Source organism: Triturus cristatus, chromosome 8 (assembly GCF_964204655.1).
Source record: "Triturus cristatus chromosome 8, aTriCri1.1, whole genome shotgun sequence".
Lineage (NCBI taxonomy): Eukaryota > Metazoa > Chordata > Amphibia > Caudata > Salamandridae > Triturus > Triturus cristatus.
The window spans coordinates 1116486136-1117461310 of NC_140591.1; the positions used below are offsets into that span (position 1 = coordinate 1116486136).

Here is a 975175-nt window from a genome sequence, read left to right on the forward strand (position 1 = left end):
CCTCAGGTATTAAGGCACCGGGCTTGATGCTGACTTAAGGGACTTAACTGCGATTGAGGTGGTATGACTTTTGGGACTTGCCCTCTCGAGGAGCAGAAGATACACTAATAGTTTTTGGGGGGAAGGGGGGGATGTAGCTACTATCACTCCCACATTTCTACTTTTAGTTTCCAAATTGGGTGACAGGCACTCTGCAAGTTAGAATCATGGGCAGCTTATGGCCCAAAGTGCAGGGGGGCAGGGAGGGGGTTGTTGGGGTTGGGTGATGTTGTTCGTTTTGTTTGTTACATGTCAGCACGGAAACATATCATTATGTGGGAGGAGCTGATGATCTTTGATCACTTAGACACACATACACGGGGACTGCAATTTTAAGCTTTTGAGAAGGAATGTGAACGGGTTAAGGGACACAATCAAGCGCTGTGTTGTGCTTCAATACATCAGGAGACATGCACTGGACGTGGTCCTCCTCCAAGAGACCCACCTGGTGGGCAATACTTGCAAGGCACTAAACAGGTGGGGCTACAAATTAGTGGCACACGCAGGCTTCACTACTGGTTCTCGAGGTGTGGGTATAATGATGCGGAACTCCCTTCCCTTTATGATCCAATCTACATGGGCAGATGACCTGGGGCGCTACATAGGTGTCACGGAACGATGGGAGGGGCGCACGGCCACTTGTATGTCAATCTATGTCCCACCAGGACTGCAAACTTGTACATTCAAGGACCTCGGGTCCTTGCTGCTCTCACTGCCGGAAGGCCTATTGCTGGTGGGAGGAGACTTTAACTCTGTGGCCTCGGGTACGGTAGATAGCTATCCCCCGTGGGACACTGGAACTACAGCTAGATCATTGCCTGATTTTCTGGAGGCACTCGGATTAGCTGATACATGGAGAACATTCCACCCCAACAGTGTTCAACACACGTTTCACTCAGGTGCACACAACAGCTTTTCACGAAGAGACTATGTTATCGTCCCAGAAACACAACTAATATTTATCCGTGAAGTAAGACATCTGGCGAGAGGCATATCGGACCATTCTCCAGTATGGACCCATGTGGCACTAGGACGGGGTGGAGAGGGTAGGATAGCTCCCATCAACCCGTGGCATCTCCGAGACCCTGGAATACGCAAGGCCCTGTTGCTGGCTATGGACCAATACTTCCAGGAAAATTGGGGCACAGTCGGCTCCTCTCAGACATTGTGGGAAGCGTTCAAAACAGTAATCCTAGGGCAGGCGCTCTCCCTAATAGCTGGTACACGAAAAGATAGAATGAAGGACCTGGTGGCAGTTGAGGAGGCAGTCCTCGGACTGGAAAAGGAATTAGAGGAGGGGGTGATGCCGGAAAAGATCCATGCCTTGCAGCTCAAAAGACATGAATACAAAGCGATAGCTACAGAGTGAGCAAAATCCCTTGCAAGGGAATCAGAGGGTAGGGTGTACGACCTTGGTGATAAAGCCGGGAAACTCCTGGCGTGGCTGGACAAGAAAGAGATGGCATCCAGACTGGTGCCGGGAATATTCGATAAGGATGGTCTGTCACTCACAGACCCACAGGCCATTGCTAACACGTTTGCAGACCACTATAGCAACATATACGGCACCCACACAAACTACTCGGAAGAAGACTCCCAATCCATGCTCAGAGACATTGCCCTGCCTCTCCTGCATTCTGAGGAGCGAGCGCTCTTAGACAGTCAGGCAAGGCCTCGGGCCCCAATGGCCTTCCTATCAAACTATACAAATTGGCGCCGGATAAATTGGCCCCTCGATAGAGGTCCATGTTTATTGAGAGCAGGGAACGAGGAGAGTTGCCGTTTGACCAGCGGATAGCCACTATTGTTACAATCCACAAAGAAGGCAAACCCAGATTGGACTGTAAATCCTATAGACCTATCTCCCTCCTAAATGCGGAGCCCAAAATCTTTGTTAAACTACTGGCCAACCATCTAGTCAAAGTGATAGGCGACCTGGTACACCCAGACCAATCGGGGTTCATGCCTCAACGTAACACAGCCCTGAACCTCCGGAGAGTGCATGGCGTGATGGGACGGCTGGGCACGTTACAAGAACCAGCAATTATAGTCTGATTGGACGCCACAATGGCATTCAACACAATAGAATGGCCCCACCTTTTTGCCGTGCTTACGAAGATGGGATTTGTGGAGGGGTTTATCGGTGGGTCAGGCTCCTTTACTCCAAACCTTTGGCGCAGGTCGTAGTCAACAACAGAAAGTCTACGCTTTTCTCGTTGGGGCGAGATACTAGACAAGGGTGTCCACTTTCCCCCCTCCTTTTTACCCTAGCGCTGGAACCCCTGGTGACGTGAATCCGGAGGGATCCGGTCATACGTGGATTGAAGTGGGCTCCATCATGGGAGGACCGTATCTCGCTATATGCAGACGATACTCTGCTATTCCTTGCCACTCCCAAGAGGTCATTGATTGCAGTGTTTGATATACTCACAATTTTCTGGAGGTTCTCCGGCTATTCCATTAACTGGGGCAAATCCTTTATATACATTCTGCATGGGGACCACACCGCTGTCCCCAAGGGATGTCCCATCCAAATCACCACTGAGGGCTTTAAATACTTGGCAATATATGTGACGTCCGACTCCCAGCTCTGCTGCAGCCGTAACCTACTCCCGCCACTACAAAGACTGAAGCGGGATGCTACAGCGTGGAAGGCACTCCCTCTCTCGCTGCTGGGCAGAGCGGTGCTCTTCAAGATGATGTCCATGCCTCGCGTCCTATACGTACTACAAAACTTCCCAGACCCAGTGCCTACCAGTTATTTTTAAGAAATTGAGGGAACGCAGAGGGATCTATTGTGGGGAGGGAAACCTCGGATAGCACATCCCAAACTTGCCCTTAACTGATACGATGGTGGAATCAGTCTCCCTGACCTAAAAAAATATTACTGGGCGGCACACCTCATGGCTATTAATCATGGTACGTACCGCAGTATGGATGACCCGGGTTACGCAATGGACCAGTGGCTTCTCCCAGGCAGGAACTACTACAGAGCACTCTACTCCAGACCAAAACGGTTCCCCCTGACTGAGCCGACGAAACACTCGGTACAGGTCTGGCACACTGCCACTAGGGGTTTGGGTTGGGAACAGAAACTGACATCAGCCACGCCTCTCTGGGATTCAGAGATTCTAGGTGATCTTTGGAAGTCAAAGGGATTTGACAAATGGGACCTTATAGGGATCTCGGCCATCGGGGATGTGTGGGAGAGGGGAGCGGTGGTGCCCTTTGCCTATTTACAGCAGAAGTATAAACTCGCCAATACAGAATACTTCCGTTACCCCCAGGTGCGCCATGTATTGCAGACACACATACCCAAAGGCTCCTCTCTCCCAGACTACACTCCTCTTGAGGATAGACTCCTTGACGGCTACCTACCAGAAAAAACGACATCCCTCACTTACAAAAAACTCATTAATAACATAGCTGAACCCCTCCAGGGAGTCAGGGCGAAGTGGGAAAGGGATGGCCTCGAATTAGATGATGAGGAATGGCCGAAGGAAGTGGCTATATCGGCCAGGTTGCGACTAGTTCAGGTCAAAATCCGCCATAGAGTATACGTCACTGGGCCCTGTCTGGTCTCTGCATGGCGGTAGCCAGCGGGTCCATTCAATTGGCATTGCCGGGACGTACAAGAGGGTGCCTGCTTGTAGCTGTAATAGGTGATGCCACACATGACGGGTCGAGTTAATGGAATCTAATAGGCCTGTTCTTCGATCTATGGTTTCAAAAATCGTGGCCGGCAATGGGAGCGGATCGGCAACAATCGTCTCCAAGCGAATATGCGGGACGTCTGGCAAACCGTGGATCCAATAATAAGCCAGGGCGCTCTGTGCCGCTCTATAATATAAATTTAGGTCTGGTGCACCCAGCCCTCCCATGTGATGTGGTAAAGTAAGTATCTGCCATTTCACCCTAGCTTGTTTACCCGCCCAGGCCAGTTTGATCAATAGTTTGGTAACTCTTTGGAAAAAGGAGCAAGGTAAGACTATGGGGACATTCGTGAAAAGGAAAAGGAACCTGGGCAGCACCACCATTTTCATTATGGAAATTCTACCTATAAGAGAAAGGGGCAGTCTGATCCAAACGTCCACGTCATCCTCTAGTCTACTGACCGCAGTGCCATAATTTTCACTGAATACTATTTCCGAATCTGTGTGTATCTGTATGCCTAAATATTGTATCGCCTCTGTGGACCATTGTACCTGATAATCTTGGTCAAAGGAGATCGTGGCCGGGGTGAGTGGAAAAAATATGGACTAAGGCCAGTTCACACGCAGTCCCGACAGCGCCCCGAAGTGCACCACCTCCCGTAAAACTGAGGAGAGATTTTCTTCAGGGTCGCAAACGTATAATAACGTGCCGTCTGCATACGTGGACACTATGAGTTCATATTTCGGGCAACGGATACCCTTATGACTATGGTACTCCCTCAGTGCGTACGCCAAGGGTTCGGCAACCAGAGCGTATAATAAAGGGGACAGCGGGCAACCCTGTCGCGTTCCTCTAGAAATGGCAATGGGATCTGTCAACAGGTTCCCTATTTTTATTCTGGCGGAGGGAGAGTTGTATAGGATCCCAATCAGTTGTAGGAAGACTGGGCCCAATCTCATTCTGGTCAGCACATGGCGCATGAATGGCCATTCGACAGAGTCGAAGTCCTTCTCCGTGTCGAGAAAAACCGCGACCGCCATCGAGTTCTGTTTGATATACTGTACAGCCCTGAATACCGTGCGAAGATTGTAAGTGAGGTTCCTGTCTGGGATAAACCCTGCCTGCTCCGGGGCAACTAATATCGGAGCTAAAGGAACTAAGCGGTTAGCTAGGATCTTGGCAAATAATTTAGTGTCCACATTAAGCAGGGAGAGTGGGCGATAAGACCCACACTCCTCCAAGGGCTTCCCCGGTTTGGGGATTGCGACTATGATTGCCTCACGCATCGTGGGTGGCAGAGTGCGGGAGTAAAACATCAGTAAATTCTTTGTAGAAGGCAACCGTAAGGTCGTCTACGCCAGGCGCCCCCGAGGCCTTCATTCATGAAAGGGCCAATTGAATATCATCTTTTCCTATGGACCTCATGAGAAACTCACGATGAGTGAGGAATGGTAATTTAATATGCACGAGGTAATCTAAAATTTCTTCCTCCGATCCCGCCGAACGAGATGTGTAGAGATCGGCATAAAATTGTTTAAACCTATCCACTATTTCCGTTTCCTCCGTTAGAACTTTACCCTCCGACATTAACAGTTCGGTGACCTGTGTTTTACTACGCTTTTTCTTCAAAATTTGCGCCAGTATGGCGCCCGGTCTATCACCTTCTCCATAGACCCGCGCCGTGGCGTATTTGCCTAAGTGTTTGACTTCGCTGTCAGCCGCATCATGGTATTCTACCACCAAGTCTTTTATTTTGCATGTTATTGCTTCATCAGCATGTGTTAGTTGACGCTACTCTAAAACTCCCAATTTCTTTTCCAGATAGGCTTGTCCCTGTTGAATGGAGCGGAGAGCCCCAGAGTGTTTGGGCATGGCTATGCCACGTATATATACCTTGATGGCTTCCCAAACCACCTGGAAACTATCTACGGACCCCACATTGATGGTGAAGAAAGTTTCTATGGCTTCAGTCGGGTCTTCCTTAAAGACCGGGTCTGGAAGCGAATAAGGGGGAAACCTCTATGTGAACGACGGAATAGTCTTCCAGGGAGCGGTGATAACTAATAGCAGTGGGGAATGATCCGATAGAGAGAGAGGAAACACTAAGCATTCTCTGACTTGGGCAGTGAGTGGGGAGGAAGCCAACCAGTAGTCAATCCGGGTGAGCAAATTATGAAAAGCAGAGTAGTGAGTGTAACCTCCCCTGTCTGGTTACCGCGTGCGCCAGACATCGCATAGGTCATAATTGACCATGAGGTCCTCAAGCGCCCTCGCTACGGCGGAGGGACGTCTCGCGGGGCCCCCCGATCTAGCTATACTTGGGTGTCTGACCAGGTTCAGGTCTCCCCCCGACAGGAAACTCCCCTCTGTGTAACTACCAACAGTGTGTGCTAGTGTTCTATAAAATTCCGGGCAATCGAAGTTAGGGTCGTATATGTTAACAATCACTAATTCCATACCTTTACCGCGGCACCTGGAAATAACATAACGGTCATCGCTGTCTGTGTTTAATGGTGTCAATGAGAACTGGGATTTAGGGTTAACCCATGTCAGCACTCCTTGCGCGTGAGTAGTGAAGCCTGAAGCGTGTGTGTTCTCTAACAACCCTCAATGTCGAAGCAGTGGGCTATTAAGGGGAAGGTGGATCTCCTGAAGCAGGAGCTTACTGTGATCGTTGAGCTTCCTAACATTCCACGTGAGGGCCCGAAGGGTATCAGATGGCATAAGGGCGTCACCGTATTGGGTTCCACCATCGTGTGCGTTTATTACGCAGTCTGACCGAAGCCGCCAGCAGCCAACTAGTACATCTTGTGCATACTGATAGAAAACATCAAACAATGAAAACCACATTGCGAACAACCAACCCTACCTCCCCCCACCCACGTCAGACGACCTCCAACTTGTCTGCGATGCATCCCGCTGGACTACCCCCCCTCCCCTCCCCAGAAAAAATACCTTCCCTAGTGTGTTTCACACGTGGGCAGAGGTTGCCCGACCCAACAAGGAGTGCTATCCAAACATCGAAGAGCCCACCCCAGACCCCGTCTGTCAGTTATTGAGCAGTTACATAACACCCAGCGAGACAAGTCTTAAAAGAAGTCCAAAGCATGTCCCCGCATTCCCCGCCGCCAGATCCAAATAAAGAATAGCAGGAATCAAGACCGGACAATCTACATAGTCCCGGGGAAAGACCCTCAGCGATCAAGTCTTTCACATGCCGCTGGGCCCATTCTTGACCCCCCCCAAAACCACCCCCCCAAGTGAACCCCAACCCCGCACAATGAAATTACAATGACCAACCAAAGAGGAAAACCTCCTCACGTTTCCAGTATACCTCTGGAGGGAACGACCAGACGTGGTCGGTAGTCAGTGGGCCCACTCAGGAGACAACACCCCATGCATCCTCTTCACCAATGTATACTTATCGACTTGAGGTGTGTTGATACAATCAGTCTTGTTCCTCTACTGATCCACCAGCCGCTTCGTCAAGGAGGTGCCGCTCCGGGCTGTGGCGTAGTTCCTTGGACCTGTCTTTCAAAGCCCTCTGCAAGGCCTTGGGGTCGGTAAAGATGTGTGAGCGGCCCTGTCTGTTGACCCGCAGTCTCGCTGGATACAACATGGGGTAGTCGACGCCCAGGTCTTGCAGTTGCCTCTTCATAGGCACGAACTGTCGGCGCGCTTCCTGCACCTGGATGGTAAAATCCGGGAAGAGGGAGATCGTGGAGCCCTCAAAGGTCAGCGGTTGCTTTTCTCTCGCCAGTTTCAGCGCAACGTCCCTATCTCGGTAGTTTAGCAATTTAGCGATAATCAGCCTAGGCGCTGCACCTGGATGCGGGCGAGGCCCCAGGGAGCGGTGGGTCCTCTCCACCACAAACATCGTGGAAAAGGTTCCTTCCCCGAGCAGGGTAATCAGCAATTTCTCGATGACTTGTTCCATGTTGCCAGTGGGGGTGGACTCGGGTAGGCCCGTGATTCTGAGGTTGCAGCGATGAGAGCAGGCCTCCAAATCCTCAGTTTTGTCTTGCAAGACACGTAGGCCTCTACCCAGCTGTTTGTGTTCAGTGTCTAGGGTTGTGTGCGCTTCCTCTACTTCCGTAATCCTACGTTCCGACATATCTAGTCTTTTGGCATGTTTGTCAAGACGCTCTGCCATTCTGTTCATTCTAAATGATAATGCATCCCTCTCAGTGCCCAGTGATGAAATACTGCTCTGCAAGCTCTTCTCCAAGGCTACCAGCATACTGCGGATGTCAGGACAAGAGTCTTCGGCTGGTGCCCCTTGCATTCTCTCACCGTCCTCCGTGGAGGTGTCTCGGGATTTCGATTTCTTCTGCTCGAATGAGAGTTTCAGCTGCGCCCTGTCCACTCTGCCCATCTCTACCGCCAATACGTCCCCACCAAGAGGTCAGCGATTCACCCAGCTCATAAGATACAGATCAAGTCTGTCTGCCACCCCGATTTTCCATCACTGGATCACCACTCCGATTAACAAGCAGGCAGAAAGGCACCCGAGTCAGGTAGCAGAGGACTCCTAATCTATGTAGTCAGGCGGGCCAACTGGACCCCACTTCGTCGGCCAGAGTTCAAACAGCAATGCGCTGCAGGTCTGTTCCCATGTAGGCACCTCAGTCACCGCGGGGTGCCCAGCCAGCACGTTCTCAACGCGACCGTCATCCACCTCCAGCCGCCAGTGATAGGTCTCTGCTTCCACCGTCAGTACCTTCTGTTCCACAGTGGGCCACGGGGGGTGGGGGGGTGGGTAGTCCACCACGAAACCGCAAACCCCAGGTTTTATATCGGGCAGATGGCGCCAAAAAGAGCCCCGCGGTACAGCTGTCTCCCGTAGCGGTGTGGAGCACCAGAAGGGGCAGCTGCAGAGCCAATCCTGCATCGGGTGCCCAGGTATTCACCGAAAGGGTCTCCAGTAGCACTCACGCAGGGACGACATCAAGCGCGTCACCAGGCCGGCCCAGGGACGCAGGTCTCACCTCACACGGCAGGTGCCTCACAATGTGGCCTCAGTCTTGCATTCGCACAGCACGTCGCCCGAAAATGGCGGACCTGGAGGCTTGAGTATCTCCCAGGGTTCCCGGGTCTCCGGGAGCGACCTCAGCAGCCCAGTCCACTAGCGCGGCAGCTCCGTAGCACCAGCTCGAAGCAGCGAAAAAGGCAGAGTAAGGCCTGCCTCGGGAACCCGTGTGGCCTCAGGAAGCGCATCCGCTACCCCCGCACCGCCGGGCCTCACCAGCAGGTAAGGCGGCACCTCAGGCACAGATCAGCAATCAGTAAAACGTAGTCGTCTCGGGGGCAGCCGGTAGCAGCAGCGGTAGGGTGCGGTGACGGCTCCTCTGGAGCACCAGTGGCCGCGCACCCAGGCGAGGATCAATCTGCGGCCCAACTGTAGCCCGGGAATTTGGGCCCAGCGGGTCTCACGTAGTCCGAGTGCCGCCGCGCTGCGATTTTCAGTCGCAGCAGGGTCGGAGTTCGTGCAATCCCTTCCTGTGAACTTCCGATGGCCAGACCGGGTTGCTTAAAACTAGTTAGTGTATGTAGCTGCCGGATCTTTAACAGATAGTGTGACGAAGTCACGGAGCTCAAGGCTCAAGCGGCCATCTTGGTCGTGAGCAAGCTCCGCCCCCCCTGAGGGAGGCGTTAATTACATCATTATTAAAACCAGGCAAACCCACTGACTGTTGCGGGTCTAATACGCCACTCTCTCTTATAAACATGGATGCAAAAATCATTTCTAAATTATTGGCAAACCGTCTTAGTCTACTGATGGAAAAACTGGTTCTCCCAGACCAGGCTGGGTTTATCCCAGGAAGCGCTACTTCCCACAATCTCAGGTCATTATTCTCCATCTTACAGGCAGTAGACCCAAAGTTGGATGCCTCTAAAGTCTTTGATTCGGCGGAGTGGGACTCCTTTTCACCATTTTGCAGTGTATGGGACTTCCCAAGGGCTTTATATCATGGGTCTGGCTTTCGTATACCTCGCCAACGGCAAAAGTCTTGATTAATGGACACACCTCTCCCTCAATCTCTTTATCTCGGGGCACGCGGCAGGGGTGTCCACTTTCTCCCCTTCGCTTTGCCTCTAGTTATGGAACCCTTGGCAGCTAAGATCAGACAGCACTATCATCACATGGGTCTCCACTGCTTACTCCTCCCAATACTTATTTCTCTCTATGCCGACGATGTTACCTTATACATTAAGGACCCACGCCACAAGCTTAATCCATTACTACGCGAGTTTGTTAAATCCGGTGGTCAATCGGGTATCCATATCAATTGGTCCAAGTCACAGATATTCCCGCTGACCAGCTCCGTTATTTCCTTTGAAATGGATAATCCTCTTGGGTGGTGTGATGAGGATGCCAAATATTTGGGAATCCATGTTACGGCGGATCGGGATGAGCTAATGCGGATCAATTATGGGGGTGCAATGGAACACATCACAGGCTGTATTACTCGTTGGATTGCCCTTCCTTTAACTATGGCTGGACGCATATCCATTATCAAAATGGTAATTATCCCCAAGTTTTTATATTTCTTCCTCAATATCCCTTATGATCCTGGATGACATTTTTTCGCCTCCCTACGTTCGGTATTGATTCGTCAGGTATGGGGCGGTACACAACCGCATATACAGTGGGACACATTAATGCGGCCTTATTCACATGGTGGCTTCGACATACCCAACTTTGAACTATACTATATATGTGCCCAGGCACATTACGCCCATTTTTGGTTTCATCCGCCTCACTATACTCCTCATGTCGCCACTGAACATTGGCTTGCAGACCCTATCCCACTTGATGGCGTCATTCTTTCTAACATTGAGCCCCGAGGGCGTTGTCCATCTTCCGTAGACTGTACGATCAAAGCCTGGTCACCCATTCTAGACCATATGCACATGCCCTGTCTATATTCCCCCCTCCTACCACTCACTTACCACTCAGATATATCACTACTGCAGGAAGGTCTATTTAATAAAGTTGCGCGTACACGTAACATTCATTGCTGGGGAGACCTATATGCTAATGGCAAGTTCAGTACCCTTCAACAACTATGCCCTGATCCCCCCGCCATCTACTATGGAAACGTTTTTATATGCTCGCCTTTGCCATGGTGTTCAAGCCAGTAACACGGTCTACCCTGGCGAGCTGGCAACGCTGGCCCCTCTACATCACGTCCTACGTGCACCCACTGCCTCACACTTGGTGTCCACACTCTACCACACTCTATATACGGACGTTGAATATCCTCCGTGCGCAGCCCGTGCTAAATGGGCGGCGGAGTTGGGTCAAGACCTCACTGATGCACAATGGCTGTTCTGCTGCAGGCAGACAGAAAAGATCTCTTCCAATAGCACACTCCGAATTATTCATTATAGATTCCTACACTGCAGCTACTACACCCCGGTTAAACTTCACAAATTTGGCTTGCGGGACACAAGCAGATGCAACAGGTGTAAAACAGAACATGCTGATTTCCTGCACCTTGCTTGGGAATGTCCAGAGGTACATATCTATTGGAGTCACGTCCTCACAGCCCTGGACTTTATGACCTCCGTGCCTATTTTGAGATCCCCATTGTCACCCTTCTAGGAGACACTGAACAAATCCCTGCCAAGCACCGAAAATTTGCGTCTTTTTGTCTTGTACTGGCTAAGCGACGAATAGCCTGCAGATGGGGTAGGGGACGGCCACCCAAATTTAAAGATTGGCTAGCAGACATGATTCTATGGCAAGATCAACTTTGCACTTATGCTGAATTACTCCCCCGCTCCTCTAGTCCTCGTGACATTTAGGGCCCACTACAGACGTATTTGCTGGAACATCCTAGAATGCTGCAGACATGTCCTGAAGCTTGGTCTCGCTTCCCTATGATTGTGCCAACCAGCGCATGCTATGGTCCTCCATAAAGATAACTCTGACGGATCACACTTATTTTATCAAACTACGTTTCACCCCCTGACATTCCGAATCTGCTGCAGTTTGTAATGGCGAATATGTGATTTCTTATTCTTTTTTTTTTTTTTTAATTATTGATACCCATTGGTAATGTATGACTGTCCTCACTGCTAAGCTATGTTTAAGCCTGCTGACACTTATGTATCCTGATTTTTGTTTTCTACATGTTTGCTGATGTTCTTGCTATATGTTCACTGCATATGCCGAACTATGATTGTATGCTCTTGATGGAAAAGCTCAATAAATAAATCAATTAAAAAAAAAAAGTCCAGGGAACCAAAGTTTTGCTGAGAAGTCTACAGCCAGTTCTACAGATGGCTGGTTTGCCAAATACCATGGCTGCACAGTCTTGATACCATACAATTCTTCCTTCATCTGCCAGACACTCACTCCTGCCCCTTTAGTTCACTCTTGTAAGATCTTTAAATCCTGCTTTCTCCCTTTGTTACTTTTTTCTATTTTTCTCTTGTTCCTTTTCCTCATTTTGTGTTTTATTTCTCTAGCCCTGGATCAAAGTCTTTTGAGGAAAAATAAGTGCAGGGCCACAAAAATGAGCGGTGGTGGGCCCCACCTGCAATGAGTTAAGCACTGAAACACCACAGGCGGCTCAAACTAAAACGGGACAATTGAACAGTCACTCACCCTTTCAAGCTATAAAAGCAGCCTTCTACCCAGCAGTACAACATGAAAATGGCAGAGTGACAGAATGGCCAGTCCAGACCTGGTCTAGAGTGTGCCAGTTTGCTGTTTCCAACCCAATAAGAAGGGCGTCCTTCATTTCACCGAGAAAGGTTCCTTTACTTAGGACAATGCAGCCCGAGCCTTCATATCAGCAAACCTCTGTGCTGGTGAGCCATGTGTGTTTATTGGGGGTAAAGCTCGGCTTTACACGGTATTGGTTTTACATAAACAGTTGTTTCAACCGTCTGTACTTTCAGAAAAAGAACAAAAAGTGCGGAAAGAAAAACGTCAGCAGCCTTTTCACGACTGATGCAAGATACTCAGCTTTGCAACTCGAACTTGCGATAATACAATGTTTCATGGAACACGACAGCTCGCCCAGCGCCGCAAAACAAGGAAGCCAGTGATATGATAAGGAGGAAGAGAAAGGGAGCAGGAGATAGGTGGATTCCGAGTTTATCGGCGCCCGCGCGCTCTTCCCATGACCTTTGCTGGTGTCGAGTCTCGCGCTGCACTATAGCAAGTGACAAGTGACCCCAAGCAGCAACAAAATGAAACGCACGCATGAGCTATTCATAGCAAAACAGACATGCACGCGTAAACAACTGTTTGGCTGCCGACCTTTTTTCATAAATAGAAATGCATTTTGAGTGCCTACTATTCTACTTTTACTAATTTGCACAGAAGTGATGACTCGGTGGTGAATGGGGACGAAATAGCTGAATCAACTTTAAACGAGCTAGGTTCATTGCTCCACCACTAGGGTCGGATTGGGGTCATAATTTGGCCCCGGCACTCCTAAAAAATAAAATAAAAAAATAAAAAAGTGTCCTACATTCCCGGAAAATACCTTTTCATTAAACCCGAATTGATTAGTCTCATTGGGCACATGTTTATAGAAATATTTAGTCATTTTAACCTTGTATTGTTTATAGACCCAGTAGCCTGGGTGAAGAATAGGAGCACTGACAGGCGGGCAAGGTGAAATATTGGTCCAAGGGCCACAACACCTGCTCTGATGGGAATTTTCAAATCCTGGCCTGTACAAAAATGACAAATATCACCAAATCCGGTATTTTTCCCCCTAATCAGTATGTATTTTAAACATTTAACATAAGGCAAATACACTTTATATTGATTTCTAAAGCTGCCTTAATGGTCCGTGACGGATCGTAAAATTAACAAAGGCAGAAAAGCCATGTTAAAAAAGAATAAGGTTTTTATCCTGCATAAAGATTTGTGTTTGATTATCATGCTCTGGTGTTTGCAACATTTAAAAAAATGAACAATGGCCGGTCATTAAAAAATATGTTGTTGAAGTTTTATATATTGCAAACAGGCCCCAAGGGTATTGGATCTAGTTCAATGAGCGCCAGCTGCGCTACAGGAGATCAAATTAGTTTTTATTTTCCAGCCGCAGGACAAGAAGTGAGTTGCCCAGAATCACAGGATGTTGAGCTAAAGCGGGAATTCCAACATAGTTCCAAAGTTGGCAGCTCTGGTCATGGTAGACTCACAGCTAGGCCTATGCAAACACCCCCTCCCCATCACCCAAACCACCTTACACTCAGCACAGAAAGACACTGTGGCTGAGAAGACACCTGGCCCACAGCAAAGCAACTCTCTCCCTCCCTGTCCACCAAGGCCTCAATGTGATGTGATGGCCCAGTGGGGGAGGGGCCAGGGGAAGGACAGTGATTTTGGGCTGGGTCAAACCCAAGGGGGTGAGGTGAAAAACCAGCCAGAACAACTGGACCCCAGGGAGGCCTCTCGTCGCTTCACACTCACATCCTCCCCAGACCACTATAGCCTTGGGGCTATGGCCTGGCAGAGGTGGAAGGAAGCAAAGAACAAAGCTTCTGGGTGGGCCTCCGAGATGGGGGGCAACGGGGGCTGAGGTGAAGAGGGACCATCGGCCGTTATCACCTGACACTGAACACCCTGCAAGGCTGCTTTACTCCTCCCACCGCCTCTGTTTGACAGCCCAGGAGGGGAGCAGGTGCACTGCTTTTGGGTGTGTGCAGCCCCCCCAGGGGCTAAGCTGAAGTCTAGAGACGCAAGACCTTGCCCTGATAGTCAGCCTGCCTTACAATACAGTGGCCTGGCTGGGGGGCTGCCAAAGGCTGCAAGGCTATGTGGGCCAGGTGACACAGGGCTTACAAAAAATGGCCTGCAGGTGACACTTAGGCGCCAGCCCATCGGTCAATGCCCGACAGCCCGCCTTCCCAATCCGACCCTGTACACCACCCTTGTGTTTTTAATCTTTTGATAGAGACAACAGACAATTTTAGCTAACACACACCCGATTCTTAACCTGGTCTGAAAATGTAAAAGAAGGTGAACATATATGGCAAATAACCTCATCCAAAATAGAGAATCCATAACTAGTAGACTGCGCAACCTGTGAACTGTTAGAAATGTTCATCATTTGTGTGGTATTCCCCCAGATTTTGTGCTATTTGTAGCTGAACCCATTTTTGTTGGCATTAAGACTGTGCGTTTTACCTTTGCCAACCAGCAGTAAAGCCTGTGAGCTCTCTCCATGGTAAAACTCGAATCCACATGATTGGCACGTTTCATTTACTAATACATCCCTAATATATGACACTACATGTAACCAGGGACTGTAAATTAAATGCTACTAGTGTGGCTCAACTTCGACATGGTAAGATAAACCTCTTGAGTATAGAAAAATTAAAAAGTGGTGCACACCTTGTTTTGCCTGAATATATCAAAACTCAAAACAAATGTGTCACCATTTATGCGTTCTGCACAAGGCCAGGGAGCTACCTGTCTCCCGTTAGTGTTATTGTAATGAGTTTCAAGTAAATGTGCACCTGAATTCCAGTGCATACTGCAGAATGCATTCACCTTTCAATTTTGACCTTGTATAAAAATAACATTTACTGAAAAACACAAATTAAATATTGCAAAGAAGCACTTTTCATTTTCATCTGTTATGCCATTCTTCAACTTTTCACGCATATACCAAAACAACATACATTTCAACAAAAAGATAAGCATAAGATAATATAATTTCCCAAAAATTCTTCATATGTAGGTTCCATTATATTCTTATGTTGCCCTATGCATTCAAGGACAAAAGTCCCTTCCTCAGGGGATTGTTTGTAAAAAATAAATTCAAAAACATTTCTGTCAAACCAAAACTTCATATTCAAGTATGGACACTAGCCATTCTTAGTTTAAAACGTTGTTACTTCCCCTATCCATCTCCCCCTGTTAGTATCACAATAGTGAACAACCCAGTGAATGATCAATCCATTTGTTACAAACACACCCATGCTGTGTGTGTAGCTGGCTTGCAGCCATCAACTGTCAGTGCTGTTCAACAAACACCTCGAACCATTGAGATGCAACTAGTACATGGAGACTCACCAGAAACACTACCCCAAGTTGTTACCCTAGAAGCATGCCATCATGCTCTTACTCACATTATAATTAAATCTTCAATCCTTTTCCACAAGAAAAAGGTCATCAAGTCCTTCTGTGGGTATAGGTGGCAGGTAGCCAGCTCATAAATACTCAGCTAATGAAGACGATTCATGATGTCGATTACGTATGTATACCACCTCAACATACCTTACATAGTTGGTAAAGAGGTCATAAGCCTCAATCTATGATCACCTCCGTCTGACTACATGATCCTTATTAAACGGACACAACTGCCATTACTGACCCGTATAGGTATGAAATACGCTATTCTATCTCCCAAATTAGTAGTACTCGCTCTTACCCGTCGTAAGCTAAATTGGCACCGACCTAAATCCATTAGTATCACTTTGACGACAACAGCGTCCGTTTTTGAGCAGTGCACTACTAAACTGGTCTTAAATTCACGGCGTCTTCCACATGCAGACATAAACGACAGACTAAACACAACCACCCACTTGTTGAGCTATGGTTGCGGCCATATCTAAACTGTGATCAAAGCTGGTGTGTACAATCCTCACGCCATGCTATCCAACTCTCATCGATTCAACAACACTTTCCAACCTTACCTTACACTCATTCCAGATATGAGGTGTCGTAATCTACTGCACTGAAACAATGAATAATCAAAAGATTTTTTTGTTGAACACCTGAAGTCTCATGTATTTTATTATGAGATGTTAGTGGGACTAAGAGCGAATTAATATAGTCCTTTAAATTACCACATTAGATGACTTATGAACGCTATCATTTATCTGGTGTAAATTGAACAACGTGCTCATATAGATCCTTACGCCTAATGTTAACTGCTTATCGAAATGTCTTAACGTTAACCCTGGGCTTAGTACTACGCTACGCTCGCAGAGCGTGTGTAGTTTGCGCTACTACGCACTACGCGAATTGCATGTAGCACAGTGCAAAAATGCATAGCGTAGTGGGCATTTTTTGTTTGCTCGCGCTCCTCAACGTCAAGTTGGCGAGCGAGCAAAATCAACATCCCGGCGGAACCTTTTCCTCATTCACAATCAGCAACATCAAGTTGCCGATCGCGTGCATGAAAAATAAACCTCCCGGCGAGATTTTCAACATTGTGAGATCAGGTTTCTCATTGTGAGTGGTCGCGTATGCTCACGACCGCTCGCGATGAGAAACTACTAGTCCGCATTGAGAAAGCTGCCGTTCGAGTACAAATCTACTTGAGTGACAGAAAACGACCGCTTGCACTGTGCAAGATGCCGTTTGCAATGATTGCACAGTGCGGTAAAGCATCCGGCACTGTGCAATCAGTGCGAACAGCATTTCCCTACTGCACTACGCATTTCGGTAGCTTGCGTAATGCGAAGTGCACTTCGCGTAGCTACGCGTAGCTCTACTACGCAAACTACACCCAGGGTTACTCAACGTACATATTACAAACATAATTTTGTTCCATACCTCAATAAATACCTGCTAATTCAATTTTTTTTACAAACAAATGTATTCAACTCCATAGGGTATATATCAACCTATACTAATTTCTAACATCATCTTACACTTTTATGTCAAATACCCAATCACTTCAAAATGTTGGCAATGTGTGTGGAGTGTGACAGATCATTGTGTGCGTGTATGATGCTATAAAGTGTCCATTAGATGAAGCAGCTCATGTCCAATTTATTAGGAAGGGACACCCCTTCCCAATAGCAAGAGTCGCAAACGTTATTTTGCGAGTCAGTGACTCGCAAAATAGCGTTTGTACATGCCATTACCCTTTTTTGAGGTCGCAAACGGGCCGATCTTCCGTTGGTAAGCGCAAAAAACAGTTGCACATCTGGCCATAGGGTTCCTGAATCAATGCGCAAATTTCAGAAACCTACTCAGATGTATATCCTTTAATTTCAGCACGGTTGTCCGTGATATTAGCAAGTCAAAAAGCTTTTATTTCGGTATAATACCATAAAAAGACAAATACTTATATACAGTAAAAATGATTAAAATGTGCAATTACATAAAATATAATCCATCATAGACACCTTATTTTGCAGATAAAATTACATTAAGACACTGTTGAAAGCATTATCAGTAAGGGCGAGGTAAAACAATGTCCAATCCCTAAGTAATCTCATATCTGGACGTGGTTTCACTACAGCACTAAGATCATCTTTGTGAGCAGATTATTGCCTTATATTTTGAAGTTTTTTACACCTAGAAAACCACATGGAGAGAAGGAATCTAGCCGTCGCAAACACTATCATAGGGGTAGTGTCATATTTGAGAATTCTGAACACCTCCTGATAGTCCCTAGGACCCCTGGACTTACAGAGTTGAATGATCCATTTTGATCTTGCCTTGGTGTAGAGAGGGCAAAAAAGGACAACATGCAACTCTGACTCACAAGTATCAATACATTCTGGACAGGAGCTCGTAAGACTAGGCACACTAGATCACCTATGGGTATGATCCCTCAGTGGTAACGAGCCGTGTCTGAACTGAATGTAAAGTTTCTTGGCCAATGGGGGCTGGATAACATCCAACAAAACTTCAAAGTGGGGACTGGTCTTAATGTCCAGAAAGGTGTTGGTGAGCCTACCCAAGGAAGAATGTGATAAAATTCCCTTTCGATACTGCTGTAAAGCCACAATCAGTGATTTCTTAGTTAGCAAACGGCAAGACTCTTCAGGTACCAACCACAAGTCCCCATAGCATAGCAAACATAGCAGACATAGCAAAGATTCTTAACATGCATCAACCATGGTATTTTCCCCAGATTCCCTCTTGACAAGAGATCACCAAGATCCTGCCTATAGCTTGCAAGCTCGGGTGTTGACCAGAGTCGTCTCCAATACAGGAGTGGGCGGTTCAGGGCAATCTCTTCAACGGGAACTAAACCTAAATCCCATCTCAGGGGGATTAAGGGAGTACTCATAGGTAATTTCAGAAGTCGCCTAGTAAAGGAATTCTCGGTTGAAGTTAGGGGGGCGCTACTACAGTGGCCCCAAAGCTCTGCGTTATATAGCGCACCCCCTCTAGCTTGGGATTTATAAATTTCCATAGGGGACCCAAGGGTTTAGAAGAAGTATTATTGAAAACCTTCAGAATACCCCCCACGGATTGTGTTAACTTCAAGTTGGCCTTCGCCATATGAGACCCCCATTTCATTTTGTCATTAAGAGTTACCCCCAAATATTCGAATGTCGATACACGATCCAACTTTATACCATCCATCTGGGGATGAGGACAATTGGCTGAGCTAGAGCTGAAGACCATAAATTTGGTTTTAGATAAGTTCAGTTCCAGATCCCTTATTTTGCAAAAGGAGCAAAATGCCTCTAGGGAACGCTGGATGCCCATAAATGATTTTGACAATAGGAGCGTGTCATCCGCGAACATTAGGGCAGGTATCTTACGCCCCGCTAACATTGGGGAATCCAGATTAGTAGCGCACATCAGCCCATTAATAAAAAGGGAGAATAGTGTTGGAGCCAGAGCACATCCCTGCCTCACACCCTTTTCGACCGGAAATGGAGCCGAAATTTCCCCACATCTCCCAAATCTCACCCTTGCATAGGTACCTTCATGCATACGTTTAAATAGGTGGCAGAGATAAGGGGGAGTACCCATCTCCAATAATAAAGCCCATAGTTTCTCCCTTTGGACCATATCAAACGCGGACCGAAGGTCCACGAAGATCAGATACAAATTGCCAGCACCCATAGAAACCGTCCAACTGTAGCCTGAACAGTTGGTCAATGGTGGAGACTTTTGCTTGAAAGCCCGCTTGAAGAGAGGTTAGGATTTGGTGTTCCTCCATCCAAGTCTGTAATCTTGTTAAAAGCATACGGGCAAACAGTTTCTGTAGAATATCGATCAGGCTTATGGGGCGATAATTGGCCGGGTCCAAAGGGGAGGATTTTTTATGGATGGGTATAATTTCAGCTCCAAACCAGGAGTGTGGAATCTCAAGCCCCTGCAAAATAGCATTAAAATAGACCCGAATGTAAGGAGCCCAGATTTTTATTTCACTTCGAAATAAATCACCTGGAATCCTATCGAGACCCAGGGCTTTCCCCACAGATAGGGTGCTAAGAGCCAACTCAATTTCCGAAAGGGTGCAGGATCGACTCTCCAGATCCACAAGTTCCGGATAAGCCACAACAATATCATTTGGGTGTGTTACTAGGTCTAATCTACTTTCGGTATTACTGAGCGAATAGAGGGGCTTGAAATACTCAAGCCAAACCTCCTCGCTAAGATTAGGAATGATAGCAGACAGACTTTCTGCCGAACCAGCTCGAACAAGATTCCAAAATGCCCTAGAGTCACGAACTTCTAATGCTAACTTCATGCTTAACCACCTTGAGTCCTGCCACTCGGATTTTGCCTCTATAATCAGGTTTTTATAGTAGACCCTCGTAGCTCTAATGCTTGACTGAGTACCCTCTTTTACTTCCCTGATCAGAACAGTCTTGGCCAACCTACAATTTTTATTATACCAGTGATCATTCTTTGTAGTCCTTGGCCTCTGTGTGGTAGAACTATAAAAGTAACCGGCCAAACAAGCAAGAAGTTTATTATTAATACCCTGCAGGTCCGGGAGATAATGCTGAAAAATATCTCCATTGGGACTCAAAAGGTGGGAAACCTCCGCCAAAGAGCAGGCGACGCTGCGGTATAGTTCCGCCAGCTTCGCCTCCACAGTCGCGATCTTTGCCCACCTGATGCGTCTACCACCTGCAGCTAAAACCAAATTCTCGCTTCTTGGTGTTCCTGGACCCCCAGGAACTATACGACCACCGATGTTAGTTACCAGTTCTAATGTCAATAAGTTGTGGTCACTGTCAACCCTAGGTATAACAGAAAAAGCTCCTAAATAGCCCCAGAATTTGACATTCACCAAGATATAATCAATAGTTGAACAGTTCCCGGGTCTATTAAAAGTATGGGAACTCGGGACATCGGGAAGAAGTCTGCCATTACAGGCCCTCAAGCAATGAAGAATAACTATCTTATTAATCTCAAGGGCCAAAGGCAATAAACGTTTTTTTGGGTACATAATACAGTCTGGGATTTTATAGTTTTCATCCTCATCTATAGTAGCTGAGGGGATTCCAAGGAGGGGTTCAAAATGGCAATTAAAATCGGCACCTATAATTTTGTGGGACAAAGGGGGAAGAGAATGTAAAATGACATCTAGGGCACCCAAAATCGATAAGCCCAGCTGTATAGGATGAGGACGCAAGTAGACATTAAGTACTACCAGCGAGTATCCAGCGGGGAAAGTAAGTAGCAAACATAAAATATCAGGGCACTGTGTGTCTATGGTCTTAACTGAACAGCCTAGATGAGTGGCAACCCAGATAACTAACCCCCCCGAAGGTCTACCCCTGGCACCTTGAACCGCCGGGACAAAAAAAGATGCGTAACCCACCCTCACTGGGATGGACCGTAGCCACGTTTCTTGGAATAAACAAATATCATATTTGTCCATTAACTCTCCCCAGTCTGGGTTGAGGAGTTTAGACCCCAAAGCAGCCACGTTCCAGGACCCTACTAGGGGTCTGCGAGTAACTACTTGGGAGGGACAATCCACTAAAGGGTCACAGTCAGCAGAACAGGGGGAAGCTATTCGGTCTGAAAGACCAGACTCTAATGACCCTTGAGTAAAACTGTTGTTTTGGGGGGATAAGGGGATAGAAATTACTCCCATCCCAGTTCCACATGCTGGGTTAGGGAGGACCGCCTCCCTACTACAGCCACCCTTTACCTGGCCCCCTTTCACATGCATATGCATTCCTTCGATGTGCCTCAGAGATGATGGTCAATCCACAAAGCTAAGTACATCAAATGAATTTGCAACCGGAATATTATAATGAGATTGGTGGGTGACTTGATGAAAATAGGGTAGTTCCATGGGGCTTGGAGCACAAGGGTGCTTATAAAAATACCCCAAATTACAGATGTCAATAGAGCCTATTTTAGTCGTCCCTCCAAAATCCAGTATGTGGCCCACTACTCTCGGGTCCCTAAAGTTAATTAAAACACAGTCCCCACCAATATCTTTAGGTCTGGTCCCCAACCAGCAAACTCTACGTACAAAAAGGATCTCCCCCCGACCTACTCCGTTCAGTGGTCTATATTTAGATAACCAATGGATAACTTTATTTTTTAGTTCTTGATATGTTTCCCCCCTATCACTTGATAATGGAGGTACTTCCGTGAGCACCACCACATAGTGTGAAGCCTTTGGGGGGAGCTGCGGATAGGGAGGAGATTTAACCAAACCCATTGTGCCTGTATTCACAGCCGGGTGGGGAAGCAACCTACCCTCCCCCAGGCTTCGTGTAGCACAAGCCTTAATACTCGGAGGTTGTTCACTAGAAGCTGGACCAATAGGAGCTCGTGATGCGTTGGAAGAAGTAGAAGGACCAACAACAGTTGGAGGTAGCGCTGGCAACACCGAGGGCAGCTGCACTAAATCAGGTAGAATAGTTTGGGGGGAGATAGAAGGAACCTGTGGGGTATTTTTTCTAGTCGTAGTTGGTATTCCCAAACCCTCCAAACTACCAGGATCTCGCAAAGCAGAAATTGACTGTTTTTTCCCAACACCTTTAGTATTGATCAAGGTAACTAATCTGTCGATCTTTGTCGACAGAGTTTTTAAAAAAGCGTTTAAGGTCTGGTCTATGTGGGACTGTAGATCTATTAATAGGTCGGTAGCCCACACCGGCGGACTTGAAATAGGTGGATGACGAACAGTACACAAATGATCAGGACTAGATTAGGAAGGCGCAGAATTATTTACCATTAATTTAACTTTCTTTTCTTTGCCTTCACCCGCTTTTTATGTGCCACTGTGGATACCAGAGAGGATGAAAGCGGACCAGCTTCCACTTGCACATTCTCAGCTGATGAAGTCTGGGCACATGGTAGGTGTGTAAAAGAGGGCAACATAAAGGACAAAGCTTCCGCATCAACCTGGTTAAAAGACTCTACCGAACCAACATCAAAAGGGGGTGCAGGAGGAATAGCGGGAGTGATTGACAGCCGCCTTTCAGTATTTTCAATTGCTGTAGCTACCACCCCAATGGTTTTCTGGAGCATTTTGTCAATAGCTGTAAGGCTTGGGAGTGGCGGGTTCGAATTAGCAAGTTGCCTAGTCATTGGTCGAGCAGTAGAGGGCTTACAATGTTTCCCCATGATTAGAGCACCAGTCACTTAAGGACACACTCCACCTTGTAGATATTAGATAATTAACTAAAAGACGCAATTAAGTGAGATAGCGACACTAAATTAACAGCTTTTGACTGATTACTTACAGGAAGGTAAAACAATAAAATTACTAAACATTAAAAAGACCAACTGAGGGGAGGAGCCTAGCGCGCATCCAAGATGGTCGCTGCTCCTCGGAATTTATCCTGACTTCTATTTATCCTGACTCTATCCTGACTTGGTTGATGGAATCTGGGAGACGAATGCTGGCTGAACACTAAACTCCTTTCGGAAATCAAATCGGACCTGGCAATCCGGAGTTATGGCGGTTTGAACTTTTGAGGCCCACCCGACGGCTGTGCCCGATGCGAGGGTGATCTGTGGAGCCGGGGCGTAGTTGAACAACAACGGCAGCGGGGCTGTGCCAGTGGCCGTCACATCACTTTCGGTTTCACTTTTGGTCTTTGAGGGGCTGGACTGTGGACTTGCTTGGTGCGACTGGGCCTTCATTTTGCCTTCGCTTGCTGCCGGTGGCTTCGCCTGCTGCCAGTGTGCTCATTGACGGTGGTCCCTTCGCTCCGCCATATTGCGGCCTGTGGTGCGACACGCGTCTGCCTGGCCTGTGCCACCTCGACGCTTTCTCGGTGGTCCCCTTCGGCGATCGAGGTTCTCATGGGAGGCAAGGGAGACCCCGAGAGGCGTAAGACCAAAACATCCCTACGTGGGGGACCGGTCCAGACGAACAACATGGACCGCTACACTCAGGGTAAAGGATCCCCCGGGACGGCCAATGTCCCCCCGGAGGACACCAGTGGTGGCCCGTCCGTTTCTCCGGATCTGTCCCTGCAGGACATCATGGGCGCCATTAAGGGCATCAGAGAGACCATCGCTACGCAGTACGAGGCCTTGGCCCGTAAAATCGACACGGTGGCCATTGACATTACGCTAATCCGGGCGGATCTCTCTAAGACCAACGAGAGGGTTCAATCGCTGGATGTACGGACGTCCTCCCTTGGTACGGACGTGTCGGACCTGCAGGCCACTCTCGGCGATCTCAAGTCGGCCAATGATCTGATGGCCCGGCGGCTGGAAGACTTCGAGGGACGGGCCCGCCGCAATAACATCCGCGTCATAGGTGTTCCGGAGACCTCCGATAACCGCCCGGTTGATCTCCTGGTCGAGGAGCTCATCCTCGAACATCTTGCTCCCGCTGGCCTGAGTAAGTTTTTCGCTGTGGAGCGGGCCCATCGAGTCCCAGGTGGCCGGCCGCGACCGGGTGCCCCCCCGAGGCCTATAGTTGCGAGACTTTTCCATTACAGAGACCGAGACGCGATTCTGCAGGCCTCACGGGTCCATGGCCCGGTCCGACATGAGAACTCGTCCATTAACTTTTTCCCGGACTTCACCCAACTTGTCCAGAAACAGCGGATGGGCTTCCAGGGGGTGAAACGGCGTCTCCGGGACCTCGGTCTCAAGTACTCTATGCTTTATCCTGCAAGGCTCCGAGTGGAACATGAAGATCGGACTACCTTTTTTGACTCTCCTGCGACTGTGAGTGACTGGCTGGATTCGCTGCCGGACCGGGGTGACCGGACTGGGCCCTCTGCCGGTACCGAGGGTGGCGGGTCTCCTTTGGAGTGACTTATGGTCCCGGACTCTGCCATGTTGTACTGTTCGGCTGGGTTCTACTTCTTTTGTGCATTTTGTTTCATTATGTTGTGTGTGGGGAGCGGGCGGGGACGGGTCCCTTCCCTCCTTCGGGGTCTTTTCGTAGAATGGGGTTTGTAGGGCGACAGGCACACTGCAAGTTGGGGTGGTTTTTTGGACCGCAGGGGTGCAGGGTGGGGGGTGTTGGAGTTGGGGGGGGGTTGGTGGGTGGGTGGGGTTGTTTGCATTTGTGTTTTTTGTTTTCAAGGCGAAGTATTGGCTATGGTTCATCCTTGGGTGTTGAGCTCTTTGCTAGGGGGCCCTTGATCTACTGGAGGGGATGGGGGGGGGACGGGTTGAGATTGATGTCTTGGAACGTCAATGGATTGGGGGACCGTATTAAACGGGGTGTTGTGCTGCAATATCTGCGTCGTCTGACTCCTGATGTGGTGTTCTTACAGGAGACGCATCTGGTTGGCAATGTTTGTCGGGCTATGAACAGGGGGGGGATATCGACTTGTGGCCCACTCTGGTTTCACCACTGGTTCGAGAGGGGTGGGCATTCTCTTGCGAGCTTCACTTCCGTTGGAAATCACCAGGGTGGTCCCAGACGATAGAAGGTGCTATGTGGCTCTGACTGGGAGGTGGGAGGGGCAGTCCCTTTCCTTGATCTCGGTCTATGTTCCCCCGGGCCTCCAGAACTCCACCTTCTCAGACTTGGGTCGTATGTTGCTTGGGCTTCCTGACAGTCTTTTGCTTATGGGTGGGGACTTTAATTCGGTTGTCTCGGGTGACCTGGACCGTCATCCGCCCAGGGCCCTCCCTGCTGCCCAGGCGTGGCTGGGCGGGCTCCTGGAGACCTTCGGTCTGGTGGACGGTTGGAGGTTAATGCATCCGACACAGTGTCAGTACACCTTTCACTCTGGGGCCCATGGGAGTCTCTCCAGACTGGATTATTTCCTTATGCCCGCGGCCCAGGCTACTCGGATTCGAGAGGTCAAACACCTGGCCAGGGGTATTTCTGATCATTCCCCACTGTGGTTGCTTTTTGACACCGGGTCGCGGTCCGCTGGGCGGATCGCTCCTATTAACCCTTGGTACCTGCGAGACCCCAAGATCCGTGATAGCCTGATTAAGTCGATTGATCAATATTTTTCTGAGAATGAGGGGTCGGTGTTGTCCTCGGTATCCCTGTGGGAAGCTTTCAAAGCAGTTCTCCGCGGGCATGCCCTGTCCCAGATAGTGGAGGCCAAGAGGGTTAAGAGAGAGGCGGTTGTGACGCTGGAGACTGAAATATCGGGGCTGGAGGCAGTCTTGGAGGCGGGTGTCACCCCGGATGGGCTGCATGCCCTCAGCCTGAAGCAGTTTGAATATAAGTCTCTCGTCACTGATGCTGCCAAGACTATGTATAGGGAGCAGCAGGGTAGGTTGTATGACGCCGGAGACAAGGCGGGTAAGCTGATTGCCTGGTTGGACAAGAAGGAGAGAGTGAATCGTGTGGTCCCGGAGCTTCGGGTGTCGGATGGAGTGTGTGTGACTGAGCCTGGTGAGATTGTTGAGTGTTTCGCTGACCACCTCCGTGCGGTGTACTCCCCGGTGTCTGATAGAGATGAGGACGACTCTCGTCTTCTGCTTCGGGATATTGCCCTGCCCGGCTTATCCGTCGAGGACCGCGAGCTGATGGATGCCCCTTTGTCTGTCGAAGAGATAGCTACTGCGATTCGCTCCCTCCGCTCGGGCAAGGCTATGGGCCCCAACGGTCTGCCGATTGAACTATATAAGTTGCGCCCGGATAAAATCGCGCCTTTCCTCCGTCATATGTTTCAGGAATCGCTCGAGAGGGGTTCCCTTCCTGACGACCAGCGTCTGGCTACTATAGTGGTGATTCCCAAGGAGGGTAAGCCACGTGACCGCTGTGCCTCCTATAGGCCTATTTCCCTGCTGAATGCCGAACCCAAAATCCTTGCTAAGATCCTCGCCAATCGCTTGCTGAGCGTTATATGTGACTTGATACATCCGGATCAATGTGGCTTCATCCCACATCGTAATACCTCTCTCAACTTACGGCGTCTGCACGGCGTCCTCGCTAGGGCTGAGTACCTCGCTGAACCGGCCATATTGGTTTCCCTAGACGCCACGATGGCCTTTGATACTATTGAATGGCCATTTCTTTGGGCCGTCTTGGCGAAGTTTGGTTTTGGGGAGGGGTTCCTTCGCTGGGTGAAGCTCCTTTATGCGGGACCAATGGCTCAGGTGGTTGTCAATAGGCGGGTTTCTCGGCCTTTCGCTCTCGGGAGGGGAACTAGGCAGGGGTGCCCGTTGTCCCCGCTGCTCTTTGCTCTCGCCCTGGAACCGCTCGCTGCCTGGCTCCGTTGGGAGCCCTCGATTAGAGGGCTCCGGTGGGCCCCGGGCTTCGAGGATCGGGTTTCATTGTACGCGGATGATATTCTCTTGTATCTCACCTCACCGCGGAAGTCGCTCAATGTTCTCTTTGATGTCCTTACTTCCTTCGGGAAAAACTCGGGTCTGATAATCAACTGGTCCAAATCTTGTGTGTACCCTATCTCTGGTGGTCTTCCTCTCTTGCCGCCTCGGCTTCCGCTCCAAATATCTCAGTCCGGCTTTAAATACCTGGGGGTGTACGTTTCGTTGGATCCGGCGGTCCGCTATGAGCAGAATCTCCTGTCTCCACTCCGGCGTTTGAGGGCAGATACGGCTCGGTGGTGTAAGCTGCCCTTGTCTCCGCTTGGTCGCGCGGCGCTGTTTAAAATGATGTCCCTTCCCAGATTCCTTTATGCACTCCAGAACTCCTTCGATGTCATTCCTGCGGCCTACTTTAGGGAGGTGGAGAGTTTGCAGAGGAGACTGGTTTGGGACGGGCGATCACGTATCGCTTTGGCCAAGCTGACTCTTTCCTGGTATGACGGGGGCATCGCGCTTCCTGATATTAGACGGTACTATTGGGCCTCCCAGCTGTCTGCCATTAATCATGCTACGTACGCTCCTGGTTCGAACCCGGCATATGAGATGGATAAATTCCTGCTCCCCGGCGGTAACTATAACAGAGCGCTTTACTCGCGGTCTGCTGGTAGGGCCCTTACGGGCCCTGCCAGGATTGCGGTCCGTGTATGGAAGGCGGCTAACGTTGCGATGGGCTGGAGTGAGCGTTTAACGTGCGCCACTCCTCTATTCGACTCAGACCGCTTGGGAAGTCTCTGGACAACGAAAGGCTTCGAGCGCTGGGATACGATCGGCATCAGCAGAGTGGGGGACCTGTGGGTTAAAGGTGCGGTTAAATCCTTCGTGGCGCTTCAGCGCGAGTATGAGCTTAGTGACAGAGAATTCTTCCGTTATGCACAGGTTCGGCACGCCCTGCTTTCGGTCTTTGGGGAGGGGACCACGGTCCCTTCTTCTTCGCCTCTCGAGGACCGCATACTCGATGGTCACGTCCCCGACAGTACTATCTCCCTGATTTACAAAAAACTGATACACAATCGGGCTGACCTCTTGGTGCGTCTTCGGGAGGCATGGACGGCAGATGGGGTGGAGCTGGACGATGAGGACTGGCAGACTGCACTGTCATCCCCTAAGGAGGTGGCCATCCCGGCCCGTCTCCGCCTGGTCCAGCTTAAGATTCTCCATCGTGTATATGTGACGGGCCCTCGCCTGGTCTCGATGGGGTTTTCAGACGACGGACTCTGTAAGCGTGGCTGCGGGCTCAGTGCTACCTTTCTCCATATCCTATGGGAATGCCGCGAGGTGGCGGAATACTGGCACCGGGTGCATGATATCATGAGACGAGTCACCGGGGTCGCTCTGCTGCCGGAGGTGCGTCGTTGTGTGCTGAATGTATGGGAGCCCAATGACTGCAATGCGGCTCAGGCTCGGTGGGCGGCCTTGGGGAACATGATTGCAAAGAGAGATATTGCACAGCTTTGGGGTTCCCAGCGGCCTCCCACCGTGTCCGTCTGGAAGGAGAACATGGACTGGTGCATGTTGAGGGAGAAAACGGTGTATGTGGCTCGTGGTAAACCGGGGGCTTGGGGTAAAATTTGGGGGCAGTGGAACGCGTATCGTGGGTCTATCTGTGCTCCCCCTTTGGTGGATACGTCCGGGGTTGCCTCGTCCCCCTGATCCCTGGGGGTTCCTTGTGCATCTCGTACTTTGGAGTACAGATTTGGTTCTCTCGTGGCCCCCCCTCCCTCTCAGGTCTTCTTTTATTGACCGCCCTCGGGTGGTTGGTGTGTTGACTCCCCCGGCTGGTGTTCGCCGCCCTTCATAAGTCGTTTCGCCTTGTTTGTTGTGTTTTTGTATTTTTCTTTTTTGTTGTTATTTATACTAAAAGTGTGTATTCTGATTTCCCTTATGTGCAGTCGGATCTACTGTGATAGTGCGGAGCCTCTGTGGGCCAGTCATTGTTTTCTGATATGCTGGAACACTTTGACTACTAGCGGCCGGCCCTGGTGGTTGTAGGCCCGTGTTTGTAACCCTTTTTATGCACAATAAAATCTTTTCAAAAAAAAATAAATAAAAAAATAAAGACCAACTGACCCGCTAGCACCAGTAAGGGGGGATGGCCCAGCCTGGCCTCCTTCGGCCTTAGACCGGAAAGGACGGGCCCGCCCTTGGCCCAGGCTTTGCCCGGGCGCTGCCCGCGCGCGTCCCGCGCTGCGGGGGCACCTGGCGGCCTAAATAGTGTTCCGGCGCTACCAGGCGCCGTCACCAGCAAGCGCCGAAAGCAAGGAATGCTGGGGGATGTGGTTCACGTTGGCCGTTCCCCTCACGGCGGCAAAGTTCGTGGGCAGAGTAGAAATCAGAAATAACCCGCTGCGATGGCCGTTCCCCTCACGGCAGTGAAGTGTGACAAGGATTATGCCAGCAAAACTCAGAAACGCGTCCCGCGCTGCGGGGGCACCTGGTGGCCTAAATAGTGTTCCGGCGCTACCAGGCACCGTCACCAGCAAGCGCCGAAAGCAGGGAATGCTGGGGGATGTGGTTCACGTTGGCCATTCCCCTCACGGCGGCAAAGTTCGTGGGCAGAGTAGAAATCAGAAATAACCCGCTGCGATGGCCGTTCCCCCTCACGGCAGGTAAGTGTGACAAGGATTATGCCAGCAAGACTCAGAAACGCGTCCCGCGCTGCGGGGGCACCTGGCGGCCTAAATAGTGTTCCGGCGCTACCAGGCGCCGTCACCAGCAAGCGCCGAAAGCAAGGAATGCTGGGGGATGTGGTTCACGTTGGCCGTTCCCCTCACGGCGGCAAAGTTCGTGGGCAGAGTAGAAATCAGAAATAACCCGCTGCGATGGCCGTTCCCCTCACGGCAGGGAAGTGTGACAAGGATTATGCCAGCAAAACTCAGAAACGCGTCCCGCGCTGCGGGGGCACCTGGTGGCCTAAATAGTGTTCCGGCGCTACCAGGCACCGTCACCAGCAAGCGCCGAAAGCAGGGAATGCTGGGGGATGTGGTTCACGTTGGCCATTCCCCTCACGGCGGCAAAGTTCGTGGGCAGAGTAGAAATCAGAAATAACCCGCTGCGATGGCCGTTCCCCCTCACGGCAGGTAAGTGTGACAAGGATTATGCCAGCAAGACTCAGAAACGCGTCCCGCGCTGCGGGGGCACCTGGCGGCCTAAATAGTGTTCCGGCGCTACCAGGCGCCGTCACCAGCAAGCGCCGAAAGCAAGGAATGCTGGGGGATGTGGTTCACGTTGGCCGTTCCCCTCACGGCGGCAAAGTTCGTGGGCAGAGTAGAAATCAGAAATAACCCGCTGCGATGGCCGTTCCCCTCACGGCAGGGAAGTGTGACAAGGATTATGCCAGCAAAACTCAGAAACGCGTCCCGCGCTGCGGGGGCACCTGGTGGCCTAAATAGTGTTCCGGCGCTACCAGGCGCCGTCACCAGCAAGCGCCGAAAGCAGGGAATGCTGGGGGATGTGGTTCACGTTGGCCGTTCCCCTCACGGCGGCAAAGTTCGTGGGCAGAGTAGAAATCAGAAATAACCCGCTGCGATGGCCATTCCCCTCATGGCAGGTAAGTGTGACAAGGATTATGCCAGCAAGACTCAGAAACGCGTCCCGATATTAGCAATAGTTCCAAACATGTTTGTAGTTGTGGGTGCTGCCAAACTGAGTTAGACAGAACAAATGAGTATCGAAAAATTAGAAAGTGGCGCAGACCTTGTTTGCCTGAATATATCAAAACAACTGTATCACAATTTATGCGTGTTGCACAAGACCAGGGAGCTGCCTGTCTCCCGTTAATGTTATTGCAAAATGTTTCAAGTAAGTGTGTACCTGAATGCCAGTGCACACTGCAGAATGTATTTAACTTTCAGTTTTGACCTTGTATACAAATAACATCTATTGAATAACACTAGTTAAATATTTTGAAGAAGCACCTTTCATTTTGAATTGTTATGCCATTCTTCAACTTTTTACTCATATACCAAAACAATATACATTTCAACAAAAAGATAATCGTAAGAAAATATAATTTCCCCAAAAATCTTCATCTGTAGATTCCATTACATTCTTATGTTGCCCTATGCATTTCGGGACAAAAGTCCCTTCCTCAGGGGCCAGTTTGTAAAAAAACTTCATATCAAAGTATAGACAATAGCCATCACTAGTTTAAAACATTGGTACTTCCCAAAATTTTCTCGCTAAGCCGGCGGTGCGTGAACAAGTTGCAGATCTTTTACTTCTTTTCTCTTGGTCAGCTTCCCAACAACAGGCACAACTTCCAGAGGCCCCACAATTGGATCAAGCACTCTAGGAAGGGCAGAACTCGAGTTCAGGGGGAAGCTGGGGGTGAAGTCCTTTTGTTCCTGGAACTTCTTAACAGGAGGCCAGCTCTACTCAGGCCCTTGAAGATTCCTTCAAGCCAGGGGACACAGCACACAGCAAAGTCCTTCCCCTCTCCTTGGCAGCAAAGCAACTGCAGGTCAGCCTTACAGCAGGTCAGTCCTTCTTATTCAGTCTTCCAGCTTTCTCCTTGGCAGAGGTTCCTTCTTGATTCCAGGATGATCTAATTTTCTGTAGTCTGGGTCCCAATACTTATACCCCAAAATCCTTTGTCCTCTGAAGCCAGAGGGGCCTTGGCCTATTCAGAACCAGTTCCGGCCAGTCCTGGAGCACTCTGTTTACTTGGTTTCTTCTTTCCTTTGAGAGAGAGGGGCAGGATCGTCAGCCGCCCAGCAGGGGGTGGAGCCAGCATTGTGGAAGGCAGGCAAAGCCCTATTCAGGCCCAGGTGTTACTCCTCCCACCCATCTATAGGGGAATTCCCCTATTCAGCCCTGGGCTGACTCATTCAGCCTCTGGGAGCCACCCCTGTCCCTGTCACTCACAAACCAGACAGTCAATTCACAAACAGGCCAAGGCACACAGAAAGGGCAGAAAAGGAAAACAGGCACCTTCTAAAAGTGCTGTTTTCGCACACAGGAACCATGCTTCCTAAAAGATGTGTTATTAAATTCTGAGTTCAGGGATACCAGACTTTAGTTTTCTATCTTGCTCCTATGGGAAGATATGCAGGTAAACATTATACTCAGCATTCCCCATTATAGCCTATGGGCAAGATAGCCTTTCAATAGTGAAAAACGAAAATGGCTGTAATTCACTACCAGAGCATGTCACCTACACCAATACATGCTCTACCTTTCACATACACTGCACCCTGCCCAGGGGGTACCTAGGGCCTTCCATAGGGGTGTCTAATGTGTACAGAAAGGGAAGGGTTAGGACTGGCCAGTGTGGACACTGGTCAGGTCAGCATGGCAGTTAGCAACTGCACCCAGGCACAGCGGTGGCAGGCCTGTGACACCATTTTAGGGCTACTCCTGTGGGTGGCACAATCAGTGCTGCAGGCCCACTAGTAGTATTTGAATCACCAGCCCTGGCACTCTCAGTGCACTTTACTAGGGGCTAACAGGTGAAACAAATATACCAATCATGGATAACCAATCAATATAACAATTTATACAGAGAGCATATGCACTTTAGCACTGATCAGCAGTGGTAAAGTGCCCAGAGTCCTATTGCCAACAACCACGGGTCAGAAAAAATAAAGGAGGAAGAAGCAAAAAGTTTGGGGACAATCCTGCAAAAAGGGCCATTTCCAACAATCACCATAGTAAAAAACACAGTAAATGATCAATCCATTTGTTACAAACACGCCCATGATGTGTGTGTATCTAGCTTGCAGCCATCAACTGTCAGTGGTGTTCAACAAACATCTCAAACCATCGAGATGCAACTAGTAGATGGAGACTCACCCGAAACACTACCCCAAGGTGTTACCCTAGAAGCATAGCATCATGCTCTCTTACTCACACGATAATGAAATCTTCAATCCTTTTCAACAAGAAAAAGGTCATCCAGTCGGAATGAACTTGGTCCCTGCAACCGACCAGCTGCTACACTGCGGTCGGCCCAAACTTTTGACTTTGATTCAGTCTACCGCAACCAAAAATCCACACCTAAAACTTTAACATCTCTAACTCTGGTTCTATTTATTGAATTAGTCATTTTGGCATAATTTTATTTATTGAATGGCCTCAATTGTTTTTAAATTGGCTTGGTAATGTTCTTGTGTCATGTTTTCACTTTATTACTGTTTGAGTGTTGCAAAAATACTTTACAATTTGCCTCCAAGTTAAGCTTGACTGTTCTGTGCCAAGCTACCAGGGGGTTAAACACAGTTTTATTTACTGACATTTGTGGTTCATCCTTGATAACGATTGTGATGAGCTCTTGAAGTGTATTCTCACCACCTTGGACAAATAGCTCAATTTCATACAAAAGTAATATACGCTTGGATGCTTTTCAGTGATAGATGTAGAACCCACTGATTAAGCATAACATAATGGGCCCCTCATGACACGTGAGCCGATAAATCCAGATGTGCAATAACTCAGTTCCAGCAATTATCATTTAATAGAATATAGTGATAGATGTAGAACCCAGTGATGAAGCATACCACAGTGGGCCCCTCATTACAAGTGAGCCGATAAATCCAGATGTGTAGTAACTAAGTTTCAGCAATTATCATTCAATAGCGCGCTAAATAGCCCAGGGTGTGAGGTGGTTTAGATAGCCATTTTAATGCAGATGAGCCTTTCACTGCTAATTGGCAAAATTTAACATATACAAATGAAAACTGCATACTAACAAAGCTGCTATTTGCCAGAAAAATGAGAGCAGCAGCTGGACGTGTCTGAACAGAACTGAGAAAACAAAAGCAATGTATTGGCATCACTGTTCCCTCGCCCTTCCTCGCCCTAGAGGTTGGTATAATTTGTGATTTGGGTGTGGCGCCTACAACACCACTGTGACGCGCCCTGCCCTGAACAGGTGCAGCTTGTGCCGCAGGTAGTGTGCTTTGAGGGCATCAGTGTCTATAAACAAGTACATTCTCTCTCATACTTGAAAAATTAAAGTTGTCCTTAGGGTTTTAGTTGCCAGTTCTTCATCGCTTTTGTTCACCTTCTAGTGCCAATGGACGAGGTTCCCAGGGCATTGGGTCTTTCGAACAAGACCATGTAATGCTCAGGTCTTGAATTCTACATGGTCACATATCCACGGTTTCTACTTCATCCAACTGCTGCACAAGGACATTTGCACGTTGGACTGTAAATGTCCAACAGAAAAATCAAAGGCATTTTACTCGTTGAAAACACGAACTACACTCATGGGACACAAATGTATCACAATACTGGGGTCAAGAATACCGACCTGCACATATATGGACTCCACAATATTGACTACCAACATATCACAAAGATTAACACACACAGAAAGGCACAGATATACTCTTCTTAACTGCACTTAATCAGGTGCAGGTCGATATTTAAAACTTCAATATTATAGTGGTATGTCCTCGACGCTAAGAAGCAGCGCCAAAAAGGTAACTGCATTTATTGGAATAGTCACCACACTCGTTCTGCAGGTATCTAAAAATCAATAGGCAATAATTGGGATCCAGCAAAAAACAATGCATCTGCCCAATTACAATGTCAACCAGTTTAAGACAGTGACATCTTCTATAGCGCTTGCCAACTAAATACGGTTAAAGCGATGCTGCATGAAAAACACATCCTCCCATCACACACCCATTCATCCCTGGCATTGGTATCATTCACATAGACCTCACATGACAAACTAACATCCATCATGATATGTTTACAGACCTTCAAGTACTGTCACAAAGGATGCAAGGCACCACCACAACGTTTGCCAGCTCATCAGCACATCCTAATCAACAGAATCCCTTAGATCATATCACAACCGCCAATTTCCATGACAGCCATGATATTGGCTAGGCGGTTGTTCATTATAGCAGTGTTCCTGTTAAACGGACCCTTTGTTTTCTGAGATCCTGAGACTCTGCTAGTCCTTGTTTTGCTATTATTGTTCCTTGATTTCTGAACTATAGCTAATCCTACCACAGAGAGCCCGGTGTTGGTGCTGGGGTGGGGCTACGTCCCCCAGCTTGCCTCTGGACATTTCACTCACCTGTGGGCTATCAGTGAATCCTATTTAAGCTGCATCTAAGCCACGCAGTGGGGGGACACACTACCAGAGAGGCTGGTGCTGGTGTTTGATGGAAAATGTCCCCCAGCTTGCCTTTGGACATTTCACTTACCTGGGGGCTATCAGTGAATCCTATTTGAGTGGCATCTAAGCCCTGCGGTGCGGGACGAACTACCGCAGAGAGGCTTGTGTTGTTATGGGACTATGCCTCCCAGCTTGACTCTGGACATTTCACTCACTTGTGGGCTATGAGTGAATCCTATTTAGGCGGCATCTAAGCCCTACGGCACGGGTCGCACTACCGCAGACAGGCTGGTGTTGGTATGGGACTATGTCCCTCAGCTTGCCTCTGGAGATTTCACTCACCTGTGGGCTATCAGTGAATCCTATTTATGTGCCATCTGTGCGCAGCGGCAAAGGATGCGCTAAACCAGAGAGGCTGATGTTGGTGCTGGGGTGGGACTACGTCCCCCAGTTTGCCTCTGGACATTTCACTCACCTGGGAGCTATCAGTGAATCCTATTTAAGTGGCATCTAAGCCCCGCGGCGCAGGATGTGCGTAGGACACACCAGGGCGGGTGCCTGGGCAAAGACCTTGCCAAGAGCTGACCCATCTGCAACTGCCTGTGACCAGATGTGGCTGGGCTGGGACACCCCTTTGTTAATCTGCAATAAGGGCACCGTAAGATATGAGAGTATATACCCTCTTTGCATTGCCATCTTTGATGATTTGTGGTACAAATCCAACTGAACTTCCAGAATCACCCCAGCTTTATTTCTTCCGATACCCAGATAACTCTTCGATAACCAGATTTTTTCACACACTTAAAATGGGTAAATAAAGGTGTCGACAAGTCTGCTACCAAAAGATATATCAACCATTGGATCAATCACTAACTTTTTGACTGGGGCGAGGAACATCATCAGTAAAGAAATAGGGAACGTAGAAGAAAGGCTGGAAGCTACCCAGTGTGCGGTCAAGGACGTCCTTCCTAAATCCGTTGCCATGCTACCGAAATCTGAAACAGAGCCAGCCACACGTAGTCTCCTAATACTCTAAATAAGTGCTCTTCTAACCAGTGTGTGACAGTCTTGACCGAGGATCAGATTAAGACATTCACCATTTCATCACTACACTCACCACCGGCTAAGAAAGAGTGTTACCATCAAAGAATCCTCTACTGGAAAGATCATCTTTGGAAAAACTGGGAGATACAGCAGTGGAAAGCATCTCTGAAAGATTAGATAATCTGGAAAATTGAAGGAGCACAATATTGGAGCTACTCCAAAGTCAGCAATCTTCTCTGCCACCCTGTATACCGCCACATGTGTAACCACAGACAAGAAGTCCTGAGAATATCACCGGCAACGCTAACAGGCTCTCTAAAACAGCAAATCTGCAAAGCCAGGCTGGAGGGACAAATATTATGAAAAGACATTTGCCCCCTCATAGCGTGGGTATGTATGGGTACGATCTTTATCAAGAGACAACCCTCAAATCCAAACAACTGATAAGGCAAGCAAGAGGCCCCTACCAAAGAATGACAGACTAGTACCACCATCAAAGGACGATGTCCTTTATCATCCCCCCCGACTCTACACCCTACCTTTTAGTTCTAATACGCGTACCATCTCTGAGCTCAGTTAAATTTGAATAGGACCCAGTACTTAAAAACAAAGTGGTCAATTGGCTTGCACAAAAACGTCCATGGTCAGCACTTTACACAATCTCATATTAATGGCCAGAAGAGTTAGCTGAATTGGTCACACGAGGATGTCACATGATGGAGACTGCATAATAATCACCTTTAGATATCCGCACATGGTAGAGGAAATTATAGTAAACCTCCAATTTTCAAACTGTGGGAGTAACTTCCAAGCTGTTCCGCATAGTTTCTTTGATTCTCCGGCCTGACATTTCCAGCAACAAACAATGCATATTCCTCCGCCTGTACACGCATTAATATGGCCTGAGATCTCATTGAGCAGTTGTTTTGCCCCCGCATCCCACCTGGAGGACATTGGCTGACTTCAATGCTGAATTCATATTTGAAACAGTCCCAAAGAAGCAAAGTCAAAGAGAATGTCATGTTTCGCCCAATGAAACTAATGACTATCAAAGTAGGAACCAATAGCTGTAGCCCGCACTTCCGGATCCGCACCAGTCTAAGACTGTGGGTTTGTTCATGGAATATGGCGGGTTTCGCTGATAAATTAACAACCAATGACAGGGGATCGTTCACTATGAGGTCAGAGATCATTTGCCTGCAAGAAACCTGGTCCGCTATGGACATGGCACTAGATGTTTAACAACTGTCTGCAAAGTGGCTACCCCATCAAATAGGGGAAGAGCTAAGGGAGGAATTGATGACTCTGATCTCCACAGCAGATTCACTGAGACTTACTAAAAGCTATTCGGCCTCACCTTTTTATCAATTCATGCTAAGCACTAATGGAAAACTGGACATTATGTAAATATTTTCTTTTTATTATTTGCAGAACAGTTACAACAGATGACACTGATCCAAACCATCGCACACAAATCCTTAGACCAACTGTTATCCAAATGCACAATCCCTCAATCAACCCCAATGCTAATAATGCGACACAACACGCGCCTCGCCACCACCCCGCCAGCCAGTTCAACCATCCGAATCAGAGGAGTCCTCATCAGATATTGATGGTGGGTCACATATTCCCTCCCTATACTTGTTCCAGGCCCCCCAAACCTTTTCCCACTTGCGGGGGCATCCCCGTCTGATAAAGACTGATCGCTCAGCGAACATGGCGACATCCATATCTCTCCTCCATATAGACAGCAACGGCACCTCCACCGCTCCCCATTTTTGGGCTATGTTCCTCTTGGCCGTCATCATCCCCAACGTCACCCAGCTCTGCGCCTGGCGGTTTAGATAATTGGATTCCCATACATTTAATAGACAGTGCCTAGGCTCCGGTAACAATGAAACCCCGCATGCCTGCGACATTGTTCGCAACACTCGCTTCCAGAAGTCTTGTATGACAGGACAATCCCAGATAATGTGATAAAAGGTGCCCTCCTCCCCGCACCCCCGCAAACAGAAGGGGTGGAGCGCCCTGCCCAGTCTATGTAGTAAGCACCTGGTATAGTACGAGCGGTGCAAAATACGTAGCTGCACCAGCCGCAGCCGCGACGGTATGCCCGCCTCGCATGGCGAGGCCAGCGCCTCGCGCCACTCCGGGTCATCAAAGTCACCAACCTCAGCGGCCCACTTCTCCCGTAGGGGTCCCATCGGGTCCGGTCGGTTGTTGATAAGTTTGCGGTACGTGAAGGACGTAGCCTTCTTTGGCATATACTCCGTCAATAGCCTGTCCTCCAACGGGGAGGCCTCCGGAACCTGCACACCCGGAGCCAGGTGTGTAACCAAGGCATGTTTCATTTGGCGGTATCTGAACCATTCCGACGAGGCCAGCGCATATTGCTGTTGCAAGTGCTCAAACTGGACGACCGCCCCCTTCTGCCACACGTCCCCGATGACTGAGATTCCGATGTTGTCCCACGCGTCGAAGCCCTTGCAATCCCTCAAGCGTCCCAGTTTCTTAGCATCCCAGAGAGGCGTGAGCTGAGTCAGGACCCCACGCCATCCCAACCTGGCCTGTGCCGTGTGCCAGATAGACACCGTCTGTCTCAGAGGGCCGATCAGTGTCGAAGCTAGTCTAATGTCATAAAAAAGGGGACAGCATACCCCTGTCGCCCAGCACATCTCTGTCCGCCTTGAACGCAGGGTCCGACTGCGGCGCATGGAGCCACTGGTTAATCACCTTCAGCTGCGCCGCCCAGTAATAGAACTGAATATCTGGGAGCGCAATTCCCCCATCGTACCAACCACTAACTAACTTAGATTGCGCAATGCGTGCCGGCTTGTTGCCCCAGAGTAGACTTGAGACCTGCGCCGCTATCGTGCGGAAGTAGGCCGGAGGCACCAGGTAAGGGGTATTCTCCAGCACATATAACAGTCGCGGCAGAGCCATCATTTTGAAGAGCGCCGCTCTCCCCACCAGGGACAGAGGCAGCGCTCCCCAGTGCTTCACATCTCGCCTGAGGCGGTCCACTTGAGGGCTGAGATTGCGCCTGAAGAACTCCGTCTGGTCCATCGTGATGTGCACCCCCAAATATTTGAACGTCCCCTCCGCCGTCTGAAGCGGGCAACCCGCCGGCAGCCGTGGAGAGGGACCCCGCAGCACGAAGAGGACCGACTTCGACCAGTTGATCGTGTAGCCCGAGGCTCTGCCGAAGATGTCGCAGATATTAAGGAGCGTCAGTATTGAGCGCCTAGGGGAGGCCAAATATAGCAGCACGTCTTCTGCATACAGGGAGACGCGGTCTTCCCAATCAGCAGACCACCGGAGGCCCCTCATCATGGGTTCCCACCGTATCCAGGCCGCAAGCGGCTCGAGCACCAGGGCGAAAAGCAAAGGCGACAAAGGACAACCCTGACGGGTCCCACGCCCCAGGGGGAAGTCCTCTGACATATGCCCGTTGACCGCAACATGGGCCAGCGGCTTAGTGTATAAGAGACGGACCCAAGCACAAAATTTGGGCCCGAACCCCAGATGCGACAATACCGCAAAGAGAAAGGGCCATTCTACCATGAAAACTGGACATTATGATTATAAATTAATACAATGTATTTGATAAGTCTAGGGATTAGGTTATAATTGATCTGGAACAGGGGTTGGATGACTTTATACCAGAAAGAGATCAAGAACTGTTCATAATATAGGCACGAGACTTTAATCTGTCGAAATGTACTCTAACAAATCAGGAATTATAACAAAGGGCTGAAGGACAGCACCCGCACCCTCAGACAGGCTAAACAGGCATACCATAAAAAGTGCCTCCCCGGGGGCATAGAGTGCTTGCAAAGAAACCCCGGAACCGCAAACATCTAATATGGAAACAAAAATGCCTGACGATTGAGAAGGAATGGATCAAGCTATTTTGTGAAGGGGCGCTGTACGGCTGACCAATGTTCAGCACCTCAATTTCAAAGTGAATACTCAAATTCTAAGTTTGTGCAAACAACGTCCAGAGCAAGCCGCACTTGTGCTCTACTGAAACCAGATACACGAATCTTTGAAGAAGGAGACGGTGCACCAAAAGGTAAAATCAAACCGCTTCCAAATTATCCAAATTATGTCCTTTATTCCTTGTTTAAATCTTAAAATTCAGACACAGCCAACGCGTTTCATTCCATAGGAACTTCGTCAGGGCTGAAAAAAAACATAGATACAAACATATATATAGAAATATGTATACAAAAGAATAATACATATACAGAACACAACACTGAGAGCTTCACATAAATATATACAAGAAAATAAAATATATGAAATGTACTACATGAAAAATACAACAAGCAAGTAGGATAGATTAAATACATGGATGAAAACAACAATTATAAAAACATTGCATAAGCAACCAACCTAGATGTAAACATATCTCTTAATACATAAAGCTCAGTGAGCTTCCTCATATTAATATTGCAAACATTCTCAACATACACAAGACTTGAAAGAACGGGAGAGAACATGAAAACCATATAAGACAAAAAAGGAGATCGTTGGAGACAAATTATACCTAAATTTCAGTACTAAAGAGTACAAAAAACTAAATATAATATACAAAGTACCAGATTGTATTACGTGGACCTTTAATCAAACGTATAGAAGGACAGAGAAAAATGAAAAAGAGAAATCAAGAAAAAGAAAACAGAATAAAAAGAAAGAAAAAGAAGAAGAAAAAGAAAAAAAGGGAAAAGAACACAATAGTAATCATGATAAGTATCATAAATCCAACATATCACAATAATAACAGATCTAAAAAACATTAAAAATAATGAAAAAGTATTACACATAAACCAGTGCAAAATCACGTTCATCAGTTAATAACCAAGCGGATTGAAACAATATTAAATCCTTACAGGCAAGACCATATACCAAAAGGCAAGTGTCTTACCTCTCAAAATATTAGAGGTTATAAGGTCGCAAAAATATAACCCCTGGATCCGTACGTGTCAAATACCATCAAGTACCAGTCAACAGACCTAATTAAAAACAAGACAAAAAATCAATTCCCCTTCAAAATGAACATCCGTATAACAAAAAAACAAACATAACCCCAAAGAAAACCTAATATAGAGCCCATGGCATCTGGAGGCATAGGCGATGTACAAATATCAAATCAACAATGTAGTTGTGTATTAAACGCCAATATCATGGCCATCTCTCCTGAAAGAGAAAATGGAAATCGCCATAAATAAGCGTTCACCACATGCCCCAAGACTCAAAAATGTCACTAATGAATAAACAGACAATGGTGAGTAGAAACCTATTGTCTCTTGCAACGGACTCAAAATTATAACAAAACCTAGCATGAAGTTGAAGTTGAAGTTGAAGGCATTTGTTGAGCGCACTGTGACCGAGCGGTTTCCTGGCGCTAAGGGATTACTGGAGGCGGAGAAAAGGAGGTTAAGTGGAGGGGAACGCCTGGGCGAACAAGTGAGTCTTGAGCGCTTTCCGAAAGAGAAAGTAGGAGGGGATTAGTCGAATGGTAAGAGGGAGACTATTCCAGAAGCGAGGGGCCAGGAAGGAGAACCTGGTGCCACCTGCTCGAGATATACGAAATCGAGGGACAGTGAGGAGAGCCTGACTGGAGGAGCGAAGATGACGACTCGGGAGGTAGTGAGAGATCATGGAGTTGACGAAGAGGGGGGCTGTGCGAGCACGAGCCATAAAAACTATGCATCCCATTTTAAAGAGGGTGCTGAAATAAATAGGGAGCCAGTGAACAGTTTTTAGGAGAGGAGAAGAGTGGTGGAATTTGGGAAGTTGATAAATTAGGCGAGCCGCCTGATTTTGAATGGTCTGGAGGCGCCGTAGCTCATAAGCAGGGATGCCAGCATAGAGGCAATTCCCGTAGTCTAACCGGGAAAGGACCATGGCTAAAATAATGATTTTGAGGGCATCAAAAGTAAAAAAACGGCAAATCTTGCGGATGATCCGCAGAGATAAGAAGCAGGAGGACACTACAGAGCTGATCTGGGGACGCATGGAAAGGTCCTGGCTGATTTTGATCCCGAGGGTTCTAACTGATGTCGAGGGAGCCGGGGGGGGATCAAAGCTGGCAGGCCAATAAGCAGATGACCAGGGGCTTGAAGAGCCGCCAGTTAAGATCAGCTCAGTTTTGTCAGGATTGAGTTTCAAATGATTTTGGCTCATCCAATCGGAGATAAATGTGAGAGTGGTTTGGAATTTGGAGAGGGAATCAGTAGAGGAGGAAAGGTTGAAAATAAGTTGAAGGTCGTCCGCATAATTGTAAACGGATACCTCCATTCTAAGCAGAGAAACAATAAGAGGGTAAATGTAAAGATTAAAGAGAAGAGGAGAAAGAGAGGAGCCCTGGGGGACCCCACAAGAAATTGTATGAAACGGGGCAGAAAAACCAGAGAGCTGGACAGCCTGAGACCGGCCTTGAAGGAATGACGTGAGCCATGAGAAGGCGGTGCCCTGGATGCCCGCCGCCCTGACACGGTCCAGAAGGATGGAATGGTCGACCGTGTCAAAGGCAGCGGACAAATCCAGGAGCACCAGAGCTTGAGGGCAGTTGGAATCCGTTCTACTCTTCAACTCGTCAAGGACAGAGAGGACCACAGTTTCGGTTGAATGGGCCGGGCGAAAGCCCGCCTGATGGTAGGCCAGTAACTGGTTGTCCTCAATGTAAGTTGATAGGCAGGTGGTTACATGGCTTTCTAGGATCTTGCCTAAATACGGGAGCAAAGAAATCGGCCTGAAATTGACAGGGAGGGTTGGATCAGAGCCAGGCTTCTTTAGGATAGGGATGACAGTGGCTGATTTGAACTGTGGAGGGACCGATTCCGTAGAAATAGACAGGTTGAGAAAGGACAGAGGGGGATCAGGGCAGCCAACAAATAGCTCCGTAAGGATTCGAGCAGGGGCAAAGTCAGCGGGCGAGCCTGATTTGACTTTCCTGAGCAGAGTCAAGAAAGATTCTTTGGAGATGGGTGGGAAATGAGTGAGAGAGGAAAGTAGAGGGGGAGGGGAGAAAGGGGAAAGACAAGAAGACGGTGGAGGGATATTCTGTTTGATGTTGGCGATTTTCTCAAAGAAATAATCGTTAAGAGAGAGACAGAGAGAGAGGGAAGGAGTGGGGTGGAGATTGACACGTTCTGATAAGGCTAGGTTATGGACAACTGAGAAAATTTCCTTGGGCTTATTAACTGCTAGTAAGATCTTGCCCGAGAAGTATTCTGATTTTGCCGCAAGAATAGCTCTCTTATAGTTGTTAAGAAGGGACTTATATTGCTCCTTCAGAGAGGGGCAGTAATTGCGTCTCCACTGGCGCTCAGACTGTCGGAGAGCTAATTTGAGGATTTTGAGGTCGCTCGAGAACCATTTGTTGGCTTCATGGGGTCGGCATGCATATACGAACTGTAACGAATGTACCACAAAACATATATATAACCCCTGTACCTAGACCAGACTGCTCATTGCATATAATATTCATATAATGAACTTTAGGAAATCCCGCTTTTGACCGGGCCAGATATATGCCCTAAACATTATGCGAGAAAAACTTTTTATTAAGACAGAAAAACCAATTTAAATAGTCACGGTCGACTCGCAATAGCGGCAAACAAGCAATGAGCCTTTCAATAAAGTGCATCTTAAATACTATTAACGCTCTTTCTTAAAGCGTATCCAATGTTAAGACATCGCCAGCAATGTTACACATAAACAAAGTGTCTTAAATAAAACACGCATTAAACGATATTAACGGTCTCCATACGGTGAGCCCGATAACGGAGCATCGCAAAAGTAAGACTACGCCCCATAACCGTCTAAGCCAGAGTAAAGTAGAGAGTCTCCTTTACCTTATTGCAGAAAACTTCCCCTACATATTCCGAGGTTAAAACCGTGCACCATAATGCTCACACCTTAAATAGATCTTGCCATTCCCATCACGTGTCAAGATGAGCACATGATCAATCGGATCTGTATCGTCGTATACCACCGAAAGTCTCATACAGAACGACGCCATGTTTCAATGGTATAGAATCTCAAGAGCAGTATACGGCGAGATAGTCTTATATCAAGTCTTCAGACGCTCGATGCATTGCTATATAAATAATGCTAAAAAAAAATTACCGACAGCATCGGTACTAATTTTAAAAATCAATCAATATTAAACAATGTGTCCCTATAAACTCAAAAAATATTAATAATAAATAATAATAAATATTGGAATAGACCCAGAATATGAAAATTAGTGAATACTAGAAATAAAAAACACGAGACAAACTTGATCACAATGTAACAAGAATCAACCACAATATGAAATGCTCCATGACCACTCCCCATGGGAAGGTACTACAGATAGGATTTTCAAAACGGTAGCGCCATCTTAGAAGTTCCGCATGTTAAAAACAGCGCGGTGCGTAATGAACGATGTAAACTCATGGTTCGAGAAATGAATTAGCCCGAAAGTCTATTTTAATACCTAAGCAATATATCTCAAATCATTTGGAGATATTTAAATTGAACAATAAGGAATAAAAAAAGTGATATGATAGCAGTCATCTCGTTAGGAGTCGCCCTGCAACTATATCGAATGAGAAAAAAAGCTATGTATAGCATTGTCTAAGCGATAGCGCCATGTTAAAAGTACCGAACAAAGTAAACAACGCTATATAACCAAGACAACATGACAGTATAGTCAATTTGAGTAGTCAATGTTAGGTTAAACCATCAAGTTGAAAATAAAAATTAATATTAGATAAAATAATACTAAACACAAACCCATCAAAGCAATCCCAATATATAAAAAAAGAGAAGACAAGTAGGAAAAAAATTGGGGGGGGGGAGAAAGAAGGGAAAAAGAAAAGAAGAGGGAAAAAAGAGAAAAGTACATAACCATCATATATAAAAGAAGAATAGAAAAAGAAACAGTAAAGATGAAAAGCTAAATATTTTTTACCAATGACGTATACTCAATGTAGTGGATATTCCACATTGGACATCACTTGACTAAAATTCATTGTTCAGGGTAAACATTTGCAAGAAGTAACAAGCCAAATATAATTTGAGGGGAAGCATAAACAGTGCCACTAGAGAAAATAGTGCATCTCCCCATCTGTATTGTGCCCCAGACTAGTTGCTCTCAAACGACATATCCATTTGGATCCTCTTACTGGTACCGGGACATGATCGATAGCATGGAACCAAAAAGATAAATCTTCTGGATGTTCTCTAACATAATGATTGGTAATCGGATACCTAATATCATTAGTTCTTATGGCCCGTCGGTGTTCTTGAATTCTTAATTTCAGGCTACGAATAGTACTGCCAACATAGATAGTTCCACATCTACATCTCAGAACGTACACCACATATGTGGTGTTACAATTCAAGAAGTAATCAATCTTGAACTTCTTAGTGGTGTTATACCCAAATTCAAAGGTTTTATTTTTATCTAGGGGACAAACATTACATGTCCCACAGGTAAAAAAGCCCTTGGGTTTAGCTGGTAGCCATGTTTGTATCTTTTTAGGTGTTACTACATAATTAGGACACAAAGTTTTTTTCAAGGAAATACCCCTCCTATATGTAATTGAAGGTTTATTCTCAATTACATCTTTCAGGCCTGAAACTTTGGTCAAGAGGTGCCAATGTTTCCAAAAGATATTAAAGATGGCACCACTGTGAGCTGTATATTGAGTTATAAACCTTGCCTTAGTATTGGTAGCCTCCCTAGTATGTTTCTCCTGTAGTGTGTCATTCCTACTCATGTTATTAATCCTCAATTCGGCTCGATCCAGAACCTCTTGTCCATATCCCCTCTTAGAGAATCTGCTTTTCGAATCCCTGATATGAGAATTGAAGATTTCCTCCTCACTACAATTGCGTCTGATTCTCACCATTTCACCAAAAGGGATGTTGTTCTTAACTGAACGGGGATGTGCACTCGTCGCATGTAACACGGCGTTGCACGAAGTCTCCTTCCTGTGTAGGGTGCTATGTATCTGGCCATGCTTAATGTAAAACTGTATATCAAGGAAGTTGATGCGTTCCTTATGACACATCATAGTGAATTTTACATTGTAGATGTTAGTATTAAGAAAGGCCACATATTGATTTAGCTGGTCAGTCGACCCGGACCAGAGACAGCTCACATCATCAATATACCTCCCCCAGTACACAATGTTATTGGTCCAGGGGGAGGCATCCCTGCTCCATGCATGCTCCCTCTCAAACCACCCCATAAAGAGACATGCGTAAGAGGGAGCAAACTTGGAGCCCATCGCGGTTCCGTGTATTTGCTGGAACCAGCGGTTATCAAAAAGAAAAAAATTATTGTTCAAGATGATGTCAATCATGGAAACAATCATTTTGTTGTAATCAAACAGTCCTGCATCGTCTCTATCAAGAAATGATCGTACTGCTCTGATCCCAAATTCCTCATCAATGCAGGTATAGAGACTTTCTACATCCAAGGTTACGAACATTAAGTCATCAGACCAGTCAAAATCTCTAAACTTCATAAGAATGTCTTTACTATTCCTGACATAAGATGGTAAGTTAGGGACGTACTTTTGAAGTTTTAAATCAACAAATTGTGAGATTTTCTACGTAGGATGATCCCACCCCAGAAATTATAGGTCTGCCCGGCGGAAACTGTCCGCCCTTATGCACCTTTGGCAATACATAGATACACTGAACCATTACCATTCCGGACTTGATTGTCTATTGATTCTTTGGAATCTGCCTATTGGTGAATTTTTGGGTAAGAATATTGTATCTTTTGTCATTGGTTTATGTGTAATACTTTTTCATTATTTTTAGATCTGTTATTATTGTGATATGTTGGATTTATGATACTTATCATGATTACTATTGTGTTCTTTTCTCTTTTTTTCTTTTTCTTTCCTTTTATTCTGTTTTCTTTTTCTTGATTTCTCTTTTTCATTTTTCTCTGTCCTTCTATACGTTTGATTTAAGGTCCACGTAATACAATCTGGTACTTTGTATATTATATTTTGTTTTTTGTACTCTTTAGTACTGAAATTTAGGTATAATTTGTCTCCAACGATCTCCTTTTTTGTCTTATATGGTTTTCATGTTCTCTCCCGTTCTTTCAAGTCTTGTGTATGTTGAGAATGTTTGCAATATTAATATGAGTAAGCTCACTGAGCTTTATGTATTAAGAGATATGTTTACATCTAGGTTGGTTGCTTATGCAATGTTTTTATAATTGTTGTTTTCATCCATTTATTTAATCTATCCTACTTGCTTGTTGTATTTTTTCAAGTAGTACGTTTCATATATTTTATTTTCTTGTATATATTTATGTGAAGCTCTCAGTGTTGTGTTCTGTATATGTATTATTCTTTTTTATACATATTTCTATATATATGTTTGTATCTATGGTTTTTTTCAGCCCTGACGAAGTTTCTATGGAATGAAACGCGTTGGCTGCATCTGAATTTGAAGATTTAAACAAAGAATAAAGGACATCATTTGGATAATTTGGAAGTGGTTTGATTTTACCTTTTGGTGCACCGTCCCATTCTCCATGGATCAAGCTATTTGACTTGTGCAAACCAAGCAAACAGAAGCAAATCTGGGAATACATAGCCGCGATGGAAAGCACAAATATGGACAGGCGGAACTCAGTTACAGCGGAAGCCTGAAGGACCCACACGGCAGAAATTTACACAACGAAACACGGAGGCCAAAGCACCAGGAGGTCCCCTTGGCCAGAAGGGGTGTTTGCGGAGGAAGACCAGACTCATGAGGTAGGTTCGGAACAGGATCATAAAAAGATCATAAAGGTAATAAAAAGGATAAAAAGGGAATTAGCACCAGGTCCTAACGGCCTACCGGGGGGCCTGTACAAACAGGATCCCAAGGGGTGGGTGGAGCTGCTATCACCTATGTATATGGAATGTAGAGCTTTGGGGGATGTACCGATTCCTGGCGCAGCTTGTTACTACAGCCAATTCATAAGAAGGGAGCAAAAACAGACCCAAAAAACTATATCGAATGCAAAGCATATGCCAGTACCTTGCTACAGGAACTAACAGCCTGGATCGAGGACAACGGAATACTATCTTTTTATCAAACCGCATTCCGAAAAGGCTGTTCCATTATTGACAACATAATGGCACTCTCGTTCCTGGCACAACAAGCAAATTCCAGAAATAACTTGCCGGTATTTGCATGCTTAGTTGACTATTCAGCAGCCTTCGATGGGGAAACCGAAGCAAGCTATGGCATAAATTGTCCAGCTGGAATATCTCTGGTAAATTACTAAAGGCAATTATGTCATTGTACACCAACACATGGATGAGAATCAAACTGGCAGGGGACACAGTCACACAAACTGTCAACAGACCAAGGTCTAAAGCAGGGCTGTGTTCTAGCACCAACAATCTTCAATCTTTACACAGCAGACCTAGGGAAAGCCCTACAAGGTGCAAGCTTGGTCTTGAAAGCTGGAAGAAGACTCTTGAAGGCGAGGTAAGTATGTGGAAGGCTTTATTGAGTAGAATAGTAGCCTGCGGTAAGGACGTGGCTCATCCCAAGCCAGCTTGTAACCAACTGACACACAGAGAACCCCCACAACAGTAAGTGGAATGTGGAACGCACTTGGCACAGTGCTCCACACTCCACATACATTAAAAGTAGTAGTTACACCGCATCCTCTTCCCTCATAACAATAAATAAAAGAGAAGGAAAAGGGACAGAGGAGAGGAAAAAAGAGTGGAGGAAAAAAAAAGAAAGAAAAAGAGAAAGCAAGAAAATAGCTAGAGAGAGGTAAAGAAAACACAAAGAAAGACTTCAAAGAGAACTAGAGTTGTGAATGCAGTCACCTGAGCAACATGGCTGATGGCCGGTGGTGCTGCTAGACAGCTATAGAGGAGATCGGCCCTGGTTTTCCCTCTCGGCCGTCACCTACCCTGCCGGTCATTGGGCACGGTTCTCCTTGTCTCCCCCCTGAGTGTCCTTACTACTGTAACATTGTTTTTTGTCAGTGTTTTTACTATGCTCTTGTAACAGATGTAATTTGTATTATGTAACTCAATGTTCCTCATGTAAAGCGCTCTGATACCTCTGGGTCTAGCCAGCGCTATATAAAACTCAAATAAATAAAAAATAAATAAGTCATTGAGAGAAAGAAACCAAAGAGAACTCTAATTGCAAAAATAATCACTGAGATATCCCGGAGGATGACGTCCTCTTCTAGGTCTCACTTCTCTCTCAACGGTAAAACAAAGATCAAAGTTAGTGGAATCATCCCCACCACCCTGGGTAAAACCACTAACACCAGGATTGGCACATGAGGACTGAGTCAGTTCACTATCAGACATGGACATTAAAACATTTTTGGCACCTTGATCATTGCGTTTAAGGACAACATTGTCAACATCATTGCCCTTCTGGTAAAGAGCTACACGCCTGTAGCTCCATTTATCACCTTTCTCAAGAACAACAGAATGAGGTAAGGTACTGTTAAAATGAGATTTCTGGTTGGCTAAGGCTCGCGCCGAAGCCAGGCAGAAACCACCACTCTAGTCAGGGCAAGGAAGTTACACGCCAAAAATAACCCCTGCTCACCCCCTTGGTAGCTTGGCACGAGCAGTCAGGCTCATCCCGGAGGCAATGTGTAAAGCGTTTGCACACGCACACAGCAACACCACCCCAGGCCCACTACAAAAGGAACTCCACACAAGGTTATATATAAAAATAGCCTTTGTATTATAATAAACACATTAGACCATAATCACATAATATACACTGTGCCAACTGACACTGGGCAGTATCTACAGGGGATTATATACACCTGACAGGGCCAATTGGGCCACTGCGAGAACAATCACAAATCACCAAATGTAAATGTAAATGTAGCACAAATAATAAGTGTAGAGCACAACCAGTAACTACTGGTAAAAGTTAGGAACACACGGGGGTGCTAGGAGGCGCACAACCAACATGGCCGCACGCCTGTGAGGCTCCTGCCCTGCCGAACGGGATTCTACACTTTACCCCCATCCTGAGGCAAAGAAACTTATGCCTCATCGCATCACCGGTCAGCGGAACGGCTGCAGCGTCTAGCGATGTAGCGATTATTGGGTAGCATTCTGGTGATAAACCGCCGAAAATACTGAAGGGCCCTGTGCGTGGAGACTAACAGACGGAGAACGAGCGCCCAGCACTGACAGAGCCGACCGCGCGGCCACGGGCTGAGACTTGACGGCATAACACAGCAGGAGACCCTGGGACGTCAGACTGCGGCCGTAGGATAGGCCGGACGCCCGGATTGAGATTTGCCGGTGTAGCGGGCGCCATCTCCCGTAACGCGGTGTCCCACACGATTTAGCGCGGCGGAGGCTGGAGGACGCGGAGCTGGAGGTGAGAGGGTCGGAGGAGGGACTCGCCGGGGGAAAGAGGCGCCCTTCCTCCCCGCAGCCTGCTGGGCCCGGCTTACGTATGCGGTGTGGGGCACCCGAACGGCGGAGATCCTGCGGGCTGCAACTATCGATCCCTGAGCGCCTGGGGGCTGGAGAGGGAGCCGCTGGCCTAGGAGACCGGAGCCGCCGCTCCCGGCAGCGTGTGAGGACCTAACACCACTGGCGGATACCGTGACGGGCTGGGAATTTCTGGGCAGAGAGACGCCACCACTCAAGGAGGCACTGCAGCGGCACATGATCGGCCATTTTGTGCGGATACAACACCCTGTGCCTCGGCTGGATAATGGTGCGGTGACTGGGCAAGACTGCCGAGCTGAGAGGTCTAGGGTGAGAGAAGTTCCCCCTGCGCATCAGTGGCTCTGGGAGCACTGAGGTGGCCAATGTGAGCATGGAGGACTTGCATTAACTAGTGCCCGCGACATACTGAGGGTACATGCGACAATTGCTCCGCGACATACCAGATATTTCCCGCACACACCTGGGGGAGAATTGAGGTTTGAAGTACCCCCCCCCTTACACATCCCGGCGGCGGGGCTGCCTCTCCTACCCTTCTGCACAATGGGAAGAACAGACGCAAAAGAGTCCAAACTGCCCTTTGGGGCACGCCAAAAGCCGCGATCTGCCTCGCAGGAGAGCACTGGGTCAGGAACTCCAGATACGCCGGAGGAGGATTGGAAGTCCCTCCTATTGGGCATGAAGCATAGCCTTGCATCTATTGGCGCCAAGATATACACGATGTACGAGCGCATAGATACTGTGGTGCACAAACTGGACCAGCACGAGGAGCGGATAAAGGAAACCGAGACTAGGATCTCCCACCTTGAGGACAGAGCAGCGACCAACCGAGGGCACATGACGCAAATGGACAAACTCTTGAAGATTATTGCAGACAAAAACGAAGATTTGGAGGCCCGCTCCCGACGGAACAACGTCCGCATTCTTGGCCTGGCGGAGTCCACGAATGTTGGCCGCATGGAGGATTTCATCGAAAAGTTGGTGGTGGAGCTGTTCGGCAAAGACTCCTTTTCCGCACACCTAACAGTGGAAAGAGCACACAGATCATTGGGAGCTCGCCCACCTCCGGGCTCTCTGCCGCGGCCGGTAATAGCTCGATTTTTGAATTACCGGGACAGGGATGCAGTCCTCCGGCTGGCACGGGATAAAAAGCAAGTGAACTACGAAAATGCAGTGTTGGCGTTTTACCCCGACTTCACCCCGGCGGTCCAAGACGCCAGGCGCAAATTCACCGTCTTCAAAAAGAAGCTCCAAGCGCAAGATATTCCATACGCAATGCTCTACCCGGCAAGATTGAAGATAACACATAAGGGCACGCAACATATCTTCCAGAGTCCGCACCAGGTGGAGGAATACCTGAAGCGCAATCGGCGGGCAGCCTCTGGAGGCTCGGGGACACGGGGGCGCTCTGGGTCACACTCCCCTCTGTCGGACCCGGACTGAGCCTTCCCCGGGGCCCGAGGCTTACCAACGACCCTTTTGGACGATTCGTTGTAACTGATGGGCCCGCAATTGGTGAAGTATTATACTTTCCTTGCTTCTTCCGTTCTCCAGAATAAAGCCCCGTTTGGCACCTCCCTGCGCCCCATGACAACTGCCCACTGCCAGGTGGTGCAGTGGTTGGGTGAAAGTAAGGAGGGAGGAGGGAGGTTGTGGGCCTGAGCGTTCCCCATGTGGGCATTCCCTAACTATTTGACATTATGGGACAGTCAATGTAGGACATTGGCATGTGTTGGGGTGGGGTGGGTGTCTATGCACGGCAGGTTGGGGTTGCCGGTGTGGGAGTTGATGGGGGCACTTTGGGTATCAGTTATTTGTTGTTACACAGCGGGACCCACTTGAATACGGCTATAGATATTGGATGGTCTAAACTGAGATCTGGCAGACACCACACGGAATTCCAATAGATTAAAGATTGCAACATGGAATGTCCGAAGCCTGAATAACCCCAGAAAGAAAAGGCAGGTGCTTGGGTACTTAGATCGACATCACATTGAAGTAGCCATGCTATAAGAGACTCACCTTGGCCCCAGTAGCACACCACTGTTTGCCCCGCGATGGGCGCCGCGCCGCTGCTTTTCGTGTTACTCCACCTATTCCAGAGGAGTGACTATTCTAGTAAAGTGAGGGGTACCATTTTCCCCGGGTGGCATGGAGATGGATGGAGGCGGCAGGTTCTGTCTGCTATGGGGAAGACTACACTCTCATGAGGTACTAATCGCTAACTATTACGGACCTAACATTGACGACCCTCACACACTGACTAGGTTATGGAACAAAATCCAGGAGATAGGCACTACATACATCATATGGGGTGGTGACTTTAACACGGTGTTGCAGCCGAGTTTAGATAGATCTCGTACTAACCCAGCACACTTCACACGTATGCACCAGATACTGAATGATATTGTGGGAGATGGTCGGCTGCTAGACTCCTGGAGGCACTTGAACCCTGGGCAGCGGGAGGGTACCCACTATTCGACAGTTCATTCCTCATGGGCTAGATTGGATTATCTGTTCCTATCGGTCGGGATGGCGCATTGGTTGAAGGAAGTGACCCACTTGGCACGGACATATTCCGATCACTCACCGGTAGTAGCGACAATACAGGTCCCACTGCAACACTCCCCGTATAATAGCTGGCGACTTAACCCTCTACATCTGCAGGACACAGTGTTTAAAACGGAATTGGAACAAGACATACAGGATTTTTTTGAGCGAAATCTCAAGTCGGTCTCTAGTGTGACCGTTGTATGGGAGGCTTTTAAGGTAACGGTCAGGGGGTGGTGCTTGTCCAAAGGTGGAGGCATTCTCAAGGAACTGCGTAGGGACCTCTCCAGGTTGGAGGCTGAGCTGAAAGCACTGGAACAGGAGGCTGGTGAGGACTCGGGAGGGGATAGGATCAATGCTGCCATCCGTACCAAGCTGACGGAATTTGGCGTCCTGGCAGATAGGGAGCTTAAATTTAGAGGGAAACCGCATATGGCCTGACGCTATGGGGAAGGAGATAGGCCGGGGAAAGCACTGGCTACGGCGATACGCCCTCCCCGGTTCTCCAATTATATCACGGTAGTCAGGGGCAGGTATATCGGAACCTCCCGGACCAGTTGTCCACCTTCCGGGAATATTATAAGACACTATATACATCTCAACGCGGCACCCCACTCCAATTGAACGAGTACCTTGAGGATACTGCACTAGCCTGGCTGGGGGAAAATCAACAAGAATTCCTGAATTTGGAATTGGAACTCGATGAAATTACAGAAGCCATCATGCGGATGAAGTCTGGTAAGGCACCCGGGTCCGATGGGCTACCTATAGAATTCTATAAAACCTATGCTCACATACTTGCCCCAATTCTGAAAGACGTTTTCTATACAGCATTAGAGGAGGGTGTCTGCCTAGGACAATGCGTGAGGCTTTAATAACCTCGTTGTTGAAACCAGGGAAGCCCCCAATGTCTTGCAATTCCTATCGACCCTTGTTGTTGCTAATTTGTGATACGAAAATACTAGCTAAGGTGCTGGCCACTCGGCTGGGCCTGCTGATGCAACGGCTGGTTCTCCCTGATCAGGCGGGGTTCATCCCGAGCCGTGCCACATCGCATAACCTGCGGACGTTGGCCGCAGTGTTGCAGGACCTGCATCCCGCTTGCTCAGCAGTAGCGGTCTTCCTAGACGCCACCAAAGCGTTTGACTCCCTGGAATGGGACTACTTGCTAGGTGTGTTGGAGCGCATGGGAATGCCGTACACTCTATTGAATTGGATTAAACTACTCTACGGCAAACCGGTGGCGTCTGTCCTGTTAAATGGGGCTAGGTCTCTACCCTTCGACATTTCCAGGGGCACGTGTCAGGGTTGCCCATTGTCCCCCATTTTATTTGCTCTCGCCATTGAACCCTTAGCGGCGACACTTCGCCAACATCATAATGACAAAGCACTGATGTATCCCTCCAGACAACTGCTCATTTCTCTATATGCGGATGACATGACGCTGTATGTAAAGCGGCCTCAAGATAACCTCAACCCTATACTACGGGAAATAACTAAATTTGGAGTCATATCGGGGGTACAAATCAATTGGTTGAAATCGGCAGTTTTTCCCCTAACTGATGTGACGGCCTCATTCCCTATGGATTACCCCTTGAGGTGGGAATCGGAAGACCTGAAATACTTGGGTATCCATATCTTTAGAGATAAGGAGGTATCCATGCGGTTAAATTATGGGGCAGCTATGGATACGATCACTGACAATATTACCAAATGGCTACGACTCCCCCTATCTATGGCCGGGAGGATATCATTGATCAAGATGGTACTGCTGCCGAAATTATTATATTTATTTGTTAATATCCCATATCATCCAGGGCGTTTTTTTTTTTAATACACTAAGAACACCACTCACACGACTCATCTGGGGGGGGGGGGGGGGGGGAAGCAGGCACGTCTCAACATGGCCACGCTTATGCTACCATACCACCAGGGGAGGTTTGAGGTCCCCGATTTTAAATCGTATTATTTCTGTGCACAGGCGCACTTTGCTACTTACTGGTTCCACCCGCCGCCCTTCATGCCTCACTTGGCGATCGAGGATGGCTATATGGCCCCTACACCCCCGACAGGCTACCTCTTTGTTGCGGGGAGGGAACAGACGCGAGACCCATCTACGGTGGACTGCACTATACGCGCTTGGCGACGAATGGCCCGCCGTTCGGGATCCTCTGTAATATATTCGCCCAGGGTGGTCTTGGCACGGAACCCTGCGTTACCAGTGACGGAGGAAGGGGCTTGTCGGAGAATGCTAGATAGCCTGAGATATTATACGTGGGGAGACTTATATTTGGCAGGGCGATTCCGCACGAGAGAACAGTTTTTTGGGGAGCATGTACCGACCGTGCTGGAGACGTTCCTGTACGTCATATTGCGTCAAACTCTAAAGGAGGCGACCCCCGACTTCCCTGCGCCGCTGGTCATATTTTCTCCTCTGCACGCGCTTTTGCAGACGCCACCCCCCCCCGTCATGTCATATCTCTCTTATATAAACACCAGCAGGAGGCGGCACAGTCCGCCCCCAGTCGTGCCCGAGGTGAATGGATGCAGACTTAGCTGTTCCACTGACAGATGAACAATGGGAATTCAGTTGCAGACAGACAATGGCCGTTACTGGCAACAGCAGGCTGCGCCTTATCCATTTCAAGTTTTTGCACCGGTTATACTACACCCCTACTAAATTGTACAGATTTGGGCTCCGAGATAATGACAGGTGTTTACGCTGGGGGATGGCAGGGGTGGACTTTGTACATCTGGCGTGGAGCTGCCGGAAGGTGGCTGAGTTCTGGGAAGAGACGTTTAAGGGTATGTCCAGCATGATAGGGACTCAGCTGCAGCCGTGCCCCATGATCACTCTTTTAGGACTGATTAATACTACTACTACTAAGTACAAGAAATTCCTCGCCATGGGCCTGTTGTTAGCCAGGAGGCAAGTGGCGAGCAAGTGGGGTAGGGGGCGGGCCCCCAAGTTTAAGTACTGGGTTAATTCAATGACTACATGGCAGGAGCAATTACATGGATATGCGGACCTACTTCCTACGAGATCGCGTCCGCGGGACATATGGGGTCCCTTAACTGCGTATTTGTTGGCTCAGAAGGAGAGGGCGGTAGAGGCGAATGTTGACGTCACATTGGAGGCGGGAGATGGAGAGAGGCTTGAAGCCTGTGCTTGAGGGGCGTAGGTTGGTACCCGGGAAGGATTCGCCATGGCGCCCGGATGTGCCGATCGACCTGGGGGTTAACTCGGCCACCACTGGGGTCTTGACATGAGAGGTGACCCTGTAAATGGAGTCTGGGGGATTTAGCTGCTGGGGGAGAGGGTGTTCTTTGTTGCAACTTTATACAAGACAGATTGGGGATTGATGGTGGACGGTGTTAAAAGACATTGGAGTGACCAGTACTTGATTGAACTTTCTGTTATGACTCTGATAGCCGTGTTATCGAACATGTAGGAATGTGGGGGTGGGAGGGGGGGGGATCTGTATATTGCCACAATTTACATTACGAAGTGATGTCTATTACGCTGTATCGTGCAATATCTCAATAAAAGTTGTTGCAAATTAAAAAAAAAAAACAAAAAAAAAGTTAGGAACACACTATGCGATGATAATCACATTAGGCATGAAACATATTGGGCCTAAAAACCCTAAGCATAACCATATTACGCACGAACCTCATAACCATAAACCTCATTAGAGGCATAGATCAGGGCATAAAGGCATTGCGCAGTAGACATCACATTTAGGCATAAACACAGTGTGCCCCAAGAGGGGGCACAACACATGAAAACTGACCCCAGGCCAACTGGCCTCTCACAGGGCTCCAACGCCCTATGTCCAACAGTGTAAAGGCTGACTGCGCATGCAGCAAAAGCAAAAGTGCGCAGTCACACCAGCCTAAACGTAGCAGCTGCCCACTAATTGCTGGGCAGCTGTGTAATCTCCAAGATGGGCACTGGCACCCTCTGACTCACAAAATAAATGTGCCCCAAACGTTGCAGCTGCCTGCGTTCTCGCAGGGCAGCTGGGGAAGATGCACGAATGAAGCTCGGCACTCCTGGTGCCTCTTGGGCCCCCACTAGGGCTTCTCACCACAATCTGCCCCCCAAGTTGCAGTGGCCCGCTACGGCGGCGCCACTGAGGGGAACTTGGCCCCAGCACTGGGGATGAACTATTCCTCCACGTTGGAGTCCTGCTCGTGGACTCGGAAAATAAATGCCTCAGACGTTGCAGAAGCCCACAACTGTGGCGCCGCTGTGACAATTAGCACCCCTTAGGAAAGTCATAGGCCACACGGAGCACTCCCCAGTGCTAAGAATCAGCCCCACTCACCGGGCTGTCTGGGGACGCTCCTCTGGTATCCAGGCTGGGGCTCTCCTCTTTGCTGCTCTCCGGACGGGTCCTCTCTCTCCTCTATGCACCGGAGAGCGGGGTAGGCTCCCGTCGGCTTCCGGCTTCATCCATCGGCACAGGAGCGCGGAGTAGGCTCCCGTCCGCTTCCTGCTTCTTCCGTGGGCACAGGAGCGTGAGGTAGGCTCCTGTCCGCTTCCTGGTTAGGCCACGACCCCGTCTCGGCAAGGGTTGCCTGACTTCCTGTCTCGCGCTCCACACCCGGGTCGCGCCGGTGATTCCTCTTCGCAGGCAATACGGGGTAGGCTCCCACTTTCAGAAAACGGCCATTGCGGGGTGGGCACCCGCATGAAGTTTTTATAAACACAATAAGGCAGATATGCGGGGTAGGCACCCGCGAGGCACGCAAAGCAGAGTGGGCACCTGCTTTTTTAAGTATTCAGGGAGCGGGGTGGGCACCCGCTCTCTCTCTTTCTTCCAAACTGCGGGGTGGGCACCCGCGAGGTGCACAGGCATGCGGGGTGGGCACCCGCTCGCAAAATGAGCATACAGAGGGGTGGGCACCCGCTGTGTGGGTTCCCAGGCAGCAGCCCAGTGCTGCAAAATTAATCACAGGAGCGCTCTTCCTAATAAAAATAAAAGCGCTCTCCAGAAATTAAAAATAAAGCGCTCCCAGGAAATTAAGGTTTAGCGCTTCCCAGGCGCTTTAGCACAACGTCCAGAGAAAGTCTTTTGGAATGAAAGGGGGGGGGGCAAAGGCTGGGCCCAGGCAGGCCAGCTCACAGGGCCCTCCAGCAGGGAGACAGTCCCTAGTGGCGGTTCCTCCTGGCGCCCGGCGGCAGCAGCAGCAGGCCCCCCTCAAGTCAGGAACACAGAGAGAACATTTTCATGGGGTCACAGCCCCTTCTTTTATACACATTTTTCCTTTGTTCCCCCAGCACAGGGTTGGTGGAAAACCAGATGCAACTGGTTTGGGGGAGCTTTGGAGCACTTTGTTGTGCTCAGCTCCTCTCTCCATTGTCAGGTGGGGGCTCGGTGCTCAGATGCACCACAGGGGGCGGAGCCAGCATTGTGGAGGGATGGCACAGCCCTATTCAGGTCCCAGGTGCAACTCCTCCCTCCCATCTACATGCAGATCTCCCTATTCACCACTGGGCAGACTCATCCTGGCTCCTGGAGCCAAGCACACCATCCAGCCCCTGTCAATCACAAGCCAGACATGCACTCCACATCAGGCAGGAAGGCAAAATAGCACACAGAAATGCCAACTTCTAGAAGTGGTATTTCTCCTATAGTTATAATAAATCTGCGCACATCATTGCGCCGCATTTATTCTTACAAGTTCGCACACCAGGAATTACCATGGAGACACATATCCCCCATGTATTCCTATGGGAGGGCAGGGCAATCTCACCACACGCACTCCGAGAGCACACGCACTTTACTCTGAACCACCAATACCAGGTCACAGGAAAGGCAAAAAGTTTAGGGGTGAACCTGCCAAAAGGGCCAAGTCCAACAGGTACGCACCACTTTGTAGGGCCCCAGAAACTTGGATAGAACAACACCAGTTCTTCCGCTGAGTAGTTTCACCCAATCTCTAGGACAAATGCATTTGCAAAACTTTCCCTTAGTTTGCAAAGTTGTAGAAGAGGAGATGGGAGAAATGCTTTAAATGACAAGATCTTTCATCCAAGTAGAAAAAAGCTTGGTATTGGGTAATTTTCCACGCATCATCTGAAAAGGTGTTTTTCCAGTCACACCATGCAAACTTGAGCGGTAAGCCCACAACATTTCCGAAACCAACAAGTTAACCCCACTCCCACAAGACATGGCCATCTGAATGGTACCTTTAATCAACCTGTTCGACCTCTCAACCATACCATTGCCTTGTGGGTTATAGAGTGATGTGCGGTTGTGTTTGATAGCATATGTGTTCAGAAAAGTGCACATCTCCACAGAAGTAAGCTGGGTGCCATTGTCAGTAATTAAGACAGAGGGTAAACCCTTCTCACCCCAAATTTCTTTCAGTGTTGACAGTAGTTTTAGTTGTGGTTTCTTTCATAAACTTCACAATCAACCACTTGGTGAGAACATCAATTACTACCATGGCAAACCTAAAGTCACTCTTGAGTTCATTCATGGGACCAATGAAATCCAAGCAGATGGTGTGCCAAGGTAATCCAGGGTCTGTTATTTGCCCCAAAACTACTTGCCCCTACCATTAAACGTTTCTCACTTTCTTTGCATATTTCCCATCTCTCCACCCAAACATCAACATCAGTGTCCATTCCAGGCCACCACCAATTCACTCTCAACCTTTTTTTTTGTTCGGGTTTGGCCGAGATGACCCTCGTGTGCCAATTTGATAAGTTTAGTTCCCAATCCTGCAGGAGGAACAAATGATTCTCCTCTCATAATTAGAATCTAACCACATACAGACAATTCTTCCAGTATTTAGACAAAAGGTCTAATGGAAGGAGACACTGAACTTTCTCTTCTACTGTCATGCAAAATCAAGCGTTTGAGTTCAAGCATGGAGTTATCAGTGGACATTTCTTTAACCCATTCACTCTCAGTGATGGCCTGAGTTTCAAACACGTTCAACACATCTTGTATGGAAGCTACAACTCATTCCGCTTCCTTAGCTCAAACGGATGATTTATCAACACCCTCCCATTCAGGAGAAAGTCATGACAAGCAATCACCCTGAACGTTTTTCCAACCTTGTATGTACTCAACTTTGTAGCAATACTCTTGTAAGCAAGAGGATACCCTAGCTAGCCTTGCAGAACATTTGCTAGTTTGCCCTGGCAACAACACCTTAATTAAGATTTTGTGATCAGATCTTAATTTGAACTTCGATCCCCATAAGTAGATTCTGAAATACTCACAAATCCCTAAGCTGCAGCTAAGGTTTTGCGTTCAATGACCGGGTAATTCCTTTCAGAATTAGTCAGTGTCCTGGATGCGAATGCCACAGTTCTTTCACATCCCTATGAGCTTGAGTAAGTATGGCACCAAGACCTGTGGCACTGGCATAACAGTGAGAATGGATTCAAGCTTAGTATCAAAAGGGGTAAGTATACCTGCCTCACAAATGTTTCTCTTGAAGTCATCAAAACATGCTTGTTGTTGAGATTCCCACATAAAAGTAGCTTCTTTTTTTAAAAGTAATCGGAGAATTTCAGTTTTGGCAGAAAAGTCTTTCACAAATTTAGAGTAGTACTCAATAAGACCTAGAAAAGATCTCAACTTGTTTTTGTCAGAATGTGCAGGGGCTAGATTGATGACTTTCAATAAGTTCTGTTTAGGTCTTACACCTTCAGCAGGGATCTCATAACCAAGTTAATCAACTTTGTCTACAGGAAATTTACATTTCTCTTGTCGGAGAGTTAAACCAGATTCTTTGATCTTAAGCAATGCCTCTCTGAGAGTGCGATTGTGTTTATCAATGGCGTCTCCAAATATGAGGATATCATCTTGAAAATAAACAATGTTATCAACACGTTTGAAAAGTACACTTATCATGCGTTGAAAAACGCTTGCAGCAGAACAAAGTTCAAAAGGCATTCTTGTGCACTGAAAAATGCCATCCAAAGTGACAAATGCTGTGAGGGGTTTGGAGTGTTCATGAAGTTCAATCTGATGGTAGGCGTTTTTTTAGGTCAAGTTTAGAGAAAAACTTCCCACCACTAAAAGCTAGGACCAACCTCTTGATGTTAGGTAAAGGATAGATGTCAACAGTGAGCGTAGAACTTATAGCGATTCATGACGATGTTAATTTCTTTGGCAAACCTAATTTCCAAACGTTTTTTAGCTTCAGCATAAATATCTTCAATTGAATCACCATTAGGTAGGGTGATAGTAGGTAAGTATTTAAATATGCGTTGACCCTCCTTGCCCGAGTTGTTCAATAAAAGTGCTTTTTTCCTTGAAGCGCTGAACTCTGTGCCATCCAAAGCTTCTAAATAGTTTTCAAAGATGGGCAACCAATCACCCCATTCAATAGCAAGTGGACCAGGACAAGATAAAAAGATGGGAGGAGAGATAATTGCTCCTGAAGATGGCATTGTAAGGAGACCAAAAGAACACTGACTATAAAGAGGGTAGCTGTGAAAGGTATGTTAAAATAATAGATACACTGATGCAGGTATAAGTTAATAAATGAAAGTACTCAAAGTGTAAGAGACACAGTATGTGAATCACTGTAGAAAAGATGCACAGTTGTATGGAGAGTGTAAATCACAAGTTGCAGTCACTGTTCTGTTAAAGTGCACAAACTGAATAAAACTGGAGAGACTTACTGGTTCGATGGTGAAGTAAAGAAGCTAGCTGCACACTAAAATGTAATCCAGTGGACGATGACTCACCGGTGATCACACGTTGTTCGTTTACTGAAGTAAACGAAGTTCATTACTTGTAAAAAAAACTAGAGGATAAAAATGAATGTAAGCCTTTGTGTGTGAAAAGACACACATTCAAGATGGCCCCCGACGTTGTTAGACCTGATTTTGAAGGTGGGTGGAGCTTGTTTTATTGACAAAGTGATGCAATGACGCTCTAAGACGGCCGCTGACGTCGTCTTGCACTTGCGGAGGAAGTCAAGCACAATGACGTGTGAAGCACTGTGATGTAATGCGCATGCAGAGTCTCGAGCGCAATGTTGCGAGCAAGCTCCAACTGCCCAAAGGCTCACGCGCACAGCCAAAACCACCTTACCTCGTCGAGCTCTTTAAAAATAGCAAGCGGGGACTCACCCAAGATCCGTTTCTTGGATAGGTGGGAAATTCACACGAATGTGGAATGCGGAAGCAACTTCAAACCGAGTGCCAACTTCAAGCAACTTCGGACAGTGCAGGACTTCCGGGTCCGAAACCACTTCTCACCGCAGGCGTGCTGGAAAAGTCGTCGCCAAATCTTGAAAGCTGAAAGAAGACTCTTGAAGGCGAGGTAAGTATGTGGAAGGCTTTATTGAGTAGAAGAGTAGCCTGCGGTAAAGATGTGGCTCATCCAAAGCCAGCCTGTAACCAACTGACACTCAGAGAACTCCCACAACAGTAAGTGGAATGTGGAACGCACTTGGCACAGTGCTACACTCCACGTACATTAAAAGTAGTAGTTACAACACTTGGCAACTCTGAAAATTGGACAGGAACGTCTACACGTGCTACAGAATGCCGACAACCTGGTGATTCTCGACCACACCAGAGTAGGCCTGCAAAGAGGTTTGAACGCACTAAACATCTTCAACCAGGAAAATGAGCTTGTGGCCAATCCCTGCAAAACGAAGGTCATGGTGTTTGTGAAATATTCGAAGAAAGTGTGCTCACAGTGGAGACAGGGCAGCAATAACATAGCAAAAGAAAGAGCATACCACTATCTAGGAGCGTGGTTAAACGATAAAGGAAAGGCAAACACTTGCACCTGGCAAAGACGCAAACCAAAATACAAGCCACCATCTACGCACTGTGCAAGCTACAAGACAAATTACAAAGCCCTACCACGGAACCTATAAGGAGAATGACAAAATTTAAACTGCTCGCTGTTGCTGAGTATGTATCACATGCATTCCCAGGCAAGATGGAAAAGATCATGGAAAAAGCCCAGTGTCAGTGCTATAAAAGGCTTTTTGGGCTTCCCAAATATACATTTTGAATAAGGCCTATAACCCATAGCAAAGATCCAGGAAGAGAAACCAATGTTACTCCATACGGTCAATAAAATAAAGCCAAATTAACCCAGAACATTATCAGGGACTGCATGTCTTTGGATCGTATGCACAAGATTTCGTGGCTTTCCAAGATGAGAAAGTCAGTGCAAATTATCAGTGCCAACGACATGCATTTGTGGGAGTTCCCTGAGGATATAGCACAGTTAACCAAATCAATGATGAAGCAATTAGTTGAGGAACAAAGTGGGGTAGTTTCCAATTCTGGGGAGGAGACCCGACTGACGGTTGCACTTTATTTAACCCATTTTACCCACCAGGGATTTCAGAACTATCTTTGTTGGGTGGATTACTCGTACCATCGATTTTTTAACAAGACCTCTTGGTCGCATTTCCTACAGGCACCAAGTGGGCACATAAAGACACTAAATGCCCCTGCGATAATGGGACACCTCAATCTACGTTACACGTAACCATTTCCTGCAAGTTCTATCTTGAAGGCAGGTATATGTACCTAAGGCTCCTCTTCCAAAATGAAGGCTTATTTACCTACAAAACAGCTTATCGATATTTGGTTCAAATGAACAATGTAAAGATCTGTTTTGCTACAGCGTCCTTCCTAGCTTATGCATGTAAAACAAGGAAAACACTTAAGATCACTTAACATATGGGGGTAGTATTGACTATAAACACATGCGATTACAGTAGCCTCTTGGTGCTAATGTAAGGATGTCTAGGGGCTAGTGCAGTCTGAGGGGACGGACAGGGCGTTCTATGGTGAAAAGCCAGGGCTTGACAGCTTTGTGGAAGGCAAATTGTGCTTAATGCCTTAAAGGGATAGAAAGAGGAAGCTCCAAGGTGGGTCGAAGGGTCCCTGGGCTTGCAGGTGTAGGGGGACATTTGGTGGAGGAGTAGGTGAAGGGTTTGTTCTGTAACTTAGGTTTAGTTCACTTTATGGCATATCAAGCCTGGGCTAAATGTCAAACAACTAATATTTATTCGGAAACCCCGAGCAAACATTAATATGTATGAACTGGGATGAAAGGCTTCACAATGTTACCCATGCACCCATGGACGGCATTTGGAGGCAGTCAGGGGTCGCTGCATTGACCTCTAGCTTGCTCCCTCCTACTCCTGGCGATTCCTTTGCAAACCCTGTCCTCAGAGGAGGCAAACGTTTTGCCCCTCTCTGTGGCCAGGGATCGCAAAGGACGTGCCAGGAGTAGCAGGTAGCTAGCTAAAGGTCGCAACTGCGACCCCTGACTACTCCAAATGATGTCCATGCATGGCCCTGCTTTTAGAGTTACTTGTGAACAAATACTTTAGTATGAAAATGGCGGTTCTAAGATCAACCACAACCTCTATCGCTAACATGTTGTGTTCCCTGCCATTACCCTGTTTGGAGACGATACAGGCTTTTCCACCAGAGGAGTCGCTAGAGGATTCATCTTGGGCTCCACATGTAGGTGAGGCTCATGTCTTTCCTGCCTCCTCTCAAAGGAGGTATATACTCCCCAGTCTGAGTTGTTGGGCCTTTCGGTTTGTAAGGTTGCACTAACCGGTAGTGTGCATCTGCTCAATTTCCTGCAGCTCAGTGAACATTGGTTGGACTGAAGATCTCGGATAACCCTGTTCTTGAAGGTACAATCCACTATGTAGCCAGAATGCTGTCCACTTCCTCCTGGCTAGGGCTAAGCCTACAGGACTGCAGAAGGTCCTCTTGACCGCCCAGATACTGTTGATCAGTGTGTTTAGACATTGAAGCCTCTAGCCAATTCAGACAAATCTTCAGCACGTTTGAGCTGAAGCCATTCTAGCACTCACCATGAGACAGGTGTGGGCTGTGGAGGACATTATTTTAAACTGATCCAATCCATCCTACCTTAGCCTCCCTCTCCCTGCTCGCTGAATACATTCCTGCATCAAGATACATGGTTTACTGAATTGCTTAAATATTCCCCTCATCTCGGCAATGATACTTCTTGAAGAATTCTAAATTGCCCCGCTTCTGCAAAAATATTGCAGAATGCACTTTTTTCAATACATAAGGTTGTACTTTTTTTTTTTTTAACAAAAGGATGACATACAGGTCTGTTCAGAAACAGAGAGGTGTAACAAATCTCTTTCTTAGCCTAGTTTCTTAATCAAGTAATGAAAAATGTACCAGAGTTTTATGCAAAGATGAATATTGCCACCCCCTTTTGAAAATTATCTCTTGGTGGTTATCGAAAGGGTAAACCAGAAGCTATGTTCTCGAATAAAAAACTAGCGTTCACAGTTGGCCCACAAGTGTCAAACTAGGCCATATTTTCAAGATATTGATATAGGATATATTTACAAAAAATAAATCTAAATAGGAAACATTTACATGATCAGTGGAAATCCCACAAGTCTGGAATGACTACAACCCTTGTCAACCAACACAGAACATAACTTGTGTAAAGAACATTAATTGGGTAATCTGTATCAAGAGTCTGTGTAGATTAAATGACCGAAGAATTAGACCCGGAAAAGCTATCAAAATATTAAAATCCCCTATCAAATGTACCTTTGAGCTAGTATAGTTGCGTATTCGATTGCCACTTACATTTTGCTTGCATGGTCATCAAGAAACTACATGGCTGCACAAAACCTTTCCCTCCAATGTCATCAAAAACTGAAGGTGAAACCCTAATATCATTAAAACTCAAAGGGGACTGGCTGAAAGCATTTCAATGCAATTTTTACTTGTATATACTGTACCAAAAGGTCAATATTGACAAATGACCGTTCAAGACATGGACATAACTACTGAATAGCTGGAGTACACAAATAACAATGTAAATTGCCCGGTCATTGAAAAATCTATATTTGAATAACTTTCAAAGATATCAAAAAAAGCATGCATACCGATGAGCATTTCATGTCCCCAGTACATCATAGTTTGAAATCGCTTTGTTTACTTTAGCTGAAAAAATAATTACAATTTTATTTCAAGAACTATCTCTCAAATGCCCAGCTATGACAAATACCTTTCACTTTTTGGTGAGTGAGGTAGCTTTTTGTATGATACATATTACAACGTATACCCAGACAATTACCAACAAAACACTAGGACTGTTCTCCCATTGTACTCCTACAAGGAGTGAGTGCAAGAGATGGGGTAATGGTAGGCCAATTCCCGCCAGTCAGGTTAATCAAAGGAAACTATGTATTTCTGGCTGCAAAGAAAGTGGGTCTTAGGTAGAGAATCCCCTTTGTACAGTAAATCAATGAGGGTGGAATTAGGACCTCACCTGTCACGATAGATTCCACTATCCTGTTATTTTTTTCACCTTCCAGTAGTTTCTGGTAGTATCCTGGGTTGAGATCCAGCTGTTCCTGGGCTCCGCTGACTATCATCCAGATCAGAGAGCGATGCTCGTTGGGAATACCTTTCCTAATATATCGCTTCACTATAAACAGAAAAAATAAATGTACATCAATTTCATACTCCTACAAACCAACAATAACTATTGAAAACTAATTAGGTGGTGTCAAAATCGTCAGAAAAATACTTCGCTATCAACATTCAAAGCTCAATTACCCAACGTTAGAACAAACTCACATCTATTTAGGAACATGATTTCGGACATCATCTAGGTATATATATACAAAATCAACATAAATGCCCCCTTTCTCCGTAGGATGAAGATTAGGGCAACAGTTCTAATCATCTAAGCAGAACTTGGAAAGTTTCAACTCCTTTTTTCTTACTATTTAGTCTGATTTGGCAAAACAGGCCAATTAAATGTATTCACCAAAAGAGTGGACGAACAGACAGACACATTGATATCTTGCGTACTCTGCAATCAAACATACCAGAGACAAAATATTTACAAACTAGGGACAGTAAGATCAACCTAGTTCTTCAAGCCATACTAAGTCATTCAGGTTATATCTATGTGACCTACAATGATGGACAGACTGTTCCTATTGCATACCTGTCTCACTTGTATTCTCTGGCTGAAGCACATTTTGCTTCAGTTGAAAAAGTTCTTGCAGCTGTGGGAATAGCTATTTTGAAGGAGTGTCCCTTGGCACAGGGAAAAATAAGGATTGCGGTTTCTTCTGTACCGGCACTAGAGGCAGGCACCAAGGCAAGTATTTCTAATGCTTGCGCCCTACACCACAAGTGGGTGCAGTGACCCTCTTCTTTAAGTGCTGTGGATGCAATGTTTCAGTATGATCCCACTCTTTGTACACATGTTCCTCCAAGTCCAAAAACCTTACTCATTGAGCCTTATCAGAGCATATTCTACACAGATCGCTCTTCTTAACCAGCGGTAAGATCAAAATATAAGTACTCTGCAGCCTGCGTGGCAGTGGTGTAGAGAAAGATTGTGTATTTGGTCCACAGCGCACCCGCAAGAAAGCACGGCTCAACTTGCAGAACTAAATGCCCTATTACCTGCATTACAGAAGGCTAATTCATCAGTTCCCACACAAAGTGTTGGATTTATCTTTCTATGTGTAAGGGTACAATGTTGACTTGCAACACTGGCGCTTTAATGGATTTAAGAATTAATAAGGAAAACCTATTAGGAATAAACTTCTCTGGGAAAGGGAAACCTATTAGGAATAAACTGCTCTGGGAAAGGATAGTGGTCTTAAGAGATAAGCTTCCATTGGTCAACGTGATGGATTTCATGCCAAAGGGAAATGTGCAATTGATTTAGCTACCAAAGCAGCAATCCAGACTGTTAGATTAGCAGCTTTGACCAGATTTGAGAGGAAGATCAACACAGATATTTTAATAGACATACATACCACCAAGGCAGAAAGCTTCCTGTATGCTTTCCTCTTAAATACTCCTATACCATTAATTCAGAAAACACTCCTGTAGTCGTTCTATCAGGGGTGGCAGACTAGATCATCCCTAACAATCTCTCCAGATTAGATTTAATCAGGGAAGCACATGGGGAATTGGCCTCTGCACATGCTGGAGTTTGGGCAACCATAGCAATGCTCCTGCAACGCTACTGATTGCCTTGTTTATATAAACAGACTGTTAGACCTGTCAGCCCTTTGGCAGTTCCCTCCTCATTTTTATTATTTTTGTCCCTTTCCCCCTTCTCCTTTTTTCTGTCTACCAAACTTTTTGGGGTACTGATGTAGAGGTTCTGGGCGCCTCTTCCTCATTATATGAGGGAAAGGCGCAAGGTGCTCCTCTGAGGAAACTAGATGAGGGAGGTGAGATTCATAAAATGGTGGCTCCAACTGTCACCTCAGCACCTGGGCCATGACTGCCATGAGAGGTTCCGGAATCTTCTGGGCCCCTCTGGCAAGTCAGGCCCAAGGTGATAAATAGAGGTGACAGGAGGGCGGCCATTTTAGAGTAGAAGGGCACTGCGTGGTGATCAAGAGTAAGGCGCCTGTGTGAGGAGGTGGTTGTACTTGAAAGGGAACGGACAGGTCCAAGGGTCTGCACAGATTCCTAAACCTAGTGACATCACCCCTAACCTTGTGACCGGTCCCTGAACGCAGTCAGTGGGCTGGTGGAACAGCGCAATACTAGGATTTTCAAAAGTGGCCAGAACTCCTGAAGGGGGACAAGGAATACTGTCTGAGACCGACTCATCCCGCGTGCCTTCCTAGCAGGAGAGGAAGAATTAGACTGGCCCTGGTGATTACCCCCCCCCTTATCCCTAAATGAGGAGAAGCTGACTGTGGTCCGTAGCTATGAGGACTGTGTCTTTCTGTGCCACCTGAACCGGAGAATTCCTAGCAGCGTCTAGTGCCGCCCCAAGACCCCCCACACCCCCGTTATATTCCCTCGAAGAGGTCCTACCTGAAATGGACCCTGCCGTCACTCCGTGATCGGTAGCGTGGCCAGGGGCCCTCTGAGGTAGATCCGCGGTGCCCCAAGAGCTTGAAGGGTGAGGGGCTGGGAGCCAGCGACGTTGCCAATCCTCTGAGGAGAAGTCGCTTCAGGAAGAAGGAGGGGGGGGCGTGTCCGGCCCGGAGGCCGCCGTCCTCCGATCACGTGGGAAGGGGCCAAAGCGCCGCCCTTCGTTGCCGGAAGGAGAGGGAGACTGCGCCCCGTCCTGTCCCTAGAGGCGGGGATCACGCAACGTCCCGGTCCCCGATTTGAGTCCTCAGCAGCTGTCTGTCCAAAAGACCGTAGCGGAGAAAGGCACAGAACCGGACAGGGGGCGGGAAAGAGCCCGATTGAGGATTATCTTCCCAGAAGGGGATCTCCCATAAGTTATTCCTTGGGGGTGGGGATCGGTGGGAGTTCCCATGTCCTCGCCCTCCCTAAGGAGGGGAACACCTCGCCGACGAAGAAGTCCGTCTCTCACGAAGTGAGGGGGAATTGGTTCCAGTTCTGATGGGACCACTGGAGCAGAGGACACCGGGACTGTACCGTAAGCGGGGTATTGGAGAGGCAGGGGGGGAAGGGGGAAAGAGAGTCCAGGGAAACACACAACTGAGCTTAGTAGGTGTCCTTTTTAGTGTCTGAGAAGCCGAGACCCGGAGTAGACAAATACAGACATCTACACGATTGAAGCCTATGTACTGTTGCAATTAAATGAAATGTTGAGATAGCTGTTAACCTCTAGATGTCTAGATGCCGGGGTTGTGACAATGACTACCCTGAAATGCATACGTAATTTATGATAAAATAAGTTGTGCTTTATACAGTCTAGAGAGCATCCGCTAAGACCAGTAGTAGAGTGTATTACCCCCTTATCCCCGAGTGTAGGAGTTGCAGAATTGGAGTCAGCAATAAGGACCCGGAAGAATAGTTAAAGGGGTCATGTCAGAAGAACCTTGCAGAGACTGTGCAACCAACTGGTGTATAGAGAAATGTGATGTCAGGGTGAGCGCGTAGATGGGGAATCAAAGTGGTCCCCCAGAGGCATAGAGTTGGGTTGGAATCACCGGGGAGGGGGGTAGGAAAAGGGCTACAGTGGGGTAACAAATGTGAAACTAGATGGTCAAAACAAATGTAATTAAATGCTCCATTTTGAGATATGAACATGTATAACCACAGCTAAAGAAAAAGAGGATAAAGACGACTGGTAAACTTTAACATTAAACGGTGTAGCGTTGTTTTTGAGTGGTGCTGCGCTAGATTGTGCGCTGGGTAGGATGCAAGCATGAGAGGCCAAATGGAGATGTAAGCCTGTTGACCTGAGCCAAGCTACCCCTAGGACAAAGGTCCAACAAATTGGTGCTCAGCGGTGGGATCCTTATTCAGTGCTTGCATCCGCTTAGTAGCAGTTTTGCGCGCATCACCACCTACACTGGATTGTTTTGACTGGAGTTTTCCCCAGATTGTTTTCCTAATTGGAGGTTTTTAAAATTGTCCTGTGTATATTTCCTTTCTTGGGAAAGTCTTCCAGAGTAAAGTTCTTGTTGACTGTGTTGGGGTCCCATCTGGTAGGATGAAATTTGAATTGGGTAGGCTGGAGGAATATACGGTGGCCCAATTGAAGGAATTCTGCCAGGAGAGGGAGGTATTCTTTAAGCAGGGGGCGAAGAAAGCAGAGCTCCAAGCAAGCTTAAGAGCCTGGGTTATGGCCCACCCTAGCGGGAAACGGGAGGAAGAACCAGGACTAGACCTCCTAGAAGAACCGGAAGTCCTTTTTCCCCCTGGGAGCGGTAATATGGACGTTGGGTCCAGGGCCCCATCAAGAGTGGGAAGTAGCGCCTCGGGGGGAGCCTGTCCTCTGCCGATCTAGTCGACAGGAGGGAGGAGAGGCAGTTTAGAATGGACCTGGCCCGGTTGGAAAAGGTGAGGGAGGAGAGGAGGTTCCTCCATGAGCTCCACTTAAAGGAGTTAGAGCTCAAAGCCCTTCAACTTGGAACCCCCAGCAGTCCTAATGGTGGCAGCATACCAAGAGAAATCCCGAGAGAGTCCAGGCCTTACCTGCCCAAAGATGTAGTCGCCAGCTATGGTGTCGGGGATGACATCGTAAAATGGCTGGCTGCCTATGAGGTCTCTCTAAGAGCCCATGGGGTCCCCGAAGCCCAGTGGGGGGGTGGCCTATATAGGTATATGCCTCCGGTGGGGAGGGATGCCTTGTTAGCACTAGAACAGCAAGACCAGACCACGTACCCCATCATGAAGGTAGCCCTAGTGAGGAAATTTGGGCTGACTCCTGAAAAATTCAGGCAGAGGTTCCGGGGCAGTCAGAAGTTGGCCACCCAGAATTGGGTGGACTTCTTGGACTATGCCAAGAAGGCCTTAGAGGGCTGGGTGCAGGGCAGTGAAGTCAAGGACTATGAGGGACTGTATAATTTAATTTTAAAGGAGCACCTCCTCGAGAAAAGTTTTCCGGAGCTGCGTCAGCACCTGGTGGACAGCAAGCTAACTAATCCCAGGAAGCTTGCAGAGGAGGCGGATATCTGGGCAAGTACCAGGGTATCTTCGAAAGGGACTGGAGGGAATTTCCAAGGGGCTGGACAGGGCGCCCCCCAGAAGAAAGAGGGGGGGGACAAAAAGAGGGACTTCTCTAAAGGCCCCCAAAAGAGTTCACCAGGGAAGGGAGTAGGATTCCCTCCTAAGGTTGGCCCCCACAAACCCCCTTATCTTGACCGTGGTCAGCAGCCTCGGGTTGTCCGATGGTATGAGTGTGGTGAGGTGGGGCACTATAAGGGGGATGCCAAGTGTCCCAAGAGACCACACCCTCCCATTGGAGGAAAGACCCCTGGGGTGGCGAGTGTAGTGCTCAGGGAGGAGTTGCCCCTAGATAAGGGAGGTGAGTGGGCAGGGCTAACCTTAGTGTCCTTAGGGGATTGTGAGATGGTTCCTAAGACCCAGGTGCCCTCGAATACTACTAAGTACAGGCAATGGGTCACCATCAATGCCCAGAGGGTGGAGGCTCTGAGGGACACAGGAGCCAGCATGACTATGGTAAGGAGTCAGCTGGTGTCCCCAGAGCAGGTGGTTCCCAATGTAGTCCACCCGGTTGTGATGGCTGACAACCGAGAGGGTCACTATCCGGTGGCCCAGATTCCCTTTGAGTGCGGAGGGGTTGCAGGTCCTCTACGAGTTGCGATAAGCCCTGCCATGCCGGTCGACTGCCTGTTGGGGAACGACCTTGAACACTCGGCGTGGAAGGAGGTTGAGTTCAGGGCCCACATGGAAATGTTGGGGACCCCTGAGTGGACGTGTGCCAACACTCGGTCTGAGACTGCCCGAAGAGGGGATTCACAGAGGTTGGAGCCTGGGACAAAGGCCCAGCCGGCTGCCGGAAAGGGTAAACGGGGACGAGGAAAGCCTGCCCTGGCATCTGACCCTCCAATGGTGGATGGGGCAACTGAAGTGGTCCCGGAGTCTACGGAGGGGGATGTAACTTCCCTGGAGGGCTTACCGACCCCTGCAGATTGGCAGGTGGAGGGAGGACCTACTAGGGAAGAGTTTTGTCGGGCCCAGAAGGAGTGCCCTACCCTTGAGGGCTTACGGCGGCAGGCCGAAGCCCAGGCAGCGGGTAACGATTCGGGGAACTTCCACATATACTGGGAAGATGGTCTCCTTTATAGCGAACCCAAGGCTCCGGTGCATGGTTCATCCCGGGCCTTGGTGGTTCCCCAGCGTTACCGAGCCTTCCTATTGGGACTGGCTCACGAAATACCCTTGGCAGGACACTTGGGACAAGATAAGACCTTTGCTCGACTTGTCCCTCATTTCTAATGGCCTCAGATGAGGGTTACGTCCGATACTTTTTGTAGGATGTGTGTAACCTGCCAAGCTAGTGGGAAAACAGGGGTGAAGCTGAAGGCTCCCCTGGAACCACTGCCGGTCGTTGGTACCCCCTTTGAAAGGGTGGGCATCGACATTGTCGGGCCATTGGATCCACCAACGTCTGCCGGTCACAGGTTTATCCTGGTTCTGGTGGATCATGCCACACGGTACCCAGAGGCTATCCCTCTGAGGACCATTACTGCACCTGCGGTGGCACGGGCCCTTATGGGAATTTTTACCCGGATGGGATTCCCCAAGGAAGTGGTGTCGGACAGAGGTACCAACTTCATGTCGGCCTACATGCGGGCTATGTGGAAAGAGTGTGGAGTTACTTACCGGTTCTCCACTCCTTATCACCCCCAGACTAATGGTCTGGTGGAAAGGTTTAACAAAACCTTAAAGGGCATGATCCGGAGTCTGCCGAGAGCCTGCGGAGGAAATGGGACGTCCTCCTACCTTGTTTGCTGTTTTCTTACAGGGAGGTACCACAGAAGGGAGTGGGCTTCAGCCCCTTCGAGCTGTTGTACGGGCACCCTGTGCGTGGACCCCTCAGCCTGGTGAAGGATGGATGGGAAAAGACTCCCAGAAAACTTCCCCCGGATGTGGTGAGCTACATGCTGGTATTTCGTAGCCAAATGGCTAGGTTGTGGAAGCAAGCTTCTGAAAACCTAGAAGCCAGCCAAACGGTCATGAAGGAATGGTATGACCGAAACGCTCACCCGCTGGAGCTGGAGCCTGGCCAGAAGGTGTGGGTGATGGAGCCTGGAGAGCTTAGCGCCCTCCAGGATCGCTGGTCGGGCCCCTTTGAAGTGGTTGAGAAGAAGGGCAAGGTTACCTATGTGGTAGATCTTAAGACCCCCAGGCAGCCCCATCGGGTGCTCCATGTCAACCGCCTCAAGCCTCACCAAGAGAGACCCGAGGTCACGTTAATGATGGTGACTGATGGGTCAGAGGAAGAGGAAAGTGAACCTCTTCACGATCTGTTTGCATCCCAAGAGAAGGATGGGTCGGTGGAGGGAGTGATCCTTTCACCGTCCCTAACTCCTGAACAACGGAAGGACTGTCGCCAGGTACTGGAGCAGTTTGCGACCTTGTTCTCACTTATCCCGGGGAGGACTCATCTGTGTACCCATGATGTGGACACAGGGGACAGCCCACCTGTGAAGTCCAAGTCCTACCGACTGTCGGATAAAGTGAAGGCTAGCATCCATGGAGAAGTTACCAAGATGCTAGAGCTAGGAGTGATTGAGCCTTCAAGTAGTCCCTGGTCCAGTCCGGTGGTACTGGTACCCAAAGCTGCCCCACCGGGCACAACCCCAGAACTCCGGTTCTGTGTGGATTACAGGGGACTGAATTCGGTGACAAAGACAGATGCTCATCCTATCCCGAGGGCGGATGAGCTCATTGACCGGTTGGGAGCTGCCCAATATCTCAGTACCTTTGACCTTACATCCGGGTACTGGCAGATTTCCCTGACGGATGGAGCCAAGGAAAGGTCAGCCTTCTCCACACCCGAGGGTCACTACTAGTTCTGTGTGATGCCCTTTGGGCTCAAGAACGCCCCTGCTACGTTCCAGCGATTGGTGAACCAGGTCCTCTCTGGAATGGAAGCCTTTTCAGTTGCATACCTGGATGACATCGCTGTCTTCAGCCGCAGCTGGGAGGACCATCTGTGTCACCTCCAGGCCGTTCTTCAGGCTTTGCAGCAGGCAGGTCTGACGATCAAAGCCAGTAAGTGCCAGATCGGGCAGGGGTCGGTAGTGTACCTCGGTCACTTGGTGGGTCGGGGTAAGGTGCAACCCCTCCAGGCCAAGATCGAAACCATCATGGCCTGGGAGCCCCCCAAGACTCAGACAGAGGTCCGCGCCTTCTTGGGCCTCACTGGTTACTACAGACGCTTTGTCAAGGGATACGGTACCATCGTGGCCCCCTTGACTGAGCTCACTTCTAAAAAGCACCCTCGACGGGTAATCTGGACCGAGGGATGTCAACAAGCCTTTGACACCTTGAAAAAGGCCATGTGTGCGGCACCTGTTCTCAGGGCCCCTGACTTCGCCAAGGATTTCATCGTCCAGACAGATGCGTCGGAGCACGGTATAGGGGCAGTGCTGTCGCAACTTAATGACGAGGGTCTAGACCAACCGGAGGTTTTCCTGTCTAGGAGACTACTCCCCCGGGAACAGAGGTGGAGTGCAATTGAGAGGGAGGCTTTTGCGGTGGTGTGGGCTCTGAAGAAGCTGCGGCCATACCTGTTTGGCTCGCACTTCCTGGTTCAGACCGACCACCGGCCCCTCAGGTGGCTGATGCAAATGAGGGGCGAGAATCCCAAGCTATTGAGGTGGTCCATTTCCCTACAGGGAATGGACTTTAGGGTGGAACATCGCCCAGGAGTGGACCACGCCAATGCTGACGGTCTATCCAGGTATTTCCGCCTTAGTGAAGAGGACTCCCAAGGGGTTGGGTAGCTCTCCCCACTTTCAGCTGGGGGGGAAGCGTGTTAGACCTGTCAGCCCTTTGGCAGTTCCCTCCTCATTTTTATTATTTTTGTCCCTTTCCCCCTTCTTTTTTCTCTCTACCAAACTTTTTGGGGTACTGATGTAGAGGTTCTGGGCGCCTCTTCCTCATTATATGAGGGAAAGGCGCAAGGTGCTCCTCTGAGGAAACTAGATGAGGGAGGTGAGATTCATAAAATGGTGGCTCCAACTGTCACCTCAGCACCTGGGCCATGACTGCCATGAGAGGTTCCGGAATCTTCTGGGCCCCTCTGGCAAGTCAGGCCCAAGGTGATAAATAGAGGTGACAGGAGGGCGGCCATTTTAGAGTAGAAGGGCACTGCGTGGTGATCAGGAGTAAGGCGCCTGTGTGAGGAGGTGGTTGTACTTGAAAGGGAACGGACAGGTCCAAGGGTCTGCACAGATTCCTAATCCTAGTGACATCACCCCTAAGCTTGTGACCGGTCCCTGAACGCAGTCAGTGGGCTGGTGGAACAGCGCAATACTAGGATTTTCAAAAGTGGCCAGAACTCTTGAAGGGGGACAAGGAATACTGTCTGAGACCGACTCATCCCGCGTACCTTCCTGGCAGGAGAGGAAGAATTAGACTGGCCCTGGTGATTACCCCCCCCCCCCCCTTATCCCTAAGTGAGGAGAAGCTGACTGCGGTCCGTAGCTATGAGGACTGTGTCTTTCTGTGCCACCTGAACCGGAGAATTCCTAGCAGCGTCTAGTGCCGCCCCAAGACCCCCCACACCCCCGTTATATTCCCTCGAAGAGGTCCTACCTGAAATGGACCCTGCCGCCACTCCGTGATCGGTAGCGTGGCCGGGGGCCCTCTGAGGTAGATCCGCGGTGCCCCAAGAGCTTGAAGGGTGAGGGGCTGGGAGCCAGCGACGTTGCCAATCCTCTGAGGAGAAGTCCCTTCAGGAAGAAGGAGGGGGGGCGTGTCCGGCCCGGAGGCCGCCGTCCTCCGATCACGTGGGAAGGGGCAGAAGCGCCGCCCTTCGTTGCCGGAAGGAGAGGGAGACTGCGCCCCGTCCTGTCCCTAGAGGCGGGGATCGCGCAACGTCCCGGTCCCCGATTTGAGTCCTCAGCAGCTGTCTGTCCAAAAGACCGTAGCGGAGAGAGGCACAGAACCGGACAGGGGGCGGGAAAGAGCCCGATTGAGGATTATCTTCCCAGAAGGGGATCTCCCATAAGTTATTCCTTGGGGGTGGGGATCGGTGGGAGTTCCCAGGTCCTCGCCCTCCCTAAGGAGGGGAACACCTCGCTGACGAAGAAGTCCGTCTCTCACGAAGTGAGGGGGAATTGGTTCCAGTTCTGACGGGACCACTGGAGCAGAGGACACCGGGACTGTACCGTAAGCGGGGTATTGGAGAGGCAGGGGGGAAGGGGGAAAGAGAGTCCAGGGAAACACACAACTGAGCTTAGTAGGTGTCCTTTTTAGTGTCTGAGAAGCCGAGACCCGGAGTAGACAAATACAGACATCTACACGATTGAAGCCTATGTACTGTTGCAATGAAATGAAATGTTGAGATAGCTGTTAACCTCTAGATGTCTAGATGCCGGGGTTGTGACAATGGCTACCCTGAAATGCATACGTAATTTATGATAAAATAAGTTGTGCTTTATACAGTCTAGAGTGGTCAAAAACAACAGGGCTATACCCAAATCACCCTATGATACCTGGGTATAAGGGACAATATATATATATAGAAAAGGGAGTATCACGGAAAAAATATACATACAATTATTCATAGAAAGAGCACATTTAATTACCCTTTCAAAAATATCAAATAATCGAGATAGAATATATCTGGCATCATTTACAGTATATCACAAGGAAACAGGCGTTTATACAAAGAAAGATACAGACACATATATCACATACCATCAATACAATATATAACAACAAACAATTAACCCAAACAAAAACATTTTTTTGAGAGTGTCCCCTTACGAGGTATCAGGCGGACCACTCAGAGGTAGTCAAACTAAACAGTGGGGAACACAAGAAATGAGGGCAAATATAACCCGAACTTTGTTACATGTGTACCAGCGACAGTCTGTAAATCACTGAAACTCAAGTGACTCCTCCATTCAATATCTGTCGACGTGACCACGTTTCAGCCAAAGTAAACTTCAGGCCTCTTCAGGACAGGGGTTAAATGGCAACTAAAACAATAAAGGGGGGTTCACCATTAAAATATTTACAAGGATCTGGAACTAGACATCTACACGATTGAAGCCTATGTACTGTTGCAATTAAATGAAATGTTGAGATAGCTGTTAACCTCTAGATGTCTAGATGCCGGGGTTGTGACAATGACTACCCTGAAATGCATACGTAATTTATGATAAAATAAGTTGTGCTTTATACAGTCTAGAGAGCATCCGCTAAGACCAGTAGTAGAGTGTATTACCCCCTTATCCCTGAGTGTAGGAGTTGCAGAATTGGAGTCAGCAATAAGGACCCGGAAGAATAGTTAAAGGGGTCATGTCAGAAGAACCTTGCAGAGACTGTGCAACCAACTGGTGTATAGAGAAATGTGATGTCAGGGTGAGCGCGTAGATGGGGAATCAAAGTGGTCCCCCAGAGGCATAGAGTTGGGTTGGAATCACCGGGGAGGGGGGTAGGAAAAGGGCTACAGTGGGGTAACAAATGTGAAACTAGATGGTCAAAACAAATGTAATGAAATGCTCCATTTTGAGATATGAACATGTATAACCACAGCTAAAGAAAAAGAGGATAAAGACGACTGGTAAACTTTAACATTAAACGGTGTAGCGTTGTTTTTGAGTGGTGCTGCGCTAGATTGTGCGCTGGGTAGGATGCAAGCATGAGAGGCCAAATGGAGATGTAAGCCTGTTGACCTGAGCCAAGCTACCCCTAGGACAAAGGTCCAAGACAGACTATTTCAGGAAATGTAACATCTGTCAACAGATCAAACCATATAACGTTAAGAGCCCCCTCCCATCTCCTCTCACAGTCTCCAACATCCTGTTCAGGGTAATTTATTTGGACCTTAGTGGCCCAATAAATTCTGTAAAGCAATATAACTGTATATTGGTAGCTATTGATCAATGTTCCCGATTTCTGTGGGTGTGGCCACAAAGAAATACGAATGCTTCAGCAGTCATAACAGATTTGCAGTATGTGGTAGCGATTAGAGCAATACATTCATTTCACTCAGATAATGGTCCTGCATTAGTCTCTAAGGCTGTCATGGATGCCATGCCTGTAATGGGAGATAGTCTGCAATTCAGCAACCTTTTTAGAGCAGAATCCAGTTGGTTAGTTGAGCGTGCTAATGGCAAGATTAAACAAGGCTTGACAGCTAGGCTACTAAATTCAGGTCTTAATTAGTATCATAATCTGTATGGAGTCTAGATAGCATTATTGACTTGCCTAGAGGTTTCTTAGGGTAACAAACTCCATACGAGGATCTCTTTGGAGTTCCAATGTGCCTGGCCTAGATAACCTTTGGAAACTGACAGATGAAGAAACTTTTGGCCTGGAAAAGCATTTGAATGTCTCACAGTGCATCCACGAGGTCGGAGACACGCTGTCTAATCTGAACAATTCTGAAGCCGCCATCAGCGCAGAGAAGGTTGTAACCATTGCTCACGGGTGACTCCCTAAAATAGGGGATGTCATTTGTGAACAAAGCAAGGTTCTGAACCATCCTACATAACAACTGTCCTTCTGCCTTTTTTTGCCTGGTTCAAGGAAAAAGAGACAGGTGTCCAATAACCATGTATAAAAGCACTATGGGGCCGATTCTGTACAGAAGACCATGCAGACACTAGGAAGGATTCTGAGTAAAACCTCTCAGCCTCTCCCTACTTTGAAGAAATACCCCTTAATGAGAGCAGTAACATCACTAGCTTGAGTTCCCAGCAGGGATATCTGAGCACACCGTTTCTCCAATGTTACACAGAGCAATGAAATTTACCAACAAATCTAATAATGCCATCACTATAGTTGCCAATGTTTCAAACAAGTCCACAATTATGAATGCCACTTGAGTCTACATCAATCTAAATTATGCCTTTCCAAAAAACAACTATTTATGAGAATGTGTCTGAACTTTGCACAGAGGACTTTTCATCATGCGCCAAAGTCACACTACACCATAAACTGCTTCTCGCTTATCACTGGTTTCATGACGGATGCTTAATTCCCCTTGGGCCTATGTTTGGCCCACTCTAGGAGCGTTTTTACTCATCATATGGCTATCAACATTGATCACCATTCTACTGCTACTGAACGGACACAAGTTTCCAGTAAGAACTATTGCACAAACTGTGGTTTATGAACTACAGCCGCATCTGTCACCCCACAGAGCTCGAAAAAATATCTACCCTACAAACATCACAGCTTATCATATGCCTGAGAGTATAGGTTGGGAAAAGTTTCCTTCTTAAATAATGGGACCTACTGAGACTTGAAATTACCATACATTTTGAAAGTTTCAATGAATAATATTGTCATTCTTGGTTCGGTTTCAGATGACTGGGATACAGAGACTGCAAAACAAATAACGTCTGATTTAGAGGCATATGCTACTTTAAACAACGAAGATCCTTATTTGAATTAAGTCACTTATAAAGAAATGGATTACTATCATCACTATGTACACTATTACATATTTAGAACTAACTCTCGTAGAGAACTATACAATTACATACGAGAGCACTATGAAGGTCCGCTTCCTAATCATCATCCAGATTTCTTGCATAAATGTGCTTATTTCAAGAGTTATTGCAGGTCTATTTTTCAAAACATCTACGACGGCTCCTCATGAATCTAATCACCACTAACAAGTTGATGTATTCCAATATATTCAGTTAGACCCTGGCCATCTAAGTCTATGACTACTGGAAAGTTAATGTTGATGAGAAAAGTATTTAGGGAACAACATTTTGGCAGATTCAAGACACAGAAACCATATTTCAAGCATGCATTGTACCTAAAGAAATTATTTTCTTGACCAAAACCATCAAGCTGTCTGGGAGTTTGAAAAACCTTCAATACCAAAAGGTAATTTAACTCTGTTTAATAATTGGCAATCACAAATTAATGTTTCTGACTTTGATGTAAATGAAATGATCTCAAATGAAACTTATAATTCCACCCAGTTCCCAGCTGAAGGTTTAGCCTTGTGATTCCAATTGTTGCATGTCGATTTCTTCCAACACCCCTGGACCTAGACCACATTGACATGATTCACTATATAATACACCAACACCTGTAGTAGTTACCACATACAGTGTGGCCAAACTGTGCCAATACTATTTAGCACATTCCCCCAGATGTGAAAGAACACTTATCCACAATCAAAGAAAACATGCATTATTTTTACATCATTCTAGGACCACATCCCACTCAAAATAAACAGTTTATTACGACAGGAACATATGACATTTATAATGAATGAAACAAATGCTCAGAAACGAAGATGCTGCAGAAAGTATTAGTCACATAAATGGGGAAAATCTGCACACAGTTTTCAAGGTTATTGACAGTGGCATGCATACACTCTCTAAGAGAGAGTTCTCATTTAACCACACCCTCTACTTAGCATTAGATCTCCTCAAAGGACACTTGAGAATTATACAACACAACCAGGCTCTGTTAAGATCTATTATACAACTAAACTGGACTTTACAAACACTCAGATCAAGTTTTGCCCCCTGGCAACTTCTAAACAAAACAGCTATTTTTAAGCCTTATAATTTGACCTGAACACAAAAACAATGGTGAAAAAGAAATCCACATACACTCTGCTACGTATCGAGCAAAAAGAATCATTTCAAGTTACTGACCATCCACCTGGCTAATACGTGGTATCATTTCTCTACCGATTACAACTTTTCATTTTGACAACTGCTAGAAATACAAGGCTTTAGACTGGTACAAAACAATACACAATTCACATCTGTTCCATTTGTGGAAGTTTCCTTTTTCTTACATGTGCTTGAATGAAGATGACCCTGAGTTTAGTAGAACATCCAGCTTTAGAAATCCGTTAGGCCACTCCCTTCTATGTGATACCATTTCCTTGCATGGAATGAGTAGTGTTTTATCAGTCACTCCTACTACATCCATCCCCACACACCATGAACTACTGTACAATAGCTGCTATTTAGTGCTAGCTATTGTTACTTGTTGTGTCTTGAAAATAGGCCAAATATATTTGATTACGGTTTCTTAACCCCTTCAGCGCGGCGCGGATTACCGCGCTGTGCTGAAGGTTCGTTGCGCGGGCGGGGCCTTGACGGAGCGGTTCCGTCATCCGCACAGCGCGACCGATGCGCATGACGTAACCGCTCCGTCATGCGCATCGAAAGGGTTAAACAATAGTGTTGTGGAAGGACCTTGTACCCACCACCTCAACATGTAATCAAAAGCATCCCTTAGCCTAGTATTGATACGAGAGGCATACGTTTGATGAAATTAGAAAATTAGTTGTACAATTACTACAAAAAGAAGTCCCATTAACTTCTGTGGCAGAAATGTACAACCTGCATACAGCCACAACTGCTTTGGAGATTCAGAGGCTGTTACAGAGCAATACCCTACTCACTTTACTTTCTTTTGTCCTGGTTTAGGGAGGACCTGGCCTGACAGTTCAGGCTGGATTGTTACCATTGGAGCAGGGTAAAAACTGATTTACACACGGCTGGGACCCAACTGAAGTGGCATGGTGTGCATAATAACGATGGACTGGGATGTGGCCCGAGTAATTACCAGTGACTGAGATTAATTCAAGCATTCCATCTATCACTTTTTGATGCTTTGTGTAGCAATGCATTCCAGCAGAATGTAATTTTGTTATGCTCCATTTCTTTTTAACTGTGATTGTAGTCTTTTCATGTTCTCCTTGTTTTCTTCAGCCTGACCTGTTGTTTTGATGCTTTTTTCTACAGAGTTTGGCAAATCCTTTAGAGGCTCATTGAGGTCTTTTTAGTTTCTGTTGAAAAGTTCTAGCTGGTTATTAAGCTGGGGCCTTGATATACGGAAGGGTCATTGAATATGCAAAAGTCCTCTGACCTCGTCACGAGGTTTAGACTTTAGCGGAGTTTGGTCTAGTTGGTCCATCAACTCTTCTAGACTTCTGTCCGAATGGGTATTTTTCTTCATTTTGTGGTTAGGACTAAAAGTGGGGGTATCCTCTGCTGCGGACAAATTTTTACAAAAAGTTTAGTATTGATGGTATAGTATTTATGCTGTGTAGCTTGTTTTTCCTCTTTGTTTCTCTCAGCACCAGCCAACCAATTGCAGTGCAACTCCTTCGTGAACAGAAATCAACACAATGCGTTTTGCACAAACAAAATAAATCTTGTCTGCCAAGCTAAGTAAAAGAAAAAAGCTAAAAAAATTAAATAAATCAATCTCAGAAATCAATAGTGAAAGGACCAGTAACTATGCAGCACTGGTCATCCCCACATTCACACCAAGGCAGATTCCCGTCCAGCGGCAATCCACCCCCGATTAGTGTGTTTACTCCTGTGAACTGCAGAATAAACATACACCAATACGAAGTTAAATGCATTCAACAAAAGATAAGATTCTTATTAATTCAAAAATCCCTATCTTGGGTGTCTATGTGGTGCCTCCAGGGCCGGCGCTAGTCATGGGCAGTGTGGGCAGCTGCCCAGGGCCTCGCGCTCAGCTTAAAAACAGGGGGCCCCCGCTTTACTCTGAAATGCCACACTTTCACAGTTATCTCACCTGCTCCTCCGGGGCCCCCTGCCCCACACAATCACATTACAAAAGTGAGGTGTCATGACCTTGCTGGTCAGGGCGTGGTTGCATTCCAGGGGGTGCAGTGGGGGGAAGAGATAAACATAATGGGACCAGCACAGCAGCCATCAATTATGTTGGTTCACAGTGTCAGGGGCGGGGCAGCGCCTCTGTAAAGTACCGGCCATTCCTTTTCTGCATTTTGTCTCTAAGTGACAAAAGGCCCCTTTGTTTCCAGGACCAGCGGGACACAGGTAAGGAGGGGTGGGCGGGGGGTGGAGTGAGCAGCCAGATCAACTGGCTTTTATTAACCTTTGTATCACCCATAGCAAAGATTTTTATGATGGTAATGTGCATTTAAAATGTATGTAGAACTGTCATGGTAGGGCAGTGTTTTGTGAAATGCCTCCTTACTGCTTCGAGGCCATGGGGAGAGGGGTCCCCCTTCCCTGGGCCTCTGAGCACTGGAGCAAGCTGCAAGGTCCAGGTGTGGGGTCCCCCTTCCCTGGGCCTTGTAGCCATTACTCCCTCTTCCTTTATTTGTTACCCTATTAAATGGATCCAAAAAAGAAAAACCCTTTGGCTGGAATGCCCGTCTTTTTCGGACATTTTTCACTGCAAAAGTGCAGCCTTGGGACGGAGAGAAATAAAAAATTCTAAATTTGAAAAAATAACTAATAAAGCCAGACAAAGTGGGTAGAAAAGGGGCCAGATTGATTTTATTCACACCCAAACACATTAGCGCCACTTTACAGAGTTTGCCAGTGAAGCCCTACTTCTGTTTTCTTGTCTTTCTCTGAACAGCATTGTTTTCCCCTGGTGGGGAAGTGCACCCGTTCCTGGATGTACTACAATACCTGCTTGAAGGGTGGATTTGAAAACAAAATGCATACCGCTGCTCTGTATTCACAAATGTGGTCTTTTTAAACCATGCTGCCTACGTTTTGTAAGAATATAAGCAATGGGCATTGAAACGGGTCCCTTCCAGTCCAGTAGTAATATCCTTAACCCTCATGCAAAAGCACTCACTGATTTCTGATTAATAAGTGCAAAAGCGTTAAGATAACCAATTTTTTCCTTCTTACATTTCACATGTGTTACTTAAGCTTGTATTCCCTAAGAGTGTTTGCTTTTTCCAGGATGTTTTTAGGCAGCATATTGCTCTTGTCTTGTGAATAATTTGAATTGAGTCGTGTCCAGGAGTTTATAGCGGGGCACAATTGGGTTGTAGTTGACGGCAATGCGAGTTTCCGTCATTGGGGCAGTATGGTGTTCAGTATGTGGCACAATACACATGGCTGCCCACTTTGGACCCGGGGAACCAGGTTCAGCCTTCATGGCCAGCCTACTGGACCACTCTCCTGAGGGAGCACATTCCCATGCTAGACCTTAGAAGGCCCGCATGACCTTAAAAGCCCTGATTTTATACACCAGCAGGTGGACATTAGCAGTGGCAAGTGTGGGTTAACCTTGAAGGTCTGTCCAGCACAACCCCTATTGAAGTTCACTTCTAGTCTTTTGGGCAGGCATACGAAGCAACACATATTAGAGCAACAGTAACTCTGTTTATTATGTTTTTAAAAGCACTTGCTGCCTCCTTCCTGGTCTCCAGCAATTTTTGGCAACAATAAAAATGTCATGATAACTCTGGTGATTAATGTTCTTCCTTGAGAGATATGGGGTTTTGTCTAGTGGAATTTCTGACTGGTGGAAAGGTAGCGCAGAGGGTTAATGTGCCTGCTGCAATGAACAGGTACCATGCAGGTCACAAAGTGCACATAATGTAAATAGGTCAGTGGGTTACTGCTTTTGTCAGAGATAAATTTGTTACTGGCAATTTTTAAGTCTAAATCCTAACATAGAACAGTGAGCTATTAACTTTCATCTAAGACCTGCGTGCAAACTGCAAGGTAAAAATTAGAGCAGTATTGTTTTTTCCCCCAGTCTTTGGTTATCCTAATGTTGCCAAAAGGGTTCATTTGGATAGAACTCAATTCTGGTTAATAAAGAGAACCTCCAACCATCATATTATGTTCTAAAGTCAGAGTTTGTGTTTCTCCAGACCAATCACTATTAAACTATACTGCCTACTAGTATGATTGTCATCTGACTTCAACACCTTGTAGTCCTTTGTCTTATGTAACATTTCCTATACAGTGATTTACACATGTATTTTTGATTTTTTAATTCTGTACAATCTTTATTTGTTTGTAATGGTGTCTTGCAATTTTGTATTATTTGTGTTGTGTTTTTGCACTTAACATAATTCTGGCGATCAAAGAGCCCACACACAAAAAAGATTGCCCTACGAATCTTAGCTTGTGCGTGCGGGATACTAGTGAGAGTATTTACGTTAAAACAAATTACTAAGTATTAATGTCATCCTAAGGTGGCACAATAATGGCACAGAAAGATAAGGGAGACTTTCAAAATTTGCAATTATATCCATGGTGTGAGAGGTTTTCTCTTGTGTAATTTTATATTTTGAATTATCCCGCCCCTCATTACTGCAACAAGATCTCTCCCTTTTATGAGACAGAACTGGAATGTTTATCATGCACTCATATGGTAACAATCCGTTAACATGGAGTAAAAAATAAACATCTTTGTGAGACCTGCACCTAGCTTTTCTATCCAATGTAACAAATGTAATCCATTTAATACAATTTTTAAATATATGGACTTATTTCATTTGGATATTTATCTTTTTGTCCATGTTACTGATATCCACGTTAGGTCTCTTCAGTGATGCCAAATAAGATCAATAGTCCTGCGATGTCACTTTCTGTGATGCCACTCCTTGTTATGTTACATGCAAATTAGAGGGGCCTCAAATCTTCGCTTTCGCCCGGGGCCCCAGAAGTTCTAGGTCCGGCCCTGGGTGCCTCACAAGACACACCACCACTTCACAAACTAGTTCAACAGTATATCTCAAGATCTTAGATTGCGACGAACTGAATTCCTTTAAACAATAATAAACATTTTTTTAAATCAACATTTCTATTTGGTGTAAACACAAAATGAGCCTGTTTTTATTCCAACATATGGACTGACAAAGACTAATTATTTAGCTCACAGATCTGACAAAAATATCACAATCGCAGTAATTAAACATCCAAATGAACCACAAATAAAAAGCACATAACCAAAAATCTCACATACAGTGTAATTAATAACCACGCAAATCCGCACTATCAACTATAAATCTCACAACGTACTAGCAAAAAAGTGCCACAAACACCCTCAATCACTCTGGAGCAGCCCTAGAGCACTACAAAGAATCAAATTTGGTCACATCATCGAATGTAGACAGATTACAGATGGGGGACAAAAATTCTCTCAGGTTGATATATTATTTTATCTCTAATTTTCTCTGTACGGGCCACCAAAAACTGTAGATGATCTGCATGATAGTAGCACCCCGATTGTGTGGTTGGGAACGGTGCCGACCTTAAGATTAGATGAGGCAACGTGTACCTAAAGACAAGATTCAAAAAGCATTACAAAATACCGTCAATAAGGGAAGGACTGACTAAAAACGGGAGTTCAAGACAAGAAATGTAGAGAAACCATTAAGGTTTATTGAAAATATTAAAGTGTAATAGAAAACATAAAATCAGACTGAGTTAGTTCAATAAATTAATCACAAGCTTAGAAATCATTTGCCAGAAAGGTTCTTGGCATTTTAAATACATGCAGTAATAGACAGAATCTAAAAAAATACTAAGTTCAGAGTATGCAGTAAATCGACAGAGAATCGGGTAGCATCCCTAGTAGAAACCCAAAAGTGCATGGTTCACCCCTAATTGGATGGATTTTTATAATAAACTCCAGCACAGAAAACAATGAAGTTTGCAGTGTCAGCACTGGAGGGGCAAATTTATCTACTCTGCATCAAATCACAGTTCTGCATTATAAAACATCATATACACTTGATAATAGCACTATCCCACAATATGAATATATTTTACTCATCCTGACCTTAACGTCATTGGAGATAGTAGAACAATTAGGTTGCAATTGAAAGACACGTAGCTGAACAGTCTTCAGCGAGCAAGCAGAAAGTAACAAAAAGGCTTCCTCCATATTGTGTTCTATAAGACCAAATCATTACAAAACAAACAGTGTGCATTCTTCTGCGTACAGTGTCAAATAAGAAAATATAAACACAGAATTAACATTATGAAACAGCCATATTTTTTTAAGGTGGGAGTCGAGGCCTACTTAAGCATAGGCCAAAAATGTAGTTCTACACATCATAGTGTTTTTGTTTCAAATTGCAATAGATTCATGCAAATATGCACATATAATTCTAATAAAAAAGTAACTCCCACAGAAGCAAGTAAACTTAAGAGATAGTCCGTGACACAATCCCTTTGAAATATAGGAAACGATCAAAGTAATTTTGCCACTATCACACCTCCTATAGCTCTTCCTCCCCTTACTGTTCTTCAATCAGCATGAAACATCTACAACTACTCGTTCAAAACATAATCTAAACCAGGTTTCCCCAAAGTCATCCCTGGAGGGCCGGATCCCCGCCAGACTTTTAGCACATCCCCATTTAGATAAATGTAGCTATCTGAAAAATCTGGCATGGATCCGGCTCTCCAGGATTGACTTTAGAGAACCCTGACCTAAACAACTGTTAACCTTCCAAATGCTGTGCTCTTTTATTTATAAGAAAAAAAAACATTTTTGAAGACTACTGCTCCGCCACATTCATTCTCACCACAGTGGAACCACTAAACAGCACCCTTCGGGCGGCATCAGATTCTCTCACCTCTGCTTTCTGAGAGTGTTGCCCCACCTCTCTTTTCACCCAGTTGTGGTGGCAGACCTCTTGTGAGTCAGCACCAACAAAGAACAGCAGATGCCCTATATATCCATACCAGAAGCAGAAAAAGTGACAGCTACAGGTGGCTGGCTCATAGCAGGCAGACCACTACCAATTGGCTGAACTGCCAGTCTCCTTGCAAGAACAGTTTTAGGTATTGGAGGCTGCCACCAAGAAGACCACACAGAAAAACCTACAATGCGAGGTAGGGAGACAGGTGGAGTTGAAAAAGCCCATCATTGACAGAAATTCTGGTACTGGGATGCTTGAATGATGAAAGAGGAGGGAAGGGGGGCAGGGCAAAAGCACAACAATAGTCACTACCACGGTTATAACATAAAACTGTGTTTTATACAACTCAAACGATGTAAAACATGGATATGATCCTAGATGGAAAAGTCAAGTGTAATCAACACAAACTTCAGTCAATAAAACAATTATAATAATGAATTTCAATAAGACATATGTAAAGCTAAAAGAATATTCACTTAACTTTTTTCATAAAGTCAACTTGATCAATCTGTCACCAGCTCCCACTACAGTATAAGGAATCTAAGCGTTTTCTAACACAAGTGTAATCCTGTTGGAAAGTCCTAATAACGTCAATGTAAAGGTTTTCTCAGGTGTTCGAAAGAAATGCCTGTTAAACATTTGTTCACGCATCCTGCCAAAAAATGGAATTTAGCGTAATCAGGCTGCACAACTCCATGACTTTTTTTTAGGTCGAGCTTTCAGAACCTGTTGAATATAGTTTAGTGGCCCAAAGCCTGACCTCTGCTTTTCATTTGTTTGCTTCAGTGTCTTTAAAAAATCCCTTGCTTGCTAGTGGTCAAGCCATCCTCTTTGTGGCTCCTTTTTGTCTCTCATTTCCTCCCACGGAGCAGGGACCAAGTACTGTATCTTTACACTTTGGTTGTTTATCTGTTCGTTTGGGGACTATTCTTTTATTTCCTGAGCGTGTAACACTGTGGGTGCGTGTTTAGCTTGGGCACCAGTATTTTATTGCATCTTCCCACTCGCTCCTTCCAATTCCAGCATTGTTTACTAAATGTTTGTGGTGACAAACTGAATGTAAGCTGAGAAAGTGATGTAATGCGTCGGGAGCACACAAAGGACTTTATACTGTTTGCTTGAATTCAATACAGCTCTTTCATAGCATGACAAGGAGTATGAGGTTAAGAAAGTGATTGGGGACTTTTGCTTGTTAACTACTTGTCCAGTCTCACCAGCTTAGTTTCAGATATTGTTTCTGCTCTTTTTTCCGTCAATGTGTTCATTCAGAAATGCACACTGTAGCACTTCGGGATCTGTGCACACCACATCAATGCTTGCAATTCCCTTTCCAGTGTTTCAATGATGCGATTGCCTTAGTAACTAGGAAGGTGAGTGATTGATGACATTACAGAATCTGCAATAAAGCCTGCTCCGATTGGGTGAAACACCTGCATACGAGCACCAGAAAGAAAACACAGCTAACAAAATTAACAATTATTTATTTTGCAGGACTTCAGTCCACAGTGTGAATTTCTGTGTCGCTAGTTAGATCAGAGCCCTGTCATTTTAGTGATTTGAAAATGGTCTAACAAAATTAGAAACTCTCTCTACTTTTCCGTAAACAGAACGTTTTCTTTTTCTAAGTTAGTGTACATTAACTATTAGTGTAGTGGACACTATTTGCTAATCCCTTACTTCGCAGGGATGAAGGCGCTGCCTCTCCCTTCTTTCCATCCCTGCCGGGCATGTTTCTTCACCTCTGCCCGGTTTCCTTTAAAATGATGATTCCCCCTCCTTGGAATGCTGAAAGTGGAGCAGACAGGCATATCGGGAGATATCAAACTTCGTAGCGGTGTTTGAAATGTCACCATTCTCCTTGCTGCGCTACACGTGACAACCTTCACTGAACGCCTGATGGGTGTGCGGGAGGAGTCTTATAAGATAATGTACAAATGTGGGCACGGCCTGGCAGTCAGGGGCACTGTGGGGAGATACCCACCCCTCAGGATTGTTTTTCCAAAGTAAACAGCTGCAGATCGCTTCCACTGTTTATGGAGGCCTTTGAAGGGAACAAAGTTGAGCTGGATATGTAAGGAGCTGGACTGTGGCGGGGCTAAGATTTGTTCTATTTAATTAAATGAACACATTTTTTTGCTGAATTTGCTGTGACATTTCTGATAACAGTACTTGTGAAGATGCCCTTTGCATGTGCGAAAGGGCCACTATAATCAGGGCCACTAGAATTATGTCAGGGTTGGAGGGTCAAATTATGATGCAACTAAAGGCAAAGTATGCGTCATTCTGTAACGTGTTAACTTCATATGGTATTTTATACAATCCAAGCTATATAATGCCACTTCTCATGCATATTGCAGAAATCAACAGATACAGATCAAACGTGCACTGTTGCCAAGTCCCTGACACAGCTCCTTCAACTCTTTGAGGTCCCCATACATACAGAGCCTTGAAGATGGGGGAAATAACACGTAGTCGTGATCAGACAACTAGCAATGCATATATCTAATGTAATGTCAACCGCTCGTATGGTTTATTTGATGTGCATTGACAAATACAGGATACCAGCTGTAAGAAAGTTTAAGATACTTGCATAACATTCCTGGAAATATGTATAAGTACTGCGTGTAATACAGATTGTACCTCAATGATCCTTCTATGCAAAAATCGAATAAAGATTGTTTAAAAAAAACTCTTTGAGGTCGAGGCTGTTAAATTCGTCAGCTTCAAGCTTAGAAGTGGTATTTTCACCCCAGCCTACTTTGACCTGCGTGGAGGAGAAGACTGCGTTGTCAGCTGCACCTAACTGTTAAGCGCTACACCCCTCTTTTACCCAGCTCCACTCTCATTCCTGCTATGGTTGAGTGTTTGTCTCTAAAGTTCAAAACTATAAAGAGAGTCGGCAAGGATTAGGCACAAATGCAGCTAACACAAAGCAACCTCACTTGTTAAGTGGCCCAACTCAGTTCAATGTCTTTTTCAACCCAAAGGCTTAAGTAGCCTAGCAGCCTTGCCGCCACACCTCAGTCTGTGTCCCTGTATGCAGGTTAAGCCCTGATGTCGGTGGAGTTGCTGTTCAGGCTGTATGGTGGGCTTGGGAGTCACTAACACCCTCCCAGTACACACACACACACACACACACACAGACACACAGACAGACATAGACACACACACACACAGTCCTACTACCAATTCATGCTTTACACATTTTGAGACACACACACACACACACAAACACTGGATGGCAGTGCAAAGTTCTGTAATTCACATCACAGCAGAACTTTACTCCAGTGGAGTCAGTACACAGCAATCAGATTGTTGCAGGAAAAACCTTTTGGTCACACTATAGATTCAAAAATATGATACACTGCCACAACAGTTTTGCAATACATCCAGGGTATGGACACTAGTCCCTGCTTACTATTAGTGCAAGCTTGCTACACTCCTTAAAGTCATATAACAAGTCCTTGACTCTGCGTTATTAGCTTGAGCAGTGTGATGCAAGGTCTAAAATAAAAGTCAGGATAACCGTATCACATGCAGTCAAGCACTCAAGTAGGGGTACATGCCCCTTTACCATACAGGGGACATTTCTGTTCTCACAGGAACTTTCCAGAATGCCGGTTTCCTCTAAAAACACTTCAAGTAAAATCTGTATAGAACTCAATACTATTTAGAAACACTTCATTTCAACCAATAGTAATTTGTATTTGGCTAAAAAAAACTCTACTCGGCCTCTGTTAGAAATGGGGTTTCTGGTTGGTTAGAGTACGCACCAAAGCCAGGCAGAACCCACTACTCTAGTCAGGGCAAATAAGTTACATGCTAAAGATAACCTGTGTTCCCCCTCTGGTAACTTGCCACAGAGCAGTCAGGCTTATCATCAGAGGAAATGTGTAAAACGTTTGCACAACACACTCACACAGCAATGCAATGAATACACCACACAAGAGACTCCACAAAGGATTATATAAAAATAAATATGGAATATTGTGCATAAACAACACCAAAATAGCATAATTCATATATACTTAGTACAAGAAATGCAGGTTTTTTGAGAGACACTAATATGTTGCAGTAATCTTGCATAACAATAGGATTTAATAAATCCATTTTGAATTGTACAATGGTCAAGAATCACAGTGATTGTAGTTTAACATATGTCGCTAGTGGTAGGTTCACGACAATAGCAATCACATGAGTAAAAAGTATCCCATTAAACACACCCAGTAAGTGTCGGGTCCAGAAGCACCTGCACTTCTCCGTTATCCTTTAGGGAAACTGTTTAGTGCCCTTTGGGATGATCCCAGTCAGGGATCAACAAAAAAGCTCTTTGAAGCAGGGGAGCGGGTCACCACAAGGGAACCCATATGTCAACAGTATCCAGTAGGAGACCAGTCCCGCAAGACCAGTCTACAACAAATACTCAGCCGGCCGCTATATTGCGTGTGTTGGCAGCAGGGGACTGCGGGCTGTCACTGTACTTTAATGTTGAAGGTTTCTTGAGTCGAAAGGTCCCACAGCATCTCGGTAACAAAACAGGCCGGGCTGCGGGAGTGTGTCGGCGAACCTCAGGAGCGGTGTCAGTGTCATCATAGGCTTTCAATTTTCAACAGCAGCGGTTGGAGCCTAGCACACCACACGGCTCTGGTAGGTTTAGACTCTTACAAGCCGTGTCTTCAGGCACCCTCTTGATCACTCTGGTAATGTGTCATAACTGGTTCATGCTGAGCGGCGCTGCAGACGTGGCAGCGATGCCACATGGCACCAGCCTAGCTGTGCTGTCTTGATTTCTGTAAGCAGCGCCCATCGAGCCCCAATGGAGCGCTAAGTCCCACAGCAACAAGGGGAAGCACAGATCCTCCTCATGAAATAAAATGGGCTTTAAGGCTCTAGAGCAGGGGTGGCTCCTCCATTATAGCGGAGGAGCATTGCCCCACTACTAGAACCAGCAGACGTATGTAAAATAAAATGATAATAATGCAGTTATAAAAGTATAAAAACTGCTTTATCATCATTTCATATTACTCCGGAGCCGAGCTGCAGCCGAGCCGTAGCCGAGTCTTGAGGGCAGGGCCAGCAGGAGGAGTTGGCGGCTCAGGGAACTTCCAGTGCGCATGTCGCTTTTGCCGGCCGCTCACAGCCGACATGAGCACTTTGATATCTGTAGGCTTTTGCATGGAGATATCGGCAGGCTCAGGAGCACAGGCTCTCAATCCGTGGTGGAGTGTGGAACTAGCCCACTCCGCCCAATCCAGACCCTTCTCTCATGCTGGATAATAATAGCATAAGAGTAGCATCTAGATGGTTGCAGCGGACTTTAGGAGCATGTGCAAGCATTGGAGCTGAAGAGGCAGCGAGGTTGGGGGACATCAGGCTGAAGGTAAGGTTTTTTTTATTCCTCTCCGCCCCACCGATTTCCACTGCATGTGGCAGCTACTGCTCTAAAGGCTGATCCTGGTCAGTTTTCCTTACGGGACTCCTCCAGCGGCAAAATCCAACAGTAGAAGGAAAGTGTAAGGTCTATGATGATCATGATACCTCTTGTGCAGGGGCAAGCCAACATGCCGTTAGTGAACACTGGGGCGCAAAGTGAGGAGTAGGCAAGCAGGCCAGCACAATAGTTTACTTTAGCAGAGTGGCAGTGCCTCCAGCATGCACAAGGTCAGCACAACAAAGCAAGTAGTCCCAAAGGAAGTTCCTACTGGCAGAACAGCAGTCCTCTGGCAATGGGCAGTTTGTAGAGCCAGCAGAGTCTGATTACAAGTCCACGCAGTGTCTAACAACATGGGTTCAGAGCCCTTGTACTTATACTCAAAATTGTCTTTTATGAAGGGGTGACTTCAACGGAACCCTTAGAAGTCTGCAACCCTTTCTTTCAACCCAGCCCTGGCTCCAGACAATCAGTAGGGGGCAAATCAGCCCTTTGTGTGAGGGCAGGACACAATTTACACAAATGTACAGTGTGAATGACCTCTCCCAGCCCAGGAAGACGATCAGTATGCAGATGTTACCCTGTCACAATCAGCACTTCCTTTGTTGTGGCTGTCTGGAAAGTATGCACCAAGTGCAGCTGTCACCCAGCCCTAGACGTGTATTGGAGTCAGGCTGTACACCACAAAGAGCCATAAGCCCAAAGAAATGCCTGCTTTCTAAAAGAGAAGCTCATTTAATTTTCCGTTTTAATATGGCATCTAATGGGTTAAATTAAATGGTAGAGTTGCAGAATTTATAATCATCATTGTTGTTTTCCACATGAACTACCTATCCCCTAAAGCACTGTACTAAATTCATTGACAGCATCCGATAAGAACGATGTACTTTGAACATCGTTATTTAACATTTAAGTAAACCATCATCATTTTGGCTTACAAACTTGAGGTTTGCGGCGCACAATGAAATATGTTATTTTCATTTTAAGTAACCAACCAATCCCCATTTGGCTGACCAGCCTATGGGACTTAGGAACATTGAAAAGTACAATGGTCAAAAACATCCGCTGCATGCAGGACAGGTGCCCGAGCCAACAGCGTCTGCATGAGAAAACTAATGAGACTCGTTGAGCATTTCAGTGTAAGTTCTAGAGGTGTTTTTTTAAATCTAAAATTGTTAGGGTTCAGGCATTTAGAGATGTGGCCATACACAGGCTTTGTTTAAACAGCTGCAGTTAGCCGTTATGTCTTTCCTTTGAGAGCTGTAGCTGAGTACTTTGCATCAAGCGCATTTGGAAATTGTAAACAGTTCTAAGATTGGCTTGGAGAAGTGGATTACTATAATTGGCTTTTAACTTTTGGTTCATATAGGCAGAGGAACGCACGACAAGAATCACCCCTTGCTTACTAAAATTAAAGCTTTAAGAGTTTCCCAAACTAAGTGAGTAGTTTGATTTCATTATGGGTCTTGAGCATTCATTAGTTTTTTTTATAGGAAATGTCTGAGTGACTGGGTCGCATTTGTGCTTTTTTCAGCCACAGAGGGACGTTTGGTCCTTCCAGGGATGTCGTGGTGTATAAGACAAAGAGAGTAAGAGGTATGGTGTGTATTAGCACAGAAGGTGTGTGTCTATACAATATAATATGAACAGATTTTAAAATAGCAGTGTTGTTTTATTTTTGCAGTGCTCATATGTTCTGAATCCTGAGGAGAACCCATGAAGAAAAAAGGGTACGAAACGGGTCAACAGCATTTTCACCCCAAAAGTGCATTATAATGACTATTGGAGCTCAGTAATGTAATTGGTTGGAATGTTTTAGGAGGAGTGATTCCTCCCTGCGTCTTCTTTAGGCACTGTTGGGTGCTTAGTGCATAGAGTTAGTAGCATGAATTGAAATAAAAAAACTACGCTTTTTGGGAAAAAAGCCAGACCGTGGCACTATATTGCTTGTGTATTGAAAAATATAATTGTTGTATCATTTAAGTTTTTTTGTTCTTTTTTATATGGATTGTATTGATTATGCACAGTCATGATCATGCCAGTAATGTTCTTTCTGTATATACATAAATATGAGAAAACTATTTCACATGTACTTTAATGGAATCAAGAAGTCAATCAAAAAATATTTTGAAGTAAATGGTGATCACAGTGATTCAGTTGTGTGATTACAGAGAGAAGCAACTTGATGAATGTGGGTCAGTATTGTCAATTGTGGTGTTGTTTGAGATTTAGAGTGGCTCAGCCTTACTGACTAAGAGCCCAACCCTGAATTGTTTGTACACTTTCTAAAAGTGGCATTTATAAAATAGTAATGTAAAAAACGACACCAGTAGGCAGGATTTATCCCCACTATTCTAACATATCAAACATGGCAACGCCACTCCTTTCATTTTTTTAATAACAAATTTTATTGTGTCAAATATCTCATTTGGTGCAGTGCTCCTTAAACCAGGAAAGGTCTGCCGCATCAAACATTACAAGTTAATGTCTTTGACTGTCTGTTTATACATTATTATCAACAAAATCATAAAACACAACATAACATAAGCACCCTGAAACCCCCCACCCCCCAATTGCACTAACCCATTACTGCAGTTCAGCTATCATCACTAAACCCATCTGAGGGGATCCATCACTTTGCCACCCATCCAGTCTCTTGCTCCAGCGGCACACAGATCAGGGCAGATACAGATACGTCCAGTGGGGACACTGGGTCTAATTCCAGGCCCTGGTAATCCGCCCATCACCTCCAAATTTTGGGGTGTTTTTGTGGGCATCCCCTGGCCTTGAATATCAGAATCTCTGACCCCAAGCTAAAGTCCAACCCAATCGTCCAGGCCGAGAGAGAGGGAGGGGCTGTCGCCTTCCACAGCCTTGCTATATCTCTTTTGGCCAAGGTCAGCCCCAGTAGTAGTAAATGCCTCTTATATATGTTACCATCGACACCCTCCATAATATGCAGAATTGTCAGTCTTGGTGAGGAGGGGGAGCTCTCACCCCAACACCTCCGCCAAACAGGCCAACACCCCCCTCCAAAATTTCGTGAACGCCGCCCAGTGCCAGATAGTATGAATTAAGGACCCCTCTTCTCACCCACAGCTTTGGCACATCTGGGAAGCCACCAGGCCCGCCCTTCAGAGCCTGAGCCTAGTGTAATAAACCCGGTGAAGGTATTTTAATTGAATGAGACGCAATCTAATCGATATGTTGCGCCTCTAGGGGAGGCTAGTTCATCCGCCCAGTCATCTCCATCTAGTTCACCCACATCTCCAACCCATGCGTCCCTAAGTTTATCCAGTGTATTAGGAGCTATGGGTCACCAAGGGTTGATAAATCTTTGATATCTTGTGATCTTGCAAGTCTCCCATGAAGATCTTAGCCTCAATCGGACTGAACTCAGGGAGGGCCTCCCACCCCAAAATACTCGGGTAAAGAGCATGCCGAAATTGGAGGTATTTATAGAACTGGGTCCTTGGCATATGGTATTCCCGTTGGAGGTCCTGAAAGGATTTGAATACCGAGCCTCTCATTACATCCCCTAACATGGAGATTCCAATATTGACCCATCCCTGAAATCCAGCTAGCATCGCCAGCTGCGGTAAACGGCCATTATGCCACCGCAGAGTCTCCCTAGTTAGCCTATTCCACACCCCAACTTATGTAGAGAATGTTTCCACACTCAAAACACCACTTGAGTGGTCGACAGTAACGAATTATGTAGAGACGCAGAGTACAGAATGGTATGCAGAGTGGATTCCCCCATACACCTCCGCTCCACTGCATAGGCAGGATCTTCACGGTTTCCATACAACCGTTCATTGAGCACTAGGAGATGAGAGGCTATGTAGTACGAGTGAATATCTGATGTGGCCAACCCCCCGCAATAGGTTGACTGAAAGCAAGTCCGCAATGCCACCCTGGAGGCCCCCCCTGCCCACAAGAAATGTCCCAGCACGCGTTTACCTGTCGAAACCATGAGGGGGCATCGGATACGGATGATTCTGCAATTGATAGAGCAGGCGAGGCAGTGACACCATTTTAAAAATTGACGATCTGACATAGATAGAGAGGATAAGAGTGTGGAGAAACCCAATATACCCTTAGAGGCTTGGACAATTAAATATGTTTTTAGTCAGGATGCATACAAGGGATTTTATTTGAAAAAACTAAATTATGGTATGTTGTACCTGAGATTACTTAATGTTTCAGTCTAATCAGATCTTGAACTTCTGAACAACCAATGTATATGTCCGCTAACTTAAAAATCTACACATTCAATAAATATCAAAGATAAACAGAAAAATACAAGAGAAAGCACACAGGGATATCTTTTTGGTAAATATATAAAAGTTTTTTTTATAATAAACCAAAATTAAGAGGGTACATTCAAAAGAATATAAATTCAGCAATTAATCATGAAAAGAGGTTTGTGCAATTTGTCCTACAGATCATGAATATCAACATCTATTCCAAACAAAAGAAGGGTAACAGATCTGATAATACAGAAAACAGTTACTCCAATATATTAAAAAATCAGGAATTAGATAGTAAAGTCGACGTTCATGTCTTTCTTGGCGTGTACACGTCAGACCATCTTCAGGACGATGAACATTGTATTTAAAGAGACCCCTATATAAACATAATGCGAATAATTACATTTAAGAATACAAAAATTTAACTGAAATCTATTATTAAAACAGTTGAATAAGATAACCCGTGTGCAGAAGAAAAAGTTAAAAAGGTGGCAACCCAAATGAGCCAGCATTCTATTTTAGTTATGGCTATAGTATTCTGTAGACCAAAAACTCATTTATATACATACAGAGAGGGGGTGTGATTTAAACAACTTATTACTATCCTTACTTAATCAAGATCCGGTATTTAAATTGGATCCAGCAGAGATAAACAATTTCCAAAGGAGTCAGAATGCTCCAAAGCTTCAAATGTCGAAGTTCTCACTGTGACATAACAGGATAGAAGTATTTAGTGTGAAAAAATGACACAATACGCAATAATGTGTTTGAAGATTGAAACACATACTGTGTGATAGAAATACCTGGTAAGGTGCCTATGTCACCCCAGTACGATGATTGTAAATTTCATGAGGATTAAAAATTGCCTCAAGATTACTCTGTCAGGGCGGTCACTGTAAAATAAAATAGTCTTGAATGTAAAGACTGCATACTCTGCAGAGTAATGTTGATGTGCCCCATATGGTGTATTCAGATAATAGCACATGTATACATCATTTAGTCATCGAGAGGTCAAAAATTCATTCTGATCGTGTGGGAAAATCGTCCATTAGTATGACGAATTAGTTATGGCATTGGTGATACGATTAAATGGAAACCACTTTAACACACTTAAACGTGTTGCTAAGCATTCTTTATAGATAGTTGTTTTCACGTAATCCGAAAACAAAGGAGAGTTGCTCTTGTGGAGCGATCACGGTATTCAGCGTTACATCAATTATATCTTACTATTTGTATATTCTCCCATCATGCATTAATATTGATAGGTGCCGATTAAAGTTAAATGGCTTGTTTGATGACAGTCGCTCGTATTTTAAAGGCGCTGATTTAAAGACGCCGCTTTCTTTTTGTCGCTTGTATTTTAATGGCACTGGTATATGAAAGCCGCCTTTACACAGTTGCGTCTTTATAAGACCCGTTTATGCTGCTCTAATATTTCAATTAGAATTCTTCCCTTTGTTAAAAAGTCGTTTGTATTCTCACAGTGCTAGTATAAGAACGCCGCTTTTACTTTGTATAAAATAGTTATATAGTGGCTTCTTTTTTGAACCCGTCTAAAACGGTTCAGTAGTTAAATTCAGCATTTATCCTTTATGGTATTAACGAGGTCATTAGTATGAAGACTTACTTCGATCTAAGCGTAGCTTCAATGCAATAACAGTCCTCCGGTATCAATGTTTACCTGGACCGACTGAGTCTGCGTGTATTATATCCTCTGACCCCGGAAGTTAAAGCAGCAATTACCAACCCAGAGGTGTTATGGCAGTCAGTTACATCCTTTGGCGGCCATCTTTGTCTGCCTAGAAATGTTAGTAGCTCTATCGAATTTGCGTATCTTTAGATTCATAACAGAGTACATTCACAACAACTGTCTGTAGAGTCACACTACAGGAAAATGCCTGGTAATCCTACCAGCCGCCTGCAAAAGTCTATTGCTAGTCTTAGTCATCAAGGCTTAGAAGGAGGATGGCTCAGTGAAAAGGAAGCCTCCTTCTTAATTAATAAATCTCCTACAGTGCCAGTTATCTATATTCTACCGAAGGTGCATAGAAATGCAACACCTCCAGGTAGAACGATTGTCTCGGGTTGCAACTCTATTCTCAAACCTTTGGCTCAGTATGCAGACCACTTCATTCGTCCTTTTGCAACTGAGGCCACTACATTCATAAGAGATACGACGACAGTCATCAATGTGGTAGAGAATCACTGTTTTGACCCCATGAGTGAACTGTTAGTGTCCATGGACAAAGAAAACCTGTACACTAACATTCCACAACAGGAAGTTCTTAATATCACTGAACAGTTACTCAACGATAGACCTAGACCACATAGTGTTCCAAATGATTTCATCACTGACTGTACAAGGATCTCTTTATGTGAGAATTTTTTCCTTTGTGAGAAGACATCTTACCAACAACTGAAAGGTGTTGCAATGGGGGCTGCTTATGCCCCAGATATAGCTAACATCTATGTATCGGACTTTGAACAGAAACATATCTATGATATTTTAAATCCATTTTCAGCCAACATAACTTGTCGGTTGAGATACATAGATGATGTTTTTCGTATTTGGAGAGGAAGCAAGGAGTTGCTGTCTCAATTTCATGACTGGATTAATTCCAGAAATCCGAACCTAAAATTCACTTTGGAATTCGATAACTTGAGTATGAATTTCTTGGATATCTCCATAGGAGCTGGTAGTGATAACACCCTATACACTACCCTATTTACAAAACCCACAGCAAGAAACACTTTGCTTAAATATAATAGTCACCATCCACAAGCACTTAAGGATGGACTTCCCTTTGGACAGTTCCTCTGTCTTCGGAGGAACTGTACTAGAAGGGAGGACTACTTTGCTGAGGCAAAATAATTGAAAGAAAAACTGCATTCACGAGGTTACCCAACAAACTCTTGAAAGATCCCTCAGGCACGCATGGTACAACCTACTGCGACGCTCTGTTGGAGGCGAAACACAAGACAACCCAACCCCAATTGGTCGGAGTAACAACTTTTGGTACAGCCACATACAAAATAAAAAAAATAGTGAACAAGCATTGGACTCTGTTAGCATCGCTCCCAGAATTGGTTGAGAAACCTATGTTTTCTTTTAAAAGGGGCCCAAATTTGAAAGATCTTCTTGTCCACGCTTATAAAATGCCTGACAGTAATGTAGTGGATAACATGAGGCAACTGATGCCCATAATTGGACACTACAAATGTAACAACTGTGCAGCTTGCACCACCACTAATAACATAAAATCTTTTAAACTGAATGGACAGATGACTGTCATCAAACATTTTTCTAACTGTAACACAAGTAAGGTTGTCTACTGCATCCAGTGTCCCTGTGGCCTGATCTACATAGGCAAAACAACGCAAATGGTGAAAAAACGCATCTTACAACATCAATCGAGGATTAGATGTAAAGTTGAGAATGCACCACTTGTGGAACATTTCTGTCAGGCCAAACACACGGAGAAAGATATGACGTGTTGGGAGATAAAAATGGTAAGACCAACTATAAGACAGGCAAATGTTGATCAGATCCTCACACTAAAAGAAAATCGTTGGATTTGTAAAGCAGATAGTATTAAACTGGGGCTCAACTCAGCCACAGAGTGGTATACATTAGCATGTTTTACATAAAGAAAGAAGATGTATGGAATCAAGTATATACCTTACATTAGATTGAGGATGGCTATATATTTATGTAGCATTAACTTTTCTCTTTTTTGCTGTAGATTGTAAACATTGCTGAACATATTTGAAGAACTATGAGAAAATATGTGTTAGCAATGTAAGGATTAGTATTTACATACATAGAAAACGTGTTTTGATATTTTCATTTTCCCAATGATTATTGCACTTCTATAGATTGTGTGATGAATCTGATTAACTGACTGTATATGCATATACTAGCCCTATACGTCCAGCATCCCAACAAAACTCTTTGACCTTGAATGTTATTCTGTATAAAAAACGTATGTAACATCAGTTTGTTTTTAATTACAATAATGTTTTGACAGATATCTTGAATGTTTTTTAGATAATTGTTGTGAATATACTCTGATATGAATCTAAAGATACGCAAATTCGATAGAGCTACTAACACTTCTAGGCAGACAAAGATGGCCACCAAAGGACGTAACCTCCGGATTGGTAGTTGCTGCTTTAACTTCCGGGGTCAGAGGATATAATACACGCAGACTCAGTCGGTCCAAGTACACATTGATACCGGAGGACTGTTATCTCGTTGAAGCTACGCTTAGATCAAAGTAAGTCTTCATACTAAAGACCTAGTTAATACCATAAAGGATAAATGCTGAATTTAACTACTGAACCGTTTTAGACGGGTTCAAAAAAGACGCCACTATATAACTATTTTATACAATGTAAAAGCGACGTTCTTATACTAGCACCGTGAGAATTCGAACGACATTTTAGCAAAGGGAAGAATTCTGAATTGAAATATTAGAGCAGCATAAACGGGTCTTATAAAGACACAACTGTGTAAAGGCGGCGTTCATATACCAGTGCCATTAAAATACAAGCGACAAAAAGAAAGCGGCGTCTTTAAATCAGCGCCTTTAAAATATGAGCGACTGTCATCAAACAAGCCATTTAACTTTAATCATCACCTATCAATATTAATGCATGATGGGAGAATATACAAATAGTAAGATATAATTGATGTAATGCTGAATACCGTGATCGCTCCACAAGAGCAACTGTCCTTTGTTTTCGGATTACGTGAAAACAAATATCTATAAAGAATGCTTAGCAACACTTTTAAGTGTGTTAAAAGTGGTTTCCACTTAATCGTATCACCAATGCCATAACTAATTTGTCATACTAATGGACGATTTTCCCCCACGATCGGAATTGATTTTTGAACTCTCGCCGACTAAATGATGTATACATGTGCTATTATCTGAATACACCATGTGAGGCACATTAACATTACTCTGCAGAGTATGCAGTCTTTACATTCAAGACTATTTTATTTTACAGTGACCGCCCTGACAGAGTAATCTCGAGGCAATTTCTTATCCTCATGAAATTTATAATCATCGTACTGGGGTGACATATGCACCTTACCAGGTATTTCTATCACACAATATGTGTTACAATCTTCAAACACATTATTGCGTATTGTGCCATTTTTTCACACTAAATACTTCTATCCTGTTATATCACAGTGAGAACTTCGACATTTGAAGCTTTGGAGCATTCTGACTCCTTTGGAAATTGTTCATCTCTGCTGGATCCAATTTAAATACCGCATCTCGATTAAGTAAGCATAGTAACATAAAATGGTGTGATTATCACTGGAATGTGAGTTGTTTAAATCACACCCCCTCGCTGTATGTATATAAATTAGTTTTTGGTTTACAGAATCCTATAGCCATAACTGAAATAGAATGCTGGTTCATTTGGGTTGCCACCTTTTTAACTTTTTCTTCTGCACACGGGTTATCTTATTTAACTGTTTTATTAATAGATTTCAGTTACATTTTTGTATTCATAAATGTAATTATTCGCATTATGTTTATATAGGGGTCTCTTTAAATGCAATCTTCATCGTCCTGAAGATGGTCTGACGGATACACGCCAAGGAAGACCGAAACGTCGACTTTACCATCTAATTCCCGAATTTTTTATATATTGGAGTAGCTGTTTTCTGTATTATCAGATCTGTTACCCATATTTTGTTTGGAATAGATGTTGATATTCATGATCTGAAGGACAAATTGCACAAACCTCTTTTCATGATTAATTGCTAAATTTATATTCTTTTGAATGTACCCTTTTAATTTGGTTTATTATAAAAAAAACTTTTATATATTTACCAAAAAGATATCCGTGTGTGCATTCTCTTGTATTTTTCTGTTTATCTTTGACATTTATTGAATGTATAGATAGAGAGGGGCATATGCGACCAGGTTAAAGCCACTCTTTTCTGATCAGGAATTACCACTTAAAAGTATATAATGGAATTCCCAATGTTAGCCTATAAAGAGGAGTAGGCCTTATAGCAGTGAGAAACGAAATAAGCTTTTTATCACTACCAGGACATGCCACACATAAAGACGCGTGTCCTACCTTTTTACTTACACACCAACCTGCCCATAAGGCTACCTAGGGCCAACCTTAGGGGTGACCTATGTGTAATAAAAGGGGTGTTTAAGGCTTGACAGGTGGTTTTAAATGCCAAGTCTATGTGGAAGTATTTGCATACACAGGCCCTGTTGTGGCAGGCCTGAGACAGGTTTGAAAGGCTACTTCTGTGGGTGGCTAAAGCAGTGCTGCAGGCCAACTAGTAGCATTTAATTTACACGTCCGGGGTATATAGGATACCACTTTACGAGAGGCCTTACAAGTAAATCAAATATGCCAAACGGGGTGTAAACCAATCATACCATGTTTAGAGGATAGAGCATGTGCACTTTAGCACTGATTAGCAGTGGTAGAGTGTCCAAACTCCTAAAGTCAACAAAAAGAAGGTAAGAAAAATAGGCAGATGAAGACAATATTTTGGAGATAACCTTGTAGAAAGGGCCAGGTCCAACAGTCTCCATGTTTAACAAGCATTGGCATAGCCAATAGGTCTCGCCTTTGGGACCTTTTAAGTGTTTAGCCATGCAACAGTTGACGTTGTGGCACCAAGGATATTTTGCTGCATAACTAAATACTGATAAGGTCCCAAAAGCGAGACCTGTTGGCTATGCCAATGCTTGTTAATTAAATGCCAGTACTAGATTATCTCGAGGAGCACATTGTTAAAAACATGATTGTCTGGTTTTAACAAACCATGTCAGAGGATGAAAATTCATGCACTTTTTCCTGCCGCTAGAAAAAACATATTTTCTTGAAACAAAATATAACAAGCATTGGCATAGCCAATAGGTCTCGCCTTTGGGACCTTATAAGTGTTTAGCCATGCAACAGTTAATGTTACTGCACCAAGGATATTGTGCTGGATAACTAAACACTTAAACGGTCCCAAAGGCGAGACCTATTGGCTATGCAAATGCTTGTTGGCATTTGAGTGTGATTAAAGAGGTATGGGCGAAACCGTTTAGGGCCGTTCCGTCCAGAATTTGATGGGCTGTGGTGTTGAAAGCACTGCTAGATAACAAGGGTATAAGATGTCGGGAATGGGCACAAGTGAAGGGTATGACATGAAATTCCAAATGTCAAAATAATAAAATTGTGTGATTTAAGATATGGATGTCGTTTAAGAACAAATGTGTTATTTTCTTGACAGTTAAAAACAACCAATAACTGCATTGTAAATAGAGACACGAGTTTTCCATTTGTACTATAAATGCTTCCCTCTCTTTATTTTAAAAATCACAAAGAAGTAGAGGTTAAGGGTCTGATTTGCAAAGGGACTTACGTGTAGTAAAGGTACAAGTGTGGAGTCTCTGCACTCTGGGCAGCCTCTCTGTCCAGCGCACTGCAGTGAGTGCAGTGCGGAGATTCTGCCATGAGTGAAGAGACACGTAACTTTATTGCATATTAGTCCCTTTGTGATTTGAGCCCTAAGCCTTCATTTAAGGGTCTCACCATATGTTCATTCATGTCTGCTAGATCAAACGTTATGCATATAATCAGAAGCCCTAGTATTAAAACATGCCATCTTGTAATGTGCCATACATTGTCATTACCTTTTCTGTTTGCGAAAGGCACCAGTTATCGAAAGTAGTAAAATAAACTTTTACTAAACTCACCTTGGTGAAACTGCAACGATTGCTGCTGCTTATTGAGGAGCATAAGGGCTGGTACCCAGCTAATGCCCCGTGCGCTCATTGAGAAAAGTGTGGGGTGACCAGCAATATCAAAGGAGAGGCAGAACGATCTAAGAGTATGAGCATAGACAAGAACAGAGGAGAGGATAGGATAGTGGAATGAAGGGTCCCGAACACAGGAGAGGGTTGAGTAGTCGGTTACAGGACAGGCAGTCTGTGCGAAGGGAAACGCAGGGGAAACTGTTGGATGAAAGAGGCAAAGATTTGATGAAGGGAGGACGAAATGGTTACAGGGGGGGGCACAGGGTGGATTAGCTACTTTCATAAGAGGAAACGTTTGTTAGGAGGATGTTGTGTTAAATCGTAATAATGTAACTGCGCAGGGTTGAGGCGAGTGAGGACTTGAGCACTGTGGACTAATTATAGTGTTAATCTTGGAGCAGATGTAGCAGGGTGAAGTCATGAGCAGGTAAGGATGAACAATAGAATACTGATAATTGAAGATGATAGAGAGAGTAAAGAGCTGAAGGTTTGCACAGAGCGCTTGTGGATGGTGAGGTAATGAGGTCCTGGAAATAGATAGATTTGACACCTCCTAGATCATTATGCAGTGTATGAAGGGCTTGCTTATTAACCAAGAAGTTCGCAGTGAATATGTGCTTTCGCCATTTATGTACTGCTGCCCTCATTTACTGTTATGCGCTCTTATTTCAAGTGTAATTCATGGCTGAGGCCTATCTTTGGTACAAGGTGGATAATGAAGCAGTTGTATGATCTGTAGTACAAGACTGAAGTGAGGTCTTTATGAAGATCACGTGGAAAGCAGTGAGAGCAGTGGGGTCCTGTTTTCTACAGCAGATGGGTACATGAGAGAGCGATCTACAAGGAGGCGAACTGATTTGCATGTGAAATGTGTGATGTCAGATGGAGCGATGATGGGTTTAGATTTGGATAAAGTGTTTGAACTTAGCATAAAATTGAGTGGCTTACCTTGCTTGTGGGTGGGATTAAGGAAGGTGTCATTTGAGGAGTGATCAGACAGAAGTGGAGACGCTGCCGAAAGCATCAGTAAAATATTTTGGCAAGTTATGGTCACACCAGTGAAAGCAGAATCGTTTGGTGAAGGCAATAAATAGGTGTGTAGCATAATTTCCGCCAGCTGTAACTGAAAGCCATTACTATATAGTTACAGAGGCGAATGCGTTTCCAGATGTTTGGAATGAAAGAGGCTTATGGTGCGAGTCCTAATGAGAAAACATCTTGTCATCCATAATAAAACACTGACCAAGGAGAGTAAGATCACATAGGTATGCTTTACTAAGGTAATACCTAAAACAAAACAAATGTTAGATTGGTTTTGAAATAACAGTAAAATCATGAGTCTGAGTCTTAGGACCTGGAAGGCCAGTGCAATCAGGAGTGAAATACGGACAGTATTGGAGCTAGTATAAACTATGTTCAGGATCCTTTGAGACACCTTTAAAAATACATTTTAATACAAGTAAAAGGGATAGCTCCTTTCCGCTCCTAAAGCGTCTTTTTTTTAACGCAGAACAAAATGCTGTATGGTGCTCTGTAAAACACGTTAGCGCCACCTGGTGTATTTCATGCAATACGGCCCCAGAAATGTTCTGCCAAATGCAATGGATCTCCGTCACATAAACCAAGGCAATAAAAATCAAACATCAAAGCGGCGAAAGTAAAAGTAATTGAGCAGAGCATCAAAGGGCTGGGTGAGAAGGGAAGGGGGAATGCAAGGGTCAAAGCGGCTAAAGTGAAAGAAAGCTATAGAGAAGGGAGGGGGGAGTGGGAGCAGCTGTGCACGTGCATGTGATCGTGCACTCAAGGTTTAGGCCAGCCAAAAGACTGTGGGTAGCACTTTGAAAATCCCACATACAAAATGTCTCTTCGAGCCTTTGGCTCAGCGAGACCTAAAAAAACATTGATCACTGCAATAGTTTCATCACTAATTATGTGACTCAAATCACTTCCTGCGACTCCCAACCTGTGACTTCGGTAGTTCTGTGTCCACAGAGGACACGGTGTCACCTGCAAACTCGCAAGTGTTTCATATGAGGTGCTATCAGCTCCATACTCCGATGTCTGCTCAAAATTTTCCCTTTGCCTTCAGAGAGCCTTTCAGAAACCAAAGTCACTGTGATGCCATGCTCATCAGCAAAGTCCGGCTAAGTCAAGTCAGTAGTAGGTCGAATTTCCGGCCAGGGCTAGCTTTAGCGCTGGTGGTGCCCAGTGAAACAATGTTTGTTGGCGCCCCCCCCCCCCAATGACCACCGTCATAACAGATTTCCTCACTACCACCCTTTAACCGCGGCCCTCAAGTCTCCATAACCACTCTCTCTCAGGTGCATTTAATTAGTTTTTTAGCGCCACTCATACCAGTGTAGTGTGGATGAGACGAGCATCGGAGATAAACAATAGTGACATGTGTAATTGCAGGCACATTGCTGCATTATTTACTTACTGACGAGGATGGGGGGTGGTGCAAGAGCTTTACAATGGGGCGGCCACAATGGTTTTGCTTACAAAGACCCCATTCACCGAACACAAGCGGTATCTGCTGTAACATCCTGCATGCAGTGACATGCATGGCTGCACATGTGACCGCTGCCAGTGTTGTCACTGATGCAACCAATGAAAACGTCTGAAGCAAGGCCAAACTGTAAGTTGCTGGCACCCGGCGGGAGCATGTTAATGGCGTCTAGGCGCTGTACCTTACGCTATGTGCAGCCTCCGACCCTTTCTGTTTGTGTGGCACTCCCGGCAAAGCCATTATTTTGAGCATGAAACGTGTTGCGTTCATGCCTTCTCCTATGAAAGCCTCTAGTCCCAAGGAGGAGGGCAAGTGAATCCACCCCCTATCTGTAGTGGCACAACCCTTCACTGGTAGTTTAAGGTTTCCAGGTGGCGCCTTGTTATCAGGCCAACCCCTTTCAGCCTTCATTTCGACTAAAGTGGCTGAAAAAGCTTTGTAAAAGCAAAGCCGGGTAAGGACCACCATGTCCACGATGGCGTGTCCTCATCTTGGTTACCTTAATGCAACAAGACCAGGCGCACAGATTTCTAATGAGTGAGCTATGCTGGAGAGCGCTACCGCGAACGTGATCACCTCTAGGAGCCCCTCAGAGTACCTGATGTAGAGGGACATAACCACAGTGCCCAGGATCACACAATGCGACTAAGTAATCTGAGATTAGACCTCTGACCTTCTAGTTCGACTGCAGTTTAACGCTTTTTCATGCTTCCTGAGAATTAGCAGAGAGCGCGGAAATAATGTTAGTGTAAAAAGCGATTGAGCAGCGTTGTTAGGGATTTTCATATTACAAAACAATTAAACACCACCTTGTTTTTGTTTTACATGTCCTGGTCTTTACCATTTCAACAAGTACCACGAATACTACGTTGGACAAAAAATAGTAAGATAAAATATCTAGGTAAATATCTCCAGATATCAGGGTTTGGTTTTAGCCTGACACACAGAGAGCGTTAGATTTCTGGACACAGGTAACCTGTTTAAAGTATGCAACGAGTAAAAATATGTAAACAAGCAACGAACGGGAGGGTGGGTGAAGGCAGTTACGTCGTGATCAGAGACACACGGAGCCATAAATAACAGCGTCCCGCGAGTGGTGTGCGCGCTGTAAGGAAGAACAAGCACAGCCGCCTGCTCGCTCCCAAGACTGAGGTGCGGTTACTTATATGAACCAGGCTACATATAGAGAACCTGAAGCTATCATACAATGCTATCCTCTCACATCAGTAAGCAGTCCTACGGTCACACCACATGTATTGCCCTGGACCCCCACAAAATCCTTTCCTTCTGACATCATCATAGCTCACTAACCCTGAAGGTGAAACAACAGTATGGTCACCAGGTGACCCAGTGTCACTGAAAGCGCAATTTGCTGGATCCTGGAATTTCTTGCAGATCTCATTCTTTTCTGCTGTGCTAACTGAACTGGATCAACTGAAGGACTACAACTCCCAGTATGCACTAGACTGACCCAGGACAAGACCAAAGACGTCAGACAACGTTGTACAACATTGACGAATCCTATACTTCTCCTTTCGAAATAAAGAGCGGACTGCAGTTGCAACCGGCATGATATAATAATATGTCGTACACGAAAACGAGGCTAGTGTAGGCTGAATAAAATTACGGTGGGGGAAAGGCGTTGGAAATATCAATGGAAGTAAAGACACACCGACGTGTCACAGTTAAACGAGTGTTAACAATGGGAGTGTGAGTCACAGGGACCAAATCTGATGACCTCCTACTTGTCAGGTACGCAAACGTCGCCATTACCCGACGCCCCCTGTGAAGACGCCACCCCCGCCAGGGCCTCCCACCTCAGTGAAGCTTATCAGTGAACTTAGCTGTTGCAGCAATGGCAGGAATACAGCCCCTGGCTCAAAGCCCAGGCCGCGGCCGCGGCCTGTTAGTACAAAAGAAAGAGAAAAAGAAAAGAAATGTGTCGGAAAGGAAAAAATGTAGCCTGAGGGTATGGAGTCAGGAAACAACCGTGGAGGGTCCGACCGCAGGATCTGAACAAGAGAGGGGACCAGAGGCTACAGTGTAACACCCAGTAGCCCCCTCCAGAGACACTGTGGTTTAGGAATCATCGCCCCGGGAGCGTCAGTGCGCTGTTGGGGGAATTACGCAAACTTTGACCACCAATGAATGACAAAGCGCGCGCTACGCCTGACTGGCCCAGGCCTCCGCATGCTTAAAACATCCTGTGAATGGCGGCATGAGTGAGTCAGCACATGTATCAACAAACCCGCAGCCTCAAGGGCCCAGTTAAACAAGCCCGCAAGTGGTGCGCGCGACATCTGTTTTGAATTATTGCGCACACGTCTGGGCACAATAATTCAAAACAGATGGTGCCTGTGCGGGTAACCGCAAGCAATAGGCCACACACACGAGCGTGTGGTGAGCTTTTTGAAGCCACCTTACTATAGGTCTCGCCAGAGCAGCGCATGCTCGCTGCGCTAGGCTCGACCTTAAAATGAATACAGAAATCTTGTGTGATTATTCATACCTAAATTCACAACAAAATACCTGTAGAGAAAGCACCAACGGAAGCTATATCAATAAAACACTGAGCCCATGTACAACTCAAGGAATTATGCTCCAAAATTTAACAAAGCTTCTAAAAGGCTAATGTGTGACTTCCATATGTAAAAAGGCTTAAATAAGGTAGCATTGCTTAGAAGACAGCATAAAGCCAGGAATGACTAGTTCATGCAGGCAAACCCGTCTTCTAAGCAGAAAGAAGTGGGAAAACATAAGCATAAAATTGACAGCAGTAATCACTCTGGGCATTCCCAGAGAAGTAGTCGGGTTAATTAAATGCAAAAGAGGTGAGCAAGCCTAGAGTCAAAACTCTACTCTAACAGGAGTTAGCTGTTGTACTTCTACCTAAATGATCTAGGTATTAGTGGTACAGAAAGTGTGAAAAATATATAAATATTCTCCATTTCCACAATGTATGGGTAGGCAGAAAAGATATTTGATGAAAAGGAATTTTCCATAAATAGAACAAAAGGAAGGAAGTAATTGTGAAGCTTTACTATTTCCCTAACCCTACTGTGAGAAGTTGGCCTGGTATATGATGTTCACTAGTTAAAGTGACCACCTTGTACCATGCCAAGCAACCCTTATGGTGTGGTTGTAAGTCAACCTTTTCGGACTAGCTGCCCTAGTGGTAGCGTAGGCTAAGCAGTCTTTGAGGCTAAACTCGTTAAAGTGTGTTAAGCAGGCTGTTTTACCAAATGTAACCCCCTTTTATACCAATGAAAGGACATCACACAGATATATATTCAAAATATATATGTATTTATTTCTCAAAGTAACCCCTAGACTCTTTATGAGCACAGGAGCACAAATCGTTAAACAAGACAACGTTATAATATACAGAAGTTGCACTTTATATGGATGGGCCCTGGTGGCCACTCAAACCATATACTAAAATAGTGGTATAAGTACCACGAACAGGAAAGGGAAAAGGCATAGGGCCTCTAGAATCGCTGGGCCTACAAGGAGCTAACTTCAGTTAGTGACCAGGAGGTCCACGGGTTGCGTGTGCAGTGAGGAAAGTCACACGCGTGCTCCCATAGGTTTTCAATGGGTGCGTAAAAGTTAAAAAGTTACTGCAGAAAGGGACTTCTGGGTGGACTACGATCTCAAGATTCGAAACACAGACACTAGAGATGATTCTCTACACTTGGGCACCGGAGTGCCAGCTTTACCTCACCCACAGGAAGCGGGTGCATAGGTCTCGAAGTGCGTCGGGTTTCTTCTATCGATTCAATGGAGCCTGATGACAAAGATGCTGCAGGCGGTCGGTCCAGAAGAGCTGCGTTGGATCCAAGAGAGGATCGGAGTTGTAGAAGACCTGAAAGCAGAGGGGACAGTGTTCACAGTCACTAGCCAGTGACCGGCGTGGCACCAGGTAGGTACCAGGCGATGTCGGGTGCAAACAGGTGGTGAAGTGTAGCTTGTCTCCGCAGCCACGTGGTCCCTGAAGGTCGACGACGTCCAGGAGTCGAGTCACGAGCTGTCCCACGCAGGCTCTCAATGTCGGCGGTGTCGGCGACTCGAAAGAAGCAAACAAGCCTTGGCAAAGGCAGGAGTTGTGGAAGTTCAAGAAAGCGGATTGTTCTGACCAGCAAGGTCAGAGGGGCTGCTCTTTTGGAGAGCAGCTAGGGCCAGTCTGGAGCAACCAGACCAGCGTCGTTGATTTCAAAATAGGTCGCCAAAATGGCCACTAGCCAACGGGCCAGGGACCGGGCAGGCGCGTCGAGATGCAAAGTGCAGAGGGGCCCCACGCAGATCGTGGAGATGCTGGAGGGCTCACATTTGGTGCAGATGCTGCTCGGTGGTTGGGCTTCTCAGGACCCAAAGCACAACTTGGAGGGAGCCTCTGTTGTTGCGCTTGCAGCTGGTCGTCGGTCTTTCAAGATGGCTGGCTCCACGTGTCTCGGTGCCTCCACGGGTTCCTTCTTTGCAGGGACTGTGGATCGGGCGGTGAGAGGTCTGGAGGTCCAGGTATTGTCGGGCTCCGGGCTCGGGCTCCGGCAGGAGGCGGCGGCAAAGCAGACGTTCAATAGCTGGTTGGTGCTTGCGTTAGCAAGATGGTCACTCCCTGACCATAGGGGAGATTTCCTTCAGTCCTCTGTGCAGCAGAACGTCGAAGTTCCCGTCTTCTTCTTGTGGTTAAGTTGGTTCCAGGATGTCTGAAGTCTTAGGACACAGCTCCTACCTTTAAGCGGATTCTAGGGGCCGGACTACCTGCTAGGTCCCTCCCTAAGGGTGGGACCAGGAAGGGGGGTGGTTACACCCCCAATCCTCTGTCCAGCTCGCCCCAGGTCCGGGGCTGGTGTGCCCCAGGACCGGTTTGAACTGGCATATGCACCGAGGCTCCTTGTGAGCCTCAGGCATGTCTCATTCCATTCAAGCCCTACCTGACCAATACACAAAATCCTGTCTGGGGTGGTGCTCGCACCTCCCCTGGCAGGAAACCCTTTGTCCACTTCTCCCAAGCTGGAAGGACTCCCAGCAGCAGGAGGGCAGACTTGTGTCTGTGGTGGCAGCATCCACTTTGTGGAGCTGAGGCTATGTCTGATTTTACCCGGGTTTCAGGTACTGTACATGTCGTGTCCCTCTAGAAGGGTGGAATGTTAACCCCGTCGCCAGAATTGGCGAGGGGTTAGTATTCCAATTCGTATGACACCTTACTCGACATGTTTTGATAAAGCCAAACCAAAGATAGCATTTAACCGCGAGGTTCATAATGCACTTAAGAGTATATGGTATGACGATATCTGGAAACGGTAGAAGGAAGTTGTTCCGACCACTGCAGACAGGCTCAGCTCATGCCAGAGCACCATCTCACATGGAACCAAGCACTCTGCCTTCAGGATTGTTAAGGCCTGCCATAGGAGTGACTTATAGGTTACCAGGTGTCCCATTTAAGGTTAGGTATAGGTATACTACACCTAAGTAAGAGGTGGGTACACCAACTTACCCCAGCTGAGTGATCAGCCAGTTGTGTCAAATTAGTTAGGCCAGGCCAGGGGTGGCATAATACATGCTTCAGCCCCTGGCAGGCCTTAGATACACCAATGCCCTGGTTACCTAGTGTACACTGGTACAGGGGCTCACAGGGTCATCCACTTCCAATTGGTTATGCACCATGGGTGCATAGTGTCAATTTAGTTAGAGAGAACAGCAGGCTGGGGGTCTGATTAGCAGGCCCACAGCCTCAATATGTCAAAAACCAGTGAAGCAAAAAGCAAAAATTTGGGGTGACCATAGGATAGCAGACCCTACTCTCCTACACAACCCCCCCCCCCAAACGCAGGGACATTAAACTAGCCTTGACCAGTCTCGTCTTCATGTCCTAAGTGGAAGTACCTGGAGAGACCATCTGCATTCCCATGGTCTGTACCTGGCCGGTGCTCCACTGTAAAGTCCATACCCTGTAGGGAAATGGACCACCTAAGCAGTTTGGGGTTTTCACCCTTCATCTGATTTAGCCACAAGAGGGGCTTATGGTCGGTCTGAATCTTGAAGTGAGTGCCAAACAAGTATGGCCTCAGCTTCTTCAGGGCCCACACCACAGCAAAGGCCTCCCTCTCAATAGCTGACCAATTCTTCTCTCTGGGGGTCAACCTTCTGCTAATAAAAGCAATGGGTTGGTCTTGACCATCTACATTATGTTGTGACAGCACAGCTTCCACACCCAACTCAGAAGCATCTGTTTGGACAATAAACTCTTTGGAGTAGTCAGGACTTTTCAGGATAGGTGCAGAGCACACGGCCTTCTTCAGGTCATCAAATGCCTTTTGACAGTTTACTGTCCACTGAACCTTTTTGGGCATCTTCTTGGATGTCAGATCATTAAGAGGAGTCACAATGGACCCATAGTTCTTAACAAACTTCCTGTAGTACCCAGTCAAGCCCAAGAAAGCTCGAACTTGAGTCTGGGTGGTTGGAGGAGACCAGTCCTTGATGGATTGTATCTTACTCTCCAGTGGTTGAACTTGGCCTCCACCTACAAGGTGGCCCAAATACACAACCTTACTCTGCCCTATCTGGCACTTAGTAGCCTTGATAGTGAGGCCTGCCTTTTGCAGAGCCTCAAGTACCTTCTTCAGGTGGATCAGGTGATCCTCCCAGGTGGAGCTAAAGACAGCAATGTCATCAAGATATGCTGCACAAAAGTCATCCAACCCAGTAAGGACTTGATTCACCAACCTTTGGAAGGTGGCAGGTGCATTCTTCAGACCAAAGGGCATCACCAGAAATTGATAATGCCCACCTGGGGTTGAGAATGCTGTTTTGGCCTTGGACTCCTCAGCTAATCTGATTTGCCAATAGCCAGCTGTTAAGTCAAATGTGCTCAAAAACTTAGCAGAAGCTAGTTTGTCTATGAGCTCATCTGCCCTTGGAATAGGATGTGCATCTGTCCTAGTGACAGTATTGAGTCCTCTGTAATCCACACAGAACCTCATCTCTCTCTTGCCATCTTTGGTGTGAGGTTTGGGGACCAGCACCACTGGGCTGGCCCAGGGGCTCTCTGAGGGTTCAATGACACCCAGTTCCAGCATTTTGTGTACCTCAGCCTTTCTACAGTCCCTGACGTGGTCAGGTTGTCTGTAAAGTTTGTTCTTTACAGGCAGACTGTCACCAGTGTCCACCACATGGGTACACCAGTCAGTTTGACTAGGTATCAAGGAGAACATATGTTGAAATGATTGTAGAACCTGTCTACATTCAATCTGCTGATGATGAGTGAGGTTGCCTCCCAGGGTCACTCCTTCAACTGAGCCATCTTCAGGGTTCTGAGACAACAGGTCTGGGAGAGGGTCACTCTCTTCCTCCTGTCCCTCATCTGTAGCCAGCCCATGTCTGCCCTGTCAACATATGCTTTTAGCCTGTTAACATGGAGTACCCTGTGGGGACTCCTGGGAGTTCCTAGGTCCACCAAGTAGGTAACCTCTCCCTTCTTTTCCAGGATTGTATGGGGTCCAGACCATTTGTCTTGGAGTGCTGCTGGGGCCACTGGCTCCAACACCCATACCTTCTGTCCTGGCTGAAACTCAACCAAGACAACCTTTTGGTCATGCCAAGCTTTCTGTAAGGCCTGGCTTGCCTCAAGGTTTTTGGATGCCTTCTCCATATACTCAGCCATCCTGGAGCGGAGACCAAGTACATAGTCCACTATGTCTTGTTTAGGCTTTTTGAGAGGTAACTCCCATCCTTCCTTCACTAAACACAGTGGGCCTCTCACAGGGTGCCCAAACAACAATTCAAAGGGGCTGTAGCCAACTCCTTTTTGTGGGACCTCTCTGTAAGCAAACAGAAGGCAGGGTAGAAGGATGTCCCATCTTCGCCTGAGCTTTTCAGGTAATCCTTTGATCATACCCTTTAGGGTCTTGTTGAATCTCTCAACAAGCCCATTGCATTGTGGGTGATAAGGAGTGGTGAACTTGTAGTTGACACCACATTCCTTCCACATAGCTGTCAAGTATCCTGACATGCAGTTGGTACCTCTGTCAGAAACCACCTCCTTAGGAAACCCCACTCTGGAGAATACTCCTAGCAGGGCCCTGGCCACAACAGGAGCTGTAGTGGTCCTAAGGGGAATTACCTCTGGATACCTGGTGGCATGATCCACTACCACCAGTATAAATCTGTGCCCAGATGCAGTGGGAGGATCGATGGGACCCACTATATCTATTCCCACTCTTTCAAAGGGGACCCCCACCACAGGTAGTGGTATTAGGGGGGCCTTTGTTGTGCCACCTGATTTGCCACTGGCTTGGCAGGTCACACAGGAGCGACAAAACTCCTTGGTATCTTCATTCATGTGAGGCCAGTGAAAGTGAGGGACAAGCCTGTCCCAGGTCTTGTTCTGGCCTAAGTGTCCTGCTAGAGGAATATCATGGGCCAAGGTAAGAAGGAAGCCCCTAAATTGCAGAGGTATAACCAACCTCCTGGTTGCACCAGGTTTTGGGTCTCTAGCCTCTGAATAAAGGAGCCCATCGTCCCAATACACTTTATGGGTACCTTGAGCATTCCCAGCAGCCTCAGCAGCAGCCAGCTGTCTGAGGGGTTCAAGAGATGGACAGGTTAACTGAGCCTGCCCCAAGTCAGCCCTGGAAGGTCCCCCTGTCCCCAGAAACTCAACCTGATCAGGTTCAAGCTCTTCAGGGACAGTTCCTTCAGGGTCCTCGAGATCATCTTCCTGGGAAGGCTGATCATCACTTTGAGGCAGGGGGGAAGGCACAGCCTTTACCCTCCTGTTCTTCTTCTTGGTAGGTGCTTGGTCCATTGTTCCAGGATCCAAGACCTGTGGTTCAGTAAGGCACTTTTTGGCCTGTGACCTGGTCACAGCAAGGACATGTGGTGATATACCTAACATCTCTGCATGTGTCCTGTACTCCATTTCTGACCATAGAGAACTCTCTAGGTCATTGCCCAACAAACATTCTACTGGGAGGTCTGCACTAACCACAACCCTTTTGAGGCCAGTTACCCCTCCCCATGAGAAGTTAACAACTGCCACACTATGTGAAGTAGTGGCATTGCTGGCATTGGTCACCAGGTAATACTCACCTGGTATGTACTGTCCAGGATCCACAAAGCCTGGTGTCACCATAGTGACACTGGCACATGTGTCCCTGTAGGCTTGAGCCACTTTTTCATTAATTAAAGGAGTCTGTCTGTACTTGCCCAGGTTACTGGGGCTCACAGTCAGGGACAAATCTATGTCCCCATCACAGATCAAGACTGCCTGTGTCAGGGTTCTGTCTAAGTCAGAATCTCCTTCAGTTCCCATAGTGATTCCCACTACACCCTTTGTCTGGGGACCAACACTGCTAACAGTAGTACTGGGAGCAGGTGCCTTAGGGGCAACAGTGTTGGGGGCTCCACCCTTCTTACAATCACTAGTCCAGTGAGTTGTATTCTTGCAAAATTTGCACCAGGGTTTCTTTGGACCTTCTTTCTTCTTCCCTTTAGGCTGGGACCCACCCTTGTTAGTACTAGTTTGGGGCCCTGTTGAAGACTTCTGGTCTTTAGATTTCTGATCTCCACCCTTCTGGTCTGTTTTCTTCTGATCACCCCCTTGGCCCTGGTTCTGGTTCTTTTGCTTAACCCTGGTTCTGACCCATTTGTCTGCCTTCTTTCCCAATTCTTGGGGAGAGGTCAGATCTGAGTCAACCAAGTGTTGATGCAGTTGCTGGTTCTGACAGTTATTTAAAATCTGTTCTCTCATCATCAAATTGTACAATCCTGTATAATCAGATACCTTACTTCCCAGCAACCAACCCTCCAAAGCCTTAGTGGCACATTCAATTGTTTCAGACCAGTCCTGAGTCTGTGTCTTCTGGGTGTCTCTGAACATTAACCTGTACTGTTCAGTGGTTAAGCCTAACCCATTAACTAGGACACTCTTCAGGGCTCTGTAATTTCTGACATCCTCCTCTCTAACAGTGAGGAGTCTACCTCTGCCTCTTCCTTCAAAGGAGAGCCATAAGATTGCTGCCCACTGGTCTTCAGGGACCTGCTGCACTTTGCAGGCCCTCTCAAGAGCAGTCATCCATTTGTGGATGTCATCCCCACTTTTGTAGGGGGCACAACCTTGGACAGGTTCCTATTGTCAAAGACCCTATCTTTGTCCTTAGGGACAATGCTGCCACCAGTGGGTATAGACCCACTCTCTTTAGGTTGCCTAGCCTTGTTCAGTTTCTCTTCCATCCGGGCTACCTCTAGCTCCTACTTCCTGATCCTCAGCTGGGCTTCCTGCATTCTGGCCTCATGCTCCCTCCTCTGAGGGGTGGTCATCCTTCTCCTGGAGTGACCTTGAGAGCCTCTAGAGGCATGAGAAGCATTAGATTCACCTGAGTGATTCCTTTGCCTCCCAAGCCCCGTGTTAAGTCCACTGGGGAGATCCAATGGGATGATCCCATTGTCAGTCCCCAATAGCCTTAGGTTAGCTGGGCCACGTATAACACTTGGCACTGGGCTAGTTCTCCCTTCATCCTCACTACCTTCTGTATCAGTACCCTTCTCACTTTCATCCTCTGTAGTATGATTCTCATCTAAGGGGTGACTATTGGAAAGGGGTACCTCAGTAGCATCTTCAGAAGGGGGGCCTCCTGTTCCAGTACCTAAGGGGCCTAACTGGGAGGCTTTCTTGAGAGCTTTCTGATTCTCATCAGTCTGTAAAAGCTCTCTGAGTTCAGCAGAAGTAGGGTTCTTGGGCTGTTTAAGGCCCCTGATATTTGCCAACTGCCTGAGCTCATTTTGATTTAGGGTAGCAAAGAGAGTTGGTGCCCTCTGGGGGTCACTCTCGACAGAGATGGGTACATTGGACCCCTCTGCCCCCTCCATTGCTCTTAAGTGTGGGTGGATGTGTTGCAATCTACCTACACTTGGGTTTACCTACTAAACCTATCTAGTAGTTGTAGACAGGGTGTGCTACTCCCTTTGCTCTACAACAACTAAGTTCAGTAGAACTTAAGTATATCTATCTTGTTTTATATGTACCTACAGGTACCTATGTGATCTTTCAATTGGTAACCAAGAGATTACAATGGTAAAACACAGCAAGCTCAAATCCAACCGCTGCTCACCAATGTGAGAAGTTGGCCTGGTATATGATGTTCACTAGTTAAAGTGACCACCTTGTACCATGCCAAGCAACCCTTATGGTGTGGTTGTAAGTCAACCTTTTCGGACTAGCTGCCCTAGTGGTAGCGTAGGCTAAGCAGTCTTTGAGGCTAAACTCGTTAAAGCGTGTTAAGCAGGCTGTTTTACCAAATGTAACCCCCTTTTATACCAATGAAAGGACACCACACAGATATATATTCAAAATATATATGTATTTATTTCTCAAATAATAATAATAAGGGTAGCTTATAAAGCGCATGGTTACGCAGAAGCGTGTCCCCGCGCTACACCTACGTATAGAGAATCTCCACAATGTAGGATTTATGCACACATCTGGTTAAGCAGAACAGTCAAACATCAGGAAGATATGTGAACATCAAAACTCCAGTGATTGCTTTTCTCTGCAACAATATCCATTCAAGCCTGGAGCAGCCAAAAGTGGCTTAATTTGAAATATAATAAACACTCCTTTGGCAGAACACTCAGGTCTCAAGTCAAGGGTAGATGCCGTCTACCCACTCTTTTCAGAGAGTAGACGCCTTCTACCCTGCTGCAAAGTCTGACGCTTTCAGCGGAGCGCCACGGTCCTTTCCCACTTCTCCCGGAATTCACAGAAATATGCTGAACTGGTCCTGGTGTCATTTTCTAACACCAGGGCACTTTCAGCAGTGCCTGCAATATGTCTGCTTTTGTACCGGACAACAACGTGCAGGCAATGGCTACAGTAGTGCTAAAGGGCTATAAAAGAAATAAAACAAAATAGTGGTATTTACATTGTTATTTGTGTATGTGTGATGTAAAATGCTCTGGTACTCTGCATTGGGATGAGTGCCACCACTCATCCTAATGCAGGGTGTCAGAGTGCTTTACATCAGACTTACAGATTATACATTGACGATAAAATCATATATGTGTACATCAATATAAAAGATGTATTACTTAAGACAGTGAGGGTTACAAGGTGTAGGAGCCCCATGTCCTTCATACCTCACTGTGCAATATTAGAAGGATTACAATTTATGAACTGCAAGTAACAAAAGGATCTCTGTCTTAAGAGCAGTAACTAACCTACCCATTTCCATAAAATAAAAAAATCTTTTACCTGCGTGTTACATATTGTGCTTTGCAGGAGACATATTAACAGTCTATGCTACTTTGATTCAAAACTAGGACTAGGCAAAACACAGATTTCTAGAGCAAATACGTTATCCTCCAGAGTTATCTTACCATTATTATTATTCCCTGAGATTTAGTTGGCACACAAAGATCTCTGCAGCGGGTACCTTAACCCCATAAGATATTTTAAAATACAGACATTGCAACCAATTAAGCAGAACAGATTTACAGCCATGTTTCTCCTTGTTGCCAATTTCTTTGTGGCAGTGTTTAAAAAAACATAAATGTATAAATTGAGGCCCAGATTTTGCATCTGGGTTGCGTTAATATTTTGGCACAACCCTAATGCAAAATCTAATTTGTTAAATATTGTAATGTGCTCAAATGTACTCGTGATAGACCTGCTAAACATATGTGAGGTCTTAAGATCTGATATCACTTCCTGTGAGGTCATGGGTTGTGATGCCACTTCCTGTGATGCCACATGCGATGTCACTGACTGTGAGGTCACTTACTGTGATATCACTGTGGTGATGTTGCGCACGATTATGTCCCCACCCCCACTTCCTTTTTTCAGGACTTGAGCCGTGCAGTGAATGCTCAAAGGCAGCTAGGAAGTGAAGAAATTACCTTTGTTTAACCAGAATGCCAAGGCTAGTGAAAGTAGCATCAAGTACCCTTTGGCCTCCTGAAAATATCACAGGTTTGAGGCTTTGATCCACCATTAGTTGCTCAACTGATTCTTATTGCTGACGGGTAGGGGACCGGTCAAGGATGGGGGGGGGGGGTTAAGAAAGAAAAGCCCTCTATTTTCTACTTCCGCTGGAGCCTTTATGACCCTTAGATACAACTCATAACAAGGGCATTGGAACTAGTGCCAGAGGTCAAGCTAAGATAGCACTTGCTATACCAGTGCTTATTTCGAGCCGGTGGTTTCCTGTGCTCAGCGCCGGCACTTAATTGTCAACACCGGCGCTTGTGATAGTCTGCCACAAGGCAGAGCAGTCTGGCTAATTAAGAGAGGACTTCGACAACAGTTAATTATTAATTCAATATACATTAAAACTGACTATTACCTGCCGCCCAAGCCATTCCGATTGCTTTGGGGGCATGGAATAGTCCAAATTATCACACTTTTAGTTGTTTGATAGTTAGTAGATGGGTTGTTACTATCATTGGCAGAGCTGGCAGGGGCAATGCGTGGTGCAAGCTGGTGCGGCCTCCTGCCAAGAGCCCGGCACTTATTGTTTTTCAGAAATTAAGCACCGTGCAATATTTGGCTAACCATAAGGGACATACGTGAAGGAGTGGATTTTTTTTTTTTTTAAAGTCTGTGTTATTAGTGCTTACTGATTTCATTCAGGATTTGCATATATAAGCGTTGTCTGGTTAGCAAGAATACCTGGCTTGCGCAATAAAGTTGAAAATTAGACTGCAGATAGTTCAGTAACAGTGGCAGACATGGCCAGCTTTAAGCACAGGCGAGCTGGACCCATACATCCAGGGTGAGGTCACACCTTCAAAGCTACTACATGTTTGGAAAATGGATATTTATTATCTTTACATTCTGGAACTTGCGGTTTTATTTCCACTCATTATAAAAGACAGGATAGTAAGTCACAAGATGCAAATGAGAGTATGCATTTGGTAAGTTAATGAAAACGAGTTGAATGTCTTTTCCCCTCAAAACGTGGAGGGCCGCACGATTTTGTTTCGCCGAGGTCATTAACTGGGCAAGCCAGGCCCGAGAGCATGTATCTGACGCTGAGCGAGCCGAGCATCACAAACCTGGGAGGAGGCCCTGATTGGAGAAAGTCTGTCCGACTCACTTGATTTCGGTCGCAAGCTCATTTCTGCTTGTAGAGAATTTGTGACATAATCCATGTATGTGGGCGGACTTCCCCCAAGAATTGAGCCCAGGCAGCTTTTGACCTATTTATAGATAGTGCGTTGGCTGTAAATAGATGAATGCATATAAGTTCTTCCATTCCTTGTCAATGATGGAAGTTACAATGCAATGGGTCCACTTCTGGTTAACAGGTAAATTGCCATTACTCCGTTTATCCGTTTTGTTTTGTTTTAAATCACAAAGTAGTACTACCCCCCCCCCCCCCCCCCCCCCCCCCCCCCCAACCTTCACTGTCCAGTTCTCTACCGACAAGGAGACGAGCGCTGTGTCGATCATAATTCGGTGTAAAGGCTTGGTTAAGAGTCCTTCAGGCGGGAAAAAGGGTCAATTTAGGGGTTTTCAAAAAAAGTGGAGACTTCTGCGTGGGGCTGGGCTGAAACACGTGGAACACAGGTAAAACCTCAGTTTGTCCAGCCTGGCAAAGAGCCCTGAGGGAGCACACCCAGTTCTCATGTAGGCAGGTATATAACTTGCCCCTCAAAATCCTCCTAGAGACGGGGATTCTCTCGCCGCACTCCTGCGGTTCAACATGGCGGTGGCGCGAGCAGGATTTTAGACGCTCCTTTAGACACCCAGCGCGCATCGGTATCTGGCTCAGTGGATTACGTCATTGTGTGCCAAGATACCGGAACTAGCTTCCAGCTTCTAAACGGCAGATCGAGATGCAGTTCGGCGCAATGTATTTGTCTGCACCGAACCCTTTTTTAGTCATCCAGGGCGTGCCTCTCTTGTTAAATGCCCTTGTGCTTTTCAGATTGACTTTCCAAGGCGTGACGTGATATTTACAGAAGCAGGAAGAGTTGCCAGCTTCCGTGGAAAACAAAATACAGATATACTTGGTGAACGCGGAGCATGTATGCAATAGGTTTTCTAAAACATATGGACTGCAGAAAGGTGGTGATAAGAAATCCACTCAACTTCACAGCACAGGCAGTGCTGAAACTGATCGGGATAGCAGAGTATTTATGATATGAAATGTCCGGAAGCGAAGCTCAGCTGATCAAGTTATCGAAGGTGTATAGTAGGGCAAGGGTTTGGTATGACCCAGTGCTTAATTTTTGTTAAAAAACTAAAGTGCCAGGGCCCTCGTCAGGAGACCACCACGGCTAATAAGTGCTATGGCCCCGGCCAGCGCTGCCAATGGCAGTACCTACACAACTCCTAACCATCACACTGCTACATGGGTGACAATTCATACTTTTTTAGCCTTCCAATGTTTTAAAAATGGCTTTGGTGGTAGGTATTAGTAATTTACAATGTATATTGAATTAGTAAACAACTGTTGTTCTACTCATCATTAAATTACAAAAAAAGCAGCGCCACCCTGGCTCAAATTAAGCACTGGCTTGACCAGAGGAGTGTGTCAGCATCGTGGCTGCGGGACCTCTCCTCCCTGGGACAGGGGACTCCGGATCTTGCATGCGAGAAAACTGGACTCATTCAGGGCCTAAAACCAATTGAAAGAGTCGTAGGCAGGGACTACAACTAACTCACTCAAAGAGGAGCCTTCCCCTGACTGTACTGGGGTCAAGGTGGTGGCTATGTTTGGATTAACGATGAAGTCGGGTGGGTTTTGGTGAGAAGGAACTGGCCCAGGCATAATGAAGGACAGGGAATGGCATACTCTCGGGGAGGAAAAAGGCCCCCACACAAAGGGCCGATAAGGGAGAGAGAGCCCTCTTTGCCTCCATGGAGAAAAGGCACCGCAATTACACAAAAAGAGAACGATGATCTTTGAAACCAAAATGAAGGAAACTAGAAAAAACATTTTTAAAGAAGGTGGATGATTCCGAAAGAACACCAACAACAGCAAAGATTGTTATGAAATGACTGGAAGTAGGGACATTAAAGTTTGCTGACTTCCAGGGTGCGCTTTGAAGAGCAAGTGGAGATCCAGGAGAACGCGAGGCACTTACTGTAACCACACCTGTATGAATCCTGCATGTATGCCTTACTGGATGTTGGAGGCACCATGTTGCCCTTCTCCTCAGGGCTACAACCAATCAGAAAAACCCTGCTGTTCTGCCTTGCAGTTGTAACTACCATAGCTAAGTAGAAGTCAACAGCCAAACAGAGTCCTTGTATACATCCTGCCCGTCTCCTCATCAAGAGACACAGCAGATACGAAAGTACTCATCAAGACCATATAAACCTCCCCGGGTGTTCTGACTCTGCCTGGGGGGCACACTGTTCCCTTACCAAAATCTGCTTTACTAAACCTGTGGGGACCCTAATCCACCATTCCAGACAACTCTAGCATCCACCGGGACAGGCATGAGCATGGGTCCAAAATCAGACTTTGAACTGGGTGGCAGCAAAAAGGTTGCCGAGGCGGGTTTGAGGCCTACGTGCCCATGCCTTACTTTGCAGTGGTCTAGTACTCAATTGGTTCATGATCAGAGTGACGGGACCCCCAGCTTCCTACTCATCCCGACTCTTTTCAGTGCAAGAGTGACACCCCCCCCCCCCCCCCCCCCCCGTTTTGACCAAATGTGACTTTCATGAACGGTGTTTGAGACGCTAAACCGTGAATCAGTACTGATTCTTCTGGGCAATGTAGTTTTAAAATTTTCTGATGACAACCAGTGTTCCAAAGATCATAGCTGTTACAGATTAAGGCAAACAAATCGGATTGGCTGGCTAGCCTATGACTCATTTGTTTCACCAGAGCTGATTTTTTATTTTTTTTAGCAGTACACTAGTAGATACAGATATACTCATAGCAGAGGCTAAGTTACCTTGGAAACATCATACGCATTTAACTGTGGTTAGCAGGACATGAAATATGAACCTTCATTTAGTTTTATAACATTTTAATTCAATCTTGATCAGACTTGACCTAACTGTTTTGACTTTGGCTTATTGATGTCAAATGCCTGGTGGGAGGAATATGGTGAGGTCCCATGAAACCATAATCAAATCCAGTAACAATCTCTGGAGCTATCAATGGTCCTGAACCTCCATAGAATATACTGGCCCACTCTTTCCTATCATAGAGAGCAGAAACCGATCACTCAGAAGGCGGCCCCCGAACTACACTGACTCCACTCTACAGTATTTGAGGGTTTATCTTTATAGCAGTTAATACTAGAATTATATAACTTTCACCATTTGTTGTAAATTTACTGTTTGGCTAGAATAGTGCTATTAAAGTGTTCTTGTTTTAACTAATAACTCTTGCTGGACATTCCATCACCGTTGTGATGAGTGTTGTACCATACAGGGACTCATCCGTCACAGCAGCTTCCATAGGCAAAGGCTTGACTGGTTCATCAAGGTACCCCGGATAGTCAAAAAGGCGTACGTTGCCCAGCTTTCCATCACGATCCATCATCCAAGTCAGTAGATACCACATGCAATGTGATTCTGCCGGATAATCCTTACAACTTCAAGGATTTGGCAAATATTGTGCCACACCATCATTTCTTATTGCATTACTATTTAAAAAATATATATATTTAAACAGTGTTTGCATGGATTCCATTTGTAATGTATATGAATGCCTACGCTAAGTCCTAGGAATGCCTGCTCTTCTGAGGGGTGGGCATTTCAGTGCATTCTTCACAGCACGCTGCACTTCCAGGATGGGTATGCCCCAGAGTAGATTTCATAATATTACCAATGAATACATCACCATGCCATCTATCTAAATAGCAGCCATTGTTGGGCCCTATCACCAAAATCTGATAAAATCCAGTCCTTTGACAGCTTGCGGATGCCCCAGAGGCAGACACAGAGGAGTTGGAAAGCACCAGCTCTCTGTTCCAGAGAAAGAGACCACAGACAGGGCCAAGCGAGACACCTGAAACCCGGTTTTCATACTGTATCCTTTTCAAACTCGGCATTTTCACCTGGCACTAGTTCTAAGCCTATCCTCTGCACAGCATCTTTTCGTCATAACAATAGGTTCGCGCTGCACTAGTCCACGAGGCACATAATAGAACATAAAATATTTATCCACCATGAACTGGTACAAGCCTGCAACGCGATGCTGATCCCAGTCAACGAAGTGAGTCACAATGAGCAATGCTTCCAGTCAACACATTGAGCCGCAGGGCCGTTGCTCGAGTGTGCCATGTCACTAAACACGGAGCAGCCACTGCGTGCGTCCACTCTTAGAAGCACAGATGCTTAAATGAAAACATGCAATTAAAGCGTGACGTTTCCGTTCCACGGGTCCTAGTCAGTGACTTGCTCCCTTTAAGCGCCATAGGGCCAAACCTCTCCCCTATTCTGGGTTTGGAGTCATTCCTTTGCCTAATTCATTTTCTGCTTTCAACAAACAATTTATTACAGGCGATTAACAACCAAAATAATAGTTTTCGAAACAGGTGTTAAAGATTTAATGAAAAGACACCGCAGGAACTCTTTTCTGTACACAAATGTATTAAAGAATAGCCATACACGTAGAATCCCGTTAATGTAATGCAATAAATCAGCCTTTTTTTGTGCTAAACCGTCAGATGATTATGAAGGCCAAGTTACAAAGGTGATATTTGTATGGACGTGTTTTCCGTGGGCACTCACTACATTACACAAGGTCACATTCATTTTTTAGGCAGGGGAGATTAGTTGATTTGCCAAAACTCACGGGGTGTTGATTCGCCACGGAGACTCAACCCAGTTCCAAAATTGGCAGTTCTAGCCATAACTTCACCTCATCTCCTTAATACAGTACTGTAACGCGCAGGTTCAAACACAAAGGTGTACACACGGGCTATGTCCGAACCGTTGCAGTCAGGGACCATTCACAGCGATCTTGTGACATAAAAAGACATCTGTGTAAGCCCCAATTCCTGTTCTTCAAGGTACTTCATCCAATCGCATGACTACTTAGTTTTACATCTGCTGCTAACATGGGACTAATAAATATCAATTACAACCTAAATAGGCAATCTGTGAGTCAGTTCCTGTTGCTATTTCATGGCCTAAAAGGCTCAAAACAATAAAGGCAACTCCACATTAACAAAGACATCCGGCCTGTTGCACTATAGCACCGCAGAATAGTATTTCATCTTTAAGAAGTGGTCAGAAAAGAACTAGAAGCGCTGTTGAAACATGACATCATCAAGCACTTTACTGGTCCCACACCATGTGTGTCGCCTGTAGTGGTAGTGCCAATAAAGGACAGTGGAGGAGTGGTTTCCATTTGCTTGGATATGCGCCAGGCCAACAAAGCAATCGAGAGAGAAACAGTGGTTAATTTGTAAAATATTAAGTGCCAGAGCTCTGACCAGGAGGCCACTGCAGCTTGCACCACCCATGGCCCTTGCATCGCTGCCAAAACAACTACTAACCATCTCTCTCACATGTAAATGCGGCAGTTCAGATTATTCCAGGTCCCCAAAGCTAAAGGAATGGCTGGGGAGGCAGGTATGCGCAATTTTAATGTATATTGCATTCCTAAACTACTGTTGTTCTGCTCATCTCTAAATAAGATGAGCAGCACCACCATGTGGTGGACAGTTCTAAGTATGGGGTTGACAATTAGGTGCCAGTGCGGCGCACCGGAAACCAATTAAGTGCCGGTGCTGAATACCGGAAAGCACAGGCTCAAATTAAGCACTGGAGAGAAATACATCCTGATCCGCACATTGCAGACATGATAATGCAGCTGAAGGGAGCCTAAGTCTTCTCCCGTCTTGACTTCAACAAAGGATACCATCAAGTCGAACTGGAAGAAAATGTAGGTACATTACTACTTTTTCGGCTCACATTGTTTGGTTCAGATACTAATGGTTGAGTTTTGGAGTGTCATTGCTCCATAAATATTTCAAGATGTTATACTTAGAATAATTCAACCGGTTACTCATGGTTTCAGTTACAGTGATGTCATACTGGCATTTGGGACATAACAGAAGGAGCATGAAAAGGCTCTCAAACAAGTGTGTCAGTTACTTACAAATACCGGTCTCACACTAAATGTAGAAAAGTCTGAATTTCACAAAACAATACTCAAGTTCTTTGGGCACATATTTTCTGATGGGGGGGTGGGGTGACTCCTGATCCAGATGAAGTACAAGGGCTGTCAGCCACCAGTCCCCCACAAGATATCACCATGTTGTGGTCCTTGTTAGGCATGGCCAGCTATTGTTTAAGGTACATTCGCGATATTGCTATAGCGAGTGCCCCATTGCAAGTCCTGACCAAACGAAATGTCCAGTTCCAATTGTCCTCTGAATGTGACCAAAGCTTCAAAAGAATAAAGTGTGCAATTTGGAATGCGACTGATATGGCCTACTTTGATCCTAAACTACACACTAAGATTACTGTTGATGCAAGCCTGTGGGGGGGCGGAGGGTGGGGTGGGTGCAGTCTTTGCTCAGCATAATAGACATCCAAATGCTCAGAGACACATTGTGACGAACACCAGCTGAAATCTGCTGACATAGAACATGCCTATTCGCAGCTGTAAAAAGGGAGTCTGGCTGTGGTGTGGACCTGTGAAAATTTTCGTGTATTTCTTTATGGAAAGCATTTCACAATTGTCACTAACTACCAAGCGTTGCTCACCATATTTGGAAATCCAAAGGCCAAGATGCTCCCTCGCATTGAGAGATTGGGGTTGCGTTTACAAGAGTACAACTAAACAACTGTGCATAAGCCAGACAAGAACCAAAACCTTGTAGATTATTTCTCACGATAACCAAGGCAGCGGCACAGCTCAACATTGAAAACTGGTGAGGAATACATCACCTTCATTTTACAGTCCAGCACTGCAGAAGCCCTATCCATCGAACAAATTGTTGCTGCTACGAATGCCAATAAAGATATGCTTGCCCTTAAAAACATTATTTCAGTGCAGTCATGGAGACAAAGTATTTGACTTCTGAGTGACGATGTTGAATTTCAAAAGTATGGAAATGTGCAAGATGAACTGCGTCACTAAAGAAGGCATCGTGCTAAAAGGCTCCAGGATTGTCATACCTGAGAGTCTGAGACAGCAAGTCAATGAACTCACTCATGAAGGACATCATGGCATAGTAGCCACCAAAAGAGCCCTGAGAGATAGTGTGTGGTTCCTTCGCTTGGAAAAGAGTTGAGAGGGAATTAAAGGAGTGTCACATATACAATTACCCTTCTACTAAGGTGACCCACCATCCTCTAAGCATGTCCGATCTTCTGCACGTATATGGGAAAGAGTGGTTGTAGACTTCTTTGAGCTCCTAGTGAATGGCCATCATCTGATGGTGATCATTGACGAGTATTCCAGTTTTTCTCTGGTGGAGGAAATGTGATCAACAACCCATGACAAAGTAATTGAACGAATGGTCAACATATTTGCAGACATTCTCAAGTCTGACAATGTTCCACCATTCAATAGCACGGAGTTAATGAAGTTTCTGACCAGACTCAACGTCAAGCATCAAAAAGTTTACCCTTGTGGCCTCAGACGAACAGTGTTGTGTAACATTTATGGGGAACCCTAAAACAAGTGATCCAATGTGCATCGATGGAGAGAATCGAGAAGAGTCAGGCCTTATGTGAAGCCCTCTGCACACATCGTTCAACTCCTCAATCTACCACCGCTAAGAGTCCTGCCAACCTGATGTTTCAGACAGCTACACAAATCAAACTACCATAATGGACTACTGAACAAACGATGGAATGATGAAGAGGTTCATGCCACTGATGCTGCTCGAAAACGTCAGATGAAGATGTATGATGATCAACATTAACAAACTTAGGAGTTCGTCACTGACGACGGTGACTAGGTTCTTGTCAAACAAAAACTGAAGTGAAAAACAGATACAACTATAGTGTAAATCCTCAGTCAACCACTATCTTTACTCAATCCCATAGTATAGAATATTGCGCTGATCCGACTTTCATTTCTTTCTCTTCAGTACTCGAGACCCCTCCAGGGCGGTACGCATACATGGAAGCAGGGCACATTTGCACCCAAGCTTACCGACAAGGTGAATAGCTCACTCTCCCGGCATTTCCGTATATTCAATAATGTAGTAAAGGGGTTTCTGCTGATTCTACCTTCATTGCCATTATTTCTTTTTATTTAGCATCTGAGACCCTTTCCGGGTTGAAATACATACAAAAGTATTGTTAACCCAATAGGACCCTGTCCTACTATACCTTAGTGGACCAGGGATTTTTTCGGCCCACCTGTGGTTCAGTGTAGGTCTTGCTCGACTTCTAACCCCTATGCCACATGGTATTTTCTGTTGATTTGATACAGTGTCATCGTATCATTTGCGGTATGAGCAGTGTATTTTCAGTCATTAGTACCTATATGCAGGATACTGTATATAATGCATAACACATTCGCACATTTGTATTTCTGGACAGACAGTGTTCATATTTGTGTCAGTCACGTTGCATCGACCATCTAATGTCGATTCTTTTGTTAGCAAGTACCAGGTCAGTTATGATCTACATATAATTTCTATCATGATATGTATGGCGTGAGAAATGGTTGTGGACATGTTTTTATTTTTTTTAGCCAATTTAATCCTTTATTATCTTTTGTTTTCCTCTTTTCTAGTGCACTTCTGCACACACCACTGGTCTTGTTGGTAGATCTCACGTTTCTGAATATGTGGTACACTTGGGTAATGTATGTGAACTACCAATAGGTGTTGGCCTTTTCTCTGGCACGCTCTATAGGTAGCACCCATGAATGTGGTTAATGGTTACACACAATGTATCATTTATCTTGTTTGAGTTGCAGGGCTCTTACATTATTAATTGTATATTTCCAGCTTATTCCTATACCAACGAAGTATGGATCTCCTGAGGAAGGCTTGTGTGCCCAAACACGCGTAGAGAGATTTCTTGAGTGCATAGTGCACTTCAGCCATTGTATATCTATCAACCACAAATTATATTTGGTCTTTGGATTCCTTATTATGCGCCACATTTTGTTTTGTTTTATAATTAATTGTATTTGGTCTTTGGATTTCTTGTTATGTGCCACATTTTGTTTTGTTTTAGAATTATTTGTGAAGTGATATCAATTAGTAACTATATGTTACAGTGGCTAACTTATGTATTTATTGGTATCTTTATATTAAGAATACATGGAATTATAAATGAACTGGAATTAAAATTGTATGTTGGGATATCGAGTGAATTTTGTGAATGTGCATGGGTTATAAATATAATAGATGTGTATGATTGGATTGCAGTGTTTTAGAGCCATTTTCTATGTATATTCATGAATATGTCGGGTTTAGATTGATTGCAGTATTGATAACAAAATATCATATATATTTGATATTTTTCTAAATTTATGTGATCATGAGCTCCGTTTATTATAATATACTGTGTTTGTGAGTAAGTACAGATAGTGGTTGCCTGAGGATTTACACAATAGTGGTCTCTTTACCCTGCCTCAGAAACTCTTCATCGTTGCGGGGGGGCCCTCTTTATGTGCAGCTAAAAACAGATACTCCATTTGCTGTTGAACCTCTGAAAGTTGTGGAGCGCAATGTACACATGATAATGGCGCAACGTCGCGGCAAATCCATCACAAGGGACTCGTCAAATTTCATACATCTGTCTCCACAATAATCAGTCCCTGTAATCCAAGATGAGGCTGCCCCATCTGAAGGCCCAGATCAGACATTAGATTGTGTACCCTCGGTGTCGACTCCATGTACAGTTCAACAACCTCATACCACATGGTCTGGCCGAACTGTACGAGAACCTAGATGACTTATCGAAGAAATATGATGCTGCTGTTGTTTAAACCTTTATATTTGCCAAGGCAGGGGATGTAGTGTCTCAGGATTGTGAGCACTAGGATCCTGTGGCCCTGAGCGGACTCAATGAAAGAATTACATAATCATTTTGGAACAGTTAATGTGTATTTATTGACGGTTATGAGATGAGAATTTCAGTTTGAATGTTGTACGCTGATGAATAACTACGTTGTTTACGAGCTCCGTGAGTGGCGTGTTCTTGTGCATGCTCCTAGGCTGGGGAGGATGCTACAATGTCCACAGGCCTGCTCTTAACCTTAGGTAAACATCGATCGATCTAAGCAAAGTGATTGATACACTTACAGATCCTGCAACATCTTGTTTGCAGAAGCTCTTGGTTGTCATTTACAGTTACATTACACTAACCCCAATAAAAAAATATATTAAGCAAGCCACACTGAAAAAGGTGCCGGGGAGGAGGAAAGTGAGGGGAGAAACGACAGATGGAGGGAGGGGGAGAGGTGTGAATGATAGGCACTAACAACAGTGGATAGTGGGAGGGGCGGGTAAATAAAGCAGCATCAGTAGAGGACAGGTAGAGTGCATTCTGAAAAGCAAAAAAACTGCGATGTAGGGCAAGAAGACAATGGGGTCAACGTGGAAAGTGGAGACTGTTTATTAACACATGCACTTGATTGGAGTGCCGGGAAGAAAGTGAAAAAGAAGCACTTCTGGAAGCATCTGGCTACTGGCAACGCAGACAGGAGGCTGTGCAAAGGACCAGGCTGGATGGACATACACTCAACTCAGAACAAATAGTAGGAGGCGCTCCGAATCAGAAGTAAGGAAACGCGAGCGCCATGGAAGCCAGCCAATGGTAAGTAATAGGTGGGCTCTAAGTCCTTTTCAAGCATTTTTTTTTCATTACAAGAGATTTAACAAATGTTCTGCAGACGAAACCTAAAAAAAGAGAGCTTGTGGGTTTTCTATTCAATGTGTCCCTAATTTTTGAATTAGTAGCATGTACACAGACACTTCAAAGACATACAGTTCTAATCTGAAAGGAACAGTCTTTTGGCCTAACCAGGAGAAGCAGTGTCCAACGCATTGTACTCAAATTCCAGTACGTAATCAGTCTTTGGGAGTTCGTTAGGGATAAGGTTTGTGTGTAAATCATTTAGAAGATGCTGATTCGGAGATTCCCCACATATCAGGAGTAGGCTCCACTGTTAACTCATTGGCAGTGAAAACTTTGGAAACTCACACATATGCAAAGTAAAGTAAACAAGTGAACCGATTTCTTCAGAACTTTGCAGATATTCATGTATCAAGGGAAACAGGCACAACAACGACATAAGGCTCTCAATATTCGGTGAAAGATTTTTTTTAGAGTAGTAGTTTAAGCTGGAGAAGATTTTGCCATCTTTGTGGCAGGCACGGTGGTGCAGGCAAGGATCCTCCCTAATGCATTCAACAATCTTCACAAGACATTGGCATTGCTTTGGAAACATTCAATGTGGGAAAATGACAAGTTTGGATCAACCAGTGAAAATTCAAAGGAGTTCACAAGAGCTCTCTATGGGCAGCAACTGTTAGACCCACGTTTGGAAGAGGCGTTGATGAAGGCTTATCAAGACAGAAACATTATCTAACACTCCAAGCTAAACACATATCAGATGCTGCAATACAAGCTGTTCAGTCACATAGGTCTAATAAGTCTTCCTGGATTCCACAGTCAAGTGCTGTCGGTGAAGGAGAGTTTGTTCCCCAAATAATTTCTGACATGTCAGGAAGGAAGGAGCTGGTGACCTTCGTGCAGGACAGATTTCAATGTTCTACAAGATGTGGCATCAAATCATCTCCAAACTCAAAGTCCTGAAGATTAGTACAAAATCAAGTTTGCCTCTACACTTCTGAACATCTTTGAATACCAGTGCTGAGGAACAATACAAAAAACGAGTTCCGATGGCAGTGGAAATTCAGATAAATGTCATATTAGTGTATAATCTCAGGGCCTCTCAAAGAAAGGACAGGGTAATTCTTCTTGGGGTTCCTAGAAGTGAAGGCTTCTGGCAGCGCCAAAGTGATTATCAATGTAAAAGCCCTCACATTAACCATCAATTTCAGACAGAGGGTTCTTGAGAGGACCTTAGTTGTTGTGGGGAATTTGTAGCAACTCTAAATTGTTGATGTGCCTCTGTCAAAATTCCTTTCAAACAAAAATAACTGGTAATCATGAGAATTGCAATTCCAGTTTACAGTCTTACCCTTGAATCTGAAATCACCACCAGTGGTATTTAAAAAAATAAAGCATGACACCCTGGTGGGAATCCTATGCAATGCAGTAAGGTTGTTGTATCCCTTTCTCAATGACTACCTGGTCCATCATACCCTCTCAAGAGAGCAAACAGTGATGGATATGGACATGGTCTTCAAACGTCTACGCAAGCACTGTTTACGTTTGCCTAGGCTTAGCAGTAAGGTTCTGGATCTACCGGAGGAAGATTTTCCTACCAACATCAGAGCAGGGAAATTGCGAGACCTCCTGAAGCTGTGGTGATTTGCCTTTTGGGCCCACTTTGGTTCTCCCTTGGAAGCATGTATTAGCTGTTTTAGGCTGCCCCTGATTTGCACAGCCACACATAATAATTTGGTTTTTGTGACATGATATTATTTTTGAAATATGCTGCACATACTATTTGTTATTTAGTGACTGTTGAGATTCAGTCTGAACATTTTGTACAAGGTTGAACTACTTGATGTACTGTTTTCCTGTGCCTGGTCAGCAACATCTCCTAATGTTTTAGACATAACACGGCAGCACAGTTGCAGTTTTCCAGCACAATAATTCTTCTCATATAAACTGTGCCTCGCCCCCTTGGGGTGGCAGAGAGGAGGATTCCAGCAGAGAGACCGGTCCTGGAATGGAGACAGCAGTCTTGCTTAACGGAGTTTACACCCATGAAGTGGACCACCTTACATCACACACCAGATATGGGGTCTGGTACTAATCTCAGAGATCACCAATATATCCCTGTGCTCACATAGTGAGGATAGGCCTAGAAGGATATATTAGTTGCCATGGTTGGGTTGTTCACAACAAGATATATTAGTTGCCATGGTTGGGTTGTTCACTACAATAGTGTCAATAAATGTATTGTAAACTTACTTTGTGTCTTTCTTTTGTTTACAATGGACATGCTATGGACATGCATGAGTGGGAAATGAAAGGTGATTATCTATTTACACGGTTCCCTTGGGGACTAAAGGTTCATGTTCTAGGTTTGCCTAAATAACCTGTTACTCTGGAAAGGTTATGAGTTCAGGTGAGGCGCCTTGAGCTCTTCGGATTTGGGCCTACAGGTACTGACGTGGTAGAGAGACTGAGTCCCTACATTCTGACGTCCTGTTCCCAAGGCACAGTTCTGCTTCTCAGCAGAATCCTTGCAACGAAGCAACTTAAAGCAATAGAGAACAGCAATGTTTGCATGCGGCTCAGATTATAGGGAAACAGGAAGGCGGACCATCTCCTGGTATTTTAGGGGTCATCTCCAGTGAGGGATCGTCGTTTGTTATAGGCTACGTTTGAGCTTTCTTCACTCCCAAATTAAAAGGGGGGGGGAGGAGGTACCATTGCTTCCAGACATATATCCCAACACACACTAAGAAAAGGTAAAGGCTTATTATAAAGAACTCACAGAAGCGGCCTCTTCGGCCGTCATGACGTTAGCTGAAATAGAGCTACTTTTTGCATTATTAGTTCCTGTTGACGTATGGCGTCAGGTGCATGATCTGGACCATGCTCAAGAATTAGGCGGAACATGGGAGCAGATAAAAGATTGGGACAAGGATCGTAAGCCTGGAAATAAGCCGAAACTTAAATTATTGGCATTACCTGGCCGTATTATCACTTACATGCATTCCTTAATTCCGCCTCGTAAGGTGGATTGGGACAAATTGACCGCATGTAAACAGAAGAAAGATGAAAGGGTTTCTGATTTTTTCACTAGATTTGAGGGCGTATTCATTGATTTTAGTGGACAGGATTTATCGTTGGAAGGCGGTATACGAATATTTGTTAATCGTTTTGTGACCAATTTGTTACCAGAAGTCTCTGCACGGTTACAAGCCACTGAAAGTACCTGGACCACTTCCACGCCCTCGGTAATATGGAGTATGGCCCAATATTACGAACATAGCGAAAATGAGAGTAAGGATAAGACGGAAAAGAGAGGGGCGGGAACTGGACGAGGCAGAGAGCCGGCTGTCGTTTTGGGAATAAATCAGTGTGCTTATTGTAAGGAGGAAGGGCATTGGCGATTTCAGTGTCCGTTGTTGACGGCCCAGAACGGGGCTAAAGAGGTAGAGGAAGAGGTCGGGGAAGTGTGGATCGCAGTGATATGCGACGAGAAGAGGCGATGCAAGTTGGACAAGAAAATAATTATTTTGATAATGCAAGGAGGTAGGCTGTATTATAATGAGGAGTGTGCAATGGATGCGACCGAAGGGTATGCTTATACATAGGATAGCCCTGGACAGAGTGAGGGCCAGGTGTCAGTACCCGTTGATCAGCAAGGACCTTATGCAGAGGCGCATTTGATGGGGACATCTGAAAAGTTTTTAGTTGATACGGGTGCAATGAATAGTTCTATTTCTCGTTCCCTGGTCCCAGGGGCTGCTCTGTCCGGGCACAATAATGTTTTGGGAGGATTCTCGGGAATTCCGGTGGTGAGCCCCATCTCCAAACCTATTCCTTTTACAATTGGTCCTGTTACGATAGACTCCCCGTTTCTTTTGACTTCCCATTGTGGCGAAAATTTGTTGGGCTTGGATTTGTTGAAGAAATTACATGCTAAGATTCATTGTTCACCTGATGGTGTTTACTTGACTATTAATTCCCTTGGGAAGCATACTTTGCAGTGTTTCACTAAAAATGAACCCCTCCCTCCTGAGTTTCTTGCTATTCCAGCAACATTGTGGGCCACTGGTGACACAGATGTAGGATTATTAAAGATTCCGCCCGTTTCTATTACTTTGAAGCAAAATGCTCGGCTTCCTCGTATACCTCAGTACAAAATTTCTCCGGCTGGCGAGAAGGCTTTGCTCTCCATCATACAAGATTTGGTAAAAAGGGGTGTGGTGGAAGAGACAGCTGCTAATGTGTGAAACAGCCCCATTTTTGCCTATCTTAAAAAAGGCACCTGTTGGAAGCGATCCCGACTATGCTGATACCTATCGTTTTGTGATTGATTTGCGTGAAATTAATAAAATAGTGGTGCCCCAATACCCTGTGGTTTCCGACATCACTACTATTCTCACTTTGATTCCTCCTACTGCTACATATTTCTCTGTGATTGATTTAAAAAATGCTTTCTTTAGCATTCCGATTCATCCTGATAGCCGCCATATTTTTGGCTTCTCATTATCTGGTCGCAGCTTCCCGTTCTGCCACGCTCCCCAGGGGTACACAGAGTGTCCTAGTATTTATAGTCAAGCTTTGAAAACATTGTTGGATGATTTGGTCTTGCCCCCTGGTAATGTGCTTTTGCAATACGTAGATGATTTGTTAGTGGCCTCTGATACCGAGGAAGGTTGTAAGAAGGCCACTGTACAATTATTGTCTCATTTGGCTGCTAATGGCAATAAAGTATCCCTTTCTAAATTTCAATATTGTCGACAGGAGGTGACCTATCTCGGTCATCTACTGTCGAAGGAGGGGAGGAGACTAACCCCTGAGCGTGTGACTACCATTTTTAATATGTCTGTACCTCCAACTCAGCGTGAGGTTCGTGCATTTCTCGGCATAACTTCTTACTCGCTAATGGATCCCTAATTTTTCCCTTCTTACTAAACCTCTTCTGTACTTAACCACTAAAGATGTGCATGAACCTTTACCTTGGACTGATGCTTGTCAAGATGCTTTTGACTCTTTGAAATCTGCGCTTTGTTCTGCACCTGTTCTTGGTACTCCTGATTACTGATTACCGAAAACCTTTTGTGCTTTACGTACACGAGGTGGACGGTTGCTCGCTTTCTGTGTTAACACAAGCATTTGGTGGTAAGCAGAGACCTTGTGCCTATTTCTCGGCAGTGTTGGAGAACGTCGCCAGAGCACTCCCTAGCTTTTTAAGAGCTACTGCTGCAGTGGCTATTCGACAGTCGGAAGGGCTCGTTCTGAACACTGACCTCACAGTGATGGTACCGCATGCTGTGAATACATTATTGAACAAAACAAAGACCCAGCGCCTTACGAGTGCGCGTCTTACCGGATACGAATTGACTTTGTTTGCTCCACACATTATGATTAAACGATGTGCCACTCTGAGCCCTGCTACGTTACTACCCCTCCCTTCGAATGAAAAGAACAATGATGTTCATGATTGTATATTTCGGACTGAGGAAGAAACAAAGGGACGGGTAGACCTGACTGACACTCCTCTATCTGACCCTCAAGGGGAGTTGTACGTCAATGGCCCTTGTTTTAAGTTACCAGATGGCACGACAACTGCTGCATATGCGATAACTACTGTTCACACTATAGTGGAGGCTTTTCGAGTACCCTATCAGTCAGCACAGGCGGCTGAATTAGTGGCATTGTTTCGTGCCTGTGAGTTAAGTGAAGGACTGAGAGTAAATATTTACACCGACAGCCAGTACGCCTTTGGCGTGGCTCATAGTTTTGGCCGACTTTGGGCAGAAAGAGGTTTTCTCATAGTCAGCGAATACAGCATGGCCCCCTTGATTTTGCGATTACTGACAGCATTGACGTTACCAGAAATAGTGGCTGTAGTCAAATGTAGTGCACACCAGGCAGTGGTTGATGCAGTGGGGGAGGGTAATGCCTTTGCCGATCAAGTAGCTAAGGAAACTGCAAAATCCAAATTGACCTCAATGTTTGTGACTAGCTCTGCTAGGTGGGTGCCTGAAACAGAGATGTTTGATAATACCAAGGAGAGTGTCCGAGAAATACAGAAAGAAGCTACCCCTATTGAACTGGCTCACTGGAAAGAGCGAATTGGGAGATTAGATGCAGATGGTTGTTGGATTGATCTGACAGAAAAGCAGCGGTGGCTGTTGCCTAATGCATTAGTGAATGCGGTGGTGACAATGGCACATGGTTCAGCTCATATTGGAGTGAAAGGTATTTGTGCATTATTAGATCCTGTATGGTACAATCCCAATATATCTAGGACCGCTGCTCATTTGGTACAATATTGCATGGTTTGCTTACGACATAATCCAGGGGGCAGGGAGCCTATTCTGAGTGGAAACTTTGCACCACCATCTTTGCCTTTTGAGTTGCTTCAAATGGATTATATCCAGCTGGAGCGCGTTAACAATTTGAAGTATGTCCTGGTCGTGGTATGCGCTTTACAAATCGAAAACAAACTCCCGCAGTAGATAACACTCAGTAGTTTTTCAAATTGCCCTCACCTACTAAATAGTCGCATGCTTCACCATAGAGCGTGCTACAACACTCTGGAGCAGACCAACTGTACTAATTACTCAGGTACACCCCAAATCCAGTTTTTGACCCTGCCAAAGTGAGTCCCAGAATAAATTAGAAAGGTTACCTGCTTACGTAGTTTTAAGTTCATCCTGCACAGTGGATCCCTTGTAAGGCTGGGGTATTGACTCCAACAAATTACTTTACTCCAACCTGAGCATTGGTCTGCGCTATAATGGTGTAGCACGCCCTATGATGAAGCATGCCACTATTTAGTGGGTGAGGGTAATTTTAAAACTAAATGTAGGGTTTCCTATAGCGGGAGTTTGCTTTAGATTTGTTCTTCACTTATCCTTTTCTTTGTGTGTGTTAGTACATTTGAGCTTTTCCTACTGTATGACCTAGTAGTAGCCTTTTAAGAAGCAATTTTTGGAAATTTTAACCCAAATTCAAGGTGCCATGGTCCTAATTCAAACTGACAACACAACAAACACCTATATCAAAAAGATGAATGGTATTAGGACCTAAATCTCACCATCCTGAAGATAGAGAGAGCAGTGGGTGGAAATACATATAAGACATGAACACCTCTTAGGTGGAATCTCCGAGGCAAACTCTCCATTCGTCTTCTTTGAACTCTCGAAGAGATTACAGAGACCTATATTGGACTGCTTTGGCTAGCAGCAATATGATATGCTAACACCCTTTACCTCTCAGTTTCTAAAACAAGGCATTGGAGGAATAGGTTCCCTCTCCTTCCCTAACCCACAGGGGATCTTTATTGCCTTCCATCCGAATTCCTTTTCTATTGAAGCTCCTATCGTACAAGGAAGCAATGGCTGTGCAACAGATTTGGGGCTTAATAAAAAGCAGAGATGGCACTTCCTCAGCTGATCCAGGTAGATTTAGAAGACGGATTGTAGGAAGCTGACTCTCTATATGATATTGCCACTAGGTGATAATACCGAGCACAGAGCCCAGAGGTTCCCCCAAAGTGCTCTATTAGTGGTAGTGTGGGTGAGCAGCCTTAAGCCTAACTCAGAGGAGTGTAAGACATTTATTGCACAACAGTGTTCAATAATAGACACATGACTCAAGAAGGAGGTCCAGACCAATTTTAGAAAAATATACTTTGTATTTTATTTTAGCCCCAAGGTCCTCGTAATAAGGTAAGTACGTTTTCAATTAAAAATACTTTTCACTTTGAAAAAGCGGCACTCGAAAACTTTTCAACACAGTCCAATGTTATTCTATGGGGAAAACAATATCGCAGTTAGACAGGTAAATCCTGCACTTACAATCCCAGACATCGGAGCCAAAAGTCAGCAAGGGTCAGGTGAGTACCAAAACTGCACCAAAAGCAGCACATGATCGGCAGGGGGCAGAAGTCAAAATCAGAGTCCGGCCCAATGCTATCTGCGGAGCCACGCTGCTTACATGTTAGTAGATGGGTTACAGGGGCCATGCTTTGGGGGTCAGGTTATGCACAGGGGGACCACAAAGTAGCACCAAACATATACCACTAGCGGCACAGGGGTGGCGAGGTTCAGGGTGCAATTTCGACGTCGGGCACCCAATGCTTTTCAATCGGGATACTTCTTTCGAGAAAGAGGCTGCAAGCGTCACACCGGAGATTGCAGGAGGAAGACTAACAACAGCAGAGGTAAGTAGAGATGTAGGGGGTCATAGAGGCACCCTTGGTTCAGCTCACCAAGGCCCAGGGGCTTCGGGTGCAGGGGTACTTTGGACATCAGAGTCTTCTTACCGGAGCCGGTCGCAGTCTGGGGGAGCCTCTGGATTCACACTGCAGGCACTGTCGTGGAAGACAGGAGAGTTCAACCAACGCTGGACAGGAGGATCGCCGGGCAGACTTCACTGCACCGATAAACCTCTCCGAAATGGGCCATGAGCGTCGGGTGCAGAGTGAGCCAGAGGCGCGGATCCGTTGGGATCCAGAGTCCTTGCAGTAGGTTTCTTCAGGACAGGTCCGCTGTCCATGGGAGATTGGAATCTTTTTTGAAGGCATCAGTTCTCCCAGGGGTTTCAGAAAAAACTGGCTGCAAGACAGGTTGCAGGTTTCCCAGCAGCTGGAGACAGGCCGGTAGGGTTGGGGGCCAAGCAAGTCGTCATCTTCATTCTTCTCTGGAGGGTCGTCTTCTTTCTTCTTAGGTCATCGCAGACCTTGTTTCTAGGTCTTGGGTAGCCACCTAAATACTAAATTTAGGAGGCGTTTAGGGGAATAGTAGGTAGGGCCAATGGGCAGTTTACCCGGGGTGACTACAGCCCTGATTGGAGGGATCTCCCCATTTTTAAGAAGGGGAGGACTGAAAGTTGTGCTTCACCTTGCCTCCCCCTCCTTAGGGGTGGGGTTGGGAGAGGTGGGCACACCTCCTACTCTTCTGAGTTTTTCCCACCGGTTTTCCCGCCCAAAGTGGGGGTGTAAACCAGGGGCTGCCATCTGCAGATAGCAGCAAAGGCTGCGGGTTGCATTACAAAGGTGGCAGGCCTTTGAATCTTTCCTCTTTGAGCACAGGCCCATCCTGGGGAAGGAGGTGTGACACCTCTGCCCAGGATGCGCATTGTTGCTGGTCCCAGAGAGCAGGGGCTTTCTACCTAGGGGTCCAGAAACATATCTAGTGGTGGCTGGCTTCCTACAGCCGGTCAGAGACCACACCAGGGTTGGTAGGTTTTTAGGGGGCACCTAAGAGGTGCCCTCTGGGTACATGGTATAATAAATCCCACAATGGCATTAGTATCGATTTAGAGAAAATAAGAGTTTGGTACCAACACTCCTGTGTTCAGTGATGCAATCATGGTGCTGTGGAACTTGAGTTGTCAAGTTCCCAGCCATTGTACTCTTTATGGCTTCTCTGGCACTTACAATAGTAAGGAATAAACCCCAATAGTGTAGGGACATATCTGCGCAATGCAGATATGCCCACACCTGGGATATAGTGCACCCTGTCTTAGGGCTGGTAAGGGCTGTTCGGTGGGGGAAGTGCTGGCTGGCATGGCACACAGGCAGTGTGCCATGTCGACTTGGTCATTTCTTTTACCTCACAGGGCATCCCATCTGCAGAAGCAGTGACATGGTCCTAGTGAAGGGGTCCTAGGGGACCCTCTTCAGCCTACAGGACCTAGGTATCCAGGGTACCACTTACTAGGGACTTACAGGATGCCAAAGTACCAATTGTGGACATGTTTTTAGGGAAAGAACACTAGTACTGGAAACCTGGACAGCGGGGACCCAGTTCTCTACAGTCACAGTTGCATCAAGAGCCGAGCAAAAAGTGTGTGGGGGTTACAACAGAACCTGATTTTCTCACACGGATTTGTGCCTCTTCTGCTGAAGGCAATTTTTCATGGCCTACATTGGAAGAGTATCACAACCTAAACGGTGCCTTTCAGGTTTGTCATATAGCAGGCATTACAGATGGGGAAGAGGAGGGACATGGAGTTTGGTACCAAAGCTCTGTCTATAGTTTGCTGCAGCAAAGTGTTTGCAGGGTAACCACTGATATAATAAATTAATGTGTGCTCCAGCTATCTACCCAGTTTTTTTCAGTCAAAAGTATACTACTTGGAAGAGGGAAGGGAAAGTGGTGATGTTATCAAAGAGATTGTTTCTTGCCACAGACGTTCACTTATTGTAGACGTATCATGCAAAGCCTGCATTGTGCTAATTGTTCAGTTGGAGAAAAAAAAAAAAAGTATCCTACTTGGGCACATCTACTAATCTACTTGAATATGCCCTCATTTTGTAAGAAGTGGATGATGAAGTGGGCCCAAGAGGCAAAAGTTTTACTACTTACTGTTAATCTTCATAGATTTGAGGAATTTTAAGCATAGACTCCCTTGGCTGAATGATTTAGCAACAACTGACATGTGTATGTAAAGTTACATTTATTAACTGTATGGATATTTTCTTACTATGCAAGAAACACATTGAATCACAATGAGATACTCCAACATAACAGTACAGTCCCAGCGAGTGGTAAAAAAAGGTGAAGATGTGTGCAGTACTACATATAAATCATATATACAATACTAGGGGCTGACAGAAATCCACATTTTCATAGCACAACTCAGTCTAAGAGTACAGTGTGTTCATAAATATAGTTGATATCGGTCTACAAGTGTTGTTGTATGTATTGTATTGTATTGAGTTCTTATTAAGCGCTACTGCCACCCCAAGGGTATCCTGGCGCTTGACCTTCAATGAGTCATCAGATCTAATACACTACATTACTTTGGAAAGAGATAGGTCTTCAACTCTTTTTTAAAGGAGGAGATTTCTTGCTTACTCCTTAGCAACAGAGGGAGGGTATTCCACAGCTTAGCTGCTGTAAAACCAAAAGCACGACCACCCATCCTCACTCTAACAAATTTAGGGACTGTGATCAAAAAAGCTGAGGAGGATCTTAAGGGTCTAGCAGCCTGGTACCACGAGAAAAGATGTTGGAGTGGCAGCGGTCCCAGCCCATGCAGCGCTCTAAACACAATACAGGCAGCTTTGAAGAAAATACGCTGCTGGACAGGCAGCCAATGGAGATCAGATAATGCTTCTGAAGATGACGCGGAACGAGGTCGGGCTAAAGCCAGTTTGGCCGCCATGTTTTGAACCCTCTGCAGCCTACCTACTAAAGACTTAGGTGCCCCCAGAAGTAGTGCGTTACAGTAGTCTAACCTACTGAGTAAAGTACTACGCACCACCTCTACTCGAGCCTCTGGGGGGAGCAACGGCAAGATTTTACGTAGGGCTCGGAGCAGGCCCATGCACGTAGCTATAGTCTTATTCACCGAGGCATCCAGTTGCAGACCGGGCTCAAACAGAATCCCCAGGTTACGGGCCGACTCCGCCGCTGTCACCGTACCCAAGATGGATGCCGGCCAAAAACCTTCTGGCAACGTGCAAGAGGGCAGATCCAATGAGCAATGAAGCACTTCGGTCTTTGCCCCATTAAATTGGAGTGAGTTAAGGCGAAGCCACTCTGCTGTTTCCGACATACACTGATGGAAAGTATCCCTCGAAACCGCCTCCTTACCCTCAAAGGAAAAAATCAGTTGTGTATCGTCGGCATAATTGATGACCGAGATGCCGAAAGATTTTATCAAACTGATTAGGGGTCGGAGGTATAGGTTAAAGAGGATCGGGCTAATCGCCGACCCCTGTGGCACACCCTGCTTCACCTGACGTATGTCTGACCGGAAAGGTGGTAATGCAACTGCTTGTTGCCTATTTTCCAGGTAAGATTCAAGCCAGACCAGCGCCAGACCACCCACGCCCGCACTCTGGAGACGATCCAGCAGGACAGTGTGATCCACCGTGTCGAACGCGGCCGACATGTCCAGCAGGACTAAAAATGCTGCCTTACCCGTGTCGACACGCGTTCGCAGATCGTCCAACACGGTGATCAGGGCGGACTCAGTCCCATGTGCTGGCCTGAATCCAAACTGGGCGGCGTCCAGACAAGCGTTCGATTCCAGAAATTTTGATAAAGTTCTTGTTACCAACTTCTCTAGAATTTTTATAGGGAATGGAAGCAGCGAGATAGGCCTATAACTGGCAGGACAAAGCGGGTCCAGAGAGGCCTTTTTTAGCAATGGTTTCACGATTGCAAGCTTCCAGCTATCAGGAACTGAAGCTGAAGTCAAAGACTGGCAGCAGATGGTGTGCAACGGAGGTAGCAGTTCTGTCTGAAAGACCTTCCATATCCTATGTGGCAAAGGATCAAGTGGAGAGCCCGAAGACACACCATTAGCCACTATACAGAATTCCTCCAAGGAAGGGATAGGAAAGCAAGATAATTGCTGTTGTTCCCCCTTAACCTCCTCCACACCCAGAGGGTGAGGAGGTTTCCGTGGAGAGAACTCTATCGGGACCAAATGGCTCGGAGTCGAGAGGCCACTCAAGATAAGCCTAATTTTTTCCTCAAATGCAGAGGCCAAGGAATTACACAGCTCCTGAGATGCTGTGGTGACTGGAACTACACAGGCCGGATTTGCCAGGTTATTGACCAACTTAAAAAGGGTCTGTGATTTGTTGGTGGCTTTGGCCAGTGAGTCTTCCAGAAACTTTGCCTTAGCCATCTTTAGGTGGTCTTTATACTCCCGCAGAGCCTGTCTGTATTGTGCGCGATTTGAATCCGCGTACCCTCTCCTCCAAGCACGCTCCGCCTGTTTACAGCGGAGTTTCTGTTGACTAAGATCACCGGTGAACCAAGCATTAGTTCTCCGAGGCTTGTTCTTCACCCTTTTTAAAGGGATCAGTTCATCCAGTGATGTTACAATCTGTTCACTAAGGGTAGCGTAGCTTTTATCCACAGTTTCCTGCACCTCAAAGGTTGTTGGCAACAGAGATGGTAAGCATGGCCCCCTTAGTAGACGGGACCACTGTCTGCTAAATTTATGCCCAGCCGAGCTGTCACTACGCTGCTCTCCTGCCACATAAATAGACATGAGAACCAGAGCATGATCAGTCCAGCATTGACCCAGGACCTCATTAATGGCAACCAGCTTTTTATCAGCAAAGACCAAGTCCAAAATGTTCCCCTTCACATGTGTGGAACATTGCACAAGCTGTTCCAGCTGTATGTTGTTACATGCTTGGCATATTTCTCTATAGGCTAGGTCTTGTGGGCCTGATGGTCGTAGATTAAAATCGCCCAGTACTATAAAGTTAGAATGTGAGTTGGATAAATTGTAAACAAGGTCAATAAATTGCTGAAAAGAGGGGGCTATTCCAGAGGGAGGTCTGTAACACAAAAGACCTGTCAAAACTGTACCACCCTGAGCCATTAGAGAGAATCCCATAAGTTCAAAGCCTACCACCTGTTTAACTGTAAACTGTGAGAGGGCGAGTGTATCTTTACAAATAAACCCCACTCCGCCACCTCTTCCCGTAGTTCGGGGAATGTGTCTAATAAAATATCCTGGGGGACATGCCCAAGCCAACTCCGCTCCACTATCTGGTGTGGTCCAGGTCTCTGTCAGGAACAAAATATCCAATTTAACTGACTCAACTAACAGAGAGATTTCGTCGTAGTGCTTTACAAGGGAGCGGACATTGAGAAGGCCACAAGAGATGGAGGACGAGGACAGTGGCCACACGGTAGATCCTTTATATGAGGCTGAATGAAGATTCAGAGCACATAGTTCTTCTCGAGAATATACTAAGTGTGTCCTCGTCGGTTCTATGGAGCCGGGAGCAACCGGGACGCGAACGGGCGCAAACGGGCTTACCTCTGGCGCACCTCCGGAGCGCCCACGGCGCGCCCACTGCGCGCGAACGCTGCGCGCCCGTATCTCCATTCAATTTATAGTATTACGCCGCGCGGGTACCACCTCGTAGGCGACTGACCCACCCAATATGGCGCCTACAATGTCCCAAGCCTCACTCACCCACTCAAAGATGGCGATCAAGCGCCGCTGAACCGGAGCCCCCGCTAACTAAATCCCACCAAATGCGTGTGATAGAACCGTTTTAATATGCAGGTAAGCCTGACTGTCTCCCCCCGCAGCAAAGCAGCGTAGCAGCTAATTTAAAAATCTCTATTCCCATAGAGTTGTATATAGTTTTAAAATAAAGCAATGCGCGCGATGTTGTCAACGTTTATCATTTAAAGATAAAACTTCTTAGCGTTCTGACTCAAAGGGGGACCTATTAAACATAATTTTCAATGAGGATTCAACATCCATTAACTGGTATGGTACTGTCTACAATCCTCCAGCATACAATGAAGCACATTGTATTATGTTGTATGGTAATTAGTTTATCTCTTTTAGGTTGCTACCATGTTTTTTTGGAGATGATGACCAAATCAGATAATGGGCCAGATGTACGACGGAAAATTGCATGCGCAAATGAGTTTGAAACCCCTTTGCGCATACAATTTTCCTCTGGGCCATGTACTAACACTATTTTGCGACTCGCAAATAATTTGCAACTCGCAGAATAGTGTTTTGCAACTTGCTATTAGGAAGGGGCGTTCCCTTCCTAATAGCGACTCACAGGCCATGTACAAATGTTTTGCAAACGTAATTGCGATCGCAAAACAGTCGCAATTTACCGCCCTCTTCAAGAGGGTGGTAATGCATTCGCAAATGGGAAGGGCTCTCCACGGAACCCCTTCCCCTTTGCAAATGCAGGGGAAAATATTTTTTAGGGGCATCCCGTTTTCCTTTAAGGAAAAAGGGCTGCATAAAAAAAAAGACTGCTATATTTAAAAGCAGTCCCAGACATGGAGGTCTGCTGAGCCCAGCAGGCCACCATCCCTGGGAGGGCCAGCCATTACCAATGGGGTCGCAAATTGCGAGTGCCACATTAATTTCGATGAGGCTCGCATTTTGCGACCCGATTGGGAATCACAATCAGTGTCTCATACACTGTTGTACATTTGAAATTGCGTCTCGCAATCGAGCGCAAATTGAGAGTCGCAATTTCAAATAGTCGTACATTTGGCCCGATGTCTTTTAGGGTTGACACATCGACAACCACACTAGTTGACTGTATTTTAATGAGTATGTGTTTCCCAAGGTTAGTATATTTTTGTGTAAGGTCCCAATGGACACAGTCTCTAATTGTACAGTTATGGTTTAACAACGTTTGTGTTTCACACATCATTTCCAGTTTCAGTCAATTGCACATATTGGTTTGTTTATATAAAAGAGATGCTTCGAAAGACAATGGTGAAAGAATCTTCATTATAGCTGTTTCCACAATTCACAGACCTGGTTGTTTTCTGCTGTTTTATTTTTGTTTTAATTTTTATATTTTTATCATCAGAAAGTCATATCTTGTTGTCTATTTCCTTGGTAATAAATCAAAATTGCCGTAATTCTCCTTAATAATCGGTCAAATAACATCTTATAATGTCACAGTCATATTTTGAGGTAGTTCTCCTTAGTAATGGATCAAACACAGCTTAGATAATATATCACATACAGCCAACACGTGGTTTGCCCATTAAGTGTCTTGTGGCCCAAGGGCTTTTCCAAGATTCGGAACATATAGATAATTTTGCCGGCTTTTCCAAGCAATGCTTTAAATCGTCATGTGGTGACCTGGTTTTGGGAAAATGCCCTTTACAACACTCCTCTCTGCGGTACTTGTTCTGTATCTCGTCATAAGAGGAGGAGTTAGCCCAACCCTCATAGAAGTGCTGTATGGTTTCCCCAATGCAAATCACTGAATATTAATATCAAAGGTATTAAAGAGTAGGCCAGAGGAAGTCGGGCCCAAAACTATATACACCAGTGGACTGAATTGTTCATACAGCTAATAAATGTAACTATATATATACACAATTAATCTGTTACTAAATCATTCAGCCATGGGAGTGTAGGTTTTTATTTTTGCAGAGGGAACTACGATTCTCTTTATAACACTGACCTACCCACATTCCAGGGAATACAGGGCTGACCCTTATTTTTGTATGCGTTTAATAGTGTATTGTCACGCTACATGTGGCAATAACCCGCCAGGCGGGAAGTGGATGAGACAGCTTCTGGAAGCCAATACCGAAGACAGGGAAGAACAAGGCTAACACTGCAGCCAGAACTGAAGAGGGATGGGCCGTTCAGAACCGTCAATCAGGTAAGGCGCTCATCACCAATATCGAAGGCTGTGTTTGCGAATTCCCTGGCAATTGCAATGTAAAAGTCGCCACGAACACTCATATAAAAATGGCCTTGGTCAAGCCAAATCCACAAAGGGGGCCGCTATCAAGGATGCTTGTTTGGCCTAGAAACAAGAGAAAGCATCTCCCGCAAGCAAAGGGCAGACACTGATCTGTCAATAGCAACACCAGAGATGGCCATGCTAGTCATAAAAAAAGACTTGTACAAACTGATGCAAGAATTTCATAAAGAAACGTCCTAGTTGTGCCAGGATAGCAACAAATCTATCCGTTAACTGAATCATCATCTTCGGAAACTAGAAGGTTGCACATAACAACTCAAAGGGTTGGCAATTGAACAGAATCATGAACAAGATACTCTATTTGAGAGGGTTGCAACTCTGAGAGATCCCAACAGTCCCTGATAAGAAAATTTGACGAGGTGGCAATTCTAAGCCGTCGCAACAATCTGCACTTAAGAGGAATAAATGAACAATGTGACATTCTAGATAGGCCCGCCAAGTGAAATCAATCAGGTCATGCGTTACTACTGCTGGCGCTCCAAGACAAGCGGTTGGTGGTTGTGCATTGAGCTGGTGCTAACTGGATTGAAGAAAAAGTTACTTTCCGTTGGTAACACTCTTTCTGTTTGCCGAATACGCACTATTTGAATACTCCCCCAGACGTTGGACTGGATCCTGAAAATCTTAAGCAGGACCCTTGCGTGCCGGCATGACATCTTTCCACACTGGAAGTTAAGTGCTGTGCCCTGGTTAGGTGCCACCCATGCCATCTAACATCAGTTGCTTTCTGAGCTCTCCATACCCGCAGACGCAGGACCCAACTTCAGATTGGTTGTGACCAATGTGCAGATCTTTAAATAGGGACCTTTTTAGATAAAAAGAGACCAGTTCACGGAATGTGGAGGAGTAGAGGGTGGGTGAGTAATCTGCAGTCAGAAAAGGGGTCTCTCCCAGAAAGAGCATTGCCAAAGGTAAGTAACGTGTTCTTCTAATAGAGGCATCTAATTCCTCACCTTTTGAATATTACCAAAGCAATACCTCCCAGGAGGTGGGTCTATCAACCGGCTCAAACCTGAAAGTCCTGCAGGACTGAGCGGGTAAATTACCCTTCTCAACAGACTTGGCTGTCCAGAAAATAGTGTTCTGTGAACATATGGAGTGACACCCAAGTAGTTGTCTGGAAAAGGTCCAGGACAGGCACTCCACGTACCACTGCAATGGTAGCAGCCTCGGCTCTGGTGGAATGAGCCCTCAAGATTTATGAAGGCTGCCTTTTAGCTAATGCATAGCAGATCTTAATGCAAAGCACAATCCATCTAGAGATAGTCCTCCTCTGCACTGCCTTTCTTTGCTTCAGTAAATTCAATAAAGAGCTGATCATCCATCCGAAGTACTCTGGTATGGTATGGTGAGCTGAGAGCCCATTTTCTATCCAGCGGATAAAGTGTCTCCTCCTCTTTAGAGGGGTGAGGTGAAGCAAAGAACATTGAATGGGTGATGGTTGCCCGATGTGAGAAGGAATCATCATCTTTGCAAAAAATAGGCCCAAGTTCATATAACCAGCTTTTCTGGGTAGAAAGTGGTGTAGTTGGTGAACGTATAGGGCCTGTAGCTTGGGGACCCCTGTCTGATGCCAATGTTATGGCCACAAGGAAGATAGTCTTGAGGGTACGGAATCTGAGAGGACAGCTTGCACAGATTTAAAAGGAGAACACATTAGGAACCCTGGAACGAAATTTAAGTTTTAAGGTAAAGGTGAAAACATATGTTGTAAACCTTTAAGGAAACAAATCACAACAAGTGATTTAAGCAAAGAAGGCTGCACCTTGAAACGTAAAAATCCAAAATAACTGACAGGTACCCTTTAACAGTGAACAAAGCTAAGCCTTGCTGAGCTAGGGACAACACAAACAACAACTTCTCAGACAATTTTGCATAAAAGGGGTCAACAGGTTTGATAACACACCAAGCCGCAAACTTATCCCAAGGGCAGGCTTATACAGACTTGGTAGAGGGACGCCTGACTGCCAAAATAACATCTTCATCACAAGAAGAAATGTCAAAGGTGCTCAACTGCCACCCCTCAATCTCCAAGTATCGAGGTGGAGAGTTTGCAGGCTCAGATTCAGGACCACGCCCTCCTGCTGCGACAGTAGATTCTCCCATAGGGGCTGCTGGTTGAACGACAGATGCTCATGCCTAGGAGTTCGGGATACCACAATCTGTGTGGAATCCGGAGCAATTAGGATGGCGAAGTCTGGTTGCAAAGAGATATTTGGGACATGCTGAGAGCTGCCTAGAAATGCACTCCGCCCACTGCTTATCATTGACTTTGTGCTTTATCACTCACATTTGCTTGCTTTTTATTTGCTGGCTTTATTTGTTTTAGTCCACCCAGCACGTCTTTTCCCCTACCATGGAGCATGCTCTCTTTTCCACCCAGCTGATTGGCTCCTTCTATTCTGCCATGAGTGCTCAATTTTCTAGAATTCTTTTTTATTTCTCTTGCAGCACTCCATGAGAGTGCAAGTGTTAACCAGCTATCTCCTTTGTATGCTTCTCTCCTCCCCTGGCACTCTAGGTCACTCTGCAGCACCACGTGCTTCTCTATACCCCCTCCCCGCTCCACATAGCTCTTTTGCCCATGTGCTTCTGTTCCTCCCCCATCTTCACCCATATTGATCTCTCTTGCTCGAGTGATTATCTGCCCTCTCTGACCTCATTATTCGGTAATGTTATCAATTTGTTTCTCTCCACCCTCTGTGTTGCTTCACCTTTCCCCCCACCCGCTTTAGGGTTAGCTTCCATTAGAAAAGTCAATGGGCCTTTAAGCCGAGACGTGTTGACTCTACCAATGATTGTAAATGCTGTTGTTCTGGGATGGGTTTCAACACCCTGGCCTCTGTGATGGCAGCACTTGGGAGGTTTCTCCAAACTCCATTGCAGAGTTGGACTTTGATAACGTCTGCTGCAGCTTTGTTTCTGGTTAGGAGTTAATCCGTGGAGGTGACCGTCATAGACATACTACTGCTGAGACCCAAGCCACCCTGGGCAGCTATGGAGGGCTCCCTCTTTTCCGCTACTTAGCCTTCACAGTACACCAAGAATGGAAACTACAGTAAAACCTGCTCTAGTTCTTCAATGATTTTGGAGCTTATGATTCAGGAGGTTGTTGTTACAATACACAGGGGAGTTTAAGGGATCTTAACATTCTAAGCCTTGGGACTCACCATTCAAGATGTTCACTAAGAATGCTCAGCAAGTTAATGCGTCAGCTGCAATGAATGGTGTGCCACCAAATTAAAGTAGCTTCGAAATATAATCAGGACAGTTTTTTACATGTGGCGTCAGTTTCAAAACTGAGAACGTCGATAACCTTTTTGGAACCATTGGGTTTGAATCCCATCGGACTGACTTAGACTTTCATGCTTGAAAGTTGACAACACATAGCGACAAATTGCAATAGTAACACGTTAGTTACAATGCTAGGAGGCTGCTAGATAATCTCAGGAAACAATACATAAAAAACAAGCTGGCAGATTAATCCAGGAGAGGTTTACTTTTTTTTACTGCATTTTGCTTTCCCTTAAAGAAAGGTGAGTGCGGCAGTTGCAGATGCATACGTTTTCCTGGCAGGAGCATGGCAGGTCTGTGCTCTACCTTACTTTTGGTTTAACTGAAACAGACTTAGCAGATAGCGAACACCTCCCCGTCTACCAAGAGCCCTTTTTGCCTTTTTTTCCGTATACGTTAAATTGGGCTTTTGCTGTGTGGCAGTTTTGAACAGTTGTCAATCTTTTATATCATTCGATTAGATAACAGCAGCACTCCCATTGCAGTGGCAATTGGGCTCCCCTTACTGCCCGGTGAGCTCATTTTTGTCATGTGCCCTGTGACTTTCTCTACAGCACAGCTCCAGGGGCCTTTCATCTGCTCCCATCAAAAATGAGTCTTGTGTTGTGTCAACTTGATCTTAGACAAATTAGGTTGACTCAACTTTTCCCCTCAGTTCTTATGTCAGGGTTGAGCGTGCACCTGCCGCCAGACAATTATGTGAGAATCACCAAACAAAGGGCTTTTGCTCCGCCTACAATTTGGGACCCAGGAGGACATGTTTTGTTTGAGCAGAAGTTGTGTGCTTCCAAAAAAAAGTGCTTGCCAACCACACAGCTGTGTCATTTTGTTCATCCAAATGTCTGAGCTTGAACTTTCAGTAACCCACAAACTGTACTGCTATTAAAGTGCCTTAGATAACTAGATAATTCATGGTGTTTTTATTTGGCAGCAGCACAGATGAGACGAGGCAAGTCAACAACCTACATGGATTTTTAGATCTAGCTGGACAGTGCAATTGTCATCTTACCTTTAACCTAAACAATTATCGTTCTACAGTTCTTTGCTACCACACACATAGCCATTCCAATGCTATCTACCTGTTTTCACCATGTAATACTATATTTTCTGTGTCTACATCTTTATAAAATGTGCACTTAGCTCATAAATCAGACTGAATACAGAATACATCCTCCTACGTCATTGCTCCTCCCAGACTTTGTTTAGCATGTGCTTTGCTGGCTGTAGAATCAATAGAGCACAGTTTTATTTAAAACCACCTTCTCTGACCAAAATATTTGATCCTGAACAAGTCACTTTCTTTTCGTCTGGTTTAGTTCCCTCATTTAAATAATTTGATAGGATTTACCAGGTAGTAACCCCAAGCTAAGTTCTTAATTTCCTGAAAACGTTACAGTTAGTATTCACAGAAAACTAAGTGTCCGAGTCATTTTGATTGCTGAGTTGGTAATTTCCCACTTGCAGGATCGATGGAACCAGAAGACAGCATTTTCCATCCTAGCTAAAGTTATCTCAGAGCTGATTTGTACTCAAGTCGATGCAGAGTGACGACTCACTCATCCTTAAACCCCAGTTCATGCACTACACAACTGTATGAATTGCATGGGCGTCACCATGAGCCGCCAGAAGGCGAGACATATTGGCTTTGCAAGTGTGTGTTTACCAATGCAAAGGGTGTTTTTTCTACATTCGTAACTAAGTATTGCTTTTTTCCCCTTAAGTGTAGACAGTCAAAACCTACTGTTCCTGTCCTTTACCATTTCCAATAAACATTTTCATGGTTCAAAAACACATGTTAAAAAGTTAACTACCCCAAAATAAACAGGTAATATAAAACATACACAACATGTTAACTTGTATAATAATGTGGCCCTGTACTGCGATGAAGGGGTTCAGTGATCTACTTAGTACCCTCCTCCCTTAGGTAAGGCAGAAGTGTTGGCATTCATCCCCTTCAGTTGTTGAATGTGGAGGTTCCGGGTAGGCTGAGAAATGCTCCGGGCTTTTTTGAGTATCGTGTTTTTAAAATACACACCTTACACATGGGCCAATTGGGAGCTATGGCGTATACAAAGCCCACTCTGGCACTGAGCACAGTGACGGAGATGTATGACCAGTCCCACTCCCACTCCCATTCACAATTGGGACTATGAGAGGTTGGGGAATGTGTGATGGCCAAACAACACCGTCCCCTCTTAGGCAAGGTGGGCGGTGCGAATGTATCCTTAGACAGTCCTTAAGCAAGGCAAAGACTGCGTTATTACACCTCACAGGAGAAAGAGGGCACAATCCCGGAGAACTTTCTGAGCAAAAAGGTACAAGCAGAGACTACTGCATTCACTTGCTACTGCAATCAGTTGAGAGTCAAGGGAAAGAGCTTGTCCTTCTTGACATCAACGTGCTTTACTACTGAAACTTGAATGGATACTGATCCATTTCTCTAGCCGAGAACGCATTTGATCAGCTGGTCACAGTGCCACTAACAATTAAGACCTCGGATTTCTGAAAAGGTCAAGGCCAGCCAACTCTTACTCATCCAGTTTCTCACTCACATAGTCAGGCTTGGAGAGCAAGCTGGGGTGAGACCATGATCCCCAGTTCTTAGAAGAATCCAAGCACCATCTGTACAAGTGTGGAATTGCAGACCATGAGATTTAATGAGGGCCGGGAGCTGTGTGAACATTAAATCGAGGTACAGGGGAGATTCCTGAAGTACAGTGCAAGCCAACATTCTGGCCTTGGGAAAAAGGTGGGTCTTGCACACTGTCGAAGACAATCTTGCCCAGGGCCGGACTGGCCATAGTGGGCACCGGGCATTTCCCCAATGGGCTGCCAGGTTGGGGGCCGGTTTTGGGCCCCAGGGGGGCGTTTTTGTGACAGGGCCGTTTTTGCAGCATAGCTGCAATTTTGGTCCCTGTAACAAAATCGGCCGAAACCGGACCTGGCAAACAGCGCGGCCACACCACGAACTCCCCAGGGGGAGCCGGCCGAGCACTTCTCCAGGGCCAGTTTTGGTTCCCAGTCCGGCCCTGGTCTTGCTAAGAGGATGACAAGCTTAATAGCGTCAAACACCACTAACAGAATAAAAAAGAATCAAAGTGCTAACACTGTTGACATTGGCTGCCATGAGCAGATCGTCCAACACGGACAGCAGGATTGTTTGGGTAACAGCCTTTACAACGAGGTTTTTACCTCCTTGTGCCTTTACCACGTATTTTTTAGCACGCATATTTTAACTGCAAATATGCATTTACAACGCATGCCAATACCACGCATTTAAGGTAAGTGGGGGGGTCTCCCCCCACAAACACATTGTTTTTTAATCTAAAAACGCTTGGTATTGGCATGCGTTGCAAATGCATATTCATGGTAAAAACATGCGCGCAAAAAAATGTGCGGCAAAGGCATGCAAAGTAATTGCCTGCGTTGTACCGTCGTACAACTGGCTGTTTTGGCACTTCTACTCACATACTGAGCGAGATGTGTAGTTACATGATTTTCTAATAGCGCAGCAACTGCCGCAATAAGGGATATTGGCCTAAAATTCGCATAAGCATTAGGATCTAATCCAGACTTTTTTTTAAACGCAGAAATAACAATTGCCTTCGTAAATTCCTTCGATTCTAAGCCAGTCATTAGGAGGGAATTCAAGACGCCCTGGAGAGACAGGTCCATTGCAGGCCCACTTTCTCTCCAGATCTAAATTCCTACGAGAATCAGAGTGTAGAGAAACATTGGCTTTAGTCAAACCCTGTATAGACCCAAGAGACACAGGGACAGGAGGAACAGAAAAGGGAAAGTTGAGGACAGAGTGGTCCTGTTCCCTGAACCCAAAGTCTGATGGAATTAACTTGATTATGAAAAAGGACAACATGGCTCCACAAACTTGTAGCGAAAGAGTCAGTTCCTGGACTTTTGATTGAAGAGCTCCTGGATGACATAATTTCCGCAGACATGATTTTTGCACCAAATACCTTGAAAAAAAACAGTGTGCTTTTTATTTTCTCGTGTGGATACAGAGAGCGGGCGGGAGAAAACCTGCCTGTAGCCCCAGAACCGTCAGCATTGTTCAGCATTTTTACACAACATTTACAAGTCTGCTCGAGATTCGTTGAACCAGGGGGCATGATGGCATAGCTTTATGGCTGAAGCTGAACGGGGCACTGCACACGTGCCCACAGGAGCTTTGTATCAAGCGTAAAAAAAAATGCATAATCTCAGTTGGTTATGTGTTTAAGATTATCATAAAGATGACCACAATCAAGGCCGGTCGCTTAAAAAGTCAGCAATGGTATGGTTCTTCTTTAAAAGCAAGCCGCATCCCATACCCAACCAACAGGATTTTTCAACCCAAATTTCCAATATTTCTGTAGACGTTTTTGAGCCATGGAAATAAAAGAATGATGCACAGATACTAAACTGGGGCGGGGTTTGGGAGAGGTATGGGGGCGAGCAACTATCCAATAAACTTTGGAAGAGCTAAGAAAAAGAGGGGGCCAAAAAAGAGCAAGGTAAAGAGGTGCATAAAGTTTGGTTATTAGGATTAAGTCACAACAATAACTCATAAAAAAAACAAATTAGCAAAAGTGGCAACATTTTGTTTTTGGAGTTTAATGTTGGCCCAACAGATTATCCTTCACTCGCAGTCACCTAGCGCGGCTATAGATGGTGCATTAGGTTTTCCTTTAGTGAAACACTTGCTCTAAATACTCAGAATACCTGGATGTAAACTTTCAATGTGTCATCTTACCTCGTATGCTTTTTTCTACCCCGCTGTTCCCTTGTAAAAGCTTTGACCACTTAATGGCTCTCCTGGTAAGTACCACAAGGTATCTGGAAAGAAATTCCTCGTAGGCTGCATAATCAAAGCTCTCCGGCCTTTCAAATCCATAGGAGTCAATTCTGGAGAACGAAAAGGAAGAGAAGGAAAAACTCAGTTATTCAAAGACATCATTTCATTCCACTGAAGTGAAGATAAATATAGGTGCAACACATAACACAAACCCTAGTTGTACAGATTTTCACAATCAAAAAGGATTCAAGTAGAAGGCGAAATTCCTGTAAAATACAGCTTTTCTTTTCAACGAACTGCCTAAAAATATGTTGCTTTTCACACGCAACATGGTGTCTGGTCATTAATGCCAATTTGGGAACAAGTGACATTTACAAACCATGCAGCTTTGTGGGTCATTATGTCACCCAACCCCCATGCCATTTAAGTATAAAAATATATATTTATATATTACATGTCAGCCTGCAATTCCTGTAAAAAAAAAAGCCAGCCTCCAATTCCGTTTTACATGTGACTTGGTAGCCACTGTAATAACCTATTACAGTTGAGTTCTGACCTCACAATGCCTGCTGCCAGAGCCAGCAGCTGAGGGGAAAGAGAGGTCACAGAGTATAATTAACCCCTCAGGTGCTATTGATGTGAGATCGCTCTCAGCTGGGGTACTATTGACAGGGAAGTGACATCAAATCATCTGGCATGGAAGCAGCAGCTGTTGTGTTCTCCCCGGCACCCCCTCCCTCCCCCGACTGGAACAGAAGGCCCACAGAGCCGGCATTAGCACTGGTGGCGCCCTGTGCGACATGGTTTGTTGGCGCCCCCAATGACCACATCTACCACGGATTCCCTCACTACCACCATTTAACAGTGCTCCTCAAGTCTCTATAACCACTCTCTCAGACTGATTTAGTTTTATAGCACAACTCATACCAGTGTAGGGTGTCTGAGCACTTTAAATCACACACAATGGCACAGAGACAATCATCTGTGTGTAAATCAGTGTATAGGAAATGTTACATAAGACCGAGGACTACAAGGTGTAAGAGTCACATGTCATCTATACTGGTAGGCAGTATAGTTTGAGTCCTTGGTTTGGAAAAGCAAAAATTCAGAATTTAAAACATAACATAATTGTTAGGGATTCTCTTTAATAATAAGAATTGTTTTCTACCTAAATGAACCCTTTTTGCAAGTTTAGGATAATGAAAGACAAGGCAAAAAGACATATAGCTCTAATACATATCTTGTGAGTTTGCATGCAGCTCTTTGATGACAGTAAATAGATCACTATGCTATATTAGTATTTTAACTTATGAACTGCAAGTAACTCTAGGATCCCTGGGACACAAGCAGTAACCCACTGACCTATTTACATTATATGCACTTTGTGATTTGCATGGTACACATTCTTTGCAACAGGAATATTAACCCACTGCACTAACTTACCATGAGTCAAAACTTCCACTAGACAAACCTCCGATCTCTCTCCAGCAGGAACATTAATTGCTGGAGTGATCTTGACATTTTTACTGATGACTGAAAATTGCTCGAAGCAAGGAACGCGGCAGTATACTTGCAAACAGGGCACTCCCACCCCAAGTCAGCGGCGGTGCGGTGGCACCGATCGCACCGCCCTAGAGACGGCCCTGGGGGTGGGGGTGTGATGATCCTACAACTGAAAAGTCCCGTTCTGCGCACTCGCAGGGAACTGTGCCAAAAAGGGAGATATCGATGAAAAGCTGAGAAACTCAGTAGAATGAGATCGGCTGGCGCTTCCACTAGAACCAGGCATTTTGTCTACGGCCACATGGTGGTGGAGGGGAAGCTCAAATGAGGCATGACCTGGCATCCACCAAATAAAAAAGTAAATACATGCATCACATTCTTCCAATTTCTTGAGGCGAGGTGGGTTGTTTTTTAATTTTAGAAAAACACAGTGAATCATTGTCAGAGAGTGCCTCAGTAATATTTCATGTCACATATGAACCCTTCATAGTGGCTGCTGCAAACTAACATGGCTTGGCAGTTCGGGCTGGACTGTTCCCATGAGGCACAGGGTCAGACTGATTTGCATATGGCCATGTCTGAACTGGGGTGGCAGAGTGGGCTAAAGAACGGTGATGGATTAAACCCAGATCAGTTGACTGGGGGTGAGTGCTTGCAATGTTCAACACTCCGTCCATCATTTCCTTTGGTTTCGCTTTGTTCGCCATAAGTTGGCAGGGTATGCTCAGACGTGAGTCCCTTGCTCACCTTGCCACTGGATTCAAGCTAGCCTGGCTGAAGACGGCTGAATTGCCAGAAACCGGTCCTAGGAAGCTTGTTTCCGGTCCAGGGAAGACATGGCTTGGCAGTTCGGGCTGGACTGTTCCCATGAGGCACAGGGTCAGACTGAATTGCATATGGCCATGTCTGAACTGGGGTGGCAAAGTGGACTAAAGAACGGTGATGGATTAAACCCAGATCAGTTGACTGGGGGTGAGTGCTTGCAATGTTCAACACTCCTTCCATCATTTCCTTTGGTTTTGCTTTGCTGCAAACTAAGTCACACGTATTGGTCAGGTGTTTATGTGGCTCCACATTTCATGCTTTAACGTCATCCTGCATTCAGTATAAGTTTTTGCTTTCATCGTATGTCATGTTTCAGTACTGTTTCATGCCACATGTGACACCTGCGTACTGGATACTGTGAACGGAGAAGCTTGCAGTGGTCGAGTTGTTGGGTGTGTTCATAATGGGCCCCCACATTTCATACTTTACGTCATCCTGCATTCCATAGACGTTTTTGCCTTTCCCAAATTGTGTTTTTCAGTACTTTTTAATACCAAATGGGACGCCAGCATAGTGGATACTGTGAACTGAGTTACCTACAGTGATCACGTTATGGCCCAGTCTCAATCATGGGCTACCAAATGGCATGCGTTACGCCATCCTGCATTCCATGAAGGCATTTTCTTTTTTCCGAATGGGCGTTTCAGTACTGTTTTATGTCACCCATGGTCCATGTATTGAGGATACTGAGAACTATGTACCTCTGGTCCTATGATGGGCACCATTTGAGCGCTCTGGAGGCGAGGCCGAAGGTAGGGCGACTTTCTCAATGTGCCTATTACTGTCATAAATATTTTAGATCATGTGCTTATCTACATTTTAGCTTCTCTGCCGAGCACACTGAGCAAAGGCGGTATATGTCAACTGTATTACCATTTTGTGTGAAAGTGTGCAGCAGTAGGCAGTTTGATATAGTTGCAGTTTAGCTTGAATGTCAAGAATTTTGTCCATGTCACCAACATTCTTACTGTCCATGTTGTTTTTATGTTTGCAAGTGCTGAATATTATATATTTATTTAGTTTTAGCAAAACATTGTGCATTTTGGCGGTGGTAAATTGCATTTTGGTAGGAAGAGTCATTTGGCTGTATTCGTATTGTGTGTGTGTTTTTTTAGAGTCCTTTGTCAGAGTATTGCTATTGGTAGTTGATTTTTGTAAGTTGTGCAGTTGGTAGACTAGCTTCAACTAGTGGCCTTTGTAACATTTTACTTTGTTTCATTCCTTTTTCTGTGTAGATATAATTTCTCTTTTTATATTATTTGTTTTGTGTGCTTTTCATTGCGCAGCGTGATCCCATTTTTTCCTTCTACTAATGTTAGAGAGTCTGATTTTGTTCTGTTCAATAGAAACTGACACCGCATCGGCAGTAATTTCTCTGTCAGAGGAATCTGGTTTCTCTGATGATGGAGACACATCTGTTGTTGGCGAGTCCTGGTCCTTGACTGCTAAGCAGGAAGTTCAAGCTCCACTGGTACCCGGAGCGTAACCCCCTGTCTCTTAGGTTTGTGCCTGCTGGAAGAAGGGCGGAAGAGGCAGTGATGTGCATGGCTCCGGATGAAGTCCAACCTGTTCTACCTCTCTTTTTATTGTAGTTTCTGGTTGCTCTGTGGAGACAGTTTCACTCCAATTTATTATTTTAATCTTCTCAAAGATGATGGATTTCTAAGCTAAATGGTAGTTCAAACACGCCTGTATCCCAAAATAATATTTGTTGCAGCACTAGGACAGAAACGGCCCCATTCAAGAGGGCAATCTTAAAGAAAAAGGGGCAGCCCAGTAACCCTGGGACCAGAGTAGTAGAATTAATAAAGACACAAACTGTCCCGGGGGGCGGGGGGGGGGGGGGGGGTGGTAGTGTTGCCCTGAACGTCTGCGGCAACAGGTAAAAAAACATAGGTTTTATCTGCAAACACCCATTTATCCTGGTCAGTCACTTGTATGTATTTGCTTTTTGTAAAGTTCTTGCACTAATTTAACTTACCTTGTCACCTGCACTGCATCTTACCACTATTTGGAGCCCCCTATTTTCAAATATGCTGTTGAACTGAATAGATGATATACTTTTAGTGATCATTTTAAAAATTATTGAATAAATTCTGTTTTACATCTCAGGTAAAACCTATCTATTGACGGTTTTTTACATGTTGGCGCGTAAGCTGGGGGAAAGTCCAAGAGTGCTGACAAGTGTCTATTTTGACCACCATATATGATGACACAACATACTCCGTCTGCGTGCATGGTCAGATGGCTGAAGTCTAGAAGCCTAATTGCGTTCTGGATGGGGTAGACAAGCATGAATACGGCCCAGATGTATCAATCATAGGAATAGCGATTACCTAATTGTGATTCTCTGTGTATAGCAATTGGGCAATTGCTATTCTTAATGTACGAAACTTAGAGTTTCATTTAGCGATTCCTAGTGGGCCGCGAATGGAACTGCCTAATGAATACTAATGAGGTAGGTTGCAATTTCCGACCCAATAGGAATTGCGAAAATCACAGGGATGATGGTCTGCTGGGATCAGCAGACCACTATGTCCGTGAGTGCTTTTAAAACAAATTATTATTATTATTTTTTTAAAGATCCCGTTTTACTTAACCCCTTGCATGCTTCTGACGGAACCACTCCGTCATGAGCCACGGGCAACGTGTGCTCATGACGGAGTGGTTCCGTCATGCTGCGGCCGTTGGCGGCCGCTCCTCCCACGCAGCGCTGTTTCCCCGCCTGTGCGGGCGATCAGCGCAAGTGGGTGGAGTCATGACGGAACCACGCCGTCATGAGCACAGCTCGCCCGTGACTCATGACAGCGTGGTTCCGTCATGAGCATGGCGGCGCCGCGCTCGGCCCAAACCCCCCCAGCGCTGCGGCGGAATTCGCGCCGCAGCGAAGGGGTTAAAGGAAAACGGGTTGCATTTCAAAAAACAAAAATGAAAAGTTTTCTTTTCATTTTTAAAGAGCAGGCAGTGGTCTACCTGCTCTGAAAAAACGTTTTTGCTCCCATTTCCAAAGGGGGAGGGATCCCTTGGGAACCACTCTCCGTTTGAGAATAGGTTACCACCTACTTGAAGTAGGTGGTAAAATGCATATATTTTGTGACTGCATTTCGGTCGCAAAACATTGTTACATACCGCTGTGATTCGGCATTAGGAAGGGACACCCTAAACAGGCCCCTTCTTAACACCGAATCGGTATGAATTCACAATTCCAAATTATGATTCAGTAACGTTACGGAATCGCAAATTGGAATTCATACATACTAAAATGCATTTTACCAGTCGCTAACGGCCCGATTGTGCGGATCAGGTCGCTTGCGACCAGTAAAATGGATGATACATCTTGCCCTAGATGCTTCAGCCCTACAATGCTGCTCCTATGACCTGCATCTGGTATACAAAGCTGGATGTGCCCTGATGCAAATGGTAAGGTACAATGCATTCTCGTTCAACTCCTGGACCCTAGATGCACTTGTAAGTGGGGTTCTGCTAGTTATGGGAGAATGACAAACAAAGGTTGTAATACATTTCTGCTTTATTATTTTATTTTTAATTCTCTGTTTTTTAATATGAAGAAGAGAAAAATATATATATGGAAAAAATAATTGCAGTCCAGTCAGTTTACGGGGTGGACTTTTGTTTAGGCTTGTCTTGATGTCTTCTCAAGTCTTCTTTTCTTCTTTTAGTTGAAGCTGGTCCCAGACCCGAGTCCTTAGGAAAAGCGTATTGAACACAGGTAGTTCCACTCTAACCTTGTTTCTCACAACACCCTCTATAGTTTCTGTATGTGGATTACACTTCCTCTTTATATCTTATACCATAGGTCTCTTATCCTTCAGTTGATATACCTCCTACCAACTTTAGGAGTTGTCCGTTTTTCTTCTCTTCAAATTAACACTCTCTCTGTCTCGGAGTCAGAGATTCAAGCTTCTCAATTTGTATTCCCTCAAAGGTTTAGTGCTGCTTCAGAGAAAGAAAAAAATCGTAGGCCTGAATCAAATTATAGAAGCTGGAGATAATTAAAGGTAAAAAGCACAACAAAAAAGTTACTGTTGTGGAGGCCTGCTGAATGGAATTCTGCTAAGACTATGTGTAAATAAAGAAGGTGTTTTTATAGTTTTTACTAAAAATAATAATTTCACTGAGATAAGAAGAGGCGTAGCTTCTATGCGATTCCAGGATTCGATTAATCATCCTTGAAAGATTACAAGAGCCCCATGCAATCCGAAGGGGAGAACCCTAAATAGGAAAAATCTATATGGTGTTGAAAAGGTATATTTCTCCATATTCTCCGGCCACAAGGGAATCTGCTAGTACCCTTTCATGAGGTCTATGGTGTGTGGGTGTGTGTGTGTGTGTGTATATATATATTATATTCACTTAAAAAACCATAGGTTTCACACATGTTATAGTTAGCTGGACATTTCACTCATAAAAAACCAATGAAATTCCCCCGTTATAGTTACTGCAGGCAACTATAACTCACGCGACCGTAATCCTCTGCTGATGCTAATACTGTATTTAGACACTTATTTACCCATGTCTTCTTCCATTAATCTTTAGCTATACATATATTACAAATATTTATTTTTCAGAAAGACACATATGTCATCAGTGATGTAATATCTGACGTCATCAGCAGAGGATTGCGGTCGCGTGAGTTATAGTTGCCTGCAGTAACTAGAACGGGGGAATTTCATTGGTTTTTTATGAGTGAAATGTCCAGCTAACTATAACATGTGTGAAACCTATGGTTTTTTAAGTGAATTTGCAAGGTTTTTTAAATGCTAATTCCTAACTATAACGTGTGTGAAACCTATGGTTTTTTCAGTGAATTTGTACGGTTTTTTAAATGCTAATTTATTTATGTATTATTTTTTTTATATATTTATTTTACAATAAACTACGTATTAAAAATTATTATTTTTTTTTTTTTTGGTTTTCACCCTGCGAATTATTTTTTTTTTTTTGTAAAAAAAATTTTTTTTTTGTGTTTTTCAGGGTGCGCGCACTGTGCGCGCACCCCCGCGATTTTTAAAAAAAAAAAAATATTTTTTTTGCCTTCGGGGTCCTTCAGGGACCCCTTGACAAAGGCTAGGGGGTCAGGAACTCTCTACCCTGCCCCCTTTTCACGTTCGCCACCTTCCTTTTTCACTCTCGCACTGAAAACAAACAAAATGGCGGCCGACACTTCCTGATTTCGACCGATTCGAACGTTGACTAACATGTAACCACCAATCAGAATTACGCTCGCGCACGTTAGGGTGCTCGCACGGTGCGCGCACCCTGCGCGCATATAGATATATATATGCTTTTAAATGCTATTTTCTCCGGAAATACTGAACAGATTTACACCAGACCTGCAAAAGGCACTTCCTTGACCTTATGGCTACCTCTCTGCCAAATTTCAAGTAATTCTGTTCAGCCGTTCGGGCTGTAGCTGTGTCTAAAGGTCCTATGGAAAAATGCATGGGAAAAACGCGTTTTGGGACCCCCCTTTTATCTCAGCCCCCGCTTGACGAATCCCCCCGAGACTTTCAGGGTAGGAGCGGAGCGTAGCGCCCCACCTATTTTGAGAAATTCGCGAGGATTCGTCGACCGGCGCCAAAGTTATTCAAAATAGAATGTTGAGGTTTTCCTATGGAAACGTGGTCCTAACTATAACTACCTACTGGCGACCGCCAGTAGGTAATATATATATTACCTACTGGCGGTCGCCAGTAGGTAGTTATAGTTAGGACCACGTTTCCATAGGAAAACCTCAACATTCTATTTTGAATAACTTTGGCGCCGGTCGACGAATCCTCGCGAATTTCTCAAAATAGGTGGGGCGCTACGCTCCGCTCCTACCCTGAAAGTCTCGGGGGGATTCGTCAAGCGGGGGCTGAGATAAAAGGGGGGTCCCAAAACGCGTTTTTCCCATGCATTTTTCCATAGGACCTTTAGAACGAGCTACAGCCCGAACGGCTGAACAGAATTACTAGAAATTTGGCAGAGAGGTAGTCCCTAGGTCAAGGAAGTGCCTTTTGTAGGTTTGGTGTAAATCTGTTCAGTAGATTCTGAGAAAATAGCCTTTAAATCAATATATATATCTGAGCCCGCTTACGGTACGCTTACCGTACGCTTACCGTACGCTTACCGTAAGCTTACGGTGGCGTGCGCGAGCGCGATTCTGATTGGCTCTTAGATCTTAGTAAACATTCGAATCGGCCGAAACCAGGAAGCGGCGTCCGCCATTTTGTCTCTCGCACTGAGTGTTGTTTATCAAACATGATGGCCAAAAACATGTTACGGGGCTGTTTTGACAACTCCCTCCCACATAGTCATGTTGAGGGAGTCCCCAAACATCCCCCAAGAGCAAAAACGGTTTTATTTTTTTTTCGGCAATTTCGCGGGGTACGCTTACCGTACGCTTACCGTAAGCTTACCGTACGCTTACGGTAAAAAAATAAAAATAAAAAAAACACTATCCACACTTACCCCACCCCCTGTGCTTTTGGTGGCCGCAGGCCACCAAATGTGCAGGGCTTATTAATAGAGAAAAAAAACGTAATTTTGGCAACATGAAATTATAAAATCAAAATAAAAAAAACACTATCCACATTGACCTCAACCCCTGTGCTTTTGGTGGCCGAAGGCCACCAAATGTACAGGGCTTATTAAAGTTGATAAAAACCGTGCACGGAACGAACTGCGTTAAGTGGGCGCGCACGCCACAAATGGCGTAAAGTAACTTAGCATTTAAAAAACCGTACAAATTCACTGAAAAAACCATAGGTTTCACACACGTTATAGTTAGGAAATAGCATTTAAAAAACCTTGCTAATTCACTGAAAAAACCATAGGTTTCACACATGTTATAGTTAGCTGGACATTTTACTGATAAAAAACCAATGAAATTCCCCCGTTATAGTTACTGTAGGCAACTATAACTCACGCGACCGTAATCCTCTGCTGATGACATATGTGTCTTTATGAAAAAAAAATATTTGTAATATATGTATAGCTAAAATTTAATGGAAGAAGATATGGGCAAATAAGTGTCTAAATACAGTATTAGCATCAGCAGAGGATTGCGGTCGCGTGAGTTATAGTTGCCTACAGTAACTATAACGGGGGAATTTCATTGGTTTTTTATCAGTAAAATGTCCAGCTAACTATAACATGTGTGAAACCTATGGTTTTTTCAGTGAATATATATATATATATATATATATATATATATATATATCCAACGTAAAAGTTTCCCCAACAAAAGAGCCTTCATACAAGTGGATTCTGTTTCAGGAATTCGTTTACTGGAGGCTGCTGAAACGAGGAAAGGAACATCTTACAGCATGCATAACAACAAAAGCCTGACGCGTTTCATGCGCGGAGCACTTTCTCAAAGGCAATGTTCAAAGTTCAGCGCCGCCACAGGTGCAGCTAAATTCTTAAATCAAGTCCAGCCCCAGTGGGCGTGACAAACCGCACGGCCTTCTGGACTCTGTAGTTGCACTTAGTAGAACTCAAGTGAGCTGGTGCGCTGTCTCTGTAATAATTTTAAATAAATCCCAAGTGGGATCCAGAAGGCCGTGCGGTTTGTCACGGCCACTGGGGCTGGACTTGATTTAAGAACTTAGCTGCACCTGTGGCGGCGCTGAACTTTGAACATTGCCTTTGAGAAAGTGCTCCGCGCATGAAACGCGTCAGGCTTTTGTTGTTATGCATGCTGTAAGATGTTCCTTTCCTCGTTTCAGCAGGCTCCAGTAAACGAATTCCTGAAACAGAATCCACTTGTATGAAGGCTCTTTTGTTGGGGAAACTTTTACGTTGGATATATATATATATATATATATATATATATATATATATATATATATAGATGAATTCCTCTAGTTGTTTAAGTAACTCATCTATTCTGAGTAACAGATAATTATTGAACTTTGATATCTTATTCCATGCTCGAAAATCGATGCAAAACCCAGATAGTCACATCTGGTTTATGAACAAGGTCAATAAAGCACCAATCAATGGCAGAAGGTTCAAACACTCCTAGGTTTAGCATCTGTTCTACTTCTCCCTGGATAGGTCTGGCCACGGTTATTCAATAAGGTTGTTGCTTGACGATTTTCCTTACTTCTGTATAAATGGCATGTGTCGCTAGGTGAGTCCCACTAGGAAGGTCAAAAACATTTAGGTAAAAGACAGTAAACAGTGGTTTAATTCTTCTTTTTTGAACCTCTTAACATTTTGCTCATGGTAATGTCTTTTACTGTACGCTCATATAACTTCACCCTTGTCATCGTTTTAACCGGTAAGGGGGGGGGCTTAAACATTTCTTAAGTAAATGTATGTGATATATTTGCGTATGGACACCGAGAAGCTGTAGCTTAGAGGTAACTCGTCTCATCCTATCCATGATTTTATGTGGCCTTTGCCACTCGGATTGCAATTTATTTCCTGATGTGGGAGGCAATCCTAAGGTCCATTCACCTACTTTCAGCTCTCGCCATTTTTTCTTTATTGTAAAAGAGTTGTTGTCGCTGCTGGCCCATTTCTCGATTGGGCAAACTTAGAGTTGGCGCAATACAATCAAGTTTTCAGATGAGTTGTATATTCTAACAAACTTTTGTCTTCTTGTGAATCGTTCTCCCAGGCCTCTCAAGTAATATCAAGGACAGTTCTGGGCTTTTGCACGAAAAGTTATTAAAAGGGTGAACAACCCAAACTGCCTTGGACTTGATGTCAAATCAAAAATAAAGCCACGGAATGGCTGATCCCAGGTTCTTTCCTCTCCTGTAAGTATTTTTTTAATGTTAGTTTTAATATTCCATTATTTCATTCCACCAACCCATTGGTTTGAGGGTGTTACACTGAGGTTTGTAAATGTTTTGTATTTAGCTGCTTACAGATTTGGCCCATTTGTTTAGAAAAGAAAGGAGCCCCTTGATCGGTCAGGATTTCCTTTGGGAAACCTACCCTTGACTACTTTTCAATTATAGGATTAACAATGAATTTGATAGTAGTTTCTCTAACAGGTACTGCTTCGAAATATCTAGGAGTAATCAACACAGACCAGTACATATTCGTATCCTTTGCTAGATGCAATCAAAGGATCTACAAGATTTAGACCTACCCTTTGAAATGGGTTTCCAATAATAGACATCCTCTGTAGAGGAACACTGGTAGGATGATAGGGATTCTTCTTCTGACAGATGATTTACACACATATGATTGTCTCTGTGCAATTTGTGTGTGATGTAAAGTGTCACACACCTTACACTGGTATGAGTGGTGCTATAAAACTAAATGAATATGAGAGACAGTGCATATGGAGACTTGAAGGGCACTGTTAAAGGGTGCTAGTGAGGGAAACCGTGGCAGAGTTGGTCATGGGGGGAGGAGGGGGGAATGGGGCACCAACAAGCATTGTCCCACAGGGCGCCACCAGTGTTAAAGCCGGCCCTGGGTAAGCCCTCTGGACAATGTAAAGCTCAATAAACCTGAATCGGCATTGTGAGGCACATGTCGTGGGCTCTCAACTATGGAGGCCTATTCCTTAAAATTACAGGGGTGCACTAAGTTCCCCTCCCATCGGTGGTGCAAAGGGACAAGCTGGGGAGCAGGGTGGGAGTTGGGGGAATTAGCAAATCAGCATATAAGGTGTCTGCCACCACCCATCATGTGTAAGTATTGAATCGTGAGATGCATGGGCAGTTTGTTGGCCACGTCGCCCCAGTGGTACCTAAGCGTGGCAAGCAATGCACCGTGCAGCAAGAATTGTTCCGGCGGTAGGCCATCTTCCTCCATTATACTCTCAAATGTTGCCAATGTACCATCCTTGTATAGGTCCCACAACGTGTGTACACCTGCTTCGTGCCATACTACCAATTCAGCTTTCGATGTGCCTCCACCCCTCACCAGTCCTAGGCATACCCTCTTGCCAGGCCCAGAACTTCCTTTTTAACACAAGTAAGTCACCCCTTAAATAGGCTTTGGACAGCCCAAGGGAAAGGTGCAGTGTACTTAAAAAGTAGAACATGTACTTTGAAGTTTTACATGTCCTGGTAGTGAAAAACTCTTTAATTCGTGTGTCACTATTGTGAGGCTTATCCCTCCCATAGGTCAACATTGGGATTACTTTATTAAAACTTATAAGTGTAATTTCCAATTGGGAAGCGATGAGGCCCCCCAAGTTTGGTATCTCTGGATTCACAATTTAAAATCCTAACTTACGGGGAAGTTAGATTTTAAATTGTAAGTCTGAAAATGCCACTTTTAGAAAGTTGGCATTTTCTTACTCTAGCCATTTGGTGCCTTCTGCCAGTCTCTGAATCTACATCTGGTGTGGGCGACAGCTGGGCTTTTGCATTCCTTCCAGACAGCCACATACAAAGGGAGCTTAAGTGTGACTGATGGGCCATCCTGGACAGGATGGGAGGGAGGAGCTGACACACCTGAAAGAGCTATGTCTTTTCCCCACAGAAAGGGCTGCACACCCCCTGTGGGGAGTCTGGATCCAAGGCAGGGACTCTGTGCACTCTAAGGCCTCTCTTTGAAGTCTCCCCCACTTCAAAGGCACAACTCGGTATAAGTACTGGACCCCCCACCCCCGACACCAACAACTCAGTAAACTTCTGGAGCTGTGGATACTCTGCCATGAAGAAGGATTGCTGTGCTGCTACAAGGACTGCAACTTTGCTGGACTGCTATTCTGCTGGAATCCTGCTTTGCTGTACTCACTTGCTGCCTGCTTGCCAGGGAAGGAGAAGTACTGGACCTGCATTTCACCAACCCAGAACTAGAGTGACTCAAAGGGCTTGCCTCATGGCGGAAGTCTCAGAGGAATCAAAGACTTCTTTCCAGTCATCAACAGCACCTGTACTCTGCCATTTGAGAGTTCAGCCCTGTCAAGTGGTGCCTATCCAGTCCTGGGCCCTTGGAAGTGGCTCTAAAGTGCTGCAACTTCCAAAATCCACACTTCACAGTTGTTGAGTGGCTCGTAACTGGTACATCGCCCTCGACACATTGCTGCTGTTACAAGTACCAAAGACCTTGCATCAACGACTGCTCGCCACCTCGCCTCCAGCTCCCGACGCACCCTCAACCTGCACGGCTCGATAACGAGGTATCACCTACATCTTGGAGTTCGAGGACTACGCATCTCTGATTCGCCATGGCTCGGAACTGACACATCGCCTACATCCTAAAGAATCTACATTCACGCATTGCCTTTTCAGCTTCTCACATTGCTTCTTAAGATAAGCCTGACTGCTGTGCCAACCTACCAGAGGATGAGCACAGGTTAATTTAGGGTGTGTATCTGATATACCCTTACTAGGATTGTGGTTTCTGCTTGGAAGGGTGCATCCCTCTGCCAAGCAGAAACCCAATTTCAAACACTGGTGATCAGCAAAGAGGATAGGACTTGTGTTTGTGGAACATCATACAGAAATTGTGTGTACTCTACCAATCTATACCTAAGACCAATTCGAGTCAAATCTCCCCGATTGATATTTTTTATTTTTCTAATCTCACGGATCAGCATTTTTAATTTTATCCTAGGACCAGGACTCAGAAGAGGGTCTTGGACTGCTACCTGTGGAGGAGGGGGCAATATCCTTCCAGGATTGGAGATCCCACCTGGGGGAGGGAGCAGTGTTTCATCTAGAGGCGTGTCCCCAGAGGAGCTGGAAGAAAGGAGCGAGAAGAGAATGTTAAAATTGGAGCTTGCCAAATTAAAAATAGAGGCAGAGCAAAATAAATTGGCTCTGAAAACAGAGCAAGAGAATTTGGCCAATGAGGAGAGAATTGCCTTGGAGCGTTTGGCTCATGAGAGAAGCCTTAAGGAGCTGGGCCTCAAGGCCAGGCAGGCAGAAGCCAGCAGTGATGATGGCAGCGTTTCTTCAGTGCCCTCTGGAGACAAGATGGTCCACATACCTAAGGGGCTGAAGTATATGCTCAGGTTCACTGACAGACAGAAACTGCTCCAACAGACCTGGGTGTATTTTGTGAATTCTTTTTGCAAGGCACTGAATGGTTGAGTGAAGGACAGTGAGGTAAATTATTACAAAGGGCTGTATGATCCATTTGCTAAAGAGCACATATTCAGCAATTGTTTTCCAGATATCCACCAGCACTTGATTGATAGTAAGCTCACTGACCCCAGAGAGCTTGCTAAGGAGGTGGACCGCTGGCTCAGCACCGGGTCCACAAGAAGGTATCTAGGTATCTGGGTAGGTGGGGCGATGGGGTAGGGAACCACCACAAGGGTAGGCAGGGTCCTCACCAAAAGATTGAGGGAGGGACAAAAATGAAAGCAAGGAGTTCTCTATGGGGCCCAAAAATAGTTCTCATTGTTAGGACTCCCATCACTCCAATGAGATGCAAAATAGATGGTTCCCTGACCGTAGGTCTGCAGGAAAGTCATCATCTAAGTGCTTTGAGTGTCAACAGGAAGGACATTGCAAGGGATAGGCCAAGTGTCCCAAGAGGGCGCAGCCCCCCACCGGTGGGAAGTCGGGGGAGTTGGCGAATGTAGCGCATGAGGAGGAGATTGTCCCACATAGTTTGGGTGAGAGCATAGCAGTTACCCTAGTGTCCTTGGGTGATGGAGAGACGGCGCAGAGAACTCACATGCCTATTAATACTAGGCAATACAGGCACTGGGTCACCATCAAAAGGAAGAGGGTGGAAGCTCCACCAGTATAACATTCATCTGGTGTCATCCTGTGTCTTTAGAGCAGGTAGTCCCTAATGTGTTGCACCAAGTTGTTGCAGCTGACAATGATGAGAGCCACCACCCGGCGGCTCTGGTTCCCTTTGAATGGGGGGGGGGCCTGGGTTCCTTGAGGGTACCTGTGAGTTCATCCATGCCTGTGGATTGTCTGCTCGGCAATGACCTGGAGCATATAGCCTGGATGGAAGTGGATCTCAGGTCCCATTTGGAAAGGTTAGGGTTGCCTGAGTGGGTGCGTCTGATCACATGGTCCATTACAGTCCGTGAAGGTAGTCAAGAGGACCTGGAGCCTAGAAGAATGGCCCAGGTGCCTGCCAAAAAGAGGAAGGTCAAGGGGCACGCAAAACCTGCTCCTAAGACTCCCCCAGTCTGGGAGGTGACTGAACCGGAGGGGGATGCCCCAGAATCTACAGGGGCGGAGGTGCCAAACTGGGGAACCTGCCTGAGTTGTCCAACTGGCAGCAGGAAGGGGGTCTCACCAGGGAGGAGTTCTGCAAGGCACAGAGGGAATGCCCTACGCTTGTGGGTCTTTGGCAGCACTCTCAGACTCAAGCGGCTGGTGATGCCTCTGACAAACACCTGATTTACAGGGAGAATGGTCTCCTGTATAGTGAGCCTAAGGCTCCTGGGCCTGTTGCAGCCTGTGTGTTGGTGGTCCCCCAGTGCTACAGGGCCTTCTTACTAGGGCCGACTCATGATGTACCCCTAACAGGTCTTGCCAGAAATGACAGGACAGGCTTGCCACCTACTTCTATTTGCCTCAAAAAAGGAAGGCCTCAGATACATTCTGTAGGTCTTGTCCTACTGGCCAGGCGAGTAGCAAATCAGTGGAGAAGTGCAAGGACCCCCTGCAACATCTTCCATCCGTTGGTGCTCCCTTTGAAAGAGTGGGCACCAACATCATTGGGCCTGTGGACCCCAAGACAGCCATGGGCAACAGATTTGTTCTGGTCTTGGTGGAACATGCCACCCAGTACCTGGAAGCTATCCCTCTGAGGACGGAGACAGCATCTGCCATGGTCACTGTACTAATGGGGATCTTTACCCATTTGGGTTTTCCCCAAGGAAGTGGTCTCTGACCGGGGTACTGTCTTCATGTCAGGGTACATGAAGACCATGTGCAAGGAGTATGGTGTAACCTACAAGTTTTCTACTTCTTACCACCCACAGACCTATGGGCTTGTTGAACAGTTCAACAGGGCCCTGAAAGGCATGATTATAGGCCTGCCAGAGCCTATCAGGCTGAAGTGTGACTTCCTCCTGCCATGCCTTTTGCTTGAATACAGGGAGATACCACAAAAGGGGGTTGGCCCTAGCCCCTTTGAACTTCTGTATAGGCACCCTGTGAGAGGCTCTCTCAGTTTGGTAAAGGAGGGTTGGGAGCACCACCAGGATGTAGTAAGCTACAGGCTGGCCCTCTGGAACCAGACAGCATGACCAGTTTGCTTCAGTTGGTGTTTTATGCACTATATTTTAAGATATTCTTTGAAAATTCATAGCTCCAGTTCTATTTATTGGATTTTTGGACTTGTGTTCAATAAATTAGGCTCTATTTTTTTATCCAGATGTGATATCTTTTTGTGTGGTGTTTTCACTGTTTTAAGTGTCACTCAAATGCTTGACACATTGTATCTTGGGTTAAACTTGACTGCTTGGTTCAAAGCTACCAGGGGGTGAGCATAGGTTGATTTTGGGTGTGTATCTGACTTACACCAACTAGGATTGTGGTTCCTGCTTGGACAGGGTGCATTCCTCTGACAACCAGAAACCCGATTTCTAACACACTGGGCAGCATAGATCCTGGTGCTAAATGATTGGCTGAACGGAAACTGGGGCGACCCGGCATTTCGTGCATAGGATGCACTGGTAGGTTGGGAAAATATTGTGGGATTGCTTTATTGATCCCCTATTTCTAGAGCCTTCCCAAGGTAATTAGAGTAGTTCTGCTTGCCTAGTGATAGGAGGTAAGATGGGTAGGCCGGGAACAGAGTATTATGGAGGAGAGGTCTCTGTGGCAGGAACACTCCGCATGGCTGGAAGGCTTTGCTAAAAGAGACCTCATTGGCATATCAAAGGTTGGGGATATGTGGTAGGGACACAAATTAAGTCTTTGCAGGACCTTCAGACTAAATGTACACTACATAAACCCAGTTTTACTGATATTTGTAGTTGGTCCATGCACTTGCACACCACCAAAATTATCTTTGACATTCCTGAGTTCACTCCACTGGAGGCTAAGACCCTTATAGGCACTTAAGTGAACGTGGGGGGAAAGCTGGGATTTATAAATCATTGATCATTAAATATCCCAACCTTCTATCCAGTGATCCATAGGCACAAAGGGAGGTGTGGTAGGGCCTGCTAGATAATAGAGATTGGAGAGATAGATGCCTCTATAGCCCCACGAATGCTAGTTACTTCTTAATGACTCTGGCTCATTCAGTTTAAGTATTATCACACTATGTTTCACCCAAGAGGCTATGGCAGGCAAAGAAGCCCCCTACACCCATATTCTTTCACTGCCCAGAGAAGGAAGGCAATTTTTTTCACATGGTGTGGGGTTGTCCCATCATTGCACTATATTAGCAAGCGGTGTTTATCACTCTATTGACTGTCCTGGGACGACCAGTGGACATCTCGCCGTGGATGGCACAGCTGGGTATTATGGAGAATTTAGACTGCTGTCAGGGACAGCGTACCTGGTTTGGAATCGGAGCATTGATTGCAGAGACGCTGCTAAATACTGGAGACTTGCGACTCCCCCGCTTCTGGCAGAGGGGTGCGCGGTAATGGACTCGTTAGCGTAGCAGGAGGAGCATATATACCTGGTAAGGGGCTGTTCCCAGAAACAAAAGACAAGTTGGGGCAAGCGGTGAGCTTACTTCAGCTGGGGCATTGTGTGTAAAAAATCATAATGTGTGTTGATTGCCAAAATTCTTAACTGCGATAGAAATGTGCACGTTGATATGTTTATTCAAAATAATAATAAAATGTGGTTATTAAAAAATATATATTCATCATTATAAAATGATGACACCCAAGTAAAATGATAGGGGAGGTGGAAGCAGGAGAGGAGGCATACCAAGGCCCTCGATGCCATCCCTTGGCTGGAGGCCAGAGTGCTAGTGCAAAAAACAGCGCTATACTGTAACAGAAAGTAAAGTAAATCTAGTATCTGCTCGAAGTGAAACATTTTTTTTTTGTACGATCACTCGACCAAAAGGGGGGATTTTGTGTATGCCCTACAGTGGTTAAACCCAGGGCACTGCATATTATATTCGTTGCAGTAACTTTTAGAGCTTTTTTCCACTTTTCTTATAAGTCTATTTGTTTATGTCAGCCCTCCTCTAAACCATTAGTTTTTCCATGCCTCCTTCCAACATACCTGCAGAGTCAGGCCTGGTCAGATTGGTCTTCTACATTATGTGAACAGTTTCACATCCTAAGTCCGGCCACCTCATCTACCTGCAAGCCAGGTTATAAATGGAGGCAGGTGGGCCAGTCTCGCCCCTCCCCCCCTCCAACGTGCCAAGAAAGGAACCTGGTCCACCCAAGGCCCACGCACAACTGGTAAACCAGTTCGCTCTTTTTTCCATAATGCTTCACAGGAAAGCCAGAAGCCTCACTGGCTCTGCCTAAATGTTTATTTTTTAATATCAATCACTTGGGCTTCTTTAGGTCTGGGGATAGGTGTAAAGTCAATGAGGATAGAAGCAGCTATAGTCTACCAATGAACAGCAGGGGATTTCAAACTATTTTGTTGGTCTCTGGACCCGTGGACAAGAGGGTGACCCTGCACCAGTGTGCCCACTTTTAGGCACATTTTCACAGTTGGCGCCCAACACATGGGGCTCCATTGGAGACGCAGCCGTCCGAAGGAGTGGTCTCGACGGAGGATCGAAATCTTACTGAGAAAGCGCACTGCACGAGGAGACCTTTGTCTTTGCAGGCCGACGTGACTTATCCGGTTTTCCTGATTTTACCCTCCAGGTGGTGGACGGTCTCAACTGGGGTTTTCTTTTGCGCAATTTTGAAGTGACCATTAGGTCGACCAAGAGATCGGCAGGTGGGAGTTGGAGACTTCTGTTTGGTAAGGTCGCTGAAGCGGCACTCTTAATTTGTTTGGCCTGGGCTTTTTGTTTAGATTTGTTATTCAATCTTTGCAAAGTTTGAAGGCAGGTAATGTGGAGATTTTTCTCCTTTTGAAATGTTTGTTTGGAGTAGTAATATTTTACACATATTGGTAAAGCATGCCTATTCTCAGCACACTCCGTAGGTGGTGTTGCTGCTCTGGTGGTACCAAAAAAGTCAGCCGGCTCACCCAGAGGGGGATACCGAATAGAGACATGTATGTCAAATATGGTATTTCTTCCATAATGTACAGTACACTGTGGAACAAATACACAAAGAAAGATTCTGATCTGCAATGGCCAGTGAATGGGCCATTTGATTTTAAAAAGGTTCAATATGTAGAGCAGTGTTTCTTTAAAAGAAAAAGTAGACAGGATAGGTTTGATTGTGTGCGTATGTGGGAGAAAGAAGTACGAGAGAGAGCGAAGAGAGCAGAAGCTATAGCAGAAAAAGAACAATGAAAAAGATATATCAAAAAGCGCTAGAATTAAAAAATAAAGAAATGAAAAGAAAAAATAGAAAAAGAAGATAGGGAACATCGATAGGAGGTAAATGGCCAGTACCCTAATAGGAGCCCTATTTATCCCATAATTAATAAATCTCAGGATGACTGCATCCTATTAGAACACCCCCCACCCCGTATAAATTTCCCACTCCAAGTGCCCCTGTTGAGGTTTCGGACGATGAGCATTTGTCTTCAGACGACAAAGAACAAGATAAGCAAGATGGGCGACAGACTCGCTCTACTGAAGCAGAAAAAGATAAATTAAAACCCGCTGCTAGAGTGGAGGCTCGTCGACCTCACACTGCATCTGTCATCGTAGCTATGGTTCTACAGTGGCAAAATATGGAGCAATTTTATTTTGTAGAAAAAATTGCTTGGGAGGTAATATTGCATTATAGACAAATTTCTCAGGAACTAGAGCCAGATGATATAAATACTTATTAGAAACGATTAACAGAGGGGACTTTCCCTTTTTCAGCCTTATCTGATATGATTAGACGAGTGGTTAAAATATGAGACGCAACATTAAGTTTACGAAAGGAGCAAGAATTAGCTAGAAAACAGAGAGATATAGAAGCAGTTCAAAGTCAAGCACAGGACGTAGATGCTCCGGTGGAAGAGGTTGCACCCAGTAGTACTACAGTTGCTATAAAACCTATGCCTGAAGCTGAACCCCTGTATGTTCCTCCGAAGGGTGCAGGAACCAATGATGATAAAACTTCGGATGATGCAAAGGGATATTTTATATATAATTAGGTTTACACTCCTTGGAGTAGAGCGGACGTGATGGCTCTTAAATCTGCTTTGCCCAACCCCCGGAAAAATCCTGCCGCCTTCTATGAGGAGGTGGAAGGAGCCATTAACTCCTGCACTATGACCTTGCCAGATATGGATATGTTCTTTGGGCTTATTTTGCCTCCTGATATGTGTAGAACGATACATAAAATAGATGACAATGTAGCATATGGTGATACCTGGGAACATTGAGAACAAATAGATGTGGAAAGGGAGCCTGCGCAGAAACCTCAGAAGGAGATATTAGATCTTCCTAAAGCTATTGTGACTAAGTTAAAGACTTTCATTCCCCCTAAGAAAATAGATTGGACTACGTTAGCGTCCTGTAAACAGATAACAGATGAGTCAGTTTCTGATTTCTTTTCAAGGTTTGAGGAAACATTCCATGATTTTAGTGGTCAGTCATTGGCCGATGATACGGGTAAGCATTTGTTTGTCGATAAATTTGTCGCCAATATGTTACCGGAAAGAGCTAGTCGCTTAAAGGCCAGCGAGAGTTCTTGGACCACGTCTTCCCCAGTTTCCCTTTTGACTATGGCCCAATATTATGACCGACAGGAACAGGAAGCGACAAGCAGTGAGGATAAGAAGGTTAACGAATTAAAGACGAAAGTTATGTTGGTTCACGTATATGGTCCACCATTTAGGGGAGGTGGAAGAGGCGGATGTGCAATGTATAAACCTGGGGTGCCCCCCTCTCCCTTGAGCAAATTTGTCCCCTGATCAGTGTGCTTATTAAGAGACTGGGCATTGGCGTTCTGAGTGCCCTCTTTTGCGAGGTCAGCAGTACCAACGGGGCAGGGGTAATGTGAGAGGACGCCCAGGGAATTCAGGAAACAGGGGAGTTACAGGAGCTCGTCCCAGGTTTGAGGTAGTTGAACAAGGACCAAATTATTCAAATACTTTTGATATACGAAATCAATACCAAATGTCTGATTATTCTGCTGACATCCTTGCAGATTCCGATTATGCATAGGGATGCCTAGGATGGGGTAAGGAACCGGTTGAGGTGGCAGTAGATCAAATGGGTCCTTATGTTGACGCAAACGTCTTGGGATCTACTGATCAGTTTCTGGTTGATACAGGAGATACCCGTAACGCTCTGTCTGAAAAATTGGTTCCTAGGGTTCCCCTGTCTGGCACAATGATAACATCGATAAGATTAGATGGGACACCTACACCTAGCCCACTTTTACAGCCACTTAAATTCGGAGAAATTCACTGCAGCATGTCCATTTATGCTTTCCCCTAACACGCCGGACAACATTGTGGGTATCGATATGCTTAAATATTTTCGTGCCACAATACGTTGTTCTCCGGAAGGTGTGCGTGTTATTTTGAATGACAATTATCCAATGGTTGAGAGATCCCGACTTATCAATGAGGATGCCGCTCTGGCGTCCTTACCTAGTGTGAAGAAGGAAGACTGTTATTGTTATCATTTCTTGCCTCCCATCATTACAAAGTCTCGCAAAAGAAATTGCATTATTGTAGACAGCAGGTTACCTATTTAGGTCACCTCCTGTCTAAGGAGGGACGTGCACTTACACCAGACCACATTCGGACCATTTTACTCAGAAGGATGTCCGTGCACTGATTGGCCTCACTTATTTTTGTAAGCAGTTTTTCGCACATTATTAAACCTTTGTTGGCCCTTTTGACTAAAGACACTCCAATGCCCCTCCCATGGACTGCTGAGAGCCAGAGCACCTTCCAACAGTTACACCAAGCACTTTGTTCTGCGCCAGTATTAGGTACCCCAGACATGTTGATGAGTGACTATTTGTCCCAGTTAACTGACAGCTTGTCCTCTATTTATCAGCAGGTGCGGGAAGCTCTTCCTTCGTGAGCCCTCCTGTGCTTACAGATCATCGAGACATTTTGGTCAACGAGAGAGGACGAGCTGCCTCAACTGAAGGACCTGAGGAAGTCTTCCTGGACCACACGATCCCTGGTGCATCTAGATCTAGATACCTACTTCGATCCAGGAAGAAAGACACTTCATCACAGAAAGAGACTGTTTGAGCCACTGTCCTGGGTGGTTAAAGACGGACTACATAGGGGGGTAGCCTTTTAGTGACTGCTCGTCTCAACGTTAGTGAAGAAACCAACGCCTGTCCAGGACCTTGGACCATCATCTATTTTGTTGTTTGCCGATGAAAATGAGCTTGCCTAAGAAGGAGATCACTGCGACAATGTGCAACGGTTGTATAATCTGCATCCTTGGTCTGACTTTGACTGCTGTCATCATCGCTACTATAATGTGGGTAGTGGAGGAAGTAATGCCTGGATCCTCCTCACCTAACATTACTGTTACATCACTTGCTGCAAAAGAGCACCATCATTTTGATTTTCCGCAACGCGTACAGGGATACCGGAAAAATCTGAGAAACAATTAATTTCTTCAAATGTTGCATCAGACACACCAGCTAAGCAATGCTACTAACTGTTGGGCTTGTGGCAAGATTCCTCCTCATCAGAACTTAAAAGGAACCCCGTTTTCACCGCTGCCATTCTCTCACAATGGCTCATGCCCAGCTTGGGTCAAACTTCTATATGCCTCTAATGAACAATGTCTGTTAGACCAACGAAGATGGGGACCCACAAGCAAAAGGGACTGCTTTAGAAATGGAAGAATATAGTAAAGGAAGTGCAGCAACAAACTATGTGTATCCAAATTCTAGGTCGGCTAAAGGAAATGGACCTCTTGTTATCTCTGTTGCCATGACCACTGGCCCCCTTTGTGTACAAAGTACAGGCGATGTGCCAGTGGGCCGCAGTAACTGTACTACAGTGTTGCATATGTCTACGAGAGGCCGAAGCAGCTTCCTTGCATCACGTCACACTTATTTTGTTTGTGGAACTAAGGCATACTACTTCCTACATCCAGGCTGGTCTGGTACCTGTTACATAGCCTTCCTTCTACCACCTGTGTTTTTAGCTCCCAAAACCTACCACAAGATTTGCAATTGTTCAATCACCATGCTGGTAGTAGGGGAAAACGTGCAATTGAGGTCTCTGTAGTCAACCAGACAGAGACCACATGGGAACAATATAGACTTTAACAGAGGATTCTTCTTCTTTGTTGACCCAGTACAGAACAGTAAGCTGGTCCGTCGCCTCACCCGTACAACGGAAGCAGTGATCAATCAGACAACTGCGGCCTTAGGGAACTTGACAGAAGAACAAGCATCGATCCGCATGGTGGCTTTGCAGAATAGACTTGTTCTAGATGTTATTCTGGCTGATCGAGGTGGAGCATGCTGTATCATCGGATCCAGCTGTTGTGTCTTCACACCGGACAATTCACCTCTGTATATGCGGTCATCTCCAAACTACACAAAATAGCCACTGAGATACATTAAGATTCAGGAACATGGACTTTGGTTGGATGGTTCTGGAACATATTTTCTGTATGGGGTCTAAAAATATTAATCGGCCTTATTCATAATTATTGCAGTACTCTTTTCCTGTTGTTTATGTATCCAATGCAGGCCAATGCTTTATTCCCTCTGGATTTCCACTTGTACTACTTGTTTACCATCTAAAACGAATGTCCAAAATGTAAATGGCCGTTTAGCAATAGACCAAGAAGTCAGCGATATTATGTTAATTGATATACATGATGTTTACCGTACCCTTTTTGAAGCATAAGAAAATGTCTTAGCTTATGCTAAAAGGGTCGTCTGTGGAAATGTGTAATATTTTACTGAGCATAAGCGACAGCCATTTTGGTTGTGGTCATTTCGTTTCCTTTGTAATTCTTTCGTCCTCTGACGCTCTTTTTTTCACTCTGCTTGTGTTATCTATTTTAGTTGACTTACTGACTCAGCTAAAGCAATGTACGTGCTGGGGGTTTGTAGCTGCCAGTACACCTGGTCATAGATGTTAACTGTCGACCACTTACTGCTGCCATATGCATTTCTGCTCCCCCTCCCATTTTGCTGAACAAGTGGTTATTCATCTGCCCTTGTTTGCTGATAACTATTTCTAAAATGTGTTCTTCCTATTTCTGTTCAGATGCTTACAGTGCAGAGAACGGGTATAAAAAGGGACACAGTTTGTGAATTCACTTGAGAGTGTTGTGAGGATGTGGTCCCACTCATGAATGATTAATAAACTTGTTATTTATTCCAACCCCAGTGCTGATCTCTATTTTGTTGGTCTCTGGACCCGTGAACAAGAGGGTGACCCTGTACCAGTGTGCCCACTTTTAGGCACATTTCCACAGTTGAAGAGAGGTGGCAGAAAGCACGTTTAAATAAGTATATTATACATATAGTTTTAGTAAAATCAAAAAGTGTTAGCCAACACCAGACCTAAAACCTTGCGCACCAGACCTGATTTTACTAGCCTAAAATCTAGCCAGTAAAATTGCTTTGGGATTGGGCTACAAGTGTCGCCCTGCCTGATCAACTTTTATGGTTCAATTCTTTCATTAGCATTTTATCAAACCAGACCGCGCCAACAGCAGATTCGCAAACAACAATGGGTACCAACCCGTGGTGAAACCTAACATATTATTGCTAATTTTGTGCTGGCAGAACATTCCCAACCCTCCCCGAACCTCCTCCCTCCCTTTCTCTCTAACTCACTCACTCTTAAGGACACTAGAGACATGCAATCGTTGAGCTTGCTCAGTGGTTTGTTGTTAAAGACAGCTGCTTTGCCTCTGGTAGACGCACTAGACAGAGATATCTTGGGCAAGTCAATTCCCAGAATTCCTGTGCGAGCAGTGACAAGTAGCGGCTCCACAGATCCCCGAATGCTGCTCCCTTTGCCATTAAATACATTGTGATCTTTTCCATTCCCAAGAAATGCCATAACCTTTGAAGCCAGTTAGTGCGAGTGGGAATTTGCAGAAAGCCCCAGTGGCTGAGAATATTTTGGAGAGCGGCTCCTAATGCTGTGCCTATCTGTCGCCCGCGTCTAGATTTCAGGGGGTATGTGAGCGGGTTTGGTAGGCCTAAAAGTACGTATGCAGGGAAGCGCTGCAGTTGGGTGTTCACATGGCTATCTATGTCATTCAAGACCTGTGGCCAAAACTGTTGAAGCCGGAGGCAGTCCCACAAAATGTGCATCAATGTCACCCCGCCCCCACTTCCACTCCAGGAATCCACACTTTGCGTGGGCTTTACCCTGTGGAGTCTTACCGGGGTGTAATACCAGTATGTGGCTACTTTTGTGAGAGTTTCAGTAAGGGTGTTGCTACTAGCTGTGTGTCTAGCTCTGCATGATATCTCTCCCCATCCCTTGGCACTTTGTGTACTTCCCAACTCATCCTCCCACCTGGCCTGACCAGCGTTTTGCCTGTGTTTATTATTTTGTATCAAAATTGCATACAAATCAGATATGGGGCCTTTATCCGAGGTTTTAGTAAGGAGCCATCTCTCATACTGGGTAAGGTGCCGTTGTGCGTTCGTTTTATTTTGTGGATGTGCAATCCAACGGCGAAGGTATAAATAGTGGAGTCTCTCCGACTCCTGAAGCCCATACTCTTGTTTCTGGAGGAAGGAGAGCACACCCTCGGTGTTGAAGAAATGGCCCATGGAGCGCCAAGGCGACTGTCTCCACTCTACTGTCTCCATCCCCGGGTGAAATCTGGGTTGTCAAGTAGGGGAGTCATTGGAGACAGGAAGTTAGTCAGCCCATGGCTGGAACTGGTCTGGTCCCAGGCTATCATAGTTGCCCGCGTTATCGGTGATCGATATAGGTTTTGTGGTCTGTGAGCCTTCTTCAGAAAGGGAACATTCCAAAGAGATGTTCCAACCATAACTCTGTCCTGAAAAAGCCAGTGCTTCTCAGATTCGGGTCGGCTCCACTCAACTAGGTAGCGTAGCTGCGCCGCCTGGTAATATAACTGTAAATCAGGGATACCCAGCTCCCCTGCTTCAGGAGGAAGGTTGTTCAGTATCGTCTACAAGCGCAGTTTCTTGCCCTGCCAAATAAACTTTAAAAATTCTGCTTGGAGTTTAGCGAGCTTGCCGGAGGTGGCCACAAGGGGAGAGTCTGGAATATATAGAGTATCTTGGGGAGGATAGACATTTTGATTGCTGCGGTCCTTCCTAACCAGGAAATCCGAAGGCGATTCCACCTCCCGAGCTCGTTACGAATTGGCGTGAGCAATAGTTGGTAATTGTTGGCAACCGTTGCCTGCGTGGTCACAGTGAAGTTTATACCTAAAGAAAGGATTGTCTCCGCAGCCCATTGAATGGGATATTGATTTGCCAACAGTTACACTAGCGGGGCTGGCAGGGAAAGGCTAAGGTCCTGTGACTTCCCAACATTTATTTGAAAGCCCGATGCGGCCCGAAGGCCTCAAGCTCTCCCAAGAAAGCCAGCATGGCCGTGGCTGGATTATCAAGTGTAACAAGCACATCATCTGCATATATGCTAATGAAGTGGCGGTCGCCTCTGAACGTCACCCGGTAATTTCTGGGAGATCGCTTATTCTCTGGGCCATGGACTCCATATAGAGAGCGAAGTGTAGGGTAGACAGGGGGCATCCCTGGCGTATGCCCCTATTGAGCGTGGAAGTGTAGCCATTAGGCCGAACCGTCGCTGTGGGCACATGGTAACAGTTGAGGATTCCAAAGTGCATGAGTAACTGTTCAAGTTATGGTCAGTGAACCCTATCAAAGTCCTTCTCCGCATCAATTGCTAATAGCACGTATTCCCCCTTGGTGCGAAAAGCCTTTTCAATGATATGCAAGATGCAGTTGTGTTGTCGCTAGTTTGTCTCCGTGGAATAAAACCTGCTTGGTGTGTGTCCACTATTGAGGGAATGTATATGCTAAGCCTATGAGCTATAATGCTCATTAATAGTTTCAGGTCTACGTTTAGGAGGGAGATGGGTCTGTACGAACTACATTGCACTTTGCCTTTACCAGGCTGGTTTTGAGAGGACTATTATGGAAGCCGTTAACATTGAGGCAGGAATTGCCCCTGGGTTCGCAAAGGAATTAAATACATGTGTCATGATAGGCGCAAGAACAGGGCAGAAAGACTTGTAGAAAGCAGCAGAATACCCATCAGGGCCGGGTGATTTTGTGGGTTTCAGGCGGGAAATGGCTGATAGGACTTCCTCTATGCAAATGTCCCCATCCAGGGATGCCGATTGGTCTGGATTGAGGGGTATCGTCTGCGCTATTTGGAAGTATTGGACTCCAGATGTGGGGTCTAGGGGTGGATTTGAGTAAAGATGTGAATAAAAATCTCTGAAGGCGTTCGCTATATCTTTATCATCTATTGCCAGATTGCCCTCCGTCTTGCGAATTACATTGACCCTTTGTTCCTGTCACTTGGTTCGCAGCTTACTAGCCAGGCGACAGCCACATTTGCCCCCCCCCCCCCACATAATAGGAGTGACGCAGACGAAGAGCGGAGTACTCCGCTCGGTCCATGTTTATGGCCGCAAGCTGGGAGCGGGTGTTAGACAGCTGACGCCATACTCTTGGGGAGCCTGTACGTTGATGTATTTGCGCTAGCTCTTTGATCTGTTTTATAAGGTCTTCTAATTTCTCCCTGTGATTTGTATTCTCCGCCGCTGCAATCGCTATGAACTCCCCCCTTATTACTGACTTAAGCATCTCCCATAAAATTGCCAGCGAGATCTCCGGGGTGTCATTGTGTGTTAGATAGTCTTCGAGTGCTTTCTGAATCAGTCTTATAACCTCCTGGCGGTATAGCATGGTGTCGTGGAAGCGCCTGTGTCGGGGGGGGGGCAGCAGGCGTAATCGTCATGGCCCCATGATCTGAAAGCACCACTGTGTGTATTTCTGTTGCCTTAGTGAGCTTCTTTAATCCTTTTGTGCCTTTGAACATAGTCTAGCCTGGAGTAAGTCTGGGCATTATAGTAATAGGACTATTCCCCGGAGTGTGGGTGATTAGCCCTCCATGGACCCTCCAGTCCCAAGTCCTTAAGCCATGTGTGTCTCCTCACTGGATAGGGCTCCAGCCTGTCTGTGTCTCTGAGCTGATTTGTCGGGAGAGTTATCAAACACCAGATTAAGGTACCCTCCCAATAGCGTTACAACAAACAAATGATGGACGGAATGCTGACAATGCATACATTCTCCCCCAGTCAAGAGATCTGGGTTAAATCCATCGTTCTTTTGCCCACTACACCACCCCAGTTTAGACATGGCCATATGCAAATCAGTCTTGACCCTGTGCCTCATGGGAACAGTCCAGCCCGAACTGCCAAGCCATGTCTTCCCTGGACCGGAATCAAGCATCCTAGGACCGGTTTCTGGCTATCAGCCGTCATCAGCCAGGATAGCTTGACTCCAGTGGCGTAGTGAGCACGGGTCCCACGTCTGGGAATACCCATCCCTGGGGTGGCAGAGTGGGCTAAAGAACAGTGATGGATTAAACCCAGATCAGTTGACTGGGGGTGAGTGTTTGCAATGTTCAACACTCCGTCCATCATTTCCTTTGGTTTTTGCTTTGTTCGCCATAAGTTGGCAGGGTATGCTCAGACGTGAGTCCCTTGCTCACTTTGCCACTGGATTCAAGCAAGCCTGGCTGAAGACGGCTTAAATGCCAGAAACCGGTCCTAGGAAGCTTGTTTCCGGTCCAGGGAAGACATGGCTTGGCAGTTCGGGCTGGACTGTTCCCATGAGGGACAGGGTCAGACTGATTTGCATATGGCCATGTCTGAACTGGGGTGGCAGAGTGGGCTAAAGAACAGTGATGGATTAAACCCAGATCAGTTGACTGGGGGTGAGTGTTTGCAATGTTCAACACTCCGTCCATCATTTCCTTTGGTTTTTGCTTTGTTCGCCATAAGTTGGCAGGGTATGCTCAGACGTGAGTCCCTTGCTCACTTTGCCACTGGATTCAAGCAAGCCTGGCTGAAGACGGCTTAAATGCCAGAAACCGGTCCTAGGAAGCTTGTTTCCGGTCCAGGGAAGACATGGCTTGGCAGTTCGGGCTGGACTGTTCCCATGAGGCACAGGGTCAGACTGATTTGCATATGGCCATGTCTGTACTGGGGTGGCAGAGTGGGCTAAAGAACAGTGATGGATTAAACCCAGATCAGTTGACTGGGGGTGAGTGTTTGCAATGTTCAACACTCCGTCCATCATTTCCTTTGGTTTTTGCTTTGTTCGCCATAAGTTGGCAGGGTATGCTCAGACGTGAGTCCCTTGCTCACTTTGCCACTGGATTCAAGCAAGCCTGGCTGAAGACGGCTTAGATGCCAGAAACCGGTCCTAGGAAGCTTGTTTCCGGTCCAGGGAAGACATGGCTTGGCAGTTCGGGCTGGACTGTTCCCATGAGGCACAGGGTCAGACTGATTTGCATATGGCCATGTCTGAACTGGGGTGGCAGAGTGGGCTAAAGAACAGTGATGGATTAAACCCAGATCAGTTGACTGGGGGTGAGTGTTTGCAATGTTCAACACTCCGTCCATCATTTCCTTTGGTTTTTGCTTTGTTCGCCATAAGTTGGCAGGGTATGCTCAGACGTGAGTCCCTTGCTCACTTTGCCACTGGATTCAAGCAAGCCTGGCTGAAGACGGCTTAAATGCCAGAAACCGGTCCTAGGAAGCTTGTTTCCGGTCCAGGGAAGACATGGCTTGGCAGTTCGGGCTGGACTGTTCCCATGAGGCACAGGGTCAGACTGATTTGCATATGGCCATGTCTGAACTGGGGTGGCAGAGTGGGCTAAAGAACAGTGATGGATTAAACCCAGATCAGTTGACTGGGGGTGAGTGTTTGCAATGTTCAACACTCCGTCCATCATTTCCTTTGGTTTTTACCCTCCCAATAGCAACAGGGTATTGTTGGTCTTCAGTGTCCTCTTGAGCGTGTTATAAAGGAACCCCTCCTGTCCCTTGTTCGGGGCATACATTGCGCTAATCACCACTGTCCTGCCAGCTAGGGTGAAGCGATATGTGAGAAGTCTGCCTCTGATTTCATCTATTTTCTGTTCCACCTTACTCTGGAAGGAGTTTGCCACTAATATGGCCACCCCAGCTGACTTGGATGAGGAGAAGAATTGCTGGGGTAATGCCCTAGAGGCCTAGACTTAATGAGAGGACAGTCTCCCGCGAGGAGGTGGGTCTCCTTCAAGAGGCAGATGTCCACCCTTGAGTTCTCCAACTATGCAAGTACCGCTCTGCGTTTAATTGGATTATTAAGACCTCACACATTAAGTGTGGATTCTAAGAGGGGTGTCTGTCATGGGATTTAGGAGAGGCTGCTTGATCCCTGTGTTGTCGTCGCCCCCCTGCCCCCAGAGAAGGCAATGGGTTCCGTTATGACTGCTGCTACCCAGTTGTTTGTTCGTTAGTGTCCCCTATGTGGGGGTGAGTGCATACCCCAAACATAACATGAAAACAAATTAACATAATTAACATGAAACATCGCCTTACGTTCAGTCCTGCTACCAGATGAGGCTGCATGGCCAATCCAGTGGGGTCCTGTGTGTGGCCAATGGTCCCAACTCCCCCCGCCCCGCCCGGCCCTAACTCTCTGTGTAATGCTATGGAGTGACCCAGTATTTCAAGTCCCATTCAAGCTTGCCAGAGCTGATGGCACTGCCTCCAAAACCACTTGCTGGCCTTTGGCGATCTCCTCCGGGTCGGGACAGTTTGTTGTCCACCGCCATCCCTGTCTCCTCCAGCCTGTTATTCGCTCCCTCTGTGGGAGGGGAAGAGGACCCTGGTGCTTGCTGTTCTCCTGGTAGCTCTAACCCCAACACCTGACAAGTCTCTGTCAAGGATCGCAGCTGGTAGAGCCTTCCTTCCCAACGAAAAATTCGACAGAAAGTGAGGCCCCACGAATAGGATATCCCGTGGTTACATAGATGGGCAGTAGCTGGGCAGAACTCTTTGTTTCTGCAACATGAGGGCGGCCAAGTCCTGGAAAAGGGTTGGGGTTGACCCTGGAAGGTGATTGATGCATGGTGCATGCTCTACGCAGAATCTCTTCCTTGACTTGGAAGTCATGTACGCAGACCAGAATGTCCGGGGGCAGCCGAGTTCGCTCTAGGTCGATTTGGATGCTGGTATCCGCGGGGCAACCGAGAATGTGCCGGAAGAGGTCTCTTACAAAGCTGAAGATGTTGTCTCCCTCCACTTTGGGCTTCACGCCTCTTATTCATACGTTGTTCCGTCTGGACCGGTTTTCCAAGTCCTCCAGATGTGACGGCAAGTCTATATGTTGCTCCCGCAGTTGGAGGACCTCCTGTTGAAGAAACTTGGTCTCCTCGTCCCAGCCTCACTCCTTGTCCTCCAGTTCCGCAACTCGATCCCCTAGCGCATCCACATCCCTCCGTACCTTTTTGATATCTTGTGACAGTTCTTGCTTCAATGATTGAAGATCTTCCCAGAGGGTCATGAGAAGAGCTTCAAACAAGGTGAGGGTTACTGGCTCCTCGGCCGCCTGATCAGGCAGGTACCACACTTGTTCTATTTGTGGGGCCGGGTCCCCCACCAGACCCGCCACCGAACGGGAGAGCATCTCCTTGAGGGTGCGATCCTTCTTGGGGCAACTGGTTGCCATTAGAAATGTGTCCTGTCGGGAGCGCCCTCCCTCGACAAACGCTATGCGCCGAGCGGGAGAGTCTTTCCAACACGTGACCTCGTGGGCTAAGTTTGTGGACCCCTGCGTCCTCCCAACAATCACGGGGTCTCTGCGTGCCTTAATCCCTGCCCAACGGGGTGTCCAAATCGGAGTCCTCCCCTTCCAGGTGCAGCTCAGCTTGCTTCAGGGTCCCCGGGTCCCTCTGAGCCCCAGATCGTCGGGCCCAGACACAACCAGCACCTTTATCAAGTGCTGCTAGGCCTCTCTTTTGATCTCGTAGGGGATAAGGGGCCCACTTCTCTTCGTGTGCCCCAACACAGCTCCTTGTAAGCCGTGGATTGTCTGTTTTGGGGGCACAGCCCTTATTCCTCGTACGAGCACCTTGGGACCCTTCTAGGCCTCTAGCTCTGATGAGATAAGAAAATTGTTGCCAACGTGCACACGTTGAATAATGTCAGCCCAGAATTCCTAAACAGAGAGTGCTGCAACCACCTGCGCCGTGTCCACTGGCGCACAAAAGCAAAACTGGGTGAGAGTGCAGGAAGGGGAACCCCTTCGTGCCAGTGGGAGCACTGTTGCCAATACCACGAGGTATTAATCCATTTGACATGAAGGAAAAAATCAATCTTGTAACCGTGATTTATCCAATTCTACGTTGTTTTACTCCGCGGGAGCGGTTGGAGATTCAGAAATGCAGGATACAACCCCTGAAGAAGGGTCAGTTCACGACCGGAAATGCATCGGGTTTACTGTTAAACAATAATTCTCGCGTTTGAAGTATCACGTTGGATGTGCATGATGGTTAATGCACTTTATGAATAAAACAACATAGAATTGGATAAATCATGGTTACAAGATTGATTTTTTCTTCATGTCAAATGGATTAATACCTCGTGGTATTGGCAACAGTGCTCCCACCGGCACGAAGGGGTTCCCCTTCCTGCACTCTCACCCACTCTCCCTCTGATGAGCCAAGGAGATTGAGGAGGGGGGCCCAGCTCTGCACCGCCACAGGCCCCAGCTGTCCCACATGCATATCAATTCAATGTTCAGAAGGCCTCCACACCTCCCAAGGTCTCCTGCTGCTGTCCCGCCTCTTCAGTTGTACCCAGGCCCGGCCGCCGCGGTCTCCAGCCTGCTCCCACACCACACCACTGTCACTCGGCCCAGGCTGAACCGCCCGGCGAAGCCAGGGAAGGGGAGTCCAACCCCACATGTCAACAGGCCCCCACTGCTGCTGATTCGGCAAGCTGCATCACTCGCAGGAAGCCGAAGCTCCCCACTGGGCCTCCCGGAGGGGATTCTCCTGATCGGAAGGTCCGATTCGGTTTCTTCCCGGGGGCCGCCCACGCCGCAATCCTGGGGTTGTCTGGTTCTCCCCCAGCCCCGCACTCCGACCTGCTTGCTGCCAGGCACCCGCGGGACAAGTCTTCAGCTGCCGCGGGAGCCCCAAGTGTACGAGCTCCGTCCAGACAGCTGCGCTCCTCCGCAGAGCCTCAGTCCGTAGATCACCCGGAGGTTTGGGCCACAACACTCAGCCACCAACTCTGTACTCCTCAATCGGGTTCTCAGTGCTCCCGGGCTCCGCAACATCCCCATCCGAGTTTTACCTGTTCCAAACCACGAGGCGGACCTGGGACATTATTCAGTCCGGCGATGGGCAGGAGAGATGGTGATGCACGGCTTACCTCAACACCATCTTGGCCACCTGCTCTGATCAGATTTTAAAGTGTGAAGGGAGCATGGAATGCTCCACCCCTGCCATGCCCTACGCTGCTCTTACCTCTGCCACCCTCCACCCCAGAGTCTTCCCCATCCCTGCGCTGGACTCATTCTGTAGATATTAACTCCTTATAGGGGTTGTAGGTGTGGAGACACGGTCTGAAATTGTAAATTCCGACGACCCACTAATTTTGCACCTAAATCCAACCAACTTTAATTAGGGGCCTTAATTTTTTTCCACTGCTCCTTGAATCTGAATTTGCGTTTTCTGTAAACATACAATCTTTTTTGAGATATCCAACATGATTTTTCACAAATGAAGACCGTAGTTTTTACCATTTACCAATGTGGATGATTGCCAAGTATGCAGTATATGCATATCAATCAATCAGGCATTTGTTAAGCGCAGCTACTCACCCGTAAAGGTCTCAAGGCGCTGGGGGTGGGGGGTGCAGGTTCCAGTCCATCAAGGAGGGGGTCTGTCGAAGAGCCAGGTTTTGAGGTTTCTTGCGAAGATGAGGAGTGATGTTGTCTGTCTGAGGTGGAGCGAAAGGGCATTCCAGGCTCTGGCCGTGAGGAAGGAGAAGGAGCGGCCTCCCGCTCTGGTCTTTCTGGTGCGGGGGTCCATGGCGTAGGAGAGCTGGGCTGATCGTAGGGTCCTTTGGGGTGCGTGGAATTTGAGTCGGCTGTTCAGGTATACTGGTCCGGTGTCGTGGAGGGCCTTGTGTGCGTGGGTGAGCATCTTGAAGGGGACTCTAGCCTCGATGGGGAGCCAGTAGAGTGTGCGCAGTTGCTGGGAGATGTGGCAGTGTCTTGGCAGGTTGAGGACCAGTCTTGCGGAGGCGTTCTGGATGTTCTATAGCTTGCGGGTGAGGTTTTTGTTTATTCCTGCGGAGAGCGCGTTGCCTTAGTCGAGTCTGCTGGTGACCAGGGCGTGAGTGATGGTCTTTTTGTGCTCGAGTGGGATCCATTTGAAGGTCTTACGTAGGAGGCGGAGGGTGTGGAAGCAGGAGGACGAGACAGAGTTGATCTGGCAGTCTATTTTGAGCTTGGAGTCCAGGATGATTCCCAGGTTGTGTGCGTGGTCCATGGGGTGGGCAAGCTTCCGAGGGCGGGGGGCCACAAGGTGTCGTTCCAGGCGTCGGGGTTTGGGCCCATGATGAGTACTGGTGTTTATTTGTAGGCAGCTGTTTGTCATCCATTTTGTGACGTCTTCCATGCCTTCTCGAAAGTGGTGTCTGGCCGTGTTGAGTTTGTTGGATAGGGAGAGGATGAGTTGGGTGTTGTCTGCGTACGACACAATGTTGAGTCCGTAGGTTCTGACGATGGGGGTGAGCAGAGCCATGTAGATGTTGAAGAGCGTAGGGCTGAGGGAGGAACCCTGGGGGACTCCGCAGATGGTTGGTGTAGGGTCCGAGAGGGAAGGGGGAGTCTGACCCGCAGTGTTCTGCCGGAGAGGTAGGAGCGGATCCAGTCAAGGGCCTTGTCCTTGATCCCTGCGTCATGGAGTCTGCGTATTAGGGTGCGGTGAGAGACTGTGTCGAACGCCGCTGAGACGTCGAGGAGGATGAGGGCTACTGTTTTTCCTTTGTCCAGTAGGGTGCGGATGTCGTCTGCTGCGACACGGAGGGCGGTTTCCGTACAGTGGTTTGTTCTGATGCCGGATTGGGAGGAGTCGAGGATGTTGTGCTCTCCGATGAATATGGCGAGTTGGCTGTTGATGGCTTTCTCGATGACCTTCGCTGGGAACAGGAGCAGGGAGATAAGTCTGTAGTTTTTGAGGTCGGTGGGGGTCCGCCGAGGGTTTCTTCAGGAGGGGGTTGACTTCGGTGTGTTTCCAGTCGTCGGGGAACGAGGCGGTCGCCAGGGAGCGGCTGATGGCGTGGCGGAGCAAGGGTGCGATGGTGTCGGCGGCTCTGTTGAAGATGTGGTGGGGGCAGGGGTCTGTGGGGGCCCCGGAGTGGATTGACTTCATTGTCTTCAGTGTTTCTTCAGTGGTGAGGGGCTGTCCAGTTGTCAATCGCTGGGTTCCGGATGTCGGAGGTGGTTGGTGAGGGTTCAGTGTGTAGGTTGTCTTCGAAGTTGTCATAGATGCTCTTGATTTTGTGGTGGGAAAATGATTTAGTCGCAGAGGTCTTGTGGGAGAGGGATGTCAGTAGACTCGCTGGTGGGTTGGGCGAACTCCTTGATGTTGAAGAGTTCTTTGCTGTTGTGTGCATGTGTGGAGATTCTGTCTTCAATTGCTTTTTTCCTCGTTTTTCTGATGAGTTGGTGGTTGGCGTTGGTGGCAGCTCTGAAGTGGATGTGGGCTCCGGTGGATTTAGTGTTCCTCCAGGGACTTTGAGGCGGCTGCAAGTGCGTCTGGACTCTCGAAGTTCGGTGGGAAACCATCTGGCTTTCTTAGCGTGGTAGTTGTTTTTCTTGACGGGGGCTATGGTGTTGGTGCTGTTGGAGATCCATCTGTGCAGGGTTCGGGCTGCAGTGTTGGGGTCGTCGTTTTCCGCGATGGTTGGGGTGGAGTTGCTTAGTGAGGAGGTGAGCTGGTCGTCAGTGATTTGGTCCAGTTTCTTCGTGGGAGCAGGTGCTGGTGTCTATGGATGGTAGGTGTTCTGAAGGTCAAGTGGACGCATCGATGGTCAGTCCATGGGAGTTTGGTGGTGTGGCTGAAGGTGATGGAGTTTCCTGTTGTGAAGAGGGGTTGAGGGTGTGTTCTGCTGACTGCGTGGGTTCGGTCACGATCTGGCAGAGTCCAATGTTGTGGAGGTTGTCCAGGAGGGATGTGGTGTTGGGGTTCAGTTGGTTGTCGAGGGGGAAGTTGAGGTCTCCCAGTAGGGTGTAGTTGGTTGATGCAATGTTTTGCGGGGGGATGATGTCCGTGATGGAGTTGACGAAAGCTCCACGGGGTCCAGGGGGTCGGTAGATGAGGGTTCCTCGGAGGGTGGTGGTAGAGCTGGTCAGTATCTTGAACTGAAGGTGTTCCATCAGGTCTGTGGGCTTATCGGGGAGTGTGCTCAGACGGAGGGTGGATTTGTGGACGATGGAGATTCCTCCTCCCGGGCAGTTGGGGCGGTCCTTTCTTGAGATCTTGTATCCTTGGGGAATCGCGATGGTGATGTCTGGTCCCGAGGTGGTGTTGGTCCAGGTTTCAGTGAAAAACGCTACGTCCGGGGTGGTGCTGTCGAGGTGGTCCCAGATTTCAGTGGCGGACGTTGAGGAGGATGCATTGCAGGGTCTTCGGTTTGGTTGTGTTCTTGTGGGCGGGTTGCGCTGGGTCCGTGTTCTTGGCAGTGCTGTAGGTAAGCCGGCAGCGGTGACAGCTGAAGGGTCCGTGGGTGTCGGCTGGTGATGCTAGTTTGCAGTTGTTGTTGCGGCCTGGGTTGAGTGTGTGGAGTGTCGCTGGGTCGTAGCGTTGGCATTGCTGAGGTCCAGGGTTCCTGGCGCTGGTTGCGGTAGAGCGCAGACGGATTTGCACGGCTGCACAGCGGCCCTCATTAAGTAGAGGTTGGGGAGGGCAGCTAGATTGGGCCGGTCGCGCTGGTCATGCTGTGGGGGGGAGGGGCCGTGGGGGCAGCAGTGGCAGGGAAAGCGGGCGAGAAAGAGGGAATAAAAAAGAGGAATAAGGCAAAAGCAGAAAAGTGGAGAAAAAGAGAAGAGAGTAAAATGAGTGGAAACGGAGTGGAGCGAGAGAAAGGAGACAGAGGTCCACTGGACCACCAGGGATGAGGCGCAGGTATAACCTGCGGGTGGAGGAGGGCCTCGAACACCAACACTCAAGAGTGCAGTGGCTCCGGGGAAGGCCTTACTTAATAGTGGAGCTGCGAGGGAGGGAGAGCATTTTCACTGACAATGAGTCAGTGGTCTTGCTCGCCTGTCCCCGCAGTGGCTGCCATTAAGTAGGGGATCGGGGAAGGCTGGGCAGCTGGGAGGCGCGAGCGGGGAGGGCAGCTGGATTGGGCACGTCGCGCTGGTCGTGCGGGGGGGTGCGGAGGCTGCAGCGGCGGGGAAAGCGGGCAGGAAAGAGGGAATAAAAGAGGAATAACTCAAAAATCAGAAAAGTGCAGCCAAGCAGAAAAGTGCAGAAGAAGAGAAGAGGATAAAATGAGTGGAAACGGAGCGAGAGAAAGGAGACAGAGGTCCACTGCACCACCAGGGATGAGGTGCAGGTATAACCTGCAGGTGGAGGAGGGCCTGGAACACCAAAACTCGAGAGTACAGGGGCTCGGAGGAAGGCCTCACTTAAAGGTGGAGCTGCGAGGGAGGGAGAGCAATTTCACTTACAAGGAGTCAGTGGTCTTGCTCACGTGTTGTGTTTTTTTTTTATTATTTACTCAAGCACTTGAGCTAGAAATATCCTTTTTTGTAACATCTAAATGGTCAAATTATGTGGAAAATGATACGGCAAATGTGGTACTTTCATAAGTATAGAGTAAACAATGCAGCCACAGAATGGCATAAATCCAGAGGCCCTCGTCATTCTCTTATCAATAAATTAAGCTGAAAAAATAAACATTAGAATACTAGAATTCCAATCAGTGACCAATGTTAGTTGCACTTTGACGAAAACTATTTTTTCAAGTAATACTCCAAAATAAACATGGAATATATGTTCAATTATTGCTATCCCAGGGTTTTAATGACATTTATAAACCACTTGGCTTTGTATATGATGTCATCAGAACTCCTAAATGCAATATTGAACCACATTACAAAGTTCTCAATTATGTATTCATTGTATATATCTGAATATTAGGGTTTTATATATAGGGGCATCTGAAACAGTTGTGTAGCTTAATGGCTGATATTTTTAGACTTCGCAACTTTGTCTGTGTGTGGCAATGGTAACGTTTCTGCTGCATACCTCTCCTTTCTCAAAGCCTGAACTCCTAGGAACAGAACTTCCTGCTGCATGGGAAAAAGTACGCAGCTGGTTGGGTGGTGGTTATTGTGTCACAAAATACACAGATGTCAGCATCTAAAATATCACAACTCCGACAACCGTGTATAGTTTTTGGCAACTTCCCCTTCATTTTCATGCAACCCCCTCCCGACACCTCTCCCCTCCCATGTTTTTTCGTGCACCCCAGATCCAGAATGCACCCCAGATCCAGAATACTGGAGTCTGGCAGGTTGACATGGGACCTCTCTGCAAACACAAATATGTCCATATGCCCGCTGATCGGCGCTTCCATTCTTTTGAGACAGATGTGTGCTATGCACATCATCATTAAATCCATACATTTGCCTAACACTGCGAATTTGTATACAGGCTGCAGTTATAGGTGGCTCGAAAAGTTTCAATTTAATTTCATATACTTTCAGACCTTGCTCAGTATATAGTGATGTAGTAGTACTGGCTTTAGGGGTACCTCCTACAAGACATGACACAAAACCATGCCCATGCCAGTCTACACAAGAAGGCTGTGCCCCGCATTTATTAGGACCAGGTCGTCGCCATGGATATAGGCTTAGATCGTGGTTCGTTTGCACTAAAGCACAGACTCGAGCCAGAAAGCGTGGCAGAAGAGAACACCTGCGCCCGTGAACAACTGGAGAGGGGGATAAAAACATGCCCATCAGGCACTGGTGGTGGGGCGACTTGTCAGGAATCCTCACCACACAATGTTATCAAATAGTGCTTTACAGTGGGTGCATCTGCAAACACATTAATTTGAACTTGAACGAAATCGGCACGTTAAAAATAATGGTTATAGTACCTGACAGCCTGCCAGACAAGAAGGTAACTGTGTGACATGAGAGTTGAGTGCAAACTTTATAGAAAACGTGCAGGTAACAGATTGACATCAGAAGAGGACTATTCGGGCTTACATACTCCTGGGATCGAGGAGTACAGTAGAGTATCAACAATATACGTTAAAAGCGACAACCAGCTCAGTTAGTGGCAAGAGCTATACTATACTTGTAATTTTCCATTCCGGCAATGTCGTTGCTTTCAGCCGCCTAGCAAAAGTGCCTGGTGCCCCAATGCAAGCAAGGAAAATGAACACATAATACAAACGCTTTGTCCCTGAAGCCGTGTGGGCACTTATTAAATATTTCTTCCATGTTTGGTGCTCAAATGCAGCACTGGTTTCGACTCAAGCCGATGTGGTGATAGCAGCCGCTTTGATTGAACAGGTAAACACATGACGGCACAGCGCAGGTGTTACTTCCGGGCGAAAGCATCACGTCTCTGGGGCACTGTATATACTCGTCAATCATTAGCCTGAGCAGGTGGGGACCACAGGCCATGTACACATTCCCCCACGCACACAGACAGCAAACAGTGAGTTCTAGTCGGAGAATTCAAACAACCGACGGATATGGGGTTGTAAATGGGAACAGTTTTGCATGTCTAGTGCCGGTGTACGCTGAACGTGGGCTCTGCTAACCGCACTTCATCCCACACACTAGTGAAAATTACACAGGTAAAGGGCGGTACTTGTTCTGCAACTTCTTCTGCCATATGACTCATTCCCGTTGGCTCACAATTGTCATCAGCTCCAGGAACTCAAGAAGTAAAGGAAACCATGCAACAAGTAGGGAGAAGGGGCGAACGATAAGGGGTACGCGTTATAAGCAGTTTCTCCTCTACAGACGAAAAACAAGCTAAGGCAATGCCAATAGGGCTGTGTTGCAGGTACGAGCGTGAAATGATTTGGTGTGCACGTTGTTTACATTTGCATCCTAATGCAGTACACGAAATAGACACGAGCGTGACACCCTTGTCCCACAGTCTGGCTTTAAAGGAATGTTATATGGTGCTATGGAGCATTACAAGTAGATAGCAAGGAAATTGATATGCATTAACGTGGAAACAAAAAACTGTAGACTAATATTAGTGTAGATCAAAATGTCAATCAATATAGCTGTTTAGCCAGACGAAAACATTCATGTAGGTTAAGGACTCCCCTCTTCCCATTTGTTCTGCTGCCAGAGAACAACATCCTAAATTATATTGTATTGCAAGACAATTTAATAGTATTACCATGTGTCTGCCCCTGAAAGTCCAACCTCATGCAGTGGGATAAATAAAATGATCACAGCTGTGTGGGGGACAAGCACTTTTTTTGTGGAAGCACATAACTAAAGCCCAATCAACAAATGCACTCGAGTCCCAACATGTGGGCTGGACCAAAGTCTCCAACTGGTGGTGCTCACTAATTGTCTGGCGACAGCTGAGCTGTCAAGCCAGACCATAAACAGGGACAAGCTCCTCCGCCCCCATTTATAAACAGGGGCTGTATGGTACTTTGATATGTGGCATGCACCACAAAGTGGTATTTCTTTAACAAGTGGTCCAAGAGGGCAAGTGACGAAGAGACGGACCATACACCCACAAGTAAAGCCACCGAAGTCTCCTAAATGTGTCACATCCAGTTAACAGGTAATATGGAAAGTTCTATAGCCTTTCGCCTCTAGCAGCTGATGCAGTGTTGTTGAAGGTTGATCGCACGTGCGTCTTTTAAAGGTTAAAAGTATACCTCTCCATTGTGGGGAATCTGTTACCTGCTACAGAGAAGGCATGAATTATAGCAAAAAATGCCAATGATTTAAAATTAAAATGCATTTTTCATCTGCTTCAAAATATTCGCGTGGGGAATAAGGTTTTACTCCCAAGAATTTGTTTTACTTCCACATTAGTCAAGGATAAAATAACCTCACTGCAAACTACTAGAATCCCGCATGTCAGTGCGTAATATGTCTCTTTCACCAGTGGCCATAGTCCAATATAGGCAAGACGGCAACCCTTCCCCGCTTAGCAGTAATTGGTCGCGCTGTAATAAATATTCAGTCCACACCAGTGTACTGTGCCCGTTTCCAAGTGGCAATTCAGGGGATGCAATGATATTCCTGCGCATAATGTGTTAATTTTAAAAGCGCACTTTTTAGGGCGGGATTGCAGCCCGATTTCAAACGACTAAGCGATCATTTATCAGGTGACCCCATGGGTGTGGAATCGGACAGTGTATACTGAATCCCAGAAGGTGTTTAGTGTAGGTACATTAAATGTTAATGTTTTCATAATAACGTTTAGAAGAGGCGTGGGAAGGGTAACACTGGAATGCGAGCCTTTAAGGTGTTGGCACGAACCCCTTCTGTAACAACAGCAACCTATGTCTATTGTTGTATATCTACTTCTAGTTTACACTACGAGAGGAACTGCCATAGGCAGAATCAGCTTTACCTCATTCTAATGGGATCAGATTAAAGAAGCAAGACAGCGCTACCATTATGAAGTAAACTATAAAGAAACAGGGCATTTATTACATAAGATATGAAATATGTCCGGTGCACCGAGAGCTGCAAGGAGCTGAATCTTCGAACGTTAATAAAGATCGCAAGCTTTACCATGTAGTCTGGTGCGAACAGAACCACCCAGTGGGCTGTTTATATTTAATTTCTTGCACCTTGAAACTCGCACGTGTATTGGAAAAGGCAAAACTACAAACTCTACGATACCAACAAGAAACTTTGACGCGAAATAAACTCAATCCGATATTAGACAACTTGATGTTAAAGCACTTGAATAAAAAGTGTTTAGTCAAAAAAGGTATTACAAACTGAAGGGTGTTTGTATTTTGGTAAACACTATATCCACAACCACACTCTGGTTACCTGTCAATCCTCTCTTTGGCAGTCTCCCGTGTCATCTGTTGAGCACCCCGGCCCTGTTCCATTGAATGAGACACCCTTCACAAATTAAAAATAGACACCCTCTGTTTATCCACTGGTCACACTGCCTGTTGCTGAAGAGAAGAACAGGCGGTGCACGGTCTATTGAGGCACCTATGCCGGGCAGGTGCAATCTCATCCACAGCACTGGGACTTCTCAAATATCCAAGGCGAAGTCCAGCTAGTGCACCTCACACCCAGCAAAGGCTACTCCTCCCGCGGCTGATCGGAGAGGGGCGGGAGCCAGCCAGGGTCATTATCTCACCTTCACTGATCCCAACACAGCAGGACAGTTCCCTCTTCTACTTTTCCTCCCTCCTCTCATGTGATCTGAATATGCCGGCTCCAGCCTAGAGTAGGAGGGAATGGCAGGAGTTCCCTCCCCTCCACCTGTCTCCACTCACAGGTCTGCCCTCCTACATCGATCCTTTCCAGCAACTTTTCCCTTCCTCTCGCATAAGACTAAATACTCCAGAAAGGAGGCGCGGGTGCTGACATGACAAACTTTGATGTAAACCCGAATTTGTCTCCCAGCCAGACTGCGGTTAGCCCTAGCCCTCCCCCTGGGTGCCCTGCTGCTGCTGCTGACACTGTTTCTTGTTGGCTCTCGTTTCCCCTTCCCTCACACGCTCTTCTCTCGCAGCCCTTGTTGTCAGTCATCTACAGGCAAGGGGCGTGGCCAGGCGGCAAGCCGTCGTCGAGGCGGGGCTAGCAACGGTGCGCTCGGGCACTATTATCGAAACTGAAAAGGGGCTACAGCTACTCATCCTCAGTCTCCTGAATACAACTTCAAGCAGGTGGCCCTTTTGAAATCTTTGTAGAGGAGGTTTTTTGATGGTCATTTCCCTACCCAATCGTTGTGTTTACATGCAAATTCTTGAAATAGAGTTTTGCCGTCATATATTTCTAAGTTATTAATGCCAATTTATTTTCGATGATTGTAGCAACTTTATTATTAAAATATGTATAACTATTAAAAACACAGACACAAAACTCAATAGAAATATTTGCGCTAGTTTGAAAATTTGATTCGATATTGTGAATATCAATATTTATTGTTTATTCTTATGTTGCCTGGCTATTTTTTAATTTTCAAATATGGCCGTCATTGCGGACTGCGGCTAAGGCTGTTCCACAAGCTAAACTAGCTTTCTCGCTCTCTTTCATCATGGGCGTTACAACATAGTCCTCCCACCGGCTTTGGAATGTTTCCCGGGTAGACCTTCATAGGGTATATTTAGTGTATCACTTCTAGTGCTGTTGTCTTGCCAGTTCCGCGACATTGACACAGAATCACCGCAACCCCCCCCCCCCCCCCTATCCCCAGCTTTAAGTGGGATTCAAAAAAGGAGGCGTGGCATGTGTAATTAAGGGCAACGGGTATTTTGGTTTCTCGCTGAGCTTTATGTTATTCCATTCTGCTACATAAGGCAACTGACCCACACTTAAAACCAGCTAGGGCTATGGCATTAGTTTTGTCAATGGCTGTTTGCTGTCTATGATTAATGAGTTAACTCAATGAGTTTGGATGATAATAGTAATTATTTGAAAATTTATAATTCTGAAATTGTAAAACTGTGAATTAAACTTTGCTGAGCCCTGTGGAAGTTAATAGAGGCCACCAATTAAAACGAATATTAGTTAACTTAGTAGCTGAAAATGCTATGATAAATGTAAAATCCAATGCTCAATGACATGCTTTTGAGATGTGATTTGCAATAGGCAGTCATAGTTATCCCTATAGGCCTTAGAAAAGCTAAGAAGCAAGTTTCTTTAACTATAAGCAAACCCAGTATTGGTGAAATGTGCACAGCATGAATTAGAAGCTTGACCTTAAAATGACATTCTTAGAAATGCTCGTCATAACCGCAGAATGTTCTGGTATAATATATGTATTACTTTATAAGCAACATTTTATTCCTAAAGGTCAAGAACTTCCAATTTTCCAATGTTTTACATAAATGCTTAAAAAAAGGTAGTTATGCATTATAGACAATAATTTTTGTTCGTATTATATGGAGTGCATTACCTAACAATCATTTTGATTCTTAGTTAGTAAAGTTAATTGTTATCACAGTGAAATAAAATGTGGTGTAGAAGGCTGACCTGTGCTCAAAGGCCTGTGGGAAGTGAATCTTATGTTGCCAGAATATAACTTATATTATAGCTAACTCTGTGATAACTTTGCAAGCTGCATATATTTATCATGGGAATGGAGGAGCTGAACCTGCTCAATGATGAGAGATGCCTCTAGATTGGTCCACGGATGAAGGAACCCGATGGCTAATATATGTATTCTTGTCTTTTCTATCAGTGCCTGTTCCTAGGTAGAGGGTCATTGCATTTGCTTTGCCTTTTCCTTTTTTACCCTTTCAAGACCTTTGACGGTTGCAGTTAATGCTGCTGTTTCCCTAGTGACATCTAAGTTTGACAGATGGCTACTGCACCTGTATGCTGTTTTATTTTGAATTTACTGAGACTTGGCTGAGTTTCGTGAACTACTCTTTATGGGAAATTCTGCAGCTTTAGTTTGGCTTTGAGCTTTATGCCCCTCTGATCTTAGTCTTTTCTTTTTGCATCTGAACTCTTCATGGATTCTACAAGTCTAAACTCTGATCCCAATCTTTACTACAGGGAATTAGTCCTTTATTTATTTAAACCGTTTCTTATAGCGCGAACCAGACCCTTGCGGGTATCAGAGTGCTTTACAGAATTAAAGCATGAGTTGCAAAAAAGCAATTGTTAGGAACATGCATGCATAAATGTTGTTTGGAGGTCAAAATGTTGCAGGCATCTGGAGTGTAGTTTCATGCACCGCCATCGGGCTTTTTACCAAGAGCATCACATCTAACTACTTTACCTATCCATTATAATGGAAGAGTCAGAAACCAAGTGTTCTGTACAGTCATTAGTTAAGGTTCACAATGGCGGATTATCTAGTCATCAATCATTCATGGAACAAGCTTAAATGCATTACTTTATGTTTGAATCTAACCATTCATTTTGATGAGATTTCTGTATACTTAATTGATTTATGGACTAATCAAAATAAAAACTACCAAAGAACTTTATTAATCTCTTAATGAGAAAAAAGTAAAGGTGCTGCTCTGGGATAGGTCAGTGTCAGGTCATGCTAGACCATGCTAGAACGTGCATCTATTTTTTTCCCTTGTATTCTTAGGGAGGTGCCTGACTCTCAGAGACACAGGCGCCTGTCAGGTGACACAGCCCGTTTTTAATGATTTTATTAGTTTGTTCTCAGATTGGCTTTTTTTACCCTCACTTTTCCAGTAGCAACACCTACAGGGGAGCTTGGAGGTGCTGTAGAGGTTGCTGGACCCCAGTTAAAATCTCCTTTTGATTTGGCTACAACTTTCACTCCTTCGGTGACGACGCTTGTTGGGACATGCCTCCCTCTACCAGGGTATTTCAACATGGCTACTTCGCGTCCGCGCAGCTCTGCTACAGCATGCTAGAACTTGCATCAATTTTATTTTCCTTGTATTCTTAGGGAGGTGCTTGGCTCCCGCAGACACGGGCGCCTGTCAGGTGACACAGGTCGCTTTTAATGATTTTATTTGTTTGTACTCACATTTGCATTTCTTATCTTTACTTTTTTAGTAGCAACACCAACAGGAGAGCCTGGAGGTGCTGTAGAGGTTGCTGGACCCCAGTTAAAAGCCCCTTTTGATTTGGCCACGGTTTTCACTCTTTTGGCGCCGACACTTGTTGCGACACGCCCCCTCCTCTAAGAGGGTATTTAAACATGGCTAGATGGATGCGCGCAGCTGGTGCACCAAACGCGTGCCAAAGGCAAGCCTGTCTGCCCCCGTCCGCGCCTGGGTAGGCCAAGGATTATTATTATGAGAAATAATGGGGTGACCCTGTGTCCGTCAGAACCTGGGTATTTGTATTATATGGCTACAATGGTTCTGTCGGGGAAATACAATTGCTTTGGGATGTTCACAATATAAATACATTACATGTAACATGTATCCATGATTCAGGAAGAGAAAAGAACAACACCCAAGCGAAAGTTTCAATCAATATTTTAAGAAGTAACAAATAAATTGGGCTACAATGGTACAATTGAAAGAATTGTGAAAGAGGGGTGACATGTAGAAGTAAATACAGACAATACACTTAGTACACTTAGTATAACAAATAAAGGAATAGTTGGGAAAGTGCGATTTTTGGTAAAGTCCATATGATTGATCGCATACGCCTCCTGTTCATATGTGAATAGGCTTTTGAACTGAGACGTTGCGTAGACTCTTAGTATGCGTCGACGTTTCGACCCTATGTAAGGCACAAACATTTTTAATAAGCGTCACGGCGGGTCTTCTTCGGGACGGAGGAGTGTATGTAGCCTGCGGAGTAAAAGAACTTCTTTAAGGGTGTGTACTAATGCGAACAAGTAATTAAATCAGTGTTCAGAAAGGTAATGATGCTTACCCTGTGCAAGAGTCATTAATCACTGCGCGTGTATTATGCTTCTTTTTCCAAAAAACGGGGTCAATTTATGTTTGACCTGTGGGGTAATAATATCAAATATCAATGAAGTGATAGCTATTTACAAGGACCGGACAAACTATGGGCTTTAACCAAGCTCAGACAAATAAATCAGGCTTTGTGCAAGTGCATATGTGGCTCAGTGAACAAATAAAGAAGCGCCCCAGAAAAAGTTGCTCCGAACATGAGGATAACATAGAGGTACTAGCACGTCTCTAAGCAGTTAATTCCGTCATGCCAGTGAGGTGATTTAGCTGAAGCAAAAAGAGAGGGATTTGAAGCCGAGCCTGTTTGGAAAGAAGGTCAAAAGCCAGGTGGTTGTCTATTTCAAAGCGAAAGTGAGGGATTTAAAGAGGAGCCTGTTTAAAAGGAAGTCAAAGGACAGCTTAATAATTGCTGTTTGTCTATTCATGCCAGTCGGGTGATTAAAAGTGAGGCATTTAATAAAGAGCTAGTTCGGAGGTAAATAATTTCCGTATTAATTTCCAGCATGAACATGATACACAGTTAATTAGAACATACCTCACAAGAGACATGAGTCAAAGAGGTTTGGCAAAAGTCCAAGTAGTTAATTCTTTCAGTCAGTCGGGTGATTTACTGCAAAGAAAGTGAGGCATTTAAAAGACGAGTCTATTTTAGATTTACAGAAAGTCAAGGGCCAGGGGGTTAAGACACTTACCACGATCTGCTGAAAATGACATCTCTCCAGCTCTCAGTGCGAAGCAATACTGAGGCGGGAGATTGGAGCCTGTTTAAGTATGCAAATGAGCGTGGCTTTGACGTGCACGTTCACACATGACAGTGGGAGCAGGGATTTCACTAGTGACACCTGTGTAGAAGCAAGGGATGTGATGTAAAGAGAGCAACTAGCTCGCTAACTCTGTTGTGGCCATGAGTCAAGGGGAGGTGTCAAAATTGACATTAGACACAGACTAAAAAATGAATTACCACATTTTGAAGGTGTTCCAACAGTCAGATAACTAATTCAAATAGCGTTTAAGCACTGGGTAAATAATGACATTTAGCTCGATGCCCACATTGTAACATGTTTAAATATTAACACAAATGGAATACAGTTTATTTAAACAGTAGGTTGGTCAGCAGAATAATGTAAATTAGTTAGTCATATGTAGTCACAAGGAAGCATATTCAGGGTATGCATAAACAAAAATCGTCACTGACTTTTTCCTTAAAATTTTTGTATTCATGAAGTAAAGTACCATAGTACAAGTGTACAAGTTAAATATGGTCATAGAAGGGTTTACTGCGCATGGTCATACAAAATCATATGCAATTGAAAGATTCTAAAGTCTTGTCATTTGCTTATATGTCTCCTCCTGTTCGTTTAACCCGTTTTTAACTGAGTTTAACAGGTGAATCCATCTGCATTCTTTAAAGTTGAGTGTTTGGAGTATATTTGTCTGAGCTTGGTTAAAGCCCATAGTTTGTCTGGTCCTTGTAAATAGCTATCACTTCATTGATATTTGATATTATTACCCCACAGGTCAAACATAAATTGACCCCGTTTTTTGGAAAAAGAAGCATAATACACGCGCAGTGATTAATGACTCTTGCGCAGGGTAAGCATCATTACCTTTCTGAACACTGATTTAATTACTTGTTCGCATTAGCACACATCCTTAAAGAAGTTCTTTTACTCCGCAGGCTACATACACTCCTCCGTCCCGAAGAAGACCTGCCGTGACGCTTATTATAGGGTCGAAACGTCGACGCATACTAAGAGTCTACGCAACGTCTCAGTTCCAAAGCCTATTCACATATGAACAGGAGGCGTATGCGATCAATCATATGGACTTTACCAAAAATCGCACTTTCCCAACTATTCCTTTATTTGTTATATTAAGTGTACTAAGTGTATTGTCTGTATTTACTCCTACATGTCACCCCTCTTTCACAGTTCTTTCAATTGTACCATTGTAGCCCAATTTATTTGTTACTTCTTAAAATATTGATTGAAACTTTCGCTTGGGCAGTTGTTCTTTTCTCTTTCTGAATCATGGCTACATGTTACATGTAATCTATTTATATTGTAAACATCCCAAAGCAATTGTATTTCCCCGACAGAACCATTGTAGCCATATAATATGGGTAGGCCAAGGGCCAGAACCCCTGTACCTTTTGCAATAGGCCACAAAGATCCAATTAGGTAGGCCACAAAGATCCAATTAGGTACTCGGGTAAGGTGCTACATATGCTTGGTCTGCCACGCCACCCACGTTGCATGCATCTTTATTTGATGTCACTGCCATATCCACATCCCCAAATTGCAATAGCAATTTTTTAAAGCCAGCCCTTCAACCTTACTCAAACACTCTCGGCAATTCACATATTATAGACAAAGTGAATGACTTACATCTTGGACTAATCAATACCCATTCCCTTCCTAAGCATAAATTATAAATTGCTAAATTAATTGACACTGAACAGCTAGATGGGCTACTCATTACTGAAACCTGGGGTGATCAATAATGTAATCCTGATTTTGTGGTAGCGGTCCCCAAGAACTACTTCAGGTGGAAGTTACTAACATGGACTGCGAGGCACTTTCTTTTACTTCAAATCTTTTTTTATTTTCAAGAGAGAACCAGAAGGGAAGTCCTTGTGCACACAGCATGCTGCCTACAACCCTGTAAAGGGCCGTCCGCATAACTTTAGTTAAGCATGCTAGGTATCGGTAGGTGTCATCGGTGTGAGGATTACACAGCAAGTCGCCTACAACCCATGACTGGCTGGCCGCGTAGTAAAATAGGCACAGTGTTGAAGCTCAATTATGAGGAGCCTTCTATCTCAAAAGAAAAGAGAAGAAAGAGAAATGAAAAACCCAAGAGTCAAAGTGAATAGAGATATGAAAGTGAACAATAAATAGCAATTTAAAAAACGTAGATAGCAGGAGAATTTAGAGAAAAGATGGAGGGAAAGAAAGGAAAACATACCGATTTAAAGGGGCGAAGAATAAATAGGATATCGCCAGAAAAGGAAGTAAAAAAAAGCCAGTGACAGTAGTGAAGAGAGAGGGAATGGCGGGGTTGGGGGGGAGGAGGGAGTGCGAGGGTGTGGAGCAGTCAATTTGCCTTTCTAAGCCCATAATGGGTGATGCAGGGGAGAGTTCAGACGGGACACGCTGATAGTCATTCACGGTCAGGGGGACACACAGCGTCTTCAAAGAGGCCTAGGACCCGGAGCTTCGGGGGTTGAAGACGCGCATACTCCATTTTACATAGATGAGTGATCAGTGGCTGCCATCATTTGGTGAAATGAGTGTCTCGGGACTGTAAGCGCACGGTGAGAAGTTCAATAGTCACAGTGTGCCATAAACATCTGAACCAGATATTAATTGGAGGGGCCTCTGTTTTCTTCCAGTACAGGGCAATAAGTTGTTTAGCAGCGCCTACCATGTGTAGGGCAATATGCCAGTCACTGCGGGTCAGAGCGCGCATGTTGTCAGGTTTAATACCTAGGAGTTTTGTGACTGGAGTTGCAGGCAGGGGGAAGCCAAGCACCTTTTTAATATGACTGTGGACCTCTTTCCAATATAGTGTCAAGAGCGGACAGGCCCACCATATGTGTAGGAAGTGCCCCGGGGAGTTCAGGCATCGCCAGCACAGAGGGGAGGTGGCGGGGAACATCTTGTGCAGTCAAAGGGGGGTGTAGTACCAACACATCATGATCTTATAAGCAGTTTCCCGTTGGGAAATGCTGTGGTAGACTTTCGGGATGTCCCGCCACAAACGGTTCCACTGAGCTGGGGAGATCTCAGAAGAGGCAGCCAAATGCCAATGATGCTGATATGCATGCAGAGTGACAAGTGGAGGATGTTGTAGAACATGATAGGTCCGGGATATGAGCCCCTTAGAATCATCGAAGGAGCAAACCAAGCGTTCAAAAGGGGTAAGCGCTCGAGTGGCGTCCTGCGTCAGGGAGGCCGCAAAAACCCAGTGATGGAGTTGTATGTATTGTAGTCTGGCTCTTTCCGAGAGTTGGAATTCCAATTCCTCTTTGCACTGATCGAAGGATTTAAATGTATCGCCTAAGAACAGATCCCTAATCGTTCTGCATCCACTATCCAACCAGTCAGAGAACACCTGGGGATTGACAGCAGGTGTAAATTGTGAGTTCCCAGCGATGGGGGTGTGGGGTGATGGGAAAGTGGTAAGTCCCCTAGCCACAGCCACCTTGTCCCAGATGTCTAGTACTGTTCTGGTGGGGAGGGCAATGTAGGCGCTGCGCAAGGACCGGGGTACCCAGGGGAGGTCCCAAATGGATCTGCCAGTCACCGCTCTGTCCATATGGAACCAGACCTTTTTGCTCTCCCGTGCCATCCACTCAGAGATGAAACGTAGGTGGGAAGCCCAGTAGTATTCTAGCAGGTTGGGACATGCTAGTCCACTCCTGTCACACGGGAGCATGAGAATTTTGTTGGAGAAGCGCGATCTGCGGCCGCCCCAAATTAATTTGGTGATTTCACGTTGGAGACTTTGGATCTGGTGTTGCAGAATGAGGGTGGGAAGGCATTGGAATAGATATAATAATTTGGGCAGTATCGACATTTTGACTGCGTTCAGGCGGCCCAGCCAAGAGAGGGTGAGAGGCTTCCAAACACGCAGGTCTTCCATAACTGTTCTCTTGCAGTCCTGCCAGTTAACATATGACCATGTGTTAAGTGAGGGGGTCAATTGGAGTACCAGGTAGCGAATGGAGCTAGTGGCTCACTGATAAGGGACGAGGGACTGGGGTGCAGGGATCTCAACGGTCGGTATTGTAAGATTGAGTGCCCAAGTCTTCTCGTGGTTAATTTTGAGACCAGATGCCGACTCAAAGGACCGCTGCAGGGGGAGGAGTGCCGGTAGAGAGACATGCGGGCGGGAGAGCGTGAGAATCAAGTCGTCTGCAAAGAGAGCTACTTTATGTTGTTGACCTCCAAGGGGGATGCCATGGATGTCGGGGCTTGTCGAATCATGACGGCTAGAGGTACCACCACAAGGGTGAACAGTAGGGGAGATAGAGGGACAGCTCTGCCTCGTGCCTCTATGTATGGAAACAGGATCTGTGAGTTGGCCATTAACCCGCACCCGAGCCTGCGGCGAAAGATAGGGGGCCATGATCCGGGCTATCATTAACAGGGCCAGCCCGATTTTAAGTAAGACAGCCCGGAGGAAGGTCCAGTCCACTCTATCGAACGCTTTCTCCGCGTCGAGCGATAGCAAACAAGCGGGTATGTCCCAGTGATGGGACTTACCCACGAGGTGTGCAATACGACGCACATTGTCTGCGCCCTGATGATGCCACATAAAGCCAACTTGGTCAGGTTCAATGAGGCCCGGTAGTTGGGGATCCAGTCCTTTAGCCAGCATTTTTGTATAGATTTTAAGGTCTGTGTTTAGGAGGGCTATGGGACGAAAGGATGAACAAAGAGTGAGATCTTTGCCCGGTTTGGGGATGAGGGCGATTTCCGCCAGCCCCATGGAGGGAGATGGCCCCTCAGTGTCGGTGAAAGAGTTAAAAAGACGTAATGAGTGTGTCTGGAGCTGGGGTAAAAAGAGGCGATAAAAGGATAAGGGGAGGCCGTCCGGGCCCGGGGATTTACCGAGGGGGAGGTCTTTTAGAGTGCTCGCAAGCTCCTTACAGGAAAGTGGTTCCTCCATCTGTAGAACGTAGCGTGGACTGATCGGTGTCCAAGTGCATTCGTCCAGGATAGCTTGCACCCGGTCGGGATGCGGGGTGGCTGCTGTGTAAAGTGAAGAGTAATACGTATGGAAGACTTCCTGCTTGGCCGTCTCAGTGGTAGCTTGTGGCGCCAGTCTGGATGTTGGCTATGTGTACTTTATCTGCCCGCGCCCGTAGGCGCCTAGCCAGGATCATGCCTACCTTGTCTCCCCCGTCATAGTAACGTTGCTTCAACGCCAAGAGAGCCTGTTCAGCTTTATTAGTGTGAAGGGCGCGCAATTGGCCTCGAAGAGTTGCCACGCGTGGCTTGTGCATGAACGAGGGGTGTTCCTGGTCCTGTTTCTCAAGAGCCTTGATATCCTTAGAGAGGTTGGTTTCCAGGAGACGTGCTTCTCTCGCCCGCGCAATGGCGATGGATGTAATATGGCCACGGATCGTGGCCTTGAATGCGTCCCACACTATAGGGAAGGGAGTTTCGGGTATATCATTGGTTTTGAAATACGACTCAATGACATCTCGAAGGCTCGCTACATCCACCGGATCTCTGAGGATGTGTGGTGGCAAATGCCTCCGGGGTGCTCGAGGGACGCGTGTAGCTCGATCTTGCAGGGGGAGTTCGACGTGGGCATGGTCCGAGACAGAGATGTCGGACATAGAGGCCGAGAGCGACTCGCCAATCAGGGCATGGGAGATAAAAATGTGGTCGATACGCGAGTAAGAACGGTGCACATGGGAGTAGTAAGAATAATTGCGTGCGTCAGGAGAGTGATAACGCCAAGAGTCTAACAAGTCAAGGTCCGACAGCTGACGCTTGAGGGCCGAGGACATGGCCCCTGTCTCGTGAAATGAGCCGTCACTGCGGTACATTGTAGCATCCCACACCATATTGAAGTCACCCCTATGATCAGTGAAGGGTCCGCCTGTGGCACATGTTTCCGCAGGATGGCCCGGAGATAGGAGTCCTGTGCTTGGTTAGGTGCATAGATATTACATAAAGTGAGAGAGTGATGTCCGATCTTGACCCCCACCTTAACGAAGCTGCCATCGTGACTGCGTGTTACTTTAGCTTCCCCCTGTCGGATGCCAGGTCTACAGAGTATCACCACTCCAGCCGTTTTCGTGGGGGCTGTAGCCCAAAACTGAAGAGATAGCGAGGGTGGGCCATGCGAGGGACGTCCTCCTTCATGAGGTGGGCAGGAGGATGACATCCGGATTTTGTTGCAGGAGGTAGCACCATATCTGGTGACGTTTGTTAGGGGAGTTAAGTCCCTTAACATTAAGAGACAGAATTTTCAGGCAGGGGACAGTGGCCATATTTGGGTGTTGGTCTTGGGCAGCCTAGTACGCTATATGAGGGAGCGGGCGAGGCAAGGAGAGGGTAGGGCAGGAGGCTGGCACTCCCGGTGAGAAGGATGGGTAGTCATGGGGGACACCCCCACCCGCTGCAGGGTAGGATAAAAAAGGAAGATGGGGGAGGAAGAGAATGTGAGATTAAGAAAGAACAATAGAAAAAATACAACATTGGCCAACAGGGCCACATTGTCCTGTTCCATTCCAGGGATAATCGCGGCCCGAAGGCACCGGCCATCCAGGAGAAGTCACTCTCCCAGGAGCAGAAGGAGGGGCGGGCCTCCAAGTGTAGAGCGTGTCATCCAGAGAGACAGCCCAGTGCCACCGTCGCTATCTGTGTTGGACCAGGAGGGCTCCAGATCGAAGAGTGAGGAGCCGATACTTCATATCCAGGCAGTTGTTGCGAGTGTCCCCTCAGAACCGAGCAGGGGGTGGCTTGAGTCCGTTGTCTTAGGGTGTAGCAGGGCAAGAGTTAGCTGCGGAACGGCTCTCTTCCACGGAGCGGATGTGCTGGATTGTGTCCCGCTTAGCTTGTGAGGAGGATTGTTCACCAGGGTGTGATGTGCGCCTATGGCGGCGCACTGTGGACCAGGACAGCTTTGCTGGTTCCCGGGTGCGGGAGGGCCCGAAACCTGGTGTGCCCGGTCTAGAACCGGAGGGGAGGCATCGTCATCACCCCAGACCTCATGGAGCAGCTTGGCAACAAAGGTCATGATGTCCGTCCCCTCAGCCCCAATAGGAATCCCCCTAAGGCGGAGATTGTTGCGGCGGCTCCGATTTTCCAAGTCCTCCTGCTTTAACTGTAAATCGATGTGCTGTTCTTCCAGGACTGCCAGGAACTGCCAGAGGTGTTCTTGGTCCTCCGTTCGTGCGTCCACGGTCTTTTCGAGGCCATCCACTCTTTCACCGATTTCAGTGACCTCTTTCCGGAGTTCCTGCACACAGGAGTGGACCTCCGACCGCAAGGAGCCTATCTCAGACTTGAGCTCCATAATGAAGTTGGCCATGAAAGACTGGGTGACCGGAGCCGAGTCCCCTCCAATCGCTAACGCCATGTCCCCGGAAGCAGTAGTGCCCGGCTTATTCCAGAGCGCGGCAACTGGGTTGTCATTCGGAGGTGCTGCAGTGTCCTTCGACTTAGTGCGCGTCATCCCCGCTCGGGGCTCAACACTCCTCGGCGGCGGGGTCGGATGTAGGAGTGCGAGAGATCAACCAAGGGCACCAACAGCACCCAGCTGGTGATGTTGCACGGGGTGGAACTGCGGCAGGCGTCCCGTCTGCGGGGAAATCAGACTCTGGATGGCCCAGTCGTGGGGATCAGAGCCAGGCGTGGTACAGGTAAGTCCAGAGAGAGTAAGCAGGGATCCAGTCGGGGCCGCAGCGCTCAGGACAAGAGGACCATAGGTAGCGCCAGAGGCATTAGGCAGCGAGGGGCAGGAGTACAACCCCATCTGGATGACGTCGGTCCGGAGGGGGCAAGGAAGGCTAGCAGTGACCATCCTCCATATAGAGGCCAGCAGCGATAAGTCCAGGTAGCTCGGGCCCCACCCATCAGAGCAGGTAGTCCAGCCTCAAGATGAACCCATAAGATGGCAGCATCCCAGCCCAGTCAGGGGTGATTCCGGGAAGTCAAGGTGTGCAAGGCCCCCCCTAGTGACAGTAGCCGCAGCCGTTGAGGGCCTCAGGCCGGCCGGGCTCCCAGGTACACAGGCAGGAGGCTACAGGAGGGGTCCCAATGCGTGGGAAGACAGGCAGCTAGCAGCGGGCAATCTCCAGTGTGCGGCCTACGGCTCCTGGTCCAGTGCACTCAGTCAGGAGTATTGCACATAGGGATCCCTGCCGTCTCGCCCCCACTGCTCAGATCATCAGCGCCAGAGAAGCCCAGTGGGGAGGCGGCGCAGAAAGGGCAGAGAGAGGTGTAGACCCGTGCCCGTCTGCAGACTCACCAGGTCGGCTCTCGAGGTGGGCAGCTTGGTTGGGGGCTAGGACTCTTCAGGTACCTCCACAACTCGCTGCGGATCATCCGGGTTCACCAACTGGCGTCGGGAGGGACCGCAGTCTCGGGCGGACACAATGGCAGCACTCAGGCCCACCGTGTGCTAGTCGGAAATGAGACCCAAGATGGCGGCCGACTCGGGCAAGGACTTCGGTGCCCCGGGCAGCTCGTCCGGGCCCCCGGCAGCTCTTCAGGACCCTCTTTGCTGCATGGTCTCACACGGGATCAGGCGCCCCCTGCAGGGAAGCAGTCACCAGCAGGCAACACAGGTGCGGGCGTCAGCGTTCGCCACTCAAGGGGGCTCAGGAGGCAAGATGGCGGCCACCGCCGCCGGGCCCGGTCACCAAGAAGGAAGGGTCTGTTGTGCCACAGCAGATCGTCCACGGCCGTCGCTCGCTTCACAGGAAGCACCCCTTCTGTTCCGCCACCATGCGCCGACGTGCTCCCAGCTCTGCGGAAAAGGCTTCTAACAGTGGCGGCCTGGAGGAGCTCTCACAGCGTGCGTCTCATGCCGTTCGCAGTGAGACCACGCCCGAGGCACTTTCTTTTAAACTGAGCAGATCAAATCAGATATTATTCACTGGAATACTTATATATCGCCCACCCGGGGAAAATGAAAACACATTCCTAAATACCTTCCAATTATTAGCCAAAGACAGCTTGCAATCTGACAACTTCTCCATTCTGGGAGATTTTAGTTTCCATTTGGAAGCAGTGGATGATAAAGAAACAGTGTCTCTACTCAATATCGCCAAGTCCTTAGGACTCAATAAGATAATAATTGAAGCAACAAATTCAGCACGTCATATTCTAGATGGTCTTTTTACGAATAATCCTTTCATAAAAAATTTAAATTCATTTCCTGTGGTATGGTCCGCTCACTATGTAATCATTTTTAGCATTGAAAACCCAAGTAGGCAGTACCAGTCAAACAAATCTGTGGAACCCATCAAAGCTAGGGCCTGGAACAAAACCAATACGGAATCACTAGCTGAATTATTAAAGCACAACCAACCCGTAATTCCTTTCGATGTAGAACTAGCATCCAACTGTTACTCAGACTGGCTGTCTGATACCTTTGGGAGGTTGTGCCAACTAAATGCATATATTCCAATAGAAAGGAAGCACCAGCTCCTTGGTTTACAGAAGCCCTGAGGCCAATCCATAGAAGGATTGAAAGGAGCTGGAGGAAACACTATAACAAGCAAGAAGAATTGGCCTATAGGCCTGCACTAACGAATGATAAAAATCTTATTATTAAGGAAAAAAAGTAACTATTTTACCACAATGATTGAGAAGGCTACCAATTCAAACAAGAAACTTTTCCAGGTGGTAACTAAACTTACATAGACCCCTAATAGCAATGCCTCCAATCACAGTCAACAGTTCTGCGACACCTTAGCCTGTACTTTTAAAGAAAAGATCAATGAGATTTGTAAAATATTTGATAAAACTAACAATCACCTTAAGAGTGAGCAGACAACACCTTTAGCACAAGACTATGCACCATTGCTAGAATTTACATCTACCACCCCAGAACAAGTAGTAATTATTTTCATGCAAAACAAATCAGGCTCTCCTTAATATCCTTGCCCTCCTCAAATACTTAAATTAACACCGGAAATTATTTCGACAAACCGGTCTGATTTTTTAACATGATGAATTCTGCAGGCATATTTCAGTCTGTTTGGAAACAAGTCTCCATCCTCCCTCTTATAAAAAAAACCTAATCAGAACTGTATGGAGCCCAACAACTATCGTCCAGTATCACGCCTCCCACTTCCTTATAAAATCATTGAAAAAATCATGAATATAGAATTATCCAAATATATCAGCAAAATCAAATCCTAGATGCAATACAGTTTAGTTTTGGACCAGGACATAGTACTGAGACCGCACTGGTCAAAGCAACAGAAGAGATAAGAATGACACTGGATGGAGGTGGAAACGCAGTCCTCATCCTATTGGATCTATCAGCTGCGTTTGATATGGTGGACCATGAAATCCTGATTCACCGTCTAGCAGAAATAGGGATTAAGGACCAGGCCCTGGCTCTGCTCACCTCCTTTCTCACAGACCGGAAACAATCCTTGTCACTGGGTAAATTTGAATCAACACCTTATACTCTACCGTGTGGCGTACCACAGGGACCGTCATTGAGCCCGACCCTTTTTAATATTTATGTGGCTAAGTTGGCCTCACTCATTAAGAAGTTCAATTTAGAGGTAATTTCCTATGCTGACAATACTCAATTGGTAGTTACTGCCTCTAATAATGATTTTGCAGGTCCGCAAAGATGTCAAGACTGTATGGAAGCAGTCAGGAGTTGGATGAGCAGGCACTGTTTGAAACTCAACTCGGAAAAAACAGAGGTTATTATATTCGGTAATCCCTCCCCAATTTGGTCCCCTAACTGGTGGCCAGAACAACTGAGTCAACCTCCTATTCCTGTCCTTAAATACACCCTCAGAATGATCAGAAAAATATTGCCATATATTCCCAATAACTTGTGATTACTTCAATAGTCCTTTCAAAATTGGACTATTGCAACAGTCATTATTTCACTGTGCAAGAAAAGCATGTAAATAAGTTGCAACTTGTGCAGAATTCTGCAGCTAGAATGATGCTGAATTTGCCTAAATTCTATCCTATCTCCAGGGACTTTGAGAGCTACATTGGCTTCCAATATGTAATCGTGCTAAATTCAATGCCTTATGCCTTGCACCTAAAGGACTCTACAATACAGGTCCAGAATTTCACAAGAAGGCGTTTAGATGGTACATTACTAACAGAGCCTTATGATCTGCAAATTCAAAATCGTTAGTAATCCCCAAGATTAAAAAAGCAAATTGGGGAGGCAGGAGTATCCTATTCCGTACAACAAAGCTATGGAATGACCTCCCAGCATGTATTTAAGCCATCCCCTCCTTGTTGGCATTTAGGAAGATGATTAAGACCTGACTTTTTAACAATTAATGCATCATTTCAACATGCTCAGCTGTCAGTCAGCTCCAAGACACCCAAGGGTAATCGCGCACTCTACAAATTTCCTTAACATAACATAACATAACAGTCTTTATGTAAATTTTGCATTTGGATTTGTTAATAGGATTTTGATAGAATAACAACTGCGACAGGATTGGAGCAGAAAATGTGGCGTTTATGGAACAGAAACAAAACATTGAACTATGAATTGATTATTCTTACAAATTTGTGAAAACGTAACTTTTTAAAGGATTTATACATTTTGTGAGAGGCAATGTTTCAGTTCCAATACACGAAGGTGAAGAGGCACCTCCTGAGGGTTACCCTGCACATTATATGACTGCTGAATTGGGATTACAAACATGTTTATGGTTTGGTCAATGCTGCAAGATTCCTTAGAAAGAAGGTCCGTACATTTGTATTGAGAATTATTGACAAGTTAAGAGAAAGGTTTTGTGAGATGAAACCCCCACCTAGACCCACACAATTTGAGGCTTTAAGCATGTGGGAAAGGACATCACGAGACAAGGAAAGAGACAAATACCAGAAAATAAAAAAAAGAGAAATACGTAACTATGCATATGCTTGATGGGATGAAGAGCAGCATAGAGGAAAAAAAGCCATAGTTGAAATTGCTAGATTATATCTTGCAATTTGTACTGAAATACTGGAGAAAGGGATGAAGAAGAATACACATGGGAAAGATAAAGAGGAAATAGAAAATGAGACAGATAATGATTCAATGGATGAGATATTAGAAGAAATGTTGGCTGCATGATCCCTGTTTTATGCAACTCCAGTTGATAGTTCTGGGAGTAGTGCCACAGCGAGTAGTACAATAGCGACTGCTCTTGTAGAAACTAGCGTGGTACAAGTTGAGAGACCTTTTCAAATATTAGAGATTGCCCCACCACAATCTGCTAAGGAACAGATTGTCCCTTTACCTGCGGACAATCCATCTGTATGCATAGTCTAGTGCAAGTACCACAAATAGCAACTATAGCGACAGTGCTTAGACCAGTTACAAATGCCCCAGCAAATGTCAGTCTGACTCCAAAGACACAAAGAGCTGTAAGAGGTCTACCCATGACAATCTTTGTCCTGACTCTCCAAAGTCATGCATTGTTGTATGGAGACCACCTCAGACTATTCAAGCACTAAGAGATGGGGGAAGGGTTGTCATTAATGACACCAATAATCCAGGAAGAACCTAATTTGTTGGACGATGAAATTGTTCCACCATGGTTTGAGGAAGCTGTAGGGATTAAAAGGACCGAGAGCACAGTGAAAGTGGCTATCCCAGATTCCGAAAAAGAGAAACCGTTACCTATTCCCATATTAAAAATCAAGCTGGAAGAAATTATATGGTAATGTTTGGATTTAGAATACTTAAGTACGTATCAAGAGAAATAAATGCTTTACCTGTGTAAAGATATTATAAGAGGAGCAGCAACAACTCATGAAAAACGAACTGAGTTGACACAGAAATATGAAGTTGATATTTCTAAAAATTCTCCTTATCAGAATAATTTACAGGGTGTAATTATATAATGCAGTAATTGAAATATTGCGTTCTTCAGGAATGTGGTTACACATCACTGAATTATTCAAATGTATTAGTAAATGGAGTGACTTTGAAATATTAAAAAACAAATGGGCAAGATAACATGAGAAGAAAAAGAAACAGCCAGAATTAGGAAAGGAAAGAAAGGAGCCAGACGAGGAAGGAGCTTCAGGGTATCTATTCAGGGAAATAGCGAAAGGAGTGTATGTTCATGTGCCTTGGAGCAGAGGTGATCTTGCAGCTTTTACGAACAGTTTCCTAAAATTAAGTGACAAACCTATGCAGTGGTGTGCACAAGTTTATCGATTTGTGAAAAAATTCATAAGCATTTTAGACTGATTAGGATGCATTCTTTAACATTGTGGTGCCAAGTGATTTGTGGGCTGAGTGTAAGACTATTCTACAATGGCCGTGTGATGAACCAGTGAGAGGAGCGCATACTAATGCGCCGTCTCCTTTAGCTATGGAGAAATATGAAGCAGTTTTTACTTTCCTGAAAGGCATAGTGCCTCCAAAAGACTTAGATTGGTTGAAAATTAACTGAACGACACAAGAAGCAAAAGAGTCAGTTCACGAGTATTATGAGTGTTTGTTGCAGGTATTTCAGCAGCACAGTAGAAGAGAATGCCCTGAAGAGAAGGACAAGAGGATTTTTAAATCTCAGTTTGGTTTAGGATTGAGACCAGAGATCAGTACACATATTACACAGAGTGTAATTTGCTGGCAGAATAAATCAATTGATGAGATCCTGAGGTATGCTAAATACTGCAGTGACAAATTGGAAGTGAAACAGAAAAAGATTAAAGAGAAATTGATGTTGGCTCAAACAAAATTTGCTCAGAAAGGTTTCCAGAATTCTTCTTTTACAGGGAATCAAGGAGGTATGCAAGGTGTTGTTGTTTTACAGACTGTTTTTCAGGGAAATCAAGGAGGTTTTTGTGTTTCACAGGTTAGAGGGAGAGGTGTACCTATTGACACAGGTTCAGGAATGGAGGTTGTAGCATTAAAGAAACCTATTCCTTGTCACATCTGTCATAAACTCAGGCATTTGAAGAGGGAGTGAAAATTTAATCCTGATACTGCAAACGAAGATGTGCCAATGCAGAGGGGAGTACAGATGCAAAATGTGCCAGTACAACAGATGCAGGTGCCCATGCAAAAACACGTCCAGATGATGCAGGTACCACAGGCTCAAATGGTCCCACAGAATATGGGAAACCTGAGATTTAATTGGAACCAGATGTCAATGGAAAAAACTAAATTATTTTCAAGTGGTAAATAAAAATGGATTCAAACAATGTTCAAATGCACATCAAAATTCTTACAGCAATTTCCAGTTTTCGAGAATGATGGTTCAGGCTTAGATACCTCTCAATGAAGGTGCATGAGGGGGAGGAAGATTGCGTGCTTGGCTCAGTGTTGGAGGTAGACCAGAGTGGCTCACTTGTAGAAGGCGAAGTGAAAGGCCTCCCCTTATTATTTCCTATAGATACTGCTGCTACCAGATCCACTGTTAGAACTGTGAAAGTCCTAGACATCTCGGCAAAGACGATCCAAGTTATAGGAGTTTCAAACAAAGAGATTACTAATCCAGTTTCAGACAAGGTCCCTGTAAAAATAGGCTCAATTGAGATAAATCACCAATTTGTTGTCTGTGACACAAGTCCTGTAAATTTGTTAGGGAGAAATTAATTGTGCAAATTAAATTGTACAATCCACTGTACACCAGAAGGTGTCAAGTTTCAAACTCATGATGAGAATGTGGAATTTAAAATGGTTCAACAAAAGGTAACTGTAGGCTTCTTTCTATTAATGACAATTGAAGAATTGCCAGCTGATTTGAGAGTAACTGTGAACCTAGAAGTATGGGATCTCACAGGAAAAGACATTGGACTAATTAAAGAAATAGAACCAGTTCAGATTACCATAAAGGCAAATGCAGTGTTTCTAAGAAGACCACCATACCACCTAATCTAAGAAACAATTGCAGGAATTAGGCCTGTAATAGAAGACATGATACAGAAAGGAAGTTTTAGGGAACTGATTGGGAGTCCATGTAACTCTCTGATCATGGGTTTGCAGAAACCCAAAGGAAAATATAGGATTGTTCAGGATCTTAGGAAGATTAATGAGATAGTTGTCCCATTTTGTCCTGTGGTACTGAATTCAGCCACAATATTATCCCAAATTCCTTGTACTGCAGAATGGTTTACTGTCATTGATCTTTGCAAGGCTTTCTGTAATTGCATGAGAATAGCCAGTTTCTTTTGTCATATGTATTCCAGCAGTGAGGTTTGGCATGGTGCAGAGTCCCACAAGGGTATACAGAGAGTCCACCAATCTTTAATCATATTTGGAAAAAGAATGTGAAATCATTACAGATGCCCTACAGATCAGTACTCGTGTAGTATATTGATGACCTCCTGGTGGCATCTGAGACACAAAAAGCCTGTAAACAAGATACGATTGCATTATTGAATCACCTGGCCAAGAACGGACATAATGTGTCTCCAGGTAAACCGCAGTACTGTCAGAAAGAAGTTCAATATTTGGGAAACATGATTGAGAAGGGAACTAGATAGGTGTCACCAGAGAAAGTGGAAGCAACTCTTTAGCTGAGTTCACTTCGAACACAGAAAGAAGGCAGGATATTTTTGGGAATGTTTGGCTACTGTAGACATTGGATACCAAACTTTTCCTTAATCGTAAAGCTTTTACTGAGGCTGATACACAAGGATTTGTTTGATCCGCTTCCATGGGAACGAGTGCTGAAAAGCCTTCCTAGAGCTGAAAGAAAAACTTTGTTGTGCCCCAGCACTAGGAATGCCAGATTACAGTAAAGAATTCTTTCTATTTCACAATGAGAGGGCGGGCTGCACTCTCTCAGTGCTAACACAGATGAACAGTGACCTGTGGCTTACTTTTCAACCATCCTTGACCCCCGTTGCTGCAGGTCTGCCTGGCTCTCTTAAAGCCGTAGTGGCAGTGAGCACTAGTCTTGTAAAGAGTGAGAGCATAGTGATGGGATATCCATTTACAGTAATGGTCCCTCACTTTGTGGAGATTCTATTGACTCAAACAAAATTGCAGTATATGACCCACAATAGGCTAACAAAGTATGCGCAGTGAATCTTGTCTTCGGAAAATGTGATGAAAAGGTGTCAAGTTGTGAATTCTGCTACTCTACTTTCAGTAAATGATGATGTTTGTGATTAATTTTAACATGATTGCCTAGATGTCACAGATTTATGCACAAAGCCTAGACCTGATATTAAGCATGACCCTCTGATTGAGCCCAATCATGTAATTTTTGTAAATGGCTTATGCCTGAAAAACAATGAGTATACCCTGAGAGCAACTTCTGCTGTATGTACAATAAATGATGTTGAAGCTTTAAGGCTTCAAGGGGTTACCTCAGAACAAGTTGCTGAATTAATTGCCCTTGCCAGAGCATGTAGTTTAACTGCTCAAATGAGAGTGACTATATTTACAGATAGTCAGTACGGCTTTGGTTTTGTCCATGATTTTTGGCAATTATGGTCACAGAGTGGTTTCATGACCTCTTCAGAAACCCCAGTTAGAAATGGGGTCCAGGTGGAAGAATTATTAGAAGCTTTCCAATTACCTGTTGAAATTGCAGTTGTTAAATGTGCAGCTCATCAACATTGGAAAAAAGCGCAGTTTTTTACAAAAGTGCCGATTTCATGATATTTTCCCAATCGCAAACTTCTGGAAGGTCTTCTTGGAAAATTTTGGGAAAGGGATTCATACCATTGGGAATTGGATCACAACAGCAGGAGGAGATACTCTGAAATCTATACTTATGCCACTATTAATCCTAGGGTTTTGTTTGTTGGGGTTATTGGCTTTATTTAAAGGATGTATATTATTCATACAAGAGAAGGGAAAATAAATGAATAAAACATTTGAAAAATATTTAACTTTAAATCACATACAAAGGCAGATCAGACTTTCTCTGACTCGATTTGTCACGCTAAAGATAGATGAAGCAAATCACTCCTCTTGTGAGATTTTCATATAATTAAATCCCTCACGTCATTAGACTTCGTGTCAGTGGTCAGGGCTCCAACCTCTAGTAACTGCAATCAGATTTCAATTTTTTTCTCTGACATAATATCTTCCTTGTATGCCTCTTCCCCGGAAAAAGCTTAGAATGACAGTTTCTCTCCTCCTAGAGCATCACCTTTGCCTCTACTAGAAAACTATTTCATAATAAGGAACATTTCAGTAGAAGAAACTTGCTCTTGTGCTGCTAAAATCAAATCTGTCTCCCCGCAAGATACAGCCTCTCCGGCAATATTGGAACGAGGGCTTACGACTCTCACTCCACCCTTATGTGCACTGCTTAATTTATCTTTCGAGGTTGGACAACCACCAGCTGAGTGGAGACACTCTATGGTGATTCTTCTTCTTAAGAAGCCCTTGCTGCGTCCCTCCAAGCTAGAGAACTTTTAACCAATTTCAATGCTTCCTTTCCTTGCTAAAGTCACCCAAAAAATGTACATTTACAACCAATGAAGCTCATTGATGAAAAAGAAATCCTTCATGAGACGCAATCAGGTTTTAGGCCACAGTACTGTACAGAATCCGCCCTCCTATTAGCCTCTGAGACACTACGTATGCTGGCCAATGAAGGCAAGGCTGCTGATTAGTCTTGCTAGACTTAAGTGTGGCTTTTGATACCATATCACATGGCCTGCTTTTAAAATGGCTGAGGTTACAGGAAATAGGGGAAGAGCCTTCGAATGGTTTGCTGATTTCTTGCACAACCGCTTGTTCCAGCTGTTTCAGAAGCAGCACACCTTGGAAATCATCCCCTTACAGCAGGGCATACCTCAGGGTTTGGCCTTAAGCCCGTCCCTGTTTAACCTGTATCTCCGTCCCTTGGCGGAAGTGATTGAACGCCACAGTGTGAGGATTGTGTCTTATGCTGACGATTCTCTTCTGATCATCACTCTGGCGCAAGACAACTGGAGGGCCGCAGGAAATTTCAAGTTCTGCCTGGTGAACCTTGATGCGTCGATGGACGCCAACAACCTAACATTGAATGCAGACAAGACAGAGGTCTTGGTGATTGGGAAACAGCCTTCGATATGGTCCTCTGCATGGTGGCCTTGTGAATTGGGCCCTACTCTGATCCCTAAACTAAAGTTAAAAATCTGGGTGTCACCGTCGATGCGGTGCTATCCTTTGATAATCAGATTATGGCTATGGTCGGTATCTGCTTTGGAGTGTTAAACATACTCCGAAATATTCTGGGATTCCTACCAGAATCTGCTAAGAATACAGTAATTCAGGTTTTGCCGGTATCCCATCTAGCTTACTGTAATGTATTCTACTTGGGGGTCTCCAAAAGCAGGTTGGGGATGCTTCAAAGGGTACAAAATGCTGCAGCTCGGTTGCTACTAAAAATTCCAAAACATTCCTCCATAAGCCCCGGACTTGCCGAACTACACTGGCTCCCCATTAAGCGTACAGTCTCTTTTAAAGCACTCTGCTTTCCGCATAGGATACTCAATCAGAGGTGCCCAAGATATTTGTTTCCTTTGATTCAAGCCTACACACCTCCTAGACAATTCAAGTCTGGTGGGGGGGGGGCACTGACTGTGGTCCCTAGAGTGATTAGAAGGCACCTGGGGGGCAGCTCTTTCAGACTCCTTGCAGCTAAACTCTATGCCATTGGACCTGAGAGTGGAGCCATCTGAAGCAGGGTGGAAGAATTATTAGAAGCTTTCCAATTACCTGTTGAAATTGCAGTTGTTAAATGTGCAGCTCATCAACATGGGAACGGCTGCATTCCCATGGGAAATAGGTATGCTAATGCAGTAGCACAGTATCGTGCCTTGTTGGCCTGTACATTTAATGGAGCTGTCAGATGTGAGTCTGAAGAGGACACTTCATTTTCGATGTTGATGAAAGTAACAGATACTTGGGATGAGTTAAAAAGGGTACAGGAAAACGTTTCAGAAGCAAAACAATAAAGTTAGATTAGATCAGGTTGTGAGAAAATTGGTGGAAGCCTAGCCAACCAGATGAAATGACAGTGTCACTGTGGCAAAACTGTTATTATGAGGATCTATACCTAGGTATGACATACCAGTTTCTCTGGAATCAGATAGGGGGCCCAACTTCAATAAAAAGGTCCTGAAGATGATTTGCACAGCTTTACAGATTGAGCAAAGACTACATTGCAGCTATCGACCTGAAGCTTCTGGTATAGTTGAACAAATCTGCGAGTCTATCAAGTTTCGGCTAGCAAAAGGTTTGGGCCTCAACATCACTGAAATGGCTAGACGCTTTACCTTTGGTGCTGATGAGCATTCGAAGTATCCCTGGTTTAATGCCTCATAAAATTTTGATGGGACATGCAATGAGGCTGTCTGCTGTACCTGCAAATGCATTGTTGAACATCACAGATGATATGATACTCAATTATTGCAAAGGATTGGCTGATGTGGTGTGTTCTGTTTCTTGCCAGGTTGCAGCTGCCACAAAATATCTACACCAAGAACAGTGCCACGACCTCAATCCTGGTGATTGGGTCTCGATGAAGAATAACTTTCGGAAGAATTGTCTTGAGCTGAGATGGAAAGGCCCCGTCCAAGTCATATTAGTACAGTACTGCTGTAAAGTGTGGTGGAGTCCCAAATTGGTGCATGCATTGCACACCAAGAAAGTGAGAAATCCCGAAGAGGAAATTGTGCTTTTTCATCCTGAACCAAGAGCATTGGTGACTGCACCGCCACAAGCTGTGAGGGGAGCAGTGGTCCCAGGATCACAACAGCAGCAAGAAGGAGAAAGGGGTGAAGAGTGTCAAGAAACTCCCACTTACACAAAATGTATCCCACAGTCGTGGAGAATACACATCAGTTGTTTAAATACCCCTCACACACCAAAAGGGCCCTTGGTGTCATGCTTCATCATAGGGGTCTTCCCGCCCCTCTACGGGACGGGGCGTGCTGCGACCTACGTTTGCGTGGGAGCACTGTTATTACTGAGACGACTATGTGTGATGCAAGGGTGTCAGAGGAAGGGTCAGGAGTGGATGGAAAAGTGAATTAAAAGATACCTGGCTCTCTGGTCTAAAGAAATTTTATTCTGCCGTCGGAGCTGGTATTAGTAAAAAGGTGAGGGGGAGGAGGGTGTATGCCTCAATGAGCTATGCTTCCTAGTGGTGTCGACATGTTTCGAAGCTGCCCCATGCTTCTTCGTCAGGACCTTAAGGATCCCTTCCTAAAACTCACTGTGATGTGTAAAAAAAGGAGGAATAGTGAATGAATGAATGAAAGAGGAAGTAAATAACCTCCACAAAGTCGTAATGCCTAAATAGGTCTTATATAATCCTATTGACTTGCTGTAAAGAGATAAAATAACCTCATGAGCTCATGGACCGAGTGGTGGAAGTGCCAAATCGGCTACAACTTCCTGGAACAATGTCCTGCCAAATGAACCACCCCGGTCGGCTCCGTTTATGTACGTTTGACTGGGAGGAAGTATCCACCTCCACCACTCGTTGAGTGGTACCTCTCCACTCCCTTCTTTGTTCTTTTTCATCGAAAGGGGTGAAGACCAGCAACCAGTTACACCAATTCAAGTACCTGTCATTGCACCAAGTAGCATTGAAGTCTCTAACGAAGTAGAAGCAGAGACTGATCCTCAATTTGGAAATGTGACTGAAGCAGCATCGGTACAGCAATGAAATTCATATGAAGGAACACGTGCTGAATGAGAAGATTCACCTGTGAAGTTGAATTGACACAGAACTGTAAACGAGGAAGGCTGAAACAGAGACTGTCAGTTGATCGGATCCCATTAACTATTCCAGAGGATGTAGAAACAAGTGATGGAAGCGATACAGGAGAGAGTCAACAAAAAACGAGAAGATCCAAAAGAGCAAGATTACCTTGTCGGATGTATTTAGTACCTGTGTGGTCTTACTATGTTGACAGAATACTGAATGTCAAAGTAGATGAACTGTGGGATGTGAAATCCGAACTGTTTGAACCTCCATGACATCATCACACTGAGCATTATTAGACAAAAGACATTAGACTAAAACAAACTATGTAATTACAAAAATACTTTTGAAAGTACGAAAAAGAGAGTTACATGGAAACAAGAGACTGATGCTAATCAATTCCTATTTTTATTTTACTGAAAATCAACCTCAGTCCGTGTCTGCAGTAGAAGATCAGGGATAACAGTAGGAGAATACGGAGTAGAGTTAAGGATTGGTGTAAAAGAAGATTGCTTTGCTGTAAACTAATCACTTAGAAAAGCTATTTACAAAATTCTGCATTAAACATTAACTTGACCACATCTAATCTGGCTTTGGAGAAACGTGTTGTCTTAGAAATAAATGTAAATATATTATGTGTTCAATTTTCGTAGTAACCATTATAATGATTTCCTTGGTGTTAGTAGAATTTTAGTTAACACCTGAGAAAGATTATAGAAATACAGACACAAAAAAAAATATGGATACCTCACTGATGAAGGGCAACTCAGGGCTTCATTTGTCACAAACTATAGAGAGGATTACTCAACAAATGTTTACTCTAGATCAGTACAGGAATACACATATGCCATGGAAGCACAGGACTGTTATGTCTGCTCTCATTTACCGTCTTCAGCATCAGAAGAAGTCACCTATTATCACTTGCTATTATCTTATGGAATCACATGTAGTATATTGCTTACACTTGTATATAGATGTGCACATTATTAATATTTCTATTCTAACTATGACTCAATATTTTTAAGAGTGCCTTTAATAGAAAACCTCAATTTACACTCACAAAGAAAAGAAATGGACACATCTTGGTATTATCTTATGCTGCTCAGACCTATAAATAGTGTAAGGCTTAGCAGAACAATTTAACCTGTTTGATGCGACCACTAGAAAAGGTTTTTTATTTTGACTTTAGAAGAAAGAAACACTAAACTGGTTTTTTATTTTGACTTTAGAAGAAAGAAACACTAAACTAACACGCAGTAAGGATAAACATAGTGACGTTTTGAAAAATGTTTGGAAGAAAGAGGAAGATGAGATCAGAAAGAAAATGGTTTACCCGAAATAAAAATTGGAAAGTCACCACAAAATGAAAAATAGCATTTTGCAGTAATTGTGAATACACATTTAAATGAAAGGGAGGGACGTGGCCAATTTTGCAAGGAGAAGAATCTGCAATTCCCGGTGTTTATTTTGTTTGTGGACCGAATGCTTATTTTCTTCGGCCTGCTGACTAGGAGGGTATTTGCTATTTAGCTTTGCTATTTCCCAAAATATATCATGTGAATAGTATAGACACATTAACAATGACATCAGCTCACAGACACATACGTAGTACAAAGACTGGAGCTCAACTAGTGGGAGACATATGTGGTGCAATCATTCCAGCTGTAGGAGTCATACTAAATGATGTAAAGATTAGAAAACTGTCATCTGTTGTCGACAAAGTGGCCAGCAGTACTTCTGGAGTTTTGATAGTAGTAAATACTAAGCTTATTGCCATACGTTCAATGGTTTTGCAAGATCGTTTAGCATTAGACATTTTACTCGCAGAAAAAGGCGGAGTCTGCAAGATGCTTAAATTAACCCATTGCTTCTCACACATACCTGAGAGAGTAGTAAAAACAGAGGAATTTGCAAAGAACATTTCAGACTTAAAACCAGAATTACAAGAGTTGGAAACACCTAGTATGTTAGATAGACCCCCCCCCCCATGAATTTGCGGCTTTGGGTGGCAAATTCCACAGCCAACAAAAGCAACATTTGCAGACCACAACCTCAAAACTCACTGTATTTTTGCAGCAGGCAGAATAATGTACCTGCTAAAAAAATACTGAAGGCCTGTACTCTATCACTGCTGGAGACTGTGCTATGTCACAGTCTGCAATGTTGCAGATTCTCCAGCAGCACAGCGCTTGGAACCGGAGGATGTCTGATAACAAGGAGAGTAAAATACAATATGACCCCATCTCTTTTTGGCATCAGACAACGTGTGCGTGCAGGGCAGCAGAGGCAGGGGGAAGGTGATAGGGCAGCAGAGAAGGATAAAAAATAAGGAGACATGGGAGAGGTTAGGGGTTAATAGGAGAGAGAGTGCGTCTAGGGAGGGTAGTGTAGGGGAGGGCGGGGGCAGGAGAGCCTTTCAAGGGCCTACAGAGTCTGCTGGGGCACACAGATGTGTAAGGCGTGCTGCAGGCTAATCGCACAGGAGGGGGCTCTGTGCATTTCAAAGACGGGCGACAGAGGAATTTAACTCCTCTGCTGCCTTCTGGCTTGTTGCTTACCATTCCTTTACTGGCTCAGCTGCAGCACAGAGCCAGTGAAGCGAGGCTGAATGCCAAAGTTATTTTTGAAACATATTTTGCAGGGCACTCTTGGAAAAAAGCGCAGTTTTTTACAAAAGTGCCGATTTCATGATATTTTCCCAATCGCAAACTTCTGGAAGGTCTTCTTGGAAAATTTTGGGAAAGGGATTCATACCATTGGGAATTGGATCACAACAGCAGGAGGAGATACTCTGAAATCTATACTTATGCCAATATTAATCCTAGGGTTTTGTTTGTTGGGGTTATTGGCTTTATTTAAAGGATGTATATTATTCATACAAGAGAAGGGAAAATAAATGAATAAAACATTTGAAAAATATTTAACTTTAAATCACATACAAAGGCAGATCAGACTTTCTCTGACTCGATTTGTCACGCTAAAGATAGATGAGGCAAATCACTCCTCTTGTGAGATTTTCATATAATTAAATCCCTCACGTCATTAGACTTCGTGTCAGTGGTCAGGGCTCCAACCTCTAGTAACTGCAATCAGATTTCAATTTTTTTCTCTGACATAATATCTTCCTTGTATGCCTCTTCCCCGGAAAAAGCTTAGAATGACAGTTTCTCTCCTCCTAGAGCATCACCTTTGCCTCTACTAGAAAACTATTTCATAATAAGGAACATTTCAGTAGAAGAAACTTGCTCTTGTGCTGCTAAAATCAAATCTGTCTCCCCGCAAGATACAGCCTCTCCGGCAATATTGGAACGAGGGCTTACGACTCTCACTCCACCCTTATGTGCACTGCTTAATTTATCTTTCGAGGTTGGACAACCACCAGCTGAGTGGAGACACTCTATGGTGATTCTTCTTCTTAAGAAGCCCTTGCTGCGTCCCTCCAAGCTAGAGAACTTTTAACCAATTTCAATGCTTCCTTTCCTTGCTAAAGTCACCCAAAAAATGTACATTTACAACCAATGAAGCTCATTGATAAAAAAGAAATCCTTCATGAGACGCAATCAGGTTTTAGGCCACAGTACAGTACAGAATCCGCCCTCCTATTAGCCTCTGAGACACTACGTATGCTGGCCAATGAAGGCAAGGCTGCTGATTAGTCTTGCTAGACTTAAGTGTGGCTTTTGATACCATATCACATGGCCTGCTTTTAAAATGGCTGAGGTTACAGGAAATAGGGGAAGAGCCTTCGAATGGTTTGCTGATTTCTTGCATAACCGCTTGTTCCAGCTGTTTCAGAAGCAGCACACCTTGGAAATCATCCCCTTACAGCAGGGCATACCTCAGGGTTTGGCCTTAAGCCCGTCCCTGTTTAACCTGTATCTCCGTCCCTTGGCGGAAGTGATTGAACGCCACAGTGTGAGGATTGTGTCTTATGCTGACGATTCTCTTCTGATCATCACTCTGGCGCAAGACAACTGGAGGGCCGCAGGAAATTTCAAGTTCTGCCTGGTGAACCTTGATGCGTCGATGGACGCCAACAACCTAACATTGAATGCAGACAAGACAGAGGTCTTGGTGATTGGGAAACAGCCTTCGATATGGTCCTCTGCATGGTGGCCTTGTGAATTGGGCCCTACTCTGATCCCTAAACTAAAGTTAAAAATCTGGGTGTCACAGTCGATGCGGTGCTATCCTTTGATAATCAGATTATGGCTATGGTCGGTATCTGCTTTGGAGTGTTAAACATACTCCGAAATATTCTAGGATTCCTACCAGAATCTGCTAAGAATACAGTAATTCAGGCTTTGCCGGTATCCCATCTAGCTTACTGTAATGTATTCTACTTGGGGGTCTCCAAAAGCAGGTTGGGGATGCTTCAAAGGGTACAAAATGCTGCAGCTCGGTTGCTACTAAAAATTCCAAAACATTCCTCCATAAGCCCCGGACTTGCCGAACTACACTGGCTCCCCATTAAGCGTACAGTCTCTTTTAAAGCACTCTGCTTTCCGCATAGGATACTCAATCAGAGGTGCCCAAGATATTTGTTTCCTTTGATTCAAGCCTACACACCTCCTAGACAATTCAAGTCTGGTGGGGGGGGGCACTGACTGTGGTCCCTAGAGTGATTAGAAGGCACCTGGGGGGCAGCTCTTTCAGACTCCTTGCAGCTAAACTCTATGCCATTGGACCTGAGAGTGGAGCCATCTGAAGCAGGGTTTTGGAAAAATCTCAATACCTGGTTATTCAGGCAAATACTTTAGGACTGGTTGGCCATTGCAGACGTACTTGTTGACAGACAAATGGATTTTAGTGCTGTATCTCAAGTGCAGGTACACTCCTTGGGAGTAACCAGGCACTTTATAAACCTCCTAACATAACAATGATGATAACAGAAAGTCATTGACATTTCAAAGTTTAAAAAGGAAGAGACAAGATTCAACGAACGATGAAAGTGCCCTTTCAGTAGAACTCACATGTGAAATTGTGATAGTATGATGGTTAAGATAACCATTAGAGGGGTACTAATAGAATCCACTAATTAACACGACAATTAGTTAACTTAGTAGCTGAACATGCAATGATAAACTTAACATTTAATGCTCAAATGACACGCATTTGAGATGTGCTGATTTGCAATAGGAAGTCATAGTTATCTGTTTAGGCCATAGAAAATCTAAGAAGCAAGTTTCTTTAACTAAAAGCAAACCTAATATTGGTGAAATGTGCAAAATGTGAATTGAGAGCTTGACCTTAAAGAGACATGCTCAAAAATGTTCGGCATAACTGAAGAATGTTCTGGTTTATTAAATGTATTGCTTTATAAGCAAAAATGTTTTCTTAAATGTGAAGAGCTTCCTATTTTCTCATGTTTCCACATAAATGCTTAAATAAGATAGTTATGCATCATAGACAATAATTCTTGTTTGTGTTAAATAGAATGCATTACATAACAATGATTTTGTCTCTGAGTTAGTATAGTTAATTGTTCTCGCAGTGAAACAAAATGTGATGTAGAAAGCCGGCCCGTGCTCGAATGCCTATGGGAACAAAGTCTTATGTTTCCAGAATCTAACTAATCAAGAATATTTCTAGCTAACTTTGTGATAACTTTACAAGCTGCATGTATGTTTCATGAGAACTGAGGAGCTGAACCTGCTCAATGACAAGAGATGCCACCTGATTGGTCCGTGAATGAACGACCCCAATCCAATGTTTGCAATGTGTATTCATGTATTTTATATTAGTGTGCGTTCCTAGGTAGAGGGCCATTGCATTGCCTTTTTCTTTTCTTCCCCTTTGCGGGCCTTTGACAGTTGCAGTTACTGCTGCTGCTGTTTTCCTATTGCCCTGTTATTGCCATATAATTTTGACAGATTGCTACTGCAATTGTACACTGTTTTATTTTGAACTTACTGAGACTCTGCTGAGCTTCATGAACTACTCTTTATGGTAAGTTCTGCTGCTTTAGTTTGGCTTTGAGCGTGTTGCTCCTCTGATGTCACTCTTTTCCTTTTAAATCCGAACTCTTCATGGGTTCCAAGAATCTAAACTCTGATCCTGATCTTTAGTATAGGGAATTAGTCCTTCATGGAACGTGCTTAAGTGCATTACTTGATGTTTGAATCTAACCATTCTTTTTGAGGAGATTTCTGTATACTTATTTGATTTATGGACTAATCAAAATGAAAACGACCAAAGAACTTTACTAATCTCTTAATCAGAATAACGGTTTTAAAACTTATCTAAACTCTCATTATTGATTGAACCTAAGCCATGCTATTTAAGTTTATGATGCCTGATTTGCTCTTTGATTCCTAATATGATATTCAAAGGTCCATCACCGGAGGAGAGAAAGTTTTGGCACGGAAATGGGCCCTAACCTTGCAAGTGATGGTAAATTGGTAAATAAACTGTATGGCGCTAATAAAAATGAAACTGATTAATTTTGGGGCCCAGTCCGCGCTATCAAAGGTGTAATCGTCTTTAGGGTGTCCATTTTTTTTTTTTGGGGTGTCCATGTATTGTGAACACATTTTTGACCAACCGTCAGGTGTTGTGAAAAACTCACATTACCTTCATCCTCAACTCCACAGCTCTCAGTCATGGACCGCTATAAACATCAGAAGGCAACTCAGTTGAAAGTATGCACTATGTAAGAGTAATATGCTACACAAAAGAATACAGAAACACAACATCCTGGAAATAAGTGATATGCTCAGGGAATGCAAGATTAACTAAAACTTATGAAATTTAAATAAGAACTAAATCGCTTACCGGATTCCCTTTATGCTTTTGATGTTCATTATTCTGAAACTAATCTCTGTTTTGTCAGTAACGTTATGGATATGAATAGAAGGGCCTGATAGGGGCCTATTTCAGTGTTCTGTGGCCGGGGGAACCCAAACCACTAAAAGCCCTGATTACCCCAGCTGTTATACGTCATTAGGGAAACCAAGAAAACTTCATGCTCCCAATGCAACTTTTCGAGGTCTAGGTTTTTAGTTAACAATTCAATGTGCTCTGAGAGTTGTAGTCTTATTTCATTTACATTTTAGATGAACACACTCAAAAGCAGTGTACCATAAATGGAAGGTATACCCAGGTCTGAGAAGTGCTGTTCTGGTGACATGGAGTCTGTACTGTAGGTAACTAGGTATGATCCCATAGAAGGTTGTCAGGTTCCCCCTCGCTACATATAATTTTCTTATATTGCACGTATACCTCTACTAAGCTCTGTAACTAACAGTTCTATTATAGTAGCTATTGTCACTTTTTAAAGATTTGAAATGGTATCAAATGTATCTGTGATAATTATTGTGTATTGTCTTCGATTCCCATTTTAAATCTAATTTTAGTATCCTAAAGTTGATGTCTGGATAAATGTTGTGAGTGGCATTCTGATGTCTACTTTGCTGTTTTGTAGTGATACCCCCAAATAAATCTCTTAAGCCCCAAAAGTAAACTATATGATCTTCTTGGAGGAATAGAAAAGTGGTCTTGTTGTTTACTCCTTCCCCACAGAGTTATGCTCAAGTAGATAAGAGTGTTAAGAGATAGATAAAAGGTGTTAAAGAATCTCTCATCTGTAGGTGATATAAAGTACCTGGCCCAATACCACAAAAGAGTTAAACATATATAATAGATGGTATTCATGCTAAGATGATTATCATACACTGTTCATCTGTAAATCACTCACATTCAAATTATTGAAAATATCTGAAAACCTCAGCAAAGATACATATTAGGGTAAAGGTTAGATGATCTTCAATAATATTTCAGCACACAACGCTAATCAATTAATCTGAAACCTACCTAAATTATAACCAGCTTTCTAACAGCATCATTGCATTAGTGTAGCATATTATGCCTAGACATGTAAAGCCTCTCGGCGCACCTTATTATTTTGCTATCTGGCCTCAAGTTGGAAAATTGTATTTCAGCATCGCCCCTGGAACCAGTCCATGCTCTAACCCTGCCCCTTGACTTGTGTCTTATCGACCTTTATTTGACATGATGCTCTGTGAAGCAAGGAAGGGTCAGCTCATGCCTGGCTACTGTTTTGTTACACAGGAGAGGTAACAAAAGTTATTTTTTAAAATATAGAACTTACACAGAAGCTTGCTGCTAGTTTTTACACCTTCCTTGCAGGCGGAACTTGCAAGCTTATGTTTTTGGCTGGAATATTTGATGTTATTCCGCAAACAAAGACTCCACATACCATTACAACAAATGTTTTACCACGCAAAATCAATGACCCCGCAAGATATTACAACGCATCCAATACAACAACATTTGTATGTATACTATTAAAAGTACATTTACCCCGCAATTCAAAACACTGCATGGGATTCCAATGAAAAATAAATGTGTAAATATGTTCAAATTAAAAAATTAGACACTGCACGACCCTGCCCCTACCCCCAGTCCCGTCCCTACACTGAAACACTACCCTGCACGACCCCCGACACTACCCTAAACCCTAAAACACTACCCTACACTACACAAACACCACAACACTACCCTAAACCCTAATACACTACCCCCTGCATGACCCTGCCCCTACCCCCAGTACCGTCCCTACACTGAAACACTACCCTGCACGACCTCCCCGACACTACCCTAAACCCTAAGACATTACCCTACACTACACAAACACCACAACACTACCCTAAACCCTAAAACACTACCCCCAGCACGACCCTCCCCCGACCCCCACCCCGCTCCCTACACTCAATCACTACCCTGCATGACCCCCGACACTACCCTAAACCCTAAAACGCTACCCTACACTACACAAACACCACAACACTACCCTAAACCCTAATACACTACCCCCTGCACGACGCTGCCCCTACCCCAAGTACCGTCCCTACACTGAAACACTACCCTGCACGACCCCCCGACACTACCCTAAACCCTAGAACACTACCCTACACTACACAAACACCACAACAATACCCTAAACCCTAAAACACTGTCCCCAGCACGACCCTTCCCCGACCTCCACTCTGCTCCCTACACTGATACACTACCCTGCACGCCCCCGACTTTTCCCTAAACCCTAAAAAAGTAACCCCCACCCCAGGCCCAATCCCCCTTACCTCTCTCTCCTCGTGGTTCCTCTCTCCTTGTTTCTTCATAGTCTGAGGGGCGGTGGACGGTGCACTTCCTTGTGAGGAAACGGAAGAGCCTCAGTTTTCTCACAACGAGGTGGATCGTCATTACATCGCATGCGTTGTAAAAGCGCATGCGATGAGTAATGAGTAATGGTATGCGGGATAGGTGCATCATGCGGAGTCAGGGATCGACTCGGGGTACCACGCGGGTGGACGCTGTCCCCCACTTATTTTACCGTGTTTTTACTGGGTGGATGCCGTCCCCCCTGCCCAAAAGATGGAGCCGGTACCCGAGTCTGCACCTGTGCGCGCGCTCAGCACTCACCAAACCTCACCTCGTATTATCGAGAGAGGGCGAACAGAGCTCTTTAAGTTGTTTCACGTTGATGGAGCCGTTCAGTATGACAGACGGGCGATCGTGGCCGTATATTAGAAAAGGTCAGTGTGTATTCATGCATTTCAGACGGAGACCGGCAAATTTACTGTGGGCAATAAATGCGCACCGAACAAGCGCAGCTTTAATTTCCCCGCTCCTTTGAGTGTCAATACGGTGAAGAATTCCAACGTAAACATTCTGTTTTGCCCTTTGAACCTGCCCCCATCACCTTGTAACCTTTGTGAATTAAAGGGGACTACATTTCGTGACGTCACTTCCTGTCGTGACGTCACTTCCGGTGACACCACCTAACTTGGAGCGTCCCCCCACTTCTTTTTTTAGGACCTGTGCGGAGTGATGGCATGCGGGGGGAAAGTATTTGTTGTGAAGTGTTCGTTGTAAAGGATATTTACCTTTTGGCTGTTGTGCTTATGAAAGAACTTCAGAGAATGGAAATTTTCCTCCGTACAGTTGATGAGCTGATTACTTACCGGTGAGTTTTATTACTCTGAGTCCAGGACTTCCTTGTCACAGTCTTCACACAGTGAGCGGTCCTTCTGCCTCACAGATCACAATTACCTTGTCTGACAAAAAAGACCTTCAATATGGCCACCATATCTCAGCATGCACAAAAGGAGGCACTTGAAATTATCTCTTCCTGAGATACCAAGCTAAACAAGAACAGAAACAACAAAGAATTAATCACAATTAATATAGGCTCGGGGTTAGGACTGTGACGAGGAAGACCTGGACTTAGAGTAATGAAAATTACTAGTAAGTAACCAGGTTTTTACCTCATTGTCTGTCTTCCTGTTATGGTTCTTACATGGTGAGGAAATCCCAAGCCAAAAGTGATTGATTATTTGCTTATGTTTAATTCTACCAAGAGTTAAATAGTGCAGTGTTGTTTAATAGAAACACAGATCAAATTATAAATGAACATCTTTCTTAAATCCAAAAGTACAAAGTAAAAGGAAGTAAGGAGCCGAAGCCAGACTCACTGTGCATGTGATTCTGATAGTTACAGCAGTGCTAAGGGGGCCTGGATGGAATGCCCATACACTTTCTGCTGCCACAAGCTAGGGAGGAAGGGAGCGGCACAGTTTCACACTATTTGGTCAAGGCGGGCGACAAGCTGGGACTTGAACACCAGGTTTCCTGGTTACACATTGCACAATTTAACCACTAGGGGGCCTATGCATCAACAATGCCATTTGCGATTCCTTATTAGCGAAAAATAAGGATTCGCTAATAAGGAATAGCAAAAGGCTATGCATGTAGGAATCGCTATTCAAATAGCGATTCCTTAATATTCCTTATTACCGAATCGGTAATACCGAATCGGTAATAAGGAATACCTACCCATTCATTCCTATGGGCTTGGAGGCCCATAGGAATGAATGTAAAGCCAGTCTGTATTAGCGATTCGGTATTACCGAATCGCTAATAGCGGGAGCACTTTCAAGGGTGCCAGGGTGTCAAAAGGACACCCTGTTGCACCCCTGAAAATGATATGTGCACATATGTTGCACACACACATGCTCTAAGGGCATGTGTGTGCGCAACATGAAACTTTGAAAAATGCACAAAAGTGCATTTTTCAAAGTTTTTGCAAATTACCATGCAGTTCATCTTCATGGTAATTTGCTCCCCCTATTAGCGAAATCGCTAATTTTTTAACTTTGATGCATTGAATTTAAGGAATCTCACTTTGGGATTCCTTAAATGCAATCGCTATTTAAGGAATCGGTATTTAAGGAATCCCTATTTAAAGAATCGGTATTTAAGGATTCCTTAAATAGCGATTTCTGCTTTTGGGTTGATGCATTGGGATTGGGTATTTTTTCCTTAATACCGGGAGCTATTACCGAATCGGTATTTTACCGACTGGATTTTGGGTTGATGCATGAGGCTGTAGATTGCTGTTCTTAAATTTCCATTACACATTTGACACCAAAGGACAGTAGTTCTTGTTGATGATTTCATCACAAGCAAAGATGAGCACAGGCGTGCACATACATCTCCAGGACTTCGTTCAGCAACTTCAGCCCTCACTTTCATTTTCTATTTCGGAGCTGAAAGAGCTTAGAAATGTGTTTCCAATCAGATCCTTCTCATCCAAGCTCATGACCAAAGCATGAAATGCCCAGGAAGGAGGCCTGACTGTACACAGGCCTGCCGGCAGAGAGCAGTGGCACAGCAAGGTTGGCACAGGCCCAAATGCACAATTGAAATGGGCCCTCTCCTTCTTCTCCTTGGACAACAGCCCCAAATTCTCGGGCGCTGCCATCTGTATGGCTCCTCCACCTCCGCTGCCTTAATTACACCTGACACTCTATAACCCATCACCACTCTCAGGCAAACATTCTTATGTATAGGAAACATTGATTTGTCTACAGTAAAATGTAGGTAGTAGTTACGGCTTAAAGTGACCTGAACGCATGAGAAAAGAGCTATTTGCTTAATGTGTGCTGCAGTGTTAAGCTGAATTTAATTTAACAGGACCTGTATCATTATATAAGTGATCTACTCAACACTGTCACTGGGCCTTTATCACTATAGTGGCACTATGGTTGCTACGTCATCTGCATATGTGACAGGGCCAGTGTATGCTTAGCTGCTGCCTGCAGACTGTGAAAGGTCAATAGTGACTTTAACACTGTGACAGTGCCTGTTTGTGAGGCTTGATTTAAATGCAGTATTAATATATAGTACAACTTAAAATTAAAAGGGCTTTATATTAACTGAGGTGTCAATCATAGGAATGATGTTCCCTGCTAGAACACACCCACACACTGTTATTTCTGTCAAAAGTTGCAGCAGCCTTTGAAACTCTTCCTTGGAGAAGTAGGTAAGGCACTCAGTGACTGACTGACTGAGTGAAGACATCATATACATCAATAGCATGGTCTTGTATCCGGTGTTACCTGAGACCTTTTCTCTCTTCGGTCTGGAATCAGTAGTCTTGGATTTAAAATAAATAAAGTATAACTACAAATCCCACTATACAAAGGAAAACACAGGCGAGAAGGAGCCACTCACACATAACATAGGGCAACTATAGCTCTCCATGTGAATAAGCAACTCAATTCCTAAAATACTTTAATGCGAATGGTCTCGAGGTGCTACACTCAACGTTGGGAATATAGCTGATGGTTATTTGTGGGGTCTGTAGGTGCAGAAAAGAATGTAATGGGGATGTAATTAATGTGCAGCCTTGAGTTCAGGGATTATCAGGGTCAGGCCTTTTTCTCCCAATGTACTGGGCCTGAATCCTCCCTTTGTCCAGGCAAAATAATGACTGCTTGTGACAAAATAAGGAGTTCATACTTTGGAGGACCAGGCTACCAAGTGGTTTAATATAATGCGCAAGACACTCAACCAACATGGTTTTGTTGCTAGTTCTGCAACCTGGCATTTGCATGCTGTCATTTTTTAGGTCTCGGCTAGCGAAGGCTGCGCTTGCGCAGTCTCGCTTGCGAGATTTAATGACTATGAGAAGTGGGGCTTCAACCCGCCTCTCTTCTCTCCTCTTCTCCATTGGCTGGCCTCTTAAATGCTGGTCAGCCATTGGAGAAGAGCTTTGTCTCTCCAAACAAGCCCCGTCTCTTTCGGATTCGTGGGCGTGTTTTTTCGATTCTTTCTCTTTTTTGAAGCCCGTCCCTTATTCGTTGGTGGGCGTGTTTATTTATTTTTTTCTTCATTGAACCTTTTCAGGTTTATTTTCGTGTCTGTTGCTGTGAGGTGAAGGCTTCCCGAAGCAGTATGGTAAGCGATGTTTATTTTCTTTCGTTGTTTGCTTGTTTCTTATCTAACTCTTTTTTTTTCTTTTTTTTTACACGGCTTCCCCGGTCCGTGCCATCCCCGTGCAGCGTCGTGCATGGAGTGCTTTCCCTGGTATATATGATGCTGTTTGCAGGTCTTAGGTAAGGCATCTTGTCTGTTTCTTATCTAACCCTTTTTTCTGTTTTTTTACAGGGCTTCCCCGGTCCGTGCCTTCCCCGTGCAGCGTCGTGCATGGAGTGCTTTCCCCGGTATGTATGATGCTGTTTGCGGGTCTTAGGTAAGGCATCTTGTCTGTTTCTTATCTAACTCTTTTTTTTCTGTTTTTTTACAGGGCTTCACCGGTCCGTGCCATCCCCGCGCAGCGTCGTGCATGGAGTGCTTTCCCCGGTATTTATGATGCTGTTTGCGGGTCTTAGGTAAGGCATCTTGTCTGTTTCTTATCGAACTCTTTTTTTTCTGTTTTTTTACAGGGCTTCCACGGTCCATGCCGTCCCCATGCAGCGTCGTGCATCGAGTGCTTTCCCCGGTATATGTGATGCTGTTTGCGGGTCTTAGGTAAGGCATCTTGTCTGTTTCTTATCTAACTCTTTTTTTTCTGTTTTTCACAGGGCTTCCCCGGTCCGTGCCGTCCCCGTGCAGTGTCATGCATGGAGTGCTTTCCCCGGTATGTATGATGCTGTTTGCGGGTCTTAGGTAAGGCATCTTGTCTGTTTCTTATCTAACTCTTTTTTTTCTTTTTTTTTTACAGGGCTTCCCCGGTCCGTGCCGTCCCCGTGCAGCGTCGTGCATGGAGTGCTTTCCCCGGTATGTATGATGCTGTTTGCGGGTCTTAGGTAAGCCATCTTGTCTTTTTCTTATCTAACTCTTTTTTTTTCTGTTTTTTACAGGGCTTCCCCGGTCCGTGACTTTCCCCTCCAGCGTCGTACATTCTTCTTTAAGGTAAGAGTAAGCTATTGTTATTTATTTGATTTATATGGCTTTTAATTAATGCTATTCTTATTTTGGTGTTTTTCCAAATTACTTTGTGCAGTCTTTGATTAGTAACCTTTGTTTAATTATATATCTCATGTTTTTGTTTGATAGTAATACAGGTGTTTCTTGACGAAAGTGCTGTTAAATGTATTTTGTGTGGAATTCATTATTTGATTGCGGGATGGTGGGGCACGTTTTTTATTGAATCTGCTGTTGTTGGAGTGTTCCATTAGTTTTTGGATGTAACGGTAGGCGGAACGCAGCTACAAACAGGTAAGTGCAATCTTCGTATACGTTTTATGTTCTTTTTGGGTTTAATTTTAATGTGAACATAATATGTCTATGTATTTGCCTTGTTGCTAAATGTCTGTTATTTATCGATGCTGTTAGTGTTTTTGATCTTTTTTCTTATTGTGTGTAGCGTCGTTGTGTAGCGTCGTCTCAAGGTAAGTTACAGGTCTACCCTGGCTCTTAGCGTTGTCGTGTAGCGTTGTATATGGAATACTTTGCCCAGGATGTATGCTGTTGGCTGCGGGTTTTAGGTAAGTCATCTTGTCTATGTTTCTTACCTAACTACTTTTTTTTCAGTTTTTTTACAGGTCTTCCCCTGTCCATGCCGTCCCCGGGAAGCATCGTGCATGGAGTGCTTTACCCGGTATGTATGATGCTGTTTGCGGGTCTTTGGTAAGGCATATTGTCTGTTTCTTAGCTAACTCTTTTTTTTTCTTTTTTTTTACAGAGCTTCCCTGGTCCGTGCCGTTCCCGTGCAGCGTCGTGCATGGAGTGCTTTGCCAGGTATGTATGATGCTGTTTGCGGGTCTTAGGTAAGCCGTCTTGTGTGTTTCTTACCTAGCTCTTTTTTTTCCAGTTTTTTTACAGGGCTTCCCCGGTCCGTGCCGTCCCCGTGCAGCGTCGTACATTCTTCTTTAAGGTAAGAGTAAGCTATTGTTATTTATTTGATTTATATGGCTTTTGATTAATGCTATTCTTATTTTGGTGTTTTTCCTAATTACTTTGTGCAGTCTTTGATTAGTAACCTTTGTTTAATTATATATCTCATGTTGTTTGTTTGATAGTAATACAGGTGTTTCTTGACGAAAGTGCTGTTAAATGTATTTTGTGTGAAATTCATTATTTGATTACGGGAGGGTGGGGCACGTTTTTTATTGAATCTGCTGTTGTCGGAGTGTTCCATTGGTTTCCGGATGTCACGGTATGCGGAACGCAGCTACAAACAGGTAAGTGCAATCTTTGTATAATTTTTATGTTCTTTTGGGGATTAATGTTAATGTCAACATAATGTCTATTTATGTATTTGCCTTGGTGCTAAATGTCTGTTATTTATTGATGCTGTTAGTGTTTTTGATCTTTTTTCTTATTGTGTGTAGCGTCGTTCTGTAGCGTCGTCTCAAGGTAAGTTACAGGTCTACCCTGGCCCTTAGAGTAGTCGTGTAGCGTTGTATATGGAATACTTTGCCCGGGATATATGCTGTTGCCTGCTGGTCTTAGGTAAGTCATCTTGTCTATGTTTCTTCTCTAACTATTTTTTTTTTCTGTTTTTTGACAGGTATTCCCCGGTCCGTGCCGTCCCCGTGCAGCGTCGTGCATGGAGTGCTTTGCCCGGTATGTATGATGCTGTTTGCGGGTCTTAGGTAAGCCATCTTGTCTGTTTCTTATCTAACTGGTTTTTTTTTCGTTTTTTTTACAGGGCTTCCCCGGTCCGTGGCGTCCCCGTGCAGCATCGTACATTCTTCTTTAAGGTAAGACTAAGTTATTGTGGTTTATTTGATTCATATTGGTTTTGGTTAATGCTACTCTTATTTTGGTGTTTTTCCTAATTTCTTTGTGCAGTCTTTAATTAGTAACCTTTGTTTAATTATATATGTCATGTTTTTGTTTTGATAGTAATACAGGTGGTTCTTGACGAAAGTGCTGTTACATGTCTTTTGTGCGGAATTTCTTATTTGACTATGGCAGGGTGGGGCACGTTTTTTATTGAATCTGCTGTTGTCGGAGTGTTCCATTGTTTTGCAGATGTTACGGTAGGTGGAACGCAGCTACAAACAGGTAAGTGCAATCTTTGTATAATTTTTATGTTCTTTGTGGGATTAATGTTAATGTCAACATAATGTCTATTTATGTATTTGCCTTGGTGCTAAAAGTCTGTTATTTATCGATGTTGTTAGTGTTTTTGATCTTTTTTCTTATTGTGTGTTGCGTCGTTCTGAGTGTCGTCTCAAGGTAAGTTACAGGTCTACCCTGGCCCTTAGCGTAGTCGTGTAGCGTTGTATATGGAATACTTTGCCCGGGATGTATGCTGTTGCCTGCTGGTCTTAGGTAAGTCATCTTTTCTATGTTTCTTATCTAACTATTTTTTTTTCTGTTTTTTTTACAGGTATTCCCCGGTCCGTGCCGTCCCCGTGCAGCGTCGTGCATGGAGTGCTTTGCACAGTATGTATGATGCTGTTTGCGGGTGTTAGGTAAGCCATCTTCTCTATGTTTCTTATCTAAATCTTCTTTTTTTTCTGTTTGTTTACAGGGCTTCCCCGGTCCGTGCCGTCCCCGTGCAGCGTCGTACATTCTTCTTTAAGGTAAGACAAAGTTATTGTTATTTATTTGCTTTATATGGGATTAGATTAATGCTATTCTTATTTTGGTGTTTTTCACAATTACTTTGTGCAGTCTTTAATTAGTAACCTTTCCTTAGTTATATATCTCATGTTTTTTGTTGGATAGTAATACAGGTGGTTCGTGACGAAAGTGCTGTTAACTGTATTTTGTGTGGGAATCCTTATTTGATTACGGCAGGGTGGGGCACGTTTTTTTTATTGAATCTGCTGTTGTCGGAGTGTTCCATTGTTTTCCGGATGTAACGGTAGGCGGAACGCAGCTACAAACAGGTAACTGTAATCTTTTTATACTTTTTATGTTCTTTTTAGGATTAATTTAAATGTCAACATAATATGTCTATTTATGTATTTGCCGTGTTGCTAAATATCTGTTATTCATCGATGCTGTTCGTGTTCTTTGATTTTTTTCGTATTTTGTGGAGCGTCGTGCAGGGAGCGCTTTACCCGGTATGTATCATGCTGTTTGGGGGTCTAAGTTAAGTCAACTTGTCTATGTTTTTATGTAATTATTTTTTCGATTTATTTTGCATGTTTGCTCCGGCTGGTGTCTTCTCTGTGCTGCGTCGTGCATGGAGTTCTTTTGCCGGTATGTATGATGTTGTTAGCGAGTCTTAGGTAAGTCATCTGATCTATGTTTCTCATCTAACTTCTTAATTTTTTTACAGGTCTTCACTGGCCCAATCCCTCTCCGTGCTGCGTCGTACAAGCTTCTGTAAGGTAACTGTAAGGGGTATTGTTATTTATTTTTTTAATAGATTTTGAGTAATGCTAGCCTTCAAATTAGTAGTTCGTAATACGTTTTTGATTTCTTTAGATAAGTTCGTAATTTATTAACATAATGGTAATTGAAGCCGTTGTGACGAAAGTGCTAGTATTTTTGCTTTGTGGGGATTCCCTAATTTGCCTACGTCAGGGTGGGGCACGTTTTTTGGGTTGAATCTGCGGGTGTTCGTATGTTCTCTTCCTTTCCAAAAAGAACGGTAGGCGTGACGCAGCTACATTACGGTAAGTGCTATCTATTTCTATTTTTTGAACGTATTTCATTTGTTGTTTTTAGTTAACCATACAACTTTATTGCTTATGTATCTCTGCTTTCGGTTTCTTAATGTTATTAGTTAGAGATTTTGTAAACATTGCGAATAAATTGTCTTTATTGTGTTATGCTTGTTTTACATTTGCCCGTGATAACTTTTTAGTATTTTCCCTGTATCTTCTTTATATTTAGCCCTCTCTGGATTTTGTATGTGATGTTTTCATATTTTTGCTTCTGAATACCTATTCTTGTTTGCTTGTATCTTTTCGGCTGCTTCAGATTAGTAGTTTTTAATAATTTTGGAATTTTTTTAAGTAAGTTCGTAAATTTGTGAGATTATGGTAATTGGAGCCGTCATGACGAAAGTGGTAGTTTTCTTGCTTTATGGAAATTCCTTACTTTGCCTACGTCAGGGCGTGGCACGTTTTTTTTGTTGAATCTGCGGGTGTTCGTATGTTCTCTTCCTTTCCCAAAAGAATGGTAGGCGTGCCGCAGCTACATTACGGTAAGTACTATCTATTTCTGATTTTTAAACGTCTTTCCTTTGTTGTTTTTGGTTAACTTTACAGATCTATTGCTTGTGTTTTTGTGCTATCGTTTACTTATTGTTATTGCTTACACTTTTTCTAAACATTGCAAATATTTTTCTGTATTATACTGTTTTTCATTTGTTCGCGATTACTTATTAGGATTCTCACTGCAGCTTCTTTAATGTGAGTCTTTTTGGTCTTTGATATGTGGTTTTTTACATTTAAAATTTCCTGTTTATCAATAACTGTTTGTGGTTGCTTGTATATTTTGTGCTGTTTTTATTACTTTGTATTTTTGAATGCTTTCGGGATTGATAAAGTGTTGTGGTAATGCTAATTCAAGGACTTTTTGACGAAAGTGCAGGGGTTTGTGGTTTGCGGGAAATTCCCTATTTACACTACGTCAGGGAGGGGCACGTTTTTTGTTTTGAATCTGTGGGTGGCCGTATGTTCTCTTCCTTTCCAGAAAGAACGGTATGCGGTGAGTAAATCTATTTCAACTTTTTAAAAGTTTTTTGTTTGTTGTTTAGAATTACCCTTACAAATGTATTGCGTACGTGTCTGTGCTTTCGTTTCATTATTGCTATTGCTTAGACATTTGGTAAACATAGTGAATAAGTTTGCTTTTATGTATTGTGCTGTTTTTTATTTGATCCTGATTACTTCTAAGTATTCTCTCTGTGGCTCCTTTACTGTGACTCATCTCGGTATTTGGTATGTGGTTTATTACATTTCAGATTTATTGAGTATCAATAACTGTTTGTCTTTTCATGCATATATTGTGATGTTTTGAATTTTTATTTCGGAATAAATTTCTAAGCACTTTCGATAACTGGGTAATGCTTTCGGATAATGCTAATTAGAACATTTTTAACAGAAGTGATGTTAGTGGTATTTTGCGTACATTCCCTACTTTGACTACGTCGAGGCGGGGCGCGTTTTCCATTGAATCGGAGGGTGTCTGTATGTTCTCGTGCTTTCTAGAATGAACTGTAGGCGTGACGCAGCTACATTATACTAAGTGCAATCTTTTTTATTTTCTGTTCGTATTGATTTTGAGGATTACTGTAAACATTACGCACTTATTGTCGATGTATGTGTTCTTTCGATTAATTTATAGTATTACTTAATGTTAGTGTAGCTTTTGATTGCTTTGATTGTTTTACATTGTGTAGCTGTTTGTCAAGGTAAGTTACTGTGTTTTAGTAGGGCTTTACCCCGTCCCGTGTTGTCCCCGTGCAGCCTCATGCATGCACTGCTTTGCTCGGTATTTATGATGCTGTTTGCAGGGGTAAGGTAAACCATCTTGTCAATGTTTCTTTTTTTATTGAAACTTTGAAATTACATATAGGTTAGTGCGCAATAGGCAATCATCTAAAGGTAAGATTATTTACTTATTTTATTAATTTGCCTGTATTTAAAATGCGTGCTTTTTATTGTTTTAGCAGTTTCTATCTTTCCAGCGCACTTGCGTTTCATTTCCTTAAAACGCACCTTTGTACTAGAGGCAGACAGTTTGGAGCCACATTGCCTTTTACTGCATCGCTATCTGTTCCATGCACGCTTTCACATTCGCTTCGCACAGAATTCACACCTCCTCACTAACAATGACATAAACTCTCGCGCAGACATCCCTTTCATCCTTACAAGGAAGCCCCCCACCCAAACATTAGCATACGGCTAGACACCAACATCTCACACACGCGCTGTTCGTAAACAACAAGTGTTGCTTTCCTTTTGTTATTCGTTTGAAGTAACTCCCCTTTCTTTCTCTTTTACAGTCCTTAAACTCGAAGAGCAGCCATTCTAAACATTTCGTGGGGCAACGTCATCCGGTATACATCGCGAGCTGACCTATCCCTGTTGCAAAACCGGTAAGTAACTTAAAACATTGCAATTGGAATACGCTTGTGCACTGCCGTTTTTAAAAAAATGCAACTAATTGGTAAATTTGTGTTTAGCAAATGTAAAGTGCAGTTGTTTTACATCTTAAACCTTTGAAAACCTGTTTTGCTTGTTAATTATAGAAGTTCGTTTATTATCTTGCTGCCGGTTATTTACGAAGTTGCGATTCTTTTACTTAGAACCAAACTGATTAGCTAACATATATTGCCCAGTATTTAAAACAAAAACGCACGCGCAACATGTACATGAACTTGCTGTTTTTGCTTTCAACGCTACTACTATATTCATTACGGTACCGCTTCGCTATCATTTGCCGTGTATTTCATACTTAGTGAAGCGCCCTCTGAATAATATAGTTTCGCCTCACTTGCTTTAGAAACTTGCTACTGTTGCCAGTGATCGGACAATTATACGCTGATACACAACTTTGGCTGCCGCAATGTAACCCTTTTAATTTGGATTCGCTTGCTACTGTTAGTTGAATATGTTCCAACTGTTTCAATTTCGTTACCAGAATGTGTTTCATGATGCGAAACGCTCTCCCGTCATCTGGGTTTTAGCTCATGTCCGGTTCGCCTCAGAAATTACAATACATCTGTCACCCCTATGTGTACTTTTGTATCTAAGTTTTTGTCTAGGATTGCATTTCTGGTGCGCGCCTTCAATTGCTTTTCACCCATTGCTTTTCACCCATTGCTTTTCGTCATGCTTTGGATTCAAATATATTTACCATCTCCTTTGCTCGCCTCTTTACAGAAGCTTTCAGGTTACATTGTTTCTTTTTATGTTTCATCTAAAAGGCGTATACACCTTATTCACTTTGCGCAACTTCGCTGCAAATTTATTATACTAAAACAAATCTGGGTCAAGGGGGGGGGGGGGTGCTTATCCTTATACTATCACTGCCATTTTAATGTGCAATGTTTGTTATCCTTTTTTTGTTGACTTTTACATTGTGCGCTTACGAAACTAGATATACTCCTCGAAATAATTTTATTTATTCTCATTGTTTACTTATTTTCATTGTGCGCTTTACAGACATTGGCCTTTATGATGTTAGTATTCCTGATTAACAGCGGTAATACAGATATTATTGCAGAATTGTGCTTTTTTTTCAATCACTCTTCACAGTACAATACATTTTTTAAGTATAAACACATGCTTCATGCCTGGAAAGTTCAATGCGCGATTTCTGCATTTGGTACCACATACTCTTTTGCACACAATTTCTTAGATGCATTCACTTTGGTATGCACTCTTTACTATGCACTCTTTCTTATGCACACTCTATACTATGCATAGTCTATACTAATCACACTCTGGACTATACACTCTCTTCACTACACACACTCTTTACTATGCACACTCTTTACTAATCACAATCTACAACACATTTTCTACCCTAAACCTCTCTACTACACACTGTCTGCAACACACTCTTTATTACAAGCTTTGATACAGTCTTTCTCACACACTCCCCACCATGCACTTTCCACCACGCACTTTCCACCACGCACTCTCCATCACGCACTCTCCATCACACATTCCACACCACAAACTCTTTATCACACATTCTCCTTCACAGACTCTCCTCCATCCACTCTCTACAACACACACTCATTGTGTGACTTACCGCATGTGACTTAGCGCGTGTAACTTAGTGTGTGTGACTTAGCGCGTGTGACTTAGCGCGTGTGACTTAGCGCATGTAACTTAGCGCGTGTAACTTAGCGCGTAACTTAGCGCGCGTAACTTAGCGCGTGTGCCTTAGCGCGTGTGCCATTATGTTGCACGCACTCTGTTGCACGCGCTCTGTTGCACGTGCTCTGTTGCACGCGCTCTGTGCCACAGGCTCTGTGCCACAGGCTCTCTGCCACACGCTCTCTGCCACACGTTCTCTGCCACACACTCTCTGCCACACTATCTTTTTACTTTACATACTCTATCACATACTACCTACTGTACACAAAATTTTATGCATATCTCCTCTACATGCACCACAGCTAATGCTTACATCTCTACTAGCTTTCTTATCCTCACTACTATGCTTTACTATTTGGTCTACACTACATATGCTACTCCTACTACTCTCTCTACTACTTCATGTATACTACACACTGTCTCTTCTTCATTCTCCTCTTTTTTTCCCTTGCTTTTTTACACTTTCAAGCTATAAGTGAACAATAGCTGATGATGAGAAAGTGAGCATGCAGGTGAGAACCAATCTGCAAACTCCAATGGTGTTACTTACGTGAGGCACTGTCAACTTTTTACTTTAACTATCTCTATGTTTTCAACAGTAATACACTTCATTTCTCTACAAGCACTCTTTACCATGCACTCTTTACCATGCACTCTTTACAATGCACTCTTTACCATGCACTCTTTACCATGCTCTCTTTACCATGCTCTCTTTGACACGCGCTCTTTGGCACGCGCTCTTTTAACACACACACTCTACTGCACACATTTTTATGCACACCTCCTCTACATACATCATACTTAATGCTTACATTTCTACTAGCTTCGTTACCCTCAGTACTATGCTTTACTGTTTGGTCTACACTACATACACTACTCCTACTACTCTCTCTATTACTTCATGTATACTACACACTCTCTATTCTTTACTCTCCTCTTTTCCCTCCTTACTTTTTTATACTTTCCAGCTATAAGTTGCCAAAAGCTAATGATGAGAAAGTGAGCATGCAGGTGAGAACCAATCTGCAAACTCCAATGGTGTTACTTACGTGAGGCACTCAACTTTTTCTGCAACTTTTTACTTTACCTATCTCTATGTTTCCAACAGTAATACACTTTATTTCTCTACAAACGCTCTTTACCATGCGCTCTTTACCATGCGCTCTTTACCATGCGCTCTTTACCATGCGCTCTTTACCATGCGCTCTTTAACATGCGCTCTTTACCATGCGCTCTTTACCATGCGCGCTTTACCATGCGCTCTTTACCATGCGCTCTTTACCATGCGCTCTTTGGCACGCACTCTTTGGCACGCGCTCTTTGACACACGCTCTTTGGCACGCGCTCTTTGGCACGCGCTCTCTCCCACACGCTCTCTGGCACACGCTCTCTGCCACACGCTCTCACACATGCTCTTACCACACACTTTCTTTTTACATGCTGTAGAACACACACTCTATTACATACATTTACAAACACACCCCATAATACATGCACCATTGCCAACACTTACATCTCTATTAACTATATTGCTCTCACTACTATGCTTTGCTACATGCTCTATGCTACACATACTCTGCTTTTAATACTCTCTCCTACTTCATGTATGCTACACACTCACTACTCTTCACTCTTCTCCTTTTTTTTTATTTGCATACACTTTCAAGCTATAAGTTGCCAATAGCTAATAACAAGAAAGTGGTCATGCAGGTGAAAAACTGCTAACTCCAACTCTGTACCACACACTCTCTGCTACACGCTCTCTACTACACGCTCTCTACTACACGCTCTCTACTACACGCTCTCTACCACACGCTCTCTAACACATGCTCTCTGGCATGGGGTACATCCCAAACATAAAAATAAGTATCCATTAGATAAGCAAAAAAGACAAGATGACTTACTTAACAACCGGAAACAGCATACATACTTTGAGAACCACCCCATGCATGACGCAGTACAGAAATATCACTAGTCAAGGTAGACCTGTCAAACACAAAAACATTCAATGAGCCTGTGAAACAAAATGCCTTCCCTGCCGCCCACAAACAGCTGCATACATACCAAGAAATGCACTGTATAGATGGCTCTGCACAGTCAACTAATGTACTATTGCTTTTTCAGAACTAGATGAAACGGAAAGTTTCAATGGAGCACTCAAATTTCTGTTCAAAGGAAGCAGTGTGTGTGTGTTTGTAAATGTGTCTGTGGAGTATGGTAAAAAATAGAGAGAAATAACAAGTTTAAAATAGCATTATACTAGATAAGCCAGTGTTACAAAGCAAATAAAAGTACCAGGCAATTTTTTATAAAGTTTGTGCAGCCAACCTTCTCACAAATTACTGTACTATACATAGTACAAGCTAACATACACAATTTAATACTTACTCTCTAGCCATGAGCTGAGCTAAACCTGAAATTACAACAGAAAAAAAGCGTTAGGTAAGCCATTTTGCCTGTGTTTCTTATCTAAGACCCACAAACAGCATCATACATACTGGCCAAAGCACTCCATGCATGACACTGCACTGGGACGGCATGGGCCGGGGAAGGCATATAAAAAAACAGGAAAAAAGCATTACATAAGAAACATAGACAAGATAGCTTACCTGGAACACAAAAAAAACAGAAGACACATCGCCAAAACGCTGCACAGAGGCACAGGTCAGGGTAGACCTAAAAAATAAACACCCCAAAAACAAAATTGTTGCATACTCTTAGCACACACCCCTTGTGCCACACGCTCACTTCCACATGCTCTCTTCCACACGCTCTCTTCCACACGCTCTCTTCCACACGCCCTCTGACACACGCTTTCTATTACACACTCTCTGCTACACACTCTTTATTATATTCTCTAGTGCACACTCACTATTACACTGTCTAATACTTACTATTGCTCCCACTTTAATACACACATAACTTATATTTAATCTTTAATGCTACTCACTCTATTTTACACATGCTATGAATGTTCACTCTTCACTAATGCTCATTCTATATTGCGCACTTCTTAAACTACACTCTATTACACACATTCAACTGCATATCTAACATTAATCCCTCTCTAAAACACTCTTTAACACACACTATATTTTTGCATACTCTATAACACACTCTTAAACATACACCTTGCCACACACTTTCAAATGCACACCCCCTACTAGTTTACAAAACTGCTTACATCTCTACTAGCTTTATTATCCTCACTACTATGCTTTCCTATTTGGTCTACACTACATACACTACTCCTACTACTCTCTCTACTACTTCATGTATACTACGCGCTGTCTCTTCTTTACTCTCCCCTTTTTTTTCCTTGCTTTTTTACACTTTCAAGCTATAAGTTGCCAATAGCTGATGATGAGAAAGTGAGCATGCAGGTGAGAAGCAATCTGCAAACCCCAATGGTGTTACTTACGTGAGGCACTGTCAACTTTTTCTGCAACTTTTTACTTGAGCTATCCCTATGTTTTCAACAGTAATACACTTTATTTCTCTACGCCACTCTTTCCCATGCGCTCTTTCCAATGCACTCTTTCCCATGCGCTCTTTACCATGCGCTCATTGGCACACGCTCTTAGGCACGCGCTCTATGCCACGTGCTCTATGCCATGGGCTCTATGCCACGCGCTCTATTCCATGCACTCTATGCCACGTGCTCTATGCCACGCACTCTATGCCACGCGCTCTTTCGCATGCGCTCTCTGCCACACGCTCTCTGCCACACGCTCTTACCATACACTTTCTTTTAGCATACTATACAACACACACTCTCTACTACATACATTTACATACACACCCCCTACTACATGCACCATTGTCAACACTTACATCTGTATTAACTATATTGCCCTCACTACTATGCTTTGCTACTTGCTCTATACTACATATGCTGATTTTACTACTCTCTCCTACTTCATTTATGCTACGCACTTACTACTCTTCACTCTTCTCTTTTTTTTTATCATACACTTTCAAGGTATGAGTTGGCAATATATAATGATGCGAAAGTGGTCATGCATGTGAGAAACAAACTGCTAGCTCCAACTCTGTACCACATACTCTGTGCTACACACTCTCTGCTACACGCTCTCTACTACACGCTCTCTCCTACACGCTCTCTCCTCCACGCTCTCTGCTCCACGCTGTCTCCTACACGCTCTCTCCTCCACGCTCTCTACTCCACGCTCTCTCCTCCACGCTCTCTCCTACACGCTCTCTCCTACACGCTCTCTCCTGCACGCTCTCTCCTACACGCTCTCTAACACAGGCTCTCTGGCAAAAGGTAAACGCCAAACATAAAAATAATAATCCATTAGTTAAGCAACAAAAACAAGATGACTTACTTAACAACCAGAAACAGCTTACATACTGTGAGAACCACTTCATGCATGACGCTGCACGGAAATATTACTGGTCAGGGTAGACCTCGCAAACACAAAAATGCATTCAATGAGCCTGTAAAGTAAAATGACTTGCCTGCTACCCACAAACAGCAGCATACATGCCAAAAAATGCACTGGATAGATGGCTCTGCACAGTCAACTAATGTACTATTGCTTTTTCAGAACTAAATGAAACGAAAAGTTTCAATGGAGCACTCAAATTGCTGATCAAGGGAAGCAGTGTGTATGTGTGTGTAAATGTCTGTGCAGCATGTTAAAAAATCGAAAGAAATACCACATTGAAAACAGCATTAGACTAGATAAGCCAGTGTTACAAAGCAAAGAAAGTTACCAAGCAATTTCTGAAAAAGTTTGTGCAGCCAACCTCCTCACAAATTAATGTACTATACATAGTACAAGCTAACATACACAATTTAATACAAACTCTCTAGCCACGAGCTGAGATAGACCTGTAAAGAAAACAGAAAAAAAACGTTAGGTAAGGCATCTTGTCTATGTTTCTTATCTAAGACCTGCAAACAGCATCATACATACCGGGCAAAGCACTCCATGCACGATGCTGCACGGGTACGACATGGACCGGGGAAGGCCTGTAAAAAACACAGGAAAAAAAAGAGTTAGATAAGAAACAAGTAAACAACGAAGGAAAATAAACATCGCTTGCCATACAACTTCGGAAAGCGTTCGCCTCACAGCAACAGACATGAAAAAAAAACTGAAAAGATTCAATGAAAAAAAAAAAACATGGGCACCAGTGAATAAGGGACGGGCTTCAAAAAAGAGAAAGAATCAAAAAAACACGCCCACAAATCCGAAAAAGACAGGGCTTGTTTGGAGGGACAAAGCTCTTCTCCAATGGCTGACCAGCATTTAAGAGGCCAGCCAATGGAGAAGAGGAAAAAAAAGGGGCGCACTCTATACTATGCATACTCTATACTGTGCACACTCTGAACTATACACTCTATTTACTACGCACACTCTTTACTACGCACACTCTTTACTAATCACAATCTGCAACACATTTTCTACCCTCAACCTCTCTACTACACACTCTCTGCTACACACTATTTATTACAAACTTTGATACATTCTTTCACACACTCTCCACCATGCACTTTCCACCATGCACTTTCCACCATGCACTTTCCACCCCGCACTCTCCACCACGCACTCTCCACCACGCACACTCCAACACAGTCTACACCACACACTCTTTATCACACAATCTCCTTCACAAACGCTGTACCATCCACTCTCTACAACACACACTCATTGTGTGACTTAGCGCGTGTGAATTAGCACGTGTCACTTAGCACGTGTGACTTAGCGCGTGCGACTTAGCGCATGTAACTTAGCGCATGTAACTTAGCACATGTAACTTAGCGCGTGTGCCTTAGCATGCGTGCCATTATGTTGCACGCGCTCTGTTGCATGCGCTCTGTTGCAAGCACTCTGTTGCACGCGCGTTGTGTTACAGGCTCTATGCCACACACGCTCTGCCACATGCTCTCTGACACACGCTCTCTACCACACTGTCTTTTTACATACTCTATAACACACTCTCTACTGCATACATTTTTATGCACACCTCCTATACATACTCCACAGTTAATGCTTACATCTCTACTACCTTTAGTATCCGCACTACTATGCATAACTATTTGGTCTACACTACATATGCTACTCCTACTACTCTCTCTACTACTTCATGTATACTACACACTGTCTCTTCTTTACTCTCCTCTTTTTTTTCCTTGAATTTTTACACTTTCAAGCTATAAGTTGACAATAGCTAATGATGAGAAAGTGAGCATGCAGGTGAGAACCAATCTGCAAACTCCAATGGTGTTACTTACGTGAGGCACTGTCAACTTTTTATGCAACTTTTGACCTTACCTATCTCTATGATTCCAACAGTAATACACTTGATTTCTCTACAAGCACTCTTTACCATGCGCTCTTTACCATGCGCTCTTTGTCACGCGCTCTTTGGCACATGCTCTTTGGCACGCGCTCTATGGCACGCGCTTTATGGCACGCGCTCTTTTGCACATGCTCTCTACTACACGCTCTCTGCCACACTGTCTTTTTACATACTCTATAACACATTCTCTTTACTACACACATTTTTATGCACACCTCCTGTACATGCTCCACAGTTAATGCTTACATCTCTACTACCTTTATTATCCTCACTACTGTGCTTTACTATTTGGTCTACTCTACATACACTACTCCTACTACTCTCTCTGCTACTTCATCTATACTACACACTGTCTCTTCTTTACACTCCTTTTTTTTTCTTGCTTTTTTACACTTTCAAGCTATACGTTGACAATAGCTGATGATGAGAAAGTGAGCATACAGGTGAGAACCAATCTGCAAATCCCAATGGTGTTACTTACGTGAGGCAATCAACTTTTTCAGCAACTTTTTACTTTACCTAGCTCTATGTTTCTAACAGTATTACACTTTATTTCTCTACAAACGCTCTTTAACATGCGCTCTTTACCATGCGCTCTTTACCATGCGCTCTTTAGCATGCGCTTTTTGCCACGCGCTCTTTGGCCCGCGCTCTTCGGTACGCGCTCTCTCCCACATGGTCTCTGGCACACGCTCTCTGGCACACGCTCTCTGCCACACGCTCTCACACATGCTCTTACCACACACTTTCTTTTTACATGCTGTAGAACACACACTTTCTATTACATGCATTTGCAAACACACCCCCTAATACATGCACCATTGTCAACACTTACATCTCTATTAACTATATTGCCCTCACTACTATGCATTGCTACTTGCTCTATACTACATATGCCGCTTTTAATACTCTCTCCTACTTCATGTATGCTACACACTCACTACTCTTCACTCTTCAAATTTTTTTGTTATTTTCATACACTTTCAAGCTATAAGTTGACAATAGCTAATGACAAGAAAGTGGTCATGCAGGTGAAAAACTGCTAACTCCAACTCTGTACCACACACTCTGTGCTACACGCTCTCTACTGCACGCTCTCTAACACACACTCTCTAACACATGCTCCCTGGCATAGGTTACATCCCAAACATAAAAATAAGTATCCATTAGATAAGCAAGAAAGACAAGATGGCTTACTTAACAACCGGAAACAGCATACATACTGTGAGAACCCCCCCATGCATGACGCAGCACGGAAATATCACTGGTCAGGGTAGACATGGCAAACACAAAAACATTCAATGAGCCTGTGAAACAAAATGCCTTCCCTGACGCCCACAAACAGCAGCATACATACCAAGAAATGCACTGTATAGCTGGATCTGCACAGTCAATTAATGTACTATTGCTTTTTCAGAACTAGATAAAACGGAAAGTTTCAATGGAGCACTCAAATTTCTGTTCAAAGGAAGCAGTGTGTGTGTGTGTGTAAATGTGTCTGTGGAGTATGGTAAAAAATAGAGAGAAATAACAAGTTTAAAATAGCATTATACTAGATAAGCCAGTGTTACAAAGCAAATAAAAGTACCAGGCAATTTTTTATAAAGTTTGTGCAGCCAACCTTCTCACAAATTACTGTACTATACATAGTACAAGCTAACATACACAATTTAATACTTACTCTCTAGCCATGAGCTGAGCTAAACCTGTAAATAAAACAGAAAAAAAGCGTTAGGTAAGCCATTTTGCCTATGTTTCTTATCTAAGACCCACAAATAGCATCATAGATACTGGCCAAAGCACTCCATGCATGACACTGCACAGGGATGGCATGGGCCGGAGAAGGCATATAAAAAACAGGAAAAAAGCATTACATAAGAAACATAGACAAGATAGCTTACCTGGAACACAAAAAAACCAGTCGCTACACCGCCAAAAATACTTCTTGCATAACGCTGCACAGAGGCACAGGTCAGGGCAGACCTAAAAAAACAACACCCCAAAAACAACATTGTTGCATACTCTTAGCACACACCCCTTGTGCCACACGCTTTCTTTCACAGGCTCTCTTCCACACGTTCTCTTCCACACGCTCTCTTCCACACGCTCTCTTCCACACGCTCTCTTCCACACGCTCTCTTCCACACGCTCTCTTCCACACGCTCTCTTCCACACGCTCTCTTCCACACGCTCTCTGACACACGCTCTCTGACACACGCTCTCTGACACACGCTCTCTAGCACATGCTCTCTAGCACACGCTCTCTAGCACACTGTCTTTTTACATACTCTATGACACACACTCTCTACTGCACACATTTTTATGCACACCTCCTCTACATGCATAAATATAAAACTTCCCTCAAGGAGTATAGGAAGAAAATCATTGATCATAAAAGATCTCATCTTGAGGAGGAAATTACCCGGGCACAAGGATCTTCTAGAGTCATTTTTGACACTGTCAGAGCCTTTACTGACCCCCTGGCCCTCAAGCGCCAACCTTCGGTATCCCAGTCCCTATGCGACAATCTCTCCAGTTATTTTGAAGATAAGATTGCTACTATTCAGAGCTCTTTCCCCTGCAAAATCAACCCTTCCTATCTGAAATCATGTCCAGTCAGTTCCAACTCTGATAAGGTCTTCTCTAATTTTGAGGTTATCACCCTGGAACAGTCACTGGCAGAATTACTCAAATGTAAATCTGGTTCCCCTTTGGACCCCTGGCCGGCTAAACAATACAAATCTCTTGCGCCTGTGCTTAACCCTTTTTTAAACAAAATTTGGAATGACTCCCTCCAGGCAGGAATCTATCCTGATTCCTGGAAACATGCTAGATTGGTTCCCATCATCAAAAAAGCAACTGCAGACCCCTCTGAACCAGCTAACTATCGTCCCATCTCTTTGCTTCCCGCCCCAGCTAAAGTACTGGAGAAACTGGTACAACGACAACTGGCCGGTTTCTTGGAAACGAGCGGCGCCTTCCACACTTCACAGCATGGTTTCAGGACGGGTCATAGTACCGAATCCGCCCTTATAGAGATGGCTGACGCCATCAGATGGAAGTTAGACGAGGGCTCTAGAGCGGTGTTGGTGCTGCTTGACTTATCGGCAGCTTCCGACACCGTCTCTCATCCCATCCTCCTCGACCGTCTGCAGGCAAAAGGCATCCAGGGCAAGGCCTTGGAATGGTTTGCCTCTTTTTTGTCCAATCGCACACAGGCTGTATTCACTCCCCCTTTTACCTCAGACAGTCGTCCCCTTAGATGGGGCGTCCCTCAGGGTTCTTCACTGAGCCCTCTTTTGTTTAATGTATATTTTTCTCCGCTGGCCGAGATCATTTCTCAATCTGGAATCCAGGCCACCTCTTATGCGGATGATATTCAGCTTTTGTTTTCATTTGACTCCCCCTCCCAGTCTACCTTTGATCCGTTGAAGATTTGCCTCCGGAACATCGCTAGCTGGATGGACAACAACTCCCTCCGGCTTAATGCTGGCAAAACCGAGGTTATATTTTTCCATCAACCTTCGCCATTGGACCCTAACCTGTGGTGGCCCCTCGATCTGAGCTCTCCACCTCTGCCTAAAGACTCAGTTAAAAATCTAGGAGTTATCTGGGATAGTAATCTCTCTTTTCAGAAGCAAATCCAGTCGGTTTCTGCTGCCTGTTTCTTCAAGATGAGGATGATGAAAAAGTTTATCAATTTCCTCCCTAATCACACTAGGAAAACGATTGTGCAGACTTTAATCACTTCCCATCTTGATTATGCAAACGGATTGTACCTAGGTCTTTCTTGGGGCCTTCAGCGTCGTCTTCAAACAGTCCAAAATGCTGCTGTCCGCCTGGTTTGTGGTCTTCCACTTCGGGAACATATCACTCCCCATCGACTCAGGTTGCATTTAACTCCCATTTCACAAAAGGGCGGAATTTAAGGCTCTTACTCTCGCTCATCGCGCGATTAATGGTAAAGGTTCTGCTCATTTATCTTCCTGCCTTCGCCCTTACAGCAACACCCGACTTCTTCGCTCGAGCTCTAAACATCTTCTTTCTACCCCTAGAGTCAAAAAAGCTCGATCTGGGGGGAAAACATTCCAATTCTGTGTTTCCTCCCATTGGAACAATTTACCCCTGTCCATTAGGACCATCCGGGAGGAATCTTCCTTTCGGAGAGCCCTGAAAACTTTTCTTTTCTGTTAATTCCATCTGAGTTCTGGCACTTCCTCTGCCTTCACACTAGCGCCGGGACACCCCGTTGGGGTATCTGCGCGCTATACAAATGTTCTAAATAAATGCTCCACAGTTGATGCTTACATCTCTAATACCATATTATCCTCAATCAATCAATCAATCAATCAATCAATCAATCAATCAATCAATCAATCAAAACATTTATATAGCGCGCTACTCACCCAGAGGGTCTCAAGGCGCTTGGGGGAGGGGGGGTCTGCTACTGCTCGAAGAGCCAGGTCTTGAGTTGCTTCCTGAAGGAGAGGTGGTCTTGGGTCTGACGGAGGTGGATGGGGAGGGAGTTCCAAGTCTTGGCTGCCAGGTAGGAGAAGGATCTTCCTCCCATGGTGGCTCTTCGGATGCGAGGCACGGCGGCGAGGGCGTGGTTGGTCAAACAAAGCTGGCGGGTGGGAGTGTAGAAGGTCAGGCGGTTGTTGAGGTACCTGGGTCCCAGGTCATGGAGGGCCTTGTGTGCGTGGGTGAGGAGACGGAACTTGATTCTCTTGTTGATGGGGAGCCAGTGCAGGTCTCTCAGGTGTCCGGAGATGTGGTTGTGGCGGGGGATGTCCAGGATGAGTCGTGCGGAGGCGTTCTGGATGCGTTGGAGTCTCTTCTGAAGTTTGGCTGTGGTTCCGGTGTAAAGGGTGTTTCCGTAGTCCAGTCGACTGGTGACGAGTGCCTGTGTGACCGTCTTCCTGGTTTTGGTGGGGATCCATCGGAAGATCTTCCAGAGGATGCGTAGGATGTTGAAGCACGAGGACGAAACGGCGTTTACTGGTCTGGTCATCGAGAGGGAGGAGTCCAGGATGAAGCCCAGGTTGCGTGCGTGGTCCGTAGGTTTGGGAGGGCAGGGGGCCACCAGGAGTCGTCCCAGGCGGAGGAAGATGGTCCCAGGATGAGGACTTCCGTCTTGTCTGAGTTGAGCTTCAGGCGGCTGCTCCTCATCCACTCGGCTACTTCTTTCATCCCTTCGTGTAGGTTGGTTCTGGCAGTGGCTGGGTCGTTGGTGAGGGAGAGGATCAGCTGAGTGTCGTCGGCGTAGGAGATGATGTTGAGGTTGTGTTGGCGTGCGATGGTCACGAGGGGGCTCATGTAGATGTTGAAGAGGGTGGGGCTGAGTGATGATCCTTGTGATACGCCGCAGATGACTTCGGTGGCCTCGGATCTGAACGGGGGGAGGCGGACTCTCTGTGTTCTTCCGGCGAGGAACGAGGTGATCCACTCCAGAGCCTTCTCTCGGATTCCGATGTTGCTGAGGCGTTGAACTAGGGTGCGGTGGCAGACAGTGTCGAACGCTGCGGAGAGGTCTAGGAGGATGAGGGCAGCTGTTTCCCCGTTGTCGAGCAGGGCTCGGATGTCGTCAGTGGCTGCGATGAGGGCGGTCTCGGTGCTGTGGTTGGCTCGTAAGCCGTACTGCGAGGGGTCGAGGGATCCGTTCGTCTCGAGGAAGGCGGCAAGCTGTCGGTTGACGGTCTTCTCGATGACTTTGGCAGGAAACGGGATGAGCGAGATGGGGCGGTAGTTCTTGAGGTTGGTGGGGTCAGCTGATGGTTTCTTCAAAAGGGCGCTGAGTTCGGCATGCTTCCATCCCTCCGGGAAGGTGGCGGTGTTGAAGGAGCAGTTGATGACGTCTCGGAGTTGGGGTGCGATGGCGGAGGCGGCCTTGTTGAAGATGTGGTGAGGGCATGGGTCGGTTGGTGATCCGGAGTGGATGGTGTTCATCGTGTGGATGGTGTCTTCGGTGCTGATCGGGGTCCAGGCGCGGAGGGTGATGGTGGGAGTCGTCGGTTCGGTGGTTGGGTGCGTGGGCTGTGTGATGAAGCTGTTGTGTATGTTGGCGATCTTGCTGTGGAAGAACGAGGCGAGTGAGTCGCAGAGTTCTTGCGAGGGGGTGATGTCGTTGGATCTGGCGTTGGGGTTCGAGAGCTCTTTGACTATGTTGAATAGTTCTTTGCTGTTGTGCGCATTGTTGTCTAGTCGTTCTTTGAATGCTGTCTTCTTGGTGGCGTGGATCAACTGGTGGTGTTTGCGGGTGGCGTGCTTGAGGGTGGTCATGTTGTCTGTATTCGGGTCTTTGCGCCAGGCTTTCTCGAGGGTGCGGCAGTTCTTCTTGGAGTTCATGAGATCGTCGTTGAACCAGGAAGCCTTCTTGCTGCCGGGTCTGCTGGGGTGGTTTTTCAGGGGTGCGAGGTCGTCAGTGCAGTTGGTGATCCACTGTGTGAGGTTGTTGGCTGCCTGGTTAGGGTCCGTGGAGCTGGCGGGAGGAATCAGGTTCAGGGATGTGAAGAGCTGGTCGGGGGTGATCTTGTTCCAGCTCCTGCGGGGAGCCTGTTGCGGGTGGTGGTGGGTTGTGGTCCTTTTGAAGCTGAAGTGGACGCAGCTGTGGTCTGTCCAGTGGTGTCCGATGGAGTGACTGAAGGAGATGTCCTTGCTGGAGGAGAAGACTGGGTCAAGCGTGTGTCCGGCGCGGTGGGTGGGGGTGTTCACCAGTTGCTTGAGTCCGAGGTTGGCGAGGTTGTCCAGCAGGGTGGTGGTGTTGCTGTCCTTGTTGTTCTCCAGGTGGAAGTTGAGGTCCCCTAGGAGGATGTAGTCAGCGGAGGGGAGGGCGTGCGGGCTGATGAAGTCTGCGATGTCTTCGCTGAATTGTGTGCGCGGTCCTGGGGGTCTGTAGATGAGGGTGCCTCTGAGTGTGGTTTTGGGGTCGGTGTGTATCTGGAAGTGGAGATGTTCGGCGGTTGTGAGGGTGTCGTCGGAGTTGGTCGTGATGCGGATGGTGTTCTTGTGGACGATGGCGATGCTTCCTCCAGTCTGTTGATGCGGTCCCTCCGGGTGATCTTGTATCCGTCCGGGATGGCGATGGCGATGTCGGGCGCTGAGGAGGCGTTCATCCATGTTTCAGTGAGGAAGGTGACGTCTGGAGATGTGGTGTCAAGCAGGTTCCAGAGTTCCACGGCGTGTCTGTGGACGGAGCGGGTGTTGAGCAGGATGCACTTCAGGTGGTTGCTGCTGGTGCTCGGCTTGGCGGGTGCGGTGCAGGTCCGGATGCATGAGAACTTGCAGGATCGGCAGCGGAAGGGACCATGGGTGCGACGTGGGGTGGCTCGGTAACATCTGGGGATTCGGCCGGTGTTGAGGGTGGCGGCGTCGTAGGTCCGGCAGGTGGGCTGGCATCTGCGGGGGCCAGGGGGTCTGGCGCTGGGCGCGGTCCAGGCGCGGACGGGCGCAGACGGGCTTGCCTTTGGCGCGCCGTCGGCGCACAATCGGCACGCCCGCTGCGCGTGAACGCTGCGCTGCGTGGGGGCGTCATAAGAAGGGAGCCGGGAGGGAGGGTCCGCTGGGTGGCGGGAGCGGGGGCACCAATCGGCTGGCAGGGGGCAGGGCCGGAGGGGGGCAGCGGCGGGAAAGTCGAGTGCGGGCGGGCGAGCGGCTCAGCGGCGGCTGGGTGGCCTGCAGCGGAGCAGGCAATCAGGACAGGTAGCAGGAGGAGCATGGGGGCGACCAGGCCTAGGCAAGGCTCGGTGGTCGCTCCCGATGAGAGGCAGGAGTCCCCTTAAGAAGGGAGCCAGGAGGGAGGGTCCGCTGGGTGGCGGGAGCGGGGGCACCAATCGGCTGGCGGGGGGCGGGGCCGCAGGGGGGCAGCAGCGGGAAAGTCGAGTGCGGGCGAGCAGGCGGCTCAGCGGCGGCTGGGTCGCCTGCAGCGGAGCAGGCAATCAGGACAGGTAGCAGGAGGAGCGTGGGGGCGACCAGGCCTAGGCAAGGCTCGGTGGTCCTCACTACTATGCTTTGCTATTTGGTCTACACTACATACACTACTCCTACTACTCTCTCTGCTACTTCATGTATACTACACACTGTCTCTTCTTTACTCTCCTCTTTTTTTTTCTTGCTTTTTTACACTTTCAAGGTATAAGTTGGCAATAGCTGATGATGAGAAAGTGAGCATGCAGGTGAGAACCAATCTGCAAACTCCAATGGTGTTACTTACGTGCGGCACTGTCAACTTTTTCTGCGACTATTTACTTTACCTATCTCTATGTTTCCAACAGGAATACACTTTATTTCTCTACAAGCAATCTTTACCATGCGCTCTTTACCATGCACTCTCTGGCATGCGCTCTTTGGCACGCGCTCTTTGGCACGCGCTCTTTGGCACGCGCTCTTTGGCACGCGCTCTTTGGCACGCGCTCTATGCCACACGCTCTATGGCACGTGCTCTATGGCACGTGCTCTTTGGCACGTACTCTTTGGCACGCGCTCTCTGCCACACGCTTTTACTACATAATAGATAAGAAACATAGACAAGATGGCTTACCTAATACCCGCAGCCAACAGCATACATCCCAGGCAAAGTATTCTATATACAACGCTACACGCCTACGCTAAGGGCCAGAGTAGACCTGTAACTTACCTTCAGACGACGCTACACAATGACGCTACACACAATAAGAAAAAAATACAAAATACTAACAGCATCGATGAATAAGAGACATTCCGCAACAAGTTAAGTACATAAATAGACATATAATGTTGACATTAAAATTAATCCCAAAAAGAACATAAAAATGCTACAAAGATTGCTCTTACCTGTTTGCAGCTGCGCTCCGCCTGCCGTTACATCCGGAAATTAATGGAACACTCTGACAACAGCAGATTCAATAAAAAACGTGCCCCACCCTGCTGTAATCAAATAGCGAATTCCACCCAAAATACATATAACAGCACTTTCGTCAAGAACCACCTGTATTACTATCAAACCAAAAACATGAGATATATATTTAAATAAAGGTTACTAATTAAAGACTGCACAAAGTAATGGGAAAAACACCAAAATAACAATAGCAATAATCAAAACCCATATAAATAAAATAAATTAGAATAACTCTTAGTTTTACCTTAAAGAAGAATGTACGACGCTGCACGGGGACGGCACGGACCGGCGAAGCCCTGTAAAAAAACAGAAAAAAAAGTTAGATAACAAACATAGACAAGATGTAGCAATCAAATTGCTGATCAAAGGAAGCAGTGTGTGTGTGTGTGTGTATGTGTGTGTAACTGTGTCTGTGCAGTATATTACAAACTAGAGAGAAATAACAAGTTGAAAACAGCATTATACTAGATAAGCCAGTGTTACAAGGCAAAGAAAGTTACCAAGCAATTTTTTAAAAGTTTGTGCAACCAACCTTCTCACAAATTAATGTACTATACACAGTACAAGCTAACATACACAATTTAATGCTTACTCTCTAGACGTGAGCTGAGCTAGACCTGTACACGCTCTCTTCCACACGCTCTCTTCCACACGCTCTCTGCCACACGCTCTCTGCCACACGCTCTCTGCCACACGCTCTCTGCCACACACTCTCTGCCATACTCTCTCTGCCACACTCTCTCTGTGCCACACTCTCTCTGTGCCACACTCTCTCTGTGCCACACTCTCTCTCTGCCACACTCTCTCTCTGCCACACTCTCTCCCTGAGAGGACTCCCCTTAAAACAGCTACAGAGGAAATATTAGAAAGTTATCACGATCAAATATAAAAAAAGCATAATACGGAAAAACAAACTCATTCACAATGTTTACAAAATGTCTAAGCAATATCAATAAGTAGACGAAAGGACAAATACAAATACAATAGATTAAAAAAAAAAAACACGTTTGGAAAGTAGAAAAAGATTGCACTTACCATAATATAGCTACGCAATGCCTACTGTTGTTTATGGAAAGGAAGAGAACATACAGACACCCGCTGATTCGATAAAAGCCATAGCTTGCACTGACGTAGCCAACTTAGGGGATTTCCACAAAACACGAAGATCAGCACTTTTATTGAAAAAACTTCAATTAGTATTATCCTAAAACATTACCAGGTTATCTAAAAAAATCCAACTAGTACACCAAGATACACATTTACAGCTTCCAAAAATATACACCAAAACACTAACAGTTATTCATAGACAAAAAAAGTCACCTGAACAACTGAAAGGACTCACCTGCAATAAGCTACAAGGAGGAAATTACTAAGTAATCACAGTCAAATACACAACAGCATAATACACAAAAACGGACTTATTCACTCTCTCTAGCAGACACTCTAGCATCAACCTTTTCTACTACTTCCTATGCCACACACTCTCTAACAAAATTTTTTATAATCTCTGCTGCACACTCTCTGCCCCGCGCACTCTCTGCCCTGCGCACACTCTGCCCCGCGCACTCTCTGCCCCGCGCACTCTCTGCCCCGCGCACTCTCTGCCCCGCGCACTCTCTGCCCCGCGCACTCTCTGCCCTGCGCACTCTCAACCCCGCACACTCTCGGCCCCGCGCACTCTCAGCCCCGCGCACTCTCGGCCCGCGCACTCTCGGCCCCGCGCACTCTCGGCCCCACGCACTCTCGGCCCCACGCACTCTCGGCCCCATGCACTCTCGGCCCCGCACACTCTCGCCCCGCACACTCTTGGCCCCGCACACTCTCATCCCCTCGCACTCTCGGCCCCTCGCACTCTTGGCCCCACACACACTCTTCACGCCACACAACCTTTTTACACCTTTTACATTCTTTGCACCCTCTACCACATGCAGTCTAACACATACTCTTAGTGCTCACTTTATAACACATACTATAGAGCACACATGCTCTATTCCACACATTTAAATATACACCCCCTAGTACTTAACACAACATATACTCCGTGCATTCTAATAACCACTAACTACTCAAGTTACATTTCTTTACTTTAGTACACTTCCTACTATACTTTACTACTTAATCTTTACTACATACACTACTCCTACTAATCTTTCAATCACATCATATATACTATCCACTCTCTATTCTTCGCTTTCTTCTCTTTTTTCATTTCTTTTACACAGTTTCCTACTCTAAGTTGGCAATCGCTGATGATGAAAAAGTGAGTATGTTTGCAAAAGCAAAATCCATACTCCCATGGGGTGACTTACGTGAGGCACTGCCAACTTTTCTCAGCACTTTCCTGGCTTACTATTTCTCTTTCTTCACACTACTATTACAATAAATCACTCTAATAAACACACTCTACTACTCTTTTGTAAACATTCTGCTACACATTCTTGATGTACACTTTCTCTGCTACACATTCTCTATACTATACTACATTCCAGCACACTTTCTCTAGCATACTCTACATAAACCTGCAGCTACAAAGTATCTAAGTATTATTACACCTGTATTCCTCTTTTGATATTTTTCACAAAATGTATTTTGTATGTTTTTTTGTTAGAACACTCTACTACACACTCTTTCTAAATCTCTACTAAACAATGTTTACTACATGCTTAGCTCCATATACTATAATGCACTATATGCTGCACTATTCTTACTACTAACTCAATAATGCTAGTACTCCAAAACACTTTAATAATTTCTTCCCATTCGACAACTTTCTGTATACTAATATGCAAAGTCATCATTAATACTTGTTTTTATTCTTCCCTAGATCGCTGTGGCAAGTTGCTCATTCCTTATCAAGACATCAAGGTGAAAGTATCTTACTATTTTGTTTACCTATCTGCCTATACCAAAGACGAATTAAATAAAATCATTAGAGTATATATATATATATGTGTATATATATATATATATATATATATATATATATATATGTATATATATATATATTTTATATACATTTTTTTTCATGCATAACCTAGATAAGCTATAGCTACAACATGACTCTTACAATTAGAAAAGCAGTATATCAAAGGCTAATACTTACAAGTTCATAAAAAACCATTCGCATGCTATTTAATAGTCACTAAACTTTGCTTAAAGCAAACCTTTCGTAAAAACAAACTAAAAACATATATATAAACACACACTAAATTCATACATAGAAAACACTTCTATTCAGTTTAATATCCTATGCATATAGCTTAAAGAAATAGACTAAGGTATACATATAACCAACCTTACAAAAATAGGTTGACTAAACACCATCTGTTGGTAATTCCTTAGTAGTATTAGCATCAGAGGAAAACTTGCTTACTATTTGTTTATCTACAAATCTAGAAAGTAAATACTCAGGAAAGCTCAATAAAGGTAGATATATATAAATATATATGCTAATTACCATTATATCTATATATATAATGCATACAATATAATTACAACACTAAAATACAGCATAAATAGAACACTGGAATACAGGATTATCATAGTTAGTTTTTTGCCAGCAGTTTATTTGAAAATTATTTCTGTGTTACAATCAATATAATGGAAATACTACAAGCAGCTTATCATCAAGGGCATACCAAATTGTCCGCTACTTCGAGAGGTAAACAATGTTTGTCAAACAGCACATTTGCAATCATACACAATTACTACAAAACTGCAAATACATGGACTATAGAAGATTTACATGCCATTATGGACTTGGGGATGCTTTATATATAGATATGTTATGTTATGTTATGTTAACTGGATTTGTAGAGCACGCAGCTGCCCCAGCAAAGGGGCGTCCCGGCGCTATAATAGACAAGAGACTGGACAACAATACCAGGGAACACAACCATAAACAGCTCTAGAGTTACAAAGGAAAAAGGAAGTTTTTTATAGCCTTCCTAAAAACTAAACGTTCATCAATAGCACGAATATGGACAGGGAGAGAATTCCATAGCCTAGCAGCAAGCACTCTGAAAGAGCGACCACCGGCCCTAGCCCTCTTAAAACGCGGGACTGTGACCAAATGTTGCCCTGAGGATCTTAGAGACCGCGAAGGTGCATACGGCAAGACAAAATGCTCCAGGATCTGTGGAGAGGAGTGCTTCAAAATTTTGAAAAAAAGACAAAGAGATTTAAACTGAATCCTCTGAGCAACAGGGAGCCAATAGAGTTTATGAATACTTTTTTTTGCCGAGCAAAATCTCGGCAAGCCAACCAGAGCCCTGGCGGCAGCGTTTTGAACGCGTTGAAGTCTAGAGAGTTCGGCCACATTAACTCCCAACAAAAGAGAACTCGCGTAATCCAGCCTAGACAAAATTGTGGCCTGTACAATAAGCTGTCTGGTTGGAGCATCAAAAAATTTGAAAGTAGGTCTGAGTCTACGAAGAGTCCCAAAGCACATGGCAGCAGTTTTCTTAGTATGAGAAGTAAAACTAAGTTTTGAGTCCAACCAGACCCCTAGGTTTTTGACCTCGGAGGCTGGAAGAGGAGTTGGACCAAGTTCAGACGGCCACCAATGAGCACCCCAGAGATGACTCTGCCTGCCCACAATGAGAACCTCGTTTTTTTTGGCATTCAATTGTAGGCAGTTATCTGTCATCCAACGGGCCACTGAGCTAATTCCCTCATGAAACTTAGCTGCCTCAAGGTCAGAAGCCCCACTTATTGCAACCGCCAGCTGCGTGTCGTCGGCGTAGGACACCATAGTTAGGTTCCAGCGCTTGGCGACAGCAGCCAGCGGCTGTACATAGAGATTGAAAAGTGTGGGGCTAAGAGCCGACCCCTGCGCAACACCGTGAGCAATAGGATAGGGTTTAGATTGAAAAGGAGGAGTAACAACCCTGAAGGTACGACCAGATAGAAACGATCGAAACCATTCCAGTGCCATGTTATCGACACCAGCCTCAACCAAGCGCTTTAGTAAAATAGCATGGGAGACGGTGTCGAACGCGGCACTGAGATCCAAAAGCACCAGTGCCGCTGTTTGACCGGAGTCAACCAAAGTTCGTAGGTGTTCGACCATAGAAAGCAGCACAGTCTCAGTGCTATGGCCAGGTCGAAAGCCATTCTGTGAGGGATCTAAAATATTAGCAGAATGGAGATGATTGGATAAGATAGCATTGACGTGGGCCTCGGTCAGTTTTACCACCCACGGAAGAAGGGATATGGGACGATAGTTCTCTAATTTTAATGGGTCCAGGGCAGGTTTTTTTAAAATAGGCATCACCTGGGCTTGTTTCCAGCAGGCAGGGACAAAGCCTGATGTCAAAGATAAATTGACCAGGTCACAGAGGCGAGGGAGACAAAATAGCGCAGATTCTCTAAATTGGGCAGGACGAAGAGGATCTATTGGTGAATCTGATTTAACTCTCACCGAAATTCTATTAAAATCCTCCATCGAAAGCTCTGGGAGAGAGCACAAAGACATGGTAGTCTTTGGGACAGATTCCAACTTTTCTAGAGGTACAGGTGAGCCCGGAAAAGAACGGTAGATAGCCTCCACCTTTTCCACAAAAAAGGCGGCCAAATCTTCACAATGTGAGACAGAGCAGATCTCAGCGACTGGGGCTCTACTGGCTGTAAGATCCTTAAGCACCTTAAATATTAATTTGGTAGGGTTGGTGCTGATGTTAAATTCGCGAGAGTAGTAGGCGGCCCGAGCTTGGCATACCGCTCTATGATATTTCCTAGTCTTAGCAAGATACAACTTTTTCCCCGCAGGCAGATATGACTTACGCCATGCTCTTTCAGCTTGTTTGCATGATTTTCTTAAGAGCCGCAGCGAGTCATCATGCCATGGGCTAGGTTCAGCACGATGACGTTTACTCTCGGCAATTGGGATCAAACAGTCTAAGGCTCCAGTCAGCCAGCTGCAGAAAAGATCATAGCCCGACTCTACATCAGTAAAAGGGCCCAGAGGGTGTAGACCAAGAAGCCGATGAAAGTCGGGAAGCTTCAATTTTTTCCATGGGCGTCTAAAAAGCACAGGTGTAGTTGCTCTATGAGGAGAGTCCTCAATTGTAAGATGGAGCTCTATGAGATAGTGATCAGTCCAGGCGATAGGCCTGGGAGATAACACTTTAATCGAGGTTAGGTTGGTAAAAATAGGATCCAAAATATGCCCACCAACATGAGTGCAATGATCAACCAGCTGAAATAGCTGGAGAGCCTCTAAATCGGCAATGGTGTTACTGACCGCAGGCGAGAGGGGGGTATCAAAATGGAGATTTAAATCGCCAATGATGCTAAAATTGGCAGCCCCTAAAGCTAATGCACTCACAACTTCAGGAAGAGCTTACCTAAAGGCAGCATCCGAGCCCGGAGGTCGATAGATAAGTAAACCAGAGAAACTAAAATGAGGACTGACAGAAACACTGAAATGAGCACTTTCGCAGCCTGCTATGTCCAAGGCTTTCCATATACATGAATATCGGGATTTTACGGCGGCCGCAATGCCGCCACCTCTCGAGTTACGATTAAGAGTAAACATCGCATACTCAGAGGGGAGAGCCAAATTGATCGCTGCCAAAGCTTCCTCATGCAACCATGTTTCTGACATGAAAAGAATATCAGGAGCTTCCTCCACAAGTAGATGAAAAACATCTAACTGATGTTTCACCAGCGACCTCACATTAAGGTGACACACCTTGAAATCAAAAGGAACCTGAATGTTTGCCAGCTGTGGAACACAGCTATCAAGACATCCTAAGGAAACTGGTCTATAAGCGGAAATAAAGGTGGGGGGTGAAAGTTTAAAAGCGCAACCAGGGCACTGAAAAGGGCCGCATAGAGGGTGTATCAATGAATGAGAACAGGGCGAAAGGACACGAAGATCGAACAGCTTAGTCCTAGAATACATTCGTAGTTACAATAACCACAGCCGCACAAAGGTCAATGAGCTACAATGCCCTGCCTAAGCCCTGACTCAGCGCGGGCGGGCGCAGACGGGCAGGACTCTGGCACGACTCCGGCACAGAGAAGGCGCCCCCGCTGCGCGTCACCGCTGCGCGCTTGAGGGACTGGCTTAAATAGGGTGGGCGCGAGTGAGCAGATTGCTATACCGCTCAAGATGGCGGCCAGAAAGCGACACCACCACTGCCCAATCCAATATGGCGGCCGATTCTCCCCAACTACCTAACCCCCAGGAGAAGGACCCGCTAAAACAGCGGTGCGGTAACAATTATAGTGCAAGTAAAGGGTCAAATCCCCAGAGATAAAAGCAAGGGAAAAACGAAATAAAATGTAAAAGAAATACAAAACGAGGCAATTTAAAACAGTAATGAGGCAGAGCGCACCTTCAGTAAAGCGCTAGCACGCGAGTTCTAAACGCGCTAGTATGCACGAGTCCTTGTCTAGCATTCCATTAATAAAGAACACCTTATGCATCCTGATGATTTACCAAATTATATACAACACAATAACACTATCTATTCGCTTAAGCTTAGACAACCTTCTTATGGGGACATACTAAAACATTTTGACCCATCTTCCCCAAATATGCAAACAGTATTAAGAGCTGCACTAAATTTACATTCCGGTGTTTTGCTTTGCATGGATATGTATGTTATATCCATTATGCACAATAGAAATTAATACTTTGTATTTGACTCACATAGTCGCGATAACACTGGAATGCCTCACCCAAATGGAACATGTATTACCATACAAATATCATTTGAAGGACTTATAGAGTACATTACAAATCTTGCATACAGTCTAAAGCGACCCAATGCAAATTACTTACCGTATGAATTAACTCCAATAGATATAAGTACAATTAAAAAAGATTCACTACATAAGGCAATGCTCATAACAGAACAAAATACAAGTTCCATATTAATAAAACATATTTATGTACATTCTACTGGAGGATGTATGACGTTACAACGCACACTTTTACAACGCATGCACTTACAACGCATTTTTTACAACGCATAATCCATTACAACGCATGACATTACAACGCATGACACTACAACGCATTTTTAAAAAATACCTTTACAACGCATTACCATTACAACGCATACTACCTTTACAACGCATACCATTACAACGCATAATATTAAATTACATTTAAGGTAAGTATTAGATAGTATAGGGGTAAAAATTACTATTCTAACTCCAGGGGGTGCAACAGTAGGGTAAGTGTTGGATAGTGTAGGGGTAAAAATTACTATTCTAACTCCAGGGGGTGCAACAGTAGGGTAAGTGTTGGATAGTGTAGGGGTAAAAATTACTAATCTAACTCCAGGGGGTGCAACAGTAGGGTAAGTGTTGGATAGTATAGGGGTAAAAATTACTATTCTAACTCCAGGGGGTGCAACAGTAGGGTAAGTGTTGGATAGTATAGGGGTAAAAATTACTATTCTAACTCCAGGGGGTGCAACAGTAGGGTAAGTGTTGGATAGTATAGGGGTAAAAATTACTATTCTAACTCCAGGGGGTGCATCAGTAGGGTAAGTGTTGGATAGTATAGGGGTAAAAATTACTATTCTAACTCCAGGGGGTGCAACAGTAGGGTAAGTGTTGGATAGTATAGGGGTAAAAATTACTATTCTAACTCCAGGGGGTGCATCAGTAGGGTAAGTGTTGGATAGTATAGGGGTAAAAATTACTATTCTAACTCCAGGGGGTGCATCAGTAGGGTAAGTGTTGGATAGTATAGGGGTAAAAATTACTATTCTAACTCCAGGGGGTGCATCAGTAGGGTAAGTGTTGGATAGTATAGGGGTAAAAATTACTATTCTAACTCCAGGGGGTGCATCAGTAGGGTAAGTGTTGGATAGTATAGGGGTAAAAATTACTATTCTAACTCCAGGGGGTGCATCAGTAGGGTAAGTGTTGGATAGTATAGGGGTAAAAATTACTATTCTAACTCCAGGGGGTGCATCAGTAGGGTAAGTGTTGGATAGTATAGGGGTAAAAATTACTATTCTAACTCCAGGGGGTGCATCAGTAGGGTAAGTGTTGGATAGTATAGGGGTAAAAATTACTATTCTAACTCCAGGGGGTGCATCAGTAGGGTAAGTGTTGGATAGTATAGTGTAATATTATGCGTTGTAATGGTATGCGTTGTAATGGTAGTATGCGTTGTAATGGAATGCGTTGTAAAGGTAGTTTTTAAAAATGCGTTGTAGTGTCATGCGTTGTAATGTCATGCGTTGTAATGGATTATGCGTTGTAAAAAATGCGTTGTAATGGTAGTGCGTTGTAAAAGTTGCGTTGTAAAGGTTGTTCCCCCTACTGGAGCATGTACAGATTTTTTCACACACAAATTGAAAACTCGCATAGAAACTGAAAAAAATTTGCTTCGGGAATCAAAGACAAGCACTCTCGTAAATACACAACAGCCATCAGCATCATTAGCTAATACTCAACATACTAGAACAAAACCAAATACCCTTTTACCTCTAACACCTACACAACTGCCTCCACCTAACTGCAATATCATAGATACAACACAATATACTAGTGTCTCACATTATAATACTACTACATATGCAAGTATAGTTACAAATACACTTAAGCACAACACAGAAATCAGAAGTAGTAATAGAATAAACATACATATACAAAACCTGACAGCCTCAACAAGTGATTTGCATACTAACACATATACACATAGTTCCCATCATACAAACATACCTGATACTGATAGTAACAAAATAATTGTTCCACAAAGTACCACCAATGGCATATTGTCCAAAAGGCAAAATACCATCAAGAATAACAACATAGACAAAACTTTTTAGCAGAAACACAACAAAATATAAATGTATTAAATAGTACAAACAAACAGCAAAGACAAACAGATATTAGACTACCATCAAGATGTGCACAATCTCTACCAAATAGTCTATTTGCTATTCTACAGAACTACTGTAAACCCGCAGATAGTTGGGATAGTCTAGACTTGCAATCTATTATGGATCTCGGAGATGCTCTATATATTGAAATGCAGTCTGTTAATAAAGAATATTGTATGCAGCCACAATATTTACCCAATTACATAGATCACAATAACATTATATATGCAATTAAGATAAAAAAATGCTTTGGAATTGAGCTAAAAGAAGCAGAAATGCTAAATACCACATTTTTTACAACCCTTACTTCAATTGATTTACAAACTGGTATATTAGTCTGTTTGAATACATATACTATTTCGATATTCAAAACTATCCATGCATACTTTATATTTAATTCAAATAGCCAAAATGAGAAAGTAATACCTCATGCTAATGGGACATGTATTGCTGTAGAAATCGAGTCACCTAATCAACTTATTGAATACATCATAAAGTTAGCTGATAAAGACAAGCTAACAAATTCACTAAGTATTACTTTATACTTCACTCCAGTTAAAATAAACACAATTGCCAAATTGTCACTTAAGGTAACACAAAGAAATCATAGAAAAAAAGTGAAAACTATAAAAAACATATATGTCCATACTACAAACATAGCTCAGAATACATCACCACATATCCCACCAATAAACTTACAGGTAGGACATACAATTATAGAAACACTAAACAGCAATAGTCAAATACATACAGAGCTTTCCACAACCGCAAGTAATATTGGTTCTAACATAGCTATTAACAACACCAATGTACTAACAAGCACATTTACACCTGATGCTGAAATTCAAAATCAACCAACTACAATAGAAGTCCAACAAAATAACAGTAACAGAAAAAGAACGCATGCACAAGAACCAGAAGATCCACTTAACAATGATACAAATATAACATCATTGACAACAAATGCCATAATTAGTAGTTTCCATGCACAAATTACATATGGCCCAGAGTATGCTTGCACTGTTTGCAATCAATTATGGCATAAACAAAGTTTACAAAAAACGCACAATATAAAAAAAAGGCAAAATTCATTGATTGTAACATTAGCAAATATCAAACAGAAAATATATGCAAAACATGCTACAAATATATTGCCAAGGACAAAATACCACCTTGTTCTTTCTATAATGGGATGACATTTCCTGATATACCACCAGAATTACACTTGCATAATTTAGAAGAGGGATTAGTATCACCAAGAATACCTTTTTTACAAATTAGAACACTACCGCGTGGCTTCCAAAAATCTGTCTCGGGTGCAGTAGTTAACGTCCCTGCCGATGTTATGACAACTGTTACTGTTTTACCAAGGCAAATTAATGATAACATGACAATTCCCATAAAATTAAAAAGAAAATTAAGCTATCAATCCTATACCCATTTCAAAAATATTAGACCAAACAAAGTAAAACGTGCAGCTCTATATTTAGCAACTACTAGCAGTATGTTCCAAGAATATGGAGTCACCGTTAATCCAGATTGGGACTATACACCAGCAAATATACCACCTTGTAATGACACTTCTGATACAAACAATACATCAGATTCCTCAGACAACGTTGCAGCAGGGAATTTAGATACTATGCTAACTAATGAAACTATAACTACAGAAAGCATTAATATTATAAATTTAGCACCTGCTGAATATAACACACCAAGAGGTCTATATGAAGACAAAGATTCTGAATATTTAGCTTTCCCTACAATATTTTGTGGGAAGCGAAGGCCAACAAATAAAGAAAGGCATGTACCAATACATTACAGTACAATCTGCCAATGGGAATTAAGAAGTAATGATCACAGAGTAGCTAAGTCCATAACAAATGTTTTCTTTAAATTGAAAAAGTTGAATATTAAGCAAATACACAGTAAAATATACATCTCACTTAGAAAATACTTTAGCAATGGGAACATTATTAAAGCAAAAGACATGAAACAGAAATTAGACAGCATTTTTCAATTTAATGAGGGATACAGAATACTAAAAACTATACGTAGCTCGCCACCATATTGGGAGCAATGCAAAAAAGACATATTTGCTATGATTAGGCAATTAGGAATACCAACATTTTTTTTAACTTTATCAGCAGCAGAAACTAAATGGTATCATTTAATTAACATATTATTACATACTGAGAAAAAAAAACAATGTACAGAAGAAGAATTCCAAAATATGTCATGGGAGGCAAAATGCAAATTAATACAACAAAATCCTATTACTTGTGCAAGACATTTTGACTTTCAAGTTCGAAAATTGTTTAATTGTATTTTATTGCATGAAGGTAACCCAATTGGCAAGATTATAGATTACTTTTATAGAGTTGAATTCCAACAACGAGGATCCCCACATATACATGCAATAATATGGATTGAAAATGCTCCACAATATGAAACTTTAGAACCTGATGCAGGTATTGCTTTTATAAATAAATATATAACATGTGCAAACACACAAGATCCAAATATAGAGTCTTTATTACCCCTGCAAAGGCACGGGCATACCAAAAATTGCCGTATTAAACATAAAAGAACCTGCAAATACCAGTACCCAAAATATCCAATGCCAGAAACTTTTATACTAGAACTATTAGCACTAGACAAAACTGATCAAGAGCTCCTTCAGCAAATTGAACTAATACACCTGACTATGAACACACAAGACTTCCCAAATTATTCGTTTAGTCAGTTTTTAGATTCTATGCAACTAGATCTAAGACAATATGTTATATGTATACGGTGCATTATAGAAAAAAATACAATTTTCCTAAAAAGAACACCTGCAGAATGCTTTATTAATAACTACAATACTACAATTTTACAAGCATGGCAAGCAAACATAGATATACAATACATCTTAGACGCATATGCATGAGCCGTATATATAGTATCATATATTAGTAAATCACAGCGTGGAATGAGCAAGATAATTACACAAGCAGCAAAAGAAGTTTATCACAATCCAAGTATAAAAGATCAACTTAAGCATATAGGTAACAAATTCCTAAACTGTACAGAAATAAGTGCCCAAGGAGCAGCATATCTTATACCTCAATGTTTTCATTAATACAAGCCCTCCAGAAAAGCGTACCTACTTATTAAAAGACATCGAAACAATACATTTGTTACCAGATACATCCAATCAAATACAATATGATAATGTTATAGTAAAGTACAGCAAACGGCCTACATAATTAGAAACATGTACATTAGCTGACTATGCATCTATGTATAATGAAAATTAAAAAAGTAGAAAGCGAAAAAATGAAACCGACCATGACAATTTCCTCACTGAAAATAACTTTTATAGCTCAGATGAGGAAGAACTTGAAATTAATATACCAAATGAAACTGCGGAACCAGACTATACAAAGCGCAAAAAACAGAAAATAATTCGCTATTGAAGATTTAACAAAAGAAATGATCCAGAACATTTTTATAGAGAATTGCTAATGCTTTATTACCCCTGAAGAGTAGAAAATCAAATTATTGGTAATAAGGGAACATATTATGAACAATACCTTGAAAATCAAAACATAGTTGACTTTAATCATAATAAGTATAATAAGCATAATAAACCATTAACACCTAATACCAATGAAGACTGTACATTAGACACATTACTTATACCTCCGATAGATATAGAAACAGATGTCCTGAAGTTCAAGTGAATGAACCACTATTATATGACTTGTCATTTGATTTAGGCATTAGAAGTACAAGTACTGATGAACTTTTAACCAATAATATAATGCCGAATGACCAATATCACAGTTTGAGGCTAAATCTTACAAATGAACAACTTAACTTTATATACCATCACTTGCATTGGATAAAAACAAAAGAAACACCCTGCTATACATTTTGTACAGGTGGTGCAGGAGTAGGCAAAAGCTTCCTTATTACAGCCCTTTACCAAACCTTACTACGCTATTACAATACCAAAGCTGGAGAAAATCCAGATAACATTTATGTATTGCTTACAGCTCCAACAGGCAAAGCAGCACATAACATTCATGGTAAAACGCTACATAGTACGTTTAAAATACCAGTTTCGCAAATCCTAACTCATAAACCACTAACTCGTGAGAACAGGAGTGCACTACAAAATGAATTACTGCATCTTAAATTGCTAATAATTGATGAAATTTCAATGGTAGGTGCAAATCTTTTCAATTTCATACATAATAGGTTACAAGAAATAAAAATGTCCAACCTCCCTTTTGGTGGAATATCCATATTAGCAATTGGAGATTTTTATCAATTAAAACCAGTTTTTGACACATACATATTTGAAATTCTAGGCATTCATACAGACCAGTAAGTACTAATTTATGGCAAACACACTTTAAGTTGTTTGAGTTAACAAAAATTATGAGGCAGCTAAATGACTTACCATTTGCTGAGCTACTAAACAGATTAAGAGAAGGAAAACAAACTAATGTCGATATAATACAAATACGCGAATTAGACCCACCCCAAAACATTAGCAAACCATCCCTTATATTATGGCAACAAACAAAGAAGTTAATAACATTAATAATGAAGTTTTATTGCAACACATAATAAACTATCCTGTTTACACATCAACCACTATAGATACAGTTGCATCTGACCTAAGCGAAATCGTAAAAAAAAAATACTAATGCAATTACCTACAGATCCAACTAAAAGTATGGGCCTGCCATTCATATTGCATATTGCATTGAAATTACGATACGTCTAACTTGCAATATAAATGTTAATGATGGCTTAACAAATGGTGCTACAGGTATAGTTGAATTAGTAGAAACTATCAATAGCGTCCCTAATGTGATATGGATTCTTTTTGATAAGGAAACTGTTGGTAAATTGACAAAGCAGGAAAATAGCCACATATATAGTAATAACATTTCGCCTCATTGGACACCAATTCATGCTATCTCAAGACATTTTCAATTTACACAAAAATGTATAATAATTATACGCAAGCAATTCCCACTACGCCAATCATCTGCACGTACTATACATAGAACACAAGGAGAAACTATTGAACCACTTTACATCCATTTTAACAATAGCAAAATACATCATTTGCATTATGTTGCTTTAAGCAGAGCAAAATCATTAGGCAACATATATATTAAGAACTTTCAGCAAGACAAAATAGTTGTACACCCAAAAGTACATGAAGAAATGGCCCGATTAAGGACAAATATGCAATTGGAAATATCAGTACCCCAATTATGCAACTATCTCCAAAACTTTAATATTATTGTACATAACATCGTTCACTGCAAAAAAATTACAAAGCTATACAAGCCGACACAAATATCATGAATGCAGATATTATATGTCTCACTGAAATAAACACAACTAGGAAAGGAGATAGCAATTCTTTATTATTCAACACTATCATCTATTAATATTTGATAAATTCCATAATCAGCATACTAAGCATGGAATCGCAATTTATTACAAGACAAATATTTGCTTGTTGCCAATTTATGAAACACAACACGAAATTGACATTGTGCATTTTACTTTGCATCTTAATAATTGTGACTACTTATTTGTAATATTATACAAACCACCACATGTACAACTACAAAAACTATTGCAAGTATTAACTAGCATATTAAACTTTTACCCTAATTATAAATATATAATAATGGGTGACTTCAACATAGATTTAACACAAGTATCACAAAACACAACACTACTATTAGAATGCATGCAAAACCAATTCCAATGTCACCAGAAAATACAAGCCTACACAACAAACTACAATTCAACATTAGATCATATATATGTTAATGTAAATGTGACTCACTTTGGTATATTAGAGTCCTACTACAGTGATCACAAAGCATTATGGGTAGCAGTTTAACAAGCATAATTTATCATTTGATATGTTCTTTTCTTTCAGAGATTTCCTTTTTTTAAATGTTATATTCAGAATGTCTGCTCACATTTTTCTCTCATAGCAGATCATTTCTATACAAGAAATTAAGCAGACAAAACAAGAAGAAAGCAAGCCTTATCAAAAAGCAATAAGAGCTAACATAGTGAAAGGCTCGCCGAAAACAAACTACAAAAACGCTAAGCAAGAAAATAAAATCTTATATCATATTGCTCTAGCTGATGAAAGTGGGTCAATTAAAGGATCTTGCTACAACGATGATTTTTTCAAACAGACAAAGGAAGGAAATGGAATTATAATTAGAAATTTTATCAACAAGAACAATGTAATAATCTTAACCAAACAAACAAAGATTTCCAGAATGCCACCGTTAACAATTCCACAACAAATTATCCAGGAAGCAGAATACATACTACAGCCACCTGCTCCACCGATTTCTCCAATTAAAACAATAAGAGAGGCAAACTTACGGTCATTAATGAGCATATTAGGGACAATATCTGAGGTACGTAGCTTAAAAGGAATTTTTTTATGCATATTAACAATTACATGTAATAGTCAAGTACAACCACACACTATCAAACACAGTACCTGCCACACACACTGTAAGACACTCTTGAAACCACTATAACATACATTCTATAACAAATTTTGTAACTCCAACTCTTTAAAACACACACTCTCAACAGCACACTCTTTACTACAAACTCTGTACAACACTCTCTGTAACACACATGCTATCTAGAAAAATTTCTAATACTGCCTGTTGGTTCCTCCTCTTTTACACACATTAATACTATTCACTCACTCTGACACACTTTGCCATATACACACTCTATTACATATACTTACATACACACTCTCTATCACTCATTCTTTACTACATAAACCTTCCCAATAGTCTCTAGTAAAATCTACTACATGCATAATAAAACATTAATAGTCTAAAAATATCTCTAAGGGCTATATTTATACTTAATAAATGTAATAATTCCAATATGCTACACAATAATGTTGCTACTACTACCACTATTACTTACTATACACCACATACGGTATACTATCGACTCCACTCGCTCCTTTTTTAATTTCTTTTATATATACCAGTTATAATTTGACAATACGTAATAATAAATAAGTAAGCATGCAGGTGAGAACCTAAATGCAAAATTGAATAGTGTTGCTTACATGGAACACTGTCAACAGTTTTCAACACATTTAAACTATTATTAGTCTTTCTTCACACCACTAGTAAAATTGATAGCTATACTAAATATACTCATCTACTCTTTTGTATACACTCTGCTACAGCTTATAAAACACACATACTCTAATAACATATTCTCTAGTGCACACTCTCTAGCGTACACACTGTAGCCCACAGTTACTGTTACGCAACAAATACACTACAATAATCAACTAAAATTTGGTTCATATGTTCTCGACAAAAAACAACTATACTGCTCCACTATATACAATGTATGCTCCAAACAATACTAAAAAAATGTTTGGGTAATTAACAGGAAGAAGAAACAAAAACAGTGTTCATTGGAGGACAAGAAACTAAACTAAAATCTATAACAGTCAACGATGCAACTGACTCAGTAAAAATAACACTATGGAGAGACGCAGCGGACTTTCCAATTGAACTTGGAACATACATCAAAATAACTCATTTGACAGTACATGAATTTAACAACCAGAAAATATTAAATTCAACTCGGAATACACAATTGCAAGTAAGTGCAAACTACAGTCCAATATTTATCGCTAAAATACATGCATTCTTTACAAAATACTTACTTACACATCTAATACACAACACAGATTACATTCATCTCTTTAGTCTCACAACTAACAACATCTCTTGCTCTCTCTTCTACATACAATTTGCAATAGTACAACTAACTGTCACACCAAAAATATATATCACTTTACCTACATGCATATACATTACTACCTAAACCACTCTACCTGTATATCTTTAACTAACTAAATTTCTGTTTAACTTCCCTACAACTCCCTACATAACTACAAAATACAAAACATTTAGGAAAGCTACATTACAAACAAACTTTTACAACACTTTGAACGTACTTACAATTACACATAAGCACAACGTCCATATATGTACAATCGTACTAGCAAAGCATACTACATCTCTCGCTCTATTAATTTTCCACACATTTTACAATGCTGCTACATAACTCTAACATACTACCTGTTTTACTCACTATGTATACCTTACCTGCTACCGCATGCAAAACTAAAATACCTAACTTTGTCTATATATAACACTAACTTTCTCTCAAAATGCCAGCAATTTCCTAAATAATTATTTCTCAAGCAAAGCAACATCCAGATCTCTATCTACGTCTACGTTTACCTCTTCTTATACCACAATACTACACAATTTCCTTAAAATACAAGGGCCTTTTTATCTTAAGTTTAACTTACTTTCTAATATATTCACACTATATCACTCCCTACCTCTACATATTCTAATTCTATGTAGCTGCTTTTCTAAAAAACTCACTGTACAAACATCCATCTCTCGCAATATCTTTCAACTTCTATTCCTCTTACATTACATTTCATGCCCTCTAAATAACAAATTCTACAACACACCACCCCTCCTTACTAAAATACATATATACTTTCGCATAATTACTCACTTTTAGTCTTTAACATTACCTAACCATACACACACATGTCTCTACCTCTCGGTACTATTTGCAATTACCGTTAATATATTTTAAAATATCCTTCAGCATCTATGCCACTTTTCTATTTATCACAAAACCACATTCAAAAATAGCAATAAATACATGCATATACACTATAAATGCCTTTATTAACGATTTTTTTTTCCTTTTTCAGAAAATAGAGCCACCCCAAGAGGAACTTACAATCACAATATATGGACTAGAGAATACAACTCAGGATAAAAGTACTATAACAATACAAATTGAAGACAACGAACATTTGAAATCGGTGCAAATTAACAATACGCTTCTAATGGACCACCTAAATATACCAGCAGATATTAAGGACTTTGCAGAGGCTCTCATGCCACACCTACCAAAGACATTAAATATCGTCTTTCAAAATGAATGCATAATCGAAATTCTGGACGAAGCTTAAAGTATACAATATGCAAACATCATAAAAGTAAAAAATTATATAAAAATATTAAAGACAAAATTAAAGTTTCAGTTAATAAAAATAACATACGACATTTGGCTTACTGTTTCTTTTTTCAGAGAATAAATATTATTTTGTATGTACTTGCATGCATCTATATGCACCATTCTGATAACCTATTAAATATGCACATATATACACATATGCATAACAATATTTAGTATATATGTACTACTATGAATACAAAGGTACAAATGTATCTCTATACTTTCACAGTAATACATACTGCACTCTGCTCTGCTACTAATACTTACTTGTCCATTTAAAGTCTACAACTTACTCTTTACTACTTACTCTCTCACTCTTAACAACTATTAATCATGTAATAGTACACAATATCTATACACTAACTCAAATAACAATACTACTTCTACTACACAACTACAAACACTATCTAATACACTGCAAATAATACTAATGTTTAACACACTCTTTCATACTCACTCTAATCCTCACTATGCTACAAACATTAATACTACTAACACTCTAATACACCATTACTAATTTATTACAAATCATAACACTATATCAATACCACTTTACTACTCACTGTATCATACTACCTCTCTATCATACCCTAATTCACGCAGCTACAAGTCTCAATATATGTACAGGAGGCTCTATATGTGTATGTATTTTTCTTTATATGCCTCTATAAGGGTGCCTTTTGGTGAAACTGCCTCTATGCATTACTGCCTCTTACACTAGTGAGTAAATCTTAGTATGTAGGTGGCTCAGTATGAGTGGCTCTATTTGTATGCGTTGCTCTATGCAAAAAGCTCTGTATAAGTGGATCGCTATAACTGACATTATATGTTTGCCTCTGTGTCTGTGTGCAAAACCACTAAGTCTCACATTTCAAACACATTTAGCTACTAACTTAAAAATAGCAATACTGTTTCTTTCAATCTTTTAAAGGCAAAAGAAAAGCAATGTCATGAGCAATACCGATAGCTCTAACTTTGACAATGCCGAGACCACTGCATTGTAAATGCTTGTTAATCTACACTATGTATATTGGCAAACTGTTTAAAATGCTCCAAAATGTAATAGCCTTTTGGTTAAACAGCCACAAGGCACCTGGTGTCACACATGACAATGAGTCGTTTTGCAGCTATGAAGAGGGGATACAGAGTTTGTCCTCAATAGTTAATCATACTATGGCAACTATATCACTTCTTGCATTCCACAAGCAACCTGTATGCATCAAGGCATGAGGAGCAAAAGCCAGCAGTGATAGCTGTCCGCTTCCTGCTGGGCAAGTGCCTCACCAACATCCCTCCTAAGTACCAGGATTGCATGAACTCCTCATGCCTGATGGCGAAATCTGGGAGCTGCGTGACAGTCGAAAAGCCATCATAAATAAATAAATGTAAAATTGTGGGCAGTCACAGGGTTTTCTAGTTTTATAGTGCCAAGATTCCAGATTTAAAGAACACACACACACCTATATATATATATATATATATATATATATATATATATATATATATATATATTATCTACTGGCGGTCGCCAGTAGATAGTTATAGTTAGGACCGTGTTTCCATAGGAGATCCGCAACATTCTATTTGGAATAACTTTTGTGCTGATTGATGAATCCTCGCGAAATTTTCAAAATAGGTGGGGCGCTCCGCTCCTACATTGAAAGTCTCGGGGGGATTCGTCAAGCGGGGGCTGAGAAAAAAGGGGGGTCCCAAAACGCATTTTTCCCATGCAATTTTCCATAGGGACCTTTAGTCCAAGGTACAGCTCAAACGGCTGAACAGAATTACTTGAAATTTGGCAGAGAGGTAGTCCTCAGGTCAGGGATGTGCCTTTTGCAGGTCTGGTGTAAATCTGTTCAGTAGTTCCTGAGAAAATTGCAGTTAAAAGTACATATATATCTATAAGCGTGCACTGTGCACGTACGGTAAGCATACCGTACGCACACGGTGCCGTGCGCGAGCGCAATTCTGATTGGTTGTTAGATGTCAGTAAACATTCGAATCGGTCGAAATCAGGAAGTGTCGGCCGCCATTTTGTCTCTCGCAGTCTGAGGCAGTGAAAAACAAAGGTGGAAAACGTGAAAAGGGGGCAGGATGGACAGTTCCTGACCCCCTAGCCTTTGTCAGGGGGTCACTGAAGGACCCCCAAGGGTAAAAAAAACTATATTTTTTTTTCCCAAAAATCGCGGAGTGCGCGCACCGTACGCGCACGGCACACACAACGCATCGTGCGCGCACGGTGAAAAACCTGAAAAAAAAATATTAATAAATACATAACTTAGCATTTAAAAAAACGTACAAATTCACTTAAAAAACCATAGGTTTCACACACGTTATAGTTAGGAATTAGCATTTAAAAAACCTTGCAAATTCACTTAAAAAACCATAGGTTTCACACATGTTATAGTTAGCTGGACATTTCCCTCGTAAAAAACCATTGAAATTCCCCCGTTATAGTTAGCGCAGGCAACTATAACTCACGCCCCCGCAATCCTCTGCTGATGACGTCAGATATTACATCACTGATTACATATGTGTCTTTCTGAAAAATAAATATTTGTAATATATGTATAGCTAAAGATTAATGGAAGAAGACATGGGTAAATAGGTGTCTAAATACAGTGATGTAATATCTGACGTCATCAGCAGAGGATTGCGGTCGCGTGAGTTATAGTTGCCTGCGCTAACTATAACGGGGGAATTTCAATGGTTTTTTACGAGGGAAATGTCCAGCTAACTATAACATGTGTGAAACCTATGGTTTTTTAAGTGAATAAATATATATATATATATATTCCCCAAAAGCCTCCAAGCTTTAGAGATGCACTCCGCAGGGATTAGTTCAACTGAACTTTTATTTCAAAAGGAACAGTAACACGGACCCAATAAATAAAGTCCCTTACGCGTTTCAGTGCCTCTGACACCTTAATCAAAGGGCAGGCAAGAAGGAAAACCAGTCCTGGACCGCATTGGCAGAAAAACTATCGTCGGAAATCAGACCCCACCAGAGGGGAAAAATTTGGGACTACTACTCCCGGCATGCTGCTCATTGGAGAGCACTTGCATGATGGGTAAAATAAGTGGCGGTCCAGGACTGGTTTTCCTTCTTGCCTGCCCTATGATTAAGGTGTCAGAGGCACTGAAACGCGTAAGGGACTTTATTTATTGGGTCCGTGTTACTTTTCCTTTTGAAATACAAGTTCAGTTGAACTAATCCCCTGCGGAGTGCATCTCTAAAGCTTGGAGGCTTTTGGGGAATATATATATCTATATATATATATATATATATATATATATTACCTACTGGCGGTCGCCAGTAGATAGTTATAGTTAGGACCTATTTTCCATAGGAAATCTGCAACATTCTATTGAGAATATCTTTGGCGCCGGTTGATAAATCTTCGCGAAATTTTCCAAACTTTTGGCCAGCTCCGCTCCGCTCCGCTCCTACCCTGAAAGTTTCGTGGTGATTCGTCAAGCGGGGGCCGGGAAAAAAGGGGGGTCCCAAAACGCGTTTTCCCCATGCAATTTCCCATAGGACCTGTTGTCGCAGCTACAGCCCGAACTGCTGAACGGAATTACACCAAATTTGGCAAGGAGGTAGTCCTCAGTTCAGACTCCTGCCTTTTGCTGAAATGGTGTAAATCCGTTCAGTAGTTCCTGAGAAAATTAGAGTTAAACGTTAGTGATATCTATGGCCGGGGAGGATCCGCGGATCCTCCCCGCACCCTCCCCGAACCCTCCCGAGGATGAGCTGAATGCTAATTGGCTGCCAACACTCTGAATCAGGAAGTGTTGGCAGCCATCTTGTGCCTCGGTAGAACCGAGGCATAAGAAAGCACAAAAACAAAGGCGCAAAACGCGACAAGGGGGCAGGGTAGAAACACCCTGACCCCCTAGGCCTGCTCAGGGGGTCCCACAAGGACGATTTTTTTTTTTTTTTTAAATCGGCGAGATTTACGCACCCAACGCGAATTTCGGCCGAAAATAGAAAAAAAAAAGAAGCGCGGGACTCTGGCGCTTCTTTGGTAATTGGCCACCGGGGGGGCCAAATCCCGGGGGCAGAAATAAAATAGTGTGGGGGGTCCCAATCCCCCCCCACACTGCCCCGGGGACCGCTACCCCCCCGGGGCTCAGAGATACTATATGGGGGGGCTCACGGCAGAAATAAAAAAGTGTGGGGGGGTCCCAATCCCCCCCAGCCCCGGGGACCACTACCCCCCGGGGCTTATAGAAATTGGGTGGGGGGGCTCGCACCCCCCCCAGCCCCAGGGACCGCCACCCCCCGGGGCTTGAAAGTATTTGCGATGGGGGGCTCTCAGGCCCCCCAGCCCTGGGGACCGCCACCCCCCAGGGCAACTTGTCCGTGTGGGAGGGGGCCACGTGGCCCCCCCTCCTGGAGCCAATGATGGCCCTGGGGACCGCCAACCCCCAGGGCCTGCTTCTGCAGTGTCCCGGGGTGCCCACCCCCGGGACACTGCTGTTTGCAATGACAGGGCGGGAGCCTCGCGGCTCCCACCCTGTCATTGCAAACTGCTTTGCTTCATTGAAGCAAGAGCAGGGAAACCTGCTCTCGCTTCAATGAAGCAAAGCTGATTGCTTTTCCACATGGGGAGCAGCATGTTAGCTGCTCCCCATGTCGAAAAGCAATGCCGGCAGAAAAGATCGGGATCGGGCCGGAGGCCACGCCCCCTCCTTACACCACTCGGCAAACGTGCCCACTGGCATACTGGAGGTACCTGGTGCGCAAGTTGGCCGCCAGGGGACCTCAGGATTCAAGGGGACTTAATCCCCCAACTTAAAACACGCCACAGGGCGTGTTTGCACAGTGGCGAAGGTAGGGGGCGGGGCATGAGGTGATATGTGTGCAAACATGCCCTGTGGCGCGTTTTAATTTAGGAAATTAATTCCTCTTCAATCCAGAGGTCCCCTAGGGGCCAACTAGCCCACCAGGTACCTCCAGGAAGCGCCACGGAGCTGCGTTGCAGAGTGTTGTAAAAAGGGGCGTGGCCTCTGAACACCGCTCTGCAACGCAGCTCCCTGACGCATACTGGAGGTACCTGTTGGGCTAGTTGGCCCCCAGGGGACCGCAGGATTGAAGAGGAATTTATTCCCCAACTTAAAACGCGCCACAGGGCGTGTTTGCACACGTCACCTCAGGCCCCGCCCCCTTCCTTTACCATTGTACAAATATTCCTCTAAAATCAGCCAAACTACGAATTCCGATTAACTCACCTGTAATCAGGAGAGAACGCAGTGCTGCATCTTTTAGCCCAGCACTGACCCTGAAAAGTAATTCTAAGCGTACTTACCAGTAACTTGTATTTCCTTCCATAGGAATCCATTGTGTGGTTTTCAGCAGAAAAGTTTCTAAGTGTCCATTTTTGAAACGTACAAATATTCCTCTAAAATCAGCCGAACGACTAATTCAGATTTGCTCACCTGTAATCAGGAGAGGACCCAGTGCTGCATCTTTTAGCCCAGCACTGACCCTGAAAAGTAATTCTAAGCGTACTTACCAGTAACTTGTATTTCCTTCCATAGGAATCCATTGTGTGGTTTTCACCAGAAAATGTTCTAAGTGTCCATTTTTGAAACGTACAAATATTCCTCTAAAATCAGCCGAACTACGAATTCCTATTTACTCACCTGTAATCAGGAGAGAACCCAGTGCTGCATCTTTTAGCCCTGCACTGACCCTGAAAAGTAATTCTAAGCGTACTTACCAGTAACTTGTATTTCTTCCATAGGAATCCATTGTGTGGTTTTCACCAGAAAATTTTCAGTGTCCATTTTTGAAACGTACAAATATTCCTCTAAAATCAGCCGAACTACGAATTCCGATCTACTCACCTGTTATCAGGAGAGAACCCAGGGCTGCATCTTTTAGCCCAGCACTGACCCTGAAGAGTAATTCTAAGCGTACTTACCAGTAACTTGTATTTCCTTCCATAGGAATCCATTGTGTGGTTTTCACCAGAACATTTTCTGTGTCCATTTTTTTTTTTTTTGAAAAACTTTATTGTGCAAAACAACACCAATACAAATATGGGCCTACAACCACAAGGGCCGGCCACTAGTATGTGCAAAGCAATTGCTGGACATCACGAAGCAGCGACTGATCCCCAGCAGTCCAGCAGAATTACAGGATATATTCTCGGCAACTCAGAAGATAGGCAGAATACCAGTATTTTAAATTTTTATAAAAGAAAAAACAGACAAACAAAAAACAAAAAAACCCAATAAAACAAAACTCAAGGCGAGAAACACTCTAGATGGTGTCGAGCTCCGGCGGGGGGGACCTGCCATACCAGGCAGAGAATCAGGAGGACAATAGAGACGACCGGGGGGGGGGGGCAGTGGGGAAGTCAGGACAATCAGCAAAAGGAGTACAGTATTCGAGGAACCTCAGGATCAGGGGGACAGAGAAATGTCCGGAGTGTCTTCAAGGGGGGGCGTACAGATGTTCCCTCGGTAGGTGTTCCATTGGCCCCAAATTTTACTCCACGCCCCAGGCTTGCCCCTAGCCAGATATACCGTCTTCTCTCTAAACATGCACCATTCCATGTTCTCCTTCCATACTGACACGGTGGGAGGCCGTCGGGAACCCCAAAGCTGAGCAATATCCCTCTTTGCAATCATGTTCCCAAGCGCCGCCCACCGGGCCTGGGCAGCGTTGTAATCATTCGGCTCCCACACATTCAACAAGCATCGACGAGCCTCAGGCAACAGAGCGACCCCAGTGACACACTCCATTACAGCATGCACACGGCGCCAATACGCCGCGACCTCACTGCACTCCCAAAGGATATGAAGGAAGGTGGCGCTCATTCCACAGCCGCGCTTACACAACCCATCCGTAGAAAAACCCATAGCAACCAAACGAGGATCCGTCACATAGACACGGTGAAGAATTTTGAGCTGGACGAAACGGAGACCGGCAGGAATGGCGACCTCTTTCGGGGAGGACAGTGCGGATTGCCAGTCTTCGTCATCCAGCTCCAACCCGTCTCCGGTCCAGGTCTCCCTAAGACGCACACGGAGATCCGCTGTGTCCATTTTTTAAACGTAGAAATATTCCTCTAAAATCAGCCGAACTATGAATTCCGATTTACTCACCTGTAATCAGAAGAGGACCCAGTGCTGCATCTTTTAACCCAGCACAGACCCTGAAATGTAATTCTAAGCGTACTTACCAGTAACTTGTATTTCCTTCCATAGGAATCCATTGTGTGGTTTTCACCAGAAAATTTTCAGTGTCCATTTTTGAAACGTACAAATATTCCTCTAAAATCAGCCGAACTACGAATTCCGATTTACTCACCTGTTATCAGGAGAGAACCCAGGGCTGCATCTTCTAGCCCAGCACTGACCCGGAAGAGTAATTCTAAGCGTACTTACCAGTAACTTGTATTTCCTTCCATAGGAATCCATTGTGTGGTTTTAACCAGAAAATGTTCTAAGTGTCCGTTTTTGAAACGTACAAATATTCCTCTAAAATCAGCCGAACTACGAATTCCGATTTACTCACCTGTTATCAGGAGAGAACCAAGGGCTGCATCTTTTAGCCCAGCACTGACCCGGAAGAGTAATTCTAAGCGTACTTACCAGTAACTTGTATTTCCTTCCATAGGAATCCTTTGTGTGGTTTTCACCAGAAAATTTTCAGTGTCCATATTTGAAACATACAAATATTCCTCTAAAATCAGCCGAACTACGAATTCCGATCTACTCACCTGTTATCAGGAGAGAACCCAGGGCTGCATGTTTTAGCCCAGCACTGACCCTGAAGAGTAATTCTATGCGTACTTACCAGTAACTTGTATTTCCTTCCATAGGAATCCATTGTGTGGTTTTCACCAGAAAATATTCTGTGTCCATCTTTGAAACGTAGAAATATTCCTCTAAAATCAGCCGAACTATGAATTCCGATTTACTCACCTGTAATCAGAAGAGGACCCAGTGCTGCATCTTTTAGCCCAGCACAGACCCTGAAAAGTAACTCTAAGCATACTTACCAGTAACTTGTATTTCCTTCCATAGGAATCCATTGTGTGGTTTTCACCAGAAAATTTTCAGTGTCCATTTTTGAAACGTACAAATATTCTTCTAAAATCAGCCGAACTACGAATTCCGATTTACTCACCTGTTATCAGGAGAGAACCCAGCGCTGCATCTTTTAGCCCAGCACTGACCCGGAAGAGTAATTCTAAGCGTACTTACCAGTAACTTGTATTTCCTTCCATAGGAATCCATTGTGTGGTTTTCACCAGAAAAGTTTCTAAATGTCTATTTTCACAAACTAAAAATATTCCTTAAAATCGTCTGTATCAATTAAACACATTCTTTCAACTGTTTACAGGAGGTTGGCCAGTGCTGGATCCAGGATCCACCACTGAGTAAGAAAAAGTAATGATAACACTACCTACCTGCTAAGTGAATTTTGTGCCATAGGATAACATTGGTGATTCTATGTGAAAAAATTTCTAAGTGTCAACTTTTAAAATACAATAATATTCCTTAAAAATAACTACTGTAACCAAAGCGCTTTTACTCAACTGTTTACAGGAGATGTCCAAGGACTGAATCTAGGATGCAGTCCTGTGGTTAGAAAAGTAATCCTTAAAGTAACTAATTGCATTTCACTAGAAATTCACATTGAGCTCAATGTTGCTTTGTGTTTGAAATTGTGTTGCCCATTGCAACAACTGTAACTACTGTACTTACAAGTCTGTTGCCTATTTGCCAAGTATTTAAACTAAAGTAATTCATTCTGAGAAAGTATATTTTGTATTGTAATGTATAATGTAATTATAATGTAATTAAAAAAAATATATCTAAAAATAAATAGTTTAAAAAATATAGTAAATCAGTATCAAAAAAATCAGTATAACAATTAATACATTCAAAATTGTCATTTACAAAACCTTTGAAATTCACTGAAAAACCATAGGTTTCAGGGGCGTTATAGTTAGGAATTGGTATTTAAAAAACCTTAGAAATTCACTGAAAAAAACATAGGTTTCAGGGGCGTTATAGTTAGCTGGACATTTCCCTCGTACAAAACCCTAGAAATTCCCCCGTTATAGTTAGTTCAGCTAACTATAACTCGCGCCCCCGCAATGCACTGCTGATGACGTCACATATTACATCACTCATGACATGGTCAGTGACATCACTGATGACATCTGAAATGACATCACTGATGACGTCATCCAGTGAGTGTGTGTTTCTGTAAATTTTAAATATGTTTAATATATATATAGGGAAAAACCTATGGAAGAATGAGTGGGTGTATAAGTGTGTGAATGGATGATTTAGTAGATGCGTGACTGACTCTATAAGTGAGTCATTAAACGTATCTTACTCCAGACTAGTGACTAAACTGTGTGAATGTCTGTATCTGTCTGTCTGTTGGTGTATAAGCGGCTGCATGGTTTTGTGAATAGCTATATGAGAGTTTCTATGGGTTATTGATTGGTTGTCTGAGTATCTGTTTGGGTGTCTGAGTGTTTGTGTGGGTGGGGTGTGTGTGACTGTGCATACATGTGTGAGTGGGTGATTCTATGGGTGCATGGTTTTAAGAGTGCATCTGTGATGGAGTGTATGGTTGGGTGAGTGTATGTATGGGTGTGTTAGTGATTGAATGTATATCTCAGTGGTACATGTGTGAGTAACTACATATGTGAAAGGCAGTATATATGTGTGTAAGAGTATATAAGTGGGTATATGTGAGAGTGTGTGATTGTTAGAATGGCTGTATGGATGAGTGTGTGCTTGTATCAGTGATTGTATAGGAGCGTAAGAATGTGGTACTATTTTTATGAGTAAGTGAACTTGTGTGTGTATAACTGCATAGGTGAGTAAATGGGAGTGTGATTAATTATTTGCATGACTGACTAGGTGTGAGAGTACCTCTATGGATGATTGGTGGTGTGTGAGTGTCTATGTAGGTGTATAAATGGATATGATAGTCCTGTACTGAGTGACTGTAAGTATGAGTGACTGTACAGGTGAGTGAGTGGATGAGTGTGTAGATCTAAGAGTCAATGAGTGGGTATGTAGTTATTGGTATTGGAGTATCTATGGTTTTGAGAATGGACATCTGAAATTTTGATTGAGTATATCAAAGGGTGTGAGAAGATGCACTAATTTATCACATGGATGACGTCATCAGTGATGTTATCAGTGATGTCATTTCAGATGTCATCAGTGATGTCATCAGTGATGTCACTGACCATGTCATGAGTGATGTAATATGTGACGTCATCAGCAGTGCATTGCGGGGGCGCGAGTTATAGTTAGCTGAACTAACTATAACGGGGGAATTTCTAGGGTTTTGTACGAGGGAAATGTCCAGCTAACTATAACGCCCCTGAAACCTATGGTTTTTTCAGTGAATTTCTAAGGTTTTTTAAATGCCAATTCCTAACTATAACGCCCCTGAAACCTATGGTTTTTTCAGTGAATATATATATATATATATGTTCCATTTTGCTTCTTCCACCCTTCTCACGCCCTTGGCAGTTGGAGCGCAATGCCGGCGTAGCCCACCGGACACAATAGTAATACAGCGACGAAGTAAGCGCTCACTCAGGGGATAGTTTGTCAAGCTATGATTTAATTACTAGTAACGCGTTTCGGAGACCCAAGTCTCCTTGCTCACACACCGGTTGACAGTCCAACCACAACTTTACATATCGGAAATATGACATAGAAGATGGACAAACATGAATACAGCAGTAGTGCACCTTCCTACAACAGCGGCATCTTGTAATGGCCTTTTACAATTTGAATGTTAGAGAATAGGACTTTCACCTTGTTACACTATTTCCTTTGACATATTGGTAATTGTTACATTCACATATAGACCTGATCTGTCTATTCTGTTCTGTGTATTTTGGAAAATGTCGTCGCCATCCATGCTGTAATAAGAATATGTCACGCTTAGTGGTCATCTTCGTACAGAGACAGTCAACTGAGGAAATACTGATTCACTAGTGACTGGCTCTTGTCAGGCAGGTAGGAAGGGAAACAGGTCGGTGTGAGGTCCGGCCCTAATGTGGCCCCCTGCCGCCACAGAGTGGGACCAGGTGGTATCGTGTCTCAGCAATCCCAACAGGGAGCTTGTGCACCTTCCGTCACTCCGACTCCTCATCAAGGCCCCAGGGACTCAGCCCCGCGTCGCTCTTTGCAGCAGGATCCCGCCACTGGACCAAGACCCCATGACACTCACCGCCCTCAGCCACAGCTCTCTTTGGGCATCTCCGTAAGTGCTGGGGGTCCTGTGCAGTCCTTTTTTAGCAGTGGGCACCCACACAGCCTTCATGGCCAGCATCTTGAATTTTGTCCTAGTGCACTGTGGGACGTCGCCTTCCTTTTTCTGCCTACTTCTTGTGTTGCACATACCTGTCGGGCCTCTGGCAGAGGGGAGGGCGGACACCTCCCCTAGTTTTTTTGGGCAGTGTAACTGGCTGCAATGGCCCAGGATGGTTCTGGATGATGGGTTTCCACCCAGAGCACCATAAATGTGAGTCTGATCACATCGGTGCCCAAGCCAAGCCTCATGGGAACCTTTCTCTATCCCACCAGGAGTAAAAATTGTGACCTGTAACTTATGCCAAAGACAGTTTAGCAGGGGCATTGGAAAGCAATATTAGTTTGGGGCATCCAGAATGATGCCCCAAACATACACCCCCCCGCCCACCTCCACTTCATGCCAGGTGGTGAGAATCTCACCCCCTCCCTGTGCTAGCATCTGCTAGCATCTAGGTCACTGAATTGCACAGGCTGCTGGATTCTCCACAGTCTAACATGGTCGTACTGGAGCCATCTCTTCATATATATTTTTCTATATTTTTTTTACATCTGTGGCACAAGCTGCATAACTGTTTCTTTTTCCCATTTCTTTTTTTTTTTTTTTTTTTAAAACCTTTATTCTGTAAGATCAGTGACACAGCTATTCAGCCGACAACCCGGAGGTACGGCAGCTTTAAAAACACAACACATGCTAGCGTCAACATTCCAATGACAGAAGAATCGAAGGTTCTGTTTTAAATAAACACAAATCCAAACCTAAACACAAGCAAGGCGATGAGTACCGTAAGCACCAGAAGGGGTTCTCATCAGGGGAAGCGAGCCCCATTTCGTCTAACAGGCACAGGTCTGTAGTAAGGGAAGGGAGGGGAAGTCAGAGACTCAAGAAAACATACACATATCAGCAAGAAGTTCAAAGCCGGAAAGAAAGCTAAGGGGAAAGCTGCTCCTCGGGCGGATCCGGGTCCGGGGGCAGGCATATGCCCCCTCTGTACTGGTTCCAGCGCCCCCATACAGAATGCCATTTCCGAGGGCGCCCTCGAGCACAATACACTGTCTTCTCCCTAAACATGCTCCAATCCATGTTTTCATCCATGCTGTCAATGTAGGAGGCCCATTAGAGCCCTACAGACGAGCAATGTCGCGCTTGGCAATCATGTTACCCAGGGTCACCCACTGAGTCTGTGCCGCGTCGTGGTCAGTAGGACCCCAAACATTCAGAAGACAACACCGCGCCTCAGGCTGCATGACGATGCCCGTCACCTCCCCCATCACCTCGTGGATGCGCCTCCAAAACTCCATAATCGCACCGCATTCCCAAATAATATGTAGGAAGGTGCCCACCATACCACAGCCTCTCTTACATAAGCCCTCCTCAGAAAAACCCATATGGACCAGCCTGGGCCCCGTCACGTAGACCCTATGGAGTATTTTAAGCTGCACCAACCGCAGGCGCTCGGGGATCGCGACCTCTTTGGGAGAGGAAACTGCGTACTGCCAGTCCTCGTCATCTAGTTCAAGGCCATCCCTGGTCCATTGAGCACGTAACCCTAGAAGAAGATCTGCCCGAACATTAATAAGTTTCTTATAAATGAGCGAGATCGTACTCTCTGGCATATGGCCATCCAGGATCCGGTCCTCCAACGGAGAGGACTCAGGCACCTTCTCCCCTTCTACAAGAACTGACCGCAAGGCGTGGAACACTTGAGCGTATCGGAAGAACTCCGTGCTCCCCAGCTCATACTCCTTCTGCAGCTCCTCGAATGATTTTATCCTACCCTTAACCAAGAGGTCTCCAACCCTGGATATGCCGATCAGGTCCCATTTCTCAAACCCTTTTGAATGCCAAAGCTTACCCAGAATATCGGAGTCAAACAGAGGAGTGGCGAGGGTAAGCTTACCCTTCCAGCCCAGTGAATCCGTCGCAACCTTCCATACATGCACAGCCACCCTGGTGGGCCCCGTTAGGGTTAAGTCTAACGACTTTGAATACAGCGCTCTGGAGTAGTTACCCCCACGTAGCAACCATCGGTCCATGGCGAAACCAGGGCTCAGCGCCGGACCATATACACCATGGTTAATCGCACTCAACTGGGTGGCCCAGTAATAACGTCGGATGTCCGGAAGCGCAATACCCCCATCGTACCACGGAAGCGTCAACTTAGCAATCGCTATACGCGGACGCCCTTCCCACAATAGCGCGCGCTGGTGGCTTTCAACCTCACGGAAGTAACTGGCCGGGACCCAGTCAAGAGTATTCTGCAGGGCATAGAGGAAACGGCGAAGAGACATCATCTTGAACAGAGCGGCACTGCCAAGGAGGGAAAGCGGCAACCGCCGCCAGCCCGCCACGTCCCGCCGCAGACGCGCCAAGGGAGGGAGCAAGTTCTTCTCGTATCGCAAAATGGGATCGATGGAAATATAGATCCCCAAATACAAAAAGCCCTGCTGGGCTATCTGGAGCGGGCAGTTGCGCGGGACAGGCGGGACATCACCACACAGGACATACAAGTATGACTTCCCCCAATTAATGACAAGACCAGAGTTTCTACCAAAAGAAGTCGAGACGTCACAAACCACTATCAGAGATTTCTTAGGCGAGGCGAGGTATAGCAGAATGTCGTCGGCGTAAAGTGAAATACGGTCTTCGTGGTCAGGCGACCAGCGAATCCCACGTATGTCCGGGTGCCATCGTATCCATGCCGCCAGCGGCTCAAGAGCAAGAGCGAACAATAACGGCGACAGGGGACAACCCTGCCGGGTGCCTCTCCCGAGCTCGAACGGTGCCGACGCCCGCCCGTTCACCACGACGCTGGCGAGAGGTCCCTCATAGAGCAACCTCACCCAGCCCACAAATCCAGGCCCAAAGCCGAACTTGGCTAGCACAGCCCACAGGTACGCCCACTCCACCGTATCAAAGGCCATCGTGGCATCGAGGGACGCCACAACAGCCGGCTCCCGCATCGTGCCCGTCCTGGCAATCACACCATGAAGGCGTCTAAGATTCAGTGCAGTGTTACGGTGCGGGATAAAGCCCGACTGATCCGGGTGGATCAAGTCGCCAAGCACCCGGACCAGGCGGTTAGCAAGGAGCTTAGCAAGGATTTTCGGCTCGGCATTGAGAAGTTATATCGGCCGATAGGAGCCACACTTGTCACGGGGCCTACCGTCTTTATGTATTACCACAATCGTCGCCAGCCGTTGGTCGAGCGGAAGAAACCCATTCACCCGCGCCTCCACGAACATGGCGCGCAGGTGAGGAGCCAACTTGTCCGGATGAAGCTTATACAGCTCAACCGGCAAACCATTTGGGCCCGAGGCCTTACCGGAGCGCAACGCGCGGATGGCACCCGCCACTTCGTCGACAGTTATATCACCATCGAGGTCATCCCTATCAATGGCAGAAAGGCAGGGCAGAGCGATATCCCGCAACAGGTCACACGAATCCTCAGTCGGCCTATCCGAGACCGAGGTGTATACCGTACGAAAATGGTCCGAGAAACACTGAACTATACCGTCAGGGTCAGTAACAACCTCTCCCCCATCCGTAGACAACTCCGGCACCACTCGATTGACACGCTCTTTTTTGTCCAGCCACGCCAGCAATTTCCCGGCCTTATCGCCGACATCATACAGTCGACCCTGCTGCTCCCTATGAAGGGTCTTAGCAGCGTTCGTCACCAGATCCCTATATTCCAGTTGCTTCAAACTCAAATTATGCAGTGTGGCCGGTGTAACATCCTCTTCCAAGGCCACTTCCAAAGCCGCTATCTCGTCCTCTACTTGCGTCACCTCGGCATCTCTCCGCCGCTTGGCGGCCACTACCAGGGAGAAGGCCTCCCCCCTCAATACAGTCTTAAAAGCTTCCCACAAGGACACCGCAGATTCAACTGAACCCTGATTCTCATGAAAATAGCGGTCAACTGACTTCAGCAACGCACTGCGCAGCTTGGGGTAACGAAAATACCAGGGGTTAATGGGAGCCACCCTGCCCCCCGCCACCCGGCCAATATTCAAGCGGGCCCACACCGGTGAATGATCAGAAATGCCCCGTGCCAGGTGCCTAGCCTCAGATACCAAAGAGGCGTGCGCAGCCAGAGTGAGCAAGTAATCAATCCGGGAGAGACTCCCGTGGGCCCCGGAATGGAAGGTATATTGTCTCTGAGTGGGGTGCCGTAGCCTCCAACAGTCTACCAGACCAAAAGTGTCCATAGAATCGGGAAGCCACTTCTGAGCACCCCCGGTGTCCCTGGGCGGACACCTATCAAGCATTCCAGAACCAACCGCATTGAAGTCTCCTCCCACCACCAGCATCCCTTCAGGGAGTTCCAACAAGGCCTTGCCCAGATCAGCAAACGTGGAGGCCTGCAGGGCAGGAGGGACATAAACAGAAACCAATACCAACGTTCTGCCCTCCCATCTCCCCGCCACAGCCATAAAGCGCCCCCTGTCATCAGCAATGGTGGAATCAACCTCGAATGGTAGGGAAGCTCTAACAAGTATGCCCGCACCCCTGGAGCCCGAGGAGAACCCCGAGTGAGCAATGAATTTATAGCCCTTTCTGTTGGGTGCATAACACGTATTCCCTATAAGATGGGTCTCCTGCAGGAGGACCACATCTGGCGAGGTCAGTTTCAAGAATTGCAGGACTATCCCCTGTTTAATACGATCCCCTAAGCCATTAACATTCCAGCTGATTATGCTTAAGCCCCTATCCCCCATCCCCGAACACAAAGAGACCTCCACCCCCCCCCGGAGAACCATGATCAGACAATGCTGACAACAATTGCTACGCCTTGCAAGAAAAAAAAAAACACACCCCCCAAAAACAACCCCAACATCCCAAATCCCCCCCCTCCCTGCACCCCTGCGTCAGCTTACAAAGCCCCCCCAACTTGCAGTGTGCCTGTCGCCCTATCAAAAACAAGTCTACAAAAAGTACCCCAAGGGAGGAAAGAGCTCCTATCTTCCCCCCGCCGCCCTCCCATTACTGCAGGAAGGTGGGAGTCACTGTCCGGGGCTGAGTCAATACGTGCCAACACCGGAGGTATCACTTCTGTCCGTCACGATCGCCTTCCGCTCCGTCCACGCTGTCCCGGCCGGGCTGCCGCCGAGGGAGCGCATCCAACCAGTCCCCTGCCATGTCCGGTGATTCGAAGAAGAAAGTCCGGTCCTCATACACCACACGTAACCTGGCGGGGAAAAGCATGGCATACTTCAGGTCCATATCTCTGAACCGCCGCTTCACCCCCAGGAAACTCTGCCTCTGTTTCTGCACCATCTGGGTGAAGTCAGGATAAAAATTCACAGAGGCGTTCTGAAAAGGGACCGGGCCTGTCACCCTCGATGCTTGCAGGATAGCGTCTCGATCCCGAAAATTAAAGATCCGGGCAACAATCGGTCGCGGGGGGGCTCCCACCTTGGGCCGTCCTCCAGGCACTCAGTGAGCCCGCTCCACCGCAAAGAACTTGCTGAGGCCCTTAGGCGCAAGAGGATTCACCACCAAATCCTCGACGAGTAAATCCACGGATAGATCCTCTGAAGTTTCCGGGACCCCAATAAGGCGCACATTATTGCGCCGGGCCCGACCTTCGAAGTACTCGAGCCGGCGGGCGGAGAGGTCACTCGCGGTTCGTAACTTACGAACCTCAGCCTGAAGTTCCGAGACATCGTCCGCGAGACCAGTGGTCTTCAGGTCCAGGGACTTGACCCGCTCATTGGTTTTGCCCAGGTCCGCGCGAATCAAGTTGACATCAATCAGAATCATGTCCACCTTGTGCGCCAGGGTCTCAAACTGTCGCCCAATCGAAGATTGCATCCCATCTATCGCCCCTTTGATATCCTGCAGCGATAGCTCCGAGGCAGGGGATGAATCGGCCTTCTGCGCTTCCAGCGACTGTCCCGATCCACCAGGCGACCCCTTCTGCTGGGCATAACGATCCATATTGTTAGATTGGGTATAGCCTCCCCGCCGGGTAGTCTTAGACTTCGACCTGTCCGCCTCCGATTTGGTCGACATCCCGAACAGCAGGACAATCAAGTGGCAAAGGACGTCCCTCACGCAGCTAGAGGAAACAGGGTCAAATAGGACTACAACAGTCAGTCAGGACCGAGTGGAAGTCCTCCAGACAGAGGAGGATATGCGTGAAGCGCTCCCAAGCCAGAGCAAACAAAGGGCGAGAAAGCGAAAGTGAAAGTGCAGCGGCATCCGTCCGTCAGTTCACACCTCCCAGGGCCACTGTTGTTCAATTAGTGGCCGGGCATCCTGCCAACGCAAGCCCCTGGCATCCTTCGGAGGTAGGCCGCAGTCTTCCGCCATGTACAACTTCGGTCCCCGGTGGGCGATCTTCGCCCGGACAGCGTCAGTCGCCCCAGCTGTGACTCATCTGCAGGATTCCGTGCATGAAAATCAGGATTTAGGACAGGATAAGTGCAGGAGGGCGCGAGGGTAGCGGGAGCTCAGGGCTCACCCGGCCATCTTGGTCAAGCGCTAGGCTCCTCCGATGTTCTTTTCCCCATTTAATGTGCTGGGGTCACTGATCCACACACTGGCTGGGGCTCCCTACCTTTTACCACCGCAAGTATTAGGGAAATATATGTTTTTTGTCATAAGAGATTTAATTTTCTAATGAGCATATTTGTTACAGTTTTGTCCCAGGCCTCACGTTTCAATAAAGATAAAGAAGAAAAAAGACACTTGTGGGGAAGTCCATGAAACAGTGATGTGGTGACGTCATCAACGCCACAGTCACGTGATCGAAACTCCTACTGCTTGTATAGACTGGAAGCAGAGCGCCTTGCCAACTTCATGGTGAGGATTTGGAGATTGTCCGAGCTGGCCACCCACCGTGAAGTAGTAAGGAGGAAGGGGTGGCGGGTTACGGGACTGGTCTTCAAATGCTCTAACAGCGAGCGTTGGTTTACAGACATAACTATACAAGTTCTTATTTTGTGAGGACCCATTTGGGGTCAACATATGAGAGTACTACCGAGAACAGATACATTTCCACTTATTCTTTTACAGTGGATCGTCTAACAGTCTTAGAGTGCTGTACTCAAAAAACAAATTGATCAAGAAGAAGTAAACTCTGACTTCTGTTCGTTGATGATGAAACACCGAGACTGAAGCAGAGAATATGTCATCTCCAAATGGTGGAGGAGGGGCGTGCAATCCTGATGTAAGAGTAGGAGGTCGCACAGGTAAATGATCAGTGTGATGCTCCTGAATCATAGTCACTGGACCACTGAATGCATTACCTTGGGGAAGCACCAAGCCTTTGGAAAGAGTCCAAATGGGAGAGGCACAAACTCGTAAACCTGCTTGTCCCAGGCAAACTGCAGGAAACTATGATGTGGGGAAAAGATGTAGATTGTGAAATATGCATCCTTGAAGTAGAGCCTCACCATCAAGTTATTTGGCAAAAGATTATCCCGTAGAAGATTAAGGCCCTCCATCTTGAAATGGCGGTACACCATCCATTAATTGAATTCCTGTAGGTTCATTACCAGCCCCATACCCTTGTCCTTTTTTTCTACAGAGTACAAGTTGTTGAGAATTTCACGGGCACAGAGGGGTTGACACAATAACCCCACTGTCCAAGAGGGATCTGATCTTGAGTGAAATCAGATGCCTGTCTGCAATAGAGTGTACTAGGGGGCACGGAGGCATGGCCTGAATTGGGGTCCCGTAGATTTCTATGTGGAAACCTAAGACAGTTTGCAAGGCTCGCCCTTCATCTGCCACCTCTGTCCAGGGGTGAAGAAAGGGACCCAGATGAAATCCCACCTTTGGTTGTGAAAAAGGGAACCCTTACTTGAAGCCCCACCGGGCGCGTTGATTGCTCCACGGCAGCCTCCTCTGCTGCGACATCTGCCACGGGATGCAAAGAAGCCTCTGAACATCTTCTGATTCTGATACTGGAACTGCTTCTGCTAACAGCCACCTGCGAATCTCTGGGAGGTTTGTGAAAAGGGATGGCCGGAAGGGCACCCTCTGCTGGCCCCTACAAAAACACGCTTGTTGTATATTCAAGTCATAGGTTGTTTGTGCTTATCTAGCTACAAGAAGGTTGTAGCAAAGTTGCTTATCTATTTAAGAAACAAGTCTCCGAAGATACATTGGTCAGCCACCGGTCCGGCTTCCAAGGTGGCCAATTCCCCTAACTTGGGCTCAGTCTTTACCAGGAGAGAGCGTCTTCTTTCAGACAAGAGGATTCAGCTTGCATTCCCCAGGAAGCACATGGCCCTTTCAGCCCAGCTGGACAGGAGCTCTGGGGAAATGAAGTTGCCGGCTTCTTTGGCCGCCTTGATTACATCCACTATTTTTGTTGAGGGACCCAGAATATCTAGTAATTTATGTCGGCAGGCTCTCCAGGAATGCTCAATCCCTTTCTTAGAGTCCTTAATGAATTTGATAGTTAAAGTGACCAATTTTCCATCAATTTCCAGTGTTAAGGTGAACTTTCCATCAAGGAATGGGCTAGGACACCCTGACCTCTTTATATAAAAGTTTTCTGATTCTGTTTGCCACATACCTGGCTACTCTAGGTGCTTGGAGCCATTCAGTAGACCAAGCATGATAGATGTCATCCAGATTGAACATGCCATCCACATCTTTGACCCCTGAAGCCTCATCGTTAGTAAGGCAGAATAACTTAGATGGTTCAGGAACACCTTCCGATCTCCAAGATCTGCTCACCCCTCACCCCCGGCTCATTATTTGAATCATCATCTTGTCAGGGGTCGATTTAGTCTTCATCATCATTCCTATCATCTCCAAAAGGAGGTAAGAAGCTTCTTGAGCTTCTGTTGGGGAAAACCCAGTTTGACCTGAACTACTGCAATCTACTGGGGTAGAGGCTCTGTGTTTCAGAAACACTTAACTGAGCCGTTCAAAGGCGTTGGAGGGTGGGGCCCAGGAGCCTGTGTAATCACTGTGTCTTTAGCCATGCCTGTAGCAGTTGAAACAGGCATCTCCTCTAAAGTCCTCTAAGAGGCCATCACTTCCTGCAAAGTGGGATTCAGGCTGTGCTGCCCTGTCACTGAGATTATTTGCCTGCTCAGACCCTCAAGGGCGAGGGACATGACCCTCTGCAGTGTGGCATCACTGCGTCCGGCAGGGTGTAGTGTGCCTCCTGTAATCTCAAACCCTGTCTCTCAGCCTTTTTTCAGTGGCTGAGTTGCAACCACTTGAAGTGTAACACCGAGAAGACTGAGGTGCTCAGTTTTGGACTTAGCTTTGTTTGGCATGCTACGGCAGCCCAAACCATAATTTAGGGTCCCCAGCGGCTGTTATTGTGCTGACCCATGATGCCTCAGTGCCTGCTGAGCTGCATGACTTGGTGGGTTCTTCTTTTCTTTTCTCTAGTTTCTTGGACTCATGGGAGTTCAAGTCCCTCGCAGTGGTATTTGTTGTTGGCTGTTGAGCTGAAAAGGAAGAGAAGCATAATCTGAAGCGCCTGTGTCCCGACATAGAATCCAAATACCATCTGAAATGCTGTTACATTACTTTTAGAATATGATTTGTTCACGTTTTTGATTACTATAATAGCATATTCTCAGACAAAGTGCATACATAGATAAGGAACTGCTCTGGACTGTCACACTCAAAAGGAGAACTAGATTTGTCTGTAGCTTAAATAGTTGAATAATAATACTGAAATGGAGGCTTGCAAATACCTGTTTTTCCAACATTTCTCATCCCCTCAAATCACACGTCATCCCTTGTTTTTTTTATGTTGCAGAGGATCAAAAACCTCCCTGAAATTCTATTTAAAGAATGTAATCAGTAAACAGATTTGAATAACAAATTTCGCAGTACTTTAAATAGGGATGCTGCACCCGTAACGACATCCTTCTTTGCCAGTTTTTACATATTCTTTTCCTGTTTTGACACTTTTCTTTTTTCCTTACACTTGACCAGTTTTTACTTTCATACTTATTTTGCCTTCATATGTACTTTTTTGTAAGCAATATTTCTGGTTCTGGCATATTTTTGCAAATTTTTCCCAATGTTATTTTCTGTTAAATGTGATAAAATCACATCACCCCATATCTTTCTGTGGACACGTTTAATGAACTTACCTCTCTGCATTACGTTTATTAAAAAACTAGACATTTTTCCTTTCCTCTAGCTGTATTTTTTCACACACCTTATGCTTAACTAAATGGCATAACGTTTTTAGCACATTCAAGGTGATCCTGAAAAACATCTTTAAAAATGAACAAAAATGCCCTGTGTCACATAAGAGACTGAACTGTTTCCCAGCACAGATATTTAATCTCCCTTGATGACACTTTTCAAAACGTGCTGCCACCTGTTGCCTATTAAATTTGTCCCCTTCACACGTTCCTTGAAAACAATGTTATTTCCTAATCATTTAATACTATTGTCACCACTGGTCTCTGTGAAATGTTGGATGATTCTGCAGTATAACATTTGGCAGGAAAAAAGGGCTACGCCAATCAAGTTACTGGAATTTATTAATAGCAGCCCCAGAATTAATAATACATCGAATCTAGGTATTGGATTAAGGGCCTTGTTTGCACAATAGACTTGGTAAAAGTGGTCGCAATTTCGACACTGACTTTTACCGAATGCATTGTTTTTTTTGGGTACCAACATAAATTCAAACATGTTGGTTCAAAAATCGGATAAATAGGGGACGCAGTTTGACCTACCTCATTAATATACCTGAGGTGAGTCGTACATTGCGATCCACAACAAATCACTGCCATTACAGGGTTGGTGGGCTGCTGGGGTGAGCAGAATGCTGTATCTATGATTGCTTTTAAATAAAGCATTTTTAAATGCTTTTAAACGCAGCCTTAAAAGAAAATGGGATGCCTTTAAAAAAAAAAAATGATAAACTTTTTTTCCACGGCTAAAGAGTGGTCCCTGGAACCACTGTCTAATCCTAAAAAAGATGGGGCATGGTCCTCAAGGGATGACTCCCTTTTTGCAAGTGGGTTACCACCTCTTTTGAGATGGTGGTAACCTTTCAATAATTTGCGACCACAATTGCAGTTGCTCCCCAAGCACTCTGCTGAGGTTTGGGATCTCCTCTCCTCTGTGCAGCCTGATCTTGGGTTCCTGACCGAAACTTGGCTGAATCCTCACTCGGTCCCCTCCATCGCCCTCGCATTGCCTGAGGGATATAGGCTTGCTCGCTTGGATAGACATAACAAAATGGGGGGCGTAATTGCTATAGTACACAGAGATAGTATTAAGATCACCATGCTAGAACAACACAGTGACTCGATCATGGAAGTTATGGTTTTCCGCATAGAATTTTCGTCCCAAATGAGCTGGAAGGGGGCTCTGGTCTATCGACCCCCTGGCCCTCTAACTGGATTCCCTCTTCAACTCACTGAATTAATCGCTCCTCATGTGATCGCGAGCAGCAACTTTTTGCTGCTGGGCGATTTTAATATACACAGTGAGTGTGATTCCAATGTGGATGTAGGGTCACTCCTGACGGATTTAGCTACATTGGGGTTAACCAAGTTCAATGAGGGCCCCACACATACAGCCGGTCACACACTACATATCATTTTCTCAAACTCTTCTAATGTCTCTTGTAAATTCCCCCAGCCTTTGTCGTGGTCTGACCATGCATCTATTGAATTTTACATCCAGGCCCCCAGGAAGACAACCAACACTATCCAAGCCACCCATCATCTTTGCAGACAATGGAAGAGAGTTACCTTGGAGGGCTTCATAGCCTCTTTTGCAGAGCCACGGATATCAGAATCAGATAATATAGAGGAGGTTCTCGCCAAGTACAGTCTGGCAGTTTCTAGTGCTATTGATCAGTTAGCTCCACTGAAATCTTTCCCTAGCACTCCCAAGCACCCCCAGAATGCCTGGTATTCCCCCCTACTTCGTGCTCAGAAACAAATTTGTAGGAAGCATGAAAAACGGTGGCGTCTCACCCATGATGAGGAAGATAGAGACCGGTTTTATACAGCTCTGGCCGACTATCATGGGAAAATTAGGGCAGCACGGAAAGCCCATATAGCACTACAATTAGATCAGGCTCAAAATGACCCTAAAGTGCTATACCGTGTTCTACAGACTTTCACTAACCCAAAACCGTGTGAGAACCCAGTGGCTCCTACACAAACATTGTGTGATGATATTGGAACTTTCTTCACACAAAAAATAGAGATCATCTATGATAAAATAGTTCGGTCAGGGAAGCATTCTACCACCACTATGCCTCCCAAAGGGCTTGTGCAGACAGCCACTCAATTGTTGGGAAGTTTCCCCCTGGTTACGCAGGTAGAGGTAGAATCACTGATTCGTACTGTAAAATCAGGTTCACCTCTGGATAACATCCCAACTAAGATCACCACTTCCCTTGCTTGTCATCTGTCCCCCTCCATTGTATATCTTCTCAATCTCTTCCTCAAAGAGGGCCTGGTCCCTTTGGAATGTAAAGCAGCACAGGCGATGCCTATCCGTAAGAACACCAAGGCCCCGCTGACTGAGCTTTCCAATCTCTGTCCTATTTCTCTCCTCCCTTTCCTGAGCAAGCTATTGGAGAAGCACATAAACACACCCCTCTCCTACCATGTCGAACGGACAGGTAGTCTCGACCCTTCTCAATCAGGTTTTCAACCTAAATATAGCACAGAATCAGCCCTACTAGCGGTCACCGATAACATCAGGATGACCCTAGATAGAGGCCACTCCACGATTCTGGTGCTGCTGGACCTATCCGCTGCGTTCGACATGAGATTTGGCTCTTCAGTGGTTGACGAGTTTTCTATCTTCTCGTTCGCAGGCGGTTAACCTCGGTCCTTATCGTTCTGCTCCAACAGAACTGACCAAGGGAGTACCACAGGGCTCTTGTTTAAGACCGACTTTGTTTAACATCTATGTGGCTCCCTTGGCCAATCTGTTAAGGAGTTGTGGCTTTACCCCCATCTCCTACGCTGACGATACCCAGTTGCTCTTTCCATTTGTAAAGTTCACTCCATCAGTGCAGGCCACCTTCTCATCAGGAATGAGAAGCATCTCACAATGGATGAGGAGTAACTTTCTTCAGTGCAACGTGGGAAAGACAGAGATCATGCTCTTTGGTGAGGCCCAATTGTTGTGGACCCCTGACTGGTGGCCAACTGATTTGGGTACCCCCCCCCCGTTCCAAAAACCTGTGTCAAAAATCTAGGTGTTCGTCTTCAACAGGCTCTCACCATGAAGGAGCATGCTGCCCAGACAGCCGGCTCCTGTTTTCATGTGCTGGGTCTGCTGCGCCGCATCCTCCCTCTGCTCCCTGATTCGACCTGGAAGACGTTGACCCAGGCACTTATTCTAAGTCGCCTGGATTATTGTAATGGTCTGTTGGTGTCCGCCAATGAGGCTGCCCTCGACAGACTACAGGTTGTCCAGAACACGGCGGGACGCCTGATCCTTAATGCCCCCCCAGGACTGCCTCTCGACCTTTGTTATATCAGCTCCACTGGCTCCCCATACGGGAGAAAGTGCAGTTATGTTATGTTATGTTATGTTAAGGCGATTTCTAAAGCACCCGAAGGTGTCCTGGCGCCAGTTACTTTTCTTTAGGCAAGGCCAGGGCAAGGCAGGTTATTAATCAAAAAGCCAGGTCTTTAAATCCTTTCTAAAACTTAGCAGATTATTGGCATTTCTCAAATGAAATGGAAGTGTATTCCAGGACTTTACGGCACAAAAGATGAAGCTTCGGCCGCCCCAGTGGGCTTTTTTTGTTGAAGGGACAGCAGCCAATTTCGCTTCTGACGATCGAAGCTTGCGCATTGGTTTATACCATTGAAATTGCCTTTTGAGGTGGTCAGGTCCCTCTCCATGCAGTGCTTTGAACACCATGCATAGTGATTTAAACTGTACCCGGTTCCTAACCGGGTGCCAATGCAGTTTTTTTTATCACATTGGAGATCGGGGCAAATTTGGGGGTACCCGTAAGGAGTCTGGCCACGGCGTTTTGGAGCATCTGAAGCTTGTGCAACAGCTTTTGTTGTATGTTTAAATATAAACTGTTGCAATAGTCCAGCCTCGATAAAACCAGGGCCGTAACCACTGTTTTACGACAGTCTAGCGGCAGAAGATTTAAGACCTTCTTCTCTGTTCTTAAAACGTACCCTGTTTTGGAAATTACCGCATTGACCTGGGCTCCCATGGAAAGTTTCTCATCTAACAGGATCCCCACATTTTTAACCTTCTTAGATGGAATGGGGAGTGACCCAAGTGAAGCCGGCCACCATGAGGGGGTCCCAAAATTAGGGTCGTTCCCAAACAACATCACCTCGGTTTTATCCGAGTTCAGCCTCAGGCAGTTACCTGCCATCCATCTTCCGACTTCTTCCATGCAGGACTGGAAGCGCCTGTCCATTCCGGTTTCTTTGCCAGGTAGTAGAGATACCACAATTTGCGTATCATCTGCGTACGAGGTAATCCCAAGCCCATAAGCACTAATAACCGGTGACAAGGTTGAAACATATACATTAAAGAGAGTCGGGCTCAGGGAAGACCCCTGCGGGACGCCGCATGGTAATGAAAAAGGTTTAGATTGAAACTTCCCCAACGCTACTATCTGGCTTCTGTCGTCGAGAAATGAGTTGAGCAGCTCCCAAGCTTTGCCCTCTACACCGCATTCTCTGAGACGGTCCATCAACCTCCCATGATGGACCGTGTTAAATGCGGCTGAAAGATCTAGCAAGATCAGGGCTGCCCTACCTCCCGGGTCCATTGCTGATCTAATCTCCTCTGTGGCTTTAATCAGGGCGGACTCAGTGCTGTGTCCTTCTCTGAAACCGTGTTGGGAGGAGTCCAACACTTGGGCTTCCTTCAGGAAGGCACTGAGTTGTCTGTTCATCGCCTTTTCTACCATCTTCGCGGGAAGAGGAAGGCGGGAGATCGGCCGAAAGTTATTGGGATCATGAGGATCAAGGCTGGGCTTTTTTAAAAGAGGTAGTATGGAAGTCATCTTCCATTGTTTAGGAAACTGTCCACCTGTGACATACCATTAAAAATGGATGTAAGACACAGTGCAATAGGGACAGGGGCCAGTTTGATAACTTTAAGTGGGCATGGATCCAAAGGTGATCCAGATTTAGCTCCTGTTAACAGATCCAGCATGTTCTGCACCGTCAGTGGGTTAAAGTCCTTCGTGGTCCACAACGGGAATTTTGAGTATTTAAGCTCAGTTGCTTCAGTTGAGACATCCTTATTTGGGTTACTAAGGACTGAAAATATATTTGTAACCTTTGTTCGAAAGAACATGGCAATCTCTTCGCAAAGATCAGGGCTAGACTGGATAGTGGATGGCCTCAAACTGGCCAACTTGGAGACCGTTTGAAAAAGCTCTCCAGAGGAGTTTTTGGCCGATTCTATTTGGGATGAATAATATATCTGTTTGGCCAACCGAACCGCTTGCTTATAGATTTGCAGGCTCGATTTATAAAATGCCTTCTCTGTGTCGAGGTACCCTTTCCTCCAATTACGCTCTAGCCGTTTGCAAGTACACTTTTGCGTTTTTATCTCCTCTGTGTACCATGGGGCCGAGGGATGAGCTCTTTTTGGAATGATAAGTTTACGAGGAGCTAATTCCTCGCATGCATGAGAGAGTCATCTAGTGTAGGAGGCTACCACTTCTTCAGTTCCCAGCGTTACTTGTCCAGCTGAAGAGGTCAGGACTTCATGCAAAGTCCCCGCGTCTACCCTGTTCCAAGCTCTGGTTTCAATCTGTTCTCTAGAATCTCTGCCCTTAATCTGTTGGCTCTCCAAGTTGAGGTCAAACAGAGTGGCAGCATGATCAGACCAAACCAGGGGCAATAGACCCACAAAAGAGACATCCCTGGGAAGTTAGAAAAAACGCCATCCAAGGTGTGACCAGCTAGGTGAGAGGGCCATCTGACATATTGTATGAAGTCCGCGGAGTCCATCAATTCTTATAACCTAGCTGTCTCAGGGTCATTAGGGAGTTCCAAATAAAAGTTAAAATCTCCCAAGATGGTATATGAGTCACAGAGAAGGGTTTCTTCCAGTAAATTCCCCAGAGAAGGGAAGAAAGAATGTCTAGCTCCTGGTGGCCTATATAGTAGTGTGCCCTTGAGGGAATGATGATGTGTTAAATTAAGGTTAAAAGAAAGGGCTTTGCAGGTAGGCAAATTTACAGGTTTAAAAGTCCCATGAATAGAGTTATGGTAAATGATTGCCAGCCCACCTCCTTTTCTATTTGGCCTGTTAAGGACCTTGCACTGGAAGCCAGGTGGAGTGGTTTTCACCAGGTCCGGTCCGGACGCCTCGTCCGTCCACGTTTCAGTAATAAATGCTAACTTTATACCCTTATCCTCCATTAGATTTGCACACTCGATGCTATGTTTTACTAAGGACCTAGCATTATTCAAGATACAACTAATCGTTTTACCCATTGAGCCGGCCCGTGTATTATGGGCCTTCTTAGTCTTAACCTGCTGGTAAAGAATGTTAGGAAGCGCAGTTCAAGGTCTGTTGTATTATATATAAGGCCTTGTTTAAGTCTGACCCCATTTACCTTGCTGATAAATTCATCCCTTACACACCCCGGAGGTCTCTCCGTTCAGGATCCAAATCCCTTCTTGTGGTACCTGAAATTAAAAGGACCAGACAGGGTGAGAAGCCCCTATCCTATCTGGGCCCCCGCTACTGGAATAAGCTCCCTTTACAACTAAGACAGTGTACGGACTATCTCCATTTTAGGAAACAGCTTAAGACCTCTCTCTTTTGTTTCTGATTCTTAGTAGACAGTTCTCTACACGCTGCCCGTTCCGAGCGCAGAGATACCCCTTCGGGGGTCGATTCTGGCGCTTTACAAATAAATAAATAAATTAATTAATAAAACCATTGTTATATACCATGAAGGGGCCCACTAAATACACCACTTTGACTTTACGATTCATCATGTAGTCTCAGACTGTGTTGCACATTACTCAATTGCAATTTGGGTCAAGTACATACCCAAAAGCTATTTTGAGGTTGCAAAGGCTCGTATTGTGCAAATAGGAGCCATTCCGACTGCAAAATAGCTTTGAAAATAAGGCCCTATTTACTTTATTAGAGGCCACACACTTGACATGCCCTCAGTGCAGCAAAGAGTAGGCAAATCTACAAATGTAGTATTGTTCTAATGGCAAGTTTCTAAATTAAAAGGCACGTCACAGAGATAAACAAAACATACAAACTGTGTACAATCAATACAGCAGCAGGATGCAACACATCTCCTTCTCTTGAACCACACCACACATCAGAACACAATAAGGCATGGGAAAATGCAAGAACACACCCTAAAACAAAGAAAAATAGAGAAAACTAGGAGTAATTATTTATACAGAATAACATTTTTGTACTTGGCGGGAACCTAACAGACTCATTGACTAACATATCTGCTTTTCTACCTGTTGCATTATTCTGCCCCAAAAGCAACAGGTAGATAAAGCAAAAATATTAGTCAATGAGTCTGTTAGGTGATCGGTTGCCAGTGATATGGTGTTAATGTGTGCTGTCAGATCAATGCTATGGTATTATCATAACATACAACATAGTGTAACAGGAAGGGCACAAATCAAGCCAATAAGACGGTGTGATACAACGATGCTCCAAGGGAGACTGTTTTAATAGGATAAATAGTAGTATGGACAAAAATCAGGTCACAGGTTGTGTTAAATTGAATACGCAAAAAAGACGCAGGAAGAGCAAGGTGAGTTAAGTTGTTTTGAACTGCGTGAAGAGCAAGGAGATATGTGGCCCCCTTGGCAAGAGTGATGCGTAAATTTGGCTTCATCCCCGTGTCATATGCTGATGACACGCAGCTCCTCTTCCCTTTTAAGACTCTTACCACGGAATTGAGGAGCTCTTTCTCTGCAGGCATGGAAGCTGTAGCATGTTGGATGTCTACTAATTACTTACAGTGTAACGTCAACAAAACGGAGGTCATGTTGTTTGGAGAAGCCAAAATACTTTGGACTCCAGACTGGTGGCCACCTGGCCTAGGCGTAGTACCTGAGCCTAAACAGATCGTTAAAAACTTAGGGGTTCGCCTCGACCAGGATTTGTCACTAAAACAACATACAAATTATATCGCAGGCGTATGCTTCCATACTATCAGCCTGCTACGTAAAGTCTTTCCATTACTGCCGGACCTTTTCAGGAAGACTCTGGTGCAGGCCCTTGTCATGAGTCGGATCGACTATTGCAACGGCCTGTTGCTTTCTGCAAATGAGGGAGTGTTGAACAGACTCCAGGTGATACAAAACACTGCGGCTCGCCTTATCCTTAATGCCCCTCCAAGAACAGCATCAAAGCCACTTTTAGATGAATTACACTGGCTCTCAATCCGCCAAAGGATAAAATTTAAAACTTGCTGCTTGATACATAAGAGCATAAATAGACAAGGTCCACTATACCTGGAAAAGAAATTTATTCCATACATTCCCTCTAGAACGCTCAGATCCAGCAATGGACATCTACTGGTAGTGCCGCGTGCCAAGAAGGCCAGGCACGGAAATAAAGCCCTATCAGTATTGGGACCCAAACTGTGGAATTGCCTCCCTGTAACTATTCGTTCATGCTCGGAACACTTGATGTTTAGGAAACAACTTAAAACCTTGTTGTTCACAAATGCGATTTAGTGACTCCTGCTTGTCTCACTTTTGATAAAGGATTAACTTGCCAAAAGCGCAGAGATACTCCAGTTGGAGTCGATTCTAGCGCTATAAAAACCTGCAAATAAATAAATAAATAAATGGGTGGGATGGGTCATATCAAGTGCTTGATAAATTGGGTGAAGTTGGAATGAAATATGGTGAAGTGGTGTTTGAAATGAAGAGTCACAGAATGTTGTAAAACCTTTCCCAAGGACATCTCACGTGAAGAAAACCCCATTAAGATGTAATCAGATAATAGAGTGCAGTTCACTTCTCATGAAGTTTAAGACTTTCTTGGGGTCTTGGCGTAAAAGGAAAAAGGTTTTCTTCACGTGAGATGTCCCTGGGAAAGGTTTTAATGTTCTAAATGTTCGGATAACTTAAAACAAATTTCAATCCATTTGGACCTTTAGTCCACTAAGACAATGGAATACCTCTGTGCAACTGACATCAGGTGAAATAGTACTAAAAATCTATTCCTACACTGCCCCACACTTTTTTCAAAACGTCAATCATAAGTGTCACACAGCATTTTCAGCCTTGTTACACTGTTTGCAGAACACCCATATTCCGAATTTCCTTTCAACATCTGAGCCCATTCTGGCCACCATTATTTCTCTTGCAAACTTTACTTTTATTGAGAGTTGTACCCAAATAAACTTCGTATGTAATGAAGTCTATCTCTAAATACAAAAAGAAGGACTCATTTGTCTTCTATCAATATATGTCCACCTCAAACAACATTTTAGTCTCCATCGTCCTGTTTGGTTGCAAAATTCATATTTTGGTCACCATATCCTAACAAACTCCAACACACTTTGTTTCTCTGTTCCTCTCCAAAGCAGTTCTCCTCTCCTTCCCAGAGACACATCCTCAGGATTTTCAAACTCAACTGGCAATCAACCTTTCACCATCTTAACCTTAAGCTTACTCACTGCACTATTGGGGACAGATTTTCAAGGAACTTCCATTGAGTGTTCATCACTTTTTTGATACTTTGATACATTTCTATCGAAAAAACAGATGAATGGGTATATTAGGTAAGAGCGATCACACGGCTGGAATTATATATCAACTCACACAGTAAACATTAAGAGCCTGATGACAATGGCGGGGAGACTGCCACCGACAGGCTGGAGGTGGCAGTTTCCCCGCTATCTTAACAAACATTACTGCCCACCACATTTGGATGGCGGGCGGCTGTGTGGCGGTCGGAGAGACCGATCACCATGGATCTGACAGGCTCCTGTAGCCCGTCGGCCCATCGGAGGCTGACTAATGCCTACATTGGTGGTGGTGCCTACCAGGCACCGCTGTAGGCATTATGATGTGCCTTCCCGCTGGCCCTTTCATGGCGGTAAACCCGCCATGAAAAGGCTGGCGGAAAGGGACATTAGGGGCCCCTAGTGGGCCCCCCTTACCCGCTAGCCCTCAAACATGAGACCGGGGGGGGCAACATATCCCTGCACCATGTGGCAGGCACCATATGGTGCCTGCCACGCAGTGCAGGAATATGTGTGTAGTGTTTGTTTTGTAAAGGGGAAGGTGCTGCAGAGCCCAGCACCCGCCGTAATACAAAACATAGGCAATGCGACCAACACGGTGGTGGTCGAATCCTAATTTGCCTTGTGGGACCGCCGCCTTGCAGGCAGGCGGTCCCAAATACAAAACAATGGCGGACAGACTGAGTTCCGTCCACCATAGTAATCGGGCCCTAAGTCTCTGCACTGTTGTAAAATCATTAAGATACCATTCATTATCTGCATATAACTAAGGACTGATCAGCCCATGATGAGTATTAACATATGAGTCCAGGGTACATCTCTTATTTCAACCTGCTGGGTATGAGCCCAAAAGATGCCACTATCATTTTCACATATTTCTGTAGCAAACAATGGTGAGTGCTTCTACAAAGACAATCTGCACAACAATTACAAAAACTAAAACATTCTCTTAGCACACCAATGAAAAGTGCCATTACATTGAGAGAAAAGGGACGACACTGTGCCCACAAGCACTAGCAGATGTAGAATCTGGAAAACTGTGGGGGAACACATAAATTATTATTTCATGGAAAAAGAGGGCTCCACTTTGATTGGATGGTTGAGTGGGATGTATTTAAGGTTGTGTTGCGGGGTGTATTTATGGCCACATGACATGGCATGTGGCGTGCCTTGCAGCCACAGATGCTGCACCTGGAAGTTAGACTGAAATCCGCAGAAAGGGACTGGGTGTCTAACCCGACCTCCTATCCGGCATTGGAGGATATTAGGACTAATTACAGTACCTTATCCAGGCGCTTTGCCTCCTTTGACTTACGGGAACACACCAAACGACAACATGACCTAGGGGACAAAGCCAGTCGTTTATTGGCATGGCTGCTGCAATCAGAGTGCCCAAGTACTCCTATTGATGCTATCTGCACTCTGGCTCTACAGTGAACTCCCAATTGAAGAGAAATATGAGGGTTATTACAAGAAGTTGTACAGGTCAGCCCCAAGAGTGACTCGGGAAGTGATAACTGCTTATCTGTGACCACTTAAAACACCACTACTTAATCCCATATTAGCACAAGAACTGGATGCTTCTTTGACTCTCAAGGAAGTCTCCTTAGCCATCAAACAAATAGCATGGGGTAAGACGCTGGTACTGATTGGTGACATATCGAGTTCTGCGCCCCATACTGAACCACGTTAGCTCCACAGCTACTGACTCTTTATGAGCAAGCAAAGGACGTGGTAACCTTTCAGACAGTATGCGTGTAGCTTTGATCACAGTACTCCCAAAAACTGGAAGGGACCCCCTTGAGGTGAGGTAGCTTCGTATCGACCATTCTCTCTCCGTAACCTTGATTACAACGTGTTGGGCAAGGTCTTAGCAAATAGGTTGACACCAATGGTACATGCAGTAGTCTAGTCTGACCAAAATGGATTTATTCCAGGGAGGAACACGTTTCTAAACCTTTGCAGTTTGTTTTCCACCATGGACTGGGCATGTAGAACAGATTTGGGATGGGTGGCCTCCTTAGATATAGACGAGGCATTTGATACTCTGGGGTTGAATTGACTACAGGAGGTATTACAGAAGCTGGGCCTTGGCACAGAGTTCCATAGGTGGTTCTATGTCCTTTATAACTCCCCAAGAACTAGAGTACGCACAGGGGGATCATCTCGGATAGTTTCCCTATCAAGGGAGGGACTAGACAGGGCTGCCCCTTGACCCCCTTACTGTTTGCTCTAGCCATGAAACTATTGGGCTGCCTATTATGGGGGGTGAGCGCTTGATTTGGGATACAGGGTCCCGGATCACTTGCAGATGGTTTCAATGTATGGTGACGATACTTTGATTTATCTAAAAGCAGATCCAGCAGTCATACCAAAGATCATCTCGGTTTTAAACATTTTTGGTTAGGTGTCAGGACTCCAGATTAACTGTAGGAAATCTTGCCTTTTTCCACTGTTATACATGCTTGACCCATTGCATTACCCGGGAGTAAACTCCCTCATACCGTGGGCATTTGAGTACTTGGGGGTCCATGTCTACCATCTGGAACAAGATCTCATAGATGGTAACCTTGGTGAGGCACCCACATCCATTCAACAGTCCTTACCCTTTTGGACGCAGCTACCTCTGTCACCAATTGGTAGGGTATTCATAGCCAAAATGTTAATTCTCCCTCGACTGCTTAACTTTTTTGCAGTGTGACTAGTGATTTTGAAGACACCCTTCTTCTTAGAGCTCCGGTGGCTGCTTACTTCCCTGATTTGGGCGCTAAAAGACATAGAGTGGTGACTGGAACAATGACTCCAGCGATGGAGAGGGGGGACCTGAGCGTCCACAATTACATGCTTTATTACGCTGCTACCCAACTTCAGTGGGCACTACTTTGGGTATATGATACGTCCTGTACCGAGAGAGCCACCCTGGATCTGGATTTGGGAAATGGCTTCCTATTGGGATGGTTCCTAGACTGTCCCTCCTACTGTACGGTGCCAAACATTTTGGTGAAAGCGGCAGTGTGGTGTTGGAGGAAATATATATGCAAAGGACGCAGGGGTGTGCCATACACACCCAGCTTGCCCCTATGGGAGCCCCCACCTTGAAGGGTCCTGAAGGCACTTCACCTGGTAGATGGTTGGGAGAAAACGGGGTATATGAAATGGTGTGATCTGGTTTTGGAGGCTGGCTGCACATGTTCGAGAACTTGATGCACAGGGAGACCTGAACCCAGGGCAGTTTTTATTGTGCACGGCTCTCCGCGAGGTGGCTGGTAAAATGTGGGACCTAGAAAGAGAATTATTGTGAGTGAATCACCCATTAGAATTGATGTTAACAACGACTTGCTCGAGATGAGTGATCTCCGTAATTTGCGAGGCTCTAAGTTGGGATCCTTCAGACTCCTACTTCCAGACTCTCAGGGAGTGGTGACAAGATGGATGGTCTAGAGAACTGTCAGACACAACGTGGTTGATATGTTTGGGGTCTGTCAAATCGATTAAATGGAATGCTTGGTTCTGCTTTACCCACTTAAATTATCTACATCACAAACACCTTTTCCCAGACAGAATAAGTAAAATTTACCCAGGTGTGAAAGCTCACTGTCCCAGATGCCTACAGCTAGGAGCGGACTTTCTTTGTATGGTGTGCGCACGCCCATGGTCTTACAATATTGCCAATTGGTGCCCTATTGTATCTCAGTTATTACAAATTCCGATCAGCCCTGCAAACCCACCCGCTGCCTCCTGCACATGGGGGACGTGACGAAAAAGACAGAACAATTGGTGAGCTTCCAGGGCCTGGTGCTTCTCCTTGCAAAACGTCGTATTGTTATGTCTTGGAAAGCAGCGACTGCCCCCTCACGCATGGCATGGAGGAATGATGTTATATGCTGGGAATCAGCTGAACAATCGATAAGAGCTGACGTGCGAGCTAGAGACGGGAGCTGTGACCTTATGGACCAGTTGGATGACTGCCTGACTGAACTGAAGGACCGATTAGACTGAGCGTGGGATGACTGATGTCTGGCTGCACAGGTGGGAGGCTTGTGTCTGCAATTGCTTTCATGATCTGGCCAATGACGTGTGTGTTTGTGATTTACGAAGGGGGAGGGAGCGGCTTGCTAGAGGAGGTACTGTCCGGATTTGATTTGTTGAAATGGTTATGCATCCTTGTTTCCCATATCCTCATCCCAAATGTGGGAAGAAACATTGTTCCATACTCTTGTGCATGCTGATACCCCTGATCTGCCCCTCTGACTGAAAAATGGGATGTATATTTACTGTGATTCTATCTTTTGATGTTTATGTCTGGAGTCCGTTGTACACAGGCTCTTGTATGGTGTAAAACCGATAAAAATAAAAATGTTAAAAAAAGAGACAAAGGGCGCCACAAACAGTGGTATGGTCTCCATCCTTCCCAGTCCCGTGGCCTGGTTATATTGCAAGGCTGCCCGGGGGGGTTGCGCAGCAGCACCCTAAAAGGGCGGCCGCCTTAGTGCCACAGGAAGGCACTGGAGTCGCCGGTCTAGTCCCTGGGCCATGGCCAGGGAAGACGTCCGGCCGACCCATTTCCGGGGAGGGGGGAGGGGACAGGGGTATTTAGGCTGTCCCCACCCCTCCTTCGCCCTCTTGTCCCTCACCGTCTCGCCTTGGGACGAGGTCCCTCGTCGTCTGCTGTGTTGGTCGGGTCCAGGAGCTGCACTTTATGGTTAGTCACGCACCCCTTCCCCTATCTCTCTGCGCGGCCACCGCCGGCCATCGCCTGGGTTGGTGGCCACAGGGGAGAGGGGGTGCTGCTTTGTTTAGGTCTTAGTTGAGGCAGCTGCGAGACCAAACAGTTATAGCTTACGGAGCATTAGCGCTAAACCCCCTGACGAGGCGGAAGCCATGTAACAGGGTCTGCTTAAGGCGCATGCGTTGTAGGTGCTCTCCTGCGAGCGGCAGGACGCTGTTAAGGTTTGATGAGTTGATAAGTAGGACGTGTCCTGCATGCAGTGTACAGTACGGCGGGTTTCAACACAGCATGTTCCGCCGTAGACAGCAGCGCGTTTCGAGTAGGTCCTGGGTTCATTTACGTTGGCGGGGCCGTACCTGGAGCTGTACCTCATTGCGGTGAGTCAGTGAACTCCGTCCCCCCCATTTATTAAATAGGCATGGCATCCTGCGCCCGGCCATCGCCCGGCTGCAGACCTCCGGGGGCATGGGGTTGGTACAGCTCCACGGGTCTAGGTGTGGCGTCCATGGGTGTGGGCTGCGGCCTAGGAGACATCTCACGGGGTTGCGAGGTGTCGTTTGCCCGGTACTGCGAGCAGGGGTTCAAGGCAGTTTGTCGGACCCGGGAGCTCGTCGCCTGCGGTCACTGGTTTGGCGTTGGTTTTGTTCGCCGCTCCCCCCTCCACACTTTCACGGTTTCGGAAGGGCAGTATTGTGAATATTTGCATGTGTGCTCAGCTCTTCGGGGAGGCTCCATGCGTTTCTCCGCACAGAGGGCAGGGATACATACTCTGTCTGGAAGACAGAGCCGTAAATCAATTGTTTGTTTCCAGTTGAGCCCCTACACACGATGGGCACTAAGGGGCAGCATTTTAAGGGGGCAGTGTGGCAGGTTTCAGTGTCTGGGGAGTGGGGTTGCCATCTCCGGACACAGGCAGGGTTTGTGTGACCACTTTGCTTGCACAGCCCCGGAGCTCCTCCTGCTAGTGCTCTGCTCCTGCTCGCCCAGACCACGGTGATCGTTCCTGCGATTGCGTTTGCGCCCCCCCACCCCAATTACCTTTGGGGTCAGGCATATGGTTTGTGAGGTGGGGCGGCCTGGTGCTCACGTGGAGCGAGGTCGTTGGGTGGCGGGCCGGTTGCAGCGCCAGCGGTCCCACACGTCCGGGTGCCAGGGTCCTCCCGCCCGGGTGTGGTATTGGATAGCGACTTGAGCGCGGGTTGCCACCCGGGGGCGGCCCCGAGGCAGGGCTCTGTTGGGATAGCGTGGGGTTTCCACTGGCACTCCATTCCACTTTGGTTCGTATTCAGAGAATCCTAGGCCTTCCACTTATGCTGGGGTGAGTCGCTTGGTGTCGGGTCGGCTAGTAGTGGAGGACTCTTTGTTCCTCAGCATATCTAAGTACTGAATTACTTTCCCGACGTGCTTATTGGCTGTAGTATACGCACGTAGTTGTACAGTCTTCACACAGTGCCTGCGATGCTGCTCAGCACCATTTGCACGGCGCTGTATGGAGCATGCAGAATGGTAGAGGCTGGTAGGCTGCGGTGAGCTAGTCTATGACCGAGTAGTACAAGTTGAGTCGGGTGGGGACAGATGGTCACAGCCTTTTACTTGGGTTTCGATTCGTGATATGCATCTCAGCAACTGAGGCCTCGAGGTGGGGGTGAATACCGGAGAGGTCACCACAAGCGTTGCGGTGCTTCGTGATATCAGTGACCTCGTCGTGCTGGGGTCTCATCTGGGGCGCTGCAAGTCTTGAGGAAGGCACCCGACTACCTTTTGCTGGCTCTGCTTGCTCCGGGCGCTGCATTGTGGTGGTTGCAGCCTGCACAGGAGCTCCCCTGGGGGTGGTGGGTGGGTGCGGGTCACCTCGCCATGGTTTGCTCTGGGAACGGAAGAGGTTCCTTGGGTCGCGGGAGGGACCAGACCGAATGCTGCATTCCCATCCTCGGCGCCGCCGTGGGAGACACATGCTGTGGGGATTACCGCCAGTTGAACGTTGGATATTGGGCGGTGGGTCAAGTTGGGCAGCCTCTTGGTGCGTGGGGTTTCCTGTAGGTGCATGCGGCCCTCTCCGCTATGTTGTTTCACATGTTTAAATGTCAGGTGGGGGCAGTCGTGGAGACTATGGGCGTATCTCCTCCCACACACTGTTGCTGCGTCCTGAGGGGCTCTTGCCCCCGATGGACACATAGTTCTACACGGGCGCATGGGGGTTGGGAACCCCAGCTATTCCGGACATGCGGGTGTGGAGCTGCACTGTCCAGGGGAGTGGGATCTGGTTTCCGTCTCGTAGGCCTGGGGGTATTCCACCCCCACCCTGCTCTTGCACTGTCCGCACACTTTGCCTTTTCGTTTGTCGATCAGCAGGTCATGGTCTAGCCGTTTTTTCTCTTGGTACCAGGGCAGTTGCTGTCGCGCCTTCACATCTGGGCAGTTTGAGTGGGTTGGGTGCTCTGCGGCCATTGGGTGGGCGCGCCTGCTGGTACTTCCACTGACATTATGGTATTCTTTGTGCTTCAGCGGAGAGTACGCTACATTCGGTTTGGTCAACCCCCCTAGATTGAGAACGGGCAGCCTGCAGGCTGGGTACCGCCATGAGGGCGCCCCTGCATTTTTCCAATTTGCTTGTCTTCTCGGCAGGCGGGCACACATTGTCTGAGGTGAGGCCGGTTATCCTACTTGCATTTCCCGGCCTGGGTTTACAGAATTAGTGATTCGGGTTCGGGCATCAGCTTTTCACCGGGTGTTTTAAGCTGGTCACTTGGTCACTGCTGCTTTCTTAAATAGTGGGGGTGCGGCCATGCTACAGCTCCAAGACGAATGAGCTCAATGCCTTGAAATGCCGGCTTTACCTTGTGTTTTCGGTGTGTGCGGGCCGGAGATCTAGAAGTCAGGCTCAGTCTTTCGAGTGGCTGCATCTGTGCTTGGTACGGAGAGTTGTAATTCCTCTTCAGTTTCTGGCTGCTAGATGCGAGGAACCTGGCCCAGTAGATTGTGTGACACTCTTGTTGGATGCACTGCAGGAGGCGGGGAGGTTGGTTTTTAGGATGGAATTTTTCTAGCACGGGGCAACTCTGATGAATGGACTTGTGCTAAGGTTTCACGGGATACCAATAACTGAGAAATTTTCGTACTTGGTTACGTGCAGACAGTGGTCGGGCCGTTGGTGCCTAGTACTCGTTTGGGCACTTGTGTATTGATTCTGTCGGTCTTCTGTCTGTATGTGCTGACTGTCGGTGGTAAATAATATGCATCGAGAACAGTGGTGACCCTGAATAGGCATCTTATTAATATCACCACAGTAGGGAAAAGAGCTTTGTGTGTCTGGCATACCGTTCATTCTACCGTGACTATAAAGTTATTTCCCAACTATGGATGCATTGAAGCGCATTGATGGTCAAGCTAATTGAAGTATGTTGAATGTTCATCAGTCTCCTGCCTGCTAGTGTCATATCGAAATTATATTTATGGAGATGCACTATGGTCCTGGAAGGCAGAGCTACCACGTAGTGTATACAAGCTACGGATAAAAATGTAGATGAATTTATTGGTCCAATCTGGAGTATCTCAAGTGACAAATCTTTCAGTGTCCTTTGCTTTACCAGCCTTTGCTTAATTAATTTAAATCTCCACCGGTTCAACATACGTATTTTGGTAGTTATGCATTGCGGATGTCCTTACCGTGCACTGTATCCCAGCAAATGATAATAAATAGACCTGGGGAAGCAAAGATCTGTCTGATGTTGCCTGGGCCCACCAGTATCACTACGGCTCTCACAATTGATAATGCACATCCTTCAACGGGACGGAGACAGGGCCCGGAGTTATCACACGTGCAGGTTTGCCTGTATGGTTCATGTAGTGTTTTAACCACAAGGGGCAACTGTTCCTCAATAGTACGAACTTTATTAGATGGCAAGATAGAGGGTTCTGCCCTCGTGGTTGGTTTTAGGGTGGTGCAGTCGCGAGCCGTCCCAGGAGATTCTGCTCACGGACGTGCTTCAGTGGGATTAGGGGTTTCTGTACACCCTGACAAATCAATTAAGCGTCTCAAAGTAGCTAATCATTTTCACATATATTTCGGCCACCCATAACATCAAATGTAAATTCTCGGTTGATGGGCCTTTGCACATGTCTTTTTGCCTCCGATTTAGATAAACACTCAAGGGCAGGGCCCATTGCTGTAGTCAGCATGGGAATGAGGCAGGCCTAGGGAAAACAAACTCCTCGTGGGCGGCTAGCTCTCGGTTGGCTAGGCAACTGAGCTATAGGGTGGCTTACCTCACCTCATGCTAATAGAAGCACTGATTAGCCAACAGATGGGCTTGTGGTAGCTAGTGCTCTTTTTGTAGTAAATATAGGGATGCAATGATGGGGTCAGTATGATGCGGGATGGTTGTTATTTGGGCACAACCGTGTGGTTGGTCTTTCCTCGTAAGACTGGGGTTAGCCTGACTGTAATCTCCTGGTTTGTCACACATGGTTCTATGTGGGGGGTTTCAACGCCCTGTGCCGTGAGGCGAATGGACGGCATGTAGTTTCCTTATTGCATTGTTAGACCGGTTATTAGTAAATTGACTGAGGAGAGCCACTATCGCCTGGTACAGCTGGGGCATGAAGGAATGCCAGGCAAGATTCTAGCGAAGGCAGGTAGTGGTACTCATCGTGTATTTGATGTTTGTCTCACTGGCAGGCCGCCATGCATGGGGACCTTGCATTTAGGTCACACATCAGACAGTGCCAGGTTAACAGGGACGATGTGTACTAGAATAGACAGGAGTGGTTCCCACAACTGTTGGTTAGATGGGAGGCTGTCATATTTTTCTTGCCACCGGATCCCCCTTTATCCAACATTCCTAAGGATAGCTGAGGATGCGTGTGTTGCTGTCAGACCGGCTATTAGTTATAAAAACACCAGGTACCATGAATTATTTAGTTGTACTAAAGTCTTGGTACTCACAGGACGCATATGGTTCGATACATACTCCTTTGGACAGGACTGCCCCATCTCGTTCAAGGGGAAGTAAACATATGGGTAGGCTAACTTTGCAGAACATTGGTGGTTAGCTCGCACACATGGGTGTGCTGGGAGTTTGGGGGCAGGGTAGCATGCATCATCTTGTCACTTCTCTGTCAGAGCCAGCAGACCCCTAATGTTACAGCCCACTCAATTACACGTCATGTAGGAGGTAGGTCCAGGATGAACGGTTGTGCTGAGTGAGGCTCAAATCCAAAGCGATTGGGGTACCTTCCCGAGGGGCACCTCTGGTTGGGCAGTACGAAATTTTAAGTACAACCAGGGTTCCCCTTCCTTTATGTCATATGCTGCTTATTCATTGTTTCAGCAGAGTTTGGGGGCAGGTTATGTGGCCCAAACGGGTGGGGGTTTGATGTTTGGTCGGGTCAATCGACCGAGTACAGCCAATTTTGCTGGGTATATCTGGGAAGGTAGGAAGGCCAGGCAAGAGTTTAGCAAAAGCGCAAAGGCAGGTAGGGTACTTATGGTGTAGGTGAGGTAATTTTCACTGGCAGGGTGCCAGGCAGGGAGACATTGTACCTAGGTCATTTACATCAGGCAGAGATTGCCAGTGGAAGCATGTGGGCGACTGCACAGTACAGGATACTGCACAGGTTAGATGCCGGCAAATTGGGGCTGCACTACGGCAGATGAGAAGTTAAACCTTACTGATTCACAGGTGGGGTATGGTGTTGGTGGTGGGGTAACCTCTTTTTCTCAGGATCACTCCACGTCTAGTTAGCGGTGCTAGTTGTACCATCATTAGCACCTGCAGCGGCTTACAGAGGTAGCAGTAAAGCTCTTTTATTTCGCCTGGGATGGGAGCTGGCAATGTCATAAAAGCTTTGCAGCCAGTATCTGATTAGGCCAAGACGTACCGGTGATTGTGCAACGGGCACTAAGCGGTAGAACTAGCTAGTCTCAACATATCCTGGTACACCGTCAGTTATACACGTAAGGCCATTGGCTACACGTGAATAGGCACTTCCTGTCAGCTGGTGCGGTGTGGGCGATTCCCTAAAGAGTGCGGGTTGCCTTGTTAGTGCTGATATGGAGGGGATGGAGCACTTATTCTGACATCCACCAGGGCACATCTTGCAGTCATAGAAGGTTAAATTGATAGCTTGATGGCATGGTACCAGTTGCTTCAGTTAAGCGCATTTTCCTTGGCAGTTGTCAGCGAACATTCAGAATGCAATGTTGGTGGTTAGCCTGTTGTTATGCCTTCCAGAAGTTTTTAGCGCAGACATGGCCAAGCAAGGGTTAGTTGCCTGTGGTCTGCCCTGGGATTTTGTTCACAGGCAGGTGGAGCGGCAGAACTTAGAGGGGCTTGGGTTCGACCTCTGGTTACAGGTGCAGATCCTGGTGGTTCACTTGTTTCCTGTCCTTGAGTTCAATAAAACAGGTACCATTGTTTTGAGTAACGATAACGTGTAATTTCTCCCGCCCTTCTGCCTTGGCTGACAGCTATGCAGGTTGTGGAAGTTGTCATCCTACTAGGGCGATAGTGTCCATATAATTGGGGGAAACCCCCTGGGTTAAACACAATTGGGCTACAAAATATTAGTAGAACACTTGGCATTCCCAGTATTCAATACAGAGAGGTATTTGTACTTTGGTTCACCTCTGGTTCACTCTGTTCTGTTTGCTCCCTGGATCTAGCAGAAATTGGGGAGGGCAAGGCTTCACATAGGGTGGTGACTGACGAAAGGCGATGGACATACTCCGACTAGTGCTAAACTCAGATAACTGAGTGAAAGAGGAAGTAAGGCGGGCTTGTCAACTCTTACCTCCAATCCTACTGGCACTTCCTGGCAGGAGTGGCTTGTCAAAGGTATTGCTCTTCAGCCAGGCAATGGTAACATTGGACCAGGACCTTATTATTGGTTCTAGGTCATATCAGTCAAAAATCCACGGGGTTTTAGAAAGGATGGGGGCACCTATCCAGAAGGGGCATGCTGGCCACCGGTCCTGTATGGGCTAAGACTGGTTTTGGCTGTACCTGGGAGAGGTCCGGTATTCAGCATGTTGTAAGTAAAAAGGCCTACCTTGGTGGGGGGCTCTGGCAGTGACGGTGGCCACTCCCAAGGCTGTGGAGGAGTTACAGGGCAATCCAGAGTCTGCAGATACCAAGGGGTACTTCATGCAGCAGCACAGCGTGGTGCTAAGCCAGGATACCCAGGGATGTCTTAGCGTTGTCCCCTGGAAGAACTACGGTGCCCCGTTAGTCCTACGGGCGGTTGTGGGTCTGAGCAACCGGGGGCTGCCATAATACGCTCCGCCCACCTCTTTCGGGGGGGAGCGTGAGTAAGCAAGTGGACTGGTGGTCCACGGATGGGAGGGGAGGCCCCTCCCAAGATTTGGTATGCACCAATTGGCGACTGCCACGGTGTAATTTAGGCTTATCAGACGGGCAGGCGGCATAGGGGTTGGCCTGCCCTGGGATCGCCCGTAAGATAACCCACCATGTTTGCATATTGGTTATGCTAATAAACCTGCAGCAATATTTCTCCACTTACAAAAGTGTTGTGTGGTTTATTGATGTATTATGTGTGTTATGTGACTACAGTTGCCGATATTGGCACTATGCAAGGATGCCCGGGGGGGTTGCGCAGCAGCCCCCCTAAAAGGGCGGCCGCCTTAGTGCCACAGGAAGGCACTGGAGTCGCCGGTCTAGTCCCTGGGCCACGGCCAGGGAAGACGTCCGGCCGACCCATTTCCGGGGAGGGGACAGGGGTATTTAGGCTGCCCCACCCCTCCTTCGCCCTCTTGTCCCTCGCCGTCTCGCCTTGCCCGCCCCTCCGCTTACCCGGCAGCCGGGGGTACAAGGTGTGAGGGGGGTTAGGTTTTTTCTAACATGTTATTTTGTGTTACAGGAGGAGTTACAGGGCGATCCAGAGTCTGCAGATACCAAGGGGTACTTCATGCAGCAGCACAGCGTGGTGCTAAGCCAGGATACCCAGGGATGTCTTAGAGTTGTCCCCTGGAAGAACTACGACGCTCCGTTAGTCCTACGGGCGGTTGTGGGTCTGAGCAACCGGGGGCTGCCATAATACGCTCCGCCCACCTCTTTCGGGGGAGGGGGCATGAGTAAGCAAGTGGACTACCCTAACTACTGTTTAGAGTATAAGCCATTTAGGCCCAATGATATTTTATTGCCTACATATTATCAGAACAATACGACAGAGCTAGCACACTTTTTTCTTACTGAGAACTACATATGGAGATTCTTCACCTCTATAAAATTAATGTGTGATCATTAACAGTTTTTATGTTGAATTCCAGCATAAACTGTCTACGACAGGGCCACCTTGTACAACAACAAATCACTAGGCAACTGAGCTCAGTAGCAGACAACCAAGTGCTCTCACCTGACAATGGGTTACGTGGCATCTGCACCAGTAACAGGTGGCCATGATACCAGTGGTGGCTGTTGCAGAACAGAAGTGGTGGGACAGCGCAGAAATATAAAAAGAAAAGATTACTTACCTGCCTTCTGCCGCCTCCGTCCTCTTCTCTTCCTGTCGACTTCCGGCAGCACACCGACTCCCAGACCCCACTAAGCCAATCACGATGCTGCTGTCATGCTGGTAATAGTATTACATGCATGAAAACAGCATTTTGATTGGGTGATCGACCTGGTATGCCGCTCAGACAGTGCCTGGGAGCCAGGGACTGTTCTCCACCCCGCTGTGCAATGTTGGCTTGACCGTCTTATGGTGCTCACCACTCCTCCTCCCTGCTCCGTCAGACAGCTTAGCCCAGCCCCATCCCACCCTAGACTACCTCAGTGCTGAATAATAAAATGATAATAACATTGTTTTCATTATCATTTTATATTTCTTGTTTGTACTGCTGAGAAAAGTGGAGCGACGCTCCTCCGCCTTAACGGAGGAGCTGCCGCTGCATGATACTCTTACCAGAAACCACCATATCCAGGGACACAGAATATACAGTCCTGTCTCTCCCATGGGAGAGGGAAGGACCTCCCACACCACCGTGAGCTGTCCCAAGGACAGTCTTGCTGATATGCCAGTTGCCAGGGGGAAAGTTTTACATAGTTTGGCAGATCTGAGAACTAGGATTTTCACTAACTAATTATTATAGGGAACTGTTTTAACTGATGATTTGGTTTACTTTTATTAGTGTTTACAGCTCAATTATGATCATTCGCAACCACGTTTTCTACAAAAGGTCAGGGTATAATATTTTACCAATCATATATTTGCCCATTGTGTGTGTGCTAACCTGGGGTAGCGAAGTGGGGAAATCTAATCACGTATACCTCCCAATGATGGGGGTCACAAGAAAACATTGATAAATATGAACAATAGATATGTTGTCATGTGTACATAATTTGGCTTGTGAAAACAGGGCCCAAAGATCTTAAATGATGCTTTTGTCAGCTAAGAAATAATTGCTCTGATTCTCATTGATGCATTTAGAAACATGTACAGAGAGCAACGGGGCAGATATGTATACATTTTATAGATTGTGCCCTTCATAAGTAGACAGGCATGGAAATGTATATAAAGAGTAGTAATATGGGCTCGGGTCTAAGCACTGAGAGTGTACTTCCTGCTCACTATTAAATAGTCAACAACTATCATTATATCTGCTATACCTCAAAATGTAGTAGAGGAGGTCTGACATAACATGATTTGTGACATACTCATAGGAAAAACAAACACTGCACAACAAAAACATGTATATGTGGGACGTTTTTGATATGGTACTCACAAACCTCATCTTTGTCAGATTAACAATAGAAATTGATGCCTTTTTTTGGTTATTGTGTTTCTGATAAAAAAGGTCTCCCTTTATAATTCTTCTTCAGAAATCCATGTATACCTCTCTACTATAAATGTTAGAGACTTTGTGGCTGACTTTGAGTCTAAAGTCAGAATTTGTGTAAATGACTGAGAATGCAATTACATTTTTCTTTTGAGATCAAAAAACCTATGTGCTCTAAAAATAATTCTAATGTAAGATATGAAGAGTTATGATCAGGCCAGTTTTAATGGGTTACATACCTAATTTGAATTCACATAATTACTCTATGTTTACACTCTTGTACTCTCAATGTTCATCCTTCTCCTCTTTCACAGTCAAAGACTCTTTCTAGAGATCCTTGGGAACAACTGATTGTCCATTAGTAACGTATATTAATAAGTAGAAAGTTTTGTAAATTACTGCACTACTTGCAGACTTACTTGTACACATTACTGTTTCTGTTTTTCCATTTTAATCATTTGTCCCCTCACCCTGTAAATTTAAATTAAGAAAATACAATAACATGAAAGCTCTTCCCATGCAATAGGATGGTTCTCAGTATGCCCCTTCCTGGTGTAGATTATTTACAGCACTACATGCGTAGATAATTTTTACAAGATTTGTATGTGGAGATGCACTATTGGCAATGCCACTGGTGATGCGTTTTAAGAGATTATTGCTGCACCCTTTACGTATGAATATTTTGCTTGTAATTGTCAAAATTTTCCTTATAGGAAGTATTCTACATTGCTTGATTTGTGTATAAACCTTTCAGCATGCACAAACCCAGTTTGTGCAAGTTCATTTTCAAAGTGAACTGACTAACCAGAACATATAAAGAGATATTTTGCTTGAAATATTGTAGAACTTTTCAAATGTCTAGGATGACCATCAATGCCAACCCCTCCCTAACAACTGCCTTAGAAGGAGTTTGGATCTGTGCTTTAAGATTAACCTTGTGTTTGAGTAAAGAATATTTCACTCACCAAGTTCAACATTTATGTATGGCAGCAGAGGAAACATTTCCTTCAATCGTAGACAGTTACTTCTTCTATAGTATATTTTTGCTAAATGTATTCCGTTGCGATTACAACCTGGACACAAGGAACTGAATATCTTTCATGCTTGAGTGGCTACAGTGGTTTGAACTTTGATACCTTTGTTTTTATCTGACAGAACCCAGCATTTCAAATGGAGCTTTTTTCACTCACAAATGATGCTTCTTGGAGTGTAAGGCGTGCTTTACAAATGCTTCTTAACTTAACATAACAAATTTGTATCCACGTATGAGGTCCTAAAGGATCGACCACACTTCCCACCTTCTTTAATGTCCAACCTGCTCAGAGTTTAAAATCTTCAGAGGACACGAAGCACTGTGTTGGGGAAGCTTATGCAGATATCACTCATGCCCGAGTCAAGGTCCCTGTAATGAGAATAGCTTCCCACCTCTTCAGCAATGTCTTGGTACCATTGAAACGTTGACTTCAGAAACGGAGGAAGTCTAAAAACGGAGGTGAACTTCTTTGACATTAAAAGTATTGCCGCACTTTACATATTTCCTTTTCTCTCATGCCAAACTCTAACTACATCTAACAAAGTAAAAAGAATACCTTTTACAGGCTGACAACAATGCTGGTAAATGATGGGGGGCAGCTGTCCTATTTTTCATGGCCCAAGCAATTTGACTTCCTAAAGGTGAACCAGTTTCTGAAAGGCATCCCTGACTCACTTTTGGCTAACTGCATCAAGGAAGTACCAGTCAGCTAATGTTGGTAATCCCTGAATGAACGGGAGTAACGTTCTTAGGCACCCCCTCCCACATTGAACAGCAATGTGACACACCTTCTGCCTTTGAAAAGGCGTTCGGATTAATGACGACCCCACAACCCTTTCATCACAGACACTGTCATGGTGGATTTCTACTTCCACGGTGATTTACACCATTACAAATTCGGTTAAAAGTTACCAAATAAAAGTTTTAATCCAGGTTATGCATCGGAAATCATCTTTGCAGCCTTGGTTATGCATCAGAAATCATCTCTACAGACTTGCTCAAGAAGACGTATTCTTTCTTAATTTACTTTCTTTAAGGTGTGAATGAGAAAAGGTTTTCCACCACTCTTACACCCTTTATCTGCACTTATGAAATGTGCAAAATCATTGAGTAGATACATTTGATTTAGTGGGAGGTATGGAAACTTTAGAATACAAACATTTGCCTTTTTAAACAGATCATATGTGTCTTAGGCTTGGTATCAGTCATTACAGAAGTCAAAAGTGAAAGTAGGGGGGAAATACAGCAGAAATACGGACTTCCTTACAAATGATAAAGATATTTTTTGCAAGTACTTTTTATTGAAGGTTTCCAGCTTAGTAATGTGTCACAGCATGACACAAGCTCCGTCCAATCTTTTTTCCTTTGATCCCATAGTGTTGCTTCCCATTCACAACCTACCTTCATTTCATCTCATCTTCAATAGATTCATAAAAACCTACTGACAAACAAACTTGTTCATTTGCCAGGTGTAGCACCCTCAGACATGGAGGACATGTTGTTTTCTACAGTCTGTTCATGTAGCCTAATACAGATTGCCATGTGGACAAAAAAACTCCCATCTTTGATCAAATGCTCCATTTAGCATTCCATTTCCATTGTATCCCACATTTAGGGTACCGCAGCTTCTATGTGGGGGAAATTGTCTGTTTCCAGATTTGTGTGATCACTGTCTTTGCTGTTAGCAGTAGTAGAGAAATTAACAACCATTCTATAGTTGTAACTTTTTTCTCATACATTTTGTTACAGGCCTAGTACAGTTAATTTTGGGGCTGCTGGCAATAGATGGGCCACCATCTCTTTGATTGCGCTGTTTCAATAATGCCCACAATATGTATGTTGGTGTTCGTCTACTGCCACGTTGTCTCCAATATCTGTCCAACATTTCTCTGAACATCTTGTTTAGCTTATCTGGAGTTAGATACCAATGTATCAGAATGTTGATTCTGGATTCCCCGTTTAACATAGATTTATTAATCCTTACTGTATCTCTCCACTGGTCTAGCCATTCTTTCTCTGTTAATTCAAGTGCCTAATTATTTTCCCCATTTTTCCAAGCACCCTCATTTGTGTGAATTTGGCCCTTCTATCAGAAGTTGATAGATTGATGACACTACCCTTTTGGTGCTACCTCTTGTTTTAATGGTCTTAGTGCAGCTCAGTTCCCTTTCAATACTGTCATCAGTGCCAGGATGGAGGCTAGCAGGTTTCTTAAGGTTCATACAGCTTCATCTTCATCCAGCGAAATCGTATGTGTTGTCCTTCCAAATGCCACCCATTGCATGCTACCATGCTTGTGCATACTGTGTGCCAACATTTCAATGGCGAGTGCAAAGAGCTATGGGGACATTAGGCGTCCCTGTCTGGTTCCTCTCCAGAATGCTAGTTAGGTGAAGTATTCTACCTGTCGTGACTACATAAGGACCCATTGTCAGACACACCAAATCTCCTCTCAAGGACAATTTTTTCATAACTTTTCTCAAGAATTTCCAGTTGACCGTGCCAAAGGCATCTTCAGGGTATACAGCACCAATAAAGCCAGAGAGAATTTCTTTTTATTTGTATTTTCTAAGAATATATGATCCTTTTGATGTTGTCTAATGTCTGACGAATAGAACACAGACAATGGTTCAGTAGGATCAACTTATGCAATGATCTACACACCTCTGGTACACAAACAAATGTAAGTGTTGCAGTCTAGTAATTCATGCACTGCAGTTCCACTGTATGACATAGTAATGTTTTGTATAATTCAAATATCATAATAAAGCTTACAATACAGACTAATGAAGACAGCGCAGTATTACAGAAGGCGCTAGTGCATAATCATATATATATATATCCAAAAACAGCTTGCTCCTTCAACGTGAGCCGTGAGACCCTAGCCGGGCGAGTCGGTGTAATGGGGATGGAGCCACCCATTAATACACCGACACCTACTGAAAGGGGTTTCAAGCGCTTTATTCCACACAAAGAGATGAGCGCATAGGTGATGCAAAGTCCCAACATGTTTCAAATATATTTATATTATTCAGCAAAGATATCACGCAGCACTTCTCCATAGGGTGGTTTTCTTATTTGTTTATTGAGCCATACTTACTCCACCTACGCGTTCGACCAAACTGGTCTTGATCACGGTACATGGCAGTAGTCCCTCATCACTTTTTCCTTTTATACCAAACTCCATTTAGCCAATAATGGTGCATTATGGGATAGGTAGTTTATACAGCTTGTGCATTATACAACTACAAAGGTTTTTAAATATTTACAAATTCCATTTACACAACACTGGTTTTTGTTCGAATAAGTTTCCACAAGTGTAGATGTTTTTCACACATTACAAACCATCAATCGGTATTTTCGATTGTACTTTTAACGTGAGTACCCCTGACCATATGAACCACTGATGTTGACATAATTTTCTCTTATTCTTTAAAAAGAAACATACCCTATAGAGAATTTATTCGGAAGAAAAGAAATCTACTGAAATGGAATCCAATTTCAAAGAGACCAAATATAGATTCCTTCAAAGGGGGTTCAAATATAATGACATTTCTACGAGGAGAAGAAAAAGCGAGATGTCTAGCACGAGCCCAAACATTAATACCCAATAAAGAAAAGATAAAAGAAAAACAAAAGGATAATGAAATCAGAATGATCATGACCTACAGTAAGGAAAGTGGTAAAATCCGGAATATTATGAATAAGTACTGCACTGTACTACTCAAAGATCCAGATATTGGGAATCAACTGGGAGCAAGACCTTAAATAACATTTAGAAGGGCACCATCTCATTCAGATAAACTGATAAACAGTAACTTGGTGATGAAAAAATCCAAAACTTGATTCCAAAATCTACAAAAAGGATTTAGTAAATACAGTAATTGCAAGGCCTGCAAGATTGGGAAGAATAGAAAAAACATTAGTGACCCACAAGGAAAGATTTTCAACATCAATGAAACCATCACGCAAATCTTCTTTCGTAGTTTACCTACTAGAGTGGCAATGTGGGAAACGCTACATAGGTAGTACAATATGCCCTTTAAAAAAGCGGATATTGGAACATATTAGGGCAACTCAAAATAAAGACACTACGTTTGCAATAGCCAAACATATGATGACGCACAAAGGAAAATCATGGCAGAACATGACATACTCGGGACTTGCTACTATTCCTATTCATGAAAGAGGTGGAAATAGAACTCTGAAATTGAGATGCTTGGAGTCACGGTTAATCATAAGGTTCAAAACAAAGATCCCAATAGGCCTGAATGGGAGGAAGAGATGTATATACATTTATAACAACTATGTTTGAGAATATGTAACTCTTTTTTTTTTTAAAGTTTAAGTTTATTGAGAAAAACTGATTATAACATAAGAAAACTTTACTTACAATACAATATAGCATAATAAATTGATAATTTTTAGTAAAACGAATTTTAAGAGAAAGGGAATAGCAGAAGAAAAAGGGAAGGGAAACCGGGAGGGGAAAAAGGAAACAAGGGAAGGAGAAAGGTCAAAATTAGAAACAAGACCTGAGTTTAACTTTATAAGCATATACAAGAAGGATCTTAAAATATAAAGAGTAGTAATAATTAAAACAATACATCGAAAGGAGTAATCATAAGCACATATTGTGATTAAAATACAAACTCAACGGGGATTTCAAGGAGGTTTCTGAACTTCATCGGAAGTGTTAGCTGGATGCAACTAGTGTAAGATAAGAGGATAAAGGTAGCCATAAAAGATCCATTTTAATGGAGAGAGAGACGGGAGTACCATAACTAGTGTCCAGTTGATGATGAAAACAAACAGCATTCCACCATGCTTTGAAGGTGACATTATCTGCCTGTTTCCAGTTGGAAGGTATCAAGTGGAAGGCTATTGCTAATAATAAATCAACTAGCTTAGAATTAGGAGATGTTGCAGACCAGGAAGGTGATAGAGAACCTAAGAAAATGTTAGTAAGTGAAAAAGGAATCTGAGTATGAAAGATTTTGTTAATTTGAGACCAAATTAGGTGCCAGAAGCGAGAAATGGAAGGACAGTTAAAAAGCATATGTTGTAAATCGGCTAGTAAGCAAGGACAGGACCAACAAGCAGAGGAAGAAACTGGAGAAATAGAGGCTAACTTTGCAGGAGTAAATAAAATACGTTTATAGATAAAGTACAAGGTTTGAGAAGTGTTAGCAGCTCTGGACGTCTTGTGAATCTTTAGCCAAAGTTTATCCCAAAGGGGAATAGGCCAATTTTCATCCAAATCTTTCTCCCAAGCCAATTCAGCCTTCCCCTTGCTCCTAATAGAGGAGAAGCATAAGCATCTATGTAAGGAAGAAGCCGATGCTGAAGATGAGAGTAAAGGAAAGATAGTGGAATATTTGGAAGGGGAAGAAAGAGACGGTAAAGTATGAAGATATTGAGAAAGAGAGGAACACAATAAAGCATATTTAGCTTTACAGGAGTATGATAAAGAAAGTTTTGATTGTAAATCTAAAAAAGAAATAGGAATGCCATTAATCAATAATTGGGAAATCCAGAGCAATCCTTTACATCTCCATGTCTTCCAATAAAAGGGGCGATTGTTAATACGCAGTAAATTATTATGCCAAATGGGCTGCTGATCTAGTGAGGACGAAGAAGGATAAAAAGAAGGAAGAAGAGGAGCAAGGATTTTATGGGTATGAGAGATGACTGGAGAACGAAAAAGAGAGATGTGTTTCAAAAAGGCAAGAGATTCCTTGAAATCAAAACGAGATAGAAAATGTTTTTCTATATTCAACCAAATAGGAGGATGAATCAGTTGGTTATCAGAGAGCCAGCGAGAGGATTGCTTTAAAGAGAAAGCATGAAGATATGATTTAAAGTCAGGAAATTTAAGGCCTCCCGAAGATTTATCAGCTTTTAGCGCCGATAGAGCAATTCGTGAGGGTTTATTTTTCCAAAGAAATTTGATCAAAAGAGAGTCAATTTTCTTAAAATAAAATACAGGAATGTGAACCAGAATCATAGAAAGGAGGTAAAGAATCAAAGGAGCGAGCATCATCTTGATGGAATCCAATCGCCCCCACCAAAAAAGAAAAAGTGGATGCCAGCGGTCAATAGAATCAGATAAAGTTTTAATCATATTATCAAAGTTTATTTTTAATGTTTCAGGAATGTTAGAAGAAAACCACAAACCTAGATATTTAATCTTAGAGGTCTGCCAGGAAAATCCTGTTTGTATGAAATCTTGTTTAAGACAGAAAACATTTAAAGGTAATACTTCGTATTTGTCTGAATTAAGACGATACCCAGATAATTGAGAGAAAGTATCGACTTGAGATAAAAAGGAAGGAATGGAGGTAGACGGATTAGAACAATATAAAAGGATATCGTCCGCATAAACTGATACTTTAACATGAGCGGTATCAAGCTGAAAGCCAGTGATTTTTTCATCTAATCTAATTTTGGTTAGAAAGGGCTCTAAAGCTATTATGAACAAAAGAGGGGAGAGAGGGCAGCCTTGACGCACTCCTCTAGAGACTGGAAAGTAATCCGAAATCTTGCCATTCACAAAAATAGACGCCTTAGGACCTGAGTATAAAATAGAAATAAGAGAAATTAATTTAGGAGGAAATCCTATCCATTTTAATGCCTGAAACATAAAGTCCCAACCTATTCTGTCGAACGCCTTTTCTGCGTCCAATGCTATAGCAGCAATGGGATAACCAAGAGACGAAGCCTTGCTAAGGATGTTAAAAAATACTCTGGAATTATCAGAGGATAAACGACCTTTTACAAAACTGGATTGTTCCGGGCCAATAAGAGTGGGTAAAACAGGATCTATGCGAAGCGCAAGAATTTTTGCAAAAATCTTATAATCCAAATTAACTAAAGAAATTGGCCTATAATTTTTACAGAGAGAAGGATCCTTATTCTCTTTAGGAATTAAACATATCATGGCTTCCTGAAAGGTTCCAGACGAAGACCTGCTAGAAATAAAGGCATTGTAAAGCTATAAAAGGTGCAGGAGTAAAAGATTTGCAAAATGAGCGTAAAATTCGATGGCAAATCCATCAGGGCATGGAGCTTTCCCTCTTTTCAATATCGTAATAGTGCGAGTGATTTCAAATAAAGTGACATCTGCCTCTAAGGAAGAAAAGTCGATATCGTTAGGTGAAGGAGGTCCAATGGATTGAAAATAAATAGACAGATCAGTCTGACTTGGTTGGTTGTTCAGGGGTATATATTTTTTTATAAAAAGAAACAAATTCATTCAAAATATCATTATCTTTAAAGAAAGATAAACCAGCATCATTCCGTATAGATTCTATTTTGTTCCGTTCACGTCTAATTTTCAAGTAATTTGCCAACAAGTTCCCCATCCTATTTTGGCCTCCATAGTATCGAGCACTGCTTTTTAAAAGATAAGAGGATGCGGCTTCCGTGGATATTTTGTTAAAAATAAATTTTGCTTCAATGAGGTTTTTTAATGCGGATTCGGAATTCGAGTGATAATAAGTATATTCAAGTTTTTTTATGTTATCAAGTAATTGGGAGTTTTTATGTTCAAAAGCTTTTTTCTTCTGCGAAACAAAATTAATAATAAAACCTCTAGCGGCAGCTTTAAAAGAGTCCCAAATCATTACCTGAAAAGAATCCAAGGTAGAATTAAAAGAAAAGAATTCAGAAGCAAAAGAGGTGAATTGGCTTGTGAAATTAGGATCTGATAATAATACGTTATTAAAACGCCATCTTCCTGTATGAGGGGTGGGAGGAAGTAAGTCAAAGTCCACTAGAACTGGAGCATGATCTGATATTAAAATAGAGCCAATTTCAGAGTGGGAAACTTGTTGAGTTAAAGATTTACTAAAGAAAAGATAGTCTATACGAGATTGTGAATGATGTGGAGGAGAGTAGAAGCTATATTCGTGAATATCAGGATTGCAAAGCCTCCATATATCAACTAAAGATTTACGATGGATGGAGGAACTGTGAGTGCATCTTTGTTTTGGAAAATTTAACAGAGGAGTGTCTGTCTAATATGGGATCAAAAACTTGATTACAATCCCCGCCCAAAATAATATAATCCTCATCAAACAAAAGAAGTTTGTCAGATACATGCATCCAAAAGGTATTATCGACATGTACAGGTGCATATACATTAAACAAAGTTAGAGGTATTTGATGTATAAGAAGTTTAACAATTACCCAACGACCTTCTAAATCTGTCTCTTGGTGTACAACAGTAATCTGGTATTTCATGTGACATAAGATGTAAACTCCATTTTTCTTACCTAACACAGGGGAGGTATAGACATTACCTACCCAGCCACGTTTCAATTTAGAAACCTCGCTGTCAGATAAATGTGTTTCCTGAATTAATGCAATATCAGCGTTCAATCTAGCTAAATGCGTTATTACCCGTTGTCTTTCAATAGGATTATTTACTCCCTTCACATTCCAAGTTACAACTCTAAAAATAAACTATCAAAGAGAACATGAACAGTTGATGTAAACACAAAAGAAAAGTTAGGAATTTAATTACAGAAGAGACTGGAAGTGATGAAAATAGGATTAAGAAAGAAACTCTGGAGAGGATAGAAGAAGAAAAAATTGAGCATAAGGAGATTGAAGTAAAGTGTATCCAAGTAAGATGAGAAAAAAGAGAATGGATAAAAACGATGAAGAGTAGTTGAGAGAAAGAAGAACACAAAACAAAAAAACAATACAAATTCAACACTTGACCATAGAAAAAAGTGTCAAAAAGACATACCACAAAAAAACAATGAGACTGGGGATGGTGGAACCACATGAGGAAGGCAGCACACCAGACCGAGGACTTCATCAGGACGCAGCAAGAGAAGAACAGCCTCGAGGCATACGTAACAAGACTATACATCAAAGGAGCACAAAATTGCATCTAAAGGGAAACAAAAAAGAAAGAACCATTAACCACATCACTCACAATAGAGTAAAATACAGCAGGTAGGATAGGGTAACAAATTTCATGACAGAAAAGACGCGCATATTCACAAAAAATTATGCTTGAGGGATGTCCATAGAATCATCTGTACAAGAGTTCAGAAATTGTTGAAGCATCGCCGGATCTTCATAAGTCGCTGTTTTATTGTTATAAGTCACTTTAAAGAGGCAAGGGTGGAATAAGCCATAGCGAGCACTCAAGGAGCGAAGAGCAGGCCTCATATCCAGGAACTTCTTCCGATGATCAGCAGTAACTTTGGCGTAATCTTGTGCAAAGAAAAGATTAGAGCCATTCCAAGTAATCTTCTCTTTCTGTTTGGCAGCTTGAAGAACCTTCAGTAGCTCTGTATACTCTAGAAAGTACAAGATAACTCCTCTAGGTTTTGTTGAAGAACAAGCAGCATTGGGAGAACGAGAGATTGGACCTAAACGATGAGCTCGTTGAATGTTCAAAATTAGAGAACTTAGAAGACCAAGAAGTGTGGGCAAAAAGGATTGAAAAAAAGATATAGAATTCGATCCCTCAAGGCCTTCTGCAAGTCCATAAATGCGTAGGTTATTACGCCTGTTACGATTCTCTAAATTTTCGACCTGTTGCTTAAGAATTTGAATTTCCCTATTTAGACCAGGAACTTGTTCAGTAACCATTTGAACTGATGTAATTTTTCTCTCCAGATCCTCAACCTTTTGCTCAGTGTGCGACCAGTTATCTTCTAGATTTTGAAGTCGAGAATTTGTTTCTGCCATATAGGGTTTGAGCGAGCGAATTTCCTCAAGTAAAAGTTCCATAGAAATAGAAGAGGGAGTATTAGTAGGAGATGGAGGATTTGTCTTCACTCGTTTTCCTGGTGTAGAAGTAGAAGTAGAAGATATTTTAGGAGAAGTTTTTGAATTTGGGCGAGAAGTATGAGGAGAGGAAGTTTTAGCGGCAGTAGAGTCATTTGTTGTTTCTTCTATACTGTCTTGTAATACACTGAAAGGGTTAATATCTTCCACAGGTGCTGTGGTTACATTAACGTGACGTCGCCATTAAAAAATTGAGAGATGAGGAAGATTAGTAAAACAAGTTCCAAAATACTAAAATGGCTGTGAAATGGTGAATTATAGTTCCTGTAAGTAGAGGTCAAAGCTTCAGAAAGAGAGACACCGTCTCAAACTATCCTATATTATAAGGCATGAAATAGCTGATACAACCAGAATCAGAACTAAAAATAGAAAGCCAATTCTTTGCTATTGCGCTCTGTAAAGGAAAAAAGACCAGAAATAATCTTCCTCCAATTAAACAATAGCTCATAAAACGTAATGGTGTCAGCAATTGTCAGCATTTGAAAGCAAGGGGTTATTTATCTTGCAGCATGTGAGCAGAAGTTGGCAATGCTTTTATGAGGAAGTATCATTACCCAAAATGGCGGCTGCTTCTACAGCTGTGAGATGTAAAGAGGTTAATCCCTCGATGAAACGAAAAATTCCTGTCACCTTAGTCACCCATATGAACAGATCCTGCCCTAGACAATTGTATGAAAGAAGCAGCGCTCCTCTCAAGGACCAAAACGTGAGGTAGACGAGCAGAAGAGAGAACAGGGACCGCGGAAATCACAAAATGGTGGTCGCGCTCTGTGCGCGAGTCGCGGGCATCAAAAATCGGGAAAAAGCAGCCTGCTCCGCTCACCTCGCCCGCCCACAGCATCAGTTTCGATTGTATTGGTGTTCTGCTGTGCTAAGACGCATTTTCGGCGGCTGGGTGATGGCACAAATCACCTGGAGGCACCCGTTGCAACTACACTTCGACGGAGCTCCTCGGGATGGCGGCCATCTTCACCGGTGCCTAGCCACGCCCCCGAGAATATGTAACTCTTAACCCCCAAAAAATGAACAATATCGCTATGCTCTAATACTCACAGAATGCATAACAACATATATCTAACTATGCATATCTTTGTAGATGTGGCATATATATGCAAGTATGCCTGAGTGGAAAATGGATGCATACCTTGTAGTAGAACAATCGGTTGTTGATTATATGTATATCTTAGGGCACTTAGCCTGAGAAGAACGTATACCTAAGATTATATAATGTGAAAAAGTGGGCACTATGCCCACTATAACCACACAGTTTGGCATTCAAGCAGGGAGACACTGAGTCTGAATAGAGAAAATGATATCATCATCAGTGGTTTATATGATGAGGGGTACTCACTTTAAAAGTACAATCGAAAATACCGATTGATGGTTTGTAATGTGTGAAAAATTTCTACACTCGTGGAAACTTATTCAAACAAAAACCAGTGTTCTGTAAATAGAATTTGTAAATATGTAAAAACCTTTTTGTTGTATAATACACAAGCTGTATAACCTACCTATCCCATAAGGGAAACAACCTTTACAATGCAGTCATTACATCGCACTACCTTTATAACGCAGTCATTACAATGCAACATCCTTTACATCGCATGCCATTACAACGCAGCCATTACATCGCATGTCACTACAACGTATCTCATTGCAACGTATGTCACTACAACGCATGCCATTACAATGCAATATAAGATAAGTAATGGGAAATAGTAATTTTTACCACTCCCCTATTCAACACTTACCCTACTGTTGCACTCACAGGATTGGGAATAATAATTTTTACCCCTACACTATCCAACACTTACCCTACTGTTGTCCTAAAAGTAATATGCATTATAATGATATGTGTTGTATTCGAATGCTTTGTAAATGTAGTTTCTAAAAATGCACTGTGATGGCATGCAATGTAAAATCATGCGTTGTGATGAATGTTGCGATGTAAAAACTGCGTTGTAAAGGCATGCGTTGTAAATGTTTGCGTTGTATCGTCATATATTTATCCCATTATATATATATAATATACATATATATACATACATAGAGCTTGGGTGTCTTACTGATGCAGGTAACACTGGGTCCGTTTTCGTCCTTGTCCGTGAAGTGGATGCTGTGTGGCGAAGTCCTGGAATATTGCTTCTTCGGTTTTAACGTGACCCCTCCTCTGATCTTGGGCCGGTAGCAGGAAGCAGTTCCCTTGTGGTGTCAACCGGAAGGAATTCTAGTTCTCCGGTGAGGAGAATGCTGCGGTAGCCCCCGGACGGTGTTGATTCCCCACCATTAACAAGGATAACGAAGCACGGGGCAGCTGACCGGAGCCACGTTTGGATACTCGTCAAGGTAGGGGACAACTGAAAGTCCAGTTGAGGAGTGTGTTTGACTCGGCCCGTGATATTTTATCTGGGAGGTCGAGATCAATTGACTTAATAAACGCCTGGAAAAATTCTCCCAATGTCTGCTGACGTGCTGCGAAGTCGAGAGGAAGCAGCCTATGAGATGTTTGATGATTCCCCGGCTGGGGAAGTAACACGGACTGAACCAATTAACCTGGTATCTACCGACAACGCTAGCATCAAGGAGCTATTTAAAAAGCTAGAGAAATTAATGAGGGCTGAGCAATCCAATTTTTGGGAGCACAAGGCACTAACCCGCTACTTAGAGGTTGGCAGAATCCCGAGGGGTCTCAGGATCATGCTTGCCCCTAGTTATGAACATCCGGACCCTAATATGCTCACCGAGTGGGCCAATTGCACCTTGAGTCATCCTGCAAATTGGTTGAAATCCTGGTAAGATATGCGAAAACTGACCGGGCCTCTTTATAACAGAAGATTGAGGAGGTAAACGCAGAAATCAGTGCATTTGAGAGTGTTGATAATCATAAAAAATATTGTGACGACATGACAATACGCTTGCGCAAGGAGGAAGACATCATTAAAAAACGCAAGGCGTACAAATTTCAGCGGGACAAGTTGGATTACCAAAATAGGCAGATTTTTACCTTTGCCCGTAAATATGACAAAGTCAAAGGCAAACAAAGTCAGACAAATACAGCGGTAAGTAGAGGCGACACTACCAACTTGACCCCAGCCTCTACATCAATATCGGAACAGAGTTCCATAACTGAAAGTGACACTGACAATGAGCAGCCAAGATCAAGCTCTGACCTGGGGTTTACCAAGCTATCTTTGGCACAAGAGGTCGACTGTCTACGCCAAGACAGGCGGCAGACATTGCACCCGCGGGGGCAACGAAAACAATGTGCCAAAGATGCAATCAAAAGATGATTCGAGGGCCAACATGGACTCAAATACAATTATCAATCTATCTGACGTAACCCTGAACATGGCAGAGAAACAAATTCTGGCGCTGGGCTTGTCATTTAGCCCTGAGAGTAATTTTAACCATGCTGACACCTGCATGGATGTATACCGCTTTATTCGCAATTTGAAGTTACGTAAATACCATTTACTTCAGGGAACACGCAATATTGAGCAGCCTGCATCATCACAGATGAGCCTCCCCAGTCCGACAATGCTGGTTGCAGGGGACGTCGATCTTTTACGGGACATGCAAAATTTGGCAAATTCTAGTGGCAGCCATGAGCAAGTAACTATACAGCTAAAAAAACTCTATAAAGCCACTACACATGCTCAAATTAACATCAGTCAGTTAAAAACTAATTTGCCCAGCTCATGAAAAAACAGCAGGATAATGACAATCTAATTATAAGGCAGTCGGACAAAGGGGGCAATATCGTGTCATGGCCTCACAAGATGTACATGGAGGAAGCTCTTGCTCAACTTAATGACAAGAACTGTTATAAGAGAGGCAGCATGCAGTGCATTAAACAAGCTCAAAATGACTACTACTCTTCACTTTTAGCATGGAAAAGCGCTGGTCTCCTCAGCGCAGATGAATTTAAGTTTTTAAAGAATGACTATCCGGAGATTCCAGCAATATATTTTATACCTAAGATTTATGAAAAACCCCATGAAGCCACCAGGCAGACCCATCATCTCTGCGTGCAATAGTCTTATGGAGAACACCTCCAAATATGTGGACTATTTTCTGCAGTCATCTATGAAGTCTGCTGTCATTTCTGCAAGACATGGGGGATTTTTTGAGGAAGATAAGCAATGTGACTTGGGACACGGAATGCATTCTGATCACCATGGATGTGACGTTGCTATATACTAGCATACGGCATCAGGATGGGATCAAGGCCATCGAACATTATTTAAATGGAAGAACAATGTGCTTTTATATGCATAACAAAATGATTGTCTCAATGATCAAAACTTGCTTAGAGAACAACTACTTCCTTTTCCAAAACCAGGAATACCAACAAACTAGGGGAGTGGCAATGGGGGCTTGCTTCTCCCCTAGTTATGCCTATCTGCATATGGGGCTCTGGGAGGAGCAAGTCCTCAAGAACAAATATGCGGAAATCATGAAGGATCATGTGTATCGTTGGTTTAGATATATTGACGATCTGTTCCTGATTTGGAGGGGCCCTGAACATCTGGCACTCTGGTTCATCGAACAGATCAACTGTAATGATTTGAATTTACAATTCACTGCGCAATTGAGTAGACACAAGGTGTGCTTTTTGGATGTTGAAGTGTATGTTAAGGATCATAACATTTCCACTAAGATGTATAGGAAACCAACGGCTGGTAATACAATATTACATGCGAGCAGCCACCATCCTAAACACCTTATCTAAAGCATACCATATGGGGAAATGCTGCGTATTAAATGCATTAGCAGCACCCCAGAAGAGTGCATTTCAGCCCAGCAAGAAAGCAAGGCACGGTTCATTGCCAGGGGGTATTCACCTAAGGTAATTAACAGAGCTATTGAGAGGAGTTCAAAGATCTCGAGAGAAATTACACTCTCCGGTAAGGCTGGGCACCGGGAAGTAACCGTTGCAGGTATCAACCCAGTGACACGGATGATCTTAACATATAATAGACAACATCAAACCATCTGTAAAATCATGAATAACAACTGGGGTTTGATACAGAATGACCCAGTATTGGGGGATTTTATATCCAGGACCCCTGATTTGGCATTCAGGAAAGCGCGCTCCATGAACGACATGATAGTGAAGAGTAGTCCAGAGGTCACAAAGTCTAAGAACTGGTTGTCCACCCGGAAGGGGAGTGTTCTACATGCAAAGCTTGCAAAAATGCTATCAGCAAAACAACTTATACTAGCCCATTTAGATCGGAGGCAGTACATATTGATAGGCTGGTTACATGCAAAACAGAATATGCTATATATGTGCTGGAGTGTCCCTGTGGCTTGTGATATATTGGTAGTACCAAATTGCAGGTCCACAAGAGGATACTCCAGCACATTAGGGCCATTAACAACTGCGACCCAGCATATCCTGTCGCAAAACACTTCAAGGACATGCATGGTAGTAACTCTGCCCTTTTACAGTACTTTGTAATAGACACAATCCCACCTATATGAAGGGGAGGAAATTGTGAGGCACGACTACGTCAACTAGAAACCAGGTATATCCTGGAGTTAGATACGAAGGTCTCGTCAGGCCTTAACTCCAGTGAGGATTTTTATACCTGGTTACAATGAATATTAGCTGTATATGTAAATAGATCTGTTATTCTCATCAATTTTTGATTAGCTTCTAATGTATATGAATTTGTAGTAGAAATGTTATATTTAAGGTTCAGTCGGTTTTTATCTGTATATATCTTCCTCAATGAAAACCCTTTTTTCTTTTGTCTTAGAATATTTATTCTTAAGATATAGCACTTTTTGAGCCGTGATCGGTTCAATTGGGTAACACTTTTCTTGCACTTGCACTTTACTCATTTTAATTGATGTTGAGGAGTTGTTTCACTGCCCACTTTGGGCATTATTATACAAACAAGCATCTATTGAATATAGGACACCACATGGCAGTTTTGTATCTTTGAATTGGTATTCAGCCAAATTGTACATGGTCTTTGCTGGAGTGTTTTCAGTTTAAATGTTTTCATGGATATTATGAAACCATTTGTATTTGTGAATAGCGGTATATACGCAACAATGGTGTAATTTTACAATTGCGTGTAGTAATATATCGGTGCACAAAAGAATCCGGAAGTACAGTAATGAATTGTTTTTATGCTCCACCACCATTATGGTTCGTTTTGAAAATAATCTAAAAGACTCTATTATGATAAATTGTATTATACTGCAATACGTGTATGAGTCCGAATTACAATTGACTGTGGGACTGGTTTTAATTATGCCTGCGTACCAACTCTTCAATGTCCATGTAACTCTTGTTATATGATTGGTCACTAAAGATGCACTAGCACTTTAAAAGGTTAGGTTCACTTCGCATGCACGTTATGTGAACAAGACCTCTAGTAGGTCGAAACGCGTCATGGCAGAGGTGCGTGGCAAAAAATAAAAGAATTATGCACTACAGATTGGGTCCGTTTTCGTCCTTGTCCATGAAGTGGATGCTGTGTGGCGAAGTCCTGGAATATATATATATATATATATATATACATACATAGAGCTTGGGTGTCTTACTGATGCAGGTAACACTGGTTCAATACATAATATTTGAATCTTGAGTAGCCCTGAGAGGGTGGGCCCTCCTTGATGATGGCAGATCTCCACACTATCAATATGGTGGCTTGGGGGATGGCTTTCTAGTGTTCACAAAGGAGGTGCATAATTGACATCCAGATGAGGAGAACTTGGATACAATATAACTCACAGTGATCTGCAGTCCATGAACTAACTCAGGCGCTTTCAGTAAACTTGTAAGTAAGGGTGATTGCTTTGGTTTAGTTTTTTGGCAGCTTGGACACTCAGTTAGTGGCATCTAAGATCTGTGTGCTCTTACATGGCGCAAGTGTTACATGTACCGCGTTGTTTGGCAGATGAGTTGAGCAATGTACCATGTCTGCCCAGATTGTCTTGTTACAATGTGTGTTTCAATAACCTCATTGTATGCGAGTCACTCTACCGCTATGCATGGTATACCTAGATCCCTTGGGTTCCTATTCATTCCCCGCTATTTCATCATAATGCAAGTTCAGAACCTGAACCTGTCACTGGTATAGATATCGGATGTTTACAGGTCGCGCTTGTATATAACGGGCACGTCCCCTTTTCCTTTGCAGTACATACCATTGACTTTGGTTATATGTGGTTGAATCACCATCTGTAGTGGTTAAGTAATCACAGTTGCCACAGTGTGAGTGCTTACACCGATATGCACAGTGGAGCGCAGTAGTTGTCCACTACACCCACTAATGTTAGTCTTACATTTTCGCAGATGTTAAATCTGAAATTCTCAGAAGAACTGTTTGGTCTTTCAACACTGCAGGTATGTTTATGACTGTATAGTTAGATTTCTATAACCCTGTAGTAGCGCAGAAAAGGTCCCTGTTCTCTCATTCACAAATTACTAGATAGATGGCATTGTCCTGAAGTGGTAGGCACTTTGCCTTTACTCACTATTTCTTGAAACAGCTAAGTCAGTGGTGGGGTTAAGTGGCTTACAAAGGGTTTTTAGTATTCCCCAATACAGCTGTCTGGTCCTGGGGCCTCCTTGACTCTAGCATTTTTAGAATTCTCAAATACAGCTATCTGGTCCTGGAGCCTCCTTGACTCTTGCTCTTTTATTGCCTGCCTAACTTCCTACTCCAATATTGGGACTACTAAGGCTCTTCTTTGTTCATTCTGTATTTTAGAGAGGTTTAGTTCCAATCGGAACTATTCCTGATGAATCTGCATGTTGAGGTCTTGTTAGAACAAGTTTGATAAGAATTCTTTAAATAACAGCGGCAACTGGCACGAATTGGGGGTGGCGGGGCAGTTGGCCAATCACAATGCTTCAATGCAGCGTTGCGATTGGTCTGAGCACTGTAATTTGGAGCTCAGACAAGCAGTGGGATCCTGGGCATGTTCTCTACCCAGCCTGTAATGCAGCCTGGGTGGAGAACATGCAAAGTGTGCATGATTGCTTGGCCGGCCGGAGACGGCCCTCCAAACATTTATGCACACTTACAGTGTGCCCACCACTACTCCCCCTGCTCCTGTGTGAGCAGCCCAGCCGCACCCTCAAAGCATGACAAAATAAAATGATTATAACATCATGTTTATTATCATTTTATTTTTCCTTTTTTACACTGCTGAAAAGCAGAGAAGCCGCCACTGTTAAATAATACATCTTTTGCCTCTTGTTAAAGGTTCCCTTTCCATTGGTGAGCAGTCTATATATCGACTTTTTAATATCGAGGGACATAAATATCGAATGTCCAAAATATCGAATGTCCAAAATATCGAAATAGCTAATATCGATGTGAAAAATATCGTTATTTTTTTTTTACTTATATGTCGATGTAAGTAATATCGTTCGTAATAATATCGACATGTGAAAATATCGTTATTGTGTGTTTAGTAAATATTTTGAAGTTGTTTGTATAAATATTTAAAATGTATATAATATGAGAAATATTTATATTGTTTTAGGGGCGGGATGTTGGGTTATAGGGGATAAGGGTGGGGAGTGTTTTAAAAAAGTTAATATTTTTTTTTAATATATTGTAAAATGTAATTATTAAATTTAATTTAAAATGTGAAATGTATATTTAATTTTAGGAGCGGGATGTTGGTTTATAGGGGATAAGGGTGGGAAGTGTATTAAAAATGTTTATATATTGTTTGAATTTGTTGAAAAATTAGTTAAAAATTGTAAATTAAATTTAGAATTTTAAAACAAATTTTAGGAGCAGGATGTTGGTTTATAGGGGATAAGGGTGGGAAGTGTATTAAAAATGTTTATATATTGTTAGAATTATTTTAAAAATTATTTAGAAATTGTAAATTAAATTTAGAATTTTAAAAAAAATTTTAGGAGCGGGATGTTGGTTTATAGGGGATAAGGGTGGGAAGTGTTTTAAAATATTTTATATATTTGTAAATTTAAAAAAAAAAAATTCTAGAAATTCTAAATTATATTTTGAAATTTTAAAAAAAAATTAGGAGCGGGATGTTGGTTTATCGGGGATAAGGGTGGGAAGTGTATTAAAAATGTTTATATATTGTTAGAATTATTTTGAAATTTATTTAGAAATTGTAAATTAAATTTAGAATTTTAGAAATAATTTTAGGAGCGGGATGTTGGTTTATAGGGGATAAGGGTGGGAAGTGTTTTACAAATGTTTATATGTTATTTAATTTAAAAAAAAAACATTAATTTAGAAATTGTAAATTAAATTTTGCATTTTAAATAAAATTTTAGGAGCGGGACGTTGGTTTATAGGGGATAAGGGTGGGATTTTTTTAATTTTTTTTTATATATTTGTTAATTATTTTTTTTAAAAATTTATAAATATGAAATAAATTTTCGATTTTTACAAATATATTTCGCTGCGGGATGTTGGTTGATAGGGGATAAGGGTGGGAAGGGTTGTAAAAATGTTTATATATCTGTTAATTTTTTAAAAAATTAATTTAGAAATTGTAATTTTTTTTTAGAATGTTACAAATAATTGTAGGAGCGGAATGTTGGGTTATCGGGGATAAGGGTGGGAAGTTAATTTAACATGTTTATATATTGTTAATTTATAAAATATTAATATTTAGAAATTTTAAATTTATTTTTGAATTTAACTAATCCCATAATTAAATATAGATTTCAGTCAGAGTATTAAATTAATTAAGTTCACTGTCCAGCACTTATTTTAATTTAATATAGAATGGAGTGGGAATAGTAAATTAATTTAGTTCAGTGTCCAGCACATACTGTAATTAAATATAGGTTGGAGTGAGAATAGGAAATTCATTAAGTTAAGTGTCCAGCACTTATTTGAATTTAATATAGACTGGAGTGGGAATAGTAAATTAATTTAGTTCAGTGTCCAGCACCTACCCTAATTTAATATAGGTTGGAGTGAGAATAGTAAATTAATTAAGTTCAGTGTGTAGCACTTATCTTAATTAAATATAGATTGGAGTGGGAATAGTAAATGTATTCAGTTCATTGTCCAGCACCTACTGTAATTTAATATAGTTTTTATTGAGAATAGTAAATTAATAAGTTCAGTGTCCAGCACTTATCTTAATTAAATGTAGATTGGAGTGGGAATATTATATTAATTTAGTTCAGTGTCCAGCACATACTCTAATTAAATATAGGTTGGAGTGAGAATAGTAAATTAATTAAGTTCACTGTCCAGCACTTATTTTAATTAAATATGGACTGGAGTGGGAATAGTAAATTAATTTAGTTCAGTGTCCAGCACCTACCCTAATTTAATATAGGTTGGAGTGAGAATAGTAAATTAATTTAGTTCAGTGTCCAGCACTTATCTTAATTAAATATAGAGTGGAGTGGGAATAGTAAATTAATTAAGTTCATTGTCCAGCACCTACTGTAATTTAATATAGTTGGGAGTGAGAATAGTAAATTAATTAAGTTCAGTGTCCAGCACTTATCTTACTAAAATATAGATTGGAGTGGGAATAGTAAATTAATTCAGTTCAGTGTCCAGCACATACTCTAATTAAATATAGGTTGGAGTGAGAATAGTAAATTAATTAAGTTCAGTGTCCAGCACTTATTTTAATTTAATATAGACTGGAGTGGGAATAGTAAATTAATTTAGTTCAGTGTCCAGCACCTACCCTAATTTAATATAGGTTGGAGTGAGAATAGTAAATTAATTAAGTTCACTGTCCAGCACTTATTTTAATTTAATATAGACTGGAGTGGGAATAGTAAATTAATTTAGTTCAGTGTCCAGCACCTACCCTAATTTATTATAGGTTGGAGTGAGAATAGTAAATTAATTAAGTTCAGTGTCCAGCACTTATCTTAATTAAATATAGAGTGGAGTGGGAATAGTAAATTAATTAAGTTCATTGTCCAGCACCTACTGTAATTTAATATAGTTGGGAGTGAGAATAGTAAATTAATTAAGTTCAGTGTCCAGCACTTATCTTACTAAAATATTGATTGGAGTGGGAATAGTAAATTAATTCAGTTCAGTGTCCAGCACATACTCTAATTAAATATAGGTTGGAGTGAGAATAGTAAATTAATTAAGTTCAGTGTCCAGCACTTATTTTAATTTAATATAGACTGGAGTGGGAATAGTAAATTAATTTAGTTCAGTGTCCAGCACCTACCCTAATTTAATATAGGTTGGAGTGAGAATAGTAAATTAATTAAGTTCACTGTCCAGCACTTATTTTAATTTAATATAGACTGGAGTGGGAATAGTAAATTAATTTAGTTCAGTGTCCAGCACCTATCCTAATTTAATATAGGTTGGAGTGAGAATAGTAAATTAATTAAGTTCAGTGTCCAGCACCTACCCTAATTTAATATAGGTTGGAGTGAGAATAGTAAATTAATTAAGTTCAGTGTCCAGCACTTATCTTAATTAAATATAGAGTGGAGTGGGAATAGTAAATTAATTACGTTCATTGTCCAGCACCTACTGTAATTTAATATAGTTGGGAGTGAGAATAGTAAATTAATTAAGTTCAGTGTCCAGCACTTATTTTACTAAAATATAGATTGGAGTGGGAATAGTAAATTATTTCAGTTCAGTGTCCAGCACATACTCTAATTAAATATAGGTTGGAGTGAGAATAGTAAATTAATTAAGTTCAGTGTCCAGCACTTATTTTAATTTAATATAGACTGGAGTGGGAATAGTAAATTAATTTAGTTCAGTGTCCAGCACATACTGCCAACTCAGTCAATTGTGGTGTACCAGAAACTCACCTCAGAACCCAGAACCCAGTCTCTGGCTAGTATTAGTGTCCCATTCGTTATCCGAGATTAGGCTCAGAAATCACAATGAAAAGACAACACAGAACTAGCGACTCAGTATCCTCTCAGGAATGGTGGGAATCCGAAATACCTGTCCGTATATTATTCTCACATCAGTCCACAAGAAGAATCAACAGAGACACGGGGAAAATAAAAAGAGTTTATTTTTATAGACCACGTGTCCTAAAATGCAGTAGGTTGGCTAATACAAGCAGACAAATGATTAAAATCAAAACCATCAGCTTCGTTACAATACCATAGAATATAAAAGGGGTGATCATATTATAATGACAGTGGATAATATCACCTTCCCTTTACTAAGAAGCTAATATTATTATTATGCTAATAGAAGGTCTCTTAGGCTTCAATAGGGGACCCCATACCTCAAAGATCAGCTTAGTGAAATCACATCACAGGAGCATCAGGAGTCTTCTCGCAGGAAGGCTCGTCTTCGGTCTGAATATTAAACATGATGTGTGCATTATTAAAAGCACCAACTTTCAGGTATTCGCAGCTGCCTGTGTGTTATGGCTAAATAGTGGGTCGATCAACCTGGAGTGGAAAACATGCTTTGTCTAACGACCCAGACTGTTTTGTCACGCCATGTACAGACCAAGGTCCATGCGCAGAGCTCGGGATGGTAATAACAGATTGCTTCCGTGTGAGGCAAAGCTCGAGTCAGCAGTTTGTTTAAGCAATAACATGTAAACGCAGTGTCGTGCGCAAAAGCGGCAAGATGGATTTCTAACATCTAACGCGGTTATGCTAACTTCACAATGTATGTACGTATTAAGGGAGTCCTCACTACATGCCCCCTTGATGGAAGCACTATACAGTAGGCAAGAAAAAAGAGAATGCAAAGTTCAGTTTCGACAGAGCAGAACAAGGTGTATTCAATTAATAAACAATTTATAGTTCAGGCAAAAGTAGAAAACATGAAAATCGAAAAGGGGAGAAAAAAACCACAAACATGTGATGGGAAAAATTAAAAATTGTTTATGTGGACAGCAGTCCAAAGGCACGGGAGAAAAAACATAGAGGACCACAGTTTACTCAATCCATGAACGTATATGCAGCATACGTGGCCACTGCTTCCAACAAGAAATCGTTTGCAGAGCCATGAAAAGTTTCAGCCATCCAATTAATCAAAGAAAAGGAACATACATGTTCTTCAATGAGCGGAGCCTCTAGCACAATCAGAGGGCAACCCAATTGTTCCTCCAGATAGCTCATATTCAAGAAATTATAGGCTGCTCTTGCGATGTCCCAATTACCCAGGATACCATGCGCCGCACCACAGGCCATAATCCGAACACCAGAACAGGCAAACTCGTGAGACACTAAGGGCCTCATCAGTCGATCATAATCCGGCACCGGAGACACCATGTTGGTTAAGCACAAATCCAAAGGCCATTCAAAGGGACAATCTAGGCAGTGAAAGACTGGCTGTACGCAGGTGAAGTAGGAATACCGGAAGGATAATCCATACGCCAGGCTCAAAGTCGCCAATGGTAGCGTACCATAATATTCAAGCATCCTGTCACGGAGAAGATGCAGACGGGACAGGTTGTCGTGTGGCACAGAAAGAGCAGCCATTTCGCAGTATGAAAAGTAAAAGCAGCACTCCTGCCACAAGCGCCAGAATCAGCGGGACACCTCCAAAGATGCTCGAGAAAATAGAGTGAAAAAATGCCGCAATCACACCACAAATAGTTTGGAAAGAGGTCACGAGGCCCGAGCCCACAAGCTTAAAAAAATGAGCTAGACAAGTCGTGGACGAGGAATTGAAAATTGTTTGGATCAAAGCACCAAAATGTAGGGGGAGGTCAGTATTCAAAAGCGCCTGTACCTCAGTACGCGTATTTGCAACGTGAAGGACAAATGTTTCACCGGAGGAAGTCAATGGCACCTCCTTTTTGGACAATAGCGCCTTTATTCTGCTCATTTTGTTGAACTCTGCTTTCAAGGTTGGAATCTAAGGCCAGATGGAAACATCCAGCAGCCCATGCGGGGGTGGAAATAGAACATTATTGCAGCACACAAGTCTCTGCGATACAGTCACTATGTAAGGGATTCCCACTAACATCCCGCAGCAAGCTTCATTGTTCAGAATTAAATAACTACCGTTTGCAAGCAGCGTGAAAGATGGCGTAATCACTGGCACTGGGATACCTTTCATGACGCAGGCCAAATTTGGAGTTTGTACATTGTATGCACTGTGTAATTGAATGTGTCTATATACTACAGAATGATCAGGTGTCGTTGTACATTCTTCACCTGTCAGAGAAACCTCAGTACCGTCCCTTGTACATCTATACATAAAAGGGAGGGACCAAACATCATGTATGAAAGCGGTGCCCAGCTGTTCATATCTACCCAGAGCATAGTTTTTTATACAGGACGTAAACTTGAAAAGCGCGAATGGGAGAGTGATCAACCAATGTAATAACCACACGCCTGTATCCAATTCCGCTACAGAGAAAGGTAAAGGTTCAAATTTTTCAATATGTAACAATGAATATGTAGCATCTTTCATGGACATTAATTGCTGTTTTTCAGTAAGGTTAAAGGGAAGCAATAAAGATGTTGTATTAAAATAGTCCCAGGGGACCTTCCCTGCCTTTAACGTTTGTAATGTCCATGTTATTGGTTGTTTTCTGTATGTTGCCTTTCTATTGGATGGTTTGATTTTTTTTTTGTTAATTGGTTTCCTTTTATAGAAAATGCTAAGTAAGAGTATATTTAGTTTTAAAGGAGGAGAGTTTTAAATCATTATATATAAAAAGATTGTTTATAATGTGTAGTGAATGTTTTTTAAATGTGTTCGAAATGCCAATGTGATAATTATTTCAGTGTTTTTTTATTATGTTGTTAAATATTGAGATCGCTATAAATGTTATGTTTATGTTTAAGTAGAATCTCATTTGAAAAATGTATGTTTTGGGAAAATATTGTCTTTATGTTGTTTAAAATATTGGTTTTATTAGTGTTAGAATAGTCAATATTTTTTATAAAAACGATATTCTTGATGTCTATATTTTGGTTATCGATATTTGTGACATGTGTCATATTTATTTACTCATGTCGATATTTAGTATTGCGATATTAATGTGTGCGATATTTGTGTGATCGATATAATTGTATTACGATATTGTAGTGTCGATATTAGTGTAGTTTTTTAAATAAGTATACAATGTCGATATTTTTGATGTCGATATATTTGATGCGATATTTGTGTAGTTCGATAATGTGTCTGTCGATAATATGTCAGAGATCCCTTTCCATTAGAGTCTTTGAGTAACACTATCCTTTCACAGGCATGTTTAGTCTGTAGGGCCTGTGCTAATAGCATGTGGGCCTTATTGCTAAACTGTTTAGCTGTCCCCTCAGCTTTGAAACTTCTCCTAGATCAAATCTGTGTCATGATTTTTTATGCCTACTTTCCCCAGCCTTAAGATCCTTTACTAATTTGTTCTAGATCAAGATCCTGTTTCTTTTATCTATGGCTGTTAAGGCTATTTTCGTTCCCCTAAGAGCCTCTCTCGTACTATCTGTACGGGAGAATTTGGTGTGTCGTAAGTTGTCACGTAGTACGTGATGGATTGTGCAACCTGAGTCCTATAGCCTACGTCCCTTATATTATCATATCAGAAAACTGTACATATTAATGCAGTTTATATGCTTGTATCTTAACTATCTAAGGACAAATTTGACCAATAAAGCTACTTGTGAAAAGATTTATAATTTTTGGAAGATGAAAAAGATAGATAGTTTTGTGGTTGAATAAATTAGAGTTTTTCTATTTTTCTTCTCTTTTTTTAAATAAATTAATGTGTTTTAGACAATATTGAGATGTATTTGAGATGATATTTGTACAGAAGATGCATATTGGTTTTTAAACAAAATGTTATCAAATTTTCTTGATGAAATATTGTATACAGTATATTTTAACTTTGTATTTGTGAAGGTCTGTTAATACATTTGAGTAAACGAGGCATTTTTGCATGAAACAGTGTTCGGTTTTTAGAGCGTATAGTGTATGTAAGTGTAGGATGAAACTCCTTTTAGTAGATATACATTCTTGATTGGTTTTGACAGAGAGTGTGTGATACAAAAGGGATCCTTTCTTGTTTTAACCACTAAAGCTACTTACTGCTATAGGAAGTCTATTGTTACTACTCTTTTCCATAATGTTTGACCTATGCTAAGAATTTTCACCTATAGCAGTGGCATTTAAAATATTCAGCCCCAAGGCTGCTAAATCCTCCTGTAGTTTCAACACATCACTGAAGATAAATACACAGCTCAACCTTATTAGCAGTCTTACTGCCTTCACCACATAGCTAAATAGATGCTTGAGGATAGAATGCAGTAGGCACAGAGAATCAATGTCCTAAAAGACTTGTCTGGTTTCTTGTGTATTCTTATCCTCCGTTTTGGAGGCGGGATCCAAGTAATTATAAAGCGGGATGCTGTTGAACATTACACGGATATTTCCTATGGACAAAACAGGAACTGTAGCATGTAGCATCATATCATTCAGCTTTCCCAGACAACTGAAGTTCCCCCTAAAAATATAGAGATATTACTTTGAAATCACAAGAGCTGATGCCATGTTTTTTTATTTAATTGTTTTTGTTAGCATCTTATATAAGCAACATAGAGCAAAGTATGAGGTAACAATAGAATTGGTTATAAGTGCCAACTTCACATACAGGGATCATGGGAGGCAGTGAGTACAGTCTACGCCAATCGTCACAGACTCACTCCCGCAAATGGGGAGGTAGCTCAGCGTTTGGAGTCAAAGCCTCAGTGCAAGGCGTAAATTGCCAGGGCACAGGATGTGGGATAGGTCAATGTATTACCTGGGGAAACAATAATAAAGGGGGAACAATGGTAGAACAAATGAAAACAGAGCTGGAGTACAAGGCGCGGGAGAAAAGTCTTGGCCCTACTACATGGCAAGGTGAGTAGTCAGTGGAAGGCGTACTGCACTGCTCGTTGAAGGGTATTGAAGAGCAGCGGTCAATAGCCAGTCCCATTGGGAAGTTGGTAGATCCTTAAGTAAGGGAAAAAATGTTTAGGAGGAGGGTTCCCCGTCTGAGGTTGCTTTGATCAACTCGGACATCAGGGTATCCCTGTTGGCGGCTATTGGCCGCAGGCGCAGTCCTCTTTCTTCCTCCCTGAGGAGGGCTACGCTTTCTGACTTAGCCTACACCTTGAGGGTTCAGCCCAGAGGTGGTGAGGGGTGGGAGGAGGGCTCTTCAACTGAGTGGTAACTGTATTTTTTGCAAGCACCAGCACCAGGTTGAGGAAACTGGAACCCTGTGTTTTATTGAATGTTGGTTAATACCTAATGCAACCACCTCCCAACAGTGTAATTCCGGCAACCTGGTGATCGTCTTGAGTTGACTCATTACTTCTCCCCAATAGTTACAGAGAGAGAAAAATCCAGAAGAATGTGTTTGAAGTCAGCTGCTGAAGAGGTGAATCTAGCGCAGGAGTCTGATGCCCTGGGGGAAAATCATACTGATGCATGCTGGTGGAAGGTAAGATCTGTGGAGGACATAAAACTGTAAGCTTCAGCCAAGCCTTACAAGCAACTTTCTGCAGGAATGTTTTTGCCGAAACCTATTCCCTCTCATGTAGGACCCTTCCAAATTCCCTCTCCCAGCTTTCGAGTGTGGTTTACAGCAAGACCATGGTGTGGTTAACAAAAGCCTTAGTAAGCCAATTGATTAGCTGTCACCCATTCCCAGAGTGGGTGGCATATTGATTACCTTGCTACTATTCTGTTTGCCCATGTGATTTATAGAATGAACTACTACCTTGCCTCTGACATATTTAGCCTCACTCGTGATTGGCACTGCTAAGCAAGGATTTTTAAATGATTAGCTCAACATCTCAAGTTTACATTTTTCAGTATCTTTTTCAGAAATGTGCACCTGCTATCTGAGTTTCAGTTTCTGTTACATATTCTCGCTTGAAACATGTATTAACAAAAACCTATAAACAGTCTGGCTAATTGGGGAGGAGTTAGCATTAGCTGCTGACAGTTAATGATGGGAAGATGCTCCTGCTTTGCATACAGCGATTTTGCACCGTGTTTTTTTTCCTGTATAAATTTGTGCAGACCTCATGTAGGCGTCAAGTAGTTTGTTTGTCTTATCTTTTACAACATGAACAGCAATTATAGAAGTTAACAAAATTGTGGCAAGTTAGGCCTTCCACAGATTTTAACATGTGAGGGGGTGTTATTACATATTTCTTAATTAATAAATAATACTGGCAAGGGTACATGTGTACTTATACTGTCCATCCCTTCTCATTCCCAGGAACACCACAGATAAAATGTAGAGTTGCAAGTAATCCTTAGAGGAGTTCTAGAAGCTCCTTGCACTTCAAACCACTGGATAGGCTTGGGATTTGATAAGGGAATGGGGTTTCTCCAATTACCACACAGAGAGAATCTTGATTTCATTATAGACAATGGAGACTAGCATTATGTATAAACCTTTTATTGCTGCCCCAACCTGCAGCCCTTTAAAGAACATACACCACATCATAAAAAAAACATTCCAGTTTAGAACTTTGAAAGCAGGATATAGCCTCATGTCACTATGCAGATTCTTCTTTTAAGCCGGGATGAAACATAAGATGCTCTTTTGACATGACTAAAAAGGTTCTTACTGCAAAGAATTATCTGAGAGAAAGAATAAAACAAGTGATATGAAAAAACAAGGGATACAAATGTATAATCAGTTACCTCTGTAAAGTAATATCAGGTTAATGATACAATTAAAATAAACCAAGTCAACAAACTCCAAGTACACATTTGAAAATAAACTAATTGGGGGTGGCGAGTGGTATAATGTTAGCCTCCATTGTATTGAATGAAATCAAGATTCTCTCTGTATAGTAATTGGAGAATCGTCATTTAATAGAAGACTGGAGGCTACCATAATGCATATCTAAAGCTTCCCACTGCCAGACTGCTCACATGATCCACCGGTTTATGATAACATTTTGCAAACATGCTAGCACTTGACCTATCTACCACCTTTAGAATGTCTGCAAGTGTAACACCTGCTCAAAATTCCTTACTAGCCATAGCACCCCTAGTGGCTTGAGCTCCAAATTTGGTCAAGTCGATTCCAGCCTCGGTCATCACTGCTCTTACCCACTGTGAAATAGTAGCTGTTGATACTGATTTATAAGGTTTCATGTAGGAAATTAACAATTGGTCCTCTCCAACAGGTCTTAACTCCAGCATTCTTTGTTTATAAACTCTCATGCAACTCTCCACACACAACTTCTTGCAATCTTTAAAAAGTGGAAAGAAAATGCTGTCAGACACCGTTTTTTCTTCAAAATGTCAAAGTTAACTCCATCTTGGGAATAAAACCCATTGCAAACCTCTAAAACCTTAACACCTTAGACTTTTCTAAAAGAGATCAGACAGAGCAAAGTCACTAATGTCCATGATATTTAGCTCAAAGAAAAATAAGTATTATCTGGCTAGAAGACAAAAAGGTCAAAAACTAGATTGACAATCCATAAAAAGCCATACCGAACTATAAGTGGCCGTCAAAGTCTAATTCCTTTCAACACCCTATGGACTAGAAGTTCACTGCCAATAGAAAAATTATTTACTAAGGAATGTCTGTTTGAGACACCTGATCTGTAACAATTTACCGTGCTATAGGACAAGCCTGAATTTAACCAGTCAGCATGTTAGTATGCCACTTCTACTGCAGGAACCTCCACGGGATCCAAATTCCTTTCCAAGCACCAATTACATCACTTGCTCCACACTCTCTGTATCGTTTCCTGGAACTGGTGCCCATGATTCATCAAAAAACATTCTTAGCCTCTCCTGAAAGGCCAGAGTATCTACCAGATCCCCTGAAATCCTCCAAACAAGAAGGTTCAAGTTCCCTTCTAGTGCTAAAGGGTGCTCCTCTTCTTCCAGTCCTTCTAAAAGGCCTGTGCTCACTGGTATCAGATAGGGAACCTCTACTGCTAGTTCTGTTACCCCAGAAAACCAAACCTGAGAGGTCCAAAATGGGGTTACTAGAATGATGCAGCATCTTTCCCACTGATCATTTAACAGTACTCACTGGATCAGTGCAAATGAAGGGAATGCATAACAATTCTCTCCTTCCCAGGTCTGCACAAAAATGTCCACTGCCAATGCTCTGGGGTCTGGCCTCAGCTGTAAAACTGTTCTACTTAAAATGTCAATCTGCGGGCAAACAGGTCCATCTGAAAGGGACCTCATAAATGCTGAATCTTTTTGAAACACACTGGGCTAAGTTTCCAGACGTTGGTGTCCCTCAAGTACCTTGAGTTCTAATGTGCTCTATGGTCCTGCTAACCTACGATGAACTCTGCCTTCAAGAGAATTTTCTGTTCCCAACATGAATACCAAATTTCGTTGGCTAGATCCACAAGTTGTTTCAATCTTGCCCCCCCCAGCAATTTATATAAGATACACCTGTGAAATTGTCCAACCAGATCAACATCATGCTGTTTGCTGTAATAGACTTGAAACTCATCAAAGCATTCAAGCCCTGCTAGCAGCTCCAAACAATTTATGTGTAAGGATTGTTCCTTCCTAGACAATTTCCCTTCAGGCTCTATCTTTCCTATCCTTGCTCCCCACCCAAGGTTGCTTGCATCTGAATTCACAATGAATTTCGGAACGTTCCCAAAAATTGCCTTGCCATTCCAGCTCTCCAGGTTGTTCAACCACCATTCTAAGTCCTTTCGAGCATTCTGGGACAGGGTAAGTACATCTGCATACCAAAGACCCTTCCTCAAACCTAGGGTTTTCAGTCTCTGGAAAGGTCTGTAATGCAATGGATCCGGGGAGACGGTCCAAATGGAGGATGACAAAAGTCTTACCACCCTTGCCAGATCCCTCAAAGTCACCACTTCCTTTGCTGGGACATGACCTACTTCCTTCACTATTTTCTTCAATTTCTCCTGAGGGAGACACAGATGGGCCAAATGTGTATCAACCTGAAACCCCAGAAACTTCAAATTTGTGTAGGAGTCATGATAGACGTCTCTAAATTGATAATAAACCCTAATGCCTCAAATAGATCCCTTGTCCACTTCATGTGCTTCAGTAATTCCTCCTAATCATGAGACATCAGTAATATATTGATTGATTGATTGATTTATTGATATATCCTCTAGGTAAATTATCAAGCGCACTCCCCTCTTTCTCAAGAAAGCAACTCCAGGGCGCAAAGGGAGGGATGCACCAGGGAGCTGATGACAGCCAAAGGGAAAACAGGAGAACTGGTACAAAATACCTCTCCAACTGAAATGTAAATTTTTCTGGGAATCTACGTTCATGGGAATTGACAAGTAGGCATCCTTCTGGTCCAACTTCACTAGCCAGTCTTTCTGCTGTAAAACATCTTGCAAAAGATGGATCCCCTCCATCTTGAAGTGCCTATACACTAGAAACTTGTTTAACTCTTTTAAATGTATTACAGGCTGGTAACCTTTGACTGACAAACCCTTCTCTGTGTCCAGGACCTTGCAACTTGCCTCTTCGTGTATTATCTGTGAAACCTCTGAATCTGTCAGTGTCATTTGGTCCTGGTCTAAGGATAACTCCTTTGTTTTACCAGACCAGTTTTGGAAGAAAAAACTTCACCTTCCCCCCATCTTTGATTGGGAAGAACCAAACCAAATAAAGGGTTGAGACTTACCTTGATCTCCAGCTCCTTGAAATCTACAGCTGCTGCCATGAGTGTGAGGGGTTTGTCCTCTATGCGGGAAGAAGCCAGGGTAGGACCGGAAGTTTCTTCTGTAGCCCCGCTAGTCTTGGCAACAGTACTGGGACCTTTGTGGCCCACAGCTAACAGCTAGTCCCCTCCTGTCAGCCCTACCAAAAACTAGTGTTAAACATGCAACGCATGTTGAATTGTGCCCTACTAAAGGCAGTAGATGTAGAAATGTACTTGCCCAACATTTTAACAAAACTTTTGCCAAAAGGTAGACCATTCGGGTCACCTGAAGTTTCCTTGTTGGCAAGATCACGCAATTTAGGATTAATCCGCATAAGGGTGGCTCTCAGTCTGAAAGTAATTGGCCCAGAATTGGCGTTCCACAGTAGGCATAAGGCCCATTGCTGCAGCCCCTGAGTAGCTCAACATCCACGGGTATACTCTAAAAAGAAGCTTCCTCAGCCATGTCTAGGATTCTGGCCAGCAGACCCAGGATGCCCAACAATCTATCTTGGCCCTGCTTAAGGCAGTGCTCCAGGCCTTTCCTAGGGTCTTTCCCAGACTTGCAGAGAAAAGTCAACAGCTCTGGGTCTAGATTTGGAATTATTCCTATTTTGTTATCCAGGAATGGTCTAGGGCACTGAGCCCTCAACAAGTTACGTGTCTCCTTATCAAGAGGCTCTCTTATCCAAAACTTAATAAAAGAGGTCATATGGTCCACCAGTCATAATCCCATGGGTGCCTTAGTACAGTAGGATTAAACATATCACCCTGATGGGTCTTTAACAACCCTCGATGTTGAAGGTTGCTCCAATTCCTCATCCAAAAGATCAGTTTCCAGCGTCTCCTGTGGATCAAAAACATATTCGTCCACCTGATCTAAATCATTGTCGTATGAAATGTTCTCTGTATCTGTACTAGGGAGTTTATACCAGCGTTTGTGCCATGAGGGATACCAAACCCCATTGCGCCAAAATGGTCTCTCTTGTTTATTGTGTCGTTATGGACACCATTGTCTGTTGTAGCGCTCAGGCTACCTTGTTTCTGGTATTCATTGACACAGCATTTCTCCCTTGTCAAGTGTTTAGATTTTTGGGGGACCTTACCTCCCTTCTTAATAATAATAGTAGACCCCTCCTTTGAAAGAGAGAAAAAGTCCTCATCAGAGGGAGGGTCTCTTTTTCTCTTAGCAAAAACTGCTTCTAAAGTCTCCTTTAGGAGGATCTAGAGGTCAAAGTATTTCTTAAAGACAGATGCAGAGGGGGGCCCGTGAAGCTGCTTCACCAGCCATCATAAGAAAGACTAAAAAATATATTTAGTTAGAATACCCTGTTTTAGGTTTCCTTTTTTTAGGTCTCGCCTACGCAGCACACATGCCCTGCTTAGGAAAAAGACCTTTAGCCATCGCTTCACTTTTGCAGGCAAAAACGTGCACGCGTTGTATTGCTTTGAATGGCAACGCGTGCACTTTTGGTGATTCCCTTGCGGGAGTGAGCGGCGCCATGTGTTGGCAATTATTGCGCTCGCTCCCACAAGGTAAACGCTGCGTGTCCCTGCTGCAGATCTCTGTACAGTGACTGTTGCCTTTATGATAACGGGCACCCACGTGACCAGTCGCCGAGCCTTGCTCCATCCATACTGGGGTGCGTTGATGTGTGTCCACAGGAGGTTAGGGACACATGATGGGACGGCAAGGTAGGAGTCTAATAAGGTGCTAGACCGCAGCATGTTAAAGACTACTGGAAGCACTTTAATGGAAATCACTGCTGTTTGCAGGAATATTATGCAAACAGTTATTTTCGCCCTATGAAGATTGGCGTCCTAGGTCTGCGCCTACTCCCATCCCAAAAGCCGGCACTGAGCAAGCGCTGGAAGACGGCTGACGGACCGAGCCCTTCCTATGATGCACTTTCTTTTCAAACACCATATCCGGGTGCACAAATGTGGTCACGAGCTACGACAAAGACATCAAGTACCCTGCGCGTTACCAGCTTTGTGGAAAAAAAGGGCGAGACAAATCAGGCGTCCCATCGAAAGCAGCTTGTAGTCGAGGTGAGGACTATATACAAAATAAATAAGGCTCTCCAGCCACTGGCGAGAACTCCCTTCTCAAGGTACATCAAGACTTCTACTTTCGCTTTCTTTAACGTTCGCTTGAAAATGGCATATCCGGAATTGTGCAATACAGAGAATAGCCATCAAGGGGCGCGCGTACATTAAATAAAATTTAGACATCACTTATTAATCGAATTTCGAGTTTTCCCGACCCAGACGTCTACAGGATAGACTAGAGTGCAACCAGTAAGAGGTGCCAGTGACAAAAGGTGGATTGGTTTTATATTTAACTTTACTGAGTATTGATTTTACATTGAAGTACGTGTTTACTGTTGACAAAAACCAATATCACTGCTGGTTTTTAAAACAGCTGGTTCGGAGACCCCTTTCAGACTCGAGGGGGGAAGGAAGGGAAAGGAGATTTATGTGACTTGAGTGAGTATGGAGGATGACTGTAGAGCTTTTTCCTAAGCTTTCCCTCTAGGCGGACGACCCAAGGAAAACAAGCATTGGCATAGCCAATAGGTCTTGCCTTTGGGACCTTATAAGTATTTAATTATGCAGCACAATATGCTTGGTGCAACATCAACTGTTGCATGGCTAAACACTTATAATGTCCCAAAAGCGAGACCTATTGGCTATGCCAATGCTTGTTTATATAATCAGAGGAAAGTCCTACAATTTGCCAGCCTCTCCTTTGAGCTTCATTAATTAAAATAAGAGAGATATGGCAGGAAACATTCAAAGAATTTATGAAACTGCTGGAAACATTTCTAAGCCAAGTAGTTACTAAATTATCACTGAATGTGTTTTTGAATGATCTTGCTTATCATAGATATTCATTATACATTTACAGACTAAAAATCAAATGGTCAGAAAGAAAGCCGCTATACCTCTGAGTGAGGGTTATAAGGCTGAAACATGTCGACCATTTCTTGTCACTAACTGGGGGTATATACTCTTCCCGCCAGTGCCCTGTTTTTAATCCTGGCCCAGGGGCGTTCAAATAAAGGGATATTTTGTACCAAAGAGCTAGTTTTAATTCCACACATTTTTTCTTTGCGCTGCTTTCCCCATTAACCTTGAGCTCATTGTTGCGGTATTTAATATACCTTTATCCATACAAAACATTCCTGACCTCCACCCCCTTTCAGTGATAGGGTTGTAGCCCGTGCAGTGACTAGGCACCACGGCACAAAGAGAATCCCAATGATGAAGCATGCCACCTTTGGTGGGTGAGGGATTTTGTCCTTTTAAAGCAATACCCCATTATAGCTAGGTCACCCCTGTGACAGTTTTTTCCAGTCCTAGACCCGAGTGTTCCTTTTTAGTGATACATATCTTGGTTAGGGTCCCAACCCGCGCAGATCTTTAAATTTCGCCAGACCCCAGACTCCCTTCACTTTTGTGAACCACAATGCTAAGGGGCATCCATGCTGTAGTGTTCAGCATTGTCTGGAGCTTATTCAATCACTTTTTTTGTAAATGTGGAAGAGTCCATTTCAGTAAACCAATCTTGAAAGGACTAAGGCTGTGACTGCGGTCTTCAAGGAATCAACAGGGATAAGATAGGCGATTTAATTATTATACTCAAGATGTAAAAAGAGAAAGAGATGATGGCATTGACTTGATCTTTTTAAGTAAGCTTGTCATCTATGAGAAAACATAGATTTTTTACTTTTTTTGCTGGCATGGGGAGTGTCCCTAGATCTTGTGGCCACCAAGAGGAGGACCAGAAGAAAACATTGTTTCCAAAAAACATGACTTTCGTCTTGATTGATTTTAATTTGAGACAGTTGTCACTCATCCAATTGCTGACTGCAGCCATGCCGTTCCGCGATTTCTCAGCTGTATCGTGGACGTCATTGGAGAGTGACACAATGATCTGGGTGTCATCTGCGTAGGTTACCAATGAAAACCAAAAGGACTTAATCAAATTGGCCTGGGGAGTGACATAGACATTGAACAGGGTCAGGCTTAATGACGAGCCTTGAGTAACAGCACAAATAAGAACAAAAGGCTATAAGGTGGATCCATTGTCGGTTACCGATTGAATCCTATCGGTAAGAAAGGAGTGAAGTAGTGCAAGGGCTGTGTCTTTGAGCCTGATATTCCACAAATGGTCAAACAAACTAATGTAATTGACCGTGTCTACAGCTGCAGACAGGTCGAGTAAGATAAGGACTACTCTGCCGCCCTTATCTAAGGATAATCTAATTTTCTCTGTGGCCACAATAAGCGCAGTTTCCGTACTGTGGCCACTTCTGAATTCAAATTGGATCTTATCAAGAAGATTGTTAGTTTCAATGTAAAATGACAATTGAATGTTCATGGATTGTTCTACCATCTTGGCTGGTAACAGAAGCCTGGATATAGGATGGTAGCTGTTAATGAATCACTCTTGATTACACTTTTCACACCATGTTCCCCTCTGCTCATATACATCTGTTTTTCGGCCCCACAACATCAGTCCATGTCTACAAGCCAGTCCGTATAGTCCGGGGTTGCTTTTCCTCCCCAAAGGGTAGCTATATTTTTGTCTGGCCAATGTGAGACCTGTATTACACAACAGATGTTAATACTAGGTGGTGATTGCTCTTTTCAGATTCCCAGCTGCATATTTTAGTGTCCCTCTCTATTGCCAATTCCGCAATCTCATTCAGCGGTCTACCTTTACTTCTAAACTGAACAGACTTTAGACAGCCACACCATGAAGGGAAAAAAATACCTCACTATTCAATACCCTGGTTCAAATAAATTTGATTTGTGACATGCCATCACTCTCATCCCATCATTTAATCTCTAAATGCAATGAAATATTATGAACTGTAATCGGTGGAATCCTGCTTTAATTGCCTCCTCACTAGGGGGTCATCTCACATCATCTGGTTAGCCAATGTCCTCTTCCCTTTTTCTCTCACCTTTAATATTTATTTTGGTGAGTTATCGGCTAACGTTTTGTAATTTAACAATATTGCTTTTTACACTAGCGGTTCAGAGTGGGTCTTTTTTTCAAGGAAGTAGATCATTTCAATCTCGTTCAGCTGCTCTATATGGATGTCCAATGCATGCAAAGCGTCCGCACAGGGTGAATGCATGCATAATTGAAGATACTTGATGTATTTGTGTTTCATGCAGTGTGAATTCTCCCTTCGGGTGGTTTCATCCTGTCCTACTCACAGATGTCCCTTACTGAAATATCTGGATTCTATCCCATTCTGGAAAGCTTTCACGCATTCCCACCTCCTTTAAATCCCAACGGCAATCCCATATTTGGGTTTCTTCAGTGATTTTATCTTCCCAGCTAGTTTTTTGTGTGCTTGTTTTCCTGGCTAACTCTACCACACACAGAGGTTCTGGCAAAATCAGTCCTGAACTGGTCCAAAGCTGTCTATGAGTTTAGCCTGTGGTTTTCCTTAATGTCTCTAGACATGTACATACCTATTTCAGAGGTATTCAAGCTGAGTGAAATACGGGGGACCTAAATTGATGCTATGTTGCCAAAGCAGTTAAAAGCCCACCCTATGGAGGTATAGGATGTAACGTTGTCAGATGGTGGAGGGTGCTAACGCCGGCCCTGGGAACAGAATCCGGTAAAACTTCGGGGGCAGGGGCAGTCAGGGGGCAATCAATCAAAATCTAGGACTGTTCTCAGAAACTGGGAATGAAGGATAAACTCACCCTAGTTGATGGTTGTTTACCGCTTTTTACTCCTATTCAGTGGGTCACCCTTATGGTGTGACTCACTTGTCAAACCTTAACCTCCTTCCAAAAATGTGTTCTTTCACCATTGACAATAATGTGATCCCCCTATTAAAACGCTTGACTAAAGGGCGTAGCACAGGCCCCCGCAGCCCCCGTGATTCGGGAGGGCCCCAAACCTCCAGAGGGCCCCTCAGCACAGCACTCTGGCTACGAAGCTCCTGATTGAGCCCGGAGGGGGCCCCTCGATGTGCCTTGCAGGGAGGCCCCCTCAAATTTCGTTACTCCAGTGGCTTGACTTGCCTCGCAATTTGACAGGTTGACAGGTATGTCACTTAGAGCTCAAAGGGAATTAAACAGCATATTAACACAGTGACATCTTGAGGAATTTGGAGGCCTTGGGACAAATATATTTTGGGGTCCCCTGTTCGAAATAGCTTTGAATTTATGGACGTATGTTAGCTCTTTCCTTCTCTTTTTGGCTAGGCCACTTACAGTACTCAGACACACTTATCCAAATTCTAAATGTATTTACATATAATATATAGGGATAGTGACGTGTTTTCAATATTATAACTTAGCAGCAGCTCACTAATATTACTGCAAATATTCTCCGTGACACCCTCCCATTTCTCATATTTGAGGTCCTGTTTTGATCTAAAAGAAACGTTTTTTATAGATGTTGCATGAAACAAAAAGACAATATTTCTCTGCAAACTGTCTGTAATTGACTCTCACACATCACCTACAATAAAAAATGATTAAATGAAAATTTTATTTAAAACAATCTGTTTTAAGAAGAATCTGATTAAAACTCTACAAAACAGAGTTGGCTATATCAGGGAGCCTGCTGAGAGGCTGGGGCCCTGGACAAGAGCCCACTTTGCCCATGCCTTAAAACTTCTCTGAACTTAATGTTTGCTAGCATTGCCAGACAACACCACTTCTCACACGCTTCTTTAAGGAAAGGCTTTCTATTTGCAGGTTACATCGTATTGCTGGTACAAAATGTCAATGCTGGTCGCCGTCTCTTACCTGGAGAGATGTGAGGCCTTGCAGAGACGATATGGAACCAATTCCACTTCCTGACCACACCTACCAGTTTGGTTCAATCGAGCAAGCTCGTGGTCTGATCATAAAAGGGGAGAGGGCCATTGTGGATAGGTGCATAGATCCCCTGTTAAGTTGTCAACCTGCATGAAACACGAGAAGGAATGCATATTACTAATTGGGTTTCCTTCCAGTTTGGCCCTTAGATTATTATGTCTTCCGCCCCCCACCCTTTCCCTTGGTAAAGTTAACGTAAGTACCTGCGATGGAACTGGCGTATGCGTGCACCTCTTGAAGGGTTGTATGAGCGCTGTGCATAAGGAGGCTCTGAAAGAAGAGTGGTTCTTGTGAAGGCTTAAATTAACAGCTGGGGAACACTGGTCTGACTTCTTTCCCAATAGGCAAGAAACCGGGAGACTGACGAATCTCTAGGCAAAAAAAGTTTTGTTCTGTCTTGGGAGCGGTTCAAATAGACAAGCTGCTGCCATGCCCAAGGTTTCAGCAGGAGGTCTTCCACAAGGCTTGAGTGATGACTCATGCGGCTCACAGCAGGAGAGTTCTAAGTGCTTTGCTTGAGTGATGACTTATGCCTCACATCAGGAGAGTTCTAAGTGCTTTGCTTGAGTGATGACTCATGCCTCACATCAGGAGAGTTCTAAAGTGCTTTTGCTTGAGTGATGACTCATGCCTCACAGCAGGAGAGTTCTAAGTGCTTTGCTTGAGTGATGAATCATGCCGCTCACAGCAGGAGAATTCTAAAAGTGATTTTTGCAGGAGGCTCTCACTGCCCTCTGAGTCAGCACACATCTGAGTCAGAGTGCTCAGTTCTTGAAACTTGGACACCTTCGGCAAAAGGAAACAGTGAAGCATGTACACAAAACAAAGAAGTATGGGCATTTGTAGATGGTAGATACGTAGGGAAATACTGGGTGAGTCTTGATTGCACATGTATTTTACCTGAACCAAATACTGTTATTGTGAGCCTCATGGCTTGTGGGTGTAGCTCAGTGTAAGCGGGGTGGCGTCATAGAGACAGGTCCCCAACACAAAATGCGATGAATGGTTCCACTTACTAAAGTGTGCTTTATGTTGAACCCAGGGCCATTGTTAATTAGACTCTTCTGCTCAAGTATGGACCCAGAAGAAAGTCTAAAATGATGGTCTGTAGAAGTCCCCGATGCCATTACTACTGTCTATACTTCCACAGGCGATCTTACATCAGTGCACAGCCATTATTTCTATATCTGACATTGGAAACTCTGACAACTTTCTCCTCTATTGCAACAACAATGGGAAGGTTAATGGGACTTTAACGGGGAAGGGCACTCAAAACAGTTGGATCGTCGAATGTTGAAATTAATATCTTGCAGGCTCTGGAATGACCATTGATATGGCCTGTTCACTATTGCATAACTTTGTTGCAGTTGGGGTGGGGGCCAGGAGTTTGACAGAGAAGGAAGCTTGTTTGTGTACACTGAGGCTACTCACTTTTGTGTCTGCATTTGAACATATTCCCCTTTAGGTATTAACGTTGAAGATATTAAAACTTCTAAAAAAAAAATACAACTTTGCTGAGATAGACAGGGAGCGATCTAGAGAAGTATCAATGGTCACTTACATGTTGTAAGCTCTAATTGGCTTGGAAGGGTAGGGGGGAAGTGGAAGAGCAGAGCAAGAATGCACACCATCCCTGTTGTATGTTTCTGTTCTAAAGAGGGAGGTAGGAAATGTGCTTGGAGCCATCCATATATCCGTTCGTACTAGCTGTCCTTTAGCAAACAGTATTTTAGTTGATTTTATTAATTTAAAAACAATTTTGCCAAAGTTTGAAAATAATGCTTTTCTGTGGCTTGTGAATAAAGGAGGACAATATCATCCCTCCAGCTTTCCAATTAAAAACAGTTTTTATTATTACTATATTAAAATGTACTCATTTTGACATTGGATCCTGAGGACCTAAGCTCTATTGTAGGCTTAGGCACTAAGCAAATAAAGTTTGACTGTGGGCGCACTGTTTTCATAAACACATGCCATATAAAAGTGACCAATGTAAAAGAACGTGCAATGTGAAAAAAGTAACTGTACGATTTGCTGTCTGATACTGTCTAAATTACAGGGTGGTATTGCCATGTTCACCTTATTCTGTTTTTTTGGTTGTAATTTGATGTCCAAAACAAACACACACACACACATATCTATATGTTCTATAATTGGGTTAGCCACCATTATATATTGGTCTGGTCAACAGACATTCACATTCAGTTTCTGTCCAGTACTCCAAACAGCATGGTTCAGCCTTGTTTGGCCACTGGATCCCTTCACAGCAAGGGACATTTTACTTGTCACAGTCACCAAAAAAACAGTAGTTCTTTTCTGTGCTCATTGTACCAAACGGATCGGTGCTTTACTTTCTGTTTTCAATTTCTATTATTTTTTTATTATTTTTTTTCTATTGGTCATCTTTTGCTTTTTTGTCTCACATATACATGGCACCTATTAATTACAACATTTTTACTTGTATCCCTTTGTCACTTGTACTGACCATTGGATATGTTTGCAAATGAAAGCATTTCAAAGTTGCCAGGCCTAACGGCTTTGCCAATGTTGAACTTTTTGGGCCAGCGTTTATTACAGTAATGCAAATGTACTGGCCGACCATAACCTGACTGCTAGAAACTTAGATCTCAGCCCCATTTCACACCCTCTCCCAACCTGCAACTTGGGAATTTTTGGATAATCTTTTCCCATTTCGAGCACTGGGTGTTAGCAGTGCTATCTTCATGGCCTTTCTGTTTTTAGGTTGAGCCTGGGCAGCACATGACCTCCTCTGCGAGGCATGCTGTATTTGAGTATGTACTTGAAGCCCCGCACACTCTCCACCCATATTTGTCATTGGCTTGTGTCATTGTCCTTCGTAAATGCTGACTTCTGATTCTTTAATACGCTTGTTAGTCCCTCCTCCTCCCATGAGGACTAGCCCTTTTACTTCTGTTGTTACACAGTAGGTCTTATTTAGTCTGTAAGCACAATTTTCTTTATTGAGTTTCTCCTACTGCAAGCACAGCATGCTTTCCTGCATCATGCAACGTGCCATGAGCACGTTCACTTTCCAAGCAGCCTGGGACAATGGCGGATGCTTCTTTGAAATGAAATAGGTCTCGCATTTGCAAGAGCTTGAGCTACTGGCATTGTAAATGACAATGCCTTTTAATTGTGTGTTAATTATCAAAACAGGCAAATAAAAAGCATTGTCATTTACAATGCCAATAGCTTAAACTCTCGCAAATGCAGGACCCATTGTATGGCAAATGCTTGTTTTTACATGTTGAAGATTTTCAAAAGAGAGACTGACTGTTAATCAACTGATCATGAGTCTTGTGTTTGTGCCCATTGTATTCCAACACCAAGGGGCAGATTTACAAAGACTTTGCGCTGGCACAAAGTTATGCAAAGTTATCCAAAGTAACCCAATGTCTTGAAACTGTATTTACATTCCAGCTAGTAAGGTGCCCTTTTCTCGGTGCAAATTGTGCTTCGCTCTGCTTTGTACCACTTTGCATCAATGGTCTGGTACATGGGTGTAACTTGGCGGATCAGAGCAAGTACCTATAGGGGGATATTCTCAAGAACGTGTGATAACCATCACAAATGTAGCTTAACGCAACCTTGCATATCGCTGTCCGTCGCGAGAAAATAACACTATCTTAACGTCCAATTCCCAACCCGGCGGCACCATGTGATAGTAGCATGATAATGCGCCAAATGACTGCGTAAAAATCAACGTGACAAACAAAAAATGCAAAATAAGAACGCCCAAAAAGTTGCAATGCACCAAAGCGCTATACCAAAATCAGCAAAAAACAGCGACAGGTCCGCAATTCCCATGCGTCATGTGGGAAAATGCACTATAAAAGCCACAAAAAAAACCACCAAAACCAATTCAAACTGCGTAGCACCATGTATGCACCCGGACCCAGTGCAGAGGACAAGCTGAACTTCACAAGCCCCACTGAGGACCAGCATGGAACCCCGTGTTCGGGGAAGGGAAAGGAGAAGAGGAAGAGAAAGAGGAAGACGGGGTTTAGTCCACAGGAAGACCGGATCATCGTCACGGAGATGATAGAACACTGTCAACAACTGTTCGTCACCTCCACTGTGGCACTGGCAACCCAAACGGAAATATGGCAGTCCATCGTCACCAACGTCAATGCAGTCGGAGTGTCGAGGAGGTCAAGAGGCGCTGGCATGAATGCACAGCCAAACCAAGGCGAAACTCGCCGCCAACAGGAAGGCAGTAACAGCGACTGGAGGTGGGAGTCCTGCGCCACAGGAGGAGCTGGATGAGCTGGAGGAAATGGTGGCCACAGTCATCAGTGTGGAGACGGTGGCAGGAGTTGGGGGCCTGGACACAGCTCGAAAATATCTGACCCAACAGCAACAGGGTGAGTAACCACCAGAGACTGGGGGACAGGGGGAGATGGGCACAATGGCACACATGCACAATCATGTGTAGCACACTGCACACTCACAATGACTGTGGAGCATGTCCCTGACACCCTTGCAACACTGCAGCACACATACAAACACCAAGTAGGCCCCCGTCCACCATGTGCACATATGGGCATCCTCCAAATCACCAACGACACAACCGAGCCATGCACATGTGATGAATCCAGAAAAGCAGCGGCTGTGTGAGCCACACTGACTATGCAAGTGACACTGCATGACCGATAGCATGGCAGCAGTCAAAATACATGACATGGTGCATGAATCGACATGGAGGTGGCCCAGTGCGCATCACATCTGTAAAGGAGCAGGTCACACTCTGACATATCTGCGTGCACTCACAACCCATGCCGTCCAATACACGCAGCAGACGAACAATGCACAAGACCACAAACTCTGTCCAAGAGCACCTATGACCCAAGTCGCAATCATTTCAGCCCCTGAAAAGCACACAATTCAAAGGCACACCGCCTCAAAGGGATAAGGGTACACGAAATCAGAGCTGCAGGGGCAACTCCCCCACAATGCAGCACACACACATAGCAATCACAGAACATCAGCAATGACGGCAATGTGGTACAAAGTGCAACACCTATACCACAGGACAGAGGACACAACAGGTTCTGCTTGTGTGTAGTAACTGTCCCCTCACATCTGGCATTGCCTGACACTGTGTGATGATAATGTACAAGTACTACCACACATCCGTCATGTAGTCGAAAATCCCACTGTCTGCCATCAAATAGCCAGCTCCACCAAAACAGTCACAATGTGCATTGTCATGCAGTCTGTATGTAAACATCTGCAAAGCATCAACATACATGGGAAACTCTGTTAACCTGTATCTGCCCTGAACATTGCAGAGGGACAATCAACACTTACTGCAGAGCAGATCACAAATCCCATCAGTGATGATGAAGAGGACATCCTGCACATATGTCCACTCACCCTCCAACGGATAATGGACAGCCTCCACACCCCACCCCCAGGAGCAGGGCAGGCCAGCTGCCTCGAGGTGACCCCACCACCTGCACAGGCCATACAGCAGGAAACACACACCACCACGGCTGTCTCCCAGGACCCCCACAAACAATATATGGAATTTCAACGCCGTGTGTTGGGTTGCCAGGTGGAGTTGGCTGATCAGCTGCGGTGGGTTTCGAGCTCGTGTCAGCCAAACCCAATCCCATACGTGGGTGTTTGAGTCTCATCAGGGACCACTTACATAACGGACACCCACTGTCTGCACCATGCTCCACGATAATCCTTGGCTGACCTCGCTGGGGTCATTACTCGGATACAAGAACTGTCTAGTCAGAAAGGCACCAGCGATGACAGCACAGAGTTGGCACAGATGCGGAGGACAATGGAGACCATGGAGAAGATGCAGGCTGGAAGTATGGCTACCACGGCTGAACACCAGCGAGATGTAGCTGTGATCTTCCATGCCCTACAGTTCATCATCTTGCCATTGCTGCCACAGAGCCTGTCCCAGATAACTACAGCGGGAACTTTGACACACACATCTCTGACCCCTGATGTGTCAGTGGCACACAGTGATGCAGCCCCATCACCTTTGCACCCTGATGTGTCAGTGGCACACAATGATGCAGCCATTACACCGCCACACACACCAGACACACCGGACACAGAAGAAGTATCAGAGGAGTAAGATGTGGATGGTAATTACTGTGTGAAGAAGGAGGTAGTAGCATCCATCAAGGCCATATGGCCTGTCCATGCCTGGTTTTGCCCTATGCATCATGCCCTGGGACAACACCCTCCACTGACCCCTGGAACATTCTGCGACATTCACCCGGAGCTCGACATGAACTGCCATATCTTCACTGTTTGACAATTACACAGCAATCCTGCTGTGGACTGCACTCTCCCTCTTCCAAATCACTTTTCAATCCCCAAAGGACTCTGGTTGGCCCACCACTGGGCTTCCATGTTATGTGAGCTTGGATGGCCATGTACAGCTCCAGCTCCGTCATTCACCACAATGTGAATAAAACATTCGAAATCACACAGATGTGTCATGACTATGTTCACTCACATATGAAAGTATGGCTGGATGTAGGGACAATGATTGCACAAGAAGGTACATCCTGGTAAATGACATCAATGCGCATGTTTATCCCTGAGACACATGGCCAATTGAATGACTGTGAAGGTGAGTACTAGCTATGTCTCCATTGCACATTAACCATAATCTCGCAACCCCCCAACGTAGTCACACGTCCATGAATTGAATAGGGCTGTGTGTAGGAATGACCAAATCGGTAGCAGGCCAGAAGTGGTGTCCTACATCACATGTGACAATAGAACTTCACGTTGCATACCTACTCACACACACATGTGTGGACACATTCTGTTATGATTCATAACATTGCTCCACATAGTCAGAGGTTGGACACCATACTCACATTGCTGAAGACACAGGTCTGCCAGCAACTATCCCAAAACAATGTCTGGCTCACAGAGGTGGAGCTGTCAAAAGGGACCCACTCCCATTGTACATGTGTCAGTCAGTCCCTCCCTGTGTAGGGACAATGCTCATTGTGGCACACGAGTTGTCAATCTAATCAACACTCAACACAGTTAGACACCAGTGAAGTTGCGTAGACTTTAGTGGCATGTGCGTGTCAGTACGGACAAGGCAACGGCCACAACATGCAGGGATATGCTTAAGACACTTACACGCAGCATGGGAACATGTTGAGGTGTAGGAAATAGGGAGGCAAAAATGAACACCAATCATTACGGATGGCAACGGTCTCAGCCCATCTTGCCGTGCTACATTGCCATGTGTGTACTCTCCCACCAGCAGTATGTCCGAATTGGTAACATTGCCAAACGACGCTGTGCTGCTCCAACCATGGAACTGCATCACTTTGCACAGGTGTGTGTACACACATGTAGTTCCACGCACATGCATTTAGAGTCCAGACGAAGGCAGATATGTCCTTTATTGTGGTGGGATATGTGAGAATTCCCAACGATGCAACAAGGTGTTGTGACCTGTGCTGTGGGTGACAGTCCGATGTGGCTGCAGGAACGTAGTTACTCGTCCATCTATGCCAGCGCAGCTTCATGGGCAATGTGTTCCAATAGTATGTCGTTGTCGGGTTCAAGGAACATCAGGGTGAGCCAATCCATTAACTGGTCCGGTCAGATGTGCTCAGTCCATGCCGTTTCCCCAATCCGCAACACAGCCCAATAGGGGAGCGCCTCGATGTGGTCACTGCACACAAGGAGTTGTGCAATCTCCCATGTGCAACTGCTAGCACGTACGCCAAAGATCAGTGCATCCCATGCACGGCTATCCCCGTGACACTCCTGTTTGTGGGCCAACAGGGAGCGCACTGTCAGGTCATAATCCAATTCAGCTACCGTTGCGTTGGATAGGCAGACCTCCATGGGCCACTCGAATGTGCATGATCGACAGTGGAACCAGGGAAGGACGCAAGTGACGTAGGCAAGACGGAAACTCAGACGGAAACTGATTCCCAACACTGCCATTGGCAGGGATCCCAACAGGTGCAGCATTCGTGCATGATACAGTTCCACCTGACAGGGGTTGTGCATGTTCCCGGGCATTAGAAGTTGATCTATATACTAAACCCACAGCCAGGAACCCCCTGCTTCATTTTACCAGTTATCATCCCAAATGTCAGAAAGAAAGTATTCCCATGGGACAGTTTTTGCGTTTGAGACGCAACTGTACGAACCTACATGACTATGATCTAAGAGCTACAGTCATGAAACAGAAGTTTATCAACAGAGGCTACCCCAGGAGACTCATTAGGGAAGCCTACAAAGAGCGCGCTTCTTTGACCGTGACCATTTACTAGGGACCCATACTAAGAATGAAACCTCACAACTAGTCTGTGTCACTAGACATTCCATTTTCAATGACAAAATAAGACAAATCATCAATGTCCAATGGCATATTCTTAATACTAACATGGAATTGCAAAATAAACTTCCTAGACCCATGTATGCTCACAGACGTAATAAGAACCTCAGAGATCTAATTGTCAGGTCAAGAATAACCACCAAACTAGCATTTGTACAAAAAACCATTGGAGGCACCCACCCCATCAATGTAAACCATAAGTGTGCACATTGTAAAGCATGCAATGGAGCAATTGTTGCAGATACATGTACCAACAAAAAGAGATTCATCTTGAAGCATTCACCAACTGCAAAACGGACAATGTGATATATTTGCTGTTGTGCCCATGCGGTTTGGGCTATGTGGGAGAAACTTCCAGGTCATTCTCGACGCGTCTTACTGAACATCGATCTGCTATTAAGACCAACAGGACTACTGCCCCTCTAGTCAAACATTATAAGGACAACAATCACACAGATGAGATTAAATGGCTCATCTTAGAAAAAATGAACAACAAAAATATACAAGAATCAGAGGCAATCAGAAAACGCAGGGAGGTATATTGGATCTTTATATTAGATACACATGGGTTAAATTTTGATACTCCCTGGGAACAAGCAATACGATATAATTCCAACTAACTTGGCTCCGTATTTATCCCTGTATATCATCACGCTCTTTTCAGTCTTATATTACCCCTTGATTGTAGGGGTTTGCACTCTGATTGTTGTCTTTGCCATTTTTGCAAACTTTGGCAATCCTTCGGCATGCCTTTTAGATCTTTTCCATTTATATTGTTTTGTACTTACTACCATTAGGGGATATCTGATGTTTATTTTGCTTGATATCCTTAGCCTATTGGTCAGATTCTTCCACTGCATTAGTATTTTGGTCCTTGTTTGGACCCTTTACAAGTTCCCATTCCAACATGGCTGCCACGTTTCATCCTCTCAATCTTATATGACATCACCACGTACACGTATACGACCTGCATCGTTTCACGTGATTGCCGATTACCGGTTAAGATAGTGCATTTCGCTACACTGCGGCTCGGCACCAGCAGGACAGTCGTGACGAACTATACGAGTGGAGATCGTGGGACGTCCGTTCGTTCATACCTCACCGGGTGCATCATATGGTAAGAGTCACTGCTATCTGCGGACCGCTAGCGCAGCGTTCGCTTAGCGTCCACACAATTTTTTAATATATAGTATAGCCACTGCTGGCATGTGCATGGACGCCCCTTAATCATACGACATTTATGGAGCTCTGTTTTTAGCTTAAATGCTCCTCAAACATACCCATTTAGGTCTTTTGCATTTGGCAGCCCATGCACAAGTATCAAGACAGCAGTTTACCTTCAGTGCTTCATTTGTTCCACTGTCAGTGCTGGCTATACATTGTGTACATTTTGTAAGTTTCAGCTCCATGACCATAGGTATATCTTCTGTTCTTTCTTTAGATTGTATCATCGTTTTCCATTTATTTAAAATAATCATCCTGCATCCGGCTATCTTTTACATTAACACAAGGTAATTACTCATTGGAGCTTTTCTTTTCTTTGCTTCTCTATGCTAATCAACCAGCTACATCCTAGTAACCTGTAGCCTTCTATCTGGCATGTTCTTCTTTTTTCTTTTTTCCTTTTTTTTATATACAGATTTATCCTGCTCCTGAATTTCTCCTTAAATCCTGCGGTTGTTGGGGTCAGCAATCCCTGCACTCATACGCTCTTTGCATCCACTCAATGGGTAATTAGCTTTGAAGTCTCTGTTTCTCTTTGTTCATTGTACTATTTTAACATTTGTCGTTTTGTCATTGCTGGACAGGCATGACCAGCATTTGCATTCTTTTAAATCAACTCCTGTTGAGACTTGCCTATATTATTATTTATTATCACATTAAGCACCCTGCAGGGGCAAGTAGGCATCTATATGTTCAGTAGTTGCCTTTCGATCCTTTTTCTCTTGGTTCTTTCATCTCTTTCAGTGTATTCACACTTCTTGTTGTGATTATTCAGCAATATTAATCATACCAGCTCTCTCAGTTTGCCCTGTTCCATAAGTTTTTTTGATTTCGTTCGGCACACCTGGGATTAATTATGTGCTTACTTAGTATCTTCTCCTGCTCTCGCTTTGTATTACCAATTGCAACCCCCCTTGGTATTAATGTTAATATTTACCGCTTATAGGACTTTACATATGCCATCCAGTGAGTCTAGCACTCAAACTTGGCTAGACCTTTGATCATCGTGGACGTTGGTAAGACAGCTTAACGCTCTGTTCTTCCTTCATTCACAGCTAATGTCTGCTAACCTACCACTGATATGAGGAGGTTCTTGTATCCCCTTCCACTTACTTTCAGCATAGAGGTGCACCTCTGGTTGGGTTCTTTGCATTGATCTGTATAAATCACTTTCATCTCATGCACCGTTCATCTATGGGTATATGTAATTCACCCCACTCCTTTTCACCCTTCTCTTTCGCCTTCTCACTTTTTATTTTTCATCTCTTTATCTTTTATCTTTTGTCATACCCCCCATTTCCAGTACTTTCCATTACTCTCTGGTGGTCGGCTCTTTTGATGCAATCGCATTATTTGTAATGTATTTGTGAAACTTATGTACATTTAACAATTTAGTTAGTAATTTTTTAATAGTGACACATAAATACAATGTATTTTGTTTTTACAGAAGAAGTATTTTGGAGGTGGCTCTCCTGAGGAAGGCAGTTTATCTGCCGAAACGCACGTTGAGACATCTTGGAAACCACCCTTCAGATATAGAAATCCATGAGGTTTAGTGCTGTAATCATCCTCTTCGCCTATGGTTGTCAGACATCTAATGAATTTAGGATGCTGACATTCTATCATACATATCACAAGAATTAGAGTATGAAGTACGATTGTGTGGATGAATGATTATAGTCAGAATAATTTACAGCTCATGTTTTGTCATTTATATGTTTTTATACAGATGCCTACATATAAAAAAAAACATACATTGTAATAAATAATTTTGTATTTTTCTATTTCCAGTGTCATTACTTTTATTATTACATTATTGTTTAGATTTTGATTGAAGTAGCCTCAGGAACTTCACAGCATGTTCCCGGGAATGCCTGCCATTGCGGTTGTTGGTCTCGTGGCACTGGCACTCCTCAGACCGGAGGAAGTTCGGTGGACGATGTGCCACAGCTCTGGGCAATGAGTCGTATGTGTGTGCAACATTCAAACGTATGGGAGGTTTCTAACCAATGTGTCAAGGGCATCCCATGCAGGTGTAGGTTGTGCAGGGACAAGTGTGTGTGGGCACGTTGGTGTTTCATTAGCGCAGTTCGTGGTGTGGGAGTCGTCGGAGGCTGGTATGGTATCTCACGCAGGGTGTGCCAGCCGCATTCAGGACCAAGGTCGGAGGTTCGGTTTGCCTTCAGCCTTGTGTGTTGAGACAAAGGAGCTTTCATTCCTAATTTTAGTCTGACTACTGCTTGCATTTCTTAAATGTGATGTGGACTTCGCGCTGACTTTGATGCCAGACCTGTGATTTGGGGTGCACAGATTTAGAGACACACGCAGCTGTTGGCATGTTTGCATGAGCCAAGAGCCCGAATGGTCTTGCGCTTCTTGTTCAGTCTCTCTCTTTCTCTCTCTTTCTCTCTCTCTCTCTCTCTCTCTCTCTCTCTCTCCCTGTCCTTTGATGAGTGCCTGACACACCTTCTTATCTTGGATATTGTCTTGCAGGATGTGAATCACAGATTGTCCGGGGATGCCCCGCCATGACTCTTCAAAATAGTTGTTTGGTGACAAATTAGAATGTGACATTTTGTTTGTTCTTTCAATGGTGAATGAATGAATCAGGATTTCGGTGCTCACATGTATGTTGATTGTTGCAATTGTGCGACATCAGGCGGGTGCTTTTGTTCATGTTTTTGTGCCGCTGATGTGCAGTGTCCTGGTCTGGGGGAGGTGGGGGGTGCCCGGAGTGGGGCCCGGGGGAAGGGGTGGGGGGGTCCTGGGGGTGGTGGCGGTGGGTGTTGTGGCCCTCTTGGGTGTCCGACTCGCATGTTCAGTGGCTCCATGGCATCTGTTGTTCTTCAGGTGTGGCTCTGAGCTGGGCTCTCTTTTGTGGTGCCGGCTGTCGTCCGACTTTGCACCAGGTCAGAGCAGGTGTTAATTTCCTGCTGCTAACGCACCATATTGCATGTTTTGTGATCTTATCGCCGATCTGGCTGGTCGTTCAGAATGTTGCCAAGTGGTGTTGACGCAGCTTTTTGCACGGGAACGCCTACTCTGCATCTCATTAGCGATAATTGCCGGGGTCATCTGTGGTGATGTTTTTTGCAGCTGCTATCTCAGGTAAACTGGTGCTATGGGCTGTTAGCACCAGCTCGTGAATGGGGCGATAAATTTATCACGACTTTGGCTGCATTAAAGTGCCGATAACTCAGCGATAACTCCTTGAGAATATGCCCCATAGTTTTTTATGCAAAGCCCGATTTACTGATATAAAAAATAAAAGGTAATAAAATGACAGGCAGCAGGCGTAATTTGGATAAATATTTTTAATTACGCCAAACATTACACTAATTGCATGGACGCTGCACTGTAGAACACACATCCAACATGTGGAATGTTTTGGAATTTGTCTAGGTGTAGGATTTTGTACTGGAAGGGTATGTTTCTAGTTCGAATTCTGTGCTGGTCATCCTCCCACAAACATACATGCACCATTATACAAAGGTTGTGTGCCGTATTAGTTTGTTTGTGGGAAAGTACAGGGGATAAGAGCAGCAACAGTTTTTTTTTTTTTTAATTTTTTAAATAAATATTGCTTTGCGCTGCTTTCTCCTCTTCCTCAACGTTACGTAGCGCAGCTTTGGTTGTGCGCTGCGTCGATCAAAAAATTATAAATCTGCTCCCAAGTTTGTTAATTCGTTGTTGCTTAAAATAAAAATATTATTTAGGAAAGTGGCATTTGTTCTACACAAAACACATTTTCATGGTTCCTTGTTTTCTCTTTCCGCTGACAAAATTCTACCTGATCAAAGTCGCAGTATTTTCTGCTAGTGTTGAGACGGAGATCTTCTTTTTACGCTTATAGTAGTAGTGTTCTGCCATCTAGTGGTAATGGAGGGAGCGTTGGCTGAAAGATGTCGCTGTACCTAAATGGCTAACCTAGAACATTCATAAGAAACTAAAAACCTTTCCGGGTTCCTATGAGGTTCTGTGTATATACACCAAGAGTTCTGTAGTACAAGACTACAGTAAAACATTTAAAAGTAAACATCCTAGTACAAATATGCTCACTTTATGCCGCCTGTTGTTTTTAAACGTTCAGTGGGTTCTTGCTGATTGTGTATCTGCTCATTGTATTCCAGCACCAAGGGGCAGATTTCTACCCTCAGCTAGTGCAATCGGTGATTCAAATATAAATAAAGACGTGCTGGTACTCCCTGCCCAGAGTATCAAATCAAATTCAAATTTATTGTTTGCTTACTGCCCAGAGTATCTTTTAGCTCCTGAGAAGTGCAGGTTCTTTCGCTGTCAAATTAAAGTGGTGCAGGTACTCAGGGCCTGAGGATAGTCCTATCTTTTTATGTGCTCAGATTCCTCACTCAAAGATGGCGCTCGTAAATCCTTTGAGAATCAGGCGCTCAGTGTCTGACAGTACCTGCCGGATTAAAGTGGTGCGTTCAGTGCCCTCCTACTGTAAAGGTTATCACCGGATATGGGGGCAAATTCTGGTCACTGACTGTAAACATTCAGGACAGGACAAAGACTCAAAATTCGGACCAGAATTCAGGAAAAGGGTCAATTTCACAGACACAAAGAGAAGGCCAGGAAGTAGTATAAAATCAAGGCAAAAGTTAGCTAACAGGCCCAACACAAGTACAAGGCAAAATAGGTTTAAGTTCTTTTGTATTGTAATTCTAATTGCATTTATATAGCGCTTACTACCCCTGACGAGGGGTCGAAGCGTTTTTTCGGCTAGTAGCATGCTACTCCGGAACCCATAAAAGATTGGTAGTGAATTAACATAGGAAACAATTAAATTAATTTGAGCGGCGGACACGTTAGTCTGTTATTTTGATTGAAAACGATACTTGGGGGATAGAAGTGGGAAGGGTTTGCATTTATATAGCGCTTGCTACCCCTGATGAGGTGTTGAATCGCTGTTCGGTGGGTAGCACGCTACTCCGGAACCCAAACAGGATTAGCGGGGAATTAGTATAGAGGAATATCAAATTAATTTGATCTGTTGACATGTTAGTATGTTATTTGGAGGGAAGGATCTAGAAAGTTTTAGTTTTTTAGCTTATAGCAGTAGTAGGAGGTTTGGAATGAGTAATGGGGAGGTAAAGGGGTGTCACTGGGATTGCCATAACCCAACCATGACGGAATGGCAACATTCCATGCTCGACCTCCTGCAAGGTAGGGGTGGGCTGAGCATTTTTTCCAGTGATAATTCTGGTCTTTCATTTAGCCCTGCTGGCAACACTATTGGTTGAGAACAATACTGGTTAGCCTTAATTACATCGTTGTTCAAAAACATTATTTACAGTTTCACATTCTTTCATATCCTGCCAAAAGTCATATGGCATTGCACATACGTTTAGCATGAAACATGTCCTGGAACTTGTGGATTTATTGAGCTCAAGCATTCTCCTCCTTGCTTTCAAATTCTCTTCAATTTCTGCACCCATGTTTGAAAGAGGTAGGGCTGCGGATAAGAAGACACTCATTTTCATGTTAACTCCTTTTCTACTCAGAATTAGTTCTGAATAATTTGTGTTTCAGTGCATTAGTGCCCGTATTCCACTTTTTAGCGTGTTGATTACAATATTATACCGAGAGGTTGAACAAATAAAACATTCTGAGAAGTAAAGTGGGCAAAACCTGACATTATCTTTAGTCCATGTGCAGACCACAATTATGCTAAAAAAAAACTGCCCAACTCTACTCCATAAGCAAACGGGAGACATTTGAGGATATTTGGCATGCATTGTGAAATAGAGTTGGAAAATCAGCAAAAACAAAGGATTTGCTCTGTGGTTCGCACCTATGTACTGCTGCAGATAATAAAAAACACACCGGTCATCATATTCAGCAGTTTCATGTTGAATGCTATTGTTGTGCTAAGAAATGCAGTCTGCTATTTATTGTCTAACCTACACATCTTTATCAGAGGATGCAAACATTTTTCAGCAAGTGGACTGCACGGACGCCCAGTAACCAAATTGATTGACCTTGGAAAAAAGTGTGGGTAGGTCAGCAAATTATTGGACAAAAATTCCAGGGTAGGCTGCTGGTACAGTCAATTATGTGGCCAGCCTGAAAACACCAGTTCATAACGGGGCTGTGCACCTGGTTCTGTAATATAATTGAATATAATGGGAAACTCAATCTACCCTTGAGGGCTTGGGCAAATCAAATGAACGGGTAAAAGGCGCTTTCAAGGGAACGGGTAAAAGGCGCCTTCATGGTTCTGTAATATGGCCCTTCATGTGCCGCTGCACATGCAGCTATCTAAGTATATTGGTTTCACTTGGTGCAAATGTGGCTACCCACCATGGCTGATGTCTCTGGGCTTAAATGCATCCAATACCGCCATGTTGAGGTCAAAAGTGCAAAAACAGAAGCAATGACGTTTGTGTTTGTTTTTGCACCTGGACCAAATTGGAGTCGAGAGCTGAATATGGTAACTCAATTTAGATATTTAGCTGTGCCATGATTGCAGAGAAAAACTGTAATGTATTTTTCTGGATTTAGGCTATGTTTTTTATTTGTCTATACATTTTATCCTTGAGTTCACATTGTTTGTTTTTTGTGTGTAATGTTCGCATAGGAAACTGGTGTGATGGACCTCCCTAACCACTAATACAAACTGCCAGATGTGCTGTCTAATCTGCTTTTGTAAAATGCAAAATAAATGTGCACAGGGGTGCTGCCTTGCACTTTGCTGTAGCACAAATATCACTAGGGTGACCACCAATCACTGAATCAAATCCTGGACAGTGACTTCATAAAACTGCTTATTTGTCAATAATTTTTTAACACATTAAATTGCATACAATCTTGCAAATGAACAGTTGACACATATTATAACCCTGAGAAGTGCCTGGAATGAAGAATGTTGAATGTCTGTTTTTAAAGTACTGTTGGAGAAAATATATATATATTTCAAAATAGAGGGTTGTAGGAAGTGTGTTGAACCCACTGAATTTGGGTGAAAGACGAAAACTTAGAAACTGCCGACTAAATCTGTTGAAAAAGGGTAGTTGTGGTAAGTGGTAAAAATGTGTATGTTTTTCTTATTAATGAAGTTGCTATGCTTTGTATTGGGATGTAATTAGAATGCCTAGTTCATCCTTCTAAATTCTTGTACTTGCATATGTCATACTTGGTCAATCCTCTCGCTGGATCAGTCGTGGGTTTCTTTACTCCAGAATAAATCTATATTTTGATCTCTTACTTGGATTTTATCTTTTACTCATCTTGGACCATTCCTACATTTATTGGCGACGATTCTTTGGTCCTTTGAAACCCACCGACCTACGATTTTCTAAATCTTTAATGGTTTGATTCCTGCTCATCAAGAATTACTTGAGTTTACGCATCGTTTTGGCATCGCTTCATGCTTCCTGATTTGTGTTCCTGCAAAGGATCATATGCCTGTTTGAATTGGAACATTTGGATTTATTGAAACATCTAAACGCATACGGCAAGGTACTGTGCCATCTCTATTTCTCAAACTAACCTTGTCGCAGTTAAGGAATTGGCTATTTTCACGGTTGGAATACTTCTATCAGATCACGTTATCTGCAACTTTAACTTGGCGTAATTCAAATCGGCATTCTCGCTTCAACTGTAAGTTACCTCTTTGTCAGTTGTCGCTTCTGCCGTTGCCTTTCTGTATTCCGTTGAATGTAGCCTTGCATTCCTGTGCGCGCTACTTTGCATCATTCAAGTGAGATTCAGCAGCGCACGGCATAGTTCGTCCTTCTTTCTCCGAACTTTGCGTCTACTCCCTTGATGTGCCCCGGCGAATCTAGAAACAACATGCAAATAACGCACTGCGTCAACGTCCTTTCGTCACCACGTCAATCACGTTTTGACCGCCATCTTGTGTTCATCACCATAGCAACCCTGCACTCGTAACCTGCTGATTTTCTCCGGAGCGAAGATTGAATTTTGTTTTTGGTGAAAGCGCAACCCTCATTCAAAGGTTTTCTACGCCAACGGTGTATCGATCCTTTTATCGCTAACTAAGTACTTTGACTCTGACTCAAATTTTTAGTGACCTCTCCATGTTACATGTGCCTTTGAGGTATCCATATTCAAGCCTAAAGTGATCTATAACTCTTATCATTTTCCATATATTGCACTTATTTACTGCTTTCTTTTATTGCTAGTTTATTATTTATTTTATTATGTTTTCTTCCTTAAACAACGTGATGCAACCCCCCCCCCCACCAATTTTTAGAAAATGCTGGTAAACCCATCACTCCCTGGCACAAATGGTACAGAAATTTTGAGAATTACTTGGAAGCTATTGATGCTTCAAAGTATTCTGCTTCGAGAAAAAAAGCCCTTTTATTCAATCATGTCGGCAATGCTGGCCAGGAAGTGTTTGATAATTTACCTGTTGTGCCTGCTCCCTCTGGTGATGAAACTTGGAATGTATTTACTGAGGCACTTGCTAGAATGGGTAAACAATATGTTGACGAACCTTCTGTTATGGTTGAGCGATATATGTTTTTTAAACGTAAGCAAGACCAAGATGAATCAAATGAGGACTATTTGGCGGTCTTGCGTGTTCTTGCTTCTAAATGCCAGTTTGGTAACTATCTAGATACTGCATTACATGACCAGCTTGTATTTAATTGTTTTAACAAAAAGATCCAAGAAAGAATCTTAACCTGTAAAAATCCATCACTTGATGAAGTAATGGATTTGGCACGAAGTATTCAGCGATCTGTCGTCACACAAGAAACTCACAAACTTTCGGAAAATCCTAAAGTTATAGCATACACAAGTGACAATGATGACGTAAATACCATTACCAGCAAACCGAAGGTAAATAGACCTTTTGAGAAGAAAGGTACATGTTATCGTTGTGGATCTAAATTTCATTTAGGAAATTATGCGAACTGTCCCGCACAAGGTAAAAGATGCAATACGTGTAAAAAGATAGGGCATTTTTATACTGTATGCAAATCTTTTAAACCGAAAAATAAGATTAACTTCCTCAATGTAGATGAGGATACGCTGAGTCAGGGCATGAGTAATCTTCTTTCTTCAATTGAAATTAATGTTTTACATAGTGATAACAAAAGGTGTAAAGGCCCTATTTGCAATGTCTCAATTGGTTCTATTGAAATTAATGTTATGGCAGATTCTGGATCTCCAATAACTATTTTAGACAAAAAAAGTTTGATAAATTTTGGTGTAAATCTGTCCTTAAACCTACTGATGTCAATCCAAAGGCGTTTGGTGAGTATGACATTGTGATGTTTGGTTATTTTAGCGATTCTGTCAAATTTAAAGATCGACTCATTTACACTAAGATTTATGTAGCGCTTAATGGACGCAACATTCTTGGCTGGCAAGATCAAGCAAAGTTTGGCATGATTCTTAGACCTGGTCATGCAGAACCCGTTATTTTAGGAGATTTGCCTGTTGTTGCTACTCTACAAGAACCTACAAATTCATTACAACCTGAGCCTCAGGAGAATTCTGCTTTAATGAATCTTTGTTCCAAATACTCAAATGTATTTTCTGATAAGGTAGGGCTATGCAAAGGTTTCAAAAATAGAGAGCAGAACCGACTGTCTACACTACAGTAATATAAATAAGCCCAAATTTGGGTCTAGGTTGTAGAAAAGAACCAGAGGCCGAAGCTGACTCAGGGCATTAAAGAGGCAAAGAAAAAAATCTTAACAAAACATGATTTATTTAAATAACAGAGATCAGAATAATAGTCTTTGTACAAGAGATAAACAATATAAGATACGTTCCAATTTACACACGCTTCAGGCATACACACACTCATTCATACATCATACTCATATATTCAACAAAAAGACAAACATATACAAAACTGTATCAGTTTCCAATTAAGTTAAAATTAACATCAAAGATGTGTATAATTTGACAAGATGAAGATTCAAAAGGACTCGTGCACTCCCAGTTCTTAGGGACAGATGGAGTCTTCAGGTGGGCACGAAAAAGTGAAAGCCAACGCACGTTTCGGTGTTTGCCGATACGGGGCTACACCTTCATCAGGGCAACGGTGATGATCGGCGTGTGGGACAATACAGTGGAGACCTATAGTTTGATCATCAAATAAATGAAACAAGAAAACATAACATCAAAATTTAGAAGGACATCCTGTTTGTAAGCGTTTAACAACAGTATATCTCCATCACAGCTCGCAAACATTTAAAGAATGCCACTAGCGATACATAAGAACTAAAGAATAAACATCTGCAATACGAGTCAGTTAGGCCAAGGTTCAGAGGAGGATAAGTTGATAATAAAGAACCTGGTTAAAGAATACCTTCAACTCAATAAATTTGAACTTGTAAAGGACCTCCACTCCTTTTTTCGCAAAATTAGACTAAACATTTTTTTTCAGATCAAGCCTTCCGCTGATAATACTAACAATCGTTCTGGACTACGACCTCCCTCTGAATTCACCCCACCTCTGGAATCCTTAGGACCTGAAGTCCTGATCTTTGAGAAAGCAGTCTTGACTAGAATCCAACAAACTCTGAAATATGTCCCCAAACCGGCCCCCAATCTTCTTAAAGAAGAAAATGATGCCCTTCTCACCCTTAGGGACAATGAACAACTTACCATTAAACCTTGCGATAAGGGAGGCGGGATTGTTATTTTTGACACCCCTACTTACATTGACAAAATGAACAACTTACTTTCAGTTGTCAAACATTACAAGCGTATTACCATCAATCCTGAGCCAGCTTTGAAACATCGTATTCTGACCATGGTACATACCGCTGTGGATGAAGGATACTTGTGTACTAAGGAAGCCAAGTTCCTTACTCCTCTCCACACCCGATTACCGATCATCTACGGGGTGCCGAAGACCCACAAAAATGTATCTGACCCCCCTCTGAGACCCATTGTATCCACCATTGGTGCGGCTACAGAGTCTCTATCTAAGTATGTTGACCATTTCTTAAAACCACTGGTAGCCAACCTTGAATCTTATGTCAAGGACACTGGTCATTTCATCTCCAAGGTTGAGAATCTAGACTACAACAGCGACAGGGAACTCCTTGTTACTATGGACGTTGAGTCCCTATATACTAACATTCCCCAAGAGGGAGCCCTGTCGGCTATTCAAGATATCCTATTCTCTGAACTAGATATCACCAATGCCCCTTTCATCCTTCAATGTCTTAAGATCATACTAGCTGAAAACTACTTTGAATTTAACAACAAATATTATCAACAAACTCAGGGAGTTAGCATGGGGGCTGCCTGTGCCCCGAGTGTGGCCTGTCTATATATGGGTATGTTTAAAAAAATTAACATCTATAACGAGATTGCCCCCTTCTTCGAGAATGTCTCTGCCTGGTCCCGTTTCATAGATGATATTTTTTTCATCTGGAAAGGTGACCAGGCTTCCCTTGATGACTTCGTCCAATGGATTAATCTTGCTGACGAAAATTTGAAATTTACCGTCCACTCCAGTAACAACAGAATTGAATTCCTTGATGTGTGGGTTGAGCACAAAGACAACCAACTATTTGTCTCCCTATACATCAAACCCACCGCAAGGAATACGTTGCTTCAATTCGACAGCTATCATCCTCGCTGCCAAAGGGAAGGCATTCCCTTCAGCCAATTTCTTCGTCTTCGAAGAAACTGCACTGAGTTGAAGGATTTTCTCTGTCAGGCTGATATTTTGAAAACTAAACTTCTGAATAGGGGCTATCCCCCCAAATTGGTTAGGAATTCTTTCAAAAGAGCCAGGTACTACAACCGTGACTCCATGTTCCAACAAAAGGAAGAAAAAGCCATGGATCGGTTGGTGTGCGTAACTAAACATTCGAACATCAACCACAAAATACAACAGACCATTAACTCCCTTTGGTATCTTTTAAACATGGACAACAATGATCTATTGCCTAAACCTCTCTTTGCCTTCAGAAGAAATAAAAACCTCAGGAACTATTTAGTTCGAGGCAGAATACCGGAGCCTCCTCCCTCCTCCCGTCAAATTTCCATCACTGGCCTTCCCCCTATCACAGGCAACCATCGATGCGGCTCTTGTCAAGCTTGCCCCAACGCCTTGGTTAGGCAAAAAATCAACATCAACAAACGTACCATCAACTTGATTGAAATGACTAATTGTCGGACTCCGAATGTCATCTATGCGATCTGTGACCTGACCCATATTGGAGAGACGGGCAGGGAATGTAGACTTAGGATGGGTGAACATAAATCCAACATTCGCATAAAAAAATCAGGGGCCCCCTTGGTCTCTCACTGGACCGAATTTGGCCATTCAGAACAAGATTTAAAATGTATTATTGTGGAAAAGATACATACCCCTGTAGGTGAGGACTCCACGACCATTAGAAGGAAGAGGGAGGTATTTTGGATATACTATCTGAATGTTGTTGCCCAGGGTCTCGATGAGATCTGTCCATGGGAAAACGCTATCACATGAGTTGTTCCCATATGATATATCAGTGTTTCCATTTCTCGCCCCATGGCGCTTCATTTTAATTTTTGAGTTTACCTTCTTATGTGCCTCTCGTTCCTTAACTCTGACACTGAATTTGAGCCATAGTCCCCTACCTTAGGGCTTTATCTTCCTCTATATTTATTTTCATCTTTATTTTTATTTTTATTTTTAGTCTATTTTGGGTATCTTCTTCACTATACCCTACTATGATCAAAACTTGAGTCCTCTCCCCATCTTGGTACCCTTGTACACCAATGCGAGTTTCCTATTTGTTGGATTATGCTCGCATCTCTCTAACTTTTAACCTTGGCTTATGAAACATAAATCCTCTCCTCTTAATTCTACCTGATTTCTCTTGGGATCCTACAGTTGCATCATTTATACCTGAGCGACCTATATCCAGACGGTAAACTCACCCTTACTAACTTGGTTTCCTAACCTTTTTTCCCATTTAAGGGTTCTATTTGGGCGGATCCAATTTTACTTGCACAAACATACATTCTTATATTCTGATAGAATGTTTCCCATTCTATCACTTTGTAATTGTGAGTAAATAGCCATAATAACCTTTGGACATATGCTCTAGCTTATTTTATTTCATTCTGTTCCAACATGGCCGCCATACTTGCCAGCCTTTACGGTGTTTAAACTTTAGTCCTTTTTCTATTTTGGAACTTTGCTCACCCACGCGAGAATTCCCATTAGTGAATCACGGCTTAGCCCTACCATATTTAAACCCTGGACCATGTAGGGTAAGGTCTCTATGCTATCCAGCTATACCTGTCCCGTCTTACCTTTGCCCGAGCGACCTGTATATAGACGGTAAGAACTCCGCTATAAGTCCCTTTTCTTAACTGTTCTCTCGCTCGTGCATCTTGTTGGGCTTTTTAACTTGCTTGACCGGCTAGCGCAGTCCTGTGCTGTCGATCTCCTTGTTTAACTCCTAAATCTTGCTTACCCTTATAGACCTCTCTATAAAGAAATAAAGCTTACTACCGGTCAGATTCACTACAAGGGATAGCTTTGACTCTTCCTTCTGCCGGGTCCTAAGCGCTTTTATTATTGCCGCCCTAATGTAAGCCTTTTGTGCTTCCTAAACTAAATTCGATCTTTATCTTTAGGCTCTGTCATACCTGTTTTGAGCTGCGATGTTCCCCATATCGATCCTCAAAGTAACTATCGTGGAGAACCGTTTGTGGCGCTGTTAAGAAAGTTTCTCTGTCTGATGGTGACGTCTATTGTAAGGTAAGCGCTTTGGCCAGCAGTTATCTGGACCCCCTAGGAGAACGCTACCGTCTGATCCCTTCACTCCGTTTGTCCCGATCCTGTCATGAAAAGGCTGGTTTTTGTTTACAGAGATGTACGTGTCCATCTATCCGCTTTAAACCCTTTTTAAAAAACGACAATCCCCTTTCTTTCCCCCCCTCCCTTCCCCTATTGGATACTATTTTATTCCTAGCAAATGTTAGTATGTATAACTTGCAGTAGATCATAGGTGCGATGTCTTCTGATCTTACCATCTTTGATTGCCCGCCCCACTGCAGGAACATATTTATCCGTGTGTTCTGCTCCATTGGATTTGCATACCTCCCACTGCTAGATGAATCTATCCTTGACACATTGGACCCCCTGTGAGGAACCCCATCCCTGTCGTTTTTGAACGCCGTAAAACCTTACTGACCCTTACCGGGGTAAGCCTAATTTCCTGGTACAGCTGAATTTATCATTAATCTGGGATTGTCCAGATTTATTTATTTTTCATTTATTTCACTTTATTGTTTTCTTCTATACCTAGAACTGGTTTGTTTTTTTGTCTGATGCTTTTTATCGCACTTTGAACATCATTAAGAAGAATTGCTTCATATCATTATACCTGACTCTAAAGGTATTGTCCATCCCTTATTAATCTTTTTTATTGGATTTTTTTCTGATTTATAAGTTATTTCTATTTTCACACTTCCTTTAGTATCTCTTACTTATCGTAAACCCCTGTTGATGTTTTGGTTATGTCTGCACTTTCGTGATACCACTTTCCATTTAGCACCGGTGCTTTATTATTCGTCTTTGAATATCCTTCACCTTATTCTAACCTCAGGTGATCTTTGGGCTATTTGTGCACTCTCATGATACTGTTTCCTATTGAGCATCGGTACCTTAATACTTATGTTTGATCCTTTTTTCTTTACCTATATTCTATTTAGTTGGGTGCACCTCGGTCTCATTGAGTTGAAGGTATTCTTTAACCAGGCTCTTTATTATCAACTTATTATCCTCCTCTGAACCTTGGCCTAACTGACTCGTATTGCAGATGTTTATTCTTTAGTTCTTATGTATCGCTAGTGGCATTCTTTAAATGTTTGAGAGCTGTGATGGAGATATACTGTTGTTAAACGCTTACAAACAGGATGTCCTTCTAAATTTTGATGTTATGTTTTCTTGTTTCATTTATTTGATGATCAAACTATAGGTCTCCACTGTATTGTCCCACACGCCGATGATCACCGTTGCCCTGATGAAGGTGTAGCCCCGTTTGGGCAAACAACGAAACATGCATTGGCTTTCACTTTTTCGTGCCCACCTGAAGAGACTCCATCTGTCCCTAAGATCTGGGAGTGCACGAGTCCTTTTGAATCTTCATCTTGTCAAATTGTACACATCTTTGATGTTAATTTTAACTTAATTGGAAATTGATACAGTTTTGTATATGTTTGTCTTTTTGTTGAATATATGAGTATGATGTATGAATGAGTGTGTGTGTGCCTGAAGCGTGTGGGACTCTCATATGTTTGTAAACTGGAACGTATCTTATATTGTTTATCTCTTGTACAAAGACTATTATTCTGATCTCTGTTATTAAAATAAATCATGTTTTGTTAAGATTTTTTTCTTTGCCTCTTTAATGCCCTGAGTCAGCTTTGGTCTCTGGTTCTTTTCTACAACCTAGACCCAAATTTGGGCTTATTTATATTACTGTAGTGTAGACAGTCGGTTCTGCTCTCTATTTTTGAAACCTTTGCATAGCCCTACCTTATCAGAAAATAGATTTGAGTATTTGGAACAAAGATTCATTAAAGCAGAATTCTCCTGAGGCTCAGGTTGTAATGAATTTGTAGGTTCTTGTAGAGTAGCAACAACAGGCAAATCTCCTAAAATAACGGGTTCTGCATGACCAGGTCTAAGAATCATGCCAAACTTTGCTTGATCTTGCCAGCCAAGAATGTTGCGTCCATTAAGCGCTACATAAATCTTAGTGTAAATGAGTCGATCTTTAAATTTGACAGAATCGCTAAAATAACCAAACATCACAATGTCATACTCACCAAACGCCTTTGGATTGACATCAGTAAATTTGGGCTTATTTATATTAGTGTAGTGTAGACAGTCGGTTCTGCTCTCTATTTTTGATTCTTATTGTCCACTATTCCTTTTGTCTACCTATTCTACCTACAGGGGCCCCCTTCTATTGGATATGCAAAGGTTTCAAACACACAATCAAACTAAAAAAAACATGTTATCCCAGTTATTCAAAAGTGTAGGCCTATTCCCCTTTCTGCTCGTGATGATTTACAGAAACTCTTTCAGGATATGTGTTCTCAAGATATTATTACACCCATACAGTCTTCTGAATGGGTTTCTGCGGCAGTAGTTGCACGCAAGAGTTCAGGTGAGATTCATCTGTGTGCTGATCTTAGAGTTTTGAACCGTAACATAATCGTGGATTGCCATCCCTTGCCAAGAATCCAAGAGATGCTTGCCAAGTTAGGTGGTAGTAGTTTTTCACCACGATTGATTTGCGTTCAGCTTATCATCAAATTCCTTTATCGGAAGAGTCACAGCATCTTACTACGTGTGTGACCCCATTTGGGGTTTACATGTACAAACGCTTGCCATTTGGATTAGCGTCCGCGGCGAGTGTTTTGCAATGATTAATGGATCAGATGTTTGCTGGTTGCAGTGGAATCCAGGCATTCCAAGGTGATATTTTGATTCATACTAAGACTCTAGCAGACCTTTATGTTCTTCTTGAAGAAGGGCTACAGAAACTAGAAGAGTATGGCATGACTGTGAATAAAAATAAATGTAAATTCATAACACAGCAGGTAGACTACTTAGGTCACAACATATCTAACGACGGCATAAAACCTAAATTATCTCTTCTCAATGCAATACAGAATGCTCCTAAACCTCTTGATAAAGATTCCTTAAGGGCATTTTTAGGTTTGAGTGAGTATTACACACTTTTTTTGTGCAGGGGTTTGCTATTATTGTACTACCATTGAGGGACTTGTTAAGAAAGAATGCGAAGTATGTTTGGTCTGAGGTTACTCAATGTTAATTTGACTCCGTCAAGAAATTAATTCTTGAGGCCCCTGCTATCAGACCTTTCACACATTGATGTATGAGCATTATAACCGTGAACGCCAGTTCTAAGGGTTTAAGAGCAGTTCTCAGTCAAATGATAGATGGGAAAGAGTTTACTGTAGCATTTGCTTCCAGAACTTTAAGTGGTGCTGAGCTAAATTATAGCACCATCGAGCGTGAAGCCCTGACATGCTCATGGGTGGTGGAAAAATTTAGGATGTATATTTGGGGATCAAAATTTCAACTATATACCGATCACAAACCACTCATGTACATGTTAGGTGACAGTACTTCAAATAAAGCTTCCTCCAGGCTAATTAGACTACTTGCAAAGTTGCAAGAATTTAATTTCGATATTAAGTACATTCCTGGTGGTAAAAATATAAGAGCGGAATGTCTTTCACGTTTACCTGTTGAGGATGATGATCTTGCTAAGGATCAATCTGACAATGATGATTATGATTGCGTCTTTTCCATGACTGATGTAATGCAAGAGGCGAAACTTTCTGAAGAGGAATGGATCAAATGCTATAATGAAGACTTATGCTTAAAAAGAGTCAAAAGATTCTTGGTTCATGGATGGCCTTGTGATCGCAGTATGTCTTTACAGGACAGGTCATTCTCTTAAGTGGCTCATGAGTTATCTATTGTCAACAATATACTTGTTAGACAAAATACATTTGTTCCACCAGAGGGTATTAGGGACAAAATAATCTCGCTTGCTCACCAAGGCCACTTAGGCATCTCTTGTACTGTTCGCAAGATTAAAGAAACTTACTGGTGGCCTGGCATTGACACTCAAGTGAAGTCTTACATTGACAAATGTCCAGAGTGTTTATGTTCTGATAAACATTGGCATTCTTCTACTTCTCCGTTATGTCCCGGTGAGTGGCCAAAAGGTCCTTGGCAAAAGTTGGGCTTGGATTTCTCAGGTCCGTTTAATTTATTAGGGAATGATACAACATTTTTAGTTGTTGTGATTGATTATTTCTCTAAATGGCTTTATTTTGCGTTTGTGAAGAATTCTGATTCTTGTTCTGTTATTGCCTTCCTGCAGCGTGCATTTTTGATTGAAGGTTTGCCGAAAGAGATTGTCACTGACAATGGTACCCATTTTGTCTCAAATGAATTTGAGAATTTTCTTGGTGAAAATATGATCAATCACACTCTTGCACCGCTATATAGCCCATCGTCTAATGGTTTGGTTGAGTGTGCTAACAAAATGTTAAAGGAGGGCGTTCAAACTGCTATTGCTAACAAGTTAGATGTTTCAAGATATATCAGTCAAAAAGTGTGGAGTCATAACACCACTCCCTACTCGACTACCGATGTTTCACCCTATGTACTACTTAGAGGTAGAAAAACAATTTCTTCTCTCAATCCTTCCTGGTTGACTGATAAAATTGATTATGCATCTAGTTTAGATTTACATAAAATCAGAAAACATGTTGAACATAAGCAAGCCTGTTGCTCGTATGGCTGTTCTTTTACAAGATCGTGGTTGGTGGAATCGTAATGCTTTGATCAAATTGACCAATGAACAGGCAAAAATCATGCTTAACAAGTTTAAGACTCAGACAGATAAAGATTGGTTTGGTTTAGGCGAGTTGACTGCTGTTTTTGACAATCGTGAAAACAATGTTGCTTCTTCCTCATCTTCTTCACAGGATAGAGGAGACAATGTCACTAGTGATCCTGATAGCTCTGTTTGTATTGATTACAATGTTTCTTCCAATAATTTTAACTTTTCAAATGCTTATGGTGATTGTATACAATTAAGAACCAGTTCTCGTATGAGAACTTTGCCTTTTCGCTCTGATGATTTTATTTATTACTAAATATTCTTTTGTTAGTTTTTCTCTGTTATAGGATGGGGGGTGGTAAGTGGTAAAAATGTATATGTTTTTCTTATTAATGAAGTTGCTATGTTTTGTATTGTGATGTAATTAGAATGCCTAGTTCATCCTTCTAAATTATTGTACTTGCCTATGTCATACTTTGTCAATCCTCTCGCTGGATCAGTCGTGGGTTTCTTTACTCCAGAATAAATCTATATTTTGATCTCTTACTTGGATTCTATCTTTTACTCAGCTTGGACCATTCCTACAGTAGTGTTCCCAGCAAACATTAAATATGCACTTTATTAGCTCCTCTAACACACAATGTCCCTAAATTCAATGCAACATTGGCAGAACCATCTCACTTTTTGTACGCAGGAAACAGGGCTTAGAAGCATCATTGCTTCAACTACTTCCCCCAACCCCCAGCTCAAAAAAATAATTTGCAAAAATTGAGGATACAAGCTTTCCTTAGGCGGGAGTCAGGCTCTTCCCCTTCCTAACGTCTTCATCTGCCTGAGCACTACTGCGAGCAGGCCATGTAGCAGTTACCACCCTCAAAAGTGCTTTTACAAAAAGCATGTTTTATTGGACATCTGGGGAGGAGATGCCTGTCATGTCTCCCTCACTTATTACTGGTTGGCAGCTTGAAAGATGGATGAAGTGTAATTTCGATCCCATCTGAGATAACGTGGGAGTGCGTTATAATCACATGTAGTGGGCACTCAAATATATTCAGTGAAATTAATGGTACTAATTGAAGCGAGATATTGCGTATCTCACCAAAGAAATGTTCCGGTATAGAACGTGATTAACAAAGGTTTCGCGGTAATTTACATATTGATGTGACAAGAGGAAATAACATGAAAAGTCTTATTGTGAAATTAATTAGGACATGCTTAAACTAACGTTCAACATTTATATGTGTGGTTAGAATTAATTATAAGCAAATGCATTAACAATGAGTCGTTTATAATGTGTTGCATTTATTCATGCCTGAAGCAGTTGCATTTATTTTGTGTGGAGAACGTTGCACATATTTTGCAACAGCGTGCACCTGTTAACTTAGATAAACTAGGCCATAAACTAGGCCTCAAGTAGAATCCATTTCAGTTGCAGCTCTCTCTAGGACTCGAAATGCAATTCACGTTTAACCTTCATCATGTAAAGTATGCTGTTGTGTTTGTTTCCAGTGCAGGTGTGGATAAGCCTCATTAGTTAGAATAAGGAAGTGTTGTTTTATTAGATAGCAAGGCCTGAGAAGATGTCGACAGAGAGGATCACGACAATGACCATGGAGAGGAGTTCTCTTGGGAGAGAGAAGGAATGACCAAGGACGAGAGGAGGTACAAAACTCAGCAATGTGGGAAAGGTGGGAAAAGTATCCAGTTGTGCTGGAATCGTGGAAATTTATGGAAGAAAGATGTTACGTGGGAGTGCCCACTCGATTGGGGTTGATATGTGCTGAATTTAGTGAGGGAGAGAGTCCATCTTAGGTTTTGACGGAGGGCAGAGCTCTGCTTCTGTTTGAGTGGCTTTATGCTACTAGACCCATTGTTGGAGCCCTTCTACTGAAGAGTCTGATGGCTGACACCTTTCTGCTTCCCTTCATAGATTTACCCTTATTTTATGTTATGTTAATTTGCTCTTGTATGTGGCCGGCAGGTCTCTTAGCGCTTTCCGGATATTCTCTAGCTTAAGGATGCCACTTTAGGATAGTGTAGGGAAGGATAGGTTGCTCATGCTTCTTCAAGAAAAACATCTGCTGACATTTAACGGACAATTCTTTTTCCTCATAGTTTGCATCATCCTTTTAGAGCTAGTCATTTGCTTTGTACTATATAGGGTGCAACTCTTCAGGAGATTTGGATTTATTCTAACATTCCTGTATTTGCATATGCTTTTGATTCGATTGATTTACATTGATTTATGTCACATGTATAATTAAACTTTTCTAAACTCGGAATCAGTGGCTGAGTGGATTCCTGTGTGGGGACACTGGTTGCACTGTCGTGATATTTTAACCTGTGACAGTTTCTTCCTCTGTCCCTCATGCTTCAACAAAGATCTTCGCTTTGAGAATAACTGAAGGGTTGGGCCCAGGCTCTATCAAAATCGACCTAACTGTGGCAACACAGCATGTCCTTCCCAGCTGTTAAATATGATAGCATTTTCCTTGTAATGCTGAAAATTACAGACAAAAGGCGTCCGGAATGGGCACTTCAAGTTTTCATTGAAACAGCACCATAATTCAAGACAGTTTTTGAAAAATATGGACAGGTGCTCGACTTCCCTGTCTGCAGATAATCCACGTTGTGAAAGGCTGCCTCGTCTTTGTTTAAAAGCGGAGCAATCTCCGTATGGAGACGATTAGGGGGTCAGTAATGTGGTTTCTGTTTGATAACTTTTTAGTCAGTAAAAAAACGGTTGATTTTCAAGAATTTGAAAGTGAAACTACGTTCAAGTGCCTGGATGCTAGTACCCGGCCTAGCTAAATTCTAAACTTCTTCACTGTGCCCTGGCAGTAGTGTGAAAAAGAGACCGTAGTTTGGGTGAGATGGATATCGACTAGTGTCAGAGGGGAAAAAAAGTCTCTGACATGGATTAGGTGCGCAGTACCCATGACCAGCAGTCTGCTGCTGCGTTATCACCCCCTTTAGCAGAAAGGATGTGGTCCGTCGGCTAGACTGCCGACTTTGGTGCTGGAAACCAGGGTTCGAGTCTCGGGGTCGCGTCCACATCCTGTGATTCTGGGCAAATCACTTAATCTCCCCGTGCCTGAATGTGTAATGTAAATACGGTGCTCATGTAAAGCGCTCCAATACATTGGGGTCGAGTTCGCGCTATATAAATATGCAACAAAAAAAAAAACATACAATGGCTGGGTGACATTCAACGCCAGAAACAACATGTGTGTGGAAATGCATGCTAGGCACACAAGTGGTAATGCACTAGGCTATTTTGTTGGCTCAAAAATAAATTTTTAAATTTTGTGAATACATACCTAACCAAGCAAAGGTTTAGACCAGCAGTTCTTAATCGTTTCGCTTCTTTGGAGGCCTGTTGAATCGGTACTGGAATCTAGGCCGTCCGGCCTAAGCAAGTTCTACAGTTTGAACCTCAAAATAATACACAAAAATACTGAAGCAGGTACAACTACACAAATTAGGAAACATTTTAATTAATTCACAAACAACAAATATACATAAATTGAAATTTTAACGGGAAAGTGGGAACATTTCAAAATTGGTTTTATTTCTAAAAGACAAAGCAATATACCAGACCCTTGTATAATATTTTTTGTTTGTTTTTAATCTATGCTTTTTACGACGCATTACAGTGTATATGATTCCAAATTGAAGCTCTAAGTTGTGTACTTGAGCTGTTTCCACAAATAAAACAAAGGATACCACCTTAATTTTAGCCCTTCAATTTTAAATTCCTAGACATTTATAGAGCGTTTTAAAATTTCTACATTTCAATTTTTCTTTTCTATATATATATACTTTTCAAATGTCCTAATATTATTCAACTTTCTAAACATTTGCAGACTCTTTGAGTAGACGTCGCTAACTCCAAAGGTTTCACACACCCCAGATTAATAACCACTGGTTTATACTGCAGGCTAGCACATTCGATGACTGAAGGAGGGGCGGGGGGTATGGTATTTGAATGAGGGTATAGGAACAAGCCCCTATGGTAGTTAAGTTGGAGTGACCGAAAGAAATTATGAAATTCCAGTTGATTCAATACTGGACAAGGCCAGATGAAAGTTCAGTGAATAATCACCTGATTTTATATGCAAGAGTAATTTCTGGAATTGACTTTATAAGGAAAGATGAAAAGGGTACAGAGGTGGAAAAATATGATATCAAATGTGCATCTGCATCTAGGCTTCTGGGGTGCTGAAATATTTCTGCCATTTGGTGAGGTAACATAGGAGAAAATATTTATTGGCAAGATAATGCCTATGAAGAGCTTTGTCTTTGAAATATCTGCTTTCTTCTTATAGTGGGTCTTCAGGGTTCACATGTAGTATGAGTAGGGTCTGGTGGCTAAGTGGACCTGTAGGGGCATGTGTTAGAGTTTATGGTCATAGGTTCAAATCCCAGTTGGTCCACTCAGCCTTTTATCCCTCTGAGGTTGATAACATGAGTACTGCTGGGTAACAATAAACATTTGTTATTCAGCGCCTTGATACCCATGGGTGATATGTGCGCTTTACAAATGCATGTTATATTAGGTGTTGCATAGCTATATTATTTTCCGCTCCTGACCACTGCAGCTAAAGTAAGGGATTGCAATGATTTTTTGAGGACTTCTGAAAAAATAGTGGAGGAGCTGATGGTTTCCCTCACTCGTCAGAAAACAGAAGTAGTATTCAGGTCACTTGTGTCCCCGTGAAACAAGCAGGTGGACTCTATGATTGTGAAATTGACACTAGTGAGGACAATGTGAAGAGGTTGAAGGAGTGTTTGAACTCGAGCTTTTGCCAAGTTACTGGGGCACAGGGCAAGCCTTGTGTAAGTATATAGTAAACTTCATGAAGGGGTAGCATACCCTTTTTTCTTTGGAGCCTGACATACGTGATGCAGAGTGCTAGGATAGTAAAATATCACTGTTGCCAAGAACTGATTCCAACCGGATGCCTCTTTTTTCTTGCACCAAACAACTCCACAAAAGATCGAGGTAGGCTTCAAGATGTGGCAATACTTTTTGTGCCCTATTCAGAAATGGCTGGATGTGTCTTAATGGTGAACTCGCGGAGTGGAAAGTCGACTTGTTTCGGAATGGCAAATGTAACTTGTTTTGCTTTGTACTGGTGGGGCATTGGTGTGCAAAGGAGTCTAGTTTCATGAAGGGGGAATAAGCTTGTCCTTGGCTGTTTGGATTTTTTCAGTTGGCAGTGGTAGGGCACCTGTGGGTGGTCGGACTTCTAGCTAAAAGAATGGTTCGTTATAATGTGGGTGATGAGACGGGGATGGCATTGGTAAACAGGCAGGCAGTGGAGGATTTCACAGTATTGCACTTGGTTTGGTTGTTTGTTTTGAAATGCACAATACAAATTCTTGACTCTGGAGTGTGTTACATTCATCAGGTGGACCATAACATTGCCAATGCTTTATCTCCTTCCCATAAATGCAGTACTTGTCTGACTTTCAGCTACCCAACCTCTTAATATTTTATACAAATAATCCCAGCCTTGTCACTTTTGCACCCCACCATGCTGGGGAGATGTGTGCCATAATTTAGTACCGGAAACTCCTTTCTCTACTTAGCCTTCCTCCAAACTACCATTGCTTGTCCATGTGGCAGTAGAGCCCCGGGCTGGTGCCTAAAAACTGAACCACTACTCCCGGAACCCTTTATCCTCAGAACCATGGACGTCAATTCACCAAAATGCCTGAGGTAGCGGAAGTGACATCACGTCCCCTATGATCTTCATTTACACTCTCACACACATGCACACACATTCACACATCCCAACTCTTTCACATATACACACTCACTTGAAAGCACGCACACGATCCACATATAAAGGCATTTTTTTTAACATAGCTCAATTGCCAAGGAAAGTCATATTCCAGCTAGCTGTACTCTAGTCCTATTACATTAATAGTCAATAATGTAATAGTATTCAATATAAGTGGAATAACAAATTGACAGCAAAGAAGGAGAGTGGAGCCCCAACCGACGTCCATAAGGACAAGCTGATGTTCTCCAGGCACTGATTTTGTCACCTCTAAGCCCAGGGGTCGCAAAGGCAGGGCCAGAGGTCTCATGGGGCAAGCCAGGGATGTAGCTGTTACCCCTAAATAACCTCCATGCCGAGAACAAACGCTCTCTCCAGAGTACCTATTTTTTTTTTTAAAAAAAACTAAGTGCTGTTTCCAACGTTTTTCTTTGGAGCCTGCTACCCGTGATACCAAGTGCTGGGGTACTAGAATATCAAGGTTGCCTAGAACTGATTCCAACTTTATGCCTCTTTCTTTTTGCAGCAGACATATCAAGTTTCTTTACATCACTTTGGTCGGTTCTTTTTCATTCCTGCTTTCTTCCTCTTTCACTGTATCTGTTAATTCTCTTCCTCGTTCTTTCTAGCTTTTCTGTTTTTTACTCTCTTGCTTTGGGTCAAAGACTAATGGTTAAAAATAAGTCCCGGTCCTCAAAAATGAGTGATGGTGCCCACCAACTGCAAAAATGTGCACAATTTAAGCACTAAGTAGTACAATGCCAGGGTGTGGTGCAGCGGCCAGGGTGCCTGACTCCGGACCACGGGGTTCACAGTTCAATCCCCAGGGCTGGCAGCAGGTCAGCCCAGCACCATGTGACTCTGGGCAATAGCTTGCTTAATCTTCCCGAGGGCCCCCAGCGCCGGGAAACCACTTCGGAGGTAGCTGTGCGCTTTACAAATACAAGGTTATTATTATTACTCATTTATTTTTCGGGTTACTGGCTGTTGTTATTATCACAGTCACATTTATAAGGATACACGTTCAAACTATATCTGTCATTTTATGTAGTGCTCTGACTATACCTCCTTCCCAGACCTGTTTCAATCTCATCGTATTTATTGTTCTTACCGTTTTTCCTGGTCGTGTCTGTTACTGTCACTGTTGATTATAGATAACCACTTGTTGCTGCGCTCTGTGGTCGCTCATGCTTTGATTACTATGCTCTTTCTCTTTGTTCATTTGATGTTCTTTTTCCCAATGTACGGTTCCAATTGTTTAAATTGCAGCTTAACTGCATCTGACCACCCTTCTTTCCACAAAGTGCCTCTTTTCAACCCGGTTGTCCTTTATAGGTTTCCGATTTTGACGCTGTATCCCATTGTGTTGCTGGCTCCTTGCTGACTCTATTTACAAGTCTAAGAGAGATTTTTAAAAAGGGCTTGACTGCCAATATGGTGACACTGAGTATACTGGATGGGCTTGGTGACTAGGTACTTCTTTTCGGTGTGGTTGGGTGGAGTGTTCCTCATATAGCCCTGAAGTACCATCACACCATATTCTCATCAATACACACTCTATTTGCTGCTGCTGTGAACTTATACTTCTCTATAGTGTACAACATCTTTACATTCTCATCAGTAACGTTTATCTTTTAAAGTTTATCTTTATATTAAAATACAATTATATTAAAAACACAGTCACTGGGGTGAGAACCCCCCCAAACCCACTGGTGAGTTTCAGACTCACTTGCTCTGTTAACTTCATAAAGTATGAGACTGGTATTAAAATACTTTCTAAAGTTGATATAGGCGCCTCTCTAGGAGTATAAGCAATGCTCAATCTCTATTGATCATTGGGCACAGAAGGGCGTCCAGAATGTACCTTGTGGTTGTAACCATGTTGCAGTGCTGCCTGAAGCTGGACTTTGAGCATGAATTGTGGATTGGTGGTCAGGAGGTATTTCTGGATTTTGGTGATCAAGAGGTACCTTCATGAGTAGGGTTTCTCAAATTTGCTGACATGCACAGTCTTTGACATGGTATCCTTTGCAGATGGAGAGTCAGGGGATCAATTACTTTAACTGATGAGCATGGATCCTGGCAGTAATCTATTAGGGAAGGACAACTGAAGATCAGGGATGGCTGGGTCAGAGTTTGTAAAAATTGTAGCTTTGGTGTTGTTTTTCATTTAATGAAAAATTAATATTTATGTCGGAATACCGTGTTGAGCCTTAGCACTGCACCCCGTGGGGCAGCCGACGCAGGACTGCCCCACCTGGGTCCCTGTCGGAATCCGGCAGGTGGTCACATTATGGCTTTGGCATAGTGGCAGCGGGGTGTTGGTGTGACGGCCCACTGCCACTCCTCCAAAGTATTATTAAGACCCTTAGCCACCCATTTCCTTTCTGGGTTGCATGTTTTGATTTAAGGAGCTTGAGTTTAGGTGTATATTGTTGTGTTTCGATTCAGTTGCCTGTACATAGGTTTCCCTGAATCATGTCCTTATATAGGCACAATTCGCATTGCCCTTATTTAGGCATAGATCCCAGTCCTTATTTAGGCATTAACCATGCTATCCAAATACAGGCATGGTCACCTACATCCGTCCATCCCCACATCACAACGAGTTCTTAGAAACCAGACCTTTAAGCCATTGGGACTTTCCCTAGCTAGGATTATTGATTTCTCCAAGAACTCATCTATTATGCATGAACTACTATTCCTTAGGGGTTCATTCATGACGTCTTCTTCTGCCCGACTTTACGTCAATGCTAGCATTCCTAAGTATCTTCCAGGTATAAATATACCTTCCCTTACCATGGCAAACCACGGCTCAGCACGGCTCAGCTCGATACAGCTTGCCATGGCAAGTTCGGAAGGAATTCAAGTCCCCGCCTGACGCAATGACCAGACTCTGCCATCCCTGCTCGCAGAGAATCCAGCGTCCAGTGTTCTGACTCCCTTCGCGGGGTGTTGGAGTTTGAGATTCGGAAAGAGATTCCCACCTCTCTCATTCTAAGGTATGGAGCTGACTAGAACCTAGAGGGGGTCTTGGCATATAAACTTAGTATATACCATACTATAGAAAACAGCACCTACTTCTTACCTTGTACTACACTTAGGTTAGGTACACCGGGGTAGAACTATTTATAAGCAACAGATGAGTATTCACTTTTTAGCCTGTGTTATTTATGTATGTATATATGAATATATGAATACGCCTCAGGAGCGTTATTACCTCTAAAGCGAGCTTTCAGTCAGCGCGCCTTAAATATGATCCAGGAGGGGGCGTGGCCTCACGGCCGTGGGCGTGGCGAGAATGGCGGCAAAAAGAACTCCGACCCGCGGCAGCGTTTACATCGGCTGCGCGGGGAATTCAGGTACAGGTGGGGAGAATGCTCAGGGGGGAAGTGCCAACATATAACACAGAATTTGTTAAAAGCAGTTTTTTAAAACACACGAACGTGCTCCCGGCTGTTCGCCTCAGGAGCGTTATTACCTCTCCTGAGGTTCAACTTACATACCAGGAGCATCAGCGCTGGTTTAAAGGCGCCCTAAAACATTACAATCACATTACCAGGCTCGTTCCACTAGGTAGACCAGTAGCAACATGGCCGATTTTAGCAGGCTACACACCTCATCCTGACATTGAAGCATTGTCAGACAAGGAACGACTTAATCAAATACAAGAATTAATAGAATTACACAGTTAAAACACAACTGTCTGAAGGTCCTGAGAAGGACTCAATTAAACACAATCCTGCATCTTCTAAAAAGAAGTAGGAAAATAATAAACAACATTCAAAAGAGAAACGTTCTCAGTCCCGTGGTAGGTCTCCTCAAAAGGAGCCCTCTGAAAGGAGGTATAACCTCAGGAAGAGAGATAATTTGAAAAAAACTGACAGGTATCAAGATACTGATACACGTTCCTCTCGTACCTTTCAGACATCTTCACAGACATCCGAAAGAAGAGGACGGTCAAATCTCAAAGAAGAACGCGTGAAGTCCAAAGACAATCAACATGTTCAGAAAAACAAACTAAAACCTCAATTCACTAAGAAAAAGGTAGCAGGTCTGAAGATCAGACATGCCAAAAATTCTGAGAACACAACTCAAGAACGGAGAATGGGCTCAGACAATGCTGGACAGTGCAGCAGAAGTAACAATAGCTTGCTAGAACCTGATGGAACTTCTGGAGATAGTGGACTTGAATGAGTACAATACAGTTGAGACTGTAAACACCAGGGTTAGTTCTCCACAAAAGTTATATGAAATAACACTCCGGATGGAGGGAGACATACCAAGAAAAGTGAAATCACTCTTTTGGGAAAATCTTTCAAGGGGTTATGACATACTTCTAGGAGAAAGGGACTGGCCACCAGAATTTGTCTGGGAATGCCCACATGGCGAAGACATCATTATGCCAGCCTTCTCTAACAATGTTCCTATAAATTTAAAATATACTTATGATAGGAAATGGGCAGTTGCCCAGGCCCCAGCATTATACAAAAATCATGTAGGATGGGATGAGGACTCACCTCACCACAAGATACAGTTAAAAAATCAACCTACTGCAAAAAGGCAGTACCCAATTAAGCAAGAAGCTAAAAAACAGGTCCGGGAGATCAGAGAGAAGATTATGTACAAGAAGGAATTTAGGCCTTCTTACAGACAACCAGTACCTGTCCTAGCCATCCACGGGACAAGAACAGTACTGCTGCCGCCCCTTGCTGGTAAAGAGGAGAACAGATTTGTGTCTATCGACCTCATCAAACCACACTATGTGGCCAATACGAAGCAGTAGGCCATGTGGACTCCGACCAAGTAGCAGACACACTCCTCTAGCTACTATCCAAGAGGTTCAAACGGAAAGACTCATCACCATTGAGAGTTCAGCAGTAAGAAATGAAGGACTAAGCAACAATGCTATGGCACTCATTCCTCCTGAAACCCAAATAACACTTCGTCCTGATACACCTGTCTACACAAACGTAGCAAGTAATCAACTGGTTCCAGCGATTTCAACGAATCCTGATCCAATTTCAACCATTGACTGAACTGCCTCTAGCTATTTCATTAACTTTGATACGTTTTCTGAGGATCCAAGCGAGCCTGAACCGATGCCAGTCAAAAGAACTCTCAAAGAACAAGCACAAGACTTCTTTCATCACGTAAAAAAGACTTATCTGGTTTCACCATGGATTGAACTATGGATTACTTCCGGAATACTTTTCTTTCTGCTTTGGTTAGCTTTAGTAATGACTCTGAGCATACTGATAAATGGTAGATATAGTAACTTAGACACAGAAAGTAAAAATGTGAACTTACTTTTGAAACCACACAAATCATCCCATCGTGAAGCAAGAGACTGTCAGCAGTGAACATCACAGCCGTTCCTATACAAGATGGTATAGTTTGGGACAAAACGAATTATGATATATTCAGCCCGTCGGAACTCTTGAAGATTCCACACTTATTTAAAATTTCATTAAGTGACTTTATTACCTCCAGTACCTATTATGATGATTGGGACTTTGAGATTGTTAATAACATGATGTGAGAAGTTGGCCTGGCATATGCTGGTCACTAGTTAAAGTGGCCACCTTGCACCAGTCCAATTCGACTCTTATGGTAGATAGGTTTAAGACAACCTTTTAAAGAAAGCTATCCTAGTAGTCGCTGTGGAGAGCAGCCTTCAGGCTAAGTCTCAGAGGAATGTAAAGCAGCTTGTTTTACCTTATATTCTCTTGAATTACCAAATGAAAGGACACCACACAGGTATAAATATCAAATATATATGTATTTATTTCTAGACACACTCTACTAATCTCTTTATGAGATTAGAAGTCAGGAACACATTCAAATATCAACGTTTCACAATAAGTTAAGCACAAATATGGCTGGGGCCCTAGGGGCGTACCAGACCATATACTAAAAAAGAGGTTTAGGAAAGTCGACTTGCAAGGGGACAAGGCCTAGGGCCTGTAGATTCACTGGGGCGTCACTAATCCACCCAAGGCAGGTAAGTAAAAGACCCACGGGAGACGCGTAAAGTGTGAGAACACAGCCGCGGGTTCCCTATTGATTTCAATGGAGCAAGTCGCGGTTGGATTTTTAAAGTTTTAGGGTACTTCGAGGAAGTCTACAAGCAAGCCACTTAAAAGGTAAGTAATTCGAGGGCTAGCAAACACTGGAGCACCAGAGTGCACGAGTTACCTCACCCAGGGAAGCCGGTGCATAGGTGTCTTTTGGTGTCGGGTTGCGTCGTCGTTTTCTATGGAAGCTGAAGAAGAGTTCTGCTTGTGAAGACTGTAGAAGTGTCCGGTGGAATCCAAGGCTGGATTCAAGGTGAAGAAGGCCTGAAAGCAGAAGGGACAGTGTTCACAGTCACTTGCCAGTGACCCGAGGCCAGGAAGATGGATGCCCAGGGAAGTCGGGTGATTTCAGGCGATCAAGGGTGTTTTGACTCTTGAGCCACGAGGTCCAGGAGGCATCGACGATGACCAGGAGCTGGATACGGACTGTCTCACAGAGTCTGCAGCTTACTGAGGTGTTGACAACTGGATTGAAACCAACAAGCCTTGGCAACAGCAAGTCTTGTGGAAATTAAATAAAAGTCAGTGGTGCAGACCAGCAAGGTCTGAGGGACTCACCCAGCAAGGGTAAGTGAGGGCAGACCTGGAGCAACTAGGGTAGTCCTTTGGTTTGATAGGAAAGTCTTCAGGGGACCCACAAGCCAATGGGCAAGGGATCGTGAAGACGCCTCTTGAGGATTCACTTCACAGGAGCCCACGGTCACTCAGGATGAGGTAGGCCTCTGATTTTCAAGGGAAGAGTTGCTGGAGGCTTGGGCCACAAACGGTCTAATGCACAAGTTCGTAGAACGTCGTGAAGGGGTTGCACTCGACAATAGTGCACAGTACTCGGGTATTGCTGTTCCTCGTCACTTGTGGGGTCCACTCACCTCAGCTTTGCTGGGGACTCACAATGGCCGTTGAGAAGTCAGGAAATCTACTTTTGGGGCTGCAGAGACTTCGGACTCCGGAGGGAGCGAGAAAGTTTGTGACCATTGGTTAAAGTTTTTGGTGCCTGCCAAGCAGGGGAGTCACTTCTTGACTCCAAGGGAGATTCTTCTGTCTTCCAAAGGTAGTGGAATGTCGAAGGGCCAGGATTCTTCTTGTAAAGCGTCGTCCAGGGTTATCTAACTTGCAATGGCAAGGTTTCCCTATCTTATACTAAAGGTAGGGGAGGGACTAGCTCTATGACCACTCCTCTGGGAGGGTCAGGGTACGGGGTGGTTACATCCACTTCCCTTTGTCCAGTTAAGCGCCAGAGCAGGGACAGGTAGCCCCTGAACCGGTTTGAGCTAGCATATGCACAGAGGAGCCTACTGCTCCCCCAGTGCAGGACTTCAAAGCACTCTAGAAGTGCACCCACCAAGCCCCAATACACCAAATCCTGTCTGGAAGGTGGTGACACCTCCCTGTGACAGGATACCTATTGTTGGGCCTCCTCCACTGCGAGTTTCGGGTTAGTAGCAGGAGGGCAGCCCAGTGTCTGTGCTGGTGGCATCCATTTTGTGATGCCAGGGCTCTTTCAGATTTCTACCGTGTTACCACAGTAGGTACATGTCGTCCCCTCTAGACGGGTGGTATAATACTCCCACACCAGTTACTGGTGTAGGGGTATGATTCCAAGTTGTTTGACACCAAACACAACATGTTTTGATGCAGTCATTCCAAAGTTAGCATTTACCGGTAGGTTATAATGCACTTAAGAGTATATGGTTTAACCGCATTCACAAACAGCCACAGAGAATAGACTCTGCCAGCTGCAGAGGGGTCCTGCTCATGCAGAGGCACCCCCTCACATTGTAAACCAAGCACCCTGCCCTCAAGATTGATAGGGCCTGCCTTAGGGGTGACTGATAGGTTTATATGTGTGTGTATGGTGAGATATAGGGAACCTATACCTCAGTGAGGAGTGCTGACACTACCTCACCCAGGCTGCAGTAGCAGGCCTGTGGTGTCAGATTTAGTCTGCTTCCCAGGGGTGGCATAATACATGCTTCAGCCCCTGGTAGGCCTGTTAAGTACCTATGTCCTTGGTACCCAGGGTACCATATACTAGGGGCTCATAAGGCACCACAGTATTCAATCACTAGCGCATCTAATATGCACTCCAAGTCATTTAAGGTAGACAATAGATAGGCTGGGGTCCTGGTTAGCAGGATCCCAGCCAGACTAGTCAAAAACCATCATAACACCAGGAAAAAGTGGGGACAACCATGAAGTCAGATTCCACCTTCCTACACATGATGTCTGATCTAGAAAGATCTGCTGCATTCTCTCACCACGAATACTTAGAGGGTTCAACAGACTATGAACAGCTTTTTTGTTATAACCATTATGGTCAACATTTCATAAATCTGCAACACCTAGAAATGTATTTATGTATAACCAATGGGAACATTGTCCTACACCACCAAGGGGTAGTTCAAAAACGTTTGCAATGAAGTTTCCATATTTTTCGGGGTACAATACATCCAATCCGGAAACGTGAACAAAACAGGAACGAAAAATATGTTAACCAATACGAAACATATTTATTCTGCAGCCTTTATTGCCAAACTGTCTAGACAGGGTTTTGAGTTTTGGAAAAACACAATTGACACAAAATCTGTCTGGGGTACAAAAGATTGGCAAGTGCAGGTAATTGAAGCTTTGTTTAGAGCCTGCATCATCCCACAGCAAATAATGTTTTTGAATGACACTGTCCAACAAACGTCTTGCCTTGGGTTAGCCAAGATCAAAGACATGAACACACCTTCTGTGCCAACACCAGCTAGTAATAGCACTGAACAGGGGGTGGTGACAGTAGACACACTTTTACAAAACAACAGATCAGATTACGAATTAAAAAAATAGTTGCTCTGTTCCCACGGACACAAACATCTGTCAAGAAAGGTTCCTGAAGAAAATACAGGGTTTTACTATCAATAGGCCAGACCCACGCTATGTTCAAAGACAGCATCCAGGGGTAGTAACAACATACAGTGTAGGAAAATTATGCCTTGATTGGCTACAGACATCTACACTAGAGGATGTGAAACAACACTTGTCGTTACTTAAAGAAGACGCAAACCTAAGGGATTTCTTGCTAGGTCCAAGAAAACTGCGTCAAAAACGTTTCACATATGCCAGCATCTATGCTGATTATAATGAAATATGGAAGGTTACCCAAGCAGACGCCGCAGAAAGAATATGAGAAATTGATCGTATTAATTTAGAGAAATCTCTCGCTGTGGTCGACGATGGGTTAACGACTCTGTCATCCAGGATATATTCACTGGGCAACATTGTATCCTCTGCTATTGACATTGTAGAACAATATTTAGTCCTGCTGCGACAAGGCCAGTCTCAATTACGTTCTATTCTGTTATTAGGCTGGACGCTACAAAACTTGCGTGCAGGCTATGTGCCTTGGCGTTTCATCAACACGTCATCTCTGGTTTCACAATACAATCTCACTGATAAACAGATCGAACTGGCACAATGGGGGGCGGGAAATATACAGTGCTGAGCATTGAACAACTGGAAAAATTGCCATTTACGGTAGCAGAAAAACCGGCTACAGAATGGATCCACTTTCCATTTTCAGTATTGCCTCAAACACATGCCAGCAGGAAAATATGAAAGGTTGGGAAAAGAATACATCAGGACATCCTGGGATTTACCTTACACACACAGATGTTGGAGTGGGGGGCGTGAAGTGTTTCTTAGCGGTACACACTGTGAAAATGCACTGAGCGGTTCACTCATATGTCGGGATATTAGTTTACACGGGGCCTGTAGCGGTTCTACTGCAAATTTTTCCTGCCACCTGCAAAGTTCACCGGTGGCTGTGATTAATCCAACGTTTTGCCAACTTTCAAATGGGAGTTACCTCATGTTGAATGATCAGAGCTGTTGTGGCATGTTGCCAGGTATCCCATATCTAGTAACGGTTAGTTCCAGGTCACTTGCTGTATGAAAGTCTTGTTCCCCCAAATAGACACAGTCAGAGAGTCGCCGTTATGGCCTTCACTGAACATCTCTTCTATACGAATTGATACTTTAAGCAGAATAAAAGCCATTCTTTTACAACAAACCGTGCCTTTGACCTCGGCCAAAGAAACCTATGATCTACAAGTTGCTAGGACTTCGGCTGAGATACAGGCTCTGTTAAGGACAAACTGCCCCACGCATTTCACAGAAATGTTGGGACGTATCTTAAACATGTCTGATACGAGTGGTATTGTGCATGTATTTAAGACCATATGTTCAGGACTGTTAACACCTTTTCAAGCAGTCCTCGGAATCATTCCAAACTTCGTGCACTCGGTGTTTGGTGGTCTGCCGCTAATTCTAGCACTCGTTGCAGAAATCCTATTTTTATTCCTACTGCTATGCTATGGCAAGCCAATCCACCAGCATCACTCCCTGCGGCTTGGAGAATGCTCTCCTGGAAAGGAAGTGTCGTGAGCGCATAGTGCAACTATTGGGTTTACCTTGTCTACGTGAACTAAATACCACATGGTTTCTGTCGTTCAGACCAATCTGGCAAGATTGCATCTTACCTGTTCTACGCTGCCTGCTTTGCGGTGAAGAATGCATGCTAGACATCTGTCTAACACTCCCATCAGTCATGCCAACGGATATCGATACTCTGCTGGACCCGATAACGGCCCATGCTCTGTGTTGTCCCCAGAGGCTACCGATCCCGATAACGGCATTCATTGAGATCTCACAGATGCAATATGCTACTGCTGAGGTACGAAATGGATCAACAGGCACACAGGTAACATCGGTAACGAGCACTGCTACTGACAATGCGTCACATCTATGTGCAGTTAGTCTTCTAAACGAGGTAATCGACCTATCACCGACAGCGGTAGATGATTTTATGTCTACAGGAATAGAGGATTTCATGTTTTCACCGGCATCTTACACTGACTTTAGATTTGGCTCAAAGTGTACCGGATAATCTATGAATTTGGCCTTCATTTTTCAAAACAAAAGACACATTTTGGAACTTTTTTTTTTCTTTTATGGCTAAACCGACTCTACTTACAGTAGAACTATTCATAGAGAACAGACTTCTTTGAATACTTCCAGGGACACATTGTCACCTTTTCTTCGCATTTATGTAATCATTACATGAAATGGCTCTGATCTATTTTTTTCCTTTCTGTAAAAATGGACCATTTCATTGTATATGTGTATATTCCTGTGCATTCATTTAGCATTTAGCATCCATTGTAAACATATGCTTCAGATGGAAACATTACTTTAAGTATGTACAGCACCTTTGCATTCCATGTTTAAGTATGCTTTTACAAAAGTTTTTAGCGAACATGTGATACTCAATTTTATGTGTTTAGCATGTTTAGCATTTAGTAATATCGATCATTCGTCAATGGAGTGGGTGTTGTGTGATTTAGATGCCTGTACATAACTTTCCCTGAATCATGTCCTTATATAGGCACAATTCGCATTTCCCTTATTTAGGCATAGAATCCCAGTCCTTATTTAGGCATTAACCATCCTATCCAAATACAGGCATGGTCACCTACATCCGTCCATCCCCACGTCACAACGAGTTCTTAGAAACCAGACCTTTAAGCCTTTGGGACATTCCCTAGCTAGGATTATTGATTTCTTCTAGAACTCATCTATTATGCATGAACTACTATTCCTTAAGGGTTCATTCATGACGTCTTCCTCTGCCTGACTTTACGTCAATGTCAGCATTCCTAAGTACCTTCCAGGTATAAATATACCTTCCCTTACCATGGCAAACCCCGGCTCGGCTCAGCTCGATACGGCTCGCCACGGCAAGTTCGGAAGGAATTTGAGTCCCCGCCTGATGCTTTGACCAGACGCTATCATCCCTGCTCGCAGAGAATCCAGCTTCCAGTGTTCTGACTCCCTTCGCGGGGTGTTGGATTTTGAGATTCGGAAAGAGATTCCCACCTCTCTCATTCTAAGGTATGTAATGTAATGTAATGTAATGTAAGGTGGCTCTTGTATAGCGTGGTCTGTCACTCCGTAAGGAGCATCCTGGCGCTGGGTGATTGGAGGTAAGGGGGAGGAGGGTCCCTAGGGTTTCTAAATAAGGGAGAGACACAGCTCATCAGGGGGCACGAATACCCAAGTCTTCAGAGCTTTCCTGAATAGTGTCTCTGTGTCCAGCAATCTCAAATGGAGTGGTAGTAGGTTCCAGGCTTTGGATCCTAAAACAGCCACTGTTCTACCACTCCTAGTTTTGTATTTTAAGGTGGGTGGCTTGAGGAGGTTGGCAGCGGAGGACCTGAGCGTTCTAGTGGTGGTATAGGGAGTGAATTTCGCAGAGAGATACTTGGGACTAAGTTTATGTTTGGCTCTAAAGGTAATTAGAAGGATTTTAAAAAGAATTCTTTTGTGCACAGAGAGCCAATGAAGGGCTTGTAAAGCTGCGGATGCTGAGGATCTTCTCGGGAGTTTGATAACAAGTTGAGCCGCGGCGTGTTGGACAACTTGCAGCTTCTTTAAGGTAGATTTGTTGGATCCTGCCAATAAGCTATTGCAGTAGACAAGGCGAGAGAGTATCAGGGCAACTGCAACTGATTTCCTAGCTGTGAGTGGGGTTAGATCAAAGAATTTTTTTAGAGATTTAATAAGGCTGAAGCAGGTCTCTGCTACTGCCGCGGTATGCGGGAGGAAGGTGAGTGCAGTGTCAAATTTTACTCCCAAGTTCTTTGCTACCTTGACCGTGTCGGGGGGTGGTGTCCCTTCTGGCCACCATTTACTAGGCTGGAATAGGACGTTTTAACCTATAGGGAGAATTTCAGTTTTGTCCGTGTTGCATCTAAGATGATTCTCTCTCATCCAATGGATGATTGCGGTAAGGCAGTGTTTGAAGTTGAGTTCGGTCGTAGAGGAGTTGTTGTAAAGAGAAAGGATCAATTGGGTATCATCAGCATAGAACGTGACTTCAATGTCAAATGATCCTATCAGGTGGATGAGAGGGGTCATGTAAACATTAAACAACAGTGGGCTCAGGGTTGAGCCCTGTGGAACTCCTGTTGTTATGTTACGTTCTGTTGAAAGGAAGGTCCCTATGTCCCTAGGTATGGAGCTGACTAGAACCTAGAGGGACTCTTGGCATATAAACGTAGTATATACCATACTATAGAAAACAGCATCTACTTCTTACCTTTTACTACACTTCGGTTCGGTACACCGGGGTAGAACTATTTATAAGTATCAGACGAGTTTTCACTTTTTAGCCTGTGTTATTTATGTATGTATATATGAACATATGTCATAGCTAAAAAAGACAATGCTATTGCAGTATTATTTCTTCTTACTGCTTACGCTGTGCGTATTATATCTTGCTTACTGTCTAATGATTGTAACAGCTCATATCTCTTACACGAAAACCAAGACTGTTCAATAAATCCTTTTATTGAACCGCCCGTCTATCTATTTCTGTGTAACTCTGAAGAAACTAAGCATGCACGATTGACTGAGTGAAACTGTTATCTATTGTTTCCACGATTCTGAGACACGTTCTGATTCTAAGGTAAACAAAGTTGTCATGTTTATGCGGTTGTCAGAAACTACTCCCTTCTTGTTTATTCGAGAAGTTTCTAGTGACCTCTGAGTTAGCTGGTACAAAAGTAATTCAGTTTAATGTACTTGTTAGAGGCATACTAACCTTAGTCCTATGCAAAAACTATAGTGTATATTATTCCAATGTGCAGAGCCTATAAGGGAAATAGGAACTACACTACAATATCAGGGGATGCTGGGTTTACCCCTGTGATATTTATGGATATTCTGTGGGTAATTATATCAAAAGAGATGTATTGTCAGTGTGCCTCTAGGTTTGGGTAGTCTTGAGTTGAGCGCGGTCCAACCAGAATAACCTAGTTAGGTTTTGGAAGGCAGTGTAGTGAATATTGGTTATAATTAGGTCTGGAAACTATCCAACTATACGTAAGGGGACAGATGCTCGTTGCAAATACATCCAATGTTTAGGATGACAGCAAAGGAAGATCTGAGGGTGAAGTTGGGGTTTTCCAGCTTAAATTGATGTCACCTCACCTCTTCCTCAAAGGCAGAATGGACTGACGATAAATATGCATCATTGTAAATGGGGAAATAATTGGAAGAGTCGCGAAATCTGTTATGATACAACTAAATACATTCACAAGTATCCATGTATAAATTAGGGATTTCGGGGTTTGGTAGGCTTTGTAGTTGATTGTGACCATGTCTCTAGGAAAGTTTTCTCTGTGCATGTGGAGTTGGTGTTTTTTAGCTGGATTGCTAGAGATTTATTGATGTAGGTACTAGTGTACAGCAAGGTTTGGGTCAAAGACAGAAGTGGCTCAAATAAAGCAAAGCAGTTGAACAGCTCTGTGTAGCATATATCGATGTCTTCCTTGAAAACAAGGAGAGGGGGCTCTCACAGCCAAAAGGTTGGAGCACCCAGGAATACAAGTATAAGAATATGTGTACCTCTTGGCTATAGATCAGAAATTACTGTCCTTTCAATCATCATGCAAGCTCATATATCCACTCCATTTTCCCCTCAATACTGAATCTATAAGAAGCACTTGTCATAAAACAAAATTGGTAAAATATATCTGTATTTTAATAATCAATGTAAATTCATCAAAAGAATCATTTATATAACACAATAAATCATACACAAAAACTCATACACAATAAAAATGATAAAATCGCAAAACGTTTTTTTGCAGTTTAAAAAAAAAAAAGATTTTCTGCATGCTATAAGAAGGAGAACAATAATAGACAAGCAATGTGTCATACATATGTCAATTTGGATTAACCAAAGGCAGTGTCAGACAAAAGTCACTGATCCCTGTCTCTCCCTAACTGAACCAAATTTAACACATTAAAAAAACAGGCGTCGACGCGTTTCGGTGGTGAAAACTCCACATAGGACCACCTTCCTCAGGACCAAAAATATTTTCTCCTTGTGTGTATATGTGTTCAACTACGATGTCGAATTCACCTATTAGAAAAACATATTCATACACTATAAGATCCAAATTGCCAGTTTGGATCTTATAGTGTATGAATATGTTTTTCTAATAGGTGAATTCTTATAGATTCAGTATTGAGGGGAAAATGGAGTGGATATATGAGCTTGCTTGATGATTGAAAGGACAGTAATTTCTGATCTATAGCCAAGAGGTACACATATTCTTATACTAGCATATATCGATGAACTAGAAGAAATTGTGGAATTGGTAGAGTGAAGGTAGGAGCATTTGGGAAGGGAAATAGGAGTAAACATTACCATGATTGGTTTGGTGATTACATTAGAAGTGCTGAGGCCTGCAAGTCCTATGAGTGTGTTTTTGGTTGGATTTCAGGGTACAAATCTCCTCAAATATTAGTACAGGATTGGTTGTGATGAGAGGGTCAGAAAGTGTTTGACATGTATAGAAGCCTGGTTGTGCTAAAGCACTGGAGATTTTGTTTCAGCAGAAAAATGGGCTACAAACCAGAGGCTAAACCTTTAGCTAAGCTATTTTGCACTCTGCCAGCATTTGCCAATCACCTTGGTGGTACACACCTACAATAATAAATCAGTCATTTGGCCAATCAAGCCACAGTGAATGTGATGACTGTCTCATGATCTTTGTTTATGTGCTTATGATTTGTTATATGTGGCAGTATTGGGTGTGAGAGTTTCAGGAGCAGGTGCTACCAGACCTGGGTGGTGGGGCAGGGGCAGGGCGGTGGGACGAAAAAAGTTACAAAGAAACCACTTACCTGTGATAGACGGCCGGCCACCGCCTGTCCTCCATCCTCTTCTTCCTGACTCAGGTCCCACAGCAGGATGCAGGAAGCAGCAGGAAGCACCCGGCTCCCAGCCTCCGGATAGCCAATCACAACTCTGCAATGCAGCGTTGTGATTGGTCTGAGCGCCGTGGATCAGTGCTGAGCCAGGGAATGGGGGCCTGGGCATGTCCTCCATGCAGGCTGTAATGCAGCCTGCATGGAGAAGATGCAAACTGCGCATAAATGTTTGGTTGGGCCGAGAGGGCCGGTCAAACAGTCATGTGCACTGAGGAGTGGGCAAACCACTCCTTCCCTGCTCCTTTGTCATCAGAGCAGCCCGTCCCAAACGCAATGCTGCAGCAAAAGGAACCATAAAATGATAATAACGCAAGTTACAATCAGTTTTATGTTTCCTTCACTTAACTGCTGCAAAGTAGTGGGGCGACGCTCCGCCACCTTAGTGGAGGGGCCGCCACTGGAGAGTGTCTGTTTGCAGACTGAAAATCTGAACGCATGCTGTCACCCAATTATAGGTATGTGTCTCTTTCAACAAGGTGAGAGTGCCTGTGTACATGCTCCTGTTTGACCCATCAGGAGAATGTATAAGACACAGCTTGTGAGAGGGGTGGGATCACGGTTACTTTAATCTAGCAACAGGAGAATGGCCTTGTAGAGTGTCCAGGCAGTACCTAGTGGTCAGTAAGAAGAATGTAAGCGTTTGAAAGCCCACGTGGGTCAACAAGTGTTTCTTGAATCTGCTTATTACAGAATTGCCTGAGCGCCTCTAGAGAGGTTAGTGTTTCTTCGAGCACCTCCAGGGATCCCACAATGGACGGGACAGGTCTCTGGAGCAGTCTAAGAGTCAGACAGATGGGCACCACAACCATATCCAGCATCTAAAAGATGGAGGTCTGGGGTTTCCTGGTCCTCCATCGCACTGGTGGACTGAAGTGTTCTGGATCTAGGAAAGTGGAATAACAGATTCTAGAAGATGACAGTAAATGGGCAACATTTCAGAGTAACTGTACACCGCCAATCATGTGAGTGTGTGCTAATTGACCTGGGAAGTACCCTTCCAATGGCCTGGGTGTATTCAGTTACAGTATATGGTTGCAGCAGGCTGGTGATTTACAGAGATGGCCTCAGACTGAGAAGCCTGACAGACTGATCCTTAATTGGTCACCTTGGTGCTGATGAGAGAGAAGATAAGACCTTTTGGTTCACCGTGAGACTCCATTGGTGTGGTGTTTCCAGAAGACACATATGTACACTCCAGCAGAGAAGGAACAGAGTTAGAGAAGCTACTGGGAGTAGGAGATGGATAGTCTGTGCGGGCCAGTATGATGAGAACTGTGACCTGAAAAGTAAGAACTAGGCCTCACTATCGAGATGTTCCAGGCTCGCCTTTTATCTGACATCCCCAGACATTGCTCAGTTTCTAATGAAATTTGCAATCTTCATTGGCTTCCAGTATCTCGGCGTATTGAATTCAAGACACTATGCATCGTATTCAAAGCTCTGCATCACCTAGGCCCATCTTTTCTGCAGGATCTTTTTACATGGTACCAACCAACTAGACATCTTCGGTCTTTGGGGGCACGACTATTGTTGGTACCGAGAATTCACACGGCGCACTGGGGAGGCCGTAGTTTTTATTATGGCGCATCGAAATTGTGGAACTCCCTTCCTTTTCAACTCAGGAATGTTAGCTCCTTGACGGTTTTCAGAAAGCAACTAAAAACCTGGCTCTTTCAGTATTAGGGGCAAGTTTGCGGCTGGCACTCCCTAGCGCCAAGACACCTCCGGGTATTTGTGCGCTCTTATAAATCTTTTTAACATAACATAACATAACAGAAGCCTCCGGGAGGGAACAGTCTGAACAACGCGGGCAGAGCCACACGTGTTCCGACAACGCAAGCGCTACCACGCTTGCCTTAAACACACATATGCCTTAACCACGCATATGCATGGGTAAGGTAGTGCCCAGTCTAGCTGCTGCTGGTCAGAAGCAGGAAGGATCGGGAGAGGATGCAGTGAGGTAAGTGGGGCAGGGGCTTGGTGTTGGGGGTAGTTTATAAGGGTTCGGGGTATTTTTCAGGGATGTGGGGGTTAGGTTCGTTTTTATGGATTAGGGGAGGTTGGAGTAGTTTTTTTAATTAGGGGATAGGGATTTAGGTCTCAGGCCAGGGAAAGGAATTGGGTAGTTTTAAGGACAGCACAGGGGTGGGAGGTTGGGGTAGTGTATGTGAAGGGGCAGGGTTTTAGGCCTCAGGGCATGGGGAGGGGATGGGTAGTCTGGGAAGTTTTTAGGGCTAAGGGGAGGGCAGGGTAGCTTTTAGGGCTCGGAGGTCGGGTAGGTTTTCAAATTTGGGGTTAGGGTTTTAGGCATCAGGGCAGTGGAAGGGGTTTTAGTTTTAGGGACAGCACGGAAATGAGGGGGTCGTGGTAGTGTAATTTAGGGCAGAGGGAGGGGGGGGTCAAAGTAGTGGCGACCTTAGCCACTCATACCCCCTTACCATTCATGCCTTACCAAGAAATGACATGGCAAAGGCATGCATGGTACAGGAATGCTTGGTTAAGAAACATTCGTACTTTGGGCTGCGTGGTAGAGGCACACATGGTTTAGCCATGCTTGCCTCTATCATACAACCGTGTCCTGAGCATTCATTTGTATATCCCCCATGTGAAAGGGCCTACATGAATCAAACTTTGTTTCGTCCACTATAAAAATAACTTGACACTCGTAAGAGAAAAACAGATCTGGACTAGAAACAAAACTCAGCTCTGACAAAAATATTCAAACCGGCCCCACACTACAGGAGGTTGCAGTCCTCATTGGATGTGGGACCTTCAATGGTTGGGCTATGGCAGACCAACCAGATCTGAGAAAGGCCCCATAGTCTGTAGCCCACTGGGAAAATTGAAGTAAGGCAGAATGACAAGTCTGAATCGGGATGGAGCTTGTGTCATTTCGGGTAGAGAAAACAAGGTTATGTACTGTGTAAATCCAAGTGGTGTTACCAAAGTTGTTGGGAAAGTTGTGCTTCTGCTTACTAGAAACAAAGGAATCAACACAAAAAAATCCGCTCTATCACCCACCAGTCAGATGCTGAGAAGCCTCCCCCTAATAGCTTACACAGGATTGTGCTGTCTCTGGTCACGGTCTTGCTGCAAAAATTGGGATGTATTTAATATTTATTAATCTATAGCAAATTCATCCAATGTGTTGAAAACTCTCCAGTGAATCGTAGGGTCTTTATTCGTTACGTAATGTTAATGCTCACATTTGCAAATTTGTAAAATCTTGAGTTATCTATGCAAGTAACTTCTCAAAATAAGTGTATGGGTGGAGAGCAGCTGTTGGTGTATATTTGCCAACTTGCACAATGCTGTTTTAGGACCTGGTTATGGTGCAACAAACCAATTCTCATAATGCACTTCAATTTCATTCACATACTAGGCTTATTTCACAGTTATGACCTGCGATACGACTTACCTTGCCAATATGTGACAGAATTTTATCTTGTACTCTGTAGCGTAAAAAACATTGTACTGGCTGTGCAATTATGTATTTTTATCAATGCTGGCTCTCCTGTTGGTATTATGATGAAGCTCTAAAATATCAATCCTGAACAAATAAATACCTAAATATTGATTGCAGTGACTGGTTTATGTGCAATTACTTCGGAGAATTTGTTCATAGTAACAGGTCGGTGGGGAGTCGCAGTATCGATGTTTTAATGTCTCTCTTCGACAATATTGACTCTCCAATGTCATCTTACACTATATCATACAGGTACATTCATACAAAGTTAGAAGAGTAAATCTACCCTTCTCTATCTATCCCATGACGATCTTTGCGCAACAGATGTGTCCAGATGAGGGTCCCATCCTTACTGTGCCTTAAGGATCAAGCTATACTTCACTAACAGGGTGAAACTGGTCTGGGGTTGCTTGTGTTCCCATCTGGAAGGGTCTTGGCATGAAAGTTAGGCTGTCCTGTTGGAGTAGGGCCAAGACTGATTTGGCTATGGCTGGTGTCTGTCTAGAGTGGCACAGTAAGAAAAAAACAATCAATTGCAGTATGCCGCCGAGTAATTAGAAGTGGTTGGATTAATTGAAGCATTCCATTGATCAGCTTTTTGGTTTCTTTTGTGGGGTTATATGCCAGAATAATGTATGCAGAAATATCATGACATGAAATGTTGTTTGCAAAAATACCGGTCTATTTAGTGTAGAATTTCTACTCCAATAAGGCAGTATATTTAGTACACAATATTTATGTTGGTACCACACCCACTGGGCATACACCTAATATGTGTAGATTTTCTTGTTCAAGAGGGTGATATTTGGAAAACAATATTTATGTTACTACCACACCTGTTGTGGATATTGTTGAATGTGCCCACAGGAAGCATTACAGACAGGTGCATAACGTCTTAACGTACATGGAGACTGGAGAGGTTGGCAAATGGGGAAATATTTACAGATTTACACAGACCTCAAAGGTAGAGAAATGAACAAAATTACAATTGCTTAGCTGCCTCATCTTCCTGCTGTCCAAAAATATTAATTTACACAACACTTGTCATTTGAAAATTGCTCGGGGACTGCACAACTACCTAAAATTTTCCATTTGTCCCAAACTAATGATGTCTCCATGCTTCTTGAATGGTTATTATGAGTACTTTTGTTTAGGTGTAGCGCTTGAAGGTGTCACTTGCCCTTACAACAAGTGGTTTGAAAGTTATTTTTTTGTTATTGTTATTTTCACTGTAACTCTCTGCCTTGTATTTTGCAGTTTGTGACACACCTGTTGCGTCCTTGCAAGCTGCCTTGTATTTCTTTGGTTTACCAGACTGATCTTGTTGAGTCGGCTCAACCTCGTGAGTCTCTCTGTGTTTGCCTGCATCATCTGAAGGTGGTATCTGATACTTTTGGCTGGTGGCTCTTTTTGGCATATCCATACTGCTCTCGACCTGTTTGCCTTGTTGCTGCGAAGCTGTGTCTGGTTGGCCTTTTTGCATTCCTTGTATTGCTGGAGTTTGAGACTTGGGTGACTTCTTCTCTGCTTTTGCCAGGCTATCTTTTGGCTTTGTTGCAACTTTAGATTCACTTGTTCGTGATTTAGTGGGGATTTTCTTATGTTTATTGGTGTTGTGTGTTGCTCCAATTCCAGGTAGTGAAGGAAGGCCTTTCTTCAGTCTTGTCTCATTGTCTTTTGTAGATGCCACTGAGAGTGTTTCGTGAACCTTTGGGAGATGAGGCACCGTTCTGGAGGTTTCTATAGCAGGTTCCACATTGTAAAATGCCCTTGCATGTTGGTGAGATAATGATGGGATATTTACTGAGACTTTTTCCACTAGGAGCATTTTTTGGGTTCCATGGCTGAGGGTCCTTTGCACTGTGGAAGATGAACCTCCACCCTCTATGGTGTTTTTTAGGCCCGTTTTGCCAGCCTCATTAATAAGTTCCTTGTGTGAGGACACTGAAGAAACTGTTGGAGTGACAAATAAAGGCGGGCTTGTCAAGGACGTCGGTTGGCAAACAACGCTAGAATGCGACACTGCCCAGAATGTGGGTGGAGCCCCGGATTCTGCCACCTTGTGTTCATCCATACAATTTTCACTCTGTTTTGTTGTATCCGCTTTGCAGTCGGCAGGAGCCCTGCTGTCACTCGAGACAGGGAGTCTCTTTAAAGCAGCAGCCAAGATAAGTCCCTCGTTTGCGAAGTCTATTTTAGTGTCAGTCATGTCTTCGAAAATATCTCCGACCTTGAGCTCGTCACATACCAGCGCGCCCGCCTCTTCTCTATTTTTCCCGCCCAGCATTATGACACCTGGTATTTCAGGCTCAGGCTCCATATTACGTTTATTATCATCGCTAATCGACCCGCTTTGTCCTCGAGGACCGCTCTTTTGCCCTTTATTCACCTTTTTTAATACAGAAGTCTCAGGTAGTTTCTGTGTGCCTTCCATATTAACGGTGTGCTGCGTCTCCCTTTTAGCGGCCATATTGGCACGTTTCCCTTCAGCGCTGCTCCGCTCTTCTATTTCTGTACCAGGTTCTATATCACTACGGCAGTAGGAATTATTTATCTCCGCTTTTTGCGTAACAGGAACCTCAAGTGCCCTTGTGATTTGTTTTCTATCCTCCATATCGCCTTTCTGTGCTTTTGGCAGTTCACTGCTAGGTTCTGTTTTTTTGGCGGAGCAGCGCCCTGCTTCCGTTATTTGTGCCCACTCGTTATTATTCACTGCCGTCTTTATTTCCGCCTTTTCCACAACCTGACCCTCAAGTACACGTTTCAGTGGTTTTCCATGTTCCATGTCTGTCGTCTTTGGTTTTGGCAGTTCATTGCCAGGCTCTGTGTTTTTGGTGGCGCTGCGCCCCGCTTCCATTATTTGTGTCCCCTTATTCTTCTCTCCTGCATTTGTTAGAGTCTTTTCCATAAATTGACCCGCAGGTGCCCTTTCTGGTGTTTTTCTGTGCTCCAGGTCTGTTCTCATTGCTTTATGGCTTTCATCGCCAGGCTCTATGTTTTGGGGGGTGTAGTTCCCTTCTCCCGTTATTTGTAGCCCCTCGTTATTATTCACTCCTGTCTTTATTTCCGCCTTTTCCACAACCTGACCCTCAAGTACACGTTTCAGTGGTTTTCCATGTTCCATGCCTGTCGTCTTTGGTTTTGGCAGTTCATTGCCAGGCTCTGTGTTTTTGGTGGCACTGCGCCCCGCTTCCGTTATTTGTGTCCCCTCGTTCTTCTCTCCTGCATTTGTTAGAGTCTTTTCCATAAATTGACCCTCAGGTGCCCTTTCTGGTGTTTTTCTGTGCTCCAGGTCTGTTCTCATTGCTTTATGGCTTTCATCGCCAGGCTCTATGTTTTGGGGGGTATAGTTCCCTTCTCCCGTTAATTGTATCCCCTCGTTTTTTTCTCCTCTATTTGTTTGTGCCTTTTCCTTAACTTCACCCTTGAGTGTCCTTTTCAGTGATGTACTATGCTCCATGTCGGCTATCATTGGTTTAGGCCTTTCGTTGCCAGGGTCTGTGTTGTTGGTAGAACAAGGCCTTACGTTTTTTACTTCTTTAATATCAACTATATTGTTTGTCAGGATCTCACTGGGAGTTTGAATTGAATATGTTCCCCTGAGCTCAGTTGACCCTAGGTCTGATGCCCAGTGATCATCTGGGAGCCCATTGAGCGCTTCATGGCACCGATCTGTCTCCACCTTCTCTGTCATGTCTTCCAGTGGCTTCTGAATTTCAGCAGTGCTGGACAGGGTGGGTTGCACACTTTGTGCCACATGCCCATTCAGGATTGTGTTTGATGGTCTCTCTCTCTTCCCATGCTTCATCGTGTTTCCTGGCGTTCCATTGGTATGGTTTATGTCACTGGTTCTTTGAGGTTCACTCATTTCTGCAGTCTCAAAACTGTCATTATTCGTCGTAGGAGGTTGATTCAACTCTCCTATCTCATCTGGGGAATGGCTGCCATTCTTGACTTGACCTAAGCATGCACCATTACTCTTTTCTAGAACTTCTGTTTTATTGGTATCTGTTCCTCCACTATGTGTAATAACCAAGCTGTTGTTGGCAGGTGTATTTCCAGCTTGTTTGATGGTACCAGAAGAGCAGGAAACAATTCGCGAGCTCACACTTTCAGTGCTACACATCAGCAAGGTGGGAGGGCTGCTTATGATAGACACAGCATGAAATGAGGGTGGGGGGACTTCTGTGCACACCATATGTTGGATGGCAGGTCGATTTATGTTGGTGACAGCATCTGTGGTGATCTGTAATCCTCCAATTTCTGCTTTGCATATTTGCCTTGCTTTTGGCTCTTTTTTCTTGCTCTTACCACCAGCGGGTGCCAGAGGTTTGTTAAGCTCTGTCACTGAGCACAGGGAACTGGTTTGCTCAAACTTTTCTTTTAGTTTTGACAGCACCGAATTCCTGCTGATTATTCTGGGCAGATTTCTCTTCGAAGACATCTCTTTCCTGACACCGGTATTCTCGTTTTCTTTCTCTTCTGCTGCGATAAACTTACGTAGAATATTTTTTACTGCATTTTTTCCAGCAGGATGGGTCCACCTTATGTGGTCAGATGGCATTTTGTTTTCATCCACTGTGTCCTTCTCTTTCTTTTCTCTTGCTTTGTCAATTTTGTAAATATTGATGCCTATGCCTCCCCTGCTGACAGATTGCTTTTCTTTAAAAATGAGTTTCCCAACTTCTCTCGTCCTCTTTATTGGCGGCTCGCGGTTTGGGTTCATAAATCTGGACTGCAAAAGCTGGAACCTAGTTGGACGTTTGGCATTGCTGTTGATGCTGCTGTTGTTGTTTGGACCCAGATGTTTTGTGGTGCCAATAGCCTTCCTGCTTGAGATGTCAGAGGTGGTGGGTGTCTTGCTGTTCTGCTGCGTCACCCACCCAGCGAGCTCCGTGATGTAGCAGAGAAGACTGCTGAGAACAGCAAGGTCTCCAGCGTTCCCTGGTCTGCTGATTTTTTTCTTGAGCAACAAAGGGTCTACCAGCCTCTTATCTTCATGAAACTTTGAACGTTTGGCGCTGCATAAAAGAAAACGAAGGCTCTTTTGAGGTTACTGATAATATAATATTAAAAGTTATTTATCACATGCATGCTACATGCGGCATTGTTGCAGCGATTCCAAGACACTGGTGACATCAGTTGCCTGTCACTTGCATGCAACATTTCAGAACTATTCAGAAAAGAGCGCTACCATCTGAGAAGATGATTGGTTTATCTGCATGCCTTTACTGGGTAACAACTTAATTTAATGGAATATTTACATCAGGGTTTGCACAAAAAGGAATAATCATATTTTTCATAAGTGATTACAGAGAGATATGATTATGCGCCAATAATGCTTAAAAACCTGTGATTAAATGTTGAGATCTGTTTTCTTCTCTGTGTTTTTAATGGTAAATTCGCTGCAAACAACCCCCCTGTTTAAATTACTATACCCTGGAGGTTTTGACACCTGACTGGACAGTTTACTGGCTTCTCATTGGGCCATACTTTGAGCAAATGGGAAACCATAGATGGGACTGAGGCAGATTGTCCATTTCGTAGATGACTACTGCCATGTTCAAAAGATTCTCCTCTCTTCGAGGAGGATGGAGGCCCACGGTCTCCAAGGCTTAAACCATATTTCAAGAGATGAGCCATTACTTTTATATCCGGTCCTTAGCTGAAAACTTTCATGTTAAGGTCACACATTCTAAAAGCTAAGCAAGTGGTTTTGGGAGAAAAGAGTAGCAAGCTGGGTACAATCCCCCCAAGGATTTCAAGAAGGACTAGAATTATAGCAAAGAGTACTTGTTAAAACTCTCTGTTGCCATACTTAGTATTGTGGTTGGGTGTTAATCAAACAATATTTGTATAGTGCAAAACTATCACCCCTGGGGGTATCTGGTCGATGAAGTGACCAGTCTACATTGAAGAGCCAGGTCGTAAGTTGCTTTCTGTAGTCCACCATGGAGGGTGCCGTTCGGAGGTGGAGAGTGAGGTCGTTCCGGGTCTTGGCAGCGATATAGGAGAAGGAGGGGTCCTGCTGCAGCTACAATGGATGCGGGGGGTGTATGCAAGGGCTAGTGAGGCAAAGCGCAGCCTTCTTGCGGGAAGGTGGAAGTTCATACGATTGTTGATGAAGGATGGTCCTTGGTTGTGTAAGGCCTTGTATGCATGCATGAGGATCTTGAACTGGCATCTCTTCTGGATGGGTAGCCAGTGGAGGTCTCTGAGGTGAGGGGTGATTTGAGTCCATTTGGGGAGCTTTAAACTGGGTCTGGCTGTGGTGTTCTGTATGGTCTGAAGTCACTTGAGGAGCTTGGTTGGAATTCCAGCATAGAGAGCGTTGCCATAGTCGAGACGGCTAGTGACGAAAGCCTGTGTCACAAGTTTTTGGGGATCCACCTATAGATCCCGGGGGGCATGTGTAAGGTGTAGAAGTATGATGAGGCGTCTGCATTCACTTGTCATTTCATAGTTAGTTGGCTGTTGTGGATGATGCCAAGGTTGCGTGCATGGTCTGTCTCTGTGGGGGTAGGTCCGAGTTCCAGCTGTGGTCCCATGTGGATGTTTCTTTTCCAAAGATGAGTACTTCTGTTTTGTTGAATCTGAGTTTGAGGCAGCTGTCTCTCAACCAGTTTGCTAAGTCAGTCATGACTTTGCGGAAATTTGTTCTGGCGTTGCAGGGGTTCTCTGTGAGCGAGAGGATGAACTGGGTGTCATCAGCGTATGAGATAATGTTAAGTTCGTGGGATCTGAGAATGTCTGCGAGGGGGGTCCTGTAGATGCTGAGCAGGGTGAGGCTGAGGGATGATCCTTGGAGCATGCCGCATATGATGTCCTTGGGAGCTGAGGTGAAGGGAGGGAGTTGGATGCTCTGTGCATCCTGAGAGGAAAGAGGTTAGCAATTTGAGGGCTTGTTGCCAAATTCCAATGTTGTGAGTCAGTCGATGAGGATGTGATGGGAGATGGCGTTGAACGCCACGGAGAGGTCGAGGAAGATCAGGGCCACCGTTTTTCCTCGGTTGAGGAGAATCAGGATGTTGTCTGTGGCGGCGATCAGTGCATTCTCCGTGCTGTGGTTAGCCTGGAATCCTGATTGTGAGGCTTCGAGTAGTTGTTTTCACTCTAGGAAGTCGGGGAGCTTTTGGTTGATGGCTTTCTCGAGTACTTTGGCTGGGTATGGGAGTAGGGAGTTGGGAGATCGGGCGGTAGTTTTTGAAGTCGCTGGGGTAGGCACAGGGATTCTTTAGCAGGGGTCTGACCTTGGCGTCTCTCCATCTGTCTGGGAAGGTAGCCGTGGAGATGGAGACGTTGAGGACGTTGGTGATTTCTGTGCCAATTATATTTTCTCTGACGTTGGAGAGATGGTGGGGATAGGGGTCAGTTGGTGCCCCAGAGCAGATGGAAGGGGGTTTTGGGAGACAAGGGTACCCTGATATGTGAACCTGGGGTGGGAAGGAATATTTAAAGAACAATGGTTCAAGTGTGGCCTAAAAGGTCCAAAAGCAAGAAGGGTGACCCAGAGAGGGGCACTGTTTTTTTTTTACAAATGAAATTAATTCAGTAGGGAGCAAGAAACAGAGTCTGTAAAGGGTCAGTGATAGTGGATTTTTAAAAAGACTTTACATTGAAAACAATATAGTAGAACTCCATAAATGATTTATACATGTTATGAGGAGTTCATGTTGTGGGGTGTTCGACGGCGTTTCAAACCCGATTATTGGGGTTCATCTTCAGGACAATGGTGAGCTAGTTGGATTGCGTGGGCGCTGGCGGTAAGTCAGAGATAAATGAAGGAAGGATTGGTCCGAAGTAATTTGTATTTAAGGTAAACAACCTGAAAATAGCTGGGTAGTTCCAAGGGACAGTGCTCCAAGGTGGGAGTCAGGTGCTCCACGTAGGCAGTTTTAACTAACAGCCAGATGAATTAGTTTGGAAAAATCAATCAAGTGTTTTGGCTAAGCAGCTGGGCAGTGCATAGATCCGCCTGGGCAGTAGCAATTTCTTTGAAGAGGCGACAGGGCAATGAATGGGTGCCTGAAGCCGAGCAGCCAGAGACGTCCTGCTGCTGCTGGAGCTGGCTGGACCACCTCACAACATGAACTCCTCATAACATGTATAAATCATTTATGGAGTTCTACTATATATTGTTGTCAATGCTATGTCTTTTTAAAATCCACTATCACTATCTCACACCACGCTTTCTTTTACTTATTATGTGAGCACCCTAAAGTTGAATTTTTTCAAATAAATGTCTGTCATTCTTTTTCCTACATGACCATTTACAGACTCTGTTTCTTGCTCCCTATTGAATTAATTTCATTTGTAAAAAAAACAGTGCCCCTCTCTGGGTCACCCTACTTGCTTTTGGACCTTTTAGGTCACACTTGAACCATTGTTCCTAAAATATTCCAGAGTAGATGGAAGACATAATGACAGTGGTGGTCTGAATGTCGAGTGGAGACCAGGTTGTTATGGCAGGGCAAGTGTTTGCTGGATAGATGAGGTTGTCGTGGCTAAGCATAGTGGGTTGGGAGTCGAAGTTGTTGTAGATGGTGGCAACCTTGCTCTGGAAGTAGTCTGAGAGAGTGTTGCAGAAGTTGTTGGAAAGGGTGGACATTGTTTTAGGGGGCTGCCAGGTTGGAGAATTCTTTGATGATTTTGAAGAGTTCCTTGGTGAAGTTTGACGCGGCATGGATGCGGTCAGTGATGGCTGTTTTTTTGGCCTCCTTGATGCACCAGTGGTAGTCGCTGAGGGCTGTTTTGTATGTGGCTCTGCCGGAGGGGTCATTGGTGATGCGCCAACACTTCCCAAGTCAGAAGCAGTTTTGCTTGGTGGTTTTGAGCTCTGGGGTCTACCAGCCGGCTTGTCTTGAGGTTCTGTTGGTTTTTGCTGGTTTCAATGTGGCAACTCTGTAGGCACATTTGTTGATCCAGGTGGAGAAGTTGTGGATGGCCTGGTCGAGATTGGCTGCTGTGTTAAGTGGTGTGGAGCTGAGAGTCTACATCCATTGGCTCTTGGTTACCTTGCTCCAGCAACAGTGGGTGGTGCTGTGGTGCTTGGGAATGGTGTGTTGGGAGTCAGAGATGGTAAAGTAGACTATTGCGGGGTCGGTCCATATGAGCTCCATCGTGTGAGTGAATTTGATTCTGCCCGGCTTTGTGCGTGGTTTCGGTGACTAGTTGGGTGAGGCCAATGTTGTTGAGGTTCTCCAGGAGAGAGGTGGAGTTGGTGTCCTTGATGTGAAAATTGAGATCGACTAGCAGGACGTAGTGGCGGTAGTCAATGGCGAGGGGGACGATGATATTGGGGATGGTGTCGCAGAAGGCTCGGCGGGGTCCTGGTGCCTGTATGCAAGGTTGCTTCTTGTTGTTTTGGCGTCAAATTGTAGTCAGAAGCTGAGGTGCTCCATGAGAGGCATTGGGTCGTCATTTGAGGCAGTGCATTGGATGCATTCCTTTAATATTATGGCGATTCCCCCACTGTGTTTGTTGGGGCGGTCTTGGTGTACCATCTTGTAGCATTCAGGAGTGGTGATGGCGATCACGATGTCTGGGTTCGAGGTGGGGTGAGCCACGTCTCAGTGATGAAGGCCACGTCTGATGTGAGGGTGGTGATGGTGTCCCAGATTTCCATGGCATGTTTGCTGAGGGATCGGGCATTGAGCAGGATGCATTAGAGTGGTTCTGGGTTGGTAATGGTCTTTTGGGCCGTAGCGGTGCAGAGTCCAGAGTGTGAAAGCGGTCCTATGTGGCAGGTGAATCAGCACTGGTGGCAGGCGAAGAGTCCTTTGTTAGATCGCAGAGAGGACGTGAATTAGCGGGTGTTGTGGCGTCTGCAGTTGAGGGCCAGGAGTTCCTTGTTGGAGTAGCAGCGGACGGTGGGAGGACCAGGGGCCCTGTCTCTGGGCGTGTTCCAGGTGCGAATGGGCGCAGACGGGCTTACCTTTGGCACGCTGGCGGCGTGGCTGCTCAGGAGCCTCCATAAATAGTCCTGGGAGGTGGGAGGGGCCGGCAGGGAGGCGGGAGGGTCGGAGCTGGAAGGGGAAACTAGCGGGAGAAGTCAGCAGCAGGAGGAAACACTCGGGGAGAATAAATAGACTAAACCAGTACCAAGCACACCAAAAGAAAAGTAAATTGACACAAAAATAGACCAAAACAAAACGAAACAGTGCAAAATAAAAACATATCATGTACAATTACCGTGAAGTTAGAAAAGGAAGGGAAAAATGCAGCAGTGATGGCAGTGCAGGAGCCCTAAAGCAGCCGTGAACCTGGGGGCTCAAAGACTGAGGAGTGGACAGCAGACAGAGCCAAGCAGCCGATCTGCGTCAGCGATGGGAGTGGCAAGGCAAGACCACAGAGGTAAAGGGCTGCTAACAGGGGCTGTGCAGTGAACTCCATAAATAGTCCTGAGAGGTGGGAGGGGCCGGCGGTAGGGCAAGACGGCGGGAATTGGCAGGAGAAGTCAGCGGCAGAAGGAAACGCTTGGGGAGAGTAAACAGACTAAGGCAGTACCAAGCACACCAAAAGAAAAGTAAATTGACAACAATGCGAGACCTGGTCTGGTCCTATAGAGAAGCAAGAAGGAACGTGCTTATACTTCGAAAGCTTGAGGTGATCATGTGAAAATGATATTGTGTAGAGGAGTAGTGTTGCAAAGAGTAGGACTAACCTGACCATACAATAGAGTTAATTGTATTAATCAGAATTACTTTTTGTGAATGTAGAGTGGGAGATTGTTAATGATCTGAGATTTGATAGACAAAACACCACTGAAGTATGTGTGTGGGTGGTTGGTGCAGGTCTCTCACCTGAAATGTGCATGAAGCTCCCAAAGGTGCCGTTCTTTCTAGGGCTCATGGACTGAGAAAGGATTAGGGTTTTTTTTTAGTTAAGATGCAGAAGTGGCAGGTGACCTTTTCAAAGTTGTGGGGCAAGCGAGGTGCCCCGTGCCCCACCACCTCCAAAAACACATTTTCCAATACTAAAAAACCCTCCCTAAAAAGCCCAAATAAAAACACCCCCTCCCTCCAAAATAAAACAAACTACATGCATTATTCATTACATTCAGTAAATAAATCTAAAGTGTACTTACCCACGGGCTCTGGTCCTCCTCGCTGTCCTTCGAAGCCTGTGGAACGAAGAACACCCCTAACCAATCCTTGAGCTGCTTTCGTGCTGCGTTAGAGCAGTGCCAGGATTGGATGGAGCAGGTTGGCCAACACTCCTTCAGGCTCTAGAGGCCTGTGCTTGGTCTCCACCCAGCTGTCTAAGACAGCTGGGTGGTGAGCTTCAAAGTGCGCATGTCACTTTGGCTAGCGCAAGACCGCAGGCCACAATGACATGCGCACTTTGAAGTGTGTGGCCACTACTACGCAGTCCTCCTGCTGCAAATCGGCAGCAAGGACACGCCCTCCTAGCTCAGGGGCAGTCTGGCGGCTGCGGCACTCCTTGGTTAAAAATAAATTAATTTCCTTGGCATTTTATTTCTAACACTTTGCGCGGTACGTAGCAGGCGGGGGTGACACACCTTCGCCCTCATAAAGAAACCGCAGCTGTTAGGATGATGAGAATTAATATATCTCCAGGGGAAATTAGGAGTTGGGATCCCTACCCTGTGGGATTCGCAGGTGGGTCTTGCCTGACGGCTAAAGATTCCCATTGAGAGAAAGGACAGGGCAGGTCAGTTGGGTAAATACTCACTTATATCTGATAGGTCTTCTCCTGGGGACACTTTCCTCTTTTCTCAGATTTTAAAAGACATTCACTCCTTGATGTCCCATTGTCTTCTTAAAATGAATCCACTCATATCTGCTATAGACATACTGTCATGAGCTAGTCTCCTTAGATACCCTTAATAAGTCTCCTTTGTTTGGCGGTATGGCCTAATATCTCCAGATGCAGTGTCAGATTGTAATTGGGAGTCTTGTGGTGCTTCAGAAAATAATGTGGAGCAGAAAGAAAAACCTTCAAGCTGTCTAGGCCATGCAGTGAGACAAGGAGCAGGAGAATAAGGCAGCAGAAACTGGAGAAAGTGCAAATTACACTGATTCCAGTAAGTGTGCAGTAATAAAGAAATAATGGCTATACAACTGGACTTAAAATAGACTTCCCCTTTAAAGAGCTAAACATGATGTGACATAGTTCAGAAAGTGGTTTGGCCAGCTTAGTTTGGGCTAAAAAATATTTACAAATCATAACGTATCAACAGGAAACCAGATAGACAAAACATAATTTACAATGCAGTATGCATTTGTTTAATCTGTGGTGCTCTAACTCAGTGATTACACTATTCTTCCTGCATGGGGCATACCATTGAGGTTGCATCCCTGATGCACCTGCACGCAAGCTAGCAGAAGTACTCTGCCGGTGGCAGTAGAAATGGGGCCTGTTAGACTCCTGGAGGGCACAACACCCGCTGACCTGGGATTACTCCTTCTTTTCCGCCCTACATAAACTGCACGTCTGCTTGGACGCCATTTTGTGCTCCCCGGACGTCCACGGGGGGATTTCCAGTAGCGAGTACCTCACGAGGACGCTCTCGGACCACAATCCAGTATTGGTGAGCATACAATGGTCCAGTGCGCGACCCAAGATCCCCACATGGCGCCTGCGTCCCGAGGCCTTAGAAGACCCAGTATTTCAGATGACAATAGGGGAGGCTATTACTAATGACTTCCAAGATAATGCAGGTCCCCCCACATCCTCATTATTAGAATGGGATGCATGTAAAACAGTTTTTATGGGTGAGTGCATCTCGGAGATGATGGGAGTCAGGAAAAGGTTGCTTCAGGACATAGAGCGGGCTGACCAGGCTCTGTGCGCTGTGTAAAGGGACAGGCCTGAGAACCTAGACAAACAGCAGGAGCTCTTGGAAGCCAGGGAGGCAGTGGCAGTGCAAGTGGAGCGGTTATGCTGCATCAAGTATAAAAAATATATAACCCGCGCACATTCGGAAAGGGGGCCCTATTGGCTTGGTTAGCCAATCCGGCCGGGAGAGGCTCAGTGATACTGGAGCTTAGAGACCAGCAGGGGATAACTAGATATGATCAGCAGGGAATCAATGACCTGTTTCTTGCCTACTACACAGACCTCTATAGTAGTCAGCTAGCTCCTACACCGAAAGAATTACATGACTTCACACAGGACATTGAATTGCCAGCTGTGGACGTGGACACGGCAGACTTATGGGGGCGGGCAGTCGAAATAGGAGAAGTGCGGAGTGCCATCAAGGGTATGGCCCGCAACAAAACTCCAGGCACAGATGGCCTCCCCATCGAATTCTACCTAGCATACATTAATATATTGGCCCCCAGGTTAGTGCAATTATATAACGAAGCTAAAAATGCTGGCCAACTCCCCGTATCTACCAGGGAGGCGGTTATCGTACTGTTGCTCAAACCGGGCAAACAAGCATGGGATAAAACTGCATACCGTCCACTGTCCATGCTTAATTTGGCATACAAAATCTTGAGTAGAATACTGGCCAACCCACTTGCTTCCCTATATGACTGCACAAATTCAAACAGATCAATCCGGGTTCATCCCTACCAGAAACACTGCGCTGAATGTGCGGCGCCTTCTGCGAATCCTGGAAGCGGACTCCTATAACTCTGACACGGTGACGGTTTTTGCCGTTAGTATAGAAAAAGCATTTGACAGCCTGGAATGGCCTTACCTATATCATGTGATGCGGAAAATGGGCTGGGCGATGCCATTGTGAACTGGACAGGTCTCCTAAATACAGACTCCACTGCCCGAATTAGGACAGGTGGACTCATCTCAGAGGTCTGCAGAGTGGGACGGGGAACGCGTCAAGGGTGTCCCCTTTCCCCCCTGCTGTTTGCTCTGGCCGTGGAGCCGCTGACAGCACGGGCCAAATTGGGGCGCGCCTATCAGGGGCTTAATGTCCATGGGCAGATTTATTACATAGCACTGTACGCAGATGACCTGCTGCTCTTTCTGGCTGATTCGGGGACGGAGCTCGGTGGGGCAAAAGATCTGCTTCAAGCACTCAGTAGGGTTGCTGGACTAAAAGTAAACTGGGCAAAATCCTGCCTGTTCCCCGCAAAAAGGGGCAGAATAGGTCCACGTGACTTAGAGGGGGTGACGTGAGAAAACAGAGGTCTGACATAACTAGGAACGCAAATATACCATGATAACGACGACTTTCTGGAGGGTAACATAGGGAAGGCCATCAGGGGGACGAAAAGTACCTTGGACTTCTGGAGCTCCTAACCACTGTCGGTTGCGGGCCGTGTGGTACTGCTTAAAATGGTAACCCTGCCGCGTTTATTATACTACTTCGGTACCTTACCGATTTGGATCCCGACGACGTGCTTTACACAACTCAAGTCCATGATCACAGGGTTCCTTTGGGGGTCTGGCAGACGCAGAGTAGCTCTATCTACTGTTATGCGACCAAGACCGGAGGGGGGCCTAGCAGTTCCCGACTTTGAGACCTACTATTTAGCAGCACAATTCCAGTGGCTAACGCAATGGGTAGCGTGTAATACTAGGGTGGATGAGGAGCAGCAAGCGGTCTTTGGGTCCCAACTGACACTGTCCCGCATAGTCCTGAGGCTCCCTGTTAGAGCTGCAACCCTTACTACGGAGCTGAGCATAGCGCGAAAATGCTGGAACCGGTACCTGCGTAGGGCTAAAATTAAACGCTCTTATGCTCCGGAAATCCTACTATCGCTGTGTAAGGCCTTGCCGCATGGCGGCAATTGGCTGAGGTTGCGGAACTGGGTGAAACAGGGGTTAGCCAGTATAGGAGACCTATATGAGGAGGGCACCATGCTCCCATTCAATGACCTGCAAGCTCGGTACGACCTACCCGGGTGGGATTTCCTGTTGTATACAGCACTCACTGCGGCTATCCGAAAGCAGTGGGGAGAAGGCCTTGATGAACCACAGACATCACTCGGTTGCCAGTATGTGGTGATGGCAGCACAATAAGTATTTTCCCAATACCTCAGCAACTTGCCCGCTTTGCAACGCAGAAGGAGCAGACTTTAGGCACATGTTTTGGGGCTGCCCGCTCCTAGATAACTACTGGGATGAATTAACAACGGTACTGACTAATGCAACGATAGGGAAATAGAACCATCCCTGAAACACTGCGTCTTACATTGGTTCCCTCATACGTCCAAAACTAAAGTCACCAGTAAGTTCCTACTTTTGGGTTTCCTCCTGGCCAAACAAAATATCACCATGCACTGGAAGGCGGGGCAGGGTCCAAGTATAGCGCGCTGGAAAGCAGAGCTCCTCAAATGGACTGAATGTGAAGGAGTGATCAGGTGGCAAGTAGTAAAACGAACAGGGAGCAAGAAGATGTTAGAAGAGGCGAGGGCCTGGGAGGCACTAGTTGTAACACTCAAATCCCCCGATAACGATGAAGACGACACCTCTATAGGGGACCCCACAACCAACACAGGGTAATCAGCGGGCAGCAGTAGAGCCTCGGGGGTCCGCAATCCCGTCTCTGGAGAATGCATTGAAACTCATCACTGGGGCGAGTCTCCTTACAACGATACCCAGATTAGTGTGGATGCCCAACAAGCCCTAGTAAATTTATTTCATATTATTGACCAAGACCTAAGTGACACACCTGGGGGGGCGGCGGGAGGGAGGATAGTTAGGAGGGAATAGTTAAAGGGTGGGGGAAGGGTCAGTTTGCGGACGGGAGGCAGCAGTTACCGCAGTTGTGGCGAGACCTGACTACAAGAACCTATGCAGAACTGGCTAGTCATGATGTTCATCTAAGGCTCCCACCGATCTGTTACCTTGTGGGTTGTGTATTGCTCTACTTATTCTCCATGTAACTGGTTGGCCGACGGTTTGATCGACCGGGTCGAGATACCACGGTCTATATTCTGTGTATGAAACTAACAAAAAAAAAATAACATTAAGCCTGCATGCAGGGGAAGTCGTTCTAGAATCCTCAACACGGCTCAAGTGAGCAGACATGCACAGGAGGAGAACAAGATGGCAACTCAGATGCAAGCAGCAGGGCAGACTCTGTGCTATGAAGGGGGCGAAAGCCCCACTGTGTCCTATGGAGAAGTCCCTTTGCCTCAATAAAAATCAAGAGATGCTGATTTACATATTTCTCTACAACTTTAGCGAGGAAGGGAAGCAGTGTAATAGGCCTAAACTTTTCAGGCTCAGTTGGATTTGAAAGAGTTTTTAAAGAAGTGAGACCACAGTAGCATGTTTACACTGTTACGGAACCTGGTCCGCCTTAAAAGAGCTGTTCATTAGGTCACAAAGCACCGATAATATAGATGTCATGCCTAATTCCAGAATCGTGGAAGAAGCCGGCTGCTCTTTGTAGCTCAAGGCCCAGCCAACCCAAGCATATACTCAGTGCTGGCCCTTGTTAGGATGGCGCCCTGGGCAGAAAGAAATTTGGCAGCCTTGCTGCAGCTCGTGAATAAAATGAGGCCCATTTGTGTTCACTGTTTTGTCACACAACGAAGCAGTGACTAGCCTCTGAGCACCTCCCCCAAATATTCTGATTCACTCATAGGGGTAGCTTGATCACGCTAGTGCCAAGTTATTGAGTGTGCAAATGGCGATGTTGGTGAATGGCAGCGGGGTGAGAGGGAGATAAGAGAGGTAGGAAGGGGGTTGATGTGGTGTAGAACGGTACCTGAGGCAAATAAAAAGGGATTAGAAGCAGTTTAGTCTGCAACATTAGTGTCAAGAGGGTCACTGCTGTCTGCAGGACTTAAATACAGACCGCTCCGTGTGTCCCTCTAAAGGTTGGCGCCCTGGCCTTGGGTCCACCTTGCTAATGCCAAAGGCTGGCCCTGCATATACCACCTTGTTGATGCTTTTTAGGTACTGATAATGAGAAAATAGGGCTGGTCATGGCTTTGTTTACATGGATTTTTCGGACAGTCTTCTCAGAAATGTAATTGTACAGGACTCCTTGTAGCCACAGATTAATAAATAGACAATTGAAGAAAGCAAGGGGCACCAATTAACTGTGGCCTTTGGAGTGGAAACTAAATAACTCCCAGGTAAAATTTATATATTTTAAAATTCGATTTGTTGCATAAATACAAAGCACAAAGGTATGTACAATTCAATCATTATAGTATTTTGGAGACCAAACACACTCCTTCACCATGGAGAAGAATTGCACATGTGAGACACACAACTGACAAGACTATTGTGCAGAAGCAGGATACAGTGACAATATTTGTGCTCTTTTTGTACATGTACAGTGGCTGGAAAATAGAAGCAAATATATAGTGCTAGAAACACGTGTTATTCTTTTTCTAGATTTACATTTTCTTAACCCCTTCACTGCTAAGCCTTTTACCCCCCCTGTGCTAAGCCTTTTTTCTGCTTTTAGGAATAGGCAGACTTTTGTCAGAAAACCCAATTTTTTTCACAAGTTTGGCATTTTACTGGGACATAGCCTATTTTTCCTATTTTTGTGCTTTCAATATCCTCCCAATTAGTGGTAGAATTGGGTGTGAAAGCAATCATGGATGTTGGAGAACTATACATTTCTGAAAATTAGACAAAATTCAGCTAGGGGTCATTTGTGTAGATCCTTTAAGGTTTTTTTCATAGAAACTAACAATTGAATAAAAAAAAATTGAAATTGAGTTGGAAAATACAGCTATTTGTGGCAACATTTTGACCTGTAACTTCTTTTAAGTATGGCAGACTTGTTAAAGCAATATAAAGTAATGTCCGCTGGAACCGTCTGGTTGCGGAGATATATAGGACCTGTAGGTTCACCAAGAACTTGAGGTACCCAGAGGCAATAACTGAGCTGCATCCTGCAGTGGTTTTTCATTGTGTACCAGGTGTATAGCAATTCATTTGGTAAAATATAAAATGGGAAAACTAGGTACCAAGGAAACCTTTATACTTCCGAAACGGAAACAAAATATAGAGTTTAGAAACAGTGGTTGTTTGCACATCTCTGAAATTGTGGGTACCCATACAAGCATGTGAATTAAAGCAAATTTTTCAAAATGACTTCTTTTTTTACACATTGTCTTACATATGGAAGGCAGAAATACAAAGAAGGTCAATTAGTAATAACACTTGTTCTATTATTCTGTCTACCCCTAAGTCTCCCAATATAAATGGTACCTCACTTGCGTGGGTAGGCCTAGTGCCTGCAACAGGAAACGGTCCAACACGCAACATGGACACATCGCATTTTTACAGTGAAAACTGACCCTTTTTTTACAATTTGCCTAGCTGTAGATTTTGGGCCTTAGCTCAGCCGGCACCTAGAGAAACCTAGCAAACCTATACATCTTGGAGAACTAGACAACTGGGGGAATCCAGGATGGGGTGACGGGTGTAGCTCTCACTAGGCTCTGTTATCCAGAATCCCTTGCAAACCTCAAACTTTGTAAAAAAAAAAAGCACATTTTCCTCACATTTCTATGATGGAACGTTCTGGAATCTGTGAAGAGCCACAATCTTCCAGCCACCCAGCATTTTCCAATATCTCCTAATAAGAATGGTACCTCACTTGTGTAGGTAGGCCTAGTACCCGCGATAGGAAACAGCCCAAAACTCAGCGTGTACAGATCACATTTTTCCAATGAAAAGAGGACCTTTTTTCGCCATGTGCCTAGCTGTGGATTTTGGACCCTAACATTGCTGGCACCTAAGGAAACCTAGCTAACCTATATATTTTTGAAAACTAGACATCCAGGGGAATCTAGGATGTGGTGACTTGTTTGATCTCACTAGGTTCTGTTACTAAGAATCCCTTGCAAACCTCAAACTTTGTCAAAATACCCACATTTTCCTCACATTTCTGTGATGAGAAATTCTGGAATCTGCGTGGAGCCACAAACTTCCACACACCCATCATTCCCCCAAGTCCCCCGATGAAAATGGCACCTCAATTGGGTAGGTGGGCTTAGTTCCCGCGACAGGAAACAGCCCAAAACGCAACTTGGGCACGTCACCAGTGAAAAGTGACCTCTTTTTCCCCGCAATGTGCCTAGATGTGGATTTTAAACCCTAGCTTTGCCGGCACCTTAGGAAGCCTAGCAAAACTTTACATGTTTGAAAACTAGACATCAAGGGGAATCCAGGATGGGATGACTCAGTGGCTCTCACCAGGTTCTGTTACCCAGAATCCATTGCAAAGTCCAAACTTTTTATTAAAAAAACACACTTTACTCACTTTCTGAGATGGAAAATTATAGAATCTGCAGGGAGCCACAAACTTCCACCCACCCAGCATTTCCATAAGTCTCCCGATAAAAATGGTACCTCACTTGTGTGGGTAGGCCCAGTGCCCGCGACAGGAAACGGCCTAAAGCGTACTGTGGAGACATCAAAATTATCGATTTCAAAATGACCTTGTTTTGCGAGAGAGTCACCTGCGTTTTTGATCCCAGGCTCGGCGGCCATCTCGGGAAACCTACCAATACCAGATATTTCTGAAAACTAGACACCCGGATGAGTACAGGGAGGTGTGACTTGCATGGATCCTCCAACATTTTCCTACCCAGAATCCCTTGCGAACCTGATATAGCTGCAACAAAAATCATATTTTCCCTACATTTCTGCCTGTGATAACTGCACCGGCACAAATGTCCTATCATAAGGTGCTAATGACCCCATCCCTCTCCGGGGGGGGGGTATAAAGACTGGCAAATTCTTTCAGTGTGGGGGCATTGGCCTGCCCATTCTGGGCAGCCTCCACCTCAACGTATAAAAAAAAACCTGAATCCCTGGTGCCTAGTGGGCTTTCCTTCTTCCCCCTGGGGGACAGGTCAGGGGCTATTGCTCCCATCTGCCTCCCGGGGAGGGGGGCAGAAAGACTGTGGCATTTTTTTGGGCGGGTGGGGGCATTGGCATGCCCATTCTGGGCTAGCTCCACACCTGAACTTTGAAAAAGAAATCCCTGGTGCTTAGTGGGCTTTCTGCCCCCCTCCCCAGGGGCGGGAGATCAGGGGTATGACCCTAATCTGCCTCCTGTGGGGGCGGGGGGGCTGAAAAAGTTTTGCATTTTTGGGGGGGCATAGACATGCCCATTCTGGGCAGCCCCACCCCTACCTATAAAAAAGATTCCCTGGAGTCTAGGGTGCTTTCTGCCCCTGCTTGTGGGGGGGGGAGCAAAGGCATTCGCCCAAGGGGCCTCTCCCCCCTCCCTGGTGTCTAGTGGGTGGATCCCTGCTTGAGATAGCCCAACGAGCACTAATACAGTGAAACTGAAACTAAATTTCAGTTTAATTTCCAATATAATGACGTCAGCACGTCATGCTCGTGATCGTCAATACATTGGGGAAAAAAAAGTCTTGAGAGGCAAAAATCTAAAAAAAGAAAATCCCTCTCATGTCTGGGGATTTAACATTTTTGTGCTCGTGTGTGCATGACGGAATGGTTCCGTCATGAGCACACGAACCCTGGTGCTCATGATGGAACCATTCCGTCATGAGCACCGAAGGGGTCAAGGAGTTTAGTTTAGTTATCCTAAAACACAGGAATGGAGTTCTATATTTGCTTTCATGTACCAAGGCTATAGGCTGGATCAATCCTTCCCGATAGTTGGTGTAAGCACAGAACTTGCTCAGTGACGGCTAATACAAGTAATACGTTGTAGGGCAGTGGGTGTGGGGGCACAAGAGGGGCATGAGCGTGAATGCGCGGGGGTTATTACCAAATAGAAAATACCTTACGCTGCCAGGTGCCTCGGTGCTCCTCTGCTCCGGGCACAGGCTCCCAGAGTCTCCACCGAATCCCGACACTGCTCTCATGCTATGTATACCTAGCATGAGAGCAGCGTGGGGATTGGCCTGAGCGGGATGCTCTGATGCTTGGTCAGGGACAGGGAGCCTAGGCCTTTTCCCCACCCAGCTCTGCAGCACAGCTCAGATGGAGAAACCTAAGTTTACATGTCTGCTTGGACAGCCTCTGAGAGCCGGCCAAACTGAAATGCGCACCTACCACTCCTCCCAGTCCCAGTCTGTGCCCTGATAACCTGGCACGCCCCTCTCGATGCTCGCGCCGGCTGCCAGACAAGAATCAATCAAATTATAATAAAGTTGTTTTATTATCATTGTATTTTGTGTTTTTTGGCGGATTGCAGGAGGGGGGGGGGGGGGCGCTCCTCTGCCATTGCGGAGGAGCTTCCGCTGATTACTTCTCCTGAGTAAATTCCGTCACAAAGCAAGCCCAGTACCTATTTTGTTTCAATCTTCACTTTGGAAAATATGACCAGAATGAAAGGGGCTGTGCTGCTTTGCATGCCACAGTCTGCACTCTGACATTTTGGTGCCCATGAGAAGACTGACACATCACAGCCTGTAACCCGAGCTTGCTGAAAATCTGAACACATGCAAACATTGCCTCTCACCTACCACGTCTTGGATAAACAGGTCATGACACCTCAGCAACAAAGTATGCATTTAATTAGATGGCCTTAGCCAAGTTTATAAAAAGGACAGATGCAAATGATACCTCTACCCCAGGGGATTAAGTTGTTGACTTTTCTATAATAATATATGTCCTATTTGCAAGAGCTTCAGGACTTCAAATAAGTGTTAAGCGTCGAAAGTTGCAAGACAACTGGTCTCTGGCCGGCGGCACCAACATAAGCAGTACATTGCTGAGTTGTATTTCACAGTTGTTATCGACTACAGCACTGGAAAGATGTGCTTCAAGGGGCTTTTAAGTCATGCTGGCCGATCCACAAAAGATATTTATTTTACACTCCTTTTTTTTGTTGTAACCTTTATTTTTATTTTGCAATAAGAACACAATGGGTGCACATTGATTATGTTACACCCTTACACTTACACATACGTTCGGAGTAAATCTATGATTTTCTTGATAATGTCATAAAACATTTTGAGTACTAAGAAAAAATGGTACAGTGGCTGATTGCTTTCCTAGGTATTCTAAATTAGTACAAGTTATTGCTGAATAACGTGCATTTGAGCTCGCTGAGGTTTTTCTTTTACTTTTTCTGTAAAAGAAAATGACTTGTCCTTCAGGAGAAATTCCATCCCCTGCATTCCCACAATTTTGGAGCTTGTTCTTGCGTCTATTTCCACCCTGTGCTGGGATTTATTTGTCCCCCTGATAGGATTACAACTGCGACGATATGCAGGGTGGACCAAGAATAAGTTTATGGATACCCACAAACTCACAAGTCTGTTGGTGTTCACTGACTTTCCATGGCTTCTATGCCAAACAACCTTCCTACCTGCCCAGGGAAGTAAATTCATGCCAACATAAAATTATACCAAGTTTTAATTATTTTACATGCAAGTAAATCGATTGACGAGTGCAAATTCACGTTTTGCAAAACACAAGCTTGATTTTACACTTGTAAACGAGGCCATTAGTGCACCTAACAGTACTAACCCTAATGATAAACAATCACAACCCCCCAAAAGGGCACATTAGTTAAAACACACACATACTAACACAACAGCACTCCAATTCAAGTGCAAATATTGCAATTTGTTTCACTTGTCCAAGAGCCCATGGAAAAATTGTAGTGGAAGATGACCTAAAGTTGAGAGGTAGACTGGGAGAGATACATTTACGATGAGGAGGCCTGGAAAACTTGAGAGAACAAGAGAGGTTCAGGTGGAAATGATGTCACCGAAGTAGAGACAGAGTCTAGATTGTGAATAGGTGAGATCCATTGGAAATATTTGAGAAGCAAAGCTCGGGTGCTGTCAGTACTTGGACATTAAAAATGGAGGGTGGCCTAGACTGTTTGATTTAGCCTTCATGTCATCAGCCTCAATTTAGTCAATTGTTGAAGACTCAAAGTAGGCCAAACGAGGGGAGAAGGCCACTAAGGCAGAACCTAGGCCAGCTTGATTGATGGAAGCCAAAGCAGTGGTAACTAGGAGTGATGTGAGCCATGAGAATCACTGCATCACCCTGCCTCCCAATCTTGTGAATTACTCTCAGGATGAGGAGAAAAGGACGAAATGCTAGCAACAGACCCTGTGGACAAGGAACGAAAGACAGTCTATTATCCTTGCCCCCTGAAACCAAACCCCAGGAGCAGAAACCTTTGCACAGAGGACTGTGATATGGTGAAAAGAGTTCCAGCCATTCCAGATGTAAATGAGTCACAATCTCATTGAAGAATGCAGAAAGAAAGGAAAAATCCCTGGAAGGTGGAAATAGACAGCTCAGCACATCAACCTATAGACCTTTCATCCTTGGTAGAGAGGCCAGAATTGAATGAAGGTGGAACTCCAATGAGAACAAGTGTTTGTGAGCGACAATTGGTCTCTCTCTTTCTGTTTATGCATGACTTAGTTACTATGTTGTCTGCCTGCACCAGATGGGAGCTCCCCCACCCAAAAAGGGGACGCGTGCAGCGCCCACACACTCCATTTGGAGTACACAGAGGATACTAGGGGACATTACGAACCCTGAGCAGATTAAGTATCAATCAATCTGTATTTCTTTAGCACAGCTTATCACCCCACAAACCACAATTGGTGACAGTGAGCCAATGCCAGCGATGCATAAAGTGCTGGATCAGAGGTTGGTGGGGCTACTTGGCCCAAGGCACCACAAGCATGCAGGAGGCCTTGTTACCCCGAGAGTGCAGTCATAGATGCAGGAACAATTCTGTAACTGAGAATCCACCCCTTTTGAGACATCAGAGTTTCCACTCTTAGAGGAAGAAAAAATCCAAACTGTCCCCTGAAAAGGGCTCCAATTTTTTCTTTCTGCTGGCAGGGTAAACACTCAGACTTCTTAACATTCAGCCTCCACCCAACGGGCCTCAGGAGGCAATAGACTTGAGAGGTGTGTGCCTCATTCAGAAAATGGGGACTCAGTTAATCAACAAAATACAGATGGGCCTGAATCCTCGTGGAATGAAGGAAATCCACAAGAAGGGACAATATTTTTGTGAACTCTCTCTGCTGATTTCAATTAACAGAGTTGGACTCTAATGTGGTACTGTCATGAGGGAATTGCTAATTGAAGGTATCTCTGGTGAAGTATGTGTCCTCCAGGTTGATGGAGGCCCTAGACCAGACTAATATTCTGAAGAGCTACATTTCGAAAGGTGATGGTCCTTAGGTATTGATTGTCTCTCTTTAAACACATGATGTGTAGAAAGGTCATACTTGACTTGGGTGTGATAAATAAGTGGAAATGACAATACACTCAAGTCCCATTCCTCCCTGATGACCCACCTGTTCCCCAGCAGATGAGCAGTTCCCAATTAGAGTGCGAGTTGCTTTCATGGCTCACCAGGAAAACAAGTCAAGTATAGTTCAGAATCCAAAGGAATATGTGAGGACTCCAGGGCAAAACCTCTTCAGACCACTCCCAAAACCCAAGCATTATATTATAGCTTTTGACAATCATGAACAAAGGGTGACAGGCATTTTCTTTGAGACAAGAGATTCTACAGCACCCCCCTTTCTTTAGTGGGGACTGTCTCTGATGAGTGGGTATGTTTTAGGTTTGAGTGACTCATTACCGTCACTGTCATGAGGGTGTGATTATGAGAGTCCACTGCCTCTTATTTAAGGAGGCACACTGTGAGTTGTGTTATTATCTCACGCTTCACACATCGTTTGGAAATTACAGGAGCTCTTATCCCACAATGAACAATCATTGCAGCTACTGGAAGTATGTGTCTGTGATTTTGTGTTTATCTCCACAGATTTTTTCCTTTCGACGAATGGGACGAAAGGACACCTAACCTTGAGTAGATAGTTAGGCTACAGTGACCAAGGGTAGGGTACACTTTAGCGAGTGTACACCACCTGGGTCACGTTCACTGGTCCTGACGAAAACCTGGTAGTAACAACTGATGGTTGAAACATGTAGACCGCCTTTTTTCACCTTTTTTGCACTGTTTACTCACATAAAGATACTGCAGATACCTTAACTTTCTTTTTTAACATTGTCCAATTGCCCTAGAATAAATAAAATGTGATTGGGTTAAATTTGGCCAATTTTTAACCAACACTTTTTTTCACTCACCCTCACAATCAAAATAACCAGCTCCACTGTAATCAGGTGTCGCAGCACACCTGGATGGCATCCGGCTATCCGGGTGGGACCCCAATGATGAAGCATGTCACCAACCAGGTTGGTGAGTGAGGGGTCTTTTTAAGAAAGAAATTTCCTTTTCTGAGCTCCATTTTCCAAATACCATTAAGACAGGGCTCTGTCTATTGGGTATATTCCTTATTTTTGTTTGTTGGACTGTCTGTCAGTCATAAAGGTCTTTGTTGGGGTCCATACAAGAAAATGCCTCTGTCAGGTTGATTCTACCTAACGCCTCTTCACTAATGAAGGGAAGAATTTTAGCAGATAGCAAATGGATTTGAAGGCTGAGATTGGAGACCTGAACACCCCCAGACCTGAGGTGGATGCTTTGGCCGGAAGAGCATGGAAAATTAGGACGCTTCAATTGCCTCTTTGACCATATTCCCCTCATTGTGCTCAAAAAGTGTTAGAGCAGGAAATGGTAGTCTTAGATGTAAGGCCTTCTTTGATGCATCCCCCAATAATGACCTTATCCAGTGCTGTGTCCTACAGCAACTTCAAAGAGCGTCTTGAGGGCTGCAACTTTCAGCCCATCAGTTGCCACATCAGAAGACAACTGTCATTGCTGTTCCATCATTTCTAGTATAGGGGAAAAATCTTCCCCCTGCTCTAGGAAGATGAGCAGGGTTTGGAAACTGGAGTAAGCATCATTCCGCAAATACCGAGGGAGTCTGGGACTGTTGTGGAAATTCGATTTTCGATCTCGATCATATTTAGCCACCATTTTGTGTTCCGCCGCCATTTTGTGTTGCCCTCACTCAGGCAGCACGGCGAACGAAGTCTTTTCTGCTTTTCCTACTGCAACGTGTCAAATAGCCTTCTGCCTCTGTTTACGAAGCTGATGTCAGGGACTGGCCGAGTCCACTAATCCTCGTCTGGTTTGACTAATCCCTGTCTCAACTATCTGTTGGTTCACACTATTCTCTCCTGACTTTATCTTATCTTCTGGCCTTCGCTGTTTTCTGATCGTATTCTCTCATTTCACAACTGTCCTCCAAAGCATACAAATGTGTCCTGCCATCTCCAAGTCAACTGCAGACAATATCATTGATTAACCTGTGGGGAGGGGTGACACACACAGTTGGAGGAGAGGCTTATTTGGGTTACTTGATATCCTGTTTTCAAACTCCTTTCATTGGTTATGTCTTGTTTTCAAACTTTTCTCATTGGTTCACCATGTATGCATTGGGAGTGTTCTTTGTAAATCTGTATGCCATCTATGTGCTATAAAAGATTGTGCGCCACGGAGTGAAGTGGCAGTCTCCTGAGAACATACCGCGTGTACTTCTGGGACAACTGTGCTTAGCTGCAGCTAATAAACCTGATCTTCTACGCCCAACAGAGTGTCCAGTGTCTCTGTTCAACAAGGCAGGTGAACTCAGGAGATTAAGGCGTACCCTGCGCCGCCAGGCCCATAAGGTTCTGCTTCTTCAACTGGCGCCCAACGTGGGGCGGCTTCAGAGGTAGCGGTTCTGCCCGAAGGTCGTGAGGAGCCCTGCAAGAAAATTCTGGACGAATCGCGAACCACGTCAAGCGACCCTTGTATGTCGAAGTGGTCCGAAGTTCTTTTGCAGCGTGGTTTCTCCTTCCTGATGGCTGCTGACGACTGCTGCCCTGACTGCCGCCCTGCATTGGCCCCTTTGGTGATGTATGGTATTGCGAGACGTTAGACAGGTCTCTGTTGGCGTAAGAAGACACTTAGTTAAGTATTGGTGGGTAGCTCCCACTATTTTGTTTTGTCTTTGGGTCTTTGATTCGGCTATTGCAAAAGCCGAAGCCGAGGGGTGAGTACATTTGTGCTGTGTTAATTGATTTAACCTCCTTGATGTTTGTGAACAGTCCAGTGAAGTAACGATGCCTGGTCTGAGTAAGTTTAGGAAGTTTTGTTGTTTTGGTTGTGATAGGGATTCCCGGCTGGAGGACTCTTGTCCAATTCCTTCGGTTGGAACTCCCACTTATGAGCTTTATTCTAAACATGGTGTTGGCCCCATTGCCTTTAACGAGGCATGGATCCGATACACGAAGAACGATGGTGTTGTAAAGTGGCCACAGAATGGCAGTTTTGAGCCTGACATATTAGATAATTTAGAAGCAATTTTGTTTAAAAGAAAAGCTCGGCCGGCAATGTTTGACTCTTTTCGCCTCTGGCGCAAGGAAGCCAAACAGAGAGAAATTAAGCAAGCAAAACGAGATAGGAAAGCACAGGGTATGACGATTATACAGGCTGCCCAGCAATTTAAAGATAATGAAATTGATAGTGCAATGGAAATTTCAGAGAGACAGCATCGTATGGCGATAGATAAATGCTATCCGGTGTTGCCTACTTCCCCTCCTAATAAAAGTAAGGAACTGGAGGAAGATCCTTTGATGTCTCACTTATTGAGATTGCCTCCGCCCTATGTACAAGGTGCTAATGCACCTCCGTTGTTACAGCCTGTTCAGCCGATAGTTGCGCCTCCGCCTGCTCTGGCTCTTCCGCATTTGCCCCTTCCAGTATTTCCACCCCTACCTCCTTTGCCACCGACTTCTCTACCTTCATCCTCTGGACTACAATCTCCTTTGCCTTCTGCTCCCCCTATAATTGCCAGTTCCCCTTCTGTTAGTTCGCCTAATACCTTGTCCTCTGTCCTTATGTCCAATTCCCCATCTGTACGTAAACGACTTACAGACACTGTCTCTAGTTTTCTGTCTCCTTTCTTTGAGACTCTTAATGTGTCTCCGGCTTTTTCTCGAAGACAGTCTCGTAGTCAGCTTCGGACGAACGGAAAATGTTGGACTCTCTCGCTCACAAATGGATTGAGAAGGGTCCCCAGTATAGTGTGCCTGACATTATGTCCACCTTTTGTCAGTGGAATGCGCCCACGCAGAGATATGTTTTTAATGTTATGTGTGACACTCTCGTTAAAGAATGGGAGGACATGGATTTGGGTTCAGTTCCCCAGGGTCTGTTAGATGTTCAGGCTAATTTCGATAAGGGACTCATTGTGGGTCCTAAGGTTGAGGACGCCGTAAAGACACTTGTTACCTTTAGATCCCTATTTTCTTCGCAGACTTTCCTTGATTCCGATCCTTCTGTTAGGCTGACATTGAAAAATTATCCAATGAGAGAGGTTCCTCCAGTGTGGAAAGAAGCGGTTGCAGCCCAGGGTGCTAATCCAGCTATTCCTGCTCTTTTCCAGCGTATATGGGTACATGTCCCCTTTAAAAGATCTGAAGTTTTGGCTCTTAAACAGTCTGTACCGGATCCCCGTAAAAACCCTGCTGGTTATTATGAAGAGTTGTCACAGACTGTTGATGCCTATATTATGAATTTAGCCGATATTGATATGTTGATGGGAAATGTAGTCCCACAAGCGTTCTGGGCTAGGATTCGTAGAGAGGATCACGCTCAAGCATTAGGTGGTGATTGGGCCGCTATAACTGCCGCTGATGCAGCCCAAGTGGGTGGTGCTAAGCCTGATGCTTTGATTTCAGAACTCCCTGGTAGGATTATTACTTTAATGAAAACGATGATGCCCGCCTTGCGAGTTAATTGGGATAAACTAGCTGCGTGTAAACAGAAGAAAGATGAGAGTGTCTCTGATTTCTTCACTCGTTTTGAGGAGACGTTTATTGATCACAGTAGTCAGGATATGGGTGGACAGCGATTATTTGTAGATAAATTCGTATTTAATTTGCTTCCCGAGCTGTCACACAAGTTGAAAGACTCCGTGAGTTCATGGGCTGTTTCTTCTTCTGCCCAGATATTGGCTACTGCTCAGTATTACGAGAATAGGGACAGAGAGGAGAAAGAAAAGCAAGAGAAAAAGACTAAAGAATTGAAAACTAAGGTTCTTCTGCAAAAGGCTTATCCTCCTCGTTATGCTGAGCGCCAGTTTGAACAGCCTCCACAGTTTCAGAGGGTGTTTCAAAAGCCTGAGCCCTTTATTTCGCGACCTTTGTTAGGTCCCAACCAATGTGCCTATTGTAGGGAGGAAGGTCATTTTAAGAATAGTTGCCCGGTTTTATTACAGCGTAATGGAGAACTGCTCCACGAGGCCGTGGTGGCCTCCAGTCAGCAAACAGAGGTAGAGGTTGAGGTGTGTTGACCCAAGAACAGCGTTCCCTTCCCCCTCCAAATTCTACGAACTACTTTGATCAGCAGAATACTCAGTCTACACAGTATTACAATGATGATTATTATGTTGAAGGTGAGAATGAAGGTCTTCATGCTAACTAGGACAGCCATAGACAAAGTGAGGGAGTTGTGTCAATTCCAGTAGATCAGAGTGGACCTTATGTTAATGTCACTAAAATGGGTGTTTCAGAGCCATTTCTTTTAGATACTGGTGCGATGAGAAGTTCTATCATTCATTCTAAACTCCCTGGGGCACCTTTGTCTGGCTTAACAAATGTATACTCTTATTCAATATATGGATGATTTGTTAATTGCTGCTGATTCAGAGGATGTTTGCAAGAATGTGACTGTTGCACTGTTGCGTCACTTGTCTGATCTTAATCATAAGGTTTCACCTTCTAAACTACAATATGTTCGCCGAGAGGTTACCTACTTGGGTCATCTCTTATCAAAGGAGGGAAGGCGATTAACCCCAGAACGTATCCAAGCAATTGCACAAATGTCTGTGCCATCCACACAAAGAGAAGTGCGTGCCTTTCTGGGCATTACTTCTTATTGTAGGCAATGGATTCCAAATTTTTCCTTGTTAGCCAAACCTTTGTTGACACTCACTTTGAAAGACACACCCCAACCCCTTCCGTGGACTGACGAATGTCAGAAGAGTTTTACTGATTTACGTACTGCTCTGTGCTCTGCTCCTGTGTTGGGTACACCGGATTACAATAAGCCCTTCACGCTCTATGTCCATGAAAAAGAGGGTTGTGCGTTGTTAGTCCTAACAACGATTTGGAGATAAACAGCGGCCATGTGCCTATTTTTCGGCTACGTTAGACCCAGTAGCCAAGGCATTGCCTAGTTGTCTTAAAGCGATAGCAGCAGCAGCAATTTCTATTCATCAGTCTGCTGGAGTGGTGCTGGATAATACTCTCATTGTTATGGTGCCGCATGCAGTGGATACCTTGCTAAATAGGACGAAAACGCAGCATCTTACAAGTGCTCGCTTGTCTGGATATGAGCTGACGCTCTTGGCTAGTCATGTGCACATCAAACGATGTAACACTTTAAATCCAGCCACTTTGTTACCTCTTCCAGAAGAGAAAGGTATTCAAGAACAACATGATTGTTTTCTCCGTACTGAGGAGGAGACAAAAGGTAGAATTGATTTGAAGGATACGCCACTAGTGGATCCGGATGGGATCCTATGGGTGGATGGGTCTTGTTTTAAACTCCCTAATGGTGAGACAACTTCAGCCTATGCTGTTACCACCTTGCATACAATTGTGGAGACAGCACGTATCAGACATAATTCAGCTCAGGCAGCTGAACTGATAGCCTTGACCAGAGCGTGTGTGTTATCTAAAGGAAAGAGAGTGAATGTGTATACCGACAGCCAGTACACGTTCGGTGTGGCGTTTAACTTCGGACGATTATGGAAGGAAAGAGGATTCCTTACCTCTCACGGTACTAAAATACAGCATGGTCAGTTGGTGACTGACCTTCTTGAGTCACTTGCTTTGCCTACCCAGATAGCAATTGTGAAGTGTAGTGCGCATAAAATGATCACTGATGATGTTGGTCGCGGAAATGCTTTTGCGGATGAGGTAGCAAAAAGGACAGCCAGAGATGCAACAAGTCGCATGTATGTTGCGGGCCCTGCAAATTGGGTCAGGGAAAGAGGGATGTGTGAGGACACAATAGAAAGTGTGAGATCGATTCAAGAAGAGGCTACAGAGAAAGAATTGAGTAAGTGGAAAGAAAGTATGGGAATGTTAGATGCGATGGGATGTTGGATAGAATTAACAGAGCACCAGCGTTGGCTGTTACCAGATGCCTATGTACTGCCTGTAGTTACTATGGCACATGGTCCAGCCAACCTCAGTGCGAAAGGAATATGTAAGCTTTTGGCTCCAGTATGGCAGAACGAAGGGATTCCAAAGTGTGCAGATAATGTGGTGAAGCATTGTATTATTTGCCTGATGTACAATCCGGGAAAAGGAACCCCAACTCCGGCAGGTCATTTTGCTCCCCCGACATATCCTTTTGAGGTGTTGCAAATCGACTATATTCACATGGAGTGATGCAACAATCTCAAATATTTTCTAGTGGTGGTATGTGCCTTTTCCAGATGGATAGAGGCTTACCCCCTGAAAGACAACACTGCTTTGTCCACTGCCAAAGTTCTTCTGAAAGAGTTCTTTCCTAGGTTTGGTTTGCCGCGCATTGTCTGGAGTGACAATGGAAGCGAATTTGTGGGCCAAGTCATGCAAAAAGTATGTGCAGGTCTTGGAATAAAACAAAAATTCCATGCGGCAAACCATCCACAGTCAGCGGGTTTGGTAGAATGCTATAATGGCACTCTCAAACTTAAACTTGCAAAAGTACAAGCTAGTACAGGTCTTAACTGGCCCGATGCTTTACCTTTGGCTCTCTTATCAACTAGAACAGCTGTACATTCTCGTTTGGGACTTAGCTCATACGAGGTGGTTTTTGGGCGCCCAGCTAATGTATGGGGAGTCCCTCGCCCTAAAAAGTATTCCGATATACAGTATCCAATGCTGATTGACTATTTACATGACCTCACAACTAAATTGCGTGTTCTTCACCAACAGGTTCAAACCGCTTTACCAGAGGCCTCCACAGACCCAGGTCATTCTATCCAACCTGGAGACTGGGTCTGTGTGAAGAGTTTTCAGAGGACAAAGAATTTGGAACCTCGTTGGAAGGCGCCTCGACAAGTGCAGCAGTGAAAGTCGAAGGGAAAAAGAACTGGATTCCCAGTGTGCACTGCAAGAAAGTGCCTTTGCCTTTTGATCAGTGGGTCCGTAATGGTATAGATGATTCTGAAGGCGAAAGGGTGCCCCGATTCATACCTTTCAGTGATGCATGCCTAAATAGAACTCGGTCGGAGAAAGAAGACGACAACATTCTACAAGAAGCTGTACCGTCCCATCTCCGATTGAACACTACAGAGCCACAGACACTATTTCAAGACCAAACTATACCAACAAGAACTCGTTACAATTTAAGGCTTAGACTGGTCAAGAACAACTGAAATTTTCCATCTCTTTTGTGACTTTTTATCATCTGTCCAGGTTGCAGGGTCACGGTAGGCGTCTCGGTTTGTGACCTGTATAGAGGCTAGGCCCACAGGACTTGCAGTGTCATAGGACGGCTAATAATCACAGCCAAGTGAGTGAGGAAGATTGCCGTGAGCAACCCTTTTAGAGGATGGATGCTAAATTAGAAAAGAAGAATAAGAAAGAAGAGATGAAAAAGAAATATTGTAAAATATTGTACAGTCGATGTGGCGTAACATTGTGTGTTTTTATGTTTTTGTGTATTTTATTGGCTTGTGTAGGTTGGGTTGTTTATGCTATGCAGCAAAAAGTTGTCCCTACTTCTATCTCCTTGCCTCTTTATTCTACTCTCTCCACATCAATTACATACACTTCCTCAACATGAACTAATCAGGAGAACCGAATATTTCAATAATTCATTTGTCCAGTTGTTGCACCAGGACCAATTAGAAGTCAATACAACCAACTGTTGGGTGTGTGGACTTATGCCTCATACCACAGATAAAGTGATGCCATATTTAGTCCTTCCATTTTGTTATGAAGGTTCCGCTTGGGCTTATTTTGTGATATTTTCAAACACATATCAGAACCGATTTAGACGTCCATTTGGTTCATATGGTAGTGGGCCAGATTTTAGTCATAGCTCTCTGATAAAGGGAATGGTAGCTATGGCTAAAATTGTGGAGAATCATAAGGTTCCTGTTGATGAGAGACGAACATATACTGATTGGAACGTTACTCGTTATGTTACTAGCCTTAGTGATAAAGTTAAATAGGGAAAATCACCACCAATTTGGACTGTACCTCATCAAGGCAATTTCTGTTTGCAAATAAATGGCCAGACTACTGACACTGAACAAAGAAAAAGCTCTTGTTCCCATACATACATTTACACCTCTCAGAATTCACCGCCGTTAGTACCATCTCAGGGCACGTATTTTGTCTGCCACGATAGAGCCTACACGTGGTTACCGATGGATTTTTCAGGAACATGCTATATAGCTTTTCTTCTCCCTCCTACATACACTGCTCCTTCAGGCTATCATAGAAACAGATATGGCAGAGTTATTATTGATTCAAAAGACACAGCAGGACAAGGGGGAAGTGATTTCCTCAAAGGATTTCTTCCTTTTTGGGGCCCAATGACCAACAGCAGAAACATGAGACAGCTGGTTCGTGTTGTTGAGACTACCATAGATGTTACTGTGGGAGCTTTGAGTAATCTCACAGCTGAACTTCAAGCGGATCGTCTCATGACATTGCAGAACCGGATTGCACTAGATGTTACTCTTGCGGATCGTGGTGGAGTCTGTAAATTGATCGGATCTAGCTGCTGTATTTATACACCTGACGATGCCCCGGCGGTATACCAAGCAATCTCTAAATTACATGCGATCTCTGAGTCGATTCATCAGGACGAAGGAGACTGGTCTTTATTGGGATGGTTTTGGGGATTACTGTCTAAATGGGGATGGAAGGTATTAACATTCCTTTGAATGGTTTTAGCCATCATTTTTTCCTGTTGTCTCTGTATGCAGTGTGGCCCTGACATCTGCGGTCTTTGTGCCACTGTGTGCATCCCAAGACCTAAGTCACAGAAAACAGAGAACATTAAAATGATGTTGCAGCAACAGCTTGATGACCTCATGGCTATTGACATTGACTCAGATTAACGTGAGTCTGTGTATTTTGCCTGAGTTATGGCTAAAGGAGGGTCTGAGGAAATTCTATTTTCGATCTCGATCATATTTAGCCACCATTTTGTGTTCCACCGCCATTTTGTGTTGCCCTCACTCAGGCAGCACGGCGAACAAAGTCTTTTCTGCTTTTCCTACTGCAACGTGTCAAATAGCCTTCTGCCTCTGTTTACGAAGCTGATGTCAGGGACTGGCCGAGTCCACTAATCCTCGTCTGGTTTGACTAATCCCTGTCTCAACTATCTGTTGGTTCACACTATTCTCTCCTGACTTTATCTTATCTTCTGGCCTTCGCTGTTTTCTGCTCGTATTCTCTCATTTCACAACTGTCCTCCAAAGCATACAAATGTGTCCTGCCATCTGCAAGTCAACTGCAGACAATATCATTGATTAACCTGTGGGGAGGGGTGACACACACAGTTGGAGGAGAGGCTTATTTGGGTTACTTGATATCTTGTTTTCAAACTCTTTTCATTGGTTATGTCTTGTTTTCAAACTTTTCTCATTGGTTCACCATGTATGCATTGGGAGTGTTCTTTGTAAATCTGTATGCCATCTATATGCTATAAAAGATTGTGCGCCACGGAGTGAAGTAGCAGTCTCCTGAGAACATACCGCGTGTACTTCTGGGACAACTGTGCTTAGCTGCAGCTAATTAACCTGATCTTCTACGCCCAACAGAGTGTCCAGTGTCTCTGTTCAACAAGGCAGGTGAACTCAGGAGATTAAGGCGTACCCTGCGCCGCCAGGCCCATAAGGTTCTGGTTCTTCACTGTAATGAAAAAAACTGCAGTGGTATGCACTCATTTCAGAGATGATTACACTTCATGAATGGTGTCTGAGTGGGAAGGCCCTCCAATGCTGCAGTCATGCTGCCAGGACGACTAGGCAATAGACAATCAATTCTGAGGGTTTTAAGAAAGTCATTATCAAAATTTAGCAGAAGATAAAGATTCTGTCAAACTATGGGCTCCACCACCTTCTCTAGTTATGTCCATTCCTTGAGGATCAAAGACTGTCAACCGGGCAGAAAGGGAAGACCTGGTTCCAAAACTGGTTGGTACCTGGTGAAGGCATCATCCAGTTGTAAGCCAATAGCTGGAGACATGGAAGGGGAGGAACCTCCAGTAACCTTAAGTTTCCCTGGATGTGAGCAACGACACCCTGTTTAATATTTTTGCCCACATAATCCAGGATAGCTAACTCCTTAGAAGCATCCTCCACAACAGAAGACAAGTCAACAATTTCAGAACAAGGCCTTTTGGGCGCAGAGAGCATTGGAAAACATTGAACAAGTACATCCTGTACAATCAATTCAGTGAGACAGTGCAGTTGGGGATGAGTCACGGGAACCATCAGCTGACATTCTGAAACAGAAGGATCTTGAGCCTTAACACAGGAGAAGTAGGAATGTTGGCAGGATGAGGAGGAAAAGGAGAGACATCTATGTGTCTGCTTCCAGGCCTGTCTCTGTCACCGCTGCCAGGAGAGAGTGAACCCTCCCTTGAGGCAGAAGACACATGCCATTATGCATACTATTAAACAGGCCGACATTTGCAGACTATAAACATTAACTAAAATAAAAGCATCTCACACCTGCTTTGCAGATGCTCATTTGAATTACTGTGTGCTTCCTCAAGGCCCGGTGACTCTGCGTGGCCCACTTGAAGGTCAAGGATCACCTGGGAAGAATGGCAATCATGCAGCTTGGTACCCTGAAGAGACAGGAAGTCGCATGCCATTACAACGCGGACGTTAGTACGACCGCGTTGTTACTTTGCAAACCTTTACTACGCAAGTCGGAACAGCGACTTGCGTTAGGGGGGAGAAGGTGTTGGATTTAAAATCCAACACCTTCCCTAATGTCCGCATAGACTGGAGTTGGAATAGTAAATTATACTATTCCAACATCCAGCACCCCCTACTGCAATTCGTTGTTCCGAATTGCGTAGTAAAGGTATGCGAACTAAGAACGCGGTCGTACTAACGACCGCGTTGTAATGGCATGCGAACTAAACGCATGCTAAGGAACAAGTTATATTCAGTGAAGAAGGCTTGTGCACGTGAAGATTACACCTGCATAACAAAGCCTCATAGGGCAGGACACACCTGTGCCTCTGCAGGCACCATGGTGGCCTCCTCCTCCACTCCTATAGTTTGGTGACGGGCAAAGATTATAACCCTGCAGCAGAAGAGAAAACGAGCAATGTGGAAAACTACTAACGCACACCTGGGCAGTAAAGGAACAGGAAAGGCTAGCAGCAGGCTAAGCTTTGTAAAGAATGCCCTGATTATTTACCGATAATCCTCCTTACTCTTAGTCCTACTCGTCCTCGACCCAGTCATAAACAACATGAGGTAGTATCCAATCCTAGACAGGAAATAAAATAGGAAACACTTTCTAACCCCACCAACCCGTCAGCTAAGGGCTATATTAATACTAACCACTCCTTAGCACTTCCTGAAATACCAAGCATCGCAAAGGCCTAATATCAGGAGGGTGGGTGGGAAGTATGACTGGGTCGAGGACAAGTAGGACTAAGAGTAATGAGGATTACAGTTAAGTAATCATAGCATTACCTCTACGTCCCTCGTCCTCGACCCAGTCATAAAAAATATGAAGTATACCAAAGCACGCCCTAAATGAAGGCCTTTGTTGTCCTGAAACCTGAAAGAAAGAATGACACAGGTTATACAGCACACCCAAGTGAAATGTAATGCTATATCCCGGGTCACTGAGGAGGAGCAGAAGTCTCCACTGCCTGCAACACACAACATACAAAATTAAAAAATCTGATTGAGCACCATTCAAACAATAATGCCTAATGAATAGAGGGAATGGGTTGTTGCCTCTTCTGACACATCCGTTACCATGTGTGAATTCTATTCTCTGATGTGTGCTCAATCCATGTACTGTCATGCAATACACCATTTTCAAAATAAAAATAAATTAAAACAAAAACTATTTCTAATGAATGTGTGCTCAGAAGTCCAGGTTCCAGCACGACAAATCTCATCCAAAGAAACTCCTTAAAAGGCAGCCCAAGAAGCTGACACCCACGAGTGAATCTTGTTTGAATGTTAGAAGGACAAGGCAACTTAGAGACCTGATAAGCTAAGGGGATGGTGTCCTTAATCCAGCGACCAAAAGTCATCCTAGAAGTAGACTTCTCCTGTCTTTCAAAACCAAAAATCACACAACAATTGTCAGAACTCCAATATGCCGCAGATCATTCCACATACACAGTTAAAGCAAATTTCACATCCAAAATGTACAATACACATTCCTCCGGAAAAGAAGGACAGAGGCAGGGTAACACAAACTCCTGAGATGCCTGAAATCTAGAATGCACTTTACAAATAAAACCAGAATCTAATGTCAAAACCACTACATCCTTCATAAATCCCAAAAATGGAGGAGAGCACCTGAAGGTAGAAAGTTCCCACAAACATCTGGCAGACATGATAGCCACTAGAGGAGCTTCTTTAAAGGAAAGAAACTTCAATTCCACAGATGCCAAAGCCTCAAAAGGGGGATATTGAAGAGCCTGAAGAACCAGAGACAGCAAGAAGGAACAGAAGCTGTGATAGTGGGAGATGATGAAGAAAAACTCTGAAATAACCAAGAAAACCAACGGGCCATCATGTGAGGAAAAATACACTGAATCCCTAAATGCCCTGTTAGCTGCCCACTGGCTCTTAAAGGTAGACCATGCATATCCTTTGTCAAACCCATCCAGAACAAATTGAAAGAGAGAAGAAATTGAACAAGAAATAGTAGAAAGAGCATGCAGCGAACACCAAGTCCACTGTTCAACCTCCAGACCGCTAGAATTAGAGGGGCAGCAGATGCAGTCTGAGAGGGGGCAGTGGAGATGAACTCGAGGGAGGAACCAATGAGAAACCACCACCATGCCCTTCAACAATGGGAACCATCTCAGCCAGTAAGGAAGAACCGCCACCACCTGCTCTCTCTCACATTGGATGTTCAGTAGACAAGACTGAATGAAAGTTAAATGAGGGAAGACATACAGCAGCAGTGGAGGTCATGGGATCGATAAGGCATCCACTCCCCAAGACCTCACTTCCAGAGTCCTCGAGAAAAACAGCGGCACAAGCGCATTGGTTCTGAATGCGAACAAATCCACCGCAGCACATCCGAACCTTCAGCAAATCATGCAAAACACTCAGGTGGAAAGCCTCAGAACCTGAGAGGAGGGGAATCAAAATATCTGCCACCACATTGTCCCAGCCCCTGCCCATGCCACTAACGTGTTGAGCAGACAATGACTGAAGATGATTTTCCACCCAACTCTTCACAGTGCATGCCACATGATTGGGCGACTGGCTGTGAATGCTGTCCTGATGTTTGACATGCACTCCTGTCACTGTGTTGTCTGATCGGATCAGGAAATTACAATAGGACTGATGGGGCTCAAAATATCTAAGTATCCTCTCCTCTGCAGACAGTGCCTTCCAATTGGATGGCCTCCGATCTGTCCCTCGAGCCTAAACAGACAGCTGACCTAACGTTGCCCCCCAACCCAGGGCACTGGCATCTGTGGTAACCACAGTCGGAGGAGAAGGGTCTATCCTCATTCTCTTGATAAGGTTCACAATGTCCAACCATCACAACCTTCACAGAAACAGGAATCTACATGGACATATCCTGAATAGGAAATGTCACAAACTTGTGCAGGTGACACAGCAACGGCCGAAGGTGCAACGTGGCCCAAGGTACCGTGACAACTGAGGCCATCATGTGATCCTGCAACTCCATCTCTTGTAACAATATTGACATCTTTTGTGATAACTGCTACAACAGCAGAGTTTGTAGTTGAAAAATCCTGGACTGAGAATCGAATTCTGCACCAATGAACGTCCACCATGTTGAGTGCTGAAGAGTGCACTTTCGAATATTCAACAGAAACTCATGGCTCCTTAGCGTAGCTATGGTCAATCCCAGATAATGTTGCATAACCAGGGCATATGGGGCCTGGAGTAACCAATCGTCCAGATATGGGAACCCAGAAATTCTCTGCAGATGAAGGTGAGCAAGCAATGGTTACCACCTTTGTGAAAACCCTGGGCAATGACCTCAGGCTGAAAGGTAGAACGCAGTATTGCCAATAATGCCCCAACAGGGAGAACCGCAGATGCTGCTGCCTTCAATGCCATGGGAACATGGAGATATGCGTCCATGAGATCCAGCGTGGTCATCACTGAGCCTGCTTGGATCAAGGGAATGATCCATTACAATGATGCAATTTTTAAGGGTATTTTTCTCGCATAGTTGTTCAGAGCTGTGGGGGGTTATGACAACCCTGAAACTCCCTGTCACCTTCGAGACCAGGAACACAATCAAATAAACGCCTTGACCTCTTTTGGTCCTAGAAGAATAGCTTTCTTCAGGAGAAGAGACCAAATCAACTCTCTTTAGGCCTTCCTTCTTCCTGGATTCTTTGGCAGGGACGTCTGAACAGTTCCTGCTGATGGGGAGATTCCACTAACTTGGTCCGGTAACCACTCTCCAGAATGCTCAGGACCCATTTGTCTGATGCACTGCTTAATTTGAGCCGGTGGTTTCAGGTGCTCAGCACCAGCACTTAATCATCAACACCGGTGCTTTTCATGAGCACCAGTTAAGACACATTCATTTAAGAGGAGATTTGGGGCCAGATGTACGACCATGACAATTTGCGACTCACAAATTGCGCTCGATTGCGAGTTGCAAATTTCCATGTACAACAGTGCCTGAGACACTGTTTGCGATTCCCAATGGGGTTACAAATTGCATGCTTCATGAATATTCATGAGGCACTCGCAATTTGCGACCCAATTGAGAATGGCTGGCCCTCCCAGGGATGGTGGCCTGCTGGGCTCAGCAGACCTTCATGTCTGGGACTGCTTTTAAATAAGGCAGTTTTTTTAAAAAAGGCAGCCTGTTTTCCTTAAACGTTTTTGTTTCATTTTTTAAGGGCAGGTAGTAGTCCCTGGGACTACTGCCTTCCTCTAAAAAACTTTCACCTGCATTCGCAAAGGGGAAGAGGTCCCCTGGGCACCCCTTCCCATTTGCGAGTGCATCACGACCCTCTTGAAGAGGTCGGTAAATTGCAAGTGTTTTGCCACCACAATTGCAGTTGCAAAACATTCTTACATAGGCCTCTGACTCGCTATTAGGAAGAGACGCCCTTGGAACCCCCCTTCCTAATTGTGAGTCGCAAATCCTATTTAGCGAGTCGCAAATAAATAGCGACTCACTAGATAAGGTTTGTACATGGCCCTATCAGTTTTTGCATTCACAAACGGGTAGCAAACCCGTTTGGGCATGCGAAAATGGGTCGTACATCTGGCCCTTATTGATTTGTTCAGAATCACAGAATGTTAAGCCGATGCCGAGACTTGAACCTGGTTCCCCAGATCTGAAATCTACAGCTCTGGCCATTATTACACACCCTCTACCCACTTTCACAGTTAGTAGTTGGTTCTGTTTTAGGCAGCGCTAACAGGAGAAATGGGCTGGTGCAAGCTGAATCCTGACGAGAGCCCCTGCATTCATCGTTGTTTTACAAATTAACCACTGGTCTGATATAGTGTTGTGCCAGTGTTCCAGGAAGTACCAAATTCTCCCACCAACCTCTGGTACTTCGCCAATCAGTTCAGAATCAGTGGCATAGTCAGGAGCGCTGAATAGTAGTCCCCGTATTTTTGGGGGACTTTTTCAGGAACTTACCCTGGGAATCTTTCCCATGGAATTCCTGGCCACCTCCAGACTTCCGTTGTCCCCAGGAAGGCTGACGAAAAGATTCTGCAGAGGAAAAACTTGGACACCTATACTGCTTCTGTTTTCTAAATGAAAAATAATGTTTCCTCTCTTTAAATACTTTATGAAGTTTGTCTTCCAGGTCTTTTCCAAACAAGCATGGTCCCACAAATAGCAATCTCAAAGCCATAGCCTTCTGAGCCGCATTTGTGTTCCACCCTTTCAATAAAAGTTTACATCTGGCTGCAAAGGATGCTCCACAGGCCATGGCAGAGGTCCTGACTGAGTCAAATGCAATTTCTGAAAGGAATTCTAATTGTCTTTCCATTGCTTCCAACAACTCAAGACATTGTCCACCCTCCTGCATCGTAGTGAACAAAATGTTAAAGTCAGATAATAATGATTGAGTCTCATAAGCCCTATAAATTCCAGAACAAAGTACCAAATGTGAACCCGCATACGCCTTTTTTTTTAAAGAAGTGTCAATCTTCTTATCTATTCCATATTTAAGAATATTCTCCTCTGCGATAGATGGTCACCCCATCGTACTGGCCACAATGGAATCCACATGGACTGTCTCAGGAAGTTTAGTTTCTATAATCTTCAAGGGGTGCAACTTGGACATGAAGCAGGGCACACGCGTTCTGGATCTTTCCATTAGTTGAGCAGAACATTCATAACAAACAGATGAATGGGTAAGTCTTTAGAAGCATGCTCTTTAAATTGTAGCAGAACCGTATCTTGAGATGTGCTTGCCACATCTTCCTCTGGAAAACCTATGTTCTCCCTCACATGGGTAAGAATTTTCCGACAATATATCTTAGAGACATACTTTGCTTTATGCTCCATAGCGCTCAACGAAGACTCATCTGATGATTTGGAACTGGAACTATCGGAATACAACTCATGACCACATCCGGACTGAGAAAACATTGAGAACAACAAAGACCCCCTGCTAATGATCAGCGCTCTAAAGGCAGGGGAAATATATTGTATATAAAGACTTTAGGCAGCCTATTATTTCAGTTTAAAATAACTTAACATGGAAAAAGCCAAGCAGTGCAGATAAAATCGCCCACATTTTTTTAAATCCAAAATAAAAATTTGAAAATCAGAAAACATTAGAGAAAATTAATGATAGCTCCATTCACTATGTCTCATTCTATGAATAAACTATATCATTATATCCCATATCATTTCTTGATAGAATACAGGAATACATGTCAAAAGTCATGGAGATTATTTTCCCACAATAACTAACAAGGAAAAAAAACACGAGAATTTGGCTTGAGAAAAGAAGTAAAAATAGACAGTGGAACCCCATAGGCCTCAGCACCTAACCCCCTATCCCTAATGCGTATATGTGTAATCTGGAACTATCCAGAAACGTGTGTGCACACTGACCAACACCCATATGCTGTCGCTCTTCCGTTGGCGAGGACTGCCCCGACTGAATCTGGCTGGTTACAGTACTGTGCAATTATCTTTTGCATATTTCTTCTTTCCCTGACCTGGGATTAAGGATTAACTAAACTGAGTCATCTCATACCTGCTCGTCATAGCCTTTTAGAATAAGGTGCCAATTACAACTTTTAAAAATAATACTTTGAAGGATTGGAGCATCTTTTGATATTCTATATCTTGACTTACCCGGTGGACATTCTTGCCTAAATAGAAATAATATCTAAGATTTAATTGACCTGACGAAGTCCTTCTGATAAGGACGAAACACGTTGGCTGGGTCTCAATCACCTTGACTATGTTTTAAAAACTTCATTGAATAAAGGAAGATACATGAATGAATATGCTGTGGACATGGATTCTATATAATTGGTTGTCTAAATTGTTTATGTGGTGCACCTGTGCTATTGTGAAACAACGAGAAGTTGGCTTCGATCGTGGCTGGTTCTTGGTAGGATCGTGTCAAAGTGCATTTCGTTGACCAGTGTGCTTTCATTAGGAAAGCCACAGATATAACCACATGTATCATGGGAAGAGATCAACTTCCGAATAGTGTGACAACGCCCACCATAAGGTTTAGTTACCTCTCCACCGAAGACATGGTTGTTTATAGGTGAGATAACATGTATCCTCCGATTGTTTAGATGGACTACTTGAGGAATAATTGTCCTTTTCTTTCCATCTCTTCTCTTTCTTTCCTTCTGGGTTCCTTTAGATATATACCTTTATGCTCCACGTGTTCAGATATATTTGGAGAGAGTTGATATTCTCAATATTCTGCAGACAACAGTACTTCATTGTTAATACAATGGGACACAATGATAGAAATCCTCACAGGTTCATTGATAGCACAGGAGGCCACAAACTCGCCAGAAAAACAGCTAGAGTTGCATCACCAGACTGCCTTCTGAGGTAGAAGAGGATGCTGGAGAACAGTGCCTCTGCTTTTCCCGTATATGCTTCCCCATCATAATCCAAACCTAGAGCACCTCCACACCAACCAGCTTTGAAAGAATGTCAGTCCCATCCAAAACAACTCCTGTGTATAAGGTATTCCCCACATGCAGTAAAAACTGCATTCAACCAGAAATGTACCCCAAGTTCCATGTAGAAACTACTGCATTTAACCTGAATCGTGTGAGATTGACAGCTGACCCACAAATATGCTGACAAATACGGCACTAACTCAGTAATGCGGAAGTAACAGAGAGAAAAGCTGCCGGAGCACGCCTGTGCCTACCTCCGCTTTCACTTTCCCCCACAATGTAGCTGATGCAGTCTTCCCAGTAGCAGCGGGCAAGTTGACAATGTGGCGGGGAAATGGGGAACGGGGATGGGGGGACAAAAAAACACTTACCTCCTTGCTTCTCCAGGCAGAGGCTCCCAGAGTGCACTGCGGCCAATCCTGATGCTGCTGTCATTTTTTTTTATAACATCTGTGTATTGAATTGTCTGTTACATTTACAATATATAATGTGCACATTTTTAATCACAATCGTACATGGCATTTATTGCTTCTCGTAGTAAATAAATTGTTATATGAGTTTAATCTTCTTAGAGGCATGTAGTCGGTTACCTCCTTCATGTTACCTGTATGGAGGCTTCTGCGCATGGTGTCCGTTTTCACAGTAGTGCATATGTTACATAGATCAGATTCCGAATGATGGGTTGCACATGTATGAGTCAGTAAACAGGTAAGTCCATCAACAAATTAAACATAAGCAAAGATAACAACTGAACGATGTAGCGATAGTTCTCCCTTATATATCAACCCATCTCTCCACGCCCCCAGTTCCGTTTACATTGTTTGATAAGTACAATATATGTTTTTGCCCCTGTATATACAGATGTTGAGAAAGTTGAACAGGTGCTCATGCAGGTGACTGTTAGTCTGCAACATTGTGCGCAATTCCCATACGTATCAGTCAGTTGGCCACTCTCAGTAGTCCTATTGCGTCGGGAGAGGGTCTATCCATCACATCGTGCAACTACTGGGGACCAACTTAATGCGCATGCAAGGAGTGGAGCGCTCCATAAGTATCGACCCCAGTGTTCTAAGTTGCATCACTACACATGTGGTTGTAGAATAATGCGATAAGTGGCATGGAATGGCGACTAACTACGTGCAGGGACTGCCCGCTAAGGAGTGCTTAATTAAGTTTCACTAATGGTGACTGAGTTCCATGTAATTGCACCTGCAACTCCCATCATCTAAGGAGGAGGTGGAGACTAACACTTCCTCCACCGCTCAACCCTCAGCATCTTAACTTCCCTGGGTAAGGTTTGCGGTGTTAACAGTTAGGTTCGCCAAAGGAGGACGGAAGAGTCGCCTGCTCAGTACCAGGTTGCGCCCACTAAAAATCGTGTAGAATGGCCTCCAGTTTGCAGCAATAGGCTCCTTGTGGAGACCCCGGGTGTCCTCGGCTCGCAATGCCTCATCTTCTGCCCTGGCCCACATCAAGTGTGACCGTCTTCAGGACAATAGGGCGGGGGGATCAGGCATCTTCCACCTTTTTGTGATCAGGCGTTTAGCTGTCAGCATACCCAAGACTAGGAAGCAGGAGGTGACTTTCAGTCTTTTGCCTCAGGGGTAAAGGTGCAATATGCATTCCTCCCATGTGCATGCCAGGGTACAGCCCGTACATGCTGCTAGGGCAGCACTGACCAGTCGCCAGTAATTGAACATAAATGGGCAGGTCCATAGCATATGAAGAAGGTCAGCGTCCAGCTGCTGGCACCTAGGGCACATCACATGTGCCCGGTTGTAAAATGTGTTGATTTTAGCTGGGTAAGGTATGCTCTCTGAAGTATGTAGTGTTGGATGTGTCTGAATTGTTCATTAAATGGGACGTAGGTGGGGCTGCTCAGTACCTCTGTCCATTTCCTGTCCTCGAAATGGCATCCTCTGTCCGCCTCCCACCACTGTCTAAGTGGTGCTAGTGACACCTCTGTGTGCTGTTGCAGCGAGTCGGCGAACCGTTTAGTTAGGTGTCTACCCCTTCTCATGACATGTTGGTATTGCACTAATGTCTAAACCAATGCCAAAATGATGAATTACTGTGTCTTTTTAAGCTCACAATGGGTTTTATTATTTTACATTTTTATTGGATCGTGTGTATGTATTTTGTACTTTCATGGTATGATGACCGAATAAAGTTTATTGATGAGGTGATGAGGTTTTGGATGGTCAGGTGAGCAGGCAGTTCTGTGGTCATGTCACCCCATTTACCTCTAAGGGCTGCCAGGAGGGAGTGGTACTGTAGGAATTGGCCAGGGGATAAGTCGTTCAGCTCTGCAAGTGTGTCATATGGTAGGAACAACCCTTCTTGATGTAGGTCTACCAGTGTTTGGACTCCAGCTTCCAGCCATGTCGATAATTCTGCAGCGGTCACAACGCCACTACCCCGTGGTGTACCCTGCAGTGGTAGCGCCGTTGCGTATGGCAGTACTGTGCGTGTGATGTATAAACTTCTATTGTAGCATTGATGTGCGACCTTAAGGAGTATTTGTTCAGGCACATTGCCCTTGCCGCAGGGGTAAAACATTCGAAGGATATGTGCCAGTGACAGGGGTGTCCCATCAGTAGTGGTGTCGTACAGTTGTAGCCCTGCCAGACATCCCATTGCAGCTGTAAAGCTAGATAATATTGTTCCATGTTAGGGACTTATTGGCCTCCCCTGCTTGCTGGAAGATAGAGCTTTGTGAGGGCTACGCCACAGCGGGAATTTTTCCAAATAAATTCTCTCCTCGTCCGCTCAAACACTCGGGAGATGGAGGGTGTGATGTATAAGGGGTGATTAGCAAAATAATATAACATCCTGGGGAGTGCCACCATTTTCATTAAAGCTAATCGGTCCACGACTGACAGGGGGAGTGTGCACCAGAAGGTCATCTGTGAATGCAATGCAGTGATCACATTCCCAAGATTGCCATCCAGGAGGTCTTCTTGCAGATGGTAAATTCTGATACCTAAATAGCGGAAGGTGTCAGGCTGCCACCTAACGCGATCTCTGTTGAATATGGGCGCCGGGTCCGGTTGTCCATGTGTAAAGGGATAAAGGCAGGTCTTGTTCCACTTGACCGGAAGGCCAGTAAGGTTTGCAAATGCTGTGAGTATTTGAGTTAGTGAGGGCTGGGGCAAATGCACATCTCTAAGCTAAACCAGGATATTGTCCGCAAATAGAGAAGCCGTATGCGTGCCATCACCCAGGGGGATTCCACACTTTGCGCCTCGCTCACGAAGTGCTGCGCAAGTGGTTCTACTGCTAATTCAAAAAATAGTAGGGTAGTGGGCATTCCTGCCATGTGCCTCGACAGACGGGTATGGGTGCGGAGATGTGATAGCGAATCAAGCTGGGGAAAGCGGCCTGTGACTCCATATTTGGTGAGAACTGCAATAAGGTAGTTACTTTCCAGTGAATCAAAGGATTTCTCTAGGTCTAGGACCAAGCACCCAGAGTTTAGCCACGGTTGGAGAGAGTAAGTGGATACTCTAAAGAAGCGGCTGTGGTTCAGTGACGGGACAAATCTATTCTGGTCTATATGGACCAGCGTTGGGACCAGTGGGGCCAGACGATCAGCCAGGACCTTGGCTACGATTTTATAGTCTGTATTCAGTAAGGCCAACGGATGGTATGATCAGGGTTCAATTGGATCTTTGCCTGGCTTGGGTAGGAAAACAAGCAGTGCCTCCTGCAGCAAGGCAGGAAGGAGGCCGGTCTCAAGCGCTTTGTTATATAGTGTCGATTCTGTGTGTATTTAGATTTGCGTATGTAGTACATGACCTGCTTCATCCCTGAGGGTACGAATGGGATGTGGTACCTGTTCTTGATGTATCACCCAACGTCCCCTCGTTGAGTTAAAAATATTCTGCTGAGGCAGACCCCACTGTCTCCCGAAACGGCAAGTCCTCTAGGGTCGAAGGCTAAAGGCGCCACATGGGTATAACTTGCTGGGGTGTCCTCCATTGAAATCGTAAAAGTTGTGGGATGTGGTCAGAGTGTGTGCGGCCGAGGTATTCTATGTGGTCAACCATGGGGTATAATGCTGGGGACGCTACTGTGCAGTGGATGCGTACATGCAGTCCATGTGGTGCTGAGTAGTGGGAGTATATTCTTGCCCTAGGATTCCGTACATGCCACAGATCTACCAGCGACCAGTGGCTCAGCCATTCTCCCAGTGTTCAGACATTGGTCAGGGAGTTTGTTCTTGACAGGGGGGCAAATGAGTGTTCTAGTGCAGTGTCAATGACAGCGTTGAAGTCTCCACCCAATAGCCATGGGAGTCTGCTCCATTCCGCTAGTATAGCAGAGAGAGAATGGAGGAATAGCGCCTGTTCCGAGTTGGTGGCATATATCACTCCCAGCACTAATTGCAGGCCATTGAGGCAGGCTTTTATGAACACAGATCTCCCATTTGTGTCTGTTTTATTCTCTTCTGTAACAAAGGGTGTCCCCGACAGTACCCAGACTAGCACCCCTCTTGCGTACGATGAATAACCAGTAGCGAACACTTGGCCACGCCAGCGGCAACGCAACGGGTCAGCCTCCGGAGGGGTTAGATGTGTCTCCTGCAGAAGGGCTACATGGGTGGACCTGTGCTTTAAGTAGGAATGGATAGAGTAGCGGCCTGCGGGTGTGTGTGCATTCCCCTCACGTTCCATGTTCTTATGTTTGTGACGGGTCATCGCTGTTGCAATTGTTCGTGCTGTGCACTACGCAGCACCACGTTATGATGGGGGCCTATTCCATGTTGAAAAAGGCGTTGCGGGTGGGGGAGATCATGTGGGGTAGGACAACATCGCTCAGCTGAAAAGAAACTAAAAAACAACAATTCTGGCATTACATATAGAAGATTAATAGAGCAATTTTGCTACAGGGACACACCCAAACTGATATGCCAAAGGTTGGCAACAGATTTAACCCCTTGTACATAGTGGGGAAGGTGTGTACATCTATAAGGTGAGAGGCCAAGTCCCAAGTTTCTCTTTGCCCATGTCTATGCGTGTGGTGTGTCAGCTGCAGAGTGCGTTTGTCAGGTCAGCAGGGCTGGTCTGATGCTAGTCTTCCCCCCAACCCTGCCTCGCGTCAGTTGTGTGTTCTACTGAGCCCGTGTTGGCCATGCATCGACTGTGACTAATTACTACAACAGTAAGTTATGTAGGCTTTCAGTGATTTAGAGATGTACGTTGACAAATGACATTGTTCTATAGTCAGATGATGTTGTCTGCAGCTTGTGGTGGTACGTCCAGTGGTGTTGGTATTGCTGTCCTAGTTGTGCACCCAGCTGAGGACTCATCTTCGCTAGTGGATTTGACAGTCATTATCCAGGTCCGAGATGAGGGTTTAGGAATGTAATGCGGCTGCTGTCTGCAGGGCACTTCTCCTCTCTGATATCATCTGCTCTAGATTAGGTACAGCTGCAGGTGGCCTGGGCCGGCCCACCGCTGCCTCTGCCCCCACCTGCGGCCTCCAGCATTTCTGGCCATTTTCTCAGTTTCAGTGGACCGTGATGCTGTTGTCACATGTTCCGCAGTCTCCATCCAGTCCCATGCATCTTCTGGGGGTGTCGAATAAACAGGTAATACCCTTGTCTACTACACTAAGGATCACTGGGAAAAGCAGAGAATATCGTATGTTCAGTTCCCAGAGGCAGCGTTTAACAACTTGGAAGGATATTTTTGTACAGGTAGCGTACAACTAGCGTATAATTTGGGAACAGCATGAGCACTGCATTGTTCACTTTGATCTCTTTTAGCTGGCGTGCTTCATGGAGGATGCTGTCTCGTTCTCTGTAGTTGAAGAGTCGAAAAAGGAAAGGTCTGGGGTTGGCTCCCGGCTGTGTTTTCCGTGATGCGCCCATTCGACTCTGAACTGGAGGGCAGCTCAGTGGAAGGCATCAGTTCTTGTATTTAGGCATCTGTGTATGCTACTTCGTCGCAGCCCTGCATTAAACCGATCACTCAGATGTTATTACGCCGCGACCTTCCTTCAGCATTTTCTACTTGGTCTTCTAAGGCAGTTACATGACCCAATAGTGCGTGCAGTTAAGTTGTGTTTTTTTGGGTGACTGGTTGCAGCTCCTCCAGTTATAATTGGGTGTTGCGCTGCTTATCTGTGAGCTTGCGCTGGTCTGCATGCATCAGGTTGAAATCCACTGTAATCTTGTCTATTTTGCTTTCAAGGAATGTCCTCGTATTTTGTAAGGCTGCACCAATTTTCTCCACTTCTGACAGTACGCTCCCTAATTTGTCGTTTAGTGCCATTTCAGTGTGTGTTGATACTGTGTGTGCCCCCCTCTGGTTGTTCCACTGCTCCAGAGGCTGAGCATGTCTGGGCAGATGGGGTGCTCGAGTGCAAGCATCCAATCACTAATTGTTAGGCAGTGTGCATCTGCTAGTCTACGGGCTCCTTCTTGTTTTTGTATTTGCAAGCCAGACGGGCAGTGGCAAGCATGGTTCTCCAGGTGCTCAGCTACCTGCTACGCTAGGGTATGTTGTCTGGGTGAGTCACTGTCCTGGTGGGATCGTATTGTGAGCCAGTGAGTGCTGTGTACGTCTGCAGATTCCCCCAGGGTGTGTCCCCTGTGTTACCCCCATGCCTCTGTCAGCCATCAGGGGGGAGGTTAAGTGACAGTTCTTCTCTGGTACCTGCTTATATTAGCGTGGTGTAAGGGAGAGCTGTAGGATGATGCAAAGGAAGGGTGCTAGAGGGAGATGGGGGGACAGGCTCACTGAATTGTACTAACAACATTACCTCACATCTTGTACCCCGCAGTGTCAAGCCACTTGACCTCTCCCCTCACCCTCGTGACTTCTCGTCCGCCCCCTTACTCTTATCAGGTCCACAGCTTAACCTTGTAGGGATTTCAGGCCAGCGGTTTGCAGCAGACATTGGGGGTTAATGAACAGAAGTCAGATCAAATCGTGGTTAAGCAACTTAAGACAGCCCAGAGAGGTTGCCCTTATGTTGACCCACTACACATGAGTGTCAACCTGTCTGATGTTGTCGCCTCTATTCTCCTCCTGCCCTGCCGACAGTCGCCTTCGAAACAGGAGGCAACTGCACCCTAGGTCACCTGCACGCTTGCAGAGGTTAAATATTTATGCCCCCTGCTCGCCTAGCCTGCCGGTACGACCTAGACACGATCCGGCCTCCGGCCACTCTATATTAACTCGCCAATGGGAAGGGAGTGTGTTTCTCTGCAGTTGGTAGGGCCCTTGTGCGGACCATTTGTCGTGATGCCAGAACTTCAATAGTTCCTCCTTTGGGCCTGGTCAGCTCCCTCCTGAGCAGTAAGGGAAAACTCTCCCCAGTGTAGACCACATAGTTCGGGCCTGATCCCGACTCAGACGGCGCGATAATCAATGCTCAGATGGGAGGGGATAAAGGAGCCTCCCAGGTGCGTTCTTGGCAGCAGTAGCACCGACATTGTTCTGGGCAGCAGGGGGCCCGTGTTTCAGTCAGTAGCCGGCAAAAGCAGATTTTGCTTGATGCCAGACAGAGAATAGGCCCTGGCTGGGTCATTGGGCGCCCCTCTGGTATTAAGCTACTTGCAGGACGGGGTGGCGCAGCTCTTCAGCTCAGCCGTTATGCTTTCAATAGGGCCAGTGTTTTAGCGCATTTCCTATGGGACGTACTGTTCAGACCAGCCAGATTCTTCCAATTATGGGGAGGCAGATGCAATCTCCCCTCCATCCAATGCCTCGTGGTCTAGGCCCGGCCTCACTCCCATGTCCACGCGGCATAAGTCCTTCAATTGGAGGGGTCAATGAGTTGGGGAGAGAAGGTGCTCACCTTGGAGTGGCAGTCCGTTCGGGCCCAGTGTCAGTGTTCCGGTGTACAAATGCCCTCTTTGCCGCGTGCAGGTGCAGAGCAGGCTTCATGCAACGCGGCAGATGCAAGTGAGTGCTTAAGCTTCTGCGAACAGTCAGCAGGTGGCTCACACATATAGCAGGCCCCGCATTCAGGTCCAGTCAGGCCACCAGGCACCTTCTGGGCAGGTCGCCTCACCTGGGGGGTTGATTGTGGGCAGGTGCTGCAAGTCCGTTGGTGTCTACGGCCATCACCTCCAGTCCAGTGATCCTGGCCCTCGTGTGACCCTCAGCAGCAGGGCGCTGCCGCCACCCGGCCGCCAAGATCCTAACGACCGATGCGATCCCACAAGACTGCAGCCACACAGCAGTCCTCCTGCATGCCGACGGTCACTGCCTCACGTCCCGCCATCAATTTGCCGCCATGTTGCACGCTGGGGCCAGGCCCGCTCTGCTCATCAGCCCGCCACACAGCAGTACTCAGGTCAATGTAGGCCCCAGCCGGTAGCTCTCCGACTTGCTCCAGTGCATTTGTGCGCAGATCCTCTCTCCGGGCAGCTGGGAGGGATCCCAGGGTATCAGGGTGTCTCCATGACAGGTAGGATGGTGAAATGAATTCACAGCTAGACAGTATTTATGCCGGATTATGGGCCAGGGTTGCGATGCCTCAGGGGAATGCGTCCGCCAACTTAGCCTGCTGGCCACACACCCCCATCCTGATGCTTCTTTCATGCTGCTGAATGCAGTATAAGGAGTGGTCTGAGTGCTGATGATTTGCGCTCCCACATAGACTGGGAGCCCGTGCCTGCGCAACTCCAACCCCGCAATGCAGCTAGGATTGAAGAGCTTCACTGAGCATGTGGGATTAGCCAGGCTGAGACGGCAGGCCAAATCCACATGCGCAGTGAAGGCAGTGTCCAACACTCCTCCTCCAGAGTAAGACTTCCATTAATGCTGAAAGATCAAGGCAGAAGAGGGTGGAGACAAGTGCCTACAGCCCCAGCAAAAATCCTTGACTCTGCTCCAGGCAGAGCAGGGCCGAGACAAGCACACCACTACGGCAAACCACACTCTGACTCCTCTCAATGCAGAGCAGGGTGGATACCAGTGCATGCGATCGCAACACACTAGCATTCGCAGCTCACACTTAGTACCCCAGTGGCCCATCGCACACGAGCTACTACATGGGGACACTGAGACTCACCCATAGAAATCAGCGGCCCCACATGCCAATCCACACATCCAGAGCTGCCCGCAACAAACAGGCCCGATTCTTGAAACGAGGATGCAGACATGGGGAATAACCCACAGGATTCAATGTCTGAGACACACCTTACAATCTTGGTGGTCTCATTCATGAGCAAGATCCTAAACGAGAAAGATCCCAACCAGCCGGCCGCCAAGTTTCAACCATGGTAACCTCAGTGGCCCATAAAACTCACATGGCAAGTACTCTAGTCATAAAGGAGGCCATAATTGCGTCCTGACTAAGTTGCTTCCTTTGAGGCCACCAATGCCCCTCAAGTCCAGCAAAGGGAGCAAACAGGTGGCATAACTGTAAGATGGAGGGAAAATCCTGGCAGTTACCTCTATGTTTTCCAGTTCCTGTCGCAGACAGGAAACAAAACAGGAAGTGCTATGGTGTGGCTAGTATTATACCCCTGAGCTGGAGCGTGGGTGGGGTTAGCAAGTGTTTTCTGTTTTATTTCCTGTATGTGTTTGGATACTTGCTCATGATGTTTATGACTGGATCAAGGATGAGTAGGACTAAGAGTAATGAGGATTACTTGTAAGTAAAAACTGTAAGTTAAAATGATTAGCCTGCCGCCAGCCTTTCCGGTTCCTGTACTGCCCAGCTGTGCGCTAGAAGTTTTCCTCTTTGCTCTTTTTCTCTTCTGCTGTAGAGTTATAATCTTTTCCCCAGTCACCTAATTGCAGGACTGGAAGAGGAGGCCAGTGTGGTGCCCTTAGAGGCACAGGCATGTGCTGTGCTGCTCTACCAGGCTATGCTATGCTAGTGTAATCTCCTTGTGCACCACTGTTCTTCACTTTCTGCCTCTTCACGGTACCAAGCTGCATGATAGCCATTCAGGAAGCACACAGTGATTCAAATGAGCATCTGAAAAGCAGGTGTGAGATGCTTTTCATTTTATTTAACGTTTATATTTGCATATTTCCGCCTGCTTCAGTCATGAGCGGCTGAAAGATCTCTGAAAATAATAGAATGAATAATGGCATGTGTCTTCTGCCTCAAGGGAGGGTTCCCTCTCTCCTGGCAGTGGTGACAGTGACAGGTTCAGAAGCAAACACATAGACGTCTCTCCTTTTCCTCCTCATCCTGCCAGCACTCCTGCTTCTCCTGTGTTAAAGCTCCACTCAAAATCCTTCTGTTCCAGCATGTCAGCTGCTGGTGCCCGTGACTCGCCCACAACTGCATTGTCTGATTATATTGATTTTACAGGATGTACTTGTTTAATGTTTTCCAACTCTCTTTGTGCCCAAAAGAACTTGTTTCGAAATTGTTGACTTTTCTTCTGTCGTTGGAGGATGCCTCTGAGGAGTTTGATGATCTGGATTGTGTGGGCAAAAATATTAAATGGGATGGCATTGCTCACATCCTGGGAAACTTAAGGTTACTGGAGGTTCCTCTCTCTTCCATGGCTCCAGCTCCTGGCATACACCTGGATGATGCCTTAACCAGGTACCAACCGGTTTTGGAACCATGTCTTCCTTTTCTACCCAGTTGACAGTCTTTGATCCTAAAGGAATAGGCATAACCAGAGAAGGTAATGATGCTCAGAGTTTGCTATAATCTTTATCTTCTGCTAAATTTTGATGATGACTTCCTTTAAACCCTGATTGTATATTGGCTAGTCTTCCTGGAGCATGACTGCACCATCGGAGGGCCTTCCCACTCAGATGACATTCATAAAGTGTAATCATCTCTGAAATGAGTGAATGCTGCTGCAGTTTTGTTATTAAAGCCCCAGACTCCCTCTGTATTTGTGGAATAATGCTTACTCCAGTTTCCAAACCCTGCTCATCTCCCTGGAAGATTGTTGCCCTATACTAGAAATGGTGGAACAGCAATGACAGTTGTCTTCTGATGTGACAACTGATGGGCTGAAAGTTTCAGCCCTCATGCCGGCCTCTGCCGGTGCTGCGGGGGCACAGTACTGGATGAGGTCATTATTGGGGGATGCATCCAAGGAGGCATTGCATCTAAGACTGCCATTTCCTGGTTACACACTTTTTGAGCACAATGTGGGCAATATGGGCAAAGAGTCAGTTGAAGCTTCCAAATTATAAATGCTCTTTCACTCAAAGCATCCACCTCTGGTTTGGAGGTGTTCAGGTCTCTAATCTCAGCCTTCAAGTCCTTTTCCCATCTGCTACCGTTCTTCCCTTCATCAGTTAAGAGGCACTAAAAAGAATCAACCTGACGTAGGCCTGTTCTTGTATACATCCCAACAAAGACCTTTATGACTGACAGAGACCATCCCCACTGAAGAAATAGGGGTGTTGTGAAATCTCCTTCCTCAAAGAGAATGTCTGCACCCTTCGTTCATGATTGGCAGAAACTTTAATCGAATGATTGGGTGTTGGGAGTGGTCTGACGAGGTTTTGCCCTGTAGATCTCACATGTTCCCCTGGATTCTGGGCCATGCCAGACTTGTTGCCCTGGTGACCCATGAAAGCAACTCGCACTCTAATTAGGAACTGCTGAGCTGCTGTGGAACACGTGGGTCATCCCTGTTCCCTGGGAGGAATGGGACTTGTGTGTCTTGTCATTACCACTTATATTTATCACACCCTAGTCAAGTATGACCTTTCTACACATCATATGTTTAAAGAGAGACAATCAATCTGATTGTAGCTCTTCAGAACATTAGTCTGCTCTATGGCCTCCATATCCTCCGTCAACCTGGAGGACACATACTTCTACATCTCAAGTTTGCCTCCTGACCAGAGATATATACAATTAGCAGTTCCCTCAAGGCAGTACCACATTCGGGTACACAAGTGGAGCCCCATTTCATAACAGTCGCAGAGAGCGGGGGGGAGGGGATTGTGTGTCTTTGTGCGTGCGCGTGTGTGCGTGCGTGCGTATGCGCGACCACAGGAGTATTGACTACATCCGTCCAACCAGTATGTTTTTAGGTCTGGGGGGGTCAGCCGAAGAATTTTGCAGATGTGTATATTTTGTGATTTGCAACAAAAGGAGTTTATTTCATTCATACCCAATAATAACAGAAATATATACATGTTATATAACATTATGCCATACTTATGCAGTACTCTAAATAACAGAAATTACTCAGAGCCAATTTAAGATAATCAATTTGCTGACTGACCTGGAAGACTGAGTATGCCTCATCGGAATTAAACTTTTCACCTCCGTCACCCAAATGTTGTCAGCAGCCTGGGCTTTGCTCGCTGCCAGTGAATTTGCAGCGCAAGGATGGTTACAAACAGCTGCCACCAAGGTGATGGTTGCCAGGAGCATACATAAGCGTAACACGTCTGATCACTGCGTACATGAAAACCACTTTTTAGAGATGAATGTAATAATTCCTCCTATTCAGGCAGGACCCCTCACCTTTAGCATCAGGGGCACATAACTTCACGTATTATTGATACATCTGTAGCATTCTTTTGAGCGGGAAATGCAGCTTTGATCATTTCACAATCAAAGACACCTCGATTGTCAGCTTTACAACTCCAACAATTTGTGCAAGTATGCACATTTTAAAGAGACTTTTCTCGAGCAATTAATTTTTCACTACTTTGCAGAATTAACCATAATATCTTCCTGCCTCTACGCAATGACGTTTCACTACTTTGAAGAAAGCACCATAATATCTTACTGTCCCTATGCAGTGCAGTGTCGCCCTTCCCCCTGAGCTGTACCAATGAGCAGTAAAGTGATACATTCCCCTTCAATGTGCCTTCTGTGCGGCATCTCACACACATTCTAATGTGCTGTAAAGAAAATATATTACTATTAACCTATTCTTTAGTACTCACTTTACAAATGTAAACTGAGTCTGGTACGTCGCAATTCTAAGGAATCACCTACGGCACTCTACATTTTGTGAGCAGGACAGTGAGTCATTCTGCCTGCTTTTAACAGATAAGTACAGAAAATGCCTCTTCTTTCCCTCTGTTTACCCGCCCTCTCTCTCCTGTTAGGGAATGTGTGGCTTAGGGATGGAGAGAGGCAGTATCACCGGGCAAGGAAGAAGATGCTGCTGACAGGCTGGCAGACAATTTCTCCCAATATGAACCTCTACATACAAGTTTGCCATTTTGGCAGTTGTCTGATGCCTGACTGTACTTCATGGGTAATTAAAGTGCATTATTAATCAGTTCTGGACCAGCACTTCTTTCCTGAAACGTTCTTGTTTTACTGTCTTAGGTAGAGCCTACTGGACAGCGCATGCACTGTCTGCTGCGAGGCCAACTGTGGCTTACCAAGAACATAGACAAGGAGCCTGCACATTTCTTATCATTGGTTGACTTTCCTTGTCAGTCTCATTTGCCTACTTCTTATTCATGTTCCAGCTTGTTTTGTCCTTCCCATGGAGCATAGCCTCTTTACAATCTGATTGACTGGCTGACATCACTGCTTCCTACTTTTTTCCTTTGTGGAAGCACTCCATTAGAGTATGTGTGTTTTCGGGTCATCTCCCTAATGTACGTCTTTTCCCTGCACTCCATGTTGTCGTACTTTAAAATTTGGGACCGCGTAGGAGGCAGGGCCCTACCCCTGTCTATCCCGGTATTAGTGAACCGCGAATGTTTAATGCGGTATGTACAAGTGCTTTGTGTAACGTTTTAGCTATGAATGCACTATGTATACGTTATTATACATTGACTCCGTGGGTTCCATTTTGTAGCGATGGCCATCTTATGGTTGCCCTCACATAGGCTATATAGCATGAAGCGAAAACGGGCCTTTTAGAGCACATGTGCCTTTCTTTGACTTTTCTGTGACCTGGGCAGCTTGGCTCCGCCACCCTAGGTCAAACTGGTCTCACGAGTTCCCCGTCCTCTGGCCACCTGTGATTAGCATCAGGGCTTGACACACCATAAAGTCTTTTCATCCTACACAAGCCTCCGGCTAATCTCTTTCACACCTGACTGTTCCTGCTTTATGGCTTGTTTCCCAAAACAGGAGATGCTCATGTTTATTGGGGCCTATCGATATCTGATGTGGGATCTGAGCCTTGCTGGGTAAATAATTACGGGCTGGCTGAACTGAAATGTGGGATGTAATCATGACTCTGCTTGTTCTTTGAAGTAAAATATGTGAATGACCAACTGCAAGAGAAGGGTGGTGTTGCCCAGAGCATAAAAGAGAAGACCGTTTTCTGTTCTGGAGACTGCCTCATTCAGTTGCTAAGGCTGCTGTGCGACGTAGTCTCACTCATTTGAGTTTAATAAAGATGTCTTTTCATATTTCAGCTTCTGTTGCCAAGTTCTTTGTTATATTATCAAGATATGCAGAATTTTATAATACCACATCAGGAAGTACTCGAAGTCATAGGGTGCTACCCCTAGCACCTCTGGGGTCTCAAAAATTGGAGCACCTGCAGTTGGCGCCCACCAGCGCGGCCTCATCAGAGAAGTGACTTTCTGTGGGAGTGATCTTGTCAGGAGACTGAAATCTACTGAGGAGGACAGAATGGGATTCTACCAAGAGGTACTCTGTGCACAGGGATTCTGAAGATTCTTTGATTATGTAGCCCGGTATATTTCTGCTCTTCCTGATTTTGATCCTCCACATGATGTCACTCAAAAGGTGAGAAAAAGAACCCTTTTGGCGTGAGTATTATAGAAGACGTTTGGTCATGTAGAACTTGACAATTAGAATTTGGATAACCTTTTGATTAATAAAAATAAGAATTAAGTATAAGTGGGTCGCTCCCAGTCCTTTGGTTCTTTGGGTCTTTAATTTGGTTATCGCAATTACCAAAGCCGAGGGGTTGGTTTCTTGGTTTCTGATTTGGTCATTGCAATTACCAAAACCGAGGGTCTCGCATATTTGCGAGTGTATTGGTAGAGATAACCCCTTGAAGTTTGAAGCTAGATTAGTGAGCTATAAGATGCCTGATCTTAGCAAATTTGGAAATGTAGCTTTTGGTTTGTATAGGTTTGGATATGCGAATTGCAATTTGTGTAGGCAGGTAATGAGGAGCTATTTCTCCATTTGGTTTTGATTATAATACTTGTGTTTTCCGCAGTATTTTTGGCATGCCTGTTTGTAAGCTCACATGGAAAAATGTGTTGCTTTTTGTTTTGAAAGGTACCATAGTGTGGGAAATATCTAAATAGGTTAAATTTAAAAACATATTTCTTCCTTGGTGATTTTGTATCCCCAGGGAATTAAAATATGACATAATACAAAACAAGGATCCTTCGTTCTGCGCAGTTTCATGAATGAAGATGTGCAGAACGATTTTGTGTGGTGTTCTGCTAGGCAAAGCTAGTGAATTGAGCGCATTCACTACTTCTTGGACATGCATCTGTCTGTGGGGCTGTTTATGCAGCCTTTTGGAACACTATTGAAAAGCGTTGCTTGTAAATATGACCTACAACTAGTATTTGCAAATGGTTTGTTTCAAGTATAGTCTGTGAGCTGTTCTTTCTTTCTGTCATGCGTATTGATTTGTAAGTCAACTGTGTGTTTAAATGTCTGTGGGGTTTTTTTCATTTGTGCAACTTCTGTAATTAATTGTGACGGCGCTATTTATGAAAAATGGCTAAAGCGCGCTGTATTGTCTGTTTAACCCCTTTCTGTTTATGTCTGAAATGAGCTCAATATGTGTTTGTGGGTCTTCTGATGTTTCCAGTCTGTTAAGTAAATTGTTGGTTAATTAATATCAAGTAGAAACTTAAAAAAGAAATCCAGAAACAAACCATGTGACGTGCTAAAATAGCTATATGGTGCTCTTTAATTTATAGAATGAGCAATTGTGCACATATACAAAACTGCCGTTAAATGCTTAAAGGATAAAATTAGAAACACATTCAATATATATAAATCAGGCCCCAAAAACGAAATTATCTATTTTTGCAAAAGTAAATAAATTTACAGCATTTTCCTTAGATGCATTGTATTGGATGTTCACAGGCAAACTTTTCAGCTGCAGTATATTTGATAGAAATGTTCATTCAGCCAGCACCTTCCCAGTTGAACACGGGTGGAATTTTGCAGAACCGTCCTTTTAAATGAAAGTGGCGCAAAAATGTGACGCGTTTCAAGTTGGGCTTATGCGCTTAGGCGTGTGAGTTAATGTGTCCAAAATGATAGGCAAGAGATGCAGCTTGTTTTTTATACATGGAATTATCACAAAAACTAATAATTGGGATTTTTTTAAAAGAATATCATTAATCATGGAAAAATAATTTAAAAAAAAAAAAAAAAAGTGCTTTTCAAAATCGTTTTTTGATATTTATAAAGCTTAATACTCATACTATGGCCTCCTAGCATTAAAATTTGATTTAAGTTGTGTTGCATCACTAAAATGGCAAGCATTCGTGTGTACAATTTTCCCTTGGCGCAGGCGCAAACAAGCTCATTTCTATAAAGTATAAGTTATTATTTCCAATGCCTGACTCATGGGTTATGTAATAAACATTCTGGTAATGCATATTATAAAAAAAATTGTAGGATATTCATTTTTTAATGCCAAAAAAATGAAAGTCGAATTTGGGTAGAAAACACTGTTTAAACTGCATTTTCTTCCATTCAGAGTACTTTTTAAAGTGTCTCAGACTTCAGTAAATGCATACGTTTAGGTTTGATATATATTTACAGGTTGTGCCTTCTTATGATTCAATGAGTCAATGTGCCAGTACAAAGGCTTGTTTTAATATCAGGGTTGAAGGTTCTAACTTTAGCTGTGTCTGTCACGATACTACTGAACACGCTATGAAAAACAGGACCTTTTTTTAAAACTTGGAGAAATTAAATAAAATATGGTGTCGCAACCCGCAACTATTTGATGTGAATAAAAAACGGCCTTAATGGAGTTAGCACCCACATAGAGAAAGAGAAATGGAGAATTCTTTTTTGATGAAGGAAAAAGAGGATGTTTGTGAGCAGGTACGTGATGAAGTCAGTAATGATAGAGGGGTGGAGAAATGTAGAATTACGGTTATAGGAACTAGGTAATACGTAGGAAGGAGAAGAACAATTGGGAAAATAGAATGCCGTGGAGGGAAGAGAGATGATGAAGGGGAGTAATAAAGACATGAAGAGTAGCGTGAGGAAGGTTGTATTGACGAAGGGAATAAAAAGGAATGTGGTATCGGTTTGAGTAAGTGGGAGGGGAAAGATGAGATTGCAAGTTCTAGCAGTAGGGGTGCAAATATTGTAATTACCTAACGGGAGGCACTGAGTTTCATATGCTAATATGAAAGCGACGAACAGAGCTTGAATAAAGGCAAGTGACTAAATGATGAAGAAAATATCAAAACTCATTGCGAATACAATTCGCAGTGCCAGTGGACTGGGGCAGAAAGCGGTCCCAATTGCTGGAGTCCAGTCTAACTTTAGCTGGGCCTACTGAGACGTTCATTCATTTAAAGTTGATGAAATGTGTACCATTGCATAGGATTGCAACAAGCATTTATTCTAAAAACTGGTATGTGTGTTATTAAGTTTCGTGAATTATTCACAGTAAATGTAGTTTAATAATCTGGGAATAGGGATAATTTTTTAGCGCCTAAAAAGGAGAAATTATTTTTCAAAATAGAGTGAATTATTGCAAGTTAGGAGGAATTAGGAAGGCCTTCTGGCTTTGACAAATTCAGAGTGGCAGAAGCTGGGAGCTGGGAGAGCTGTAGAGGCTGGCTCGGTCACGCTGCTGAGATGCTATCTTTAGTTTTCCCGTAAACAATGGAGTTGACATTTATGACCTTTTAAATTAGGGCCTTGCCTCTGTGGAATGCAGAATGACCTTGCTACACGGGCCTCTGAAGGTGGGGTTTCTGGTTTCTCCACAAGAACATCAATAAAACTAAAGAACTTAATTCCAAAGGGAAAATATAGAAAAAGGGGTTCCTTTAAAAGCCCAAACATCGTGTTAAATACTTTGCAGAACTGATACATTTGTGTCTCGCTCTAAGAAAAAAAAAAGAAAAGAAAATAGAATGATGCCTGATATTAGCTCTAATTTAACAGAAAACGAAGTGTTGCATTAAGTCTTAGACAGAAAATAAGATTCTAAAATTTTTTTAAGGCTACATGCTAAGTGTGAACGAATTGACAATTAAGACTTATTTTTCACAGTGGAAATTGTAGGTGCCAAAGTAATGGAAATGTATTTTTGTGTATTTGGTTCTATCATGAATTGTTCTTGCTGGTCCTGCATGTTAGAAGAGAGACAGTAACGTTATATTTGACAGCAGATTTTCATTGCCTGGTGACCTACTGTCAAAAAGGAGGGTAAGGATTTTAAACCTGACAAATTAAACAGGCCCAAATATTGGGTTTTGGGCTGCAGTTTTACAGTGCATAAAGTACATGACATGGTGTTTGTGTGTCACCGCTTATTTACATATGCTATTGTTTTGTCTATGCTTTTTGTGCTTGATATACAGCAAGTATATCTGATGGCTTGACGTTTTGTGCGTTTTTATTATTTTTTGCATGTTTTTGTTGCTGCTTTTGATACTATTACAAGTTTACCTGTGTTGTGAGGGGATGGTCATGACGATGCCCATCGCTATGCAACAGTTGGTTGAACTTGTTCTGGTTACTGAATTCCACAGATAATGATATTTCATGCTGTGAACATGAGAGACAACACTTCACCAGTGCATGTCTAAATTGGCTATAATGGTATTACAGAAAACTAAAAGAGATCTACAGGATCAAAGTGTGTCACCTGCAGTTAGTCACTTACTGCCCTTTCCCTTAATGGAACAGGCAGCCTTACATTTATGTATCCTTGATTGGACCTAAGGATGAAATTATAGATCTGTGACTCAAGGTGGCCTAATTTCTATATTACATTAGTTAATGATGTTTTGCTTCCTAAGTAGCCTATGGCTTTTGTTCCTTAAAAGAAAACTAGGTTTTAATTTTTCCCTGAAGAAGGAACTGGAACATTACCTAAGATTACCGTATATGGTGTAGTCACCAGCGGTAGAGTTAAAATGTATGTAACTTTGGCCTTTTGTGTATCACCCGTACTCTTGGTGTAGTGTCACATGCCTGACTATCACCCAAGTAAATTCTTGTCCTTCCTATAGATTTTTATTTTTTATTGCTTTTGTTGCTTCTTCCCTGACCGATGTCGCATCATGCTTCAATGTTGCTCTCTGTTAACTGCCTCTTTCTCCCTGCCCTCCTCCTTCTTGCGCTCGCACTTATATTTCTAGCCATTACTTCCCCTCCTGCGCGCTCTGTCTTTATTCTCCCAAACCTCTGTGTTGCTTCCATTCCCGCCCTTTCGCATCTACTCCCATTTTGCTTCAGTGTCCCCTTATCCTTCCCCATGTTTCTTCGTATAGCCAATAGGTCTCTGCAATACAAGAGTTATTTGCATTGTCAATGTCAATGTCTTTTAGCCATGTTGTATAGCATCACGGCTGCTGCTCAGCATGGGTGAAAGCCCTTGAAAAATGTGCTGTCTAGCTGGGACCTAAAAAGTTACACACAGTAACAACCTGCAACTTCGATTAACTACACGGTAGTCACACTAAAAGTTATGAAATAACATGCAACAAAAGAGTGAAGCAGGCTGTAAAAACACTCACAAGTCTGATGATCCTTTGGATCTGTCTGTTCATACAAAGGCAGTGTTTGCAATTTCCGAAGTCCGTATAAAAATTGGCAACAACAGAAAGGGAATTGAAACAGTTATGGTAAGAAGTGGCCGTTGAGATTATGGAAGTTCCGCGCAGATTGAAGATGAAACTGTATCAAAGAATGATACGTACGTAATATTCAATAGGCAAAATAAATGAATTATCTTAAACAGAGTCACACATCTAAGAAAATTCTTCAAATGGCTAAATGTTTTTAAATGTATAAGACATTTGTAACATATGTTCAGCAAAGGTAAGCAGTTGTTCTAAAACTGGTATTAACTGCTGGCTCCAGTTTGTCTAATCAGAATGAGACATTCCAAAATGGCAGCCAGGCTCACTTCCAATATGAGTCCACTGTCTGTGTCAGTGTATGTGGCTGCAAGGGGGAAGGAATGGCACCCGAGAGCAGCTACTGAGTCCTAGGAGTTTTGTGGGCTTTAGAACAGGTAAGCATTAACTTAATGTATGGGCGGCAGCTGCTGGCAAACCTTGCACATCAACCAGTCTTTACGAGTAGCTGAGGAACCACATGAACCCTGTGGAGGAAGGTAACAAGCTTAGTACCCTTGAGCTGAGTATAGCGCGCATTGACTCAGTAGCAGCAGCATTTGTGACAAGATCAAAGCAAGATGTGCATGCCTGTTTACAGAAATGGAGCTCGGAGCGAGTGAAAACACGAGCACTCGTATGCGGTGGGTGGATAGTAGTAATTGGTCTGTCCTCTCAGGGAGGGCTAAACACAGGAAGTGGCATGAGACATGTATGCCATGGGCAAATGCGGAGAAAGAAAATGAGATTGATGAAATTGACTATGGAGCCAGCAAATGGGAAGTGTATGGGTGGGCTGAAGCCCACAGTGTACATACAACAGTCTCTTTGAGATAGCGCATACGCTGACCAGCCAAGACCTAAAAAGGCATTTGCATGTTTTATTTTTTTTAGTTACGTATCCAACTCAGATTGGTAACGAAAAATAAAAAGTGCTTGTGTCATTTTGTAGGCATATGCATGTATGGTGCTACACCTACAAAATGACATGGATGGCACGTCAAAGAGTTAAAAAAAAAAACTTTAGCCATGCTGCATTGCATCGCAGATGCTGTGAAGAGTGGCTAAAAACCGCAGCCAAGCCGAGAACTACCAATGCTTGCTTGTATCAAACACTACATAAACCAAGGCTGGCAAAGCCTTCAGGCCTGGCTGTCATATGATGCATTCACAAACAGACAACACTGTAGGCAGATTTGCAAGTACAGTGAACATACACAAAGGCAAACACACAAGTATGTGATACCTTGTGGCGCATATGTGCATGATGTCTGTGTGACTGTGGCCCAGTTTGTGTTGTGTGACAATCTGCCTCCATTGGTTGTTCTCGGTGCATGCTGTAGTGTTGTCGGTCAATGCATGCACTACAGCTTAACCAGGCCCAATGGCTTTGCCTCTGCCTCTTTAGTTTAGGTTAGATTTGGAGAGGAGGCAATGACCCACGAGAGCTGTGCACTGTAAGAAAATGCCTTACCCCTTTGGGTAATATCAAATGGAGAGTTTTATTTCTTAACTCTGCAGGCAAAAGCAGGACTCCACAAGGCAATGCAGGCATTCAAAAAATAGAACAATCTGAGCACTGTAATCATAGTAAGAAAAAGCCTTTGTTTCAGAAGAAAGCCTATGCTTTAGCATATTTCCTAAAGCTTAGGCTATGCCGCTCTGGGCTTAGTATGAAAAGAGCTTTATGTCTGTAAATGCATGGGGAGGTGCTTACCAATGTGTATGGCAGGGCGTACACATGCATACTTACACATACATACTCACCCACGAGCATATTCCATCACACACCACACAACCAAACACTCACATCACATTCACTTAGTGAATGTGTGTGCTTGTGAGATAGTGTATCACAAGCATTCTCATTTCACTCACTTCTCTCACATAAACTCACATTTATACACATTCATTTTCCCATTTGTGTTTGTGTGTGAATGAGTGTCTCTGAATGAGATTGTGAGTGCTGGTGAGTGTATGATCAATTGAATTTGTTTGACTTTATATGGTAATTTGAGGGTGTGTTTATGCATGTGCAGAAAGGAGTCACCAGACTGTTTCAGCTACTCACTGTGCTAGTGGCCATTCATGAGTTATGCTAACAGATATCCGCAGAATCACTCCACTGTATTTTTGTATACTTATGATACCAATGCAAAGTGCTCATATGCTCAAAAGGCTTGTTAAAGATTCTTGAGAAACACACAACTACACATCTCAGTACAACAATAACCAAAACCTGTCAAATAAAAGCCTATATTCGGAACAACTAGGAAAAGGAGGAAACAGCTAGTGCTTTGGACTGTTTTTGAAAAGCACATGAAATAGAACGTGACAAATAGGCCGAGAGGGAGGGAGAAAGAACAAAAAAAAAAAAAACAGGCTGTCTTTTTTGGCTCCAAAAGTGTGGACGATTCAGCAGATCAAGTTGGGCTCACCCTAGAGACAGAGTAGGCACTTCATTGCCACTCATCAATGTAGAGTCAGTGCCAAACTTGTTATGTTGATTTGCATAGCGCACTAACCACACGAGAGGGTATCCAGGTGTGTGGGCAAGGTGTGTGGTCCCAAGGGGCTTATATGAAGAGCCAGGTCTTCAGCTTCTTGCCAAACTTGAGAAGTGAGGAGGGGCTCTGCTGTGTCGAGGGGATCATTCTATGTCTTGGGCACAATATAGGATAATGAGCAACCTCCAGTTTTGCTTTTGGGGATACGGAGAGTGAGGCAGAGGATAGGTGTCTGGTGGGTTGGTGAAAGTGTATGCAGCTGTTTAGGTTTTCTGGTCCTGTGTTGTGTGGGGCTTTGTATATGTGCGTGAGAAGTTTGAATTGGCTGCACTTGTGAACGGAGAGCCAGCGAAGCTTCATGTTGCTGAGGTGCGGTGCGAAGTGGGTGTGGCATAGGAGGTTTTGTATGAGCTTTGCAGCTCTATGGTCTGGAGACTGTGTAGGAGCTGTTTGGAGATTCGGGCGTGGAAAGTGTTGCTGTAACCACGCCTGCTGGTGGTGAGTGTTTGTGTGATGGTCCGTCTGGTGTTCTAAGGCAACCATTTGAAGATCTTTTGCAGCATGCACCAGACCAGTACGTCCGTCTTCTCAAAGTTGAGCTTCTGGCAATTGGTTCGCATCCAGTCTGCTACCATGGTCATGTAGTTGGCGAAGTTGGTTTTGCTGGTGTTTGTCTTGTCCGTCATGGAGAGGATGAGGTGGGTGTCATCGACAATAGAGATGATGGTGATATTGTGTGATCGAATGATGTTGGTGAGTTGTGTCATGTAAATGTTGTAAAGAGAGAGGCTGAGGGATAATTCCTTAGCATCATTGCTGCTGTGTCGTTTGTACATTCGGTCAGATGGCCATCTTGGTTTGTAGTGAGTAGGTTAGTGATGGGTTCTCTGGTTGCTGAGATGGTGTGCAAAGTTGCTAAAGATGTTTGCATTTTTTATGTGGAAGAAGTTGGATAAGTTGTTGCAGAGTCATTGGGAGGCAGCAGTGATGTTGACAGTGGCTCGGGTTAAGGTGAAATCCTTGACGATCAAGAAGATCTCCTTGCAGCTATTGGAGTTTCCTTAGATAGGGTCCACTAGTGCTTTTTTCTTGGTGTCTCTAATTTGCTGGGGATAGCGTTCGGGTGCAGCCTGGTAGGTACTTCTGTTCGTGGTGCCATGGCTGGCTGTCATGTCCTTTCTAGTTGTTTACAATGTTGTTTATTGTCTCTGAGGTCTTCATTGTACCAGCTTGCCTGCTTCTTTGATCAGCTATGCTTGTTGGGTGTGATGGGTGCAAGGGAGCTCACACAGTTCTTGATTCAGTTGTTGATGTCCTTGTTGAGGTTATAGGTTGGGACTAGGCTGATCAGTGCTGAGGGTAATGAGACAGTCTGCTTCTGTGATTTTGCCCCATCTGCTGCTTGGAGTGCTGAACCTTGGAGGAGTGTTGACATGAGCTGTGTTCAGATCAGTTTGGACAGGTCAATCTGTTAGAAGATTGACAAAGACTGCAGCCAAGGGCAGGATCATTGCTTTCACATGAAAAAAGTATTTGTAGTGAGAGCCCAGCACCAATCTTTTTAGTCAGCACCGACAGCTGAGAGAAGCCAAGCAACAGTATCTTAATAGCTTGGCTGGAGGACTGATTGAATACTTAATCCCTGGTGATATTGCTGGATACCTTCCCAGCCCAGTTTAAAACACTGGGAACATTATAGAATGTTCTCATTAAGGGACTTAACTGTACTTTGAAAAACATAAACTTCATCCTAATTGGGTTCTCCCTAAGTGACGCATGACATTTGAGAAACTTGATATACTGACTCAAAGTGTGCAGTCTTTGTATGGTATTAGAAACAACCTTGAAAGACTGAAAACAGGTTTGTGTTGCTGTGATCTAAAATAGACTCCTGTGTGCTGAGAGCCTGTGTTTTATCAGTCTAAGATGCCAAGCCCACCTGCACAAGTATCTCAGTGAGGGCCACTGCATCAGCAAGGAGATCAGAGACTTATAGCAACTGCCCTGTCCAAAACTGAGGACACCTTCACTTAGAGCAGAGATCTTGTCTTTAGCCAAGGGAGATAGAAGAAAATCCTTTGTGCATGACGTTAGGATTGAGAGGGAAGGGCTCCAGTCCAGTTCCTCTGATGAGAAAACGAGGGTCATGAAACGTTTGCAAGGCAGTCTCCCTCCTGAGATCTGATTCTCCTTTGAATATCGACCAGAATGTTATGGATCTTGTCATGACATGAATATACCAACTCAAAGTGATAGAAGTCAATATTTGTGGTAAAATATATGAAGATTAATTAGTATACTCGCCCTACATGGCTGTTCACAATATTTTTTTAGAAAATTGTGGCAACACTTTGAGAATGCCAGAGATAAGATATCGACAGACTGTACAAAGAAAGGCTATGCAAAGGAAATACAAAATGTAAGCACTTAGAATGGGGAAAATAATCACTGCACAAAGATATGAATTACACCTGCAGACCAAATATGCAAGGAAGGTAAGGTGACATTAAAACATATGTTTAGAGTGTTTACTTTTAATGGGGATATCTATGTATATAACCTGACAGAAGAAATAAAAAAATTAAATAAAATTAATATTGAAGAATGATCATCATGCAATGAGGAAGGGTTAATCAAAGTACTTGACTTGTCATGAGAATTTCTTGAAAACCAGGTGTAATCAGAGAATGCTAGAAATGCGTTAACATAAACCGTCTATGGTGCTGATTTTGATGTGTTTGTTAATGTGGAGTAAAATCAGTTTTTGGAAGCTGAATTGTTTCCTCCAGAATCGGTATTTGAATGCTATTTTGCATCCATTTTTTGATGAAAGGGCGCATTGCTCACTAAATATATAGTGCAAAAAACAGAAGAACTGCAAACAGCAGCCATTAAAGCTCTGGTCATTCGCATTGTTCTCTGCTACATATTTGCTGCGAATGATGCTTAATTATGCGATATGAGATAATACATTAATTTCGGGATGTTGCTTAACAAGTAATGTAAAAATTACCGAAATTATGCAAGGTTAGACTCACGAAATGGACATTTCATTAGGGCCTAAAGGTATTTTAACAAAAGGAGATGGGAAAAGCTGTTAATTTTCTTTACATTCCTAGGTGGTATCAATTCCATTTAGTCCTTCCAGACAAGCAGGATCCATAATCTCCAACACGTTTTATTCAACATTACTAAGGTTAAGCTCTAAGGGACACCCGCCACCTGTCCCTTTAGCGTGCTGCTTTGCCTTGCTATAATCGCCATGCACTTTCTTGTGTGGATCATATCACCTCTATTTAATATTAGATGGCATTATCTTTGCAGGATACTGTCCCAGATACAATTTTTAATATGCAGTTTTCCAGGACCGAGTCAACAAGCAGTTCCAAGGATTGTTCGTAAAATGAAGCCTTCCTTTTTAGGTCTCGCTGAGCCCAGCGCATGCTCTGGCTCGGAGAGACATTTTGTATGTGAGTTTTCAAAGTGCTGCTGGCTGGCCTAGTGCTTGCGTTCACGCGACCGTGCACGCGCGAACCGCTAGCCTTCAGCAGTACTTTGAAAACTCATGCATCATCGCGATCACTTTCGCTTTCAGAGTGATCGCGATGACGCACGCTTTCAATGCTTGTTTCTAGTGACATTTGTACTTGTACCTGTAGCTGGGATTACTGGACAGTGGACACCAACTTTACTGGTCTCCCAAGAAATGTGTTTGCCACATTTCGCGTGTATAGATCGGTGCGGCTCAGCTTATCTTCCCACTGAACTTTTGTCCATGACAGAAGACATTCCAAGGTCTCATGCGTCACCTATATGGTAATCCAAATCCGCACCTCAGATTACTTTTGTGAGATCTCCAGACTCATCACACCCCTCCCCTTCCTGAAATCTGCCACTCAAACCTGCCACTGGCCCAGCCTGACTCAATAACCACGAAGGCAGATGCCGCAGTGTGCAGGGCTCGTACCGCGCGGCCAATGCTTGTGTAAGTTTCGGGCCTTGCCGAGCATTTTCCAAGGCGGAAATTCACACACACACTTACGTTCAGTTTTAAATGAGGAACTCAAGAAACCAGTGAATAAATACCCGGGCCTTTCAGAGCAGAACGGTCAGGGACACTACTCAAAGGCGTCTTTTTCCCCTTACACGCTGGCCACAGACTTGAGAAAGCACTGCGAGCAGCCCTGCAGCTGCATAGCTGTTTAATTCAACAACAGAGGGCCATACACAGACTCTGCAGTCACACATACTCCCTCCCGATGCTTCTATAGAAAGCGGGGCTTTCAGCGTTGGCTGCGCACAGTTTAAACTCCTTGGCAAAGTGTTCAGTAGCATAATACTCTGACGTCAGGCAAGCTAAATTAAGTGCCGTCTTGTTTTCTTTTACTCTGGCACCGGTTGACTTATATAAGTGCAAGGATGAGCTGCTTTACACAATGGTTCCTAAGATCCACAATGGAGTCACTCTGCACAAAGAAGAACTCTTCATTCTACTTTCACCTTTCAACATTCAGGCTGCAGCAGTTGGGCGCTCCCAATAGGTCCGAATGGGGTATTAAGGAGCGGACCACTGACATCTGGAAAACCCCATGCACGATCAATATCCTAATCGGTGTGGTGAGCACAAAGGAAAAAGTGACTGATGCTTCTTGACTTCCGCCCATGCAGCGACGTTGCTGTTAGCTTGTAAAGGAGGAATAAACCCTGATGCCTATTAGGTAGCTCTCTGACCAGACAGCCCTTCTAACTGAGGCTCTAGTCTGAGACAGCTAAGCTCAAAACCTAGAAGGCCTCGACATGTGGATGGAGAAAGTGGATAGGTCAACAGGTTTTGTCCGGATCCAGCAGCAAGAAGAAAACGTTCTGAATATCACAAGGACTGGAACGGATGCAGTGGGGCAGCCAGGAGGAGAGCTCAGCGCAGCACCTGTTGTGCTTAGCACATCTGTACCCCTGGCTGATGACTCGTAACCTTGTTACGCAACCACTGATGACCACAACCGGTCTATTCCATTTGCTTGCAGAGTGCCAGACGGTTATAAAGTAGTTGGTGTGCGCAGGGTGTTAGTTTATCATTAATTGCCCGTGAGAGTTATTCACCCACCACCTTTACACTACCAGCTTTTCAGGACACTCCCAGCTTTTCAAGCATTCAAGTCTTAATGTTTGTTTGTACTGAACCACATGCTGTTCTATCCAGTTTATACGGTTCGATTGCCCTAGTGTGCCTACACACCTTTTTTGTGGCGTTATTTTACAGACCTAATTTTTCTTGTTGTGCTAAGAGACCGTAAAAAACGACATCTTTTATGACTATAATGAAGGGGTAGTTTGACCTTGCACAAAAAAGGGGGCTAATCTTACATAGGGAGTTATAACTTCATTTAGCTTGAACTAAGTGTTACACGCTGCACTCATGTGGCTGGCTACAGACCCAATATAACTAATTTTAGAATGTTTAGTTTCTTTACCTTCGATAGGTATGAAGCTCGTCACTTCTTTTATTGATCATATCTTCATTGGATTCTACAAGCAAATATTTAACCTTATAATGCACCTCAAAATAAACGGCCGGTCATAGTGTCACGACTCACAAACCCAGATAGAATGTATGTTAAAGCTGTTCCCTGCTCCTGACTAGGTCGGAAAAATGGTTTCCTGTTAAATTATGTTATGTTATGTTATGTTAAATTTATTTATAAAGCGCACGTACACCCAGCGGTTTCATGGCACTACAGCAATGATGTACTAGATCAGGAGGTTATTGGTAAGCTTGCGTGAATAAGAGGGTTTTCAGGAGGGATCTGAATTGTGGAAAAGATGTTTCAAGTCTAAGTTCTAAGGAAAGAGAATTCCACATTTGAGGTGCCAAAAAGGAAAAACTGAGTCCGCCGTGTTTTTTCCGGTTAAAGCGAGGGGTGGTGAGAAAGTTGGCATGAGACGAGCGAAGAGCACGAGTCGGGATATAACGAGAGGTTAAGGAGGAGATGAAGGCAGGCCCCCGACCAGCTAGGGCTTTGAAAATAGTACAGCCCAGTTTAAACAAACAGCGCTTGGCTACTGGAAGCCAATGGAGATGTTTCAGCAAGGGGCGGACGTGTTGAGTACGTGGTTGATGAAAAATGAGCCGCGCGGCCTGATTCTGGACCAGTTGAAGGCGATGGAGTTGATAGACAGGAATGCCAACATAGAGGGAGTTGGCATAATCTAACCGAGAAATGACTAAGGCCATGAGAACCACAGTGAGAGCCTCGATGGTGAGAAATCTTGAGATCTTGCGAATTCTGCGAAGACGGAAAAAGCATGAAGATGTAACTGCACCGATCTGAGGCTTCATGGATAAGTCATTACTGATTATTACTCCAAGGCTTTTTACTCACTTGGTAGGTAAAGGAGGATTACCTAATGTGGGGGGCCAGAAATTATTATTCCAGGGATTGGAGGTACCGCTCAAAACCAGCTCGGTCTTATCTGGATTGAGCTTGAGTTGGCTGGCGTTCATCCAGTCCCTGATGAAGCATAGAGTGGCCTGAAAGCTAGAAACAGACGTGTGGGAGAAGTTAATGTTGAACACAAGTTGGAGGTCGTCCGCATAATTGAAGCAAACTACCTCAAAATTGCGAAGAGAGTGAATTAAAGGAACCATGTACAGGTTGAACAGAAGAGGGGAAAGGGAAGAGCCCTGAGGTACACCGCAGGTTAGAGTGGTCCTTTTGGCGGAAAAGGCATCAAGGCGAACGGCTCTCCAGAAAAGAGGAGATCCATTTTAAGGCCGTGCCATGAATGCCAGCATCCCCGACACGGTCGATCAAAAGTTTATGAACGACCGTGTCAAAGGCGGCAGATAGATCCAAAAGGACGAGGGCTTGGGAGAGATTGTTATCGGCCCCCCTTCGGAGCTCATTCATAACAGCAAGTATGACCAGCTCAGTAGAATGTGCAGGCCTAAAACCAGCCTGTTGGGGGTCAAGGAAGGACGAGAGTTCGATAAAGGAGCTAAGGCATTGCGTAACATGGGCTTCCAAGATCTTGCTCAAGTAAGGAAGGAGGGAAATGGGGCGATAATTAGTAAGGTTCTTTTTGTAGACGTCACACGTTGCTTTAGATTCCCCCTCACCTCTTCCCAAGTCTCTTCCTGCGTGATGCAACTATATCCCTAAATGCTGGGGTGGGTTTTCTGCTTGTATCTACGGCCTTAGATCTAACAGCACTTATCAAACCAGAACCGGAGATACTAATTCAACACACCACTCCTTGGTTTAATGAAGAATTAGCCATTGCAAAAGCCAACTGATAAGCAGTTTAACCTGCGTGGAGACACCGTTTGCTAGAGCTAAAAAAAAATGGTACCTATAAAAATGCACTTAAGTAATAAGAAAAAAAAACATAAAAGCTTTGGCTGTAAATATTACTGCAATAGCATTTTATCCCACCGAACCCTGCCAGTGTACAGAAGTGTACCCACACTAATGCCTTGCTAACAACAACATCTGCTTCCTCGTTTCATCAACAGCTTCTTTATCAAAAACATTTAAAATATCAGATAAAGCATTACATCTTTAATGATCAGATGCGCTACCCTTGAGAAAATAGTAGGATTCTTTGGAAGAAATAACAGGCCTTCTCCATTTCCAACCTCTGACTGTACTGCCAGGAGTGCTCTTACAGCTTATTTGAAGTCCCTGAAAAAACTTCTTGATAGAAATCTAAAGAAATGTGGTAAATGCTGTTCGTCTGCCTTATCCCTATGTTTCCACCAAGGGCCTAGTATCAATTTTCAATTCAATTTTTTTTCAATTCAATTTGTCTTTATTTCGATTAAATTCATCATAAAAGACAATACAATATAAAAAGAGATTCCATAAATATACGATAGGGATAAAATCGTTACGGGAATAAAAACAAGATAAAAACTAAGTAAAAACACAACACATGATTACCATTAAATCCTATTTCTAATAATCCAAACCCATCCTAGGAATTTGGCCACAGCAATTACAATGGGTTCACGAGTGTCATATCTTAAAATTCTTAGGGCCACGAGGCCCACCCTAGTGCCCATGTTGCGGCAAATGGGTTTGAGCCAGTTCGCCCGAGGGGCTGCATAGGCCGGGGATTCAAAAAATATATTTCTTTGGATGAGAAAAAAATAAGCCCACTTACTAATAAAATACTAAAAAGTCCCTCAAATTCTGACGCATTTTTCAAACAATTTCTCCAGTTAAACTAGAGGAAATAAAGTGCCGTCCTTGAGACCAATCAAGTGCTTAAGCCTACTCAGGCAGGTTTCAGAATCATGATAGGCATGGAATCTGCCCCTAGCTGCCCTATCTGATGATTTGGGTAAAAGTTTGAGTATCTGTGGTACAGGTGCCTCGAAGTTATTGGGCCAGTCTTCAACTGCCAACCATCCCCTTTCTGCTGCGACACTGACAGCATTCCCCTTTCCGCTGTGACACTGTACACCACCCCCTTTCGGCTCTGTAGCCTTAATTTGATGGGCTTTTATAAAACCATTCTCTATTTTCTATACCTATGATACGCAGATTGTGTTGCGCGCTTGTAGCAAGATGGATGAGGATGCAAGCTTATCACCCACTGCTTCTTGGAGGTCACGCAACTTCCTCAAATTTAACTTAAATAAAATAAAAGGTTAGGATTATGGGTGGTAATTTTGGTAAGTGGACACCCAGGTTTTGGCCACTAACCTTTGACATTTTAAGGCAGTGCCCACAGAGTGCAACCTGGATTGCAAATTCAATCACTGGCTGTCCATATATACCAAAGTTCATATCAAAAAGAAATATTCTGCTGATGCTGTTAAACAGCACGCAGGAAGTGGGGGCAAAGGTCACAGTTTTATCATCACCCAATTATGAAAAGTCTCTTTATTTGGTACTCTTTACATACTTAATCTATCATCTGAATGTGGTCGGGAATATGGCTATGAGACCGATTTAGCATTTGCCTTATTAACAGCCTATTCCTGCCATCTTCGCAATAAATCATTGATAACCTACTAAGAAACAGAAACCAGTTTCATTTTTTATAAACATTACGATTTTTTATATCATTGGAAAGCCAGCAAATAATTTGTAGACGATTAAAATGTTCTGGTAGGTCATTGAAAAAAGATTTATGATAACACTAAATATAATACAACTTATATAGTAGCTCACGGACTTACAGGATTTCATCCAAAATAGGCCCAATAGTGCCACATACTTCTTTATTTTGGTACGCCGTTTGTAAAAAATAATTTCCCAATCTGTTATTTTTTCTCAGTTTAGGCCACCATCCTATAATAGTGGGTTCTTCTTCAGAGTGCCATTTTTGTGCCACTATTACCTTAGGAGTGACCCAAAAAACGATTCGGTTTTTGAGGGGCTTGAAGAGGAAGGATTCCATAAGTGCTCAAGCTGTACAACACAGGGATCCATTGGAATTTCTATGCCTCAGACTATATTCATCTCACAAAAATATATATTTTTTAGATATTCTCAAGATTTGAGCCGGACCGCAAAATGTATACCCAACTATCACTATTGACATGACTCAATATACATTTAGCAAAGTAATTTTCAAAGAACTCTCGAAGGTATTCAGGTGCATAATGTAGCCAATACATGGAGAAGCAAGCATTGGCATAGCCAATAGGTCTCGCCTTTGGGACCTTATAAGTGTTTAGTTATCCAGCACAATATCCTTGGTGCAACAACATCAAGTGTTGCAAGGCTAAACACTTATAAGGTTCCAAAGGCGAGACCTATTGGCTATGCCAATGCTTGTTCTAAATAGATTTGCATTGGTCATGTTTATAAATAGATTATCTTCAACCGAGTAGCCTTTATTCTGATAACTGATCTGCCATACAATCTTCTGAACAGAAAAATGCTTCTGTTATCATCCCGAACCAAGCTTTTCCAGCAGCAGCTAAATGAAGAATGAGTTATTGGCAGCAAAGTTCACAGGCCAGATTATCTGTCAGCATACAAAAATGTAATCACCTGTGACACCCTTTGCTTTTAACTCCACAAATCCCAACACATTTCCGACTATTTCTAATGTGTGCTGTGCAAGCCCTTTTAAAATATCGACAGAACACCAACTCCCTACCTAGGACTTAATTAGGAACCTTTAAAATAGGTTCATAAATAACATTACACTTCAGATGCTAAACTGTGGAAAGAGAAATGGAGATAATTGATTGCACTTCAGTAGTGCTGGGCAAAATGTGAAAGGAAGTGTTTCGGTTTAATGCTCAGAAGAGCGGAACCTCCTGCAGTAAAAAGTATAACTATTTGACATCTGGCAAGATGAAATAAAGACTTGGGAACTGGAAGAGAGACTCGTATGAAAGGTGGGAGAACTGGTAGAACAAACATCAGACCTTTTCTATTATAGAAATTATATTATTGTGACCATATGAAAGCTTGTAAAGGGCTATATTATTTAGTGATTTCTATTTTCTTTTATTCATTTTTAGTAATTTTAGTAACTGGCTGTTCTCCCATGAATACCTACAAAAAAGGCATGTCTAGAAGAGGATAGATGCATTCCATGATGCCAACTGGCATAAACAACTAACCTCTGTTTTGAGTTGTTATATGAGATACTATATTACATAGTTCTCAAAGGAAAAATAGGCAGAAAAGTCTATTATTACGCAAGAAATTAGATGTCAAGGTTGAAGTCTAATCAACATAAATAATATTTGTGAAGAAATATATTTTTTTTGATAATCAAATTTTTATTGATGTTTTTCAAAACAAAAATTCATCGGTTACAAATCAAGCACATTATATAGCTGAATTACATTCGAGAAAAGCCGACTGGAACACAAGGCACAGGTGGGATGAATATGACATAAATACAAGTACGTGACACAGTCAAACCTTTCATGCGGGTAATAGGTTGAACCATTTGCCCCACACCCTGCTAAATAGTTCGGGACATCCCCGGGCATCAAAGAGGGGCTCCTCTTGGGCCCCACACCAGTCCACTCTCCGCCTCCATTTCTTCACAGTAGGTGACTTGGCATGGGACCAAAGCGCCGCTATATCTCGCTTCGCCACCGCCAGCGCTGTTCCCAGGAATCGCTTATCAGCCCTGAATCCATTGAGGCTGTCAAACACCTCAAAGAGCAAGCGTAACGGGTCGTGGGGAACCTCCCACCCAAGGGTGCGTGTGATCTCAAGTTCCACCCCTCTCCAGAACGGCGCCAGAGCAGGACACTGCCAAACCACGTGGTAAAAATCTGCGGGAGCGTGAGTGCAACGCGTGCAGGCCGGGGGGTGAAGAAATATTTTTAAGAGCATTTTGAGTTCATTCAGGTTGGTATGTTTGGCTACGAAAAGCAACCTGGTGTGATTAGGGCTATCATGCCAGATTTATTGTATTATATTCTTATGGAAAGAAACAAGTTTGGTCCAATTAAGAGATTTGCAAGTGATTGTTGAGTGTTATAAACTGTGCTTATGGAGCTTTGAGAGCGGAAATGGGTCAAGAAGAATATAATCAGGGAGGCCACATATCTGGATACTGCCAAGGTGACAGTGGGGACAAAAGCACCTAATGGGGTCGAATTTTGGGACAACTTGGATTGCCCTGGTTTCACTGAGGTACAAAAACACAGAAAAGGGGGTTAGGAATTGTTTTCTGTGGCATTTGGAAAAAAAAGCAAAAGTATTGATTCTTGTTGCCCGCGCAAGTACCACAAAACATGGGATGTATGGTGGGAACACGATCATTAATTCTATGTACAACATTTGAAGGTGAGACGCGGAGAGTGGGAGTTAGGATTGATTCGCCGTAGGCCAGAATATGTTTGGAATTATATCTCACTAAAGCAGTGCTTTTTGTGTATTATATTGGTTGTATACCCCAAAATGCAACAAAAAGACTGGACTAAAAAAGAATGCATTCGTAACATCATTACAGCCCGTTTTTATGGTCTGGCTTGACAGCTTAGCTGTTGCCGGACAATTATGTTAGAAGGAAACACCAGGAGAGTGGCTTTAGCTCCCACCACATGTTGGGAGCCAGGAGTACATGTTTTGATTGAGCAGAAGCTGTGTGCTTCCATAAAAAGGTGCTTGCTCTCCACACAGCTGTGATCATTTTGTTTATTTATCCATCTGCATGGAGTTTAATTTTCAGATACACAGACATGACAGTCTAATGCTAATAAAGTGAATGAGCTAACTAGATCATTTATGGTATTTTTCTCTGCCAGCAGCACAGATGGGAGGAGGGGCAGACATTAACCAACATGGATTTTTAGGTCTGCACCTGACCTTTTAACCTACACCAATATTATTCTACAGTTCTTTACTTCCACACAAATTCATATCCAATCCCAGATCTGTTGGCATTGCCAATGCTTGTTTTGTATTTATGTGTAACATAAAACATTTCAGGAGCTACTGAAAAATTGGGACTGAGATGGTGTTCTTCACAAAAAGGGTTTTACAAAAAAGAACAAATGTATGCTTTGTACACACCTTTTATCGAGTGCGTCGATTTGGAATGTATCTGTAAATGGGAGTTCAAAATTCTTGCAATATGAATTGTTTTAAGGGAAGCAACCTGAAGGGAGCTTTTGTGCTTGTGGCAGGAGTCTCTTTTCAAGATAGTATTAAAAAGGAAAACCTAATGGTGAATATTAAAATACAAATATAGTGTATTGCAATTGTTGAAACATGTGACTCTAGTGTTACATTCAGTTCACCACTCAACTGAATTCCATCCATGCAGGTCATATTCGTCAATATTACACACATGTTTCATTCCAGTAAAGGAACATTATTACGTTGTGTTGCTCATTTACTAACGTTATTCATGTTCTCAAATGAAAATATGGCATAGTAATTTGCTCCATTGAAGAAGGAAATTAGAAAAAGCATAATATACGTATACTGTTTTGAATTACCTCAAGGATGTGTTTCCTCATGCCACAGTCACCCTGGTACATATTTCAGAACTCATGTTTCAGAGGGGCAGTCCTAAAACATACAATATTATGAGGGCAGTGAAGGCTTCACAAATAATATTTAGGGCAGGATTAACATAGCTTTTTCTATGAGTAGATGTGTCTTACTCCAGGTTTAAGTGTGGCTAACTCATGAACCTACAAGAGTTAACTATCCTTAATCATGGTTTCCCTAAGTAACCAAGTCTTAATCCTACAAACTATTCCCAGAAAATGCTTTGTGACTCAGGCGCTGGATGGTCAGTTTAATACGTCTAATACATCTAAGATGTAAGTAAATCACAACTGCTTATACAAAAAGCTTATTAATGTGCCTGGTACCAGACAATAGGTGAAGGAAATGAAAGAGCGAGAGAGACCATAACCAAGGAAATTGATGAGAGTCTTAGGGCCTTATTACGAGTTTGGCGATGCGTGAGCGGGACCGTCATGCCGCCGCTCCGCATCACCATACCTGAGTGTGCACCGCCACCCAGATTACGACTTTTTTGGTCACTGGCAGACATTTTTCGGGCAGTCCCACTGCAGTGTCTGTGAAATAGGCACCTCAATGGGAACGTCAAAGGCAGTACATGCATGGCATGGACTGGTGCAGTCCATGCTGTGCAGATACTAGGGTGCATACACACAGAGGGGCTCCTCAGGTGCTCCCCGGAATGTACCCCATGGCCCGGAGACAACAGGGGGCCCTGTAGGGCCCACTTTGTTTCTTCTCCGCCTCGGTTTTCATGGAGTAAGATCTGCCATGAAAACCGTGGTGGATAGGAAACTCGTAATATGTTTGGCGGGACTGTGGCCGTCCCGCCAAGCATATTGAGGCCTCAAGACCACCGCACCACCGCCAGGGATCTCTGATCCCTGGTAGTTGCGGCAGTGCAATGGCGGTTGACCACCCTAGTTGTCATAGGGCAGTCAGAAGACCGCGGACCACCATGAGTCTGGTGGTCCATTGACCACCCGAATCATAATCAGGCCCTTAGAAATTTCATTAATAGGCTAGTAAATTGGGCAATTGGAGAGAAACCTAAAAGATTAATAGAAAATAGGTTGGTCAATGAGCTTCTCAAGAGATGTGATCATAGATGAGACAGTGAAAGAACCAGGCAAAGACAGACGAAAAGAAAGTGGATCTAGAAGTAGAGGTACTTAGGGTGAGCGAACAGGGTGAGAGGGGCACAGGGTGAGAAAAACATAAGGTCAGGGAAACATTGGGTGAGTAAAACATAAGGTTAACAAGGGAGGCATTGCTGAGCGAGGTATAAGTTGAGTGAGGCATAATTTAAGGAAAGTATAGGGTGAATGTGTTGAAGAGTGAGAAAGACTTAGGTGACAGGGGTACAGGGTGAGAGGTACAGGGCACAGGCTGAGTGTGGCATTGGATAAGTGAGGTAAAGGCTGAGAGAGGCCTAGGGTGTGAGGAATTTGATAAGTAAGGCACAGTGAGAATGAGCTGGGTGAGAAGTGTGGGTTGAAAGAGAGAGATTAAGAGAGGCCCGGTTTGAGAGTGACATAGGATGCAAGGCTTAGAATGAGAGGTCATAGGGAGAGATATGCAAATGGTGAGAGCAGACTAGAGAGACAGAGATAAGGAGTGAGATTCATTTGAATGCAAGAAAGAGTGAGTGGGTTGGAACAGTATGAAGAGTAAGGGACATGATTCAAAAGACAGTTGATGAGTTAGTAAATTAGGTGTAGGCTTAGAATGAGGGAGCTGGCTGTAGCAGGGAGGAGAGAGGGAGCAGTCATAAATTAGAGACATTCACGGTAACTGCAGGTTGTGCTTGAAACAAGCAGACACTTGTTCGGCTAGAATGCATTAAATTAGTTTTTATTCGTAGATTAGTACAAGCGCATCTCAACAGGGCTGCTAAGGCGAGACAACACTTGGACATCTAAGCAGGGCGGTTAATATTATATGGGACAGCTTTAGCACTTTTGAGCAGGGCAACTATATTTGTAGTGGGACAGCCCCAGTACACCCATGGACACTTTCAGTTTCCTACAAGTTTGCTTCCAGAGTAAAGCAATATACCACTCATCCAAGGATCTTAGGTTTCAGCTCACACAAAGCTCAGGCAATAAGGTGTACCTAATTCCAAACTCAAAAAGATATGTTTTATTGACCATCATTGGTGAACTGGTTGACTTGGCCTTCCCAGAATTGAACCTGCAACAGCTGCTTAACACAGAGCAATCAACTGAGCTTGTGCCCTTGTACTAGGTATTTTGGCATACTCTTTCTAGCATGTAGGAGTGTTGAGAATTAACCTTTTAAACATATTCGTGGCTATTCACAAAGCTAACATATACTTGTGAGTAAGTAATACATGTAAGTTTACTCATACACTTTTTAGTAACTTCACTACTTTTGCTATTTACCATTTACGGGTGTACAGCTACTCAAAAGTATAGGCTTACCTGTTCCCATTACATGAAACAGGTATATCGAGCCAAATTTACGAGTGTAAGTCAAAAGGTAAACAAGCATTTGCAATGCAATAGGTCTCGCATTCACGCGAGTTTAAGCTATTGGCATTGTAAATGACACTGCCTTTTATTTAAGTTTTAAAAAAGAAAACAAAAATAAAAGGCATTGTTATTTGTAATGTGAGTAGCTCAAACTTGCGTAAATGCGAGACCTATTGCATTGCAAATGCTTGTTCTGCAAACGTAGAGGGGAGTAGAATTACGTGTTGTCAAGTAGAGTGGAAATATGCAGAGTGAAATTATGATGTGTGGGGTGAAATTATGTGGCATGAAAGTATGTTGAGTGGCTTGGAACTGTGTGGCATGGAGCTGAATTGTGAGATGTGGAATTCTTTGGCGTGGTGTGGCATAGACTGCAATTGTATGGAAATGAATTCTGTTACCTGGAGTTAAATTATGTGGCATGGTGTGGAATTAAGGGATGTGGTGTGGAATTAGTTGGCATGGCGTGGAGTAGGATTATATGGTGTGGTATGGAATTGTGTGGAGTGGAATTGTGTGGCATGGAATTGTGTGGCATGGAATTGTGTTGAGAGGAATAGAAGTATATGTCATGGAGTGGAAATATGTGGCATGGAATGAAATTATGTGGTGGACTTGAATTATGTGCCGCTAAGTGGAATTATGTTATTGAGTGGATTCATTAATAGTGGAGTGGAATTATGTGGCATGGAATTACGTTCCATGGAGTGTAATTATGTGGTATGGCATGGAATTAATTGGTGTGGATTTGTACGGTGTGGCCTAGAATTGTGGGGTGTTGAGGGAAATTGTGAGACATGGAATTGTGTGGCGTGGTATGCAATTGTGTGACATGGAGTGCAATTCTGCGGAGAGGAAGTATGGGGGTGGAGTGGAATTATGTGATGTGGTGTGGAATTATGGGGTGTGGTATGGAATTATGTGGCATGCAATTGTGTGCCATGGAATGGAATTATGTGGTGTGGATTTATGAGAAGTGGAGAGCACTTTATGTGGCATGGAATTATGTGGAGTGGAATTATTTTGCATTCACTGAGATAGACATGTTACTGTGTGGCGTGAACTACAATTATGTGACGTGGTGTGCAATTGTGTGGAGAGGAATTCAGTGCCGTGAAGTGGAATTATGTGACATGGTGTGAAATCAAGTGGTGTGGCATAGAATTAGGTGGCAAGGAGTGGAATTATGCTCCGTGGAGTAGAATTATGAGATGTGACATGGAATGGTCTGGCATGGAATTGTCTGGTGTGGAATTGTGTGGTGTGAAATTATGTTGGTTTGGGGAGATTAAATTTAGGTGGTACAGTGTGGTACAATGTGGAATTATGTGGTATGGAGTGGAATTATGTCTCATGGAGTGGAATTATGTAGCATGATGTGGCGTCGTGATGTTGCATGGAGTGAAATTATGTGGGATGGAGTTGAATTGTGTGGCATGGAATTGTGGGGTGTTGACTAGTGGAATTATGTGGTGTAGAGTAGAATTAGGTGGCGTGAAATTATGTGGAGAAGAATTGTGTTGCATGGAATTGTTTGGCATGGTATTGTGCGGCATTGAGAGGATTGGAATTATGCGACATGGAGTGGAATTATGTGGCTTGGATTGGAAATATGAGGGTGGAGTGTACTTAGGTGGCATGGAGTTGAATTGTGTGGTTCAGAATTGTGTTGCATGGAGTGTAATTGTGTTGACTGGAGTGGAATTGTGCAACGTGGAATTGTGTGGCGTGAAATGCAATTGTGTGATGTGGAGTGCAATTGGGTGACATGGAGTGTCACTGAGTGGAGTGGAAATCATATAGCATGGAGTGGAATTATGTGACATGGTAATGAATTGTGTGGTGTTGAGTGGAATTACGTGCCGTGGAATTATGTGGCATGGAGCCGAATTATGTTGATTTGAATTGTGTGGCATGGCATTACATGCCATGGATTGGCTTTAAGTGGCGCAGAATTTTTTGGCATGGAATTGTGTGGTGTGAAATTGTATGGCGTGCAATTGTGTGCCATGGAGTGAAATTGTGAGACATGGAATTGTGAGGAGTGCCACTGTGTGACATGGAGTGCAATTGTGTGGAGTGGGATTAAGTGATGTGGAGTGGAATTATGTGACGTGGTGTGGAATTATGTGGTGTGGAGTGAAAGTGTGTGGCATATAGTAGAATTATATGGCATGGATTTATGTGATGTGCAATTGTGTCGCATGGCAAGGAATTGAGTTGAGTGGAAATATGTTGATCTGAATTATGTGGCACGAAAGGGAAGAGACATTATGTGACACAGAGTGGAATTATGTTGGAGGGAGTGAAATTATGTGGCATAGTATGTGGCATGATGTGGAATTATATGTTGTGCACTGAAGTGGAATTATGTGGTATGGAGTAGAATTATGTGGCATGGAATTGTGTGAGTGGAAATTTGTGGCATGAGTGGAATTATGAGATGTGGAATTGTGTTGCATGGAACTGCGAAGCCTTGAGTGGTGTGGAATTATGTGGCATGGGGTGAAATGATGTGGTATGGAGTGGATTGAAAATAGGTGGAGTGGAATTATGTGACTTGGAGGGGTAATATATGGCATGAAATTATGTGGTGTGGAGTTGAATTACGTTGCGTGGAACTTGGTTGCATGGGATTCTGTGGTGTGGAGTCGAATTGTGAGACATGGAATTGTGCAGCATGGAGAGCAATTGTGTGGCATGAAGGGCAGATGTGTAACTTGGAGTGCAATTGTGTGATGTGGAATGCCATTGTGTGGAGTGGAGTCATTTAGGGAGGAGTGGAATTATGTTACACTTTGTTGAATTATGTGGTGTTCTGTCAAATTATGTGGCATGATGTGGAGTGGCATTATGTGATGTGGAGTAGAATTATGTGACATAGAATTGTGTAGCATGGCGTGGAATTGTGTTGCATTGAGTGGTGTAAAATTATGTGGCATATAATAAAGCATAATTATGTATAGAGGTCATTTAAGTGCCTGCTGCTTGTTTCCTCTGACAGATGGTCACTTGAGAGCAATGGAGTTTGGAGCTGATCAATAACGTGTCCACAGGACCCAATGTGTTCTCCGCTCAGAGGGGAAACAGCAATTAAGGAGGATGTCTCTGTCTCCCTTCACGCCCAGGGAGGAGGGAGATGCAAGTGAAGCATCAAAGGGCTGGGTGAGAAGGGAGGGGGGAATGCAAGGGTCAAAGCAGCGAAAGTGAAAGTAATCCAGCAGAGCATCAAAGGACTGGGTGAGAAGGGAGGGGGGAATGCAATTAGCAGAGGAGCAGCTGTGCACGTGCATGTGATCTCGTGCACTCAAGGTTTAGGCCAGCCAAAAGTGTGGGTAGCACTTTGAAAATCCCACATATAAAATGTCTCTTCGAGCCTTTGGCTCACGAGACCTAAAAAGGAGCAGTCCAGCACCACACATGGCCAACCACTGATACTGTAACACCCTCTCATTGAAAATAATGGAGACAGACTCAAAATAGGACACAATAGGAAATAATGTTACATTAAATATTTTTACTTCAACTTAATAAATATATAAAATTAATGTAATGTCATAAAATGTAAAAATAATCACAAAAATATTATTTTAATAACCTTTTTTCATTTAAAAATAAATATAGCTTTAATTTTTTTTATCAATAGTTACATTATTTTATACAGAGATACCCTACCAACGCTCGCACTGTAGTGCACAAAAGCTTGCACAAAAGCACAAAAGTGCACAAAAGCTCGCTTTCGCTTAGTGACAATCTCGAGGGTTGGAAGCCCTAGAATTGCGTTTTTTAATTTTAAACCTGCTGCTCTTCTATTTTATATTGTTGTTGTAAACCTTGTTGCGCATACTTTTAAAATTTGCACTCTTGAACCCTGTTGCATATACTTTTAAAACTTGTATAGCCCTCTCACCCGCACCTTAAAAACAATCTACTCACTCGCTTTACGAGACTCCTCCCCTTCTGCCCGGGCCTATCAACGGGCGCCATCTTTGCTTGGGTTGTCCGGCGGGGACTATTTCTACTAGGCCAATGCAAGCGCGCAGGCCCTACGATCAGAGATACCCTACCAACGCTCGCACTGTAGTGCACAAAAGCTCGCTTTCGCTTAGTGACAATCTCGAGGGTTGGAAGCCCTAGAATTGCGTTTTTTAATTTTAAACCTGCTGCTATTCTATTTTATATTGTTGTTGTAAACCTTGTTGCGCATACTTTTAAAATTTGCACTCTTGAACCCTGTTGCATATACTTTTAAAACTTGTATAGCCCTCTCACCCGCACCTTAAAAACAATCTACTCACTCGCTTTGCGAGACTCCTCCCCTTCTGCCCGGGCCTATCAACGGGTGCCATCTTTGCTTGGGTTGTCCGGCGGGGACTATTTCTACTAGGCCAATGCAAGTACGCAGCGCGCGCGCGCAGCGGGCGCGTCGTTGGCGCGCCAGAGGCAAGCCCGTCTGCGCCCGTCCGCGCCAGGACGGGTCTAGGGCCAGGACTCTCGACTCCAACTGCAGAAAAGCGCCTGATTTACTCCCGGGAGGAAATCATGTCATTGCGCGCCCCTAAAAGAGCAGCATGTAAGCACATTTATAAGGGAGTCGGCCCCTTTTCTGCATGCCGGAACTGCAAGATCATACAACCTGACAGGGGCAAGTACACCCTGTCAATGGCCCTGTTAAACTGTCGATCTCTGCCCTGTCATGCACTAGAGATTAACTTCTTGATACAAGACCACGACCTGGACATTCTGTTTTTAACAGAAACCTAGATTACGCCCAATTCAGGGGCGGACATGGTTCGCGCCCTCCCCCCAGGCTTCCTCATCTACAATTTGGATCGACCTTCGGGCCGAGGGGGAGGCATAGCCATCATTTACAGAGATGTGTTTGTATGCAGGGCTCAAAATAGTGAGATACAGGATTGTGAAAGCTGTCAGTTTGCTTTACGGATCTCCCCTACCACGACAGTTTCGGGTGTGCTGATATATCAACCTCCAGGCCCACTGGGGTGCTTTATTAACTCCATTATGGAAACTGTTATGCTGCTGGCCTCTACTACCACCAATTTTATGGTGCTGGGGGATTTAAATCTCCATTTTAATGAGCCTTCAGATTCAATAGCCGCAGACTTGTGCTGTGACTTGAAAGCATACAACCTGATCCTAAGCAATCGGGGGGCCTCTCATATTAAAGGACATCTTCTCGATCCTATCTTTGCCAATATTCCGCACCTAGAAGCCTTGCCTGCCTGCCCCTTGCCATGGTCAGACCACTTTCTGATACCTTTGACCATGCAATGTGACCCAAGGTCCGTCCTGTTCCCCAGAGTTTACTCTTTGGAAAGGGCTTGGTCTAAACTCTCACTTGAGAGTTGGACGGCGCAGCTTCAGAGCTCTTACCCTCCCTTGGCCGCTGACCCGTCAACGGCCGATTTGGCCTTTGATCAATGGGTGACCAACTCCTTAGATGCCATTCTGCCCAAAAAGAGAGTGGCTAAGAGTGGGAGCAGAACGGGCTCGGCCCCATGGTATACTGCAGAGTTGCGTACCCTTAGGAGAAGTTGCAAGAAGTTGGAGAGGACCTGGAGAAGGGACTGGGAGGCGGCCAGTCGGGAGAAGTATCGTGCAGCTATGAGGATGTATAAGAATGCCCTTCGTGATACTAAGGCCCAATTTTTCGAGGAGAAAATTAACAACCCGTCCAATTCTTCTAGAGAGACCTTCAAAGTGGTTAAGGAGCTCCTCAAAATCCCTGAGCCACCAGTTACCCATGACAATCCCGCTAAGAAGTGTAGGGAACTCGTGGACTACTTCCATCTTAAAATTGAGAATATTCTTTCTCTGCTACCTCGGGCCCCACAGAGCATTGACTCAGTGAGCCAAAGAAGAGGAGCACACGTTCTACTCGACTCTTTTGACCTGATATCAGAGCCGGAAGTGATAAAGGAACTTAGCTCCATGAAGAGCGGCTCGCCAGAAGACCCTGCTCCAATGAGGTTCCTGAAACAAGTGGCTTCTGTCATCGCGGCCCCGATCATGAACCTCATCAATCTGTCCCTCACTCAAGGGGTGGTACCATCGGGTTGGAAAAAAGCTGTTGTGAAGGCTCTCCTGAAAAAGCCCAGTCTGGATTCCTCGGACTTGGCTAATTTCAGGCTCATTTCTCTGCTGCCGGGACTTGGTAAGATCGCAGAAAGGCTGGTCAATTATCAACTCTCCAGCTTTCTGGAGTCCAACGGGCTGCTACGAGAAACTCAAACCGGCTTCCGACCGGGTCATGGTACCGACACCGCCCTCTTGGCAGTTGTTGACGAAGCTAGAAGCATTCTGGATTCGGGTGGGTCAGTGGCAGTGATCCTCCTGGACCTTAGTGCAGCATTCGACACTGTTAACCACCAAGTGTTGATCCAACGGCTGTCTAACGTGGGAGTGAGTGGTGTTGCGCTGCAGTGGCTTCGTTCTTTTCTCACTGGCCGGACTTATCAGGTCTAGGAGGGCAGCGCGCGGTCTTTACCAGTCCCCCTCCAGTGTGGGGTGCCACAGGGCTCCTCTCTGAGTCCCACATTATTTAATGTGTACATGGCCCCCCTGGAGGACGTGGTGTCACCTTTTGGGATAAAAATCGTCAGCTACGCCGATGATACTCAGTTGGTGGTGGCTCTCTCCCAATTGGTGAAGAGCCCGGATGTATTGCATCAATGCATGTCCCAGATATATACCTGGATGTGCGAATCAGCGTTGAAACTTAACGGCTCAAAAACTGAAATTATGCTGCTAGGGCATAAGGCCCCCCCACTCCCTATGTCCAGCTGGCCTAGCTGTCTGGGGGTCCTCCCCTGTTTTAAACAGGAGATTAAGAGCTTGGGAGTCTGGCTGGAGCAGGATCTCTCTTTTAAGACTCAGGCCAAGAAAACGGCAGGGATCTACTTCGGGCTCCTTCGCTCTGCTCGCAAAGTCCTGCCCCTTCTTCCCCCCACCTCAAGGAAGTTACTTATTCAGGGGTTGATTATATCTAGGCTAGATTACTGCAATGCGATCTTCCTTGGCGCCCCGGAGGCTACGCTGAGGAAGCTCCAACAAGTGCAAAATGCTGCGGCTAGGTTATTGACCAATGCGCCTAGGAGACAGTCGGCTAGACCAGCCTTGAAGACTTTGCATTGGCTCCCTGTGCGGGAGAGGGTCAAGTTTAAGTCCCTCTGCATGGCACACAAAATCCTGCAGGGTAATGGCCCCCCTATTTTATCAAAGCTGGTGGTGCCCGACAAAGCCTCCAGAATCTTGCGCTCTGACCAGAAATCCCTCCTCAAGGTCCCTAGGGTGTAAAAGGCCCGTACGGGCGGCAGAAGATTTGCAGTGCACAATGCCACCCTATGGAACGCGCTCCCGTTGGAGTTGCGTTCAGAAACTGGCACCCTTCGCTTCCGGAAGCTGTTGAAAACTTACTTGTTTCCTCTTTGATGTGCTTTGTGTCCTTGGCCAGGGTATGGCTGATCAAGCGCTGGGATGCCCGAGGGTAACTACGCGCTATACTAGACCGCCTACAATACAATACAATACAATACATAACTTTTTGTGATATTAATATTTAATAAATGAATGTAAACATTTTACTCTAGGTGTGTTTTAAAAAAATAAATCTTAAAGAAATGTTACGTTGTATTTGCGCCATGAGGTCAGCGATCCCCCTATGGTAAAATATAGAGCAAACTAAACTAGTTTGTTAACATTGAAACAAATGGTAAACTTGTTTTTATGTTTAATATTGATGTAAATCAATGTTATCCATTTACTTTAAATGTAGTACAAAATATAAAAATGCTGCAGCAGTATTAACTTAATTTTAATATAAATTTGATTATTTTGAATATATTAGATTAACAGTCAATTATTTTTCTGAAGTTAAATTAAACAATCCCACCTAAAGTAAAAAAAGATGATATTGTATTATTTTAAAAAAATGGAAAGCGAAAAATGTAGTTAAATAAATGTAATTTAATTGTATTTGAATAACAATATTGTTCAATTATCTTTTAAATCCAAAATGGTTTATTAAAATATGTTTAAATAAAAATTAAAGGTTTTGTTTTTGCATCATTTAATAACAATAAATCAAATTTTATTTAAAATTGTAACTAATTTCTATTTTTTATTAAACGTAACATGAATTATTTAAGTCTCTACCTCCATTATTTCCTATGGGGATATTTTGCAATACCAGATGTGCTGCTAGAATTACTCCATCTCTGAGCTGCAGTGTATTTCCTACTGTTTTGGATACTTTTTGGCAGTAGTGGCTTTTGAAGTAGTGTGTGAATAGCAATGGATTTGCTCTTTTGTGGGTGGGTACATGTCTCTCATTAAACCTCTCCCTGGGCTTCCCTAAACCTCTAACTCCAACCTAAACCCCTCCCATTTATTAGTAAGTATGCCTCTTTTCTCCAGCCACTCTCCCTGTTCCTCCCATATTTACTACTATATTTACCACTATGTAATAAACTTACATAAGTGAGGCTCTCCCCATAGAAAAGATAGGAGAGGTGGTGTTGGAGATTTGCACTCGTAGTGTTGTGAATTGCATTTTCAAGTAAGTAAGTAGTACTACTTGATGCACTACAAAATGCAGTTTGTGAATCTGCCCATGATTTAGTGCATGCGTTGTATTGTAGGAACCTGACCAGATATCTGGTTTGCAGACAAATAGTACTTTTAGTTTTCTACTCTGTAAACATTTTGTGCCCTGTCCCTGTGGTTGATCGAGCTGGTTGAGCTTTCTTTTTAAACCCTTTCTTAACCCATCTGTGGGATGATGAGAAAGCAATGTGACAGTAGGCGTCAGTTGGAGAAAACCACACTGGTCTATTGGGGCCACTTTGAAATTTGCAGTGTAAAGACTATAACTGTATAACTTGGTGCTGAGGAACAGGAATGTGCAGGAAAAAAGCTGTGTTCCTGCTCTTCTGAATTGCAGCAAGTTGATTTTATGTTCCTAAGGCCTGTTAATTGCCCATATCCTCTTATGGCAACTTGCATGATGCTGAAGCGAATAATTGAGAGAGTGGATAGTTACCAGCTGCATGCAATAATTCATAATTGTATGTGAAAGCATCTGGTATAGTATCACAATATCACAACAGCTATGCCAGGCAGTCTGACGGTGAGTAAAACACCTTCTACCCATAGACACCTGTATTTGGGGTTTACATGGACATTATGTGATGCCTAGCTGACACGTCGTGGAGTAAATCTAAGGATATACTTTCTCGTATACCTTTGAAGTTATTGTGCCACTAATGGGAGCACTGACATTAAATATTTAAAAATACATTTTATGTTTTCTTTTCCTTGCAGCAGACCCACAGCTGTATCTTTGTGATATCTTTCTGATATTATACTAACACACAGCAGTAAATCTGCTCAAAAGTATGTTTTATTGCACTAAACTGAGAAGAGGACTCATAAAACATAAAGGGCTTCATTTATGAGAAGTGACACATCGCTGCGTGAAAGCAGCGATGCGTCACTTCTCAGTGCGCTCTCCTTGCGACTTGATGGATGCTTCATATTTACTGTATGACACATAATGTCGCAAGGAGTTACAGATAAGTCAGTTTTCCTGACGTATCTGTAGGCGCAAAAGTGACGCATTGCTGGAGTGTGTCACAAAAGTGACACAACTCCAGCAATGTGTCCTTTTACATGGGGCAAGCCCCATGTGAAAGGGCCTGCGTCAATCTTACACCTGCTGTGAGGCAGGCATAAGATATTGACACATTTGCACCCTAGAAGTGGCGCAGTGAAATCTCATGACGTAGGTATAATGTAGCGCAGGGGTTTACAAAGTGACGCATCTGCTTAGATGCATCACTTTGTAAATAGGGCGCAACAGGAGGGATGTTTTACGCCGCCGATATGTCACAAAAAGTGATGCAACGGAAGCGCAAAACTGTCACAAGGCCTCATAAATAACGCCCAAAGCCCCTAAGTCATAGTTTCTAAAAAAAAAAAATGAGTCTCCAGCACGCAAGGATCTAAGAAAGAAACTAGAGGAGCCCAGGTTGCTGCATTGCCTATGTCTACGTCATTTGCCCATGATGTAAGGCTATCTCTTATGTGTCTTTAATACGTAATGTAAGTTAGAATATTTTTTGACTGTGTTGAACTACACTTTGAAAGCGTATGCTTGCTTTTTCAGAACCTCACACTTCTCAAATGGCTACGTCTAAGCACATGTTGAGTACCTTTTTAGGATCTGGCAGTTCAGTTTGTTGCTCTGTCAGGCTTTACCTTAGTAGTGTCTAAGACTTGGAAAACATCACCAATTTAGACAACAAACTCAAAAGGTCTATATTAGTCTAAATAGGGAATGATGTAAAAGGGAAGTAGATGTCATTCACAATTACAAGAATCTTCTTTTGGAGATTAGTTAATAGAAACAGCATTGTGTGGATTTAATGGAATAGGGGTAGGATTATGCCTTTTATGTATGAATGCATTGATCATATTGACAATAACAAGAAAGGTGTACAGACTATCAGTCGTATGATTTCTGAGCCTGAAAACCTTAGGCAGTTATTTAGAAGAGCTCAATGATTTTTAAAATGGCAGTCACATGCGGAATTAATGATGAGGCACTTACTAACAAGTGGATTGGTTTAGTTGTAAGATCTCATCTAGTAGCTTGTGCTAATGGGACATCCACCAAATAGGCAGATATCCACTCTTACCTGGACACATCAGAATGTAGGGGAATGTGGTTTTCCAAAGGCATTTCGGATGGCAGAGACTCTGCCGGATCTGCCAAGGATAAACCATTGTGTCTGAATGCCAGTGGAAATCTCGTCAGAGAGGCTGCCCAATTGAGGGCATGCCCCGTCCTCCCAAAGTTCCCACTAGCATCTTTTCTTTCTACACCTGCCATGTAACTAGAGTATTCATGTGCATAAAAAGTTCTGAAATGTCCCCCAAATCAAGGAAAATGCTTTGAATAGACCAAACACAAGAAACACATTTCTATAATCCATTCTATAATCATTGTCTTTCAATTTGCAGTATGCCACTCATGAGATGGAGAGGAAAGATGACAAGATGGATACATGGTTGAATGTATGATCATAGGATAGTCAATACTCACTTTAGATGAATCCTGGGCTCCCAATAGAACTTGTGTCTCCAAAGTCAAGCTGGAGCAATCAGTTTTGTTGATGCTTTGTTTTGGTTGACTTTCCTGCTATCTTTGAGAATGAAAAAATAAATAAACACAGGACTGATTGTAATCAGAATAAATGAATAAGTGCGTGGTAGCTCATGAATAGCACAACGCCGTGAAGTGCTCCTGTGCTGAAGAATCAGGGGCAAGGTGTTTTGAAAAGGTGAGTTGCTTGTCTCTGAGCAATTGCATATCGGGAAAGCCTTCCAAAATTAAGGTTTCAGAAATGCAAAACATACTCCATCTTAAGACCTGCTGGTTCAGTGCTGCTTTGAGATTAAACATTCAAAACGATGTCATTAATGACTGCAAATTAGCTGATATGGTGCAATCCCTTCTGTTGTGGGGCCTCTAGACTGAAAGAGTCTTTTGGGATTGTAATGTCATGAAATTGTGGAGTATTGTAAATAGTGTCTTGTAATGCTTCATAAAAATATCTGCGTGACAAAAAAGGTAATGAATCACTTTCTTCCCTTCGCAACCCAAATAAACACTTTAATTGCATATTGTTATCCAGGTGTGCAATGCCAATTCGGATAAAAGGGCTTCACCCCCCGTCTCAGTGACTTAATCAGGGGCTTAGCTATCATTGGTGCAGCCGGTGCAACACACCAGGGTCTAAAGGTGGAAGAGGCCACAGTCTGCCTGCTGATGCTATTTCAAAGGCTTCCTATTCAGATTTTTATTTAAACACAGTACATACCAGGGGCTCGGCTGTGTTTACTTTCCAGGGGAAGGGTAAAGAGGGAGGAGAGCTAGGGGAATAATAAAGACGAGGGAGAAAAGGGAAGGTAGAAAAGTAGAGGGTTAAACATTGGGGAGGAGGAAGGAAAAAGGAAACAGAATGGAAGAAAGAATAAGGATGAGCAAGAAAGAAAAAATAGATAAGAATGAGCAAGGGAAAATGAAGAGAAAGAAACCAAAAGTAAGGACAGAAGCAAAGAAGGAGATGAGGATGAGTGAGAGACAGAAAAGGGGGAAAAGAGAGATGGGGCAAGGAGATAGAGAGGAGAGTGAGGAATTGTAATCTTGATCCCAACTGAGATAAGTTACGAGTGCATTATAATCATATGTATTTCGAGTGATTAATCATACTAATGGGATTAGGATATGGCATAGTTAAAGAATCCCACAATGAAATATTTGTGCATAGAATGTGATTAATAAAGTTATGTAACCCTTACATATTCTGATGTGACTGGGAAAATTATAACAAAATGCCTTGTGAGGTTATTAACTAGGATGTATGCAACAAATATTTTACATCCATACTTGTTACCAAAATTAATCATGTGCAGGTATAATCACAATGACACTTTCATAATTTAATGCATTATATTCATGCATATGACAAGCTGCATTTATTTTATTTGTTTGTAAAAATGGGCACCTGTTTGTAACCTAGTGCAGGTGCCAAAGTAAACAGTTAAATTGAGACCTAATGTGTATAATAGCCTAACTATATGTCATCTCATTTTAGCCTAATGTTCTCTGTTTCAGTGCAAGCTTGCGTTGTAATCTCACGTTTTTTCTGTGTTTAGCCTTTGCTGCAGAATGCTTAATCTCATTTTGTTTCCACTGCAGGTGTGGATAAGCCTCATTAGTTAGAATAAAGGAGATTTGTTTTAATAGATAGCAAGGCATGAGAAGAAGTTGTTGGCCGAGGAAATCGGAGTAATGAGCGAGAAGAGGAGTTCTCATGGCAGAGGAGAGGAATGACCAAGTACTAGAGAAGATTACAATTTATCGATGTGAAAAAAGTGGTGAAAGTATCCAGTTGTGCCAGAGCTATGGAAAATTATCAGTGAGGAGGTCTTGTGGGAGTGTGAATTTGGCTGCAGTTGATATTATGTGCTGTACTTAGAGAGGGAGAGTCCATCTTAGGTTTCACAGAGAACAGACCAATGCTTCTGTGTGAGTGGCTTTATGCTACTGAGACCCATTCCTACTGAAGTATTCCTACTGAAGACTCTGATGGCTGACACCTTTCGTACTTTATTTCTTAGATTTACCCTTACCAGATGTTCCTTAGATTAGGATTGACACTATAGGATAAAAATAGATTGCTCATATTTCCTAAAAATAATCGCCTGATGACTTTTAATGGACATTTCTTTTTCCTGATCAGTTGCATCATCACTTTGAAGTTAGTTATTTGCTTTGTACTATTTAGGGTACATCTCTTCAGGATATTTAGACTTATTTTGACATTTCTGTATTTTATTATGATTATGATTAGACTGTTTTACATTGACTTATTTCTAAATTTATAATTAAAGCTTACTAAACTCAGATACCGTTGTCCAGTGGATTCCTGTGCGGCCATATTGGTTGTACTGTACTGATATATTAACAAATGATAGTTTCCTCCCTCTGCCTATCATGCTACCAAAAATATCGTCGCTCTGAGAGTAACTGAAAGTTTGGGTCCAAGCTCTTGCAAGAGCATTACATAAATGAAGGGGATGAGAGGAGAGAGGGTTGGAGATAGGGAAGTGAGAGGAAAATACGAGTATAATAAAAAGCTGGGAGACCCGTAAATTCTCTTAGTGTAGCAGGTGCAGTGACACCAGGATCCAGACTTGTCATGAGCGTGCTACACCTTATTTATATCAGTATTTTAATACCACCAGGTGGGCCTAGTTCCATTGCGTGCACTAGGGCCCATGACCCTCAAGTTACACCACTGATCTTAGCTCACACTCCTACAGGTTACAGGACACAATTTATTCTTCAGCTGATGTATACTGTGCTGAGCTGGGGTTGTGGCCTCAGTGAAACCTCGTACAAAGTATTTTGCATTTCATCCAGAGAATGAAGTGCATAAAAAGTATGGGAACTGTGTTAATTTAGTTGGTGGGAAAAGCATTCTTTTATGTTATGAAAGCTCAATTGGATAATGTCATTACCACAGAAGTCTGTGTATGTAACCAATCACACAACAGAATTCTGGTTGGTGTCCTGGGGAATAGTGACGTACTATAGTACTAAGAAGTCCCAAACTGTGGCTCAAAGCACTTTAAATATGCAACTTATTATTTAAAAATGATATTACCTACACACAATATAGGATAGACTGGTGCAAGTGCACAAAGAGAGTTAGGCTCAGATTTACTAACACTTTGTGCCAGAATTGTGTCCCAAACCAATGCAAACCCAGCACAAAGTGTAATTAGCTGTGCGGAGCGGAATTCCAGTGTGGAATTCTGTTCTGCACAATTAAGAGAGCACCGATGTTCCTGCACCCGGATTTACTGGGTGCCGGGACAACGAACCCGATTTTATAGGTCAGTAAATCCAGCAGGTAAAATCACTGAGGGAAACAACTGCATTGTAGCCCAGACCTCATCCATAACACCTTCTCGAACCTCAGACACGGAACAGGAGAGCAAAGCCTACTCCCTCTGCCAGCTAACATTCTTTCTTCCTTGCTTCACCTTCCCTAACCCCACCTTACCAAAGCCCTCTGTACACTTTTGAAACCTGCTCATAGCAGATAGTATTGCCAACTGATTGGCATTCTCTTATTCAATTGCAGGGGGAATGAAAAATGCATTAGGAACTAAGCCTGTGACGTGCCAGTCCCACATCCCGAAATCAGATGTGTTAGTCCATTAATCTCAATATTCTGAGACATATCTATGTGTGTAGCCTCAAACAAGAAAATTTAACTTTGGTCAACAGTCAGGTAGAAGTGCTTTTCTGAAGACAGAATCAAAAATATTTAATAAGCTCATTGTTATTTCATTGAAGGAATTTTGGAGCAAGGCAGAAAGGGTCATTGTCTTGAAACCTCCTGGTGAAAACTATTTCTAAAGAGCTTTATATTGAAAACTGTAGGTGCTGCTTGTTATTTGTCAAATTTCTTAATCGCCTTGTTAAATATCTGCCAGTAGTCTATTGAACATTGTCAAATCAACCAACACATGTCAGTAGCCTTTAAAAAGTATGAAATCCACTAAAACATGGTTACTGTAATCATGTGATCAATTTGTTTAAAATACACAATTTATCACTGTTTTCTTGTATTGTCTGTAAGGCTAGTTCTGCCCCTCTGAAGTGTTAGTACCGCCTCTATTGATTGACCTGTTAGCCACCACTCTCCGACCATTGGGTCTAGTTTGCACCCTTGAGCTGGTCCATTACCTTCACTTCTATATATTGTCTGACATATATGCCTGCCAGTCTTGCTACCGAGGAGTGTATGACTTATGTAAGTTCGTCTTGGTACTCCTGAACATATTCTTGTTATGTATGTGATCTATAGCTGATAAGATTGTCATCTGCAGTTTTGAAAAAAATATTCTTGCTGAAGGAAACAAGGCAAATCACATATATTCACAAACCAGGACGTGGTGCATGTGACCAGTTTGCATCTGTCATAGACCTGTGAGGGATATCACACCTACTACCAAAAAGGGATGCACATGCTCGCCACTATTGCTAGGGACACAGTATGGAGGAGAATTTACCACAGCCCTTTCAATAAGAGAAAAGGATGCAATGACATACCTGTATGTTAGCAGGTTGTGGTGCTACTCACAGGCTCTTTCATTACTGTTTATATCCAGAGCTAATTGCCAAAAATGGCATTAAAGTTACCACACAGGATTACCATCATATTTAAGGTTTTGGTGCTAGAAATTAGGAATAGCATCCAGTAACAATGTTACCTGGCGTTTTCCTAATTTTAATTACGTATTTGCCATCAGTTTTTGCTTGCGAAACAGTAAATTAAATACAATCCTCACAGCACTAATTAATAAATAAAATAATTCATAATGCAGAAATATGTCACTAACATGAGCTTGTAACATTTGAGGGCATAAAAGCAGCAAAAGAGGGGAAGGAGAACGAAGATGGCTGACCATCAATATACAATGTGTTCCAGTTGCCAGAGCGGATAAGTTACTTACCTGTAATCTTAGTTCTCTTCCAGGGGTATACTCATCAAAGTCATGAGCACTGAATTATCTCCGCCCATGTGCGGGAACCCGGAGCATATACAAAAATACATATATATGTGTGTGTAGTAGAAAAGGAGTACATAGTACGAGATAAATATACACATTTACATGTATAACATAAAAAATATGCAGCCCTAAACATACCCAATAGGCTAAGAAGCCAGATTTACATGTATTTCTCTAGTATGAAAATAACCCATAAACATATAATGTAAGAGAAGGACATGTACAGTAATAGCATTCCGCAAAAAAGTTTTATTTTCATCAAAGAAAACAGGTAATGGCAGGCAATTAGCCTAAAGAAGGCTGCATAAATCAATAACATCCCTGTACAGAAAAGGAAACTGGCACCTCGCCTTTAAGGCCTCAGAGACCCTGAGCATCTTGCCTTTAAGGCCTCCAGGAGAACCCTGCTCCCATCATGCTCCACAGGTGACAGTTAGGTCAGTTCTTTTGTACGGTATAAGAAACCTGTAGGAACCTGCATCAAAGATGCAAGGAGAACAAGTAAACTGTTAATGCACGTCCGGGGAGGCGGGAGGATTGCTTATGATTTTGATGAGTATACCCCTGGAAGAGAACTAGGATTACAGGTAAGTAACTTATCCTTCTCTTCCAGGGGATACTCATCAATAGTCATAAGCACTGAATAGAGTAGCAAGCCCATACCCACTTCTGAGCGGGCGAGTAAAAAACAGTGAACTAAATAGACGTACACATGTTAAACAGTATTAGCAAACAAGTTTCTCAGTGAGGCTTGCCCAACCTGAGCGTCTGCTGCGTGTCAGCATCTAAACAGTAGTGGCGAGTAAAGGTATGAACTGATCGCCATGTAGCTGCTTTACAAATTTCTGCTATGGGGACATTCCTCAGGAGAGCCGTGGTAGAAGCTTTTCCCCTAGTGGAATGGGCCTTAGGCTTCCCCGGAAGGGATTTGTTGGCAATTGGTATGACAGATGAATACAAGAAACTATCCATCTAGAAATTGAACTTTTGGAAGCTGCAGAACCTGTGTTAACAGGACCGTAGTTAATAAACAAACGTTCTGATTTCCTCAGTGTCTTTGTTCTGTCCAAATAAAACTTAAGAACCCTCTTGAGATCTAGGGAATGGAGAGATCTTTCTGGAGGATTGGAAGGATTCGGAAAAAAGGTAGGTAAAGTGATAGTCTGGTTAATGTGAAAGTCCGATACTACTTTAGGCAAAAAGCTAGGATGTGTTCTGAGAACTACTCTGTTAGTGTGGAACACAGTATAAGGTTCCTTACAGTAAAGAGCCTGGATCTCACTCACCCTGCGAGCAGATGTAATGGCCACCAGGAACGCGACTTTCCATGTTAAATGCTGTAAGGAAGCTTTATGAATAGGCTCGAAAGGAGCCCACATTAACTTTGTCAACACAATGTTAAGCTCCCATGAAGGAGAGGGAGACCTGACTGGTGGGTAGACCTTTTTCAAGCCGTCATGAAAATCCTTTACTACCGGAATTCTAAACAAAGTCTGGTTGGGGGACTTCCTATAGGTTGTGATTGCTGCAAGGTGGACTTTGATAGAAGCGAACTGAAGAACAGATCTAGACAAATGCAGCAAGTAGGGTAAAATCACCTGTCCCTGACCCCGGATGGGATCATGTCCATTGTCCACACACCATAGGAAGAACCGCTTCCACTTGAGGGCATATGATTTCCTCGTGGAAGGTCTTTTCGCTTTTTTGAGAACAGCCATACAGTCTGGATTCAATTGTAGGTGTCCATATTGGATGACTTCAGGAGCCATGCTGTCAACCGGAGGGAGGACAGGTTGGGGTGGAATACTCTCCCTGCCTGTTTGGATAGGAGATCCGGGCGGCATGGCAACCTCTTGTGTGGCACTTCCGATAGTTGAAGGAGGCCCGGAAGCCACCACTGGCGAGGCCACTCCGGGGCTATTAGGATCATCCTGGAGTTGGTCCTGTACAACTTGTTGATTACCACTGGTATCAACGGGATCGGTGGAAAAGTCTACAGTAAGCTCTGAGACCATTCGATCAAAAGGGCATTCCCTTGAGATCCTTGCTGGGGAAACCTGGATGCAAAGACGGGGCATTTTGCGTTTACCGCGTCTGCAAACAGGTCGATGTCTGGCGTTCCCCATTCTCGAAAGATGCTGTGAGCGACTTCATTGTTGAGAACCCAATCGTGGGCTTCGACAAAGTCTCTACTGAGAAAGTCCGCCTGGGAGTTGAGAGAGCCCGGTAGATGAATAGCTACTATTGACAGGTCTCTCGCTAGAAGCCAGTTCCATATGGTTTGAGGCTCTATGAAGAGTCTTCTTGATCGGGTACCTTCCTGTTTGTTCAAATAATACATCGTCGTTGTATTGTCCGTTTGTATTAGAATGGAGCGAGACTTGAACGACGGAAACAGAGACGTGAGAGCTAGATGTACAGCTCTCAACTCTAGCAGGTTGATGTGGTAGCTCTGTTCGGAGTCGGACCATAGACCTTGTACGTGCAGAGGGCCCATATGAGCACCCCAACCCTGCAGAGAAGGAAGCATGCGTGACTAAAGTCTGGGTTGGAGGGTCCTGGTGGAAAGGGACTCCGTACATCAGGTGCGATCGCTTCATCCACCACCGGATGGAGTCCTTGGCTGATTGATGGAGAATTACCTGATCCTCCCAGCACCCTGATACTTGCATCCACTGGTCCTCCAAACATTGTTGTAGTGGACGCATGTGTAATCATGTGTTTGGTACTATAAAGATGCACAACGCCAATGATCCCAGTAGTGATGACACCTGTCGAACTGTCGGGAGATGCGTGTGAAGAAGGGTCAGGTATTTTCCTTGGATTGATGACAGCCTCTCCTCTGAAGGACACACGCTTGCTTTTTCGGTGTCCAGGAAGGAGCCTAGGAAATGGATGTTTTGCGTTGGATTTAGTATGGATTTCTTGAAATTGACGTGAAGGCCCAGGTTGTGGAGAAGCTGAAGGCAGCACGAGAGATGATCCTGCAGCAGAGTTGGAGATGAGCTCTTCAGGAGCCAGTTGTCCAAGTAAGGATATATGAATATTTTCTGCTTGCAGAGGAAGGCGGCCACCACAGCCATACATTTGCAGAATGTTCGGGGAGCTGATTTGAGCCCGAACGGGAGAACTGAATACTGGTAATGTTGAAAAGACACTCAAAATCGTAGAAATTTGCGATGTTTCTTCGATATTGGTACGTGGAAGTATGCGTCTTGTAGATCGATGGAGCACATCCAATCCCCTTGATGAAGCTGTTGGAAAATTTGATGGAGTGCTAACATTCGAAATTTCTCTCTGCGAATGTATTTGTTCAACAGTCTCAAGTCCAGTATAGGCCTGTATTCTGTGGTGGGGCCTCTTTTTTGCACAAGGAAGATAGAGTCCTTGATTTCTTTGAGGAGCGGGAATTTTCTCTATAGCTCCTTTGCTTAATAAGGTGTTAACCTCCTTTTGTAACAACCGTTGGTCATGGTGAGAAATGCCTCTCGGAGGTATAGATGGAGGAGAAGTCTTGAACTTGAGAATAAAGCCATTTTGAACAACGTTGATGACCCATTTGTCTTTTGTTATAAGTTTCCACTCCTCCAGATGTAAAGAAACGTTCCTCCCACCGGAGTGGACAACAGCTTTGGAGGACGAAAGCGACGACGAAATTCCTTCTTCTTTTCAAGGCCTACCACCTTGAGAGTATCCAACTCAGTTTTCATTTTTGCCATTTCGTCGTCTGCATGTGACCCAAACAACGACGATCCATTAAAGGGCAGATTAACGAGCTTTCTTTGAGCATCGGGTTTGAGACCCTTGAGACGAAGCCATGCTGATCTTTGTGAACAAATGCCATGTGCATATCCATGAGCTGCCAAATCTGCAGAATCGGCCGCTGTACTAATGATCTGGTTAGCAACCAGGCCACCTTCTTGCACAATCTCTAGGAAATCCTTTTGATCTTCCTTGGGTAATTTCTCTCTGAATATTGTTAAAAGAGTCCCATAAAGATCGGTCATATTGCCCCAGTAGAGCAGCTGCACTAGCCACTCTCATCACGGATCCTGACGTACTGCACATTCTCCGTCCCAAAGAAACCATGTTTTTGCTGTCCTTCTCTGGAGGAGCAGATGACATAGAAGTATCGGAATGTGCTTTCCTGGCAGCGGCGACTGTAAGGGAATCCGATGGAGGGTGAGACCGCAGAAACAAGAGATCTTGGTCTGGGGCTTTGTATTTCTTTGAAATTCTTGAAGGACCCGAGCCCACTGTGGCAGGTGTCAAAAAAGTCTTCATCGCAGGCTCTAACAATTCTGGCACCAAAGGCAGCAGAGGCTTTGCCGAAGCCCGATGGTGTAAAGTTTCAAATATAATGGATGTAGTAACCCGAGGTACCCACATGGCTATGTTGAACTTGTTGGCACCTCTACAGAGCACCTCATTGAATGTCCCAATATCATCAACAGGGGATACCCTGGATGGTGGAGTTGAAGATATAGTAAGAGAATAGTCTCTATACGATGATCTTGTTGATGCGGTCGTTGTAGGAGACCTCTGTCTTCTCCTTGGCGTATGTGAACGGCGGGACCTTAAGCGCTCTTTTGAGCGTGAGTGCCGTCTTAATGGAGATCTGGAATGCCTCGAGGACCTACTAGCAGGAGGTCTTGAGCATCCAATGGTAAGAAGTCTCTCATTAGGTTTGAGTTGGATCTTCCAGTGTCTAATGTCCTCCAACCAGCTGGGTGACATGTTGATAGGAGGTGATTTGCTCACTGGAGAGCCCTCCGGTGTAACTTGAATGATAGTTATACCCGAAGAAGAAGAAATCTCCCTCGACGTCGAGAGCTGTAAACTAGACGTTGGTCTTCCTAAGCCTTCCGCAGGGATAACTTGCCTGTCCCTCGACGTCGAATGCCTCGACGTCGAACCAGAATGAGCCACCATCGACGACGACCATAGAGGTGACACTCTGGACGGCGGAGATCTATGGGACGAAGTCCCCGACGTCGGTCCCTTCGACGTCGACCGCTGGTGAACATTCGGTGTACTCGACATCGACTCTGCCCTCGACGTAGACCTCTGACGGGTCCGAGAGGGGAATCTGGAGTGTCTCGACGCCGACCCTCGAAAAGGGGGCGGAGATCTCGACCTCTGCATTGACGTTGATGGGCGCTTCGACGTCGACTGTGGTTATCGTGCTTCGAGCCTGAAGCATGTCTCGACGTCGACTTACTTCTCGACAGCGATCCTGTCCTCGACGTCGATCTCACTTGCTTTGCAGTTCTCGACGTCGATTTACTTCTAAACGGCGATCTGGTCTCTGAAGTCGATCTCACTTGCGTTGACGTCGATCTCGCTTGAGTCGTAGGTCTCGACGTCGACTTACTTCTCGACTGCGATCTTGTCTTCGACGTCGACCTTACTTGTTTAGTTGGTCTCGACGTCGACGACATGCTTTGATGTTTTTTCTTACTTCTAGCTTCTGGTGATGCAGATCTTCGCCGTTTTCTTGGAGAGGAGGGCCCTCCAGATGAATGATGACTTTCTGGGCCACGTTTATGATGTTTTCCTCTCTCCAGCAAGCCTAGAAGTCTGATCTTCTCTCTGTCTTTCAATGTTCTTCTTGAAAGATGAAGACAGTGGTAGCATGTCTCTGTGTTGTGAGAAGAAGGTAGACACACAACGCAAACCGAATGAGGATCAGATTTGGCCATCTTCTTCCCACAGGAAGGACATTTATAAAATAAAGGTGGCATATCTGACTAAAAAGAATGACCAATTAGTCAGAAAAAGACTGATAAATACCACCAGTATCACGAAATATCGAAAAATGTAGTTAGAATATAATTTCTGACTAGAAAAAGTCAAAATCAGTTAAGCTCAAGCTCTAGGTTCCTCACAGAAGGAGCCGGAAAAAAGAACTGACCTAACTGTCACCTGTGGTGCATGATGGGAGCAGGGTTCTCCTGGAGGCCTTAAAGGCAAAGTGCTCAGGGTCTCTGAGGCCTGAAAGGCGAGGTGCCAGTTTCATTTTCTGTACAGGGATGTTATTGATTTATGCAGCCTTCTTTAGGCTAATTGCCTGCCATTACCTGTTTTCTTTGATGAAAATAAAAGTTTTTTGGCGGAATGCTATTACTGCAAATGTCCTTCTCTTACATTATATGTTTATCGGTTATTTTCATACTAGAGAAATACATGTAAATCTGGCTTCTTAGCCTATTGGGTATGTTTAGGGCTGCATATTTTATATGTTATACATGTATATGTGTATATTTATCTCGTACTATGTACTCCTTTTCTACTACATACACATATATGTGTATTTTTGTATATGCTCTGTGTTCCCGCACATGGGCGGAGATAATTCAGTGCTTATGACTATTGATGAGTATCCGCTGGAAGAGAACTGGGCAGTTATCTAGCATTGGTCCAAAATGAGCTAAAATGATAAACAGCTTGGAATATTTATCGTCCCAGGGAAGAGACAGATACAGGCCTACCCGTAGCAAATTAAAGGATTTTAATATACCGGCATCAGCCAAAGGTATCATTTTAGCAAGACACTGGTACCCACCAACACTGTGCCAGTATAAGAGTCCTTCCATACTGGCTCAAAAGCATTGACAGAAGTAGCAAGGAACCAAGTGCAAATGTGGAATTTAGAGCTAGGTTAACACATAATTCAGCCATAATAAATAAGGTCACTGATTTATATTAAAGTTTGGTACTAACTGATTAGAAAGAGCTGTCATTTAAAAACAGACGAACATCCAATATTACAAAAATATAAATTATGATAGCAAAAAGGCTATGGGAAGAAGAGTAGATAGTCATAAAAATTGTCATTTAATGGTGGAGTTCTTGAGATCAAGGACACCCAGATGTGTGAAGATAAAGTTCATATTTAAATGACAAAGAGAGATTTCAAGTGCTGCCAAATAATTCTCCAACAATACTCAGAACATATTAAAATCATTTTAAATATTGTCTTTGAAAACAGCTGGCTAATTGAAAATAGACAACATTGTTTAAGTCAAGAATATTCAATGACACCAACCATTTACATCAAAATACTTAAAACTTTGATGAATCTGCAAATTGGACCCATAAAATGTAGTGGACCTATCAAATTTGGGTTCAACTGCTTTCTGAATGTCGAGACACCTTTTAACACATGGTGGAGAACATTGTGAATACAAATTTCAAATACACCATTAATTCTTTGGGAAAGCGCTCTGACACCTACAGGTCTAGCTAGCGCAATACAAAAACTTATATAAATAAATAAATAAATAAAGACAGTTGACTTCATTTTCATAAAACATGATCTGGCTCTAAATTCCTCTCCAAACAGCTATTTGATTTTTCTCTGCAGACACCCACCCCCCATCCACCTTTACTCCCTTCTTCCTCCCTTTTTTAATGAACTGTCTGTATAGAAATTCCCAATTCCCTTGCCTCAACCTAAACATCACAGTACATATATCGATCTTTGCCTCCATGGAATACTGGTACGTGATCCACAACTGTCTCTCAGCATTGTGTTATTGCGAGAGAAGGGTTTGGTAAATGTATCCATCACATGATCATGCTGTTAATTGGTACAGACTCTTCTAGTGTATGTAGTTGCTCTTTTGCTTTACAGTATGTGATAATGACATGTATAAAAAGTGTTTGTTAGGATATAAATGTCTCCTGCATGACAAACAAGTTAATACCCTGAGTGACACGACTGCATATGAAACTGATATCTTGATTTTTGATGAACCAGTTGATACGCTTGTCAAGCTTGCATGCTGAAGGACTGGGCCTTTCTGTGGTGATTCCAAGGTCCAAAACCTGTTCTGTCATCTAGAGCGGTGCACCAAGAATGCCCTCTTTAACGACATGAGACTACTGTCCAGTCCTGGTTTACTGCCCTCAAGCAGTGGAAGCAAGATGCTGATATTTTTGTGGAATGATAATACAGAAGCACCATTTTTTGTTATATTTTAGGAGGAGTGTTGCCTCTCGCCACAGGCATTTTACATTTCCACTTGCATATAACACCCTAACCTTTGCTTTAACATCCTGTATGTGTGTGTGTCGAGTGTGCATGTGTTGTGTAGATGGTAGCAAGATTCTTTGTTGTGGTGAAAGTCTGATTACTGGGCCAGTGGGATCCATTTTGGATAGTCCCTAGTTTGACATGGTACATGATAGAGGATAGGCAATAACCTCTACCGTTATGAGGAAAAATGATTGCCTGCGTCCCTGGAGCTGAAGAGAGGAGACCCAGACACTGAACTAAAAGGGGAAGGTCACATGACTGCCGTTAGAAATTATCTGACCTTTAGAAACTATCTGAGGACCATTTAGCAGGGGATTGCTGATTAATCCTAACTGAATACATCTATTTGGTGGATGACAGGACAGAGGGGCGAGTCATCAGAGTGAGGAAGTTACCAGGCAGTGGCTGTCTTTCTGTCTTTCCCTGAGTGCTAGTTCAGAGAGAGTGATGGGAGCCTGGTGAAAAGTCTTGCCACTTCACCATGTCCATGTTTTAGGATACTTACTCCTCCTTAGAGCCAGTGTCATCACTACCTGCTGTGACAGCCATCACCCCTTCACAAACGCTGTATTTGCACGGCAGCCAGAAAATGATATTTAAAAAGGAACCACCTCAAAATGTTTGCTGGACTTTAGACAGTGGATCAACATCCCCTGTCTTGAAAAAGAGTGTAAATGGAGGGGCCAAAAAATCCTCCTTTTTTCCAGTTTCAAGTTTTTATTGACCAAGGAAGGAAGTTCTTCGAAGAATACTTCAAGAGCTTCTGTGAACCAGGGTTGTTGTCCGACTGATAGCCAGTCTCCCAGAGTTGAGGGGACATCACCTGAAGTCTGCACAACTTGCTGGAGAAGCTGTGGGTCTGTCTCACACTTAGAGACGTGCCTGCCTTCTCACGGAGGGTAAGAGAGTACCTGGCCCTTCAGGAGGAGAGACTGTCCATGAGGAGAAGCTCAACCGTGTAACCGATGTGTGGAACACCAAAAAGAGGTCAACTTGTTTTTGGGAGTGTATCTGGTGTTGACCCAAGCTGAGAGGGGTGATCCAGCCTCCATGCGTGGCCCATGTAGCAAAGGGAGAGAAACAGCAAAAACCCTCTAAATACTAGTCTGCTGTCCAGCATCTCTATGGTGACAGAAGTGCTGTGAACCAAGGCATCATTACTGCCATAGTGCAGGAAACATTCAATGAAATGGAGGCCTGAAGACAGACAACCACCGAACCAGGCCTTTTCTATTTTCTTCAGCGTCATGGTTCATGCCGATGGGTCACGACCATGCTCCCACTGACAGAGATGCCATCCTTGTGAGCGTCGTGGGTGTACAGCAACCACCTCCAGGTGATGATCTGTATTGAGAGACTGTGTCTTACCCTAGAACTGCACATTAAAAAGGGTATCTATGAACAGAAAGTAGCTAGGGTGCTCAGCAAATTTTGAGCATTAAGCATCACAGCCTTACCTGGTGAAGAACAAAACAAGCTCCCCCCACCCTTCCTTGGAGTCCACGATCTTTGATAGGGCTGGCAGTGAAATAATGACATTGTACGGTTAATTGTAGACCACCCTATTTACATACATTTGTATGAAGCTGTATGGCTGGAAACTAATGACACATCTATGCCAGGTGCAGACTGCAATTGTACCTGCCTCATATGACTGATTTTTTATTTGGCTCTCCTAGGCACTGTTGAAGATAGGGTTTTTTGGCACTAGTGGTCAACTATTATGACTAAGATTACTGTAACCTAAGAACACTTGTTGAGCTAGATGTCTGGGAGTAAGGCTTCCAGCAGCTACTGTTTTCGGAAGCTATAACTGGTGGCAAACACAAGGTGAGCCAGATTACACATCAACATACTATGCCTTCGGCTATGATATACACGCTCATGAAAGAGCTGAAGGAAATCAATTCCTCTCTCATCACGGTTCAGGTATCATCAGCAGAAACAATCTGGGAATTACAATTGATACATTCAGAAATGTCTTTAATAAAAACACAGATATATAACTCAGATAAACATATTGAAGTCCTAGCACAGAAAGAACTGGATACCCAAGATAAAGTAGCAGACTGATCGAATATACAAAAAAAAGTCACTGACTTTGAAGATAAATGCAGGAGAGGCAATATTCACCTCTTTGGGCTGCCTGAATTGCAAGAGGGGGAAAACATCAAAGGTTTTCTGGCAACCTTTATCAAGAAATAATTTAACACTAATTTCCACTCCCCCATTAAATTCCAGAGCGTGCACAGGATCGGGTAAAGAAAGACTGCTAATAAGGACGCATCGTGACCAGTGATAATGTGTTTCCAGAACCACCAGAATGTGTGAGTTCTCCTTCAGGTGATGAACCAACATGGGTTCAAAGATTACATTTACAGCTGATTTCTACTACAAGATCAATCTACTTCAGAAAAATTCTTAGACCTGCGACTTACAATCTAGGCACAGATCCTGGTAGTTCGCTCAGTATATGCTCCGAATACAACACAATCAGATTTGTATGCAAAAGAGCAATGAGTACTAACTGAAATAAGCATGTTGCCTGTGGGGACTGGGAAAGACTGGAATTTCTCAATTGATCTGATTCTTGATCACTCAAGCCACTCACACCTCAGATGTGATTGTAATAGAGGAATTCTCAGAGATCTGATGTCTGATCACCAACTAAGTGATCCTTGGAGAGTTAGGCACCCAATGGAAAGAGAATACACCTTTCTATCTTGTCTTCATGGCATGGAGACTTTAACTAGCTATTTCTTGATACATGCTAGACTTTTTCCAAGTAGCAGAAACTGCAATAGGCGTAAGTTCTATTTATGATCAGGCACCAATTATCTTGCTAAAAGTATGATTTGATGTACCAGGTGATAGAATCTGGAGAATCTATATGATACAATATCAAATCCCAGAGTAGAAAATTAAATTACTTCGCTATCTAGAGGAATATTAAGACTCGAATGAGAAATCAGTATCTTCTACACAAACTTTATGGGCAGCATGGAAATCCTATGTTCGAAGTATTATGATAAGGGATGCCACAATAGCACATAATACAGCATAAGCGCAGAAATTGAAGTTGAAAGTGTAGAAACTGGCGTTAACCAAGACTTATCAAGCAACATCGACAGAGGCTCATCTTAAAGACGTTAGTTTGAAGAAGTACAAATTAAATAATATACTCAGGCTACAAGCGGAAAGACTCTAATGTATCGAATGACATCATTAAGAAAAAAGAAAAAAGGCCCACATACTTGTTGCCTATAGCTTAAGCATAGAGATGCGAGGTCAGCTATCCCAGTGCTGTATGAAGAGAATAACTCACTGCTTACCTGCCTGAGGGCTAATGTTGAAGAATTTACCTCATCTACTTTTGCCTGTACACCTCAGAAGTTCCATCAGATGAGGTCATTGAGACAGCTTTCATAAATAAGTTACTCATTCTGCATCTAACTGATGAACTAAGAGAAGACTTATATGGAGAGATTACGTACAAGGAAACTGCAGAGGTGATTAAAACAACACCATCGGGGAAGCTGCTGAGAGAGGATGGCTTCTAAATATATTAATACAAATACACTCTCCATCTCCGTTCTAGGGAAGATGTTCAGAGAAGCCATGGAGACAGATGGCATAAGTGTGGACATCAGTTGAGTTTACATTCTCTTTATACCTAAACTAGGGAAAGATCTGCTTGATTTCAGAAATCATGGAGCTATTTTCCTAATAAATGTGGACATTAAAGTCCTAGATAAAGTTTTGGCTACCAGATTGAAGAAAATCACCCTACTAATAGAGCATAGAACTCAAGTTGGGGTTGCCCCTGAATGTTTTACTCAAAATTATGTGTACTCTCTTGCATTTTGTGAATGGCTGAACTATTTTTTGTGTTTAAAATAATTTACAAAACAATGAATAACAATTACAATAAATTACAAATTTCTTCTTTTTGATCATATTTTGGTCCCTGTGTGTATATACATCACTGCTCCCTCCAGCATTAATTGCATATCCCTAAAACATAGCTTTTGTTCCAAATACCTGATGCATATTCCTGCGTCGTTTTCTAGGACCACGTTTGTCCACATAGCAACCATTGTCTTCTGAAAAAATTGATTCACCCCTGGTTCGACTGTCGGGGAACCCTTGTTCTCCATACCAATAGGAGTCCTGATTAGCAGCAACATCCAGAGGATGATTCAAGATAATATGGTTGTCCTTGCTGAACAAATGCAAAGTGACTTTGAGAAATGTAACAAGACACAGCGCTCCATATGGGGATGGGTACAAACACTAGATATGGTACTACCACACTGTTTTAGTTACGTTTTTGTTGTGTTACCCACAATAGTCTACCATACACAACTTCAACAAATGGATCATCACATTAAAGACTACATTTGGCAGAATGGCTCACCCAGGGTGGCAATGGTCAAATTGCATGCCACATCTACTTCTAGAGTTGTCTGACTCCCTAAGATGGAACTGTGTCATACCACCCAACATTTGTCACAACTAGTGTATCACTTCAACATTGACCTGAAAAAAGTGGTTTTGGTGATACTAGAAATGTATCTGCAGAGCTCAGTGACAGGTCCGCAAGTGATCTATGTGCACCATCCTACTAAAAATCCATATAAATGGACAAATGCTCAACTGAACAATGTTTGTCATAAACCTTCAAATGATGTGATCAACTCCTTTCAAGATCTTTGCATGGAATTTCATTTTGATTATTTGAACTTTCTTCATCATTTACAACTTAGGCACGTAAAACCAAATTGGATAAATTGGTGACAAACCTGGGAATCATCTCTCCGTAAATTCCTGGAACAATGGGGTGGCTACATAAATAATCTCAGGCTTCTACAAAACATTAACGGAGAGGTATACTCTAACCTACTGTGGACTGCTGCGACGCGCGCAGTAGTCCTATTTCGAGAATATCTTCACTGATGCAGAATGTTTTGCCCTTTTCTAGTCCTATTTTCGAGAATATCTTCACTGATGCAGAATGTTTTGCCCTTTTAGCCAACCATGATAGCAGTTTTAGAAAGGACAGATTGAAACTCAGTTATTTTAAATTAGTTTGTGATTGACACTGGTGTCTGTATAACGTGTACAGGGCAAAGCAGACTGAGGATAAAAAATGCCGAAGGTGGGACAGAGTGAAGGAGTCATTATACATGTCTTGTGGCACTGACGATTTTGCATAATATTTGGGCTTCGGTTTGTCACCATCTGAAAGATGCTGAAAGCTACGAGTAATTTGACAAATAAACCATTACAGGAACTTGCCCTACTCCATGATACATGTGGAATCTCAAAGATTACAAACCATAAAAAATAATGGCTTTACTCGGCACTAGCAGGGAACATAGGGTGTATTCTGAGGCATTGGAAATGAGTTTAACCATGACCGTGTTCTGTGATTTTAGCAAAAAGTAGTTGCGCAGTAATATATCTTTTTTAACATTGCCCACCTCCCACTTTCTTCTTTAACCCTTCAAGTTACGCCGTGCACCATGCTATATTTATGCATACATATGCACTGAAAAAAACAAAGGTTAAAGTGATGTTATAGTGAGGTGAAAATGTCAGTTAAAACATGGTGTTTAAATATACAAAACTACTGAAATTCACCAATTATGGTTATCTCAAGTCACTACAACTAGTGCCCTAAGGTAACTATAACTCGGACCCCTGCCATGCACAGTTTTCTCATCAATAATTTAATTGCAAGTGTTGCTTTGGTATTATCAATTGTGTCATAGATCATGCCATGAGTGATGTAATATGTGGGGGTAATTAGCAGTGCATGACACAAATTAGAGTTACATGGGATAATTCTATGGTGTATTTCAGTGGTTTTGTGCAATAAAACAGCATGTTGTAACTGACATTTTCACCTAACTATAACGTCACATTAACTTTTGGATTTTTCAGTGAATTTCTAGGGTTTTTTCTTCACGTAAAGTAATATTTTATTACTTTATGGAAAGCCAACCACATGCCATCAGCCAACCACATGATGCGCATGGCAAGGCCCAGCATCCAGCCACCTGCAAGCAGCCAACCTAACACCAGGCACTGCCTTTTGGCATGTGCAGCGCAGGCCCTGGCTGCACTAGCTAGACTTACAGAATTTGCCAAAGAGTCACAACACTAAAATATAAAAAGTGACCCTATTCTCATCTTTCTGCAAAAATTACCAATATTTTTAATCTAGTGTATATTTCAGTAATTCACACAATGCAATATTTAATAATAGTAACTGTTATAAAAATATTTATAGTTTAAATCTTTTATTAGCATTTTCAAAAATACCAAGCGAATACAGCAGCAAATGTTGGTCATTGGGGCATACACCCATCTAGAAGCGAGAAATAGACTACATGCTTTGCTGGGAGTGGTACATAAACAGCACCAAAGAAAAAAGCAAAAGAAACAAGAGAAAAAAAAAACCCCGCAAAAGAATCCCCCCAACTCCCCCCTCCCCATCCCCACTCACCATATGCGATATCTGCACTAATGTGTGTAAATAAATGCGATCATTTCTCAATGGGTCTCTCCGGCTCAGGGACATCCGAAAGGCATAAGAGTCTGAGATACTTGGGGCACGTCACCTCGTGGAATTCCTGTGACAGTAGCAACATGTAAGGATCCCATACCTCCTGAAATTCATCCCCCTTCCCCACTAACGTCATGGAGATCTTCTCCATTCCCAAAATGTGCCAGATCCTGTGTAGACAGTTTGTGTGTGTGGGGATGGTCGCTGTGCCTCAATGGGCTAGGATGGCCTGGGCTGCCGCTCCCAACGTCATTCGAATCTGTCGGCCTCAGGTGGATTTCAAAGGGTTTGTTAATGGGTTTGGGAGTCCTAGCAGCATGTAAGTTGGAAACCGTGGGAGCTGTGTGTCCAGGTGTCTATCTATATCATCAATGACCTGTGTCCAATATTTCTGAATCTGCAGGAAATACCATAGTATATGTGTTAGGGACCCCTTGTTTCCGCAGCCCCGCCAGCAGCTGTCACTATGCAAAGGTTTGATTTTATGTATCCTGAAGTGTGTAATACCAGTGTGATGTAATCTTTGTGTCTCTGTAAGGGCCATACTACATGCTGTGTGACGGACCCTGTAGGCTATACCCTCCCATTCTTTTGCGCTTAATGATCGCCCCAGTTCCTCCTCCCAACGTTCCCGCCCAGCGTGGAAAGTATGAGTGAGTTTGAAGCAAGCGTTTGTATAACTCTGAAATCATGCCTTTATCAGACTATTTGGCCAGGAGCCACCTTTCATACTGAGTCAAGCGATGCTGCACCTTTGCGCCATTGGAGGGGTGCATGATCTAATGTCTTAATTGAAGATAGTAAAATCGGTCTGATTCCGGTAGCCCGAAGTCCTCCCCTAACTGGGGGAATGATAGTAGGCCCTAAGCGTCGAAGAAATGGCCCATGGAGTGGCATTCCGATGTCCTCCAGGTTGTGAATTCCGCCGTTGTAAATCCCGGGGTGAAGTCCGGGTTCTCAAATAGGGGAGTCAGCGGAGAAGGATAGGTAGTCAGACCCTTTCTAGTGCTAACACTGTCCCAAGTTGTCATCGTAATTCAAGTTATTGGGGACAGGTACAGGCTTCGTGGCCTGTGTGCTTTGGGGAGAAATGGGATCTTCCAGAGGGCCGTACCCGCCACCGCTCGATCCTAGAAGAGCCAGTGCTTTTCAGACTCTGGGCGACTCCATTCCACCAGATATCGCAGTTGCACCGCCTTGAAATAGAGTTGTAAATCTGCGATTCCCAGCCCTCCAGCTTCGGGGGGGAAGATAGCTCAAGGAGAGCTTCATTCGTGGCTTCTGTCCCTGCCAAATGAACTGCACAAGTTCTGACTGGAGTTTAGCGATCGTACCTCGTGGGGGAGAGAGGGGCATGGTCTGGAAGACATATAATATCTTGGGAAGGTCCGTCATCTTGCAGGCCACTATGCAACCCATCCAGGAAATTCGAAGGTGTTTCCACATCCCCAAGTCACTTCGTGTTTGTCGAAGAAGTGCCCCGTAGTTGCTATTGTCGCTTAAATTGTGCTGGCTAGGTGTATCCCCGGATACGGAATAGTCTCTGAGGTCCACAGCACCGGGAACCGAGCCGCAAGGAGGTCCACTGGACCCTGAGGCACCGAGAGGTTGAGCGTTTGAGATTTAATGATATTGATTTGGAACCCCAAGACTGCCCGAAAGCCTTAATTTCCCCCATAAAGGCCAGTAGAGAAATAATCGGGTTTGCCAGGGATGCCAGGATGTCATCGGCATAAAGACTGATGGAGTACCTATCTCCACCAAATGGGACGCCAACCATGTCCGGATGATCTTGGATCCTCTGGGCCATGGGCTCCATATACAGAGCGAATAATAAGGGCGAAAGCAGGCAGCCCTGATGGGTGCCTCTGTGTATGGAGAATGGGGTTGAGGTAAACCCATTAATCCGGACTGACGCGGAAGGGGCTTGGTAGCTGTTTAGGATTCGGGTTCTGCATTTGTCCCGGAACCCGAAGTGCGTCAGTACCTGGTTGAAGTACGGTCAGTGGACTCGGTCGAACGCCTTCTCGGCGTCGACCGCTAAGAGCATATATTCCCCATGGAACCTGTTCGCCTGTCAATAATATGCAGCGCTCTCTTAGTATTATCGCTGGCCTGCCTATGAGGAACAAAGCCTGCTTGGTCCGGGTCTACTAGGAAGGGGAGACAAATGTTGATTCTGTGGGCTATAATACTCGTGTATAGTTTGAGATCAATGTTTAAGAGGGAAATAGGCCGGTAGGAGCTGCAGTGCTGTATGTCCTTACCGGGCTGAGGGAGGACTATTATAGAGGCTTGAAGCATGTCCAGCAGGATTGACCCAGGCTCTGAAAAGGAATTATAGAGTTCTGTGAGAACAGGGGCTAGAGTGGAGCAAAAGACTTTGTATAAGGCCGCTGAGATCCCATCTGGGCCCGGCGACTATGCGAATTTAAGGCGTGCTATTGCCAAAATGACCTCCTCAATGCGAATATCCTCATGGAGAGACTCTGCCCGATCTGGGGTGAGAGTCGAGGTCTTGGCCTCCTTCAGATATTGGGATCCGGCCTCTGCGTCTAGGCGTTAAGAATCATATAGGTGCTCATAAAAGTCCTTGAAGGCATTCGCTATGTCTGGACCTTCAGTGACCAGGCTTCCTACAGAGGAATAAATCTCAGAGATTCCCTGTTCTTGTCTTTTTGCCCGAAGGGTATTAGCCAGGCGCCGGCCGCACTTATCTCCCCCGATATGAGTGTCATAAACGGAGGGCTGAGTATTCTGCTCTATCTGTGTCTAAAGCTGCTAATTGTGCGATCATGTTGGAATGTTGGTGCTAGACCCGTGGAGCTCCCGTGCGCTGATATATGCGTTCAAGCTCCCTGGTTTGCCCAGTGAGGTCCTCTCTCTTTGCCCTGCGCAGCTTATTGTCTGCTGAGGACATAGCAATGAATTCCCCTCTAATGACGGCCTTGAGTGCTCCCCATAGTGTCGCGGGTGATGTTTCGGGGGTATCGTTATGTGTAAGATAGTCTTCAAGTGCGTGCTGGATTTGGTTTTTGACCTCCTTGTGGAGTAGCATCGAGTCTCGTAACCACCAGGACCTGGGGGGGAGAGCAGTCATGGGAAGAGAAAGTGAGAGTGTGTCTGCCCGTGGTCGGACAGTGCAGCTGTGTGTATTTCAACGTCTTGCATGAGTGGAAGAATTTCCCTGGTACCCAAAAAATAGTCCAGCCTGGCATATGTTTTATGGGCATTGGAATAGTACAAGTATACTTTGGACTGTGGGTGTTTAGCCCTCCATAAGTCCACCACCCCCAATTGCCCCAGTGGCGCCCGACCCTCCGTGGATAGCGCTCCCGACTGGCCGTACCTCTGTGCTGACCTGTCCATCAAGTTGTCGAATACCAGGTTAAAGCCCCTCCCAGTAGTAGTAGTTGGTACCCTGAACCCAGAGCTTTCTCCCATGCCCCATGTAGGAACCCGCATAGATTGTACCTATCGCAAGTGACCTCCCTTCTATGGAGAACCTATATAAAAACCAGAAGCCCCCTGATTTCTTCTATCTTCTGCTCAATCACCCCACGGAAGGACTTAGCCACCAGAATTGCCACTCCCGTCGATTTAGTGGGAGGGGCCGAAAAAAATTGTTGCTGGAAGGCCCTAGATTTCAGTCTGTGACAGTCCCCATGGAGGAGGTGCGTTTCTTGTAGTAGGCATATATCTTTCCAAAAGGACTCAAGGTGGTTGAGTATCGCCCGCCTTTTGATCGGGTTGTTGTGGCCCACACACATTGAGTGTTAAAATGTGAAGAGTGCTTCCTGTCATGTGGGCAGCGAACCGGCTCCATCCACTCCCGACCCGCCACCTCCCCCCCACTGAGAGCCTGGGAAACTATGCGTTGCATGGTATCAGTACGGTGTGTAAAAATAGCACTGCCCCTGCATGGGTGAGTGAAGGCCCCAACAAATTCCCTTTCAGAATTAACAAACAACAACTGTAAGAAAAAATAGCAATACGTTCTTTAATATAATCCTGTGGAATATCGAAACTACATGGTAAGTCCAATGGGATGGTGCAGTGTGGTCAGTGGCTCAACTCTCCCCGCCCGCCGCCCCTCACTTATCTGTACATTATGCAATATTGGGTCCAGGTTCAAGAGGAAACGGTTTTAGCCAGCGTGGAAGGGACTGCGTCCAAAGCTGCCTGCCGGCCCTTGGCTATCTCCTCCGGGTTTGGCTTTGCTAAGGCGTGGCATCGTCCCACTCTCTGCCAGCCGTTTTTCTTTGCTCTTTGTGAGGAAGGTGATGTGTCCCCGGGGCATAGCTCCTCCGGAGGTTCTATTCCCAGTTCGCGGCATGTCTCTGCAAGTGAGCGAAGCTGGAGCAGTTTTCCCTCCCAGCGGAAAATTAAGCGAAAGGGATGGCCTCAGGAGTAGGAAATGCCCAGGCTGCGGATTTGCGCTGTCGCCAGTCGGAACGATCGACATTTCTGCAAAGAGCCGCAAGGTCCTGAAAAAGGGTGGTGGACTGACCTTGAAAGACAATAGGGTGCGAACTGCGCGACTTCTTCAGAGTCTCCTCTTTAACTTGAAAGTCATGCACGCAGACTAGTATGTCCAGAGGGCTAGACATGTTCTGCCTGGGGAGGCCCACCCGGTATGCTCTGTCCAGTTGAATCGGAGATTGTGGTGGGCCCCCCAAAATATGGTGGAAAAGGTCTCGGACAAAACCGAAAATATCATCCCCCCCTGCTCCAGTCGCCACTCCCCTAACACGTACATTGTTCCTCTGGGATCGATTTTCCAAATCTTATAGATGTGCCTGCATGTCGATGTGCTGCTCCCGCAGTCGGATAGCCTCCTGCTTAAGGGACTCTGGGGGAGATTTACTAAGCTTTTGCGCCATGTTTGCGAATCAAAAGTGACAAAAAACGAAGCAAAATTTATTTTTTGTTATTTTCTTTCCAGCGCTAAACGTGTTTAGCGCTGGAAATAACGTAAAAGTAACGCGAAGCAACACATTACGCTCCTTCGCGTTACTTTGCGCCGTGGGGGTGTGCCAAGGGTGGTGCATGGGTGTTCCCATGCAACCACCAAAGCTTTCTCATGCTAAACCCAATTTACTAAAACCAGTGGATTGAGTTTAGCGTGAGAAAACTGCGCCCTTTTCAACTAGGTGCAAGGAAGGAGAAATGCTTTCATTTCTCCTTCCTTTTCCGACTTTGCATGCATGCTACACTGTGCTCCAAAGGTTAAGAGACCTGTGATCTTGACATACCACGATATTGGACTCAATCATAAAACCTGTTTCAATCAACTCTTCAACTTTGAAGACATGCAGAAAATCACACAGCATTTTTCAGTTTGTCACTTGGATGCACCGGGTCTACAAGAGGGCGCCCCATCTTTCCCAGCTGAAGATGTGTGTCCTTCTATGGATCAGCTTGCAGAGATGCTGCCAGGAGTTGTTCAACAACTTGGTCTAAAGAGTGTTATTGTAATGGAATTGGAGGTGGTGCCTTTGTCCTAACCAGATTTGCCCTCAATCTCCCGTCAGTGGTGGAAGACTTATTCTTATTAACATCAACCCATGCGCTGAGGGTTGGATGTTCTGGGCAGCAGCCACAATTTCTGAATGGACTCATGCACTTCCGGATATGGTTATATCACATTCAGTTTCAAAGAAGGAAATTCACAACAACCATAATCTGATCCTGACTTATCGCTAACGTATTTTGAATGACATAAACAGGGACAATCTTCAACTTTTTGTCAAGTCATATAACAGCCGAAGAGATCTAGAAATTGAGCGCCTATTTCCCTGAAGGACCTTTTAACACTCTGAAGTGCCCATCATTGCTTGTTATTGGTGATAATTCCCCTGCTGTGGATGCTGTGGTTGACTGCAACTCAAAACTGGACCCTACAAAGACCACACTCTTAAAGATGTCCGATTGTGGTGGATTCCCACAAGTTGTTTAGCCAGCAAATCTTGCAGTAGCATTTAAATACTTTGTTCAAGGCATGGGCTACATGCCTACAACTAGTATGACCTAGCTTATGAGAGCCCGCACAGCTTCTGGGTCTAGATGGAAGGCAATAGAAGTCGATCCCATACCAGAGAGGGTACAAGAAGCCGTTCTCATATCAGCTAAGGCAACCAAAGCAGAATCCATACTTCTGATGGCAACAGAAGTCGTGCAAACTCAAATCTCACTTCCAACTCTGGAAGCAAATGAACACCCATTGAAGCCTCTTGCTAAGCCAGTCTTCAGTGTACTAATATTTCAGCTCTACTGCTTATGACTGACCACTATGCCATGCATCTCGGATTTGTTGTCTGTGTCACGAAGATCTTGTTTGGACCAAATATAATTGTTTGGATACCTAGTCAGATCACTGCCATAAGTAATTTTAAATACCTGTAATTTGCCACTCAGTAACTAATGCTAAAGCTTAAAAAAGTTGCCAAAATGTTGCATAAATTATATGGAAACAAATTTTACATGACCAATTCACTTGTCTTCCTGTTTAAAGTAAGTCGCCTGCTTCCATGAGCTTTTCGTCTCTGAGAAGCAATGCATGACGGTTACGTGTTTAAGTTATGGAAAACTTAACCTTGGGTTTCAAACTCCTGTGTACATAATTAATTACACATACTACACTGTTTAAAAAATTGCTCCTTTTCTAATTGAATAGTATATCTATTTTCTATACTGAATATATATATTTGTATATTATAATATTGATAATTAAACGTTGATTTATTTTTGAAAAACTAACCTGTTACACACAATGCCTAACGCAAAACTAAACGCTTTAATGCATTGAATGTTTCATAAAATGACGTTCTGGATTCAGTTCTTTAAATAATCTGTGTGTTTTTTGCCATTTCGAATTTAAAATGTATTAAAGCACTTTGATCTCCATGGCATCACTACTAACAATTAAACCTATGCATATGTTTAGTGAATCTTTTCTACTACAGTAGGGGACATACCATACTGTTCTTCCTAATAATGGACGGAAATGTTTATATCCAATAAGATTATGTATTCTGCCGCATTCCATCTCTTGACAGTGTATGCCTACCCTTATGCAGATTTCCTCTGGAAGAATATGGCAACCTCTGCACGAGAAAAAAGCCCTGATTGAGGAAACAAATCTGCAGGAAAAGGTGCGGAAAGTCCAGTTTCCATATTATTTCCCATTACACAGAGTAAAAAAATGGCAATAATCCAGTATTTCTGCATCCAGAAATCACTCATCCATGCGGTGCTGGTAATTCCAGGTGCAGAACTACTGATGTGGTGTTCCTGATGGCAACAGCTGTAATAAGGGCATTGGAGGCAAACACATGAAAGCCATTCTCTATCGATGACACTTTCTCCAGTCTGAGTACTGTGCAACACAGAGTATGCACCTGGCCGAAGGACTGCAAAAGAACAGCACCCAATGGTGCCACTGAACCGGTGTCTCAGGTCAGATCCATTCCTATTGAGAAACGGCCTGAAACCAGCAATCATAACTGAACCCAAACAATGACTATACTGTTTACATGCTTGTGAATAAAGAGGACTAAGGAAGCACTTTTAGGGTGGAGCCCAGGTTTTTGTATGTGGGAGAACCCAACAAGAGTAAGCAGCACAAGACATTGTATGACCAATATCTTCCCTCCAAAGGAGAGAGAGAGTGAGAGATAGAGGGAGAGAGGCATGAACTAAAGCCAAACCATATCCTTCAGCCATGCAATCACGATAAAAGTCTCTCACTCAGCTAGGTTGTAAACAACCGCCCGCTGAAATCTCTGCCTCAAAGAAGAAGAATGAAGGCGGCATAGACTGCTCTAGGGTACTCTAGGGATAAGACGGGGTCTACAGACTGCCATCACATACCTAGTTTCAAATACGAGTCTGTGAAGGCAAACTTGACAACCCAGTCCAGATTCAACTCAAGAAGTACAGAGGCAAAACCATCAAAGCACAGGACTCACAATTCTGGAACAACCTCCCTTCTGAGAAAGTAACCCAACCTACCAGCATTCACAAGAGCTCTGACAACCAGCCTGTTCTAGGATGCAAATAAACATGAAATGGTTCATTTTGGCATCAACCATATCTGTATGGACCAGGAAGCAAACCTCTGCAAACTAACAATTCTGCTTCACCACCATCTAGGTTGAGTTACAGGCATACCATCCATAGCCAGAAGACCATATGCAGAGACCTTTTTGACTCAGAATTGTAGCAGCATAAGGTAACATTTCAGTACATTACAAAACACCAACACAAGTAAATGAGAGTATACAAAAGGTGACCTCTGACTGGATGGCTCATCACTTGTTTCTCGAAAGCCATGAAAAACTCCTAGGAGACGTTTGAGCAGGAGGAGTGTGAGACAGTGACTAGATGGGCGGAAAGGCAATCATGCACTTAAATCTCGAAAGGTCTCAACCAAAAGAAATCCCTTCAATCCATTGTGTCATTGGAAGCAGACACTGCAGAATGAAGGCAATTGTGAATCAATTTTTGTCCATCACTGAGAGTCAGAAGAACATTTAGTTTCAGAAGTCACTGATGACTGTCCTGACAGCTGTGTTTTGAAGGGTGCTGTACAGGGGCTTCTAGGAAGAGTAAAGGTCAGTTTGTTCAAGACTCACTTTATGAGAACAAACGTGACAGATGTTTAAACGAATGCTTAAGCTGTTGCTTCTAGCCCACTAGGAGTACCTCAAGCAACATGTTCATTACTTTTTATCTTGACTGTGAGGCCTCCTCTGCAGTGTGTGTGGGTGCGAATGCGGAAGAGTTTGACTGCACCCGATGCTAGAAAAGCCCAGAGTATGAAAGTCCTGGGGAAGTTGACATTCATTTGGTACAGCACCCGCCAGCCCCATTAAGGTGCCTAAGCCTTTAAGCGACTGACAAATTGGTATAAAGTTTTATTTAAGGTGGTGGATGTATTTATACTCCGGTCAAGACGAGTGACCAAACCAAACATGTATTATATGGTGAAGGACATATGGCGCTGCCTGTCTCCTGGACATATATTTCCTTCCATTGGGATGTTAAAGGGTGCGATGGACGAACTATTAAGAGATATTCAGCAAAAAGGAGTTGTTAACATTTCACACCATAGTGATTGGCACAGGCAGACATAGCAGATAAACACTGCATTGCGAAGACTTATGTATATCACTTAACAGAGCCATATAGTTTAAAGAATGATTTTGGATTTGACATCACTGAGTAACGAACAAGACATATTCAAAAGGCTTACTTTTTATTTGATTATGAAATATAAGTGTCATGTTTTACCTTTTACAGATACATTTCAAATTTTATTTTTAAAAATTCAGCAAGAAACACCCCGCTAACTGCCTTATGATAATTCAGGAGAGGACCTCAAGCCCCAGCATTCCCCTCAGACCCGCCCACTGACGCTGGACGACGCGCCCGGAGGCGCTATATCTTCCGAGGCTCCCTCGGTGGAGCGGGGGGTAAACGCTGCTATCAACAGTACCTGACAGGCTTCTGGGGGCTGCCTTGAACCTTCCATCGGCTTTCGCCCGGTTCCCCTGCCGCTGTCGCCTCGCGCCATCTGAGGCTGCCGCAGGAGAGGACCTCAAGCCCCAGCATTCCCCTCAGACCCGCCCACTGACGCTGGACGACGCGCCCGGAGGCGCTATATCTTCCGAGGCTCCCTCGGTGGAGCGGGGGGTAAACGCTGCTATCAACAGTACCTGACAGGCTTCTGGGGGCTGCCTTGGACCTTCCATCGGCTTTCGCCCGGTTCCCCTGCCGCTGTCGCCTCGCGCCATCTGAGGCTGCCGCAGGAGAGGACCTCAAGCCCCAGCATTCCCCTCAGACCCGCCCACTGACGCTGGACGACGCGCCCGGAGGCGCTATATCTTCCGAGGCTCCCTCGGTGGAGCGGGGGGTAAACGCTGCTATCAACAGTACCTGACAGGCTTCTGGGGGCTGCCTTGAACCTTCCATCGGCTTTCGCCCGGTTCCCCTGCCGCTGTCGCCTCGCGCCATCTGAGGCTGCCGCAGGAGAGGACCTCAAGCCCCAGCATTCCCCTCAGACCCGCCCACTGACGCTGGACGACGCGCCCGGAGGCGCTATATCTTCCGAGGCTCCCTCGGTGGAGCGGGGGGTAAACGCTGCTATCAACAGTACCTGACAGGCTTCTGGGGGCTGCCTTGGACCTTCCATCGGCTTTCGCCCGGTTCCCCTGCCGCTGTCGCCTCGCGCCATCTGAGGCTGCCGCAGGAGAGGACCTCAAGCCCCAGCATTCCCCTCAGACCCGCCCACTGACGCTGGACGACGCGCCCGGAGGCGCTATATCTTCCGAGGCTCCCTCGGTGGAGCGGGGGGTAAACGCTGCTATCAACAGTACCTGACAGGCTTCTGGGGGCTGCCTTGAACCTTCCATCGGCTTTCGCCCGGTTCCCCTGCCGCTGTCGCCTCGCGCCATCTGAGGCTGCCGCAGGAGAGGACCTCAAGCCCCAGCATTCCCCTCAGACCCGCCCACTGACGCTGGACGACGCGCCCGGAGGCGCTATATCTTCCGAGGCTCCCTCGGTGGAGCGGGGGGTAAACGCTGCTATCAACAGTACCTGACAGGCTTCTGGGGGCTGCCTTGGACCTTCCATCGGCTTTCGCCCGGTTCCCCTGCCGCTGTCGCCTCGCGCCATCTGAGGCTGCCGCAGGAGAGGACCTCAAGCCCCAGCATTCCCCTCAGACCCGCCCACTGACGCTGGACGACGCGCCCGGAGGCGCTATATCTTCCGAGGCTCCCTCGGTGGAGCGGGGGGTAAACGCTGCTATCAACAGTACCTGACAGGCTTCTGGGGGCTGCCTTGGACCTTCCATCGGCTTTCGCCCGGTTCCCCTGCCTCTGTCGCCTCGCGCCATCTGAGGCTGCCGCAGGAGAGGACCTCAAGCCCCAGCATTCCCCTCAGACCCGCCCACTGACGCTGGACGACGCGCCCGGAGGCGCTATATCTTCCGAGGCTCCCTCGGTGGAGCGGGGGGTAAACGCTGCTATCAACAGTACCTGACAGGCTTCTGGGGGCTGCCTTGGACCTTCCATCGGCTTTCGCCCGGTTCCCCTGCCGCTGTCGCCTCGCGCCATCTGAGGCTGCCGCAGGAGAGGACCTCAAGCCCCAGCATTCCCCTCAGACCCGCCCACTGACGCTGGACGACGCGCCCGGAGGCGCTATATCTTCCGAGGCTCCCTCCGCGTCGCGGGATCGCGCGCGGGTCGGCGCCGGGAGAAGCCCGGGACAAGGGCGGGCCCTCTGAGGCCCTCAGAGGCACGAGGAGGACGGGACGGGGCCACCTCCTTTTTCACCTATTCTTTACAACTTGAAGGTACTGTTCATTGGTCCACTGGCCATTCCTCATTTGGGAACTGTGGATACTGCTATCATTTCCGGGACTATCTACCTTATAACTATAATTTTTGCTATGTGCCATTGATACTTGTATCTGTAGTCCTGCGTAACAACCCAAATCGCAGAACAGGGGTTAATATTTGTCAGCATGGCCCCAAGAGGCACCCGCAGCAAAACTGCTGCCGCTGTGACTGGCCCCATTGACCTTTTTATTTCTAAGGCCAATGATGCCATCAACCAGGGCATAAACCTACTAGAACGCAGGGTATCACAAGACTTGGCGCATGCCAAACGTTCTTCGCTTGGCCACATCGCTACCGCCACTACACCTGCACAAATTATGCCTAATAACATCAGACCCCTACTTGATGTTTGTGCTGACATACACACCATCCCTAGCGAGGTTAACCTCTCAGCCTCAATTCCCCTGTTAGACACAGATACCGACACTAGCACAGACCTGGAAAAAACGCCTGACTTACTAATTAACCCCTCTCCCAAAGTACAATCTGCTGATAACACCAGGCACGTTAGAGGGAGGCGTGAGGGGGCAGTTCAAAAACTGAAGTTACACGTACTCAAGCCCCGGGTAACCACGATCAGGAAATATGGCCGGGCACAAAGGAAACCTGGGAAAAATACCAACCTTGTCCCTGACAATAATCATAACGCGACTAAGGTTACGGTAATACCCCAGAGGGATGATAGTGAAACTGTTCAGCAGGGCAGAACAACAAACACTAACGGAAATATAGACAAGGCATATGACCCCCTGTTGGAAAGACTGGGGGATTTATTAAGCATTTATCTATCCCCAATCGAAAACAGGCTTGCTCGATTAGAAAAACAGCTAGATGACTTGAGCAACCCTCTTAAGATCTTCCTAAAGGGGGGTCCTGCAACTAGTACAAAAAATAGTAACCCCACCAATATAGTAGGCCCCAAAACAACTATCTTACAAGTACCCCCAGTCGCCCCAAATAATGCAGATAAAGTTGTACCTGTTGCGCTGGCCAATGGCCCAATTACTAAACAAAAAACAGCAACACCACACACTAATAGTAAATCCACAGATAAAAGAAAGGATCCTGGTATCAATACCACCGTGAATACCACACTCTCAACTGTGAGCACCACAAGTCACCCTTCAATTTCTACAAGCAATCCTATCTCGACCCAACCCATCCCAAAACCGCCTAGACAAGTTCCGGCCTGCATCAATCTTCCTCCGGAATGCGGTGCATATGTATTAGTGTTAGTAAATGTTACTAAACTAAGAGAGGATCAGGATGAAAATCCCATATCACTCAAAAATAAAACCCTGCACTGGCTAACTACTAACTGCAATTACCCGATTGATGGTGCAAGGGAGATTATTAACACACAGCGGGTGGGTTGGATTGGACCCCTTAAGAAAAAATTTGAGGGCGACTGTGTCATTATTAGTTTTAGAAAACCACATTGGGCAGAGAAAACACTAGCCAACGCCCCTTCACCATCGCCATGGGAATTTAACACCACGCTTCTTCCCTTAGGATATTTTTATCGACACCTGATACTTCCAGAACAAGCCACGGTTAACCCTCCCAACAATTTCCCCATTAACTCATACCAAGAGATGAATTTTGGTGCAAGGGTCAAATCACCCTTTTTTGCCCAAAACCAGAACCTAAATGCCACCTTTTCTAACAACCCCAATTGGCATCCACAATCTCTAATGCCAATTCTTACCCCCAACCATCCACAACATTTTCAAGTCCCAACTATGCGTCAGAGCAATCACAGGGATAGGTCTTACCCAATCCCTAACCCATTCCAGCTTGCACAGACGACACAAGTCAGGCCAATGTACAATATCCCAACTTTCAATCGGTTCGACTATCTATCATCATTAGACGAACAGGATTGACTGAACATACCCCTTAATAATGAATCATGCAAGAATGCAAAAGCCTGTAATCAAGAGGATGCCATAATCATAAATTCACTTGCATCACTCCATGCTAAAACAGAAGTTCCAGAAATCATATTGTCGGATAGCACTCCGGCCATTTTAAACGAATCAACTATTTATGATAATGGGAATACTAGGTGCACATTTATTAATCAGGGGTTCAAACACGGCCTATCAATCCTAAGCTGGAATGTCGCAGGTTTAGAATCCAAGCTCTCTGACCCTGCCTGGACCGAACTAATTAAGGACATAGACATACTCATGTTCCAAGAGACTTGGGCTGTTGATAACCTGTATATCGAAGGCTACCACTGTTTCAGCCTGACATCTTTAAAACCTAGTTTTGGCCGAGCGGTGGGTGGTCTCTTTATGGGGATTAGAATTTTGGCAGGCGGTACAATTAATGTTTTGAAGACAGATAACCTTGCTAATTCCAATATTCAAATTCTGGAATATAAATTGAAATCAAAGACCGTAATTTATTTAATTAATTTTTACAATAATGATTTTAATGGGGTACCGAACAAAAATTTTGTTGCTCTATCTAAGGTTTTAAAAATAATTGATTGTTCCATGTCAATAGATATTAAGACTAGTATTCTGATCGGGGGAGATTTTAATGTGAAACTTATAGATAACTATGGATCCACTAACTTTGATCACTGTAATGACCGCAGGGGTTTGGAACTGATTAGTATACTCTCTGATTTTAATCTTGTTGATGTAATGAGTGTAGGGTATGATATGAATTTTCCCTATGCCCCTACGTTTAAGGGCAGGGATAACGGTTCAATTATCGATTACATTTTTACATCACCTGTGTTAACGGACTGTTTAATCAAATCTTCTGTGGTGCAAACGTCCTTCAGCGATCATAATCCTCTGTTTGCTATTTTTAACCTCGCACCCAGTCCGATTTTTATGAACTTAAATGGAGCTAGGGATATCACACCCTCAATTGATGGCCTTCGCCTTAAATGGAAAGGAATTGATTGTGGGGCCATTATAGATACGATTCAGGAGGCATATCCGGATCTATTGAAATGCCTCTCCTCCCCCAGTACAAATAATGAAGAACTGATTACGGATTTTGAAGCTTTATGCACCAATATAAAAACTCTCCTGTCAGTCCCACTCTCTACTGACCATAAAGAGCCACGGTGGTTTGACACATCTTGCTCCGTGGCCAATAGAGAGTTAAGAAAGGCCCTCTCTGCCAATCCCAGGTGTAAGGACGCTGTTCGAGCTGCCAGAAAAAACTATAAAGATAAAACATCGAAAAGGAAGGCAAATTTGCTCTCCGATCACTGGGATAAGCTGGTTTTCAGCGCCAATCTGGGTGGCAGCGGCCCATTTTGGACGGCGGTTAGGAGAACGAGGGAAATGGGCAAAGAGCTTACCAAAATTAGTTGTAATATAACCAGTACAGCCTGGGAGACCCATTTTTCTAATATTTATGCTGCCCCCTCGGATGAGCAACCTCTCCCTAACCTGAACCAAACAGCAGGCTTAGAGATTTCGGACTTAGAAGTCAGGAAAGCTATCAAAGAGAGCCTAGGCAACAAGGCGCCCGGGCCAGACGGCCTCCCTATAGATATCCTTAAATTTAACGTTGATCTTTGGACACCAATACTTTTAAATATTTTTAATAGTCTTCCACATGTAGCCATGCCTGCCACCTGGGCTACTAGTATTATTGTCCCCATCTACAAAAAGGGAGACAGATCTGACCCAGTAAACTATCGTCCTATCTCCCTCCTGGACAATACTTTAAAAATATTAGGACGAATAATATATAATAGGGTACTGGTATGGGCGTCTGATTCTGACTTTTTAGACCCCTGCCAGATGGGGTTTAGGAGTGGGGTAGGAACAGTCGAGCAATGCCTAAACTTAAAATTGATAATAGATAAATACTGCATTGCTCGCTCATCCCCCGTTTACCTAGCTTTTATGGATCTTTCATCTGCATTCGATCTTGTGAATAGATCCAAGCTATGGTTAACTCTCCTGTCAAATGGTCTCGATGCCACTCTTGTTAGATTCTTAGCCTATCTTCATACTGACTTGAAAGCTCGGGTACGTATTGGTATGGGCGGAGAGGTATCGGGAGCCATTAAGATAGGGAGGGGGGTGAGACAGGGGTGCGTTTTAGCACCCCTGCTGTTTATCATTTATATTAATGGCCTGTCCAACTGTTTAAAGAAAGCTACCCCCGATGTCCCAATCATTTTAGGAAATTCCTTGCCCGTACTTTTATATGCAGACGACGCTGTCCTTTTGGCACGTACACCAAACGCCTTACGTCTGCTTGTACATAGTTTTGTAAATTTTATGGAGGGACTGGATTTAAAAGTTAATTTTAAAAAGTCTTTTATTATGCCTTGTGGGCCGGGCAAAAGGAAACTCGGCACTATTCAAATTGGAACAGATAAACTTGAATCTGTCCATAAGTTCCCTTATCTGGGGTTGGTTTTCGCTGCGAACGGCTCCTGGAGTGGGCATGTGGCCCACGCCACGAGCAAGTTCTCGAAAGCCAACAACTCCGTCCTGAGTCTCCCACGCCCTAAGAAAATCGGCGCCACTAAAGCTATTGTTCAAATTTTTAAATTACAGTGTTCCCCTGTTGCTACGTATGGAGCCGAAGTTTGGGGATCGGCCAGCAGCATTGGTATTCAAAGAGAGGAAAACCGTTTTTGCAGGAAACTGTTGGGAGCACCAATTTCCTCTTCCAATTTCATCTGTCATAACGAACTTAACCTCCCATTCATAAACGACTTTATTAAAGCAAGACCAGCACTCTTCTGGATTAGAATCTGGAGGAATGAGGCTGCTGCCCTTACGCAAAACATCATTAGGGACTGCCTCAATAGTGATAATGGCTTACAGATTCCCTGGTTTAAAGAAGTCTCTAAAATATTTAATGAAATTGGAAGAGGTATTTTGTTTACTGAGCCAACGGCTATCGAACCAAAGGACAAACATGAGGTTCAAAAGGCACTCTATGCACTTTATCGTAATGAACGGCTTGGAATTGAACTACAGAAATCAGGGGTCAAAAAATACATTGGTAATGGTCTCTGTATGCAAATCATGCCACCCTACCTATCACTGCCTATGTCAAATTGGGAACGATCTCTACTGTTTCGTTTAAGGGCAGGAACTGTTAAATTTCTGTTCTCTTTTCCTCTGGGGTATCAACACCATACTGTCCTTACCCCCTGCCCCTGTGACGGTACAAGCACTCAAGACGATCTGCACTTTCTGTTTTTCTGTAAATATTATGTGAGATATACCAAATGGCTTTTAACCCCATATTTTAGAAAACTCAGACCTCTTACACTTCAGGAATCCTACATGCTGCTGCTCACCCTGGACAATGATGAATTGACATTTCGCACTAGCACTTTTCTAAGACTAGCCATACGTGCACGCAAGACTATGGAAAGTCCTTGTAATCAGATTTAGTCAAAAAATACTACTGCTAAAACCTTATAAGCTAATGGAATTTATTGTCTATTCTCTGTATGAATTGTTTTGTTATTATGAAATGTAAATTATTTAATTGTTTTGTATTATGTGTATGCATATGTTTTTTGATGTGTCGGTACTTTTATGAATTTTAACAAATTCGAATAAAGGTCTTTTGAAACTTGAAACTTGAAACAGTACATTACAAAACACCAACACAAGTAAATGAGAGTATACAAAAGGTGACCTCTGACTGGATGGCTCATCACTTGTTTCTCGAAAGCCATGAAAAACTCCTAGGAGACGTTTGAGCAGGAGGAGTGTGAGACAGTGACTAGATGGGCGGAAAGGCAATCATGCACTTAAATCTCGAAAGGTCTCAACCAAAAGAAATCCCTTCAATCCATTGTGTCATTGGAAGCAGACACTGCAGAATGAAGGCAATTGTGAATCAATTTTTGTCCATCACTGAGAGTCAGAAGAACATTTAGTTTCAGAAGTCACTGATGACTGTCCTGACAGCTGTGTTTTGAAGGGTGCTGTACAGGGGCTTCTAGGAAGAGTAAAGGTCAGTTTGTTCAAGACTCACTTTATGAGAACAAACGTGACAGATGTTTAAACGAATGCTTAAGCTGTTGCTTCTAGCCCACTAGGAGTACCTCAAGCAACATGTTCATTACTTTTTATCTTGACTGTGAGGCCTCCTCTGCAGTGTGTGTGGGTGCGAATGCGGAAGAGTTTGACTGCACCCGATGCTAGAAAAGCCCAGAGTATGAAAGTCCTGGGGAAGTTGACATTCATTTGGTACAGCACCCGCCAGCCCCATTAAGGTGCCTAAGCCTTTAAGCGACTGACAAATTGGTATAAAGTTTTATTTAAGGTGGTGGATGTATTTATACTCCGGTCAAGACGAGTGACCAAACCAAACATGTATTATATGGTGAAGGACATATGGCGCTGCCTGTCTCCTGGACATATATTTCCTTCCATTGGGATGTTAAAGGGTGCGATGGACGAACTATTAAGAGATATTCAGCAAAAAGGAGTTGTTAACATTTCACACCATAGTGATTGGCACAGGCAGACATAGCAGATAAACACTGCATTGCGAAGACTTATGTATATCACTTAACAGAGCCATATAGTTTAAAGAATGATTTTGGATTTGACATCACTGAGTAACGAACAAGACATATTCAAAAGGCTTACTTTTTATTTGATTATGAAATATAAGTGTCATGTTTTACCTTTTACAGATACATTTCAAATTTTATTTTTAAAAATTCAGCAAGAAACACCCCGCTAACTGCCTTATGATAATTCTGCAGTCTGTATTTCAACAATGATGATGGGTATTGGAGTCTGTATCAGTTCAGTGAGGACCGAGGGGAAAATTCCAATTTCTTATGTTGACAGCCTGTTTTACAGAAGTGCAAAAAATGACAAGCAGCCAAAACATATGGCATATTTCAAGTCTGCACTTCAAGTTTTTGTTTTTCACAGGGAGATTTGAGCTGCGGAAAGTAGCCTACAGTTCCATGTGACAGGCCAGGAGAAAACATGCTGACATCGGCACAGAAAAAAACGATTTCCACATGTTATTCTCCAGAAACTCGTAACACAGCATTATAGACCTCTGAAAAGGGCTATAACGGTTTTCAATGGCCCTGTTCCCAAGTTATAGGCCTGTGACACTGGCGAGCCCAAATAATAATGGAAGAGGGCCTTAAACAACCTGCATAGCCTAAGACAGAAGGGCTGTTAATCTATTAGACATTCCATCTAATGAGGGTAGAGTGTACTAAAATAATGAAGGGAAGAATAGGCACAAGCATTTGGATGTTGAATCAGAAAGTCTATACCAACTATTATTTGCCGTGAGCCACTCCATTGTCTTCAAAGGTGCTCTTAACATTCCAGTGTTTTAATATAGCATTGTAGCCCAGGGCTGAGATCTATAACAGTTGTTAAAGGCCTTTTTCCAGGGTTATTTGCTTGAGATGCAGGTAAGGGCCTAAAACAAGGAAGAGGGCCTTTAACAACTGATATAGTATGAAGCAGAACCGCTATAATGCTATTAGGACATTCTACTCACTGAGTAATAAACAAGGATGAACAGAAAAACAAACAGTGTAATATTTGAGCAGAAGCTGTATATCAGCAATTGTAGTCCTTGAGCTGCTTCATTGTCTTCTATTGAGCTCCCAATATTGTTCTAATTTCGTTTATTTTCCAACTATAGTATTATCAGGGCTCCATTTACTATAATTCTGATGTAGACAATTGATAGGCATTTTTTCCTGCCTTTTTTAAGCCATCTACGCTATTTCATTATTTAAGACATCACTACCTCCAGTAGTTGGACCAAAATCTTTATTCTTGAAATGGGATAAATAAACTAGAGCTGCAAGCAAAAATACAGCTTATAATACATGCAGCTGAAGGCTGTCAAAAGAGGAATTAAATGGCAGCAACCGTATGAGTGATACCACCACAGTCATGCGTTCGATAACCTCCAATGGCTGCTTCTGACCAAGCTCTCGCTATCTTGTATGTGTTCTAAGACGGTGTGCACCTGAAAGTGTTACCCTGGACATATCAGGCGTGACACATTGTCAAGATGATGCTGCATCTAGGTGGCAGACATTGAGGAGATGCTGCAGATCCACCATCGGTAAGGCCAACGCCCAGAGTTGACTCCGCCAGATAAGGTGGCATAACAGCTGCCAGGTCTAGTGTCCTAGTTCACCCAAGTATGTTAGGGAACTACTAACTGGACACTGATAGGATGATCCAACTTTATAGGGCATTGTTAGACTCCTCTTTTTCTGGCAGTGTTTAACAGAATTGACAGGCACTGGTGAACTTTCCACCAAAATGTTTCTCCACTCACTATGGCTCTGGCCATGGCAGATGCCTCCACTTTGGTAGAGAAACCTCAAAACCTCAGCTGTTCTAAATATATCTGATATTCTACTGCTGCCTTAGGAAAGATTTCCCGCCAACATGCTGTTCAACATCTGTAGCTGCCTACTTATATTTAATCCCTTGAGATCATTACTGGGCAGATGAAACTCACAATGACTGGCTTTATTGATACTGCAAGCACACCATCATAATAAAAATGAAGATAAATTTACTGAGCACCAAAACCCGATAAGGGCAGCTACAGACCTGCCAATTCACACGGTGCCACCCTGAGTCACACATTATCGGCTCTCTTCACATGGTCACCAAGTAAACAGCTGGAAATCCTTGCACAGATTGGGGTCCCAGTTTGTATTATGAGCCTCTGCACAGCCAATGTCTAATATGGGTGTTTAATTTTTCCCAAGACATCAGCTGCAGCGTTAGAAGCTTTTTTGTTGGGAGGAGGGCAGGCTCTAAGTGCTTTAAAATCAGTGCTCAATTCAAAGTGTCGCTCTCTCCTCACATGGTAAATATTATTTTTAAGTAGGCAGATCAGCAACTAGGCACTCGGAAGCCAGTCTTGTATATCACTAATATTTTCAAGATTTTAAAAGATATTTTCTTTATCTTGTTATTCTACAGGGTATGGTTAAGTCCGGGAAGTGACCAATCAGAAGGCAGCTTCCATTTTCAAGATTTAAACTTTCTTCCTGTTGTCCTTCCCTGCCCACCCGAATCACAGGTCCTCCGAAGAGTTTCAATATCACACCCTCTCACCAAGATTTGTTAACCTGCATGAAAGTATGTCAGATGGAAAGGAGATGAGGTTTATTAGGAATAATATCAAAGAAAAGTTTGGCTGCTGTCTTTCATTTTCCCATGCGGTGATGTGATATAAATCAACATGTGCACTGGCACATTCTGTCAAAGAGACACTTAGTGGGAATGGGTTTAATAACTAACGGATCCCCTCACTGAGAACGGTGTAGAAAAATGTCACATTGTACTGCCTTCTACTGGACATAAGCACCTAGATGTGAGTGAGACACTCGCAAATGGCAGATTTGCAAGCAGGGTCCCTAGACATGCGGGAGATGTTTGGGAAGTGCAGTATTCCAGACAGGGACAGTCGTACACAGAAGATGCTTGAGGCCATATTTGAGACTAGCACACAACACGTGTGTAAAAAGCTTAAGAACGGCAGGATTCCATTCCTAGATACTAGATATGAGGAAGATGCTTGGAGAGGGAAGTATTCCAAACAATGAAACACACAGTGCTTGATGGTGGTAACTAGGTGGAGGTAGGACTTCTAAACAAATATGGATTGACCATCAGAAAAATAAAAATATACCCAAACCCTTGCTTTGATCTCTAGGTTTCCAACACAACCGGTGGGGACATATCTGGCATGAGTTAAACTAGTGGTTGGTCTTGCCTCTCTGATTTCAGTTCTAACTCACAGGTCTCCAGCTGATAAAACTCATTCACACATGTGACTCATACACAGAGCTTCAAACAGTCTTTTTGAGGCAAACAATGGCAGAAACTGCTTTACTTTTCTTTGTAAGACACTTGGTAGAGTTTCTCGCCCAAGTCCTCCAGCTGTTTCCCACATTCAAGATCCTGGTACAGTCCTTTGGGCACGCTGTTCAGACCATGAAGCAATCCGAAAAGGCAGCCAGCAACAGCGCCAGTGGCTGCACTCTCACCTGAAGAATGAGACAATAAGTCATGTAAGGGTTTGATGGTGGCACATCCAAAGTACACTTCATAACAATGTTAACACAATACAGATCTCAATGCGGGTTGAAAGTGATGAGTGAAGTAGGCTGAAACTGAAAACCTTCAGAGGGATCCCAGACTGAACTAAATCCAGGATGAGTTGGATGAACTGAATATTCAATCCTGTTGGTCTTCACTGGGCCAATTAATAGTTTGGCTTTAACAAGGGTGTGTGGAGTTTATACAAAGCACAATCTGGACAGAGTGGGTGACAAAGCACCCAGTGGTACCCATGCCCTAGATTACTTCTAGCACAAACTTACCTGAAGATATCAGCGTTCTCTCTGTTATCCATATCCTATTGATGAAAACACATTTCTCAAGTCAACTACTCTTCAAGTCTACAGTGAGAGTTTGGTGGCATGAATGGGATCCCAACTGGCTTATCAATGCTCTTCAAGTGGATCCGCCAGGAAAAAGGAGGGTTGCTTTATCTTATTCTGTGGCTTCTACAAGAGATTACGGAAGTCCTGGACTGGCCCAATATTACAGTGACAATCAAGTGAATAATGTCACAATAGATCTCAAAACCCGAGCAGGCATAATCAAACAAATGAACATTTTGGAACGCAAATTGTTGGTGATTGTTAGCAATGCAAGACATGGCACATGTGGAAATTTAGCTTGCGAACTGAACATTATCTGCGCCATCTTGTCTCTCCCCAGCGCGACACACAGGAAAGCGCACGGCAGCCATTTTAGGCACCCTGGTCTCTCCCTGCTCATTGCCGATCGCCAGCGCGTCCCCCTGGCGCTGCAAGCATTCCCCCGCGCGCCGGCCACCCCCGCTCTCTCATACACGGGCCATAAACCCTCTCCTTCTGCGCGACCCTGCCATGGAACCACATCCCACGCCTGACCGACATCCCATACATGGTCATGCATCTCTTTGATAACCCCCTTCCTCTGCGCCCCATTGTCCGAACCGATCCCAGGCCATCACCTAGCCCTGCGGATGCAGTTTATTGCCCCTGCTGTAAGGGAAACACCCCACATCAAAGGGATTACAGTAGATCAAGGCCCCCCACCCCCGAGACCCGACCGGTCGCACACACCCCCGGGAATTGACGGAATGTCCAGCTGTGTGATAGCCATCTCCTACTGTGGGTGGGGTGGGGACTTCTACTGTATCTATGTGTGGGATCGGATCTGAGCCGGGGATTCTGAGGATGTTCTTTCATGTATCAAAACAATCTCAAGAATGTGCCATGTATGATAAACCTGCAATAAAGTCATAAACCTGTGTATAAGAGGCCAGGCCTCAGAGATGCAGTTAGAGCACCTCGTGACGATACTTCGCTGTCTGATCTGATGTGTTCCACTCCGACGGAATAAAACTTTGTTTCCTGCCTTCCAGTCTCCGGCGCCTGCCTCTTTATTGGTTTAGCATCGAATGGTATAAGAGGCGATTACCGCCGGGCAATACTTGAAAGGTTATCAACTACGACTGCCGCTACCATTTAACAATTGGCGTCCCAAGCGTGGGGCCCATCAGCGACACGTGGATCCAGTGGGAGAGGTCCCGACGACAGAGTGAACGACTGCAACGATCGGGAGAGCTCCTGCCCGATAGACCCTCGTCTGGCAGCCGATCATCCGAACTTCACTGGTTCCGAGCAGACCTCTCTCGAGTGATCTACAGTCCTGACTGGGAACCATCAGGAGTGCCGCGGCAAATACGGAGAGTAGAGGACGATCGGGCGCTGGAGGCGGAAGACGAGAAACTGTCCACGCGGTCCGGGTAAGGTCGTGAAACACGACAAATTGCGAAACGATTGATTGATTGATTGAAAAATACTAGTATTGCTTATTGATTGTTCTCTTTGAGATATTCGCTGTCTACAAACGGGGAGGAGTAGAAATACTCTCTCTCTCTCTCCCTTTGCAGATAGTGAAGGGTAGGTAACGCAGACTTTTGTCCCCATTGTAACCCGTCGTGCCTATCTTTATCTCCCCACTGATTGATTGTCCGAACATTGATTGTTTTGAAGGATAGTGCTCTTTGAGATATTCTCTGTTTGCAAATAACGTAGAATAGAAATATTCTGTCTAGTCTTTGCAAATAGTGAAGGGTAGGTAACGCAGACTTTTGTCCCCATTGTAACCCGTCGTGCCTATCTTTATCTCCCCATTGATTGATTGATTGTCCGAACACTAGTTGTTCGATATTGGTTCTTTGGAGGTATTCTCTGCTTACAAATAACGAGGAATAGAGATATTCTGTCTAGTCTTTGCAAGCAGTGAAAAGATAGGTAGTGCTGACTTTTGTCCCCGTTGTAACCCGTCATGCCTATCTTCTCCCCACTGATTGGTAGTTGGTTCTGCCCGGACCGCTTATTAGAGGTGGACCATCCGGCTCCACTGGAAGGCACCCCTAATAAGGACATGTTCACTAAATATGGACTAGTCGCCGTAGCTTATAGCAAGCTATGGCATAAATATACAAGGAAGGACCCCGAGAGTCAGTGGCCACTGATGGGATCCTTCGACGACCATAAAATAGAAATGCTAGAAATAGCTCTGCGTAGTAATAAAACGACGCCTACTATGCTTGACAATATCGGCATGTGGCGCAAAGAAGCAACACAACGGAAAAAGAGGGAAGAAGTAAAAGCAGAAAAGGAATTACGAAAGGCAGCTCACCTTGCCGCTAGAAAGTTAGAAGAAGAAATAAAGGAGAGAAGGGAAGCTAAACTAAGACAGGAGCCCGAAACATCAGGCCAGTACCCTGTTAGGACCCCCTCTATGCTCTACCCTGAGTTGTCTTCTAAGCAACGAACGAATGACGAATTACTATTAGGTCCCCCGATCATTTACATGCCCCCTCCATACGCACCCTCCCAACCGGTAGTGCAACACCCACAACCCCCAAACACAAGCGAAAACAGTACAGGGGCCTCGGTCCTCACGGCCTCCGCGCCGGCCGAGCCTCTTGTACTGAACACCACGTTGGCAATAACGTTGGATGACCCTGAGATGAGAAAGAAAGATTCCACCAGAATGAATCGACTAACAAAGGATGAACGAGCAAGATAGTAAGGACCCTGGTGGAGCGAAAGGAAAGTGAGGAGTATATAACAGACGTGTATAACTCGTATGCCGACAACCGCAGACGACACTTTGTCGTACGACTTTGTTATCACGCCCTGAATACATATGAGGATAGGTACCACGATAAAGGTCCCGAAGGCTTAGCGGCCCTATATAGGAAGGTAGACATTGGGGAAGAAGGAGAGGGCGATGTGACGAACCTCTTCACTCGTACTCTACCGGCACCTTAAAGAGCACAGACAGACAACCAAAGCAGAAACCCCCATAGCGACTAAGCCCCAGACAGGAAGGACTGATGCCATGATGCCCATCAAAGAGGCCGCCCCCTACTGGGTCCCCCCACGAGGTCAGGGAACACATGACGACATCAACCACCAAGATGCGAACGGAAGGGTTGTATATAATTGGGTCTACCAGCCATGGGACCGACAAGACATTTTGACCTTTAGAAAAACCCTACCCGACTTAAGAAAGAACCCGACTGCCTTCTACACCGAACTAGGTACAGCCTTAGGTTCAACAATAATGACCTTAGCAGATATCGACTTGTTCTTCGGGTTATGTCTGCCGGCTGATGTGTGGAAGCAAATCCGGAAAGTTGACCACACTGAGCCGTTCGGATATACCTGGGTATAACTCGATACCATAGATAAACAGCGAGAACCGGGACAGAAACCCCCGAAAGCCATATTGGAGCTCCCAGACAAGATTGTACAGAAGTTGAAGACTCTAATCCCAGAAAGAAAGGTAGACTGGTCGATAGTGACGGCTTGTCGCCAGAAACCCCAGGAGGATGTGTCTGAATACTTCTCTCGATTCGAGACCGTGTTTTCTGATTATAGTGGCCAGGACATGACCACCGCAACCGGACATCACCTCTTTGTCCAGAATTATGTGAAGGGTCTGTCACAAGAAGTCTCCCAGAAGCTACAGACCAGCGAGAGTAGTTGGGCAGCCTCCAAACCCGCAGCAATCCTCCAGATGGCCCAATACTACGAAAACCAAAAGAATGAGAACGATAGGGCGTCAGAGAGGAAGAAAAAGGAACTGAAGGAGAGGGTAATGATAGCACAGTTGCAAGGGGTGACCATAGGAAGGGAACCCTCAAAAGGGAATTACCAACCAACCGCCCCTAGAAAGCTACCCCCTAGAGACCATACACCTGCACCTTACAACGGACGGAGAGACTTAGATGGGAACCAATGTGCGTTCTGTAGAGGGTTCGGACACTGGCAATCCCAGTGCCCAGTCCTTCTGGAAATGAACAAAAATAGGGACCCCAGAGACACAGCATATGACCCCAGAAATAGAGGACAGGGACGAGGGTACACGAACGACGCCATCAACGACAGGCCAGGCAGACCAAACACCTTTGATCGCCCCCGACAAAACCAGTGTCAGCAGTCCGACTCCGAAAGCACCCATGACTTCGCATAGGACCGCCAGGGGCAAGGGAGGGATCCAGTCGAACTCCGTGTTGACCAGCAAGGTCCTTACGTCACTGCTAAGGTCTTGGGCACAAAGTCTCCATTCCTGGTAGATACTGGGGCGACACGTAGTGCGTTATCTAAACGACTGATTCCTAGGGCACCCTTGTCTGGCTCACACGTAACCTCAATAGGCTTCGATGGAACGCCCTCCACTAACCCCTTATCAGCACCAATCTCCTTTGACTTGGAAGATAACGCCACTGACACGACCTTTCTGCTCTCCTCCAACACCCCCGATGCTATTATGGGACTCGATTTGCTAAAACATTTCCGAGCTACCATCAGATGTTCCCCAGACGGAGTTCGAGTCATCCTGCACGATAACCCAGATCTGTTCAGACCTTGTCACACACGATGTATGCTCTCTATAACTGATGCTAACCTGTCCCTACTCGACACGTTACCCTCACATCTATGGGCTAAAATCGACTCAGATGTAGGGCGCATGGTGATCGACCCAGTACACATAACCGTCCGACCGGACGCAGTGCTACCAAAGCTTCCACAGTATCGAATATCGCCCGAAGGTGAGAAGGCATTGGTGGAAATCATCCAGTCCCTAGTCAATGCAGGAGTAGTAGAAGAAGTAGTCAGTAATGTTTGCAACAGCCCTATCCTACCCATTGTAAAGAAGCAAGGCGAGGGAGATGAGAAAGCATAACGCTTCATTGTTGACTTACGAAAAGTTAACAAAGTAGTCATACCTCAGTACCCCGTGGTCTCAGACATCACCACCATCCTCACCCTAATTCCGTCCACTGCCACCACCTTTACTGTTATTGATCTCAAGAACGCATTCTTCTCCATCCCCATCCACCCAGACAGCCGCTACCTGTTCGGCTTCACTTTGAAAGCCCGGTCGTACAGATTCTGTAGGGTACCCCAAGGCTACACTGAGAGTCCCAGCATTTATAGCCAAGCCCTCAAGAGACAACTAGATACAGTCCAATTACCCGATGGAGTAGTGTTAATACAGTACGTCGATGACATCCTTTTGGCGGCCGACACCACCCCACTTGCTGTCACTGCCACCCTTCACCTCCTCCACTTCCTCGCGGAGAACGGTCACAAGGTCTCCAGGAAGAAGTTACAGTTCTGCCAACCCCAAGTGACATACCTAGGCCACCTCCTATCCAAGGATGGGAGGAAACTTACCCCTGACCGAATTCAGACCATCCTAGAAACCCCTGTTCCCAAAACTCAGAAGCAAGTGCGGTCTCTAGTAGGCCTCACCTCCTTTTGTCGACAATGGTTGCCAAACTTCAGTCTTATTGTAAAACCTCTGCTTTCCCTGTTGGCTAAAGATGTCCCCTTCCCCCTCCCCTGGACACCCGAATGCCAATCCTCCTTCAAAGAATTACGAGACGCCCTCTGCTCGGCCCCAGTCCTAGGAACCCCAGACTACACTAAACCTTTCTCCCTCTATACCCACGAAAGGGAGGGATGCGCGTTGTCTGTCCTAACCCAGTCCATAGGCCCTAAACAGCGCCCTTGTGCCTACTTCTCTGCCACTCTTGACCCTGTAGCCAGAGCATTGCCCGCCTGCCTTCGAGCAGTAGCCGCCGCTGCTGTCTCTATCCGGCAAAGTGAGGGGATCGTGCTCTCGAACCCCCTCACTGTATTGGTACCCCAGGCGGTTGACACCCTCCTGAACCAGACCAAGACTCAACACCTGACTAGCGCACGACTGACTGGCTATGAACTGACTCTGCTTGCACCCCACATCACATTGAAACGATGCACCACTCTGAATCCAGCCACTCTACTACCTCTCCCTGACACTGACCCCAATGCGCCCCCCATACATGACTGCGTGACTCTCACCGACGAACAGACCAAGAGTAGGGTTGACCTTCGAGATACTGCCTTCCCGGACCCTGACGGAGAACTATGGGTGGATGGCTCATGCATCAAGCTCCCCGATGGCACCACTTCCGCTGCCTATGCAGTCACCACAGCCCGAACAGTTGTTGAGACAGCCCGCATCACACAGCGATCCGCACAGGCGGCTGAACCGATTGCTCTCACACGAGCCTGCATCCTGGCAGCAGGGACAACCGCAAACATTTACACAGACAGCCAATACGCCTTCGGGGTAGTTCACCACTTTGGGCTCCTTTGGAAGGAGAGGGGATTCTTGACTTCCCATGGCACACCCATCCTGCATGGAGATCTAGTCTCTGCCCTGACCGAAGAAGTCCTCCTCCCCACACGGCTGGCTGTGATCAAATGCCAGGCACACAAGAAAGTGACAGACATTGTAGGACAGGGAAATGCACTAGCTGACATTACTGCCCGAACCACAGCCGAGAATAGGTCCACACCCGTATGTACGTAACCAGGTCACAAACTGAGAAATGGAAGGATGCTAGGGAAACGATTAGGGACATCCAATTAGCCAGCTCACCACACGAATTAACTGAATGGGCCCGGGTGGGATTGAAGGACGATGACGGATGCTGGCGAACTAAAGACTCGAACAAATGGTTGCTACCTGACTCATACTTGATCCCCATGCTGACCATGGCACACTCCCCCGCACACATAGGGTCTGCTCCCATGATCGAACTCATCTCCAAAGTCTGGCACAACGACAAAATCTCAGACTCAGCCAAACGTCTGGTCCAACAATGCCTGGTCTGCCTCCAACACAACCCTGGGAAAGGAACTGCTGTACCCCGGGGAGGGTTTGGGGTTCCCAATCACCTCTTTGAAGTCCTACAAATGGACTACGTCCAGTTAGAAAGGTGCCAAGGTTTGAAGTACGTACTTGTCGTTGTGTGTGCCTTCAGCAAGTGGGTGGAAGCCTACCCAACCCGCGACAACACCGCTATGACTACCGCAAAAGTACTACTGAAAGAATTCTTCCCCCGGTACGGCCTTTGTCGAATTTTGTGGAGCGACAACGGCCCCCACTTTGTAGCCGAGGTTATCCAACTCATCTTAAAGGGGCTGGGTGTAAAACAGAAATTCCATGCGGTCTTCCATCCCCAATCTGCAGGTTTGGTTGAGCGACATAATGCCACATTGAAGCTTAAGATAGCAAAAATAGTTGCCACCACAGGACTGAAATGGCCAGACGCTCTCCCGCTAGCATTGCTATCAATGCGTTCCACCCCCACCAAACACCACTTAACCCCCTACGAGGTCGTCTTCGGGCGGCCCATGAACCTTTGGACTGCACCGAAACCAACATCCATCCACGACGTCCCGGACGTCCTCATGTCTGACTATTTGTACAACCTAACTAAAACGTTGTCTGTTATCCATCAGCAGGTGCTGCAAGCCATTCCTGACGTTTCCAGAGGCCCCGGGCACGACATCCAACCGGGTGACTTTATCTTAGTGCGTAACTTCCAGCGCACCAAGAGTCTGGAGCCCCGGTGGACGGGCCCTCTGCAAGTCCTGATCACCACCCGAACAGCTCTTCGAGTGGAGGGGAAGCGCAATTGGCTGCATGCACACCACTGCAAGAAGGTATCATCGACCCTGACGACCACGGACAACATCACCGCCCAAGAGGAACTACTGGACAAAGACCGACCATCCCTGAGCCACTGCCCGGATACAGAGACACTTGAATTAACGAAATATCCCAATCCTACTGTCCCATCCAAAGAAGGGTATAACCTACGACGAAAGGAGGGAACTTCGGCTAAGCAGACCACAAACTAAGTTGAAATCTCAAGAGCGGTTGCCTAGCCACCTCAAAGGCCACCAGGAGAGAAACTAAACAAAGTCTGTGGTTCTGCCCGCTACCGAGTCCCTTGAAGGTGATGGAAGCATCCGACATGAAGATGATGGAAGCAACCGGACGTCCGAAGATCCACTACAAAAACCCAAAGACTGACAGAATGCACAGCTCAAAGACTATTGCACTTTTCGTTACCCTTCTCTTTTGCCTTCTCCTCATGGTCACCTTCTGGATCATGGAGGAGAGCGCACCCGCTCATAAGACATTGCTGACCACCGTTCAACCTATCACCATGAAAGAACACCATCTGATCTCACTTTCACCCCAACTCCGAGAAAGGCGTAAGGAGTTCTGGAATAACTCTTTTGTGCAGTTGCTCCACCAACACAATCTTGCAGCCAATGCCACTAATTGCTGGATCTGTGGATTGCTACCACATGCCACTGGACACTCTATCCCTTTCATCCCTTCACCTTTTTCTGTCCATGGTTCCTGCCTCGCCTGGCTAATCCTCCTGCAAGAAAGCTACAAGAACAATGCCACTTCCGGCAAAACTGTGTCACACTCCTACCATGGGTTCTGGCTGAACAAAACTGGAAAAACTTCTGCCCCCTTCTGTCCTCTGAGATCAAACACTTCCTTTCACATGGACATCCCTGCCAAAGAACGAGTTGAAATGCAGGTGTTTAACAACCCAGCCAGACCCACCTTCTCTTACCTCCGGAAACGAACGGCCGCCACCCTAACAGTGGCCCTATCCGTCATCAACATCACTGGACTTGTATGCCTCGAAGGCCTGGGGGCGCAGCTGGTGGGCCACAGCTCCTGCCTCATCACCCGAACATTGGACTCAGTTGATCCACCCTCCTTTGTCGCCTCCCCGAATATGTACTTCGTCTGTGGTACTAAGGCCTACACCTGGCTTCCGAAAGGATGGGGAGGCACCTGCTACATCGCTTTTGTCCTTCCTCCGACATATGTGGCTCCAGCAAACCATCACCGACAGAAACGTGCCAAAGACATTGCGCAAGCCGACTCCACCGGAGCACAGTTCATGGACGCAGTAAAAGGTCTTGTTCCACTCTGGGGTCCAATGGCAAACAGCCGTGCCATCCGCCACTTAACCCAGGCAGTCAAAACGGCGATGAACATTACGGCTGGCATCCTCGCCAACAACACCGCCGAGCTTCAGGCCGTCCGCCTGGTGGCTCTTCAGAACCGCCTCGTTCTAGATGTGGTTCTGGCTGATCGTGGAGGAGCATGCCGCATCATTGGGTCCAGCTGTTGTACCTACGTACCGGATAACTCACCCTCAGTCTACAAAGCAATTGAACACCTCCACAGACTTTCCGCAGAGGTTCATCAGGAGCAAGAGGAATGGTCACTGGGAAGTTGGTTCTGGGACACTATTAGAAGTTGGGGATGGAGGCTGTTTTCATTTATCCTAATACCAATTGTGATACTATGTGGATGTTGCTTGGGGATTCAGTGTCTGCCACCTTTATGTTCGCTTTTTATGAACTGCATCTGCCCTAAGACTTTGAACTTTGAAGCGGAGCGAATGAAAGCTTTGTATGAGGTGGAAGTTCGTAGTATTATGGGGATAGATCCGAACTAAACAAGCTGGCGGGATATGTTAAAAGGGAGGACTGTGGAAATTTAGCTTGCGAACTGAACATTATCTGCGCCATCTTGTCTCTCCCCAGCGCGACACACAGGAAAGCGCACGGCAGCCATTTTAGGCACCCTGGTCTCTCCCTGCTCATTGCCGATCGCCAGCGCGTCCCCCTGGCGCTGCAAGCATTCCCCCGCGAGCCGGCCACCCCCGCTCTCTCATACACGGGCCATAAACCCTCTCCTTCTGCGCGACCCTGCCATGGAACCACATCCCACGCCTGACCGACATCCCATACATGGTCATGCATCTCTTTGATAACCCCCTTCCTCTGCGCCCCATTGTCCGAACCGATCCCAGGCCATCACCTAGCCCTGCGGATGCAGTTTATTGCCCCTGCTGTAAGGAAAACACCCCACATCAAAGGGATTACAGTAGATCAAGGCCCCCCGCCCCCTGAGACCCGACCGGTCGCACACACCCCCGGGAATTGGCGGAATGTCCAGCTCTGTAATAGCCATCTCCTACTGTGGGTGGGGTGGGGACTTCTACTGTATCTATGTGTGGGATCGGATCTGAGCCGGGGATTCTGAGGATGTTCTTTCATGTATCAAAACAATCTCAAGAATGTGCCATGTATGATAAACCTGCAATAAAGTCATAAACCTGTGTATAAGAGGCCAGGCCTCAGAGATGCAGTTAGAGCACCTCGTGACGATACTTCGCTGTCTGATCTGATGTGTTCCACTCCGACGGAATAAAACTTTGTTTCCTGCCTTCCAGTCTCCGGCGCCTGCCTCTTTATTGGTTTAGCATCGAATGGTATAAGAGGCGATTACCGCCGGGCAATACTTGAAAGGTTATCAACTACGACTGCCGCTACCATTTAACAGCACACATAACTGCATTATTTGTCTATACTGCATGTCCCCTTTAGGAAGGAGTGCAGAAGTGTCCCTGTTTCAATGGTAATGCTGTCATTGATGGGTTAAGCTGTTGTAGAATGTGATGTGCTACACTATATTGGCAGTGCATGGTGCTTAAAGGTGAACTGATAGGAGCCTGTGTTGATTTGTGATCTCTTTACAGTATATTATTTGTGTTTTTAGCATTTTTCTGGGAACCCTATTGCATTTTTTCTGCAGCCTTTTGTTATTCCCTTAACTTGTTTTTACGGTGTATGATATCAAATGATGCAATAATAAATATGATGATGAAATATTACCCTGTCCTAAGTTGCAAGGGGTTTTTAATAAAGGCATAGTGATTGTATATGTCCTGCCTATGTATTAATATTTCTCCTATGTTACATGGCTCCTAGCTGCTCAGCCAGTGTGAGTGTTCTGTGTGGAATGTTGGTGTGATGGAGATGATTGGAATGCCTGGGTGCCTGTGTGGTGAGGTGTGACAGTTGTAGATGGGCTGAGCAGCAGGCAGGCTGCTCCTGGTGGGGCTGCTTTACATGGATGCTAACCTTTAACTTAGACCTAATAAAGAATCTACAAAGATACCCCTCGGCTATGTCTGGTACATCCCAACATAATTTTGGCGATGATCTGGAGACAGACCCATGTCTTATATCTGGACTTCCTGAACCTGGCTCTCAAAAGAATATTTAAAACCTGAAGGAACCTACAGAAACTACAGATGCTGACAACGTATAGTACATCTTGAGAAGGAAGTTGTTCACAGAAACTGGAAGATTTTCTTAAAAAGCACAAGTGTCTACAAGAAACCAGAGAAACTGGAGCACCACGCCTGGCAGCCACACCAGTGTCCTTCACATTGGACAGCCCCACCCTAGGCGTGTTGCGCTTAATAACATCATTTGGACATTATACTTTCAAGACAACCTACACCAGTCTGGTGTGCGCTTACAAAAACAAGAATTGGTAGCTATTTAAGCTCAACAAGATACATCTTGCACCTGTCAAACTGTGTTACAAAGTGCTTGGCTAAAATGACTGGCTGAGAATGGAGTGTAAATAACTCCGTCAAGTCATAAGGAAACATCCAGCACTCGTGACACAAACATTTACATAAGGTACAAATATGAAGGATACAGTTTATATCAACATAAAACTTATGTCGTGTGTACTTGATACAGCTTGCAGAAAAGAAAATAAGTGTGGCCTCCGACAGCATAGCCAATTCCGAATTTACACAGAAGCTACAGGCCTGCACTTTAGATGACAGAGGTGTCTTAGGGTTACAGGGTGATAAAGGCATGCACCTTAGACAGTAGGGGTGTCTCTCAGGTTACTTAGATCATACCACGGGTGCCAATGAGAAAAGGGCTATGCTTCAGGATGCCTTGGAGTTAAACGCTTGCACCTTACACAGCAGGGATGTCCCTCATGTTACTTAGATTATACTGTCGGTGCCAATGAGAGGAGAGCAATACTCCCGGATGCACTGGAGTTAAAGGCTTGCACCTTAGACAGCAGGGCTGTCTCTCAAGTTACATCTGGCCCCTGTTTCCTCATTTCCTCATCTAAGTCATATGGGAAGAGCAGATCCTACGCAAGGTACCACCAAGTCCTGGTTCTGATAAAAACCCCTTAATGAATGCGGGGATGGAAACGCGTTGACATCAGCATCTGGGACAAGATACTCCTACAAGTGCCCGAGGAGAAAAGTTTACAAATAATTACTCTCCTAGTGTGACCACTTAGAATCTTAAGTCCCAGGGCTGCACACATAGGCAGGAGACTGTTGATATTTGATGTCTGTAAATCTCAGACGACCTCCGCCCCAGTGTGAACATTTTTCAATATAGGACTGGTGATTCATGTTTTGTCCATTTGTACATTTTTGAATGTTTTCATGTATTGTCACATGATTCATGTTTTTGTATGTAGTGTTAAACTGTCGAAATTGTGTTCTTTCAGATGACATGGTGTCAATGTATGTATTGTTTTAAAAAAATATGAGAATAATAGTGAAATAAACCATACGAGTTTGTGGATTAAAATCACCGGCTCGATATATGTTGAATTGTGTATTCCGCTGTACCTTAGGACCAATGGACCATAAAATCAAACTAATAACAGTGGGATGTAAAACAGGGAGGGTAGTGATATCGCGTGACAAGAACGATTAATGCTCCAGTGCACAGGGAATTCTGGCGCACCCCACTGCACCAGAGTAACGCAGGCGAAGTTCGCTTCGCACCAACTCCCACATACACTCTAAAAACAGAGAAAATGCAGCATCGCATCACCCAATCACACAGTTGCCATATCAACACCACTCATCGCGGTGCCCAAATACCCGCTATCTAGACTCACGGAGGTGCTATCAGTACCCAACAGCGTGTACAAGAAAGAGATGGAGAAATGCTTCAGCTGATCCACCCCCAGATCCATTGCAACGGTGCTGTGGGACACACTCCCACGGCGAAACCAAGCCACTGCCATGAACCATTGACCACCCTTCCCCATGAGAAGCCAATAATGGACAGAGCGACTGGAAAGCAGGCCAGAATAAATGAATAAATGGTGCTGGGAGTGAACTAAAAACCAGGGCTCCAGCTGCAGTATGGATGATCTCTGAAGAAAGCACACAACCCTCCTCTAGCATACTTCTGGAGGAGGCCCTGTAATGTTGCTGGTCTCATGCATACGCATTTCAAACCTTTTGTTTCATTGCACCCTACTTAGTCAGTTTTGCTGCTTGCTTTATCCAGATGCAGTCTTCCAGGCAATAGAAAGTGAATGATAAGTGTTATATATAGAGCAAGTGAAAAATCTGATTGGTTCTTGGAAAAAAAACAATTACAATCACACAAAGAAGTGCTAGGGGAGTTGAAGACTAACAATCACCCATTTTGCTGTCACACTAGCTACTGCTTTGGTAGTGCAGTGGCATCTCTGCGTAGGCTGAGAGATTAGAAAACAAAAGAAATCTGATTAAGGCATGTGGTAGTAATTGTTCATCTTTGTTTCGTTAAAGGGGTGGTTGTGGTTTTATAAGAAAAAAACATTGATGACCCACCTCCATGCAGCATTGCTCGGTAACAGAGTTCCTTGAAGTCAGCGCCTGCTCCTAGCAGGGCATCATATGCAATCATCGGGGCATCATGGCCTCTTCTGCCACCGCGGCCTTCTGAGCTCCATTTTCTGTAAATCTAAAGAGGATAAAGCAAGCTGAAACCTTTGTCTTAAATCCCATAGGTATTCTATTGACAATTCACACAGTGCATTATCACATGCACAATTGTCTCTTAAACAGTAGGCATTATTATTCTGCTTGATACTTCTTGTAATGTTCTAAGAAGGATGAAAGGATTAGCAGGCTCCATTTGGGGTTCTAAGCTGAGGCCTAACGGATGTACACAAATCTTTGGAGAGACGGCTCAGCCAAGTAAGCCATTTTATAACTGTCTTCCAACGCCAACAATGTGTGTGAAACATGTCGATCTCGTGTACCTACCAACAGTTGTTCATCTCTCTGCCATTGAAAAGATGCGTACTGTGGTCAGGTCAATTCATGTTATCCTGTTACATAAGCTGATATAACAACCTACCAACATCCTTCAATTGCTTATAGTGAGAAAAATAAGACACCACAAAATAAATGAGAAATCATTTGGATTCCCATGGCTTGGGCAGTCGTAGGGGATTGAAGGCAATACAGGCATTAGTAGTTCTCAGAAATTTGACCTTGAAAATACCTGCCACTGGTAGGGTTTGTCTGTTACAAATGTCCACCTCCACTTTAGTTCACTGTGTCTGTGGTCTTACCCCGAATTACCTTCCACTCTAAATAAGGAGGCAATAGGTCCCGTGTTATCTCTGTCCAACAGCTTGCAGAGGCCTCATAAATATAAGTGCTCCCTCCCCTGGAGTGTTCCTCAAGAAGATTCAGTCTAATGATGGTAGCAACCCGGTCAACATACGTGTTGACATCATGAAGCCAAGGTTGATCAAATGCATAAGCCTAGCACACCTTCTTCATCGTTTTCTCAAGGACTCCATTCTTTGATTCTTTCTCATCTTTTAGGATACATTTGAGGGGAGGTGTCCTTGGTGTGTGCCAACCTTTGAGATGGGCTTCTTGGTTTTCCATCACTAGGCTCTGTGTAGAGCTTAACAAAACCCCTAAATAAATAAATAAAGTTTTTGGTCTGTTGACTGAAAAATAACTTACATCATGTGGAGTAAAACAGGGACATTGTCCCACCCTTCTTCTTTTTATCCCACGAGTAGAGGATTTTCTACTTGTATGGACAGTGGAGAGGACATCCCTTCATTGATCTATGTAGGTGACACCATGTTACTGGATCACAACTGACTGGTCCACAGGTGATCGGTCTATGCACTATATAACTAATATGTATGACGCCCTGTTGCTGCATGTTCTGCCCCTCACTGAGGGCCAAGACCGCAAAAGGGAAGCAGACCGGGAGCTTGGGGAGTGGAGGGCCACACTCCCCAGCGTGCCCCGTGGCTTTCAGCACCGTCGCGCAGCCGCCAACGTTTGTTTTGCACCAGGAGGTGCCTTAAATCCCTGCAGGGTCTCTCGCAGCGTGGGATGCCCTGTTGCTGCATGTTCTGTCCCTCGCTGGGGGTCAAGACAGCAAAAGGGAAGCAAACCGGGAGCTGGGGTAGCGGAGGACCACACTCCCCAGCTTGCCCCGCAGCTTTCAGCGCCGCTGCGTAGCCGTCAACGTTTGTTTTGCGCCAGGAGGCACCTCAAATCCCTGCAGGGGCTCCCGCAGCGTGGTGTGGTAAATAAAATATTACGCTCTCAGAATTTTTAGTATATAAATAAGATCATGCATAAAGCAAGAGGCTGAGTCTGTGGTATCAGGTTCATAAAGGGCTTTATTCCAATAACTCGAGTCAAAGGGAGAATATTACCATCACCACAAAGGATCTGGAAAGGGACTCAAAAGTATTCTCAATATTCTCAAAACATTATTCACAGAGTACAGTATATATACATTTCTCAATTGTACGTACGCAAAAGAGCAAGAGAGAATGAGATAAGAGCATGTGGGCGTGTAAGTAGGCGTGAAGGTGGGCGTCCATGTGGGCGTCCACTTGATGATAATGGGTAATTTGTCATGTGTGGGTGGATACCTGGAGGGGGTTGCGTGATCTGCTGGAATTGTACTGGAACTTTGCCTTACTTGTGCTCAACTCGAGCATGACGTGTAACTGACGTGGGGAGGGTTGCTATGCGACCGGACAAGTCTGGAAGTGAGGCCTTTAGTGAGTGAGGCCTTCAGTGTCAGAACGACCAGCACATCTTGTATTATCTGATATCCGATGTCTGGAGCAGGGACTGATTTGTGACATAGGTTGCTCATCACCAAGAGCCGATGTGGCATCTATTTCTTCATTTACTTCATTTACTGCAGAGGCCTTACATGGGGGCTATGGGCTTTTCACTGACGTGAGCTTTGCAATCTCACAAAGAGAGACAGTAAGGCTGGGCTCCCTCCTTGCAGATGGGTCGCGTTCATTCCTCCTTCACCAGGCAAGAATGCGGCTCTGTAGGAGTAAGCAGATAACCGTGCTCAATACTGTCTCGGCACCTCGGTCGGGGCCCCTTTGGCTGAGGCCCAAGTGTGCAAGGCCAAGGATACGTAGCTGCAGCTTTCAGAGCGTTCTGAGGCATGAAACCTCTTTTCGGCTCTGGCTGAGCCATAAACATGGGCTTCATGAAAATGCAGGAAAACATGATGAAAAACGTGTAGGCCTCAATACAGATTTGTCGTTTCTCTCATGGGAGACTGGATGATGGCAGGCCACGTTATAGCATAAGCATCATGATAGAAAGGCCATGGAGGGGAAATACATAGGTTACATGTATGTGCACATAAGCGTTGGGGGGGGCACATGGGGACACATAGGCCTCATAGATTTTTATTTTCCTCATTCCCTCCTTGTACCCTAGTGAACCCCCTATGTAACGTCTATTTTCATGAGACAGTCGATCTGTTCTTGCAGCATTATTTTTCCATTTTCAATGCTTTGTAAATAGGGATGTGGAACACATGCAGTAGCACACAGGCCACAAATGGCCGGGCCACACTGCAGACATAGGCAACAACTGAATATCATTAATAGTATCAACCCACAGACGGTCAACACTTTCCATCCCCAAGCCGATATTAATCCCCAGAGCCAACCGGACCATGTCCACGTGCCTGGGTCTTGATGTATGTTTTGGGCAATCTTGTGGAGCCTTGTTATTGCTTTGTATTCTTTGGCATCACCGTTGATGGATGTCATTAAGGCAAACCATGCTCCGCAAGAACCATTATGGGAGAACGGAAAAGGAAAAAGAGGCAACACTCCCTTTACCTTCTGATACGGGGGAAATCGGCCACAGACCCAGCAGTCTGTAGCATTGCTAGTCTGATGTGAATGGTGCAGCATCTGAATAAAGGTATTGTTGCGTAAGGCAAGTCGATATGATAGCTCATGGGATGGCAGATCACTAAATGTGTGCTTTATGGTATCATTAGTGGAGGAGTATAAGAGTGAGGCAATAGGAGGAAAAATAGCATGTAGTATTAAGCTGATACATATTATCGTGATGCACAGAAGAGATAGAAAAATTACAGTCACTATACATCTACCACGTAATATTTTACAGTATTTGCTTTTTATCTTGCTCTTTTTATCAATGTTATTGTCCAAGATCTTATGCAAGCCAGAATACATGTTCAACCGCTTCACCACCTAGTGGACTTAATTGATCAAACGGGTTCTGACTTTTTAGATCTGAGTTTAACTCCTGCTGGGGAGTCTCCTCTAGAAAAGGGGGCTCAAAGTCCAAGCAGTCAGTGTTCTTTTGGAAAGTACAGTTATTCCCAAAGTAACGTTTGCAATGATGTATCCATTTTTTCCGTCCCTCGACTTTAACGGCGGTCCTTGTTGTTAGCAACACCAATTTCTGCGTCTTCCACCTCGGCTTAAGAGGGCTTGATCTATCAAAGTTCCGGATCAGCGATGGAGTGTCCCTTGACCTGGGTGTTGTCAGGGAAGGCGGCAGCAACCTGCGAACAACAAGAGAGTAGTGCAGACATCAAGGAAGCCAGGTAATCTGTCAGCATGTTACTATCAACATCAGTAATCTTTTAGGCATTGGAGTGCCCCACATATTTGGTGGTCTACCAAAGACCACTTCATAGGGAGATAAGCCTGTTCTAGAATGGGCTACCATTCGCATGTAAAAGAGGGCAACCGGCAGGGCTACCATCCTATCTACACCTTTGTCTGCGCAAATTTTTAATGTCCGATTATGTCTTTCTACAAGGCCTGCTGCTTCAGGATGTCGCACACAATGGAATTTCCAGGTATACCCTAACAGAAGGGACACCTGCTTCATTAGTACCAGGACATATTTGTAACCTCTACATCTGTTTATTTGGATATAATCCATTTGGAGCACTTCAAAAGGGTGGTCAGGTGGATGGAATCCACCTTGTTCCATCGGAATGCCTTTACCTGGATTGAATTGGCAACAGATCATACATGTTCTGACCTTTTGTTTCGCTGCTGCACGCAGGTGCTTGTTGAACCATATATTCTGTAAGCTATCTATCATTGCTTTCTCTCCTAAGCGTGCAGGACTATGTGCGGTATTTATAATCACTTGTACCATCGAATCAGGAAGAAACCATGTGGATTTGCCCTTATTCATCCAACCCTGATCAGTCAGTACCCCTCCTTGTTCCGACCATTTCTTTAATTCGTCTAGAGTAGCATGTGTCTGAATGTCTTGTACATCCCTGGAAGGATCCCTAACTGTCATGGCTTTGGACAGTGATAGTATCTGTGATTTTGTCATGTCTAGTGGGGTCTGAGCTGTCTGTTTAGCTGTTCGGTCTGCCAGATCATTGCCTTGGGAAATGGTATCTGTGGCTCTAGTATGTGCTTTACATTTTAGGATAGCCATGGCTGTTGGTAAATGTATTGCTTCCAGTAGGGCTTGAATAAGGGGGCCATGCTGTATCTTGGCCCCATGAGAGGTCAAGAAACCTCTTTCTCGCCACAGAATCGGTGTAAATGTTTACTCTCAGGTGCTTTAGCTCTTATGCACGCTTGTGTCAGGGCGATGAGCTCTGCTGCTTGTGCTGACAATATGTCTATTCTTTTAGTCTCTATTATTACAGTATCAGTAGTCACTGCATATGCTGCCACTAATTCTCCCGCCCCTGTCCTCATGCATGAGCCGTCAACTTATAGTGTTAGGTCGGGGTCTGGGAGTGCAACGTCTGTCAAGTCTTGTCTTGGTTTAGTCACGGTATGTATTACTTCAACACAGTCGTGTGGTGAAACGCTTTCTGTACTGGAGGGCAAAAGGGTAGCAGGATTCAGTATGTTGCATCGTCTGATCTCTATGTGTTGTTGAAATAGCGTCAACTCATAACCTGTCAGTCTAGCTACAGTCAGGTGTTGTGTTTGTGTCCGGTTCAAGAGAACCTCTACTGCGTGTGGTACTTGTACTGTCAGAGGGTGGCCCAGCACTATCGAGTCACTTTGTCTTATGGCTAAGGCCGTTGCTGCAACTGATTTTAGGCACGCAGGCAAAGCCTGTGCTACTGGGTCTAATGTACTAGAAAAATAAGCACAGGGCTCGTGTTTTCCTGCATGATCTTGTGTTAGGACAGTTAGTGCTGTTCCATCCCGCTCTGTCACAAAAAGCATAAACGATTTGTTGTAATCAGGGTTTGCTAAAACTGGTGCTTGACATAAAGCTCTCTTTAATTCTTCAAATGCCACAGTGTGTTCTTGTGTCCAAGAGAGGACTTTAGTAGAAACTGCCTCCTGTGTCGTCAACTGTATTAGGGGCTTGGCTATGTAAGCATACTGGGGAATCCACTGCCTGCAATATGAAGTGAGGCCAATGAATGCACGTACCTCCTTTTGTGTCTTGGGCTGTGAAAAACCAGAAATCAATTGAATACGTTCCGGTGCCCACAACTAATTCCCCTGAAAGATCACAATAAAACATGAGAAAAAGGGGAAAGCACCATACCTATTTCCTCGGCTTAATTTCTAAGGGGGCTAATTTCTAAGGGGCTTAATTTCTTAAGGGGCTAGCGGGAAGCGAACCTTCTCAGGGGTCAGCAGAAAGCCAATATTCTCCTCCTTCCCCCCTTTTTGACAGGAGGAAATCTGAAACAGATTTCACTGCTGTCAAACACTATCAAACCCTGTGTCTTGTCAATACTATTAATCCCTGTGTGTAGCTACTGGGCGTAAGCAAAATTATAGGAGATACACAGCGTATTTGAAACGGCGAGAAATCCTTCAAATCAATGTACAAACCTCATTGTGTTAGCTCATAAGCTGGCCAAATGACATCTCATATGCAAATGTCCCTATTACATGAACCTACACCAACCTGAAGTCAATATTAATGCTAGGAGGCCCTAATAGGAATGCTAAATTACCTAAATATTCGGAAAACCAAGTTTAAGAACAGTTGGTAAAGTTGATAATTAATAATTTATCTGCTAAAGAAATCAGTCATTTTGCAATAATTTCCACCTATACAATAAATAGCCTAATTTAAAAACAAGTCAACTTTTGGGGCCACCACTTACAAGAATGAGCTTACTAAAGCAAACTTTAAAAAGGAAATCCTGTCAGATATTTTCTCATTACCCTAAATACCGAGCCTCATTTGTCACTCTGGGGTGGCAGTCCTTATTTAAAACAGGCCTTTCAAGAGTTAAGATGCGAGTGCACAGATCATAATGGTTCCTTAATGTCCAATCTGGAAACATATGACCGAGGCTGCCTGTCTATAAGAGAAAGGCAGTCATGTGATACATATTTTAGTCTTGCATAACTTTTTTCTTCTTTTATTCATCTCCAATATCAATTAGACATACACTGATAACGTGTTGTCTGCTATTTCTGACAGCATGATAAAGGTAATATCATGTCTGTGAAATTTAGTAATTGTGAACAAGTTCCAGCCAAGCGCAGCGCAAAGATTTACGTCGTCACGGCCATCTCTGTAACGCCCAGGAGAACTTGTATTAATGCTAAAAATACAGGTCAATACAACACAAAAATAAAACAAATATAAAATACATATGCCAAGCCATCAGTATACCAAGCACAGAAAGCATAGACAATTACACTAACATATATAAATGAGCAGTGATGCGCAATTACAGTACCTACAGCTCAGAGGCGAACATTCTGGCCTGCTTAATTTGTCAGGCTTATAATCAATAATTGATTTACCTGCCCTATACACCCCCAACTGACAGTGGGTCATCCCAATGATGACCAGCTGGCAGCTGAAATCACCGTGTCAAGTCTGACACACAGGATCAGCAACAATAATCAAAAATGAAGAACACACGAACCTGTCTTTTTTTTATAAAAATGAGCTATGCATCTTTGTACACAATGTACCCTCATGTCCTAGTCGAAGATGCATCTCCCATCTTTCCTCACAGACCCGTAACCACTGGATCATTTATCCAATGCAACTGGTGGCAGCTTGTGGCCACAATTCAAAAATGTCTGAATTTGAAAATCGTTTTTATATAGGCACATAGCCCTTAAAATTCCAAGCAAGAGCAACATTTTGCTTTCTGGCCAGAAGCAATATAACAATTGCTAAAAAATAAAACAAATCTTCTCCATAGACATTTCCTCGGGGCACTGGTTTTGCACAGAATAGAACAAGGGAATCCTTCTCGACTTACATTTCTCAGCTGCCCTGTCTTATCAGAGAAGCTAAAAATAGCCCCTCAGCGCGGCCTGAGCCTGGGCTGCCAGCCATCTTTTTTTGTTTTTCCTACTCCTGGCCCCCAAGGCTCTCCGGCTGCAGGTATTACACAGATGCGATGTCAGAGAAGCTTTCTAAGCAGTGCCTCTGTTCTGCTCCTCTCACCGGCCCCCACCTACACTGGCTACAAGGTCAGAATCTGTCTCCGATTTCTGTATCACATTCTGCTCTACACAGCCCCCACCTTCTCCTCACTCTGAAGCTGTCAAAGACAAAAAGACTACTCAATTCCATAAAAACTGCAATAATTCGCCCAATTGAAAAATTATTTTTACATACAATTTGCACTCAGGGGGTCATAATCTTACCGACTTGACCCAGCACATTGGCTCACTGGACCACCAAGAACACAAACCTGTATTCTTGAACAATTTGCAAATTCGAAATACCCACAATTCTTTTTTCAAGCTAAACTTTTCACTAATTATTTTTTCGTTAACACTTTGTACATTAGGGGTGTCATCAAATCACAGGTGTTGCTCTTTCTCTAGCTACACCCCTCTCAATTCCCTTTTAACAACGTAGTCAAATGTTGGACCATGAAAACACCAGCTATGCGCTGTTCGTTTGGTGGGAGGCTCAAGAACCTTTGGGCTACTATATCATTATTATATGTATCGTGGTACTTGCGGTGGCACTCCAACTGGTCTTTCTACTGGGGCCACTCTTGCTAGGTCCTCTGAAAGGACGGGATAAATACCAGCAACGTCAGTATTTCTTTCTCTGTCAGCCTGCGCTCATTTTACCTGCTCCACTTCCTACTGTAACATCTTTTCCTTGGCTTTTCCAGACTCCAGTCTACTTCTCTCTGCTTCGTGAAACACTTACTCTGTCCTCCTATGTGACTCCTTGCGCCAAAACTCAATGGCATCCTTCCGAGCTGGTCTACATTTTCTCTTTCATAAGAGTGTTTCGTTGTCTGTCTACTTGTTCTGCTTTTACTCGGATACCTTCCTCAACTAATACGTTTTCTCGGGCTTTGTCTGAATCCTCCCTACTTTTCTCTTCTTTTCTGAGCGCTTTCTCTGTGCGTCTATGCAATTCTTTACGCCATAATTCAATGGCATTTTTCTGTGACTGTCTGGCTTTCTTTTTCCATAATGCTTCTTCTACTCTCATGATGCAATCTGCATCCCATGTCCCAGCAGCGGGCCATCTCTGACTCTCTGCTAAATCCTTGGTGTAGTCCACCCATAGATCAAGATATAATACGGCATCTAGGCCATGTTTATGGTACATAAAGTACCCTGTAGTGTCCCTAGGTGGAATAGGAACAGCTTCCTCGAGTATCCCTTTTCTAGTTTTTATCTGTCTTAATTTTGAAAATAACGGCATTTTGAACCTTGCTACTTAATTCTTACTCGGTCTTGAACACAATAATTACAATAAACACAATAATGAAGATCGAACAATCACTCATACCACGACATTTAAAACACATTAAAACATTTTAAAATGAACAACGATAATTAGAATAAAACTAGCTAACTGCATAATACTGGATGTACTGCTAAACAGTACAGATACACTGCTGAAACAGTGCAGACCAGGTCTGTGTACCCAAACCCGTCTTGACCGGCACAAACTAATGTGCACGTCTAGATGCGTCCCCAGCAACGGTACTCACCGGGAAGCACGGAACGGAAGGCCTCGGAAGTCTGGACTGGACTAGACCAAACTGGACTGGACTCGACTCGTGACTTAGATACTTCGGAACTTCGGAATCTGGTGGGCCTCTGTATACCTCGGACACAGCTCTCTCGCAGGTGGGCTCTGGGTAGGACAATCTGCGTTCCTCACCGCCTCGTCTGGATGCCTGGTCGCAGTCCGTCCCCTTTGTTGGCCTGAGGGAGTTGGCGGGAAGACCCGCGACGTGCGCGCTTGAAGTCCGTCATGGCTATGGAAGGGGGCAAAACTGGACCCTCATCTCCGGCGTGTGGGGAAAGAGATTGAACTGTTCGGGCGCCATTATGTGGTAAATAAAATATTACGCTCTCAGAATTTTTAGTATATAAATAAGATCATGCATAAAGCAAGAGGCTGAGTCTGTGGTATCAGGTTCATAAAGGGCTTTATTCCAATAACTCGAGTCAAAGGGAGAATATTACCATCACCACAAAGGATCTGGAAAGGGACTCAAAAGTATTCTCAATATTCTCAAAACATTATTCACAGAGTACAGTATATATACATTTCTCAATTGTACGTAAGCAAAAGAGCAAGAGAGAATGAGATAAGAGCATGTGGGCGTGTAAGTAGGCGTGAAGGTGGGCGTCCATGTGGGCGTCCACTTGATGATAATGGGTAATTTGTCATGTGTGGGTGGATACCTGGAGGGGGTTGCGTGATCTGCTGGAATTGTACTGGAACTTTGCCTTACTTGTGCTCAACTCGAGCATGACGTGTAACTGACGTGGGGAGGGTTGCTATGCGACCGGACAAGTCTGGAAGTGAGGCCTTTAGTGAGTGAGGCCTTCAGTGTCAGAACGACCAGCACATCTTGTATTATCTGATATCCGATGTCTGGAGCAGGGACTGATTTGTGACATAGGTTGCTCATCACCAAGAGCCGATGTGGCATCTATTTCTTCATTTACTTCATTTACTGCAGAGGCCTTACATGGGGGCTATGGGCTTTTCACTGACGTGAGCTTTGCAATCTCACAAAGAGAGACAGTAAGGCTGGGCTCCCTCCTTGCAGATGGGTCGCGTTCATTCCTCCTTCACCAGGCAAGAATGCGGCTCTGTAGGAGTAAGCAGATAACCGTGCTCAATACTGTCTCGGCACCTCGGTCGGGGCCCCTTTGGCTGAGGCCCAAGTGTGCAAGGCCAAGGATACGTAGCTGCAGCTTTCAGAGCGTTCTGAGGCATGAAACCTCTTTTCGGCTCTGGCTGAGCCATAAACATGGGCTTCATGAAAATGCAGGAAAACATGATGAAAAACGTGTAGGCCTCAATACAGATTTGTTGTTTCTCTCATGGGAGACTGGATGATGGCAGGCCACGTTATAGCATAAGCATCATGATAGAAAGGCCATGGAGGGGAAATACATAGGTTACATGTATGTGCACATAAGCGTTGGGGGGGGCACATGGGGACACATAGGCCTCATAGATTTTTATTTTCCTCAGTGGGACGCCCTGTTGCTGCGTGTTCTGCCTCACACGGGCTCCCGCAGCGCGGGACGAGGCTGGGCTAGGCCCCTTCTCTTAGTTTATTTTTACCTCAAGCTCCCTGAATTGTATGTTTCAACGTGGCCGTGTTTTGCAAAAGTACGGGAAACACTCAAGGGTGGACCACCATCTGCTATAGTGAGGCTGCTACTGGAACAAATCGTAAGTGAAACCAAACTTGTAATATTTAGCCGCCTCTGCGTATTAATCATTCTTGCTCGATTTTCTTTCCCTAATACCCTGGCACAAAAATCCAGTAGGGCACATAATAGTTCAGCTGATTGGTATCAAGAGGGATCCTAGGGTTTCCCGTCACGAGTCTAGTAAAGGCAGCCGGAAATGGGGAAGCACACAACAACAGCATTATGCCACGCACCTCCACGGCTTGTACCTCCCTCCATACCACAGACATCTATTGATAGGATGCTCCAAAGGGCAATAGGAGTGGTGGCCACCGAGATAGAACTTACTGAATGCAGACTGTCTCTGACCCCGGATTTCCCACAAATCAGTACCATCATGGTCTCGCCCACCACGCAAAGTGGTTTAGTACGATCACCTGAACCCTCAAAACTGACTCTGACACCAGAGGTGCATACTGGAACAACTCCCAAAGTGGTAACAAGAAGGAGGGGAGCCACCAAGGGCATAGTTAAGTCTTCTAACACAAAACAGCCCACTAAATCAACAAAGGCAGGGGTCAAACGGAAGAAGACAAATGATGGAACTCCAGAGTATACAGGGGATGGGCCAGATCTGACTGCGCCCGAGGGGCTAAATCAGCATGCGGGCATAACACCACCAGCATGGACTGCTCCCATGCTGGAAACACTACAAGGTCAAATTTGAGACATTATGAGAGAGGAACTTGCACATGTATATGCCCGCTTGGATCACATTTCTAACTTATGTACCTGCACTGCTGGGAAAACACCTAAACCTTCAACATTGGCTAGAGAGACCAGAATGGTGTCTGCAGACCCCACAGAACCTGGAACAGCTGAGAACAGAGAGAAGTCTTACACTCCTTCTGGGGTTCATACTGCTACTCCGAAGGTGCAAAGCTCACGGTGTGATAAGGGCCACAAAGCCAGGGACAGTGCACCTGCAAATGAGGGCACATCTGGGAAAACCACTACTGACAATGTGGGGATGACGAGATCGAGAGGCAGGGTAGGGATTGATCTACCAGCAATAAACCTTTCACCAGCCTCAACCCCTTATGTTATTGTTCTTACAGGAGTTCCAGTCCTAAAAGAAGGTCAGAAGGAAACCCAATTTGAGCTAAAAAACAGATGCTTGCACTTGTTTGCCAGACATTGTCAATTTAACTATGCAAATGCTGTTGAAATACTTATGACACGCAGGGTGAGCTGGGTGGGCAATATTCCTAAAGATGTCAGGGGGGACTGTGTCATAGTTAACTTTAGGAACCCACGCATTGTACAACATCTTCTGCATCTGAGCCATTTTTCAAGCATAGGTTCTGCTATTAGACTTTTCCCGCTCACCCAATTCTATGCCCCAGCATCCATTTACGACACTAGGGATGATCCCAGACAAAGACAAAATCACTGGCATCAGATACGGCCAATGACAGGACAGGGTGCCCCTCAAACGCAACCCTATGCCTTCAATCTGCCCCTGGCAAACAGATTTGGGGCCTTGGAAGAGGTTGACTAACTCTCGACTGAGCGGGTATCTTGGTCGACTTGTGTGAGTGATCCCATAGTGGAAAGGGCCCCGGACTCCAAGAACAAGCCAATTAGTTCTCCAGGTAATGACCTCAAAATGACCACTGTAAAAGTCTATCCTGGGTTATATGACCCCCCCCACCAGATTTTAAAATCGCCCTCATTAACATCTATTCGAGGCCGGTGAAGTCTGGCCAAGAATCAATAACCTTAGACCATCTTGATAATCTGTTATTCAGCGTCTCAAATAACACTCTAGTAGTGCTGGGTGACGATCTAAACTGTCAATTTGAACCACTGAAAGATCTAACTGGTACACCTGCAACAGAGGAGGACGAGCTGTGGGCCATTCCTGAGACCAAAATCTCTCCGATCAGGGCTTGGACACCTCTGGCACTTCAAATCAAAGCACTTACTCTGAAGTACTCCTTGCGAGTCTGTAATGGTCACTTTAGCTCAGACTCCTTCGGGAAGCATACCTTTAATAGAGTTGGCCATTAATCCATTTTGGACTATATCTTAATAGAAACAAGGTTATGGGCCCTGGCTAAGGACTTCACTGTCTGGCCGCATCATGACAGTGACCATAATGCTCAAATACTTGCACTCATTTTGCCACTTAATGGTGAAAAATCAGCAGAATCATCTGCCGCCGACAAAAGACTGTCTCTAACAAACAACAGGCAGAAAGTCAGGTGGGCTTGGTTCGAAAAATCGCAGGAAAAATGGCTCTTCTATTCAATGCCATTATTCCCAACCTTGAGGCCATATCAGAGATTAAGAAGCATGGAGATCTCACCGCGTCCCTCGCAGAGGTTGCAAAGATTAATTAATCCACTACCTCTAAGCTGGAGGAGGTGTTTTGGACCACGTGTACCAGGGGTTGTGGGAGGAAGCCGAAACAATCTTGGTTTAATGATAGCTGCCGGGCGACTAAAAACGTATTGATAGAGGCCATAAAAAGAAAGTGTAACACCACAGTAAAATCAGCCAGGTCCCTTTACAAAACTACTATTGCAACTGCTAAATCCACATGGGAAATGGATCAGTGGGACAGTTTGAAACTGGCTCTGGAGACCAAAGATATTAAATCATTCTGGAGTATCATATCTACTGGCAGCAACAAAGGACATGCGGCCCTCAAGCCAAATATTGCGGCTGATAGCTGCAGAGAGCATTTTTTAGCCCTCTATGCCCCACTCGATGCTGTGGATAGTAGCTCGACATTAGTAAATTCGATTCCCTTGGTGTCTGAGATAGTTATCCCTGAGATAGCTCTGCCAGAATTCACCAAAGCCCTGAGCAGAATAGTACCTGGCAAGGCTGCTGGCTTGGATAAGATACCAGGGGATCTGTATCGTGAAGTACCCAAGATCTGGGGCCCGTATTTTTGGGTGGTCTTCAATGCCATCCTGCAACTTGGCTTGGTGCTGAGATCCTCCCGGTATACAAAAAGGGATCACAATTATTACCCACAAACTATAGACCGATCAGTTTGATCGATGTCTCACAAAAAGTATTTGCCAGGATTCTATTAGACCATCTGCAATCCTAGCTGGAAGAACAAAAGATCCTGACCCCTTTGCAGGCTGGTTTTAGGGAAAAAACATCAACAATAGACCAGATTTTCAGGCTCCAGCTTCTCTATGGGAAGACAGTCCATCTAGAAGGGGGTAGCCTGTATCTGGTCTTTGTTGATCTCAAGAGTGCATTTGACCTGGTACCCAGAGATGCTTTGTGGAGGGTTTTGAGCGAGCTAGGACTTCCCCTTTACCTTTTAGACATACTGAGAAGGTTACATAATGGAAACTACGCCCAAATTAGATATGGGAAAAACGGGGAACTGACACAGCCCGTCCCTGTAAATAGGGGAGTAAGACAGGTATGTGTGCACGCCCCTACCTTGTTCTGCATTTACATAAACGGACTGGTAGGTGCACTGAGAGCTTGTAAGGATATGGACGCTCCTAAAATAGCGCAAAAGCAAATTCCGGCCATGATGTTCGCAGACGATACCCTACTCCTCTCTAAGTCTCCTATGGGTATTCAGAGAACCTTAGATGAGTTCTGTGAGTTCTGTAGGTCTAGGGGATTAGAGATCAATATTCAAAAAACAAAATTTATTGTCTCCAACCCCACTAAATCAACACGTCCCGATCCATGTATGAATGGTATTCCCCTGGAGCGGGTTTCCGTATTTGACTACTTCGGCCTGACACTCACTGAAAATATGACATGGGGGCCCCAAATAGATACGTCAAATCTCAAATTGACCCAGACCACATGGCCAAGGTATTTAGAAAGTAGTTCCACAAACCAGTGAGTCCGGTTATGGAGATCTACAAAACCCAGGTTAGGAGTGCCGCCCTATATGGGGCTGAACTTTGGGGGCATTCTAACCTTCGGCCCATAGTTAATACCGAGAATACATTTCTCAGACAACTACTCGGATTACCAGTAAGTTCCCCTTTGATTCCACTGCCTATGGACCTAGGGGTGAGATCCATCACTGAGGAAATTGCCTGCAGGCCTTTACTTTTTTGGCAGCGCCTCTGGGTGACACCGGAACTGGCAGAGTACAGATCAGAGCTCTTAGAAATATTGAGACTCCCCGGTTCAGGAAAGCTGTCATGGCTTATACATATTAGGGATGGTCTTTGTGCAATTGGGTGAAAAGATCTATGGGATAACCCTGACACAGAATGATTGAGAACCTCACATAAACATCTAAGTTCTAGTTACTGGGGCGGAAAACTCTCAAAAACTCATGCAGAATCTGCCCACGGTTCTCACGTTACATTTTCTGGACATGAAGGACACATATAAGTTGGAACCATGCCTTCACGAAATTCGTCCAGCACTTGGCAGGAAACATTATGTGCAGTTTCGGCATGGTTGTCTCCCCTTGCGTGCATTCTCCCACAAATGGTCTAGTGGCAATTCAGTGGGGTGCCCAGCTTGTAACATGTGTGAAGAGACCGAACTTCATGTTTTCTTTTTTTGCCGGGGATACCATTTAATAAGACACAGATGGCTGGTACAGTTATGTAAAAATCTAGGCACAACTCATTGTATGAAAGTATTCAGAATTCTAAAATATAACACTGAACTCCATATTGTCTGCGCGGTCTCACGCTTCTTAAGCTCAATGTGGTGGGGAAGGATGAATCTTCTAAAAGAACAAAGTTAAGGCCTGGAAATGTGATTGACCTCCTCATTATTTTTAATCTTAAGTAATATTTTAAAAATTAACTGTTTTAATGTTTTTAACTGTTTTAACTTGTTTTGTATTCACCTGTGTCTGTTCTTTTATGGTTATTAACCGAAATAAAGAAATATATGATGATTATGTATGATTAGTGTTAATACTGAATTCTAAATCTTGTTATTCACACATATGATGTAACAACATTAGGAATCAAAAATAGTTTCCCACTGCTGCAACATCATCAAGGTATTTGAGGTCACTCCGATAGATCTCTCAAAAAGACTGTCATGCAGAACTGGCTCTTGGTTCTGATGAAGAGCATAGAGCCCAGTTTTGTGTCGGGAGAGGGCAGAGCATAGAGAGTGGTGAGGGTGGATGACAGGAGATCAGTAGTATTCTTTGTTATTTGGTAGGAGAGAGGAGAGGATAAATAAAGAGATTGTGGTGTGAATGGAATGCCTTGAGACCAGGGTTTTTCAATTTAGGCAGAGCTGGAGGGGCAAAAACACTGGGTGTTGGGTGTGGGTGGCAGGGGGACAGGTTCCTTATTTTGGGTTTGGAAGGGGATGATAATGTAGTAGTGGTCTGGTTGTTGGTAGTTGACCAGGGACAGTATTACACATAGTGCCTCAAGGGTGCGAAGGGCACTTGCATCTGCTTTTTGCACGCCTGCGTTACTTTTTTTGCACCTTTGCAAAATACAACCCTAGACCCTCTACCTAAAGCACAAGCATCAAGCCAACTTACCAACTTCAGACAGAGAATTTGACGGCATTTAACCCATGGACCACATATGCATTACATAAGGATGGTTTGTTCTGGGCAACAATCAATCCTATGAGACTACAGGATTTATTTGTTCTGTTAGTAAGTTACACAACTTCTTTCAACATGAATGGACACACTCAGTAATCCATACTATCTATCTATCTATCTATCTATCTATCTATCTATCTATCTATCTATCTATCTATCTATCTATCTATCTATCTATCTATCTATCTATCTATCTATCCATCCATCCATCCATCCATCCATCCATCCATCCATCCATCCATCCATCCATCCATCCATCCATCCATCCATCCATCCATCTATCCATCTATCCATCTATCCATCTATCCATCTATCTCGGTATCTATTATTATTCTTATTATTATTATATATGAATTTGTTAAGCGCACAGCTACCCGTGGGTTTCCCGGCGCTGGAAGCACAGAAGTAAGGAGAGCAAGCAGGAGTGCAAAGAGCGGGATTACAAGGAAAACAGCCAGGTTTTTACTCCTTTGCGGAATTTAAGATAGCATGTTTCAGACCGCAAAGGGATGGGAAGCGAATTCCAAAGCGAGGGCGCCAAGTAAGCAAAGGAGCGCCCACCAACTCTAGCACGCTTAAAACGGGGAACAGAGAATCTGCACTGAGAGGAGGATCTGAGAGTGCGGGAGGGACAATATTGATGAACTAAGGTGGATAAATAGTGAGGGTATTTTTCAGCTTTAATACGGTGCATAAAGCATAAAGCTTTGAATTTGGACCTAGATTCTATGCGTAGCCAATTCAGGCTGTGCAGAGAGGAGGAAACAGACGTGGTTCTAGGCAAATTACAGAGTAAACGGGCAGCCATGTTCTGGACCACTTGAAGCTTGTGGGAGACCTCCTTGCCGGCACCCAGGAGTAGAACATTACCGTAGTCCAGCCGCGATGTCACTAAGGCATGGACCACTGACTTATGGGTGTCGAGAGGAAGCATCCATGTGATCTTCCTCAGCCACCTGATGATGGTAGTACAGGTGGCTGCGACTTTCACCACATGTTGCCTCATAGATAACTGATTGTCAAAGAGGACCCCGAGATTGCGTGCTGTTGTTGCTGGGACCGGCAATGGTCCCATTTGCTGAGGCCAATGTTGCGGGCCCCAGAGAGCGGAGTCTGGCCCGAACAGGAGCAGCTCCGTTTTGTCGCCATTTAGCTTCAATTTATTAGTCAGCATCCAATTGGCGATATCAGTGAGCCCAGAACGAAGAGAGGAGGAGGGAGAATGCTGATTGGAAGAGAGAGAGAAGATGATTTGAGTATCATCTGCGTATGAGAAGATAGATAGTCCAGATTGTTCAGCAAGGAAAGCAAGAGGTCTGACGTAAAGATTAAAGAACAACGGACTAAGAATAGAACCCTGGGGGACACCATACGGGGCGGTATGCACAGTGGACACCAAAGAGGGGGAGAAAACCTGAAAAGTGCGATCAGAAAGAAAATTGGAAATCCAAGCAAGTGCGGAACCACAGATCCCGACAGACCTCAAGGCAGAAAGAAGGATGGTATGGGAGACGGTGTCAAAAGCAGCACTCAAATCCAAAAGGATGAGTGCCACCGTCTCCCCACTATCAACCTGTCGTCTGACTGTCTCCGTGACTCCCAGAAGGGTGGACTCAGTAGAAAAGCCCGCCCGAAAACCTGATTGGGAAGGGTGAAGAATGTTTGCTGATTCTATGTGAGTGGTTAGGTGATGATTAACATGCTTTTCTAACACCTTCGAGAGGCAGGGAAGTAAGGAGATGGGTCGAAAATTGGCTGGGTTGCTGGGGTCAGCATTAGCTTTTTTCAAGAGCGGGACAACCATCGCATGCTTCCAAACGTTGGGGACGGTTGCCTCAATGAGAGAAGCATTCAGGAGAGTCAAGATATAGTCAAGTGGAACGGAGGCTAGAGTACAAAGAATCTGCGGGGGCATGGGATCCAAGGGAGAGCCAGATTTGATCTCTGCCAGCAGTTTCTGGAAGATGGGCATAGAAATGAGTTCCCACTTATCTAAAAGGGGAAATGGGGACCGAACAGGATCATCCTGAGGGGATGGTTGGTCATGATTCTGTATAAGTGAGCTAGATAAAGCAAATGATGCAACTCCGAAGCCCGCATAAATGTTATCGATTTTCTGCGTAAAGAAGTCCGCCAAGGAATTACATTGAGTGCTATCCAGACAGGGGGCTTTGGGAGCACATGACATACCCGATAATTCCTGAACTGCTTTAAAAAGAGCTTTGGGGCGATTCTGAGCTTTCAGTATCGTGTTGTTGACGTGATTGGCCCTGGCAGTCTTGCATAGAGCGTGATATTTATGTAATGCAAGTTTGTAGTTTTCTTTATCTGCAGGAGAGTAGTTTGACATCCAAATACGCTCCAGTTTTTTGCAGCGGGACTTCTCTATTTTTAATTGTTCAGTAAACCAAGGGGCAGGGGGGTGAAGAAAATTTAGCTTACATTTATGAGCTGGGAGGCAAAGGTCAATTGCAGAGGTAAGCCAGGTGCTTATCGTCCCAACATCGTCCGTAGAAATGTTAGAAAGAGGAGGCATGGTCTTTTCAAGGGAATTATTAAGGTGCTCCAGATTGAGTCTTTGCCAATTTCTACGGATTCTAAGGGAATGAGGGTTGTCAAGAGGGCAGGTTGCACCCGCCATCTTAATGAGGAACTCTACAATAAAATGGTCAGACCAAATAATCGGTCTGGGGGGTAGGCAGGTTACAGTATCCAAATTAGCAAAAATTGGATCTAGTAGATTGCCGCATTTATGAGTTGGACCGAAGTTCAGAAGACTTATCTATCTATCTATCTATCTATCTATCTATCTATCTATCTATCTATCTATCTATCTATCTATCTATCTGTCTGTCTGTCTATCTATCTGTCTGTCTGTCTGTCTGTCTGTCTGTCTGTCTGTCTGTCTGTCTATCTATCTATCTGTCTATCTCTCTATCTATTAAAGACAATATTAAAATATCCTAATCTAGTGCAGATAATATATGTTACTATAAAAACAAACACAATCGTGGCAATGAAAGCAATAAATAAGCAAACTATTTAAAAGAACTGCAACATTGTGATGGTGTGTCAGTAATTCAATGCATCTAATGATGCAACCAGTCTTTGGTAACCAATCTCCCCCTAGATAACCTATCTGAGTACCACAAGTCTAAGTTTGTTTAGGTGGCCTCTAGCCCACATTCCTTAGTTTAACAATAGGACTGTTGTTTATCTAGCTTCTGTACTTGAAGAAGATCACTTTCTTTTTCAGTTATGGGGTTCACAAGCTGGTAAGGACTTCCTGACTTAGAGGAGCTGGTGCCTTTCACTAGAGATGTTTGCAATTCAGGTCCCACAAACCAATTTCCCAGGAAGTTGAAGATCCCTCTCTGCAAAACACGTGTCTACATCAAGCTTAAATACACTTTGCTGATTATTTTGAAAGGTAGACTTTGTGATGAATTATGTGAAATACGTGAATTAACATATGAATTCTGTTGCACCTTGATAAAGTGTTATCACTAATTACTAGGTAATTACAAATCACATTAATACATATATATAATGGTGGCCGAGTCATTGCCGCCAGTGAAAAGGAAGACCAGCAGCTTGTAGCAGCTGGTCTGCCTTTCACTAGTGTGTTGTTCCCAGTGCAGGTCAGGGCAGGCAGCCACACAGTGTCACACAGCCAGTGACACCAGTGAGAGATGAGATGGGATTGCACTGCATAACATGAAATTACGAAAGGTAACTGAGACTAAAGGGAATGTTTTCACAACAGTGCTTTACCTAGTTATATTTCCACGTTATGAATATGTGTGATATACCATCCACTATCCAATGCAGGATTTTCAAATTGCTGTTATTTGCTGCAGTTATGTCACAGCAGTGAGAATGGAAGTTTACTTTCTTTTACTGTGAGTCAAGTGCTCAATCTTGGTGCATACCTTATTCAGGCCGTGATTATTTCGTTTAAAATAACAGCGTTCCAAAAGCCTATCACTATAGTAAACAGACTTCAAATTCATGAACAATGTCCTATTACTTACCGGTAATCTTTATTACTCCTGGTACCGTTGTCCTCCTCCCATTCCTAACAAGGTGGAGATGACCATCTCCACCACAGAAAAAAAGAACAGGAGAATGCTGGAATACCTAATCCCACCCCCTCCCACTGGGAGTACTCAAACTGCACCAACCCAGCATTCAGCCTGAAATACCAAGCCACCAACCGGAAGGCCGGCCGTCGAGGAGGGAGGGAGAGGCATAAGGATTGGGACGAAGACAATGGGACCAGGAGTAATGTACATTACCGGTAAGTAATAGGACATTACACCCCGGTCCCTTCAGTCCTCGTCCCATACCTAACAAAGTGGAGAATACCAAAGCAAACAACCTGGCCTTCCGAAACCCCGCCAACAGCAGGGACACCACACCGAAGCAGCGCTCCAAAGAAACAAATGGGAGAACCACAAGAAGAAACAGAGGCAGGAGCACACAACCCGAAAGCCCCCAACCAAACAAATCAGGGCCAAAATCCCCAAAACAAGCAGGGGACGACCAGAAAAAGCCCAAACCAAGGAGCCGCCACCCATAGGGCAGGCAAGGGACACCAGGAACCCCAAAACCAACAGACAAGGAGGAGAACCCAGCCAGAAAGGACCAGAGACAGACCCCATCAGAAGGTCAGCGAGGAGGCATCCACAGAAGAGGAGCCAGAACAACTGGATACAGCAAGGAGCCAGGGCCACACCAAGAGGAACACAAGACCTCAGGCAATGCAAGAAAGGAGGCCAAGCATTCATAGCCAAGCCCCAAGGGAACCCCCAGAGAGGCTGAAACAACCAGCCACCCCCTGAACTAACAGCAGAAGGGGGCCCAGAAGAAGCGGAAGTACCCACAGGACACAGAAATCCAGAAAGGCACGCAACCAGCAATAAGACAGCCAAGGACAGGAACACCACCCGGCGCCCAGAACCCAGCAGCAAAAATAACAGAGAGCGACCCCCTACAGACAAGGGAAGAATGCCACACACTGTTGAAAGAACCCACAACGACTACACCAAAAAGCCAAGGAGAAGGCAGGAGAGACCGAACAGGTCCCACCCAAAGCAGGAGACAAAGCCAAAAACATCCCCCAGGAAGGGTGACACCTCCAATGAAAAAGCCGGGGCCAACCACAGGCGGGAAACAAGGGACCGGCGAAGACAAAGCCACCAGGCACTGAACAAGAACCCGGACAGGGAAGGGGAGGACCAACCAGCAGCCAGCGCAAGAGCAGCCGCAGAATGGCAAAACAGGAGAGAAAATAACAGGTAGGCCCAAAGCCTAACCCAGCAGAAGCTCCCCGAAAAACTCAAGAAGCCAGCAGACTGAACAACAGACACACCAGCAAACAGGAGGCCACCAAAAATGGTGCCCCCACGGGCCCGGAAGGAGCGGAACAGGGACAACCGCTCAACCCCGAAAACCCAAAGCCACCAGGGGCAACAGGGAAAGACACAGGACCCAGCCACAGCCAGGCCACCCACGGCAACCAAAGCGACAGGAAGGCCGGGAGGGAGCCAAGCAGCCCACACCAGCAAGCCAAGGGCCAGCCGCACCAGAGAGGCACAGAGAAAAGCCCAGAGGAAAAGAACAGAAGGCCAGGCTGGGCCCCAGCACACCAGGAACCGGACCGCCGACCACCAAGGGACCAAAAGTCTCACACCGAACAAAGCAACGCCCCCGCAGACAGGGAGGGCAAGGAGCCGGGCGCCCCACCCCAACCAACACCGTAGCAGCCCCAGGATGGAGCACATGCAGAGGGGACAGGCACAGCAATACGGGCACCGACGGGCCCAGCTGACAATCCGGAGTGGCGGGACCAGGCCAAAGCGAGCAGAAGGCGGACACCCAAAAGGTGACACCCAAGGGACCAAGGCCCCCCCGCCAGAGCCAAACACAACCCAGCAGGAAAGGCACCACCAACCAGTCCTGCAGAGACAAACGAGGGGATAAACACAGGAACAGAAAGGCCAAGACCGAACAGGGGCAAAGCCCAGGCCCCACCACAGACCCGGAGACACATCACCACCCAAGGAGGGACTCGCCAGGAGAACCCAAAGGTGCACCACCCACCGAGGGGAGAGGGACCAGCCAAGGAAGAAACTGAACTCCAGCCGACCCAGCAACCACAGAACCAACCAAAGAACAGGGAACAGAGACACCACAGGCACAAAAGGAGCCCCCGCACCAGAGAGCCAATGGACCAGGCCCAAACGATAAGCCTCAAAGGGAAAGCGAGAGGACCAAGCCAACCCATCGCTCCCCCACAAAAGCCGGCCGACGGCAACAAGGCACACCAGGGCAGAGGCAAAGCCAGGCCAGAGAAAAAGAAAGCTGGCAGCACCCAGCAGGCCCAGGCGGGCACCCCACCAGGTAACAACCAGGCCTGACCCTGCACAACTCTGGAGAACAGACGAGACCAGGCGCTTTCAGGGTGGCACGGCTGTAGGCCTCAGCACATGGCCACAAAGCAGGAGCGGAAGGGAAAGCCACAACCCGGCATACACCCCAGGGCAGGCACACACCAGCCCAAACTGGCACCCCACCAACACTCCCAAAGAGCAGAAGCAACAGGAGACAAAGCAAGGAGCCAAGAGGGCAAAGTGAAGGGCGGCAAAGGAACCGGCAGCAGAGGACCCCAAAAAATGGCCCAAGCCCCCGGAAAGGAACCCAAGAGGGGAGAAGGAAACCACAACACGGCACCCAACCCCCACCAGCCAGCCCAGGAGCAAACCACAACCCAGCGCCAGGCAACAGACAAAGCCCGAGAACAAGGCACTAGCAGCGCAGCCCCGAAACCAACCAGCCAACCATAGACAGACGCAGGAGACCAGGGAGAGCCAGCAGAAGCACAGCGCCCCAACCAAGGGCCACCTCAGGCCAGAGAGAGGACACAACACCAACCCCCTCTCCACAGGCGAGACCAAGAACACCATAACACAAAGGCAACCAAACCCCCAGGGAGGAAAGCAGAGCCGGGCAACTGGAAGAGATAAACCCACCCCAGCACCCAGGAGGCCAGGGACCCCAATGGAAAGGGCCAGAGAGCCAGAACAGGAGACCAACCACAACGCGGCATCCGACCCCGGGGTAAACACACAGTACAACACACCGACACCAACCAGGCCCGACCGTGCGAAACAACTGGAAGCCTACAGCACCCGGTAAACATAGCCAAATACCCATCCAGGTACAAAGCAGGCTCAAACCTGCCTAACTCCTGAAGGCAGACAAGATATGGGGCTGTCAGGATGATAAGGCTGCAGGCCGAGAGCAAAGCCCACAGCACCAGGCAGATCCAGGAGGACCCCAACATAGGCATCAACCAGGACTGTTCCCGCCAAACTCCGAGACCAGAAGGAGCCTCTAGGGCGGAAGGCCACAGGCCAGCTGGAACATAGCACCAGGAGCCGAACACACAACCTGTGGAGGAAGAGCCTGCAAACAAATCCAAAGTGCCACAGGGATGAACGGATAAACGGACGTAGGCAAAAAGGAACCGCTATGCGGTACTCACCACAGGGGCAGGGAGATAACCCACACACCCACTGCCCCCACCAGCCAGCCCAGGCGCATTCAGCAAACCAGCGCCGGGCAGCAGGACAAAGACTGCAGCAGCCGGCACTCCGAGGCCAGAGCCAGGTCCGCCCCGCTCCACAACGAAGACCAGCAGGTGCACCAGGGAGGCCAGGAACCCACCAGCCAGCCAGGAGGTCCAGGGGCACCACCAAAATCGACCCCGGGACAATCCAAGGCAGCAGCAGCAGCACGTCTTCCAGACCGGCCCAGCCCCAGAAGACACACCCTCCAACCCAGAAAAGACCAAGAGGAACAGTGCCCCAGCCTCAAAGGGCCAGCCGCCAAACAATGCGTCCCCCGGCAAGCCCTGCAGGCCAGGAGACAGTGCAGAAGGACGTCGAGGACAGCCCAGCAGCCCAACGAAGACCTCCACTGAAGACAGCATACAGGTAAGAAACAGCAATAATCCAAGTCCCTTTCCGTCAGAAGACAGAAAAAAAAGAACAGGCTGAATGCTGGTTTGGTGCAGCTTATGTACTCCCAGTGGAAGGGGTGGGGTTAGGTATCCCAGCATTCTCCTGTTCTTTTTTTCTGTCATGGAGATGGTCATCTCCAATTTGTTAGGAATGGGACGAGGACTGGAGGGACCGGGGGGTAATATAATGTTATATATGGGTAACTCTGAATAAAGGGGATGTTTTTCACCAGGGTGTTCTGGGTCACAGTACGGAAAAATCAGGTTTTGCTCTCTTTTATCTATTTCATGTCAGTCGAAACCAAACCCCTTGGTGAAAAACATCCCCTGTTATTCACAGTTACCAGTCTGGAATTCTATATATTGTCTGCGGAATGATGTAAAAATTTATTGTGAAAAGCCAATAATTTCCTTTGGTGTGAAGAGTGTACTGATCTTGTATTATTTATGGCCTTAAGATAAAGGTAAAAAGTGCTAAAACTTTCTTGTGTGCTACCTCTGATGATCATATGTGTGGTTTGATACCAGGATGTCATAGTCAGAGTATAGTCTGACATAAATAATGTGTTCTACATATAATTTGCGAAATATCAGCCCATTGGAATTAATAACAGAAAATCTACACCCATGGGACAATATGTTTGTAAACAATATTTATGACACAATATTTCTACTGGACAATATTTCTGTATGCAGTATTCCGGCATACAATTATATGTGCTGGATTACATGCATTGAGCTGAAGTAGCACTCCTTTTTCTTGCCACTCCAGGTTTCAATTAGAACTGAAATATCTCTTGTCACCTATTGATTTGCCCAACCAAATGCCACAAAGTTTTTGGTTATTCAGTCATGAAAAATCACATTTCAACCATTTCCTCCTAATTCCTTAGACAGCACAGAAATGTTAATGTACTTGTATTGTGTTTTGTTGCATTGTATCAACCAAACAGCGTGCACTGAACCAAAACCTTCTCAAAAAGTGACTTTAGAACAAAATTTAAAATGATTAAATCAATTTATAATATTTGATTCAAGTTAAAAACATATGCATTAATACATTATAGTTTATTAAAAACTTTTAAAGATGAATACACCTTAACAATGATCTGATGTTTAAATAGTTCACAATAACATCATAATTTCATCAGTGTTCATGCATTAATGTCCAGATACATATTCACATTTTACATCTCAAACAATATGATTTATAAAACAATGTTGTACAGTTGTGCTTAAATATTATTTTAGAATTGAGCACAGAGGGGCAATTTGTTGTGTATAAGTTCCCTACCCAGTCCCTTCTGGCCTAACTTGGGTAACTCTCATACTTTGTAAGGTCATTTACAGCTTTTTAGCTGGAGAGTACATAGATAAATCGGTTATGGATACTCTGAGGACATTTGGTTTCTCAGAGGACCAATTTAACAAAATAATTAATGGAACATCAAAAACCATTAATACCGTAACCTTATCTAAAAATGATGATGAAAGGTGGAATAACTTGTGGAACCTTAAAAAGAAGATAATCCGCACAGAACTGCACTCTGATTTAATTATTGAGTATTGTAAAAAGGGGATAATACCCAAAGGGCTACAAATTAAAAATGAGCCTGGTTTATTTGTCATGAATTAAAAATTGGACTCAAATTGCAAATCGCTGCAGTCGCAATTGGATGCATTTAATTATAGAGACTGCTCAAGAAATTATAATAATTGAAAGAGAGGAAATAGAAACTTTGGAAAAGCAACTAAAAGAAAGTGTAGCATTAGAGGAAGCTAAACAAAAACTAGAAGAAATAATTGAAGCTATTTCTGGATACAAAGAATACTTGATAAATAAAAAAATCCAACAAATTAAGGAAGGACATAATAAAATTCAAGACAGAAATAGTATATCCCTATTTACAAAAGGATTACTATGATCAACCGGTACAAATAGGCTATAACTCTAGGAACAATTACTCTAATAGAAACAAACAATTGCGAAAGAATGTAACATTTTCTGATACATTGTACACAAGTTCTGAATCAGAAACAGAAAGGGGGCTCAGACAATCGAGGTAGAACTGACCCTAGAGAAGAAGTAGCAGGCCACAGTAGAGATTACCCGTTTTTTTAGGCCAGCAACAAAGAAGACAACAACAAAACTTCAAGACAAGGTGAAGGGGGAGAGCACCAAACCAGTTCAGAGAACAGGGTCAGAGAGGACCATACATGAAAACAAGAAGCCAGAAAGAATGGGAATAGAGCCTCAGAAAGCTCCATTTATAAACCATTCTTCCAGAATACTCACAGTAAATGAAATATCTGTACTTGAGAAGGGTTTAGGTTTCGCCCCAGCTGCTCCATTTTGTAAATACACAATAGAAAAAGATGTGAGAGATCTATTTAGAAAAATGTGAATAATTTTCTTTTTTGAAAATAAAGAAGAAAGAATTAGGGACAATAAATCTGGTTTGCGACCCCCTTCTATTAGGACTCCAGCTAGACAAACAGTGGGGCAGAAAGTTGACACATTTATAAAAGTCATCATTAAAGGATTAGAAGATCTTATGAAAGGGAAAGAGTGGGTAAATAGGAACTTGACAAGAGAACAAAATAAAGCATTAAAACAACTCCAAGACTGTGACACAATAACCATCAAACCGGGTGATAAAGGTGGTAGCATAGTGATAATGGAAACCACAGACTACAATGATCGTATGCAATCACTTTTAAATATCCCTCACCACTACAGAAAAGCTAGTAGAGAAGAGTGGAATAATTTGAAAAAAAAAGTTCATAACACACTAAGATTAGCTAAAGAGGACGACATCATATGTGAAGATGAGTACACATTTATGTGGAATGATCAACCAACCATACCAGCACTTTACTTTCTCCCAAAAGTGCATAAGAATCTCACAGACCCTCCAATGAGACCTATTGTATCATGCATTGATTCCATCATGGAGCCACTTAGTAAATATGTGGACAGTTTTATTAGACCTTTAGTGAAGCAACTTCCTAGTTATATTAAGGACACAATGGAGATGATACACAAAGTAGAAGGATTGAGATTTAACAATAAACAGGAGTGGTTGGTGTGTTTAGACATTTTGGGGCCTATGCATCAACAATGCCATTTGCGATTCCTTATTAGCGAAAAATAAGGAATCGCTAATAAGGAATAGCAAAAGGCTATGCATGTAGGAATCGCTATTCAAATAGCGATTCCTTAATATTCCTTATTACCGAATCGGTAATACCGAATCGGTAATAAGGAATACCTACCCATTCATTCCTATGGGCTTGGAGGCCCATAGGAATGAATGTAAAGCCAGTCTGTATTAGCGATTCGGTATTACCGAATCGCTAATAGCGGGAGCACTTTCAAGGGTGCCAGGGTGTCAAAAGGACACCCTGTTGCACCCCTGAAAATGATATGTGCACATATGTTGCACACACACATGCTCTAAGGGCATGTGTGTGCGCAACATGAAACTTTGAAAAATGCACAAAAGTGCATTTTTCAAAGTTTTTGCAAATTACCATGCAGTTCATCCTCATGGTAATTTGCTCCCCCTATTAGCGAAATCGCTAATTTTTTAACTTTGATGCATTGCATTTAAGGAATCTCACTTTGGGATTCCTTAAATGCAATCGCTATTTAAGGAATCGGTATTTAAGGAATCCCTATTTAAAGAATCGCTATTTAAGGATTCCTTAAATAGCGATCTCTGCTTTTGGGTTGATGCATTGGGATTGGGTATTTTTTTTACTTAATACCGGGAGCTATTACCGAATCGGTATTTTACCGACTGGATTTTGGGTTGATGCATGAGGCTGAGAGTCTTTAATAAACCAACATCCCACAAAAAGACACAGTGGAGATGATAAAGGACATCTTAAGTAATGCTGATGGAGACTTATCACCATTAAATGAATTTATTGTAGAGTGCATTGAGATAATCTTAATGAATAACATCTTTCTCTTTGGGGACATTTTTTATTGTCCAACCAAAGGGACTAGCATGGGAGCAACCTGTGCTCCCAGCTTAGCCTGTCTCTATGTAGATATGTTTGAAAGAAAACATATCTATAATGAAATCTCCCCATATTTTGAAAATGTAAAAAATTGGTCGAGATTTATCGACGATGTTTTCTTCATATGGAAAGGAAATGAAACAGACCGGAAAAATGTTAATGAATGGCTCAACTGTGGTGACAGCAATTTGAAATTTGCTTCTGACAAAAGTCAAACTTCAGTCAATTTTCTAGATATAACTATTAAAGAAAATGAGGAAGTTCTTTCAGTGGAATTGTACACCAAGCCATCTGATAGAAACACATTACTGCATCACACGAGCTATCATTCTGTCAAAAAGACAGTATTCCGTTCAGCCAATTCCTTCGTATTCGAAGGAATTGCAGCGATGTGCGAGACTTTGAAACTCATTCCAAGATACAACAAGAGAAATTACTGGCTCGCAGATACCCGAAAAGACTCGTTAGACAGTCTTACAAAAGGGCTAAATATTCTAATCGTGATAGCCTCTTTGAAGAAAAAAATAAAACAGAGTGTCCGGATAAAAATATAGTGATGGTCACAAACTTCAGTGGTATGAGCAATAAAATAAAAAATCTTATCAATAGGAATTGGTTTCTTCTGAACAATTGAGGGAAACCACCATTGAATAAACCAATTTATGCATATAGACGGAATAAAACCATCCGTAATCATCTGGTAAAAACTCCGGGCCCGGTTCACAGAACTAACTTAAGACAAAATCCTAAACTTACTACTTTTGGTATTCACAGAAGGCATTTAGTAGTAGTAAAGTTAGGATTTTGTCTTAAGTCTGTCTTAAGTCTGTCTTAAGTCTGTTTTAAGTCTGTCCTAAGTTGGTCTTAAGTTTGTCTTAAGTCTGTCTTAAGTCTGTCTTATTAAGTCTGTCTTAAGTCTGTCTTAAGTCTGTCCTAAGCTTGTCTTAAGTCTGTCTCACAGGTGGGCAATTTGTTGTGTATAACTTCCCTACCTTCCCTACCCAGTCCCTTTTGGCCTAACTGGGGTAACTCTCTTACTTTGTAAGGTGTTGCATTGTATTGCATTTATATTGTGCCTATTATCCCAGATGAGGTGTTGAAGTGCATTACACTAAGCTGCTCCAGATACCAAGGTTAACAGTTACTCCAGTGGTTATTGGTTATTATTGGTTATTGAGATACGTCTTGTGATCTCAACGAAAACATTCCATGTATTTACTCCAGTTTCCTTGTGGTAAATTAAATAGGAATTAGATGTGATCGTTCTTTGGGGGGTAGGAGGTAATGCGAGTTCCTGCAGAATGTCGCTGGAATTAATAGATGAGCTAGAGCAGGTCTTCAAACTGTGGGAAGCGGCCATCTGGGGGGCGTGGATGGGTTCCCGGGGGCGCAAAGGCCTCTGCCTGTACATGTAAATGAAGATGGCCTGGAAGTGCGGCGATGTTTATTTGCTGCATTTCCAGGCTGTCTTCATTTACATGGGGCTAGAGGTCAGTAAATGGGCTGCTGTGGGCTTGGCTAGGCAGTGTCTGGAGTCTTATCTCTGGCACGCCAGTTTTTCACAGGTCGTTAAAGACCATTTGCATATTTACATACCTTTGTAAACTGGTTACCGAGGCTTAGTGTTTTTTACTGTTGCCAGTACTCCCTGGGCCCCCACTCTGCCTATTCCTTACATTTGTATTTTACATTTACTGCTGTAGTGTGAAAATGTATTTCATGGAAAGGAATATAAAGTAGGGTTGCCAGACGGAAAAATCCAAACCGTGTATGTTTTAAGACACACCGGATTGGGGATCAAAGCATAAATACCCGCACCAGTCTTAACGTCCCTATTAGTTATATCCAAAAGAAACAAGGTGCAAAGGGCTTGGGACACAATCCCCTATGTCCCAAAAAAGAGAAACCTGAGGAAACTTTCCACTCACTCTAATACACTATAATCAAAACAGTCCAGCACATTTCCCTATATTGAAGCATGTAAACATCATTATTGATCCATATATACAGTGAAAATAAATTTGCAGTTAACAGTTGTTTTCCCAAGAAAAAAGTCCATACGATCTTGTAATACTGTAGTTCATTCTTTTTTCATGTTCTTTTAAAATTTGCAACTGCCAACGCGTTTCGTCCTCAAACAGACTTCTTCAGGGCAAAATATTTACTCATTCATATGGCTGCTGCCAATATATTAAGTCAATTGATTTATCGACCGTATATATTCAAAGATGCAAGTCATACCAGTTCATTAGATAAAATGTATCTTGAAACTACGTAAGTCCACATAAGTATGTTATGTTGGTTCAGGGGCTCATTGAAAGAGTGTGTCGATAAATAGTACACCCGTCTTCATGCGGTCATCTGGTTTGGCAAAGGATCTCTGTGCTGCTGCTTTGAACATTGCAAAAACAACAGTTGATGGACAGAATGCAGAACAATGTCATACATTCATCCCTGTACAGAGATCTGGGCCTAAATCCCTAGTTTTTTGCTCACCATGCCATTCCAGTTTGAACCCAGCCAAATGCAAATCAGTCTTGATCCTGTGCCTCATGGGAACAGTCCATCAAATGTTGAAGGCACAAGATCTCCACCTGCCTGGCAAAACGTTCAAAGATGGAGAGCTTTACCCCACAAGGGGTAAATACCTCCATCGATCTGTTCCTCCCAAAATATAAGGTCCACAGCCCTAGGTAAGCCGTAGCCACCAGCATGACTCACTCCTTCCTTCTGCGCTTCCTGGCGCAAAAGACTTGATGCTTCCTGACTACATTGGTCTTTCACTTTGGGAGCAGAGCCATGTAAGGGGTCACCACCATTGATGCAAAGTTGTGCCATACACTGTGCCTGGCACTGTGATTAGGCCATGAGGAAATGAAGTAGAACCCACTGGTGGGCATGTATCATTTACCATAGGCTCTGTGGCTCAGCATCCTCCTTTACACAATTGTTCCAGAAGGCACCAGGCAGGAAATGGCGATTGGTAGAAGAGAGTGAAGGTGGCTAAAAGTCCCAGAATAAGCATCAAAACCTATTGTTTTTTTTAGGTAGGCCACTTGATGTGAAATGGTGCAAAGCATTTTTGTGCTGGAAAGGGGAGAGGATGTAGCCTTACGGCTAGAGCGGTAAACCTCGAAGCTGGGGAACCGGGTTCGAGTCTCGGCAACAACGCTCAACATCCTGTAATTATAGGCCAATCACTTAATCTCCATGTGCCTAACAAAAATGAATGTGTCTATCTGTGACAAAATTGGTGCTCATGTAAAGCGCTCTGATACCTGATGTCTAGGGTCTAGTTCGCGCTATATAAAACTCTCTCTCAAAAAAAAAGGGGCACTTTTCTATCGCAAACACCTTTACACTGGATTGTAGACAGCATGTGCTGCTTTGCTTCACTTTGTACCAGTGCAAAGTCTTAGTATATCTGTGGTAGGTTCTGTGTAAAAGCAGAACATGCATGTTGCTGGATAAACTGGTACCCTGCCTCTAGCAGACAATAAAAAACGAACATAATGATGACCATGTTTTTTGGCACTCATAAGAAAGAAGAAACCCCATATACTTTTGGATGATAAAAGATACATTTAATGTAGGATTTAGAGCATACTGTTGGGACAGAAAAGGTCCCCTGCATAGTGAGTTTATGCTATTTTTTTGTTTAACATCAGTATAAATGACAATTATGCATATGCACTGAGGATTCCTTGTGACATGGAATGCGATGCAGAGAGTGGTTCTGTGGTCTGGATGGGCACGCCAAGCCTGCCCGCCTTTTACCAAGTGTGAATACCTGCAGATTGCTAGGCTTTAGAAGTAATTTCCATGTTTTAAGTTGGTCTGTCAGTACCCTGCAGCTAGGTCATTCACTCCATCCATGTGTGACATGGATGGTACATATGTGTGTAGTATTCATGTCAATTAAAATGTGCATAGTGCAAATATACTGCAGATGACTGTGGCAACCCTGAAAATTTTTTCATTTCCTTAACCAATGTGGCACATAAGATGGAGGTTGGAGAGAACTCCATATGTCAATGTGAACTGCAAAGTTGCTCAAACATTTCTGAGGTCCATTATCATGGAAGAGAGTGGAGGTGAGGAGACAGGGGGTCATTTTGAAGTGCTGGGGAATTTCCCTGCCTTTTTTTGATCCATCGTTCCCTAGTGTTACTCTCAACAGGCTGAGTGGTAGTTAAGAGGAGAAGCTTCTCCCTCTTTTGTACCTTTGTTTTGAGTCTTACCTGACAGGAAACTTCCTACTTCACCACACCATCCTGCTGACACTATATGACAAAGATTAAGAAAAACTCAGGGAGGAATATGCAGAAGTCTGGAACTGCCTGAAACCTGAGAGGACTTGTAGAATACACAAACTCTGTCTGCAAACTTAGTATGTCTGTCGGGCAGAAACTAACAGCCAGGTGTCAGACTTCCACTTCAGGAATCTAAGGTCCCACAGCAGTGGTGACTGACAAACTCTTTTATGCTCTATTGTTGGGGCATTTTCATCAACTCCCATTGCCTGGTTTGAGACCAGGACCTGGGGCATCCAACAGCCTATGAAGAAAGAAATTGTCGGGGGTGGCGGTGGTATTGCAGGTGATCTTGTATGAGGAAGATGCTGCCTAGAAGCAAGGAATTGTGAGGAGCTGAGGCAGGATGAACAGAAACTGCCTACTTTGGCTGAGACGCAGGAGTGGCCTTGGCCATAGGGTATTATCCTGAGACCAGAGAGTTCCTGTGGTGTGCTCCAAAGTGAAAGTGCCAGTGAATATGGGGATTCTAGGGAAATGAAGCGGTACCTCAATGGGATTCCGGCCAGAAGACATAGTGCCTGTGACAGCCTGGAGTAGAGAAACTGTATTTGGTGATATCCCCTAAAGAGTTGAAGTGCCAGGTGGGGTGTTGCACCAGACCAGGATCGCTTCTCTACAATCATTGAGATAACAACCTCCACCTCTTTATCCGTACCGAAACAGTAGGCGGTCTCTTTGCTGTTTTGGGGTAGTAGAGAAACCCTTGTGAAGATTCTTCCAGACTGTGAGCAGCATGCCGTTAGCACTGCTTTTTCTCCACTGGTGCTACCCAAATTCAACAAATCTGGGTGTTCTATGTACACCAGATGTGGACTGCAACAACATTGGTTGGTTCTGGGGTAGAGTCAGTATGATCCCACTCAGTAGGTCGAAAGAAGATACTCACCACCCAGAGCTTCACTGGGCCACCACCCGCTGAAACATGCAGGCTGCGCGTGTGGAGGAATATAACCAAGGAGAGAAAGCTACTGTGCAAGGGTGGGACACCATCGGAGAGGTGGGTTTCTGGGTGGGGAGAAACCGCTTTGGGACTGGGTTAACCTCAACTGAGCAAACATATCAACAGAACCTGGAAGACCAACCATTGAACATTGCCAATAATTTCCCAAGGAGGGCAAGCGTCTAACTTGCATTGTTCAACCACTTGATGCCTAGTCTGCATTTAATCCACAGTCATTTTTCTCTGATAACTGTGTACTAACTGAAGTGACCTCTAATGAGTATGTACAGTATTGAGTTGTCTGCTCAAGTAAAGTAAAGCAGGCAAGCCTGTCACATCTTTAGGCCACTATACTTCAGCAAGAAAGTACACTCAGCAGCTTTGCCCCTTTCGACTCTACTCCAGAAAATGTGTGTTTCAGCAATGCCAAGGCCCACATCCTCCGCAACAGACACCCAAGCCTTTTGAGAGTCAAGGGCAAGGAACAAGCAGACAACATCAAGGTCACCAAGAAAGCAAACTTCTCAGTTCCTTGTCCCTGCACCCTCAGCCTCCAAGCTGGTTTAGTTTGCCCTTAGTGGCACAGGCCCACCCGTGGGAAGTAGGATCAGCTATTTCCTTTAGTGGTGACAAAAGGTAACATCCGACACATGGGCCCTTCAGACCATTCAACAAGGCAATGCCCTGTCATTCCTTTTCGACTCACCACATCTTTCACCCCTACATCAGACCAGCTTTCATAGGAACACCTGTCCATATTGCTCCAACAGGTGGATGCCCCTTTGGCCAAAGGAGCCATAGAAAGCATTCTGTCCCTGGAAATAGGTGCTTGTTATTGCTTCTGCTATCTCCTCAGGACATAGAAAGATGGAGGCCTTCGTCCTATTTTAGATCTCCACCCTTTGAACGCCTTCTCATGGAAGGAAAAATTCAAGATGCTCACATTGATGAGGGTTGGTCTGCTCTGGATTCAGAGGACTGGATGGTGGCTTTCGACATGCAAAATGCCTACTTTTATGTACTTGTCCAGCTGCCTCACAGATGCTGATGCAGTTCAAGGTATGCCATCAGGGTATTCAATTTGCCGTGCTCCCCTTCGGCCCTCAAGTTTTTGCAACAGTGATGGCAGTAATGGCGGTGGTCACAGCACTCCTTCGGAGGTTGTAAATTTCAGTTTTCCTCTACCTCGATGACTGGCAGTTGAAGGTGAGCTCACCACAGTCATTCATAGACCTCCCAACAATGGCGAACCTTCTTACTTCAAACAGGTTCATTATCAATGTGCAGAAGTTGCACCTGAGTCATTCTCTATACTGTGCTATTTCGGGCCTTTCCTCCATCACAAGTCTAGAATATTGGGTCTATGATCCTGATATTTCAGCTTTGGTCCTGGGTCTCAGTGGGAATCACTCTGAGACTTCTAGCCACTTGGCCTCCTACATCCTGCTCATCAAGTATCCCAGGTAGCATATTCAAACTCTGCAGTGGAACCTGAAGTCTCAGTGGGCCCAGGACCAGGGGAACCTGTCAGATTCCATCCAGCGTTCAGTGGAGACTGTAGAAGGCCTGCAGTGTGGCTTCTCAAATGCAATTGGACCAACGGCAGATCAGCCTCCCTGCCGCCACCCAAAGCTACTGATGGTGATGGATGTGTCATTGTAGGGATGAGGAGACCATCTGGGAGAGGTGGAGATCAGAGGACTCTGGTCTTCGGCGGAGACCCGTCTTCGAATCAACCAGTTGGAGTTGAGGGCAATTTGCCTGGCACTGAATGTCTTCCTACAATCCATTAAAGGAAGGATGCTTCAGCTTCTAATGGACAACATCGCCACTATGTGGTACTGCAGCACGCAGGGTGTGGTAGGGCTCAAGAGGCAGTTCGTCTCTGGAGCTGTCTGAAGTGTCACAGCATTTCCCTGGTCATGATCCACCTGATCGGATCTTTGAATGCAAGGGCGGACGAACTCAGCTGGTGCCACCTGGATGATCATGAATGACAGTTACATCCCAAGTGGCTAGATTTTTTTGTAACTTACGAGAAAGTGCAGTGACAAAACCTTTGTGCACAGGAGTTTCCAAGAAGGCTGTCTCTCATAGACGCGTTCTAGATAGAGTTGAGCAAGGGACTCCAGTTTGCCTTTCACAAAAGCCTCTCATGCCCCAGATTCTAAAGAATATCAGGAAGGACCTGGCCAAAGTCATTCTAGTAGTTCTAGATTGGGTAAGGAGAGTGTGGTACTCAGAACTTCCGGTAACAGCCATCTGTCCACCGATCAGGCTACCGCTTCAGAAGGATCGCCTGTTTCAGAAGTAGGGTATAGTCCTGCACCTGAACCTGCACACTCTGCACCTCCATGCATGGTGGCATTGACTGTTTTCAATCTTTCTCCCAAAGTTGTGAAAGTCATTCATGCTGCCAGGTATCCTTCTACAAAGTCTGTCTGAGCCGGGAGCCTTGACAGGTTTGTGAGCTGATGTGGCACCCATAATATGAACTTGTTACAGTCCAAACTTTCAGATTTCTTGTTTGTTTTATCTCTGGCCCAGTAAGTACTTGCATTGGGCACCATTGAATGTTGTTTGTTGGCTCTTTCTGCCTGTTTGCATTTTCCAGACCATCCGTCCTTGTTCAAATGACCTGTTGTGATGAGGTTTAGGATAAGTTTGACTCCTATTTTTCCTCCTTAACCCTTTGTGGCTCCACAGTGGGGTCTCAATTTGGTTCTCACTTTCCTCATGTGCACTCCCTTTAAACCAATGCACAGGTGTCCACTACCTCTCCTGGCTCAAAGGACTGTATTCCTGAATGTAATAACTTCAGCTTGTTGGGTGAGTGAACTCCAAAGTCTATCAACGCAGCCGCCGTATACCACCTTTTTCCTAGCTAAAGTGGTGTTGAGGACAAGGACAGCCTTTGCCCAAAGGTTGTGAATTGTTTTCGCATTGGGCAATCCCTCACTCTCCCAATATTCTTTGAAAGAGGAGGAGGAGAGACTGCCTTGGCTGGATCCTAAGAGAGACTTGGGGGCTTATTTACAAGCTCATTGCGCCGCCGGTGCGTCACTTTTTTTGATGCACCAGCGGCGAAATGGGCTTGCACATATTAACAAGGCCACGTAAAGTCACCCTGCATGACTTTTCATGGCCTTGTAAATATGGGCCCCTTTCACGCTTTACACTGTGTGAAAGGAGTGTTCCATGAGTGTTGCTGCAGGAAATCCCATGCAACATTTATGGGATTTAAAACATTCCCAGATTTACAAAATTTCGTAAAACTGGGAATGCATGAGAATCCTATGCCTCCCCAGAGGAGGTGTAGGAATGGCACAACAAGAGAAATACCTCTATTTCTCCTTGTTTTTTCCTCCTTCTATGTGTGCTGAATTCTTCAGCATGCATAAAAGGAGGAAAATGCCATTAATGCATGCTTTTTGCAGGAAGGTGTCCCTCCCTGCACCAAACAAAAATTCCTGCAGCGCAAGCGCCCTTCCAAAATGACACAAGGGGGCATGTGCTGGTGCATTGCAGCCAATTGTGCGCCAGCTCAGGGGAAAGCACAGGTATTCTTCATATTGTTAATACAACACATCCCTGTGCTTTCAAAATGATGCAGCACGGCACAGCTAAATCGCTTGCGGTGCAGCGCTGCATCCTTTTCTTGTAGATCAGGCCCATGAGCTTTTATATTGATCGCAACAAAGACCATTGGGCTGGTGACCAGCTTTTTGTGGGGTTTTCTGGGGCAAAGGAAGGCAAGGCAGGGCACAAAAGAACTCTGTCAAGGTGAATAATCCTCTGCTTTAAGGTTTGTTGAGCATCGACCAAAAAGTAGCCTCACAGCAAGCAGACAGACAGGCTTCTAGGCACTAGGCAGACCATCAGCTCCTCTACAGAAAGTTCAGCTTTCAGGTGGTGCCTTCTCACTTATGGGGGACTGGCTGTCAGACAGACACCAGCCCTGGTCACACAGTAGTCCTTCCAGTACTCTGTGGCACATTCTCTTCCTAAGTCATTAGTCACTTGGAACTGAAACAAAGTGTTAAGATCCCATTTTTAAACACATTTTCAAGACAGGGGATGTGGATCCACTGTTTCAACCTTCAGAACCTGTTTGTATTGATTCTCTTTTTAAGTCTTTTCATGTGTCCTTCTCAGGCTGGCTGCTCTTCAGAAACAGCCTTTGTGCAAAGTGATGCTTTACACAAAAGGTAGCATTGGAGCCTTCTCTAAGTAGGAGCATCTGCAACAAGGTACAATGATGTGTGCGTGTTTGTCAACCTGTCTGTCACCAGCCTTACTGAAGTAATCTGGGACAGACAAAAACCAGGCCTGACCTGGAAACGTCCTCACAATGAACATGCAGAAACTGCAGTTCCACCTCTCACCCCTACCATCAGCCAAATGACAGTGCTCACCTTCACAGAATTTCTAACAATAGACCTGCATCCATCCTCATTATTTCAGTGGATAACTCCCATAGATCATTAAGCAGGTTGCAGAACTTCAGTGTAGACTTTGGGTGTTGGCTATGTTTGGAGTCCAATAAGTCATTAGGCAGGTTTCAGATCTTCAGGTGCAGAGGGGCATCAGGTACTTCTAGTACTGATTGGAGAGGTCACTCTTGAGGTTGGAATGGTGTAGTTATAGCCCATCTGCATGTCAAGGTCATTGCAAGGCTATAATAGGTGGAATTTAAAAATGTGGGTAAAGAGCCTGTGACTGTCCTCCTGGCATGAGGAACTGTTCATAGCTCTGAACCATACCTATCTGGATAGAAAGGTTATTCTGGGTTCCATCCCTGGGCAGCAGTTCATGTAATTTTCTTGGGGACAACCATGCCTCACATCAGTTCTGACCTTTAAATGCTCATGAATGCTTTGAATCTAGGCTGACAGGGAGTTCCAGAGCTTGGCAGACTGTACAGAGGAACCAAAGCCTCCAATGCATTTCCACTTGGGAGGGGGTATGACCCTCTGTGCTGCTAGTCTTTAGTGGACTGTCCTATTTTGTTGGAATTAAATTTAATGCATAGGTTCCATTTCCTTAGGAAGCTCTGTCGTAGATGCAAAGTGCTATAAATATTAATCATGTGCATGATGAAGCAGTTGACATCACCATACAGGCTATTGGCACAGTTGAGCTTGGAGATCATGAGAGTGAGGATTGCTTGTAGATTTTGGTATCTAAGGTAAGTTGAAGATATGATGCAGTGTTTTCATTGTGCAGAAAGCGCTCCCTGTGACTTTATTGGCATGTGGTTATGGATAGTCCTGGGTCCATGTTACTCCGGAAGTAGTAGGCAGAGCATCAGGTTTCTTAGGCCATCCAAACATAGACTGCTGCTTGTGCCATTGTACACAGGTCATGATCTCTGTCTTTGTGGTGTTGCGCCTCAGGTTCTTGATCATCGTCCATGCATCTAAGGCACAGAGCCAATCGCCAAGTCTTCATTTGTAGAGATTTTGTGAGCCATCCATTTTTAGAATGATTTGCAAATCATCTGCAGATTTGTGACATGTAATGTAGAATGATCCAATCAGTTGGGTAAGGGTTTTAGGTAGATGTTTAATGGGAGAGGCGAGATGATTGGCCCCTGAGGGACGCCATATTGTTGCTACGAAAATCAAGGTCTGCCTTTCTTTGAGATAAGAGTCATTCCATTGAAGGCGATTTCTGAGAAAACTGAGTTCCAAGGACTTATTTAGTATGATTCTATCCCTTTCTTTAGAAGTTGTGTGAATGATACCTTTGAAGATGTTTGAGGGCTGGGTTTCTAGATGTTCCTGATGACCTGCTTGTGTTGATAATAAAGAATTGCCTTTCAAAGAAGTTGTAGAAGGTGGTTAGCGATGGGAGAGTGGTGGTGTCCATCACTGTGTTGATGCTGTCATATGCAGGAGGAGTGTTCGTTGTTTTGTCTCCAAGGTAATTTTCTATCTTTTCAATTTTTGAGACCAGTTCCATGGAGATTTTGTAACAGAAGGCTTGTGATACTGAGGTCCCTGCATTTTGGCACTTTGGATTGCGAAATTGATCTCAAATCTTGTGGCGGTCCTTTGATAGGTAGTCAACTTCAATTTTGTGTTGAGGGCAGTGTTCTCATTCTCATGGTCTGAGGGCCGCTATGTAGGCTCTTTTATAATGGCACAGTATGAGTTTGCCATATTCATCCTTTGATTTATTTCACTTCCATTGTGGCACACTGAGTTGCATATTCATTTTTCTGGTCTTGTCATTATGCTGTGTGGTCTTTTTATTGGGGGGAATTCTGACAATTGTCTTTAATGGTATGTGGATGTCCCGCGCAGTAGGGATCTAGTTGTAGAAGGCGGGTACGTTCTGAGCTCACATATTAATTGGTGTTGTTTTGAGATGGGAGTTAAGTGTTTGGAGGCCCACTTTTTTCCTTGCATTTGTGTGGAGTTGTATATGGAAGTTGCTGTCTTGGAGGTGTTTGCAAGTTAATTCTAAAGATAATTATATGGTGGTCACTCCAGATGACCGAGGAATTGTCAATCTTTAAGGCATCTCCTAGGGGAACAAATATGATGTCCAATGTGGGACTGAAAGAGAGGTTTGGGTCCAGTATAATTTGTTAGAGGTTGAATGTTTCCAGCATGGAGGTGATAACAGCAGCTTTTGTTAAATCCTTCTTGTCAAACCAAGGATTGAAGTCTACTAGGATGTAAAGGTTGGGGTGGTTTAGTAGAGTTTTGGTCGCTTTGTCCAGCAAGGCATCCTTAAAGGTAGCATGGCTGGAAAGGGGTCTGTAGATCAAGAGGAAGGAATGAACAAATGGAGGCTGAATTATGGTAACATCGTACAAGTAAGGATGCACATTCACTCCAAGGCAAAGTATTAAATCCTGGCCCTTTGCTACCAGGTAGGATATCATACACTAGGGAATAACGTTGTCAGCAATGCTCTGCCACAGCACTAGCTACAGAGCTAGTTTAGCTTTTCTTAGGAGCAATCAAGGGTGTCACCAATGTAGGTACTCCTTCACTGAGTCAGTGGAGTCTGAAGCCTCCTTCCGTATAGGCGGCTCAGTGAGAAAGAAGTTAGTAAACTATTGACTCTGTAGTCTTAACAGCTGTTTCCTGGTGCAGCATTCCCTAAAGGTTTTGTCTTCTTACTGGACCAGACATCACTCTTGCCCTTGCCCGGCTATAGTATGATCAGGCAAGATCTGGTTGGGAAAAGAAGAGGTGGGTTAGCTATTATTTTCAGTTAGATTACTATGCTCTTCATCCCAGACTGTAAATGTGCACTTTTGCCCATAGGCCTGTCTAAGAACTTTACTCTGTCAGGGTCCTTTATTTATCACCTACCTGGCCCTGTGGGAGTTTGGAGCTCCCGGTTGGCTGAAAACCCTTCTCCTTATAATCTCAAATACGCTAATTTCATCCCCTTAGGTGATTTCAGTATTTGTTTTTGATGGCACAAAGTGTTACGTGGTCTCAACTATTATTGCTCACTTCAAAGGGCTAGAGCTCAAACTTTTAGTGAAGGGATCTACCCATAATGCAGGGCATCTTATTGATCCTATTTTTACTAACTTAGCCAACACTCTTCTTGAATACCACCTTCCTCTCAGCTGTTCAGACTATTTTGTGAATCCTTACTCTATCAAGGGATATGCACATGAAGAGAGGAAGCAAGTTCATGCAACTCTCTTCAAGAGCAAGGCTAAGTTTGACTCAACAAAACACTGTGCCTTAGATGGAAGGATCGATGGATGAGTGCACTAGTTTGGTGGACTCTTCGATCCGATCTAACTGAGATTTGACACTTCCTCTGCACTTGAGCAAAAAAGGCAAACCCCACCCCCATGGTTTATGGATGCAGTATTAGCTTTAAAGAAGGACTGAAAAATAAAATTGGAGCATTAGTGGTGAAGAAATATACTACAGACAAAAAACAAAGATTGAAGGATGCCACTAGAGTTTGTCATAGGGCCTGCAGATCCACCCTTATGGCCTATTACTGAAATAGAATTGAGACAGCGAGCAACTCCCCCAAAGACGTTTTTCAGATAGTTTAATCTTTTTTGGACCACACCAATCCCTTTCTCAAAAGTACTGCAATGAACTGGCAGAATGTTTCTGCAACAAGGAAACAACTAGCCACTCAACCTTTGACAGCCGAGCCATGTCAGTCTATGCTCCCACTATTACCAAGGCCCTGACAGGGAATTGACTTCTTTTCAACCTCTTGAGTCCATTTCTTTTTTGGTCTTATCTAAGGCCAGTAAATCAGGCTCGCGTTCTGACTTTTTACCACCAGAAAAGCTCAGCTTGGTGAGTGACACGCTCTCCCTGATCCTTATTGATCTGTTGAACACCTCCCTGACCGAAGGTAAGATTCCTAGGGCATGGAAGCACGCTATGGTAGTCCCACTGTTAAAAAAGCCAATTTAGGGGCATCTGATAGGGTTCACTACACTCTAGTATGGCTATGCCAAGATCCTTGAGAACCACATTAACTGTCATTTTTCCTCATTCCTAGAAGATTATAAAGCACTGCATCCTTATCAATCTGGTTTCGTATGGAGCACAACATTGAAATCGCACTGCTAGGGGTTACAGAACATCTGAGGCAGGAGTTGGACAGAGGAGAAACTGTGGCTCTGGTACACTTGCATTTAAGTACCACGTTCGACAATGTCTCACAAATGGTGCTCCTCAAGAGACTCACCGTGGTTGGGGTTCAAGGTATGGCTCTATCTTGTTTCATTAGTTTTTGGAAGACCGCACATTCCAGGTAATTGCTGAACCTTTCTTATTATCAATTTACAATCCGCCCCATGGAGTTCCCCAAGGCTCCTCCTTGAGCCACATGTTATTCAATATAAGTGTGATACCACTGGCTAATATGGTGCAACAATATCACTTTTCCCTCTACTCTTATGTGGCTGACACGCAAATAATATTCTTGCTCTCTTCAATGGACAACTCCACCTCCCCCAGTATGGCTCCCTGTTTTAAGGAAGTGGTTTACTGGATAAGGCTTCACTGCCTAAAACTGAATGGTAGCCAAACGGAGGAGCTTATACCAGGCAATCAACCCCAGCTGTGCAGTCCCTACTGTTGGTCAGGTGAGTTGGACACCTGCCCTACTCCTAGTCAATCGATGGAAGATTTATGTTTTGGCTGGATGACAGATTGTCCAAGGAGCGGCAAATTACCAAGGTAGTGGCATGCTGTTTTGGGCTACTCAGATGCCCGAAAGAGATCCTATGGTATCTGCCTCTGGATACGCAAAAGAAACTGTCATGCACCATCATCCGGTTACACCATCATCAGGCCGGACAGACATGAAAGATCGGGTGGGGGTCTAGCCATTATTCACAAAATTGGAATTCAACATTCCACTTTGCATAAGGCAGAATACTCAACCTTCGAATACCTCGGGTGGAGCTTATAAACAAAGGCTCCCATCCTATCAAATTCCACATCATCTACCATCCTTCTGGTGAACGTGCCCTCTTTGTAGAAGAGTTCTCAGACCTACATTCGTGATCAACTACAGCATCCCCCCTTCTTGTCCACTGCAGAAGAGCTCACTTCACACTACAACTCATTGATATTGGATGTTCTCGACCAAGTGGCCCGTATGAACTAAAACAATTAAGACCTGCAAAATCAAAAGTGTGGTTTAATTCCAATCTCAACAGCGAAAGACGAAAACTCAGACAAGCAGAAAGGACTGGGAGACAAAACCTCTCAACTTATCACCTAGCACTACTTAGAACTACTTAGAACAACAAGGCTGGCTTACAAAAAACACATCTTTAAAGTAAAAGCCTCCTTCTCCACAACCAACTGGACAGTGCAAAAAGCAGACCTAGGGAGCTCTTTAACATTTTTAAACAACAAATTACATCAGCACCCCCTCCTGCTATTATTGCCACAAATGAATGATGTGAAGAAATCGCTAGATTTTTCACAGACAAAATCGCAAAAATTGAGCAAACCTTCTTGCAAGTCTCCTCTCCTCCCTCCGTCGTTCCCACCTTCACCATCCCACCTCCCCCCACAGCTGATCCAGCTCCAGAGCCCGGTGCAGACCAAACGACTACGATAAAAATTAGCGACTTCATGAATCTTGCCAAATTGAAAAACAACGCCAACCGGTCGAATTTCAAACCCTTGACGGAAAAGGAAGTCTTCAATATAATCATGAATCTAAAGGCAACGACCCACACAAATGACCCCCTCCCATCTACGATGGTGAAAAATCTCAACCACATCATCGCCCCATTCTGGACTCTCATCATCAACACATCTCTCACCACGGGTTGTGTGCCGATGTCGCTCCAACTTGGATAAATCACACCCATCCACAAAAATACCAGCGTTGACCCCAACGATATCAACAACCTCAGAACTATCTCCAACCTCCCGTTCCTTGCCAAGACTTTAGAAAATGTGTCTTACAGCAACTCAATCATCATATACAAATTTTCTCCTTCCTTGACACTTGCCAATCTGGTTTCAGGAAAGGCTGTAGTACTGTAACGGCTATGCTGAACATATCTGATGACATCCACAGAGCCTTAGACGAGGGTGACGCCTGCCTACTTATTCTACTTGACCTATTGCCGGCATTTGATATGATCAATCACCCAGCCCTACCTAAGTCTTTGAAGTTGCGTTTCGGTTTGAATGGTTCTCTTCTTACCTTCAACATCGCTCGCAACAAATAAAAATCAGCTCCTGCCTGTCTAAACCCACTCGGATCAATCTTGGCGTGCCTCAGGGCTCAATTCTATCCCCCTCCCTTTTCAATCTCTTTATGGAACCCTTAACGGTATCTTGAAACAGGCAGAGATCAAATACCACCTATATGCTGATGACACCCAACTTTACTACAAAATAAAATCACCCAGAGACATTCGACATCTCAACCACACATTAAACAAGTTACAATCCTGGTTTTACGCAAATCACTTAAAGCTAAACCCCATCAAGAAAGAAGTTATTTTTTTCTCCCCTAAAAGTAACCGCCTTCCAATACAGGCATGGCTCATCGACCTAAATGCTTTAAAGTGCTCTCTCACTTTATCTAAATCTGCAAAATCCCTTGGCTTTGTCCTGGACAACAACATATCAATGAAAGAGCACATCAAGAATACAGCTAAAGGAGCACTGTACACACTCAAAAACCTCAAGAAACTTAAACCATTTATTAACACAGATGATTTCAAAAATGTGTGCAATCCTTGGTCCTCTCGAAACTAGACTATATTAATGCAACTCTCACTGGGACGCCTAAAACTCACCTCGCCCCCCTGAGATCTGTTCTTAACATGGCAGCCCGGCTCATCTCAGACGTTAATTGGTTTGAGCACATCTCTCCTGTACTCAAGAGCCTCAACTGGCTTCCTATTGAAGGTAGATGTACCTACAAGACTGCATGTATCATCCATAAAGCCCTTCGCTCTCATACACCTAGCTACTTAGAAAACAAGCTGACGAAAGCAGGAACTACTAGATCATTGAGAAGCTCCAATGCTCATCTGCTCCTACCTCCCATTCTAAAAAAGACAGCAACCAAGTCGCGCTCTTTTTCTGGAAATGCTCCAAGCATATGGAACTCCCTACCATGTGACCTTCGATGCAACCCTTCCTTCCTTTCCTTTAAGAGAAACCTGACACTCCTACTCCTCAACAAATACTTTAACTCCTAGTCTACAGATCTTAGTAAAGTATTGCTTTATCAGACCAGACCTAGACCCTCTGTCTGAAGCAGCGGTTCTCTCTTGCTTTTTTGTGCTTCTCTGACTTTTAGATCCTCTGGAATTGTGTCTCTAGTGGTCACTCAACTTGCACCTTTGATGGGTACCATTTGTCTATTGAACTACTGTCTCATATGTTCATTGCATGCCTGCATTACTGCTATCACGACCATGTAAAGCGCTCTGACACCTACGGGTCTAGCTAGCGCTATATAAAACTTATATAAATAAATAAGTAAAATAGAAAATACAGACTCTAATAATCTCTAGGCTGGATTATGGAAATGTGCTATACCTGGGTGACACTCAGGCACGGCTAAAGCAGCTACAGATTGGGTTGAATGTTGTGGTTCACTATTTAAACCATACCCCTTGCAATGTTTCAGTTTCTCAACATCTTCGCCAGCTGCATTGGCTTCCTATATTTCAATGCACCAAGGAAAAGGCTCTATACTACGTACATAAAGCCATGAGTCAGGCTGACCCTTTATATATACACTCTCTGATCCGCTCCTATACCCTGAAGCGGGAGCTTCGATCTAGCAAATCCAGTCTACCAACTTTCCCAAAATTAGACTGGCAGGGCATGGAGGTTGATCAATAGCATTTCCGGGACAGAATCTGCGTCTATGCAAGTAACACCTACACTCTTTTTTTGGAAGATGCTTATGACTTGGCTTTTCTGAAACCTAGTTCAGCGTTTTCTGGTCTTTGATCTGCTAGCAGTGGGAAACCCCATTGAGTTAGCGATGTACTTTATACATTCTTTTGATTGATTGATGTGAGATATTTGTAAATATTTCTTATGGATAACTGCTTTCCAATCTTTCCAATATGAATTTTGTTGATGATGGTGTATTAAGGGGGTATGGCTTTGTGGCAAGTGGGTGTGGAATATTCTTAGCCACATTTCTGTGATTATACTGAGGTATGGTACTGCCATTAAAAGTAGATAAAAAATATTATCACGGTTCTTGTTCATGGATCTCGCTTTAAGGAGCAGGCAGGAAGTTTAGCTGCCAGGCCTTTGTCCTTTTGTTGCAATGATACATCGAGGATGAGAGAGCTGGTGCAGTAGGAGGAGGGAGAAGGCCATGGGCGATAGGGATAGTGGTTAAAGTGTGTAGTCTTCGGTAGCACTGCAGAGCTGGTTTGTGGGTTCAAGAATCCATGAGTAGAAGGAGTATGGAGGACATGGGATAGTGGTAGGGGTCAAAGGGTTGGTTTTTTGGCTGTTCCTTACCAGCTATAAACACTGAAACAGCATGTATATATAGGCACATGCAGATTCAATGATGTTGGATGGATGGATTCATGATAATGTTGATGTACACATGGATAAACAGATTGTTGGACAGCTCCAGGTCTAGTCAAGGGTGGATTGGTGAATTAATGGAGGAGTGTGAGAGCATAGCCAGATGATGCAAGTAAGGGTAAGGGAAGATGGAGGACTGCTTGGGAGTGGTTGAATGAAATGGATGTATGGATGATTGAAGTGGAAAATAGAAACATATATGTATGAGTCTGCATCAAAATTAAGACTTGAGTGTCAGTTTTACAACAATTTGAGGAATTATAAACAATGTAAGGGATGTAATGAAACCTCCTGATTCTCTTAAATTAGTAAGGGCTTGAAGTACTATGCTGTTATAATTGTGCTGAGCTGTGCTACTGTTCTTCTTTTAAATGTTTGTTATTTTTAAATGTTTTATTTTAATTTATGTATTTGTTTATGTGACTTTTATGGGTGACATTTTGCCTGAATAAGTTTATTTGAATCTGTGCTACCCATGTGTGGAACGGATAGACCTAGTACTAGCACCAAGATTAAAGTGACTAGTCATAGGGGTTATTACCTGTTAGGAGCCTCGTCCTTGGTACATGCTTGTAACTGCAAAAATAGTATGGTAGGGCTCCATTCTCTCAGATCGTGTTTTGTCTTAGGTGGGTGGTAGCTTGGTTTTCTGTGGCGTTTAATCCACACTGAGACATGGGCTACAGGCTGCATACACATATGGCAAGATGGCCGCAGGGGAAAACGAAACAGGTTCACCAGCCTAAGTGACCCACCATCTGCAGTCATTGTTCTGTGCCCATCATGCACAGTAAGGGTGAGCAAAGCAGGAGGAGGGTTCCTTATTGGAATATTGAGGTTCTACAATTGATCTGCCAAAATATCGTAGCAAAAATATTGACTCCCACAATGTAGTGAAGCTAAGTATAAACAGGTAAGATTTACTATTCTTAAATCACGCTATATGCACCTTAACTATATATATATGTCTCCAAGGTGCATAGATGTGCAGCTAAGGATAGTAAATCTATACCTTCCTATCTATTTTTACACTTATGATTTAGTGGTGGTCGATATTTTGCCCACACTATTTTGGCATGTTGCGATTCAGCTATGCAACCCAGGAGGAATCCTGAGTGGGGACGCATCTCAAACAGCACCTCTGGTAGATCCTGCACCACAGAAAACGGTTTCAGAAATGTGATACCTCTCTGTGACTGTCACCCCCTTACAAGATTTATAAAACACATTTTCTGTGGTGCTTGACTCTAGCAAGGCCATCATTTGTGAAGCAGCTCTGCTTAGAGACATCTGCTCAAAAGGTATAATGCGTCATGGAGTCAATCAATCAATCAATATAGACTTTATCCGGCTTTTGAGATAAAAAACATAAAAGTATAACAAGTCATATGAAGGTCTGCGGCTGCATGGGAATGCACTAGAAAGGCATGCGTGCAGCATCACCGCCAGCAGCACAGTAAAAGTGTCTTATAAATGTTTTAAGCTTTTGACATCTGCTAAGAACTATTCCATACAGCCCTTCTGAATGTCAGAGGACAAGACTATTCATAAAATATATTTATTGGTAACTGACAATTTAGGGAAGCAGCAGTCCTTAGTTTGTAACTGAATGAGTGCCGGTGCTCAAAGCTCTGCTCCGAAGCCCGTGGCCGGTGCAATTAATGTCAGCGCACCGAATATCAAAGATGTGTAGATCTGAATTCACCTCAGGCCTCTTTAATCCAGTACCAGACACTCCCTTCCCATTTATCTCACGCTTGCAGGTTTCTACTTTCTCCATTTCTGACGTTTTTTCTGTCTTTCTCTTCCACTGTCTATCCACTTTCTGTGTTTTCCCTCTCTTGCTATCTGTAAAAGTCTGATGGGGTAAAATAGGTGCTGGTGACCCCCACTGCAAACCACCGGCTCAAATTAAGCACTGTAGAGCAGCTCTGTCTGCAACTATCATCCCGGGTATGTGGATGGTTCTTCACAGCAATAGAAAAGCTACTCCTGTGACTGGTGGTACATATTCACCAACACCATCTCACCGTTCCCTGGAGAGTAGGTAGGGGTTTAGAGCTGTCAGGGCATGCAGCAATGGGTCTATGCTTGTGTGGGTGGGTTGGGGGTGGTGGCGCAGGGGTGGAGGTGTGTCCAGAGAAGGGACTTGCCCATATCTATTCAAACTATGAAGTAGACTGAATGCTGTGACTCAGGCCAGTCACTGAACAGCTGTCCTGTGGGCGGATTCAAAATGTTACTGATATTATGTACAAGTTAATGGTTAAAGGAGGCTGACCCAGTCTCCCAATCTATGTTTGCTGTCTTGTAGGCTGGATCAAGGTGTGAATGATACCTCAGCAGAGAAATGGCTGAAGGAGACTGATACACAGGCTCTTTCTATAAGTAGTCATCCTATGAATAAGATACATCCAGACCTCCCACCGTGTGTCACACGATTTCGGCTCCCTTCACACGGTCACAGGGTGAGTAGCCAAAATCACAGGGTGACAGGCAAGGCATGCTGGAAACCACTGCGTATAGTGCATTTCCAGCTCGACTTTTGCGGCTGTAAGAAGTGGACGTCCACGAAGAAGTGTGAATACACTCCAGGACATTGGCAACAGTCTAAGCATCCCTATGTGTTTTTTGGGGGTGAGGAGTGGCTGGTGGGCTTGGTGAGGGCAGAGTGCCTCTTAGGAAGCACTTGGCATGAGGCCCTCCAAGGCTCCACCCCTCCTCACACGGTGAAAATTATTTACAAATCGGCAGGTCTTATGCAGTGGTTTCTGACATTACAATAGACTGCCGAAACAGCTAAAGCTATGCCTAAGCCAGATCTAAAAATTATCATTTTTTTACATAAATCTAAAAATGTTTAAGAAGGAATTTCTTGCCATGAGTAAGCCCAGTGGCAATTTAGGGTATGAACTACATAAATGTTCAGTAATAAAGATGTTATATCATAAATGAATGAGTTGTATAGTATACAGTACAAAGTGAACAGTGCATACTCTATAACAAATCACTCTTATGTGATTTCAAATTCTAAAATTAAGGGAGGCCCCACAGTACAGACATAGCTTTCTGGGCACTGCCTGTGGGACTCCAGGTAAAGAGGGCGTAGCTAAAGGCCATGGCTTGTGTCCTGCGCCAGCTGTCGCAGCGAAATACTTTCCCCTGACATATCAGAGAGAAGAGGACCAGGCATGTTGCACAGACTTCAGCTGCAGGCAATGAGCTGAGCCAAGACATAGATGGCCATGACCAAAAGCTATACTGTTAGAGCATGGGGGCCTTGCAGCAGGGTGTGTGCTAACACCATGCTCAGCACCTGGAGCCCACCAAGCTTAGCAGAAGACCTACCAATAGGGCTCTGAATTAAGATCCCTAGACACAAGGAGTGCCTTCAGCAAAAACCGGTGTGTTCCCTAAGCTCTTCGACCATGACCAAATGCTGCACTCTGCCGTCATGTTGCATAGCCAGGGTTTACGTAACATGGCAGAAGGTCTCACCCTCCAGTCTGGGCAACATGTGGCCATTGTCCTCTGGGCATGGCTGTTGTCCATACCCAGCAGGTGCTTGGGCAGGGGCCAAAGAATATCATAGTAAAAAATGAACAAAAAACAACATAAACATCTTTGATCAAAGGACATTCCTTTTTAAGTCAAATTTCAAATAGTATGCATAATAAAAAAATCCTCCAAATTTCATTAAATAACCTTCGATGATGTAAATGATGATGTAATAGCCGAAGTCACCAGTGAAGAAGAGTGTCTTGGAACTTGAGGGTCATTCTGTGACACGTCAGAGAGCCTGCCCTTTCCAGTTCTGACCGTAACAAATGGATGCTGTTATGTTGCTTGGTGGGCTGGCTGATGTAGGACATCACTGTTTGTCTACAGCAGGGTTCTCCAAAGTCGGTCCTGGAGGGCCAGATCCAAGCCGGATTTTTAAGATAACTACATTTATTTAAATCGGGATATGCTAAAATGGATCGGTCCGCCAGGACTGACTTTGGAGAACCCTGGCCTAGAGACTGCCATTCTGAAGGGATGCAAATTGAACAATGAAGGATCACACACTTTTATACAGCTATATTTGTTCACGGCGGTTGACTAGGTTAATCAGTCACTGAGATGGTCCTGAACTATGGCAGCAGTAGGAAATACAAAGATGGACAGAGTTGTTCACTCAGAGTTTGCTACTACAATGTTTTTATTTTCAGAAACGGTGATTCCGCTGCCCTTCATTGTTTATCCTTGCTCTTCTAAGATGTGTTGGGCATGTTGGCCAGGTAATGTCTATCTTACAACTGCCCACTTAACCAAGAGTTGCTAAGCAGAAAGTAGATGACAAGAACTCTACTTGGGTTGTTCGGGCGGCTAGTGCTACCCACCTGGAGAGGGGATCCGGAATATGTTAGTGGAGTGAGGTTAGCCCTCCTTGTTTATTCACTGCGCAACAGATTGCAGTTTTCTCTGCTTTTGCCCCATCTGGAGAGTATTGGCGAGCCAGAGGTTTTAGAATGAGTTTGACAAGTTTGGGGGCTTTGATGGGGCAGGTGTGGCTAGTATTATTTCCCTCATGCTTTTGCTGCTTGTACAAGAGATCTTTTTTTGATCAAGTGTAGGAGGGAGACTATTTACAGGGATACCGGGAGGCAAGGGAAGGGTCTTGTGACATAGTGTGGTTCCAAGGCGGTTGGTTGGGACGGGGAAAAGAGCTGTTGGTGTCTGGTCATATGAGACACAGGTTCCTTATCTGCCAATGAACGTGAAGCTTGTGAACCAGAGAAGACTACATTGATTATTGAAAGAAGACTACAACAGTGAACTGTCACGGCATTGACAAAAAATGTCCAGTGGATGTGGGTACATGTAGCATTTTCTAAGGTTAACAAATGAATGTTTAAATGAAGGCACTTTCTAGATATACCTTTTCTCTTTCCTCCACATCATATTTATCTGGAAAGCAGGGCTTATTCTGGTGATCCTCTGCGATCTCCCGCTCCTCCAAATAAAACTGCCACTTAGCTTCAAAATAGAACCAGTATTCCTGATACTCTGAATGCATAAAAAGAAGGCAGATTTATAATTTACATCATGAGTTGGCAATCATTTAATACTGCAAAAGGATAGGTGACAGTCTATATTTTCATTTCAACTGCAAAATAATAAATACATGAACTCGTGTCTAACCCCTCTCTAGTGTTGCTTTAAGAATCTGGAAAAACTTTCCACCAGCACTCAGAACAACCTCTCATACTGCCTTCAGGAAACGGGTGACATTGTATGCCTTCATTATGTGATTACTAAAAGTGACTCAATTCGTTGAGGAGCAAACCTCCGAGTCTAGCCCACCGTGTCTAACTTATATTTAGAACAATCATACCAAAACGTTGGTGGAAATACCCATTCCTCCCACAATAGTCATGAAGGTAGCTGCTATCCAGACTGTTGTTATCTGTATGAATGTTCTCTGGTTGCAGTGTTGTGCGTAATGAATACATTGTATTTCTGTTTGCATCTGCACTGTGACTCTAAGGTGCATTACGTCACTTCCGCTTCCCCTGCTCTGTTGTGAACCAATATTAACTGTGAAAGTGAACAAAGTAACACGTCCGCGATAGCTCATTTCTCATAATGCACACTGACCACTAAGGAAAGGCAGGAAAGCCGGATGTTTTGATTTAAAAGTTATGATGCTGCAGAAAAAAGCACTGGGACTAGGGGAGAGTGTTGAAGCAGGCAAAGTTGGCTACCTTTTTACCTTGCTATTTGAAACACTTAAAAAAAAAATCTATTGAGAACTAAAATCAGCCATTGGCTGAGGTCCCAAGGTCGCATCAGAAGTGTTATATAGTAATCACTGACCCCTGTAACATAAGTGCCTCCATTATTTAGGGGAACCTCGCTTGGCCTAAGAAATTTCTACATGTTTGAGGTGGCTTCCTTCAGTGGAGAATGCTGCCAGTTGTCCCCTTACATCACAAGTAGCTGGAATCAAAGGGACTCCACACCGTGTTTTGCATAGGGGCCTCATCATTTTGGGTCACCCCACTGGAAAGTGTGGAGCAGTCACTTCTATAAGAGGGATTCCCATGTAAAGACCTGTGACTCACATTGGTGAGTTGCAACACTGAAGCCCAAATCTCTCACTTCAGGCGCATATCCATAGAAGAACCCAAGAACAGCCAGACTGATGTCTCCTTCCGATGTTCATATATCTAAAGACAATATGGCCAGATTTATGCCCTGTGAACTGATTCCCACCTGATAAAAAGAGAGTCCCAAATCACCTTTGTTTAACTTACACGTTTGTACAGGATTCTAAATTCCCATGAACATGGATGTGAATTCATTAAAATTTCAATAGTAGCAGAAGTGACATCATGGGTCCTTTAACAATAGTGGCATCATAGACGCCTATATTTGTTGCTGGGGGACTAGGAGAAGAAAATGATGCGGAAGCTACAGAAAGTAAGAAGGAAGGTAGCAGTGGAAAGAAGAGGTCGGGGGCCTTCAATTTGATCTCACCGACACAAGTTTCTCGGTGCATCAAACTCTGGAAATCGGTTTCTACTCCTGTTCATCCCTAAAATGCATCTTCCTTATAGAACCACTTGCATACTAGATTTGGTTCATCTCCTATCAAAGTGTAGGGAGCTTGCACAAAGCGTGGGCTTGACATGTTGCTTAACCAGTGGGTTTTTCACGATCACCCCTAATTCTTTAGCGTAACAACCATCAAACCCGGGATACCAGAACCTCAACCAAAAGATTCTAGGTGCGAGGACGTACGTGCTATTAATCTCTCTAGGGTCATCATCTGTCTGGGACCTGGATAGGAAACATTAGCAGAATATTGCTGCCACCCTATCATTTTAGACCTGAATCCTAGGCGGTAATGGCACCACTCTACTTGATATATGGGTGGTTACTAATTGACCTTTATCTGTTTCAGTGTGTAATGGTGGAAAAGACTGTATGATAAGGAAGAATGGGTACCTCTATTGTACCTGAAAGTACAGTGCACAGATGAGCGTGCGCGAGAGGGATGTGATGGAGAATACCAGAGTGGGTAGTGGCAATAAGTATGTGAAAGGAAGCAGGGTGCCTGAGGGGGCATAGTGGAGAAGAATATAGAGGGGTAAGAAGATCATTAAGAAGTGCAGAAAAGTACCTGGGGGCTGGAAGGTACATGTGGGTACTGAAGATGGAAACCTTATAGGGTGGAGGTGTGGAGCACAGGTGACTGGTGCATCAGAGAGAGAACTTTCAAGGAATGGTGCTGCCAGAGGAGCCTAGCAAAGAGTATCAGTGTAGGGCTAAAGTAGAGCACCTGAGAGGAGGTGAATGCAAAAATAACTGGGGGAAACGGCAATTAATGCAAAATGGCAATGTCATAAATTAACTAATGATGGGGCGGAGGGTTAGCTGAGTAGTGTAGGAGAATGGAGTATCGGAGGAAAGACTGCAGAAGAAAGTAGTTGAAAGGTGCAGGAGCAAACGTATCGCAAGTATAGGAAGAGATGTGAATGCAGGCATACCTGGATATCATTTAGGAGAGATTGCAGGATGTTGGGGTGGATAAAGTTTGCTTAAGCAAGAGCTGAACCTAGGGTGCCAGAGTAAGGATGATGAAGAAAGCACAAGCCATAAGCAAGAGAAAAAGTACGTGACGGGTGTGGTGGACAGAAAATGCCTGAGACATCGAGGCTAGAGCTCATGTGAATATGATGTAATATAGACAGAAAAGGAGACCAGGGAGATAGAAGAATTTTATTTGGACTTTAAAATTAGTATTTGGAGAGAGCACAGCATTGTAAAAAAAAGCCAATGTCTGTAGTTAATGATAAGGCGTAGGTCCCATTGCTTCATTCGGCTTGTGATAAAGGGTCACTCAAGGTTTCATTCATAAGACATAGAAACATAAGTGCACTACAAACATGGTCATGTCACACATAATAAAACTGAGAAAAGCAGCCTGCCTCAAGGCAGAGCGGTTAGGTCAGCTGTCCAGCTGCAGTGCGACCACTGAGGTCATGACGATGGTGTGGTAATGTGTACTAGCGCCAGTGTATTCTAGATTGTATGCTGGTTCTAGAAATGTTGACATTTGAAAGAGTTTAGAGAGGCAGAACTGTATAGGTGGCTGGGCTGTTCTTCCTGACAAACATACTACAAATAAACCTCTGCGATTTGGGACTTCCGTCTACGCCTCATCTGTGAAGGACTTTGCTTTTTAACACTGGCGACGACAGATGGTAATCCACACAGTTATCTGGAGGCACGCGTGAGGAAGCGGGCTTCATATATTAATGTGGCGCATGCACAGGAGTCTCAGTGGTAGGAGTTGCTGCGCCTGTACACCAACCAATCGGAATCAGTGGTACTCAGGCCTAGCTGGGCCATCATAACAATGTGTCTAACAACCCTTCTGTTTGGTAAATTACACTAGGAGGGGGCGGAGTGAAGTCCTTTAAACAGAGAGAAGAGAGAATAGTTTCTTAAAGAACATGCAATTATTTGTCTAATATGAGTCAGTCTAACATGAGATGGCCAGGCTGAGAGTTGGGGGATGGAGGTAGGGGCTAGTGATCGAGCAAGGTTTCATAGAAAAAGAAGCTTGCTGGTATGCAATCCTCTCGAATAACCTGTAACTTTATAACCAACCTGTTTGTGAGAACTAATTTCGCATCACATTTTACATATTGTATCTAGGGGAAGCTTTTCTATGTGCTTCACTAATGAATAACCAGAGTGTCCTTAAAACGGCCGCTAAAAACGTGGGAACTCTTCTGCGCATGCGTCTACTACATCTACGTAGTATGACGTTTCATCTAGCTTGGTGGGAAATCTTTGCAGCTGTGCAAATGCTTTTAACATGGCTGCTCGAAAACCTCGCATTAACACACATGCTGTGCTGAAACTAACCTATGCAAGTTTTACTAAGCCATTAATGCAAAATAAATATTAAGTAAATGGGATTAGAGTAGAAGTAAGTGGTATACAGTGAATTCATTTAATTTTGTATTCTAACATGTTCTTCTCTGACTTTATTAATAGCTCGCATTTGGGCCATGGAGGGTGACCGATGTCCCTATCCTTTGCGACAACTACGCATGCGCGCAACCTCCTTGTTCGGAGACCAATGAAGTCATTGAATGGCTGCCAATCCATGTGCCCAGCAAGGACATGGGAAGATCAATTTATGACCCTACGAGAGGAAGAACCCGAAACATTGTATTACAAATTTATTGATCCACATATGAAATGCTTGTGGGAATAAAGCTTGTGGGTATTAAAATTAAGGGGCGGGGAATTAGACAATAGAACTAAAGAAGATAATTGCACTTAGTATGGTGTGATGTTCTCACCCCACTGCCTGGCCCAATCAAATTGAGGGGTGTACATAGAATTGAAACATTTGGGGGTGGATCATACATTTGAATTGGTATATCAGAGGTAAGTTCTAGTTAGTTAGACCCACTTGACCCACTTGATGCCGATGCTATGCTGAGATGCTGCCCGATTTTGCTGAAATCTGATTGAAGAATCCAACACTAGGGAAAGATCGCGGAACAACCGAGAAGGCACATCTAGGAAGGGGTCCGGACGAGCCCGAGCCGGAGAGAGTAGCACCAGAGAGGGGTGTAACGCTGGCGTTACACTAGAAGAGGTCACCTACCCGGTCCTGAACCTGTCCTGAATCCTTGATACTCTGATGTCTAGGTCCTCACACCATTCTAGCTAAATATAGTTCTGTGGGGTTGTGCTTCGTATTTGCTCTCTGTTCTTTCTCTTCTCAGGTACTGTCATCACATGAGATTAATTAATGTGAATTGAATAATAAACTAACTGAACTGATTTTCCTGATGGAGAATCTTAATGTGTTTACGTGTATTTTGATTTAACTCACAAAATTATTAATTCAGATAAACCTTTAAAACTCCTACTGAGTCTGTGGTTCTTTGAATAAAGTTAATGTATTGTTTTCTTACTATTATTATTGTTTCCTCCCTATTCTAATCTACTACTTGATCTTTTGACACGTACATTTACTTAGGAGACATGGTTGGTAAGAATACTGGTATAAAAGGTCTGTAAGGTCAATCAAAATTGATGACCAGCGGACATTTGCTAGCTCATCGAATCTATTAATGAATGTATATCGGCCCAAATGAGTGTTGTGTGTATGTATGTATAGAGCTGGTAAATTCCGCTGCATCACTAGGGAATGGAGATTATCTTCCCAGGGATGTTCTTGAGGGGGAGATATTCTATGCAGACATTGCAGGACTTGCTGCCAAACTTGATCAGAATGCCTAGTACATGGGCGTTGCTTATTTGTATTCATGTAGTTTTGTTACGATTACCTGCCATGTGTCGAATGGTCTTCTTGCAGTAATCTTCGGCCATCGGTACCACCTTCAGCATCTCTCGTCCCCACTGAGCCAGGGGCTTTCCTTGGATTGCATACGATGCAAATAGGGCAGTGCACAAAGACCCCAAAAATCCTAAAAAATGAAATAAAATTGTATTGTAAAGTGACAGGAGTTTTTTCATGCACCAGCAAAGATGAAGACCAAATAATCAGGTTTCTGGCAGATCAGAGGCACACTCCTTACAAGTGGCTTCCTTCTTTGGCACATTTGCTTTTCTCACTCCGTTTGGCATGTGTTCATGCCCTGCATGTTCCGCCAGGTGGACTCCTCTGCTCGCTAGGATTGTTGGCAGGCGGATGTCATTCCCCTGTGCTGCGGTGACGGTTATTGTGGACACCGTAAAGCTTCTGCACCCTGGTATAGTATCACAGTGTGATGCAGAGGCCCAAAATAAGCGTCACGAGTTCATCCTACCCTCCTCGGGCAGTTTCAATTTAATCCGCAACAAACTCTGGAGAAGGTCTTTACACGAAGTTCAAAGACAGCATGTTCTGTACACAACACCAATGTGGTGAGAGCTAAATGGCGTAGCAAGGAGGGTGGCATAAGCCACGCCCTTAATTACAGTGGCCCCGCCCCCTTGAGAGACCCCCCAGTTTTTTCATCCCACTTAAAGCCCTGTCTAAAACACAAAATACTAATTTAAGGTACAGATTTAGAAGACCGATACAGAATGGTAAATACGTCGTGAAACACCCTATTCCGTCAGGCAGCCATTGCTTCAAACTTAAATAAACGTGTATAATTTTCGGAATACCTGGAGGTGAACAACAGTTTCACAACATTCGATTATCAATGTCTAAAAAAGTTTTACTCCTAAAGAATCTTAACCTCTTCTAATCAGGGACGGGTGTTAGAAACACAGCTGGGAGTGGGGAGAATGAGGATAGGTATATGAGCTTGACTGTAATGTAAGCGAAGCATAGTGGGTACTCCAGCAGCACAGTCAATAGCATGTGTGGCAGCCATTTTGAAAATCTATTTCAATACTTATCACTTCTAACTGTTCATGTCAATAAAATCTATAGTAAACACAAAAGTTGAGAAATGTAAACAAACAGTTCAATCAATAAGAAACGGGTGGCTCTGCTGCTTATAGACATAACTAAAGGCAGCTGTGAAGATCACACCTATTTAAAGTAAATAGGCACATATGTGTGACATCTTTTTTGAAACACCAGTGGCTTCCAAATATAATGTACTGTTTTTCTTTAAACGCCCAAAAATATGCAGCCCTAAAAGGCCTGTACACTGTACAGCCAGAGTGTTAATGAATCTAAATGTTCTTGAAGGGGACTTTTAAATAATTTGAAGTGTCAGGCCAGCAATACAGCAGTCAAAGTGGGTGGGCGCCCAGTTTCACCTGCCTTTGACTGCCCCGGCTTTGAGGCATGATGGCTCAAGCTGTACCCCTTCAAATCTCACAGGACCAGGACACCTCTGAGTAACAAAGCGCGTTTAGAGCTACAATAATTGAACATAAGGAGCACATGGTGCTCCATATTTATAGATTTGAAATATTTATGCCGATCAGACAAAGACAAAAACAACACCGCCCTTTTTCAGTAAAAACATGTGCAATCGAACCATTAAGAACAACCTGGGACAACAAGTAACACAGTACGAATTAAAGACAATTTTCAAAAATCATCATAACATACACAACTAGGTTAAGTAAATAGAAAAGCTTTCTGCTCTTTTTTAATGTGTAGACCAAGTAGGAAAGCAATAGAACGGGGATTCCAGGAATATGTAGAAGCTTCATATTCGGAGTTAAATAGTGTAATATGATATCTGTTCTGGAAACTCACCAAAGACAGAGGTGTGTTAGTCAGACTCATCGGACTTTGAGGAGTAAGCTCATCTTGGGTCTTTGCGCTCAGTGTGTGATACGTCAGATCTTCTCTGGTCTACTCACTCAGCATGTGGGAAGGTATCTTCCAGTATGCTGCATGATCGGTGTTGGAATTTCCACGGCTGTAATCAGTCACCCAGAGGGGTGTTCCACGGCCTGCGTGGAGTGTTAGCCAGGAAAGAAGCAGTTAAGATATGGAGGTTTCTAGGATGTCAAGCATGGGGTTTATCTTCAATTATGTCATGTCACTAAAGATATAGGCATGACTACAATTAAAAGTACGCCTATCTAGGATGGTTTATTTTCCAGTGGTTGTAGCTGGAATTCTCCAATCCACTATGGTGCTAAGCTTTCTTCTCTGATGTCATTTCCTTCTTGGACCGTGAATAAGGAGGTGTAACCTTGAGATGTATGTGCCACGTTGCATTTGTTTCCTTATTTTGCATTGCATTGATTGCCAACTCAGCACATTTTAGTCCCTCATTATTGCTCTTCTTTTTCAACAGCAGGATTCTTTCTGGATTTCCTTCCATCTGGGATGCTTATGCTGGGCTTTTCCTCAACCCTGGTTCAGGGAGGTTTCTGGTGACTTGCTTATCAACTCCTATATTATCCATCACCTTCAATCAAGAATTACCAATATTGGCAAGAAGGCTTTTATTGCCCGTTGAGCCTTTTTCTTACTAACTGAAACCTGCCGAAGGAGACACTTCATACCTTTCGTGTGCCTATTACTTTGCAGAGTGGCACATTGTCTACTGGGGGGAGTCACGCTTTTTAGGACAATCAAGAATGAAATTAGAGACCTTCACTGCATAGAGCAAGGGACGAGTAGATTAACTATGAGATGACAAGCCAAAAAGCCTTGCAAAGTATGTGGTCACATGATCATATTTTGAACTTTCCATCGTGAGTTAGGCTGCAGAATGAAGAATAACTTTCACGGTGGTAAGAGAGGCCTTGGATAGCTCACCTGCACTAAGTTCTCACAATTGATTCTTGATAATGTACGCACTTAGGTTACTGTTCCGAAATTTTCTGCAGGAAGTCATCACTTGGTTCTTGTCTGCAGATGCAACTGAAATTGGGCAGAATGAAAAGCTTGCAATGCCTACCAAACTTGAGTTGCAAGATGGAACCAATGGATTTAGATTGCAAAACAGTCTGGAGAACTACACCAGAAGTTAAAAAAACTTCGCACTATGGAGTGGTGTAAGATTATGGCTGACCCTATACAGAACAGTATAGGCTTTCCAGAGAGACAGTTATAGCCACCCCCCTCCCCCACCCCCGAATGTCACATTTTGTTGTCAATGTATCATGATAACAACCATCAGAGTGAGGAAGATTTGAACATCCGCCTCTTCTCAGCGACTTAGCACAAACATGATTCTTCTGTATACTGCCCTGCTGAACATTATAAACATGCTTTTTGTTTTTTTAGGAAACTACAACTGCCGACATGTCATGTTTTAAATTTCTGTAACTCTGCAAAAGCAATTTGACTGTGAATCTGAAAATGCCAAGGAAGTTGAATATAACAAAACATGATCCTACTCCAGCAAGGGCAGGTCTGGTAAAGTGTGCTTCCAACAACAGCAATTACCCAAAGACCTGCTCCACTCCAACAGTAGTAGGGAAGAGATGAGCTCCGGTGCTTTTTCCCCTAGTTCTCAGAAACAGAAATTGCTCTAGATAATTTTTCCTCTTGTCTGTTTTCTATGTCTGGTCTCTTTTACAATGCAGGAACTGGTGAACATTGAACCAGGTAGGCCAGGCTCCAGAGAGAAATTGTTTATTTGAAGGCCAGCTGGCCCTATGGCTGAACAGCTGAAATCAGAATACATGGGCTGGACTACGCCTGTATTTGGTATGGTCATCACATTTAGCAGATATGGTGGGGAGGTGTTTTACAGCCTCGGGAGGGTTTTATGGGAATACCTCTGGCTGGCAATAGCTCTACTTGTTGATGAAGCACTATTGGCTATCCAAGGGATACAACTATTTGCCACAAGGGGACTATGGAAAGATAATGGTGGACCCTTCTGCCTGATGGGGAGACTGCAGATTATAGAGATCAAGCATGCAAAATACATTTCCAATTTTCACTATGAAATATATCCTTATTTGATTAAACAAGTCAGTGCTTTGTTTGTGCTGGCGCCTGCAGGTGGGGCGCACTGGCACTTACTTTTGATGACTAGGACTTAAATTTCATCATCAGACTTATAAAGAGAGAGGATGACACAAAAGGAAGGCAAGAAGGGGGTACAGAAAGACACTAAAACAGGAGAAACAGGCATGGAAAAGTATGTAAAAGCATGTGGGAAAGAAAAAGTAGAGGATGGTGAAGGAAAGATTGATGAGTTAGGTTCAACATTAGGCATCTTTGGTTTTTGGCAGTTCTGGCTTATGACTGTGCTGACAGTGGAGTGCTAACAATCTATGAGACACTACTCTTGGTTTTCATTAAAAATTAATCAATTGTGTAAAATTTTGAAATACACAAAGTTACCCCATCCTAAAAGTGCTTTTCGGGAGCACTTCTCAACTCTATTTCGATGTACAAGGGGTGGGCGGGCTAGTGTGCTTTCGCAAATCATATTTGTGAAGATGGGGTAACACTGTGCATCTCTGAAATATTCTTGTCTAGATTTGCAAATCCTAACTAAATTTTAAAGAGATAGTTGCAGCAATAGGGGGTGTAGGGCCATGAGTGATTCACATCCATTCATTTTCACCGCATAAGAAAATAGTACAAATTTCAAGCACTGCTTGTCTTTTTGATTTTTCATTAAAAATTCCTTTTAGAGAAATCATTTTCAAGTCATGATGTACGTTTGTTTCGTAGACAAAATTGACGTTACTGATTTAAAATATACCCTTTTGTTCTTTGTTAGTAAATACATTAGCGAAGAACCATTTTCATAAATGTAATAGTGGGCCAAATGAAATACGGTTAAAGAGACTATATTTACAATGTTTATAGACCATACAACTAGCCCTAGATCAATTAGTAGAAATTAATCTGGCCACACTGTTACATGTTCTCAACAAGGAGCTGCAGAGGGAATTTATATGCCAGGTCACCCTCCAATCAACATGTAATCAAACAACAAAGACCTAGCACTATTGGTCACCCTCCTCAATTTTATAAACCTATTGGATTGGTATGGGACGATATTCTTATCTTTTTCCAAACAGATTTATTTTAATGCACTCTGACCTAATCGTCTGTGCCTAATTGATTAATAATTTAAAACAACCAGAATGGAGAAACCAGTTGTCAGTCAGATCACTCAGCAAACAGCACTCAAACAATTAAGTGTATGTATACCACAAAGAAAAAAGTGTGGAGAAATGAGAAAGTATCTCACGTGTGCACCACCGGAGGAGCTACTGGCAGGTTCTCACCAGCTTGCTCATGTACTTATCATCATTGATAACTTTCTCATGTGAAAAAGAGGTGTGTGTTCATTGTAGGGAGGGTTGGAAGATTAAATGTAAAGAAAAGACCCCACAATGAGACCCAAAAAGTCGCTAGTAAAAATTGAGCTAAACTCACACACATACTCGTAGTTTTTAATCCAAAACGTGAGTTCGCCCAATATTAGTAACACAGCATGTTGTGAACCACTTCAAGGACAGTCAACATGTTTCATTGCCAATTCAAAAGGAGAAAGACAGACTGGTAAACTCATTAGAGAAACACCACCCAACTCGGACTTTAACTCCAGTACAGGTAATCATAAAAACATCGACTGGACTATGTTATAACCCCACGTCCCATTCTGTAGGCAAATAATGTTATTTACCTAATGAGAGCCAAGGGCCCACATACCGGCTCTCATTTAGTCACAGGAGTGTATACCATTTATACATTTCTCCCCCTTTCCGTCAGCACTTTTGTTGCTTATAAGATCATCTGTTGAAATAGACACATCTCATTAGGTTACGCAAGACTGAATACAGCCTTGTTCATGTCGTATTTCAATACCGGGTTGGTATATTTATTCCAAACCCCCCATGACATGCTCATTATTTCATCGCGGCACGTAGTCACGCATAATTTGAAATTGAATAACATCATTCTTTGCCAAGTGACATCATGTTCATCATCCACAACCCAATTCAATAAAAACCATGCACAAGAGTACGAAAATGTTTCAAAACCTGCATCTGTATTTTCATTTGGTATGGAGTGCTGGCTCGCTCTCTCCAATAACCTTACATCCCTTTACATACACGATAAATGCACCACTACACCCAATCTCACTTAATTAAAAAAAATTATGTGCATTTACTCTTGCCAAGGAACATCGTCTTTATAAATCAATCAGCCACTTCACGGTGTCCCCAGCCCGCGAAAAGAGAGACGAGAGCGCTTAAGAAGCTGCGACTCTCATTTCATGCATTCTCAAATGCTGACTCACTGTAACAAGTCTCTCTGAATCCAGCGTACTCTTACCCCTTCGTGACTGGATCTGCACGGTCAATCATCCCGGCGTCTCAGTCATCCGTGAGAGCCCTCCATTTTTTTTTTTTTTTTGGTATATGTTTATTGAGAAGTACATGTCAGTTTATAAACAATACATAAAAAAGGGAGTATAAACAAATCAAATTATGGCCACACAATAAATTACTATGAAATGTTACCTTCTCAGATTTTTAAATATAAAAAGGATAATACAGATATCAAAAGATACAATAGTTGAGGTACTCATAAAACCTGGAAAGGAAGAAATAGGAAAGGTGGACTAGGGAGAGGATGATAAAGATAGTATACAGTATGTAGTAAACCATGTATTATAGATAGTTGGAAGATAGTAGCGATAAGATCATACAAATATATTATTTCAAGTCAAGATATTCCCACTAACTCAACAATTTCAAATAGGTGAACAGTAAGTCCTAATTCAAATAACAGTGTTCGTGGCTACAGCATCAACAGGCCTAATGATAACATCAACAGCATGAATATAAATAATGATGGTAATGAATTAATAAGGAAATGAAAACAGAAGTAATTCACTTATTGTAGTTCTTAACTAGAAGAAAAATCTGAAATATTACCAGAAATAGAACATTTATTAGCTAGAAAGGGGTTCCAAATTTGGATGAAAGTTGCAACATTGTCCTGCAATCTATAAATGAGTTTTTCATATGATGCTATTTTATACATTTCAATAAGCCATTCGTCATATGTAGGGCATTGTGGTGTTCTCCAATGTCTTAATATACAAATTTTTCCTACAGTGAGTGCAATAGCTATCAATCGTCTTGTATGGTTTGTGAGATTTGGGAGATCAGTAACATCATGTAATAGAACTAATTTTTCCGTTAAAGGAATGGACACTTGTATAGCTCTGTGTAGAGAGGCAGTTATGGATGACCAATATTCCTTCAAAATTGGGCATCGGAATAAAATGTGTAGTATATCGCAGTCCTCCTCTGGGCACCTCCAACAGGTAGATCGGTGTAGTAAACCTGCTGACTTGAGTTTTTGTGGTGACCAGTACCAGTTATGAAGAATTTTGAAAAGAGTAAATTTCATTCTGGCCTCTCTGATACCCTTATCCATGTTCATAATAATATCCTCCCATTCCTCATCGGAATAAGCTACAGTAATTAACCCTTGCCATTTGACATGGAGCTGTGCAAGTAATGGGTATGAGTGTAATTTATGCACTATGAGATTATAAAATCCAGAGACTGCGCCTTTGAATTTCCCCCAAATTTGTAAGTATTGTAATACTGGGGAATCCTCAACTATCCAAGGAAATGGTCCTAGTCTACGAAATAGGGCTTGTTTTAGTTGTAAGTATTTCCCCTCTTGGGAGGCAGGGAGTTGAAATTCTATCTTAAGCATTTCAAAAGTTTTAAGCTCACCTTCTAAAGTGAGTAAGTGATCCAACGTTAGAATACCTGCTCTCTCCCATATATCCCAGGATATAGTCCGTTTACCTATTCTAATATCAGTGTTATGCCATATGGGGGCCTTTCCATGCAGTCTTGGGTCACTCTTAAGGAGTTTGTGGGCATGTATCCACATCTTAAGCATAGATTGAATAATAGGGTTGGAAGTTTGTAAAGCAGGTGATTTATGAGTGTAAAACATGTGCAAACCTGAAGTTGCCTGTACAGTTTGTCTTTCAATGACAACCCATAGTGGGGGATCATCCTGTCTGGGCCAAAGATAAACCAATTGAGATAAATGGAGGGCTGTATAGTAATGCTCAATACACGGTAAACTAAGACCCCCATATCGCCTGTGAGCAATCAATTTTGAGATTTTAAGCCTAGGTTTCAGGGATCCCCAAATAAAGGTTTTAATACCTTTGTCAATATCTCGCAATATTGATATTTTAACTGTCAAAGGCAACATACCTAAAACATAAGTGAAACGGGGCACTATAATCATTTTCACTGCCTGTACTCTACCCCAAAAAGACAAGTTAAGATGGGACCATTTTTCATACTCTGACTTCGTTTTGGCAATAAGTGGATCTAAGTTATCTTGAATCATACGTTCTAAACCTGTGTTGATGTAAATACCTAAATACTTCAGACGGTCCACTTTCCATTGAAAATTATAGCCCAAAATAGCTGCTTTTGTTGTACCCCTGGACAATGGTAGAGCTTCACTCTTATTCCAATTGACTTTGTAGCCAGAAATGATCGAGAAGCGAGAAATGGTAGACATGAGTCTAGGGAGTGAAGTAGGCAGATCAGTAAGTGTGAGCAATATGTCATCTGCATAAAGAAGTATTTTTGAGATCCCTGCTGGTGTAGGAATGCCTGCTATTTGTGAACACTGTCTTATTGCCGCAGCCAGCGGTTCAAGTGCAAGAAGGAACAAAAGGGGCGATAAAGGGCAACCCTGGCGGGTACCTCTTTGCACTAAAAAAGATTTTGAAAGGAAACCCCCACAATTCACTTGTGCGGATGGTGTCTCATATAACCATTTGACCTTAGAGATATACTCATTGCCTAACCCCAGCCTATGTAGTGTACGGAACATATAGCTCCATTCAATACGGTCAAAGGCCTTCTCGGCATCTAAGGATAAGGCTACTCTGTCTTCTCCAGCATCCTTGGAAAGCCAGAGTATGTGAGCCAAAGTACGTAGATGGTTACGAGAATTTCTGCCTGGCATGAATCCCACTTGAGAATTATGTATGAGTTTAGCGATAACTTGTTTGAGTCTTTTGGCGAGAATGGTGGCTAATATCTTTGAATCTGTATTCAGAAGGGAAATTGGACGATAGTTACTGCAGTATAATGGATCTTTCTCAGGTTTGGGAAGGACCGTTATGATTGCTTTATTTGTGAGAGAGGAGAGGCTACCAGTTTCCTCTGCTTCTTTATAGGCCTCATAAAGGGCGTCTATTGCTTCGGGTTTTACCCAACGGTAAAATTCCCCGGGAAAACCATCTTCTCCCGGTGCTTTATTGTATGGAAGATTAGAGATTGCTTGGGCAATTTCATCTTTTGTTATTTCGCCTGCCAGTATAAGCCGATCCTGTTCATTGAGGCGGGGAAGTGTTATTTTATCAAAAAATTCCTGATCTTTGTGGTGATCATCATCAACCTCTGAGCTATATAACTTCTCATAATAATCTGCAAATGTATTAGCTATTTCCTGAGTCTCAGTTATTAGCTTACCTTCAGAATTATAAATAGCTGGAATAGCTGTCGTAGCTTCTCTCTGTTTTAATCGTGCCGCTAGTAAACGACCGGCTTTTTCTCCTTGTTCGTAGTTTCGAGCCTTAAGTCTATATAACATATATTCTGCTTTCGAAGTATATAGTGTATTAAGCTCCATTTTAGCCTTTTCCAATCTACATCTGGAAGCTTCGGTTGGATTGGTAAAATGAGCATGTGTCAGGGTTTTGATATCATTTTCTAAAATAGTCTGTTGTTCTGTTCTACGTTTATTGGCTATGGCAGAATCTCTCATGATTTGCCCCCTAATGGTGGCTTTTGCAGCTGCCCATAAAATTTGTGGAGAAGAAACTGAACCTTTGTTGTCTTTCATATAAGTAGTCAAATGTGATTGTAATTGTGATTTTTCTGTCGGTAGTTTGTATCGGGATATGTTTAAACGCCATGGTTTCCTACAAGGACGTTTCAGACCCAAATCAAGCTGTAGACTGATAGGAGCATGGTCTGAAAGTGCAATTTCTAAAATATCACAATCAAGTACATGTGGTATGATAGAATGTGAAATAAAGAAATAGTCTATTCTAGAATAGGAATCATGTACTGCAGAGTGATATGTAAACCCCTTATCTGAAGGATGTAATAAACGCCAAATGTCAGTCAACCCATGATCTTCACGGATGTCTCCCAGTATCGCTCTATCTCTGCCATGTGTTGTGTCTAGAGGGCCCGTTCTGTCTAAGATCACATCTGGTGCAAGATTCCAATCACCCCCCAAAGCTATTTTGGAAATTCCCATCTCTGTTAGAATTCTGTTTAGATGAAGGAAAAAAGGAGCTTTGTTTCCAACAGGGGCATAAATGGACCCCACTCCTAATATGGTATTACCGATTTTAAGCTTGGCTAAAACAAACTGACCATCTTCATCTGACCAGGACTGTAGTATCTGACATTGCAGTGTTTTCCGTATCAGAATGGCTACACCACATTTTCTAGTAATAGAGTGGGGCATAGGCTCTCCTGACGTGTGAGACGGAGGTTTGCAGCTGTAAAGAATCTGGCCTACCCAATCTCGTTTTAATTTTTCTGATTCTATACCAGATAGATGTGTCTCTTGAATGAGAGCAATATCTGTATGTTTGGAGGCTAAATAAGAAAGAATTTTCTTCCTTTTAATGTAATTAGTAAGGCCATTGACATTGATAGACACAATATGCATAGGACTAGTTGTCATGATGCTGATTGGAAATGTTAGAGTATGTTTGTATTGTGTTAGAGTGTATCAAAGAGGATAAAACGGGAAAGGAAGGTTGATAAATGATGTGGGAATATGATAATGGAAAATTACTGAAGCGAAGTAGAGAGAAAAGAAAAGGAGAAAATAAAAAATAAAAAAATAAAAAAATAAATAAATAAATAAATAAAAAAAAATAAATAAAAAAAATAAAGTGATAATTAACCTGAAACCAATATGTGCAAATATGATCACAAAATATTGTTAATACTAAACTTCAATTGATGTAAGTACACCTTTCTACCTTCTAGAAAGGAAAAGAACACTACAGATCAAACAATGTATCTTTCGTCGGTGGGTCTAAACCTCAATGCGAGATGCAGACTCCGCAGGGGAGAAAACCACACGTGGTAAACAGATTATGCAAAGAACCAAGCCATAGAGTCATAAAGTCCATCTAGGAGATTTGTATATACCAATACAGTATGAGCTATACATGGTTTATTGAACAACAATGTATGGGAAAAGGAAATGAATCATATCCATCAGAGGTAATAACTGGAGTAAAACAGTAATAACATTATATTAATACACAGCATGCATATATACTCATCTAGCTGGAAGAAGCAACAGTGGAAGGTTTAGCATCAGATACTTTATCAAGAGACGTGGATGACTTCAGAGGTGATCTCGATTTGTCTCTGGTATTTTCCTGTGTGAGTACTTCTACACAGTGAACCACTTTATCTCTGTCAGACTGTTTCTTAAAGGTACGGACGTGTAATCTACCAGTACGGTGGGTTTGAGGATCATTCTGTAATTGAAGTTGACTGTTCATAGTTGTTTCGGTCAGGGGTGGCGGTGTTAAGTCCATGTGTTGGTCCTCTAGACTGTCCAGGAAGCGTACCAGATCTTCAGGCTCTGTGTAATGTCTTGATTTCCCATCCATTGTGATCCACATTGTAGCAGGTTCTAAAAGACCATATTTAATATCCCATTTCCGAAGTCTTGGCCTAATTTGCAGGAACGCTTTTCGTTTGGCATTGGTTTCAGTGGAAAAGTCTGCAGCAATAAATACTTTATGGCCTTCTAAGTCATAAGGACCATGTTTACGAGCAGCTGTTAGTATTTGACGGACCTGTTCATGACGCAGGAGACACGCAATTATTGGTCTGGGTCTGGATTCAAGGGTTGAAGTTGAAGTTCTTGACCGAATCCTGTGAGCTCTCTGCAACTCGATGGGATGCTCAAAAGATATGTTCAGTAGCCGCGGTATCAAGGTTAGTAGCAAGCTCCTCACATCATTATTTATTTCCATTTTTTCTGGAATTCCATAAAAGCGAACATTATTTCTTCGGGCCCTATCTTCCAAATCTATTACTTTTTGTTTTAAATGCCAGATATCTGGACCCCAGCACTCTGCATTATCTAATCTTTCTTCCAAAAGGGTGGTTCGTTTATCTAGAGTTTCCACTTTGGTATGAAAAGAGTTTAGGTCCATCCTCATAGACTTCATTTCTGTCGCGAGATCTGAGATTTTGACATCCATAGATCCCAAACGTTGTCCCACAGCAGAGATCTCTTTTAAAATAAGGTCCATAGAAGCAGTATCTTGTGGGACAGTAGTAGAAGTGCCCGAAGGTAGAGTGTTCCCTACTACTTGTGTAAACAAAGGCTTTCTATTAGGTTTTCCACTGGCCATACTGTTATACTCCAATGTAAGAGAAAACAAGAAATAAGTGCTGCCTACTAACCAATATGCTATCCAGTTGCCTCACAAAGCAGTTGGGTAGTAACACTATAAGCACAAATACATATTTGGATATGGACAGACTTCTGGGATTCTCAAAAATTATGGCTGCATATTTTCAAACAAGGGGTGCTGAAAAACAGTCAATGAGAAATGCCACTCTACTTTCCCCTGTTTATCTTCGTTCGCTCTGCACCCTTTGCTGGTAGGACTTTCCTTGTCTTCTTAAATATGTAGCAGAGGCTGAGCGCACTGTTGTCCCATTCATGTTGCTTTCATTCTGGCTCCAAGGACACCTGTTGACAGCTGAATTGAAGAATTCTCCCCTCCGGAGCCCGGGAGCTCTACACAGAGGCGGCCATTTCAGTCGGTGGCCAGACTCCACCCCCAGCCCTCCATTTTTAAATTAACACAACACCAATGCGATCATCATCCTATCACGTCAGGACGTTGCGGATGTCACCTTATCGCAGTCCAGCGCTCCATACACTTTGGCAAAGGGTCGGCATCTTAGAATGTCAGGCGAACGTTTATGTCAATAGTTAATCAAAAAAAGTGGTTTATAGAAACGGGGAACTGTGGTATTGTGACCATAGAATATAACACAGGATTTTTTTTTTTTTTAAACCCCGAGGCACAATTTATCAAACAACAAAAGTGGGATGACATCTAGTGTATTTCTTTCTAAAACCCATGCGAGAAAACAAATGCTCTAATCATCCTCGCACTTCCTGTATGCCAATATTTGAATACCCCCACCGCATAGGTACAACCACAGCACCATGCATTCCCCAAGTCATTTGCCAATTGTACAAAAGGTTCAAACACCTTGTCAAGATGACTTTATGTTATCTATTCCTCCAAAGTACCTCAAATTCCCTAAATGGGGAATGACCACTAATATATGTATACTGGAATTTCAGTCCAACAGGGATATATATGTTTCCCCTCATTAAACACCAGGCACCTAGTCAGTTCGTCACATAGTGGAATGGACATGTGCTATAAACAGACAGACCATTACTAGCAGCACAAGAGAGCTCCCTTACATGGATCATAAAATGTATGTTTATCACTATTTACTAATCTTGTTCCACTTAATTTGGTCATTAAGGCCAATCTGGTCCACTTCCATCGGGCCTCCTTAGTGGCAAGTATCTTCTCCAAGTTACTTGCATCGCCCACTACCTTCTCTAACACCACCCATTTCAATGCCCTGTGGTTATGTCGATGTTCCCGGTAGTGTTGTACCAACTGAGTGGTCAGTTTTCCTGACTTGATAGTGCTCAAGTGCTCCTGCACCCGGACCTTGATCTTGCGAGATGTAAGGCCAATGTAGTGCAACCCACATTGGCACGTCAGTCTGTAGATAACATTCACTGAGTTACAGTTGCTGAATCTATTCAAGTGCCATGTTCTTCCGTTCAGCAACTGCACACTCATCATCTTTTCTGTTAGATCACAGACTGAGCACCCTCCGCACGGGTGATGCCCGGGCGGAATCGAGGTATTAGCAGTGCGCTGCACAGGTCTTGTATGGACAAGCCTGTCCTTTAGATTCTGCGCACGCCTGAAATTGAACCTAGGTTGCAGCATCTGATATTCTGCGGTAGATAACAAAGACCAATGTTTTCTGAAGGCCTGGCAAATTTTGGTCAACAAAGGATCAAACGTCAGTTAAATTGGCAAGCAGTCACTTGTTTTTTTACTGTTCCTTTCAAGGAGCGCCTCCCGGGGGGTATTATGAGCCCTCTTGCAAGCTCTATTGACAATCCTCCTGGGGTTCACCCGCTGCACCAGCCTCTCAGTCAAGCTTTCAGATTGTTGCAAGTAGTCACATGTGGAGAAGCAATTCCTGCGCCATCGAAGAAATTGACCCACCGGGAGGTTATCCCTATGAGCCCTTGGGTGAAATGATTGATAGTGCAACAGTGAATTTTTATCCGTCGGCTTGTGATGACACTTGAGGTGAGCCTGTAGTTGTTAACTCCAATATCCAAATCCAGATACATAGCTTTTTCGTTACTTGTGCTCCATGTGAACTTAAGGCAGTCATCACGACCATTCAACCAATGTAAACATTTCAGGAGTTGGCACTCTTGCCCTGACCACACACACAAAACATCATCAATATACCTCTTCCAGAGGCAGATTTGCCTCTGGAAGAGGTTCGATGGATGGTACAGATGATGTTCTTCAAACTGGCCTACATAAATGCAGGCCAGACTGGGCGCAAACGTTGCGCCCATCGATGTACCCAATGTCTGCAAAAAGAGCTCTTTCTTATAACAAAAGTAATTCCGAGTCAAAGCCATCTCAACACACTGCATCACAAAAGGGTGTGGAGTGTCATAGAACCCCTCCTGAGCCCCAAGAGCACGAGCTGCTGCCACCAGTGTCGCCTCTTGGGGTATGCTAGTGTATAAAGATTCGATGTCAATAGTGACTAGGAACTGATGTGAAGGATCAAAGTCCATGCCCTCAATGATATTCAAAATATCAGTGGTGTCCTGAACATAGGATGCTTGTCTCAGCACCGATTCTCTTAAAATAAATCAGCGAACTGCAAAAGAGGCTCTAATACAGAGGCAATTCCCGAAACAATCGGGCGCCCAGGTGGTGGGCGTTGTGCCTTATGAATTTTAGGCAGAATGTAAAACGCCGGTGTTCTGGGCTTTACGTTGATTTAAAAATCTGCCTCTTTACTTGTTATCCATCTCTTCTCCTTTGCTTGTCCAACCATAGTTGTAATCATGCTAAGAAGTTTCTGTGCCGGGTCTCTAGGCAGAGGTTGATAGTTTTTCCTATCTTGTAACAGCCTCATAACCTCAGTTTCATAATGACAGGTGTTCATAAGGACTATAGCCCCACCTTTATCAGCCGACTTTATCGTCAGTGAGGCATTATCTTGTAAAGATTTTACTGCTTGCCAATCGTTCTGATTCATATTCCTAAAGGTGTGCTGTTTCTGGGATTCTTCCAATACTTTTATTTCCTTGCGCACTTTCCTCTCAAACACTAACACTTCTGAACCCACTGAAGAACTGGGTGGGCAAAACTGTGATGGACGGTGGAGATTAGTTGAAAAAACCGAGGTTGGATCTTGTTCTTTATTAGCAAAAAACTTTCTGATTCTTATCTTCCTCATAGTTTCTTGTATTTCCATTCTACATTTAAATGGATCATGGCGGGAGGTGGGCACGTACCCTAAACCTTTATTCAGGACCCTTAATTCACACAGTGTTAACTGGTGGTCAGAAAGATTAACCACAATGTTATTCAAATCGGGGTCCTGCCTCTGCTCTGGGTTACCCGTGGTGAGAACATTTGCCATGTCTGTGCTTGGTTCTGGGGGGCCCAGCCTCTGCCCCTCGTTCCCCTCTTCTGTTTCCCCTTTGGGTCTGGGCTAAAAAAATACGTAAAAGCACTCCCAAATCCTGATTTGCCTGTACCTGGGGGTTAAACCTTACCCTTCCTTGGTATGATGCCTGTGCCCCCTCTTCTTCTTCACTTGACTTGTTGTCAAAGGTCCAATTTTGGGGGGTACGTCTAACTTGCTGCCGGCCACCCCTCTGATATTGATTTTGTGGGGCCTGCTCGTTCCCTTGCTGGTAGTACTTATCTTCAGTGTATGGAAAGGCCCACTCATGGGAATATCTCTCTAAATTTCTTCTGAGACCCTTTATTTTTTGGTTCACCATGTAATTCTTATATTCACTCAGATCATCCTGTATTCCCTGTAGCTGCTCCTTTGTGCTACAATGGTTGTGTCTGCCTTCAAACTCTCCTCCAATTCCAAAATCTCTTTTAATAATTCTTCACTCAATCTCTTAGCGGTCTGGATGATCAAGATCAACCAGTCCCGGGTGCACTTATTAGCAATAAAGCTCCAGTCCACCCGGAACTGCTTGTCCTCCAGAAAGATTCTGGGCTCTATTCTGACCAACAGGCTGGTGGGAGCGGCGCCTGCTCGATAATATTCGGTCATTAAAGCCCCATGTAATGCCACTTTCACTTGCCGCTTTTTAGCATTACTTAATTTTTCCCACTCTTCCCTCGCTGTGGTGGTATTAGTGAGGGCGGAATCCGGAAAGAGTGAAGACCCAGAAAGTATGGCAGCAATTTGATCATCCGTGAACGCAAGACAATTCCTGTCCATATCACACGACCCAAGCTACTGTGGTCTAAATATTGTAAATTTTCAAATTATTTTAAATTTCCACAGATCAAAATAATAAGCACAACAAATCACAAAAGTGTTAACATCTGTTTGAGTAACAAGACTAGAAGGGAAGGTGTTCTCAAAAAATTCTCAAAAGGTTCTAAAATACACTCAGAGATGTAAGCTCTCATGGCTGTTCTGCCGTTCAACACTAGATTCTCAACAAGGAGCTGCAGAGGGAATTTATGTGCCAGGTCACCCTCCAATCAACATGTAATCAAACAACAAAGCCTTAGCACTATTGGGCACCCTCATCAATTTTATCAATATATTGGATTGGCATGGGACGATATTCTTATCTTTTCCCAAACTCAGATGCTTTTTTATGCACTCTGACCTAATCCCCTGTGCCCAATTGATAAATAATTTAAAACAACCAGAATGGAGAAATCAGTTGTCAGTCAGATCACTCAGCAAACAGCACTCAAAAAAATTAAGTGTATGTATACCACAAAGAAAAAAGTGTGGAGAAATGAGAAAGTATCTCATGTGTGCACCACCGGAGGAGCTACTGGCTGGTTCTCCTGGACGGGACGTCTGAATGTGTTAAAAAATATTCAAAGTGAAGCGATATTACAGCATGGGTCCAGGCAGGGGGCGGTGACTCGTACTCCAAAGTCTGCCGCCCGCGTTTCCTAGGTCATGCCCGTCTACAGGACCCCGAAGATGAAGATTAAAAAGCCAGCATTTTAAGAGAATATTTGACCTATATTACACTCCGGCTAAACTGGCGCGATGAGACGGTAGATCAACTGCCACCGGTGTGGGGAGGAGCAGGCTGAGATCCTCTACATGTTTATTTCATGTATTAAATTAAATATTGGGACCTTTATTGAATCAATTATTTGGGTGCAGTTCCAGATTGCCCCTGTGTTGATGATTTTAGGGGTGACAGGTGGCTCTGGGAGCAACAGTGCTTTAAGGAAGGAGGCTTATCTTTTATTTAGTGCTATGGCGGTGGCACGGCTATGCATCGCATCAGACTGACTAAGCCCTGTGCTCCCAACTTCCTCAGAGTGGTGGTCTAGGTTTTTAGCTAATTACTACATGGAAATTAATTTGTATAAGTGCAAGGGGTGCAAAAAGCAGCTGCGGGGAACTAGGATTCTGTCGCCTGTTACCAAATGGATTGCAGGCATGAATGTCTAATGATGAAATGAAGGGGGAGTGGTACAGAATTTGTTCCCCTGCTGATAGATCATGGTCTTTATGCTGACTAGGATTGTATCAGTTTGTTTTGATCTGCCCTACCTTTAATTCTTCAGACATTTTTTACATGCGCTCTATTACCCTGTGAAGACATCACTGTGAATCATGCACTTGTACTTTATATTCTGTTAGGGGCCTTAGATCCTGGCTGTCTCTTCTTTGTATTGATATGATTTGTGACACTGCATCGATGTACTGTATCAGATCAAGCACCTGCACGTTCTGTTATTTACTCTGAAATTGCATGTCTTGTACTGGTTCAGGATTAAGCACATGCACTTTATGATATGAATAGAGATTGCACTGTATTATTCCTGACATATCAAATGCTAGCTGTTATCATGTGTATTTGTACCCTTTGTATGTATTTCCAGTACTAGCATTGACACCTGTTCTTTACTTGTAGAAATTCTGAAAGGTATTCTATTTCTCTGTCTACTGTTTGCAATGATAATGGGTGAATGTAAAAAGCTATATAAAAAAGAATAAAAAACAAATTAATCAATTGTGTAACATTTTGAAATACACAAAGTCGCCCCTGTAGTGAATATATGGGATTAACAACGGACATTGCTAAGTTAGCATCACTTTGTATATGCTTGGCCGCCATTCTGCCGCTTTGGCACACATTACTACATGACTCTGTTTTCATAAATACTTTACTTGAACGTTTTCAAAAGAGAATCGTCTGCCTTTCACACATTGTGCTTTGCTCTGTGCTTCTCGTCTGCACATAATGTTCAAGGTCAGAAAACAACATCCCTGTTAATCTGCCTTGGTCAGTCCCACACACATTAGACAAAACATAGAACACAGCTGCACTACTGAATTTCAGCGCCTTTTCAATATTGCACAGGATGCACTTTTAGGCACTTGGAGAAACCTTTCCTGAACAGAAGAGCTGTGCTTGCCTGGAGATGTAAACCTTTGCATCTAGACTCGGAGATATGGGGTCCTCCTGACAAAGCCCAGAGGTCTTCTATTATTTTAATAAACTAGTTCTTAGCACGGGGAGGGTGGTAAGGCACTGTAGTCCTTCTTCCACTGTCATTATAACATGTTATCCGCATTCGTATTTTATGGAATTGTAGCAATGCTGTTTATATTGTTTTTATGCATTTTGCTGCTAGTATTAGCTTGTGTACTGCATTATAGATCACGTTAGTTAAAATAAACATTTTAAACTACACAGCGTCTTTGATTACTCCCGTTGTGGATTAGTGCAAGTGCTTGACCTACAGAGTGTTTTTGTTCCCACTACTCCTGATAGGCATGTTCTAGGTTGTCTAATCATTGGTAGCTTTGCTGTAGTACGGAGAACGAATGAGACACTATTGCTAGTCGGATTGGGGTTCTAGGTACTGAGGTGGGTTTTTTGGTACACCACAATACACCAAGATCCTGGTTTCCTGCGCATAGTTCTGTGTATGGGCAGAATCCCTGCAACATGGCGCACCTAACGTTTGGTCTGGTACCTATATACGAGGCACTTTAGTAGTACTTTGTGCTAGTTCACAACTCCCTCACTTCTCTTTTCCGGAAACAGTTGTGACGGTATCACCTACCTATATTGATGTTTTTATAGGTTTTTTCAAGCTTGATTTAATGAAATGGCTTCCTTCATCTTTTGAATTACTACCCTTGTGTGCGCTGCCACGCAATACGTTGTTTTCCTTTCTTTGTCTTCATGGCTGAAGTTGATATTGCGGCGCATAGCCGCGCTGTGCTCCGACGTCATTTAGGCGCATATTGAGTGCCTGACGCGGATGTCAGTCTTATCTTTGTGGTAGGAGCGGATGCTGCGTACCCTTTTGAGGTGTTTTATTCATGGGTAACCGTTTCCAGCAGTGGATGGAACTGATGATTTATTCCATACCTACACTCCTACACAAACACCTCATGCATATCAGCCATATAGGACTCTTGAAGCTCCATTGTCGGCATGGCAACACCACATTTGGTTTAATGGCACCCTCCACTACCCAGTGACTCCGGTCCGTTTAGGCCCTTTATTGATAGATGGGGCCACTTGGCCACACCACATACACATTTTCTGACAGTTCCAATTGCGGAGCTTCGTGTTATGCACACTGCCTTACTCTGGGTGCACAGTGTTAGCACAATACGTCTCACGCAATCTCCAGGTGGGTGCACCAGGGGTTGCACCACAGCCAGCTGGACCTGGCGGATGTCTATTAGTCCCGTCATGGTTAATTTGGTTATGGGCAAGTGTCCTCAAAATAAGGATGATTTACCTTATTGGCTTACAGAGAAATTTGACCAGCTGGAGGCCGTATTTCCGAATAGCAGTCCTGTGGAGAAACACAGGATTTTAACAATTAGTTTGCAGAAAAACTTAGTGCCCGAGGTCACTGATTGTGAAAATTGGGGTGAAGTTTTCACGGCTGTATATGCGAAGTAAACTTTCAAGTGTCTAATGCTTTGTGCCTTGTCCCAGAAGACGATAAGCCACGCAAATTACCTAAAATTATTGCTTGCAAGACCATTGGTCACAATAGTTTGGGTGCTAAGCCTTTTGCTAGAATAAAAGCACAACAGCAAACACAGCAGATATCACAGTCTGAAAGGGACGACCGTCCCACCTTTGCAAAAAAGAATTGGAAGATTAAAAGACAGAGGAAGCACCAACAGAAACAAGGGTCACGTGCAGCTTCACCGGTACCCGTGTCTTCTGAGCGCACTTATGATTTGCGTGACTGCGCGAGAATTAGGTCTCCTGACAGGTTTCAGGTTCCTGATCAGCGTTCTCCCTGTCTTCACAGGAAACATCTGGCTCACAAGCCGGTGGATGTGAACGCCAGGATCGCGGCAGAGGTTGAGGTGCCCCGCAAGGACGTGAGCAACCGCGTCTGAGTGACGGAAAGGGGAAACAAGATGACTTTTCTCGTCAGCGCCCACAGTTTCAGAAAAAGAAAGTTGCTGCATTAACAGCGAGATATGCCACAGATGGTGAGAACCCGGCTCCTGAATCTAACATGGGCAGTAACGCTGCTAGACAGCGCAGCGGAAGTTACCAAAGTGCGGCAAGCACTGCGCCCATTTCTGGAGGCGTCAGAAACTGAGGTTTTCATTACAGTTGAAACTGCTGACACTCGAGTGGCTCCCCCTGACAGAGTATATGAAATTGTACTTCTGATTGAAGGTGTCATACAACGTGTGGTTAAAGGGATTTTTGGGGAAAATCTGACTTCTTCCCTTGACATCTTGTTAGCAGAGGCAAATTAGCCCCCGCCTTTTGTTCTAGCCGCTCCGAGGGGGGAGGAGGTAATACTCCCTAGTTTTTCTCCCAACGTCTCCAAGGAGCAAGCACAGGCTTTTGTAGAAGAGTGGGCTTTGGTGCTTGCACCGGCACTTTACCGTACTCAGGTGGGCTGGGATAAAGATTCTACCCCGCATGAAATACCATTGCAGTCTATGCCACAGCCACAACCCCAATATCCCCTCTGGCGGGAGGCAAAGGCTCCTGTTTCTGAGATTCTAGATCAATTAGAGTATAAAGGAGTTATTAAAACATATGTGTCACCGATGAATAACCCTCTTTTTACCATAACCAAACCCGATGGATCAGACCGCATTGTATTGGATTACCGGCATTTGAACTCTCATTGTCGTACCTTTGCAGTTCAGAATACCCATAGTTCTGCTCTTGTAGATAGTCTTGTTTGTAAAAAATATAAAACTACACTCGACATTTCCAATCGCTTTTTTAGTCACAATATGTCCCCTATATCCAGTCAATGGACAGCATTTACCGCCAGCTGAAAACAAAAACAATTTTGGCGTCTAGCCATGGGCTATAAATACAGCCTGGGAGTTTTCGCCACCCATGTTGTCTCTTTGTTAGACAACATAGACCCGGATGCGTACTCGTAGGTTGATGATATTTATCTCACGGACAACGAATTATGGCCGCATCTTTGTCACGTGGACCGCATCATTATTTTGTTTGGTGACTACGGTTACAAATTTAACTTTGCAAAGTCACACATTGCAGGGTACACAGTGTTGTTCCTGGGCTACAAGCTCAATAATGAAGGTCGAGGTTTAGCGTTTCACTTCCTGGAGAAATGTGCACGTTTGTGACCTCCTACAACTCTGGAAAAACTACAATCTTTGCTGGGATTTTTACATTTCGGTCGTACATATATTCCCGAATATATCCAGCGTATCAAACCATTGTATGCTTTAATACAACCTACTTTTTCAAAAACCTGCTGACTTCTGGAACATTCAGCTAGCCTGCAATCTTTGCAGTCTGATCTACTTGAATCTAAATACTTGTTGACACGTGATAACCACACCAACCTGGAGATACGAATCGTGCCAGGTGCAGTTGGTTTCACTTACTTGACATTTAATGAAGGAGACACAGTACCTATTGCTTACAAGTCACATTTATACACTTCGGCAGAACTGTGATTTTCCACTGTTGAAAAAGTCTTGACTGCTGTACAGATGGTGATCCTAAAGGAATGCGTACTGGCACAGGGGAAACAAATTTTGGTTGTAACACCTTACCCTGCTCTAGAAGCAGTGACGAAAGTGAGTGTACCAAACTCAAATGCTTTACATCCACGGTGGATACAATTGGGCTACTTCTTTGACCTCTCTGGATGTCACATTTATTTTTTACGCTTCATTGCAGACACAGGAGTTTTTGCAGTATGAATTTGTTCATCCTCCTCCTATGTCGATGCGCCCACTTGAGGAGTACCATTGTATCATATACACCGACGGATCAGCGCAACCGGCTACAGGATCAAAACATTCTTATTCGGCGGCCTGTGAGATAGTGGCAGGTACTATGGTGAACGGAGAGTTCAAGTCTACTGTGGTTCACACACAGGCACTAGGTGACTGTACCGCCCAATTGGCCGAACTGCGCGCTTTAGTGCTTGCTCTTGAGTTTGCCAATCCTAAGGTGGCTACTTTGATTGTAAGTGATTCTTACTACTGTGTTCAGTCTTTCAATGACAACTTATTATTTTGGTCTCAGAATGACTATCGCAATTCCAAAGGCAGCGCAATTAAGCGTAAAATGCTTTGGGTTAGAGTCGCAGATCTTAAAGAACGTCTGCCACTCACACTTGTAATTCATACTCTTGGCCACCAGCGCGTAGGAGCACAACCGGTCGGTAACAGTTTGGCTGATGAAGCAGCTAAATCAGCAGTAGTCACGTGTTTAGTAGCAGCAGTTACAAGATCCATGGTTAAGATTGATGATGACATTTTGGCAGCCATAGCGGCTACCGAGAAGGGTGGTGAGTTCCCGCAGGGTTTCCCTTCTAAATACTCTAAGTCCTGATAAAGTTCCTTATGTGAGAATTAATAACGTTGGTGACACGTTAATTCCCAACGCGGACCGCAGACTTGCACTGATAACAGCCGCACACGAAGGCATGGCTTCAGCCCGTGCTGGCGTGTCTGTGACTCTCTCTATCTTGCAGCAGCGTTACTGGTGGCGTGGTTTATATAAACAAACCCAGAATTATGTGCTTTCTTGTGAAATTTGTCAACAGATTAAACTATCTATGGTTGCACGCCCACCACAAACACAGCTATGCATTTCTAATAAACATTTTGGTTCTGTTTATCTAGATCACTGCGGTCCTTTTTCCTCAGATACTGCCTATAAATTCATCTTAGTTGCAGTTGACTTGTGCACACATTTTCTTTGGGTATGTCCACAGCAAAGTTCTGACGCTCGAACTGTCATCAGGGATTTGCGTGTCTTTGTGGGAATTTTTGCATGTGGCACCTTACATTCAGACCAGGGTCCAGCGTTCACCTCTAAGGCGTACAATGAAGCCATGAGGTCATTGGGGGTGCAGGTCAAATTGTCATCTCCATACATGCCTGAGGGCAACTCAGTTGTGGAGCGAATGAACCATGACTTAAAGCAATCCTTGACAGCTAGAGTCTTAGGTACTGAAAGGAACTGGTTCGCCCATTTGTATGGCGTACAACGTGCACTAAATAATCTCCCTAGAGGATCTCTGGGTAGGCGGACCCCATACGAAATGCTCTTTGGCATGAAAATGTTTGTGCCAGACCTTGATGGTCTAGACATGGCGGCGGCTACCGCACTCTTTGACGTAGCTAATCATTCTGCTGTATTACAGAATCTACAAGAGACCCATGACAGTCTTGCAAAGGAACATTTACCCTCTGCCACAGATGCTGCACTGCAGATTCCGGTAGTCGTCTGGCTACCCAAAGTCAGAGACCTGGTCCGAGAGAAGGCGGAGAACAGAAAGAGTTCGGTCTCTCTTATCGTGCACCGGTTCCAGTGCTTGGCGTAAAGGGTACTCGTACAGTCATTTTACCACATCTTCCTGGTCGCAAAGACAACAGATATATCTCAGAGGACAATGTCAAGCTACAACATCTGGCCGATCCTGAATAGTATAACACCTGCTTCTTCATGTCCAGCAATTGAAAGAAATTCTGTGATTGGCGCCTCTGACACCGCAAGAAATTACACTGCCATGGAGATGGACTCTGTTGCTAATCCCTAGCTTAACCCGCGGACCTCCAGCTGTAATGATGAGACTGAATATACTTATCCCACTAACATATTTGGTTCCCCCTTGGACATACATCTGGTTGGTACTGATCGTTATTTTTTCATTCATGTCCATTGGATTTGTGACAGTTTTTTTCCTTCTCATCAACGGTCACTACCTACCGGAAAGCTCTGCTGTCAAACTGGTTGATGGAACATTGGCTCTACACTCATCGTCTCACATCATGAAAAGGGACCAGACTTTTGTCAACATCTCCGCCTGGCCGGTTGCAGATGGCATAGTTTGGGATGCAGTGGAGTTACAAATTCATGGACCTACAGAGATTATTAATGTGCCAAATGTACTTCGTGTTTCAATGGGTGATGTAGTAAAACAAAACATACATTCTGATGATTGGGATGTTCAGGCCATACAATCGTTATTTTCAGATTTGAAGTATTATGCTGCATTTGATGCTGAAGATTTATATTTAAATACTGCAAATTATGCCGATTTGTTTTGCTACCAGCATTATGGATACCATTTCCTACATAAAACTAACACATTTAGAAATGTTTTTAATTACACACAATGTGAATATTGCCCGACCCCAGTGGATGGCAGCTCTAAAACGCTGTTAAGTAAATTTACATATTTTACGAATTTTGATAGGTCCAACCCGGGGACTTACTATTTTTGATTGAATTCTACATCCAGTCCTAAGGTGATGCTCACCCACACTAAATTGTTATATTCCACTTCCTTTATTGAGGAATTGTCTGTGGGTGGCTATGATCTGTGGAAAGCCACAGTTGATTAAAAATCAGTTTGGGGTTCTAGACCCTGGCAGGTTCGAGGCACAGAGGCTTTACATCGCGCGTGCCTCATCCCAACACAAATTTTGTTTTTAAATGATTCGGTTGTCCAGACTACTTGCTTCGGCTTGGCTTCAGCGAAGCAAATGAATGGCCTCACTATTCCACCACTGGCTGAATATAATAACTGGAGCGGTTCTATCAATTACTCCATTGAACAATTGCAGGCATTAATCACAAATGTTTCCTTTAATATTTCCAGGTTAGACCCATTAGGGTGGCTACGTTGGCCGACCAGTTCTGATGCTTGTCAACTGCTTTTTTATAACAAGACCCCGGGCTGATCCACGTTTTTCCAACACACATTCTGTTACCACCTATTATGTTTGGAAATTATGTCAGAATTGGTTGCGGCACTCCACACTTCCATCAGTTGAACAACATTTATCCTTGTTGTCAGATGACATTGATTTGACTGATTTCATAAAAGGCCCTGTTGCTCCAAGACCGAAAAGATTTGTTTATGCAGCTTACAATGAAATATGGAAGCTATCGCAAATTGAAGCCGCATCATGGTTAAGAGCAATAGATCAAGCTAACCTTGAAAAGGTACTTGCTGTTGTTGACAATAGTATTAACACACTTTCTTCCCGCATTTATACACTTGATAATATTGTTTCATCTGTCGTTGATATTGTACAGGAGGATGTGTCTGTTTTGTGTCATGGTTAAAATCAATTACGTTCAGTGATGCAATTTGCATGGACCAGGCAAACACTGAAGATGGGGAAAGTTCCATGGGATTATTTGAACTCATCAGCTTTATTGTTACCTTTTAACTTGACTGACAAACAGCAGTTTATGCCCATGAAAGATGCAACATACACTCTTTTACATATTGAAAAAATAGACCCTTTGCCCTTCTCCGTGGCTCATCCATGGGGTAATATCTCTACCTTTTTCTTAGTTTAAATTTACCTCCTGCATGAAGCATTACCCGCTAGGCCGCTTTGAACCCTTAGGCGGCACTTTCCTCCACGAAGTGTGGTCTTTACCTTTCACATATAGATGCATGCGGGAAGATAAAGAGGTTTAGCTGACAGGTGAACAATGTGAGTCCTCGATCAGACACTCACTAGTCTGCAAAAACATATAATTGCATGGCGCGTGTAATCTTACCGCTCCAAATTTTGTGTGCGTTTTGAAAGGTACACCGGTGCCAGCTATTAAACCTTCTTTTACTCTGCTAGCGAAAGGTAGATATCCCTTATGTTGTAACCATTTCACAGCGCGTGGTTTGCTGGAAAAATTTGCTTTTTCCACCTCCACACAGGAGGCTTGACAACTCGATCTGGCCTTCCATTCCGAACTTGAAGGCAGACTTCAATAAGTTGAGCAGAATAGGAGCATTGTTATCCCAAAAAGAAGTTGCGCTCACATCTGCCCGTGAGACATTCGTCCTCCAGGTGGCTAACACCTGGACAAAAGTACAAGCCCTTTTAAATACTGACCTCCTACAGCATTTCGGTGAATTGATTCATACTATTTTCAATGCTTTTCATACTGCTGGCTTGGCGCATTTTTTAAGCTTGTCGGGTCTGGCCTTGTAACCTCTTTCTAAACTATATTCGGGGTGATACCAGCATTTATTTATTCTATTTTTCCCAGCATCTTCGGTGGGTTGGCGCTAGTACTTGCCTTAGCTGCGAGGATTTTGTTGTTGGTCTGCCTGCTACAAAATGGCTGCTCCTCTTGTCATAGTACACAGCCCAGCACAACTGCAGCTGCTACGTAACCGTATGCTTGAATGCTATGGTACGTTGCCCCTGGCCACTATCAGTGTGGCTTATGGATTGTCGTTTCATTTTGCGTACTGGACTTGCGTGCAACCTGTCCTTTTCAGTGGGCATTGGATCTTTGCCTCTCCAATACATTATCTCCTGCACCAGATTTTGACCTGCTAATGAGTCCCTTAGTGTCCCATGAGCAAGAATGTTCTGGTGTTGGTATTATGGCCTGCGCTGCAGGGCTTGGAGTGTTGGCACAATGGGACATCTGTGCGGCGGCACAGAATTTCCTACAACGTAGCTACATCGAGTAACACGCAAGTTGTCCTACGCTGGTGAGGTTTCATGTGTAAGGAAATTTTCGGTAGTATGGGGGAGAAATACTCTTTAAATCGAGATTTCTCTCTGGCTCTAAAATTGTTTTGTTTTCAGGAGGAATCCGTGATTTCCCTCCCGCTATTAGAATTTAAATCCTTTGTAAAAAAAATTAAGTGGTAAGATCAGCTTTAATAGAGATATTGAGTTCTGTAATACTAAACAGAGACTAAAGATAATAGCAAAGACTACTTCCCCCAAACTTCCTCAGAAATATTTAACTTGGAACTTAGATCATGGAACAAGACGCTGGTTATCCTTATTTAGATTAAATCTCCTATCTTTAAATGATTTAACAGCACACTGGTCTCAGAATTCAAAACATGGAAAAAATTGTAATTTCTGTGAACTGAATATCCAGAACTTGGATCATGTTTTGTTTGTTTGTCCGGCACTGGCCTTTCATCGCTGTCGCTGGCTTAGGCCAATGTTTTTACAAAATGGTGTTAAGGATGCAGTTTCTGCTCGCAACTTTCTTTTTAATCCCAAAAATGAAGCAGTGTGCGTAAAACTGTTTAACTTTTTAAAGAAATTTATGTATATATTTTAACTGTATAATTACCTAGTGGGATATAATTTCTGAATCGTTGACCTTCTTTGTAGTCGTTTTATCCTCTCCTAATTTCGAATGTTTTTCGCATTGTTCTGGCTTCTACTCTAAAGGCTTTTTGTTCATCTAAATTTTAACCTTAAATTTGTAATTTTGCACATGATCCGGTTGCTTGCTGCTTGCTATTTGCACATTTCAGGATATGCCCTGTTCTCTCATTTTTGGCTGCTATTTTCAAATTTTGATCCATGAACATGTTCTATGGTGTCCCAGCTGCTTCCTCACTGTTACTTCCAAATCCCATGATATGCTCTGCTTCTACATTGTTGGCTGCTAAATTCTAAATGTTATCCTTTGATACTGCTGTTTCCTCATTGTTGGTTGCTAAATTCTAAATTGTATCCTTTAATACTGCTATATGTTGGAAAAAGGTTGTATTCGGCCCGCCTTGTCATTCTGTATTTTTACATGGTGCTATTGTATTTTATGCAGTAATTGGTATGTATCATTTTAAGTGGATCTCATTGGAGTTCCAAAGCTTTAATAAACTGAATTGAATTCCTATGCTGGTGCTGGACGCACCCATTATTGAAGAACACGTGTGTTCCTTCAGTTTAATAGACTGGATGGCATCTCTTTTTTCAGACGATAACAATGATTTCCTCTTGGAAGCGGTAGCCACTTACTGCTCATACACTCTGATGGATTGACTTAGCTGGTGCCCATCACTGCCGGATTTTTGCGTGTTATTTTTTACCACAGTTTTTTTAAACTTTCTCTGCCCCTTTTTTATTTTTGTTGTTGTTTGACATTACTGCTTACATTTCTTATTGACAATCTTCACCTAATCTCAGACCACTAAAAGATAGATGTTCTTACTTACTGCTCAGACTCAGGGACTGACCAGGGGAGGGTGTAGTGAAGATATGGGATTAACAATGGACATTGCTAAGTTAGCATCACTTTGTATATGCTTGGCCGCCATTCTGCCACGTTTGCACACGTTACTACATGACTCTGTTTTCATAAATACTTTACTTGAACGTTTTCACAAGAGAATCGTCTGCCTTTCACACATTGTGCTTTGCTCTGTGCTTCTCGTCTGCACATAATGTTCAAGGTCAGAAAACAACATTCCTGTTAATCTGCCTTGGTTAGACCCACGCGCATTAGACACAACATAGAACACAGCTGCACTACTGAATTTCAGCACCTGTTTAATATTGCACAGAATGCACGTTTAGGCACTTGGAGAAACCTTTCCTGAACAGAAGAGCTGTGCTTGTCCGGAGATGTAAACCTTTGCATCTAGACTAAAAGGTATGGGATCCCCCTGACACAGCCCAGAGGTCTTCTATTATTATAGTAAACTAGGTCTTAGCACGGGGAGGGTGGTAAGGCACTGTAGTCCTTCTTCCACTGTCATTATAACATGTTATACCCGTTCGTATTTTATGGAATTGTAACAATGCTGATTATGTTGTTTTTATGCATTTTGCTGCTAGTATTAGCTTGTGTACTGCATTATAGAGCACGTTAGCTAAATAAACCTTTTAAACTATACAGCGTCTCTGATTACTCACGTTGTGGATTAATGAGAGTACTGACCTATACAGTGTTCTTGTTCCCACTACTCCTGAGAGGAACGGAGTGGCATGTTCTAGGTTGTCTAATCATTGGTAGCTATGCTGTAGTACGGAGAACGAGTGAGACACTATTGCAAGTAGGATTGGGGTTCTAGGTACTGAGGTGGGTTTTTTGGTACATAACAATACACCGAGGTCCTGGTTTCCTGCGCATAGTTCTGTGTATGTGCAGAATCCCTGCAACACCCCTTCATAAAAGTGCTTTTCGTGATCACTCTGCCAATCTATTTATTCACAAGGGGTGGGCAGGCTGGTGTGCTTTCACAAATAATATTAATGAAGGCGGGGTAACATTGTGCATCTCGGAAATACTATTGTCTGGTTTTCCAAATCCTATCTACATTTTACTGAGATGATTGCAGAAATAGGGGGTGTGGGGCCATGAGTGATTCACATCCATACATGTTCACCACAAAAGAAAATAGTACCATTTTAAAGCACTGCTTGTCTTTTGATTTCTCATTAAAGATTGCATTTTAGAGAAATCATTTTCAAGTCATGACATACATTTGTTTGGTTGACAAAATTGGCATTACTCATTTAAAAGATACCCTTTTCTGCATTGTTGGTAAATACTTTGGCAAAGTTGAATTTTCATAAATGTACTGGTGGACCAAATGAAATATGGGTAAAGAGACTATATTTAAAATGTTTCTAGACCACACATCTATCATGGATTAACTTATAAAGTTGGTTGTCTTAGACAAGAAGACTCACACCCACCCAAAGGAAATATGTATTCCCCAGAACGAAGATAATGTATTACTAAGTTCCCCCTCATAGAAACAACCACATGCTGTATCTACCTCTAGATTTGATACTGGGATACAGTTCAATAGTAAAGAGCTAAGCAGAATTAAAACAGGCACTCCATAAGCAAAAGGATTGCCAATGCCACAGGGGTACTCACATACGAGTGGGAAACTGCATTAGATACCCAGACTCGTGCCGGCAGTGGAATGTCAAAGGGATGTATGGATTAGGGCATGGTGCATAGGACAGGGGTGTAACGCAGGCCCTTACAGCCCATGCAGCACAGAATGGCGCCCACCCATCAGGTGACCCGCATTCAACCTAAAGCTTTGGCATTTCTATGAGATGTGGAAGTGTAAGGGCCCCTCACCACATTTATGGGGTGGGCAGCATCATGTTCAGGTACACCACCGGAATAAGGACATCTAGATTGAGAATAAACCAGAAGGCCATAATATCCTATGAAATGGGAATACCATTCATCCATCCTAATAATACTCAGGAGGTTCATGCTAGGGTCATCAGGAGGTGGGGGTTCGGTCAAGTTATTAAGTACCATTACCCCTTTGTGGTGGGTGCTTGGTGTTTTTCTGTGACTTAGTATGTTAAGTGACATGAGTCTTCCACACTGCTGCATTCCCTGGAAGTGACAGGCCCTCTTCAATGCTGCACTCTCTGGCAGTGACAGGCAAACAAACAGTAAGGGCCTAATTTAAGGGTTGGTGTTAATGAGATTTAGACCAAAAAGCGTTGTGTCCTATTTGCCTACATCTGTTTTTCCTCACCCTCAAAGTGGCCTTTTCTATGGAAAATGCTCTGTCATCGAGAAAACACCATTGAGCTGGCCTGATGCCAAGAACATTAAATTGGGACAGTCTTCTGATTCAGCATGGTGATTCAGCACAATTGACTGCACCACACTGGTGCTGGCCCCCTATGTACTCCATGGTGGTCTTGTATAAAGCTACTGTGAGTTTCCTCACATGACGTTATGGACACTTCTAATAGTCAATCAATCAGTTTATTTCAGATATAAAAATCCATAAAACCAGGACAAAACATCATACATATGCCAACATGACTCAAACACCAAACAAGATTACAAGATACGGTGCACAGAGCACATTTACAATAAAGTGCCATCAATCACAATGTAAAGTGCAAGTGCCAATGCACATAAACAAAGAACACAATCAGGATTGCACAAGACATCCCAGACAATAAAACAATCTGTGGAGAGGCATTTACCCCACAGGGAATTTGGTCACTAAAACCATTTCAATAAAAGATCTTAAAATGAGTATCTACATTGCAATAACATTGAACAAATAGGTAAAGTGCAGGTGCCCTTAAAAAGGGAGGGCTTGAGTCAGTGTTTAGCAGATGACAAGCTCAAGTCAATAAGGAGGATCTAAAGATATATCCAACCATATAAACCTTCTAAAGGTTGGCTATCTAGAACCCCTAAAGTACCCAACATCTGCTCCAATTCTATTAAAATAAGATAAATCGCATTCAAGTACCAAATGCAATGTGTAAGGCGGTCATAGCATAATCATCTGGTGCTGGAGGAAATATGTCGCTCATTCAGCAAGCAAACAATGCAGCTGCAAATGAGCCAGGCTGCATGCAAATATTTAACCACTGCAACGACAACTACTTCTCTGAGGTCAGATCGTAAAACTTGTAATGCGACTACATATTGACTAAAACCCAGGAGCCTGCATACAGGCTGAAGCCATTTATCACGCGGTCAAGCATAAGCAGGACAAAAGAAGGCAGAATGATGAAGAGTATCATCAACTAAGTTGCAAGAGGGGCACTTACAAGAGTTACAATATCCCCCCCCACACACACACATTTGACACAGACGCTGTTTACAGGTAGGACCCCATGTCTCCACTTTAAATAAAATTACAATGCTGAGCACCCCGGGACAACATTAAGGAATGACTCATAGGCAGGAATGATCTTAAGATCTAGAAAAGAATCTGTCAGACTTCCTGCATTCCCATCCTTCAGTTCTCTAAACCATAGATACTCCTTAAAACGCTCTTTCATCAAAGAGCGAGACACTAACTTCGCTTCATTCAGAGTCTCCCATCAAGAGGGCAAACCAATCCCATAAAACATGAATTTAATATAAGCACACCAGCAGATCCTCTCACAGCCAACTTTTATGGTTAGCTTGTATGATTCCAACCTGCATATACTAGGACACTTCCAATATATAAAATGGTAATTAACTGCACAGTGGAGGTTAATTTTTAGTACTCACACTAGATGACAGCAAATTCACTATGCTGCACAATCATGAAGGGGCTTATGTCACTGAATTTATTTTTGGAAAAACACCATCCACCATGTTGGGAAACGTAACTACATGCTGTAAGTACTCTTGTTTTCAGGTAGTAGTAACCATTATTTTGAATGAGTTTGCCTGCAAGGGAGGTTTGGAAATAAGTCACCCCAAATATAGTGTTCATAAGTGGGTAAATTGGTACGTAGTAGTCACATACCTTGTGTATCACTCCAAGTGGGGGCAATGCATAACTAGCCACAAAGGGCCACATTCACACCCATCAGACACCAATTATAATTTGAAGCACAAAACCCAGGACCCAACTATCTTTCCCTTATGCTACATGTTGTCTTTAATAAAAAATAATCTTTATTCAGCAGAAATCACAGCCATAAAAGAGACAAAGATTAAAATCAACAAGTTCATTTGAAACAATGTATCACAATATATGCCAAATCACACAAGTTCTTATACCCATGAGTCCCATCTGGAATTTCTTGATCTTAGTGCAGCTTTTAAAAGGTTTGTTGCAATAAAAAGTGTGTGAACATTAGGCAGAAGTTGCAAATATAATAGAGCTACACAAGCATATCTAAATCTCAATTCTTTTAAAAACGGTTTATGAAACAATTGCCTGGGTTGGGTAAAATATTTACATAGAAATACAAAGTGTGGGGTATCCTGGGGAGACCTATTGTCACAGCCACAGGGGACTATATCCTCTACAAGTAAAACAAAGCCAGCCAGGGATGCCAATAGATGATGGAGCAGATTTAGTCTAAAACGGGTAATTAAAAATCTATTATAGGCACTAGTTAGAATGGAGAGGTAAATCTCCATGCCCTAGACAGACTTGAATAAAATATGCCCTCTTACCAGGACTTACAAAGCTCCTTACCCTCACAGGAAGCCATACCATATTTGAAAATCGATTCTTTAACTACTTTCTTATCCTGAGACTTCACTGTATTATGTCTCAGGAATATGTCTGCTCTTCCTAGGGCTGTGAGGGTCTCCTTAACATACCTTAACCATGTTGTCTTTGAGCCAAAGTGCCTTTAAATCACTCACAATGCAGATCACACCACTCACATGAAAGAGGAACTTCAGTAATGAGGAGGTAAAGTTGGTAGTCAACTTTGTAGTCTGCCTCCACATATTCATGGTGGAGCAGAGAAGCTTGCATTGTATCAGGACCTCACCAATGGCAGAATGCATTGGGGTGGAGGTACGCAGCAGGAGGATCTGAATGAGAAACGTCAAAATCTGGGAAGGCGTGGCATGCACAAGTTCACCAGGATATAGGTGACAGCAGTAGTCCGTGGTAGAGGATCTCAATAACACCTCTGCCTGTCAGATACAAAGCACCAGGTCAATTTCCTATATCTGGAAGTCTGCACAGTGAGGAAAGGACGATAACTTTAAGTACAATTTCAATGGTGGTAATCAACACCACCTGAAAATAAGCTCCCAACAAGAAATCGCTATCTAGGAGGAAAACATCACTAGACAAAAGAAATTCCAGCTGGATCTAATTCAAGTGAAGTCGATGACCAATAGGCTTCAGTTATGGTCACCAACAGGTCATGCCAGGTAAGGACCAATAGGATGAACCAAGCAGGGACCCAAGACAAAGACTGGCACAAGCAACAGATCTGAAGTAGACCAGGGCAATGACAAAGAATGGGACACACAAAAAGAAAACATTTCCAAGCAAAATTAGAGAATGGTAGGACAAAAAGTATAATGCAAGGAGTCAAGAACCCGCTGGAAAAAGAAAACACTGGGACATGTTTGCAAGGAAAGCATCTAAGGCCTTGCACGGCTCAAATAGGTTGCATAACAGGAAGTAAGGTAGTGATTGGAAGTAGAACCGCCAAGTAAGTTAAGGTAATTCCTTATATAAGAATACCAAATGAGGTTGCCGGCTTTCAAATAATAAATGGTGTGAAGGATGATTAGCAGAATGATAAGCCCAATAACTATACCCCCCAGCATTCTAACATGAAAGGAACTAGAGCGTTCAACCGCAAACTTCAACTATGAGCATGTCCACTTGTACGATTGGTGTTTCTCAATTGCATGGCCCAAGCTGACAAGAAAACGCTTGCCAACATGTTACCTATAGTGCCAGGCTCCCAAGCCCAGTGGGACAGTGAGACAGCAGCTCCTGTGACTATTTTGCATGTAAGCGCACACTGACCAATGAATCAGCAGCCCTTATCCTTGGAATATGCAAGCCAAACTGCGAGTATCCCCCGTCCCTGGAACTACATTCGATATTTGTGAAAGAATTTGCCGATCAATGCAGGGTCAGAGACAGCAGAGGCTAGTTTCCTTGACTAGTCACTTATGGAGTAACCCTTCCATCTTACCATGACAAATGTGAGAATCACCAATAGCTGAAACTTCACATTCTGAGTTTTCATCCACTCCGATAGGAGGAAGAGTTCTAACCAGCATATGGGTGGAAACATAAGGTTTCATGTGGGAGGCATGAAATACTGGATGAACTCTCCAAGAGAAGGGTAATTTCCATGGAACCAAGGCTGGATTGCTCTTGAATGTGATTTGAAAATACCTAAAAAGCTAGGGCCAAAGAAACTCTACCTTCCGCAGGGTAGCTTGGTTTGACAATCTGTGTAAGTCTGTATTTCTCATCTTCATATCTTGAGTTGCCTGAAGAGACAGCTTAACCTGATTTTTTACTTCCCCCAATGTTTAAATGTAATCATTAGTGGAAGGGACAGGGGTTAAATATTAAATAATCTCATTACCAATCCTAGAACGAAAACGTTGCATACAAAAAAAAGGGTAAACTTTAACAGCATAATGCAAGATGTTGTTATAGGCTAACTCAGCCTATGGTATTTATTATACATGCCAAATTATCATAAGAAGTATTTGAAAAACCTCTCTTGTATTGCTTCAAATTCTGGGTGGTTCTTTCTGTCAAGCCAATGCTCCATGGGGGAAAATCAGAGGATAATATTTTTTCCAACATTTTGAGACAAACGGAGGTCCCTAGTCAGAGATTTTATAAAGAGGAAATTCAGAGAATCAGAAGATACCTTGGATCATTTGAACAGTAGGTATTTTAGGCAGAGCAGAGAAACGTGCCATCTTAGAAAAGGTATTGACCGTGACCCTAAGAGTTGTTTGTCCTTTTAAAGTAGGAAGTTCTATAATAAAGTCTGTAGTGGTTGTGCACTAAGGTTCAGAAGCAAAAGCTAATGGTTGAAGTAATGTAAAAGCCTTTTGATGTGGAGTGTTGTGCAGGCTTTGACATAATCCTTAACATTTTCTGATATCCTTGGCCACCAGAACCAGCAGGATAGAAATTCTAGGGTATTTCGTATTCCCTTGTATCTGGCACAAGGAGAGTCATGGCATGTAAGTAAGGCTCCCTTCTGTAAGGATGTTGATAAAATATACAGAGTTGTGTGGAAAAGATGCAACTCATCATTTTTGAGTTAATTGTACGTCTTTCCCAATTGCCTTATTTCTTCCAAAGGTATATGCTGCTGTGCTTGACAACCTGCTCTAGAAAGGAATAGATGGCCTTAATTACTCATTCTGGTAGAATGATATTCAGAGGGTCAGTATTCTTGTCCTCTGGATAATGCATAATGACCTCTGGATAATGACAACGAGCAAAGAAGTAGAACCTGCATGTTCCGGTGATTGGTACATCTGACAAAAGATGTCTTCACTCGAGACAGGCTTCTTTCATAGCCAGCAGTTCGAGTTCCAGGACTGAATAATTTATTACACCCAAAAAAAGGGTTCTAGAGTAATGTTAGATAGGGCGTTCTTGTTGACCTTCATCCCAAACCTGTAATAATATTGCTCACAGTGCTATTTCCAAGGCGTCTCTTTCTACAAAGAATTTCTAAGTCATATCGGGATGACACAAGACTAGGGCACTGGTAAAGACTCTCTTTAATCTCTGAAAGGATTTATCTGTCTTTGAATCTTAACAGAAACATTGCTTAAGTTGTTCCCTCTTTAGGATCCTAGTAATGTTACTGGTTAGAGACAAAAAGGTCTTCCCAAGATGCATGTCAAAATTGGCAAAGCCAAGAAAACGCTGTATCTCCTTGACAAAAGTAGTTGACTGTCAATCTAATACCACCAATATTTTCTTGGGTTCCCCTGATAATCATTTGGGGTCCACCTTAAATGGACATTTTCAGGTTTATAGATCAGTTGATTATTTCTGAGCTGGTGAAGGACTTAGGAAACATAAATAAGATGTGACCTTGTTTGGTCTTGGAAAAAAGCAAGATGTCATCCAACAATACCAGTACAAAGGTATCAAGTATATCTGAAAATATAAGGTTTGAATATTGAATGTACATTAGTCGGTCCAAAAGGCATGACATGGTGTTCAAAGTGAGTTCTAAATGTGGTCTTCCACTATTCCACTTCTATTATCCTTAGCAAATGCTTAGATCAAACTTGGAAAAATCTGTAAGCCTCATAAAGCCTTCAGGAGGTCCTTGATAAAGGGAAATGGGTATCTGTCTTTAATAGTACTATCATTAAGTCCTCACAAATATATACATCAACATAGTTTATTGTTTTTCTAAAGGACAAAGGAAAGTCGGTATGTTGCCCAACAAAGAGGACATATGAGGATTTGACTTCTGATCTGATTCAAGTTTCCATAATTTACAGAATGTGGCAAACATTGAAATGAGAGGTGGGGTGAGGTGAGCGGTGTAGCGGTTCCTGGGTGTACTTATGTCTCACAAAATTGCCAAGGGATGTCACTGCTAGATGCATGTATGTGTAGAAGACACGTGTGGATAGCTGATGGAAGTGCAGTAAGGGCTTTCATAAAGTCCATCAATCAGTGCAGTGCATACACACTGGTGCTGAAACTTTCTGCACATAAAAGCAAGAATCAGACATGCTGTGGTGACAGGAGTCCACAACAGAGTATGAGGATACAAAGAATGTAAGCAAGTCAGAGACAAGAGGTCACTATTCATATTCACAGAGAGACCGCAGAAATGGAAGCACTCACAACTGTGCTGTGCTCTACCCTTACACCTTTGATAATTTCTCATCTTCTTTTGACAAAAATATATTGATGGCCATAGAGTCAGTTTAAAACAAACCCCGGCATCCTCCTTCCGAAAATTCCTTAACAATCGCCACTTACAGAACTTCTTGTGAAGTGATTCATTGGGTGAATGCGTTGTCTAGGTCACTAGTGCTCATGTCAATATAGGAGGATGAATGCAAATTGAGTGCATGCTCTTGTTGACTTTCTTTGGTGGCACAGCTGCACACAGGTTAATGGGTGTGGGGTAAGTGCCAGGTGTTCCTTTGTAATAGGGGTTTGTCTAAGAGTTTGAGTGGGCATGGTCTGGTCCACAGTGTGTCAAGGATCAAATTTGATTGCTCAGGCCAATGGATAGATGTGGCTAAAGTATGCTCCATTCTAAATGTAAAGGAATGATAGAGAAAGACAAGAAGACTAAGATGTTATGAGAGGAGATACTACTAGCAGGGAGTGTGCACTGTTCCTACAGGGTGTGCTCCTTACCTGGAAAGTGTGTCATATTTTTATCACATGCTGTGAGGCAGATGGCAGGAGGTGAACAAAAGTAACTAAACACAAAATGACTGGTGGTGGTGAATCCAATCAGTTGAATTGATCTCTTTCACCATTCTGGATATCTGGATGGTTTAGAAACAATGTTACATCAAGAACTTTAGGTTGAGCACTGTAAGTGGATTTGACATGTCAGTCTACCATTAGAGACACCAACCCTCTGACTGGGTTACTTTACCACCATTTCCCTACTATTCATCCAGATGGGTGACGTCCCTCATCAAAGCAGCATGGAAACTACCAAGCTAGATGTCCCAGAAGTAGACATAGGAGGTAGCACAATCTCTGAGTTGGTCCCCAGAGGAGGATGCAGGTAAGAGTATTGCCCTCCTCATGATGCACATAGTTGAACTGGCTTTTCCATGAAACAGCTTCTCATTCCCAAAAGATGGTGGGTAAGTTTAGAGTTAGGAATGACACCGGGTAGACTCAGAAGAAATTGATAGAATGACAGAGAATAAAAGAGAATGGAAGAGCAAATCTAGATCTTACGTTGAGCAACATATTGTTCAACTTGGAATATAGCAAGTGCATAGCCTAAAAATCTTACTATGAAAAACTCACTGGGGAGGCCAGTGGCCAACTGAAATTGGTGGGAAATATCCAAGATCCACTGAGCAATGACATAGCTGGGAGCCCTTCATAACATCCTGTGATCTACCCTGGAACACTACTAAAGCATCTTATCTTTAGCAAAAGATAGTAAAGATAAGAGACTCAACTTGAATCAAGGCAGAATGACCCTTTTTAGCTGTTACAACACCACGCTGAAATGCTTCAAACCATGACAGCATGAAAGCATTCAGTTTTCCAGTGGATCCGTGCACAGTGACCTTCCACAAAAACCATATTACAACATGGGTTCCAGAAATTGCAGTGAACATGAAAGCATTCATCAAGCAGGACGTAGTGCCAGAGGTGGGCAAGCAAGCAATTTTAAGTAACCTCACTTCAGACATAGCCAATGGCTATCTAAGCGTTGTTCTCGACTTGCAGCCAAATTCAAATCTTTCATTCCCCAACAATATCCTAGAAGGTGAAGTCACAAACTAATTCACTACAAACTTTCATTGAGTCCTATTCTTTACTACAAGACAACCAGAGTTTGAAACAATAGAGGCACAGAAAATACCTTTGTGAACATCTAAGAAGACCCCTTGGACACAAACATGCCAGCTGCTAAGTTGCTACTGGACTGTTTTACAGCAGAACCCTTTTTTCCTACAAAGAACATTTAGCAATTAAGTCAGTATGACAAGTACCCAAAAGGAAGCTTCATAATGAAGAGTATGTGGCATCCATAGTTCCTTCAGAAACAAGTTCACCGTCTTCTTGCTGATACTCGTGCCTCAGGGATCTAGGAGAACACATGACGCTTCTACTCCACTCTCACTCCCACTAGCAGGGAACAACGAGGATCGTTCCATGATCCTGCAAATCACCTCTATTTACAGTCTCGATACAGAAATTCACAGGCTGGTGAGAAGACATGAACATTTCCTATAGAATTCAGCGCTCCTAATGACAAATCTGCCTTGAGCTGCAAACATAAAAGGCATTTCAAAACAGGACTTGGAGACATTTTGTCCTGCCAATGAAAACATGGGGCTTTGGTATTCACATTATTTGTAAGTAAACATATAGGAAACTAATACAAAGTGGGTCTATGCTAACAACAATGTGTGACCAGAAGACAATAAATATTCAAAAATATATATATATTTTTTTTTATATAAAAAGATTTTTCTTAGAAAAATATTTCCACTATTAAATCAATACAGTTTACTGAAGTATAACACAATTAACAAAGTGCCTTAACCAAACAATGTCTCATTTAGCCAAGAGAAATGGTAATATAAAAATTTTAAATGATTGCAACCATTATTTATACCCATTTATCTAATCATATTTGGCTATTTAGTATGATGTTTGTTATGTGAGGATAAGATCAAACAAAATCAAATCAAATGCTAAACAAAGACAAATACAGAAGAATTAATCAATATAGATTTTGTAACAGACTACCAAACAATGTGGTCATGGCTAACATGGTTAGAATCTACACGCGTTTCGGCAGGACAACTTCATCAGGTAGCCATATAAGTCTAAAAAGGAGAAAAACACATGTTAAGAGAATACACACATATATATGTACATACATATCTGGCACATATTGTAGATCCTACAGATTATTTCTGTCTTATAATAGATCAGACATCTTAAATTACATTAGGTTAATAAAAAGGCATGTCACAATGAAGGATTAAAAAGAAAGACCCCAAATCACCAACAATGAATAGAACCATAGACCAACGTGATACAGACCACCGAAAAAAGATGTAGAAAAATAGAATTGGAAGAGTTTCATAGTTCACATAGAATGGCCAAACGAATAAGATATTCTCTCCAACACAAATAGAGGGAGTGGTTTTAAATATCCCAAGTGAAAAGTATAAAACTAGATCATTCAATGTAGTGGAGTTACCTCATGAAATGTATACAAAGGCTTCTAACTGGGAAGCTCAGAATATCGGCTGATGGTGCCCGTAAATATATCTTCTACTTCTGCAAATAAGAATGCAGATTTTATGGAAATCATTCAAGCTTCAGGTCAGTCAGTATAGGATGAAATCGGGAAGATGCCAGAGATGGTTGAATAATAAGGATTTGACTACAGCTAACCAGTTAGGTGTTATAGTATACATTAGATATGTACCTTAAGTTTAGAGACAGTGCTTCAAAATAGATACTAACTTGATGCAAAGATGAAATTCTCAAGGTTCGCTCCAGGATAACCAAAAAAAACATAAAGAAAACAGGAAAAGGTCCTATGGATGGGAACAAAGAATACAACATGTGAGTAAAAAAAACTAAGGTAGTCTAAAAACCTAAGTTCTGCTTATATCAATATTATCTAAATACCGATATGCTACCTTCAATAATTGTCAACGACCATAGTGATAATGCATCACATTCTCTGATGAGAAGTCTGGGTGATATATAAACTGGTAAGGGGCATCTATCCCAGGCAGCTCGAAGATTATTCCTAAGTGCAAAAGAAGAAAGAAAGAAACAAGACCGCAGTTGGATATTGAAGTCAGTCTTCGGTAAAACACCTTAGTGTCTTGAGTGACAGAATATATATGAAAAGAAAAGAAACCCTACAAAGATATACCTGAATATGTGTAAAAAAGCTTTTGTATTCACAGACTTTATCCAGAAGCTTTCCCTTTGCACAATTAATTTATAGTTTGACCTTAATGTGACTAGTTTAGATTTTGTCCTCACTATAGAATGTGGTTTTAACTTACAAAAATGTTTAAACACGTGTTCAGTAGTAGCATATAGTTTGTATTGAATTAACAAACATTTCAAAGCGTAGAAAACAGTAAACAGTTAATGGTTTCGCTTGCTCGGAGAGCTCCAACTTGACTTTCCAGATAAAAGAGAAATGTGCCGCTCAAGAGAAATAGAGATGCCTGCCATAATGTACAGCATGTAACCTCAGAGCCTTATTGTATTTAGTTGCTGGTAAAATGTTTGAAAACAAAGCCCATTTATTTCTTTGCCTTAGAGAACAGAAAAGTGCACGCATTTCAAAATGTATTACCATAGTATGTTTTTTTAATTCCTGCTTAAATAATAAGTTCTTTTGCAGCTAATGTAATATGTTTAGTTAAAATAAAATGTTTCTTTAACAGAAGGTTAGGAGATGAAGTCATTTTAAATAAGATTCAAATGTGCAGTGAGAACAGCGCCTGATAGATAACGTGTAGACAGCAGGAGGAGGTGGAGATGTGGTTCTGCAAAATGCTGGATTTCATTGGCGAAGTCAAAGAACATGCAACATACTTTTAGCAACATTTTTCCAGATTTATAAATGCATTCCTAGTTTAGGAGTTTCCTACTTCTTAGATGCAGAACTGAAGGGAGCAGAGCGGAGGTGATTCACAGAGAACAGATGCAGAGGAGGAGAGGGCAGACTTTGATGAGGAGCACAACAGATTCAGACGAGGGCAGATCAGATGCAGACTGTGTTCCATTTTGACTTTTATTTTAAATCCAAGCTTTATGCTTTGACTAACTAGCTTTGCCAAGGCGTATTTGCTTTATGCTTTATTTCTCTTTATGGGAGATTCTGCCATTATTAATTATTGATTTAGCTTCACCCTAATCTCACTCTTGCTTTTATTTTTTTAACTCTTCATGGGTCCTGACTAACATCATTTGCGGCCATTCCTTAGAATAGAAATTCTTTCCTTTATGGAATGCGCTGTATGCACATTATAATATGCTCTGCGCTAACTTTATTTTTCTATTATCAATTCTGTAATCTGATTGATATTTGACTAATGAATAAAGAATCAGAGAATTGTATACTTTAATTAGAGAATAAAACCCTTTAAAACTACTCACAAACTCTCATTATTGACTTAAATATGTATTTGCATTTGATTACTTGCCTGTGGTTATGAAGGAGCTCCTTTGGTCAAAATACGGTGGCCAAGATTCATCACTCGAGAATAGATATTGGCGTGGAAAAAGGGAAATGGTAATTAAAGGTAATTGTGCCACATTTACAAAATTTTCCAAAGAGAGATTACCATAAGATTTCTGAGTTAGCAATTTGGTAGCAGAGGGAAGGTTTTACACCTTGATGCAAAAGAGAAGAGTTTAGGTTAACAACCTGAACGAAGCTATAAAACAATTGCCCAAGTTAGAATAAATGCCCTAGTCCCAAAAAGTCTGGATTCTTTTTTTTTTTTTTTTTTTTTTTTTTTTTTAAAAACCTTTATTTCGGTAGATGCAGAATACACAGCGTCTGCCTACAACCCCTCGGGGCCGGCTGCAATGACATTCGTAAACATAGAACAATAATGTCAGGATAAGAAAAGGTTTAATTTTATGGTGTAGTCGAGTACGATGTAGTGAACATCGAAAGGAGTCGAAGCTAATCACTGACCAGGAGAGACATCACTGTTCAAGGAGCACCCAGAAGGTGGCGTTATATAGGAAGGCATTAGTAAGAGAGCAGGTGGCCACCATCCAGGAACTAAGAGCATACACTATATCACAGAATGATAGAACTCAAGAAACTCCCTACTAACACTGAGCCCCGACTCCGAAGAAACAAAGAAACATAAAAAAAAAAAAAAAGAAAGAAACCAAAGAGGCAGAGAGATCAGAAGAGAAAGAGGGCCATAGAGACAAAGAAGACATAGAACACATCCCGTCCCCCCACCCTGCATACCAGCGGAAGGCCACGGCCCACCCCCCCCCAATAGGCATGCCTGTCGCCCCAGATGAACCCCAAGTAGGAAAGGGAGTCTGGAGAGTGGGAAATAACCTCCCAGCCGCCGACTCCCAGAGAAAGCAGGAGGAGGAATTTTCACATACTCCCGGTCACCACAGCCCCTTAAGCGTCCCCCACCCTGTATATCGTCAGCACTACTGAAATAGCAAGCAAGACGGCAGGTGGGGAGACTCCATTCCAAATGTGTGAGTAAAGCAAACAATTAGCAGTCCCGTCCTAGTCCCCGCCCGCCAATACGTACAGTAAACTAAAGGGAATCGCCCAGACCCGGCCCGATCCTAAGCGGCCCCACAGATCCACCCCCGCAAGAAACAGTAGCAAATTACACACATGCGGCACAACCGATACATAAACAGATATTCTAGTCCGGGTCATGCCAGGCGGTCAGGCAGGATCATCAAGGGTGGCAACTTCAACCCTGGCCTGAACGCGGAGACCCCACCAAACATGGCCGCCGCTGGGAGTGTACCTCAGGCAGAACAAAGGAGCAAGATGGCCGCTCCCGGCAACGATGACACAGAGGGGGAAGAAGCGAGAGTTCCCAGTCAGAGACCATCACCACATCGATAGTGACAAACACAGTTTTCCCCACAGAACGGCTCACACTTCGGCGATGTTGAGGCAGACATGGCAACACTTGCAGATGCAGAGTCTCGGCTTGGAAAGTGGAAGGGAGCTTTGTATCTGCAACTTTGTCCTTAAAAGAACCCTCGACACTGTTACCAGGGAGAGGACGTTCCACAGTATCCCCCTGTCGCCGATTTGTATCCGCCTCGAAGGGAATGAGAGGCCTTGGGGGGTCAGACAACCGCTGCAGCTCCCTGGGTGGCATAGCGGTATCGAACTTCCGCTCCAGTTCTCGAGTGCGTTGGCACCATGTCGCCCGCAAGTCCCCCAGGGCTAGAAGGATATCACCATAGGTTAGGTCTGCCCCCTGCTTCAGCATGCCGACAGTATGTAGAGGCGCCACCGGGACACCCTCCAGCTCGACAGTAGGCAGGGAAGCTTGCGTCAGGGATATGGCGGCTTCCGCCTATCCGGCGAGGTAGACCGGCACCGGTACCAGTTTTGCCGTTAGCCCACCTCGGAGGGGTGAGGGCGACACCACGGGATGGAGGGACAGTAGTTACGGCAAGAGGGGTTACTGCTTGCTAGACGGGGCTCCCACAATGGGAGAGCCCTAGGCTGTGTTGCAATGCGGGTGGTGGGCGCCCTCGAACGGACACCGCTCTGACCGCTGGCGGGAGGACAAAGGAAAATACACCGGCCAGGACCCAATCGTACCGGAATTCTCTCCGTCGCGAAGAAGGCTCCGCCGGGCCGCCCACTCCACGTCCAGTCAGATTTCCCCAGTCGCCGGTCCAGCCCCAGGTCGTCTCACCGTACGTGATAAGCGGCGTCCGGTGGCGGTGGTCGGGCCAGATTGCGTGGGCAAAGTCCAAAGTCGGCAAACTCTATGATTCCTCGACCAAAAAAAGCCGGCGGGAACATCGGAGGAATGCGGAAAGTATCAGCGCATCCGTGGTGACAATTGCTCGCGCCGTAGGCAGGATTAAAGATCAGGATATCATGCAAACAGCAGACGGGCTGCGGAGCCGGGAGCTCAGACGTCCTGTCCGTCCGCCATCTTGGCTCCTCCTCCTCAAAAGTCTGGATTCTTGAGTCCAATGCGCGGAACTTGAAGACTGGCAAAGCGGTATTAGAAGGCGATACAATAAGGCGGTTGCTGAAGAAGGTGTGAGTATTAATAGGGAGAAATGTGTTTACAGTAATTGTGTTGGATTAGATGTGGTATGCGGTATTTGCATTTGTGGTTTTTCTGTTTGCAGTAATTGCATTTGCGGTAATTGCTTGGGGTTAAATTGTGCTGATTTGATTGTGTGATGTCTTGTGGAGTTGTTGCTAGAGTCAAGTGTCGGGTCCAACGTGGCCTAAGGATTTAAGATATGAATATCTATGTAGTCTAAAGTTATGGCCATTAATTTGTTATGGCCATTAATTTGTGATATGATGGTGGAAGGGAGGCTCGAGAGCGACCACAACCCCTTGTGCCTAACGCATAAATGGTGGACTCACATCAACTTGCCCGCAGGATCTCCTGTGCCCGTCCCTCCCCGGACTGTTCATACTAACGACATGCGGAGATTAAGATGGGAAAAGGTAGCAATTAATCATCAGGCTATTGCTAGCATTAATAGTCATGTTGACTCAGCTATACTAGACCTAGAGTATTGCAATACACTTAGCAATGGCTTAGACAAGGTAGAAGGAATTCACAATTCTCTTTTTGATATAATCAAGGGATATTTCCTTAAACCTGTGAAAAACAAAGGTGACAGAGCTCCAAAGCCTGCTAAATGGTATAACGATGAATGTAGGGAGTCACGACTTGTTCTGGGTAACGCTATTAAGGGAGGGCAAACAGCTTTAATTCAAGCTGCTAGAAAAAACTATAAAACTAGTATCCTCAAGGCTAAACAAGCGTGGGATGAGCACCATTGGATTGAGCTAAAGGCAGCTAGTGACAGCAGGGATTCTCGGCTGTTCTGGCACATTGTTAGATGGGGAAAATCAGGTGGCCCTGAGTCCCCTCATAACAATGTCCCTGAAGCTGAATGGATAAAATTCTTTAAAAATCAATATGCTGCTTTTAACATCGTAAACCCGCACGAGACAATTAGTGTAGATCTCCCAAAAGAAAATTTCTTTTGTCCTGGTGAAATCATGACGGCCCTTGACACGGTCGCTTGTGGTCGTGCCCCCGGCCTTGACGGAGTGCCAGCGGATTTATTTGTTAATGATAAGGAGCGCTGGTGCTTGTATATCCATCACCTTATTAATGCTATCGCTTTGGGTGCATCAGTACCAAAATCCTGGCAGGGTGCTGTAATTATCCCTGTCTTTAAGAAAGGTGATCGATCGCTGCCAGGCAACTATAGGCCTATAAGCCTTATAGATACCATCCAAAAGGTAGTGGGGCGTGTGATCGTCAATAGGCTCCTGGATTGGGCGGAAGAGACCAATGCCCTTTCAACTTTCCAGGCTGGCTTTCGACGATCCACAAGTACGGTGGATCAGGTCTTTCGTTTTACCATGATACAATGGAGGACGGTTGTGCTCGGCAAAGGAAGCCTGTATGCGGCCTTTGTCGATTTACGGGCTGCTTTTGATCTTGTCCCCCGACTAAAGCTATGGACGGTCCTTCAGAAGCAGGGCATTCCAAACGATTTATTATCTATGATAATGAGGCTTCATGAATCAAATTATGCCAGAATCCAGGTTGGTGGTTTAGGTTCGGTAACTTCAGACTTCCCTGTTGAGAGGGACGTCCGACAGGGTTGTTCGATGGCCCCAGTTCTTTTTACACTTTATATTAATGATGTTGTAACACGTATGACTTCTGCACAAGTGGATGCTCCTTTTTTAGATGGGATTAAAATCCCCATTTTAATGTTTGCTGATGACACGCTCATCCTAGCTAAAACTCCTAGTGGATTGCAGTGTGCTTTGTCTATCTTTGACAAATTCTGTGGTGAGTACGGCCTAGAGGTAAATATTGCCAAAACCAAGCTGATGACTTTTAACCCTTATCGTAGTTCTAAGACAAAAATTACCTTAAATAATCGACCGCTAGAGGTAGTGAACAATTTCATTTATTTGGGTATGCACATATCTAATGCGAAGAGCTGGCGGCATCATATTGAAATTGCAACAATTAAACATAGGCAATTGGCCGGTGCAATTAGCTCAGAGCATAGAAAATCCCTGACCAAACCTGTAAAACCTGTCTTACAGGTTTATGAAGCAAAAGCTCTGGGTTCTGTACTCTATGGCGCAGAGCTGTGGGGTTTTGAGAAGATGGCTGCTCTCCAATCTTCAGAGAATAAATTTCTTAGGGGCATAACAGGTGTTCCCAAAAGCACTCCACTGTTGCCCCTCAAGTATGATTTGGGCAAAAGAGCCATTTTAGATTTGGCGCGGCTTCGCCCAATATTGTACTGGCGCAGGCTATGGACAACTCCTGCGCTTTCTCACTATGCAGGAGGTTTTTTAGATATTATAAGAACCGATGTCCATCATAAACTTGGTTGGTTAAAAGCGCTTAGGGCATCCCTGCTTGAGCTCGGTTTGAGCACACTTTGGGAAGATCCCGCAGGTTCTACCTTCCCTTCTAAAAGTACACTTAAGACTATCTATTGGGAGATGGTCGCCCAGCGGCATTGGAGTAGCTCCAGCACTGGTAATATGACCGGAGAGTTCCTAGAGGCCAAGATGTATCCTCATCTTGAACCTTACTGGGATATTATAACAAAGCCCAGAGACAGGAAGCTTCTCTTCCAATTGAGAGCAGGTGCACTCCCCCTCAGATCTTTGACATCAAAGTGGGAAGTGGGATCTAGCGATGTCTGTCCTGCCTGCGGTACTAACAAAGAAACCATCGGTCATTTTTTATTCTCCTGTAAAGCTTATGCTTTACCAAGGCGTATATGGCTGTCCCCGATGTGCAAAAATATAGGAACCACCAGTAGCACTGTAGCTTTACGTATTATATGCACCAGTACATTGACCTGGATTTCGGTTGCCATTGCAAAATATCTAGGATGGGCGTGGATGATTAGACTGAGACTGCTAGTCACTTGACTATTCTCTTGAACAGGGAGAGACTGCTAGTCTTTCGACTATTCTCCCCCTTGCTATTTTTGGCATTTTATTACTTGTAATCTGTTCTTAAAATTATTGTTAATCAATTCTTTCTGTTTTTAACAATCAACATCCACTGTTATTAATGCGGAATGTTTTACCCAGGGTCTCAAACAAGTCTAATTGGTTGAAGTTAACAAACAACACCTGTCGCTAATCGACTATAATGTTTCCTTCACGGACATAATCAAGTCAGAATTTGTTTATGTATGTATGTATCGAACTATACTGAATTTAATCGTTTTTTAACTCATTTTATGAAATGTTTTATTGTAAATTGTACTTTGCTTTTATGAATAATATTCGAATAAAGCATACTTTGACTGACTGATATGAATATCGGGTCTGACGTGGCCTAAGTTCCCAGGTGTAGAAGATGCCATGATTGTAATTGTCTGCTGAAGATTTTAGGGGTTTGTCATGAGACGTCGCTGACGGCACGCAACTAAAACAGGGAAGTGGAATGATTGTGAATCATGTAGTAGACCTTCTGTGCAACGGGTAAACTGTACTTATTCAGGTGAATCCCCACTGGATGAGGTTTTGCTGTAAGTGTGTAGTCTTGTATGAGTGTGTCTTTGTTTTTTTTAGAAAAGCAGACAATTGTTGATCATTAAGCTGAATGTGTGAGCGACTGTATACGGAGAAATTGTGAAGGAGAGTGAACTGCTGTAAGGAGTGAGAGTGACATCAGAGTGTGCCACGCTGTGATAAGTCAGTTGTGTGATTACCCTAATGAGATTGGTTGAAAGTCTTCAAGAGTTTAAACTGTAACATGATTGAAGGAAATAAATCTGACATTTACGCATCTGAATCAAAACATTACATTAAACTATTGCAGAAAAGAAATCATTTAAAGTCTTTAAGAATTTTTTGGGAGAGTAATGTGACAAATTCGATTTGGATCGGTAACGAGACACCACCTGAAGGAACGCCTGCACATTTTATGTTAACACATTTGTGACTAAATTCATGTATTTGGATTCACCAATGGAGCAAGATTACTGAGAAAAAAGCTTCTTTGAGTTCTCCAAAATGTGGTACTTTTGAATTGCAAATTATTGACAGATTAAGGGAAATGGTATGTGAAGAGTCACCATCCAGAGCCGCACAATTTGAAGCCTTAAGCATGTCGGACCAGACAGCAAGAGACAAGGAAAGAGAGAAATGCCAGAATGACACTAGCGGAGCAGAGCGTAATAATGCAGATGCTCATTGGGATGAAGCACTACAGAGAAGGAGGGATGTTGTAGTTGAGCGAACCAGATTAAACAAAACCATTACTACTGAGAGACCTAAGAAGCAGGAAAAGGATATGATACAGGAGAAGGAAATTACGGATGACAAAAAACCTCAAACCGATAGTGATCTAGGGGATGAAATATTGGATGCACTGTTAGCTGAGGGGCCACCACCTTATGTGGTTTCCACAGCAAATACTGATAATAGTCTACCAGCGAGTACTACAGTGGCTACTGCTTCTGTTGAGCCAAGAGAAATACACATTGAGAGAACTTTACAGACATTTCAAATTGTCCTTTCACCTGTTCACTCGATTCCAACAGCGATACCGCCAGGTGTTACTGCTCCAACTGTGACTGATTCGGTACAAATACTACAAACTGTAGCTGCATAAACAGGGCCTAGACAGATTGTGACAGTCCAAATAATATGGTCCCAAATCAAGAAGGTCAAAGAGCTGTACAAGGAGAAATTACATCAGGGTTTATCCTGACATCTCAGAACTCACAGATTACTGAACGGAAACTGCCCCAGACAGTTCAAACATTGAAGGATGTGGGAAGAATTGTCTTTACAGCACTAATAGCCCAGGGAGAAACAAATATATTTGAAGATGGGATTTTTTTATCATGGTTTGAGGAAGCAGCTGGGACTAAAAAGATAGCGAGCACGGTAGAACAAGTTGACCAAGGACCCCAAAAAGAGAGATCACTATGGGGCACATGCATCAACATTAGCATTTGCGATTCCTTTTTAGTGAAAAATAAGGATTCGCTAATGAGGAATAGCAAAAGGCTATGCATGTAGGAATCGCTATTCAAATAGCGATTCCTTAACTTTCCTTAATTGCTACTAGCAAATAGCGAGTAGCAATTAAGGAATGCCGTCCCAATCATTCCTATGGGCGAATCGGAGATTGCATGAGCAAATAGCGAGTACCAGTAGGTTCTCGCAAATTGCTCATGCAATTTCAAGGGTGCATGGGTGTCAAAATGACACCCTATAGCACCCCTGAAAATGATATGTGCACATATGTTGCACACACACATGCTCTAAGGGCATGTGTGTGCGCAACATGAAACTTTGAAAAATGCACAAAAGTGCATTTTTCAAAGTTTTTGCAAATTACCATGCAGTTCATCTTCATGGTAATTTGCTCCCCCTATTAGCGAAATCGCTATTTTTTTAACTTTGATGCATTGCATTTAAGGAATCTCACTTTGGGATTCCTTAAATGCAATCGCTATTTAAGGAATCGGTATTTAAGGAATCCCTATTTAAAGAATCGCTATTTAAGGATTCCTTAAATAGCGATTTTTGCTTTTGGGTTGATGCATTGGGATTGGGTATTTTTAACTTAATACCGGGAGCTATTAGCGAATCGGTATTTTACCGACTGGATTTTGGGTTGATGCATGAGGCTGTTAATGTTTCAAAGGTAAACATTTAACTTGAAAAAATTATCAGGCAATGTTTAGATCTTGAGAATTTCAACCAATATCAGGAAAAATAATTAATTTACCTGAGTAAGGAAATTACAATATGTTCAGTAACTACATATGATAGACTGACTGATTGGGCCCGAAAATATGAAATTGATTTTTCCATTTCAGAAACATTCAGGGTACATATGGATGATGAAGTACTTGAGACAATGCATTCTTCAGGAATGCGATTACACATTAGAGAATTGTTGAAATGCATTTGTTAATAGAATGGTTTTGAGAAAGTATGAAAGAATTTGGGCAAGGAAACATGAGAAGAAAAAGAAACCACCAGACCTAGTTGAGAAAAATAATATACAAGATGAGGGAGAGGCTTCAGCTTATCCATTGAGAGAAATAGCGGAAGGAGTGCATGTTCATGTGCCATGAAACAGAGGTGAACTTGCAACATTTGTGAACAAATTTCCAAAATTGAGAGACACGCCTGTACAGTGGTATCCACAAATTAATGGATTTGTTGAGATTTCAAAGGTGCTGTGGATCAATTTCAATATGTTTTTGACCCTGAGTTGCCAATTGAATTGTGGTTTGAATGTAAAATTGTCGCGCAATGGCCAAGTGAGGAAACATGGGAAATAATTGCACTAATGAACCATCGTCTGTAGTTATGGAGTAAAATAAAGCAGTGATTAATTTTCTAAAGGGCCAAATGCCGCCAAAAGATCTTAATTAGATAAAAATTTAAAGAACCTCACAAGAGCTAAAAGAATCGGTTCATGAATTTTGTGAAATAGTGTTTCAGGAGTTTCAACAACACCGCAGGAGAAAATGTCCTGCTGCCTGTGACATGAGGTTCTTTGTGTCTCAGTTTGTTATTGTATAAATGATCTCTGGTCAGATCAGTGTGCACATACAGCAAAGTGTGGTTTGTTGGCAGAGAAAGATGATAGATGGGATCCTTAAGGATGAAGTGTACTGTAGTGATGGACAATAAATGAAGCAGAAAGAGTTTAAGGAGAAACTCATGATGGTTCAGAGGGAGGTTGCTCAGAGAGGATTTCAGAATAGGTCATTTGCAGGGAATGAAGGTGAGATATAAGGTGTTGTTCCACAAGCAGGAGTACAGGGTGCTTAAGAAAGATTTGGTGTTTCACTGGATAGAGGAAGAGGTGTTTTGGTTGGTCCAAATTCAGGTATGGATGTCACAGTGCTGAAGGAAATGATCTTTTGCCATCTTTGTAACAGATTTGAACACTGGAAGAGGAAGTGTAGACTTAAATCTGATGCAGTAAATGGAAATGTGAAAATACTGGGAGAAATACAGATGCAAAATGTGCCAGTTCAGCAAATGCAAATGTCAATTCAGAAACATGTCCCAGTGATACATACAAGTTCTCCAAACCCAGATGGACCTACAAAATATGGAAACACCCTCAATCTAATTGAAATCAGTTTTCCAAAGCAAATTTGAATTCTTTTCAGTACCAAAATCAGAACCAATTTCAACAGTTTACTGTATTTGAAAATGACAGTTCTAGCCCGACATTTCTGATATTGGACCAGATCCATTGTGAGAACAGTGGAAATTCCAGACCTACCTCACTTAGGAAAGAAGATCCAAGTTGTAGGAGTTTTAAATCAACAGATTACAAATCCAGTTCTAGAGAAGGTTGCAGTAAAATTAGGGGGCATATGTACAAGGACTTAACGCTGCCGTAGCACCAATGTTTTGACGTTACGGTGGTTATTTTTTTATGGCCAGATTTACAAGTTGCTGCTAACTGGAGTTAGTGACACTTTTCCGTTGAAAACGCGAATTTTAAAGATCACCACCTCTGTTAGCAAGAGTTATCGAAAATGAGATGCAAGGTGGGGGTTCCTGTGAAAGAAACGCCGCTCACCCCACTTCGTGATATTTACAAGGAATTCCTTGAATGGTGCAGAACCCAAATAACTACTTCTAAGTTCAGTTAGAGGCTGTTTTAGCTGGTCTTAAAATTGGTGCAAACACTTGGGCCTCATTTCAGAGGGTTTGGTGCTGGACAGCACAGCACAGAATATTTCTGCACTGCCCTGTGCCAAAACAAAACCTCCGGAATGTGCCCCACAATAAGATAGGCCACAGTCCTGGGCCTCATTCATGATAAGTGTTGCATTACTGCAACAAAACAGTGTTGGCACATTTTTCATTGCGCCCTCCTTACGACACCATGGATACGCCGTATTTGCTGTACGGCACTCCATGTTGCAAAGATTTACAGATATGTCAGTATTCCTGACGTATGTGTCAGCGCTAAAGTCACCCATTGCTGCTTTTTTGTCGCAAGCATGACGCAACTCCAGCAATGCATGGGGCAGAACTTTCCCTACGGCACTGCGTCCCCCTTACGCCCGCCATGAGGGAGGCGTAATGTTTTGACGCAGTGGCATCCTAGAATTCTCACAGTGAAATCTCATAGATTTTCACTATACCACTCCTACAAGGCTTTGTTGCATGGCATAGGGTTCCACAAGGTCATACATATGCCTAGATGTGTTCCTTTGTACAGAGCCTAGTTTTGCATCCAGGGTGTCTGCTGTCGCCTTTCCCGGCAGCCAGCGACCCCCAGATGCTCGGTTCACTGACACGGAGGAGCTCGCAGGGTGTCTGCGCAGTTGGAGCTCCAACAGTGGAGTTTGCGTGCTGCGTTGTTGGCGTCTGTAAGCGTTGGTGGAGTGGTGGTGCTGAGGGAGTTGCTCAAAGTCCTTTGATGACCTTGATCGAGCTGCGGCTGGGGGTGCGATGAAAACGGTGGTGTATGGTGGGCATGGTAAAGGCGTGATGTATTCTATGATGGTCAGTCCAGAAGAGTTTGTGGTGTGGCTGTAGTTGAAGTTACCCCTGGTGGAGAAGACGGGGTCGAGTGTGTGTCGGGCTATGTGGGATGGTGCAGTGAGTAGCTGCTTGAGTCCGATGTTGGCAAGGTTCGCCTGGAGGGTGGTGGTGCTCTGGTCACTGGGGTTGTCCAGGTGGAAATTGAGGTCTCCGAGTAGGATGTAGTCAGTGGATGGGAGAGCCTAGGGTGCTATGAGGTCTACAATGGCATTTGTGAATGGGGGTTCATGGGTTGGGGGTCCTGTAGACGAGGGTGCCGCGGAGGGTAGGGTTGGTCCGGATCTGGAAGTGGAGGTGTTCAATGGAAGCCGTCGGGTCATTAGAGTGCATGGTCAGTTGGAGTGTGCTTTTTTAAACAAAGGCAATGCCTCCCCCTGTGCGTTCGATTGGTCCGTTCGGGTGAATTTGTAGTCGTAGTGGATGGTGATGGCGATGGCGATGTCTGATCCTGAGCAGAGGGGGGTCCAGGTTTCAGTGAACAAGGCGATTTCAGAAGAGGTGCCGTCGAGGAGGCCCCAGATTTCTGTTGCGTGTTTGTGGAAGGACAGCACGTTGAGGAGAATGCAGTTGAGCCGGTCGGCTGCGCTGTTGGTCAGCTGGGCGACAGGAGGCGCTGGTGTGCTGCTGTTGCAGAAGGTGCGTTTGCAGTTTCGGAAGGCGCAGGGTGCAGGGGAATTTCACACTGATGCTAGATGGCAGGTGGTGTGGCGTCCAGGGCTGACGGCGAGGAGGGTGCTGGAGTCGGAGAGGTGGAGTGTCCGAGAGGAAGCATCCTTGGTGCTGGGCGTGGTCCTGGGGCAGACGGATGTAGATGGGCTTGCCTTTGGTGCACCAGTGGTACGCCTGCTGCGCATGGCTGCACAGTGGCCGCCATTCGGTAATGCTGCGGGGGGGGGACTGGACAGATGGGAGGCAGGAAACACGGGAAAGGACACTTTATTTTTTTAAATCTTACCTTGAGGCAGGGTCCCGCGTCTTCTGTGCTCCTGCTCTCCTGAGTCTACTTCCAGGAACAGGAAGCAGGCAGCCAGGCTCCCTCCCCTAAGCCAATCACAATGCTGCAATGAGGCATTGTGATTGTTCTTGAGCGCTTTGATGAGGCGTTCAGCCAGTGGCTGGAGGAGTGGGCATGTTCTTCATGCAGGCTGTAATGCAGCATGCATTGTTAACAGGAAAGTGTGCATGACTGCTTTAGGTGGCCTGAGAGGGCCGACCAAACGTTCATTGCACACTGGAATGGGCATACCACTCTGCCCCTACCCTGCCCCACCCACCCTCCCACCCGCAAAGGAAACATAGCATGAGAATTTCAGAAAGTTATCATCATGTTTTGTTTCCTCTTCTTGCACTGCTTGAAAGAAGTGGGACGATTCTCTTCCACCATAGCGGAGGAGCTGCCACTAGGGTTGCGTCACCCACAGGCGCTAGGCCTGGGCCCGTGATGCAGACCTCGCTACATTGGTACGTAGAAGCGCCTCTACCGTTCACAGCTCCAAGGGGAACCAGGCAGTCTTCTCACATAGGTCAGCAACTTGTCCCCATGTGACCTGGCAGACTTCACCACCATGTAAGGGCAATCGTCGATGCTGCAATGTCTACCACCACAGCCCAGCAACTCCACAGCACCTCAGCATCCCACTCCTGGTCCCATATGCAGGCACAGCGAGGCCTCCAGCCCCAGGGACTGTCCGTGCTTTCAAGGTTTTGGCTGTCATGGTGTTGCATGGAGGGCGCTATGAAAAGTGATGCATCACAGGTTTTACCCAGCGATGCACCTCTTTTCATATATGTAGCCCTGATTCTACATTTCTTCTTCCACTGGGACTCTGGCTGGTCATCCTGGCTTTTGGGAGGTTTGGGGAGATTGTTGATCTGTGCTTCACTTGTCCCTGGTTGCTCCATTCTGCATTCCATACTTTTTTTTTTTTTTTTTTCATTGGAGGTGGATTTATTGGCTATTTTTGCCTCTAGAGGCAAAAAAGGTGAAGTTCTGCTGACTAACGTGAGTTTTTTGCCCGCAAATTGGCCTTCCGTCAGTTTTCGCCCACTAACATCAAAATTTGTATCACCTTGATGCTAGTGTTAGCAGCAGTTTTCACCACAGCTACCTGATACTATCGCCATGTTGCGACGTATTGTAAATACATCGCTAACAGGGCGATAGTTTTCAGCGATGGCCCACATTAAGAAAGCTGCAGCTAACTAACGCAAGTTATCGGCAGTTCTTGTAAATATACCCCTAGGTTCATTTGAGGAAAGTTCGCAATTTGTTGTTTGTGACACAAGCCCTGTAAGCCTGCTAGGAAGATATTTGTGGTGCAAGTTAAACTGTACAATTTACTGTACACCAGATGATGTTGTATATCAGACTCCAGATGAGGATGTACAGTTTAAAATGACCCAACAAGAGACAGCTGTACGATTGTTTCTAGTAATGGCAGTTGAAAAATTACCCTCTGATTTGAAAGAAACAGTGAACCCAGAAGTATGTGAGTTCACAGAGAAAGATGTCAGATTAATAAAAAGGCAGAACCAGTTCAACCATGTAAAATTCTGATGCAGGGTTTCCAGGAACACAATCATACAATTCGACACAAGACACAGTGCAGGAATTACACCTGTAATTAAAGATAAATTGAACAAAGGATTTTTGAAGGAATTGATTGGAAGTTCATGAACTCTCTGATCATGGGTTTACAGAAACCCAATGAGAAGTACAGATTTTGTGAAGGACCTTAGCATAATTCTTCCATGTTGTCCTGTGGTACTGAATCCAGCCAACATACCTTTTCAAATTCCATGTACTAAAGAATGGCTTACTGTTATTGATTTTTGTCAGGTTTGTATCACAATGTCATTACATGAGGATAGTCAGGAGTACTGTCAAAAAGAAGATCAAAATCTGGGACACCTAATTAGAAAAGTAGCTAGAAAGGTGTCACCAGAGAGAGTGGAAGCAATTCACCAAATGAATCCACCTCAAACTCAGAGAGAAGTCAGGATGTTTTTGGGAATGGATGCCTACTGTAGGCAGTAGATACCAAACCTTTCCCTAGTGGCTAAGCCTTTACTGAGCCGGACCCACAAAGATGTGTCTGATCCGCTTCCATGATATAACAATTGCAAAAAAGTGTTCCTAGAGTCGAAAGAGAAAGTGTGTTGTGGCCCTGCCAGTTTATTTAAAAGAATATATACTAATTTGCAGTGAGAGTGGGTGGGAGTGTGTAGCTTTCTTTTTTTCTTTTTTTGGCGCACATACATGCACTTAGGGCATGTATGTGTGCCACATGTGCACACATGCACATTTCAGGGGTGTAACAGGGTGTCCTTTTGGAACCCTGGCACCCTTGAAAGTGCTCCTGCAATTTGCGAGTGCCTCTTGGTGACTCGCAAATTGCGGAAGCAATTCCTATTCATACCTATGGGCCTCTTGGCCCATAAGAATGAATGGGAAGGTATTCCTTAATTGCGAATCGCAATTTGCGATTCACAATTAAGGAATATTAAGTAATTGCAAAAAATGTTGTGATTCCTACCTTCAAGGCATTTTGTGATTCCTTAATAGCGATTCCCTAAAAGTCGCTGTTAAGGAATCGCAAACATGCATTTACATACATCTGGCCCTTGGTGTTTTACAGCCTTAACTTCAACAAGTTGTTGTTATAGTTATTGGTCGTGTTATTGAACTTTTTGGTGTTGCTTGCCTAGTCACTACTTGCCCATCCCCCTTTGTTGCTTGCCCCGCCCCCTCCTGCAAGATAAAAAACACAGACATGGCCAGTGCTGGCCATGTCATGTTGCTCTTTTTAAAAAACTTTTAGACATGCTGCACAGCATCTGTGCTGCTGTACAACATGGCTTAAAGATATTAACGAAGCTAATAGTTGTTGCACAGGCTTCAGTATTCTTCACTTGCTTGATTTCTGTGAGTCCCTGCTTGTATATTCCCAGCAGTGCTACCTCTGTCCATCCCCCACCTGCTGCTTACTGCAGCATGGGGGAAGTAGACAGAGCTCGGACCAGCTGAAATTCAATCTGCCCTGCCCCCCTTCACCCACCCATCTCCGACCCCTCACACTACAGCTAAAAGGAAAGAAAACTACACGTTTATTACCTGTCTTGTGCAGGTGGTAAGTTTGTGAGGATTTATGCCTAAAAACTTCCCTCAAAGGGGGTAAAACATGTGGAATTGGACCAGGTAATATCCAGTCTGAATGTAATTCCCCAGTCCTAGGGAAATAATTTATAATATGTAATGTAATTCATAAGTGTGGGCATACGTACCAGTATCAGAGATTCCAGCCTTATGAAATTCCTGCACCTGTATCTCCTACTGAAGGCCATAGTGTCTTACCGGGTACCAGAATTGAATGTAATGTTTGACAATATTTTAGCCAACAAATAATTTGTTAAAAAATAGGCGCGCATATGAGGCCAAAAATATGTTGACTAGACATTTTCTCCCCATTTGGTGGATACTGTTGTAGTCACTTTGAATATATGGAGAGCTATAAATGTATTTTTAATGTATGTAATAAGTGCTGTAACTCTGTTTGGTGTGCTGGAAGTAGTCTGATGTGAGTATAATTAAGAAGCATCTTTTTTTAAATACATATTACACGCAAATGTTTTGCAGGCAGGTGGGTGTCATCTGACTGGAAATTTTTATCGGTTCACGTATTTTAATTTAATATATTCTATTGAAATTTTTTTTTTCAGAACAAAATGCAAAGATTCCACAGATGCCTATAACATAGTTGTGTGGTAACAACATTACTAATCTGAACAATGTGGAATTCAGAGTAAAAGTCACATATGAAGTAGTGTAATCAAATCTCTGGGATACTTCACTGGAAATGCAGAAATAACATAGGTAAAGAAGAAGAGAAAGCAATTTAGAAGTGGAGAGATATATAAAGCCTTGCGACTGTTTGAGTATCTGGTAGAAGCTTCTAGATCAAATGGTAACAGGTCACGGAATGTAAGGGGGTTGATTCAGGGAGAAGGGAAAGTGGGGACTAGAATTGCTTTTCTCTAGATAATGGTATACTGAGGTTTTGATCTTTTTATATATAAGTCGAGGGTACGAGGGTAGACCAAAGACATCTGAAAGATTCCTGTTCCATGTCTTTATCAAATATAACATTATCTACATTCCTTAGCAAACAGACCCAGGCCCACCATGATTGATATAATATATTCTTATAGTCTTTCCAATCACAAAGGATAACTTTGATCTCTCAAACAATAAGTAGATCTAGAAGTAAAAGTTAATTGGCATCTAAAGATAACGGTGGTGAACATCTGCCGAGTAGCAGGGTGATGCTTATTGGGTTAAGTATAATATGGTTTGAATAATCTCATTAATTGTCTTGTATATCACAGCCAGAAGAAGGTGAGTAACTTGCACTGGAAAAACATGTGTTCATATGTGCCTACGTCATCTAAGCAGTTTCAATATTTATCTAAGTTAATAAGACCTAACTTTAAGAGTTTACATGGAGTCCAAAGATTTCTATGGTTCATCCATTATTTACACTGTTATATTGTGGGTGAAATGTTGGACTTGGTAACGAATTTCCAAACATTTGCCCATGTTTTCTCAGATGGAGTCTTTCCTCCTAGGTTACTGCAAGTGGTTTCCCATTTTCTTTATATGTTAAGATTGACTTTTAGGTTGTTTGAGGTATTTTGTATATTTTTCCTCTTTCGAGTGAAGTAGCTTTAGTCTTTTAATTAGATCAGGAATTTAAGGACTTTGGTGTTTTTTATTTTAATTTAGAGTGGGTTTGAGTTGAAGAACTCATAGAAGGCATACTTTTGTAGTTTATATTGGAATTGTATGTCAGCAAACAAAATAGGTACAAAAGGGAGTGGTGAACCAATGAAACACTCACACCCAGTCAACAGATCTGGGTTTGATCCATCACCGTTCTTTAGCCCACTCTGCCACCCCAGTTCAGACATGGCCATATGCAAATCAGTCTGACCCTGTGCCTCATGGGAACAGTCCAGCCCGAACTGCCAAGCCATGCCTTCCCTGGACCGGAAACAAGCTTCCTAGCACCGATTTCTGGCATTTCGGCCGTCTTCAGCCAGGCTTGCTTGAATCCAGTGGTAAAGTGAGCAAGGGACTCACGTCTGAGCATACCCTGCCAACTTATGGTGAACAAAGCGGTACAAAAGGGAGTGGTGATGGACGGAGCATCAGAACCAATCAAACACTCACACCCAGTCAACAGATCTGGGTTTGATCCATCACCGTTCTTTAGCCCACTCTGCCACCCCAGTTCAGACATGGCCATATGCAAATCAGTCTGACCCTGTGCCTCATGGGAACAGTCCAGCCCGAGCTGCCAAGCCATGCCTTCCCTGGACCGGAAACAAGCTTCCTAGGACCGATTTCTGGCATTTCAGCCATCTTCAGTCAGGCTTGCTAGAATCCAGTGGCAAAGTGAGCAAGGGACTCACGTAAGAGCATACCATGCCAACTTATGGCGAACAGAGCGGTACAAAAGGGAGTGGTGATGGACGGAGCATCAGAACCAATCAAACACTCACACCCAGTCAACAGATCTGGGTTTGATCCATCACCATTCTTTAGCCAACTCTGCCACCCCAGTTCAGACATGGCCATATGCAAATCAGTCTGACCCTGTGCCTCATGGGAACAGTCCAGCCCGAACTGCCAAGCCATGCCTTCCCTGGACCGGAAACAAGCTTCCTAGGACTGATTTCTGGCATTTCAGCCGTCTTCAGCCAGGCTTGCTTGAATCCAGTGGCAAAGTGAGTAAGGGACTCACGTCTGAGCATACCCTGCCAACTTATGGCGAATAAAATAGGATCTTCTTTATTGATCATATCGTTGACATAATAGACACCTTTTGCAATCCATTTCAGCCAGAATGGTGATTTACCTTAAATTTTATTTTGAGGGTTGCCCCATAATGATGTGAAAGCTGAATTGCTCAAACATCTTGTCTTGTTATTTACTAGCTTCTATCAAAAGTTTTAAAATGTTATATGAATGTTTTACTTTTAGATGTTTCAAGGTTCGGTTGCCTAATAGGATAGTAGGTTTCTTGATTGTTTTTTTCTATTTGTCGCTATAATCGGGGTGGAACATTGAGGTCATATTGTACACAGTTAATCGTTTGTTTTATTAAGAAAGCTAGTTGGTATTTAAAAAAGATTTGAGAAATGACCCCACCTGCTTCTTTATTTGTTCTAATCTTATTCATTGCAATTCTCTGTATCTTATTTTGCCAGATGAATTCTGAGATAAAATTGTCTGCTGAATTGTAGAAGATTGGGAATAGCAAAAGCGGGAACATAAAAGTGGTCAAATTAATTCAAGGGATAATCATCATCTTTACACACTTTAAGCTACCCCACCAGGTAATACATTTAGGGGAACATCTGTCAGTCATCGCTTCACTTGTATTTGAGGTATCTTTTTCAGTGATTTCTTTTGTAGCTTGAAGAGATTTGTGAAATTGTAATCATAGGAATTTAGTTTCACATAGGTTGCTTTTTAAAAAAGGGACACTGAATGACATGCAATGTGCACTGTGTATTTAAAGGAAAAACCTATGTTTTGTCCATGTTTGACATATAACCAGGCACCTTTGCATACTCTATTATGATGTCTAGAATAGCCTGGCTCGCATCTTTTGCTTCATTCGAGAATATAAGGATATCATTCAAATACGAAGTGACCTTCTGAATAAAAGAGTTAAAAGGGATACCTTTGAAGTTTGTATTTTGACTAATGTTTATTAGTAAGGGTTCAGCTGTTAAGAAGAATTGTATTGGTGATAAAGGGCATCCTTGACGGCTACCTTGAGCCAGTTGGAATTTTTCAGATAGGGCCCGTTAAGTGTAATTTGTGCCACCGGTTTATCATATAACGTAAATATCATAGAGTTGAAATCTGGACCACGAATACAATTTCTAATCACCGTTCTGAGAAACGTCCAAGAAACTATATAAAATGCGTTCTTGGCCTCTAAGGCCATTTCCATCTCAAGTGGAGACAATAGCATTGTCTTTTTATACAAACGAGAATAGTCTAATATTATCTGTGGTCATTCTTCCTTTACTCAAGCTTGTTTGTGTAGGGTGAATTGCAGATATAAGGTGTTCTTCCAGTTTGAATGGTAGAAATGTGGCAAATATTGTAAATCTATGTTCAATATGTAGATTGGTCAATAGTTTTTGGTGTCTAGTGGTCTTTTTGTCCTTATGGATCACCTCTATTGTGGCTTCTGAATAATTAGGTACCATAGATCCAGTAGATGCGTGGTGTATGAATAGCTTATCCATATGATTCACAGTAAAAGGAATGAAAGATTTATAAAAGCTGGCGAAAAAATCGTCAGTCACTTTACCCTTTTTGAGTGAATTAATAGCCTTAATGATTTTTGATTCTGTAATCAGTTTGTTATGCTTTGATTGATCCTCCTCGGTTAGTTTTCATAATTGGGTATTATTTAGATAATTTTGGTTAGTATAAGGAGTTGTATTGGTAGTAGGGTTATAAAGGTTTTTGTAATAGTTATGACACATTTGCGTAGTTTCATTTGATACCTGTTGTAGTTTCTCCCTGTTCAGATCTTATAGCAGTAATAATAGAGTTTGTGTTTCTAGATTTAAGGTTGCTGGCGATGGGTTAGCCTGCCATATTGAGTTTTCAGAATTATTTTGCTTTTAAAATTTTAACCCATCTGTCAGCTCTGCTACTGATGAGTTTATTGTATTTGTATTTTCAAAATTTTAAAGTACTAGCATTTCACATGATATGCCTCTAGTTAATAAGTGTTGTTGTTTTTTTAATTTACATTTCTAAGTTGTTTAGCCTTTTGTTCATCACTTTATTTTTATGTGACAGTATATTTTATCAGGTTGCCCCTGATAGTAACTTTCAAAGCTTCCAAGATTGCTTCAGGTGATAGAAGAGGGGATGCATTTTCAATAAAGTAATTGAGGATTTCCTGTGTAAGTTTCTTTTTGAAAACCGGGCCATTCACTATTTCTTGTTCATTCTCCTTATACCCTAGTTGGCTTTGTAATAGTTTGATCTAAAGTAATGCATACATGGTATGAAATCAGTATTCTTTCTATTTTAGGATTAGAACAATGTGGGGTCAAAATGTCATTTGCTAGGATTAAATCTATTATGGAATCTACTTAATGTGGATGGGAGTTAAAAGTAAATTCATTTCCAATTGGATTGTGTAATTTCCAAATGTTTGAAAGTCTGTTGAGCGAGCAAATGTTTATCAATTATATTGTAATGTGGCCAGACTAATGGAGAAAATAGTAAAGAACAGAATAAGTGAAAACACAATCTATCCTGAGATAAAGTAGGAAACATGATGCTAACAATAAAAGCAACATAAATAACTATAGAGTCATGAAAAAACCTCCAACCTACTCCCTGCCCCATATGATAATGTGGAGCTATTGCAACCTTGTGTCCTCCCAGATGATCACTCAACTTCAATGCAGAGAGAAAACATCATAAACATTTTAACATTTGCATGCCTGAGTGTTGGAAAATGGGCCTCTCTGAAGGGTCAACCCAAACATTTTGCTTTCCTCCTCCTCTTTTTCTGACTATCTTTTTGTTGGGATTTGGACTCTGAGGACTTTACCACTGCTAACCAATGCTAACATGCATGTGCACTCTCCTTTAAACATGATAGCATTGGCTCATCCCAATTGGCATATTTAGTTTACTCATAAGACCCTTGTAAAGTGGTATACCATATGACCAGGGCCTGTAACTTAGATGCTACTAGTGGGCCTGCTGCACTTATTGTGCCACCCACACAAGTAGCCTTTCAAACCTGTATCAAGCTTGCCATTGCAAGGCCTGTGTGTGCAGTTTACTGCCACTTCCACCTGGCATTTAAAACCACTTGCGAAACCTTAAACTCCCCTTTTGTTACACATACATCACCTCTTATGTAGGTCCTCAGTAGCCCTAAGGGCAGCGTGCCATGTAAATAAAAGGTAGGACATGTACTGGTAAGTTTTGCATCTCCTGGTAGTGGCAAACAGCAAAATTTATTTTTTACTACTTTGAGGCCATTCCTCTCAGAGGCTAACATTGGGAATTCCTTAAAACACCTTAAAGCTGTAATTCCTAATTATAAAAAGAATAGCTGTACCATTTGCATATCTCTAGAATGGTAATTATAAATGCGTGTTACTGGAAAAGTCAGATTTAACATTACTATTTAAGAAATGTCACTTTTAGAAGTAGGACATTTCTATGCTCTTACTGCTCTGTGTGCATTGCAGCCTGTCCCCAATACACATCTGGGGTGAGTGACAGCTACACTTGGTACATTCACAGTGGGTGTAACAGGCAGCTCATTAGCATTCATTTGCATTCTGATAGCTCTTCCAGGGCAGGAAGAAAGGGGGGAGCTGACACTTACACCTGAATAGGCAGTGTCCTGTTTCCCACATAAAGGGCTGATTACCTCCTACTGATAGTCTGGAGCCAGGACTGGGAAGAAAGGGGGACCTGTGCGATTCCAGGGCCTGCTTTGAAGCCACCATCACTGCAAAGGCCCAACTGGGTGTAAGTACTGGGCCTCTGACTGCTGTGCTGCAAGGATTTCCACTCTGTTTGACTGCTGCTCTGAAAGAACTGATTTTATGCTTTGATGTGCTGCCCTGCTGCCTGCTGATCTCTGCCCTGCTGAGGACAAGGACTGGACCCTTCTCACTTGAACCAAGTGTGACTCCAAGGGCTTGCTGACTTTCCTCCTATTCCGAAGTCTCAGGGCTATTAAAGACTTTCTTAAACCCTTCAACAGCATCTGGACTGTGCCATCTGTGAGTTATGCCCTGCCAAGTGGTGTCAATCCAGTCCTGGGCCCTTGAAAGGTGACTACTGCTGTACAGAATGATCAAAAGTGACGCTTTGACGACTTTGCACTGATCGAAACCAACTCATTGCCCTTTGACGCCGGCACAGGAGCTGTTCGACGACATTGCTTTGACAGACTGTGAGACTTGATGACAGTGGACGGAGCAGCTTGATGACAATACAGTACCTGCGTCATTAAGGGGCTCGTCAACGAAGCCTTTAACGCCTGCGCGGATTGGAGGCAACGCATTGAGTGTTCAACATCAACTCTTACTCCATTCAATGTACTTTTTTCAGCATGAGTCTTGTAGCTGCCCTACCCTCCATCGCGGTCGACCTGAACTTTGGATTTATTCCAGTCCAACACGACCTTAAGTAACCCCTGAGCACTAATAGCTTCTAAGAACTTTTTTTAAATTTCATCGTAAAATATTCATAACTCCGGTTCTACTTATTGGAATTTTGTCATGTTAGTCTTGTTTCACTGTGTATCACCAGGAGGACAAAGTTCCTACGGGCAGGTGCAAAAATTCACCCGAGCCCTTAAAAAAGAGAAATGGAGAGTGAGGGGATTCCTAGTTTGAAGGCTCACTCAGGTAAGTGGAAGACCACTCTATGTCCTCTGTTGCCCTCACACACCCCGAAGGGTGTCATGCTTCATCATCGGGCGGTTGCTCCTCGTAGGGCCGGCGCTGCAATTCCCTACGGACCCCCGAAGGGTCACTTTGACGGAGATCTTTTAAGAACCGCCGGATGGTGCATGTGGGTGTGTGGGGAGTGGGTTCTATGTAGAGGGTAAAAAGGGTGCGTGCACGTTAGTGAAAACATGGAGGGTCATCATGCAGCGAATTGTATAGAGGTACCCTGAGCAGAATTGAACTGCTAAAAAAGTTGTAACCCTGAAGGCACACTATGCCCAGGGATCATGGAACAAAGGCCAACATGTTTCGCGCCTCTTTCGCCTAAAAGGTCGGTGGCGCTTCGTCAGGACCAAATTCTTAAACCAAAGTGCACGTGAAAAATAAGTGAAACAAGTTAAAATACCCTCAATATCGGTCTGGGCAATCGCCTGTACACCCTCAGTATGGTAACAGGGCAACGATGGAAAAAATCGCTCCAGGTCAATATCTAGGAAAAAGGAAGAGAAGAAAAAGACCACAGGGACGTGTATCAGTAAAACTTAATACAACATAAGTGTGCCACAGTCGTGTGCACATCAACCCCAAGCCAAGGCAGGGACAAGAGTCAAGAATGTATATGAGGGCACCACAACCATGCATGGCATCTAACAGAATTCCCCACCCAACAGTAGCCGCATAATGGCATGTCAAAAATGTTGTCTGATTTCCCATATGTTGGGCCAAGGTAACATAATCTCACCAAATACATCAAAACCCTTTCACCAATAGGAAACCTCACCCCTAATAACAATAATAGAAGCTCTATTGGCAGGGTAATAGGTTATAGCAGGATCTTAGCTAACTGGTTAAAGATACGTGCTCCATCAGCTAGGCGCATGGACCACCCGCATATTATCGGGAATTCAGCCCGGGTAGTCACCGGTATACCGACCCCGTCCATGCGACTGCCAGTAATAAACTTCCAATGGCAGCACACGCCACTTAAATAGGTAACAGGAACTCGTATCGGGGTAATTTCCTTTTCCGGGACCTGTGCTCACAACAAAATAAGCTGTGCATGCGTAAGGCATTAATGGTAGTGCGCGTGCGTGTGTCAGGTAAACTAATCCCCTATGCCCCAATACGGGCATGCCATTAATATCTTGAATCACGTAGTGAAATCAGTTAGGCTGTCTCAGCAGAAAATATAGCTCTATAAAAAATGTCATTTATTTAACATTGTTGTAAGTATAAAATAATAGATTACAGCCAGTTTCCTACTCATTGTGATCCAGATAATGCAAAACCCTTGCTGGGCTATGTTGGGCTATATTGGGCTATATTGAATGATATTCTGCTATTTGTGGGCCATGGGTTGTCGATAAAATTATTATTTCAAAGTTTTTTGCTTGAAGAATCTGATCCTTAGTTGGGGTACCCCCCTTCAAGCTCCTCCCGGGAAAGACAGATGTCTAGAAAACTGGTAAGTGGCATTTATTGGTCTATTGTCCTTAAGTATAGCTTGTGGAGCAGGTAAATTATAGTTCCAACACAAACGTTTGATGTGATCGCCCAGTAGAAGTATTGTAGTTAAAAGCAAGTTCCTTTCAGGCCCGCTCTGTGGTGGAAGCCCTTCCTGCCATCTGGAGCTGATGCAATTGATACTGGGATTAGAGCCAGTCCGCCATTTAGCCTGAAGAGGGGTTCGGAGCCCACAGCTATGGGGTAGATTTACAAGAAAGTGACGCATCTGTACAGATGCGTCACTTTCCCTGCGCCACCCTTAGAAACCCTTGCGCCACCATAGATGCGCCGTATTTACAATACGGCGCACTATGGCGCAAGTATTGACAGATGCCTCAGAAATTCTGACGCATCTGTTGGCGGAAAAGTCGCGCATTGCTGGAGTTGTGTCGCAAGCACGACGCAACTCCAGCAATGCGTGTTGAGGCCTATTCCCACTACACTGCGTCACTACTTACACCTGCTTGAAGCAGGTGTAAGGTTTTGACGCAGTGGCGTCCTAAAAGTGGCGCAGTGAAATCTTGTAGATTTCACTGAGTCACTTTTACGAGGCCTTCTTGCGTGGGAACGCCCACCCTGTATACATTATACCTGACGCAGGTATAATGTGACGCAGGGCTTTACAACGTGACGCATCTCCCTAGATGCGTCACGTTGTAAACAGGCCGCATTGTTTGCGCCGTGTTGTGTCAAAAAAGTGACGCAACTGCAGCTCAAAAGTCACGCAAGGGGCTTGTAAATCTGCCCCAAAATGTTTAGGGATGCGCAAGGCATCCAGTGGGCCCCTCTCTGCACCGGAGCATCCCTGAACACTTCAAGAGTATGTTTTCAGTTGTTTTCCCGTCAGCAACGTGGGTCGAGTCCCATTAGCTTTTCTCCATTCTCTCATCACGGAGGGACTCAGACAACGCTCCTTATCGGTTCATGTTTAACAAAAATGTATCATGTGTTGTGGAGCACTGCATTCTGTTGAAGCTCCCTGACAATATCGTTTATTTATCGGAAACCAATAGCTGCCGTCGAAAGTCACATTGATGAAATTGTCCCTCTACTGGCTAGCAAACTTTATTTTCAATTCAGATATGGCACTCTACCCATAAAATCATTTACGTGCAAATGGCAACAGGATAGAGCCCATTAGACGAACTGTGTGTAGGTTGTGAAGGATGGTCGGAAACGCTTATCCATGTTCTGTTTTTTTGTTCCTTTTACAAATCCATATGTCTAAAATGTATCGTTCTCTTTGCAGAAACTTTGGATGCAGGGAGCCCAAAGAAACGTTTAGGAGACTTCAGAGTGATACCAGCCAGATTGTAGTGTTCTGTGTGGGTATGTTTTTAAAGGAATTCTGGTTTAAGCGAGCCAACCTGTTAAAGTTTGTCACTGATCTTTGTTATGAATTTTTTGATCCTCAAAGAGGCTATGTGGTGGTAATTTTTTTATGTTGTCATTTTTATCTGTGGTTTTAGTCTTTGCTACTTTGAAGATATTGGCTGTAACATGAATTTGGTGTATTTTTATATTGCGCTCTTAACTGTACATTTTAAGTATGATATTTATTAGGTATATGCTTTATGTTTGTGTATTGTGGTTGTCTTGTTTAAACTTTCATGATCTATCATGATCGAAATAAAGTCTTTGATGATGTAGAAGCATTCTGTGGTACAATTACATCACATGTAATACGTGTTCTGAAAAAAGGCTGGAGTTTTTCTCATATTATTTATGAAAAAAACTTTCCAGTAAGCAGAGACAGCGTTTTTTATTCATTATTTCCATCAAGCGCCTAAGTCATATTCTATTGCTAGTATTCAACACAAGTGACAGCGGCAATCAATGAAGCTCTGCTTACTTTTAATTAATGTAACAAAATACCGATAATAACATTAATAAGTTAAATACTTTCATGTAATCACAGCTGTGGTAGCCTGTCAATAATGCAATACCGGAGAATATTTCAGAAAATAAAATATGTATTTTATTATATACATATGTATTTTATTATATTTTAGGCAGACTTGAGGGGAGTACATTTGCTTTGCTCCCTTTCTATGCACCCAGAAGACAATACTGTAAAAGCATTTCATGTATGCAGACTTGTAATTTTATTTGGAAGACAGGATATAATGTTGGTAGTAACAGGTATGCCCACTTTTGTATATACATTGTAGGTGAAGTTGCTGAAATGAGTAAAAACCGCAAGCAAAATAGCTATCCATTTGGCACCCATGCCCCGTCAAATTCAGACCATTAGGGCTGTGCAAAAATTGCATAATTAGCTTTAGTGAAATAATGCAAAATTTTAGGACAAATATGCAAAATTACCTTTAAAAATAAAAAATGCAAATTTACCACTTAGCTCCATATATTATTGCAAAATGTCAATTTTTAACACGAGTTGAAACAAAGCAAACAACCAAAGCGTGACAAACACACGTGGCGTGAGCGACAGCTGCTTGAATTCTGGCCATTCTCGTTACATGGCGTAATGGCTTAATTTCAGGAATTTTTTGTAACAAGTGTAATACAAAATCACTAAAATTACGCAAATTATGGCAGCGTAATTACGATTTCGCCCCAGCCTGCTTTCTATTGCTTTTGGCTGATTCTCACACATTTATCTGCCCGCCCACTGGTGGCCCTCGAGGGGCAGCACCTACAGGATGTGTACAGTGTTGGTGCAGCCGCTCTACCTAAATTACTTTAGTCTAAAGGATGGGCACATGAAGAGCGCTGTCACTGCATTGTTTTTCTTCCTCTGCGTTTCTTAAACAATATTTAACTCCTGCTTGCAAATAATGTCTTTTTTCCAGGTACCCGCTTAGCAGTCTGATGCTCACATTGGCATTTGGAAGGCTATTGCTGACTTCTCACCCCAAGGATTATTCAACCCATGATTGCCTATAGTAATAAGACAGAAAGTCTGCTAAGTGGCCTTATGACATGTGACACCATCAGCCATTCCTGGCTTTTCAGTCAACATGTTGCATTGTGAGCTTTGCAGTTTTCTTCTTAACTATTCCATTATGGGCAGAAAACCCCAGCATGCAAAGTGCTGGTGGCTTAAATGCCAAAAAGTGTTGTGCATAAAATGAAGCCAGTGCTGGAATAAAGGGGAATCCTGCGGAATCCCTGATCCGGCAGCTATTATTGAGTCAGGTCAGGGATTCGTGTGGCCCCAGTGAAATATGCTGAATTTGTCACGTGTAATTTGCCAATAACGGAACACAATTCAACTACACCTGCACACTGTCTGCTTTCTGTTCGGAGCAGCAACGTTTCTTATCTTCACCTTGAGCTGGCCCAAAACAAAGGCTGAAGTTAAAGGGCCATTACTCCTCATTTCATTCGAGAATGATGTTGGCTGGGAGCTATCTGGAGCCCAACATCTAGATGCCAATGCAATGAAGGGGAAACAAAGGCTCACAGCTTGTTTTCTCTTCAGTAATACTTAATATAAACTACAATTTGGAGGCAGGCTTTTGACTTTGTTCAATTATGGTAGATAACAGATATGCATGTACTGTATGAATGTCAGATGTATGTAATGTATACTACTAATACTTACTAATTGTATTTATTTATTTGTTAGCATTACTAGTCACCATTCTCACTTAGGTTATATTCCGCACCAGCATCCTGAAAGTCCTGCTGCTGCCACTTGGAGATCGGTTGTTTGTGTTGATTCTGTGGTTTTCTATATATTGAGAAATAGCCCTATCCTAGTAAGACAATGTTTTTAGAGCAGTGCAACCACAGCTTAGGTAACTATGGGCCAGATTTAGGAAGATCAGGTCGTAAAAATAAGGTCACATTTTGGGGCCAGTATCTTTTCGACCAGGAAGGAATTTTACAAACCAACCTATGTCTTAATGGGTTAGTTCATAAAATTAAGGACCAAAGTGAATAATAATCCGCCCTAACTCATTAATATTAGTTAGGTAGTTCACAAATTGCAACCAGTGGCGGCAGGTGACATTAATGAGTGGTAGGCCAATCAAAGCAATAATTTTAGCCCACTGACAGGCACTGTGAGAAACCAGCAATGCCTTTAGTGTCAGTGCCAAAGTTCTCAATCGTGGCTCATTATTAACAGTGTTAATAGCATGGTCTAAGTGCCAACTCCCCTAACAAATCCAAACTCTGCTCTTATGCTTTTAGTAATAATACCTAGCATGAGAGAAGTACCGGGGTTGGTTGGAGTCGGCTGGCTCGGCACTCCTTTAGGCACTTGGGGCCTGTGTCTGCTCCCCACCGCCTGTCTAAACAGCTAGTGTTGGAGAGGTTTAAAGTGTGCACGTCGGGCTGGTCATTGCAAGACAGCCGGCCAAACCAGCATGCGCACTTCAAACTGAAGTGTCCACCACTCCTCCTTGCTTCCAATCAGCTGCAGTAGCCTGTCCCTCACACTCAGCTCAGGCTGGCAGCAGTAAAAAATAAAATGGTAACAAAACCATTTTATTTTTCAAGTTTGCTGTACTCGTAGCGGGGGGGGGGGGGGCGACGCTCCTCTACCCTAGTGGAGGAGCTGCCGCTAGTTGGGACTCCGTTTGCTTGGTGGGCATCACAGAGATGGTTGTCTCCTGGAAGGTCAGGAAACCACCATGTATGCGATTCCCTTTTAACAAAGTAGACTTTTTTTAAATGCAGCCCATTTTCCTTAAAGGAAACAAGGCTGCGTTTAAGATGAACATTTTCTTTTTGTACAAAATTTTGTTTGACAGTTGGAAAGGGTTCTCTGGACCATTGCCTACCCAAACAAACTTTTTTTTTACATTCACAAAAGAGAAGGCATTACAAGAGGACCCTTTCCTTTTATGAAAGCCTTATCACTATAACTCGTGAGTCAGTCATTTCTCAATGTTTTGCAACCAGAGTTTGGTCACAAAACATTGACACATATCATACCGAATTGCTGTTTTGAAGGGGCGTCTACAAAACACCCTTTCCAAATAGCGATTCAGCATTGAGTCGCAAAGTTATTATAGGAGTTGGTCAAAATGTACTAACAACTAAAGGGGCTTTAGTGCATTGTTAAAAATATTTTTGCAGCAGCAAACAGTGATTAGAACTGTTTGTGACTGTTAAACCTATTAGTACTTCTGACCCAATGCGCTCGACAGGCATACTGGTGCCAACCTATTTATAAAGGATTTGAATACATGCACACAAAGCATGGTGCAATCCCAACCTCAGTGGTGCACCGGTTCAAAATGTTGAGGGACGCCATCATTTCCACTGATTTCCCCTGCCCCTAATCTCTTTCTGATGCGATGAGAATGTCTACTAATAACTACACCTTAAAAACTTTGGGGCATATTTACAAGCACCTCAGCACCACCAGAGATTCCCTTTTTTTGACGCTCTGATGGTGCTGTGTGCTGGGCCATATTTACAAGGTCACGCAAAGCCACACTGCATGATTTTTCATGGCCTTGTAAATACAACCCCTTTTTACGTATCACTTTGCGTGAAAGGGGCATGCAATGGGATGCTTGCCTCCTAGTTTCTCCAATTCCACTGTGGGACTAACCATTCCCTGCAGTTGGCATCAATCTCAGGCATGTAACTTGATGTCCTGAGGATGATCCCGGCATTCCATGTATGGGATCGAAATGTCGTCGACTCTTTGACACCTTGACACTATCATATGTATCACTGAATTGAGCTATGGTGTTTGTCTTTATTTGTGCTTGCCAATTTTGATGATTCTTCTTCCAAGCAGTAAGATATGACTGAACCCTTGTTCCTTTTCTTGTTTTTATTGTTGCAGAGTTTGTGTTTCCACTTTATTGTTCTTGTCTAAATTCACAAATATTAAAAGTATCCTTGTCTGGACAACGCAATATGGATCTCATTGCATTTCTATATTTACTGCTTCTCCCTTATCCTTCCAGCTATGGTAGTGCAGCACTGCAACCCTCCTTTAGTGCCTTAAATGCTGTCTCTGTGTGCCAAAGCTTGGCCTTTAATGCAACATATGGGACACAGGCAATAAAAACAATTCAGTAAAGTCTGTTCTTTACTTAAAGCCTGGCAAAAATATACCTTTTGCTGTGCTTTTACAGATGAGTTGTGAGATGTGGGGAGCAACACTGACAGCATGTGGGATGGGGATATAAAACAGGAAGCAACATATGAGAAAGAAAGTATGAAAAAACATGCACATCGCTGAGTGCTCAAAGTTCCTCGACGTGAGCCATGGAAGGATACACGTAATCCAATCAAAAGGATGACTAAGAAGTTGTGCACAACGGAAGGGTTAAATATAAGAAATGGAAAGAAGGCAATCAATTAAGAAGGTAGAAAATGAAACTGACAAGAAATCCAACCAATGATAAACAACGGGCTGATCCAAAAGCCACTGTAAGTATTGGTATTGTAGCTAAAAGTTCTCTGTAGGTGACACCTAAAAGAAAGGAAACTTGCACTGAAAATGCAAACAGAATGACAAAGAGAGAAGAAAGCAAACAAGGTGGAAAAGGGAGTGAGACAAACCACGTAAAAATCCCCAGCACTTCCATGCATGTAAACCTTTGGACTCTCAGTAGAAGGTAAGCAAGAGGCTGGTTCAGAAATTACTCTTTGACCTTGTTAGACCTGGCATATTTTGACTTGCTCCCCTGTTGTTTGCTTTCTGACCTCCTGGTTTTAACTCTGTTTTTTTCTGGTTTAGTGTCTCTGTGCACTTTCTCCCTGCTGTCTGGGAGGAGTCTGACCTTGAGGGGTATGCCCGGGTACCTACAGGGGAGCAGGTAGATGAACTGTGGACTTATCTGAGCTTACCATTGGCAGCAAGAAGGTGGTCCCACCAGGGAAGAATTCTGCAGGGAGCAGAAGGAATGCCCATCCCTTGAGGGTTTGCAGCAGCAGGCTGCAAACCAGGTAGCTGGTGATCAGTCTGGATCACACTGGATCTACTGGGAGAATGGTCTCCTATACAGTGAGCCTAAGGACGCTAAACCTGGGTCAGCCTGTGTGCTGGTGGTACCCCAGCGCTTCAGGACCTTCCTACTGGGTCTGGCTCATGACGTGCCTTTGCAGGACATTTGAGGTGGGACAAGATCTTAGACAGGATTGTCACCTGCTTCTTTTGGCCCCAAATGTGAAGGCAGTCAGATGCACATTGTAGGTCTTGCCGAATTTGGTGGGCAAATGGTAAGAGTGGGAGGAAGTGTAAGGTTCCACTCCAACCCTTTTGAAAGGGTGACATTGTGGGGCCACTGGATCTCAAGACAGCCAGGGGCACCAGGTACATCCTGGTCTTGGTGGACCATTCCACCCGATACCTGTAGGCTATCCCACTTAGGACAACAATGGGGCCAGTGGTGCGCTGGGCATTAATGGGGATCTTTTCCCATGTGGGCTTCCCCAGAGATGTGGTATCTGACCATGGAACGAAATTCATATCCAAGTATATGACATCCCTGTGAGAGAAGTGTGGTGTGACCTACAAGTTCACCGCTCCTTACCACCCACAAGGTAATGGTTTGGTGGACAGCTTCAACCACACCTTAAAGGGCATGATCAAGGATCTGAAAGAACCCATGAGGTATAAGTAGGGCGTCCTCTTACCATGCCTTCTCTTTGCATAAAGGGAAGTACTACAGAAGTCATCAGGGTTCAGTCCCTTTGAGCTTCTGTATGGGCACCCTGTGAGAGGACCTCTCGGTTTGGTCAAGGAAGGCTGGGAACAGCTCCCAGGAAAACTAGCCAGGATGTATTTAGCTACATGCTGGCCTTCAGGAACCAAACTTCACACTTCAAGAAACTCGCTCAGGCGAACCAGGAAGAATGAAAGGAGGAAATGAAACTCTGGTACAACCAGAATGCCAGGCTGGTAGAGTTTCAGCCTGGCCAAAAAGTGTGGGTCATGGCCCCAGTCGAACCTCGTGCCTTGCAGGACAAGTGGACTGGGCCCTTTTAGGTGGTGGAGCACAAAAGTAATGGTGAATTTATAGACTCCCACAAACCCTATACGGGTCCTCCATGTGAAGAACCGCCTCAAGCCTCACTTTGAGAGGTCTGAAGTGAGCATGCTCTTGGTGACCTATGAGAATGGGTCCTATGAGGTGGAAGAGGAAAGTGAACTTCTCCTTGACCTCCTGTTTACCAATGAGCATGATGGGTCAGTGGAAGGTGTGATCCTCTCCCCTGCACTGACTCCAGAGCAGCAGAGCGACTGTCACCAATTTTTGGGGCTGTGCGCTTCGCTGTTCTCATTGACCCCAGGTGTTACTCACTGGTGTACCCATGACTTGGACACTGGTGACAGCGTCCTGGGAAGATTTACAGGTTAACTGACCTGGTCAGAACCAGCATCGAAGAGGAGGTCTCTAAGATGTTGGCGTTAGGGGTGATTGAGCCCTCCAACAGTCCTTGGGCCAACCCAGTGTTCTTGATGCCAAAGGCTGATCCACCCGGTGCCACTCCGAAACTGCAGTTTTGCGTGGACTACTTTGGGCTCAACGCTGTCATCAGGACTGACGCGCACCCCATCCCCAGAGCTGATGAGCACATTGATCGGTTGGGAGCTGCCAAGTTCCTCTGCAAATTTGATTTGATGTCTGGGTGCTGGTAGATTGCCATAACAGGGGGCCAAGGAAAGGTCAGCATCTTCAACCCCAGAGGGGCATTACCAGTTTCGGGTGATGCCCCTTGGATTGAAGAATGCCCCAGCTGCCTTTCAGAGGTTGGTCAACCAGGTGTTAGCTGGGCTGTAGGATTTCAGTGCTGTCTACCTGGACTACATTGCAGTGTTCAGTTCCAGCTGGGAAGAACACTTGCAACACCTCTGGGAAATGTTTAAGGCTCTGCAGAGGCCAGGCCTCACGGTTAAGGCTAGTTAGTGCCAGATCAAGCAGGGATCTGTGGTGTACTTAGGGCATCAATTAGGAAGCAGCCAGGTGGAGCCCCTACAGCCTAAGATTAAAACCTCTCAAGCTTGCAAGACCCAGACAGAGGTGAGTGCCTTTTTAGGTCTCACTGGCTACCATAGGAGGTTTGTCAAGGGCTATGGCACAATTGTTGCTCCCTGCATAGAGCTGACTTCCAGGAAGCAGCCCAAGAAGGTGATCTGGACTGATGCTTGCCAGAAAGCTTTTGATGCCCTGGAGGCAGCCATGTGCATGGCACCCGTGCTCAAGGCACATGACTTCTCCTAGAAATTCGTAGTGCAGACTGACACTTCAGAGCGAGCATGGTGTGGGAGCGGTGCCCTCACAACTGAACGATGAGGGCCTAGACCAGTCTGCAGTCTTCCTTAGCAGGAGACTACTCCCCAGGGAACAGAGCTGGAGTGCCATAGAACGAGAAGCTTTGGCTGTGGTCTGGGCACTGAAGAAGCTAAGACCCTACCTGTTTAGGACTCACTTCAGAGATCAGACAGACTACAGGCCTCTCAGATGGTTAATGCAAATGAAAGGTGAGAACCCAAAGCTTCTGAGGTGGTCCAGCTCCCTACAGGGAATGGACTTCACGGTGAAACTCTGCCCTGGCACAGAACACACCAACCTTGATGGTCTGTCCAGGTTCTACCGCCTAAGTGAAGAGAACTCCGAAGAGATTGGGTAGTTCTCCCTACTTTCAACGTATAGGCAGTAAGAAGTTGGTCCCGCCAGTGAAGAATTCTGCAGGGACCAGAAGGAATGCCCTTCTCTGGAAGGTTTGCTGGTTTAGTGTCTCTGCGCACTGTCTCACTGCTGGTCAGTGTTAAAGTGCAAGTGCTCCTATTGCAAATTGGAGTATGAATCAATGTTTCCATGATTAGCATACTTGATTAAGTTCCTAGTAATGTGCACTGAGAATGCCATGGCCTCTAAATCACATGCTTCTATTGGGCCTGCAGCACTGTTTGTTCCACCCGCACAAGCAGCCTTTCAAAGGGTTCTCACACCTGCCAGTGCAGTGCCTGCTCTTAGTTTTTACAGCCATGTCGACTTGGCAAGTGCACCCACTTGTCAAGCCCTAGCCTTCCCTTTTAATACATGTGGGTCACCCCTATGAAAAAAAAGGTTCCCCCTATGGCCAGGGTCCAAGTTTATTTGAAAGGTAGGACATGTACTGGTGTGGGTGGCATGTCCTGATAGTGAAATACAGTATATTTCGTTTTTTAATATTGAAAGGCTATCTGTCCCATACGATAGAATGGGAAGTACTGGGTAACATTATTCGAGTATATCAAGATATAGAAATTGAGTTTAGTATACCTGCACTCAGAATGTAGAAATGCATCTTTCAGTAGGGATTGATTTTTATGTTCTGTGTTTAAAAATAACACTTTTAGAAAGTAGGGATTTTCTTGTTTAGCCATCCTGTGTGCCTCTACTGGGTTGTGGATTGAGTGTCTGGCTTTGGAGTGACAGGGGTTGGGTATGTGCCATTCTCTTCAGACAGCCACTGGGGGCGGGGGGGGGGCTGGATCGAGGTATGTCTTGATTGAATAATAGTTAACAATTACTTCCTGATTGAAAGATGTGTAACCCAGCTCTCTTGTTAAATTTCTTTGCTGACAAAGTAGTAGAGATTAGTCATTCTGTTGATAATCATGGAAGGGAAAAGAACTCCAATAGATAGCATGTTCTTCTGCCCTGTCTTCTGAAGATGATGGAGGAAAGTGTAGCTAGAGTATTTGTAAACATTCTGAAGGTAATGGAGGTAAGTGTAGCCAGAGTACTATTAAACATTCTTCTGCAGTTCCTAGCCACACTTCCCCTGAAGTCATGTCAGCAAAAGACATACAGGCTATGATTTAGGAATCACGGTCTAATGTTTTGGCAGAGAAAAGATTAAAAAAAGGAAGATACACCATGTTCTTTCTAAAAGACATGATGATCATAATACTTCATCATAAGCCTTTGATTTGGTGCCAGGTACTTCCAGCTCCGGCAAATGTATTAGAAGAGAGAAAAGTACCATTGTGCTGGATTATATCCAAGAAAACATAGGATTTTCAGATGTTCAGATGTTCCTCATCTTGAAGATTCTCAAGGTCTGTTTCAGCAGTGTGATAGACCTTCATTGCTGTCTCTTGCTTTGCATCACAAAATTAAGGGTTTCATTTTCAGAGAATGGGAGGACTTGGAGCACTTTAATATTCCATGATTTCTACAGAGAATGTACATCTTGGAGAATGCTGAAGAAATTCTTCTTCACACTATGTTGTTTTGCTTCTGGAAAAGCTAACAGGATGCACTTTAGTCAGCCCTGAAAACTGCACCCCATAAGGCCAGGTTGGCAAGAATACTGAAAATGCAATGAAATAATAATTTGTTGGAAATAATTTGGCACTCCATGCAGGCACGTATGCTGTATACACAGCTCAATCCTCAGTAAAGATTTTGAAATACTCACTGGTGCAATGCAGGAAGCAGAAGCCTGGTTAGAGTTGCTGGTGCAAATGGAGAAACAAGACAGATATCTTTCTGATATATAATGTGATTTAATCAGAGCATGAACAATGGCTTTGGTGGTATCAATTCTAGCCATACTTCACACATGGCTAAGAGATTGAAAAACATATACATCTGAGAATTCTTAATTTCTTAAATTTCATTTTTTAGGAACAAAACACTTGAGACCAGATTGAGCAAGTGGTTTCTAAATCCTTCAGCGACAGGAAACACCTTGCCATATAAAGGGAATTCATTATTTTTCTCTTTTTGTGGGTAATCATAGGAACATTCCTATTCAGGATTCTCTAGGAGAAAGTGATTTCAAACTAACAAAAATTAAAAGAAGTCAATGCAGGGACCCAGGTACTAAGGCAAAAGGATCAGAGGTCCTGGCAAGATGGGATGGTCTTCCATTAGGATGCAGAATTCAGCATTTATGGAACATATGGTAAATGGATGTCACAGACCAATCAATGGATGCTGAATATGTGACAGGATATGATTCCGTTATCTTTCCCGGCACTGAATGTTGTCACTTACAAAACAAAATAAAAATGTATGCAAAAAAAAAAAGAATTTGAATCTTTACCTTCAAATTTGTGATACATCCATACTCCTATTCCAAAGAACAACTTCAATGCATGCAGACACCCTGTAGGAAGGGAGTTCATTTTTTTAGGAAAGGAGACATAAAACTATCATGTCTTCTAGAGCAAGGTCAGGGTTTTTAATTTAGTCCTGTTTCTATTAGATAAAAAGTCTGGAGGATGCAAACCATTACTCAATCTGAATGCAACCAACTCATAGATCAAGATCAATTAATTTTAAGAAGGATTGCCTGCTGAAATTAATTATCGAAAGGCTTCCAGGAGACTGTCTGATTAAAGTAGATCTTCAGGATGTTTATCTGCATGTGCCCATTTTTCTAAGTCATGAGAGATTTTTGAGATTTGCTCTGGAAAATCGGCATTCCCAGTTCTGTTTTTTCCCATTCAGGCTAAAATTGGCTTGCAGAGTCTTCACCAAGATTCTGGTGGCAGACTTGCACAAGAAGAGAATTTTCTTCCACACACATCTGGCTGATTGATTGATTAATTCTCAAACCAGGCCTCAAGTGTCCCAGGACAGAGAGATAGCTCTGAAAATGTTGAGGGAGCATGGTTTTCTAATAAATTGAGACAAGTATTCATTCTGGATCTAGGGGCATATTTATGAGAGGCTTGCGTCGCATTTGCAGCACACAACCTGGTATATGCACGACGCAAAGATTTTGATGCATTCCCAGATTTACAAAAAAGTGCAAACCTGGTAATGTGCCAACATGTTTTGCCTTCCCAGGGGAGGCGTAACGAGGCATTCTGCAGCACACATATAAAGAGGAATATGCCTTCCAGGATTGTTGTTGTGCAGGAAGGTGTCCATTACTGTACAAAAAAATTCTGCATGCAACACTGGCACGCTTGCACCATAGTGTAAGGGTGCCTGCATTGGCACTAGGCAGCCAAAAGGGCGGCAGCACTTTGGAAAGGACCGGAATATGCTGTATTGATTGTCTTCTTCATAAATGAGCCACCAAGTTTTGATTGGAGCCGGATTCCAGACATGGTTAGGGATGCTTTGTCTTCCAGAGAACACATTTCTGAAAAAGATTTCACCCTGGAGGCTGCATCTGTGAGCTCATGGTGTAAATCTAAAGAGAAACAGCTTCAACTTTGAACCTAGTGCCATGGGTAAGTTTTCATCTTGAAGTGATGATGAATCATATTCTCTCTGTATGGTCTCCGGAGAGTCTGGATTATTCTGGCATAATAGCTTTGGTGTTTAGATTCAGTGAATGTGTTGAGAGGAGTTCCCTTAGTTCTTCTTGCACTAAGGATTATAACCACAGATGTGCACAAGATAGGTTGTAGTGTGTGGATGCAGGAGGTGTCACTGCAAGAACAGTTGTCACTTCTTGAAAGGGTTCATTTCTCCAGTTGGAGGGAATTGGAAGCCTTAAGGCTAGCTTAAGGGGGTTTGCACCTCTGTTGAAATGTAAAGCTGTTTTTGTTTGAAAAGACAATGACAGCAAAAGCTTATATCAACATGTAGAGGGGAACAAGATCGAAGTGTCTGATTCCAAGGAACAACTTTCAAGTGGGAAGATAGACACCTGAAATCACAGCCTACATTTCAAATAATGGGGATGCAGAACAAGAAAATTGATCTTCTCAGCAGGGTTTTTCATATATCACTAAATTATCAGTTGATCCTTGTCTGTTTTCCGAAATACACCAAAACTGTGGATCTCCTGTGTGTGATAGATGTATTTAATCTATTTTACTCTCAGAAGAATGTGCTTCTGATTTCCGGAAGAGAATGCCCATGGCTGCAGGGGAGTATTTAATACATTGCCCCCATTCTCTCTGAGTTTGAGCTTGACATATCTTCCCAGGATGAGTAGCTAAAAAGCGAAGGTTACTCTGATTGCTCCTTTTTGAGCTTGGTCTTTTTGGTTTCCTTTGATAATACAGATGAAGGTGTGTCCCGAGTGCATGCTTCAGAACTCAGTAGTGTTTCCAATTCTACCTCAGGATGCTCTTCTTGATGTGTGCTTAAAGGCCTGGATGTTGAGCAGATAGATTGCAATGACAAGAATGGTCAATAAAACTAGCTATCACTGTTCAATCTCCTAGGAAACAAACAATGTACTTCAACATCCTATTCCCGCCACTGGGGGTCTTTCAGATAGTGGTGTGAGGCTATACAACTTGATCCTTTCTTTTCTGAAGGTTTAGAGGTTTTATCTTTTCTTCAAGAATGATTCTCATTTGATTTGAAGGTAGCCTGTATGAGAATTCAGTGGGCAGCAGTCAAGGCATTTGTGGAAAATTGGGGCATCACTAAAGAGTGTGAGCTCTTTGTTGTTTGTTTGTTTAAGGGGTTTTCTAATAGTCAGCCTGCAGTTAAGTCATTTGTTTCTAGTTGAGATCTTTTGCTCCACCCTTGAAGGCTCCCATTCCAATATGCCAATAAAACAGATAAACATGCAGACAATGCCTTCTCTAAAAAAGGGTACATTTAGAAAAAAAAACAATTTTAAAGAAGACTTGAGTAAAGAATTTCTTGAAAAAAGGAAAAACACATGGAATGAAGTTTGTGCATCCCATGTCTCAAATAATGAACTTTGTGGGGCAGATTGCGATGTCAGTCTGAAAGGCTCCGAATGGCATTCGGTTTGTCCAAATCAGATTCGGAACCCGTGTTTCCAACTGACTCGAAACACATCCGACCAACCAATTACAATAGTCGGAAACTGACTCAGGTCCTATTGGCATCGGTCGGGGCCAAATCGTACAGGTCGATGGACTGCATTTCTGATCGATGCATTATGATGTCAATTTCAGACAGCCTTTCTGAATCGGTTAGTCCGACACAGATCGGCTGTCAAAATCCAAATTTGGGGGCCTGTACCAGGCCCCCCTTCAACCGGAAAACTCCGGTTGGGGCCCATGGGGTTACCCATGGGTCCCCTCTTTCCAACCAAGCATGGTGTGGGAGGCACCATGAGGTGCCCGCCACAGGGTGCATGGTTTTCTGCAACCACCCCTTTTTCAATGGGAGCCTGTGTTGTTGGTTGGAACACAGGCTCCCATTGAAGTCATTGGGCGTCCGACCGAACGATGTTTGGAAACATCGTAATCGGTCGGTCGGACTACCCGAATCCGATTAGGTCGGAAGCCATTCCGACACCGAGTCGGTCGGAATGCTTTCTGACCGACATCGTAATGAGGCCCTATATGTTTATAAATGGTAAACTGTGTGTGCTGATCATTCTGATGCACTAAAAAAGGTTAGTACATCCTCTTAACCCTCCATAGATCTCTTTGATTTTACTGCAGCTTTTAAGAAGGCACAAACCCCTTGACACACTTCATCAGTATTTAGCAAAAGGAGATGAAACAATGCATCCTTACTGTTCCTAAAGCCTAACTGTTTTAAAATCTGTTTTACAAAGGCTTTAAAATATAATTTGAAGTAGGTATAGTAAAACATAAAGTGCATCAAGGAATGCTCTGAATGTTTGTTGCAGGGACAGACTGTCTCTGAAGGCACCCCCTGTGTGCCTAACCCCGGAAAACTCAGAAGCTGCACCAAGTGCCAGCCCTAAAATGGAGAAAAAGAGACCTTTTCCACTATGACTAAGGTAAGGTGAGATACAAAATAACATTTTAAAATTCATGGAACTCATAATACAATTTCACTGTCTTCTTATTCGTTTCACTTTTATCTGGGAGGGACAATGGTCTAAAAACAACAATTTGGTCATTTTCTTATTCGATTTCCTTATTCTGTCCGGGTAATCAAACAAACTTAATACGTTTAAGACACCACACATTTTGCATACATAGGCAAACCATGGTATGGCATATCAATGATCTAAATCCAAGCAATCCTTAATAATTTCCATGTTAACCATCATCTTGCGGTTAGACCAGATGCAAATCCCTAATGAAAGTGGCACCAACTTAGCCAGGTCACTGATATTTGAAAGTTTAAGTTCCCTGTGCAGGATCAAAGGCGAGCTCGAGGACAGCAAGTGCACTATTCATCTACAGATACAGTTACAATTCCAGTAAAATATATCAGAGATGCATGTGACGGTGTGGGATCTTTGTATCTCAGTCTTCAGGTCTAATCATTAAATAATCCCCGCCACTGGTCGTATGGACCTTTGTTTGCTGACAAGGAGAAGTTGAAAGGAGCAATCTTATACATCAAATATCATGAACAGTGATGTCCATTTGGGGTTCCATAACAATCAATGAAGAGAGTTGGCGTGAGCTAAAGGGTTTTCTTACCAAAAGGTGTCAGTCCAGACACCAAATGAGTTCTAATGAAAGAATAAGATGCATTAGTATGAAGCTTTCGCAATTAAACAAAGGGAATTTTAAGCTGGAAAGTATTCTCCACTATAAATGAGCAGACATCTTTAGAAAGTAACACTGGGCTACAAAGGAAATCTCTCCTTAACAGAGGTAACCCTACAGATCTCAGTAAGAGAGTCCAGAGTTATTAGACTTGTTTTTTTCTGTTTACCCCCAGACTTTTTGGCCTCCTGTTTTTAACCTATTTTCCATTGGTTTTAGGACTCTGGGCACTTTACCATTGCTATTCAGTGCAAAAGTGCATATGCTCTCCATGTAAATTGTGTTATGATTGGTTTTCCAAGATTGGGTTATTTGATTTACTACTAAGTCCCACGTACAGTCTACTGTGTGTGCCCAGGGCCTATAAATCAAATGCTACTAGTGGGCCTGCAGCACTGTTTGTGTCACCCACACAAGTAGCCTTTCAAACGTGTCTCAGACCTGCCACTGCAGTGTCTACGCGCCGTTATTACTGCCATGTTGACCTGGCACGTGCACCCACTTGCCAGGCCCAAACTTTCCCTTTTCTTACATGTATGGCACCCCTAAGGTAGGCCCAAGGCACCCCAATGGGCAGGGCACAGTGTATGTGAAAAGGAGGACATGAACCGGTGTATTTTACATGTCCTGATAGTGACAGACTGTGTATTTCGTTTCTTCACTATTGCAAGGCTATCTGTCCTATAGGCTATCAAAGGAGTTGCTTTGTAACAACTTACAAGCTTAACTTTCCATTGGGACAAGATAGAGGAAGGGAGTTTAGGTTTACTGAACTCAGAATTGAAAAATACATCTTTTAGTGAAGATGATTTTTATATTATGTGTTTGAAAATGCCACTTTTAGAAAGTGGGCATTCTCTTGCTTAACCATCCTATGTGCCTCTGCTATTTGTGTATTCCCTTTCTAGGTTTAGAGTTACAGGAGCAGGGGATGTGCATTCACACTAGACAGACACAGGGGGAGGGGAAGGTGTGTCCTGCCTTTCCTGTGTGACTCATAGCTAGACTGAATTGACCTGGCTGCATTTAGAGTAGTGGGAAGAGTTGTTGCTTGCCCCTGAATGGACTGTGGCTGCCTCTCACAAAGCTGTCTCCACCTCCTGTGGTGAACCGGGCCTGAGCCAGGCTGAACTGGTTTATGTGTGTCAGAAGAACTTTGTGTGTGCCAACTTCAAAGGAAAATGTGGTATAAATATTAGGGCCCTGACCCCAGAAATTTAAATTACTGCTGGACTAAGGAACCTGCCAGTAAGAAGAGCTGGAAGAGCTACCAGGAGGAGTACTCCCCTTTGCTGTTGTTGCTTTGTGGGGTTGTCCTGCATTTGCTGCTTCTGTCTTGAGCAAGGAAAGGAATGGACTGTTTTTTCTGCATTCTAAGTATCTCTAAGGGCTTGATGTAGAGCTTGCCTCCTGTTGGAAGTCTCAGGGAAATCAAAGACTTCAACATCTCCTGGGTACCGGCTTCTGGAACTGGATGTTTCAGCTGCCACGGAGGAGAAAAGTTAACCCGACGCCGTTAACAATGCCGCTACCGGCATCGTGACCTGAAGGTACCACAGAGGGCACCGCCGTACTTTGGACCCTGGTCTTATCGATGACAACGTCCAATGCTGCCACCAAGTCGCTGCTTGCACCATGACCTGTGGGCACTCCATACCGCCTTACTTTACACCACCGCACTGGTATTCCCGATGTCAGCGCAATGCCATCACTGATGCCGCAGCCTGCACCATGACCTGTGGACATCGCTCGTGCAAAAACATGGATCACCATCCTGCTTCACACTGCGCCCTGGTCTCACCGATGACAACGCCGCTGCCTGCACCGTGGTTTGGGGGCACCACTCAAAAGTTACAAAAAGAACCAGCCCGTCCCACACGCTGCCTTGGCCCACCGACGCCAGCACCATTGACTCTAGTTTGTCAACCAACACCGCTGCCTGCACCGCGACCTGTGGGCCACACACACCACATTGCCCCATCTTGCACCACAGCCTTGAGTCTATAAATGAAAGCGCTTCAGCAATGACAATGCCGCTGCCTGCACCATGACCTGTCAGCACCGCAACGAGCACTACCCGCTTGACACTGCAGCCCTTGTGCCTCCGATACCACTGGCCGACCGTCAACAAGCCACAGCCTTAACCGCGACCTGAAGGCATAGCACGTCACACTGCTCTACTTCACACTGCAGCCACCGCTGCCTGCACTGTGGTTTGGGGGCACCGCTCATATGTTACACGACGCACCGGCCCATCCCACACGCAGCCTTGGCCCACCGACACCAGCGCCATCGACTCCAGTTCATCAACCGACACTGCTGCCTGCAATGCAACCTGTGGGCCACACACACCACATTGCCCCATCTCGCACCGCAGCCTTGAGTCTATGAACGAAAGCGCTTCAGCAACAACAACGCCGCTGCCTGCACCATGACCTGTCAGCACCGCAACGAGCACTACCCCGGTTCACGGTTCACACCGCAGCCCTGGTGTCACTGGTGCCTCTGGCCGACCGTCACCGAGCCACTACCTTTACCGCGACCTGAAGGCATAGCACGTCACACTGCCCCACCTCACACCGCAGCCCCAATGGCTACCGACGCCACAACTCCTGACTTCAAACTCACAAAGTTTGACCTGCAACATGTGTGACTTCGAGGGCATGACAACTTAAGCCCCAACTTCCAGAGCCGGCGCCTCCCGACGCTGTTCCTCCGGAGCTCACCGCAAGGTCTGAAGCCCTGCATCTCCAACGGTACTGTGTCACGCAGCGACCAGCTGGAACTGTTGAATTTGTTTGTTCACAACGCCGTGATAGCCCTGGACAGAGCTATCAACTTCAAGGAACTGTATATAAAGTCTATTTTTGCTTTATTTGTATTTGGGTCACTGTATATTGGATTTTTATTGTTTTGGGTTGTGTTTTACATAGATAAATATTGGATATTTTTCTAAAACTGATTTGGTTTCCTTTTGTAGTGTTATCACTGTATTACTGTTTGTTATATGCAAATGCTTTACACATTGCCTCTGAAATAAGCCTGACTGCTCGTGCCAAGTTACGTACGGGGTGAGCAGTGGTTATTTTAGACATGTGATTACCTTATCCTGACTAGAGTGGTAGATTCTGCCTAGCGTAGGTGCATACCCTAGCCAACCAGAAAACCCATTTCTAACAAGAGTGATTTGATTGTCCAAATTTCTACCCTAGGAACACACGCTGATAGAAATCAGTATGAACAAAAATTGAAACAATTGATACATTCCCTGTTCTTGGCATGCAATAGGATTTTAGAAAATCCTGTGAGCAGGTAAACTCCCTAGTTCTTACGTCTTCACCACAGATCACACAAACAAGTCCTTCCAAAGATACTTCGTCCACATCTAGTGGTTCAGACAGCTTTTCCCATGAGTCATCTTTCCTGTCATCGCCTCTCCTCCCACTGAGAACCTCAGTATCATTTGCCTAATACATAACAAATGCCTATTCTCTAACTAACAGAAGGCTTCTGGAAAGTTACAGCATCTGCAGTGGGAGAGACAAAACACCTCGAGCAAAACAACAGTTCAGCATGAAAAACCAGCCTTTCAATGCTAATGTATAAATTGTTGTTATTATGGCATCAGTAGTCAGGCTAACTTAAATCAGCCCATTATTATTTCTCTTACATGCTTGCAAATGGTTAAGTATAGTTACCTACTACAAATATTGCATTTATTATACATATATTATGTAGCATGAACTTTGGCACTTTCAATTTAAATGTGTTTTTATTTTTAAAAGGAAAAGATTCGCTCTCACACATGTGGTACAGCTAACTACAAAGAACAAAGAGGGAAAGTGAATTCACAACCTTCTAGACATAATTTATGATCATATCACCCTGTGACTCCACAGTTATGGAATACGTTTGTTTTCTAGATTGCATCACCCTTCCCTAAATTACTGAAGGTGATTGTAAAACGAAAAGGTTATTTCAGAAGAAGATATCGTTTTAGCAAGATGTGTGCTCAATAATGACAAGGCCCACATCAAGGGCAACTTCACTTCACTGTCCCACTTATCCAAGCTGCACATTGGGCAGCACAGCCCTTCAAAAAAGGCTGCAGTCTGGAAACTCTTGTTTATGACGCAAGGCATTTATCTTAATTCACTTTATACTGAAGCTTGCCCTCACCATATGGACCCTAGCATAAAATAAGGCATGGATTCTGACTCACAAAGAAACACATCTGTATGTATTAAGTCCTGCAAGGCAATATATAGTCATTATGATCATTATAATGCACAATTTACATGACACTTGATAGCATTTTTAAAAGTTCATCTGGCATTACCTGTTGGGTGATTGTGAGTCATTCGCCCACATTCAATGCTCACTTCAATAAGACTTTCCAATGCCTCAGGTTTCCAGTATCTCATGCCAATGCACATGGCTTTTGTAGCTGCTCCAAATCCTGAGCCTGCAAAAAAGTGCACATTGTTTACACTACAAATAATGTGTGCCCAATATAAAATAAGTGTGTGGCTTCAGCTGCTTGTGCCATGATGTTTTTAGCTGTTTTTAGCAGCAGCTGGTGGTACTAAACATGGGTGGTGGGATGGGGGGAATAAAAAAAAAAATTACTTACCTGGGTGCTGCTGGCTGCCGCCTCACCTCCGCCGCCTTCTCCGCACGGCAACAAGAAGCACACGGCCTCCCAGAATCCCCTGGCCAATCATAATGGTGCAACACAGCATTGTGATGGGTCTGAGCGCCGTGGTTCGGTGCTCAGACGGGGACAGGAAGGCTGTGCATGTTCCCTACCAGGCTGTGTAATGCAGCCTGGTGGGGAACATGCAAAGTGCGCAGGACTGTTTGACCAGCCCAAGAGGGCCAGCCAAACCATCCTGCTCACTTTAGGGTGAGCCTAACACTCCTGCCCCTGGCTCCTGCTCTGGCCAGCTCAGCCCCACCCTCCCGGCACCTAAGCAGGAAGGAAAACTAAAATGATAATGACGTTAGTTATCATTTTAGTTTTCCTTTTAGGACTGTTCGCAGAGCAGTGGAGCAATGCTCCTCTGCCTTAGCGGAGGAGCCACCGCTGGTGCCAATGTAAGCCTTAAATTAACTAATTTGAGTTCTGACTATCATGTAAAGAAACTGTTGTTGAGATGTTGTAAGTATATTCCAGCAAAATGACCTTTCAGCTGAGAGCTTTGAATAGCTATTTATGTGTTGCTGGCATTTTTTTCAAATATGTTACACCAATGTGCACATTGATTGACCAATATGATTCCCCACACTAAAGAGGCAAGAAATAGAATTGTTTTGTTCACCCACCCTCTAGATTTCTTTTGTAAATGGAAAAGATAATTACGATTTTAAATCCTCAACTTGGTTCAGTTTTTTTTTCAAAATTGTTTTAGGCAGATATCCCCTCAGATGCCCAAATCCACCTGATGACATTTAGCTGATTCTGTTCATGGTCTTGCTCAGTCATAATCTAAGGCTTTTTTATGCCCCACCACTTTATAAGTCCACCCTACCACCCGCCACTGATTGGCACTTCTTGTTTATTTATTTGCTCACCATGCCTATTGTTTACTATTCTTTTGTTGAATTCTGAACGATCACACATACAAACAAACACACACATGATCATATACACACACTTTGGCACATGCTCTCAGACAGGCACCTAAGCAACATGCTCTCATTCATACACACAACGTGGAAACTTACCACATGTTTTCCTCAGCACAGCATTTCTTCTGCATGTCGATTGCCAACTTTCAGATAGAACAAACAAGGTGCCAGAGTGAGGCTCACCCTTATGCCCAGTCGGAAGCTCAGATAGGATGGAAGGCTGTGATTAGGTCGAGCTTAGGCAGCACGCATGTGCTGGCTGCAAGATCTGCTGTAGTCAGTAAAGGACTTTGCTCCTGCCTACTGCTTACCATTAGTTCAGTTCAGTGTTGCTCTTTGCTACCTCGTAACTGGTGTAGGCAGCGATATGTCACTTCCATTTTTCTGCAGAACAGCACCGCCCAAGTACAGTTTTCTTACGCCTGCATTCTTCAACTGTTGTTTGGGCGAACTATTTTTGTAATTGCTTTCGCTTCATCCAGCCACCATCTAGATTTGCATCAGCTTTCACTCAGCTGATGACTTTCCATGAGTGTCCTTCCTTCAGCGAGCGCCACTTTAGGGGCGCTGCTTCATTTTTATCAGCCCACCTGAGCAAATGCCATTCTGAATGAAATGCAATAGATAAAGACTAGAAACGTGTTCCAAAATAGCTAGGCATAGTCTGTATAGAAACCATGTTGTGTGGAAAAATCAACTCGGTTCCACAGAGCCTTTATTAGGTGCAGAACGTTCCATTTCTTTCTTACAGACAGGGTGGGGTTTAAAGTACAGCTTTAACCAAATAAGCTATACAGTGTAAGAAGGTCCTTGCAATGTGAGTAGTTAAATCACAGCCCTTCCGTGACCGCAGCTGAAATCTCTGTCTTGTGTTTGGTTGCAGCGCGTGCACAGATGCAATAACTGAAAAGCCACCATAGTAGCGGATGGTTGAAGCATGGTCCTTCCGTGACCGCTGCAGAAAGCTCTGCACTGTGTTTGGTAGCATGGTAGATACTCTTTTCCGAAGGCGTCACCGGCAGCCATTCTTAGCCTGGTCCTACCTGAAGCCTCCTTTTAACAGATAAGTCCTTTACTGTGTATGCTTATTGAGCTACATATTTAGAACACTATCACATATCCAGCGCTTGTTCCAGTTTCTTCGTTGAATTTCTTCTATTGCAAGACATTAGACCTTTCCGTGAAACCGTTGATTTTAAAATTAATAAGACATCGTTGCACATTCGGTGCATTGCATTTTAATCAGCCATTTATTAGAATTAAAGACATCCACCAACTATGGAGTTGCAGGTTTTAATCTCTAGGAACTCATCACATTGAAACAGGATCTATAATTGTGTGGCTTTCCTAAAGAAGCTGTTGTATACGCCGAAACGCACGTTGAGTTAATAAAGATATTACCACTTTTTAACCTTTTATTTATACATATTGATTACATGTAATGTGTTAAATATTGTGTTTCATTTTTTAAATGTTTTGTATAAATATAATTTGTTTAAATAACATGAGAAGTAATTATTAAAATAGTAACAACTTTGAGCATATTTTTTCCGTCTTCCTTGGTTTTCTTATTGTCATAGATATTGTGTAATTTGTTTACTTTATTGACATTGCCTAGGAGTTTTTGTCATTACTATTCAGGTCCCTGTCCTAGGAATTGAACTATCCATTGTTCAGGGGGTCCTTGTTTTTTCTCATTTATAACTGAAAAGCCACCATAGTAGCGGGTGGTTGAAGCACGGTCCTTCCGTAACCGCTGCAGAAAGCTATGCACTGTGTTTGGTAGCATGGCATGCACACTCACAATAACTGACAGGCCACCATAATAGATCTCCAAACTCAGGCATGTTGGAAGGAGGCAATGAGCCAGAGACCCCCAGTCTCGAGTCTCCCGTAGCGCCAGGGGGCCCACCACCCAAGGTTCAGAGAGAGGAGCTGGGAGAGCTGCTGAAGACTCCTTTGCACAATAGAAAGGATTGGTGAGTGTGCTGGGAGTAATGTGAAAACGGCCTGGCAGTGCAATTTACAAAACATGTGAGAGCTCAGGGATTTCTGCACTTACTGCACACAGCTAACCTCGTTGCACTTGGTATATATTCATTGCAGGCAGGTATGACATATGGCAACCTGTGCCCACAAAGTAGCTAGTGGTAAGTCCTGCTTTAAAATATGGCTCCTCACTGCTACAACCTCCTGCTGTCCAAACTGCATTTTTAATAGGCCAAGGAGATAGATACTTATCTCGTCTTGGACTCCCAGTATTCAAATCCAGCTGTGATCTCTTCCATTTCTCTGCCTTTCAGAATGGCCATGAAGATGCACTTCTTCATGGAACCTCACTGGCCCCTACATCTGAGCCCTTCCTTCCCATTTAACCACCCTATGCTCTGAGGCTGTCCCAATGGTTCTCAGTGCATAATATGGGAATGGAGGTTGGTGATCAGTCTCCAGCAGTTTGCGGGCGATGGAGTGGATGTTTCAATAAGAGTGCTTAGTTGGACTTGTTGGTTGCGGTCAGTTGCCCAAGTCCTGTTTGAGCATGGAATAGTTCTTTAATGCTCAAGCACCAAATGTTTTACTGAAAATTAACACTTTTAACATCTATCTGGTAACCACTCACATCACCCTTTCTGCATATCGTATCCGCCCTAGGTTTTCTTCTGTGCCGCTATTGTTTAGTAGTTTGGGAATTATTTTTAAGTTGGCCACGTGGTAGCTGAATTATTTTCTTGCAGTCTGGTCTAGACACATGTTGGATTTGCAGGAGTGACTGACTGCGATGAATGCATTTTGAGAAGGAAGTCAGGGTGCTGGCCTGTGGTAGACCCCAGGAGGCCAGTGCATGCATGTGGAATCAAGTTCACTGAACAGTGGTGGCCTATTTAGATCCAAGACTAAGTGCATTTGTGCTTGTTTTAGCAGCTAATTTCCACCTTCAGCTAAGCTTCATTTGGATGAACAGTGACATATTTCCATGTGTTTTTATTAACTTTCATTCTGTACTTTACCACACATTTCCATTCCACAGAACATAATTCAACAACAAACCACATAATTCAACTCAACAACACAATTACACAACACACCACATACATACAAACCACACCACAAAATTCCCCATGATGCCATAAAATTCAATAGAACACCACATAATTAAACTCACTACATATCACGCCACAACACAAAATACTAATCCACATATTTATACTCCACACTCAGTACCACATAATTACTGTCCACATAATTCCACTGCTCACCATGCCACATAATTTCACTACACATATCCACTCCACCCACACCATTTGTCTCTCTGTTCTGTGCAGCTCTCATCTATATCTATCCATCATACCACATAGTTCCAGTCCACAAATCCACTCCACACCACACATTTCCACCAAACACAATTCCAGAACTAACCATTCCAATCCAACCCACATCATTCCACTCCACACTACTTACCTCCACTCCAAACCAAAACACATGAGTAAAACACATTGTCATTTACAACGCCAATAGCTCTAACTCTCACAAATGCAAGACCTATTGCGTTGCAAATGCTTGTTTTTCCTTTATCATGGCTTCTGGTGGAGCATAAGTGTGCATGACTGACAGGCCCCAAATCAGGAATATCTGTCATGCTGAACCACCTGACACTAGTGCAGCATGCCAAATATGTATTGTGTCTGTGAATGGATAATGGACTATAACTGCCCATGTATGACAGATGCACAATTCAGCTCATGGGAGCACTTTTCTGGTGCAAGTTAATATTGCAGCTTTTACATGTAAACAAATGATCAGTGAGAATGTCTTGTTAGATGTAAAAGCTGTAATATTTTCATCACTGAGATGCGAGTTAGACGTGATAGTGAGGGGACGCCACCCTTTTGGCCCCTATGGTTAAGCCGCCCCTGGCTTTAACTCTCATAATTCAGTTTAGCGTAATCGTGTGGAATTACTTAAGAATTCCTTGAGATTACGTGACGATATTCGAGAATAGTAATTTTGCGTTTAGCACTATATTTTAGTGCAAACATGCTGCATTGCAGCCTTGGTGGAGAACATGCTCAGGCTCCCATTCCCCGTATGAGTGCCGAACCACGGCTCTCAGACCAATCACAATGTTGCATTGCAGTGTTCTGATTGGCTAAGGGAGTCAGGAGCCTGGGTGCTACCTGCTGTCGAGGAGCAGAAGAGGAGCGAGAGGCCCTCACCATCCCCCTGCTCTTCTGGATAGTCATATGAAAATGAGATTAGTGTTGCTTGCTTCAAAATTAAAGGTTTAGGCTGCTGGGTTGTTGGTAAAATTTCACTGAAAGGGAATTAACCGTTATCAGTATCAGCAGATTAAAATAAACGATCCATCCTCCTCCAAATTACATTTCCATCACAGGACAATGAGGTGAGAAATCATCCAAGGACAATGAAGTAAGAAATAAAGTGCCATTTTGATGTGTTACTGAAAAGTTCACATAGTATGAATTTGTTATAGAGGCAGCAGCAACAAAGATTGATGTAAGATTTGGCTGTGTGGGTTTTAAATTTTATGGATGGCACTAAAACTGTTGTCTATTGGATTTTTTTTTCGGGTGATTAGTCTAGAGATGAGGGGTTCACAATCATATTTTCACATGCAATTGAATAATTTATTACACTGCTGAGAATTTGGGATAATTCAAATTACATTTGATGTTTAACAGTTTCCCATTCTGATTACACATAAGGAAAAAATGCTAACTTGCAAATATCTATAGAAGTACATATGCCAAATATTCTGTGATTTCATCATCCAATGCATGATGGAGTTGAGTACTGTGGAAGGTGTGTTGACACTATGTGGATGGGGAATGGATAGAGCATGTTAACAATTTCCACATACCCAAATAGTGTAATAAAAATAATTAAAGCTGTGAAGTAACCTAGTGTTATCAGTGACACCTTCATACAGTCCTGATTCTTTAGAAACCTGCACTTTTTGGGGCGTGGCTTGTATGCTGAAGAGAATGGCTGTTCTTCTGTGAAGCTCCGAGGCGGTGCCGGAGGTCTCCGCTTCCAACTATGGAAGGACTTGGTCGTTCCTGACCAAATGCAGCCGATCACAACATGAGACTACACGCATCATTTTTCTACTGTTAACATACCTTTGTGTTAAGCGGGAAACTGCAATTTATCCTTTATCGGGCCGATGCATCTCCTTCAGGACTTGTGTCTGCCATTTTGTTTTACCACGAGGATGTTTTTCCTCAAATGTAAGTGGTAACAAATTTATGCAGAAAGGAACACTAATATTTTGATACTATACAAGCTGTTTTTGCAGATAATATTTTTATTTTATCTCACTAGAATTTTTTCTGCTTCGTACCTCCTCAGTGGTCACAAATTACTTTATTTTATTTTTGGGTCCTCTGGCGCTTTGATACATTGCCTAATTTAATCTTCTCTGTGATTGCAATCTTCTTGAATAAAAGTAGAATAATGTAATTTGCTCTTTACTACTGTGAACTTCTTCAAGTTTTCTTCTTTAAATAAGCTGCATTCTGTTTTTTGTGCTATCTGCGTATGGGGAGAACAAAGCCTGCTCGTCGTTCTGTCAACATTTCCTCTCCTTCTGCTCCATCTGTGGTTGACTTAAATCCTTTCTGCTTTCTTCGCAAAACCATGGTGGAGTCAGAGCAAGGTGTGGTAACAAGTGCACCATCATCAAGTATTCCACTTCCTACTTCTAAAAATGCGTCCAAGCTATCTGGCACTTCGGTGCTTTCATCTTGGAAAAGGGTTATAAAAGACCATCCTTCCCCAGCTATATCTCCTCCATCAATCTCTATGGAACAAATTATTGAGGAACAAGCCAAGAGGTGTTATTTTGTATTTTTTAGAGTACACAGATTTGTTAAAAGTTCTACAAGCAGTTAAAGTCAAAGGTAAAATCTCATGGCAAGGTTCTACTCTTTTCTTTTCTCATGACTATGCTAAGGCAATGGCGGATTGAAGAAAGAAATTTGTGGATCTGAGGCCAGCGCTACAAAGCATCAACACCAGATTTGGTCTTCTACATAAATAAAACCACGACAAACAAAGATCCTTGTCTAGTACAACGTTTTATGGACAACTGTAGACTGGAGGATATCAAAATTGCTAGTTCTATTGTGTAACTTATGTTACCAATTCTGTTTATCATTTTCAATATATTCCTGGTTACTTGTCTCATTTATTGTTTCATGTTAACATTGGTATAATATGTTTTTCTTTTTATTAGGTACTGCCTTCCTCATAAGTCCTTCATGTGACTCCTCGTACATCTGGATGATGTACTTCCTTCCTCCCGTTTCTGTCCCGAGGGTTCGAGTTAATGTGTTGTTTCTCTTATGTGCCTTTCTCCACAGATTGTTTGGGTGCTTCTAAAGCCACTTCTAGAGATTGTATTGTTAATTGTATATTCCTGAAACTGAAATCTGCCTCAAACAGTTTAAAAGTACTCAATTCATGTATTAAGCAACTAGAACACTCTTTTTATCATTCTAACTCTAAACTTGTTTTAGATGATCTAGTTACTACCAAATTTGAATTTAATAAACTTTCTACAGAAATTGCCAACTCTTATTTACTCAAATCCAGTGATAAGTATTATGGGGGGTCAGAATAAAGCAGGAAAACCTCTTGCCAACTACTTAAAATCAAGAAAGAACATACTAAAATTGACTCTCTATTAACCTTTACAATCGTACTATACACAAAAATGAAGATATACTTTTGGAATTTTCCCAATTTTTTCAGACTCTTTATTCCCCAGAATCTCATTCTGATCCCCAAGATACTCTTCAATATTTATCGTCCATCCCTTGTCCTTCCCAACATAACATTGATATTTCTATATTGGATGCGGATGTTCAAATTCAAGATATTTCTAAAGCTATTCTCTTCATTAAATGTGGTAAAGCTCCGGGGCCTGATGGTTTTACCATTGGATTTTATTTATATTTATCCTCGTTTCTTCTACCTAGATTAGACCAACTTTTTCTTTATTTTATATCCTCTCGTGTATCTGGAGGTTCTTTTCAAGAGGCTTTAATATGTCTTCTTCCCAAGGGCAAAAAGGACCATAAATTATGTAAAGTTTACTGCCCAATCTCTCTAATACATTTAGACTATAACATTTTTGCAAAAGTATTAGCTCTTCATTTGGATACTCTATTACCTCAATTAACTGGCAGGGAACAGTGTGGGTTCATTAACCCCTTCGATGCTCATGACGGAACGGTTCCGTCATGAGCATCGGTTGGGCTGTGCTCATGACGGAACCGTTCCGTCATGAGGACAGCCCCCGGGGGAAGCGCTGGCGCTCCCCCCCTTTTGCCTCGATCTTGCCCCCCTTTACGGGGGTGGCAGCGGAAGAGCTTCCGCTGCCACCCCCGACCCCCCCCGAGCCCCCCCACGCTTTCTGATGACGTCAGCGCGCACAGCGCGCGCCGGCGTCATCAGGAAGCGTTGGACGCGCTGGAATCCATTTCTTCCAGCGCGTCCAAGGCAGCAAGAGGTAGGTTCCGTTGTCCGGTGGGGGCCGCGGGGGTGATTTCTTTTGTATTGAGGCATCGGGGGAGAGGAAAGAGTATTTCCTCTCCCCCGATGTCTCAATACAGGGCATTCCTGCTCCACGATCGCGCACAGCGTCGCGATCGTGGAGTAGGGATGCCCCACTAGACACCAGGGATTTGTTTATTTGGATTTGGGAAGCGACCCCTTAGGCAAGGGTCGCTTCCTTGGGGACGAAAATTTTGCAAAGTCTTTTCTGCCCCCCCTGGGGGCAGATCGGCCCGCTTTCTGCGCGTTTCTGCCCCCGGGGGGGGCAGAAAAGCCCACTAGTCACCAGGGATGCTGTTCCTACTATGTAGGAAGCGACCCCTTGGGCAAGGGTCGCTTCCTTGGGGGCAAATTTTGTTGAAGTCTTTTCTGCCCCCCCTGGGGGCAGATCGGTCCGCTTTCTGCGCGTTTCTGCCCCCGGGGGGGGCAGAAAAGCCCACTAGACACCAGGGATATTGGTTATGCTATGTAGGAAGCGACCCCTTAGGCAAGGGTCGCTTCCTTTGGGGGCCAAATAATTTGAAGTCTTTTCTGCCCCCCCTGGGGGCAGATCGGTCTTCTTTCTGCCCGTTTCTCCCCCTAGGGGGGGCAGAAAAGCCCACTAGACACCAGGGATGTCTATTTCGTTATGTAGGAAGCGACCCCTTGGGCAAGGGTCGCTTCCTAGGGTGGTAAAGTGATTAGGAGACTTTTCTGCCCCCCCTGGGGGCAGATCGGTCGTCTTTCTGCCCGTTTCTGCCCCCAGGGGGGGCAGAAAAGCCCACTAGACACCAGGGATGTCTTTTTCTTTATGTAGGAAGCGACCCCTTGGGCAAGGGTCGCTTCCTTTGCGGCCTAATTTTTTAGAATACTTTTCTGCCCCCCCCTGGGGGCAGATTGGTCGTCTTTCTGTCCGTTTCTGCTCTTTGGGGGGGGGCAGAAAAGCCCACTAGACACCAGGGATATAAATATTATTGTAGGAAGCGACCCCTTGGGCAAGGGTCGCTTCCTTGGGCCCCTAAATGTTTTGAAGACTTTTCTGCCCCCTCTGTGGGCAGATCGGTTTTATTTTTTTGCCGTTTCTGCTCCCATTGGAGGCAGAAAAGCCCACTAGACACCAGGGAATTAGTTCAATTAGAAATAGAAGTGACCCCTCGCTTCCAGGGTGCAATTTGTTATATGTATTTGGGTCACCTGCCCCGGGACTGAATAGCCTTTTTTTTCCTGCTGTTTTCTGCCTGACCTGGCACACAAACCGATTGACCATTTGGGTAGTGACATGGCATGTTATAATGTTTATTGTTATATGTTTTGTGATTTCCAATTGTAATGTTTTTTTTGTTTACTTTTTTGTTCTAGGTGAAGGCTTTTCTTCTGTTCACGGTGACATTTTGGTTCTGGTGGTTTTGCTGTTTGTGTAGTTTGGTAAGAGACTGTTTTTTTGTACAATGCAAATGTGTTTGATTTCTCTGCCTTTTTTTTTTTGCAAATGGTGTAATAATAGCAGTATGTTTGGTTTTTGAGTTTCAAAAACTTTTTGCATTGGTGCATGATGTGTATTTTGTTGTCTTGTGAGTAATTTGTTTTTTTTTCTTCTTTCTAGTTTGATATCGTTGGTCTTTGCTGTGTCACTGCAGAGTTTGTTTCTGGTGAGTGTAGCTGTCTCTTTTGATTTTGGATTGTATAGTTTTTGAGTACATTGATCTTATTGATATAAGGTACACATTTCTTTACTTACTTGGTTTGCACATTGTTGGTTGTTGTTGACTTGTTTGTGCAGTCTTCCATCTTAGTAGGTATAATGGCTAGCCGCAGGATGACTGCTCAGCAGGTTGTTGGTTTGCTGTTTGAGTCTTCCTCTGATATTGGGTCAGAGACTGACTCTGCTTCTGAGGGAGAGGGGGCAGGGGACGATTCTGGCAGTGAGTTTTCTCTCCGTATGGGGTCATCGGATGATGAAGATACTCTTAGCGCGGATGAAGTGCCTGTGTTAGAGGAGGAGACTGATGTGCCGATAGTGCGGCAAGAGGCATCTGGGCTGCAGCCTGCGCCTGCAAGGCTTCCCGTTGGTGTAGTGCGGCAAGAGACATCTGGGCTGCAGGCTGGGACTGCAAGGCTTCCCGTTGGTGTAGTGCGGCAAGAGGCATCTGGGCTGCAGGCTGGGGCTGCAAGCCTTTCCGTTGGTGTAGTGCGGCAAGAGACATCTGGGCTGCAGGCTGGGGCTGCAAGTCTTCCCGTTGAAAGTGATGACCTCTGGGTTGCCCCTGGCATGGTGCAGCCGGAATTTCCTGAGTTTACTGGTGTTCCAGGGTCTAGAGTGAATACCGAGAACTTTTTGCCTGTAAATTTTTTTCAGTTGTTTATGGACGATGTGTTTTTGGCAGAGATTGTTGAGCAGACTAATTTGTATGCCGAACAGTTTTTGAGGGACAACAGTGCCAGTCTTAAGCCACACTCTAGAGCTACCCGGTGGACTCCCACAAATGTTGAAGAGATGAAGAAGTTCTTGGGTTTAACTTTTTTGATGGGCTTGCTAAGGAAGCCATCATTGGCTTCATATTGGTCTAGCAGTCCCTTGATGGCAACGTCTATTTTTCCGGCAGTCATGAGTCGTGACAGGTATTTGCTTCTGCTTCGGATGATGCACTTTGTAGATAATGGTTTAGCGTTGCCACGAGATCACCCTGATTGTGACCGTCTTTTTAAGATTAGGCCTGTCCTTGATCACTTTGTTGATCGATTTTCTGAGATTTATGCCCCTGGTAGAGAAATTGCAGTGGATGAGTCTTTGGTGTTTTTCAAGGGCCGCTTGGTTTTTAGGCAATACATTCCTAGTAAGAGGGCACGCTATGGAATAAAGCTGTATATGCTGTGTGACAGTAGGACTGGATATGTCTCTAATTTCAGGGTGTACACCGGTAAGGAATCTAGGTTTAACCTCCCTGGTTGTCCGTCCACTTTTGGAGTGACTGAGAAAATTGTTTGGGAACTTGGAAGAGGATTTTTTAACAAAGGCCACCATTTATATGTAGATAACTTCTACACTGGTGTACGGTTGTTCAGGGAATTGGCCAAAGTGGACACTTTTGCTTGTGGCACAGTCCGCTGTAACCGTAAAGGTTTTCCGAAAGAACTTGTTTGTCAAAAGCTTGTGCGGGGACAGTGCAGTGCGTTGCGTTGCCAGGAGCTTCTTGCTGTGAAGTTTACAGACAGGAGAGATGTCTACATGCTGACTTCCATCCATGATGAAAGCACTGCACCTGTGACTGTTTGGGGTCAGGTCGCTGAAGCGCGCAAACCTGTATGTGTTTTAGACTATAATAGGTACATGGGTGGTGTTGACAGAGTAGATCAGAGGTTGGAACCTTACACTGCTCTTCGTAAGGCTTACATTTGGTACAAGAAGTTGGCTATCCATCTTTTCCACTTGGCAATGTTTAATGCTTTTGTTGTGTTCCAGGATTCTTGCCCTGAGTCAACGATGACTTTTGTTAAGTTTCAGGAGTCTGTAATAGGCAGCCTTGTTGTAGTGGAACAGGCAAGTGTTCCTAGAGTTGGACTGGTGGAGGATGTTGCTAGATTGAAAGAACGCCACTTTCCAGATCACATTCCTCCCACACCCGCAAAAGATTTTCCCAGTAGGAGATGTAGAGTCTGTTGGCGAAGAGGTACGCGGAAGGAGTGTCGTATGTACTGCCCCGATTGTCCCTCTCATCCTGCACTGTGTCTCTCTGCTTGTTTTAGAGCGTACCACACGCGAAAAAATTTTTGGGAGGATTCTTGAGTGGTAAAGTGAACTGGCTGGTCTGTATTCTTTGGATAATTTGATTCTGTTTCAAGGTTGGTGTTAGTGCAATGTATTTAGTTGCTGATTTTCTGTTAGAAAATTTGTATCTATTTGCGATTTGTTTGTGTTTTTATTTTTTTCTAAAAAAATCCAAAATGTGATGGCGGTGTGTGTAGGCTTGCGCTTGGCTGTTGGTGTGTGTGGACTGGCACTTGGTTGGTGGTGTGCGTGGAATGGTGCTTGGCTGACGGTGTGCGTGGACTGGCGGTGTGCATGGACTGGCGGTGTGCGTGGACTGGTGCGTGGCTGGTGGTGTGCGTGGCTGGTGGTGTGCGTGGAATGGTGCTTGGCTGGCGGTGTGCGTGGAATGGTGCTTGGCTGGTGGTGTGCGTGGAATGGTGCTTGGCTGGCGCTGTGCGTGGACTGGTTCTTGGCTGGCAGTGTGTGTGGACTGGTGGTGTGTGCGGACTGGTGTTTGGCTGGTGGTGTCCGTGGACTGGAGCTTGGCTGGTGGTGTCCGTGGACTGGAGCTTGTCTGGTGGTGTGTGTGGACTGGAGCTTGGCTGGCGGTGTGTGTGGAATGGTGCTTGTCTGGTGGTGTCCGTGGACTGGAGCTTGGCTGGCGGTGTAGGTGGATTGGCGATTGGCTGCCGGTGTGCCTGGACTGGCGATTGGATGGTGGTGTGCCTGGACTGGCGCTTGGCTAGCGGTGTGCGTGGACTGGCGTTTGGCTAGCGGTGTGTGTCGACCGGTGCTTGGCTGGCTGTGTGTGAGTAGTGACTTTCTGCTGGTCACTACACACACTGCTAGCTGAGTGCCACTCCACGCAATCCTTCTGCCTGTGTAGTTGCTGTGTCTGGATTGTGGGCGTGTGAAAGTGATGGGCCCTTGAATGGCGCTGTGTGCCGGTGTGAGTTTTGTTATGTGATGGGCCCGCGGCTGGCGGTGTGAATGGTTTTGTATGTCTCACACGTATGAAAGGTGTATGAATGGCCTGTAAAGAGGTTGGTGCCTTGTCGTGGCTTTACAGCTCACGAGCTGTGAGTCAATGGTTCAGTTTCTTGCCCTTTCAATTATTACCAGTGCATTTCATTTTTTGTGAAATCACTTGGTAATACAATTTTATCTACTGAACCATCACTCACCCTCGTGCCAAATCCAACCAGTATGTGCGTGTGCTTGCGGGTTAGATGACTGTGCAGTAATATTTGTTTTTTTGAAGCAGGGTGTACCTTGTCCCTTTTTGGTGATTTTTGTACTGTGTTGCTTTTGTACCTGGTGGTGCGAATGGTCTTGTTTGTATCACGTATGAAAGGTGTGTGAATGGCCTGTAAAGCGGTTGGTGCCTTGACGTGGCTTTACAGCTCACGAGCTGCAAGTCATTGGTTTGGATTTTTGTGAATTTAATTATTGACAGTGCATTTCATATTTGTGAAATCTCTTGTTAATAAAATTTAATACACTGAACCATGACTTGCCCTCGTGCCAAATCCAACCAGTATGTGTGTGTGTTTGAGGAATAGATGGTTGTGCAGGAATCTTTTTTTTTTGTTTCTCTGCCAAGGTACACTTTCCATGTAAGAATAACCCACCAACTGTAGATATTGTCGAAAACCTTTGGGAGTTCATGGTGATGTCTCTCTAGTGATTTGAAAAATATTTTTTATCCCCATTGTCCTGTAAACCTCAAATTGTCTGCCACATTTTCTTTGCAGTATTATTCCTAAATTCTCACGCTGTAGTAACAATAGGTAATCTGGTTATGCAAGGGGGGTTACTTTTGTTTTTTGCCCAGGGCTCGGCGGCCATCTAGGGAAACCTACCAAACCCAGGCATTTTTGAAAACTAGACACCCGGCGGCTTCCAGGGAGGTATGGCTTGCGTGGATCCCCCAACGTTTCCTTACCCAGAATCCCCTGCAAACCTCAATTTTTGCCCAAAAAATCACTTTTTTCACACATTTTGGGGTGGGAAAGTAGTGGCATCACCGGGCTCACACAAATTTACCACCACCCAGCGTTCCCCCAGGTCTCCCGGTAAAAATGGTGCCTCACTTGTGTGGGAGGCCCAAGTACCCGCGGCAGGCAAGGGCCCCAAAGGTAGTGAGGCCACCTCAAGATGGCCTATCGCCAAACCACCTGGTTTTGCAAGGGGGGTCACTTTGGTTTTTGGCCCGGTGCGCGGCGGCCATCTAGGGAAACCTACCAAACCCAGGCATTTTTGAAAACTAGACACCCGGCGGCTTCCAGGGAGGTATGGCTTGCGTGGATCCCCCAACGTTTCCTTACCCAGAATCCCCTGCAAACCTCAATTTTTGCTCAAAAAATCACTTTTTTCACACATTTTGGGGTGGGAAAGTAGTGGCATCACCGGGCTCACACAAATTTACCACCACCCAGCGTTCCCCCAGGTCTCCCGGTAAAAATGGTGCCTCACTTGTGTGGGAGGCCCAAGTACCCGCGGCAGGCAAGGGCCCCAAAGGTAGTGAGGCCACCTCAAGATGGCCTATCGCCAAACCACCTGGTTTTGCAAGGGGGGTCACTTTGGTTTTTGGCCCGGTGCGCGGCGGCCATCTAGGGAAACCTACCAAACCCAGGCATTTTTGAAAACTAGACACCCGGCGGCTTCCAGGGAGGTATGGCTTGCGTGGATCCCCCAACGTTTCCTTACCCAGAATCCCCTGCAAACCTCAATTTTTGCTCAAAAAATCACTTTTTTCACACATTTTGGGGTGGGAAAGTAGTGGCATCACCGGGCTCACACAAATTTACCACCACCCAGCGTTCCCCCAGGTCTCCCGGTAAAAATGGTGCCTCACTTGTGTGGGAGGCCCAAGTACCCGCGGCAGGCAAGGGCCCCAAACGTAGTGAGGCCACCTCAAGATGGCCTATCGCCAAACCACCTGGTTTTGCAAGGGGGGTCACTTTGGTTTTTGGCCCGGTGCGCGGCGGCCATCTAGGGAAACCTACCAAACCCAGGCATTTTTGAAAACTAGACACCCGGCGGCTTCCAGGGAGGTATGGCTTGCGTGGATCCCCCAACGTTTCCTTACCCAGAATCCCCTGCAAACCTCAATTTTTGCTCAAAAAATCACTTTTTTCACACATTTTGGGGTGGGAAAGTAGTGGCATCACCGGGCTCACACAAATTTACCACCACCCAGCGTTCCCCCAGGTCTCCCGGTAAAAATGGTGCCTCACTTGTGTGGGAGGCCCAAGTACCCGCGGCAGGCAAGGGCCCCAAACGTAGTGAGGCCACCTCAAGATGGCCTATCGCCAAACCACCTGGTTTTGCAAGGGGGGTCACTTTGGTTTTTGGCCCGGTGCGCGGCGGCCATCTAGGGAAACCTACCAAACCCAGGCATTTTTGAAAACTAGACACCCGGCGGCTTCCAGGGAGGTATGGCTTGCGTGGATCCCCCAACGTTTCCTTACCCAGAATCCCCTGCAAACCTCAATTTTTGCTCAAAAAATCACTTTTTTCACACATTTTGGGGTGGGAAAGTAGTGGCATCACCGGGCTCACACAAATTTACCACCACCCAGCGTTCCCCCAGGTCTCCCGGTAAAAATGGTGCCTCACTTGTGTGGGAGGCCCAAGTACCCGCGGCAGGCAAGGGCCCCAAACGTAGTGAGGCGACCTCAAGATGGCCTATCGCCAAACCACCTGGTTTTGCAAGGGGGGTCACTTTGGTTTTTGGCCCGGTGCGCGGCGGCCATCTAGGGAAACCTACCAAACCCAGGCATTTTTGAAAACTAGACACCCGGCGGCTTCCAGGGAGGTATGGCTTGCGTGGATCCCCCAACGTTTCCTTACCCAGAATCCCCTGCAAACCTCAATTTTTGCCCAAAAAATCACTTTTTTCACACATTTTGGGGTGGGAAAGTAGTGGCATCACCGGGCTCACACAAATTTACCACCACCCAGCGTTCCCCCAGGTCTCCCGGTAAAAATGGTGCCTCACTTGTGTGGGAGGCCCAAGTACCCGCGGCAGGCAAGGGCCCCAAACGTAGTGAGGCGACCTCAAGATGGCCTATCGCCAAACCACCTGGTTTTGCAAGGGGGGTCACTTTGGTTTTTGGCCCGGTGCGCGGCGGCCATCTAGGGAAACCTACCAAACCCAGGCATTTTTGAAAACTAGACACCCGGCGGCTTCCAGGGAGGTATGGCTTGCGTGGATCCCCCAACGTTTCCTTACCCAGAATCCCCTGCAAACCTCAATTTTTGCTCAAAAAATCACTTTTTTCACACATTTTGGGGTGGGAAAGTAGTGGCATCACCGGGCTCACACAAATTTACCACCACCCAGCGTTCCCCCAGGTCTCCCGGTAAAAATGGTGCCTCACTTGTGTGGGAGGCCCAAGTACCCGCGGCAGGCAAGGGCCCCAAACGTAGTGAGGCCACCTCAAGATGGCCTATCGCCAAACCACCTGGTTTTGCAAGGGGGGTCACTTTGGTTTTTGGCCCGGTGCGCGGCGGCCATCTAGGGAAACCTACCAAACCCAGGCATTTTTGAAAACTAGACACCCGGCGGCTTCCAGGGAGGTATGGCTTGCGTGGATCCCCCAACGTTTCCTTACCCAGAATCCCCTGCAAACCTCAATTTTTGCTCAAAAAATCACTTTTTTCACACATTTTGGGGTGGGAAAGTAGTGGCATCACCGGGCTCACACAAATTTACCACCACCCAGCGTTCCCCCAGGTCTCCCGGTAAAAATGGTGCCTCACTTGTGTGGGAGGCCCAAGTACCCGCGGCAGGCAAGGGCCCCAAACGTAGTGAGGCCACCTCAAGATGGCCTATCGCCAAACCACCTGGTTTTGCAAGGGGGGTCACTTTGGTTTTTGGCCCGGTGCGCGGCGGCCATCTAGGGAAACCTACCAAACCCAGGCATTTTTGAAAACTAGACACCCGGCGGCTTCCAGGGAGGTATGGCTTGCGTGGATCCCCCAACGTTTCCTTACCCAGAATCCCCTGCAAACCTCAATTTTTGCTCAAAAAATCACTTTTTTCACACATTTTGGGGTGGGAAAGTAGTGGCATCACCGGGCTCACACAAATTTACCACCACCCAGCGTTCCCCCAGGTCTCCCGGTAAAAATGGTGCCTCACTTGTGTGGGAGGCCCAAGTACCCGCGGCAGGCAAGGGCCCCAAACGTAGTGAGGCGACCTCAAGATGGCCTATCGCCAAACCACCTGGTTTTGCAAGGGGGGTCACTTTGGTTTTTGGCCCGGTGCGCGGCGGCCATCTAGGGAAACCTACCAAACCCAGGCATTTTTGAAAACTAGACACCCGGCGGCTTCCAGGGAGGTATGGCTTGCGTGGATCCCCCAACGTTTCCTTACCCAGAATCCCCTGCAAACCTCAATTTTTGCTCAAAAAATCACTTTTTTCACACATTTTGGGGTGGGAAAGTAGTGGCATCACCGGGCTCACACAAATTTACCACCACCCAGCGTTCCCCCAGGTCTCCCGGTAAAAATGGTGCCTCACTTGTGTGGGAGGCCCAAGTACCCGCGGCAGGCAAGGGCCCCAAACGTAGTGAGGCGACCTTTGGGATAGGCAATGTTGATGTTGCCTCACTACGTTTGGGGCCCTTGCCTGCCGCGGGTACTTGGGCCTCCCACACAAGTGAGGCACCATTTTTACCGGGAGACCTGGGGGAACGCTGGGTGGTGGTAAATTTGTGTGAGCCCGGTGATGCCACTACTTTCCCACCCCAAAATGTGTGAAAAAAGTGATTTTTTGAGCAAAAATTGAGGTTTGCAGGGGATTCTGGGTAAGGAAACGTTGGGGGATCCACGCAAGCCATACCTCCCTGGAAGCCGCCGGGTGTCTAGTTTTCAAAAATGCCTGGGTTTGGTAGGTTTCCCTAGATGGCCGCCGCACACCGGGCCAAAAACCAAAGTGACCCCCCTTGCAAAACCAGGTGGTTTGGCGATAGGCCATCTTGAGGTGGCCTCACTACGTTTGGGGCCCTTGCCTGCCGCGGGTACTTGGGCCTCCCACACAAGTGAGGCACCATTTTTACCGGGAGACCTGGGGGAACGCTGGGTGGTGGTAAATTTGTGTGAGCCCGGTGATGCCACTACTTTCCCACCCCAAAATGTGTGAAAAAAGTGATTTTTTGAGCAAAAATTGAGGTTTGCAGGGGATTCTGGGTAAGGAAACGTTGGGGGATCCACGCAAGCCATACCTCCCTGGAAGCCGCCGGGTGTCTAGTTTTCAAAAATGCCTGGGTTTGGTAGGTTTCCCTAGATGGCCGCCGCGCACCGGGCCAAAAACCAAAGTGACCCCCCTTGCAAAACCAGGTGGTTTGGCGATAGGCCATCTTGAGGTGGCCTCACTACCTTTGGGGCCCTTGCCTGCCGCGGGTACTTGGGCCTCCCACACAAGTGAGGCACCATTTTTACCGGGAGACCTGGGGGAACGCTGGGTGGTGGTAAATTTGTGTGAGCCCGGTGATGCCACTACTTTCCCACCCCAAAATGTGTTAAAAAAGTGATTTTTTGAGCAAAAATTGAGGTTTGCAGGGGATTCTGGGTAAGGAAACGTTGGGGGATCCACGCAAGCCATACCTCCCTGGAAACCGCCGGGTGTCTAGTTTTCAGAAATGTATAGGTTTGGTAGGTTTCCCTAGGTGCCGGCAGGGCTAGGGTACAAAATCTACAGCTAGTCACTTTGCCAAAAAAAGGGTCATTTTTCACTCCAAAACCACGTTGCGTTTTGCGCCGTTTCCTGTCGCGGGCACTAGGCCGACCCGCACAAGTGAGGTACCATTTTTCTCGTAGGACTTTGGGGAACGCGGGGTGGGTGGAAATTTGTGGATCCACGCAGATTCCAGAACTTTCCATCACAGAAATGTGGGGAAAATGTGTTTTTTTTGTCAATTTTTTACGTTTGCAAGGGATTCTGGGTAACAGACCATGGTGGGAGGCAGTCAAGTCACCCCATCCTGGATTCCCCTGGGTGTCTAGTTTTCAGAAATGTATAGGTTTGCTAGGTTTCCCTAGGTGCCGGCAGGGCTAGGGTACAAAATCTACAGCTAGTCACTTTGCCAAAAAAAAGGGTCATTTTTCACTCCAAAACCACGTTGCGTTTTGCGCCGTTTCCTGTCGCGGGCACTAGGCCGACCCGCACAAGTGAGGTACCATTTTTCTCGTAGGACTTTGGGGAACGCGGGGTGGGTGGAAATTTGTGGATCCACGCAGATTCCAGAACTTTCCATCACAGAAATGTGGGGAAAATGTGTTTTTTTTGTCAATTTTTTACGTTTGCAAGGGATTCTGGGTAACAGACCATGGTGGGAGGCAGTCAAGTCACCCCATCCTGGATTCCCCTGGGTGTCTAGTTTTCAGAAATGTATAGGTTTGCTAGGTTTCCCTAGGTGCCGGCAGGGCTAGGGTACAAAATCTACAGCTAGTCACTTTGCCAAAAAAAGGGTCATTTTTCACTCCAAAACCACGTTGCGTTTTGCGCCGTTTCCTGTCGCGGGCACTAGGCCGACCCGCACAAGTGAGGTACCATTTTTCTCGTAGGACTTTGGGGAACGCGGGGTGGGTGGAAATTTGTGGATCCACGCAGATTCCAGAACTTTCCATCACAGAAATGTGGGGAAAATGTGTTTTTTTTGTCAATTTTTTACGTTTGCAAGGGATTCTGGGTAACAGACCATGGTGGGAGGCAGTCAAGTCACCCCATCCTGGATTCCCCTGGGTGTCTAGTTTTCAGAAATGTATAGGTTTGCTAGGTTTCCCTAGGTGCCGGCAGGGCTAGGGTACAAAATCTACAGCTAGTCACTTTGCCAAAAAAAGGGTCATTTTTCACTCCAAAACCACGTTGCGTTTTGCGCCGTTTCCTGTCGCGGGCACTAGGCCGACCCGCACAAGTGAGGTACCATTTTTCTCGTAGGACTTTGGGGAACGCGGGGTGGGTGGAAATTTGTGGATCCACGCAGATTCCAGAACTTTCCATCACAGAAATGTGGGGAAAATGTGTTTTTTTTGTCAATTTTTTACGTTTGCAAGGGATTCTGGGTAACAGACCATGGTGGGAGGCAGTCAAGTCACCCCATCCTGGATTCCCCTGGGTGTCTAGTTTTCAGAAATGTATAGGTTTGCTAGGTTTCCCTAGGTGCCGGCAGGGCTAGGGTACAAAATCTACAGCTAGTCACTTTGCCAAAAAAAGGGTCATTTTTCACTCCAAAACCACGTTGCGTTTTGCGCCGTTTCCTGTCGCGGGCACTAGGCCGACCCGCACAAGTGAGGTACCATTTTTCTCGTAGGACTTTGGGGAACGCGGGGTGGGTGGAAATTTGTGGATCCACGCAGATTCCAGAACTTTCCATCACAGAAATGTGGGGAAAATGTGTTTTTTTTGTCAATTTTTTACGTTTGCAAGGGATTCTGGGTAACAGACCATGGTGGGAGGCAGTCAAGTCACCCCATCCTGGATTCCCCTGGGTGTCTAGTTTTCAGAAATGTATAGGTTTGCTAGGTTTCCCTAGGTGCCGGCAGGGCTAGGGTACAAAATCTACAGCTAGTCACTTTGCCAAAAAAAGGGTCATTTTTCACTCCAAAACCATGTTGCGTTTTGCGCCGTTTCCTGTCGCGGGCACTAGGCCGACCCGCACAAGTGAGGTACCATTTTTCTCGTAGGACTTTGGGGAACGCGGGGTGGGTGGAAATTTGTGGATCCACGCAGATTCCAGAACTTTCCATCACAGAAATGTGGGGAAAATGTGTTTTTTTTGTCAATTTTTTATGTTTGCAAGGGATTCTGGGTAACAGACCATGGTGGGAGGCAGTCAAGTCACCCCATCCTGGATTCCCCTGGGTGTCTAGTTTTCAGAAATGTATAGGTTTGCTAGGTTTCCCTAGGTGCCGGCAGGGCTAGGGTACAAAATCTACAGCTAGTCACTTTGCCAAAAAAAGGGTCATTTTTCACTCCAAAACCATGTTGCGTTTTGCGCCGTTTCCTGTCGCGGGCACTAGGCCGACCCGCACAAGTGAGGTACCATTTTTCTCGTAGGACTTTGGGGAACGCGGGGTGGGTGGAAATTTGTGGATCCACGCAGATTCCAGAACTTTCCATCACAGAAATGTGGGGAAAATGTGTTTTTTTTGTCAATTTTTTACGTTTGCAAGGGATTCTGGGTAACAGACCATGGTGGGAGGCAGTCAAGTCACCCCATCCTGGATTCCCCTGGGTGTCTAGTTTTCAGAAATGTATAGGTTTGCTAGGTTTCCCTAGGTGCCGGCAGGGCTAGGGTACAAAATCTACAGCTAGTCACTTTGCCAAAAAAAGGGTCATTTTTCACTCCAAAACCACGTTGCGTTTTGCGCCGTTTCCTGTCGCGGGCACTAGGCCGACCCGCACAAGTGAGGTACCATTTTTCTCGTAGGACTTTGGGGAACGCGGGGTGGGTGGAAATTTGTGGATCCACGCAGATTCCAGAACTTTCCATCACAGAAATGTGGGGAAAATGTGTTTTTTTTGTCAATTTTTTACGTTTGCAAGGGATTCTGGGTAACAGACCATGGTGGGAGGCAGTCAAGTCACCCCATCCTGGATTCCCCTGGGTGTCTAGTTTTCAGAAATGTATAGGTTTGCTAGGTTTCCCTAGGTGCCGGCAGGGCTAGGGTACAAAATCTACAGCTAGTCACTTTGCCAAAAAAAGGGTCATTTTTCACTCCAAAACCACGTTGCGTTTTGCGCCGTTTCCTGTCGCGGGCACTAGGCCGACCCGCACAAGTGAGGTACCATTTTTCTCGTAGGACTTTGGGGAACGCGGGGTGGGTGGAAATTTGTGGATCCACGCAGATTCCAGAACTTTCCATCACAGAAATGTGGGGAAAATGTGTTTTTTTTGTCAATTTTTTACGTTTGCAAGGGATTCTGGGTAACAGACCATGGTGGGAGGCAGTCAAGTCACCCCATCCTGGATTCCCCTGGGTGTCTAGTTTTCAGAAATGTATAGGTTTGCTAGGTTTCCCTAGGTGCCGGCAGGGCTAGGGTACAAAATCTACAGCTAGTCACTTTGCCAAAAAAAGGGTCATTTTTCACTCCAAAACCATGTTGCGTTTTGCGCCGTTTCCTGTCGCGGGCACTAGGCCGACCCGCACAAGTGAGGTACCATTTTTCTCGTAGGACTTTGGGGAACGCGGGGTGGGTGGAAATTTGTGGATCCACACAGATTCCAGAACTTTCCATCACAGAAATGTGGGGAAAATGTGTTTTTTTTGTCAATTTTTTACGTTTGCAAGGGATTCTGGGTAACAGACCATGGTGGGAGGCAGTCAAGTCACCCCATCCTGGATTCCCCTGGGTGTCTAGTTTTCAGAAATGTATAGGTTTGCTAGGTTTCCCTAGGTGCCGGCAGGGCTAGGGTACAAAATCTACAGCTAGTCACTTTGCCAAAAAAAGGGTCATTTTTCACTCCAAAACCATGTTGCGTTTTGCGCCGTTTCCTGTCGCGGGCACTAGGCCGACCCGCACAAGTGAGGTACCATTTTTCTCGTAGGACTTTGGGGAACGCGGGGTGGGTGGAAATTTGTGGATCCACGCAGATTCCAGAACTTTCCATCACAGAAATGTGGGGAAAATGTGTTTTTTTTGTCAATTTTTTACGTTTGCAAGGGATTCTGGGTAACAGACCATGGTGGGAGGCAGTCAAGTCACCCCATCCTGGATTCCCCTGGGTGTCTAGTTTTCAGAAATGTATAGGTTTGCTAGGTTTCCCTAGGTGCCGGCAGGGCTAGGGTACAAAATCTACAGCTAGTCACTTTGCCAAAAAAAGGGTCATTTTTCACTCCAAAACCACGTTGCGTTTTGCGCCGTTTCCTGTCGCGGGCACTAGGCCGACCCGCACAAGTGAGGTACCATTTTTCTCGTAGGACTTTGGGGAACGCGGGGTGGGTGGAAATTTGTGGATCCACGCAGATTCCAGAACTTTGCATCACAGAAATGTGGGGAAAATGTGGTTTTTTTTTCAATTTTTTACGTTTGCAAGGGATTCTGGGTAACAGACCATGGTGGGAGGCAGTCAAGTCACCCCATCCTGGATTCCCCTGGGTGTCTAGTTTTCAGAAATGTATAGGTTTGCTAGGTTTCCCTAGGTGCCGGCAGGGCTAGGGTACAAAATCTACAGCTAGTCACTTTGCCAAAAAAAGGGTCATTTTTCACTCCAAAACCACGTTGCGTTTTGCGCCGTTTCCTGTCGCGGGCACTAGGCCGACCCGCACAAGTGAGGTACCATTTTTCTCGTAGGACTTTGGGGAACGCGGGGTGGGTGGAAATTTGTGGATCCACGCAGATTCCAGAACTTTGCATCACAGAAATGTGGGGAAAATGTGGTTTTTTTTTCAATTTTTTACGTTTGCAAGGGATTCTGGGTAACAGACCATGGTGGGAGGCAGTCAAGTCACCCCATCCTGGATTCCCCTGGGTGTCTAGTTTTCAGAAATGTATAGGTTTGCTAGGTTTCCCTAGGTGCCGGCAGGGCTAGGGTACAAAATCTACAGCTAGTCACTTTGCCAAAAAAAGGGTCATTTTTCACTCCAAAACCACGTTGCGTTTTGCGCCGTTTCCTGTCGCGGGCACTAGGCCGACCCGCACAAGTGAGGTACCATTTTTCTCGTAGGACTTTGGGGAACGCGGGGTGGGTGGAAATTTGTGGATCCACGCAGATTCCAGAACTTTGCATCACAGAAATGTGGGGAAAATGTGGGTTTTTTTTCAATTTTTTACGTTTGCAAGGGATTCTGGGTAACAGACCATGGTGGGAGGCAGTCAAGTCACCCCATCCTGGATTCCCCTGGGTGTCTAGGTTTCAAAAATGTATAGGTTTGCTAGGTTTCCCTAGGTGCCGGCAGGGCTAGGGTTCAAAAACTACAGCTAGACTCTTTGCAAAAAAAGTGTAAATTTTCAGTGTGAAAATGTGGTGTGTTCACCTTAGGTTTTGAGCCACTTCCTGTCGTGGGCACTATGCCTACCCACACAAGTGAGGTACCATTTTTCTCGGGAGACTTAGGGTAGTTCAAATTTGTAAAGCTACTGTTATTACCTGTTGATTTTTGATGCATTTCTCCCTTCCAAATGAAAGACATTGTGTAAAAAAAAAGTCATTTTGAAAAATGACCAATAATTGTCATGCAAATATGAGTATTCCCAATTTCGAAAATGTGCAAATATGCACTGTTTCTGAACTCTGTAATTTGTTCCCATTTCAGAAATACATAGGTGACTTTCATACCGATTTTTCCAAGTATACATTTTCCCACAATAATTGCTATATACCCGGACCAAAAAAAAAAAACATTACAAAATGCTGCTCATTTTTCTACTCTGGGTTCGTTGGGCTCTTGATGAACCTACAAGTCCTATATGTCCACACAACCAGGAAGGTCTACCGGATGTAACGGTACATTGCTTTCAAAGAGATGTCATAATTCGAAGAAGTTACAGGTAAAAACGTTGACTCAAGAGGCTGCTTTTTTCAACAAATTTTTAATTTCTCATATATTTGCCTGTAAATTTCTATAAAGAAACCTTGATGGATCTACGCAAATGACCCCTTGCTGAATTCAGAATTTTGTCTACTTTTCAAAAATGTATAGCTTTCCAGGATCCATTATTGTTTTGTTACCCTTTTCTACCGTTAACTGGAAGGAGGTTGAAAGCACAAAAAATAGCAAAAATAGGGTATGTCCCAGAAAAATGCCAAAACTGTGTAAAAAATGTTGGTTTTCTAACAAAAGTCTGTCATTCCCTAAAAGCTGGAGAAATTGTGATTTCAGCCCCACAAACCCTTTTTTGATACCATTTGCAGAGAAAAACCCAGAAGCTTTCATTTGCAGCCCGTTTTTCACATTTTTCACAAAAAAAAAAAAAAATTGCTGTATTTTGACTAATTTCTGTGACCCCTCTAGGAGAATCCACAAACCCTGGGTACCTTTAGAATCCCCAAGATGTTGGAAGAAAAGGACGCAAATTTGGCGTGGATACCTAATGTGGTCAAAAAGTTACAGGGGCCTAAGCGCGCACTACCTCAAATAGCCCAAAAAGGGCTTAGCACAGGAGGGGAAAAGGCCTAGCAGCGAAGGGGTTAAAGGTAGGCATCTCTCAGAGAATACTAGACTATTTTTTAATGTTCTTAGTAAATCTAAATCATATAATTCTCCTTTGGCAGCTGTCTCTTTAGATGCAGAAAAAGCATTTGACAGAGTTAATTGGTCTTTTATCTTTTCTAAATTTATTAACTATGTTTCTTTGTTGTATTCTTCCCCCGAGTTCGCTATTTTAGTCATTGGCCTTATATCTCTCTTTATAGAGGTGTTCGACAAGGCTGTCCGCCTTCTCCTTTATTTTTTATCCTTGCCTTAGAACACATTTTAATAAAGATTCGATCAAATCTGTAAATAGCAGGCTTTATTAATGGAGATAACCAGCTAAAACTCTCTGTTTATGCTGATGATATTTTACTATTTATCTCTCATCCACAGAGGTCTTTACGGGCTTTTTTATTAGAAGTAGACAACTTTGCTTCTGTTTCAGGCTATAAATGAAATGCAGATAAGTGTGAAATTCTTCCCCTATATAGTTTATGTTTTCATGCCGATATGGGGCCATAGTATCAAGGAACAGCGATAACATTATCGCCGCTTTAGCGGCAGGAAACTGGCGCTAAAGCGGCGATAATGGGCTTGATAATATGCCCTTGTGAATTCCCATAGAAGCCCAGGTTCTGTTGCGAACCTGGGCTTCTATGGGAATTCACAAGGGCATATTATCAAGCCCATTATCGCCGCTTTAGCGGTAGTTTCCTGATGCTAAAGCGGCAATAATGTTATTGCCGTTCCTTGATAATATGGCCCTTCATTTCTTACTCTTTTCACTGAAATCCAGAGAAGATTAAATATCTTGGGTTGTGGTTCACCGATACTGTTAAAGATACTACAGCTTTGAAGTTGAATGCATTGCACACAGGTTTACTTTCAGTTACATCTCGTTAGACTCCTTTATTTTTTTTTTAAAACTGTGTTTATTCGTCAACGGACACATATGATGCCGGCCCCTGTATCCCAGAGGTATCGGCCCAAGCAATGAACAATCATGCCATTGACATTTTAATCAGAATACGATAATTGAAATGCATTTCAGATGAAAGCAACACCCCAAAACTCGCCCCCCCCACCCTTCCAACTCCCACCCCAGGACCGCACCATACAATATTCAGCTATCAGTAAGGCATATACGCGTAGGTCTGACAGGTCAGTTCCCCGTCCATACGTGCACCCCCCCACCCGGGGGCGATTAGGCGAGTCCCTCCTCCCGCTCTTCCGGGGCTGGCTCCAGGGGAAGACCCCTATAATTTGCCCACCTCTTCCAGATCTTATAATGTTTGCGAGGGCACCCTCTAGCAACAAAGATAGGGAGCTCCAGACCCATATTAAAGTCCAAGCCCCTCTTCCACACGTGACTCCTTTATTTTTATCTTGATGGGGTCGCCTAGATACTATAAAAATAATGCTAGTTCCTATAATATTACTTTATCTTTCGAACATGCCTGTTAATATTCTCCATTCTCAATATAAAAAGATATATTCCATTTTATCTAATTTCTTATGGAATAATAATAAAAAAACAGGATGTCACTCAACAAACTTAAAAGACCTAAACATATGGGAGGAATTAACTTTCTGGACTTCCATACCTATCACTGAAGCCTTTTGCCTTAAACAACCTTCTTTTTTATTACAGGATAACGATCTTGTACACTCTCCATTATGGACTGAGCTTGAGAAATCCTTTTTCCATCCTTTTTCTCCTATAGAATGTTTATTTTTTACTTCCAGGCCCTCATCTCTATCTCTTCCGATTTTTAAGAACACATGGAAGATACTTTAACTTATTTTTTATTTCTTATAGAAATCCTAAAGATCAATTTTTGCAGTCCTCAATTTGGTAAATACTTCTATTAAAATACATAATAAAACAAGTGTTTGGAAAGATTGGTATATTAAAGGTTTAAAATGGATTCACTAGTTTTTCAAAATGGTGCTTGTCATCCATTTTCAGTAGTCCAGTCACATTTCTCCTTCTCAGATTCATATGAAGCCACATATTTGTCATTAGTCTCTGTAACTCAATCCTCTTATAACAAATTCTCTGTTGATCAATCACTTTCCTCCCCACCACCTCATATACATAAACTATTGGATATATTGCCTTCTGCATCCCAATTATATAAAAATCTGACAATCATTTCTGATACAAGTGCCATTTACTTTTATTAATATTTTTCTAGGTGGTATTTCTGATGATTGGTCATCTCAATCCAAAGATTTAAATATAATAGATTTACTTCTGGCTGTTCATTTTCACCAGATTACAAAATCTTTGAAGGATGCATCTCAGGTATCTTTTCAAGCATTGTGGCATGGAGTTTGTTACAATCACATACTTGATAGATCATATGTTAATCCAGTTGCACTTGCTATCAAAAGGGATCTCTTATGGCTACCCATAACTATTTTTTTAAACAATTCTTTCCATAAATCATCTTCACATAATCCTCGAACTGAAGAAGTACCTAAACCACCATGAATTGTCCTTTACTATTATTATTTGGATTTTTTGTTTTATGCCTTTAGGTCTTTTTGTAGAGTTTGTTTATACTGTTATGTAGTTTATTATCTTTTCATAATGGTGTATGATTATTGCACTTTTATTTCTCTTTTTCCTTTTTGTCTCATATTTTATGTGTTTAATACCTTTGGTTATATGTTCAATGAGTATCTTGTATTTCTTCTCATTATAATTGCATATTTATTTCAATAACATTTTACTTTCAAACTTAAAAAGAAACTTGCACTTTGCATACTCCAGTTTTTTAGATCACTACATGCTCCCGAATTCAGAATGATGTTGGATAAAATGCAATATCTGGCTGAAAGCATCTCACTTGATAAGGTACATGTAGGTTGTGAACACTGCATAAAGACAATGGGAAGCAAGCTAAAAGGATTGAAGGTGTGCAGTGAACAATGTAGGGGTATAAGTTTATCTAGTGTAACCCAGAAATTTGAACATTGCATAAGATGTCAATTCATGGGTAGGCGTGGCCATCACCACCTTTTTTTATAATATTTAAAATGAAGCAGGAAAATCACCTTAAACTGTTTTTGGCATTGGTTTCTTAAACAATTTTTCAATTTGACAAAATTCTATAGCCACTACTAGTATGACAAATCCAGTAGTCCGGAAAGAGGCAGAGAGCGTGGGTGAAACAGTGAGTGAGAGAGAGTCAGTGAACACAAGGTAAAGGGATAGTATTTGACTGAGTTAGGCAGATCCATTAAAAACCCATCTAGATTATGGCCAGCAACATCTACCATAAATTGAGTACACAAATTAAGGGGAGAACACTAAAGATCCTGCAATATTGTTGTCTGTGTCAAGAAATTTAGCAAAAGCATAGATATTTTGTACACAGTGGAAAACACAGGTTTTGTACATTTTGTTCATTTTTATGGTGGGTAGCTGTATAAACAGGCAGTTGTAAAGACACTGATAAAAACGGACTTTCAAAAATGAAGGAAACACTGGATACGCAAATTCAAACAATTCACAATAATTAATTACAAAAATGAGGTAGCCCTAATAATCACTCATTACTCGATCAAGCAGCATATGAGGAGAATATACCATGAAAGTTCTACATAGAAACCCCCCAAAAAATTAAAATCTCAATTTAAATCAAGTGTCACAACTTATTTTAAGTGCTGCATTGGCCAAGATGTTAACAAAATTATATGTATATTATTCTTACTTATGGGGGCATTCAGTCAGCTTTCTCCATTTATTGGTCTGCTACTGTGTCATTAACATTTTTGTTCCTCCCAATGCAGCAAACAGCATTGGGCAGTGGGTCGGCCCACTTCAGCCTGTGGCTAACTTTACAGTGAGTTATGGCAGTCTACCCTTTCACAAGGAGCGCATCTAAACACAAAGTAGTTCCCTTCAGTAGTAGGGACTTCTTTGTCGATAATACGTTTTTGAGACCAAAAAATAGTTTTTCTTTGAGCCACTGTTTTTTAGATTGATGACCACCTGCAGCTTCGACAACAATAACGTTTTACAAAAACAGTGATAAAAGGAAGCAAGCATTGACAAAAGCCAAAAAAAGTTGTCAGTCAACCCCAGACCTATTAGCTTTTCTAATGCTCAACAAATATGCATTTTCTCTGTGATCTTGAAATCAGATGATCGAATTTCTTTTGCATTGTAACAATGTGTTAAAAAATGAACCCTTTGTATTAATTAGTACTTGAGGTGAGAAACATGTATTCAAAAATAACTACATTAGATACTTTTCCATAGAAATTAAGACACTATTTAAACTTTATAGGAAGAAAATTCCTGTAGCTGTCGCAAATCCTTCCATAGCACCCTTTACCATCACATCCTCCTATCCCTTTTTGCTGACAATAAAAAAGGTTTTGAAAAGTTTTGAGAACGTTTGAATTTTAAATCACTCAACAGGGCGTCAAGCTAATTATATGTCTTTCATTTAATTTCATTTCAGGCAAACTACCACATTAAAGCTTGATACCTTTTTCATTAAAAGGAGTATGCCAAGCTAGTAGATAGTTGTTCGGTTTCAGCTGAGAACATCCTTCAATGGTTGCTGGATCAGGTCGCCGCCCTTGGAGTTTTTCAACTGCATCAACGTATTGTTTTACCAATTCACGATAGAGATCTTCCAGACACCAGTATTCTGTGAATGAAGCAAAACATCTTATTTTTAATTGAACAGCACAATAATAGGTCTTACTGGCCATCTGTTAATAGTGTACTAATTGTAGAATGATGACTAGTTTGTTGCAGGAGATAGAATTTTGAAGGGTCACAACAGTTAAAGTAAATAAAATAGAAGGTTTTTTTCTGAGATTCCACTTTACTGTGGAAAATTATGCTTCTGGGCCACAATCTATCAACATTTGAGTGTGTTGTGTTGTAAATTGCAGAGCAATGTGGCATTACTATGATTTGCAGCACAATAATGTCATTGGCCATGCTTGAGCAAATAATGCTGCCTTAGATAACCGCACTAAGGACCTCATAACGATGTTGGTTGGAAAGCCTCCAACCAACAGTTGGAGTCCCCCAGACCGTGTCAGAACCCATCCGCCCGACTCAGTTGGAAACAATTCAGACCGACCAATTACAATGATCGCGGTCGGAAGGAGAATTCCAAATCGGTTCCAACTGGCATTCGGAGATCCGGGTCGGTCGGAGCTAATACGTACAGCTCAACGAACAGTGTTTCTGACCGACCAATTACAATCTCGGATTCCAATAGCCTTACGACTCGGTCTGTCCGACACAAAAAGGCTGCCGGAAACTGACTTTGGGGGCACCTAGCAAGCCCCCCTTCATCCTGAGTACTCCAGTTTGAGGTCGAGGGGGTACCCAAGGGACCCCCCTGTTGAACCATGCACAGTGTGGCATGCACCATGGGGTGCCCACAACAGGGTGTGAGGTTTTCCGCAGACACCATTTTTCCCCCATTAGGGCTTCTGTTGTCGGTCAGAACACAGGCTCCCATTGTAGTCAATGGGAGTCCTTCCGAATGGTGTTCGGAAGCATCATAATCGGTTGGGCGAATCCGCGGACTGCGAGTCGGTTGGAACCGAATCCGACAAGGATTCGGGCGGTTTAGTTTCCAACCGACATAGTAATGAGGCCCTAAGTAATATCATACAGTGCAAAGGTGACCCAGTGAGGTCTTGTGTGAGAAGTCGCCTTGAGTGCACATTTCTAGAAGCAACTGTCACTCATGTATAGGGCTCCTAGTTTTATGGTATTTCTTTTTTCAACATTTACATCTGTTTTTATTTATATTTATTGATATTTATATTTAGGCCATCTTATCTGTACTTATCCATGTTCATTTTGTGTTTTCGTAAAGAAATGAAATTGTAATTTATATGTTTCCACATTTATTTAAATAATAATTGTGCCCTCATACTTTGCTGGCTGCCGGGTTTTAGTGTATTACAAAGCCAAAAATAATAAATGAATTACACCCACATTAGCATTTTAGCACAGTCATGTTGAGATATGCAGTCCAAATTCCTAATGTATTTGAAAGATTGAAGCATTTGTTTCTTCATCAAAATATACATAAGAGCAGTGCCATTCCAGTACAAACAGATAGTAAAAAATAACATTTGAAATCTACAATAATACAATAAAATTGATTCATATACTAAAAAAAAAATGCGAAAAACGCTTAATCCCCTAAAATAACTGCCACTGTACATTCAATTGCCCTAACAATGTAAAACTACAAACAGCAGCCACCGCCACAGGCAGTTCAGATCAACTGGATATATTCAAGCCTGGTTTCATAGGATATCTAGCAGTTTACCTCTGGTTAACCATGCTGTGTTAAGAAATGTTGAAACAGCCACAACCACAATCGGGGAGGTTTCACTTTTGCATACCTGTATGCTTCTCCTCTTGTGGGTAGGCTCAATAGCCTGCACATTGGGAGAAGTCATGTGGATCTGGGTTTTACATAAAGTGGGGAAAAGAACAAGAGATGCTTCTCACATTTGTGTAAATTTTTACAAAAAGAACAATACTCATAGCCCTGGTTTATCTTTCTACAACCAGTAGTAAAGACTGCAACAGGGAGCAAGCCCTATCTAAATTGAAGGTCCAGAGACCGATTCCGAACAAGGCTAGTAAATCCCAGAAATGCCTAGTCCTTATACACTCATTTTAATAAGAGGAAGGCACTTGTTGGGGTTCCTTGTGAGGCTGCGGATGAGTGATCCCTGAACCGAGTGGACTTATCTTCCATCCTCTTTTTAACTGAGGCAGCATCCCCTCTCTTAATCAGTTGAGGGCTCACGCCAGAATTTCGCCAGACCCAACTCATTCCAACCCTTCTTGAGTGCCCTTAGCCATTTGATTTCCCCCACACCATTGGCCGAGATAATATCCTGCACACCCTCTCTTAAGAGGGACAGTTCAACCGTGCCTCAGATTCTGATCCAATACAATTGGGGCGGAACAAGAGGTGTGCCCTACCCTATGCTCACCAGACTTCTAATAAAATTATTCTCTGCTACACTTAAGGGACTGATGTTGGAAACCCCACACATTCCTGCCCTATAAAGGGCCGCCCCCCTTAATTGGGGCTCATAGATTTCTACTACTGGACATACAGGGGACCATCAGGCTTTTTTGGACAACTTGAGTGTAGCTCCTGCCTGTTGCTTTACGGTTAGGGTACTCATTAGGATTTGTGAGTCCCAGGGTCTAGACTCATCTAACCTGATACCCAGGTAGTCAAACTCCTAGACTCTTTTGAGTACCTCCACCCCCACCTTGATGGTCCCACTCAACTTTCTCTTCTTAGTATACGTCATATATTTGGTCTTAGAGGTATTTATTTAATGTTTTCCACCACAATGGCCAAATTTATGTAGGGTACCCAAAGCGAGGGATCAGATTTTAAAAATCAACTGGGATTTTATTGAGTCTAGATGCTTTCCCCTACTTGAGCGAAGCAACAGCAAGCTCAGTTTCCTGGAGGGTAAAATGTATCTTTTTGCACGGGAAGCATTCGTGAGATTCCTGAGGGACATAGTTGGGGGCATAGAGACTCCTGAAGTGCGCTACCCATTCGCAGGGCAGGATGGATAAACCTACGGGGTGTCCTGACCTTTCCTCCCTTCTACTGACTATTGTCAGCAAGTCAGCCCACATCTTCCTCCCATGCTACTTTTGCTGTTTTTACACTTGCCTGATAATTCGCCCTGTAGACCCTTATGGATTGAGTATCCCCTTTTTTATTGCTTGCAAGAGGAGTGCCTTTGCCACTTTACACTGGTCATTGAACCATCCCTGTGGGCGCATTGGGCGTCCCCTGAGCTCTCAAAGATACAAAGTCATTTAAGGAAATCTCATACAATTTTCTAACTCCCCATGCTCTAAATCTGCACAGCTAATGACATGGAATTAAAAAATTACAGAATGGCAAATCGAAGATATACAATTTTCTGTACTTTTACAAATAAAAACAAGAAACACACCGATTTCTGTCTGTATTTATCTGTAAAAATCAGTAAAAACAGAAAACGGGGAGACTTAATTGTGCAATATGTGTAATTTTGCAGAAATCGCACATTTTACTAATGGGAAAATCATTCAGTTTTTCTTTTGTCTCATGTTTACACCTATTTTCATTTGGTGATGCGATTCCACACAAAACCAGGAAGTGGTAGTTCAGTTGTTTTGATTTTACGTGGAATCCCAAGGGACTTTGTGTTGATCCTGTCCGGTTATGCCCACTTCGTAATATTTGTCTGATCTCTGGTGCTATAAATCCACTTAGCACCCCGCTTGCAATAACTCTTTTGCATGTGAAAGTAAATTAACATTGTTTGCACTGCTTTGTATCGCAAGGGTCGAACTGATTTATAGGGCAATCAGTCAGTGCCCAAAGGGATGATCTGAAAAGTCTTTGTGTCTGGCCCAGTTTTTGGGGCTTTTTGTGGGCCTATTTCATGATCGGTTGGGCCAGTTTTTCTGTTGATTTCTCTGATATTAAAACAAACATTGCCTGCAGCAAGCAAAAATGCATGCAGTGCCCACAACCTTGAAAAAGACCCATACAGCATGCCTTTGCAAGGTCAAAACTGGCCTCATTTGAAAATGCTGGGCCCTTTTTTAGCTATCTGATTCGCTAATGTGGCCCGCTTCTATTTTGGTGAATAGGCCCATTTTCTGTTATAAATCTGGGCCCTAATATAATACTCACAAACATAAAAAAAATCAGGAAAGTTCATGAAATGCCGTTTGAGCTTTAATAAAACATAATTATGTTAAAATAAGGGTAAGCCAGAGGGGATGTCTAGGAGATTTTTGTTGTTGAACCACCTGCAGGTAAACGAAAAAATCTAATATGTGTACTCTCAATCAGGTTTGTCTCTACTCAGGTGGTTGAAAACTGAGGCTCATATAAAAACGCCCAGCAAGCTATTGCATCATTTTTAACAGGGGTAGATGAGGACTCACGAGTCAATGCAATTGCTAAAGACGATAGATGATATTTAGGCATACAAATGTTAGGCCCCAGGGTAATGTGACTGGCAAAAATGTCCTAATTATTTTTTGCATGTTTTGTTACCTCCTCTTCAGTCTATCCCGGTTGGTCATTTGATTCTTCAAGTTCCTCAGTTGTATTTCTGGATGATCTATTGTTCAAGTCTGTGGGCCTCTCCCAAAAAAGAGGGTAATGGATAGAGGGTGGGCAGCATTGGCAGAGTTTCATTCCGTGGAATTCCATTAAAAGGCGGAGTGAGCACTGCAATGTGCAGTGTACATTCCTCAGTGCCCTCACACAAGTATGTAAGGGCACCGAGCCGAGAGGTATGCACTGCACCGGTGCTTAAGTCTTGATTTATTTATATTGATCAACGCAGCGGTCCTAAAATGTTTTAGCTCCACTTTTGGCATGTTATGATGTTAAGGACCGCTAAACGTTGTAGTATGTTAGATGCTTGTGGTTGAATATTTCTGGGGATCTGGCTCTGTCATCTGGCATTAACACAGGCATTGAAATTGGCCCCCATCAAGCCCTATATTCATGCCCTCAACATTAATGCCAAAACACTGATTACTTTATAAACAATGAATGTTAAAAAAGTCAAAGTAATGCATGTCAGCTATTTAGTTCCTGTTTCAGTTTTAGATGTTTTATTAATCTTGCATTCCCTAAGAGCTTTAGCTTTTTCCATCATGTAGCGTTTCTGTGATTTTTGTGCATCTTATGATTCTTGTATAGTATATACTTGAACTAAGTTGTGCATGTGTTTATGATGTGCAGTGTTTGACATCTCTGTCGCTGAGCTGAAGGTAGTGTGAGTTTCTCACAGTGCCTGTCAGTGGGTTGGCCTCTCTGCAGAGCACACAGAGCAATTGTTACATATTCCAGTTACAATTGAAATTGTATGTGTGGGAAGGGGGTACACAGTTTTCAAAATATTGACAAGGCGAAAGGGAATGAAAAAAGGTGCTTACATGTGAGTGAATACAGTGTATGTCGGGGCGGTGAAGTGAAGGAGATGCAAGGAAGTGCATGCAGGAGAGAGTCAAAAGAGGGTTCTGAAGTGGAAAGAGATGAGGTTCAAGATATGGAAATGTACAAGATGTGGAGAGAGAAAGGGCATATATTTCTAATATAAATTGCAAATACCTAAACACCAATACTTCTTCCACAGGCCTCAACAATATTTAATTCACAATCTCACAATTTCAGAATTTAACATTTTCAATATATATTATTTACAACAAAATCATTGTTGTTACTCATTTATCTTAAACACCTAACAACTATTGACAAAGCAAGAGTCCTGGCAGGTTTTAGATGTGTGTCAAGTGTTGTGTTATATATCTGGATGCAATAAGAGAAGTCTCAGAGAAAAATTAAAATACCAGCTAGGTGGCACATTATGGGAATCACATACATTTATTTTAATTTTTTAAGCCACGCCCCTTTTAGAGACCACCACTATTTTATCCCACTTAATGCCCTGTATGTACATATTTCTATATTACCGATTTTAACCAGTAGCTGTTGTTGCTTCCCTAAGCCTAATTAAAGCATTTTCTACCAAAGTTGATGCTGCACGCAGTGCAAGACATTGGGCAAGCAGGGGTGTAACACAGGCCCCCGCAACCCCCGCAGTGTGTGGGGGCCCCCAAGCTTCATGGGGCCCCCTCAGCACAGCACTTCAGCGGGAGAGCTCCTGATAGAGTCCGGAGGGGGCCCCTCCATGTACTCTGCAGGGGGGCCCCCTCAATTATCGTTACGCCACTGTGGGCAAGCACCCACTTTAAAGGGTCTGAAGCTCTCACGCTCTACAATTTGCACACTACAGTAACTGTTGAACCTATTACTGCAGTAAGATGTGAGGCAGATTTTAATGTGTTTGAATATTTCAAGATTTCACATTCATATAATTGCTTTATAAACCTTCTTGCATTTTCACTAAATTATTTGTTAAAATATGCCAATTGTTTTTCTCAGGGGGGGAACCCCTGAGCCCAACGTTTTTCCATTAACCTTACTTGCTGAACTTGTTACATAAAAGTCATACCCAACTTTTACACTTCACCACTTTCAAATGTCACCATCCGCCACTGCAGCGACATGCTGAACGTGTCAATAACAGCTGAAAAGCAATTGATCTGCAATGCCACGATCTATGCTAAGCAATGTTAAGGAAGAAAGACACTTTGCCCATTGCTGAGTACAGTTCTTTTAAATTCATAGCTTGCTAGTAGCACAGTCAGCTTTGGTAGTGGAAACTGAAACAGTATCAAATTTGATACAAAATTCTAACATTTGTATTTGCAGTTTCACAGTTGTTTTGGTAGCGTGCTCTATGATGAGGTGGGTGCACGATCAATTGGTAGAATTTATTATACGCATTTCAAAAATATGGGGAATATTGCAGACACAGCTAAATAAAGCATATTTTTCTGATAAGTGATTAGGTAAAAGACAACCAAACAATCAGGCAGTGGAATAAAAAATTTTAACTTTCACCAGAGCTTTGATGTAGTCAAAAACTGTATAAATCGCCCATGTTATAGAAATGTGTTCTGGATTTGAACTACATTTGTCATTAACTTCCTTGTCACACATTATTTTAAGTTTTAAGTGCATGCCATACTTTTATGTGACCACTTGGTGAGTAGCGTTGTGCCCGAAAAATAATTATTTTGTATGCACTTTTAGAAAAAGAGCAACAGATGCTGGACCTGTTTCCAAGCAGGGAAAATCCTCCCCACAAGAGCAAAGCTGTCCTACACAAGCTTTCCTTTAGGAACACCAAAGGGAAAGATTTAGTCATTAACATGAAGGGTATTACATTTCCCCATTAACTTGCATTGAAGTCAAGTATTAGAAGAGAGAAAGCTAAATTAATACTTTTTAACTTGAAAAACTGTGGCCCAGATTTACCAAGACTTTGCGTCTGTTACTTTTTTAATTCCTACCCAAAACAAAATACTTGTGGGATTTACAGTCCAATGCAAATCGTAATTTGCATTGGATTGTAACCCAAAGTAGCACAACGGAGCACAACGTACTGCCTTGAGTTACTTTGAATCAAGGAGACATTCCGTGGAGGGTGCATGGGCTTTCCTATGCAAATACCCATGGGTTTTGACTTGAGGCAAATACCTATCTACAAAGAATTGTAGACGGGATTTGCACCAAAATCCTGAGCCTCTCTGCGGCAGACATAACAAGGAGAAATTTTAAAATGTATATTTTTTTGTTTTTTCCTCTTTGCATGTGTGTTGTACTCTACCGCACACATACGAAGATAAAATGCCCTAAAGCATAATTGCTTTTTTGCAGAAATGAATCCTTCCTGCACAAACTATGCAGATCACAATGCAAGCACCCTTGCACTATGGCATAAGAGTGCCTGCATGGGCTACCAAAAGTGCGTAGCAACTTTACTAGCTGCACTACGGTGCATGAACTCTTTGTAAATCTGGGCCTAGGAGCAGGGCCGGACTATGAACAGCAACCAGCCCTGGCAGATTGCTACTCGACTGGCCCTGGGAGCAGGGGAGGGGGTAATTTGGGGCTAGCAAGCAGCACTGCTCCCTCTTTCATTACAGCGGCGCCAAACAGGCCCCCAGTGACAAAACTGCCCCCCACAGGAACAAAACAGGCCCCCACCCCTCCAGCCCACCGGGGAAATGCCCAGTGCCCGCTACAGCCAGTCCGGCACTGCCTAGGCGTCTCCCATCTAAACTAGGAGTGTTCGCATGCATGAGCGTTAACAAACTGAAAACCACAAAAGGCAATAAAAATAGTGAAAACAATCAGATTATGGAAAAAACAATTCATTCACTGAAGAACTCACTTTGTCCTCACTGAAATATTTCTATACTTGAAATTAAATGAATAAGGGCTAATTATCAATCACACTATGGAACTGTGAACATGATAAAAATCGCAAACAAATTTCAGAGGTGTAGCTGTGGAACTTCCAGGCAGCAGGACTTCAAAACAGTTCTTTGTGCGGAAAGTGAAAATTAAAGCCTAGCCCTCAGCAGAGCTCAGAGATACATTTTAGCATCATTCGTTCTTTTATGACTCATTTCATTTTAGCATAGGCCCAGACCTGGAGAAATATATATATATATATACATATTAAGCGAATCAAATAAACTGAAAGCTGGATGGTGAAGCTTACCCAAGTGTCGGAGTCTGATTTCTATAGCAGAAGTTGGAAGTGGTTGAATATATATATATATATATATATATATATATTACCTACTGGCGGTCGCCAGTAGGTAGTTATAGTTAGGACCCCTTTTCCATAGGAAATCCGCAACATTCTATTTTGAATAACTTTGGCGCCGGTCGATGAATCCTCGCGAATTTCTCAAAATAGGTGGGGCGCTACGCTCCGCTCCTACCCTGAAAGTCTCGGGGGGATACGTCAAGCGGGGGCTGAGATAAAAGGGGGGTCCCAAAACGCGTTTTTCCCATGCATTTTTCCATAGGACCTTTAGAACGAGCTACAGCCCGAACGGCTGAACAGAATTACTTGAAATTTGGCAGAGAGGTAGCCATAAGGTCAAGGAAGTGCCTTTTGCAGGTCTGGTGTAAATCTGTTCAGTATTTCCTGAGAAAATAGCATTTAAAAGCATATATATATGTGGGCGGAGCCTAACCACACATCTCATCCTGAGATCTGATTGGCTGTCAGCACTTCATCCAAGAAGTGTTGGCAGCCATCTTGGGACCAATATACATGATAGCACCTCATTAAAAAGCATTGCAGTTAATAGAAGGTTTTAAGACTTTAGTTACATTATAAATCATTTTTTGATGGTACCATACTCATTTTAGGAATTGTGGTATGTTCTAAGGTGATTTCACCATGTGAAAAAGCATTCTGCTGGGATATCATGATTGAGAGAAAAATATTTTCTCATGCTTTTACCACAGAGGTTTGGAAGGTGATCTATAGGCTAAACTGAGAGCTTATTTTCTGTAAATTCACATTATCTTTCTCAGTCATGTGAGAATGAAGTCTGACATTCTCAGTAAAACATGTACATCCAACAAGGGCAGAGACTGTCAGTTGATTCCTTTGTGTTCTACTGCAGCTTCCCAGAGTGTTCCAAAGAACTACTAGAGCGCTAACAGTCCTACTTATGATAAACGTATGGCACACCTGAAGCCATCTTGCTTGGATTAAAGTGGTAACTCTTAAAACATTTAATTTAAAAAGGAACAAAATGAGGGGGTTCATTTTTCCATAAAAAGTATGATTAGTGCTGCAGAAAGAAAAATTAGGGCACATTTTGAGTGACTTCTCAAATCCTCTTCTATTTCATAAAAAAATTCTGACATGCAGACTGAAACATGCACTTTCAATACCAGCAGCAGTTTTCCCTGGTGAGCAGTAGCTTTACTACAGTGATCTAATGAGCAAAAAGAGTGCTAACATTCTGAATTTATGGCAAATGTGTGACACATCTGAATGCCTTCTTGATGGAATCAAAGTAAAAAACTGAAAGTATTTCCTACTGAGGAGACTGCAGTAAATGAGGAAATTAGGAAACTTCATAACAAATAAGTCTCCCAAGATGGCCACCAGAGACAAAAGAGCCCAAATGTAGCCCAAATATCACCCAGATGTAGCCCAAGTATAGCCCAATGACAGAATGTCCCAGAATGTTCTTAAAAACAACTAGAGCGCTTACTGTCTTCATTATGACAAAAGTATGGCACACCTGAAGCCATCTTGATTGGAATAAACTGGTAACACTTAAAACATTTAATTTAAAAAGGAACACAATGAGGAGGTTCATTTTGCCATAGAAATTATGATTAATGCTGAAGAAAGAAAATGAGGGCACATTTTGAGTGACTTCTCAAATCCTCTTCTATTTCATTAAAAAATTCTGACATGCAGACTGAAACATGCACTTTTAGTACCAGGAGCAGACTTCCATGGTGCAGTAGTTTTACTACAGTGATCTAATGAGCAACTAGAGTGCTAACATTCAGAATTTATGGCAAATGTGTGACATATCTGAATACCTTCATGATGGAATCAAAGTAAAAAACTGAAAGCATTTCCTACTGAGGAGACTGCAGTACATGAGGAAATTAGGAAACTTCATAACAAATAAATCTCCCAAGATGGCCACCGGAGACAAAAGAGCCCAAATGTAGCCCAAAATCACCCAGATGTAGCCCAAATATAGCCCAATGACAGAAGTGTGCAAAACACTTATTATTTTGTGTTTTTGCAGTGTTATATAGTGCAGACTTGTCAGGTATTGGAGTGCTTTACATGAGCATTGGTTACATCACACAAGAACAAATTCATTTTGGTTGTAGACATGGGGAGACTAAGTGATTTGACCAGAATCACAGAATGTCGAGCTGAAGCAGAAACTGCAACCTGGTTCCCCAGTTGCAAAGTCTGCAGTTCTGGAAGTAACACCACATCCTCTCCCCTAAGTGCAACATTTAATCAAGTGGTCAACTGGATAAAAAAACATAAAGATAACAAATAATTTAAAAGTGCTTTGTCGCTATTTGAAAACTCAGAAAATATGTCCTTATTTTAGTCTTTTAGAGCACTAACCATAATTTTGATGCCAATAAGACCCTCTCATATATGTAATTTCTAAAGGAAATGCTCTAGGTATTACAGTTTTGATTACATCAAGATGATGTCAGGCGTTCCACACTTTTGTAATAAATATAGAATGTTAGCAATCTAGTTGTTCATTAGGATACTGTTGAGAGGCAGAGGCCAGGGGCACGGACTCTGAAAATTGAAGGCAGGTAGGAGGGTGCAAAGGCAACAATTTAACCACACTGAGCAGGCAGGAAGGGCCGTGGAAGCACAACAGACTATGGAGGGCAGTGGAAAGGGGGGCAGGGGCAACAAACCAACAATACAGGACTTGCAAGAGAGGCTGTTGGAGGGAAGATCTATTACGGGTCAAGGAAGCTAGGGGCGGTCCCCAGATCCCCGGGAGCCACCACAGAACTGAGCAGGAGAGTGAGTCAGGGACAAAAGGGGCACCTTAATTTGAGCCGGGGTGCCTAGGAACGCTTGCTCCAAAAATGAAGAAAACAGACATATGAGACATGGAATTGGAGGCAGAATACAATGGCAGTTTAATGAGAAGATGCAACTTCAAAGAAACCGCAGAATAGAGACATAAAGTACAAAATACAGAATCCAGATAATCATACAGCTGTCATAATATTCTCTGTATCTCAATTAATGTACTGACAGAGAGAGAGAGAAAACACATCTATAAATGCATCATGAGAAACAAGTTACACCAAGGAAAATGTTACCTAGGAACACTCACGTTTACTCTTAGAGCAAGCATTCCTGCAATTACAATACAACATCTTTTAAATGCAAAAGTAAAGAGAACAATGGTTAAACATAACATGACATTTCATATAGGTAAAATAAAATAAGATACTTCAAGCAAAGCAGAGCAAGACATTTTAAGCAAAGGAAGACAAGAGCTCCCAGCTCTTGGGGAAAACCTGCACAGCCTGTTAACCTACATACAGACGGCGAGGTAGTCCGTCGATATCTGTGGGTGCTCCCTTTTTATATCATTTTGTGGGCTCCTTTGCACGCTACATCTACCTACGTATGCTACCCAAAAGCTTCGTCTGCAGATTTTACCAGACATTTCGTCATTTACCCACTTAATGCTGACAATGGACTGGGTGAAAAGGTCAGTCTCTCAGGCCAATCGCTTATCGTAAGTTCCATAGAGCAAGCAGAAAATAATGGGTATTGTACGGGAATTCAATATATTCATGTATAAAATCTCCTCAGTTCTCCTAACTTGACGCTCTGCGGTTGCCACTTCCTTAAAAGCGGGAAACCTGCCCAGGAAGCAAGTACCAGTCCAGGATGCAGCCTACTGTATGTCGACAGCTTCAGGGGGATGTTGAACTTTGATACCGAGCACGGAGCACTCGGGTAGGGTGGGGGCTACTAGTTTGGATCAGAAGGCCTCGCAGACCTGCCTTCAGACTGCTATACACTAAAATTGCAGAGCTATGGTCAATTTAACAAAGAGGCCTACATATTGAACAGAAGGGCCTACACAGGGGTTTTATGCTGGCTGAGTGGTAAGGATGTCTCAGGATAATTATATAGCAACACAGGACCCGCTGGTCAATTTAATACGGCCTACAAATGCAGCTGGCAGGGCAAGGACAAGGGTCTCATACTTCAGGTGTGGACAGAACGGGCCAGGGGCCCCCTGTGATACAAAATCTACCCTCCTTCAAGGCTGTGGCAATGTAATAGACCATTGTGGGCAGAAGGAAGAGGCAATGGTAGTACAACCATACATGCCAACAGACCCGATTCAGCCAGGAAACGTCCAATGTTTTTAAGCTCAAATGGGCTTTATTTGATCTGTCTCCTGTCTACAATATCCTCTTTTTCAATGTAACTCAAAGGGGAAAATCAATACCCCAGTTTTTTTTCAAAATCTCCCTCTTACCAAGTTCAAAATGTTCGCAAGTATGGTACATTGGATCATGGAAGGAAATGGGATAGGGACATGGACTTGGATAACAGAGGACAGGAGGGACATGGAGAGGTGCACCAAACTGACCCTGCAGGGCAGGCATCAGGGTTTGCAGCAGCACAATACACCACACAGGGCATGCAGGACAGAGAGAGAGAGAAAACACATCTATAAATGCATCATGAGAAACAAGTTACACCAAGGAAAATGTTACCTAGGAACACTCACGTTTACTCTTAGAGCAAGCATTCCTGCAATTACAATACAAAATCTTTTAAATGCAAAAGTAAAGAGAACAATGGTTAAACATAACATGACATTTCATATAGGTAAAATAAAATAAGATACTTCAAGCAAAGCAGAGCAAGACATTTTAAGCAAAGGAAGACAAGAGCTCCCAGCTCTTGGGGAAAACCTGCACAGCCTGTTAACCTACATACAGACGGCGAGGTAGTCCGTCGATATCTGTGGGTGCTCCCTTTTTATATCATTTTGTGGGCTCCTTTGCACGCTACATCTACCTACGTATGCTACCCAAAAGCTTTGTCTGCAGATTTTACCAGACATTTCGTCATTTACCCACTTAATGCTGACAATGGACTGGGTGAAAAGGTCAGTCTCTCAGGCCAATCGCTTATCGTAAGTTCCATAGAGCAAGCAGAAAATAATGGGTATTGTACGGGAATTCAATATATTCATGTATAAAATCTCCTCAGTTCTCCTAACTTGACGCTCTGCGGTTGCCACTTCCTTAAAAGCGGGAAACCTGCCCAGGAAGCAAGTACCAGTCCAGGATGCAGCCTACTGTATGTCGACAGCTTCAGGGGGATGTTGAACTTTGATACCGAGCACGGAGCACTCGGGTAGGGTGGGGGCTACTAGTTTGGATCAGAAGGCCTCGCAGACCTGCCTTCAGACTGCTATACACTAAAATTGCAGAGCTATGGTCAATTTAACAAAGAGGCCTACATATTGAACAGAAGGGCCTACACAGGGGTTTTATGCTGGCTGAGTGGTAAGGATGTCTCAGGATAATTATATAGCAACACAGGACCCGCTGGTCAATTTAATACGGCCTACAAATGCAGCTGGCAGGGCAAGGACAAGGGTCTCATACTTCAGGTGTGGACAGAACGGGCCAGGGGCCCCCTGTGATACAAAATCTACCCTCCTTCAAGGCTGTGGCAATGTAATAGACCATTGTGGGCAGAAGGAAGAGGCAATGGTAGTACAACCATACATGCCAACAGACCCGATTCAGCCAGGAAACGTCCAATGTTTTTAAGCTCAAATGGGCTTTATTTGATCTGTCTCCTGTCTACAATATCCTCTTTTTCAATGTAACTCAAAGGGGAAAATCAATACCCCAGTTTTTTTTCAAAATCTCCCTCTTACCAAGTTCAAAATGTTCGCAAGTATGGTACATTGGATCATGGAAGGAAATGGGATAGGGACATGGACTTGGATAACAGAGGACAGGAGGGACATGGAGAGGTGCACCAAACTGACCCTGCAGGGCAGGCATCAGGGTTTGCAGCAGCACAATACACCACACAGGGCATGCAGGACAGGAGTGCAGCACAACAATCCATAGAAAGCAAGAGGGAGGGAACAGGACCATGCACATGGACAACAGAGAACAGAGGGGCAAGAGGCAATGGTAGCTAGCTGACCATAATGGACAGACAGGAGAGAAAGCTGCAGCATATCAGACCATAAAGGGCAGGAGGGACGGATCAGGGGCATTACAATGGAACAGACAAGCCAGGAGGGAGGGAGTAGGGCTGGGGGCAAGGGGGCAGGGCAGGAGCAGCAAGATAGCCATGGAGGGCAGGCAGGATGGGCACTAGAAGCAAGACACACCATGAAGAGCAACAGTGAGACTGTGATGGCATACACACAGACCATGGAGGGAAGGTGGGAGGGGGTCAGGGGCAGCTAACTGACCACACAGGGAAGGTGGGAGGGGCCATGGCAGCACAGAAGACCATGCATTGCAAGTGGGAGGGTTAGTGGCAGCACAATGGCTATGATGGGCAAGAAGGAGGGTGGAGGGGCATGCACAAAGGACGATGGAGGATAGAAGGGAGGGTCAGGACCTGTGCACAGACAAGAAAGTTCAGGGGAAGGGACCTCACAACAGACCACACGGGGCAGGCAGGAGGAGCAGTTGCAGCACAACAGACCAGGGAGGGCAGAAGGGTGTGGCAGTACAATGGACCATGTAGGACAGGAGGAAGAGGATAGGGGCATGGCATGTGGACAGGCAGGGTGGAGGTGGCAGGGACAGGTTACAGTCATCTGACAATGCTAGGCAGGAGGGAGGGGAGTGGCAGCTCAACAGAACACTCAGAGTAGATAGGAGTGGCAGGTCCATGGGACATGGTGGGCAAAAAGGGTGGAGCAGGGGCATGCACAAAGACATCGGAGGGCAGGGGGAAGGAGAATAGGGGCAGCAAGCTAAGCACAGAGTTTAAGCAGGAGGTCAATGATGGGGCATAGAATTGGGCAATGGAGGGCAGGAGGAGTGGACTGGTACATCATACTAAATTGAGGGCAGTGGCAGCACATCAGACCATGCATGGCAGGAGGGAGGAGGCTAGTCCATGGATTCACACAACAGAGGATAGGGAGGAAGGGGATGGGGCAGCAAGCTAACTGTTCAGAGAAGGCGGGTATTAGGAACTTTATTGTTTTTAAAACATTGTGTCTGTGCGAACTACTTAAAATATGAACAAGTATGCAGCATAATCTCACTTTTATTCAGGAAGAAGAGGACGTTTGTGACTGTGACTCCGGGCTCACTTGGCAGAAACACCCCCTGACCCTCCACCCCCTATCGCAAAATGTAATGCCCGTGAAAAGGGTAGGTGAACACAGTGTTATATAGAACATAGTCCTGAGAGCACGATTGAAAATGAAAACTAGATATAGTGTATGGTATAAACTATGCACCAAAAAGTGTGATATAAGATGAACCGGGCGTGAAATATAATATGCAATACATTGTGCGCAATGACAGATTCATTGGAGAGCGCGAGATAGAACAGGCACTAGCGCATGCTATGCGATATGCGCCTTGGAGTGTAATATGCACAGGGCAGTGTTGTGTAACCTAACTAGTCTCTAAAGTTGTAATATAAAATATGTGCTGGGGAGTGTAACGTTGCATATGCACTGTGACAAAGATATGGATCCCAGATTGTAATATGTATGGCATAGCACTGTGCGTTATAACATAGGCATCGAGAAAGGCACGTTAGATGGGGCAATATAACCCGTGCGAAGACAAGTGTGGCATGACATATTCACGGGGTGGTGTTACAGTGCACATGGGCTAGAGAGTGTCATAGCATATGCACTAGCTAGTGGAATACAACACAGAGGTGTGTGGCACTCGGCAGGCAATGGTGGGTGTAACACAGCATTGGGCTCTGTCAGGAGCACGCTGTGACTCTCAAGTGATGTTCGTCCCCTTTCCAGAGAGTAAAATAAAAAGTATTACACATCCGGCAGTGGATGTGTGTTTTATTAACCGTGAGGGGGGTTTCTTGCATAGTTTTGGTCGAATTTTTGTCGAATCCCCTTTGAATGGCTTGGTGTGCATGTGTATTAAATGTGCCCGTCAATAGCTACCCATGTTTGTATAAATAAACGACAAGGGTGTCTACCAGGATTAGGCACGGTAGGGCATCAGACATGTCAGAGCTTCACTAGTGGTGTAAATACATTCCACGTGGATTCATTGCATGCATAGTCGCCTTTTAATGAATATCACGCAAATCGTCATGGTGATAGGTACGTACGGTTTGTCCAGCATGTCCTAGGTGTGTCTATGAATATATATTTTTTAAAAATAATAAAAAACAGTGGCCGGCCCTGGGGATTGGGGTCAAAAAAATATAATTAGGAGACTGGCCCTGGGGGATGGGGTCATCAGGGCCAATAAATTAGAATAAGAAGGGGAACCAAACAGCCCCCCTTCTTAAAAAACTAAAATAAATAAAAGACTGGCATCGTGCCGGAGGCCATGCCCCCTCCGTGCAGCACTCTGCAAACGCGCCCCCAACAGGCATCTCCAGTATGCGCCAGGGAGCTGCGCTGAAGCCGGGTGTTCTGAGGCCAAGCCCCTTTTTACACCTCTCTGCAACGCAGCTCTGTGGCGCTTACTGGAGGTACCTAGTGGTCTAGTTTGACCCTAGGGACCCTTAGGATTCAAGGGGACTTAATCTCTCAACTTAGAACAGCCACAGGGCGCGTTTACACAGTGGTGAAGGGAGGGGACGGGGCCTGAGGTGACGTGTGCAAACACGCACTATGGCACGTTTTAAATTGGGGATATAATTTCCCTTCAATACTGAGGGCCCCTGGGGGCTAACTAGCCCACCAAGTGCTTCCAGTAAGCGCCACTGAGCTGCATTGCAGAGAGGTGGTCTAGGCCGTGCCACTTTTTACACCTCTCTGCAACGCAGCTCTGTGGCACTTACTGGAGGTACCTAGTGGGCTAGTTGGACCCTAGGGACCCTCAGGATTCAAATGAACTTAATCTCCCAACTAAAAATGGACACAGGGCGTGTTTACACAGTGGTGAATGGAGGGGACGGGGCCTGAGTTAACGTGTGCAAAAACGCCCTGTGGCCTGTTTTAAGAGGTAGTTTTAATCCCCATGCCCTATTATATACTAGGGGCTTACAGAGGAGGTCATGCTAATCACAGGGGGACCCCAACGCATAATGTTCCCTAGTGTATGTAGGTGTTTTCACTGTATTCTAAGTGTCTTTTAACATAGCACTGGCTCTAGGACTGGTTAGTCAGACTCAGTTACCACCAGTATCCGTCTGAAAAAGTTGAGGGTACAGGATGATTTTGCAACAAGGCTTCTTTCTGCTCTTCTTTTTGTTCTTTCTGCACGTTATCCTTCTTCCTGCACTTATCTTCGTATTTGAGGACTTCTGTTGCTTCTTTCTTCACTTCTTTTGTTTCTTTCTGTGCATTTTTTCTTCTTTCTTCACATGTCCTATCTCTGTAGGCATAGTTAGAAATTAGCATTTAAAAAACCTTTGAAATTCACAGAAAAAACCATAGGTTTCAGGCACGTTATAGTTAGGAATTAGCATTTAAAAAACCTCAGAAATTCACTGAAAAAACCATAGGTTTCAGGGGTGTTATAGTTAGCTGGACTTTTTACTTGTACAAAACCATTGAAATTCCCCCGTTATAGTTAGTTCAGCTAACTATAACTCGCGCGCCCGCAATGCACTGCTGATGACGTCACATATTACATCACTCATGACATGGTCAGTGACATCACTCATGACATCACTGATGACATCTCAAATGACATCACTGATGACATCACTGATGACATCATCCTTGTGATAGAGTGGCAGACCTCCTCTCACCCTAATATAACCTTTGATACACACATTCAAAAATAGAGACTAAAATTTTCAAAACAATGGACATACCAATACCAGTTACAACAACCTCTTCAGTAATTCTAAGATCCACATACACATCCACTCATTCACCAACAGTCCTATACAGTCACTCATACATGTACTCACTCATCATATGTACTCATATACCTATACATCCTGTTACACAATGCCACTCATCCATAGAGTTACTCACACACATAGTCACTCATGCTAATAAAGAATCAAACATACATTTACTTGCATATACAGTTATACACACACCACCATACTTACTTCTACGGAAATTTACACATACTTAGTCTTTTAAACAATCACTTATAGAAACACATACTTATTCATACAGGAACTCTTTCAATCTCTCACTCTCACATATACTCACATATATACACCAATAGTCACATATACTAGTTTAAAACATATGTAGTTACTCATAAAGACACTATTGAGACAGTCATTCACTCACTAACACACCCATACACACACTCATCCACCCATACAGTCCTGCACACATGCTGTGTTCAACCCATACAAACAGTGAGTCACTCATTCATGCACCTATGCACTACGTAATACCCCCCACCGAACCATGCAGACACTCAGACTGATACTCAAAAAAACAACTAATAACCTATATAGACACCCATGTAGCTACTCACCAACCCATGCAGCCACTTATACACAAAGTGAGAGACTGATACAGATATTTACATATTTAAACATTACTCACTAAGCCATGTATTCACTATGATACACTTAATCAGTCAGTTACACAATCAATTTTTCAAAAACAAATCATCCATTTAGACACTTATATACCCATTTATTCTTCCATCGACCTTGAGATATACATATATAAAACATATTTAATTTTCAGAAAAACACACATTCACTGGATGATGTCATCAGTGATGTCATCAGTGATGTCATTTGAGATGTCATCAGTGATGTCATGAGTGATGTCACTGACCATGTCATGAGTGATGTAATATGTGACGTCATCAGCAGTGCATTGCGGGCGCGCGAGTTATAGTTAGCTGAACTAACTATAACGGGGGAATTTCAATGGTTTTGTACAAGTAAAAAGTCCAGCTAACTATAACACCCCTGAAACCTATGGTTTTTTCAGTGAATATATATATATATATATATATATATCTATATATTCACTTAAAAAACCATAGGTTTCACACATGTTATAGTTAGCTGTACATTTCACTCGTAAAAAACCAATGAAATTCCACGTTATAGTTAGATCAGGTAACTATAACTTGCGCGCCCACAATAAACTGCTGATGACGTCACATATTACATCACTCATGACATGGTCAGTGACATCACTCTTCACATCAATGATGACATCTGAAATGACACATTGTGGATTGCGGTCGCGCAAGTTATATATATATATATATATATATATATATATATATTACCTACTGGCGGTCGCCAGTAGGTAGTTATAGTTAGGACCACGTTTCCATAGGAAAACCTCAACATTCTATTTTGAATAACTTTGGCGCCGGTTGACGAATCCTCGCGAATTTCTCAAAATAGGTGGGGCGCTACGCTCCGCTCCTACCCTGAAAGTCTCGGGGGGATCCGTCAAGCGGGGGCTGAGATAAAAGGGGGGTCCCAAAACGCGTTTTTCCCATGCATTTTTCCATAGGACCTTTAGAACGAGCTACAGCCCGAACGGCTGAACAGAATTACTCAAAATTTGGCAGAGAGGTAGTCCCTAGGTCAAGGAAGTGCCTTTTGTAGGTTTGGTGTAAATCTGTTCAGTAGATTCTGAGAAAATAGCCTTTAAATCAATATATATATCTGAGCCCGCTTACGGTACGCTTACCGTACGCTTACGGTAAGCGTACGGTGGCGTGCGCGAGCGCGATTCTGATTGGCTCTTAGATCTTAGTAAACATTCGAATCGGCCGAAACCAGGAAGCGGCGGCCGCCATTTTGTGTATTTCACTCTGAAAAAAAAGAGTGAAAACAAGGAAAGGGGGCAATGAGGAGAGTTACAGACCCCCTTACATTTGTGAGGGGGTCAAAGAAGGACTGTAAAGTACAAAGAAAACATTTATTGATTTTAAAAAAAATCACGGGGTACGCGTACGGTAAGCTTACGGTAAGCGTACGGTAGAAAAAAAAAAAAAAAAAAATGAAAATCAGATTTAAGTGTTTAGATATTAGGGGGCTCTAAAAAGAGCCGTTGTGTTTATGAAATGATTTTTTAGTGGTACCTACAAGTAAGTACCGATGCAGAGTCTAAGGTTCAAGAGGAAGACTCTGTTCCCTTCATCATTGAAGTGCACACCATCTCCTCTATAAATGTCTTGCATGTCATAACGCAAGTTGTTGTGGTAAATGGCACCCATACCATAGTCACGGAGGAAAGCAGAAACAGATTTGTTGACGTGCTTTCTTGCTTTGTCATCGCACCGCGTGCCCACCGTGCGTGCACGGCACTAACTGCGTAAAGTGGGCACGCGGTGCGCTTCGCGCACCGCGTGCTCACTGTGCGCGCACGGTGCGCGAAGCGCACCGTGCGCGCACGGAACGAACTGCGTTAAGTGGGCGCGCACGCCACGAATGGCGTAAAGTAACTTAGCATTTAAAAAAACGTACAAATTCACTGAAAAAACCATAGGTTTCACACACATTATAGTTAGGAATTAGCATTTAAAAAACCTTGCAAATTCACTGAAAAAACCATAGGTTTCACACATGTTATAGTTAGCGGAAATTTTACTGATAAAAAACCAATGAAATTCCCCCGTTATAGTTAGTGCAGGCAACTATAACTCACGCGACCGCAATCTTCTGCTGATGACATATGTGTCTTTATGAAAAAAAAATATTTGTAATATATGTATAGCTAAAAATGTATGGAAGAAGACATGGGCAAATAAGTGTCTAAATACAGTATTAGCATCAGCAGAGGATTGCGGTCGCGTGAGTTATAGTTGCCTGCACTAACTATAACGGGGGAATTTCATTGGTTTTTTATCAGTAAAATTTCCGCTAACTATAACATGTGTGAAACCTATGGTTTTTTCAGTGAATATACATATATATATATATATATATATATCTATTTAGGAAATCACCAAAACCACCCGTCCGGCAGTAGCAGGCATCCACAGCACCCCAATCAGGACTCGAAGCAGATTTGGTTTCTCTTATGATTTATTCCATCTCCAAGGTAGGGGATACAAACGGGCTACGCGTTTTGGCGATGTGCCTTCAACTGGACCATGGTGATATATATATATATATCACCAACAGTCCTGTGCTACTATATCCTTCAGTAGACAAATCAGGTACAGATCACAAACGTGCAAGGTATTCCTCTTAGTGCTATATTTCCCCATAGTCAACATGACGCGTTTCGGCTGCATCACCACAGCCTTGATCACATGACCCCCCCGGTAACAAACATGGTGAATTTATAGTGACATCCTGGACACAATGGTTATGTTACGTGAGGCCAATTATAGAACTAAACAAAATACTTCCTATTCGAGTATATTCGTTAGGTTCAAAATAAATACGCTTATTGTATATAAATATTTAAAATGTTATAAATATACACAAATACTTTAAAAGATATGAAGCATATCAACATTATACAAAGAAGTCTTTTAAAAAAAACAATTTTCTAAAAACTAACAAGTAGTCATGTTTCTGTGACCGTCAAGTGGCTTAATCAATACAAGATACTCATGTCTATGAACCTTGGCTCAAATTGGATTCCCAAATCACATTGTAACCAAAAAGATAATAAAGTGCTAGTGCTAAAACCGCAAAATGTGCAAAATAGTGCAAATGCGTAAACTATCCATGAATAAAAGATATTAAATCCATATCAAATCCAGGATAAAAGTGTCTAGAACTTAACAAAAACATATGTGTGCGGTATAATAGATGATGCTCAAGTCTAATTACCCTAAGTCAGTGCAAGTGCATAAATTCTTAAAATTCATATTAGAATATACTTTCATACCGTAAGTCACTTCAATTATCATAACTCAAACAGTACACAGGTAACCCCACAACTCTATATGTACACATGATCTATCACATGAAAATACTCAAACGATATAGTCGTATAATTCCGCTGAGAAACCAGTTAAAACCTGAATGTAGTGCAGATCCTTCATATTAAAGAACCTTCCAGTCCCCTGACCCTGATACTCACCATCGACCTGACTGAAACAAAGTTGGAGTCAAGGCAAAAAACGAGATCTCAGCCAGTCCTCATGGAAAGTCTTGAAATGAAAGGGAGTTGTTAAACCTTGATTTGAAATCAATATGAGAAACAACATCACAGAAATCAATAAATAGGTAAACATAATATAGTACCTATCATATGTTCTAATGCAGAGTGATATTTCTGGACGGTTTTACTTTATTTTACAGAAAATTATGAGGATCTTCTCCTGTATTAAGCCCTTTTGGAATCCTAGTATCTAATAACAGGATATATTTAGATTCCAATTGCCTCAGTTGTTTTTCTCTGTTACCCCCTCTCAGATTTTTGGATACAGAGCCAATGACGAAGTAACTGAAGTCATTCAAATTTTTGTTGTGTACCAATTTGAAATGACGAGCCACAGGATAGCTTTCGTCAGAATTGGCTATTGCCCGCAGATGTTGCAGAATACGATTGAATGCCTGTAATTTGGTACTCCCAACATATTTCATTTTACAGGTGCATTCTAAAACATATACTGCATATTCAGTGTGGCAGGTAAACAGGTCTTGGATTTTAATGGGGCTAGGATCAAACACACTCCAATATTCTGTGGTGTTAATTCCAAATGCACAGGCCCTGCATGATATGCATTTGTGGAAACCTGTCTTAGTTGATAGCCAATTTTTAGAGGCTATCACCTCAGGACTGGATTTAAAGGCATCCCTCATTGAGGGAGCCCTCCTGAAAGCGATAAGTGGCTTTTCAGGTATAACCTGAGCTAAAGTTATGTCTGTTTTTTAATATTGGCCAATGTTTATTCATGAGTCCCCTAACTTTCTTTTCTTCCATACTGAAAGTAGTTATAAGTCTGATATGCTCTTGACTTGTTTGGGGATCAAGGCTGTTGCTTGACACTTCTTTGTTTCTTGATTTAGTAGTGGTGTTTAAACACTCTTCTCTTGTGTGGCTTTTATCCCTAATTTTGGCCCTCTTTTGGACAGTCCACGTGCAAGAAATCTCTTTTGGGCCTCAGTTTGGCATTCTTCCAAATCAGTATCAGATCTGCAAATTCTGCGCATTCTCAGAAATTCTCCATATGCTATACTCCTAATGAGATGGCCAGGGTGAGCGCTACTAGCATGCAGAATTGCATTTCCCGCCGTTTTCTTTCTATGTAATCTGGTTTGGAGTTCACTGTAACTGATATAAATTTCAACGTCTAGGAATTGGACATCGGATTTACTGATGTCTGCAGTGAATCGTAAATTTAAATCGTTATTGTTGATGGTTTTTACAAAATCCCTAGCTGATTCTGGTGTACCTTTCCAAATCATGCATATGTCATCTATAAACCTCCAGAATTCTACCACATTGGAGTCAAACAGCAACCTGTGGGTGCCCCTGAGGACATGTTCCTCCCACCACCCAACATGTAAACAACGTCACGCTCCAAAGTCACGAAAGCTGCCGAACTCCTTCGAGGCTGGTGCTAGGCTAGTGAGGGTGTACTCAAAGAAAAACATCAAAGCTCCTTTTCAAAAGTAAATCTAGCATTGCACTTGCTGATATGGCGGCCATAAACAAAAAAAACAATATCCGGTCGCTAATCCTTCCTTACTGTCCACATAAAGTCCACCAATAGGAGCGTTGTTACATGAATTTACATGGAACTGTTTTAGTGTCAGCTTCGTGTACAAACAGCGTTGAAAAAGGCATGACAGCCGAATTGCGTCTGCCCATTGGTAGAATAAGTGCTAATTATTGACCCCTCGAGATTATCTCTCAATGGCGGCATTAGTGTTTGATGGTAAGTGTGTATAGTGTATACAATAATACACAGTCTCGCCCACAATGGACCTCGTTTCCAACAAACATCACAAGGCCAGATCCTATTACTCACTTGTTCATAGTTCGTATTGAGTCCTTCCCCGCAACGTTCTCTCTGAATGGACTGCCACTCATTGGTCCAGGGGCTAATTGTTAATTATAAAGCAACACTTTTTCACTGTTATACGTGTCTCTCCAAAGATAAAAGCAAAAGACACAAATGATGGACGTAATCCATCTGATTCAAGCTAGCCTGGCTGATGAGGGGTGAAACCCCGAAACCTGTCCCAGGATGCTTGTTTCTGGTCCAGGAAGGACCTGGCCTGGCAGTTCGGGCTGGACTGTTTCCATGTGGAGCAGGTTCAAGACTGATTTGCATATGGCGGGGTCTAAACTGGAAGGCATGACGTGCAAAAAAATGATGGATTTAACCCAGATCTGTGACTGGTGGTGAATGTTTGATTGGTTCAGCATTCCGTCCATCATCTGTTCTTTTTGCATTTGCCGCCCTAAGTGGGAAGTGTATGAACAGATGTGGGCACCATGCTCGCTTCACCACCAAATTCAAGCTAGCCTGGCTGATGAGGGTGAAACCCCGAAATTGGTCACTGGATTCTTATTCCTGTTCCAGGGAGGACCTGGCATGGCAGTTCGGGCTGGACTGTTCCCATGGTGAGCAGGGTCAAGACTGATTTGCATATGGCTGGGTCTAAAATAGAATGTTGTGGCTTGCAAAAATGCGATGGATTTAACCCAGATCTGTGAATGAGGGTGAATGTTTGATTGGTTCAGCATTCCGTCCATCATCTGTTGTTTTTGCATTTCTCCAAGGATAAAAGCAGTAAATTCCTGCAGCTATGAGTGAAGGATCCCAGTAACATCGTAAACGTCAAGCGAGGTGCAATTTAAGGGTTTTATCCTTGGGGAGACACATATAATAGTGAAAAATTGTTGCTGTATAATTAACCCTGCATATTCATCGTGCGGGCCGGCTGTGTGTGAGCAAAGTGGACAAAGTTATCGCAGCTGGACCACTGCTGGAAACCCGGGCCAACACCATGAATATTTGGAAGCCTGCGAAGAGACAGCTAGGATTTGCATGGGTATTTAACCCTTGCACGCCGCACCTGTGAAAATTAAATGAAGGCAAAGGAGTTTTGAAATCGGACATCATGGTTTCACGGTGTAAGTGGCACAACCGTGGCTAATCAAGTAATTGTATTCAACTCAACCGTACATGGAATTGTGTCCTTTAAAGGCTAAACGAGGGTTTGTGACTATGTTTGAAGCCAGGGTAACAAGGACTGTGAATTAACTGGATGATGTGACAAGGACACATTTTACATCATAACAATGGAACATTGTGGTCCCTGATTGATGAGGAACTACCCTCAGTGTGCCAATTATGGAGATGAAAAAAAGTAGGAGCTTTGTGGATTTATCCAAGCTTCAGACTATGGGGGAGATTACAATGGCAGTGAGCCTGTCACCGGCAGGCTGCCGGTGGCGGGTTCACGGCCATCGTAAGGCCTTTTTCAGCCTGACAAATCAGGATGGCAGGCAGTGTGTCTGGCGAGCAGAAATCTCATCCGCCATGGGTCCAACAGATTGCCTGTCGGTCCCACTCTGCATCCACAAAATAGTGGCGGTGCCTAGCAGACACCGCCCACCAGATTTGAATGTTGCATCCCCACCAGCCTGTCTATGGCAGTTCAACCACCACTGAAATGCTGGCGGGGATGTACTTTGGTGGGCCCGTTGGGGGCCCCCTTGTGCAGGGGCATGTTGAATTTGCTCTTGGGGGGCACCAAACATTGCATTTTTACCATTGTGGCAGGTGCTGCAGCCAGCAGCACCCGCCGCAATGGTAAACAAGCACAATAAGAGCACCACAGTGGCTGTAGCATTACAATTGCACTTGTGGGACCCCCACCATATAGGTAGCTGGTCCCAATCCCTGTGACGATGGCGGACGGACTTAAGTCTGTCTGCCATCGTAATGACCCCCTATGTGTGGACTGTGCACTGACTCCAACCACTCTAAAGAAAGTTGTTGAGGGCGACCTTTTCCAACAGAAATCTTTCTTTAAATTTAAAACGGTGTCCCTCATCGCTGTTCATTGATTGTCCCTGTAAAGAAGATCAATGAGAGGTCAAGTTGTTGATGCATATGATTAAGACTCATGCGAGTTGAAAACCATTATTCTACCCTACTTTTGCCTGAATAAAGGATTATCACCCAAAATGCCCAAAATGCCTCGATCTGACAGGCTGGGTGTCCCGATGCGTTGGTGTTTCGTTTGGAATATATATATATATATTTATAAATATATATATATATCTCACCTTATTTATACTTACCTATATGATAAAGGCATATGCGTGGTAAAGGCATATGCTTGGTAAAGGAAACCATTGTAAAAAATGTGTGGTAAGGGCATGCATGATAAAAGCATGCATTGTAATGTCATACATCCACATTTAGTATTCTCAACTCCACATCTATGTACTTTGAAGATATATAAATTGCCAAGGTACACCTACGTGAAGTAAAGTATAGAAAATCTATACATACCTATATATGCTTTAACACTTTAGTCCTCGATATTTTGGTCATAATATTCTTATAGCTCAAAATTCAGTACACAATATTTTCTACTTACACTGAAGTACTCCTAGATATTTATTTCTAAAATCATATTTTTTTCCCTTTATGACCTGGAGCTGTATTACACTAAGTGCGCCGGGAGCACAACAGGCATTTGCACAACTTTGCACGCTCCAGGGGTACTTTGGTATTACAGAAGGGGCCGCAGACGCTTGTGTGCCCCTTCGGTAATACTGAGGGCGTTCCCTTCTGTGCATGGGGGCGTGGCCCCCTGCAAATGAGGGAATCCCTTTGCCTCTGTGCCCGTACCATATTATAGACACTGGCGCAGAGGCAAAGAAGCTGTCAAGGGGTGCACTGACAGTGCGCCACCTCAAAGGTGATGCACGGTCAGTGCACCCTCTGATAGAAGCCCTCTGGAGGTGGAAAAGGGGCTCCTATGGTCCCCCCAGACATCCTCTAGCAGGCGGGTGCAGTCACTAACTGCACCAATCTGCAATGGGATCTTCAATCCCCTTTAAAAGCACAGTGAAACAAAGAGCGGCTACTTCAAAGCTGCTCAGTTTTTCACTTGAATGTGCTGCTTCTAGGGTAGCATGAATTTGACTGCCCTGGGGCAGTGCCTTCAATGTATTAGGGCACACTTTCACTCCAGATTTAAGGTGCGCCGGGCACAAACAGGGAATGTGCGCCCTATACTTAATAGGGCCCCTGATGATCAGCTTGTGGGAATGTGGCACAAGGGTAAACATTCTAGTATTAACTCTTAATTTTTTGAGTCTTTGAGCACACCCTGCACGTGTGTACATGCCCCATGAACACAATAGGCTGCACATGGCCTTTGCTGTGCACACCCTTTACTGTCTGCAGAGTGTGGCCTTTGGCAATGTCCTGCCCCTGTCTACATGTCTCCAAAGTCACTGTACACTAACTTTAGCAATGTTCAGTAGACACTAGTTTCAAGGCATAGCTTTCAGTGCCCGACTCTCTATTCCAGAATGGAGATCATTATGCACAATTTTTGGCCATATGCAGCAGGCATGGTTGCAGAACGTGACCTTTGCCCTTGTGCAGTGGGATAGGGGCTGGCCTTCAGTCCATGCTCAGTCCCCATGCCTTCAGTGCAGAGAGCTCTATGCCTACCATTTTTCAATGCATAGGGGACCCTAGGGACTAGGTGTGGACTTGAACCATGCACTGCACTCCGTCCACCTGGCCACCACAGTGGTCATTTTGGCACTAAATGATTTTTCTAATTAAAATGAAATTGATAACCCTTAAAATAGATTTGTGAGTGCTGGCCATTATTATCAATAGAGGGTGATTGACTCAAAATGGCTGCAGCTGGCACGTACATTTTGCAACTCAGTCTCATCTAATGGAGATGCCGTAGTTCTGCCAATAAAAATTTATTTTCTCTTCAATCTCTTTTGGCGATCACGATCACTGAGAAACGTTGATAATAACAGAAGTTTTTTTTTATTTTTTCTTATAGTTTATTGTACTCCATCAGCAAGTGTACAATGCAGCATCTTGCCTACAACCCCGTCGGAGCCGGCACTGCGACATTGCAGGTGTGTGATTAACGTATTGATAAGGGGTGGGGGAATACACAGCATGCCGCCTACAACCCCATCAGGCCGGCCGCGTCGGGAGGAACATGTAGCTGTAACGGTAGAATTAGCATTGTACACATGGAGTATTAGACACAAACAACCATCAAAAGCATGAATTGTGCTCGGCTCCACTAATTCATCGCATCCCAGCAAGGTGTGGTTATTCTGAAATGACGTCCTGACCTATTGAGCGTGTGTTAGTGTATGGTAATGGGCATTACCCTCCAGTATGAAGTGCGCGCGGCCCAGCTAAGTGGATTCGTCCGGGGATATTGCCCCTCTTCGAGAGGTTTCGGTGGTAATGTCCGTGTCAACGGCCTGTTCTAATAAGTAAGTCTGCAGAGGGCCCCATATATCTTTGGGGCGGGATGACGGGGGTTGAAGATCTGCATATAGGTGTAATTGCTCTTGACAATAAGTAAGGTCTCGGATCCATTCCTTAAATTTCGGCGCTCTGCCCCTGCCCCATTTACAAGCAATTCGTCTTTTAGCGAGCAGTAGCGCCAATGATGTATACTTGCGCATTTTGGCGGCTAAGGGTTCTGTGTACCCTAACAGGGCTGTGAGGGGTCCGCCGGGATTTGTGGGCCTGTCATAAGTTCTAGCGCAGGAAACACTTCTGCCCAAAACTGCTGTATTAAAGGGCAATCCCAGGCCAGGTGCCTAAAGTCGGCCCCCTCCCCGCCGCATCGGGCACAGTGGTCATTGTCACAAATTTTGAGCCTGTACATCCGCGCTGGCGTATAATATAAGCAATGGATATATTTGTAGTGTATTATTCTAAGCCTGCTGCTGGCAGCAATCTCTCCTGTCTGTTTGCAACAGTATGCCCACTGTTTGTCGTTTATAGGGTGGCCCAGTTCGTCTTCCCATTTGGTTCGGGCCGAAGGTAGGTCATATTCTCTATTGGTTTGTACAGTGCGGTATAGGAGTGAGAGCATATGTGCGGGGGCATCCTGTTGCAACAAAACATGCAGCGCAGGCATCGTAGGTGGTTCGTGGGGAAAGTCGGGTGTAGCCGCCTTCGCATTTTGCCGAAGTCTTATATAGTAGAAGCGGTCTAATGGGGTGGGGTTCAACTCTTTAAAGAATTCGTTGCTAGTACAAAACTTCCCATTGGAATACAATTGCCCCCAGGTATGAAGGGAGAGTTTTCTAAAGAGCCAACAACAGCCGCCTTCACGTGTAACCGGGAGATCCTGCCGTCCAATAAGGGGCAGGAGCGGAGAATACAATAGTGTGCATTTGGTAATCTTAGCCAGATCACGCCATGCGCTGACAGTGCACTGGACGGTGGTGGCTGCGAGATGACTAGGAACCCCAGGGGCACTAAGATAAGCAGTGCTTGGAGTGGGAGTCATGTATCCGTCTTCTATCGCCAAGTGAGGCATGAAGGGGGGGGGTTTCATCCAGTATGCAGCGTATTGTGCCTGAGCACAGCTATAATATAGCTCAATGTCCGGTACCGAGAATCCGCCCGCCCAAAAGGGTCGCGTGAGTATTTCCCATTTGATCCGAGCCTGTTTCCCACCCCATACAAGTCGGATACACTGGGACTTAATAGCCGAGAAAAAATGCCGGCTGGGGGCATAGGGGATATTGACAAACAAATAAAGGAGTTCAGGTAGAATAACCATCTTGATGATTGCTGCTCTACCGGCCATGGATAATGGCAATGCAATCCATCCCGTAACCTTATCAGTGATGTAGTCTAACGCCCGCCCATAGTTTGCTCTCATGAGCTCCTCCCGGGTGCGAGAGATAGTAATCCCAAGGTACTTGAGTGTGTCGGCACACCAGGTAAGGGGATTATCTGGTGCAAACCGCTCGGTGGAGTCCGTGAGGTGAAACATAACTTGGTCCAGTTTAGGTTGATCCCTGACAATTGGCCAAACAGCAGGAATAAGCGTAGGATGGGATTTAAGCTGATGCTGGGGTGTCGCATATAAATAGTGAGGTCATCAGCATATAATGAGATGAGTATCTGCCTCTCTGGGTAGATGATAGCATGGGTTCGATAGTGTTGTCTTATTTTCGCAGCGAATGGTTCGACTGCCAGAGCGAATAGTAGGGGGGAAAGGGGACACCCCTGTCGGGTGCCTCGTGCAAGTGGGAAGGAGGAAGAGCGCAGGCCATTGACCAACACGGAGGCTCGGAGTCCTGTGTATAACAAGTTAATCCAGGCCAGGAAAGGCGGGGGAAATCCCATATGCACCAGAACAAAGGATAGGTAATCCCACTCTAGGGAGTCAAATGCCTTAGTGGCATCCAGGAATACGGCAGCTGCATCTTCTGCGGGATCTATGTCTTGAAGCAGCGCGAACAGAGTATGCAAGTTATGAGCCGTACTCCTGTGGGGGATGAAGCCAGATTGATCGGCAAGAACCAGTGCTGACATAAGAGGGCTAATACAATTTGTAACTAATTTGGCCAGGATTTTAGCGTCCACATTTATAAGGGAAAGGGGCCTGTAGGAATCTAGGTGCGTAGGGTCTTTACCAGGTTTGGGTAAGGAAATAATGAGCGCCTCGTGCATTGTGCGGGGTAGAATACTGGTTTCTCGAGCTTCTTCTAACACGTGTCGCAGTATGGGGATGAGTAAGTGTCGATACAGTTTATAAAACTCGTCCGGTAGGCTGTCTGGCCCCGGAGCTCTGCCAGAGTGTAACTGCATAATAGCGGATATTATCTCATCATCCTCGTGGTGCGCGAGGAGGAACTCTCGTTGGCCATTTCCCAGCCAGGCTATGGCGGTATCTTCAAAAAACAATTCAAAGTCTACTGGGGCTTGGCAATGGGTAGCGTATAATGTTTTGTAGAAACGCTTAAACGCGGCAAGGATTGCCGATGAGTTCCTATGCGTTATCCCGTCCTCATCCTCTATCTCTAAGACATTATTAGCAGAGCGAGGGGGTCGAATGGAGGAGGCCAGAGCCCACCCCGGCCTATCGCCCTCTCCATACTGGCGAGCTGTGTGATACTTCCCTCTGAATTTGCATTCCCGCTCAGCGTTTTCTTCATAGTCTGTGAGCAGTGTACGTAATCGCGCCAGCGCCGCCGGAGATGGTGTGGTCTGAATCTCTTACTCGATTTGTTTAATTTCTAGCTCTGCCTTACGGAGCGTATTGCGAATATCTTTTAATACCCCACCACTCTTGGCTATGCAAATACCGCGTATGGTAACTTCAAAAGCTTCCCAGAGTGTAGAGTATTGAGGGACAGAGCCAGTGTTGTGGAGGTAGAAGTCCGATATCTCTTGCTCCATCTCGGCCTTAAACACCGGGTCCAGCAGCGAGATAAGATATATGCGACGCCCACGTTGCTAGGCCCCGGTCCATCAACCAATAGTCTATGCGCGACCAGGAAGCGTGAACGGAGGAGTAGCAGGAGCCCTGATGCGTCACCGGGTGGCGAAGTCTTCATGGGTCCACTAGGTCGCCTCCCTCAACCATGTTATTAAGGACCTTTTGCGTCGCTGTGTAGTGGTGTGGTTGCGGGTGCGACCTATCCATGCTAGGATTAAATACTGTGTTAAAATCGCCCCCCCATAACACGTGTGTGGTGCCCACATCTTGTATTTTCCCCCATAGTACCCAAAAAAACTCCGGGTCATCTGAATTAGGCCCATAGCACGACACCATAGTAACGGACTGCGCCGCGAGCCTCCCCCACATTATATTGAATCTACCTTGTGGGTCTGCATAAGAACCAATGGGGGTGTACGGGAGTGTGCGTTTCAGCAGAATGGAGGTGCCCCATGCGTATGAGGAATAACACGAGAACCCTCTGTGATTGGCCCAGCGGGTTGCAATCGTGGGGGGTACACTAGGAGATAAATGTGTTTCCTGCAGCATCGCGCCGTGAACATTGTGATGATCCAAGTATGCAAGGATATGCCGGCGCTTATGGGGTTTGCCCAAGCCTCTCACATTCCACATTAAGAAATTAAACTGAATTGTCTTGGGGTCGGACTCTGTCATACAGATTAGGGGCAATGTAGTAGTAAGTCATTGTGAGCGTGGGTGCGTGGTAATGTAGTAACAAGTTGAGACATGACAGTAGTGTGCACAGTAAACGATACGAACCCCCTCCCACAGCAGCAACCCCAACCAGCTGTGCTACACCCCTCCCCCCTCCCTAACATTCTCCCAATGCCCAGTCCCAACAGGGGACAGTGAAAAGACATTACAACCATGTTATTTCAAGTTCAAACAATAGGGTACACCTGGTGGGCGGCAGCCAGAGGGCATCCAGGTGCTCCTCGCTTGTGCGAGGGTGTTCGGGCATAGTATCCGAGGTCCATTTTGGCAGTGTACTTGAAGCTTTTCGTAGGCCTGGTCCCGTCTAATCTATAGGGATGAACGGGATGTAAGTGGCAATGGGACCGCGCAGGGCCAGCCGCAGTGCGCTAATCATGTACACCGAGTGGAGAATCTCAAGACAGAAGCCTGCATGGCGCGATCTTTCGAGGCTGAGTTAGTTTAGGTTTTTTTCCCTTTTTTTTTTTTGGGGGGGGGGTGGAGTTCCGTCAGGACGGGGGTCTTCTTAACCGTTGCCTCCCGAAGGACTGAGGATCCGGCAGGCTCAGCGAGGAGTCCAAATATGGGTCAGCGAGATGCGCGTCTCTGCTCTCCAGATCAAGGAGTCCTTTTGCTGTGAGACCCATCACTCAATGCCTGACACGCCCCTACCGTTCTCCTCTCGCCGCGCTGGGGATCAACGGTGCTCGGACATTTTGGGCAAAGACTTGATGAAGTCCTGAGCATGCTGCGGGTTGGTGAAAAAATGCGTTTTCCCCTGGGAAGTCACCCTCAGGCGAGCCGGGAATAGCATGGCGTAGGGGATGTTAAGCTGTTGAAGCTTCTTCTTGACCTCGAGAAACTTGCTCCTCTGCTCCTGCACCGCCATAGTGAAGTCCGGGTATATTGGAGATCTCTGTTCCCTCATGCGTGAGACGGCCTTTCTCCCTGGACAGTCGAAGGACTGTGTCTCGATCCCGGTAATTCAGCACTTTGGCTATTATGGGTCGTGAGGGAGCTCCGGGGGGGCGACTTGCCAGCGACCGATGTGCCCTCTCCACCACAAATACCACAGGGAATTTTTCTCTGCCAAAGAGCGCAATGAGCAAGTGCTCCACATACTCCTCCATCCTCCCAGTGTCCGTGGATTCCGGTATGCCCAATATGCGGAGATTGTTCCTCCGGGAGCACGATTCCAACTCCTCGTTTTTAGCTGCGATCACTTTCAGCACTTTGTCCATTTCAAGGGTGCAGGCGGAGGTGGCATTAGAAGTATCCTCCAGGTCGGACACTCGTTTCTCTACCTTGGTAAGGCGGTCTTCGTGTTTGTCCACCCTGCACTTCAGTCCGTCCATCCTGTCCGACATGGAGTCCATTTTAGACGCGATTGACGTCAGACTTTCCTGCATAACAATAAGCAATTCCTTCAGTTCCGCCGTGGACGGGGCCGAGGTCCCAGTAGGGTCCTCATCCGGGCCTGTTTGGGAATGAGGCGTCTTACTGGTGTCGAAGGTGAGCCTCGCCTGCTTACCGTCCGGTTTTCCCATTGTGGCCTAACGGAAGGATTGGTGATTAAGCAAAGCGCTGGGGACCGTGTCACCTACGCAAGCGAGGCCTGTCCCACCACTCCAGTCAATCGAAGTGCGATGGATCCGCCAGATGAAAGACGGAATGAAGGTGATCCCAGCTCCTAAGGGCGCCGCAGGAAGGTCGGCGCAATCCCAAGGCCTCAACGTGTGGCCCCCCTCTTTTCCCGTCCCTGTAGTGGGTATCCCAGCCCTGACAGGAGTGTTTCCCTGTATAGCTGAGCTGAGGATGGGCGCGGGACCGTGCAGACAGTCGGATTGGAGGCCGTGATCCAGATAGAGGGTGGTACTACGGGCCTCCTGCGCTATTATTATCTCCGAGAATAGTCGCCGTTACTGTGGCCTCCCGAGGCGCAGGCCTGTAGTCGCGGCAGGAGGCAGATCCGCAAACCCAACCCAACAGCAAGGGGTGAATTGGGTTAGGCCTTAAGCCTAGCAGCAACGGCGGCACATCGATAGGCCACAATCCCAGCCCTTGCTCCAGTTCCTCCTCCCCGCCTCGGCGGTCGGCTGCAGCCTGCACCGCTCACTGCTGCAGTTAATTCGGACGCGGTGCAGACGCTGGTATGGAGCTTTCACGGCCCCCAGGGAGGAGCGACAATCAGTCCGAGTAGCGGGCAGCCGGGCCGGGGCGCTGCATACCAGATCACGCTGCCAACACCCGCTCCCCCCGCCCGTCCGCAATCGCGTTGCCGCCGTGCGATCGGCGCTCTTACCACAGCCGACGCGCCTCAGCAGTTACCAGTCTCCTCCTCGCCAATCTGTCAGCAGGGATCCAGCGCTGCAGGCCCAGGCCCGGCAGATGTAACCCTCGAGCAGTGAGGGAGGGCCACCGCCCGCTGCACACCTCCAGAGGCTCCGCACCCCCGCAGGCAGCTCCGTATCAAGTGGCCAATTTCTCTGCTCCATCCAGGCCCACTCAGGCAGCCCGCCCAGTCGCCATGATGACCAGCGCAGACACACAGGGCCGCCTCCCAGGAAGAGCTCTTCGAGGTAAGCCAGCCATTTCTTCTCGTCTCCAGATCGGTGCCAGACTTCTCTTACGCGGTAATGGCTGCTTTTGTTGATTCAGAATGCCAGTATGGCAAGGATTAGAGCAGGATACGTGCCCGAACTAAAAGAGCCTCACGCAGGTGCGGCCATCTTGTTTGGCGCCCTCTAGCGCCCCCCTCGATAATAACAGAAGTTATTTCTGTTATTATTAAAAAAATAAATCGCCCAGGTTGGGCGGGGCTGGGACTCCTGTGACGTCCGGGAGGAGGAGTGGTTGCTGCACTCTAAAGTGCGCAAGACTGCTTGTCCTGGTGGAGAACATGCCCAGCGTCCCGTTCTCCGTCTGAGCATCGAGTCATGGTGCTCAGATCAATCACAACGCTGCATTGCAGCATTGTGATGAGCTTAGGGGAGGGAGCCTGTGTGCTTCAGGCGGATAGACAACGTCACGACGAGGGACATGGAGGAGAGACAACCTAAGACGTGACGAGAAGGTAAGGGGTTTTTTTTGTTAACCCCGCCCTGCAAACCCCTCTCCTGCCCCTCCACTCTTGTTCCCTGCCAGCCGCTGCTGCTGTCAACTCTCCTGCTTTTTGTCCTGTTCATCCACTTTTGGGCTAGTTTGTTCACAGCTCCGGGTCACCTGTATACTTTTTTGTTTCCTTCTTTCTGTTTCCTTTCTGTAATATGTTCTGCTTCTGGGGATACTCCTTTGCATCATCATCTTTATACTTTCTTACTTCCTTACATTCACCGCCTGCTTCTGTACAGCTGGCCCACACCAACCTTCTATAGGTCCACAGTGGTGTGTACATGGAAGCTGAGTATCTTCTCGGCCAACCTCGCGACAAGCTCACATACAAACTTTTTGGTCCACTCTCTATTCTCTGAGGAACAGCTACCCTCCTAGTATATACACTATCTTCTCGGTTTCCCAGTTCTGAGAACAGAATCAAATGCAAACAGGCAGTTGTCCACCCCAACCAGTGCTGTCACTGTTGCAATCTTCTCCTTGGTCCTTCCACACCCCTTTTCCCTGAAGCACTGTCCTCTTCTCCTGCGGATAGTCTCTATTGACTTTGGGGGTGTGGTGCAGGTTGACATCAGAACCATACCATTCCTGATTTCTTGGCACTTCCAAACGTCCCAGGGCCAGATTTATGAAGATTTGATGCAAAGCAACAAGACATCTTGTTGCACCACATGAAAGAGAGAGCAAGAATGCACTATATTTACTCATATATGACACATTCCTGCTCTTTCTGCGCTAGAACACTGTGCTACTTAGCATCAGCTCAATCACCCTTGTGCCATGCTGCATGCATGCCTGTGTTGCAGACTTGATTGTTTTTGTGCAGGAAGAGACACTTTCCTGCAGAAAAGCAATCCCGAGGCTTTTTCCTCGTGAAAAAACCAAAAAGAAATAAGCATATTACTCCTTGCTATGATTCACCCGGGAAGGCGTAGTATTTTGACACATTGCAAGGTTTACTATTGTCAGTAAATCTAGGAATTACGCCCTCCTTGGACACCACCTGCAGTCTTGCCCTGCTGAATTTTACCTTCTCAGAACAGTTTCTTCACAATTCCTTCTAAGTCAGAAGACAAGAGCTGGTCCTGCCCAATTCACTTCTTGTATCTGACCCCTGCTTCATCACAGTCTGACATATTTTTAGACTTTGACAGGGTCTCGTACGACTTTGTGTCCGCAGTTGTGCTTTGATCTTTTAGGTACTAGCTTTTACCCTAAAATGTTCAAATTCATAACTCCAGTTCTACTAATTGGATTTTTGTTATTTTGGTATCCAATGACTTATTAAAAGGTACTCTATTGTTCTAAATAGGTGTGGGATTTTTCTTGTGTTGTGTTTTCCCTGTATTACTGTTTGTGAGCTGCATAAATACTTTACACATTGCCTCTAAGTGAAAGCCTGATTGCTTTTGTACCAAGCTACCAGGGGCTTAAGCACAGGTTAATTTAGTGATTTTTGTGGTTCACCCTGACAGAGATTGTGGCTTTTGCTTGAGCGGGGTTAACACTCCATTCAACCAACAACGCAGTTTCTCACATGTATGAAAGGCATGGCATTGAATTATGTTCAACAAGCACTGGCATTAGATGTAGATGGTATCCATAACCTGCCCTGGATCAATACAAAAAGTGTACAGAGTTCTCATTTTAACAATTATGTTGCGATCATCTGTTTAGCAAAAAGAACAATTGATGGACAGAATGCCATTCCAGTTTAAACCCAGCCATATGCAAGTCAGTCTTGACGCTGCTCCCCATGGAAACAGTTCAGCCTGAACTGCCAAGCCAGGTCGGCCCTGGACCGGAAACTGGTTTTGGGGTTTTGCCCCTCATAAGCTAGGCTAGCCTGCCTCCAGTGGCATGGAGAGCATAGGGCGCACGTCTGGGCATACCCATCCCATTTGGGGTGACAAATGCAAAATGAACAATTGATGGACAGAATGCTGAAAATTGTCAAACATTCACTCCAGTACAGAGATCGGAGCCTAAATCCATCGCTTGTTTCCGATCCAGGGAGGACCTGGCTTGGTAGTTCAGCCTGGATTGTTCTCATTAGGAGCAGGATCAAGACTGATTTGCATATGGTTGGGTCCAAACTGGGGTGACATAGTGAGCAAAAGAATGATGGATTCAATCCAGATCTCTTGACTGGGGGTAAATGTTTGATTTGTTCAGCATTCTGTCCATCGTTTGTTGCTGCAGCACTTTTTGACCTAAGTGGAAAGGGTATGCCCAGAAGTGGGTCCCTTGCTCGCTGTGTTACTGAATTCAAGCAAGCTTGGCTGATATACGGTGATGCCCTGAAACTGGTCCCAGGATGCTTGTTTCCGGTTCAGGGAAGACCCGGCTTGGCAGTTTGGGCTGAAATGTTCTCATGCAGAGCAGGATCAAGGCAAAAGAACAATGGATTTAATCCAGATCTCTTGACTGGGGGTAAATGTTTGATTCATTCAGCATTCCTTCCATAATTTGTTGCCGCAGCAATCATTTGTTTAGCTACAGTATTATTTTACACGTTTGAAAACATTAGATGTCATCAGTGATGTCATGAGTGATGTCACTGACCATGTCATGAGTGATGTAATATGTGACGTCATCAGCAGTGCATTGTAGGCGCGCGAGTTATAGTTAGCTCAACTAACTATAACAGGCGAATTTCTCTGGTTTTATATGTGTCAAATGTCCAACTAACTATAATGTCCCTGAAACCTATGGTTTTTTCAGTGAATTTCTAAGGTTTTTTAAATGCTAATTCCTAACTATAACGTCTGTAAAACCTATGGTTTTTTCAGTGAATATATATATATATATATATCAAACACAAATGAAAAATAACGCGGCACTCCTCTCGACGATTAAGATGTTAGTTTAATCTCAGATAGTAACCCTCCCTACGCGTTTCGAACCGTAGTTCCTGGTCACGGTAGATTGTTACATTGGTCCTTTTTCCATTTCTTAGCTTTATACAATTGCTGCAAGGTGCCATTATTATTGCATTATGGGTATTGTAGTTAAACAAATGCAAAATGTACGGAATTAACATCATTCCTTTCAAAGTAATGGTACTTTTCACAAAACAGATATTGTTGATTAAATAACTTCGTGAGTATATACAACATTGATTGCTAAGTGCAAAGCGCCTGAGAGCAATTAAACATAGGGTTGTTTGTTGATATGCAGACTATGCTTCATATTAAGCAAAAGAATGATGGCTGAGTGCCTGTTAGAGTGCAGTGGCATCTGCACTTATGTGTGTCTGTATGGATTCAAAGCAAAACTCTAATACAAATTTGTGTGGAATTCCATGAAAATACTCTGTTATATATATGTGTTAAGATACAGAGAGGTTATTGTCTGATACAGTTATAGCCAGGTGTTACAGTTGTTGGAACCATGTGCTGTGTTGTTACATAAAAAATGTTGAGAAGGTCTATAGGTGCACATAAAGTTCCTCGTCCCCATTGAGGCCCACCGGCTGTTTCGTTTTGAACCTCATTATTAGGCGCGACTCAAGTCTGCGTAATTTTTGGGTACGGTTTCCGCCTCGTTCGCTTGGGGGCACTGTGATCAGTCCGGAGTATTTTATATCCAGCCATGATTTTCCAACATGCAGTGACATATGTCTGGCTATTGCATAAGTCGTGTCTTGATTCTGAATGGCACGCACATGTTCTAATATGCGTTTTTTGAGAGGGCACGTTGTGCTGCCAATGTACTGTTTTCCACAAAAACATTGGAGTAGGTAAACTACAAAAGTTGATTCCCATGTGATGGTCTCTCTTATCTGGAAACTTTTGCCAGCCGGATCTTTGATGTTTTTGAGATTTTTCCCAATCTTACAGGCTTTACAGGACAAACATTTGGTGAAGCCCTTGGATCTTGATTGTAGCCAAGTTTCAGGTTTTGTGGCTACAAAATGACTCCGTACCAAGTGATCCGAGAGATTGGGTGCTCTTTTGTATGATATCTGTGGATGTTCTCCTATAGACATACCGATGTCAGGATCTTTTTGTAGTATGCTCCAATATTTATTCAATATTTTCCTGATCTTACAAGTTTCCTTACTATAGGTAAGTATCAAACGTGTTTGGTTGTCTTCTGTTGATCCTTTTGTCACATTTGGTTTATCACAGTTCGTTAGTAACTCCATTCTGCTTTAGTTCTTCATTTTCAATTCGCCTCGTGCAATATCAGCATGACTGTATCCTCGTTGTAAAAATCTGATTTTTGTTTCCTCACATTTCTTCACCATCTCTTGTTCTTCTGAACAGTTTCTCTTCATGCGTAATAACTCTCCGTAAGGTATGCTTTTCCTTAATGAGCGTGGATGAAAACTTTCGCCATGCAGGAGACTGTTAGTCGCTGTTTTTTTCCTGTGTACCGTTGTTTGTAAACGCCCATTTTTGATATAGACCTTAGTGTCTAGAAAGTCAATTTCCTTTGGGCTCAGATTGTATGTGAAGCTGAGTCCCACATTGTTGTTATTGAGTTCCATGAAGAAATTCTCAAATTCTTTTGCAGTTCCTTTCCACAACACAAATAGGTCATCTATGAAGCGGAGCCAAAGGGCTACGTTCATCATGTGGTGGTTGTTCTCCTCTCTCCAAGCTATGCTCCTCTCCCACCATCCCATCATGAGATTCGCATAGCTAGGAGAGAAGGAAACTCCCATCGCAGTACCACAGCGCTGTACATATATTTTTTTGTCGAACAAAAAAATATTGTTGTTCAAGCAAATAGAGATCATTTCAAGTAGCATTTCAGAATGTGCTAGTTGACTGATGGGTCTCTGCTTTAGAAAGTATTGAATTGCATGTAGGCCGTGGTTGTGTTGGATTGAGGTATATAGTGATACTGCATCGATTGTTATTAAGAGATAGTTGGAATTCCATTGAGTGTCCATTATGATACGTAAGAAGTCGCCAGTGTCCTTTATATATGAGCTGAGTGTTGGTACAATGGGTGCTAGAAAATTGTCCACATATAGAGACATGTTTTCATACAGACTCCCACAACTGGAGATGATTGGACGCCCAGGTGGTTTGTTGAGAGTCTTGTGTACTTTTGGAAGGAAATATATGGTGGGTATTATTGGATCCTCCACCATTATAAAGGTTTTCTCTTCTTCCGTTAAAAGACCCTTACTGTGCCACTCATTGAGCCTGTCGTTCATTTCACGGATTAGATCGTTGATAGGATTCTTTTCCAGACACTGGTAGCTCCTTGTATCAAGCAGTTGGCGCATGGCTTCTTCTGTGTATTGTTGCTTGTCTTGGATGACAATATTCCCGCCCTTGTCAGCCGGTTTGATTACGATTAAATTGTTGTTTTTAAGTTTGTATAGGGCTTTGCGTTCTTTTTGTGTTAGGTTTTCACAGTTCTTGTTGTTGGGAACATTCTTTATTGATTCTAGGTCTCCAAGGACGAGTTCATAGAAGGTATCAATCTTATTGCCCGGGTATAGGACTGGGCAGAATTTGGACTTCTTTTTAAAATTTGTTGGTACTCGTTTGTCCGTTTTGATGTTCATTTCCGCCAGGATTTGTTTGTCTGAGATTTGAGTTGTTTGTATCTCATTGGCTAGTTCATATGCGACACGCAACTGAGGTATTTCTTCAATTCGATACGGTTCAAGATCTTCCATATCTGATACATGTGGTTGTGTGTCCTTGTTTTGAGGTGATTGTCTAGCAAAGAATTTCTTTAATTTTAGTTTTCTTATATATTTATATAAGTCTATTTTGGTTTCAATTGGATCCTGGTGAATTTCCGGACAAAATGACAAGCCTTTGTTCAGGACATCATGTTCCAATTTGGTGAGGGTATATCTTGAGAGATTGATGACCAAGTCTGGTGACTTTATGTTTTTGTGAGATGTTGTTTTTATTTTCTCGTTGAAGTACGATTTCTCAGATTGTATCTGCCGCCTCTTCCGCTTGCCTCTTCTTGTCTTTCTTGTTGTTGGTCTGAGAAGAAGGATCCCCTTCCTCTTCCTCTTATTCTGCCAGCACCACGTCCTCTTGGTTTGTTTTTGGGTGCTTGCTGCTCCTGATAGAGCAGCTTCATCTCCTCTAAAAAAGTGAATTTGCGTGAGGCTGCTGGTCTCTGCTCCCCTTCGCTTAGGTCAGACTCGGTTTCACTTGATAGTTGACCAGTAGGCGGGTCAGCGGTTGTCTTTTGCGTTACCCATTGTTTTTTGTAGACTTCAAACTTCCTTGCAAAAGTAAATATCGTACCAAACTCGTAATCGTCTTCATCTCTTCTGAATTTGCGTTGTTTTCGTTGTATCACCTCTTCCTCGTGGTTATCTAGGTTGCGTTCCATGTCCGCACGCAATTTTTTTTTTTTTTTGCCAACATCTACATGGCGGAGTACGAACTGAAACTCATTTTTAATGAAATGCCCATTCGCTGCCCCTGCCGCCCGCCTCCCGCCTCCCAGCTGCTCCTCCCTCCCACATCCCCATATATGGCGGCCGCTGTGCGACCGCACAGTGGCCGCGCGCAGCGGGCATGCCGCTGGCGAGCAGAAGGCCTGGACCGTGCCCAGCGCCAGAACCCCTGGTCCCCGCACCCGCCACGACGACCACCACCACTACGATGCCGGCACACTCCACGCTCTCAACCCTGGACGGACCCACACCTGCTTCAAGGCTGCCCCAAAACGCACACACGGTCCCTTCTCCTGCCGGAACTGCAGCTACACCAGCCTCAGAGCCGCCAAACCACCCGCCAAGAAAGACCTCAACCACCTCTGATGCATCCTACTGAACACTCGCTCCGCACGCAAACATGCCGTCGAGCTCTGGGACCTGCTTGACACATCATCCCCGAACGTCGCCTTCCTAACAGAGACCTGGATGAACGACTCCTCCGCACCCGACATCGCCATAGCCATCCCAGACGGCTACAAGATCACCCGCAGAGACCGCACCAACGGAGTCGGAGGAAGAATCGCCATCGTCCACAAGAACAGCATCAGGATCTCGACCAGCACCGACGACACTCTCAGAACCGCCGAACACATGCATTTCCAGATCCACACAGACCCCAACTCCGCCCTCAGAGGCACCCTCATCTACAGACCCCTCGGACCCCGACCACAGTTCAGCGACTCAATCGCCGACTTCATCAGCATGCACGCCCTGACCTCCACCGACTACATCCTCCTCGGAGACCTGAACTTCCACCTAGAGAACAACAACGACAGCAACTCAACAACCCTGATCGATAACCTCGCCAACCTCGGACTGAGGTAACTCATCACAACGCCTACCCACTCCGCCGGCCACACGCTTGACCCCATCTTCTCCGCAAGCCCCCATGTCGCCTTCAGCCACACCACCGAATTCCTCTGGACCAACCACCGCTGCATCCACTTCTCCTTCCAGAAACCCACCACACACCACTGCACCCAGCAGATCCCTCGCCGCTGCTGGAGAAAAATCACCGAAGACCAACTACATGCAAACCTCGCTCTCAGCCCACCCACCAAACCCTCCAACCCCGACGACGACGAGGACCGCCAAGAGGACCTCCTTCAAAGACTGCCTCGACAACAACGCACACAATAGCAAGGAGCTCTTCAACATCGTGAAGGAACTCTCCAACCCCAGCTCCAACACCAACGACATCCTGCCATCGCAAGCCCTGTGCGACTCCACTTTCTTCCACTACAAGATAGCAGACATCCACGACAGCTTCAACGCCCAGACAGCCCCAGCAGACAGCAACCCAACAGACTCTCCGCACACCATCGACCACGACCCCCTACTAGCCTCGACCAGCGTGAGCATCGATGACACCATCAAGACCATGAGCACAATTCACTCCGGCTCCCCGTCAGACCCATTCCCACACCACATCTTCAACAAAGCCAGCAGCTCCATCGCACCCCACCTGCGCAACGTCATCAATCTCTCCCTCGAGACCGCGACCTTCCCAGAGAGCTGAAAACACACCGAGATTAACACCCTACTCAAAAAACCCAAGGCAGACCCTAGAGACCTCAAGAACTTACGGCCCATCTCACTGCTCCTGTTCCCGGCCAAGGTCATCGAGAAGATCGTCAACAGACAGCTAACCCGATACCTCGAAGAAAACAGAATCCTGGACCCTTCCCAGTCAGGGTTCCGCAGCAACCACAGCACCGAGACTGCCCTCATCGCCGCCACCGACGACATCATGACACTGCTGGACAACGGTGAGACCGCAGCCCTCATCCTCCTGGACCTCTCCGCCGCCTTCGACACTGTCTGCCACCACACACTACGCGCACGCCTCCACGCCGTAGGGATCCGAGACAAAGCCCTGGAATGGACAACCTCCTTCCTCTCCGGCAGAACCCAGAGCGTCCGCCTCCCCCCATTCTGATCCGAAGCCTCCGAGATCATCTGCGGCGTACCCCAGGGTTCCTCGCTCAGCCCGACACTGTTCAACATTTACATGGCCCGCTCGCACACGTCGCCCGACAGCACGACCTCAACATAATCTCCTACGCCGACGACACTCAACTGATCTTCTCCCTCACCAAGGACCCGATCACTGCCAAAGCCAACCTCCACGAAGGTATGAAGGCCATCGCCGACTGGATGAAGACCAGCCGACTGAAGCTGAACACGGACAAAATGGAGGTCCTCATCCTCAGCTCCAACCCTTCAGCCTGGGATGACTCCTGGTGGCCGACGGCACTGGGGGCAGCCCCGACACCCACCGACCACTCACGCAACCTGGGAATCATCCTCGACTCAACGCTCTGCATGACCAAGCAAGTCAACACCGTCTCCTCCTCCTGCTTCAACACCCTTCGCATGCTCCGCAAGATCTACATGTGGATCCCGACAGATACAAGAAGAACAGTCACCCAGGCCCTCGTCAGCAGCAGACTCGACTACGGAGACGCTCTCTACGTGGGAGCCCCGACCAAGCTCATCAAACGACTGCAACGTATCCAAAACGCCTTGGCACGACTGATACTCGACATACAACGCCACGGCCACATCACCCCCCACCTGAGAAACCTGCAGTGGCTGCCCGTCAACAAGAGGATATCTTTCAAGCTCCTCATCCACGCACACAAGGCACTCCACAAGACCGGCCCAGCCTACCTCAACAAATGACTTTCCTTCTACATCCCCAACCGCCAGCTCCACTCCGCCGACCTCGCACTTGCCACCGTCCCGCGCATCCGAAGAACAACCACCGGCAGGAGGTCCTTCTCCCACCTCGCCGCCAAGACCTGGAACACCCTCCCACTGAGCCTACGACAACCCAAGACCTGCTGACCTTCAGGAGGCTACTCAAGACCTGGCTGTTCGATCAGTAGAGGCCCCCCCCAGTGCCTTGAGACCCTCACGGGTATGTAGTGCGCTCTACAAATGTTTGATTGATTGATTGATTGACTTCTAGAATCCCTCTGTCAGCTTTATGATGCTCACAGCTGATCCTTAGACTCACTCCGTCTTCCCTTGAAGAGGATCAGTGACCCCCAAATGGCCCTTGGTCACCTGTATCGAGCCCCCAAGACTGCGAGCTCACTCTTGGTGGCCCAAAGCTTTCTATTAGATACCCATACCTTGTTCTCTAGTCCTCAGAGACCCTAGTGTGCACTGTGACATCCCAAAATAAGTTTTGCGCTGCAAAGTAAATTACACAAAAAACATTTTGTGCTTGTTTGCATCAATTTGTGGCGACAACCAAGTGCAAAATGTTTATAAATCTACCCCTATATGTCAATCTTGATCACTAAATTACTGTGAACACAAGAACACTCCTAAAATTGAAGGAAAAAAAACACACAACATAATGCAGTTCCTATAGAAACAGAATGATAGTGTTGTACGGCTTGTACCAAGTGTGGTAAAACTGCGTTTATCGGACAACATAAACGTTGGGATGGTGCGAGTCTGATTTTACTGCACCTTCTCAGGAGATGTTGGCCTATAGTCCTGCTAGCTCACAGTGCACCATCAGAACCTCTGACCTTACAGGATAACAAATGTGTGTGCAACCTCAGAACATGGCAACCCAGACTCGCTAAGGAAATCGTGGTAACAGACATAGAACCTTTTGTTTAGACTCTTGTGCATACCGAAGGACACAAGAAATACTCAGCAAGGCTTTACAATATTTATTGTAGCGTTTTGATTCTTGCTAAATAAAATACGTGCACTGCAATTATGAGTAGAATGAAACAGATGAGCCCAGCTAGCATTAATAGAACAGCGAAATTAAAAAACGTTTCCACCACTATGCTAAGACAGTGTATGGCTATAGGCAGACAAATACTGGGTATATATGCACTCTTAACAAGTGCTTCCTAACCTAGTCTTTGCCTAGGGTGGGTGATCTTTCAAATCCCTGCCAGGTGGACTAACTCCCAGTTAGCTGTGGGTAAGTGTCATTAAGCTGTCCATCTTGGTGTGAAGCTGGACATCCCTCATGTTGATATGCAGAAATCAGCTGAGTTGGAATTCTGATATGTTGGAACCCTGCAGTGTCAGCTGAGTGCTCCTCTGTCTGAACAAGGAAGGAGCTGTGTATTTATAACAATAGAACCCATGTGGCCATGTTGCAACCCTTGTTTGGGCCGCATTTTTTTTTATTCTAGTTGGATAGCGGTGTCGCCAACCAGAAAAATAACAAATATGACATTTGCGCAGTGAATGTCATCCCTTGTACTTAATGTTCAAGGTATCGTGATAGAGTGCCTGTGAAGTTTTAATGTAAGCAATGCAGTTTCAGAGAATGTTATCCTGCATTCACACACACGCAAATGTATGTCAAAATTCATCATGTGTAAATGAGAAAGCAGCTTAAGAAATGTGAACATATAAATGGTGCTCTTTCTTCTCTGCCTATCCTGACCATATGACAATAGAAAACACAACACTGTAGAAAAGAAGGTTGCGCCCCTTCTGCCAAACTTAAAAGCTTTGTTGTGGTTCCAATACCTATAGGCGTCACCATTCTACTGACGACAAATACAGCAAAGGATTGCAAAACAAAAGAGTAAAGCAGTGTCAATTGAAGTGTTAGAGAACAGTGAACTGAAAATGAAATGGGAAATAGGAGAATTTCCTGGTTTAGGGTTAAGTCAGTCCCATGAAATGGAGATATCTATCACATGGCCTTGGCGCCCTAAAGGCTGTGAGTCAGATACTCTTCACTCAGTAGGGGAGGGGTCACCTTAATGAAAAAGGGTGGGGCGTAGACTGCAGTCTGACCCATAAGCAATGGTGTGCTGGTCCACAAGCAAAAGGGGGTTTAACTGGACCACTACGATCCTCCTTTATGTGTCTAGCACACAGGCCAGAGTGGGTGCTGGACCTCTGGAAAAGAGTAACTCCAAAGCAGAACAAAGCAATAAAAGTTTGTAAGTTTGTAAGGGGGATGAATTTGCCAGGCACTGTCACAATTCATCTGCACATGAAGCAGTAGTTTCCACAGCTTGCTTTCTTCATTGTCTGTTGAAGGGTCGACAGGGCTTTTAAACATTGCATCTGCATCTCTCTCTCCATTCCCTGGTTGCTCTGAGGATTTCTTCACAGGCAAGGCCAGCAGCGGCAGGAGGGCAGCCCTGAAGAGGTTCATCAGACCCTTTAAGCTTGCTCCCAGCCAGGGAGTCATCGGAAGCGCTTAGTTCCACATCTTGAAGCACTATAGAAGCAAAGTCTGTGTAGGGCTAACTCCAAAGGGGTTTTCAATAACCTGGAGGCAAGCTTCTTCATATATTTCCATGCATTGGCAGATGGGTGGCAGTTCACGGCAAATCACAGACTCTTTAAAGTTAAAAAATACAGCCAATCAAGTTCAAGCATGTTTCCTCCTCAGTTGGTTTTCTTGGAAGGATAGCTCTTATCCTCCTCCCATGACGCATTGGTCTGGCCACTGCCTGCATGTAAATGGCCTTGTACAATGACACTTTGTATATTTCACTCATAAATGTCCTGGAAACAAAGAACCAGTAGAGGAAAACAAGTGGGTGTTGGAGCTATTCTTGTCCTCTGTAGGCAACATACACCCTCTGACTTACAAATGGCATTCTTAAAACAGAAAGATGTTTGTGATCAGGGCAACCCTAACGAACGTTCCACCACAAGTCATCAAAAACTGTTTTCTTTTGCCACGCTTTCTCATGTTTGTCATCCTGGCTAAACCTATGCACATAACATGCATGAACATTTTAATTATACACAACAGAGCACCACTATGTTTCAAGCCTCTGGAATTAATCTAAACAGCAGGCCAGTAAGCATCACCTCTACGTGCAGCAACTGAACCCCAAAATTGTTTATTAGTGTCACCGGCCAGGACCTATGAGATGGGGGCTAAGCTGGTTTTATGTTTTTTCTGACTGCTGTGGGTAGGCCCATGGAGAGTTTTTTCATCTCATGACACACCTATGGATGTCCGGTATCCCTGAGAAGCACAAGATCTACAGGTTGAGGGGTCCCTATGGATTATGAGCATCACAAACTTTGGCAGAAATAGTACATGCAGAGGAATATCAGAGAAGAGAAAAATGGTAGGTTCATCACACCTCCTGACATTGTACTGGACATTCATCAACAAGCAGTGCTCTTGGGAGATGGCATTTGATCCTTGAGGAAAATCAACTATCTGAATAAAAAATTGGTGATCCAGTTTTTACACAGTCAACCTATTTATTTTGGAAATCCAAAACTAAATGGCATTTACCCTTTTTTTTCAAAGCTCCTTAGGGAACTTCTTCCATCAGAAAATTGTAATCAAATAGTTGCCTTTTTTTATTCACTTCAATTTTTCTTTATTTCTCATCTCCCTGCAGCACCGTCTCCCCAATTTTTGCACTTTTTCTTTCTTTTCATTCTCAGGATAACCGAAACCCCCCTGAAAGTTTTTTTTTTTAGAATTTTTTAATAGGTATACAATAGAAAAAATCACCCTTCGTAAGGAATACATTTTAACCCCTTGTCCCAATTGTCCTTAAATATTTATTGATTGTACTCATCCTCATCCTTCACAATACAAGCATTTTACGTATTTCTCCTCATGGCCATTCTTCTCTAAAGCTCTCTCTTGCTTTCTCAACCTTCCCCTTTCTGCTGACCACCCGAATACCAGCTGCCTCTCACATTCCTCTAACCTCCCAGAAGAGAGGACTTTGCGTGCATGCAAATGAAAAATCTGGTTTGACAATTTACAAAGTGCAAATTTTAATAAGGAGCCACAGTTTAAAATCTGCAAATACTTGCACTGCAACTCCTTTTGAAAAATGTGCACAATTAATAGCAAGTGCATGTCACTTTGCGAATCGCAATTCAGACGTGCACAAATGCAGATTTAATGAAAAGTGCTAACAACAGAAAAAACTGAATTGGGCTGCGTCTGGTTTTTTTTTAACAGTCCTTTTGTAAATTGAGGGATTTAAGCTTTGGGAAAGTTGGTAGCAGCACAATAGAAAAACCTTCACTTTGACCACACTCTTTTGTGCATCAGGACCTGGGTAGGAAATAGCACAACTCAGAAAATGCACGTTTGACAAACACGGGACAAAAGAATGAATGGATCCCTCTGCGATTCAAATCAGTTAACACATCACTTCAGAAACTTCTGAAGCCTTTGGCCTAGCTTACTGCTTTTAATTGTCTTTGCCCATCATTCTGTTAGCTTGTGTTGCATGTATGACTAAACATTTTTAGGTCGAGCCTAGCAGTGCGCATGCGCTGCTCTGCGAGGCATGCTGTATCTGGTTGGGGTGCTTAGGCCACGCCCATCGCTTTTCATTTGTTCCTTCTTGTGCCTTTCTGAATTCCTTTGTTCTTATTGGAAAGACGTTTCTCTTTAGCCCGCCTTTGGGTGTGGTTTTCACTTTGTGGCGACCACCCATGTTAAATGTCCCCTTACACTCTGGTTGTATTTTCTGGTTGTTTGCCAAACTCTTTTTTCACTAAATTGGTCCTGTGCTGTGAACACAGGAGCTCTATGTCTCTTGCCTCCCAAGCACGTTTCAAAAGTCCCTCATTCATTTATGTTTTCGCTCCCCCGCCATGCACGTTTCAAATGTCCCTCATTTATTTATGTTTTCTGTTTGGGTTGCAACAGCACAATCTCTAGAATTACGCCCCTGTCAGGATCACTTTACATACTTGATTAAGGACATCCAATACAGTGATTCACGCAAATGCTGTTGAACGTTTAGGGCAAGCGACATGAGCACATTTATGAGGTAAGAATATCTACAAGCATCTACAATTTATTGATTAATACGGCACACTGAGTGTTTCACCCATGTTTATTTTACTTTTAAGTAACCAAGATACCTACTAGTGTTCTAATCAACACGGCATCCTAAGGACTTCATCCACATTCATTAACCGACCGTAGCCATTCATGGGCATGCTGTCACAAGCCCTCAAGCTCGGTATTTTCACTTAGGGAGTTTAAGGACGTCCACGTTCTATTTATTAAAATGGCAGGTTGAGCTTCATCTCAGAGTAAAATAAAAGTCAGGCATAGAAGTCAAATGTGTGAGCATCGAGAGATGCAGTTGCAACTCAGAATTACCACAGAATGAATGATACTTCATCCATCAGTTACCAGAGCAAAGAATTTAAGTCACACGGACGTTAATGCCACACTCACAGACACGTTATTGACCGCTGTAGAGTGGCAACCAGTAGGTTGATGTATAGTGATGCAGGGCGAGGGGGCAATTAATAAGTGGAGCACTTTAACATATGCACACGCCCTCAGTCCAAGTTTCTGATTGCAGTGGTACAGCATGAGAGACGAGGAAACAAGCAGTGTCTGCTAAACTGGGCCTTGCTCCCACAGGGATCACATGCATTGTTGCTAATTCTACCCTTGAAGGCTTTAATGGATTCCGCTTGATTGAGCACAGCTATGCATTAACTCCAATACATTCCACCGGTTTTCAACGCATAAAAGCAATGCGAAGCAAATTAAGGCGGGTGTACCAGGTATTATAGTACGAATGGCATAAGTAAACGCTCTAAAATTTAGTTTAAAGCAGTATTTGGCCTAAGTTTGTCAAAAAATAAGGTGTTTGGCCTTAGTTGATACATTTGCTACACGCAGACGCCTCTGGTCCGCGCGCCCCACGCAGCGAGTAATCTGTATTTTTAATGTATTGCCTGTGTTGTGATCACCTTTTTAATTTTAATGTGACTTCTTACAGATGTGTCTGCTGTGTTCTGAGCTAAAGTTTTATTTTATTTTTCACATTTTAATCACTGACTATGTGTGGCCATGAACACATTTTTCTGGTTACCAAACCACTCCGTGGTGGCATTCTTCTTCCTCGTCCTTCTACTATTTCAAATACGTCGCACCTGGAATAGGTAAGACTCCGTTATCCATGCCATGTGTAGTTGCTTGTGTTCAGTTAAGGAGTGTATTTTTGGAGAGACTGTAACAGGAATGCAATGTCCCCCTTTAACAGGAGATCTGAAGTCAGCCACCAGAATGCAGCAGGTTTAAATGTTTTTGGAGAGCTAAATGCCCTGGACTCCAACTGTGGGTAGTTTGAGTCTTTTCTGCTGTTACTTTAACAGAATGCTTTGCCAAAGAGTGATTTGTTTTTGTTAGAGTGGTGAAATAGGCACACGTTGACAGCCCCTTGGGCATCTCTTCAGACATTGGAAGCACTTATAATGTTTAACTGCTTTAATTCTAGTATTTCTGAGAAGAACCGGTTAGCAGTTGTGCTTCCTTTACCAACACCGCCCCCCCCCATTCCCCTGGTGTGTTTTTTTATCATATCCCTAGTTCCCTTGTGTGATCTGGAAATTCGGGTCCCTTCACCACATTCTGCAGGACTCCATCATTTTGCGTTACTTCACTGGAGGTATACTGTGATATATGCACGCAGTAAGACTTGACAACGTTACCTTGTTCCTTTCTTCATGTTTCCTTCCTTTCACCCGCGGCTTGTTGTCACTTAGCTCCCCAAGGAGGATTTTGGACTTATACACTATACTAGGACACCACGTGACGTAACATCACATTGTCTTGCTCCCCAATGACACAGCTAAGGTATGTGCGTTAATTTGACATCTGCACTTACTATTCAAAAGTCGACACATAAAGTTTTATAAATGTAATTAATTTAAAAAAGAATAATAGGGATATTTTGGGTGCTCGGCATGGTCTATGTTGAACAGTGAGGTGTATGCGGAAGAGCAGAGTGTCATTAGATTTTGTTTACTACCCTTCAATAATTATAATAAAATGCTCACTTTCCCAAAATGTCTTGCTCTGGAGCAGCATGACAGCAGTTGGGCAGATCCCACAAACTGCATGGAGAACTCCTGCCTAGCTGTGCTCTGAACATTATTCAATTTGCCTGTAACAAACCCACTCGCGTTTAAGGGCATGGGTGGTAGCCTTTATTTATTTGTGGTCTGCAACATAGCGCTACACCGCTAATATGTAGCTTCAGAGTGCTGAGCGGAAGTTGAAATTGCTTTACCTTCTAAGCTGCCTAAGCAGAAATTATAGCTGTAGCCATCTCTGATATACTAGACAACTAAGGGGCATATTTACAGGGGCTTTATCTCCGCTTTTTTGGCTTAAAAAGCCAAAAAAGCGGAGATAAAACTATTGCCCTATTTACAAGAGGGTGCAAACATGCATAATCACATGTTAGCACCCTTTTTCCCAGCACCTCCCTTTGCATCTCTAATGAGATGCAAAGTGGGCGTCACTGGGCGTACCCCGGATGGACTACCTTGCAAATATCGCTGATGTTCACATCGCGATATTTACATGGCAGTCCACAGGATTTTAGCAGATGTTAGATTTTGGCGAAAATTGCAGTTTTCGCCAAAATCTAACGTCTGCTAAAATCCTGACTTACCTATGTTTGACATAGGTGGGTGGATTATGCTGATACGACCACGTATCAGCAAGGTTATCGCCGTTTTGCAGGGAACATCGCTGGAAAACCAGCGATGTTCCCTGCAAAAAGGTGATAACCTCGCTATCTCTGGAATTTTTATCGCCCTGGAGAAACGCGTTGTTAATAACGCGCTACCAGGGCGATAAATTCCAGAGATAGCCTGCGATAAGAAATTTTTCGCTAAGCACGGCCAGCAATAATTATCGCTGGCCGTTGATAATATACCCCTAAAGCTGAAAGGTCACAAAACATGTCTCTGTTTACGGGCAGCGTTTCACCACCGTCCGTCTACAAGCATCTAGCTCACCATAATGCACTCGAAATGAATGAGTCACAACCTCACCACGTGATAGCAACTTCTAAAGCTAAGGGCACAGCTTTCCTAAAAGGCACACATTATTCTGCGCATTCATTGATCATAGAAACTGTGATATAATCGAGTTAAACATCTTCTCCACAACTCTGAATTCACTACCTTGCTCCGGAGAGTCGCAACCTTACCTCAAGACCAGTTGAGCCAGTCAGGCCGTATTTTGAATTCCCTTTTCACTAAGTATCACGGAAGACCATCCGTGGGTGTGTATGGTCATTACCAGTGGCATGTGAAATAACGGTACATGTTTCAGCACCCAGGATGATGTGTTGCATGGCTAAATACTTATAAGGTCCCAAAGCGAGACCTATTGGCTATGCCAGTGCTTGTTTTAAAAGGCACAGTAAGTTATTACCAATGAACAGTATTATTTGATATACAACACCAAATGTATGAGCTAAAACACTTTTGAGATGGCTACCTTTGGATTGGGTGGTGATATGTGCTTTAAAGTGGTCTGTTCCTGTGCAGACAAAAGGTGTCTTTCATTTGTTTCCAGTTCCCCCACTGGAGATGTCACTCATTGATCACAACACGACATCAGACTTGCATGATGGAATATGACCATCTAACGCCATTTAAGATATAGAGATGTGTCATCCAAAAAAAGTAGCAAATCCCAAATCGCTAGACAATGTTCCATCTGAAGGTGAACATAAGCAATCCCTGTTCTTCAGCTTTACCGGAATTCATCAGTAATGCGAAGCTTTGTCCCTGAGGCCCATCAAGCTTGGAAGCCTTGTTTCTACCTACAAAACTTAAGTCGAGGCCCTTAAGTATTGCAAAACTGATGGATAATAAACCTAAGAAAGGCTAAACCACTTGTAATTACAGTGACCCCACAGCATTTCCATTATTTTTACTATGTTACGCCATTATAGAAAAGGACCAACCATAGTCAAATCAATCTTCACCCTGTGCCACAAATGGATAGTAGAGCTCTAACTATATAGAAGGCACTGTAGCAAAAACGTAATTGTTGGTAATGTTGTAATGTTTTTTACCCTTAATGGTCTCTGATATTGTTTAATAAATAAATGCTTATTTGGTGAATACAAAATGTGCCCCTTTTCATCAGCACATTACCCAAATAGTTTCCTCTCCTTGAATTTCAACATACAGTTTTTACTGGGATTCCATTTAGAATGTCCACTGATTTTTTATTTTAATTTAGAAAATATAATTTTTGCTTTCTTGATAGGTCCATAGCTAAGTACAGATTGTAGGTGTGTTGCTATTACACAGGAAAGAGAGGGATCTAGGGCAGTCAGATATACAGTAAGTGAAAAGTGAGGAGAGAGGGATCAAAGAAAATGAGAGATGTGACTGAAAGGAATTAGCTAAAGTAGTAAAGGGTGAGGAAGATGTGGGCAGGATTTGTGGGGTAGGTAGTATGACAAATTAGTTTTCACCCCAAAAATAATGTTTTTTTGTTTGTTTAAAAAAAAAATGTTTATTGAATGCAATAATAAACTTACATACACCACAATTTTCAGTGTCTGCAGTTTTTCTTTACATGGTGACATATTGCTCAAAAACAGTGATGTGGAACCCAAATCAAATATTCAAAACACAAAAATATCGGGGGGGGGGGGGGGGGGAGGGCTCTCTCATACGTTCACTGTCAATTCAGTGCGCCTATCAAGTTGAATAGGGATGCATCTCATCTTCTCTATACAGTACCATGAGGGGTTCTCAGAACTAAAGAAGTCGTGTTCTGTCTAACCTGAATACAAATGTTTAATACACTACGGTGACAGTGCGGTGCTGGGGCCTAAAGGAGCAGGGGATATAGGTCCCTCGGTCGCCCGCTGGAGCCCGGGAGAAGAGGATGGAGATGGCTGCTGTGCCAGCCGCAGGTAACAGCGATAGATATGCCACATATCTTTGGGTCATGAGGACGGTGGTTGAAGCGTTGCATAGATTTCTGTTTGCATATCGCAATATGACATGCTACGATCCATGGGACTAATTTTGGTTCCCCAATGTATGGCAATTTCTCTTTTTGCTAGCAACAGTGCTATGGCGAGCAAACCTTCGGTAACATAGTTTAATGTACTGACTATACCAGTGGTCGAAGTGGGGAAAAATAAGTAGGGGGACTGTGGGCGGAGAATCAGAGGGCGGGATTAACCTGAGGATTGGATCAGTGGGCGGAGTTAGAGGTGTAGCCAGGATTGGCAAAACATCCCAATTTTTAGTATTTGTTTGGCATTTCACTGACCAGTTACAGCTTATTATGTTATGTAATACAGCCAATGGATACACATGATTATTTGACGATTAATATGAATTATTGACAATAAAATAAATTCACAAAGTGGGATATGTTTCTAATCACAGAATGTCCCAAATATGCTTAAAAGTAGAAGCACAAGCCATTTATTTCTGAGCCATGGAGTTTCTGTCAGCAATATACACAGAGACAATCAATTTTACGTGTGTAAATCACTGTATAGGAAATGTAACATAAGACAAAGGACTACAAGGTGTAGGAGTCACATGACAACCATATTAGTAGGCAGTATAGATTATTAGCTATTGATCTGGAGAAACACAAACTCAGAATGTACAACTTAATACCATGATTAGGGATTCACTTTAATAATCATTACTGATTTCTATCCAAATGAACACTTTTTGCAACATTAGGATAATCAAAGGCTTAGGGAAAAAACCATAAAGCTCTAGTTTATACCTTGCAGTTTGTATGCAGTTGTTAGATGAAAGTTAATAGTTCACTGTTCTTTGTTAGGATTTTAACTTATAAACTGCAAGTAGCAAAAGGATCTTACTGACAAAAGCAGTAACCCACTGACCTTTTTTAAATATGTGCACTTTGTGATGGACATGGTACATTTTCTTAGCAGCAGGCACATTAACCCTTTGCGCTATCTTTCCATGAGTCAAAACTTCCACTAGAAAAAACTCCAATCTCGCTCTAGGAAGAAGTTTATTCACCGGAGTTATCATGACATTTTTATTATTGCCGAAAATTGCTGTAGGCCAGGAAGGAGGCAGCAAGTGCTTTTAAAACCATAATTTACAACGCCCTCCCCCCCCAAAGTCAGCACCCGTTGCAGTCACACCTGTCGCACCGCACTAGAGCCAGCTCTACTCAGGGGTCCTGTGACCTCAGTGACAGAGTCACCGTTGATCTAGGGTCTGCTACTTCGTGGGCCTGCCCGCAAGACTGGAGGTGAACTTCAGTATGGATTGTGGTGGGCAAGCCTTCAAGGTGAACCCACATTTGCCACTGCTAGGGTCCACCTGCTGGTGCTAAGACACCAGGGCTTTTCCGGTTTTGCGGGGCCTTCTAAGGTCTAGCATGGGAATGTACTACCTCAGGAGAGTGGTCTGGGGGATTGTTCATGAAGGCTGAACCTGGTTCCCTAGTTCTAAATTTGCCAGCTCTGCCCCCAGTGCTACATCCTCTCCCTCACTGAACACCCTACTGCCCCACTGAGAGAAATTCACACTGCCTTCAACTACAATCCAATTTGACCTGCTATAAACAACTGGATGCGACTCAATTCAAATTACACACTAGGCAAGAGCAATATGCTGCCTAAAGGAAAAAGTAACATCATCCTGGAAAAAGCAAACACTCATAGGGAATGAAAGATTAAATAAAGCATGTGAAATGAAGGCAGAAACAACATGGTGAACTTAACGCTTTTACATTTATGCAGAAATCAACGAGTATTTTTGCCTGAAAGCTACAGGGCCCAGAAAGGACCTATTTCAATGTCCACTGCTTTTATGTTTACAAAACGTAAGCAGTATGGTTAAAAAGACCACGGGGCATATCATCAAGGACCTGCAATAATTATCGCTAAGCGCACTTAGCGCTAGGATAATTATCGCCGGGTAACGTGGAATTTTGTCACTGAGATAGCGTGCTATTAACAACGCTTATCTCAAAAGTGATAAAATTCCAAGCGCTAACTGCCAAATGTCAGATTATCGCTGGAAATCCAGCGATAATCTCACTAAGTTTGGCGATAGCTTGATGATAGGGCAAGGCATACTTAGCCATGATATCCACCTTCCATAGGATATCATGGCTAAGTCAGTCTTGAAGCAGGCGTAAGGAAAGTAGCGATAACAGAGGTTATCGCTACTTTGCTTGTCGCTCTGCAGGTTGGCGTGCCCATTGATAATTGAAGAAATGTCGCTTAGCGACATTTCTCCAGTTATGTCAGGGCAGGAACGCCCACTTTGCATCTCATTAGAGATGCAAAGCTGGGCGTTCAATAAACAGGCGCTAATGCAAGGATTCACGCGAGAATGGACGCAAAAGCGGTGATAATTTTATATCGCCTCCTTGATGATATGCCCCCTGATTTGTGAACACAAAGCCGCCGTACACATTTTGTTTTCCAATCCACCCATCAACCAGGTATGGCAAACTCGGTAAAGTGACGCCAATGTTTCTGGGGTTTGAATAAAACCAATCTGGCCACTTTAAGAACCCTCCATCTTGCTTTATTTAGTTATTGATTTTTCATATTATGAACCCTTTTATTTCCGATGCTGCACTTTGTAATATAAAAATTTCAAAACCGCTTTTCCAGCAAAAGTGGTTTTCTTTTTTGCATCCATTTCAAAGGGGGACAAATGAACAACAGGAAGAAAGAGAGGGTGAGAACCATTTTTTGAGTCACGGTTTTCGGTATGTGAGGAGGAGTTAGACAGACAGAGAGGGAATAAGAGTAAGAAAGAGAGGGGGGGATGGGGCTGCTGCCAGCATCAGAGCAGAAGCGGACACTGTCCTTGTCTTGTCTGGGCAGGAAGAGACGGAGATCTTTTCCTTTCCTGCTCCCCGCCCCTCCCCGAACAGCCACTAATGCCGAGCCCTCTCTACAGGCCTTGGATATTTCTGACGTCCCGGGACGCATGTGCAAAATAAAAAAGTAGGGGAACGGAATCTTTAGAATTAAAGAAGTAGGGGCACGCCGTGCCCTGCCGTTCCCGCCCACTTCGACCACTGGACTATACCCAGCAAGGCCAGCTTTGGGGAGGGGGGAAGCAGAGTGGAGATCACGTCAGAGATCATTTGGAACACATCATTTCAAAATGTGGCTATCCTGGGGCACGTCCAAGTCATATGAGCGAAGTCCACCTCCAAGGCCTGGCATTTGGAGCAGTTGGGTGGCTTAGTGGGGTCATATTTGGTCAGCTGCTGCGGTGTAATATATGCCCTATGTATGAACTTAAAATGGAGGAGTTTCTGCCTGTGATTGGGAGATACCCTTTGTATTTGTTCATGACAACAACAGGAAAGAAAAAGAAAATTATGTTTAACATATGCTTGGTTTAGATAGCGTATACAGGCCGCACTATGCCACATTATGCAAAGTGCATGTTTAAATGTTGTGCACATTCATTGTTTTCATTTCAGTTTTCAGAAAATCATTGAAATTCAGCTCATACTAAGGTCTGTCTCTGTGTGTAAAGTAAAAAAAGAAATTTCGTTTCCTCAGCTTAAGATATGTGCTTTTGAAACATTACAAGGTTTTGTGCTGAGATCTCAGCTGCTTTGGATATGCAAAAAAAAGTCCATAGTGTAAAAGTTCATTGTTCATTTTTTGCTTTATTTCCGCCATGGGCAATGTTTCTGTCCAAAGAAAATTGACTTATTTAATGTGCAAGTAACATTCTAGTGCTGCCCTTCTATGCAGAAACATGCCATGGAATTGGGTGCTGTATTTGTCTAAAAAGTTATAAAAGATGTGCTATTTGGGAGGAGTTTTCCTTTATTGTGCTGTTGTACTAGAGACGACTAAATGCTGACTCACATTTACTATGATTTTAAGTTGGGTTTCTCCACTTTTATGGTGCAGTTCCAACACAAAATCACTTTTGTCATTTACCAAGGCACTCAAAGCCACTTTGTGTGGCTTTGAGTGGTTTACTAAATACAAAGTGAAGCAAGGCGGCGGATAGCGTTGCCTTGGGTTACTTTGCATCAGGTAGTCATTAAATGGACGGAGCATGAGCGTTCCCGTGCATCCACCCATGTATTACCCAGATTTTAAAAAACTTTTAAACCTGGGTTTACACCAAAATGGTGCCCCTACTTGACAGAGGTGTAACGAGGAGAAGTCTCTTCATCTCACCTTGTTACTTCCTCTTCAATCTGTGCTGTATTCAGAGACATAACATAAATGATGGAGCTCCCTTGCAAAATGTGAAGATTGCTCCTGAGTCTCCCATATCTCACCGATATTCATTGGCCATGGGCGGAATGGGCCTCCTCTGAAGGTTTTAGAGTCCTTATAGGGTTTACGGGCCGCTCTCGGTGCAGGAGCTGCAGCGGCCTGTGTGATGCACCTGGCTGCATTTTGCAGCACACATAGAAAGAGGAATATACCTGTAATGTAGGCATCCTTGCACTATGGTGCAAACATGCCCACGTTGGCTCTAGGCAGCCCACAGTGAGCCACTGCTAGGAGACAGCAGTAATGCCGAAACCTAAGACGGTAGAGGGCGGGCACCGAATAAGTGGTTGTGAGGCATGTTACCCTTGAGGACTGTGTGACTACAGGGGCATGGTCCCTCGCCCCCGGGTGGTAGGACCCAAATCCCAAAAGGGGAAGAGTGATCCAACAATAAGGCGAGTAAAATTGCTCACCTTGAATGCAATCTAGTATTGCATGCCCTGTATACATATAACAAAGTGTGAGTGTATATAACACCGGGACAAATAGCACCGAAACGACCGGCCAAAAGCCCTGGACCAGAGAGTCTGTAGAATAGGGGCTGAAACATGTTGATGGTCATGTTAGGGTCATAGGACCATTATAACCTAAACCACCATTAAGATACATTTTTAATCTACACAATAAAGGGATGCCTAGGTCTGTCTAAGGTATTTTCATTCTATATCCCCAAAGCACAAGACTATCAAAAGTGCTCCCCAGAATATGGTTGAGCCCGTCCTGCTTTTTAGGGGCCAGGGTGGACCCGATGATAAAGCATGCCACTGTTAGAGTGGGTGAAGTCATACTAAAAAAAAAAAGAAAAAGATTTCTTTTTCCTCATTAACTATTGACTGGGCATCCACGTGGGATCGGAGTTATTCCAGATAGGCAAGTGATACCATCCGCAGCCCGTGTAGATAAGGGCGGTGGGGCGGAGAGGCCCAGTGGGGGGGATTTCGACGGACAATGACGAGGGAAAATTATTTATTTATTTAATTTTCCCTTTTCATCATCCGCCGAAATCCACCCTCACCTGGCCCCATCACCCCACCTCTCTTACCTGCATTGGCCACAGCTGAGTGATACACCAAGTTTGTTTTTTAGAACAGAAATGCTTCATATCTTTGTAAGTATGGATCATTTCTGTTTTCTCCCTTTCACGAAAAAGTGCACATCAAGTTCTCTTTCTGCGTTGCGGTGCATTAAATAATATTAGAACATTGGAATATTGCGGTGCATTAAATAATATTAGAACATTGGAATGTTGGGCACTCCATTGTAGACAATAGTGCTCCAGGTTTCTACTGGCTGGTTGAAGTCCGTAGAGCAACATTCCAATGTTGTTTTCCTTGCACAAATGCTGCTGTGAGCAAAGGCCTCTCTGAGCCCGAGGCGATTTAAACCCCCTCAGGCTCCGGGAGGCCTTTGTTTTTACTAATTAGAACATTACGCCCTCTATTGGTGGAATGCTCTAATAGCCTTAGAGCCCTCCAAGGGGGCTCTACTAGCAATTAAAGACCAGCTCCCTTGTTAAAGGCCCTCACCTTTAGCTCATGCCTTGAACACTGGAGCAGGCCTTTATTGGCCAATAGAGCCCACTAGGTCGGGTCATAAGGCTATAGTAAATGCGCCTCACTGTGTGGTTGTTTTGCATTAGGACATTCATTAATAATTTGGCTATTGATATATGTGCTGTGTTTACCTAATTTCTTGAAGGCACATCGCCGTATTTCATTTATTAATGAATCTGACATCTGATTCTAGCTAGCTTTTTGCTTGATTTGATATTTAAAAAAATCAATCACCTGAGAACTGGAAGAAGCCTAACTGTGCATAGTTTTCAGTAATGATGTTGGCTGATTATTTGCATGAACTGACCCTCCTTAATATTAACTGATTTGGAGCGTCAACTGTAGCAAGTAAGCAAGAGGGTGTAAAATGGATGAGTAAGCACTGGACAGAAGTCACTAAGGTAGCTTTTAGGTGAACAGTGGTGAAGACAATGAGGAAGAAGTGGCTATAGAATAAAGGTATTTGAAGAAGAGAGAGAGAGAAATGGGGGATGAGGAATTGGGGGCCTTATTTATGAGAAGTGTTGCATCGCCGCGACAAAGCAGCAATGCAAAAACTCTCAATGGGCCCTCCTTGCGGCACCATGGATGCGCCGTATTTACAGTATGGCGCATCATGTTGCTAGGAGTCATAAATACATCAGCGTTACTGACGTATCTGTAGGTGCAAAAGTGACGCATTGCTGGGATGTGTATGAATACAGACGCAACTCCAGCAATGTGTCCTTTCACATGGGGCAAGCTCCATGTGAAAGGGCCTGCTTTACCCTTACACCTGCCATTAGGCAGGCGTAAGGTCTTGACACAATGGCTTCCTAGAAGTGGCGCAGTGAAATCTTACAGTTTTCAATGTGCCACTTCTACGAGGCTTTGATGTGGGGGAACGCCCACTCTGCACAGATTATACCTGACGCAGGTATAATGTAGTGCAGGGGTTTACTAAGTGACGCATCTGCCTAGATGCGCCACTTCGTAAATATGGCGAAACGTGGTGAATTATTTACGCCGCCGCACCATCACAAAAAGTGATGCAACAGCGGCGGAACCTTACGCCTGCCTCATGGCAGGCATAAGGTTTTGATGCAATGGATTCCTAGAAGTGCCGCCCTGAAATCTTACAGTTTTTAATGTGCCACTTCTAGGAGGCTTTGATGTGGGGGAATGTCCACCCTGCATATATTATAACTGATGCAGGTATAATGTAGCGCAGGGGTATACGAAGTGACGCATCTGCCTAGATGTGCCACTTCATAAATATGGTGCAACGTGGCGAATTATTTACGCCGTGGCACCGTCACAAAAAGTGATGCAAAGGCAGCGAAAATATGACGTAGGGCTTCATAAGTAAGGCCCTGAGAATTTAAGACAGAGTAAAAGGGAAACAAAAAGAAGGCAAATCAAAAGGTGGATAATAAAAGGAGGAAACAAAAGAGAGACAAGGGTTTACTATTTGATGTCGAGAAACATGATAAACAGAGAAGAGGAAGATAAACTGAGATGAAAGAATGGGGTGAAGGGAAGAAAGTTTATTGTAGAAATGAGTGAGTGGAAATAGAAATGAAAGGACATTTGACGAGAGATGACAATTACTAGAGAAGAGAAAGATAGAGTGAGGGGGGGAAAGGAGCAGAGATGAAATGATTGTGTGAGACAGCGAATGTGTGGGAATTGCAAAGCTGCAATTTGCCAAGTCAATTATCAAATGTTAGTGATTCACTAATAGGCAGTTATGCCTTAGCACCTAGGTCTCAAAAGTAATGGGTTTGCCATTCTTTAAAGTTCGCAATGTTTTTCGTACATCATGCCCTTGGGTCTTTAGCAACGAGACTGAAATTTGAAATAAAAGAATAATGAAGAAATAAGCTACAATGTATCTTCCCTAGCTGAATTTATCAAAAAGATTCCTAAACCTGCATGAGGAAAGTTATAAATTATATGTATAACTACAGAATACAGAAATATACGAAACAGTATCATATTTTTACCAGTCACTTTTCAGCTAAAGAAACAGACAAAAGCCATTTAGCGATCATCAAATTCAGTAATGTACTTTTTTTGCACCTTTAAAGTATTTAGATCCTGTCAGAGTTACCCACATTGGCAACCACAAATTGAAGTCTAACAAAACGCGTGTTAGAAGATTAATGACAATTTTTAAAAGGAAACACTATAACCTCGCGCTGCACCATAGTTATCATAATAGAGTGACCTAGAAACATCTGCTACTCCCATGATGTCAGTGCCATTTGGAGTTCTGTTTCCTGGAATACTCTCTGGTACAGATTTGCTTTCATCGCTACGTTAGATCTTGCTGCCACACTATGTGAATGGCATTCATCAAGTCAGTCTCTTAGAATACATTCAATTACGGGATCTGCATTGTGTATGAATTGTTTGGCACACAATGTTGGAAAGGAGCTGTCCTACCTGATAGCAGTTGGAGATTTATTCATGTCAAGGGCAGGGGTAAATCCAATTTAAGGGTGGGAATTGGGAGGTAACAATCCCGAAATTGGAACGGGTCAAATGCTAGTGGTTTCGCCACCAGAACAAATATTTTCTTGTTGAGAAACAAAACAAAGGTTAGGGAGTACAAATCCACTTTGTTGTGATAGTTCTGTTAACATGAATGCTTATGCATGCTATCATGTCTAGGCATCTGCAACATTCGAAGTCTCCCTCAAGTAGTCCTAGTATTTAATACTAGGGAGTAAGGGTTCCAAGGAACTAACAGAGCTATTAAAAAATTTGAATTTAGACGGACATATACACGAGGCTACACACCTCAAAGGTCACGCACTTGGCCAGCTATGGACCATCAACCTCTCAGTCCAGAGCTTAACAGTTAAGCCATGCGTCTGGTCAGACCACCATTTGACTAATTTTGCCTTGAGTGGTCTATCACTAGCAAAACCTCCGGTTGGTCCTAAACTACTAACTAGAAACTGGAATCGTACTAAGCTGATAGAACTGGCAATTAAAAGCGAGCGATATACATGCCCCCCTACAAAGTAAAGCCAGTTGTTTGAGGCGCCACGAGGCAGCTAAGTGGTTCTCTGCAGAGCTGAAACTAGTAAAACTAAAAACCCGTCAAGCCAAACGGAAATGGCGGGTAACCTACACACCAGAAACAAGGGAAACATACGTAAAAGCTCTGGCAGACTATAAAGTAGCCATCTTAGAGGCAAAAAAAGCATTCTTCACAAGTAAAGTCTTAAGCTCGGTAAACAACACTAAAGATATCTTCAATATAGTTAAAGAATTATCCAACCCAGACCGTATAAGACCTGCCATCACTCCCTCTAAAGCCATTTGCAACGACCTGAATGGTTTCTTCGTGAATAAAATTAAGATAATACAAGATTCCATTATTTCTAGTTTACAGGACCGGACATTATCCCAGCACTATATCAATCCAGTTACATTATCCACCTTCCCGAATATGAGCTTAGATCGACTCACAAAATTAACCAATAAAGTGAAATCTGTCTCGCCTAAAGACCCATGCCCTCCTAAAATACAATAAGACTTGTTTACCAGTTTCCCAGATAACACCCTATTACTACTCAACATGTCACTCGAGCAAGGGGTCGTTCCACGTGCTTTCAAAGACGCAGTTCTAATCCCGCTTCAAAAGAAGGCCGGAGTGGTTCCCCGGCAATTAAATTATTACAGACACATCTTGCTTCTTCTGTACCCAGCAAAAATTCTAGAAGCACATGTAGCCAAACTTCGCTGTGCCTTCATCGAGGAGACCAGTTTTTTAGACTCCCATCAAGCAGGCTTTCGTCCATCTCATTCGACTGAATCAGTCATCTTAAGCGTGGTTGACGACCTGAAGCAAGAGTCAGACAGGGGGTGCACGCAGGCACTGGTCCTGCTTGACCTGTCGGCGGCATTTGATACCGTGGACCATAGGATATTAACGGACAGAGTGGCGACGGCAGGTCTGAGAGGAAAAGCCTTAGAATGGATGAAATCCTTTCTGAGGGATCGTACTCAATCAGTTAGGCTTACACCCTACAGCTCGGACAGTGTTACCATAACCTGTGGGGTACCACAGGGCTCTTCCCTATCCCCCCACTTGTTCAATCTCTATATCTTCCCCTGATCCATTCCCTTCAACAAAGGAAGGTTAGGATATATAATTATGCAGATGATATGCAATTGATTATTTCAATTGATGAGACAGAGGAATCTAAAGCATTCTTTCAAAACACCATGATATGCATCAAAGATTGGATTAATCACAATCACCTAGCCAACTACCGTCCTATCTCGCTCCTCCCAGGTGTCAGTAAGATAGCGGAGAAACATGTTAACTTGGCGTTCTCGAACTTTCTGGAATCCCACAAACGTCTCCATCCCTTCCAAACCGTCTTCCGCCCATGTCAGGGACGAGAAACTGCCTTGCTAGCGGTGGTCGAAGAGTCTAAAAAGATTCTCGACGCCGGAGGTTCCACAGTTGTGATCCTCTTAGACCTCAGCGCAGCCTTCGACCTGGTCAACCACCAAATCTTGGTCCATTGTCTTAGAAGTTTGGGGGTTACCGGAGTAGCCTTAACATGGCTACAGTCTTTCCTGGCAGAGAGATCCTTCCAGGTGTTCGAGGGCGAGGTCAGCTCAAAACCAATGCCCCTCCACTGTGGAGTCCCCCAGGGTTCGTCCCTGAGTCCCACTCTTTTGAATGTTTACTTGGCTCCGCTTGCGGAGATTGTCCTCCCTTTTGGGGTTCACATAGTGATTTACGCTGATGATACCCAACTGGTTGTAGCACTGAACCACTCTGACAATGCCCCTATTGGCCTCTGTCCCTGTTTAGAAGAACTAGCCAAATGGATGAACCACTCGTATTTAAAATTGAATGGTGACAAGACCGAGCTGATGCTCCTTGGCAATCCCTCTCTCTTCAAAGCGGATGTAATCTGGTCAGCCTGTATGGGACCCGCCCCTGCTCCCAAGACCCAGATGAAGAGTCTGGGTATTTGGCTGGACCAAGACCTCAGTTTTATGGTCCAGGAGCGAAAGGCTCCTTCCTGCCATGGCATCCTGAGGATGCTCCGCAAAGTGTTACCACTTCTCCCTTTCCCGGCAAGAAAGATCATGGTACAGGCACTTAGTCTCTCCCGCTTGGATTACGGGAATACCCTCTACCCAGGAGCTCTGTGTTTGACCCTGGCAAAACTCCAAACAGTGCAAAACTGTGCAGCAAGGATGCTTGTGGGAACCTCGAACCGGCAATCTGCAAAACCCGCCTTGAAGGCTCTTCACTGGCTCCCGGTTCGGGAGAGAGTCAACTTTAAAGCTATATGCATCGTCCCCAAGAATGCTAGCAGGGAATGGACCAGCGATTATTCATTCCATGGTCCAGCCCTATCTGGCAAATTATCGTCTGCTCTCAGACGACCTGCATTTGGCTGTCGTTTCTAGGATTAAGAAAGCCAGAAGTGACGGACGTCTATTCTCCTATAATGCCTTGAGATTGTGGAACTCCCTCCCTCTCCGCCTACGGAAGGAACCCAACCATCTTGCCTTTCGGAAACAGCTAAAAGCCTGGCTCTTCCCCTAAGTGGTGCTGTGATCCTTCCCAGTTATCGTCCTCAGCGCTGGGTTGTCTCTGGGTAGCCATGCGCTTAACAAATGCTGCTTCAGTCATTCATCTCAAATTAAACTCTGAGAAAACAGAGATAGTCATCTCTAATAACAGCCTACATCATTGGACCCCAGCACACTGGCCAGATACACTGGGAACTCCTCCTATCCCTAAGAATTCTGTAAAGAGCTTGGGCATTCAAATTGATGCTAATCTATCTATGTAATCCCAGATTAACTCGGTCACGTCATCTTGTGTTTTTTGCAGCTGAGGAATTTCAAAAAAATCTGGAGATTTTTTTCGAGGGAAGGAAGCATAGTCATTATGATAGCTCTGATTCTGTCTAGGTTAGACTATGCTAACACCATCTATTTAGGCCTCCCCGTGAATAAAACCTACAAGCTTCAGCTGATTCAGAACCCGGCTGGCAGAGTTATTTTCCAACAACCAAGATGCTGCCATACTAAGCCTTTGATGAAGCAGCTCCACTGGCTGCCCGTGGCCCAGCGGTCAATGTTTAAGAAAGGCTGTATGATTTTCAAGGCAATTCAAAACAAGGGCCCTAAATTTATCTCCACAAAAGATTCATCCGTACTTCCCCAAACGGAATCTCAGATTAGCACAAATTAATCTGTTGATGGTTCCAAGATTTAAGCGAAAAAGAATGGGCGGCTCACGATTTTCGATGTTGGGCCCCCAATTTTGGAATTCCCTGCCGATTGAGATGAGGCATATGACGAACTATATGAACTTCAGGAAAAAATTGAAAACTTGGCTCTTCACTCAGGCCTATTGCTAGACTCTATCTCGGGGTGGCTTTCAACTCAGCGCCAAGAGGCCTCTGGTGAACGTGCGCTCTACAAATACCCCATAACTTAACACAACATAACAGAACATTTAATGAGAACACTGTGGAAATTGGAAATTTACTAAAAACCTAGACATACAAGTATGTAAGTAAAATCACAAATTCCAGATTTTTAGCACAGGGGTTTTATAAATCATTCCTTAGTTCTTATGTGACTCATCAGGAGATGAATGGACATTCATAGACCTTCCTCTCCATCCCCCTTGAATAATCTCCAAGTGTTAACGATTGACGTTTCCTCTGTTCAACACCTTAAGATAACATCCATAGCAACAGAAAATAAAAGTACATTCTTGTCTAGATTTTTCAAACATTAAAAAGAAAACCTTACCCTTGCAAAGTTAGATTAACCATTACAACAGAGATGCCACTCACTTGTCTTAAGACTTCAGAAGGAATCTTATTGTTACGACGATCAGGGCCGGACTGCGAAAGCAAACCAGCCCTGGCAATTATGCTGCAAAACCAGCCCCCAGTAACAAAAACGGCCCCCACCGGTCCAGAACCGGCCCCCACCCTTCTGGACAAATGGGAAAATGCCCGGTGCCCACTACGGCCTGTCCAGCGCTGACGATAATGCAAAGATTAAAAACCTCTGAATTCCCATTATTCGTCACTTAGGCAACCTAATACTTCTCCTCAATGCTTTCGGATGAACTTGCATTACACCACAGATGACATTGCAAATAGTATCACCAATGACATCGGTGGTGACATCACATTTGTGTACACTTGCTAGCAACCACACTCAACAACTAGATTTCCTAGTAGAGATTATCTAGGTATGAAGCTGCAATGCCTTTGAATAGATGTCCTCATGTTATCTCTGCATCTATTGACGGTGAGGGGACATTTCCACCTAGCACCTTCTGTGCCACCCTTCTTCCGCATCTTCTTTTTACGGCATCCTTTACACCATCACTTATCCCTACCATTACTCTAACTGGACCCCAACCCATAAACCTAACCATAATCCCACCAATTACTCCAAACCATACCTTCATCCTTAAACTAACTATTACTTCAACCCTAAACTAACACCTTCTCTTACACCCAACATTAAACATCTGTTACTCGAATAGTACATCTAACCCAAACACTAAAGTTAACCTAACCCACTTTATTATCCAATTGCTAACTCTTACTTCAATACTAATCCTAAACCCCTCAGTAACCCTACCCACTTACATTTAGCTAGATATCGTACCCTACCTTAGCCTTAATCCATTGATGGCCCATGATTTCCATTGAGTGCCTGTTTTCCAAATAGATTGCCTTCATTACGTACAAAAATAAGCAGTAACTTAAGTGTCCATCTTGGTCTTGAAATATTTCCTTGTATTTTCCTACAGCCATTGTTAGCAATCACTGCCTCAATTGCTGGTTTGAACTTGTGTTGAGGATGTGCTTAGAAACAGTCCCACATTTGCGGCTCAGTGTTCGGAAGCCCGATGGTCAGGCCTCACAACAGATGCTGTACACATGTGTTGTGCAAAGCCCTGATGCGCTTATCCTAATAGTTGTCTGCAGCTTTCTCCCAGCGACTTCATCACCAACATAAAATTAGCCTGCAACAGGAACTTCAAGAGCAAACGAATTGCACTTTCTGTATCTGTGTATGCATCCACAGAGATTCCACTGTAGTGATCATGTTACCATTGTGTTTTTGATCCAGTGTGTGGAGAAACAGATATACATCACAGGTGCACATTACCGTGCATCATACTTTTGTACCTCTTTATATCCCCTAAAAGGTGGCCCCATTGCCATACACACATTATTTATGGAAATTTGCCACCACTAGCACCAATCATGGCAAACTCCTCATAGTCTGGTCAAATCACTGTATTAGTTCTACCATTTTCTCTTCTTGCAGGGGTTAGAAAGGAGCTCCGCCCCTGGAGGGATACACTATGCTTGTCGCAGCAGAGCATTTTCTACCTTCCTTAGGGTTAGGGTGTGTATATAACAAACACTTGTCCTTCTCAAAAACACTTGTTCTACCATCTCCAGCCCTGGCAGCATTAGCAAGTAAAAGCGCAGCAGAGGCATCATGGAGGGTGGGAGAATGAAGAGATGAATGCATGCAGTGGCTATTTCTTGCCTTATCCTGGCTGCTGCCTCTGCCCACAGCATACTCTGGAATGCGTTGCATGTTGTGGTATATTATATCTATGGACACAGCGATGGACAGATTGTAGCACAACAACAGATGCATGCTTCAGAATATACAAGGACAGACTGACAGTCATGTATCTTGGCAAGCCCGTGAACATATTTCCTAACACAGAGATGGGCGCATTCTGTGACAAATATTGGAATACGTCCAAGCACTATCATACGAAGGTTACAATGGTAAACAAAGGCCTATGTGGTGATCAATGTTCCCTCTAATTTTTTTCCTCTGTGTGCGGCAGTATAAGGTCTCTGTGCGCTGCAACTAAGGCTATGTGCGCCGGGAACCAGCCGCGCATGTGGGTGCAGCGCCAAATATCACTCCAAACTTTTACTTAAAAAAGTGAAAAGAGAGTGCATTTCCACACATGTAGCGCCATATGAAGTGTCTTAAAGCAGGTTTTCAATTTAGAAATACACGCAATGACATGAATTGGTTACACAGGCAAGTACACTTTGGGTTTAGAAAAGCACAGGACTCCAATGGTGGTACCGTAATACGATTTTACTAAAGATCCTGGTGATGGGTAAATTCTACCCAAATGATTAGCGTATTCAACACCCCAATTAAGGCCATGATCTGATATACATAGGTGAGTATGCCTCTTGGTAGGGCAATGGGTCAAATATCTAGAACACAGATGCTAATCTCTTCTTATACATAAAGGGATAGGTGCATATTTGGGACGTTTCGGGCACAAATATGCAACATGCGATGGGGATGACCATCTAGCAAATACTGTCACAGTGATGGGTATCTCCAAAAGTGAATCGGTGAATGGACTGTCCAGGCGCAATGTAGCATCTTGTGGTATACTTGAGCACAAATTCTCTGACCCAGTGTTGGGAATAGGGTAGCAAAGAAAACAGAGCACCTACTGGAATATTCTCTAAATTAGTGATGTGCTTAGTCTTTGACATAATGAGTGTGGCACATCAATGGGACAAGGATCTGCTTGGAAGTGAAAAATGCACAAAGGAATAGACATGTTTATGAAGAAGTGTTTATGAATAACCCATGATGAGGAAAATTCATGTTACACCCAATTGACAATCATGAAGAAACCACCACGAAGTATACTAGAAGGAAGGAAAACTCTAATGACTGCCCTAGATCAATATCTCACCCTATACCACACCCTAACTTGAAACACAGCCCTCACTCTCACAGCAAGCAAAGCAGCTAGGCATAACCCTAAATCTAACCTTAACTTTAAACATAACTCTGAGCACAGTAACAGAACTTCTAAACCTAAACTATAACCTAATCCTAACTTTTACCCTGTAATAGACCTGCTTCTGGGCGATAGTGCACCCAGGGATTACTGCTTTCCAATTGTAACAGTTGGAGGCATTTCGCACTGGTGACCTTGGCCGACCTTGGTACTGGGCCTCAAAGTGGATTATCAAATTCTCCTCTTTGACTCATACTAGCGAGGCTGAGCAATCCATGGCTCAATGAAAAACTCAGAACTCAGTATTGCTGATGCCTCATCACTATTTTAATGCTTTGCAAAATATCTATATTAATTAGCACTGCTCACACATATATGTAGAGTGTGATTTGCACATTAAAGTTGACCATAGTTAATCTGGGCCTAAGTCTGAAAGAGTCCAAATGAAATGCTCTGTGGGTTGTGCATTTCTTTCTTTCTCTTGTTTCATGAAGTGTTACTTCGAATTAAATTGCAATGTTTTAGTTTCTGTGTGAATGTTTATCTGTATGTGTTCATTGCAGAGCCAAACAAGGAATCTCTGCAGAAGAACTAGGCTGACTGTGCTTTGTCATTCTGCTACCAGATATCTGTTGAAGGTCGTGCAGCACAGCTTTCCATTGTATAATGGCTGGGAATAAGGCTGAAACTGGTTCCTAGGAGAATGTTCCATCATGATTGGTCCTCTTCATGGGAACCGGGGGTGAGGGGATTGATTTTCACTAAAGATCTCTACTGTTACTTGTAAGATTTCTGAGTTAGTTAGATCCAGATGACTTTCCCCACTCTCCTATGAGGAGACTCTCATCAGCTGCTGCCCGGAAAAGTTGGATTCCTGGGCAAACCCATTTTCACTTGATTGACTCTTCATTTGAATCTGAATTTTGAGGCTTTAATTACTGATACCTTCTGCTTGACTTCTCTAGAATTTACTTGGCTTCTTATTTTAGCATATTAGGGAACTTCTCTTCGGGGAAGCTGAGCTTGCTCGATTTTCTTCGTGACAACTTTAAGCAGTTTGTCTTTGTATTTACTGATTTGCATCGATTTGCATTATAGGAACAGATATATTCATACATCGACTAAGGATTTTTGACAGTATTAAATGATTTGAGTTTATAATTTTTCTAATCTTCTGATAAACTTTTATGGTTTACAAATATACTCCTCTCTGTCATCATTGTGGGGCCTAATGTACTTCACTGACACCTATGGTATTTGATTTGCTGATGTCACGCCTCCGTCCGGGACTACTGGTCCATCCGGTTGAATGCAGTTTGTAGTGGAGTTTTCACAAACGATCTGCATGGTGCAAATCTGCTGCATCAAAACTGGTGGATTAGGATGGTTCCCACTTAAATCCAAATTACGAGTGTGACAACAAATGGGGAGGTATTTTATCTTACCTGGTAGATCTCGATACTGTTTCATATGGCAATTAATGGATGTGGTAAATACCTTCTATTCTGAGTTTACATGCAGAATTTGTGTTTTCTGCACAACGTTCTATATGTATTGCAATTTACTGCATGTTTTCCCTAGGTAAATTTCAGTGGGCTTGATTTGCTGAAATGTATCCGGGGATATTGCAGGGGTGTGACGTTCACTGCAAATCTCTTGACTGTGGTCTACGCACAAATACAGCTTTGTGCTGGAATTGGAATTTACCACACTACTTGAAATCAGAGCCTAAAGGGGATTATGCCAGCTGTCGTGCCCTTGAACATTCTTGGACTGCTTGGCTGACTGTTTGCTAGCATGCCTTTATCACAGGTGACAAGTATTGCTGATTGTGTTATGTCTGACTCACTGGTAGGTAGTGTAATCTCGGTGAGTGAATCATTGACCATACTTCTACACAGCATTTGATAAGTGTGCCCATGATTAACCGATACGTTTATGTGTATTTGCATACATTTTCAATATGTCTGTCCTCGGTGAGTCACTTTTTAGGTCTCGCCTGACCCAGCGCATGCGCTGGTCTGGCGAGACTTTTTGTGAGGGCTCAAAAAAGTGCTACCACTGTAGCCTAGAGATAAAGTGCATGTGCGCGGGCATGCGCGCTTCACTTTCTCGGCCGCACGGCCGCTTTGATGTTTGATCGCTATCACTTTCACTTTCGTGGCCGCTTTGATGTTCTCCATGAGCCAGTTTTTTTTTCCTGTTTATTACTTCTATGTAGTAATGGTGGCACCCGTGCGCCGCCATTACTACAGAGCAGTAATAAACAGAAACAAGTATTGGCATAGCCAATAGGTCTCGCTTTTGGGACCTTATAAGTATTTAGTTATGCAACTGTTGCATGGCTAAACACTTATAAGGTCCCAAAAGCGAGACCTATTGGCTTGCCAATGCATGTTAATGGCATGCTCTGCATTTGAAATCGTGTACTCACATGTTTGTGCACAGCTCTGCAGGTTCCTTTGCCCTCACCGAGTGTAACTATAATAAAGGGATCTGTGACTCCATATTGTCCTGGGTGCAAGGTTTTATATTTTGCAGTTGAGAGATCACTGTACATTAAGGTTATCCTCCTGTAGCAATCTGAATAAGGCCCTCATTAAGAAAATAAAAATATATATTCCAACAAATGCTTTAAAAATGAACCTTCCTTAAGTATTCAGGAAATATGCACAATTGAATTGGGGAGGTGGAATTTGATTGTTATTATTGCTAGAGGATTACAGGGTGAATGTATGTGTACTAGTTTGTGGCTATGTTACACATCAGACCCTCTTTGAACCGCCATGGAACAAGAAGGAGCTACTGGGACTCAGCCCTGGGGGCTTGGTTTGTTTGCCTTTAATGTCCCATGGCCCGTCCTACTATGCCTCTGCAAACTGGGCCATGAACAACTCCTTCAACGCGTGACACTCAGTGGTAGCGATGGCAGGCAGTTGCTGGCTTCTCAGCAAGGTGAGTGTGGGGTTACAACAAGCTCAGCATTCCACAGGTCCTCAATCGCATAACTTGATTACACAACCCAGTATTTTTCTTTATAAAAAAGAAGTCATTTATTATACTTTTAAACATAATATTACACACTACAAAACTCATGTGCTCAAGAGTCTCTGGCACAGATCTAGAGACCAGCGGGCGAGGATGCCCACCTGTTCCCCTTCCACCTCCCCACACTTTCTCTTTCAGAATTAGGGTAACTCTAGTGTGGGTCTCACTCACAGTTGTAATGCACCCCCCACCTCAGGCAGAGTTGTATGCTTAGTTTTAAGTCTCCCACCAAATGCGAGTCTCTGTGGTAGGCCTCAGACAGGCCTGTGTGTACTTCAGTTTGTTTCCTTCTTCCTGTGTGGAAAGAAGTGCTGGCCCTCTGCTCTGAGTGTGGGAGCAGACACAGTGCCACTTGATGGATTCCAGAAGCATGGCAGGCAAGGATGCAGCTGTCTCTAGGCACATGGTGAGGAGGTTGGGACCCACAGGTCCAAACATGTTCGTCCTCCACTCAAGGCTGATTGGTGAGTCAGCAGTTTAGCGCGGCAGCCATCCTGGGGGCGGAGGCGGCGCTGCCATCTGCCATCTGCTTTTGGTCTCAGGTTTGGGTGGCAACCGTTGGGTCACTTCTAGGCCCTTCCGGGTTCGGCTGTGGGGGCAAAGTCCAAAGGAGAACACAGTCACTCGGGCATACAGTGGATAAGTGCCCGGAGGCAGCAGCTTCAATCACAGCAGTGTAGACCGCTCAGGCACTAGTAGGCCAGGTTGGAACCAGAACAACAAGTGGATCTACAGCTCCCACTCGTGTAAAATTACAGCAGACTAGGGATGTGTATTCTCTGTCTGAACATTCAGAACTGGTTTGGGTTTTTCATGTATCCTATCCAGGCTGACTTCCAAACACAGTCTTTGTGTAGAGTGATGCTCTTGTCAGTAGGGTCATCTCCAGCTTGATGTGCCCAAAACAGAGGCACCAAGAGGCGTGAGCATTCTACACCCATCTATCAACAGCGACACTGACAGTGATCATGGAGAGAGCAAAAGCCTTGCCTCTTCTAAAGAACCATCCACACTGTGAACAACAGAGGCTGTAGTCCCACCCAACACCAATGCCTGTACTCAGAAAGACTAATCAGCAGCTCTTTGCAAAAAAAGGACCATATTAAATGAATAAGGGGAATCTTGTCTCCTCTTTCCCCACTTCACTGTCTAGTTCCCCGCCCTCAGGAATTTCAGAAGTACATTTCCACTGTCTAGGAAAGTAATTTCACTTTCTATCCTGTGCACATGAACAGGTCAGGGGTTTTCCAAAATAGAACCCATAGGTCTCCTTCACTCTGGTATACTTAGCCACACATGATGCTTACACACATACAAACACAAATACAACTCTGGGATGTTAGCACAAGGATATGGGCCTTGCTTGTAGCAAAAGAACATTACACAACTGGGCCAGCACACCACTACTCCTATGACACAGATAAAAGGATCTGGTCATGATAACAATATCACTGAAGCACAGTATGCTGCTGCCACCATTCTACATACGAGCACCCATTACAGACACTGTCATCAGCTGTCAAAGAAGAGAGAGTGCTTGGTGCTCTTTTCAGGGTCCAGGACCACACACATGTCTGGGGACAGAACTAGGCCTTCAATCGCACACTCATTGAGGCTGGGGCCAAAAATCAAAACATTCAGGATACCAGATACTCACAGTTGAGCACACCAGGAAGGCAACACAGCTGTGCACCATGCAGGGGACATTCTGGTCCCAACATTGGGTTATATAAATAGTAAGGTATTCCATGCTGAAGGCATCTCACACCCTTTCCTAAGCACAAGGAGTCAGCTGCACCAGCCATTCTTAAACATTATGGAATAGGGTCAGAGAACTGTTCCATGATGAAAAGATTATAAAATAGACGTTAAAAGGAAAGCATAAGAGATTAACTCTAAGCTTCTTTCCCAAATAGCGATAATTTCTGGATAATGTCAGTTAATTTTAGTGTGGGTATTCCAGAAGATAGTGTCTTGTACCAAAACCATCTGCTGTCTGCTTTCTCTTTCTAATACTTTAGGCAGATTTCCAAACCTCTTTTACAATCTGGGTGTCAAAACGTTGTGTGCAGGTTGGAAAAATGGCAGGTGTGCATAAAATCTTTAAATCATAAAGGAAAATTCATGCATCTCTGTGCACCTTGAATGGTTTCCCATTGGCACATTGGACATTGAAATGTGCACTGGGTCAGTTCATATCTACTGGTATATTCCTATTGCTCTGTACACCAATGCTCATGTACGTCAAGAAAGTTGGTGTTCATGATTTGATTTCTTCTCCTTTTTTGGAAATAAAAGAAATATGTTTCTGAAGACAAGTCCATAAAAGCCTACTGTCAAGTTTTTTTGACGTCTATGTCTTTTAAGGCTCTTTTTATCTTGTGTTTGCTTAGGCCATTTAAGGCATTATTCATTTAAGCTAATTCATTTATTTTCATTACTGTACATACAATTTGCATTACATTTATGATTTGGCATGAGTGTGCAAGGCAATTCTCATGTTAATTCCCTCACCTTACATGATGGTCAAGATGTTTATTTTTTCTCAAAGTTTAGAGAGTATATAATAGATTTTCACAGACCTCTCTGTGATTGAGATCGAGACTTCAATGACATTCCAAATAGCAGAACAGCATGGCTCCAAACGGAACCACTCCAAGGCCACTAGATGTTTGTATCATAACATCTACCCTGAAAAGACACAACTTAGCATTGTCTTGCAGAAAGGCGTACAAACTGGAGAAACCTATGCAGCTCAGGTGCGAAAGGGTGGGGATCCTATTGAATACTCACCCCCTCACTAAGGATATACATTTGATGCTTAAGGATTGGGCATGTAGGGATCCATAAAAAGCGTATTGTATATATTATGTTATCTGTTTTAATAATATTAACATTCTGTGCTTACACTCTTGGGATGATTTTACTGATTTCTACAATTACTTTGTTTCATTTAATCTGCACTAAAATTGGATTACAACAAAGCTTTTAAGTATAGCAATGTGGGTATTTGTGTGTGTGTGTGCACATGTGTGTGTGTACACGCGCACGCACTCCCTTGAGGAGAAAGGTTGCTGGAACTCACAAAAACAATAGATAAATAATTATGCCTGACAGTCTCTGGCATAGTTAGGTGTCCAGTGTGCATTATCTCCAGGTAAGCTCAGGGAGAAGCGTGGTTTCTTCAGCTCAGTTTGTAAGTTGGTCCACAGCTGCACTTGGCAGAGGGCCATGAAGGTTCTACCGGGTCATGTTTACGTAATGCTTGTAAACGTGTAACGCTATCTTAGAATATCCATTCTGGCACTCTTATGGGTGGATGGTTGGACCCCTGCTATTGCTGGCAGGCCCATATCCCCCATAAACGTTGGGTACTGGGAACCAATTTCATAGTAAATGTCAGGTATGAGATCAGCATCACAAATACTCAAAGGGCTGGGCTCCACATCACTTGCCCTGCCTGCCAAGAATAGAGATATGCCTAATACTTTCCTCTGTATTTTAACAAAATTTTACTTTTATTCACTATTTAGCTAGGGAAATCTCTGCAGTTACTCCTTTCCTATATTCTGGGACCCCTGTGAGCCTAACATGTCCAAACTATTTCCAGACGAAGCAGTGACTTTGACCAATTGTCTTACTTTAGCCTCCATCCTTTTTTTTTTAACATAAACTGGTTGATATACATAAAATAGATTTATAAGGCTCAAAAATTGTCATTAGATCTTCGCATATGTGCCAAAAAGCGTGTAAGTATCATTAACAACCCTTTTAGCACTCTCCGACATCGGGCTTTGAGGTCAAATTGTATGGGTTCTATTGTTGCCCACGCAAAAATTTACTGGTGGCAATTTCGTTGCGAAATGGCATACAAGGGGTTTTACCGCATGAAAAATTGAAGTAAAAACCGGTCTCCATTCCTTAATCTTTATCACCAATCGGATGCAAAAACACGTCTAATGCCTGGTGCAAATGTTCTTAGTACCAGAGCGTTTTGCCTGTTATTGACACATGGGTCTAAATGACCTTGCAAATAAGTAGACGATGGGAGCAGTCAGTCTGGATCACACACTGTCAGAGGAGAGGTACATCACTGAAGCAAGGGAAACAGGGAAAATCTTGGTTTCTAGCTTCCTCTATAAAAATCCTGGCCAGCCTCCGTTGCAATATTCATCTTCTGGTCTCTCCGCTTTCACATCAACTAGGCATGCCCCATTTTGAAGCAAGTATATGAAGAACGGTGACACGTATATGTAAGTATATGAATTGGAAATGGGCTTATGACTGCTTTATCTCAAGGGAAAAATGGGAACAGACTTACAATTCAAAATGGAATTGGAGTGAGAACTTCACTTCAAAGCGACTAATAAATTGCGCAATGTGGAGCTATGAACTTGTAGCTAAAAACATAATGTAGATGCGGGATTGGCAGATCTTGGGATAGCAGTTCCAGTGGCACAAGTTCAAGGGATGTGAAAAAGATGACCCTGAAAAGAAAAAGTCCTCTGGAATGTATAGACAGCACTTCATACTGCAGTCTGTAGCCCAATGCTATTGGTTAGTCAGCAAATCAAACAAAAGGATTTTGAGGATATTGCCTACATATGACTAGACATCCTGGTATGTTTGAAGGGTATTGTCTAAGCTGTGCTGCTGATCCTGGAACCGGAAGGCCTGGTGAGGAACACACATTACAGACCACCAGCCCTCATTCAATCCAATCAGGTTTACATCTCCCCTTGGCATCCGACACTCCTCATCACTCCATATACCTCTACACCACGAGTGATGGAATCAGTAGCGCAGAGCTGCAGATTTATAGTTTTGAGGAGTAATACCAATGAATGCATCTCCACACCATCTGGGCCAACTAGGCTCATTGCTCCTTACTTGATCCAACCCATACTATAAAGTTGCTTCCTCACCGTTCCAGACACTTCAGAAAACAAGAAAGCTTTTCATACATATTTGATTTGAAGATTTACGGACATACGCTGAGTGGTAGGAAAGGGGAAGAAGAATGAAAGATTAGCAGACAAAGACTGCCAGGGTGAAGGGGAGGCAGAGAGAGAGAGAGATGATTGATCACTGGGTAGACCCATAATAATAAGCAACTGCCTCTCATTAACCTGTCAACAACACCAACCTACAACACCAACCTACCTCTGTACCCCTGTGAGCGTTCTGCAGCCTCCTCGAAACCTCTGCCTCTCCTCAATTCCCCCCACCCCTACTTTATGAGCAGCCGCAACAGTTTCTATGTTTTCTACCTGAGACCAGGGTTAGTGCGCCACCAGCCCCACCTTACTGACAGATGATTCTTTACACAGCAGACAGCACCCAGCACTCTACATCCTGCACAAGCCTGAGACAGTCCTTCTTGCACTGTCTAGAGGTTGGCTGTAGAAGAACCATGAGCTAAAACCATAAGTTTAGCAAGTCGCAAACTGCTCAAAATTGCGACTCGCTATTTGAGACTCGCTAAACTTAATGTACAACAGTGTCTCAGACACTGTTTGCGATTCCCAATGGGGTCGCAAATTGCATGCCTCATGAATATTGATGAGGCTGTCGCAATTTGCGACCCCATTGGGAGTGGCTAGCACTCCCAGGGATGGTGGCCTGCTTGGGTCAGCAGACCACCATGTCTGCGACTGCTTTTTTAATAAAGCAGTTTTTAAAAAAAAAATGCAGCCTGTTTTCTTTGAAAGGAAAACGGGATGCATTTAAAAAATAAAAATGAAACTTTTCAGATTTATTTTTTAAGGGCAGGCAGTGGTCCCTGGGGCCACTGCCTGCTCTTAAAAAATATGTGCATAACCATTCAGAAAGCGAGTCTCAAACATAGGTTTGAGACTCGCTATTAGGAAGGGACGCCCTTGGCTTGCCTAGGTTAGCGTTTTGCCAAATAGGGTTAGTACATTGGGAAGACGTTTTTTGTGGTTGCAAAGGGGCCAAATTCCCCTTTGCGAGCGCAAAAAAACTGTTGTACATTTGCCCCTAAGTTTCTAAGTTATCCAGTCAGTTTTCTGGTATTAAAGCCATGACTTTACCTCACTTTCTTTCGCTGCACGACTGTGTACTGACTTTCTACTTGTACATAAACAATGTGTGGCCATCTTCTTCTGCACTCAGAGTTGGAAAACACGGGTGGAAGAGGGGAGGGAGCACAAGTGAAAACTGAGGTAATGTTATGTATGTAACTGTGGTAACTTGGTAAGGGTTGTTATTGTTATTATTATTATGTGAGGGACACAAATATTTTACATTGTAATCTATGTACTTTTTTCATTTAATGGATGATTTTTTTAAAAATTATTAGGAAGGACATTTTGGAAAAATAAAACAGGTGATTGTGTTTGTAGTGGCATTTCTGTCTGTGTTATGTTTTTGAAATTCTTTGCCGACATTAACAAACGGTCTATACATCCCACATGGGCCACAAATTGCAAATCTCACCATGTAGAGCACGGGAGATTGTAAATAGGCAAAGATTTCGTAACAGAAGAAGAACTACACTCTTGCGGGACTTGCAGAAAAAATGTAACACAATTTTGCTACATTTGATAAAATCTTTTTAAAGAAAATCAGAAACTCTGGATACCAATTTTATTACTGGGTAAAGGACGAAAAATGATGCACTATTTGTGCTGGTCTTTCATTATAATTAGTTACTGAAGTTTGAATATGCACAAGCAAAAAATTAAAAGCATGTGTTTTTCTCTTGTACATGCAAGTCGTCTTTTATTAGGTCTAGCCTGACCCAGCGCATGCGCTGGTCTGGCGAGACTTATTGATAGGGCTCCAAAAAGTGCTACCAGGCCAGCCTAGAGCTACAGTGCAAGTGCGCGGGCACGCGCGCCGCGCTTTACCGTGATTACTTTCACTTTCGCGGCCGCTTTGATGTTTGATCGTGATCCCGATCGCGATCACTTTCACTTTCGCGGGCGCACGGCTGCTTTGCATAGCCAATAGGTCTCGCTTTTGGGACCTTATAAGTATTTAGTTATGCAACTGTTGCATAGCTAAACACTTATAAGGTCCCAAAGGCGATACCTATTGGATATGCCAAAGCTTGTTTGTACTAAGAATAATAATAATAATGTGATTTATAGAGCGCGAACAGCTACCTCACAGGGAGGTGTCCCGGCGCTAGAAGAGGGGAACGTACTACAGAGGTCCAGGGGCAGGAGAGGGAGACCTAGCGAGGCTGAGAGAAGAGCCAAGTCTTTAGCAACTTCTTAAAGCAGGGTTCAGATGGAGCCTGCTGGATTGCTTGAGGTAGGGAGTTCCATAGCACAGAGACATTTGCTGAAAAGGTGCGACCACCAAGGCGCGCCTTTTTTGCTCGTGGGACAGCCAGCAGGATACGGACATTAGACCGTAATGCACGGTGTTGGGTATACCTAGGAAGGCGTTTTTTTAGGTAGAATGGGCAGGAGCCATGCAGAGCTCTGAACGCGAGTGTCAGGGCTTTGAATTTTATCCGGTTGGCGACAGGCAGCCAATGCAGGGTTCGAAGATGCGGAGAGACTGACTGTTTGAATGGAATTCGCAGTAGCAGCCTCGCAGCCGCATTTTGAACTACCTGCAGTCTATGGATTAAGAATTTAGGGAGGCCCAGGTAAAGACCATTGGCGTAGTCCAGCCGTGAAGTGACAGTTGCGTGGACTACCATTTTCCTGCAACTCTCGGGAAGGAGTTTAAGAAATTTACGGAGGTTTCTTAATTTACTTAGGCAGCCGCCGGCCACTTGTTGGACATGGGAAGAGAAAGACATCTTATCATCCCATCTCACTCCAAGATTTTTTGCCGAATGACTGGGCAAGGGTGAGGGACCCATTTCCACCGGCCACCATAGCTCTGGGGCTGGGACAGGGCCTTTACCGAAGAAGATGACTTCGGTTTTATTGGCGTTTAATTTTAGTTTGTTGGTATTCATCCAGTGTGCAATGTCCTGGAGACAGCCTTTGAAATTTGCAAAAGATTCCTGTGTCATTTCTGTGTAGGGGAATACCAGCTGGGTGTCATCGGCATAAGAAATTGCCTTAACACCCCAGTTGGCAATGAGCGTGAAGAGGGGGGCCAGGTAGATGTTGAACAAAAGAGGACTGAGGGCTGAGCCCTGCGGGACTCCACAGTTGAGGGTTTTAGGTGTGGAAGAGATCGTCCCGAGTGCCACCTTCTGTGTTCTCTGAGATAGATAGGAGTTAATCCAGCTCAGCGCGTGGTCTTGAATGCCTATCTCTGCCAGTCGACAAAGTAATCTGGCGTGGTCCACCGTGTCGAAGGCGGCCGATAGATCCAGGAGTACCAGCATAGCTGAACTTCCTGCATCCATCGACCACCTCACTGACTCGGCCACCTCTAAGAGCGCCGTTTCAGTACTGAAACCGGGCCGGAAACCAGACTGAGTTTCATGGAGAATGTTGCTGATTTCCACAAATTTACTCAGTTGGCGTTGTATCACTTTTTCCAGCATTTTTCCTGGTGCGGCTAAAAGGGATATTGGGCGGAGGTTCGTCAGATCATCTGGATCCCCATTTGGTTTTTTCTTTAGGGGAAGGAGCGTAGCATGCTTCCAAGCGTCCGGAAAGATTCCTGACGTAATGGAAGAGTTCCAGATGCTTTGGAGTGTGGGCGCTACAGGGCCCGCTAAGGTGCTCCAAAGTATAGCCGGACAAGGGTCATCGGGTGAGCCGGATTTACAACGGTTGAGCTCTTGCCTCACCTCGTTCAGAGAGACATGCGCGAACTGGGTGAGGGTTTCTTTTTTTTCGCTGTTGTACGCTATGTCTTGTTTCTCAGTATTTATCGCTGGACCAAAGGAATCATAAACTCTCTTGATTTTATGGTCAAAGTATTCTGAAATTTGCTCACAGAGTAAAGGTGTGGGGGTGACTTCTCTCTCAATACATTGAGGTTTGAGGAAGGACTGTACAACTTTGAACACTTGTTTGCTGGATTGTTCTGCCTGCCTAATCGAGTCCGCATAGAAGTGTTTTTTATTATTCCTAATAGCTTTCCGGAATTTTTTTAATGCATCCTTATATATAGCTTTTCCTACTGGATCGTACTTTTCTCTCCAAAGTCTTTCCAGTTTTTTACAGGCCGCTTTCTCCTCTCTAAGTTCCTGCGTAAACCAGGGAGCTGAGGGGGCTTGTCTTTTAGATAGGGCACGAGAGGCCGGGGCGATAGAGGATACCATTCCTCCTATCCATTCATTAAGGAGCACTGCGTCCCTATTGGGATTATTTGTCAGGAGGGGAGTGGTACTCGCCAGTGCCGGGAGCATAACCTCGGGGGTCAGTTTGTTCCATTGTCTTTTCATAAAGTAGCGCTTACTGGGCACCTTAGTATCACTACGGAAGTCCAAGGTGATTGTGATAAGTGAATGATCTGACCATATCAGAGGGAGAGGTTTTTCAGGTCGCACGTCCTTAATGTTGGTAAAGATAAGATCAATCGTATGGCCCCCAGTATGTGTGGGGCCCTCATTGATCAGTCTAAGGCCGGCCGCATCTAACGTTGTTCGGAGTGTCTCTGCCAAGACACAATCTACTTTATCCATATGGATATTAAAATCACCCACCACAAGAAAAAGGGGATGAAGAAGTGAACTCTGTACTATTGTATCTAATAGGGAAGTGAGGATGAAGTCTGCGCTGGCCGGGGGACGATAAATCACTAGCCCTGCTAGTGAGAGCTGAGGGCTCACTTGAAAGCAAAAGTGGAGACCTTCCATACCTTGAATCGTCGTGGCAGCCGAGGATGTCAGTACTATGTGCTCTTTAAAAATGATTGCTACGCCTCCGCCTCTTTTTGTCCCAGGCCGGTTGGCGAGGCATATTTTGAATCCCAGAGGGATAGCCAAAGCGGTAGAGGACAGGCTGTCCTCTTTGATCCATGTTTCAGTTAGGAACAGGATATCCCAGTTCTGTTCTTCTAGTAAGATCCAGATCTCATCAGTGTGTTTGACAAGGGATCTACAGTTGAGTAGGCCCGCTTTGATGTGGGTTTGAGGGGGGGTTTTAAGGATGGGCTGTATTGCGGGGGCGGCGTTGTCGAATGTTATCCCACAGTTGTTGCAGGTTAGGGCGGGGTCAGGAGTTGCTGGATCTATAGAGTGGGGGCAGCAGTTGGATGGTGGGTTGAATACCTTTAGGTCCTCACCGGACCATACTGTCCGTCCGCCGGATGTACCGTTTTTGGCAGCATGTCTGGCCCCGGCCGCGGTCTGGTCGCGGACGGGCGCAGACGGGCTTGCCTTAGGCGCGCCTTCGGCGCGCAAACGGCGCTCCCGCTGCGCTCGTCCGCTGCGCTTCCTAGCGAGACACATAATTTATGACTGAAGAGGAGGGCGTCACGGGGGCGTGGCCAGCTGAGGTGGGCGTGTCCGATGACGCGCCTCGCCCTCGGAGTGGCGGTTGTCAGGGGAAACGTTGCAGCGTTACAACACGCTGTTCAGGCGAGATCGAGCAAGTTTTTAAAAAGGTATTTCTACAGGGTATCACACACAAAAGTTAAAACAATAGTTAAAACAGTGGCAGCACACTCCCGGCTTCCGCCTCAGGAGACTCTAGGATACGTGGGAGTCGCGCTTTTGAGCTGCGCGCTCTTTTGTAGTCAGGGAGGGGGCGTGGCCAACTGAGGTGGGCGTGTCCGATGACGCGCCTCGCCCTCGGAGTGGCGGTTGTCAGGGGAAACGTTGCAGCGTTACAACACGCTGTTCAGGCGAGATCGAGCAAGTTTTTAAAAAGGTATTTCTACAGGGTATCACACACAAAAGTTAAAACAATAGTTAAAACAGTGGCAGCACACTCCCGGCTTCCGCCTCAAGAGACTCTAGGATACGTGGGAGTCGCGCTTTTGAGCTGCGCGCTCTTTTGTAGTCAGGGAGGGGGCGTGGCCAACTGAGGTGGGCGTGTCCGATGACGCGCCTCGCCCTCGGAGTGGCGGTTGTCAGGGGAAACGTTGCAGCGTTACAACACGCTGTTCAGGCGAGATCGAGCAAGTTTTTAAAAAGGTATTTCTACAGGGTATCACACACAAAAGTTAAAACAATAGTTAAAACAGTGGCAGCACACTCCCGGCTTCCGCCTCAGGAGACTCTAGGATACGTGGGAGTCGCGCTTTTGAGCTGCGCGCTCTTTTGTAGTCAGGGAGGGGGCGTGGCCAGCTGAGGTGGGCGTGTCCGATGACGCGCCTCGCCCTCGGAGTGGCGGTTGTCAGGGGAAACGTTGCAGCGTTACAACACGCTGTTCAGGCGAGATCGAGCAAGTTTGGCTTCAATTTTTGTTCAATTGGCTTCAATTTTTGCTGCCCTGTCCAACGCGCCTTTTTCTTTGGAGCCTTTCCTATCCCTGGCAGGGCTAAGCCAACAGCTGCTCTTTGCTTCTTCTCACCCTGCACTGCAGCAGACTTTAAACCACATCTCAACACAGTCACCCTTCCAAACCCTTCTCCGGCCAGGCAGACACCTCAGTCACCCAGCAAACCACGTGTACGCGTCAAAGGCGCGGACAGCTAGGCTCTCAGTGCCTCCTGCACCTCCTGTTACTAGAGGACGCTAACAGATACCTAGCCGTTTCCACAGCCTGTCACAGCCCTGGCAACTATGCAACCAATATGAGGCAAGCTTACAAGGCACTGTCCGCATCATGAGCCGCACTCACACTTGTGATCTGGCACAGAATGCATGCATCCAATCACTCCTGTAGGGGGATCATTCAACTGTACAAGTCCTCTTCAACCTAAACAAATATGGTCATGGTTATTTACTGTACGCACAACTGTATGTTCCATTTGAATGGTTTTGTACATGCAATTTTGTTTCTATAGACCCTAGTGGTGATAATGTACAGAATGCAAGTACTATACAAACATGTCCATTTGCTGCACAGACATTTTTTAATCAAAATGTTTATTGTTTTACATGTTTATAATACATCATCCACCAACATGACTTACAAACATTACTGTAGTATTAGGGTAAACGTTGTTTTGCAATCAATTCGTTTTCAACAGCTTTTTTCCTTGCTATGTTAGTACAGATCTCTCAATCTAATAACTACTCTTGTTTACATAGCTTAAAACAACTTCTCTCTCTCCCTGGGTTCTGTTTCTATTCATCCATTCTTAAGTCAGAATTTGTTGCTTACTTTTGGAGGGGGCTAACGGCTCAAATGTATGGTTTACTGTTTATATCTAGTTGTACATGTCGGATTTATATCCTGTTTTTCCGTCCTTTTGCTTAGCATATTTTTTTCGTTGTTCAAAAAGTAGGTTGCTCATCTTCGATATTATTGGCTCAGACTCTTCTAGTAACTATTTTATTTCCGAGGTTGTGTAAAAGGATGAGAGCCTATCCTCTGGTCTGCAGCTTACCTGCCTGTCTGTGGAATTGTTGATTGGCCTATGACTGTTCCCTCTATGTTCTCAAGTTTGTGCAAGTCCACGCCACATAGTAGAAATCTACATTATCTCCTCCACCCCTAGGACAGCTCACCTCCGTCCAAGAGAAGAATGTGTTAATCCTTTTATGTATGACATAAGTCTCGTCTAAATAAAGTGCATTAGTTTAAGTCTGGCATTTTTTTAGACTTGTAGTACATCTGCAAATATATGCTGGGTCTTCTAGAGGTCTACCAATGTCTGATGCCCATTTGGCTCTTAGGTTATCTAGTGTTCCTTTTACCTATTCATGTATTGCTTTGTATAGTGGTGAAATTGCTCTAACGTTACCAGTGGTCATACTAATCAATTACAGCGGAGGAGCGTAGCCCCACTGCTATTTCAGCAGTGCAAAAAAAAAAAAGAAAATGATAATAACAGGATGTTATTATCATCTATTTTTCTATGCGGGACTTGGAGCCAGGTCTAGGCAGGGCCTGGGACCAGAGCAGAGTGAGTAATGGTTTGTACTCCTATAAGTACGCATGACGGTTCGGCCGGCCCTCTTGGGCTCCCAGGTACTGCCTGAGCAGCCATGGATGCATTATAGTTAGGCACAGATTTTACATGCACAAAACCATAGAAATTCAGCAGTTATAGTTACATGAGCTAAATATAACTTATGCTCCCGCATACCTGCTTATGATCTCACAGTATACATCACCCATGACATGGTCAGTTACATCACTGATGATACCTCAAGTGACATCACTGATGACATCATCCACAGAGCCACTCATGAACCTACTCACACACCCACACACCCACTCATACACCCACTCACACACCCATACAACCACTCACACAGCCACTCACTCATCCATAGAGCCACTCACATACCCACTCATTCACTTATACAGCCTTTCAATTACCCATACACCTACTGACATAGCCACTCACTCACCCATACAGCTACTTACACACCCACTTATTCGCCTATACAACCACTCACATACCTACTCACTCACCCATACAGCCTCTCAGAGCAATTCAGTCACCCATACCACTGCTCAAACACCTGCAAACCACTTACATACCTATTCACACATCCATACAAGCATTCACATGTCCACCCACTCACCCATACAAGCCCTAACACAGACATCCACTCTCCAATACAGCCACTCACACGCCCACCCAGTTAACTAAACACCCACTCAAACACTCACTCAGTCATCCATACAGCCACTTACACACCCAGTCCCTCACCCATACAGACATTCACATAGCCACTCAGTTCCCCATACAGCCACTCCCCCACCCACTCACCTACCCACACAGCTACTCATGCAGCCACTCACACACCCACTCACTCACCAATACAGTCACTCACTTAGCATTACAGCTACTCACATACCCACTTATTTACTCATACAGCCACTCACACACCCACTCGCACATGAATACACACAGTCACACAGCCACTCACATAATATATGTTACAAATAGTATCACTCATCAGTACTACACAAAGTATATTAATCTAACTTTTGTAGCACCTTAGTATTTACGTTTAGCACTCATAAACAATTAGACACACTCACAATCACTGGATGATGCAATTAGTGATGTACTTTGAAATGTCATCAGTGATGTCACTGACCATGTTGAGAGTGAAGTAATCTGTGAGGTTATAAGCAGTGCATTGAAAGAGTGTAAGCTATAGTTAGCTCAGGTAACTCTAACTGCTGATTTTCCGTGGTTTTGTATGTGTAAAATCTGTGCCTAACTCTTACAGCCCTGTAACTATTGGTTTTTTCAGTAACTTTCTAAGGCTTTTTTAAAGCTACATCCTAATTATAACTTCCCTGTAAGCTTTGGTTATTAGTGAATTTTGAAGGTATTTTAAAATTGTATTTCCTAAATGTAACCTTTGAGAATGGGTGTGTCAGTGGCTGTATAGATCAGTGAGTGGCTGTATGGGTCTGTTAGTGGGTGTGTGAGTGGTGTTGGTTGTGACTAAGTGGGTGTGTGAGTGGGATTCTGGGTCATTGAATGGGTGTGTGAATGGCTTTGTGGGTCTGTTTCTGGGTGTGTGAGTAGCTGTATGGGTCTATAACTGGGTGTGTGAGATTCTGTGTGGGTCTGTGACTGGGTGTGTGAGTTCCTGTGTGGGTCTGCCACTGGGTTTTTGTGTATGGTTTTGTGCATGTAAAATCTGTGCCTAACTATAATGTCCTTGTAAACTTTGTTTTTATAGTAAATTTCTAAGGTTTTTTAAAGCGATTTCCTAACTATTACATTACTGTAATCTTATGTTCTTAGTAAATTTCAAACGTTTTTAACTTTTTATTTCCTAACTGTAACCGGTAACCTTTGAGAGTGGGTGTGTGAGTGGCTATATAGGCTGGTGAGTAGCTGTGTGAGTGGCTGTATAGGGCTATGAGCTGGTGTGTGATTGGCTGTGTGGGTCTGTGAGTGGGTATATAGGTCTGTGAGTGGGTGTGTGAGTGTCTGTGCAGGTCTGAGTGGGTGTTTTAATGTCTGTGTGGATCTGTGACTGGGTATGTGAGTTCCTAAGTGGGTCTATCAATGGTGTGTGTATGCCTGTGTGGGTTTGTGAGGGGTTGAGTGAGTGTCTGTTTGGGTCTGTGAGTGTCTGTGTGGGTCTGAGAGTGGGTATCTGAGTGTCTGTATGCTTCTGTGAATGGGTGTGGCAGTGAGTGAGTGGGTATGTGAATGGGTATATGAGTACTTTTGTGGGTCTGTGAGTAGGTGAATGAGTACCTTTGTGGGTATGTGAGTGTGTGTGTGTGTGTGTGTTTGTATGTGTGTGTTTGTGAGTGGGTGTTTGAGTGCCTCAGTGGGTCTTTGCGTGGGTGTGTGAGTGTTTGTATGAGTCTGTCAGTGGGTATGTGAGTGTCTGACTGGGTCTGTGAGTAGATGTGTGAGTCTCTGTATGTGTCTGTGAGGGTGTGTGAGTGGTTGTTTCGGTCTGTGAGGTGTTGTGTGAATAGATGTATGAGTGGGTGTGTGAGTGTCTGTGTGGGTCTATGAGTGGATGTCTGAGTGTCTGTGTGAGTCTATGAGTAGGTGTGTGAGTTTGTGAGTGGTAGTGTGACTGTCTGTGTGTCTGAATGGGTGTGTGAGTGCCTGAGTAGGTCTCTGAGTGGGTGTGTGTCTGTGTGGTTCTGTGAGTGGGTATGAGAGTGACTGAGTGTGTCTATCTGTGGGTGTGTAAGTATCTGAGGGGGTCTGTGAGTATCTGTGTGGGTGTGTGAGTAGATATATGAGTGGGTGTGCGGGTCTGCGAGTGGGTGTGTGAATGGGTATGTAAGTGGGTATGTAAGTGTCTGTCTGTGTGGGTTTGTGAGTGTGTGTCTGAGTGTCTGTATGAGTCTGAGTGGGTGTGTAAGTCTCTGAGGGGGAGTGTCTGAATGGGTCTGTGGGTGCGTGTATAGGTATCTGTCTGGGTCTGTGAATAGGTGTGTAAGTGGGGTTTTGGGTTGTGTGTTCCTGAGTGGGTCTGTTACTACCCGCATAGGTTTATGAGTGGGTGTGTGAGTACCTGTGTGGTCCTGTAAGAGGTGTGAATACCTGCATGGGTATATGAGTATATCTATGAGTGTCTGCATAGGTCTGTGAATGGGTGTGGGAGTGACTGAGTGGATCTGTGAATGGGTGTGTGAAGGTCTGTGAGTGGGTGTCTTAGTGGGTGTGTGGGTCTGTAAGTGGGTGTGTGACTGCCTTTGTGGAATTCTGAGATGGGTGTGCAAGTACCAGCATAGAACTGTGAGTGGGTGTGTGAGTTCCTGTATGAGTTAGTGAATGGGTGTGTATGCCTCTGTGGGTTTATAACTGGATATGTAAGTGGATGCATGGGTCTGTGACTGGGTGTGTGAGTTCATGCATAGGTCAGTGAGAAGGTCTGTGAGTATATGTGTGGGTGTGTGAGTTGGTCTGTCAGTGCCTGCATAGAATTCTGAATGGGTGTGATAGTGCCTGTGTCACTCTGTCAGTGTGTCTGTGAGTGCATGTGTGGTTCTGTCAGTGGATATCAGAGTGCATGTGTGGATCGGTGAGCGAGTGTGTGAGTGGTTGTGTAGGTCTGTAAGTGGCTCTGTGAGTACCTATGTATGTGTGTGAGTAGATCTCTGAGTGCCTGTCTGGGTCTGTAAATGGGTGTGTGAGTACCTGCATGGGTCTGTGGCTGGGTCTGTGAGTGCCTGTGTTGGTCTGTGAATGGGTCTGTCAGTGCTTGCATGGGTCTGTATGAGGGTATGCAATTGGCTGTGTGGGTCTGACTGTCTATGTGGGCCTGTGAGTGGGTGTGTAGGTTTCTAAGTGGGTCTGTGAGCATGTGAGTGGGTAGGTGAGTGGAATTGTGAGTTCCTGTGTGGGTCTGTCACTGAGTGTATGAATGGCTGAGTAGATATGTGAATGGGTGTGTGAGTGTCAGTGTGAGTCTGTAAGTGGGTCTGTGAGTGGGTCTCTGAATATCTATATAGGTCTATGAGTAGCTGTGTGAGTGTCTGTGTGAGTAAGTGAGTAGCTGTGTGAGATCTGTGTGGTTCTGTGAGCGGGTGTATGAGTGTCTGTGTGGGTCTGCAAGTAGGTCAGTGAGTGTGTGGGTAGGTCTGTGAATGGGTGTGTGAGTTCTTGTGTTGGTCAGTTACTGGGTGTGTGAATGCCTGAGTGGGTATATGAGAGTCAGTGAGTGGGTGTCTGAGTGAGTCTAGGAGTGGGTCTATGAGTGTCTGAGTGGGTCTGTGAGTAGATGTGTGAGCATCTGTGTGGGTCTGTAAGTAGGTCAGTGAGTGGGTATGTATGGCTGTATAGGTCTGTGAGTAGCTGTGTGAGTGCCTGTATGAGTAAGTGAGTGAGTATATGAGAGTCAGTGAGTGGATGTCTGAGTGGGCATGTGAGTATCTGAGTGGGTCTGTGAGTGGATGTGTGAGCATCAGTGGGGGTCTGTGAGTGGATGTGAGTACTGTATGAATCTGTGAGTGGGTGAATGAGTATCTGTGTGGGTCTGCGAGTAGGTCTGAGGGTATATGGGTGGGTCTGTGAATGGGTATATCAGTTCCTGTGTGGGTCTGTCACTGGGGGTATGTGAATGCCTGATTGGGTATGTGAGAGTCAGTGAGTGGGTGTCTGAGTGGGTGTGTGAGTGTCTGAGTGGGTCTGTGAGTAGATGTGTGAGCATCAGTGTGGGTCTGTGAGTGGATGTGTGAGTCCTGTATGAATCTGTGAGTGGGTGTGTGAGTGCCTGCATGGTCTGTGAGTAGGTCTGTGAGTACCTATGTGGGTGTGTGAGCTGGTCATCAGTGCCTGTATAGATTTCTCAATGGGTGTGTGAGTGCCTGCATGGCTCTGTGACTGCCTGTGTGGTTCTGTCAGTGGGTACCAGAGTGCATGTGTGGATCTGTGAGTGAGTAGGTGAGTGGTTGTGTAGGTCTGTAAGTGGCTGTGTGAGGGCCTATGTGGGTGTGTAAGTGAATCACGGAGTGCCAGTATGGATCTGAAAATAGGTGTGTGAGTGCCTTCATGGGTCTGTGACTGGGTCTGTGATTGCCTGTGTTGGTCTGTGAATGGATCTGTCAGTGCCTGCATGGGTCTGTATGTGGGTGTGTGAGTAGCTGTGTGGGTCTGTGAGTGGGTGTGCTACTGTCTATATGGGTCTGTGAGGGGGTATGTGAGTGGCTGTGTGGGTCTCTGAGTGGGTCTGTGAGTATGAGTGGATCAGTGAGTGTGAGTGAGAGTTCCTCTGTGGGACTATCACTGGGTATATGAATACCTGAATGGGTCTGTGGATCGGTGTGTGAGTGACTGTATGGGTATGTGAGTATCTGTGTGGGTCTGTAAGTAGGTGTGTGAGTACCTCTGTCAGTATATACGTGACTGTATGGGTGCCTGTGTAGCTCTGGGTGGGTGTGTGAGTGTCTGTGTGGTTCTGTGAGTAGGTCTATGAGTGTATATGTGAGCTACTGAGTGAGACTGTCACTAGGTGTGTGAATGCCTAAGTGGGACTGTGAATAGGTGTGTGAGGGTCTGTGAGTGGGTGTATGATTATCTTTGTGAGTCTGTGAGTGTCTGTGTGGGTCTATGAGTATGTGTGTGAGTGCCTACATGGGTATGTGAGTGGGTCTGTGAATGCTTACATAGGTCTGTGAGTGTGTTTGTCAATGCTTGCATAGGTCTGTGACTGGATGCCTGAGTCTCTGTGTGGGTCTGTGACTGGGTGTGTGAGTGACTGTGTGGGTTTTTTTATTTTTTTATTATTATTTTTTTCTTTTTTTTGTCCTCATCTCACCTATAAACTATTTGCAGGACGTAGCTGGTCAGTTTAATGATGGGGCGCCCTCCGACCGCCTGCACTTGTTTAGGTTATCCAACCAATCCCCTTATGTCGTCCGGGATTTAGGTGTTAATCATAGGACAATGATATTTCGACCCTTAACATCAGCAAAATGGAATCAACGGAGTCTCAATTCCTGACCCAAACGTATAAAGGGTGCCCAGAGTGTAGAGAGGCTAGGGCTGGTACTCAAGGATTCTAGCCGGGCCATAGCAAGTGCGGATTTTAACCAGTCCTCGATTTTCGGGGGGGGGGGGGTCCTTCCATCTTAAACAGATCTCCCTTCGGGCCAACAAAATCAGACATAGTAACAGCCCTCTATCAGGTTGAGCCATACTGGCAGTGGACACCTGATCATTAGCAAAGAAAATCAGAGAGCCGTTCAGCACAATATCAATTCCAAAAGACATACATAAATATCTGCACACCCCTTCCCAGTATAGTCCAAGTTTGGGACAATCATAAAAAATATGTATGTCATTGGCTTTGGGGAGCGAACACCTGGGACAACTCGGTTCAGGATTAGGGGCGAATTTCGAGATCTTCTCCGGAGTATAATAGATTCGATTGGTGACAAAAAAGTGTTTTTTCTTCAGACTAGCAGATTTGGTGTATTTATAGAGCAGGGTCATGGAAGGTTCTAGGAGATTCCCGATATCGACTTCAAAAGGTGAATCGTTCCAAGCTGACGCCTGATGAGGGATACCCACATCATCAGCGTTGATCAGGAGCCTATACCATATGGAGATTTCCTTCTTCAGATGTTGAATATTTTTTAGAGCAGCTTCTACCTCTCCATTACCCCTAAATTCTCCTTTTCTGTTTCAAACCAAGATTTTAGTTGGATAAACTTAAATCTTGAAAACCCCAGACCAATTCTTGCCTTCAATACCTCCCAAGGATGTATGCCATTTTCGTCCCCCAACTCAGACCAAGTCTCGACCCCAGCTCTTTTAATTGGGAGATCCAAGCTGTCCTGGAGGCAGGGTGGGGTCCCCGGGGAGTCCCAGATCGGAGCCTGATCGGAATAGTAGCCTATCCCACATCTGGAACGGATGAAATACCAGACCTCCAAAGCATTTTTAATCACCTTCAACCTTACTCGTTTGAAGAATTTTGGTGAGCCAAACTTGTAGAGAAACCCTACTTTATTCCCCCGATCTTCAGAATTGACCAATTCCCCCAACACCTTACCCCAGGAAGATGCAGTTGGTTCCCCTAAAAGCATCCTAATGGCCTTAAATTGAAAGGCAACCAGATAGCACCGAATATCTGGGAGGGCCAATCCCCCTTTAGCTAGGCGACGCCTCAGTTTTTTCCAGGAAAGCCTAACACCCTTCTCACCCCAGATGAAGCTCCCGATTTTACTTTGCGCCTTGGAGATAGAGTGTTTAGGGAAACCTAGAGGAACTGCATTGAACAGGTAGGTTAATTTCGGGAGGATGGTCATTTTAACTAAATTCACCCTCCCGAAGATGGTCAAAGGGAGATTCCTCCACCTTGCAAACAACTGATCAATTTCCTTTATTATCTTTTCTACATTGATAGATGGAATTTTTTCGAGATCTTTCACAATGACAATTCCAAGATATTTAAATTTATTACTGATGGCCCCTCTCCACTGACCTATGTTCCAGCACATAACCTCCGTCTTCGTGGAGTTAGCCAGATAACTGGAGATTGCCCCAAAATCTTCCAACAGAGCCCCGACCTTTGGCAGAGTTGTCTCGGGGTTGTCTGTGTAGATAATTATATCGTCCGCATATAGTGCAATTTTGGAACGATATTGCTGAGTTTTAAACGGGGTTATAGACTCATCTAGCCTTATAGCTTGGGCGAGAGGCTCAATGTAAAGATCGAACAATAAAGGGGAGATGGGGCAGCCCTGCCTAGTCCCTCTTTGGATATTAAAACTAGGAGTAAGTACACCATTGATGAGAATTTTAGCTGAGGCATCCTGATAGCACTTTTTCAAAGTATGAATAAAGATTGGACCAAATCCCATCTCCTCCAGCACCTCCCAAAGATAGGCCCAGCACACCCTGTCAAAAGCCTTGGCCGCATCTAGCGCTACCACCGCCAAGGGTTCGAGTCTAGAAATCGCCAGATCGATGTTTCCAATAAGTAGCTGGGTTTGTTCCTGAATGTGTCTCCCAGTAATGAACCCTTTCTGGTCTGTATTAACCAATCCCGGGGCTAATTTGCCCAATCTCCCTGCCAAAATGCCCATAAAGATTTTATAATCTGCGTTAAGCAGGGAGATTGGGCGATATGAATCCGCTCTAGCTGGGTCCTTCCCTGGCTTAAGAATCAGGACAATGATAGCCTCCCTCCATGAATTAGGAACAAGGCCTGTTGTGCTGTAAATTGAATGGAACAGGGAGCCCAAGACAGGAATGACTTCCTCAGAGAGGGATTTATACACTTCGTTTGGGAGGGCGTCGATGCCGGAGGCTTTACCATTTTTAGAGAGCTTTATTTGATTTCTTATTTCCTGCAATGTAATTGGGGAATCAAGGAGATCTTTATTGGCCTGTGTTAGCATGGGGAGGGATTTTGAGCGCAGCCACCCACGGATTTGTTGTTTAGAGGGGGATAAATTCTCCCTATAAAGATCCGCAAATAAGGTAAGTATAGTGTTTTGAATGTCACCTATATCTGTGGATCTATCTCCTTGGCTATTTATCACCAGCTCGGCTATGTCATTCTTCGAGCGATCAGATCTCGCTTTCCACGCCAAAAGAGCCCCAGCCCTCTCCCCATACTCATAGTTCTCCATCTTACTCCTTTCCCATTGCTTCTTACACTTCTCTTCTAAAATACCTCTATAACTTTGTCTTGCTTGTTCAAGATCAAGTTCTGCCTGCAACACCCCTTGTCCATCTGAGGATTTTAATAGCCTCAAATGCTCGGCTTCTAGCAGTCTGATATTCTCTTCGCCCACCTTTAACGCACTCCCTTCGGAATGATTTTGAAAACATATGAGACTGTGGAATCGGCCTCTCAGGGTAGCCTTAAAGGCGTCCCACACTACCTCAATTGCAGCTGAACCTATATTGATATCAAAAAATTCCAAAGACGATGTTTTAACTTCCTGAATTAGATCTAAATCATCTAACCTTCCCCTGCTGAGAGTCCATCTCGATTGAGATTTTATTAGTAATTTTTTGAAGGAGCCGAAAACAGGGGAATGGTCCGAGAGATGGCTGGGGAGAATAGATATAACAGAGTCTTTCCCAAGTAAAGACTTACTGGCTAATAAGTAGTCGATCCTAGAGAAATGATGGAATCTCTTGCTGTAGAAGGTATATCCAGCCCTGTCACCTTTCGTATACCTCCACACATCGACCAAGCCGAGATCATGAATCAAATTCTTCATTGCCCGTCTGACAAGGGGAGTTGAGATGGAACGCACCTGATTCGACCGGTCCAAATTCGGATCTAATAGGACATTGAAATCACCTCCAACAATTATTGGGGGGGCCACCAACATAAGCTTGGATTGCAGCTTAACAATGTAAGAAGGGTCATCGATGTTCGGGCCATAGAATGAGGCGCACGTCAAGACAGTCCCCCAAAGTCCAACTGTACTATCACCCATCTCCCTGATTGATCGGTCTGGATGGATTTAATTGAGCAGGTTAGCCCCCGTTTAACCAGAACAGCCACCCCACGGCTATTCATACATTGATTCGAGACGCCATAGGTTTTTATCCAGGGTACTCCTGAAAATAGTTTATTCGACTCCCCTGTGGTCAGATGGGTCTCCTGTAGGAGGCAAACCCGAGCTTTTGAAAGTTCCAAGTATTTCATAATCAGCCTTTGCCTCCTAATACACCGTAGCCCATTTACGTTCCAGGAAAGGAGACCCAAACCGGCCTGGTCAGTAGTTACATTTGCCATCCGTATTCATCGCCCTCCCACATTGATGTCATTCCGGAAGTTAATTCCCAAGAGTAAGATGAGGTTATTTTAATTTTATTATTTTTATTTTTATTTTTATATTTATTCCTTACCCACCCATGGTGACCCCCCCCGAAAACCACCCCCTCCCTCACCCCTGTGCGTGCCCCTAATCCCTGTGTGGGTTTATGACAGGAGGTATAAATGCCTACATGGGTATGTGAGTAACTGCATGTGTCTGTTAGTGGATATGTCAATGCCTGTGTTGGTATGTGAGCAGGTTTATAATTGCTTACATGGGTGGGTCTGTGAGTCTCTACATGGGTCTGTGAGTGGGTGTGTCAATGTCTGCATAGGTCTGTGAGTGGGTATGTGGGTGCTTGTATGGGTCTGTGAGTGGGTGTGAGAGTACCTATGTGGATATCTGAGTGGGTCTGAAAGTGCTGGGTGTCTGAGTGTCTGTGTGGGTCTGTGAGTGGGTGTGTGAGTGCCTACATGGGTATTTGAGTGGGTCTGAGGGTACCTCCATGGGTCTGTCTATGGGTGTGTCAATCCTTTTGTGGGGCTGTCAGTGACTGTTTGAGTGCCTGTGTGGGTCTGTGAGTGGGTATGAAAGTGCCTGCATGGTTCTGTGAGTAGGTGTGTGAATGCCTGCATAGGTCTGTGACTGGGTGCGTGGCTGTGACTGCTTGTGCGGGCCTGTAATTTTTTCAAAGTGTGTCAAGATTTGTGAATCAATCACAAATTTACAGGGGCTGTGCTGAGCCATGCTTTTCTTATGACAACTAGGTCCTAAGTGTAACTACTTACTGGCGACTGTCAGCAGGTAAGGTAAAATATATATATATATATATATATATATATATATATATATATATATATATATATATATATATATATTTCACCAAGACGAAGAGATACTCGCACTCCAGGAGAACAGTTCAAAAGTTTCTTTACTTTCAAATATTTCAAAAACAGCTTAAGCACCATCAGGTTCCCTTAGCTAACCAACGCGTTTCGACCACTCTGGTCTTGATCACGGTATATATATATATTCACTGAAAAACCATAGGTTTCAGGGGCGTTATACGTTATAGTTAGCTGGACTTTTCACTCGTACAAAACCATTGAAATTCCCCCATTATAGTTAGTTCAGCTAATTATAACTTGCGCGCCCGCAATGCACTGCTGATGACGTCACATATTACATCACTCATGACATGGTCAGTGACATCACTGATGACATCTCAAATGACATCACTGATGACATCATCCAGTGAATGTGTGTTTTTCTGAAAATTACATATGTTTTATATATGTATATCCCAGGGTCGATGGAAGAATAAATGGGTATATAAATGTCTAAATTGATGATTTGTTTTTGAAAAATTGATTGTATAACTGACTGATTGAGTGTATCTTAGTGAATACATGGCTTAGTGAGTAATGTTTAAATATGTAAATATCTGTATCAGTCTCTCACTTTGTGTATAAGTGGCTGCATGGGTTGGTGAGTAGCTACATGAGTGTCTATATAGGTTATTAGTTGTTTTTTTGAGTTTCAGTATGAGTGTCTGAGTGTCTGTATGGTTCGGTGGCTGGTATTACGTAGTGCATAGGTGTATGAATGAGTGACTCACTGTTTGTATGTGTTGAAGACAGCATGTGTGCAGGACTGTATGGGTGGATGAGTGTGTGCATGGGTGTGTTAGTGAGTGTATGACTGTCTCAATAGTGTCTTTATGAGTAACTACATATGTTTTAAACTAGTATATGTGACTATTGGTGTATATAAGTGAGTATATGTGAGAGTGAGAGATTGGAAGAGTTCCTGTATGAATAAGTATGTGTTTCTATAAGTGATTGTTTAAAAGACTAAGTATGTGTAAGTTTCTGTAGAAGTAAGTGTGGTGGTGTGTATAACTGTATATGCAAGTAAATGGATGTTTGATTCTTTATTAGCATGAGTGACTATGTGTGTGAGTAACTCTATGGATGAGTGGCGTTGTGTAACAGGATGTATAGGTGTATGAGTACATATGATGAGTGCGTACATGTATGAGTGACTGTATAGGACTGTTGGTGAATGTGTGGGTGTGTATGTGGATCTTAGAATTACTGAATAGGTTGTTGTAACTGGTATTGGTATGTCCATTGTTTTGAAAATTTTAGTTTCTATTTTTGAATGTGTGTATCAAAGGTTATATTAGGGGGAGAGGAGGTCTGCCACTCTATCACAAGGATGATGTCATCAGTGATGTCATCAGTGATGTCATTTGAGATGTCATCAGTGTGTCATGAGTGATGTCACTGACCATGTCATGAGTGATGTAATATGTGACGTCATCAGCAGTGCATTGCGGGCGCGCAAGTTATAGTTAGCTGAACTAACTATAACAGGGGAATTTCAATGGTTTTGTACTAGTGAAAAGTCCAGCTAACTATAACGCCCCTGAAACCTATGTTTTTTTTCAGTGAATTTGTAAGGTTTTTAAAATGCTAATTCCTAACTATGCCTACAAAGATAGGACATGTGAAGAAAAAAGAAAAAACGCACAGAAAGAAAAAAAAGAAATGCAGAAAGAAGCAACAGAAGTCCTCAAAGACGAAGAAAAGTGCAGGAAGAAGGATAACGTGCAGAAAGAACAAACAGAAGAGCAGAAAGAAGCCTTGTTGCAAAATCATCCTGTACCCTCAACTTTTTCAGACGGATACTGGTGGTAACTGAGTCTGACGAACCAGTCCTAGAGCCAGTGCTATGTTAAAAGACACTCAGAATACAGTGAAAACACCTACATACACTAGGGAACACTATGCGTTGGGGTCCCCCTGTGATTAGCATGACCTCCTCTGTAAGCCCCTAGTATATAATAGGGCAGGGGATTAAGACTACCTCTTAAAACGCGCCACAGGGCGTGTTTGCACACGTCACCTCAGGCCCCGTCCCCTCCCTTCCCCACTGTGTAAACACACCCTGTGGCCATTTTAAGTTGGGAGATTAAGTCCCCTGGCATCCTGAGGGGCCTTAGGGTCCAACTAGACCACTAGGTTACTCCAGTAAGCACCACAGAGCTGCGTTGCAGAGAGATGTAAAAAGGGGCACGGCCTAGATCACCTCTCTGCAACGCAGCGCAGTGGCACTTACTGGAAGCACCTGGTGGGCTAGTTGGCCCCTAGGGTCCCTCAGGATTGAAGGGGAATTATTTCCCCAACTTAAAACGCGCCACAGGGTGTGTTTGCACACGTTAACTCAGGCCCCGTCCCCTCCCTTCACCACTGTGTAAAGACGCCCTGTCGCCGTTTTTAGTTGGGAGATTAAGTTCATTTGAATCCTGAGGGTCCCTAGGGTCCAACTAGCCCACTAGGTACCTCCAGTAAGCGGCACAGAGCTGCGTTGCAGAGAGGTGTAAAAAGTGTCACGGCCTGGACCACCTCTCTGCAACGCAGCTCAGTGGCGCTTACTGGAAGCACCTGGTGGGCTAGTTAGCCCCCAGGGGCCCTCAGGATTGAAGGGGAATTATTTACCCAACTTAAAATGCACCATAGGGCGTGTTTGCACACGTCCCCTCAGGCCCCGTCCCCTCCCTTCCCCACTGTGTTAACACGCCCTGTGGCCGTTTTAAGTTGAGAGATGAAGTCCCCTTGAATCCTGAGGATCCCTAGGGGCAAAATAGCTCACTAGGTACGTCCAGTAAGCGCCATTGCAGAGAGGTGTAAAAAGGGGCACGGCCTGCACCACCTCTCTGCAACGCAGAGCAGTGGCGCTTACTGGAAGCACCTGGTGGGCTAGTTGGCCCCCAGGGTCCCTCAGGATTGAAAGGGAATTATTTCCCCAACTTATAACACGCCACAGGGCATGTTTGCACACATCACCTCAGGCCCCGTCCCCTCCCTTCACCACTGTGTCAACGCGCCCTGCGGCCGTTCTAAGTTGAGAGATTAAGTCCCCTTGAATCCTAAGGGTCCCTAGGGTCAAACTAGCCCACTAGGTACCTCCAGTAAGTGCCACAGAGCTGCGTTGCATAGAGGTGTAAAAAGGGGCATGGCCTCAGAACACCTGTCTGCAACGCAGCCCCCTGGCGCATACTGGAGATACCTGTTGGGCTAGTTGGCCCTCAGGGACCCTCAGTATTGAAGGGGAATTAATTCCCCAACTTACAACTGGCCAGGGGGCACGTTTGCAGAGTGCTGCAAGGAGGGGGCGTGGCCTCCGGCGCGATGCCGGTGTTTTATTTATTTTATTTTTTTAAGAAGGAGGGCTGTGTGGCCCCCCTTCTTTTTCTAATGTATTGGCCCTGGGGACCCCATCCCCCAGGGCCTGCACCCTAATTTTTTTTGTTGAAAAAAATAAATTTGGAAGGGGGCCGCGTGGCCCCCCTCCCAAGGACTTAATCGGCCCCGGGGACCCCAACCCCCAGGTCATGGCTTTTTTTTATTCTTTAGGAGGGGGGCTGCATTGCCCCCCTCCTCAGGCCACTTATGGCTCCAGGGACCGCAGCCCCCGGGGCCAGCCTTTGTTTTTTATTATTTTAAAAAAATATATATTTATAGAAATACCTAGGACATGCTGGACAAACCGTATGTACCTATCACCATGACGATTTGCGTGATATTCATTAAAAGGCGACTATGCATACAATAAATCCACGTGGAATGTATTTACACTGCTAGTGAAGCTCTGACGTGTCTGACGCCCTACCGTGCCTAATCCCGGCCCCCCCCGGCGGTGGGTACTCTCCAAGTAGACACCCTTGTCGTTTATTTATAAAAACATGGGTAGCTATGGACGGGCACATTTAATACACACGCACACCAAGCCATTCAAAGGGGATTCGACAAAAATTCGACCAAACTATGCAAGAAACCCCCCTCACGGTTAATAAAACACACATCCACAGCCGGATGTGTAATACTTTTTATTTTACTCTCTGGAAAGGAGACGAACCTCACTTGAGAGTCACAGCGTGCTCCTGGCTGAGCCCAATGCTGTGTTACACCCACCAGTGCCCGCCGTGTGCCACACACCTCTGTGTTGTACTCCACCAGCTAGTGCGTATGCTATGACACTCTCTAGCCCATGTGCACTGTAACACCACCCCGTGAATATGTCATGCCACACTTGCCTTCGCACTGGTTATATTGCCCCATCTAACGTGCCTTCCTCGATGCCTATGTTATAACGCACAGCACTATGCCATACATATTACAATCTGGGATCCATATCTTTGTCACAGTGCATATGCAACGTTACACTCCCCAGCACATATTTTATATTACAACTTTAGAGACTAGTTAGGTTACACAACACTGCCTTGTGCATATTACACTCCAAGGCGCATATCGCATAGCACGCGCTAGTGCCTGTGCTATCTCGCGCTCTCCAATGAATCTGTCATTGCGCACAATGTATTGCATATTATATTTCACGCCCGGGTTCATCTTATATCACACTTTTTGGTGCATAGTTTACACCATATACTATATCTAGTTTTCATTTTCAATCGTGCTCTCAGGACTATGTTCTATACAACACTGCGCCCACCTACCCTTTTCACGGGCATTACATTTTGCGATGGGGGTGGATGGTCAGGGGGTGTTTCTGCCAAGTGAGCCCGGAGTCACAGTCACAAACGTCCTCTTCTTCCTGAATAAAAGTGAGATTATGCTGCATACTTGTTCATATTTTAAGTAGTTCGCACAGACACACATTTTAAAAACAATAAAGTTCCTAATACCCACCTTCTCTGAACAGTTAGCTTGCTGCCCCATCCACCTCCTCCCTATACTCTGTTGTCTGAATCCATGGACTAGCCTCCTCCCTCCTGCCATGCATGGTCTGATGTGCTGCCACTGCCCTCCATTTAGCATGATGTACCAGTCCACTCCTCCTGCCCCCCATTGCCCAATTCTATGGCCCATCATTGACCTCCTGCTTAGCCTTTGTGCTTAGCTTGCTGCCCCTATTCTCCTTCCCCCTGCTCTCCGATGTCTTTGTGCATGCCCCTGCTCCATCCTTTTTGCCCACCATGTTCCATGGACCTGCCACTCCTATCTACTCTGAGTGTTCTGTTGAGCTGCCACTCCCCTCCCACCTGCCTAGCATTGTCAGATGACTGTAACCTGTCCCTGCCACCTCCACCCTGCCTGTCCATGTGCCATGCCCCTATCCCCTTCCTCCTGTCCTCCATGGTCCATTTTACTGCCACACCCTTCTGCCCTCCCTGGTCTGTTGTGCTGCAACTGCTCCTCCTGCCTGCCCCGCGCGGTCTGTTGTGAGGCCCCTTCCCCTGAACTCTCTTGTCTGTGCCCAGGTCCTGACCCTCCCTTCTATCCTCCATGGTCCTTTGTGCATGCCCCTGCACCCTCCTTCTTGCCCATCATAGCCATTGTGCTGCCACTAACCCTCCCGCTTGCCATGCATGGTCTTCTGTGCTGCATGGCCCCTCCCACCTTCCCTGTGTGGTCAGCTAGCTGCCCCTGACCCCCTCCCACCTTCCCTCCATGGTCTGTGTGTATGCCATCATCGTCTCACTGTTGCTCTCCATGGTGTGTCTTGTTTCTAGTGCCCATCCTGCCTGACCTCCATGGTCATCTTGCTGCTCCTGCCCTGCCCCCTTGCCCCCAGCCCTCTATTTCCATGTGCAGACCCCTATTCCCTCCCGCCTGGCTTGTCTGTTCCATTGTAATGCCCCTGATCCGTCCCTCCTGCCATTTATGGTCTGTTATGCTTCAGCTTTCTCCTCTGTCTGTCCATTATGGTCAGCTAGCTACCATTGCCTCTTTCCCCTCTGTTCTCTGTTGTCCATGTGCATGGTCCTGTCCCCTCCCTATTGCTTTCTATGGATTGTTGTGTTGCACTCTCGTCCCGCATGCCCTGTGTGGTGTATTGTGCTGCTGCAAACCCTGATGCCTGCCCTGTAGGGTCAGTTTGGTGCACCTCTCCATGTCCCTCCTGTCCTCTGTTATCCGAGTCCATGTCCTTACCCCAATTCCTCCTGCCTACCATGATCCAATGTACCATACTTGCGAACATTTTGAACTTGGTAAGAGGGAGATTTTGAAAAAAAACTGGGGTATTGATTTTCCCCTTTGAGTTACATTGAAAAAGAGGAGATTGTAGACAGGAGACAGATCAAATAAAGCCCATTTGAGCTTAAAAACATTGGACGTTTCCTGGCTGATACGGGTCTGTTGGCATGTATGGTTGTACTACCACTGCCTCTTCCTTCTGCCCACAATGGTCTATTATATTGCCACAGCCTCTCTTGCCAGTCCTGTATTGTTGGTTTGTTGCCCCTGCCCCCCTTTCCGCTGCCCTCCATAGTCTGTTGTGCTGCCACTGCCCTTCCTGCCTGTCCAGTGTGGTCAAATTGTTGCCTCTGCACTCTCCTACCTGCCTTCAATTTTCAGAGTCCGTGCCCCTGGCCTCTGCCTCTCAACAGTATCCCAATGAACAACTAGATTGCTAACATTCTATATTTATTACAAAAGTGTGGAACGCCTGACGTCATCTTGATGTAATGAAAACTGTAATACCTAGAGCATTTCCTTTAGAAATTACATATATGAGAGGGTCTTATTTGCATCAAAATTATGGTTAGTGCTCTAAAAAACTAAAATGAGGACATATTTTCTGAGTTTTCAAATAGTGACAAAGAACTTTTAAATTTTTTGTAATCTTTATGTTTTTTTATCCAGTTGACCACTTGATTAAATGTTGCGCTTAGGGGAGAGGATGTGGTGTTACTTCCAGAGCTGCAGACTTTGCAACTGGGGAACCAGGTTGGAGTTTCTGCTTCAGCTCAACAATCTGTGATTCTGGTCAAATCACTTAATCTCCCCATGTCTACAACCAAAATGAATTTGATCTTGTGTGATGTAACCAATGCTCATGTAAAGCACTCCAATACCTGACAAGTCTGCACTATATAAAACTGCAAATACACAAAAAATAAGTGTTTTGCACACTTCTGTCATTGGGCTACATGTGGGCTACATCTGGGTGATATTTGTGCTGCATTTTGGCTCTTTTGGCTCTGGTGGCCATCTTGGGGGATTTATTTGTTATGAAGTTTCCTAATTTCCTCATTTACTGCAGTCTCCTCAGAAGGAAATGCTTTCAGTTTTTTACTTTGATTCCATCAAGAAGGTATTCAGATATGTCACACATCTGCCATAAATTCTGAATGTTAGCACTCTAGCTGCTCATTAGATCACTGTAGTAAAGCTACAGCTCACCGCAGAAGTCTGCTGCTGGTATTAAAAGTGCATGTTTCAGTCTGCATATCAGAATTTTTTAATGAAATAGAAGAGGATTTGAGAAGTCACTCAAAATGTGCCCTAATTTTTCTTTCTGCAGCACTAATCATAATTTCTATGGCAAAATGAACCCCCTCATTTTGTTCCTTTGTAAATTAAATGTTTTAAGTGTTACCATTTTATTCCAATCAAGATGGCTTCAGGTGTGCCATACTTTTGTCATAAGTAAGACAGTAAGCCCTCTAGTTGTTCTTAAGAACACTCTGGGACATTCTGTCATTGGGCTATACTTGGGCTACATCTGGGTGATATTTGGGCTACATTTGGGCTCTTTTGTCTCTGGTGGCCATCTTGGGAGATTTATTTGTTATGAAGTTTCCTAATTTCCTCATTTACTGCAGTCTCCTCAGTAGGAAATACTTTCATGTTTTTACTTTGGTTCCATCAAGAAGACATTCAGATGTGTCACACATTTGCCATAAATTCTGAATGTTAGCACTCTAGTTGCTCATTAGATCACTGTAGTAAAGCTACTGCTCACCAGGGAAGTCTGCTGCTGGTATTCAAAGTGCATGTTTCAGTCTGCATGTCAGAATTTTTTTATGAAATAGAAGAGGATCTGAGAAGTCAAAATGTACCCTAATTTTTCTTTCTGCAGCACTAATCATAACTTCTATGGCCAAATGAACCCCCTCATTTTGTTCCTTTGTAAATTAAATGTTGTAAGTGTTACCACTTTATTCCAATCAAGATGGCTTCAGGTGTGCCATACTTTTGTCATAAGTAAGACTGTTAGCGCTCTAGTTGTTCGTTAGAACACTTTGGGACATTCTGTCATTGGGCTATACTTGGGCTACATCTGGGTGATATTTGTGCTACATTTGGGCTCTTTTGTCTCTGGTGGCCATTTTGGGAGACTTATTTGTTATGAAGTTTCCTAATTTCCTCATTTACTACAGTCGCCTCAGTAGGAAATACTTTCAGTTTTTTACTTTGATTCCATCAAGAAGGCATTCAGATGTGTCACACATTTGCCATAAATTCAGAATGTTAGCACTCTAGTTGCTTATTAGATCACTGTAGTAAAGCTACTGCTCACCAGGGAAGTCTGCTGCTGGTATTGAAAGTGCATGTTTCAGTCTGCATGTTAGCATTTTTTAATGAAATAGAAGAGGATTTGAGAAGTCACTCAAAATGTGCCCAGATTTTTCTTTCGCAAAAATAACAATTGATGGACAGAATGCAGAACAATGTCATACATTCACCCCAGTACAGAGATCTGGGCCTAAATCCATCGTGTTTTTGCTCACCATGCCATTCCAGTTTGAACCCAGCCATATGCAAATCAGTCTTGATCCTGTGCCCCATGGGAACAGTCCAGCCCGAACTGCCAAGCCAGGTCCTCCCTGGACTGGAAACAAGCATCCTAGGACCGGTTTCGGGCTTCCAGCCCTCGTCAGCCAGGATAGCTTGATTCCAGTGGCATGGAGAGCAAGGGACTCACGTCTGAGCATACCCTTCCCACTCGGGGTGACAAATGCAAAAATAACAATTGATGGACAGAATGCAGAATAATGTCATACATTCACCCCAGTACAGAGATCTGGGCCTAAATCCATCGTTTTTTTGCTCACCATGCCATTCCAGTTTGAACCCAGCCATATGCAAATCAGTCTTGATCCTGTGCCCCATGGGAACAGTCCAGCCCTTTTCTTTCTGCAGCACTAATCATACTTTCTATGGCAAAATGAACCCCCTCATTTTGTTCCTTTTTAAATTAAATGTTTTAAGAGTTACCACTTCATTCCAATCAAGATGGCTTCATGTGTGCAATACGTTTGTCATAAGTAGGACTGTTAGCGCTCTAGTTGTTCTTTAGAATACTCTGGGAAGCTGCAGTACAACACAAAGGAATCAACTGACAGTCTCTGCCCTTGTTGGATGTACATGTTTTACTGAGAATTTCAGACTTCATTCTCACATGACTGAGAAAGATAATGTGAATTTACAGAAAATATGCCCTCAGTTTAGCTTATAGATCACCTTCCAAACCTCTGTGGGAAAAGCATGAGAAAATAGTTTTCTCTCAAACATGATTCATGATATCACAGCAGAAGGCTTTTTCACATGGTAAAATCACCTTAGAACACACCACAATTCCTAAAATGAGTATGGTACCATCTACAAATGATTTATAATGTAACTAAAGTCTTAAAACCTTCTATTAACTACAATGCTTTTTAATGAGGTGCTATCATGTATATTGGTCCCAAGATGGCTGCCAACACTTCTTGGATAAAGTACTGACAGCCAATCAGATCTCACGATGAGATGTGTGGTTAGGCTCCGCCCAGATATATCTATCTTTTTAACTCTAATTTTCTCAGGAACAACTGAACGTATTTACACCATTTAAGTAAAAAGCACGAGCCTGAACTGAGGACTACCTCTTTGCCAAATTTGGTGTAATTCCGTTCAGCAGTTCGGGCTGTAGCTGCTTCAACAGGTCCTATGGGAAAATGCATGGGGAAAACATGTTTTGGGACCCCCCTTTTTTCTCGGCCCACGCTTGACGAATCACCGTGAAATTTTCAGGATGGGAGCGGACCGGAGCTGGCCAAAAGTTTAGAAAATTTCACGAAGATTCGCCAATCGGCGCCAACGTTATTCCAAATAGAATGTTGCGGATTTCCTATGGAAAATAGGTCCTAACTATAACTACCTACTGGCGACTGCCAGTAGGTAATATATATATATATATATATATATGTAAATATATATCCACTCACAGGCCGTCACACAGATGCCCACACATCCACTCACAGGCCCATTCAGACACTCACATACCCACTCACAGACCAACTCAGACCCTCACATACCCATTCACAGAGCCACTCAGGCATTCACACACCCAGTGACAGACCCACACAGGAACTCACACACCCACTCAAAGACCCCCTCATACACTCACAGACCCACTCATAGAAACAGTCCCACACAGACACTCACACACCCACTCACAGATCCACTCAGGCACTAACACAGCCACTCACATACTTACACAGGCACACAGACATTTACACATCCATTCACAGACCCACTCAGGCATTCATACACCCAATGATAGACCAGCTGTGGTCACCAGTAAGTAGTTCTAGTTCGGGCCTAGTTTCCATAGGAAAAGCATTTTTTGTTTTGCCTACAACTTTGGCACAATTTGACAAATCCTTGCAAATTTTCAAAACTAGTTTGCCATTTACCTCAGCTGCTGTCTTGAAAGTTTTGGAATGATCTGTCAAGCGGGGGCCGAGAAAATGGGCGGGATCCCAAAACACATTTTCCCTATGCATTGTCCCATGGGGATTTTGAACACGACTACAACCCGAACCACTGAATGGAATTACACCAAATTTGGCAGAAAGCTAGCTCTTGGTCCACAAAGCGTACTTTTTGGGAATTGGTGTAAATCCATTCAGTAGTTTTAGAGATATTAACTGAAAACCAAATTTGTATATCTAGGGATGCGGACCTACCAGTTGTGCATCAGCGGATCTATGCACCACAGCAAGTCCCTTATTGTTTGACCACAACCTGACAGAAAAGTTACAGACGCCATTTTATATCTCAGGAAACAGTCCCTGAGGCTGGAAATTTGCTTTCATGCTAATTGAAGGAGTCAGGGGAGAGCCTTTCTGACCCCTAGTGTAGGCTATAAATGAGATGAAAGCATGTTTATTGGGTTGTAAAATGCAAGAAAACATTTTTGGGGATCAGTCCACAGAGTCGGCGCACGCCCCACAGCGGCCCCATGTAAATCCATGAGCCTAGCCACAAAGTAAAACAGGGGGTCATGCTAAACGTCGCTGTGGATCCGCGGTTTCATGAAAGGCCCAACCAAATTGGACTTCTTCACAGGAAACATGGAAAGGGTTAAAGAAATACTGACCATTTAGAAGTGATATAACAAAAAAGAAAGATGAAAGGAAGCCTGTGATTTGTTAACCAGAGCAGCATAAGTAAGAGCACATGGTGAGGGTTAGCTATTTTAGCTATTTTTCTACTGAGAGAGGAGGTGGTTTGCAGGAGTTCTGACTGGAGATTTAAAATGAAAACAAATGTTACCAGACAAAGAAATAAAACTGAGAGAACAGCAAAGAGCTTTTACAGGTATGTTAATTAGGCAGTAGTATATAAAAGTATATTTAGAAAAAAATAGTGAGTGTATGTAAGGCGAGAGAAAATGTGTAGCTTCTAGACTGTATACGAGAAATGAAATAGAAGGGTGCTTAGATGAGAAATATTAACTATAAATACAGTGGGCAGGAAAGTAGAAGGAGAAATTGCTATACCGAATTTATATTCATTTTATTATGCTAGTATGAATGACTGCATTTGAAATTAGATGTGGGTGTTTGCTTATAATATGTAATTTAATAGTATGTAGTTTGTGCATGCTCACACAGTCAGGGAGGCACTTACAGACAAAGTTGCATTCCCACAAAAGCAGTTATATACCCATCACTCCAATATCTAGACAGTGACTGCCACACCCAGTCACACACCCATAAGAGCATGCACACACCCATTTACTCATGTGTACATCCAAGTCTGAGTACTGGTTTGTCCTTAGAGCCTGGGGGGACATCCGCAGAATGCAATCTGCACGACAAGAAGAGTTTGAAGAGGACAACTTCAGCACTGTTGGTGGAGAAAAGGGCCTTGTTGGTTGGAGTGTCAGGGAGGTGCACTTGAAGGCCAAATAGAATCTCTGAGGAGGATTGTAGCTGTGCCTTTGGAGTCATATTCATCGAGATGGGAGGGACAACGTGCTGCCTCTAGAGAAGGGGAAGAGGTTGAGGTATCCCACTGCAAAAGAGGCCCCTGTCAGTGAGTATGAATGAACCCCAGAGGAGTGCTTGCTGAAATTCGGGGTTAGTCAGAAATTGTGTCACTACTGCTGGGAGGATTTTGTGGGGTACTTTTGAAAGGTTTGTTAAAAGTGCTGATGTTTTTAAAAAGGTGTTTCTAACCGTTTTATACTTTTTCTTTTTTTCCAAAGAGAACTGAGCAGAAGCAACTTGTTTCAAACAACAGATGGAATACTAATGGAATGTGAAATCTAGCATCCTCAGAATATAATCTTGTTGAAATGTACTCTGCTGCAGGTAATTGCACAGGGCGGTCATCATACCATCCTCCTAGTCCAGTTTGAAATAGTCGAGGAAAACAATGGGCCTCTAAACCTTTCTCCAGACACTTGTTTAGCTTGTAACATCTGATAAAGTTCAATGGCATCCCCCATAACCTCTTTTGAATGCAGTGGATGGATACTGTAATGCTTGCATATTTCTTCAGATCTACTTCTATCTTTTTTTTCAAACTGTTCACTCGAAGGCAACATTTCTTCCTCCATGCAACTTCCATGTTAGACAACATCTACATCTTTATAGTACACATTATTGTCTTTAAGATATAATGTAGCTTTCTTCACCATATTTACATTCACTAGTTCATGCCAGATTTGTATGTTTTTTGTGGGCATACCATTCACTAGAATAACAAATCTTCCAAATCTCTCTCTACACTCACTGTTTCAATATTGTGTTTAACATTTACAGGTAAATACACAACTCTCCTTTTAAGCCCTTTCTGAAGCTCAGTGGATGATGAATTTGAAACCTTTAATGTTAGAGTTTGCTTCTCTCAGGAAGTAATGTAAGCGATCCCATCGATATTCTATGCAACTCAGGGTTAGAAACCAAGTTGGTGTTCCTAAATTTACACCATGCACTTAAGCGCAACATGACAACAATATCAGTACTCATTCGTCCCAAATTTGCAAAGGTAAATTAAACAGTCAGCAGCACTGCAAGTACATGAGTGGGATCCTACTGTATCAATTGAATCATGGAAAGTACTACAAATACTACTGCACTCCCATTTATACACAGGAGCTTCTTTAAGTCTTCCTTGTACCTCTTCACCTATCTCTTCTTTAAAATTTCTAGAAACCATCTCTTCCTTTGCAATGGAACTACTGTCTTTTACTTCATAACAGTGGCCAGTTGTTTCAACTGCATACACTAATTAATTCTCTTGTAAGTAGCTGTCTTTCTTAAAGAAAGGCTCAGTAGTAGACATTCGGTTCCATTCTCCTTTGAAAGTTTTGCAAAAGTTACTTTATTAGCAAGGCTTTTTTTTAGTTTTTTTCTTCATAGACAAAAGTGTTTATACAGTGTTTTAATTACCTTTAATATCAAAATTAATTATTTGCGCTTCAGAGCAAACACTTTATCAACCACACTTGCAATATATTATTTTTGTTTGCGTGCTGCTCTTCTCGCTTTCGTCCATCATTTTTCGCACCAAATTCTGTATTACTCTATTTCTAAACATTCTTATTCATAAATCTTTAAATTGTTTTAACCTCCTTGTCAAATTAGGTGATTTTCATAAAAATAAATTATTTTAATCTGACTTACTGCTTCTCCGTTACAAATTTGGAGAGGCAAAGTAAATGCACAGTGGCACTGTTAGTATATGGGTGAGTTCTTACAATAGTTCAAGTTTCAGTGTGTTTCTAAATTTACAAATAGTTAAATAGGTTATCGTATGTTTGTTTGTTAATTGTTTGGTTCAAATTGTATTCTAATATGTTAATAAAATGCACTTATAAAGTTATAAATATATTTATTATTAATTTAACTTAAGGGTCACCAACACACCCAAACAGGTACTCATATATGTACTCACATACCTACACAGTCATTCACACAGGTACTGACACAACCACACACTGTCAGAGACCCACTCAAAAACCTTTGCAGTCAGTGACAAACCAATTATACACATGCAAACATCTACTTACATACACATAGGGGCATATTCTCAAGGACTTATCGCCGAGTTATCGGCACTTTATCGCAGCCAAAGTCACGATAAATGTATCGCCCCATTCACAAGCTGGTGCTAACAGCCCATATCACCAGTTTACCTGCGATAGCAGCCGCAAAAAACATTGTCACAGATGACCCCGGCAACTAACGCTAATGAGATGCAGAGTAGGCATTCCCGTGCAAAAAAACGCGACAACACCACTTCGCAACATTCTCAACAACCAGCCAGATCGGTGATAAGATCATAAAACAGGTGATAAGGCGCGTTAGCAGCAGGACAGTAACACCTGCTCTTACCTGGTGTAAAGTCAGACGACAACCAGCACCAGACAAGGGAGCACAGCCCAGAGCCACACATGAAGAACAACAAATGCCCTGGACCAACTGAACATGCAGCCCGGAGCCCCAATAGGGCAACAACACCCACCACCACCACCCCCAGGACCCCACCCCCACTTTGGACAAAGACATTGCCATCAACTCTACAAAATCATGAACCAAACAATTAGCCTGAAGTCACACAAACACAACACCTAACATACATGTGAGGTCAGAAAAAGGAGAATCACACATTCATCTTAGAATAACCAAATAATCCGTTTATTACAGAATAAACCGAAAGCAACAATTCTGAAGAGTCATGGCGGGTCTCTCAGGACATTCTGTAAGTCACAGCCTGCAAGACAAAAACCTAGATAAGAAGGTGTGTCATGCGCTCCTCAAAGTACAGAGAGAGAGAGCAAAAAAGAGATAGAGAGAAAGAGATAAAGAGAGGGAGAGAGAGAGGAAGAGAGAGAGAGAGAAAGAGAGAGAGGGAGAGAGAGAAAGAGAGAGGGAGAGAGAGAGAGAAAGAGAGAGATAGGGAGAGAGAGAGAGGGAGAGAGGGAAACAGAAATAGAGGGAGAGAGAGTGCTGACACTGCGTACCCAGGCCTCACTGCTCACCTGCTGCCACCGGTGTGTCTCAAACCACGTGCCGGTACACACTGCAGACCCCAGGTCCCTTATCTGAAACAGTTTCCAGAGACATGAATGTCAGTCCATACAGTTGCACACACCATCATCGCTTGCCCGCCCCTGCGCACACACGCTGCTGCACCCCAGCCCCTCCCGCTGCCCAGCAGTGATTGCCCGCCCCTGCGCAACCAGGCCTCACTGTTCACCTTCCACCACTGGCGTGTCTCCAAGAGGGCCCACCACATGCCGGTGGGAGCTCCAAGCCCAGTGCCCGCGACCATGGCACCCTCCACATCATGAGGCCCCGCACCGCGGGCCACCAGGTCACACACTTGACTCTGGGTCTTGATTTCACTATGGCAGAGACCATATCAGTGCACATGGCATCATCACAGGCTGCACACCCGCTCAGCTCTTGAGGTGCCACTAACTCTGTGAACCGCGAAGCAACGCCACGTGGCGGTATGTCCGCACTGCCCGCTGGCCTACACTGCAGTCCAGCAGGCCTCGCAATAATCCTACCAGTCTGGACCACCAGGACGGGACATCATCGCAGGCTGCACACTCGCTCAGCACTTTAGGCGCCCCTACCTCAGTGCACAGAAAGACACCGTCCCGTGGCGGGTGCCTGTGCCTGCTACAATGTATCCGGTGCCACCAAGTCTGTGCACCGCAAGCCATGAACCCTCTATGATTGGGTCTCGTGGTGCGGACGCCATCATGTCACCCCAGGCACTGGGCAATGTGCGGTGACAGGGCCCAAGACCCTCATGCATAAATGATAACCACACGGAGACACCCAATTAGAGCGTGGAAATGGCTTCCAGCACGTGCGCCAGGCCCTTCTTATTGGCAGGGTCACATGTCCTGTGACGCTTGTGCTAGATGGATGTGGTGTGGGTGTAAACCAGCCGTGAGGGACTGGTTGTGGCATGCTGACAACTAGACCTGTGAGCAGCAGATCCTGACAGGGAAGGCCTGGGACATGTAGCGTTGTCGTCCCTGCCTGTGACCGTAAGCGGAGTGGGCTGTCCTGGCGTATGCCAGTCCAGCGTAAGGGTGTGAACAATGACCCTGGGGCTGTGGGCGTGGTCCCATCCTCGGTCGGACAAGGAAGTAACTAATGCGTGTGTCTCCGTAGTGGTGTCAGCGCCACCCAGACCGCAATCGGCAATGTGTCACCCTGTGACCCAAGTCCCACAACATGAGCAACATGGACGTAAGGGGGACCCTACATTCATCCATACTTCCACACTTGAAAGATCATAGACATGACACATCTGTGTGAATATGAATGTTTATTGCACATTCAGTGGAGTGTTGCAGCTGGAGCAGTACAGGGCCATGCAACCCCCACTTTACAGTGTTGGCCCGTGGAGGGCCAGCCAGAAGTCCTTCAGGGAATGACAAGTACATCAGAAGAGGAGGAGTTCAGTCCGCAGTCTGATAGCTGTGTCATTGGTGAGGAAACAGAATATGGCAGTCCATGTTGAGGTCCAAGGTGAGTGTTGCAGAGTGCATCGGGGGACAGTGGAAGGTGATGATGCAGAGGACAGGACCAAGCAGAAACAGGCCACATGGCAGAGATGAATGCTACTGCGTCCTTCTGACAATGAAGGCAGATTCATCCGCATCTTCATCCTCTGCTGTTGCATGTGCCTCACATGTGGGTGGTGGTGTTATGTCTCCAGCACTGTGTGGCAGTGACACCTCAGGGGCCGGAGGTGGAATGTCCGCCGCACTGTGTGGCACTGACACATCAGGGGCCGGAGATGTGGATTGGGTGGTAGCAGCAGCATGCATCAGCACCAGGACTTGTGGCAGCAATGCCATGAGGAAGGTCTTTAGGGCATTGAGGGACCCAGCTACCTCTAGCTGATGTGCAGCCGTGGCAGCCTCTCTTTCCGCCTGTGTCCGCTCCATGCTCTCCATGATCCTCCTCATGTGTCCCAACTCCTGGGCGAGCTCGCTGGAGGCACTCTGACTAGACAGTCGCTCTTGTCGCAGAGTCAGGACTCTAGCAATGTCAGCCATGGTTCGTTGGAGAGCATGGAGCGGACTGTGGGTGTCCGTTAGGTATGTGAGTGGTCCCTGATGGGACTTAGACACCCATGTATGCCGTGTAGTTTTGCTGCCATGCGGTCGAACCCCACCTGCACCTTTTCAGCCAGCTTCTCCTGGCCCCAACACACGGCGTTGGAAGGCCATGTGTTCTATGCAGGGGATGGGTTCTCCTCGTAGCAGCTGGGCTGCCCTGCTCCTGGAAGTGGGCTGTGGAGGCTCTCCACGAGCTGTTGGAGGGCGTCAGAGTCAAAGGTGTGGTGGTCCTCTTTGTCATCAGAGAAGAGAGGTTCGGCCTGCTCTGCGGGAGGTGTTGGATTTCCCCCTGCAATGTGAAGGGGAGATGCGGTTTAACATTGTGTTCACATGTAGGTTGACGCATTGTAAATGTTTACATTCAGACTGCATGACAGTGTACATTGTGACTGTTTGTGGGGAGCTGCCTATTTGATGCGGGACAGTGGACATTCCGTCAACATCACGGATGTGTGTTTGTACTTGTACATTGTCCACTCACATTTCTCTGCAATGTCAAATGTGATTGGCCAGTTTCTACACACAAGCGGCACCAGTTGTGTCCTCTGTTCTGTTGTGGACGTGTTGCGGTTTGTACCACATCGTTGTCAATGTTGATGTGCTCTGCATGTAATGTGTGTGTGCCGCATTTTGGGGGAGTTGCCCCTGCAGCTGTGATTTGGCTGCCCCTTATCCCTTACATGCGGTGTGCCTCTGGCTTCTGCGCTTATACAGTGCTGAGATGTTGCATACTTGGGTGCATTGATCTCTTGGTGGGAGTTGGGGGTCTGGGGCATGGTTTGTCCGCAGATGTGCCATGCTTAATTGTGCATGTGTGTCATTGTGCCCATCACCCCCCGTCCCCCCAGTCCCTGGTCGGTACTCACCCTGTTGCTGTTGTGTCCGGTCATGTTGAGCATTGTCCGGGCCCTCAACTCCTGCCACCGTCTCCCCACTGATGACTGTGGACACCATTTCCTCCATCTCGTCTAGCTCCTCCTGTGGCGCAGGACTCCCACCTCCAGTCTGCATTGCTGCCTTCCGGTTGTTTGTGAGTTTCTGCTTGGTTTTGCGCTTCACATCATTCCAGAGCCTATTGACCTCTTCCATTGAACTCTTCAGCACTCTGACTGCATTCACCTTGTACACGATGGTCTGCCATATTCCATTTTTAGTTGTCAGTGACACAGTGGAGGTGACGAGCAGTAGTTGATGGTGTTCCACCACCTCCGTTATCAGGATCCTGTTTTCCTGCCGACTGAACCGCTTCTTCCTACTCTTCTTGTCCTTGCCCTTCCCTGACCCCGAGGTCCCAGGCTGGTCCTCCGGGGGGCTTGTGGGGCTCTGGTTGTCCTCTGTACTTGCTCTGGCTACCTCCATTGTGCTTCGCTGTTTCTTGGCTATTGTTTATATGTTTTGTTCTACTTTGATAGTGCATTTCCCCGCATGACGTGTGGGAATTGCAGGCCTGTGGCTGGTTTTCGCTGATTTTTGTATCGCGATTGACCTCATTGCAACTTTTTCCGCGTTCGTGGTTCGCATTTTGGCGGCATTGCGTTGATTTTAACGTGGTCATTTGGCGCGTTGTCGTGGGACTATCGCAATGGGGAAGCCAGGTTGAGAATACTACGTTAACACGGCGTTGTTTTCCCGCGATAGACTGCGATATGCAAAGTTGCATTAGGTTAATTTTGAGATGATTATCACACGTTCTTGAGAATATGCCTCATACTGTGCAGTTCTTTTTTAATAGAATCTTTATGGTTGTTTTTTAATAACTGATCAATGATGATTATTTTAACAGTTCATCATTTCTGGTGTAGGAGTATAAAACCTGAGAGCAGTAGAAGGGAAAATGGACCCACTAAACACATTTTTACAGTGACAAATATGTGGCATTGTGCACAGTGAATAACTATCACACTCAAATCTTCGCATTGCTTGCTGGTGTAAAGATATACCTGCATGTGTTTAAAGTGGCTGTGTAAAAAACTGTATTTTTAAATAGTTAAACAAGTTGTGTTATGTTTATTTGTTTAATTGTAGTGAGTTCAATGGACAGTGTTCCCTAATTGCAATGAGATAGCCTACAATTTAATTTTTCCTACAATCTTTATGATTTTTTTCCCCACTTATAAATGATGATTGCTTAAAAAGTACATAATTTATGGTGTATGAGTTAAGAAGTTGAAAACAATAAAAAAGGAAAATTAAATATTTATATGAATACATATCTTTACAGTATGGGAAATGTGTAGTTCATTCTTTGAATTATGTCTTTATGTATTGTTGAAATCGAAAGTTACTTTTGATTGTGATCGAATACATTTTTCTGTTGATATCTTTTCTACAGATCAATGGCACCACTGGAGTAATGGATTTTCCTAATTAGTTCTTGCAGAGTTGTTCCATAACTTTCGATTTTGAGGAAGCACACTCAAGCACATATTGATACAGTCACTAGCACACCAAGGCACAAATCAGTACAGAAACTCAGACACCCAGCTATACACAAATAGAGGTACTCACATACACAGGCTCACACTGATGCAGCCACTGACAAGCCTAGGCACACATCGATATAGTCACTGGCACAGCCAACTAAACACAGATACAGGCACTGACCCATCCAGCCACCCACAAATGCATCAATAACACATCCAGGCACACACTGACACACCCAGGAACTTACCAATGCAGACACTCACACACCCAGGCATACAGCAATGGACACGCTGACATAGCCAGCCAAGCACTAATGCATCGAATTACACACCCAAAGACTTACCAATGCATGCCCTGCAACACTCATACACACACCAATGCAGACACTGACTCAGCCAGCAAAACACTAATGCTTCCAATAACACACCCAGACACACCCTGATGCTCACAATGAGACCCCAGAGCCTTACCAATGCAGACACTGACACACCCAGACATACAGCAATGCATACTCCAACACACCCATCCAAACATTAATGCATCCAATAAGACGCCTTGGAAAACAATGACGCATACTCTGACACACTCAGCAACATACCAGTACAGACACACCCAGGCATACAGCAGTGCATACACCAAAACACCCGGGCACACACTGATAGATTTACTGACAGACCCAGGCTCATACTGATGCCTATGCTAACACACCCATGCACATACTCACAGATACACTAACATATGTAGGTGCACATTCATTCATACACTAAAATACCAGGGACACACTGATGCATACACTAACTCACCCAGTCACACACAAATGCATACACTAACACACTCAGGCACACACTGATGCATACATTGACACCCAGGGACCTAACAACACAGACACTGACACACCCAGGCATACAGAAATGCAGAAACAAACATATCCACCCAAACAGTAATGCATCAAATAACACACCCAGGCACACAATGATACATACACTGACATACACAGGCTCGCTCACAGTGATACTTATGCTAACACATCCAAGCACATACTGATGCATACAATAACGTATCCAGGCACACACTAATGCATACACTAACATACCTAAGCACATACTGGCCCAAATACTGACACACCCAGGCACACACTGATGCATACACTAACACACCCAGATACTTATAATGCAGACACCCATGGATACAGCAATGCAGAAACATACACCCAAGCACACACTAATGCATACATTAACATACCCAGGCACACACCACTGCCATATATCCTGACACACCCAGGCACACACTGACGTATACACTGACACACCCAGGGACATACCAATACAGACACTGACACACCCAGGTATACAGCAGTGCAGACACAGACACACCCCGTCAAACAGCAATGCATCCAATAACACACCCAGACACACTGACATACACATGCTCACACTGATGTACATGGGAACACACCCAGGCACACACTAATGTATACACTAATACATCCAGGCACACCCTGACACAAACACTGACACACCAAGACACACACTGATGCATTAATTGACACACCCAGAGACTTACAATGCAGACACTAACACACCAACCCAAACACTAAAACATCCAATAACACACCCAGGCACACACTGAGAGAGCCAGAGACTTACCAATACAGAGACTGACACACCCAGGCATACAGCAATGCAGACACTGGCAAGCCCCGCCAAACATGAATGCATCCAATAACACTACCAGGCATACACTGATGCACACACTGATACACCCAGGGACTTACCAAAGCGGACACTGACAAACCCGGGTATACCACAATGCAGACACTGACAACCCACCAAACACTAATGCATCCAATAAGACACCCAGGTATACAGTGACACATACACTGACACACCCAGCCATTCACCAAAGCAGACTTTGATGAACCCAGGCATACACCAGTAAAGACACTGACACACCTAACCTAACTCTAACGCATCTAATAACACACCCAGGCACACACCCAGACACACACTAACACACACACTCTCCCACCGATAGCCACAGACACATTAAAAACACAGGGGCACATTCACAAGAAAATGTCAGAGCGTGGAACTGTAAAAATTTGGCAGCGCAGCACTCTGACATTTTCAAAATGCAGGGATGCATCGTGTTCACAAGAATACGGCGCACCCCTGAGCTTTCCCTAAAGCTAGTGTTAAAATTATCTGCCTAGTGCCAACGCAGGCATCCTTGCACCATAGTGCAAGAGTGCCTGCATTGCAGGGAATTATTGTTTATGTGCAGGAAGGTGTACCTTTCTGCATATAAACAATCACAAATGGTGCTTTGTTACTTCTATGTGTGCTGCAGAATGCAGCAAACAGAGAAGAAGCAAATCGTCATTATTTCATGATTGTTTATTTGCAGGAAGAGACACCTTCCTGCACATAACCAATCATTAAAAACAGTTTGCTCTTTCTATGTTTGCTGCAGAATGCGGCACACATAGAAAAAGAAAAAGCGAGGAGAAATGAAAATATTTCTCCTTGTTTCACCATTCTAATGCCTGCTCCTGCATGGTGTTAGTTCTTGTCACTGCTTCAGATTTACACCTCTTTGTAAATCTGGGGCAGCGTCAAAAGAAGTGGAAGTTGCAGTGGAATGCCCACAGCAACACCCATTTCTCGCCCCTTTCACTCTAAGTGATGTGTGTAAAAGGGCGTTATTTACAAGGCGGCGTTAAACCCCAAAAATGCTGCTTTGTAAATATGGAGAAGGTCATTTTGCCATTTGAACATTGCTAAACGTGACGTGACGTTCTGGTGGCGATATCCCCCTGTAAATATGCCCCATAAAGTTAGCTCTTTGTTTGAGTAGATAGTAGTTCTAACAAGAACTGTCATTTTTCTTGAAAGGTTTTTAATAGTTTTTTCTCCTCTTTAGATTTTTTTTAATAAAAAGCAAACAGGGTAGTAAAAAGGGTAAATATGGGGAAATACAAAGAAGCAATTGGCTTCAGTCTTCAAAAAACATTATGTTGTCACTGGACACAAAAATAAAGCTAACAGCGATGCTTCTTCACTGTATCCAAGAATGCAACCACAGAAGACATTTTTACAAGCATGTGGCGTTTCGCACAGTGAAAAACCATGTCACTCAATTTTTTGCAGGCAGCTGATATTGTAACTGCTGCAGCTAATGATTGTTCACCCAAGGCTGCTGTAAAGCTTGACTGCCCTCCTGCACCTGCTTTCCCTCGCATCATCTGGTTGTAGACCCTTTCATGAATTGTTTTTACGTGCTTCCACAAAAAACTTGTCCCATGTGTATACTTCTTTGAAGTGCCTCTGAATACCTGCTTGTTGCAAATATTGCACTGCACATATTTTGCTGTTACTTTCTATTTTCCACACATCACTTTCTTTTCTGTGAGGTGGTGTGTCTTCTTCCTCGCCATAAATCTGACTTGATCTGCCATAGATCGCAAGTGGCCTCTCAGTGGAAAAATAATTGACAAAGCAATGACCTACGTGTATCTAGGAGTGAAAAAAGAGGCACATTTACACCCCATGGAGAGGCTTTTAAAGGGAAAGCACAGGTACTTAATCATGCTTTCTCAACATTGGCAAGATCCATCTGAGGCCATAGCCTGAAACCAAGGACGGCAGTTTTGAAGGCTAAACTGATACCAACTCTTGCGTATGAATAAGAAGTAATGTTAGGCACCGAGGCCAAACCTTTAAATAAAATACTGATAACATCATATAAACAAACCTTCCTGTTACCCAGATCTCGATCACCAGCTAAAATCAGATTAGAGTTTTCATTAACAAAACAGACACTGACCAGGCCCGCGGCATACATTAAATGCCACTGCTGACGACATGCTGGTCTGAAATAAATCTTCAAACGGTTATGGCGGATACAAAAAATATCTTGAGAGTAGCATTGAGAAGCTGGAAATAAGCGACTTATAGAATACGCATATATTAGGGCAAGCTTTCAGGAAAGCAGTAAATAAGTCTATAAAATTAAAAAGTTGGACGATTGATAAAGAAAGGCTGTCCAAGCGATCACATGGGTGGCTGGTCCTGAAATCTTTTTTTTAAATTATATTTTTATTGTTTTTTGGGACATACGACACAGCTTATACAACATTGTTCACATCGGGAATTACAAAGTAGCAAACGTATGGTCGGCCAAGAGTGCAAGCATAACATATTAGTGGTCAAATAGAATCATCAAAGTAATCTATGACCTCTATTCTTGTGCTGGTCCTGAAATCTTACACTACTCTAAGAGAATGCCCCCTTCTGGAAGCAACCTTCCATCAGAAGATAAAACAGAGCTTATAAGCACTGAGACCTGGTGATATACCCAGGATAGATTTCCTTCCAAAATGGAGGGAAGATGAGCAAGTAGGGGACACCTACAGATGAAGCTCTGCAGCATGTTATATGTATTTTGTCCTGCCCTGGCCACACAGCGAAGAGGTCTGCTGAGAAAAGAGTTTAACAACCTAAATGTCAGGACCTGCAGATCTGCATTGATGGAGTCATTGGATCCAAAGAATATAATGATAAACATCAGACTGGTACGGTTCCTGGACATCTTTAAAACCCTTGTCAAAACACATGCACAGACATAGGTGGGGTAAAAGGAGTGGTGAAGATGGCCCCCGATAAATCTCCTGTGTGTACCATGCGCCAATGGGCTGCTAGGGAAAATAAACAGCAGTTGCTTCCTATCCCGTTACGTTGAGTATACATTTAACATCACCTTGTCTGTCCCTTGATTATTTGTACTTTCTGCATACATTTGCACAACTGTGCAAATGCTCTTTTAGCACAAATGTGCACAAATGTATTAATACTTTAGCAGGTCGCTAGGGACCACAAGCTTTGCGGTCTTTAAGTCCAGAAAGTCAAACAACAGCATCTTTATTACTCCTCCTTTCCAATGGCTAAACATTAGTACTTTCTGCATATAATATGCTCACCTCATACGCTCCGCTAGCTTGTTGCACATTTTGCACATTATGCAAAACTGACCCCTGTATGTGCAGCACATTATGTATTAATGACCGATCCCGATTTGGAATGAATGTGTTCATGATAAATATCTATTTTTAGATTCTGTATTTATTTATTTTTATCGTGTATGTCTTTCTGCCAAAGATTATGGTTTAATTGACTAATAAACAAATTGTATTACTACTACTACACACCCATTTACTCACCTATACATACACTTACCTAATTATGTATGCACTTTTACAGGCACTGGCACACCCACTCACCCACCTGTACAGGCATTCATGTACTCATCACTCCAACAGTTAATTACACATGCCTTTATGCACCTATACACCCAGTCACCCACCCATACAGCTACTCACTTACCTACTTACAAAACCATACAGCCACTTACATACCCAGTGAAAGAGAGACAGAGGCACTTACACATACATTCAAACACCCACACAACATTTATGTATCCAGTAGTAACTAAGCTAGTTATGCACACAGTTACATACCCCAATATTCACTAATACAGCCTGTAAGCAATTCATAAAGCTACTGACATACACACCCATAGAGTTACTAAGGAAGCGATTCACATGCTGACATAGTTACTTTCATATCCATTGACACACTCACAGAGTAACTTATGCACGTTTTAAGATATGCACTGAAGTACTGACACTCCTGGTCACCCATCTAGACAAGTAGCCCTTTAAACATGTCTCGGGCCTGCTACTGCATAGCCTGTGTGTGCGGTTTTGCTGCCATATTGACTTGGCATTTAAAACCCCTTGCCAAACCTTACACTCTCCTTTTACTACATATAAGTCACTCCTAATGTAGGCCATAGGATGCAATAGAGCAGGGTGCTATGTGCTTAAAAGGTAAGACATGTACTTTGAAGTTTCAGTGACTTACATGCGCACTTAGAGACCCATACTCCCAGTTATACATCCAGTCTCCCACCCATACTATGACTCACATACATAGTATGAAGCATAGAGCTACTAACACACCCAGTCAGACTGCGACGGAGGCAGTTACACAGTCCCTTACACACCCACATAGCACTTATGCAGTAACAGAGACAGTTGCACACACAGTTAGATAACCCAGCACTCACTAAAACAGCCGGGAAGCAATCCATACCGCCACTTATATACACATTTACAGACCTATAGAGTTACTAAAAGAGCCAGACATATAGTGACATAGTTACACAAATAGTAACACACCCACAGAGGATCTGAAAGAGTCGCTCAGAAAATGTAATCAAGTATCAACACTCATTGTTACCCATCCAGACAAGTAGCCTTTTAAACATGTCAGTGTGTGAAGTTTTACTGCTAGGCCAACTTGGCATTTAATACCCCTTGCCAATGTTTAAACTCTGTTTTATTTACACATAAGTCATCCCTAAGGTATGGCCTGGGTAGCCATATGGGCAGGGTACTGTATCGTTAAAAGGTAAGACATGTACTTTTACATTTCAGTCACTTAGACACACACTTACAGACCCATACACCCAGTTGTATAGCCAGTCACCCACCTATGCAGCCACAAGCATATCTATTTAGAAAAAAACCAGCCACTATCACATCCAATCAGACAATGACAGAATCAATAAATAATCAAGTTCATGCAATCTTGATCAATAATTTTCCAAATCTTGACACGTAGATGTAGCAAATACACAGCCGACATGTGTTTCGTCGTAAAACGACTTCCTCAAAGCTTAAGATAGTATTTATGTGCAGAGAAATCAGTAACTAACAATCAAGTCTTCTCCAATGCAAAGGGTCAAAGGTGTGTAACAATTTCGGTATACATCCAGGCTGCACAATATATCCAAATAGTCATTATAGGTAGTTCAACTACCTGGAACCTGGAGCGAGTGTTGGAAACTAAGCAGTGTAGGATTTCGACTGATGTTCACATTCACTTAGAAGCCTGATACTTTGTCTTCTGATTCATTTATTATGACGATCTCTTCAGTTGACCGGCTTCACCTATAACGAGTTAGTTAATGATTTCTCTGCACATAAATACCATCTTAAGCCTTTTTTTGTGTTGTGCTCTGTTGTCCAATTTCCATTAATTAATGTATATGGAGGAATTGTTTATTTCTCCCTGTACTGAGTAGCACTGTGGATGGCACGGTGCTTTATATTGAGCACGCATATGGACATTCTGTGATATACATTTGCAAACTAAACAGAGGTGCTGACTGTTGTCTTCTTGATACCACTGCCATCATTTCTGTACATTAAATTACAGAATCACTTACACATCCACTCACACAGTACTTATGTATCCACTACTAATAGAGTCACTTGCACACAGAGTCAAACACTGCCTAACACAACCAGTTACTAATCCATAAAGCCACTTATATGCCCATCTAGACACCCATACAGTCACTAACACACCCAGTCACATACTGAGGCAACCAGTTCTCATTGCGAATCTGAATCACTTACCACTACTAGATGGTAGTAAAGTGTATGTGCTTCTCACTTAAACATGGTTTCATTGACTTATCCACAAATGGGATTTTTAACTGATCTATAGGTCTCTAGTGGAGGGCACTACCTATGCCCAGGGCCAGTAAATTAAATGCTAATAGTGGGCCTGCAGTACTAATTGAGTCATCTATATAAGTAGCCCTTTAAACCTGACTGAGACCTACCACTGCTAAGCCTGTGCATGCACTTTACTGCCTCTTCAGCTTGGCATTTAACACCCTTTGCCAATGTTTAAACCCTCCTTTTTTTAAATAAATGTCATCCCTAAGGTATGCCCTAGGGAGCTGCATGGGCAGGGTGCTGTGTAGTTAAGAGGTTAGACGTACTTTTATGTTTCAGTCAATTGCACACTCACTTACAGACACCAACACTTAGTTAAACAGTCAGTCACCCACCTATACAGCCACAAACATACCTATTTAGAAAAACATACAGTGACTATCCCATCCACTCAGTGACAGAATCACTTACACATCCACTCACACAGTACTTATATATCCACTACTAATAGAGCACTTACACACACAAATACACATCCAAAAACCCACTAGCACAGTCAGTCACCAATCTATACAGTCACTTACATACCCATTTGAACAACTATACAGTCACTAAGATACCCGATCATATACTGAGACACCCCGTATGCCTCGGGAATGTGACCAGTTTACCACTGCTACTATGTGTGCTTCTCCCCTAAACATGATTTGATTGACTTAACCACAATTAGGATATCTAATATATCTGTAAGTCTTTACTGAAGTGCACTTTGTGTGCCCAGGGCCTGTAAATTAAATACTAGTAGTGGTCCTGCAGAGCTAATAGATTTGTTATTGTTTTCTAATTCTATTTTTAGAAAGAAAATAAACAAGGTATTGAAAGGGGTAATAGAAGTCAACTAGGAAAAAGCAACTGGCTTCAATCTGTGAAAAACGTCAAGGTTTAACGGGGAGCAAAACATAATTAACAATGATGATTCTTCACTGTATCCAGGTATGCAGCCAGGGACGGCATTTTAGAGCCACGGGCATCTGGCATTTCCTACAGAGAGTTACTATCTCAGATAACTTATCGGAGACAGCTGAAACAGTCATGACAGGTAGTGACAATGATTTCCCTAAGGCTACTGCAGATAATGGTTGTTGTTCTGCTGCACCTGCCTTCTCCCACATTACGCGATGGTACATGCATCGATGGATAGTTTTGATATAATTCGACATGGAAATTGTCTCATGGGAATACTTATTCCCAGTCTGCCTTGACAATTGCTTGCTGCAGACATTGTACTTGTGCACAAAAGTGAATTGTACATAGTTAAATAAGTTCTGTTATGTTTATTTGTTAACTTATTTGTTTGAATTGCATAATAATATTACCATCTCAGATAACTTGTTGCAGTAAGCTGCTAGTGTTATTTGTTGAACATTTTTACGGTTCCCCCAAGACTACTACAGATGACGAGTGTGGTTTCCTCCACTTGCCTTCTACCACTTCAAGTGATTGAATGTCCTTTTGTGGATGGTTTTAAGATGCTTTCACTTGGAATTTTCCCATAAGAATACTTTTTACCAGTCTTTCTTAATAATTGCTTGCCGCTTATGTTCCCCTCACAAACTTGCCAAATACACAACTGTATCTTTAAGTTCTCCTGATGTCTTGAATTTGATGCCATTAATGTTAGAGTCTGTTTCTCTCACAAAGTCATGTAAGTCATTCCATGGATATTCTGCTCAACTTAGTGTTAGAAACCAAGTTGCTGTTCCTAAATTTCACAAAAAACAGTTGAGCTTACCATGACAATGATACCGGTACTCATTGGTCCCAAGTTGGCATACCATCAAATTTATCGAATTTGGAGATATAAATAGAAAAGACAGCAGCACTGCAAGTAGGTGGGTGAGTTCCTAATATAGCTAATAAGAAGTTCACATTTGGGTGTGTTCCTAAATTTGTAAATAGTTAAATAAGGTATGTTATGTTTGTTTGTTAATTGTTTCGATTACATTGTATAGTAATGTATTAATAAAATGTATATGAAAAGTTATAAAAATGTATATTACTAATTTAACTTATGAGTCACAAACACACCCATAGAGGTACTCATACATAAACTTACACACCTATAGCATTCCCACTCAAAATCCCATGCATTCAGTCACATACCCATTTACACTTGCAAACACCTATTTATGTACACATGCTGTACAGTTGTTTTCTACAATCCTTATGAATGTTTTCCCCTACTATTCAATGATGATTCTTTCAACAGTACATTATTTATAGTAGATGAGTATAGAACCTGAGAACAGAAAAAAGGGAAAAAGCACCCATAGAAGACATTTTTACAGCAACAAGCAGGTGGCATTTTGCACAGTGAGTAACCATCTCACTCAAACCTTCATAGGCATCTGGTATTGTGATGACTGCAGCTGATGATGGTTCACACAAGGGTGCTGCAGAAGTGGACTGTCCCGGTGCACGTGCGTTTGGTTGTAGACCCTTTCGTGAATGGTTTATAAGTGCTTCAACATGGACCTTGTCCCATGGAAACACTTCTAGGCAATACTCCTGGATAACTGCTTGCCGCAAATATTACACTGCACACATTTAGTTGTAACCTTCTTCTCTCCTGAAGATATTGCAAAATGCTTCCAGACATCACTTTGTTTTGTCCTTGCTGGTTTAAAGATATACCTGCATGTATCTCAAGTACATCTGCACAAAAGTATATTTGTATATAGTTAAATAAGGTGTGTTATGTTTGTTTAAGGTTTGGTTTAAATTGTTTTGTAATGTGTTAATAAAATATATTTGTGATTTACAAAAATGTATATTAATAAGTTAACTTGAAGGTCACAAACACACCTATACAGGTACTCATACATGAACTCACACACCTATATAGTCATTCACACAGGTAGTGACACACCCATGCATACACTCAAAAACCCACTCAGAATTCTATAGTCAGATTTATACATGCAAACACCTACTTACATAGACTCATACACCCATAGTCATTCACACACCCACTCATACAGCCACTCACACACTAAGCCACACACCAATACAGATATTCTTACATCCAGCTCTACAATGATACACCAACCCACACACCAATACAGCTACTTAAACACACATACACTGTTAAAACCACATAGAGACTGACACATCCATGCACAGACCTATAAAGGCACTCACTGATACCACCACTGACAGAACCACGCTCACATTTATACAACCTCTGACACACCCAGACACACACCGATACAGTCACTGACATACCCAGACACACACTAATACAACTACTGACAGACCCAGCCACACTCGCATACAGAAACTGACACACCCATACACATACTCATACAGCCAATGACACACCCAGTCCCATATCGATACAGCCACTTAGACATTCAGCCAAACACTGATGCAGCCTCGCAAACACCCATACACATACTGATACAGCCACTGACACACCCAGCCACACACTAATACAAACACTAACACACCCAGGCACACAATGTTACAGTCACTGACACACCCTGGCACCCATTGATATAGCCATTGAAACACCCAGGCACACACCGATACAGCCTCTGCCAAACCCAGTCTCACACTGATACAGTCTCTGACACAATAAAAGAGTTAGCTCTCTTTTCTTGACCAGATGGTGCTTCTAAAAAGAACCATATTTTTGTAGAAGGGTTTTCTGAAGTTTTTTTTAAGTTTTTTGTTTTTTTTTAAACAAAAAGTAAACAGGGCTGTAAAAGGTCTAAGGATAGGGAAATGCAAAGAAGCAACTAGCTTCAGTCTTCAAAAAACATTATGTGGTAACTGGAAGCAAAAAAGCAAAACCTAATAGCAATGCTACTTCACTGTATCCAAGAATGCACCTAAGGAAGAAAGTTTTACAGCGACAAGCATGTGGAATGTTTGACAATGAGTAACCATCTCATTCAATTGTTAGCAGGCAGCTGGTATTATAATGACTGCAGCTGATGGAGGTTCCCCTAAGTGTGTTGTAAAGGTCGACTGTCATGCTGCACCTGCTTTCACCCACATTATCCAATAGTACACTCTTTCAGGAATTGTTTTTAAGTGCTTCCACATGGAACTTGTCCCATGTGAATACTTCTTGGCAGTGCCCCTGTATAACTGCTTCCTACTGCACATATTTAGCTCTAACCTTTTTTTCCCTGAAGGTATTGTAAAATACTTCCAGTCATCACTTTGTTTTCTTGGAGGTGGTGTATCTTCATCCTCATCCTCAACAAGTTCTGGCTATTCATCCTGGACAGAAGACGAATCTCCAGCCATTCTATGAAAGCAGAGTACCACTGGTTCTCAATCCTCTTCCTACAGAGTTCACTGGAGAAATAACTGTTTTTGAGTGTGGTTTTACATGTACGTAGATGGGGGTCCTAATATCCCCAATGAAAAGGCAACGGTTGGGTGTGTCGTCAGGTGAATTCACAAATCCAGTCGATAGATATGCGAGTTCACTTAACTCATAACATTTGTAACTTTCTTGAAAAACAGATATAGGGGCCATATATAATTTGTAAAAATGTTCACACTGAAGTTATTAATGAAGATAGAGAGAGGTACATATGTAAATAATCTTTAAAAAATATCTGTGAATCTGTTGATCTAGCTACGCGGGTTCATTCCAATCAAGTGATTGGAATTAAAATCCATGGAGTGCTCTTGGTCCCATCTATGTTTTCGGACCCACAGAGGTACCACAGAACCAAAAATTCATGAAAAAGATATAAAACTTGTATAATTACATTTACAAAAAGATTATATATTTTACATTAAGTATGTATGTCATTTTTACCTTTAAATAATTTTTGAAGGATATTAAAAAAAAGTAACTGCAGTTTAAAAAATAAATATACAAAATTACAGTATATTTAGAATGAAAAATAAGCCCTATAATTGAACTAAAAAAACAAAACATTACAGGAACATACGACTTTAGAAAGAGAATTTAATAAAACCTTTGAAATTCACCGAAAAAAACAAAGGTTTAAGGGATGTGAAAGTTATGAGATAGAATTAAAAAAAAAACTTAGACATTCATTTAAAGAACCAAAGATTACAAGGATGTTATGGTTAAGACATAGAATTTAAAAAACCTCAGAAATTCATGGAAAAAACTAAAGATTACAGGGATGTTATAGTTAGGAACTAGAATTCAAAAACACCATAAAATTCACTTAAAAAAAACAAAGGTTACAGGGACGTTATAGTTAGGCTCATTTTTCACACATACAAAACCATAGAAATTCATCAGTTATATTTACCTGAGCTAACTATAACTTATACCCCTGCAATGTACTGCTTATGACCGGATATATTACCTCACTCTAGACATGATCAGTGACATCACTGATAACATCTCAAAATTACATCACTCATGACATCATCCACAAAACCACTCACACCCTCACTCACCCCATATAACCTCTCATACACTCACATAACCACTGACACAGCCACTCACTCATCCATTTAGCCACTCACACACTCAGTCACCCACCCAAACTGACACTCATGCAGCTACTCCCTTACCCATATACCTACTCACACAGACATTCACTAACCCATACAGCCAGCCACTCACTCACCCATACTACTACTCATGCTCCTACTTATTCACCCATACAGCCACTCACACACCCATTCACTCAACCATGCAACCACTTATAAATACACTCACACATCCATACAACCACTCACACACTCACTCACCCATACAGCCACTCACACAGATATTGACTGTGCAAGATAGCCACTCACACACCCACTTACTTACCCATAGACCCACTCAAACACTCACTCACTCACCTATATACCCACTTACACACTTAGTCACTCACCCATAGAGCCACTCACACAGCCACTCAGTCACTCATACAGCCACTCACACACCCACTCATGCACCCATACAGACCAATACAGCCACTCACATACCCTATGACATAATCATACAGCCACTCACAAACCCACTGATACATCTCAATATCATACTAAGGTAGTGATGGTTAAGAACAGTCACACATCACATTCTATGGTCAGTATGGTTTTTGTTGTTCCTCACTATACTATGTCTTTCAAAAGTGGTGCCCCTCGATGTGACATAAGCATCCCACTACCAAGGATGACGAATAAACAAAACATTTCCTGAGAAACCTATTGTTACAATGTGTTTCAGAAAGCTTTCACGTGTCTGACTGGACTCCTCTCTTCTCACTGTCTGCGCTACCTCACTAGAAGGACATATCACAGCCCTTGACAGCAGACTTCTTTTCATGCTCATCTGTGACTCACTTATATATGGATGAATTGATTTCTGCAAGAATAGATTCTAGAACTTTTTAAAGGGGTAAAGTCCTCACGACTTGAAATAGGGGACACAAGATCGCATTTTGAATGATCACTTTTATGAGATAGATGAAATAATTTGTATCTCAGAAACGGACCAAGGACCATTCCACTATCATCACTACATGTGTGGGAAATTTGTATTTCAAAAAAATCCCACCTCTTCCCTGTTTTCAATACGACAGACCTACAACACCTATTGAAAGCCTTGATAAAGTTACATAAAAGTAACGAAACACGTGTTGGCTGTTCTTGGCGAATTCCAGCTGCTCTAGGCCACTTCGTACTGGACTGTATCTGATTATTTTCAACCGCCAACATTGGGCAAGGCCCTAGGATTAGGATTGCCTCTGTGGCGTGTACATTGTTCATATAGTCACCTTTTGCACTTTGTTGCTTCTTAGAAATCTTACTGGATGTTACTGATTTTTTGTATGAAAATGTATTAACATTTTATTGGCATATAATGTTCTCAAGAAAGAAATAGAAACTTGGGTGAAATAACATTAAAACCCGTACGTAAATATTTGCATATGATGTTCTCTTTTTCAAAAGATTGAAGTATATGTCTTCTAACCACTGATACATCTATACAACCACTCACATTCCTACTCACACACCCATACAGCCACACAGGCACCCTCTAACACACTGATACAGACAATCACACTGCCACACAGATCACATATGTTAGAAATAGTATCACTTATTGGTAGTACAGAAAGAATAGTAATTTAACTTATGCAGTAGCTTAGTACATATCATTAAGTCTCAGAAACATTTACGAATCACATGCACTGGATGTTGTCATCAGTGATGTCATAAGGTGATGTCATTTGAGATGTTATAAGTGATGTCATCAGTGATGTCACTGATATGGTATAAGTGATGTAATATGTGAGCTCATAAGCAATGCATTGTGGTGATGTTAGTTATAATTAGCTCAGGTAACTATAACTGCTGAATTTCTATGGTTTTGTATGTGTGAAATCTGACCCTAACTATAACGTCCCTGCAACCTCTGTTTTTAAGTGAATTTCTATGTTTTTTAAAATTCTATTTCCTAACTATAACACCACTATAACCTTTGTTTTTTAGTGACTATATATATATATCAGTGATGTCATCAGTGATGTCATTTGAGATGTCACTGACCATGTCATGAGTGATGTAATATGTGACGTCATCAGCAGTGCATTGCGGGGGGGCGCAAGTTATAGTTAGCTGAACTAACTATAACAGGGGAATTTCTAGGGTTTTGTACGAGGGAAATGTCCAGCTAACTATAACGCCCCTGAAACCTACGTTTTTTTTAGTGAATTTCTAAGGTTTTTTAAATGCCAATTCCTAACTATAACGTGCATGACACCTATGGTTTTTCCAGTGAATTTCAAAGGTTTTTTAATTGCTAATTTCTATCTATAATTCATCACTAAAGCTATGATGTTTAATGATTTTCATTGGATTTCTAAATTTTTCAATTTCAGTGTGTCAATTCCCTTAATTATGTTTTTTTTAAATTCATTTTTATCACCTTTTTTTAACATATTTTTTCAATTAATTATTTTAACAATTAAAAAATATTATTTCTTTTTATTGGTTGAAAAAAAAAAATTGTTAATGTTTTAAAATATATTTTTATATATTTTGAAAATATTTTTTAAATTATATTTTCAAAACTTTATTTTTTATCTATTTTTTTTCTTCCATCTTTTGGGGATCCGCGCACCCTATGCGCACCCTTCACGACTCCTACGTGAAAGCATCCGCGTACGGTAAGCGTTTGGTACGTGTTTGGTGCACGATTCCAAGCGTATACGCAACACGTACGATGCACTTTACGCGACGCTTGCGCGCTTCCGCGATGCGTGCAAGGCGCAGTGGGTGCGCAAATCCCGCGAAATATTTAACATTTAAAAAAACATATATATATGTATTTTATGTGAATAATAATTGAATACAAACTCTAAGCTACTCATAAAAGTAATATATTTTTACATTTAATCCTATATTCTTTTTAAATTCAATTTCGCGGATGCGCGCTGGGTGCGTGCTGGGTAAGCGCACGGTGCGCGGATCCCATGTAACCTGAAAAAAAGAGATTTGATTGGTTCATTACACTTCCTGTCCTAACTATTGAAAGACCCCACCCATTTCAATCATTCTTCTTTGACCTTCTTTGGAGGAGCATCTCTTTGCAGAGAAGAAGCTTTTTTGGACTAAGTTTACACTTAGCTCTAACTTTTTCCAAACCAAACAATGGCTTCAGGGCAGCAGGCATCTCCTGGATCTCCTCATTCATCTGAGGATGAATTTTTGGAAGAGCCACCACGCCCACCACGTTTTTCATCTGTGGTGTGGACATTTTTCACTTATCCAGAGGGGCAAACAAAGGTCAATGCCACCTTGGTCACTTGCAAGATCTGCCAGAGAGTGCTGTCTCGTGGGGATCCAAACAAGAAATGCTCTTGCGAAACGGCGAGCATGATGAAGCATCTGAGGACCCTTCATCCAGTAAATTTTGCTTGGGAGGAATGCCGAAGGATGAGAGTCGCTCCTGCTCCTACGGATTCATCAGTGCCAAGCACTTCAAGAGTGCATCCTTCTGCACAACATTTGGACATCCGTCCACAATTCAAATTTTTGAAAGTGCTCTGCACTAAATTCAATGCAACTTTATGCTACGGGTAGCAGTCTATTGATCTGATCTGCCGCAAGCAAGAAAGTCACCATTGCTAGTTTTTTTTTTCCCTGAAGTTCATTGTTTTGTTCCTCCAGTTCTTTTATTTTTTCCTTTTATTTTTTTTAAAGAAAATCCCCCAAAAATTAAACATTGTTCCAAAAAACAAAGAAAAAATATAGAAAAAAGAAGAAATAAAAAGTTCTTCTAAGAACTAACTTTCCTGGTTTAAAAAAAGAGCTATATACTTGTTTGTTGGTGTGTGAAAGTTTAGATGAATGTATGTGTAGAACGTAATTGACTGAATGAATGCATTAATAGTGTATGGTGAATGTAATAGTGCAGAACTATGAGGAAGTGCTGCAGCATCACACAGTAACCTCTTTAACTGCAGTGTGCTGTAGCACTTCCGAAGCACAGGGATGCAACATATGTACATAAATATGTTGCACATCTATGCTTCTCTCTGCACAGCTGCATAATCCCTTCCACGTGCGGCAAATTATGCCGCAGTGCGAGGGGGGGGCTGGGCATGTCGCCCAGGTCCTCAGGACGGCTCCCGGCCATCATGAATCACAGTGGGCGAGTGCTCATGATGGCTGGGAGCCGTCCGAATTCCACCCACTGATTAATTCACCCGCACAGGTGGGGAATTAGCTACACGTGGGCGGAGCAGCAACGGTTGGACAACTCCCGACCATCTCAAGCACACAACTACCGTGACTCATGATGGCTGGGAGCCATCCTGAGCACAGAAGTGGTTAAATTGCAGCCATGTGGTGACACAGGCACCCTTGCACCATAGTGGAAGGATATCTGTCTCATGTGCTGTTTATTTTTGTGCAGAAAGACACACCTTCATGCACAAATACAATCAATAAGCGCACTTTTCTCTTTCAATGTATGCTGAACATTTTAGCATGCATTGAAGATTTAAAAATGAGGAGAAAAAAAAATTCTCCTTGTTATGCATTCGTACACCAATTAGAGAATGGTGCAGCATTCACACACATATCGAGATTTATGATTTCTGATAAATCTAGAGATGTGTCTTGTTCTATGAGTATTCAGTGCAATCATGTACAACAACACTTATAGAACAACCTTTCAACGCAAAGTGGTGTGTATGATGAGGTTGTATTTACATGGTGTAGAAAAAGTACACAGACCGCCTTTTCCTCTCTTTGTAAATATGAAAGAGTGTGTTGCGCAATAAGTATGTTTCAAAAAGTGACATATTTCTGTTTTAAAATTGCTTTCGAATGATAGAAGGTAAGCACTGAGTTTTGTCTGCAAAGATGCTCAAAGAAGAATGATTGAAATGATTGCGGTCCTTCAATAGGTACAATGGGAAATATGATGAACCACTCAAATCTGTTTTTTTGCAGGTCACATAATATCCGGTAACAGAGAGATTTCAAAACTACATCGGTATAAACAGAGTGTTTTTAAAAAATTGTTCAATCTTTGTAGGTTCTTGCAGATCTACCCATTCTGCATATATATATTTACTTAATCTTACCTTCACAGTAATAGAAAATAAATATGATATACATTCTTTTCAGTTTTTTTTTACAATAAAAATTGATGTAAACTGCTTATTTTAGAATTAGGATCTGTAAAGAAAAGAAAAAATAGTTATAACATGTAATAATACATTTTTTACAAAACAAAGTAATTTGTTTGCCTTTTTTGCTGTTCTCAGAATATATTGAATTTCACTAGAAATAGTGATTTAAATCGTACTCATCACTTAACAGCGGGCAAAAAAAAAACAATCAAAAAGATTGTTTAAAAAAACCCAACATGCTATTCTCAGTAAAATACCACAAGATACAAATCACACATATATAAAATGCTTATGGCTAACAAAATTTTAGAAGTTTAACTTACAAAAACTGTAAATGTTGTTGCTTAAAAATATTCACCGAGTCAATAAGCACAAAAAAGTCCATATTTCAAACATATACCTTTCCTTGAGGCCAAATGGTATTTTTGCACTCCTTTTTATGTAAATTGTCCAATGATAGTCCTATTAAATTATAATAATAAATTTCTCAGAGAGTGAATTATCTTCCTAAAACTTTGACTTTAAAAATATTAGGTAGGAATTTAGTAATTCCCTAGGCAAACGTTGTTTGAAAACCAACTGGGAATCATTACAAAGTGTCCAGCCTTTGTCACATTTCAGATAGGCAGTGTAATGTCCAGATGTGGTGGAAGGACCATCATGGAAAATTATTGCAATTGCTACAAAAGTCCTTCCTGATATTGATACTTGTGTTGCTACAAATTGCTTTATTAAAATATCCAATTTTCTTCCATCAGCTGTACAACGTTGCATCATTAAAATTATGTATTGTCCATATTTTCTTAAAAATAATGTGAATAACATTTCTGATTTACATTGGCTACACTCCATGTTTTGATTTGCACCTTTAACTGATTTATTAAAAGAAACTGATTTACAGTCTGGTAATGTTAAATACAGAAATCTTTCAGTGTCTACATTAGTGGAACATGTATACATGCAATTTTCACAATGATGTTCCCATTTGTAAGAAAGGCCAAAAGTATTTTCTATTTCTACACCTTCATTTTCAAAAATGGTAACCATATACATTAAAAATTCCTGAGCATCTTGTTGGATATTTTGTGTAAATTGTGTAGAACCAGAACACACATCCAAAAGATTACGAACATCTGAAACAGATTGTATTTTACTTGTGTCTGTTATCAATTTTTCAAAAACAGAATGCAACAGAGAACAAAATCTTTGTTGCCGATTCTGCATAATTTGTTCTTGCAAACCTTCAAGATAAAAAACAACATTGACCACTACATTAGCATAGCAGTTGACACCTGAACTATTTTCAAACTGATAACCAACAACCTCTTCAACAGTGTCCAATTTATTTTTACTTGCAATCAAAACATTATCTTGTTCTATTCCCTTCTCAACACCTTCAGAACAGATACTCTCAAACCTTCTTTTTTGACCAACCACACGCTTTTCAAATACAGGATATTGACCTAAATTTGGAGCATACACCCTTCTTAACCTATTATACTCTTTTACACAATTTGCATCTGCAGTAACCTTTGTCTCATCAAAATCAATCAAAAACAAACCAGATAATGTTCTGACTCGAGACAAAGCAACATATGCCATACCCTCTTTAAATACAGTAGATCCAATGTTCACCAATGCACTGTCTACACTTAATCCTTGAGATTTATGAATAGTCACTGCATATGCCAGAGAAAATGGAAATTGTTTCCTACGGACATATAAATCTTTAACAAGCAAAAAACGAACTGAACAACGACCAATTTCTTTAACTTCTTCAATCTGATCAAATTTTTTAATTTTTACAAATTCAATTCCTTCTTTTTTCTGATAATTAACAAAATCTACCACTTTACCCATTGCTCCATTAACTAACCCTTTTTCTACATCCAAATTTCACCTTAAAATTACCCGACAGTTTACACACGCATACAGTGTCTTTTCTAAACCAGCTGTTTTAGATATTTTTTTTTCTAAAGAATCCAGTTTTGTTTTCAACTTTCCTGTCAAAATAATAGTGATTCCTTCATGCTCTATTTTATTGATGGCTTCCATTTTTATAATTTCTTCATTTTCCAGTTTCAATAGTTCTTCGTTGAATATGGAACACTCTCGCAGTGTTGGCATTAAACAGATCACTGATTTATTTTCAGCAATTTTCATGTACACTTTTGCAGGACCTACATTTTCATTTGGAAAGACATTGCAAAGTAATCGACTTTCCAAAGCTTGTTTGCCATGTTTTGTAAGAATTCCAATTCTTATATCTTGAAGAATACTTCCATATTCACCATCACTTGCCTGTCGCATATTTGTTGTCAGTTCATTGTATTCAAAATTAGTCCAAATGTTCACATTACCAACACTACCAGGAGACTTTCTGGTATCTTCATGTGCAAGTGTTTTAAATACTGGTTGTCCTTTTACCGGAGTGAGTTACAATAGATCTCCAACAACTATGACGTGTTTTCCTCAAAATAACACGTCATCCTCTGTTTTAAGAATTTGTTGCATTCTTAAATGCACAAAGGCAGGCATCAAGTTTGAGACCATGCTCACCTCATCAATAATGAAAAGTTTCATTTTCTTCAAGACTCTTGAAACTTCACAACAAGCTTCTCCAGATAGCTTGTGGTATTCCAATTTGTTCTCATGCTCTACTGGTAGCCTTAGTAAACGATGAAAAGTAATTCCTTTAATGTTATGTGCTGCCAACCCAGTTGGAGCAGTGACAACAAAAGACAAATGCGACTCAGTTGTTTTCTGCAGATAACTTGTAATTACTTTAATTAAGAAACTTTTTCCTGTTCCAGCTAGACCACTCACATACATTCGGATAGGTTGAAATGATGTACATGAGAACCCTTTCTTTTCATGAAGTAATCCATGGCCAATCTGCTCTTTCACTTGTTGATATATTTGTTTCTGTTCAACATTTAGTTGTTCTTCCAAGTATCCTAACTGTATTACATCTTCTTGAGCTTGATACATTGCTGTTTCCACCTCATTCATGGCAGTTGATGCTTCATTTTCAACAATTGGTTGTCCTAGTGGATCTTGACTCAGTGCAGCAGAACTTTGACTGTCTTGAGAACTGTCTCTAGCAATCTCAGCTGCAATTGTAGCTTCTTGATCAATTTCATCATTCAACATTTTCACATAATTTGCAAAAGCACTGCATTGTACGCTATCTTTACAAGCATTAAATGAATCTTCATAGCTCTGAAAATCTCCAAGTAATTCCAGTTCTGAACGCCATCGTTTGAACATTTGCAAAAGGGCTAAATAGTAAAATTCCCTTTTATCAGCAGTGTCGCAACTCAGTTTCCTGTGATTCATTAAATTTCCTTTCCTCTGTTTCACCAGACATCCTTCAGAACCAATAACTCCATATTTTCCATCATTGATGTTCTCTGTAGTATTCCGTTTAAAAGTGTAGTTTTGCAGCACTTCATAGAGACACATGCTCTCAAGATGATGACTTCTGTTCGGGTAATATGTGTCCAAAATATTCGTTTTCGAAATATCTGTACTTTCTGGTTCTTTTTCTGCTAAATATTACATTTCTTGAACAGATTTCAGTACCCGATTTCGCATTCCTGCAAGACCTAGACTCACCCAAATGATTCTTCTACTTTTGGAATATAGACTTGCAGATGATAACCGATCTGAACATTCATATGCTCCAATTTCACGATGCGATAACATCTTCAAACTGAAACTGTATAATTTTTTACTTAGAGTCTTCTCGTGAGAAATCTCTTCCCACATTTCTTTAAATTCCGTCTTTTCTGATTTAGTAATGTAGGACGTTACATACCGAGCGACAGCAATGGAATTGTCCGCAACATACTGAATATCCATGTTAGCATTCCACATGGATAAAATAACTGGATTGTAGTCATTTATGTATTTTGATTCTTTGCTTCTTTTTAAGTTGTAGGTATTTTTCGGAGACTTTCTTTTGATGGTATGTCGCACAGCCCACATAAAACTGTTCACTCTTCCTTTGGATAATACAGGACGTGGAAATCCAAAACGACATTTGGTATAGAACTTATCCTTTGACTTGTACTTTCGTCGACAGTATTTTCCACATCGATGGCTTTGGAATCGTAAGACTTGTTGTTTCAAGTTTTTATGTTCTTTGCTATTGGGTACAGCACATGTGGCATAATCTTCAATGAAAGACAAAACAGTTTCATCTGAATCTGTTCCAAATTTGGGGGCGTCCTTGCTCCATAACAACATATGTATATGAGGAGCACCTCTTGCATGATACTCCTTTCTCCAAAAGAAATCCACAACTTCTCCAAGAGGAGGATTCTTTTTATTGCAGATAAAAGACATCATAGCTTCAAATCTATGATTGAAATATCTGCATACATTAACAGGATCCAATGAGCACAATTCTCCAGGTGTCTTGTATTCAATATTTTTTATATTGGAATTTGCCTCTCGAAGAAATTCAAGTAAATCATCTCAAGCATACTCAGCACAGCTTAGTGTTACAAACCATGTAGGAGTTCCCAAGTTACGTAGCATACATTTCAGTTCTCCATGACGATGGTACCAATATTCATTAGTCTCTCTGATGCACTTTATCCATAAAATCCTTTGCAGTTACATTTTGCAGATGCATTCCAGTTTTTAAAATGTGATTTACTGCATATGAAAGTCCAGACAAGTCACTTTCAAACAGAAGATGAAACATATAAGGAATACATTGTCGAAATCTTGGATCTTCTGCATATAATCTTGTTGTCCGATATTCAGATGAAGGAATCTGCACAGGACGTTCATCATATCGTCCACCTTTTCCTGTTGGAAACAACTGCGGGAAACAACGAGCTTCCAAACTCTCTTCCCATACACTCATGGGACTTCCTGTTGCTTTTTTCATTTGGAACAACTCAATCGTATTCCCCATCACCTCTTTGGAATGAAGTGGATGTACACTGTAATGTTCATAGATTTCTTCACATCTGGACATGTCCACTTTTCAATTTGTCCACTTAATGTTTCAGTATCTTCTGCTAAATCTATTTCTTCTTCTCCTACAAACACATTTCTATAGTACTCATTATTTTTTAACAGATACAATGATGCCTTTTGCACTTTTCTAACATCCACTAACTCTTGCCAGATTTTCTTATTCTTAGTAGGAACACCATTAACTAGAATGACTAGTGGCTCATTTTCTGCATGGTCTACACCAATAGTTTCAATATTTTTCCTTAAGTCTAACGGTAAATACACAACTTTCCTTTCAATCCTCTTTGCAACTCTGATGGAGGTAATTTACCTGTTTTAGGTTCCATACGAACAATAGCCTGAAACGGGTGAACACATTGAATGAGAATAGACTCATACGTATTTAAATCTATCAGCTCTGGAGGAATAGCAACCAACTCTAGATTATTATGAACAGCTCTAGCAGGCATTTTATTCTCATCTAATTTGTTATAACAATATTTGCAAATATGCTGCTCAGATCCCAAATCAAAACAATCCTCTACCAGCAAATAAGTTGGAAATTCCATCCACTTATCATTATCTTCTATTTCACTTTTTAAATACAGATTGACACCCCTAGTCTGATTTTTATAGTGAGTTCGCCGACAACAAATACAAGAAACATTTGGTCTTTTACCTGAAATTACCTTAAACTTTGTGATTTCATCCTCAAAATGTTTTGTAATCACAGGTTCTACATTGTCTTCAACATTTTCTTCTACTAATGTCACAGTTTCTCCACTCTCTTGCTGAGGACCAAAGTAACAAAACTCAATATCCTCACAAACCTTCTTCACATCTGATACTGAGCCACGTAAAAGAGCACTGTTCAACTCATTTAACTTTAGTGCTGGACTTTTCGCATAATACAATCTTCTCACTAACTTCCACATTTGAGTATGATGTACTGCCAGCATCCTGAAATGGTGAAAAACACTTTCACAAACTTTCCTAGAAAGACAAGCCAGAGAATGACCTTGCAAACCAGTATTTTTTCTCACTCTGCAAGGGTCTAGTCCTTGCAACACCTTAATCTATTTTTAGTATATGCTCGTAAAAAACTACATAATTTATCAATAGATTCCTGTCGTACACTACAAATACTACTGCAATCCCATGTATACACAGGGTGTTTAGGACGTCTCCCTAGAACTTCATCAGCTATCACTTCTTCTGCATTTCTTTCAACCATTTTCTCTTTCTCAATTGGACAACCATCTCTAACTTCGTAACCTCTACCACTGGTGTCAACTGCAAACAGTAATGTTTTGCTCTGTAAATAACTCTCTTCATTAAAGAAAGGCTCTGAACTGGAACTGTGTTTCCATTCTCCCAAAAAAATATCACAACATTTTTTTCTATTAATTACTCTTTTCCTCCTACTTTTGGCCTTCAATAAATTGATTGGTTTATCTAGTGATCGAATTCTGTTTAATACTAAAATGAATAGTTTCCTTTTTACTTCTAAAGCCTTTTCAACAATGTTTTCAATATGCTTTTTCTTTTTACAAAATAGAGCTCTCTTTTTATATTTCTTCACATCTTTCAGCAAATTATGTACTACTCTCTTGTAAAATATTTTTTTTCGTAATTCCTTATACTGGTTTTGCCTTCTTTTAGCACACTTTGTCTCCTTTGACTGAACATTTGTTTTTTTGCTTTTCCTCTTATTTTGAATTTTTTTTGTAGTTGAAACATTCTCAGTGGATTCAGCGTTCTGTACATTCTGTTTCCTCCTACAAACATTTTTAATAAACTGCTTTGTAATCTTGCCAGAAGATTTTTTCTTTTTAGCCACATTATCTTGTACATTCAATACTTGTGGTTGAGTTTTCTTCAAGTAATTCTCCTGTCTTTGTTCTTTTCTTTTTCTTTTTTTTTTCAGGCATGATTTCTCTATTTTAACGTCGAAAAACAGTATCTGTAAAAAAGAATCACAAATAAAAGTATATTAATAACTTTCAAATTCATACTATTCTATTACTGTAAAAACACATTTTATATAAAAACTGACTAAGAAACTATAGCCATGAAGCACAAGTGTGACGATGGTTAAAACACTACATGCATAGTGCATACTACTTTGAAGCAGTTCATGCCCTAAAGCCTACCTCACTAAAAGAGTACATGCTAACTGACTGAATGATTACAATACTATTAGGAAACAAACTGGGTGTGTGACAGGGTGTTTCCTAGAAGTGTATGAATACTGACATGTATATTGATGGTGTGAAAGACAAGTGTGTAGGTGATTACAGACCTACATACATACTGGACACATGTTTCAATCCATCCATATGTTAAGGCCTGTCTCACTCCAATACTATTTGGATAATGATTAAATGATTAGAGTACTGCAAGAAGACTGCCTGGGTGAGTTTAGAAGTGTTCAGGTTTTGGCACAGTGAATGGATTACTCCATGGTGCTGAATGGGTCACTAGAGGACTCCAAGGGGAGTGACAGAGTATTTGCTAGAAGTGTATAAATACTGACTAGGGAATTTAAAGATGTAAAGCACAAGTGTGTAGGTGGTTAAAGGACTGCATGCATAGTGGATAGGCATTTGAAGCAATTCATGTGCTAAGGCCTGGCTCACTGCATGAGTACTTGGGTACTGACTGAATGATTAGAGTACTGCAAGGAGAGAGCCTGGGTGAATTTATAAATAGTTGACTTTTGGCGCAGTGAATGGATTAGTACATGGTGCTGAATGGGTCACTAGAGAAGTGCAAGGGGAGTGAAAGGGTGTTTGCTGGAAGTGTATGGAAACTGACTGGGGAATTGAAGGTGTGAAAGACATGTGTGTAGGTGGTTAGAAGACTGCATGCATGTTGGATAGACGTTTGAAGCAATTCATTTGCTAAGGGCTGGCTCACTGCATGAGTACTAGGGTACTGACTGAATGATTAAAGAACTGCAAGGAGACTACCTGGGTGAATGTATAAGTGGTTGCTTTTTGGTGCAGTGAATGGATTAGTACATGGTTCTGAATGGGTCACTGGAGAAGTATAAGGAGAGTGACAGAGTATTTGCGGGAACTGTATGAATACTGTCTGGGATATTGAAGGTGTGAAAGACAAGTATGTAGGTGGCTAGAGACCTACATCCATAATGGATAGACATTTGAAACAGTCCATAGAGTAACACTTGCATCACTGCAAAACTACCTGAGTACCGACTGAATCATTAGAGTACTACAAAAAAGAGTGACTCAGTGAATCTTTTTAAGATTTTGCATTCTAGTGCAGTGAATAGGTTAGTACTTACTGCCAAATGAGTCAGTGGAGGTGTGCAATTAAAGTGACAGAGTGTTTATTGGTGTTTATAGATACTGACAGAGAAATTGAAGGTCTGAAAGGCAATTGTGTTGGTAGTTACAGGCCTCCATGCATACTGGAAACACATTTGAATCAATCCATATGCTAAGGCTTGCCTCACTCCATTAGTACTTAGGTATAGACTGAATGATTAGACTATTGCAAGAAGCTTACCTGGATGAATTTACAAGTGTTTCAGTTTTGGCGCAGTGAATGCTTTGCTACATGGTGCTGAATAAGTCACTGGAACACTGCAAGGGGAGTGACAGGATGTTTGCTGAAAGTACATGGATACTCACTGGGGAATTGAAGCTATTAAAGACAAGTGTATAGTGTGTTAGAAGACTGCATGCATACTGCATATACATTTGTAGCCCTCTATGTGGTAATGCATGGTTCACTGCATGAGTACCTGGAAACTGACTGAATCATTAGACTACTGCTAGGAGAGTGCCTGGGTAAAACGTTTAAGTTTTTCACTTTTGCCGCAGTAAAAAGATTAGTACATGGTCCTGGATCAGTCACTGGATGAGTGCAAGATGAGTGACAAGATGTTTATTGAAGTATATAGATACTGACTAGTTAATTAAAGAAGTGAAAGACAAGTGTGTAGGTGACTAGAGGCTTGTATGCATACTGTATAGGGGTTTCAAGCAGTCCATGTTGTAAGGCCTGGCTCGCTGCATGAGTACTTGGATACTGACTGAATGATAAGAGTACTACAAAGAGAGTGTCTGAGTGAATTTATAAGTGTTTGGGTTTTGGCAAAGTGAATGGTTTAGTCTATGCTACTGAATGGGTCACTAGAGGAGTACATGGGGAGTGACAGAGTGTTTACTTGAAGTGTATGAATACTGACTGTGGAATTAAAGGTGTGAAAGAGAACTGTGTAGATGATTACAGGACTGCATGCATAGTGGATGAGCATTTGAATCAATGCATGTGCTAAGGCCTGCCTCACTTAGTTACTACTTGAATATTAACTGAATGTTTACAGTATTGCAAGGACACTTTCTGGGTGATTACATAAGCAATGACTGCCTTCTAATTCTAACAAAACTTGAGAACAGGAAAGTTTTTAAGCAGTTATGCATATTCAAACATATGAAGTACCCAAATGCTTCTCTCACAGTGGTTCCCAAATACACACAGACTCACAGTGTGATTCTAGACGAGCAACACTATCCCTAGGAGTTTACCAAAACTCATTCACTACTGTGGAAGGGGTAAGGGTACTGTACACAACCTACATATTTCAGTACTACACTTTACTATCAATGCCTGACTCATTTTATCAATGCATAAGCAATGACTGGCTCCTAATGCTACTAAAACTTGACAACATGACAGGTTTTAAAACAGTTATCTGTCAGCAAATACATGATCTTACCAAATGCTTCTCTCACAATCCTTACCCAAATGCACACAGACTCACAGTGTGATTTTAGGCAAGCAACACTATCCTAGGAGTTTACCAAAACTCATTCACTAGTGTAGAAGGGGTAAGAGTACTGTACACAATCTACATATTTAAGTACCGCACTTTAGTGTCAAAGCCTGACTCATTTTATCAATCCATAAGCAAAGACTGGCTTCTAATGCTACTAAAACTTGACAACATGACAGGTTTTAAAACAGTTATCTGTCAGCAAATACATGATGTTACCAAATCCTTCTCTCACAATCCTTACCCAAATGCACACAGACTCACAGTGTGATTTTAGGCAAGCAACACTATCCTAGGAGTTTACCAAAACTCATTCACTAGTGTAGAAGGGGTAAGAGTACTGTACACAATCTACATATTTAAGTACTGCACTTTAGTGTCAAAGCCTGACTCATTTTATCAATCCATACGCAAAGACTGGCTTCTAATGCTACTAAAACTTGACAACATGACAGGTTTTAAAACAGTTATCTGTCAGCAAATACATGATGTTACCAAATGCTTCTCTCACAGTGGTTCCCAAATGCACACAGACTCACAGTGTGATTCTAGACAAGCAACACTATCCCTAGGAGTTTACCAAAACACATTCACTACTATGGAAGGGGTAAGGGGACTGCACACAATCTACATATTTCAGGACTCCACTTTAGTGTCAATGCCTGACTCATTTAATCAAAGCATAAGCAAAGACTGGCTTCTAATGCTACTAAAACTTGACAACAAGACAGGTTTTAAAACAGTTGTCTGTCAGCAAATACACGATGTTACCAAATCCTTCTCTCACAATCCTTACCCAAATGCACACAGACTCACAGTGTGATTGTAGGCAAGCAACACTATCCTAGGAGTTCACCAAAACTCATTCACTAGTGTAGAAGGGGTAGGAGTACTGTACACAATCTACATATTTAAGAACTGCACTTTAGTGTCAAAGCCTGACTCATTTTATCAATCCATAAGCAAAGACTGGCTTCTAATGCTACTAAAACTTGACAAAATGACAGGTTTTAAAACAGTTATCTGTCAGCCAATACATGATGTTACCAAATGCTTCTCTCACAGTGGTTCCCAAATGCACACAGACTCACAGTGTGATTCTAGACAAGCAACACTATCCCTAGGAGTTTACCAAAACTCTTTCACTACTGTGCAAGGGGTAAGGGGACTGCACACAATCTACATATTTAAGTACTGCACCTTAGTGTCAAAGCCTGACTCATTTTATCAAAGCATAAGCAAAGACTGGCTTCTAATGCTACTAAAACTTGACAACATGACAGGTTTTAAAACAGTTATCTGTCAGCAAATACATGATGTTACCAAATGCTTCTCTCACAGTGGTTCCCAAATACACACAGACTCACAGTGTGATTCTAGACGAGCAACACTATCCCTAGGAGTTTACCAAAACTCATTCACTACTGTGGAAGGGGTAAGGGTACTGTACACAACCTACATATTTCAGTACTACACTTTACTATCAATGCCTGACTCATTTTATCAATGCATAAGCAATGACTGGCTCCTAATGCTACTAAAACTTGACAACATGACAGGTTTTAAAACAGTTATCTGTCAGCAAATACATGATCTTACCAAATGCTTCTCTCACAATCCTTACCCAAATGCACACAGACTCACAGTGTGATTTTAGGCAAGCAACACTATCCTAGGAGTTTACCAAAACTCATTCACTAGTGTAGAAGGGGTAAGAGTACTGTACACAATCTACATATTTAAGTACCGCACTTTAGTGTCAAAGCCTGACTCATTTTATCAATGCATAAGCAAAGACTGGCTTCTAATGCTACTAAAACTTGACAACATGACAGGTTTTAAAACAGTTATCTGTCAGCAAATACATGATGTTACCAAATCCTTCTCTCACAATCCTTACCCAAATGCACACAGACTCACAGTGTGATTTTAGGCAAGCAACACTATCCTAGGAGTTTACCAAAACTCATTCACTAGTGTAGAAGGGGTAAGAGTACTGTACACAATCTACATATTTAAGTACTGCACTTTAGTGTCAAAGCCTGACTCATTTTATCAATCCATACGCAAAGACTGGCTTCTAATGCTACTAAAACTTGACAACATGACAGGTTTTAAAACAGTTATCTGTCAGCAAATACATGATGTTACCAAATGCTTCTCTCACAGTGGTTCCCAAATGCACACAGACTCACAGTGTGATTCTAGACAAGCAACACTATCCCTAGGAGTTTACCAAAACACATTCACTACTATGGAAGGGGTAAGGGGACTGCACACAATCTACATATTTCAGGACTCCACTTTAGTGTCAATGCCTGACTCATTTAATCAAAGCATAAGCAAAGACTGGCTTCTAATGCTACTAAAACTTGACAACAAGACAGGTTTTAAAACAGTTGTCTGTCAGCAAATACACGATGTTACCAAATCCTTCTCTCACAATCCTTACCCAAATGCACACAGACTCACAGTGTGATTGTAGGCAAGCAACACTATCCTAGGAGTTCACCAAAACTCATTCACTAGTGTAGAAGGGGTAGGAGTACTGTACACAATCTACATATTTAAGAACTGCACTTTAGTGTCAAAGCCTGACTCATTTTATCAATCCATAAGCAAAGACTGGCTTCTAATGCTACTAAAACTTGACAAAATGACAGGTTTTAAAACAGTTATCTGTCAGCCAATACATGATGTTACCAAATGCTTCTCTCACAGTGGTTCCCAAATGCACACAGACTCACAGTGTGATTCTAGACAAGCAACACTATCCCTAGGAGTTTACCAAAACTCTTTCACTACTGTGCAAGGGGTAAGGGGACTGCACACAATCTACATATTTAAGTACTGCACCTTAGTGTCAAAGCCTGACTCATTTTATCAAAGCATAAGCAAAGACTGGCTTCTAATGCTACTAAAACTTGACAACATGACAGGTTTTAAAACAGTTATCTGTCAGCAAATACATGATGTTACCAAATGCTTCTCTCACAGTGGTTCCCAAATACACACAGACTCACAGTGTGATTCTAGACGAGCAACACTATCCCTAGGAGTTTACCAAAACTCATTCACTACTGTGGAAGGGGTAAGGGTACTGTACACAACCTACATATTTCAGTACTACACTTTACTATCAATGCCTGACTCATTTTATCAATGCATAAGCAATGACTGGCTCCTAATGCTACTAAAACTTGACAACATGACAGGTTTTAAAACAGTTATCTGTCAGCAAATACATGATCTTACCAAATGCTTCTCTCACAATCCTTACCCAAATGCACACAGACTCACAGTGTGATTTTAGGCAAGCAACACTATCCTAGGAGTTTACCAAAACTCATTCACTAGTGTAGAAGGGGTAAGAGTACTGTACACAATCTACATATTTAAGTACTGCACTTTAGTGTCAAAGCCTGACTCATTTTATCAATCCATAAGCAAAGACTGGCTTCTAATGCTACTAAAACTTGACAACATGACAGGTTTTAAAACAGTTATCTGTCAGCAAATACATGATGTTACCAAATCCTTCTCTCACAATCCTTACCCAAATGCACACAGACTCACAGTGTGATTTTAGGCAAGCAACACTATCCTAGGAGTTTACCAAAACTCATTCACTAGTGTAGAAGGGGTAAGAGTACTGTACACAATCTACATATTTAAGTACTGCACTTTAGTGTCAAAGCCTGACTCATTTCATCAATCCATACGCAAAGACTGGCTTCTAATGCTACTAAAACTTGACAACATGACAGGTTTTAAAACAGTTATCTGTCAGCAAATACATGATGTTACCAAATGCTTCTCTCACAGTGGTTCCCAAATGCACACAGACTCACAGTGTGATTCTAGACAAGCAACACTATCCCTAGGAGTTTACCAAAACACATTCACTACTATGGAAGGGGTAAGGGGACTGCACACAATCTACATATTTCAGGACTCCACTTTAGTGTCAATGCCTGACTCATTTAATCAAAGCATAAGCAAAGACTGGCTTCTAATGCTACTAAAACTTGACAACAAGACAGGTTTTAAAACAGTTGTCTGTCAGCAAATACACGATGTTACCAAATCCTTCTCTCACAATCCTTACCCAAATGCACACAGACTCACAGTGTGATTGTAGGCAAGCAACACTATCCTAGGAGTTTACCAAAACTCATTCACTAGTGTAGAAGGGGTAGGAGTACTGTACACAATCTACATATTTAAGAACTGCACTTTAGTGTCAAAGCCTGACTCATTTTATCAATCCATAAGCAAAGACTGGCTTCTAATGCTACTAAAACTTGACAACATGACAGGTTTTAAAACAGTTATCTGTCAGCCAATACATGATGTTACCAAATGCTTCTCTCACAGTGGTTCCCAAATGCACACAGACTCACAGTGTGATTCTAGACAAGCAACACTATCCCTAGGAGTTTACCAAAACTCATTCACTACTGTCCAAGGGGTAAGGGGATGCACACAATCTACATATTTAAGTACTGCACTTTAGTGTCAAAGCCTAACTCGTTTTATCAAAGCATACGCAAAGACTGGCTTCTAATGCTACTAAAACTTGACAACATGGCAGGTTTTAAGATAGTTATCTGTCAGCAAATACATGATGTTTCCAAATGCTTCTCTTACAGTGGTTCCCAAATGCACACAGACTCACAGTGTGATTCTATACAAGCAACACTATCCCTAGAAGTTTACCAAAACTCATTCACTACTATGGAAGGGGTAAGGGGACTGCACACAATCTACATATTTCAGGACTCCACTTTAGTGTCAATGCCTGACTCATTTAATCAAAGCATAAGCAAAGACTGGATTCAAATGCTACTAAAACTTGACAACAAGACAAGTTTTAAAACACTTATTTGTCAGCAAATACATGATGTTACCAAATCCTTCTCTCACAATCCTTACCCAAATGCACACAGACTCACAGTGTAATTTTAGACAAGCAACACTATCCTAGGAGTTTACCAAAACTCATTCACTAGTCTAGAAGAGTTAACAGTACTACACACAATCTACATATTTAAGTACTGCACCTTAGTGTCAAAGCCTGACTCATTTTATCAATGCATAAGCAAAGACTGGCTTCTAATGCTACTAAAACTTGACAACATGACAGGTTTTAAAACAGTTATCTGTCAGCAAATACATGATGTTACCAAATCCTTCTCTCACAATCCTTACCCAAATGCACACAGACTCACAGTGTGATTTTAGGCAAGCAACACTATCCTAGGAGTTTACCAAAACTCATTCACTAGTGTAGAAGGGGTAAGAGTACTGTACACAATCTACATATTTAAGTACTGCACTTTAGTGTCAAAGCCTGACTCATTTTATCAATCCATACGCAAAGACTGGCTTCTAATGCTACTAAAACTTGACAACATGACAGGTTTTAAAACAGTTATCTGTCAGCAAATACATGATGTTACCAAATGCTTCTCTCACAGTGGTTCCCAAATGCACACAGACTCACAGTGTGATTCTAGACAAGCAACACTATCCCTAGGAGTTTACCAAAACACATTCACTACTATGGAAGGGGTAAGGGGACTGCACACAATCTACATATTTCAGGACTCCACTTTAGTGTCAATGCCTGACTCATTTAATCAAAGCATAAGCAAAGACTGGCTTCTAATGCTACTAAAACTTGACAACAAGACAGGTTTTAAAACAGTTGTCTGTCAGCAAATACACGATGTTACCAAATCCTTCTCTCACAATCCTTACCCAAATGCACACAGACTCACAGTGTGATTGTAGGCAAGCAACACTATCCTAGGAGTTCACCAAAACTCATTCACTAGTGTAGAAGGGGTAGGAGTACTGTACACAATCTACATATTTAAGAACTGCACTTTAGTGTCAAAGCCTGACTCATTTTATCAATCCATAAGCAAAGACTGGCTTCTAATGCTACTAAAACTTGACAAAATGACAGGTTTTAAAACAGTTATCTGTCAGCCAATACATGATGTTACCAAATGCTTCTCTCCCAGTGGTTCCCAAATGCACACAGACTCACAGTGTGATTCTAGACAAGCAACACTATCCCTAGGAGTTTACCAAAACTCTTTCACTACTGTGCAAGGGGTAAGGGGACTGCACACAATCTACATATTTAAGTACTGCACCTTAGTGTTAAAGCCTGACTCATTTTATCAAAGCATAAGCAAAGACTGGCTTCTAATGCTACTAAAACTTGACAACATGACAGGTTTTAAAACAGTTATCTGTCAGCAAATACATGATGTTACCAAATGCTTCTCTCACAGTGGTTCCCAAATACACACAGACTCACAGTGTGATTCTAGACGAGCAACACTATCCCTAGGAGTTTACCAAAACTCATTCACTACTGTGGAAGGGGTAAGGGTACTGTACACAACCTACATATTTCAGTACTACACTTTACTATCAATGCCTGACTCATTTTATCAATGCATAAGCAATGACTGGCTCCTAATGCTACTAAAACTTGACAACATGACAGGTTTTAAAACAGTTATCTGTCAGCAAATACATGATCTTACCAAATGCTTCTCTCACAATCCTTACCCAAATGCACACAGACTCACAGTGTGATTTTAGGCAAGCAACACTATCCTAGGAGTTTACCAAAACTCATTCACTAGTGTAGAAGGGGTAAGGGGACTGCACACAATCTAAAACAGTTATCTGTCAGCAAATACATGATGTTACCAAATGCTTCTCTCACAGTGGTTCCCAAATGCACACAGACTCACAGTGTGATTCTAGACAAGCAACACTATCCCTAGGAGTTTACCAAAACTCTTTCACTACTGTGCAAGGGGTAAGGGGACTGCACACAATCTACATATTTAAGTACTGCACCTTAGTGTCAAAGCCTGACTCATTTTATCAAAGCATAAGCAAAGACTGGCTTCTAATGCTACTAAAACTTGACAACATGACAGGTTTTAAAACAGTTATCTGTCAGCAAATACATGATGTTACCAAATGCTTCTCTCACAGTGGTTCCCAAATGCACACAGACTCACAGTGTGATTCTATACAAGCAACACTATCCCTAGGAGTTTACCAAAACTCATTCACTACTGTGGAAGGGGGTAAGGGGACTGCACACAATCTACATATTTCAGTACTACACTTTACTGTCAATGCCTGACTCATTTTATCAATGCATAAGCAAAGACTGGCTTCTAATGCTACTAAAACATGACAACATGACAGGTTTTACAACAGTCCTCTGTCAGCAAATACATGATGTTACCAAATGCTTCTCTCACAATGGTTGCCCAAATGCACACAGACTCACAGTGTGATTCTAGACAAACAACACTATCCCTAGGAGTTTACCAAAACACATTTCTTAATCTACGAGTACTACATTTAAGTGTAGAAACATGACTCATTTTGCAAATTCATAAACAATGACTGATTTCTAATTGTACTAATTGTGCCAAAATATAAAAACAGCACAATGCTTATCACAGAATGGTTTCTACATGCACACACACTGTCAATAAGATTGTAGACAAAAAAAGTACTCCCTGCACTTTAGCAGGAGAAATACATTAGTCTGATTAAAATCAAAATAGTCTACATACATCCCCTCACAATTAAATAACTTACCTTTCAAGTTGTTTTGTAGATTAAGAAGTATATCAGTCACACACCAGATTTTCTTATACAGAATCTCTGCACTGTGCACCTGTCAGCAAAACCAAAGAATGGCAAAGTTTCCCTCTCATTTTCCATACATATACATGTAAACATCAAATCACATTCCTTCCCACATAAATTCAAAAGCAAACACACATTTCTATTGGTTAAACATTTCAACCCTTTCCAAATAACATAAATTTGAACCCTACCCCCAATCTGCCTTCTGCCTGTTACCAAAGCAACAGGTCATGGAACACTGAACTGAGCACACAGGTCACAAGTTCGGCACACAATGTTGCTAATCAAAACAGCAAGTGTGCTTGACTTTTCAACATATCAGCTTATCATATAAAATGTTGCTTTCACGCACTTTTGGTTAACCAATAAGAATCATGCGCTTATAAAACATAAACATGCACCCTTCCTTACAGTGTAGAAGGTTGTCAAACAACCAATGATTTCTTGTCTTTTTTCAAAACTGCATCTTAGCCACCATTTTAGAAAAATCTTACTTTTCAAACTGCCATTTCATTTACAGAGACCATCTGAGTGCATCCAGACCTCCCTTCAAGATGCTTAGAGCGTGGATTGTGGGACACAGCTATATTTTCTGGAGCCAAAGGTATGCAGAAAACAAAGGCATTCACAAAGACATAGGTTTGCCAAATGTAGACATTAAATGGATTGGACAGAGAGGGTTAAAGTGGCACCAATTGATGCCATTGGTAAAAACCTTTATGCATATCCAACACCCTGACCTCATAATAGTGCACTGTGGTGGCAATGACCTAGGCACTTTGACTGGGGTAGGTCTGGAAATGCTTATGAAGGACACCTTTGCAGAATTGTTTTCACTTTTTCCCAAAACTGCCTTTGTGTATTCTAACATATGCCAAAGGCAGAAGTGGAACTGGTCCAATCATTTATGTCCACAGATTGAGAAAGCTAGGAAACATGTGAATAAATCTGTTTCTGCTTTTCTCCGAGACTATAGAATGGGGTCCATTTACAATAACAATCTGCGCTTTCATATGCAAGAGATGTATAGGAGAGATGGAGTACACTTTACTGATGAAGGAAACAGAGTCTTCCTCAACAACTTTAGACTCTGTATAGGTACTTACCTATAAGTACCAAAAACTCTCAATGAACACAACGGCTCTTTTTAGAGCCACTCAAGAACAAAACACTTAAGCTAGATGTTTATCTCCCAAAAATTTCAGTTTTTTTCCTTGGATCCGCGCACCCACCACGTTAGGATGCGCGACTCCTAATTTTTCTGTAAAAAAAATAGCCCCTATCACTAATTTTTATTATCCCCGGGGACCCCATCCCCCGGGGCTTATAAAAAAACATTGGAGACCGTGGGGGGAGCCCCAACGCCCCCACGGTCCCAGCCGGCTCCCCGCGTTCTTCGGGAGCTGGCATTGCTTTTCCACATGGGGAGCTGCTGACATGCAGATCCCCGTGTGGAAAAGCAATATCGTTTGGATTTTGAAAGAGAGAGCAGGTTTCCCTGCACTCTCTTTCAAAATCCTAATTAAGTTTGCTATAGGAAGGCGGGAAACTCCCGCCCTCTCATAGCAAGCAACAGTGTCCTGGGGTGGGAACCCAGGACACGGTAGGAGCCGGCCCTGGGAGGTGGCGGTCCCCAGGGCCCTCGAGGCCTCCAGGAGGGGGGCCACGCAGCCCCCCTTCCCCTTATTAATTAATAACCATTTTGCCCCCGGGATTTGGCCCACCCGGGGGCTAATTATTAACGAAGCGCGGGATCCCACGCTTTGGTTTTTTTTTTTCGGCTGGATTCTCCGAGGCCATAGATATATCTATCTTTTTTAGTCTAATTGTCTCAGGAACTACTGAACAGATTTACACCATTTATGCAAAAGGCACGAGTCTGAACTGAGGACTACCTCTTTGCCAAATTTGGTGTAATTCCGTTCAGCAGTTCGGGCTGTAGCTGCGTCAACAGGTCCTATGGGAAATTGCATGGGAAAAATGCGTTTTGGGACCCCCCTTTTTCTCAGCCTCCGCTTGACGAATCACCACGAAACTTTTAGGATAGGAGCGGACCGGAGCTGGCCAAAAGTTTGGAAAATTTTGCGAAGATTCGTAAATCGGCACCAGACTTATTGGGAGTAGAATGTTGCGGATTTCCTATGGAAAATAGGTCCTAACTATAACTACCAGTAGGTAATATATATATATATATTCACTGAAAAAACCATAGGTTTCACACACGTTATAGTTAGGAATTAGCATTTAAAAAACCTTGCATATTCACTGAAAAAACCATAGGTTTCACACATGTTATATTTAGCTGTACATTTCACTTGTAAAAAACCAATGAAATTCCACGTTATAGTTAGTGCAGGCAACTATAACTCACGCGACCGCAATCCTCTGCTGATGATGTCAGATATTACATCACTGATGACATATGTGTCTTTATGAAAAATAAATATTTGTAATATATGTATAGCTAAAGATACAGTATTAGCATCAACAGAGGATTGCGGTCACGTGAGTTATAGTTGCCTGCACTAACTATAACGTGGAATTTCATTGGTTTTTTACGAGTGAAATGTACAGCTAACTATAACATGTGTGAAACCTATGGTTTTTTCAGTGAATTTGCAAGGTTTTTTAAATGCTAATTCCTAACTATAACGTGTGTGAAACCTATGGTTTTTTCAGTGAATTTGTACGGTTTTTTAAATGCTAAGTTACTTTACGCCATTCGTGGCGTGCGCGCCCACTTAACGCAGTTCGTTCCGTGCGCGCACGGTGCGCTTCGCGCACCGTGCGCGCACAGTAAGCACGCGGTGCGCTTCGCGCACCGCGCGCCCACTTTACGCAGTTAGTGCCGTGCACGCACGGTGGGCACGCGGTGCGCGCCCACGTTACGCTAGATGGGCCATGTACGCATGATGCGCTTCGCGCACCGTGCGCACATGGAGGACATATGATGCACTTCATTTTGAAAGGTAATATTTTAATTTTTCGTAATTTTTATAAGCCATGCACAAATGGTGCCCTTCGGGTACCATTTGCACACGGGGTGGAGAGAGTGTGGATAATTTTTTCTTTTATTATTTTTGTTTAAAATATTTTAGTTTATCACTCCTCTTATAAGCAATGCACAATTGGTGGCCTGCGGCCACCAATTGCACACGGGGTGGGGAGAGTGTGGATAGTTTTTTTTTTTTTATAATTTTTTACCGTACGCGTATGGTAAGCGTAATCGGCGAAATTAGCGAAAAAATTCAAATTGCATTTTTGGCCTTGGGGGGTCTTTGGGGACTCCCTCAACATGGCTATGTGTGTGGGAGCTGTCTAAACAGCCCCTTTACATGTTTTTTGGCTTTATTTTACAACCTAACTCTCAGTGCGAGAGAGAAAATGGCGGCCGCCGCTTCCTGGTTTCGGCCGATTCGAATGTTTACTAAGATCTAAGAGCCAATCAGAATCGCGCTCGCGCACGCCACCGTACGCGTACGGTAAGCGTACCGTAAGCGCACCGTAAGCTGGCTCAGATATATATATTGATTTAAAGGCTATTTTCTCAGAATCTACTGAACAGATTTACACCAAACCTACAAAAGGCACTTCCTTGACCTGAGGACTACCTCTCTGCCAAATTTCTAGTAATTCTGTTCAGCCGTTCGGGCTGTAGCCCTGTCTAAAGGTCCTATGGAAAAATGCATGGGAAAAACGCGTTTTGGGACCCCCCCTTTTATCTCAGCCCCCGCTTGACGAATCCCCCCGAGACTTTCAGGGTAGGAGCGGAGCGTAGCGCCCCACCTATTTTGAAAAATTCGCGAGGATTCGTCGACCGGCGCCAAAGTTATTCAAAATAGAATGTTGAGGATTTCCTATGGAAACGTGTTCCTAACTATAACTACCTACTGGCGACCGCCAGTAGGTAATATATATATATGTTATAGGGTTGCCTGGTTGAAGGCATAAGCCAAAACGTGTAGACGCCCTGTAAAGGGTGTTGCTACAAATGAACTTTTTAAAATAAAATACTTTATTAGCACCTGGACAACATGTGGTACTTTTCTGGGAGTGACGGGGATTGTGCGTGTGGATTGTTGGAGGGCATGATTACTGAGAAGTAAAAAATATATATATCTATCTATATATTCACTGAAAAAACCATAGGTTTCGCACATGTTATAGTTAGCGGAAATTTTACTGATAAAAAACCAGTGAAATTCCCCCGTTATAGTTAGTGCAGGCAACTATAACTCACGCGACCGCAATCTTCTGCTGATGATATATGTGTCTTTATGAAAAAAAAATATTTGTAATATATGTATAGCTAAAAATGTATGGAACAAGACATGGGCAAATAAGTGTCTAAATACAGTATTAGCATCAGCAGAGGATTGCGGTCGCGTGAGTTATAGTTGCCTGCACTAACTATAACGGGGGAATTTCACTGGTTTTTTATCAGTAAAATTTCCGCTAACTATAACATGTGTGAAACCTATGGTTTTTTCAGTGAATATATAGATAGATATATATATTTTTTACTTCTCAGTAATCATGCCCTCCAACAATCCACACGCACAATCCCCGTCACTCCCAGAAAGGTACCACATGTTGTCCAGGTGCTAATAAAGTATTTTATTTTAAAAAGTTCATTTGTAGCAACACCCTTTACAGGGCGTCTACACGTTTTGGCTTATGCCTTCAACCAGGCAACCCCATAACCACTGGATTTAAAAAAAACATCATGTGCTCTTTGCTAATTTCCTGCCCACAGCATCTAGACTACCTATCATGTCACATTTTGGAATTACTGAGCGCTCCATGCAGTTACATGCTCCACACAATTTCTGTACATGTTCTTTTGCTTTTTCAAGGTGTGTTTGTTACAAACTTTTAATGTTAGTCACAATTGGAGTTCTTCAATCAAACCTTCTTGTGCAACACCCAAAGGCAGTCTGTCTACTCCCAACAATTATTCTAGCACAATAGCATATTCTAATGGAAGTGTGGCACAATGGTTAGAGTGGCAGACCTCGATGCAGAGCACTGGTCCGGGACCAGGGTTCGATTCCCGTCACGGCAGGGTCTCGGGCTATAAATTCCGCGGACCGGATATTCTCGCCTCAGTGCCTATTCTAATCATGGGTCCCACGCTGCAACTCTGGGCAATAGCTTGCTTAATCTCCACAACGGCCCCAACAGCGCTGGGATGCCTGGCCTCACCATGGGGGTGCCCAGGAGTGGACACCTCACATGGAAAGCCAGGAAGGGTTCCACAGCGGTATGAGTAAAAGCGCCAGGATGCCCCCGTTGGGGGTGGCAGTGCGCTATACAAGTACAAACACATTTACATTTACATTTAATCAATGCTTATACACATAGGACATTACACAAATATCCTATTTCTTCAGTGTAGCACTCGGGCATATAAGTGGTCTATGAACACACTGACACAGTCCTGGGTATCTGTTGGTTATTCTAAGTATCTCCCTTTTCAATGTGTTCCTATGTGTTTTTGTGTTCTCTATTGATATCAAGTGCATCTGATATCTATCACTTATTGCAAATAACCATATACTGTTTTCTCCTTCCTTTTATGTAGGTTCCATTTTCCTTTTTATTCCTTTCTCTTGTATATATGATTTTTTGTGGCTATCAGGTGCATCTCTTATGGCTGCACAATAAAGTGCCAGTGCAATCTACCTATATTGAATTATACATATGTTAACTATTCATTATGGTTATACCCCAGCAATGCTGCACAAGTCCCATAAAAGTGCAAATGCATCTTTCTTAAACAGTTAAAGTGTAAATGCCTAATCTCAAGTACCAACAACAGTGAAGAATGTTTTCAAGTATAAGCCATAGATAGTGCAATTGCCATTTGTAAACCTATTAGTCTCTTCTACATGACTGTTCTGAAAGTGGCAGTGCATATTTGTAAACAATCTGGTCTGGTCTTAAAGTGCAAATGCTTCTAATGAATAATTACAGTAAGATCCTGTAACATACTTTAAGTTTTTAAAGTGCAACTTAGTGCTGAAGTGCTAGTGCTGTGTGTAGACACTAAGATCCAACCTCCAATGCAGTACATCACTTGTTTTTCAACCATGTACCTTATGGTGCTCATAAAGTAACTGCATAATCACAGATTCTTGTGTAATACATCTACAACTAGGTTCTGGCACATCCTACTGCATGCATTCTGGCACTTTGTCTACACCCTAATACCTTGAGCAATTTGCCAAGATGCTGTGGCAAAAACTAAAACTGGAACTAATTCATGTCCCTTTCAACATTCTCTAAAGTAGAAGTGCTGTACAATACATCACAATTCTCAAATAGAACCTCTTTCCTATCTCTGTATCTAACTCAGTGCTTCGGTTTCAGAGGGGACCAACTATATGCTTTCAGTAAAAACACACACAGGTTCTTAAAATACAGGTTATAAAAATTCAGGTTCTAAAAATACACACTTTCTGGGTATCAAGGTACAGACTGTTCACAAATGGAGATGCACTTCTGCATTAAGGTTGTGCCCCTATGGTTTCTCAGTGCCCAAGAGAATAATCATCTTCGATTCACATTGGCGTAGTTCCAATTCCCTGTTTCCCCTACGTGGGTGAACCTTGATATGCCTTATAATATTGCAAGGATGTTAAATTGCCTTGGTGCACTTCCCAAAAATGATTCACCATGGGGTAACCTTGGTCTTGGTGATTTATGGCTGTGATGTGCTGTAAAATCCTTAGTCTGAGTCTATTGATAGTGCTGCCGACATAGCACTTCCCACAATCACACTCCAAGACATAAACCACAAATTCCGTTTCACATGTGATCCTTTCCCTGATCTGGCATGGCCTGCCTTCAAAAATCTTATAGCTTGTACTGTTCTTTCCAAATTTGCAGGCCCTGCAGGTCGCACATTTCCTGAACCCATTGTGCCTGCTTGTAAGCCACTCAGGTTCCTGATAGAACATATACCTTGTCAACATATCACCTAATGATGGTGCTTTGTGATATGTGATCATGGGATGTTAGCCTATAAAATCTTTCAAATGTTCATCATATTGCAGGATGTGCCAGTTGCATTTGATCAGGGAACTGATGGAACCATATTCCATATTGTAGTCCATGTTGTAGCCCATAAACAAGTGTATCACCTGGTCCTGTGTACATGTGTCCTCTAGTGCCTTTGTGGATTTGACCTGGGTGTTTGAAAACAATAGTTGTTCCCTGTTCATAGTTGGAACCCTGTGTTTGGCTTCTGTAAGACCCTGTGCAGGATATCCCCTCTTGGCAATCATCATTCTGGCTTCTGTTTCAAATATTTCATCAGTTGAACAGATCCTGCGTGCCCTCAATAGCTGACTGTAAGGTATACTCCATTTCAAGGCGCTCAGGAGACCATTATTGCTGTTTAGAATAGAATTACATACAGTCTTCTTCCGAAAGACATTAGTTTGGATGCAGTTTCCTACTACTTATAAATTTACATCCAAGAAGTCAATCTCACACACGCTCCATTTGATAGCCAACTGTATATTGAAAGGGTTGGTGTTTACATTTTCGATTTTCAACATACTCACTCAAAATGTATGTATGTATATATGTATGTGTGTGTGTGTGTGTGTGTGTATGTATGTGTTTGTGTTAGGGCAAGGTATTTTTAGGGTGTGTATAGGTTTTTAAGCGGACAGAAAACTTTTAGGATTTAGGGTGGGTATGGAATTTTAAGGTCGCAAGGGTATTTTTAGGTTTTAGGGTGGTTATGGTTTTATATACTCTCACAGACCCCCAAAGACACTCACACACCCACTCACAGACTCTCATACACCTACTCACCGATCCACACAGATTCACACAGATATTTACACATCCACTTATGGATTCAGTCAAATACTCTTACACCCACTCAGACACCCATATACCCACTCACACAATAACTCAGACCTCACACACTCACTCACAGATACACACAGGCACTCTCACACTCACTGCCCCACAGACACACACATACCCACTCACAGACCCGCTCACACACCCACTGACAGAGTCACTCAGGCACTCACACATCCACTCACAGACCCCCTCAGACACTCACACATATATTCAGATCCCAAACAGACCCGCGAATCTACCGCAAAGTTACACAGCTGAGTATCGTGGAGTAGTCGCTGATTTGTAGAGAAAAAACAACCATATTGGTTTCTACACAGGAAACATGGAGAAGGTTAAAGAAATACTGACTATTTAGAAGTGGTATAATGAAAAAGGAAGATGAAAGGAAGCCTGTGATTTATTAACTAGAGCAACATAAGTAAGAACACATGGTGTGGGGTAGCCATTGTATCGGCTTTTCTACTGAGAGGAGGGGGTTTTCATGAGTTCTGACAGGAGATTTGAAATGAGAACAGATGCTGCCAGGAATAGAAATAAAACTGAGACAACAGCAAAGAGCTTTCATGGTATGTTAATTAGGTTGTAGTATATAAAAGTATATTTAGAAAAAACATAGTGAGTGTGTGTAACCTGAAAGAAAATGTGTAGCTTCTAGACACTATACTAAGAGGGGAAATAGAAGGGTGCTTGGATGAGAACATTAACTGAAAATACAGTGAGCCAGAATGGAGAAAAATAATTGTTATACAAAATGAATATTCATTGTATTGTGCCAGTATAAAGGAATTTGTTTGAAATTAGATGTGGATGCTTGCTTATAGAATGCAATTTAATAGTATGCAATTTACACTCCCTCACACAGTCAGGCAGGCAGGCACTTACAGACCCAGTTACACTTCCACAAAAGCATTTAGGTACCATCACTCATATAGGCAGACAGTGACTGCCACACTCACTCACACACACACCCATAAGACTATTCACACACTTATTTTATCACCTGTGCGTCCAGCTTTGAGTACTAGTATGCCCTTACAGCCTGGGAGGACATCCGCAGAATGTAATCTGCACCACAAGAAGAATTTAAAGAGGACTACTTCAGCACTCTTGAGAAGGGAAAATCCTGATTTTAGTTGATCTCAGAATCAGAGCCCCTAAGGGTAGTGGGTCATAGAAGGAGGGAACGGAGCAGAGAAAGGACTGGGCAAAGGCTCCAGAGGAGAGAGGGGATCCCCCCCAGAGAGAGAGTTCCCTAGTGAAATTAATATAGGAAGTAGTGTCTCCTTTCAAGCACAGTCCCCTGGGGAGTTCGAGGACAGACAGGCTGAGAGGGAGCTGAGGCTGCAGATGGCCCAGCTGACTACAAAGGAGAGAAAAGCTGAGGCTGAGAGAACCTTGAAAGAGAAAAGGGTCTTGTTGGCTCATGAAGTTACTGTCAAGAAGGTGGATGTGAAGGCCAAATAGCTGTTAGAGTGTATCAAACATGGTCGAAGCAAAACTACTGTGTCCTGTGCAGAAGAAAGAGTGTATATACCCAGATACTTGGAGCCTAACTGTAAGAAGGAAGTGATATAGACAGGTTGTTTCAGGCATATGACGCAGCTCTAGAGGTACAGAGGATCTCTGATGAGGATTGGGGAGCTGGTCTGTGGAATCATATTCCTGGTGATGGAAGAAGAAGAGGTTGAGGTATCTCATCAAGAAAGGAGGCCCTTTTCAGTAAGTATGAATTCACTCCAGAGGAGTGCAGGTTGAAATACAGGGGTAGTTAGAAATGGTGTCAGCATTCCTGGGGAAATTTATGGTATGTTTGAAATGTTTATAAAAAGTTCTGTTGTTTTTTAAAAAGGTTTTTGTAACAGTTTTATAATTTTTCTTTTTTTCAAAGAGAACTGGGAATAAGGAACTGGCTTCAGACTGTGGAAAACATGAAAGTTCAATGGGGAGCTAAGATAATAATAAAATATTTCTGCTGACAGTACTTTCCACATCTATGTGACTGGAAACGCAGTACTTGCTGCTTTATCTTTTTTCCAGAGTGTTTTTTGGAAACCTAAATGTAATATACTGTTCTATGAAAGTGAGTACAGACTCATCTGTGTCCGTTGTAAATTTAGGTGCATCTTTTACTCAGAACAGCATATGAATATGACGAGCACCTCTTGCTTGGTACTCTGTTTGCATAAATAAACCAGTAATTTCTCCAAGAAGTGATTTTTTTTGTTGCAGATGAAGGACAGTGTAATTTCAAATCTGTGGTTAAAGTATCAGCAAAAACATTTGACAGATGCTACAGCAAAGTTCTCCTGGTGTGTTGAATTTGATGTCTTTATGTTACAGTTTGGTTGTGTGAATAAAAATGTAATTTATCCCATATATATTCTGCACTACTCAGAGTTAGAAACCACGTTTTTTTATGCACAACAGTACATCACTTTTGGTGTATGACTATAGAACCTGAAAACAGTAAAAAAGGAAAAATGCACCCACAGAGGATATTTTTATGGTGACAACCATGTGGTATTTTTGCACACTGAGTAAGCAACTCCATTAAATGTTTGAACGTGGGTGGAATTAAAATGTCTGCAGCTAATGGTGGTTCTCCCAAATATGCTGTATATGTGGACTATCCTGCTGCACCTAGTTTGTCACGCATCATTCAGTTGTGACCCCTTTCTGGAATTGTTTTTAAGTGCTTCCACGTGGAACATTTCCCATGTAAATCATTTCTTGTAGTGCCCCTGGATAACTGCTTGCTGAGAGTATTGCAGTGCAGATTTTATCAGTAAGCTTTTTTCCCTTAATAGTATTTTGAGATGCTTCAAAACATCACTTTGTTTTGTGCTTCCTGAAGACCTTGTGCACAAAAATGTATTTGTAAATAGTTAAACAATGTTTACATTTATTTGTTAATTGTTTGGTTTAAATTGCTTTTTAATGTGTTAATAAAATGTTTTTGTAAAGTTATAAAAATGTATAATAGTCCTTTAACATACACACCCATAGATGTACTCGTACATTAACTCATACACCTATAGAGTGGCCTGGGCAGAGTTCTACCATGTGGAACGCAGCAAAGTGCCGAAAAAACTCTGCCGCGCTCAGCTGAGTTCTGCAATTTGGTGGAGAAACAGACTGGAGGGAGGTCGATGTGTGTCCTGCCTTTCTGGATGAGTCAGGGCTGGACTGAATAGACCTGGACTGCATTTAGAGTAGTGGGAGGAGATTTCCTTGCACCTGAATGGGCCTGGTCTGCTGTAGGCAATGCTGTCTCCTCCTCCTACTGGGAAGCTGGGCCAGAGAGGACCAAGCTGGTTTGGACTAAGCACAGACACTCTCTGCCTGAGAGAACAAAGGAATTTTGAGTATAAATATTGGGGCCCACACCCCAGGACTTTAGAACTCTTTTGGAACCAAGAAGACTACCAAGAAGAAGAGCTGGAGAAGCTGTGAGGAGGGACTACCCCTTTGCTGGGTGCTTTGCTGTGTTGGCCTGCAGTGGCTGCTTCTGTCTTGGGTAGTGAAAGGACAGGACGGAACTTTCTGCAACTTTTTGTGAGATTCTACAAGGGCTTGAGGTAGAGCTTGCCCCCTGTTCTTGAAGCCTCAAGAAAAGCAAAGACTTCAAGATCAACTGTTACCAGCACTGGAGACTGTGTGTTTTGTGCTGCAACAGAAGACAAAGCAACCCGACGCTGTCATTGACGGCGCTGCCGACTCCGAGTCCTTAAGGCACCGCTGCACTTTGCACCACAACCTGGGTCTCACCAACAATGCCACTCAACACCGCCACTGAGCTGCTGCTTGCATTGCGACCTATGAGCACCACATTCTGTACCGCCTCGCTTCATGCCGCTGCCCCAGCATCCCCGACGACGCTGGTCCACCCCAACATCGATGTCGCTGCTTGCACCGTGGTTTGAGGGCACCGCTTGTAAGTTACGCAACGCACGTCCTCATTCTGCACTGCAGCCTTGGCCTACCTAGGCTGGTACCATCAACTCCAGTTCATCAGCAAACGACAGAGATTCAGCAATGATGATGACACTGCTTGCACCGTGACCTGCCAGCACCGCGACAAGCACAGAACCACTTTGCACTGCAGCCCTGGTCTCACCCACGCCGCTGGACGAACGTCACCAAGCCGCTGCCTGCACCGCAACCTGAGGGGACCGCTCGCCGCACCGCAGCACTTTGTACCGCAGTCCGAAGCCTGCCGATGCTGGTGCTCCCTACTTCAACCATGAGGAGTTCGATCTGCAATGGGTGTGACTTAAAGGGCCCGACAACTCCTGCACCGACCTCCGGAACCAATGCCTGTGGATGCCGGCTCTTCAGGGCTCATCGAGAGGTCACCAACGCCCTGCATTTCTAATGGTACTGTTTTGCAGGTCTTCCCAACACAGTAGCAGGCCTGCAACGCCACGGTCAGCCAGAACTGTTTGGCTTTGTTGTTCACGACGCCATGATAGCCCCAGATGGAGCTATCGACTTCAATAATCTGTATTTTAAGTCTATTTGGATTATTGAAGATTTCAGAGAACTGTGTGGTGGATTTTTATCATTTTTGGTTTTGTTTTGGATATATAAAAATATTGGATATTTTTCTAAGCTGGTGTGGTGTCCTTTTGTAGTGTTTTTACTGGATTACTGTTGGTTATGTGCAAATGCTTTACACACTGCTTCTGAGATAAGCCTGACTGCTCGTGCCAAGCTACCAAGGGGGTGTGCAGGGGTTATTTTAGGAGTGTAACCCCCTTATCCTGACTAGGAACAACGGTCCCTACTTGGACAAAGGTGCAAACCATTGCCAACTAGAGACCCCCATTTCTAACATTGCCAGTGGACAATCTGGAGATCTCAATGGGGAGGCGGGGGAGCCTCTTCCTAGGGTGGATGTGCTTTTAGGAGGGGGAAACCCTCCAGGCCAGGCAGCAGTAGCCTGTCCCCAGAGGAGCTGGAGGACAGGTGGGAAGGTAGGAAGTTTGAGTCGGAAAAACTCAGGATGGAGAATGAAAGGGAATAGCCATGGAGGAAAGGAAGATGATCTTAAATCATGAACGTAGTTTCAAGGAGCTGGAGCTAAGGAGTAGGGCCAGCTCAGATGGTGGCAGCAATTCATCAGTGTAGTCAGATAGAATTGTGCACATTCCCAAGAATGTAGGGAAGGAATTCAAGAAGGGGGATGACATACAGAGGTGGTTTCAGGGTCATGAGGCATCTATACACATGAATGGGGTCCCTGAGAAGAAATGGGGGGCAGGATTGTGACCTCTTTTCCCAGAGGAAGCTAAGAATACTTTAGTGGCTTTGGGTAAGGGGTGTAACCTTATCTATGCTGACATGAAGAAGGCCCATCCCACCAGGTATGGTCGCACTCCTGAAAAGTACAGGGGATGAGTTTAGGTCCAGTAAGAAAACTGATGCCAACACTTGTTTGGAATGTGTGGATTCTTTCTGCGGGTCACTGTATGGCTGGATGAAGGGCAGTAATGTGACAGATTTTCTGGGGCTCTACAATTTGATTGCATGGGAGCACTTGTAGCCTATGTTTTGCAGAGCTGTGCCAGCACTTGGTTGATAGTAAGCTGACTGACCCCAGGAAACTTGCTATGGAGTCGGACCACTGGGTGAGTACCAGGGTCCACAAGAAAGCGTTTGGGGGAGCCTAAGCCAAAGGTGGGCAGGGTCCCCAGCACAAAAGTGGGGGGACAAGGGTAAAGCACAGAAGTTCTCTAAAGGACCCCAAACGAATACCCAGGGTAAAGGTTTCCATCCCGCAGAAGATAAGAAACAAGGGGTCTCTTCAGGAAAGCCTGCAGAGACCGGCCCTTGCACGTGCTTCGCCTGTAAGCAGGTGGGTCACATAAGGGGGGACCCCAAGTGCTCCAAGAGGGACCAGCCACACACCAGTGGACAGACCAAGGTGTTGGCTAGTGTAGCGCTTGGGGAGGAGGGGTGCCGACAGGAGGGTGGGAATTCCACAGAAATAACCCTTCTCTCACTAGGGGACAGTGAGATGGTCTCAGGAACCCAGGTGCCTGCTAACACTCAGAAATACAGCACATGGGTGACCATCAATGGGAAAAGGGTAGAGACTCTCAGAGATGGAGCCAGTGTGACCTCAGTCCGGTGTCACCTGGTCTCTGAGGAGCAAGTAGTTCCCGGGTCATTCCACCAAGTAGTTGCTGTGGACAACTAAGAGTGCCAGTGTATGGTGGCGCAGGTTCCCTTTGAAATGGGGGAGGTCTATGCCTGTAGATTGTCTGTTCGGAAACAACCTGGAGAAGTCCTTGTGGCGGCCAGAAAGGGTGATCAGAAGGACCTGGACCCTGAAACAGTGGCCCAGGCTCCTACCAAAATAAAGGAGAATGGTCTCCTGTACAGCACGCCTAAGGTTGCTGTGCCTGGGCCAGCCCATGTGCTGGGGGTACCCCAGTGCTTCAGGACCTTACTACTGGGGTTGGCTCACTACGTGCCTTTTGCAGGACATTTGGGGCAAGACAAGACCTTTGACAGGCTTGTCACCCACTTCTTTTGGCCCCAAATGTGAAGGCGGGAGGAAGGGTAAAGCTCCTCTCCTACCTTTTCCAGTTGTTGGAACCCCTTATGAAAGGGTTGGGATGGACATTGTGGGGCAACTGGATCCCAATACAGCTGTGGGCAACAGGTACCTCCTGGTCTTGGTAGACCATGCCACCCGGTACCCGGAGGCAATCCCTCTCCGGACGACGGCGCCAGTGGTGGGCCAGGCATTAATGGGGATCTTTTCCCACGTGGGTTCCCCCAGAGAGGTGGTTTCTGACCAGGGGACCAATTTCATATCTAAGTATATGACATTCCTGAGGAAGGAGTGTGGTGTACCCTACAAGTTCACCACTCCTTACCACCCACAAGGTAATGGTTTTGTGGAAAGATTTAACCAAACCTTGAAGGGCATGAGCAAGGGTGTAACAAAACCTATGAGGCGTAAGTGGGACATCCTCTTGTCATGCCTTCTCTTTGCATACAGGGAGGTACCACAGAATCTAGGGTTCTGTCCATTTGAGCTTCTGTATGGGCACCCTGTAAGAGGACCTCTTAGTTTGGTCAAGGAAGGCTGGGAGGCAGCTCCCAGGAAACTCCCCAGGATGTATTTAGCTACATGCTGGCCTTCAGAAACCAAACTGCCCATTTCAGGAAACTTGCTCAGGTGAACCTGGGAGCAAGCCAGGAGCAGATGAAATGCTGGTACGACCAGAATGCCACTCTGATAGAGCTCAATCCTGGCCAGAAAGTGTGGGTCATGGCCCCAGTGGAACCTTGTGCCCTGCAGAACAAGTGGACTGGGCCTTTTTAGGCGGTGGAGCACAAAAGTGAGGTCACCTATCTGGTTAATTTGCGGATTCCCAGGAACCCTTTGATGGTCCTCCATGTGAACCGCCTCAAGCCTTACTTTGAGAGGTCCGAAGTGAGCATGATCTTGGCGACAGATGATGGGGTGGAAGAGGAGAGTGAACCTCTCCCTCACCTCTTGTCTACCAAGGAGTACGTTGGGTCAGTGGAAGGTGTAATCCTCTCCCCCACGCTGACCCTAGAGCAGATGGGTGACTGTCACTAGCTGTTGGGACAGTTCGCCACACTGTTCTCTCTGACTCCAGGTGTTACTCACTGGTGTACCCATGACGTGGACACTGGTGACAGCCCTCCTGTAAAACACAAGATTTACAGGGCCAGCATCAAAGAGGAGATCTCTAAGATGTTGGTGTTAGGGGGGATAGAGCCCTCCAACAGTCCTTGGGCCAGCCCAGTGGTCTTGGCCTCAGAGGCTGCTGCACCCGGTGCCACTCCAGAACTGCGGTTCTGTGTGGACTACTGCGGACTCAATGTCGTCACCAAGACTGATGCACACCTCATCCCTAGAGCTGATGAGCCCATTGATCAGTTGGAAGCTACCAAGTTCCTCAGCACATTTGATGTGACGCCTGGGTACTGGCAGATTGCCTTAACCGATGGGGCCAAGGAGAGGTCAGAATTCTCAACACCAGAGGGGCATTACCAATTCTGTGTGATGCCCTTGAGATTGAAGAATGCCCCTGCCACCTTTCAGAAGTTGGTCATCCAGGTGTTGGCTGGACTGGAGGATTTCAGTGCTGCCTACCTGGACGACATTTCAGTGTTCAGTTCCAGCTGCGAAGAACACTTGCAGCACCTTTGGGAAGTGTTGAAGGCTCTGCAGAGAGCAGGCCTCATGGTCAAGGCCAGTAAGTTCAGGGAAGACATGGTTTGGCAGTTCGGGCTGGACTGTTCCCATGAGGCACAGGATAAGACTGATTTGCATATGGCCATGTCTGAACTGGGGTGGCGGAGTGAGCTAAAGAATGATGATGGATTAAACCCAGATCAGTTGACTGGGGGTGAGTGCTTGCAATGTTCAACACTCCGTCCATCATCCCCTTTGGTTTTGCTTTGTTCGCCTTAAGTTGGCAGGGTATGCCCAGACGTGGGTCCCTTGTTCACTTTGCCACTGGATTCAAGCTAGCCTGGCTGATTAGCCAGAAACCGGTCCCATGATGTTTGTTTCCGGTTCAGGGAAGACATGGCTTGGCAGTTCGGGCTGGATTGTTCCCATGAGGCACAGGGTCAGACTGATTTGTATATGGCCATGTCTGAACTGGGGCGGTGGAGTGAGCTAAAGAATGATGATGGATTAAACCCAGATCAGTTGACTGGGGGTGAGTGCTTGCAATGTTCAACACTCCGTCCATCATCCCCTTTAGTTTTGCTATGTTCGCCCTAAGTTGGCAGGGTATGCCCAGATGTGGGTCCCTTGCTCACTTTGCCACTGGATTCAAGCTAGCCTGGCTGATGATGGCTGATTAGCCAGAAACCGGTCCCAGGATGCTTGTTTCCGGTTCAGGGAAGACATGGCTTGGCAGTTCGGGCTGGACTGTTCCCATGAGGCACAAGGTCATACTGATTTGCATATGGCCATGTCGGAACTGGGGTGGCGGAGTGAGCTAAAGAATGAAGATGGATTAAACCCAGATCGGTTGACTGGGGGTGAGTGCTTGCAATGTTCAACACTCCATCATCCCTTTTGGTTTTGCTTCGAGGCCAGTAAGTGCCAGATCGGGCAGGGCTCTGTGGTGTACTTGGGACACCAGGTAGGAAGCGGCCAGGTGGCGCGCCTACAGCCCAAGATTGACAACATTCTGGCTTGGGAACCCCCAAGACCCAGACAGAGGTGAGAGCCTAGTTAGGTCTCACTGGATACTATAGGAGATTTGTTAAGGGATATGGCACCATTGTTGACGCCTTAACAAAGCTGACTTCCAGGAAGCACCCTAGAAAGGTGATCTGGACTGATGCCTGCCAGAAAGCTTTTGATGCCCTGAAGGTAGCCATGTGCATGGCGCCCGTGCTCAAGGTACCCGACTTCTTCAAGGAATTCGTAGTGCAGACTGATGCTTCAGGGCATGGTGTAGGAACAGTGCTCTCACAACTGAATGAAGAGGCCTAGACCAGCCTGTAGTCTTCCTTAGCCGGAGACTACTACCCAGGAAACAGAGGTGGAGGGCCATAGAAAGGGAAGCTTTTGCTGTGGTCTGGGCACCTGTTTGAGACTCACTTCCGAGTTCAGACAGACCACAGGCCCCTCAGATGGTTGATGCAAATGAGGGGTGAAAACCAAAAACTGTTGAGGTGGTCCATCTCCCTACAGGGAATGGACTTTACGGTGGAACACAGCCCTGGCACAGAACACACCAACACTGATGGTCTGTCCAGGTTCTTCTGCCTTAGTGAAGAGAACTCTCAGGAGGTTGGATAGTTCTCCCTACTTTCAGCTGCAGGGGACATGTGTTAGACTTGGCATCTTTTGGTGTGTTTCCCCTGTCTTTTTGCTTTCTGACCTCTAGGTTTTGACTCGATTTTTGGTTGGCTAGTGTCTCTGCACACTTTCTCACTGCTGTTCAATGTTAAAGTGCAAGTGCTCCTGTTGTAAATTGTGTTATGGTTTGGTATTTCCATGATTGGCATATTTGACTTACTAGTAAGTCCCTAGCACAGTGCACTGAGAGTGCCAGGGCCTGTAAATCAAATGCTACTAGTGGGCCTGCAGCACTGTTTGTGCCACCCACCGAAGTAGCCCTGTAAAGGTAACTCAGACCTACCACTGCAGAGTCTGTGCAGAGTTTGTAACTGCCATGTCAACTTTGCAAGTGCACCCACTTGCCAGGCCCTAATCTTCCCTTTTTCTTACATATACTGTGTAGGAGAGTAGGGTCTGCTATCCTATGGTCACCCCAAATTTTTGCTTTTGCTTCATTGGTTTTATGACTTAGTGTGGCTGTGGGCCTGCTAATCAGACCCACAGCCCTGCTGCTCTCTCCCTAAACTAATGCCAATGCACACTAGGTGCATTACCAATTGGAACTGGTTCACCTTATTGGACCCTGTAACAGTGTACCTTAGGTACCCAGGGCATAGGTGTATCCAAGGCCTACCAGGGGCTGCAGCATGTATTATGCCACCCCTGGCCTGGCCTCACTATTTGACACAAGTGGCTGATCACTCATCTGGGGTAAGTTGGTGTAATCACCTCTTACTTAGATATAGTATCTCTATATCTAAACATACATGGACACATGGTAACCTATCAGCCACTCCTATGGCAGGCCTTAACAATCCTGGAGGCAGAATGCTTGGTTTCATGTGAGATGGTGCTCTGGCATGAGCTTAGCCTGTTTGCAGCTTTCGGAACAACGTCCTTTAGCTGTTTCATAATATTGCCATACCATATACTCTTAAGTGCATTATGTACCTCGCGGTCAAATGCTAACTTTGGTTTGGTTTTATCAAAACATGTCGAGTAAGGTGTCATACGATTTGGAATACTACCCCCTCGCCAGTTCTGGCGACGGGGGTAGCATTCCACCCTTCTAGAGGGACACGACATGTACCTAACCTGAAACCCGGGTAGAGTTAAACAGAGCATCAGCATCACGAAATGGATGCTGCCACCACAGACACAAGTCTGCCCTCCTGCTGCTGGGAGTCCTTCCAGCTTGGGAGGTTTGGACAAAGGGTTTCCTGCCAGGGGAGGTGCTAGCACCACCCCAGATATATATATATATATATCCCGAAACGCGTAGAGTTGTTTGCTGAATAAACTCTGCCTTGAAGCATTTGGGAGCCGTGAAGCGTTGTCGTTTTTTCATATCACTGCAACGGAATTTTTGGATTTTGGGGTTTCGCTAACCCGTCACGGCCCGCCGTCGAAAAGTGGCTCGAGCTGAAGCGATCTTGTGTTTTGTATACATATATATATATATATATATATATATTAAGCAAAGGTTGGTCGCACACTGCTCGTCACACCAGCAAGTTGCCCCAAAGGACTGTGGTAGATGTAGTGGCGATGGCGGGTACGCCTATGCCACGATGTATAAAGAATAGTATGTGTTGCGTTAGCCATCCCTGGACACGTGTTTCGAGGTAGTTGCCTCTCGTCAGCAGGGAGCAGGTCAGTGTAAAGGGGTGCCGCGTGGACTGCCAAAATGTAATTAAAACAGGTCAAGTACCTCTCATGGCGCGCAGGTGCAGATCCAAGGCTCGTCAGCCCGTTGGCTCAAGGGAGCCGTAATAAATTAAGCAAAGGTTGGTCGCACACTGCTCGTCACACCAGCAAGTTGCCCCAAAGGACTGTGGTAGATGTAGTGGCGACGGCGGGTACGCCTATGCCACGATGTATAAAGAACAGTATGTGTTGCGTTAGCCATCCCTGGACACGTGTTTCGAGGTAGTTGTCTCTCGTCAGCAGGGAGCAGGTCAGTGTAAAGGGGTGCCGCGTGGACTGCCAAAATGTAATTAAAACAGGTCAAGTACCCGCCGTCGCCACTACATCTACCACAGTCCCTTGGGGCAACTTGCTGGTGTGACGAGCAGAGTGCGACCGACCTTTGACTCATTTATTACGGCTCCCTTGAGCCAACGGGCTGACGAGCCTTGGACCTGCACCTGCGTGCCATGAGAGGTACTTTACCTGTTTTAATTACATTTTGGCAGTCCACGCGGCACCCCTTTACACTGACCTGCTCCCTAATATACAACAAGATGCACAAGAGTTTCTTCATGCTTGGAATATTAGAAGATGAAGGAATCCAGATTGAGAGTTTATTTGGAGTCATTTACAAATGGAATCATAAATGTGAACAGTGTTCATTAACTTCAAACACTATAGTTGACAGAGAACGATTTGTATATTTAACAATACCTGACCGCAAATCTTTACCTTTTCCGAAATTCGTAAAAGAAGCAAATCATGATATGAAATGTTCTCGTTGTCAATCAGAAATGTTATCTACATTATGCCTACAAAGATATGGAAAATATCTAATTTTAATGCTACAACGCTGTAGACCAAATGGAAGAAAAGTAGAAACGAAAATTAAACATGTTGTTGCTACTCAAGTATCTATTTCTGGAAGAACTTTCGCAACACTGGCTATTGTTTTCCATGCTGGAGCTACTACCGCATGTGGACGTTATACTGTATATTTAAAATGCAAAAATGGTTGGAGTCACTGTAACGATACAAATAAAACCAAGATTGCCTTATGAATTACCCAACTCATATTTAATATTTCTATATAAAATGGTTGGAGTCACTGTAACGATACACACTTGGAAATAAAACCGAGATTCCCTTATGAATTACCCAACTCGTATTTAATAATTCTTCAACAAAAATTTTAGATTCATTATTCGGCCAATTTGACACACTATTTGGCCTAGAGGAAAAATGTGAACAGAAACTACAGAGTAAAGGTATGATTCAAAAATTGGAAATAGTATTGGATGTGTTATTTGTGTTGATTTCGTATTGTGCTTGCAAGAATTAGTCATTTTTTTTTTTAACAATCTAGTTGATTGGTTTTTTTCCCAGCTGTTTATGATGATACTATACTGACATCACTGTGAATAGTGAAGTTAAGTAGAATCTGAAAACAGCAGAAAAAGGAGAAAAATATGTTTTCAAAATGTTACATTATGTTTGATAAGTAACACAATAATTTGTGAAATGTAATATATTACACAACAGTTTTACAGTTTATTTTATTTTATGTAGTGAAAAAGTTGGAAAAAACAGTACAAATGACAAATAGCAAAATAGTAGTTTACTATTTAAAAAACCTTTGAAATTCACTAAAAAAAATAGGTTTTACAGACGTTATATTTAGAAATTACCATTTAAAAAACCTTTGAAATTCTCTGGTTTTGTACGAGTGAAATGTCCAACTAACTATAACGTTCCTGAAACCTATGTTTTTTTCAGTGAATTTCTATGGTTTTTTAAATGCTAATTTCTAACTATAACGTCCCTGAAACCGATGGTTTTTTCAGTGAATTTCTAAGGTTTTTTAAATGCTAATTTCTAACTATAACGTCCCTAAAACCTATGATTTTTTCAGTGAATATATATATATATATATATATATATATATATATATATATATATATATATATATATATATATATATATATATATATATATATATATATATATATATTGTTCATCTTCAATCCATCAAAATCAAAGAATTAGCAGGCACTCCAGACTGCGAGGTAATGTCACTGATTTATTTAGCAGAACTTAAATACTTACATTTTCATAGTGAAGACATGCATAGTAAAAACATATGCGTGGCAAAAATATTATAGGTAAGTAAATCTGCTCAGCAGTTTTTGAGATATTAAACAAAAAATAAATATAGATCACTAGGGATGTGAATCCTCTGTGATTCCAACATCCCCCTTTCTGTTATCTCATTGGCTGCCAACACTGCAACCAGGAAGTGTTGGCAGCTATTTTGGGGCTTAGACTCACCTGAGTTCCAAACATAAACTTACAAATAAAGAGAAGGGGGCAGGGTAGGTATACAGGGCAAAAAGCATTAAAAATATATTTTCAATTTTTGCTCTGAAATTGCAGAGGATATGCGAATCTCGGCAAAAAATTGAAAAGAAAAAAATCAAGCGCTGTCCACTGTGCTTATTTCTTTTTCAGCCCCTGGGTGGGCCAGGTCCTGGGGGCATAATTAAATATCGGAAAGGGGAGGAGGGTGCATGTGCCCCCCCTCCCTATCGCCAGTTTGTGCTCTGGGGACCACCACCCCCTTGGGGCTTTGTCAGTAAAATTATATAGGGGGAATGCAGCCCCCTCAGTAGGCCTATAAAGACCCTGGGGACCACCATCTCTCAGGGTCTTGGCCTGCTAATAGGCAGAGGGGGTCTGCATGGAACCCCTTTCCTGGTTTTGAGATTGCTCTGGGAACCGCCACCTCCCTGTGACACAATACTTTTAAAAAGGTGGAGGAGGGCCATGTGGTCCCTCCTCCTTGGCCATATTCAGCCCCAGAGACCAACATCTCCTTAGGACATGGCCAATATATAAGTGGAAAGGGGGCTGTGCGGTCCTCCTCCCGGGCCGTTTTTGACTCCGGGGACCAACACTTACCCGGAACTGACACTGTGCACAATGAAGGAGGGGGGCATGCAGCCCCCCTTGTGGAACCATTAATGGCCCTGGGGACCACCACAGCCCAGGGCCGGCTCCCCACTTTCATGGGCGTTCGGTGCGTGAAGCGCACCGAACGCCCACAGCACGCGCACGGTGAAATACCTGAAAAAAAAAATAAATTTAATAAATGCATAACTTAGCAGTGAAATTCCCCCGTTATAGTTAGTGCAGGCAACTATAACTCACGCGACCGCAATCCTCTGCTGATGACGTCAGATATTACATCACTGATTACATATGTGTCTTTCTGAAAAACAAATATTTGTAATATATGTATAGCTAAAGATTAATGGAAGAAGACATGGGTAAATAGGTGTCTAAATACAGTGATGTAATATCTGACGTCATCAGCAGAGGATTGCGGTCGCGTGAGTTATAGTTGCCTGCACTAACTATAACGGGGGAATTTCATTGGTTTTTTACGAGGGAAATGTCCAGCTAACTATAACATGTGTGAAACCTATGGTTCTTTAAGTGAATTTGCAAGGTTTTTTAAATGCTAATTCCTAACTATAACGTGTGTGAAACCTATGGTTTTTTAAGTGAATATATATATATATATATTACCTAGTAGTTATAGTTAGGACCTATTACCATAGGAAAATCGTAACATTCTTTTCCCAATAACTTTGGCGTCGGTTGCTGATTCTTCACGCAATTTTTAAAACTCGCGGGGCGCTCCGGTCAGCTCCTATCTTAAATGTTTCGGGGTGATTCGGCAAGCAGGGGCCGAGAAAAAAGGGGGGGTCCCAAAATGTGTTTTCTCCATGTTAATTCCCATAGGAAACTTTAGACACGGCTACAGCCCGAACTGCTGAACGGAATTACACCAAATTTGGCAAAAAGGTAGCCCTTGGTTCAGAAAGATCCCTTTTTGTTAAATGGTGTAAATACGTTCAGTAGTTCATGAGAAGTTAGAAAAAGAAAAAGTTTCAATATCTGGGCGGAGCCTAATGACACATCTCATCGTGAGATCTGATTGACTGTCAGCACTTCATCCTGGAATTGCTGGCAGCCATCTTGGGACCAATATACATGATAGTACCCCATTGAAATGCATTGTAGTGAATCGAAGATTTTGAGGGTTACCAAGAGGAGAACTATAAAGGGTGATAACAGATTTTAGTTACATTAGAATTCATTTGTTGATGGTACCATACTAATTTCTGGAATTGTGGTGTGTTCTAAGGTGATTTTATCCTGTGAAAAACCTTCTGTTGGGATATCATGAATCATGTATGAGAGAAAACTGAAGCTAAAATGAGAGCATACTTTCTGTAAATTCACATTATCTTTCTCACTCATGTGAGAATGAAGTCTGTCATTCTCAGTAAATCATGTACATCCAACAAGGGCAGAGACTGTCAGTGGATTCCTTTGTGTTCTACTGCAGCTTCCCAGAGTGTTCTAAAGAACAACTAGAGCGCTAATAGTCTTACTTATGACAAAACTATGGCACACCTGAAGCCATCTTGATTGGAATAGACGGGTAACACTTAAAACATTTAATTTAAAAAGGAACAAAATGAGGGGGTTCATTTTGCCATAGAAATTATGGTTAGTGCTGCAGAAAGAAAATTTAGGCCATGTTTTAAGTGAGATCTCAAATCCTCTTCTATTTCATTAGAAAATTCTGACATGCAGACTGAAACAATCACTTTCAATACCAGCAGTAGACTTCCAGTTAACTCCCTGGTGAGCAGTAGCTTTACTACAGTGATCTATTGAAAAACAAGAGTGTTAACATTCTGAATTTATGGCAAATGTGTGACACATCTGAATGCCTTCTTGATGGAATCAAAGTAAAAAACTGAAAGCATTTCCTAATGAGGAGACTGCAGTAAATGAGGAAATTAGGAAACTTCATAACAAATAAGTCTCCCAAGATGGCCACCAGAGAAAAAGAAAACAAATGTAGCACAAATATCACCCAGATGTAGCCCGCATATAGCCCAATGACAGAAGTGTGCAAAACACTTTTTATTTTTAGTTTTTCTGCAGTTTTATATAGTGCAGACTGGTCAGGTATTGGAGCGTTACATCTTACTTGGACCCCTTAATGCGTATTTTGCACAAAGTACATGAGATTGATCTTGCGAAACATTGAACTTTACGATTCGGTTAACCTGAAGTGGCTCTGAACCGGGCTTTGTAACACCCGTTTTTACCTACTGGTTTTAATTAATTCTCACTGTATTGTATTAGGAAAGAGGATTTACTGTTTTTATGTACACTTTTATGATCTATGTTTCTAAATCAGATCGAATAAAGTTTAATGAATTCTATGGCAGGACAGAGGCGAGGATTATGCATATCTTTCCTCACTTTATTTGCATAGCAGTTCAAAGAAAACGTAACACAACAATCATTAAACAAAAGACTACAGGACCCATGAACCATTAGGGGGGTAGTCTCCAAGGCAACTATAGTCCAATCATATCACAGTCCATCGTATATAATATTGTGATGTCCCTTCCGCTTCCTCTTTCCGCACTGCTCTTCAGTTAAGTGCATTCCTTACATTCTTGGCTTAATCTGACGTTGTTGCTGTTTGTATAGCGGTTTCTTGTGCACGTTATTAGCATTATTGCCTTGGTATTGTTTCATATTCCCTGCGCAGCAGGCTCTTGCCCGAGAGCGTTCTCCCCCTCGCAGTTTCTCCCGCTGTGCGTTCTGCACGCGGTGAGATCCTGTCAGGCGGGTCTGGTCCGAGCGAGGCAGCTCTGTCAAGCGCTCCCGCTGGTCTTTACGCGTGTTTGGGAATCCGGTCACTCCTTTAGTGTCCGCTTGATTCTCGACCAACCCTCGCCTAATTTTGACACCGCTACGTGGTGATTTTCCCACACGGCCACGTTAGTCACAAGCGCCACCTTTTGGTGGTAATTGGTTTTGCACCTCAGTCTATTCTTATAACAGCTTCGGGGAAAGCCCAGCTGTTGGAGCACCGGCGAGGGGGCTGCCTTAAGGATTTTAAGGGGATTTGTTTTGTGCTCACACCCTCTGCTATCATGTCTTCTCCAGAAGACCATTTTTACTCCTCCTACCAGGAAAAGGAGGAGCAATGGCCTCCCCAACTTCTCCCTCCAACAGTGGACCAAGCCCTCTCTCTTGCTATTTCTAGGGCACTGGCTCCTCTTAGAGATCAGGTTCATAAGCTGGTGAAAAGCATCTCTGGGGTAGTCAGTGACCCAGATCTGGTGGTGGCGGGTCCCAGTAGCTCCCAGATGGGGAGTAAAAGGGCCGTTAAGCATAACGTGGGGCACTTGGAAGGATTTGATAAACTTACGGAGACCTTCCTCAAGAATGCGCGAATGCGAAAACATGCACCCTGCCAGGAGGAGGAGGAGTCCGCAGAAAATTGCAATGCTGTCACCACTATTGTAGACCCCGATGGCGGGTTTCCCTTAGAGGGAGAGGGTGTATCGGAGGACGATTTCTCCTCTGATGAGGATAAGGACTCAGGGCGTCCCTGGCATCCAGAGTCCCACTCCTCTCAGTCCCGGATTGGGGACGGGGTCCACTCGGACATGTTTGAGCCTAACCAAATTTACCATCCTAGGTCGGCGGAGTTGAACCCTGACACCAAAGTGGCAGAGTATGTGATGGGGAAAATCCATCAACCCCTTGAAAGGGAGGTCAGGAATAGGATGAGGGGAGAATGCCCCAGGCCCTCACTGAAGGGGAAGGTGGGACACACGCCTGAAATTGATTAGAAACTATGTACCTTTTTCTCCAAGTATATGAGAGATCCCAAGAAAGGAATTGATAGGTCTTGGATGTGGTAGGGCCCTTGACCCAAATTATTCAATTGGCGGAGCGTTCAAAAGAGTTAGGATCCCCTTTGTCCACGGATACTGTGGCTGGTTGGGCGACCTACCCTAAACCCTAAAACACCACCCCCTCCACTACCCAAACACCACTGCACTACCCTAAACCATAAAACACTACTCCCAGCACAACCCCCTACACTACACAAACACCACTGCTCTACCCTAAATCCTAAAACACTACCCCCGTACGACACCCTTCACTACACAAACACCACTGCACTGCCTTAAACCCTAAAACACTACCCCAGCATGAACCTCTACCCTACACAAACACCACTGCACTACCCTAAACACTAAATGTACCCCAGCATGACCCCCTACACTACACAATCACCACTGCTCTAAAATCAACCCTAAAACACTACCCCCAGCATGCCCTCCTTCACTACCTAAACACAACTGCACTACCCTAAAACCTAAAACACTACCCCCAGCATGACCCCCTTCACTACCCAAACACCACTGCACGACCCTAAACCATAAAACACGACCCGCTACACAACACAAACACCACTGCACTACCCTAAACCCTAAAACACTAGAACCCAGTACGACCCCCTACAGTACACAATCACCACTGCACTTCCCTAAACCCTAAAAAACTACCCACTACACTATACAAACACCACTGCACTACCCTAAACCCTAAAACACTACCCCCAGCACTACCCCTACACTACACAAACACCACTGCACTACCCTGAACCCTAAAACACTACCCCAGCACTACCCCCTACACTACCTAAACACCACTGCACTACCATAAATCCTAAAACACTACCCCCAGCACAACCCCCTACACTACACAAACACCACTGCACTACCCTAAACCCTAAAACACTACCCCCAGCACGACTCCCTACACTACTCAAACACGACTGCACTACCCTAAACCCTAAATCTACTCCCAGCACGACCCCCTACACTACCACTGCACTACCCTAAACCATAAAACACTAGCCCCAGCATGACCCCCTATACTACACAAACACCACTGCACTACCCTAAACCCTAGAAGAAAAAAAAAAACACCCCATGCCCAATCCCCCTTACCTCTCACTCCTCGTGGTTCCTCTCTCCTCGTGGTTCCTGCTTCACGTTGTCTCTGAGGGGCGGTGCACGTCATTGTGAGGAAACGGAACAGCCTCTGTTTCCTTACAACAACGTGGATCGTCTACATGTTTTTTAGAACGCATGGTCATTTACCATACATACCTTTACAACAAAATTTGTTGTAAAGGCATGCGTGGCAAATGACGATGCGTTCTAAAAAAAAGGTGTAGTAATGACTTTGCGATGTACAACGCATGTGTGGTAATGCATGCGTAGTAATGGTATCGCGAAGTAAAAAAGTTGTTGCAACAGTTGTTTACCGATCGAAGCTGGCCCCTGTTCTTCAGTGAGACGTTTATTTGATTAATTAGGAGGAAGGAATGTGTTTTTTTTACCAAAACGTGTATTCCCAGCTGTTGTATTGTGAAAGTGTCCGCGTGGCCTGGTTTCACTTCCGGTGAGAAAGTGGAAGAGTCTGTTTGAATCTAAAGGAGTTCTGTTGTTGGACGCGGCCGGCGCGACACGTCATCAGAAAACATAGCTAATGGAAAGCGTCCTCCCTGAAGTGTGGAGCAGTGCCATGAGAGGTCAATGAGTGTGCGTCCCACCGCAGTATGACCGTACCGCGTGACCCATGTGCCGCCTCCAGGGTACGGAAGGCAGATGCGGCATCGCAGGTCCTCTTGAAGACCGTTGTAGCACTAATTCTACATTTTGGTACTAGGGCATTTTAACTTTGATGTTCCTGCCAGATACAAAGAGAAGATCCTGTGTTATTCAGTGCCCTCGTTACCTTTTCTGTGGGTTGTGGTGCTTGTCACTTCGCTGCCCCGCTGGTGCACACGACTGGGCACCCCACCTCGTGTGCCATCTGCAGGGCCTCTGCCCTCGGATCACTGGTTTCGGTTTCTGGAGTGGCAACATAAACAGTTGCTCCCAAAGGACTAGCCTGAACACTTAGGTCAATATCCCCTGCACCAGCATTCCACGGATATTCTTTCCTAGCTCTCCCACGTAGACGAGGACGTCATAATAGCACGGCTCCGCTCGCGACACCGTATGACGTCATCGGAGCCATAAGAGGACCTCGTCGGATTGCTGACGTCAGTTCCACCCATTTTTCTGTGCCACCGAGGCAAACAGGCGGACCGAGACATTTTCACATGTTTACATAGTATAATAAATATATATATTCACTGAAAAAACCATAGGTTTCAGGCACGTTATAGTTAGAAATTAGCATTTAAAAAACCTTAGAAATTCACTGAAAAAACCATAGGTCTCAGGGGCGTTATAGTTAGTTGGACATTTCACTCGTACAAAACCATAGAAAGTCCCCCGTTATAGTTAGTTCAGCTAACTATAACTCGCGCGCCCGCAATGCACTGCTGATGACATCACATATTACATCACTCATGACATGGTCAGTGACATCACTCATGACATCACTGATGACATCATCCAGTGAATGTGTGTTTTTCTGAAAATTAAATATGTTTTATATATGTATATCTCAAGGTCGATGGAAGAATAAAAGGGTATATAAGTGCCTAAATGAATGATTTTTTTTTGTGTAAAATTGATTGTATAACTGACTGGTTAAGTGTATCTTAGTGAATACATGGGTTAGTGAGTAATGTTTAAATATGTAAATATCTGTATCAGTTTCTCACTTTGTGTATAAGTGGCTGCATGGCTTGGTGAGTAGCTACATGAGTGTCTATATGGGTTATTAGTTGGTTTTTTGAGTCTCAGTATGACTGTCTGCGTGTCTGTATGGTTCGGTGGGGGTATTACTTAGTGCATAGATGCATGAATGCGTGACTCACTGTTTGTATGTGTTGAAGACAGCATGTGTGCAGGACTGTATAGGTGGTTGAGTGTGTGTATGGGTGTGTTAGTGAGTGAATGAATGTCTCAATAGTGTCTTTATGAGTAACTACAGATGTTTTAAACTAGTATATGTGAGTATTGGTGTATATAAGTCAGTATATGTGAGAGTGAGAGATTGGAAGAGTTCCTGTACAAATAAGTAGGTGTTTATATAAGTGATTCTTTATGAGAGTAAGTATATGTAAGTTTCTGTAGAAGTAAGTGTGGTAGTGTGTGTATAACTGTATATGCAAGTAAATGGATGTTTGATACTTTGTTTGCATGTGGGACTATGTGGGTGAGTAACTCTATGGATGAGTGGCGGTGTGTAACAGGATGTATAGGTGTATGAGTACATATGATGAGTGAGTACATGTATGAGTGACTGAATAGGGACTGTTGGTGAATGAGTGGATGTGTGTGTAGATCTTGGAATTACTGAATAGGTGTGTTGTAACTGGTATTGGTATGTCCATTGTTTTGAAAATGTTAGTTTGTATTTTTGAGTGTGTGTATCAAAGGTTATATTAGGGTGAGAGGAGGCCTGCCACTCTATCACAAGGATGATGGCATCAGTGATGTCATCAGTGATATCACTGCGAGTTATCTTACTTCATATATATATTTTTATAATCACTAGGGTTCCCTGGTTTGGTTTCTATGTATTAGTTCTTGATTTTAATCAATCTCTCTTTACATATTAGTTGTCAATTGAGATTAGGGACCTTTTTGGCCCTTTGTGGGGCCGCTTTGACCCCTATATATTACACTTGGATAATGTCTCCCTCAAGGAGCTGTTAATGGTACGTTTGTTGTTTGTCCTCTTGATTTTGTCTCCATCTATTTAGGTGGAGTCGATATTCCAAGACCCTGAATTAGGGACTCTTTATTAGTTGTGATAGATCTTTTTACTCGTTTATTATATCCGAGGTATATTCACTTGTAGGTCTATCCACGGTCCTGAAGAAGTGTCGCTCGATTTTGAGCAGAGAAGACACGAAACATGTTGACCTTTGTCAACTATAGGCTACCCGGATACCTAGAATCAATATAGTAGCCTCCCTGGTTTTATCTAGTCCCAGCCCCACACAAAACCAATTAAAATCATTTAGGGGCCAGGGCCTATTTTAGTTTTTCTAGTCCCCACATTAATCAGGAATCACTGTTTTCTACATTTCCACTCACATTCATCACAAAACGGCGTTCTCAGATCAGAAGATCTCCGCTAAAGATGCCACCAGGCCCGTCGGGCATTGCAGCGCCGGTCCGACGAGGAGCGCCCGATGATGAAGCATGACACCCTACCAGGTGTGTGAGGGCAACAAGATCTGAAATTTAGATTTCCCTCTCGTGACCAAATAACAGCAGGGTGGTAGTGATTCCAACTATCCTGGCATTATGTTTTACATGTCATAAGAGAGTGACTGGACTACACAGGGCCGGTGCTACACTGAGGCGACTGTGGGTAGCGGTTAGGCACGTACCAGCAACAAGGCGCTAGATCTCAGCTGAAGGCTTCTCCTCCGGCACTCCTAGCAGGACATGCTACCCTGCCACTAACTTCCGTTTTTTCCGGATCTCAGATTTGCTGCACCAGAGCTGGTGTGACAGGCGAGCCTCGTCACCACAGAATTTATGTACATATAACTCCTGTATCCTGATTAACAGTGACTCAATCCATTTTTTATCCGAATGAAAAGTTTTTTGCACTTTTGTATCTAAAGTTGCAAAAGGAAGGGGCTGAAAATAGGAATGTGAAATGCAAATAAAAAGACAAATTAAATATCTTCAAAGATCCCTTGTAAAGGCAGGCGGGGAGGGAGCACACTGCCTCTCATCCCAGCACAGTTCACCCCATTGCATCCTGGTAAATGACTGTTCGTTGTGAAAATAAACCGGATGGTTTTCCTCTCAAGAGTGTGCGCTCTCGTTGCTTTGGGGCCCCCCGGGTGAGAGGCTCTGTTTGGAAACCGGCACTGAAGAAATCTTACCGGCTGAAACGCGTCTGCCAAGCGTTTCCTGAACATTTGCATCTTTTGTGCTTGTCATACTATTTGGAATAAATCCTCTTTGTGTACCCCAGCATATGTCGGCCTCATTCTTCGTGTGGAGTGAGGATTGGACTTTATATGTTTAACCAGTAAGCAGGCACTGGCTACCGGCATGCCCTCTCGGTCTGGAGCTACGCGCACGCCAGCACCTTTTGGACAGTGTATTAAAGTACAGCGCATCGCCCCCCTACGCGGCTACACCAGCACTGTGTTCCGCATTGGGAGAGAGGATGCAGCATTGGCTGCAGGGGACACAAATTTAGGTTTCTTTTTAACATCTTTATTTTGGTTCCGGGATGCTGAGGGTAAACGTGACCTGAAAGCCAACAAGTTGGGACACCACCTGGTGTTTGGAAGTCCCTCACTTTACGGACTCCCGCATTAGACTACGTTGACCAGCATGCACCTGGACTCAGGGAAGCATGAGATGCAATATCCTTTTTAAACAGAGGCGGGGTTGCAACATCCAGCCAATGAGAAGTGGCTACATGAGCGTCACAGGACATCAAATGACCCCCAGGTGAGAGGCTCTGTTTGGAAACCGGCACTGAAGAAAGCTTACCGGCTGAAACGCGTCTGCCAAGCGTTTCCTGAACATTTGCAGCTTTTGTGCTTGTCAAACTATTTGGAATAAATCCTCTTTGTGTACCCCAGCATATGTCGGCCTCATTCTTCGTATGGAGTGAGGATTGGACTTTATATGTTTAACCAGTAAGCATGCACTGGCTACCGGCATGCCCTCTCGGTCTGGAGCTACGCGCACGCCAGCACCTTTTGGACAGTGTATTAAAGTACAGCGCGTCGCCCCCCTACGCGGCTACACCAGCACTGTGTTCCGCATTGGGAGAGAGGATGCAGCATTGGCTGCAGGGGACACAAATTTAGGTTTCTTTTTAACATCTTTATTTTGGTTCCGGGATGCTGAGGGTAAACGTGACCTGAAAGCCAACAAGTTGAGACACCACCTGGTGTTTGGAAGTCCCTCACTTTACGGACTCCCACATTAGACTACGTTGACCAGCATGCACCTGGACTCAGGGAAGCACGAGATGCAATATCCTTTTTAAACAGAGGCGGGGTTGCAACATCCAGCCAATGAGAAGTGGCTACATGAGCATCACAGGACATCAAATGACCCCCAGTTGAGAGGCTCTGTTTGGAAACCGGCACTGAAGAAAGCTTACCGGCTGAAACGCGTCTGCCAAGCGTTTCCTGAACTTTTGCAGCTTTTGTGTTTGTCAAACTATTTGGAATAAATCCTCTTTGTGTACCCCAGCATATGTCGGCCTCATTCTTCGTGTGGAGTGAGGATTGGACTTTATATATATATATATATATATATATATATATATATATATATATATATATATATATATATATATATATATATATATATATATATATATATATATATATATATATATATATATATATATATATATATATATATATATATATATATATATATATATATATATATATATATATATATATATATATATATATATATATACACACAAACAAGTCCCTCCATAAGAAAGACCAGAGGACACAGCGGGGAATTTCTCAGCAGCCTTTAATTCACCAACAACAGGCATAATGCATTTCGGCTAATGCCTTCATCAGATGACCAGTTGTTTCGGGTTTCACTCGCTTCCTCCCTTGATGTTCTGTGGCACTTCCATTATCTGAAGTGTCGCTGGCTCCGTTATATATTGCCTCCCACTGCCGTCCATTGTTTAATGGACTTCAATTCCCAGCAGGCATTGTCCCAGTGAGTTTCGGCAACGGAGCCGTGTTGTTCTACCGTGAGTGCTTCTGTGCCCAGCAAGGGGGGGGAAGGCTAATATGAGGCGAATGAATCCCGCAATACCAGTGTTTGAGGCAGCCTTGAGTCCCTAACGCCTCAACCCCAGGTACAGTGTCCAAAACCGGGCCGTGGTGTGCAGATATAATAATCCCACATCCCCGTGCAGTCACGGACTGCTAGCAGCAGCGGCCACGTGCTTCGCTCGTCCCCAGGGTGGGCCTGCAACTTCCGATACCTCAGACACTTTCTAACATTTTGCCAATGTTTGTCGCACTTGTAAGGCGGGTCCTCTGTACACGTGTAACTGGCCAATGCGTGAATAAATGCAAACAAGTCCCTCCATAAGAAAGACCAGAGGACACAGCTGGGAATTTCTCTGCAGCGTTTAATTCACCAACAACAGGCATAAAGCATTTCGGCTAATGCCTTCATTAGACACCCAGTTGTTTTGGGTTTCACTCGCTTCCTCCCTTGATGTTCTGCGGCACTCTCATTAGCTGAAGTGTAGCTGGCTCCGTTATTTATTGCCTCCCGCTGCCGTCTGTTGTTTAATGGACTTCAATTCCCAGCAGGCATTGTCCCGGTGAGTTTTGATAAGGGAGCCGTGTTGTTCTACCGTGAATGCTTCTGTGCCCAGCAAGGGGGGAAAGAGTGCCAATATGAGCCGAGTGAATCACGCAATAGCAGTGTTTGAGACAACCTTGAGTCCCCAACGCCTCAACCCCGGGTACAGAGTCCAAAACCGGGCCGTGGCGTGTAGCTATAATAATCCCACATCCCCGTGCAGTCACAGACTGTTAGCAGCAGCGGCCACATGCCTGGCTCGTCCCCAGGGTGAGCCTGCAACTTCCGATACCTCAGACACTTTCCAACATGTTGCCAATGTTTGTCGCAGGACTCTTGTAAGGCGGGTCCTCTGTACACGCGTAACTGGCCAACACGTGAATAAATGCAAACAAGTCCCTCCATAAGAAAGACCAGAGGACACAGCTGGGAATTTCTCATCAGCCTTTAATTCACCAACAACAGACATACTGCATTTTGGCTAATGCCTTCATCAGACGACCAGTTGTTTTGGGTTTCACTCGCTTCCTCCCTTGATGTTCTGCGACACCCCCATTATCTGAAGTGAAGCTGGCTCCATTATTTATTGCCTCCCGCTGCCGTCCGTTGTTTAATGGACTTCAATTCCCAGCAGACATTGTCCCGGTGAGTTTCGTTAACGGAGCCGTGTTGTTCTACCGTGACTGCTTCTGTGCCCAGCAAGGGGGCAGAGGGCTAATATGAGGCGAGTGAATCCCGCAATAGCAGTGATTGAGGCAGCCTTGAGTCCCCAACGCCTCAACCCCAGGTACAGAGTCCAAAACCGGGCTGTACTGTGTAGATATAAGAATCCCACGTCCCTGTGCAGTCACGGACTGCTAGTAGCAGCGGCCACATGCCTGGCTTGTCTCCAGGGTGGGCCTGCAACTTCCGAAACCACAGACACTTTCCAACATTTTGCCAATGTTTGTCACAGGCCTCTTGTAAGGCGGGTCCTCTGTACACGCGTAACTGGCCAACGCGTGAATAAATGCAAACAAGTCCCTCCATAAGAAAGACCAGAGGACACAGTGGGGACTTTCTCGGCAGCGTTTAATTCACCAACAACAGGCATAATGTATTTCGACTAATGCCTTCATCAGAAGCCCAGTTGTTTCGGGTTTCACTCGCTTCCTCCCTTGATGTTCTGTGGCACTCACATTAGCTGAAGTGTAGCTGGCTCTGTTGTTTATTGCCTCCTACTGCCGGGCCTGCAACTTCCGATACCTCAGACACTTTCCAACATGTTGCCAATGTTTGTCGCTGGCCTCTTGTAAGGCGGGTCCTCTGTACACGCGTAACTGGCCAACACATGAATAATGACATCATCCAGTGACTGTGTGTTTCTGTAAAGTTTAAATTTGTTTTATATATATGCCAAGCTGTCTTGAAGAATGAGTGGTTGTATAAGTGTCTGTATGGAGGATCTAGTAGGTGTGTAGCTGACTGTATAAATGAGTGATTAAATGTGTCTTACTGAATGCATGGGTTAGTGACTAAACTGTGTGAAAGTTGAGTATGAGTGTCTATGTGAGTTATTGATTGCTTGCCTGAGTATGTGTATGGCTGCCTGAGTGTCTTTGTGTGTGGGTAGGAGATGTGTGACTCTGTGCATAGATGTGTGTGTGGTTGATTCACTGAGTGTATAGGTTCAAGAGTGCATGTGGAAACAGCTCTGTGGGTGGGAGAGTGTGTGTATGGATGTGTTGGTGAGTAAATGGATATCTCAGGGGTACATGTGCAAGTAAATACATATGTAAAAGGCAGTATAAATGAGTCATGGTGTATACAAAAAACTATATGTGAGAGTCAGTAATTGTAAGAGTGGCTGCATGAATGAGTGTGTATTTGTATCAGTGATTCTATAAGAGAGTAATTATGTGTTAGTATTTGTATGAATAAGTGATGTGGTGTCTGTATAACTGTATAGGTGAGTAAATGGAAGTGTGATTGATTCTTTCCATGACTGACTAGGTGTGTGAGTAACTCTTGATATGTGGCAGTGTGTGAGTGTCTGTATAGATGTATGAGTGCATATAATAGTGTTATATTGATGAGTGACTGCATGTGTGAATGAGTGTACGGATGAATGAGTGGACATGTGTGTAGACCTAGGAATCAGTGAGTGGGTATGTAGTAACTTGTATCGGTGTGCCTATGGTTTCGAAAATGGAAGTCTGTATTTTAGAGTGGGTGTATCAAACGTTATATTAGGGTATAATGAGGTGAATCAGATTATCACGTGGATGATGTCATCAGTGATGTCATCAGTGATGTCATTTGAGATGTCATCAGTGATGTCATCAGTGATGTCACTGACCATGTCATGAATGATGTAATATGTGATGTCATCAGCAGTGCATTGCGGGGGCGCGAGTTATAGTTAGCTGAACTAACTATAACAGCCGAATTTCTCTGGTTTTGTACAGTGAAATGTCCAACTAACTATAACGTCCCTGAAACCTATTCTTTTTTCAGTGAATTTCTAAGGTTTTTTTAATGCTAATTTCTAACTATAATGTCCCTGAAACCTATGGTTTTTTTCAGTGAATTTCTAAGGTTTTTCAAATGCTAATTTCTAACTATAACGTCCCTAAAACCTATGGTTTTTTCAGTGAATTTCAAAGGTTTTTAAATGGTAATTTCTAACTATAAAGTCTGTAAAACCTGTTTTTTTCAGTGAATTTCAAAGGTTTTTTAAATAGTAAACTACTATTTGGCTATTTGTCATTAGTACTGTTTTTTCTAACTTTTTCACTACATAAAAGAAAATAAACTGTAAAACTGTTGTGTAATATATTACATTCACAAATTACTGTGTTATTAATCAAATAGTACAACATAATGTAAGATTTTGAAAACGTATTTTTCTCCCTTTTTCTGCTGTTTTCAGATTCTACTTAACTTCACTATTCACAGCGATGTCAGTGTAGTATCATCATAAACAGCTGGGAAAAAAAACAATCAACTAGATTGTTAAAAAAAAAACAAATGACTAATTCTTACAAGCACAATACGAAATCAACACAAACAACACATTCAATACTATTTCCAATTTTTAAATCTCACCTTTACTCTGTAGTTTCTGTTCACATTTTTCCTCAAGGCCAAATAATGTGTTGAATTTTTTTTCGAAATCATCCAGTATGAATTCCTTTAAGTATCTTCCCATTTTCCCTCTAGGCCGAATAATGTATCTAAGTATCTAAAATTTTTGTTGAAGAAATATTAAATATGGGTTGGGTAATTCATAAGGCAATCTTGGTTTTATTTGTATCGTTACAGTGACTCCAACCATTTTTGCATTTTAAATATACAGTATAATGTCCACATGTGGTAGTAGCTCCAGCATGGAAAACAATAGCCAGTGTTGCAAAGGTTCTTCCAGAAATAGATACTTGAGTAGCAACAACATTTTTAATTTTCGTTTCCACTTTTCTTCCATTTGGTCTACAGCGTTGTAGCATTAAAATTAGTTTTTTTTCCATATCTTTGTAGGTATATTGTAGATCACATTTCTGATTGACAACGAGAACATTTCATATCATGATTTGCTTCTTTAACTAATTTCGGAAAAGGTACAGATTTGCAGTCAGGTATTGTTAAATATACAAATCGTTCTCTGTCAACTATAGTGTTTGAAGTTAATGAACACTGTTCACATTTGTGATTCCATTTGTAACTGACTCCAAAGAAACTCTCAATCTGGATTCCTTTATCTTCTAATACTCCAAGCATAACCATCAGAAACTCTTGTGCATCTTAAGATCCAGTACATGTATCCAAAAGTTGGCGAATACCAGAAGCAGTATGGATCTTACTTCTGTCAGTTCTCAATTGTTCAAATAAAGTAAAAAGTGCAGAACATAATCTTTTTTCCTGACTTTCCATAATTTCACCATAAAGATCTACTAGATAAAATATAACATTTAGAATACCATTACCATAGCAGTTGACACCAGAAGCATCTTTTCTTTTCTCTTGAATTTTTGTTTGCTTTTCAACCACACTTGATTCATCAACATGTTTCCGTTTTGAACACGCAACACGTTTTTCATAAATAGGATATTCACCTAAAGTGGGTGCATAAAGTCTTTTTAAACGATTATATTCTCTTACACAATTTACACAATTTCCATCAGCACTAACCTTGTTTTCATCGAAATCAATTAAATACAAACCAGACAATGTTCTAACTCGAGATAATGCAACATATGCATTCCCTCTTTTAAACACAGTGCTTCCAACATTTACTAAAGCATTATCAATACTTAAACCTTGAGATTTGTGAATGGTTATTGCATATGCTAAACAGAAAGGAAACTGTTTTCTACGAACATACAAGTCTTTTACCAACAAAAAACGTACAGCACAACGCCCAATCTGTCTTACCTCTGTAATATGATCAAATTTAATTTTCAAGAATTCAATTGCATTTTTGTTTTGATATTTTACAAATTCAACAGCTTTCCCCATTGCTCCATTGACTAAACCTTCTTCTATATTCAAATTACGCCTCAAAATTACCCGACAGTTTATACACACATCTAAAAAAAATTCTAAGCCAGCTGTTGTTTGCTGTAACAGTTTTTGATATAGACTTTTCCAAAGAATCCAAATTAATCTGTAGTTTATTTGAAAGAAGAATTGTTATTCCTTGATGCTCGATTTTATCAATAGCTTCAATGTGAACTATTTCTTGATTTTCTAATTTCAGAAGCTGTTGAGTAAATGTATAACACTCTTTCACTGTAGACATTAAGCAAACTATATATTTTTTTCTGCAATGTTCTTGTAGAGTACTGCTACTGGTGTGTTTTCAGTTGTAAACAAGTTCTTTAGTAGACAACTTTGTATAGCGTGTTTACCATGTTTGCTTAGAGCACCAATTCTTACATCTTTCAGAATATTTCCATAATACTCTTGCTTGTCGCATATTCCGAGTCAGTTCTTTATATTCAAAATTTAACCAGAGATTCACATTTCCAATACTTCCTAAAGATTTCATAGTTCTTCATGAAGAACGTCGTATTCTGTTTTTAATACCTGTTGCATTCTTAAATGCACAAAAGCAAAATATCCGACCTTAATAACACTAACTGTCTCCCGGTCGATAACAGACATGGCAACACTTGATGATGTGCTGGCTGCTTTAGCGACCGCGCAAATTGAATTGGCTGCCTCCAGGCAAGAAACAGCCGATGTAAAAGCCAGACTGGATGCTATCCAATCGGACCCGCTCACGCCCAGCACCTCCCTCACGAACCAGACCCCTGCGGTAGTAGTGGAAATGCCGGTAGCCGTCCCCTTGGCAACACCAGAGAGGTACAGTGGGGATCCTAACACAGTGCAGGTATTCCTCACACAAGTGGCGCTACATTTATCGTGCAAACCAAGGGCGTTCCCCACGAGTCAGGCTCGTGTGGCTTTCCTTATATCCTATTTGGCTGGAAACGCGGCACAATGGGCCGTACCTCTGGTGAGCAGGGACGACCCCATCTTATGTGATTGGGGTGCTTTTCACGAGGAATTCCTGAAAGTCTTCGACAGAAGGGCTGACTCGTACACGGCGGACCGTGAAATGCTTGAGTTGAGACAGGGATCCAACGACCTGGTGCAGTATCTCAACGCGTTCCGAAGGCTGGTTGCGGAAACCAAGTGGCCTGTTGCTAAACAGACGGCGCTCTTCCATCACGGGCTGTGCGATGAGCTCAAGGACGCCGTGGCTCATATTGACCCACAACCCAAGACATGTGAGGGCCTTATCAACCTGGTATTACGGCTGATACATAGGCTAAGTGAAAGAAAGGGGGATCATGGGAGAAAAGGAAACTCCCTTCCATCCTATGTGACAGTGGGATGTCCTGAAACTTCCACCGCATCCAAGGGAGAACCCATGGACATCGGCGCAATACGAGCGAGCCTCACAGCCACGGAGAAAGAGTCACGCCGTAAACAAGGATTGTGCCTATATTGTGGCAAAAAAGGCCACTACGTACGTGAATGCCCTGCCAAACCGAAGACGTCGCGTTATCGGGCCAACCGGTCGGTAACAGCCGTGGTGGACGTACCGGCGGAAAACTAGAGGACTCCCAGACCAAAGAAGGGGCATCTCGGAGTCACTCATCCATCCCTTCACTTTCCAACTCGGTCACTAAGGGACAACGACACCTGTTTCTCACGGTGCACGTGGGAGTGCATGACCAGTGGATACCCGTTGTGGCCATGGTGGATTCAGGGGCCACTGGCATGTTTATGGACCACAACGAGGCATGCAGGCTAGGGCTAGTGCTTCTTCCCAAAGCTGTACCCGAAGACGTCTATGCTGTAGACGGAAGGCGATTGGTGACGGGGCCCATCGGGCAGCACACGGGGGTCCTTCCGATGAGATGTGGGAGGAACCATTTGGAACAAATCGATTTTAACATCATCCGAGCGCCCCAATATGGCGTCATTGGATCACACATCGCATCGAACTGACGTCACCGTATTGCATCCTGCATTGTGGAATAAGAACGGAATCCCTTGACGCAGATGAGAGCGGGAGTCAGACGGTGGCTACAGCGGCAGAAAAAGATGTGGCTCTCCCCCAGGCTTATCACAGTTTTGAGGATGTATTTGATGAGGTGAAGGCGGAAGTGCTACCACCACATAGACAGTTTGACTGCCAGATCGACCTGGTGCCAGGGGCCAGCGTTCCCAGCGGCAGGCTGTATGCCCTGACGGAGCCTGAAAACGTGCATCTCCGGGGGTACCTGGATAAACTCCTCAAGCTAGGATTCATCCGCCCGTCCAAGTCTCCGGCCGCCTCGCCACTCTACTTCATCCCGAAGGCTAATGGGGAGCTGAGAGCCTGTGTGGACTTTAGGGCATTGAATGCGATAACCGTAAAGAATCGGTACCCCTTGCCTCTCATCAGTGTACTTCTGGAACAGGTCAAGAAAGCTCGTATCTACACCAAGTTGGATTTGAAAGGGGCATACCATCTGGTGCGCATGAGGGACGGAGACGAGTGGAAGACCGCCTTTAAGACCAGGTTCGGCCTTTTTGAGTACCTCGTCATGCCGTTCGGCCTGTGCAACGCCCCGGCAGCCTTTCAGTACTTTTTGAATGAGGTATTCAGAGAGGAGTTGGATATCTACGTGGTCGTATATATCGACGACATCCTCATCTATTCGTCCAGTGTGGAGGAGCACGTACACCACGTCAAAGCTGTGCTCCAAAAGCTGAGGGAAAACATGCTGTTTTGTAAACTCAGCAAGTGTGACTTCCACGTCACATCCGTGGAATTCCTCGGAGTGATGCTGAGTCCAGAGGGACAGGAGATGGCAGAACGAAAGATCAAGGCGGTGAAAGAATGGCCGGTGCCCCAAAGCGTGAAGGACGTCCAAAGTTTCATTGGCTTCGCCAACTTTTACAGGCGGTTTATAGATGGATTTTCAGGATTGGTGGCCCCAATCACACAGCTACTGAGGAAGTCCAAGGAGTTTGTCTGGTCCCCTGAAGCGAACAAAGCCTTTGAGGCCCTGAAAAGCGCCTTTGGTAAGGCGCCGGTGTTGGCTCAGCCCGATCCGGATCTCCCCTACGTGGTGGAAGCGGACGCATCGGATGTGGCGCTGGGGGCTATCTTGTCCCAACGCAACCACGACACAGGGGTGCTTCATCCCGTTGCGTACATGTCCCGCAAACTCAACGACGCCGAACGCAACTACCATATTGCGGAGAAGGAGCTTCTCGCAATCGACGCCTTCACCGAATGGAGGCATTGGTTGATGGGGGCAAGACATGTGGTATCGGTGTACACGGACCATCGGAACCTACAGTTCATGACGGCCACAAGACACCTTTCTCCCAGACAGCTGCGGTGGATGATCTTCTTTGCGGGGTTCAACTTCCGCATCACATATCGGCCGGGGACGGAAAACCGGAAGGCGGACGCCCTGTCCCGTCAATCTGCAGTTAAGGAACCATTGCCTGCGACCGAGCATTCCATCATTTCCCCGAGGATGGTATTGGGGGTTATCCAACCGGATACTTTCCTGAGGGGAATAAAGAGAGGGATCAGGTCATTCGCATGGCGGAGGTGGCTCCTCAGTCACAGAGAATGGCAGCTGAAGGACGGGATACCCCTGAAGGGCAGGTGCCTATTGATACCCACGCCTAGGCTAAGGAAACAAGCATTCATCTGGTGCCATGACTCTCCATGCGCAGGTCATTTGGGCTTTGAAAAAACGGTGGCTAGCATGGGACGGCATTTCTGGTGGCCAACCATGAGAGTGGATGTCAGGAGGTGGGGACAGGAGTGTCCTACGTGTGCTACCATGAAGGCCGACCATGGCCGAACCCAAGGGCTCTTACATCCACTTCCGACCCCGGATAGACCATGGGATAGCATATCACTGGACTTCGTGGTGGGCCTACCGGTAGACCAGGGGATGACGGCAATACTGGTGGTGGTGGATTACTTGACGAAAATGGAGCACTTCATCCCCTGCAAGAGAGTCCCTACGGCCGGGGAATTGGCTTCACTACTCGTAAAGAATGTGGTACGACTGCATGGATTACCTGGGGTGATCGTGTCGGACCGGGGGTCGCAGTTTACTGCGCAATTCTGGAAGACTTGGTGCACTGCGCTGCATGTTAAGACCGCCCTGTCCACCAGCTACCACCCTCAAACGGACGGCCAAACCGAGCACCTGAACCAAACGCTCAAACAGTATCTGCGATGTTTTGTGGACCAGGGCAGGGAAGAATGGGTCGACTTGCTATGGGTTGCAGAGATAGCCTATAACAACGCCACTCACAGCTCCACACAGTCATCTCCGTTCTATAGCAACTATGGCCAACATCCCAGGTTCTTGCCATTTCTACATCCGTTCAGAGAGGACAGGATTTCCGCCACAGCGGACAGGGTGGCACACATAAAAGACACGTTGATGCGCTCAAGGGCTGTCCTAATAGAGGCCAAGAGAAGATACAAGGCTGCGGCAGACAGGAAGAGAAGGCCCGGGCCACTGTACCGCACTGGAGACTACGTCTGGATATCCACAAGAAACATGAGGTTTAGAAAGAACAGTGTGTTCCATCCCAAGTACATGGGCCCCTATCGAATTACCAAGTGTATGGGTCCCGTGAACGGGAAGGTGTGCTTGCCCCAGTCATTGCGGATACACCCTGTCTTTCATGTATCATTGCTCAAACCAGCACCCTCCAAGCCGTCTGGGACACCTAGGCCGGTATGCGTGGAGTCGGAGGTGGAGTATGAAGTGTCGGGCATACGGGCGTCCAAATGGCGCAGGGGGAAGCTGTGGTACCTGGTTGCGTGGAAAGGCTATGGCCCGGAGCAGCAGTCATGGGAACCGGCTGAAGGGGTTCATGCTCCGCGCTTGGTCTCCTTGTTCCATCGGCGTTTTCCTGCCAGCGCTGGACCCGTGGGGAGCCGCTGAGAGGGAGGATGTACTGTCAAGAATTCCTGTCATGCGAGGGGAGGAAAATGGTAACCAGCGAAAACGGACTACATCTCCCAGGATGCTTAGCGGTTGAGAGGTTATGTAAACAGGAGAGCTGTTACATAACTCAAGGAAAACACGCCCTTATGTAAACAGGAGAGCTGTTACATAACTCAAGGAAAACACGCCCTTATGTAAACAGGAGAGCTGTTACATAACTCAAGGAAAACACGCCCTATAAAGGGAGGAACCGGGAGGTACAACGCTGTCGGATATTGTGTTTACACCGACGTACCTGCTTAGTGAAGAGCAGTGTTCCGGAGTGGTGCTCCAGTAAGGCAAGAACGGAGGTAGGTCGAGTCGTTACTCCCTGGGCCGTGTCTTGCCCCATCGTCACCTGTGAAGGACCCGGAAGCTCTACCGGATAACCATTGAGCTTCGCTTTTTGACTCGGCTGAGTCAAAGCGCAGTGGCGCTTTTTCTGGTTGGAGTCGTAACTCCCAGCCCGACCAGAGATACAGGGACTGCCAGCTGTAACGCACACCAGGAGGTGTTTGCCGCGTTACAGACTCGGAAGTCCACAGGATCGATCGAGCGGCTGCTCTCGGTTCAGTCTTCTTTGATTGTGATTGGGGTATCGGTGACTCATCACCAGGAGGTGACTCCGCGTCCCGGTGCAGTCTGAGGAAGAGGTTGAGCGGCTGCTCCCTTCAGGTAGAGACCCCGGCTGGGTGTTTCCCTGACTCCTCGATTCTCCCCAACACTCTTCGTGCCCCTCACAGCCTACCGATTGGCATTGTCGGCCATTTCATTTCTGCCCTCTGTTGGCATACGCCGGGATCGGCGTATATGCAGAGGACGGTTAGGACCATCCGTGCTGTGGGCTGGTAACATACTTAGCCTGGAGGATTCCAGTGACTATAACCTTTGTTTATTCCTTGTATTATTTTTGCCTTCATTAAAATAACTAAACCTTCACAAGTGGTTGCGTTCTCATTATCGTGTCTGTTAAACGATCCTGAGACGTTCAGGGCGTTACACAAGCAATACATTTGAGACCATGCTCACCTCATCAATAATTAAAACTTTTATCTTCTTCAGCACTCTTGATAGTTCATAAGAAGCTTCTCCAGACAACTTCTGATATGCTAATTTATTATCATGCTCAACTGGTAACATCAGTAATCTATGCAAGGTAATTCCTTTAACATTGTGCGCAGCTAATCCAGTTGGAGCTGTTACCACACAAGATAAATGTGAACAAGTAGTTTGTTTAAGGTAACTTGTCAAAACTTTAATTAAAATACTTTTACCCGTTCCAGCTTGACCACTGATGTACATCAGAATAGGTTTAAACGATGAACATACACATTCTTTCTTTTCATGTAACAAACCATGTTCTATCTGTTCTCTCACTTGTATATATATTTGTTTCTGTTCAATATTTACTTGTTCTTCTAACTTTTCCAATGTAATATTTTCGTCTTGTACTTGTTGCTTTGCAATTTTGACTTCATGCATAGCAATCGCTACTTCATTTTCCACTATTGGTTGTCAAAGTGGATCTTGACTTCTTGGACCAGAACTTTGACTTTCTTGGGAACTTTCATTAGCAACTTCAGCTGTAATAGTCTTTTCCTGTTCAACTTCATCATTCAACATTTATATACCCATGGTTCGCAGACGGAGACTTGCGATCCGACGGACTGGCTCGTAGAGGAAGAGCTGTGAGCCGACTGGCTGGCTTGTAGAGGGAGAGCTGCGGCCCGTCGGCTCGCAGACGGAGAGCTGCGGGCCGGCTCGCAGAGGAACAGCTGCGGACTTACTGGTAGAAGGAAAGGTGCGGGCCGTCGGCTTGTAAAGGGATAGCTGTGGGACAGTGATTTGGGGAGAGGGAGCGTGAAGGGGGTATCTCACAGAGAAAGAGCTGCAGTATATTTCCAGTCTTGGCTTCAGAGATACAACTGCGGGCCTGAGAACTCGCACACGAAGAGCTGCGAGCCGACCGGTGGTTCGCAGAGAGAGTGTTGCGGGCCCGAGAAGGTTGTTGGGGGCTATGCTTCAGAGAGCTGTGGTCTAACTCGCACAAAGAGAGCAACAGGCGGACGGGCCTTCTAGCAGACACACAGCTACGAGCTAATGGGTTGGCTTGCAGAGGTAGAGCTGCGAGCCCAATAGCTCGCAGACGCAGAGCTGCGAGACGCCGGACTAGCTTCTAGAACTAGAACTACGGACTCAATGTCTTGTAGACGGAGAGATGCGAGCTGATGTGGACTGAATCACAAAATGGCTGCCAGCAGTTCCTAGTTTCAACAGTTCGCACCTAGACTCGCAGAGGGAGAGCTGCAGCCTGTGGGCTCAACTCACAGAGGGAGAGCTACGGGCCGTCCACTCGCAAACTCCCAGAAGCATACTGGCTCGCAGAGGTAGAGAGCTGCGAGCCAACGGACAAGCTTCTAAAGGCATAGCTGCGAGCTGGTGATGTGAGGAGAGGGAGAGTGAAAGGGGTATCTCGCACAGACAGAGCTCCGGTATATTAAATTGCCCCCGGGACCTTTGTTTTATTTTCACTCGATGCGAGGCACAAGATGGCTGCTAACACTTCCTGGTTTGAAGTGTTAGCAGCCAATCAGAGGCAAGCTCGTGCTCGGGAGTTAGGCTCCGCCCAGATATATATCTATATATATATATATATATATATATATATATATATATATATATATATATATATATATATATTTCCTTTAATATCTTAAAAACTACTGAACGGATTTATACCATTTCAGCAAAAGTGTGCTTTCTGGACCAAGACCTTTCTCCCTGCCAAATTTGGCGTAATTCCGTTCAGCAGTTTGACCTGTAGCCTTGTCTAAAGTTTCCTATGGAAATTGCATGGAGAAAACACGTTTTGGGACCCCCCTTTTTTCTCGGCCCCCACTTGACGAATCACCCCCAAACTTTCAAGATAGGAGCTGATCTGAAAAGAGAAACTTTTTGGAAAATTTCGTAAAGATTCGTCAAACGCGGCCAAAGTTCTAAGCACATCAAAAAAAAAAAATCCTATGGAAACTAGGTTCAAACTATAACTATCTACTGGCGACTGCCAGTAGATAATTAATATATATATATATATATATATATATATATATATATATATATATATATATATATATATATATATAATATATATATATATATATTCACTGAAAAAACCATATATAGTTAGGAATTAGCATTTAAAAATCCTTTGAAATTCACTGAAAAAACCATAGGTTTCAGTCCTGATATAGTTAGGAATTAGCATTTAAAAAACCTTAGAAATTCATTGAAAAAACAGTTCAGCCGTTCGGGCTGTACCTTCGACTAATTGTCCTATGGGAAAATGCATGGGGAAAACGTGTTTTGGGACCCCCCTTTTTTCTCGGCCCCCACTTGACGAATCACCGTGAAATTTTCAGGATAGGAGCAGACCAGAGCTGGCCAAATGTTTGGAAAATTTCGCGAAGATTCATCAATCGGCGCCAACGTTATTCCAAATAGAATGTTGCGGATATCCTATGGAAAATAGGTCCTAACTATATCTACCTACTGGCGACCGCCAGTAGGTAATATATATATATATATATATATATATATATATATATATATATATATATATATATATATATATATATATATATATATATATATATAGAACACAAAAACATCTGAGAACAGTAATAATCAATATTTTCAATGATACACAGATGATAAATCTTCTCATTCGTTTATTTCATGATGTTTTTTTATTCTTGATTCTTTTTAGAAGTCAACAGTTCACAAAGAAGAATCACAGAACTTGCCAACACATGTTTCGCCAGCCTACCTGCCATCGTGATAGATTTGGGTTGCTCGGTGTGGAGTGCGCTCCGTTTGTGGACAAATGTGGACCTTGATATTGAACGGCAGTCCATCCGTTGGAGCTGCACCACCGCCCTGGATGTATGGCGGACCCCAGCTTCGTGGACGACGAGGCATTGGGGAACACTGAGGGATGTTATTTGCAGGGACAGTGGCCATGGAACTGTTTGACCTATTTGAGGTATTATTTGAAAAGTATTTGAAGTGGCATCACAAGACGAGTGTTACTATGTAAATGAACTACCAGTCCCATGGTGCAATTGTGTGAACTTTCTAACTCACCTGCGGGAAATTAAAACGAATTTAAATGCCGACCAGCAGCTTGCACTCTTAATTTTGTTGTCACTTGCCTGTGAACAAGAGCTATTGAGCTTGAAACGAGTTAGGCACCAATCTATTGCAACAGTACATGCCAGCCTACCTGCCATCGTGATAGACTTGGGTTGCTCGGTGTGGAGTGTGCTCCGTTTGTGGACAAGTGTGGACCTTGATATATATATATATATATATATATATATATATATATATATATAGATTGAACACAAAAACATCTGAGAACAGTAATAATCAATATTTTCAATGTAACACAGATGATAAATCTTCTCATTCGGTTATTTCATGATGTTTTTTTATTCTTGATTCTTTTTAGAAGTCAACAGTTCACAAAGAAGAATCACAGAACTTTGTTTTTCATTTAAGATAATATCACTGAAGGCCTAAATATCCCAGTGTATCATTATTAAAAACTGTAGAGGCATTGATGTACGATAAAGATGGAAGAGTTAATTCTAAATGTATCAAATTTTGTTTATATGACAGCCCTGAAGAAGCGCAACTTGTGCGAAACACGTGTTGGCAAGTTCTGTGATTCTTCTTTGTGAACTGTTGACTTCTAAAAAGAATCAAGAATAAAAAAACATCATGAAATAAACAAATGAGAAGATTTATCATCTGTGTATCATTGAAAATATTGATTATTACTGTTCTCAGATGTTTTTGTGTTCAATATTTGAATAACACTGGTGGGGACCAGTGTCTGAGATTTAAGCACCGGGCAATTTACCTGCAACCCAATTTCTTTTCAGCTATATATATATATATATATATATATATATATATATATATATTATCTACTGGCGGTCGCCAGTAGATAGTTATAGTTAGGATCGTGTTTCCATAGGAAATCTGAAAATTCTATTTTGAATAACTTTGGCGCCGGTTGACGAATCCTCGCGAAATTTTCGAAACTAATGGGGCGCTCCGCTCAGCTCCTACCCTGAAAGTCTCGGGGTGATTCATCAAGCGGGGGCTGAGAAAAAAGGGGGGTCCCAAAAAGCATTGTCCCCATGCATTTTCCCATAGGACCTTTAGTCGAAGGTACAGCCCGAACGGCTGAACAGAATTACTTGAAATTTGGCAAAGAGGTAGTCCTCAGGTCAGGGAAGTGCCTTTTTCATATATGGAGTCAATCTGTTTAGTATTTCTTGAGAAAATTGCATTTAAAAGCATATAAATATCTATAGCCGCGCACCGTGTGCGCACCGTGCGCGCACCCTGGCGTGCGCGAGCGTAATTCTGATTGGTGGTTACATGTCAGTCAACGTTCGAATCGGTCGAAATCAGGAAGTGTCGGCCGCCATTTTGTTTGTTTTGGGTGCGAGAGTGAAAAAGAGAGGTGGCGAACGTGAAATGGGGGCAGGGTAAAGAGCTCCTGATCCCCTAGCCTTTGTCAGGGGGTCCCTAAAGGACCCCGAAGGGTGAAAAAACATTTAATTTTTTTTTAAAAAATATCGCGAGGTGCGCGCACCGTGCGCGCACGGTGAAAAAACTTTAAAAAAATAATAATAATAATACATACATAACTTAGCATTTAAAAAACCGTACAAATTCACTTAAAAAACCATAGGTTTCACACACGTTATAGTTAGGAATTAGCATTTAAAAAACCTTGCAAATTCACTTAAAAAACCATAGGTTTCACACATGTTATAGTTAGGTGGACATTTCACTCGTAAAAAACCAATGAAATTCCCCCGTTATAGTTAGTTCAGATAACTATAACTCGCGCGACCGCCACTCTATCACAAGGATGATGTCATCAGTGATATCATGAGTGATGCCACTGACCATGTCATGAGTGATGTAATATGTGATGTCATGAGCAGTGGATTGCGGGCGTGCGAGTTATAGTTATCTGAACTAACTATAACGGGGGAATTTCATTGGTTTTTTACGAGTGAAATGTCCACCTAACTATAACATGTGTGAAACCCATGGTTTTTTAAGTGAATATAAATATATATATATATATATATATATATATATCCAAAATCCACGAACGCTTCTTCCGGACAGCTGGCACCCTTGGAAAGTGGCGTACACGCCGGCGAAGCAACCGGCAAGACTATCATCAAAATACAAAGATACGTGCGCTCTCAGGTAAGTAAACGACACATCCGAGTTAAGTAGTGATCAGGTTTATTCCATAACGCGTTTCGACTGCGTCCGCAGCCTTGCTCACATGGAACCGTGTATTGGAAAACTAGATGCAAATGTATACAAAGGACACAACCTAAAAGGGCAGTGGAGTCAAAATAGGACTAAGAGAAAGAAGGCGTCCGCCATCTTGGAAAGGTCAAAATTGGTAAACATAGTGAAAGGCAAAATGCAATGCAAATTCACAATAACGTAATGCAAAATGACCAAAAGTACAATAGTACGAAAGAACATACTCCACTGTTACATATGTGATAGGTCGAATGACCGCAAAAAGTGTATGGCTCGAAAAGCAAAAATATATCGGAGCACTTGTAGATGTCTCACAGTAAACTCACGTGAAATGAATACCTAGTGGACTGCGAGTGTCGTAATACTACGTCTTACATATGTGGGAACACTGGGCCAGTGTGGAAGCACTGCAAAGTAATAAACTTCCACTGTGCATAGTATGGTTGCTGAGTTGCCAGAAGAAGGGGGGGACTGGACCCCTTACGACTATATACAATAAAGGATGTTATGGTGATAAGAAAGAGTCAGTGATGGTATAGTCAGCTGAGCAGTGGTTGAATAGTGCAGACCAATGTCATGTCTTGTGCTCGTTGCACGAAGTGCACAGTTGACCCTAACATAGTTCATGGGGAAGTAAATCCATGATCTGAAGTGCATGCATAGTGCTCATACAGTGCAAGACATCTGGTCTTTCAAATCATGAGGAATAAAATAAGCAGTGTGCCAAGATAAGAAACAAGTTAATAAACATGTTAGAAAGACAGTGATGAGCAAGTGCCCTGGGTCAAACGATAACCAAAAACCACTTATCCTGTTGCTCTCAAAGCCCTTCTTGAAGTGTCCAGTTGTGAAACAAGTGCCCCAATTCTCTAAGTGAAGGTGAAGACGTGACTCCGAAGAGAAGGTTAGGCACCTGTGTAGTGGTTAGGTGCCTTCCTTTTCTCCTGCAATTGAAAAACATGAGATGAACATTAGCTGACAAGTAAGAGAAATATGCAAAATACCAAGACAAAATAAAACACAAGTAGGTACATCCTAGATAATACAAGACATCCCCTGTAAACTGTCGGAACGTAAAGAATTAATCTTTTTTCAGATGTATTGACAGTTCCTCGTCATGGTTCATACCGCCAGGGGCCTTGGTTTGGAGATCTACAATGTATTTTGACTCTCTCTGTCTGAGTTTGAGTGTCCTGTTACCCCCTCTGTGATCTAACCGGACTTGTTCCAAAATAAAATACTTCAGTAGTGAGGAGTCAGAATAGTGTCGCTCTTGAAAATGTCTCGCCACCGGGTATTTGGGGTCTTTATTGGTGATGGCCCGCTTATGTTCGAGTACCCTTTTCTTGGCCATCCGGGTAGTGCTACCTATATAGTAAAGTCCACATGGGCATTCTATCACATATATAACGAATGTGGTACTGCATGTGAGGAACTGGGTTATTGCTCTCTGATTGTGACCTTGTTCGTATGTTTTACGTGATGTACTGGCCGAACAAGCTTTGCAGTGACCACATGGGAAGAAGCCTCTGAGGTTCTGGATACCTCTGTCTTGAGTCAGAGTGATGTCACTGTGTACTAGTATATCCCTAAGGTTTCTTCCTCGCCTATATGTGATATTGGGTCTGTCCTTGAATGTGTGTCCTATACTGTTGTCATTTTTTAGTGTGTTCCAATTTTTTGACAGAATATGTCTGATGCCATCAGACTCCGTATTGTAGGTCATGATCACCCTGGTTTCTGCATCCCCAGTTTCCTCCATCACTGTGGTCTCATCCCTGAGTATGTCTGTTCTATCCACGGACTCTACTCTGCAGATCGCTTTCTTAAGGACCCAATTGGGGTAGCCTCGAAGTTTGAATCTTTCAATCATAACTTTGCTTTCTTTCTCGAATGCTTCACTGCTGCTACAGTTTATTTTTGCCCTCAGCAGTTCACCAAAGGGGATACTCCATTTAAGGGTGTCCGGGTGGCTGCTGAGGGCATGTAGGATACTGTTGCCTGCTGTACTCTTGCGGTATAATGAGGTATGTAGTGTGTTGGATCTTACCTCTACCTTCACATCTAAATATTCGACCATGTTGTCACTAATGCACCCAGTGAGATGTATGTTGCGGTCATTGCAGTTGAGTTCTTGTATGAGATCTAGGGCCTCTGTCCGACTGCCTTTCCATATAATGAAAAGGTCGTCTATGTATCTGAGCCAAAGAGCTACTTTGCTCAAATTCTTGATGGCAATCTTTTCTGAAAAAATCTCCTCCTCCCAGAGGCCCATGAAGAGATTGGCAAAACTCGGTGCCAGACAAGAACCCATCGCGGTACCAATCAGCTGTTTATGGATGGTACCGTTGAAGATGAAGATGTTATTGGTGAGGCAGAATTCCGTCATTTCAATGATCATGTCATTGTGTTCCAAATATTTGATCTCTCTTTGGTTAAGGAAGTGCCTGCATGCATCTAATCCCTGTTGATGGTCGATTATGGTGTACAGTGATTGTACGTCTAGTGTGATGAGGAGTAGGCCATTCTCCCATTTGATCTTTTCTAGTTTACCCAGGAAATCTTTAGTATCCCTCACGTAACTTGGGAGCTTGGTAACAAATTCCCTGAGAAAATGGTCCACATATTTGGATATGTGCTCTGCTACACTTCCTATGGAGGACACTATGGGACGGCCAGGTGGAGATGTGGCACTCTTGTGGACCTTGGGTAGAAGGTAAAGCACCGGTATCTTGGGAAAATCCCTCTTGAGATAACAGTACTCTTCCCACTCAAGGATCCCTTTGTCTCTCCAAGTGATGAGCTTGTCCCATATCAAAATGACACTTTCATTGTACACCTCCCTAGTGATCTGCATGTAGGAATTGGTGTCCCCTAGTTGTCTGAGGGCCTCGGCAATGTATTGTTCTCTGTCCAGAATTACGACATTACCACCTTTGTCTGCTGGTCGGATGACTATGTCTACGTCATCAGCTAGTGATTTGAGAATTTGTCTCTGATTAAATGACAGATTATTTTTAGACTTGTTGCCATAGTGTGATTTGTTTCTCAGATCAATAAGGGCCTTGGTGACGTTGTCGTGGAATGTGTCAATGCCGTCGTGAGGTAGTGTGGGTAAAAAAGTCGAAGGCGGTTTAAAACCAGTAGAGGCGGCTGAGTCATGGGTAATGTCCATGGCATCCAAGATGTCTGTTCCTTCCATTGTCTGATTGTCCCTATTCGTGTCGTTATTAAGTTCGAAAAGGGTGGTAAGAGTATTGAGATCCCCTATCGCTAAGTTTGCCTCATGTTCCTCCTGTGTGTTAGTGTCAGTGGCTACTCTGGGCTGTTGCATAATGTGTACTTCTCCACATCAGTGATGTGGAGAAGTACACATTATGCTTAGGTCTGTCATTTTGCCCCTCTTCCAGTTTTAACTATGTTGAAACAAGAATTGACCTCTTCAAATATGTCAGAAAGCTCAAGCTAAAGAAGTGGCATATATTACGTCGCCAACAGCCCAGAGTAGCCACTGACACTAACACACAGGAGGAACATGAGGCAAACCTAGCGATAGGGGATCTCAATACTCTTACCACCCTTTTCAAACTTAATAACGACACGAATAGGGACAATCAGACAATGGAAGGAACAGACATCTTGGATGCCATGGACATTACCCATGACTCAGCCGCCTCTACTGGTTTTAAACCGCCTTCGACTTTTTTACCCACACTACCTCACGACGGCATTGACACATTCCACGACAACGTCACCAAGGCCCTTATTGATCTGAGAAACAAATCACACTATGGCAACAAGTCTAAAAATAATCTGTCATTTAATCAGAGACAAATTCTCAAATCACTAGCTGATGACGTAGACATAGTCATCCGACCAGCAGACAAAGGTGGTAATGTCGTAATTCTGGACAGAGAACAATACATTGCCGAGGCCCTCAGACAACTAGGGGACACCAATTCCTACATGCAGATCACTAGGGAGGTGTACAATGAAAGTGTCATTTTGATATGGGACAAGCTCATCACTTGGAGAGACAAAGGGATCCTTGAGTGGGAAGAGTACTGTTATCTCAAGAGGGATTTTCCCAAGATACCGGTGCTTTACCTTCTACCCAAGGTCCACAAGAGTGCCACATCTCCACCTGGCCGTCCCATAGTGTCCTCCATAGGAAGTGTAGCAGAGCACATATCCAAATATGTGGACCATTTTCTCAGGGAATTTGTTACCAAGCTCCCAAGTTACGTGAGGGATACTAAAGATTTCCTGGGTAAACTAGAAAAGATCAAATGGGAGAATGGCCTACTCCTCATCACACTAGACGTACAATCACTGTACACCATAATCGACCATCAACAGGGATTAGATGCATGCAGGCACTTCCTTAACCAAAGAGAGATCAAATATTTGGAACACAATGACATGATCATTGAAATGACGGAATTCTGCCTCACCAATAACATCTTCATCTTCAACGGTACCATCCATAAACAGCTGATTGGTACCGCGATGGGTTCTTGTCTGGCACCGAGTTTTGCCAATCTCTTCATGGGCCTCTGGGAGGAGGAAATTTTTTCAGAAAAGATTGCCATCAAGAATTTGAGCAAAGTAGCTCTTTGGCTCAGATACATAGACGACCTTTTCATTATATGGAAAGGCAGTCGGACAGAGGCCCTAGATCTCATACAAGAACTCAACTGCAATGACCGCAACATACATCTCACTGGGTGCATTAGTGACAACATGGTCGAATATTTAGATGTGAAGGTAGAGGTAAGATCCAACACACTACATACCTCATTATACCGCAAGAGTACAGCAGGCAACAGTATCCTACATGCCCTCAGCAGCCACCCGGACACCCTTAAATGGAGTATCCCCTTTGGTGAACTGCTGAGGGCAAAAAGAAACTGTAGCAGCAGTGAAGCATTCGAGAAAGAAAGCAAAGTTATGATTGAAAGATTCAAACTTCGAGGCTACCCCAATTGGGTCCTTAAGAAAGCGATCTGCAGAGTAGAGTCCGTGGATAGAACAGACATACTCAGGGATGAGACCACAGTGATGGAGGAAACTGGGGATGCAGAAACCAGGGTGATCATGACCTACAATACGGAGTCTGATGGCATCAGACATATTCTGTCAAAAAATTGGAACACACTAAAAAATGACAACAGTATAGGACACACATTCAAGGACAGACCCAATATCACATATAGGCGAGGAAGAAACCTTAGGGATATACTAGTACACAGTGACATCACTCTGACTCAAGACAGAGGTATCCAGAACCTCAGAGGCTTCTTCCCATGTGGTCACTGCAAAGCTTGTTCGGCCAGTACATCACGTAAAACATACGAACAAGGTCACAATCAGAGAGCAATAACCCAGTTCCTCACATGCAGTACCACATTCGTTATATATGTGATAGAATGCCCATGTGGACTTTACTATATAGGTAGCACTACCCTGATGGCCAAGAAAAGGGTACTCGAACATAAGCGGGCCATCACCAATAAAGACCCCAAATACCCGGTGGCGAGACATTTTCAAGAGCGACACTATTCTGACTCCTCACTACTGAAGTATTTTATTTTGGAACAAGTCCGGTTAGATCACAGAGGGGGTAACAGGACACTCAAACTCAGACAGAGAGAGTCAAAATACATTGTAGATCTCCAAACCAAGGCCCCTGGCGGTATGAACCATGACGAGGAACTGTCAATACATCTGAAAAAAGATTAATTCTTTACGTTCCGACAGTTTACAGGGGATGTCTTGTATTATCTAGGATGTACCTACTTGTGTTTTATTTTGTCTTGGTATTTTGCATATTTCTCTTACTTGTCAGCTAATGTTCATCTCATGTTTTTCAATTGCAGGAGAAAAGGAAGGCACCTAACCACTACACAGGTGCCTAACCTTCTCTTCGGAGTCACGTCTTCACCTTCACTTAGAGAATTGGGGCACTTGTTTCACAACTGGACACTTCAAGAAGGGCTTTGAGAGCAACAGGATAAGTGGTTTTTGGTTATCGTTTGACCCAGGGCACTTGCTCATCACTGTCTTTCTAACATGTTTATTAACTTGTTTCTTATCTTGGCACACTGCTTATTTTATTCCTCATGATTTGAAAGACCAGATGTCTTGCACTGTATGAGCACTATGCATGCACTTCAGATCATGGATTTACTTCCCCATGAACTATGTTAGGGTCAACTGTGCACTTCGTGCAACGAGCACAAGACATGACATTGGTCTGCACTATTCAACCACTGCTCAGCTGACTATACCATCACTGACTCTTTCTTATCACCATAACATCCTTTATTGTATATAGTCGTAAGGGGTCCAGTCCCCCCCTTCTTCTGGCAACTCAGCAACCATACTATGCACAGTGGAAGTTTATTACTTTGCAGTGCTTCCACACTGGCCCAGTGTTCCCACATATGTAAGACGTAGTATTACGACACTCGCAGTCCACTAGGTATTCATTTCACGTGAGTTTACTGTGAGACATCTACAAGTGCTCCGATATATTTTTGCTTTTCGAGCCATACACTTTTTGCGGTCATTCGACCTATCACATATGTAACAGTGGAGTATGTTCTTTCGTACTATTGTACTTTTGGTCATTTTGCATTACGTTATTGTGAATTTGCATTGCATTTTGCCTTTCACTATGTTTACCAATTTTGACCTTTCCAAGATGGCGGACGCCTTCTTTCTCTTAGTCCTATTTTGACTCCACTGCCCTTTTAGGTTGTGTCCTTTGTATACATTTGCATCTAGTTTTCCAATACACGGTTCCATGTGAGCAAGGCTGCGGACGCAGTCGAAACGCGTTATGGAATAAACCTGATCACTACTTAACTCGGATGTGTCGTTTACTTACCTGAGAGCGCACGTATCTTTGTATTTTGATGATATATATATATATATATATATATATATATATATATATATATATATATATATATATATAAACAAACAAATTGTTCCACTTAAGGAACACTCACAGAGCACTCGTGGGTCTCGGAAACCTTTATTTCACTTCGCATGACGCGTTTCGTTACTCCTGACTTTCTCAAATGCTGTTCTGTGTGAAAAAAGGCTCTCTGGCATTTCAATGTCTTTAAAGCCACACGGGGCTCCTCCTGCACAGTTTCAGCAAGGAAGGACGGCATGCGCAAGCAAGCAGTTCCTCCTAATTATTCAAGGCTGCCATCTTTGAATGTGAATATCGTCGTTGTTATACCATCATGGTGAGCTTCCGACCCAAAATATCCATGAGGAAGGAACAGCACTCCACAGGGCTTGCATAAATCAAGATGTAGTTTATTGTTGTGACAAAGGCTTCGCGCCAAAATGCGAAGACGCTCTTTTACCGATTGTTAAACATGATGGAATAAACTACATCTTGATTTATGCAAGCCCTGTGGAGTGCCGTTCCTTCCTGGTGGATATTTTGGGTCTGAAGCTTTCTCCAGTAATTACACGCCCGGATGCAGGTGTTTTTCGGCACCCCGACGATCTGGCTGCACGTCGTCTAACGCAAATCTTGGAAATTATATATATATATAATTTTTTTTTTTAAAGGTTTTATACTTAACTGTAAAATACTTACATTTTCGTGGTGAAGGCATTTGTGGTAAAGGTATGCCACTGGTAGTGTCATACATCCATAAAAAATTAAGGGAGAGGCAGCTGCACCTTACTTACTAAATTCAAGTTTGAACAAGGAATACTTGTGTCACCCTGGGAATAGCTTGAATGTTCATCAGTCCAGGGAAGTAACTTGAATATTCATCAGCACAAGCTCTTTGTTGAAGGTAGTGTGTGTGTGGCTAAGCAGCCTTATTGACTGGTCATCTAAATATGATTACACTGCTCCCCCACCATTCCCCATATTTTCATGGTTCATCTTCTTTCATCCTAAAATAGATTTTTGGGTGTTATGAGATAAAACTGTCCAGACAAAAGGAAGGATCTAGGGGGGGCTTTGCTGGAGTGAGTTACCAATGCAGTCACCTCCTTGCTTGTGAATTGTGAGGATGTATGTACTTAACACATTTAGGGGCATATTCACAAGGGGGATGTGCCACCGGATTGTCACTTTTTCTGACATTCTTGTGGCAAATTGCCCTGCACCATATTTTCAAAGTGGCGTTAATCCACTTTTTATGGCTCAACACCGCTTTGTATATATAGTACCCTTTCACGCAGTTTTCTGTGTGAAAGGCGTGTGCAATGGATGTCGCTGTGGGCATTCCACCGCAACATCCATTGTTTTTGATGCTGCCCCAGATTTACAAACACCTATAAATCTGAAGCAGCGCAAAAAACACTAACGTCATGCAATAGCAGGCAGTAGAATGGCGCAACGAGGAGAAATACCTTTATTTCTATGCATTTTTGCTTTTTCTATGTGTGCTGCATTCAGCAGCGCACTTAGAAAGAGCAAAAAGCTGTTTATGATTGTTTATACGCAGGAAGATATCCCTTCCTGTACTTAAACAATCATTAAATAATTTAAAAATTGCTACTTCTGCTGCACATATAAAAGTAACAAATCTACATTTTGATTGTTTATGTGCAGGAAGAGAGACTTTTCTGCACATAAACAATCATTCCTGTAAAGCATGCACGCTTGCACAATGGCGCAAGGGTGTCTGTGTTGGCGCTAGGCAGCTACGTTTAATGCCAGTGCTAGGGAAAACACAGGGGTGCACCCTATTGTTGTAAATATAGTGCATCCTTGTGCTTTGGAAATGGTGGAGCACATCGCTGCGAAATTTGCCACAGCGATCCACTCTGCCATTTTCTTGTAAGTATGCCCCATAGAAATCGTATGGTTAGTTACTAAATGGGTGACGATACTGTTCTATTCACAAGCAGAGATCTGCAAGCATAAGGCTCACTGTTAGTCAGTTGCATAGTCCTCATCCTCGCAACCACACTGGGAGAACAAAAGGTTTCTTATGCATCTTAAAGAGAATTCAGGATGTATGTTGAGAGAGTAGATCATCAACATTTGCTGGTACTTGATAAAGGAAAGTCAGACTGGGCAGTCCTTATGGTATCAAGCAGATGCTTAAGTTTGCAAAATAAATCTGTCCGCTGGGTTTTCATTCTGTCAAATTGAATGTATGCATTGGACTAGAAAACAAACAAGAGAACACATATCTAAAGAGAATAAAACATGGGGTAATAACAAACTATCATTGGCAAAACCAATATGTCTCAGCTAAAGTCTGAGTTATTGGCGTTGCCAATGCTTTTTATCAAAGCATGCATGTGACATGACACATGCAAAGCATGGCTGGCACTTTTGGAATTGGTTTTCTATGAAAGAATGCACAATAAAAGATGGTCTCTGATACACATGCATGCTTTGTGACGCATATGTTCCTCCTGTGTGTTAGTGTCAGTGGCTACTCTGGGCTGTTGCATAATGTGTACTTCTCCACATCAGTGATGTGGAGAAGTACACATTATGCTTAGGTCTGTCATTTTGCCCCTCTTCCAGTTTTAACTATGTTGAAACAAGAATTGACCTCTTCAAATATGTCAGAAAGCTCAAGCTAAAGAAGTGGCATATATTACGTCGCCAACAGCCCAGAGTAGCCACTGACACTAACACACAGGAGGAACATGAGGCAAACCTAGCGATAGGGGATCTCAATACTCTTACCACCCTTTTCGAACTTAATAACGACACGAATAGGGACAATCAGACAATGGAAGGAACAGACATCTTGGATGCCATGGACATTACCCATGACTCAGCCGCCTCTACTGGTTTTAAACCGCCTTCGACTTTTTTACCCACACTACCTCACGACGGCATTGACACATTCCACGACAACGTCACCAAGGCGCTTATTGATCTGAGAAACAAATCACACTATGGCAACAAGTCTAAAAATAATCTGTCATTTAATCAGAGACAAATTCTCAAATCACTAGCTGATGACGTAGACATAGTCATCCGACCAGCAGACAAAGGTGGTAATGTCGTAATTCTGGACAGAGAACAATACATTGCCGAGGCCCTCAGACAACTAGGGGACACCAATTCCTACATGCAGATCACTAGGGAGGTGTACAATGAAAGTGTCATTTTGATATGGGACAAGCTCATCACTTGGAGAGACAAAGGGATCCTTGAGTGGGAAGAGTACTGTTATCTCAAGAGGGATTTTCCCAAGATACCGGTGCTTTACCTTCTACCCAAGGTCCACAAGAGTGCCACATCTCCACCTGGCCGTCCCATAGTGTCCTCCATAGGAAGTGTAGCAGAGCACATATCCAAATATGTGGACCATTTTCTCAGGGAATTTGTTACCAAGCTCCCAAGTTACGTGAGGGATACTAAAGATTTCCTGGGTAAACTAGAAAAGATCAAATGGGAGAATGGCCTACTCCTCATCACACTAGACGTACAATCACTGTACACCATAATCGACCATCAACAGGGATTAGATGCATGCAGGCACTTCCTTAACCAAAGAGAGATCAAATATTTGGAACACAATGACATGATCATTGAAATGACGGAATTCTGCCTCACCAATAACATCTTCATCTTCAACGGTACCATCCATAAACAGCTGATTGGTACCGCGATGGGTTCTTGTCTGGCACCGAGTTTTGCCAATCTCTTCATGGGCCTCTGGGAGGAGGAAATTTTTTCAGAAAAGATTGCCATCAAGAATTTGAGCAAAGTACCTCTTTGGCTCAGATACATAGACGACCTTTTCATTATATGGAAAGGCAGTCGGACAGAGGCCCTAGATCTCATACAAGAACTCAACTGCAATGACCGCAACATACATCTCACTGGGTGCATTAGTGACAACATGGTCGAATATTTAGATGTGAAGGTAGAGGTAAGATCCAACACACTACATACCTCATTATACCGCAAGAGTACAGCAGGCAACAGTATCCTACATGCCCTCAGCAGCCACCCGGACACCCTTAAATGGAGTATCCCCTTTGGTGAACTGCTGAGGGCAAAAAGAAACTGTAGCAGCAGTGAAGCATTCGAGAAAGAAAGCAAAGTTATGATTGAAAGATTCAAACTTCGAGGCTACCCCAATTGGGTCCTTAAGAAAGCGATCTGCAGAGTAGAGTCCGTGGATAGAACAGACATACTCAGGGATGAGACCACAGTGATGGAGGAAACTGGGGATGCAGAAACCAGGGTGATCATGACCTACAATACGGAGTCTGATGGCATCAGACATATTCTGTCAAAAAATTGGAACACACTAAAAAATGACAACAGTATAGGACACACATTCAAGGACAGACCCAATATCACATATAGGCGAGGAAGAAACCTTAGGGATATACTAGTACACAGTGACATCACTCTGACTCAAGACAGGTATCCAGAACCTCAGAGGCTTCTTCCCATGTGGTCACTGCAAAGCTTGTTCGGCCAGTACATCACGTAAAACATACGAACAAGGTCACAATCAGAGAGCAATAACCCAGTTCCTCACATGCAGTACCACATTCGTTATATATGTGATAGAATGCCCATGTGGACTTTACTATATAGGTAGCACTACCCTGATGGCCAAGAAAAGGGTACTCGAACATAAGCGGGCCATCACCAATAAAGACCCCAAATACCCGGTGGCGAGACATTTTCAAGAGCGACACTATTCTGACTCCTCACTACTGAAGTATTTTATTTTGGAACAAGTCCGGTTAGATCACAGAGGGGGTAACAGGACACTCAAACTCAGACAGAGAGAGTCAAAATACATTGTAGATCTCCAAACCAAGGCCCCTGGCGGTATGAACCATGACGAGGAACTGTCAATACATCTGAAAAAAGATTAATTCTTTACGTTCCGACAGTTTACAGGGGATGTCTTGTATTATCTAGGATGTACCTACTTGTGTTTTATTTTGTCTTGGTATTTTGCATATTTCTCTTACTTGTCAGCTAATGTTCATCTCATGTTTTTCAATTGCAGGAGAAAAGGAAGGCACCTAACCACTACACAGGTGCCTAACCTTCTCTTCGGAGTCACGTCTTCACCTTCACTTAGAGAATTGGGGCACTTGTTTCACAACTGGACACTTCAAGAAGGGCTTTGAGAGCAACAGGATAAGTGGTTTTTGGTTATCGTTTGACCCAGGGCACTTGCTCATCACTGTCTTTCTAACATGTTTATTAACTTGTTTCTTATCTTGGCACACTGCTTATTTTATTCCTCATGATTTGAAAGACCAGATGTCTTGCACTGTATGAGCACTATGCATGCACTTCAGATCATGGATTTACTTCCCCATGAACTATGTTAGGGTCAACTGTGCACTTCGTGCAACGAGCACAAGACATGACATTGGTCTGCACTATTCAACCACTGCTCAGCTGACTATACCATCACTGACTCTTTCTTATCACCATAACATCCTTTATTGTATATAGTCGTAAGGGGTCCAGTCCCCCCCTTCTTCTGGCAACTCAGCAACCATACTATGCACAGTGGAAGTTTATTACTTTGCAGTGCTTCCACACTGGCCCAGTGTTCCCACATATGTAAGACGTAGTATTACGACACTCGCAGTCCACTAGGTATTCATTTCACGTGAGTTTACTGTGAGACATCTACAAGTGCTCCGATATATTTTTGCTTTTCGAGCCATACACTTTTTGCGGTCATTCGACCTATCACATATGTAACAGTGGAGTATGTTCTTTCGTACTATTGTACTTTTGGTCATTTTGCATTACGTTATTGTGAATTTGCATTGCATTTTGCCTTTCACTATGTTTACCAATTTTGACCTTTCCAAGATGGCGGACGCCTTCTTTCTCTTAGTCCTATTTTGACTCCACTGCCCTTTTAGGTTGTGTCCTTTGTATACATTTGCATCTAGTTTTCCAATACACGGTTCCATGTGAGCAAGGCTGCGGACGCAGTCGAAACGCGTTATGGAATAAACCTGATCACTACTTAACTCGGATGTGTCGTTTACTTACCTGAGAACGCACGTATCTTTGTATTTTGATGATATATATATATATATATATATATATATATATATATATATATATATATATATATATATATATATATATATATAAACAAACAAATTGTTCCACTTAAGGAACACTCACAGAGCACTCGTGGGTCTCGGAAACCTTTATTTCACTTCGCATGACGCGTTTCGTTACTCCTGACTTTCTCAAATGCTGTTCTGTGTGAAAAAAGGCTCTCTGGCATTTCAATGTCTTTAAAGCCACACGGGGCTCCTCCTGCACAGTTTCAGCAAGGAAGGACGGCATGCGCAAGCAAGCAGTTCCTCCTAATTATTCATGGCTGCCATCTTTGAATGTGAATATCGTCGTTGTTATACCATCATGGTGAGCTTCCGACCCAAAATATCCATGAGGAAGGAACAGCACTCCACAGGGCTTGCATAAATCAAGATGTAGTTTATTGTTGTGACAAAGGCTTCGCGCCAAAATGCGAAGACGCTCTTTTACCGATTGTTAAACATGATGGAATAAACTACATCTTGATTTATGCAAGCCCTGTGGAGTGCCGTTCCTTCCTGGTGGATATTTTGGGTCTGAAGCTTTCTCCAGTAATTACACGCCCGGATGCAGGTGTTTTTCGGCACCCCGACGATCTGGCTGCACGTCGTCTAACGCAAATCTTGGAAATTATATATATATATAATTTTTTTTTTTAAAGGTTTTATACTTAACTGTAAAATACTTACATTTTCGTGGTGAAGGCATTTGTGGTAAAGGTATGCCACTGGTAGTGTCATACATCCATAAAAAATTAAGGGAGAGGCAGCTGCACCTTACTTACTAAATTCAAGTTTGAACAAGGAATACTTGTGTCACCCTGGGAATAGCTTGAATGTTCATCAGTCCAGGGAAGTAACTTGAATATTCATCAGCACAAGCTCTTTGTTGAAGGTAGTGTGTGTGTGGCTAAGCAGCCTTATTGACTGGTCATCTAAATATGATTACACTGCTCCCCCACCATTCCCCATATTTTCATGGTTCATCTTCTTTCATCCTAAAATAGATTTTTGGGTGTTATGAGATAAAACTGTCCAGACAAAAGGAAGGATCTAGGGGGGGCTTTGCTGGAGTGAGTTACCAATGCAGTCACCTCCTTGCTTGTGAATTGTGAGGATGTATGTACTTAACACATTTAGGGGCATATTCACAAGGGGGATGTGCCACCGGATTGTCACTTTTACTGACATTCTTGTGGCAAATTGCCCTGCACCATATTTTCAAAGTGGCGTTAATCCACTTTTTATGGCTCAACACCGCTTTGTATATATAGTACCCTTTCACGCAGTTTTCTGTGTGAAAGGCGTGTGCAATGGATGTCGCTGTGGGCATTCCACCGCAACATCCATTGTTTTTGATGCTGCCCCAGATTTACAAACACCTATAAATCTGAAGCAGCGCAAAAAACACTAACGTCATGCAATAGCAGGCAGTAGAATGGCGCAACGAGGAGAAATACCTTTATTTCTATGCATTTTTGCTTTTTCTATGTGTGCTGCATTCAGCAGCGCACTTAGAAAGAGCAAAAAGCTGTTTATGATTGTTTATACGCAGGAAGATATCCCTTCCTGTACTTAAACAATCATTAAATAATTTAAAAATTGCTACTTCTGCTGCACATATAAAAGTAACAAATCTACATTTTGATTGTTTATGTGCAGGAAGAGAGACTTTTCTGCACATAAACAATCATTCCTGTAAAGCATGCACGCTTGCACAATGGCGCAAGGGTGTCTGTGTTGGCGCTAGGCAGCTACGTTTAATGCCAGGGCTAGGGAAAACACAGGGGTGCACCCTATTGTTGTAAATATAGTGCATCCTTGTGCTTTGGAAATGGTGGAGCACATCGCTGCGAAATTTGCCACAGCGGTCCACTCTGCCATTTTCTTGTAAGTATGCCCCATAGAAATCGTATGGTTAGTTACTAAATGGGTGACGATACTGTTCTATTCACAAGCAGAGATCTGCAAGCATAAGGCTCACTGTTAGTCAGTTGCATAGTCCTCATCCTCGCAACCACACTGGGAGAACAAAAGGTTTCTTATGCATCTTAAAGAGAATTCAGGATGTATGTTGAGAGAGTAGATCATCAACATTTGCTGGTACTTGATAAAGGAAAGTCAGACTGGGCAGTCCTTATGGTATCAAGCAGATGCTTAAGTTTGCAAAATAAATCTGTCCGCTGGGTTTTCATTCTGTCAAATTGAATGTATGCATTGGACTAGAAAACAAACAAGAGAACACATATCTAAAGAGAATAAAACATGGGGTAATAACAAACTATCATTGGCAAAACCAATATGTCTCAGCTAAAGTCTGAGTTATTGGCGTTGCCAATGCTTTTTATCAAAGCATGCATGTGACATGACACATGCAAAGCATGGCTGGCACTTTTGGAATTGGTTTTCTATGAAAGAATGCACAATAAAAGATGGTCTCTGATACACATGCATGCTTTGTGACGCATATGTGGGTTATGACATCTGCTAAAAGAATAAGTGATGGGCAGAATGCTGAACAAAGTCAAACACTCACCCCCACTACAGAGACCTGGGCTTAAATCTATTTAAAAAAAAATTCTCACCACACCATTCCAGTTTGGACCCAGCCATATGCAAATCAATCTTGACCCTGCTCCTCATGGGAACAGTTCATCCCAAACTGCCAGGCCAGGTCCTTCCGACTGGACCGAAAACAAGCATCCTGGGAACATTTGTGGTATCACCCCTCATCAGCCAAGATGTCTTGACTCCGGTAGCATAGTGAGCATCGGACACACGTCTGGGCATACCGGTCCCATTTAGGGCGACAAATGCAAACAGAGCAAGTGATGGACAGATTCTGGTTGAGGGAGTACCTCGCTTGGTAGTTCAGGCTGAACTGTTCCCATGAGGAGCAGGGTCAAGAATGATATGCATATGTCTAGGTACACAGTGAGGTGGCATGGTGAGCAAAAGAAACATGGTTGGTAGCAATTGCCAGTGGTCAGAAAAACTGCAAGCATTCCTCCTATCCAGCCGCGGCCCGTACAGGTAAGAGCGGTGGGACGGTGGAGCCGGTGAGGGGGGATTTCGACAGACGATGACAAGGGGAAATTAAATAAAATAATATATTAATTTGTCCTGGTCATCGTCCATCGAAATCCCCCCTCACCAGGCCCCACCGCTCTTACCTGTATGGGCCGTGACTGCTCCCATCACCATTTGTGTGTGTTATTACGTTTGCTCATGACTGCCTCATGATACATGCATGCATCTATGCAGGTGGCCATTTTTAATGGAACGATCTAACATTGTAGACGGCCATGTTAGATCAGTAAATTTAAATATAATAAAGTGAAGCACTTTGCAGATGCCAAGCTCTTTGTAAAAAAAAAAAGTGTTTAATAGTTATAATTTTAACATAAGAGGTTGGGATGGGGAAGTAGTAGGGGGTGATAGGGAATGTACCACGGGGGAGGGATTGGGGAGAGATTGGAATTATGCGCAATGAAAAATGCTAAATTTTAAATAAAAAAAATTCTCTCAGGTATGCAGGAGAAGAGCACAACTCATCCTGTCAGAACACCGTGAGACCCAAATGCTCCTGGTCGGAACAAGAATAAGAATAGAAAAGAAAGCCATAGAATCAGAAGGGAAGTGAAATAGATAATAAAGCCATCCAATCGTGAGTAAGAAGTTCAGCCAAAGCCCACTTTGTGTGTATGTGATGAACTGGAAACAATAGGTTGCCCAACAGACAGCTAAAGCTGAATTTAGCTGTGACCTAAAAAGTGCAAATCAAAAACAATTATATAATTTAAAAAAAGAACACATTAAAAGAAGATAAATATTCAAGGTTGAAAACTTAAGATGTAAATAAAGATGGTAACAAATTCAGAAGGAAAGACTTGAAAATGAAATATAAACGAGATAAAACAAGAACACATACTACAATGTACGTGTTTTGTACTGTACTGCAAGAATGAACACAGGCAATATACTGTTTAAAGTGATCACAAGATTTTTGTTTCTATAACTAACATTTTAAGCATTAATGTCCATTAGACTTTACCAATGTTGTGCCTTCTGAGGGCAATTTGCTCAAGAAGTATAGGTTTATAGGTCAGCTTCAGTATGATGTACTAGTACAGTAAAGGTCAATGTACAGTCTAAGCTACACTTTAGAAAGAGATTAGACTTTTGTTTACAGTATGCTTTTTTTGGAATTTCATAACGCACTACATGTGACCAGAATCAGTTACGTCAAGTTGTAAGTGAATGACGGGTAGGATGCGCTCCATCAGTTAGGTTAGTTGCCCTTTCTGATGATCCGCATTGCAGTTCTTGAGAAGGCAGTAGAGAAATAGAGGGCAGTTAGAAAAATGATCTCCAAAGAAAACCACAAACATATAGCATCTTCAGGTGCTGCAATGCAACCACAGTCCGTTTTTATAGCACATACAAGAGGCAGCATTGCAAACCACTGATGACCATGTTAGTCCTCCAAGCTTGGATATATGGCTGAAGCGTGCCACCATGGATGAGCTCCAATTCCATTTCGACCAGCTGGAGTTTTAGGTAGATAGTAGTAGTAGTAGTAATTTTATTAGCATAGTTACTTAAAACCGTTGCTATACAAAATAAATTAAGAACAGGTATGGTAAAAATACAATTCTAAGTAAAATCAGAATAAAAACAATCGCATTTCCTTAGATAGACTGTACACATGACAGCTTCTTGAGTATACATTTTTTTTTCTTTTTTTTTTTAAATTGAGCACTTCGTGTTAATAGGGTTATATCTTCTTTCTCGGTTTCCTCATGAGTTTGTATGATCAGTAATGTCAATGTTAAGTCGATGATGCAGGGACCGTTATAGATTAATTTTTGGCATCTTTTTTTCCACTGCCTTCATAAATTTTACAAAGCTGCAATTCATGCGAGGATCATGGGAAGAAAAGCAAGCGAGAACTGCCTTTCTTCGTGTGCGGATCCCTTGCTGATTAAAGTGGTGTTTCAACAAGTGTTTTCGTTCATCGCGTAGTTTCTCACAAGAGCAGATCAAGTGCAGCATATCCTTTTGCCCCAGACCACATAGCCGACAAAGAGGATCAGCTTTTATTTTAATCCAGATTGGAAAATTTTGAATGCAGGGGAGCAGGCCCAGCCTGTGCTTTATGAAGCACATTTTGGCGGATTTCGAATATTCCTCACCAAAATAGCTCTGTGGTGCCTTCGTTGAATACGAGTTTAAGATCATCCAGCCATGCGTTCTTTTAGAAAGGGCTGCCTTGTCTTGAACCCATGATAGTTGTTTGATCGATTTTTTGACCAATTTTTTGAATGTTGTGTGGTTTGCTGGGGTATCCCAGAGCTGCTCTAATCCCGTGTTCTTCAGGCTGCCCTGTAGGAACTTGGCTGCTGCTGAGGACGGGTGTTGGGCTAGCTCCATCCACAGATGTTCATTTAATGTTCCTTGTTTAGGTAGATAAACCAAATCAGAGGTATTGTATCTCACTGGTAGACCACAATCTGAGGTATAGTCATGTACTTTGTGTACATCAGTATATGGAGCCTGCAACATCACAACACACACAAAGTCCTCATTCTTTTCCTCGGTTCCTTCAGCGATTCAACCCACAGGCTTCTCATTGATCGTAGCCTTCTTAAATGTTTATATTTTTCTCTAACCATAATTTCTTTTGCATTTTCTTCGAACTAGTGTGAACTGTTCATTGGTCACACATCAACTCATTTTTTTTTTAAATCTTTCAAAAAGAAAAATTCAGAAGGTACCAATTGTGGCAATAGAAGGGAACAAATGTTATATTCGTCCACCATCCCATGTTATTACCAGTGAAAGATATACAATCTGCACCTCTGCATTACTTATGTGTTATTTTCAGCATATCACTCCAATAATGTTGCCATTGACTTATCAACCACGTGTATTTTCAAATTTCCCCTCCATGTGACCCGAAGGGGGCAGACTACAAAAATGATCTTGCCTCTCTGACCCTGGGATTTCCTCCTGTTTCGTTCCATCTGCTGCCTCTAAGGAGATAGTAAAGTCATACCTCGATTGAAGCTACAGATTATGTAACTTCCCCTGCCCACCATGTCAGTACAAGGAAGGATCCATATTATAATGCATAATGATTGCTTATAACTCCTCGCCAGGAAAACACAAAGAATAGACAAACTAGTACATTTATTATGCTTTGCAACCAAAACAAATAAAAGAAGATTCAGTACTGGAACAATGAGTTCTTGTGCAGCAGCTATTTTCCTTTGCATCAGGGGGAGGGATGCACTTCACAAGCATAATATTTCTTTTGTCTTTGAGAACAATTGTTGAGGCACTGAACAGTCTCATAGGTACCTGCCTGAGCGATGCCCAGTGTAAACCTGTTTAATGAACTGCAACCCATCACCCTCCAAAACTCTCCACTGACTTTTTTCCCTTTCAAATGGAACTGCTGCTACAAAATCATACAACCCCACTAGATTACGTGAATTAACGTTGTCCACTGTGGACCTGAATTTTTATTTGACCCTTCTTCGCCACACCACAGGTTCCTCTTCCTAACACATGGGAGTCGTCCCTGCTTGGTGACTTGTACTACTACGTGCTCAAGGTCCCCACACCACATCTTGCATCCTCAGGTTCTAAACTGTTAACAAAAGCTAGATGCATCCTGATATGGGACCAGCTAGGGCATAATGACTGGACTTTTCCTTTCAGACGTGTCAGTTTCCTTTTCAAGTAAGCTAACTAATTAAATATGAGTTGGCCACTTTGCCTGGCTCTGCATGGTTCTTCAAATCCATTTTGCCTAATAAGCAGTCATTTTAGTACAGATGGAGGTTAAGAATAAAGTCAACAGATGGTCATTGTGATCTGCAAATTCCGGAGGTCATGCTTGTGAGGGAACATAATGCATATACTAAATTAATAATTCCCAATATCCAAAACAGACAACCCCTGAAGATTGGAGGTGAAGCGCCAAGCTCACAATCTATTTGCCCCTTCCGGGGGCCTACCATATTCTGTCAAAGACCATCCCATGCTTCAAGCGAGGTTGGGGACCATAAAATGTCTTCTGAAGCATAGTTAGGACAATTGGTGAAGGCTATCAATTTCCACCTAAAGACAAAAGTCAAACAGACCCTTTACCATTTGACCTTACATAAAGGAGCATTGATCAGTGCAATCATCCTGCAATGCCACGACTATGCAAACTCCATGTCCACACAGAGTCACCTAAATCTGATCTACAGACTTTGATGCAGAATAATTGTTGAGCGATCAAATGCAGGTGTAGACCTTATGATCATGTATGAGCAATGTTAGAAGCATTGCATCAACTCCCTTTTATATGGCGCTACAATCTCAAGATCCTCGTTTTGATTCCCACAGCATTTCGCTATACAAGACCTATTAACATCAGCTCCACTGTCCAAAGACACAGTGTAACAAGATTGTAGGCTTCTAGCAGCCGCCTAGTCCCCAGATTTAAACTACTTTCAGGAAGATCCTGAAACTCAGATTCCTTCATTGAGTGTTCTTCGAGGAGTATCCCTAAGTCTAAACTTTGGTGGTGTAATTGAAGCGGCGTTCATGCTGTGGTGGGTGGTGTTAACAAATGCTTTAAAGGAATTTACATGTGACATGCTGAATGATACAAAAATGACAAACAATATATAATAAAGAAATCTACAAAAACACTGCTCAGCAACAGGGAGCAAAGATTCCATATCATGATCCTAATCTATGAGGACAGCATTATTGGCAATTGTGACATATTAAATTGGAAGGGATTACAAAAGTTGTGATGGGAGTGCTTGAAACTTTGGGGTACATTTAAGAGAAAATCTCAGAGAGCAGAGCTGTGCCAAATTTGGCAATGCCGCATTCCAACATTTTCAAAACACAGGGATGCGCCATATTCACAAGAATACAGCGCACCCCTTTGTTTTCCCTAGCACTGGCGCTAAATTTAGCAGCCTGGCGCCAATGCAGGCACCCTTGCACCATAGTGCAAGGGCACCTGCGTTGCAGGGAATGATTGTTTATGCGCAGGAAGGTGTTCCTTCCTGCACATAAACAATCACTAATGGCGATTTGTTAATTCTCTGTCTGCTGCAGAATGCAGCACATATAGAATTAGCAAATCGTCATTATTTAATGATTGTTTATGTGCAGGAAGGGACACCTACCTACACATAACCAATTATTAACGGAGAATGCAGCACACATAGAAAAAGCAAAAATGAAGAGGGGTAAAATTATTTCTCCTCATTTCGCCATTCTAGCATCTGCTCTTGAATGGCATTCGTTTTTGGCGCTGCCTCAGATTTACATATCCTTGTAAAACTGGCGCAGTGTCAACAGCAATGGGTGTTGAGGTGGAGCACCAACAGCAACACCCATTACACGCCCCCTTTCACACTAAGTGATGCGTGTAAAGGGGCTTTGTTTACACCGCAGTATTAAGCCACAAAAATTGGCTTACCGCTGCTTTGTAAATACAGAGAAGGGCATATCGCCACCAGAACATTGCTAAAAGTGGCGTTTTGGTGGCCATATCCCCATGCAAAGATGCCCCATTGCCTTCCAAGCTATGAAGGATAAGAGATTTGAGAATATATATTTTGGAATACATCTGGATCTCTATCAACTTTATTCTGGTGCACCGTCCTTCAATTTTGAATCTACACTAACTTCTGTTTAACCAGACAAAGTTGCCACAGAACATGGAAAGCATTCTACTGCTAAAATGCATCCACAAAAAGATAAAGACCACTGACAACATTCATAACCTCAGCCACTGTGGCATCAATAGCTGCCATTTTTCTGCGGTCCATGTGTGATGTGCTGCTCCAGTCAGGGTTTTTTTCTCTGAATCCTAGTACTTATAGTCCTTTTTTATATGGAATAAACAATACTAAAAGTCACAGAATAAAAAAAAAACACCTGGACTAGAGCAGCACATCACAGATGGACCTGGGAAACCTGGCAGGGCTGGGCATCAGGAAAAAAACTGCCCTCTCTTACCTGAAGCAGTGACCCAAGAGTCACAGTAAATAGCCTTCATTTTACAGTTTTTAAGTACGGGTTCTGCACACTTCAATGTGAAAATCAAAAATGTAGGAAAAAAATCTAATATTGTCCTACTGGTCTTCCTTTTTTAGATCAAGCCTAGGCAGCGTGCATGCACTGTCTTCGAGACATGCTGTATTCACTCTGTGGGCTTCGAACACGCCCAGCGCTTTTCATTAGTTGTTTGGTCTGCCTTTCGAAATTCCTTTGGTGCCGTTGGTGAATAGTTAACATTTGTCATGAATTTTGGCTGTTTTGTTCCCACCCTGGAGACTGCCTTTGCTACATGGATCTTTTCGCTATCGACCATATGTTTAGTTACTGTGCACTCCTTTTTAATTAGCCTTTGTTGCAATTGCTTTCTAACACCATTTACACGTGGCCTTGGCCTCTTCCTCACTATCCTTCTCCAAACTCTGCCCGGCCCACATTCACCCCTTCCTCCACTTGTCTCTTATGCCTGCCCTGTTTCTCTGTGCCCATCTGAGCCTTTTCTACTCCTCCTGTTCTCCCATTCACGTGCCGGGCAGCGAGGGCGAAAGTGGACTTGTAGGTCTTGCTGCTGCTAGCAGACCCAATCCCTAGTAGTCAAGCCCATCTCCTCCCTGGGGAAGTTCAGTTCTGTCCACAGGCTCCACCCCGGCCCCTAACTGGCTCTCCGCCTTCCTCCTCTTCCTGTCTTCGTACTCATTCTCCCCACCCCCAATTTCTTGATGCACCAGTTAATTCACACTTTCAATTTCGAGGTGCCTTATTGACCATGTTGTCGGTGCTTTGCTTGCAACAGTCTTCCTTACAAGTTTATAACTAGCTGATGTTGTGATGAATGCCTTTTCTTTCACTTAAGCAACTTTTTCCTGCCCTTTCCCACATACTAAGATTCCTTGCTCCATCCTCCTCTTCCTTGGCCCTCCTCTGTCCATCCCATCCTCTGATTCTTTGTGCCCTCTGTGTCACATGCCCCATCCGTTGTCCTTCTCTCCTCCCATCCAGTAATCCTGCCTGTCCTCTATGGCCTCGCCTCTCTTCCTCTGCCCTTCCTCTTTCCTCTGTGCCTCGTTAAACTGGGGTATGAGGGCACCTGTCTGGCCCAGGCTGGGGGTGTCCCTCTGCCAGCTGCCACAGCCTGGCCTCTTCCTTTGCTCAAACCTACAGCAGAGCAACATAGCTGACACCCTCAATGGAAGGATCAGCTTCGGCGTGAAGTACTGCCCAGCTGTAAATTGTGGTGCAGACTGGGAGTGACCCGTCTGTACTGGAGTCTCAGTGTAATGCGGAATTGAGCAGTCTGTTGGTGTGTCTTTCTCTGAGCACTCTGCTCTAAACTTGAGGTTTGTGTATGCCCCTGTCTCTAATCGCTAACCCTGCAACTCTCTCTTCTCTTATCTGAACCTAGAGTTTTGTACCCCTTTTTTCAGGTTATCTGAGGGGGCGTGCTCGTGTCTTCTCCCTTGTGACTGTATCCCCCGTGTGAGTGAATTGGTTTGTAATGGATCTTGCAGTTGTATCTATGCTGGACTGTGTGCGTGTGGTAGACGTAACCTAGCATGTTTCTGAACATCCCTCCTTGAGTTTCTCATTGTGACCATCTGATCGATGAAAGTGCATTTTCATTAGGTTTTCTGTATCCTTTATAAGGTGACGTAGTGGATGAGTGCATTTTTAAATCTTAGTAAACCCATTGCGTAACAGTGATTTTGTTTTTATGACTGGCGCAGCAGGGAGCGGAGCAGGCAGTGTGGGCTTTCAATGCAATATTTACTTGTTTTGCTACCAGTTTTCTTTCACTAACACTTTAATGCCCATGCATGTCGCTGGTGAGGTTGAAACATGTTCCTTTTACTGGCCCTGGTATTTAACTATCTGCAGCCTGGGGTCAGAAGGGCACTTGTTGCTTGCAGAGGTGACCACATCTGGATATTTTAACTGTATAAACCGTCAGCGCCAGTGGGTGTGACAGAGGGACAGGGGTGGAAGGTGGCCAGCTAGGCTGACATTCTAGCCCCAGGTGTTAAATATTTTAGCAGATGGACCAGCAGTGGCAGAGCATTTGGAGCCTATGTTTTAGCAAGCTGGAGCTGAACTGCGACCTCTTTAGGTGTGTTCAGGCCCCAGCAGGTGAGTGGAACCTTCTGAAAAGTGGAATCATTTGTAATCATTCGTTGAATGTGCTCGTTCTTGAGATTCTGTCACAACTGCTCTGGCCCAAATGTAGTCCTATCTTTAAAAAAAGAAAAAAGTGTTTTTGAGCTTCACTGTTACAGAGTTTAATCCATTGCTGCCTTGTTTTCGGGCTCTCTACTGCCGCAGCCCTACACAGTAGACACCCTTTGCTGTTGGTGAACTGGAAGTTTCATGCGGAAAACTGAAAGTCCCAGAATGCAATGGGCATGAGCGATCACACCTGGCGTGGGGATTCTAGGTATCTCTGGCAATGCAATTCCAAATGTATAAAACAACTGCAAAGTATCAAGGAGTTTATGAAGGAAACAACTTCAAAAGTAGCATAAGTAAATCTCTCTTCCCTAAATCTCTGTATATATTTGTCTTTTGCTTTTATCCTTACAGCCTTACATTCTTGGGTACAAACAGAATGTAATTAGTGGTTCTTCTCCATTAATCAAAAGTTGTTGTGGGCTGTGTTATTAAGGTCGGTTGGAGCTTAGCATTAAAATATTGCTAAGGAGGGGCAGGTGCTTTACTGCATTCCATAAGTACTCCTAAGAGTATATGTGAGTGGACCACAAATGCACATCCTCCTGCTCCTCACATCCACTTCCTCATGCACCACAAATCCACTTCCCCAGCACAGTATCTCCTTTCTCTTCCCCCAGCCTATGCACTTGTCTCCCTTCCACTGCCCTGTACCCACTCAATCTGCATATTCCCACCCTAAGCAGTGCCTCTTCACATTTCTGTGTCTCTCCCAGTGTATTGTTTCTCCTCACTGTGTACTGTACTCCCTCATGCATTTACCTTCTTATAGTCCCAAGTCAGCTGAGCACCAGTGTAGCACCACCACCTCAGCATCACTCAGCACCACCTGACTATCATTCAGAATCACCTGAGCACCACCTCAGCATCCGCACAACCCCATCTTGGCATCTACACAGCACGACCTCCTAATCACGCACCACCACCAGTGCAGCACCCAACTCAGCATCACCTCAGCACCAGCACAACACCACCTCAACATCAGCACAGCACCGTCTTAGCATCAGCACAACACCACCTCCGCATCAGTGCAACACCATCAGTGTAGCCCCCCCTCAGCACCAGCACAGCCCCACCTCAGATGCAAATCAGCACAAATACAGCATGACTTGGGCATCAGCACATTACCTCAGCATAGCACCAACTCAGCATCACTCAGCACATCCTGAGCACAAGCTCAGTACCACCTGAGCACCAGCGCAGCACCACCACCTCAGCATAACTCAGCACCACTACAGCATGACTCAACAGCACCACAGCATCACTCAGCACCACCTCAGCATCAGCACAGTTCTATCTGAGCACCACCTCAGTACAGCACCATCTCAGCATCAGCACACCACCTCCTCCTCATCAGTGCACCACCACCAGTGCAACATCAACTCAGCATCAGTAGAGCACAAGCGCAGCACCACCTCAGCACCAGCGCAACACCACCTCAACATCAGCACAGCACCAGCTCACCATTAGCAGAGCACCACCTCTGCATCAGTGCAACACCACCAACGCAGCCCCACCTCAGCTGCAACTCAGCACCACTTCAGCATCAGTGCAGCACCACCTCCGCATCAGCACAGCATCACGTCAGCACAGCCCCAACTCAGCATCCCTCAGCACCACCTGAGCCCCAGCCCAGCACCACCTAAGCACCATCACAGCACCACCTCAGCATCAGCGCAGCACCAGTGCAGCACCACCTCAACATCAGCACAGCACCATCTCATAATCAGCTCAACACCAGTTCCGCATCAGTGCACCACCACCAGTGCAGCCCCACCTCAGCACCAGCGCAGCACCACCTCAGCACCATTGCAGCACCACCTCAACATAAGCACAGCACCATCTCAGCATCAGCACAGCACCACCTCCACATCAGTGCAGCACCACTTCAGCACAGCACCATCGGAGCACCAGCAAAACACCACCGCCGCAGCACCACACATAATTACACTCTACATAATAACACTCAGTGCAACATAACTAAACTCCACATGTTTACACTCAACTCAATACAACATAAAAAATACCCCACATAAATGCACTCAATGTCACATATAAACAATCGAAATAAATGCACTACACACCATGACACATAATTCAAATAAGCATAATTTTACACAACGCCACCACTGGCGGCCGGAACAGGTAAGAGCAGTGGGGAAGTAGGGCGGTGGGGTGGGGTGGGTCTGGGGGTGGTGGAAGTCGTCAGTCGATACGATAGGTAATATTAAATAAAAAAAATGTTTAAAAACAATGTGGCGAGTGCAAGGTACGTGGTTTTATTTTATTATTTTATTTAATATTACCTATCCCGTCATCTGTCGATCTGCACCACCGTCGACCCCACCCCACCGCTCTTACCTGTGCCGGATGCTACTGAACGCCACACAGTTACACGCCACACAATTAAACTACACACATTTCAAATCCACACCACATAATTCCACACCAAACTACATATTTCAACTACACAACACAATTCCACAACACAACACACACCATCAATGCACACCACAAATTCCCACATCATGCCACAAAATTTGACAGCACACCATATAATTCAACTTCTCAACATGCCACTACACAACACACAATACATTTCCATATAATTAACACCATATCACAAAATCACACTCTAAATATTTCCAATACAGTTAATACCATTAAATTACTATCCACATATTTCCAAGGCACACCATACCACATACGTCCACTAGACAATTCTCCACCACACCACACAATTCCACAACAAACAATTCCAAAACAACACTTCTCTAACTTGCACTTCCACCAACCCGGTCATCTCTCTCCCACACACCCACTGCCCCTCTCATCTCTCCCTCACACTGCCACTACCCTTCTCATCTTGCAATTCCACTATCCCCTTTCATCCCTCCCGCCCTCACACTCCCCCTCTCCTCTCTATAATGCCTGCTCACACATGCTACCTTTCTGTACCACCTAGCACTGTGCAAAAGTCCACCTCTCGCCCCCACCTCCTGGATGCCTCTCCTACTCGTCCCTGTCTTGCTCTCTCTCTCCTGTACTCCCTCTCACACCTCTCTCTTGCTCTCTCCCCACCACGTTCATATTAGTTCACTTCCGTTCTTCAAGCACAATTTCTTTCCCATGCCTTTTCAACATTTCGGTCCCTCAAACCCATGCTCTTCTCCTCTTCTTAGGATCTGTTCTGTGGACACAGGCGTTCCCTCTTTGTGCATCTGTGGCCTGTTCTTCCCTTCTTTCTCCCTTTCTTGCACACTCTTTCTGCTCCTCTATCTAGAGTGCATTCACCACTTGATGCACAAACTACCTACTCCTCTCTATCTTCTTTTCTATCTATTCTGTGCAGCTCTCACCCCTATCTATTCACCATGTCACATAATTCGACTACACACCACACAATTCCACAACTAACAATCCCAATTCAACCCACATAATTCCACTCTAAACCACATGCATCCACCCCACACCAAAACACAAAGATAAAAGACTGTCATTTACATTGCCAATAGCTCTGACTCTTGCAAATGCGAGACCCATTGCATTGCAAATGCTTGTTATCCCATTTTTCGGGTTTTTGCTTTTCTGTGCTATAGGGGCCTGAAGACATAAGTGCACCCTTTTGAGTAAAATGTGCTTTACAGACCTGAAAAACAAGTGTCTCTCTTGTAACACCTTGCAGTTTTACACAAGCAGCAGTGAAGAGGCTAGTGCACCTCAAAGGAGCTGCTATCAAAAGATTCCTTGAGGACACATTTTATAATTCATTTGCTCAAAAATATGTTATTGCTAATATACAATCTATAGAAAAAAGAAAAAAACAGGCAAAGATGTCCTGCAAATGAAAAGAGAAACACAAATCAACATAAAACAGGAAACCAAACCCTCCCATTACATATGCTCATCATCTGCCAGGTATAGGTATAGCTTAACATCTTAATCACAGCGAGAAGGGGAGGCACAAACCCTGTGTCTCAAAATGGCTGCTGTGAGTGGCTGGACTGTCTGACTGGCGCGATGAGCTTTTATGGTGCTGACTAAGAAGGTTTTGGTCCTTTTATCACACACGGTTGTCTGAGGAATGCTACAGGCCTCTCCTCTCCTGATAGCGTTGGGCAACCTCCTGGGCCTATCTCTAGTGGAGCAGATAGCACAGTGCGTTGGGCCTGCGGCCTAGCATTCGTTGGCAGGAGAGCGAGCATTCCCTTCAGTTGAACACAGGGTACTAAATTTAGACCAGCCTGGCAGCTTATGATGCAGTGGCACACATAATAGTTGCTCTGCTCAGACATGAGTGGTACACAGGCCCCGTCACCTCTAAAGCTCACGGATAAGGTCACTCCTAGATCTGAGAAACAACGGAGTATGTACTAATGACACACTACAGTAAAAATACATACCCAATCCTCTGCATGCTTTCTGTGACTTTGGGGGGGGGGGGGGGGTGGCAACCACTATGACATTTTGAAATTGACTATAGTGCACATGCATCAATCCTAAAACCAACAAATGACGCACATCATCAAAGGACATCTGTTAACTCAAGATCTACAGGCATGAGAAGCAATAACTGACAGTGATGAATGGAAAGACATCAAAAGATTTTCCACTGTGCCATTCATCTGTCAGTGCGGCTGAGCCTAATCCAAAAATAAAAATCCTTCTATGTCCTTTGTGTGGGCTTAATTCTAGCAATAAAAAACTGGCACAATGGTTTAATCCTATTTATTGCATGAGGTTTTTCTACAGCGCCAACGTGTTTCTTTTCCGACACTTCACACTTCTAAGCACTTAAAGACTCTAATAGTACAGGGGCACAAAAATATTGGGGCATTTTCAGAAGACCTAGAGCGGGGCTGGAAACACAGTGTGCATCATCAACAAGACACTTAACGAATCCAGGAGTATTGTTTGCTGTTCTTCAGCAGGTGCTCAGGATATTCAATTGTGTTTTGTCTCTGCTCCTAATTCAATTCAAAATGTAGCAAAACCCGTACCAGCTGGGCGCAAAACAAAGTGAAAATGCAAGCATAGGCAAGCAACAAAGTTCTATCTTTGTTAAGCTAGTTCATATTTTGATGGTCAATATTTAAAAACACCTAGGCCTCTTCATCAGGCAGATTGTGGCCTGGAAACTAGCCAATTTAACTATGTTTTAGCTCTTTTGCAAGTCTATTAAAAAAAATTGTCAAAGTCCCCTCAAAGGTTGAACGGTCTGCTTAAGGGTTCTGTATCACGAATGCCTGTCGAAGTATTGCTGTCCCCTTGTGTAAATTCTGTAATGTGATCAGTGGACTGTTCTGGAAGCACCACGCTCATGCTCCACCGCTTTCCTACAGGTTAGGATGCTGCTCGCCTTGTTAGTATGGTTGCCCCCTGGCTTTCCGAGAGTCTTACCTGACACCAGGGCCTCCACCGTGGCCATGTGCATGAGGGTGTTGTCGCTCACGGGCCACTCCTCGGTGGAGAGCACCAGCTTCTCCAGGCCGCCCAGCTCCTTCAGCTCCCGGTGGATCTGCACACCTGAGCCGCAGATTTCCCAGCTGAAGTTCCGGTAGCCCAGCGCATCCCCTACCCCGGTGAGCAACATGGCGGCCTTGAACTTGTCCATGGCGCGTGCCTGCCTCCTCCTTTGTCTTCCGGCGGCGCGTGGAGCTCAGCTGTCCCCTTTGTGTTCCGCCGCTCCTAGACTTTATACTGGCTATTGCTCGCAGCATGGGGGTTCTCTGTATAAGGCAAGGCACGCCCCTCTGGGCTCTGCCACTGCCCCTCTTGTCTCAAACAACAGTCTAAACTTAGCCGCTCGCTCTCTATTCTCTTCCAAGTCCCTAATCCTGCTGGGGTGTATATTACTTCTGTGCGACATATTCAGTGTTTCACAGTGAAGGGCTCCTACAGAGGAAACTGAAATCGCAAGTGAATGATGCTGACAACAATTTATAATCGAAAAAGCTTTGCCTACAAATGCAAGTTGTGTACTTAAAGAGAGCATATGTCACAGACTTGTACTTCCTTTTATATTAACACATTTCAGGGCATATGTAGTACTTTAGTAAGTCCAGCCACGGTAAATGGAAACAAACATATGACCCCTTTACAACATGCTTTGCACTTTCACCTCTCACAAATGGCTGCAGCATTATATAATTGGCTGACTCAACATGGCATTTTGGATTGGCTTATACCAAAGCACCTACATTTATTTTGTGCCTCTCCTTTGCCACTGACAGAGCACTACCATGCCCCTCAGTATTTACACAAAATGCAGAGGTATGGCGAAGGCCCATTCCATCTTTGTTTCATTTTGAGCAAGGATGAGAGAGTTCCAAATGTTACGGTCTGATTCTGGGCCTACCCATCTGCGACCTGTTTCGAGATATGTCAGCTTATTTAAGCGTTGCTATTACAAAAACAGCCCTTTTCAAATATTCGTTCGATTTCCTTCTATGTGACCTTGCATTTGAAGTCCCTGTTAGCGGAAAGGTACCTTGGGGTTAAATGGCTGTAGTCGCCTTTCTGAATGTCAGTGCTGATGTCTCTTGAGTAATATGACCTTCTGTGAGCACATAGCATTTTTGCAGATACAGAATCACTATTCTCAGCCTACCTGCACAAAACCACAATTATAAGTTAAGTTAAGGTTTATAGTCCTTTGTTCTGCAGCCTGTGATCTCCAAGAGTCTCCCTCGTTTTCTCTCCTCATACCTCTTTACCATGGTCCTGTGGGCTCTTAGGGGATGCAGCGGGGCTTCAGGACTCCCAGCCCTACAGGTTACTGTACCTCCCTGGATCTAGGTTTCAACCCCGATTTAAATGTTTTGCCAGCCTTCACACACCATCAG

At 44.0% G+C, this 975175-nt stretch overlaps 2 protein-coding genes and 1 pseudogene across 3 annotated transcripts in view; 1 reads left to right on the forward strand and 2 right to left on the reverse strand.

The window, feature by feature from the left end:
* Window positions 1–200204, reverse strand: part of GRTP1 (growth hormone regulated TBC protein 1) — a 691802-nt gene extending 491598 nt beyond the window's left edge. Inside the window, exons 1-3 of the mRNA XM_085622700.1 lie at window positions 199487–200204; window positions 157102–157253; window positions 66556–66714 (exon numbers count right to left, since the gene is read on the reverse strand). Of these exons, the coding sequence (XP_085478826.1) occupies window positions 66556–66714; window positions 157102–157253; window positions 199487–199548 (373 nt within the window). The 5' untranslated portion in view covers window positions 199549–200204. The remainder of the gene's footprint in view (window positions 1–66555; window positions 66715–157101; window positions 157254–199486) is intronic.
* A 218985-nt stretch (window positions 200205–419189) lies between these two features.
* ADPRHL1 (ADP-ribosylhydrolase like 1) lies at window positions 419190–974038 on the reverse strand. Of its 2 annotated transcripts, XM_085622701.1 has the most exons (8): window positions 973731–974038; window positions 741768–741932; window positions 711519–711644; window positions 623889–624029; window positions 618446–618573; window positions 566488–566620; window positions 552415–552568; window positions 419190–424569 (listed from the first exon to the last, which is right to left on the reverse strand). In XM_085622701.1, exons 1-8 carry the CDS (start codon window positions 973942–973944, stop codon window positions 420699–420701), a joined length of 4932 nt encoding a protein of 1643 aa, XP_085478827.1. In that variant the 5' UTR covers window positions 973945–974038; the 3' UTR covers window positions 419190–420698. The 2 variants fall into 2 exon arrangements, with proteins under 2 accessions (XP_085478827.1, XP_085478828.1); XM_085622702.1 differs by lacking the exon at window positions 419190–424569 and having other exon boundaries at window positions 549142–552568; window positions 973731–974034.
* LOC146805466 (protein NDRG1-like) lies at window positions 536287–537176 on the forward strand (annotated as a pseudogene).
* Window positions 974039–975175: the final 1137 nt, after the last annotated feature.

What these genes read in the sequence shown, in the direction of transcription:
- ADPRHL1 (XM_085622701.1), bottom strand. Translation starts at nt 973,944, where the DNA reads ATGGACAAGTTCAAGGCCGCCATGTTGCTCACCGGGGTAGGGGATGCG. An exon ending in GACCATTCGACACATGGCAG is followed by an intron (nt 618,574 to 623,888) that starts GTAATCGTAACA and finishes TTATGCATTCAG; the next exon opens with AGTATCAGGAATACTGGTTC. An exon ending in CCGAGCAATGCTGCATGGAG is followed by an intron (nt 552,569 to 566,487) that starts GTGGGTCATCAA and finishes CTCATTCTTCAG; the next exon opens with GTGAGAGTGCAGCCACTGGC.